At 47.8% G+C, this 1,036,076-nt stretch overlaps 214 protein-coding genes, 2 long non-coding RNA genes, 5 other non-coding genes and 1 pseudogene across 333 annotated transcripts; 112 read left to right on the forward strand and 110 right to left on the reverse strand.

Moving 5' to 3' along the window:
- Nucleotides 1-2,612: 2,612 nt before the first annotated feature.
- LOC117136603 lies at nucleotides 2,613-3,863 on the forward strand. Its single transcript, XM_033297586.1, has one exon. The coding sequence runs from the start codon at nucleotides 2,740-2,742 to the stop codon at nucleotides 3,781-3,783; it is 1,044 nt and encodes a 347-aa protein (XP_033153477.1). The 5' UTR covers nucleotides 2,613-2,739; the 3' UTR covers nucleotides 3,784-3,863.
- A 10,030-nt stretch (nucleotides 3,864-13,893) lies between these two features.
- LOC117137804 lies at nucleotides 13,894-15,316 on the reverse strand. Of its 2 annotated transcripts, none has more exons than XM_033299479.1 (4): nucleotides 15,228-15,316; nucleotides 14,663-14,728; nucleotides 14,498-14,605; nucleotides 13,894-14,444 (listed from the first exon to the last, which is right to left on the reverse strand). In XM_033299479.1, the coding sequence occupies exons 2-4, from the start codon at nucleotides 14,677-14,679 to the stop codon at nucleotides 13,988-13,990; spliced, it is 582 nt and encodes a 193-aa protein (XP_033155370.1). In that variant the 5' UTR covers nucleotides 14,680-14,728; nucleotides 15,228-15,316; the 3' UTR covers nucleotides 13,894-13,987. The 2 variants fall into 2 exon arrangements, with proteins under 2 accessions (XP_033155370.1, XP_033155369.1); XM_033299478.1 differs by lacking the exon at nucleotides 15,228-15,316 and adding an exon at nucleotides 14,938-15,149.
- Nucleotides 15,317-16,471: 1,155 nt separating this feature from the next.
- Nucleotides 16,472-17,779, reverse strand: LOC117137803 (60S ribosomal protein L22). Its single transcript, XM_033299477.1, has 2 exons — nucleotides 17,668-17,779; nucleotides 16,472-17,615 (listed from the first exon to the last, which is right to left on the reverse strand). The coding sequence occupies exon 2, from the start codon at nucleotides 17,611-17,613 to the stop codon at nucleotides 16,666-16,668; it is 948 nt and encodes a 315-aa protein (XP_033155368.1). The 5' UTR covers nucleotides 17,614-17,615; nucleotides 17,668-17,779; the 3' UTR covers nucleotides 16,472-16,665.
- A 16,228-nt stretch (nucleotides 17,780-34,007) lies between these two features.
- Nucleotides 34,008-35,310, reverse strand: LOC117136679 (mRNA export factor). 3 transcript variants are annotated; one of them, XM_033297689.1, is made up of 3 exons: nucleotides 35,219-35,310; nucleotides 34,743-35,140; nucleotides 34,008-34,675 (listed from the first exon to the last, which is right to left on the reverse strand). In XM_033297689.1, the coding sequence occupies exons 2-3, from the start codon at nucleotides 35,136-35,138 to the stop codon at nucleotides 34,061-34,063; spliced, it is 1,011 nt and encodes a 336-aa protein (XP_033153580.1). In that variant the 5' UTR covers nucleotides 35,139-35,140; nucleotides 35,219-35,310; the 3' UTR covers nucleotides 34,008-34,060. The 3 variants fall into 3 exon arrangements, with proteins under 3 accessions (XP_033153580.1, XP_033153579.1, XP_033153578.1); XM_033297688.1 differs by having other exon boundaries at nucleotides 34,743-35,157; nucleotides 35,219-35,306; XM_033297687.1 differs by having other exon boundaries at nucleotides 34,743-35,301.
- A 4,877-nt stretch (nucleotides 35,311-40,187) lies between these two features.
- On the forward strand, nucleotides 40,188-40,914 carry LOC117137147. Its single transcript, XM_033298451.1, has 2 exons — nucleotides 40,188-40,256; nucleotides 40,315-40,914. Exons 1-2 carry the CDS (start codon nucleotides 40,236-40,238, stop codon nucleotides 40,846-40,848), a joined length of 555 nt encoding a protein of 184 aa, XP_033154342.1. The 5' UTR covers nucleotides 40,188-40,235; the 3' UTR covers nucleotides 40,849-40,914.
- A 293-nt stretch (nucleotides 40,915-41,207) lies between these two features.
- LOC117137917 (protein ORD) lies at nucleotides 41,208-45,468 on the reverse strand. 2 transcript variants are annotated; one of them, XM_033299664.1, is made up of 7 exons: nucleotides 43,580-45,468; nucleotides 42,896-43,521; nucleotides 42,583-42,832; nucleotides 42,346-42,525; nucleotides 42,202-42,279; nucleotides 41,870-42,144; nucleotides 41,208-41,719 (listed from the first exon to the last, which is right to left on the reverse strand). In XM_033299664.1, the coding sequence occupies exons 1-6, from the start codon at nucleotides 43,628-43,630 to the stop codon at nucleotides 41,890-41,892; spliced, it is 1,440 nt and encodes a 479-aa protein (XP_033155555.1). In that variant the 5' UTR covers nucleotides 43,631-45,468; the 3' UTR covers nucleotides 41,208-41,719; nucleotides 41,870-41,889. The 2 variants fall into 2 exon arrangements, with proteins under 2 accessions (XP_033155555.1, XP_033155554.1); XM_033299663.1 differs by having other exon boundaries at nucleotides 41,209-41,805; nucleotides 43,580-45,467.
- A 7,122-nt stretch (nucleotides 45,469-52,590) lies between these two features.
- LOC117137956 (mediator of RNA polymerase II transcription subunit 15) lies at nucleotides 52,591-53,975 on the reverse strand. 2 transcript variants are annotated; one of them, XM_033299718.1, is made up of 4 exons: nucleotides 53,793-53,973; nucleotides 53,038-53,720; nucleotides 52,903-52,961; nucleotides 52,591-52,808 (listed from the first exon to the last, which is right to left on the reverse strand). In XM_033299718.1, the coding sequence occupies exons 1-4, from the start codon at nucleotides 53,847-53,849 to the stop codon at nucleotides 52,774-52,776; spliced, it is 834 nt and encodes a 277-aa protein (XP_033155609.1). In that variant the 5' UTR covers nucleotides 53,850-53,973; the 3' UTR covers nucleotides 52,591-52,773. The 2 variants fall into 2 exon arrangements, with proteins under 2 accessions (XP_033155609.1, XP_033155610.1); XM_033299719.1 differs by lacking the exon at nucleotides 52,591-52,808 and having other exon boundaries at nucleotides 52,902-52,988; nucleotides 53,793-53,975.
- A 98-nt stretch (nucleotides 53,976-54,073) lies between these two features.
- Nucleotides 54,074-55,151, forward strand: LOC117137957. The gene is made up of 2 exons (XM_033299720.1): nucleotides 54,074-54,723; nucleotides 54,787-55,151. Exon 1 carries the CDS (start codon nucleotides 54,184-54,186, stop codon nucleotides 54,700-54,702), a length of 519 nt encoding a protein of 172 aa, XP_033155611.1. The 5' UTR covers nucleotides 54,074-54,183; the 3' UTR covers nucleotides 54,703-54,723; nucleotides 54,787-55,151.
- A 22,539-nt stretch (nucleotides 55,152-77,690) lies between these two features.
- Nucleotides 77,691-78,863, reverse strand: LOC117136646 (proteasome subunit beta type-5). The gene is made up of 2 exons (XM_033297641.1): nucleotides 78,619-78,863; nucleotides 77,691-78,562 (listed from the first exon to the last, which is right to left on the reverse strand). Exons 1-2 carry the CDS (start codon nucleotides 78,766-78,768, stop codon nucleotides 77,765-77,767), a joined length of 948 nt encoding a protein of 315 aa, XP_033153532.1. The 5' UTR covers nucleotides 78,769-78,863; the 3' UTR covers nucleotides 77,691-77,764.
- A 3,230-nt stretch (nucleotides 78,864-82,093) lies between these two features.
- Nucleotides 82,094-82,858, reverse strand: LOC117137381 (heterochromatin protein 1). The gene is made up of 3 exons (XM_033298795.1): nucleotides 82,828-82,858; nucleotides 82,455-82,728; nucleotides 82,094-82,364 (listed from the first exon to the last, which is right to left on the reverse strand). The coding sequence occupies exons 2-3, from the start codon at nucleotides 82,593-82,595 to the stop codon at nucleotides 82,107-82,109; spliced, it is 399 nt and encodes a 132-aa protein (XP_033154686.1). The 5' UTR covers nucleotides 82,596-82,728; nucleotides 82,828-82,858; the 3' UTR covers nucleotides 82,094-82,106.
- A 4,227-nt stretch (nucleotides 82,859-87,085) lies between these two features.
- Nucleotides 87,086-88,273, reverse strand: LOC117136644. 2 transcript variants are annotated; one of them, XM_033297638.1, is made up of 2 exons: nucleotides 88,033-88,256; nucleotides 87,086-87,944 (listed from the first exon to the last, which is right to left on the reverse strand). In XM_033297638.1, exons 1-2 carry the CDS (start codon nucleotides 88,254-88,256, stop codon nucleotides 87,281-87,283), a joined length of 888 nt encoding a protein of 295 aa, XP_033153529.1. In that variant the 3' UTR covers nucleotides 87,086-87,280. The 2 variants fall into 2 exon arrangements, with proteins under 2 accessions (XP_033153529.1, XP_033153528.1); XM_033297637.1 differs by having other exon boundaries at nucleotides 87,086-88,273.
- A 2,228-nt stretch (nucleotides 88,274-90,501) lies between these two features.
- On the reverse strand, nucleotides 90,502-92,427 carry LOC117138156. 2 transcript variants are annotated; one of them, XM_033300034.1, is made up of 3 exons: nucleotides 91,149-92,427; nucleotides 90,994-91,081; nucleotides 90,769-90,895 (listed from the first exon to the last, which is right to left on the reverse strand). In XM_033300034.1, the coding sequence occupies exons 1-3, from the start codon at nucleotides 92,300-92,302 to the stop codon at nucleotides 90,866-90,868; spliced, it is 1,272 nt and encodes a 423-aa protein (XP_033155925.1). In that variant the 5' UTR covers nucleotides 92,303-92,427; the 3' UTR covers nucleotides 90,769-90,865. The 2 variants fall into 2 exon arrangements, with proteins under 2 accessions (XP_033155924.1, XP_033155925.1); XM_033300033.1 differs by having other exon boundaries at nucleotides 90,502-91,081.
- A 261-nt stretch (nucleotides 92,428-92,688) lies between these two features.
- LOC117137881 lies at nucleotides 92,689-95,719 on the forward strand. 2 transcript variants are annotated; one of them, XM_033299611.1, is made up of 5 exons: nucleotides 92,689-93,933; nucleotides 93,995-94,069; nucleotides 94,127-94,207; nucleotides 94,264-95,385; nucleotides 95,440-95,719. In XM_033299611.1, the coding sequence occupies exons 1-5, from the start codon at nucleotides 92,788-92,790 to the stop codon at nucleotides 95,689-95,691; spliced, it is 2,676 nt and encodes an 891-aa protein (XP_033155502.1). In that variant the 5' UTR covers nucleotides 92,689-92,787; the 3' UTR covers nucleotides 95,692-95,719. The 2 variants fall into 2 exon arrangements, with proteins under 2 accessions (XP_033155502.1, XP_033155501.1); XM_033299610.1 differs by having other exon boundaries at nucleotides 92,690-93,933; nucleotides 93,986-94,069.
- A 1-nt stretch (nucleotide 95,720) lies between these two features.
- LOC117137882 (bromodomain testis-specific protein) lies at nucleotides 95,721-96,543 on the reverse strand. Its single transcript, XM_033299612.1, has one exon. The coding sequence runs from the start codon at nucleotides 96,529-96,531 to the stop codon at nucleotides 95,728-95,730; it is 804 nt and encodes a 267-aa protein (XP_033155503.1). The 5' UTR covers nucleotides 96,532-96,543; the 3' UTR covers nucleotides 95,721-95,727.
- Nucleotides 96,544-98,534: 1,991 nt separating this feature from the next.
- Nucleotides 98,535-99,035, reverse strand: LOC117137158. Its single transcript, XM_033298468.1, has one exon. It carries the CDS (start codon nucleotides 99,006-99,008, stop codon nucleotides 98,643-98,645), a length of 366 nt encoding a protein of 121 aa, XP_033154359.1. The 5' UTR covers nucleotides 99,009-99,035; the 3' UTR covers nucleotides 98,535-98,642.
- Nucleotides 99,036-112,591: 13,556 nt separating this feature from the next.
- LOC117137406 (aminopeptidase N) lies at nucleotides 112,592-116,553 on the reverse strand. The gene is made up of 6 exons (XM_033298830.1): nucleotides 116,467-116,553; nucleotides 115,161-115,627; nucleotides 114,948-115,103; nucleotides 113,478-114,882; nucleotides 112,920-113,422; nucleotides 112,592-112,862 (listed from the first exon to the last, which is right to left on the reverse strand). Exons 2-6 carry the CDS (start codon nucleotides 115,616-115,618, stop codon nucleotides 112,646-112,648), a joined length of 2,739 nt encoding a protein of 912 aa, XP_033154721.1. The 5' UTR covers nucleotides 115,619-115,627; nucleotides 116,467-116,553; the 3' UTR covers nucleotides 112,592-112,645.
- On the forward strand, nucleotides 115,820-116,656 carry LOC117137407. Its single transcript, XM_033298831.1, has one exon. The coding sequence runs from the start codon at nucleotides 115,820-115,822 to the stop codon at nucleotides 116,639-116,641; it is 822 nt and encodes a 273-aa protein (XP_033154722.1). The 3' UTR covers nucleotides 116,642-116,656.
- Nucleotides 116,657-120,757: 4,101 nt separating this feature from the next.
- LOC117137124 lies at nucleotides 120,758-121,426 on the forward strand. Its single transcript, XM_033298422.1, has 2 exons — nucleotides 120,758-120,867; nucleotides 120,930-121,426. The coding sequence occupies exons 1-2, from the start codon at nucleotides 120,848-120,850 to the stop codon at nucleotides 121,192-121,194; spliced, it is 285 nt and encodes a 94-aa protein (XP_033154313.1). The 5' UTR covers nucleotides 120,758-120,847; the 3' UTR covers nucleotides 121,195-121,426.
- A 2,143-nt stretch (nucleotides 121,427-123,569) lies between these two features.
- Nucleotides 123,570-125,901, forward strand: LOC117136839 (annotated as a pseudogene).
- Nucleotides 125,902-126,081: 180 nt separating this feature from the next.
- LOC117136837 (ribose-5-phosphate isomerase) lies at nucleotides 126,082-127,059 on the forward strand. The gene has a single exon (XM_033297918.1). The coding sequence runs from the start codon at nucleotides 126,128-126,130 to the stop codon at nucleotides 126,968-126,970; it is 843 nt and encodes a 280-aa protein (XP_033153809.1). The 5' UTR covers nucleotides 126,082-126,127; the 3' UTR covers nucleotides 126,971-127,059.
- Nucleotides 127,060-127,243: 184 nt separating this feature from the next.
- LOC117136838 (protein TEX261) lies at nucleotides 127,244-128,286 on the reverse strand. The gene is made up of 3 exons (XM_033297919.1): nucleotides 128,107-128,286; nucleotides 127,744-128,045; nucleotides 127,244-127,558 (listed from the first exon to the last, which is right to left on the reverse strand). Exons 1-3 carry the CDS (start codon nucleotides 128,174-128,176, stop codon nucleotides 127,334-127,336), a joined length of 597 nt encoding a protein of 198 aa, XP_033153810.1. The 5' UTR covers nucleotides 128,177-128,286; the 3' UTR covers nucleotides 127,244-127,333.
- A 274-nt stretch (nucleotides 128,287-128,560) lies between these two features.
- LOC117135752 lies at nucleotides 128,561-129,368 on the forward strand. Its single transcript, XM_033296208.1, has 3 exons — nucleotides 128,561-128,734; nucleotides 128,793-129,078; nucleotides 129,139-129,368. Exons 1-3 carry the CDS (start codon nucleotides 128,655-128,657, stop codon nucleotides 129,244-129,246), a joined length of 474 nt encoding a protein of 157 aa, XP_033152099.1. The 5' UTR covers nucleotides 128,561-128,654; the 3' UTR covers nucleotides 129,247-129,368.
- A 139-nt stretch (nucleotides 129,369-129,507) lies between these two features.
- Nucleotides 129,508-130,110, forward strand: LOC117135753 (ATPase inhibitor A, mitochondrial). Its single transcript, XM_033296209.1, has 3 exons — nucleotides 129,508-129,663; nucleotides 129,729-129,867; nucleotides 129,934-130,110. The coding sequence occupies exons 1-3, from the start codon at nucleotides 129,614-129,616 to the stop codon at nucleotides 130,000-130,002; spliced, it is 258 nt and encodes an 85-aa protein (XP_033152100.1). The 5' UTR covers nucleotides 129,508-129,613; the 3' UTR covers nucleotides 130,003-130,110.
- Nucleotides 130,111-130,186: 76 nt separating this feature from the next.
- LOC117135751 (5-formyltetrahydrofolate cyclo-ligase) lies at nucleotides 130,187-131,176 on the forward strand. Its single transcript, XM_033296207.1, has 3 exons — nucleotides 130,187-130,506; nucleotides 130,579-130,834; nucleotides 130,897-131,176. The coding sequence occupies exons 1-3, from the start codon at nucleotides 130,333-130,335 to the stop codon at nucleotides 131,127-131,129; spliced, it is 663 nt and encodes a 220-aa protein (XP_033152098.1). The 5' UTR covers nucleotides 130,187-130,332; the 3' UTR covers nucleotides 131,130-131,176.
- Nucleotides 131,098-137,280, reverse strand: LOC117135750 (protein virilizer). Its single transcript, XM_033296205.1, has 6 exons — nucleotides 137,119-137,280; nucleotides 136,380-137,056; nucleotides 133,433-136,320; nucleotides 132,683-133,379; nucleotides 131,553-132,614; nucleotides 131,098-131,488 (listed from the first exon to the last, which is right to left on the reverse strand). The coding sequence occupies exons 1-6, from the start codon at nucleotides 137,182-137,184 to the stop codon at nucleotides 131,314-131,316; spliced, it is 5,565 nt and encodes a 1,854-aa protein (XP_033152096.1). The 5' UTR covers nucleotides 137,185-137,280; the 3' UTR covers nucleotides 131,098-131,313.
- A 557-nt stretch (nucleotides 137,281-137,837) lies between these two features.
- LOC117138551 (little elongation complex subunit 1) lies at nucleotides 137,838-142,331 on the forward strand. Its single transcript, XM_033300710.1, has 2 exons — nucleotides 137,838-139,392; nucleotides 139,450-142,331. The coding sequence occupies exons 1-2, from the start codon at nucleotides 138,072-138,074 to the stop codon at nucleotides 142,257-142,259; spliced, it is 4,131 nt and encodes a 1,376-aa protein (XP_033156601.1). The 5' UTR covers nucleotides 137,838-138,071; the 3' UTR covers nucleotides 142,260-142,331.
- On the reverse strand, nucleotides 142,262-147,938 carry LOC117138550 (myosin-9). The gene is made up of 8 exons (XM_033300709.1): nucleotides 147,729-147,938; nucleotides 147,434-147,521; nucleotides 147,193-147,368; nucleotides 146,935-147,138; nucleotides 143,149-146,859; nucleotides 143,015-143,086; nucleotides 142,833-142,949; nucleotides 142,262-142,770 (listed from the first exon to the last, which is right to left on the reverse strand). The coding sequence occupies exons 1-8, from the start codon at nucleotides 147,810-147,812 to the stop codon at nucleotides 142,753-142,755; spliced, it is 4,470 nt and encodes a 1,489-aa protein (XP_033156600.1). The 5' UTR covers nucleotides 147,813-147,938; the 3' UTR covers nucleotides 142,262-142,752.
- Nucleotides 147,939-148,859: 921 nt separating this feature from the next.
- LOC117138559 (ATPase inhibitor A, mitochondrial) lies at nucleotides 148,860-154,438 on the reverse strand. The gene is made up of 4 exons (XM_033300718.1): nucleotides 154,359-154,438; nucleotides 154,042-154,116; nucleotides 153,611-153,755; nucleotides 148,860-149,176 (listed from the first exon to the last, which is right to left on the reverse strand). Exons 2-4 carry the CDS (start codon nucleotides 154,089-154,091, stop codon nucleotides 149,048-149,050), a joined length of 324 nt encoding a protein of 107 aa, XP_033156609.1. The 5' UTR covers nucleotides 154,092-154,116; nucleotides 154,359-154,438; the 3' UTR covers nucleotides 148,860-149,047.
- LOC117138556 (major royal jelly protein 1) lies at nucleotides 149,305-151,449 on the forward strand. Its single transcript, XM_033300716.1, has 3 exons — nucleotides 149,305-150,280; nucleotides 150,335-151,084; nucleotides 151,146-151,449. The coding sequence occupies exons 1-3, from the start codon at nucleotides 149,864-149,866 to the stop codon at nucleotides 151,275-151,277; spliced, it is 1,299 nt and encodes a 432-aa protein (XP_033156607.1). The 5' UTR covers nucleotides 149,305-149,863; the 3' UTR covers nucleotides 151,278-151,449.
- Nucleotides 152,040-153,589, forward strand: LOC117138557 (protein yellow). The gene is made up of 2 exons (XM_033300717.1): nucleotides 152,040-152,450; nucleotides 152,505-153,589. The coding sequence occupies exons 1-2, from the start codon at nucleotides 152,255-152,257 to the stop codon at nucleotides 153,545-153,547; spliced, it is 1,239 nt and encodes a 412-aa protein (XP_033156608.1). The 5' UTR covers nucleotides 152,040-152,254; the 3' UTR covers nucleotides 153,548-153,589.
- Nucleotides 154,439-154,534: 96 nt separating the features above from the next.
- LOC117138622 lies at nucleotides 154,535-157,011 on the reverse strand. The gene is given in 8 exon segments (XM_033300832.1): nucleotides 154,535-155,029; nucleotides 155,086-155,240; nucleotides 155,294-155,336; nucleotides 155,397-155,789; nucleotides 155,984-156,385; nucleotides 156,441-156,664; nucleotides 156,666-156,717; nucleotides 156,783-157,011. Coding segments are annotated over 8 exon segments (1,878 nt in total). The 5' UTR covers nucleotides 156,997-157,011; the 3' UTR covers nucleotides 154,535-154,634.
- A 578-nt stretch (nucleotides 157,012-157,589) lies between these two features.
- On the reverse strand, nucleotides 157,590-158,194 carry LOC117138560. The gene is made up of 3 exons (XM_033300719.1): nucleotides 158,105-158,194; nucleotides 157,825-158,025; nucleotides 157,590-157,753 (listed from the first exon to the last, which is right to left on the reverse strand). Exons 2-3 carry the CDS (start codon nucleotides 158,003-158,005, stop codon nucleotides 157,686-157,688), a joined length of 249 nt encoding a protein of 82 aa, XP_033156610.1. The 5' UTR covers nucleotides 158,006-158,025; nucleotides 158,105-158,194; the 3' UTR covers nucleotides 157,590-157,685.
- Nucleotides 158,195-158,219: 25 nt separating this feature from the next.
- Nucleotides 158,220-160,760, forward strand: LOC117138555 (translation initiation factor eIF-2B subunit delta). 2 transcript variants are annotated; one of them, XM_033300715.1, is made up of 4 exons: nucleotides 158,220-158,331; nucleotides 158,706-159,323; nucleotides 159,383-159,940; nucleotides 159,995-160,760. In XM_033300715.1, exons 2-4 carry the CDS (start codon nucleotides 158,838-158,840, stop codon nucleotides 160,676-160,678), a joined length of 1,728 nt encoding a protein of 575 aa, XP_033156606.1. In that variant the 5' UTR covers nucleotides 158,220-158,331; nucleotides 158,706-158,837; the 3' UTR covers nucleotides 160,679-160,760. The 2 variants fall into 2 exon arrangements, with proteins under 2 accessions (XP_033156606.1, XP_033156605.1); XM_033300714.1 differs by having other exon boundaries at nucleotides 158,221-158,331; nucleotides 159,380-159,940.
- Nucleotides 160,713-168,231, reverse strand: LOC117138554 (myotubularin-related protein 6). 2 transcript variants are annotated; one of them, XM_033300713.1, is made up of 10 exons: nucleotides 167,993-168,231; nucleotides 165,040-165,156; nucleotides 163,454-163,616; nucleotides 163,105-163,388; nucleotides 162,900-163,034; nucleotides 162,596-162,825; nucleotides 162,006-162,518; nucleotides 161,707-161,949; nucleotides 161,418-161,640; nucleotides 160,713-161,357 (listed from the first exon to the last, which is right to left on the reverse strand). In XM_033300713.1, exons 1-10 carry the CDS (start codon nucleotides 168,014-168,016, stop codon nucleotides 161,220-161,222), a joined length of 2,070 nt encoding a protein of 689 aa, XP_033156604.1. In that variant the 5' UTR covers nucleotides 168,017-168,231; the 3' UTR covers nucleotides 160,713-161,219. The 2 variants fall into 2 exon arrangements, with proteins under 2 accessions (XP_033156604.1, XP_033156603.1); XM_033300712.1 differs by lacking the exon at nucleotides 167,993-168,231 and adding an exon at nucleotides 166,614-167,057.
- Nucleotides 168,232-168,326: 95 nt separating this feature from the next.
- LOC117138553 (focadhesin) lies at nucleotides 168,327-173,846 on the reverse strand. The gene is made up of 8 exons (XM_033300711.1): nucleotides 173,663-173,846; nucleotides 173,177-173,452; nucleotides 171,916-172,134; nucleotides 170,829-171,852; nucleotides 170,564-170,775; nucleotides 169,428-170,503; nucleotides 168,708-169,366; nucleotides 168,327-168,652 (listed from the first exon to the last, which is right to left on the reverse strand). The coding sequence occupies exons 2-8, from the start codon at nucleotides 173,446-173,448 to the stop codon at nucleotides 168,503-168,505; spliced, it is 3,612 nt and encodes a 1,203-aa protein (XP_033156602.1). The 5' UTR covers nucleotides 173,449-173,452; nucleotides 173,663-173,846; the 3' UTR covers nucleotides 168,327-168,502.
- A 5,059-nt stretch (nucleotides 173,847-178,905) lies between these two features.
- LOC117137331 lies at nucleotides 178,906-186,064 on the reverse strand. Of its 2 annotated transcripts, XM_033298721.1 has the most exons (7): nucleotides 185,848-186,064; nucleotides 185,595-185,663; nucleotides 181,252-181,420; nucleotides 180,920-181,188; nucleotides 179,967-180,212; nucleotides 179,486-179,605; nucleotides 178,906-179,317 (listed from the first exon to the last, which is right to left on the reverse strand). In XM_033298721.1, exons 2-7 carry the CDS (start codon nucleotides 185,652-185,654, stop codon nucleotides 179,192-179,194), a joined length of 990 nt encoding a protein of 329 aa, XP_033154612.1. In that variant the 5' UTR covers nucleotides 185,655-185,663; nucleotides 185,848-186,064; the 3' UTR covers nucleotides 178,906-179,191. The 2 variants fall into 2 exon arrangements, with proteins under 2 accessions (XP_033154612.1, XP_033154613.1); XM_033298722.1 differs by lacking the exon at nucleotides 179,967-180,212 and having other exon boundaries at nucleotides 185,848-186,062.
- Nucleotides 182,468-182,947, forward strand: LOC117137332. The gene is made up of 2 exons (XM_033298723.1): nucleotides 182,468-182,698; nucleotides 182,762-182,947. Exons 1-2 carry the CDS (start codon nucleotides 182,468-182,470, stop codon nucleotides 182,945-182,947), a joined length of 417 nt encoding a protein of 138 aa, XP_033154614.1.
- A 1,798-nt stretch (nucleotides 186,065-187,862) lies between the features above and the next one.
- Nucleotides 187,863-198,311, reverse strand: LOC117137644. 2 transcript variants are annotated; one of them, XM_033299179.1, is made up of 4 exons: nucleotides 198,056-198,311; nucleotides 188,799-188,930; nucleotides 188,301-188,621; nucleotides 187,863-188,247 (listed from the first exon to the last, which is right to left on the reverse strand). In XM_033299179.1, exons 1-4 carry the CDS (start codon nucleotides 198,083-198,085, stop codon nucleotides 188,062-188,064), a joined length of 669 nt encoding a protein of 222 aa, XP_033155070.1. In that variant the 5' UTR covers nucleotides 198,086-198,311; the 3' UTR covers nucleotides 187,863-188,061. The 2 variants fall into 2 exon arrangements, with proteins under 2 accessions (XP_033155070.1, XP_033155069.1); XM_033299178.1 differs by lacking the exon at nucleotides 198,056-198,311 and adding an exon at nucleotides 192,090-192,246.
- Nucleotides 198,312-199,197: 886 nt separating this feature from the next.
- LOC117138226 lies at nucleotides 199,198-205,345 on the forward strand. The gene is made up of 3 exons (XR_004459188.1): nucleotides 199,198-199,266; nucleotides 204,675-204,815; nucleotides 205,272-205,345. It is a non-coding gene; the product is annotated as an uncharacterized LOC117138226 (long non-coding RNA).
- Nucleotides 205,346-205,939: 594 nt separating this feature from the next.
- On the reverse strand, nucleotides 205,940-207,137 carry LOC117137054 (odorant receptor 59a). Its single transcript, XM_033298263.1, has 2 exons — nucleotides 206,413-207,137; nucleotides 205,940-206,354 (listed from the first exon to the last, which is right to left on the reverse strand). Exons 1-2 carry the CDS (start codon nucleotides 207,135-207,137, stop codon nucleotides 205,940-205,942), a joined length of 1,140 nt encoding a protein of 379 aa, XP_033154154.1.
- A 3,067-nt stretch (nucleotides 207,138-210,204) lies between these two features.
- LOC117137414 lies at nucleotides 210,205-257,768 on the forward strand. Its single transcript, XM_033298842.1, has 13 exons — nucleotides 210,205-210,426; nucleotides 222,033-223,678; nucleotides 232,746-233,053; nucleotides 240,037-240,211; nucleotides 247,330-247,462; nucleotides 247,928-248,071; nucleotides 249,663-249,731; nucleotides 250,646-250,755; nucleotides 250,818-251,032; nucleotides 252,202-252,340; nucleotides 252,535-252,640; nucleotides 252,708-252,858; nucleotides 255,515-257,768. Exons 2-13 carry the CDS (start codon nucleotides 222,288-222,290, stop codon nucleotides 256,648-256,650), a joined length of 4,077 nt encoding a protein of 1,358 aa, XP_033154733.1. The 5' UTR covers nucleotides 210,205-210,426; nucleotides 222,033-222,287; the 3' UTR covers nucleotides 256,651-257,768.
- LOC117137417 (S-phase kinase-associated protein 1) lies at nucleotides 223,957-224,684 on the reverse strand. Its single transcript, XM_033298846.1, has one exon. The coding sequence runs from the start codon at nucleotides 224,599-224,601 to the stop codon at nucleotides 224,089-224,091; it is 513 nt and encodes a 170-aa protein (XP_033154737.1). The 5' UTR covers nucleotides 224,602-224,684; the 3' UTR covers nucleotides 223,957-224,088.
- On the reverse strand, nucleotides 235,213-242,301 carry LOC117137418. Of its 3 annotated transcripts, none has more exons than XR_004459154.1 (3): nucleotides 242,187-242,301; nucleotides 241,659-241,888; nucleotides 235,213-235,440 (listed from the first exon to the last, which is right to left on the reverse strand). XR_004459154.1 is itself a non-coding variant. In XM_033298847.1 (2 exons), the coding sequence occupies exons 1-2, from the start codon at nucleotides 242,296-242,298 to the stop codon at nucleotides 241,710-241,712; spliced, it is 291 nt and encodes a 96-aa protein (XP_033154738.1). In that variant the 3' UTR covers nucleotides 241,405-241,709. The 3 variants fall into 3 exon arrangements, 1 of the variants encoding a protein (XP_033154738.1); XR_004459153.1 differs by lacking the exon at nucleotides 235,213-235,440 and adding an exon at nucleotides 239,481-239,567 and having other exon boundaries at nucleotides 242,187-242,298; XM_033298847.1 differs by lacking the exon at nucleotides 235,213-235,440 and having other exon boundaries at nucleotides 241,405-241,888; nucleotides 242,187-242,298.
- Nucleotides 235,629-237,802, reverse strand: LOC117137416 (odorant receptor 59b). Its single transcript, XM_033298844.1, has 3 exons — nucleotides 236,951-237,802; nucleotides 236,539-236,896; nucleotides 235,629-236,484 (listed from the first exon to the last, which is right to left on the reverse strand). Exons 1-3 carry the CDS (start codon nucleotides 237,718-237,720, stop codon nucleotides 236,416-236,418), a joined length of 1,197 nt encoding a protein of 398 aa, XP_033154735.1. The 5' UTR covers nucleotides 237,721-237,802; the 3' UTR covers nucleotides 235,629-236,415.
- Nucleotides 237,870-239,709, reverse strand: LOC117137415 (putative odorant receptor 59c). The gene is made up of 2 exons (XM_033298843.1): nucleotides 238,813-239,709; nucleotides 237,870-238,757 (listed from the first exon to the last, which is right to left on the reverse strand). The coding sequence occupies exons 1-2, from the start codon at nucleotides 239,586-239,588 to the stop codon at nucleotides 238,298-238,300; spliced, it is 1,236 nt and encodes a 411-aa protein (XP_033154734.1). The 5' UTR covers nucleotides 239,589-239,709; the 3' UTR covers nucleotides 237,870-238,297.
- A 7,557-nt stretch (nucleotides 257,769-265,325) lies between the features above and the next one.
- LOC117137281 lies at nucleotides 265,326-266,150 on the forward strand. Its single transcript, XM_033298652.1, has one exon. It carries the CDS (start codon nucleotides 265,369-265,371, stop codon nucleotides 265,954-265,956), a length of 588 nt encoding a protein of 195 aa, XP_033154543.1. The 5' UTR covers nucleotides 265,326-265,368; the 3' UTR covers nucleotides 265,957-266,150.
- A 2,484-nt stretch (nucleotides 266,151-268,634) lies between these two features.
- On the forward strand, nucleotides 268,635-270,119 carry LOC117136616 (lipopolysaccharide-induced tumor necrosis factor-alpha factor homolog). Of its 2 annotated transcripts, XM_033297603.1 has the most exons (3): nucleotides 268,635-268,897; nucleotides 268,930-269,887; nucleotides 269,967-270,119. In XM_033297603.1, exon 2 carries the CDS (start codon nucleotides 268,991-268,993, stop codon nucleotides 269,333-269,335), a length of 345 nt encoding a protein of 114 aa, XP_033153494.1. In that variant the 5' UTR covers nucleotides 268,635-268,897; nucleotides 268,930-268,990; the 3' UTR covers nucleotides 269,336-269,887; nucleotides 269,967-270,119. The 2 variants fall into 2 exon arrangements, with proteins under 2 accessions (XP_033153494.1, XP_033153493.1); XM_033297602.1 differs by having other exon boundaries at nucleotides 268,635-269,887.
- Nucleotides 270,120-276,821: 6,702 nt separating this feature from the next.
- On the reverse strand, nucleotides 276,822-277,755 carry LOC117136598. Its single transcript, XM_033297580.1, has 2 exons — nucleotides 277,100-277,755; nucleotides 276,822-277,023 (listed from the first exon to the last, which is right to left on the reverse strand). The coding sequence occupies exons 1-2, from the start codon at nucleotides 277,718-277,720 to the stop codon at nucleotides 276,925-276,927; spliced, it is 720 nt and encodes a 239-aa protein (XP_033153471.1). The 5' UTR covers nucleotides 277,721-277,755; the 3' UTR covers nucleotides 276,822-276,924.
- Nucleotides 277,756-285,383: 7,628 nt separating this feature from the next.
- Nucleotides 285,384-289,220, reverse strand: LOC117137277 (ras-related protein RABF2a). Of its 2 annotated transcripts, none has more exons than XM_033298646.1 (3): nucleotides 288,836-289,220; nucleotides 287,607-287,740; nucleotides 285,384-286,512 (listed from the first exon to the last, which is right to left on the reverse strand). In XM_033298646.1, exons 1-3 carry the CDS (start codon nucleotides 288,876-288,878, stop codon nucleotides 285,904-285,906), a joined length of 786 nt encoding a protein of 261 aa, XP_033154537.1. In that variant the 5' UTR covers nucleotides 288,879-289,220; the 3' UTR covers nucleotides 285,384-285,903. The 2 variants fall into 2 exon arrangements, with proteins under 2 accessions (XP_033154537.1, XP_033154538.1); XM_033298647.1 differs by lacking the exon at nucleotides 288,836-289,220 and adding an exon at nucleotides 287,802-288,176.
- A 251-nt stretch (nucleotides 289,221-289,471) lies between these two features.
- Nucleotides 289,472-293,841, forward strand: LOC117136482. 3 transcript variants are annotated; one of them, XM_033297420.1, is made up of 9 exons: nucleotides 289,472-289,743; nucleotides 289,842-290,020; nucleotides 290,078-291,126; nucleotides 291,184-291,318; nucleotides 291,379-291,513; nucleotides 291,577-291,638; nucleotides 291,696-292,303; nucleotides 292,409-292,569; nucleotides 292,630-293,841. In XM_033297420.1, the coding sequence occupies exons 2-9, from the start codon at nucleotides 289,958-289,960 to the stop codon at nucleotides 293,231-293,233; spliced, it is 2,817 nt and encodes a 938-aa protein (XP_033153311.1). In that variant the 5' UTR covers nucleotides 289,472-289,743; nucleotides 289,842-289,957; the 3' UTR covers nucleotides 293,234-293,841. The 3 variants fall into 3 exon arrangements, with proteins under 3 accessions (XP_033153311.1, XP_033153309.1, XP_033153312.1); XM_033297418.1 differs by having other exon boundaries at nucleotides 289,957-290,020; XM_033297421.1 differs by lacking the exons at nucleotides 292,409-292,569; nucleotides 292,630-293,841 and having other exon boundaries at nucleotides 289,957-290,020; nucleotides 291,577-291,637; nucleotides 291,694-291,844.
- Nucleotides 293,826-296,518, reverse strand: LOC117136483 (protein brown). The gene is made up of 8 exons (XM_033297422.1): nucleotides 296,124-296,518; nucleotides 295,803-296,035; nucleotides 295,156-295,748; nucleotides 294,909-295,103; nucleotides 294,743-294,848; nucleotides 294,586-294,687; nucleotides 294,077-294,533; nucleotides 293,826-294,019 (listed from the first exon to the last, which is right to left on the reverse strand). The coding sequence occupies exons 1-8, from the start codon at nucleotides 296,281-296,283 to the stop codon at nucleotides 293,832-293,834; spliced, it is 2,034 nt and encodes a 677-aa protein (XP_033153313.1). The 5' UTR covers nucleotides 296,284-296,518; the 3' UTR covers nucleotides 293,826-293,831.
- Nucleotides 296,519-296,667: 149 nt separating this feature from the next.
- Nucleotides 296,668-298,834, reverse strand: LOC117138076 (sodium channel protein Nach). The gene is made up of 6 exons (XM_033299899.1): nucleotides 298,118-298,834; nucleotides 297,963-298,059; nucleotides 297,792-297,895; nucleotides 297,604-297,682; nucleotides 297,000-297,354; nucleotides 296,668-296,942 (listed from the first exon to the last, which is right to left on the reverse strand). Exons 1-6 carry the CDS (start codon nucleotides 298,807-298,809, stop codon nucleotides 296,668-296,670), a joined length of 1,602 nt encoding a protein of 533 aa, XP_033155790.1. The 5' UTR covers nucleotides 298,810-298,834.
- Nucleotides 298,834-300,379, reverse strand: LOC117138077 (putative gustatory receptor 59e). The gene is made up of 3 exons (XM_033299900.1): nucleotides 299,444-300,379; nucleotides 299,226-299,381; nucleotides 298,834-299,165 (listed from the first exon to the last, which is right to left on the reverse strand). Exons 1-3 carry the CDS (start codon nucleotides 300,377-300,379, stop codon nucleotides 299,058-299,060), a joined length of 1,200 nt encoding a protein of 399 aa, XP_033155791.1. The 3' UTR covers nucleotides 298,834-299,057.
- Nucleotides 300,380-300,460: 81 nt separating this feature from the next.
- LOC117138078 (putative gustatory receptor 59f) lies at nucleotides 300,461-301,907 on the forward strand. The gene is made up of 4 exons (XM_033299902.1): nucleotides 300,461-300,569; nucleotides 300,624-301,533; nucleotides 301,585-301,737; nucleotides 301,793-301,907. Exons 1-4 carry the CDS (start codon nucleotides 300,508-300,510, stop codon nucleotides 301,895-301,897), a joined length of 1,230 nt encoding a protein of 409 aa, XP_033155793.1. The 5' UTR covers nucleotides 300,461-300,507; the 3' UTR covers nucleotides 301,898-301,907.
- A 124-nt stretch (nucleotides 301,908-302,031) lies between these two features.
- Nucleotides 302,032-302,949, forward strand: LOC117136924 (eukaryotic translation elongation factor 1 epsilon-1). Its single transcript, XM_033298060.1, has 3 exons — nucleotides 302,032-302,179; nucleotides 302,252-302,557; nucleotides 302,629-302,949. The coding sequence occupies exons 1-3, from the start codon at nucleotides 302,099-302,101 to the stop codon at nucleotides 302,779-302,781; spliced, it is 540 nt and encodes a 179-aa protein (XP_033153951.1). The 5' UTR covers nucleotides 302,032-302,098; the 3' UTR covers nucleotides 302,782-302,949.
- LOC117136923 (serine-threonine kinase receptor-associated protein) lies at nucleotides 302,826-305,912 on the reverse strand. The gene is made up of 3 exons (XM_033298059.1): nucleotides 305,427-305,912; nucleotides 303,328-303,993; nucleotides 302,826-303,267 (listed from the first exon to the last, which is right to left on the reverse strand). Exons 1-3 carry the CDS (start codon nucleotides 305,545-305,547, stop codon nucleotides 303,068-303,070), a joined length of 987 nt encoding a protein of 328 aa, XP_033153950.1. The 5' UTR covers nucleotides 305,548-305,912; the 3' UTR covers nucleotides 302,826-303,067.
- Nucleotides 305,913-306,157: 245 nt separating this feature from the next.
- LOC117138496 (cytochrome c oxidase subunit 6A, mitochondrial) lies at nucleotides 306,158-306,838 on the forward strand. Its single transcript, XM_033300626.1, has 2 exons — nucleotides 306,158-306,307; nucleotides 306,453-306,838. The coding sequence occupies exons 1-2, from the start codon at nucleotides 306,211-306,213 to the stop codon at nucleotides 306,683-306,685; spliced, it is 330 nt and encodes a 109-aa protein (XP_033156517.1). The 5' UTR covers nucleotides 306,158-306,210; the 3' UTR covers nucleotides 306,686-306,838.
- A 76-nt stretch (nucleotides 306,839-306,914) lies between these two features.
- Nucleotides 306,915-312,458, reverse strand: LOC117138493 (zinc finger protein 623). Its single transcript, XM_033300623.1, has 3 exons — nucleotides 312,272-312,458; nucleotides 307,900-308,985; nucleotides 306,915-307,843 (listed from the first exon to the last, which is right to left on the reverse strand). The coding sequence occupies exons 1-3, from the start codon at nucleotides 312,431-312,433 to the stop codon at nucleotides 307,043-307,045; spliced, it is 2,049 nt and encodes a 682-aa protein (XP_033156514.1). The 5' UTR covers nucleotides 312,434-312,458; the 3' UTR covers nucleotides 306,915-307,042.
- Nucleotides 309,291-311,626, forward strand: LOC117138494 (caspase-1). The gene is made up of 3 exons (XM_033300624.1): nucleotides 309,291-309,836; nucleotides 310,373-310,935; nucleotides 310,996-311,626. The coding sequence occupies exons 1-3, from the start codon at nucleotides 309,685-309,687 to the stop codon at nucleotides 311,250-311,252; spliced, it is 972 nt and encodes a 323-aa protein (XP_033156515.1). The 5' UTR covers nucleotides 309,291-309,684; the 3' UTR covers nucleotides 311,253-311,626.
- Nucleotides 312,459-313,016: 558 nt separating the features above from the next.
- Nucleotides 313,017-314,217, reverse strand: LOC117138495 (exosome complex component RRP4). The gene is made up of 2 exons (XM_033300625.1): nucleotides 313,686-314,217; nucleotides 313,017-313,622 (listed from the first exon to the last, which is right to left on the reverse strand). The coding sequence occupies exons 1-2, from the start codon at nucleotides 314,130-314,132 to the stop codon at nucleotides 313,173-313,175; spliced, it is 897 nt and encodes a 298-aa protein (XP_033156516.1). The 5' UTR covers nucleotides 314,133-314,217; the 3' UTR covers nucleotides 313,017-313,172.
- LOC117138492 (integrin alpha-PS5) lies at nucleotides 314,078-318,351 on the forward strand. The gene is made up of 8 exons (XM_033300622.1): nucleotides 314,078-314,152; nucleotides 314,689-314,939; nucleotides 315,036-315,858; nucleotides 315,914-316,016; nucleotides 316,084-316,801; nucleotides 316,860-317,222; nucleotides 317,287-318,010; nucleotides 318,079-318,351. Exons 2-8 carry the CDS (start codon nucleotides 314,770-314,772, stop codon nucleotides 318,220-318,222), a joined length of 3,045 nt encoding a protein of 1,014 aa, XP_033156513.1. The 5' UTR covers nucleotides 314,078-314,152; nucleotides 314,689-314,769; the 3' UTR covers nucleotides 318,223-318,351.
- Nucleotides 318,352-318,507: 156 nt separating this feature from the next.
- LOC117138634 (phosphatidylinositol 3-kinase catalytic subunit type 3) lies at nucleotides 318,508-322,070 on the forward strand. The gene is made up of 7 exons (XM_033300846.1): nucleotides 318,508-318,648; nucleotides 318,718-319,339; nucleotides 319,395-319,576; nucleotides 319,632-320,524; nucleotides 320,588-320,861; nucleotides 320,924-321,285; nucleotides 321,344-322,070. The coding sequence occupies exons 1-7, from the start codon at nucleotides 318,578-318,580 to the stop codon at nucleotides 321,787-321,789; spliced, it is 2,850 nt and encodes a 949-aa protein (XP_033156737.1). The 5' UTR covers nucleotides 318,508-318,577; the 3' UTR covers nucleotides 321,790-322,070.
- Nucleotides 322,071-322,076: 6 nt separating this feature from the next.
- Nucleotides 322,077-322,801, forward strand: LOC117138638. The gene has a single exon (XM_033300850.1). It carries the CDS (start codon nucleotides 322,100-322,102, stop codon nucleotides 322,769-322,771), a length of 672 nt encoding a protein of 223 aa, XP_033156741.1. The 5' UTR covers nucleotides 322,077-322,099; the 3' UTR covers nucleotides 322,772-322,801.
- A 208-nt stretch (nucleotides 322,802-323,009) lies between these two features.
- Nucleotides 323,010-356,547, forward strand: LOC117138635. Of its 3 annotated transcripts, none has more exons than XM_033300848.1 (5): nucleotides 323,010-323,071; nucleotides 354,786-354,891; nucleotides 354,954-355,214; nucleotides 355,278-355,524; nucleotides 355,587-356,547. In XM_033300848.1, the coding sequence occupies exons 1-5, from the start codon at nucleotides 323,057-323,059 to the stop codon at nucleotides 356,401-356,403; spliced, it is 1,446 nt and encodes a 481-aa protein (XP_033156739.1). In that variant the 5' UTR covers nucleotides 323,010-323,056; the 3' UTR covers nucleotides 356,404-356,547. The 3 variants fall into 3 exon arrangements, with proteins under 3 accessions (XP_033156739.1, XP_033156740.1, XP_033156738.1); XM_033300849.1 differs by lacking the exon at nucleotides 323,010-323,071 and adding an exon at nucleotides 339,178-339,555; XM_033300847.1 differs by lacking the exon at nucleotides 323,010-323,071 and adding an exon at nucleotides 354,608-354,673.
- A 714-nt stretch (nucleotides 356,548-357,261) lies between these two features.
- On the reverse strand, nucleotides 357,262-357,990 carry LOC117138640. Of its 3 annotated transcripts, none has more exons than XM_033300854.1 (4): nucleotides 357,899-357,990; nucleotides 357,717-357,836; nucleotides 357,594-357,657; nucleotides 357,262-357,535 (listed from the first exon to the last, which is right to left on the reverse strand). In XM_033300854.1, the coding sequence occupies exons 1-4, from the start codon at nucleotides 357,916-357,918 to the stop codon at nucleotides 357,389-357,391; spliced, it is 351 nt and encodes a 116-aa protein (XP_033156745.1). In that variant the 5' UTR covers nucleotides 357,919-357,990; the 3' UTR covers nucleotides 357,262-357,388. The 3 variants fall into 3 exon arrangements, with proteins under 3 accessions (XP_033156745.1, XP_033156746.1, XP_033156744.1); XM_033300855.1 differs by having other exon boundaries at nucleotides 357,717-357,812; nucleotides 357,899-357,988; XM_033300853.1 differs by having other exon boundaries at nucleotides 357,263-357,535; nucleotides 357,717-357,845; nucleotides 357,899-357,989.
- Nucleotides 357,902-358,628, reverse strand: LOC117138639. Its single transcript, XM_033300852.1, has 4 exons — nucleotides 358,467-358,628; nucleotides 358,303-358,413; nucleotides 358,180-358,246; nucleotides 357,902-358,121 (listed from the first exon to the last, which is right to left on the reverse strand). Exons 1-4 carry the CDS (start codon nucleotides 358,547-358,549, stop codon nucleotides 357,924-357,926), a joined length of 459 nt encoding a protein of 152 aa, XP_033156743.1. The 5' UTR covers nucleotides 358,550-358,628; the 3' UTR covers nucleotides 357,902-357,923.
- A 147-nt stretch (nucleotides 358,629-358,775) lies between these two features.
- Nucleotides 358,776-359,052, reverse strand: LOC117136731 (immune-induced peptide 18). Its single transcript, XM_033297762.1, has one exon. It carries the CDS (start codon nucleotides 359,030-359,032, stop codon nucleotides 358,823-358,825), a length of 210 nt encoding a protein of 69 aa, XP_033153653.1. The 5' UTR covers nucleotides 359,033-359,052; the 3' UTR covers nucleotides 358,776-358,822.
- A 68-nt stretch (nucleotides 359,053-359,120) lies between these two features.
- Nucleotides 359,121-359,648, reverse strand: LOC117136730. The gene is made up of 3 exons (XM_033297761.1): nucleotides 359,539-359,648; nucleotides 359,416-359,485; nucleotides 359,121-359,347 (listed from the first exon to the last, which is right to left on the reverse strand). The coding sequence occupies exons 1-3, from the start codon at nucleotides 359,595-359,597 to the stop codon at nucleotides 359,141-359,143; spliced, it is 336 nt and encodes a 111-aa protein (XP_033153652.1). The 5' UTR covers nucleotides 359,598-359,648; the 3' UTR covers nucleotides 359,121-359,140.
- A 222-nt stretch (nucleotides 359,649-359,870) lies between these two features.
- On the reverse strand, nucleotides 359,871-360,343 carry LOC117137626. The gene is made up of 3 exons (XM_033299156.1): nucleotides 360,245-360,343; nucleotides 360,130-360,196; nucleotides 359,871-360,069 (listed from the first exon to the last, which is right to left on the reverse strand). Exons 1-3 carry the CDS (start codon nucleotides 360,304-360,306, stop codon nucleotides 359,878-359,880), a joined length of 321 nt encoding a protein of 106 aa, XP_033155047.1. The 5' UTR covers nucleotides 360,307-360,343; the 3' UTR covers nucleotides 359,871-359,877.
- A 296-nt stretch (nucleotides 360,344-360,639) lies between these two features.
- Nucleotides 360,640-373,872, reverse strand: LOC117137122 (aquaporin). Of its 2 annotated transcripts, none has more exons than XM_033298418.1 (3): nucleotides 373,502-373,872; nucleotides 361,377-361,935; nucleotides 360,640-360,974 (listed from the first exon to the last, which is right to left on the reverse strand). In XM_033298418.1, exons 1-3 carry the CDS (start codon nucleotides 373,591-373,593, stop codon nucleotides 360,753-360,755), a joined length of 873 nt encoding a protein of 290 aa, XP_033154309.1. In that variant the 5' UTR covers nucleotides 373,594-373,872; the 3' UTR covers nucleotides 360,640-360,752. The 2 variants fall into 2 exon arrangements, with proteins under 2 accessions (XP_033154309.1, XP_033154310.1); XM_033298419.1 differs by lacking the exon at nucleotides 373,502-373,872 and adding an exon at nucleotides 362,080-362,154.
- Nucleotides 362,622-363,691, reverse strand: LOC117137123 (aquaporin AQPcic). The gene is made up of 2 exons (XM_033298421.1): nucleotides 363,036-363,691; nucleotides 362,622-362,972 (listed from the first exon to the last, which is right to left on the reverse strand). The coding sequence occupies exons 1-2, from the start codon at nucleotides 363,627-363,629 to the stop codon at nucleotides 362,754-362,756; spliced, it is 813 nt and encodes a 270-aa protein (XP_033154312.1). The 5' UTR covers nucleotides 363,630-363,691; the 3' UTR covers nucleotides 362,622-362,753.
- On the reverse strand, nucleotides 364,588-371,635 carry LOC117137121 (aquaporin AQPcic). Of its 4 annotated transcripts, none has more exons than XM_033298417.1 (3): nucleotides 371,581-371,635; nucleotides 365,123-365,672; nucleotides 364,588-365,048 (listed from the first exon to the last, which is right to left on the reverse strand). In XM_033298417.1, exons 2-3 carry the CDS (start codon nucleotides 365,651-365,653, stop codon nucleotides 364,830-364,832), a joined length of 750 nt encoding a protein of 249 aa, XP_033154308.1. In that variant the 5' UTR covers nucleotides 365,654-365,672; nucleotides 371,581-371,635; the 3' UTR covers nucleotides 364,588-364,829. The 4 variants fall into 4 exon arrangements, with proteins under 4 accessions (XP_033154308.1, XP_033154307.1, XP_033154306.1 ...); XM_033298416.1 differs by lacking the exon at nucleotides 371,581-371,635 and adding an exon at nucleotides 366,402-366,433; XM_033298415.1 differs by lacking the exon at nucleotides 371,581-371,635 and adding an exon at nucleotides 365,916-366,274.
- A 15,560-nt stretch (nucleotides 373,873-389,432) lies between the features above and the next one.
- LOC117135867 (protein dead ringer) lies at nucleotides 389,433-411,459 on the forward strand. Of its 3 annotated transcripts, none has more exons than XM_033296398.1 (12): nucleotides 389,433-390,077; nucleotides 398,948-399,114; nucleotides 399,188-399,338; nucleotides 399,496-399,832; nucleotides 399,894-400,009; nucleotides 404,327-404,399; nucleotides 407,542-407,725; nucleotides 408,091-408,238; nucleotides 408,307-408,785; nucleotides 409,110-409,208; nucleotides 409,372-409,898; nucleotides 410,131-411,459. In XM_033296398.1, the coding sequence occupies exons 1-12, from the start codon at nucleotides 389,991-389,993 to the stop codon at nucleotides 410,481-410,483; spliced, it is 2,721 nt and encodes a 906-aa protein (XP_033152289.1). In that variant the 5' UTR covers nucleotides 389,433-389,990; the 3' UTR covers nucleotides 410,484-411,459. The 3 variants fall into 3 exon arrangements, with proteins under 3 accessions (XP_033152289.1, XP_033152290.1, XP_033152291.1); XM_033296399.1 differs by having other exon boundaries at nucleotides 399,909-400,009; XM_033296400.1 differs by lacking the exons at nucleotides 389,433-390,077; nucleotides 398,948-399,114; nucleotides 399,188-399,338; nucleotides 399,496-399,832; nucleotides 399,894-400,009 and adding an exon at nucleotides 402,831-403,008.
- Nucleotides 411,460-415,981: 4,522 nt separating this feature from the next.
- Nucleotides 415,982-436,359, forward strand: LOC117135537 (high affinity cAMP-specific and IBMX-insensitive 3',5'-cyclic phosphodiesterase 8). Of its 6 annotated transcripts, XM_033295812.1 has the most exons (20): nucleotides 415,985-416,279; nucleotides 416,925-417,064; nucleotides 421,720-422,313; nucleotides 422,377-422,461; nucleotides 428,438-428,550; nucleotides 430,742-430,798; nucleotides 430,869-431,074; nucleotides 431,258-431,317; nucleotides 431,392-431,446; nucleotides 431,568-431,666; nucleotides 431,812-431,922; nucleotides 431,996-432,165; nucleotides 432,235-432,445; nucleotides 433,529-433,696; nucleotides 433,753-433,851; nucleotides 433,909-434,157; nucleotides 434,219-434,441; nucleotides 434,506-434,663; nucleotides 434,722-434,992; nucleotides 435,051-436,359. In XM_033295812.1, exons 3-20 carry the CDS (start codon nucleotides 422,047-422,049, stop codon nucleotides 435,191-435,193), a joined length of 2,745 nt encoding a protein of 914 aa, XP_033151703.1. In that variant the 5' UTR covers nucleotides 415,985-416,279; nucleotides 416,925-417,064; nucleotides 421,720-422,046; the 3' UTR covers nucleotides 435,194-436,359. The 6 variants fall into 6 exon arrangements, with proteins under 6 accessions (XP_033151704.1, XP_033151703.1, XP_033151701.1 ...); XM_033295813.1 differs by having other exon boundaries at nucleotides 415,982-417,064; nucleotides 433,556-433,696; XM_033295810.1 differs by having other exon boundaries at nucleotides 415,985-417,064.
- A 1,629-nt stretch (nucleotides 436,360-437,988) lies between these two features.
- On the forward strand, nucleotides 437,989-439,341 carry LOC117138026 (sulfotransferase 1 family member D1). Its single transcript, XM_033299834.1, has 3 exons — nucleotides 437,989-438,412; nucleotides 438,477-439,007; nucleotides 439,067-439,341. Exons 1-3 carry the CDS (start codon nucleotides 438,000-438,002, stop codon nucleotides 439,215-439,217), a joined length of 1,095 nt encoding a protein of 364 aa, XP_033155725.1. The 5' UTR covers nucleotides 437,989-437,999; the 3' UTR covers nucleotides 439,218-439,341.
- A 420-nt stretch (nucleotides 439,342-439,761) lies between these two features.
- LOC117138623 lies at nucleotides 439,762-444,311 on the forward strand. Its single transcript, XM_033300834.1, is given in 11 exon segments — nucleotides 439,762-440,030; nucleotides 440,089-440,546; nucleotides 440,604-440,676; nucleotides 440,730-440,867; nucleotides 442,900-442,928; nucleotides 442,931-443,010; nucleotides 443,012-443,094; nucleotides 443,096-443,234; nucleotides 443,394-443,525; nucleotides 443,593-443,675; nucleotides 443,790-444,311. Coding segments are annotated over 11 exon segments (1,572 nt in total). The 3' UTR covers nucleotides 443,878-444,311.
- LOC117138410 (protein lethal(2)essential for life) lies at nucleotides 441,002-441,942 on the reverse strand. Its single transcript, XM_033300486.1, has 3 exons — nucleotides 441,839-441,942; nucleotides 441,359-441,746; nucleotides 441,002-441,294 (listed from the first exon to the last, which is right to left on the reverse strand). Exons 2-3 carry the CDS (start codon nucleotides 441,744-441,746, stop codon nucleotides 441,119-441,121), a joined length of 564 nt encoding a protein of 187 aa, XP_033156377.1. The 5' UTR covers nucleotides 441,839-441,942; the 3' UTR covers nucleotides 441,002-441,118.
- Nucleotides 444,312-444,543: 232 nt separating the features above from the next.
- On the forward strand, nucleotides 444,544-446,985 carry LOC117138406 (peptidyl-alpha-hydroxyglycine alpha-amidating lyase 2). Its single transcript, XM_033300484.1, has 6 exons — nucleotides 444,544-445,084; nucleotides 445,310-445,508; nucleotides 445,564-445,677; nucleotides 445,740-445,827; nucleotides 445,902-446,001; nucleotides 446,058-446,985. The coding sequence occupies exons 1-6, from the start codon at nucleotides 444,669-444,671 to the stop codon at nucleotides 446,359-446,361; spliced, it is 1,221 nt and encodes a 406-aa protein (XP_033156375.1). The 5' UTR covers nucleotides 444,544-444,668; the 3' UTR covers nucleotides 446,362-446,985.
- Nucleotides 446,676-454,190, reverse strand: LOC117138405. The gene is made up of 8 exons (XM_033300483.1): nucleotides 454,015-454,190; nucleotides 453,546-453,956; nucleotides 452,790-453,489; nucleotides 451,631-452,613; nucleotides 449,202-450,077; nucleotides 448,955-449,143; nucleotides 447,913-448,776; nucleotides 446,676-447,859 (listed from the first exon to the last, which is right to left on the reverse strand). Exons 1-8 carry the CDS (start codon nucleotides 454,021-454,023, stop codon nucleotides 447,230-447,232), a joined length of 4,662 nt encoding a protein of 1,553 aa, XP_033156374.1. The 5' UTR covers nucleotides 454,024-454,190; the 3' UTR covers nucleotides 446,676-447,229.
- Nucleotides 450,357-451,593, forward strand: LOC117138407 (protein angel). Its single transcript, XM_033300485.1, has one exon. The coding sequence runs from the start codon at nucleotides 450,473-450,475 to the stop codon at nucleotides 451,535-451,537; it is 1,065 nt and encodes a 354-aa protein (XP_033156376.1). The 5' UTR covers nucleotides 450,357-450,472; the 3' UTR covers nucleotides 451,538-451,593.
- A 265-nt stretch (nucleotides 454,191-454,455) lies between the features above and the next one.
- LOC117136948 (39S ribosomal protein L43, mitochondrial) lies at nucleotides 454,456-455,362 on the forward strand. The gene is made up of 3 exons (XM_033298097.1): nucleotides 454,456-454,689; nucleotides 454,753-454,859; nucleotides 454,931-455,362. Exons 1-3 carry the CDS (start codon nucleotides 454,553-454,555, stop codon nucleotides 455,263-455,265), a joined length of 579 nt encoding a protein of 192 aa, XP_033153988.1. The 5' UTR covers nucleotides 454,456-454,552; the 3' UTR covers nucleotides 455,266-455,362.
- Nucleotides 455,363-456,078: 716 nt separating this feature from the next.
- On the reverse strand, nucleotides 456,079-458,707 carry LOC117136947 (tumor necrosis factor alpha-induced protein 8-like protein). Of its 2 annotated transcripts, XM_033298095.1 has the most exons (4): nucleotides 458,429-458,707; nucleotides 457,124-457,192; nucleotides 456,621-456,913; nucleotides 456,079-456,563 (listed from the first exon to the last, which is right to left on the reverse strand). In XM_033298095.1, exons 2-4 carry the CDS (start codon nucleotides 457,185-457,187, stop codon nucleotides 456,288-456,290), a joined length of 633 nt encoding a protein of 210 aa, XP_033153986.1. In that variant the 5' UTR covers nucleotides 457,188-457,192; nucleotides 458,429-458,707; the 3' UTR covers nucleotides 456,079-456,287. The 2 variants fall into 2 exon arrangements, with proteins under 2 accessions (XP_033153986.1, XP_033153987.1); XM_033298096.1 differs by lacking the exon at nucleotides 457,124-457,192 and having other exon boundaries at nucleotides 458,429-458,705.
- An 85-nt stretch (nucleotides 458,708-458,792) lies between these two features.
- On the forward strand, nucleotides 458,793-461,724 carry LOC117136041 (protein lethal(2)denticleless). The gene is made up of 2 exons (XM_033296678.1): nucleotides 458,793-458,995; nucleotides 459,270-461,724. The coding sequence occupies exons 1-2, from the start codon at nucleotides 458,953-458,955 to the stop codon at nucleotides 461,534-461,536; spliced, it is 2,310 nt and encodes a 769-aa protein (XP_033152569.1). The 5' UTR covers nucleotides 458,793-458,952; the 3' UTR covers nucleotides 461,537-461,724.
- Nucleotides 461,725-461,744: 20 nt separating this feature from the next.
- On the reverse strand, nucleotides 461,745-466,016 carry LOC117136044 (lethal(2)neighbour of tid protein). The gene is made up of 2 exons (XM_033296683.1): nucleotides 465,672-466,016; nucleotides 461,745-463,044 (listed from the first exon to the last, which is right to left on the reverse strand). Exons 1-2 carry the CDS (start codon nucleotides 465,955-465,957, stop codon nucleotides 461,810-461,812), a joined length of 1,521 nt encoding a protein of 506 aa, XP_033152574.1. The 5' UTR covers nucleotides 465,958-466,016; the 3' UTR covers nucleotides 461,745-461,809.
- On the forward strand, nucleotides 463,271-465,298 carry LOC117136042 (protein tumorous imaginal discs, mitochondrial). Of its 4 annotated transcripts, none has more exons than XM_033296682.1 (2): nucleotides 463,271-464,761; nucleotides 464,908-465,000. In XM_033296682.1, the coding sequence occupies exons 1-2, from the start codon at nucleotides 463,431-463,433 to the stop codon at nucleotides 464,915-464,917; spliced, it is 1,341 nt and encodes a 446-aa protein (XP_033152573.1). In that variant the 5' UTR covers nucleotides 463,271-463,430; the 3' UTR covers nucleotides 464,918-465,000. The 4 variants fall into 4 exon arrangements, with proteins under 4 accessions (XP_033152573.1, XP_033152572.1, XP_033152571.1 ...); XM_033296681.1 differs by having other exon boundaries at nucleotides 463,272-464,748; nucleotides 464,903-465,298; XM_033296680.1 differs by having other exon boundaries at nucleotides 463,272-464,748; nucleotides 464,908-465,298.
- A 4,266-nt stretch (nucleotides 466,017-470,282) lies between the features above and the next one.
- On the forward strand, nucleotides 470,283-489,184 carry LOC117136417 (sestrin homolog). 2 transcript variants are annotated; one of them, XM_033297326.1, is made up of 10 exons: nucleotides 470,283-470,494; nucleotides 471,021-471,254; nucleotides 478,597-479,261; nucleotides 485,205-485,390; nucleotides 487,083-487,265; nucleotides 487,331-487,703; nucleotides 487,825-488,143; nucleotides 488,209-488,392; nucleotides 488,569-488,679; nucleotides 488,738-489,184. In XM_033297326.1, exons 3-10 carry the CDS (start codon nucleotides 479,211-479,213, stop codon nucleotides 488,822-488,824), a joined length of 1,494 nt encoding a protein of 497 aa, XP_033153217.1. In that variant the 5' UTR covers nucleotides 470,283-470,494; nucleotides 471,021-471,254; nucleotides 478,597-479,210; the 3' UTR covers nucleotides 488,825-489,184. The 2 variants fall into 2 exon arrangements, with proteins under 2 accessions (XP_033153217.1, XP_033153218.1); XM_033297327.1 differs by having other exon boundaries at nucleotides 470,283-470,459.
- Nucleotides 475,175-476,267, reverse strand: LOC117136418 (purine nucleoside phosphorylase). The gene has a single exon (XM_033297328.1). It carries the CDS (start codon nucleotides 476,226-476,228, stop codon nucleotides 475,209-475,211), a length of 1,020 nt encoding a protein of 339 aa, XP_033153219.1. The 5' UTR covers nucleotides 476,229-476,267; the 3' UTR covers nucleotides 475,175-475,208.
- A 2,127-nt stretch (nucleotides 489,185-491,311) lies between the features above and the next one.
- On the reverse strand, nucleotides 491,312-502,769 carry LOC117136181. Its single transcript, XM_033296925.1, has 8 exons — nucleotides 502,122-502,769; nucleotides 500,203-500,473; nucleotides 494,726-494,971; nucleotides 492,591-494,535; nucleotides 492,431-492,529; nucleotides 492,119-492,368; nucleotides 491,972-492,060; nucleotides 491,312-491,914 (listed from the first exon to the last, which is right to left on the reverse strand). The coding sequence occupies exons 2-8, from the start codon at nucleotides 500,366-500,368 to the stop codon at nucleotides 491,701-491,703; spliced, it is 3,009 nt and encodes a 1,002-aa protein (XP_033152816.1). The 5' UTR covers nucleotides 500,369-500,473; nucleotides 502,122-502,769; the 3' UTR covers nucleotides 491,312-491,700.
- A 260-nt stretch (nucleotides 502,770-503,029) lies between these two features.
- On the forward strand, nucleotides 503,030-504,237 carry LOC117136910 (sericin-1). The gene has a single exon (XM_033298032.1). It carries the CDS (start codon nucleotides 503,544-503,546, stop codon nucleotides 504,159-504,161), a length of 618 nt encoding a protein of 205 aa, XP_033153923.1. The 5' UTR covers nucleotides 503,030-503,543; the 3' UTR covers nucleotides 504,162-504,237.
- A 1,116-nt stretch (nucleotides 504,238-505,353) lies between these two features.
- LOC117138624 (cell wall integrity and stress response component 1-like) lies at nucleotides 505,354-505,842 on the reverse strand. The gene has a single exon (XM_033300835.1). The coding sequence runs from the start codon at nucleotides 505,840-505,842 to the stop codon at nucleotides 505,354-505,356; it is 489 nt and encodes a 162-aa protein (XP_033156726.1).
- Nucleotides 505,843-507,932: 2,090 nt separating this feature from the next.
- Nucleotides 507,933-508,485, forward strand: LOC117137260 (vegetative cell wall protein gp1). Its single transcript, XM_033298622.1, has one exon. It carries the CDS (start codon nucleotides 507,949-507,951, stop codon nucleotides 508,432-508,434), a length of 486 nt encoding a protein of 161 aa, XP_033154513.1. The 5' UTR covers nucleotides 507,933-507,948; the 3' UTR covers nucleotides 508,435-508,485.
- A 255-nt stretch (nucleotides 508,486-508,740) lies between these two features.
- On the forward strand, nucleotides 508,741-509,381 carry LOC117135876 (transmembrane protein 14 homolog). Its single transcript, XM_033296420.1, has 2 exons — nucleotides 508,741-508,880; nucleotides 508,939-509,381. The coding sequence occupies exons 1-2, from the start codon at nucleotides 508,805-508,807 to the stop codon at nucleotides 509,199-509,201; spliced, it is 339 nt and encodes a 112-aa protein (XP_033152311.1). The 5' UTR covers nucleotides 508,741-508,804; the 3' UTR covers nucleotides 509,202-509,381.
- A 119-nt stretch (nucleotides 509,382-509,500) lies between these two features.
- Nucleotides 509,501-553,911, reverse strand: LOC117135874 (venom metalloproteinase 3). 6 transcript variants are annotated; one of them, XM_033296412.1, is made up of 15 exons: nucleotides 552,935-553,911; nucleotides 547,596-547,718; nucleotides 541,603-542,046; nucleotides 534,681-534,776; nucleotides 524,716-524,845; nucleotides 523,918-524,180; nucleotides 523,109-523,213; nucleotides 516,631-516,773; nucleotides 515,537-515,592; nucleotides 514,286-514,412; nucleotides 513,822-513,986; nucleotides 513,530-513,761; nucleotides 513,270-513,349; nucleotides 511,373-513,026; nucleotides 509,501-510,304 (listed from the first exon to the last, which is right to left on the reverse strand). In XM_033296412.1, the coding sequence occupies exons 2-14, from the start codon at nucleotides 547,665-547,667 to the stop codon at nucleotides 511,649-511,651; spliced, it is 3,291 nt and encodes a 1,096-aa protein (XP_033152303.1). In that variant the 5' UTR covers nucleotides 547,668-547,718; nucleotides 552,935-553,911; the 3' UTR covers nucleotides 509,501-510,304; nucleotides 511,373-511,648. The 6 variants fall into 6 exon arrangements, with proteins under 6 accessions (XP_033152303.1, XP_033152305.1, XP_033152308.1 ...); XM_033296414.1 differs by lacking the exon at nucleotides 515,537-515,592 and adding an exon at nucleotides 516,418-516,470; XM_033296417.1 differs by having other exon boundaries at nucleotides 509,502-510,304; nucleotides 511,373-512,423.
- Nucleotides 546,302-546,841, reverse strand: LOC117135875 (E3 ubiquitin ligase complex SCF subunit sconC). The gene has a single exon (XM_033296419.1). The coding sequence runs from the start codon at nucleotides 546,839-546,841 to the stop codon at nucleotides 546,359-546,361; it is 483 nt and encodes a 160-aa protein (XP_033152310.1). The 3' UTR covers nucleotides 546,302-546,358.
- A 3,105-nt stretch (nucleotides 553,912-557,016) lies between the features above and the next one.
- LOC117136610 lies at nucleotides 557,017-558,934 on the forward strand. Its single transcript, XM_033297595.1, has 2 exons — nucleotides 557,017-558,803; nucleotides 558,861-558,934. Exon 1 carries the CDS (start codon nucleotides 557,114-557,116, stop codon nucleotides 557,732-557,734), a length of 621 nt encoding a protein of 206 aa, XP_033153486.1. The 5' UTR covers nucleotides 557,017-557,113; the 3' UTR covers nucleotides 557,735-558,803; nucleotides 558,861-558,934.
- Nucleotides 558,935-559,665: 731 nt separating this feature from the next.
- On the reverse strand, nucleotides 559,666-561,712 carry LOC117136714. 2 transcript variants are annotated; one of them, XM_033297738.1, is made up of 4 exons: nucleotides 561,602-561,712; nucleotides 561,386-561,541; nucleotides 560,003-560,167; nucleotides 559,666-559,942 (listed from the first exon to the last, which is right to left on the reverse strand). In XM_033297738.1, exons 1-4 carry the CDS (start codon nucleotides 561,653-561,655, stop codon nucleotides 559,787-559,789), a joined length of 531 nt encoding a protein of 176 aa, XP_033153629.1. In that variant the 5' UTR covers nucleotides 561,656-561,712; the 3' UTR covers nucleotides 559,666-559,786. The 2 variants fall into 2 exon arrangements, with proteins under 2 accessions (XP_033153629.1, XP_033153628.1); XM_033297737.1 differs by lacking the exons at nucleotides 561,386-561,541; nucleotides 561,602-561,712 and adding an exon at nucleotides 560,231-560,320.
- On the forward strand, nucleotides 560,261-561,318 carry LOC117136713 (receptor expression-enhancing protein 2). Its single transcript, XM_033297736.1, has one exon. It carries the CDS (start codon nucleotides 560,405-560,407, stop codon nucleotides 561,272-561,274), a length of 870 nt encoding a protein of 289 aa, XP_033153627.1. The 5' UTR covers nucleotides 560,261-560,404; the 3' UTR covers nucleotides 561,275-561,318.
- A 52-nt stretch (nucleotides 561,713-561,764) lies between the features above and the next one.
- On the reverse strand, nucleotides 561,765-564,402 carry LOC117136712 (FACT complex subunit Ssrp1). Its single transcript, XM_033297735.1, has 3 exons — nucleotides 564,210-564,402; nucleotides 562,562-564,133; nucleotides 561,765-562,503 (listed from the first exon to the last, which is right to left on the reverse strand). Exons 1-3 carry the CDS (start codon nucleotides 564,261-564,263, stop codon nucleotides 561,958-561,960), a joined length of 2,172 nt encoding a protein of 723 aa, XP_033153626.1. The 5' UTR covers nucleotides 564,264-564,402; the 3' UTR covers nucleotides 561,765-561,957.
- A 233-nt stretch (nucleotides 564,403-564,635) lies between these two features.
- Nucleotides 564,636-566,759, forward strand: LOC117136485 (gastrulation defective protein 1 homolog). The gene has a single exon (XM_033297424.1). It carries the CDS (start codon nucleotides 564,737-564,739, stop codon nucleotides 566,702-566,704), a length of 1,968 nt encoding a protein of 655 aa, XP_033153315.1. The 5' UTR covers nucleotides 564,636-564,736; the 3' UTR covers nucleotides 566,705-566,759.
- On the reverse strand, nucleotides 566,702-567,419 carry LOC117136487 (NTF2-related export protein). The gene is made up of 3 exons (XM_033297426.1): nucleotides 567,318-567,419; nucleotides 567,174-567,260; nucleotides 566,702-567,105 (listed from the first exon to the last, which is right to left on the reverse strand). The coding sequence occupies exons 1-3, from the start codon at nucleotides 567,324-567,326 to the stop codon at nucleotides 566,800-566,802; spliced, it is 402 nt and encodes a 133-aa protein (XP_033153317.1). The 5' UTR covers nucleotides 567,327-567,419; the 3' UTR covers nucleotides 566,702-566,799.
- A 136-nt stretch (nucleotides 567,420-567,555) lies between these two features.
- On the reverse strand, nucleotides 567,556-573,567 carry LOC117136486 (facilitated trehalose transporter Tret1-2 homolog). The gene is made up of 5 exons (XM_033297425.1): nucleotides 573,289-573,567; nucleotides 570,746-570,905; nucleotides 569,988-570,126; nucleotides 569,717-569,925; nucleotides 567,556-568,875 (listed from the first exon to the last, which is right to left on the reverse strand). Exons 1-5 carry the CDS (start codon nucleotides 573,300-573,302, stop codon nucleotides 567,796-567,798), a joined length of 1,602 nt encoding a protein of 533 aa, XP_033153316.1. The 5' UTR covers nucleotides 573,303-573,567; the 3' UTR covers nucleotides 567,556-567,795.
- A 2,011-nt stretch (nucleotides 573,568-575,578) lies between these two features.
- On the forward strand, nucleotides 575,579-593,370 carry LOC117137843. Its single transcript, XM_033299544.1, has 9 exons — nucleotides 575,579-575,795; nucleotides 584,998-585,299; nucleotides 585,412-585,690; nucleotides 588,820-588,973; nucleotides 589,145-589,412; nucleotides 589,480-589,583; nucleotides 589,679-590,045; nucleotides 590,105-590,314; nucleotides 590,376-593,370. The coding sequence occupies exons 2-9, from the start codon at nucleotides 585,026-585,028 to the stop codon at nucleotides 592,302-592,304; spliced, it is 3,585 nt and encodes a 1,194-aa protein (XP_033155435.1). The 5' UTR covers nucleotides 575,579-575,795; nucleotides 584,998-585,025; the 3' UTR covers nucleotides 592,305-593,370.
- LOC117137844 lies at nucleotides 578,429-580,083 on the reverse strand. Its single transcript, XM_033299546.1, has 4 exons — nucleotides 579,589-580,083; nucleotides 579,240-579,321; nucleotides 578,898-579,146; nucleotides 578,429-578,782 (listed from the first exon to the last, which is right to left on the reverse strand). Exons 1-4 carry the CDS (start codon nucleotides 580,081-580,083, stop codon nucleotides 578,574-578,576), a joined length of 1,035 nt encoding a protein of 344 aa, XP_033155437.1. The 3' UTR covers nucleotides 578,429-578,573.
- Nucleotides 593,371-595,733: 2,363 nt separating the features above from the next.
- Nucleotides 595,734-596,438, forward strand: LOC117137370. The gene is made up of 2 exons (XM_033298773.1): nucleotides 595,734-596,169; nucleotides 596,224-596,438. Exons 1-2 carry the CDS (start codon nucleotides 596,019-596,021, stop codon nucleotides 596,415-596,417), a joined length of 345 nt encoding a protein of 114 aa, XP_033154664.1. The 5' UTR covers nucleotides 595,734-596,018; the 3' UTR covers nucleotides 596,418-596,438.
- A 1-nt stretch (nucleotide 596,439) lies between these two features.
- On the reverse strand, nucleotides 596,440-598,267 carry LOC117137369 (inactive peptidyl-prolyl cis-trans isomerase shutdown). Its single transcript, XM_033298772.1, has 3 exons — nucleotides 598,119-598,267; nucleotides 597,300-598,044; nucleotides 596,440-597,225 (listed from the first exon to the last, which is right to left on the reverse strand). Exons 1-3 carry the CDS (start codon nucleotides 598,175-598,177, stop codon nucleotides 596,668-596,670), a joined length of 1,362 nt encoding a protein of 453 aa, XP_033154663.1. The 5' UTR covers nucleotides 598,178-598,267; the 3' UTR covers nucleotides 596,440-596,667.
- Nucleotides 598,268-598,483: 216 nt separating this feature from the next.
- LOC117136786 (synaptosomal-associated protein 29) lies at nucleotides 598,484-599,751 on the reverse strand. The gene is made up of 2 exons (XM_033297842.1): nucleotides 599,381-599,751; nucleotides 598,484-599,311 (listed from the first exon to the last, which is right to left on the reverse strand). Exons 1-2 carry the CDS (start codon nucleotides 599,646-599,648, stop codon nucleotides 598,725-598,727), a joined length of 855 nt encoding a protein of 284 aa, XP_033153733.1. The 5' UTR covers nucleotides 599,649-599,751; the 3' UTR covers nucleotides 598,484-598,724.
- A 218-nt stretch (nucleotides 599,752-599,969) lies between these two features.
- Nucleotides 599,970-601,909, forward strand: LOC117136785 (thioredoxin-related transmembrane protein 1). 2 transcript variants are annotated; one of them, XM_033297840.1, is made up of 4 exons: nucleotides 599,970-600,310; nucleotides 600,514-600,675; nucleotides 600,733-600,907; nucleotides 601,074-601,909. In XM_033297840.1, the coding sequence occupies exons 1-4, from the start codon at nucleotides 600,138-600,140 to the stop codon at nucleotides 601,551-601,553; spliced, it is 990 nt and encodes a 329-aa protein (XP_033153731.1). In that variant the 5' UTR covers nucleotides 599,970-600,137; the 3' UTR covers nucleotides 601,554-601,909. The 2 variants fall into 2 exon arrangements, with proteins under 2 accessions (XP_033153731.1, XP_033153732.1); XM_033297841.1 differs by having other exon boundaries at nucleotides 599,971-600,310; nucleotides 601,095-601,909.
- A 226-nt stretch (nucleotides 601,910-602,135) lies between these two features.
- Nucleotides 602,136-606,034, reverse strand: LOC117136583 (U4/U6.U5 small nuclear ribonucleoprotein 27 kDa protein). Its single transcript, XM_033297556.1, has 3 exons — nucleotides 605,891-606,034; nucleotides 605,530-605,826; nucleotides 602,136-603,721 (listed from the first exon to the last, which is right to left on the reverse strand). The coding sequence occupies exons 2-3, from the start codon at nucleotides 605,769-605,771 to the stop codon at nucleotides 603,388-603,390; spliced, it is 576 nt and encodes a 191-aa protein (XP_033153447.1). The 5' UTR covers nucleotides 605,772-605,826; nucleotides 605,891-606,034; the 3' UTR covers nucleotides 602,136-603,387.
- Nucleotides 604,205-605,353, reverse strand: LOC117136582 (eukaryotic translation initiation factor 6). Its single transcript, XM_033297555.1, has one exon. It carries the CDS (start codon nucleotides 605,032-605,034, stop codon nucleotides 604,297-604,299), a length of 738 nt encoding a protein of 245 aa, XP_033153446.1. The 5' UTR covers nucleotides 605,035-605,353; the 3' UTR covers nucleotides 604,205-604,296.
- Nucleotides 606,035-606,511: 477 nt separating the features above from the next.
- LOC117136437 (protein 60A) lies at nucleotides 606,512-608,196 on the forward strand. Its single transcript, XM_033297352.1, has one exon. It carries the CDS (start codon nucleotides 606,716-606,718, stop codon nucleotides 608,081-608,083), a length of 1,368 nt encoding a protein of 455 aa, XP_033153243.1. The 5' UTR covers nucleotides 606,512-606,715; the 3' UTR covers nucleotides 608,084-608,196.
- A 41-nt stretch (nucleotides 608,197-608,237) lies between these two features.
- Nucleotides 608,238-613,749, reverse strand: LOC117136436 (benign gonial cell neoplasm protein). Of its 2 annotated transcripts, none has more exons than XM_033297350.1 (5): nucleotides 612,055-613,749; nucleotides 610,402-610,755; nucleotides 609,385-610,350; nucleotides 608,642-609,323; nucleotides 608,238-608,586 (listed from the first exon to the last, which is right to left on the reverse strand). In XM_033297350.1, the coding sequence occupies exons 1-5, from the start codon at nucleotides 613,547-613,549 to the stop codon at nucleotides 608,451-608,453; spliced, it is 3,633 nt and encodes a 1,210-aa protein (XP_033153241.1). In that variant the 5' UTR covers nucleotides 613,550-613,749; the 3' UTR covers nucleotides 608,238-608,450. The 2 variants fall into 2 exon arrangements, with proteins under 2 accessions (XP_033153241.1, XP_033153242.1); XM_033297351.1 differs by lacking the exon at nucleotides 612,055-613,749 and adding an exon at nucleotides 610,881-610,961.
- Nucleotides 610,828-611,807, reverse strand: LOC117136438 (partner of Y14 and mago). Its single transcript, XM_033297353.1, has one exon. The coding sequence runs from the start codon at nucleotides 611,759-611,761 to the stop codon at nucleotides 611,147-611,149; it is 615 nt and encodes a 204-aa protein (XP_033153244.1). The 5' UTR covers nucleotides 611,762-611,807; the 3' UTR covers nucleotides 610,828-611,146.
- Nucleotides 613,750-614,146: 397 nt separating the features above from the next.
- Nucleotides 614,147-617,381, reverse strand: LOC117136781 (TAR DNA-binding protein 43). 6 transcript variants are annotated; one of them, XM_033297833.1, is made up of 7 exons: nucleotides 617,058-617,379; nucleotides 616,037-616,288; nucleotides 615,667-615,977; nucleotides 615,405-615,609; nucleotides 614,721-615,349; nucleotides 614,524-614,661; nucleotides 614,147-614,452 (listed from the first exon to the last, which is right to left on the reverse strand). In XM_033297833.1, the coding sequence occupies exons 2-7, from the start codon at nucleotides 616,275-616,277 to the stop codon at nucleotides 614,381-614,383; spliced, it is 1,596 nt and encodes a 531-aa protein (XP_033153724.1). In that variant the 5' UTR covers nucleotides 616,278-616,288; nucleotides 617,058-617,379; the 3' UTR covers nucleotides 614,147-614,380. The 6 variants fall into 6 exon arrangements, 5 of the variants coding, with proteins under 5 accessions (XP_033153724.1, XP_033153725.1, XP_033153726.1 ...); XM_033297834.1 differs by having other exon boundaries at nucleotides 616,037-616,291; XM_033297835.1 differs by having other exon boundaries at nucleotides 616,037-616,291; nucleotides 617,287-617,367.
- A 379-nt stretch (nucleotides 617,382-617,760) lies between these two features.
- Nucleotides 617,761-620,172, reverse strand: LOC117136381 (ceramide phosphoethanolamine synthase). Of its 2 annotated transcripts, none has more exons than XM_033297272.1 (2): nucleotides 619,920-620,172; nucleotides 617,761-619,204 (listed from the first exon to the last, which is right to left on the reverse strand). In XM_033297272.1, exon 2 carries the CDS (start codon nucleotides 619,142-619,144, stop codon nucleotides 617,969-617,971), a length of 1,176 nt encoding a protein of 391 aa, XP_033153163.1. In that variant the 5' UTR covers nucleotides 619,145-619,204; nucleotides 619,920-620,172; the 3' UTR covers nucleotides 617,761-617,968. The 2 variants fall into 2 exon arrangements, with proteins under 2 accessions (XP_033153163.1, XP_033153164.1); XM_033297273.1 differs by lacking the exon at nucleotides 619,920-620,172 and adding an exon at nucleotides 619,395-619,819.
- A 53-nt stretch (nucleotides 620,173-620,225) lies between these two features.
- LOC117136384 (NADH dehydrogenase [ubiquinone] 1 alpha subcomplex assembly factor 3) lies at nucleotides 620,226-621,488 on the forward strand. Its single transcript, XM_033297276.1, has 3 exons — nucleotides 620,226-620,583; nucleotides 621,021-621,219; nucleotides 621,273-621,488. The coding sequence occupies exons 1-3, from the start codon at nucleotides 620,333-620,335 to the stop codon at nucleotides 621,411-621,413; spliced, it is 591 nt and encodes a 196-aa protein (XP_033153167.1). The 5' UTR covers nucleotides 620,226-620,332; the 3' UTR covers nucleotides 621,414-621,488.
- On the reverse strand, nucleotides 621,480-623,429 carry LOC117136382 (trifunctional enzyme subunit beta, mitochondrial). Its single transcript, XM_033297274.1, has 4 exons — nucleotides 623,294-623,429; nucleotides 622,885-623,044; nucleotides 622,652-622,826; nucleotides 621,480-622,596 (listed from the first exon to the last, which is right to left on the reverse strand). The coding sequence occupies exons 1-4, from the start codon at nucleotides 623,355-623,357 to the stop codon at nucleotides 621,586-621,588; spliced, it is 1,410 nt and encodes a 469-aa protein (XP_033153165.1). The 5' UTR covers nucleotides 623,358-623,429; the 3' UTR covers nucleotides 621,480-621,585.
- A 1,615-nt stretch (nucleotides 623,430-625,044) lies between these two features.
- LOC117136719 (transcription factor Ken) lies at nucleotides 625,045-632,184 on the forward strand. Its single transcript, XM_033297744.1, has 3 exons — nucleotides 625,045-625,635; nucleotides 629,678-629,847; nucleotides 629,904-632,184. Exons 1-3 carry the CDS (start codon nucleotides 625,627-625,629, stop codon nucleotides 631,522-631,524), a joined length of 1,800 nt encoding a protein of 599 aa, XP_033153635.1. The 5' UTR covers nucleotides 625,045-625,626; the 3' UTR covers nucleotides 631,525-632,184.
- Nucleotides 632,185-632,807: 623 nt separating this feature from the next.
- Nucleotides 632,808-635,099, forward strand: LOC117137163 (23 kDa integral membrane protein). The gene is made up of 5 exons (XM_033298475.1): nucleotides 632,808-633,267; nucleotides 633,952-634,140; nucleotides 634,203-634,388; nucleotides 634,466-634,666; nucleotides 634,730-635,099. Exons 1-5 carry the CDS (start codon nucleotides 633,202-633,204, stop codon nucleotides 634,946-634,948), a joined length of 861 nt encoding a protein of 286 aa, XP_033154366.1. The 5' UTR covers nucleotides 632,808-633,201; the 3' UTR covers nucleotides 634,949-635,099.
- A 13-nt stretch (nucleotides 635,100-635,112) lies between these two features.
- LOC117137162 lies at nucleotides 635,113-636,699 on the reverse strand. The gene is made up of 3 exons (XM_033298473.1): nucleotides 636,414-636,699; nucleotides 636,020-636,359; nucleotides 635,113-635,886 (listed from the first exon to the last, which is right to left on the reverse strand). Exons 1-3 carry the CDS (start codon nucleotides 636,614-636,616, stop codon nucleotides 635,209-635,211), a joined length of 1,221 nt encoding a protein of 406 aa, XP_033154364.1. The 5' UTR covers nucleotides 636,617-636,699; the 3' UTR covers nucleotides 635,113-635,208.
- Nucleotides 636,700-637,534: 835 nt separating this feature from the next.
- On the reverse strand, nucleotides 637,535-638,678 carry LOC117137217 (ALX homeobox protein 1). The gene is made up of 3 exons (XM_033298573.1): nucleotides 638,334-638,678; nucleotides 638,048-638,241; nucleotides 637,535-637,765 (listed from the first exon to the last, which is right to left on the reverse strand). Exons 1-3 carry the CDS (start codon nucleotides 638,608-638,610, stop codon nucleotides 637,574-637,576), a joined length of 663 nt encoding a protein of 220 aa, XP_033154464.1. The 5' UTR covers nucleotides 638,611-638,678; the 3' UTR covers nucleotides 637,535-637,573.
- Nucleotides 638,679-641,261: 2,583 nt separating this feature from the next.
- On the forward strand, nucleotides 641,262-643,134 carry LOC117135579. Its single transcript, XM_033295903.1, has 4 exons — nucleotides 641,262-641,423; nucleotides 642,137-642,327; nucleotides 642,387-642,664; nucleotides 642,738-643,134. The coding sequence occupies exons 1-4, from the start codon at nucleotides 641,375-641,377 to the stop codon at nucleotides 643,000-643,002; spliced, it is 783 nt and encodes a 260-aa protein (XP_033151794.1). The 5' UTR covers nucleotides 641,262-641,374; the 3' UTR covers nucleotides 643,003-643,134.
- A 161-nt stretch (nucleotides 643,135-643,295) lies between these two features.
- On the reverse strand, nucleotides 643,296-644,503 carry LOC117135580 (mRNA-decapping enzyme 1A). Its single transcript, XM_033295904.1, has one exon. It carries the CDS (start codon nucleotides 644,423-644,425, stop codon nucleotides 643,325-643,327), a length of 1,101 nt encoding a protein of 366 aa, XP_033151795.1. The 5' UTR covers nucleotides 644,426-644,503; the 3' UTR covers nucleotides 643,296-643,324.
- A 255-nt stretch (nucleotides 644,504-644,758) lies between these two features.
- On the forward strand, nucleotides 644,759-647,434 carry LOC117135574 (DNA ligase 1). Its single transcript, XM_033295899.1, has 6 exons — nucleotides 644,759-644,868; nucleotides 644,926-644,988; nucleotides 645,044-645,334; nucleotides 645,395-646,027; nucleotides 646,083-646,708; nucleotides 646,763-647,434. Exons 1-6 carry the CDS (start codon nucleotides 644,852-644,854, stop codon nucleotides 647,374-647,376), a joined length of 2,244 nt encoding a protein of 747 aa, XP_033151790.1. The 5' UTR covers nucleotides 644,759-644,851; the 3' UTR covers nucleotides 647,377-647,434.
- LOC117135575 (regulator of nonsense transcripts 3A) lies at nucleotides 647,328-649,092 on the reverse strand. Its single transcript, XM_033295900.1, has 3 exons — nucleotides 648,917-649,092; nucleotides 647,729-648,859; nucleotides 647,328-647,674 (listed from the first exon to the last, which is right to left on the reverse strand). The coding sequence occupies exons 1-3, from the start codon at nucleotides 649,007-649,009 to the stop codon at nucleotides 647,432-647,434; spliced, it is 1,467 nt and encodes a 488-aa protein (XP_033151791.1). The 5' UTR covers nucleotides 649,010-649,092; the 3' UTR covers nucleotides 647,328-647,431.
- A 207-nt stretch (nucleotides 649,093-649,299) lies between these two features.
- LOC117135576 lies at nucleotides 649,300-651,059 on the forward strand. The gene is made up of 2 exons (XM_033295901.1): nucleotides 649,300-649,425; nucleotides 649,484-651,059. Exon 2 carries the CDS (start codon nucleotides 649,502-649,504, stop codon nucleotides 650,933-650,935), a length of 1,434 nt encoding a protein of 477 aa, XP_033151792.1. The 5' UTR covers nucleotides 649,300-649,425; nucleotides 649,484-649,501; the 3' UTR covers nucleotides 650,936-651,059.
- A 73-nt stretch (nucleotides 651,060-651,132) lies between these two features.
- On the reverse strand, nucleotides 651,133-652,481 carry LOC117135578 (methyltransferase-like protein 9). Its single transcript, XM_033295902.1, has 3 exons — nucleotides 652,287-652,481; nucleotides 651,947-652,231; nucleotides 651,133-651,892 (listed from the first exon to the last, which is right to left on the reverse strand). Exons 1-3 carry the CDS (start codon nucleotides 652,377-652,379, stop codon nucleotides 651,353-651,355), a joined length of 918 nt encoding a protein of 305 aa, XP_033151793.1. The 5' UTR covers nucleotides 652,380-652,481; the 3' UTR covers nucleotides 651,133-651,352.
- A 326-nt stretch (nucleotides 652,482-652,807) lies between these two features.
- LOC117135518 (histone-lysine N-methyltransferase 2C) lies at nucleotides 652,808-657,879 on the forward strand. Its single transcript, XM_033295778.1, has 9 exons — nucleotides 652,808-653,494; nucleotides 653,549-653,671; nucleotides 653,731-653,900; nucleotides 653,964-654,154; nucleotides 654,214-656,177; nucleotides 656,242-656,386; nucleotides 656,450-656,748; nucleotides 656,810-657,118; nucleotides 657,174-657,879. Exons 1-9 carry the CDS (start codon nucleotides 652,900-652,902, stop codon nucleotides 657,824-657,826), a joined length of 4,449 nt encoding a protein of 1,482 aa, XP_033151669.1. The 5' UTR covers nucleotides 652,808-652,899; the 3' UTR covers nucleotides 657,827-657,879.
- Nucleotides 657,880-657,988: 109 nt separating this feature from the next.
- LOC117135520 lies at nucleotides 657,989-660,299 on the forward strand. Of its 3 annotated transcripts, XM_033295782.1 has the most exons (7): nucleotides 657,989-658,185; nucleotides 658,250-658,456; nucleotides 658,510-658,582; nucleotides 658,652-658,827; nucleotides 658,885-659,411; nucleotides 659,526-659,849; nucleotides 659,913-660,299. In XM_033295782.1, the coding sequence occupies exons 1-5, from the start codon at nucleotides 658,044-658,046 to the stop codon at nucleotides 659,310-659,312; spliced, it is 1,026 nt and encodes a 341-aa protein (XP_033151673.1). In that variant the 5' UTR covers nucleotides 657,989-658,043; the 3' UTR covers nucleotides 659,313-659,411; nucleotides 659,526-659,849; nucleotides 659,913-660,299. The 3 variants fall into 3 exon arrangements, with proteins under 3 accessions (XP_033151673.1, XP_033151674.1, XP_033151671.1); XM_033295783.1 differs by having other exon boundaries at nucleotides 658,885-659,854; XM_033295780.1 differs by having other exon boundaries at nucleotides 658,885-659,849.
- LOC117135519 (nucleosome assembly protein 1-like 1) lies at nucleotides 660,227-662,232 on the reverse strand. The gene is made up of 5 exons (XM_033295779.1): nucleotides 662,130-662,232; nucleotides 661,543-661,647; nucleotides 661,000-661,468; nucleotides 660,799-660,939; nucleotides 660,227-660,737 (listed from the first exon to the last, which is right to left on the reverse strand). Exons 2-5 carry the CDS (start codon nucleotides 661,623-661,625, stop codon nucleotides 660,321-660,323), a joined length of 1,110 nt encoding a protein of 369 aa, XP_033151670.1. The 5' UTR covers nucleotides 661,626-661,647; nucleotides 662,130-662,232; the 3' UTR covers nucleotides 660,227-660,320.
- Nucleotides 662,233-662,637: 405 nt separating this feature from the next.
- LOC117137660 (solute carrier family 12 member 6) lies at nucleotides 662,638-672,378 on the forward strand. Of its 13 annotated transcripts, XM_033299204.1 has the most exons (22): nucleotides 663,021-663,548; nucleotides 664,581-664,736; nucleotides 666,563-666,754; nucleotides 667,081-667,214; nucleotides 667,277-667,359; nucleotides 667,422-667,524; nucleotides 667,619-667,724; nucleotides 667,787-667,916; nucleotides 667,976-668,094; nucleotides 668,164-668,382; nucleotides 668,438-668,594; nucleotides 668,653-668,912; nucleotides 668,974-669,226; nucleotides 669,288-669,650; nucleotides 669,715-669,901; nucleotides 669,964-670,179; nucleotides 670,244-670,351; nucleotides 670,664-670,717; nucleotides 671,313-671,405; nucleotides 671,726-671,859; nucleotides 671,926-672,065; nucleotides 672,131-672,378. In XM_033299204.1, exons 2-22 carry the CDS (start codon nucleotides 664,601-664,603, stop codon nucleotides 672,220-672,222), a joined length of 3,279 nt encoding a protein of 1,092 aa, XP_033155095.1. In that variant the 5' UTR covers nucleotides 663,021-663,548; nucleotides 664,581-664,600; the 3' UTR covers nucleotides 672,223-672,378. The 13 variants fall into 13 exon arrangements, with proteins under 13 accessions (XP_033155092.1, XP_033155096.1, XP_033155093.1 ...); XM_033299201.1 differs by lacking the exon at nucleotides 670,664-670,717 and adding an exon at nucleotides 662,638-662,779 and having other exon boundaries at nucleotides 663,391-663,548; nucleotides 671,726-672,065; nucleotides 672,131-672,222; XM_033299200.1 differs by lacking the exon at nucleotides 670,664-670,717 and having other exon boundaries at nucleotides 663,016-663,164; nucleotides 663,391-663,548; nucleotides 671,726-672,065; nucleotides 672,131-672,222.
- Nucleotides 672,379-672,541: 163 nt separating this feature from the next.
- Nucleotides 672,542-674,238, forward strand: LOC117137663 (WD repeat-containing protein 47). The gene is made up of 5 exons (XM_033299222.1): nucleotides 672,542-672,724; nucleotides 672,882-673,039; nucleotides 673,108-673,510; nucleotides 673,576-673,799; nucleotides 673,870-674,238. The coding sequence occupies exons 1-5, from the start codon at nucleotides 672,689-672,691 to the stop codon at nucleotides 674,093-674,095; spliced, it is 1,047 nt and encodes a 348-aa protein (XP_033155113.1). The 5' UTR covers nucleotides 672,542-672,688; the 3' UTR covers nucleotides 674,096-674,238.
- A 76-nt stretch (nucleotides 674,239-674,314) lies between these two features.
- On the reverse strand, nucleotides 674,315-683,154 carry LOC117137661 (calcium-transporting ATPase sarcoplasmic/endoplasmic reticulum type). 6 transcript variants are annotated; one of them, XM_033299217.1, is made up of 10 exons: nucleotides 682,886-682,988; nucleotides 679,983-680,130; nucleotides 679,890-679,907; nucleotides 679,722-679,804; nucleotides 677,474-679,645; nucleotides 677,299-677,414; nucleotides 677,003-677,239; nucleotides 676,821-676,938; nucleotides 676,635-676,752; nucleotides 674,315-674,487 (listed from the first exon to the last, which is right to left on the reverse strand). In XM_033299217.1, exons 2-10 carry the CDS (start codon nucleotides 680,098-680,100, stop codon nucleotides 674,459-674,461), a joined length of 3,009 nt encoding a protein of 1,002 aa, XP_033155108.1. In that variant the 5' UTR covers nucleotides 680,101-680,130; nucleotides 682,886-682,988; the 3' UTR covers nucleotides 674,315-674,458. The 6 variants fall into 6 exon arrangements, with proteins under 6 accessions (XP_033155108.1, XP_033155109.1, XP_033155107.1 ...); XM_033299218.1 differs by lacking the exon at nucleotides 674,315-674,487 and adding an exon at nucleotides 674,935-675,039 and having other exon boundaries at nucleotides 682,886-682,989; XM_033299216.1 differs by lacking the exons at nucleotides 674,315-674,487; nucleotides 682,886-682,988 and adding an exon at nucleotides 683,136-683,154 and having other exon boundaries at nucleotides 675,301-676,752.
- A 1,563-nt stretch (nucleotides 683,155-684,717) lies between these two features.
- On the reverse strand, nucleotides 684,718-687,106 carry LOC117137213 (digestive organ expansion factor homolog). Its single transcript, XM_033298568.1, has 3 exons — nucleotides 686,769-687,106; nucleotides 686,004-686,708; nucleotides 684,718-685,948 (listed from the first exon to the last, which is right to left on the reverse strand). Exons 1-3 carry the CDS (start codon nucleotides 687,028-687,030, stop codon nucleotides 684,813-684,815), a joined length of 2,103 nt encoding a protein of 700 aa, XP_033154459.1. The 5' UTR covers nucleotides 687,031-687,106; the 3' UTR covers nucleotides 684,718-684,812.
- Nucleotides 687,107-687,711: 605 nt separating this feature from the next.
- LOC117137509 (probable transaldolase) lies at nucleotides 687,712-689,409 on the forward strand. The gene is made up of 3 exons (XM_033298990.1): nucleotides 687,712-687,839; nucleotides 688,356-688,479; nucleotides 688,539-689,409. Exons 1-3 carry the CDS (start codon nucleotides 687,743-687,745, stop codon nucleotides 689,311-689,313), a joined length of 996 nt encoding a protein of 331 aa, XP_033154881.1. The 5' UTR covers nucleotides 687,712-687,742; the 3' UTR covers nucleotides 689,314-689,409.
- A 416-nt stretch (nucleotides 689,410-689,825) lies between these two features.
- On the forward strand, nucleotides 689,826-694,106 carry LOC117135741 (G protein alpha s subunit). Of its 3 annotated transcripts, none has more exons than XM_033296186.1 (9): nucleotides 689,826-689,914; nucleotides 691,563-692,073; nucleotides 692,140-692,236; nucleotides 692,293-692,413; nucleotides 693,005-693,133; nucleotides 693,210-693,389; nucleotides 693,449-693,573; nucleotides 693,747-693,829; nucleotides 693,897-694,106. In XM_033296186.1, exons 2-9 carry the CDS (start codon nucleotides 691,798-691,800, stop codon nucleotides 694,041-694,043), a joined length of 1,158 nt encoding a protein of 385 aa, XP_033152077.1. In that variant the 5' UTR covers nucleotides 689,826-689,914; nucleotides 691,563-691,797; the 3' UTR covers nucleotides 694,044-694,106. The 3 variants fall into 3 exon arrangements, with proteins under 3 accessions (XP_033152077.1, XP_033152079.1, XP_033152078.1); XM_033296188.1 differs by having other exon boundaries at nucleotides 693,756-693,829; XM_033296187.1 differs by lacking the exon at nucleotides 689,826-689,914 and adding an exon at nucleotides 689,996-690,127.
- A 141-nt stretch (nucleotides 694,107-694,247) lies between these two features.
- On the reverse strand, nucleotides 694,248-696,513 carry LOC117135743. Of its 2 annotated transcripts, XM_033296191.1 has the most exons (4): nucleotides 695,791-696,513; nucleotides 695,635-695,680; nucleotides 694,916-694,952; nucleotides 694,248-694,642 (listed from the first exon to the last, which is right to left on the reverse strand). In XM_033296191.1, exons 1-4 carry the CDS (start codon nucleotides 695,857-695,859, stop codon nucleotides 694,393-694,395), a joined length of 402 nt encoding a protein of 133 aa, XP_033152082.1. In that variant the 5' UTR covers nucleotides 695,860-696,513; the 3' UTR covers nucleotides 694,248-694,392. The 2 variants fall into 2 exon arrangements, with proteins under 2 accessions (XP_033152082.1, XP_033152083.1); XM_033296192.1 differs by lacking the exons at nucleotides 694,248-694,642; nucleotides 694,916-694,952 and adding an exon at nucleotides 694,959-695,489.
- Nucleotides 696,514-696,673: 160 nt separating this feature from the next.
- Nucleotides 696,674-699,752, forward strand: LOC117135742 (stomatin-like protein 2, mitochondrial). The gene is made up of 7 exons (XM_033296190.1): nucleotides 696,674-696,765; nucleotides 696,830-696,931; nucleotides 697,003-697,210; nucleotides 697,269-697,468; nucleotides 697,531-697,675; nucleotides 697,736-697,851; nucleotides 699,434-699,752. The coding sequence occupies exons 1-7, from the start codon at nucleotides 696,718-696,720 to the stop codon at nucleotides 699,713-699,715; spliced, it is 1,101 nt and encodes a 366-aa protein (XP_033152081.1). The 5' UTR covers nucleotides 696,674-696,717; the 3' UTR covers nucleotides 699,716-699,752.
- LOC117135739 (fizzy-related protein homolog) lies at nucleotides 697,859-699,407 on the forward strand. The gene has a single exon (XM_033296184.1). It carries the CDS (start codon nucleotides 697,968-697,970, stop codon nucleotides 699,321-699,323), a length of 1,356 nt encoding a protein of 451 aa, XP_033152075.1. The 5' UTR covers nucleotides 697,859-697,967; the 3' UTR covers nucleotides 699,324-699,407.
- A 30-nt stretch (nucleotides 699,753-699,782) lies between the features above and the next one.
- On the reverse strand, nucleotides 699,783-701,292 carry LOC117135740 (cytochrome c oxidase assembly protein COX15 homolog). The gene is made up of 4 exons (XM_033296185.1): nucleotides 701,090-701,292; nucleotides 700,912-701,014; nucleotides 700,722-700,854; nucleotides 699,783-700,663 (listed from the first exon to the last, which is right to left on the reverse strand). The coding sequence occupies exons 1-4, from the start codon at nucleotides 701,180-701,182 to the stop codon at nucleotides 699,814-699,816; spliced, it is 1,179 nt and encodes a 392-aa protein (XP_033152076.1). The 5' UTR covers nucleotides 701,183-701,292; the 3' UTR covers nucleotides 699,783-699,813.
- Nucleotides 701,293-701,348: 56 nt separating this feature from the next.
- Nucleotides 701,349-703,658, forward strand: LOC117136942 (THO complex subunit 5). The gene is made up of 6 exons (XM_033298089.1): nucleotides 701,349-701,491; nucleotides 701,552-702,346; nucleotides 702,401-702,513; nucleotides 702,572-702,659; nucleotides 702,713-703,249; nucleotides 703,305-703,658. The coding sequence occupies exons 1-6, from the start codon at nucleotides 701,417-701,419 to the stop codon at nucleotides 703,545-703,547; spliced, it is 1,851 nt and encodes a 616-aa protein (XP_033153980.1). The 5' UTR covers nucleotides 701,349-701,416; the 3' UTR covers nucleotides 703,548-703,658.
- Nucleotides 703,585-704,768, reverse strand: LOC117136943 (uncharacterized protein C6orf136 homolog). The gene has a single exon (XM_033298090.1). It carries the CDS (start codon nucleotides 704,427-704,429, stop codon nucleotides 703,668-703,670), a length of 762 nt encoding a protein of 253 aa, XP_033153981.1. The 5' UTR covers nucleotides 704,430-704,768; the 3' UTR covers nucleotides 703,585-703,667.
- Nucleotides 704,769-705,136: 368 nt separating this feature from the next.
- On the forward strand, nucleotides 705,137-708,836 carry LOC117137539 (alpha-catulin). The gene is made up of 6 exons (XM_033299036.1): nucleotides 705,137-705,491; nucleotides 705,607-705,787; nucleotides 705,848-707,364; nucleotides 707,423-707,743; nucleotides 707,797-708,003; nucleotides 708,497-708,836. Exons 1-6 carry the CDS (start codon nucleotides 705,462-705,464, stop codon nucleotides 708,611-708,613), a joined length of 2,373 nt encoding a protein of 790 aa, XP_033154927.1. The 5' UTR covers nucleotides 705,137-705,461; the 3' UTR covers nucleotides 708,614-708,836.
- LOC117137540 lies at nucleotides 708,777-709,897 on the reverse strand. Its single transcript, XM_033299037.1, has 4 exons — nucleotides 709,675-709,897; nucleotides 709,411-709,604; nucleotides 709,276-709,355; nucleotides 708,777-709,221 (listed from the first exon to the last, which is right to left on the reverse strand). The coding sequence occupies exons 1-4, from the start codon at nucleotides 709,714-709,716 to the stop codon at nucleotides 708,929-708,931; spliced, it is 609 nt and encodes a 202-aa protein (XP_033154928.1). The 5' UTR covers nucleotides 709,717-709,897; the 3' UTR covers nucleotides 708,777-708,928.
- A 357-nt stretch (nucleotides 709,898-710,254) lies between these two features.
- On the forward strand, nucleotides 710,255-711,933 carry LOC117138120 (senecionine N-oxygenase). Its single transcript, XM_033299981.1, has 5 exons — nucleotides 710,255-710,530; nucleotides 710,590-710,776; nucleotides 710,841-711,012; nucleotides 711,075-711,610; nucleotides 711,675-711,933. The coding sequence occupies exons 1-5, from the start codon at nucleotides 710,343-710,345 to the stop codon at nucleotides 711,840-711,842; spliced, it is 1,251 nt and encodes a 416-aa protein (XP_033155872.1). The 5' UTR covers nucleotides 710,255-710,342; the 3' UTR covers nucleotides 711,843-711,933.
- Nucleotides 711,934-712,068: 135 nt separating this feature from the next.
- LOC117138119 (5-aminolevulinate synthase, erythroid-specific, mitochondrial) lies at nucleotides 712,069-714,056 on the forward strand. Its single transcript, XM_033299980.1, has 2 exons — nucleotides 712,069-713,414; nucleotides 713,568-714,056. Exons 1-2 carry the CDS (start codon nucleotides 712,184-712,186, stop codon nucleotides 713,942-713,944), a joined length of 1,608 nt encoding a protein of 535 aa, XP_033155871.1. The 5' UTR covers nucleotides 712,069-712,183; the 3' UTR covers nucleotides 713,945-714,056.
- A 339-nt stretch (nucleotides 714,057-714,395) lies between these two features.
- Nucleotides 714,396-715,070, reverse strand: LOC117138125 (nuclear receptor 2C2-associated protein). Of its 3 annotated transcripts, none has more exons than XM_033299987.1 (3): nucleotides 714,961-715,070; nucleotides 714,819-714,909; nucleotides 714,396-714,762 (listed from the first exon to the last, which is right to left on the reverse strand). In XM_033299987.1, exons 1-3 carry the CDS (start codon nucleotides 714,993-714,995, stop codon nucleotides 714,469-714,471), a joined length of 420 nt encoding a protein of 139 aa, XP_033155878.1. In that variant the 5' UTR covers nucleotides 714,996-715,070; the 3' UTR covers nucleotides 714,396-714,468. The 3 variants fall into 3 exon arrangements, with proteins under 3 accessions (XP_033155878.1, XP_033155879.1, XP_033155880.1); XM_033299988.1 differs by having other exon boundaries at nucleotides 714,819-714,916; nucleotides 714,961-715,041; XM_033299989.1 differs by having other exon boundaries at nucleotides 714,965-715,038.
- A 186-nt stretch (nucleotides 715,071-715,256) lies between these two features.
- LOC117138124 (AP-3 complex subunit sigma-2) lies at nucleotides 715,257-716,239 on the forward strand. The gene is made up of 4 exons (XM_033299985.1): nucleotides 715,257-715,395; nucleotides 715,451-715,542; nucleotides 715,602-715,804; nucleotides 715,862-716,239. The coding sequence occupies exons 1-4, from the start codon at nucleotides 715,327-715,329 to the stop codon at nucleotides 716,071-716,073; spliced, it is 576 nt and encodes a 191-aa protein (XP_033155876.1). The 5' UTR covers nucleotides 715,257-715,326; the 3' UTR covers nucleotides 716,074-716,239.
- Nucleotides 716,227-717,361, reverse strand: LOC117138123. Its single transcript, XM_033299984.1, has 2 exons — nucleotides 716,873-717,361; nucleotides 716,227-716,809 (listed from the first exon to the last, which is right to left on the reverse strand). The coding sequence occupies exons 1-2, from the start codon at nucleotides 717,281-717,283 to the stop codon at nucleotides 716,423-716,425; spliced, it is 798 nt and encodes a 265-aa protein (XP_033155875.1). The 5' UTR covers nucleotides 717,284-717,361; the 3' UTR covers nucleotides 716,227-716,422.
- A 192-nt stretch (nucleotides 717,362-717,553) lies between these two features.
- Nucleotides 717,554-719,418, forward strand: LOC117138121 (zinc finger protein 436). Its single transcript, XM_033299982.1, has 2 exons — nucleotides 717,554-717,845; nucleotides 717,905-719,418. The coding sequence occupies exon 2, from the start codon at nucleotides 717,947-717,949 to the stop codon at nucleotides 719,144-719,146; it is 1,200 nt and encodes a 399-aa protein (XP_033155873.1). The 5' UTR covers nucleotides 717,554-717,845; nucleotides 717,905-717,946; the 3' UTR covers nucleotides 719,147-719,418.
- Nucleotides 719,419-719,675: 257 nt separating this feature from the next.
- Nucleotides 719,676-722,663, forward strand: LOC117138118 (anaphase-promoting complex subunit 2). Its single transcript, XM_033299979.1, has 8 exons — nucleotides 719,676-719,810; nucleotides 719,872-720,388; nucleotides 720,445-720,683; nucleotides 720,752-720,932; nucleotides 720,992-721,693; nucleotides 721,754-722,017; nucleotides 722,079-722,320; nucleotides 722,379-722,663. Exons 1-8 carry the CDS (start codon nucleotides 719,748-719,750, stop codon nucleotides 722,577-722,579), a joined length of 2,409 nt encoding a protein of 802 aa, XP_033155870.1. The 5' UTR covers nucleotides 719,676-719,747; the 3' UTR covers nucleotides 722,580-722,663.
- A 178-nt stretch (nucleotides 722,664-722,841) lies between these two features.
- On the reverse strand, nucleotides 722,842-724,495 carry LOC117138122. The gene is made up of 2 exons (XM_033299983.1): nucleotides 723,393-724,495; nucleotides 722,842-723,332 (listed from the first exon to the last, which is right to left on the reverse strand). The coding sequence occupies exons 1-2, from the start codon at nucleotides 724,134-724,136 to the stop codon at nucleotides 723,123-723,125; spliced, it is 954 nt and encodes a 317-aa protein (XP_033155874.1). The 5' UTR covers nucleotides 724,137-724,495; the 3' UTR covers nucleotides 722,842-723,122.
- A 2,457-nt stretch (nucleotides 724,496-726,952) lies between these two features.
- Nucleotides 726,953-732,499, forward strand: LOC117138520 (putative transcription factor SOX-14). Of its 2 annotated transcripts, none has more exons than XM_033300655.1 (2): nucleotides 726,953-728,055; nucleotides 730,860-732,499. In XM_033300655.1, exons 1-2 carry the CDS (start codon nucleotides 727,516-727,518, stop codon nucleotides 732,333-732,335), a joined length of 2,016 nt encoding a protein of 671 aa, XP_033156546.1. In that variant the 5' UTR covers nucleotides 726,953-727,515; the 3' UTR covers nucleotides 732,336-732,499. The 2 variants fall into 2 exon arrangements, with proteins under 2 accessions (XP_033156546.1, XP_033156547.1); XM_033300656.1 differs by lacking the exon at nucleotides 726,953-728,055 and adding an exon at nucleotides 729,322-729,904.
- A 137-nt stretch (nucleotides 732,500-732,636) lies between these two features.
- LOC117138523 (peptidylglycine alpha-hydroxylating monooxygenase) lies at nucleotides 732,637-735,733 on the reverse strand. Its single transcript, XM_033300661.1, has 8 exons — nucleotides 735,419-735,733; nucleotides 734,923-734,980; nucleotides 734,772-734,859; nucleotides 734,643-734,715; nucleotides 733,567-733,699; nucleotides 733,465-733,513; nucleotides 733,072-733,410; nucleotides 732,637-733,004 (listed from the first exon to the last, which is right to left on the reverse strand). The coding sequence occupies exons 1-8, from the start codon at nucleotides 735,605-735,607 to the stop codon at nucleotides 732,836-732,838; spliced, it is 1,098 nt and encodes a 365-aa protein (XP_033156552.1). The 5' UTR covers nucleotides 735,608-735,733; the 3' UTR covers nucleotides 732,637-732,835.
- On the forward strand, nucleotides 733,988-734,609 carry LOC117138524 (paxillin). The gene has a single exon (XM_033300662.1). It carries the CDS (start codon nucleotides 734,027-734,029, stop codon nucleotides 734,588-734,590), a length of 564 nt encoding a protein of 187 aa, XP_033156553.1. The 5' UTR covers nucleotides 733,988-734,026; the 3' UTR covers nucleotides 734,591-734,609.
- A 105-nt stretch (nucleotides 735,734-735,838) lies between the features above and the next one.
- On the forward strand, nucleotides 735,839-739,363 carry LOC117138519 (PAS domain-containing serine/threonine-protein kinase). Of its 2 annotated transcripts, none has more exons than XM_033300653.1 (3): nucleotides 735,839-736,234; nucleotides 736,303-738,930; nucleotides 738,990-739,363. In XM_033300653.1, exons 1-3 carry the CDS (start codon nucleotides 736,147-736,149, stop codon nucleotides 739,229-739,231), a joined length of 2,958 nt encoding a protein of 985 aa, XP_033156544.1. In that variant the 5' UTR covers nucleotides 735,839-736,146; the 3' UTR covers nucleotides 739,232-739,363. The 2 variants fall into 2 exon arrangements, with proteins under 2 accessions (XP_033156544.1, XP_033156545.1); XM_033300654.1 differs by having other exon boundaries at nucleotides 735,839-736,183.
- Nucleotides 739,364-739,449: 86 nt separating this feature from the next.
- Nucleotides 739,450-742,379, reverse strand: LOC117138522 (oxysterol-binding protein-related protein 2). Of its 3 annotated transcripts, none has more exons than XM_033300659.1 (9): nucleotides 742,143-742,379; nucleotides 741,852-741,979; nucleotides 741,562-741,782; nucleotides 740,938-741,196; nucleotides 740,683-740,880; nucleotides 740,421-740,622; nucleotides 740,234-740,359; nucleotides 739,946-740,169; nucleotides 739,450-739,885 (listed from the first exon to the last, which is right to left on the reverse strand). In XM_033300659.1, exons 2-9 carry the CDS (start codon nucleotides 741,884-741,886, stop codon nucleotides 739,783-739,785), a joined length of 1,368 nt encoding a protein of 455 aa, XP_033156550.1. In that variant the 5' UTR covers nucleotides 741,887-741,979; nucleotides 742,143-742,379; the 3' UTR covers nucleotides 739,450-739,782. The 3 variants fall into 3 exon arrangements, with proteins under 3 accessions (XP_033156550.1, XP_033156549.1, XP_033156548.1); XM_033300658.1 differs by having other exon boundaries at nucleotides 741,852-742,059; XM_033300657.1 differs by having other exon boundaries at nucleotides 741,852-742,076.
- A 576-nt stretch (nucleotides 742,380-742,955) lies between these two features.
- Nucleotides 742,956-761,482, reverse strand: LOC117136146 (obscurin). Of its 9 annotated transcripts, none has more exons than XM_033296855.1 (38): nucleotides 761,135-761,482; nucleotides 760,225-760,346; nucleotides 760,036-760,167; nucleotides 759,804-759,974; nucleotides 759,583-759,748; nucleotides 758,257-758,349; nucleotides 756,050-758,126; nucleotides 755,192-755,503; nucleotides 754,969-755,125; nucleotides 754,820-754,905; nucleotides 754,624-754,759; nucleotides 754,375-754,559; nucleotides 753,753-754,313; nucleotides 752,781-753,641; nucleotides 752,617-752,722; nucleotides 752,380-752,561; nucleotides 752,148-752,222; nucleotides 751,354-751,520; nucleotides 751,173-751,287; nucleotides 750,875-751,114; nucleotides 750,451-750,819; nucleotides 750,134-750,390; nucleotides 749,865-750,076; nucleotides 749,678-749,817; nucleotides 749,421-749,613; nucleotides 748,370-749,362; nucleotides 748,009-748,310; nucleotides 747,774-747,955; nucleotides 747,543-747,712; nucleotides 747,349-747,489; nucleotides 747,108-747,293; nucleotides 746,812-747,049; nucleotides 746,157-746,738; nucleotides 745,381-746,081; nucleotides 745,187-745,319; nucleotides 743,474-745,125; nucleotides 743,294-743,399; nucleotides 743,097-743,237 (listed from the first exon to the last, which is right to left on the reverse strand). In XM_033296855.1, the coding sequence occupies exons 1-38, from the start codon at nucleotides 761,141-761,143 to the stop codon at nucleotides 743,097-743,099; spliced, it is 12,651 nt and encodes a 4,216-aa protein (XP_033152746.1). In that variant the 5' UTR covers nucleotides 761,144-761,482. The 9 variants fall into 9 exon arrangements, with proteins under 9 accessions (XP_033152744.1, XP_033152746.1, XP_033152745.1 ...); XM_033296854.1 differs by having other exon boundaries at nucleotides 760,225-760,349; XM_033296853.1 differs by lacking the exon at nucleotides 761,135-761,482 and having other exon boundaries at nucleotides 742,956-743,237; nucleotides 760,225-760,331.
- A 643-nt stretch (nucleotides 761,483-762,125) lies between these two features.
- On the reverse strand, nucleotides 762,126-764,420 carry LOC117136233 (synaptic vesicle 2-related protein). 2 transcript variants are annotated; one of them, XM_033297016.1, is made up of 9 exons: nucleotides 764,182-764,420; nucleotides 763,907-764,032; nucleotides 763,593-763,849; nucleotides 763,415-763,539; nucleotides 763,291-763,354; nucleotides 763,109-763,234; nucleotides 762,981-763,052; nucleotides 762,534-762,928; nucleotides 762,126-762,474 (listed from the first exon to the last, which is right to left on the reverse strand). In XM_033297016.1, exons 2-9 carry the CDS (start codon nucleotides 764,016-764,018, stop codon nucleotides 762,189-762,191), a joined length of 1,437 nt encoding a protein of 478 aa, XP_033152907.1. In that variant the 5' UTR covers nucleotides 764,019-764,032; nucleotides 764,182-764,420; the 3' UTR covers nucleotides 762,126-762,188. The 2 variants fall into 2 exon arrangements, with proteins under 2 accessions (XP_033152907.1, XP_033152906.1); XM_033297015.1 differs by having other exon boundaries at nucleotides 763,907-764,041.
- Nucleotides 764,421-764,614: 194 nt separating this feature from the next.
- LOC117136230 (radial spoke head protein 6 homolog A) lies at nucleotides 764,615-767,085 on the forward strand. Its single transcript, XM_033297010.1, has 4 exons — nucleotides 764,615-765,025; nucleotides 765,087-765,279; nucleotides 765,337-766,255; nucleotides 766,309-767,085. Exons 1-4 carry the CDS (start codon nucleotides 764,721-764,723, stop codon nucleotides 767,016-767,018), a joined length of 2,127 nt encoding a protein of 708 aa, XP_033152901.1. The 5' UTR covers nucleotides 764,615-764,720; the 3' UTR covers nucleotides 767,019-767,085.
- LOC117136235 lies at nucleotides 767,079-769,460 on the reverse strand. Of its 2 annotated transcripts, XM_033297018.1 has the most exons (8): nucleotides 769,446-769,460; nucleotides 769,003-769,297; nucleotides 768,592-768,757; nucleotides 768,219-768,535; nucleotides 767,974-768,159; nucleotides 767,785-767,916; nucleotides 767,603-767,728; nucleotides 767,079-767,561 (listed from the first exon to the last, which is right to left on the reverse strand). In XM_033297018.1, the coding sequence occupies exons 2-8, from the start codon at nucleotides 769,192-769,194 to the stop codon at nucleotides 767,457-767,459; spliced, it is 1,224 nt and encodes a 407-aa protein (XP_033152909.1). In that variant the 5' UTR covers nucleotides 769,195-769,297; nucleotides 769,446-769,460; the 3' UTR covers nucleotides 767,079-767,456. The 2 variants fall into 2 exon arrangements, with proteins under 2 accessions (XP_033152909.1, XP_033152910.1); XM_033297019.1 differs by lacking the exon at nucleotides 769,446-769,460 and having other exon boundaries at nucleotides 767,079-767,540; nucleotides 769,003-769,366.
- Nucleotides 769,461-769,553: 93 nt separating this feature from the next.
- On the forward strand, nucleotides 769,554-771,192 carry LOC117136234 (xyloside xylosyltransferase 1). The gene has a single exon (XM_033297017.1). The coding sequence runs from the start codon at nucleotides 769,787-769,789 to the stop codon at nucleotides 771,161-771,163; it is 1,377 nt and encodes a 458-aa protein (XP_033152908.1). The 5' UTR covers nucleotides 769,554-769,786; the 3' UTR covers nucleotides 771,164-771,192.
- Nucleotides 771,193-771,379: 187 nt separating this feature from the next.
- LOC117136237 (adenylate kinase) lies at nucleotides 771,380-773,028 on the forward strand. The gene is made up of 4 exons (XM_033297022.1): nucleotides 771,380-771,588; nucleotides 772,057-772,293; nucleotides 772,357-772,524; nucleotides 772,589-773,028. The coding sequence occupies exons 1-4, from the start codon at nucleotides 771,487-771,489 to the stop codon at nucleotides 772,802-772,804; spliced, it is 723 nt and encodes a 240-aa protein (XP_033152913.1). The 5' UTR covers nucleotides 771,380-771,486; the 3' UTR covers nucleotides 772,805-773,028.
- A 673-nt stretch (nucleotides 773,029-773,701) lies between these two features.
- On the forward strand, nucleotides 773,702-774,692 carry LOC117136239 (ejaculatory bulb-specific protein 3). Its single transcript, XM_033297024.1, has 2 exons — nucleotides 773,702-773,772; nucleotides 774,158-774,692. Exon 2 carries the CDS (start codon nucleotides 774,189-774,191, stop codon nucleotides 774,567-774,569), a length of 381 nt encoding a protein of 126 aa, XP_033152915.1. The 5' UTR covers nucleotides 773,702-773,772; nucleotides 774,158-774,188; the 3' UTR covers nucleotides 774,570-774,692.
- A 420-nt stretch (nucleotides 774,693-775,112) lies between these two features.
- On the reverse strand, nucleotides 775,113-776,135 carry LOC117136241 (probable protein BRICK1-B). The gene is made up of 2 exons (XM_033297026.1): nucleotides 775,935-776,135; nucleotides 775,113-775,291 (listed from the first exon to the last, which is right to left on the reverse strand). The coding sequence occupies exons 1-2, from the start codon at nucleotides 776,053-776,055 to the stop codon at nucleotides 775,182-775,184; spliced, it is 231 nt and encodes a 76-aa protein (XP_033152917.1). The 5' UTR covers nucleotides 776,056-776,135; the 3' UTR covers nucleotides 775,113-775,181.
- Nucleotides 776,136-776,583: 448 nt separating this feature from the next.
- On the forward strand, nucleotides 776,584-777,829 carry LOC117136236. Its single transcript, XM_033297020.1, has one exon. It carries the CDS (start codon nucleotides 776,651-776,653, stop codon nucleotides 777,755-777,757), a length of 1,107 nt encoding a protein of 368 aa, XP_033152911.1. The 5' UTR covers nucleotides 776,584-776,650; the 3' UTR covers nucleotides 777,758-777,829.
- LOC117136240 (allergen Tha p 1) lies at nucleotides 777,826-778,779 on the reverse strand. The gene is made up of 2 exons (XM_033297025.1): nucleotides 778,237-778,779; nucleotides 777,826-778,116 (listed from the first exon to the last, which is right to left on the reverse strand). The coding sequence occupies exons 1-2, from the start codon at nucleotides 778,511-778,513 to the stop codon at nucleotides 777,974-777,976; spliced, it is 420 nt and encodes a 139-aa protein (XP_033152916.1). The 5' UTR covers nucleotides 778,514-778,779; the 3' UTR covers nucleotides 777,826-777,973.
- Nucleotides 778,780-778,971: 192 nt separating this feature from the next.
- On the reverse strand, nucleotides 778,972-781,200 carry LOC117136232 (LIM domain-binding protein 2). Its single transcript, XM_033297014.1, has 2 exons — nucleotides 781,094-781,200; nucleotides 778,972-780,843 (listed from the first exon to the last, which is right to left on the reverse strand). Exon 2 carries the CDS (start codon nucleotides 780,806-780,808, stop codon nucleotides 779,075-779,077), a length of 1,734 nt encoding a protein of 577 aa, XP_033152905.1. The 5' UTR covers nucleotides 780,809-780,843; nucleotides 781,094-781,200; the 3' UTR covers nucleotides 778,972-779,074.
- A 321-nt stretch (nucleotides 781,201-781,521) lies between these two features.
- On the forward strand, nucleotides 781,522-783,986 carry LOC117136231 (inner nuclear membrane protein Man1). 2 transcript variants are annotated; one of them, XM_033297011.1, is made up of 2 exons: nucleotides 781,522-781,708; nucleotides 781,964-783,986. In XM_033297011.1, the coding sequence occupies exon 2, from the start codon at nucleotides 781,974-781,976 to the stop codon at nucleotides 783,924-783,926; it is 1,953 nt and encodes a 650-aa protein (XP_033152902.1). In that variant the 5' UTR covers nucleotides 781,522-781,708; nucleotides 781,964-781,973; the 3' UTR covers nucleotides 783,927-783,986. The 2 variants fall into 2 exon arrangements, with proteins under 2 accessions (XP_033152902.1, XP_033152903.1); XM_033297012.1 differs by having other exon boundaries at nucleotides 781,522-781,696.
- LOC117136238 (CCR4-NOT transcription complex subunit 11) lies at nucleotides 783,983-785,008 on the reverse strand. The gene is made up of 4 exons (XM_033297023.1): nucleotides 784,669-785,008; nucleotides 784,471-784,610; nucleotides 784,245-784,410; nucleotides 783,983-784,189 (listed from the first exon to the last, which is right to left on the reverse strand). Exons 1-4 carry the CDS (start codon nucleotides 784,912-784,914, stop codon nucleotides 784,058-784,060), a joined length of 684 nt encoding a protein of 227 aa, XP_033152914.1. The 5' UTR covers nucleotides 784,915-785,008; the 3' UTR covers nucleotides 783,983-784,057.
- Nucleotides 785,009-785,347: 339 nt separating this feature from the next.
- Nucleotides 785,348-791,727, forward strand: LOC117135484 (integrator complex subunit 1). Its single transcript, XM_033295703.1, has 3 exons — nucleotides 785,348-786,665; nucleotides 786,727-787,706; nucleotides 787,761-791,727. The coding sequence occupies exons 1-3, from the start codon at nucleotides 785,348-785,350 to the stop codon at nucleotides 791,622-791,624; spliced, it is 6,162 nt and encodes a 2,053-aa protein (XP_033151594.1). The 3' UTR covers nucleotides 791,625-791,727.
- Nucleotides 791,728-791,765: 38 nt separating this feature from the next.
- Nucleotides 791,766-794,097, reverse strand: LOC117135485 (cofilin/actin-depolymerizing factor homolog). The gene is made up of 4 exons (XM_033295704.1): nucleotides 793,968-794,097; nucleotides 792,280-792,470; nucleotides 792,100-792,205; nucleotides 791,766-792,036 (listed from the first exon to the last, which is right to left on the reverse strand). The coding sequence occupies exons 1-4, from the start codon at nucleotides 793,968-793,970 to the stop codon at nucleotides 791,890-791,892; spliced, it is 447 nt and encodes a 148-aa protein (XP_033151595.1). The 5' UTR covers nucleotides 793,971-794,097; the 3' UTR covers nucleotides 791,766-791,889.
- A 349-nt stretch (nucleotides 794,098-794,446) lies between these two features.
- On the reverse strand, nucleotides 794,447-796,157 carry LOC117135450 (gamma-soluble NSF attachment protein). Its single transcript, XM_033295632.1, has 7 exons — nucleotides 796,040-796,157; nucleotides 795,911-795,978; nucleotides 795,612-795,727; nucleotides 795,357-795,551; nucleotides 795,219-795,289; nucleotides 794,798-795,152; nucleotides 794,447-794,624 (listed from the first exon to the last, which is right to left on the reverse strand). The coding sequence occupies exons 1-7, from the start codon at nucleotides 796,102-796,104 to the stop codon at nucleotides 794,586-794,588; spliced, it is 909 nt and encodes a 302-aa protein (XP_033151523.1). The 5' UTR covers nucleotides 796,105-796,157; the 3' UTR covers nucleotides 794,447-794,585.
- LOC117135447 (potassium voltage-gated channel unc-103) lies at nucleotides 795,208-800,294 on the forward strand. The gene is made up of 15 exons (XM_033295626.1): nucleotides 795,208-795,296; nucleotides 796,694-797,568; nucleotides 797,630-797,873; nucleotides 797,926-797,996; nucleotides 798,059-798,169; nucleotides 798,230-798,384; nucleotides 798,441-798,561; nucleotides 798,624-798,744; nucleotides 798,806-798,924; nucleotides 798,980-799,034; nucleotides 799,099-799,234; nucleotides 799,294-799,433; nucleotides 799,654-799,847; nucleotides 799,910-800,004; nucleotides 800,057-800,294. Exons 2-15 carry the CDS (start codon nucleotides 796,702-796,704, stop codon nucleotides 800,193-800,195), a joined length of 2,568 nt encoding a protein of 855 aa, XP_033151517.1. The 5' UTR covers nucleotides 795,208-795,296; nucleotides 796,694-796,701; the 3' UTR covers nucleotides 800,196-800,294.
- LOC117135449 lies at nucleotides 800,165-802,689 on the reverse strand. 3 transcript variants are annotated; one of them, XM_033295629.1, is made up of 12 exons: nucleotides 802,598-802,689; nucleotides 802,274-802,535; nucleotides 802,024-802,213; nucleotides 801,628-801,973; nucleotides 801,425-801,561; nucleotides 801,275-801,371; nucleotides 801,017-801,204; nucleotides 800,871-800,953; nucleotides 800,765-800,812; nucleotides 800,620-800,707; nucleotides 800,444-800,565; nucleotides 800,165-800,390 (listed from the first exon to the last, which is right to left on the reverse strand). In XM_033295629.1, the coding sequence occupies exons 2-12, from the start codon at nucleotides 802,380-802,382 to the stop codon at nucleotides 800,284-800,286; spliced, it is 1,515 nt and encodes a 504-aa protein (XP_033151520.1). In that variant the 5' UTR covers nucleotides 802,383-802,535; nucleotides 802,598-802,689; the 3' UTR covers nucleotides 800,165-800,283. The 3 variants fall into 3 exon arrangements, with proteins under 3 accessions (XP_033151520.1, XP_033151521.1, XP_033151522.1); XM_033295630.1 differs by having other exon boundaries at nucleotides 802,024-802,535; XM_033295631.1 differs by lacking the exon at nucleotides 800,165-800,390 and having other exon boundaries at nucleotides 800,466-800,565; nucleotides 800,625-800,707.
- Nucleotides 802,690-802,696: 7 nt separating this feature from the next.
- On the forward strand, nucleotides 802,697-804,881 carry LOC117135448 (cell wall protein DAN4). 2 transcript variants are annotated; one of them, XM_033295628.1, is made up of 4 exons: nucleotides 802,697-802,789; nucleotides 802,843-802,904; nucleotides 802,971-803,170; nucleotides 803,230-804,881. In XM_033295628.1, the coding sequence occupies exons 1-4, from the start codon at nucleotides 802,741-802,743 to the stop codon at nucleotides 804,758-804,760; spliced, it is 1,842 nt and encodes a 613-aa protein (XP_033151519.1). In that variant the 5' UTR covers nucleotides 802,697-802,740; the 3' UTR covers nucleotides 804,761-804,881. The 2 variants fall into 2 exon arrangements, with proteins under 2 accessions (XP_033151519.1, XP_033151518.1); XM_033295627.1 differs by having other exon boundaries at nucleotides 802,843-803,170.
- Nucleotides 804,882-805,104: 223 nt separating this feature from the next.
- On the forward strand, nucleotides 805,105-806,795 carry LOC117135451 (eukaryotic translation initiation factor 5A). The gene is made up of 4 exons (XM_033295635.1): nucleotides 805,105-805,210; nucleotides 805,781-805,988; nucleotides 806,238-806,439; nucleotides 806,507-806,795. The coding sequence occupies exons 2-4, from the start codon at nucleotides 805,783-805,785 to the stop codon at nucleotides 806,576-806,578; spliced, it is 480 nt and encodes a 159-aa protein (XP_033151526.1). The 5' UTR covers nucleotides 805,105-805,210; nucleotides 805,781-805,782; the 3' UTR covers nucleotides 806,579-806,795.
- Nucleotides 806,796-807,669: 874 nt separating this feature from the next.
- Nucleotides 807,670-808,698, forward strand: LOC117138456 (60S ribosomal protein L12). The gene is made up of 5 exons (XM_033300583.1): nucleotides 807,670-807,737; nucleotides 807,806-807,867; nucleotides 807,969-808,042; nucleotides 808,104-808,284; nucleotides 808,438-808,698. Exons 2-5 carry the CDS (start codon nucleotides 807,831-807,833, stop codon nucleotides 808,641-808,643), a joined length of 498 nt encoding a protein of 165 aa, XP_033156474.1. The 5' UTR covers nucleotides 807,670-807,737; nucleotides 807,806-807,830; the 3' UTR covers nucleotides 808,644-808,698.
- A 379-nt stretch (nucleotides 808,699-809,077) lies between these two features.
- On the reverse strand, nucleotides 809,078-809,719 carry LOC117138457 (60S ribosomal protein L39). Its single transcript, XM_033300584.1, has 3 exons — nucleotides 809,617-809,719; nucleotides 809,428-809,531; nucleotides 809,078-809,220 (listed from the first exon to the last, which is right to left on the reverse strand). The coding sequence occupies exons 1-3, from the start codon at nucleotides 809,617-809,619 to the stop codon at nucleotides 809,172-809,174; spliced, it is 156 nt and encodes a 51-aa protein (XP_033156475.1). The 5' UTR covers nucleotides 809,620-809,719; the 3' UTR covers nucleotides 809,078-809,171.
- A 627-nt stretch (nucleotides 809,720-810,346) lies between these two features.
- Nucleotides 810,347-812,646, forward strand: LOC117138455 (ras-related protein Rap-2c). The gene is made up of 4 exons (XM_033300582.1): nucleotides 810,347-810,817; nucleotides 811,978-812,115; nucleotides 812,234-812,351; nucleotides 812,420-812,646. Exons 1-4 carry the CDS (start codon nucleotides 810,683-810,685, stop codon nucleotides 812,575-812,577), a joined length of 549 nt encoding a protein of 182 aa, XP_033156473.1. The 5' UTR covers nucleotides 810,347-810,682; the 3' UTR covers nucleotides 812,578-812,646.
- Nucleotides 812,647-813,183: 537 nt separating this feature from the next.
- Nucleotides 813,184-815,652, reverse strand: LOC117138454 (transcriptional coactivator yorkie). Of its 2 annotated transcripts, XM_033300580.1 has the most exons (5): nucleotides 814,661-815,650; nucleotides 814,360-814,451; nucleotides 813,763-813,918; nucleotides 813,463-813,515; nucleotides 813,184-813,387 (listed from the first exon to the last, which is right to left on the reverse strand). In XM_033300580.1, exons 1-5 carry the CDS (start codon nucleotides 815,509-815,511, stop codon nucleotides 813,283-813,285), a joined length of 1,257 nt encoding a protein of 418 aa, XP_033156471.1. In that variant the 5' UTR covers nucleotides 815,512-815,650; the 3' UTR covers nucleotides 813,184-813,282. The 2 variants fall into 2 exon arrangements, with proteins under 2 accessions (XP_033156471.1, XP_033156472.1); XM_033300581.1 differs by lacking the exon at nucleotides 813,763-813,918 and having other exon boundaries at nucleotides 814,661-815,652.
- A 565-nt stretch (nucleotides 815,653-816,217) lies between these two features.
- On the forward strand, nucleotides 816,218-820,594 carry LOC117138453 (glycerol-3-phosphate acyltransferase 3). 3 transcript variants are annotated; one of them, XM_033300579.1, is made up of 7 exons: nucleotides 816,218-816,493; nucleotides 816,901-817,104; nucleotides 817,162-817,404; nucleotides 817,923-818,159; nucleotides 819,110-819,343; nucleotides 819,831-820,087; nucleotides 820,154-820,594. In XM_033300579.1, exons 1-7 carry the CDS (start codon nucleotides 816,359-816,361, stop codon nucleotides 820,455-820,457), a joined length of 1,614 nt encoding a protein of 537 aa, XP_033156470.1. In that variant the 5' UTR covers nucleotides 816,218-816,358; the 3' UTR covers nucleotides 820,458-820,594. The 3 variants fall into 3 exon arrangements, with proteins under 3 accessions (XP_033156470.1, XP_033156467.1, XP_033156469.1); XM_033300576.1 differs by lacking the exon at nucleotides 819,110-819,343 and having other exon boundaries at nucleotides 816,219-816,493; XM_033300578.1 differs by lacking the exon at nucleotides 817,923-818,159 and having other exon boundaries at nucleotides 816,222-816,493.
- A 1,470-nt stretch (nucleotides 820,595-822,064) lies between these two features.
- LOC117136183 (muscle LIM protein Mlp84B) lies at nucleotides 822,065-824,777 on the forward strand. The gene is made up of 9 exons (XM_033296928.1): nucleotides 822,065-822,174; nucleotides 822,279-822,417; nucleotides 822,513-822,672; nucleotides 823,233-823,335; nucleotides 823,400-823,496; nucleotides 823,557-823,653; nucleotides 823,708-824,004; nucleotides 824,112-824,432; nucleotides 824,492-824,777. Exons 2-9 carry the CDS (start codon nucleotides 822,303-822,305, stop codon nucleotides 824,760-824,762), a joined length of 1,461 nt encoding a protein of 486 aa, XP_033152819.1. The 5' UTR covers nucleotides 822,065-822,174; nucleotides 822,279-822,302; the 3' UTR covers nucleotides 824,763-824,777.
- A 545-nt stretch (nucleotides 824,778-825,322) lies between these two features.
- Nucleotides 825,323-833,573, reverse strand: LOC117136186 (carboxylesterase 5A). The gene is made up of 3 exons (XM_033296931.1): nucleotides 833,529-833,573; nucleotides 827,118-827,731; nucleotides 825,323-826,794 (listed from the first exon to the last, which is right to left on the reverse strand). The coding sequence occupies exons 2-3, from the start codon at nucleotides 827,527-827,529 to the stop codon at nucleotides 825,395-825,397; spliced, it is 1,812 nt and encodes a 603-aa protein (XP_033152822.1). The 5' UTR covers nucleotides 827,530-827,731; nucleotides 833,529-833,573; the 3' UTR covers nucleotides 825,323-825,394.
- On the forward strand, nucleotides 828,021-828,333 carry LOC117136187 (MICOS complex subunit Mic10). The gene has a single exon (XM_033296932.1). The coding sequence runs from the start codon at nucleotides 828,037-828,039 to the stop codon at nucleotides 828,280-828,282; it is 246 nt and encodes an 81-aa protein (XP_033152823.1). The 5' UTR covers nucleotides 828,021-828,036; the 3' UTR covers nucleotides 828,283-828,333.
- Nucleotides 828,799-833,338, forward strand: LOC117136185. Of its 2 annotated transcripts, none has more exons than XM_033296929.1 (6): nucleotides 828,799-829,081; nucleotides 830,025-830,112; nucleotides 830,505-830,618; nucleotides 830,688-831,318; nucleotides 831,385-831,865; nucleotides 831,976-833,338. In XM_033296929.1, exons 2-6 carry the CDS (start codon nucleotides 830,073-830,075, stop codon nucleotides 833,044-833,046), a joined length of 2,337 nt encoding a protein of 778 aa, XP_033152820.1. In that variant the 5' UTR covers nucleotides 828,799-829,081; nucleotides 830,025-830,072; the 3' UTR covers nucleotides 833,047-833,338. The 2 variants fall into 2 exon arrangements, with proteins under 2 accessions (XP_033152820.1, XP_033152821.1); XM_033296930.1 differs by having other exon boundaries at nucleotides 828,799-829,000.
- A 101-nt stretch (nucleotides 833,574-833,674) lies between the features above and the next one.
- LOC117138412 (E3 ubiquitin-protein ligase RBBP6) lies at nucleotides 833,675-839,107 on the forward strand. Of its 5 annotated transcripts, none has more exons than XM_033300489.1 (9): nucleotides 833,675-833,769; nucleotides 834,625-834,809; nucleotides 834,869-835,103; nucleotides 835,157-835,635; nucleotides 835,694-835,968; nucleotides 836,032-836,357; nucleotides 836,645-836,794; nucleotides 836,855-837,148; nucleotides 837,210-838,980. In XM_033300489.1, the coding sequence occupies exons 2-9, from the start codon at nucleotides 834,644-834,646 to the stop codon at nucleotides 838,978-838,980; spliced, it is 3,696 nt and encodes a 1,231-aa protein (XP_033156380.1). In that variant the 5' UTR covers nucleotides 833,675-833,769; nucleotides 834,625-834,643. The 5 variants fall into 5 exon arrangements, with proteins under 5 accessions (XP_033156380.1, XP_033156384.1, XP_033156379.1 ...); XM_033300488.1 differs by having other exon boundaries at nucleotides 833,709-833,919; XM_033300491.1 differs by having other exon boundaries at nucleotides 833,709-833,907.
- A 67-nt stretch (nucleotides 839,108-839,174) lies between these two features.
- Nucleotides 839,175-845,771, reverse strand: LOC117138411 (serine/threonine-protein kinase Genghis Khan). The gene is made up of 11 exons (XM_033300487.1): nucleotides 845,630-845,771; nucleotides 844,490-844,708; nucleotides 844,157-844,428; nucleotides 841,200-844,103; nucleotides 840,862-841,138; nucleotides 840,362-840,790; nucleotides 840,094-840,300; nucleotides 839,845-840,030; nucleotides 839,695-839,788; nucleotides 839,432-839,628; nucleotides 839,175-839,360 (listed from the first exon to the last, which is right to left on the reverse strand). The coding sequence occupies exons 1-11, from the start codon at nucleotides 845,655-845,657 to the stop codon at nucleotides 839,260-839,262; spliced, it is 4,914 nt and encodes a 1,637-aa protein (XP_033156378.1). The 5' UTR covers nucleotides 845,658-845,771; the 3' UTR covers nucleotides 839,175-839,259.
- A 501-nt stretch (nucleotides 845,772-846,272) lies between these two features.
- On the forward strand, nucleotides 846,273-854,107 carry LOC117137749 (histone acetyltransferase KAT6A). The gene is made up of 5 exons (XM_033299355.1): nucleotides 846,273-846,450; nucleotides 846,957-847,825; nucleotides 847,885-847,968; nucleotides 848,029-852,763; nucleotides 852,828-854,107. The coding sequence occupies exons 2-5, from the start codon at nucleotides 846,963-846,965 to the stop codon at nucleotides 854,010-854,012; spliced, it is 6,867 nt and encodes a 2,288-aa protein (XP_033155246.1). The 5' UTR covers nucleotides 846,273-846,450; nucleotides 846,957-846,962; the 3' UTR covers nucleotides 854,013-854,107.
- A 35-nt stretch (nucleotides 854,108-854,142) lies between these two features.
- LOC117137750 (helicase ARIP4) lies at nucleotides 854,143-861,376 on the reverse strand. 2 transcript variants are annotated; one of them, XM_033299357.1, is made up of 8 exons: nucleotides 861,088-861,376; nucleotides 857,883-860,324; nucleotides 857,213-857,820; nucleotides 856,955-857,153; nucleotides 856,222-856,891; nucleotides 856,044-856,155; nucleotides 855,753-855,986; nucleotides 854,143-855,703 (listed from the first exon to the last, which is right to left on the reverse strand). In XM_033299357.1, coding segments are annotated over exons 1-8 (5,013 nt in total). In that variant the 5' UTR covers nucleotides 861,090-861,376; the 3' UTR covers nucleotides 854,143-854,957. The 2 variants fall into 2 exon arrangements, with proteins under 2 accessions (XP_033155248.1, XP_033155247.1); XM_033299356.1 differs by lacking the exon at nucleotides 861,088-861,376 and adding an exon at nucleotides 860,580-860,653.
- A 352-nt stretch (nucleotides 861,377-861,728) lies between these two features.
- Nucleotides 861,729-863,466, forward strand: LOC117137924 (beta-1,4-glucuronyltransferase 1). The gene is made up of 4 exons (XM_033299674.1): nucleotides 861,729-861,851; nucleotides 861,909-862,894; nucleotides 862,956-863,109; nucleotides 863,166-863,466. Exons 2-4 carry the CDS (start codon nucleotides 862,104-862,106, stop codon nucleotides 863,388-863,390), a joined length of 1,170 nt encoding a protein of 389 aa, XP_033155565.1. The 5' UTR covers nucleotides 861,729-861,851; nucleotides 861,909-862,103; the 3' UTR covers nucleotides 863,391-863,466.
- Nucleotides 863,467-863,849: 383 nt separating this feature from the next.
- On the forward strand, nucleotides 863,850-870,151 carry LOC117135946 (uncharacterized protein DDB_G0283357). The gene is made up of 7 exons (XM_033296533.1): nucleotides 863,850-864,017; nucleotides 866,590-866,611; nucleotides 866,900-867,275; nucleotides 867,726-867,835; nucleotides 867,907-868,489; nucleotides 868,548-868,849; nucleotides 868,913-870,151. The coding sequence occupies exons 3-7, from the start codon at nucleotides 867,020-867,022 to the stop codon at nucleotides 869,003-869,005; spliced, it is 1,344 nt and encodes a 447-aa protein (XP_033152424.1). The 5' UTR covers nucleotides 863,850-864,017; nucleotides 866,590-866,611; nucleotides 866,900-867,019; the 3' UTR covers nucleotides 869,006-870,151.
- Nucleotides 870,152-870,209: 58 nt separating this feature from the next.
- On the reverse strand, nucleotides 870,210-871,273 carry LOC117135949 (allergen Tab y 5.0101). Its single transcript, XM_033296535.1, has 4 exons — nucleotides 870,729-871,273; nucleotides 870,576-870,674; nucleotides 870,357-870,516; nucleotides 870,210-870,293 (listed from the first exon to the last, which is right to left on the reverse strand). The coding sequence occupies exons 1-4, from the start codon at nucleotides 871,265-871,267 to the stop codon at nucleotides 870,270-870,272; spliced, it is 822 nt and encodes a 273-aa protein (XP_033152426.1). The 5' UTR covers nucleotides 871,268-871,273; the 3' UTR covers nucleotides 870,210-870,269.
- Nucleotides 871,274-871,320: 47 nt separating this feature from the next.
- LOC117135950 (antigen 5 like allergen Cul n 1) lies at nucleotides 871,321-872,466 on the reverse strand. The gene is made up of 4 exons (XM_033296536.1): nucleotides 871,845-872,466; nucleotides 871,683-871,787; nucleotides 871,465-871,624; nucleotides 871,321-871,412 (listed from the first exon to the last, which is right to left on the reverse strand). Exons 1-4 carry the CDS (start codon nucleotides 872,381-872,383, stop codon nucleotides 871,404-871,406), a joined length of 813 nt encoding a protein of 270 aa, XP_033152427.1. The 5' UTR covers nucleotides 872,384-872,466; the 3' UTR covers nucleotides 871,321-871,403.
- LOC117135947 (venom allergen 3) lies at nucleotides 872,454-873,564 on the reverse strand. Its single transcript, XM_033296534.1, has 4 exons — nucleotides 872,969-873,564; nucleotides 872,811-872,915; nucleotides 872,598-872,757; nucleotides 872,454-872,543 (listed from the first exon to the last, which is right to left on the reverse strand). The coding sequence occupies exons 1-4, from the start codon at nucleotides 873,520-873,522 to the stop codon at nucleotides 872,538-872,540; spliced, it is 825 nt and encodes a 274-aa protein (XP_033152425.1). The 5' UTR covers nucleotides 873,523-873,564; the 3' UTR covers nucleotides 872,454-872,537.
- Nucleotides 873,565-873,602: 38 nt separating this feature from the next.
- On the reverse strand, nucleotides 873,603-880,495 carry LOC117135945 (protein tamozhennic). 2 transcript variants are annotated; one of them, XM_033296531.1, is made up of 5 exons: nucleotides 879,932-880,495; nucleotides 877,223-877,384; nucleotides 876,961-877,160; nucleotides 875,627-876,895; nucleotides 873,603-875,560 (listed from the first exon to the last, which is right to left on the reverse strand). In XM_033296531.1, exons 2-5 carry the CDS (start codon nucleotides 877,344-877,346, stop codon nucleotides 874,763-874,765), a joined length of 2,391 nt encoding a protein of 796 aa, XP_033152422.1. In that variant the 5' UTR covers nucleotides 877,347-877,384; nucleotides 879,932-880,495; the 3' UTR covers nucleotides 873,603-874,762. The 2 variants fall into 2 exon arrangements, with proteins under 2 accessions (XP_033152422.1, XP_033152423.1); XM_033296532.1 differs by lacking the exon at nucleotides 879,932-880,495 and adding an exon at nucleotides 877,756-877,843.
- A 427-nt stretch (nucleotides 880,496-880,922) lies between these two features.
- On the forward strand, nucleotides 880,923-882,145 carry LOC117137359 (programmed cell death protein 2). Its single transcript, XM_033298760.1, has 3 exons — nucleotides 880,923-881,237; nucleotides 881,295-881,379; nucleotides 881,434-882,145. The coding sequence occupies exons 1-3, from the start codon at nucleotides 880,969-880,971 to the stop codon at nucleotides 882,121-882,123; spliced, it is 1,044 nt and encodes a 347-aa protein (XP_033154651.1). The 5' UTR covers nucleotides 880,923-880,968; the 3' UTR covers nucleotides 882,124-882,145.
- Nucleotides 882,126-884,994, reverse strand: LOC117137357 (N-alpha-acetyltransferase 35, NatC auxiliary subunit homolog). Of its 2 annotated transcripts, none has more exons than XM_033298758.1 (6): nucleotides 884,809-884,994; nucleotides 884,351-884,720; nucleotides 883,721-884,288; nucleotides 883,478-883,659; nucleotides 882,382-883,419; nucleotides 882,126-882,320 (listed from the first exon to the last, which is right to left on the reverse strand). In XM_033298758.1, exons 1-6 carry the CDS (start codon nucleotides 884,859-884,861, stop codon nucleotides 882,180-882,182), a joined length of 2,352 nt encoding a protein of 783 aa, XP_033154649.1. In that variant the 5' UTR covers nucleotides 884,862-884,994; the 3' UTR covers nucleotides 882,126-882,179. The 2 variants fall into 2 exon arrangements, with proteins under 2 accessions (XP_033154649.1, XP_033154648.1); XM_033298757.1 differs by having other exon boundaries at nucleotides 884,351-884,723.
- Nucleotides 884,995-886,467: 1,473 nt separating this feature from the next.
- Nucleotides 886,468-896,953, forward strand: LOC117137360 (dopamine N-acetyltransferase). Of its 2 annotated transcripts, none has more exons than XM_033298762.1 (4): nucleotides 886,468-886,728; nucleotides 894,997-895,170; nucleotides 896,091-896,243; nucleotides 896,308-896,953. In XM_033298762.1, the coding sequence occupies exons 2-4, from the start codon at nucleotides 895,036-895,038 to the stop codon at nucleotides 896,740-896,742; spliced, it is 723 nt and encodes a 240-aa protein (XP_033154653.1). In that variant the 5' UTR covers nucleotides 886,468-886,728; nucleotides 894,997-895,035; the 3' UTR covers nucleotides 896,743-896,953. The 2 variants fall into 2 exon arrangements, with proteins under 2 accessions (XP_033154653.1, XP_033154652.1); XM_033298761.1 differs by lacking the exon at nucleotides 886,468-886,728 and adding an exon at nucleotides 893,686-894,265.
- Nucleotides 896,947-897,403, reverse strand: LOC117137364. The gene has a single exon (XM_033298766.1). The coding sequence runs from the start codon at nucleotides 897,294-897,296 to the stop codon at nucleotides 896,970-896,972; it is 327 nt and encodes a 108-aa protein (XP_033154657.1). The 5' UTR covers nucleotides 897,297-897,403; the 3' UTR covers nucleotides 896,947-896,969.
- A 91-nt stretch (nucleotides 897,404-897,494) lies between these two features.
- Nucleotides 897,495-898,466, reverse strand: LOC117137362 (dnaJ-like protein 60). The gene is made up of 4 exons (XM_033298763.1): nucleotides 898,324-898,466; nucleotides 898,153-898,264; nucleotides 897,771-898,099; nucleotides 897,495-897,709 (listed from the first exon to the last, which is right to left on the reverse strand). Exons 1-4 carry the CDS (start codon nucleotides 898,365-898,367, stop codon nucleotides 897,541-897,543), a joined length of 654 nt encoding a protein of 217 aa, XP_033154654.1. The 5' UTR covers nucleotides 898,368-898,466; the 3' UTR covers nucleotides 897,495-897,540.
- A 93-nt stretch (nucleotides 898,467-898,559) lies between these two features.
- LOC117137358 (RNA polymerase II-associated protein 3) lies at nucleotides 898,560-900,689 on the forward strand. The gene is made up of 6 exons (XM_033298759.1): nucleotides 898,560-898,809; nucleotides 898,862-899,139; nucleotides 899,199-899,407; nucleotides 899,472-900,070; nucleotides 900,128-900,413; nucleotides 900,477-900,689. The coding sequence occupies exons 1-6, from the start codon at nucleotides 898,654-898,656 to the stop codon at nucleotides 900,566-900,568; spliced, it is 1,620 nt and encodes a 539-aa protein (XP_033154650.1). The 5' UTR covers nucleotides 898,560-898,653; the 3' UTR covers nucleotides 900,569-900,689.
- Nucleotides 900,690-901,656: 967 nt separating this feature from the next.
- Nucleotides 901,657-912,618, forward strand: LOC117137356. 2 transcript variants are annotated; one of them, XM_033298755.1, is made up of 9 exons: nucleotides 901,657-901,880; nucleotides 905,552-905,637; nucleotides 907,633-909,052; nucleotides 909,142-909,781; nucleotides 909,839-910,107; nucleotides 910,181-911,282; nucleotides 911,338-911,858; nucleotides 912,021-912,240; nucleotides 912,301-912,618. In XM_033298755.1, the coding sequence occupies exons 2-9, from the start codon at nucleotides 905,613-905,615 to the stop codon at nucleotides 912,379-912,381; spliced, it is 4,278 nt and encodes a 1,425-aa protein (XP_033154646.1). In that variant the 5' UTR covers nucleotides 901,657-901,880; nucleotides 905,552-905,612; the 3' UTR covers nucleotides 912,382-912,618. The 2 variants fall into 2 exon arrangements, with proteins under 2 accessions (XP_033154646.1, XP_033154647.1); XM_033298756.1 differs by lacking the exons at nucleotides 901,657-901,880; nucleotides 905,552-905,637 and adding an exon at nucleotides 906,921-906,960.
- Nucleotides 912,619-912,761: 143 nt separating this feature from the next.
- LOC117137363 (28S ribosomal protein S17, mitochondrial) lies at nucleotides 912,762-913,441 on the reverse strand. The gene is made up of 2 exons (XM_033298764.1): nucleotides 913,258-913,441; nucleotides 912,762-913,193 (listed from the first exon to the last, which is right to left on the reverse strand). The coding sequence occupies exons 1-2, from the start codon at nucleotides 913,363-913,365 to the stop codon at nucleotides 912,834-912,836; spliced, it is 468 nt and encodes a 155-aa protein (XP_033154655.1). The 5' UTR covers nucleotides 913,366-913,441; the 3' UTR covers nucleotides 912,762-912,833.
- Nucleotides 913,442-913,854: 413 nt separating this feature from the next.
- On the forward strand, nucleotides 913,855-916,283 carry LOC117138257 (H/ACA ribonucleoprotein complex subunit 4). Its single transcript, XM_033300219.1, has 6 exons — nucleotides 913,855-913,962; nucleotides 914,023-914,391; nucleotides 914,468-914,719; nucleotides 914,912-915,186; nucleotides 915,426-915,830; nucleotides 915,892-916,283. The coding sequence occupies exons 1-6, from the start codon at nucleotides 913,950-913,952 to the stop codon at nucleotides 916,102-916,104; spliced, it is 1,527 nt and encodes a 508-aa protein (XP_033156110.1). The 5' UTR covers nucleotides 913,855-913,949; the 3' UTR covers nucleotides 916,105-916,283.
- On the forward strand, nucleotides 915,232-915,371 carry LOC117138768. The gene has a single exon (XR_004459269.1). It is a non-coding gene; the product is annotated as a small nucleolar RNA snoR639/H1 (small nucleolar RNA).
- Nucleotides 916,284-916,410: 127 nt separating the features above from the next.
- LOC117138772 lies at nucleotides 916,411-916,499 on the forward strand. The gene has a single exon (XR_004459273.1). It is a non-coding gene; the product is annotated as a small nucleolar RNA Me28S-Gm1083 (small nucleolar RNA).
- Nucleotides 916,500-916,656: 157 nt separating this feature from the next.
- On the forward strand, nucleotides 916,657-916,744 carry LOC117138775. Its single transcript, XR_004459276.1, has one exon. It is a non-coding gene; the product is annotated as a small nucleolar RNA Me28S-Gm1083 (small nucleolar RNA).
- Nucleotides 916,745-916,888: 144 nt separating this feature from the next.
- On the forward strand, nucleotides 916,889-916,980 carry LOC117138773. The gene has a single exon (XR_004459274.1). It is a non-coding gene; the product is annotated as a small nucleolar RNA Me28S-Gm1083 (small nucleolar RNA).
- A 154-nt stretch (nucleotides 916,981-917,134) lies between these two features.
- On the forward strand, nucleotides 917,135-917,221 carry LOC117138774. The gene has a single exon (XR_004459275.1). It is a non-coding gene; the product is annotated as a small nucleolar RNA Me28S-Gm1083 (small nucleolar RNA).
- Nucleotides 917,222-917,372: 151 nt separating this feature from the next.
- LOC117138258 lies at nucleotides 917,373-917,914 on the forward strand. The gene is made up of 2 exons (XR_004459192.1): nucleotides 917,373-917,592; nucleotides 917,787-917,914. It is a non-coding gene; the product is annotated as an uncharacterized LOC117138258 (long non-coding RNA).
- A 430-nt stretch (nucleotides 917,915-918,344) lies between these two features.
- Nucleotides 918,345-926,946, forward strand: LOC117138256. 2 transcript variants are annotated; one of them, XM_033300218.1, is made up of 6 exons: nucleotides 918,345-918,458; nucleotides 919,963-921,313; nucleotides 921,373-922,333; nucleotides 922,394-922,560; nucleotides 922,621-926,519; nucleotides 926,586-926,946. In XM_033300218.1, the coding sequence occupies exons 2-6, from the start codon at nucleotides 919,964-919,966 to the stop codon at nucleotides 926,716-926,718; spliced, it is 6,510 nt and encodes a 2,169-aa protein (XP_033156109.1). In that variant the 5' UTR covers nucleotides 918,345-918,458; nucleotide 919,963; the 3' UTR covers nucleotides 926,719-926,946. The 2 variants fall into 2 exon arrangements, with proteins under 2 accessions (XP_033156109.1, XP_033156108.1); XM_033300217.1 differs by lacking the exon at nucleotides 918,345-918,458 and adding an exon at nucleotides 919,220-919,562.
- A 143-nt stretch (nucleotides 926,947-927,089) lies between these two features.
- On the forward strand, nucleotides 927,090-928,614 carry LOC117136117 (7-methylguanosine phosphate-specific 5'-nucleotidase). Its single transcript, XM_033296813.1, has 2 exons — nucleotides 927,090-927,281; nucleotides 927,350-928,614. Exon 2 carries the CDS (start codon nucleotides 927,456-927,458, stop codon nucleotides 928,413-928,415), a length of 960 nt encoding a protein of 319 aa, XP_033152704.1. The 5' UTR covers nucleotides 927,090-927,281; nucleotides 927,350-927,455; the 3' UTR covers nucleotides 928,416-928,614.
- Nucleotides 928,615-929,056: 442 nt separating this feature from the next.
- On the forward strand, nucleotides 929,057-933,440 carry LOC117136114 (ubiquitin-protein ligase E3C). The gene is made up of 8 exons (XM_033296811.1): nucleotides 929,057-929,674; nucleotides 929,734-930,454; nucleotides 930,515-930,923; nucleotides 930,980-931,101; nucleotides 931,160-931,924; nucleotides 931,983-932,127; nucleotides 932,183-932,882; nucleotides 932,942-933,440. The coding sequence occupies exons 1-8, from the start codon at nucleotides 929,339-929,341 to the stop codon at nucleotides 933,107-933,109; spliced, it is 3,366 nt and encodes a 1,121-aa protein (XP_033152702.1). The 5' UTR covers nucleotides 929,057-929,338; the 3' UTR covers nucleotides 933,110-933,440.
- LOC117136116 (lipase 3) lies at nucleotides 933,220-939,448 on the reverse strand. The gene is made up of 5 exons (XM_033296812.1): nucleotides 939,390-939,448; nucleotides 937,471-938,053; nucleotides 937,050-937,208; nucleotides 934,003-934,087; nucleotides 933,220-933,806 (listed from the first exon to the last, which is right to left on the reverse strand). Exons 1-5 carry the CDS (start codon nucleotides 939,446-939,448, stop codon nucleotides 933,493-933,495), a joined length of 1,200 nt encoding a protein of 399 aa, XP_033152703.1. The 3' UTR covers nucleotides 933,220-933,492.
- Nucleotides 939,449-944,186: 4,738 nt separating this feature from the next.
- Nucleotides 944,187-960,885, reverse strand: LOC117137521. Its single transcript, XM_033299005.1, has 2 exons — nucleotides 960,186-960,885; nucleotides 944,187-946,859 (listed from the first exon to the last, which is right to left on the reverse strand). Exons 1-2 carry the CDS (start codon nucleotides 960,558-960,560, stop codon nucleotides 946,341-946,343), a joined length of 894 nt encoding a protein of 297 aa, XP_033154896.1. The 5' UTR covers nucleotides 960,561-960,885; the 3' UTR covers nucleotides 944,187-946,340.
- A 12,302-nt stretch (nucleotides 960,886-973,187) lies between these two features.
- LOC117137090 lies at nucleotides 973,188-984,906 on the forward strand. Of its 2 annotated transcripts, none has more exons than XM_033298372.1 (8): nucleotides 973,188-973,460; nucleotides 974,452-974,920; nucleotides 982,464-982,549; nucleotides 982,621-982,870; nucleotides 982,941-983,619; nucleotides 983,687-983,820; nucleotides 983,879-984,019; nucleotides 984,078-984,906. In XM_033298372.1, the coding sequence occupies exons 2-8, from the start codon at nucleotides 974,628-974,630 to the stop codon at nucleotides 984,241-984,243; spliced, it is 1,749 nt and encodes a 582-aa protein (XP_033154263.1). In that variant the 5' UTR covers nucleotides 973,188-973,460; nucleotides 974,452-974,627; the 3' UTR covers nucleotides 984,244-984,906. The 2 variants fall into 2 exon arrangements, with proteins under 2 accessions (XP_033154263.1, XP_033154262.1); XM_033298371.1 differs by having other exon boundaries at nucleotides 974,510-974,920.
- Nucleotides 978,886-981,136, reverse strand: LOC117137089. Its single transcript, XM_033298370.1, has 2 exons — nucleotides 980,222-981,136; nucleotides 978,886-980,129 (listed from the first exon to the last, which is right to left on the reverse strand). The coding sequence occupies exons 1-2, from the start codon at nucleotides 981,134-981,136 to the stop codon at nucleotides 978,900-978,902; spliced, it is 2,145 nt and encodes a 714-aa protein (XP_033154261.1). The 3' UTR covers nucleotides 978,886-978,899.
- A 242-nt stretch (nucleotides 984,907-985,148) lies between the features above and the next one.
- LOC117136441 (gastrin/cholecystokinin type B receptor) lies at nucleotides 985,149-987,342 on the forward strand. Its single transcript, XM_033297358.1, has 3 exons — nucleotides 985,149-985,562; nucleotides 985,618-985,965; nucleotides 986,116-987,342. The coding sequence occupies exons 1-3, from the start codon at nucleotides 985,209-985,211 to the stop codon at nucleotides 986,977-986,979; spliced, it is 1,566 nt and encodes a 521-aa protein (XP_033153249.1). The 5' UTR covers nucleotides 985,149-985,208; the 3' UTR covers nucleotides 986,980-987,342.
- A 508-nt stretch (nucleotides 987,343-987,850) lies between these two features.
- LOC117136206 (sphingomyelin phosphodiesterase) lies at nucleotides 987,851-995,022 on the forward strand. 3 transcript variants are annotated; one of them, XM_033296961.1, is made up of 7 exons: nucleotides 987,851-988,300; nucleotides 991,728-991,910; nucleotides 991,966-993,283; nucleotides 993,340-993,548; nucleotides 993,607-993,901; nucleotides 993,964-994,149; nucleotides 994,390-994,474. In XM_033296961.1, exons 2-7 carry the CDS (start codon nucleotides 991,796-991,798, stop codon nucleotides 994,472-994,474), a joined length of 2,208 nt encoding a protein of 735 aa, XP_033152852.1. In that variant the 5' UTR covers nucleotides 987,851-988,300; nucleotides 991,728-991,795. The 3 variants fall into 3 exon arrangements, with proteins under 3 accessions (XP_033152852.1, XP_033152851.1, XP_033152850.1); XM_033296960.1 differs by lacking the exons at nucleotides 987,851-988,300; nucleotides 994,390-994,474 and adding exons at nucleotides 991,179-991,651; nucleotides 994,586-995,022; XM_033296959.1 differs by lacking the exon at nucleotides 987,851-988,300 and adding an exon at nucleotides 991,633-991,651 and having other exon boundaries at nucleotides 994,390-994,565.
- Nucleotides 995,023-997,306: 2,284 nt separating this feature from the next.
- LOC117136718 lies at nucleotides 997,307-998,868 on the reverse strand. Of its 2 annotated transcripts, XM_033297743.1 has the most exons (3): nucleotides 998,784-998,868; nucleotides 998,129-998,722; nucleotides 997,307-998,074 (listed from the first exon to the last, which is right to left on the reverse strand). In XM_033297743.1, the coding sequence occupies exons 1-3, from the start codon at nucleotides 998,784-998,786 to the stop codon at nucleotides 997,496-997,498; spliced, it is 1,176 nt and encodes a 391-aa protein (XP_033153634.1). In that variant the 5' UTR covers nucleotides 998,787-998,868; the 3' UTR covers nucleotides 997,307-997,495. The 2 variants fall into 2 exon arrangements, with proteins under 2 accessions (XP_033153634.1, XP_033153633.1); XM_033297742.1 differs by having other exon boundaries at nucleotides 997,307-998,722.
- Nucleotides 998,869-1,005,204: 6,336 nt separating this feature from the next.
- On the forward strand, nucleotides 1,005,205-1,020,753 carry LOC117137156 (protein CBFA2T3). The gene is made up of 6 exons (XM_033298466.1): nucleotides 1,005,205-1,005,624; nucleotides 1,014,501-1,014,747; nucleotides 1,017,688-1,019,018; nucleotides 1,019,111-1,019,290; nucleotides 1,019,349-1,019,474; nucleotides 1,019,605-1,020,753. The coding sequence occupies exons 1-6, from the start codon at nucleotides 1,005,622-1,005,624 to the stop codon at nucleotides 1,019,953-1,019,955; spliced, it is 2,238 nt and encodes a 745-aa protein (XP_033154357.1). The 5' UTR covers nucleotides 1,005,205-1,005,621; the 3' UTR covers nucleotides 1,019,956-1,020,753.
- Nucleotides 1,020,754-1,023,807: 3,054 nt separating this feature from the next.
- LOC117138465 (long-chain fatty acid transport protein 4) lies at nucleotides 1,023,808-1,029,576 on the forward strand. The gene is made up of 4 exons (XM_033300591.1): nucleotides 1,023,808-1,023,912; nucleotides 1,025,245-1,025,521; nucleotides 1,025,580-1,027,056; nucleotides 1,029,122-1,029,576. Coding segments are annotated over exons 1-4 (2,064 nt in total). The 5' UTR covers nucleotides 1,023,808-1,023,911; the 3' UTR covers nucleotides 1,029,431-1,029,576.
- The last annotated feature ends 6,500 nt before the right edge of the window (nucleotides 1,029,577-1,036,076 follow it).

The raw sequence follows: 1,036,076 nt of genomic DNA on the forward strand, positions 1-1,036,076 counted from the left end.
TTGCCAGACAAATTGCAGCAACTACCTCGAAATGTGCGAATCCAGTGGAGAAGTACCCACCGCAGAGTGACAGCTTGGAAACCCTAGAAGTGAACATGGAATTCATGGGCAATTCCTCACGATCTCTGCAGTCGGAGGTCTCGTATCGCATTTCAATGACGCGACCACATTCCGCGCACTTTGCAAGGTTTCAAAGCATATACATTTCTATTCCTGCACGGAGAGAAAACTAGTTCATAAATAGTATAACCATTTATGACATTACTTCGCATCTGTAGGTAGTTTTCCTCAGTGTTTTCCACTCAATTCTCCAACAATCCAGTCCATCTGGACTTGGCATTGTTCCAGTGGCACGCTCTTAGTTTTGATTTCTGCTGGTTTTGTGTTTTACTCTGTGGTCAAGCTGCCTAAAAGGGCGCCCAGTGTGAAACCCAATACGAATTTCGGGGTACGAACTCAATTAATTTGGAGTAGGGACGCCGTTTTGACATAATTGAGGCGGCGGGGGCGGAAACATTTCCGCTTTGGTGCCGACAAAGCCGCAGCCACGTTCCAATCTTGTCAATAAATCTCAATATCAAAATATGCTAAATGACCACCCGTATGGGGAAAACATGTAAGCGCAGACAATAGTTAGAGTCGCTTGGCCGCGGAGCAAAATGCAAATAACTGCACGAACTATCTGTGAGATACGCGCATAAATTTACAATCTATGTATGGATGGATGGCATATTTTGCGCTATAATGCGGCGGTGGGTTCCAATTTCAGTTCGAATTTGAGTTTGAGTTGGAGTTCGAGATCGGGTTCGGTCTTTTTCATTAAATGCCGCTCTGAGGCGAACAATGAACCGTGTTGACAGGTCTCCGTTCCGAAGTCTTTGTGTATGATTGATTTAACCTGAATGGACTGACAGGTACGACGACAGGCGAGCCGAAGCGAACCAAACCGAAAGATATGGAAATCCACATGAGATACTTGCGCTTATGCTAACGATATGTGGAAATGGGGGTCTTTGTGCGGGCTCAACAACTTCCACTTGGAGCGAAATTTAAAACGCTGTCGATCGCCGAGTGTGGAATGTATCTGCAAGATACGAATGCATATTCAGAAGTCTGCTGCAGCTCCACAAGTGAGTGCGGCACTCTGTGACAGTGCTCGCCAGTAATCCAACCAATCAATCATGGATTGAATCGTACAACTTCTAATGGGCCAGCAGAGAAGAACCGTTCGAGCTCATTACAGATGGCAGCATAATTATCCACGAGTCTGCGGTCGGCTGACCACCTCAGCAATGCAGAAAAACCAGGCTGGAATTCGTTTTCAGACCCAAGACAACCGCATCGAAATTGATTGACAGCTGAATGATTTAATGAGCAGCAAGATAAACGACGCCGTCTCGCTCTTTCCTCAAAACCGCAGCGAAATGAATTACTTATTTTCGTTTGTATTCGAATTTGAATTTCCCCGCTGCAGTATCTTTTTATCTTTTGTTGCACTGCGGCGGTCCATAAAAGATACTTATCTCCCTCGCTCCCTCTCGCCTTGTCCCCCTCATTTCCCCCTCCCCACCTGGGAAAATTTCTTGCGGTGTCATGCGATTGCCGATGACGATGCCCTTTGACGATGACGACCACGCATTTTGTGTCAACTTGGAGCAGTACCCCCTCCATCGCCACCTGGGATATCGAATTGATAAACTCAAAACGTTAGAATAGCTGGCGAGCATGGGAAGTGGGGAGCCCAGGGAGTGGGGTACTTTGTATGCCTCAAGTCTGCTCGGTTACCTTTTTCTATGCGGAAGGCATACGAGAAGCCATTGGCCAGCCATAAAATGTTCGTTTGAAATGGCGAATTTAGTGGGTACTTAAAATTAAACAATAGCTATTGACATGTTCTATTTGCTGCAAAACAACAAGTTACTATATAAGATTAAAGTTTCAATATTACGTAAGTACCAATAGTTTTAATCGGCTGTTCAGTGACTTCGGTGCCAAGCGATTTAACCACTGTTTAATTCTCCATTAAATACGTTTACACATAATTACATTCGACGCGCCATTTAAATAAGCATCTTCCAGCCGAGCGCAACAATTGCATTGAAAGCTTTTCACTTCTTTCCCATATTCATTGTTAATTTTTATGTCATTTGCGTGCGACCCGAGGGGCACAGTGGTTCCCCCATCTCCGCAAGCGTCGCCCGTGGAAATCCCTGACCGAGGGCCACTTGTCGCCGGAGGAAAACCAAATGAAGAAGCCCACACGGCCCACACGGCCCTCACACACTCACGCACCTCGGCACATAATTTATGTATCGGCGGAATAATGCTTTACGATCTTGGCCTGTCATTTTGGCCCTGTGCTACCTGGGATCCAAAGATTGGCGTGGGACGCTTCGGCTGGAAGGAGATTTCCACATGAACCGCATCCAAATTCGAGTGAAATATGGGAAATGAATATACAGTATCGAAAAGAGATGTGAATTGGAAACGGGCACTGATAAATAATCTATATTGTGTGATTGTAGCTGCATCTTCAAATGCTACTTAAAAAGAGCGAAATATTTCTTGTACTGTTTTTTGCCTTTTAAATGTAGTGTGCTTTCGAATTCCGTTGCTGTCAGTTACTCTTGCTGAATTGCTCAAAATTAGGAGTTTCACAAAAACACAACTACCTTTCTCCAGGGCACAGACGACCAGGTTCGAGACAAAAATGCAAAGTGGCCCACTCTAGGAGTCGCGATGCTATCAAAAATTCTACGTAAATATGGCACACAGAACATGTTCGGCAATCACCATCCGCATAACACCCATGCGAGCAATCCGAGCTGCCCTTGGAAGTCGGGATGCGGATGCGGGCAAGGATGCGTTTGTGGCGACGTCCCCGGCGATTCGCAGCTGATCCGCCGCGGAATACACGACTGGGATCGGCGCAGTGCGGCGCACCACGAGCGCCGTAAGATCATTCCGAAACTGGTGTATCTGCACAATCCGTGGAAGTACCTGGTGACCAAGTTCAATCTGTGGAAGCTCAAGTGGCTCTGGGATCGCGAGTTCAGCGAGCCGGACTTCTTGGAGGGCGCCAAGCAGGCGGCGATCGTGATGACGGACATCATCCGCCAGCAGAGTGCCGACAAGATCAGCGAGTATACGACACCGGTGGGGTTCCAGCAGATCACCCGGGACATGCTGCTCTCCCGCAACGACACGCGCCTCCAGCTGGTCAGGTTCGAGCGGGAGCACCTGCGCCGCGCGATTCCCATGAAGGTGGCTACGCGCCAGAACTTTGGCCGGAAGTACGCCTTCATAGACATGCTCTTTGTGGGCCTGCGGAACACCAAGGACTTTGATACGGCCACCGAGGTGGTGGAGGTCAGTGAGATCATCCGCCGGATGGACAACGAGCTTAAGACACCGCCAGAGGTCGTGGCTGTTCCGCATCGAATTGTTTTCGCCGAGATCTTCATTCGCTTCAGAAGGGACTACACGGCGGATGCCAGAAAGGGTGTCAACCTGAATAGCTATCCCTCATTCAGTGCTCCCACAAGTGCAGATGCAGTTGGCAGTGCAAAGCCCCTGCAGACACCCTTCATTCAGTCGGCCCTAGATCCCATGAAATCCGCCCAGAATCCGTCCACGTCGGCTCTTCCGCAAACGGGAAGGATCCTGCACCGCATGGACGACGTGGGCTGGTCGGTGTCCTTCTACAAGATCCTAACCTTCGACGTCCTCAACTACGATCCGCAGAACAAGAGACACCAGCACCCGTCCGACGATAAGCCTTAGTGTTAGTGATCAGTTTGAACTCTTTGGTGGGAAAATGTATGATAAATTCCAGCTGGCAATAAATTGAACAATGCAACTTCTCCAGCAGTTTGAATAATATATATAGTAAACAAGTTTTTAGATGAATAAGATAAGTAGATATTATTCAATCACTGCAGAGTAAACTCCCATACCGTTTATAATCAAATTCATCCGATGACTTGTTCCCATAACTAATGCCACCATTTAAGCCCATTTTTGCGTGAACTCTTTAAGCTCACTGAAAACCCACAAGTTCACACCTTTTTTTGGGCCACACACGAAAATATGTGTACAAAACGATGTTGTAATGAGCCACATTACACGATTTGATCTTGTTAGCTGATGTTGTGATGTTATTTTTGTCGTTATTGTTGTTTCGGCTCTAATTGGTTTTCCAACATTAGCTTTTGGGCTTGGAGTCTTTCGGCTGTGGGGCTTGGCCTTGGCGTGACCCAATCAATTTAAATATGCCGAATGATTGAAGGAAATAACATAAATAAATTGACTAATGTATGTACATACAACGAGCTCGTGTCATTTGGCGTTTTTACATCGTGCCTAACATATTTTTGCATAATTCGAACATGGTAAATGGTTTTTGGAAATTTACTTTGGAGGTGGTCTCATTGGGAGCCCCACAAATCCAAATTTAATTCAAGTGGAATGGGATGCTAAAGTTATGCTGGTTAGTTATGGGGGAAAGCTCAACCCAAAAACAAGGAAATTCCATATAGATGAGTATGAGTAGTTCAAACTCAGCCATCCATCCACCTTAATGCGACAGACATTTATTCAGTTAAACCCCTGATCCCTGCGCCCGTCAATCGAAACAAGTTGTTTTGACTGCAGTTTTAAAGGACATTTTTCAAAGTGAGACGGCACCACTTCCCTTTCATCCCGCCCAATTCCAATTAGTTGCCCACGGGAAAAGCTATTTGCTCGAGTTAAACAAGACCCAAGTCCCAGGCCAAATAATCCCGACATCCTGCAGTGGCCAAGGAGCGTGAAACAGGACACGAAGGGAGCGAATGCGAATGGGAATGCGAATAACAAGAGCCGTCAAAAGGGAAAGAAATAATTTAAATAAGAAAACACAAGCAGCTGTTGCAGTTCTGAGCCAAAGATGGAAATGTGCCACTCCCAGTCCCGCCGCCACCCCCTTCGCCCTCATCCGACCAGGAGGCAGATAGCTACTGAGGCAGTAACACTGTACAAGCAAAAGGGATAATCTCATTATAATGAAACGCAAGTTATGCACGCGCAGCCGGCAGCCGCTAGATGGCGCCAGTCAAGGCGTCACTCAAGTGTCGCCCGCGCTCTTGGCTTAGGCGTCAAAAAAAAAAAGACTTTAAAAATAGGCAAAAAATCAAATCGGAAAAAGGAAAACAAACCGATGGGAAAGGAAACCGGAGACACAGCTGCTTGTCTGAGACCCGGCTCCACGACTCGGCTTACACAGCTCGAATTGGCCTGGCTTGAGCTGACACGCAAAGCGGCCATCGCAGCAAAAAAAAAAGGAGGAAAATTATAAAAATTTATGTGCTCCCTTCCTTCTGGCCATTCAATCTCTGCGGCAGCCAGCTTCTGTTAGCCTGTCCACTGGATTTGTTGTCCATTTCCAAGGATGTCAGCCGGCAAATGCCTCCGGCCGCTCATAAATAACAAATGGCAAGGAACGCGGCATCCACCAAGTCGAACTTCAGATACCCTTCGCAAGCCAATACAGCTACCACAAAAATTAGAAGCAGGCAACGAAACATTTTGCCATCGATAATCGAGAGGATTCTCAATGAGGAAAGTTGGGAAAGCGATACCGACATAGTTTAACTTTGGAAATGTTGATTCTTCTGAGCAATTTGCTTAGCTACCAGCGGGGCAAGAATTAATTAGACAATCCGAAAGCGGAGAAGATAGGCCGAAAATCAGTAAACCGGCTTAATTCCAAACTCATTTGCAAATATTTACCGAGCCCAGCAAATCGCAGACATCCTAAGCCAAGTCCCTTTTAACCGGACCCGAAACCGGATCGGGATCCCGGATCCCGGATTCCGGATCCCGGCCAGAAAAAGATGAGTGTAACAGGTGTACACGAAACAGCGTCCCCGCTCGATGGGCCCAAAAGTTTCCACCGCCTTTCTGGCCCCTTTTTCTTTTAATTTTCCAAAGATTAATTACAAGTCTGGCGTAATGAGGGGATTTCCGGTGCAGGATTTGCTGCGTCCCTTTTTTTTCTCCTCGGCCAGATCCCGATGGTCGCGTGGTGCTCCTCCTCCCACAGCAGCCCATATTTCTTGCGCTTAATAAAAATTGAATGAAATTTATGAAATATTCGCGCGATGTGCATAGAAATGCGTTCTTCGGGTGGCGGACACCCACCCACCTGCAGTCTGAATCTCAGCCGCGAATCGTTGATCTTCATTAGCGGAACCGCCGTCGCCGCTGCCGGTAAATGTCTTTATAGACATTATTCCCGCAGTCGCCTTCTTGGCAAAGCTTTAAATTTATGGCAACGCATTTGCGGCGCGCGCTGCTACGGCCATGGAGTAAGAAGAAGAACTTGGTAGAGGCAAGAAAGTCTGGCTAATAAAGCGTCGGCGTTATAACACCACCACCCCCCTCTCCATCTCTTTCTCTTCTTTATTAGTTCATTGCTTGGCTGAGGAAATCCCCCCACCAACCCGCTCACACCTTCAACCATATCCATTTACACTCGAGTATTTATCGCCGCTCTTGGCCAAGTTAAAAGGAGAGCTGCGAGACCTCCCTGGGCGCTGGAAGGAGGCACCAGCCACAGCCACACCAGGGCCAGTATAGAGTTGTCACATAATTCCCGACGCTAACAGGCCAAATGCGCTATTAGCACAACATTTGTACAATGCCGCTCCAGATCGAGTGGAACCTTTAGGAGTGGTCGGTTTGGGCCAACTTTCTTGCCATTTTGAACTCCTTTGCACTCAATCATTATTTCCAGCTTCTTAAACTATTCTAACATTTTTCCAACGTGCCAACATAACCTTTACATTTCAGTGTTTTATTTATTCCAATAAGAATTAAAGCCAAACACCAAGCCAATTGGAAGACAGGGACAGCTATAAGTTCATACTTCCCCTCTGCATCTCTATTACCTTTTCACTCTTGCCAGCAACATTCTGTCTCGTTTTATGAGCACACAAGCAATACTTTTTCGCGCCTTTTATGAATTCCGCGGAAAATGTATGTGTATCTACAGTTGTATGCCATTCCCGGAACAAGTAAAAAACAATAACAAACTGAACCCACTTAGCATGACAATCGATTTGGGTGCCCACGGCACTGATTTAAACGAACATGTTTTAAAGTTTAAAGAACTGGGCCACAAGTTCGATTGCCCTTTAAATTGCCACTTGGCGCCAAATATTTATTACGCTCGGTTTGTCTGGTTCGCTGTCAGCTTTTAGTGGAATCTGCATAAATCGAAAATATTTCAGCAAAAGTTGTGTCTTTAATTTAAAACACATTTCGCGTTCCCCTTGGGGTGCGGTCGCGATGCACTTAGAGAAAATGGGAGGGCTTTTGCAGGGAAGTTACCATCGAAGTCATAGCCAAACATACATACAACCACACAATATATGTATGTATATATACCCAAAGAGCAGTATTCTATGTTTTTATTTTCATTTAACCATCAGCAGATTTGTACCTTTATTTCTCCCTGTGCATTTGGACATTCTGCCAAAAGGGAAAACATTAAAAATAACGAAAAGCCAAACTGAAACATAAATAAATCTGAAATTTTAAGCACTCAAAATCCGGCAAAGCACAAACACACACGCACACCCAGCTGCACACACACACACTTGCATTCATAAGCTGTTTGCGACTCGAAAACTTTTGTTTTTGAAAGTTCTTCGGTTTGGGGACGTTGTTTTTTTACTTTCTCCCTTCTCCCTCTCGCCGCACGTAAAACATGCAATTTCTTTCGGTTTCGCAACGTTCGATTGTTGCGGTGAGAAAGGGGGCGGCGGGAGCAGGGGGCATGGCAGGGCAGCAGCTGCAATAACAACAACGAACGAAAACAGCGGCGACAAGGACAAAAGCCAACAATGGGTTATTAGTGGCACTTAAGCAAACACGCGGCCAAAAGGGCTGGCTGACCAGGGGGGCGTGGTCGGGGTCGAATGCCACAAGGAAGTGTGTGCGAGTGTGTGTGTGGCATGTGTGTGTGAGCGGTCTCTGCGGTTCTTGTTGCCACTGCCGTCGTCTGATTTATCGCCAAGATGTGGGCGTTTTTAATTAATTTCACTGCACCGCCGCTCAGCGCAGATTTCCAGCTCATAAAGAGCGAATTTGCAGCAGGGGAAAAAATCAACAGCCATGTGGTATTTAGTTAAGACCCTGAAGAGCTGCAACTCCTTCAAAAGTGCCTGGAGTATCGCCAAGTGGCGGACAGCATTGTGGTTACTTGGCTCAAGTGTGAATACAAATTATTCACACAGCCGCACAGCTTGGCGAGTTTGAATAGCACGGCAAACAGAAGAAAGTCCAAGGGAAATATTTCAAAACCCTAAGGGCTTCCAACAAATAATAATATATAAAAGACAAACAGAGATGTTCACATTCATAAGTAAAATTTAGAATCAATTTAAGATGCATCTTTAAGTTGTATCTTAAAACTGCGAAGATCCTCGCAAGCACTGCACTCCAATGGCAAACGCACAGCAAACACAGAACTGCGAAATAATTAGATTTTCTGGGGCTAATTTGGTGTTTCCTTTTCTGCTCGGGCAAACTTTCGCCTTGGCTTTTAATTCTAATTTTGACGCGGGCTTAGCGCTAATTTACTTTCAACTTGAATTTCTGTGGAGTTTGGCGTGCAGCCGAAGAAGAAGTTTCCAAGACTCGCCCAGATAATCTCGACGAGAGTGTCACTTTGCTGATGCCTTCGCACTTCGGGAGCTCTGGCCAAATATGGAGGGACTCTGCGGGACAAAAGAATGCCAAGTTGCGCCATATCACTTACCCGGAACTTCGAAGGGAACGATGGGATGGGTGAACTTGGATGCGGTGCTGGCTGCTCCTTGGGCCACAATAAATTCATTAGCCGGCTGCAGCTGAATATGAAAATCGCGCGGAAGAACTAATTATGCTGCGAATAGTGTTGCACTATTAAATTTCACTTTGTTGCATGCATAACGTTCATTACGCGCCTGCGAGCGCAAATTGAACCCGTTTCTCACTTAATGAGAATTCTGCGGAAATCTCCCAGGGCTGCTTTAATAAATCGATAAATGCCTCATAAAAATACTGAGCCATTTGCAGGGACAGCGCGCTGGAACTCCAACTATTTGAATTTGTTTTAGCCGAAGCTAGCAAAGTAAAATGTTTGTATAAAAATAAAAAAACTGGGCGGGGCATGCAAATAGTAAATAAACGGACGGCACCGAAATGGAAACCAATTAAAAGCAAACAGCCAGTTTGTTATGTTGCCCGATGTCGTGTATGCAAATATTTTTGCATCCAGGCGATGTGCGAAAAGTGATTTAAAAGTTTAATTCACGGCCAACAATGGGGGCGGCAATAAAAGGGTTTGGGATTCCCAATTACAAAATAATTTAAAAAAAATCGATTGTAAGCTGCCAGTGTTTGAAAATAGCAGGGACTTCGGATAAAGTGTTGCATACTTGTAGGCGCAAATTAAGGAGATTTCGAAATTATTTCGATAATTTTTCCAATGTTTTTCTGTGGAAAGTTGCCAGCCAGTTGGTCTCATAACTTAAATTTGAACTTTTGGCACTCCGCATGGTAATTAAAGCGCATAAACAAGTCAATATCTGCGACTTTTCAGCTGTCGCCCGAATAGAAAGAGTGCCAGAAAGGGCCAGTTAATTGATTTACGACCTTCAATAAAACCGTAGAAGACAACTTATCATTACCACCACCCCGTTTCAAAGGCGGCTAAGCTAAAACAAACTAATTTCAGGCCAGAAACCGAACGAGGGCCATAAAGCAAGTTAACGATCCAGCGAAAAAGGGAGAGAGCTGAAAACTGGGAGCATCCGTGACATTGAAGGGCCCCAGCCGAAGAGTTCTGCAATTAGTGTAAACACAAACGATGACACTCTCCACGGACCAAAGGCCACAGAACCGAGCCAATTTCCAGTGCCAATCCAGGCTGCCAGTGCTCCAAACCTCCAGTTCTCCGGATCTCCAGACACTTTAATATTTAACGCCCCTGGGAGCTGGCGACAATGAGGCAAACAACGAGTGTTCCACGAATATGTTCGTGATCATAAAATTATAATTTATGAACAAAAAGCAGCGGGCAGGAGCATGCAGTTTGGAGTATGGAGTGTGGAGTAGGGAGTATGGAAGCTTATCTCATCTCCGGCATCTCCAAGTGCGCCCATATGGAGGACGCGCGATGCCGAGATGGAGATGCAGATGCACCAACCGACCCAACAACCCGACAACGATGACAACGTTTGGAGCGATTTCGGAGCGCGGCTCGCGTCAATTTTCTGGAGTGAGTTCGAAAGGGAAGAAGCTCGCTCTGGACCCTTGCACTGAGAGAAAATACCAGCTGATTTTGAAATTCCACACCTTTAGAATACCAAACAGAAGGCACTTCATTTTGAACAATGAGTAGGTAGTAGTTATATGCTAGGCTTTAAAGAGATGACCCTACTTAATGCTTTGCTGCCCCCTTTTAACCACCATTTTCTCTCAGTGAGCCGGTCCCTTTTTCAGAACCGCCTGTCATGGGGGTGATTGTTGTTATTGTTATTCCGGTTGCTCTTTCTGTTTCCAGGAAAGACGCCGCGGGCCCTGGTCGCTGGTAACTGGTTACTTGGACAATATTTTCATATTTATTCAGGCTCGGACTCGACTGACATTGGTAGCCAGATCCCGAGGAGCATCCCAGTTGCTCCGCAGCGAAACTAATTTGCGGTTCGGCTGTCCGTCGAGTCATCTGCAATTTCCTCTCGAGAGCAGAGGCTCTGTGTTATTGTGCCACGCCCACCGGCAAGCAGGCCTAATAAGTTGCCTCCTTCGCAGGGAGACCATTTTGGGGTCAACTTCCCGGGGGCTCCGACACACGCATCGCATGGTATCTCTGTACGGAGCTCCCATTTCCCGCAACCCCAAAAGATTCGATTTTGTGAAACATTTTGGCCGGCTTCTGTAGCTTAATTAAATTCTTTTCACTTGTTCTGCTCTGCGGCGCTGATTGAGTCTGCGTAAAAATCAAATTAGTTTAGTGGGAAAGTTTATCAATTAAGTGGCCGGGCTTCTTTCTCTAGGCCAAGTGCATTTGATTGGGTTCGCGCGAAGTTGATGGCCAGAAGTGTAGAGAAATTAAAGTCATGGCTAGTTACTTATATTCCGAAATCACCTTAATATATATATTTATACTTTAGATTAATGTGGTGTTTAAAGCTGCGAGCATAACCTTCTCTTTAAATGTAATCTTAGCCAATTACTCACTCGGTTCTCGCCGAGTCTGAGCCATTGTCATTTTCCGCGCCTTTGTTGCCTGCGAAATTAAAAATGATCGCCATCGTCTCGATGACTCCACGCCAGGCTCCACCGCTCATTGTTATGGGGCTCTGCGGGACCTGCGGTCTCGCCGCCAGGATCATAACTCACAGCCGCATCGGAGATTCCTCGAGTGCTCCTTGCCTTCTGCCTCCTGCCTGCTTCCTCCTGCCAACGGGAGGAGCATCCTGGCCAGCCAGCAGGCTATAATTTAAACGCGCTCTATTATTTATTTGAGCATATGTCAATGGAACTTATTTATTTATTCACGCCAGCAATAATAAACAAAAAGTCGCGTATGCGCATGCAGATGCGAAATGCGAATAAAATCGGCGGCCGTTAATGAGCAAGGGGGGCGGTGTGGGGAAACTCCGGGAAAAGGGCCGAAAATGGGGTGGAAAAGCGTGGGGGGGAAGTGAGGGTTGTTTGCAGGGCTTATGCCGCAGCGATGGCAACGCGTTGCTGACGTTAATTGACCGCAACAATTTTTTCGCCGCTGCAGTGTGCAGTAAATTTTAATGAAATTGCTGCCATCGCCACGCCCACCGATATAAGTGGGCGTGGCCAATCGGCCCCCGCCGCCCCCGCGCCCAATGTGCTGATGACGTGCTGTCAGCGACACTCACTTCGTGCCGCTTGTTGCATGCGACAGAGGCGCGGATAAAAATGAAATAAAATACAAAAAAATAAAGCTGAAATTAAACGCGCAAAAAATTAAAATCTATAAAGGAATGCGAGATATAAAAATTATTTACGACTCGGAGCTTAATTCGCGATCCTCTAGCCTCGCCCCGCCCGTTTGTATCGCTGGCCATTTTTGATGTGGCTGCATTTATAAATTAATTAAAAATAAATTACTTTATGTTGCATGTCCAATTTCGTTAAAGTTGCCAATGCAACAGCGGCGCTGAAAAAAGGCACAATTATGCAGAGACAGTTGACAAGAAAGTGTTGGAAAAAAAAAGTTGAACTTGCAAAGTTGTTTTTATGGCCATCAGCAATATAATTAAATGGCATTATTGAAACTTTTTTATTAATCAGTGCGGCAACTTAATATGTTTTAGTTGTGCTTCAGCCCCATTTGGAGCACCCAAATGGGTAATTCCATTGCTCTTCTGGATCAGCACCTCTGCACCTTACGTTGCACGTGCAACATGTGTACCCATAGATAATCCCTTGTGTGCACATAATGCACCTCATATTTGCTCGGGCCAAACACCCAGATTCCGCCGACTTAATGTCGCATTAAGATGGCAATCCCGACTCGTATCCCATATAAATCCACCCGGAGCTCCGAACGCGGATTGCGGGAGAAGGTGGATGGGAAGGTGGGGGTCAGGAGATAAAGTTGCTGCAAAGATGGTGCAGATAAATTTCCATGTTGTCACACCTTGCAACTCGCATGCCACATAAATATATTTCCACTTCGAGCCGCCGAAAGGTGACACTGCCTGCATTTTCTGCACCTCTGTGTTTTTTCAGCCCTTTTTTTTTTTGGACTGGACTGAGGTAAATAAAGATATCACAAGGTAGCACCACTCGATTCCGCATTCAGAGGCACCCCGAATCCCCAGGGCCAGCTTCCTCGCAACTTTTGGCCGCATCGAAAGTGAATTATTATTGAATGCCAGTTGAAAGAAAAAAACAAGTGAGGATGGGACCTTCTCGGAACTGGCCGCATTTAATTTATTGGGAATATTTGATGTTTGATTTTTCGCCTTGTCCCTCTCGTTTCTTATCGCCTGGTCAATGACATTATGTTTTCGCCAGACACTTTCGAATTCGGGGAAAAGCACAATATTAGCTTATCAGCAGAAAGAGAGGTTCCAGTTTGAATCTGCCAAAATAATGCACGTAATGGAATTGTGCAGAGCATATTATTTCAGCGGATTGATAAGGCGCTTTGATTAAGATAAGCGAGCTAACTGGAAAGGGAATGTAACGAAAGTTACGAAGATACTAATCTGTAAGAATAAGTATCTCACATCATATGCCTTTGAGCTCCGTTTAACCCGACGACGAGGAGCCGATTAACTACGAGTCCAATCTACGTGGAAATCAATTAGCAACTGCCGGTTTGCAGGCCATAAAAGTGAAAATCCGGAGCAGACAGCATAATGCCACCCAAGAGCTGTCAATGCAGGGAGACCACACAAGTGGACGCAGGAGTGGGGGAAAATGAAGCCTGGTCACGCACAGGGGAGATGGACGCAAAGGAAGGGGGCGTGGCGTGGAAGATAGAGATCCCGATTGCCAGCTCGAATATGAAATTATTCAAATGCAGCCACAACATATAAATTTAAGTTAATCCGCACAGCTGGACGCCGCCTCAGTCCCCAGATCCCCGGAGCGGATCTGGTTAGTGGGGATCTATATAGAGCTATATATCCATAGCGGGTACAAGGACTCTGAGCTGCCAGCCCGCTGATGGGCGCCAGCTTTTAATCATTATTAATTATCCAAGGGCCAGGTCGGAGGAGTATAAATCACTTGTGCTGGCGCTGCAGCATTTCCAGTGGGAGGAGCGGCTAATCTATTCCAGGCCAACTTGCAAAACGCTAAGGAATGCGGCTAATTACAGGGTGGCCAGTGGAGTAGCCACCATTTATTTATATCAACGTGAATCGAAATGATACGATTAACTACTACATGTAGGTAGTAGGAGGATCTAGAAACTGCTGGCCGGCGATACAGAGGGGTCGACGTCCATATCGAACTCCATGTTGGCGCCTTGTTCCTCGATTTCTTTAGCCCTATAGATGGTGCACATTTCCGCGTGCTCACACCTAAGCGCTTTCCTGGCCAGATGTTCAGCCTCGCTGAGGTTTATGAAGTCACTCCAGTCGTGCGATAGAATGCCCACAATGTTCTCCGTATCTGTGCCCTTTGCGGCATATATCACCATGCGGGACTTCCCAGACTCCATGCTGAATAAGTGGAGACCCTTGCTGTCCTGTCCAGCTATCAGGACATTCGGGGACTCGGCGTTCTGGTACTTGTCGCAAAACATGTCCCGCACCTGGGACACGGTCACCTTCTGGCCGCGATCCCGGACCAGTTGTTCCACCTTTGAACTCACTTCCAGAACTATTTTCCGATCGATGCCGGAACGAGGTGCGCAGCAGCTGAAAAATTAGTTAGAAGTTATTTGAACCCAATGCAAATTGCGTAGTCTTACTAAATGCGGTCATCTATCAGATACATTTCGTATTCCTTCGAGTCAGTGGCCAGTATCACGGCGTTGGTACTCTTAAGACCCACGATGTTGCCTTCGATCGACATAGAACTGTGGGAATCAATAGCTAGTAAGTAAGAGAATACATGGTTCCAGTCACAAGCTCACCTTTCATCTTCCATCATTTTGAAATAGACTCCCAAAAGCGTTCGAGCAGAGTGCCAGTTAAATGAGCTGCAAAGATTATTTAAAACTTTAAAAGGGCTTGGGAACTATATAATAAATTTGAGCTGGGTGCAAAGATCTCGTGTGTCTTTCAAAACAAATATTTGCTCAAGTAGATTAAGGCCAACTAATTGTCCACGCCTGTGTGGCCCAGAAGCGTGGCTATCCATTGTCTGGAAGTAAGCGATATTGGCAGCCCGAGGCTGTGCGTCACCTACGCTGGATAGCGATCTTCAGATGGCGATGGCGATGATGATGATGATGATGGGGTTTCGCCTGGTTGGCACTGGCCAAGAAACGCGTCTATGCGCGGAGTGTCGAGGCAGCTGCACCTGCTCCTCCGCGAGGGAGCAGACCCTAAAAATAGATCCAACCAGTTGGCGAAGTCAAGACCAGAAGGCCTCGGCATGGGAGATACTTTAACGAGCCTATCAATTTAAAGACACTGTCCGCGCAACGATGTAATCGATGTGTTAATTAGCCTAAGCAGGAACAGGGATCAACCTACCTAGAGTCCGAGTGGATTTGAGCCTATTTACAAGATTCTGGATCTGAATGTTGGACGCACAATTAAAAGCCAACTTGATTGCCACTGAGAACAGGGTTCACATTCCACGTCAAAAGGGATTTGCTTTCAAATTAATAAGGCCCTGACAGGTGTTCAAAATTAATACTTGTTTTAATGCCAGCTCTATTTGCGGTATAATGTACACTTCATACTACACACGATGCAAAAAGTGGCGCTTCAAGGGAGTGGAATGCATCATACAAATGTGCACTATTAATTAAATAAAATAGCCTTAATGCTAATTAACATGTGCTAAAGTATTTTTTACGTGGGTATATTGGACTTGACAAAGAACGCCATCATCTATCAACTATGGGTGTTAGTTCAATTAACTTTAATCGGCATTGGCTGTCAGGCTTTTTCCAATTACCAATGGCCACTTGGCTCTTGACAGAGGCTGTTCCCTCTGTTTTGGCCCGATATCGTTTTCCCATTTGACAAAATAATAATCGCGTGTGGATCGCTCTTGACATCCCCAGCGCAAGCCCCTTATTACATTATTATTATTATTATTGGTACTCGTCTGCATGTCTGGAATTTAATTTTTTCTGGCGTTTACAAAACACTTCAACCCGTTTTGACAAGAGTCGGCGATGACAGCAATTACCATACGATTTGCATGACGTTTATGTTTATTTTCGCTTTGTATTCCCTGCCAGGCAGTCGTGAATATTTTGCCCAGCCTTTGTGTTCTTTTGGCCCAGTCGAAAAGAAGCCAACCTGCGAGTGCTCAGGTTGATTTCGATTTTGACAGCTGCCTGACTCACTCCACTCGGTTGGCTGCCTTGCTGTTCGCATTTTGGCTGGATTCGCATTTCATTAGCTCGTTATGGACCACCTACGGCCAGGCCAGGCCAACTGCCGACAGAGGAGCCCCCTCTGATCCCCACCCATGGCTTCGGCCATTTGGCAGACCCACAGCGAAGCAATTAAGCCGCCTGGCATCGAACGCAATCCCGTCCAATGGGGCAATTTAAGGTATTTACAAAAGCGTAAAAAGGCAAGGAAAACAAGACTGGCTCCTCCCAATCAAAACATGACGAATGCCACTCGAGGCCCTCTCCGAGATGTCAATCGTTCAAGTTTAAGACGACTCGCCGGAGGAACGCTCCGCTCCTTCCTCCTACCTGGCCCCTAAATGAAATCTTCAAGTTCTTCAAGGGAACTCTGCAGCTTCCGATGGGAATACATATATGATGTACTTTTATTAGGGTTTTTTATTGATATTTCATGGTTGAATATGTTGAAGCAAATTTGCAAACATTGTATGAGAACTATTAAAACTTCAAGTGGGAATTTAACAGAAGTATACTGACAAATTTAATTTCGAAGAACAGCTTTCAAGGGATATACAAGTTCTGCAAATGCGTTCTTTGTTTTAAGCGAAGGTTTTGGTTTTTCCCACATCGTCGTCGTCGGCGACGTCGTCGTCGACGTCATCATCATCCTTGCCCTGGATCTTGAAGAAGACCATGGAGAAGGTGTCCTTGGCCGTGGACACGACTCGCAACCAATCGCGCAGGCTGACCTTCTTCAAATACCGCTTGGTCAGATACTTGAAGTAGCGCTTGGAGAAGTGCACACCGGAGTGGATGATCAGCGAGAAGTTTTTGGAGCGCTCGAAAGTGACCTGGTCCTTCAGCTGGTTGAGCTTGTTCTTTATCTTGATGTGGGTCTTCAAATACTGCTCGAAGTCGGCGAGGTCGAGAATCATATCCTCGGCCACGATTGCGCAGTCGATCACAAAGCGTTGCCAAGCCTTCTTTTTGCCCAGCCTTTTTCCACGCAGAACATTCTTCGCGCGTTTCGGCTTGGGCTTCGTGGTTGCCGGGGTAGCGACCTTCTTTGCGACACTTTCAGCTTTGGCTGCTGGAACCTCGGCTTTTTCGGCTTTTGTTGCTGCGGGAGCTTGTTCCTTGGGCTTTTCCTGCACCAGGGCCGCCTTTTTGGCGGGAACACCCGCGGGTTTTCCCGCATCGGCACGTGTAGCGGGCGCCGATCTCTTTTTATAGACCACCTCAGGGGCAACGGGTTCCGGCGCCTGCTTCAAGTTCTTGCGAGAAGCATTCTGGGCTTTCTTCGCCTGCGATCCCAACTTGTGGTCAGCAGCTTCGGCGGCCTTCTTGGCCGATTCCTTCATGGCCAAATCGAGATTCTTCAGAGCCACGGCCGGAGCTTTGGCCACCTTTTTAGAGGACAAAGGCGGAGCAGCAGATGGGGTGGCGGTTTCTACAGGGGCCACCTTAGCTGGGGCTTTCTTCGACGACTGTGGTGCCGCCTTAGAATTGGCCTTGGGAGCATTCTTTTTCTGGGTCTGCGACTTCATTCCTATATGGCAAAACATGAGCACACGCCAAACATTTTCTTTCGATCAACTTACTCCAAAAAAATGGGTATCAAAAATGGGTTAGAAATACAGCGTGACTTCCTCCGTTGAAGTTTGGCAGGAAAAGAATTTGTGTGACCAAGTGTTGCAACAATCAGAAACTTACCGCATTTTCTATCAGTGTGACCTTACTCGCAATCGACTGTGCCTACGTAGAATGCGAATGCCAATTATTCGATTATCTTTGGCGGCATGTTTGTAAAAAACAGGAAATCTTTAAGCGAAATCACGAGGAGATTGTGCAGCAGGTGGGGATGTTGACGCTCTGATTTAACGCTGATTAATTGGCACGAAATTATTATTACCGCTTGTCAGCCGGGGATCAATATGGCCTTGTTTGTTGTCTCACCTCCAGTTCGGGCACAGTAATTTGTAGTTTCCATATTATACCTGCTCCCTTTTAAGCACGTTTATTATGGGGTATTGTGGTGGATCGAAATCGATTTAATCTTGCGCACACAGGTTCGAGATAAGTTACCAAAGTGGGAAGTTATTGGCGCAATGTATTTTATTCTTATGAATCCACTGAGATAGCTCACCTTTTCTCAATGCTCGGCAAATTGAATTCCGAAAGCCTGATTAAAGTCTCGTCACCTCACTCTCTCTTTGTCGGCCAGTTCATTTATTTCCGAGTTGTACAAACATTTAGCTATCGCTTCAATATTTTTGAAGCCAAAAGGAAATCCCTAAATTGCATAACATATCGCTTTGCAACGAGCGCCATTTATCAAATTCAAATGAAAGAGTTGGCCACCAACTGGGATTTGGGATTGTGGATGGGAGATGCCACCTCCTATCGGCAGGAAAAATAAAAAATAAAAACAAAAGCAAAAAGTGCAAGCCAAAGTGAATTCCCGCGGAGCGTTTAATCAAAATTTACCGGCGAACGCGTTCGCTGACAATGAGAAATTGCAACAAATTCGCGCTACATCGAAACCGTCTCCCTCGTGCTGTCTCTTTCTGTCTCGCTGCAGCCGTCTCTTTCGCTTGCCACTGCCAAGAGCAAACAAGGCTTAAAAAGAAGGGCAGGAGGGGCGGGACGGGGGTGTCGATGGCAGCGCAAACAAAGCGCCGCGGAACGTCCAAAGAAATGCAGCGATCACGTATACGCACCCCTAGCCACCGAAACTTAACCCATCTATCCACCTTCTCATACCCTAACAGAGGGTATTCCTATTCAAATGCTTTCAGTCTGTTGTTTAATTTGACTATGGATCACCCTAAATTGTTTATAATTAAATTAGAGTGAGATTTAGAGCTACTTTCGTACATTTGTATGACTTTCCATACTTGTAATAGAGATTGGGCTAGCTTAGGGTATTTTGGGTGCGTACCACTGTTTTTCCATCTCCGCATGAAGCTCCTGCAGTTAGGATGCTACTCGATTTCCCAGCCGCCGACTGGATATTGTTTTCTGGTGGTTTTGGTTCTTTTTTTGGCGGTTTTGTTTCGGTTGCGGATATGAAAAATGATGCCGAAACGATTTTTACAACCAAAAGCGCTCCCAGGCGCAGCCTCTTGCCGCGTCCTCCTCGCGGATTCGGAGATGCAGCGATTCGGAGGCAGGTAGGAGCAAGTGGAGTGCCTCCCGCTCACTGCGAGCACTCGAAGTTGATTGATGGGCCCGGCATTGGCGATTGGGCGATGGGAAAACTGCACCGGTGGGCGTGACGGCCCTCCGCCCCCTGCGAAAAGTGGGAGGAATGATCGGCGGAGTCGTGCGGCTTCTGGCCCGAAATCAATCTGGCTAAACGGTAGCAAATGGGCGGATGGAAAGCGGAAAGTCGGATTGGCAGCGCGGAGGCGTCTTTGGCCTGGGAGTTTGCCTCGTTATGGATGGCAACGGCTGTCCAGGGACATCGATCACTTCGACATCAGGTGGGCAGGCAGTGATCTTGCGAGGAGTCCAGAAGGCAGTCATGTAGAGTGAAGGGGCGGAAAATGCTTTTAAAATGGTCTGATTTATACCGCGACTTTGCGAGGCAATTAAAGTGATCTATGATACATATGTAAACTAACAGATTAATATATTTGTTAATATTTGTCGATATTTTTGCCAGTTGCTTGCATGTAGAATCCGTTTCCTGCCCAGGAAAATGTTTATTAGTGGCTGAATTAATGGGTCCCATGGGTGGTGCCAAACCAAAACCATTGAAATACTATTCGAATAGATCTAACCGAGCTCTTAACACCTTTATTGCCATAAATTGGCAAGCTTAACGAAACTGCTCGGGCTAATGAAATGCAAACCGCCAATTGAGATAGAAAATGCAAATGCATGGCCCAGCAGAAAAGAGTTGCCAATCTACCAGCCACAATATACGAGTGCTCTAGTTGGCCAAAAAATAAGGAGAAACGATTACCAACTGACTCAGGCAGGCCAAAATTGGCAATGTGCCAGCCAAAATAAACAGTTATTGAGTTGACTGTTTGACACTTCCCGCTGCGATAGCCCAGGGAAACTGGGAAATGGATACAACACCTGGTAGGTGACTCCACACCCACCCATACCCCCTTTATTTCCCGTTCCAGTCGCTCTATTAATTAAATTAATTTCCAATATAAATTCAAATGGGCAAAGCGTGCCCGCTTACGAGTTCTAATTGGGCGAGTGCGAGTCAATTAGATGGGGAAACAGGCAGCAGGGTGGCAGGAAGGCCGGAAAAGCGGGAAAGCCCGCCCATTGTGAGCCAGTAAGTCAGGATTGTCGGAGTTGAAGTTGCAGAATGGAAAGTCGGTTGCGGGTGGCGAGACCTAATTGTTTATTTATGGAAAGGCCTTTCGCAACTCTTTTGCGTTTGGATAGAGGGAACGGTCCGAACCCGGCTGGGGGACTCACATTTCATTAATCACGCAAATGCTTATCGCCTGACCAGCAGTAGGAGCTGCTTTTCCTCGAAGAGCCCAAGTCAAATCGTGGCCATAATTTGTCTGACTTGCTGGAAAAGCAACGGAGAGCGGTGTGAGTGCGAAAATGCGCCTTGCATGACCAGGCCAAGCCCCATCCCAATACCCAAAGCCCATGCCGAGGCCCAAGCCACTCATCAGAATCATTGGGGCTCCGCCTGCTGACCACTTCCGTGCCGGCCTGCATTTTTCACCTCTGATTTTGTGATGCTTCAATTCTGGACCTGGCCGGAAAATTACAGGGCGCTGGGAAACTAGCGGAGGACGAGGTGATGCCAGGAGCGGTCTACTGTGTGAAAATTCTGTGGGAGGCTGGAGAAGTGACGAGCAAATCTCGACCAGGCCAGCAGCAACATTCCTTTTGGGCCGATTGCGCTGAGGTGTTGGGATTGCACTTAAAAAAGGTTTTGGTTATCGAAAAAATAATGAAAATAACATAATTTATCTTATAATTCTAGCTAGTTTCAAATTGTTATACAGCCATATTGTTATATATCTGTTTATCAAGTTTGAAGTTCCTGAAACAATTGTACTTTCTTACCCTAGTCTTTTAAAGTTTTCCATCTGCTTGGAAAACGCCTCTCTTGCGGAGGAGGAAGCCCTTCGATCCTGTTTACAGTTTTCCCTGCCTTGTGTGGGCCATTACAATCACTTAACTTGAAAGCGGCCCCCAGCTACAGTGAACTCTGCTCTCGCCCACTCCCTAAATTAAGATGTTATCTGATCTGTCGGTCGTAACTTATGTCATTTATGTCCACGATATCTTCGGACCCACCCACACTGTGCACCCAATTCCGCCGCTCGGAGGAGGGGCAAGATTGCGCCCGGAATTGGCCGGGAAAAAGGAAGAGAGCAGTCAGCAGACAACCTGGCAGACACTGCGCCGCTTTTCGGCCATATTAGCAAGGCAAATTTCCCAAAAGGCGCAGGAAAAGCTCTCGAAGAGGAAAAGCTGTGGGGGATGCGCCAACAAGTATGTAGTACAATCTTGAAACTCGAATAACGGAAATAAAAATTATGAGCCCGGAATATTTTAGCGCTGGCAATTTGCATAAGAAAACCGTTTCGAGAGCAAAGGAACTCCGGCCGGAGAAGTGGCCACAAGATTGGACCAGACTCGGCGAAATTCCCTCTTTTCTTTTTTTTTTTTGGATATAGCCAGAGGTCCTTGGAGCACGTGGCTAGTAGAGGGCCACTCCTGGAATGGCCGTGCAGTTTATTGTTGTTTGGGCGTTGTAATTGATAAGTTAATTTGCATTTTTATTGAATGGCCCAGGCAATTGTTGTGACTTGTCGCCGTGCTCTTTGTCACGAAGGTCAGCCTGCTTTGCATGCCCGCCCATGTTAGGTGGGTGGCCCAGAGCCACCCACTCGGTTACACCCACGCAGCCAAGTTGGCCGCCTCATGCATGGCGAAACAAAAAAATACGTGGGTGAGTTAATAAAACGAATTTGCGGTTTATGTTCCCGGCAAGTCGGTCGTGTTTGATGCTCAATTGGGCGGAAGGTCTGGGCCAAATCCAGGAGGAACAATTGATAAATTCGCACAATCGAATAAATGTGTTGTGGTTAAACGAACACAGCTGCTGTGAAATCTAGAAATGAGTTTAATTAAGTGCTCGGCAAAACATGCAACGCAAATTGATGCATGTTTTGCACTTTTTTCGCCCAGCTGCAGATATGTAAATCATTTCTATTGTTCTCTGTTCATAGCTTAATTAAAGATTTCAGGAAACCATAAATCAATTGTGCTAAGCAGATTAGATGATGGAGGTAAGAATCGAATTATATTTTGTTGGATATATTTGATATATATGTATGTACATATACACCTGCATATATTTGTATTCAATTCAATATTCCATTCAGACTTCGATTCTATTAATTTAAATATCCACTCATGGCGTTGGATTCTGTTTGATTGTTCTGCGCATTTCTTCTCGGCTGGGTCGAGTGGTTCCGCAAAGAATCGAGAATCGAAAATCGGGAGTCGAGAGTCCATATCCATATCCATTTCATGTTCCATCGCCCAGTCGTGCATGAAAAGTTAACGAGAATTGATGTTCCATGTATCGCCAAGGCAAAACAAAGCATAAATTTCTCAGTCGCTCGCCGGCCGAAGCTTCCAGTTGCCATTTTCCAGTTGCCAGTTTTACATGCAGTTGCAGCCGCAGTTGCTGCTGCTGCGTTGTTGCTGCTGCAACTCTGTCGATATCGGACTGCGTCCAAGTACATTGTCCAAATACACACACCAGCAGGCACCGAAGGTCCCCGATATGCCCCCAATGCCCCCCAAACATATATCCCCCGATTGTTCTTGTTGCTCTTCTCTTGGCCGACGCGACGTTGCATAAATTTTCAGCCAACGAATTCAATTTGCGTAACGCATGCGGATGGGTCCCGAAATGGAAACGGGCTGGGAATGGATGGGGATTGCCATCGGGATGGGGGAGAACTGGAGTAAAGTGCTCCCCGCGCCTCCTGACCGAGTTTACTTACGAGACTTTCTAGTTTAAGAAGTTTCAGAAATCAGCTGCAGCACTCGCATCCAAAAGATACTTCAATTGGACATAGTTTATGCAGAGGAATTGGATGCAAATTATTGTAAACTAAGAGATATAGATAAGTTGTAAAGACTGGCTTCTTCGTGGACACCTGATCCTCCATAAGATTTAAGCCAGTGACATTGGACAACCCAAACTGTTGCACTCGTCACGCCGACAACTCTGGTCACGGGCCCAATCAGTGTCGCGTCTAATCCGGCTCCCCATTGAGAGCCTGGCCAAAAGCAAGAGCAAGAGCAAAACCAAAACCAAACCGAAACCCATGGCTGCATGCAAATCACCTCGTTGACTTGTGGCCACTGTGGGTGGGCAAACTGCCGCCAAGAGACTTGGACGTGTGGATCAGCGGCCACTGCTGCCTCCTCTGATTTGAGTTGATGAATTGCAGTTTTCAGCCGGCTACGGCGGCCTCTCTATTGGCAAACAGACTGAGTTCCGATCTCCGAGGAGTGGGTTATCCGCCCAGCTGGAGATGCTGATGGTGCCGCACAAGATAATCGCTCTTGAGCTGATTACGTGGACAATGGACCAACTGGGAAAGAGAAAGGAGCTCTTCAGCACGGCTGAGTGGGTCTGAGCCCAGAAGAAGATTCCCCCGGAGGATGAGGATGTGCTCACTTGCATGTGCGATTGTCGGTTGTGGTGACACCGAACCTTAGTTCCATTTGGATTTGCTAAAATGGGTCAACTTGTATGTGTAGAATATTTGTAGCCAGTATGCAAATGTGCACATGGATTTCCCCTATTGGAAAGTGTCATACCGCCGAATATCGCGAGTACATATGCCGACAGTAGTGATTGGCTTTCACCAGCGGATTATATCCATGTGGCCATTCACACTAAATTGAACCCGATACTTGTCCAACTCATTTCCATAACTTCGCATCAATAAGTTATATCGTATTCTGGGCCAAAATATAACAAAAGCTGCACAACCCAATTAATTTCCAATCAGCCAGCCGCTTGGCAGCTTCAATTAGTCGCGCCGACCCAAATGGCAGTAGCTAACCGATCCAGATTCGGAATGAGAACCAGTATCTGTATCTGTATCTGCATCCGCATTTGTATCTGTATCTGTGGCAGCGGCTGCGTCAATTGAGCGCTAACAAAGATAAATGGCTGAAGCCACAAAATTGATTTGGTTGACAGATGAATCGTGGAGTCCGCTCCTCCTCCGCGTGCCCCCAACTCCCCCGTCTCTCTACGCGACTCACCCTCGCGGATGTCAAATCTGCAACTGCAACAATAAGTGCAACATGATCTGCAACTGTTGCCGGTCAGCGCGAATAAAATCAAAAGCATATTTCTCAATCATTCATTGAATGGTGGAAAATATTTCGAAATAAAATGGCAAATACTAGGTGGGCGGAGGGGCGAGTGGGGCCAGAGGGCGTGGCTGCATCGCTGGAATATCGAATGAAGCACTTAAATGCGTTTCAGCCGGAGCCGACGACTCGCAGGCTTCACTGTCGACCGGTTGCACTGTCAAATGAAATTACGCATACGCCACGGATGCCCGCCGCCATCATTCGGAAGCGGGGTGGCGAGTGAAGGGGGTGGAAATTGGGAGAAAATCGGGCATCTAGAGGGGAAGGCAGTGGGCCACTGTGCTACTGCCAATTGACACTTTGACGCATAAATCAACTTTATTGTTTATTGATTTTTATGTTTGCCCGGCGTGTTTTTGTGTCATTTTATTAAATCTTTGTCTCCGCAATCTCGGAACTCGCCTCCGTTCATCGCCCCCTCCATGCTGGCCACCACTTCTGTTCGGTTGTTATTCATTTATTTGAATTTATGCGCTTTAAATGAAATTGGTTCATTGTTTGCCGTGCCGGGCATCACTCAGTGCAGTCAATGCATCAATTCGCCAATAAATGGGGCGCTGGACATGTTCAACAATTCATAAATCGATTAAAGATGTTTTATTTTTCAGCTTGCTACGCTCTGCACAATGAAAGCGAGGAATGTTCGCCGCGCAATAAATGTGAAAGGACTTGGTCGGTTATCCCAAATGAAATCTCTGCCCTCGGTTGTGGTGGTTTTCCATTCAAAGTGCGGAAAAATATTCAATATATTTGAGCTATTTCGCTGGCAGTAACTAGGAATAAAAAGTAGTGGAAATAAGCTCATAACTTAATAGAATCCTTTGTTAAGTTCGAAAAATTCATTATGATAAACTTTCTTCATTTGAAACCCGCTGCAGTGAAGAAGATCATTCAGTTATTCAATCAAAGCTGAACCGAAACGAATTCATGACCTCGGCCGAAAAGTCAACCGGAAAAGCTTTTCAAACATAATGGGAATTCCGCAGAAAGTTTTCCGCAAAGCAACTGTCAATGGCGAAAACTTAGTCCTGCCGAAAAACAGATATGGGGACACAGACGGAGGGGCGGTGGCTCCACTGAGCTAGACTCCACAGCCGTACAAATTAAAATTTAAATGAGCTGCTGGCGGTGCCGCTTTCCACTTTCCACTTTCCCCTTTCCAACTTTCCCACTCCCCCCCGGTGTTTTTCCGAGTCCTTCGGCATACCCATCTCCGAATATTGACACGTGACAAAGTTGAGACGCCAATGAAACATAAAAAACAGGAAAACAGCAAGCAGGCTCTCGCCCTCAGCAATAGAATCGAATGACCCAGCCACCCGCCGCTTTGCTCTTCCCAAACTGAAGGCGCAAAGTGTTCGAAACAATTTCAATAACCGTTTCCGGGTTGGGGGAAAACTGGAGCTGGAGGAGAGCTAATAGAAGATGCTAGTGGAGCTGTCTGATGAGCGGCAAATGAAATGCTGAATTTAATTGAAAAAACGGCAGGCTGCCTGGCGATGGAATCGATTTCGTTTGTTTCTGTTTGAATATTGGCCCTCCGCTAGAGTTCTATTTGTAAACAGCCGGGGTAATTGAAAATGCCGCAGGTCTAAATAATTAATTGTGTTTTTCTCTATATACGTATGTATGTACATATATACATATCCGTTTTGCCAGCGGATGGCAAAGGATAAAGTTTTCAATTGAGCAAAACTATTACGAAATGCCGGCTTTTTCCTGCTAGATGCGCCCGAGGATGGGGCAAATTCTGGAAAATCTGTTGTGCTAATATGACACAGCAACGCAGCGCTTTTCCGAACCCGGAAAATCTACTCTTTCACCTGAGCTCGTGGTTCCGCTCACATGTTTTGGTTTTAATCTGCGACAGGGCATTAACTTTCCAACGCACCCGGCGCAGCCCGTAAATTGCTTCACATCGAGCTCCATCCACATGGCCCGAGGTCAGAAGGACTTTTCCGCTTCCGCCCGTGCTCCCCACCGCTCCGCACTTTCCCTTGCGAGCTGACAAGGGGCTTAGGGTCCGTTTTCCGGCGACATTTTATGAGCATTTTCTGCACCGAAAGGGGGACGAAGTGGCCAACGTGCTGGACATGTCAGCGAGCCATATTGAGGATGGCCAGTGAGCTACTCTCTGCATTGGGCAGAGTTTAACGCCATTTTGGTGACAGGACACAATGTGTCCACGACGACGAGATTGGCCACGAAAATGGAGCTTAGGGATATCCACAAAAGAAGATGGCTAGATTTGCCATTAAATTGGTATTCCTTTCAGCGGCATAATATTTACTGTGATGATTTGCTCATATTTAACTTTCAGAATTGAATTTATAACAATTCGAGTAAGCAATTGTTATAGTTCTTAGTATCTAAAGTATCTTAAAGTCACCCAAAATGTGTAATTTACCTCTGAGTTCATTTATTTCGCACTTTCTTACCTTTTCACCTCAATGGAACAATTTAAAAGTCATCGTTGATTGCAGGCACCCCCCAAAAATGCTTCTTGGCCCCAACTCAACTGGGTTTCTCCTGACCAAGTGAGCTGTCAGCAGCTCCATTTGTTGTGCTGCACATTAGCTGCAGATTGAGAGGTCCAGACCACTGGAAGACTTGGTCAGGAAGCCAGACACATGTGGCCCACCGGCGGCCACAAGTTTCAAATTAAGAGCTCTTCTCAGCTGCGATTCATGTAGAATGTTCGAATTTCAAGAATTTTTTAGAAAGGTGCTTGCCTTGGACAATCATGGGTAATGTATTTTAAAAACAATAATATCCAAGCTGAACTGAACTGAAAAGGTTATCCTTGGACTACTGAACAGTCCACTTAAGAGTATGAATACCCAATGAATGCAGTCACCTCTGCCACACGAAATGCCAAAAAGTGGCAAGTGGAATTTGCAAAAAGTGCTGTAAGTGATGCAGCGCTGATTGCAGATTCTGTTTCTGCCACAGTGGGGCAATTAGAAGAATGCGCCAAATGGGCTCCAAAGCTCGGCTGAGCCCGGCCCGACTGGAAAGGCGCTAAAAAACACATTAAAATTAATTATGGGAAACACTCGACGCCATTTGCCAGATTTGGCGGGGCGCGGGGATGGTGTGGTGGCCATCATCTTTTTTGCAGCCGCGCTTTTTGGCAACCAGCTAAGCAAGCTGAATCCATATGTGCCGGGCGGACTCTTTTTGGCCAGTTTTTGCCGCCGACCTATTCCCCTTTTCTCACTTCAGAGTTAATTATGTTGACATAGTCAGTTTCCGTAATTTCTTACTTTGAAACCCTTTTATTAAAATGAGGGGCGGTGCAGTGTTTTCCGTCAGCTCTCCTGTACTTTTTTGTATTTCTGCGACAGCCACGCCCCCCCGGCACCGGGTGGTCGCCCCCTTGGCAGCAGTTATTAAGAATTCATGCCACACCCAAAGTTCCACAAAGACGCCCACGGCTGGGCGGAAATGGATGGATGGATGGATGGGGTTGGATGGGCTGGAGGTGGTGGTGCAGCCGGAGGTGGGGGCATCCAGATCGGACGACTGCCAAGTTACTCAAATTAATTAAGTTTCGCCTTTGCCAACATCGAGCATACGCCCCATTGCGCGACCGCCCACAACCCACAACCATGCCCACCTAGCGCTAGCCCCAAATGCACGCCCCTCCCCCACCCTTTTCGCTGCGGGGTCTGCGGAGCTTTTAAATTTTTCAGATGACATTTGCCAGACATTCTCCTCCATGTCTCATATTTTCTAACCGCAGTCGGCCTCGCCGCAGCAGCGCCCCCTGCCGGCCAGTAGCGGAGTCACTTGGTGTGCTTGTGCGTGTGGGTAACCTTTTTAAAATTTAAAATTAATTGCTTTGGCGCAGTTTTAATTATTAAAAAACTATTGATGGCACGGAACTTACAGCTGCAAAAAGGGCAAAGCTGAAAAACTATACAGCAGACGAACTTTTCTCATTGGCACCGCTCTCGAGAAAAGTTTCGACTTTAAAAAGCTTTTTTCGAAGTTAAGCATCAACTGATTGATCGGTTGGTGGGAAGGGCGAGGGGCCGGTACAGTGAAGCTTCTAAGATCAATTAAAAATTCGAATGATATTTTCACTCCCAAAACGAATCTATTTATCTATTTATTTCATTTCATGTTGGTACAAAAGCCAAGCTTTTCAAATTTATTGACTTAACGTCTCACACTCGTGTTCCACTTACCGAGGTCTCACTGCCGCGTCGAATCGATGAGTCTTTGATGGCTTTGTTGTGTTCCACAGCGGCACGTTTCGCTGCTCCGGTGCGGCAATTAGCCAGGAATATAATAAAACGAGTGCTTGCTGCACTGACAACGTTTACCCAAATTAGCCGCTAAACACAGAAATAAAAAGCCAACATCAAGGCGGCTAATTGGACAGCATCCGAACATCCGAGTGGACGAGTGGCCGGGCCAAAATAAAGAGAAATAATATACAAGAAAAGCGGGCCAAGAGGGCCAAGCCATATAAGAGCCCGCGATGATGGCGGCAATTATACGTGGTGGCCATGTGGCGGGTGGGGTTTTCCAGTGGCGGGGGTTTTCCTTTTGGGTGCTGCCTGGTGTGTTGTGGGCACCGCCTGGTCAACTGCACGTGCGGCTATCGCAGAAGCCGTGCAACGTGGAGCAGCTGCAAAATTCAATTTGGCTATGCGCAAAAAATTAGCAACAATTTCCCAAAAATACATTTCGAGAGGCCCAACGCCACACCCACCCAACCACCCACCCGCAACAACAAACAACAGCGTCAACAGGCACGCAATATAATTGAGTGGATGCCAAATGTGGGCAGTGCGAAAGAGAGCGCTATAGGCGGCAGGGAAAGAGACGGCGCGACGGCACGTGCTGGGAAAATGCGAAAGTGGGCTTAGTTCAGCCGCCTGAATTTTCCGCCGCTGGAAAATGCACTCGCGCTGACCAACGATATTTAAACGTACAATGCAAGGCTACTACTGCATATTTTTATATATTTTAATTATTTACAAATATTGATAAATGTTTAAAACCATTGGATATGTAAAATTTTAGTTTAATGCTTTTCTGTCCACAGTATGTCCATACAAAAATTTCCTCGCAGGTTTTAACTTACTCATATATGAATACGTCGATCCCAATTTTTTCGAGTGTATTTTCGTTCAGGAAATAATATGAACTGAATTATACATGTGACACGCAGAAAACAGAAGGGCATGCCGATAGTCGCTTCTGTTCGGGCATTGTTTCATTATTTGGCCCGTTGAACGCTTTTCCATAGCTGGCCAATTTCAATTTTTGTTTTGGCTTTGTTTTAAACATTGTTGCCGGCTTTGTTGCTGCCGTTGCCGCTGCAATTTCGAACATTTGTTAACGAATTTGTTTGCTTGTTGAACATTCTGAGCGTTCCGCACTTTCGCAGCGCCATTGTTTGTTTGCCCGGCATTGTTGCAAATGACGTGGCAGCCGAATGGGGCACCTTCCGTTTCGCACTGACACGCACTTAACCGCCGCCCAGCCACCCACTTTACCCATTTACCCACTGCACCCCCCGCGAACACAGAATGGCCTACGTGACGCGTTTAAAAAACAATCAATTTTAATTTCAATTTAAATTAGTTGCCACCCCCGCGCAGCCCGCGTCCACTGCAATTCGCCATTAAATTATTTTTGCTCACTTATGCCACTTGCCACGTTGCCACTGCCCTTTGCCGTAATGTAATGCAATTTGGCCTGCGCGCTCTATTGTTGAATTTCATTTATTACTAAATTCCGGCTAACGGCTGCAAAAAGCCAATAAATTTCACTTAAACATTGTATGTTTTAGATGCAGCGAAAGACTAAGCTTTAAGTCGGTTACTATAGATAAATTACAAAGTGAAAGTCCTGAAAAATGGTAAAGTTGCAAGGATGTCTTCCCAAATTCACTGCCTAATTGTTATTTTATTTTTTTTTTTTTTTTTTTTTTGGGTATTACTATCTCATGTTATTACACTTTCGAAACGCACTGTCCGCGCCAACTAAAACTAAATCTCGTTATGTTTGCATTTAAAATTGGGTTTCATTTCGTTTCTAAATATTGTTCACCTCCGAACTTATCACACATCGCATTTGCGAATTACTGAACACATAAGCATATTAAAATTACAAACGGCAAATCCTATTTGTTGGCCAACAATAATGTGTTAACAATTAAAATGGCTACGCATCGCTATTTGCATTGTTACCATTACACTCCGATTAAAAGTGCTACATCTCCGTTACCCCAATTTGTATGTGCTGGCCAACTCTTCGTTAATCCTCTCCAGAACCCGAAAGGTTCTGGCCAAATATATAATTTAATTCCAATTCGAGTCGGGATCAAGTGTTGAGCTTAACCAGCACCTAAATCAATCCGGCCGAGGGTTTGCGGGATTTGGGGATGTATCTGCCGCTGGCGCTAAACTACTTAACAGCAAATTTTGCGTAATTTACGTCCTGACCAAGGAGCAGATGGCATTCCAGGCGAGGTTCTGTATCTGTAGCTGTATCCGAGGGATGCCGAGCTACATTTGGCCAGCAGCTGGGGCTCCAGCCGCAAACATGTGTTCCCTTAAGCAAGAAAAGATTTCTGGGGGCGGGTTCGGGCACTGGTATGGGTATAAATTATTGGGTGCGCCTTTTGAAACTCCACCGCCCAGGCCCAAGTATCTTTGTATCTGCACATCAGCATATCCACACATCCTCTCCGCATTTGCGTATCTGCGGTTGCGTGGTCTTAGCCTGTACCGAATCAAAGCATTTAATGGCGCTTTTAATCTTGTTAATCGCCCCTTTCTGGCCCGGCTGAGATTTTCAGATAGTTTCGAAGTTCGAGGGCGTGGTTGGCTAAGTGGGCGTGGCGCACGGAAATTGCCCCGAAACGTAGCAGATACATAGTTAAGTTGTGATAAGCCCTGAGGTTTAGCAGCTGACCAAACGGCAGCGCGAAAGAAAACCAACAAGGTGGTTGCTCACTTGCGGGCGTCTTAAAGCAGAGCAATGGATTTGGCCAAAAATACGATTCTTTAACGTGGCCAAAACGCAGTGGGAGCTGTACGAAATCATCCTATCCACTTTCGCGTCCGTCAAGGACAATTTTGACATGTTCAAATCCTTTTTGCGCTGTCCCCTCCGTCGCACAATGAATATTATTTCTTTATGCAAATTTCCTTGGGAGCTGCCACTTGTTGGTGGGGCAAGCAGTGCCCCCCACCTATTCCCAGGACTCGCCCGGTCTCCTTTTTTGCCCATTTGCGTGATATTTTGTTGAGCAAGACAAATGATTTCCATTTAATTTATTTTCACTGCTTCGCTCCGCTTTGCTTGGCTCGTGGCGGCAAAGGATTTAGCTGAATAAATTATAGGTTGAAATTGTTACATCTTGAGGGGGGACGGGGGTGGTTCTGTAAAGGGGGAATAGTTGAAGACAAGTGCAAATAAAATAAGGGCGCAAGCCGCTGACAAATGTTGGCCAACAGAGGAAGGCCCTTTGTGCAGCCAGCGATACGCTCGAAATGAATTTATCGCTGCTCTTCGAGTGCCACAAAGACATCAAATTGGAAACATTAAAGATATGGGAAATAACTTACCTCGGATACATTGCCATGCAAAGCCAGTCTAACCTTTAAGCTGGTAATCCCCCGAGCATCATTAATTAGCCCGAAAAGCGAACTTGGTGCGTGAGCATTTGGAGGCTTATGCAAACATGGCCAGATGGTCAACTGGAATCCTGCCCTGCAGTCACACGCGTGTGATTCCAGATCCCCATCCTTCAGCCATCTCCTCCGATTGCCGATGCGGGGGCAACGCTCCTCCTCGCTGAAATTTCACACTTTGTCGCTTTGCATATGGGCACGTACATAAGTGGCAGCTGGCCGGGATGGGACCAGAGGGGGCACATGGAGCTGCAAGCGATTACAAACGCGCCGACTTGTAAAGCGACTTTCGTTTTGGCCCTGTTTCTGTTTCTGTTTCTCTACAGTTGGGCCAACGAATCTGGCATCGCGTGCTGCTCTCGCGATAATGAAACCGAAAGGCAAAGCGCACAAAGCCATCTACAAGCCGGGAGATTGGAGCTCTGAGAAGGCTGCTCCAACTGGCGGAGACTGAGCTGGGTGGTTCCCATAAACCAAATCTCTAAGCAACGCATCTGAAATAGGTATGACTTGATATAGCTATAAAATGTGTTTATGCATATGAAAATAGTAGTAATAAATATAGCTTAGATCTGTTTATATCTACAATTTAAAGCTAGTTTATCTTATATATGCTGAGTTACGAGATATATTTCGAGTGAAAAGGAAATCGAGCCCTGCTCTATGCATAAATTGCTATTGCAATCCCAACCGGGCGACTAATCAAGTGCGAATCCCTTGGCCAGCTGGAATGCCTCCGACTCCTTTGGCGAGCTGCTCAGCTGGAGGAGCAGGGACAAGGAGCCGTGGTGGATAAGAGGAGCTAGCGATGCGTGTAACTTTTTCAATTAATTTGGCCAAGCTTGAGAGAAGTTCTGAGTTGAGCTTGGCTGGGACATGGAGCCACCGTCGACTGAAACTCCAGCTGAAACTGTTTACGGCTGAGTTATTTCAAAAATGTTTTGCATATCAGATTGAGTCTCTGCATCTTGGCATGGAGCATGGGGCATGGTGGCATGGTGGCATGGTGGCATGCGGCATGGTGGTATGCTGGCTCGGGGCGGCACTTAAACGCCTTCGTTTTAATTTAATAAGAGCTTGCCAGGCGAACTGATGCTGATTCAACTGGTAACTGGTAACTGAAATGGTAACTGGTAGCTGCTCTGCATCCCAAATGAGCGCGGAGGAAAAGAGTCCGCGGATATCCACCACCACCTCCACCGCCAACTTTGGCTGCAAGTCTCTGGACTCTGCTGCATGTCAAATTTGAATTTAGCTGCATTTTTACAACTGTTGCAAAGTCGCTTTCAGTTCCCAGTCTTCGGTTGAAGCTCTCTAGGTCTCCGCTCCGGATCTGCATCTGGAATCCGCCGGTGGCGGTGGAGGAAATCGCATGTGAGCCAACTCAGACAGTTGGCAATTTGCATAAATTTAGATTAGTGACATCTGACGTGAGTCTCTGATATGCAGAGCTGGCGAGCAGGGAAGCGGCATTAAGTGCGGCTCTTGGAGATGGCGGCGATTGCCACCTCCTAATTCCCCGACCAGATAAGACCCATCCTGTGCCCCTCCCTTTCCATCCATCCATCCATTCGAGACTGCCAGCGACAATGGAATATGATTTATGGAGTGCACTCGAGATGGGGCATAGAGCAAGCAGGCCGAGAGGCTGCGTGAAATTCAACAGCTCAAGTGGAAAATTAATCGCATGCAAGCTCATTATGAGCATTAGTTGACGGTTTGTTAATTGTCGCCAAGCGGGAAGCGCAGGATAACAGCAGCAGGCGGCTCCTCCTTCGGCTTCAGGAGGACAGGAAGCCAACTTGGGCTGCATGCGAAATTGGCTGCAATATTTCAATCAAACTTGAGCCGACAGGCGCTCACCTAATTGCAATTACAAAATGGTAGAACTGTAATCTGGGTATGAAAAATACAGCTTTTAGTTCGGCTCTTAGGCAGCAACATTCCTTCCAAACTGGCGCAGGAATATGTGGGGCTTTATGCTGCAATCCGAGTACTCGTGTCCCTTGGACCAATCGTAGCCCAGGGCATACGCAAAGAGCTTGCCATCGCCGCTGATGGCGCACTTGGTGATTGGCTGAGGATGGACCTTGCTTTCCAGCAGCTTGGAACGCATCTGGCTGTCCCAGAAGCAGAACACTCCATCCGATCCCACAGTGGCAATGTGCTGCGTCACCATGTTGACCTTCACTTCGTTCACTGCATAGACGTCCAGGATGCCCGAATTCTCCCGCCGATGGCATCTGATTGGAATACAGGCCGTGCGGTGAACCATGCTCTGATCGAACACCATGCCATTCGTCTTGGCAATGAGCCAGCTGGTCAGATCTATGTCCTGGTGGAGCGCCACCGATCGCACTTGGGTGTTGGTCTCGCCCGGGCTCTTCATGCGCCCCTGCTCCACGGGTCCGCCCCGCAGGGTGTAGACCAGGATGGAGCGATCGCCGCAGGCCACCACCGCCACGTCGTTCAGCACATCGGCGGCGTAGCTTCGATCTGGTAGCTCCATCCTGGTGAGTTCCTTGGCAGCACGCGGGTCCCAGAACTGCAGGGGAAGAATGAAACTTTTATCCGGATGTACATAGTAGTATAGCTTAAGCTATAATACCCACCCTGATGGACTTGTCCCAGGAGGTTGTGGCCAAATAGGGGCCCACCCAATGGCAGGTGCGTGCTGCTCGCGCGTGAAGTCCCACCCTCCTCAGCTGGTTGGATTCCAAGTCCCACTCGGACACCTGGCCGCTGGACTCGCTCAGGTACACCTTGTTGCCTGAGTCGTTCCAAGTGAGATCAAATGGTATGCCCTCCAGCGACTTCATAACCTTGGGAACAAGCCTGTCCGCTTGCACCTCCCAAATGCGCACAGTGTTATCCCAACTTCCGGCGCAGATTGCGTTCCAGGAACTCGATCGCGGCGCAAACTCCAGCGCTGATATGGAGTCGTTTGGGGGCTCGGGTAGTTCGTAATCCTGTTGCTGTATTTGGTTTACCTGGCCGATTTGATACATGACTGGAGTAGTTGTACAACTCCGGTAACGTATAAACATTATAACATTACATTATCGATAACATTACAACGTATATTTACCGTTTTGCGTGCCCCAGTAAATCGCAAAATCGGTGCTCCGGTTTCGAATTTGTAACAATTTTTCGATTTGTAAAACGGCCAACTTTGCCGAAGTGAAAAGTAAATGCCTTCTTTTATATAAAAAAAAAGTTTATCTAGTGATCTATTGCTGTTTATTCCACACCACCACAAGATTTAATTAATTTCTGACCCCACCTCAGATTTATCATAAAAAATTTTCCAATCGGCAACAAAAATGTTCAATTTAGCAGGGGTCGATAGATACGCCGCCAAAAGTTATCGCGAGGTTTGCCGTACTATTGGTAAAACGAAACAGGCAGTTAAAAATACACATAAAATATAAAATAATTATTTAATTAAGTTTAAGGAGAGCTAAAGGTGTTGTTCGTAAGTAATGCTATTTAATTTAATTACATAAGCGGTCAAAGTGCAGTGAAAAAGTAATTGCGAGCATCAGAATTACAACTGTGAAAAAGGTGGCAGCTCTATTGCTTAGAAACAGCTTTAACAGCTGTTTACTAAACATTCCGATTGCAAAAAGTTAAAAAAAAACCAGAGAACCTAAAAGCGAAATCGAGAGATTTTGATCAAATCGAAATCGAAAAAAATTACGATTACTGGAGCTCCTAATGATTCTTAGCACCCGATTTCTGTTCGAGTTTAATCATAAGCATTGGGTGGATTGGGTGCTGCTGGTTGGGTGGATTTGTGTGCAGATCGAGAAACGGCGGTGGCCACCGAAACAATTCGCCTGCCAATATGCCAGCGAGAATTCCAATAAAATGAACAGCAAACCAAACAGTTGCCCCTCCCCTTTGACGCCCATCGACGGCGTGGGGAATCCCAGCGAACGTGCAAATATTTTAACTAAAATGGCGAGTGCGAGTTACTTTTATCTGCTTTGGCGCAAAAATACGAATCGGTATTTGTGTCTGTGTGGCGGCAACCTTGGCACACCGAACTCCCAACCAGGACAAGCCACCCAGCCGCCGCCCCCGGAGTGCCACGCCCACGTACGCACACTAACACAGTCATGCGAGGGCGCTGTTTAGCAGTCAACATAATTTAACTACTTTTATGGGCAAAGTAATGCGCCGCTGGGTGGGCGATGGGTGGTGGGCGGAAAATGCCACCCACCGACGCTGTGAACTTTGCCCATTCTCCACGTGTATAGTATCACGTTTAAATTTCAGCATTTTCTTTCATCTCACGCGTCTCGTGTGCAATATTCACAATCTATTTTACACACCATGTGTTTGCGAGTGCTCGAGCCACCCAGCACCACCCACCACCCACCAAGAACCACCCACCACCACCCACTATGCCGTGGAAGCTGTTCGCCCGAGTTTATTGGCTTCGCAGCATACTTTGAAATTTACTGAGCTTCTCTTGTAATGCCTTGCTATATTGAAATTAATTACAAACAAAGGATGCTCCTTTGGGCCTGGAGGAAACAGCATGCTGCGCCATGTCCCACCCACCTCTGCCGCCCACTTCCCCTCTCTTTCCACCCACAACTCACAGCTTTCCATCCAGGAGCCGTGATGAAACGAGTGCTCCGCCGGAGGCTCTAATTCCTGATGTTTGTCTCGCATCAAACAAATGGCGGCGGCGAATATAAGACATTTTTTCAGGGGCAAGCGGAAGGCGAACTATTTAAATTGAATTTTTTGCCATTTCACGCTTAACTTATTTAACTCATTTGGCCATAATTGTTGTTTTGATAATTGGCAATTGTGTTTTTCTACTTTTTCATCAAATTAAGTACAAATGAAATTTCAACGCCAGCAAAAAGCTGATAATTAAATTCCCAAATGTGCAATATAATTCAGAGCAATCCTATTTACACTTAATAAATATTATATTATGCACGTCGCTGGAGAAAAACCATAAAAGCACCGGCATTATTAAAGGTAACTGAAAAAGCTAGAGCTCAACAAAAATATTTATTTACCTGCGTTTTATTTTTCAGGACTATCTCGGCGGAGGTCGGGAAATGCATTGCCACAAAGAAATGGCTTCGCATTTGATAGAGTTAATCGACAAGTTTTGAAACCATTATTAATTAAATCACAATATTTATTGAGCCCGTGTTTGTTTTCGCTTATGCAGCCGATTTAAGCCGTCCGATATCAATTAAGCTGCAAAGTGAAACCCCAAATCGGACTAATTAAAAATGCCGTACTAGCCCGGCCAAAGGGAATTCGTTCGATTAGCAAGGAAAACACGCCTGCAAATGGAGGAATTCTCCTCGATTTTCCTGGTATAATTGCATGAGCAGAAGGAAAATGCATTTGTTTGCCCAACTTTGAAGAAGTTCAACAAAAGCCGGCTGGAAAACTGAGGAGGAAGTGTCTTGAACCCGCTCAAGGCCGCTGATAAAAGTCAACACAAAATGTTGAGAGTCAACAGGGAAAGTTGGCAATACACACATTTGCGTACATCTATATACATATATATGAAGAACAATATTCGCATATTTGCACATTACAAATATGGCACAAACGCCCCCCAAACAGTACAATTAAAAGCGCTTCAAATTGAGAGGGAGGGATTTTCCAGGACGACTTTTTTCAGGACACGCTGCGCACATTTAGCCAAATTTTATTACGCCCAGACAGACTGACTGAGCAAAATGGTTTCATTCCGGAGATTTCTTTTCGCCGTCTTTTGTTCGGCAGATGATGTCTAGCCTGATGCTAATGAAATTTGCCCGTTTACGACGCTGAAAATTGTCCTGCCGCAGGAGTCCTCAGGATATTGGCTAGGGAAACTTTTCGGGCACCGAAGCGAAACAAAACATTCGATTCAATTTCAAATCGCAGCTGTGAAAAGAAACGGAAAACGAAAGAGGATATCAGCGGATTAGCATCTTCAAATGGTTGCTAGTGGATGCATACTGCACTTAAAGTTTGCAGTTGAATAAGAACGTTAAACTTTTGGATTTAATATACCTATCTGATATTTTAGGCCCAATCATATCTATTCTATATTCTATATCCCTGTGTCTGGCTTCGCTTCGAGGAGCCAACTGCGGTGAGACGGAAGTGTGGCTGAAATTAAAAAGGAGTTCAACCAAATTGCTATTGAAGCGCCACCAAGCAAATGAGCGGGTGGAAACAGCAGGGGGGAAGCGGGTGTCCATGGAGCGGTGGCTTTTGCTCCTACGGTTTATTTGGGCAGAGTGCCAGTTCATGGCAGACCCAAGTTGCTGCTCGGTCGATGTGGTCCCCAGTCGGCGCCAGTGCAGCGGGGGTGGCCGAGGAGCGGGGCGTGGACTCCAGGAGGGGTGGCGTGCAAGGATGCTATCTGCTCAGTCGGGCGACAGTTTAATTGGGTTAGCAACGTCAACGGCCTGTCCGCTGCTGGATCATTGGGACTGACATGGATGGCCACAGCCGCCCGAAACTGCCGCCCCTCCACCATTACCACTCCATATCGATTTTCCTGCTCCGCAATCGCTTTGGATTATTCCGTAATTAAACGCAAATGCAGGCACCAAACTCGCGCTTTCGCCGCTTCTACCAACACTATCTCATACCCTACTTTTGAAGATTCAAAAGATATGTATATAGAGCTGAAAAACAGAAACCAAATGAGTTTGAATCAAAGTTTTAAAAAACTATGGTATATGCTTACACTTTTTGCTACTGTTCGGTAATTACAGGGTATCTGATAGAGCGCCTGCTCCATCGACTGTGGCATTAAAGCCCCCATTTGTGCGTTGCAATTTGATATTCCGCTTCTCTGTTTTTTGGCTCCATCGATTGTTGCTCTTCCTGGCTGTTTTTGTGGCTCCGATTGCTGGTTGGGGCATTCAATGGCTGATGATTTCACCTGTTTCGCCCACCTCGGTGCTTTGATCGGTTAAATGTTAATGACTTTGTGGAGCGTATCTCTGCCGAAAGTGGAGTTTTTTTTTTAAGGCCCAAATGCGTGGCAAATTGCTGGCAAAATGAATCAATATCGCGAAATATATTTAAGCGGGTAATGGCTTTAAAACATTATAACATCATTCTGAACTCGAAAAAATCTTAGCTGGCCTACAAGTAGTGAAAGTCGGTCTAGTTTCTGCCAAATGTTGGATTCCTTTCAATTTCGATATTTATACTTTAAAAGTCACTGCGGGTTAAGCTCTTGTTTGCTGGCCAAATTTTCCAAAACATTTCACTTCACGCAGCCAGAGACCTTAAACCACCGTCAAGCTGCTTATGTTGTTTGCATTTTGTTAAGCAAAAAATTAAATAACAGCTCCCACACACACAAACACACACACTCGCGCCCAGAGGGGCGGTAAGTGCTATTATTTGTTATTTGGTAAACGCAACAAATGCACCACCCATGTGCAAGGGAACATGGAACTGGAAGCAGGGGACCCGCAGAACCACCGCGACGGCAGTGGCAAAAACAGCAACAAATTGCAATATCTGCCAGGACACGGGAACGAGGACATGGGGACCTGCATCCAGGCGTGGCATCATAATTAATTCAAATTTGAATTTCCTTTTGGCACAATGCACGCGCCATTTTACACGGTGGGTGGCAGTGCCACGCCCACATGTGTGGCATGCTATGGCATCGGGGCTCCGGCATAATAAACTGTTTAAATATTTAGTCGAAACGAGTTTTTAATACTCGCTAGCGCTTTTAGCAGCTGCCAGCGGTCAGTGAGTGGGTCGTCGTGGGTTAGGGATTGGGTCAAAAAGTCGTTGATGACACTGAAAGCAGAACCTTTGGCCACACCGATGGGCTTCAGCCAAGAAATCGACATATCAACAAACATATTCCTTTCTGTACGAGGAGAAAAAGATGCCACAGTTGTACATGCAACCTATTATTATTAAATATAGTTTTCTTGTATAAGTTTATTGCGCCAAATGCTAAGGATCCACTTTAGTTCACTCTTTATATATCGAAATATTTGAAGTGGGGGAACATTGTGCTTTAGTGTTACCAATGCCAATTTAGGGCTTGTATTTCTGGTAATCGACCGACGGTCTTACCTTTTCGAACATCAATGGAAAACCGTAAGAGCCCAGTAAGTAACCCATTTAAGTTGTCAGAGAAAAGTGGAATAAAATATTGATCCGTGTCAGATGACGACCAACGATCCCGGAGAGCCGAAAAAGTCCAGGTCTCGCTTCTGCACCCTGTTGCACCATGATATTGTCGATCCCAGAGAGTTCATGGTGCACTTCGCCAAGCGCAGGAAGAATGAAATCGTAATCGAGGGCCAGGTCTGCGGTTGGTGCTACAACATAGATTACTTAAACGTCGAAAATAGAAAGTACAAGAAGAAGCGCCCCAAACTTCCGGATGGGAGGGTCACCAAACGGGGAGCAACCTCACCACGAGGAGCAACCTCACCACGAGGAGCAACCTCACCACGAGGAGCAACCTCACCACGAGGAGCAACCTCACCACGAGGAGCAACCCCACCACGAGGAGCAACCTCACCACGAGGAGGAGCCATTGCTGACATCCCTCGTCATTTCAATTCGAGTGCTGCGTCATCGCGAGGTGTTAAGACATCGCGAAAGAGAACTGCGTCCTCGAGTGACGATAAGCCCAAATCACATGATTTGGAGGATAAACCTGGTGACCTTGCCGAAGGTCCGATACTGAAGTGACCATAAAGCGATTCCAATAACATGTAACATGTTTTCATTGATTGTATTCCAATAAATGATCTTGAAATCTCACCCAATAACTTTCAGTAGTAACTAATTTGCTGTTTTATCGCTATACTCATGCACATCTGGTGGATCGGAGATATATATTCGATCCCTAGGCAGATATGCCGGCGGGCGATCTTCTCGAGCTCGTGGACGAGGTGCGAAATGTGGCACGCAACGCGCCCAGAAATTTGATAACAAATATAACAACTGCATTTATATGCTGGAAATGCAGCCCACAGCTAGATCTTAAATAATTACTCAATCTATTCCCACAATTGGAAGGAATATCTTTATTTATAAACCTTACAATTGAGATATAAAATATATCGTACATCTCTATATGATTATGTGAATGGTGTAATAGATTAATAATAATAATATAGTATGGAAAATCTTCGCCTCGCTTGCTCTTGTGTAGAATATATGTATATAGAATGTATAACTAAAGATTGTGTTTGCAAAAGAATGATGGAACCCATCAGCGTCCAAAATAATTGCCCCAGTAACCGCCAATCACTCAAGTCCGTCCGCCAGTCAGTCAGCATTCCATCAGGATGTATCTCCGGGCTCTTGGCTTTGCAACTGGGTCACCGGGTGATTTTGGCTAAAAATGCTCTTGGTTAGCGCAAATGCATTTCGCCGGCAAATGACGCGTGCTTCTCGTCTGACAGCCATTGTAGTTGCTGTTTGTGGGTCGGCGCAGATGGTGGTGCAAGGGCCCTCGGCTGCTCCGCCAGTGGCACTCGAACTGACAGCCGGCAAAACCCTAATTGAAATGGAGCTGAAGAATGGATGTGCAGCCGGAGTGAAGTTGGACCGTGAGCTGTGGCGTAATTAGAAAATGAGCATGGAAATATTTGCGTGTGAAAGCCGCAGACGGCAGATAAATGAAATTTGTTCGAGGCGAAGCTGAAATTGCACGCAAGTCAGTTGGTTTGGGTATGTGCCAAGTTTTTGCAATAATATGACTAACCTAGTGTATTCTCTTGAAGACTACACGTTCTGCTGGACTTTGCCCACCGCCTCCTTGAGAAACTCGAGGTCGGACTCGCTCTCCTTGACCACATCTTCGAATATTTCCCATTGGGAGGTGCTGGAGGATTCGGGATCATCCTTCTGGAAGCACTTGATCAAGTGGCGACCCTCCTGCAACAGAGTGAATGCACTTGGGTATTCGATGATGACGATGACGCCCAGGAACAAGGCCACATCAATGATGCGCTCCAAGTAGCGGTGGCAGATCCATTTCTAATGCCAAATGCTAAATATTAATATTTAGTTGTTATAAGCTATTTAGTTACTTACGGGCTCCGTGTTTTTCTTGGCGTAGAAGTCGTTCATAAAGAAGGCCGTCACATATTGCATAGTGGAAAACTCCGCCAGCTGTTTAAGTGGATACGTTTACAATCCTTTGAATTGAGCTCTAAGTGTACTTTTTATTGTACAAACCGTTTCCAAATGGCTGATAACGAGAACCGACTGATTGACATGGGTGGCCAGGTCCAATTGGAAGGCCACCAATAGAATGTCCTTGATGTTGTGATCAGTATGATCCCACCAAATGTTGGTGGTGTCACCGGCTGGACGAATAGACGTTCGCACTTTGGTCAAATCGAAGTCTTCGAGGGTCTGGTGGATATAGATTGCTTAGTAACTTAAGAGCCCACTGCAATCAGATGTGCTCACCTTGGAACGCAGCTGGTCGTTGTCACCCAGGCAAGGGACCAGAAACCACACGGTGTACTCCTGGGCCGTGATGTACTCGAATATGTGGCGCACCTGGTTGAAGACCTCCAGTATGAATTCGCGCTCCGTCAGACGCACTGCCTCATTGACGTGCAGGCATGTTTTGGCCAACTTGCCAATCGTATCGTTTGATTTGATGGGGTTACTTTCAAAGAGCTTGACAAAGGTCTCGAACGGGCTGTCGGGGTCTCTGCAATAAACATGTTGGTTAGTCCTCAATAAATGGGAATACTATCGGAGTAGCTCGAACTACTTGAACTTTTTGAAGGCGTCACCATCGCCGTCGCTTTGGATGACCTTTAGCCAGTTTCCGGAGCACTTCTCGTGCAGCTGCCTCAGGAGATTGATCGAGTACTGGGGCCGCACAAAGAACTTGGCGTGGAACTCCGGGAGGCGGCACGTTTGGCGTTTGCCGCCGTTTATATAATAGGAAACGGTGTCCAGGGCGAAGTACATATCGAATCTGCGCTCTACGGTCACAAAGATGCTTTTGGAATGCAGGTTCCTTAAGGACGCCTCCTTGGCCTTGCGCACCGCACGCTGCTCCAGTCGCTCCAGGGCCTGTTTCGAGGTGGAGGGCCCCTCATCCAGGTCGCTCTCCGACTCTGGATCCGTCTCATTTTCCTTATCCACGGGATCGACTTTGAAGCTCATCGAGACACTTCCCTTGCCGATTTCCAGCTGCGGAATCGTCTGAAGACTATCTGAATCCGGATAGGTAAGGGAGCATAGGAGTAGGATGGCCTGGGCCACGGGCGTTACAGCCGGTAGGTCCTTGGCCAGATCCTTGGCCAAACTGTAGATGATTATGTGGACATTGTCCGCTGTCGAGAAGTTTATCTCCACTTCATCGCAGCCCAAGCAGTGGTTAATTTTCAACTAAACAAATATATCCATTTAATACGTTCTTCCTGTTCTCAATATGAATACAACTTACTCTGATAAATTTAATTACGTGGTTCTTATTTAGCGTAGTTTCTCCGTACATTTTTTATAAATGTTTTCATTCGTTCGATAACTCAACAACTATTTCGCCTACTTCAGTGAAGGAAAGTGCTCCAAAATTCCTTGATGACGATTAACTTATATACCGATAAGCCTGCTATCGATGCTTAATCAGATCGTCTCTAAAAGTTAGTGTTAGAAAATGTCCCGCAGAAGCCAAAACGGGCTTTTGAAATTTAAGTAATTCTTGTAAGTGGATTTAAAATGGTAGTTGACTTTGACAAATTTAGCTTTTTTCGAAAACTTAAAAAAAAAACCATGACCATCCCGCTGGTTCCAGTCCTAATTTGTTGCTTTGGGGACCTGTAAATGAACCCATCTCCCCACCCATTTGTATGCCCTTTTTCCCCTCCTAACGCATATTTATGAATCAGCAAGGAATCAACATTATTATGAGCCATGGGAAGTGAGCCATTAAATTGGCTTGGCCAGGCCAACAGACTGGATGCATAAAATTAGGATTAACGGCTTTCTAAGTGCCATCAAAAGCCCAACTGCCGTAATTCCCAAATGCACGCACTGAGCAACAATTAGTGCGAAACTCCGTCCTGGTCACTTTTCAAAGAGGCTTATTTCGCTGGACAGTACGGTATGATATTAAATTTGAGGAAACGACAAACAAAGGCGACAGAAACAAACCAAGATTGTGATTTTCTTTTAATTTTTATGACGCTGTCGTCGGAGTTTTCGACGGATATTTTACGACTCGAACGAAAAGGAGAATACTTCCTTATCGCCGCCTTTGATGAGGCCCAAGGAAATCATTTATATTTCTGGGCTTCTTTCTGGCCAATTTTATGCCTTTTGCATTTTTAATGATGATTGCCATTTCGGCGTTTTCTTCCCTGGGATTTACGTACCCTGGAGACCACACGTCACGCATTTAATTGCGATTTAATAGTCCAAGTGATCGCCAAAAACTTTTGTGCACTCGACAATTCTGATTCTGATGTTCTGATGTATGTGTGGTCGCTGGGGAAATGTGGAGGAGACTCGGGGATTCTCTGGCAGCTCGTAAAGCCAGCGAAATTATGGCAATTCCAGCGGACAGCGCCGATCCATCCGAATGGCCATGCAATTAGATGCCAGCCTTGGGCCACGTGATTCCTCCTCCGACCTGGGCTCTTCCTCTCCAGAGTAGAGGATCCAGTCCAGTAGTCGTTGTGGCTTTATCGCCAGCATAAATTTGCGCAGATAAAAGCGCGAAAAGAGCGCTGCTCATGTCCACACAGCATTCTTGCCGAAGAATCGGTGATCGGGGGCTTGGGGGACTGCGGAATTCCCCCACTTGCAAGGTCCAGAAATTATAGCAATTTGCTTGTCAAATTGTTGCCGACTTGGCCAATAAATCGTTGGCTTTATGGGCCGCTCTGCGTCGCCAGGTGATCGCGATAGAGTTGTTTTAGAAATAAATTCGCCAAAAAGGCGATCCTGCTGGCTCCGCTTAGTGGTTCGTAAATTTGTAAAATGTGCAATTTGGCGGCCGGCTTTTACTTAAGTCGATCGTTTTCCTTATTTTTACCTGCCTGATTTCGCTAATTTAATGCCTCCTTGCCATCCAGTCGGGCCAATTGAATAGTTGCACAAATCGCTGGGGGATTCAGATCGCTGTGGAGCGATTGAAATATGGTTATGATGATTTACGTGGCGGTGGGTGGTAATTTGCCATGTTTGCGAGTGATGATGATGATGATGGCGGGTTGTTCAGCAGGCCAGTTTGATGGCAGTTTACTGAGGAATTTCCAATTTATCATTAGATCGAAAGCCCTAAGTTAACTTTAAACATTAAGAGTTCCCAAAATAGTATCAATTTTTGTTATACATTTTGAAGTTGGTTTCGAGACATTTCTGGCTTACTCCGTGAGATTGGGCGAGTGGATCTTAAAACATTTTTAAAGAACCCGCACATAATAGCACCACTTGCATTCAACATCCAGCCAGCTAATGTGGAGCCCCTCTCGCAGCCTATCCTCACATTCTATTGCTCCATTCCCAATCCGGATTCTGGCCATGCTTCGCATCTGCAATTACCGACATTTTTATTGGCTCAACCGTGGGAGCACCGCTTGCACCTGACATTGTTCGTGTTTGTACAGGGTATGAAGTAGCTGAGCATTCTTGGCTCTGCAAAGGGATATTATCCTATCTTTAGCTTAGTTTCAAAATATAGCCATCGTATATATACTCTAATAAAAGTATAGATTTTATTTCGGCGTAACAAGTGGAGGGTATCTTATAGTCGCTCAGTCCCAGCTCGGACTTGTACCATGTTGTTGCTGCGGAATGCCAGATCCTTGAAGCAATCGCAATTCGAAATGTTTACGGTACATTTAATTTCATTTGGATTATTACAATATGCTTTAGGAGGCAACTGGGCTCTTCCCGCTCCCCGCGTGCTCCACCACAACCATGCTCCATTTGCCAGGCCGAACAATGAGCCGTGAAGATGGGGCTGCGAGGTGGATTAGAGGTGGGAATGTTGGGGCCAACCCGAACCCCAGGCCAAATCCAGCGATTTTTGGGCAGGTGTAGCGATGTGCCAGGCGGACATATTTCATTGTTGTTGCCAAAGTGTAATTGCGAATTCCAGACAAATGTGAAATTTGAATTTACAAGTTTGTTCGGGCTGCTCCTTTTGTGGGTTTACTTCGTTGTGCGACTCAAGTGTGCAGTTGGCAATTCTCGACTTAGTTCATTTGTTCCATTTCAACGCTTGCCAGCCGGAGGAGTCCTCTGGGAGAAGGAGGAGGCGGAGGAGGAGCAAGCTGGGGATGTGGTTGCTCCATCTTTTCGGTCTCCACATAAACAAATGTACTCATGTCGCAGCTCCATTCAATGGATCCTGGTTCCTCGCTTCCCACTCCACACGACCCTTTTACTTCGATTGTTCCATTTTCTTTGCCATATTTCCGGATTGCTGTACTGCGTCCTTTGTCCTGGCAAAGGTATACTGTCGCTTTTGGGTAACATGCGTAGATAAGCCATGTGATTATCTACAATTGATTCCCTTCTTAGGGAGTATTACATATCAGATCCATTTGTAAGTATATTATGAAAAGATATTATTAGTTAGTAGTTATAGTTAGATATATTATTAGTTAGCATAAAGACAAACTATAACAATGATTTATTGTGTTCCTGGTTTAAGAAAATCATCAAATTGGTAATCGAAACCCCTTAAAAGGTATCTTAAAGGCGCCTCTTACGATCCTGGGTTTCCTGTCCCCTTGCCAGTGGCTTATTTGGGTCCTTCTGTTTTGTGCCTCGGCGGAGGACATCCGGATTCGGGTGCAGCTGGCGAGGCTTAGGCTGCGATCCCGGAATGCTTCACCTCAACGTGCCGCAAAACTCCGCCTCGAATGGAGGGTCCTTGAGGGCGAGGATGTGCGGAATGCGAAGGCTCCTTGCGCAGGACTCCCTTCCTTTCGTTTGGCATTCTTGTTTGGCTTTTGTGCATTTGCACGGCTTTCTGTTGGCTTCCTTGTTGGCTGCCTGCGAGTGTGTTTTTGTCCAGGCTTTTGTGCTCGAGCGATGTGCCGAAAAAGTTGCATTTCACGTCTTGTTGGACTCGGACTTGCTCCGGGTCTCCTCGTCAGCTCTCCCGCTGATTTGGCTTCTTCATATTTTGTACCACCAAAGTGGTGCGTTCCGGTTTGCCGCATAAAACACACTGCCACGCCCCCTCTCTCTGCTCCCGCCCACCCACACACACACACGTACGCACACAAATACAATTAGAGACTTCGTTTGTTGGTTCAACTTGTTTGCTTACATTCAACTTTATTTCACTTCTGCTGCGATGGTTTCTTTCAGTCACTATACAGACAGGAAAATCAAGATCAATCCGAATCTTTTATTATTCTCAGATATTTAATGAAGTAAAAACGACAATTAAAAAGGTTACTTTCCAAAAAGAAAGACTTTCAAATCGAAATTGAGGGTAGCAATTTCCTAAATGATGCCTAGGCTCATAAATCGTTCTTTTAGTTAGTTTCGAACACTTCGCCTATTCATCTTTGATATGCTCATTTGCCCACTGTTTTTATCAGTGTAGGCCTCAACCCGTTCAGCTGGCAGTGTGCAAAGTTTTTGGCCAACTTGGGCTCTTCGTCGTGGCACTAGCTCCATTGTGTTATCCAGGGGGCCGGAGGAGAATCCTGAAAGGATGTCGGAAGCGCCTTAACTTAATTCTGCTGGGTTTTCTATGCATTCTCGAACCAACGAGCGAGCGCTGACACTCTGTGTTTGCTTAAATGTTGTATAATTCACTGATTTCTCTGTGGTTTTGTTGCCATTGTTGGATTTTTGTTGATGCTCCTGGGTGTGCGAGTGTGAGTGTGGCAATGCTTGTGATTACATTACGTATACGTACGTATGCGCAATGTATGGGCACTTGTTCATTTGGCGAGCTGCAGCAACTTTGTGATAAGTCCTCAAGAAATATAGTAATTGGATGGATTACAAATAAATGGTGGACATGAGGTTAAGCCATGGAATATTATACAAGTATGCAAGTATAAATAACTTATTGAAATATATCTATGCGGCTCAGCTGGCTTTTAAATTTGAGAGCTAAAGAAGAAGTACTCCAGAAAATCAAGTTAATTGCTAAAATAAATTGAAATGCAAATTACTCTTTTTGGGTATACTTTGGCCAAAATATTCCTTCGTAATTGAAGTACCTTTGATATCACTTTTCATGCCCATAAAATCCATATCAGTTTAGTCTGCATTTGTTTTGCCTGAGTAATATTATTATTACGTATTTTTTGATACTCGGCACTCCGGCATCTTCATTCAGCCTACTTTTGGCCAACAGATTGCAATAAAATAACCGAAAATACACTACCCAAGCCAATCCCAATTTCAGGCGATTCCCCCATGGAAATCGTAAGGAAAAGAACATGAACTGAGCATTGTAAATTGTTGTCCGAAAATTTATTGGCAGCACTTATCAGATTCACTCATAAATCTACAAAAAGCCCGTCTCCAAAGCCGTGGTTGCCGTCTCTTTCGCTCCCTTGCGCTGCGCGGGCGGGTGTGTGCGTGGGAGAGTATCTGTGTGAGGCCGAAATACACAGTAAAAAACTTAATGTTAGAATACAAATTACGGTTATTTGTAAACTATATAAACACCATAAACTAAAGTATTTAACTTCTCTGAAAGGGGTTAAAACATTTTTAAGAATACATATATGCCTATTTTCACATAGTTACTATGATTTTCTCCAGGTGCATCTGGCCGTGAGTGGGTGGCTTGTGCGAGACATTTATTTGCATGCCTTCGCCCGGCTTTGGCTCTCACTCGGTGCTCCATTTCGGTCGCACAATCCACAAATTAACATGACATTTTTACAAGCCAAACATGTGTACACATGGGCCCGAAAGAGAACCGAACCACTCGAAATTAATAGCCAGCAAAGCAGCATCGGGCTCACATAAGCCGCTCATTGGACGTCGAATGGATGTGGATGTGGCCCAAATGGACACTAGGAACTGCGGCCGGACATTTATGGACATGGCCGAAAAAGTGGGGAATGTGTAGAGAGGAGGGGCGGCATCTGACCGAAGTTCGAACAGGTTGCCATTTTATGCATCCATAAATTTAATTACTCAAAGCTACAAAATGTGCAAAAACAAAGAGCCATTAGCTCAGGTGGAAAATGGTCCATGGCTGAACTTTCATATCTCGAATTTCTCCGATTCGAACAAAGTTTATGGCTCTTCTCTCACATTTCTCGAAATTTATGCACTACAGAAGAAAGTTTTATCATGTGAATAATTTCGATGCAACTAGTGAATAAAATATAAAATACTGAGTCCATAACAGCTGGCGATTATCCGTGTACGAATTTACTGAATGTTTACGAACATATTAAAACCTATTTGGAGTTAGGATTCCATTGAACCGACTTGAATGTTCGATAATCTGGCCAAGTGATGTGCATGCCCAGTCAACTTGCAGGTTTTTCATTGACAGAGCGACAGGAGTCTATGAGGCAGGCCCCAAACGAGGGAGGAGACAGGCTGTGTGGATGGGGAAAATCATGACAAAACATTTGGCCAACGAGTTTTCATTTTCTTTGTGAGCTGGCTTTTTTTGCCCCATTTTTTTCGGTTCCACTCGAATGAGAATGAGAATGACGAGAGGACGTCGACGATGATGAAGTTATCAGGCAAAACAAGCCAAAAGTTGGCACAGTTTCAAAAAGTTTGGCCCACAAAGAACGGACAGCCGGGATGGGGCTAACAATCCGAAGAGCAGACTGCAAATTCTAAAACTAGGCACACGAACTTTGCCCACTGAGCTGCAGCGAGCGAAAGAGACGCCTTGACGCCGGCGATGAAAGAGACGGACGGCTGGGGCAAGAAAGAGACGGCCGAACGGACACCGAGGACTCAAACATTTCCGTCCAAGTGCGAATGAGTTTAGCCCTCGGATCTCTGTCAATAGCGAGGAGTGGCACATGGACAGGAGCCACAGGAACTGCCGGCAAAAACAACAGCAGTTGACAAATGCAACAAACGACAAGTTAAAATTCATGTTCATTGTGGATGCCACAAGTTTGCCTTTGCTGGGGTTAAAACACAACATTGCTCGACATCAAACCAACAAGCTGGCAGTGTAAATGGTAATTGACAAACAGCAGCTTAAGTATTTTAGAGCGATTTTAAGTGTTCTGAATGTCGGTAAGCTGGGGATAAGTGAGTGAATCTCAAATAATATTGCATTCAAGAGGTTGCTTGTGAAATCCAAAGATTCTGGTAAAAGATGTGGAGGATGAACTGGTATGTAATTAGAAATTGGCTCCAAAGCGGTGTAATATGTAATATAATACATTCATAAGAGTTCAGAATAAATTTGTAGCATACTTTTTATAAACATACTTCAGTAAGCCTACTAAGTTTGCAAAAAGCCAAAGCTCATCTACTGCCAACTATTTTAATTATTCAAATTTGAAAAACAAAAAGCCCTCTCGCCGGCAGCTCTCGTTTCACTCGCCAATCCGAAACAAAACATTTGCGCAATGTAAGTGGCCAGAATATTTTAGCGCCTGGTTTCTTCGGATGGAAAGTGTTTCTGCCACCTCACCTGACTGACTGACTGACGGACTGACTGACTGGTTGACTGAATGACTTCCGTTTCGCTCCACTTTGGACAATAATATGACGCATGCATGTTGGGGCTAACATGAAGTTAGCCGCAAAATAATAAAATGGCTATTATAAATTTCTGTTTTGCAAAATATTTCCAGGAATTCGGGGATGGATTGTAGCCAGCCAGCCTTTCAAGCGGAAATTGCACATTTTGCAGAAAGTGCTCCCCCGGCGAACTGGGAGATGAGATGGAGTAGAAAAGGAATTAGGAATGCAATTTGAGGTTACGTTAGCAAGGGGCAAACGGGCTAACTGACACTGGAAGAAAAGTCTATGCCCGTCCAAGTAAATTAACATATATATACAAACAAAGATGAGAGCCGTGGAATATGGATTGGTTTTGCTCATACTTTAGTTTGAATTCAATAGCTAACCAGTTATTTTTCCCAGTGCATCGCACCACCAACCGCATCTGACCACATCTGTATGCGCATTTGTTTAGATGAGAGACGCTATATGGGTGTGTGTGTCAGCCAGGAAAACAGACAGTTGGACTGGCACTTGGACAGATGTTGGTATACGCAGGGATCCTGGAAGTTGGTCCCAGCTCCGGCTGACAGCTGGACCCAGGAATATTCCCCCAGCGCCCCCAGAAACCCTTTTCCCAGATATTAATAGACGAAATTTGAGTATTGCTTCCGTCATGAATAAAATTTTGCATCCAGAGGGCAGCTGCAGCGCATGGGGAACTATGTAGGGCTCCTCCGAAAACTTTTGACAATCCTCCCCCCACCCACCCCTCGCAGCTCCGCCTCCGCTGCGGAAAACTTCTCACCCAGAGTTGGAGCATTCACGTTGTCCAGGGCTGCAGTTTCCTTGCCCAAAACTTTTCAAATTGTCCATTCAACGTCCATTCAGCTGTCTGTTTTTGTGGCTTCCATTTTTCCTCTTTTTACATTCTTTTAATTTTAATGATGCGTTCTGAAAAATGTTAAAAGCTTGCGTTGCCGCCGAGCTAAAAACAATTTCGGGTATGTGCATTTTATGGGATTTGCGCATCCTGCTCCCAAAGGGCAGAGATGATTGCCCCTCTTGTATTTTGAAGAAGGAAAGTTAAAGCTAAAAGGACGGACCTCCGAAAAATTGATTGCGTTGCAACAGTTTCAGCTTTAAGAATTTAATAACTTCCATCTGGCCAAAAAATGGGTATGCAATCTAAATTAAATACCCAACTTAATCAATCAAAGGCAAAGGCAGATTCGGCCACAATCGTTACGCCCATCACTCGAGAAATCCATCCTGCAAAATACAATTGCAGAATGCAGAAATTGAGAGAAACGCAGCGAGACGAACTGAGCTGAAACCACAGAACGAAATGCGGTAACACGCAGAACTTTGCTGAATCAACTACTAAAAGATTTATGGTATCAAAATAGTGCCACATAAAATATTCACACCTTGGCCCGGCTTGGCCAGAATCTAACGACTCTGCAGGGACGCAGGAAAGGGATTTGGGTGGGGCCTGGATCGGAGGGAGAAAGCCAACCAACCGACCAACCAACCAACCAACTGATGCCTTTGGCCGATAAAGCCATTGTTTATACTCCGCACAGCGACTGGGTTGTGGATTGCATTTTGGCCATAAGTTGGCAACATTTTTTATGCGTTCATCATGCGGTCAGCATAAATTTTTCATCGCCATTCCAGCTTTTCCCCCGTCCAATTTTCCTTGGCCGAGCCCCCCCATCCCGCTCCGCTTGCCGCGAACATGTTGCCAATTTTGATGTCTGATGGCCATAAATCAGGGCGTTTAAAGTCGCCAAATGAAAAACAACGAATGAATAATTCCATTTTGGCCATAACATATAAACTATTTATTCCACACCAATATGTTTGTGGCCAAGTCTGTGTTTCTTGTGTGTTTGAGTATCTGTTTGCTTGCGTAGGGGAAGTCTTGGAACAAGTAAATAAAGAGACACCAATCATGCAAAAGTACAAAAACAACTAATGATGGGCTCAACGGTTTCGTCAACGCCAATGGGGGACCTTTGTAACCGCTTTTCCTGAAAGCAAAACATTGTACATCATTGCCGTCTATACGGACGCTCCTCCCTTGAGCGCACGACCTTTTATATGATATAAGAAGTGAGTACTCACCACAATTGAATGATTGATTGCCTTTGCTGTACTTCGAGGAGTCGTGCATGGATGGTGCGCTAAGGGTTAGAGATTAAAAGGGATTGCTATGGATCGGATTAGGATGCCGAGCGCCCCTGGGCGAGATCTACTTACTTCAGACCGTTCCGCATATCCCGGTACATGGGAGCGTCGTAGGAGGTCTTCATCCGGCTGACCTGTTGGTGTCCCTGGCTCGGGTGCTGGAAGTGCTGCTGCTGCTGCTGCTGCTGGTACTGCGGCTGGTGACTCTGCATAGGCTGACTGTATTGCCACATATTGGAGTTGTTCATCATCTGGTTGGGGCTGGGACTGGAGCTCCAGCCGCCAGCGTGCGAGGGCGACGAGGGACAGGGCGCAGACATCACAGCATTGCAGCCGCCCGTCAGACGTCCTTGATGCATTTGGGTGGTAGATCCACTGGGATTGTACTGCTGCAGCGGCTGCATCTGACCCATCGAGGTCATGGGCTGCAGGTCAGGCAGCACTGCATTGATCCCGGGGGCATCGATGGCGCCCATGGGATTGCCCATCATGGGCATCATGGTCATGCTGTTCAGGGGAGTCACCGCTCCAATCGGCAGCTGGGTGCTCATCGTCGACATGGGGGTCATCTGATTGCCCCCTTGCATCATGCCCAGCGGCATACCCTGCATTGGGTACGACGAAGCGCCCGACTGGCACACGGGCATCTGCATCTGCAGATTCATCTGCGGTGGATTCAGGGGCTGCATGGCCATGGACTGTCCTTGACCCTGACCGACTCCCATGCTTAGGGGGTACTGGGGAACGCTCTTCATCTGAAACATGGAAGAACACGGCATTGTGTAGTGCGTATACGAAGTCTACAAAGCCAAAGCAAATATCTGTACCTTGGAATCGGCGTACATGCCGTAATCAGCTTCGTAAGGTACTGAGCAAAAATTCATTTTCGATGTGTGGAAAGCTCGAGATATTCCGAAAGTGTTTATAAAATAGTTCACTCCAAATTTGTATAGAACTTAAATTTTGAGAATTTTTTTTTTCTTACTTTCTACCAATAGATCTGAATCCTACGATGAAATAAATACGAATGAAGTATGGAGAGGAAAACTTCCCAGACATCTGACAGGGTTGGGAAAAGCCTACTATGATTGAATAGAACAGAATTTTAGCGTTTTGTTTTATGATCGTCTCAAAGGCCTTGAAAAATAATATTATTAAAAACGTCAGAGTAGTCAGTTTATTGTATAATTCCAAATTTCTTGTTATCACATCGAGTAAATGGGACGCAAAAACCACAAGACTAGAAGGGAAGTCAAAGTGCACTCGAAGGTCCAGCCTCCTCAGAAAATTAAAGTGAAGCTGCCGAAAGAACATAAACGCAGCACTCTTCGTCCCAAGATTCAGAACTCGAAGGTTTTCCACGTTAACTGCTGCAAGTACAAGATCCGTTCGAGACCCATGAGATGCAATCAGTGCAACCTGGCCACCCAGTGCCCCTCCCGCACGGTCGCCCTCGCCCCGTCTGTGCCGCTCCTGCATCATCCTGTCCGGCGAAAGGTGGTCCATATGCCGGAAACCGTGGTCATGCACATGCGGAATATGGAGAACGCCCGCCGAGTGGCGGATATGCACAGAAGAACCCTTATTAAAACATATGTTCCCTCGCCGGATGAGGATGATGACGAAGATACACACCAAGTCGATCGGAGGTCAAGGCAAGTCTATAGGAGAGCCCGACAGAGACCCTTATCCAGCGACTTGGATGTGAATGACATGGACTTGGACCCGTTTCAGTAGGGATGTGTGTTGGAGATATAGGTACTGTGGTAATTGTTTAACTACTCGTTTACGGAATGCCCATGAGTCCTACTTTATTTCTAGTTGCCAATCCACATATCCCGTGAGACGAGGGATTCCATTGCCACTTCTAACTAGTTGCTTCGCCCCATGGGCATATCGTGATCATCCATAAAACCACGCCCCTCCGCCAGTCTCCCCGCCCACCCAAGCTGTCCAGGACAATTAATTTTGCCCCGGCTTGTCAGCTTATTGTTTATCTACATAACTACGGAACACGAAGAGAACAGAGAACAGAGGACGACTGCCCTGAGCTGTCGTGTCATTTATTCAGCTGCTCCGACCGGGCTCGACTTTCGATATCCTTTGGGCCGCGGTGCAGTTGCCACACCATTTATGCCATTAAGTCATTAGCTTTGTTTAACAAATAACAAACTGTCAATGAGTGATTAACGATGTTTTTCGCATGAACTGCAATTAGCCGCCGCCGCCGCCACCGTGGACGTGGACTTCGTCGTTCGCCGCCCGACTTCTTTTCCCTGACAAATGGGTGTGATTTCGCTCCCGGCGGTGCTCCAGTGGATCCGAGGTGCACTGCCTGGATGTGGATTGATGTTGGTGGTGGTGGCGGGTGGATGGTGGATGGTAGATGGTGGGCTCACCGGGTGACAAGCACTCGTTATTGATGCGCCCCCAAGCTGCCGTCACTTGGCAATTATTGTGTATTGTGCTCCGAGTCAACGGCATTTGCCATAGTCATAGACATAGTCGTGGAACAGTCACACTCATCGCAGTTTGCATTTATCATTAAAGGGTAGTGCTGGCATTCTAAGGAGCCATTTTGGTAGCTAGCAATCGAAAGTATCACTTTCCAGCCGATTCATTCTTTTGGCATTTGGGTATTTGGAAGGAAATGTATGTATGAACCATAGCCCTTTAATCATAACTTGGCGAAAATGAGTCCCACACCAAAAGGAATAATATTCTTTCACAGCTACTGATCCATACTAACATTTTGTATCAAATTTGGGTCGTATTAAAAAAAATTTTTTTTTGACAATTTTCGCAATTTTTGTAAGGGGTTACATCATCAAAATTGCAAAAAATCTAAAAAAATAAAAAATTTTAAATTGAAATGCCAATCGATTGGGAATATGATTACGAGTTAAACAAGGTACTACATTCAAGATTTTGACCATTTTATAGGTTGCTATGGCTAAAATTCGTGTTTTTTGGTTGGAAAACTAAGGCTTTTCGCCATATATCGGCCAAAAAGTGTTAGAAACCTCAAGGAATAACTTTTTTGCACAGCTTTTGATCCATACTAACGACCTATATCACAAATCTGCAGGTTTTTGAAAATTCGATTTTTGCCAATTTTCGCAATTTTTGTAAGGGGTTACATCATCAAAATTTGCAAAAAATCGAAAAAAATTTAAATGTTTAAACTGGAACGCCATTCGATTGGGAATGCAAATACGAGCTCAAAGAGGTACAGCATTCAAGATTTGGACCATTAAATCGGTTGTTTTGGCCAAAATACTGACTATTTTATATGAATCACTGTGGTAGGGAACACACTTTTATTTAACAATAGATCCACTTCATATGGATGGACTCTTAGCTATTCCTTTGCCTTAATGGTTGCCATCTCTGTTGGTGAGTGGGAGGAAAGAGCAGCGTTAACGCAATTATACCCGTTGACAAGTGTAATGTCAGCCAACCGCGGCTGCCATTCTCATTGGCATCTCCACGAGTCTCCCGTTGGCAACCATCCCGCTGTTCCAACTCCAGCTGCTGCTCCTCCTCCTGGTCCCCCCCAGCTCCTCCTGCTGCTTCTGCTGTCGACGTGACGCGCTTCATCACTCACTCGCTGGCTGCTAACACGCTCCCCAGTTACCCAGTTATCCGGCCCCTCCACTTAGCCACTCAGGAGGACTGGCGCCCGGCTCATTTCGATCCCTGCACTTTATTTCCATGACCAGGAGCGGAGCAGGTGGGTGGGGGGATGGCGCCATTAGGAATAGTGCATTTTATTAGTTGTATAAATAAGTGTTACGAGACTGACAGAATTATTTATAATGGATAGTGTGGGTGTGCATATGTTTACCATACCTAATCGACATTGAAGGACTCCCGAACCGCTCCCGTGTAAACATATTTACACTGTAATTATTATGCAAAATGCAATTGACTCCATTATTTGCGATATTGTTAGACTTCGTGAGCAGAGTGCTAAATGGGGTGAACCACATTGGATGGCGACAGCGCAACTTTCAATATATATAAATTGCTAATTCCATATTTCTATGTATATCTGTAATCCGGCAACACAATATAAATGAGTTTGTGTGCGGTCGCTAATTGCCTTTGCCAGAAAGTTAATTACGGCGAAATTTGAAAATTTCAAAATTGGACTTGTCAAAAACATTTTGACGTTTCCCCTCAGACGTCCGCCACCCAGCACCGAAATTCAGCCATCAGTTGGAGGAAATTAGTTTTACAAACTTTGGGTTTTTGCATTTCGCACTGGTTTGGATTCGCTGACTTTTAACTAAAAGTTGGCTTTCATTGTTGGCCTCGGCACTCATTATGCGGCATTATTACGACTATTAGCACTCGAATATCAAACACAAATGAGGAAATGCCATTCATCAAGTGAAGTGTTGATGTCCATTTGAATTACTGCAAACATTTCACATCAACCATTTTCCATTTTCCAGGCCTAATTAAGTGCCACGGATGCGTGTTAATGACTGCGCATCGGGTTCAATAAAAAGTATCAAAATGGCAAACGCAAATAATTGTGAATCCCGATGTTAGCTGGTTGCGGCGAAATCATAGTGATGAAATGTGATTTTGTGATATTATTTTGGATGGCCATGTCAGGTCGAGAAGGAAATTGAATGCTGATTCCTGTTGAAAATGTAGTTCAAAAGACTCGCAACATTTAGTGAACACTACACCATTGTTAAACATTTAACAAGCTGCCTGGAAATTTGCATTGCTCGCTGAGGAGGGCAATCTTTCTGCTCATTACTGGGAATCTGCAAGAAAGTAGGAAAACAAGGACGAACTTTGCCCGTACTCCGTCCTCATTACTCATCAGACATGCACGCGGGGCTAAGGTCTTTGATTTAACACCTACATACAAGAGGAGCTGTGCCGGAGCGACAAAGGCCTCATTAATTAGGAATGTTAAGATGATGAAAACTAATCTGCTAAAAGCACGCTGCCGCTACCCCGTTCCACGACCATGTCCGTGAGTCCCCAGAATCCTTCTGGTGAGTCATTTGTCTGCCGGGATCAGTGGAAGAAGAAAGGGGTCCGCAGGAGTGGCTTTGGAGGCGTCATTGTTTGGCACCCGTTCACATGCGCTTAATGCACTTGCAAGCCGGGTCTCACCTTCGACAATGTTGCTGGATAAGCACGGACGCAAAGCACTGGCAACAAACTAACCCAGAGCTGCAAGGACCCGGCGGAAGCGAAGGATAGCCCAGGACGTCAGGTTGAAATCTGTGCAAATCACAAAATTGGAAAAATCGAGGCGAAACGAGGGGAGCGAGCCGAGCATTGCTAAGGATGGGGATCCGGCAAGCCAAATGCCAAGCGAACTAGAAGCCGGAATCAGAATCGAGTCCTCCATTAGAGTTGGCCATAAAATAAGCAACTTGTATCGGTAGCTCCAGCTCCGCTTTCCCAGCTCATTTTCCACGTGGAGAAAAAGTTTGCTCCAATTGCAGTTGGGAAAACTGAACTGAAATACTGAAATTGCAGAAGCTGATGCTAACTAATAAACTTCTTTTTACCATTATAATTTATAGGTTTTGTGAACTTGACACCGCATTTTCGCTCTGTGCACTCGTAAGCTCATGATGCCCCAATGCATGACGCTTGGCTGAGTGCAAATTCAATTAACTTGTTACAACACAAGCTAAGGATCAGCTTTGGCAGCATCTGCCCAGACGGGATTGGGATGTGTATCTGTGCTTGGGCCTGCAGATGCTGTTCAGCCTGCAGTAAATGTGGGTCCGAAGAAGGGTTCTCGATGCTTCTCCGCCGACATTTGTTTATTCTATTTCGAATTTTAATTCCAATCAAATTGGTTTTTGCGGTACGCGCTCAAACAAACATTTATTTGATTTAGGCCCCGTCGGAAAATGCATTTTTCCTCATTCAATTAATAAAAGATGCCGGAGGCAAACATCCATAACGAGCTGACATTTACATTGGCCTAGAGTGACTGCGGCAAATAGAAGTTGAAGTCGGGCGGAGGCCACTGCACATGAATTTCTTAGCGACTCAAATTGAAATTGATAATCAAACGTCAATTTCTCCATGGATTAGCAGTGCAAATAAATCTGCAGAGAGCACAATCAAAACATTTTGGTTGCCGGATTATTGAGAGGCAGGATTCGCTATTTAGAAAATCCTAATCGCAATATAAATGAAAATGGTTGTAAAGGGCTTAAAGTCATAACAATGGGTTGACTAACAGTTGAAAGTTTTGTGAAGCCGCCAATGCGCCTGTTTATGTTGCCAACTGAAAAGTACACTTTCTTCCTTTTAAATCCCAACTCAAATTCAGATTTATATAAAATTACCATTCCGCCCGCTCAACTGACAACAGCCGACGGGCAAAATATTCTGGCTGGCCCTTTTTTCCATTATTTTCGACATTACCTTAAAAATATATCCCCATCGCAGCGGTCCATAATTTATGGCCTGTCCCAGTGCCCGCTTCCATTATGAATTCATTAGCACCTGAGGGCTGCGCGAAAGAACCCAAAAAAAGGGGAATTTAAAAGACAGCATTTGGCCAATGCCAATAGGTCGAGAATTAGGGCCAAAAGGGCGAGTTTCGGTGGCTTTAAAGTGGCTTGCGAGCAGGATGATCCCGGGATTCTTTTCAAAGTGACTCGGTCATGTATTTGCATATCACGGAGTGTTATACCAAGCCAACAGACTGAATATATCCAATCTCCCCGACTGAGACTGATTTGCCCGGGGAGCCGCACAAATGATGCCATCCGTGTGGCACGTGCCCCGCCGTTTTGGCCGCAAATCGATGGTGGCCGATGGTGGCCAGCAAATCCAAAGCTATTCACGTTCCATGCCACCCAGCTGCAGTCCCAGCTGGCTGGCTGCATTCGCAATTAGATGGCGGAGTGGGTCTCTCAAGGAGTTGGCCAGATTTTGCGGCGCTAAACAGCTAAATGGCCGTGGCAGCTGCAATCGAACTGTGGGCCAGGACAGCTAGCAATTTATTTTTCTGTTAGCCAAATCTTGCGACATTTTATGACGTCTGCTCCTGAGGACTGCAAGTCCTTGTCGTTCTCGTCCTCGGCCTGGGTGGGTGTCACCTCCAAGGCGTTGCCAGCAAATCAACGTCACGTCCGCCAATCCAAGGCGTCCATAAAAAATGTCTCCGCGTCTGGTCCCTCATCCTGCTCCGGGCTCCGTGCTCCGTTCTCCACACTCCACGCTCCTTACTCCTCCGTTGCTCTGTCCGCACGAGTTGAGGAATAGTTTTGCTGACTGCCGCAGAAGTAGCCATCCAAAGCTACCCTTTTCCCCCCGATTCCGGGGTGGACATGTGTGCTCAGGTTCGTCTACGTGCCTTGATCTGCTTACAAGTTCAGAGTTCCATGGCATATCCTGTGGGCAAGGTCACTGGGGGTCACTGCATGGGGCGGTGGGGTTGCAGCAGAGGTCGCTGTATATGTATAGTTTATTTGTCGCAGTTCACAAATTGATATGAATTGGATGGAAAATCTGTTGCCCAAACCAATGAAATTCGATATAATCGATCTGTGTAGTTGTGGATTCTTGGAGATATTCACATAAGGTGTGCAATGAATAGGTATAAGTTTAAGATCTATCTACTCTTGCATATCTTTAGACATCTCCATCAGCACTTTAAATATCCCAGTGATTACTGTGCCACCTTTAATTATCCTGATTTCGCCTGTCTCTCAACCTTTCGATTTAAAAACCCCTGTGTGAATCAAATCTTACCTTTCAGCACTTAAAATGTCAGAAGTTCATTGCATTTCCGTCTGAACTCTGGGCTTTGAAATGTTTTTTACAATTCTATGGCTCCGCATCAATTGTCGTCCCAGAGAAATCGGCCCATTCAATAAGTCGGAGTTCGGCATTTGTCATGAGTCAGTTCCTCCCACTCCTCCTCCTCCACGCTGCACATGTAAGTCCACGTGACCATCGTGTGGATGTGTATCCACCGGCTGGAGAGCTGCTCCACAACCTTTGATTTGTTGCGGGGGCCGGAGCCACTGCCTCCCTGTGACCCTTCGGCGCCCATGTGCTGCTGAGTGTTCGTCGGTTTGTTTCACTTCAATCACTTGTCGGTTGACTGCTTTCGTTAAGTGCCATCTTTGCATGTGTCCGGAGGACCAGATCCCTTTGCCCCTCCAGCATGTCCGTCCCACGGAGCTGGCACGCAATGCAGATCGCAGGTCCCCCTTCGCTGCCCTTCACGGACGCCTCTGGCCCCCGGCCGCATTGCAAATTATTTGGCTCTGTCACAGCCGTGATTTGGACTTTTGATTACTTGATTACGTTTGCAATGCGTTTCCTCTCGCTCTTTGTGGCACTGGACATGGGACACTGGCTGGATCTTCCGTTGCCATCTGGCCGGGTCTCCGATTGCCCCCTTCCATTTCACACACTCAGGAAATAAATCGTAGTCTATAAATAATTCTTCATTGCATGACCATGATCCTAGTGAAGGAGTAAAGTCAGTGTGGTCTATCCTTCAACCCTAAAACGGAAGTGAGGAATATTTTCCATTTCAAGTATCACACTATGTTCTTGCATATGATTTTTCCAAGTGCAGCAGTGGTACCGACAAACGCCATCATCGGATGCGGGCTGCCTCTCGTCAATGATTTAAATGGAGGTCAAGTGAAGTTCCCTTGATTGACGCAGTACATTGAACGATTTCCACCACCTTCCTCGGATTGCCGCACTCCACCTGCACAATCGAGTCAATCTTTTAGCCAAAATGTAATTTGCACATTGATTACATGAAGAGAAAATGAGTTACGCTGCAATTTAGTGCCGCAAATGAAGTGAAACCGATCGGCAATTTGTTGATAGTTTTGTCCCCAGCTGCGTCACAGATTACAATTGTGGGTGGGGATGAGGGAATTGGGTTCTCAGATGACTCAGAAGATGATTGGTTACTCGGATGAGTCATGGACTTAAGGAAGTTTACAAGGACTGACTAGTCTAGCTTCACAAGCTGACGCCATGCGAAGTTCAGATATTAGGCGACTGATATGTGTACTACTAGGCGTATACGCAATATAGTTGCTTAAATACCAAATTCTACATTTCTAAAGGCTGAAATTCTTACACCTGTGTTATTATTGACTAAAGTGCATTGCCATGAGCACACTCTACTTTAATAAAAACACTATTACTGTTTCCACCTGACCTATGCCAACATAAGCCCTGCAAAGTGCACTTTGCGAAGGGCTTTACACCTGCTAACGGCGGCCAAAGGATCCTGGAAGCAGACAGGGGAGTTGGCTTGGACGGCTCCGGCACGTTTGGCTTTAACCAACAGAAAGCCGCTTAATTGCCGGCCATTTGACCGGCGGCGATGTTCACTCCTCCCCGGCCCATTATCGCGTATAAATCAGTCAACACCCAGCCGCTCAATTTTCAACACTTGACTATTAAAAACTTTGGCGAATTTATTTAAGAGGAGCGAGCTCGGCGGCCCGGAGGCGCCAGTCGGAGCGCGGAGTTAATTGCTCGCTTCCATGTTGTTTATTCTTGGTATTTTAAAGAAAATAATTCATAAATTAATTTGGACATGCGGGAAATACGAGCGAGATACATACAAACATATACCAGAAGTACCGAGTCGGCGGTGCGGAGAAAACGTTTTATGAAAAATCACCTCATAAATTTGCGGCTACGTGAACGAACGGCAGCAATTATGATGGGGGGATGGGGATGGGGCTTTGAGCTTGAATGGAGCAGCTTACGTGACCTGGTCGAAGAGTCAACATCCACTCTTATTTACTCAACAATTTGGCAACCTTTTTGTTAACAACTTATCAAAAATTATGTCAAAATTGCAGCGCCACAGGCCCCGCTGCCCAGCTCCAGCTGGGAGCTCCCCATCTTCCCGGCTGCATGGGTTAAGGTTAACCCACTGCGTCCTGGCCGCTCCATTCCCGCTGATTGGCATTCAAGCACTTCATTACAGCAATTGCCCCATTGAAGCCCAGCTCCCAGTGCGAGGAATTGAAATTTCACGCAAGTTGAGCACACGAGACGGAGTTGGCCGTAAGTGGGGGCTAAAAAGGGAGCATCGAGGGCCCAGCTGCAAAAGGGGGAGTGGCTGCCAAAGGGAGTGCAACACATGCAAAGCAATTTAAATGTCGGCCATCGCCTGAGTACTCGCCTGAGCTACACTGCAAGAAAAAGCCACGTCAATTGGGAGTTAATGAGATTTTTGGCTTGCCAGAATATAATCTTGATTCAATTGAAGCATAATTATTAAGATTGTTGTAGTAAGAGGTAGAATGTAAAGAAGGGTTTCTTCAAAGGGATATATAATTGTTATCTGTACTTAATCTATTTTTCAAGACATAGGAATCCCCTTTTCGTTCAGTGTCTGGCCATTGGACATGCTCCCGTTTTTGCATTGTTGACCGCTGAGTGATGCAGGTTCCCTTCCATTCCGCTTTCCATTCCCCCTACCCCTTGACCAGCCCCCTTCAGCTTGTTTGGGGCTCCTCGCGTTTTTCGCGCCGCGCAAGCCGATAATTTATTAAAGGCGATTATTATGGCCTGGTTCGAACGAGTTTGCACTCGTCTGGGAACTGAGAATGGAATCGGGAATGGGTTTGGGAATGGGTTTGGGTATGGGGATGGGGATGGGTGTTGGGATGGGACCTGCGTGTTGTGGTAATTTACTGCCCGAGGGGAGTGGCAATGGGTGGGGGGAGGGGCGAGATCCACTGGGATCCCTGGCCGTGTTGTACTTTGAGGTATTTACATATGAAATGTGTTAAATTGAGCTCTTTTTTAGCGCAAGTTTGTTTTAGCGAACAAATTGCTGGCCGACCTCGCACCCCTCCCCCCCTACACGACCCCCCGTGAAATTATAGTTTCAACATTCCGGCAACTCACATAATCGGCCGCCGATTTGATTAAAAAATCGCACAATCATCGCATCGAGGACCTGACCACAAAGGTTCCTCGCCCCAAGGGTTCCTCGGCGGAATTACGATGACGATGACGTCGGCGATAGTTGGCTCCTTCAACTAATGAAAAATTTGCATATCCTGCAGAGCTCCTGCACCCCTTCCCACTCCACCAGCTCCACCAAGCTGAAAGTTTGTTTTGTTTGGGGGGCGTGGCATCGCAAAGTGCATTCAACTGGGCGAATTTTAAAAACAGCACATTTGGGCCGCCCTCTTGTTAGTTTTTGTTTGTTGCCCTTTCACTTTGTGCTGAACATTTTAATTGCTTTTATTCGAAATTAAAATTAAAGAGCGGCTTAAATGGGTGTTGCAAAATGCACTTAAAGCGAAAATTCAGAAATAATAGTTTGATAAAGGGTAATTGAGCAGTTAAAAGCCGTTTTTGAAAAGAGTTAACAAATTCTCCGATTGACCATTCTCTGCTATATAAAACCTAATAAGTGGCTTAGACAAATGACAACAAGTTCGCTGGGACCCAAAACTACGATATATGGCCAACCCAGAAGAAAACTTTGTATCTTTCTTGGCCAGGCCATTAGAGCGACTTAAGTCGGACACTCAAATCAGAATTGACAGCGCAATCAAAGCTGCGATCCCTTCTAGTTCCTCCCAGTTGATTTGGCCAATAGCCAGGATAGATATCCTCCTGGTCCATGTCCGTATCCCGGCTTCCATCCCGCCCCTTTTCGGTCATGGAGTCTACTTTTTATGGGCCGCAAAACTTTACGCAAGCTTCCGTTTTATTCCCTTGTCTTCTGTTTTTTGGACCCTTTGGTATCCCGAAGGAAATGTCCAATTTGACAGCCGAGACACCCAAATTGAAGACATGTGCTGAATTTTATGGCTTTTAAATAAGAAACCATAAAAGACGGCAAAACAAAGGGACAGTGCACGGGAAAAGCAAAAGGAGCAGAAAGGAAAAGGAGTCAACAAACCGGAAATTGTCAAAGGAATCAAACTAAACGGAAAGCGAAAACATTGGGCATACTCGGATACGAATATACTTTAAAAATAGAATGATAACATTTTATGCGCTTTTCGGGCAACGAAATGGAAAGTCCTCGGGGGCGAGTTCTTCATAATGAATGAACACTGTTCCACGGCGACGCCTTCCTGTCCTGCTTAAATTACCGCAGTCGCTGGGGATGGGTGACTTCGTTAACTTGGCCACGCAAACTCCCGCATCGGTCGGGAGTCAGGAGTCAGGGGTCAGAGGTCAGCCCACGCAGCCGAGGGAGAGGTTGGGGTCAGGGGTCAGCGATAAAAGGTAATGAAAACAAACGAAACGAGACGAAAATGAAACGCACTTCAATGCCAAACGTTTTTATCTCACTTTGACTTAAAGGAAAGCCCCTTTTCGCAGTGAGTAACCGACCTGCAAATGCTATTTACACATCACAAAAAAGCAAGATGGAAATGCTGGAAAAACGATGAACAGAGAGAGAGAAAGAACAAAACAATTTCATGATTCTGGCAAGTAAAACGCTGCCAGTGATAATGGTGAAAATGGTGAAAAACTACAGACACAGGAAAAGCCAACTGTTGGTAGTGAAAGCATTTAGGTTTCACTTAAAAGAAACTAAAAATGCAAAACGAATGCCAGGAAGGAAGCCCCCGCAAAAGCGATGAGTTGGGAAATGAAATAGTAAAGGTGTAAGCAAATCAAGCTGGAAATAAAAATGGTTTGGGGTGGACCATGACCGCAGCGTCCAATGACGCTGCGTCATTGCGTCGCAACTGCTGGGGGCAGCAATTTCCTCTGAGGGAAGACGAACCGGGGAGCTAAAAGCATTGCAATCCTTGTTAATTGCGGGGTGCACCAGTCGGGTGGACTCAAGTGAAGGTGGTGGACCCATCTGAATTTCCGCAGCACCACAATTAAGTCAAAAGCTCAAAGGTGGAAAACAGCACGCTAGACTCAGACAAGAGCCAGGCTAAGTGATTTAAATGCTCCCAACTGGCCAGTTGGGAAATAGCTCTGATCTCAGCTGACGTAGGTAAGCATTGGGAAACCCTTTTCGGAAAAGCCTCTTAACGCAGGCCCAGTTCATTCGTCCATTGATCCGTCGATATAACCGATAATCGTTCCATCTAAGCCAGCACAAATCACTTTGATTCCCCGTTTCCAGCCAAAAGCAGTGTTGTCCATCTAACGGGGCGGATACTTAATATCTGCTGGAGTACAGTACGACTTCCTTAAGTGGGTATACCCATGGAAAGCATAGAGTAGTACAGTTAGGCAGAAAAATCTCATTAATATTGTGGCAGAATAATGTTATCCTTAATCCACCTAGCTCTTTTAACCCAGTATATAGTTCCACTGCATCTGGACTTCTATCTAGAAGTAAGACTGTAACTCTTTATTTGCCCGCTACTTAAGCTCTTTGTTTTTGATTCCTTTTTGTAGTTGCCTGGGCATAGTGTGACAAAATCGCTTGAGCCGGCTTAACGAGGCTTGTAATTGAATTATGCGATTTCATTGTGATTATTCCCCCAACTCCCCCCTTTTGGAGCAGCTCCACGGAGGAGCGCTGCCTGGTGGCCCCGTCACTTCTGAGTAATGAGATACATAAAAGTTATTTAAACTTTTAAATCCGCGTCGCTGCCTTTTACTTTGGCATTCCATTTCATCCCCTCTATCCAGCGGTGCCACGCCCCCGCTAGAGAAGGGGGTCTTCGGCGGAGGCTGGCTAGTTAAACGTTTGAAAAGTTTTCCAACTGAGCCGCTGAAATGATTTGGAAAATTACAACAACCAAGGAGCACACAGCGGAGCAGAGCTGAGCCGAGCAGATCAGAGGAGCTGACAAGGAAATACAAATGAGTCGTCGTTTTTACGGCCGCCCCTGAAGAATGCTGCTGTTGACAGTCGCTCTCACCCTTTGTTTTCCCTGTTTTTCCGTGAAAAGCCCCTCCTCCCACACCCACTCCGATCCCCGCCAGCGCGCTGCTCGTGCATTTTCCGAATGCCAGAGGAAAGGGTTGATTGGCATTTCTCGCAGAGTAAGCAAACGTTTTTCCTTGCCTCTCTATATATTTTTTCCCCCGTTTCTTTGTTTCAGTGGGGCGCCAACATCTCCCGCCAGCCACCCACCCACACACTCAAACAAACGTCAATCACTTGGGAAAACCCAACCCGAGTGCCCAAAGTATTGAAGCGAGCCAAGACCCAATTTTGGTTACCAGTACTCCGGCAATGAGCTCTCATAACTTTCACTTAAAACGTAATACATCTGTATTATGTCATGTGTTTGTGGAGAAATTTAACTCAATCACGCATAACTGCAGGCTGCTTTTTCTCAGTGTAGCACTCGACACATAGGCAAGTGTTTCATTTTTTGGCTGATTGCGAGGCTTGGTCGGGTACATCTCTCTATCTGCTTTCATCTGAAGGGGGGGTTCCCCCGCCCCATTACCCCCGGCTCATTGCCTTTGTGGGCGCCTATTTGGACTGGTTGAAGCCCTCTGTCTCTGACGGCCTCCGAGCGAATGCCGAAAATTCATTTGTATTTCAAAATCCCTTTTTGATGAACTCTACGTTTTCCTCCTCCAGCTCGTGTTTGCTGGTTTTTTCCTGGCCCCTCCCCCTAAATTTCTATCTGCCGACGCCCCTGGCCATCGTACTTTCTGCCGTATTTTGCTGGAGTAATGCGATTGCCTCAAATGTTTAAGTACACGAAAGGAAAATGCAATAAAATATAAAATTCTATAAAATTTTTACTTCAGTAAGTAAAGGTAACACCTATTTTCGATGGTTCAATTTTGAATCTTCCATTCCTTGATACGATTTTTTTCAGTGCATTCGCCTACCTTGTTTCCTTGCATATTACATACATACATATGCTCCAGAATTCCTTCTTGTTAGTTTACAAGAAGTATTCAAGTTCAACGAAAATGATTAAATCGCAAAAAACTGAAGTGGAGTAGGGCTTTGTGTCTGGGCATTTTCCCCGGCTCTTTCCCGCTTTCCCGCCCGGTCTGATCCCCAAAACAGACGCCATAAATTATCATGGTAATGTAGATTTGTGCGAGAGGCCAGAAGGGTCCGTATCCGGCTGTTATGCCGGAATCAGGACGTGGACCCGGACTCGAACCCGGACCTCGTACCTCGTACCTCGTACCTCGAACCCCGTACTCAATTACCTCTTGTCTTTGGCCACGGGAAAGTACCGGCACTCGTTGAATCATAATTGCAGTTGCGGATGGCCCTTGAAAAACTTTAATTGCTCCGCAGGGCTGATGGTGGGGGGATCGATGGCGGGGGATCTGTGGTGGGTGGCGGGCCTTAAACCGATTTATTTGATTTATGGGCTCTAGGTGCTTAGTGCTGGCTGGCAGACAGGTTCCCCATTCGGGGTGCAGTTTCGCTTTTCGCCAAATTGAATCAATAAAGGCCGCTCGCAAAAAGTAAAACTTTTGCGATTATAATTTATTGTGTTTTTGCCGCACAACAGTTTTTTTTTGCACTTGCAATTAATGTCAGACACACCGACGACAACGATGGGCGGCGAAAGAGACGGCGACAGCGACAAAGACAGAGAGGAGACGAATGAAAAACAATAAAAGCGAATTACATTAAAATTACACAATCAGCAAAAAGCAGCAGCGAAAGGAAGAAAATGGAAATGGAAACCCTGTTACACTGCACTGCGAAAAAGCGAACTTAGTCGTGCAAGTGGCTCGACTATTGGATACCCTCCTAATCAATTTATAGCCAAGTGTGTCCGAATCTCTTCTGCAAATTGAGACACTTTTGAGCACTTTTTAATTTTTTTTAATGATATTTGAGTTTGTGGCAAGTGCACTTCTAGCCCTAACAATCCACAGCAGTTTCACCTCCTGTGAGAGAATTAAAAATGCGAAATGATGATGGGGGGCTGGCTGGGGGTGGTGTGGAGTTTTTCAGCGGGAAGTCTTGGCAACAGGTTCTTGAAACGCAATTGAAATTGCTGCTAAACGAGTTTTAATTAGACAGGCGAAGCCGGAGCAGCCAAAGCGGCTAAAACAATGAGCTGGCGGCGGGATGAAAGCCAGGTGATTCCGCACGGGGAGACTACTAATGATGAGATGATAGTCAGTCCAGTCAATGCGAATGATGTGCTAAAAGTGTGAATGATGTACGTCTGCCCCTCTGCCAGCTCCCCTTGCGAAAATCAAATCGGAACTGCAGCAGCAAAAAAGTCCACTTAATTACTTTCTTTGGCGAATTAGCGAAGACGGAAATGAGCGCGGAGATGAGTGCTGGAGTGGAGCACAATTGGCCAGAAGGGGGGCTAATTCTCGAGAGACAGGACCCACATAACTGGCACTGAAGGAGCTAATCACTGCCAATCCAGACTGCTGAGTGGAGGAGTTCCAGGGTGTGCACTGAGTAACAAAAGAGGAGCGCGAATCGAGTTCCCTAATGGAGGATAGATGGAATGGTTAATACAGTAAACTATATTTTACAATCCCCCAATAATGCTTAATTCCTAGAATTCGAGAAAGACTGCTGCAACAACGGGTGTTTGAATATTTAAAATGGAGCTTCCGTTTCCGTTCAACTTCAACGTGGCCAGCAAGAAGTCGGCACTTAATTAAGCGAATGAAGTAATTATCATGAATAAATCATGGGCAGCTAAATGAAATGAATGAGCCCATAAGCGGTGAGCCAGAGGCACGTGAACAGGGAGCCACCGCTCCCTCCTTGGTGTCACCATCTTCATTGTCCACTGTCCACTGACCAGAACCAGAACCAGAACCCAAAAAAGGACGGACATTTGTCGCTGGGCGAGATTGATTGAGCGTAACCTCGACGCGTTTCTCATTGTCGGGCGAATCGCAGAAATTTCTTGGCGTTGTGCGCTGTGTTAAATTGCTGGAATCGCTGGGATCGGCTATGGATTCGGAATGGAGACCCACGGACAAAGCATCTAGCCGTGGCCACCGATGCATGCCGTCCATCTGGACGTGCTTCCCGCCTTCTTGTCCCCGTTTGAGAATTGCGCGAGCTGACAACGGAATTGATTTAATGCCTCTTTGCAGCAGCCACAGGTGGAGTTGTCCACATGTCCAGATGTCCAGCTCGGCCTGGGCTGTCGTCCGCATCTCACAGATTCGACTGGCTCCTCTTAATTGGGCCCACTTTGGCGGTAGCGCTCATTCAGGCCTGTGGCTCGGCCACTTTTTGCGGATCCCGGCTGGCAGAAAACATTTTAATTATGGCCGAGTGATAGGAACAATCGTAGGGGCATTCCTTGGGCCGAGGGGCGGGGCTTTGATAAGCGCATAATTGCCTTCAATTAAGCTGGATCGCTGTGCTTTAGACGGCAAAAACTTGTGGGACGCCTTCGAGTCCAGCTTAATTGAGTTCTCCGCGGATGAATGTATGTGAATTCTGCAAGAGTTTTATTTCAACTACGACAATACAAACTATCGAAGTGGTCGAGCTACTTGAAAATATGGAATCCATTATTCGGAAAATCCATTAGTTAGTATTAGTATTCAACTAAAATGAATGCAACAATTGGATGGTTTGTGATTTTGTGGAAAAGCATTTATCACATTTATCGTTTATTTGATCAACATAAATGATAGTGATTTTATAAAAACAGAATTAAGGTGTTAGACAATTTTCCAGTGTCGGATAATAAATCGTGACATGGCGATTCAAAACATCCAGTATGCACTCCACTTAACTGGCAAACGACATGGACTTCGGATTGCTCATTTATTTTCGGTTCTGAAAAATTCAGTTTGGAAGCTAGGACAGCAAAAAAGCCGAGCTGGCTGAGAAGAGGAATTTGCATATTCGTCGCACTTTTTATGGTAAAATTGAAACATTTATTTATAAAGAGAGGACAGGCCAGGAGGAAATCGATAAATAAAAATAGGATAAAACGGCAACAAAGGACGAAACATCAAAATTGAAACGGCATTTCAATCAGCAGACAAAAGTGTACCATCGAAATGGAACCGGCGGAGGATTGACTGCATCGGGATGGGAATGGGGATGGGGATGGGGATTGGGGTTGGGGCCAGGGATTGGGATTGGGATTGGGAGATTGGGAGTGGTGTTGTTATTTTGGGGAACGGAATGGCTTGCAGCAAGCCCGGATTCTGGTTTTGGTCGAGTTTTTGCCGGCTTTGTTTTTGTTTTGGTTTTTGTTTCGATTTCAACCTCTGGTTCTGATTTACCCCACTTTTTGTTTGTTGCCAGCAAAATGTTTTCACACCAACTTGGCCCGGAGAAGATTTTTTCTGGGCATTTAGCTTGCTTTTGTGATTTATTCGATGCTTTTCGGCAGGCAGCTCGAAAAATGCAAAGGGGGTGGCTCACTTGATATTTGGTGCAACTATCTGCCCATCAGCCTTTTTGTTTTAATTAAAATCCGAACTTTATTCAATCGGCCAGGTCCGCTTCGGAAATTGGTAAAATGCAGCTGGGTTTCGCTTTAATGGTGCGGCATTTAAATGAATTTCAAGTTTGAGTTTGACGAGCTCTTGTCCACAATTGGTTTTCCATCAAACAAATTGAAACACTCACTCAGTCAGCTCAGTCACTCGGCTAGTCATTCAGTCAGTTAGTCAGTCAGTTAGTCATTTAGTCAGTCGGTCGATTCTCTTGACTGCACTTAACTTAAAAACGTTCCATTTTATACGGCCAGGCCACCACATCTCCTCCACTCCACGTCCATCTCCCCGGGGACTTTGAGGTCGGCATGTTGTTAGGGGTTGGTGTTTGGGGCTGGGGTTGATTGGGGCTGGTGTCGGGCATTGCGGCCATAAAGTATGCAACTTCATTGATAACATTTATTTCAAATGCACTCAAAAACCACTCAATAGTATGAAATTTGCTGCAGTTTACCTGCTCTCCCGGCCACACACCATCCCACTCGGACCACAGGCTCCATCCCTGGGGTAAAGGATATGTGAAATGTGGAGCGTGCTCGTATCGCATGTCGCTGCTTTAGCCCTGCCAAATGAGCAGCAGCTGAGGTGGGGCATGCTCGACGCAGGAGTACCCCTTGAAACAAATGATATGCGAATAAATAGCACTCTGTTTAATTCAAGTGCTTACTTAGACTTATGGTTAGTATATATTTTAAATGTAATTTATTTATATTAATATATCGCTCGACACATGATGCCGCACATGATAGAACTACGCCGGGTATGACTGGTTCTTTATGATATTTCCCACATGCTTTGCATGTCTGCCCTCCTCCGCAGAGAATGTAACAATATATTTAGTCTTTGTATTACATAAATTTCATTGAAGTGCTTCCATTCGTTTGCCGTTCGATGTGCTCCATGAATATTTCACTGGGGAGATCGGGGCAAAGCCCACAGACGCACAGAAGCAACTTCAAGGATACGGCGTGCCTATCAGGTTGACATTCAATTAAACTAAACCTGGTCAGGTCCCAAGAGCATTCCAGATGCCTGGGAGCCCGTAACCTTGAGCCACCACCCACCGCACATGGCATCTGCATGTGGTGCTCGAGTGGATTTTCCCGCATTTTAGCATTTTCCGACCACTGCTCGAGAAGGATGCGCACTTATCCTTGAGCCGAAGAGCACTGCATTCCGGCTTAATTGCATTCATATTTTGGCAAAGGACCAAGTCGCTGCTATTATTTATTGTGCGTCCGGAAATTAATTGCATTCAGCAGGGAATTTTATTGGCAAACGCTTTAACGAATGACTTGCTTTGGCTTTTTAATTGCAACTTAAAAACTTAACAGCAATCAAATGCATCAATTGCTCTGGACTGCGTACGTGTTTGCTCTGCCTTGAGAAATGGGCAAATCGAATGGGCTGTTTGCTGCCTTTTCTTGTTTAAATAACCGAATTTAAGGCGGGATTATGTAGAGTGGAATTACATTTGGATGCACTGGGTTATATATGGCCATAGTTTACCGAATAATTCAGCTGGCTGCCCACAATTTCATTGCCAATTAATGTTAGTTGTGCGGCCTTTAAACCTGATTATATTTCATGTTTCCCCAGCCGCTTCATCAGCAGCCGTAATTTCCATTATAACTTATTGTCTTTCTAATTGAATGAACCGTGGATAGATCGGGGGAATTTGGGTGAATGGGGGCGAATGGCCTTGCCCAGGGCAAAAATCTATTCATTGTCCCATTTGCATACAATATGCCAGTTATTACACTCGGATATGTCCGAAAACACATATATATTCGAATGTATATGGACAAACATGCGTACGTGTGTGGATTTGCTGGCTGGAGAATTCGGCTGTTTGTGTCTGGCCTAAATGGCTGAAATATGGCCAGTTGGCTTGCCAGGGTCGATTTTTGCATAAATTAGACATGGCTCGCTGGCCAAGGGCTCGCCGGAGTTGCAGGAGTCGCAGGAGTCGGAGGAAGGCTCGGCAAATTAGGTTACGACGCCAATGTTTTGGAAAATAAAATAAATACCCTTGGTCTACGTGCGTCGTCGCTGCGCATTAAATTGTAAGAAAAGCGAAATGACCTACTTTCGCACGGGATGCAACACATGCAAAAGTGCAATTTCATTAAATATCCGCAAGGGACACAACAATGCGAGGCGGGCCAACTGGAGATAACAAATTACTAGTCATGAATAATAATAAGCAAAGCACTCCCTGCCCCAATCTTCTTATGTCTTCTTATGCAACTGTAATGAATATCAGATGATGATAATGATGATACCGATAGAAGTGCAGCGAAGCGACGTTGACGATGACAATGCTGACAAGCCGATGAACATAAAGGATATGAACGAGTGGGGGGCCATCAACTGGGGTGTTCCCGAAAGCCTACATCGCAATCAAGTTGTACTGAAAAATGAGAAATGGATCTATAGCTCAGTCGAATAAGGATGTCCTTGCTGGAAACTCCACAAGATTCTTTTCGGAACACCCGTTGCAATTCGCCAGTGCCAAACTGGGAAACAATGAGTAAAATTTCATTACCGGACGATGGGACGATTTCCACTACAGCGATGAGAGCGCTGATGGGATGCCGAAGAAAAGGGGTATCAGTGGACGGACGGGTGGGTGGCACTTGGCGTGGCGGAGGAGGTGCAGCAATCTTGACGGGAATTGAAATTGAAAAGAAAATGAATGAAATGCGCCGCGAGGAGGAGCACGCGGAGCCGGGGAACAGCTTACTCGGCTCGGATCCCGCCGGAGTCGTAGTGCTGCCCCACTTGGCGTCCGCCTCATTGCCATTCTTGCCGCCTGTCAGCGCGACTGTCATCTCATCCAGCGCCAGCCGGAGGAGCCGCTAGTCTCCTGCGCTGTTGTCCTCTGGTTATTTGCATTAAAAATATTATTCATTGCAATCACAAGGATTTGCGCAAAAATGCCTGCAATGAGCCGTTGTCGCTACATAAAATGCAATTGCCAGGAAAAAGGACGAGGCGAAAGTGGAATGAATCCTTTTGTCTCCAGCGAAATAAGCGAATAATGGTATAACTGTGACACAGTTTAACTGGCGGCACTTGAAGCACTCGCAAGGGGATTCGAATTTCAGAAGATTAACGATGCACAGCATCAATGAATAAGAATCATAACGAGCTGCTTGATCAGCACGACCAGCAGTTCAGTTCCTATTGCCATATTGATGGTCAAACTCCGCTTACAATCAGTCGGGGGATTCAAAATGCATATTGACAAGAAATCCTCCTTTAATCGTTTAAACTGGTTGCAAGCGGCAACATATCCGCTTTCTTGTTTAATTCCCTCCACTGACGTACAATAATTGGAGCCATTTCAATGACCCATAATTAACTCGCTTTGAAAGCTGATTTCCATAATTGCTTTTTTCACTGGGCCGCCAACTAATTGCCGTGAATTTCAACAGATATGCGACTAATGTGCAGTTGCCGCCAAAGTAGCAATAATGGAGAACACACATCGGCAACATCTAGCTGCAACATCGCTTCGCAGCAGCGGCAACACCAACTGCGACAACTGCAGCAGCAGCAGCGGCGCATCAACAACATCTGCACTTTGATGTTGCCTCATGTTGCACAAGCAGCATGCTCAGCGGAGGGGGGATTCTTTTGGGGGCTCAAGGGGCTCAGGGGCTTCTGAAGGCAAGGAAAACTGGCAGCCCAGAGCTGATAAATTGGAAGTGCATTTGACGCTGCTGGCGGAGAAGATGTTGCTGCTGTTGCACTGCAAGAAATACCTTGTACAAGGAAAATCTATTATATGAATAGTTCTTATGAAAAGGTACTTTCTTAGATAGATACCATGACAATCAATCTCTAAATCATATAGATCATTAAAAACACTCCATTTCTGTGCACAATTGAGTTTGCATTATTTAATAAAATTCTGAATTCGTTTAAATATTTCTAGATTTCCTTCAGTTTTTCGCTGTGCACTGATTTTGTTGTAGCTGCTGCTCCTAATATGGGCGATGATGTTGCATTTGCATTTGCTGCTGCTGCTGCTGTTCTTGTTGCAGTTGCAGTTGGCCTCGTGTCGTGTAGCCACCCATCGCCTGCTGCCCCTGCCCCTGCCCCCCGCCGCAGTCGGTTAATGAAACTGCCAAACGAGGCATCGCTGCCACATCCGCTGTCTCCCGAGCCGTGTGTCCCATCTATGAGTCTGTATGTAGCTGTTGGCCAAGTGTTGCTGCTGCAGCTTCGGCCGGTGACAGGGGCAACATCATCATCACCGGCAGGCAACATCCCTGCCCACTCCGCCAGTCTCCGCCCAGCGAGCAGTCACGCTTGCTTGTCAAACACTCTGGCAGACTCTTACGATCTCCGCCGGCTTCGGATGCACCTCCTCCTCCTCCTTTGCCGCTCCGTGGCAAAATCCATTTGCATATTTGCATCCTTATGCCTGACAGTTAACGCCCCCTCCCGACTTTCCACCTCTTGCAAGCGGCGCGCTTTTAACGACAAAGTGTGAAATTTCATTGAATTTGAGCTCGTTGACAAAAGTGGAATGGCAGCAGCAGCAACAACGCAACCACTGCAGCAGCAACAACGCGCAGCAGCAACATCGCAGGTGTTGCAGCTTGTTGTTGCTGCCGCTCTTGTTGTTTGCAAATTAATTTAAATTATGGTTGCTGCGTTTTTTTTTCGACAAGCTTTTTATGCCATATTAGCTGAAGGCTGGGGCGAATTTTGTAATGGAGAAGGAAACCAGCTAATTTGGGAAAATCGATACTGGCAATTAGTTTGCGTTGTTTTGAAAACAACCACTTCATTATTGTATGCTAATATTTCGCACAGCGATTTTCAGTAGAGATTGTAGCCAGGTAGTCATATTGAAAATTTTAATTTTGAGTTCACGCTTTAAAGAGTCCAAACCTCCTGCGTTTTAAAATATTAAAAATTTAATGGCATAATCCTTTAAGCACTTCTCCATTTGATGGCCCAATAAATAATTTGTTGTTCAACGCGTTTGGAAAATTTGAGCATGGCCACTTCTTGCCACCATGGGCATAAGTACACAAATCTAGTGCTGCCGGAAAATAGTTTTGACCCATTAACCCAGGGTGCAACATTTTTTCCGCCACTTTTACTCCACTTACCCGCAATGAGGATTATCCGAACTTGGGCCACACGGCTTTGGCTTTAAGTAATTTTCTAATGACACCACAGAGGAAAAATGACTCTCGGGGACTTGGGGGCTGGCAAGTTGTCTCCATTCCCCGCCAGTTTTGCAGCTCCTGCTGGCGACGTTCATTAGATTAAAAGCAATTTACAGTAAAACTTTTTGCCACAAAACGCCTTCTGGCCCGATGTTCCCTCCCTTTTACCCCACGCAATCCAGCTGCTTCACACACGTGCTGCAACTCACATGTGCCCAAAACGCCGTGCAAATGCTGCCACCAACTCCTTAAGCACTGAGAGAAAAGGTATAGTGCATAGCACAAATTATATACCTTACAAAAATACCATTCTTGAAATTCTTAGGTCTACTTGCACATGATTCTGTTCAGTATTGCTTTATATTTGCTAAATAATATATTTAATATTTGTATTTCCTCCGTGTATCATTTGGTGTTCTCTCCTCTTCTTTTGGAATTCAACAAATTTGCGGATTTGGTTTGTAATTTATTAAATTTATCGCATGCTCAGAGCGCCTTAACAGTCGTGGAACGAGGAGGAAGATCCCGATGAGGATGAGGACGATAATGGTGACGGAGATGGGGATGAGGGTCACCACCCAGTGGGGCGTTGGGAGTGGATGACCTACGCCTGCTAATGTCTGCGGTTGCGCTTTTGGGGAGGGGAGGAAACAGGATGGGCAGTGAGGAGCAGATCCCCCGGACGGAGTCTCCAGGCAGTGGCATCTGCAACATTTGTTGATGACAACCCAAAGACACGGAGTGCAACATTTCGGCGAACATTTCGTTGGCCGTATTTTGTGTGCGGCACGCCCATTTGGGGAAAGTCATTGCGAGCTTAGAAGTTATTATTTTGATTTATAGGAAAAGTTCGTTTAGCGAGCGAAAGTTGCTCGTATATTTTCCGCAGTGGAGGCAGGGGCTGGGATGTTGGGGAGTGGAAAAATTAGATAGAAGCACAGCTTTTAAAGTGTGGAGTGTGGGGGGCGAAAGGCATCTGTATGTATGCAGCTCCTGTTTTCATTATTAGTGCCTAAAACTTTGAAATGTATCTGTATCTGTGCTTCTAGAACTGAAGAGGATTAGATAGAACAATTCAGCATACGGTTCGGAAAACTATTCTCACGATAGTGAGAATGCCACAAAGTCCCATTACCATAAACACTAAATTTTAAACGTTTGCACGACAGAAGTTTTACTACCACAGAAATTTTTGATAATATGTTCCTAATGTTGCTTCAATAATTTGCAAATTTTCATACTGTTGCCAGCTTAGTCTGCAAGTTGTCTTCAGTGATTTTATTCTTCGTCCAGCCACTGGAACAGGGCGTATCCTTGTTAGGATCGCCTGCGCTTTCTTGATCCTTCTCGTTCCCCGGACATCCAGATGCGCAATACGAGTCATGGAGATCGGAGCAGTCCGTGTTGCAGATATTTCGCCAGCCCTCCGAATGGATGTGGTAGAGACGCACGATTCCGCCAGAATAGGCATCCTTACTGGTCGCATGGTAAATCGCTCGTCTGGCCAGGTCATAGGCCTCCTGATCGGACAGATCATACCGGTAGCCGGTGTCCAACACACCGAGCGCATATGGAGAGCCGCTGCCCACGGAGAAGACCTGACCATGGGATCTCATGCCCTCCGAGTCCACGTAAATCAGCTTGGGTCCCTCGTCGTCGAAACCGGCCAGCATCATGCCCATCACCAGACCCATGCCCTTGTACTCCGTGGATATGTTGCAGATTATCCGGGCAGCCGTGTCCACGGTCATGCGTTTCCGATAGCGCAGCTGGTGCAGTCGGCACTCCTTGGCCAAAACCCGATCCCAGTAGACGCAATCCGCGGCTCCGCCGGCCAAGGTGCCCAGCATATAGTCGTTCAGCTCGACTATTTTCCTCATTGTCTGGGATCCTATATACTGGCCAGAGGTGGCCCTAGAATCAGCACACAGAATCACTCCTCCGCGGTACTTGAAGCCCAGAGTGGTGGTGCCGTGATCGAAATCCATGTGAATGCCACAGTGCGACAGGATCTTGGGCAGATTCTCAGCGGGCTTAAGAAGAGTTTTGATTTAAGATGGATCTTTTGTATTACGGAAATTATACTAACCCTTTCGAAGGGAGGCGCCATCAGTTCGTAGGGATTCTCAAAATTACTGGTTGCCTCGCGAAGCTGCTCCTTCTGCCATTCGGACTGCACGTCATCGAAGCGCCGCATGAAGGGCATTTTATTCATGCCGCAAATCGCTTCCAGAGCCATTATGTGTTCAAAAAAAGTTTATTAATTCCAATAAATAGTTTAGTGTAATGTGTAAATGAGCACAGTAAACGAGCTCGATTGATTGTGGAGTTAAGTCTCTAAGGCATCTTAAAGTATGTATCAAAAATGTACTTCAAATAAAAACAAGATCAGAAAACTGGACACTTTGTTCCCATCAAAATATCGCATTCCGCTTGAAAGTTTCGCTCCACTGGGCAATCCGCAGCGGCAAGGCCAGTCTCCTATTCCATTGGCATTTCATGGTTAGTGGGTGAGAGTGGTCGCGGCGGCACTTTCGCCGGCCACCCAAGTGGAATCCAATGGACCTTCTGTGGGCAGTGGTGGCAGTGGCAGTGGCAGTGGCGCCACCGCAGAGATACACGACATTTTAATTGGACTGCCGGGCAGGGTCATCATCGCCACCTGCCGAGATGCGAAATTGGGCCCAAAACGAGTGGGGAATGGCATAGAAGGTGACCACGCCCACTCGCAGGCGGTGGCAAACGGATTAGCCGCTAATTAAACGCCAATTGGCAATGTTTGCCAAACTGTTTGAGTCCGCGGGTCGACTGGCCCGATACCCCACTGATATATGTCCACTCCCAGTCGCGGCAGTCGCAGTCACTCCGGCTGCTCCCACTGCCTCCATTAGTGGACGCCATGTGTCACTGATCTAAATTTATGCAAATTGCCGAGGACTTGGCCTCCGCATTCCCCAATCCACCGAATTCCATTTCCCATTCCCCATTCCGCATCACCCATCCGCCACATTGGCACATTTCATTTTTGCACGCGCTTTTCATTGCAGCCTGCATTCCCCGCCCTTCGAATGGAAAACAGAGGGGGCGGAAGCAATTCGGAGAAAGGCGGGCTGGAAAGGAAAAATCGAGGAAAAAGAAACGAGTTGGCTAAGCCCTTCATCCAAACATACCCTAACTAGGAGTACATAAAACCACTTACTGGTATTTTATTGGTCACGAAGCATAATAGTTTGCTGGACTATCTAAATGTTAAGTATTTCTTTCTTAAGTCTATATGCAAACTTAAAGAATTTAAGTATCCAATTGGTATATATACTTTGTATATATTTATTATATAAATTTTAGATTGCTACAGGGTATTCAGCTTATCAACAAATATGACAGTTTTTCGCAGCGCTGCAGTTGCTGGATAGTTTTGACAGCCAGCTCTGATTATTAAATCACAGGGCAGGGACAAACTGGAGCCGGGCCAGCAATCTGATATGCAAAATCTCGTCTAACCCAGACGACGCTACTCCACCAGCTCCTCCTGGCCACCATCATCCTGCATCCCCAATCCCCATTGCCCCATCCCTGCCCTGCGCGGCATCTGTCCTGCGTTAATTACAGCCCAGTTTTGTGCACTGGCAACAACTTGTTAAAAATTTCCGCTGCCAGTTTATTAGAGGGCAACTAGCTAAGGCAGCGGCGTGGAAGAATCTGGCCATTCCCTCCGCTTTTGGCCTGAAGTGGCTGGCAAATTAATCAGTCTGAACCTGTTTTAATGACTAAAATGACGCCAAGTCAAGAGCGAATAAGAGATTAGGCCAAACTCGAGCTTCTCGTCTGCGATTTGTTGCAGCGCCGGAGCTGAGCAAGATTTTGTGGCATCGGATTTAGTTGAGAGCTAAAGTCTTTTATTCGGTGTAAGTTCTTAATTATTTACAATTTTAAATCACATGAGCCTAATTATAGATGAACTATGCAAGATGAGCGAGTAAAGTCGCCTTTCTCCTGAACTACGACGCTACTTAATAGACACTAAACATTGACTAACTTTGCTCTCAATCCACTTAGCCAACTTTGCTGAGTAATAAAAAATAAACCACCTTGTTGACAAGCTTAGGAATATTCCCCGAATCTTTTCAAAGAGTTCTTTTTAAGCTCTCGAATTACAAAAACAAAACTCCGCCGAGAATTGTTAAAATAAAATTCAACTAAGGCGCACGTAAGCAAAAACCGTTTTAGGGACTTTTGCCGGCGAATATTTTATTTCACTTTCGTTTTATTTACTTTTGCCGCTTAGCATTATTGTTTCAAAATCCTTCAAATCCGTTGTTTTACTGCTTATTGTTCGCCAACTCAGACCCCCAACTTTGTTGCCAGCAACTTTTAAGCTTGCTTAAGGCGCCCAACCAGACTTGCCTGCTCCCAAAATAACGCAAAACTTTCCCATGACTGCGGCGGCATCATACCCACCACCCACCAAGCCACCGATCCACTGAACCACCCAACCACCGCCACCGTCCAATTTGTAGTTCATCATCTGTCCCGCGGACCTGTCAAAGCCCCAAAGCTGCCCAAATTGTGGCAGAGCGACGGTCGGCGGCGGGGGATTCCCCGAAAGCAGTTTTGACATTTGCGTTTAATTTATTTTAATTGAAAAAGGCCCGCCAAATGGATTAGGCCGTCGAATTCACTTGCGGCCCAGACTTTTCCAAAATAATGCACATCAAAAAATGCTAGTCAATTCGAAAATTATTGAGCTAGTTTCCACTCAAATCTCTTTTTGTTGACCTTCAGGTTAAGTATTCAACTGAAAATATGCGAATTTAAAAGTTTTCTAATTTCCATTTGATTTATATTAAATTTGTCTATGTGTGCTGCTTATGAAAAAAGCCACATTGATAATGGTTACTTGTGACTTTTGCTTATTAGGCCAAGTTGGCTGACAGCTCGGAGATCCGCCGAAATCAAAGTCAGATACAAACTATTTGTACGCCAAACAAAGTGTGGGATTTTACGATGATGCATTAAATTAAAAACATTGGCGAGAGAACAGTCCATTAGACGGGCCAAAAGAACACGACGGCGAAATGCAATGCTTATTTATGGGCCAGATTAAAATTGTATAAATGGAAAGTAATTCCCGAAGTGCGGCCATAAAACAAACTCCCCGGCCAACCGCTCAAACTTTTTCATCATCTCGCCCGGAATCGACATCTTGAGGGGCAGAACTTCTTGTAGGTTTTAACGACTAACGACTTTGCATTGGTTTTCATGGCCAGAGTGCCGAAAGCATTCAAGTTGGCTTTTATGGTTGACACAACATATTTGCCGGCATTCCAAGCCAATTGGCAACTCTCACATATCCGCAGATACGCATCCTAATTGTTGCGCTCCAGGATTTTATGGTTCCTTGAGAGCCATTAATCCGAATTTGATATCTGCCTAATTAGTTTTCCCTGCTTGGCTTTTATGGCCAACAGCCTCGTAAATTTTCATGATCGATTCGAGCGGTAAGGCGCGAAAAGAAAACTCCGCCCTGCCGATGGGCATCCAAACACATCGTTTCGTTTGCTGCATAATTGAATTTAATTATAAATCATCCTCGCTGGCTTTTCTCTTTCTCGGATTGCTTCTCCGGCAGTCGGGCGGTGGGAAGGATAGGCGGTCCATGTAGAAGTCGATCACCATTTGGGAAATGCTTATGTTGGCCTCGATAGCTGGAACCTGTTCCACCAGGGGCGAGTCCTTGAACTTGATCAAGAACATCGTAGTTCCATTCGCCGTCTTGAAAACGTGAAGTATTTTTTCTGCCTTCCGTTCTGGGGAGATTGCCGTGCGGTTCATTATCTAAAAGAAAATTAAGCAGAATTATTTATAAGTTTTCTAAGTTTTTCGCGTGCTGTGCAAATGTAAAACTCTTGCAACTGGGTGGTTGACTTTGAGTCCCATGGAATGTGCCGGTGCATCGTCGCTTTCCCTTCCCTTCCCCACGGAAGTCATGGTCCTTTTGCTTTCGCGCCGCCAAACAATGCAAATGCACTTTGATTGTTGTTGACCAACAAACAGGCACGCGTCCATCGCAACTCCGTGGCAACAGAGAAAAGTGGCAATGACCAGGAGAGCTGCTCATGTGGATGCCACGCATCTGCGTTTTGGGCCAAGGCTTCTGGCCGCATTCGATGGACGAGGCAATGACAATTTCCTCCTTGATCTAACCATCGCGGAATCGCGTAACGAGGCGCACTGCATCACTTGATTTTAATGGCAATCCAGGGCGACTGCATGCATCGCTGATATTAAGGAAACTCACTCGTTTAATGGAAAGATTCGCCTGAGTAAATTGAGATGTTTGGTGGAGTGCAACTTTTTAACTGGCAGTGTTGGAAGACGCTAAATTGGCATGGCATCTGTTATCGATATTTGCAATTACATAGTTAAGCATTTTTTATGCCGCTGCCAACTTTTTGCTTTCCCTTTAATTACCAACTGTCTCACCTGAGGCCAATTATCCTGGAAAAAGGTAGGAAGCGTCTGCAAAACATTTTAATTAATTGAATCGTGTTTGCCAGCCGATAGGTCGAAGTTTCCGCACACGTGTAGATACATACATATGTATGTATGTATGTACATATTTATGTAAATATTTCAATGACTTTAATTAACCAAAAGCGTGGCAATTAATTGACTTTGCATGCTCAATTTAATTAATATTTGTTGTTGCCTATTTGCCAAAGGCTGTGCAACATTTAGGCTGCAACTAGGGCACGTTTTTGACCCCCGGGCATTAATCAAATAGTGAAAAACGAAAATGCTTTGGCATTTAAGCGGCGGTCAGGCAGCAGCTGATTAAAGCCATTTTCCAGGTTTTTCCGTTTCTTGTCTGTTTTCTTTTTGAGAGAGGGTTGGAAAGCGGTTGGAAAAGTGTCGGGCGGAATGAAATGAAATTCTTTATTTTAATAATGCAAGTTTGCACATTTTTAATTGTGCTGCCGACAGCTGCAAGAACTTGGCTGCTCACTTGACCCACAAAGGTGCGGCCACTGCAATTGTGGGCGAAAGTGGGGAGAAGTGGGCGGTGGGTGGTCAGAGGTGAAAGGTGGAAGGTAAGGCGACAAAAACCGCGCTTGCCATAAAGGGACGCTGCAAGGACATTACGACTAAATGTAAACAGCTTAATTAAAAAATAAAACTCCGCTCGGCACGTACAAGGGAAAACAGTGCTGGGAAAATCCAACCACCCCCGGCACCCCCCGCACATAAGACCACCCACTGGGGACGGGGTTTTCCAGCGTGTGTGTGCGGCACGCTCTCTTTATTTGCTTAAATGCACAAAAGTGTTTTTAATTTAATTTTTCGTCTTTTCGCACACACTCGCTCCTACTTTGCTCTTTGATGCAGTTCCTAATTAAAATGAAAGTAATTTTTCATCAGCAACCGGGGTAAAGTAAAATAAATTTCCCGCCGCCCCCTCGACAGCCATTCAAGTGCTCATTAAAAGTGTTTCAAACCAGTTGCACAGTCTTAAATTTGCCACTATAAAAAATGAAATGCAGAATGTTTGCCATCTTTTATGTTTTTAGGGGTAAATTGGAAATTATTTGCTCGGTAGTCTGGCGCCATACGTTTCCCCACTTTCCACCCCAGTGTCGTCGGCGTCGTCAGCTGTTCAAGTGTTTCTTCTCGAAGTCGAAACTTTTCTTTTAAATATTTCCCATACTTATCCCCCATTCATGTGCTGCAAAGTTTTATGCATACGCATTAACGTGAAAAGTGGGCTGGCGAAGCTGGGAGATGTTCGCATTTGGAGGGCGATGGTCCTCGGAAAATGCAAGCATCCCTCCCACTGCATATGTGGTGAAAGTGCCAACCAGGACGGGGGGTAATTATAAAGTTTGCTGCTGATAACTTTGGTGTTAGGCCTTATCCTTCAACTTGCCCATATGAATAAGTAGTACCGAAAAGCGAGCGGGATTTACGTGCATAAGTTTCTACTGAATAAAAAGCGCATTTATACAGCTTTTGCTTCACTTCCGTAATCGCATTATGTGTCCAGCTGTTATCTGAAAGTACACGAACTGCCCTCGCAGTGCAGCCAGCCGTCTCGTTTCAATGTGCTTTATCAATTCGAGTTGAGTTGAGTTGCATGTTTGGGTTCTCTTCGAAGAAAAAGAAGAATTAGTTTTCCCAATGAAATTCCCGCAAGAAACGATGAAAAATAGCCGCAGATTTCGCGGGATAAGCAACAATTTGATTTAGCGAACTGACTGCGCCGGAATGTCATGCATAAAGTTTTGTTGCACTCTTCATGGCCTTAAAAGGGCGCACACATGGCTTTTCCCACCCACTTTTCCACCCACTCCGCACGCCCATTTGGCACACCTGGACCCACCACCCCGCTCCCAAATGGCGCTATCAAAGCCGGCGAATGTCTATTTAATTGTGTCTGCTACGGTGTCGGCATCTCGATGCTTCGACGCCACCCACTTTCCAGGTGGGCGGTGGCTGGTGGTGGGTGGGTGGTTTGTCGGCCAGGCGGCAGCATCAAATGCACTTTAGCCCAGGGTCCCGTTAACTGACACGGCATCCTGATGACCAGTGCTGCAGTCTCTTCAGATTGGAAACAAAATGCCAAAATGATAGCTAAATGAAATTCTCAAATCTGTAGATTTCAAACTTAATAGTCCTTGCAAGATTCAAAAGGGTAACCTTACATAATATTATTAGAGATTATAATGTATACTATATATTTTATGGAACATATTGTATTGAAACCACATTCAGCTAGAAAAGTGCCAAGCGGCTGGCACCGATGCTGGCTTTTCGCTGGAAGTCGCAGGTGTTGCAACTGCGAGTCTGCGGTGTGGCTGCCACACCTGCAATTTGAGTCGCTTTTACACACATTCTCCGGTGTGTCGGAGTGTGTGTGTGTGGGTGTTTGTTTGGATGGGAAATGAAGTCATAAAGTCTGATTTCGCCCGTTCATGCTCATTATCACGTAGCGATATCGTGTAATCGTCATGCTCACGATAATGATGATGTTAACCAAGTGGATCGCTGCACAGCGTACAGCCATCTCGCTCCCGCACCACTCGCCCCATCTCTTTCTACCGGGCGCTATCTTCAGCCATTTATTTTCCAGCATCTGTGCTTCGCTGGTAAACTTTCTGACCGAAACTGACACATTCATGAAACAATTTAAAAAGTCATTGTCATCGCAGGATATAGTGGCTCCCATCCCCTTCCCCCATTTCATCCCTCTCTTAGCCAACTTCTTTAACTGTCCTGTCAATGGCACCGTCATTTGTTTTGTTGGCCATTACGGTCAGTGTCCCGAGTTGAAAACAAAATTGTCATGGCTCCCAAGCCAAGTGGTCCTCGGGTGAGCAGCTTTACTCCAATTGGAGCTGAAGTATGTGCCAAGCCATCCGCTCCACCAAGTAGTCGGAGTGTCCAGTGTCTTTGGAGCATGCCTGCTTCCCACTCTGCTCCAGATCCCACTCCGCTCTATCTCCGATGCCAGGGTATCCTGCGGTCGTGGCCGCCGGGTGGCCCAAGTTTTAAGCTACGGCATTCGGTGCTTTTGTTTTCGCAGCTCACGTGACAGAGCAATTTCGAAAATAATTTCAATTCTTCAACTTAAAAGGCTCGCAGTAATAACTTTCAAACTCTTGGTAACTGCAGTACACGTGTATCTCAACCTATACATGTACTATTTTACGCTCACTCGAAAAGTTTATTAATTGGGCCATACTCGAATGAAGTGTGCAGAGAATATATTGTATTGGATGTCTGCTGGTTCTGCGATTTTTGATCACACCAGCAGTTTGGGTTTTAAAAAGCTTTCCCGAGAAATTTGTAAATCATTAAAGAGGGATTTCCACCAGCAGAACGCTTGCCTGCACTTTTGATTAAGGGACAATAACCTTGCAGCAAATGTTGCAGAAACTCATTACTGCATCGTAATGATGAAAGGGCCAAAACAGGAGGAACAGCGGGGAGGGGGCAGCACATGGCAATGGCTCCCAACAGTGTAATTTCTGGGAGCCAAAGCCACAGGATTTTATTGGTCGGAAAATTAAAAGCATAACATGGCACGCTTTAAATTTGAGTGCAGCGGCAAAATGTGGCAAGTGGCAAGCGGAAAGTGGCAAAGTGGCAGCAACAGAAGCCGCAGCATATCGCGCCAAGTCCGACTTGGCAGGACTGCCAAAGAAGAGTGTTCCGAGGGTTTCCCAAGACCTATCCCGAAGACCCACCACCTCATTTTCGCAGTTGCAACCTGCAGTCTGTGGTTTTCGGACTCACGCGCATAGTAAATTCAACTTATTGACAGGCTTGCAAAGAAACGTGTTCCGATAAGCGAGCAGGTGAGTGAGTTGCACCTGTGGTCCTCCTTGCCTCCTCCAACTAGTCTGGAAAAGATTTCCCAGCTGAGAACTGAACTGGCGGTATCGGCGCTACTTCGCCCATGAATCTTGCCGACGACAGGGGAACCCATGCTAATTACAAATTTATGACACTTTCTGCTCGTTTTCCCTATCAACCAGACTGGCGAAGGCCTGTTTCTGGCATTTTGAACATTGCTAGCTGGGAGTATCACATGGACGGATTTTATTGCAGATTCCCAATAGGTTAAATACAGCTCAGTGCGAATGGAGACGGGTTTACCTAAAAATTTGACCACAGCATACCAGAATCTAACAGCACGAGGATTTCTTTCAAAGTAAATGACGCAATAAAATGACACAGCTGCTAGAAGCACTCTATTCAAAGCTGCGACCCATCCTGGACAGCACCGGAGGCATCCACTCCTCGAACTCGGGAATGTCGAACAGCGGGTGCTGGTTGAGGATGTCGAAACGAACCACCTTGTACGTGGAGACGAGCCACTGGCCCATGCAGCGACTGTTGTCCCGCCCATTGCCCATTCTCGAGGGTTGCACGGAATAGTCGCGCCGGAAGCGCATGAACACCTCGGCGAAGATCAAGGGATGGGGAACCCTTAACTGCGCAGGATCTACGAACTCCTTTAGCAGCTCCGTCATCTCACTGAGTTCCGCCGTCGAGCGGAAGTCATTGGATCTCCGCAGGGCCACAAAGACCACGTCCAGGAAGGCGAACCGATGGTCGTAGTGCCGCAGCAGCTGCACCTTGAGCGGAATGGCCCGCCGGAAGTGCTCCTTCTCGAAGCGCATCAGTTTGAGCCTCCAGTCGGGCGGATCATCCAGCAGATCGTGCTTAATCTGCTTGAAGCCCATGGGCGTACTGCATCGCTCCACATTCCGGTTGCGGCGGCGCCTTACGAAGTCCGTAAAAACGGCGGCTGCCTGGCTCGCATTCTCAATGAACTTCTGCTCGGAGAAGTCCCAGTCCCAAAGGAGTTTCAGCCGGAGGAGAGCCAACTTGGTGGTCAGTCGGCTGAGTGGGCTGTAGAAGTATATCATCGTGGGCAGGGACACTTGGTGCGGCTCGTCCTTGGCCACAAAAAAGTCGACCTCGATGTCCAGTTTCTTACCGGGACTTATTTGCACCATTGGCACATCCTTTCGAGAAGCACTCTGGTGATGTCCCGATGATGTCGCAGTTCGCCTGGAAGCCCGAATCAAATGCCGCAGCACATGACCGTAGCGGGTGTACTTGTCCATCAGCAACCGGTGTATCCACATCATTCCATAGTTTAATTTGTTTTGAATTTTGTCTATTTAAAAAGCCTGAATATTCAAATTGAACGGGATACATGTGAGCGTCAGCACTTGGCATTGAATGCTCGGGGTGAGTGATAGGCAGTTGCCACTTCAGTTCATCCTGCACTCTGTTAGTATGCACTGGAAAAAAGGCTTCGCAATTTGCAGTCAATCGATTACATTATATTCCATACCAAACCGCTATCGTTCCTCTATCGTTTGGTTGTACTCAAGGTGCTCCATCCATTAGTATATAAGTAAAATGTTAGTGTAACCTTTCATATTGGCAAAACAACAATAAGGTCCTAATTAGGCCAACATGGAAGGGAATTCAATCCGCCTGAGACAGAGGCCAAGACCCTACACATCCTTCCCCACTCCCGCAGGAGAAGTGGCTCCATTGATTCGGCAGCATGCAATTATCGAATGCATTAGGAAACGCAGAATGGCTCCGCAAAGGGAGCTCCCCTCACCTGGAGCCACCTTCGACCACTTGGGCCACCCGCACTTGTTTGCCCAGGCGTTCGCTTATCCCGGATCCCGGGCGAAGCAAACAGACAATGGCGAAGAGGAAGGCATTCAGGACTCGCCCATTTGCCATGTTGAATGAGGGTTCGCCCACCGACTTCTACATCGGGTTAATTGCTTGACAATTGATTTCGATTCGGTGGAGCCGTCTGCAAAATATGCAAATGTTTTTGGGTGAAAGTCTGTTGCACAAGCCACCCAGAAACAAGGTACTTGGTACTTTGCAAAGAGTACAGTTGCCGCAAAACATTTGACTGGCATGTTCACCTCCAAATTATTAATAACGAAAGAGTGCAAGAATGAAAAGCCTTACTGGCTTAGCTCTTTGTTTTAGAAGCTATTTTTATTCATGCTTTTAATAAGGATTTGCACATATTGGGCTTAAGAACAGCAAATAACCTTCAAGCCTTTAAAAAGTACAGTTGAGTACAGTATGCAAATCCCCGGTAAAACCGTTTCAGTTTGATGCCTACGAACGCTTTAACTAATTCAGAACACAAAAATACGTCCATTCATTTTTGATGCCGTAGATTTATCAAACGAAATATTAAATGACCGAAACGGAATGAACCTACGACAATGGAGTTGAGTATGAATAAATGCTGAAAATGGCAGGGGACACGACGAATGGAGATGATATTCCAGGCATTTGGACACACCAAATCCCCGTGTAATCCCCGGGAAAATAGGGGAAAACAGAACGAGAAGTATCGCAATAAAATATGTTAAGTAAATACGAAGGGGGGAGTCGGGGAAAAACTAAACAATAAGCCAAAAAGTACGCTTGATTAAGTTTAACTTCCGGTCTGTTATAAATTGAGCATTTATGTGGGATTTGTTTGGGAATACAGTTTCTGCTTTGTTGGCCAGACCCCCAAAAAAAATCTATGGCATCCATCCATCGGCGTGCCAAACGAGACAAATGTTTAGGCCAACACACACACACACACACACACACACACACATGTTCGCATGTCTATTTCCGGCGGAAGTGGTGAATAAAACATGAAACGAAATAAAATGACGGCCCGAGGCGGAGGAAGAATGGAGAACTTTTAGTGGCCAAAAGTGAACATCCTGCTGCTGAGCCTCCTGCTGTTGGCAGTGTTGAATTTTGTTTTGTTTACTTGGGCGCAAATGGCTGAATTATTCCTGAACCAGCCAATCGAAGGGTCAACTAAAAATTAAATGCCAATGCCAAACATTTTATCGAGCACTGTAAGCAGTCTGAGCACTGTGGCTGCATCTCTGGCACTTAATATCCGTAGATAAAATATTCAATTTCCCCCTGATGACAAACCTGGGAAATAACCAAGTGAATGAGAGACAGCAGGGATTCAGCTGCTTGAAATATGGAAGTATAATGAAATGTTTGCCGGGCCTTTTGACTTTGTCAATGAATATCCCAAGCAGGCAATTGAGTCGGCAAACTGAATATTATAATCACTCGGTCGTTAAGGTCCCAATTATAGTTATTGCCCTGCTATTGCATTCAAGCAATCCGTATTTGACCATAAACTACGATTCAGGGCCAAAATCCATTTCGAAATTGCTTCATTAACGAGCTGTGGCTTTGCTCACCGCAAATTATTTTACCAGGATTTCCGTTTTTGACCATTTATTAAGGGGTCAAAGTACTAACTCTTAATCCAAATTCACTTTAAGGCGGACTTAAAAAATTGTACATTTTAAGAACATACTCAACTGAAATTCCTCAAGATATATGTAACGTAATGGTGTCTAAAAACATCCATATATTTCGAAAGACGTGATTTATGTATCATGATTTTTGGAACACTTTATTGTTGGTAATGCGATTTAGTTGGGCACTTGCACTATTAGAAACTGTTTTAGTTAGTTGGACACTTGCAGTATTGGGAATGGTTTTAAAGACAATAGTATCCGACACACATGCCGCCGAAGCCGTAGATGGGATCGCATTGGGATGTGCTGGGGGGACAGGAAGGACACTGGTTGCAGGAGATGGAGGGCGGACAAGGACATCTGCAGCTAACGCGCTTAGGTCTGCATCGCGGAGGATTGGCGTATCGGCAGACCAAGTCGTTTGGTGGATAGCCTAGCTTGACTTCCACTTTGGGTGGCGGGCGCTTCGGTTTTTTTTCTTCCGGTTTCTTCTCAGGCTTCTTTATTAGCACCTGGGACACGCTGCTCTCGAAAAACGCTGTTTTATTGGGCTCCCCGTCATGATGACGCCTCATGGATGCCTCCTTTCTGTTAGTGACCTTTACATGCACGGTACTCACGATGTCAGATTCGGAATGTCCTTTTTTCATCTCCGTCTCTACTAATTCCTTCTGGTCGTATACAACGAGATCTTTCGAACTGCTTTCACTACATAATAGTTAAGGGGTTTGCTAAGAATATTATATGTTTAATTTAAGGAGCTGTAAACACCTACCTTGTATCATCATTCTTGACAAGTGATGGATCTTCCTCCGAAATTGAGGAAATGTCTCCTGGTAGTGATGGCTGGGATGTATCCTTGTTGGGCACTTGGGAAGGAGGGGTTATACTATTAGGCAGTCGGGAAGGAGGTGCTATATCACTGGGCTGTCGGGAAGGAGGTGGTGTACTGGGCAGTCGGAAAGGAGGTGGTATACCACTTGGCAGTTGGGAAGGAGGTGGTATACCATTGGGCTGGCTGGAGTTCGATGCTTTTGCTTCGGGCATGTCCGGAATTTTGACATTGATGATGGTCTTCTCTACCTTGGCTTCAGGGTCATCAAAATCGCGCTCCGTCTTCTCATATTCCTGGTAGACGAGCTCCTCCTTTGCATCTTTAGATTCAGTTCTTGGCACCTCCGCCCTCATCGACTCCAGCAAGGGCTCCAGCTCGGAATGCCTCATGGCTCGATGAGGAATTGCATCCTCTTCTATGGCCTTGTCACGGACGAACTTTGTTTCGTTATCGATTTCCCCAAGGCGCTGAGTTTCTGTCACGGGAAACCGGGTGACCGACTGAACCCTTTCGATGATCGTCTCCGTCTTTCCGGTGCGATGCTTTACCTTCATCTCCTTTGTGGTAATGTCGGTGATCGCTATATACTCGGGCTCGATGATCTCGGGCTCGCTGATCTCGCACTCGTCCGCCTCGTCCGTTTGAACGCCGACTTCGTGGGTTATGCAACAACATGGTCTGGTCCAGTTTGGACAAGGCGGCTGAAAGCAGTTCTGTCGATTTTGTTGGCCACAACGAGAAACATAAGGAGATTGTTGCGAACACTGCTGAGAATATTCTTGGCAAAATTGCTGAGAATGGTCTGGCGGAGCTCGCATTGGAGTTTGGTGCCCACAGAAACAGTTTGGTGGATGCTGGAAACTCCAACTCTGAGCAGATTCCTGAGAAAGTATTTGAGGATTTCTTTGGGAAAAATTCTGAAAAACTTCCCGAGGATCTGGTCTGTTCTGCCAGCGAGGACGTGGATCCGAACCACACATCAGATATTTCTCCGGGAAACATTGCTCATGGCAGGGCATCGGCTGATTGGACAAACGAAGTTCATACCGACACCTTGGACATTGGCAGGATTCATTCATCGCTCTGTAGTCCATCGTCCTGAATCCCAGGATTTGAATAACAATTCCGGACTAAAAATCATCGAACAACGTTCAAGTAGGATTCTAGGCACCCAGCACACACAATTTTTTCAGTGAAACATCGAAATGATTGTTATTGTTCTTAATTTACAAGGCATACTTCGTTAGATTTCAGAAAAACACTTTAAATAAACATAAAGTAGGTGAAAAATATATCTAAATTTACATTTTAACATAGAATTGGGATATAATAGGTTTAAAACAATTACAGGTTATATATATAAGTCCAGGTTATATATTTAGTCCATTCAAAATCTAAAAATAAATTCAAGAAATTAGTCAATCATATCTACCTTTGACATCAGAATTAGTTTAAAGCTCCTCACGAAATCCAGTTTTTTGTGACCACATGTCTGACTAAGATCTTGTTTTTTTTTTATTAAGCATTTTGTAGAAAATAAAATTATAGAGTAAAAAATTCCGCCACAGAGTGAACCGCCATGAGTTTCCAGAATAAGCTGGATGAGTTCACCAGGAACTTGGACTTGGCTAAGTGGTATATGGGAATCTCGGCGAAGCAGGAGGCCACGATGTCCACCATGTCGGAGAGCCTCCGGGATGACTTCGAGCAGGGAACGGGGGAAAAGATGTTCAAGGCACTGATATCCCTGGGCCTCCAGCCGGTGATATCCAAAAAGAAGATCAGCCGGATCGTGCAGTTGAGCAGGAACAACATACTGGCCTTCCTGTTCTTTGTGATGGAGGGCTACTACAAGACCAAACAAAAGGACGGCGTTTACAGCATTAATGAGCAACTGATAATGAATGCCATTGCCAAGATCGACATGATGCCCACCATTCGTGCTCTGGACCTTGTACTGCCCCAGGCTCCGGTCAAAAAACAAGACCCCCAAACTCAATCGTTAGCTTCCCTGACCACGGAGCGCCCAAAAAAGAAACCCTCCAAGAAGTCGCCCTACTTCCTAAGGCAACCGAAGCCGGTTCAAAGGACCTCCCGTCTGACAGCGAAGATTCCCGAGTTTGTCGTGTCTTTCAACTTCTGGCCCATCAATGGACCGCCCGAATATGGCATTGACGATGAGGAGCCTTGGTATGCGCTCTACCGACTGAATCCCGGCCAGCGGCTGATCAAGAAAACCCTCTCCGAGACCCTGGAGCGCTACTTTAAGTTGGCAGTAGTGGAGGGGAAGCAGGATGAGGAGGAAAAGCAAAAAAGTCGGGAGCCCGAGGCCAACATGTGCTTGGTGCACAAGGGTCAGGTGTTGCAGGCCCAGCTCCTGAGGGATGAACTGGCGGTCAAGGCGAGGGATCGCTGCCTGGAACTCCTCGATGTGAACGAGCCGTACGCCAAACTTCGAAAGGCCAGAATCGTGGCCCAGTTGGAGCACGACATCGATTTAATCATGGCCCGCCACCGGAACGCGATGCACTGCGACCAGACCAAGGTGCTGACCATCGAGAACTTCGACTGCGTGCTGTGCCAGCAGATGCTGGTATCGCAGCCCTGGCCGGAAACCAAGGGTCAGATTGATCGGGCTCTGGTGGGCGAGGATATCACCGTGGCTCATACTGCCGCATTCGATACTTACCGCGGAAAAAGGCTGGAGGGTGGTGCGGACAAGCCCGTAAGTTGAGAATTATCAAATACATAATTCTATACCTAATATCCAATTTAAGAAAAATAAGGATTGCACAGTAGCCCGCACCAGTGGAATCGATACTTGCCGTGGAAAAAGACTGGAGGGAGGTGCGGAGAAGCCGGTATGTTGTAAATTACTAAATATATTTATATTATCCAAACCCACTTTTCTATTGAAGAAAATTAAGGATTGCACAGTACACAAACCGCCTGCAGAAAAAGGACGCGGAAAAAGGCTGAAGGGTGGTGGAGGAAAGCCGGTAAGTGGAGAAATACCAAATAGATTAACTTTCCTTACAATCTTTCTGTACTGAAGAAAAAAGACAAGAAGGGGAAAAAGGAGAAAAAGGCTAAAGTAGTGGAACCGGAACCAGAACCTCCGAAGAAGGTGAAGGTATCGCCATGGAAGCCACCGCCTCGCAAACTCGTTAGCGGCCCCTTCCGGATCCACAACATCGACTTCAACGAGTACACACACGTGTGTAAGCAAGTCGTTGGTCCTACGGAGTGCGATGTTCCTCCGGCTCCCAAAAAGTCGGCCGTATCCTTTATCCTGGCCAAGGGAAAGATCGAAGGGAAGGCACACAAGTGCGATATGCGCATGCCCAACAACAGGCATGTGAAGACTAGGTTCTTCCGAGGACCCCGATCGAACAAGCCGTACCAGTTCAAATACCACCGGGTCTTCCAATCCGGCCAACCGAAACCCTTTGATCTCAGTCATATTATGGCCAAGTCTTTTGTGAAGGCGCTGGATCAGTCGGATGAGGACGAAGCAGATCCTTGTTACATTAAGGAGCTTTTGTCGGAGATGGTCATTGAGGATGAGGCGCCTCCGGATTCCAAGTCCGAAGGCCATCCGGAGCCCGAGCCGGAGAGGAAAACGTTGGAACTCTTTAGTGAGCTGGATCAGAATAAGATCTCCGACAGTCGAGAGACCTTGGATCGGTCGAGCAACCACAGTGGTCGCAGCCACGTGAACTACAAGGCGGAGATCGTGGATGCAGTGGTGAGATGTGCCAAGGCCGTTTGGCAGAAGCGGTCCCTAATAAAGCGGGCCGAGATGGAGCGCATGGGCAGAATGACGCCGCGCAAGGCACTGACCCATAAGGATACGGAATCATTCGATCCGAACGACGCCGCCCAGATGGACAAGTTGCTCAAGGATGGCATGCGGGTACTCAGGAAGGAGCCCCGCTATGTGTTGGCCTGTCTCCCGGATGCCCACAAGTTGCCAGTGCTGCGGGAGTGGGTCAAGAGGAGGTACGGCAAGACCTACAGCCAGAAGGAGCTCGAGGATAGTATAGCCGAGTCGAACAGGATATTCGAACTGGTCACCATCCTCCAGAGCAGTCCCGCCAGTCCCGATCTCATGGGCATCGATCGTCTGCCCAGATCCAAGGAGAACTTTAACTTCTATAAGCAGATTAAGAATACGGTATATATATATATTATATATATGTATATCTTAATAATCCTTGATTTTTTTCAGGCTGCCCTGGCGAAGCAAACATATCACGACCAGTTGAATGCCCGCTACCTAAACATCGTGAGCTCCGCCTGGTACGCCATGGGTAACTATCTGGTGCCCGGAGGACCTCCTCGCAAGACCTTCTTCGCGTACATAGCTTCCAATCCGCTGGAGATCATGCGTAACAAGACGTGGAATGGGGATTTCCGGAACTACCGCTCCATGCGCGACAAGAGAAAGGAGCAGGAGAGGCTTTTGGGCAAGAAGGACTAGATTACAATAAATTAAAACTCTTTTGCAATCTGGAACTTAGTAATATTTGGGCTTGGTGCAGGCCGCTCTTTTGCCGGTCAACCCCTTGCTGGCCAAATAATCCAGGATGCCGCGCTTGGTGTGCACCTTCAGTTTACAGATGTCCAACTCCAGCTCTTTGTTGCAGTACTCGGCGCCCTCCATGCGTTGGATGAAATGGATCACGTGGAGCAGCACCTCGCCGTCCAGCTGCTGAATCTTGGCGTGCAGATCAAGGTCCTCCTCGGCTGTGAACGGCTCCTGCTGCTCCGAAGTTCCCAAGGGTGCCGGCGGAGGCGATTCGGGGGTCGGAGTACATATGGGGGGCGCACCCATTATGGAGGAGGACACCTCCGGGCTGCTCACCTCGTTCTCCGACGATGATGAGTCCGATTCATCTGAGGAGCTCGAGGAGCTCGAGGACCACTCTTGTTCGGCACGCACTTTACTGCCGGAGCATATGTAGAGATGCACATGGGCGAACATATTCTCGAAGATGATCTGCAGCTGTTGGGCCATGTGGTAGCAGAGGTGATCGGGATTCGTGTACAGATAGGTGTTGTAGAAAATCAGCCTAATGTCTTTGGCGAAATCCACGGCATTGAGATAGCAACCCGTATTCAAACGATGCCTCACGGTGGACAGATCCATGGGTTCCTGGACAATCTCATAGTAATCGTGGAGGCCCAGCAGCTGGGGATCCAGTGGCTCGTAGAAAACCCAAGCAATATTCTTATAGGTATTGGAGAACAACCTTTTCATAATCACATTGCAGGCGTTCATTTCCGGCGAGGACCGTTCAGTCTCTTGTTTTGCAGCCATTCTAGAAAAAAATCTTCGACTATCGGAAATTTCTATAATAATTTCTACCGTTTTGACAGCTTGAACGCAATTCGACTGACAATGATCACACTCAGGGTTGCCCTGTACGATGATATTTTTAGCTTGTGTGATTGCCACCTCAATCCGAGCAGAAAAGTCAATCCACAAATGCGGTTGGGGCAGCAAACAAATTCAGTTAATTATGCAAGTGGTTCCGGCCAGGAATGTATTTCCATACATTTTGTGTGGGAGTGCGGTCCTTTGGCCCGAATGCTTTGCCTCAATCCTGAAGCTAGGATGGTTAATCTAATTCCGAGACCCGTGCAAACAGTCCTTTTTCCGGTGAACGTATTTAAAATCCGCATCGAGCTGCGGGGGCGAAAATATTTATGGTCAACCGCTGACGTTTGCTATTTTAGAGTGGCGAAATGTTTCGTTAGCATAAAAGTTTTGTTAGGACACACAATATACATCATTTTTGGGCAAATATTTGCAGGGCTTTCATTTGGGCAGTCAACAAGTTGGGTTTACAAAAGTTAAATCGAAATCCCGTTTAAAGCCACTCTGTTAAGTTGGCTTCCACAGGCATGAGGGGAAATCCTGTTCCTGTGGCTCTCTCCCTCTGTTAGCTTACGATCCACAACTGAGAGCAACTGATTTACGGAGACCTCCTTTCTCTCGCTGTTAACTTACCTGCCACAAAATGTAGCAAATTGGGTGGCAATCGCGGACCAGGTCTTGGCCACATCTTGGGGCGCCTCTTCAGTCTGCTGTTGGGCCTTTGGGGGAATGGTCCTGCGAGTGGGTCAATTGGGATTGCACTCCACTGACCCACTTGCGAATGGGGATTCACCTCTGGGCATCATCTGGTACGGATGTTGACCTTCAACCCCAAGCTTGGAGACTTTACGCACTGAATTTTCGAAAACTAAAGAAAAAGAGATTAATCTTCAAAGTATATTTAAAATATATCTAATCAGAAATACCAAATAACAATATAGATAAAGTTATACCCTATATTTATCATATATTCACTTTTTTGCAAGATCATTCGCTTTGGTTGCTTCTGACCTAGAATTAATTGATATGAGTGATATTTTTATGCATATCACATGTAGCTGAGATCCCATATGAGAGCCCTTAGCACACGATTCCCTTTGATCTTGTCGATATGCCAGTGGGGCAGAACTTCACTTCGCATTTCACGGCAAACATGCCGTCGTCTATTGCCGATTTCCAGATAAAAATCTTGTTCGTTTTTCACACAAGTAAAACTGCGACACTCAATCAGTTGGCAGATGAAATTATACACCCAGGGACTGGGCCAGGTGCTAAAAGGATCGCCAGGGGGACGCAAAGGAAACGTGTGAGGCTGTCAGAGGCAAGCACATCCCTTGCCCCAAACCCACTTGCCTCGCACCTGCGAACGAATCCCTACCTGGCCATCCCGCATCGCATTGGAACTGGGCAATATATGGATAAATATACAAAAAGGGCGGCAATATGAAAGCCCTGCAGAAATGGGGAAGGGAAGAACCAGCAGACGAGGACGCCGAGGAGATATGAGAAATGTACATTTGGACAGGCTACACACGCTGCCCTCGCACGGCAGAGCGAGCGAGAGGGGCTATTCGAGCGAAAGAGACGGCGACAGCCAGTCAGATGTCAAACATTCTTTTGACACTTTGTCATAGCATCTCCCGGTGACACTTGTCAGCAGTCGGATTTCGCATTTCGGTGGAATGGCTGTGCCGCAGTTGATTTATACTGCCATGCATATGATATATATGTGTAAATATGTACCTATATGTATGTACGCGATTGTATCTTAATAGCATTTACTTATGCAACGCCTGAATTCAATTTAGCTAATGCAGCGATTTACCGTTTTCTGAGTATTGGCTACAAATTAACAAACCAAAGTTTGGAATTAATTATATCACGGATATCTATTGCACAGACTATTTCTCACTTGAACAAACCATTGAGGTTGAACTCTAGTTTAAATATCTTTATTTCATGAACGTGACACTGATGAACATCATCTAGTTGTTAAATGAACACAATTCTTTCGTAATTAAATAATATAGAACCCAGTGGATCGAACGCACTTAGGATCCGTATATCACCACTTGGGACTTGATACCAGCTCCCCGTGCGGAGGTGAATTTGATTGTGACTGTCGTGGATCCCACTCCACCGGAGGTGATTTCGGCAGTGGCTCCACGCATTCTCTTTAGATCCGTGATCTTGATGTAGGTGATGGTCTTGGCAGTTCCCGCCTGGGTTAGAGTATATGTCTTCGTGGTGGTTCCCAGCAACGCCTTGGACTTGGTTACGGTCTCACTGGCGATGAGGGTATCCGTCGTTGCCTGGGTGCCGTAGGTGTAGTCATTTCCTTCTCCGCTGCCGAAGTTCGCATCGATGAAGCAGATGTGAGTGCCGACCAAGAGCAGGAAAACGCCAAAGAGGTACATCTTAGAGGTTGTTTTTTTGGGAAGAGATGAAAGCGTACTGTTGGCTAGGGCAATACGGCGATTCGTTTATATAGGGCCGCCCTGAGTTGTAAATGTAACCCATCTGATGGCCCAAATCGATAGTGGGCAAGATAGAGAAGTATCTGTAACACCTACGCAACGCTATCACGAACAAGATGCATTCTATCTTGCCACACAATGAAAACGAAATGATTGTTGGGAAAACTAGTCCATCGACTATGTGGAGTTTCAAAAGCGATTGAAATGATCTTAGGAACTTTCGTATTTTCTTGTCTGGCAGAATACATCACTTAATTAACGAGGAACGATCATTAAGCAAAACAGGTTTAGTTGCATCGAATGCGATTGTTTCGGAGAAAGTGAAATCTTTGACTAATGAAGCTGGGTTTATATTTGCCTCACGATCAAGAACTGCAAGTTCTAATTAATTAATGCTAGTCAATAATATTGTAGACAAAGTACTCCTTATTGCCAAATCCAATTCTAAGGCTTGTTATCTACAAGAACTTAATTAAAAACAAGTGACAACCTGTTGCTCAATCCAAACAATCTTACAGTTTATATATCATAGACAAACAAGAAGACGAAATATATCTTCGTGCGTCATGGGCGACAAGTTGCATGTTCTTCTATTTTGACGGGGTTCACAGTAAGAAGTTTTGGTAAATGGACACATATCGATTTCAGACGATTTGAAATGTGTTTCTTGTCTTCTCCTCATGAGTAGCACACTTTCACAGAGGATTATGAAAACTAGTTGGTTTGCAATTTAGGTTTTTCGATTCGAGGTATGGAGGCTTTCAGAATAAACTCAATTAGCGACCCGAATCGAGCGGGTGATTTTGCTATTTAGCTAGCAAGTTGGCGGCCATTTATCAGGGAATCTAATCTAATCCTTTTGCTGGCCAAATAAATTAAAATGGAAAGCCTTTTCGGCAGCCGAACCACTAAATTACACCAAAGATAATTAACCTGTGCGGCTCCGGATTGGCGGGAGCGGGAAAGTTGGAGTCTCGATGGTTTTGCCGAGCACTTTATTAGGTCTTCGACCCAAAGCGGCGGAAGCGAAAAAGACGGAGGAGCATCACCCAGGACGAAGGACCAAGCAGCAAGAGCAAGGAGCAGGGAGCGCACTGAAATTACAAAATGGCGCAAATTATTGCGGCACAGACTCGACCTCGTTGGCTATTTCCGTCGGCAGGCATTTTTCCAAATGAAGTTTGCAAGTAATCATGAAAAAGGTAATTTAATAAAAGCAAAATCGAGCAACATAAAACTAATTTACGGCCTGAAATTGCCTGTGAAAAGCGAGTGAAAACACAGCAAGCTCTCCCACCTCCTTTGGCTGAGGTCAGTCCTTTGAAGTTCAAGGTTAGGCACTCTCCGCTGGGCCAGCTGCCACTCCGCTCCAGGCGAAATAAGGGACTTGCGAGGAGCAGGCAGCAGGACATCGATTTACCAAAGGATACGCCCTCCTATGCATAAGCTCCTTGAGTGCCTCCGTCTCCTCGACGACCGACTGTGCCACATGTCCAGCAGCAGCAGCAGCAGCAGCAGCAGCAGCAGGACAAAAGCAGCAGCAGCAACATCAAGATCCGCAGCAACCATATTCCTAGTGGCAGCAGCAGCAATGCTCCATAAGCCGCTCAAACTGGCGGAAAAAAGAGCAAAATTGGAGAAGGATTTCTTCACAGTTTCCCATTATCCCAGAACGACGAGGAGGAAACCATTTTCTGTTTGTGCTTCTGCGCCATTTTTCAATGTTTATTTGTGTTATATATTTAACTAAACTAAACTTAGTAGAAAAGTGTGAAGGCTGCTATTGAGCATTTTAAATTTGAGCTTAACATTCTTGTGAAATTATGCTGCATTATATGCCATAATCAACACTCAACTAACAAATTTGTTGGTAAATTATTTCAAAAGTGGCTTTCAGCCCCACAAAACCCCGGCAGCCACACATATGACAAAAGAATTTAAGAGCTTATTTATTCCACACATTTTTGAACCCCCATCCGCTCCAATTTCCACATGCTCCCCCCCATGCTTCCCCTATCCCATTTTTGGCTTGTGTCCAAGCGCCGAAAATATTTGGCCACAAAATGTTATGGTACAAGGCCAAGAACTGCAGCAGCAAATATGGCTAAAAATGCTAAAGGACAACATGCTAAAGTTTAAGCAAATATGTTTGCCACCGAGCAGAATCCACCCCCAGTGGCCTCTGACCCCCAGTTTTCGGCTTCCTCGCTTGGTTGCGAGTCCAAATCAAGGCATTTAAGCCAGAATTTCAGTGAGTTCGCTGCTGCATTATTTAAAAGTTGCTTTAATGCCAGCGAAAGTGGAGCAAACCGTTGGGGATATGCGATGGCAGCGGAGAAAGTTTCCAGGCCTACGCAAATGAGACCCAATTCCGCAAGGAGGAATTCCGTGCGGCCAAGGAGCAGTGGGTCGCCACCTGAGCAGCCGGAGAACATGGCCTCTGGAGCAGGAAATCTTTTGCAGCAGAGATTGAGTACATATTTTCATTAAGTAAATCATAGATATATTTAAGATCATCAGATGGAATGTTTGGTTTCAATGTTTGAGCATGTGGTTTTCGGTGTTTTTTGCATACATGTTGAAGTGGGTCTATCTGGCTAGCTGGTGGATGACCCACGAGCGTGACCCACTGGACCAAATACTACCATGCATGGTAGTACCACAGGCAAAAATAACAATCTGTTTCCAAGGCTCCTGGTCCGCCGTCCATCTCCAGGCAGCCACTGAACATAATCTAAAACAGAAATGTTAAAATCCATTTTAATTTCTATTATGCAAATTTGCTCAAGTGCCATGTGTCGGGTTGTCGGGGCGACGTCGGATTGTAGCCCACTCCAGACCAGAAGTGGTCTGCCCCACTCCCCAACACACACACACACATTTTCGAGCTGGAGAAGTGGCTCAGTCTAGTCGGGTTCGCCTTGTCCCGAATGCATAATAACTTTATTACGGTGCAGATGGGCTCCTAGTGGGCTGGGGGGATGAGCATCGGGCAGTGGACACCCGGAAAAATACAATCGACCCTTTGTGGAGCGAACTGGCATCTGCAAATGAGAGGAAGGGATGAAAGACCAGCATCTAAGCAGTGTGAAGCTACTATTACCATATCGATGGGCACGATGCTGACTATATGTGAGGATAATACTGTGATAAAGTTCGATCTATTGGTGTCCAACTGTACTTGGGACCTGCCTCTTTGACTCTAAGCTCCCGTGGCATATGCGGCAAACTTTTTGCGAAAATAGTTTTGGTTGAAAAATTTGAATGCAGAATTTTCATAGCTGCATCCTTTCATTTCTGACATGGCCAATTCAATTTGTGAAAATATGGCACAAAGGCGACCGGCAAAACAAGGCGAACCCGACATACTGCCACATATATTCCGAATATAGTTTGTGGCCAGGGAGGAGCCCAATTTAAACGCTTGCCGAGTGACACACGCTGGGATGCGAGTCGGGGGAAGGGACCACGAGACAGGACGCAGGACACGTTGCGAGCCGGAGACGGGGAGATGGGAGATAGGAGACGGAGTTGCGACAGGAGCCACATTGCTGACGACAAAGCAAAGTGGGTCAAAAAGAGGAAAAATGCGAGGCATTTCTCGCGGTTGTCACACACACACACACATATATACAACTCCCCTGCCCCTTCGCGCTCATGTTAAACATCCTCGCGCCCTTGTCATGGCCTCCACCCACCACTTCCGACCCACTCCCGACCCACCGCCTGCCACCCACTCCCAACCCACCACAAAGGCCCAGCGGTGTCAGCGGCGGCACTTTGACATTTTTGGAGCAATGTGCCCTGCGGCTTGAGCGGAATGGGGGGTGCCGGATTGGGCAGCTGGGGAGCTAAAGAGGGGCAAGGACGCGAGGGCACGCTCTCCGCTCGGTTGAAAGGCAAATCATGTGCGGCAACAACAGCATATGAAACAAAACAACGCAAGTTCAGTGGCGGATTAACCGAAGCCTGGATACCTGGATACCCTGGAATATAAATGGATATGAAATCAATGGAAAGCTGTCCGAAAGTATGCAACGATGCCTGAACAAGAATAGAAAGAAAACTTACTCCTATATATCTAGCATGATATCCATTCTGCACAAGGGGCGAGCCAAAGAATATACCTTCTCCAAGTCAGGGAACACCAATGCAACATGCAAATAGAATAAATGGAGCGGTGGAATGGGGACTGCTGAATGTCGTGAATGGAGGATGAAATGGGGAACGGGAGCCCAAGGGGGAATCGAAGGAACCACGACATTGATTTCGCATTTGGCATTCGGAGCCGCCGCTTGGAGACCGGAGTTTGGGGATTCCCCCGGGGAGCGGCGGTGCGAATCAGTTTGCGTATGTCAATGGCGTTCGTTTCCTTTTGTAATAAAATTTTATGAGCCGCCGTCGCCTCGGCATTGTCAATTTTTATTGTTATTGTTTCGGCAACATAAACTTGAAATCGATTAGGGGGCCGGGCGGGGAGGGGCCGAACTGAGGCACAACCACAAGTTTCGCAAGTCAAAAGCTCAAGTGACAAAGTTTTATTTTGATTTATGGCCCGGAATCAGGAAGCCGGAATAGCGAATAGAATAGAACTGCTCCCAAGATCACCAGGCAATAGCCAGCGGCCACTCCCCGCCAATCCCGGCCAGAAATCAGGAGTCATCGTCAGTCGGCCAGATAAGTAAAGGCCAAAAAACGAACCCGAACCGAAACCAAAAGCCAAACCAAAAACTTGGCCAGCAGGCTGAACAAATAAATCACACAAATTAAACACAGAGTCGAATGCAATTTGACGTCGCAAGTTGCAAAGTTCTTCCGCACGGATGGGAAAGTGGTGAGGGTGGGTTGGTTAGGGGGGTTTTCCGGGCGGTGGCGCCGCAGAAATGAAGACGCAGCAGATTGCGACCGCCGCTTTTATGATGCGGCCAGCAAAAGTTGGTTGGTTCTTAGCCCGGCTTATTTGCGCGTCGCCTTCGTCCTGCGATTCTTTCGCTTTTTTATGCATTTGCCTTAATTGCATCAACTTGGGAATTGTTTGACCAGCGAATTGGCCAAATAAATTGTTGACAAAGCGGTTAAGCGATATGCCCCATGGCGTAAGTGGTTTTGTAAGCCCCATAAGATTAAACACATTAAATTCAAAAACATGCTCCTTAAACATTAAAAAGTTGATGTAATCAGCTGTAGCTGCTGCCTTTCTTAAAGTCGCCTTCCTTAATACAATATTGTTTACCCAAGCAGTTGGCCAATTCACTGGATTTATCTTATATCCATTAGCAATCGATAAACTCGAGTCGCCAATTTCCGCTATCTGCCAGTCAATGACTGTCGCACTCCGACTCCTTAGATGCTCTGGTAGGAGCTCCCAATCCCCAAGGGGATGATGAGGAGATGAGTTCTCAACGCATTCACACGTAAGTCGTTTGTAATTTGGTCGAGTTCATAATCATAATAATTATGGGCTGTGCGAGGCGGGGGTGGGGCTTATGGCCAAGTGCTACGGAGCTTCCGCTCCGGATTCCCTTTATGAGCCTTTTTTTGCCGCATGTCCATAACATGCGCAAATAACATAATTTCTGGCATTAAAATCAATTTTCATCTTTCCCCAGACGCCGTCAATTGTAGCAGCTGCTTCCATCCGCCTGCCCAGATTTTCCCCTATTTCCCTTATTTTCTCCGCTCGGACTCGCTTCCGTTCTATTTGCCATGAATTGGCCGTGGCATTGTCGTGAAAATAATGCAAATAGTAATTTCTGGAATTGCCATTTTGGCTGCCATAGTCAACTTCTGGAAATGGCCATTGCCATTGCCGTAGCCAGAGATTTCTGACTGCGAAGGCCTCCTCTAATGACAATGGGCATCATTTTCATTCCCATTCCAAATTTATTCCTACGTTGTCTGCGGTCTGCGAAATGGCGCCCAACAACAATGTTACCCGAAATTGTCGACCAGACAATATTTTCCACACGACAACAATCATAATGGACAGGCTGTGGAGAAAAGTTGGCGAATGGGTGGGTATATGCATACTGCCAAGCACTTTACTCTTGAAGGTTCAGCGTTGGAATACTTCAAAACTATTCGAAATATTATATTTCCAAATTTGAAGTAAGAACACCATTATACCAAGTGAAAGCAAGACTTTCCGCACTTTAAGCCACAAGTTCCATGGCGGGGAATCTGCTATCTGGAGACTCAATCCCTTAAAGACTTAACCGAAGTGTCAAAGCCAGGAGGAGTGGAGGCTGGGGAGTGGGCGGGCCTTCCTGAGCGGGCTCTCAAAGTGAAATAAACATTACAAAATAATATAAATGCGAAATATATACGGGAGTGGAGCGGGCGGCGGGGGTTTGCACGCTGAATGTGTGAAAAATGAAGGGAAATGCCGCGACGCAGAGGCGGAAATGAAAAATGCACGAGTAAGAAGGAACGGAAATGCTACCAACGGCGATAAGAATGCTTAACAGCAGCAGCAGGAGCAGCACAGTGGAGGAAGTAAACCCGCAATGAAGAAGGAGCAATGCTTCCCCGCTATCACTAAACATTAGTAAAAATGAGTGAATTAAACTCCGAAACTGCATTAATAAAGAGGAGTCTTTCATTTCGCAAAGCTATGCTATGATATGCTGGAATAATCCTATCTTATATAGCATACTCTTAGTTTTAAGTGTAATATCTCAACAGGTTCCAACCATCAGCGACCAGTACCCATTTTCTAATTTGCCCTTAAGCAATTTGGCAATCGAAGCGTGCGGAAAAAGCCCCTTTCTGTTTGCTTGTGTTATGACTCTTCCGTTTCCATCCCAGCGACTCCACTCATTCCTCCATTAGCCCAGCTGGTGAGCATGTGTTCCTCAATTGCAAGTTAAGCGCCAAATTGGTACCCCGAGGACCATCCGACGTCGCCTGATTTGCGCTAATTGCGTCCTTGAGTGGGAGGACTCAGCACTGCACTTCCACCTTCGACAGCAACTCCTCCAACCCATTCAACCCACTCAAAACAGGAAGCAGAACGTGCCATTTGGCCAGATCGCCACAGCACGGCGAAGATTTTTGGAGGACACTGTAAACCAAAAGTCGCCGTGCAGCTCTAATGTAAAATGATAAATAAATTAGTATGGTGTACCTAACAGCTACTAAATACTACATGTTTTTAAATACCCTAGTGTGAGCAAGTAGTTTCTGGTTTCTCTCTGTGTACCTGCTATTAACATTACTCCTTTTTTTGAAGTTATCGCTGCAAGCGAATCTCTCGGGGTGCCAAATCAATTTGTGCAGCGCGTCTGTTTGGCTTTTCACACCCACGAAGTCTTTGTCCTGCGAGAAGGGGTATCCCTGGGCAAAAACAAAGGACTCGAAAGGACAGCGGCGAGACAAGAAGCGAGTCATTAGGCAATAAGCAAAAAGTAAAGCAGTCAAGGAACAAAAGCCAGAAATTTGCACACGCGCTATCAATTTGAGGCCCAAACAATGGCACTTTTTAGCCCTTCCACGGGCTATTTGTCTCCCGTTTTCCGCTTGCTTTTTATTGTTTGCAGCGGCGTGTTCGCAAAACGCGTGCGGGCCATCAAAAATAATAAACACCCCTAATTTCGAGGACCAAACAGGAAGAACTGATGGCGTTGGCCCAGCCCGCTCCATTCCATTCCATCGCAACGACATCCCCGATCTCCTCAGTTTCGGGCTCTCATTAAAATCAACACCCAGCGCTGCTGATGATATTTCAGAGCTCGTCATCGTCGACGGAGCGTCATTAATATTTGGCGCTTAGGCGAATGCAGCCGCATGAATTGTGGCCAAGTCCTCCCCACCAGCAACATCCTGCGTTGGGTGGCAGGACCTCCCAGCGGGCGTCGTACGCTGGGAGAAACAAATTGGCTCATGAAACTCATGTAGCATTTGATGGCGTAGCTAATCAAAGGGACAGTGATCCATTACGGTTGTTCATGACAAATGTATTCCAAGCCTATATTCCGCACTTACCCACGATTTTCTTGCAGTGCACCCAGAATGGCAGGATGACGCGTTGTTTTGTCCCATTTGCAGCGGCAGCAGGAGCAGGGGAGCACACGCAAAAGCAACAGCAGGAACAGAACGAGGAGCATGAGCAGGAGCAGCAGAGATTTGGATCTTTTGGTCTATTGTTTGCAGCATCGAAATAATGCCGTTTCATGCATATGCATTCACGATGGGGCATCGGGGCAATGGGGGATGAAAAAAGGGGGAGGGGTTCCGGGATATAGAATAGGGAGGAGCTGTGTGCAGACAATCAAATTTGATGTCAGAATGTGCCGGCGAATGAAAGCGGTCTGTTTAATATGCATATATGCATCGCAGTGCCAGTTTAGGTTCCAGTTTTCGTGTCATTCCGCACTCCGCCACCCACCATGGTAGCCCCCACCCAAGCACTCATCCTTTTCTCGCTGTGTATGCATGGATTTGCCAAAGCGCATCAAAATAATGAGCAGCCGCCCGTAAATATGCTTTAAAATTTTACGAGTTGTCATGGGGGATTAATGGGAGCCAAAAAGGGATATTGGTGGATCCATTGTTCAGCGGAGTTTTCCCAAACGAAAATTGAAGCTAGATTAGACCGATTGTACACCAGTATCATGTGGTGAAAGCTGCCGGGTGCTGATGGGTGTAGAAAGTGCTCGGAAAATACTTTTTGCCCAACAGCCAAAGGAAAATCCCAGAGAATTACATTCACTTTGGCATGGTTGATGTGGCATTCAAAATACAAAATATTAGCTTCCATCAAAAGTATAGTTTCACTTAAAACTATATACTAAATTAAGAGTTTCATCAAATTAAGCCAATCATCGCCCCCTATCGACCCAAATGTGTGGATTACAAGGCAAGGATCTGAAATGGTTTTCCATTCTAGTCTATCCAGGAGGCAGGTGTGGAAAGGTGGAGTTGGTCTTCCCCTTCATGGGCTTGGACTTTGGAGCCCGGCTGTTGGCTCTATTGGTTTTCCTTCGATGCGTGCTAAAAGTGTTTTTCCTCAGACGCTCTGCTTGTGTTGTCTTCGGGGGTAAACAGAAACTCGACAACAACAACGGAATCAACTATAAGGAGCACTTAAAAGAAACACGTAGAAGAGCTGGTGAAAGTGGCTGGAAAAAGGAGGAGAACGTGGTCCGAAAGCAGGCAACTCGACGCCCTTGCCCCTGCCACTGCCAGTGCCACTCGTTTCTGTTTTTGTTGCCAATGTTGTCCTGAGTGGTTGCCGTTTTGCACTGCCAAGGTCACAACCCACTCAAAGTGGAGCCAATCAAGTGCTCGTTGAGGTGGTCAAGTGAATTATTGGGCATGGGCATGGGCATGGGCATGGGCATGGACATGGGTTACATGACTTAGGCGAGTCGAATTTGCATTAGCATCAAGTGGCTGACACTCTCAATATTTATTGAGGTGTCGAGTGATTCCATTTCGATGATTGCTTATCGATTTAATGGAAATTAACCATCACAACAACTACCCAGTCAAGTGAATAAAATGCGGGTAGTGTAATATTATTTCAAGAATAAAAGCAGGAGAATGAATGTAAAAATACTTACAAAAAATACTCTCAACTGTAATAAAATCTCCTAAATTTCGATTTTAATATTAACTCCAATAACTTGCTATCCCAAGTACTTAAAACTTTAAAGTGCTTACTAATGCTTTTACGCACTCACAGATTGAAGCACACACACACACGCAGTTTCTAGTGCCAGTTGCCTGTGCCAGATGGCGCCACACAAATTTAAACTCTACAAGGCGCATTTCTGTTGCAAGTGCAGCAATAAAATATTTGCAATTTAATTAAACGAAATTAAACAATCCTGCCAGCATTTGTGCAAACATGTGTGGCAATTGTGCTTGCCTCGTAATCTAAATTTGTAAGTTGCCATCTCTGTGTCCCCCGCCTTACCCTGCGGCTCTGTCCGTCCGTCCGTCCGCCTCTCTGTTGGCCGGACAAGGGGAAGTTTTTGGGCTCCTGGTCCCGTTTCCACTTTTGTGGCAACTTTCTTGAATGTCTCGCAGCCTGAAGGCGCCAGCAAGGAATAGTTTTCACGTTCTATTTCCTTCGCCCAGAATCCAACAGAACTCAAACAAAAGCACCGAGGCCCGGGGAAGGAAGCAATAAATGTAAAGTGAAGTAAGAAAACTTTTCATCCTGATTATGAGAAGACAAGAGCGGGCAGCTGGAGGCGGGAAACACTCGCATTTGGTCAGCAAATCGATTCAGCTCGGATTGTGAATATGCAACAGACCCCGCACAACCAAAACATGCTAGCCAGTGCATATTTGCATAAATATTTGCACACGCAACCACCGAACAAACCGGCCAAAGTCAATAAAAAGGATTTTCACATTGGCCAAAAGTTTTTAATGAATTTATTTTCCCTTGGCGGCATTAAAACAACGAACAATGCCACCCCTCCACCCACCGCACGAGCTGCCTTAATTTACGACATCAACAAAATGTAATACACAAGTTAGACAATAAAAAGCATCGACATCTCCCGTCGAAAGCAAACAAACAAGCTGCACAGCACGAAAATGGAAAATGGAAAATCCGAAAGCCCAAGAACAATGAAGCAACAAAGCTGCCATAGCAAAAAAGTGCACTAATTGAAATATATTTCCCCAGTCACGGGCTTAATTTCAAAGACAACTTGGCAGGTGAAAAGGTCAGTGCAATGAAAGGGCTCCAAGTTGTATTGGGGGCTTTAAAATGCATTCTAGAGTGATGTATTCAGGAAGTTATGAAAGGTTTGTTCGCAAAGAAAGAAGCTATTGTTAGCCCGTCAATGGCGCGCACATAAAACAAACGTCTTATGAATGTTTCACATATATATCGAAATAATCGTTATCGTTCCAATCGAACAAAGCTATCGAGAGCAACCGTGATAAAACCAAAGGCCATCAATTTATGAAACCCACAGCGCTTTGTAGCGAACACAATGGTAATCACGTTTACAACTCCTTGGGAGTAGCAATTGACCCGATTGCCGGCCACAGAGCATAATCGACAATCGAAGCCAGGAATTGATAATCTAAACACTCCAATTGAATTGCAATTGCAGCTACACACAAATAATGTGACCCCTTGAAGGGGCACCACGGTGGCCGGGGGTCGAGAGCTTGTCCTATTCAATTAGGGGCAATTAGACCATTTTCCATTTTCCAATGGACAGCGAATGGCGCTCCCCGCCTGCGTCACTGCCACGTGAACAGAAGCCCAAGTCCCTCCATATGTATGCATGTACATTCGATATGCATTTGCAGGCGAACTCCGGTGGACAGCTACACCCACACGGCACGCATCGAGAAATTTAATTTGAATGCGGCTATTACATAATTTGATCCCTGCCCTGCCAGACACTGAATGCATATTAATTAAGGCTCGCAACTCGATTGTGTGCCAAACTGCCGCATTCGCAGGATCCGACTATTGCGTGCAGGTTATAGCCAGCTTAAACCCAGAACTATCCCGCACCAGGAACTCAGCCCCAGGCACACACTTTCGTCTCAAATTACTTAGGCTCTAGCCTCGAGCATGGCAGATACGCAACCAAGTTGGAAATCTATTATTCAAATCAAATTCAAAAAAGCTTACTCCCAGAAAAGAACTGAGATCGATCATGAAAGGGATTTCAAGATTTTGAGACGAAAACAATCTCAATGTTTTAAAGATGGGAGTGAGGGGCAAAAGAGAGAGAAAAGAGAGAGATATAAATGAGAGCAGTCATTTCCAATCTGAGAATGGTGCGATCTCGATCTGACAATGCTGAGCATGGATTCGATCTTGGCTAAAATTCGAGATCGAAATTCTCAATGCCAGATCGTGGAAAGGGTTTTTTCTCTGAGTGTATATGTACTTCCGATTCCATGAAAATAATGGGGCAAGAAAAAATGTCTTTAGATACTGACCCCTTTAATTGGATAGCACATTCCACAGCTCTGTGTTCAATCGGGCACTTTATTTGACATTTCGGTCGCATTTTCCTCTGCCGGCGTTCGGATTCAATTAATTTGTGATAAATAAATAAGTTAAGAGGAGCGCTAAATTCCGATGTCCGGCGTAAATATTTAACATGAAATATGTCGAAAAACACTTGCACATTCACCGGACCAAATTGTTCAGCTCCGTTTCTGTTCAGTTTCTGTTCTACACGCACGTCAAGCTGGGCATCGCATTTAATTAATTTAATAACCGCTTTTAACAAGCATTAATAGCGTTAATTTTTCTGACAGGGCCACTTTTCATTTGCATTTGCATTTATGTATGCATTTCCCAGCAAATATAATATAAGGCAGCGCATAGTGGCTTCGATGCTGACCCATAGGTCATCAGATGATTGATTCAGCGCAATTTTAACTCCAATAAACTTTAGTGTCCATTAATTGCGGGCGCCATTTTTTCGCGGCTCTTGATTCGCACTTTGCAGTCTAGTTAAAAAAAGAGGATATTAAGCCATTTACATCGTCATCCTTTGCAGTGCAATATGAATATGCATATGTCCGAAATGAATAGTTCATTTCGCCCCGGAGTATTTTCTATTAATTGTATCAATTTCAATTTAGCATGCTCCGCCGTGCTAAACTCTCAATCGGATTAGCTTTCATCATCTCCGGGCGATTGCCAGCTAAGTCCTGCTAAATATTCCTTATTGTTTGTCCAAGGAGTCAACAAACAAATGGCATAATCCGTGATGGTTGGGAGCTGCAAGAGCGCATCGTACACGACTGAATAAGCCATCAAATTGGTTGCAATTGACAGATACTTTCGCCTGATTGACGCCCTAAGTCTCACTTTTGCAATGCAATCCATTTGGCCCCCGGCACATCAATTACAGACGATTAATTTATCTAATTGGCAGCTAGTTGCGGATCTCGATCCCGATCCCGAATCCTACTCCTTGTCCGGGTCCTCTCGTATGACAAACAGCTGGAAGCGGCGAACAAAGGGACAACCTAATGCTGGGCCGCCATTTCCATGTTCTTTCCACATGTCATCATCGGTGGATGCGAATGCGGATGTGGATGTGGATGTGAGTGTGGCAGTGAGAAGTACATATTTTGACGTACCCGTGTAAACGTCAAATGCCAGAAAGGACCAAGCAGCTCCGCCGAAACAAAGGAGCTGCTGCCTGGCCGAATGGTGTCGGTGTGTGTCCCGTGTCAGGCAATCCACCAGTCAAAGTCCTGACAGGACCCGTTTCTGACAGCCGGGCTCCTTGAGCCTCCGCCCTGCCCCTGCCCTGCCCTGCCCTTTCGTGCCACCCCAAATCGCATTCCTTTCAGTGCTGGCTACAAGATTTCATCGCCATTGGCTTAATTAATACCCAGAACGTGGAGCCTGACAGCCCGCCGAGTCCTGGCCATTATAGGTTGACACAGGTGGCTGCCTTGAAAGTTGGTCAAAAGTAGGGTACAAAATTAACTAAATTGTGACTACAAAATGAGGAGGCATTGTGTTAAAACTATGCAGCATTACGAATAAAATGTAACAAAGGTGCCTTTTTTAAAGTTTATAAACTTTAATCAACTTAAATCTGTTATATATTATTTGAATGAGTATGCTATAAGTGTTTCTCTATGGCCTCGATAAAATCGCCGGAGCAATCTTTCTGCCATTTCTGGTTCATTTTGCCCTGATAGATGGCTTTCTTCAGAGGTTCTTCAAACTCCTTTAGGTCTTCCAACTGCGCCTTAAGTCGATCAATTTCCTCTGAGCTCCGAAGACTTTGACCCAAACTGAGCAAAAGTCCCGTGAGCTCTTTCTTCTTGAATTTTTCACTAAAAATATGGGATTGTTAATAAGTTACATATAGTAATAAAATACTTGTAGCTTACCCAAGTTTCTTGGCATGGCTGATAATATAGTTTCCTGTGGGAGAAACCAAATGTTTCCCATTTAGGGCGGATTTCACTGCTAACATATAGCAATCACCGAGCAGTTTCTCGTCGGATTTAAGTGTGTAGTTCAGAAACTGTTCGAAGTTTCCAAAGTTGCGAACGCAACCGAGGGCAGATGCCAATATCCTTCTCTGCGATCCATTGGTGGAGTTCTGGAACAGTCCGAATACTTCCTGGAACTCTGCATCACCGCCATCATCCAGTAGCGAGCAGTAAGCCACCTTTTGGAAATCGGAGGGCAGCTCCAGCTGACATCCAGTTCTGTGGGTTATAGCCAGAATCTTGGCCTGATTGGTGCAATCAGCCACGTGGTAACGACAGGCCTGTGAGTATGCAAAGTGTGCAAATGGAATGTCCTTGATGGCGGGCTTAGCTTCTCTTATTCCTGATAGCTTTGGAAAGCGGTTATACAATGGCAACAGCAGCTTCTGCATGTATTTCTGTAATATTGAATTGAGTTTAAGTAATAAATAATAAAGGTCTGTTTAAGCTCACCTTAAATTTGTTTGCCTCCGCAACATTCAGTAGGGCTCCCAGTCGATTGAGGATACCAATGGCCCTCTGCCACGGCAAAAAGTCCTGCTCTTTCTTCAGATATTCCAGCAAATCGAATGCTTTGTCATATTTGTGTAACCGGACTGCAGCCAAAGCCATGAGATCATCCAGCAACTGAGCTTTGTTCAGTTTGTGGATGCCACCAGAATTGGGATCATTCCTCAGACTCTCGATTATCAAGCGCCAGTTATACTCATCATAGTTAACTCTAAAGATGGTGGCTACTTGGGGATTCAGTATGACCCACTGGTCAGTGGATGGAAGATCGGGCAACTGCAGTACTTTAGTGTTTAAAGGACACTCCAACCAAAACTGTGGGGTAGTTTGATTAAAGTCCGGTAGATTTTGCCCAACGAACCTCAAAGGAACCCACCAGCAGGATGAGTCCTTTTCAATTCCATGCTCCTGGAAGAATCTGCTCTGATTGAGGGCTACCTCGCCTGTTTTGTAGTTCCGTATAAGGGTTACCAAGGGATAACCACCCTGTAGGGTCCAAGAATCCATGGCCCTACTTAGGTTGAAGTCGGACGTAATAACCTGGTTTTTCAAAGCAGCCCTTTGCAGGGAATTCCAAAGGTCAGCTTGGGCCACATTACCAAAAGAAAAGCGTCCCAAAAAAGATCGAATTCCTTGGAAGAAGGCTTCCTCTCCTACCAGCTTGTGCAGCATGCGGATGGTCAGTGATCCCTTCTCGTACACATACTCCGTAAACTGTCCGAGCACCTCGGCGGGATCCTTGACTTCCTTGGAAATGGCCGGCACAGTTGCATTCGAATCCTTGCTAAAGAAGTTCGCCAAATCCCTTGATATAAAGCCCTCTCCTCTTCTCAATTCGGGCTCCAAGGCATCGAGGGCCAGGTAGCCAAAGTAGGTAGAAGGACCTTCCTTCAACCAGAGATCATTCCACCACTTCATGGTGACCAAATTTCCGAACCACTGATGTGCATATTCGTGGGCCACCGTGATGGCAGTACTATCTTTCTGCTTTTGCGGATAATCGCCTTGATTTTGTGGCAATCTCTCCTCGTTGTAGGTGACCAGACCCCAGTTCTCCATGGCCGTAAATCTGTGAGTGGGCACCGTCAGTTGGTCGACTTTCTCCAGCGGAAAGTTAATTTGGAATAAATTCTCGTAGAAGGAGAGCAGCTTTGGTGCAATTTCCATGGATATCATTTCCTGACCCAACAACTTCGGCTGCATCCAGTTGCGAAAGATCACTCTATTGCTGGTCTCACTCTCCTCGGTGGCGGCATTTTCCAGATCATGGACGGCAAAGGCCACCAAATAGGTCGAGGTCCTTAGAAGAGTGTCGTGATCGCACCATACGTAATTTGTAAGACTATCACTAGAATAGGAATAGAGCATTTCATGAACTTCAATCCTAATCCTTCACAATATAGGGCTACTTACTGATCCTGACACCTGAGAACAGGCATGCCACTCAATCCCATGTATTTCTTATGATAGCCAAGGGTTATGTTGAAGGTTGCCTTCCAGGACGGTTCATCGAAGCAGGGAAATGCCTGCCTGGCAAAAGTGGGTGAGAACTGAGTGACCGCCAGGTGACTGAAGCACCAGAAAAGTTATTCATTTGTCTCATTAAATATGAATTAGACAACTCACTGAACTTCCTTAGTAACTATATCCGTGTAGTTACTTTTGTAGTAGCCACTTTGGGAATCATTTAGGCCGGCTTCGAAGTGCATTTCCAGATGGTAGATCTGATCCTTTTTCAGTTCCCGACCCAAGTGCAGAATGTAGAAGTTGTGCACCTCATTCACTTCGATGCGAATGACTCCAAACTTTTCCTGGCCAGAAACAAGTGATGTTCGGTTCTCATCTATCTTTAAGTACGCCGCATGCAAGGTGATGTTCTTGGTGGTCTCCCGTGCCAGAAGATCTATTTTCGCAGATCCCTCGAATCTTTGATCGGTGCTATTTAGGTGTGTGAGAATTCGCAAGTTGTAGTGCAGAGGCTCCACGGATCTGGGCAAACGATAATCCTCGTAGACAGCTCTGATGGAAGGAACAACGATTAAGAAGATCCCCAAGATCCAGAGACTTCGCTGAGCCCGCCACATGTTGGGATGCTAAGAAGGGAAAGATTGGGTACGGATTGGTATGGATAAGGTATAAGATTATAAAGGTTATGAATAACCCTGATTAGGCAGTGGAAAAACACGGATTATAGTCCTACAATTCCGAGCTAAGATGCAGGTAGGCCTTTGCTTATTTAATATTAGTTTCCCAAATTATTTAGATAACATTTCTTTGTTTGGAATATGTTTTCGAGGTTTCTCCGTGGTTCGTCCACCTCCCAAATTTCGTGTTTAGTGCGGGGTGGTGGCTGCAAGTCAAACACATCCCAATCTATCTGCCCCGCAGCACTTCAGCCACACCGCAATGTGAGTCTTTTCACAGGGAGACTGCCCCGCTGGAAACTCGGCGTGATGCAGTTGCTCAGTGGCCTGCGACACCGGTACTGCCTGTGGCGCCTCCGCCGCCTGCTGGGCGTGGCCTTTGACGAGGGCGGATTCGAGGAGGGCACTCGTCAGGCGGCGGTCACCATGATCGATGCAGTGCGCCAGGCGGACTGGCCCTGCATCCGGAGTTGCTGCACGGAGCGGGGATCGGCCGACATCTACGGCTTGTCCCAGATGAGGAGTCCCTACTGCAGTTTGGTTCGCTTCCAGAGGGAACACCTGCGGCATGCTCTGCCTGTGAGGGTGGTGCGTCGCTGGATCGATGGTCGCTACTACGTCATGGTGGACATGCTCTTTGTCGGCCTGCGCAACCTTCTCGATCTCGGAACGGAGCAGGAAAAGGAGGAAATGCTCCAGCGTATTCAGAGCGTTCTGGTGAACTCCCAAATCGATGATAAGTTCGAACCGAGCAACTGCCGCCTGGCCATTGCAGAAATAGTGCTCACCTTCTCTATGGAACTGGGCGATCCTCAGGATCCTCGGGATATTGACGGTGAAGAACAGGACAGTGGCTGGCTGGTGGACTCCTACAAGGTGCAGCGCTTCAAGCTGATCAGCTTCAGTCCAAAAACACTGAACCTTCGCGTTATTGACTTTCTGAAACCAGTTCGACAGAAGTAGCCCACAAAGTCTCCGTTCCGAAGGTGTCGTCACTGCAGCACTCGAGTAATTTCAGTCACGTGCCGTTCTCCGGTTCATCGATCCCTCGCGTTAAACGCACTTCATCAGCGATCTCTATCCACCGATCGTAGCGCGATTACGGTTCGAGGTGAACTGATCCGCTGGGAGGGATACCTGGCATATTTATGGCTTGGAACAGGTGTGTCGAGAGGCTTACCAACACTGTGATTTTTAAATTGCTATGAGTTTTTCAATAAATGTGCGTCAGTTTGTATTACCATAAACGGAAGATACGATGAGGCCTACAATTAGTGGCTGAGAAGTATAGGTCTTACATCTTACTGAACATAAAGAGCTATTACAAGCACATATGAATCCAAAATGAATGAAATGAATAAACTTTTTGGATCAGGTAATTAAAACTGCAAGAGCACGCTGCCTTTTAGTTAAAGCCGCGAAGTAAGTGTAATTTGTCAGGCTGCGGGCTTTTAGCCGCTGTACGCGCATTTACACTCCAGATGGGGTAAGAGTTAACTATTAACTACTTGCAGCCGGAGTCCAAGGATTCGCCCCCTTTTGCAACCAAGGGAGGGGTGGGTGGTGAGGCTGCGAAATCACGACGTGTCGCTTTCGAATGGAACATAAAAAATTGAGGGCTTAATTAAAAAGCAAAAATGTGCTGCGATTTTCCGCTTTTTTAACGCCAACAGCAGCAACTTCGGTCCGTATTTATATCCGTACCCCAGCCCGTGGCACAAAAAAAAGCCGGGAAAATGCGAATGCGAATGGGAAAAACAACACATTTTCCAGGGCCAGGGAGCGCAGGGAAGGGAGGAGTAAAAACTACTTGCCGACGACTTTTTATGTGGCCCATGTTCCTTGGAGGCGAAGGAAGCACTGCCAGCAGTTCCATTTGAAATGTTCCGGGCCTCATGTGTCTTTTTATTTCGCCCCCTCCCGGGCTCCTACAAATTAAGCTTTCCCTCGCTTTGTTGCCTCTTTTTTGGCCAGGCCAAGACCATGACTTTTGTTGTTAATTAAAGTGACGGCTAAAAACATGAAACTCTCAAGTGCTCATTAAAATTGAAATGCGACTGCAGGAACAAACCAAATGTGTGCCAAATAATGACGTTTGGCTCTTAATGCCACTCCATGTCCTTTTCGCAAACAGGATAGTTGCGTTCACTCTACTGAATGCGGGAATATTAAAGGGCTCAAATGGAAATTTAGCAGGTAATTGTATGGTGTGGGTTTCAGCTCTTTAAATTAGGTAATCTTGATTAATACCACGAGTAAATACTAACCTACATAGTAGTACAAGTGGCATTCATATCCAGCTCTTCGGGTGCCGCACTTTCCGCCGTACTCCTTCACAAATCATTTGTTTGGCCAAGTCCAGTTCCAGGAGACCAGGAGTCCACATAAACCAGCGGCAATCCCCTCCCGAAATCAGGGCGATTGCAGAGCTTTAAAGTGCTCCTTGGCAGGCCACATAAATAAATGTTTGCACATTTACATTGCCGGGCTGCCCTCCTCCTGAGCCATTCTGCTCCTGCAGGATTGCGGGTGTTGTGTTCGCTCGCTTTGTTGCTCCCAGCACGTTCATAACTCAACTCCTGCTCCTGCTCCAGCTCCAGCCACTGCTCCCTCGCCAAGGATGCTATTGTGCGAGGATGTGCCGGAGGTGTTGCTTCCCAGACGCTTTATTTACTTGCAATTCGATGCCGGCAATCTCGATAGTTTCAATCCGAGGCTACGCCCCGCATTGTTTCCCGGCGCTCCGCTGGCGATGGTTCTCCGGAGAGAGATTGCCATAACTTTGTATAGTGTAATGGCAATGCAATTGGATGAATTTGGCAGCAGGACGAACTGCACCCATCACGGGCATCACGGGCATCGAGGCCAGTTAGTGGGAGCTCAAATTGCAAGACAAAGCTGCGAGCCCAAGTCAATTTGGCCAAGTCTCACAGGCGGTCAAGGTGGCGCAGTGATGCAGTGATGCAGTGGCCCCACTGAATCCAATGCAATCGCTGCAATCACGTACCCAATGGGCATATTACTAGCTGACGGGGATGTGAATGGATTAGGTTGACCTGGCAGTGGCTGCTCACTAACTGCAATCTAATTCTGAGCTGGGGGTGTCACATTTATCGGCATGCTTTTATAAAAGGGTATCCATCGCACGGAGGGGTATCAAGCTTTTCTCACACACTTAAACATCCTCAAACTTAAATTTTCCCTTATATTAAATATTCTTAATGCATATAGTTCTATTCAAGCATCTACAAAGGTCACTTGAAGTTGGAAACAACGAATTTCATTTGCAGCATACTTTTGGACACCTTCAACACTGTTTTCCAAACTATACTCTTTCCTTTGCTGCCCGCTAGTAATGAAGTTCATTGAGTTATTACTTATTTCGAGTGAATCTCAGGGTGCTTGGAGCGTTGATCTGGCTATAGGGTCGTAAGCTGGGCCGACAATGGCCCGTGCGAGATGAGGTCGGGCTCCATTTTCAGGGCAGTTAGCACAATGTCACGTAGCAAATGCGACAGCGTGGTCAACATAATGAACGGGGCGGCCACCCGCTCCTCCTGACCCCGGCCACGCCCGCCGCCCCTCTGCTCCTTTGGGATAAAGAGTGCAGCATGCTGCAGGTTGCAGACGGCGAGTCCTTCGCGCAGAACCAGTGCTGTCCGGTTGACTATTTTTCAGGGGCATTGCCAAAAAAAAGATATTTACTTAAAAGTTCAGAGTTTTGGTTTCTAAGAGGTGAGAAATACATTCAATGTTTTTTAACTTACATGAGTAGCTTCTTTCACGACGATTTTTTACATGAGAGCACCTCTGGCCATGGCTTTGGTGGCTTCCATTCGTGTCTGGTGTCCACTGATTGCTCTGGCGGCGATTGCAATAACCTTTGCCCATGTCGACCATGTCACGACAACTCCGCTCGGTTTTCGGGCCAAAGGAACCCTCAGACAGTTGGCTCCGAAAAATGTGTCGATGCACGTGACATTCGGATGCAATTTGCAATTTGATTTTGTTCCCCGGGGAGTCAGTGGACGGGCGGAGGAGGTGCCCACCGCCAGCAGGTTGCAAGTTGCAGGTTGCAGATTCAGATTCGGCTTGTTGCCTAAGTTCAAGGATCAAATTGATTCCCCGTCCGGCAGCAGCAGGTGTGAGATGCGAGATGTGAGATGTGAGCTGCGTCTTTGCATTGTTACACTTGACCAATTCGGATTGCAATTACACACCTGACTGTTTACCGCCCGACCACCACCACCACCACCACTACCGCTCCAATTTTGAGCCTGACTTTATGTCTGGTGAGGAAGAGGGCATTTCTGGACTGTAGTTATGCTTGGGGGCCAGCTGTGGGGCTGGCTGAAATGGCAGAGCAACGATTTGTGTGGGTTTTGGCTTGTTTTGCAATTTGCTTTCTTTGTTGGCGCCATCATCCCCACCACACCACTACTTAGTCTGTTTATCGTTCGTGCGACGCGCTCCACAATTTGGGGGAATTGCCTGCGGGACAAGTGGCCGGAGTCCGTCGAGTAGGTGAAGGACAGGCAATAAGGAGACAACCGAATGGACACTGGCTTAATTGAAGTCCTCTTCATGACAGTGGATTTATTGGAGTACAATTCCTTTCTTCTATTGCAATCTTCTATTGCAATCTACCGATTTGAAGACACTTGCAAAAGGGTTTTTAAAGTATGTGTTCAGATAGCCTAGGGACTCTCTTTTCTGCAGCATACTTTCAAGCAGCGGAAACCCCAGTTGATGCTGTATTAAGTTAAAGGGCCGGCATCAATTAATGCCCACTTAAACCCAAAGCACCTAGTCAGCAATCCAGACTGCAAGTTTACTTACATTTGCACTCAGGCCCGGGAGTTAATGGCGCCCTTGTTATCGGATGTGGATATTCCGTTCGCCCCGGATGCACAACATCTCCGCCAGCGTTCGCCTTTCCAGTTCGCCTGATTGACCTTCTATGAGTGGCAAATGGTGTTGGGTGTCAGTCAGGCGAAGCTCTCCGCCCAATTTCCACCTCCGCCCGGCCAATCCTGGCGCTTCGACTAGGTGGCAAACTAATTGGGGAATCGAACCTGGCCCGGAGAAGGCTGTCGGCCGGGTTACATTAGTGTTTCAATCACCTCACATTAGGCACGCTGCTTTGTCTACTACCCAGTCGAGCGCAAGATGAAGAAGTCCGGGGACTTGTGAGCGCAAGCCAGTAGGATTCGCACTTCGATCGACTAACACCCTTCTCCTTTCGCCCTAGTCTCTCCCTGCTCAACAACCGCGACCTGCTGAAGACTCCGTCCGGCAACTCCATCGTGAACTTCCTGGTGAAACCGATGAGCGTGGAAATGAACACGGCGGACAATCTGATCACGGGTGCCAGGCGCCAGCGAATGATGGAGCTCTTCCAGGAGGACCGCGCCTGGGAGGCCGCCGAGTTGTCCCGCTTCGGACTGAGCTGCATCAAGGCCCCGGACTGCTATCCCTGCTGCACTCCCTTCGAGTGCTCCAAGGCCAAGTTCTAGGACTAAATGATACGGTGATGTGGTATTTTCTTGTATGTGTGTGAGAATCAAATCCACACGTTAATCAACCTTTAAATTCCTTCCTCGCAAAAGAGGGGATTCTCTAGGAGATTAGAAAACCTACCGTAATTTCGTTGAAATTTATTTATTTTATTTGTCGTGGCGTGGAAAGCACCTTTGGCCTGCTCCTGCGGTCAACTGTCGGCCGCGTAATAAATTGATTCGGTGACCATTAATCTATTTCCCGGAGCGGGCGGAGGGCCACGCCCCCAGCTGGATGCGCTGCTCATTGTTTAGTGAATGGCAGGCAAATTTCGGCGCCTTTGTTTCCAGATAAAACCCTTTGGGCGGATCGTGTTTTTTCGGGGGCCATGCCCGCTTTTTTGTCCTGCGGCGAACAAAACACAACTGATTATGGTGGCAGGCCACTTGGCCGGATTAATTGAAAGCCGAAATCCAAAAGCCTAAAGGCCGGCTTTTTTGCCCACTTCGGTTGGGATTCATTTCGTGCTGGGAGATTGGGGATTGAGAATCCTCCATCATCATTTGTCACTGTCAGCTAACGGAGTGTGATGGCCGCTCCATTTGGCCATAGATGAGATAAGAGGCGGTGCTCGGGTTCAGCCCGGTTTCGCTCAGTGCACTCGGCTGCACTTCCCGCCTGACTTTTGAGCGTGATTTTCTTTTCCGTGTGCACTCAGCGATGCGCTAATCAAATTATAAATCGTGCCCATTGGAAAGTCGTTCGATGGCATCGGTGGCCCCCAGGAGGCGACATTGTCACCATCAGCCCGGGCAATCATAACTCGCACAAAGGGAAGGCCATCCTGCATTTTTCTACGCCTTCCCCACCTTTCACACTTTCCCCACTGCATCTGCGGCACTTTTTCAGCGACCATTGGAGCTGCTGTGGCGCCACCGTAATGGATGTCGGAGCAAGTGCAGCCGGGTCGGTCCATTTGCACTCCTCGGACCTTTTTGTGTTTGAGCACGCTCTCCACCCGCTGGGAATAATGAAAATGTCTGCGATTGGGCGGGCAGGCGGCTAAATAATAGAATCGATTAGGAACCGTGCATCACTTTTAACTTTCAAACAGATCTTAAAGTAATAGATACTTCCATTACTGCTACTCAAGATTCTCATACTGAGATAATACACAAAGTATAGGGTATCCCTAGTGCCAGACAGCGAAAAAGGGCGCAGGAACATACATATGTATGTACATACATATGTGCATCCATATATGTATGTACATATGTATGTATGTTCTTTAATTCATGTACAATGTTTTTCCACGGGTAATCGAGAAGGGCGGCATTGTACATGGATCGCATCAAACAATGCCCATTTCTTTAATTAACAATTTGCATTTGCCGTGTTTCCACCGATTTTTTGCCGAGCCCCTCCGGTGCTGCTTTTAATTGGTGTTTACTTTGGGCGGCTCTTGTGCCACGCCCACTTGCAATAATACCGCTGGGTGGATGGGTATGGTATCGATGGAGCGGAGCACCCGGTAATCCCCACCTGGACTGAGCTACCACCACATTGCTACATTCCTGCATTCCCGCATTCCGGCTGCCTTTGAGCGGCATCTTTTTGCTAATGACTCGAAATCCCATCCAATCATGCAAACTGCTTGGGACTTTGTTTGCGGATTCTCCCCTCCGGTCGGAGATAGTAATTTATTTCTTAAAAAGTGAAATCCATTAACACAAATTCCTTGGCCCACTATCTTTGCACCCCCTCCCCTTGCCAACCAACTGGCAACCACCCATCCATCCTCCCTCTCCCACCCGCTTCCAACCATATCTTTATGTCTTGGTCAGACCATTCACGTGGCTCTTATGTTCCGGTTTTCCAGCTTTTCCGCTGCTGCCTGGCCAGGGAAACATTGCAATCACCTTTGTGATTGTGTTCTGCTTTTCAGCTCCATCGCTCGGCATTCAACAGTTTTCGCTTTGTGCACTAAAAGTATTAAATTTCTTCAAATATTCTCGGTACACATGTGTTTGTATATGTACATATATACATACATTTATGTACATACATAAGTACCCTACATACCAACATACCGAGCAAAAGTCACTTTTAAAACGTATGTACATATGTTTTCTGGGCGCTTAAGTTGTTTATGTGGTCAAAGATTTGGTGTAAAAAATACATTTTCATAGCATTCGGTTAGTGGTATTATTTTTATTATTATTTATTTTTAAGAAAATCATTCATCAAATCAATTCAGATGGCAAATTATGTACAGTTATGATGAATACTAGATTTTCCAAATACTGCTTACTAATACTGAGTGCAAGATTTTCTGTCGGGATTTTGCACATCAAATAATACAACTGTAAATAGCTTCTTTCGAACTTCTCAGTTTGTGGAATTCTTTTGATGTGAACGGACGTATATAGCAATCAGCTGGCGACAGAGGCGACAAATATCAAAGTTTATTTAAAAGGCAGTAATTATAAACATTTGCAGCTGACGAGGCACTTCGTCGGGTAAGGCGTTCCTCCTTGAGAAGTGCTGATTGACTCAAATCCACTATTTCAACCGACGCTGCAAACTTTTTAACCATGAAGACCATGAACTCCTTTGCTGCGCACTTTGCGTGGTGACGTCACGTGGTTCCGGAGGACCTGTCCAGGAAACGCTGGACATAATCCGGCTGATCCGGGAGGTGACGAACTCCATACTCAAGTCGTGGGATCTGATCGAAAAGATCCCGATGTCGGAGGTCGCCGCCGGAGCAGTGATCTACGCCAATCATCTCCAAGCTCGAGGAGTTCACCGGGAACATCCGGAATCTGGAGGAGCAGCAGGCGGAGAACACAGTTTTGATCATTGAGACTCTGCTGCGGGAGTGGCAGGGCAAGGAACAGGTGCTGCACCGGCTTAACCAGTGGAAGGACGTCACCAAGATTTTCGATACAATCAGCTGAACGATTACGAACGTAACAAGGATTCACTGGAGTCCATCACCCTGATCAACTTCGCGAAGTGGACCGTTGATCCCGGCTCCACTTCGCTCGCCTGGCTGTTGCATGCGCACCACGATTACCTGTACGCCAGTGACTCCACTGGTCCCGAACTGGACTACAAGCACTCCTTGCTCTCGATGCTGACAACCAATTTTGATAAGTCCCCTGAGCAAATGTGCCTGGCCAGACAGTCCGCCCAACAGTTCGCCTACCAGCTCTTCTCCAAGGCCACTTTCACGCAGCTGAAGGGCTACAGCCTGATGGAGATCTCTTGGATGCTACTGCGCCAAGCAGGGCGCGGGAACTTCACCGAGGAAATGCGCTTAATGCGACACAACCACCAGAAGCGCATGCAGAATGCACAGCAGGTTCTCCAGCTGGTCATCTCGGACAGCAGTCGGCTTTACTGGCGCTGCGATCCCGGCAAGAACAAGCATGTGGAGGGCCAGACCTATGGCCGTGTCACTCGTCTGCTGCAGGGCTTTGTGGAGAACGAAATCAACCTGAATACCGACCAGAGCTGCATGAACAGCTGCGGAGACTACCATGACACCCGCTCGAGCGGTTGCTACAAGCCGGAGGAGGAGTTCTGTGGCCAGCAGCCCGCCTGCAAGGGAAGGCTCTACAACTGCAACACCATTGAGTCCGACATCTCTGTCTGCCCGTCGTCGAACGCGTCCTCTGCCAGACGCTATGAGTACATCTCCTTCAAAGATTATGGCAACAGTCCGGACTGCGAGTCCCAGGTGAGAAAGCCCTCTTCCTGGTCAAGATGGATCTTCTGGCGCTGCCACTACTGTTTCTGCCTCTGCGACGAGCCATCAGCCAACTCTGATCGCTACTTCAACCTTCGCGACTCCTTGTCGGACTTCAAGCAGAACAAGGTTGTGACTGGCGTGCGGTTTGTGAAGAGCCAACGTGTCTTCCACTTGCAGCTGCAGCAGGGTGAGCTTCTGCCCAGAGGCGCCATCAGCAACAGCTCGCTGGAATGGCTGCCCGTGGAAGATTACAACGTGACTGATGTGGACGTGCGCGATGGCTACGACTACCACACCTTGAGCATGGATAGCCGAGCCATGGACCTGGATGAGATTTCAGTGAACTCGACGGACCAGGTGGTCACTGGATTCCGGTTCCGCGTCTTTAAGCAACACCTGAACCTGGAGGTGCGTTTCAGTTCCTTCAACTTTTCTACCGGCCGCCTAATCGAACCGCAGACGAAGAGCTTTTGACTGGGCAACCAGAACTCGCATCTCGAGGGCCATCGCAAGCGATTGATTTTGAAAGAAAGCGACGTGCCCACTGCCTCGGAGTTGCCATCGCTGCCGCTGTCGCAAAACAACCAGTACCTGGAGTTCGGCAGCTCCAGCCAGCTGAAGGATGCGGCCCAGAACACCGTGCCCTTCATAGACGTGCAGGAGGTGGTCCCCCGTCCGGCGATGCCGCTGGCCGGTCTGGGAATCTACTACAAGGGACGACCCGGCTACGGCGGCTTCTTCGCCCCCAAGGTAATGACATACGACTTATCCAAGACATTTCTGGAAAAGCTATAAGTTTGGGCATTTTACCGCTCACCAGACGATCGAAAATCCCTGCTTTCAATTGAGTTCATCGAAAGTTTGTAATCTTTTTGGGGACCAAAAACGTTTTATTCAATAAACTTAATCTTTTTTACAACAGCTAAGACCGCTGCTACCAAATGTAATCCCTAATTAATATATAAACCATAATAAAATAAAATTGGATTTCGATCTAGAAACCATTTGTGCTTAAGTTTAGATAGTGTAAACAGAATAATTTGAACAGCTAACAGTTGGCGCGCAGCTAACAGCTCTGTTAGCCCGACCAGCGCAACAGCGAACAATCCCTAGCGCCTCGCCACAAATCCCACACTCGCCGGCTTGATCTCTGTGACATTGAAGTTGCGATTGAAAGCAAAGCTGTTAACCACATGTTATCTGGGTTTTTGCGACGAGGCGTCCAACGAGCACGGTTCACCTTCACCCAGCAACTCGGCGAAGATCTTTTGAGCGGCGCAGCGGCGGCACTCCACACCCAGATACGCAAGATGGATGACATTGCGCTGGACGCGGCCAAGAAGACGGCGGCCCGCACGGCGGTGGACCAGTGGGTGACTGAGGACACGAAGATTCTGGGGATTGGCAGCGGATCGACGGTGGTGTATGCCGTGCAGCGGATCGCGGAGCGCGTGTGGAAGGAGGGCGAGCTGACGGACCTCATATGCGTGCCCTCGTCCTACCAGGCGCGCCATCTGATCCTCGACTACAACCTCAACCTGGGCGATCTGGACAGGAATCCCAACATAGACGTGGCCATCGACGGGGCCGACGAGGTCGACCGCCATATGGTGCTGATCAAGGGCGGCGGCGGCTGCTTGCTGCAGGAGAAGGTGGTGGCCTCCTGCGCCAAGCACTTTATCGTGGTGGCCGACTACACCAAGAACTCCATCCGCCTGGGCGAGCAGTGGTGCCGCGGCGTGCCCATCGAGGTGGCGCCCATGGCGTACGTGCCCATCAAGCTGCACATCGAGGCGCTTTTCGGCGGCGAGGCCTCGTTGCGTATGGCCAAGGTGAAGGCGGGGCCCATTGTCACGGACAATGGCAACTTCCTGCTGGACTGGAAGTTCATCGCCAACCGGGAGTACGACTGGGACGAGGTCAACCGCGCCATCACCCTCATCCCGGGCGTCCTGGAGACGGGCCTGTTCGTGAACATGGCCCACAAGTGTTACTACGGCATGGCCAATGGCACGGTCAAGGTCCAGAACAAGTAGTTCTTGGGCGGAGTTGGGGGAGCGCTGTTTGCATTTATTGTTCCTTGAATTTAAGGCTTGCTATTTGTATTGGATTTAAATACATATTGAGTTCTTAGCCGAGAAAACGATGTGTCCTAACGAAACGAATTTTATTCAGCTTCTTCACTCACGTAAAACATCGAAATACGTCCCAATGACCACAAAAGGAGATCCATTACACTGAAATCAGACCCACTTTTAGCCCTAAATCTCAATTGGTTGCAGTTCCACTACAATAAAGTCGATGGCGAATGTCAGTGCGTAAACGTAGTTCACATGCGCTTTGTATACTTTTGTCTCGATTGCGGCTACAAAAATAAATAAACATTAAACAAGCTACACCTAGAAGGCCTTCTTGGTCCGCCCAGGGAGCAAGGCCTCTTTCAGATACTGGAACAGCGACAGCAGGCCCTGCTTCTTGTTGCGCGAGAAGTAGTTGCTGACCACGTCCGGACTGCGCCGGCTCTGGTCGCTGACGGTGGTGGGCAGGACACTGTCATTCGCACTCAGCGAGACGAACAGGGCAAAGGGCACGATCCACAGGCAGATGGTGAAGTAAGCCAGCACCTGAAAGTGCAAAGTTCCTTTAGGCGTTTGCTGCGGCTCAATTCAAGTTGTATGTAAACAAACTGATGAGGTGGATAAACAATGCAATGCATATTGCATATAATAGCCATGTAAAAACGTACGTACGTTTGTACGTAGCGAATGCGCTTACCATGATTCATGATTTATGCAATACATATGCTCACCTGCGTGAAAGGCACATAGACGGTGGTGAAGTGCTTGAAGGCCAGGAAGTGATTGACCACCAGCATGGCCAGGGAGCCCAGCAGAGGCAGCGAGAGCAGGCGCACGAAGGGAAATCCACTCATGATGCCCAGGTGGAAGCCCTGCGCCACCAGGCCGCAGAGGATGAGGCTCCACGGCAGGTCCTCGAACAGCAGCAGCAGGATGTAGACGAAGATCGTGAAGCTGATCAGAAAGAGGATGCACTTCCTCGCCGCCGTCGTGTACTCCTCGGCCAGCTCCGCCAGATAATAGAGACCAGCCACTGGAAAAACAAATTGCAGACGTTGCAATTGGACAAGTGCGGCTGCAAGGCGACAGCTCACCAATCGACAGGGTGAGGAACACGATCTGTATGGCCAGCGAGACCCATCCCAGCAGGTACAGGAAGGCCATCTTGCGTACTTCAGCCGGAATCGAAGGATATATACGCGGAAATATACGGCTCAAATCGGCCGACAAAACAAAACAATCCGATTAGAGTGGCGTGTGGTGTGTCGCTCGAAATACCACACGTTTAATCAGCTTGTATAAAAACGGCGACATTGATGCACAGAGCTGCCAGATATTTACATTCCAACGCTTTTTCAAATATTTTTTGTGGAAAACATGAGGAATTTAGGATTGAAATCCATAAGCAAACTAACTAATGTGAGCAGCAGCATCCATGGACAATGACTTAAAAATATCTGTAGATGAAGTAAAAATGCATTCATAAGCAAAACGAGTTCAATTCTTTGTAAAATGTCGGATATCAAAGCCGAATTTCTTAGAAAGCAACCTTTTCAAATTCCATCTGAAGCAAACAGTCTAGATTCCGCTTTTGATATCCTGCAAATTGTCCAGCCTTTTCGAAAAATCCGTAACTTTTCGTATGTGTTCCATAGTCGCACGTGCAAGGATGTTTTGTGCAGGAATAGTGCAGCGTAGACTGAGCATGGGTCTCAATCAAAAGTGAGTAGCGCTTGCCCATAACTCATTCCCATAAACACCGCATCCGAAATCCCCGAAGACTCGGCCTGGCGCCCAGGAAGCTCTACTCCGAGGAGAAGAAGCCCCCGGGTGTTTTCCTGTGGGGCGGCGGACTTGGCAAGCTGCAGGGCGGTCTCAAGGAGGAGGAGTACTTCATTTCGCTGACCCAGACCCTCGTGGGCAAGATGCCGGTCAAGAAGGAGCCCGGCGACTACCTGCCCAACTGGGACGAGTTCCAGAAGACCCTGGACCACGCCTCGCTGGGCAGCACCTCCTCCTTGAACAAGCACAAGAACGTGCTCGAGGAGGCCTTCTTCCTGGACAAGGTTGCTATAGTCTCTAGCTCTTTTTTCTTCTAGTTTCCATGGCAATATCTTTGCTTTCAGACTGCAGACGACATCAAAGTATTGCACGATCGTGCCCCAGAAGAACTCAAATCTCGCCATACTGCCACAGAACTGGAACTCGAATCAGATCCCCAGAACACCAGATAGTTAGTTGTTTATGTTTAAATGCCATACACCGATTTCTTCAGGCGCATCATCATCATAATCACCCAACTTATCCACATGGCACGGCTCAATAAAATTGTTAGTTGCAATCTTTCAGGAAAGTTTTTAAGGTATTACCATAAGTAATTAGAAACCCACTGGGATGGGTTGGTTAAAACTAAAGTTCTTTGGCCCCTATTAAGTGAATGTGTTTCTATTTCCGTGCCCACGCAGTATTTTTAGCCGCGCTCTTGTCCAATGTTCACCAGTTTGTTTTCACAAGTCGGCGAAATCGAAATCGCAGCGGCTAGTCATCCCTTATATATAGCTTAACTATACTATATAAACCGATAAACCGATAGAGGCAAACATGTTTACATTGCGCCGATTCAGTCAGCGCTGGTATCCCAAGCAGATTCAGTAGGTTTCGCGATTTAGAGCGCAGTTGCGTAAGATTCTAGAACCGTTTTTGAATCGCTTTGCAGGCACTTGAAGATGTCGCAGATCGGAGAACTGGGCAGTGGAGCCGGCAAGGGGGGCGGCGGAGGCGGATCCATCCGGGAGGCGGGCGGTTCCTTTGGCAAAATAGAGGCTGCTCGCGAGGAGGAGTTCTTCTACAAGCAGGTGAGCTCAATTACTCTACTACACCAACTTGTGCAGGAGCTCAAGATTCCATGTTTTTTTTTGCAGCAAAAGGAGCAGCTGAAGAACCTGAAGACCAAGACGGAGTCTAAGGCACCAGAGGCTCCCAAGAAGTGAGTCCAACCAGGAGCTTGGATCTCCACTAGCTTAACTATAGTTAGGCTGGATTGTCTGAATTGTATTTAATACGAATGGTACTCCAAATATATTTTATTGTTTAATTTACATTACAACTGGTTGTGTATTGGATAACTCCCATCCCTGATCAGCTGATCGCCCCGCGGTTCACCCAAACTGGAACCCCAAACTTTCCACAGACCGCTCCACTTCCATTTGTTTACGAACAGCGCTGCAAAGCGGAGCTGCCGACTGATAAGCGTCAGTGTAAGCGCAGCTGATAACGGGCGGCGGAGTGGCGACCTACAGACGCCCGGACCGCGCAGGCAGATGGAAACAGTTCGCACCGGTTCGCGCGAGTGTGCAGTAGATGATCCAGCAGCAGGAATGGCGGCCACGATCCAGAACAGCCTGAAGGTGGCGCTGCGAAAGCGCATGAAGGATGCAGTGAAGGACATCGACGCGGATGCCATCGCCCGGCAGTCGCAGGCCGTCACGGCTAAGGTTAAATTGGGCTGGCTGGCCCCCAAGGTTATCAAGTTAATCCCAAATCCCCTAATCGGCTCGATCGCACAGGTGCTGCAAAGCGAGATCTTCCGGCAGGCGCAGCGGGTGAGCATTTACCTGAGCACCGCCTCGGAGCTGGACACCACGGCGCTGCTGTCGGAGATGTTCCGCCTGGAGAAGATGGTCTTCGTGCCCACCTACGAGGGCAGGAGGATGAAGATGGTGCGGCTGCGCGGCATGGACGAGTACGAGAGCCTGCCTCTGACCAAGTGGAACATTAAGCAGCCGGACTTCAAGGAGGCACGCGAGGATGCCATGACCAACGGTGAGTGGCAAGGCCTACATCAGAGCTCCTTCTAAAAACACACACACACTCGATCACCACAGGGCACGGCATCGATCTCTTCATCGTGCCCGGCGTGGCCTTCACCCGCTGCGGAGCTCGGATGGGCCATGGCATGGGCTACTACGACAAGTTCCTCAAGCAGCACGCGGAGAAGTATCCGCACAAGAAGATCTCGCTGATGGCGCTGTCGCTCAACGAGCAGATAGTCAGCAACGAGGAGCTGCCCATGGAGTCGCACGACGTCCGTTTGCACAGTGTAATTACGGAAAACTAACTTTGGGCTTACATATAAAGTGGGAAGTACAACGAACTAATACAAAAGCAGCACACGTTATTAAGTAATGGAATTCAACTGCCCAGCGGGCATCATAGGATCTAGTTCCTATGATCTAGTTCTGGTTCGTTTGCCGAGTTTACAGGAAGTGTCAATGAGAAGCGGGTTGGGCTGCAAGGCCCTCCTATCTGAGGTAAGATGGCCTGGAACGCAGGCCTCGTCCACGCGGCCGTCCACTGTAGTGGGGCGAGGAATAGTGCGAGTCGCTGCTGCTGAAGTGGGAGTCCGAGGCAGACCGATACGATCCGGGAGACTCTGCCCAGCTGGAAGGGGAACCAATGCGCATCATCTTCTTTTGCCTGTTAAAAGAGTAAAAAGAGCCCATTAGCGTCATCCTGCATAGTGGTAATTGTGAAACTTTACCTAAAGGCAGCTGCTGCCGAGATGCGAGATCCCCGGTTGCGTCCCACCCGGGAGCCTCTCAGCATGGAGGGTATCTTGTTGTAGCCGGTGGGTCCTGTGGGCTGGGCGCCACACGTTTCCAAGGCCAGGAAGTCGTCCACGTGTAGCGATGGCGGTCGCGAGGTGTTGGGCGGCCGGGAGCGGAACAAATCGCCCCTGGAAGGTGGTGGCCGAGCAAAACCACGACCCCTTACTGACGACACAAACATCTTCTTTTCGGGTCGACCAGTCGCGGGTTCCACTTCCACTCGGCGCGTGCGGAAACAAGGCGCGGTGGGCGTCATCTCCCGATTGGATTGGGGCGAGCCGGATAAGTTCATGACCCGCTTGTTATCGCCAGCCACATTCAAGTCCGGATTAAGGCACACGTTGGCCAAATCCGTGAGATCGCAGGCAATGCGCTCGTAGATCGGCTCGTTCATGTCCTCGATCAGCTCGATGGGCAACGGGTCCAGCCAATAGCGCGCCGTAAGTTGGGCATTCTCGGCGGTGGCACAGAATCGCGTGAAGATCGGACGCGCCTCGTACTGTGTGACAATGCCCTCGGCCTGCGGCAGATAGGGCTCCACGGTCAGAGACGCACTGCAGCTGCTGGCTGATGGATTGGCTTCGCCCTCCGCCTCTGGTGGCGTCTCGGTACTAGTTCCGGCGAGAATCTCCTGCTTGGAGGCCTGCAGCAGAATCAGCTGCTTGAGGTCGCTCAGCGCCGCCTCGTTGGCCACTGCCTTATGCTTCTCCATGACGGTGAGAATGCGGCTCAGCACCGGTGGTTTGGCCAGCTCAATGTCCTGGAACTCAACCAGCTGGGCCAATTCTGTGGCGCCCAGTTTCAGAGTGCGGTGTGGCATGGCCGACATGGCGGGCGGCGGTTCTATTTGTGTCAGAGAGCGCAGCAGCAGGATCAGAGATTCGATGTTGGCATTGTACTCCACCGTTTCATTGTGAAGAATAACGCGCTCCATCCACGCCTGGAACTCGGTGATCTTTTGTTTCAGCAACTGCGCCAGATGGTAAAAGGTGAAGCTGGCAGTATAGATAGTATTATTATTTTTATGAACTTTAAAAGCGTGCGAGTGATATTCAGAACTTACTCGTGCTCCGTGAGGATGACCAGATTGCGCACCGCAAGAATCGATATGCCATGCGTGACCTCCACGCTTGTCAGGTTACTGAAGACTGCATCGATGATTCGCGGAATGAGTTCCTTGGGTGGCAGTGCGGCAGCCAAATTCAAAACGGGTGAAGCCGTGCTCTTGTGCGAGATCAGCGAAATGCCCGAGTCTAGGAAACTGTCCAGAATGCGGTGAACAGCCTCCTGGCAGTTGGAAACCACGTCGTTAAACTCGTTCAGTGCCAGCAGTGACTGGAAGAGTTCCCAGAACTTTCCGGAGAGTATGGACAGCATGGAGCTCTTCAAAGGGGCAAAAGCGCACAAGCGGGTGGAGAAACGAAGCAGCCGTTCCAGGTTGGTGGTCGGAATGCAGTTGGATGTCTGGTACTCATTGCACAGCAGTTCCGTGATCGTCTTGGCGATCAGCAGCGTCATGTTGGGCGCCAGGTCGGACAGTTGCATGCACACTCGCTGCAGTAGTTCGGACAGCTGCGGAAAACTGGACGGAGCCAGTGCCTCCACCAGCTTGGCGATCTGTCCGCTCTGGGGGTGCAAGTGGGCGGACCACAGTTTCCGCTCGGTGATCAGACGCTGCTTGTGCTGCTGCTGCAACTGGTCGCATAGCGGCTGGGGCATGGGCAGCGGCAGTGGAAGCAACTCCGCCAAAAGTTTCAGTCCTGTACGGAAGATATCATTAAATGGATCAGATTTCTTGCAAAGTCCAGCTTACCAGGAATGAAGTGCGCGGGACCATCGACATTCTTAAGCACCTCTCTGATCATCAGGGTCCAAAGGGACTTGTGCAGCGACTCCTCGTCTTGTTCGTTCGGCTGGGTGTAGGCGAGCAGGGTCTGGACCACCTCCATCTTGCACTGCTCCACCTCGGGTCCCGCCTGGCAGCGCGTGGGAAAGTAGTAGAGCAGGTAGTACACTTTCACCAGGTGATCGATGGATGTCAGGTCTTTGTAGGTGCCGTCTCTGCACAGAATGGCGTAGGAAAGCAGCTCTCGGAGGATCTGCAGCGTGGGCAGCATGATCTGGCAGCAATGCACTCCCTGGATGGTCATCAGGGCGGGAGCGTGCGCACCCGGCTGCTCGAAGTAGGCGCATAGTCGCTCCATGATCTGGATGCAAAGCTGGACCCCATCTGCCGCGTACAGCTGCAGGGCCACGAACCTATGCTTGAGCTCCTCGGTCACTGGCGGAGCTTTCTGAGCTGCCAGCGGCTTGCTTATAGAGAGATATCGTAAAATCCGCAGGGCCATTATCAGGTCTCCGGGAAAAGTGGTCAGGTAGTCCAGGGAGCGACCTATGACCTCCACCAGCGGCATTATGTCATCGTATACGAACACATTGATAGCCTCTAGGGGTTTCATGTACACGTACATCTCCTGCAGGACGGCCGACACCGAGGGCTCGAAGGTCTCGTGGTTCTTGGCCAGCTCCAGGATCACACCTCCGTGCTCGATAAGGTAGTCCAACTGCTCGCAATAGCGGACGCAGGCGTCCACCATGTCCACGGCATAGCTTAACACCGGGCTCTTGTACTTCGTGCCCGGCGAACTCAGCTGCCGTTGCGTCTGCAGGCGCTGCTCCTTCTTGATCAGATCCATAAAGATCTTGAGATTGTTATTCAAGCCCAGCACCTCCACGGTGTGCTGCCGTCCAGCGGGATCGCAGGTTTGCGAGTAAATGGCATGCATATGCGTGGCCAACTTGACGGCATCGTATTCGGGAGCCGCGGCAGCGTAAGTAATGGCGTCCAGGTGGTAACGCGTCTGCACCTTGTACGACATTTCGATACCCAGCCTGGCCAGGCGTGGCAGCACTGGGCGCAGGATCGGCCTGGGTCGCACTTGAGGAGCAGCAGCTGGAGCAGAAACGGAAATCGGAGCGGCAACTGGCTTCCCCCCCTCGTCGGCCGTTGGTGGAGTTGGCTTCTCGCCTCCAGCCTCCACAGCTTCATTTTCGACCTCCATTGCCTTGTCCTCTGCATCCGTCTTCTCTGGCTTCTCCTCCTTTTCCTCTGGGTTCCGAGGAACCTCGTCCAGGCCTAGCAGTATGGCCACAATCGTCTGCGTTACAGGGAAAGCATCATCCACGAAGTAGTCAATGCCGACATGCGAGCGCAAAAGGGTATGCATCAAGTCCAGCATGCTTAGATACGTCGTGGCCGGCAACTCCTTGCAGTTTCCCAACATGACCAGCAGGGATTCCGCCAGTGAGTTCTGTCCCAAGTAGGACTGCAGTGCATTTCCGAAGCTTCGCTGCGCCGTGGGATCGGTAACCACCTCGAATTTCTTGGACACGGGCAGAAAGCGGCGCGGCTGCAAGTAGCTTAACTGGCTGGAGAACAGTGCATCCATCAGCATCTCGAAGGCAAACTCTATTTGCTGGCAAGTTATTACTGTGTCCTCCATTTGGTCGCGATTACCAGGAATGATTATTCGGTCCACGAAGAGACGACGGCACCAGATCTGTACACTCTCCAGGCCTTCCCACAAATGCAGCTTCTTTATGATCGCCTGCAGTGCGAACTTCGTCCTGGTCAGCTTGGCTGTCTTGATGGCTTCAATAATCATCTGATAGCCGTTGTTCTTCGCTCCCATAAAGTGTTCGATGCCCATCCTGGTGTCCAGCAGGGCGTAGACGGCTTTGAGGAGCTGAAGCTTAATGGACAGAGCCATGTACGGTTCGTGATACAGCAGGAACACCGCCTCAAAGGTATCGAATTTGTGCTCTTTCAACAAGTGCTGGAAGAGCTCTTCGCTGCTGCCCAGAAGTTCAGCCATTCGGGCACCCAGCTTGATGTGGCGAATCTTAAAAGCTGGTTGTGGCTGCATGCATGCCGCCTGGAAACTCAGGGCTATCTGCAGCACGTTAGCCGCCTGGCGCAGATGTAGCTCATCGTTTCCGAAGAACTGCTGCAGGACAAAGTTCCGCCGTTTGTAGTGCTGGGCTAGGTAACCCAATTGGTTGTTCAGTTGCTCACCCAAGTACACAAATTGCTCTCTTTCGTCCACACTAGCGCCATGTTCCTCGCTGAAGGCAGTAACATTTTCGCAGCGGGTTTGCAGGACCAGTTTCTTAAAGAGCAGCTTCAGAGTTTCCAGCTCCTTGCTGAAGTGGGCTGCCATGTCCCCTTCAAAGACCAACAGTGGCTTCTGCCACGGCTCGAACGCATCGATGGCCGGAGGAGCAGCGGCAGCAGCAGCCTCCAACTCCCGCTCGTACTCCGCAATGGCAGCCGCATCCACTGCGTCGTCCTCCTCGTCGTCGCCGATGATCTCGTCGTCACTGAGAATGGGCTCAAATTGCTCTTGCGGCGTGCACGATCGGTCCTCATCGTCCCGATCCCGATCACCACGGTGCAGCGACTCTGAGGAGTGCCGGTAGTGCGATGACTGCATCTTGTAGTGGGAACGCGAGTCCTCGTCCTCATACTCCATCGTGTCTGGCGAACGCGGACGTGCCGGTGAGTCTATCGACGCAGGCGGGGTTCTGGGCCACTTGTGCTCGTCCACAACGGAGCGAGATCTCTCCGAGCGCTTGCGACGTGACCGATGGCTGGAATACTCCGGTGAACGCGACCAATCCCTGGAGCCCTTGTCGCGGGAACTGCAAGGAAAGGTCTGTGATAAGTCTGAATATAATAAATAGAAAATATAACCACTTACCACCTGATATACTCCCTGTCGTTGCTTTCCGAATGGGTGTGCGATCTTCTGGGTGGTGGCGGTGAGTGATCCGTGGAGTGCGTGGATCGACGCAGTCGTCGCATCTCTCGCTGCTCCTGCTCCTCGGCGTGCTGGTGATAATGATCCCGCGACATTCCATACTCCATGTCCTCCGGATCGTAATCGCTGACATTTCCCTTGTGAGCGGTCAGCAGTTCGGCCTGCATCGGCTCCTGCCACTCGTCCTTCAGCACATCCTCTTGGAGGAGCACCTCGCCACTCAGGTTGGTTATTTCCGGGCCTACGGGCTCGCAGGGCAGCGTTGGACTGGCAATTGGCTCGGTCACCGAGTTGGTGAAAATGCCGTAGATGGCCAATGTGATTGTGCTGTACCAGCCGCGCAGCACCAGACCGTCGGTGACGATCTTTTCCTGCGAGCAGTCCAAGTGAATGCAGTCATTCTGGTTGTACCGCAGCAGGCCGAGGTTCTCGAATGCCGACGCAGCCGGCATTCCTAGGTCGTTGACGAAAAACTCCAGATCGAACTTGGAGGGGTTGGTGGCGCCCAGGCGGACGCCGCCGGGAAAGTCCGCCTGGACCCGGGCGCCGAGAGGAATGATCCGCACCTGTGTGATGAAGACCGGCTTAGGGAACTGCACCAAATCCAAATTGATGTCCTATGAGGAGACGGAAGTGGGGTCAGCGAATGCTTTGAGTGGGGGCTTCTGGAGGCACTTACCGTAACTTCCTCATGCGAGAAAGTGTCGAAGAACAGCAGCTCGGAACCGTCGTCTACGTCGGCCATGTTGTGTGCTTAAATCGTGCCTTTTTTAGTAAAATCGTCTACAGTCTGGAAGTTTTATTTATTTTCCGCAACTGATAGGGATGGAACTTAAGACGATAAGTGGTCGATATCATCGATTGCTCCAATGCATTTGGTACTGGCATTCAAGAAGACGTGCTTGAAATGATGACTACTAAATCTTTAAGAAGAAACAAAGATTGTCTTAGTCTAGTAGTTTGCGCTAAACGATGCATCAAATATTAACGTCACAATTGGCTAATTTATAGAAATTAATTGGATTTTTTGCTCATTTGTTGCTCATTTTTTGCTCATTTTTGGTAATGAATATTATGCTACCAATGTTTTGTAAAAGCTTGTGAGTAAGATAGCCCCAAAAACCATAGGCTTAACTGTAACGCAGGGAATCGGAATGATTCAGAATACATTTGTTTTCCTTCAATAGACGCATAGAAATTGTGTAAATTTAGTTATTATCAGTAATGCAAACCTTACTTCCTCTACAATATAATGAAACTTTCACTGTTATTATAAATAAAGTGTGAACTATCAAAAATGAAGTAGTGAGAACGAGCTATAAGAGTGCCACAAAAATAGTACCATACCATACTATATATATCGTATATATATATATATCGATAGGCTCGTGCTGGGTTGTCGATAAGGAAAATGTTTTGGAGACCGGCTGCAGAGAAAAACGCGGATTTCGTTATATTTCTCTGTTTTGTGTATTAAATCGCCAGATGCGCACCTTAATATTGTCCAACGCGTGTCAAACTAGCGAATTGTGTGGAAAATGAGGCCTCTCCTTGTTTTCTGCCAGTTCTAGAATCGCAGTGGCGCTTGAAAACGCAACCACGTGAAATCCAGCAACAACAAGTCTGTGCAACATGAGTTTAGACGAGTTTTCCGACTTCAATATAGATCAGCTTCTGGGCCCAAGCGCACCGCTGCAAGATTCTCTGGTGGCACCGTACAAGCAGGTGTCGCTGCCCAGGAGGAACCAGGATGTGTGCGCCAAGCGAAGCCGGCTGGCCGAGCGGATAGCCCAGAACGACGAGCTGATCCGCCAGGTGAAACAGCTGCAGGCTCAAAATAAACAGCTGGCCGACCTGCAGCGCACCGCCCAAGAAGTCACGGATCTGTACCAGAAGGAGAAGCAACAGAGGATCGAGCTGGAGAAGCGAGGCAAGCAGATCGGCGAGCGATGCGGACAGCTGGAAAAGGAGCTGGATGCACAGGTTGGAAACTGCGAGAATCTGCAGGAGAAGCTGCAGGTGCGGGGACTGCCCGTGGATGCCAAGGATGTGCTGTCCATACTCATGCAGTTCTCCCAGCGGCTGGGCGATGATTGTGGACTTTTGCGGCGGGATCAGAACATCATGAAGAAGCTAAGGGAGCACTGCAGGACTATAGACGTAAGCGTGCCCTCCCCAAAGAGCCCGAATCCGCGTAGCAAACGGAAAGCCCATCAGCCCGGAGTCAACCAATCCACGCAAACCGACGAGAAACCCTCTGACCCCAAGCCTGCGCTTTGTTCTGTTGCTGTGCAGGTGGAGGGTCTGATAGAGACGCGCAACCAGGCCACGCAACACAAGAACACCACCACCACCCGGGGAACCACTACAGCCTCCTTCATCAAGCACCACGATGTGGGCACATGCTTTCCCGAACCGAAGCCCCTGCCAAATATACGGCAGATACTTGATGAAATGCTATCGTGGCGGGATGATGTTGTAATTGAGCCCATGAGTCCGCTGAGCGATTTGCAGCAGGAGTTGGAGCTGGAGGACGTACCGGCCAAAGCCAGTGTGGCCACCTGCACCACTCTGTATGATATACACCGCGAGATCGATTTCGTTGCCGACCTGTCGACACAAATCAAGGTGTCCGCCTCGAGGCCGCCCTCACGAACAATGCTGGATAGTGTGAAGGAGGAGGCCAGGTCCTCCAGGGATCTCGCAAAGGAGCTGTTCAACTTTCTACCTCAAAACCAAAGCTGCCTGACCAATCTGCCGCCGCAGGCCTTCGAGGAGCTGTGGCAGGTCTTTGGCCAAATGGTGCTAGCCCTGCTGCAGAGGCGCTCCAATCCGTCAGTGGCCACGCCACCAAGCGTCAGCCAGGCGGATTTTACCAAATGGTTGTATGAAATCTATGAGGGCACGGAGAACCAAACGGATCAGACCTCCAGCGGAAGCACCAGCAAGAGAGGTAAACCCATGCAAAACGCATCAGTAAGTGGATTAATTACGTCCACATTCTTTCTAGATTTCGCCACCAGCACAGAGTGCATGGATACTGGAACGGATCCCATTATCCAGTCGCCCAACATCAGCCAAGAAGGACATGTCACTCCAATTCGCCTGCCCTCCAAGCCCAAAGAACGAAAGCGAAAGTCCAAGAAGCGCAAAGCGGCTGCTACACCGAAGCCGATAGCCAAGCGAAACTGTCTGGAGATGGAGACAAACAATGAATTAGAAGTAGAGCACGAACAAACGCCAGAAACGGCAATCCAATTCTTAAGGAATTTGGAAACTTTCAACATGGCCAACTGTGATAATCTCGAGATGGAACTGGATGAGGAAGAACTTTATTTGCTTCAGTTGACGTCCAACGCGAAACAGAAAGAAAATAAAGGAAATGTTAAGGCTCAGGCTCCTGGCGACTTGGAAAGCCCTGCGCAGACTTCTAAGTTCCCGAAATCAGAAAATAAGGATATAAATCATTTGCCTGCGGTCCAGAAAAAGACAGATTCTTCTTTGAAAAGATATGACGAGGAACAATACTTCTTTTTGGACTATTTTGAAGAGCTGAAGCATAATAAAACGATAAAAGAAAACATTGGCGGTCTGACAGAATTGCCTCCAAATATAGATATTTCAGCGAATCCAGTTTCAGTGGCAGAGGATAGAATAGACTTCTTAAGTAAACCAAGCGAAAATAAGGTGAATACTTCAGAAGACACCGATTCACACTTGGATAATAGTGTCTCAAATTTAGATAGCGGCTCAATGTGCCTATTCGGCAGTGATTCAGATGTGGAATCCGAATCCTGTGTAGAGCAGATGGCTCTCGAGCTAAGTGATTCGGATGACACTTTTGATAATAGCGAAGAGGATTGCAGATCCGCGGATGAGCAAAGCAACACCAAAAACCTGACAAATAGTTTCTTGTTCGGCAGCGAATCAGAATCGGATGAAAGCGAGGAGCGTGCGTTGGAAGCGGATGATCTTACTGAAGCGGAAGCAAAGCTGGAAGAGAAGGAATCAGAACAGAAGTCATTAGAAGTTGAAGCAGATTTCGTAACCATAACGCAGCCTGTTGAGAAACTGGATCTAGAGAACGCGCAGCCCACAAGTACAAGTACGTGTCCCAGGCCAAAGGCAACGGATGAATCCGAGGACGAGCACGGTCTAGTTATCGACGAAGAAATCTTCATTAGGCAGCCTGAGGAACCACCTTCAAATGTTCCGTTAGCCGCAAAACGAAGGAGAACGCAAAGTGAGCTGAAAACTTTGTCGCCCCCAGGCGAAGTTCGTTTGACTCGTCAGAGAGCGAAACAACTGCTCGACGAACAGAAATCCGGGCCAGAAAAGGGTCTTCCGCTCGTAGAACAAATAAGGAGACAGCTTAAACAAGCAATTAATAAATCGGAACCTTTAAAAAAGGATTCGAAGCATGATTTTAAACCATTAGAGCATGAAGAGCTGAAAGCAAGGCATCCAGGTAAACATCTTGAGCCTTTAAAGCTGTCCTGTTCAATAAGCGAGGAGTCACCTGCTTCGCCTACAGCTTCCGAGCCAATGGACGAGCTTGACCCTCCGCCCATAGAAATCCCTCTAGAGCAAGCTGCTTGCACCCGGGAAGATGACCAACACAAGTCGATCGTACAACATGTTCTTAAGATGGACACGGGTCTGGATAAGCTTGGGGAGGCGAATAGAAAAACTTTGGGCAAGTCCCAACCGCAATTGTGTGCCTCAATAGGCAAATATCTGCGGGAGAACATGCAGCTGGAATCCACGTGCAGTGACTTGGCCATGGAGATCTACAAGGTGACTAAGAGTGAGGCTGTAATCGTGAATGCTCTGATTGCAGTAATCTGCAAGATCGGCGTAGATGACGGTCCAGTGGAACGCCTGCTGAATGCCTTGAAGTATTTGAACTTCGCGCAGAGATTTTTGGCTGAGCTAGAGGAGCGTCTGTTCCGCAACACCAAGGAGCGACCTGCCGCTGAGCTGGCCCTCAACTACGTGCGGCTCTACTTGAAGGCAGCAGCTCTGCAGGCGACCATGTCAGCAGGGTATAAGAATCCGGCGAGGCTACTGTTGGCCAAAATTCTGTATCACTTCGACCGCGATATGCCGCCGCTGGTGATGGAGGTGCTGCGTCAATTTCCCACCGCGCTTCCCCACCGCGAACAGCGGGAGTACGACAATTCGGATGCCCTGATCACGGTGATCAAGCACCTGTTGATGAACCGGCAGTACGACATGCAGGATCCCAACGGCGCCGAGCGACTGCTGCTGTCCAAGCTGCGCTTTGAATACCACTTCCAGCCCTTTGAGCCCAGCAAACAGCAGGTGCTGGAGAACCTGGTGGGGAAGCTGAAGGCCGGCCGTGAGGAGGAGCTGGGCTACGCCTTTGCGCTCTTTTGCCGCCGCTCACCGCATCTCAAGGTCGTAGAGAGCGTAGTGGGGGAACACCTAATGCCGCTCGCCACCAGTTACTGTGATCTCGCTGCTCAAAACGAGTCGTACGACGCCCGGCTTGGGCTTCTGCTTCACTGCATCTCTTTGGTCCTGAAGCCACTGCCCCTGGATACTGATATCTCCGCCTTCGTGGGCTTCCTGAAGCGCCTTCTCGTGGCAGTGCCACGATCCGGAGTTCAACTGGCGGCCGTGCAGGCCAGCCTACGTCTGCAGAGGTTCGGATTCAAGTACACTCTGGATGCCCTGAAGGACTACAGGCCCAACTACGAGCTCGACCCGTTAACGCGGGCAATGATTCGATGCTTTGCGAAACGGAGAAGGCACTTCCGTCACGTGGCGGCCACTGGGCGGCGTCCAGAGATTTGAGATTCCCTTTTATGAATTGTAACTATTTATTGATGTATGTATTGATTTTGAATTAAACTAAATGCCAACTGCGCTGCGGATCTTTACAAATTTAAACTTACAACTAAAATACACAAAACGATTGCACTTAGGTTAGGCTGGGGTTAAGTTAAGTAGTGGACATGGGACATGGATCGCAAGCAAGTGAATGCCGGGAACAAAGGAAAGCGTAATCAAAATGTACAAAAGTGCTTAGCGTGGATTTGGACAGAAGTAGCTATACTTAATTCGTGGACTGTACAATAACATTGATCTAGTATGGGGGCATACACACACATCAGCGGCTTCTACTACTCGAAATGCCTGCGGAGTCAGCCGGAAGCACCCATGCCGTGCGCGAGGGTGAGGTATAAGTATAAGGTACTTGTGATCTCCGACATCATTTGCGGTCTAGAAGCGCCACCGGGCAGGGCTCCCAGTTCCAGTCTCCGCCGTAGAGAGCCATCAGTTCATGCTAGATCAGTTTGTTCAGCTGCAAGTGTTCGTATTGGGTTAGTTAACGATGCAATAAGGAACTCAAGTGGGCTTCCCTACCAGCGATCGCCGCTGATGCTCCTTTTCCAGGGCAACTTGGGCCTGCTGCGGCGAGAATTTGAGCACTGCCGATATCACCTTGACAAGCGTCTCGTTGTTCGTGTTCCCAGTTAGGTACTGGAATGAAAGATATCAGTTAGTAGGGTGTATATATTTGGACATTATCTAGTTTCATTCCCCACCTGGAACATGATGTTGCGCAAGTACTCGAATTCCGTGTTTGCCGGAACAGCCTCGCTGTGTTGCATGGATACCTGTGGGCAAAAGGAAGGAATCAGCAATGGAATCAACGGGTGCACCGCTGCTATGGACTCACCAGGGTTTCATCCAGTTGCCGCGAGAGTTTCGCATTTTGCAGCTTAAGTCGCTCGTTGGACTGTTCGAGTATCAGGAAGTTCTCGCATTTTTGCTCCAGGAACAGGTTCCGATTCGTCACGTCCTGCACCTCGTTCATAATCTCTTTGAGCTTAGACTCCAGTTCAGCCTTCTCGCCGGCAGCGGCTGCCTCCTGAACGTTTTTGGGCGCCATGCTGGCGAGAAGTTGCTGGGCTTGTATGCCGGCTCGCAGGGTTTCCAGCTCGTTGATGCGCTCCGCCATCTGCTGGTTGTTAGCCTGCAGCTCCTCGATCTCCTGCTGCATATTTGACTCCGCGCCGGCGCTCTTGTGTTTGAGATCCTCCAGCTCCCGTTGCAGTCGCTCGTTCAGGCTGCGCAGGCTGTCGGAGTCGGTTGAGGGGGATAAATGCTCCTTAAGACAAATCACCTCTTGCCTTAAGCCATCGGCTTCACCCTGCAGCAAGGCCTGCTCATCCCGGCTCATCGCCAATTCGATTTGCTTATCGTGGAGTTGCTGTTGCGCTTGAAGAAGTTCTTTTTGGACCGCATCACTCTGCTCGGTGACAAAGCTTGCGTGCTCCTTCTGTCGGGTCAACTCCACCGCCTGTTCCTCGATGGCCTTCTTCAGTTCGGACACCTCTGCCGTTGCCGTCGCACTCTGCGTTTCCTTTTCGGCCATTTGGACGGCATGCTGCTCGGCCTTCTCCTGAAGAACGTACAATTCACATTGCAGGGATTTCAGTTTCTCCTTCAGCTCCGCACTCTCAGCCAACTCGGCCTCCAATTGCTTCGTGTGCTTATTCAAATACTCGTTCTCGATTAGGATCTCATCGTATTTGGCCAACTTTTCGGAGGCTTCAACCTTTTCCTGTAGCTGACGATCTCTTGTGGCCATGGCTTCTTGGAGCTCCACCACCTGACGGTTTTTCTGGGCAATGGACTCTTTCACCTCCTCGCGTTCTTGGCCGTGCTTAATCTTCAACTGTTCCATCTCCAGCTGCAGGGCATCATTGGCTTCGTGAAGACGCTCTACGTCTGAATTGGCGGCGCTCCAACGAGCTTCCAATGTGGCAATTTGGGTGGTGTAGGACGAATTGCTAGCCTGGAGCTTTTCCTGGATGCCCTGCTCTGTCTGCTTATAAGCATCAAGTTGCTCGCGAAGATTGCTGATCGTGGCCTGCAGTTGAGTCTCACTTTCGCTGTTTTGGACCTTCAATTCCGCGCATCGCTCGGCTTGGTCTTTCAGCTGCTGCTCCTGTTCCCTTTGTCGTTCTCTCAGCTCCGACAGTTGTTGGTCCTGCTCCTTCAGTTCTTGATCTAAGTTGGCCTTAACCCTATGCAGCTCCTCACTGGCTGACTGTAGGCAGTCCAGAGTGTGTTTGGTCAGCAGCTTATCCTTTTCGTAGGCATCGCATTTATCCTGCAGCGTCCGATGGTCGTGATCCATCAGTTCCTGTGCATTTTGCAGCTTCGAGTGCTCGTCGAGTACCTGTTGCAGCTTCGTCTGGATCTTGCCGATCTCGTCTTGTTTGGCTTGCAGTTGGGACTCCAAATGATTCGCCTGCTCCTCCAGCAGACAGTTGCGTTCGGCCAGCTTGGTGTTTTCGCTCTGTATCTCCTCCAGCTTAGCTGAGGTCCTTTCGTCCTGGGCACTGCTGTCCACTTGCTCCTGCTGCAGAGACTCGATGCGGGATTCCAGCTTGCGCTTCTCCCGTTCCAGTTCGCTGTGTGAGTCTTGCACCTGTTGCATTTGCGCCTGCATGGTGCCAATCTCTTCCAGAATTCCGGTGACGCGTGCCTGCAACTCCTCCTTTTCGCTCTCCACCTGGCGGGAATGACTCAGTCGATCAGCCAACTCACTTTGCAGAGCTTCGAGGCGAGCGTTTTGCTCGCTTGATTTCGCCTGGTGCTGCTCGTGTTGCTTCTTTATCTTGTTCAACTTGTTGCCGCTGGCTTTCAGTTCCTTTTCCTTGGCCAACAAACTGGCCTGACTGGTGGCCAAGTCCTGACTAATAGCCTCCAACTGCCCTTTTAGAGCAGCCACTGTTTCGCTCTCCGAGTTCGCGTGCTGATCCTGCAGTATTTGAATCTCTCGCTGTAGCTGTTCCAGCTTAAGCCTATGCTGTTCCTCCTGGGAAGCTTTCTCGGAACTCAAAGCGGCCACAGATTCGCGCTCCATTTCGAGGCTCTTCTCGAGTTCGAGAGCACGTAGCTCCCGTTGCGATTGAATAGCTGCCAATTCCTCTCTTGCCTGACCGAGTTGAGCTTCCCAGTCGTTTTGTTGATGTCGCTGGACAATTTCGAGCAACTGGTCGTTGTGCAAGCGCAGGTCCTGCAAACTGTGCTCACTTTCGGTTTTAAGCGCATTCAAGCTTTGCTCCAAGGATGCCGCTTGCTCTTCCTTGGCCGAGAGTGCGGCCTGAAGTGCGTTCAGACTGAGTTCAGTGGAAAGAAGTTTGGCTTCGGCTTCGTCCTTAGCTGCAACTAGTTCATTGATCTTCTGCTGGGAATCAGTACTATGAGCTTCGCGTTGTTCATTAATGTGGCGCAATTTTTCCACATTCACTTCGTTTTCCTTGGAAAGAGTTTTCACTTTGTCTTCCAACAAAGCGACTTGCTCTTCCTGTTCTTTATAATCATTCCTGATGGAGTGCAAAAGGTCTTCCGTGGCTAAGAGCTTCGATTCGGCTTCGTCCTGGGCTGCTTGCAGTTTCTTTTGCTGATCCTGTGCCGCGTTAGTTTGAGAATCGCTACTTTCCTTGTTTTCTCGCAATTTATCCAAGTAATTTTCGTTTTCTTGTTTCAGTTTACCCAACTGCTCCTCCAGATGCTTTAGCTGCTGCTCCTTGGCTGCGTTTTCGGTTCGGAGAGATTCCAAGAGCTCATCCTTGGACAAAAGCTGGGACTCTGCATCCTGAACGTCTGCTTGGAGTTTCTTTAGTTGCTCGCTTGAATCGCTTGCTTGGGTATTTCGATCTTCGTTTTGTTTCTGCAGATCTTTTACTTTCTTTTCGTTTTCCACCCTTATGGCTTCTAGTTGCGCTTCGAGTGTGGCCACCTGTTGCTCCTTGGTAGCATAGCTTCCTTTTAGGGTGTTCAGCAGGTGCTCTGTAGCCATAAGTTTGGCATCGACTTCCTGCTTCGTGGCCTGGAGCTTTTTGAACTGCTCCTTGGCTTCGTTGTTGTGGGACTCTCGCTGAGATTCCAACTGCTTGAGTTTCTCCTGAAGCTGACGCACCTCGGTGTCCTTCAGCTCCAGTTCCGTATGGATGGCCTGCTTTGTCTGGGCCAGAAGCAGCACGTTCTCCTCCTCCTGCTTGCGCAGAGCTTCGTATTTTTTGGTCACACTTTCCAGCTGCTCCTCCCGCTCTTTAAGTAATCTTTGTAAGTTGGACACCCCGGAACTGCCATTGGCGGACGATGGCGACTTTCCGGTCGACTCCTCCAGGTCGATTAGCTGTTCGGACTCCAGCTGTTGGCCACTTCGCTCCAGAGCCGCCGTAATATTCTCAGGATTTTCGCCCAGCAGCTGGAGCTTCGTTTGATAAGCCTGCATTTTGCAGCTCATGTCGTCCATCTCAACGCGCAGCGCCTCCTCTAAATGCGCCTTGGCCTGCTGCTCCAGCGTGCACTGCTCTCTCAGCTCGCTGATTCGGCGCAGCGCCTTGTCTTGCGTCTCCACCAGCACAGACTGCAAAGCGATATTATCGGAAACGTTAGTTACACAAGCTTATCAAGCAGACTGATTAGATAGGCAGATAGATACCCGCGCCTTGGAGCTGTCGCGTTCCAGTTCCTTGTACTTTTTGGCCAGATCCGTGTATCGACAGCGGTACTTGTGGTAACGATCGAGTGACTTTTTGTACGCGTCGTACAGCTGGTCCTTGGTGATCACATCCAGCCGGGCCGTTGAGGCGGAGTCGTCGAACTCGCTGCTCGTTTCGTCCAGATCCGATTGCAAGTGGTACACCTGGCGAGTAGAACACATAATTAAAGCAATCTCGGAAGCTTTTCGGTCACTTACAGCTGGCGCTTCATAGGTAGGCAGGCGGAAGGACACGTCGCTGGCCATGGACGAGTTTGAGAGTTTGCGGGTCCTGGAGGTGGCGCCGTTCAGGGATTGAGTCGATCGCCCGCGCAGCGCGGATGCACTTGTGGCCGGCAGCTTTTGGATGCGATAAGGCGAGTTCTGAGGTGTGTCTGCGCGGTGAAAGAATGATTGAAATGTGAGATAAGGAACACTAGGTGACTCATGGCGTACTCACCCTCCTCCGTGATGCTGAAGAAGTTCTCATTGTTGCTGGTGTTCGTTTCCGAATTGGGTGTTGTGCTCGACGATGAGCTCACGGCGGCCTGGGAAAAAAGTCCAAGGAAGACTCATGAGCAGCTGGTCACTTCACTTTCACTTGTGCACCCAGAAATGGGTCACAATCGCACTACTGGCGACCCCTTCCCAGTTCACCGACACACATGCAATTCCGTGTCTGTGTGCGTATGTTTTCCTCAATTTGCATTTTTCATCAGCAATCCGCACCGCCCCGCCCCCACACCCAAAAATACCTGTGCAGCATTCGCAAATTGCTGGAACTTCGAGGGCGACGCCTTCACCTCCTCGATCAGCTTGTTCTTCAGGTTGGCGAACATTTCGAATGCCTGCTGCGCTCTTTTTCAACTGGCTGCGCTACCTGGTTTAAGCACTATTCAATTTGTAATTAAAAAACATCTAAATAAATACGTGTCTGCAGATGTTCATTCAACGGTCACACTGCCGATAGCCTCGGTAGTTATCGATAACAAGCGCGGTATTCACTAGAGACGAGCGCACCTGCGGGTCATAAAGTTTAGGAACGTGACGAAAAATGTAATAAGTAAACATAAAAAGATGTTACGTACAATTTAATTTTTTATTTAATACATACAAAGTTATATTGTAATTAGTTATAATTGACAATAACTAATTAATTATACCTACCTCCATGTTTTTGATAACATCTTGGTTCAAGATTTTTCCCACAGGTGGCGCAGGTTATCTTTAAAAATCTTTGGAAACCTGTTGAATGCCCTTTGAATTCTTAAAATATAAGATATATAGAAAGTCCTAGGTATGTTGTATTTAAGTTTTTTCTAACAATACTACTATAATGAACTGTTTACACGCTAAAACTGAATGAAAGCTGGTCGAACTTGCTAATTAGGCAATGATTTAGCATTTTAAGTAGCCGCTCGTGTTTGAAGAATTCTCAAGTTGTGGGCAGAAGCGCTTAGTTAAGTACCCTACAGCTTGTTTTCATTCGAAGATTATTCAGCATACGTTTAAGTTACACTTCTTTAAGATAAGAAGTTCAGTTGCACGCATTTAACTTTTTATTAAAGCCATTTCTTAAAATTAATCCTTATTGTTTTAACTTTATTGATAAAAACCGCGCAATAAATAGTGCGTATAACTGTGTTTTCTTGTGAGTGAAACACACCGTCTTCTCTGAAAAGTATATTTTTCATAAGTTTGTATTCTTTTTAAGTTAATAGCTTTTCAGTCGATAATAACGGCAGGCGATAAGGCCTTAGTTATTAACGAAGAGGAATTGGAAAATAACTTATGAAGAAACTCATCACCGAACTTTATTGCTTTGGTTCTGTAACGAAGCGTCCATAAACTTTAGTAACCTGTTCCAGCACGAGCTAAAGATCAGCTTCTGATTAAAGCATTCAAAATATGGATGGTTTATTACGCACTTTTCAAATACACATATCATTTTTGGGTTACTGGTAGGGAGTAGTGAGCACTTGGGAACATACAAAAGAGAGTGAAATGCATTTTAGTAAATGTCTCGAGTTCATCCGTCCGTGCGGTCGCCTTCTGCCGGTGAATGGATCACCGCTCACTTGTGCAGGTTCTCGAGGAACTCCTTGTGGCGCTGGATGGCCTCCTCGTGCTCCTTGATCTGCTGGTGGTGGAACTCAGCCTGGTGGATCTGGTCGTTCTTGAGGCGATCCAGCTGCTCCCTTTGCTGCAACGAAACGAACAAAGATGGATTCTCTCGATTAGCCGGTGCGAAATACAATTAGTGCTAGTAAGTCGTAAAAAGCTAATTGCTGGTTGGCTAAGCCCGCCCACCCCTGGAGCTCGCCATCAATAATGATGGACTGTCATTATTAGCTGCCAGCCATATAAGAGGCTTAACTCCAAGAGCCAATATTTGGTTAGCAATTTTCAGACCGAACCCGTCACACGGGCCCACAAAAAGTTCGGATATCGCCTGTGTGACCACGACAAACAGTCGACGGAAGTCTGTAAAGAGTGCGAAAAAGATCGGGGGAAAACCACCTGCCGCCAATGAACCTGAATCATTGTCTGCCGTTCTGCCTGCTCGTCTTCAAGCCACCAAGCTACAAGCCTGTTTTCAGTTGATAGTTGGCTACCGAAGTGAGACGTCGAAGAAAGTGTCGTCAGATCGGGGTCACCGTATTAAATTATTGCGCATTGTTAGGCCGCATCTGGCCAAATATCAACAGACCCTTGCTCTTAATTGGTCGTCAACAAGTAGACAAAGCCAGGCCACGCTCCACTCTCTTCGATCTCCGCCTGCCAGCCTGCCTGCCTCTCTGCCACTTATCAACGCCTCAGGAACCAACTCGCTTGATAAGCAGCTGCCCTTAGTTCGAGCAGAACATTTACCATCCGACTGTGCTGTGGAATGGTTATGGTGCCCCTCCGGATACTGCTGATCGCCTCCACACTGACGCTGGCCCTGGGCTATGGCGTCGGTGCTAGTGGGCCGCGTCCCGTGCGCACTGTGGAAACGCTGACGCAGTGGGGCCAGCTGGAGTTTGGATTTGCCACGGCGCAGGATCGGGAGAACGCCCAGGCGGCGGGTAATCTGGTGCCGGAGAACGGCACTCCTATCGATGTGCAGCCACAGTACATGGCCAATGGACAGATGAGGCTGTTCACCACTATTCCGCGCTTCGTCACGGGCATTCCCTACACCTTGGCCACCGTTTCGGCGACGCAGGGCAGGAATGGCCCGCTGCTGCAGCCGTATCCCAACTACTCCTGGCATAATGCGAACGGCGAGGACTGCGATCGCATAACTTCCGCCTTCAGAGTGGCTGTAAGTGGAAAATGTTCGGGCAGCTGAGCTTTTTCTACATTGAATCTCTTCCAGGTCACCGAGTGCAACCAGATGTGGGTGATCGATTCGGGTGTGATTGGAACCACCCAGCGGTGTCCGCCGCAGTTGCTGCAGTTCGATCTGGCTACCGATCGCTTGCTGCATCGCTTCCGCTTCCCGAACGACACATACATCGCGAGTGGATCGCTCTTCATCACGCCAAATGTGCTCGTCCAGGATCCTCCGCCTATGGGAACCTGCAGTCGCACCATGATCTATGTGGCCGATGTGAGCTACCATGGCTTGGTGGTCTACGACCACCAGGCCCAGGCATCCTGGCGGGCTGAGAACCGCTTCATGTATCCCGATCCGGACTACGGCAAGCACACCATAGCAGGCGAGAGCTTCTACCTGATGGACGGCATGTTTGCGCTGAACAACGACAAGCACAATCTGTACTTCCACCCGCTGGCCAGTGCCAGTGAGTACTCCGTGCCACTGAGTGCGTTGAACCGGCAGCAGAACTGGGCCGATGGACCGGAGGCTCTGCCGGAGGAGTTCAGGCTGCTGGGCAGACGGCGGAGCGAGTGCGCCGCGTCCGCCATCGATGGCAGGAACAACGTCTACTGCGTCACCTTCAATCCCGTCAAGCTCTTTGTGTGGAACGTGAACTCGCCCTACAATTCGCGAAACTTTGGCAATCTGCCAGCCAAGTCCGATGAGCTGCAGTTCGTCAGCGGCATGAAGGTGTTGCGAAACCGCGACGGGCAGGAGGAACTCTGGATGCTCTCCAATCGCTACCAGGTTTGATGTTCAGCAGGCTTTTGTGTGCCCCTTAAACTGATTGTTACTATTGTTCCCTTAGAAAATCGCCGCAGGTACACTAAACTCCAAGGAGGTCAACTTCCGCATCCTGCGCCGCAAGCTGGATGATGTCCAGGGCGGCGTCTTCTTTTCCAACGACGAGGATCTAACCAATCGCCTGGTGTTTAGCTAGTGACTACGTAAATCCACTAAATTGATGTATGTAAATATTAGTTGTGTTGTGCAGTTCTCTGGGGGATCTTCGCGAATTCCGCCTAAGTGCTAATAACAGCCTATCTCAAATTGTAAAGATTCCGCAAAGCCTAAGAAATATATATGACGTGTAAATATTTACCATCTTGTGGTAATAATTCCCTTGAATAATTTAAATTTTACGACTGCGAAATATTTAAATTTACTTCGCTAGCCAGCCATATAAATGCACATAAAACGATCAAGTTGATTTGAGAAAGCTAACTTTTCGGTTTCAAGCTTTCAAAGAAATGATGACTATAAAAGTTGATAAAAGTTATTGTGAGAAATGGAAGAATTGGAGGTTCTGCTGCATATGTTTGCCTTATGTATACATGCGTCCGAAGCGTTACTGTATTATTTTGATTTTCAAATTTCTTGCGGCACACAATTTGTGGCAAAGTTCAGGGTCACTTGTTATCGCCACAAGTCTGTAGTCCCAAGCAACAGTCTAGCCACTCGAGTCCCGCTGGCCAGTAGAAGCCTCAGTGGCTTGAGATTAGACCTGATTTAGCGCCATCAAGTGACCTTAACCGTTTCGGGCATCAGCAGCATCGATTGGAACTGGATTGGGAACTAAATTGTACTGACTGGATAATGGATCACACTTAATGGGACGACGAACCCAGCAATCGGTCCAAATGGGTGGTGGCGTGCATAATTAGCCAGCAACAGCACCAGCAACTTGTTTTCCGAGGTGGACACCAGTGAACAGTAAACAAACTGCCATGGCTCGACCAGAATTTCAGTGCACAGAGTTTTGGGTGTGCAATTAAACCAGTTACAAAAGCTGACCCGCTTAGCCTGCTGAGTGGCTGGCTGGATTAGAAAGACATGGGCCCGCAGCTCGGCGCGCATGTGCAGTATCCGCTCGGTCTTTAAGTGGAGCAGTTGTCGCGAAAGTGAAAGGATTACGGCATGGAGCGTTGGATTGTCTTCGGTGTCTGCTGTTGCTGCTGGCTGGCAGCATCCGCCCAGGCCTTGGAAAGTGTCTTTGGAGCCTATAATCTGGAGCTGGAGTTCCCATCGCCGCAGGAAAGACAGCGCGTGCTGAGAGAGGGACTCTACGATCCGGGCAGCGTGATTCCCATCGATGTGGACGTCTACTACAAGCGTAAAAGTTCTCCATTTCAGCACGAAAGCCTGCCTAATTTGCTCTCTAATTCAGATGGCGATGCCACGCCCTCGATATTCGTGACCATTCCGCGTTTCGCCAAGGGCGTTCCATACTCTCTGGCCTACGTCACAAACGAAATGCGTCCGAACGGAACTCTCCTGCAGGCTTATCCCAGCTACGAGTGGCACAAATCCCACGGAGCCGACTGCAATGGCTTGACTTCGGTGTACCGCACTCAGATAGACGAGTGCGGGCGCATGTGGATCCTGGACAGCGGAGAGATCGACTTCATTCAGCACTGCCCGCCGCAGCTGTACGCCATTGACTTGGAAAGCGGAAAAGTCGTGCATCAGTACAAGATGCCCAAGCGATTGTACAAGGAGGGCGTGAGTCGCTTTGTCACGCCCACCGTGGAGCTGGACCCACACAACTGCGATGTGGGATTCGTGTACATGGCGGACTCCATTGGAGACGGCATTGTGGTGTATGACGTGGCAGCCCAGCAGTCGTGGCGTATTGAGAACAAGTTCACGTATCCCCATCCAGACTTCGGCACATTCACGATAGCAGGCGAGAGCTTCCAGTTGTGGGACGGCACGGTGTCCACCACTCTAACGCCCCACGACTTGGGGGGCCGGCGGATGATGTACTTCCACTCGCTGTCTAGCGAGTGGCAAATGGCCATTCCGTTGGATGTGGTCAACAACGGCAGCAACTGGCGGCTGAACGATGTGAGCGCTGCCTTGGATCAGTTCCAGTTGCTGGGCAAGCGGGGGAGTCAATGCGTTGCGGCGGCCATGAGCGAGTCCGGCTTTCTGATCTGCGGCCTGGTCCAGCCGGCCAGCATTTTGGCCTGGAACATCCGCACCGGCTACAGCCATCAGAATCTGGTCATGCTGGTGGAGGATGAGCAGCGCCTGCAGTTCGCCAGCGGACTCAAGATAGTGCGGAACCACGAGGGCAAGGAGGAACTGTGGGTGCTGTCGAATCGGCTGCAGAAAGCCTTCGGAGCGGGTCTGGACTACAAGGAGATCAACTTTCGCATACAGAAGTGCGGGGTTCAGGAGCTGCTCAGCGGCAGGCCTTGCAACTAAGTCGCTTTCCACTGCTGCTCAATAAAGCCAATGATGAAATAAGTCGGTCTCTGGGTCACTCACCTTCTTGTAGAAGTACTCCTCCTCGCGGGCAGCCTCCAGCTTGCCGAAGGCCCCTCCGGCCTCGCGGATGGAACCACCGCCGCCGCCTCCCTTGCCGGCGCCACTGCCCAGGTCGCCCACCTGGCTGCCGCTCATCTTGGCCAGCCTGTGGAGCGGAAAAAGGAGGGGGAACCATTAGAATCTTCTGGTATGGTGCGGTTACGCAACAGTGGAGTGAAGTCAGCATAGACTGCACACACACACATGCGCGCAGGGTGAAAGCGATTTCGATGGGATCGGAATTGTTTATCTTATCGCACATTGAGGAAAGTGTAAGTTGGGGCATACATAACACTTTGAATATGGCGAATGAGATATGAGTGCTCTGTTAACTGTTGTAAGCCAATTAGCAGGTAGTTATGTGCGGGGGTTAAATGTGGGAAAAAACTCACTGGACTCCAGCGGGGTACAGGCGAGATGCGCTACGACGTACAACGAACATTCTGTTTGATTCTTGGGTAGTTTAGCTGCAGGAGAAGCGAAGAAAACACAATTTATTGAGAAAACTCCATTACGAAAAGTAACTGTAAAGCGGTCCCCTTAACAAAACGGAGTGCATTGAACTTTTTCGAAAGCCAAGTCGCAATAAAAGCGCCGCTATTTTTAGCCAGTTCTTTGTTTGTTGTTTGCATAAAATATATACACGAATACCCAATGCACATAGTAGATTTAATGCCGGAAAAGTGCCGGGCGGATGAACTTTACTTACTTTTTTTGCGACGACAAAAGTATTCTGCAGAGTGACCGTAGACGCACCCTTAAATAATACCTTCGCGGCAGAGCGAGCGCAGTCGGCGTGGTCTATCGAATATGTGAGCTTGCGATGTAAATCGATAGAACTTAACGCCTTATACCCTTTGCGCACTGCAAATAAAACTAAGCTTCTTCTGTTGTTTCTTTAACCGTTGTTAAATTAATATTTCAATTGCAGATTTCTTAAGTAGCAACAAATTGAAATTCTCAATTGACTTGGTCTCTAAATGCTTTAACTTGAGTTCTCGTCGATGGTTGCCTTGATCCAGTCGACGTAGTGCGTCACATTCGTGGCCACGCCAAAGCTCCTGCAGGATGCATCCCCGTAGCTGACAAGTCCGAGCAGGAAAGCCCGCTTCTTGAACCCGAAGAGCAGCTCCGCGCTCAGCGGGCCTCCGGAATCCCCAGAGCAGGCCTCGCCGTCCACGCCAGTGCTGCAGAATTGGGACTGATCGACTTGGACGTTGAACTTGCTCTTGCAACGCGCATGTTCGAGCGCAGACAAAGTGGTCTCCTGGAGGATGCGGCTGGGCTTATCGTCAGCGGTGCGACCCCAGCCAGTGAGGGTGTAAAACTGAACCTTCTCCAAGGGCTGGTTGATGGACAGACAGATGGGCCTGATGCGGTCTGGGGAGCAAATGGGTCACTAAGCGGATCGGAAATGTGTGGCAGCCTTGAGTTACCTGAGAAGGGAACTTCCTGCGCCATGCGCAGCAGGGCTATGTCGTGCTTGAAGGGATTCAGCGGATCGAACTGTGGGTGCGAGATGTTTCGATCGATGCTGACCTCCAGGAATGTTGCTGGCAAATCCCGGTCATGTCCGCCGAGCAGAACTTTCCTGCAAGAGTAAGACTTTAAAAGGGGCTCCTAAAACACCAGTCGTGTGCATACTTGATGGGCAGCGTGGAGCAGCTGGATGCCGTCAGCACAAAACCTGCAAAAGTTGGCCATTTAGCACTTAGCTCATCCAGATACCTTCAGTTGGCTTACGTACGGGAGGTGATGAGCGAGCCGCCGCAGGCAAAGCGAGAATCCGTGTGCACCATAACCATCCACGGATGCGCCAGGCTCTTGGCATCGTGGCCTCCCACTACCCGCCGCACTCTGGTCATGCTCGCCCCGGCTCCACAGTTCTCCTCCAGCAGGTAGGCCGATCCTCCTCTGAGGAGGAGACCGAGAAGAAGACACGCTGCCACCAAGAAGACGTTCATGTCGAAGCGAAGTATGAGCCAATGCCCGCACGAGCGCCCTTTTATAGCGCGCCGAATGAAGATGTTACTTATTACAACAAACAAATCGCCTCCATATAAGTGAATGTGAATGTGCGTTCTTCCCCAGAATTCTGCCCCCACCTCAGTGGAAGCGAGGCTTCGTTGCGTATAGCGTTAAATTCGCTGAAGATAAGCTTTGCATACGTACATGCATACTTATGCAGATATTGTTGACACGACTGGTGCCTACGACAGAAGTCAGGGGAGGCATTAAACCACTCGAGATAAGCTTCAAAATTGGCTTGATAATATATTCTTAGAAAAGCCAAAGAAATGTTATTACGAGTAGCTCCCGTACCCTAGGATCCCTTCAAGGATCCGCTGAAGTGTTTGATGGCGTCCACTATCCAGTCCCTGTAGTGGGTAACGTTGGTGTAAACGGAGAAGGAGTGGCATCCCTCGGACCCGTAGCTGACCACTCCGTACTGGAAGGTCAGCAAGCGGTCGGCAAGAGGAACCTGTGCGCTCAGCGGGCCTCCCGAGTCGCCGCTGCATGCATCGCTATATGTGCTTGCAGCACAAATCTGCGACTCATCCACCTTCCTCATGGGGTACTTTTTTCGGCAAAAGTTGAGTTCGGCGTTGTACACAGTGGCCTGCTGGAGCGTCCGGCTGGGCTTGCCATCGTTGGTGGCACCCCAGCCGGTGATGTTGAAGGCGGGACTTTCCGTCATGTGTCCCTCGACTAGGATACAGATCGGCTGGACATAGTCTGAAAGAGATGTCCACTGCTTAGGGAGCCCTGGTTGCTGAATCCACGTCATTACCTGAGTACAGGACGAAGCTCTCCATGCGCAGCAGGCCGATGTCGTTGTCCAAGCTTTCGTTAAAATCCGCATGCACAATCTTCGTATCCACAGCGAGTTCATAGGCCGTGGGCACGCAGCCCGACGGCGAGCAATTCTTGCCAGGAAAGCGGGTGTTGTAATCGCCCAAGCGCACTCTCCTATGGAAATGGGAATTCGTAAGTGTTCGCCGAAAGGCAGTGCTGCCGCACTTACATGTGTGTCGTCACGATGCAATGGGCGGCCGTGAGAACGAAGCCTGGAAATATTAGCAGCAGGTGACTGGACGAACAAAACATTCGTGGGCCACATCGGAATACTTACGACTGGTGATTAGAGAGCCACCACATAGTTTCTCGCCTATCACCTTTACCATCCATGGATTTGAGAATGGGGCTGCGCTTGCGCCCCCGGTGATTATTGGGATAATTCCTGCCCTCGTCGTGCCACAACTGGAGTCCAGCAGTTTGCCAGGTGCTCCTTCACCCAGCTGGATGGAGCAGACCAGAAGAGTTAATCCAGCTGCGATGAACTTCATCTTTTCGCGGTAATGGAGCGACTGGCAAGCTCAGTCGAATTTGAGTTCATTGTAGAGGAAGTTTATGCTGAACTGCTGATAATAGTACATTCTTTATGGCCCGCCAACTGAAACGTCTATGATGAATCAGTGTTTCCGTGCTCTCATACTTTTAAGATTGGTTTTTTTACGCATAATCATGCGAAATTCCACCACGCTACCAAAAATGAGACCGCTGTGCTGCTAACTTGTGATGCTTTGTCTTGCGCCAACTACTTATTTATCAACGAAAATCTCTTATTTTTACCATTTGAACTTGAAAATTTTTTCCCGCTTAGCTCCTCGATTAACCCATCCAAATGCAGTCACGGGCTAAACGAATATTCATCGCGAGCAGTTGTGAAAAATAAATAAATCTATTCTTTACTAACTCCAATTTAATGCTGCTAGTTATGAATTTTAATAGCAAAAAGCAACTTAATTTATAAGTTTGTTATAAATCATATAACAAATCATTAGTGTGACCGAACTAAACTCATAGGTGGTGTCATAGCCGCATAGTAAGACCGTATTTGGATGTTGCAGTGCACTCTCCAATAAGAATCAAGTTAAACTTCGTTTCAAATCATTTATTCGCCGATTTCACGTTGGGTCCGACACAAACAGCTCTGAAATGTTAATGCGACAATTAAGACTAATTTACTGGCCGCCTAGTGGTGCTCGGCGTGCTCCTTGGCCTGCGATTCGGCCCATGCCTTCTTGTTCTCGGGCGAGTTGGCTGAAAGTGGACAGAAGGGAGAAGTGCATTAGTACATGGGGCCCAGAGGGCGCGAGGCGAGTGTTACTCACCCAGCTTGCTGATCTTGTAGAACACGGGCACGCAGGCCACGGCCGCAATGAAGTAGTAGCGCCAGATCCACTGGTTCTTGATGTAGTGCTTGATGGGGAATTGGGCTATCTTCGCGGAGAAGGTGTACGGGTAGCGCATGGGGCGTCCGGCGGGTTTCTCGGCAGCAGCTTTGTCGGCCATGGTAGTCGTGGAATTCGCAGCTGCGGATGGTCGAATTAAACGAAATCAATTTACGCAAAAATTATGTAATTTTCGGAGGCGGCGAACGAACATACGAACCTCACAAATAAAAGACAGCTATGGGAATGCCAACTCGTGCGGCGAGGAAAGCACCAAAAATGACACTGGCTACTGGCGAGTCTGGCAAGGCCGGCCATGTGTTTACCGCGGCCAATCGAAACGGTTATCGATTCACTTGCATCGCTATCAGCTGGTGGACGTTTTTTTTGCCATCGTGAGCAAAACTTTCGAGTTGCTTTTCCCGAATAATAATAAAGAATCGTAAGGTAAAGACAGCAAGCACACTGCTTAGGTGCTATAAGCCACAATAAGCCAGCATAGTGCTTACCCATAGACGCAGGATTCAGCTTGGATCTTAATTGCACCGCCACAGGAGACTGAACCTTTAACCTTTTCACATCCTTTTCCACCTAAATTGCCATGTCTCTCTCTTTTCAAGCTTTCAAAATGGTTTTAACTAGCGAACAGGTGCCACAGGTAGCTAGCTTGCCTCTTAGTAACTTATCTGCCAAGTAGCGAGAATCCCAAATTTAGTTTTTATTTAGCATGTCTGCCGATTTGATTTCGTATTGGATCCAAACAGTTTGATTGTTTTACATTTTGTTACATCAAAAACTAATTCCGTACTCCCTAACTGCAGACTGACGCCCAGACTTTGAAGAGCAAGCACAAGAAGCAGAGGCAACGCAATCGACCGCGCAACAAACGAAATCGCCAGGAAGACAGCCAACCAACGACCCAAGAAACCTCAGTCAACGTCGCCGCGAGTGCAATGCCCGGAAATGCAGTGGATGCAGTGGCCACGGAGAAGACTCGTGACCAGATAATGGCCGAGCGGGAGGCGAAGAAGCTGGCCAAGCAGGCCAAGAAACACAAAACTGCACCGACTCCTACTGCCGCCACTCCTGCTGTTCTGACCACTCCGGCTGCTCCGGCCACCAAAATCATCACTGAGGTGGAGCAGACGACCATAACCACCAAGCTGACAACCACCACCACAACAAAGGTGCAGGATGCAGTGGCTTCAAAGACGACTCAGCCAGCTGCGGTAAATGGCAAGGATGTGGAGGCGGGGGAAAAGACACGCGAGCAGATCAAGGCGGAACGCGAGGCCAAGAAGGCAGCCAAGAAAGCTGGCAAAGGCGGAGGAGCCAAGGTAGAGGGCATCACACAACAGCTCGCTGACCTGAAAGTTGCAGAAAAAGCTCCAGTCGCAGCCAGTGCTGCACCTTCGACAACAGAAGCGGACCAGGAAAAGGTAACTCGCTAGCTTTAAGATTCTCTTGCTTCATATACATCTCGCCTCTTGCACAGAAGAAGCCAGCACTTAGCAAAGCGGAGCGTCGCGCTATCCAGGAAGCCCAACGGGCAGCCAAGGCCCAGGTACAGACTAAAAAGGCCCAGTCTGCAGCCAAGGCTCCACCCAGCTCAGCTCCCAAAGAGCCGAAGCTGAAGAGCGTTTCCCCCACCAAAGCGGCCACAATCAGTTCCCCCGGCAAATGTCCAGCCAGCACGCCCAATGTAGACTGCCGGGTGAAGCTGTTCAACCACCTGGTGTGTGCCAAGGAAGACAGCCAGTTCATCAACGATCCACTCGTTCATCCGAGCATTGCGCGCTTGGGTGTCCAGTACGCCAAGCGCACAGTGGTCGGATCCAATGCTCGATGCATTGCCTTCCTGCACGCCCTGCGCCAGGTTGTCTACGACTTCGAGACGCCCGCCAAGAAGGAGTTTGGTCGCAGCCTAGACGCCGCCGTGAAGCACCACGTAGACCACCTGCACAAGTGCCGACCGCTGGCTGTGTCCGTGTCCAATGCGTACAAACAATTCAAGAACCAACTGACACAGCTGCCGGCGGATGTTCCCGAAACGGAGGTAAGAATGAAAATACCTTTTTAACTTAATCGGTAACATGCATTTGCTCAACAGTTGAAGGAGCTGCTCGTCCACTTCATCGATACTTACATTGAAAATCAAATCGGCAAGGCGGCCCAAGCGATCAGCGGGTTCCTGCAGGAGAAGATCACCGATGGCGACGTGCTGCTGACCTTCGCCTGTTCCTCCCTCATTCAGTTCATCTGCGAGGAGGCCAAGCGGCGTCAGGTGGCCTTCCGCGTGATTGTCGTCGATTCGCGACCCGGATGCGAAGGCCAGGAGCTGCTGCGCCGACTGCACGCCACCGGGATTCCGTGCACCTACGTGCTGATCAACGCCGTGGGCTATGTGATGGCGGAGGCCACGAAGGTGCTGCTGGGAGCCCACGCCCTGCTGGCCAACGGATACGTGATGGCGCGCACGGGCACCGCCCAGGTGGCCCTGGTGGCCAATGCCCACAACGTGCCGGTGCTCGTGTGCTGCGAGACGCACAAGTTCAGCGAACGCTTCCAGACGGACGCCATCGTCTACAACGAGCTGAGCGATCCCAACCAACTGGTGCGCGGCGACAAGTGCCAGCTAAGCAACTGGGCGGCCAAGGGGAAGCTGTTGCCGCTCAACCTGAGCTACGACATTACTCCGCCGGAGCTGGTGAGTGCCGTGGTCACCGAGGTGGCCATCCTGCCCTGCACCAGTGTGCCCGTCATACTCCGCATCAAGCCAGACATTGGCTACTAATCAGACTTCATCGATCGCTCAGTAGAACTCGCAGTTGTTGAATAAATAAGTTTTATTACACTTTGATCAAATCGACAAACAAGATTGATGCGTAGTTCATAATTTACGGGTATGCTAGTGGAATATACTTGATGCCAGGGACCGCTGCTGCGGAAGAGGGCTAGGCCCAAGTGTCTGTACATCCGGAGACCGTCGAGTTCCTCGGAAATTATAAATATTTTGATCAAGAGCAAGTCTGCGCTCTGACATGCAATTGTACTTTCCGTGCGGGTGGGATTGGCAAACAAGTAGCTCTAGGTTCTAACAACAAAATACAGTTTTGTGCCCGGCTTATAGACTAGGACGATGCCTGGAAGCCAATCGCTGGTGGATTGATTTGGTTTTGCTCTTTTGATTTCCATTTGCAACAACTTGAATGAGCTTCTACAAGCAGCTAAGGCTACAAATGCAACAATAAATACACACAATAAATTTAATAGCGTTTTCATATCGATCGCACACCCTAGCTCCGCTCGATTCCTCGATCCTGCCCGCCTTGCCTCTACGGGCTTTGCTTTTGCATTTGCCGGAAGCAGCCCCGGCACACCGGCACCGGCTTTCCACTGTCGTGTCCTGGCAGAGCCACGTTCTTGTCTATGCAGCGCTCGCAGAAGATGTCCCCGCAGCGCCAGCAGTGAGTCTATTCGAGGATTGGATCATCATCAGTGGGAGGCGTGCTTAAGAACGCGGAGTTACCCACCTTTTTGCTGAACTGATCGAAGGGTGTGGAGCAGGAGCAGGTGGTTACGTTGCGCATGGGCTTCCAGTCTACGGCCACGGAGTTGATCTCCTCGGGCAGCGCCTGTGGCGGACTGGATTGTTCCGCGCTCAGCGACAGACTGGCGAAGGACATGTTGCTGGCCTTCAGAGGATGATCGTCGTCGGCGGCAGACAGTTCGCTAAGCTTCTTATCGTAGTTGTATCTGCAATAAGGGGATGGATTATATAGCATACATGCCAAGCTAATATCTAATATCTATCATTCGCACTTGTTGTCATTGATCTCGTTGCTGGAGAGCTCCTTGCTCACTTTGCCAGGGGCGCTGGTGGCGTCTTGCAGTTTCTTGGCTGACTTGGAAATGTAGTTCTTGAAGCTGGCTATGCGCTTGGTCAGATGCTGCACGTGGTCCTCCAGCGAGTTGCAGTGCTCCTTGCTATCGAGCAGAAGGTCGCCCAGTGGCTCCCGCGGATGAATGCCGCTCTCGAAGCGACTATACATGCCGCGCCAGAACCTGTGTGAGAAGCGCATAGTTTATATAGGATTTGGCTCACTCCAGAAAGTACTCACTTAATGCACTGCGGTGCCAGGTTGGCCTTGATGGCCTCGTCCACATTTGGTTTGTACAGCGGGTTGATATACTCGTTCAGGTGGTTGGCCATGTAGCCCCACAGCGAGAAGGTGCGCTCGGCCAGCTTCAGGTCCAAGCGATCCTTCTCGCAGTTGCCCACGAAGGTGCCGAATTGACATGAGTGCACATGGTCGTGCAGGATGAGCAGGAACCGCTCGTTGAACTCGAAGGCCTCGCTGCGCTGCGACATTAGCTGCCAGGTGCAGTCCAGGAACTGCGTGAAGATCGGCGACACCTCGCGGGCATCCGTCTGGATGTGGCCGCAGCGCTCGCTGAACTTATGTCCGAAGGCCAGCCAGTCCTTCTCGATCAGCGCCTGGAAGCCCTTGATGGTCCGGTAGTAGGGGTTCAGCATCAGCTGCGCCAGCGAACAGACCTGGGCCGTGCGGTCCCAGCCGTCGGAGCAGTGGACCACCACCGAGACGCCCTTGTCCACGGCGTTGGCGATGAAGCTGCAGGGTCACACACAAAGGATGTTTACAACTCAGCCCACAATGCCATTAGGAGATTCTCCTGTCTGTTGGCTCACCTCGACGTGTCCAATATGGAGCGAATGTGCTTCAGCCAGCCGGATGACTCCAGGGCATTTATGAAGGCGCTCATCGTGGGCGACTTCTGTTCGCAGGCCTCCAGCACCTTTTGCAGACTGGCGCGCTGCACGTGGATGTTCTCGATGCCGAGGAAGTGGAATTTGATGTTCTCGTAGAAGGCCTCGTTCTCGTATCCCTTGCCGGCGGCTCTGTTGGCCATGGCATTAATCTGCAAATGGCGTAAATGGATTATTTGCATATGCTGGCCCCGGGGGATTCCCAGTATTCCCCTGTCACACTCACCCGTGGTCGTGTGTCCACCACATACATGTAGTCCGTGTTGGAATTCGTCTTGCGTATGGCCTCCAGCATTTGCTCATCCTCCAGACAGCGGGCACTGAATCCGGACAGCGGCTGGCTGCAGCGGCAGATGGAGGCCTGCAGTGGTTCACAGTTATGTAAGTAATCTTTAGGCTGATAATAGAAGTTATGTATATCTTGGCCTCACCTTGTTGTTGTGCAGATAGGTGAGCGCCGGCAGCCGCCCCTTGGAGCGGAATCGCGAGCTGCTGATGAGCATCAGCGTGGTGGCCTCCTTGGGCACGTAGATCTGACGCGGATAGGTGTCGCACAGCTCGTACTTCTCGTTCATGGTGCACAGTGTCCAGGCCTCGTTGGGCACCAGCATGTGCTTGAACTCGGCCTCCAGCTTGAAGTAGTCCCAGCCGGCGTTCTTGGGGAAATCATCCTTGTTCGGCTGGTAGTTGAAGCAGTACAATTTGTTGATGGACACTGCCCGCGGGATAGGAATGTAGGCTTGAATGGCGGCCGCATTGTTGTGTTTGGCGAATTCTTACCCGGCTGGAAGAGTTTCAGCAGCGAGGTGTAGACATCGTGGCACTCGGAGTCCTTGGGAATGACGAAAGTTACGGACAGAAAGGTCTTGCAGCGGATGAGCAGCGGAGATCCTGTCGTGCTCAAGGGAAGCTTCTCAATGCTGGCCACGTGCATGTGCAGGATCTGAAGAGGACGCAAGGCGTAAATACAAGTATATAAAGTCCGGTGTGGTTAATAAATCTGCAGACATGGGTTTCGTTGGCTTATTTTCTCAGCTACTCGGATGATTGCTGTTTATGGTTTGCTGCCCTTTGTGAGCGAAACATCCAAAAAGGCAGCTTGTGACCGTGACTTCGCCCAAGGCTGCTCTTATGCAACGCTGGCAAAAGCAAAACTCCACTCCCGCCCCTTGGACAACCCAGCTACGTGCCCGAAGAGAACTGCTTTCGCCACTAAATTATTGATGCGCTCCAGTGGCGGGCAGTAAAAAAGCGGAGCAAGTCAGGGGCGGGAAGAAGCAGCCGGATTATGAGGAACTAAGCAACCAGTTTTCAATGGCGCAGAAAATCGATAGCTGCCTGCTTTTCGCCCCCCACGGCGGCTCTCGTGCTCTGATCCTAAGTGTTTTCACTTTTAATTAACCACTTTGCGCGGCCCCCGCAAGTGCGACTCATCCGGCATCCCGGACACCTACGCTCCTGGGCCACTTGTGGCACTCGGATGCGCCAACTTGCTCCGGGGAGTGCATAATTAATACGATTTGGGCGAGGCAATTAAAATGCAATGCTTGCCTGCTTCCGACCAGCAACCTCGTTACGTATACGCAGTGGGCAACTTACACGGCTGGAATAATTAAACGCATTTAGTGGCACTCGCATGTGCAGGGATTTGAGCAACAAATCCGGCGGTGTGTCCAAAGGGTATGCTTGTCGAGCTTGTCGGGCACTTATTGTGCAATATAACGCTAAGCCAGGGCTGTTTCGCGACTATTAAGGCCGCTTATTGTCACTTTATCCTTTCAATTTCGAAAATCGCATTCGCCAACACAACGAACGAGCCTTAAGCTGCAGCAGCTTTTCAAACCATTCCCAGTGAATTTAAAGTGGCAGCAAGGAAATATGCTCGCAATTAACGTACACAAAAGCTGAACGAATTCCATTCGTATGTGTGCAATGGGGCGTATACGCAACACGCTTGTGCAAACATTCTATTGTGTGCCAGTTTGCGATTGCAGGAGGCGCATTAGATTGCCTGGTAGGTAAATAAGAATCTTAAAGCGCAGGAAACATGCTGCAAACTCGTTGAAGAAAACTTTCCACACTCAACCGCGGTCTTCCTCCTCGCGAGGAAGGAAGTGCAGCGCACCTAAGACATCAGTCGGCCGGCTGCCAGAGGGGCTCTAAACTTTTTGACAGCTGCGAGGTCGGTGCTAAACCGAAAAGAAACCCATTTGAGCACGTTCGCAGGCAGCGGACTTATTGGCCAGCACAGTGGTGACTCACATAAACGTTTCGTGGGCCACGCAAATCCACATTTGCCACTCCAGGCGACGAAAGTTGTTGGCGAAGGAGCTACCGTATTGATGATGTCATTATGGGGCACTTACCCAGGTCTCCTTGTTGCTGTCGGGCTCCACGAATATCAGATGGGTGGCCGTCAGATAGAGGGTGCCCACCGTGGGATTTTTGGTATTGTAGCGATCTATCATTCGCACATTTTCCACCTGCAAAAACAAAAACAGAGCCAGAGAGAATGGAATTACAATTGGGTTTATTCGCTCTTTCATTTCAGCTGTGCCCCCGGCTGACGTCAGCGGAATCCATATAGTTATGTGGAAACCCACTCGTGCGTACACATTGCAAGCAATATAGAATCAACTGCATGTGCACGAAGAAAGGAGCAAACTTTTTCAATCAACTTTCAGCGAACCCCCGGCTGAAGTGAAAGGAAACTTCATCAAAGCCGAGGATATGTCAACTATAAAGCATCACCTAAATATAGGCACCACTATATGGGCTCCTTGCGGTTAGTTGCTTTGCATCCATTTGATAAAACCGTCGGCCGACCAGCGGCACATTAATTCCTTTGATGGTCCTCCAGGCCGGATTCCCCAACCCAACCTATGCCATGCCACCGCTTCCCTTTTTCCGTTTCGCCTGCGCCGGCTTTTATTGCCCAGGAGGTCTCTACATATTCCATTTCCCCAGAGCCGTTCATCATCGGACTAATTTCCTTTCATGCCACTTAGATTGAGGCCCTTGTTTGAGCCGGGTCCATTGTCGGGATAGATAAGGTTAGTTAATTGTCTGATTTAGCCAGTGGGAGTTCATTACCCGCGCCCAGCGGGCAGGCAAATTAAAGCGTGGATTGAAGATAAACAAATTTGTCTAACTAAGCATTTGTATAAATGGTTTGAACTTTAAGGTCGCACAAGTTTAACCTTAAAGCTTCAGAAACTAAATCTTATATAAGCATAATGCATGGAACGAGTATTTGATTCTATTCATTATGCTTAAGTTGCACATGCAGAAGCTAAATTAGTTTGTTGGCAACATGGCGTATACTTGATGCACGATTACCAAACGAACTGAGCCATAAAACCAATTTATATTTCGAATTTCGAAATTATCAGATACACACAAATAAAGACAAACGAAGTGCATTAATTCAATCTGCGTGTAGTGCACATGGGGAGTCTGTGCCGTTGCCCATTGGTAATCAAAATGGGAAACCTTGACAATCGCCAGTCCGGCGGCCTGCACTTCATGTACGAGTGCAATTTGCCAGCCGATGGCTGTTCCATCTGCGACTTTGATGGAAGACCCATTCCATTAATTGACCGAGCTCCGCACCCGAGTGTCCCGCTGACAATGCAACAATCTGTCAGACTTGTGGGTGCCCCGAGAAGTGATTGTGGTGACGCACTTGGCGCCCGGATGCAGTCGGGATGGCAAGGACCTGCTCCTTCTTCCCACACATGACCCACATAGGAAACGTGTATCGGGAGGGGGGCGAAGTCAGCTTTTGGCAGGCCCCCGAACATACTGCCTGTGTGCTGATTTGCATATTTTCCGGCCACTAGCCAGTATCCAGTAGCCGGTGGCCATGGGTGAGATGGGAAAATTAGCACGATTTGCTCGTCATGATTTGCATGGGAACGTGGGGAGCGGGCGGGTTTACCTTCTTGAGCACACTGTTGCCGTTGTAGAAGACCGGAGCCTCGTTGAACTCCTCCTCGATCCAGGAGACCACCTTCTCGGAGACGAAGGGCGGCACGGGCACGCCCCACAGCCTCTTGTTGCCATCCGGCGGCTCCTCCGTCTCCGGCGAGATGTTGTCGAAGCTCAGCCGCAGCGCGGAGGTCGGGGACAATTGGCGCTCGATCTCGTTGAACTTGTTCATGAATCGGGTGAAGTCCATTGTGGGACTGGCGGCCGCTTTATTGATTTTGAATCAGCAGCAGCAAACGTGTGCTGGCAACTCGAATGGAATCAATCCGAGTTTGTATGGGTGGAATGGCCTGAGACTTTCACTTTTCGCCTCACGAGCGCTAAACTCGCGCTATTCACTGGCGATTTGCTGTGCCTTTCTGTGCGATTTTCCCCCACGAATATGAGTGTGTGTGGTTTGCTTGGGGCAGCGCGAAGTGTTCCCGTCGAGCGATGGAATGAAACTCAGTTGACTGCGACGAATGCGCGCGCTTAAAAGCGCGCTACGATTTTGTGTTGGGGAAATTTGCCAAGGGAAATTCTCTCTCTAACGAAGAAAGGACTATTTGGACAGTTTGTTACATGGATATACCCTGTAAGGATTGGAATCTTACTAAACAAACGCTTAAGAGCAAGATATTTAACTGCACCATTAAATGATTAAGTGACAAGGTACTTAAATACTTATTATCGATCTTAGAATGCACATATTTCATATTTTAAGAAACTTCTCATGATTTATGAAAGCATTTAAGATAGGTGATTTCAGTTTCGTTACTTTCAAGGGCAGCTCTAAGTTCCAAGTAAGTTTCCACACTTGCCTTGATAACTAACCCATTTCGGGGATGCGGGAATCCCATCAACTTCGGCCACAACACGAACCCAGTTAAATAGGCCACGTCAAAGGGCAGAAGTGTATGTGTAGCCTCCCATTTTGGACGCTGAGAGAACCTTCCACTGATTTGGATGGACGACTTTTCACGGTTAAAAATTGAGGCTGAGTGGGTGGATTCTGGGTGATTTTGGGAGGGAAGAGAGCGCGGCTCGAAACTTATTTACTTTGCATTCTATGCGCATGTTTTGGCTCCGCATTAATGGACGTGGATTTCTGGGAGTGCTCCCACCTTCCCGGGGCGGAGCACCCAACCTGTGTGGGCGGAGTAGCCGGTACTTTTCCCACGGAAAGGGCACAGGTGGAGCACCCTTTCCATCGATTTCCAAGTGTCCAGCCCCCGCGATGGATGACTCACAGCGCCTTCGCGGCAGCCCAGCCAGGTGCTCCACGGTGGTCGCCGATGGATGACCCTGGCTGCATTGCGCCCTATCGCATTGATTAAGCTGATAACTAACCTTGGCGAGCTTTATTTCGTCCATTGTTTACGTTTTGATTGGGTTTTCCTGTTGCCTCACGTGAAAACGAGCCACAAAGTCGCTGTGCACTGATTCGCCCACCGGTTCACAAGCTCACGCAAGGAAGCCTCGTTAAATTGTTAGAACTGCACTAGTGGTTGCGTTTTTTTTGCATTTTTTTGTAATTATTCCGGAATAATAATAAATTCTTCGAGGCGATTGTACGAACTAGTGATGTGCTCCAGTCGATAGGATCCACCCCCGTAGTTATCGGCCGTCGACGGGTATCGGCGGACGCACTTTGCGACCGTCTGGCAGCCTTGGCAAATTCAAATGTTGTGCGCAAAAATGCATTTAATGTACGTTAAAGTTGAAACACATACAAGTAACAAGGAACGCGATGGCTATCAAAAATTGACTAACATTGACGGTAGGCGGTTGGTTCTAGCCATTCAAGTGCACTTCAGGCGTGGGCGGAGAGGGTTTAAATGCGGTGAGTGGTCGTCTTGTTCATTTACGCAGTCCTACGTATTTGGTCCAGACGCCCTTGCTGTCGAAATAGGGATTGTTTCGGGAGCAGATGATGGCCTCCCTGAAGACATCGGCGTAGGAAGCGGGCATGGTCGTGTGCTTATACAGATTGAAGAGGAACTCGTATATCTGCAAGGATTCTCATTGGTATTTTGCAGGGAATGGTAACCAGAGTGTTGCAAACCTTAGCCTCCTGATCCTTCCAAAAGATGTGATCGCACAGGTACTGCAAGCTCTCCGGGAACAGCGCCAGCCGCTGCTTGTCGTCCGTGGCCACCACATCGACGCTGCCCAACAGCACGGCGCAGCCCGAGAGCACATCCACGGCTAGGATGAAGATGTCCAGCAGGTAGAGCGCCCTGTTCACCTTCTCCTTGTTGGAGGCCTCGGCCAAGAGCATTTGGATCTCCAGGAACATCTCCGCTATCCAGTTGCTGGCGTGCTCATCGCTCGCGAAAGCGTACAGAGTGGCTGCCAGGTGGCGGTAGAAGAAAGGCCGCTCCTCCGCTCGTTTCTCGTAGGCATCTATTATGGGCGTGAGCCACTTGAGAGGATTTGGAAGCTTCTCGTTGTACAAAACCAAGTAGCACCGAATGATGGTCGCCTTTTTCAGCTTGCCCACCGGCGTCTCCCACCAATTGGCTGGCGTGGTTAGACCATCAATTGCATTCGGATGCAGTGTGGCCACCACTTCCGTGTAGCGTTCGAAGAGCCGTGAGTCCAGATTCATCGAGTCCATGTAACGCTCAACAATCAGCGTGAAAACGTCCAGCACCTCGGGTATGTCGCAATTGCCGGTGAAGATGTACTTGACGCTTTCCAAAAATTTTTCGAACAAGCATCCTGAAAAGAAACTAAAGCTTCGGGGAATTGCTCATTCACATACAAGCGGATTGGGACACACCTTCAACAAAGTCATTTATCTGCGATTCCTTAAAGCAGTAGACAGCCACCTTCTCGGCAAAGTTCTTCAGAATCTGGAGGCTCACGACGCTCGCAATCTCTGGCAGCAATGAGAAGAGCAGCAACAGATCCTCCTCGAAGCAATTGGGCTCAAAATCGATGAGGAAGTTCTCCAGGAGACGCTTGGCGGTTCCCGAATTGACGGCCTGATTCTTGGCAATTATGATGCAATATTTTCGCGCATCAAAGGACAAGTGGAAGAAGCTGGTGAGGCAACTCCAGTCCAGCGGCGGAATTGGCTTGGGAAAATTTTTGGACAGCGATCGCAGAGCGAAAGTTACGGCATACGGTTCCGGGACGTAATCTCCAAAGCGCGCCTGGCTCACCAGATAGTTGGTCACTGCGCGGAGCGGACTAGTGGCAAACAAGCCCACCAGCTTCCGTGGCTCCGGTCTACCCTCGGGCAGGCGGTAGATTCCGCTGCGGAAAGCGTTAATCTCACTGTCTATGTGATGGGAAATCAAGTCTGCCGCGGCATCTCCGCACTCCGGGCGTATCTTCTGCAGTAGCTGCACCCACACCTCACCGGGCACAGTCTCCTGCTGCAGATCCACAACTTCGCGACCTCCGGGACCTCCAGCTCCCACTCCGCCAACGATTTCAAAGCGAAATTGTGCTGGAATGTGGCGCAAGTTCAAGGTAACTCCAGGCTCGTAGTTCCTAAGGGCAACCAGGGCATTCCGCACCTGGGCAGCATCCGTGCCCGGCCGGCTAATGGCTTGCCACAGGTGCTCCAGCGCGTCGTCCGCCAACTTCTCGTACTCCAGGGTGGGCGTCTTCAGCATCGGTACGAGTCCAAAGAGCCTGTACAGCGATTTGAGCGTCTGCGGACGCATCTCGTTGCGGAATTTACTGCCCAGCGCCTGCCAGGTGGAAGCAATGTTCACGGTGTGACTGTCACACAAGGAGTATATGGCATCCAGGGCCAGGGATGTGGCCAGATCGCCCGCCTCATCGGAGGAATTGTTGAGGGTGTTGCTAAGATGCGGGAGCAGCTCCGTGCCATGTAAAGTGGGTCTGGAAATGAGTAATAGTCGATCAGGAAGTCATTTTGGGTAGAAGTCATTTCAAAGCTACTTCTCCTGACAGATCTCCCGCATGGCATGGTTGCGGGCTATCTGCAGCTCCCAGCGCTTGTCATTGTCCGGCAGTGGCTGGGCAATCTGCTTCAGCAGGAAGGGATAGGTGCGCCTCTCCACTCGCCATAGGCGCACATAAAGGTCCACGCAGAATGTGCCGTTCTCGGTGGAAAGATTTCGTATGGTGTTCAGTATCATGGGAACATTGTCCTTAAAACAATACATTGAATAAAAAGTAGAGAATTAGATGTGCCACATCTTACCTTGCACACGGCAAAGCTGGCCAATCCTCTGAGCAGCTCCAGCTGCAGCTCTGGATTGTTTTCGTGGGCGAGCTTGAAGATGTATGTCATGAGGAAGTCGTAGGCGATGCCCTCGTTGACCTTAATGATTTGCAGTATGACCTCGTAGATCTTGAACCAGCAATCCACGGGCGGCTTCTTCGACAAGAATAGCGAGCGCAGGAAGAGGTGCAGGCGCTGGCAGAATACCGTGTTGGCTTTGACGTTCAGGGCGTCCACAAAAGCGAACACATCCTGGTTGTCGGAGGCGTCGAAGGACTCCACCAATGTCGCCAAGTCGAAGGCTATCGCAATGTCCGGATGATAGTTGCGCATGTGAGCGGGCTTCAATTGCTTGGTGGAGATCACCTCCGACTCCTGGTCGGATCTCTCAGTGTCCAACACCTTCTCGACTATCTGATGGGCCAAGGCCAAGCCTTCTGCAGGTATGAATGCAGTCTGAGACATCCACTGAATAATTCCGTCCAGACACATGTTCAGAATGTATTCATGGCCACAGCGCTCCTGCACCACCAAGAACACGATGATGCGCAGCAGATCCGCCAGGTAAAAAGGGGACAGCACGTGCAAGACCTCGGCAAGAAGAACCAGGAGCACATGGTAGTGGTCCTTCGTGTGCTCCCGCGTGGCATGGAGCACTCGCAGCAGGCACTGCAGGCTTGGACGCGGATCGATGCCGTAGTTGGCCAGCTGTTTGATGAGACACGCTTGATAGATGCCCAAATCGATGGACTGTGCGTAGTCCTCTCGCTGCAGAAAGTGGTCTATGGCCTCAATGACCAGAATACTGGTGCACAGGCAGGTGTTCGCGTTGTTAAACTTGCTCCACGCCAACAGCTCCTGCATCAGAGCACGCGCCTCCGGTTGCTTTCCACTCAGATTGAGCAGACAGGTCCAAATGGGCTTCACATCGTGCAGAGTTTGCGGATTGCAAAGCACGTAGAGAAACACCGGTCTCAGGTACTCTATGCTGTAGTCCCTAATGCTGAGAATGCAGTTAATATATATGATTACGGCTTCAACTGTCCAGTATCTCATTTAGCCTTACCCTTTGTCGTGGTGCTGACAAATGCCAATAATCTTGTTGGCCACGTCGTGCATGTTGGCACTAGAGTGCTGGAGCAGCGAGATTAGCGGATGCTGCTGCGTCTTCAGGCCATACGCACACTGATAGGACTCCTGGCCCTTGAGGGACGACGTCCTGCGCTTCAGGCTCAAAAGCTGCATACCCAATATGCTCTCCGTGATGATGGCAAAGTGCATTGAACTGGAAGCAAAGGAAATCCTCGTAAAGTAGGATTAAGATGAATAGTTAAGATACTTAAACTAGGAGTGACACTTTTAGGTGTTTACAATCCCCGCAATGATTAAGATGGAACAACTGTAACAGCCGATTAGCGCTCACTTCCGGAGTAGCAGCTGCAAATCAGCACTCAAGGACCGAAGCCTCTTTTGCGGCGGAGGTGGAGTGAATCGCTTTGCGTTTGACGAGGTAATTACAATTCACGCTCTGGCCACAAGTCGCCCGGGTTCGGCCTCTAATTGCAGGCCAATTAATATGCAATCCTTTTTGCCTGCACTTGCAACTCGACCGGACTGGCTTATCAAGGTTAATTCCGGTATTACATGACCGCCTGTGCGTCCTTCGCCGCTCCGCAAACATTTCAGGTTCAATGCCAGACTTTTAGTGGCTCTGCATACATCAAATATTTGCCAGCCAAGGCTGCAGGATATGATATGTGGGTGTAGCGCTGCGTGGCGGGAAATGGCTAATAGTTTTTACGGAGCCCCCGGCATAATCGCTGTTGATCCACGAGATTGACGACTGCGGATTGCGGCCAAGCGGAAACCGAGTCAATGCCAAACAACTGGGATTTTGGATTAGCTCCGGGTCATAATTCATTTGCGCATTTGCTACATGACGTGCCAAGTGCTGGGAAATTAATTTGGGGCACGCGTCCAGCGGAAATGCGAGGGATTGCGTGCGTCGACGGCCGGAAGGAGGGTCAACAATGTTGGGGGCACTTGGTGGCAGGCGTTAAATGGCGCGTTAATTAACTGCCTGCACTGGGGAATCCACGCTGTTTAAGCTTCAGCTTGAGGCAGACTCTGGCTGGCTAATTTATGCACCTTAGTGGGCAATTTTGCAATTGGAATCGCTGCGCTCCACTTAGGCTGATAGACCAGCACGCCAGTCGCCCTGCTGTTCCACCTCCTGCCTGCTGCAGACCTCCGGAAGTTCAGAGGTGCGCCATGTATGTGGGTCGTGGGCGGGTTCTCTGGCCAGATAGCCGTTCCGATGTCCTCACCCCGCGTTCGCCAGCATGGAGAGCAGGCTGTTCTGCACTCCGTTGGCCTCCAGGACGCCCTCGTCCACCAGGCGCACCAGCGTCTGACAGCTCATCAGGCTGAGTTGCATGTGGTCGTGCTTGCACTGCGCCTTCAGGAACTCGATTTCCTTGATTTGGTGCTCGGGCAGCTGCTTCTCCCGGCTCTCCACCACCTTGGCGTAGATCTTCTCCAGGCAGGAGGCCAGTTTGACCACCGAGCTGTGCGGCTTTATGCTGGCGAAGTCCTCCATGGTGCTGAAATAGCAAACACAACTACAAGTTAGCTGGCGTTTTTTCGAGGCGCTGCGATTTATGGTTTGTTTGGGTCCTAGGATTTGCTGGCCCAGCGGTGCGCGGCGCGTGTCCTTTCTGCTGCTCGGCTGCCACTCGAATGGAGTGGAAAGTCCGAAGCGGTTTGAACATTGCCGCGTTTTCCGGCGCTTTCCACCCCCGCCACCTACTCACATTTTCCGTGTTTACCGCTTTCTTTTAATCGGTTCGTGTGAGCTCATTTCATGCGAAGACTGCGGATTGTGGCAACTCAGTTGGTTGCTTGTTTTACACTCTAGTGGCTGTTTTAGCAGGGAAATTCGTAAAATGCGTGCAAAATCAAAAGCCGGTCGCGAATTGTTTTCTTTTGTTGATAGCGGTCAGCTGTTAGAGTGGCCAGCATCGACTTGGGCTTTTGCAGGGTGGCAACTCTGTGCGCTGCAACGGTTTCACTGAGTTGAATTTCAAAATTTGAATTTCTATCTTAAAGATATCCTAAACAAATTCAGTTTTAAGTCAATTTAAAAGTATTTTTAGATTTATATATAAAAAAATGAAGTGCATGTGGGACAGCTTTCGAATTATATTGATTTAAATTGAAAGTCAAATTTTAAACAATACTCAAATTCTTACTGGTTTAACACTGATTTAACAAATATATTTACTTTATTTGGAAGAGTTATTTCGGTTTTTATTTATTTATTTTAAATAAATATAATTCATTCTCTGTGGAACTAAAAATCTACGTTTAATTTATAAAGATCTCTCTTTCAGTTGTGGCCATTTATAATAATTTGCGTAGTGGCAATTAAAATGCCAACAACTCGAGGAATGCGTAAATCTACCTCAACTGTCCGTAATTAAAACAATTGTTAAACTAAATCCGTATTGCAATAGAATTTCGCCATTGTCCAGGAAACAACTCGCTCCAATTGGATTTCATTAGCTCCGCTTGGCAGCCTCTGCAAACTCGAAGTACGCAAGTTATCATTCGGATAATGGACTTCTCTGGCCGAGGAACCAGAGATTTTTGCCCGGCACCGAGTTGACCCGTTGAGATATTTACGGCATGCCCTGTTAAGCCACTACAAGCTCATCATTTCGCCTCGCTACTCCTGCGGAGCTTCTCCTTCCCAGGATTTGCCAGAAGCTGAGAGCCAGGAGCCTTGTTTTCTCGCCGGCTGCCTTTTCAGTTAATTGACTTTATGCATTTTTGCCAACTCGCCCCGCCGTAAAATGAAATTAATTATGCCGCCGTTGCAGCTATAAAAATGTTGCCGGGCCGAAAGGAGCATCATAAATGAGGCTTCCACAAGGAAAACTCCGCGAAAGTGTTACAGCGAGCTCCGAGTCTCCGAGTTTAAACTGCAATCATTCATGGCCGCGAATCCTCGCAGCCACGCGCACAAAAAGCGGCGAAGACAAAGGTTAAGTCCAAGACGGGCCAACATTACTTCCGCTTCCTGACCCGAACTCCGCATTTTCGGCAGCTCCTTCTGCTCCCCTTCTCCACCTGCTGCCACCCACTTTTCGCCTGGGGATTTATGATTTTATTACCGAAAGGCACTGCACAACGGAAACGGAAACACTTTTTGCCCCACGATTTCGGCGCGTTTTTCAGCGTAACTCGACTCCGGAGTTTATTTTCTCAGCGAAAGCTGTTGCAATTCAATCGTTTCGGTGGCCGCAGCCTTAAATTATTCGGCTCCGATTTAAATCACTGTCTTTTGCGTCCGGAGGAATTTTGTGGTTTGGTTTTGTGGTTTATCGCGAGGCTCTCCATAATTTTCATCGGCTGCTAGTGAACACAGCATTCAATACAATATTCAAATGAAAATATGGCACATTAAATGCCATTTCAATCACAGGGAGCAAAGGAAGCAACTGATTGCAGCCAGGACCTGTTGACAGAGTTCTCAGAACTTGCGGTTAGCTTGAGATCGAGAGGTTTACGACTTTCAGTTACGGCCACGAATTATTGGGCTGTACATTTGGCTAAGCCCCACCTCTCCTTCAAGAAATCTGTATTTTCCCAGAACACCCTTAGTTTGCCTTATTTACGTTTGAAGATGAAATATTTAAAGTGCCTTGGGCGATGAATATCGAAGAGGGTAATACCCTCAGATGTGCTTACAAGTGAAGGCTACACTCTAAAATAGTTTTAAAGCTGTATTATGAAAGTTATAAATGTATATTGTGGAAGAATTCCTTGCATACCCAAAGATTTTTAAAAGGAATTTAGAGTATTTAAATTATGTAAGAGTTATATTTCAACAAGTTGATATACTTGTTTTTTAAAAAGTCTACACTTACTTACCTTTTCAGCGAATAGTATGTTAATGTAATGAAATTCCTTTATTCGCTGCAGTTTAAATTCCCATTTAGCTGCCTGAAAGTTTAATTATTTTGCGGTGGGACCACATACATCCACAGGATATAACTCGCGCTTACAACTGAATGTTGACATTTGTAGCCCGGTGTCGACTTCCGTGGAAAGCGGAGGCGGAGGCGGAGGCTCCTGTGCCCGGGGCACGTGGCAAGCCGAATTTGCATATGCCCAGCAAGGACAGGTGTTCAGCCCGTCCGGATCAGGACACGCCCGCGGAGCCACCGCCCTTCGCCAGCTGTCGCAATGGCCGCAATCACATTGCTTCAATTAAATGGAGTCAACTCATTAATATTGCAGACAGCGCATATTTGGCTGCCATGTACAATGTACTTGTATGAACTCGGCTGGCACGTTTGCTTGCCAGTTTCGCCGCTTAGGTTATGGGAAACTCTAACCAAAAGCGACTCGAAGTTCGGCATTGCTTCCATTTTGGAGCTGGCACACAAGGTCCTGCTGGATTTATGAATATTTATGCTCTGGCAGTTATGCACTCGATCTGCGTAAGCCGGGCCACTGAATATTTATAGTTGCCGCAGTTAGTTACCTGGCGATGGAGCTGAATAGCAAGCATACGCACCGTTGTCCCGGCAACGATTTGCTCACGGCTCTCAACTTCCAATCTACTCCCAATGTGCATAGCCAAGTTTATTTTTAAGATGATTACGGAAATAGCTAATTGTAAACAAGACGAGCAGTGTTTGCTTGGCCGAAAAGTAAGCCAAATGTATATATCAAATGTATATCATATCTTTATTCAGTTGAAAACTATTCATTTACCTTCATTTAAACATGGTCTTTGGTTGCGGTAACAGAATCCAACCATATGAAAAGGTAAATTGATTCTCTCTAATTAAGCAGAGTGGCGAAATAAAGAATGAACCCATATGGCTGGGAAATTCGATTCCCTTGCAACTTAAAGCTCACAGCTCAATTTTGAGTGCGGTCCTCGTCTCGTCGGCAAATTACACAAATATTATGTTGCCTACCTTCGGGCGCTCAAAAGAAGGCAACTTAATAAGCACAAGTGTGTGCGGTTTCCCAGTACGTCTGTGTGTGTGTGTGTGTGTGGGCGAGCACATTTGTTGAATGATTTAACCTGCCACCTATTCATTCGTTCTGGTGGCCCACGTAAATTGTAGACAAAATAAAATCCAAAAGAACCTTTTCAATTCTCCACTAACGCTTTTCTTTGTGCCGAACTCTAAATTAGGAAAATGCTTAAATGTACGTCGGCCAGCCGGTGTGTGTGTGTGTGTGTGTGTGTGTGTGGGTAAACATTATTTGTGCGGCACGTGCGTTAAATTTAATGAGGCAACCGCGACCCACGAGTCGAGCTCGATTTCGGACGCCTTTGACCCCGGGCTCTTGGTTTTTCACCGCTTCGTTTATTCGGGGTCCTTGGAAAAAAGAGCAGCGAAAATCGCAGAAAACGTCCTGTTGATTTTGGGCCACCACACATAAAAAACCAACTATGTGTGTCTATATGCATAACATTATAGGCCATATATCCGGGGGCATTTGGCTTTTAAAGAAATTTAAGTTATGTGCGTGGCATCCTTGCTGGCGCTCCTGCAAAGTTGGCAAGGATATTACTTATGATTAAAGTGATGTATGGCAGCCAATTCATGAGTTTAATTAGAAAAATACGCTTTTCAGGTGGATCCAGCTACAAAAATGAATTTATTCATTATTATTATTTATTTATTTATTTATTTTTTATTTGCTTTTGGCAAATTAGCAGTGTAAAGTAAAGCTTTAAAAACCGTCCAACAAACTTTAAGGAAATTACTCCTGATGACGTCTGTGCCACTTAATTTGATGTTGCTTCATTCCTGGGACTTTGAAATTATTTGTAGTTCTTTGAAAAGCCCACTGAAGCAATTTCCCTTAATGCGCTCTGGCTGGGAGGAGCAGCTTTTGAAACCAATACTGAAGTCCATCCAATAGGCTTTGTCTAATCCGGAAAAAGCCGAGACATTAAAAATGCTCTTTCATGTTTTATGAACAGCAACAATGGCTTGTTTTCATTTAATTTAACGTGTCCTGTTCACACAGCTCAAAATGCAGGCGACTCCACCAGGAGCCTGTTGCACACTCATGCGTCCAGCGGATGGACATTATGAGGGCCGAAGGAGGAGGCCCATTGAGAGCTTAGTACAGCGACTAACGGCCAATAAATTCTCGGCCGGGCAGTAATTAAGAAATTTAAATAGCGGCAACTAAACCACCGGCCGAAACCTAAACAAACTGACCCCCGTGACCGACATCCTCCGCCCGCCCTGAAAGTCATGACTTTTCGAGGGTTAAGAGCATAAAAGCCCGGCCAGTATTTAAGCACACTCACACAATGCAAACTAGTATAGTACACATAGTGTCGTGCATTCGTTTTGGTGCGAGCCCCACACTTTGCGCCCCACACGCCAGCTAAATTTGGGGCAGCCGAGTGCCTGCGGTTGCAGAGTGTGAAATATTTTGCTGCCCCACACTTAGTGTGTGTGTGTGTGTGCCATATCTTGTCTGGGGTCTGCATCTTCCACATACTCGCACATTTCCTAAACAAACAGCAGGTCCTGTGCCTCGTCCTGCTTGATTTTCCAGCGAATTTCCACAGTTCCTGTCTGCGAAATGTGGTGGTTCCCCTCTTTCGATTCATTTGCCTGCATTATGTTGCGGCAATTGATTTAATGGCGCCAGGCAGCACCCTTTTAATCGCCGACCAACCGACCAGGAAAGATTTGAATTCCATTCTCGCCGGGTAATCACCAAGTAAACACTAGACAACCAGGAGTGGAGTGCTCTGCCCAACTTAATAATTGACGGATAAGCCGGAAGTAAAGTGCTCGGCCTCAGCAAAGAAAGAAACTAACATTTTCCAGGAAAAGCAATCCAAAAGCGAACTCATTTTGCATTTCTGAATCAATGTTGGGAGTATAAAGAGTGACAGCTTTCAACACAAGTAATTAGTTCACAGCAGTTTAGAGCAGGTTCTACAGTACACACCAGCTAAGTGAAACAAAACATAATTATTAACAATAAAACAAGTTGTGCCTAGACTAGCAATGTAAGCGAATTTATTAAAGGTTTGCACCTTACTTAATTTGTCATAGTGCAAATTAACTTTTGAATTGGTAGATTCCTTGAATATGTGCGTTCACTGTTGTCAGCAATTATTTGCTTACTCAGCTCGTAGGTTGATTTTGGATAATGACTAATGGCAAATCATACTGTTTAATCTCTGCTCAATCGAATTTATTCTGTCCAGTGTGCAGATGCTTTATTAGTTCCTCCTGCATCTTTGATGCATTGGAGGTCGTACGAATCTGGAATCTACATCTCTAGTGGTTGTGGGCGTTGGCCTGGGCACCTGCAACTGCAGCTGCAGCTGCTGGCTGCTGATGAACTGCTCCTCCGCCCAGGGCGCCCAAGGATTGCTGCAAGGAGCGCAGGATGCCAATGGGAATCTAAAGGGGGAGTTACAATATTATTAACATTTGAGGAACACAAACTACACTATTAAGTACGATTTATACTTAAACACGTCTTTCAACTGAAGATAGCTTGCTTGTGCTGTGGAATCTGCCTCGAAACCAGGCTCATCCTGTGCATATCCTTCGCGTTTTCATACTTACATCGAGGGCCAGCCCCACGGGTCCTTGGGCCTGTGGTGCCAGGAAGCGATTGTTCACGGCCTGGGGTCGCTGGACGGACTTGTACTTGTGGGCCTGGACCACCTTGGCCTCGCTCCTCGCCTGCGAATGGAGGTTGCGTTCGTGAGTTGGGGAATTACTTGCAAAGGACGAGGACAGCGCATGCAGCAGGTGAACGGGGGGTGATAAATGAAAATTGTATTAAAATATATTTCACGGAAATAATAATGCTGGGTAGCAGCTGACCCCTCCCCCGCCATCGCCGCAGTGTCCGCGAATGTTTTCAAATAAAATTACTGCCACAAAGCGAAAGTTTCGGCATCCAGCTCCACCAAAAAGCCAAACAATTTGTTTGCGTTTAAGAGTGCCAAAGTGTGTGTGCGCCTGTGTGTGTGTGAGTGTATCTGTATCCGTATCTGTATCTGTATCTGTGTATCTATGTCCGCACCGCATTTGGTTTTACCTCAACGGTCGATTGCGACTCGTCCTTTTGGGCTTCCTCGTCCGGAATTTGCTGCTCCTCCTGCTGCTGCTGCATCACGTATACGACACGTTGCCGCTGTCGTTGTCGCTTTGCATGTGCGCGTGGTCGCTTGACAATTATCAGCGAGGTGGGCGTGGCCGGCGAGCGGGGCAGCTGGTGGTTATCCACCGCATCGGCATCTGCGGCCGCTTTAACATGATTTTCAATGATTTCGCTGCGGTCCGGCTAAAACATCAATGGCGGGTGGATTTGGTTGGATTGGATTGATTGCTTGTTGTTGCTGTTGTGGGCTGGCCGACACGAGGGCGTTGATCAATATTTAACCGCACGCCCTGGTTAAACACTAGTCCGCGATTTATAGCCAGGAATTTCGCAATTGAAAAGCCGTTCACCGAATTCCCCCTTCTAACTTCACCAACATGGCTTACGAGCGAAATGATGCAGCTTTAATTTTGTGGGAAATCTTTTAAGCACTTTTCAACTCGAAGCGATGCGCAAAAAACTTTCGAGCAAAACACTTTTAATACTTTCGGATGCGCTGTAAACATCTTGCTGAAATTTCGATAACCATACTTCTAAACTTGCTGTAAAACTTATCTCGCGAATGAAACGAAAGCTGGCTGAACCGACCATTACTTTTCCCGATATATTGATGGGTGGATTCAAAAACAAGAGCTAGCTTGAAATCTCATTTTAATTAGTATATAATATATCCTTACTGCCCTAATAACCAACTATTATTTTACAAAATATATACTTATTTAGCTCGGCAAGAGCAACTAGGCACGGTCCTGATTTTATGAAAGATACGTTTTGGAATGTTATGGGTATGAGTAATAGAGATTGAAACTCATTACAAACCGTATTGATAATTATACACGTTCATAGATATAAGTTAAAAGTAGTATTTATTAAACCTTTCAACTACTTACATCTTGGTGGATCAGCGAGTACTTCTTGGGTGGCTTGACCTTCTGGATGTGGCTGGTGACGACGGGGCCGGAAGTGGGTGAGGCGGGCACAGGATCAGCAGGATATGCCGGCTGGACGGAGTGCTGCGAGGAGGAGATCAGCGTGCGACCAGGACTGTGCGCCTCGGCTCCGATGTAGCCGTGCTCGCCGGCGCTGCCGCCCAGAAGCGCACTGGCTCCAACCGAGGGATTGGCCTGGGCGGCGGCGTAGCCCACGCCGGCTGCGCGTCCTGCGGAGGAGGAGGAGTGTGTTATCTGGCATGTAAATCGAATCAATTAGGAGCAGGACCCACCATCCAGATTGCCGCCCAGACCGGCGGCTGCCCGGGAGCCCCAAGGAGTTCCGGCCGAGGCGCTGAGTCCGCCGTGGGCGGAGTTGCCCGTGAGGAGTCCGCCGAGTCCCGCATCTGCGTGATATCCAGCGAAGTTCACGCCCACCTTGCCATCGCGCAGCGTAAACAGCTGCGGGGTGAAAATGCGAGAGCTTTAGCACAAACTTCTGGCCACGTTGCGTATACTTAATGCTATTCAAAGTTGCCCACGACCTTCGCGTTTCGCCCTCCGGCCACATTTCGGCCCAAGATGTTTTGTCCGCCCCGGCTTTTCACTAATAGTTGCCAAGTTGTGGCCCAACTTTGGCCGGCCCGGAAAGGCGGGCAAACAGCCTTTGTGCCCGCTTAACCGAGTTTGCAAACATTTCGTGTGTTGCTCTGTGTTAATCAATTTAGGCGGAATTTCTCAGCGGCTCAAATCGGTGAAGGTCGCAAGTTCTGCAGCGCAGATACATATTTGGACAGCTCCGAAACGTTGATAAACATTTGCACAGCCCGTTTGCCTGTCATCGCAGAGCAGCAAGAACTAGGCTGTACAGAACTACAGATAAGCTGGCATTACACCCGGCTACAAAACACCGATCCGCTGATAACGACAACTTGAGCGAGTGCTAGATAATAGTAATGAGCACAGCGAGCGGGCTCCAAAGCAGTTATCAATAATTGTGACAGGTAACAGGTAGCAAACATATGTGTGCTGCGTAGTTTACTTAGTGCTATGGGGAACTATGAACTCCCTACCCCTAGTTTATATACAAAATATACTACTCAAATAATATTTATAAACATATTGTGAAGTTATCATCAGCCATGAATAGCAAGGTGTAACTACAAATCATGTGTGATTTTTAATCCTATTCAAGTTTGTTGGCATGTACGTAACGTATTGGTTTAGCAGTCTGATATACCCCACTTTTGATAGTGTGCCAGATGTGTGACAATAGTGAATGGCCCTGGCCAAGAGAGAGAGCGAGTGGGAGAGCCTTCCACACCTGCCGCCGATAAGAGTTTTTCCAGGCAGACACAACGACAATATTTAACCTCCGACGGCAGCTCATTTGAGTTTCACACGCCGACTGGAGGAGGAGGCGGAGGTGGTGGCCAGCCAGAGACAGCAGCGAATCATCATCCAGCGAGTCCGAAAGGAGCGGAGCAACGAGGGCGGACACATGTCGCCATGTTGACAAGGGCGTGGGAGTGGGAATGGTTGCCAGCGATGTTCGGGATGTTTCCGATGCGGCTGGTGTGGCTGGTGGTGCTGCTCTGTTTGCTACCTGGGCAGGTGCTGCTCGGCAACGCCGCCTCGGTCACCTGGGGCCATGTCAACAAATACGCCAGCGTGCTGCACACCGAAGATGTTTACTTGCCGCCGGGAACCCCCGGCCGAGATGTGGCCTACGGCCTGGAGGTGAGACTTACAGCTAGCCACTTGGCTGGCAAATTGCTTAATCTCCTTGGGAATCTCCGGCAGAACGCCAGCGATAACTACCGGATTACGGGTGTGCATGTCGAGGATCTAGGCGCCGATGAAGCGGAGGCCCTGCTCACGGCTGGCGGCATTGGCCAGCAGTTTGTGGTCCTCCACTGCCGGCGACTTCGGAACTCCGAGGAGCAGGCGGCTCATCTCGAGGTGTCCATCTACGGAGTGGACCTGTAGGCTATCTTGTAGAGGGAACACAGTCCCAGACCCATTGTTGTAAATATCAATTAGTGAACGGAGCTTTCAGCTGTGCAAGCCCAGAGCACATAGGAAAAAGTGTTGTATCTTCGAGATACAACAAGCACATATATTAGCTTGAATTAGTATATATTTTAAGTAAACAAATTTCAAATATTCCACATAGAATATATTCCCTTATGTGAAATATGAGTAAGTTAATAGATAGCACTATTTGAAGTACAAATGAAACATTAGCAACACTGAACTTCCCACGCCCATCTCTATATTCAATGCTATCTGAAGTGAAATCGACATCTTCAGATTGTTTTTATTACCCAAGATCCTATAGGTTGCTATGGTAATGATAGGTTTTTATCTGCTCTGTGGACTGAAAACTTTGTAATTCGCTCTGAACAACGTAATAACATTTAAAGTTGAAAGTTGCCAGGGGTTGTGAAGTTCGGATGTCGCTTAAAGGCAGTCGGGTTTTTATAATATTATGGAAATGTGTAGTAAGTTTGTAACTATGTGAAAACCTGTAAGCTGCGGGCATCTTTTGATCTTTTGCTTTTTTTTTTGCCTTTCAGTGCATTTCAGCCTTAATAAGTTGAATTTGTTTAATTAAAATGTAATAAGTCTAACAAGTAGGACATCCTAATAAACTTTCGCTGGAAACAAAACACGAATTGTAAAACATGAATTGTAAAATTTCAGCTGTGAGCGAAATGCGTTGTGGAATGTGTGTGGGTAAATCAACTCAATAATTGATTTGTTTTATTGTTCTGTAAACAACCAATGTAAATTAATCGTATGTGTGTGTGTACAGATCTTTTGTTTGCTTTCAAATCATTTTGTGAAACACTCTAAAATCTCTATTTGCAGACCATCCATTACTCGGATAAAAATCGCAATGGGCAGTAAAACACCGCAATTGTGTTCGGCTAATTCAAGTTGACAGTAATTGAGTTCTGCGGTTGGTAGATTAAAGATTGGCAAAATTCATAAGCTCGGTTCATGACCCGCACAAAGATAAGGAAGCCAGTGAAAGGATTTCTTCGTGGAGCCTGCGAACTGGAAATGGAATGGCCAGTAATTTGCATGAATTCCAGGGAAAGGCCGCCTCGCATTGTATCCTTCGCCGGCTGGCGGAAAAACCCTTCTCAGGACTTTTTACGTGTGCTCTTAATTTCGATTCCCACGACCCGCGCTGAAAATAAACAACGCTTTTTCCGGGGTTTTCCACTTTCCACTTAGCTGGCAAATGCAAATTTCATGCATGCGTTGATTAAAATCTAAATTCTTGTAGCCCTCGGGCCGCAAATAGAAATAAACTTGTTGGCCAGAAAAAAAATCTCAACGAAAGAGAACGGGAGAAGAAAGGAATATTATTTTCAGCCACGAGGTGTGAAAATTCCATTGGTCGGAGAAATAACCACTGAAAATGTTAACAAAACTAAATCAAGTCACTTTAGCACAGGCATTTAAACACGAATCCTATATGTTTTCGATTACAGCTCACAAACTAATGAAATAGAAGCCATTGAACATGATATTTGCGACTTAAGCCTTTAATTACCATGAAATACCGACGCTATTCAACAGCCGCCGTGTGCAACACTGCGTATGAGTAATGAGTGCTGAAAAATGCAATTATTTTGATATTAGTTAGCCCAGGCCGCCAAAGTTCAAGGTGGCCACTAAAACGGGAAGCACTTGGTCAGCGGCGTCAGTCGTGGTTATTAAAATGGAGCTTAGTTAGTTGGTCGCGACTCGTGAGGCCGATATTAATGATAAGCGAGTGGTGTTGAGTACACCGTGTAATTGCAGGTATTTCAGGCAGTTAAGAAAACCCAGCGAGCGTTTTCGCCTTGGCCCGCAATTAGAGGCGGAATCGCGCACTAAAAATTCTTAATTGCCGGACGACGGACATTGTGCAACGGTTTAGGCAATGTGGCAAAGTTCGCGCCGAAACCGAATGTTGCACTTTGACCTTTTGCCTTCCATTTGCGACAGCGGACCGCAAAACAAAATCATCCGCGCGCTTTGAAAACGGCATTGATTTTCGCACTCTGGCCCTGATGGACAGCGATTCGGATTCTGATTCTGATGCGGACTCACATTTCGAGTAATCTCGTTGAAAGCCGGAAAATGGGAGGCAGGCATTCTCAATCTGCGGGAAAATCACATTTTCAGGGCTTCACTTTCGCAAATCAAGCTTGTGACAATAGTCAACACAGAAAATGGTTTGGTTTCGAGAAATTACTGAATGTATAAATGTAGAGAGTTAAACATAAAATATAGCTATAGTCCACTAAAATATGTCTATATCTTCTAATGGTTCGTAATGGAAAACCATCTAGTACGATTGCATTATTTCTTTCTCTGTGAAATGTGCAATTCATCGATGGAACTATTAATAAAGTTAATGTATTCACAGTCTGAGTAATGGAATATTTGCGAGTAAACTGGTAAATGGGCTGCATATTCAGGAACCTGGTCACCCGGTAACCGACTGACTGCCAGTTGATTACCTTGGCCAACAATGGGCTGCAGTTCGCTTTTGGTTTCGGTGGCATGTGGCATGTGGCATGTGGCATGTGGCAGGTGTCGGGCGGCGAGAGGCCTAATTAATTTCGGGACTCACCTGTGCCGGCACCAAGCTAGCCGTCTGCAGCAGACAGAGTGCTCCGAGTAAGACGAACATACTGCGCACCTGGAAGACAAAGAATCCGAAGTCGGAATCAGTTCTACGCCACTCCGATTTGTATGCGAGTCGCGTCGCCGGGAATTCTTCCTCGCACTTCAGCTGGGAGCGGTCAAGCATAATTGTGCGGCTTTCACATGCTAACCCTACTCAACTCGGTTGATTAATTAACAAAGCTCGGCTTCTGCCGTACCTTTCCTAGACGCTTTCCGTTGTTATTGTTTTAAATTACTTCACTTCGCGAGTCTGAATCTGAGTCTGAATCTGAGCTGCTCGTTGTTGTCGCGACGCGATTCCGCTGTGAACTGAGTGGTCGAGTGGCTTGAGCCGGGCTTAAACTTGAATTCCGCCGCGGGGAGTGGGAGATTTCTGGTGCTTGTAATGTCTGGCGAAACTGGAAATGTGTCGCAATCCAGTATGCTGGGTCTATTTATATAGGAGCTGGGCACAGGGTTCTGGCTGCTGCCTCTTCCCCTGCATAGTACATGCCATTATCTTTGGAACTCAGGGAACTCTGGACGCTGCAATGATGATGCAAGATTTTCGGTTACTTTGTTTCGACGACCTATTAGCACTTGGCCAGCACCTGTCCTAACAACTCGGCGAGAGTTTGGCAACAACTCAGACATGACTGAGTGGCCTGAGCTGTGAATTGGACATCAGAAGAGAGGAAGAACAACCAAAACTCCTGAGTGGTGATCTTGAACATTTATTCATCTTTATATCATCTTACGCAGCTAATGAGTTGGCGAAATTCTTACAAAATGCATAAATTAGAAAGCGAATACTAATGTAAAAAGAGGTTTATACACAAAGGCTGAGCAGAATTTCTCAAGTATTCGATTGTGGAATAAAGTTCACTGCCACGCACAATCAATTAAACCTCGAAGCTAATCAAAGCGAAATCAACTTCCGATTTTCCATGCTTAACGCAAGCGTTGCAAAAAACAATCGGCGGCTGGAAAACTACTGCATTACTCATGGGCCGCATTAAAGTGCATCCGATTTGGCCAATATTTGCGAACCGGTTTTCGGCCGGCCACGCCCCTGCGCCCCCCTTTTGTTTGCCTTTCAAGCGGTGTGCAATTGACCGAATTCGGGCCATAAGTTCGGTCTTCTGTTTTATTTTGCTTTACGCCTCAACGAAATGGGATTTGCCAATTGCAGTTGGACAAATTAATAAGAGCCGATTGGTGGGGCATTTGGTTTTGGCCAAAGAATCCATTATGGATCTTCGCCAGTTCGCCTCGCTGTCCATCCATTTCCAATGGAACCCGACTCTTTGTTCCAGCGATTTCTTCATTAGGTATTCAAATGACAAACAGAGCCGCCCGCTTAATGTGATTCGGCCCCTGGCTGCCACTTTTGGCCAAATCCGAGGCGCACGTGCTGGATGATTTAGAATGCGATGGCCGAAATCAAATGCCAGCGAAAAGGGTCCGAGCAGAAGAAATATAATTTAATTAAATTCAATTCAATGCCGATGGGATGTGCTGCCTTGTCCCTTGTCCCTTCATCGCCATCACGCATGATTACTTCTACTTTGGCAAATGGCAGCTAGTCGTTGGCAAAAAATCACTCGATGTTCTTTTCATCAGCTGCATTTTCCACATTAATTACGAGCTTTTTTTGCCTAATTGAAATTTCATTGAAAACAAATCAATTAATTTGCGGCAGCAACGTAGGTGGGAAGAATGCAATTTCAGGAAGTGCCAGCGCTCCTCTTTGATAACCTTTTCAAAATGCCCAATCGATTGGGAAGCGCTGATATGCGTTTATTGACTCGCCAGCGGTCATAATATTTGCCAAATCCCGAAAAAAGCTATTTTTGATTGAGAGCCATTGAGCCAGGAAATGTTTGCATCGATGAAATGACTGATATCACTTTTTCATCGACGTATGCAAATCTCACGTGAAGAGATTAAACATTTCGCTGCGTGGCCTAAAAGTATGCAAGTTTTTTTGCGCTACACGGCGGCAAAAAATCCTAACCAAGTTAATAATTTATAGAGCGCCTTTGGGCTGTATTCAATTCATTTTGGTTTGTAAACAATTCCCTGCTGTTATCGCGATTAAAAATTAATAGCAGTATCTACTCATCGGCACAGCAACTGCTGTTGAATTGATTAAAACAAATAGCTTCTGTTATTAAATTCCTCCATTTACATACTACAAAGAACTACAAACTCTTTTATATCAATTGGTTTTTACACATAACATTTATTCTACACTCTAATATTTTTTTGGAATTTTCTTGTGGCTGGACATAAATATCCTTAGTCTAGGCTTACAGCAAAGTCACATATATCACAAAGGTCAAAATGCACACGAAGAACGCACTCGAAACATACACTGACAGAAACTACAACATTCACGCACAGCTACTGGCTAAAAAGGCGGCCTAAGATTACGCCATCTCCTCGCGCATCCGTTGCCCACTGGGATGGGCACTCAGCGTGGGGTTTTGCCTGCCGGGCGGCAGCGCCGTTCCAGCTGCCACGGATTTTTGCGCCATTTCAGCCGGCGCCTGACGATACCCGCCGGTCAGGCGACCCACCAGGTTGTTGACAGCACGCAGCGTCGAAATCGGAATCTGCAAAGGATGCGGATGAGCGATGGTGATGAGTGGACAGCAAGTGAACTCACCTCGAAAATGCTGTCGATCAGCGGACGCAGGCTGAACATGGGGTACGTGCTCTCGGCCGTGTGAGCCGGTTGGCTATTGCCGAGGGCCAGAATGGCCGCGTTGCTGCCGGGCACCGCTGCTCCGGGTGCAGCTGCTCCATTTGCCGGGCTCACTCCCGCCGCCAAGCTGCTGAGCAGGAAAGCCGCGTTCTGCTGCAGGCTGCTCATGGCTCCCATGGAGGAGGATGCGGAGGCGGAGGAGGAGGGTCGCTGCTGGTACTGGCCGTACTCCTGGCTGGGGTAGAGCACCATGTTCTGGACGGGCATGGGCTGCAGCAGCGTCTGCAAGGTAAAAAATACATTGATAAAAGTACTTATTCTCTTATACCAAAAAAATGTGGCTTTAATGCAAATATCAGTGCATTTCGAAGTCTTTTTTGTGAATCAAAATGAAACTGCACACATTTTTGGATGAGTATTTACCAGCTTAATAGCCCCAGATCAGGTTTCGCTACTTACATCGTTCAGCAGCACCAGCTCGTGGCGCTGGCCACGCGCATATCCAGCGACGCGGGTGAACTCGGTGACCAGATGGGACATGACCACGAGTAGGACAAACCAGACGAATCGGTCCATGGCGGTGATGATTATCTGGAAGAAGAGGCGTGGTAAAGGTTACTTAAGGATATCTAGCTGAGTCATCTCCGCTACAGCCCACATCATTGTTGAAACTCATGCTGGCGACACATTGATCTTGGCGATCCGCACTTGAACGGCACTTGTTTGGTGCGCCGCGGACGAAAACAGAATCTGCTGAATCCGAGACAGAATCTGCTGCCTGTTGCTCACTGGCTAGCTGGCTGGCTGGCTAGCTGGCTGGAGGTTCTGAGATGTGGATTAGACCAAGGCCAGGCAGCAACCAGTTTGCGCTTTCAGCTGGATGCATCGAGTTTTTCCACTTGGCAGTGAGTGAATTTTCCCGCCCCGAGCATTTCGAAAGCCGTTCGTCCGTCCAAGGCGAAAGGTTAAATCCAAATCAAAAATCGAAATCCAAGCACAGCGAACTGCGGGCCCGCATTTAGTTACGAAAATAGAGGCAAGCACATCCATCAATGGCTGTGTCTGGGTTGTGTTTGCTTTCGAGTTGTCTGGCTCGACAGTAATTCGTAAAACAGCAATCAAAAATGGCAACATAAAGGCAGCCAGTGCAGAGCAGGTCAAAAGCAAGTCCACCGGGCCATGACACTCCATGACTTTGGCTCGGAGTTGCGAGGGGGCCGAGCAGTTAACCCTGCAATTGCTGTTGTCTAATTGTTGCTCGAATGGCATTTAAGCGAAACAGAGATTCTGCGGCAGCCCTGACACAAATGCAGCCGCCTAATTAAACAAACAATTAAACAAATCTCAGCCGTGACCCTTGCTGGCCAAAAGATTCTGTTGGCTTTGTACTTGAACACATCGATAGTGCGGCGAAAACAAGGGCTTTCGTGTTCGCTGGACTCGAAAAAGACAAAAAATAGAGTTTCTATTTTTGCGGACAAAAAAAGAATATTTCATTGCGTTGGCATAATCATGCGCATATCAATTGGGACCGATATTTGTTATACATTTATTTATTTACTCTTTAAATGCTCACAAATTTATGCCGAAAGTGCGGGGAAAATGTATTGCAAATTGCTTACATATTCCATACAATTATCACATTTTAGTGACCATTTAAAATGCAAATAGGGATAGGCTTACAAAACGAAAATTCTGGCAGTTTTGGCCAGCAATTGAAAGATTTCTGCCAGAGTAACGTACGTGCAATTAAAATAACGTAAAAACTATTCCCAGCTAAAATGAATTACAGGCCAAGGACTCGAGCTGTGTCCTTTTCTTGATTCATTCCAGCCAACGAATACACCCACTCACTTAGTGAATTGTGCGTTAGAATGTGAGCTTCCATTTGCATGACAAGAGCCGAACAAAATCCAGAAAATAAAGGACACACAACGAGGGTGTAGGTAGAGTTCTCCGAAGCCAGACCTGCATATGCGATTTTATTCTGGCCAATGCATTTACATTTCGCAATGCAAATTGAATCTGTTTGCAGCTGGCCAAGTTGAATTACGGTCAGCCAGCTCTGCAGACTTGGTCAAAAACAAAAAAAAAGCATTTGCCCGCCGAGACGTTTCCGTTTGCATGCGAGATACGAGGCGTATGCGTGATATGTCGACGAGCAGTATCACGCATACGCCCCGATGTCTCGTAATTGTTGCCATCACAAATCGGTGGGTCTTTTGCGACTCACTGCGCCACCGAATTTCTGTTGACTTGGGCGCGCAAAATCTTTTTCTTATTCTTACTCAAAAATTGTCGGGCAAATATTGGGCGAGCAAACAGAAGTCTAAGCGCGCGGCAAACAAACAAGGGCGCACATTTAGCGGGGGCGTGGCCGCATGGCAGGACACACATATGCATATGTTCGAAAAGAAGATTGAATTTACGAAAATAAGCAGAGTGTTCATCGGGCGGCAGTCCACGAACTTCTTGTTTGTCCGCAGCCAATAAGCGTTAATTACTTTGCCAACAAAGTGGGCTGCAGCCCATGGGGGTGGCAGGTGGCAGGTGGCAACTGGCGTCTTCCTCATCGCCGCTCGAGCTTAATTATAGTTTCGGTTGCATACTAGTGGGCGAGGGCATTACACCATCCCATTTAACTTTGCTAATGAGGTAACCGCGGCAACTCGCTAGCTCGGCCACCTGAGTGATTTGTATTGAATGCCGCAAGGAGCTCGAGGCGTTTCCTAATTGGCCACCATATGCAGTGGTTAAAGGGGTTTCTCTAGGCTGAGTCTATTATTTAATCATTTCTTGAGTTATGATGATGTTTAGTCCTTACGGGTTTTAAAGAACCAAACCCCTTCAAATTTAATAATTGAATTTGAGTTTTTATTCCTTTCCAACACTTTAACGTTTTCCACTCTGTTTTCCGCTCCACTGCCACTGACCGGTTTTTTTCGTTTCGTTCTTCTTTCATTTATTTGATTTCCTGAAATTTCACTCATAATTAGCCACATTATTATTATTATTTCTTTATAATTTGCATTTGATTTTGTTTCAGCCTCTGTTTCTCATTCGTGTTGCCCGCGGGGCGGCTCAGCGAATCTGGATATTTGTTGTTTGCGTTTTACTGTTGCTTTCTTTAAGCTTACGGCCGCCAGCTGTTTGCCCGCCAAAATGAATACTAATTTATTCTAATCATTTCAAATCCAATATTGCGCCTGATTCTGGGCGCTGCAAGCCCTTATCCGACAGCAGGAACGAGTTTTCCCCGAAAGCATTCAGCGCGCTAATTGTTTTCATTGATTATTAATTTGGAGCGGGAAATCTGACCTGGCGTAAATGGGGCTTTTGTTTCGCAATTACGCCGGGCAGCCGGGCATTCAGATCCAGATTTGTTTGCTCGACTTTTTGCTGGTGTTCTCCGGTTCCCTGGTTTCTGGTTTCTGGCTGCTGGCTGCTGGCTGTTGGCTTTTGGCTTTCCCGCTTTTCTGAAGAGCGGTCTCGAGTGCCGAGCAACAGTTTCGCTTGTTTTGGCCTGGGCTCGCTTTTAATGAGCCAGCACTAATTAGCAGCCAGTTTCGGAGTGCCACTCATCAGAATCAGCATCAGAATCAGCAGCAGCATCAGAGTCAGAATCAAAAGTAGACTCACAATGGGAATCAAAAGTGCCCGCGGCAGACTCCGCAAACTATGTATTTTGTGCCGGCGCATTCCATCTGTTCTGCTGACTTTGGCTTATTTTTTGGCGAAGCAGGAACTCACCTCGTTTGTGATGTAGAGGCCGCGCTGCGGCGTCGTCGTCGTTGTGGTTCGCATCGTCATTTTGGCAGTGATTTCGAGTCGGTTTTCCCTTTTAAGGCAGAACTTATCACCGGTCGAAGTGTTCTTTTCGAGTGCAGCTGCGCGACTGGGGAAAACGCGCAGCGCATGCGCCGCTTTTATAGCCCGCGCTCCTCCGTTACAAGAAGAGAGCCATACAGCACATCTGCTCTCCAGCACTGCAATGTAAAAGTTTGCACTTGAGTGCGAACTGGACAGGTTGCATGTGCATGCGACTGCAATGGGGCGTGAGGGAGATAGTACACTTCTTTCACTCTCTGCTTTCCCGCGGTTTATGTAACAGCGTAAGAGATCTCGCGTGCTGTTACAATATCAGCAAAATTGCAATGTGAATGTTAGCTGATGCAAAAGAGAAAGGAGAGAGCAGGAACACCTTTCGTTGTGCTCTTTTCTGCACAGTGGTCTGAATGGCTGATATTAATTAGAAATAACAAAACAAATAACTTGCTACTTTTTAAGCATCATTGATGGTCAGATCAAATTGCTAAGGTGAGAGGCAGACGAATTTAATTTCACTAGAGTCAAAGAGAGTTTAACATTACTGCTATTCTGACAATGTGAGACTGTGCAAATCCGAGAAAGAGAGCCAAAGACAGTTGTGAATTTCTTTCTGTGCTCAGCTTTCTCAGCATCTGGCTGGTAACTGTAAACGGGTTCGAGGAAAAGTGGACCGCCTACTTTCAGTGTAATTGTCGGCCTGACCCACATATTCGCCGCACTCTTCGCACCCACGCCCAGCGCCGCCTCGCCCTCTCGCTCGCACCCAATGCCAAGCAGTAGGCTACTGCAGTTCAGTGAACCTGTAGCCACCTATGAATAGCCCATTCCCAGATGTCAATGGATGCGGATCAGCGAAGCCACCGCATCACGGCAAGTGGCTCACCTCAACTGTCTGACCGAGTTTCGATCGCACAGACCAGGTTTCGTTGCTCCACCATTTCGGCCATCAAAGTTATATGGCTTTGAGCCGGCGAGGAGTTGGGTGCACAATGAGACTGCACCTGGGATATCACCGGAACCGCCTTGAACTCAGACCCCCCTCCCCAGAACCGGATATGGAGAATATATGCAGATGTGCCAACAAGGAACACGTAAAGCTATAAAATATCGGAATAAACGAATGCCGATTTGGCTTTTTTTAAAGTAAACGAAATAGTCGGCTTGATACATCCTAAACTATATGACGGATGTTGAATAATTATCGCTAGATTGGAATCCACACCAACAAATCTGGCCAAAAATAGCAACGAACGTAAAACAAGTTCAGTGAATTCGGCAAGAAACTGAAACTGTATCTGTGTATCTTCTACCAAGGCTAATTTGCATAAATCTGCATCAATACGTATAATTTGTGTGCTGCGGCTAGCGGCTTAAACAATAAATAATATTTACTTCAGCGCAATCAATCAACTAACTAACAGGGAAATAAACCTACAGCCCTATTCGTCTCCATCAGCTAGCTTTTCGCTCACGACGGAGATCTTGCGGCGGTTGCTCGTTTCTTGGACGGACTAAACCTGTTTCGATTATGCCCTGATCTACCCCAATACAAATGGATTTGACGGCTGACAAATCACTTGCTCAGCGATAATTTCAATTGGCCAATTAATAATGCCTGCAAAGGGCGGTAGGACCTTTGGCCCATGGAATCACTGTGCATCAGTCATCCGAGTAATTGTTTGCTGCTCTACTTGTGCATAAATTACTAATCTGCCGCACAGCACAGCAAGTCACGTGTAGCCCCCACTTTCCAGCTTGTTTAATTTATTTCCCATTCCGTATGCCGTTTTCAAGTGCCCCCTTTGTGGACGTAACCTTGCCACCTCTTGGGAAAACTGAATTAAGTCGCTGCACTGACAGAAAATGCACGTAAATTGTACAAAAACATATCATTAGAGATATTATCGATATATAGATAAGATTATCGAGATAGATGGGATTATCGAGAGATAATCGTGCCACAAAAATGTGGCATACTAAATTTAATCACTTTAAAATTACTCTACAAAACTAATAGTTACCACCTGCGAATTTCTCTCTGTGTAGCTAGCTCGACGATGATGCATTGAACCTGGGAGTGAATCATGCTGAACCGGCTGCGCCCTTAGGAACGCCTCACCTCTAGCTCCTTGTACAGTTTGCACTGGCTAAATACAAACATGTGAGGTGGGGCAACTGCGAGATTTTCGCACAGTCGATGATAAGCAGACACGGCTATTTTGGTTGCGCCTTTTCGCCGGCCAATCAATATTTGTTTGCCAATTTTACAAATTGCAAACAAACACATAAAGCCGGGCCCAAATGCAGGCCCGGAGCAGCTATTGACCCTCAACTTGAACTAGAAAACCAAATAGCCGGGCGGTTCGCATGGCGTTAAATTGAATTGTATGACCAGCCGGCTCTTGGCCAAGCCAACCCCTCCCCCACACCCCTCATATATTTTGAAGTGCCATTTGTTGTTGTCCGCTGACAATGCATAAAATTTGAATAGCCAAACAACGATGCTCGGCAACAACAACACAACAAAGCAACAATCAAATTTGGCGCTCAACGATTCTTGCACCTCTTTTTATGGCTGGCAACACTTGCGTATGTGTTTCAAATGTAAGCTGGACTTTAAAATGGGTGTCAACTGTTAGCAGCAGGGGCTTACAAAAGAGGATAATCGAAAGGGGGTTTGGTTACTGAATTAATTTAATTAATTGGTGGTATGTTCACAAAGGCAAGAGGTTAAATGTGGCTCAAAATGATTTCAAACAATAACTGAAAACAAAAATATTATGTACGCTGTAGGATTGAGATCTTAGTTCATAAGGCCCCCTTTCTGCGAGCCCCTGGCTGACATTGCTCAGGGTCGCGGAGTAACAGTACAATCCGATGCTAATCAGCATGGCGAAAGAGCGAGCGAGAGGGCCCTGATTTCGCTTGGGGTTACCGACACTCACACACGCTCATAAAAAACACTACCGTTCTGTAAGCTCGATTGCCGGATTTTGCTTTAATTTCATTACGCGTTTTTCTCTTTCTTTTCTTGCTCTTTCTTGCTGTTTGTTTGGATCGCGTCTTTTGGCTTTTTTTTTGGCGTGGGTTTCGATATTGTTTTTGTACGTGACCTTTTGGCGGAAAAAATCGGTTGATATTTTTAGCGTTTCTTCTTCTCGCCCTTCCGTGCGCCCCACCCTCCCCAGCAACAAGACAAAGAAAAAACGAATAGTAAAGAATAAAATAAAAAGCGAACACGTGCAGATAAACGTTACTAGAGATACTCATAGCAATAACCACATATTTTCGCTTTCCAGTTTGATTATTTGCTTAGCGGCTTCGGCGTTTGTTGTTTGACTGCTGTTTATGTTCGCACATGTACGTTTGTATACACACTTTACATACATACGTACTTTATGTATATACAGTAATGTACTATTCGGCATGCTAACGTTTTCCTCTCCTTCTTGGCGGATTTGATTTAATTACGGGCCAAGTTTGTTATTGTTTCGAGTGGCGGCGGTTAGCTAACCCGTAATTGAGATAATACGCCAAGTGCTCTGGAGAAATGAACAAGGTTCATTCGCAGAGTTTAACTGCAATTAAAGAGGGCTTAACGAACGGCAAGGGGGCGGCACCATCCGGCTATTCGAGCTATCGTTAATCAGGCGGCTAATTAAAGCCAAAAGCACCCACCTTCGCATCGCAATTGAATAAACCCGCAGGAGTATCGCACACACTCGACACGAAAATCGGTTTAATCAATTCGCTTTGTTTCGATTGCCTGGGAAAAGGCGATATTATTTGTTTATTTCAATTACTCCTTAGTCACTATGGTCACTATGAGTTTTAATACAAACATGAAATATATACTTTTGGGAACTTAAAAGAATTTAAGTAATTAAGTAATCGTTTCATTACATTCGTTTTTATAACATTCACACTTGACATTTTACTAAATATACCACTCCTTTTGGTACTTTGACGTCAATTGAGATTTATATGTATAAGAAAATGAGTTTCTTAATTTAAATTCGGCTTTAAATTTTAATAAGCCTACATGTGTTGACCCCTTGGCTTCTATAAAATATAATTTAGCATCATAATGTAAATTAGTAATCAAAATTTGCGATCAAAAATAACTTCATTTTCATTATAAAATTGAAATTATCAAATTATTGCTTGATTATAATGGCTTTAAAGCTATTTTTAAAACAGCAATACTTCATTTTACTTTTAAAAGTTAGAAGAATTTCTAATCAACCTCCATTCTACAAGATGTGTCTTTTTTTTCAAATAATTTGCAACCCGCTGGGAAGCGAAGTCATTAGTACGTCTTAAAACTGAAATTAGACAATTGCTCATTTGGTTTTTTGAGCCTCATTAATAATATAACTTTATCTTCCCTGCGTTTTTCTTAGAAACCAAGATATGGGGTTCCCAAAGAACTCACCCATAGATTAAGTACCCATGTGGCTGGGTGGCGAAGTCTACGTGACACGGATCACGGTCAAGAATGTAGAACTAATCTCGATTCATTCAGAACCGACTTAAAGCTCCATATAAATGCAGCTGGGCGTGCGCAGTGACGCAGATCCACTGACGTTTGTACATACATATATATATGTATATATAGCTTAATATCGCTCAGTTGGCCAAAAATACTTAGCCATTTCCGCTGCATACTGAGATACTGAGGATCTCGGTGACGCGCGGTGCTTTAAATACTTTTGGATACTTTGTGAGCGAAACGATCGATGGGAATCCGCATAAATTAGACAGATGAGCGCTTACTTTCGTTTCGCAGACGGAAGATCTTACGTAATTCGACACGCACATAATTAATTAGAAGCCAAACATTTCGGCTCCGACTGGCGGCCAAACAAAAGCAAAAGTTCTAAACTCCAAACAAATGCAAATGAGCTGGGCCACGACTGAGTCACTGCCAAGTGTGTGAATACCAGCGACTCACTCCACTCGCTCTTGCGAATATTCAGATACGCGGACGCAGATTCAGATACAGATACAGATACAGCTACTCGGATCGCGCGATCTGCGAGATGCTTAGAACCTGAAAGGAAAACTCGCACATGGCTGATTAATCAGACTGCTGGGCCCAGAATAAAACCTGAATCGGAGGTCCGACCACTCGGTGAATCCACTCAAACCCTCTGCGATGATCGCAATCAGGAAAATAAATATGTTCTGTGTCTTGTATCGTTGGGTCTATATATCAAGCAGTTCTTTGGAATTTGGATACTCTGCTGACCCATGATATAATCCAAGTGTTTAGGGAACCAATTAATAGAGTCACAGAAACCTGATGGCATATATTATATAGCACACGAGCTCTTGTCCAGCTTCTAATTGAATTATAATTTAATAAATTATACACATTAACTGAATCTAATTGCTTAGCATATATTCAAATATTGGCTTAGCAAGAACACATTGTTCTTAGCCCACTAAACAAATGCCTTGTTTACAAATGATTTGGTTATACATATCAACATTGAAGTGCTGAGTTTTAGTTTAAGAATCAAATTAAAATTAATTTTCTACTTTTCCCCAAACATTCCATAAAGTTTTTAGCACCAAAGTTGGTTTACCAAAGTTGTATTTACTTTAAGAACTCGTACCTGCCTTTGCTTACACATTGTTGTTAGGAATTTATTAAGTTTTGCAACTAGCAGATTCGCAAAAAAACCCACAGGTTTTGCCTAAAGTTTGCCATTATTTGTGCAACTTTCACAGACAATAACCGAATTTCGCATGCAAAAAAGTTGCGTAAATAGAGCCAGGCAAAAAGGGAGAAGTTCTTGCGACTTGGCCAACATTAAATAGACTGCAAAGCATTTAAGTTAATAGAATTTCGACCAGAACTCCGTGTGGCAAGTGGGCTTTACCTTATCCAGCTGACTGCGCCGCTCAATCATTTTGGCCACTCAATCGAATTGATACACTCGCGATTTTCACTCGCACTTGAATGACTATTTGCTCGACTAATTTCCGCCTAATCGCGAAACTTCTTTTCTCTGGCTACTTTTGCTTTTATTTATTTAGTTTATTTTTTTGGCCAATTCTGTTGCGGAATCGAAGTGAAGTTTTCGAGTGCTCGACAGTAGAACGCCGACCGCTCGGAGGCAACCGACTCGTGTTGTATGAAATTCGCAACTGAACTGAGCTGAGCACTTAAGAGACTCTTACCCGCCACTAGAGACCCCCACTCCACACCCCACGACCCCCGAGCCCCAGATCTCCGTTCCGAGCCACAATATACAAGCCTGGCTCTCGAGCGCTGGCCAGGCCAAATCAAGCCGGCAACGAAGCGTCTCACGTTTTGTTTTCTTCTTATTATACCCAATTTTTATTTTCGTTTTCGTTTTCTGTTTCTTCGGATTTCGGCGAGCGGACTTCCAGCGGACTGAGCTGCGAGCGGCTAACTGCGAGCGGCGAGCGGCGAGAGGGTTGCCAGGCGAGTTTCTCGGCTTCGTTGGCGCCTAACGTGTTTGCTCTGGGCTCTCGGAAGGGTGGAGGTATGTGGGTATGCTGTTCCGGGGAGGTGGGGATGGAGCAAGTGGAGCTCGAGCTGGAACGGGGGGCGCTGCTTACTGGGTGGCTAAGTAGCCGAGCACGTAGCTCAGCTGTTCTTCGTGCGCGCTGCGCGTGCGCAGATCAAACCCTTTCGCAAGTCGACTGCACAGTGTAGATACACTGGGAAAATGTGATACCGACTCGCTGATACTCTACACAAGGTATATTCTATAGATTGTGAAGCTTTCAGTTGGATTTCTATACTAAATCTCAGAAAATCTTTGAGAAATGATGGTTGGCAAAATATACAAAACTAGTATCCTACTTAATGCTGGCACTATAAAAATCGCACACAACTTCTCAAACTTCAGAGTTGGTCAACAAGTTAGCCAATCCTAGGGTATCCACCCATCAGTTTGTGGTTTTGTTTCAATACGTTTTGCTTGCTCTGGTGGTTGAGTGGTGCGAAAAGGCAACACTTGTGCCAGACTGACTGACTGATTAGTTGTCGCTGGCTATTTGCTATTTGCTGTTTGGATACATTCGAAGCTGCCTCTGCTTCGTGAGTAATTCAATCTTATAAGTGAGTACTCGCATTGGTGGTCTGGTTGTCGACTGGGGCATTGACGTTTGTTTGGTTTTGGCTGCCGGTGTGAGCTTTCTTTTCCGCATATGCGGCAATCAATTCGCCATGCAACGCGAATCGTAGACTGCAACTGTCGGTTGGAGCGAAAGTGGTGTTCACCTGGTCTACGGGGCGGATGAGTCAGCTGCATCACTCATACGCCGCGTGGCCCGTCCAGAGGTGGGTGCGAATATACGTATTCGTATGTTACCTTACCCTGTTTGCAATTGGTTCACACTTGACTTGGCTGCTGGCGAACACTATCGTTTTTTGACCTGTTTCTTGGTCCACAAAATCCACTGAACTGGCATTCACACGAGCGAGTGTATTGTTATTTATGCCAAAATGGGGAAATTACTGGCGAAATTTATTGATATTTATTGAACCAGCGATTTAAATGTCGGCTACCGATTCCGCGTGTGAATCAGAGTGTGACGAAACCATTTGACCAAAAACCAATCGCTAATGATTCTGGGCGAGATTCGGCGGCTTCCTCGAAATCAAATTCGATTTTAATTCGCACCCAGGACCCGTGCATTCCGAATTTCGCAGCGGAGGACAATAATTGGTCCTGGACGCGTACGTGATCCTTTTGCGGAAGTAGATTCGCCTGTGGTTCCCGGAAATGTTTGAATAAACGGAGAATTCCGGGGACTGAATGGCTCACGCAGATGGATTCCATTGGGGTGGGGCAGATTTCGGCACACACGTGAAGCCATTTGGCATCTCAATTATGGTCAGTTGTGCGTGGGCTCCCCATTTCGCTCCCCATCTCCATCCTCGTTATCTGGCCTCAATCAGCAAGGTTATCTTAAATGAATACACTCCAGTTCGAGCGCATCATCATCTTTATCCCGAGCATTGTGGTCCGAATAAGAATAAACAGAGATTCGGTCTCTCGACTAACCGATACTCTTTGAGAAGATATAGAGATGGGAAATATACGGGTAGATGCTCCCATTATTGTGTAGCAATATTTTGCCATCGAACTTATACTTTTTCGGCTGAAGCACAATGAATTGGCTTATTTAGCAGTATACATTTTGCAGGTAATGCAAGGCGGAAATGTGCCAAGTCTGAAGTAGGTTCAGCTGCTCTTGGTTTCTGGGCTGGCTTGCAGTGCCTCTCCGGCTGCAATTATGCCAATCTCGTGCATTACGCTTCAAGTTCACTGTACTTTACAGCACGCAGCTTTTAATCACAGCCAGCAGTGACCTTAAACACCAACTTCGTCTGGTCGCGGGTTATGAGCATGAGTTGGGGTCGCGTTGGGCTTGGTTGGGGTTACGGCATTGGCGGGGCATTTACTCAAGTGTGTTTGCTGGGGGCAAGCAAAGGTAGTCGTCGGCCAAAGTGACACTTTGCCTGGGCTTCAATAGAATCGATTAAGTAATTCCGGTCATTTAATTACTTTTACCCAAGTCACACCCTATTATCCGCGAGTAAATACCGATTAATTGCGTCAAATGCAGTGTACGCTTATAGAGAAACACATTTGATGAGCTAAGATAATATACATATCTTAATGGCCATATGAATCCGTACTTTAATTCAGAAGTGTTGGGTCCGCTGTGGTTCGCTTTTATCTTCAAATCTGTGCAATTATTTCATCTGCCTTGGCTGTGGTGGCATTTGATGATCGCAAAATTAGTTTTAAATTGCCCCTAGTCAGCCGACATTCGTGTAATTTTATGTCATTTTAACAAATGTTTATCTGTTCGGACGTGGGCTAGTGACTAAACCAAAACATGTCAAGGTCGCCACGAATGTGTACATGGAGTTTTGGAGTTTATTTATTAGAAAGAAAAGTGCTTAGAAAAGCCTAGAAAATAAACAATATTAATGTGGGATACTTTTGAGTCAAGCAGAAGTTTGCCAGCTTAGATTGCCGCAGTTTGTAACTTTTGTTATTGGCTTATGAACTTATAAAAACGAAAATCCCAAGCGGATTATCTGGAAAAGTGCAGCCAACAAATGGCGCAAATGCTCACTTATAGTTATCCCACAAAGTTACTATTTAAGAGCAAATATATAAAGCTTTATATAATGTAAAGCTGTCCTTTTTAATTAATTTTCTTCAAGTAACCCCTTTGGCTAACTTAAAAGGTGCATAACTTTGCAAAAGGAGCTAAAAAGTTGAAGATGAAACGGCTCATTAAACAGAAGCTCGCATTAAAACGCGCTTAAAATACATTTAATCACTTGTTATCAGCCAGCAAGGCCATAAAAGCCCCACGCGATTGTTTGTTTGTTTGTTTGCGTTTGTTTTTTGATGGGGCTGAGCAATCGGATTGAGCCCATTAAGGGTGTAGGGCGTAGTACACACGTCATCAGCATAATTGTTACCATCCCCAGAAAGTCTCGGCTTTAACCTGCTCATTATTGTCATTGCGATTCGGCGGCTTTTAAATTTCAATTGTCGAGACCTGCACGTGGCGCGGCCACGCCCCCAGCAACCAGACGCCCACTGCGCACGCTGTGTAAAGATGCACTGGCGGAAAATAGCAGCACTCATTGGGTAAATCAATGATTAACAAGTAATTGAATGAAAACAAAAAGAAGATATGAACTCATATTCATTATTTGTTATATGTTCATTAACTGATTATTTTGCTCCGAGGATTTAACAGGTTAATTGGTAAGTATTTCTCTTAGTGCACTGCCGTGGTTTCCCACGTACTCGCTGTTTATTCCCGTTTCCATCCACATTTTCCGCATATGTGGCCCGCAATGCCTCTTGGCCACGTTTGTTGCCACAGCGCGGAGTCGCCCCATTTGCATTTCAACGGCACCAAGTTACCTGTGATTAAACGGAACTGCAGGACGCAGGACTGCTCGTAACCAGCTCATTCAGCCGGCGATTTATGGCGATCATTTAACTCGCAATTGTGGTTCAATTTGGGCCTCCTGCGGGCCACGCTTTCAACTTTGCGGCGTGATAATATGCGAATGAAATGGCAGGGAAACTAAACTTCATTGGGTTTTTTATAAATTAATATGGATTACACTGATGTGTCAAGGCTTTCAAGAAGTTCTTAAGCGAATGGTCGAGCTACTTTATAATATTTGGATAAGGAATAGGGATCACGTGTGGTCAAAACCAGGATAATCGGTGGACAGGTGGCAAATATCTGGTAGAAAGCAGAAGGGGGGCGCCTTTCGCTAACCGTAGGCACTTTAATGTAATTGAAAATGCATTCGATTTTAATTAAGTGATTTACTGCTGACAGGATTTGCGCCTACTGTGGCACATTGCAAATGCGACAAGCCCACGTGAGTAGCTTTGGATGCTGTTGTCCTGCTCTGGCCGCTGAGCGCCTCTCTCCTCGGCACCATCGCCCCGTCCCTTTCTCTGTCGACACTGTCTGTCACTTGTTGTCGCTGTCAATTAAACGTAATCCCTTCGGTAGAGTTAAGTCCGCTCGTCTTTGTGAATTTTCGAGCTGTGCCAGAAGTCAAACTAATTTTCGACCTTTCGCCGCTCGTCGCCCCGCCCCCAAACAGTGGAAAAGTAGAAGTTTGCTGGGCGTCGGGGCGCAAATAACGCTCATTAGCCGTAATGAGTTATAGTTGGACTACAATCCACATCGGACGCCAAACACTCTTTAGCGGCAATTATGCTGGGCGGGGGCGCTGAGGCGCCTGGCTTTTTATGGCCTGGTAGTCATAAAGTTTTGAGCTATAAATACTTTGGTCCGAAGGCCTTTGAGCCAGGCTTTAAACGAACCGGGGGCGGTGGTAGTAATTCGAGTGAAAGAGTTGGGCAGATTTCCGGCGAAAGAGACGGGCGGCTGAGTGAGAAGACCGCAAATTGTTTGACATTTGGCACTGGGCCCCAAAAGAACCCAGGGAACCCCAATGCTGAAACCGAGTAAGCCTCCATAGCTCATGCTGACGAGCCGTCCGTCTCGCTCGCACGCCATGTGCCGTCTCGCTCGCGCGCTGGCAGGATAGTCGCTCTTGTGTTATTGTCACTTGCCAGCGGCAGTCTTGTGTTATTCTATCCAAGTTTTCCGTCACACAACAAGGACGAACTTTTGTTGTTAATTCGTGCAAGTTTCGGGCAAGTATTTACGTGCCTCGCCGAGAAAGAGAGAGGGGAGCAGGGCCGTAGAAAGAGAGGGGACTAGGGCCATAGAAAGAGAGCGCTGGAGTCGCACAGAGGCCGCCTGCTGCGAAAGTTTTGTATGTTAATGGCATAGTTTAGGCAAAATGTTTTCACTGACGCCTGCCGCCCACTCCAGATTATACACCCACATCCACATCCTCAAATTTGGCAGATTCTCAGGCTCTGCACATTTTCCACGGCTCACATTTCCCGACCAAAATTAACTTTCACTCGCCACATCACCCCTCATCGCTCACTTAATGTGCCATTGCCCACGTTAAGTGACTTTCTTATGTCGGTTGTAAAATTTCCCTCTTTATATGGGACCATATGGATCCTGTTTTTGCCAACATCCATGTTTTCGGTGCACTCGAAGAAAGTTTACCCGTAAAACAAGAAACCAGAATAACTTAACTGTCATGGTGGCATATAAACATTATACCTTTGAAAAACAAATGATTTTTAAATGTCGCAAGACTTTTTGATGAATTCACACTTTATAACTCCAATTTCCTTCGAGTGCAAGATAAAACCTAAGCCAACATAGCTGTGGTTAAATATCGCAGGACCAAGAAAGCTTGTAATTTACTTGAGTACACCGCGCTGCAGATGTACTTTTGGCCCATCCTCCGGTCGCATGTGTCTGTTGGCCAAGTTAAGCCATTGACAAAACTTTCGCCGAGATAGTTTGAGCCATTTTTCTTTTGATTTACTTTCGAGAATTTGAAACTTCTGGGCCTGCTCCCCCAAATGTGGGAACTATTAATTTCGAGTCAGGGCCGCTGGTTGTTTGTATACAGTTTTAGCTGGATTTATTTAGTTGCTAATTAAATATAAAGTTGGCCAACCGATGATAGGGGAGAACTTACTGCCCGCACCTGTTGGGTTCTGTGGTTCTCCATCAAGCGGCTCGAGTGGCTCACGTGCGTAACCACTTGATGCTGCTCGAGACCGGAGGATTCCTCAATCCGCATCAGCACGGCCTTGTGCTCCTTGTGGCCCATCCTCATCCAATCGCCACTCCTGGCTGTCACAGCAACCCAGGCAGCTGCCACTTGCTGTTGCAACCGCATTAACATTCTGCTTAGCAACAAATTACATTCGGACGGGGGATGTGGGCAATGAGCCACTTCATCTGAGTGTTCTACACTGACACAAATCAGCTAGTTGTCTTTGGGGGGAAGAAAAATAAATAAGCAATGCTAACCAATTCTGATTCTTGTTACAAGTCCACTACTCTACTCTACTTTTCTTCCAGTGCACGAGACTGGCCAGCTTACTTGAATCATCTGCCCCAAGTGCAATGGACTTCTCAAGTAACCGCTTTCCCGACTTGCAGGCTGCTCGTTCAAGTGGGGGAGCAACGATGAGCACGGAAAATGATGATGGCGATGACGAGGTACCGACGAAATGAGCCAAGTGACCAAATACAATTTCCGGGTGAAGGCAAACAGCTGAGTCTGCTTAATGTACACAGAACCAACGTGGCGAACTTCAACAAAACGATTTTAGCAGCTTGAGTTGTTGTTTGTTTTGATTAAAAATTAAGCATGTCCTGGTCAGTGGGAATGGGAATGGGACCGGTACTGGGACTGGGACTGGGACAGGACCTACAGTACGTGCTCGGCCTGGGGAATTAGGCGGCCAGCAGAAGTAAATGCGCTCCGTAATAAATTCAAATCAACTTTGGGTGTCCGACTACATGGTCATCAAATCGATTGGAACACAAAGTCACACCCACGCACACGCGCACATTGGAAAGTCCTGTCCCAGGATGCTCTTTAGTTTTTGCCAGCTATAAATTTTAGCTGCTGGGTCCTTTTTTGGCTTCCGTTTTACAATGTTCACTTTGCAGATCGTGGACTTTGGTCGGACTTAAGCGCATTATGGACTCCGGCTGCGACTCCGGCGGATATTCCGGGACTCGGACTCGAGCTCGAATCCGGATTCGAACAGAGGTCAGAGTCTTTTAATGTCTTATCGCTTGTGCAAATAAAGAAGCGTCCAATGGCATTCGGCTCAAGTCTTGTTAGCCAGGCTAAGCAATTGATTTGTTCGTTTACTGCCTTATGCAAATTCCTTGATGGATTCAATTAGCAAACGTCCAGTGCAGCACACGTGGCGTATAATTAATAAGCTGGCAGGATAGTAGGCAGCCAAATCGATCAAAACCTGTTGAGATAATCAAGCTATTATTCTTTATTCTTTTCATTATCCTTATGAACTGTCGTCCACTTCCGCTACTTGGTTTCTGGAACCGGAAGTACTGAAGCAGCCATTTTGTATGCAAACACGGCAAATGGCTTCCGGTTGCAAATGAAGTTGATTAGGGCCAGGTCCTTAAGGTGAAGCCAATTGCAGCAACGACATTGACTGTGGAAATTGAGCTGTTTCAAAAAGAAACGATGAAAAGTCAACTGATCACAATTGTGATGGCTCTTTTTAAGCAGATTAGTGTCTTTAATAATCTCAATAGGTTGCAATTGAAACCCTTTCACAAAGTCGAACTACAGAGCCGGACTCCTACTTTCTCATCCGAATAATGATGGTGAAGAGGGAGTAGGCACCCTTTAGGGTGGAAAAGAACGTGTCCAGGTGGATACGCATCATTCCGCCAGCCACAGCGGTGCTCTTCTTCAACGATTGCTCAACGAACAGCATCATTTTCCGCTTAAAGCTCCTGTTCTGCGTGTGCCAATTGCAGCTGAAGGCCGCGTAGTGGAGGCGTCCGAACCAGTACTCGTTGTCGGTGCCGAAAAAGCAGGACGGGAAGATCTGCAGCGGCATGGCCAGGGAGTAGAAGATGATGTACATCCGCGCCATGGGCTCGCTGACGAAAAACACCAGGGCTGCTATGCCGATGCACACATTCAAAGCGGTCACTGTGAACTGAATTAGCATGGGCAGGGAAATGAAGGCCTCGATGCGTCGGAAAAGTCTGGAAAACAGCAGGGAAGTGAATAGAACCCGAACGTTACAATGAGGCAGCTACCCACTCTAGAATATGCTTGTGATCGGTGATGCAGGCCTCCAGGTCCTTCTCCGCATCTCTGGCCGGATCCAGGCCCACCTTCTCGAATCTCTTGCACAGCATTTTGATGTGGGATGAGATCAGGCATAGCACCACCGCCGGAAAGCAGTCGCTCACATAGTTCTGCAGGAGCTGGAACGAGATGCCCACTATCTGATATGCGTTCGCTATATAGTAGTTCCTGGTGGAGTGCAGCCAGTCGAAGGGAAACCAGGCGGGGTACATCAGACCACGCTCCTCCTTGAACAGGAAGGATAGCTCGGCGAACAGGGCACACGGCATGTAGATGCCGATGAAGACGTACAGCACATTCCGCAGCTGGACCCTCACCTGGCCGTAGATGGTGCGCTGCTCCGGACCCACGACGCGCTCATCCAACAGCCTCAACAGCCGCTCCATCTCCAGCACATCCTTGATGTTGTAGGCGTAGAGCAGGCACTTCACCGAGCAGGCCGTGCAGGTCGCAAAGGTGGTCAGGTTGAGGATGTCCTCGGTGAGGGTGCGATTGCGAAAGAGGGACATTCCCAGGTGAACGGGGTAGCACAGGGTCACGAGAAGATTCGACAGGATGCTGTAAAACACGTATAGGTTCTTCCAGTTCTCGACCCGAATATGAGCCACTCCCAAGAACCGCCAGGCGGTCCAATGGCTCTTGAAAAAGTCCAGGCTGTCCACTCTGACCTCCGCCATGGTTCCTTGAATTCTCAGCTTTAACGTAAGGTTCTCCACACTTAAATACCGTTTTGGTGATGGCTCAATCGGTGCGATTGCCCAATTATGTAATTAGCCTTGCGTGGCCAACTCAATTAGAAATTAGACCACCTGCCGATGAACTAAGGCTTCCCATTCGTTCATCCCATGGCTCCTTCACATTTGGTTTAAACGCATGCCATAGAGTAGAATACTCACTCAATTGAGCATCCATGTTTAGGTAGGAATATTTTGTATACTTCAATCGCAAATTTAAATTTTGGCCTCCTTTTAGGATAAAAAAAGTGGCTCTTCAAAAACAAACCATACATCAGGAAATTAACTATGTAGTATGAAAAAGCATGAATTCCGAACAAAGGTAAAATGTAAAAGTTGTTAAACTGTGACGACTTTGTTGTACAACAATTTGCACTCCATGCTGATTTCAACAATGGCAACTAAAATGCGGAATTACACGTGTCATAGTTTCAGGTGAGCAGTTTGGCAAAGCTTTCGTCGCTTTTATAATTAATAAAACAGGCGCATAAATCTCCATTCTCGTTTTCGGCCCACTTTGCATTGGCTGCCTGCTCTTGTCAGCGGTTTTTGTCGCTCAAAACGCGCGCTAGAAAGTATGCTACAGAATTTATGGCGCACTCGCTGTCAATTTTGCAATTTTACAATTTTACAAGCGAACATGCGAATTTATGGCGCATTAAATTATTCGCTTCGTAAAAGTTTCAGTGCCGGGCAGGGACTTACTTGATAGTTCCACATGGTGCATGCAATTAGCATGTCCAGACGCAGTCGAGCAAAAAACATGTTGCCATATTGTTGACAGCCCCATAAATTGTTGCATGCACGTCGAAATGGCAGCGGGCCAAGCAGGACAACATCCGGAAAAGCGGCGGCAAATCGCACAAAAGGGCGGAAAGGGGGCGGGAAACAACCTCATCGCCCATATGCATTTAGATGCATCGCAGCTCGCCGTTCGAGCACAATCTAAGGTCTTAATTGTTGCATTTTTCCACAAAATTCCCAGCTACATTGTCACACACTGTCTCCCATTTACTGTATGCAAAATCCCTCGCCTCCATGTGTGAATTGTGGATGTGGATGCGGATGCGGATGTGGATGTGGATGCGGATGCCATAACCCAATTACGGCGCATGCCGCAAGTTGCTCGTCGGATGGGTTGCTCGTCATGGGTGTGGGCATCCCATGTGCAGCAAAGTGCATTGACTATTTTGGCGGGGAAGGCGGTGCTGCAAGGCACTAAATTTGATCTGTTAATTTGGGTTCAATTAGGCGGAAACTAGAATCACTGATTGAAGTTGCAACAAATCGCTTACTCATTTCAAATGTGTGTATAAATTTATAAACAATAGATTTTGTGCTCACTCTCTGTTGTGTTTAAATGTGATGCATATTCTGATGTTCTGAGCAACAGCATATTATAAACATTTTATTTATTTATAACATTTTGGAAATGAACCGTTAAAAGGAATCTAAAATCAAGAACGTAAAGAAAAATGTGTTTCTTTTTCATAAAGAGCTAATGTATTAAATTAGCTGTGACATTTCGATATAATATTTCCCAATTTCGCAAAGACTTCAATTTGCTGCTTAAATTCAGGTTGCTGCACCCAAGTGTTCAGTTCGCACACCCTCTCGGAAACCAGAAGCCCCATTTGGTTTCCACGTGCAACGTGCATTCAACATTAGCTCCCATGCAATGGGGAGCATTTAGGGGAGCATTCTTGTCCGGCGCCAGAGATCGCGTTCCAGCTGCTGTCAGCAAATTAGAACGACAACAATGTAATTATCATAATTAAAAGACAGCCCCAGTCGCCCCAGTCGCCCCAAAAGCCGAAAGCCCAAAAACCCAACCATCCACGTGCTCGCCGAGGGAAAACTGCTGCGGAGCCCGGCGACCGGACACGGCGGCCATGAATTTCCTATTAACAGCCGTTCCCAGTGACAAAAAAAAAAAATCAACGAGCAAGATTCACGACGGAGGTTTTTTGCACGGGGTGCAGGGTGCAGGGGGTGGCAGCTGCATAATTGGGCCAGGTCGCTAATTGTAAAACGGTGCGCATTAATTGCGTCTGCAGCGTTGCGCATTTTGCGGTAACCTTTCCGCCCCCTCCCCTTCCCGTGCCCAAGAAAACCGCCCTCCATCCGCTGGGAACCGCAAATTGCGATGATGAAAGTCTTATGCAATTGCACCCCATTTATGAAAGAGGCGGTACGTGTTGCTCCCGGGCGGATGCAGCTGCATCCGCAGTGCGTTCTTATCAGTGATTCTTATCAGCACGGTCTGCCGACCCGCAACTCACCACACTGGAATGCCGGACACCGCTGCGCGCATGTCCAGGATGCAGGGGCAAAAACATAGAATTGTGATAGGCCCACAATAGAAGTCAAATCTATTGTAATATTGCTCCCGGGGGCAAAGAATCAAAGCTCACACAATTTACGATACATTTCCATATTACAAGATTGGAATTCCTTTGGGATTCTCACCTCTCTTAAAATTAATAATAAAAGTAAGATTTTCTGATAAGTAATCTACCTTTCTAAATGGTAATTGAAATTACATTAAGCAGTACACAAAATGATTAAACTTGAGAGTCTCGATTAGTAACTTGTCTTTAAAGTTTCTATAAAATATTCCTTAGTTTAACTAAGTTAAAAAAAAAAGTTAAGCGGAGTTACATGCAACAGTTAACTTTGCGCTGCCAAAGTCTGGCTTATCAGAGGCGAAGCCGCCGCTTCCAGTCTAATCAGAAACATCGCTGGAAGCTTCTAGCACGAAAGAGAGCGAGGGAGAGCGGGCACTAACCTGCCTCAATCTCCAAAGTGGCCAGTGCGATGGGTACGGCTTTCACTTTCTCCGGCGCTCAGCTGCTGGTCCACAGACCCACAATGGACGCCTCGGATTGCCAGCGCTCGGATTTACCGTTCGTTTCGGGGCGTGGTGAGTTCGCGAGCGAACGAAGCCGACTTTAAGGCTGGAGTTCCGATGTCGCACGGCGGCTGGCAGTTCGCTCTGAAGCGCGTCGCGGCGTGGTTGTGCATCCATCGTGGGGTCCCAGGAGGAACTTTAAGAACTATTCAGATTCCAGCGAGTCAAGATCGCGTGTTTGGTGAAGTGATCCGAATAGTTTAAGACAAGTCTGCGACAATGGCAGCGATAGTTTTGTGACCAAAAAAAAAAGTGAGAGCTGAAATCCAATCAATTAAAACTAAGCTAAGCAAAAACCTAACGCGGAGTAACCTTTTAAAGGTATGTAAGCACAAGGAAAATCGAATAGACATACGCAAATCCAGTTCACTTCATTCACATTAGTGTAAGCCTCATGTACATCAACCGAAGTCAACGGCAACTGTGTCTTAACCAAAAAACAGTGTGCCCCACTCCGAGCCAAATGGAAAATGTGAAAGCCAATTGGTTATCTGTGCCCTTGGGCTGATCCTCTGACTGCTCCTGTGCGAGTTGTTGAGCCAAATGCCCGTCCACAGGGCGTATGCGTAATGCCATTGTTCGGACAACAGCTTACGCAAATCGCATTCGGTGCGACTCGAATGTGCGCCTGCATCTGTGTGCACTCATGGGGCAGCTGAGTACTTAAATACCCGTACATGCGATGTGGAAGCAAGGGCTGGGAGCCAGCAAAAAGTGCGGCTTATAAATGAGTTAACAAAAGCATAAAGATGTAGTGGCCCCACTCGATGAGCAGCAGCCTGCTGACAGCGGATTCGAAGGCCGCACAGGAATGCTGGCCAAGCGAAAGTAAATAATAAATTTCATTATCTTCCGCTGGGAGAGATTATTTTCAGACTGCAAATAGCGCCGAGTGGGTGAAGAGCATACCTAGAGGCCCCTCTGCAAGTCAATTAATTAGGCGGAGGCCAGGACTCCATGTCCGTGTAGAGAAATCCTGGTGAAAGGCACAACGAAATCACTCATACGCCGTGTGTGCGTATGCCCGGCCAGGTGTAAAACTGTACTGCCGCTCTAACTTTTACTCGGAACTCTATTTTCGGCCGACCTTTATTTTCGGCCAATTAATTTAACTCCTTTGTTTGGTTCGAAAATTCGGCGTTCCAATTAACTGGGCGCCATTTGGCCAAATGAAGAAATTATACTTCTTTGATGTCAGCACATTTCCTTGGCAAAGTGCGAGTGCCAGAGAACTCGGGTGCCAAGCGACTTATTATGCGCTTCATTCACGTTAATTGCCATCCTCAAATCCCGAGCTTCTGTTCCAAGTCATTGTTTTAATTTGGGCATTTACCTGCACGCTCTTAGCCGGTGTTTACTTTCACTTACCCCAACTCATCCGCCCCGTAATACTTTACTTTGCATACAAATGGGCCAACTGGGCGCCACTGCTTTATGAATGCAAATTTGCCCAGCCTCCTGCTGATGCCTGCAGTTCGCCATTGACCCATGCTGCGAAGGATGCCGGGAGGGGAGGACGCTGTGGTGTCACTGTCAGTTTCAGTTACTTATTTGCATACAGTCGGAGAAATGTGCAGGGAAAGAGTTCCGAGCACGGGGTGGACAACTTTTCGAGTGCGTTGGGCATGGGCAAATAATGGAAATTTAAGTTTTTTCGGACATGCCCTTGCTGCACGGAAAACTATTGTCTTCTAAGTTTACATAATGGTTTTAAACGGCAATGAAATAATGATTGCAGGGCCTGATAATGTATCTTAAATATAATAATTTTCCCTTTTATTCCGATTCAAAGTGATACCTTTGTTGCGTTAGATGAATGAAGTGAAGTATATAATTTATTTTCCACTTTTTCCGAGTGTTTCCTTGTCAACAAAAGGCAGCACAATACAGAAAAAGCTGCGAATGGCTGCAAAACTCTGGAAAAGCGGCAGATACTAACGCCCAACGTTCCCAACGTTGGCAGCTGTTTTGCCTTCCACTTATTCGGCGTTTACTTAGCGAAGTCCTTTTTTTAAAGGCTTTTCTAAAATTCAACAGATATCCCAGGCGCGGACTTCGCCGGAACGGATTTGGGGCAACAGCCAAGTGGCAGTGAAGCAAAGCCGTAGAAAGCGGCAAGTATGGCTTGAAAACTGATACACGTGTTTGGGCTCGAATTTCATTGAGATTCGCTTAAACAGATCTGATTTTCACTACCTAAGGGCCGCCTGTGGTTTCCCAATTTATCCGCATTGGTCAATCGGTGAGTGGGTGTGCATAATGTGCGAGACATCTACTTAATCCTCCTTTCAGAAATTTAATTACGTAGGTGGCATGTTTGCATTTATTCACTTGTGTACATTGAAAACAGCTACACGCGGCCAAAGTGTAATTAAATCAAGACTACATTTTTAAAGTGGGCTTTCCAATTCGGAAGCGTAGCCGTTTCCGCAGTGTATTTGTGCGGTCTGTGGATGTGTGTTCCATTTAATTATTATTTTGACTAAGACCTTAATTCGTTTGACCATTTACACAAGCCTCGTAAATGTAATTAAAATCAAGAGATGGCGTCGTAGTCGAGTCTCTCGACTATTAGATACCCGCTACTCTGCTACTGGAAGCTGGAACGCAACTTTCCAGAAAGTAAAGAGCCTGCGAGATCTCAACTTCCATACGGACAAACGGACGGACATGCGGACATGCCCAACTATACTCGACTCGTGATCCTAGTCAAGACTTTTATACCTGTGACATACCTTTCAACAAGTCTAATATACCCTTTTAATCTGCGAGTACCGAGTATAATTATCAAAAACAAAAGTATAGGATAAGAATGGGAATGGCTAAAGTATTCCAGGGACATAAGCCCTTATTTTGACAAACTTTAGGGACTGAACTTCAGAATGTGTGAGCATCAAACTTATGTCTGTTGAAAGCCTAGCAAATCGGCTTAAATCGGATTTAACGTGCCAAGTTATTAATTATGTACGGGGCATAAGCTCGAAGGATGCCATTTGCTGCAAAAGCAAATACTTTTGCATACTTTTGGTTTTTTCTCACAAACTTGCAACTCAAATACCTGAGTATTTGAGTTGGCCAGTTGACATGCAACCAATTAACTAAGGACAACTGTGTTCACAGCTCATTTCGCAAAGCCCCTGGGCAATCAATCTAATTGAACGAGCTAAAAGCAGGCACACCAATTAAAAAGGCCAGGGAAATGGGGAAAGTTGATCCTTTGGTGGGCCTCGCTGACACGCCCGATTGTTTAACTATTTAGATGGTATTTTGTCCACCAAGCCGAACGCAAAATCACGTTAAATTAGTTATGATTGTGGCGTGCTAAACATTAATTAAGCTCGCCCCGTTTGCGGTGCGGCCAAAAGCAAATCAATTATTTAGGCTATTTTAAATGCAGGCTTTGCCCAGATTGACGGCCTGCCAAAGTCACGCCCACGCACGCCCACTCATTAATGGGTATAGATTTGCCCGATCTGCCTGATTGCACTCCTTTGAGCATCAATTAGAGGTCAGCAAGGTAAGAGGTTATTTACTCACCAGCTTTGATTGAGTGCCCTCAAATTATCGTTTACGTGAATTCGTTTGGAGATGGCAGAGAAATATCGAAGGTAATAGGTATTTAATGCTCAGCTTGAAAAATTAGTTGTGCTAGCATTTCTATTCCAATATCACGACTTAAATGTCACTCAGATTTAGTGATATTCCACGTAGACGTCCTTCACTGTCATCTCGATCCTAGGACCAAGGATATTTGACTGCTGGGCCCACTAGGAATACTCCTTTGGCGGTCAGTGGAAGAAACGAATGACAGAATAATTGCCATCGAATGCCAAAGTTGAGTTACAATCTAGTCGACTAGCTCTGGCTGCCAGTCCGTTCGGCGACTTTTCCCCGTCGTCCCTGCAGATGATTTGTGCCTTTCGCTCAGCACTTTTCTTTTGCATTATTTTTTGTTCTAGCCCGAGGCAGCAGGTGCTTTGAGCCGAGGTTTCTTTGCCTGTCTGTGATTGAAGCGCTTGCAAATGGCAACAATTGCGGCGGTTCTCTATGATAAATAACAAATGGCCAAGAGGCGGACGAGGCGGCGGCTTTTATGGCCCGCCTCGCTGGACGCTTTCCCTCCAACTTGTTTGGCCAAGTGTCGTTTCCAAGTTTTCCCTTTAGTTTCCCTCTAGTTTTCCCTTTATTTCTCGTTCTCGTTCTCGGTCTCGTTCTGGTTCTGGTTCAGCGGTAAGGCCTGCCTGCCCGGTTGTCCTGTAAAAGTGAATTATGGCGACAGTTGTCAGCGGAACTTTTAAGCTGCCTGCGCAGCGACAAAGGCAAGGATGCGTCTGCAATCAGCTGGGGAGATGGAGTTTGGCATTGCGAAACTTCTGCCACCACGGGCACCGTATCATTTGTCAGACGTGAAACTTCCATCTCCCCCTACCCCCATCTCACCTCGACAATTGAAGCGCCGACTTGAGCAACAGTCAAGAGTCAAGGTTGGCGGCTGAATGTTGAATGCTGAAAGCTGAATGCAGACTTTGGGGCAAGGACGCGCTCGCGAAAATGGTCCTCTTAAATTGTCATCTGTGTGTGACCCGCACAGCCCACGTCATGACTTTCCCACCCGCCCGTTCGCCGTCGTCCTGCTCCAAAGGACAATGCCACGGTGGCTGGTGGCGCGGAGTAAAGACAAGCATTTCACCGTCACTTGACTGACAAGTCGTGCGTGTGGGCGTGGCTGCTGCCCCCATGCCGCCGTGCCACCAACTTTCGCCCAGCCACACCCCCTTTGCTCTCGGTTATTTCAGCACACACGACACAATGGGCGTATGCGTATGCGTATGCCAGGGGATGTTATGCGAGCAATGAAGTGAAACTATTGGGCATGGGAGAAACATGTGAAAACAGATATGCCGAAGATGGAAAAATGATATTTCTGATAATGAGAGAAGCGGAGAACGCACACACATCGAGCATAATAACATAGGATGCTGAATAATAAAAGAAATTGCACACAAAATCAACAATGGTGGAATTTAGCCAGAACTGCTACAGATTTTTACATGTGCGAATAATTGTCAAATGATCCGCATGCTCTCCAATTTAAAGTTCTGGTAAAATCAGAATTTAGATGCCATTGCCAATCTCCAAGAGATACCTTCAAGTCGAGCCTCCTAAAACACCTCCTTTTCTTACGTGGCCATATGTGTGCGCTTGTGCTCAAGTACCACACACACACACATACGCACGGTGGCATTGTAAGGATACGAGTATCCTTTGCCGTGCTGCCTGTATTATTTAATGACGCCATTGTCGTCAGCCCAGCTCGGTGTGTTCTGGGCCAAGTTGATGCGTTGATTGCTGGCTCACTTGTTCGTCGCTTTTATTAATTTACGAGCTGCGATAAAGGCGAAACCAAATGAAAATGACCCTTGGCGCGGGGAGCTGGGCGCCCCGATCGAGATAGAAGTGCATAAACCGAAAGTTATGTAACAGATGGAGATACACGGCCATTCAGGGCACTCGTGTGGGGGTGTGGCATCCACCTGCTTGTTGCCCCGGCACGTGTGCGTCAGTCCGCCCACAACTTTCGCTCGTTCGCTCTTTCAACCAAACAGGCGCTGCACGGCGAAGGTCCTTGGAAATTGATTGACACGGGCAGGAAATTAAAACAGGTTTGCCGACGACTCGGCTTTAAGTTTATGCATTTTCGGCGGACCAAATCGGCTGAACGCCGACTAAACGGATAGCTGGCAATCCGACCGACGACGCAGACCATTAACGAAATTGGATTTGATTATTTATACATGAGCGAACATCGAGGAGCAACTCTCAGTGATCGGCCACAAAAAGAACGATGTCATAAATCACATTACACAGCACAACAAAGCACACGAAACACAAAGAGGAGGAGGCGGAGGAGGAGGATGTGGGCACTCCGCCAGTTTCTGAGTGAGAGGAAGTGTTATTGATGAGCATTTAACATTTGTTATTTCCGCAGACTGGCTTTAAACTTTTCGCCGGGCTGGCGTCATCTGGGTATCTTTACGATGGGTTTACTCCGCTCCGGTTTCCGCTCCGGTCGATAATTTAGTTAATAGTTTTAGTACGATTCAGATTTCGGCAACGCCAGCGATTCCATTCGGCCCTAGTCGATAGAGATTCGCTCGGGGAGCTGGGGCAAATGGGATTTGGGGAATCTCCGCTTGACGAGGCCTGCTGATGATTTGCCTTTCCGACTGGTCTGTTTGGTCAATAAAAGGGCAACGTCATGTTTTATATTGGCTCTCATGCTGTCGAGGCCCATAAATTAGGCCAAATTCCATTTGACTGAGCTTTGTGCCTTGACTTCGGTCCCCGACTTGCCTTTCGCTACTTATTTTTTATTTATTTTATATTTATACTTTATGCGCTCTTTATTTTTTCAAGTCGAGCCGGAGTCCTTGCGGCAATTTATGGCTACACACTTCGTCCATTAGGAAGCGGCTTAAAGGCCAAACTTTCAAGGCAGTCCATTAACAATGGCAACAACTTAAAGCGCGTTCCACATGGCGTATGCGTAATTTGCCATTTCCTTTGCACCGCCTTCCATAGCTGGCTAGACGAAGTCTGGCCACTGAATTTATTGACCTGCCACTGTGGCAAGGTCAACTGCGTTTGTTTTCCAATATCGAGCGATGAATTAGTGGACTAACTTTTGGCATCTGTCAACAATTTGCCGCTACTGTTTGCAGAGATTAACTTCTGACCAACTCGCTGCATAATTTTGAATATTTTAAGCTCTGTACATAAATGAAAGTAATTTGCGAAAACCCAATTAACGTAAGCCCCTCGAAGGGTTGTGTTCGTAGTCAGAAATCAAAACACATAATTAGCATAATCGCCGGATAAGTCGGTCTAAGATGGACTTTTTTATTTCGACTGCCATGGAAAAGGAAAAGGACCCTGTATGTGCATAGGAATCTCGGACTGGAAACTCTAAAGCTAATGTTTTGGCAATTCAGATTCCGAGTGTGCAAAGTTTTGTTTGCATTGCCTGAGCACAAATTTCTGGTTATAAATTTCCCTGGAAATAAACACTTTTCCGACTCGCAGGTGTATTCTCTTTCCCTGTAAGCCGGGATTAGGACTACAGCTCCATTTTGTTTGGGGTAGCGTTTACCATTGCTTCGATTGCTACGAGTACATCCCATAGCCCCCAGCACCTGGCGCACGTCTCAGACTTCCCTGGAAGTCTGTTACCGGGCAATTTATGCCCGCACGTATATGGAATAAATAGAATTGATTTTGCCTAAGCATCGCGTATATTTTACCTGCGCAGGTGATTTAATGTCTGGCGACATAATCTGCCATTTGGCACTCGCTTCCCAGCCATCACGTACTTGGGCTGGGCTGGCATCCTTATCGCCGTATCTTTAAGCTGCGTGCAAATCCGAATTCATTTTCCGGGGATTCCATTATGTGAGCTGGGCCTGGATAAACAAAGAGGAGCACACACACGGGGGAATGTGTTTCTCGTGTTTCTCGGCAGAGGAAAACAATTATGCTCGAAATATTACTGGCATGCGAATTGCTGTTCCACTCGCTTGGCAGTCTGTTTCGAATCTGATTAAAGGGAAATTAATCCCAGGGGCCCGCAAACTATTGTATTATTTACCGGGCTTTGAAGCAGAGCAAATATTGAGATATGATTGCTTCAAGTACCTGCACCCAGTGCTAAAGCCAAAAGTATTTAAGCAACAATATGCTAAAATGGGTTAGCAAACAAATTACAAACTCTTGGCAACTTTTTCGCCAGTATTCAAGCTTATCAAACAGGAAACTTTTGCGGAGCAGTTGTTGTTTTGGGGAGCTTCTTACGGCAGGACTAGCGAACCCCGAACAAATTCGCCTAATTCAAAAACACATGTAGGTGTTTGCACTGAATATTCGCAGCTGAAAGGTACACAAGACAACGGCAAATAAATAAATAAATACTTCCGGACTTAGCTGGAACAAACCTCCGGTTGTGTCCACAAATAGAAGCTAATGAAGGCAGCTTTCCACAGCGCCAACAAAAATAAAAAAAGAGAGAAAAAGCGAGCGACTGCCTTTTGCAATTTTTATTTTCATAAATTTTCAAAGCATGTTTGCCAGCTCATAAAAACGCAGCGCACACGGCATTTCCCCCCGATTTTTCCAGCTTGCAGGAAAAGCCGAGCCAGCCAAGGCCCAAGTGGCTCATAATCTGAGCAATTTGCCAGCGTTTTATGTGATTTTTGTAGCTGCTCGTACTCGTACTCATAGTACTACTTGCTCCCATCAGAAGACAACCCAGATGAGCTCGACTGCGCGAGGAAGTGGGTTTACTGCATCATTTGTATGCAAATTGGAATAACACATCGGATGCTGCTCCATGTTGCAGCGACTGCACGCTGTTTTCGCAAGGAATTGGACTTATAATCCATCTCTTTGTCTCGTGTGCATTTATCAGCTGCTAGTCAAAATCAATTAGATTGCATGCCACATCATTTGGATGCGATGCCGGCAGACAGAGCCCTTCGGCTCCTCGCTGCTCCCCGTTGATTGGCAACCCGCCAGGCAGCCAGAAAAATTATCCAATTTAAAAGTCAAATGTCATTTTTTCGTATTCCTGGCACGCTGCTCCATGTTTGTGTCGCTGTGCTTTCGTTTGTTTTCCTTTTTATTTTGACGCCATTGCCGACACATAATGTGAATTACCTAACAAAGGTGGTCCTGCTGATGAGTTGACGACGGGACTGAGACGGAGCAGAGGGCGCCATTTCCATTACGGCCTCCGGAATACCCTTTCCGAAGGATGCGCAAGCTATCACCAGAAGCTTGCTTTCTGTCCTGGCAACAGGATACTTTTGGGTTCACAACGAAGTCAATGTTTCATGATTCTATTTTGAGTTAAGATATCCTTCGATGGGTAAACTCTACATACCCAAGAGTGATGATTGAGCTGCCACTTTATGTTCAAAAAGTTTTCAAAGGGTATCGCCACTTCGAGGAAGCGATTTCGAGTGTTGCCCGAATCTTCTTTTGACGGGTTTTGCTTCCGCTTCCGCTTCTTTTGCTATTTTGGCAAAAGACATTTCATTCTTTCTTTGCCAACGACAGAAAAATTACCCGAATTTCATTTAACGCTCCAACTTTGTCACCGGCAGCATCAAGGACACTCGCACACACACTTCCTTGTTGCTTCGCCCATGCAAAGCGAATGCGTTGAGTTTGTTAATGTGTTTGCATAAATTTGCAGGAGTGAAAGGCGGGGAAACGAGAGTAGGATGTGTTTTGGTCCTGAGTGAATGGTTATGGACAACCTGAGCAACAACAAGGACATTTCGAAAGGTTTAGTTTCGGGGGCCACACAGAAAGAAACCAAAGGAACAATAAAGTTGTAAGCAAAAGTGGAGTTCTTTTAACTTAAGTTTACAAGACAGTGGGATTTCCATGCAGAGTAACTATTAAAGCTTTGGATTTGCTGCTAGATACCTTTAACATAACTTTATGAATTATTTTTAAAAGGTACTTTAGTTTTATTTCAACAATAAATCAAAAATTCCTAGGTCAATTTCACACTAGAATGATATTTGTTCTCCATGTAGAAGGGGTCTGCCTTTTCGCCCGGACAATCCAATTTCTTTAGAGTCGACTGGGCAAAGGACTGGCCGTGGGCATTAATCAGACTAAGCGCCCTCGTGCCCCCAGATGCAACTGCTCTTTGCTAGAAATTGGATTGTTAGTTTTGAAACGGTCTGGTCCACGTGTGGAGGTCGGAGCTCGGGTTACCTGCATCACCAGCCACTCACCGGTGACGAGGGCTGGCTCCTGGAAAAGAGAAAGTTCAGCTGTCAACGGGTTCACAGCTGCCCGCATGCTGAGTTGGAACTGAATGTGGTTGGTGTCTGGGTGGCTGGGTGTCATGGGTTAAGTGCATGAGAGTGTCGCCATTAACCCCCTGCAGTCCTCTGTACGTTTTCCGCCCCTTTGTCGCAATGCATTAGCCATGTCCAACCAAAGCCAGGAACCGGAATCAAACTGTGGCCCTATTCCCTCGGCGACTCCATTTCCAGTTGTCGGACAGCAAAGCCCCCGGCGAAAGAGCCTGATTTAGATGTCCTTTTCTGGTTGGGGATCCGTTTGACTTGCTGTGTCCTTTATGAATAATTGATGCCAGCACCCTCACACCCCGAGGAGCGCGGAGAGCGTCAATTGTTTATTTATTGTTCGATTGGAATGGTTCCTGCACTGCCAAACCGCGACACTGGCAAATGCAAAATTCATGGACTTTTCTATTGCTATTGTCGTGGCGATGTACACAAGCCATGTTTATGCGCGGATAAAGATGGAAATAAAAAGTTGGTCATAAAACTAGTTTACTGCAATGCAAGAAATATGTTGAGCTTATATTTCAGTGCCATCTTAGTACAGGCTCCTAGGTGTGCAAACATTCATCCAAATCAGAGCTTAAACAATTAGAACAGAGATCAGTACAAACTAAAGCTTAAAAGCCTTCCATAAACTCCAGCCAAATCCGTACTAATCGTGCATAGTGGCGCATGATCCCGGGCTCAAAAGTGGAAGTCACACCTCCATGTGGCCGGAGTGGCAATTACTCTTCTTGCTGCTGTGCCATTATGTGCTCATCCACAGCCCACCCTGGTTGCTGGATACTGGATACTGGATGCCTCCCCACATCCCCATCCCCCACATCACCATCGCTGCTGCCAACTTCTAGTCCATTGTGTTTGTTGTGTGTCTGTTGACGTTTGGTCTCGCCTTGGAGAAATTTTTATGGCTCATAAACTTCGAAATTAGAACTGCTGCTGCTTCCTGCGTCTGGTGTCTGGAATATATGGTGTACTTGTACGGGAAATGTGCCTTTGTGCGGAGTATAAAACCGTAATGCTCTCTGCCCGCCGCATTTTGAGCGCACGGAAATCTGGACGCGCCGAGTGGATTTTCTTTTCAGAATTAGTATTACATTTAAATGGCGTATAATTTGTTAGCGCCATAATATTTATGCGGCCTGTGGCCGTTCACTTTTATTTATGTTCACTCCGCCGTCTTCTTGCCGCGCAATTCTCCCCAGTTGACAATCAAGCGCACTTCTAGCGAATCGCGTTTAATTTGCGTGCTAGAGGCACTCGGCTGCCACAATGCAGCGGCCACGCGGCGTATGCGCAATTTACGCGTTTCCCTGCTCGACGGCTCTCGGGAAAACAATCATATAGTTGTGTTGTTTTGCCGCCGCCTAGATGCGGAAATTTTTAATTGCCGACTTAAAGCGAATTTGAGAGCATGACTCTTTGTTGCCCCAGTTGCCTTTGTGGCCAAGAACACGGTCCGGCAGCCGGATTACGCTAACTCGCACTGCTCTGAACTTAGGAATAATGTGCGCGACCTTCAGTTCTGTTGGAGGGAAAGTACGCAACACAGAAATAACATTATTCAAAGAAAACATTTTCCTTACTCTCGGAAAACGTGAAAGCGGCAAAGGGCACAGAGAAATGGAAAAGGTGGGGGAGGGGAAAATAAATAAAGGACCAGGGCAAAATTCGTTTCCCAGGAGGATATCTCAGATTTTTAATAATAAGGACGCAAGAAAAAACATACACTAACTATTGCGACTGGGTACTTTGTAGTTTTGCCAAGAGCTCGTAAATAATTAAGCCATTTAAAGACGCCTCATAATCAAATTGATATATTGATAAGCTTAATTAATTATAATGATTGAGTGGGTAAATAATGTTTAAATATTTGATGTGTACACTTGGGGAATAGCTTTGATTTTATTGATTTTTTCCGACTGTTTTTTTGTTTCCACCTTTTTCGCTGCCGTAATTTCCGAACTCATCCCATCGAGTTCATCGCCATTCATCGTATTCCTGACTGTCCGGGGCTAATCACTGGAATTTCTCCTTCCGTTTCAGCGTTTTCCCGAAAAGGCGGGCACAAGAAGAGCGAGTGGGTGGAGCGGTGAAATGGGCGGTGGCGCCCTGACCATCCGCCCAAATCAGCGGCGGGGCACGGTGCGGATGCGTGATGTACTCGTCCTGGCCTTTGACAACTGAAATCGATAACCGCAACACACAAAGTGCTGATCAGCCAATCAAGGCGAGCAACTAAGCGATATAGGGGTGCACTCAAAGCGTCCCGAAAAAAGAACTAGAGCCCCGAGCCCCAGGATGCGGATGTGGGTGCGGATGCCACAGGCTGTGCAGCTGCTGTTTGCGATGGGCTTGTGGGCGATGCAAGGTCACGCGCAGTTGGATTCAGAGCCAGAGGCAGTGGGAGCAGCAGGAGCTGCAGGAGGAGCTGGAGCAGCCGGAGCAGCGGGACCTGGATCCCCAGCGCCACGGAACCGCATCAAGGCGGAAGCGGATGCCCTGATGACGGGCGACAGCTTCAACATTCGCCACGGGCGCTCTCGGTCGCATTTCCTTCATGGCAGCACAAACAGTAGCAGTGGCGGCATTGGGAGTGGCGGTGGGACCACCCGCCTCCTCCTGATCCCGCCCACACAGCTGCCGGGTGTTGGTGGGACCTCGCCGGCTCCCGTCACGCACAAAATCCGCAAATTGCACAAGAAGAAAATCAACGAGAGCATACGCAAAAGTGTGGACAAAAGTCTGGGCCTCCGCCATACGCCGAAGAACCACCGCAGTTTGGCCGAGGCCGAGCACCTGCAGGGTCGTCCTGCCAGCGAGGACGCCGAGGACACGGCTCTCAGCGAGGTCATGCAGCTAGCGGATGAGATTGAGCTAGAGAGCTCATTCGTGACGGCGGCCCCAACAGGTGATCCGGATATAGGTGTCAAACAGGCTCGCCAATTTGTGCGTGATGAGGCCAATTACCAGGAAGACGATGATGATACTATCGACGACGACGAGGAGCTCGATGAGGAGGAGGAGGAGGCTCCAGTGTCCACCACCATCAAGCCCAAAATCGCCAGTACCCGCCTGCTGCCGGTGAATGGCACTTGGCAGCGAATGGGCACCATAACGCGGGACTCCCCCTCGGAATCGGATTACGACACTAATGCCCTGGACAACGCGGAGGAGGAGGAAGAGGGTCAGCCATTTGGCAAGCTGCTGCCGCTCAACGAAAGCCTCGCCACCACCGAGTGGATGGACGATGGGGCTCAGCGGGAACCGGAGGCGGAGGCCAGATCCCAGGCGGCCAGCATGGAGGTCAAGCAGATCAGCTTTGACAGCGATGGCGACACCGACTCCGAGGCGGGACTGGACACCTCCGAGGTCACCATGGACGACGGCTATCCGCCGGATGCGCAAGTCGATGACAAGACCAAGCAGCTGGTCATTGGCGATGTGGAGGAGGACTCGGGCGACAACATGGAGTCCAATCAGTTTACCGCCGACGTTATCAACGCCCGGGACAGCAAGATCGATCTGGTGTCCAAGTTCCTGCAGTACATCGAGCAGCAGCACCTGATGGGCTCCAACTGCGTGGCTGGCACTTCACTGAATCTGGGCGAGGGCGTGGTCGACCGGTATGCCCAGGACAGGTTCCGGGTGGAGGCCGAGGTGGCCGTCAATCGCGCCAATATGCTGACCAGGTGAGTGGACGTCACGGACAAAGTTTTCCGAGTTACTCAGCCCACATCATATTCACATGCCAAACTTTTCCAATCGAAAGTTTTCGGCCAGACGGTTGGCGAATGCAAGTGGAAATGGAAATGGAACCCGCACTGAACAATTGCGGTCAAGAAAGTAGTGTGCTTTCCCTGAAGGTCATTTGAGGGTCAAGATACATATGCTAGAATACTTTGATATTTGAAGATTATGAGATTATTTCATAAGAGAAATGCAGATTACTAGAAACCTTGGTAGGATGAAAACCAATCCCAATAGGTTAAGCCCCACTTAATTTCTATTTTTGTGAGCATAAGCGATTATTAGTTAATCTATTCTAATCCGGAAAAAGCATGAATCCTTCGAAAGTTATTAAGCCACATCCACTCCTAATTTATATGTCGCCGTACACTGTCGCCTCGTCCTCCTGCGGGACCTCCGCCTCCACGGTCTGCAAATCCTCCTCGGAGGGCGAGAAATCGTTGGTTATGTGGAAGGTCTGGCGAATCTCCTCCGCCGTGCGGCCCTTGATCATGTTGGCCACCGTCATGCAGGCGGCGTTCAGCAGATGGGGGATGTCCAGGTAGTTGGCCGCCAGGATGAGTTCGAAGAGCGTGCCCTGATCCATGGTCAGGAACTCGGCGTCCCAGGGTGTGATCTGCACTGCGACGGATTTGTCCGCTTCCTCTTCGTTCTCCTCAGCATCGTCCTCGCGATGGTGCTTGGCCCAAATGAGTATCTTCTTCAGGATCGTCGAGTTCACATTGGGCAGCGGGATAAGAGTGTCGCTCTCCGCCTCCACTGGACAATCCTCCAGCAGGGTCTTAATGGTGCTCGAGCACTTCGCAGTCTCGATGTCGGTGTCGAAGATTTCGCCATCGGAGGACTGCAATTTGATGACTGGCATGGTCCTTCTTCCACAACCCACAAAGGGTTTTCCTTTTAGGCTATATGCTACAGTTTTACACGAAATCTGGCAGTGCCAATTTGACAGTTAAAAATTAAACAAAACAGATTCGTAATGAAAGCCATTGGTGATTCATTAAATTCAAACGAATGCCCATTGAATTGGAGATAGCATTTATTAATAATTTAGACAACATTTTTATTTCAATATAACGTGCCAAATCGATTAGATATTGGCAAAAACACACAATTTTACTTTCATAACATATTTATTGTTGTATAAGTAATAGTTGATTGCCGCTTAAAATGGTATTTACCATGTTCTACACAATGGACACTTCAATTGCAGCACAATTTATTGCTGTTTGTTATAACAGAAAAATATGAAATATTTAGGGCCCATTTCGGAAACGGAAATAAAAACAAAACCAGGGATTTGGGCTACATTTTCCACATTTTCCATTGCTCGGGGTTCACTTTTCCAGCAGATACTCGCCATTTTCTGCTCATCTAGATTGGCCCGTGTCCTTTGTCAACGAGGAGCATAATGTGCTTTTCTTGTTGCGGCGCTTGTTGGCCATAGTTGGCAGAACTACCATCGCTTTCCCTGTGATTTTCCTTCGATTTTTCCGTCCGCCTGGCTGCGTGCAATTTTTTGATAAAAGTTCAATTACTTAGCGTGGCAGGCGTGCCGGGCAAAAAGTTTGCGCCATTCTTGTGGCCAAAAGGAAGGCCAGCTGGCTGAGCTGAGGACATTGATTCACCTGGACAACCAAAACGATGGCAATTCATTTGGTTTTTCATGGAATTTCCAGCTGTCCAGGCTGGCCAAACTGAGCAAGCTGACCAATCTGATGTGTGTGCTCTTTGTTTACTCGTGTCCATTCCGCTTCCATCGTCGATTTGGCACTGTATCGTGTATCAGGATAACCGCCCCAGTGACAATCCCAAGGACATGCCAGCCCAGCTCCCATGTTTTCTGAGCTCTGCTTTTCTTCTGCAGCTCTCTGTTCAGCAGCCAGGCACAATAAACACAAAGTTTCTTCAGATTTCGCATATCTGGGTATGAAGTCCGAGCACCAAAGTTACGGACTCCAAAGTCCTGTGTGTTCCAATGTCCAAAGTCCAAAGTCCAAGTGTCCGAATGTCCTTGCCTGCATACACGCATCGTATGTGTCAATGCCGATGGGGATGTGCTCCGTGCAGACATTAGACCTGGAATTTATGTCCTTCTGTTTTTCTTGAGTGTCTTTGTGGCAAATAGCAATAGAGAAATCAGCAAAAAATCAAACTTTTTGCCCAAAACGAGGGCAACGTGGGTGTGTGGATGGCTGGCTTCGTGCAACAGGCCATTGGATATCGTCCAACCGTCGATGGTCACCAAATTCCGATGACATAATTTTCAAGCTTAGATGACAACTTTTTGCGCGCTGATTGAGCCAGGAAATCAAAGCCATTTGTTAACGAAAAACTCATTTGTTAAAAGCCGCACAGAAAGGACGACAGGACTACAAGCTGATGAATCCAATGAACGATTGCCGCTTGTCAATAAAACGCACAAATAAACAATTAACCCAAACGACTAGCAGCTTGACAAATTAAGTGACAGTGAGGGGAAAGGTCGGAAAAGCGAGGAAAGACGAGGAAAATGGGAAATGCGGACAATGTCGTAACTTGGCCTGGGGAGCAATAAAATGTCAAAGTCTCACTGTCAATAAATTAAATTGCAAACGGCCAAGGATCTGGCACGGGATCAACATTATTGCATTTAGTGTCATATGCCAGGCATTTGTTTTCATTATTTGTTCAGCGGGGAATGTGGCCTCTGGGACTGAACTCCACTTCCTTGATTTATCCAGCTCGACTTCCATAAATCCAATGGATCGCCAGATACTGGTTCATAATTTCAGGAGGGACGGCGGCTAATCAGGACCCGTTTTAATCAGTTTTGCTTGTGTTAACATCATCAAGGGTGGCCGGAAACTTTTCCTTCGGCGGAAAAAGGGAAACTCGGAGGAGGAACGCAAAGGAAAAGCGAAGGGAGAGCTACACAGATAGATACTAATTGAAGTTATTGTTTTGTGATACATTGTTATCGCCCTGCCAGCGAAGGATCCTGTTCCGTGTTGCCGCTCGCTTTTTGGTTTGGGCATTTCCCGTTTACTTTGTTGCGCAAACAAAAACAAGGATAACATTTAAGGAAAACAACGGGCGGCAGGAGCAGAAGGTGAGTCCAGGGGGCGGGCTAAATGGCAGTCAGGAAAAACAATATCAATTCAAGTTGAAATTACGAGCTTCAATTGTTTTCTTGCCTTGGCCACTTTTCGTTAGTTTCCGTTCACGCCGCCAAAGTGCAGACGGCAAACAGAAAGGAAAAGCGACTTCAGCTCTTCGCACACACACACGACACAAAAGCGCCGAGGAGAAAGGAAAAGTGTGGCAGCGTGGCAGTGTGGCAATGTGGCGGATGGAATCGGAAAACTTTTAAGTACTTAAATGTGTTGTCGTCGCGCCGAGAGAAGGTGAGAATCGTGCGAAGGACCTGCTGCCGCCTTTTTTTTCGTGTCCTGAAATTGAGTTTCCGGTTGCCTGTTCTCTGCCAACAAAACTCCTTTGTTGCTACAACTGGCTTTTGCGACTTCAAGTGTACATCTCTCTTATTTGCCAGGCAATGATTTTGTTATTTTCCAGCGGAAGTTCGGCGATAAACTTGGCAAATAATTTATTGCCAAAGCCGTCGCTTGTTTCAGCTCGCAATGCCTTTGGAATTCGAGTGCCGTTTGCGTTCAGCTCGTACAACAAATCGAAATTGAAATCTGCATAAGCGATGCAGTTTCCAATTGCCAGCGGCAATAAAACGCGACAGCAGCAAGGACATCCCCGCCCCAAAGGCGGATTCAGTCCGCCCAACAGCCCCCTAGCCCATCCTCACAGCCGCGTCATTGTCAACATCCTTCAAAAGTTCTCTTCAAACGGAAGCAAATAAAATATCTATGCAAGTCAATGTTCAGGAAACGGTTGCGCACGGAGAGAAATGCTGGATGTCCTTGGAGCTCTAAGGATACTAGTGTTGCATTTTAAAATTTCATAGAATTCCATTCATTCCATCCAGAATTTTATTTAAATTTGAAATCAATATTATTTTATATACTCTTCACTAAGCAACCAACTTTTCTCTCTGTGCTGCCTACGAGGTCACAGCAAACCACTTCCCACTTGATTTCTCACAGTGTTGTGCTGGGCTTTGGACTTTGTGCCGCTTGATTTACTCGACTCGGCTTTTGCCCAGCGGGTGGTGCTAATAACACTGCCTCCTTTCGCCCCTTTCGCCGCTTGCGTCCTGCCACGCCCACCGACCTTTGTACCCGCCAGCTTTATTGTTGGCCGCTGCAGAATGCAGTTGTCTAGCCCCCAAATGGAAATTGTTTTCATTTTGTGCAAAACAATCCTAATGTGCATTCTTGCCCCGCCGCCCGCCGCCTGGAACCCGCAACTGAAAATGTAGCTGCCACTGACGCGGACATGCATGCCCATGTAGGCCAGCGGCGGCAGTTGGCCCCATCCTGGAGCGGATGGGTGGGGCGGTTTCTTTGCAACCTGTGCACCATGCCACCGCGCCACCGCGGCACCACTGCACCACATCACCACTTGCCGCGGCCCTTTTTCCAGCTGGTTTATTTCAGCCCACTCGCATCTGGTCCTGACTCGTCGTCTGTTGGCGATGTTGGATGCAAATGGTTCTGGTTCTGGTTCTGCATCTGAATCAGGCTGCGGTGATTCCCCCTTTTGACGCATTTCGTCGGGTTACAGTGAAGCCTCTCAGTTAGCTGACCAGGCAACCGAAACTCTAGCATTTGATTTCTGTATTTTGGCTTTTTAGTTTCTAATTTCTATAGTTATTTCTAATAATTGATATTATGGATATGATTAATTAAAGCTCCAATACAGACTATTCATTTTGCCAACCAAATCATATTCAATTTTAGTTTCCAAAGAGCATTTCGGAATGTCTCCAGCTGAATTGAATCGAATTGAATCAAAAGTGTCGAAAGTTTAGTCGCTAAGCGCAGTTTCAACTCAATTTAGTTGGGGAGTTGCACAACGAGGCAGCAGTTCCAACTTATGGTAGGTCGTCTGTGAATGTTTCAGCCGGTTAACCCCTTTCGGCGGCTTTGCCAACTACGCCGTTGCAACGCTTTGGCGCGCTTTGTGCAACACATGTTGCCATAACTTAACAGCTTAACAAACTTGTCGAGTATCCCCCGAAAACAAGTCCTTCGCCGCGGCGCTTTCAAGTGGCTGGCCCACGCGGCGAATGCGTAACGTTTAAGCCGCTGCAGCCTCCTTTTTTCACAGTCTATTTTTGCGCAATAAAAACATTTGGAGCGCGGAGCTCGGAGCTCAAAGCCCAGAACCCACAATCCAGACCCACAGACAGGCGGGCAAAGTTGGTCCTTTGGAGGACTCATTATGCGCGGCGGCAGGAAATCAGAAAGCGAAACTTTTTGGCCAAAATGTTTGGCAACTTTGCGCCCTTGCAATAATAATCATCGGGCTGGCAAAGTGCGTTGCAAAGAAGTTAGTAAGTTGAAAGCAATTAATGGACTAAATCAAAAAGCATTTTTTCAACAATGGCCCAACAAAGGCAGGGGGTCCTGCCTTGGACCTGCGGTTCTTTGGTCCTGTGGCCAGCATAAACATGTCAACGGCAAACATGTCGCCTGGAGGCTCAATTTGCCGCAAGCCAGCAAAGCAGGAGCAGCAGATGCCAGGCATCCAAAGTGCTCCAAACTGGGCCAACATGGGGCAACTTTTAATTAATTGAACTCCTTTTCCTGCTTCCTAATTGAACACACACTGTCATGTCGCATGAGTTTGCCAGTGATTCCCGTTTGGGGGCAACACTTTTGATCTTTTGTCTTGGCTGCCAACTGGGATGACAGCACTCCATGCTAAATTTGCCACATAACTCTTTAATTTTTGCAGTTATGCACGGGATGAGTTTTAATCTACAAACAAGATTGGCATACATAAATTTATCTAAAAAGCGACCCATTTTCCATCATAGAGCAAAGCAACATTTTCCCATAACTTTATAAGCTCTCACAGACATTGAAATACAACATGATTCACAGAAGGTAATTAGCAGAGAATCATATCTAAATATATATCTTATCAGTTATGCCGTTGCCTCACCGTTTGATCATTTAATTATGGCCTAATTAAAATTGGCAAGAAGCCTTGACCGTTATGGGCCATTAAAAGCGCACCCGGCAAACAAATGAGGGAGGCCCAAACGAACTTCAGACAAAAAGGGCCGTCGTCTGAGGAGCCCAGAGAAGCAACATCATCACGGCCATTCAGTCACTCAGTCAGTCAGTCAGTCAGTCAGTCAGTTGGCCAGGCTGCTTTTCTAAGGATGTGCCAAAGTGTCCTGGCTTTGAATAATTAAACCGGAGCAGTTCGCTTTCAATTAAGATGTCGACACGCAGTCGGAGTCGGAAGGCAACGGATACTCGAGGCTTTGGCCAAAAGGACACTGCCGGCAGCCTGAAGAGCCCTCCAGGACACTGGGTGCGTTCGTGTGACCTTTGAGTCCTACGCAGCGTTCGTGGCCCCAGGTGCCGAAACTTGAAATTATATTTCATTTTCGCTGCATAATTAATTTTTTCTTCACACTCTGCAGTAAAGGAATTAAATTTCCCTGTTTAAGTCTAGGCAATTAAGTTATTTGTTCGGCTCGCGTGCTGTTTTACATTATTTTCGAAATCAATAGAGCCTTGGCATCGACTTGAATCCAAATGGGAGCCCCCCAGCCGACCGGGGGACATGGAAAAGCGGCGGAAAAGCCCATCCTCGACATGCAACGGCCTTCCCAACAGCTTGGGAATAACAAAAAAAGCGGCTTAAGTGCCGCCAGGCGGCTTTTCTTCTCCATATCGAGCATTTCCAAGGCGATTCGAGGTTCTAATACGCGTTTGACTCGGCTGACTGGCATCATGTGCTTAACAAATAAGCGAAACAGCCTCCAAGGTACCCTGGAGACTGGACAGGGACTCCTCAAAATCGCTGTAGTTGGGGATTTTGACAAGGGCTGCAGGGAGCGAAGAATAACTTTCTTCCTGGCCAGTGATGGCCAACATATTTTTAATTAAACGTCAGAGCGATCCTGTGCCCGACTTTCGAATGCAGGCAGCTGCGTAATTACCACGCAGGTGGTAATCCCGAGCAACCGCATCATAGGAGGTTGCTACGTGGCTCGCATCCTTTAAGCGGGCCTTTAAGCCTGCGACTCAGTTAACCCGTCTCCGCTCCAAAAGCGCACACAGACAAAGGCCAAAAGGGAGGAGCACTTTCGAGTACTTACCGAGTTACTTACTCCTGCATCCCCTGTCCTGGATCTCACCTCTCGTCCTGGCCACCGGCACCTGAAGCTTGTTTTGCGCTTGCTTTCACCTCTTTCCCAGCACTCAAGTGCTGAAAAGTGTTTTTAGCACACTTTAGGACACGGTCTCGGGGGGCGGAAGGGGCGGAAAGCCGGAAAACAGGCAACACTGCAACTGTAAGCGTTCCAAACTATTTAAGCATCCCCTGCATCTCAAGTTGTCTGCGGAGAATGTTAATTGGGGAACGAGGACTCCCAGGATTGCACGGTAAACAAATGTGCAAGGATACCCACCTGGAGAGGTGTTCACCACCATTGAAAAGTACTATTGTGTGCACAGATTGAAAAACATGCATTTTAAAGTGTAATATCAATCATGACACTTTACGTGCGCAATATTGTAAAATCTATGCGCTTGAAAAGCGCCCATGATGCTACCTCATGCAATTTTTCCAGTGAGATATTAGCTCTCATCATTGGCCATGTCACAACATGCGGGTGTGTGTGTGTTTTGGCCATAAATAATGGAAGGGAGCCTGGTGGAAAAAAGCTGTCAACTCCATGTCGAGCTTCCAGCTAAGTCAGCATTATCACCAGCGAACAATGTCGCCGGCACCATCATCATTAGGCGACTTTTGAGCCCCGGAACGTCCTTGGACACTCGCATGGATTTGGGTGGGTGTTTGGGCGCGGATCTGGCTGACAAAATGCCTTTGACATTTACAAATGAGGCCCGCCAGCGAATTAATGAGCCACGCCCAATTAGCAAGTGCGTCACATGCGAGACCCGCAAGATCCAGGAGCAGCTTCTATTGCTCCTGGCTAATGTATTGGAAAATGGAATTGAAGTCGACGCTGTGACAATTTCTTTTTTTGGAGCTAACATTTTTGCTGCGCCTCGCCTGCAGAGGCAACAATTTAATTAATATTACACAGGCAGGCGCAGAGGTCTCACACCAAGCAGAAGAAATCTTCAATGTAATTTTCTCGTTTACCCACTTTCGAGGAAGCAGGATGGCTGGGCTGGCGGGCTGGCGGCCTGGCGGGCCAAGGATGCGCGGGAGAACATCCTGCGCCGGGCCGCAGACAATGGAAAGCCAGGAGCGCACTTGAGCACAGTTTGAGGCGGGTTGAATGCGCCGCGCCTATACTAGTAAGTGTGCACTTGAAACAGCCAGCGGGCCATAACTCAGCCCTAAAACCGCCAGTCCTCCCAGCCGGGTTATAAATATAAAAATGACAGACCAACAAGAGCGAAAGGAAGGCAATTCTGGGGGTTCCTCCTCCGGTCCACTGGTTCCCTGGTTCACTGGCTCACTGCCTCACTGGTCCACTGAGCCACTTTCGGCGCTCCTCTGCTCAAGTTGCTGCAAAACTTATTACATTATATTATTCATGCCCTGCCACCCCAAAGGGTTGCTCCTCAGTTTGGGTTAAGACGAGCTACGTGCCCACACGGTTTCGTAGCAAATCGGTTAACGACCTCTTGAAAATATTAAGCAACATTTTAAGGGCATTTAAGGGTATAGCAAACTCAAACTAGTGTCTTAGATAATAGGCCATCTTGTCAAATAGTTTAATTTCCATTTCCGTTTGGCTTCCTTTGCATGGCAAAGGGTATTTGGGTTTCGGTACTTGAAATTCCCTAACACCGCATACATTTTGAATGCAATTTCCTGGCTGGGCCAGCGGCATAAATTGCCATTTTTCCCTGGCCTGCAACTAATATCCGACGTATGCTCCGCTTGTTGTCTCCGCAGGATCTTCAAGACCACCGGCCGCTCCGTGCAAGAGGATGTCAACCTGCTGCACGCCTCCGTGCTGTCCATGGTGGAGTTCGACGATGATATATTCGCGGCCGGAAATTGCTTCGACTGGAACGAGCACCCCGCGCAGCCGGGCCTCTTCTGCCCGTTCGCCTACCGGCTGCCGCCTCCGAATCTGGGAGCGGTGTTCGCCAAGGATCTGGCCATGGAGTACCACTATCTGGGCAACACCTCCGAGTGGTTCTTCCTGGCGCGCAAGAATGCCGAGAAGGTGATAGCCCGCAACGAGCAGTATCTCAAGTGTAAGTATATCGGGCATGTCCCTCTGATTTATTTGCCTGATTTATGGGTGACCCCGATAGCAGCCCCTCATACGTACGGCATTGAATGTTTATTTTTGGGAGCCTTAATCTGCGACTTCATTAGTCACCGCCCAGACATCTGGCTGCGAGTCCTGTTGGTCCTGCCTAATTGCGTATATTTTACCCGACCTTATCACGGCCAAGGGACCGAAAATGTCGCCTGACAGCGCAACAATTAAGCCATAATATATAGTAGGAATCGGAGTGAGCAGTCCCTTTAACTTGGCAACTCCACTTTAAATGGAAATTACCTGGCCCACCCGCCAATCCGGCAGTTCCGTTTGTAATTAGCCGGATTCCGTCTGCTCTGCCGAGCATCTAATCCATTCTCGCGGCCTTCCGCATGGCTGTCCGTATGCCTGTCCGTAAGGCTGTCCGTATTTGACGGTGACGCGTGAAAGCTAATTTTATGCAAGACCCGCCACGGAGGCTTCTTGTCAGCGTCCTCAAAGCGCGGAATATCCAGCTATCCAGCATTCGCCCTGATCTCCCTTTAAATCTGCAATATTCGAGGCGATGCGATGGAAGGCATGCTAATGAATTTTAATGATGTTGGCATGTCCCATCCCGTGCTTCCCATCCTTGGCACTCACTTGTCCAACAGTTTGCATAACTTCAGCAAATGCACTCGACACGAGCGCGCCGCAACATTTCAAAATAATTTGCAAATTAAAGGTTACGGTTACGCCACGTCGCATCGCCAGCCGCATTCCCCATTTGCCGGCTTTCCCCTTTTCCCATTTTCCCATTTTCCGGCTTGCGTGTGCAACCGTGGCATGCAAATTATTTGTTTGCTTGCCTACAACTAATACCAAATGCCGCGGTTGTGCCACTACATGGGCTTTTCTGTACTTTCCCCGCCTTTCCACTGAGCGAATAAAAAAGGACTTTTTTATTGCTTGAAGGACATTTTGCAGGTTGCATTATGGTTTTTACCACAGAATCTATTTGGTTGCTTCCTTCCATTTTTTGCAAATCGCTTTAAATCTATTTTCAAACTTTGACAAAGTATTTAAAAGCAGAACAGTGTTCACTGAAACGCAGATAACTAACTTTGCAGGTACCACGGATTATTTATTCTTTACGAACAGGATGACTGACTTAATGATTCTCCCTTTAGTTCTGCAAATGGAAGCACACAAGTACAACACTCAATTTTAAAATGCAAAGATTGACAATAGTTGCTGCACTTTGACCTTTGCCCTACCCAGTATACAACCTTCAAGATAACTTTGTGAGTATTTTGCTCCGTGTGACCACCACACACTCGCATTCCTGCACCCGTATCCGGAGATCCGGAAAACCGGACTGGGCCGCAGGCTCAGGCCTGCAAATTGCATGGACGAAATTGCCGCTGAAATATGTGTGTTACGTATACGCCGTGTGTTCGATCGCCCTCTTTGGCTGACTTTGGCTGTGACACTCGCCCACTCAGCATGTCCCTCCGTGGCCGAGGGAAAACAAATGGAATCGAAAACAAACATTCCGCATAGCGGGTGGCAAATGTGGGTGGGCGTGGCCGGGGCACATGGCCCATGCATACTAATGGCATTTTGGCACAGCCGAGAGCTGATTGCAGGCTGGCAGTCAACTATTTGCCATAGATAGATAGATAGAAGTCCGGTCCTCGCTCGCTTGTTCGCAAATTGAAAAGACTGCCAAAAAAAAGGAATAGAATAACTGGCCAAATTATATTTGTGGCTCTAACAATGAGCGAAAGCGTTTCCAGTTTGACATCGGGTCATTTATCTAAACTTCTTTAAGTTTGATTTATGGATGATGAACTGCTGCCCTGCGCTTCGATTTATGCGAATTTTCATATTTGCATACTCCTTTGGGAAGTTTGTCTTACTGCTTCTTTTTAAGGATATCAAGGACATACGCAGAGTGTGGGCTTTTTCACACCACAACCAATTTGCGGGCTATTCAAGCGCAATTAATTTGATTATATGTTTCTCCTTTTTATTTGACGCCGAAAAAAGCCAATTCGCGAAGTTATTACCTTTTCATTGCATAATTAATCATATTTTTTGCCAATCCGGCGGGCCATCGAAATGTACAATCAATTCGAATCGAGTGCTTTTAATAGCCTTTCCAGCTGCAGTGAAATCACTTTATTGGCTGTTAAATTCGGAAAATGATTAATAATAATGTCGATTTGAGTGCACTTAATACAGTAATTTAGGCTAATTGCTCATGGCGCTTGTAGATGGTGGCCAAATAGATGGAGCTGCAAGTGTTTAGACGGGCTTCAAAAGTCATCGATTGATTGAGTGTGTATAATGCCCATGATGTTTCATATTTGCTTAATGCTGTGCCAACATCAGCTGTAATTAGGCAAAAAAACGAATCAATCACTTGGAAAAGTGAGCTCAAAAGGTAGTAATTACTAAGAGAGCACTTAAATTTAGGTCAAGATTTTCTCAATAGCTACTCCAAGTGGAATGTGTAATTAAACAATGTTTTTGCTCGCATTCATGTAATGTGTTTTCCATCGGATAAGCCCACATCTTGTACTTAAGTATTCATAGATAAACCGTGAAATAAACCAAATAGAACATGAATTTCTGACCGTTTAAGTGAGGGTTTGTCTGTCAAAAGGAAGTCTGAGCAGAGGAATAAAATAGCCGGAATCCTTCGGTTTATTTGCCCCACCATTGTTCGTTTCAATGGCATATTTGCAAATATTCCCGTGCGTCTAGTGCAAACATATATCAGGGTTCATCCATCTTGCCCCATCCCCACCACTCCACATGTTTATGTACTCCAATGTGGAGCCTTCGTTTAGCGGGCATATGATGACGCGTGTGCGGCAAGTAAACCGCAAAAATATGTCATAATATTTGCTTTTGCCACAGTCTGGGCGATCCGTTTTGTATTATTATATATGCTCGTGCTCCGCCTTTTCGCCGGCTAGCAGTCACGTGTTTAACATAAAATTTAAATAAAAATCGCATACAATATGTAAACGGTTATATGTACTTCCTGTGGTTGCTCCATCCCTCCGTGGCGTATATTTTCCGAGCTGTGGGCCCATTTCCCAGACGCTTGTTGTTACAATCGTCGACTCGTCTGGCTGTTGTAATTTCCGTCTGCTAACGCAATTTGCGGATTCAGTCTGACTGTCGCATCCTTTGGCCTGGCCATTACCATTTAGCAACTAAATCAGCCGAAATCTTGCCAGATAAGCCACAACATATACACATTTTATGCAAAACACGCTCATAAAGAATTGCTGGGGGGGCTCTTTTTTCGGGGCTCATGGGTGCAGGGCAATTCGGAATCATTTTTGTGAGCTAATTTTACTGGAACTGCTCGGCCAGATTCATTTGTCGCACTATTGTAATGATGCTGAAGGCGAACTTGGCCACCTAAAATGGGTCAAATGTGAAGTTGGCAGTTGGCAGGAATGGAGTAATCCTTACGCTTATGTTGCTGTTCATGGAGATGGGAAAGATGCCTCCGGCAATGAAGATTATCGGCTGCTGGACATGGTGCATGAAGAGCACCAGCGTCGCCTTGTAGCGCGGCTCCGCGTCCACCCAGTTGGACTGGAAAATCTCGTTGGCCAGGTCCTGGGCATCGTCGATCAGCATGTTGCAGGTGTAGCAGAAGGGGAAGGTCTGCAGCAGGATGGTGATGACGAACAGGAGCGAGGCCACGCCCTTCCAGAAGTTCGAGAAGAAGAACACGTTCACCAGGGTCAGACCCAAGACCGAACCAATCAGCGCGAACTGCACGAAGATGGTGCGTGATATCATGGGGCGAATCATGTCACAGCATCTGAAAGATACAGGTGATAACTAGGTGCTCTTATAGATCTGCAAGCATTCCCACTTCAGTATAGTCTTGTGGTCCAGCACGCAGTTCACCAGATCCTGGTAGTTGTCTGCCTCACTGCGCTCGGGATCCATGCGCAAGCTCCGCACGTGATCCTTGAGGACCTCCATGTGGGCGCGGAACATAATGGTGAACATCAGGGGATACGTGTCGGATAGCTGGTCCTGCAGCACGGCGAAGGACATGGTGATGTACTCGAATATGGCCTGGATCCACAGGCTGCCCATGCCATCGCGCCAGTCGATGAAGGGATTGTAGACGGACCACGGAGGACGACCACTGAGGGCGTAGGACAGGAAAGTGGAACCAGCGTATCCGCAGTAGATGAAGCTGTAGATCAGAAAGGCGTAGTTGCAGCGCGCCACCATGTTGTGGATCCTCTCGCGATCGTTGTCGTTTGCCAGCCTCTTGTCCAGGGAGTCCAGCAGGATCTCCGTCTTGCGCAGTCGCCAAAGGAAGAGGTAGGTGATGGTGGACTTCACCGAGGCGCCGTACACATTGATGCACACCTGCAGCGAGGTGAGGAACTCGCCGGGCGTGAAGTTCTTGAACTCCTGCACGTAGCTGATGATGAAGCCCACGGGCAGGTAGAACACCCCGAAGGCGAAGGGCACGCAGGTCCAGAAGAGATACACGTAGCGCAGGATTCCCTCCTTCGGCGGTATCCACCCGATCAGCCACATGGCCCGGTACAGATATATATTCCCCTGGCGGGACTGCACCTTCTCCGTCAACGGAGCCGGTTTGATCAGCTCGAACACCACCATGATGACCACTGACCTGGTCGGTGCCAGCACCTGCACTTTATACCCGGATACTATAACCCTTCAATCGAACAGGTGCTCCATTCCCGGGCTACAGACACGCCCCATCGTTTTGTGGTCTGTAATTAGACTTAACCAACGGCAGCCAGGTGTTAATTGTTTAAGGTAATTTATTATTGAGGTGCAAGCAGCCCTGTCAACTGCCAATTAACCGGCTTAATAGTTAATTGTCGGGTGCCCTGGTTAATAAACCAATCAGGCTAGTCAATTCAATTCAACGTTTAAAGGGCGAAAATTGCTGCCATTCTTTTAAATTATTGGTTTAAATACACAAATTGAAATAATTTCAGAGGTGTAATTTTAATGTTGACGACAGGTATTGGGGATTTGGCGCATATTCATTCGGTTTTTGGTTTCGCATCTTATTACCACATGGCACTGAAGATGCTCTTCGAGTGTGTAATCACTTCTGGAAAGTTGAGTGGATGGGCAAACACTACGGATACTACGAGTACAGAGTGAATGTGTCGGGCAGCAAATATTGGGTTAAGCGTTTTTCTTTGCCGTGCACTCGAAGGATCTAAGGATTTATATCGCCATGGCTCCTGTCACTGAAGAACTTCTCGCCCAGATTCATTTGGTTCACGATTGTGATGATGGTGAATGCGAACTTGGCCACGGCAATGTTGCTCTGCACCGAAATGGGAAATATGGAGCCGGCTGTGAATTGAATGGGCTGCTGAGCCCGGTGCAGGAAATATAGAACCGCGGACTTGTAGCGCCTGTCCGCAGTTATCCAGTTTGAGTGGAACAGGGCGTTGCTGACATGGACGGAGTCCTCGATCAGATGCTCGCAGAGCATGCAGCACGGAAAGGACTCCGTGCAGATGGCCACGATGAAGGACACGTTCGCCATGATCGTCCAGATGGTGTTCGGAAAGAAGAGGATGCTGATGGACGCCAAGCCCAAGTCAATGCCAACCAGCATGAACTGGGCAAAGATAGTGATCGACAGGATGGGTTGAATGATCTGGGAGCACCTGAAATGGTTCGTCCCTTAGTAGAGCAGTCAAACCATGAGGAACCACGTCTTACTGTATGATGGTACGATGATCCTGAATGCAGGCCACCAGCTGCTCATAGTGTTCCATCTCACTAAGCTCCGGATCCTGCCGCAGATTAGCTATTCGATCTCTGAGAATAGCCAGGTGGCAGCGGAACAAGGAGATGAACACTATGGCATAGGTGTCGGATATCAACTCCTGCATGGTGCCAATGGAAACCACACAGTACTCCAGTATGGAGGCTATCCACAGCTGCCAATGGCCATTCCGCCAGTCCACAAGTGGGTTGTACAGCTGCCAAGGAGCTTTGCCGTCGAAAACCGAAGTGAACAGGGTTAGAAAGCAGAAGCCCAAGTACGTGGACAGGAACAGAATCACGATGAGATTGACCCGTGCCACCATCTTATGGAAAATCCGACGCTGTGTCGGAGTCACACATCTCTTGTCCAGGGACGAGATAAGCTCATTCATCCGGCGAAAACGCCACATCTGGGAATAAGTCACGCATGACTTGATCACATTCCCGATGCAGTTGATGTCCACCTGCAGGGAGGTCAGGAACTCCGTCGGCGTGAATCTATCGAAGTGCTTCACATAGGTGAGGCTCAGTCCGAGCGGCAGGTACACGATTCCCAACCACATCGTGGTCAGGGTCCACAGGGAGTAGATCCATCGGAGCAGACCCTCCTTGGGCGGGCTCCAGCCCAGGAAAAATGCGATGCGGTAGTAGTAGTCACTGGCATCCAGGGAACTCACCTCCTGGTCAAGTGGAGCAGTTTGCAGGCGCTTGAAGAAGAACTTGGTCATCTTAACGGGGCGGATTTAATACTTCTAGAGCGGAGATTCGCTTGAAGGGGTTTTTATACGGCAGTATTGCCACTCTGATTTGCTTTTAATGTCGCGTCATTTTTGGTTTATTCATCACAGAGTCCCGAGTCATCCAAGGCTACACGTTTGCACTTATAAAGTCATTAGTCGCAGGATTGTCTTAGGCAACGCAAACAGCCAAGGTGAAGCACTCGCAGAAAAAGTAGTTTAAATATTCCCATTTCCCATGTCACGAAACATCCTAAGTCTCATTGCTGCAGTTTCCATAGGAACTCGTTTCGATTTCTCGCTGTGTACCCCTTGGGGTGCACTGAATTGCTGGCTGAATCAGAGAGCTGCTGACTGCCGTGAAAGGCCGATCGATTTCTGGGTCCTCTAATTACAGTTTGCATAATGGATAACGCTATTGAAACCCGTATCCTTGCAGCCTTTCATCTCTACTCGAACCGCACGGAGGAGCGCATCGAGGACGACACGCTGGCTGTGAAATACGAGGACGGCAGATGGTCAAAGCCGTACTACGACTGCGGCGGTGGCAACATTTGGATGCTTACCTACACGGTGCCGTTCTTCGGGTACGAGAACGGCACATATCACTTCAAGTGAGTATGGAATGGATATCAATGCCCAATCAAAGTATCTGTGTATCTATGTGCCCAAAATGAGTTTATATCTATGGAGGTATCTTAGAATGAAGGAAAGTCTTCACGTATCTACATTGTTTTTGAACTATCTGGCATAACCTTTGGCCCCCACATTCATATCCCTCATTTGAGGATTAACGAGTCCTTTTCTGCTGGCAACGCAATGGGTACAATGCACAAGTGCGGCAAGTACATGCACATGACGGATGCCGCCAGATGGGTATTTTATAAATAATTCGCAGCATGGGAAATTTCGAAAGCGAAGTGCAATGGTGCGCTGAGTGCCAGCCGAGCAGTGCAGTTTTCCCAGCGAGCAGCCGCCGCTGGCAGCGACAGACAGGATGGAATGGAAAGGGAAGCCGGAAAAGTCGGAAAATTGAGCGAGTGCCAGTTTTTGGCTTTTGTCTAGAGCGGACCAAGTAATTGAATAGCTGAATGGCTACTCTTGGGCGCCCTTTTCGGGCTATTGGGCCGAGTTCCAGTGTGGCACGTGCAATGTGCCACCAACCGAGTTGAAGTTTTACTACTTTGCAACTTCTGCCCAAAATCGACTGACTGGATGCACATTCCGCTCACGCACCGGCCCAAAACAGAGTTCTTTGGTCGGAGCACAGCATCTTGTGAAACTTTCTGCTCTTTCAAGTATCTCGACTTCGTTCTTGGCTTAAATAATTTCCCCCACCCCTTCATTCATTTCTTTGAAATAGTTTTGTATTTGTATTTTGCTCGCTCTATGGCAAGTTTTTCAATTGAATGATTTCGCGTTAGGGGAAGTTATCTGGTTTGATAGAACGCTGTTTACAATGTAAAACTGATAAATAAAACAAAATTCCCCTTTTAATGCTTAAAACTATTTGTGCGCCCAAATGCAAGAATTAAAGTTGCTAAAGTAAATGCTAATGCTTGTAAGCCATCGCACTAATGACAGCTGTTAACTATCAGAACCCTTTCATACTTATGACAAAACACCACACTGCGAGTGGGCGTGGCCGTGGGCAAAGGGGGCGTGGCAGTCGGTCGGCACTTCCACTCTACTTCATGCATAATTCGCAATTATCAATGGCTGGCAGCAGACAAAAGCAAAGCAGACAGCAGATTGCGAAAGCAAAAGCACAGCAAAAGCAAAAGCACAGCAACAGCACAGGAAAGCAAAAGCAAAAGCAAAGCACATTTTGGCCAGCAAACTATTTTCACTTAGTGGCTGAGTTAGTGTCGGTAGGGAGTGGCCAGGATTACGTGGCTTTTGTTTTCCGACCAACCGAAATTGCTTTTGACTGGCAGCATGGCTGCTGTTGTCTTGAAAGTCGTGCGGCATTTGCAGCAATGGTTTAAAGTCCAGGACTTGGACAGATTTGCTGGCAATTCCGCCACGAGTTTATTTACTTTTCCCTAATGAACACTTTACCTGTTCTATTTCGACTGCATATCGTTGTGTACATCATTACCGCACATCCCACTATTTGTTCAGGAAGAATATTTCCTTGGTCTCGATCATTCGCTGCTCCACCGGACTGGCAGTGGCCAAGCCCTCGGGAGTTGGCTTGTAGCAGTAGCAGGGATACACCAGTCTGGCCTCATCCGATTCGGGAGTGGCTCCTGGCCGGGGAGTCGTCGTGAAGCGCAGCCTCTGTTGCCCTGGATAACGAGATTATTATTTACGAACGAGAATGTTTGATTTGATTACGGTTTAAGATGCTCAATCAAAACGCAAATCATACATGCTTTTGGCTGGCTTTCAAAATGATTTAATTGAAATGAATTTGCCTGCGGGCAGCCAAATAAGCAGAGAGTCAGAAACATGTTTTAATTAAATGCAATTTTCCCAGGCATTTTTTTTACATTTTTTAAAGTTCACTTGTAATTTATAGCGTATTATCGCATAATGACTCTTTCGCATTTATTTATTCATTAAATGTTTTGGTTGTGCACTCACATAGCGACTGGTAGTACTGTTTGTGCCACCAACTCAACTGTCGTCTTGGCGACTCGGAGGTTGCAAGACCCAGCAGAAGTAGAACCAAGATGCGGAGCCACTTGGAGGCCATATCTGTTTGCAAATATCTCACCCAGTTGGCCGCCCCTTTCGGGACCTTGGCTAATGGCTTCCGTAATTATTGCAAGCACTTCACTTCGCTCTAAGTAAGCGTTTAAAATTTAATTACACACGCCTTTGCGATGCGATGCTCCATTTTAGAGCTATTTCCACTGGCAGGTGAACGTGTGCCGGGTGCCAGGTGGACTTTTCAAAATTTAATTAAAGCAATCAATTATAAAGTTGGCTCCTTCTCACACATGCCTACCTGGTGCTCGATGACTCTCCACGCTCGATAAATTTCACACGCAGCCAGCTGGTGGGTAAATTCCGGGGGTCAGGGGTCAGAGGTCGCAGGATTCTAGCTGTGTACGGCTGGCAGCGAGAACAGGACCTCCAGAGAGCGGAAAGGAAGCTGTCTGTCGCTGGCGGAAGCCCAGCAACTGCCTGCAATTAGTTGCAACATAAATTTGGCCCGCCCAAGTGGACGGAGGCACTGTGGGTCGACCGGAAGTTGTGGCTGTGGTTGTCGGAGTGGAAAACACAGCTGATTCTCAAGTTTCCCTGCAGATTTGCGGCACTTGCAGAAAAATCAATTCAATTGGCTTTGAAGTTGATGTATAAGCCAATAAATTTCTACTAAACTAACTATTTTCTCTGCCATTTAATAATAATGTGTTAGCTATACAGTAAAGAAATATGCAACAAAAACATTGGATAGCCATGTTATTCAGTCACCTTTATTATTTATTTGTTTTTCAAAGAGTAACAAGTAAATAGCTGGATAAACATGAGCATTCGCCTGCCATTTCCCACTGTAGCGGTCCTGCTGAATTAATGTGGAAATGTTAAAAGTTCGTTAGTTCATTCTAGTTTGCACCGCGTGGCAGCTGCACATTGCGAATGGTTAGCCTGGCCGGAATAGAATGCAGTCCGCCAGCAGGAGGAGGACGTCAAACAAAGCTCATTTGTTTCAGCGGCTTACGGCGGGAAACTGGGGGCCAAAGGACCAAAGTTGAGCTGTAGCTCCGGGTAAAGTGGGCTTCCCCGCCTGCCGTCGAGTCCACATTCGAGACCATGTCCGTGTCCGGCTCGTGTTAATAATGTGCTGCTATCAGTTTCCCATTAGTTGGCAAAATTAATTTGTTTACGTTGCGCGGAAGCGAGGAGCACAGAAAATAAAAGAACACTAAGCGAGGATCGTGGCGGAAACTTGCTAATTAATTTAATTTGCTATGCGGCGTGTGTAGCTGGCTCATTTTTCTTAATTGCATGAAATATGCAGGCTTGTCGCCGGAAAAGCAGGGAAAGCCGGAAAGCCGGGAAAGCCAGGCCAAGCCGAACAATAAGTATCCGCATTAAGTTAGAGTTAATTTTATTATAAATTATTTGGCCAAACGGGCGCTAAACGCACAAATCACATTAGGCGCCCGCTGCGAAAGGACATGGACACAAGAGTCCTGCCACTGCGCCTGCCCACCAAGGACCTCCTGCTGGGGCAATAATTTTATTTGATTTCATTTAAGTTTCGCTTAGCGCTCACAACTCTGCGGGCGCCGACAAAGTTTCAATATTAAACAGGGCCAACGGGCCAAAGGGCGGCTACGAATGCGGACTGTAATCCCAGCATTGTATTTACTTGACTTATGCTGCAATATGGCCCAGACCCCTCCCCCTAACCCACCCCCCATCCACCCGTTTCTTGGGGACTCAGCATAATGATGCAAACGGAAACGGAAATATCAAATATCTGGCAATAAGCCAGCCTTTGTAAGTCGGCAGCAGGGACTGAATGTGTGCCTGATTATGGATTTGCATGTGCAAGCCACTGAATTCCAGAGAGCCAAGTGTGGTTGCCCAAAGATCTGCGTAGCCAGGTATTGGCAGCCAGAGTTTCGTCTCACCCATTTGTTGGCTTTAATGTGGCCTCGCTTTAAGCCATATTTCAACGCCGCTCGGCCGCCCAGAAAGGTTTTTGGTCCTGTCATCGGACCGTATTTTAAATTAGTTTGCAAATGAAGGCCGCCTAGCTGGCTGGCAAATATGGGAGATTAAGAGCTTTGCCCAGAGTTGTCACCATTTTCCATGTCCATTTTCCGCCAGTTAGCAAAAACTCTTCAAAGTCAAAATGCGATTGTATCTTTGCTAATTGGAAGACATGGTAGAAAATTGAAGTAATCATCATACAAGTCCCTAAGTGGAAATTGAAAATAATAATAATAATAATAATTCAAATAAAACCCTAATATACAGAGTAGTATGTCTTTTTCTATTTATTCCAAATGATACTTCTAAATGTCAATTCTATCTGAAAACTTCTTGATTTCGCATTTTTGAAGTGGCAATCTGCCAGCACTGATTCTGCCAACAGACCACAGCTCACTTTGCCGGCGAGGTGCAAACTACAAACCTGATTATGTGCATTAGCAGCCACGACCGAAAATTGGGCACGCATGGCGTATACGTAATGTGGCGCTGGTACAGCAGATGAGTTGTTTACAAACTGGCAACGAAACGGTATGCGTAATGGTGGATAGGTTTTGGTTGGCTTGGGTCTGGGATTGGGTTTGGCTGCCTGTGATGGTACATCGTATTACGTTGCCAGCAATAAAGTTGATGCCATATTTTGGTTACGCGGCACTGAACACCACCATCTTTATGAACTCGCAAATGGAGCAACCAGGGAACACTGCTGTCGCCAGTTTTAAATAGCTGGCACGTGCATGTATGGCGGGTATTAGGATGTTAGACATATATAGATAGGGAATGGGGAGAATGTGGACGGGAATCCCGGCAAGAAAAGCTCTACAGATGCATTTCACTTACTCACGTAGTGCGTGTTTGTTGCACGTGCTCCGCATCACAAGTTGCACTCCCCCGAGTCCCTAATCCAGCGCCAAAAGTGCTGTGATTCCATGTTATCCCATCCTTAAAGTGCACTCGAAGCTGGATTTAATCAAAACCCATTAGATGATGTACCAATTTAAGTCAATATGCTGGCAAAATGTCACAGTTAATTTGAATTCAACAGGCCTGGGCGAACCCATTAGCAATTTTGGTCTCAGACTCTGCGTCGATTATGGCTCATTTGTAGGCATTAGACCGAGTTGTCCGAAAAGGCGTTTGTCATATAAATCAAGTATCCGCCAGATAGGCAAACATTGTCACATCAGCAGGCATCGGCCGACAGCCCGAGGCGCAAACTAATAAATCAATAAGGCACACACACACACACTCGTGTATCTGTGTCTATGTCTATTTATTTGTGGCACGGAAGCAGGACAAACTCGTTCGGTCGGCTCAATCAGCTTATTTTCTAATATCCGTTTACAAATTATCTTCAAAAACTGTCAACAACAAAGCCAGCCAGACAGACAAAGGGCGGCGAAGGCATGAGTAGGGAAAATGAAACCACAGCAAATAAATGGCATTGGGCAAAGGCAAATAAGAAATGGGGAATAACACACGGACACACAACACAGCACACATCCTTTCGAACTTGGCCCCAATAATGCGGCAAAGGACGAGGCAAACTGGCCGGCCAGTCAGTCGGGTTGCAGGACACAAAGGCGTCGGGATCAACTGCCTGGGAATTAACATAATCATTACGATAATGTAATATGGCCATTGTGCAGCCAGTCCCGCCGCTGTGCATTTCCCAGCGGTCCCTTTTCCCGAATTTCGCAATCAATAAGTTGTCAGAAACAATCAAATAAATACAAACTGATATGTCAATATTAACTGACAGCAAGCACCATCACGAACCGAGCGTCTGCAGTCCCGGATCCGGTACTCCGATCCCGGCCATTCGAGTCCCATCCCATCCTCACCCGATTCCTGGGATATGGCCACCGGATATGGCCGGGACAAACACATTATGGCCGCCGGTGGGTGGGCTTGGAGAAAGTCGGGTTATTGAAAAGAAAACGAAGACGAAAGTTCATGTGAAACTTTCTCTTTGAACCAACGAAATGGAAATCACCCTTGCCGAAAAAAACCCCGCTTCTCAATAATTGGGGTCCATTATATTTTTCAATTTAAAAGCGAGCTTGTGCAGGTTTCTATGACGAGCGAGTGAAGGCATTCAAGCTTATTTCGTTCCAGTCCACAAGAGATTTATTGTTTTTCAAACGAAGATAATACTAGTAAGCAAATTAAGTTTCCCAGAACGTCTTTCATAATCTGAGTGCGCTGCAATTCAATGGCCAAACAGTCAAGTGCAGACATACTGCAACATTGAATATCCAATTTCTATTTCATTGAAAACCCATAAGAAATTCCTGCAACTTTAAAGACCCTGAAGGCAAATGCCGCAAGAAAACTTTCCCCGGCTGACGGGCAAGGAAAGCCGGAGAAAGGACGAGGCTATGGCCACAGCTCCGGCGTGAAAATGCGGACGAGTAGGCAGGCCGAGATTATGCGTAAAATTCTACATGTGTTCCGGCCGGAAGCCTCCAGCTGCCTCCGTCCAGGATTCTGCTTAGGTATGCGTGTAATTGGGTGGCTGCCCATTGCCGAGGGCGACCTTTGCGGAGGCATACACGCAGGATATGGGATTCCGACTAGCTGGCGAGGGGTCGACGGCTTAGTGCACCCTTTTCATGGCTTTATGTCTTTGTAAAACGACAAGGCCATACAACCAATACCACACCCACTCCGATTCCCATTCCCATATCCCGTCAACGACAGCAAGAAAATAATTTTCTGCTATTTTTTCCGGACTTCGGAAGCCGGAACCAAACACGCGTGTTCTTTATCCTTTTGTGCGAAATCGCAACACCCACCATCTACCGAGCCTAAGACATATGCACAATCAGAGCGGGAATTTATTGTTTGTTATCGCTGAGGACTGGCCGTTCAACTGGCAACTGGACACCCGACCATGTCCATAGATATCCATGGCTGTCGGTGCACCGGTCTTATTGAATCCAGTTATAAATGGCGCCATTTGGCTTAAGTGCCGCCCAGTTGATTGTTAAGCTGACAAATTAATAACATAAACTTTTAACGCCTTCTGCTGACTACCCGCTTTTCCTTCCCGCAGGGGCACATCTGGCATCGACATCGACTTGCGCCGCGTGGACATCGACCAGTGTCCGCAGCGCCACACGCCGGGCACCAAGCGACCGCTGAACATCTTCGCCGGCACGGACAAGTGCAAGCAGCGCACCACCATGGTGAGAGTCAGTCCGGCTACACAGAGAGAAATGAGGGGGGGTCCTAGGCAAAGAGGGGCCGCTAGCTCACAGGATTTTCCTTTCCCTACAAAGCACTGTACTCTTAAGCACTTCATAAGACATTTTCCAACACAATTTGAATTTTGGTGCGTGGGCTTAATGGAGCCACCGTGGAAGTGAAATCTCATATTGATGAGACAACAGAATATTTCCGAGTAACATTTAAAGTACGCTAATAGTACGCAGTGGCTTAATGCAGAAATGGTTAACAACTTTGCTACCATTTCTGCGCAGAGAAGTTCCTAGAAAAGTCAGCTCAGACACTTAGACATAATTTTATTGCGGCAAAAACAAACGATAGCCAGATGGGGACAACGAATTCCTCGCTGTGTAGACACCCAAATTCGCCGCAGTCAGCACTTAATTTTCATTTCCATTCCCCCGTCTTCCATTTGCCGTTCGCAGTGCGAGGCCATCATGGGATTGGGCTTCCGGCGCGGCTCCTACAAATGTCTGTGCCGCAAGGGATTCTACTTCCCGGACATCGTCTCGCAGCACAAGTTCTTCAACGGCAGCCTCCTGGAGGAGGAGTACGAGAAGCTGATGCTGGTAAGTAGGAATGCAGATGGCGAATGGGAGGTGCCGCGTCAAGTGGCCGCCGTAAGAGCCTTATTCTCATTATTCTCATCAATTAGCTATTAAGTTACTTTTAAAATTGAAGCAGACAAGAAGACTTTCAGGCAGCTGCTTTATAAGTGCTTTCAGCAGGGATTTGTTTGCATTATGCCTTGAAAGGAGGAGATTCAATGTTTTTCTAATTCATTTCACTTTGGCCATCTACAAACAGAATCAGATGTTCAGAAACTAATTGGTCAGCAAAATAACAATTTCCCTACGAGGTGAAAGCATCCTAATCTGCTTGCTAAAACTCGCAAGCTGCAAAGCTCCTTTCCGAGTCACAGTTGTGGAATTGAGAGCCCTGGTGAATCTTCTGAAATCCGCACCGAATTGTAAAGCCATCATAATGGCATTATCCCCGGCCAGTCGCAACCGGTCCATCCATATTTTATTTTCACTTGCTTACTGTGTTGTTGCGTCCATCGGTGCGCACTGTCAAATAGCGCTGATCCCGAGCGGGCCAACCTAAGCTGCTGTCATCATTCAGCCGCTAAGCGGCTTACCATTGTTAGAATCGAGTTAATTTTGAACGTGCAGCACGCTCAGGATGGTCAGGATGTCGGGCATCCTGGCAGCTAGCAGCTAGCAGCCCGATGACAGGCGGCAACAGGCCAACAGGACAGCGGATATAGTCGCGCATAAGCGGAAGTGCAAACATTCGCACTGCCGGTCACGCCCACATCCTGCTGCTTCCTGCCGCCAGAAGTGGGCGTAAGTGGGAGCAGGAGTAGCAGTAGGTCCAGGACCTCCCATCTCGAGTGTCGTTCGGTCACTCATTAGACCAGAGAACAAGTCCAGCTGACGGCGTCCAATTGTCTCTGGCGTTCGGATTTCAGACACTCGCATTTTTCCCGTCCACAGCGGATGTAATATATATGCACTGAAAACAATCTCGCAGTTAGGATGAAATACCTTTTGATAAACGATATTTATTCTACAATTTATTGAGGGAGCATTATGAGTATCTGAGTTTATACCACACGCTTACATCGCTGATTTATGTTTGAACCATATTTATAATCATTTTTTTTGAATACATGTTGGGTGCCGCAAGTGAGTTATTCAGTTCCCATGTCGCAGTCTGACATTTGTGTGCTGTCTGTCCGACATCGCCACATCCCTCCATCTTGCTATACCCAGCTCCATGGATGCCCTTGCCCATTCCCCAGCCCGTTCCACTTGTCCGCCTCCCAAGGCAACTAGCCAACTAAACTGTTTTCATTCGTAATGCGATTCTGTCGCATTTGTGTCTCCGGGGAAGTCCCCGATCCCCGATGGGCGCGAGATGGTGTGTGTGTGTGTGCCCAAACTAATTAAATGGCGCTAAACATGCCGCCCGACATCCGACATCCTGCCAAGTGCGGGTCCAACTCGGAGAGTTCGGGTCCTGCAGAGATTTCCTTGCGTCCTTGGGCAATCGTGCGGATTAAACGATTTCAATTTAAATTCGCAAACTTTCAGCCAGCAAGTACTTAATTGGAAATGTCCTCTTGTCCTGTTCTCCCGTTTTTCCGTTTTCCAGGTGGTGAGGGCCGCCAGTCCGGCTTTGTTGCGGGTCATCGCCTTGGGAGCATTCTTCATCTACTGCACGGTAAGTAATGGATGGTGTTTTCCATTAGTCAATCGCCTGCATGCACAATAACTTAGCAATTCGGTTTCAATTGAGTGGCATAATCAATAGCAAGCGCCTGCTTTCACTGCAATCCGAATTAATTAAGAGTCATCGAATGCATCTGAAACATTTTCCGGCGGCTTACGAGCGGCTCTGTCGAACATTATTACAACTAAATGGAGCCATTCGGCGCTCGAAGCCATAAATAGCCACGAAATTTGCATTCGGTGAAAAATGAGATAGAAAAGCGCTCGGCAAACAGAGCACTCGAACCCACAGCCCATCGATTTCTACACAATTTAATTTGATTGATTTATGGCTGGCGAAGGAAACTAATGGCATGCCGGCCAAATAAACAACTTTAAGCGGCAGTTCATCGAACGTCCTGCGAGTGCCTGTCCCAGCATTTATTTATGTGTGGCAGATTTATTTGGCCGCCATGAGTATCTCTTGACGACCACACAAAGGCGTGGGAGGATGCGGAGCAGGATGAGGCTGAGAACGGGGATAAGCACGAGTCCTGGGGGTCAGGACGAGGATGCCTGTCAGCACAGTTTGCTTTATGATTTTTTAATATGTGCACGGCGTGAAGGCAGCCGAAAATAGAAGCCAATATAGATCCCCCGAATAACCTATTGTCCTGATAGCTCGCTTCATCAATGTTGGCCTATTGTCACTCTGGCTTTCTGGTTTGATGGCTTGGGGTCTTCGTGAACTGCGGCTTGAATGACAAACGCTAGCTTGCACTTATGTTTTGAAGAATCATCCGGAAAAGTACCACCTAGTACTTTTCCAAAGGAACCAAAGTGTCGGGGAAATAGGTGGCGATATTATTGATTTCCCAGGCATTCTGGGCAGAAGGCATCTATTAAAGCTAATGTATCTATCTGCAGAACATTGTGATGTATCCGAATCCAAACCTGTACACCTGCACGGCGCGCATTTGGCTGCGTGAGATTGGCTTCTCCCTGACCTACGGAGCTCTGATGCTGAAGACCTGGCGGTAAGGATATGCAGTGCCTTCTTCAGGATATTTGAGTAACATTTTGGGTATAACGACCACAGGATATCGGTGATTTTCCGCGTTCGATCTGCGAAGGCTGTGAAGATCACGGATGCCGCCCTGCTCAAGAGACTGGGCATCATCTGCGGAGCCATCGGAACCTGCCTGCTGGTCAGGACACTCGTCTCCCCGCCGGACGTGGTGGTGGGACGCACCGCCGACGACCTGAAGGCGTTTCTCTGCAAGACCAACTGGTGGGACTACACGTTCACCTCGAGTAAGTTGGCAATACGTAGAACAATTTGGCTCGAACTAAGTTGCTTTGCCATCGCAAAGGCCACTTAAAGCGAGCTCTTTCTCTTGCAAATGGAAAAAAGCCACTATGTTCTCATAACGCATATGCACCCGTAAAAAAGGAAAAAAGCCAGAGAAGAAATGGAAAATGCGAAAGTGCAGCAGCATGAAATCGTTGTCTGGCCAACCTGCTGCTCTTGTTAGCTTTGCACACACATCAATATTTTCCCCTTTTTTCACGACTTCGTAGCTCACTTGCCCTGCTCTCAGAAGTCAAATGCCTGGCTATCATGGGTTTTAGAGTGGACGGTCTCCTAAGCGAATTTAAACTAAACTACTTTCTTAGTTTATTGATCTGTGTGAGTCACTTAGCAATCGTGCTACGAACTAGGGTATATCCTTTGGGTACCTCCTTCAAAAATATTTCAGTTGTAATAAATTGCGTTTGAATCAGTAGAAGTTGTAGGAAGTGGAAGTAGACTCATGACTTTCAGCCGCAATACGGTCCACCCTAAAGGGCACAAAAGTGATTTTTCCGTTTAACCAACTGACTGGCGACACGGGTCCGTGGCATAAGTTGAGTTGGAGCTGCGCAGGAGCGGATTTGCCGGGGATAACTGCGTCCCACTTACCAGGGCGCTTAATTAAAAAAGTTCAGAAAGGACCCGGGTGCTTCTATCTGCATCTGTGCATCCGGGCATCCGTGCAACTGTGTATCCGTGCAACTGTGCAACTGTGCAACTGCTCTTTATTGTGCCACACGCGCACACAGCAATTATCGCTGCTTCTCGCGTTCATCACGCACTTTGGCAGCAGCCAGCTGCTAAGTAACTTCATTTGACTTGGCTACACGCCAAAGCTCGTATTACATTTATAATTGCATGTTGAACATTTCCCCAAAAAACAAAAAAAAATTAAATAAAAAACTACTTTGGCCGCGGCAACATGCATTTCCATAGTTGCGGCCAATAGAAAACGAAGCCCGACAGCCATGAAATTGTATATTCACTCTTTTCGCATCTAATGATATTCAGAGCTCAGTCGCGGCCAACTGTGCTGCGGTTTTGGTAATTAAACTTCAAAGTGAAGCTGGGCAGCCTGCGAAGTGCACAATGGGTCTAATCCCTTCGCTCCGATTCCATTCCTTTCCAGTGGAGGTCCTGTTCCTGGCCTGGGGCGTCCGCCTGTGCATCATGGTGCGGAAGGCGCCGTCGGAGTTCAACGAGAGCCGCTTCATCTCGATGGCCATCTACAATGAGTTCCTGCTCACCTGCTTCCTCAACGTGTCCATGTAAGTAGCCCACATCTCCTTGCTCATCAACAAGTTCTCCGAATCGTAGAATGCAGCTGACTTCATCAGAAGTTTCCTTTGGCTTCGAAAGCATGCTTCAGATCCTTTAGTTGATTTCTCCGCATTAGTGCCTCCTGAATTAAGCCAATCCGTACTAATTGGTACATCTATTTGATTTACTCCTCCGCATCCAGGCTCTTCCTGCAGTCGCCTGCCAATCCGGACTTGCTGTACATCATCTTCTTCTGCCACACCCAGCTGACGGTGACCCTGCTCCTGGCCCTCATCTTCGGCAGCAAGGTGAGTAGCGGAGTCCTGCCCCACCGTTCCGGCCATTCCGTGATACTAGATACCCACTTTGACGCAGGTGTACATCGTGCTGCGCAGCGGCAAGTCGCATCAGGAGAACATCGGCATGGGCACCAAGGCGTCGGGGGCCAAATTCAATTTTCGTCCCCAGGTGCGCACCTTCGCCAATCCCAGTTCGGTGACCACCTCCACGGTCCCGGTGGCAGCAGGTGAGTCTAGTGGAGTGGAGTGGAGTGCCAGTGCTCGTGCGGCGATAGCGGACAATTGCCCCATTTGTCCTAATGGTCCCGGCGTATCGACGCTTATGACAAACGACAGTGTCCACTTGACAAACGATCTGCGGAGGGAAAGCAGTGTACTCGGGTGCACAGAAAGAAACCCGAAGTTAGTTCATGTAACTACTCCTCCGTTTTCCAAGTTTCTCGATTATTTAGAACGATTGAAATCTGCAAAAATATATACTGCAGTTCCTTCATAGGTGACTCGCTTTCGAAACTGAGACTTTTTCCGCAGTGTAGCGTCGATAAAGTCTTCTCCCGAGTCGACTGTTATTTATGGCGTATTATTTGGCAAATTAAAAAATGAGCGGGACAGGCGGCGTCAGGGGCACGCTTATCGGAGCTGTCTAGACATGAGCCGTGCCACATCCAGTTGACAGCCCGCGATGCTGATTTATGGGCCGCTCCTGCGCCGAAGATCCTTCAGAGCAATCTTAGCTGCGGTTAACCCGCGATTCATGCATGTATGTGTGGCAGTGTGTAGGTGTTCCCACGGAAGGAAAGAGCTCCGGAGCACAAACTTCCGCCAAGTTGCCGCCGACGCCATATTTGTTTACCGCTTCGCTGGCTTTGATGTATAAACAACTATGTGAACTCCCCCGGAGGGCTTGGCCTGGCCACCACGAGCACACCCATGAGGCAGCCGAGCAGACCAGCCCAGCCATCCCAACCGGATGGCGGGTGGACTCACGTTTCTGGCTGCCGGGGAATTTCCATTTGCGTGGGAAAACTTTAAGGCTGTGAAGAGTCTGTAATTGAACTACGATATTGCACGGATGCCACGGCAACGCAGCCAATAACTTTTGATTAGAAATTAAGTTCTAACCAGGGGCTAACTTCGCCATAAGCAGCGAGTTTTCGATTAATTGCATATTGGAAGAATCCCGGGAAGTAGGAGCAGTTTTAATGGGAAAAAGTTTAAATAAATACTAGTATTGCGTTTGTTTATCGACGCATGTTTATACTGAGTTTGCGATAAATATGGCTTGCATAAATGTTTCAAAGCAGCTCTAGTCATTGGCAGTCGCGATTTATTATTCCATTTAAGAGGCCCAATGAAAAAGAGCCATGTTTATATTTGCATTCGCTTGAACTGCATAAATTAATGCACATCCTGGCGCAAAATGGAATTTAATCTGAATGGCAGGAGAGCCAAATAGAAGATACTCGTTGGTAATTGCAGGAGCTGGCTCCTTTTGGCTGCCATTGTTGACTATTCGGTTTGATGGCGAGCCTTTTTAATTCCAGGAGTTTATTGCCAGGGAGCCACGGTTTATGTTTTAATGCTTTACGGGCTCTCAGTGCGGCGAAGAGGTTTTTATTTAATTTTTTATAACCCGCATTTCTATTTCGAAACAAAACGTAGCGCATTTTTGTGGCTGCGTAAATTGTGCGTTAAATTTACATTTTTTTGTTCGTGCCGCTCGGCCTTGTCGCTGCTTTTTGCTGGGCGTGTTTTTAAGCGGCTCTCAATTTGCATATTTAAATTGAACAATCACAAAGTAGCAAACACTCAACCGTCCACCCACACATATGCGCGGTGTATCTGTGTGGCGCATTTTAAATAACTCGCGAGCGCAAAAGGAATATCGTGTTGCATACTAAGAGGGGCACACATAATAAATTCAATTTTGGCCGCGTCGACTGCTCCGCTCGCTTAATTTCACAGCCATAAATCTAAATTCATCGGGCAGTGGGGAAAAAAGCGTCTGTTTTTAATACACTTAACGGAAAGAAGGGTCACAAGCCGGTTGAAATCCTTCCTCCATTTTGGAGCCATAGCATGTTTCCTTACGCTTGAAATCTTGTTTGTTTTTCCCTATTATTTAAAACTTGATATCTTCTGAGTGGACTTGGCTTAAATCATACCGACAGGCTTTCAACCGAATTGAATGGCCATTTATCATTCCGCCAGCGAAGAGGAAGTCTGCCACTCCGCCAAGCCGCACTGAAAACCACAACAGGGTCCAACTTCGCCCCACATTCCCACTTTCACTCTCGCTTCCACTTCCGCAGACGGTACAAACATTACGCATTTAAATGTGGGGTCGCTTTTGGGGGTTTGGGGAGTGCGAAACTTTTGACATGGACGCGCAACTTTTTAGTGCAAAAGTTGGCAGCGGAAAGCAGGAGCCTCGCTTTTTAGCGCGCCATGAAAACAGCTTTCACTTCCACAGCAGATCGTATCTCCTCTACATTTGTTGCGATTTCTGGTTAGCCCTTGGGCGGCCAGAATACCAAGGACCACTGACTCCCAACTACCAATCTTTAAATTGCTGACCTCTCTTTAACTGTCCAGTTTCGGGGTGACTCAATCCATAAAGCCGCACATAAAAATCCAAAATATAAATAGATACACATTCTATATCTTGATCTTTTACTCTGTGTACAGAACAATCATGAATTCGATTTCATAATCCCAAAGCAAAGTAATGTAACCAGTATTTATGGGTGTCTTGAAACAATATAATAATTTAAAGCTACCTTAAACCTTCTTACGTATACGTATTAACAAAGTCATAAGCTTAAGCCATTTAAATCACTAAATTTCTACTTTTATCCAAACCCACCCCTGCTGCCCGCCCAGAAACCAAGCTGTCCGACCAGGAGGCGCTGGAGGAGATCCGCCAGCTGAGCATGCAGCTGCAGCGCATCCAGGAGATGGCTCCGCCCAAGGGCGTGGCGGTGATGACGATCTCCAGCCTGCTGGACGGCCTGAAGACTCCCGGTGGCCTGATGGTGGTGGCGGCGGCGGCGGGCGCCACAGCCCAAGGCCACTCGGCCGCCAACCGCCAGAGCGCACTGCCCCTGCTCGCCCTGAACGTCGAGATGCAGAAGTACAGCCAGCAGAACAACAACTCCAACGGGGGGCGGGGGAGTGGCCGGGCCTCCATTCCCACCATGGTGCTGGAAACGCCGCCCAGCTCGACGCCCCCGTCGGCGGCGTACGAGGAGCGGGCCGTGAACACGGAGCTCAGCGGCGACGACTTCCGGGAGCAGCTGCTGCGGCGGACGGCCGATGGCCACATCATCTGCAGTCGCTGCCTGGACGCGTCCAAGGAGCACTACTACTGCTGTCCGCCGCGCAGCGCCTGCGACCATCTCGGCTCGCCGAAGGAGGAGGGCAGCCTGAACTTCGCCAACATCAAGCTGGAGTGCATGTGCTCCCAGTCGGAGGACCTTGACCAGGACGTGGGCCAGCGCCAGCGTCGGCCCACGGTGCGAACGGCGGCCACCAATACGCCGCCGACCAGCTGCAAGCGGGCTCCACGCAACCTGCTGGAGGCCGAGCTCAGCATTTCGTATCAAATTTGTGATAACTGTAGAAGTAAGTACAAGCTAACGGGCCGCCGACGCAGCGGCAGCTACTCCCAGGCCCAGGAGAATCCCCAGCTGGGCCAGCAGCCGGCTGGCCAACTGCCCATCCAATCCCGCAGCACCGAGCTCCTGGACCGCACCACCGCCGCCGAGGTCGAGACCGAGGCCGAGGCGAGGACCAAGGCGGCCCACTCCACGGACGACATAGTCCTGTACTCCAGTGCACCCGAGGAGCTGGCCGCCCAGCTGGCCGAGCCCGTGGCGGCTCCCTCCCTGGGCAATGTGTCCAACAACTCGAACAACTCGACCAGCGGCAGTGGAGGCACCACTCGACCCAAGCGGCCAGACAAGTTGGTCTTGGACCTCAACGATCGGTCCAAGTACACCAAAGAGGTTTCCGTGTAGAGCGAATGAATCTTGGCCAGCAATGCAGAGCTGTTCGGCGAAGGTGCGTGATTTCCCATTTGAATTCTGTTCTAGATTTATATGAGATGTTGGAGGGTCATGGTTTTGGAAGTCACTTCGCCATTGCAACCCGAAATAATGAAATTGTTGGAGGAAATGTTGGTGGAAATGCAATTGCCGAACAGATTTTGCATTGGCTGGCGGCAATCGAAATTGTTTTATGCTTAGGCCAGTTGAATTATCAAAGACTTTACTAAATTATATTTGTACAACTAACTAGATAACTGATTGATTTAGCTAAATGTAGGCATAAGTCGGAGTGGAAAACACGCGATTTCAGCGAAAGCGAAGGCGTTTGCGATTTGCATTGCTAGGCAAAATGATTTGCAACTGTAATGAGCCCCGAATGTTGTGAATTTATTGAATTTGGCACGCACCGCAGACGCGAAAGTCAAAAATGCAGTTCGCTGAAAGTCATGTGCTTTCGTTAGAATATTAATAAATTTTACATTTCATGTGTGTAGATAATTAAATCTAAATTGCTTACTAATTGAAAATCGCAGCGAGTCATTTCCAATGGAAATGGTTTGCGCACTCATAATGCATTTGCTGTTATATTTACTATATTAAGCCATGTTTAAGTGCCGATCTGATCTATTCAAAATGGGAGCCCAACCACATGCACACCCTGTTCATTGCATAATGGCCACTCTGTAATATAGGTAATCATAAATTAAATAAAATGTGTTGATGTGAGCTGTACCATACACATATCTCCTCCAAACTCCAAACTCACACAACACGCTCACACCTTCCAACTAATATAGTGAGTAAACAATTGTAGCTACAATTAAGCATTAACTAGATGTCCCACACCTAGCTACACTATTATCAATACTTCATTATCAATAAATACCCTTTGCCGAACCGAAATCCCCTCTGCATCACGGATCGAAATGACATTTGCGAAATCTGCGTTGTCGCTTGAAAAGGCCCGAACAACAATTGCGTGTACTATATTTACGTACTGTAGTTAAGCGTTGATGTTATTGAGTTGGAAAATATGTGCATTAAATGCGTTTGTTTAAAGCAATCCAATAAATGGCGACTCCACTGAATGTACACCTAAAAGCAGTCTTTCTTTTGTCACGGCGCTGGAATTTCGGCACAAAAACGATTTGTTTATCTCCTAGCAACTTCATTAAGTATACGCACCGGGGTACCAGCTCGACATGCATTGCGGGGTGAGTATGCTACACAGCCCACACTCAAACAAAAAATACCACCCTTTCTGTCAGTCATTAATCACTTCGAAATTATCAGTCAGACTGGAAATGCTCCACCGATCTTTTCCAGTGCATCATCTGTCTATCACTGGGGGGCAGTAGATGGAAAGTGTTGGCGCCTTTTTGCGCTTTATGAGCACGTTATGGTTTTTATCTTTATGGACATGCCTGCGTGTGACCCTTTTTGCCATTTACGTCTGCCATTTCAGGAATGCCTTTTCAACTCGGGCACACATATTTGGTCCTTTGCAAGGACGCCGCTGCTTAGAAGGAGACGTTAATTTAAATGTTTTACGGCCTCATCGGAAGTTGTTTTGTTTGTGCGCCGCCTTGTTTGGGTTTGTTTTGTTCTCTGTTTGTGTATCAAATTAAACTTCAGCAGCCAGGCAGACAACTTTGGTGCTATCAGCCCCAAAAAGGACATCCCCGCCAGGATGCGGGCGTGTGTGTGTGCACTGAATGTTAAGCACTCGAGAAGCCCAGGAAAAGTGAAAATTCATCGGGCGCGGCACGTTTTCCGAGTTTCTTTAAATTGAATTTCAATCATTACACCTCATCAGATATGCCAGAATAAACATAAAATATTTATATACATATATTTATATATATATTCGGGTACTGCTGGGTGTAATGTACTAACGAATTTCATCTTCGCAGCTCCAGCACGTGACAATATTAATTAAACTTTCACCATATGCGGCTGTCGCATGGCTGTCGCGATTTTAAAGCGGAAAATTCAGGGGCAAGTTGGAAAACCCGCTGACATAAGCGCAGACGTAATCGAGGCAGTTTCCGCCTGGCTAGCGAACAGATTTTTAGCTTTTATTAACACCGCAATGGCGCAATGCCGCGAATGCAGCGATATATCGAACTGCCATTGTTTGGTCCATTTTTCCATGGCGGGTTTTCACTATTTTTCATTTAATTGCCCCGCAAAACAAAAGCAGTTGAGTGTTTTTTTAATGGCAGTTCGAATCCGTTGAAAGTGGCAAGGAGCAATTATGTGGAGCGTTTACTGCGAAATGTGCGGCGAATGCGTGCAATTAAAATGGGATATTTTACATTAAGCATGCATATTTATTGAGTTCTGGATAACTAAATTGGAAGTGATTTTATTGAATAACAAAGCTTTTGCGCTAAGCGTATTTGTTTAAATAGCACATGTGGTCATAGTTTACCACTCTAATGATGGGCTACTTTAAGTGTGTAAAAGTGCTTTAAATTCGCATTAAATCCATGGGCTGTGCCATTAAGAGCGTTTAATTAAACGCCTGTTGCAGAAGCAGGCTCGCCAGAAAGTCGGAGGTGAAACTTCCCCCAACTGGAAACTGGATCATAAATTTCAAAGCGAATTGAGTGATGGAGCAGGGTGGAAGGGCGGATGGGAGGATGGGGCTGGCTTTGCCAAACAAAGAATATGGCACTTACCAGAAAACACAAATTGCTTTTCTTTCGCCAGCCGGAAAATTGCACAATCTTGAAACCGAACGGAGCTGAAATACTCGTATATTCACCAACCGATGGTCTTTGGCCAACTGTATTGTTTTGAGCCCGGTCTAAAGCGAGTGCGAGTTGGCAAGCATTTCAAGGATTTTTCCATCTCTTAATTACGGCAATAAATGCCAATGGCAATTTCTTCGGCATTAAATAAGCACATGTTAACGGCCTGGCAAGCCTTCAAAAAAGTGCCTTCGCATAAAAAAGCAGCTGAAGGCGGCAAACTCCACACACACTTACATCACACATATGCCAAAAACAAAGCCCAATGGAAAGGGGAGTTGGGTGGAGACCACTTGCCAATTGAGTAACAAGCTGGCGGCAAGGACACGTGCTCCTGGGCGTGGAGCCAATTAAAATTAAAGGAGCCTCCTCCGGATCGGTCGGATATGTGTGGGCTCCTGGGGCTAGAATCCAATAAAATAAAATTGCTCAACACCTTATTAACAGCAGCTGCCTCTGAGCCAGAAAGCCCGGAATGGGGGCCATAGCAAAATGGCCTAAACGGTCTAGCAACTGCCGAAAAATACAGCTCTCTGGAGACTCATACATTTGGCCTCGCTAAGCTGAAGTTAAAAAAAAAGGTGAATGAATCATGAGTCGAATATATTTCAGAAAAATGATTTTGTAATTTGGTAAACTCGAATTAAATCGAACAACTTATAAACGTTTCTTAAGGTAGCCAATTTATAAGAGATTAGATCGATCCTTTCATGTGATAAAGTAGTCCTGCACATGCACATCCTTCCTTCCTATTTGTGTCTATTTTTGTTCGTTTTCTGGAACATCTAATTCAATTCTCCAACTTAATCAACTTAATCAGCTGGCATCCGTCTATAGGTCCAGGACATCAAGCATATTATTGTCAAGGATATTAAGCAAATACTACAGGCAACTATTATTGGAGTGGTGTAAGTGCTGCTCTTATTCACTTCGCGGTTTAGCGGAGAGGGCATAAGGATTGGAATGCTATCCTCTCCAAGCTCCGCACATCCTGATGGAATCCAGCCCACTGCCTCCTCATAAGAGGGCGGATTTCCGTAGGTAATCGGTCAATTCTTTTGAGTTATATAATTATATGATCATTATTCTTTTTAGATCCACATTATCCAAAAGACGCGAACAAACGAATCAATAGATCTATAAATAAGAAATTCGAAAGAGTCGACCAGCAATAGTGACTGTTCAAAATAAACTGAGTTTCCGAATATTTTATTGAAGCTCTTGTCCCCATTTAGTTCTTTGGAACCGAAGCATTCGTAAGCTCGACTCCAGCTATTTTTAATCAAGAAATTCGATTGGGAACCCGAAGCCCTTAAATGGGAACAACACATGTGTTTGCCTCGGAGTCTGAAATATTTGCCCCCAACATGAAATCTCGATAAGGAGGCCCAAGGCCTTACTGTTGTCTTTAAATGTTGATATTAATTGCTTTTTATTGTTTTAGACTCTCGCCCTGTCAAATATTTGGGGCCAGTTATAACTTAATCGCAGATTCCAGGCAAATCCGTTTGGCATATGCTGCAAAAATGTTTCGCAAATATTCGAAGGACAGTTGAGCACACATTTGGGTCCGGCTTTTAATTTGGCTGGCACCGAGCTTGTGTAAATATTGGTATTGCATATGAAATGCGTTCTGAGCTCGGCAAGGAACCCACTCCGTCACCCATTCAACGCAAATGGACTTCCAACGGACATTGAATTTAATGCCCCAGCATTGCAGATATGAAGTGGCAAAGTTTTCGAGTGTTCTGAATACGTGTAATATGCTCACCGACACTTGAAGCCACGCACTCGCACACACACTCGCTCACAGGCCACCCACACAATTGCATTTATGTGCACACGTGAATTGCATTAGAAAGTTGCCATCACATAAACTAAATCTGCCTCAAGTGCAAAGATCCCAGTGTCCAGCTGGCAGGAGCAGGAAACGACAACGACAGGATACCAAGGTGCAGACCGAGCAGGGCATTTGCATTAGGGATGAGCTCGTGATCCTGGCAGTGGACTACAGCCACAGTCTTCTAAACCCAGCTAAACAAACCAGTCTGCTAGGCAAATCAAATTAATGTAAGTTCATTCCGGGCCAATTCACTTAGGACTGGGAAAGGTGCTTCAGACAGCAAGGACTCGAAGGACTCAAAGCGAACCCACCAATAGGGTTAAACGAAATGGGCGCATTTAACATGTAGTCCAACCATAAAGTACAACATTTATGAATCCTTTGGCTATTAAAATCAATTTCAAAGGTGCGCTAAAGTATGCTAGCTATTTGCAGGGAATCAACAAGTTCGTTTTTCGCTGCATAAATTCACAACTAGTCGTACTACATTACATCTTCCTTGCTGGGTATGGTAAATGGTAAGAACTAGCCAACTTTCGCCAAATTGGGCATGCAACTCAATCGTATTTATTGGCCAACTCAGTGGTATGCAGATGCTGCAGACACATTTCCACCGGCTCCACAAAGTTTCCATCTCTAGGCGGAAATACAGCCATTCGCTGGCACTCGGAATGGCGTGGCCCATTCGACTTTAGTTCCTGTGCTTACTTACGTTTACGTTTGGACGTGGTTGACGTGTCAGTTTCAAGGAGCAATTGTGCAAATGTGTCGCTTACCATTTTCGGGATGAGATGTGCGATAAGCGCCAAATGCTCCAACGGAGCTCAGGCTCCTGGCGGTTATATCCTGACTAAGGACACGAATGGCTGCTTGTGCATGTAAGTTGGCATCTACAGATTGAGATTAGAATGCGAAACTTTGCTGACATCCAAAGTTGCCGGAGACAAACGTGGTGTGGCACTGCCTTCCTCCTTGACCATCCCTGCCATCTTTGCCAGAAGATCGAGTCCCTGGCCCCAAAGAAATCCGGCTCATTGACTCATTGGCGGCATATGCACCGGCTTTACCGATTTCTCTCGAGTCCACTCCGACTGTATCTCGCACGGATACATCGGTTAAATCCGCTCTTGAGGCCACCAGTAAGTGTGGACCTGCTGGCTTGTAGGAATCACCGTTGAGGACCCTCAGCTCAAAGGCAATGTCAGTAAATGAGAGTTTAACAGCAGGGATGAAGAGGCAAGTAGAGTGCCAATTACTGCTTCCCTTACTACCTTTGAGAGTCCCAGCCAGTTGGCCCCGGATTTAAGTCCTGCAGTGACTCACTGAGCTCGCCTTTGTGGGTAGTAGTTTGGCTTTTACTACTTTACCATCAGCATAAGCACAAATTATTGCTCAGCGGGATGGAGCCATTAAATTAAGTCACATCAAGTGCGTATACTTAATTTTTGGGCATGCTCTGTTTTTACGGCCAGCCATATGTAGAAATCGCAAATTGGGCCGCATAATATCACTTTTTGAGCCGCAAAGTAAGCACGGCCCACCTCAAAGGAGCCTACGGTTGCAAACTGTGTTCCTGTGGCCACATCCAGCCCATCCGCACTACGATCCTAGCCACTTCCGCTTCCGCAAAGCTCCGCACTGGCAAATCCACAAAGCATGAGCAGCGGCTGCCGTGCTTTATGCTCTCTGCCTTATCCTGCGCCGCATTTAACAATAAAACGTGAATTGTTTGCAATGAAAAGCGCAAAGGCGGTAATAAAGCGAGCAAACAAGGAAGCACACACACACACACGCACTTGTTTGCCTCAGGCGTGTGTGTGTTTGTACACTGCGAAAAATCAAAGCAAACTGTCGAGCCGAAATCACTCACAATAGAAAGCCGAAAACTATGTATAGATATAGGAATGCGTATAACAATCTCTAGGAAATTCAACTCTAGAAAAGAAAATATATAATAGAATTAACCTCATATTCTTACACTACATTTTTTAAAGTGCAGGCGTGCGTGCTTTCGCTACTTTTAGCTAATTGCTGCACTCAAACGCAATACAGGTGTTTGGCCAACCGGAAGCGAGTCAGATACTCGTGCGATTCGAGGGAAAGTGCAGTATGTGGGCACTGTTTAAGCCAATGACCATTAGCGCCCAGATATCGACACTTAAACTGAATGGGCCAACTGTTGGTGGCAGTGGAAAACTCGATGATCGGGACAATGAAACACATTTACGGCATTAATTGCCCCAACGACATGGAAAGCAACTTGAGCACTTCACACAAGGCCCAATTAATTGGCGCACACGTGACAAGGTTTATGCGCTATTAGCCAACTCATTAGAATATCTAACCATTGTTTCAAGAAGTAGTCCACTGGTATGCACAAGTCGGACTTTCTAGCAAATCTCGATTCCGGCCATCTGATTTTCTGGTAGTCGAAAGTCTGCAGCACGTGTAAACCCGAATGAATAGAACGGCCTAGAGTAACCTCAATAATACATTACATTGTGGGCTGCTCAACGAGCCCTGAAATTAATTGAGAGTGCCATCATAAACACGCCAAACGAGAAAATTTTAATTAATTCCCCAATTGCAGAGCACACCACCACCACCAGCAAAGACATTTGTTCATTTGGATACGATGGCCACTGCTAGAATTCATTAGGGATCCATGTATCCTGTGTGATTTGTGACAGCTCCACGTTGACCTGCACCACACTTAATCAATGGCGAATTGCCGTAGCAGGCGATGCAATTTGATATGCCCTGTCGAATTTGGCCAAATTAGCAGGAGCACGGCTTACGGCATTTGGAGAAAAGCCGGAAAGGAAATGCGATAAGCCAGGACGAGCAGGACGAGCAGGACAGCCATAAGGTATGTTTAAGTATACGTCTGGATCCACGACGGCATCCGCACTCGTAATTTCCTTCAAACTAATTACTTTGAAAACAGCAAAGATGCCACTTGACACAGTACTTCGCGCTATAACTCTTCCACCAGCATCTCTGTTTCCTCCAGTTTTCCCCAGCTTTCCCAGCTTTTCCCGCTCCCCCCACTGCTGGTGCAATTGCAATTGCAATTGCAAGCGCGGCTAAATTAAATGGCTGACAAAGTGAGCAGCATCAGCAGCCCGCATCCCGCGAGGACCGGAGTTTTCTTTTATATTCCGCCACCAATTGCAGCCGGCAGCCAGAGGAAATGGTGGAAATGAACGCAAGGACATGGACTTGAAAGTGGAAAGTGCCAAATGGCAACTGCGAAAAGTTGCAAACGGGCGGTGAAAGTTTGTCATAAATCAGAATATTTTAAAAGTGTTTGTCCTGACAGAACAAGAAGAGCGAAAGATGTGCACTGTGGCAGCCATAAGCCAAGATTATGGCCGGGAACTTGTAGCCATGTCGAACACAGCGAACTGCGGGGGCAAAAACTGCGAACTTGTTAGTCGCTTGCCGAGGGGAAAATATCGGAAATGAAATGTCCTTTAGGTCGCGGATTGATAAAGTTTGCGCACAGCCAACAAGTGATTATCTCGGGAATTGATGTTCAATGAGCTGCAATGTAGTAATTTCAAAATATTAAATCTAGTTATAAATCTAAAATGGGTTTTAGGATCAACTCAACGCTGGTATGCTGTTGCTGCATCTAAGCTCTTACTCCAATTAACTTTCCCTAATTTTTATAATTTTTAAGCCCCATTCAGGTAGCCAGCCAGTTAGCCTGAACAATTTTCCCAGATTTCGCCTTGCTTCGTTGACTGAGTGCACCTAATGCAGGCATTTAAGTCCATCAGGCATACTAAGTGACTTCCAGCATCGCCATTCCGCGAATACCAATTTAAATTCAAATGCGGACTGCGACTTGGAGCTGCAATGACATCGGATGTCCAGTGATTTGCATTCGGTGATGGCAATGGCAATGGCAATGGCGATGGCTATGGCGACGATATAATCGACTTGGCCGGATAGTTTTCGATACCGCAGGAGGCCAGGGAATCCACAACAGCTGACAACTCAAAGCAAACAAATATATAGACGGGCGAAGCTTTGATTGACATTTCAATTAAATTACAGCCCAACTCGCTGTCGCTGGCGGGGATGTTCCGAGTGCAGAAAGTTTTGCTCGCCGAGTACGAGGAGATCTACGAGCCGGTGCTGGTGGAGAATCCCTTCACCCTGGTGGACATCAGGGGCGTGGGACTGCGCCAGTACCATATAGGCCTCACCTGCAACCGCCTGATCTTCGGCTGCGACAACTTCGCCAAGTACGGCGATGAGCCGGGCTTCCTGAGCCACGGACTGGATCCGGAGATCGAGAGCTTCGAGCTGGTCAGCATGCTGCCGCTGCAGCTCATCCGGTTCCACTTCTTCCGCAAGGCATCGCGCTGCCTCATGATGCTGAACATTGTCCAGCCGCTGGGCAAACCCCTGGCCGTTCTGGAGCAACCGATGATCTTCGAGTTCGGCGGCTTTCTCTTCAAGCAGCACTTCTGGCACACGTGGCGCGAGCGCGTGGCCACCATCCGGGTGATGCAGCCGCTCTACGGCCATATAACCGGCGCCTCGCCCTTCTCCAGCACCGACGTCCAGCTGGACGAGGAGACCATAGCTGTCCAGGTGCATCCTGCGCCCAGATCCCCCTCCGTCTACAGTGCCTGCCATGCGGGAGCAGGCGATTTTGGTTAGCCATTCTCGAGCGGATTTTGAGCCACTTTCCATTTTCTATTAACAGATTGCGTCTCTAGGTTTGATTTGCCTGCTAGGCATTTCCATTCAGTCAGCCGCCTGTTTATTTATTTATATTAAAAGCAGTACGCTCTTCCCACCTTAAGAACAGCTATTTTTGGTTAGTTAGAAATAGCTTTCGATGCCCGGAGCGAAAAGCCGAGCCTACTAGAAAAGGTCCTTGAACACACTTAAGGGCTCAAAAGGCGGCTTGTTTTGTTAAGACGATTAAGCTCTGTTAATAACCTGAAACTTTATAAACTCTATTCCATTTCTATACGCTTCTTGCTTGTTAATCAATAAGAATATTGTAATTAAATAAATATGCAAATAAATGAATTAAATACATTAAAAGCAACATCTACTTGCCATACAAAGGACACCCATCTTCACATGACGATAGGGTATTTCCCACTTCGATGCTTCCACCAATTCCCACCGATTTTCGTTATTGTGTGACTCAATCTTGGCTTGGGTGGTTAATGCAATCAGCAGGATGGCCACAACAGGCGACCGAGGCTCTGGTTTTGGCGGCTTGTTCGCCTGGTTGTTTATTTGGGAATGGGCTGGAATCGGCCAAGAATCGGGCTGAGGCGGGGTGATGACGACGGAAAAATGTTGTATTGATGTGCTCGGGCTTTTGGGCTATTTTTTGCTCGCCAGGCCACAAGTTAACCAAGAGCCAACAAAGTTTTCAATTTGCCGACAAACTTAAGCCGCAACCACAGCATTTGTCGACGCTGGCGGATGGCGGGGCGAAGAGGGATGGCGGCAGGGCTCTGGAGGTCCTGCGTCCAGGACATGTCTGTCTCCGGGTGAGCGTGCAGCTGACACCAAAAATCAATTGCAATGAAATGCTGGGCGAATAAAACAACAGGCCGACGGATTGGCAAACAAAAATAACAACAAGTCGTCATTGGCCCTATTTGGTTTGGGGCATTTAATGGTCAAAGTTTTTCAACTTGTCTGTAATTTATTTGATTTGCTCTGGCTTTCGCTTGTGGTCGGTCCAGGGGCGAATAGCTTTTGATAAATTACAATTTATTTAATGAAATGTGCCGAGTCCCGGGCGGCGCATTAATCATACGCCATGTGGTGCGGCCAACAAACACAGGAATACCGAGAGCGAATAAGCAAAATTTTAAATTTCGCCACATTCTCGCTACTTTAAACCCTTTTACCCCTAAGCTCCGCCGCAAAATCGGTTCGCATGGCGACGGCAATACGAAAAGTTAATTAAAAGCCCTGGAACACGGTCGGCAGTCAATAAAAAACATTACAAACCCATGAACGCTGTACATTCCCGCGCAGTTCTACGTTTTTATTAATTCTTAATACACCTGCTGACGCTGGCAATTAAGGCGGATCTGTTCAGTTTCATTTAATTAGCCATAAAGGCGCTTAAAGGGGGCAAACGGAGCTGCTCTCCGGCGACAGGACTCAGTTAAGTCGGCCAATGTGGAAGACCTAGACATTCAAAATTGGAATAGCTGCCGAAAATGTGCCTGCATTCTAGGCATTCCGGCTTTGTTGCTCATTTTTCGCTATTTATGTATGTACAAGTATTTATATACAGCTTCTTATTGGCTTGGCGGGAGTTCAAAGCATCCGAGCAGCCACATCAAAGCATCGTGAGTAATTGCTGCCGAAAAATTTGAATTTTGGCTGCCAGCATGTGCAACTGGCCTTAGGAAAAATTTCATTTCAGACACTCGCCTCTGAAATTCATTGACAGCATCGATAAGTTGATGCCACACATTTTCCCATCTCCCCGGGTCCCCACTGCGTATACGCAATCTGCTCCCAGTCGCCGTCCGTTCGCGCGTATCTGTGTTAGTCTGTTTGCGCGTCCTGTGTGTGTGTGTGTGCGAGCGTATTGGAGTTGGCCATATTTCATTAGCACAACACACGGCACATTTGACATTCTGTCGGTGCTTTAAGCGCAGCGTTTAAGGCGACATTAAAGCTCGGCCCGCATGCAGCTTAAGTTGACAGTGATGGATGAGTCTCGCATTTATTGAATTCCAAGGCATGACTGTGCGTCTTGTGGCACATATGCAAATTCGTGGGCTTAATAGCTAAATGCTGATTGGTATATATTTGCACAAATCGAATTTATCGCTCGGGGGCACTTTAAAGAGTAGTTGAGATTCAGCAAGTCGCCTTTGATTGAATACATTTCTGATCGCTCTTCGCTTGGCTTTAATTAAATTAAGAATTTAGTTTATAACCAAGAAAGGCTACAAATTATCGGTTTAAATGGGTTCTGGAATGAGTGACAAATACGTAGTGCTGTATTACTCTGTTCCATTTGAAGCATATCCACATAACTTCATGGTCACTAAGAGATTAGTCATGCACGGTTTTTTTCACGAACCAGAACTGTTTTAAAAATGCGATAATAACAAATGTTCAAAATATTAAGTACCACTTGAATATATTATAAATATTCGCGTTATCAGTAATTTTCTCCCCTATCCGTCTCTCATCAATGCTTATCTATAAAATGTAATCTGTCCAAGGCCTCGACTTCACAGAATTTTTAAATTACTCGCGCTCTGCGAAGTCGCTTATCAAATGTTGAACAGAGAGCTCAGCAATGCAAGTGCATTAATCAGTTTACTCCAAGCCATCGCCTCAAGTGGTTGACTTTCTCAATTCAGGTCTTAGTTAAAAAAAAAATATGTTTTAAAGTGCAATTAATTTCAAATGAATAGTTTAAAGTGCTATTAATATGTAAAAGGCATATACGAGTTTAAGTATGTCAAAAAAACAAACTAAGCTATTAAAATAAATAATTTTCTTAAATTTATACAATAATTATTCGCGGTGTACAATTTCTTAGAAGTATTATTAGTCGCTTATCGGGAACTCAGCTAAGCGAATGCAGAGAATTCTTAGTTTCCAGAACTCACATTAAGTGAAGCTTTAGACTTGAAACAAGTCGAGGCAAAGTGAGCCTGTAGAAGAGTACAAAGACTTATAAATAAATAGGATGAGTTCCTTCGCCCAGGTTCCCAGCACACCTCCTCCTTCGTATGAGGAGGCAATGGGCTGGGAACCACTGAGATCACACAGCACCGCGCGGCTACTCCCGGAGAATTCCTCATCACTTATGATCTGTCCACTGTGCCACGACGAGATCGAGACGACCACAAAGATCCGGCGTCGAAGGATCGCCTATTTGGCCTCGGGCATAGTGCTAGTCACCACCTGCGGAATGGGATGCTGGATGATCCCCTGCATCCTCGACTGCTTTAACGAGATCCATCACTCGTGTCCCGTCTGCAAGGCGACCCTGGCAATCGTTCCTCAGCAGGATCAGAGCTGGCCAACCTAATTGAGTCACTTAAAGTGCACGAACTGAGCTCAAAGCTTTATTATTTGATACTTAAAACTATGTGGATGCCACAAGCTGAAAAAAGATAGTAGCTCTAAGCTAGCTCTAAGTTAATACTGAGTTGTACTGAATAAACCTAAAATAAATACGCTAAACTCATAAGACTGGCAGATTTAAAAAGCTTATTCGCTTTCCCCTCGCCTCAACTAATTGAATTTGATTTTTACCGGCGGCAGGTTGAAGTTTTCAACAAACCAAAACGTGCCGGGCATCGCAAAGTTTCCGCGCACATGCCTCCTGACCACAGGAAAGGGTGACCCATAGCCGAAAGGATTTAAGCCCTGACTGGCGGGGGTTGCCCCGCTGGATTCAAGTTTACCCGGCGGCTTCTTTCATGTGGTGGCATCCGCTGGATGCGTGGCAACAAACAGCAGTGTGGCGGCAGGAAATTATTAAGCAAACATTTTGTCGCATGCCTGAAAAATCGCGGCATTCTCTGGCCTAGATGGTTGTATTTGCTTTTGTGTCGAGTGTTAAAGCGGCTGCCACGCAGTAAGTAAAAGCTGTTAATGCTTCTGATAGACAGATGACAGCGAATCCTTTCTCTTCTCACACACACACACATGCACAGGTGGCCCCAAGCCAACGCCAGATTTATTGCATACTTTGCAGGGCGTGCATTAGCGTGGCATCTCGTCGCGTCACGAATCCTCCCTTTCCCACCCCTTCCACTGGGGAAGCGGCTAGAAAGTGGGGATCGCAGGGTGAAACTGGGTAAAACTGGGTAAAACTGGGAAAAACTTGAAGAGAATGCAAGAAGCGAGGAAAAGTCAAGCCAGAACGTGACTTGGCGTTGGCAACAGTGCCCCTGATGATGATGGAACTCCTCATGTTGGCCACACATCAAGCCAAATGGCTGTCATTAAAATAGAAGTCTGCGAAATCCCTCTGACATCAATTCACTTTAAGCCCGATGTCATGTAGATAAGTAGTTTGTCTATTTTTTAGTCTCACGAATTGACTTGAATAAACTTATTATAATGAAGCAATTGCTTTAAAGCGATTTGATGACTTCCAATGGCCTGCCAGCTCCCAGTTTGTGGTTCACTTTGGTATCTCAGCAATGCAACATCAGACTATTGCAGAAACAATTACACTATTACTGACGAAAGGCAACAATTTCCATCACAAGCCCACTGACATGTACAATACTCGTATGCGATGCCATGTCGAAATCATATCCAAGTTCACTCCAGGGGAAACGAGTCTAAGCGCCTACAATGAACCGAAAATTGGCCAAGTTGAAAATGCAATCGCATGCAAATCTCGGAGGGCAGGCCAGCCACACCTGGCCAAGGGACTCGGCCCAGGGACTCCTTCCACTCCACTCACTTCCTCCGACCTGTGGCAACATAAGCAAACACTGTGCAAATGGTCGGCAGTTAAGAGGCTATTAAAATGCAAAACTTTAGACGCAAGCCCATCTGGCTGCAAGTCTTTGGCCGCTTTCCGGCCCACTGACTCACTAAGGGGATCACGCCGGGCCACCAGGAGCACTCCTGTGCCAGATAAACTACAAACAAATAGAGAGGGTCCTCGTCGATTTCCAGAATTGCATTGCATTTGCCCCCACTTCACATATCACAGGATGTGTTTCAGCTGCCATCGCCTGTTAAACGCCTACCAAACTGGGAAGCTAGGAAGCTGGGAAGCTGGGAATCTGGCTTCCTCCTCATGCACATCCAACCCTCGATGGCAAACATCTGGTTTGCTTGTGAGTGGGAGTGTGGGTTGACCTCCGGATGTGAAATCGTAAATGGTAATGGCTGCACGGATTCAATGGCCCAGGTTTTGCCTTGACTTTCGGTTATCCAAAGGGTTTCGATAGCATGGTGATACCAGCCACTGAAACAATTAATTTTTTTGATTAATACCCAATTGATTTAACTGAAACAACATATCAAACATTCGAATCCTTTTTAGGCTACCTTTTGGAATAGAATTGATCCTAGTGGAGGAGGTAATGGTGTTCAATCCTTTCTCTCTGTGCAGCCAAAGGAAATGTTCGTTAATGCTCGCCTGGGAAATTGGGATTTGGGGACTGTGGAGCCGGCTGCGCTTCTGGGATTTGAAAGTGGAGCATCCGATGGATAGCACTGCCTCCAGTAGCACTGCCTCCCAGCCACATTAGGCATTTGTTGGGCCTCCAGACAGCTGCAGCGATTGCCCCAAAGCCACTCGTCCCCCGGAGGCAGATAATCAAAATGGAATTAGGATTTATGCCCCGACGATTGCAGTTTATTTGTCTTTCCGAGGAGCACACGTCTGCCGGAGATTTAATCGAGATTTACAAGACATCCACTTGGGTGTGCGAAACACACTCTAACATATTCGTCATATTTCACGGCAGTCCGGCACTCCGGCATTCCGTCCGTTGACACAATTGTTGGCATCACGTACTGCCTGGCTAGATAAATCTTTTGGCCCAGTGCTCGCAGCACTCGACGCCATTGTCGCCACCTTTTGGCCAAGTCCCCCGGCCCTTCCGGCCAACCCCTTTCCTTTTTGGCCAGCACGTGCGCGCTGTTAACCTCAAAAATGCGCTGCTAAAACATTTTTTAACGCTTGCTGGCTCTCCGACACTTCGAGCGCTCGTCAACCCAATCCTCCCACTCCCGCTCCAACTACCACTCCCACAGTCGCGGCCGGGGAAGAGCCAGACCAGACGGTCAGCTAGGCTGAATCCACAAAACATGACCGCAAGGACGCAGCCAGGCCACAACATCTAATCGAGCTGATGGCCAAGGACCGAGGCGGGCCAAGCTTGACCGAAGCGCGGACAATCCTTTCAGGATCTGCCATACGTGCGTCCCCTACGTGAGTCGGATGACAAAGTGTTCGGAGCATATGCCCTCAAACAGGGTGCTTCCTTCTGACATTAGAATTGGTAATAGTGAGTATAGGGCATACCTTTAGCTACCCTATAAAGATACTGAGTTGGTCACCCTGTCAACTTCCAAAGGAACTACTACCACTAAACGCGTGCGGTTTGGTGACGAAAGGCTCGCGTTCGCCGGCTCAGCCCCAAACACACTTGCCTTCAAATTAATGACCAACAATGGGAAATGGCCGTGGGTCAGCAGACGGAACGCGACGCGTGCCAAAGTCACGTAGCCAGAAGGACACACAAACGTGGCCCAAAGGGGGACTTTTGGACCTGCCCCATTGGCATGCTGCGGATTTTTAACGTTTGCATGCAAAGTGCAAAAAACTCTGCGACTCGGATTCTTTAAGGATTTAAGGCGGAACAGGAGAAGAGGGAGAGAGGAGGGCGAATCGACACACAAAGCGCCAGTTTATCTCGAAAACATTTATTTACTTGGCCAACCCCGCCGTCTCCTTTAGCCCGGTTTTTGTCCTGGCCTGTAGGTTAAAATATTTGCGCTGGTTAGAAAGCAACGCCCGCATGGCCACTTTAGAGGCCACAAGGATTCCGGATTACCAGGGGGAACACCCTGCTCCTCCTCCCTCTCCGCCGGCCGGGGCGAAAGTAGTTGGTAGCCGAGATAAGAGCCAACAGAAAAAATAATAATATTCCTGCTGGCTGCTGGAGTTGGCCAAACTTGAGCTCCGGCTGAAACTATTCCAGTGCCCCGATGTGTGGCAAGTGTGCGTGCAACTGATAATTAGAGCATTGGCCAAAGATGGCCCTTCCATTATGATTTCGAAAGTTCGCCGAGGACTTATAGTCTCCTCACATTCCCCACCATTGTCTCCCACTTTCCATGGCTCTTTTTGCGGAAAAGCGGAAAGTGCATTGGCCGGCTGCCAGTTGGAGCCGTTTCACTTGTAAAACATTTATGGAATTAAACTGGGCTATTATTTCACGGCATGCGAAAGAAGAAATGGAATTTCGCCGTTGGGTATTTCTGCGTAAGGGGCTTTAAATTAATTTACATTCATCAAAATAAAAAAAATACCACTTTGGTTGAATCATAGTCAAGTGTTGAGAGTATCGCACTAGCACTTTGGTTTTCAAGAGGTAAACCCCATTCTTTTCCGCTGGCTCACTAAATAATTCACGTTTGCCCGCGACTGCCATGTCCTTCGTCCTTCCGTTCGTTCGCAACTCGAATGGAGGCTATTAATTTATACATTATTGGCCGCCGCAAGTTTCACTTAAACACGCTCGTTAAGAGTGTGAAGCCGATCGAATTGCCACTGCGAAATCTTGCAGTGCATCGAATTATTCATCGTGGGAATTTGTAGCCGCGATATGCTCTCCGGCTGGCCAATCGACCGCCGCAGATAAGCTGCTTCTGGGCGGGATTGGGTTGGTTCAAGATGGGTTGTTCGGTCTGGGCTCTGGCCAAGATGGCCGGGGTCCAAGTAATGAGATTTGCTAGCTGATACTGATACTCCGCATTTATTTATGGCCACTGGCCCGTGCGGTTTCACTTTCCCAATTCGAGGCGGATTCGTCGGAGGGAGCAGCACCGATAGCACGGGCCATAAATCCGAAGTGTTATGAGAGCACTGAGTGGGAAGAATTTTATCAACGAAACACATTATTTTAGCGCACTCCAGAACAGCTCGAATTCCCAATAGTACGAGACAAAGGGCGGCGAAAGTAATGTCCTTCGAGCAAGGAGAAAACGAGCAGCTCCCGCGGACCAAAAGGACTTCTATCTTCTTCGGAATATTGCCAGCTTGCAAAGCGAGTTCGATTTAATGTAATAATTAAATGTGTATGTGAACCAAATAAAGTATTGCCCAGAAACTATGCGGAATGGTCCTGCTACCACCACCAATCCCCCCCTTCAACAAACTCGATTTGTGGCCGAGTCCTTGGAAGACTAAGGACCCACCATATTGCACACTGCACTTGGCAATCGAGCTGTCGGTGGAAATCAATCGACTCAAATCGCATTTGGCGCCTAGCTGCGGCGAGGTTCGTTACTATAATAAAATTTGAGAACAAATCAAGCCAACAATTGGTAACGATTTTCCTTCAATTGCGCAATAGCAAAGTTGCTAGCGATTGTTTAGGCCGGATTTGCTGATTTAATAAGTATGTGTATTTGAAATTTCCAAACACGGAATTGATTTATAAATCAATTAAATATTAAGCAGCTTAATATTTCATATTATTATTTGCATAATTCGAGCATAATTATAATAGCTGTTATAATTCGCTATTAAAAAGTGTATTAATCTATTTATGTGCATTATTTGCGAGTTTAATACTTTTTCAGTGCTAATATTGGTTCGCCACAAAGGGCATTTTCACTAATTAATTTTCCCTTTTCTGGGCATTTTTTGTTTCGCTCTTTGCGGATGTATAATTCATTAAACGTGATGCAATAACTGTATTCCCTCCGATGGCTTAATTGCACTGGTTTGATTTAAAGCGATTGCCGAGTCTACCGCCAATACATCCGCCAGATGCATCTTTTTGCCCCCACACACATACTCATAAAATCCGGAATGCATCATTATTAGTGTCGAATGTAAATACACCCACCACTTGCCATTTGCATACGATTCGACCTTTTGACTGGTGTTGATGGATCGTTTGCACACATCACAGATACACGGACGTTGTTTGGAAACCAAATCACGATTCGGACCACGACAGCGTTAATTAATTATTTCATTTCAACAGGCAAATTGCTGGAGCTTTGTTTTTCCTACTCACTTTCTTTTTTTTTCTTTTTTTTGGTTTTCCCGCTTTAATCTACTGCATGCGCCCAGAGGAAATGGAAAAAAAGAAAAGCGCGGCTGACAGCGTAATGAATTCAATGACACGTAGTGCCCGCGTTCTCGATTTTCGCAGGCGAAGACGAGAGCGCAAATTGTTTGCGCACGTAAGTATGCAACGATTTATTTCGCCCTGTTCGCTGCCACAAGGAAGAAAGGACGCGGACAGGCGGGCTCAGGAATCTTCCCATTTTGACCATGGCCATGACAGTGAAAGCCGCCTGCGATCGATGCGGAGGTTCGACTAGCTGGATACCCCTTGAATGGGTTACTCTAGGTTGTCCATCTAGAAGCTATTATCGCATATAAGGCAAAGGGCAAAACAGCCCAGTCAAGGATCAACTTTCTCTGGCATCATATTGCCCTAAGCCAGCCAAAGTCCCCACACTGCTCCAAGGACCTCGACACTAACAGTCCGACCGCAGTGGGTGGAATGGGCAATCGGGAGTGTGTAGAAAGAAAAACAAGTGGCGCTTGGTCCTGTCAGCATATCCTTGTTCCGATGCCGAGTAATTCATTAACATTTAACTTGATTGACACACAAGCCGGGCGACGGTCCACGTTTCAGGTTGGAGCTGCCAGATTCGAGGACTCGAGTGGGTTTTTTTGCTCCTGTGCGAGGCACGTACTTCGTTCGGGGGCGGTGGGCGTGGCACGCTCACGATTTGTTTATACAGTTATAATGCATAATGGCATCGGATTTGGCCTGCACAGGATAGGCACGCCCACACACAAACGCCCGGCAGTGAGGTTGTTACTTTGTTAATTTAATAAAAGCCAGGACGACAACAGGTGCTGTTCGAGTAGCCCCAAACCCAAACCCAAGCCCGAATCCAAATCCGAATCCGAGGCCGGATCCTGCTCCGAAATGAAGTCACGTCGCAGGCATAAATCAATTGCCATGAGCAGGCATTTGTGCCGCCCAAATTGCACGCCTGCATAGGTAGAGTCCTCGCCGAAGGACTAAGGAGCTGGGCGACTCCCCGCCAGCTGGCAGCTCGCAAATTGAGCGCGAGCCATGAAAGTGTAACGAGTCTTAATTCGTTTGCCAAGTGCCGCCGAGCGGGCCGCAAATCCCGATAACCATCCGATAAGCCACTCCCGTCGATGCCTGAAATACGTTCGCCTAAAACACGGAAGACTGATGGCAAATCAAATACCCAGCTGGGACAGCCAAGTGGCGCAGGAGGGTTGTCCTTAAGGGGAAGCACTCGCAATCCATGGGAGGCCCCCACTGGTTACTAGCAATACAATTGGCTTTAAGGTGTAGGTTGTGTGCCAAAGAAATTCCTTGCCTGAATGTAAAATCTGACAATTTAAAATGAATTATGGCGAACTTTTAGACACTTTGAATTCCGCGACTCAAAGAACTAATTTCAAATATTCAAGAGCTGCCTAATTAATAATGCAAAGTTGCTTCAGGAAAGTTGTAGATAACAGCCTCAATACGCTTGCCAACTTCAGGTTTTCCGGAAAATGGAAATGAGTTGGCTGCAGGCGGAATGGGTTGAACTGAAAAGAACAACGTGAAATGTCGTGGATCGATTATCTCCAACACGAGTCCTTCCTTCCGCGACACTTCCACTGCAGTTACCCATGGATGCCAATTACAAGTGGAGCCCGCTGAAGGCGACGAGACTTGTTGATGTCCTGCCGGGTGGTAATTGCACCACCCACTGCCACACAACCTTCCGCACCCAACAAATGGACAGGTGTCAACCGTGAGTTCGCCTCTGCGGAACTGTTTCCTTTCACTTGTTGCTTTATTGGGCTTACATACATACAATGGAGGCACATTGAATACTTCACTCCGGCTGCGAGTGCTCCACTCACCACTGGAAGATGGTCAGCATGGCGCGGAGCAGCTCCGGGATGTCCCAGCCGTTCTTGCGCAGGGTGCGCAGTGGCTTCACTACGTCGCGCTTGTTCTGCAGGATAATTGGGGAAATGACAATGAGAAGCAAAGGAGTCAATACACTGCCACACTGGAGTGGATCTACTCACAATGTTGGCCTTGAGCGTGGCCTGGAATTGCTTGGAGACCACCGCCCTGGTGAAGTTGCCGAAGTTGGTGTGGTTCGCCTGGGACTGTGCCACATAGTTGTGCACCTCCTGCTTCGGCATGATGGCGAGCAGGTCGCCGACGAAGGTGTGGTGCTTCACGGCCTTGCAGTCGCAGTTGCGGTCGGGCTGGCGGACGGGCAGGATGATGCAGTGGAAGATGTCCGCCACGGTCTCGATGTCGGCGGTATCCACGCTCTCCGACTGCAGTTCCTTGAGAACGGTCTTGTAGGCATCCGTATCCGTGAGCTGCTGGGTGGTCCTCTCGAATCCGGGGGTGTTGTAGTACCGCATGGCGCGGCGGAACTTCAGGTCACAGTTGTAGTGCACCTCGATCAGGTTGAGCAGGGCCTCCTGATTGATCATAGCGCGAATGTGCTGGAAGTTGGCGCACAGGGCGGAGTCGTGATCGGTTCTATTCGGATGGTCGTTATCGGTATTATTGTCTGGTGGACACCATTCCGCTGATTCCTCCGAATCCTCAATGTAATGTGGCTGTGCGATCGTGTGGCAGGCGAATATGGCCACGGCCACGGTCAGCAGTATCAACGTCTTCGCGTCCATCGTCTTCTATGTAGCTGGCCGAGATTCAAGTTAACTGTGGCCGGAACCCGCCGTTCATCACCTGCTTTTATGGCCCTCCCATCGGCGGCAGAGTCAATTACATGCATTTCCCCTTTTCTCGGACACCTCGCTTATCGCCTGTCAATTAGCGGAATTCGTACGAGCCACTTTCCGCTTATCAGTTGGCCAAAACAAGCGGGGTGGGCATGGTTCCCGGAAGGGCATATGTGCAAAAATGGTAAACACTACTCAACATTAGCGCCAAGATAAGAGCGGATCGTGTTCTAAACATCTTCTCACACTTGAAAACAATGACTCACGCAAGGGGGTTGTTCATCCCTTCGTGAATAAACCAGCAGAATGATATGAATTGTGCCATTTATTACTTGCCTGGCGTTCTCTTCGTGCACAACATCTAATTGGTTGACATTAGAGCTTATAATTTCCGAAATTCGCAATAATCTCTGGGCTGTGCGCTTCATTAATTGCAAATTAGAGTTGCTCCCATGCCGCCCACCAAAAAGCCTCATGGCTTATGCACCTGATGCTCCTCGTCTGTGTGCATGTGATTATGACTTTGGGGGAGTGAATGTAGAATGTATAGTCCACCCACCCATTAGTTCTGGCAGGCGGGGCAAAACAGGACGGGGGGACTCGTCAAAGTGAGTCCAACGTTTATCCACAGTACCAAGTGCTCAGACCCCAGAGTGCGAATCAAGTTCGGTGGGGAATCAGGAGCAAAAGGACCCAGCTGTCCAGAGGGGGCAGTGATTGTTTGGCCAGGGGCTCCGCTCCTCAACTTGATTCATGGCCCTCTGTTTGCAGAGCTACTCGCAGGAGATTCAAATTCCATTCGAGCTCGGACCAAGTTTGCAGCACTTTTCGGCACTCAATGGGTTGAATGAAATCTGGCAAATTCGGGAAAAAATGGGAAAATTCTGCGTAATAATATTAATAATCATGCGCCTCGCTGGGCACATTTATCTTGCCGCAATTGTCATGAGTTTCTGGGCTCCGGAGATATCTGTTCCGCTTTCATCACAAACAAATGTAGCAAATATTTGCCAATGGACCGGAAATAGTTCCATTCAACATTTTCTTTTTTGCTTTGTTTTCATGTTTACGCCCTTTTTTTACAATTCTTTGCAAGGCTCAATACTCAATTGCAAATTTGGAGACATGGGAAAAATACAAATGGCAGGGAGTTTCGCAACAGAAAATAGTTCCAATTTTCCTGTAGTTAAACTTGCCTCCACTTAAGCTTAATCGGCGATTTATTTCAGTGGATAAAATTGTTGGCAGAGCCGGCACAAAATTCAATTCAATTCGGCAGTCAGCAGCTCAAATGAAGCAAATAAACTGCATGCAGTGTGCAAACTTTTGGCCAAAGGTGAAGTTCAGCTCAGATGGCTTACAAACGACCCCTTTTGACCCGGAAAATGGGATGGCATGCTGCACACACGTTTCATGTGAGCATGTGAGCGCTTTTCCTCAACTATCTGCTCGCAATTTAATTGCGGTTTCCTGACCTTGATTGCCGTTTAATTAATGCTGGCGGCCAACAAATTGTCATAACCAAAGCAAACCGCAGAGCCACTTTTTAGCCCGATTCCGCAGGCGAGTGACACACGAGAACCGCACGTCAGCAAGACATGGCCACAAAGTTGCTCGCATCTGGCCAACCATTTTCATTACCCTCGATAATTTGCTCAATTAAAGCCGAACTCGAAGACTTTGCGGCACTTGCGAGAATCGCTTTGTTGCTGCTCCTAGAAACGCTCCCCAATTCAGTTGTGGCGACACTTCATCCGTACTCCATATACAATGCATACATATGCCGACAGGCAGACAGCTAATTTAGTTAGCTGATAAAACTGAACTAAACTGAGCCGATCATCTTGGCGAAGGACGAGGGTCGGGGGCTGTGGAGCGAAAGTTGAACAGCTAACTTACTTCGATAAACAGGCTTAATTAGCGACCAAAGCTGAAAGCCAACAAACTGCCAACTGGAGCTGGCACTAGGCGCATTATTTCCCATTTCCCAGGGCCCAGCGCACAGACACACACACAGATACACACTCATCCCCTGCCTGCCACGCACACAAACACACTTAAAGCCACTGACAGCAGGACTAAAAACACAATCAAATATTAGACAGTGGCTGGCACTCGAATTGTGGCACATCTAAACAGTGGAACAGTGCGGTGGAGTTTGTAAAATAAAAACCATAGAAAGCCATCTAAAAGTAAGTACATTTTAAGCAGTGATTTATATTGCTCATACGCAACGTTGTACGCAATTTCAGTTCTGTATGGAAGCTTTAAAGTTGAGATACAATTACATTTTCATTTGGCGAGTTCAATTAATAATGTATATAAAAGCCATTTAAAAGCCGAACATAATATTTTGTTGTATCTTCAATGTACTTAACCCACTGTAGACTTGCGTTCGTTGAAGGGCTTTGTCGACTGTCCGGCTTAATTATGTGCAAGCAACAATGATATTTATATTATCAGCCAGTCAATGTCAAACGTCAGCACCACCCACTGACCAGCAGATGAAGTCCTTGGTCCTTCGAGCCCGATACTCAACCTCCGGCAAGCGCACAGCATTACCATTAAGTCCGAAGACAAAGACGCCGGCCAAGGTACCAGCATTCGTTTTGGGGCTGAGTCGGGGTCTTTGTGGGCCTGTTAATAGCTCCTCCATGTGCACCGCACCGATTCGCCACAACCCGAAATTATATCCCCGCACACATGGCTCCCCAGGGGCAGGGCATGAAAGCGAGTTGAAATGCTGGCCCGGTCCAGAATTAAATGCAGATTCATGGCTGCCCAGTCAGCAGACAAATGATGTGAACGCGAACTCGAAATTCGCGTTCAAGGGGCTCAGGACGCCGGCAAATGTCCCCGGGAGCTCAAAACTTAAAGCCCATCGTTTTAATTCGTTGCGAACCTGTTGCCGGCAATCCCATTTTTATTTTCGTCCTCGATTTTTTACTCGTGTTTTTGTTTTGCAGAGCACTCTCGATTCGCATCGCATCGAATCGGAATCCGAATCGGGGTAAAACAAAAGCTTTGTCCGCCTATTGTTTTGCAGGTAAACAATTAAAAATGGCAAATGGCTCCGCGGGGGCGAGCCGAAAGCATCCTGGATCAAGGACCCCGATGGCGCAGGACATCCAGATGGGCGAATAGAAGGCACAATGGCACAACGGCGCAAACACAATCCAAAGTGTTGGCATCGCACAACAGCAGGAAAATGGCTCACTCTCGTGTGACAGTGACGTCTCACAATTCGTATGACAGCACATCGAGTGGCAGGGAAATGATATGGAGGGGCATGTGGACAAAGGATGCCGAAGTTATCTCAATTATGTTCGACATTCAGTCGATACCCTGCCAAAAGGATATGAGTAATAGGATAACCACAAGCGGCGATGATCCGCAGACAAGGTTTGTATTGAATGGAATGTGATTATGATTCAAGTAGATTTAAAACTTGTACATATGTATCTTTAAACTGCTCATATATCCGTTGAGTAACTCTTTCGCTTCCAGCTCTATTTTATTGCCATCTATTACGCTTTTCTTCCTTTCTAGCCCGCACATCAAGCGGCCATCTCGCTGTTTTCAGGGTAGCAAGGCGAGAATATGGAAAAACCAAGCCGAGCTGGAGTTTGTCTAGACAAATTGTGTCCTTAAGCCCGGGATCCTCCCCCTTCCAGGGGGGACCTACATCTGTGTGCGTGGCGTGGGCCTATCTCGTTAATGGCTGCCATATTTGCTCAGCCTCCGTTTTCGCTGCGGCCCAGCTACCTGGAACTCCAAATTGGCAACATGAGTTGGCAACAACACCATCTGTGTGGGCGAAAAGTAATTTGTAGGCAAATTATGATAAATAGATTCGTGTCTAACCCGCGACCAGGCAACCCAACTCAATTTGGGCTTACACAAAACAGGAACTCCATTTGCTAAATTGTTCCACATTGTTCTCAAGAAAATCCTGGAAATCCTGCAGCGAAATACGCTTCTTCGATTTGGATTTCGGATTTCTTGGCAATTTATGACCCAACAATTGCACTCTTGTGGCACTTATTGAATTAGGTGACATTCAAATGCTTTTTTATGCCCCGACATAAATAACTCTGTGGGAACTTTGCGTTCGAGCTGCGTTTTTTCGGGGTAATACGTTTAGAGACCCAAGGCATTGGCTGGGCAGCTCAATTAAGATGACACTAAATTGCATTTGGATTGCCAGGTCGTGCCTTGGTCTGAGCCACAGCCCACTCCTTGCCAGGTTGCCCTCCTTTTCCCCGGCTGAGATTGCCTTTTTGCGCAGACTGCACTGGAAATAAATCAATGGATATGCCTAAAATAAAAATCGACACTTCTTGATTGCATATGGGAGTTCTGTTTATTGACTGACCAATCTTATAAATTACACACACATTACAGCTACAGAAACCCAAGATTTTCGCTCAGTGTGCCTGAGCTTGAGCTGCAGCATCTGTCTATGCACTCGGGATTTGAGCTCGGGACGTGGACGAGGACACTCCACTCAAGCGACTTGCCCGCAGCGCCGTCATCTTGAGCACTGAAGCCCCGAAGGCCCCGGATCCCCGGTTACCCACCCGGTTACCCACCCGGCTGCCCCATCCTTCGGCCTCGTCCTGGCATCCACATCCTGCGTGTCTGTGCATTCGCCGCTGTGGTATTTTCCATGTCGCTGCATTGCTTTCAGCATCTGGCTGGCGACCAACTTTGCAGGCAGCCCGACATCTTGGCATTTAAGGAATCACCAGGAGCAAATTCGCCTTGTCTGTTGCCTTTAAGGCTGCCTGCAGTCCTGAAGTCCTGCAGTCGTGCGATTGAAATGCCGATTGTATGCTAACTGGATTAATTGTCAATGTGGCAAACACCCCTTCTCCTTCGGCACGTACTTAAAACATAATGCCAAATCGAAACGGAATTTAATTTGCCGCACTTAACGCCGCGCGGAGGGAAAACAAACACATTTCCGCCGGAAAAGCTCTTTGATTTCGAGCGCTGAAAATTGGATTTCGAGCTATCTTGATCCGCATTTGCTAGCAAAATATGCGATAACGCGAATAATGTTGTGGGAAAATCAATTTGTTATGACGCCGCTTGAGTTGAGCGGGCGAATAGAAGGAATGCGCCTACACGCCTTTGGAAATAACATAAACATTTTAAACATGAAAAGAAAGAAAAGCATTGTATCTAGTTACAAACATTTTAAGCTGGAATAATTGGTGAATCGCCCTCATGACCCAAGAAGATGTGTTATGATATAATTATAAGAATTCTAATTAAATGGCGATTAATTAACACTTAAAGCGCTAAGAATTCAGTACTCGCCACTCGAATTTAATTTGCTTGTTCTGTCTGTGAACCAGGACGAGTGCACAAATGCCGCTGCAGGTCAGTGGAAGTTCAGCTGGATCCCTAACAATGCCAACTACTTGCCACTCACACAGATACTCGCACACATGCACACCAGCACGGCGCCATAAAGTATGCATCAGAAAAGCGTGAACGTACTGAGCCCCGAGCGAGGCGCTTGATAAATATTCAAAATTCGATGGCAACGGATATGCTGGATGGGGGATGTATGCTATGTATGGGAGGATGCAGGATGGAGATGGAGAATGGAGGATGGAGGATGAAGGATGCTGGATGGAGAGGCTGGATGGAGAGGACGAAGGAACAAAGGGGTGTACGGGCGCACACCTCACACAGTCGCACAAACGTTCTTCGTTTGCATACTTGATTTGCGTGTGAGTGTGTGTGGCAGCAATTTATGTGGCATTGAGAACTTTGGTAGATTTGACATTCTAACGCTCGTCGACAAAATATACGCAAATCTATGTATGCATGGGGGCTCGTAAATATGCCAGCAGGACGTGTAATTCGATTTATATGCATGCTCCATATAAAAATATGGCCCCACCGCCCCTCTGTCCCCCCTGCCGAAACGGCCATCGATGCCTAGTTGCATGTCCATAGGCGGAATTAAAAGCAAATATAAATCTGCATATATGAGGCGGGATCAAATTGTTAGCTATTAGTAAGTCTGCGGCTCAAAAATGGGCATTTGGGGCATACCAAATGGTGCGATTATGGATTTGGTCAACTGAAAGGTGTTTGCTTGCTTAACAAAGTACAGAAACATATGTGCCACAAGGGGAAGTGTTCCTTTCTTTAACCCCTTAATTTGCTTAATTTTTAAATTGATAGTGAAGGAGTCCATTGGTGCTCAGTGATATAACTTTAGGCACTCGGATGAAAGGCGAGTGAAAGTTGAGGAGAGGCAGCAATCAAAGTCGGGGAATGCTAATGGCTAGTGTTGCACATGAAGCTATTAGACGGCTTGACAGGCCTCCCTCCGACTGAAGTGAGCAATTTGCTCGGACAACAGGCTGCTCGGTTAACCCAGCTGCACACAGACCAGGATTGTGTGGCCCACGCCCGCAGGATGTCTTCGAGATTCGTACGTATATATACGTATATATTTGAGTATAAAGCTGCTGCTCTTGTCTCACCTTGATTACATTGATGCATTTCCACATCATTAAGCCGCCTAAACACCATTAGCAGCAGCCCAGATTTTGAGGTGCGTATGTTGTGCGTGTGTGGATGTAAGTCACGGATTTATCTGCCAGGCATCCCTACACACACACACGCACGCATCGCTTCCGGCTGAGTGCACCCACACAGATACAGATACGAGCCAGCGCCAACTCATTTGCCACTCCCTAATGGCGAATCAATGGGCTGACTGCGCCACAGCCCACGTCCCAGTGTTCCAGGAAGTCCAGCTGCCCACGACTACGACTTCTACTATGGGTATGGCTATATAGGAGCCGCAAACGGAACCATTCGGCTGATGACACTTGAATGACTTTCGGCGTCTTTTGTCGCCGGCATCTCACGCTAAATTGCACATATTATTTATACATAAGGACTCAACTGACCATAAGTTATGTATATTAGCTAATCGTTAAGGTTGCTTCCGCTGCTTTATGAACTTGCCAGCCAACTGACGACCACATTTACCCATTCGATTTGGCCTTCCGATGGGCCATCAATTCCGGAGTGAGTGAGTTTTGGATTATGGATTCAGTTTTCTGCTTGGGCAGCCCGGTGGCGTGTATTGATTTTATATCAATTAGTCTGTCATACGATTCGAATGTGCGCATTCCGGGATTTTATTTTAGAAAAGCCACTCCTTGCTAAATCTCTTTGTATATTGGATTACATTTCTGTTTGAGCATTCCCAGGTCGAGAGTCTAAACAAATCATTTCATAATTAAACTCCTCCTGGAACAGCTCTCCATGAAGTCAGAGTACTAGTAGCTCCCCAAAATCCAAAACGCACGTTCATCCAAGAGCCCCCAAGTGACGCACAAGGGTTGATAAAAATAGCAGGTCACGCTTCTGGGGGGCAAACTTAATGCGAAGGCATTAGGAGCCGGTGGAGCCAATACAATTGTAACCCTTGGCATTGTTATGGGGGCATTAAATTCCAATTACACGTTAAGATGCCGCGTTAATGGCCAAGTTAATGCACTTGCACTGCCGTTGGCCCGTTGATTCGCCACTGGGGGGGCGTGGCGCTCCCGAAATGACAAAGCAGCCGAAATACATTATTACATTTACATTTATTATAGGCATGCAGTATAAAATGCTTTGTACATGAATTGGTGTTTGTGTTAATGTCTTGTGGGTGAGTGTTTCGTGAGTGTTTTGTGAGTGTTTCGTGAGTGCTGCTCCCTGTGTGTTGCGGGTTAATCTTATGATTGGTAAGTCAGATGGGCTTAGAGCGAAACGAGTGTATAAAGTCATAATATGCACGCGGCAATTGCTGTACACAGCTGTCATTAAGAACTAATATTATGATGAAGCGGTTGTCGCAGCGCCTTGTCAATGGATCGAGGGGATCCTGGGTCTAGCCTAATCAGTGATCTAATACATAGCTTCAAGCCAAGTTCGCTTCTTGCGTTAGCGGCGGCTGCTTTTGGTCTTTGCGTTTTCGGAGTTGGGTTGCTTGATTGCTTAAACGATGCTGGATGGCCCTTGAGCCCATATTCGAACTGCAGTCTGGTTCTGTTAAAATCACATTGGTTCATTCACAGAGGTGGATCCTGGGGATCTGATAGATCTTAGTAGCAGCACCAGCTGGGCCTCTCCACCTCGCCGAGGGCGATGTGCTCGATGCTCCACGGCGCCGTTTCCAGCCGCCCCACGCCATTGGTCTTCACGTCCTCGCCCTCCACCGCCAGGCCAATGTCCACGTAGGGCAGACGGAACGCTGCATTGCCGGAGCTCCTGGCCAGGGCGGCCACCGTGTGACTGAAGGCAGTGTTGGTGTTGGTGTAGGCCAGCGAATCAGTCGACTGGAAGGAGCGCAGCGACGGACTCTTGCCCTCGTCCGCCAGGCGAACCAGCCCCTGGGCAGTGGAGATGAACACTTGTTCCAGTCCCTGATCCGTTTCGGTGGAGGTTTCGAAGTAGGTGGCCCCAATGGAGGTGGCGAACACGAAGGCCTCCTCACGGGAGACCGCTCGCTGCGCCTGCATGTCCATCTTGTTACCCACCAGCGTCAGTATCATCGGGTCCTGGACATTGCGGTGCAGCTCCTGAATCCACGACTTGATCTCCGTGAAGGTCTTGTACTGCGTTAGATCGAAGACCAGAATGGCGGCGTTGGCATTCCTGTAGTACATGGGCGCCATCGCCCGATACCGCTCCTGGCCAGCCGTGTCCCAGATCTACGAGGATGGAGAGAGAGTGAGTGAGCAGTGGTTAGAGTTCGTACGCCACTTGAATTTAATTGAGTCATTGCCCGCTTATTCTGCAATTGCCGTTTTATTGTCGCGTTTTCCCACAGCAATAACAATCATATTGGATGTGGAATCCCTGCTTAAGGTCTTCTCAAGGGGCTCCGCTTTATGCGATTCATAAGCATTTTGGGGCAACGACATGTTCATTGGCGAAACTAAATCGAAGCATACAAAAGCTTGGCAAAGAAACAAAGAGCCCCGCAAGCGAATCTAACAAGCGGAATACGAAAACTATATCCTATTATGTATTCATACTTATTGTGCGCCGGCGACTGCTTCTGCTGGTCAACTGGGGTCAACCGGGGGAAAAACAAATCTGACCTGTTTCTTTCAACATTCGTGTGCATTTGAGCAAGCACATCTTTCAAGAAAAAGTATTGCTTTGCTTAAACGCTATGTGATTGGATTTAAGAGCTTGAATACTAAGTGCCAATCCTATTTTCCTAGAAAGTTTCAAATGTTCTCAATTTAAAGCCTATCCACCTAGCTGCCTGTGCATCTTGTCAGAGAAAAAAACAGTTTGGCGTTGAGAGTAAACGTATGGCTATTGTAGTGGCCATTGTTATATGGCTGCGCATAAAATCGGGATCACCGAAGAGTAAATACGGCAGCCAGGGCCAAGTGGGTGGTAACCCTTTGGCAATGGCCGAAGCTGCTACTACTGCCGCTCCCGTTTAGCTTATCAATAAACTATAAAAAAAGGAACGAGCTAACAAAAAAGCGAATAACACAAAGTGCAGCGGACGCACAAATTGCAAACAAAAAAGGACAAATAAAGTGACCAAAACAGTGGGCGGCGGAGACGGCGGACGAGCAGGACCCGCGGCGGAGCCAGTGGCAGAATAAACCCAGATTAGCGTTCCGGCAGCCCACCCGGCAAATAGGATTAGTGGGCGCGTGGGGCAGTGGCAATTTCCTTTGGCTTTGCCTTTGGCTTCGGCTTTTTTACGAGGCAATTCCATTTGCGTTTGCCCCAAAAGAGTTGGGTGCACTGATACATATTCTGGCTGCTGTATACGCACTTGCAATTTAATTTTGACCTCGTCCAGGATGATGTTGCACGTGAAGAAGGACACGGCTATCGTGGGCACCTCGCTCTCTTTCCGGTGCAGCGTGTTCTTTATGTAGCGGATGACCAAACGTGTTTTGCCCACTCCTGCAAGAAAAGAACACAAATTATGCAATTAATCGAGGTACAGCATTGTCTCCCTGTTTACCCGTGAGCCCTATTTCGCTTCAAACATAATGCGGTGCAGCTTATCAGCTTGAAGTCAGTGAACGCGCAATGGCGCACGCATTAATTGACCACTGATTAATCACGCAAAGTGAGCCAAATAAACAAAAACTGGAGACGCACTAGCCCGCAAAAGGTGGTAAACACTGATAAGGAATCGCCTAGCCACCACGAGATTCTTTGTTTGGCGGTGCCCACTTTTTTGTGGCTCAGAAAAGCCCCTCTGTGACTGATCGGTCGGGGAATCTGCGCGTGGAGCTGCAGTACATGCATGCACTGAATCATCCGGCGATAAAGGGAAGAACGTATACTCCGAGGAAAGTACCGCCTTTTTTTATCAATGCGTCCCTTTGTTTGGCGAAAAGGCAGAGCAAATACTGCAACCGCTGTGCATATAAGCCCCCTTAGTTGACCTTGGGCCAAACTTAAATACATATACTCATTGCGAATTCGTCAGCCGATTACACTGCCAAAAAATGTCCACTTTGTAGTGTAAAAGAGTCGGTAGTCGGTGGAGGCTTCAATCTTGATATGTTTTTGGAGTACACTTATGTATGTATCTTTTTATCTTTTTATAGAAGATATTTTCATCAGCTGCTACATATGTAGAAATGAACAATTTGAAGTTTTGGAGTTGTGCACTGCTGAAGCCATCTAACTTGGCCCATTAACATAGATTTCTTATCGTAAATCTCCCAAGGGCAGCGACATCTTGGTGTGAAGACCTTGTCTGTGGTGAAATTCATCGGCTAGTTCAGCCTAATCCCAACCAGACACCCTGTCTTTGCCAGACCTTCTTCTGCATCTACCTAAATCCAGATTGCAGCTCGCAGCCTGCAGATTCCCAATTGGGGCCAGTGGAGTTCAAGGCTACGGCTTATCGGCTCACCCCGGTTATTAATCTTATCACTGGGCAATTGATGGAATTACTGCCATTATGCGGATCATTGAGACTTCTGAATGGAGCCTACCGAATGGCCATTGAAATGGGAAACGGGTGGAAACGTGTGTGCTTACCTCGCGAGCCCAGAACAAGCACTTTGCCCTCGATTCCGCGCATCTCGCCGAGATTAGCGGCTCAATCGCATCGCTTTCCGTGGACTTTAGTGACGTTTTTTTTTTTTTGTAAAATGGATGAGATGATGTGTTGTTGGCTCAGTGGTTGTTGCTGTTGTTGTTGTTGTTGCTTGTAGAGCCAGTGGTTGGGAAGCGCGTAATTGGCCCTTTGGCGGCCTGCTGCGTTTGCTTTCTTGGGCACAACTGAATTTATCGGAGTCGGTGGGGGTTTTCAAAGTGGGCGCAGTGATTAAAAGCGCGCAGTCAGCAGTAAAGATAAAAGATTTAATAAATTTGAAGGCTTGTTGTTATTGTGCGATGTTATGCGCGAACAGCTGATTACCAGGGCTGACACGAGGTGCGATAGTTGCTGCTGGCAGCGATAGCTTATCTTGTAAGGTAGAATTTTGCAAAGAAATAACTTTGTTCCACAAGTAAATAAATTCATAAAAAATATATTTATGTGTTAGTTAGTTAGCAAAGGTCTTAATCAGAAATATGACTACCACAATAATCACGACCCTGATCACAGCTTGACAGCTGCCATCCGATAGCACAACCATCGCCCATCACTAATGGCAATCCCCAGACGCGTTAGTACCACCGCCAAAAGCAGGCAGATGTTCTTGCAGGCAGCGATTTTAACAACAGTGTTTTATAGATAAATTAACAAATTAAAGGTATTTTAAGGCGCTAGACAACATGCAATAGGAGCTACAAGCTCGCGGGCACAACTGGATACTAGCGATAGACGTGCAGCGTGCGGCTCGAGCGCCTTAAATGCCCGCAAAAGTCGGACTTCTACGCGCGTTTTTCGCTTGGGTAACTTAGTTTTCCCCGACCTGGGAAAAGTGCCACATTTCCAAAAGGTAAATGCACTGCCAAGAAGATTGATGCGGCTGAGATAAGAAAAGCGTCAGTGACTCCCCCGTGTTTACTTTCACTTTTCTCTGCCCCGTCACTCTAGCCTTTCGTAAGGCTCCACAATCTTGAGCAGCCTGTACAAAATGCCGCGTGCCTAAAATAACTTCGGGCTATAGAAGAAGCTATAACTACAACGAGAAATCTATTTTTATTCGAAGAATGGCCACTATTGGGAACAAGATAAACAACAGCTACGAATCGGAGCCTTCTACAGGAAGCGGGGTAAGACTAATTGGTGTCCTTGCGGATGCGAGCTTGCTGAAACTCCCTGTTTTATAGTCTTCGCTCAGTGAAAACAATGAGAGCCACATATCTGACGAGGATCACATGAACTTACCGTATCTGATGAAACCGAAAGCACTGAGCAGCCAGCCCATCAAGGAAACCCCAACGCCGCCCAATCCGAAGACGGGCAGCCAGGAATCGCAGTTCCTGGGCTTCGGAGACAGCCCATATGGCCAGGTGAACAAGCGACTGTATGGCTCCCAGCTGCAGAACCTCAAGCTGCCGGAGGTGGAGCCCCCTGCCGTCCGTCGTCCCTCGCCGGGCAAGATTGTCTTCCCCCGGTTCTACGACACCCTCATCGAGGAGAACAGCTGCAATGCCGTGGACATGGCCGTGTCAGTGGCCACTACAGCCACCACGACAACTGGCAGCCTCTCCTTCGATGGCAAAATCAAGAGTCTGACCGCAAAGCCCGAAATTCAGGACAAGCCTGGGCCCTCCAATGCCAATCCACGACTGTCCAACGTGCTGGAAACCTCGCTCAACACCTCGCAGCAGAAGTTCAACAACGAACGCTCGCCTGATCTCTTTGCCGACAGCGACGATGAAGCTGACAACGACGAGCAACCGGAAAAGGAGCTGCCCACGAGGCTGGAGGATCTGCCCGAGGTTTTGGAAGAGTCGCAGTGCACCAGCGACACACGAGCTCGCTGCTCGCTGAATGCGCCCACGGAGTCCAGCTTTGTGGATGAGCAGACGATGGACCTTTCGACCACCCAGCTGAACGCCAACGATCCCCGGTCACATTTCTTGGAGAACTGCAGGAGAGAACGGGAGCTGTATCGGCGAATACGTCGGTGCCTTCAGGGAGTGCGTCCGCCGCCGTCGGTGACTGCACCCGATGTGGACGTCATCAAAATGGTGCTAAGCATGAAGTCAAACGTGCTGAACTTTCTCTCCAAGGATAGCCCAGCATCTACTCCCACAATCGAGGACAGTGGCATCAGCGAAACAACCTCTCTGTTTCGACCCTCTCACAGTCTCTCGGAGGCTCAAAACATGGGCTGGCGGGATGTGCTGGGAGTGAGACATCATGGACTGAGGTATGCTCTTTAAAGCATTGTGCTAGCAGTGTTTTCATTACCCGCGTCCCTCCACAGCTACAATCTTAACAAGGCTGCCGAACAAAATGAATACCTCAGCATGTCCGTGGTGGACCGCTATGTGGGCGTGGAAACCGCTACGTCCTATGTGAGATCGCCCTCGAGCGCCAAGAAGAGAAACATGCGTATGAAGTGAGTAATAAATTAGCCAGCCGTGTGAACGCTTAACTCACTGAACCCAACTCCTTACAGAATGTTAACCCAATCGCCTGGAAACCGCCTCAGTCATTTGGCCAAACGACGTGCCATATTTTCCTCTGCGAATCTAGCCACCAACTCACAGAAGCTTAACAGCTCAATTGGACCACAAATAATGCTAGATAAGAAGTGGGTAGCTTTTGTGATTAAAAACTCCAAACACATACTAATTTCCATGATTTTGGTTTACAGAAAAGTGCGAAATAAACGCAAGGCCACGCCCAAACGAAAGACGCCGGGCAGCAAGAAAAAAGGTGAGTGATTTGATAAGATAAGCCAATGAACTTTTGTTAATGATGCATTTGCACCAGCTCGCAAGACGCCATCTTCATCCGCCCGAAAGCGCCTCTACCGCACTGATCTCATCAAGCCAGGACCTTCGAGAGAAACCTCCAAGCGTGCCTTATTCCAAAGTCCGGCCAAAACCCTGCAGCAACAGCAGTTAATGCCGCCCAAACCGCTCTTCAAGCCGGAGATTGCGAACCGCGTAGAGCGGTCGAAGCGCGCTCTCTTTTCGCCGGATCACCAGGGCAGTAACCAGCTAGAGTCGATCCTGAAGCGGAAAAGAAACGCCTGCGATGACGAGGATTCAGCTGATTTGGCTAGCCAGAGCAGCAAGCTCTTCCGCGCCGAGAGCAGTGGACCCAGTGGGTTGACTCCTCGTGCGCTAAAGATCAAGAGCCAGAGTTTCTGCATTGGGGCTGGTTCCTCCACTGCGGGTGTTCAGCTAAAGTTGGCGCAGCACACGGCTGCTACCCCTGGCCAGACGCGGCTCAGTCTTGGTCTGAGCGGTAGCAGTAGCAACCTGGTTAACCCGGCCTCTTTTGCAAGCGGTACGCCACTGGCGAGTAAACTGCACAGAGCGCACTCGGAGATGAGCGCCACACCGAATAGCAGTATGACTGATAACCAGCGAAAGGTGAGTCCCACTTAATCCATACATAAAAATATACCTTTTGTATATGGTCTATGCCTAAGATTCGTTCTCTAAAATCGTCATAACTAATTTCGTTTATTGCCACAGAAACTGCTTTGGGCTGTGTCACAGGCACTGCAGGAGAAGAAAATTACGCCGAAGCACGAGCAATTCCGTCGGCATGCGGCAGACCTTACGCGCATTGTGAAGCGCATCTTCCAGGAATTCTACCTGGGGCATTCGTCCAGCAACAGCGAAACCCTGCTAAGGTGAGTAAGGGGTGGATATAATACTCGTATAAGCATTACTGGAACTTCCACCTTCCGCAGGCTGGCCAAGAAGTTTGCCTTTAGCGTGATTGCGGGGAAGAATGCGGACGACATTTACCTGCAGGCGCGCAGTCAGGAATGCGAGGCCAAGCGGCTGTCGAGCACCCGCCTCTCGGGCTACATTGGTCCGGAGGAGTTTGCCCAGCGTAAACTGCTTCTCTCGCAAACATCGGCCGTAGGATCAACAGCAGGTTCGGCGCGATCCCTGCACAACATCTTTGGCAGCGAGAACTCCATCGATTCCTTCGGTCTGAGTCAAATGAGCCTGCCCACAAATGCCTGCTCCGATACGCAATCGAGTATAGTGGATCGCATCTCGGAGGATCTCTTCTGCAAGGAACGCCAACCCATCCGGCCCAATGCCTCGCTCCAGAACAGCTCGTCGAAGAGTAACCTAGGCGGACTGGCGCTGCGCGAGAACATGGACTGCGAGGCTCGCCGATCGGCGCAAAAGAACTTCACCGGCAAGGACCAGCAGAACATCAGTCCCTACTTCGGAGGCGGCGGAAGTAACAGCTCGGCGCGCAAGTTCCAAATGCCACCCGTGGGCAACAGCAACCACTCCGGAGGCAAAGCCAAGAGACAGATTTCCTTTGACTGCTAGAACAGTAGGACCAATAGAATGATTGTTGAAAAGGCATTATAATGATATGATGTTCTTAAATCCTCTCCGATCCCTTGAAATTATAGGAGTCGGCAAGGAGCAGCCAGACGTGTACATGAGTTTTAGCTCTTTAGCATTTTAAGCAAAAAGATTAATTCGTTTTTGTTTCCATTATTTTTGGTTGTTTTAGCTTAATTTATTGAACTGTCAGGTCTCTTTAAAGCCTTTCAAACCATTTATATATAATGACAGACAATCGTATATTAATAGGTATAAGTAAAATAATCTGATATAGATCTTATAGATCGCCTCTCCTTCGACTCGCAAGACTCCCGACTTCTCCTTGAGCTCAAAAAATGCAAGTTAACTTTATTTCAGTAACGGCATTCATATATGATCTATATGGGATTTATTTTATGCGACTCAAGTTTGATGAATGCAATATTTTCCACTGAAGTTTAGATGTATTAGAACAGTTTGTGCTTAAAAATTACAAATTTTACTTAACTACCGCACGTGTACTCAATGCAACTGAAATTAAGCTGAAGCATGTTCTGTAACAGTGTAAACTGAAATTAGTATAATAAAAGCGCGCCAATCAATAGTAACCACTTCGGTGAATGTATCGCCGCACCAGCCCAAAGGACACGATGTGGAAGATGACGGCCACCACCACCAGACTGAAGCAGTCCAGCCAGTAGGTGTAGTCGGCGGTGCGATAGGATCCCTGCTGCAGCACCTCCACTCCGGTCTTGATGCACGGATGATCCTCGTTGACGGGACAGTCTGAAAAGATATTATTGGATAACTTGCATCCTGATTATCTACTGGGAGTAAGCCCACCGATATTGTCGATGTCGATCCAGAACTTGTACATCAGCGCCTCGTTGGAGTAGAAGAACAACGAGAGGTACTTTAGTCCAGGCACTGTGTCGACATTCATGTAGGTGCCGCCAAAGATCAGGAAGATCAGATCGAAGGGCGCCGCGCACTCGGAGGCCATCTTATCCGACTCGAAGAGGCTGGAGAGGAAGACCCCATAGCCGACAGCCGCCACCGCGGACAGGCTCATCAGGAAGCCCATGCTGAGGTACAGAAGGAAGCCGCGCGTGTAGTATATGGAGGCATATATCACCGACAGGAAGACGTAGCCCTTGAAGAAGGCCACGGGCACGAAGGAGAGCACTAGGGCCACGTAGTATGCGGACAGGCTGTAGGTGCCCTCGCCCACCTCCCGCCTGATGATGGGCAGGGCGGCGGGAAATATATACGTTACGCCATAGCTGAACGTGAAGATCATCTGGGAGAACTACATAAGTGACTGGAGGTAGAGAGGAGAGGAAGGCACGCACCTCGTTGCTGAGCATGAAGATGGATCCACCGACGTCCTGCACTGTTCGCTGCGTGAGTCCTCCAATGCCGGAGTACATGAGGGATAGTGTTACAGCCGTGATCTGCAGTTGGAGATTACAATACTGCTTATCTTTGGCGCAGCTAGCAAGCACTTACCATGAAGAAGCCAAAGGCAATGAGCCCACTCCTGATATTCCGCACATCCTCGGTCATGAAGCGCACCATCAGGAGGTACACCTGATATACCCACCTAATCTTCTTGCTGAAACATAAGAGAAGTTTTGAAGAGTCAGTTCCTCAATTAATCACTGCTAGGAGTTACAAGTTCTGGACGTGCTTCAGGTAATCCCCGCTGTAGCTGCGCGCCAGCAACCAGCTGCCGCTGTAGAGTCCATCCGTCTCGTGCTCGTACTTCGCCCGGAGCACGGCTCCAGCGTTCTCCTTGCCCTCCTTGTCCGCCAGGGTCTTCAGGTAGAAGTCCGCAGGATTACAGTTCAGCGGGAGTTCGTAGCCCAGGCTAGGATGATTTGGATGTAGCGAGGAATCTCGAAAGAAAGAAGCCCACTCACTCTGTGAAGAACTTGGCTGCCTGCTCGGTGCGTCCCTGGTAGACTATCCTGCCACCATCCATGAGGATGATGTGGGTGAAGAGCTCGAAGATGTCCGACGTCGGCTGATGGATGGAGCAGATGGCCGCCTTCTTGTGGGTGCCGTTGGGGCTGTTGCTCAGGACTCCCAGGGCTGGGAGCTCCCGCATCGCCTGCAGCAGACTCTCGTGGGACTCGGCCACCACCTCCATCTCGATGGACTTGCTGCCACTGCCACTGGCGCTGCTCTCGCCACTCGGCGTCTCGAACGAGTCCTCGCCGTAGACCTGGTTCAAGGAGTGCTTGGCAATCCGTCGCCTGGTGCACAAGTGCCTCAGTGTTTTGATCACCGAGTAGGCGCTGAAGCTGTCCAGGCCCGTGGTGGGTTCATCGCAGAACAGGAATATGGGATCGGTGATCAGCTCCTCGGCCAAGCTGAGTCGCTTTCGCTCTCCGCCTGACAGCTGCTGGATGCGGGTGTGGGCGGAGTCGCGCAGGCCCACTGCCATGAGGAGATCCGCCACCCTCTGGCGCTTCTCCGCCTTGGTGGTGCGGCGGTGCATCTTGAAATGGGACTGGGACAGAGGATAGGGTAAGCAAGCATTACTAAATGGATGTAGAGGACCCACCATAAAGTACAGATGCTCGTATGCCGTAAACGTCTTCACGTTGATCTCGAACTGCGGCAGAAAGCTGGAGATGCGCGTCATCTGATGCCGCTCCATGGCCATGCCGTTCAAAACCACATCCCCGGTCAGGTTACCACGCAGCCGTTGGGAAATCGCCGCCAGCAGCGTGGTCTTGCCCGCTCCGGATCCACCCAGTATGGCGATGAGGTCGCCGGTCTTCATGTGCCCGCTGGCTGCAAAGCAAAGCGAACCGCGCCAGACCGCAAATCAGTCCCATTCCCATAGACTCCTACTACATCCACATCCGGAGTATTGACTCACCGTCTTGGAGGATCCGCAGCTCCCGCTTCTTGCGGCACTCGTTCCAGAAGCTGTAGTTGCTCTGCTCCTGGGCGGGCACATAGTAGTTTAGCTGCTTCCACTCGAGGCACAGCGATGGACCGCCCTGTCCCTGGCCCGACGAGCCGCCGGATTCCTGCATTTCGAGCTATGTAAGTTCAACGGGTTCAGTCACCTCTCCGACGAACTCCTATAATTCTGGCTATGTGATGTGCCGACTTATCGCCTCCGGAGCAGGCTTATCTTATCTGAGGGTCCGCCGCCTACAATGTATTTGCATATCTGCTCGGGATCTTTCGGGGGAAACCTTAAATCTGTCCGTCTGTCTGGGCAAACGCAATCGCGGTCACACGCCGTCGACTGTTCGCGTGGAAGACTGAGCGGCAACTGGGCAACGCCGATGGCGGCGACATGGTTTTCTACCCCCAACGGGGATCCAGCAACCCACCTCCGGCCCCATCCAACCCAACCCACCAGTAACATTAAACTTTTGACCGCATTTGGTTTGCCAGCTAATTGTCGCTTATCAATTCACGTAGTCGAACGGAGGCAGTTCAGCGGTGGCAGCCAAAGAGAGGCGCTCGTTGAAGTCATGCAGTCGGGCATGGGCATGGGCATGGTGGTGCTGGTTGGCCTCCCGCTTGTGGTCGTCTCTTCGCCAGCAGCGCCGCAGTCGAACCCACACCAGGCGGAGCAGCGTGAACACGTCCAGCAGCAAGTTGTGGACGAGCACATGAACCATCTCCACCAGGCCCATCACACTGACGCCCACGAAGAGTGCCAAGACTCCTCCAAAGGATACTGTGGAGCACAAGTGCTATAGGACATAAATACATAGAAAGTCTACAGCGGACTCACCCACTAAGTCCTCGAAACTGTAGACCACATCCCGTCGCATGCGCACCTTGGGTGGGATCAGATCCCAGCGGAAGCTGGAGGTGGCGGTCTCGCTGCTGGCCACCTCCTCGTTGTTCTTCACGCCCCACGAGCTCTTCTTCACCGTCTGCATGGTGTACTCGATCTCGGTGCAGGTGGAGGGGCACTTGCAGATGTGCAGCGCCCAGATGGGCCACTTGAAGTCCAGCAGGCACTCGAATCCGGCGGGATTGCAGCTGGGTCCATCCACGTACGGGTAGAAGAAGGGCACGCAGTTACACATCTCGAGGGCCATCACCGCGCGACATCTGGCCAGGCACAGGGACTTACTGTAGATCTGTGCAATAAATAAATGGATAACTGAATGATTCTAATAGGTGTGATGAAGTGGAGCATCCCAGCACGTGCTTAGATAACTCCACATTCCTCCAGAGAATCCAAGAAGCTGCTGTGAAATATGGGTTCCTTGCACTGATACCACTTATCAGCTGCTGTTCCATTTGACTTGGGAAATTTGTTTACCCGCCGAACCGAAACGCAGGCCGCTTTCCCCAGATAAGATGAGTATATATGTGCATATATATACCTTCAGGTTGGACGTCTCCTCGTTGTTGAATACACACTTGCGCTGGGCGACGCTCAGTTGGCGCAAGTTCTTCGATGCCCTGGAGATGGAGGAGCATATAAATCAATCCCTCTATGATGACTGTCTGGACGGATAATGGGGCAATGTAGTGCGGATGTGGGGAATGGTGGGGTGTCTGGTCTACTTACACCGTTTCCAGCACCTTGAACGAGGCGGTTATCTCGTCGGACTTGTGGAGGGCCACAATGTTCGCCTCTGTGGCCGAAACCTCAAATGGGGAGTGCACGTCCAGCTGAAAGGTTGATTTTATAGTTCAGTTCAGAGACTCTACTCAATGGAGGCCATTGTGCATCACCCACCACGCCCGTGCTCTCATACAAATCCATGCGGATGTAGCACTGCTGCTTTCCATACTGACAGGACAGGGGTTGCGGCATCAGCTCGTAGGCAACGGGTCTGAAAGATGGAAGATGGCAGGATCAGCGAGAAGTAGACCCATTCCCTGAGCACTCACTGGCCACTCAGCACCGTAGACATGGGGGAGTTGATGGCGTAGCAGGCTCCGCGCTCCGTCATCACCCTCTGGACGTGGACCTGGAAGCCGGCGTCGAAGCTGCTGATGACCTGCTCGAAGGGCCTGTCCACCCGCTGGATCATCTCGTACAGGTCAATCTGGTCGAAGCGCACGTCCTCCGCGAACTTGGCCAACTCGGCGTAGTTGCCCGCGGTGGCGTTCACCACGGCGTACAGGAAGTCCATGAAGTAGAAGTAGTCCTCGTCGATGATGGACACATTCCACACCTCCTGTATGTACTCATTGGCCTTGAAGGAGTCGATGTGGTCGTAGTAGCACAGCGTGACTGCTGGAAGGGATCCGTTCCAGCCGCGGTAGTCTCGGTCCACGGAAATCACGGTGGGCGAGCTGAAGTAGCGCTCCAACTGGAGGCGACTGAGCACCAGGGCGGCGATCACACTGCTTATGACCACCGCCAGCCAAAACAGCCGCTCCAGCAGATGGATACTTCTGTTAACGCACAAGCTCAGCGCCAGGAGTCCAGTTTCAGCTCCTGCCTGGGCCACGACATCCCTTAAGCGGCCGAAGTACCTGCCACAGCCAGCCAAGACCAACCAGAGGAGCGCCAGGAGTCCTCGAAGGGTCCTGGCAGCGGCTCCTCTAATCCAAAGCAAGACTCTTTCCTTGGACATTAATTTACCAAATGAAAATCGTGGTCAGTGGGTCACTGCTTTTATTTAGTTGCTTTATATGCTAGGACTCCATTAGTACTTTAATGCTTTGATTGATTTCGATGAGATATTAGGGACAAAGGACCGGAAAAGTCCTTTCATGAAAGGATCATTCCCAGGACCTTCCAACTTCATACCCGTGTAGCGATGGGCTTCCGACCCATCCGGCAATCTCCAGAAGGCAAATGGTAAATGATAGCCCCACCTCCTCAAACGTAAACCCAATTTGATCTGTTGAGGGCAACGCCCATTAGCGACTTATTGCCCAGTCCGATTTGAATAAGGAAAATGACAATGGCCATCAGGACGCCGATAAACTGTCGATGAACAAAGGCTAGAAAGTTAATGGGTTAATGGGACGGCTGCCACCCACTTACCCCGCCCAACGAGCGAGTGTCCAAGGTGACGATTCCGCAGGCTTCCAGGGGCTGGTCAATACTCCGCTGGAGCTGCAGCAGGAAGCGATTAATGGTCCTCTCCAGGCGGGAGCTGCACACCTCCAACTCGTTGAGCAGCTGGCAAAGGTTACATTTCTAGGATTTGGAGTGCTCTATATAAAAAACAGGTAGAATGATATTTGAATCCTGTGGATTACCTGCTCCAGGATCTGCTCGTTGATCGCCAGAATGAACCAGATACGTCCGCCATGCATGGCCAACCAGAGCAGGCGATATACGAGGAGCACGGTCTCCTCCCAGAGAGGAGTCTCAAAGAAGTTGAAGATCAAGTAGAACTCCACACAGATGCTGACCAAGGAATTGACCAGGTTTAGCACCAGGTAGAGACCAAATCTCGATAGATACTGGCTGTGGACCAGCTCGATAAGATTGCAGGCCGATCTCATCTCTTCAATCATCAGAGCAGATCCTCCACCCGCATCTACTAGGACAGCAAAGGCGGACTCGTAGCGGGCATCCAACTTGGTCGCACCCTGCTGTGGTCTCTGCAGTAACTTCAGCTCCTTGAGACACATAATCATCTGCTCCATCACCAGCCACATGAAATGGACGGGCAGGGCGTACTGGAGCACCCCCAGACTCATCATTAGTCCAGGCAGATTGTAGACACTGTTGCTGCTCCAAGTGGTCCAGAACTCGAAGTCGTAGTTGACCACGTCCACCAGAACACACAGGCCATGGAAGACTATAGTGGTCGCCATTAGATGAAGAGTCCTCTGACCATGTCTTATATAAACCAGACGTTTAGCTTTGCCTTTGAGTCCCGTGATAATCCGCTCAATCTGGAGCTCCACTCCGTGAGCAAGTGGACGATTCAGCACGGCATAGTAGACCAGGATGGCAATGGTGGCCATATTTCCAGGGAATTCCATCAGGTAGAGCAGTTTTTCAATCGTGGGTATCTCCACTGTGAACTCCAAGCACTTGACAATGCTGCCAGTCCAGATGTACATAAGGAGGAACAGGCTCCAAAGGGAGTGAAGCCAGCGGAGCACGCCCACTCTCCCACTTGGATACACGCCCAGGAACCGGTTGATGGTCAGCAGCAGATTCTCCCAGTACGAACTGTCCATCCTGAGCCCGCTTTAATTAATGACGAAGTGGCGACAAGGGTTTACCTATTATTGGTGTGATTGATGATTAGAATGGAGGAAGTGACAGGCCTAAATGGTTCCAGCAAGCTAAATCCTAAGTAGTCATCATGCGGAGCTCAGAGAAACTAGCAACGGCAGGCGCTAGACTTAAGGCTTCTCCGAGGGAAGGGTGAGTAGGCATAGTGTCTTGAGATGGATAAATCTGGATAAATCTCACTTGCAGACCATTTTCTTTCAAACCGCAATATGCAGAAAGATACAAAGAACTTCACAGGACTCTATTTTGGTTACTACTCATCTCCGTTTCGACAAATACGGCACCTATAACCATTCTGCCATGCTGTCCCAACAGATTCTATCGATTGGTCCACTTGAGTTGGATGATTCTGTGGTACGGATCGTTCATCCTGGGCTCCTACTGGGAATTCGTGCTCGTCACCACACAGAGGGTGTCCTTGGACCGCTATCTGTATGCCATCGAGTCCGCCATCTATGTAGTTCACATATTTTCCATCATGCTCCTCACTTGGCAGTGCAGGAACTGGGCTCCGAAGCTGATGACGAACATCGTTAGATCCGACCTGGATAGAGCCTATACCATAGACTGCGGCAGAACCAAGGGATTTATTAGGCTGCAGCTGTTTCTGGTGGGGATTTTCGCCTGTCTAGCGATCTTCTTCAACATCTGGACCCGGAACTGCGATGTATATAGGTCGATCCTGAGCATCAACAGCTACGTGATGCCCAATATCATAAGTAGCATATCCTTCGTCCAGTACTACCTGCTGCTCCAAGGAATCGCTTGGCGTCAAAGGCAACTAACCGAAAACCTGGAATGGGAACTAACTCATTTACACAGTCCCCGAATATCGGAGGTCCAGAAAATCCGAATGCATCATGCGGATCTGATTGATTTTACCAAGGTGGTGAACCGCATCTTTCAGTACTCCATCCTACTGCTCTTCGTGGGATGTTTCCTGAACTTCAATCTCGTTCTGTTCCTCGTCTATCAGGGCATTGAGAATCCTTCGATGGCTGACTTCGCCAAGTGGGTATGCATGCTCCTCTGGCTGGCCATGCACGTGGGAAAGGTTTGCAGCATCCTGCACTTCAACCAGATTATCCAGAATGAGGTGGGAAAACCCTAAAGAAGATCAAACTGTAGCTGAGATGTATTTCCTTAGTATTCCAGGTGCTTGACCTTATTGAGTAGAGTGTCGTGTGCCAGAAAGGATCTTCAGGATACCATTACCCATTTCATCGTCCAAATGCGGACGAATGTGCGGCAGCATGTGGTGTGTGGAGTCATAAATCTGGACCTCAAATTTTTAACCACTGTAAGTTTGAGCTACTGCTTTATTCCAAATAACTTTAATTATTTAACCAATTTAGTTGTTGGTGGCCTCTGCTGATTTCTTTATCTTCCTGCTGCAATACGATGTCACCTACGAAGCCTTGTCCAAGTCGGTTCAGGGCAATGTCACTAGATATAAGTAGTATTATCTGAATATCTTATGAACATTTAAAAATAAATTAATTGTGTGCCTCTTAAACTTGGCGCCTCGGTATATCTATAATCGATTGTGCACACTTATCGATAGTTGCCTGGCAATTGGTGCAACCCTGTCTGCTAATCTGGAGTATTATCGTTTCTGGCAATTTTGCACGCCAAATACAATATCTTTAATTTCGCTGACCATGTGCGACGTTGCAACAGTACAGAAGATAGCCAACTGCCTGGGCGTTAATCCCGGCAAGGTGCACCTCAACGAGGAGCAGGTATGCACACACCGCTGACCCTGAAAATCGAACGATTCTCACCGCCCCACCAACTCATTTTCTGTTGTGAAGGTCGTAACGCGCACGAGTGGCCAAAAGAAGAGCGTGGCTGGATTCGCCACGATTCTGGAGAGTCTGGCCAGCGAGTCCAAGTCGGAGACCGCCCAGAACAGCAGGGCGTCGCGGGAGGTGGAGGCCCAGGTGTACCAGTGGATCGAGTTCTCCGTGCTCTACGTGGCGCCCGGCTCGAAGGACAAGTATGTGTCCAAGCAACTTCTGGCGGACTTCAACAAACTTTTCGCCAGCAAATCCTACCTAGTGGGCCACTTCATCACGCTGGCCGACCTGGCCGTCTACTATGCCATCTACGATCTTGTGGTGAGCATAGTTCCAGTTTCTTATTTTCCATTCAGAACACCCTGAAATCTAATCCGTGTGAACCCCTCCAGAAATCCCTTTCGCCGGTGGATAAGGAGTCGTACTTGAATCTCTCCCGCTGGTTCGATCACCTCCAGAACCGCGCGGATGTGCACCAGGGCGAACCACTGCTGAACTTCACCACCATCTACCTGCATGGCTGGGCCACAGGCACCCACGTCTAAGCCCCGGGCGGGCACCCTTGCACCCATTCACATCCAGTCACGAATGCGACACTTAAGTTATTTATTTCTATTGCATTTCACAATGTAGTTTTGTGTGTTGTGATTATCATTTAATGCCAATGAGAGAGTTCAGCGTTGGAATATGAAGAATCGTTATTGTAGCCCGCACTACGAGTTGTTCTTGTTCTGATAATCGGATCTCAGCCGTAGCTCCGAATCACGTGCCCTTCCGTTGCGTCGCCGGTGCAGCGTGGGCTGTGTAGCAGCGACTCCTGCTGCGCCAACATCAGTTCGCCTGCACCTCGCGCGGCGAGCTGATGGAATTGCCCAGGTCCGCGGGCTCCGTGCACTTCCACAAGCCGTAGGTCTTGCCCACAGTGGTCTGCCACAGCCGGAGAGTGCCGTCCTCGGAGCCGCTGGCATAGAGCTCCCCATCCGGGCTGAACTTGACGCTGTGCACGGGTCCGAAATGGCCCTTGAAAGATTCTGTGGGGAACAGAACACAGTGCCTTGGAATTGAGACGACTCATGTGAGGAGGTACATACCAATTTCGTTTCCTGTGATGTAGTCGAATTTGTACATCTTAAAGTCCTCGCCGCCACAAACAAACACATGCTTATCCGGATGCAAACTGGCCGACGCCACGTTTGTCGGCACTTTCACCTCCTTCAGCTTTTTCAGCGTGTCGATCTCCCAGAAGCTAATCGAGGAGCCGTGCGATATGGTCAGTATGTGGTTGTCGCTGGAGATCTCCAGGCTGTTCGGGTTGCTGTTGAACTGCAGGCGCTGCACCTCGATGCCCGTCATGCGGTCCCAGAGGCGCACGGTCTTGTCCTCGGCCGCCGAGATGATGCACTTGTCGCCGCGGCAGAAGAGCGCCCGCTTGATGGCCCCCGTGTGTCCGGCGTACTCCTCCGGCTGCGCCTCGGGCTGCTCCAGATTGAAGACCCGCACTAGCTTCTCGTTGCTGCCAGTCACTATGTTCTCGGAATCCCTGTCGAAGGCCACGCTCTTCACGATGTGCTTGTGCTGGAAGCTGTGTATCTCGGCCCCGGTCACCGCATTCCACACCTTGCCGGTGAAGTCGGCCGCTCCGGAGGCGGCCAGGGTGGCGTTCCGGTTCAGCGTGGCGTTCCACACGGCGCCCTTGTGTCCCTCGAAGGTGCCCACCCAGTCGCCGGTGTCGCCGTGCCGCAGCATCGGGCTGCCATCTGCAAGATTCACAATACACGATTCTCGGTCAGTTGCATTCGCTTTCGCCCGCCGCCGAGCGTGCGTGCATAAATTAGCGCACGGAAGCCACCTTGACTCAATGCCTGCCGCCAAGGCCAACGACCTGGCCGCCTGCCGCTCGCAATCATGCAAGCGAGCTCCCAAGTTCACGTCACTGGCACCGCACCGCACTGCACTGTCGCGCTCGACGGGATCGGGATGCAGGGTGCTGCAGTGCAGGGACGCGGCTTGCTAGTTCGAACAGAGCTACATCATCAATGCACTCTATATGTGTGATAAATGATCCCACAACTCTCGCCATTTCAAGGACTTCTACTGATGTTTGCCTGGAATTCTATAGCCTAACTTTGCAGAGAAAGGTTTTCTAACAAGAGCACTTAATAAAGTAATGTATACTATGTAATTTCCCACTCTAATTTATACAATTACTGTGGCCTTAAACTTGGAATGATTCATCGCAGTGAGTACCGCACGAATTAAGCCCACATTAGATGCTGTATCCGAATAAATTGCAGCGGATCGGGATCGGGAAAGTGTATCCAGCGAGCAGAATCTTCCAGGCGGCAGACAAACGGCAGCTGCATATACACACAGCATATAAATATAGAAGTTCCAAGGTGCTTCCTGAACGAGCAGTTTCGAAAAGTTGCTAAACAAGGGGAAGCGAGTACGTTAAAAGGCGATAACGAAGTCAACTTGAACTTGCAGTGGGAACGAGCGCTCTTTCCGCATAAAAGCAGCATTTGCGAAAGCCACGAATGCAAAGTGCCTGTAAAAAACAGGCAATAGCTAACGAATTGCAACTGCCATGGCAATTGCAATCGCATCGACTGGCTGACACCTCAAGGCAAAGAACGCGAGTTTTGTAGCATGCGAGTGGCGGCAGGCAAAAGGGTTTCGCACTCGCAGAAAACAGGTTTCGCTCGCGATGAGTGACTTTGCATTTGGGTCAAGGTTTCCCACAGGCTAGACATGATGCTACATCGTGCTGGCCCGCCTGTCGTTCATGTGATTCCATGCCGCTCTGATGCAGCACCTTTCCCACGAACACAACAATCCGTCAAAGAACACGGACAACATAACTTGTTTTTCGACATGGCCTTCTGCGTAAAACATTATTTGCCCTTCCTAGAAAACTTTACTACAAATTTGACCAATAAGCAAAAGTAGCTGCCTGTTTTTATCAGAACACTTACTGTATGGGCATGAAACTATTGCTATATCGAAACACTACTTTAATCTATTTCCTACGGGATCTGCGTTGTGTCCCAGTTGGTCAGTGATGCACTTGCGATTTTAACCCCATCCGATGATTATGACAACCACTGTGCGACGACGGAAAGTGGTGTATAAATAGCGCGCAAGGACGGCTAATCGCATGCGACTGGCTGGCCGATCCCGCGGACCTTACCTTTGCAGGCCGAGATGAGAAAGTAGCCGGCGTCGCAGATGTCGCTAAAGTCCAGGTGGACCACGGGTCGCGTGTGGCCACTGCAGGTCAGCGGGATTTGTCGCAAGTTGTTGGCGGCCATGGCAGTGGACTGGTGGATTGGTGGACTGTGTGGTCCTTAATACTTGTGGTTTCTCCGAGTGTAGCGACCGTTATGTCCGCTGGCGAACTGTGCACTTAGTGAATAACTGACGTTTTGTGGCGACTTTGTACTTGGATTGGTTGTTGCTCCTGGTTAACTGCGCTTCACTGCCCGTACGATAATGATTTTCCCGTTCGTTGCTTAGGTTCGAGGTGCTGCGGTGGCTTTGCAGGGTGTGCAGTGTATTTACAATCTGATGCACTGAATTTTATAAACAAGAGGGGAAAATAATTACGCGACACGTTGTTGTTGTGGATGGACGATTGGTAGCCGACTCCAGCCTCGATAGTCCGCACACACAGTACCTAGCTATCGACGGCGGTGGGCGCGTGAGGCGATAACTCGTCGATTAGTTAGAGCTGTGTCACGGCAGCAAAGGGAGAATACAACAAATTACTTATTTACAATTTGGCATAGAATTGTTTTATTTGCTTTTTTATTTATATTAATCGAATTAATAGCTACGCAGTACATAATTTAGAAATCACGGCCAACCACTATCGATATCTTCAGTGAACGAGTCACGACATCTTGCATGTAGCCCATCCCTATTTACTTGTCAAAACAGCAAATTTTCATTCGGGCCAAGAATCGACTGAAAATATGTCCGCTATTCTAAACCACGCAATTCGCCGCCAATTCGGCGCTACTGCCGCCCGGAATATGTCCGGAACCGCCGCTGTGGCCGGCGAGCACTCCGGTAAGTGTCCGTCCAGCGTTCCAATGACCAAATTCGTCGCCTTTTGTAAGGTTAAGGTTATGTAATTTGGCCCTTGGGCAAGATCGATTTGTGGAGAAGGATTCGCTCTTATAACACAACTTCCCATGCTCATCTCATCCTCCAGGTGGCTACAAGGTGTGGAAGCGCCTGTCCTTCTTCGTGGCCGTGCCCGCCGTCGGACTGTGCATGCTGAACGCCTACCTGAAGCACCAGGAGGAGCACGACAAGCCCCGCCAGGAGTTCGTCAAGTACGACTACCTGCGCCGCCGCGAGAAGCGCTTCCCCTGGGGCGAGGGCCAGAAGAGCCTGTTCCACAACCCCCACGTGAACGCCCTGCCTGATGGCTACGAGCACTAGGTGGCCACCGCCTCCGGTTCCCTCTGCGGGATGTATTCGTTGTTTGGTAGTGATAGACGTTAATGTAAACTGAACTTTACGCGGAAATACACAGAAAACACATATACCCAAACTCCAGTTGGCGCTTCAATAAAGAACAAATCAGACCGAGGAGGGATCCCTTAAAGAATCTGATATGTGGGACACATAACAAGGCAGGTAACGAACATTTCAATGAGCGACAGCGGAATTCTGGTGAGGAGTTTATTTAAAAGGCCTTCGGTTAAAGGAAAAATTAAAAGTTACAATTAAATAGAATTTAAATTTAAGCATAAGCACGGATGCACTTTCCGCAAGCAATCTATTCAACTGCTATCATTATTTTGCGGATCTGCGATTCTTAAGGTTGCGTTCCAGTTTGTGATGAGGCTTGCCTTCGTTCTTTCCCGTCTTCGGAGTGATTCTTTGAGCATCCCGACTGCGAGTTTGGCGCACGGATTGCTGGGCGTCCTTGGGAGGATTGGTTTTACGCTGCTTCGGAGGCGGCGGCGTGAAGGATTCGTCGCTATCGTCTAGGTGGTCCTCATAGAGAGCATCGTCTTCTAAATATTCCGTCACGAATTCCTCCTGCTTCGCATTGTCCAGGTCTTCAAAATCGTCGAGATGTTCCTCCTTCTCATCGACGCCGCCTTCTCCTTCGCCGTCGTCTTCGAACTGGTTTTGGTACGGCTCCATGTCCACCACATGATCGTCCTCGATGTGGCGCTGCAGGCATTTCTGCGTCAAGAAGATGTGGTCGCAGAACTCGCAGGCATGGCGCTCGCTCTGCTTGTGCTGATCCATGTGGCTCTCGACACTGTCGATATCCTCGATCTGCTTCCGACACATGGGACATTTCAGGCTGGCGGTGGCATGGATGAGCGCGTGCTCCAGCAGGTCATTGTAGTTGTTGTACGACACCTTGCACTCGCTGCACACGAACGAGGCGTCGGAAGTCTGTGTGTGCACGCGCAGGTGGCGCGAGAGATGGTGCGACAACATGTAGGACTTGTGGCAGTACTTGCAGGGATACGCCCTCTTCCCGGCGTGAGCAACCAGGTGGCGGGCCAGCTTGGAAGCGGTGGAAAAGCTTCTCTCGCAGTGCTGGCAGGGAAAGGGAAGATTGGTGGAGTGGACAGTCTGAAAGTGGACATGATTGTTAGCCGGGGAACACATAAATATGCTCGTCAACTCACCTCATGACGCTCCAATCCCTGCTTGAAGGCAAACGACTTGGTGCAGACGCCGCATTGGAACGGACGCTTTTTCTGATGCCGCTCGGTGTGCTTCTCCATCTCCTGGCGCGAAAGGAAGGGCTTCTCGCAGTACACGCAGATGAACTTGGGTACGTCCGTGTGGGTTCGCTCGTGGCGATGGAGCAATGCCTTCCGGGTGAAGGCTTTCGAGCAGATGGCGCACTTGAAAGGCCGCTCGCCGGTGTGCACGAAGTTGTGCTTGGCCAGGTCGTACTTGGAGAAAAAGCTTTTCTCGCACAGGAGGCACTGGAAGCTGCGCGAGCGAGTGTGATTCAGCCGATGGATCTCGAGCAGCTGCTGCAGCGGAAAGGAGCGTTCGCAATCGGGACAGGGGAACACGTCGGTGACCACTTTCTCGGCGTTCTTGGTCGGATCATCCTGATCGTCCAATGGCAGATCCGAGTCCAGAACCTCTGTCACTATTGCCACATTGCCACTGTCATCTCGCTTGACTTTGGGGGTGGCCAGGCGCGGTTCCACCGGAGCGGCGGGTCCCTTGTTCAAGATCCTAATCGAGGACTTGTTCAGCACCTTCGGCTTAACGGGTGATGCTTTCTGAGGGATTTCGGGGAACTCCTTCTCTAGCTCACTGGCCATATCCTCCAGCATGCTCTGCACATCGTCCATGGACAGCTCCTGGTTGTTATCCACCTTCAGCTCATAGGCGTGCGAACGACGTGGCACTGGAGAGGAACCTGCTACCGTCCCGTGGGTCACCATGGCGCTCTCCAGCACCTGGACGTCCTCGATGATCACCTGACTACTGGATTTGGCCATTGTGTTCAGTAGCTTTTTGGGTGTTTCGCTTGGCTCGGCTGCCTTTGTTGGCACGACCAGCAACTTCTTGGGCCCCATCATCATGGGCGCACGGGGCTTTTCCAGCGGCGACGGCCAGTTACCCGTGAGCGGATACTGGCGCAGGAGGGTCTCCGCCCGCTTGCACATCTGCTTGAAGCGGTAGCAGTGCTCGAAGAGGAGGCGGCACTCCAGACAGATATGCCCCGGCATTCCGTCGCCGGCGTAGACCTGTTTTGAATGTAAGATTAGATAAATGCGTGATTAACTAGGAAGCTACATTTATTCGGGGAAGTACGTGCTTAAGCCAAATAATGAAGAACTATTCGTGGAAATCCCCTATATGTTTTTCGCTACATAATAAATTAAACGCAACTAAGTGCGTGCCATAAATGTCTCTTTCCCGTAAAATTAACAATATAATGTTAAAGTTTAAATTTAAAAAAGGCGCCGAGGACCAGAACACCCTCTACAAATTAATCGATGACTACCAATCGATGATTAGTGCTATCGACGGGCGGCCATCGCCGCTTGGCGGCAAGTGCATACACACGACTACATGCAATCGCAGTTTGTTTTCGCCGCTCAGAGCACGCTTAACCTCCGTTAATTGATTGATTAAACACGTCCGATTGTGAGCCATAAAAGGACATTCGCTCGATCGAAAGCCGACAAAAGCTGGCTGAGAAGCGCAAAACAGCTGCGCTGCGCAAAGTTTGGCCAACGCAGAGCAATAGAAAACAGAAGCAGTGCCAGAATAAAACAAGAATCAGACCAAAAAGGGCGCAACAACTGCAGAGAGAGAAAAGGAAGGAACGAGCAGCGCGTGAGCGAGGGAGGAGCAGGAGGGAGCGAACAAAAGGCAAGAGGAAACACAAGGAGAAACGCAAACAATCAAAACAAGAACTTAAGCAAGAAAAGGGGCGCAAGATGACCGACGAGTGCGTAACCAGAAACTACGGAGTTGGCATTCTCAGCCCGAACGGATCGGAAAAGCGGGGCAGCTTTCTTATGGCTGATAATACCGATGCCAAGGGCTGTACGCCGCAGTCTCTTGTTGTTGGTGGTGCAACTGCAGAGAGGTGAGTCCATGTGCCTCGCTCTCTCCCTCTCCCATCTCTCTCTTTATGCTTCTGTGTTTTGTTATCAATGCGTCGTTGTACTGCGAGTGCTGGCATAACTGTAATATCCTAGTCTCAAATGCAGCATACATTAATTTGTATTAATTATTCTATTTTCATTCCACGATCTATTTTATAATCAGCCATTATTTATATTCTTGCTCTTGTAAACATTTAAAATCAATGTGTGCTGCTGGCCATTTTAAAGAATCTTTATAATGTTGTTAAAATGGCTGAAACCCCAAAGTTCGTAATCAATGATTACGAATACGATTGATCATGACAAATTTTTGGCAAAATCGATAAGTTACTCATAATAGGATCTTCTAAGCAAGCAAATAAGTTCGATCAGTGACAATACTGCCTGTGATTATAATTCTATTGTTCACAAGTTTATTTTAAAATAATTAAATACCCAATCATCGATTAGTTTGACCTATACCTTATCTTATCATGCTGCTCAAATGGCTATTACGATTCTGATTTCCTTTTCCCAGCCCCTTGCCGGCCAACAAGTTTGTGGCTCGAATGCCCGTGGAGCGCTATGCCAGCGAATACAACATGAGTCACAAGCACCGCGGAGTAGCGCTGATCTTCAACCACGAATTCTTCGACATACCCTCGCTGAAGAGCCGCACCGGAACGAATGTCGATGCCCAGGAGCTGAAGAAGGCCTTTGAAAACCTGGGATTCGCGGTGTCCGTACACAAGGACTGCAAGTTGAGGGACATCCTGAAGCACGTGGAGAAGGCCGCCGAGCTGGATCACACGGACAACGACTGCCTTGCGGTGGCCATACTCTCGCACGGGGAGCACGGCTACCTATACGCCAAGGATACGCAGTACAAACTGGACAACATCTGGCACTACTTCACTGCCACCTTCTGCCCCTCGCTGGCGGGCAAGCCGAAGCTGTTCTTCATCCAAGCCTGCCAGGGCGACCGTTTGGACGGAGGGATCACCCTGGAGAAGGGCGTTACCGAGACGGACGGGGAGTCCTCGACTAGCTACAAGATACCAATACACGCCGACTTTCTCTTCTCCTACTCGACCATTCCGGGTAAGGAATATGATTAGACAACCATTTTAAAGATTTTCACTAGCATTCTCGCACTGTTAGGCTACTTCTCCTGGCGCAACATCAACAACGGCTCCTGGTACATGCAGTCGCTGATCCGCGAGCTGAACGCCAATGGCAAAAAGTACGACATGCTCACCCTGCTTACATTCGTTAACCAGCGCGTAGCCCTAGACTTTGAGTCGAACGTGCCCGCCACACCGATGATGGATCGCCAGAAGCAGATACCGTGCCTCACCTCCATGCTGACGCGCATACTGCGCTTCGGCGACAAGCCGAACGGGAATAAGGCTGGCTAGGAAGAGATCTCCCTTCGAAGAATTTTCAACACAGGTTGTACAACCATCCCCCACAATCATTCACGTTGGATTCCAATTCACTTCAAGTCTAGTTTTAGCTGACGCGTGCGATTATCCCGATGGATATTGAAGCACCCGACTCCCTTTCATTCATTCCCCTCCCTGTCCCACGCCCATTTCGGCCTTATCATTGACGAAATTCGTTACCCACTTAGATGACTTCCGTACGGATAAGCGACACCTTGCCAATAGCAAACCCACAAATTTGAGATAAGATTATACAATGAAGATTTATACATACATACATACCTATATGTACACGCAAACATTTATATTTGATATGAATAAAAATGAATTAAAAACATTGCAACCCACTTCCCCAAGTAAACGGGTGATTTCGATCTAAGCATCTTCAAACTAGATTACGATTTGTAAACACAGGTAATTGTAAATTGAATGGGCCAGGTTGAGTTGATATGGAAAATAGAAGTTAACAATGAAGACTTGGCTGAATCAGTGAAATTTTGCGAAACTTTAGTGATTCATTAAGAAATTTCTCTCTCATTTTCTAATTAAGAGAAAAAATGTAGTACAGCAGTTAACCAAATAATGATTTTTAGAGTAAATATAAGTATCGATGGTACTATTGATGCAATTAAATATGAACTCGATTTGAATTTGGCGCCAAAGACAACTGACAGCTGTCAAGGCGATCAGCTGTTGACGACGCACTAGTGTGCGTGTGGACCAGTACAGTTGCCCCAAATCGCAGAGATTTCTATTTTTCTTTGCACCAGCAGAACAAGGGAAAGCCTAATGATTAGCCAACCAATTGGGCTGTGTCCTGGTCGCACTCTCCAAGGACATTCGGCTGGAAAAGGGAGGCGGGCCGGTTGGGAGCGGGGAAACTTAGCCAAGACGCCTCGCAGTCGATGCGGAAACCCGCGATGCGGCTTCTTAGCCAAGTTATGCGTGGCGTTGGTTAGTGCAAGCCAGAACCCATGGATGGAGCCGCTTACCTCGATCGCCGTGATGGCCATAATCTGCAGCGGCAGATTGGCGGTTGTTTTCACCCGTGGATTTTCCTCGAAAATCGAGGCCAGCTTCTGCTCGGTCAGGCAGAAGCGGCAGACCTTCTTCTCGATCAGCAGCGCCTCACGCACCTCCAGTTTCGCGGCCATCGGCAATTGGCGGTAATTCGTTCCGGGCGGCGGTAGAAACGCGGAAATTCACTTCCAAAGTGCGAAAAGATTACAAACGAAAGGAAAACAATCGCTTGGCGTCGCTTAGCGATGTGCACTATGCAGATATCGATGTTTCTGCGTGAATTTTGCTTGACAAACTTTTTTGTTTTTATTTCACGCAGTCAAGTATACATAAGTCACAAATAAAACTTCACACTTATATGGGATGAAATAAAAATAAACAATAATGCCGAGTGCCTTTATCATCCAGGCAAAATCACTTTTCATTTGCACAAACCGCCAGGGCGTTGCCGTATCGCTAATGTGTGACGCCACTTGGTGCGTGTCTCGGTAAAATATCGATATGTTAGCTGCTTTTTAACTAAAAGTAATTTGAAGTCGAAACTTTCAACTAAAACTAAAATGCTGTGATAATGTATGTATATTATATTAACGCCATTAATGCTTAACTCATATGCAACACATGTTTTTCTTCAAATTTTTTTATTGGACAACCAGGGGTTATAACACAAATTCAGCAAAGATCAAATGAATATTTTTAAAAAAATTAAACAGAAAGTTTGCGATAGTTTTCAGTGTATTTAAACTTTTAGCCCACGGATGCAGTTTTGAAATCCGCCAATTTCGAACCCATTGAAATGTTCATTTTTCATTTGACGGTGGAAAATACATTAACCTCTATTTAAGCTAGTTGAGTATAAAATATATATGCATACTACTCGTCCGCGTCCCTCAGCCGAGCCTGCGTCTGCTGGCCGATGTCGTAGATGGCGTTCTGCTGGAGCAGCTCGTGGGCCTCGTAGCGCAGGGACTCCTCGTAGGCGTACTGGATGCTGGTGTCGTAGATCATCAGCTTGCACTTGGCCAGCGCGAGGATGGAGTTCCTCAGCCGGGCGATCACCTCCCGCTCCCCGCGCGGCACATGCTCGTTCAGGTTCTGGGCGAATCCTCCCTCGCCGCCCTCCTCCTCCTGGCCCTTGGTCGGCGATATCCAGATGTAGCCATTGTTGCCCAGGATCACGGAGGCGCCGCAGGGCAGGTTGTGGAAGTGCATCTTGCGGCGCTTGACGAGAGCGGGGAACACCTTGACCAGGATGCCCTGCGACAGCTTTCCGTACTTCAAGCTGCGCGTGTACAGCGAAAGGGAGCCCTCCTCGAAGATGTTCTGGTGGCAAGAGAAGAAAGGTTATATGAATGCTCCAGTACCAGCAAGTTAGGAAGTACCCACCTGGACTTCGGCGGAGATGAGATCGCCCTCGTCCAAGTACCGTCGCATCATCTGCTCGTCCTCCGCCGATCTCCGCCGGAGTTCTCCGCCCGGCAGATTCACAGAGGAGAGCAGGAGGATGGAGTCGAGCCGGGAATTGGTGTCCACTCGCCAGCGCTTCTGTTGCACCTCGCTGACGCGGGCCACCACCACGTCCCCGATCTCGCCCACATAGCGACTCTTGAGCGGGCGCACCGAGATCAGCTTGTTGACCTTCTGGATCACCCCGGCCACCGAGGACTTGATGTTCTCGTCCTCGACGAAGGTTCCGTGGCCACGCATGAATCCCGCCTCCGGCATCAGCACTTCGCCCGGCGTATACACCCTCGGCTGTTCCTCCGTCTGCGCGGCCAGGTCGCGCCAGTCCACCCGGTCCAGGGCCAGATCTATCGCCGCGTTGGTGGACATCTCAGTTCGGTCAAAGCGAGGTAAACAAAACTTTAATTTTGAGCGAGGCAAAAAGAACAACAGCTGGCCAAACACGCGCCACGCGGAACCGGTTCGGGCTCGGGGTTCGTTGCTGGTTCCGGTTCCAGTTCCATTTCTTCGCCGCAACTACAGTTCCTATCGGTTGCGGCGAATTGAAATTTGAAAAACCAATTTTATTGAAATTCAAAAGTAAATATAACGAAGACCTACAAAATAGGTATTGCGTGTATTGAAACTTGGCTTAACACAAAAATTCATAAAAGCGAAATAAAATAATAGTGAAGAGCATAAAATAGTAGTTAAAATCACGCCAAAATTTTTAGTTTCCTTAGTTTTATTAAGTAACATTTATTTTTAATGTGTATAATATATAGGTCGAAGACATTTTTGGTTTAGCCCTAAGATAAGTAGCATCCAAATTTGAATTTGAATGAACATCAAATTCAAATTAATTGCTCATACTTTTCAATGATAAGTTATCATTTTTTTAAGTTTGCTAAGCTACATTAGACTTCTACATCCCGTCTTGTTTCAGTTCGCCTGCCTCCGAGCTCGCAGGCACATTCCCATCCGCAGTAATATTTGTTAAAATAAGCCCTGAAACTTTAAGTAGAAAATGCATCGGCTTTTGTTCCTAATTTTTTTGGCTCTCAAATACCAAAGCGAAGCAATGAACTTTTCGCCATTCCCGAATAGAGTGATAGATGCTCCAAAGCACATAAAAACCCGAATGATCCAACTGCGAAGCTCCTACTTTGGATACTCGCTCGTCATCCGTCCAACCAGGTGAGATCCAATCCTAGTGAAGCTATCGATCCCAGACGGTGATTGCCCTTGAAATGCCATGAAGTTCCTTCTAACAAAACTTCGTGATCAATGCAGCATCTTTGTGGGAGCTCCTCGGGCTCAGTCTCCCTTGGAATCGCAAAGCAGCATCAATGAGACTGGAGCTGTGTTCAGATGCTCCCTGGCCACTGGATCTTGCTCGCATTACGTCTTAAACGACAAGGGCAAGGAATTCCAGTGGCTGGGCGGCTCAATGGATGGCGGCACCAAGGATACGGACAAGCTGCTCGTGTGCGCACCCCGGTTTTTCGTGCCATTTAAGAAATTCTTCGGCAAAATGCATGGAGCTTGCTACTTGGTTCGGGACACAGTTGCAGACGCTACTCCGCTGAGCGACGTGAGCTCCATCATTCCACTCCCTTCCATTCAATCACGCATGGACGTGCTGGGACTCAGTGCCCATGTTACGGACGACAACTCGGCGTTCCTGATAGGCGCCCCGGTAGGCAAATTCTGGAAGGGATCGGTGTTAGTTCACCAGCACCGCGGAGGAGATGAGTATGTACCCAAGATGCTCTATCCGACGCATTGGAAACAGAAGACCTACACATACGTCGGCTACGCCCTGAGCTCCGGATATTTTAGCAGAGACAACCGGACCAGTCTGCTCTACGTGACCACCGCGCCGCGTTCCGACCTGAATTCCGGCGAGGCATACATCTTCGACGTGGTGGGAAAGTCCATCCGTAAGCTGCATGTGTTCCTCGGCGAGCAGTTGGGCGAGTACTTCGGTTACTCCGTGGTGACGGAAGATCTCAATGGCGATGGACTAACGGATGTGGTCGTATCCGCGCCCCTCAATGCTCTAGGGAACTACCACGACGTGGGTGCCATATACGTGTTCATCAACAAGGGATTGGTGAGTAAACCGATTTCCCCATAATCGCCATTAGTCAAACTTTTTCTCGCTTCAGTTGAACTTCGAGAAAAAGATAATTCGCTTGCCATTGAGCAGTGGTGCCCGTTTCGGAAGCTCGCTTTCAAGACTGGGCGATATCAACCAAGACGGATACAACGGTGAGTAAGCGAGGGTATGCGGGTATGCGATATAGTAGTATAGTTCATTATTCCTAAACACGTGTAGACTTGGCCGTTGGAGCGCCCTTCGCGGGAAACGGGGCGGTGTTTATTTTCCTGGGTAGCGAGCACGGATTGGGGGATGAGCCGAGCCAGCGACTGGATGCTCCCTCGCGGGAGCCGGGTCCATACGGAGACTACATGTTTGGACAAGCCCTCTCCCGCGGATCGGACATAGATGGCAACGGATTCAATGACCTGGCGATTGGAGCGCCCGGTGCCGAGGCAGTGTATCTGTATCGCGCGTATCCAGTGGTCAAAATCCATGCTACTGTACGCTCGGAAAGGCGCGAGATCAGGCCGGATCCGGATCTGACCATGTCGGTGCTCGCCTGCTACCGACTGGAAACTCCTTTCAAGGCGAGGCAGATGCAGCAGCAGGAGCTGACTTTCCGGATAACCATAGATGAGCCCCTGAAGCGGGCGGTGTTTGCGCCCATGCGCACCAATGAGGAGTTCTTCCAGGCGCAGGCCGGATTGAACGAGAGTTGCAAGCACTTTGAGGTGTTGGTGACCGACCCCGGTGGCATATTCACCCCCATTCATCTCCAGCTGCACTACGAACTGTCCAAGAAGATTCCCCGTTCTCACGAAGCATTCTGCGAATCCTGCGCCGTTGTCGATCCCCTGGAGCCCAAGTATGCCACGGAGACGATCAGCTTCATAACGGGATGTGCCGGCAAAGTGTGTGAATCTGACTTGCAGCTGAGCAGCAAGGATGTGAAGTAAGCTGAGATCTCGATCATTAGTGTGCGATTCCATTTAATCAGGCGTGTTTCTCAGTTCTAGTTTCACCTTGGGCACCTCGGAAGTCTTCAGTATGAGGTACGAGATCACCAACAGCGGAGAGCCCGCCTACGTGGCCCAGTTCAAGGTGACCAGCTCCGTCCGTCTGCCCTTCGCCAAGGTTCCTGGGAACTGCAGGGTGCGGCAGGAGCTCATGCTGTGCGACCTGAACGGTGGACTAGCGCTGGCCAGAGGAGACAGCGAATCCCTAACCATCACCTTCGATGTCAGCCAGCTCAGTGGTCACTCACTAACCATCGAGGCAGCAGTATCCTCTGCGGGAATGGACCAGAATCTGAAGGATAACACCATTAACACTACGATTAGCCTAAGGGAAGAAGCCGAAATCGACGCCAGTGGGTAGGATTGAATGGAAAATCATTAGATATTGGGCGCATACGACTAAATCAACTTGGTATTTCAGTGGTCCCACAGATGGACAGATCGCTCTAAAGGAGTATCCCTACTCCGCGGAAGTTAGCAACAGCTACGAGTTCAAAAGTCATGGGCCCAGCGTCATAGATGAGCTCACTGTGCACGTTTATGTACCCATAGCTTATAGAGGAGCGGGATCCGCCGGGATCAGGACCATCTTTAATATAAGCAGTCTGCAGATGCAAGCCACCCACGGTTCCCTCCTGGTGCCCATCAAGCTCTATGACCAGAATAACACCCTGGCTAAGGAGTACCCCTTGGAGGACTCCAGTCATAGAGCAAACCGAAAGCGCAGGGAACTCCAGCAGGATCCGTATCGCATCATGCCGGATGTGAAGATCAGCGATATCCAGACCAAAGGGGATCTTCCCGCGGACCGCACTCTTGTGCTCGACTGCCTGCGCGGCAACTTGACCATCTGCGTCCGATCGCAAATGCGGGTGCAACTGAAGCCGGAGCAGCCCATTAACCTTAGGATAAGCTTCAAGGTGGAATTGAGTGATTTCAAGGATAGCTTCGATTACTTCGTCATCTTCACCAACGTGGTACTGTTCAAGAAAGGCGACTCCACATCAATTGTCATCAAGCGGAACATCAAGCCCAATGTGATCTTCAAGTATTCAGAGACTCTACTGCCCCCCATATGGTACATCTTTTCGGCCCTGATCACTGGACACCTGCTGCTCGCTGTGATGACCTATGTCCTCTACAAGGTTGGTACAGTGTATATTCAGGAAATTTGTTCTAGTGATGCCATGTCCTGTGGTCTTACAATCCTCAGTTTCGGTTCTTCAAGCGCGGCAAGAGGGAGCAGCTCAAGCGATTGCTGGAGGAGCAAAGATCCAAAACGGAGAAACCTGCAACGGATTGTGAAGGCAGACAAGAGGAAATCCACCTGGAAAGACATTCTGACTTAGATAATTAATACAAATGTAAATGATGCAGGTCTTTGTAAATAATCTTAATGGTTCAAGAGAACTCCCTCCCTTTGATAAAAAATTATACACTTCAGCATAAGAAACAAATTAATATTTATAACGCACATAATACGCAATAAGCTTAAATATTTGAAAATTTTTGAGAATAAACCGCGATAATAATATAATAATAATAAGGTGAATGGATTGCCTAATAGGTGCCTAAAACATGGTACGTCCTAGTCAGCGCCCACTGTACTTCGCCGCGTCGCCGTCTAAACAGCTGTTTTCTGTTGTGGACAGCTGTTGTGGCTGCTCCGCGAAAATTGCGCATAAATGAAAAAGTGAATTGGCAGCAGGAAAATGGACCAGCCCGACGACCATTTCCGTTACATACACAGCTCCTCGCTGCACGAGCGAGTGCAAATCAAGGTGTAAGTGGAGAAGGCTTCGGAAAACGTGAAGGAACTGGCGAATCCAACCAATATTGCTGCTTTTCACAGAGGGACGCTCGAGGGGAAGAAGCGCCAGCCGGACTATGAGAAACTGCTGGAGGATCCGATCTTGAGATTCTCGGGCCTGTACTCCGAGGAGCACCCCTCGTTCCAGGTGCGCCTGCAGGTGTTCAACCAGGGCAGACCCTACTGCCTTCCAGTGACCAGCTCCTACAAGGCGTTCGGCAAGCGATGGAGCTGGAACGAGTGGGTGACGCTGCCGCTGCAGTTCTCCGACCTGCCCAGAAGCGCCATGCTGGTGCTGACCATCCTGGACTGCTCGGGCGCTGGCCAGACCACGGTCATCGGAGGCACCTCCATCTCAATGTTCGGCAAGGACGGCATGTTCCGCCAGGGAATGTACGACTTGCGAGTGTGGCTGGGGGTCGAGGGTGATGGCAACTTTCCCAGTCGCACGCCCGGCAAGGGCAAGGAGTCGTCTAAGTCGCAGATGCAGCGCCTGGGAAAGCTGGCCAAGAAACACCGGAACGGCCAGGTGCAGAAGGTGGACTGGCTGGACAGACTGACGTTCCGCGAAATCGAGGTGATCAACGAGCGCGAGAAGCGTATGTCGGACTATATGTTCCTTATGATCGAGTTTCCCGCAATCGTGGTGGATGACATGTACAACGTGAGTCATTGGAAGACTGATCCTGGCCAGCTCTGAGCTGTATCTTGTCTTACAGTACGCCGTGGTCTACTTCGAGCCGGAGGGTGACGTCAAATACAAGCTGCCGGCCAAGCCTAAGCTGGTTTCTGTTCCGGACTCCGAGATCCAAATGGAAAACCTGGTCGAGCGCAAACACCATCGATTGGCCCGTTCGGAACGTTCAGGCATCTCGGACAGAGATGCCAAGCCGACAGCCAGGTAAGCCGTAAATCTTCAGAGATTAGAAGTCAACTCACGCATGGCATTCCCGCAGCATTCGCGATCAGCTCCACACGATTGTCTATAGGTATCCACCCACCTATGTTCTGAGCAGCGAGGAGCAGGATCTGGTGTGGAAGTTCCGCTTCTACCTCTCCTCGCACAAGAAGGCTCTGACCAAGTTCCTCAAGTGCATCAATTGGAAGTTGGAGGACGAGGTTACGCAGGCCCTTTGGATGCTGGCCAACTGGGCGCCCATGGACGTGGAGGATGCCTTGGAGCTGCTGAGTCCGACTTTTACGCACCCCCAGGTGCGAAAGTACGCAGTTAGTCGATTGGCCCAAGCGCCAGACGAGGATCTGCTGCTCTACTTGCTTCAGCTGGTGCAAGCGCTGAAGTACGAGGATCCGCGGCACATTGTCCACCTGCATGGCTGCATCTTTCCCGAGCGCGATGTGGTGCGGTCCATCCTGGACGACAACGGCTCTCTGCTGGACCAGAGCAGCCTATCCGATCTGAGCGCCACGAGCAGTGGACTCCACGCCTCGGTCATTCCAGCCAATCAGCGGGCGGCCAGTGTCTTAGCCGCCATCAAGAGCGATAAGTCAGTGAGTCCCGGATCGGCGGGTGGCAGTGGCAGTGGTGGTCAGGGATCGGTTGCGCTGCCGAACCCTTCTGCTCCCGCCACTCCGGGCAGCAGCTCGTTGCCCTGCGACTCAAACTCCAATGCCCTCATGCTGGCCGAGGGCATCAGCTTCGGCAGTGTTCCAGCCAATCTCTGCACATTCCTGATCCAGCGCGCTTGCACGAACGCCACGCTGGCCAACTACTTCTACTGGTACTTGTCCATCGAGGTGGAGGAAGTGGAGTCGGTGAGGAAGCAGGACGAGAGGGCCCACGACATGTACGCCATGGTGCTCAAGATGTTTCTGAAGGTGCTAGAGAACGGTGGGTGCAATTCAACGAAATCTTGGCTCATTCTCTAATTCTTAAATACCCTCATCCGGACAGGCAACTTCAATCTGAGAGGCATCTTCTACAACCTCCGGAAGCAGCGGCGTTTCATCGACGAGCTGGTCAAGCTGGTGAAACTAGTGGCCAAGGAGCCGGGAAATCGCAATAAGAAGACGGAGAAGTTCCAGAAGCTGTTGGCCGAACAGGACATGTTCAAGGTGAACTTCACCAACTTCGAGCCCATTCCGTTTCCCCTGGATCCGGAGATCTACATCACCAAGATCGTGCCCATGCGCACTTCGCTCTTCAAGAGCGCCCTGATGCCAGCCAAGTACGCCATGCCCAACCACAAACTACTCACTCACAGAATACTTAACGTAATCCTATTCCCAGGCTCACCTTTGTCACTTCGATTGCCCATCACGAGTACGCGGCCATTTTCAAGCACGGCGATGATCTGCGCCAGGATCAGCTCATCCTGCAGATGATTACTTTGATGGACAAGCTGCTAAGGCGCGAGAACCTCGATCTGAAGCTGACTCCCTACAAAGTGCTGGCCACCAGCTCCAAGCACGGCTTCCTCCAGTACGTCGACTCCTGCACCGTGGCGGAGGTGCTCGCGCGGGAGGGCAACATCCACAACTTCTTCCGCAAGCACCATCCGTGCGACAATGGACCCTACGGTATTTCGGCGGAGGTCATGGACACCTACATCAAGAGCTGCGCGGGCTACTGTGTGATCACCTACCTGCTGGGTGAGACTAAAGGAGTGTAACCAGGTGGATTCCGCTAATCGTTTGCCTTCCCTCGCAGGTGTGGGCGACCGGCACTTGGACAACCTCTTGCTGACCACCAACGGCAAGCTCTTCCACATCGATTTCGGCTACATTCTGGGACGCGACCCCAAGCCCATGCCGCCGCCCATGAAGCTGAGCAAGGAAATGGTGGAGGCCATGGGCGGCATCAGCTCCGAGCACCACCACGAGTTCCGCAAGCAGTGCTACACGGCCTACCTGCACTTGCGCCGGCATGCCAACGTGATGCTCAACCTGTTCTCCCTGATGGTGGACGCCACTGTGCCGGACATCGCCCTCGAGCCCGACAAGGCGGTCAAGAAGGTGGAGGAGAACCTGCAGCTGGGCCTCACCGACGAGGAGGCAGTGCAGCACTTGCAGAGCCTCCTGGACGTTTCCATTACGGCGGTGATGCCGGCTCTGGTGGAGCAGATTCATCGGTTCACCCAGTACTGGCGCAAGTAGCGGAGCATGGCTTGCATAAGAAATTGTGGGAGGAGCAAGTAATCTTTGAGTTGTCTAACATCAAAAGTGTACACTAGACTAGATCGACCTTATTTTATTAACCTTATACTTATTAATACTTATTACCATTATGTACTGATTACCTTAGGCTCCTGCAACTTTTTAGTTTACCACACCACACTTTTAATCCTAGTCGTAAGTTTGCTTTAGTCGTAGGTGGCCTGTAGCTAAAAGTCCGTAGTGCGGAACCAAATGTATCCACATATAGTATCTTGTCTCAATTGTAGTCTAACCGTTTGCTCGGGCAAACATGCAGGTGCGCTCTAAGAAGCCCGTTTGGTTCCTGTTCAAGATGATGGAGCTGCTGCTGAGCCTGGGCTGCTGCCTCGTCCATTGGACCTGCTTCACGGAGGAGGGTGTGCCGCACATCTTCCTGCTGTGCGGGACGTACGGCGGCTCGGTGATCATATGCTTCATATCCCTGATTGGGGCATTCTACGCCGAGCGGCCGACGATGAAGCACGAGGCGCTGTTCGGCGGCATCTTGGGTGGCCTGCACATGGTCACCGTGTACGCCAACATGTACGTGGCCACCTTGGAGGAGTTCCGCACTGAGCGATGGCCCAGCTTCTATGCGTGCTGCCGGGACAACGCCATCGTGGCTCTGTACGCCGGCGCCATTTACCTGATGCACTGCACCTTCGCCCTGGACCTCATGTTCTCCCACTCGCGCAGCAGGGCGAAGCAGAAGCTGCATAGGCAGAGGAGCAGGCGACCACTGCAGCTGTACTTCATCAGCCGGGGCGCGGAGGCCTATCTGAGTCGCTTCTGGTTCTTCCGGCGCATCGCCGCCAGGATGCTGACCAGCGCCCAGCCATCGGAGCACTCCGCCCGGAAGCGGCAGGTCTCGTCCTCCGAGTCGGACTCGGATGCCAAGGAGAGGGAGGCGGAGCGGACCAGGCAATCGGCGGTTTTCAAATAGCTCAAGTAATTAAATAATACCGTTCACCTACTCGTGTGTTCACTGTAGTTGTGCCGTTTGAAAGCCCGCTGCGGTGCAGCCCTGGTGCCATCAGCTGTTGGCCGCAAAACAGCCCCGTCTCTATGAGCGCGCGCACTTTGACAGCTGTTCGTTTACAGTTCCTTGTGTTCTTGAAAGTTTGTTTGGCGCGTCGCGTGCTATTTTCGTTACTTTTGCTGAAATTGCGACGATTCTGTGGATTTTTGGACTGGTTTAAGCCTGCGGAGGAGTCCAGCTTTAATTACGATGGCGAGCGGTGCGGTGAGTTGCGGGGGGACGCACTGCGTCGTCCACTTCGCCATTGTGCGGATGCATGGCTGGAAATTTCTGTCTGCAAACTTTTCCGATTTTCATAGTTCGATGCGTGGTGGAAACTTCTGCGGGCGGCGCTCGTGCTCTGGGTCTGTGTGCCTGTGGTTTTAGTTAGTGGCAGGTACTCGTAGCTAAAACTTTTGCTAAAAGTTAGCCGTTGCCACTAAAGTTGCCGGCCAACGCACCACAAACAAACGAAAAAAACGGGACTAGCACACTCGCGGGCACGTGCATATGAACACTTAGACGCAGGCGGCCAGCTAAGTTCGCCGCAGAGTGGGTCTGGAAATTGAAGATAGACTTGCGACACCGTGCCTGGAATTCTTCCATTCAAGAAATTCCAATTTCTAGGACTTTCCCAATTTCCATTCTGTCATTGGAAGAGGCGGGAAACTGTGTGTGTGTAATCATCATTTCCCGTTTTCGCTTTAATAATTCACTCGATCTGTGCAAAGTTGTGAAGTAGCAGCAGCAGCAGGAATCTCTTATCGGGAGCACTATGCCACATGCCACTCTTCCCGAAGAGAGCTCGCTGCAGCTGCGAGTGCGAGTGAGTGGGAGTGCGACTGGCGAGCGAGCGAGCGAGCATGACTCACCGCTGCCAACTGCACTCAACTTGGCCTTTGTTATTGTCTGTGGCTGCAAGCCACCGAACACCGAACCACCAATTCACCAGGCGGCCCAGCCCAATCCACTCCCCCCGCCCCCCTGCTGGCCCCAATTCCCCGGTCGTGGTCCTTCGAGCCGGTCCAAATGCAGCACGTGTTCAATTCGGTGTGCACAGTCAGTTGGAATGCCAAGCTGGAGTTATGTGTGCGCACTTGGGGGTGTGTGGGTGTGGAAAGCGTGTGCATCTGAAAGATACATTTTCTAGATCGCAGCATGTTTGGTTTAGTTGCCAGCTAAATTTCACTACGTGCAGTTTGCGGTGGGTGTTGGGCCCAAAGTCTCGGAATTTCAACTATGTTTCGAACAACAGCAACTTAGCCGGCTGGTGATAACGATAAAGCGGCGAGTTTCCTAGTCGATTGAGTGAATAAGATTAATAGTTATGGTGATGAGTTCATTCCGAATGTGCGGTATAGATACAAAGGCTGAGATAATTAGAGCAAAATAGGTGATTCATACATACATATGTAAGTTAGCTAACTTACTTGAAGCCAATGCATGCAGAATTGTCATTGTTTGGTGAACTAATCATATGGAAATAGTAGTAATGGTGGTAGAATCTTAGCTGGCAGCACGTTCCATTAATTGGTAATCGCTTTTGGCGCACTCTTTTCGTTTCGCCTCATTTCGGATTCGTGGAACCCAAAGGTGGTTCGTCTATAATTTCACAATCGACCCATGGGTGGTGCACCACTGTAATTGAAGTCTTAGCTCCGACTTCCTATGTGCAGTCGCGTTTAGCTGGAACTTTTCGGGCCGTCGAGTCGTTCTGTCTTCCCCATCGACGAACCCAACTCCCGAAACGAAGGTTCCCATCGTAGCACCGGAGCCCCGTAAGCCCCCATCTCGGGTTTTGGCCCAAAAACGCTGTGTACGTGCCGCTAGTTCAGCTCCATAGATCGTCCGGTGGTAATCAGTTTACGCTGACGACGTTTGGCTACCACTTTCCACCGCCCCCTCTGCCCACGCCCCTGACCATGCAGATACAGCTGGGGTCAGCAAACTAGACAAAAACTTACTTGAAATATGTTTACTAGTAACTAAGTATATTTGTGCTTCTACTCCATTGTTCAACACAATGTGGTTTCCATGAAGTGGCCCTATAATGCTGACCCCGTCTGTGGCTATGTGTGTGCATTCATATGCAAATCCAAGTGCAAGTCGTGTAGCTACATGCGAAACTCTGTGTAAACCGAAGTGGCTCTCATTTATTTTTCGTTCAGTTCTATTTCGCTGCCGTTCGTTTTTCATGAACCGATACTAACACGAGTGCTACTATTTCAGTTGGTTACTAAACATTTAGTGCCCCTCCCCTCCCCTCGGACAGCCCCGCGAGCATCGAGCGCAGCGGGCTGACTAAGCGAGCGGCGGCGGACGAAATGTCGCGCCATATTAACCATATTGCGCGGTGCCAAAAGGGGAAGCTTTGCATACTGCCCATGCCCATGCCCATGCCCCAGTATGTGGGGTTCCCTATCCCCTCGCTCCTGCCCCGCTCCGCACCCCGCATCTGCCCGCATCTGTCGCCTGGCAGAGTTAGCTGCAGTTGCTCCATTTGTTTGTTTGTGTTCGCCTGCCTTGTACAGTGAAGCCTTGCTAGCCTCGCACTTCTGTGTCTGAAAATGTCATTAGGATCTACCTCCTGCCACACTGAAAACGTTTGGTGTTGCATACTTACAAGTGGCGGTTAAATTTGAAATTTTTAGTGCTTGCATTTGATACGGGTTGGTCCACTGCGAGGCTCCACTGTTCGGTTTAGTTTTGTTGGAGTGTGGCGCTGTGTTTTCGCTGCAGTTGTTGTTGTCCACAACGTGATAAAAACTTTAAACATTGAATTGTGATACTTCGTCACTTGGTTGTAAATTGAAATAAGACTACCTTCCCACCCCCCGCACCGCCAAGTGCAGCCCAAGAAGACCCCACTGCCTCCCCAAACCCCCCTTCCCCTTCCCCCCAGTCGTTGGGCGAAATGCGAGGCGAAGGCAAAAACAAAATAGCTGGAAAAGCCGAGCAAAAAAGAAACATCTCTTGCAATTGTCAGCAAATTTGCCTCCGATGGGCGAGAACTTGGTCGCCACAAGGGTTCCAAGCACGAAAAACATTAGGAGCAGCCACTGAGACACTTGTTTAGTGGGACTTTCGCTGCTGTAAGCCGTCTTTTCTGCCAGTGCACTTGTATGCTTATGTGCGCAATCATTATTTATGTGAGCCTCTGCCCGATTCCATATATTCCACATACTCCATATATTCCTCGATCGCCCGATTCCACTCTCAATTTCAGTGCACTTTGCGACGCCTTCGGCTTGGCGCTCCGTTTTGGCCATCCGTCTGGGATTTTAGTTTTCAGTTTTTAGTTTTTAGCCTTTCGCGGTGCATGCGGTTTAAGTAGATACCCCGATCTTCCTGTTCGCTTGCTTTGTGCGGTTTAATTCGGCGTTTGATTTGCGAATATGCGCAAAATTTGCGCAAATTAAATAAATAATGCACGTGCCCGTACTTTGAATGAATTGAATCGTATTCAAAAGGCTCGCGAATAAATTGAACAGAAGAAAGCCAAATGCAAATGCATAACGCATTTGATCAATCGCACACATAATTCACATTTTTTTATGGTGAGTTCACAAATGTTATTCGTGTGTAAATTTAATGATCATGTCATTTAGTTCGGTTTCAAGTCATCAATGTTATTCATGTCATTCAAGAAAGGTATTATTTTAAGTTTATAAACAAGTTTCGATGAGTGTTGCCTGTGGCTTATTGCCATTAGCTGTAGAACTGATTGATTCAAAACAGAACTCAAAGGCAAGATTTCTTTTAGCATGTATATACTATACTATCTGAAGCCAGAAACCATTATTGAATAGTCCAGGCAAAATCAAAACGCTGCGAACGGGCTTTTATGGTGCCTGAAATTACCAAGTTTATGGCTCTTGAGTCACAGACGGCTAACATAGCGCACTCTGCTTACCTTTGGCTCAATTATCTGATAAGGCAGCTATATATACATAGATGTATATATATATATATGCATAGGTTTGTGTGTGGGAAGGGGGAGGGGGCGACTTGAGCGATATCCGCGGTTTGTTGACCTCCGCGCTGATAAAGATTTTCCCGTTTGTGTATCTTCTTCTGGCCGCTGGGTTTGCGAAAACTTAACTTGCACGAAGATCATGGCTAGAAAGCGGGCCAGAACGACCGCTTTATGGCTAAGAAGCGGCTACTTGTGGTATGACTATATGGTAATTAGGCGGCTAATAAGTAAAACCCGCACGTAGCCCAAATAAAAATGGTAACAGAATCGCCGATTGGTGACTGACTCTCTCGAGCCGCTTTTGGTATCCCAAGGCCAGTGGATCTATCAGGTTAATTACCCGCCATTGTTAATCCTAGTACTCCTACTACTCCCACACCGCGCGCCCTTCATCCCATCTCGTTTTTAGTGGCCAGTTGCCAGTTGCCAGTTTTTGGTTTTTCGTTTCTGGGCCCCGCCAACTTTTTTTCCATGCCCATAATGAATTCAATTATTGTCACTCGAGTGCGTTAAGTATGCCGCAAAGGTATGTGCCGTGTGGTCTACTCGTATCTGTATCTGCGAGATACATTCGTATGCTAATACGTGCCCAGCCACGAAAATCTAACGCCGAACGGCAAGACAAATAGAAGGCAAAGGCTTCTGCGTCACTTGAAATTAAAATGCCTGTGCAGAAATAGCAACAAAATTATCAAAATAAGTGGGGGCTAAGGCTCAGAACTAGTTTTCGAGCGCATTTCGGTCGCCGGAGGGAGCTCGACAGCTTTGGAAGTGCGAGGGTGGCCCGAAAAGTTAGGTGACAGTTCAATTAGTTGCAAGTACACAAGGAAACTGGTTCAAAAAACTTGGAAATCTAACTAGTAAGAAGTAGCTACTACTTGTATTACTACTTACGCATAAACTTATGAACCTAAAGTAGAGAACTTTCGTATCAGCCCCCTTGATATGACTTTAAATTTATAATGCTTTTTGTTGGCGGAATTTATGAATGTAGCTACAGATAGATTTATTTATAATAAGCTAATTCTCCCCCACCTTCGGCTACGTGATTATACTGCCATTCGACAGACTGAGAAGAGCATATAGAAACCCCAGAAATCGTATACGTACATATAGTATTCTCCGATTTTGCCTGCGTCAGTTGAGTCGCCATGTTAGAGTCGCGTTTCGTTACCAATCTAATTTATTAATTCCGCCTAATGTCTGACTTCTCCACTCGGCTGTTTTTCGTCATTCGCTGTTCTTTTGGGATGGTGGGCCCCGCCCTAATCTTTACACAAAGCACTGCTGCCTTTTGTTTTTAACAATTGCTCACTGCCTCACTGTCTCTCGCTCGCACTCCGGCTAGCGGCCTCTCTGTCGCTCCGCTGGGTTCTTGGCTTGCGCGTGGTTTTGCTGCCTTTATAAACATGTTTTCGCATTAATAATACATTTTTATTCGCTAATTTAAATGTTGTTTACATTTAACAAAAAACCAGTTAGAGTCTGCGACATATCAGCACATATATAATCGCATACACCAGCGGTCACAACAATGTAGCTCGACTGAAGCGTACTTATATTTCAATAATACTTTGTATTTTGCAATATCAGCTAAATGATGATGTTACATGTATGAAATGACATATAGCACATAAGCTGAAATACCCAATGATTCAATACCACTAATATGTTGACCGCAAACGTACATGAGTGTAGTACATATAGAAACACACATACTACAGCACTGCTGGGTGGAGCCTAAACTTTGATGATTTACTTAGTCTGGGCATGTTTTCGTCTGTGTGTGTGTGTGTGCTTCTTTCTTATTCGTTATTTATGCATTTGTTAAACTTAGACTTGGGAATCATTCGATGGCGACTTAAGAGTTACTCTGTTCCCAAAACGCTCCCCACGGCCCAGATACCCATGCTTTCCACTTCGGAGCAGCTAGACCAACAATTGTTGAACTCGCTGAAGGGAAAGGGTTGCTGGAAGTGGCTGTGTCGTCGCATTGTGGGCGATTAAGCCACCCACAATCAACGCCTCGAGCAGCGGGCCCACCCACTTCGCCCCCTTTTTGTTCGAAGAAATCCTTGTCAACGCATTAAGTAAATGTTGTCGCACCCCAAACTGGCTGATCAAATCCCGCATCCTTACCAGCCTTTTCCCAACTTAAAATGATAGACGACAATGTGGTTACCTGAATGTATATTAACATTTTTTTACATCTGCTTGAATTTGAGTGGCCTAAATAGCCATGCAAGTCCTAGAATTTTGTGCAGTACTCAGTTCCGGATCCTTTTGGTATCCTATCTGCGTTGAATTGAGTGGTTTTATCTCGACAATTGGTAATTGGTATATGAGTGTTCCATAATTTCCATTAATTGAGGTCTTCTAACTTGATCAAGTACTAGACTCGGCTTCCATCCACTCCATTCAGAAAGGGTCGCACTTGGGCTTATGGCCGGACTGAGATAGGGGACTTCAGTTGGAAACCGAAAACGCCGTCCCAGATCCAGATTCGGTTGACAATGGAGCGGAACTCGAAGCCGTGCGGCAATTTGGGGCAGCATTGAGGAAGGGTGATTGAAACGCGACAATTTGTTGGTTCTCAAGTGCAAATGCTCGAGGAGCGGGCACAACTTGAATAACAAGCAATGAGCAATCCGGCCATCGGCAATCGAAGGGGAACGTATCGCACACATTACACCAATCAATCCGAATCGGATCCAGCTGCCCCTGCCTCGAATTCAAGTAAACAAAAGCCATTAGCAAATGTGTATCCGAAAGATGCACAAACGGCGACACTTGAGCTGGTGTAATCAAATCATAAATTCATATATACACAAATGGAGATAGATACGGGATATGCTCGCCCTGTGTCATTCTATGCATTTCCATTAGAGTCGCACAAATATACGTATAGTAGATGGATATATCATAGATACAGATATACATATCCCTTCCAGTCCGACGACGCTTTCGTAATTGGTTCAAGTGTCTTTGGTCGGCTGCAACCACAGAATCACAGCAATGAAACACAGAAACTGTACTTTATCGCCAACAACATTGAGTTGTCGAATCCCAAAAAACCAGCTGGTTGTTGCGAACGGAAACTCCTTTCCTATCCGCTCCTTTCCTCTCCAACCTCCAGCTCATCTCCTCTTGCGCTCCAGGACTTATCAAACTATCTTCGAGCGTTTTGCATCCCCTCGGCCCTGCGCATCCCTTCGCATCTTCCTGTCGGCTCTGCTGCCATCTCACCTAACTGAGTTCATCTCCGCCTGTCCGTCGAGACTTTCTTATTGTCTATACCCTAACCATTAGTTTCCAACTGGGAGTCACAGTTGCTATAACATCGTATGGAATAGAGAAGTCCTTCTGGTATCTGCCACTATCTTACGATTCAAAGTCTTTTTAACATCCTGAGTTTGTAGATGGGTGTTTCAAATATGCAGAAGAAAATGTCCTTTCCCTCATGTCCTTTGGTTAACGAGATCTCAAAAGAAGGGTGTATATCGAGTAGGGATTTTAAATATATTCCTTATAAAGTAAGCATTAAATCTGTTTTCGAAATACAACCCTTTTGATGTGCTACTTGGGCAATTCTCCCTCAAAGTCAAGTTTCCCTTAGTCCCTTTGCAATTTCAATTTTTAAGGGTATTCCAAACATCGTGCAACTTGGTCAAAAACCTACTCCCCCCTCTCTCTGTCACCCCGCCCCCCTCCCTTCGTTTCCATTGTAATGGGTCCGAATTCAAAAAGTCGACAACGCGCATATTTTAAGAAATCATTTCTTGATTACGACGTTTGAAAACAATTTGTCTTTCACTCTTTCGCTTCAGTTCTCAGTTTTCAGCTTTTGGTTATTTGGTTACTTGCTGTATGTATGTACTTCAATCTCCATATACCCGAACATAGATACAGATGTGTTTGTGTAGAGGGTTTGCTGCCTTTGTGTGTGAGAAATGTATTGTGTACTTAGCGCAAAGTTGTCTGACTTGTTGAGACTTTTTTATGCATTATTCTAGCGCCCATTTTGATTTTTATTATTGTTGCTGCGGCTGCTTTTTTCTCTTCTATTTCTGTTGCTTTTCATTGGCTTTCGTTAGAAAATAGATATGGGAGTTCTAGCGAGCTAAATTGATGTGGTTGCCTTTTGTTGTTCGTTACTTACTGGGCATTTGAAGGCAACGATTTCATAATTTGAATTGCTGTTTCCATTTTGGGGGATAGAAATGGGATCGAATTGATTTTGGATGTGGAGGGCTTGAGTCGATGGACCTTTTCAGAAGTTCACAATAATCAATACCTTTTAATTCAAACCCGAATATATACATATATATCCTTAATATTGCTTTATTAACTAAGAGATTTGATATAGTCCTTTCATAGCATTTTTTGCTTTCCTAGAGGTCCTTTTTGCAGTTTTCTCCTTTCATTAACGAATTTTAGTGAATCGCCGGGGGAAGGGAGAAGGCAATAGCCGTCACAACAACTGGCAATAACACCTGTTGAGGTCACGCACACAGTGGTTGACACACACTCCATTTCACACAGACACGCGCCGTCGCACCCGCACACACGCACGCGAAAAGGACAATAACACTTGCTCACGTGTTGCGAGGATGAGAGTGGGAGAGCGCCAAAGCGGGATGGGTGCGGTGCGAGGGGGAGGGCAACAGCAGCCGAGCACATGTCTGCGTGTCCGTGCTCCCGCTCCCTCTCTCGCTATCTCTCTACTTCCCTCTCTCGCACACAGCGAAAGAAGCGCGTCTGTGTGTCCTTGCCGTCGTCCTTTTCGTCTCTCTGTTTTGTTTTCGCTCTTCGTGCGTGTGAGTAACATGTGCATGTGCATACACACACACACACACACACAAAGGCACATTCGTGCCCATAGGTCAGGTTCAAAGCACCTCGCCTCGGGCTCGAATTCAGGTTAAGGATCAGGATATCGGGATAGGGACATCGACAGCTAAATGCCACTAAATATGCAGCATAATGGACACCGGGCCGATTGGCAGAGTGCCAGAATGGCATGTGTGTCCTGCCGCTCGCAATGCGATTCCAAAGGTGTGCAAAGCCTGTCACAATATTGCGTGCTCCCCTCTCCTCTTCTCTCTTTCCTCGTCCTTTCTCTCGTCCTTCGCTCCTATGCTGATGCTGATAAGAAAGGACCGGGCGGCGGGCGAAGAGCGAGCGGCTACGGCGACCGCAACTGTAAAATGTCAACAGTTGGCGACCCAGGACATGAACACATGTTGCGCGATTAGGGGCAGGCCAGGAACATAAACATGCTAGCACAAGGATGTGTAGGATGAGTAGGATGACCCACAAACAGAGGGGGCCATAAGCTAACGGGACTTAGAAAGCGCATTGTGTCCTACTTGTTCATAACTTAAGATTCCAGTTTCATAAGAATGTTGAATTGGTCTTAAAAGCGTTGTCCTTATAAAATGAATAGATCTAAATTCAATAGATAACCTTGGAGGGATAATATTTATGGTCCAACTTACCTTTCAAATCACCGAAAGGTCTTTCATCGTTAATTTGAATATGATTTATCTTTTCCACGTAAACGAATATATCTATAGTTGTCATTAGAACAATGAAATGCGAATCGATGTGTGATCCTTGCCTTTCAATCCGACTATTTCATTACGTTCAGTTCACTGGAGTTGAATAAGGGTGCAGATTATGCGTGCTATCAAATGGCACTTCCGATCGAGGGATCAACTGTACTCCATAGAATATAGAATCCATAAGAATAAAGTCGCACGCAAAAACCGAGGACCGAAACTAAATTTGAGCTCGGGCGACGAGCAAGTCGAACACCCTAAATCCTAAAACGCAGAACCATATACCATTGCCTGGCTGACTGACTACCTGAGGAGCAATAGCAATGTGAATGCGATTCGTACCTTGAGGCACTTCGTCCATTGGGATGGGATTTCCCTTATTTGTAGTTCTTTCTGCGCCGCCTGTGTTTTTGTTGTAGTTCGGCATGTTCCTGGTAGATAGTTTTGCGTCTTGTGCAAACACACACAGACTGCCAGTCGCAGCAACTGGGGAGAGATAACAAAGGAAACACGTTATCCTTTTTTTCATGTTAATGGTTTATGGTTTCCTTGTTTTGACGATAGAAACAGGAATGGGAATACGACTATAGGTCGGAATGGGCATAGGAATATAATGAGAGCGCCTAATGCCGGGGAATCCATTTCCATTCTCCAATTTTGCGACTCATCCAAGTCTTAGGATAAACGCTCACTGAGAGAAAATGTGTGTGTAAGGAGGATATTTGAAGATATTCAAGAATATTTGAGGAAGATTTCAAATTGGTAAAGAAAACAGAAGAGAAGATACATCATTCCTTTTATCTTTTCATGAATGATTCGAATACTTGATCCTTCTGGATTTTCCTCAGTGTAGCCTAAAACACAGAGCGTAAATCAATGAAAAACTGAGATCTGAAAAGCCAAAATGCGTCTTTGTTGCCCATGTTCCATCTGCCTCATATGCGTAGTTTGAGGAACTAGTTTTGCGCCTTGCAAAACTGCGCAGCTGTTTGGGCAAAAGTCCTTTGTCTGCGGATTATGAATGCGCAAGACTAAGATCCATAAGTCGGCGAGTGTGTCTCAGTTTCGATTTTGCAATGCGGAGATTCAATTACCATTTGAACAGGTGTCCCTTTCCCCAGATTTGTGCTAATAATGCAAGCGCTGCAACCCTCGCCCAGTTTCTGAGTCCCAAATCCAGGGGGTGCAACTATTATTAAACAAATTCAAGTCTCTGGCAATGACAATAACTGAGTCGTTGGGCGAAAACGGGTGGTGGACCCAGTTATGAGAGGCGGCATCTACGCATCTGCATCTGCATCTATGGATGTCTAGTCGGGCGGGAACTGTACTCTACTCGCTCGACATTTGAAATTCAAATCGCAGCGGCGTTGAAAGCGTATTTCAATTTTCCCCCTTTTGTGGAATGCCCGGCAGATTGGGAGATTGCCAAATCGCACTTCACAGAGCTCGGCTCTAAAGTTAGGCAAATGTATTTACATATTTAGCCACGAAGCCGAAGGAAAAGTGACACAACACAAAGATACTTTTTAGTGGCGGGGTTGCGCCAGCAAAGCGACACACAGAAGATACTCGGATACACAAAGCGTCGAGTTGAGATATTTACCCTGAGATACGCATTAGAATGGGTTGCCCCTGATGATGATGGTGATGTTGACGCCGAGGGAGGCTGGCATATCCCAGGCAATAATCTAATGTATTCAAAGTTATATCTGCGCTCAGTTCTGTGTGAATATTTGTGTATTTATGGCTTTTTGTATAACTGTATTAATGGGCTAAAATTCTTGCTTACCATGAAGCCATTTGAATTCGAATTGTGCCCTCAGATTTTTATTAACGAACCACCGCCCTCTTCCGTTCCGTTGGCCATGTACAAATCAGAGCCATTGTCTTATGGGCAACAAATTTTCCATCAATTTCCCCGCCCGCTTTTCATCGCGAACCGCGAAGTACACCCTCGACGGAAAGGGGTTGCAACATTTCGAATTTTCAAGCTATTTCGAATTCGAGTGGCCAAAATGATGCCGAGATGATGCATTAAAGTGCGGAAAGATGTGCGAATTAGTTGCGACCAGTTGAGATTCATCGAGTGGGTGGAGTGGAGTGGAGTGGAGATCGGTGAATTGAGTTGTTCAGCTGGAATGATGGCGTGTGAAGAGTTGATATGAAGAGAGACTTTGATGCACATGCTCGTTGCTTCTAAGAGCCACCCAGGATCATCTGATGAATCTAGCCAGGCATTTTTTTTTCAAGGAATTTGATTACACTATCTCCGCCATACATACGTACATAAATATAATACAACGAAGGGTCATATTTTAATAGAACAACTCTCTTCTACCCTTAATGGGATTTCTTGCCTATCTTCGCCGGAGATCCCCGTCTTTTGTAAAGAAGTCCTGCCTAGAATTTCGTCAACTAAATGACAGACATCCGTCCCTCGGAGATGACTCTCCCACATTGTCATTGTTCCACGTGCATGGCTACAATAATTAATTTTCCCAAATCCCGATATCAGATTTATCTGTGGAAAACGTTTTAAGCCTCCCCCTGAACGGAGAAAAATGGAAAATGAGCAAACGAGGAGTGTAGAACCAGAACCAAACAAAAAACGAATGCGAACAATAAGAGATATTTTTAAATGGAAAATTTCGTATTTAATCCTCACTATGTCCCATACCTTTCTCACACATCCATGCGGCTATCCCTGAATCCATCTATCTGTCTGTCGGTTGGCTCTTAGCTAACCCAACCTTAGAATGCCTTGGATGTTTCGGTGCTGTGGTTGTTGTAATTCATCACCTACAAATCAATCATTTTGACGAAGCAACTCACTAAAAAAAGAAAAGAACGTTCGAGCCGGCAGAACATCGAAATAAAGGGAATATCGCACTAGGAACGGAGCGTATAAAATGCACACACACTGCTCCGGAGGGACAATAGATCAATGCTTCCATATCAAAGAGTCGGCTTGACCTTTTAACGCAAGTTATGGCTCGCTAGGTGAGGAGGGGACGGGGGACGAGGGACTGGCTATCGGGAGATGCGAGATGGAAGCCTGTCTCAGCTCGACTAATTGTCTCCCAATGGATCACTCTCTGGGTTATTACACTGGGAGAAACAGCAGGGTTCGATGGGATCCAGAAAATGATATCAGTACGATTACTATCAATCTTAAGTTTAAAATGTCTTAAAATTAGTTAGAGGTACCTTCGTTTCATACGACATTTTGTGGGCTATAACCTTTTGGGAATTTTAGCATCTATTTTTGATCTATTGGTCCGAAGATAATAAATAGTTGCACATTTTTCCAAGTGCAACTCTCTCTATCTTGGAAGCATGAAAAATGTTTTCATTCCATAGATTTATGTAGATATGAGGTCTGCGAAGGTGTGGCGTAGGTGAGCGAGTGCGCGTGTGTGCGTGCGCTGAGTATCTGTGTGTGCCGGCACTTAGTTTGTTGTTTCTGTGTGCTGCAGCATTTCGGTGTGAGATTACGCATTCCGAGTTGCCTGCCAGATCTTTGACGATCCTTTCAGAATTGGAATTCTCATCTTGTCTTGGCTTAGTTTACAATGCTCTTTTGATTAGGCCTCGGAGGTGGCCATCTCCCCCTCCCCTTCCCCTACCTTCTCCGCCTGTTCCCCCACCCCCCTGTTGTACCCGGCCGTACGTGATTGGTATTATTCATCACTTGTCCTTCGTTGTATCCTATATCTTTGGGATTTGTTCCTTCGCTTCGCATTGCGGCTTATCGGGCGAGATTTGTTTAGGCACTCAACCTTGGCAGTGTTTAATTAAAATTTTAAGTATGTATGCTCAGGTAGTTTGCTTTCTTGGTCTTGGCTGTGTTTGGTAGGTAGAATCAAAATGCTCAAATTTATTTAGTTGGCACAGGAAGTCGTAAAACATTTGCGCTCACTGACTGTGATTTTCCTGTGCTGCACGAAAAATTTCTAATTGATTTTTATAGATTTTTGTTCGGACATTTACAGGACTTCCACTGAGGGAAAGTTTCCCCAACCGATTGTGCGATTGGGGCTTTAGTGGGGGGTTTAGTGGGTTCGAAGGGGTCAACAGCCAAAAACTGAAAAGTTTTACTGACTACTAACAATGAATGCAGTCGATAAGTAGAGGCATAAGTACGATTTCATTTCTACGCACACAGTCACATAATGCGAGCAATGAGAAACGAGGAATGGAATCGGTTTTTAATTTCGGCCGACACCGAATAGCAAGTTCACTTACCACCGCAACTACTAGGATTAGCATATATATTTAAGATAAAGACTGAAACGTATGTAACTTGAATGCTAAGGAAGGAATGTAACACCAAAACATTAAGATTCAGGGCCTTTGGGATTATTCAGTTTGATTCGGAGGTAAGTTGAACTGAAGTAACTTGTTACCAACTCTTGAGTTAGGGTATCCTCAAAAGCTCCGAGCTCCTCCACCCTTCAAAGGACACCGAATCGACTCAAGGCACAGCTGTTGGGAAAGAAGCAGAAGTTGGATAAAAGAGCCGAGCAGAAGAAAAGGAAAAGAAAAGGACAGCAGGCGGAAAAGGACGAGGACGAGGACGAGGAAGGGTGGGCTGTGGGGATGGTCTCAAAATAGTCATTGTAATAAGAAAATTTTGATTTCATTTTTAGTATTTGTGTAAAATTTAATAACGCCGCACAAGATGGCTGACTTCGCAGGGGCAGGCACAACAAAAGGAGCGAGCAGGATGGCCTGGCCTGGCCGGAAGGGCGAAAGAGAGAGAGAGAGGGGTGGCATGGCCAGGGGCGTAGCGGTGGGGGTATGGTACGGTATGGGTAACTAAAACGCTTAAAACACACAATCTCGTTTCGGGTTCGGTTGGGATTTCGGGGTTACGCTTAAACTCTAAGTACATTTTAACTTAACTGCCTTTTTTGTTGTTGGTCCTTCGCTTTTTTGGTTTTTGTTAGTAGCCCTGCCGTTCTTTCCCTTTCCCACGGCGAATCGTAAGGCGAGAAGGCAAAAAACCCAGATGATGATGCCGATGCCAATGACGATTACCACGCCAGGATGGGGGTGGTGGCATGCCAAGGGGTGGTGGGTAGGGTTGGGTTGGGTGGTGGTTCCTCAACTTCTAACTTGACTTGTGTGTGTGTGTTTCTATGTATGTGTGCGTTCGCCAGAGCACAATTATAAATTTTTGGAATTGTTGTAATTTAGTTTGTTTGTTTGCCAGTTGGATGTGCTGGCTGCTCGCTCCTGCTCGCTCGCACCTAGCACACGTATCCCTCGCTCCCTCTACCGGCTAGTTCGAATGTATATTTGCGCTAGGGTTTTCCCTTTGTTATGTACTACTGCTAGCTTTGCTCTGGCGAGTAAGTGAGGCAAGCACTTTGATACCCATCAATTAGTCAGGGGTTCAATGTAACCCCATTCGGGCTGAGCAGCTGCTGCTTAATTGCCATGTCTTGAAGACCTCTTTAGTACAGTACCCATAATTGTGTCGAACAATTTGATTTAATATTTTAGATCCCATTGTGCGAAGGAGGCGTTTCTTCGTAGAATGCAATCAGAACATAACCTATTGAATCAAAATCCAAGTTCGAAAGCAACGAGACTGTTCGATGGGAAGGGGTATGGGTTAGGCTTTTCGAATGTGCTACCACCTCTACTAATTTCCTATCTGGTACCCCTAACGTAAACCCGCTTAATCCGTTACCTCCTGTCGCTGCAACGAAGGCATATGCGGCATACCCTTTGACACCCTGTGCATAAAGGGCATAAAACTTTTCTCCTGACTGCGATTTCCACTGCGACTGCTGCCTTTGCTGATTATCACGATAAAGCATAATGATTACATTTTTAGTAGCAGCCGCTTGGGGGGAGAGTGAGTGCGAGCGGGATGGCGGCAGCCGAAAGAACTGCGAGTGCGAGCGAGAGTAATTATGGTTCGCAAACCGTCGGAGTTTTTGAACTTGTTGGGATTTGGATTGAAATTGGGCTTAGGTTTGGGTTTGGGTTAGGGTTTGCGAGTTCGGGAGGGTTGGTGGTATATAGCGGCATTGGCTTGCACTTGATTAATTGCGATTTATGTATATGCGATATGGAACTTTGTGTGTAATTACGGACGGGTTGGTAGCTCTTATAACGGTCGTTGACATGAGGGTTCCTTCGGATTAGATTCCTCTCATTCGTTCGCTGTGAAATTCGAGCAATAAGCGAGGTGATTATGTAAGAATAATAAAAAAGGGGGAGGCAACCGAGGACTCCCTAAATTATGCTATGCAGCTGCAACATCCTTCTTAAAAACCGAGATAATATTTTTTGCTGGCTGAGCAAATAATTCAGATTTGATATTTGTTGTTATATTCCGAGGAGAGCGCACTGTTGCTGTTGTTGTAGCCGCGTTCTTGCTTTTTGTTTTGCTCGCCCATTTGTTACTCCCACTCGCAGAGAGAGAGAGAGAGAGCGAGAAATGCGAAGACGAAGAAGGAGAGAGCGGCAGAGAGCGGAGTTGGCAATCAGCCCAAGTTAAAGTACAATTGCCGCTATTGTCATTACTTTTGGCCCACATTTAAAGCCAAATACAACGCACACTAGCAAAGCGCGAGAGCGCCGCTCCCGAATCGCTCTCTGCAGCATGTTTCGTTGCTGCACGAAGCGCACACGAACCGTCTTCGGCTCCGCTCGTGCTTGTGTGCGTTTGTAAATTGATTTTATTAGTTTTTCGTTGTTGTTGTGTGTTTGTCGCTGCCGCAGTCGCCGTCGCCGCCGGCAGAGCAGAATGATTTTAAAAAAATTTTCAAATGCGGCCCTTTAGTCAGTAACTAAACGTGAAGCAGTGCGAACGCGCGCAGCGGCACAATTCCAGCGTTCTTGGCTTTCATCCGGCGTTCTTCCCCCATCAATCACTTAAGAAACCCGCCCAATGATACCGATACCTAGTGCTAAACACAATTTTGAATCGGTTTTCGAGTGCTTACACAACCAAGAAACCAACATATAAACCAATTTACCCATGTGAACATGTGCAATTAGCTTGCAAGAAACAACGAAGTTCTAGAAATCAAAACAAATACGATAAACTTGCTAAACTCTCGCTTTTGGGATTATCAACAAACACACGAGTGAACTTTTCGCAAGGACTTGTGAAAAGGATAACGAACGCACACAAACAGACAATCAAAATGGTAAATATGAAGCTGGCTCACACCAAAGCATTTCTAAAGGGTATCCTTAGTGTTCTAACGGTTTAAGAGGACCACAAACATTGGCAAAGGACTAAATACAAATGGTATTTTCGACCTATCCTTAGAAAAGGATATTTCGAGTTTAAGGAGCCAGTCCAGTGACAACGAGCAACAGTGTAGATATGGGGCTTGTAAACAAGAAACCAAAGAAACGATATTGGCCAATATAAACGTTCTAGTGCCGCATTTTCATACGCCCTATGAATCAGCGCGCACTGGCTAATTTCTATTTTATTAGCCAAGTTTGTGTGACTTGACTGACACTCCTTAGTCTTAGTCATTAGCCAACTAACTGGCAAATGGTGTGGTATCTTCGCCCGCTAGATTGCACATTATAAAGTGAAACATGAACTGAGATACCGATGGAGATGGAGATATTCCGACTCAGAATCGGCGAATACCTTTTATTTGGCACGCACTCGACGCCGCGGCGTACATATAAATTTAGCTTAATCTCTTGGCTGCATATTAATTTGTGCTCAATAATATTGGCATCGCTAATTTCTATAATTTCCGGCGCTGCTGATTCGCTTAACTTAGGCGACCGAGCGAACTGCACCCATAAAAGGCGACTCTGATTTGTGTTTTCGCGATTTATTTGCTCCGGGACCCATAAAGCAATATGCACACTGTACAATTAAGCCATCGACGCGTCACTTCCTCTCCTACTTATATAATTCCGCTGAATTTTAGTACCAACACCAACAGCACTCTGACATGGCCAAACCGAGAAGTCTCCAGGCGGATATGTGCCGAATTCCAAACGTTATCCCTGTGGGACCCCCCAAGGGTCTTTGTGTTGATAACTATTCCAGCTGATAGGTGTTTGGAGCCTAGTACGCTCTTAGTTCAGAAACATTATAGTAATGACTAAGAAGCTGGCCGACAATTGATAAACTCCGAGTTTTATATCACCGCGAAATATATCAAGTGCGAAAGAATTTGACTGCCAGAGATGATGCTCTCAATTGTCAACAATGTTTTGCAATCGAATGGTTACGTATCTGATTTTCAAATTAATCGCAATAAATGCGAAATATGAAGAAAAATGAAGAGGCATTCGCTCGTTTGGGTAATATTGAAAATGCTGCGCCATATGTGAGAGTACAAGATACATTTGTATCTGTGTTCTTGGCGGGATACAAATAAACTTTTGGCACATTAAGAACGCCGCAAAATGCGAAGAGTCAGCCAAATATGAAATTATGATCGCGAATATGATTATGATTATGATGTTGTTATAATTAGAGAACAACGAAAGCGAAAAACGATTCATAATTATTCAAAAATTGACTTGAAGCACTCGCATTCGCATTCGCAGTCGTCGTCGCAGCTCTCTGCTCCGACTTTTCCACCAGCTGCCGTCGCCAGATCGTTCAGATCGCATAAGTATAGGATCGTTCAGAGACCCATATGGCTATGGGTTTAGTTATGGTCTTAGTTGGGGGCTGCTATTTTTAAGTGCACACACACACAAACTCGGCTGCAATTACACTTTCGAGTGCTTAATCACAGCCGAACTTTTACACAAATCATATTCCCCGATATTGTCGGTCCACCCCGCGTTTTCCATTCAGGGCGTGCGCCCCTAGCAACTTTTCTTCCCCCACCTTTCCCGCACTTGCTTCGGCTTTTCCATTGAAAAGTCGGGCGAGAATGTGCCCGATATGTTTCCACTCAAAGTGCTCGGCGGCGGAAGGAAGGAGGCGGATGAAACGAAACGAAACGACCACATTTGTTTTATTAATTGCCACTCTTACAAACACATGCTCGAGAATCCGCGGCCGATAATCGTGGAATACGCTATTTTATATGGCATAATCATAATTGGCCAAAAAGTGGCTGTAATGAGCAATACGAATCGAAATTACTGTGGGCTACACATTCGGACCATGTTGTTGCCGCGGAAAATCTCCCCATTAATTCGATTCCACACATCCGACTTTTCGGAGGATGCTACCTATATATATGTATATAGAGTGCAGATCTTACAGCTGGCAGTGCTCACTGAAAATAGAAAATGACTAGGAAAATGCTTTATAGGATACTAAAATTAATGGCAATGTGTAAAGTCATGTAATTCAAGTGACAATATTGGATTGGATTGTTTTTAAGGGCGATTATCAAAGGTTTAGGTACTGTAACTTAAGGATTGATATGTATTATATTTCCTAAATTAATATTCTTGCTGCTGCCAGCATTTGGCCAAATTCGGTTAATCGAAAATACCATTCGAGCACATTTGGAGCTTTGTCAGCTGCCAACCCCTTTTTATTGGCTGCCTATTGGATTGGCAATTATTGGAATTTATTTATAATGGCCACAAAAGCACACACACGAGTATCTGCGAGTTGAGGCAACTTCTTCCATGGCTCATTTTCACCATCTGGAATGGGATTTGATCTGATTGCATATGTGATTGTAGCCTGTAGCTGTATCTGTATCTGTATCTGTATCTGTATCTGTATCTGTATCTGTGGCTGCTACTGACTACTTAATTTCCAAGTGCCATAAAATTTCGATCTGGAATTCAAATTGAAAGGTTGCCCGTTTATGCCAACTTAGCTTTGGCGTTGAAATAAGATTTCTTATTTATTGATTCTATGCTCATAAATATTTAAAGAGCCTCAATTGACAACGTACAATTAGTACATTCATTGACACTTGAAATCGGAGGACAGCCTTTGGAAGCCAATTGCTGAAAGGCTTTCGATCGAAATGTTTATGTTAATGGCTGAGGAATTTTCCATATTAATATTGAGGCTAGGGTTTCGTTTCCCCGTCTCCGATTGTGCGCGCCTCAAATGTCGAATGCAAATTCGTTCCATCACTCACTATGGAGACCCATAGTTTCCACAGCGGAAAATTAATGCAAGTGTAAGAAAAGCGGCCGTCGCAGACAATACGTGTCCATCTGTTCATCTGTCCATCAGTCAGTCAATACCTCACATCCTCAGTCAGTCAGTCAGCCAGTCAGTCAGTCAGTCAAGCCAGGCGACAGGCACAGCCGGTCCAAGTTGAGTCACCTCATGTTATGCTCATGTGGATGCCGCTTCAGATCCAGGCTCTTTAATTCACCTATCAACAGATCCTAAAAATACTCATAAAATAAACTTAAATTTATAGATTATTTGGAACATAAAAGCTAGCACCAAGTTCTAGGTTATGCATTCCCAAAAAAGTATCTTATAAATATGCTCATTATACATTCGACATATATTATATCTGTCCTTATGCATTTCATTGCGTTTGATCTATCAAACTCGACCAGCCAGAAATGAGTAACTTATAATGATGCTCGAGCTGGTTCATTCCGAGCAACGTTGCCAATGGGATTTCACGCTTTTCCGGGACACACGCGACCACCTCACGTGGCCAACGCAACTCCGCGAGGCACAATGGCAATGGAAACTCCTCCTCCTCCGCCTCGAAAAGCGTCTTTTCAGTTTCGGAACTTAAGCCCCCGGCCATGAGGCGAGACAATAAACTGGCAATCAATCAATGCACGTGCTTCATGTTTTTGATAATGCCGCAGCAGAGAATTTCGGACTGGGTTTGGCTTAGATATAGATATTGCAACATCGGATGGGAATCCATCTTTATGGCGGAGGGCCAAAGTCCGCGGCGTCACCCGAAAGTCGCTCAATTAGTGGCGATTTAAATTTATAGATACGGTTAGGCAATGCATGCCTGCTGCCCGAGGAGAACGTCTTAATTAACTTTAATTATTTTCAATGAGCGACTATGAAATACAAAACATTCCCCCAACTAAGAACGCGACTCGGCTCTCGATAAGAGGAGCAATTAAGTAACGAATTAATAGCAATCGACTTGTAAATATGATGGTACCCTCAGCGCGTTCTTCTTATTTGCTAACCCTGCCACATGGGAACTTGTGTGCCATTTAACCCGATCCGTACCCCTCCCCCCCGGTACCCCGTGCCCTTTTTTGGGGTAAACTTTTCACGCCACCGAATTCGTGGCTTTTGCATTTTCCAAGCCGCCAGTTTTTCCGCTTTCCATGTGTTTGCATGCGGGCAGGCCTATGGTGGCCCGCTCAACTCCGGCTGCTCCCTGTTTTTCCTCTGGTGGGCCATTAATTTATTTGTCTGCAACATGCAAACCAATTGACAATCAAACGCAATTAGTCACAATAATCGAGAAATGGAAACGCATTTTCTGCTTATATATTCTCCGCCCCGAAAATATCAATTCTACTCATGCCACCCGGCACATCTTGATTGCCTTGAAAAATTCGTGAATTGTGATCAGCAGCACAGGACAACATAAATCATCTCAGGTAGCCGCTGGGGCGACGCCCAAAGTTCATCTTCTATTGAATGACAGCATGATATGGGAATGGTGCTGAAAAGTGGGAAGCATCTCAAGGATGTGCTGGCCACGAAAAAGTATCTTTACTCAATAAGAGTTTTAAAGTCACTATGTACATTATATAACTGAAGATCAAAGGAGGATTTGCGCACGCAGATGTCGGAAATTCAAAACTTGGCCCACATTCGAGTGCTGTTTTTGTTCGAATACCCTTGATTCGCTTTTGAAGCTCGCAGAATTAATAGGAATTCTGCAATTCGCCTGATACCGAGATTAGCAAATGTTGAAATACGGCTGAATATGAGCGAAGTATGTATAGGGGGAGTGGGTCATCCAGTTAGTGGTGAAAAGAGCAAGGCACCAGAGGAATAGGAATCGGAATCGGAATGGGAATCGATGGAACCAAAAGGGGTTGTCGGCGGCGTCATCATCCTCATAATGATCTTCATTGTCGTGGCCGGGAATTCAGCATTTCGCATGGCGTGCACTTAATAAAATAGGATTAACGTTTTATAGTGAGCCATCGGCCCTCTCTTTCGCTCGGCGTATCGCCGTCTCTTTCAGCGATTATGAGTGTGTTCGAGTTGCTCCGCTCCTTTTGTACAATTTCAACAACTGCGCATTGCCGGGGTTTTTATTTGCCTTGTGTGCGTTTGTACGGCCAACCAGTTATTGGAATAATGACAGCTGTGTGATATGGACTCAAAACTGAACTCAAGAATTACTTCAGCCGAAGGCCATTTGTCCTTTGCAGCTACTCGGTGTGCCAGAGCTCTGAAAAGTTCGGCCAATATAACCAAAGGGGGTCAGCATTTATACTTAGACACAATAATGATATTCTTTTTGACTTCAAGATAGAAGTTCCATTTCAGTAAGATACAATTGAGGACATTCAACCAAGCATAGATACTTAGTATCTGAGCAGCTGAAGCGTTTCTTTAGGATAGTTACTGCGTGCCTTGGCCAATCCTTGAGCTATCCAAAGATGAGATAAGATAACTACCCATTGCCTAAGTGCCTATATGCCCTCAAAGAGAGATTGAAGATTGCCAAGTCCGATTCCAGATGTGCACACAACAATGATTAACCCCGGCAATTGCCGTCGCTTGCAGTTCGTTCTTGGTCGCTGTGTATCTGTGAGATACTTTCATTCCGTTCGCTGGCATAACTTATGCCTCAACGCGTACCATTTAGGCATAAATCGCGCTGTCACCCCGATCAGCCTTTTGTCATCATCATGGGAGCTGCTCTTGCCTCGTTCTTCTCCTCGGATTTGATTGTTTTCGTTGTCGTTAAAATATTTTTTGGGTGTGTTCTGTATTTTAATAGCGCGCTGCGAAGAGAAGCCAGCACTTCCTTGCGTCTCACACACCCTTTTGCCCCGCCACCTCAGCTTGTTTAATTTCTTTCGAATTGGTCGGGGGAGGGGGACTGCGACCAAACCAAACCGAAAGTAACATGATTTCAGTTTTTACTCGAAGTAATTCGGCAGATACTTTGACACATACACACAGGGACTGCTAATCCCTCACACGTCTCGCTTTTGGTAGCTTTGGTAGTTCGACAGCCGAATTTACAGTCGCGGAGGAAGCGAGCGGAGCGACTCACTCGGAATTATTAAACCTAATCTTGATTCTACGACTTCGGCTTCAGTTAGGGTTCCCATTCCCGCAGCGAGTGCGAGCGGGGGCGGAGTGGGCAGAGGATGTTATATATATTTTAATACGAGTCCCCGATGCGATCGCACGATCGTCGCCACGCAGGTATGCGCGTCCAAATCGGAGATTTGATCACGAACCAGCGCACTCCCCCACCTTGACGCAGTCGCTCGCTCTGAGTTTAGTCTTGATTTTAGGATCTTAGGATTAAAAATGTCGTCAGCCTTTTATGCTGAATTCCACATATTCTCCGCTCGCTCCTCCATTTGGCATTGAGTTGATTCGCAAAAACACACACCCCAAACTTTCAGCTTCCTTCCTTCCACCGACTAATTTGCGGATTTGACAGTTGATTTGGGTATTCGATTGGGCAACTACTATTCATCATTGGATGTCTTTGCATCTGCGGCTTTGATTGTGTTCAGTTAGCTAGCATCACTTTGAGCTCATCAAGTGATTAGTTAGTTTATTACTACTATCGAATACATAGACTGTACTGAAAGATCTGCAATCGGCGGATGAGGAGGCGATCGTTCGCAGCACCCTTACATTCATATTGCCCGACTAATTGGCCGACCAGTCATATTTCAGGCACATACGTATGTATATGCACATCGAACTATACTAGAGGTAGTCACTCAGCACGGCAAAGGCAAAAATTAATTTATTAAAATTTAAAGCGCATGACTTTTCGAGCAAATGGCAAACGGCGGCAGCAGCCGCAAATATATGGCTATATAGGTTATATGGGTTATAGGTATGATTCATGCGTCACACTTGCGCATAATAATCGAGGGGAGCGCGGAGGGGGGCGGGCAGGCGGCTGGAAATTCGGGCACAGATGCAGATACTGGCTGGACCTACAGCCACGACCCCAAGCGCCAACTCCAGATCCAGCTTCAGCTCCAGTTCGATATCAATGGATTGTTGCCGGGCAGACTAGATTCTAGTATCTAGATACCCAACTGCGTCCAGGTGTGCACTGCCAAACAAATTTTTCGTTGTTTGTGGTTTCGGTTGTTGTGCTTGTGATTTGGACTCGGATTCGGATTCGGATTCGGATTTTGATTTTTCCTTTTGCATGTGGGCTGTGCGCCTTGGGCGGTTTTGTCACTTGCGAACTGAAAAGCTGAAAAGTTGAAAGAAATTCGAGGAATTCGATTCGCCGGACAGCTTAATTAAGGTTATCTATCAAAGGTACTTAGTTTAGTTTATTGATAGTGCCGTCGCGGACAGTCGCGGTAAGCTCCCTAAACGATGCAATTAGCAATTAAATATCAGTTGACTTAATGCTAGGCAAAGTCTCGACGACTTATTTATCAATTACAGATACAAATACGCCGAGGTGTGCGACATCGATAAACAAAAGAGCTTTAAATTATGTGTAGTCTTGGCATTTGTCGTTTCTGTTGACCAACACACACGCACACACTCGCAGCCAATCGTTCCCATGACTTTAATTACAATTTAATATTTATTTAGTTCGATAAGGCCCGGGTGATTATTTTTGGATACTCATGGCTGCACCCAGCACTCGCATACTTACGTGCACAGATACAGATACGGATACTCAGATACAAATGTGTGTTCGTACATATCTTTAGGAGTGCGTATTTGTTTTTGTGTTACTATCAATTGGGCCTAATCAAATGCCTAAGTAAATTTGCTCAGCAAATCACTGAAACCGGACACCATGTGGGTAAATGTGTGTCTAATTAATAGTTAAACCCCAAATGCGAATGAAAGTGCCTGGCAGAAGATTGCTTTCGACGAACTTCTAATACGCTTGCTGCACACTTTAAAGGCGAATTAGGGAGTTAGCTTCGCGGAACTGTGGCTTCCGGTGTCTTTGTAGTTCCACTGAGTCCAAGATGGCTCTGCTCACGCACCCGTCTGCAGCAGGCACACCCGCTCTTTTCCGACAATTTACGTAAATTAGACACGAAAAATGGGTAAAAAAGGGAAAATAAAAAGTTATAAACTATACAAAGAAGGCGTCAACAATGCCAAATGGGAGCGTTTCTCTTGGCGTTCCATTCGGCTTGGCTTGGTTTCGCTTTTATCAGCTATAGGCTTTGGTTAAATTACCTAGAATTAGTTAACACATTTTCCACTGCGCTGTGCGTTGCGTTGCGTCGTCTGTTTGGCATAATTAAACAATTTTGTGCTTTATGCGCAATTAAATTAATTTCTTCCTTTGGCTTTAGCCGCCTGATAAGTGAATAAACGGGCCCAAGTCAAACATTTAAATTGCGATTGCACCGCCGCAGATACAGATACATTTACACACACAGATACACATGTACGCATATGGAACTATACAGCCAGGCGATATTTATGAGATATTAATTGCAATTGTGCCAGATTACAAAGGCTGACCCAGCTGCAGTTTCCGCTTCCATGCTCTGATTTCCTCCAGCTTCCCAGGACCCATTCAATCCGCGTCTGTACGTGCGAAATCATAAAGAACCAGAGCGCTGCGTTTCAGGAATGGGGCGACACAGTGAGCAATGAGTTCAGAAGGCAATCCGCCAGATACACAGATGTGTATCTCTATCTATGTATGTGCGTATGCTCCCAGGCGGGTTGACAAGCGCTGCAAGTAATGTGCGTGGCTACTTTTCCATTCGCTCGGAATGAATAACATTCATGCTCTTGGATTGAATTAATGCCTTGGCATAACTCAAGTGCCAAATGCAAAATGTATCTTGAAAAGCGAGAATTAGCATTTGTCAATTGGGTCGTGGCGCGGTGGGTGGGGGTTTTGTTAGAAGGGGATTCTATTGAAAGCGGAGTCGTCGGGACTCTATCCGTTTTGGACTTAATTATCCCAACAGTCGGTTTTTGTTGCCAAGGATTTATTTACAGCATGCATATCAATCTGGCAATCTAGTTATTCAGCTTTTAATTAAATTCCAAATGATCACGCGCACTTGGGGACTATCTTTTGGGGGCTGGATCCAGACTTTCTCCAGTCCGAATTCTTTGCATATTCCGCCAATTGAATGGACAAAGCCATCCATAATGAACGTGTTCATTTCATTCGATCAACTCAGCTAGCAAGTACTTATTAACGCCGATGCGAAGCTCGTTTCTGCTGGGCTCCGAGTTCTGAGCACATTAAGATCAGATACAAAGATACATTATCGCCGCTGCGAGCCTGCTGGATCGCGTAGTTGTAGGCGGTCGTCATTCAGCCAGTCGCCCAGTTTGTGGGTCCGATCGGGCATTGGCGCAATTAAAACGCTTAAGGGGCCAAGTCAGAGTCAGAGTCAGATCGAGAGCTGTTTGCTACTTAAAGATACACGCCACACACACACACACACTTAGGGAACCGTCCATCTATCGGATCGAGTCAGATATAAATAAGCGATACGTGTAATTCGGGTCACTAACCGTTAACAATAAATTTCATTTGTTTAAGAAACTCCGGCCGGCGGGCTGGTTGTAAAATAATATCGCCATAAGAATTGACATCCGATCATTTGTAATTATTATTGCGCATTGCGACATGACAGGGCGTCGGCTACTTGCTGCCATTATGTGGGCGTGGCCAGTGGGGCTGTAGCACGTTGCCATTGGCCCAAAGTCGCCGCGGAATCGATATATAAAGGCCACAGATCGGAGCAGATCGCAGCACAAATCATTCTAAATGGTTCGTGTCGAAGATCCGACTCATTCCGCCTCTAATGGTAATCGCAGTGCCATAATTTACATTGCGGGACGACTCGACTCGACTCAGAAGTCTTGGTTCGTTCAACTCGTTCAATCAATCTTAGATTCGGTTCAGGGAACAATTAATGCCAAAAAAAAGAGAAACAAGTCGAGAAACCTCAAGTGCGGGGAAGGGCTTTCTTTCTTTCTTATTTCATTTATTTTACTTTTTTTTCATTTTCGGGCAAGTTGCGTTGTCTACTCGAGGAGTTTCGGTATTCAGTCTTCGGTTTTGGGTTTGGGTGCTCAGTTTTCGTTTTAAGTCCAACTTAAATGGAACCAGAAATTATTTTCGAACGCCTTCAAGCGCCACACACAACAGCTACAACAAAAGTACATTTAAAGGGAAAAAACGAAAAACCAAAGTTGATTCGAAGTTGGGGCGCAATCATGACTTGATGCGATTATAAAGAAGTTTTTCGATGGGGCGGGGGGCAAAACGTAGAGAGTCGGAAAGCATTAATGCCCAATACAAATAGAAATTAGATACACACACACACACGCACACTTACGCATTCGACCGCCACAAGCACATATGGATACTTAACAATTTCGATATTCAAATGAATTTTTGGAAAATGACTTAACCAAAATGCCGCAAATGCCCCAACTGAACTCGCCTGAACCGAACTGAACTGTCTAGAATTGTTTTCTCTTCTCCCCTGGCTTTTTATTGGGCTTTCGAGTCCGCCGCTTGGAGAGTTATAAATAATAATAATAACAATCAACGTGCAGCAATGGCAGCTTTAAGTTGGCCCACATCAAGATACAGATCCAGAAATACCTACGCATCTGATTCGATTTAAGCAGCTTTAGAAAGTAAGCCCATCGGAATAGTATCCAGTCTTGTTATCAAACTTGTGCTTATCACTGCAATGTAAGCAGAAGTTCTTGGAAAAACTGTGTACTAACTTCTAGGCCTGTTCTTAACTTCCTGGAAGCTTACAAATTAGCATAGAATCTTAGAATCATAGAACCAGATCGCTAGCTATGCAGAGCACGCCGCTTGGCGATTTTATGATCGCCGAATGTTGTTACCATGTAGCACACACTCATTCGAGTGACAAACCAATTTTCATTCTGCGAATGGCATAAGAACAATAGCTTATAGCAAATAGCAATTGTGGGGGCCCATATATGGTAAGGCAGTTAGCAGCAGCTCGGCTCACAAAGTTTGTGGCAATTGTGGATGGAATGGATGGCATGGTGGGCATGGAGGGCAGCGAGGCCATGGGACTGTGGTTGGGGATGGGGAGCGGAGTAATGAACTTGTCAGCCATGTTAGCAGGGTGTGTGCCCAAGAAAGCTGACTTGCCGAAGTGCTCCAGTTGCTCGGGGGAGTGTGCGACGCCTGGGAATCGAAGATAAAGGTAATCCATTTGACTTGGCCATATCTGCGACTGTCACACAGTCTGGCTCTGATTCGAAACTATGCACAGCTGCGCCATTTCGCATGCGAGTGGCTTGGGCTGCGACGTTTTCGGGATTTTCGGGACTGACTAATGAAGGCGAACAATAATAATTTAGTAAGTCTGGAGCGTCTAGCGTCTAGCGGCTAGAGGCTAGCGTCTAGAGTCCAGACCTACGCATGCGCAAAGGTGGATTTCCGATGCCTGGCAATTGTCACCGCACAAAACGCAATTTGTCGTCGTCGCAGACGAGGAGTGGAAGTCACTGAACCCGCCCGAGCCGATGCTTTTTTCTATTGCCTTTTTCTCCGTCTTTGCCGCACTCCATATCTGTACACTGTGAGAAATAGTTGTGTGAAATGTTTCTGCTTAAAACTAGCACTGCTCCATTACAAATACATGCTAGCTTAGCTTTCTTCATGAAAATAATTATAAAGGTAAAGACAACTACCACAGATTTGTTCTCAGTGCAGCCCGCTCTCACTCGCTGCTTATTTTTGGGTGTAGGCCAGGCCCGCCGCAGACAAAGCCGCGTTCGACAAAGAAAATCTCACAGTGTTTCCAGCTAGTTACAATTGTAAGTAGCACACACACACTCGCACAACTAAATATTTTGCTGACAACTGCGCAGGCGCGCGTGTGCGTCATGAAATTAGTTTATTTGTTTGCATAAATGCGGCAGAGTGTGTGTAGCACTGTGTGCAGGCAATTTCTAATAAATTTGTTGTTTCGGCACCCGTGTCATGCACACCTGGAGCATAATTCGCCCCCGGCGGATCCGACCGAACCAACTGAACCAACTAGGCCCAAGCTGGAGCTGAGCCATGAGTCAATTTCCGTCAGCTGCGCCAGCTGAGCGCATTTACAGGAGAAACTTTGACGCCACACCAGCCATTGATTCTTGCAAATAACTATGTGTATGTAGCATACACCACTTTGGATAAACACCATAAAGTGCTCCAAGGAGACACTGGTTGCCATGACTGATTACCAATGCCCATGAAGCATTCGTTCCCATCGAGAAGCGCCGCACTCCCTCCAACTAGTCAGTGAATTTCCCTTAAAATAAAAACGCTGATTTTAATAACGAAACCTTATAGCAGCTCCACTTGAATATTACGAGAAAAACGGTTGGAGTGGAGTGGATTGGAGTGGGAGGGGTGCCACTTAGGTCTGCGGAACTACTGCGAACGGCGTTAGAACAATAAACAGCGCACAAGAGATTCTTTTCTTTGATTTTGTTCATACTCTTCCCCGATTTATCCATCCATCGCAACACACATTCAAATCAATGAATGGCCGCCACTCGAGTCGAAAAAACGAGCACAGAAGAATCTCGCAGGATGGGGAGCACTTTGGGCCACTCGAGCGTTCGATGACATTTCGTTTTTTAGTTTTCTCCGCGTAATTATTATAATACGTAAATTTGGGCAGTGGGAATTTGTAGAATCACTTCAAGTGCTTCAAAGTTTAACGATTGCCCCGCCAGGTTCAGATTCGGATCTGGCCGTAGCTGTACTCCGCCATAAAAGCCAGCCGTGGTGGTGTGTGCTCCACTTGGACTGGCCGTATGTACAAATGTATAACCCATTTGGCCATTTAGTCCGAACTATAACGCCGCTTCAACCCGATGACAAGATAGTTCAGATACTAAGGCATGCCGCAGAATACGTTCGTTGATTTGCGGTAATTGCGCACAGACGCCTGCCGGGGCATTGGATTTCGGCTCCGAGTGGATACCTATGCTGTGTACTATACACAATATTTCCACAAGTATATATAAATCGGACATGGTCTGGTCCATAACTATAAGTAGCCGTAAGAGCCAACAATGCCGGGCTTTATTTTAAGGCACAAGGTTGAGTTTTGTTGCTCCGGTTCGCGCCGTGTGTAGGTTCACAATCGCTGGGTTCGAGTAGAGCATGTAGATTCGGTAATTATACTTCGTTTATATTAACAGCCCACAAAAGCAGATAACAAACAGTCATACTCACGCTCACAGACGTAGCCGACCAAAATCTAAACCAGTTTGCTTATTTAATTTCAATGCTTAGTTTTGAAGTCGCATTGATTGGAGTGATTACTACTACTACAAAAGCGGAGTGCCAGCAAACAATCCAATGTACATCGGGTTGACGTAATAATTTAGTTACATTTCCGAATCAAATCAAAAATGGCATCAAATCGCTTGTGAGATCCTGGAGAGCGGCGATGATTTTAAATGGCGACATTTGCGAGTTCTTTCGGGCACAGAATTTCACAGTTGGCATCTTCGAACTTCATCTTCGACTAACTTGGCTGGAGCCCCACCCTGGCGAATAATTGGCACTCGCCTCGAATTTAAATGATTCTGGCATTCCTTGAATGCACTGACAGAAACTCTGGCTTCTTTTTTGGGCTTGAGAACCCTCCATTGAAGAATATATTCTATATCAGCATACCGCTTTCTCTGCGTGTATCTTCCCAAAAGGAGGGGTTTAACCACCCCGCAGCTCATGACTAAAATTTAAACAGCGCCATAATAGTCGGCCGTAATAATTAATTGTTTGCTAATAAATATGGGTTTATATATAGGAAGAGCTCAAATAATAAAAAATAATAAGCGCACGCGCCGCGTCTCCAATGACTAAGTCTCCTATCAGTCTTCGAGTACGCGATAAATGCGAATGTACATATCTACATGCGACGTATCTAGATACGTAGTTCGAGTGTACGAGGTACACATACGAGTGCGAGTATAAGTATAAATTGTAAATCAGATACGGCATAAATATTGAACACATGGCGCAGTTTATACAGCCAAGAGTTGTGGGTGTTTGGGGGCAGCAGGGGGGCAGATGAGGGGCAGCTGAGGGGCACGGAAGGAACTGAACAAAATTGAAATAAAATAAAGCACCATAAAACGTACTTAAGATTGACGATTGTGTTTTTGGGGGAGCGATCAATGAAAGAGTTTTGATGGAGACGATATATGGCGAGTACAGTTGAGCTCTCTTTTGGAATTGGGCATTTGTCATGTCTGCAAGGGGCTATTGATAATTCTAGGGTCTTCCCAATTTAGTTAATGTTCTTTTATTACTAAATTATGAGGGAATTCGTGGCTGATTTCGACGGGGGAACAACCGAAGGAGCCAGAAAGTAAATGCACATTCTGGAATATTTATATAGTACTTTTGAATATACTTGATTAGATATAATTGGCTGTCAGTATGACTCTTGATCGCCCCACTCAATCGCACCAACACTCGGATTCGGATACTGAGCAACCGCACAGATACATTTTCGAACCAAACAAAATGTCGGCAGCTGCTTTTTGTGTGAGTGGTGTTAGCTTATAAATTAAAACGCGTTTCATGGCATTATTTGATGGTTTTGTACTTTTTTTTTTCGTCTTGCGGCTCCTCAATTCATTCGATTGTTCGTATATTCACATTCTTTTTAGCCCATTTCGATACGCCTTGGACGACTCATATGCTCCGTACCATATACCCCCGATACCGCTCACACCTCCCCCCTTTCTCCGCTCGGTTCATCTGTCCGCCTGTCTGCTAATTGAAAATCAATTAATGTGACTGCATCTATAGCTGCTCATGTCAAAGTCAGATATCATCCAGGGTAGGGTAAATCCGGTGGAACAAGGGAATGAAAACAGGAGAAGGAATTCAAGAATCGACTCAGATTCTGAATCCGAATCAGAATCCTTTTGTTTTCACTGAACTTACTGTCCGAAAACAAAAACCGAATTGATGTGCTCCGAGTAGCACTCTGATAATTACCGAAAAACTCCACATTTTTCGATTGCTTTCGAAAAGTATTCATCGTCAGGTTCATTGGGTTTTCGAGTGCGTCCCGCGAATCGCTTTCGTTTGGTGCGGAATTTGGCACAAGTTTTGCATGCTCAACTACTGGGACGGCCAATCTGGGCCCTTTAATTCATCTATGCGGGTAATTTGGGGACTAATCGGTGGGCAAACGACTCCCGGGTCTTGCTAGTTACCTCCCAATACGAATCTCTGATTACTCACCTCCCGCCACTCGCTTCTTGCTTCCGTTGCAGGTCAACAAACAGTATTCGGCCACCGATCTGGAGGCTTTCATGAAGATCGCCGCCAACTGGCAAAATTCCAATCACAACTTGCTGGAGGGCGTCGACATAAAGACGGGTAAGTTAAACAAAACGAACTGCCCGTTGAAGGAACTTAATTCAATCATCGAATGCTCGCAGAAATGACACAGTACATGAACAGTCCATCCATGAACATGTACAAGAAGAGGGAGCGCACCCAGAACTGGAACCACCAGGAGAAGAAATACCTACTCGATCTGTGCCGCAAGGACATGCGCATCATTGAGAACAAGAGGTTGGATGCCGGTCTGACCGCCGTGAAGAACAAGGCATGGAAGATCATCCACCAGAAGTTCTCCAATCAGTTTGGCACCGATCGCACCTGCAATCGCCTGAAGGAACAGTGGCGTCGCATGAAGGGTAAGTCTTTGTAAATTACATATTTTCAATGGCACAGCTAACCTTTTCGATCTCATCCTTTAGCATGCACTCGCAACGAGATCCTGGACTACAACAATCGCCTGGCCAGGTTTGGAGCAGAGGTGGCCGATCGCAAGAAGCCATCTCCCTTCACCTTCGAGGTGTGGGATTTCATGCAGGAGGCGAAGAAGGCTTGCAAATCGGAGGCCCTGGATGGCATTGACTACTCCAAGATTCCCCTGGCCTTGGAGGAGGGTTTTGAGTATCGCGAGGACTACAAATTCAACCCCGAAGACCACGACATGGATGAGTAAGTTGATCGCGATGTGGTAGTCTGAACAGATCTTTATTGAGCATTCTCTATTTGAGCAGCAGCCGCACACCGCCCCAGGAACTGTGCGATGTGGACATCAAGGAGGAGGAGAACAACGAGACCTTCAACGAGACCTTCAACCATCACCACCTCAACCAGAGCGACATCCATGGCACCGGCGAGCGCCTCAGTGTGTCGCCCAATCACAGCATCAATCGCAACGGGATCCACGAGGCCGAGAGTCCCGCCAACATGTCCGCAGCTAATGTCCTGGACTCGAGCGGTGCCTATATGGCCGGAGGAGGTGACATGTCCGGCTTCCAGGCCAACTTCAACATGAACAACATATCCGCCACGCTGGAGGCCCTGAATGCCCTCCGTTCTGGCCAATTTCCCAGTGCAGCAGCAGCGGCAGCGGCCGCCATTCACCAGCACCAGGCACAGGCCCAGGTAGCCATGCATCACCAGCAGAATAACAACAACAACAACGAGGACGACGAGGACAGCATGAAGCCGCAGTCTAAGAGACAGCGCACCAGCAGTGGTAGTATGCTGGGCAGCGAGGACCAGCCATCAGTCCTGGCCCCTTCAGTGCCAGCATCCTCGGACTGTCAGGCCCTGGAGCGGTCCGGCAGCAGCAATGGATTGACCATGCCGGGAACGGCAGTCAGCACCAATGCCAACAGCAGCAGCAGCAACAACTTTGAGCTGCGCATGTTCATGGAGATGCAGAGCAAGGAGCACATGATGCGCATGAAGATCCTGGAGGTGCAGTTGCAGGCGGCCAAGCACAGTCGCGACCTGGTGGAGATCAACAAGACACTGGCGCTGCAGAAGCTGCAGTTGGAGCTGGCCAGCAAGCGACTGCCCAGTTAGGAGGCAGTGCAGCAGCAAAAGGAGCAGCAGCAGCAGCAGCCCATCGCCGTTTCATGTTACATTAGTTTATAGAAATAAAGCCTGTCACCTCGGTCACGTTCGCAGGCAGAGAGCGTGACTGGGAATCGACTAGAGTTAGCCCTAGAGTTAGTCTTAAGTTGAAAGCAGGATCCACAGCTACACATCCAGACCCGACACACAGAGAGACATTCCTGGCATTGTTGATCAGTATTTGAAAGCTAGAAGCGAACCCCGACACACAGAACCGAACCCAAGAACCCCAGGGAGGACCAGGAGGCGCTCGGAAGTATGCCATAATCTTATGATGATGATGATGATGAATCGCCTACCTCACAAGCACACACACACACGCACACAAGATGCACACACTCAGCTAGCAGACACACACAGACACACTCTCTTCTGGCCTAACCAGCACTTGACCAAGTCAAGTCAAGTTTAGTTAGTTTCTAGTTTTAGTTCGTATGGGAATCACTCTCTCCAAGTTGCTCAACTACCACAAATGTATTGTACTTACGTTCTTGACTTCTGCTACCACAACTAACGATTTGAACGAACATGAAATGCACACATGAATATTTTTCATAGTCCTAAGAGAGGAACCTTATATATGTCAATGCATCATACAATCGGCAGTTGTCTCTGATTTTGATTCTTACTTGAACTTGTATTTATTTGTATCTTTGTATAGACTATGTTGATATATATACGATCCTATATATGTTTGTTTCAATGCCATATTACATGAAAGTTCTTTTTAATTCATATTTTCCGTTTGCGCTGCAAAACAAATTGTTACCATATATGATATATATGTATGTACCCTACGTATAAGCAGGCTTGAAGAAGGCCGCGAACTCGGCTTCAGTTGTCGTAGAAGGCTTCTTTGTAAAGCGTGTAAATGAGAGATACAAATTATTTTAAATAAAATTCAAAACAAAACAAATGCTTCTGCTACACTTTATTAATTTTGTTCATGGTTCATCTGCGAGCCTTCGGTCTTGGATTTTTCCAACGATTGTATCTGCTTGTCCACCTTGATGATCTTCGTTGTGACTTCGTTCTTCTGGCTGAGAATCTTTTCTCGCAGCGACTTCAGCTGTTCCCGTTGCTGGTTAAATTTGCAAATTAATTGAAATAGATTACTTTCGTTTTTGGAGACAACAAACCAGCTTAAGGAAATGTATGTTCTCCTCCGCCCTGGCTTTCTCGAACAAATGCTTGGATATGTTCCTGGATACAGAGATGCATCTAATAATCGAAGCCATAAGTGCTCAGCACCCGGAACTTACTTGTTGGATTGCGAAAACTGACACATCCTGGGTCGCAACAGTTGGAAAAGCTTTTCGACCACCTTCAGCATTGTATCCTTACGGAGCGCGCCAAAACTTGTTGAGATAATTTGGAATTTACTAGAGTAACTGATGAGGTGTTTCAAGGTAGAATATTGACAAACTTAAAAGTTATAGCCTACCGTTTGTTGATACATTTCATTCAGGTCATTTTTCGAGACTCTTTTTGAATTGCTCCAACAAATCCTTCAGAGCTTTCAACTCCTTAAGGAGATTCTCCTTCTGTTTCCTTGATTTGTGGCTAGTTTTGGACTCCAAAAGCTTGATCTCCTCTTTCAATTTCACTATATCATTGGCGATTTCTTTAACCCGGTTCTTTTTTATCTTCATAAATTGCTCTGAGGCCTATGGAATACCCTATTCTGCATGGTCATTCACAACATTAAATAGTTTCGATACATACAAGCTTGAGAACATAGTTAAGTTCCTCGCCTCTGCCCTTCTCGGAAAATTTGTCGGTGAATTGACGTCTGTCATATGTAAAGAAAATTGGTTTTACGGGTCATTTGAATAATAAATTACTTACTTGACAGGAAAGTTGTTTAAAATATTATTCAACCTCGGGTGGAAAATGCTTCTACCTTGGCAAAAGTTTCTATGCCTTGGTAAATTTCTGTGCAACTCATTGGAAGGCCAACTAATTTAGGAGATTATCAAATATAGTAGGGATAAATTGCCAGAACTACATACCAAACACTTTCTCGACAGAGCACCTGAGGTGGAAATAGCCTGTTGCATGATGTCGAGCCTAAGATTCGTGCAACAGGAAACATGGTTTCTTAAGTTTAGGATAGAACGAAATCGGTGTGGCAGAAATACATTTTAACAGTCTGAAAGTACAATGTGAATATTTGACGTATGGTCAAAAGCAACTACTTCGATATGAAATTTAAAATTTGCAATCAATTTTGAAATAATTATTACGCGTTTTATAAATAGAGTGCTGATGTGTGTCAAGGCCACTTCATAAGTGAGAAGTAAGATAAGGAAACTGGGCAATTAATTTAGTTTAGGCGTTTCAAAGCTTTATTGTTTCATTCTTTACGTTAGGCGTACATAGTCTTCGATGGTTTCCCAACCGGAGCGTCGTAGTACAGTGGTCGTTGCTGTGGACTTGGAGCCCTGAACGGATTGCCGGACCCTGGTACAGATGGTCCAGCTGGTCCAGTGTGGCGAGATGGGGAGGCGGCGCCGGGAGCAGCTAGGAAACCCAGGAGGCCCAAAAGGAGCAGGCAGCACAATGCGATCAGCTTCATGGTTGGCAATCTCAAGTGAATCTGAATGCCGACCTCCGGCAATTGCTTGTTTTTATACGCTGCGCATACGAGTGCCCCTGGGATTGGGAAGCACCCGGGGGGATTTTGCTATTCGCTGAAATCACCGACTTTGGGTGATTTCTTATCAGCTGGGGGGCGTCGATCCGCCTTTCTCTCCTTGCTTCCGCGATCGGAATTCACCTTCACATCGAACTCCATGCCTCGGATGCAGCGGGTCAGGTCGGTTAGATTGGCCTCGACTCGCTTTTGCTTGAGTGTCAGCTCATGGGATCGCAGATCCAAGACTCCGCGTTCCTGACGATGGGATTCGATTAGATGGCGCTCGATTTGTGTATCATCTATCATGTAAGGTAAGAACTTACTGTTTGCAGATCCTCCAGCTTTAGCTGTTTTTCTATGCGACTCTGATCGGGCAGGACAACCAGGTAACTTCTACATATCAAAATGTTATGATTGAATCTGAATAATCACAGAATGCAACCTACCTGATGGTGCAGCCTCTGAAATGGCTGAGAATAGATCGAATTATCGGGTTAATGTTCATGCTTACGAAAATGAAACCAGCTAATTTTGATTATCTCTAAATGTTTGAAAGTATTTGCAAAGTGTTTACGAAACTTCAAACTGACATTCTGCTGATATGGAACTGAAATATATTATATGCATATATTTTATAATTATATCATTTTTCGCTATGCCAAAAACTATGCTACGCATTCTTGCCGTCCCATAGGTGGCGCGTTGGTTACGCATGTCAAATGCCTGTAAAATTACCATCGCCCATGCCAGTACAAAACAGTTTTTGCAAACATTTAGTTTTATGTTTATTTATTCATTCTTATGTTTCGGAGGGCTTGTTTCAACTCTTTGAGCACTAATATAAGTTTACCCTTCGCAGTCTTCGCCTCGGATGACTTACTTTTCTCAAGGGCTTTGATTTGCATTTCAAGGGACTCGATTTGTGCGGTCAGTTCCATGATCCTTGCCTCTTTTCCCTTGTTCCCCTGCAAATGTTTCTTGGAGGAAAACGTTCTTTATGAGCCATTGAAATGATAACTATCCTAGGAGATACTCACAACATGATACGTGTCGATACCGCCACCGCCTCCTTTGTCAAAAAGATCGCTGAACGGTCGTCTCTTGCTGTAAAAATGGTGGATATAAGGGAACTCACATTGCGGACGCACTTACCATAGAAACATGGTATCTCTTGTCTTTAAAAAAGTAAGAATCTTATAAGCCCCCCGAAACATACTTTAAGCTCTGCGTAAAATTTGTGTACTTATGCTATTTTCCTTAGTAAGTTTCTCCACGCCAACTTGGTGATGCAAATACATTCAAAATGTTTTGCGAATATATTTGTTAAATATTTCCAACATTTCCTGTATTTTCGCAGGGTTGAGTTGAAAGACTTTAGATTCTGTGACAATAAACATAAGCTCGCCGTTTTTGGCTACCGTGTGGTTTATTTGATCAAGTGTATGAGCAATTAAATATTAACGATAAGCAGTTCGCCGTGGCGTAAAAATAATCTGGCTCAGATAAGCATAGCATTTACATTAGATTAAATATATAATCGTGAGGCGTAGGAATTCATTTAAGGTATTTATTTGCACGCTGGGCAACTTAAAACTATCCGCTCTCAACTCACACGAACACGAACTTAAACGATAACTTGTCTTATGTGTAGTAAATCCATCTAGGCGAGCTCCGCCTCCGAGGTCCTCTTGGTTGACATCGTGGTCTCGTCCACCTCCGATTCCTCCAGCTCCCGCCGGAAGGCGTGCTTGTAGATCACCGAGGTGACCAGGGCAGCCGCCATGGGACCCACCCAGTAGATCCAGTGGTCATCCCAGTACCCGTTCCAGATGGCCGGAGCGAAGGATCGGACTGGATTCATACTAGCCCCAGTCAGTTGTCCCTGTTGGGTGGTGATTTACAAAAAGTTAAAAAGTTGAAAAAACCCACATGAAATTTGTGTTCTGATAAGATGGAAATATATTGTACTACCACCAATCTACTCAAAATGTATGTTACTTATTGATTTAATTTCATGCGATGGCCAAAATGTCTATATTAAAACTTATTATATGCCATTTAAAGAAAGGTTATCATCGATACCGAGAAAGTCAAGTGCATTTGCCTGATAAATAGAAAACAGATAGTGATTGGAAATTTAGCATAGCGGATCGTCAATTTGATATTTCTTAAGAGCAGACAGTATTATCTGTATCGATATTACTCGGACAAACGGACATTAAGGTGGATTACAAAATAAGATATATCTAATCCTTATCTGAAAGCCAAACAATAATCAACTTACCGCTGTGAGCGACAGGCATGCGATGGCCAGACCAAATCGCACTGGCAGCGAGTCCTGCTTGGTGGCATTGCGGGGATCCCAGACGCCGCAGCAGATGGAGATGAGGACGCAGGTGATCAGGAACTCCACGGCCAGGCCCTGCCAAGGGGTCAGGGTGCTGTTCAGCGAGGTGAGGCAGACGCCATTGGGGTTCTCAGTGCTGTAGATGGCGCTCTCCGGGAGCACCGCCTTCAGCAGGCCGTAGCCAATGAAGGCGCCCACCACCTGGGCCACAAAGTAGGCCAGAGCCATCGGCAGGGAGATCATGTTGTAGACGTAGGTGGCCAGGGTGACGGCGGGGTTCAGGTGGGCGCCACACACGCACCCGAAGCACTGGATGCAGATTAGCACCACGAACCCGAAGTTCAGGGCGCTCTGGAAGTTCGAGTTGGTGAACACGGAGTTCTGGACACAGCCCATGCATCCGAGCAACATCAGCATGGCGGTGGCTATCATCTCGGCAAGAACTGTTGTGATGCTGTCCAGCTGGCGGCGCTGCAGCAGCCAGCAGTTGGATTGGCTGCGGAATAGAGAGGAATATTCCATTTTAGTATTCTTGTGAATTTCCGCAGCTTTCAATGTGTTTCAATGTTTTTGAGTCACTATCATTCAGTTCGAAGAGATTTTATAAATTGATTTTAAGACTTGGAACTTGGTGGATCACCTTGCGCTTGTAGCCATGATTTACGTGCGTCGAGACGAGCAATTGACTTTAACGGAGACGTGGTCCGACGTGGACTGCACTCCAGACCAAGTACTCAATGGTGCGAATCGCATACTCTATCGCCGGCTCTTAATCGCCGGCAATCTCGTCTAATCGCCTTAGGTGGGTTATCAGCCAGCGGTCCTATATACTCGTATCTAGCCAACTATTGCCGAACATTCGCGTTGGTGTGCTCCATTCACTCGAGTGCGTATGTCCACTTTATGACGTTTTAAGGCAATTCAAAATGTGACAAGGCACTGAGTTATTGTCCCACTAGACAGTGGCTATAAGCCATCTAATCAATATGATTTAAGCCAGCTGTTGTAATGGTTGAATCGCAGAACAGTGGACTCGCTATCAAGCTGAGCAATTCTGAAGGGTTACTTATCAATGGCCATTGATAATGGTTTTCAAAGTCCTATGGACCTATTGATATATATGACAAACTCGACACACTTTCCAGCGAATACGAGCCCCCAAAAATATGACCAATATCGCCTCTCATCCCAATTTTATGCTATGGAAATAATACAAGTGGTGCTTAATTACTTAATCGACCTAAATATTTTGTGGCTCTATTATTACAACATATTCGTATATATATAGTTTATTCGTTAAGATTCGATTCACACCTATTGCACTATAACCTCTCCGATCATTCGTATCTTGGCATCGGAAGTTCTCAGATCGATCTCCTCGTCGCCCTTGAAGGCCATGCGATAGATCAGCGAGGTCACAGCTCCTGCCACCAAGGGACCCACCCAGTAGATCCAGTGGTGTGCCCAGGAGTCGTTCCAAACAGCTGGACCCAGGGACCTGGTCGGATTCATGCTGGCTCCCGTGAAGAGACCCTAAAAGCAACAGACTCCCCATTAAGTAACACTTCGGATCTTGAAACGCACCGAAATACCAACCGCTGTGAGGATCAGACAGGAGACGGTGAGGCCGAATCTCACGGGCACAGAGTCCTTCAGCTTGGCATTCCGTGGATCCCACACCGAACAGGCCACCATGACCAGGCAGCAGGTAATGAGGAACTCGATGAAGACCCCCTGAAGTACGCTGATTCCGGGGGCCAGAACTGTCACACAAACACCCGCCGGGTTGTCCACTCCCTTGATGGAGTTCCCGGGCAGAACAGCCACCAGGAGACCATAGCCTATCAGGGCTCCGGCAGCCTGGGCCACGAAGTAAGCGATGGCCCGGATCCAACCGATGGCGCCGTACAGCCAGGCAGCCAGGGTGATGGCCGGATTCAAGTGGGCACCGGAAACGGAGCCGAAGCACTGGATGGCGATGAGGATGGCCAGGCCGAAGGTGAGGCCACTGCGGAAGTGCGAGTTCTGGAACAGGGGCGTTTCCACACAGCCCATGCAGGCTATGAAAACGAAGACGGCAGTCGCCACCAGTTCACCGAAGAAGCAGGCTATCGCACTCCTGTGGTGTCCTTCCAGGCGCCACCTGGCGTTCGGATTGGACTCCTGCGATTTTTGCTTCTGTTGCGACATGCTGACGGAACTCTACTGCCGCAACGCTGGGCGGCTGCCCAAGTGACCCAACGCGCCAGCAAATTTACGGCAATCAATCAAAATCCATTATAAAACCTTAATGCTAATTATCGAGCGCAGATTTGGGAGCAGCCCCCGCCCACCCATTCAGGATGGATCAATCCATCAAGGCGATTTTCGGGGCTTTGCTCAGCCGTAATTATCGGCCTGATAAGCGCCACTGCCATTTCGCCCGATTTGTGCTCAATCTTATCTCATTAAGATCTTTATCGAACGGCGAACGGGGCTCCGCGCCCTGGCCAATACGCGTAGTTCTTGTGCCAGCCAGTGTCTAAATAAACCAATAAACCTGGCCTATGGTGTTCGAAAGCTACTCGAAGGAATCACCCCATGATTTTCGGAAATTCCAGAAGAGTGGTGCAAGTCCAGCATTAGCATATCACCCATAGCACTTAGTCCCCTTTAAACCACACAGAACATACATCATTTGTGCTCCGTATACGGACTTTAGACCAGAATAGAGTACGTAACGTACAATAACTGCATATTGTTGTATATTTGCTTTACTTGGCTGGTACGCGCCCCTCATTCGCGGCCTGCTGATAACGGTTTTCAGCCCCCATTTGATTGGTCGATTTGAAGGTACTAAGATATTCGAATATCTTATGACCAGATTCTCCAAAGACCGCTTAAGCTCACGGGCTTTTTTCACTTTCGATTCCTGGAAAAAGCTTATTGGTGTTTTTAAGCCCGGAAGTAACTTAGAGTTAATCAAGGCGAATACCTCATTATTGCAGAATGAAAAGCTTTTAGATAAGGTGAGTTTTCTCAACAAGTTTTTAGATGGCCCAGAAGATCAGAACTTCAGGTATCAAAAACACAGCATTTCTCAAAAAATCGCCCAAAATTACTACCAATATCTCGTGGCGAATTTCTTAAAACCATAAAATCAATTTACTTTTTTGGTTGTTATAGATTAAAAATCTCGATGTTCTTTATTTCTGAAGGCAATTAGTGTTTTCACCAAGACGTTTATCGTTTCAAGAGCTTAGGTGTGCACTTGGTTCGCCTTTGAAACGTTCGAGCACTTTGTGAAGACACTGTTAACATTAGCGTACAACGAATGCATTATTTTAAAATTCGGCATCTTAGATATTAACTAAATTAGTTAGGGCTTTTCCTACAGCAATGTCTTTGGCTCTACGACAGCTGGACGTCCTCGAGTTGCCGCAGCTTCTCGTTGGAGGTGATCTCCGCCTCCACCACCTCGCGGCGGAAGACGACCTTGTAGGCGTAGGCGGTGATGGCGGACGAGCTCAGCGGGGCCAGCCAGTAGATCCAGTTGCTCTCGAAGTACTTGTTCCACAGGGCGGGGGCGAACGACCTGGCCGGGTTCATGCTGGCGCCGGTGAAGGGACCCTAAAACCAAGGGGAACGAGGTTACTAATCCATTCGAGACAGTTAAGGATTAGCCAAACGTTGGCCTAACTTACGGCAGCGCAGGCGAGGCAGGCGATGGCCAGGCCAAATCGAATGCCCACGGAGTCATGGAACTTGGAGTTGCGCGGATCCCAGACGCCGCAGCAGACGATGACCAGGATGGAGGTGATGACGAACTCGATGCCGAAGGCCTGGCCGGTGGACACGCTGTCGTGCGGCAAGGTCACACAGAGTCCGGCGCCCACATTGAGTGTGGACGAGGGGAGCAGGACCATGAGCAGGCCATAGCCGATGAAGGCGCCCAGCATCTGGGCGGCGAAGTAGGCAAAGGCCATGCGCAGGGTGACCATCTCGTAGATGTAGGCGGCCACGGTCACGGCGGGATTCAGATGGGCGCCGGAGACGCAGCCGAAGCACTGGATGGCGACGAGGACGGCAAAGCCGAAGTTCAGCACAATCTGCAGATGGCTGTTGGGGAAGAGGTCCGTCTTCACGCAGCCCATGCAGCCCAGGAAGACCAGGATGCCGGTGCCGATGAGCTCGCCGAGGAAGGCGGAGATTTTGTCCAGCGTCGATCCCTTCATTTTGAAGACCTTACAGCAACTGAAATGGCCAGAGAAGCGCTTGAATAATGCCACTCTTAACAGCGAGCTACCCTCTCTGTCGCACGGCGTCGCCCATCTCTTTCTCGACTCTAAGTAGGCCTGCTTAGGAACTTCATCAATCATATCCTATCTAAGACCATCCTATCGATTCGCAAAGCCCTCCGCGATTCGCACCTAATCCCCGCTACTCCTACACAATCTCAACTATCGTGCAACTTTGTAGTTTGCCCAGGTTCAAGACCTTTGCAACTGCTGCTCTCCTGCTGCTTCCTGGACGAGTTCTAGCTGGTTTTCCACCCCTTGCCGATCCATCCCCTGCTGCTCGAGGTTCATTGACTTGGCATCGATTTTCCAAACTCCCTTTTGGGAAGCACAACTTATGCTGCTGATCCGACGAACGATGCCTGCTGCGCGAAGGCCACAGTGCGAATGACATCGATGGTTGGACTGACATGAAGTAGCCGTGTACTAAATTTAGTAGACTTGTGATTGCCGTTCGGCTGTCAATTGGGTTTATAGATAAATGGCCCAAAAATGCGAATCAAATCACGGCATGGCCATAAAACAATAACCAATCTTTGTCACTCTTATCGGCTGAGGGCCACTCGAGTCAATTGGCGTTCACTACGTTGCGAATTAATCCGTTTATTGTGATTGGTAAATCCCTCTTTCTGGTAGCCAGTCCACTTTTTTTGACTTTCTTTGGTTTTGAGGGCCAGATATTTACCGAATCTCGTGGCTCATTTTGACACTTGTCCAATTCTTCGAGATCGCACTATATAATCAATCTTTTCCGGAGCTTGTGAAAATTCACGAAGCGGCAGCGCGACTGTTAATGTCAATCTGAGGCGGTGGAGTAGCCATAGGCAAATATTTATATCTGTGTCTATATAATATTGCGTAAATCAAAAGCCCATTTTTAGCCCCAGTGAGAGAGCACCAACACACACAGATACACACACACACACACACATATGCCGAGAAGGCGACCACAAACACACACACACGAAGGCGTGGAAATTAGCGAATCCTACTGGTGAGCATAAAAAAGTCAAGTGTCCAGAATTTATGAGCATCTTAAACGCTCGTTCGCTGCTCTCGCTCGCTTTTGCGATTATCTCTGGAGCGATGCTCCTTCTCGCTCCCACTCTCTACCAGTCACCTGGCTTAAATCATTATAAAATGGGAGAAACAATACGGATGATGTTCCATGGAAACAAGGGCAGATATTAACACTTGGTGTCCGACTGACATACTGGTTTTGCTCTATCGAATTCATCCGGCTTCTGTTTACTCAGAGCATTTAATGATAATTATAATATTAGAGGTGGTCCTTATATTATTTTCAAGTAAATTATCATTTTCATTTAACTAGTTTCGAACTATATGTTTGCCATGGGAAAGGAAAATCTGCTTAGCAATGATTGCTAGAATTAGCAGTAAATATAGTTCCTAAAATACGACATTTGGATTGCATGTCATTCAGACTTAGCACTAAACTATAATTGATGCCGAAAATCCCCATGATTATTTTCAGTGTAGTTGGGCGGTGGGCGGTGGGCGGAACACTGTTATGCTGTGCAAGTGCGTGACGCGCTGGCAATTGAAAATTGAAGCTGGCCACTGCGTATTGATAACAGCAGAGTGGCCCACTATCAATTACCACCGTCGCTTCGATTACTATCAATTGCAATTGCTGCAATTGAGGATGCGTTGCGTGAATCGGGGTACCACGCAATGTGGCAAACAAATCACGGCAAATCTCGGCACGCCTGTCGATCAAATTGCACGCAATTTGCGTAGTTATGTGTCTCAATAACAATTGGAGCGGCAGTCGGCAATAAGTAATAACAATTTAAAGCAAATATTTTCAAAGCCCTGCTGTTGCACACACACAGTACACAGTGATCTCAGGTGATCTATCTATTCAGAACCTTTGACCCTCACTGACCACGCCTAATGTTTTCTATCGCTTTCTGGCCATAACACACATCGGCATTTCCACAGAAAACAGTGGAGAAAATAGCCCTGCTGCGGCATTTGTGTTTTGGCCCTTGGCCAACAGCAAATGTTTGTTTGGCCAACTCATTGACAGTTGGTCAAAAGAGAGCGACACGTTTTGGCAAGAGACAAAGAGATTAAAGGCAAGGCAGTAAACACGCGATGGATCAAAAGTTTAAAAATAAATCACACCATCCGATCGGCAGCGCAATAATAGTAATAATTTAATTACCACCTGCGCCTTTATCACATTCTCCATGCCCAGAAGGATCACGTATCATTCATGGGATCGCTGCATGGGCCACGATTTCCAATGGCCCGAGGGCCTAATTGACGACAAACCCCGTTTGGGATGATGGGTCTTAATTATTATAATCCATTCTCAGCGTTTGTCTAAGTGATGGGACGTGACTGGGCGGTTCTACGTTCGTATTTTGGGGAGTGCTAATCGCTGATGTTGGCGGAAGTGGGGTCTGTTAATTAACAGAGCGGTGCGATAAGAACGGGGACTCCTCGGAGCTTCTCAAAAGCTCAGCTGCGAGGATGTGCAGCTTTAACGGAGCTTCGATCGTTAGCTTTCGGCGCTGGAAGCTTCTGGAGGAGCTTCCTTATCACGCGGCGTTATTATTAGCTAATTATGACTAAGTTGGTAATGGAGTGATAAGCCTTTGGCCAGAAGCTCGTCGTAAAAAACTTGTTAGCCTGAAGAACAGCTAATCAATCCGTGCTGATAAGCCCCACCCGCTGTTTGCTGATGGCTGGGGCTGCTTAAGAAGTGATTTTCGCTAGTGGCCCTAAAATGTTGGCCATAAACCACACGCCGCAACCACTGTCACTCACACTGATAACAGATATCGAGCTGAGTGAGGGCGATGTTGTATTGGGATTGGCGGTGTCTGGCGGCGCAATATCACAGGCTTAATTTGGCCATAATTGGGCCAACTCAAATCGGATTTACTCGTCAGACTTTTGACATCGCCCCGCATTTACGGCTCTTCCAAAGTGCGATAGTGATCGGGTGCCGACTTATTGAAGTGCAACAACAACGTATGCCCCTTTATGGCATTCCAATTGCCAGCTGGATCGTAATTGAAGCTCATTATGGTGCCACAGGCGGAAGCCTTAGTGCCCATTGATCTAGATCCATAGCAGCCTCTTCCTAGCCCCAAGGTTCTGCTCTTATCTGTGCGGCTTATCAGGGCAATGGAAACTGCTGACGCTCGGGTTGCGCAACAGGTTGTTGGCATCGCCACCTCGCAGTGCTGGCCCCTTTTATTTACGGCTGTAAATACGGGGGGCAATTAAGACGTGGTCAAAAATGCGCCGAGATCCACGCACACGGCTCGGAAAAGTCAGGTGCCCTGGCAGCTGAAGGCCCCTGATTTTGTGGCTAAAACGGCGGGGCTCCGTCTTATCAGCTGGCCACGAGGTTGGGCCACTCGAAAGGGGATTGCTCACACTATGATTTGTGAATGGCTTTGTAGTGACTAGAAAGACAAATGGCTAATTACTGGCAAATAACTCTTATTCTGAACTCTGATAGCACTCGGCAGTGACCTAGGCTACGATTTCCTTCTGCTCTTCCACGAAGGCTGGTCAGCAGTTAATTTATGGTCCGATGTGGCCTCTAATCATGATATTTTTTATTTTTTCCCACTTCTGCCAATACGTATGTATATGCAGTCCATTCGATAATGGCGATAAGGATGGAGTGACTCTGGACTTAGGCTGGAGCTTATGCATTATGCAACGGCCGCGTCTTAAAGTCTTGAATTGGAACTACACTCTGCTCAATGGCAGCTGGGGCCCGATTGATAACCTGATAACCCCACGGCAGAGCACCTTATCAAGTGGCAAAGCAAGCAAGTCAATCGCAGTTCCGAGTGGCTGCGGCTTGCCAAGCACAAATACGACGGCGTGGGATTGAATGACATCAACCAACTGTGAAGAATCGCCGCGTTTTGGCATAAAACTGGCCAAGTCAGGCACAATTACCATACAGGAACTGCCATATCAGACACTTGGACTGGACTGTTCCGTGTCCGACCGGTCTCTCAATCATATGATGACTTTACAACTGGGCCAAGTCTCGATTGATCCGTTTAATAGAGCCAACAATCTGGATCTGGCGATGGGGCACGCGATTCGCCACTTGATTGATTTATCAAATTTGATTAGCACAAGCTCGTGAGTTCCCCCCGAAAGATCTTAATCGAAGGCATGTGCCAACTTATATAAAATCGAAACTTCGTTTAGTTAGTCACTAATTACTTGAACAGTTTGAAAATTATTAAACTAATGGTACTAATGAGATCAGCTGTTTTATTGAACATTGTTACAAAGGAGCAATTGAAATCTGACCTCTAATGTCAAAACTTGAGATTTCTTTAAATAAACTAGCTTTCCGTTTATACCCCCTTTATGAGAGATTTCAGCTAACAACTTTATCAGACGCTGCGACCTTCAAGGCAGCCGAAAAAATGTTCATTTTGTTTGGTTTCATGTTTCGGTTTTTGGTGCGAGTGTGAGTTCAAGTTCTCGAATTGCGCAGATAAAACTTCGATTCCGAGCACACCACCATATGCCGGGTTTCCATGTAGCAGATACACTGAAATATTCCCAAGTGGCCACATAAGACATTGGTACTTAAGGTATCATAAAATGATCAATTTGGCGCGGGCACTATGCAAAATCGCCTGATCCAAGGCCAGAAATGCCGTTTCTTACTTATCAGGGCGCTTTTCAGTTTATAGAAACGAGAACCGAGAACCGAGAATCGAGTGACCCCGCCAATCGTGTTGCTATACTTATTTTTCAATGATAATTTTGATAAGACCGCCACACCAGCCGACGTCTAATTAGTATACAAAAACAACAATGGTCGGGGCAAACATATATGAATGTATATACGCATATATAGGTATATTTGTGTAGCTAAAAGCTAAAGTAGAACAGCGGGCCGACTAATGTATGCGCACACAGAGTGGAAACGTTTTCCAAAAGCCAAAACGTCCAAAAAGCGTGGCACAGTTCTTTAAAAATAAACATTCTCCGGTAGAGTCGCTGTTCAGCACCAGGCGGCAAGTGTTAAATGAATGTCACACGGAGAAGTCCTTCGCTTCCACTCGTCGAATGATGGTCATATCTATCATATCTATTGCAGCTGAACTCTAATTACTCGCTCCGATAGTTGCGCAATCGTGGGATCACTGGCAATTACCTTCGCCCCTGCAGGCTCGCCCATCACCAGGTGCAAATGCTAAATAATGCACATAATTACCAGTTAATAATGCGGCAGTCGGTAAACAACAATATTAATAAACGTATAAATGTGCAGGCAAAGTGCCCGCCCGGGTGTTTTCGATTGTTCTTCGCTTGTTTGATCACTATTCAAGTATCCAACTATTCAACTATTCAAAGCAGCCAGTGGCGGCGCTGTGGGAGTGGGAACTCTACTTTTTATGGCTAGACGGCGATAAGGCAGAAGTGGAAAGCTGAATGCTGACAGCCAAGATAACCCAGACGAAGCCAAATATTTGAATAAAATTAACATTTATCGGCCATTACACGCGTGCCAAAGCAGAACTCGCACTCAAAATCACGCACTCCACTCACTCGCATTCACTCTCCTCAAGATATGGAAATATTCCACCAACTTTCTGTTTCACTGTGTTTTTTTTTCTTTTTTTTTTCATTTACCCAGGAAGCAGTTCACGATACTCAAAAGTGCAAGCGCGCCAGTTCGAAAACGCGTTTTGCGAACAGCTTGTGCCGCCAGTCAACGCACTGCAGGCCTTTTTATATCGAAGCCACCTCTCTGCCCACCTGAGTCTTGATGAAATTTGGCGACAGCTTTGCTAATTAATTAACGCACACTCAAGCAGACCACGGAGAGCCAAACTAACCTGCGTTCCGATCGATCGTTTGTTTGCTATTGAGTGTGGAAAAGGCTTCCAGCTAAATACGCGCGATCGACTGCGAGCGGGCTGCGCAGTCGGCGTCGCAGCTGGACACCACGGCGTATGATTGCGCTAGCTGTTCGCTGCTGCTTTCCAGCACAAGCAAGCAGTGCGAAGCTTGCTGCTCAGTCGACGCGGCGTTCTTGCGCCAGTGATGTGAGCTTTTGATAGCGTTATCAAGCGACTAAGTTCACGTTAATATGCGCTTTGCTTCAAGCAGCGCAAACAGCTCGCAGCCGGCAAGCAGTGCGAAGCAGTGGGCAGTGGAGTTTGGGAACGGGTTTTTGTTGATCTCAATCAAAACATTCACATCACGCATGATTCACCGAGTTCTTTCGATAATGCCATCGAAATACTTGACATTTCACAAGATATATTATGTTAACAAAAATAGAGAATGAATCTATGAATTTAAACTTTGATTATCTCATCAAATCCATGACAGGTGCATCACTTCTGATACAACTTTGCCATTTACATTAGTTAAACAAATAAAGTCCAATATAAAACCCATACTTACGGACACAATAGTCACGCAGTCCCGAGTAAACAATTAAAAACCCACAGTTCCCATATTTGGACACATGGAAGTCATGCCAACTGTTCAATTATAAGTTAGAATAAATATGACAGTCATACCTATTTGCCTAATATTTCCGCCAATTATCAGAACACCTCAGATGCTGAGGTTGGTAGTCTACCCACAAAAACACTTCAATTGGTCTCAAGTGGCGCTCCCCGAGTGATAAGACAACCCAAAACTGATAGAAAGAGCAAGAGGAGATAGACTAAATTAAATAATTAAAAGCGTGCCATAAAATAAATCAACAGATGACAAAATCCGTGGCAAGCGAGTGATTATCAATGGGAAAACACCCATAAAACTGAAGTGGCGCGCCCTTTGTGATAAGAGCGAATCAAGAGGGAAGCGGGGATTAATGGCCCTGTTTACACTTACCTTCAAGGTTGCGGTGACTGGAAAACTTACCCGTAAGATTCCTGGCCGGATTTTCATGGCACTCACTCGAGATAGCACTGCTTATCACTCACGGCCAGCGGTACGTCACTTATCGAAAGCTTTATCGCGATTCTGATTTCCATGACGGATTCGGATTCGGATTTCCTTGTGGCCTTGACACTCAAATCACTCGCCTTATGACGCGCACCTTCGGCGACTTGCACCCAAAGATTAGCATAGACCTCTTCGCGGCGGAACACATTTGAAGTTCGATAATAAATTATGGACATAGACATAGAAACTATGTGTGCCAGCGATCGAGGTAGAAGCAATTTAGCTCGCTAGATTAATAAATAAATTCAATGAAACCGCGACGAATCAAAGTCGCGAATAGAAGCGATTGATGTTTTCGAGATGCTCATCGACCATCGTAAACTCCCGCGCATGTGACACAGTGTTCGATCCACTTCGGACTTTATATACCATATTATTATTATTATTATTATGTTGTATTGTTTACTGGTCCAGACCAGGCGCGCTGGATTTATGGACACTTCGTTTCTGTCTAGCGCAGCTCGTTAGCCGCCTCGAGAGTCACCGAAAACTGGTTAAGCGGCCTGCGAAAATGCAAAATATATAAACAAATGCGGCGGCATTTGTGTTTTCTTGTATTTGCATTTGCAGTGCGGTTCTCGATGCCGCAGCCAAAAATAAATGTTGGCTTTCTGTTTTTGCAGCCTGTTTGTTGCCTGGTTGTTGGTGGATGGTGTAAGGGGGGGACTGGGGGGACTGGGGGGAGAGGGCTGGCAACGCGTGTGCGCACGTGACGTATACGCAACGTGGCACCGAAAGTGTGTCAGAAATGGATATACGAAATAGTGTTGTAATAAATAGCAAATGATGTCGCACCTTCTGCGCGTTTGCTTGCCACTCGGTGGCTCCTCGCTGCCCATCTTTATGGGATGACCGACGACCGCGGACTGTGGCTGTTGCACTGGCATTTCCTTCCTCGATTCCTCACTTCAACTCCAATTCCTGGGGCGCTACTTTATGCGCTATTTCTCCACTTGTAAAGCACTTGGCGCGGCGTACAAACTAATTGAATTGCCCGTTTGCAATGGTAATTTTCATGAATCGCATGGGACGGGCACAACTTCACTGCGTGTCGCGAATTCGGACTCTTGACTCGCGGACGGTGTATCTGTATCTGCGGAACGGGTATTTGTATCTGTATCTGCAGCCGGTGCGACGCATGTGAGTTTCGCTTTCGAGCGCCGATCGAGTGACTGACTATAGCTATACTACGGCTATAGCTGACTGGCGGAGAGTAAACGCTGTCGAAGTCGCCGCTTAACAAAACCGAAGAGCAAAAGCCAAAGCGCCCATCAAAATCAAATATCGCAAAAAGGCATGCCATAAAATCGAGGCAGCAAAAACCGTAAGTGCCATTAGACACGATACCCAATCACCAGGTGGGTATATAGCCTAAACGAATGCGATGCGCGTCAATCCAGATAGTGCCGAGGGTCTGATCAACGACCGGGCTTCCTTAGCCGAACCACACAAGTGGAATTTTACCCGGCCCAATTGAAACTGATAGGGAACTAGCATTGGAGGATGAGTAAGCCCTAAATACTCCACAAAAAGACTAAAAGATTAACAACAAACCGCTTGAGATACAAAAATGCTCGAATATTCCTGCTTCTATATGGCATTTTCGTTACAAATACTTTTCTGTCAATAACTGACAGTGGAAACTGACGCTTACGTTGCGAGGGGATCATGCTACTTTGCACATCCATTAAAAATGTCTGCGTGGTATCCGCATGGTCGAGTACACAAATTTTCCACTTGCCCTCGTGTTTTTTCGACTTTTGTTTTGATTCGACAGGTTTTCGTTGAACTATTGCGTAGAGGGTCATCACAAATTGAAGTGATCTCTTTGGGTTTGTTTTTTTTTTGGGCAACCCATCTAATTGCTGCGGCAATTGCATGCCATTGTTTCGCGCAGTGTATGCTAGTTGGGGTTTATCACTCGTGTATGTTCATGTATGGATTTATACAAAAAGCCTTGTATATCCCCCATAGCAATTCCGCATTGACGCAAAGATCGGCTTTTTATTTGATTAGTTTCATTCGCGTGCAATATGAGGGGGTTGTTTTAGGGCTCTGCAATGGGGGCGGTTCTTTTTTTATCCACTATATTGGAGGCCCGCTTCGATATCACTTATCGGAAAGCAATTTATTGGGCGGGCGAGTATTGCTCGGGTTGTAAAAACAAATGATAACAGTTTGTTCTGTGAGTAGACTGTAAATAGATGGCTGAAATGAGCTTACTGTGTTTATGAATTCATAAACGAATTTTATGGGAGTATATGACTTCTGTTACTACCGTTACAAGGGGTTGCGTTTGCCCACAAGGTACTTTCAAAAGATACTGCATACTTTACGGGGATTATTCTTAAGGGTGCATACTTTTGGGCATTTTTCCGATTTTTTATATCCTATGTTGCGAAATTACTAGTTTTAGGTTCTCCTTAACGAATCATATTTTATAAATTACTTGTTTTAGTTTAAATGTTTTTGAAAATTCATCCAGCGAAGGTTCCAAAAGCAAACGCAGCTCTTAATATGTACTTATGGCGCCACTGAAAGCTTTTCAAGCTTTCGCTTGCATTTCCTAAGCACTAGCTTTTTATACCCTTAAAGAGGGTATTACACAATTAGTAAGAGCTTTGCAACGCAGTGGTGGAAAAATGTTCTACTTATAATTTACCAATTATTTGTAGTAAAATGTACATCTTCATTTGTTAAAGGATGTGATATATGAATCCCAGTGGTGGAAGTAGCTACTGGGGTGGGTCTGTTTATTGTTATACAAATAATACCTCCGCTTCTCATTATGAAATTCTTAGATTGGATATCTGTAACCAAGTGGAAAGCGATTAAAATGAAATGAGACATGTTTTTATATAAATGAATACGCAGTATATTTACATAAAACTTAATTATTACTTTAGGCATATTTTTTGTAGAAACTGTACATATGTACAGTTTCATTAAATAAAATATTGGTAATATCCGCTCCGTTTCCTATTATTTTCAAGCAGCGCCGTGTGGACATTAACTTGACGTATTCGAGAGATCAAAAATACCCGACTCACGGCGATTAACAGGAATTAACATGTATCGCTAAAGTCGGCCAAATATTGACAATCGGCCGAGGCGAGTGAGTGACGGAGATCGGATGTATCCGGTCCAGCGATGAGAAGGAGGATTGGGTGGAGGAGGAGGCGGAGGTGCTGGAGGCCCTGGAACTGGTTAATGTGAGTACGTATACGTATAATCGATTTCACACTACTTTTTAATCACTACAAAACATTTATTGTTTGCCCGCAGCGAGAAAAGTCAAACAAAAAGCGGCGACGAGTGGGAATGGGTCGAATGGCTGAACAAATTGACTCGGCCACATAATTAGGCACTTGCCCATGTCCACAGCTTGCACGATATATCCACACACATTTGTATATACATATATATGCCTTCGATTCCGTGCAGTTGAAAGTATCTCACGCAGTGGGACAAAAGGTTTTTATTGTGCGTACCCGTTGACAGCACCAATCGACGGGGTTTGGCCGAGACTTACCTTTGGGTCGCATCGTTTGTTATATTTGTTATTTATTTTGCGGTTATAATACTTATGCACTGGCCGGGACGGGAAAATATTGGCATCCATTCAGCGGGACAAAACATCACGGCGTTTTTACAGTTTCTCGAGCCGCGACCGGATGATAAATTAGCTTTGTACGTAAATTCAAAATGGAAAATCAGTATGTGAAAATATCCCCAGCTCGAGTTGAGTCGAGTCGAGTAATTGTGTAAATATCTTGTCGCTGCATGACAATACCAGACATCCCCATTCCGCCTTTCTTTGCCGCACAATGAATGCCACATTATTATTTTGTAGTTTGTCAACCAAACCGAGTCGAACCCAACCCCGAAAAAGGCGTTTTTCGAGACGGGTGATGGGTGATGAGATGGGAGATGAGAGATGATAATTCAATGTCGCTCGGCCAGCGCACGGATGCAGATACAATATCTTTTTATACACATGATGACCGCGCAGGCCAAAGGAATTGTAATTACGTGTCCGTCGCCTTGTGCCGCATTTGTATCTTCATTTGTATCTGTATCTGCATTGCTAGTATCTGTATCTGTGTATCTCCAACAAAGGCATCAGCATAACAATGCACCCATTTCTGTAAGCTCCGGATCTGAACTTCTCCCCCTCCCCCGACGCGCTGTTTCGCCTAATAAGCGCCTAAATAGTGTCAATGATTAATTGCTTTTGTGATTAGATGGAAATTTAATAGATTTTTTATTGTGTGCCCGGGCAAATTGAAATTCTATCAAGGTACAAGCAAATGCTGGAGGCACGTCTGCTCGTTGTTGTCTCTGCAACAGCATCGTTATTACCCTCCTCACAGCTTCAGTTCAGTTATTTGTCAGGCGGGCAAAAGAGCCGCATCATTGTTACCAATTTCGAATTCAAATTGAAATTCACACGCGTCACGCTGCCCGAAAAAAGTGCCAGAAACGCTTGATGTGCTCCCTGTTTTTGGCCCTCAACTTGTTAGCTTTCCGGGCAGAGCACATAGCACATCGCACATGGCACTTGGCACAGACCATCGACCCAACCCCACGAATTCCTCTTATATTAAATGTAATGCCACCGCAAAAATCCCCAAAGCCGGCCGAGCGACCACAGGCAAACGGAAATAGATACGCAGAAGTCCTGCGACTAGCAATCTGCTCAAATCCCACACAAAGTCGCAAAGGAAACACACATTGAAAGGGGAAATTCAAGTGGAAATTACTCAATTACAAGGCGCGTCCCCTGCGCAGCAGTTCTCCGTCAGTTCTCGGTTATCCTGATTATGATAGTCCAAGAACCTTGGGGGAAACCCTCCAAGTCGCCGCCGATGTGCGATAATTACACTGCATAAAAGCGGGGAGACAATGCAACGACAATTATGTAACCCGATAAGCGCTGGCCAGCGTGGAAAACTCAGACAAAACTTGTGAAATTAATAACCCACCTTCGCTCGAGACTCCGACTCCGACTGCGACTTCGTCGTCGAGTTTGACTTGGAATCCCCCCTTCTTTGGCCAAACATATTTATTACAAATAAAGAGACAAACACAAAAGCACAAAAGGCAAACAAATAAAGAGACCTGGCCCAAAACATTCGAGGACGGAAACAACAAAGCGTTTGGGGCATTTAATAGGCTTAACTAAAGTCTGAAGTGTTGACAAGTTGTTGTGGTTCGATTTACACACGAATTTGAGCAGAAAACTCGGCTCTGTGTGCTTAAGTTGGTAAGAGAGATACAATTATTGCATCTCCTTCAATTGCTTTGATCAGGGCCCAAACACGTAGTTCATATTTAAGCCGGCTTGGAGTGTGGCCTAAAGGTTTTCAGATTGATTAGCACATGCGGCTTGTGTATCTCAAAGATACACAAACACCACTTGCCGAATCCATTTCAATCAATTGGATTAATCGATAAGGGGTCACGTCGTCCATATTTACCTAAACTTCCCGCCAAGGTTTTATTGGATATATAATAGATATAATTGTATCTGTATCTTTTTCCTATTTGTATCTAGTATCTAAGAGCAAAGTCTTTTATCAATCATTAAATGAATTTAGCCATCTAACGAATACATGATTCGAAAGCTTCCCATTGGCTCAGCCGCAGAGGAGTAATTGATTAGATACTTGAGAGTCGAGCAGCAAATGGCAGATTCAGAACGAGATGCAAATGTATCTTGTGGGTAGTATTTGTACATTAAAATCGCCCCCTCTCCTCGCACCCCACCACCACCCACAACGCACACGAAGTTCTCTGCTCGTTTCGTTTCGATTCCAACATTTCCTTTTCCAATTTCAATTCAAATTGTGTGCGCACGCTCTCGTCGTTCGCCAGTGTGTGTGTATCTCGTATCTGAGTGTGAGTGCCTCTATGGCCCACTCGCTCGCACTCAGTGCGCCAAGCGACAGCGGCCGGCCTGCTCGCTCCTCGATTATTTTATCTGTCCGCAGGCAGCCAATCGGATGGCAGTTTCATCGACATCGCCAGGTGAGCTCTATTCGACATAAAAAGCGCTTATAACCACACCTCAATCGAACAGCGAGGGGCGCTCTAGAAGTAGATAGCACACATAGTACGCAGGCTGGGCGCAACTCATGCACACCACACTCGTTTTATGGCCGCAACACCTGATGTGTGTTTCTCCACTGGCCAGTCGGCAGACCAGACCACATAAATTCGTTTTACGCTCTTTTAATTGAGTTAGCTAATTAAATGTTTCGCCGGACCAGCCCCACCCCATCCCCACCCCCCATCCGCACCACATTTCGATGTGGCCAAGAGCCGGGAAGGTCCTCCCCTCGGAGTCGCACTGTGGGAACTCGCACAGCTTTGGTGGGCATAAAAATGTGCGCCGTAATTGTCGGTTGCATTTAATTGTGATTGGGCACCACGGAAAACACGGGCTGTACTTTACGCCCGGAGAGCTGGATATTTCAGGCGCAGTGTGACCAGGCTGGCTATTGAGTTGAATAATGCGGACAATTTATGCTACAAATTGTTTTGGGCTTACTAAAGTTATAACTAATTAATATGAAAGTATATCAATCACTTGTAGTGCTTATTCCCATGTTTTAACATAAATTAATTTAAATTGTTACCAAGCGGTTCACTTTGCTCTTCAAAATAGAGCATGGTTTAAAAACCTCATTATTCGGAATCACTGCAAATTGTTTATGGAATTGTGCAATCACATTTTCCCAGGCCCCAGTAATTGTTGTGCACACACCTCCGCCTACTCCAAAAACCAGCCCCATTTTCCCCCGTTTCCCCTCTGCAGTGCGGGATAATTTCACGCAGTGCTAATTAATTGCCCAACAATCGAAGCGTTTGGAATGCAGCCCAAAGCGGCTAAAGAGCGTGGGAACTGGCCGAAAAGTGAATGAAAGGCGGCTCGAATCGGGCAGAGGAAGTTGTCGCCTCGGTTTGGACAAGCCGAAAGAGTTTTCACACCTGTTTGCCGGCCAATTGATTTCAGCTCTTCGAATGAACTAGGAAACCAGGGGGCTGAGAACCCAGATTGATACTGAGATCGGGCTCCCAAAGCGGAGGCAGCAAATTCAATTAGTAATAAACAAGGCCTTGATATATGCACGGATACGAATGCCTTCCCGGGGGCCACAATCGATGGAATCTGCTGCCCGACTGCCGTCCACACGTGTGACTATAAAATTTATTAAAGCCCGGGGGCTGGACAGCAAATCACTTGCGTGGGCACTTGACTCACCCCGCATTCAGCAGGAGTTTTCGCAGTTTTTCTGCGGCTGCAATTCACTTGGAGCCTAATAAAGCAATTCAGGGAAATCATTTGGGAGGCCATTTGAAGTGCGCCTATTAAATGCGGCAAGGAATCACAGCCACGCCACTACAAGCTGTAAACTTGTTGCAGATCAAAAACGGCTGCACCCTGGAACAGGGTAGCAGTACGATCGAGGTCGCAAAAATAGTGACCAAATGGAAATGGTTTGATTTATGTGAGATATTTAGATGAGAGGTTCTCGATTAGAAGTAGTTTAACTATATGCATTGATCAATTATACTTTGATCAGATATACTTTGTATATCTCTACTGTTATTTAGCCAATGAATATTTCATATTTTAATAGCCTTGGCTGTGTATAAATATAAAATAGGGAGCGGCGATGGCAAAGGGCGAGGCACCAACGCAGCGTAAAGAGATCAAAATGAACTCATTTGGCGAACCGGAGGAGCGGTGGCTTCGGGATGCGGCGGCCACCGACCTGGCTCTCCCAGTCGTCCCTGGAGCAGAGGGCTCTCCCTCCGCCGCGATCCTCGCCTCTCGCTCCTCGGACGAGTTGCCTGTGAGCCTGTGTAAATCATTGGGGGGCGTATAACGCAGCTCTTTGCTCTTCATTTGTTGTATTTTATGCGTACATGTTCGCGGAAAAGTCGTAAAATTATTAAAAATCGTTTAAGTATTTCGGCATCTTTCATCGCTGCCACAGCGGAAGCAAATGCCGAATCTTCCCCCGCCAGAAGAGCCCCTCCGCAGATTCTTCGTAGCGAGAGCCGCGACTCTGGGCCACAACAATGTTTTCCACAATTATTTCCACAGCTCCACCCAAAATCCCCCCGCCCTCGGCTTTCCCCCGCCGCCTCAACGTCTGCCAAACTGTGCGGGTGTCTAGTGATCGATGTGGTGTGGAAATTCTGGATCGCAGGTCCAAGGGGACTTCTCTATGGAGAGAGGGCAACCGATCCGCCCTCGGGCTGGTTAAATACATGTTATTAATGCTATAAATGTTATAAATCGATTTTCCCGCTGACCCACTCCGATCTGTTCTAGTTCTGCTTCCCACAGAGCTATCCACTTTCCTCTGCACTATCTAATGGATCTATAAATGTGTGTTAATTGATGATATTAGAGGGTCCCGGGGCTAAATATGGTAACAAGCCGCTCGAGTGTGGAACTATCTGACTAAATTGTTTATTATACTCTCCAGTTTGATGATGTTTTTTACCCATCTGACGGATTATAATTAATACTTGTTGATCAGTAGTTTATTTTTGGTTTACTCAAGGCCAGAAACTATTCTTTATCTCTGGGAGGTTCCTGAAATACAGAGGCCATTGACATCATAGATATCTAAAGACATTGCTTAGATGTTATCTCCATATTTTGTATTATTAATTTACTGACAGATTTTCAAAAGCCGAAAATGCGAGCTGTTGGCAACCCTGGTCCTATCAGATGGCGATTTCTAGTCGCAAATTACCATGGAGTGAACTCTGTACCCGGTTGCTCGGTCGGTTACTTGATGGGCGAGCAGTTTTGCGGTCTTTTCGCCGGCATTTCAACCTCAGACACACTCACACACACACACCCATGCACAGATGTGCGGTGTATGGTGTGTGGTGTATGCATAAACACGCTCGTACGTTTTAATATTTAGTGTTAATATGTTGACGGATTTCTGGTCATAAAAAATTTTGTGTGGAACGGTCCACGTCGTCATCCTTCTCCTCAGCCTCTCTCCCTCTCTTCCTCTCTCCTTCTCCCTTACTCGCTCGCTGTCTCGCTCGCTCGCACCGTCGCATTACAGCCACTTGGCTATAATTTTCTTTAATGATGAAAGTTGGGCTCGAGTCGAGCTACAAGTCAAAGGTACAGAGAGAATAATTATTGGAATAATCAGTTTTGAATAGCAATTGTAGCAATATAATTGCAATACCAATAATTAAGATCTAGATTGAATATTCAGTGAGCTTTTGCTTGAGTACAAAGTTTGCACTTTAGTACAAAAGTATGGTCACACTGCGCTGTTTGAAAAGTACAGTTGGACAAGACTACCAAGTACGTTGCTTCGTTTTTAGAGCCCTAGAATACTTCGAATTGGCGCACAATTTTCGAGGGGTTTTTCCTGGTGTAGAGGCGAAGCCAAACTCGGACTGCAAGCCTTGGGAGTTCATTAACATAACAAACATTGTGGAGTTTTGGAGCCTGACTTGGGCCGAGCCTGAGTTAAAGTTAAAGTTAAAGCCGAAGCCAGCTGGGGCTGCGGCCGCAGTTGGGGAGGTGGAGCCTACGCATTATAACAATAGTACGAAACCTATTAACGACAGCAATTTTAACTGCAGCTCCGGCGAATGCGAACGCCAATGCGACTGCGAATGCGAATGGCGACGGCATCTGCGAATATGGCCATTACGGCGGCTGGGAGTTGGGAGTCCGATTCGCTGCGCATCGCTGCGTTTCATATTTCGCAAACGGCACGCACATGAAATGACATAAATTATGTGGCAATCAATTATCGACCTGATGATCGCGGGCAAAAGCGTTTACGGCAGCACTTTCGGCTGGCATTTGGGGGCGAGTCGGGGGCCTGGATCCCCGTTTCCGTACCTATTTGCAATCGATCAGCCTCAGCCGCCAGAGCAATTGGCTGCTGTCCAACCCATCGCCATGGGTCGAGCAGCTCCAAGCTCTCACCGGCAGCCTCCCTTAACTCCCTTAGCTGGCATTGGAGCACAGCAAAAAGCCGGGAAAACAGCACTCCGTTTTTGCCGGCTCTGTTTTTGCTACATTGTAACCTGGGCAGCATGTGTGCTGGTGCACTTTTGGGCATAAAACACGAAGAGGAGCGAGCTGCAAATACATCATCCATATTCATAGCCCAGTGTGATTTTCCATTTGACAAAAAGCACAGCGAGCGGAATCGACCAATGCTGCAATAGTGGGTCGAGTCACAGGGAAAAAACTCGTCATTAGGTATACACTAAAAGTTCTTCAAATCAATATCAACTCTGGAAAAGTGTATGAATCGAGTAAGGAATCAAAGCAATGGTTCCATACATTCGATCCTGTATATTATATTTACCCTTAAATATTTAATATTAGAGCATTAGTAACTTCTCATTTCTTTAACTCCATTTTGTTTGGAATGCTGTTAAGATTGAGATGTCTTCGCAAAACATAAGAGCCCATATTACATCCCATTGGAATCCCATAAAGTGGTCTACTCTTTCCGCCAATTCCTTTCTAACTTTCTCAGTTAACTGATGACTGACTGACGTTTCCTGATTTAGATCCTTTTCAGCTGGGATTTTGCTCGGCACTCAGGTGAGCTCGGTTCCACGGTGCACATAATTTAGTGCATGCGTTTTTTAGCCAACCAGCCGTCTGGCTCTTGCCGTCTCGCTGTCCCGTTCTGGCAGTAGCCCCGTCCCGCTTGCTCCTTGGCCGCCGAATGGTTGGTATCAAGGGGCTCAGTTCGATGGTTGGATGTAAAAAGTTATTCGCAGTTCGTTGCTGTCTATTATTTATTGCCGTTGAAACGACGACGTTTATTATAATTCGCATTTCGAAGTCTTTTGATTTTCGGCCTTTTTGTTGCCATATTCTGCCGCTGTTGTTGTTGTAGTTGCTGTTGCTATTGTTGTTGTTGTGCTGGGGCGAAGTTGGACTAAGGCGGCCATTTTAGCCTGCAACTTTTTAATATGCGGTTGTAAATTTAATACGCCCTGTTGTCCATAAACACATAAACACATATCAATAAGTGCAAGGGGCCAGGCGACTGAAACTCAAACTCAAACTCAAACTCGAAGTCGGGCCGAAGCATTCGTATGTGCACTCCGCCATTGCAGTTTTTGCAATTAATTGCTTTGTACATTAATTAAGCGTCTGACTTACTGGCGGAGCCGTGTCACTTGGCGACACCAAAGGTCAAAGGCCGCTAATAAGCGTTAGACAAGTTAATTTGAATATAACACTGGCAGATGTGTTTAGGCCCAGTCACGATGCAACGAGCCAGATAAAATGGCGAAATGTATTTCAAGTGGATGGTGGGGCAAGTCAGTCCTGCTAGACAAAATTAAGAAATCCGTTTGCAATTGTACAATTACCAATTAGCTGCTAATGAGTTACTTATGTTTTGAGGTACAATTGTATAAAAATCAATGAACTGCGCTCGATTAAAGGTATCATTACACGAGCTCTAATCTATAATTAATTTATAAACTTAAAGTAACAACGCATAAATCAAGCTAAGATTAGCTTGGCCACATTGTTGTAAAAAAGAAAAAGTCTCTGATAAACACACATCCGCAGAAACATAGAATCATTTTGATAAATAGAAATTAGCCTCGGCCGGAAAAATCCGCTGGCGTCCAATGCGATTGTTGTTGCCCCATTCGGAAAATTCGGAACATTATGCGATATGTAGCGATTTATAAAAGTCAACGAAATTAAATGTGGACCTGGCAACGGACAGCAGCAACTGTTGGATTGTTTGATGTTACGCTATATGGGGATTTGATTTCAGCGGGCGGCCCACGGGGCGTATGCTCCATTCGGCTGGAGAAGATGGGCGGTTGGGCGGTTGGGCGGACTTCCTGCTGGCCTGTGGAACGGATTAACGAATGAGTGGATATCCACAATTGCAAATATCCAAAGCCTTTTTAGTTTTGTGTGGGCGCCGCAAGTGTCAGCCGGCCATCAGATGAATTAATCAACGTGTGTCGCTGGCGCTGTCGTCAATCTTGTGCGTTTTTCCTTCGGCTTCAGCCGATCTGAATGGATCTCCGCCTGGCTAATTTATTTATTTATTTCGGCTGAGTTCTATGCTGTTTGTTTGCCCAACGAACGGACGTCAACAGCTGGACTTGTTCGCCGCACTCCGCTCGCATTCGATTCGATTCAAAATCCGATCCCCATCCCCGTGCCCATCCGCATCCCATTCCATCGCCGATCGAAATAGTTTCAGTTGCTCACATGACAATGCGCGCGGTGCGGGTGTGCGTCACTCGAATCGATAGCACAACGTGTCGTATGCGCGATGTGCCCGCGATGCCCGCGAATCGCAATCCAAATACTTGGCCACTGCACAGAAGCCCCGCAAGTGAGCGGGGCATTATTATTGTTATTATATTTATATTGTCATTTGTTTTCTTCGCAGTCCGATAAAAGCACGAAAGCAGCAGCGACAATTCAATGTCATTATTGATGTCATGTGAGCATTGGGGGTCTGTCTTCACGCTTCTATAATGGCCAATGTCTTGTGCGGTCGCCGTGCATAATGAAATTATTTCATACTTTACCAGAAATATATATCTTATATGTATATCCAGAATTTCGCGCAAAGGCAACAAAACAAGAGAGAGCGAGAAAATTAAAAGCCAGTTCAATCCCCATAATCCAATTTGGTTTATTGTGTGCCGGTCCAAATGAACCGCAGAACATGTGTGAGTGTGTGTGGGAATATATTCGGAATAATTTATTGCATTTCAGCCCAGATCCGCTTCAATCAAATCTTTTATGTCAGAGATTAACGATTAAAGTCATTAGCAGTTAAGATCGAGATCAGTCAAACAGTTGATGTGTCCAGGCGCAGATCCGAGTTCATACTCCTATAGGCCATCGTGTGTCCATGTGTCCATGTGGCAGACAAAAGGCAATACGGCTCATTCTTTTATCGCTTTTGGCATTTTTAATGCCATGTCTGAGGTTGCGGGCCTGAGGTGAATCTCGATGTTGGATGCCGATTCTGGATGCCGATTCTGGATTGTGAGATCTGGAGGCAGCGTCATCGCCTTCAGTTGGGTTTATTGTTTCCCCACTCGCGGGGCAGGACGAATATTAAAGGGCAGAGTTATAAAACATTAGCGCATATTAATCATTTTTCTCCATCGCTCGCGCACGGAATTCCATTTATTCATTCGTTCCCGTTTCCCGCCGCAGATCTTGATGAGTTGCAGTCGCCGCGGAGCAAAATTCAATTAAAGTTTTGATGTAACCATTCCGGGAATAAGTCGGGCACATACCATATACCCATATACCATGTAGTAGTGTGTAGTTGGGTGTTTGCCGGTTCCTGTTAGGCAGCGAGAACTGTCAAAATATTGACAGCGGCATCCGTTATGCTTTCTGCCCAAATTGATATTCTATTTTCGAGCACTCCCGCTCCCAGGCTCCTCCGAATCCGACTCCCGATCCGACTTCGACTTCATTAAAAATCGTGCCCCCAAATGGGGAAAGAGATCATCTAAATAAATATGACGGCTATGCGACCGAGCCGAGTTGAGTTGAGTTAATGATGCCGGTGATGGCGATGGTGATGGTGATGCTGATGCTGATGCTGTCACAGCCATAATGGAGACACTCTGCCCCTCTTGACAAGCTCCCGACAGTTAGCTGCAGTTTATGAATGAATCCGAGGTCTCGTTTTCGCTCACTGCGATCGCTTCTAACTGTCTGCTTGTGGACTCGCAGTTTTGGCCAAGCCATTAGTGGAGCCCGACCTGGTCCAAAGGTCCCAGCCAAATGGCCCGGCCAAAGAGTATGCGATCCCATCGGATCCATAATACAACAACTAAGTATCATCAATTATCACCGCCGCCGTCGTCGCAGTCGTCGTCGTTCGCATTCATTCATATTCGGTCGGATCTGGTCGATCTGGTCAATCAATTTGGCTTTAACCCCGGACTCTAGCTCTGTTTCTAGCCCTGGCTCTGGGGTCTCGGGTCTGCAGCCCAAGGGCTAGGAAGGCGATGGCGAACAGGTAGAGATTGTTGGTTCAACAGCTGGAAATCGCTTTCTCACACATCGATCCGCTGGCGGACTGACAAATTGCATTCCCCGGATTAATGATCGCCTAAATGGCGTTTAATTAATCGATCTGCTGACCCCTCTCGCCCGCCGAACTGTGTTGAAACTGTAAATTGCCGCTTAATTATATGTAATTATATTCGCATTCTTTATGAGCACGGGGTGGGCAGGCAGCTCAAACTGGATGATCTACATTCGCAGGGGAATTAATTTATGCACTCAATTAATTAGCCATTAATAGTCCGTGTGCAAATGGTTGCTAAGCTTAAGTTTTTAAGACTAGGAATGGGTTGGTATATCATATCATATACACTAGAATCGACTTACATCTCTTGAGTTCGATTTCGCAGGTGACCAAGTCAATAGGGCCACATAGTTATCCATTCCGGCCATTGATCCAGCCGCAACACTTAGTCAGCGTATCGAGTTGCCCGGCTATCGTGGAGTTCACACAGCGAGCAGATAAAAAGGAGCGGAGGAGGAGGGGTACGGCGAGGGGGACATACATATATTTATGTCAAATGTGTAATTCCCAAATCACTTAATACTCATCAACTAATGAGGCCTAAAAGCTTCGGGCGGCGACGGATGTGTTGGACAATAACAACTTCAACTAATATCCATATATGTATCTGCCGGCTTTGGGTGGTTGTTGCTGCTCTTGGGCTGCGCGCGGCGGTTTCTCTATCTCATTTATTTATTTTGAAATTGTTGCCAGTACGTATTTCGAATTTCGTGTTCGTTTTCCCATTTCTCCGCCCGCCCTCCGCCAGCTAACGTCTTTTTTTCGGCTAAAACACAAAATGCAGGAAATGGACGTGTTGACAAATAAACGATGTTCCCCTGTCCAATATTTGCCAATATGTGTATCCGTGAATTAAACACAAATTTCACTTACAGGTGAGTACGTTGTTAGAAAATCAAATGGGGCTCAGCTTGCGGCGAAAAATGGAAAGTTCCAAATGGCAAGTTCGCGCCAAACAGGCACTTTTAAGATCGATTTTATATTTCCCTCGAATTCCTAAATACTCCCGATGAATTCATTTGACTGCAACTTCCCTTAGATCGCGCCCAGAATCCTCCGCCCTGCCATTTGCCCCACGAATTTGACGGCGTCTCATTAGTCACATTTAAAATTGTATTTAATTACTTTCTCACTTCATCATCAGTCAAGTCGGTGGGTCGGACGACGCCTCGTCATTGGCGTTGCTCTTCTCCTCCTGGGCGGCTGCCAGGGGGTGTATTCGTGGTCGTAGGGTAGCCTCCCCTACAGACACCCAGATACAGATACAGATACAGATACATTTACAGATGCAGATACAGATACATGCCGCAGCGTTCGCGGCTTGTTTGTTTCACAGACAAGTCGGCCAAAATTGATATACTCAGCTGCACACAGGAAAATCAGTTCAAAAGATAACTTACTTTACAAATAAATAAATAATTGGAAGAATAAAAGTCATGATGTTTAAATGCATAATTTTACTGAGTACCTTAACGTATTTGTTTGCATGTATAAGAGTACATACTATTTTCTCCAAGTGTCTGCTCTTCGGCGGCGCTGCCTTTCATCAATTTCAAATTAGTGAAAATCGAGAAACGGAAATTATTTACTATCTGGATGGGTGCCTGGGTGCGAATGTGAATGTGGATGTGGCTGTCTGTTGGGTGGGTGGCAGCAGCAATCTATCCATCCATCTATCTACCGCCTTGGCCATTACAAGTGCAATTTATCTCGCAAATCATTAATCAACCTACCGTTTGCTTTTCCCTTTCCCTGCCACTCCCAGCCCTCCCAACGCCTACCTCCACCCCCCACTTGGCAATTGTTTTTAGCCCGTTTTTGCGTAATTATGGGCAACAAATTTGAAAGGGCACAAGCGTGGCCCCTCCCATTCGATTGGGAAAATCAACAGGACGATTCGGCGAATGAAAAGGGCGGCGCTCTTCAATTGAACCGCTAATAAAACTCGATTGAAAGATACGCCAGTGTGAGCCAATACAAGTGCGCAAAACTAAACACTAAGCTACACAAGTTATAAAGCAAAAAGTATTTATTATTTAATATATAAAAGTCTTATTGAACAGTTAACTTCCTAAAACACTTGTAAACAACGGTACATGTTATTAGTTATACATTATTATTAAAGTAACTTATTAAAGATACGTTTTATTCGAAAACAATAGCACACAAACCCATCAGGTTGCGTTAACAAACGTGTTAGGCAGTGTATCTGCGTTTTCTGCCCACATTCTGCGGATACAGATACACGAGCACACCTCTGCCTCAGGTGTGCGCGTGTGTGAGTGTATCGGAACGAGCGAATAAGAAGGCGGCGTATTGCGCACACTCTCCCACACACACGAATCGGGCATTGCATAGATTGCGATTACAATTTTAATTTAATTGACCACCTCCCCCATCCCCTCCCCTAACAAGCGGTGGAACGGCCATCCGATTGGCTGCGAACGAGTTCGGGGAACGAGTGCGAAGTGGAACGTGCTACAATTCCATTCGTTCGATTTGAACGGCCGTTCCGGCAACATTTGGGAATGTTGCAGCAACTTGTTGCTATTGCTGTGAGATGGTGTCGGTGTCTTATTCGCCAGTTTCTTGTTCGCTACTCAGACCGATTTGAACTTTCGAGTGAACGAGACGAGTTCCGTGCGGTCGGATAACGGCTTTTCAAATGGACACATCACTGTAATTAGATAACGTCGCAATGTGGATTAATAACAATCGTGTTCTGTGTGTGTGAGCGTGTGAGCAGTAAAACTCTTGATCTATAATTAAAGTGAGAAGCATTCTATGCACCTAGGAACCAAAACGCACTAAACAACCGCAAACAGTTGCAAACAAACAGAAAGGCATAAATGCAAGTGAACGGTTCTTAAGCGCACTCTCCTGTTTTCCATCCAGAATAAGGTGCAAAGAGGATCGACGATCACAAGTAACGGTTCGCGCTCACGAAAAAAAATCAAATGCTGGCCGCAAAGTAATGCCATATAGAAGCTAAAAACAACACAACAAAAGTGTGCTGTGCCAATTAAACACCAGCTAAGGAAATAACATCAAAGTATCAAAGGGCTGCGCAGGTCTTTGATCAACCGCAACATTCGTCATATTCGTTGTTTTCCTTATATTCGTGACATTCGAGCAGGGTGATCCAATTCGCCTCAATGCAACTGCGAGTGCACCCTACTATGGACTGTAGCGGTCGTTCAACCAGCAATATTGAACGCGATTCCGATCTGGGGGACGATTTGGTAAGAAAAGGAACTTTATACACCCAATATGCAGCTACAGTTATTATTATTATAAAGGATTGTTATCTTCCAAAATATTATGTTCTCACTTTTAAAATTGATGTGACATGCTGATTAGTTGGCATTAAAATAAATGTCATACATTCAAGTAATAAACTTAATAGGCATAATCATACTCAGTAGAAGATTCCAGGTGAAAAGTATGTCAGTAAGTGCCGCTAAATTACCTCTTTATTATCACATCGTAAAATACTGATATGAAATATACAAATGAATTATGTAAACAAACATGCAGCATTGAAATACAAATAATGAAGAAATATACGGAATTCATGGTTATTGCTTACAATCAGCCACTGATGGAAAATCATTCATTTTCCCATAATAATTTTAGAAGCGTTTCGAGGTATTATTATTATTTTAACCAAATGAAATTTGTCAAGCGCGAAAATTAATAAGATATCCCACCTTTCATCTATCCATCATATATAGAATCTGCTTCGTTTTCTTCGCGACCGTCTGGTAATTTGAGTTACTAATGCATCAATATCCATTTGCCACGCGAAAAACAGTATTAAGTCTTGAGATTGAATGGAAAACGAGTGACACTGATGGGCAAAGATACGCAAACAGGTGCGCCATTTATTCATTCGAATAAGTAACACCGATTTGCCGTCGGCACTTAGAGGAAATCCTTACCCAAAAGCCAAAAGCGATCGCTTTTTGGCCATAATGATCTCTTGTTTGGGTAGCAACTTATACTTCAGCTTTGTTTTCTGCTTTCGTGCTCGAAAGCAAAGGCAATTCCTGCCACCGACTCACATTGTTTGCAGATGATTCAAAACGTAATTATAATGTTAAAAAAATATGTTTATTCAATCGGGAGATGCGGTGATTCGAGGGGAATTCGAAACGGGGGCGCTGCCTTTTGGCTTTTTGGCGTTTCAGTTTGCCGGAGAGCCGTTAAAAGGTGACATGCTAAATGGTCGCATACAAGACGGCTGTTGTGGCGACACACTCACGTCCAGCGCAATATACACTCACACGTTGATCGAGCTAAGTGCATGGCACACTCGTGAACACAAATAGATTCATCTGTTTTGGTACCCAAAACCGAGCGATCGGATCGTTCACAATTTCCACCGATTGAAAGAGATCTTTCAATCCGAGCTCTTTGATGGCGTTCATATGTAAATAAATTGTTCAAATATTTGCATTATTTGTTAGTACCTTAAATGAATATTAAATGGGTTTTATTGCCTTTTCAGGCCTTTCGGCCATTCGCTTTCAGTCAGGTATGCACCTTCATCGCCAGCTCCATCCCATCCCCATCTCCATCTCCATCTCGGCGCGACTTCTTCAATTCAATAAAACTCTTGTTAGTCTTTTCCTGCCCCTTTGTTTTCCTTTCATTTTTATTATTGTTAATAGACATTGCCGGCTCGATCAACAATGAGCCAGACTTTATACACTCACTGCCGGCCGGTCGGTCTGGCTATTTACATAATAATTTTTAATAGCCTCGCTTTTGGCCAAGAAGCGGAGGCGGAGGAGCGCTGGGCTGTGCAAACAGCGAGTGAATCTCGGCTCGCCAGGCCCATTCGTCATCCCCCGGATCGGTGTGCGCTCCTTGTGGGCCTGGGCTGGTGTTAATTGCGGGTTCCTCAATTGAGGGTCCGCATGTGGGTGCTGTCTAATTAACCCCACTGCGATCGGACCGACATGCTGGTGTCATTCGCACATCCGATCCGCAGTTCTATTCAAATCAAATCCTGCCACCGCCACTCGCTCGCATTTCCAATTTCAGCCCGAAAGTCACGATTAAACAATAATGTGGGCTGTCAAAAAGTCATAAATTCTCGAATGAAACCCAGTCCCAGCGAAGAAGTCGTGCCCAATGGTCCATGCTGTATGGTCCAATGCCCAATGCCCAGTATCGTCATCCGAGCAGCACTTTAATTACATGGGTTAAACGCAGAGTTTAAAATTATTGCCGAATTGCTGTCTGTAATTTTTGAATCGTTTTTAAATTAAATCAAGCCGGCGAACATGACTCGAGACAATTGGCCTCCGATTCCTTCTCCAGCCGGCCCGTCCGGTGGATTCACTCCGAGCGCTGCACGTGCTCCAGGCGCAGTTCCCACATTAAATCACACAGGCCTCGGGTTGGGGGAACCCCCCCGAAAAATCTCAGTGGTGGTTAACTGGTGCCGCTGCTGGTGTTTGCACTGATTCACACTCCGGCTCCGATTCCGATTCGGCCAGCGTCGTTTTCCACATTTATTTATGACCGCTTTAGTGCGCCAGCCAGAAATTTTGGAAGAGTTGTAAACATAATTGCATCGTAGTTCCATGGGAATCAAGCTCAGCGCCAAGATCTGGCATTTAGGAATAAGTACATAGATGTAGAACCCTATGATTTGTATCGATGGAATATTACATTCCATTTACGCTTACTAACGAAACGAGTTAACTGTTTCACACTTGGCTGGCTAACTGACTAACTGGCTGGTGGGGTTGGCTTATACCGCATTGTGTACCCCCTTTCCCCGCGCCACTGGAACGCAGAAATCATTTGGGTCGGACGGCAGCGGCACCTGTTATAATTTGTTTGGCTTCTTGTACGCTGACAGGCAACGATTTTTATTAAATTCTTTGTGGGAGCTCATGGCGCTCCTCTTCTTCGCATTCTCCTCCTCCTTCTTGCATAACCGGAAGGCAGGGGAAATATTTGATTAAGTATCTGGTGGGGCCTTTGGGGGATGGCCATGCCATCATGGAATGGGATGATTTTCGGTGGCGCTTTCCACCGCAATGACAAGCGAAATTTGTTTTGCTTTTAGTTTGCGCGCGGGGGGCGCGAACTTGAAACTGGCCAGATGGAGGGGGGGATAAGTCACGTCATTCGGATATATGTATATATATTGAGTGGGGAGGGGGGTAGGTGGTGAGAAATTTAATTAACTACTAATGCAGTTGGCGGCACTCAAAAGTGCATGGCGACAAATGTCAGAACGGCACAAAACGCCAATGAAAACAGGGCCGTAAAAGCAGAAAGAGCTCGTAAAAAATACGATTATTATTGGCAGTATTACAGTTTGCGCTTTTCGTATTGTTTTTAATGAATTTATGAATTATTTTGCCAACCATAGCTAATAAAACTGTTAATTGGATTTTTCCAGTACAGCTGCCGATTGCGAAAAACGATCGCGAATCGCAAAACAAAATGCGAATTTGCGAGGGCACGAACCGAGTATCTGTGTGTATTCCTCTCTGTATGTGTGTGTGTGTGCTCGGGGGCCTGGATAAAAAGTGTATTTATCATCGCGCTAATAAAACCCAGCCCTCTCGCTTGCGCCGCACATATCGCCCTCCCTTTCGCCGAATACAAACAGAAATGGGCGTGCCAATTGGCCAACGAGAAAATCGCGTGAGCGCCAACAAATTGAATAACCGCGCTGGCAAACAGCAATCTTAATTTGGCATTTGGCACTGAAAAGATCCTTGTTTGATGTTTGCCTGTTTTCCTCTGTTTTCATCACTTTCGCACCTGAACAGCCCTGCCACAATTTTCATTCGTTTAAAGAAGCCAAGCAATTGCAGGTGAAATCCATACGTGCATAATTATTATCGATTCGTAAACGCAGTGTTTTTGGGGAATTAAGCAAAGTGCACCCATTAAAATTGGGGTATTTGCACTGGCTGAACATTTAGCAATAAGTATCTGGGAAGAGCTTCTGCCATATTAGCCAAGTAGTGTAGCTGTTTGTGTGTTTCATTTCCTGATTAACAATGGTGGAAAGTGCGGTCTTAGAAACTTTCCTCATGTGGCGACACCCAGTCATAAAACACAGATATATTTCGGGCGGGCGACTGTAACAAGCCCTGCGCCACTCGCATCCAATAAAGTGGGCTCTCTCGCCGTCCAGACGGCCACCAATACCCCCAGAGACCAGAAGACCAGGAGACCCAGCGACCAGGAGGCCGAGAGACCTGGGCAGGCGGACTTGCGGGCTGGCCAAGGCAATAAAATAATGCAGTTTTTAATTATTGCCGCCTGCAATCGAAGCTAGACGCAGTGAATCCACCCCGCAGCCGGATGGCCACAAGGAGTCGGTCCGGTCGCTGGAACTTCGGGTTCGAGAGTGCGACTCTCGGAGTTGGCCAGACAGCAGGGGCGTAGTTTGAGCCATGTTTGGATCCATTATGATCCGTTTATTGGTTTTCGGCAAGAGTGTAATTTAAATTAGCTAATACGTTTTCTATTTATGCATTGTTTTTACGATATACTGTTTCCGAAAGCAAGCAAAAGAAGAGCGAGTATCTTGTCTCTTTCTTTGTGTGCCCCGCTTTCCAGCGCCCTTCTGATTAAAAGCCCGACTACGCCCCTGGCGAACGTAGAAGGAACCCAGCCCAACTATTGCCGTTTAACCGTTGCGTTCCTTTTTTTTCTTTCGTATTTTTTATTTTTGTTTTTAACCGGTTTTGTTTTTTGTATTTGTATCTTTTATTGTTTACGCGAAACTTTTCGTCTGCCCGCCGCGCTCGTTTTACATGGGCGTGCGTGCTAAAAAAGGGTTAAGGGGGTTGGGTTGGTGAGTGGTAGGGGGAGGGGGAGGGGGAGGAGGCCTGCACTCGGTACAGCCAGCGCCATTATGTTTTGCCATCGAGCATGCATGTGTGTGCGTGTGTGTGTGTTTGTTGGCCCGCTTTTGTTGTTTCCATTTTTATATTTTATTCGCCTTATTTTTTCCGCTTCGACGCTTGGCGAGCGAATGAAATCGCGTTTGTACGCACACACACACACGCACACATACACACACGACCATTAAGAGCGCGCGTCTGTGTGCGTACGTGTATCTGTATCTGTCAGATACGTTTTGCATTTTAATTTTATTTCCATGCTCTCGTTGCCCGAACGCAGACCACGTTGCACATGTTTCGTCCCTTTTTACACAAATTTATTTTTCGCTTTTTCCCATCTCCGCAGTTTTTAGCCGCTGGCTTGCAGTTCTTTTCGCTTTCGAATATTCCGCTGCAGTTGCATCGCGTTGAAATACATAATTCGCCACGGGGTGGATGCGTAAATGGGTAATTTTATTTATATATTTATTCAGTTATAAGATCCGAGCACACACATGTGCCAGCGGAACGGAAACCTAAAAGGAACCAGCTCAAAGGGTTGATTGGCATATAAAAACGGATTCCTTGATGGCCTGTTAACGGTTTGGGCCAAGCTAACAATGGCTTAGAATCTTTAGTCTTGGCTGCGTTTTAATTAGCAGATTTGTCTGTGGATTGATTTCGAATATGTACGCAGATCCCAATAAATCTCCCGCAGATTACAGACTCCGGGGGCAGCGAAGAATCCATCTCCAGAGGCCATCGTGTCATCCAAGATTATGATTTTGACAGGCATCACGATATGACATATTTCTACGGTTCTATTTTTATAGGAGAGATATCTGTCAGCACATGTTTGTAACCCTACACTCCGGCCCTGCCTATAAATATATAGTTAAGATCACAATTCTAAGGAGATCTTCGTTATAATATATTGATAAATTTATATCGAAATACCTACAGTTCCTTTCTCCATCAGAACTGAAGAGCTGCTTGTTTTATTGGTTTAATACTGCGAATTTCTTCTTTCTGCTGCACAAAGTTTAAACAATGCGCCTAATTACTCAGACCTACGATTTGAATAAGACGAACGCAATAAACTTAAGACGCCAGTACGCCCCGGTCTGATCCTCAAATGAGACTCCGGGCGAACCCACTTGAGTCATAAGGACATTAGGCCTTAGTTTGTCAAGAGAGTTCGGGCTAAAAAAAAAAACAAGAATAAGAATAAGGACAACGAAAAAACAAGGAAATACAGTTGTAAAACCGGCGACTCGAGCCACAGAAGAGCAGAAACAAATGCGGATACACATGCTCGCCGGCTCGTAATCTTAATCCTTCACACAATAAACGCCCCTCGAATGGGCTGCTGTATACTGTATGTGTGCCATGTAGGACTCTCTCTTCTGGTAGCAATGTCCTGATCCTGTTTGCCGGCAGCGCCCTTCACAGCTTCGCTTCTGGATTGTCGCATTATGGGTTTCCGAGCGGTCGCAGCGGTGCGTCCTTTTGTTTTAAATTAGCACGGCATGTTGCACATGCGGCATCTGTCCGTCCGTTTGTCCGTTTGTCCAGTTGTCCGTATGGCGAAGCCCTCGGAAACTGCAAGCCATTTCCTACAAATTTGTCGCATTCGATTGTCGAACAGCGAATGGAAATTAGGCAAATTGCATTTGCAGTTCTCAGTTCTGAATGCAGCGATGATAATAAATTAAGATACATTATTTCCAGCCACTTCTATCGAAATGTAATGTCAACACTAATTAGCGATAAAAAGCCGTGGTGGAGGAGGGGGCTAAGTACGGTCTGTGGCAAATAAATTAAATATTTTTCCTATACAGGCCACTCAGATAGTTGCCTCCGTCTGCGGTGCATCGAAAGCTATTAAAGTAAATTGCACAGGTGCCGCCCCGCCTCCCCCAGCCGTCCCCTCTCCGAAGTGCCCATGCCCACATCCATTTGTTTGAGTTTCGGAATAGTATCTCTATCTTACATGTGTAGCGCCGAGTTTTCCTCATTGTCTGTGGGTCTAATTGCGATTTAATGTCTTGCCTTAGCAGTTGGGGACTTCGTGTTTAGCTGGCGATAACAGTAGCGTTTTATCAACGCAGAAATTAATGGAACTGCCGTGTCCCCCGGCGACCAGGTGGGTTCGCCAGAGCCATCTGAAGGTATATGCAAGTATATATGGCGGATAGTACACCGCCATTAGTCGACTTTCCTGCATGAGTTGCGCACTGTGCGGGTGTTTTCCCGCCTTCCATTGGATGGGCACCTAATGCCCTCCAAGTGGAGCACCTTATCGCTTCACGGTGATTTATGCGTCGCCTACTGCGACCATATATTGATATTCCACGGAAGCTCCGACGATATTCCGACGAAATTCCATATCTGAAATGGGCATTGTTGCGGGATTTTGATGGATTTCTTCCTTGAAGGTGGAACCTCTTCTCCATCCTCCAGCTAAAGGCATTTACTTCGATTGGATAAGATGGCTCGCAATGTTGACTTCATAACATGTTACCACTAGTTGCAATGGTTTCTTCCTGCTACTTTGTTAGCTTTTTAATGAATATCTTAAATAAATTGCATGTGCGCGCTCTTTGAGCATTTCCATCTGCCGATCCGTATCCACAGCCATGCGATCCACTTGCACCAGCCACATTAAAGCGGCACAAATTCGTTGTGCATTAATTAGACATTTTATAGGTGCAAGTTGGCATGGCCTGCATGCCGCCGCTTTCCGCGGCTGTTGGGATCTGTGGGATCTTGGATGTTGGCCACTGGCCATTGGCGGAGCCCAGACCACAATTCTGTTTGGACCTGGTCAACAGCAGACCGCAACTGAAACGCACACATGCACACAGTGGCTGCATTTACCCGAGCATCTGCATGTATTTCGCACGACTCCGATAAGTTACATTAATTTGATATACACACAGGCAGAGATGGAGCCGAGTTGGGCTGACTAACCCACCAAGTCGGTTTACATTTGGTCTACTCTGGTGCTATACCTCATAAACTATAATAAACTATATTATTTTGATTGAATATATATATGGAAAAGAGCTTTTAAAGACATGCCAATAATCATTTTGACCGCAACTGCGTGTGGAAATGCATGTGCAACATTTTCGCCATAGAAGCGCTTTGCATTCGCGCCGACTTCAAAGAATTCCAGGAACTCCGTTTCTCTATGGTCGAGGCATTGTCTATGCCTTGGTTTTGGTTGCACTTATGATTATGCCACAGCGACACCAGCACTTGAAGCACCAACACCAGTGCTGCACCACCAAAGAGCCAGGCGATAAATGTTGAACACACTGGGGATCCGGCAAACAGCCGCATACGAGTATGAGACCGACTTGGGTTGGCCTGGCTTACTTTGTTTGGCCCCTGCTCCGCCGGCTCCTCCAGCTCCTCTTGCTCCTCCGATGGCTGTGTTTAAATTGAAAATTCCCGATTTGCACACAGTCACAGATGCGCTTAATTTGCACCTCTCCAAATGCATAAAAACCAAGAAGCCGTGATGGAGTTGCATCGGACTTGGAGCTAGCTGGCTCTGACTGAAGACGCAGTTGCAGTTGGTGACTTCAACACTCCCGGCCATGCGTGGCGGACTTCTTGGCAAAGAGTCACGGCTGGCACTGGTCTGCCAGTTCTCCCAGTTCTGCCGGCCAGGAGCGAAGCTCCAGTAGCTCCCCCGAACCCGCCAACCGGCCCTGGAGCGGGGCGAACAACTCTGGGCTGATTGCCGTTTTGTGGGTCTGGCATTGTTAATTTATTAAGTGGTTACCTTTGTTGTCACCCCGCCGGAGGAAGTGGCTTTCTGTTTTCAGCACTCGCAGTCTTTGGCTTTCAGTTGCTTTCAATTGAAATTGCGCGGCGTGCCTAAGTTAATGTGGCTCTTGGCACATGCCATAAACCAGAATCGAGATGGAGCTGCTTTCCAGCTGGATCAATGACCACTGCCCACGCCCAGTGATCCGCGGTCAGTGATCGGAGTGCCTCGATATCGATTCTGATTCCGATCTGCCGATTTGCCGCCTGACAAAGTGTCCGTATTAAGCTGGCGCAGCGGGCAGCTTGTTGACATAAGCGCCGCCATTAATTCCCCATCATCTACAAGGGGTCGCTTTGTTTATGGTTCTAGGTGCACTGGGAGAAATGTTGTATTAAGAAACAGATGTAAGAGCCTTACACCGCCAAAACTCACTTCCAAACAATCTCCTTTTCCTCCCCTGCAGTCACATGGTGATCGAACGGACGACGAGATGCGCGACTGCGACTCCGTGGATGGGGAGCATCATCAGCTGAGCGCCAAGGCGGCGATTGCAGCCCGCCTGAGTCACACAGTTTCCGGCGGCGGAGGGAGCTTCGCCAGCCCCGAACCGCAGACCGAGCTGCCCCTGAGGTGAGTGACTGCTCCTGATTAATGTCCTGGATGCGGAGGTGCGGTAATCGCTGCAACAATCCTCTTCCCACAGCCATCACCATCAACTGCCGCCGAATCATCCGCTCAACGCTCTGGGCAGCTTCATGGGCATCGGCGGACTACACAGCATTCCAAATCTCCAGCACAGCGACGTGCTCGAGAAGCTCAAGATGCAGGTGCGCGACATGAAGGTGGGCCTGATGGTGAGTGTTAAGGTGTCTATCGAGGTGAAGATACTGTAGCTACTACCATACTGTAAGGCAATCTGCCAAAGTTTAGACAAATCTGTTGACTGAACTTCAGTCGAGGATTGGATGTTTATATCCGTATTATATTGGAAATACCTTGATTTACCCGCAGGAACAGGACTACGCTGCCGCAGCACATGCCGCTGCTTTCGGGGCCAACATGCTGCCCACGACGATCAGCTCGGGCTTCCCACTGCCCCACAACTCGGTGGCCTTTGGCCACGTCACATCGGCGCCCAGCGGTGGGAATGGGAGCAGCTACAACGGAGGCACCACCCCCACGAACAGCTCCAATAGCAATGCGACCACCAATGGAGGCGGCACCGCCGGACCTGGAGGAACAGGAGGATCGGGCGGCGGAGGAGCAGGAGGAGGTGGAGGCGGCGGAGGAGTGGGTGGCCACCAGTTCTCGTTCGCATCCCCCACAGCAGCGCCGAGCGGCAAAGAAGGTTGGTATCTATCTATCGCGTGGCAGGCGGCGATCCATTTGTGTTTAACTGTTGCACTCAGCCCGCCACTTTGCAGCCAATTCCGCATCGAACTCGTCGACGTCCAGCGAGGCTTCCAATTCATCGCAGCAGAATAATGGATGGAGCTTTGAAGAGCAGTTCAAACAAGTCAGACAGGTTAGTAGAGTGCTGGGCGAGGGGAAGGCAGTTGGATGTGGACGGTTACAGGGGGCGGGGGCCGAGGTCCAGTCAATTGAAATCGACAAAACTGTGTGTAAACAAGATGCAGGCAAGCTATCAATTAACTACTAATAGCCAGTCGCAGTCCAGCGGGAAAGTATCTCATCCTCGTCCCACCTGGCCGAAGGGGATCGAAACCAGTTGGAAGACGCTGCAGTCCAGCAGTCAAGCCGTCCGCCAGTCCGCCAGTCTGAAAGTCCAGCACTCCAGTTTGTGATCTCGTTTCGGATCTCGTCGTGGCACAGCTAATGCTAGTGCCGCCTTGAGGCGTTCCAGGCGATACGATAGTTCCGGTTTGCAATTGAGCAATTAATGTAGCCCTTTCCAGGGCGTTAATTTGGTGAGAAAATAGCTGGTCAGCATCCCCCGGCATGTGAGGTCCAGATGCTGACCGAGTATCCGAGCAATTAGGCCCGAAATCCCCTCGAATCCTCACAGTTTTTGGTGTGGTCGTTAAATGTGGTTGCCAAAATCGAGACACAGATACAGATACAGTGCAGATACAGATAGAGATACGGATACACTGCGTGAACCTCGACAGCTTTTGGTTCGTTTTGGTTGGGCCTGACTCGTCTCGTCTCGTCTCGCCTCGCTTGGGTCATAAAAACCGAATTTCGATTAACTTTAAATGCACACACACTCTCGCCGCTGCTCCCTTTCGGCCAAATAGCCATGTAGCTGTGGCCATAGCTATCCATCAAACGGAGCCCGCATTCTCTATGCACTATAAAAACTTTGACCCTCGCAATGCAATGCAAAAGATACTTATGTATCTCTCGTGGATGGGGCTTTTGCCACAGCTCTGGCCGCAAATGTATCTGTAACTTCACGCTTAACACCTTCGCTTACACCGTGTGCGGCTCTTGAATGATGATGATGTGCTTGCAGAAACCAGAAACCAAGCTGACCAGATATACATATATATCTCACAACTCCCTTTGGCCTCCTCCAACTTGGGCTTTCCGTAGGTGTCGGATAAATCCCTCGCAGCACATTCAAAATGGCTGTTTCGCTCTTTCATTAATTGTGGAAACGAGACGAAACGTTAATTATGTTAATTGAAGCGATAGCGGCTGGCTGCGACTGCGAGAAAAGCCATTTTGAAAGAGCATCGCACAGATACGGTCGCAGTTACAGATACAGATACGCTCATTCATTCGCTGGCTTCTTAGCCATTCGCCTTTCCCCAACTTTAAGTAAAATTCACAGTGCGCTCTGCTCTGATTTTAGTTCTCAGTCTTGGCCATCAGTCAGATAGTCAGTCAGTCAGATAGTCAGCTAGTCAGCCATCCATCTATCTATATATCTATCTATCTTTCCATCCATCCATCCGCGGACGAAGACAACAAGTAAAACAAAAATATTATTTTTGGTACATTTCGCTGCTCATTTCTTGTATTATATAGTTTCTTTCTGCCCTGCTCTCATTAATCAATGTCAATTATCTGTACGTACTGAATAATTATGTTTAATTATAGCCCGAAGCATTTTCCAATAATATTCTATATAAATATATTCATGTGTTCTTGTTGAAGAATTCAATCGTGGCGATTGTGCCATTTCCTTTCAATCCGTCGCTTTTTGGCGCGTGTTTTGTAAATCACGTTCTAAAATCTGGTGAATGGTAAGACCTTTTCTAAGCCAAAATCAAACAACTTAATAATTTAAATGGCTTTCGGCTTGACAAATCATTACAATGAATTCATTAATATTTAATGGGTATTTATTCAGTGCAAGTCCACGATCATTATAAGCTGTAGCATTCTCCAGAAAATTATAAGAGCCCAGAGATGGAATAAAACATAAAAGACGACGAAACGGAAAGTCTGTTCAACACATTTAGAGTAATGAGTGTGAAATTCTTAAATAAATATGCCGGCAACCTGCAGATGTATCTGCATCTGTAGCGGTATCTGTATCTGTATCCGAAGCAGCGGCCAGAAAACGATGTGTGAGTGCTGGCCGTCGAATTATGCACTCGATGCGGCAGGACAACACTTAGGTCCGTGCAACGGGATCCTGTCCATATAAATTTTAATGTCCACTGGAACCTTTTTGCATCCATATGCTAGGGCATCTGTATCTGTATCTGATAGTTATAAATTACACCCACACACACGGGGGCAGGCAAAGGGAATTGATCTGGCGAAATCCAGAATTCCCAGAATCAAGGATTCAAATTTCAAGCACCCAGGCAGCGGATTTGTCGGGCACTAAGTCTAGGCGACAAATAAGTGAGATTATTTTTATAACCCGAACCCAGAACCCCGAATCCCGAATCCCGAATCCCAACTCCCGATTCCCAACTCCCGATTCCCAACTCCCGATTCCAGATCCCGAAAAACATGTGTGTGCTCAGGCAGCGGCAGCAGCATCTTCGATAGTTATAAAAACGATTATGATTGGTCTACGGCAACCGTGGCAGGGGATAGAATTCTCGTTTGCCGGTTTTATAACTTTATTGCTGCGGATTTGGGAGAGATATTGGTAGCGCTTAACGGTTTTGCGGCTGCTGTGATGCAAGTTAGGGATCGAAATTCGGGAGAGATATTGGAAAACGAGGCACAGGCAGGTTTGCTTGCAACCCTTGTGCGTGAAAGCGGGACTTCATTTTATGATTATTAATACGAACGAGTACCCCAGACAGGCAGGCAATAATGTAGGTACACAGATACAACACATGTGCGCATGTGTGCTTATGTGCGTGTGTGTGTGCGGCGGCAGCGACGCAGGCAGCACTTCGATCCAGACTCCTGCCACAAATTTAGTTGATAAACGACCTTTGATGGCGTTGCATCGTCGCGTTGATCAATGAAGTAAATCGAAGACTGCACCAAGACAAGTGAAATATAGTTCCGAGATCGGGAAAACAGCTCAACAAGTGTGAACGAAAGCAGCGGCTCAAAATGCTCATCTCCGAGGATCAAATTCAGGAGGTACATCCCATCCACATGTGTAAAGTGCAATCAGTGAAAAGCAACGAATCCTTCGAGGAACCAATCCAGTTGAATTTCAATTAATTTATTTTTTGTTTGGCTCAACCCCGAGCGGTATAAAGCCACATATATATGAAGGTTTCTTTTTTTGTTTTGTTGGCACTGCTCCTATAGCTCTTGTGGGCGTCGAGAATCATAAAAAATATCGCCAGCCCAGCCAGCTTGGAAAGAAGTTGGCAGGAGGATTGGAGTCCAAAGTGCCCGGCCAAAGTCGGGGCTCCAAGTCTGACTTGGTTTTAAATCATTTATGCGAGGAGGTGGAGAGGCGAAAGGAGACGGAGATGGAGATGGAGAAGGAGGCAGTTCATCATTCGCATTGACTTAGAATGTGCACCACGGATGGTGCAGGGCTTGAGCTCCAGCTCCATCTCCATCTCCATCTGCAGCTCGACTTCGTTTCTTTCTTTTTGCAGTAGGCGGAAAGTATGATGAATTCCGAATTTGATGAGTTCACTCCGATGTTGTCATTAATTCTGAACATACTCGTACCAAGTTGTGACTAGGGTTTTTCCTTCCACAGACTTGGTTGGTTCCTGGTGGCAAAGGTCAAAGCATGAGCCGCAGGAAAAACGCAGCACATAGCGACGATAAATAATAATGTATAAATGGCAGATACATTTATGTACTTCCCTCGCTTGTATCTCCGGCTCTATGTTTATCACCTAATTATCCGTGGTGCCACTCGTTGTTCTCATTGAGCCCTTCACACTCGAACAAAAGTCCAAAATGAGGCAGGGTTGGAGGTTAGGGGAATGTTTCTCTATCAACCCCCAGCAAACAATGCTCAACATGGCAGGGAGGGACCAGGAGCGACAGAGATGGAAACACCCAACACGCGCCCCTGTCATCGCGAGCGTCTATTGTTGGCCCAACAAAAGGCCAGAAGTGAGCCAAAACTCCATTTTGTGCCAATCCATTGGCCTAAAGAGTCAAGTTGTTGGGTCTTTTGTTAGATTGTTTTGTTATCAAAACTCGCCCTAATGCGCTTATAATGGCTCGTTTTGTATGTTTATCTACATGAAAACTAATTTAGTAATGATATGATAGCATTTAGCATTTTTCAATTAATAAAAAGGTTGTGTAATGTATTCTCTTACGATAAATTAAAAATATAACTGAGGAACAAAATATAACTGAGAATCTTGAATTATGCCTCTAATGGCCGTTAAATGTTTTTGGCGCCCCAGGGTGGGCATTAAGATTATGTAACTTAATAGTCAAGTCTAATAAAACTATACATTTCCGCTTCTAATTGCAGCTCTACGAAATCAATGATGACCCCAAGCGCAAAGAGTTCCTGGACGACTTGTTCTCGTTTATGCAAAAGCGCGGTAAGTTGCACATTGCATTGAAGTTTTTCAAGGGGGGCTCATAGAGGTGGGAAGGCGGTACTATTGGGGCCTGAATTCTCGAATCTCGAATCTGAATTCTCACATTTGCATATCCCTGGCCCAGATGACGGATTGCTGACTCAGCCAGCCAAGTGTTTTTGGGGCTCACTCAAATTATGTTAATTGAATAAATTTCTCGGCACTTTGACGTTTGATTTTGAGCAGCGCGAGCGGGCGAAAGGGGAGCCATTAAAATATGCAGAAATTCTGGTGAAAAGGAAACCGAGAAACCGAGAGGAGAAGAGAAATCATTTTGGTGGCTGACTTTTTGTCATTTTGTCACTTCAAATTACTGTCACAAACACACGAACACGCACGCACACGCACGCACACGCACACACTGCGGGAAAAGGGGGTACCATATGCATATTGGTACTTAAATTTTAAAGGCGACTTGCAGCGGCAATCGGAGCAAATGCCTATTTATACATGCGAGTATGCTTTCCTGCACTTTTGTCATTAATTATGGGCATTACCGAATGCGAGGGCAATCGGTGGCATGCACACCCACTACTAATGCCTGGCGTGACTGTACTTTTCCGATAAATTAACTTCCGGTTGGCGATCCAAGCGCAATCCTTGAGCGTCCTGCAATTGCCGCTGAATGTGTGTTTGCCTCGATTGCCCGAGACTCGCAACCTGAGAGGGCATTAAATTTGTTTGTATTTGCACAAGTCGGGTTCCAGGGAAATAGTACGAGTCGAGTACAGTGATGTTGACCCACGGCAAACTCGCATAAACTTGGCAGCAGAATTGTACTTCAAAGTCTTGCAAAAGTATTCTTTTTCCAAATTACTTTTGCAGTTCATGACCAACTATAATTAAATTTACAAATTTTCTAGATGCAAACTCATGGCTTTGATTAGTAATCATGGCCTGGGAGGGAAATCTACATTCCATGCTGAAGTCAGCAATGTTTGTTTATTTGTGTAATTTCGTATACGTTTCATACAAAGTATATAAAATCTATGCTCTGAATAAACATACTTACACATCCCTATATGCGTAGAACATCCCTGACAACTTAATGGATTTTAATCTGTCACATGCGTTCAAGTTTTGACATATGCACGCTCACCCGTCGCGGTCACTGCAAAGGGGGTTTTTTGGGTGGGGGCAGGGGCAGGGGCGTTGGAGCAGGAGGTGGCAAAGGGGGGTCGCCTGCTGGGGAAGAATGAGACTGTCTGTAAAGTTGTCGTCCGCCATGAGAAGGAAGCGCCGAAAATGCGACTCGGGCCAAGAGTATTCCGTGTCCATGTGTCTATAACCGAATGATATTGTACAATTGTACAACTAACTAACGGAAATTATGCCAAATAGGCATGTGTATAAATAAATGTGATTTGAAATTTGAAATAAATGTGGATCGCTTGCCGTGAGTTGTTTGCGCAGCGAAGAGCGGCGCAATTCTTAATTAAAAGACGTCAATCACTTATCAACGCGGGCGCTATTTTCGTAGCTATTTCCCAGTGCTCAGCGCCCTGATATTTGGGATATGGGAACTAGGAGCTGGGAGCTGGGAACTGGAAACTGGGAGCCCGACTATGTCGGGACGGGAGATGGCGCTGGTGGCGTTATGATTTCAGACTCGATCAAGTTTCCCTTAATTTCCATTAAAAGCGCCTGACATCTAGGAAAACAAATGCAGTCGAATGAGTAAATAAATAGATGTGCCCCCAAAAAGAGTTCAGCCTGAAAGCCACAAAAAGACCGCAGTGGAAAAAATGTAAAAAGCTGGCAGGAAAAATAATAATAATAAGTCAGCAGTCGGCAGGCGGCATTTGGCATGTGCGTGTCAGGAGCAGCGATCGGTTGGGATACTCCGGTTAGGATCGGATCGATACCCCTGGGCAGGAGATTCGATCCGATCCGATGCGACGGAGAGTTTAATGATCGATTCGATTGACGGGCGGCCGGAGCTGGTCATTAAATTGCCTTTGATTATGTGCGTCCTGGCCAGATTTAGATTTTTTGTATGTGGCTCGTGCAGCGATCGATGGGCGATCCACAATCTTTTTGCCCTGGCACATTGTAGACGATCAATCGGTACATGTGCATATCCCAGATTGTTCATTTATTTTGTGTTATTCCTTTTTGATACGAGCATCACCTCGCCACTCAATTTGTTTATATGCATAAAAAACAAACGTATTTTCATTCAATCAACACGTCCATCAAAGAGTTTGATTGATTCCTCTGGGGCTCATAAAACACAACGAAAACGAAAACGAAACCGAAAGTCGATCGATCGATGGATCGTTGGATCATTGGATCGTTGGATCGTTGGATCCATGGGGCAGCAACAGGCGGCATTGGGTGATATGGTATTTGGTATTTGGATCGTAAAAAGGAAAGGAGTCCGCGCAGATTTATACAACTTGTGTTACACACGTACAGAGCCAGCAATTAGGCAGGTTGATTCGTTTTTTATTCGTTTTCATGTGCCGAGCAAGAAAAAAGAGTTGGGGGATCTCAAGTGGCAAAGATGCTTAGTGGGATGTCTAAATAGAAAGATGATATGATTATAGAAGTCTTTAAGCAGATGAACCATACTTTAGTATCAGAACTAGTAGGAAATTTCTCTCTGTGTGCAATAAAAAGGGAAGTAGAAACGAAAATTTGAATAGTACAAATCAATAGCAAATAGAGGCCAATAGAATGCCAATGTGTATGATGATGATTAGCCGCCATAAACAGACCAACATATGTACAAACATGTGTATATACGAGTATGTGTGTGTGTGTGCGTGTGTTTCAAATCGAGCAACAATTAGGATTTATTTCAGTTTTTATCGGCCTCGCTCTGCACTTTTCAGCTGCTACAGGGGCTACAAGTGTTAATTGCTCCGTGATCGATGAGTGGGAGTGGGATGAGGATGGGGATGGGGATCGGGATCGGGGGGCATTGCTGCACTCTTTGGGGAGATAAATCTGTTTTATGGATCTTTAAATCGTGTTTTGCTTGTTGGTGCATTTAACGAGCTGGATGGAAAACATAGCCAAGTGCAAGAAGAAGTTTCATTGCGCAAACAGCTGAACTCGGAATCGAATGTTTAGTAAACCCCCTCTAATCGCATTTCAGGAACTCCGATCAATCGGCTGCCGATCATGGCCAAGTCGGTGCTGGATCTCTACGAGCTGTACAATCTGGTGATAGCCCGCGGCGGCTTGGTGGATGTTATCAACAAGAAGCTGTGGCAGGAGATCATCAAGGGGCTGCACCTGCCCTCCAGCATCACCAGTGCCGCCTTCACCCTGCGCACCCAGTAAGTGGATATGCCATCCCTGCTGCCCATTCAATCCCTTCAATCCCTTGAATCTCATACATCCCATCGCGGGTACCTGCCACGTTGAGCTATGTCCAAGGCAAACACAAACACCATCAGCAACCCAAGATGCGGGACAAACAGAAACGGACAATCAAACATTGCAGCGATCAAGCAACAATCGATCAGCAATCGTGGAGCTCCTCTGTGGGATCGTGATTTGTTTGCCTGTCGCTTTCGTATTTACACGATAATTCAACTTAAACAGGACATCAACGTGAAGTTTGCCCCTCCCCTCTCTTTCCCTCGCTGCCGCTTAGAGCGTCTGTTTGCCGCGCTTATTAATAATTTTATGCATCTTGCAGATACATGAAGTATCTGTACCCGTACGAGTGCGAGAAGAAGAACCTGAGCACGCCGGCGGAGCTGCAGGCGGCCATCGATGGGAATCGCCGGGAAGGACGCCGCTCCAGCTACGGCCAGTACGAGGCCATGCACAACCAGATGCCGATGGTGAGTACACAAAGCAGCAGCTTGGATCAGCCAAGAAGTTCTGGTACTAATGCTCCTATGCTCCATAGACGCCCATTTCGCGACCCTCCCTGCCCGGTGGCATGCAGCAAATGTCGCCGCTGGCACTGGTCACCCATGCCGCGGTGGCCAACAATCAGCAGGCTCAGGCCGCCGCTGCCGCCGCCGCAGCTCATCATCGCCTGATGGGCGCTCCCGCCTTTGGCCAGATGCCCAACCTGGTCAAGCAGGAGATCGAGAGCCGGATGATGGAGTACCTGCAGCTGATCCAGGCCAAGAAGGAGCAGGGCATGCCGCCAGTCCTGGGCGCCAACCATCCCCACCAGCAGCAGCACTCTCAGCAGCAGCAGCATCACCACCAGCAGCAGCAGCAGTCGCAGCAGCAACACCACCTGCAGCAGCAGCGCCAGCGGTCGCAGAGTCCGGATCTGAGCAAGCACGAGGCACTCAGTGCTCAGGTGGCCCTGTGGCACATGTACCACAACAACAACAGCCCACCGGGATCGGCACACACCTCGCCGCAGCAACGGTAAGCTTTTCATGATGCGACTTTGATTTCAGTCCTTTCGAGATTTCCCAATTGCAATTGCCAAATGGTTTCAGTAGCAACCAGTTTGATTGCACGCACTCTAACTGGTTTTGGTTTTTGGCAGATTCATAAAATTGAAATCTGCCTAAGTTCAGGTTTTACTTACTTATTTAAAACGAATTAAGTTAGAATAAATTCAAACAGACTGCTAGCGCCATCTAGCTTACAAAATTCTCGGGCAATAGAAACAGCGCCCTCTGCACGCGAAGCATACTGTAAAGCGAAGACACTAACCACTTACGTTCTCTCCATTCTCCACTCCAGCGAAGCCCTGAACCTGTCCGACTCGCCTCCAAATCTCACAAATATCAAGCGGGAACGCGAACGGGAACCCACTCCAGAGCCCGTGGACCAGGATGACAAGTAAGTTTGCTCCATACCCGTATAATAAAATGCCAGGAAGTCCAGGCATCCATTGTTCCCCTTTGTGTGCCTTTAGTTTGTAAAATAATTGATTTATTTTATCCAGTTTTTGTATTTTTACGTGAAAGACATTAGTACTAACCAAATTGGCTTCTTCATCCAGATTTGTGGACCAGCCGCCTCCAGCGAAGCGCGTGGGCAGTGGCCTCCTTCCGCACGGCTTTCCCGCCAACTTTTACCTGAATCCACACAACATGGCCGCTGTGGCAGCAGCTGCGGGATTCCATCACCCATCCATGGGCCACCAGCAGGATGCCGCATCCGAGGGCGAGCCAGAGGACGACTATGCCCACGGCGAGCACAATACCACAGGCAACTCGTCCTCCATGCACGACGACAGCGAACCGCAGCAGATGAACGGACACCACCACCACCACCTGACCCACCATCTGGACAAGTCCGATGACTCGGCCATTGAGAACTCACCCACCACGTCGACCACCACCGGTGGGTCGGTGGGTCATCGTCACAGTTCGCCCGTTTCCACCAAGAAAAAGGGCGGCTCCAAGCCCCAGAGTGGAGGGAAGGATCTGCCGGCCGAGGATAAGGATGCGTCGTCCAGTGGCAAGCTCAATCCGCTCGAGACGCTGAGCCTGCTGTCCGGAATGCAGTTTCAAGTGGCAAGAAATGGTAAGTTCACTCGAAATGATATCAAACAGCAACTTACAGCATTTATCACGGTAGCAAATAAGATAATATCGGAAATAACTGAAGTATTTAAATAACTTTCAATCCCAACCTTTAAACGAGAGTTGAATAGAAAGATTATATGTACCTCAGTTATGTTTTGCACTACCGTAGTTGGATTGCAGCCACCCAAGCATATGGCCATTATACTAATACAAACCCTAATCCCTTCCAGGAACTGGCGATAACGGCGAACCGCAGCTGATTGTCAATCTGGAGCTTAATGGCGTCAAGTACTCGGGAGTGCTGGTGGCCAATGTGCCGCTGTCCGAAAGCGAGACAAGGACGAGCTCACCCTGCCACGCCGAAGCACCGACAGCCGAGGAGGAGAAGGATGAGGAGGAGGAGGAGCCGAAAGCCGCTGAAGAGGAATCGCATCGATCGCCAGTTAAACAGGAGAACGAGGATGCCGACCAGGACATGGAGGGCAGCGAAGTCCTTCTGAACGGAGGCGCCTCGGCGGTGGGTGGTGCTGCTGCTGGTGTGGGTGTGGGTGTGCCCCTGCTCAAGGATGCCGTGGTCAGCTAGGAAGGATAACGAGAACCGGCATGGAAAGAAGAGACAAGGAAAGGAATACCAAAGTCATATTTTTCAGAAAAATACAAAAGCAGTTAAACTCACACACACACACAAGCACACAGATGCCGAACCTAAATGTACATACACACGCATGCGGCAGGAGCACAGGAGCATTAAGGATGTGGACAGGACATGAAAAGCGCATTAGGCGCATCCCAGCATTCGATGTTCATGCATGCAGCACCATCCACACCATCATCCCCAGCCGACCGAAACTCAAGTGCGAGATGCCGCCAGTAGAAGATCATGGAGTATATACATTATCGAGAGTATATACAGGATGCGTGTGTGCTCCATTTCCACATTTGCATAAAAGACAAGCCAGCGAGCGTGTAGTTATCGATAGCCATTACTTACATAAGCGAGTGCATAAGCATCACTTCGGATACACACAACCAATCCAATACCCGTATATATATGATATATGATATATGAATAGGTTACGATTCCCACACACCAATTTGTTTTTAGCGTGAAATCTGTTTTATCCTCTTACGAACTTCTCCTTTTTTGTGTTAGGCTGCAAGGCTTTTTGTACATATCAATCAATACTTAGCTCGTAGGCCATATGCTATACAATACTATAATATATATACATATATATATATATATATACTATACTATATCGGAACCTAGTTTGTAAGCACACAAGCACGCATCACACCGCAGTAACACACATGCACATCCATTATGACCGCATCGTAGACATATTTAGACGTAAAATCAACACAAGTAATAAGCATAAATGTATCTGTCGTAAAATTAAATAGCGCTTTTGGCACCCCCACACACACACACCACTTCGATTGCTCCACCGTTTGTACTGCTCCAGAGCCAAGCGGATGGTGGCAAGCCACGGCAGATTGATGAGCATATTCTAAGCATAAGCGTTCAATTTATTGAATAATAAATCTATTTAATTTTAGTTAAATGCGCATTCGAATCTATCTCGGCCATAAAACACACAGGCCCCTGGCTAATTAACGCACTTGGTTGGGGGCACATGGATGCACCATGTCATGGGTCTGGGTTAAGTGCCCGGGCAAACAGCAAACAGGAGAAGCACTCGAACCCAAAGACATAATATTTGGCTTTCCCCGCGTTATAAAAGGAAAACATATTCCTTTCGTTCTGTTTTGTTTTGAGCCCAAGCCCCTCCAATTTCGACATGGCGAAGAAGTCATAAACACACAGAAGGGGCCGTAGATTATCATTATCATCATTGATGGCCGCAAAATGCACACCAAACAAAGTGATGAAAAGCAAATGTTGTTGGAAACAATGGATGCGTGAAATGGTTCGCACCCCGAGGGCCAAACGCTGCGCTTAGTCCGCTTAGTCTTGGTCCACCTCGTCCTGCCCACCATCCTCAGCCGTATTCCTGCCCAGGTGAGCTCGAGTGCTAACTACATTAATGCATAATGTGGTTGGTTGGAGGTGGTGGCCGGGCAGTGGGCTCCCAGCGCTCGGAGAGCGATGCCAACCGGACCCATCAGCCTAATGACTTGCGTACGGCGGACGCAGCCTGGCCAAAAGGACCTTGATAAGTGGCAAGTGCGTTTAGGACCTTGGCCGTAAACCGCCAAAGCTGCGAAATGTTGCTTTGTCGGCTCAACTTCCTGGTCTTTAAAACTCGAAACTTTAGCTAGGAGGGCGCAAGGCTTCTCACATTAAAAGGATACATTTCCGCTTTAAATTCACAACAGTTTCCAGGTCCAAATTAAAATTATTGTCCTTGCTCTACGGAACTTCTATTGTCGCTTCTTAAAGATGATTCCATGAGCAAATACTCTCTGTTTGTTTGAATATTTGCCCCAGGGACTTAATTTGGGCAGATTGAATTAAATATCTTTGAAAACTTAATCCTCAACTAAAGTCCTGGTCGAAGACAAAAGAAGCAGCACAGGCGATTGTTGGGCTTCGATTTCCTGGTACTGGCAACTCGCATCCACCGGGCATAATTGAGATGATTTGGTGTGGAATTTCAATAATTCCAATAGGGCCTGCATTCGGGATGCATTTGCGTTGCACTCGGCATTGGGTTTCCAATTATGCAGCACATATCTGTGGCATTCCTTGACCAAAACCTAGGAACCAGCTTCGCATAATTGGTGTGGCACATTAAATAAAACAAATGCCGATAATAAGGCATGCTTTTAACCCCTGGGTTCAGCAGCCACAATAAATTGCGAAAAAATCAAAAATAAATTATTCAAAGGAAGCGCGTCACGTGTTGAATGCTCTCAAATTGCCCAACTAATCAGGACCAAGGTCCGCGGTTCGTCCTGCCGCTCATAAATCGTTTGTATTCCGGCCCGGGCATTTTTTTATATTTTACTTGCTGCCTTCCTCACAAAGGAAAGAATGGAAAACATTACAGAAATTAGCCGACTAGAATGGAATGGAAGGAAGTCGTCGCCGACGCCAGGGAAATTCATTTCTGTGTGCGCACGAGAATTCTGCCGTTCAGGCCCAAATTAAAGGCCAATAATACAGTAATAAAGTCGGCAGCCAATCGACCTATGGACCCCCTAAGCCAGGCCAAATCGAATCACCCAGACACAGGCACAAACGCACCTTGACAGGCCGCGCTTAAAAGTATTTATAAATTTTATATAATGTGCTGCCAGCTTCCAGCGAGCGAGATACATCGCATCCCCCGAGCGAAGTACAGATGCGGTGGAGTTAATAGTTTACCTACAATTCTATAATATCAATAAACCCGATCGAATAGAGACAAGTTAATAGAGAATAAATACTTTAATCAGCAGTCAAGTATATAAACTACCTAGTAATTGCCTAGTGAACTAGTATTAGAGCCCAAAAATTAACTTAAAACTTTGGATAGATGCACAGCACTCCTATTCTCCTGACCGCCACTGTGCGCATGAGGCATGTACTGTACATAAAGTACGACGGCTTGCCCTTTTTGGTGTCGAGCGGGAAGTAACCTCTATTATTTACCAATACAAACTAAGCTTTAAAAATAAATGTAAAATTACCCGAAGCGCCAGCTGGTCGAAGGGTGGGTGGCGGGCGGTCCTCCCAGGGGGGGTTCCCTTTGGCTCCAGACAAACATGTGTATAATGTGTTTAATACAACGATTGTGTGGCTTTTTAGTACCAGTGGCAGTGTGCCACACGCAACAGTTGTTTTTAGCGGGATGTTGCGGAGCATGAAAGCTGCTCCTGCAGATACGCAGATACGCTTGCGCGCTGGCGCCATTTGTTGCCTACTTTTCCGGGCAGGCCAGGTGATGCCGCTGCCGATGACCGTTTCATCCCCCTCGATGCGGACTCCGATTCGGATGCCACCCTTATCGGCGGAGCTTTTGGTATCTCAACATTTGGCGGGCATGCAACAAGCGTGTTGTATCTGTATCTGTGCCCGTGCCTGTATCCGTGCTCCTATCCGTATTCGCATCTGTTCGCTGTAGCTGTAGCTGTATCTGTATATGTATCTGTATCTGTATCCGTGCGCAACATATTTGCTCAGCCTCAGCTGCTCCGCTGCTGCTCAACATAAACGCTCGGCTGGAGGCACGAAGATGCGTGACGAGCGGCACTCGACTTATGTACCATTTGGCACACTTGAGAGTTTTTAGTTCGGTTTCGGCAGAATTGATAGATACACGCAGCTCGCACCGCGCACACCACAGCCGTATATGTAGATATAGATACACACACACAGCCACACGCACTGGCACACGGACACAGCGATTTCGTCCCGCTTTCTGGCCAAAGCAACCGACTTTGGCTTTGGCTTTAGCTTTAGCTTTGGCCCACATCGTGTCTATCTAGTGCCATCGGGCATCGGTTAAAGCCAGAAGCTGAACCGCAATCACAATCGCGGCCAGCACGCTTTTCCAGTGGGAAAACATTTCGGCAGTGAATGCACGTTGATTTTTTATCGGTCCGCTATCCGCAATCCGCAATCCGCAGTTGTGATTTGTGCTTTAACCCACAAACTGTCCACCGAACTGGAGTGAACGGAGGTCGTCGCACAGTTGCAGTGTTTTCCGGGAAGGTGGCCTCTAATCCTGAGGCTCTGTTGGGCAGGTAAACCAATACCCCACGTCCGACTTAAAGCTGTGTACATTCCGGCCAGAGAAGTGCCATGAAATGGCTCAAATTTAAGAACAAATAATGGTGGCCGTCGGCTTGTGGCGCCCGAGCTCGCCTCCTTTTTTGTGGTTCCTGGCTAATTGATAGTGGTGTCTGCAGTCGACCGATAGAGGCACTTGGCCTGGTCAAACACAAATGCAATTACAATTACCCAAAGAACAAAAACAGGCAGCAAAAATCCCATTGCTCATATAAGCTCATCAAGAAGTGCTCATGTGTACGTGCGCTTGCTACGTGTGTGTGTGCGCGTTTGTGTTTGTGTGTTGGTGTGTTGGTGTGCCTTTGCCGGGGGCTCAATCTCTATAAAGCTGGATTCTGGTTGCGTGCAGACTCCATCTGGAGTGTAAGCACTTGCCGGGGGCGAACGAAGGAAAAGCCGTTAATGTAACGGCCACAACTGCGATCCTTCGTCCTGTCAATTTGCCTGGGCAGCTCCTGGATGGCAGCTCTTCAGCTGGAAAATCCCACCTCCAATATCCCATATTTGCTGGCTGCGAGCGAAAAGTAGTGGAGTAGTGACTCACGGGTTCGCGATTTATTTGGGTCACCTTATCTTACGATGCCATAAATGATTCATTGGCTTCCGTTATTATTATTTTAGTCCAGTCAGTCGTAATCCACAATGTTCTGCGGACAATTGTTCGGGGCGGCCAATTCGCCTTAATTATGTTTTAATTTCAGTCATCAAAAGACGCGGATTCGCAGAGTGTAGCTCCCTAGCTTGCAGTGTTGTTACTTGATGAGAAAGTCCTCAATCTATGCGAAAACAAAACGAAATAATCTTTTATTTTTTACTTAGTTTGTGATATAGAACATTACTAATATGCAAATGAGTTGAGCTAAGTACTTTCCATGTGCGCCGTATTTGAATTAACGTAAGGCTAATTATTCACTTTCTTTTAAGAGAATTTCTGAATAATGTTTAAAATAATATATCCTTTTAAGACATCTGAAAGCTTATTTCGACTTCAAGATCCATCTGTTGCTGTAGTTAACTCAGTTAACACAGTTTTCCCTACTGTAAAGTTATAAGAGTACTAACTTGTTTACTCTCTCAAAGTTATATTTAATAACAGCGGCTAATCATACAGCTATTACTTTACAAGCAAAGCTTTTCTTAAAGCTCTTCGCTCTCCGCGCTCACCGGCTCTCTCCGCGATTCTTCGGCTGTGTAGCTACTTCAGATTCTTTCGGAGCCAAGTGCAGATACAGATACTCGCGATCGTCGCTCGTCGCTCGCATTCGGCATTCGGACTCGCATTCGGATTCGGATTCGAACTCGTACTGGCACTCGCACGAATTTGTATCTCAGAGATTGTTTTAGTTTTAGTTTTCTTCCCCGCGATTCTTCTGTGTGTTCGCGTTCTTCTGGCCTGCCATTGCCATTGTTTCTGCTTCTGCTTCTGTTTCTGCTGAATTTCGTATCGTAGCGTATCGCTGAGCGAGAAGTCAGTTTGACGTTTTGCTTTGACAAGCAACCGTCGTCGATCGGAGATCGTGAATAGCGGACAGCGGACTGCGGATTGCGGATCGCGGCTGAATCTCGTGAATCGAAATCTTGGGCGTTCTCCTCTCCACTTCCCTCTGCCCGCCGGCCGCCCAGAGCAGAGTTCTGAATTCTGTAGGAGTAGTATACCACCCAAGAGCACACGTTGCACCACCCGCTGACCGCCGAAAATTCGGTTATCTCCGTGGCCGCAATAATCGACAATCATATTCCCGATTTGTGATCAATATACATGTACCGAGTGTGTGTGTGTGTGCTGTGCTGTGTGCCATATATCGGGGGTGCGTGTGTGCCGTTCAGATTGAGTGTTGGCAGTAAATGTGAGCCAATTGTATCTCTCAGATACAGATACGTTGGCGGTAGGAGCGTTATCGGCGCTACTGCTGCCGCTGCCATAGCCGCAATAGCTGCTACTACTGTCGTGACCGCGCCATTGTTATTATTTTTAATGCATTGAATTTGAGTTTGCAGCTTACAACTCGCCGTGTGGATACGAGAGTATGTAGTTGGCTATGTGTATACATATTTTGCAATATCTTGTGCGTCAACGGCAACAGCAACAACATCCGTTCTATGAACGTGACCCCCGCGCATTAAAATAAATTCTAATTTGTGGAAGAAAGAGCAGCGAAATGTTTTGTTATTGCGAAGAAGTGCTCGTGTGTGTGCGGCAATATTTATTATGAGAGTGCGTGTGTGTGTACTCCTGCCTACTCTGCCCACTCTGTGCTCATGTGTATTTGTTTAATTTATATCTAGAGTCTAGAGTCTGATATAAATATTAAAATAAGTATAAGAAGCGGCGCACAGCTACGTCCGCCCGCCTATGTGCACAAAATATCACCAGCAACAGGCGGCCAAGCAACAACTACCAGCTGAACGACAAATTTTTGGTTTCGGTACGTCAACAGATAATGTATTGTATATGTACGGCGGGGTTGGAATACTACATACTACTACATTTTGGGCTGCGATTCGCCCAATTTGCTACCCTCCTCTGCCAGCCAGATACGAATCGCTGGGTGGGTGGGTTCGTTGGCTGACCAGCTCCCAAGGAGCACATGTATCCTTAAGATGCACGAGCCAAAGCCGTGGCTATACAGAGCCACCTTGGCGGCGGTGGCAACGTACGCCGTTCGTCCTCGAAAAAGATCGTAAAGTCGAATGAAACGAAACGAAATGAAATGGAATGAAGCGAATAAAAGCGAATATTTTCATGCAACTGGCGTCGCAGTTTTCAGTTTAACTAGCCCACCTGACCGCCGCCGCCGCCGAGTGACTTCTTATAGGCGCGACGCAGGCACATAAAAAGCGCTTGAAATTGGTGAGCAATGATGCCCATACTGGTCATAAACAATGGGAGAAATATCATTCCGTACTTATAAACAGGCGGCGATAAGTTTGCAAACTGCGTTCGCATTTCGCCATTCGTGTTTTGCATTTTGCATTTCGCATTGCGCCGCTGGCCAAAAATGTGGCAGTGGCTTCTATTTAGTTTCTATTTCGGCCACATCCCGCGTGGACTGGCCCATTTCGTCGATTATCTAATGGCTCCCAACGATATGAGCATGATTATGAGTATGGGTGTGTGTGCGGCTTCAGTACGTTTTCACTATCTATGCGATAGGCTGTCGCCCAATCAGTTGGCTGGCTTAATTAATTCCCGATTTTAACTGTTTATTAAAATGGATTGTTATTGTTGTGGCGCTGGCGAGGTGCTTTCGCAGCTATTGTTAACAGCAAATAAATCCGGGCTGCTCGCGTGCATACTGATTGGGAGTTTCCAGAGGGGCTCCGCATTCCATCCGCCCGCCGCTCGACTGTTTACTATGACTGGGGTTATGCAATGCACTGCCACCCACTCCCACTCCCGCTTCCACTTCCACTCCCACCCCCCACTTCAGTCAGCCGTAAACCCAAAGTGCCATGGTGTCTGCAGTTCGTCCAACTTTATGCTCAATGTGCCATTTCATTGTATCTGCATCTATGCATCTGTGCATCTGTGTGTCTGTGTATCTGTGCATTGCATTTGCATTTGCATTGTCAACTGGGGCAATCAGCTCCGCATAGCGCCCTCTCGTTCGCTTGCGAGCACGCCGTCCCTGTCTAATCTTCCAGGTTGCGACACTTATTCCCTGCTCTCCCATTCCTCCATTTTGTTATATCTCACTTGAGATCGGCATTTGAAATGCAAATTCAGTGCCCATAGACATTGTAAGCAGTCGCAGATACATATAGGTCCTCCACACACATACGCGTGCATCTCGGAGTGTTCTTTCACGTTCGTTATTAATTAGTGGCGGTCCAAGCATTCCGCCTGTAAGCGATTAGTAGCTGTTCCATTGTGAAGCCCCAAGGTCCGCGATCGCCAACGAATCTCGAGGATGCCACAGCCATGTAGCTACATACATATCTGACACTTGTGACGCACGTTCTGAACATGAAATTCGTCGAGAGACCACCCTCAAGGTTTTCCATCATTGGAGGACACATACGAGATAATAATGGGCCATCAAATTGTATATGGACTGCCCCTTTGGGCGGGGAGATCCATATTTGCAACACGTTTTCTTCGTTGCCACACTTTTTAATTGGTTTTTCAGAACTTTTTCGATTGGAGGTTCTGGGATTACGCAGCATTTTAGTTCGTGATCAATTTGAATATAGCAGGTGAACTCAACCTACAAAAAAAAACAATTTAAGAGTCAAAATTGTATTTTTCGTTGTCGCATTGCATAATTAACTCCTAACTGTTTTTCTAGTCGTTAATTTGAGAAAAGTGTCTTGAAATATGGCAGGCCGTAAACTTAAATACTCCATTTCAACACCTGACTTCGAGTCAAATTAGGCACTTGTAATGGATCTCGAGTCGAGTCGCGTCAAGTGCACACATCGAGTGGCCGACACATTATTCGGCACTTGTACACACATAGTTGTCGATCGGATTCCAAATCCAATTCCGATTCGGATCCGTGTGTGCATGCAATGTAAACAGAAAGCCGAAGCCAAGCGATCCGCAGCTGCAAAAACTATTAGATACAAATTCGCCAGAATGCGAATACGAATGCGAGTGCGAGTGCGCCATGCTCCATGTTCATCATCTTTTTTGGTCTCGGCCAGCTTTTTCGTATATGGCCCGGCTTCGGCTGCCAAATACCTACGTTCTTGAGTACATATCGGTAATCGGTAGGAAATTCTATTAGGGGCTCTCGCACTCGCACACAGGCGTCCTGATGATGCTATTATCCGAGTGCCCACAAGCACCTGCATACTAATAGCTCCGGGCTGGGGCCAAGCATCCGTGACTGGCTGCATCTAATGAGTTGACGTTGCCGTCGACGTCGGGGACCGCTAATAGAATTTGGCACTCCTTGGCACTCGAGCTTTTAGTTGCATACCGAGAGGCGCCGCACAGGAGCTCGAGGCCCCGATAAAGTGCACAGCACGGCACAGCCTGGCAACGGGGCGGCTGAGCAATGCCAAGCCCCACTCGTCCCGGGGCGGCGGTAAACAAATTATGCTACGTTCACGGCGTTCGTTATTTATTTGAAAACCTAAATGAGCCTGAGTGTATGGCGAAAGCCATTACTTGTTCATTTTAATATGGTCGGGCTAAAAATAATTTGTTTAAATCAACAAACAAACCATAGACTGATGTGTACGCGGAGCTGATTCTCGACATCTCTATTGTAGTTTTCACATTGCTAGAAATGTGGATGAGTTTGCTTGGAGCGGCATGGGATGCTGCACGGAGAAAAATGTAGGAGCAACTTAGCTCAAGATAGGCGTGACCTTAGCTGGCAAACTAATTTGGACCTTACTTTGAGAGCAAGGTCACACTGCACATAGATTAAGGGCTTGAGCAAGAAGTTTGAAGTTTGGCATGGAGAAAAAAACCTTTAATCATTTAAAATGCAAAGCACAATTTTCTCTGATATTAAAAATTCCAAATAGATGACCAATTTTAGTGACATATCTCTCTCTGTACTCATGTTGCCGTTCCTCTTCCTCCCCTCGCCTGTCTTCCTGTTGGTGTCTTCTGTTGTGACGCCTTTTGTCTTTGGCCCCAACAATGCAAACGGATTCAGACAGTGGGACGACAACAAGTGTCCTTATGGATGTGAATGTGTTTATGTACGAATGCAGATGAAGGACAGCCTTTCGCTTTAGCAAGTCAATCAACGTCGCCGGGGATAAGGACTATCTTTTCCCGGCGAGCCCCCTTCGAATTGTTTTTCCTGCCCCAGAGAAGCGACATAAGACATTTCACTCGCAGACTTGATCTGTCGAGGCGTAGGGCTCCAATTGCCACTTGAAGTGGGTACGACTTCTGGTGACTAATCTGAACTGTGCTCGCTGGGTTCCCGTGCTCCGTGCTCCGTACTCCCAACTCCGTATCAGTTGATTTGCTTCTTTCGCTTTCGTTGGGGGTTTTATCTAAATATTTAAAATTGGCTAGCAGACACGAGCCAGCGACATAGGGTTTTTCTATTTGCCCCAAGATAAAGCCGACTGACAGCCGGAATGAGAACAACAGGGCGACATCGACATCGACATCCCCATCCACAACCCCATTCCCATCCCCCATCCCCATTCCCACCGATGTCAGAGATATGTACCCGGCGCTGTATTATATATGACACCCACAAATCCCCACAAGTCAATTGTTTGATACGTGCCTCCGAGGGTTCAGACTATCAGGTTTCGTCAACTTTTCGGGACGCGAACTTAATATGGCAGACAGGAGTCGTTGGCGAATGGAAAACGCAAATATAGCCCCGGCTGGGCATTATTCATATGCAGCGAGCTGGTCACGTTCAAGGGCCCTGTTTTATTATTTTCTTCGTTTTATTTTCGTATTTTTCTCGCCTTGGCTCCAATAATCATTGCCAATATTTGGGCTTTTATGAATTTATAACAATCGCCAAGAGTTTTTGACAATTGTGCGGGTGCTCTGCCCATATTCGATGAGAGTTTCAATGAAACTGCGACACGAACTGGCTTTCGTAATCGAGTTAAAATACCAGATATGCACTGCAGCGCGCATTTATCACTCTGGCTTATCAATGTCAATTAAACTAGTTTAACTAATTAAGCCGGGGATTATCAAAAAAGAGGAACGGGAAGGTCCAACGTTAATGTAGGTCAGTGCGCACTAGGCAACTGAATATATAAAAGTTAGGGATTGGGGGATAGCTGACAAATCTAGTTACAGAAAAGGAGGTTCCATTAATGAGGCGCTTTTTAGGGCTTAATACGCTCAAGTTGAAGTGCAAGGTTTACATAAACAGGGTTATTTTAGAGCCTGCCATTATATTGTTCATATTTAAGACTGGCTGTTTAATATTTAAACAGAAAACTAATTAGCTAGGAAACAGCGGGTAATAAAGTTATATAAAATGTGTTGTTTGCTTGATTGCCTTTTTAATGGATTTAAGACCTTTAGCGGACTTACGAAAGCAATTCAATCTAACATGCAAATCTGTGAACAAGCCCATTGCACTCGCCTGGTATTCCAATTAACCAACACCCACTTCGCTCTTCCCTCTTGCAGTTATCCGGATCATGTGACCAGTATCTCCGCTGGCCACCAGTCAATCAATCAGCAGACCGCAGCCCAAAAATGTTTCAATTATGTTATCGCCAGCAACAACGACATCGTCCAGAATCGAAAGCATCGAACCAGAGCAGCAGCAACCACAAGAAGGCAGCCGCACTGCCCAGGACGAAGGAGTAAGCCGTGCAATCCCGCAAAGGCCAAGTCCGGATACGGAACCGGAACTCACTGCGAAACCGAAATCACAAGGCAACCAAGAGCAATTTAGCATAGCAACCGCAACGCAATCAGCCAGGCCAGGATCAGAAGCAGGACTTCTTAGCCATGGGCTGTTCTCCGAGTACTCTGCCCCCCGCCCCTTCCGCTGGTCAGACCGGCGAACGAGGATCCCTGCCGCTGGACGCCTCTGAAAAGGACGAGAGCCGCCTCTTCTGCATCAAGCTCCGACGCAGCCGCCTGCGCCGCTGCAGCTGCGGGGGCGTGACCTTGCAGCCCCCCAGCGACGGGAACGGCAGCACGGCCGGGGACAACCTGTGCGGCCAGGTGCTCCTCAATCCGCTGCAGACCAAGAGCGAGGCCGACTACGAAAAGGTAACCCAATGCGCTCGGCCAGAGCCCCCGTACTCCCGGTGTTCACTTCTTGTCTTCCACCAGCTGAGCACCGGCAAAAAGGACTCGATTGTGACGGTGGCCGCCCTGGGCAACTTCACACACAGCGTGGTGCGACGGGCCACTGGAAGTAAGTAGAGACTAACTAACGCTAAGAGCTGCCCATAGTGGTAAGCTGATATGGAAGGGGTTAACATCCTTTCATGCGCCGAAATAATCCGCCGCCTTGGTTCTCAAGAAGGGAGCGGAAATAGTTTGAGAAGAATTTTTAAAAGTTTGAATAACTTAAGCACGGCAATTTGAAAATTCCTGGGATCCACTGAAGACTTCGATGGGTTAGGTTGCATTTTTGTAAAATCGATTAAAACACCTCAATGGAGCATTATATTTAAATCGCTTGTAACAATTAGTCTCAAATCATTAGAGCGCTTTGATATCATTTCTCTGCGTGTTTTTGATATATGATACCTTGGCAGCATCATTTCCCTCCGTAATACCCTCTAATGCGAGAAGTCGTTTACCTTCAACACTCAATAGAGAGGCTATCAAAGTAGATAAGGGCTGCGATTGAGGAAATCAGCTTGGGCTTCTGCTTCTGGTTCTGATTCTTCTAATCTGAAGTGAGCCTACTCCACCGTCAAGAGGTTCCGCTCTGCTGTTTGATAGTACTCGTAGTGGTGCTTATCAATGGGAATCTCAGAAGCAGTTGCACGTTTCCTTTTCTTCAGATTTTCTGATGATTTTCGATGCTCCAATCGACTCAAGTGGCTGTCATAATTAATGCTAGATATAAGTGGATTAGGATTGATTAGTAAATATAGGGTATTAGCAGTGTGTTCTCCTTGACCTTTAATTTGTACCCAAAATTAGGATTAGCATGACTTTTTCATGGCATGTGCTTTAAGTTCAAAAGTAGGGTATCAGAAGTGCTGTGCCAGCTAACGGCTCATCCAGGTAACTCGATCCCAGAGTCAGCTGGCGCTAGTCGGGGATCCAAAGCGCAGCTGTTTTGTGTCGCCGTCCAATTAACAGATTCCCGCTCTCCGCCCCACTCTCAATCTCTCTCTCTCTCTCTCTCTCCGGCTGCCGCTTTCGGTGGAGCCGTGCCCAGAGAGCGCGTGAGCATCGGTGAAACTTGATCGTGCTCAGCAAACGGATCGGGATCGGATTGGGGTGGGAGAATCGGAGAGCCGGAGAGCGAGCTTCGATTGTCAAAGCAAAGCTCGCTCTTTCCGAGTGGCCGCAACAGCTGCTCCCCAGTTGCGGAGTCAGTTGCTGTAGATTCTTTCGCCGCGACGGTTGCTCGGTCGCAGTTGCAGTCGACGTCGCCGCAACATACATACAGAGGTGGTCAAAAGTATTTACACAACGAGCTTTTTTTTCAATTGTCAACTAATTGAAAAAAAAGCTCGTTGTGTAAATACTTTTGACCACCTCTGTATGTGAATCGCAGTGCCCGTGCCATATAGAATCGGAATCGGCGGCTATATAGCCAGTGCAGAAGTAAGGCGCTTGATGCAAGTCCCAAATAAAAAGCAGAAGAGACTGCCAGCTGCAAACTGGTCGCCACGAATCGCCATCTAATGCAGCTGGAGTCGCTTGAATTTGGCCAAGTCGTGGCTGCGGCACACAACATATATAACATATAACCCAGGGCCAACCAGTCGTCGATCCAAAGCGATTGCAATTAAAAACGCATAGAGCCGACTGAAAATCATGTACGCGCTGAAATTCGTTGGCTGCATTCGCCCGAGGTGGAAAAAAACAGCTTAGCGTGCTCTAAAATACAACAACAGTGTGCATAGCCGCGCACGAATATAAAAAAAGTGTTAAAAATCAAAACAAACTTCACAACTAAGTGTGCCAACAACCGCGGCAGAAACAGCAAGTGTAGCGAGTAGCGATCTCTGGATAGATTTGGTCGGAGACCACCACATACGCAGATAGCCAGCTACGCAGATTCAGCCTCCAGCCTCCAGCCTCGAACCTCCCCCAATCCAGAGCCCCATTTTTGACCCATTGATGGGTGTAGGTTGCCCGAATAACGCCCTGTGAAAAAGCCTCAATTAATATGCAAAAATTCACATGACAATATCTGGTTTTCTGCCACTCGCACACAGCAGCCGTATAAGAACAGAAGGAGAGCGAGATCGGCATCGCAGTACGACGAACTCGCACTTCTCTTTCTGAATCTGAATCTGAATCCGAATTGGAATCCGAATACGCATCTCAGTGCGAGTCCGATTCCGAACCCGAGCCCCCGTAAACAATGGATCGCACACGGATTGGCGCCAAAACATCAATCACAGCCAAAGAAAACAAACCGAACGATCCGTCGACTCGACGCTACTCGATTCATTATAGGCGGCTAATCCCACGCGTCAAAGTTCTGCAGTTTATCAGCGTTCCCCATAAAATGGGAAATTGAGCGATGACGCCCGCGTAGTCGTAGTCACCGCGACTTTTGCGATTCTCGCAGGGCTTACACAAATTACGTATAGTTTAGCCGCCACGTGAAGGTATAGCAGGCCGATTAGATTACCGCCCCGAATAGAGAGTACTCCCTATCAATATGGGTTTCCCATTACCATACCCGCTCCTCTTGCGGCCATATGTCCAGTAGTCCAGCAGGCGGCTATCGCTGAGTCAAGAAGATCGGCCCAGATAGGCCCGGCTGCCCGATTCGATACCGACTTCGACCCAGGGCCACTCGGCCATCCAGCCAACCCAGATGTAGATTGTGCACGCGTTGCGGCCTATCTGTAACTGTATCTGTATCTGGCCGTTTTTGTATCTGCATCTGGGCAAGAGTACCTGTATCCGAACCTGTGCCGTATCTCGACGCACACAGCCTAAACATCTGAATACTATGAGCAAACTTGCCTGATATTATCTTATCACAAATTAATTGGTCGCCATGACAACGGCCCAAGGCGCAAAAGGCCCCAAAACCGAGGGCCCAATGCGATTCGGCCAGCGGGACTGACCGGGAGCCCCTGCTAATCCGCTCATAGAATTTGAGTTGAATTCGCCAGTGCTTCTGGTTGCGATGGCATTGCACCTGCCTTTATAACGCTAAGCGCCTTATAAGCGCACCCAAAAGTATCTCACGGATTGCCAACAGACCGTTAGCTTTTGCCGCAGCGCACATTCGCAGTCACCATCGCCATCGCAGTCGCCAGCGCCATCATCGCAGTCGCAGTCGGTGCTCGCAGTCCACTGCCTCTGGCAGTTTGAAAATCCGTGCGAGAATTATCATCTGGCAAACAGTTCTTCATACCGGATTAGAACGGACGTTTCGCCCAGTCCGGCTCGCGTTTAATTCCATTTTCCATATTTTTTGGTAGCTGCGCCAGTTTGATTCAGGGTTTATCCCCCGCAATTTCGCCACTCGATCGCGTGTGGAAGTGAAGAAGTAGTGTTGCTCTCGGGCGGAAACAGTAGATGCGCCCGCGATTCCCGCCGCTCTGTGTGTGACCCTGTACTCTGTACTATGATTAGGAGTGCGAGCCCAGGCAGTAAGTAACTTGGAGCACCAAGTACGCACTACGTGGTGCTGGGTCCAGTTTTGAGGTGCTCCCGAAATTCAGAGACGTCAGCGGCTGCTGGCCGCCTTTTATCTAAACAATTTATCGATTTTCGCTTAGATTACACCATCACCCCCATTCCGCTCCACTTTACTCCCCGGCTGCTCCGAAAAATAACACCAACGATAAGATACACCCGACCCATTTGAATAAGCGCAAACATACTGTCCCCACGGCGTGTACAACGCACACGGATCCCGTCCGCTCGTGGGTACGGGCATGGGCATGGGTATGGGTATAGCTATAGCTATAGGTATGGGTATGTAGTGGGCACAGAGAACCGTACTCCCCACTTTCCGTACTTTCCCCGGCTAGTTTTTGTTTATGCCCCATTCCGGCGGCTATTTATATTAAGAGCGCTGTGCTGTGCCGTGCGCCGTATCTGCTGGGCTGTGCGTATGTGGTGGTGTGCATGTGGGGCAGTTTATCATTACGCACTAATTGTGTGAAATCAATGCCGCAGCCAGATAAACAAACTGTTGCACATAAATGACAATTAGCATAATGCCACGAAAGTAATGCGAATTTGTGTGACTTCATTTGCAAAACACCAAGAAAAGCAGTAGTGCCAAGCGAGGAATAAATAAATAACGACGAGCACAACAGCACAAACAATGATAATTTCCAGCCAGCCGAATTTGGCTGGATCGGCGACGACCACGACCACCACCACCATCACCAGTGCCCATGTGAGCCAGGAGGGTTCCATGCCACTGCCGCTGCCCGTTCCCGTAACCATTCCCCTGCCCATCGCCGGCACTTGCAACTGCGGGGCAGTGGGCGTGGGAATGGGAATGGCCCTGGGGGCCAGACAGTGCCCATCTCCAGCCGTGGATCCGACGACAGCCACGGCCACACCCACGTCCACGACACCAGGCAGAGATTCATTAACGCGTCCGGCCTCCGAGTCCGAGCTGAATGTGGGTAAGGTTCCTCCGCCGTCGCCTCCACTCTGCTGGGGTCAAAGTGGAGTTTGATGATGCGGTTAGCATGCGTGTCCACTGGGGAGTGACTTGGGCTGGCCGAAATGATGACGATGATGCCCTCCTGCCAAGGGGTCTTGGCAATTAAAAATCAGCCTGAAAGTTTCTTCATCAACTTTTCATCCTTAGTAAATGTGGGCAGCTAGGCGAATTGCCACCAGCTTGTGCAGAAATTTAAAACTTTAGGCAACGGAGCAGGATGTGAAAAGTTATGATCGCATTCCCCAGAAGCAACTGCATGAAAATTATGCATTCAAGAGGTGGAAAACATTAAAAAGACGAGAGCTCAGTCCGCAGAGCAAATTTGGATTAGTGGGAATTAAATAGAGTAGAGGAAGAAACACAATTAATTAAAGCACAATTCACTAAACGTAGTTTAGTTGCAAAATGAGTGCTTAGCAGAAAATTCCTTTTTAATGGTAATTACGTTCACAAAAAATAATCTCGCAAGTGAATGACTGGGTATTGTGTGTACTGAAGGCTTCAATTGGCATTATGAGCTTTAAAATGTCGTAACACAAGTATTGTAAATAATTTAAATAATGCATACTTAACAAGAAAGCAGCCTGCCATGTGGATACTCCTTATCAACTCGGAAAAGCCCCCAGAACAAGACCCAAATGCCTCGTTGATAACTTTAATTTGCTTGCAGGGAATCCGCACAAAAGCCACGAACAAATTTCGTTACACAGAAAGTTTGTTTGGTCAATCATTTGGGGTCTTAAAAATTGTTTGGGCCTAAGCATACATAACTTGCGAGAAGCCGCAGAATTTTAATTTCCCCCAAACTTTGGCCAGGCAACTTTGCTTGCAGAATGCCTGCGAAGGTATGCCGGGCTCCAAAGCTCCAATATGGATTGAAATTCCCTACTTAAATATGTACACAAACTTTAATGCGCTGGGAATTATTGAAGGTTGAACAGGTCGATCAATTGGATTGCAAGTTTATTTTTCTCCTGCTTCGCCGAGGCAGCCTCATGTCCTCCTGGCATCCTTTTCGCAGGATTCTTGTTTAGTTTGCTCGCCGCAGCATAAAGCAGCATAAAGTGGGTTGTTGAAGGCCCGACCTGTTTCTCATTAAGTGAAATACAATTTGTGCGGCTTAGTTCCTCGGGGGATCCTCCGTTCGGTTGACAGATAGCAAGCCCAGGCTCGAGCACCGCCCCCAAGGACCTTTGTACCCTTTCGCCGGCACTCACACACACACACTCGTGCGTGTGCCCGTTTATAAAGTGTTTCTGAAATGCCAACGTTTATAATTAAATAAAACGTGCAACAAGAGGAATTAATGTGCGTGCGTGTCCCTGGCAAGGTGTTGGTAACTGAGTGGTTGCCTATGTGTGTGCGTGTGAGCTTGTGAGTGCGTATGTTTGTGTGTGGTGACCATTCATTTTGATTGTGGTCGTGCTGTCAACAGCCCCCAAGTATGCAGCGATTGCCAGCCCAGAAACGCTCGGAAACCTAGCATACTTTTTAGGGAATTTTCCTCGCCTCCTAACGCTTTTCCCCTCCTCTTCCGTTTTCCCACAAACGCAGGCACAGGCACATCGGGCACCAGTTCATCCGGCGGGAACAGCCGTCCAGGTCACCGCAAGTCATCACTAGCCCTCGCCCTCACCCCGGAAGATGAGCCGATGGACGTCTACCAGGTGAGTCTGCCAATTCATACTGTGACCATTCAGTGGGGTGGTGGGTGGTCGAGCGATCTGAGCCACATGGCTGTTACGTCTTTTGATAAGGTATCTTATCACGGGCAACACAGTTTATATGGCAGCGGGCCGAACGGAGAGCGTTGCGCTTTTCGGTTTACATTCCGCTTTAAATAGCCGCTCACCCACACCAGTGACGCGCGGCGTGTGTGTGTGTGTGTGTGTGTGGCTTGCCTATAAACAATACGCTACCAGAGAAATCAAATCAATTAACATTGAAGGTGGGAAATCAAAAGGCAAAGAAAGAGATTATACCCCCGATCGACGCGACTCAGTTCATTCCGTTTCAGTTCGGCGTTTGAGCGTCGCGAAGTCGCTTACTTTCGACCACGAAACCTGTGAATTATTCAGAACTGATTCCGCATTGAATCACCGATCGAGATACAGACAGCCGCAGATAGAGATACAAATACAGATACTGGTAGAGATACAGACACCGATCTAGATAGAGACTGAGATCGAGATTGTCGCATTAGAGGACGGCGTGGAAAAGTTGGAAATGCCACTCGCGACGCGCCGCGTTTCTGTTCCCATTCGTATGTGCGCGGAGCTTATGCAAACAACTTGTTATTGATCTAAGACATTGGACCTCAAGTGGCGAGTGTAATTGTTTTGTCGCTGTCATTGTTATTGCGCTACGGATTGCTTCGCCCCACTCTCTGCGAGTGGCCAGTGGTCGTGGTCGAGTGTTGGTTTATAATTAGCAGAATGCGCAACTGCTTGCCAAAATTCAGCAAAGTCTTTCGCCGCAAGTCCTCCGCGAAGTCCTCCTCTTCGTCGGCCGGCCGAGAGAATCCGTCGAACGAGCCGGACTCTGATACGGAGCCGTATGCCGTAGCCATCGCGGCTATATCCGATCGGAGTGGAGATAACCGTAATGAAAGACCAAGACCGCTGCCAGATGACGATAGCATTCGCAGCCGGCTGATAAGCGCTGCTCATTTGGATTTGGATTTGGGTTTGGAATTGGACTCGAATTCAACGGCAGTGACGACCAACGGAGGCCTTCGGCCAAAGAGCGAGGGTTCCTGCCCGGAAATGAAAGTGGAAACGATTTCGGCGGCCACGTCTCGGCCTCCGCCGCGGCCTCTGCATGGCACTACAGGTCCAGTGGCCATTTCCCTGCCATTTGTGGGACGGAATTCGAGTAAAACGCCCGAGGAAATGGAGCTGGAATACGAGGCGAATGTGGAGGCCGAAAGTCGTGACATAATGACCCCCCTGCGCCGCAACACAAGGCCGCTGAGCGTGTCCTTCGGCGGAGGAGGAGGAGGAGGAGTCGGAGGAGGACGCAGTGCACTGCAGCCGGAAATAGTCGAGGCCATACGCAGCCTGGACGTCCCGGCCCTCCGCTTGAACAATCTGAGCTTCGCCGGGAGCACAGACCAGAAGGGGGAAAGGAGTAGTGCAGAGGAGGAGCCCCTGACACCGGACCACGACCATGAGGACTCGGTGGTCCTTCGGCGCAAGGTCATCTGCCTGGAGCGCAAGGCACACAGTCTGTACGAGCGCCGATTGCCCATGGTGCCGAAACTCCACCTCCTGGTGGCTGGCAAGAAGAATCCGCCGACGGAGGAGGAGGAGTTCCGCACTTTCCAGGTAGCTTCCAGCATTCAGCTTTCGCAGGACCAACTTTTCCGCTCGGCATTGGCATTGGCATTGGCATTGGCATGGCCATCAATCTGCCGCCTTAGCCGCGTCTTACGCCGTGTTGTGATACATTTCCGATTACATTTTCATTCCTCTGATTGACACTGAGCCCAGCCCACCTTCGGCGGATTTAATGTGCTCGTATTATAAATCTGCAGCGCACGAGCGTGCCACACATAAGTCAGAATCAGCAGCGAGCAATTTTATTTTAATTTATCATCATTTAAGCGACACGAACGACGACACACACGCAATGGACCTCCTGGCTGGGGGATACATGTAGATACAGATATATATATGTATATATGTATAGGGATACGTCTGTACATACGCAATGCGAAGCCGGGTTAAGCCCTCTTATTTTGACGGCAAAGCCGGAGGAGCTGCAGATTTATATTAAATTTTACACGTTGTCTCACCTGTTCTGACACCAGCACCCCCACTCCCGTTTCCTCCCTTCTCTTTTCATGTCCTGATGCAGCGAAATCTCATGGACCTGAAGTATCCAACCGTGCTACCACCGAATCCCCCACTTAAGGTAAGTCCTCCTCGGACCACCTTGAACATGGGGCAATTCAATCAGTGCAATGGCTTTGACCCGCCCTTAGGCCCTCCTGGTTTTCCACAAGTCGGACAGCATCTGCGAGGCGATCACCGCGGCCTGCCAGCGCCACCAGCTGGACGTCACGCTGGTCAAGTCCAAGGAGGAGGCCCTGGACACCCTGCAGAAGTCGTACGCCACCGCCCAGTGCTACCACCTAATCATAATTGATGCGCGCTCCTCCAAGAACCTGGATGCGGAGCACATTGCGAGGTGGGTAGTGATAATGCTAGTGGTTGGGGCAGTAAGTGCCAGATGTGAAATGGGTTTCGGGACGAGTTTGGGCTTGGGCTTGGGTTGGCCACCAAACTTCTCGAAACTTTTCCATTTTCATAAACTTTTCACTTTGCTATAAAACTTGGCGTCTCCTCTTTTCGGTGGCTGCCGTCCCCACAGAACCATTCGTCACACACACGGCCACCATTTAACGACAATAATTGCAGTCTGCAAGAAGAGGTGAGTTCAGTGCTCAGTAGTTGGGCGCCAATTTCCACTAACGACTTGCGACTTACGCCCGACGACTTTTGCAGTTTCTTCGAAAAGGATGATGTGCTAATTGCTCTATTGGACGCTGGCGTTAATAGAGTAAGTTTCCGTTAATTGCCCCATCGGAGGAAGGGCTCTGGTCGGGGGAAACGGCAACGGCAACAGCAACAGAAACCGAAACAGATGCTACAATGCCACCTTGTGTCTTGTGTATTCGCAGTGCGTAGCGGAGACGACCAACCTGGCCATGTGCAGTGTGGAACTGAAGCAGATACTGCACTCCATCATCCGGCCGCACAATGTCATGTCCACTCAACAGGTAATCTAGTTAATGCCCCACCGTCACTCGGCCATTCGCTTCTGCAAATTAATTCAATTAAATGGAAGCGTGCAAGCGCTGTCCTGCAGGCCAATGAAATTGTAAACCCGCTCTGTATGTACTCCCAATCCCCCTTCATCCCCAGGCCCTCTACACGGCTCTGCACCGGCTAAAGGAGGTGGTGCTCATCACGGACGACTTGCTGCGGATTCAGTACGCGAACCGTGCCACCGAGAGGCTGCTCAACATGCGGCTGGTAAGTGGGTCTGCGTGGGCGGGTGGATTGTTTGCGATTGCGGCATTAATGAGATTTCCGCGTTGGACAACAGGACGAGATCATTAGCAAGCAGCTGGAGGACATATTTGTGTCGGACCTCTCCACCATCAGCGAGCAGTGCAAGAACATCAAGGAGTTCGACGGCATCCTGACCGTGCGGCGCAAGAGCCAGGAGGGCATACCCATGCACGTGCGCGTCGTGCCGGTGGCTTGCATAGGCAGGTGAGTGACCAATCGTCCGCCGATCCCCCCGCTATCGAGCGAGTCTAATTGGCAATTTTGTACCAACAGCGCCCCCACGCACCTGATTTTCAACTTTGATGTGCCTGGCGGGCAGATGGACTTCATAGCCACGCTGCCGCAGCCCAAGGAGGCGCCTCGGGGCTCCCTGCACTCGGTGCGGCGCTGCAGCTTTGATGTCCGCTCCATCGCCTCGGACGGACTGCGGAGGACGAGCTTGGCCAAGCTGACGTCGCTGCCACTGGAGGCACCCATCACTAAAGTATGACTCCGCTTCCGCACTTGGGTTGTGGCTGCAGCACGTTGCAACTTTGGGAGGGCTTTTGGGATTGCCTAAATTGCTAAATTGTCGTCCGTGCCTGTGCCTGTGCCTGTGCCGTGTGCCGTGTGCCTCTGTCCGTCCGTGCTCCGTCTGTGTGTGTGTGTCCTGGTGACCAGGTGTCCTGTCATGCCCCGTAGCATATGCAGCAATAGCAACGGCAGCAGCAGCAGCAACTGCAGCAGCGACAGCAATAACATTAGCAACAATATTTGCACAAGCACATGCACACAGACCATCCACACCCGCACCCCCGACACAGGCACCGACACACACTGAAATCCGAAGGCAAATGCATTTACCGGATTGGAGTAGTGCTGACTTTGACCATCGGTGTTTCGTGCTTGTACATATATGCGAAGGCCACGAGATGACAGCCAGCTCTCAGCTTTTAATTATCAAATTAGCCAATCAAATTTCCGCAATCGAATCGAAAGGGTTTAAAGCACAGCTTTGTGATAAGTGGCGCCCAACCAGGAACTTTAGTAACAAATGGCGCCCAACCAGGGACTTTTCGCTGGTGTAGCCTGAAATTAAAGACTCGCAAGCAGGAAGCACACTCCAAGCTAGACAAATGTATTTGACGTACATAAAAGAACCGACAATGGGTCATTTTTAACCCACTTCGCCCCACTGTTCACCCATTTGAGCTCCTAATTTGTCATAACTTAATGCCTACTAATCCCAAATTCAACAGTAACAGCACATCTAAGCCACCATGTTCTTACATTGATTCTCTTTTTATCTCTTAATTGTTATGTTCTCTTTTTTACTTTTATGTTTTGTGTACTCGAACAATGAACCAACTCATAAAAAATATTACAAATAATGTACCAAACTGTTCGTTCGCACGTTCGCTCGCTCGCTCGAATTGCTCGCTGTGCGTCGCTAACCAAAATAAAAAAAAAAACAAAAAAAAAAAAATAAATGTACAAAACTCAAAACCAACAAACACAACCGAAAATACCAAAATCAAATCAAAAACAAAATCAAACCAAACGCAACCACTGCGCACTCGCACATTAGATAATCAATTTACTATCACAAGTACAGGAGAATTGTTCGGCCGATGAGGCGCGTCTCATAGACAAGGTCTTGGAGTTCCTGAAGCGCGAGGGACTCTACAGTCCGCAGATGAAGGAGATACGAACGGACGATCCCATAGCCACCGATCTAATCGGTGCCCTGCTAACAGTAGGTCCAAACCCTCCTGCCCATGGGATGAATCTAACACGAATTGGCTTTTCCAGGGTCCCAGCGTGTACTCATCGCGCCGCAGCTCGAATGACTCCATCATACGCACTGGCAGCTCCACGAGAACTGCCGCCATTGTGCCCGCCAAAATGAAGGTGAGTGGTCAGATCAGGGTTCTATTATCATTTGTTACAAAGTACAATGTCTTGCAGTCCAACCCCATTATCATGGAACTACTTGACGAATCTCTCAGCTGGGACTTTGATATTTTCAAATTGGAGGAGATCACCGACTACCACCCGCTGCTCTACCTGGGCATGGAGATGTTCCGCCGCTTCGACGTCTTTGCCACCCTGAACATCGATGAGAACGTGTGCAAGGCGTGGTTGGCAGTGATTGAAGCCCACTACCGCAAGAGCAACACATATCACAACAGCACCCATGCCGCGGATGTGATGCAGGTGCGTTGCTCGAAGCTAATCCTTGCCTTAACCATCTCATAACATTCGTATTTCACCACAGGCCACTGGCGCATTTATCACCCAACTAACCAACAAGGATATGCTGGTGATGGATCGCATGGAGGAGGCGACTGCCTTGATCGCCGCCGCCGCCCACGACGTGGATCATCCTGGTCGCTCATCCGCCTTCTTGTGCAACTCCAACGACGCCCTGGCCGTTCTGTACAATGATCTGACAGTGCTGGAGAACCATCACGCGGCAATCACCTTTAAGCTGACACTGGGTGAGTGTCTTCCCAAATCAGTTAAACTCACTGGAACTCATGTTATGTGTGCCCATACTTCCAGGCGACGACAAGATCAACATTTTCAAGAACCTGGACAAGGAGACGTACAAGTCGGCCCGCAGCACCATCATCGACATGATCCTGGCCACCGAGATGACCCGCCACTTTGAGCACCTGGCCAAGTTCGTGAGCGTCTTTGGTGGCGAGGAGCCGCGTGATGTAAGTCCCCATACAAATCACCTCAGGAAATCAGTTAGTAAATGATTTCTATCACCAGCACAACCCCCAGACGGATGAGGAGACCTCCATACTCATGCGTCGCATGCTGATCAAGGTGGCCGATGTGAGCAATCCCGCCAGGCCGATGCAGTTCTGCATAGAGTGGGCCCGCCGCATAGCCGAGGAGTACTTCATGCAGACGGACGAGGAGAAGCAGCGCCACCTGCCCATCGTGATGCCGATGTTCGATCGGGCCACCTGCAGCATACCAAAGAGCCAGATCGGCTTCATCGAATACATCATACAGGACATGATGCACGCCTGGGAGAGTGAGTTCCACGGGGCAGATCCTGCAGAGCAGTAACTAATGGCTTACGTCCTTTGCAGGCTTCATCGACATGCCGCAGCTGATCACCTACATGCAGATCAACTACTCGCAGTGGAAGAAGTACGACGAGCAGGGCGTCAACACGCTGGCGGAGATCATGGCCAAGCAGCCACCGGTGGGCAAGATGGCGAACTCCAAATAGCATACGGCCTTCCGGAGATTGTTCTCGGGTCTACTGAAGCCTCTGCCGGCCCAGGCGCCAGGTACCTCCACGATTGGCGAGAACGAGATGGAGGACGTGCTCTAGTGACGGCGTCGAAGGTCCTGCGACGTCTGACTCCGGACCCGCAGTCTCTCGGCCTAATCCTCCCACTGAAGTCGCAGCTCATCACGGCTTGAAGCCCACCCGAGTCCACCCGCTCCCTGGACTGCCCCACACTTATCTCTGAACGGACCAACGGACTGGGGGCGGGGTCCCGGAGTGGGCGGCTGGCTGGCTTACGAAGTGGTGCCCTGAGCGGTGTCACAAATGCGGTATCATGCAAAGCAAACTAACTAAGGCAAACAGTAAACAATTATTGGGCTGGACTCAAAATTAAATGTTTAAGATGATGCATCACAAGAAGCGAACTTTCTATTTCTATATAAATATATATCATGTGAGTCTGTGTGTGCGTGAGTGTGTATGTCCCTCCATCCCCATATAAATGTGTATGTGTTTAGGCTAACGAAAGCAGACTTGCAGACTAGCAAACTAGCATGCTGTGCTAGCAAGCTAGCAAGCTGGCAAGAAGTCCCACAGCATATTGACCAGATCATATGGCGTGCGCTCCACTGTACCTGGCAACGGTATAATGTATAACAGTATAACGGTTTTGGCGACCGTATAGCGGTACTACCGACCCAAGTGTTACAAGCATGTAGTTCTCTCCCATCATGAAGACAATCTCTGTTAAATACTGCGAGGCCAAGTAAATATAGTTTAATTGCTGTCCAAGTCAGATTCGCAATCGGATTCGGATTTGGATTTGGATTCGGTTTCGGAACGAGTACGAGGTCATAGCATAGATGAAGACTATACATATATACATATGCACATGCGGGCGAGATCGCGGCAAGCACTATACATACATATATACTACTATCACTAGCGACTAGCTGACCGGCTAACTAGCTAACAACTACAAGTAAAACTGAAACAAACTAATTCGAATCCACTCTTGAGACATATGAAATCCTATGGGGCCCCTTTTACTACCTAATTATCTAGTTACCTACTTTCCTAACTGAAGAAAAACGCGAAACGATGAGCTATCCTAACTAATACTATTAATGTTGTTTAGCTTTCTAAGCATACGGTATGAGAAATCAAACTAAACGCAAATGTTTACCAATTAAGTGAAATCCTTTTTGAAATCTTTTTATCTAATTGACTGAACAAATTACATATACATATATAAACCAGATCTATTAATACGAGTTGATAATACGTTCTTGTTATAACTAAAATGAAGAGATGAAATGGAAAAGCAAAATAATATATACAATATACATATATACAATTTATACAACTTTTACGAAGCATATTATATATATTTATATATGTCATACGATATCGGCATTCATTCACAGAGTTACAGTAATTTGTATGTGTTACCAGGTGTTAATCCGTGCTTCAGAATGTTTTGATAGAAGTTATATACACGTATACAAGTCCCTCTGTCGACCTCCTGAACTGGAAACCCCCACCCACATCCAGTCTGCTCCACCCGACCAAAAACAACCAACCACCCACCCACCCACCAGCCCACATTTTCCGTTCCCACACGTTCGCATCACTATCACTACTGATGATCGCATTAGGTCGGAAAAATCAAACTGAGCGATAGGAGAATATAAATGTATTTGCATATTCAATGTTGTTAATATGTGTGTGTTTCAAATTGAATGTATTGGATTAATCGCGTAAGTTACAAGAGCGCGAAAGTTGAATAAATAAAGCAAAAGCTGCTAGTAAAGGCGAAAACAATTTACACGTTATGAAGAATATATGTATACATATAATATTTATAGATACGGTACTACTACATGTTTCACAACACAAAAATGATAAATCTTTACATACAACTATGTATATTTGTTACTACATCTGTTTGCTCCTTGCAGGTTAAGGATTATAAATGTTAAGATTTAGTCAAATTTATTGTAAAAACCAAACACAACAAAAAGCAAAAACAAACACAAACAATAAACAAAACAAAACGCAAATAATACAAATAAAAGTCCAGCAAAATGGAAATTATCTACAAAAGCCAACGATCGAGAAAGAGCTCAAATCATCGGGTATCATCGGGTCAAGGTTGTGGGCCAGTTTGGCCCATTCTAGCCCAATTCAAGATTCTATAACTGCCAACAGCTCCATTAGTATTTCATTCACTCCGTCAATAATAATGATCTATTCATTTGGTGCGAGCCCCACCCTGTGAATGCAAACAACCTGTTATCCGCAGCTAATGGCTGGCATTCTTCCAACGCGACGGCTCCCAAAAGCGTCTTCTTAATTTCACCTGGCCGCCTCGATCGAAAGGTAAACAATGCGAGCGGTTCCAGCCCGAAAACTTTCTTTCGGACGTTTCGGACAAAGAAAGTCTTTCCGTCATTCAATCTTACAGCACCATCGATTCATGCAGCCCAAAATCGTGTCGCATATGAGAAAAACGAGTCCGGTTACGCGTTAATTGCATAATGCCGCTTGGCGTTTTGGCGATGGATGCGTGAATTGGGGCCAAGACTCATACAAGTGCTTTTGAATTGGAATTCGATTTTAACAAGCTATTTCGCAAAATGCTAAACTAAGAGCCTGAATAAGTTATATTAATATAACTATGTTTTAATGGCTTCCGATTTGAGGTTCCTTCCTCAACGATCGTGTCACGCTGCCATCTCCAAGTCGAGGAAAGAGCCGAGATTCTGCTGCCGATCCATGGGTGTTTCTCAAGCAGCGTTTAATGCGGTTTCAACTGCCGAGCCGATCAGTTCGATCAATCGTTCGCCCACTTGAGCCACCTACCCACCGCGTATCGAAGATGCCCCAGTCGAGCTTCTTTGCCAAGAGCGTGCCCTTCGAGCAGATCGACAAGCTGGCCATCAGTGGCGGCTACTCCTCGATCTTCGCCAGCAGCAAGCCGTCGGTGCCGGTGGTCGGGAACTGGGAGCAGCGCTTCTGCCGCCTGGCGGACACCTTCCAGCCGGTCCTGGATCGGGTGTACGACTTCGAGGTGCGAGAGGACGACGTGTGGATTGTCACGCTGCCGAAGTGCGGCACCACCTGGATGCAGGAACTAGCCTGGCTGGTGATCAACGATTGTGACTTTGAGACGGCCAAGAGCGTGGATCTCACGCATCGATCGCCCTTCCTTGAGTGCGTTCCCAAGCCATCAGCATAGCTAAGTGAAGGGTACTAATCAACCAACAATCCTCTCCAGATTCAATGGCGTGGTTCCCAACGTGCCACACGACACCATCGCCGCAGCGAATGCCCTGCCTTCGCCGCGCCTGATCAAGTCCCATCTGCCCGCCTGGATGCTGCCGAGGCAGATCTGGAGCAAGAGGCCCAAGATCATCTACGTGTACCGCAACCCGAAGGACGCGGCCATCTCTTACTTCCACCACTGGCGCGGAATGGTGGGCTACCAGGGCACCAAGTCGGACTTCATGCACTCCTTCATCGACGGCTATGTGAACTTCACGCCCTGCTGGCCGCACATCCTGGACTTTTGGCAGCTGCGCCACGAGCCCAACATCTTCTTCACCAGCTACGAGCGGATGAAGGGCCAGCTGGGTCAGGTTATCTCGGAGGTGGCCCAGTTCCTGGAGCGCAGTGTCAGCCAGGAGCAGATCGAGCAGATGCAGCGACACCTCTCCTTCGAGAGCATGCGCGACAATCCCGCCTGCAACCACGTCAAGGAGTTCGAGAGCATGAAGGCGGCTGCCGGCAGGGAGGTGGAGGAGTTCAGGTAGGTCCTTGGATCATATGCTCTCCAGGAGCAGGCTAAACAGCCTAATCTCCCCGCAGGTTCGTTCGCCGCGGAGTCGTGGGCAGCCACAAGGATGAGCTCACCGCCGACATCATCCGAGAATTCGATCTCTGGTCGGACAGCAATCTGCGGGATTTCAAATTGAACATGGATGACTTTGCCAACTACAGCAAATTTGCGTCCGCGTAATTCCGTCTAATTGTTTTCACTAATGTGTTTCTTGGGTAATCTTCGTTAATAGTCTGTAAGCTGTGATGATATACGTACATATATGTTTAATAAATAATTGCTTCCCCTATACTGTATGTAACTTAATTATTTTATGAGCGAATTGTTTACGTTCCTGTGCTTGGCACTCCATTATCTACTATGACCGCATTAAGTGGCTCATTATCATTACCAGCAGCTACTCTAATAAACAAGTAACATTATAAATACAATGTTTGTTTATATCTCTTCGATCGCAAAGCTTCTTTCTTTGATAAAATAATACGAAGCTTTCCGCTCATCTGACCTAGTTTATTGAAAGAAGTGCATCTATATCTTGGCTGGGCTTGTTTTCATGGCTTTTATCAACCGAAATGAAAGATGCGTCCCATTAACTACAGTGCAATCTTATCATCGGAGTGAGAAGAGAGAACTGAGCGAGCCAAGCAGGTCTTTCTCTTAAATGGTTACCCAACCAGTGATATAGTCTACTTCGTTCCCCACAAAAGCTCAGTAGGCTGTCGCCATGGAACGGGTTCAGGTCAGGCCGCGGAGCTTTCCCACGAACCTCATCGATAAGGACTGGGACAATCGAAAGCTACTGCATAGAAAAGATTCGGAGAACTTTCTTCGCTTGGTGCACGATATGAAGCTCAGAGATGACGATGTCTGGATCGTAACCCTACCGAAATGCGGAACCACTTGGATGCAGGAACTGCTCTGGTTGCTGCTCAACAACTGCGATTTCGAGGGGGCGTTGGCCAAGGACCAGGAGCTGCGAACTCCGTTTCTCGAGTGGGTGTATCGTATTCGTGGGCTTACATATATATACTTACACCTCCAGGTCTTCCAGGTTCGGTTACTCCGTTTTTCAGGACCTGAACCGCTCATTCGGGCCTATCGAGGAACTGAAGTCCCCGCGACTGATAAAGTCCCACCTTCCGCTTGCCCTCCTCCCCTCAAAACTTTGGGAGGGAAACAACAAAGTGATCTATGTGTCCCGTAGCCCCCTGGACTCCTATGTCTCCCGATATTATCACGGAGTATCTTTTGGTTCCAATTACGGGAAGTCACTGCACCAGTACTTCGATGAGTGGTTGGCCTCTGATGATTTCCCCACGGAGTTCATTGAACACGCCCATGAGTTCTACCAACTGAGGAACGAGCCTTGGGTCTTTTATACCAGCTTTGCAATGATGAAGAAAGATCTGCGAGGAGTGATCAACGATGTCTCCAGATTTCTGAATAAACCCATCAACGATCAGCAAATGGAGAAACTGCTTAAGCATTTGTCCTTCTCGGAAATGAAGAGTTGGAAGCCTATGCGGAAAGAATGATCTCATTGAGCTAAACTAATTTTCTTTTCAGAAAATCCCACCACGAATCATCTGTGGGAGTTGGCCCAAGTGCAACACGAAAATGCTGGTAAAGAAGTTCACCCGTAAGAGAATGTCCCATAGTTTTCCGAAAAACCATTCACTTGTAATCCTCTAGATTCGTGAGACGTGGGGATGTCAATGGCTACAAGGACGAATTGAAACCCGAACAAATTGAGAAGGCCAATGTCCGCATACAAGAGGTTCTTGCGAAGAACGAAGTGACTTTGGACGAACTACTCCTCCTGAAAGATCCGTAAGATACAAATCGAGAATAATAAATATAATGTATTGTATAGCTGTTTTGGCTTAGCTCAGAAGTAGATAACAGATAACGAGAGAGAGCAAATAAAGTAAGATCACGCCGTTTGACCTACAAACACCTTGTTCTTAAAATGTTTATCTAAAGATTCGTTTTAATTGATATAAAATATTTAGAGTCCAATATATAAGGCACACGTAGACATAAACTAACTAACACTGAAGGCGGTACAAAAGGATTGAGTCCTAGGCGGTGGAGGTCTCCACCTTCTTGGCGTTGTCCTCCTTGGAGGAGGGACCAGTCTGTGTGATCTGCACTAGGCGTTCAGTCTGCGGAGGAGGCAGCGCCTTCATGGGCGCCTTGATGGTCAGCAGGCCGTCGGAGGAGAGGGAGGATGTGACCGTGTCGGGATTGACATCACCTAGGGAAAGGATCATACACGTTGAGCATACTTCCTTCCTATTGTTGAAGGAATTCGGACTCACTTGGCAGCTGGTAGCGTCTGGAGAACTGGCGGGAGACATATCCGTGCTCGTCCTGCTTCTCCTCGTGCTTTCCCTCCACGATGACGAACTTGTCGGCCACCTTGACGGTGATCTCGGATGGCAAGAACTGCTGCACGTCCAGGATGACCTCGAACTTCTCGCTGTCGATGTTGAGGGTGGATCCGGACTCCTGCTTCTGCAGGCTGTTCGTGTGCCAGGGGCGCAGGTATCCCGATCGCAGCACTGTGGGGCGGGAGTTCCACACGGAGGACATGAGGTCATCCCTCTTCAGTCCCTGACCGAAGTGCTGGTCCAAGAGGCGCGAGGTGCGCATTGGAAAGTCGAGCTCATCCCACCAGTCACGGAACATCAGTGGCACTACGGACATCTGCTTTGATCAAGAAACGAGACGATAATGAGCTAATCACTTCACTTCTTCACTGCACAATAAATTCCGCGTTGGCTTGGTCCTCCCCGTACCTTTTAAGATTCAATTCAATTGGATAAACGCGTCTGCTTCGATTCGCGGCTGCTGCGATTTTGATGGAGCTCCTCGAGCACTCACACGATTTTATACCCTCAACAGATTGTTTACATCTTCCCCCACGGGCTAAAAATATGAAAATTTATTTCCCATCTAAATTTAAACGAGCGTCATTCTAGAGAACATTCTGAACCTATATATGCCAAACACATATCTTCGGTGCGAATCTGCGAGCGATTTCAGCCTGTTTTGTTTGTTACCGTGGGAGTCATGGGATTTGGAGACTCAGGCGGGTGCGATTATGATGATGGTGACCCAAAGAAGATTCTATTAGTCACTGCGCAGACAGGCCTTTTTCGGAGTTAAGCTGATAGTGTTTCCGATTGTTTGTTCCAGAAGAAACACACAGTACTAAAAAGCAAACCTACACAAATTCCCACAGCTTGTATGCAAATTCTGTTCTGTATAATACTTTTTTGAAAAGCGAAAATCCAAAGTGCAAAATGTGTTCTGGAAAATGCCAGAAGAATTTCTCGACACTTTTACGCCCCCTTTTCTCTTTAGATATATAGGAATTTTCATAATTTTCTACCTGTTGAGAGTGTTGATTGGACGCGGCTAATATGAAAATACTTTGGCCACTAAATGACTTTATGAACTATTTTAAGCATCTGCCACTTTTGCTTATTTCTCGCTTTTCCTCTGCTGAGTCATGTCGCGTGCGTTTTCTATCAGACGAAAGAGATGACGTCGCTCAAAACAAAGGAATTTTCAAGCATTGTTTTCAAAATTATACCAGCAATTTGTTTGAATTAGTACCGCATCAATCATCAAATTTTACTTCTTAAAATATATCATTGCATCAATATATGAAAAATAAAGTGCCGCCCTCTAGTGTTCAGATCTAATTTAACTTTAGAACCGTGCGCCATAAGATACAAGTGATAGTTCAGTTCGTTGGATACAAATATCTTCTTTTGATTTATTGTTAAAGGTTTGCTAAAAGGGTTGTGGTACATTTTCATCACACCTCATTCATATTTCTCGTTCTTAACAGGCCCTGTATGGGATTGTGTACCCAGCACAGCCAAACAGTGGGGCAATCACCCTCCGAAATGGGCCAAAAGCACACCAACACCAGTGCAGCAGTGAATGCACTCGCTGGCTGTGTGTGTGTGCGTGTGAAAGTAGTGAAAGCTGAAAGCCGAGGGCGAACGGGGCCAATACTTATGCTTATGCAAGGCAGCCGAGATGCCGACGCCACCGCCCCAAAGGGATGCCAAAAACGGAAAACAGGCGACATTCATCGCAGGACGTGCGGCACGTGAAGTGTTCACTGTACTTCGGGACCGGAGGATAAGTCAAGACGGCAACAGAGGAAGCTATATGATGGTGAGCTCCAAAAATAAACAATAATCACAGCAGTGGCAACTCCTAGCTCATAAAGGTGTTCACGAGTATGCAGTGAAAAGTAGTTGAACTTTAGTGCTTTCGGGGGGCACTTTGGGGTTATATGTCTGATTGGGTTTCACTTTCTCCTGTGCATTACAGTGCGCCCCCCACTCGCTGCCCGTGACGTCACGACTGTTGCTTCTGGTGGTGACGCTGCTCTTCTGCCCCGTGCAGGCGCATCTCTCGAAGCGAAGCTACTCGGATCAGAGTGTCCACGGCTACATGACCGAGGTGCCTATGGATAACAGGTGGTACATAGTGGCTGCGAGCTAACCCTTTCGTTTCCAATGCATTCTAGCGCACCTGCTGGTGGAACGAGGTGTGCAAGGAGGAGTTCCAGAGCCTCTTCCGCTGCAAGTGCCCCCAATTCTCCTACTGCCGGTGAGTTTCCGTTTCCGGCCGAGTGCCCGGAATGCAATGCCACGGGGGAAACCGAAACCGAATTAGCTTTCATTCCCCCGATTCGGTTTATGCAATTACTTTCGCATTTCCCAGCTCGCCGGGACGCTACTACAATGCCTACTGCTCGATGACGGACACCGGTTATATTTGGACCCAGCCGAACTGGGATTGGGGGGCGTAGGATGAAGCCGCTCCGGACTTTGCCCCCGCCACGCCCCCTCACAAACAACACAGCTCGCTGTGACGTCAAACACACTGACTGCCGACCAAACGCCTCCGCAGGCCAAACGAAAATTATTCCAGGAGGATACCCACTCGGAGCCTCCTGCTCAGCCTCCAAAATACTCTAGTGGAGATGAGCTAGTCTCCCCCGTTGTTATCGCACCTCGCGCTGAGTAAAAAGTACCAAGTGTCGCGTTACTTTTCGCATGCACTGTTTCCGCGCTGCTGTTGGAAAATCAATACAGGCTTTCCAATTCACGACGGCTTGTGGCAGGGCCACAGTGAAACCGAAGCGACTAGTTCTGCACGTTTTCAAGTTACATTCAAAGAAACCATAAGATGTTAAATCGAATAATATTTATATTTATACGTTCCTAGCACTTTTTTAATAAATTTATTCGAGACTACATTCGAGTGCAACATTTTGTCTTGTCTTGTAAGGTATAGAAATGGTCTCTCTTTCAGTGCAGTAACCACCAACGAATTTTCCATTGGGTTGAAACTTGTATTCGATGATTTGCCCCACTGTGCAGGACCAAGGCGCAGGCGTCGCAGTGAAAGCGAAAATCGAACAGCGTGGGAGTGCGTGTGCGAGTGTGTGTGTGTGTACGGAGCAGAGTCAGTTAATCTATTGCCAGCTCGACATATAGACACCGCCAACAGATGTTGGCAGTGAGGAAAATCGAGTGAGCGAAGCCAGAACCGAGTCGCCGTTGTTTTGGGTGAAGAAAATCGCAGGACTTCCAGAAAATGTCGCGTCTCCTGTTCGTGGCGCTGCTGGCCATAAGCTTGGGATGTGTGGCGCCCAGCAGCAGCAACCACCTGCCAGCGGGCTTGGCCGTGGACCTGGGACCAGGTGTCAACCTCAACGAGCGCTTCTTCGACCAGGTGCGGGCGCTCATCAAGCGGAGGCTTCAGGAGAAGGGGCTCGCGAAGCCGGAGCAGCCAGAGCTGGCAATGCCACTGGTCGACGATGATGCAGTGGCCCTGCAGAACCAACGCAGCTACGACAACGTGCCCCTTCCGGCGGCCAGCGTGCCGACTCCCGTGCTCGTGGAGAACTGGCCCACCGAGCAGCACAGCTTTGGCCAGGTCACCGCCGTGGCCGTGGATCCGCAGGGCAGTCCGGTGGTTTTCCACCGCGCCGAGCGCTACTGGGATGTAAAGTAGGTCAACAGCTGGCGCTGCCTGGTAACAAGTGTCTATCCCATATGTACACAGGCAACAGAAACCAATCACTTTGATCCTTTGTTTTTATTGCAAGCTGAAAGGAGACTAATAACTAATAATATATAGTATGGATCAGGTTTTTAGTGCAATATGGAATAGCATTTTAGATAGTACATATATATAAGCTAGTTACTATTGCCAATACTATTTACTATTTGCAGCACATTCAACGAGAGCAATATATACTACCTTATTGAGTACGGGCCCATCAAGGAGAACACCATATACGTGCTGGACGCGAAGACGGGCGCCATCAAGTCGGGTTGGGGATCGAACATGTTCTACATGCCGCATGGCCTGACCATCGACTTGCACGGGAATTACTGGATCACGGATGTGGCCATGCACCAGGCTTTCAAGGTAGGTGTTCTGTTTATGTCAATAAGTTACCCTTTAAAGTAACTTTACCCCTTAGTTCAAGCCCTTTAGCAACAAGCCTCTGCTGACCATTGGCAAGCGCTTCAGGCCAGGATCATCCGTCAAGCACCTGTGCAAGCCCACATCCATTGCAGTGGCGACCACCGGAGAGGTAAGACATGCATACCTGTTGATCTCTTTGACTTTCGAACTTACTATATTCCCGCACCACAGTTCTTCATCGCCGATGGCTACTGCAACAGTCGCATACTCAAGTTCAACGCCGCTGGCAAGCTGCTACGAACGATTCCGCAGCCACCCGGTGCGTATACTTAATATTTACTCTGATCCAACATCCAGATGTGTCGTTGCGTTTCCTAACGAAATCTTTTGCAGAATTCCTCTCTTTGCAGGTGCCACACGCCATCACCTTGCTGGAACACCTGGATCTATTGTGCATCGCCGACAGGGAGAACATGAGGGTGGTCTGTCCCAAGTAAGCTACACTCAGCTAGGCATAAGTACGGAATATCAATGGGTAATCTTTCACAGAGCTGGCTTGATATCCTCCCACGGCGAGGGTGAACCGGCGGCCACCATCCAGGAACCGGACTTGGGTCGCGTCTTCGGAGTGGCCAGCTTCGGGGACATAGTGTTCGCCGTAAATGGACCCACCTCCATGCTGCCGGTGCGGGGATTCACCATCGATCCGCGCTCGGAGACGATCATCGGGCACTGGGGCGAGTTCAAGAACCCGCACTCCATGGCGGTCAGTGTCAACGGATCGGCGCTGTATGTGACCGAGATCGGAACCAATCACCAGACGAATCGAGTGTGGAAGTATGTGCTGGCCTGAGCCTATGCCTAAGCCAAACCCGAATCCCTCAGAAGGACCCGACTTGCACTGCGCTCCTGCATATCCTTAAACCCATAGACTCATCCCAACTAGTTATCAGCAAAAGCAGAAACAGAAACAGAAACAGAACCACAATCAGAGCCGGAATCAGATACAGATTATAGCGATCCTAAGCCTAAGCAGAGCCCACACCAAGTACAGTTTAACGTGACCAGTTGTCAGATCAATAGAGAATAGTCAGTGCTTAAGTAATGTACAAGTTAAGTATGTAAATTGCTTGGAAACAATACCACAACAAACATAACCTCAGACTCTTATGTTTTGCACTGTAATGAGCAAACGAAAACGAAATGAAAACGAAATTACAAAGCAGCTTAAATAGTACATATACTTAAATGTAATAGTTACGAGTAGGCACTAACTAGGCACGAATGTGAGGATGTGGGGACGTGAGCATGGATAACCGATTTCGCAGATAACCGGGGGCAACCAGCGCATATAACACTTGTGTATCATATTGTAACCTATATCAAATATATAATCGTATCTGTATCTTATCAACTTATCGTAGCCCATGTAAATTATGTACGTAATAAACTGTTGTTGTTGTGACGTGAACGCCAAGCCAGCAGGACACTGGGGATTCAGATAATTCAGATCGAATGACTATATCCCGCTCAGGGAAAGGAATGTTGATTCACATACGTATGACGTAAGGGCTAGAATTGCGTTGAAAGGAGCGACACGTTTGCATGGCAAACAATATACAATTTGTGGAAAGATCTAAGCACAATTTAAATATAACCAAATATAAATAGAAAACTTTAACACATATAAAAATAAAAAGTGTTGGGAAATGCAGCTGCTGTCAGGAGGAGTCCAGCCAGTGCCTGGCGAAAGCTATAGCCTCATTTAGATGGGTTAGCCATTCCGAGAGCTCCGCTTGCGTATCGGCAGCAAAGAAGACTCCCGATTCGTAATCTGATTCCCTTCCTTGCAGCAGAAAACTTCTCGCCCGAGCACACAGCTCGCGGGGGGCTGCAGCTATCTGGGATTGTCCGAGTCCAGGCAACTCCAGCGAGAATATCGGGGTATCACTTTCCAGATTATCCTCGTGTTGCCAAACGGATAACCGCACGCCATCCAGACTGCACCATCTGCGGTTCCAGTTGTGCTGGCTCTTCGGATCCTGAACATTTAGGTAGCCAGAGAAGCGGGTCTTGGGCAGCCGTAAGTCCACTCTGCCAGTAATAGATATGGCAGGTCCCAGATTCGTGGATTTGGTGTGCGTGCTCAGGGGAACTTGCCAGGAGCGTGAACTGCGCAGGCAGATTTTGTCGCTTGATCTCGACTCATTGGTCACCAGTTGAAATGGTGACAGATCCACAGCTCGCAGATGGAAAGAGGCATGTAAGCGAAAGCGCGACATGATTTGCTCACCACCAGAGCCCGCAGAACAGCTCGAGTTGGCGGAACCTAAGTTTCCGCTGCCGCGGCGCTGAAAGGTAACTTATTAGCGAACTGCCTCTGAGGACAACTGAAGCTACTTACCAGAGACTTGGCAGGCTCCAAGGCCAGAGTGGAAACTTTGCGCAGGCGGAGCATGAAGATCTGACAGCGCAGCTCCAAGGAGTCCGCATTTTCTCCACTGTAGAACTCCAAGCCACAGTCTCGAAAGAAGGCGGAGCCATTCTGGCACTCTACCGACTGAGTGGATCGTATGCGTCCTCCGCACTCAAAGGTGCAGATGTAGTGGTAGTTGAAGAACATATCCCGGCTGACGTCCGCCCTCACCGGCAGTTCCATGGCGTCGATCAGCAGGCACTGGGATTTTCTACGTGCGGCCAATGCTTCTTCATTCAATTGGCCACCAAGTGGAGTCGATTTTCGCAAGGTAGAGAAGAGCAACAGTCGCTCCGCCTCCACCATCTCCGCAGAGATCTCCAATTCCGGCATCTGCCGACATATGCTCACAGCTTGGGCCAGCTGCTCGTTTGGGTTCAGGGAATCGTTTAGCAAGGAATCCACGTTGAAGCTGGCGTAGTAGGTGCTGCTATCCAGCTCCCCATCCGTCTGATTCGATTGGTCCCTCGAGAGATTGAGGCTCTGAGCCAGGCGCTGCTTCTCCGCCAGGAAGAAGTCCTTTCCCTTGCGGTACGAACGACGAAGGGCATTCTTCAGGAGGCGGTAGCGAGCGAGGGCGCTGACTGACATCAGCTGGCTGTCACTGGGATTGGGCACCGTCTGCATCAGCTCACCCAAACTGCTGCTGTTGTGCAGGACAGAGGGATCCACTGCCTGCGAGGCCTCCGCCTGCTGGGGAGTTGTGGGGCAACTGATGCTCAGATTGTTACCAAAATGGCGCAGCGACGTGGCTTGGCCATCATGAATTTCTATGGTCAAATTGGAAGCGGGCTGAAAGATCAATCATTACTCAGTTTCAACAACAATCTTATATTTGAAGTGCGTTTCGGAAAGCTTTAGATGAGTACAGCGTGGTAGTGTCTATTTACAGGATTTACAGTGTCAGATGACAGAAATCAGATGCAAGCGGAAGCCTTAAGCTTTAGTGGGAGTCAACAAAAATCTCTACCTTGGTTGTAAAGCGCTGGCTCTGCTTCTTTTTCGGCGTACTCTGGTTGGCCGGTTCAGGTTCGATTTGCCCGGAGGCGTAATCGTTGGTCATGAAGGAGCTGCCGGCGCTGCCCGCTCCAACCAAGCTATAATCTGCGTAGAGCTGCTCAGGCATGTCGTACGAAACGGAATCCACATTGGAAGTGTTCTGTAACGGGCTTTGGCTTAGAAATGTGACAAATTGTAAAAACTACAATGGCACTTACATTGGGCACCTTTTCCAGGCGATCCAACACCAGTTCACTGCGGCACAGATTGTCCAAGAAGATCTCGCTGCGCTGCAGAGAGAGTTCTGAACGAGAAAGATTCCGGTTCTGCTTGGGCGGCGAGTGTTGCTCACTGATATTGTTTAAGGATTGGTGGGTATGTGGCGGAGGCAACTTTGACTTCGGCTGGCGAACCACAGAGGAATCAGTGGTCTGACTGGCTGAGCAGGAGGATTCCGTTCCACTCGGCTCTTCGGGCAGAGGCATGAACTGAAAGAAGTTGCCGTTCTTCAGGGATTCGTGGAGAAAGTGACCCAAAGCTACAGGCTGCTGAGGGGCAGTTGATTGTGGTGAAACTATCTGGGTGCTTAGCTGCGGTGGATTCGACTGGGCGCAGCTCTTAGGTTGTACCGCCTGATCAAGAACAATAGGTGTTGTTATAGGCGGCGAAAGGGAATGAGTACTCTTCTGTGGCTGAATGGCTTGGAAACTGATCTGAGGCTTAACCAGTGGCTTCATTTGCGGTGAGTTCTTCGGCGTCTTTTGCACCCTGGCGTACATGGCACTGATGTCATCGCGCGAGGGCGACGGAGCAGGCACAGACTCACTCACATACGCGGTGGAGCTTTCCGTAGGAGTCGGCGTGTGGTCTATGATCTGTGCAGCGGTCCTAACCTCGTGGTGCGGACTCCCTCTAATTCGAAGGCAGTCTTCCTCAATCTCCGAGTAAATGGGCTCGCTGTCGAGATCGCGCTGTTGCCGTGTGGTGGCCAACGATGTGGTTGCCCCACTGCTGGGTCCGTCTGTGCAGTCGTAGCTCTCGGTTTGAATATGGCTGATCTGAGGCTCATGGCGGTCAAAGCGGCGTGAGCAGTTCTGCAATCGATTGAAATAATACTCTTATTATTGCAATACTAACCATATTTACGATATATTTATAAACTTGGGTAAATAAACCAATGATTAGCAAAGTCGATTTGACCAGAAAGTTAGTAAGAACAATGAGTGTTTGGGAATGTGATATTGTAATGCTACTTCCAAATAGCACAAACTTTTTTTTAATTTCGATAGACCGAGTACCGCCACGTTATCGATATGTGCTGCAATGCAGCCCAGCGAAGGAGAGCGCAAAACAAGAAGTGAAAACAGCTGACAACAGCAGATTTCTTTCCTCCACTCGGAAATTCAGACGCCACCCAAAAACACTAAAGAAGCAAGAGGCTTTTAGGGGAACAAGGAGCTCGGGCATATGGGGAGGCGCACCTGGTAAGATGTACAAGTCCCTGCTGCACAACGTTACACTCAAGGCGACATCAAGGATCATCAGGCGCAGCGTTAGCAGCCAGGCAAAAGGAGCCAGCGGAAAGCGCAAACAAAAAGCGAAGGAAATGGAGTCGAGCCACGATCGGAATAGGCGCTGGACGCCATTGGGGGATCAGACTGAGGGTGGAGACCCGCACAAGTGCTCCTCCTTCAAGGTTGTCTCGTATAATATCTTGGCTCAGGATCTGCTACTGGAGCACCTTTTCCTGTACGTGGGAATCCCGCATGAGTTCCTCAGCTGGCAACGCCGCCAGCAGAACCTTCTCAGGGAACTGCTCAAACTGGATCCGGACATACTATGCCTGCAGGAGATGCAATTCGACCACCTTCCAGTGCTCGTCCAAAGACTGAGTATAGGCAATGGCAAGAAGTTGGCTTATGTGTACAAAAAGAAGACCGGCTGTCGAACAGACGGATGCGCCATTGTCTACGACTCTTCAAAGTTCAAGTTGCTAGACCACCAAGCCGTGGAGCTGCGCGACCAGGCGGTGGCCCTGCTCAATCGCGACAATGTGGCCTTGTTTGCCAAGTTCCGATTCAGAAAGCAGCAGGAGCAGCAGAAGGAGTTCGTGGTCGCCACCACGCACTTGCTGTTCAACCAGAAACGGAGCGATGTCCGTTGCGCCCAGGTGGAAAGGATTCTGGAGGAGCTGCACTCGTTCTCCACCGACACGCCCATCGTCCTGACTGGTGACTTCAACAGTCTGCCCGACTCCCCGCCTATTGAATTCCTCGTTGGCAAGAATGGGGGTGTGGATTCCACAGATTGCCCAGAACCCCTGCATTTCGAGATCATCGATTCGGGAAAAGGAACTGCCTCCACATACCAGAACGACTGGGTCATCGTGGACTACATCCTGCGCTCGCTAGGATCGCGAAGCAGGCACAAGCTCTTGCCCCTCAGCGTCTACTCACTGCCCTCAATCAACCAATGCATCGGGACGGGACAGATCCCCAATTACCGTCTGGGGTCGGATCACTACGCCTTGGGTGCAGTATTTACCGTTGTCTAGTATTTAATCTCTTCATGCTTTCTTGGACTCATCAATAAAGATACGAAATAAACACGCCCCGCAAATTATAAAGCAAAAGGTTGAGGGACTCACCTGAAAGGTTCTCACTGCCTGCTCATCGCTGGCCTCCAGCTTGGCCCTGATGCTGCTGAGCAGATAGCCCATTTTGGTGATGGTGACATCCTGGTCGAGATCCTTGTGATACGAACGATAGGTGGTGGGTGCTGCTGCTGCTTGAAAGTCCAGCTTGCGGGCTCTGTTGGCACGGGGCAGCTTCTTGGGCGGAGTCGGCGCCTTCACCTTGCGTTCGAAATCGAAGTACGGCTGCTCCGTGTCCAGCTGTTGGCGGGTGGATGTGGTAGTAGCCGAGGGCGTGGTCTGCATGGGGGAGTGGTAGCTTCCCGGCGGAGACTGTGACTGCAAGTCCAGCTGCGAGGTAGAGGTCTGTACGCCAATAGTGCACTGTTGGGGAGTGAATCTATGCTGATCCAGCTGCGTGTGATCCTCCTGATTAGACTTCTTCGGCGAGACGAAGCGCAGGATCTTCTTTTTGGAGTTGTTCAGGAAGTTCTTGGACTTCTTTCCAAGGTTCTTCGGTTTGTTACCCTTCCAAGGAGATAGATTCCGCCACTGCTCGCCCCAGATGAACTTCTGGCTGGCCTGACCTCCTGCCGTGCTAACTCGACTGGGATACTTGATGGGCGTCTCCTTGTGCATCATATTCGATGCCAGGTTCTCGCAAACACTTCCGTCAACAGTGTCCAAGGAAACCTTTGGCACTACGGGGTGCGGCTGCGCTTTAGGCAGTTGCCATCCAATGGCCACTTGGGGTTCCGCCGGCGTCCTAAACTCGCTGGCTGTCTTGCCCTCGAAGTTGAGCATATCGGTGATCTTGGGCTCTGTCCAGCCAATAATAACCTCCTTGGTGTGCGCTCCTTTGCGACTGCTCTCCTGCCGAATATTCCGGGTGTAATTTGAACCCCGCTTGGACTCCACCACGCGCTCAATGTCACTGAGTGAGGGGCAGGTGGGCAGTTGCTTGTGGCTCCTGGGATGCCTGGGCTTTTCTGCCTCAGCTAAAGAAAGACGCAAAACTCGTAAAAACATCGAAAAACCAAGGAACCAATAAATGAAACCGTAAGCCAAATGGTTGGATACAAAAGTCTTTATTTGGTAAATACATTTGATTTTTGGTAAAATAGATTCTATTTGGTTACGGTTTCATTTTCTAGGGCTTATGGGTATAACTTACCCATGGGAAACGATCTGCGCTTGCTGTCCTTTTTGCGCGAAGGCTCCAAGTTGTTCGTAGGCACCTGAACGCCACGCTTGCGCAGAAACTCGTCCAGCACTCGCTCGGCCTCCCGCACCGAAGGATTCGTGGAGGTGAGCGAGGATTGCGATAGCTTCCCATCCAGACTTTGGGAGCTGCGACGCGGCGGCTTCGGAGGCGGCAGCTGCGAGTCCCGTGCCTTGAAGCTGACTTGACCCTGCGAGAGGCGCTTCTGCAGCAGGCGTCCACCTGCTCCGGAACTGCGTCTAGAGCGAGAGCTCCTGCGACTTGGGGGCTCGGTGGCCAGCTCTTCTTTCACCTGCTCCTCCTCCACAGCGGATTCCTGTTCGCTGATGTTAGACAAAACAGGAGCTGAGGGCTTATAGGCTATGGGTTCGTATGAAAGCATTTTAGTAGGCTCTCTCTTGGCGCTCCTGTGCCGGCAACTGGAGCCAGAATCTGACAGCTTGTGGCGGTTCACGCGCACCTCGGACACCACACAGTTGTCGTGCAGCTCCTGGATGATGTGTATAAGCGGTTCATCCTCGCCGGCCACGGCTCTCAAGCGACTGACAGCAGTTAAGGGAGTTTTGAAGCCAGAATTTATGCTGGTCGGCTCGCTTCGACGAAGTTTCTCCGCCTGCTGCCGCTGGCTGCCGAGATTGTTCTGCTTGGCGGGCTGTAAAATGTGAGTTTAATGAGGGAACTGTGGCGGGCTGGTCAGTAGGGGCTTACCTTGGCGCTCTCAGATCGCCTGCTGCGCCTCGGTAGTCGCACGTGCTGGTCACGTGGCGGCGCCGTGGAGCCGCAGTCTCCGCTGTCGCTGGTAAAGCAGTAGCAGAAGCCGTTCTGGCACGGCTTCCCCTTGCGCTCCTGCTCCTTGTTGCAGCGATTCTGGTTGATTAGGTCCGCATCCGTGGTTCTGCGGACTCGGGGAAGCTGTCGGGACATGTTGATGTGGTTATTGTTGGTCTCGCAGTCGCGGCTTTGAGTGGACACACGGCGAATGCGGCGTGCCCTGAACTCGTCGATGCACTCCTGCAAACTGAACGACGATGTGGAACCAGACTCGGCGGAATCCTCCTCCTCCTCCCCCTCTTCTTCGTCAACTATAACATGTTTGGAGAACTTTGAGCCCACAAAAGTCTGGAGGCCAATATGCTGTTAATTTGCATTCGAGATTAAATAGCGATTTAATGCTTACGGTGGCCATTTTTCAGTCTATGTATTTGTGGAGCTGATTAGACCAGCTGCATGTGCTCCACTTTTACACGTTGCACGCTTTCTACTCCGCTTCTACTTCGTGTTTTTCCAATCAAATGAAAAGCGACGCCCCGCCTGCATTTTTGTTTTCCGTTTTGTGCCGCTTCTTCTTTATCAACGAAAGAGAGGAGAGAGTGCATAACAGCCCTGTCTTGCGTCAGGAATGGCCGATTGGCTTGTATAGCTAGGGCAGCACTATATTCCTATGCTTGAAATTGTGATTAGTTCAAATGGACGTTACCTTACATTATTTTATTGAGTGCGGAACAGCTACATATTTTAAAGCGGATGTGCCATAGATTATTTATGTTCCAACGTAGGCATAGATTGGGCTTATAGCTATAAAACTTAACGTTTCTAGCTAACTCGTCATCTCTGCTCAGAGAGAGTCAGCTGTTTGCGGCATGCTGTTACGTCGGCTTCGATTACGAACTGTAAAAAATAGTTAAAAATTGTTTTGAATTAAAAACAAATACAGAATGTCGAACAGCCACTTGTTCTTGAAGTCCGGCTTCCCCCGCGCACCCCTGCAAAATGGACTAGGACGCTATGTTTGCCAGCTCCAGCGGATTACCCTGAAGTTCTGCAAGAATAATGGATCCAGCAGAGGCATGCGGTAAGCAAAAACCACTACATGTTTAATTATAAAATATAATTAATCATATGCAACGTTCAATAGCGACTTCATTGAGAACCACTTGCTGGACTTCGCCAAAGAGAATCCCGGGATTGTGGTTTATGTGAAGCCCAGGAGGCATCGCACGCCAGTTTTGGTGGGAGAGTATTGTACGTATACATGATGTATAAGGATGGTCACTAGAAGCGGAGTATACTTAAAATATGTCATGCTGTTCCAGTGAACGGCGAGCGCGAGTGGATGAGCTGCAGGAACAGCACCCAAGAGGAGATCTCCAAGTGGATTGACCTGCTTAAGACCCAAAACGGCAGCTCTAGCTCCCTGCGACTCCGGAAAATGTGGCACACGGAAGTGCCCTCCATCCAAGGCCCATGGACGCCATTCCTGCTGCGTTCGCCGGATGCCCAAGGCCAGGCCTACCCCAGTGCCGAGGCGTCCAAGCCGCTGGAGACGCCGCAAACCGCCACCGAGAAGCTCATCGAGTTGTTCCGCCAGCAGCAACTGGAAGCTGGCGAGGAAGCACACGACGTGCTGAACAAAAAGCGGGCCGAGTGATAGGGATTAGGACTTTTTGGTAATTGTTGCTTTTATTTTTATAGTCAACATAGTTTTGTTGGTAAACAAATAAATATTTAAAATCTAAACCACTAAACTTGTGCCTCCATCGCTGGAATATCGAACCAAAAGTCATAGAAAAATGCAAACAACTTATTGTCCCCTTAGCTATGTTGCCTTTCAGATAGTGTCGATATGTTTCGGGTAGTTGGAATATCATTGTGGGAGTATCATAAATAATGCTTAAGGTTACCGACCCCTTGGAGGCTTGGAATACGAATACGAATACAAATACGAATAGAAATAGAAACAGGTTCTGGTGACGACTTAGCATAAGCAACTTAGCATCGACTAACGACTGCAGGTGAGATGGGTGGCTCCGATCGGTGGCGATCGGTTAAGTACGCAAAGGTCTGACTAAGACGGTGATATAGTTACTTGAGGGTGCACACAGCGAGTTTGGGAGTATCAAAAAGTAGACCACGAATAAGTAATTGCTTATGTGCTGAAGTATTTCCCATCTAACACTTAGACTTATACATATAGTTACTTTCACACGTACGATCAACGATCAACTTACACACCGATAAAAGCATTTTGCTCGAGTTTACAATTTCCGTTTAGTGAATTCCTTTGGCGAAATGCATTTGGTTCTTCCTAATTACTACTACATAGACCTTGAGTACACGAATGTTAACGTTGTCATCAAAATAATCAATACGGACGTCTTTACACTTTTGATATTGTTGTCAATGGTATATCACTAGTTGAACTAAATTAAACTCCTCCTTAAACACATGTCTTTTTCCTTTCCTTCCCAGCTCTGCGCCCTCTCTTCCGCTGCTGGCCCATATCTATACCTAGATTTTGTATTTTGGTGGTGATGGTGGTGGTGGTGTTGGTGGGTGAGCTTTAAGCAAGCGTTTTCCATTCGCAACTAGCTACTGGCTGCTTTTTGGTTTCGATAGATAGCCTTTCGTTCATAGCACGCAATTACAGCTCAGCTCGCTTCGCGGCTCCCCTCAGATATCTCCTGTTTCCATGGCGGCGTTTATGTCCGCCACGATCTTTCCCATCACCTCGCGGTAGGGGGAGTCCGCTCGGAAAGCCGTCTCCAGCAGCGCCTCCTCGCCGAAGAAATCGAACACCTCGTCGATGCGGCCCAGCGACTTCTCTGTGAGATGCGGCTGCACAATCGACTTCAGCGCCACTTTCGACTCGGCTATTGACTTTTGCAGGTAGGGCAGGTCGAACGTGAAGTCCACTTCGTAGAATGATATGATGGACAGCTGCGTGTTCTGCAACCAAAAAGAACTCATAATACATGTAGTTATGGAGTAGCACTTAAGACTCACCTGAAACTTTCTCTTAAAGAGCTCCGCCTTCTGCAGCTCCTCGTCGCTGAACTGATTGTTCCGGTGGAGCACACCGATCTTGATCACGATCTTGATGATGTTCTTGATCAGCTTCTCCGCCTTGGCCTTGTTCCCCGTGTGCATCTTGCAGAGCCTGTAGAGGTTGTCCAGCAGCGACGCCGTCGTGCCATCGATGAAGGTCTTGGCGATGTTTTTGGTGGCCATGCGTGAGAGGATCTTCTTCTGCGCCCGCAGCCCGATATCGTGCGACTTGAAGACATTGTCCGCCATGACTAAAGCGGATGGGAGGGGTGGGATTGAGATTCAGATTCAGACATTATTATCGCTGCATATTCATTGACTAAAGCATTGTGGCAAAGAAATACGAGCAGTACGAGCAAACAAAACGGAGCAACAACTCAGCAACCAAGGAAAACTTAAAACTGAAAACTGAATGGTGGCAACTGAAAAGCAAATCAGCTCCGCTCTTCTCCGCGGTTTACCTTCCAAGTTCCAGTAGTCGACGCTCCACAGCAGCAGACATTGCCGAAGCCCGGCCACCGACATCGCGGCTATATATCATTCCAGTTGCAAGCATTGATAAGGGAATTATAGACAGAGATATAAAACATGAATGATTGGGCCATGTACATCAGCACCGTATCTCTAGATAAAGGAAACCTGGTTCTTTCTTCGCTGTGTTTCTGTTTTTCTTTGTGCTTTACGTGAAGTGGGCAATAAAACAGTCTGCATGGCCTACCTTTAACTACAATGAGTCACTTAAATGCTATTACTTTTACCTATAGTGCTGACACATTGGAGGAGAGTCCTGTAGGACTTAAGTCCGTTTAAACTTATAAATGGTATCAACTAACATAAGTAACTTCTATATTTCAAGAACAAAACAAAACGATTAATGTACACACAACATTATTTGTAACGAATAATTCCTTATCGAGCGTTCGTCACAAGCTTTGAGCAAACAAAACAGGAATCTAACGATAATAAGACATTCTGAGGAATTCAAATTGGGTTATCATCGTAAGACAATGTACGCAATGAACAAAACATAAAGCGGATAATTTGATATAAGGAATTTAATGTACAGTCAAAGTAAGAGTTCCTCAGCTCCACAACTTTGCTGCTTTCCACACACAGATATAGAAATGCTGCCTATTAATAATGGATGACCAACTGCGCCCCTCTGACCGTATCTATAAGGTCGTTCTAACGGCGCGGCGTACGTGCTGGAGCCCGAAATGGAAATGCGGCAGCTCTTCCAACTGTCCAAACAAGGAGTCCAGACCAGAGCTAGTTGGGTGATGGAGTGCTGGGGGGAATCCCCTGGCGGGTCAGTGGAGTTCAAGCTTTCTGACACACATAGGTATTAACTAGAGAAGTCGTGACTAAGCCTAATCTGGAGCAGGGCATTCCTGGCTGCTAATTTAACTAAGTGAATGCCAGTTCCAGTTAGATAACGCCCGGCAATAGAACCGTGTCAGGACACGGACTGCTCCAAATGGCTAAGGTCACGCGAAGTGCAATAAAAGAAGGCCTATCCCTTCGAAGGAAGCGGGTGTGGGTCCCCCAAGGACGCCAGTGGAGTGCGGAAGTGCGCTACAGCCGAAGCCACAGGGCACTTGAGTTCGTTGGGCCATTCTTCTGATGGCTTTCCTGTTTGTCCTGCATTTGCGTGTTCCGTTTTCAGGAGGAGGGTTTCTTTACCTTCTGGGTGTTATTGATTGCAACAGGCTGTGTGTGATGCCCGCCCCCTGGAAACCAGAATAGAAATCCAATTTGGCGCTCACCTGTGTTGTTGTTGTTGCTGCAGTCCTTGAATCGAATCCTTGAGTCCTTGCTTCGTTTCTGAGTATATGTGTGTATGAGTGTGAGTGCGTCTGATGACCAGTGTCTGGGAATCGAAGTGCTAGCGAAAGCAACTGAAAGGGGGTGGCTGCATTTAAGCCCGCGAACTGCGTACGATTTGCAGCTAAATTTATGCGCAACTTCGATTAAACATAAAACAACTCAGCGAACAGCAACAAAAACAAAATATCAGCCTGTGAGACCAGCTGCTTCTAGCAACCAAATGTTACACTGGAACGAATCAATCTTCCATGGCTAGTATTAATTTCGCTTTTGGCGGTTCTTCAGTCTTTCGCAACAGAACGCCTTTACTTCCCATCTGAGTACGGTCACACTGCCCAAGAGTCCAGCTGCGTCGTTGAAAAATATTTTCGATGCCTCGAAGGTTGATTTATTTCAGAGGAAATAACAGGAAATAAAGTGGAAAACGCATATTACCAGCAGCAGTCGCCCAGAGGAGTGCACGATGAACATTTACAACAAGTTGCGGGCCAGGGAGCACGGCTACGGTGAGTCTTTCGCTTGGCGGGAGAATCTCACTTTTGGCGCTCGAATTTCCTGCGGTCAAAGGTGTTGATTTTGAAAAGGGTTCAATGAGTTTTCCTGGCCATCTGGTCACTGTGCATCCTGCACGGCCACCTGACTACAGAGCATTGCCTAAGGGGTGAAGAAACCCGACTAGTTGCTCCACTGGAAACTGCTGATCGTGCAGAAGTTCCGTGGAAAACAAAGCCACGGCACTATTTTCATGGTTTCTCCTCTGGTTTTCGTTTTTCATTTTAGGCAATGAGAGGACCTACGACTTCGCCCTTCGCCGCCTTTCCGTGGCCAAGGAGGACAGCTGGCGGGGCATCGCGCCGGCCAACTACTGCCCAGACTTCAATCCGGAACCGCCGATCTTCTCCGCCAAGTTCGCCAACTGCGATGGTTACCGGCACATCCTGGCGATCGCCAACGAGGACGGCAAGATCACGCTGCAGGACACCACCCAGCGCAACCACCAGCCGGAGGAGCAGTCCCTGGTGGGCCCGCAGTGCCACTACAACGCCGTTTTCGATCTAGAATGGGCCCCTGGCCAGATGCGCTTCGTCTCCGCCTCGGGCGATCACACTGCCAGGCTGTGGGAGGTGGCGGGCTCTGGCATCCGCGGCCTGAACTCCTATGTGGGCCACACAAGGTCCGTCAAGTCGGCGGCCTTCAAGCGCACCGATCCCGCTGTCTTCGCCACCGGCGGCCGTGATGGCGCCATTCTCATCTGGGACATCAGGGCCAATCTGAATATGGACCTCACCTCACGCGTGGACAACTGCATCTACAGCGGACACACGGGCGGACCGGGCACGCCAGTCTCGCAGCGCAAGCAGCGCACACGCACGCCCAAGATGGCCGGAGGAACCACCTCGAGCAGCATCACCGGCTTGGCCTTCCAGGACAACGATACGCTGATCTCCTGTGGTGCTGGTGACGGAGTCATCAAAGTGTGGGACCTACGGCGCAACTACACAGCCTACAAAAAGGAGCCACTGCCCAGGCACAAGCTGCCATATGCCGGCAGCTCCACCTTCCGTGGATTCACCAACCTCATTGTGGACGCGTCGGGCACGAGGCTGTATGCCAACTGCATGGACAACACCATCTATTGCTACAATCTGGCCTCCTACTCGCCCCGCCCGCTGGCCTGCTACAAGGGACTCCTTAACTCCACGTTCTATATCAAATCCTGCCTCAGCCCGGACGGCAAGTATCTGCTGAGCGGAAGCAGCGACGAGCGGGCTTACATCTGGAACCTGGACCACGCCGAGGAGCCGCTCGTCGCACTGGCCGGACACACGGTGGAGGTGACCTGCGTGGCCTGGGGCTCCAGCCACGATTGTCCCATTGTCACGTGCAGCGATGATGCGCGTCACAAGATCTGGCGGATTGGACCCGACCTGGATGGCCTCAGCGAGGCGGAGCGCGCTGAAAAGTACCGAGGAACTGCCTCCTACGTCAGGGAATTCGGCAAGAAGGCTGTTGGTCCATCTAGTGGAAATCACAAGTACAATCTTCGAGATCTGGAGTCCACGCCACGATCTCTGAAGCGCCTTATGGATCAAAATGAACGGACACCAGGCTCCGTGGAAAAGACGACGACCAAGCGTTCGTTCCTGGAAATGCTGGGCGTAGCTGGCCAGGAGACGGAAGCCACAGAACACCCCCAGAAGCGGGCGAAGCCACTGGAGTCACGTGGAAGGCGGCTCTTTGGACCTTCCAGCCAGGAAACCTCTTGCAGGCATATACAACTTCAGCCCATAAACGAAGAGGATGCGTCGCCGAGCAAGAGGCAAAAGGAGAACTCTGCCGCGGAGGATGTCTCGCCACTGCACAAGCTTCTCAGCACACCAGGTCATTCCCCCTTGAGTGAGAACGTGAACCATATGTACACCTCCCCGCCAACCACGTCAGCGGCAGCAGCAGCAGTGGCTGCCGACGCGGTCAATCCGCCGCCGATCTCCGCTGCCATCTACTCGCCCACCTCCAACCTGCCCAACTACGTGCTGGATGGCGAGGCACCGCACCTGGGCATCATGTCGCCCAAGCGGAAGGCGAAGGAGAAGGTGGACTGGCTGACGAACATCCGCAAACAGAAGCTGATGAGTGGCAGGGCCCATGTGACGCTCAGCGAAAAGATCAGCGAGGAGCAACAGACCGATGTGCTGGCATCTCCGCGCCTCCAGAGTCTGCGGCAGTCCGAGTGCAGTCCCAGGATACACGCCTCGCCCCGCAGACGAATCTCCCACACGGACGGAGGCGGTGGCACGCCGGCTGGCAGCTCCTCGCACTCCCATTCCCAATCCCAGCCAAAAACGCCCACTTCCAGTAGGCGAAACAGCGAGACGACGCTCCTGCGATTCTTCAGCATTCAGAGGAGTAGCAGTGTGCCGGCGGGGGAAACAACGACAACGAATGCGGCTCCCTCCTCTCCCGATCCCCATCCCCCGGCAGTGACTGCGCCCGCATCCACGCCCCTCAGCATGCGCACGCCCACGACGGCGGTGGGCAGCGATTGACGCGGAGCCTCGAGCCACAGCACCATTATTGCACTTGTAGTTTTAAGCGGACATTGTTTAAGTTATTTTATGTAGATAGTAGGTTGCATCTATCGCGGGACGAGTTGGTAACCAACTCCCCGCCCTCTGTACAGAGCCGAAAGATACGAAAGACTAACGTACCCGAATAAAAGTAACTCCATTTTAAAGCTCCATACTTTTTATTATATTTTTTTTTTGGCATAATCAAAACGGTTTATACGTGGCACTTATGGCTAACAAAATCAGCCCATTTTACTGCAGCTTCTTCTGTTGCTCCTGCTGCTCCCTCTTGGCCGCATTGTTAATCCGCATGGTCTGGACAAGTTGCTTGGCCACCCCAGCGAGCAGTACGACGTGGGTGAAGTGCAGGGCAGCGCTGGAGAAGTTCGTACTGGGATAGGTGTTCCAGCAGTACTCAATCAGTCCGAGAATCAGGCAGCGCACGCCCAAGGAGTACGGCGTGGACCAGGCCAAGTAGGGCAGCGAGTGGAAGTACCAGACGTAGAACTGATAGTGCAGGGATCGGGAGCAGGCCACGCCAACCAGGTTGCACAGGAAGAACGGCAGCAGGGCCAGCTGGGTGCAGCGATCGAAGTGGATGCCGTAGCGTTCCGGTTCCGCCTGGGCGGGCGCCGCAGTGCCCTTGCCTCCGGACGCCTTCTGCAGGCTCTTCTCGAAGGCCTTCAGGAAGGACTGCTGCTCGGATGTAAACTTCTTCTGGTCCTTGTCCTTTTCCACCTTCTTTGGTCTTTTTTTCAGCTCAAGGTTCTGCTGGGCTATTTGGGGCTGTAGCTGGTCCTCAATGCGGCGAAGGCGCACGTAGCTCTGGAAAAAGGTCCAGGTGGGCTTGGCGAAGCCCAGCAGGAGCAGCAGATGCAGTCCCAACAAAGAAAGGTGGAAGGATCGGTTCTCGAACAGATCTCTGCTCAGGAACCGATAGTTGACCGTCCACTTGTGCTCGAAGATGCGTCCCAGATCAAAGCTGCCCCGCAGATACTCCACAGGATGGGTGAGCAGGAAAGGAGCGCCCAGCAGCAGTTGTACCACTCCGCAGACAGCCAGCTGCAGGATCGTACGCAGAAGTCCCAGATTGGCCAAGTAGAACAGAAGTAGGGCAGGCGCAAACAGCAGTATGTTCATCTTAACGCCCACCGCCAAGCTGAAGAAGGTGCTTCCCAAAGTCCACCTCCTGTCCAGGAACAGATTGAGTGCAGCATAGAGCAGCAGCACTGCCACCGGATCGTTGAACAGTCGCAGCACGTATATCGAGTGGATCCGGTACGACGTGAAGGCACTGAGCACCAGCACATACGGCGGCACCTTCCTGCTCTTCGCGTATAGCCTCAGCACCAGGGCCAGCTGGAGCAGATAGATCCCGGCGAAGATGTACTGTGCCAGGCGCACGTTCGTTCCGTGGGACGTGATGTAGTAGAGAGCCGAGTAGATGTACACGAAGGCAGCGGGATACACAAGAGGTCCTGTGTCGCCTAGGAAATCAAAAAGGATTTCAATTACTTAACATATCATAGCTTAGATAAAAAAAAAACATAACATTATTACTTGTATCATTATTCTTTTCATATACTCAACATTTCAGTCTGGTCCTGGGAAAACTATTATATTCGTTGAGTTACATTTCATATTTATTTTAAAGGCAAAATATTAGTTAACTTATTTAATATCAGGCTTTTTTAACTTTAACGGTATATAACGGTATTTCGTTTGCTTTCACGCCGGTTGGTATTTTGCTCGCTACGCACGCGGCCACACTGAGCAGGTGCGAGCGAGAGAGAGAGCGACAGACATTCGTAGGACAGCATGAATGTTACGGCATGTTGTTGAAAAGCTGAAAAACTGATACTTTTATGGAAAAATGATTTCGTGTAAAAAATTATTCGTGTTCCGGCAGCTGCCCGCGGTGCGCCGTTGCCTGGCGACAGCCGCGTTCTCTTCGCCCCGCGCGACCTCCTACCGAATCCTCTCCAGCGCCGGGAGCGGAAGTACCCGGGCAGACGCACCCCAAGTGCGCCGCCTGCACACTACGCGCGACCTCCTGGCCAAGGACTACTACGCCACGCTGGGCGTTGCCAAGAACGCCAACGGCAAGGACATCAAGAAGGCCTACTATCAGCTGGCCAAGAAGTACCATCCGGACACGAACAAGGAGGATCCGGATGCGGGCCGCAAGTTCCAGGAGGTTTCCGAGGCCTACGAAGTGCTCAGCGACGAGCAGAAGCGCCGTGAGTACGACACCTATGGCCAGACGGCGGAAAACATTGGTCGCCAGGGCGGCGGATTCCCCGGCGGAGGAGCCGGTGGCTTCGGCCCCGAGGGTTTCTCGCAGAGCTGGCAGTTCCGCTCGAGCATCGACCCCGAGGAGCTCTTCCGCAAGATCTTCGGCGAGGGCAACTTCCGAACGAACTCGTATGACGACTTCGCCGACTCCAAGTTCGGATTTGGACAGGCCCAGGAGATGGTCATGGACCTGACCTTTGCTCAGGCTGCGCGCGGCGTCAACAAGGATGTCAACGTCAACGTGGTCGACCAGTGCCCCAAGTGCGCCGGCACCAAGTGCGAGCCGGGCACCAAGCCAGGTCGCTGTCAGTACTGCAACGGCACCGGCTTCGAAACGGTGTCCACCGGGCCCTTCGTGATGCGCTCCACTTGCCGCTACTGCCAGGGCACGCGGCAGCACATCAAGTACCCGTGCAGCGAGTGCGAGGGCAAGGGCCGCACGGTCCAGCGCCGCAAAGTCACCGTGCCGGTGCCGGCTGGCATCGAGAACGGGCAAACGGTGCGCATGCAAGTGGGCAGCAAGGAGCTGTTCGTCACGTTCCGCGTGGAGCGGAGCGACTACTTCCGGCGCGAGGGCGCCGATGTGCACACAGACGCGGCCATATCCCTGGCCCAGGCTGTGCTGGGCGGCACTGTGCGCGTCCAGGGCGTGTACGAGGATCAGTGGATAAACGTGGAGCCGGGCACCTCGTCGCACCACAAGATCATTCTGCGCGGCAAGGGTTTGAAGCGCGTGAATGCCCACGGACACGGCGATCATTACGTGCACGTCAAGATCACAGTGCCATCGGCGAAGAAGCTGGACAAGAAGCGACTGGCTCTAATCGAGGCGTACGCCGAGCTGGAGGAGGACACCCCCGGGCAGATCCACGGAATCGCGAATCGCAAAGACGGCAGTAAGCAAGCAACGTAAATAATCTCCCGATCTACCAATGCAATCTCTAAATGTAACTTGGAGCTTGAATTCGTAGTTGAAATATACGTGCGTTCTATGTGCGAGCTTTATTAAATGATGGCGTCTTTCTCTCCGTTCCCCATCTTTCGTTGCAGCGCAGGAGCGAGTGAGGAGCCAGGAGCAGGAGCAGCTGCTGGAGCCAGTGCAGCAGCAGCCGGATCAGGAGCCTCCAAGCCAGGACCAGCAGAAAGCGAAGGCAAAGACCAGCGGACGGACGAAGAGGAAACCAAAGCGAAAGAAGGTGGTGGATCCGGATCCGGACAAGGCGACGGCGGAGGCTTCATAAGCAAGATCAAGTCCATGTTCAACTGACAGGCGTTGGCAACCCGATGGCCGATTCTGTTTTTTAGTATCTAAGTTAACGCACGTTATTGTTGCTAATCTAAGTTCGGGCGGGAACCGAGTGAGTGTATTCCAAATACGACTCGGTTCGAGATGAATAAACCAAATTGACCGTCAGTCGGGCAAGTTCTGCGTTTAAGCGAGGCTAACTCCACTTGTCTTCATCCTACGCTGCTCCGGTTTTCATTTGCCTAAAGTTCGTGCCACATTGGATGTCATCGAACTCCCCAAATCTCTGTAAATAACTTTACATTTGTGTTTAACCTTTTATGGTTACTGTGTTGAAACACTCGAACCATATGTCAAGCTCTTCTCCTCGATTTGGAAACTACTTCAATCTTTAAAGTAACTGAAATGTCTATTTTATAAGAGGATAAACTAGCTAGTTGGAAATAGGCTATCCTTAGTAAGGTAACCCTAAATATAGTTAGAACCACAGCAACAGGTGCACGCATATGCTTCCGGATTCGAAATGGGGTCACCTGTGGCCAAAAATAAACCAGGAGCGACGAAGATACTCACCGCGCAGCAGACTGTAGTTGGTGGTGCCGTTCAGGAAGCCCTCGCACTCCTGCATGTAGGCAACCCAGTCGATCTCCGTGTAGGGCACCCGCTGGATGACCACCACGTTGATGACCAGCTCCGCCAGGAGCACGAAGAGGCCAACTATGGGCAGAGCGGCCGGCTCCAGGAGCAGGTACTTGAAGAAGCGCACGTTGAGGTACTTGTCCAGGATGGAGTCCACCAGGGTGCCCGACTTCTTGCGCCGCACCGCCGGACGGTGGCTGGCGGCCTTTGGCGGGGCCATTTCTGTGATAACCGGCGAAAATTAATTAAAATTCAACTTGAACCGAAAAACAACCAGGGCGGCACTATCAAAATCAGCTGTTGCGCCTCCCACCGATAGCAGTCCAATTGGATTTTGCATGCTATCGATACTTTCCCAATTTAAATTTTTAGTTCTAATAGCGAACACCAGTGGCGCCTTCCGTTTCCGGTGCTCGCTTGGTTTTCAAGAAAAGACAATTTAATTTTCATATGGCCGAAAGTGCTTTTTAATATTCATAATTTACATTTTGAGGCATATTTGGGTTGCTACCTAAATTATCGTGACCAAAACTCGTGTTTTCCAAACAGGGTTATCTTCATAACTTGGCCAAAAAGAGTCGTACATTTAAAAAAATTACTTTTTTGGACTGCTAATGACCCAAACTAACTATCTGCATCGGAGTCCTGCCGATTTAAAAAAAAAAAATTTTAGCTAATTTTTGCATTTTTTGTAAGGGGTTACATCATTAAAATTTGCAAAAAATTGACAAAAATTAAAATTTTCAAATTTGAATGGGAATTGATTAGGAATGTGAATACGAGTTTAACAAGGTATGACACTCAATATTTGGGCCATAAAATCGATTGTTTTAGCCAAAATACCTATTTTTTGGGGGGAAATTGAAGGTTCACCTTTATAGATTGGACAAAAACAATTAATGATTCAATATAATAATGCCAATCGGCCATTTATCTACATAAAGTATAAAAAGTATACATTTTAGGATTTGCTTAAATTTCATTGCAGTGAATAGCAAGGAGTTAGACAATTGCATTTCGAAACACATCCACTGCTTTGGCCCCCGCTGAGTATTTACAATTTGAATGGCTGCATTTTTCCTAGCCAGCTGGATGTTGTAAGGCCTGCGGGTGGATAACATACATGTAGTAATTAGCAGAATTCCTACACGACGAACGCTTCTATTCGGTCAAAGTGGGTGGGCCCTGGGCGGGGGACCGGAACTGCAGGTTGGAATACGCAACAGGTTCAAAACCAATCAGCTCATGGCCAATTTGCTGGCCAGATTAACGTCCATCGCTGGCGTCATCCCAATAGCAAAAAGTCGGTCGTGGTCCGTGTGCTCCGGCTAGTTTTGGCGGCTTTGGGTGGCTTTTGGGGTGGCACTGGCGGTTTAACGCATCGCTGAGATGCATTTGCCAGGGGCAAACGGGGTAACATAAGCCGGGCGAGGGGCTCTCCGGTGTGCTCATGCAAACGCAGCTCGTTTATCGGGTTACAACTGATATGGATGACATGTCGCAACCACACTTAACCCACCATCGAGCCCACATCCTTTTCAGGACTCAGGGCTCGGGACTCTGGACTCCGGACAGGGGAATGGCCCGCACCCAGACCCACCGGGCAATTAAATGTCAACCTACGGATGCGAATGGCTGCCCGATTTTCCGGCGCTGCCCCGCTCTTGTGTGTTTTTTCCGCATTTCGTGATTCATTTATTGTGTCCACTGCAGCGTGTTTGCTCGGAAAAAGAAAAACACGAAATAGTTGGCCCTGTTGTCGCTTTTCCCCGACATTTACCTGTTCAGTCAGCCAGCTGAAACACTGATATGCCACCAATTATCCAAAAAGGGAAAAACTGAAGTGAAAAAAGGTACACGGCTATTTACAGGAATTTAGCCGGAGGATCCGTGCGAACTGGAATTCAATAACCCATTTTTGTCAGCTACATTTTTTCAAAAAAATCTGTTTAAAAACATTTTTGCTACAGATGAGTGGAGTTTTACTGTGAAATTTCTCTGTACTCGGATAATCCTTTGTTTCGCCTTTTTTTTAGCAAAAATGTTAAAGTGTGTCCCTTAATAGCAAAACTAATTATGTATGCCAGCATTAATTAAGCTTATATGCTTTAATACATCATTTCGCTGGAGAAAAAACATGCTCGAAGGAGTAATTGAAATCAAATATAAAATAATTTAAAAGGTTTCTACTATAGTACATAATGAAACAATTCCTACAACAGATAGTCGTGCGTAATGTGGCAAGTCATGCATTTTGGCTAATTTAAGTGATCTCTGCGTTTTCCTGGGGCGCGTACCAAAATAAGTGTGAGCATATGTCTTTCATGTTTGTCGCCCCATCTTTGTGGGTCAATCGCGTCCGAAGTTGGCTATCTCCGCATGAACTATAGAACTAAATCGGTCACTCCTTATCGGTCGCGTCGCCTAAGTCGACAGATGTACCCATTTGTGTAGACAAACCAACATACGTACAGCCTCAGCTACTTTCTGTGTGAGTGAGACAATTGTTTATTAATCAATAATAACAATAATCTACGCCACGCACACCGACACAACGTGTGTATTTCGGTATCGGCGCTGTTATCACTATCAGCCCGCTGCTGCTGTGGCTCCCATTGCTGATAAGCGACTCCCCCCACTCCGCCGCTGTAATGCAAATCAACAGCATTCGGCCTATGATAGTGATAGTGGTGAGCAGTACTTTGCACTCGAGTGCTTATTAATTTCTCTTGCCAGCAGCGCACTCATTGCCTTTGCATTTTATTGTCTCACGATCTGGCTATAAAATGAAAATGGGGACGGGCACTTTATTTATCGCCGCCACTTATTGCAGTTCGTATGATACTCGCTCCTCCATGGGCGGAAGAAACGGAGGCGGGGCAGTTCGGAGGCTCTCGAGCCGGAAAAAGTCTCTGTAGGGTAAACAAGGCGGGTTCCATGGCTCTGCGAAGTCTTTCTGCCGAGCTTCAAATACAGTGGAGGTTCTACTGTGTGAAATTATAGTTAATACCTAAGTTCGTAAAGTTACGAGTGCCATTTTTGCTTGCAAAGCATGCTTTTTTGCAAACTTTTAGACCTATGGCTAGAAGCTTGCAGTTTAGTGACTCTAGATTCCCTTTTAGTGTTATTTGAGTTTTGTAAAAAAGTAGTTGACATATTTGCACAGCCCTAAGTTCTGCAGAAAAGCATGCTTTTTGAAGCACACTTTTGCACCGCTTGCTGGAAGTGTTGGAAATGTTTTCGGGTTGTATTCCAGTGAGAATTAATCCCATTTGAGTGCGAAACTATCGCCTTTAGTGCTGATTATTGTGGACAGAGATATTGGATCACGACACAGAGGGCTGCCTGTGGCCTCTTTGCTCTTGCTTTTGCTTTGAGCTTTGAACGCCCGCAAATGCTGACTATTTTGTTGGGCCCTAGCATGAGGATAGAGTGAGGGAGGGAAAGGGGCGTGGCAAGGGGGGTACGGGTGGAGATAGGAGGGCTGGCGACTAAAAAGTGTTGATAACCGGGCACACATTTGCATCCACAAACACTGCGACGCACACACGCACACCCTGCTTTCTAGGCCTCTGCCATTTAAGTTCAATCATTTGGAGCGTCGTCGTTGTCGCTGCGCTGTCATTGTTGTTATTGTTGCTATTATTGTTATTGCTGCTGCTGTTTGTGTTGCTGTCGCTCCATGTGCTCCTCACATATGTTGAACTAAAAAGAATTGAAGGAGCAGAGAGGCAGGGCGAAGAAAAGAACTGTACATTTGTGCGTGGGGTATTGGATTAGTTGGGTACCCTACGCTACAGAAGAAAGTAGAAGATTAAGCAGAAATATATCTTCTACTTTACGAAATACATCATATATATATGATATTGGAGTTTCAAAATGATAATATTTTAAGATATGTATAAAACTATAAAATGAAACGATTCGGTTCTGAAAGTCTGTATATCTTGTTTTGTGTAGCGTATTCGGCATGCAGCTTAGCTCTCACCCTTGGCAACGGCAACAAAGTAGGTGCAACAAAGAGTCATAGCAACCGTCTCTCCTGCGCCTACAGAGCCACTCCCCCCGCCCCCAGCCTACTAGTTCGACTGCTTCTGCCTGTTGCTGCTTTGCCCGCTCTCTCTGTCCCACACACTTGCTCTCCTGCTCGTCGCTCGTAATAAGCTTACACAGAAAACAAATAATTGGAATCTAAAGAAGTTCTCTTTAAAATTAGAAACACAAAGGTATAATTAGATACATTGAAAATAAGTTCCTTGAATGCAGATCCTTTTAAGCTACGAAGTCGCTGTTAAAGGTGTCTGAAATTATGTATGTATATATATGAAAAATAAGCTTATATGTTACTACATGACTGCTGTGCATTTGACTGCCCGACTTTTTGCGCAGTGTGGCGTGCTCTCTTCGGCTCTCCGCCCCCGTCAGCTGTTGTTGTTGCACTCTGAGGCTTTCGGGCTGCGATACCAGCTGTTTCGTTTTGTTTCGTATCGTTTCGTTGCGATTCGTTTCATTTCGTTTCGCCGCGATTCGATTCGAGTCGAGTTGCTTCAGTTGAAGTTTGTCGCTGGCCGCGTTCAGTTGTCCGGCTAGAAAAGCGGAAGACCGGGAAATCCAGACGCGCTACAGACGCCCGATATCTGCTCCCACTCGCAGCGCAAGATCGCGGGAAATCAGGAAGCTCCGAAAACATCGGATAACCGTTTTTATTTTTATTCCCCTTTGGTTCGTTCTCGTCTCCGTTTCTTCTGTTACTTCTGGTAATTTCCATTTCACTCGGATACGCGCTCAAACGCAACTGCAGGCGGCGCGAAATAAGAAATGTAGATAGCGCCAAAAAAAAAATAGAAAAATAGAGAAAAATAAAAAAGCGAAAATCATTGTTATTGCATGGAAAATTACTACAGAAATCTCCTGCAAAGCAGCCCAGTCAGAGTGGCACTAAAGCAAACCAAATCAAACCCAAAACTGAGACAACAACAAGGCGGCGGAGCATAAATTAGATTGGCCTCATAGTCGAATAACAACGAACTCGAGCCGCGTAAACAAATTAAACGATGCTGACCGCCGTTGTTGTTTAAATTTAAATATAAACTATTATTGTTATCTCTGCGCTTGCCGTTGTCTATTTTCGCGCCAAATGCAATCGGTCCTTCGTTTTTTCGGGGGGTTAGGGGAACGGGCATTACATAATTAGTGAGCGCGTAAATCAAATTAAATTCGAATTATATACAAAAACCAATTACCTTAGTTTCCTTTGATCAAAACAATATATTTTATCCACAGTTTTCGTGTCTTAAGTTTGGAACCCCTCGCCGATTTCCAGCAATTAGTTACTACATATATGTTCTGTGTTATCAAAAACGCGGGCGAAAGAAGCGCTCTATCTGCGATTGTAAAGACAAACACCCACCACAAGAAAGTAGCTGTGTGCCTCTCGGGCAAATGAACCGAAATTAAAGGAGATTACAAACATCGCTCTCAAGCAAATGTAGAGACTGTTAGTCCGGAGAACAAAGGGTAAGTGAGGTGCCACCTACGGAGTACTCCAGTTTTTCCAAATACATTTGCAAATGTCCTTTGAGGACAGGGTTGTCAGTAAGAGGCTTTTCGGATGAAATGGAATGTTTCATTAGGGATTGCCGTGTAACGAAAATGTTGGCAAAAAACCCAAAGCACTGCAAAAAACAAAATGCACTTTTAAATTTGTTAAACTATATCTTTGGGGTGGTAATCTCCTAACATAGGTTGCCACTCGAAGTTATCAGCTGTGCCTTACTTAATGTCTTCATACATAAATAACTCACTATTTTTGAATATTTTAATCCTCTATTGAATCTATTGAGAAACCTCCTTTTCCCTGTGCACAACTCTCGACTGGAGTAGCAGCTCAACCAAGTGGGTTTGGAGCATCGCTCCCCACAAAATCCTCTCAAATCTTTGGCAGATTGCACATGTGAAACCTGCGGTTGTTGGCCAATTCCGGCTGTTTTCCCATTTTTTGGCCAGGGCCAGGTACTTTGCGGATTGACGGGCTGTCAAGTCAGCGCAACAGGTTCCTGGCCAAGATGCGGAGCTGAGGGTAGACGAGGACAGAAAACAGAATCGAATGGAAGACACACTGATTCAATTCGTTCAGCATTGGACTTGCTGCTGCCCCACAACTTCGAGTTGAGGAAATTGGCACTTGACCTACCGCACGGGAATCTAAATTAGGCGGCGTGTTCGCTTGCCGAGCGTTTCTCCCTCTCTTTCCGCCCCACTGCAAAGGCGAAGCCTCGCACGCGGTTTTTGGTAAACTGCTGAGGGCATTTGTTCACTTTGCTGGCTGCGTTTGTTTACGGTTTCTATTACGCGCTTCTCGCGGCTATTTCGTCTCGCTTTCGGCTTCAGCTTCAGCTTTTTCCAGTTCTATTTCGAGTTGGCCCCCATCCACTAATTAGGCAGCTTGTTGGTCAGCATTCGAGTTAAATGTTCAGCAGATGACATGGTCCTTGCGGACATACACACGATACTATCCATTGTTACTCTCGCACAATACATCTGGTGAAACAATCAAGTACGCCGACATGGGCGTAATTCGCAGACAAACAAGAAGAACGAAAACGAACTGAGCCTGCGAATTAAGGCCCCATGCTCGGCAATGAATTCTCTTCGCCATGCCAGGCCATCCCGGCGTATACGTAATGCTCCGGGCCGAAAAGAATTGAGGAATGGCTGGCAGTTAATGCCAATTATGATAAACGGTTGCTATGTCGTCGCGTCGCCGTAGCCGTCGCACACAGATACTCCACACACTGGCGCGCGCCACACAGATACTCGCGCAGACACAGATACTCATGCACACAACTGTTGCTCGCGATGTTGTTGCTGCCTTTTAGTTGTTGCCAGGCGCATTAAGATTGCCGCTTGAGTTTGTGTGTGTGTGCTTATGTGTGTTGAGTGATTGGGTGTGCGAGTGTGTGATGGGAAATCACTTGAACCATCGGCTGAGAGGGCAATTGATATGAGCTTCCATCAATGTTGCAATCAGTTAAGCGGCTTTCGAGCGCCAGAAACAACTGAATCGGTCTGTAAACTCAATCGAATTCGTCCTTTTGCAACGGAAACAACAGTCATGGGTCTTCCAATGACCTGCGGCCACTAACAATATTAATTCGATCAGCTGTACGCTTCGCAGATTCCAGTAATTCGGTAAAAGTTTATTGTAACCATAACTTAAACACTTATTTGAACAGAATCAAATGGAAAGTGTAGATACTTTTCTGCAAATTATCCAATGTTTATTTATCACTTGCCTCATATTTAATGCGGATTGTTTAAAAGTCGTGTTGTTTGTTGTATGTGCACTACTTACAGCGCGAATGCTGCTAAATCATAGTCATTTCTATGGGCGCAAGTCGAGGTGACTGAACTCGCAACAGCGACTGCAGCAGCCACTGCAGCTGCAACTGCAGCAAGTGCAACAGCAACACAATTGCAACTGCAGTCAGTTAAGCTTGCCTTCCGTTAATTTGTGCAATCTTCTACTTTTACCTACTTATTACAAGTAGTCACAAACAAAACTGAGTACTTTCCATGCCGTTTTCCCATGCTTCAGATTCAAGGGTATATACATACGCATGTACTTCAGCTAACTGTTGTTTTTGTAAAGATTGTAAAGACTTGACTAAAAGAGTTTCAATAACTAATCAAATGGATTTCCCTCACAGCGCAAACAACTCACCATTCATAAGCACATATATCAGTGGCGATTGGCCCGACTTAAGTCAAGTGAATATATAAAAAATCTAATCGCCAAATATTGTTTATGGTGGCCAAGTACGATTAGAAGTTCGTCGGAAAAGCCATAGCAACTGCCAAATTCAGATTTCCATTCATTTACAGCCGCTGCTTTGCAGGGTTTTCAACTTGTGTGCGATTGTTTGTGGATTTGTGTATGTAATTGGCAAATTGCATTACAACCGAATAATAATTACAATGCAAAAGTAATTTTGTGTGCGAAATTCTAATTCCCCATGCAACCGAGTATTTGGGGTTGGATTTATCTATCGAGAAGCTAATAGAATCAAATTAGTTTTAAATGCAACTTTGCTTCAACTGGGCTTAAATTAATAGCATGGATATTGACATTATAATTAGCACGTGGCATTATAATTAGCATAATATCAGCACTCCTATCGGCATCTGCCTGCCATTTGGATTGCGTCAGCCGTAGATCGAAATTAGATCCTTGTTGACAATTGAGTTGCCAAAATAGCGGGCAGATGTTGCGCCCAGCGCAATCGAAATGCCACAATGTGTTTGTATCTTTGCATCTTTCTATCTGGTGATGCAGATCTGCATCTGCGAGTCAGCTGACACCGATACTCACGCACTCATGGCACCCAAAATAAAACTGTGCATAATGTCATCAGTGCACTGAACTGGCCGCATGAATCGCAGTCAGAACTGCAACTCGGTGGCACGTTGCAATCAATATGAGTTCATGCAGCGGGGTCAACGAACTGCCCACGGAAAACTCATTAGCGTAGTGCCGCAGGCCGAAATCTCAGTGGGGGAAATCGGTCGAAATCGGATGAGAGATCGGACGAGGAACCGGGTGAAATCGGCGAAAAATCGGTGCAGGCCGGGGAAAATGTAGCTTTCTAGCCGCATGATCGCACAGCTGAAAACAGCTGAAAGCAAAGCGACGAGCGCGATTCGCAAATTGCAAGGCAAACAGCTCGTGGCGGTCGCCATAGCCCATATACATACCCCACTATATACATGCATGCATATATGCACTTGTATCTGAACAATCAGCGTCAATAAGCAGCACAATCGCCGTTCGTCATCGCGCTGCTACTGCAGCTACCGCACAATGGCGAATAATAAAATTAGCCACAATGACGAACAAAGAAGCGCTGGCAGTGCAAGTTTGTAATGGCCATTACAAAACAGGCTAATCTGCGGGGAGTTGGCTCGCAGGGAGCCTCCTCCACTGCCACCGGCCATAGGAAGCAGGGCATTTAACGACGTTCTGATAAGGCGGACTCGTAAGCCTCTTAGCCGATTAATTGATACATTACTCTACTATGCCAAGTGGACGTGCAACAGAGTAGCTCGGCTTTCGATGCCGGCCAATTGCCATTAAACGTACTTTACAGCTGGCCCGAGCATTGGACATTACGTATACGGCCCGTGTGCACTCTGCTCTCCACTTTTGATGGCTGGCCATTTGGGGCGTCCATTAGACAGCGTGACACCGGGCACACTCGTACCTCACACCTCACACTTCCCACTTGGCCATCTCAGATCACAGATCTCACATTTTGAAACCTCCCCCCACGGGACAACTCTTCTTCGCCGAGAAGATTGCGCCAACAGCTGCACCTGTGGCTATTTCCGCGTTGGCAGCACACTGGCCGCACCGAAAATAGGAATCCGAATAGAAGAAGTCGGGTGGGGATTCGAGAAGTCTATTTTCGATCGTCAGATCTCGAGGTGCATGCAGTACATAAGTCGGCCGATCAGATCGGAGCAGGCCTGCAGTCTTGGGAGTGGGACCAGCTCCTGGGAATCCGGCTCCCGCTTTTCCTGCTTGGAGTCCCTGTCAGTGTCCTTCTCCTTGTCCTTATCGCCCTCCTCGCTCTGCTTGTCGCTGGCCACCCTGCTGATTACCACAAAGGCGAGCACCTTCAGGCCGCCGTGGTGGGCGGCTATAACCTCGGGCACCAGGGACATGCCCACGGCACTGACCTCCATCGTCCGCAGCATTCGCTCCTCGGCCACAGTGCCGAGGATGGGACCTCCCAGGCAGGCTAAGACGCCGCTGTGCAGGAACTTCTGGATGCCCATCCGCTTGCCAATCTCGAGTGCCTTCTCCAGCAGGTCCTTGTCATATGCGTTCACCATTGAGAATCGGCGGCTGCCAAAGCGCGGATCACTGGGACCCTCCAGCGGCGTCTGGTGCATCATGCCCACCACATTGATGTGGTCCTGGACCAGCATAATGTCGCCCAGGGCGAATCCATGATCCACGGCCGCTGCCTCCGAGGTCAGCATGATGGTCCTTACCCCGCACAGCTGCATCACGCGGACGGGCAGCGCACAGGTGGCCAGGTTGTAGCCGTCGCAGGAGTGGAAACTGTGGACCAGCGCTATTATGGGCGCTCCCATGACCGAGCCCAAGACGAAGCTGCAGTCCGGTTCAATGCCGTCGGGGAAGTTGGGTATGTCCTCGTAGGGAATGACCACCGGCTGCTCCACCATGCTGACCATGTCGCTCAGGAAGCTGCCGCAGATTAGTCCGTACTTTGGCCTGATGTGACTGACGTTCACGATGTACTTGGCCATGGCCTCCACATCCTCGAAGGGGTAGAAGAGGCTCTGCGGCGTCGGGATGACCAGCTTGGGCTTCCGTCGCTCCTCCTCCTCCATCTGCAGGAGCTTCCTGGCCGCCATTCGCTTGGCAATCGGCGACCTGGACTTGCAGCACTCCCAGTTGCACATTTTGATTAGGATGGGTCGCCAAATGGGTGCGAAACTTCACCACTTTTCGAATTTTTTAGCAGCCACCAAATAAGTGTTTTGGAAAATGCTCAAAAGATGACTTTTAGGGCGTAGCTTAGTGCTATTTGTGTGTGAGGTTTAAATAAGTATTAAACCATGTACTTAATACTTAAATATGGTTCACATTACTTTTGTTCCTGGTTGTTCGCTAAAAGCAACGCTTTATTAAGTCCGCTGAAAAGAGGAGGTGTGACTCGAATCGAATGACGCTAAAAACAAAAAGCCAGAGTCTGGCTGAAAAACAAAGCCACAAAGGCGCGCCATGACGTCTGGTTAAAATTGGCTGATGAATTCCGAAATCCAGCTGTTCGTTTCCAAAAGCGAGGGCCAAAAACTGCATTAAATCATAAGCAACGGCTTTCCGAAAAGGGGGCAACCAGTTCGTTTTTCCCTAGTTAACTAAACAAATGCAAAACTTTGGAACATCCAAGCTAACTTTAATCAGTAACATGCAATGTGTAGGAGCGGGGAGCGCTTTTCTCTTTCATTTTCCATAGTTTTCACTTTCCAAAGTTCAATCGAAGTCTTTAAGCACAAACAGACAGTGCGAAATAGATTTAATTATCAGCGGCGGGGGAGCCACGCCCATGCTGCCGCCGCTGTGGGCGGGGAAGATGCTGTTTACCATGTTTACCATGCGTATACGTGATAATAACGCTCATACGCATGGCGGCACATAGGCAACGCCCCGGCCGTTGTTTACTTGTTGTGTTTGTGTGTTGTGGACGCCGTTCAATGTCACCACACGCCAGAGTTCGTTTACAGCATCGCATCCATGGAACAGCTCGCGATTGGAGTGCTGGTGTGAGTGGATAAATTAAATACGTCCATTCGGAGATTCGGAGCTGGCGGTAAACAAGACACTCAAGACTACACTGAGATGAATCGGGGTGCTATAAGTGGCATCTCAATCTAGCGATCTTATGATTGCAAAGCAGTTAGGAAGTAGACAATCTTGAAGATAGGATTCAATTATGCACAGTGTACTTACTCCCGTTTTTCTGCCTGTGCATCGCCTGTCTGGAGTGTGCTGGAGTAGACTGGACCAGGCCGAGGCTTGGCTCAATACTTTCGCTAATTAGTTGGGCCAACCAGCGAAAAGCAGCTACATTGTCTCGGCCATGTTTACCATGACCACCTCTGTCAACGAATCCACTGGCCAGCTGTTCGAAGTCGATTCGTGCGACTTGGCGGGATTCGGATGGGGATGGGAATGGGGATTGGGGAGTCGGCGAAGCGTTTAGTATGCTCGTGACGTGGTCGATAATAAAAAATTATTAATAGGAAACTTTGTAGCGCTGTTTATGTTATTCGAGTGCGCGCCAAATGGCTTGGGTTACAAAAGCAGCCTTTGTCGCCGATTGTTTCCCGATTTGTGGGCTATTTGCTATTTGCTATTTTGTTATTCCAGTGCAGCCGCCTACAATGTCAGAGTCACGTTTGTGTGATTCGCCTTGCTGGTGATGGCGATGGCGATGGCGATGGTGACGATGACGAGGCTTCGATGCGGGGCCAAAAACCGCAAGAGATCATCCGGGCCTGTAACTCTATCATCTGTTTTCCATTTGTTTGTTTACTTCCCCGACTTTGTATCTGTATCTGTGTCTGTAAATGTATCTGAACCTGAATTTGAATCTGAATCTGTGTCCGAATCCGAATGCCTTGTTTCGGCTTGTTGTGCCCATTGTTGGGCTTGTTTCTTTGTGGCCCCCGTATCTTTGCCCACTTCGGTTGGCTATTTGTTTGTCACTTTGCGCCAGCCTGCCAAAAATGCCCTGTTTGCAGTTGATATTAATTTCGGTTTCACATTCACCCGCCGCTCCATTATCGTTTTTGTTTTTCACATTCTTTTTTTTAAGTTTTTTTTTTTGAAATCTCACCTTGCCCCAGGAAGAGGAGCGAACCCGTTTCGGCCATTCCCAGTGCTCAGTTGCCCAGTTCCCGGTGCCAGTTCCGAGTTCCCAACTCGCAGCTCCCAGTTTGTTTACCAACTTTTGTGCTGCGTTTTGCTTTGTGGCCGATATTTGCCTTTTATTTTTGGCATTGCGCGATTTTTACGCTGTCTGTGCAGGCCCGCTAAATACACGGCAGTGGAGCCAACAAGAAACGCTCAAACAAAACCAAAACCAAAACCCAAGCCGAAAAAGCTGGAAAAAGAAAGCGACGAAAAGTGAATATTTTGACTGGCATTTGAATGCTAATTGGAGGCGGCGGAGAGCCGCCAACGAGTTGTTGCTGTGGGAAGCGAGCTTGGGCTTTGTGGAGCTGTGATATGGTAATTAATGAAGATCGTTTCTCTCATCCGCAGCTAGCAACATCTGAGGAGCACAAGCACGTGCAGAGTGGAAGGGTCGCCAGCTCAAACCGACAAATGAAAACCAAAAACCAGACCAACATCATCTGCTCCAACTGCCAATGCTTTAGCCACTCGAGTCGGGGAATCGCCATCACCGACGAGAAGAACGTCCTGCGGATCCAGAGCTACACCTACAAGTGCTTGAACCACAATCCGCGACCTCGGATACTCCGCTGATAGTGATAGTGGACTCTGGCTGCAGATAGAGAAGACCCAAGCCTGACCACACCAGACCAGCATCGCCATCAGAAGCAGCAGCTTAACTTGAAAGAAAATCTGGTTTGGATCCAGCGATCCAATCCGCTCTGATACGATACGATACGATTCGATTCGATACTATACGATCCGCGGACGAGCCTCCTGCTTTGGTGCATTTCCAGTTTGGCGGCTGCTCCACTTTCGTGGCTCCATAAACAAAGAGCCGGGCGAGAACTGGTTATTTTCCCACTGCGATCGCTGCTGCAGCTACCAACTGCGCCTAACTGCAATCGACTGCGACCTCTGATTCCGAATCCGAGTCCACGTCGCATCCACATCCAACTGGACTCGATCCCTCCGCCAGACTCATGTACTACGCCGTCGATTACTACGCGGATATGGGACAAATCTCTCAAGATGTAAGTTCATGCGGTTAAGATGTAAGTCCCCCACAGCAGGTAGCTATCCTACACGTATGCCACTCTTTCTGGGAAAGATTAGCAGGAGTCTCCATCAAATGCAGAGCTTATTGATTAAGTTAAAGTTGAGTTAAAGTTTATTATTTCAAGCTCGCGTGCACTTAGAACCTGACTGACAGCATATTATGTTTCAAGTGGAAACTGACAAATGATATGATATGATTATTAAACTGAGATTTCAATCAACGATGCCAGCGATACTCGGTGCGTTATATTTTTGCCTGGCCAGCCAAAAATGATTTTCACTTTACGCATACGCTGAAATGTAATACGTGCTTTTGTGTTTTCGGATGGCGCACATTTTGCACAGCTTCGTAATTAACTTTTGCCAGAGTAGGAAAACTTAAAACCGCACTGCAAATATGAAAGGATGTTATTTGAAAAATGCGTGCTTTTGTTTGAAATTCTTCTCGCAGGCATGCTGATAAAATTATAAAAATGGGAAATGCAGGAAATGCGGGAAATGCAGGGAGTTGCAGGGAAAACAACAATCAGTTGCTGGGAATGTGAGTAGGTAGTTTGGTAACCGAGCTGAGTTGCCAACTTTTTAATGCGCAGTGAGTGTGCAGAAATGACTGGGTACTTTTGCGAAAGACCCCGTCGATAAGAACTGATAAGCCTCCGATATTTCTCACATGGATCTGTGTGTGGACATAGACCCGGTAGAGCTATGGAATAGATAAGGCCAAGCTGGCGACTCTGGCACTTTGTTTTCATGGCGAACTCGATTGCCGAACTAGGTCAGCTAATCAGCGAAATAGATGCAAATGTCGAGTAATTGCGACTCGGAATGAATTCAATTAGAGTAGCTGAAAAGTGAACTAACCGCGAAAACAATGCGTATCAACTGAACTACATATTTGGGCCTTCGTTTGCAGCAAGAGTTAATCCAATCAAAGGAAGCCATAGGATCTCCCAGTGGCCTTTAAAGGTCGAACAGCCTGCTGCACTTTAATCAGGCACTGCACTGGCGAATCAAAGTGGAAATAATAATAATAATAATAATAATTTCAATTATCATGCCCGATACTCAATGACAGCGAACGTAAACAGCCCGCGGCCATCAGCCATCTGCGCCAGGCCAGGAATTTTATTTACGCAATGAAAATATAAATTGTATAAAAATACACAATTTGTGGCGAGCGCGGGGGGAGGGGTGGCCAAGTGGGTGGGTGTGGGTGTGGGTGGTGCTTGGGCCAGTCACTCAGCCAGCAGCCGAATATCAGAACAAACAGATGTGCGCCATTCGCACGCTGGCAGGAGTCCAAAAAGGCTTTCGCCTCGGGCCGAGTGGCAAAGGGGCAGCTGATTGAGCTGATTGGGCTGATTGAGTGATTGACTGGCTGGGCGAGTGATTGAGATCAATCGCGCACGAATGCAGCAATGCACTTTGATGACATGCCGCTGTGGCCCAATTTCGCAGCAGGAAGTTGCAACTTTATCAACCGAATTTAAAGCTAATTTAATATATTTAGTATTAGTATACTATTTTGCACATAAATCGCTGGCACGAGTCTATAAATGTCCGCAAACTATTCGCTAAAATTAGGCGTTTAAATTTAGAGTTCTAAGAATTGTAGGCTTTTGTTTGCGAGTTCATTCACCTAAGGGAAATATACATTCATATATTGGCTGAACTATCTTTGTCTTTCGCAGTCCTTACAACATTGTTCAAAGGGTTTGCCATCGGAGGGCGTTATCTCTTGGAGAGTCTATACTATACAACTATACCATATAAATTAATTGGCACAAAGACACAATGCGCAGACACACACACACACAGAACTCATAATTTGTCATGATTGTTTGCCATTTGCCATTTGCCGCTTAGCAGTTGGCCGTGTTGTTGCACTTTATCAGCAGACAAAGTGTCGCTTCGAGTGCCAGACAGCTTTTATTTTTTATTTAGCTACCCGAGGTTGGAAAAACACGTACCGCCTCCCACGCGAACCGAGAAAAACACACGCACAAGCGATTTAAGTACACACGTATATGTATATGTATGTGTGTGCTTAGGTGGTTTATACACACCAGGGATATCTTATCCATATCTCATATCCATGCCAGCTTGAACTTCAATGTGAGCACAGGAGTATCTTGAGATATTTGCACCCATTTCAATATTCAGCCACATATAAATCAGCCGATGCCTGGTTGATAGTTGCGGATTAATTAAGTATGCCCCACTGTAAGTGCAGTTCGCAAAAAACACAACACCCATACTGGCACGTTCATGGATGGGCAAGTGTGTGTGTGTGTGTGTGTGTGTGTCACGAACTACAGAAAAATAGTTTATAACGTCTAGACAAGTCACTTTATCTACGCACACAGCCAAGCACCTGGTTTTGTGCGCAGTGTAAGTGAGCAGTCCTCGAGTTGAGCTCAGGTGCTCAGGTGATAAGCTACACATGTATATGGCGGCTATATTCCGATCTGCTCGATCTGGCGGAGTATAGTAATTGACCCATTTGGAGGAGCTTAAGCAGGCAGCCTCCATATCTGCACACTTCCACACTTCGTTTTCATAGTTCTGAAGAACTTGCGTCCACTTTCTTCACACACCTACTAACTAGTTATGCTAATCAGCCATGGTAAAGCTGCTGTGATCGATCTTCCAAGTGTTTATTTATCGTTATCAACCTGTATTCGATACATTATACCTCATGACTGAAGCCATTCTTCTTCCAGCTGCATATGCAAAGAAAGAACAAGCATTCAGCTTTTTCCGAGTTTCGTGGAGCGTTTTTTCAGGCTTATTATTTTATTTTCCACGCCTCGCACTTTCGCATTTCATAGATTTTGTTTGCTGTCATTGTTTTCAGTTTGCATTTCTATAACACCTGACGTTTTTTCCACTTTACTTGTTTACTCGCTCATTGTTTGGTGCCCCCTATCTGGCCGTCTCTAGCCGTCTCTTTCGGCGCACTGCTGCCGTCTCGCTCGCTGGCATTCTACCATTTATGCTAATTTATTTGCCTGTTTACCAGCTTTTGTTTTAATCTGTTTGGGGCCGTGTTGACACTCACAACGTTCTGTGTTTTGTGTTCTGCGGGAAGCAGAAGACAATGAGTTTGCAGACTCATTTGGGCGGAGCTGGAACTACAGTTAATTTATTGTTATTTTCCGCGGCTAATTATGCTAATTAATTAATTTGGCTTACTTTGCGCTGGCCAAGTGCGGAGGAAATCAGAATTAGTTTACAGCAATTAATTGCCCGCGATTAACATAAGCCCAAGAGCGTAAAGAGCTGCGTTCGCTCGTGCATCCGGCAGATACAAATTGCCAGTTGCCAGTTGCCAGTCGCACCGTACAGTGAGCACTTCGCACAGCGCCCACTTCGCACGCCCCACTGCAGGCATTATCTTTGATTTAATCGCCACGCTCCATGATCTCGCACGTTAACAGTTGGCGCGGAAAGTCTTCGGCCGGCAGCGGATTGATTGGGGCCACTGGCCGCCTGTTTTGCTTTTCGGCGGCTGAAAACAGCCCGTTCTCACTCTTTTTTATGCGCCTTCACGAAGTATATCCGTTTCCGGTCTTACAAAGTCTCCAGAAGCATAAGCTACAAATGGAAGAAGATGGATCGTGCGCTTGCTGTCTTCAATTAGTCTAATTTATAATCAAGGTGGTTTGGTTCTTAAAGTAGAAGCGATATTCATGTATCTCATATCTTTAGTTCAGAAAGAGTGTCTTGTTACATATGCTTGCAGTAATTGAAGTAATGCTGCATTCTGTTTGATTTACACCTACTTCGCACCCAAAACTAAAGACCAAGACCACGTCTTGAGGTCAGAGTGCCTTGATTAGCACACTTTCGAGCTTACGAGTGGGTGGCTTTGGTAGATGCACCCACAGGCAGGGGAGGCACTATTCAATTATCACGTATACGCCATGGCAGACGAACAGGTTTCGTCTGGAAAGGGGATGGAAAGGCAGAAGCAGGGAAAAGCTTCGTGTCAATGCTACACACCGCAGACTGTAGTGTGTGTGTGTGGGGCTCAGAAATGGATATGCACTATAAGTGTACATGCCCATTAAACTTGGCCTAAGCTGCGCTCAAAGCCGCTGGCTGCCGGAGTGGACTGGGATCGAAACTGGAACTGAAACTGAAACGGGGATCGGGTCGCTCGTCGCCAGTCGGCGGTCGGTGGTCGGTGGTCGGCGGTTGGCGGTCGGTAGTGTGTCACAGAAACTAGTTTTTGTTTTCCAAACGGGTTTGCCCGCCAGCGTGGGTGTGAGTGTGTGCCAATTTGTGTATTTATGGATTCACAAAGAGAACCCATAATGATGGAAATGTCAACGCAGTGCCATTTGCATATCTCGGCGACTCACCCTTTTAATTAGCCAGTGTAACTGGACAGATTTAAATTGGCCAGCGCCACTCGGTGGACACAAAGTCTCGGTCTCTCGATCTGCATACGCATAAATCACTTTGACTAATGGCGCTACTCTTGTTTACGCGTGTTCGACATTTGTTAAGTCTGGTGTCCCAGGAGGAGGAGGCAGCTACCACAAGACAGATATTTCGGCATTCGAATTAATTAATTACGCCAAGCGATGGCATCTAATGAGCTGCGATGACCGGCGTAAGCGGTCCAGTTAGCCGCTTATGAATATGAAACTCACACGCGGGCGTGGGTGCATCCCACTCGGCATCCATCAGCTCATCACCTCCCTCGGCCTGGGTTGGATTGCGAGGTGAGTGGGTGGCATCTGAGGCTAGAGCCAAACCTGATATTCACAATTAGCATTGAGTTTCGGGGCTGAGGCGGGGCCAGGCCAACAACCAATTAGGAATGTATTGAGTTACCTATTAATCGGATACTCGCAGCTCGGTCGAGTGCGTTAAGCATACGACGTGGTGGCCAGCTGTTATCGGAAGAGCACCTGCCAGCTATTATTAATATTTTACGGCCATGCAGCTGGCTGTTCTTCGCCTTTTCGCAGCCCTTCTGTGCTGCTGGTGCGATAAGCCAAAGCCAAGAAAATTTCAATTAGAGAGCGGAGCGGAAAATCTGCTTTACAATGGTCAGCTGCCTGCCTGCGTGAAAAGGCTTAAGTCTAGTGCACCTGCAGATGCAAAATATCCTGATTGCAGCTCAAATCTTTATTGAAAAGGGAGCTGCGAGCCACGGTAGCCATGGCCACCAGAGCCATTGATGGCGGGAGCCGAGTGCCAAAAATCTGGCAGAGCTCGGCAGCACATCAGGCAATTGCCGCACCCGTTGGTCCGAGTTTATTAAATTCCGCATTTCATTATGAGTGCATTGCCTCATAGAGAGCTCCATGCGGCTATGTTGGCTTTGGGCCCAGACGCTCGGATGGAAGTACTTTGGCACGCCTGTTGCTGAGAGCCAAAGTTGCGCAGAACCCATGTTCATGCCAACTGTGCGTATACGTGATGGCCGACACAATAATCGGTGCCCAAAATGGGAGTCTGCAAGCGGCATGAAAGCCAAGTCATGCACAACATTCTGATTCTTGTTCTCACATTATGATTTCTGCTCCGAGCAGGGGGAAGTTTCGAAAGTTTTCGCATGGAATTTAATTTGCACATGCCCGCTTCTTTCACTCTTGGCAAATGGCATGGACCACGTCTCGTATACGCAATGCGTTTGCTGTAAAATTAATTTGAATATTAATTAGCACTGTGTGCTGTGTGGGGTCTCTCGTTACGCAGATTTAATTTCCCGAACACTGAACTGTTCTAAACAGAAATAAATTTAATTTACTCCTGCCCCTCTTTTCCTTTCTTGTATTTTGATGGGCGGAATATGGGCAATTTTAATTGGATTTATTCCTGCAAAGTGATTCACTTTTGCATATCAGCTAAATATTGAGATTGTAATGTAATCTAATAATGTAATGATCTGGTTCTTTCAGTGTTTCGCTGCAACGCAAACTGGAGCATCCGACTTTGACATGGACGAGCTCGATGACCTGGACCAGGTGACCCAAGTGATTGGATACCATCCCCAGTTCCACGATCACTTCCTGGCCACCCAGAACTTCATTATGAAGGGCGATGGCCCGCTGCCGAACGATTACAGATACTACTTGGCCATAATTGTGAGTAAGAGCTCAGCATCGAACTGAATGAAATGCATACAGACATGAGCTCAGCGCACTCTATTTTCCGTTTGCTATTCCCAAAATTTATTTGGCTGCCAAACTGGCCCAGAACAATAGCCATTGATTGGGCCAATGAAGAACATGGCCTGCTGTGAATGCGAGCACACGGCTCTAAACAGCGAATCGGGAATCCGGTGCTGCTGGATCGCATTTGCATTGTTCTGTCTGGCCTTTTGTTGGGAAACCCATTCGCAGCACGTACTGTGCATCTGGTGTGCGGAAGCTTCGAACTGCATTTCGCGTATTCGTTGAAATCAAATCCACCTGAGTCCGAGTGCACTTTTCAAATGAGGCAAAACAGGGCTTTTGGATTGGAAAAGAGCCTAGCTCTTGATTCCATCCCAAATAACCCGTTGGCACATCAAGAAGAGTAGCAAAGAATTAGACTCCAAGTGCCACTGAATATTAGAGGTCGAACTATTAATTCAACTAAGTCACTCGTCATCATAATTAAGATCCATTCTAATCACTTTCGGCCATAAGAGTGGGGATAAATGCGTAATTAAAATTGATTTATGCTTTCAGTTGCCTTCATTGCGCAGGCGATGCCCATTCATTTTAGATTTTCCCAGCTGCAATTGGGAGATCGAGGTGCTAGAATAGAGGAAACAAACGCATTAATCAATTATTTCACAAGTTTTCCAATTGTTGTTCTGCGCTATTCGGAGCAAATTAGTTGGCTTCTTGGCCCCTGAGTATAATTTATAGTCCAAGTTGTGCGTGTGCAATAATCGTAAAGCCAATAAAAAGTACGTATATATATAGTATTTCCTGTTTGTGGGTGACATTTTGGCCGACATTCGCTGGGTTGAATTATGAACACATTACAATTGGGACAGCTTTCCACGGGCTGTTTATCGCTACTATTTCACATTTTATTTGGCGGGAAAGTGCACCCAAGAGTCGCCTAGGGAACAGCGCGGATTCTGGCACTGCCTTTGTCTAGATTCGGGCCTCGGCGAATGTAAAATTATTTAAGATTTACGATGCCCTGTCAGGGCATGGTGCCATGATGCCATGGTTCGCCATGATGCCACGATTCCGCTGCCTGGCTGCCCAAGTCTCCTTAATGACGAACAGCTAAATGAAACGGAGAGGCCGGGCAAACAATGGGCCTTTTGCTCTGAATGCCCGAAAATGTGTTGTTTTGGGTCACAAACATCACAAACAGCCGCACACACACGCACCGCGATCGAAATAGGTGTCCACGTATTCTTGGCACCCATTCAGGTGGTGGCTCACTCGGAGGCGATCCCTCCCAGGTCCCGCGCTCTGGGGGATTTTCGATTGTGGGTCACGCCGCCTAACGCCGCGGAGTGCGGGAGGTTGGGGGCCAAGGTTAGGCGAGAAGATCAAAACAATTACGTAATGCCTAGAAAAATGTTACCTGAAACCAATACCAATACCCTCAAGCCTTCATTTCGCCAAGCGAATCGTTGGAGTTCTCGTGCGATAATTGATGGTGGGGAATAAAATCAAGCTTAAGTCTATATGTAGCTTATTATTATAATCCATATTACTTGCGATTAAAAGAAAACATATGCAGCTGTCATTAGCCAGCTAGTATTGAGTAATTAATTGCAACTTGCGACTTGGAATAAATGGTATCTCTGTTTGTGGTATCTCTAGGCTGCTGCCCGACATCAGTGTCCGTATCTGGTGAAGCGGTACGAGAAGGAGTTCATCAACCAGGGCGGCGATAGCGCCTGGCTGGGCGGCCTGGACTTCATACCCGCCAAACTACGTGCCATATACGATATCAATAAAATATTAGCCCATCGGCCCTGGCTGCTGCGCAAGGAGCACATCGAGGTGGGTACTCCGCCGAGCGGATTTGGCTGCGGCAAGCGTCGAATGAAAACTTTGTGCTCTTCCAGCGGCTCACCAAGGGGAAGAACAGCTGGTCGCTGTCGGAGGTGGTGCACGCCATGGTCCTGCTCTCGCACTTCCACTCGCTGTCCTCCTTTGTGTTCTCCTGCGGCCTCACACAAAAGCTGGACGGGCTGTCCAGTCCCAAGCTGAAGAGTCCGCCCGCCGCAGTGGGGGCCCTCGCACCCACCATCCTCATCACTCCCACCTCGCCGACGGAGACGCAGAAGGGAAAGCCCGTGCTGGCGGAGATCTCGCTCAACAATGCAAATCCGGATTACAACAGCCAGACCGCAGCGAGCAGTAATGGAGGAGCTCCACCGGACTCCGCAAATGCGGCTGCGGATGGACCCGATGCAACGGCCCTTAACGGATATTTGGGTGAGTACACACAGAGAGAAATTTGTGGTGCCAAAGGGATCTCCCTTGTAGAGAATTCTCATATTGGAATAATCATTCGTCTGGTGCCTGCTACTCCTTGACTAACTTGATTGATTTGCAGCCACGGCGCAGCAGCTGCCGCAGCAGCACGGCATCAGTGTGGAGGCGCTGATGGAGCGCATGAAGGTCCTGTCCCAGAAGCAGGACGAGTGCAGCGAGGCGGAGCTGAGCAGCCGCTTCCAGAAGGTGGAGCAGCAGACGGCGGAGCTGGCGGCCGTGACTCCGGAGGCGGCTGTGGGCGTGCCCACCAACCTGTCGCACTACGTGGACGATGCCAACTTCATTTACCAGGACTTCGCCCGGCGCGGCACCGAGAGCATCAACACGTTTCGCATCCAGGACTACTCCTGGGAGGATCACGGCTACTCGCTGGTGGACGGGTGAGTGATGAGCCACGGCTGTTGTCCCACATGCGCTGAGCATAGGTTTTCCATTCACTCCGCAGGCTGTACAACGATGTGGGCATCTTCTTGGACGCCAAGTTTCGGGCCGCCTACAATCTCACCTACTGCACCATGGGCGGCATCAAGAATGTGGACACGTCCAAGTTCCGGCGGGCCATTTGGAACTACATCCAGTGCATCTACGGCATTCGCCACGACGACTACGACTATGGCGAAGTGAACCAGGTGAGGACCAAGAAATCGCTTATGCTGGGCATTCACTTTCAAAGATGTCTGAAAGTGTTTAACAGACAACTTTGTAGCCGAATGCCTTGAAGAGCACTTGTGCCATTGAGTTCTTGGCCGATCCAAGTATTTTCCATATTTTCCAATTAACTTTGTAAACATTCCTGAACCCCCAGCTCCTCGTGCGTCCCCTGAAAATGTTTATTAAGACAGCCTGCTGCTTCCCCGAGCGAATCACCACCAAGGACTACGATAGTGTGCTGGTCGAGCTGCAGGACAGTGAAAAGGTGAGTGGAATTTCCCCAGCCATTAGTTTGCCCAAACTGATATCTGTGATATCCGCAGGTTCATGTGAATCTGATGATAATGGAAGCCCGTAATCAGGCCGAGTTACTCTATGCTCTGCGCGAGATAATGCGCTATATGACTTGATCTCATTAAGTGAATAAACATACATACACGCCCAAAAACCACTCACACACACATACCCACACATGCATAAAACATTTTGTTATTTTGAGAGAGCGCAACGGAAATTCGGCGAATCGGAAACGGAAACGGAAGCTGCAGAGGATCCCAGAGGCAGGAAGAGCCGCTAAAACACTGTTTTGAACACAACGAAAAGATGGAGTAAATGAGCGTGTGCTGCTAAGCTGCATGGGCGGCAATTAATAGCCATTCGATATCGGTGTCCATTAAATGAATGTGAATCGTTTACTACTCAATTAACAATAGTCAGTGTCTATGGTTAGCCAACACGCAAATTAATCACGTATACAACCGCAATGCAAGAATGGAAAATGATTCCCAAATCGAGCTGAACTCAAAAGCCAAACCTTCTGTCTGTTTCCCTTTCGTGAATGTGCAAGCAATAATCACTGTACATATGTATTATGTTTTGTTTAATTATTTTAGCGCAATAAATACAACTTTATTTTAATTAAACGACCCATGTTTTCTTTTCTCCTTCCTGCGTTTACGATCTCTTTTATGTCCCTGATTACAATTATTATCCTGAGTTTAGTGTTTCGGACAGAAAACGACGGTGGTTGGAATTGTCGAGCTTTTGATGGAGAGATAATAAGTATAAATGTCTATTTTGATAGTATTTAAATCAACTTAAATCAATGACTGTAATGTGTGTATCGCATCTAAAATATTTGTAAGGCATTCAATGTCGTTGGTAATGCAAATGACACGAGGTCAAAAGTCAACTAGATACACTGTAAGCCGAGCTAGGAATTTAATCGGCAATATACGAATTTAAAATACACTTGCTACAGGGTATGGCATCTCTAAACGCTTAATTGGTCCTTGTTTGCTAACTTCCATTTCCAAGTTGAAACCTTTGTTAAGCGGAGGTGCGCACATCTTACAGATGAATAAATCGATTGTACCTTTTGCATTCGTGTAGATACATTTGACACTTTTGTCGAGATGCAGGTTTCGCGTGAAATGCAAACGAAATACTTAAGTCACAATGTTTAATCTTAAGGTCGTCCCACCTGAAGGAGGTTTTCAATACCACGCTTTGATGGGTTATACACAAGATTTTGATGGGTCAATAGTGTTTACAAACCATCTGTAGTATTAAAACGATTTCGATTAGGTATATATTTGTGCAATATTTATTGGTAATTGAAGTAAAATTAGCATGTAAACTGAAAATGCCGAGTTAATGGTTTCTGCAAGTAGGCACGGCTTAGTGCTTTGTAAGACCTCCAATTGTTTTCAGGCCCGTCAAGCGAGTTAGATACCACTGTACATAAAACTAGCGAGCTGTGGCAATTCAAAGATGTGATTTTACCGAATATATATACACGCACATGTATTCCTTTGCAAATAACTAATACATAGACAAGTATATATATTTGGCCTAGATATAATACCTATAATTTCCCATCCCCTCACACAGACTAGACTAAATTAATCGCTCCACATGTTCTTGCATCTAAATGGAACGGCGAGTGCAACTTGTAGGTGAAACTATTTAAGTCATAAGTGCATATTATAATTAAGACACAAGAGCTCAAAAAAGGCTGTTTAAAGTGAGTAAATATGAACGAATTTAACGTTTTTGAAGATGGCAATGCAATTGCTGTATAAACTAATAACTAGGCATGTTTTAGTGTTGAGTGTTTTTTCTCAAATCATAAGTACATCTTTTCGAGCAGTGGCTCTTTCTAGAATTAAGTGAATCTATTAATCCAGCTTAAATTGGGTGTTCAACAATCCAAGTATGTGTACATTTGACTTTAAATCAAACAATTTCCCGTTGGAAATTATTTTATCCGTCTATTTTTGATGTCCAGTCTAATATTGAATGAAATATGATCGCATAAATACAATACATACTATAAGAAACCACAAGAGAGCACCATTTCATAATTTCAAACGAAAGACAAATAAGTGTAATATTTCTTCTCAGATAAAACACACTATTTACTAACTATCTATACTACTATTTAAAAACGCTTGTTCTATGTGATAGATCAGCCCAACTGCGATACCCAAAATTTTGTGACTGCTCTTTGGAGATCTTCATCTTGTATTACTCATAAGCGCACAGAATTATAAGTGTTTTTATCTTCTTGGTGTTTGGTGTCTAATAAAGAAAAGCGAAAAGAAAGCGGAAGTCCTCTGTAATGTTGGTATATACATGTTTATTCAATTAGATATATAATTTATAATCGTACCATTTCAGTATTCTTTTCATTACAATTAGTTCTCCTCATTTACTTAGATTGACTACACAATTGGATATTAATTAAGAAGATTGTTTGGTTAAACTTAAATTGAGTTGAATAATCGATTCGGTTTATAAAATATTATGGTTAAAATACAATAAGTTCTCTTCCGATATGGCGACAAAGATATTAGGAAACCTCTAGAAAACTGCATTTAATAATTTCTTTACGATTTAATACACATTGGTCCAACGCAGATTTATTTTAGTTCTGTTTGGCGCTGCTCATCGAATTCCACTCAGAATCTCAGGTCCGTAGGCATTTTCTGAGAAGAGGGATTCGGTAAGATTGCATTGCCAAGATTTGTCGATTGTTATATAAAAGGATTGTGGGGCCGGGGCGGGTAGTTAACAATTGCTACATCATATATTATTGTTATTGCAATGTTCAACATCTAGGCACAAAATATATTGCTTCTCAATTGGGTATGAAAGTTATTGCAAAGTCGTTAAGCGTCGGGGGACTTAAGGCCAAGCCCCTCAACTGTAAAACAAAATAATAATACGTAGTTCGTCTGCGCTTTGTTTGTTAGGAATCATCATAGTTCGAAGGTCGAAATGTTTATGTGGGAGACACACGCTTCGCGGGCGAGTTGCTCAGCAGGGCCGCCTCCTTGGCCCGCTCGTGCTCGTCCTGGAAGAAGATCTTGGTGATAACCACGTCGCCGGTGCTCAGGGTCTGCGATTCGGAGTCCACGAGCTTCACCACGCGCTTGTCAGTCGTTCGCAGAATGGGCGTCACACTCCGCTCGCCCTGGCAATTGCAGTTCTTTATGCTGAAAGCATTAGATTTAATGAGTTATTATATATAGACATCAATATTCAGCACTAACTTTTTGGATTTCTCGCGTATAATCTGCAGATTCTCGGTGGTCGCAATGCTCGAACCCAATTGCTCTTGCATAGAATTAGAAGCTATAATCTGCAGGAATAAAAAGCATTAAAGGAGGTGTAACCAACTATTCAGTTCCATTACTAACTTGTTCACATGGCAGCGAGGTGGCAGTCGTCAAAATGGCCTCCAGCTTGTCAATACGGGCTATGCGATCCATTGACTTGTTCTGGAGAATCTCTTCCAGCATTTGCATGGATTCAGTGAGGCTAGGTGGCTCTGAACTGAAGCGTGGCGAAAATGTGCCCGAAAGCGAGTTGTCCGAGGGCACCGAATCCAAACTGGGAAAGGCGTCGTTCTCGTTCGGCTCTGGTTCATCCTCTGAGTCACTTTGATCTCTGGAAGCACAAAGAGAGTTGTCAGTTGGATAGCTATTTGATTTGAAATCGATTGAACCCACTTGCTGGGATTGCCGGCGGACTCCATCTTCTCCAGCTTCTTCGCCACCTTGTAGTAGCCCTTGAGGCGCTCTTTCTCATCCTCTGTCAGATCCATATAGCTGTAAGTTATGAAGAAGTTCGGTTAACATGAGTCATATTGACACATAGATCACTACTTACCGCAGCAAGCGTATCTCGCGATTGGAGAGCACAATGCTCTTGCTGGTCTGGGCCAGCTTCTGTTTGAGATCGGACACCTCGGTGCTGACCTTGCGCTGCTTCTTGCGTATCTTGACCTCGTTGGGTTTGATCTGCATGAGTATTTGCTCGGTGCACAGCTCTGAGAAGAGAGCCCGATTCTCTGGCTTGATCTGCCGCGCCAAGTTGCCGAATAACTGATCGTGGATGAGCACCAGGACATCGCCCGCTGCGTACAGCATCATTTCGCGTGTGAGGGGTCGCTTGGCCCAGAACTTCTGGTCCCTGCGATAGATCTGCTTCAACTGATCCTTGATCGGGTTGCAGGGGGCGTTGTACTGCTCGCACAGCGAGTTCAGCGATATGTACTTGGCCTTGTAGACCTGCTTGCCGCTCTCCTGGTACTGCAAGATGGCATGTGCCGCCTGGGTGTCGAACACATTCCGCAGCAGGATGCCGAATTGCAGATATAGGTTGGCAGCGTCGTTGCGGCAGTCGTGTATCACCTTGATCACCTGGTCGTGCTCCAGCACGGTCTTCAGTCCGCCATCGGTGACCATCGCCGGGCAGGACTGCACGTCGAACAAGAAGGCTTCGCCCCGCGTTGTGCCAATCTCAATCAGGGTGATCTCGCCTTTCAGGCCCAGGTTGATGCCCTCGCAGTCCAGGGAGACCACAATGCTCTCGTTCTTGGCCGCGTACTTGAGTATGATGTCGGTCACAAACACCGACTGCTTGACATTCGCTATCACCGTGGTGTTCTGCAGCACCTTTATCTTCCAGGTGTCACCGACGAAGTAACTATGACTAGGTGAGTGGTTGGCATTGTTCGGATTTGCATTCGAGTTGCTATTGGCGTTATTTGTAGCACTACCGGCATTTTGGTTCGAGCTCGAATTGGCAATGGAATGCACGGGACTGGCGTGCGGGGAAATGGGCCCGCCCTGCTGGTTTGCCAGCGATTGCTTGTCCTTTTCAAGGTTTTCGGCCAGAGTCCGTATAACCAGGGTGTTGATGCGTTGCTTCAGCGTTTGGTTAACACTATTCAAGCGCTGCTCCGCCGGATTCTGTGTCGCCTGCTGAGGCTGCTGCTGCTGCGTCTGCACTTGCTGCGCCTGCTGGCTGGAGTTGTTAATGGGCCCGTAGCAGGTATTCGCACTGGGATAGTTGTTCTCGCACAGGTTCTCCAGCTTCAGCTCCGACATGGGCACGTAGCTGTCGAAGCCAGAGCTGGGCTCCGACTTGGGCTGCCCGAACCCCTGGCTCTGTCCACCCATCACATTCGAAACGGGCGCATTCAGCTTGAAATTCGGGCACGCAATGCTGTTGTTGTTGTTGTTATTGTTGCTGCCGTTGCTCCCATTGTTGTTGTTCGTGTGACCATTACTCCGCAGTGCCGGCGGCTGCAGTCTCTGCTGCACAGAGCTGACACCTCCACCGCCTCCACCTCCAGGTGTTGGTTCCTGCTTGCGAATGCTGGCACTGTTGTTATTGTTCAGCGCGTTGAATTGCTCCCGGGTTTGAGCCTGTGCCTGCTGGATGTGCGTGTCGCTGAGCTTGGGCTTCTGCAGCAGGGTGACTAGATTGGCCTGTATGTGGAAGCAGTCGGAGAAGAGCTTGAGGAAGGAGCTCAGGTCGCCCGGCGTCTTGAACATGCGCAGCCACTGGTCCTGCGGGAAGTTGGTGGTCAGCAGGTGGAACAACTGGTCCACCAGCAACGGTCCCTTGACCTCGATGCACTGCGCAAAGAAGTCCAGCATCTGCTGCGTGCCTCGAGTATCGATGTTCGACTGCGGCAGGTGGAGGCGATCCCGCGCCGGCAGATCCGTCATGTTCTCGCAGCCCACCAGCATCACGTAGTCGTCCGTCACCTTGAAGGTGTCCGTGTGCTTCATCAGGAAGTCGGTGAACTCCTTGATGTGCTGGCCTGCGTGGAAAATGATGAGGGGTTAAGGCAGTTGCATAAGTAATCATAGGCTGCCACTTTAAATGCTAATAAAGGCTTTGCTTTTGTTCATAATAATCGATTTAATGCCCGTCGGTTCCCATTTACTCCATTAGTTTTGAGTGGCAGCCGTGATTGTGAACACCTCCGTCCGTTTTCATTTCAAACTCACCCGATATGTGACGCACTTGGGGCGACGCCTGCGACCGGTGGCCCAGGAGACTGCGAACGGGCACCTCGGCAGCCGCTCCGTACTGCAGCATCTTGTTCTTGAAGTAGTCTTTAGCCTCTTGGATGTAGTCCCGCTTGCCCCCGCAGCCGCCATCGTCCGCGTTGTGGTGCTGATAGGCGTTCACCTGGACGTAGTCGCCGTCCACCAGAAATATGGCCGGGTACTGGGCAAGGAACTTCTTCAGACCTGTCAATCGCCGGAGCAAAGATGTCAATTACAATTATGTGGCCATTAGAGGGTGCCCCCACTGCTGCCAGTGAGTGGCTAATGCAGTAAAAGTGTTGCAGCTACGCCAGCGTAATTAATTTACTTTCAATCTGTCAACTCGCAAAGTGCGCCAAGATTACTTAAGAACCTCATTGTAGCATAGTTGGTTAATTCCCGGGAACAACTAGATAGTTTCAACTCCCGACTTCAACAACTGGATTGTGAAAACTTTTCTACGATTCGTGCTCATTGTATCAGTGGGAAGCATGTGCCTGGATTCCCATAATTAACAACATTGTTTAATCGCATAACCATCAAATGACGGGCGCACATCCATCCGCATGTGTCACATGTACATATGGAGATGTCTACGTATGAATAAACATGAGTGTTTTGTGCTGCCAGCTTCTATGTTGTTGATTTGGTTTGTAAAGTTGGCTAAAGTTTCTGGATTCAAAGTTAGTTTACAATTGCATGAATGAGGCAAACTCTGCCGGAGATTTGACTTTGTGCATGTTGCACTGGGAGAATAAATATGTTCATTTCAACTATAAATTATTATATTATTATTCCTTTAGTATTCAAATGCAGCTCCCACACCACATAGTTGTTCTCAGTGTAGTGCCAACCGAATGAAAAGTGAATGCACCCAGGCCGTGGAAACGACTGACTGAGCTAGCGAACCATTTATTTGATAAATCAGGTCATACTCGTAGTTGCCGCCGCGGCTTCCCAAAACGGGGCATCCATACCAGACCAGCCCAACCCACCACTTCCAGTACCACCTCCACCCCCACTTCCAGCTCATCATCCGCAATTGGTAGGAATGCGATGAGCATGTGTCCCATTGTGCCAGCAGCAGCACCCTGCCTCCCCCCGCCCACATAGCCATCTGTTGTGCTCGGCATTGTTTGGTTTTGGGTAATATGACGTGACAAGACAACGCGCAGCGATGGATGGATCAGAGGTTTTGTTGCGTGTCACTCGAATTTGGCTCCATGATGCCAGACATGAATTAATTCGATTGCATTGACATAACTCGGCTGTAAAGTCGCATAAGGAAGCGAGAGCACTGATTGATCCAGTCGGACTGGCATTTTGCTAGGTACACATGAGTGCTAAGCTGGATTGCCAACGGATTTGGTTAGTCAATCGCGGGGTAATCCCTGGGCAAACATCCCCATGCCCGGCTGCCAAATGAGCCACAAAACTGACAAATGGCTAGTAATTTCAACCGCCCAAAACACAGGAGAGCGGAAAAAAACCGTAAATCCTTTCGAGCGTAATTCAATTTTATGTTTACTTAGAGAAATTGAAATTTGTGGAACAAATCGAAGTTCATGGCATTTCAATATTAATATTTACCGAGGGCGACCGCCCAGCCCGAGAATATGTAATGTAATGTGCTCAAATATATAGACAACTAGGCCACTTGGCGGGCTAATATTTGAATATTTGAATATTTTGTGTTTGTATTTGTCTGCGGCTGTGTGCTTAGCCGCAATTCTTGGCAAGCAAACTGTTTTGGCAACACCCGCCAGCCAACCGCCACCCGCCGCCCGCCAAAGTGGATGTGGAGCAGGTGTTACGGATTTGGGGGTCTTTGGGGGCGGCACTGCCGCATTTTACGGCTCGACCCACTTGGACACATTTTTTTGCGGTGGCAATTTTCAAATGCACCGAGGACACTGGCCATAAATTTATGTATATTTATGCCTTGCCGCTTATTGAAGAAAACGTAAAACGAAAGACACGAAACGAAATGAAAGCATTTCCCCGGGATGTTGTGAATCGAAATGTAAGTGGAGAGCAGCCAGGTAAAGGGTTATGTCTGGCCGTAAACTCCGGATTTTATGACTCACTTGGGGGGCCATCTCCACATCCTCCGATGTAGAACGCTCCCAGGGTCGTGACTTCATTAGGAACTCATTAGTGCCGCCTCATCACAGCGTCCTGGCTGTCAAAACGGTTAGCGATCAATTAGAAACAAATGGCAAAGAGTTGGCAAATAATGAGTGCCACACTCGCTTTCGCCTTAAACAAAATGTTTCGCCCTTTGCGATTAATGTCAAAAATCAATGCGAGTTCCATTTGCTTTTGGGAAAGAAGGAAAGTCAACTTAAGCATAAAGACCTTGGCTGCACACACGCAATGCCGGGAAATGTGGAGCTTCAACGGGGGTATTTCCTTGGTGGATTTCCGGGGGTTTCAGGGGTTAAGGGGTTTGAGGTGGTGGGAGCACCGGCTGGCAGGCATTTCCTCCGCTCGACATAAAATCGTTAAATTTACGACAATGTCAGAAATTCAAAAGCGTGGCGAAAACGCAAAAGGTTCGAGCGAATTTCAGACAGCACTCTATCTTGATTTTCTACTTTTCGCATAGCGGAATAAACACCAACTCAGCCATTAGTTACAAAATTGATTTCTGTGTAGCTTAAGTATTTATTTCATTTGCTTTGACAACTTTTGCCTGTCCGTGTGTCTTGTTTGCTTTGGCAATCGATTACGCAAAACGAAAAAAAATAATCACACACAGAGAAAAACAGTTGCGAACCTTCGCAAAAGGCTTGGCCTGTTTTGGTGCGAATGCCTTTTCTATTTTTCCCAGCTGCTTGTGTGTGCAATTATTCAAAGCCGCTGGCAAGTCAAAATGGCAAAACGATAAACTGGGCTAAATGGTCGTGTTTACTTCTGGCAGGCCGTTAAATTAGCAGCGAAATTTAAGCTCACCATTAACGAGTTTCAGTTCAGCTTAGCAAACTCTCCAAACTGTTTGTCTAACCCAATAAACGCAGTTCGAGTTTCTCCCCCCGCCAGGCTAGAAAATTGCTTTCAACGTTAATTTCCCGGAGATGCTTTCCCACCAGAGAACCCTCATCAATCGCTGGGGAATATGCATGGTGGCACACACACACCTCCATTTATTATTGAAGCAACAAATGGATGTGGTCTCCAGTCCCCAGAATATCATGCAATTTTATTGAGATTTCAATTGAACATTTTTGTCACGTAATCGACACTTTTCTATTACAAAGTTTCCGCCACCCCCCACTCCCCCAATCCGTTCCTGGCCAAAACCACATAATGGCTGACTTGGATGGCTGTCTATTGTGGGCGGAGTGCAAAATGCTGCCCATCGGCCTTAACGGCTCACAAGTTGGGCAAACAACACGTTGACAAAATTGAAGAGGCATTAGATATGTTTGTGGGATTTTAGGTCAGTCCCCCGGGTGGCCTGAAAACCGGGATTAGTGGCCGAAATGGGTCGAAATGCCATTGGCCAAGGAACTGCTTATCGCTGGCTCGATGGTTCCTCACTTGGAACATCCCATTTCGGGAATGCGCAACTAACTCTTCTCTATTTATAGGCCAGACCTTGACATTTCCCATTCCATTAATTCATTTTCCCAGTCTGTTCTTCTAATCCAGCTGCGATTTGCGTGCTAGCCGCGTATTTCCCTGAACTTTCCCCAACTTGTCTATTGCGTTCTGGGCCAAAAGTAAAGCCGGCGCTTTAAGTCACAGACTAAACTATTGTATTTCGGCGAAAATGTTGCTCACCCGAGGTAAACACCATTTGTCTTGGCGGCAGAGTCACGCACATGGGTAAAAAATCAACAAATGTGATAAACATTTTGTTAAATGTTTGTTTTCTTGTTGCAATTAGCCAAGTCGAAGTCGAGGAGTGTGAAAAGCAAGAGCAGTATGTGCAATTATTGTCGTAAACACGATTATGGCCAAAAGTTGATATTCTCCAACAGCTCTTTGCTCATAACTTGGCCAAAAACGATCGCCCAGCGAAAGTAATGACCGTTTTGTGCAGCTTTTTACTTGCACTAAAGATCCCTATCACTTTCCTGCTGATTTTCAGAATTGAAAAATTTGACCATTTTTCGCATTTTTTGTAAGGGGTTACATCATCAAATTTTGCAAAAAATGGTCAAAATCAAACATTTCAAGCTGGGAATACCACTCGATAGGGAATTTCACTACGAGTTCAGGAAGGTATGACATTCCCCATTTGGTCAACTACTTTTTATTTTTTGACTCTTTTTCTGCAAAAAAAGGTCATATAATTATACAGTACATCCTTATTGTTATTATAATTAGCAGTGTCATAAGACCATTACCACATAAACTCAAGTTCATGATGATTCGGTGTAGTTTAATGATTTGCTATTAATCGCCAAGGTGCGGAGTAATGCGTACATATGCGTACCATTTCCTGTGGCTCTTTTTCAAACCCCCCCTCATCGTCTCACAAGTGAGAACATCAAACAAATGTGTTCACATATCTCCGCCTCGAGGGAAAGTGCATTGCACCTTCCCAACACCCAACTCCCAACTCTCAACTAAGTGGTAGCTATTTATAAAAACCGAAAGTTGTTTGTTGCCTCTATTTTTAGTCGCTCGCGTTAGTTAACCATGCATTTTGATAAACAGCATGGCCCGAGTTTTCCATGTGCCGACTTGTCAATGGAAGTACTACACGTGTGCATACGTCGAGAATCTTTGCCTGTTTTTCGTAGACCAGTTGTAAACCAACACCCATACCCATATCCATATCCATACCACTTGTGGAAAACACAAGGGTGGAGCATTATCGATTGCAGCTTGGCGGCTGCAATGAAAGGCGATAAACCCTTGGCATGTTTTTGTGGTTTTTGGCATTGAGATCAGCCGGGAGATGGAAAATGAGGCGGCCTGACTGACTGACTCGCCTGCGGCAACTGGCAATCGGCAAACGGCAAACTGCAATTGGAAATGGAAACGGCAATGACATGTGCACTTGGACGCCGACCACTCGAAGGCAACATGAACAACACAATCATCGACTGTGACTGTGACGAACAACGCAAACCCGCAGGTGCACAAATATGTACTGTGTATGTATGTCCCGCAGCCGAACAAGAGTGTCCACCGTCCAGTGTCCAATGTCCACTGTCCACTGCCGCTTTCCACCGCACACGTTTCCAATTTCCCAGGCTCGGCTGGCGACATTTCAAATGAGAGCTTGAATTGAATGCCACGGCATTTTCAGCGCACTTTCCTTGGCTCTATTCGATCCAGTTTTCTGATTAAAGAGAGCTGTTTTCATTTCAATCAATAAAGCAGGCCTCTTGCTTGTATTTCAGTTGCATCTTGGCTATATGGATTTGCTAGTTGCCAAGCGTAGGTACTAAGTGCTGGCTTAGTTAGTGCGAACTTACCCGACTGGCTGCCACCGGCGATTTGGCGCATCTCCTTGGTGAACTCCTTGTTGCCGAACTGGCAGGACAGGTCGTGGACGGTGCGGGGCTCGCCCTTGTCCAGCAGCCGCTCCAGGAAGAAGAGCAGCGTCATGTTGCGTGCCATCTCGTACTCCATGGACTCCATTGCTGGGCCTGCTGTGTTCGTTATCCGCTATCTGATATCTGCTAGCTGCTATCCGCTATCTGCTCAATTATTAATCCGCCCGAGTACGTCACGTTGGCTGCTTATCTGTGGGTAGAAGGGGGAGGGAGAGGAGAGCGTGAGTGAGGTGAAATGGCCAACACTTATGCAATGCGCCAAGAAAGCCGGCCAAAAGCAAAAGACAGGGCAAAAACTAGCCAAACCGCAGGCACATATTAGATGACACTGAGAGAAACAAGGTGAATTCAACTTTCATCTCGGGTTTGCGCTACTCAAAATCTTTAGGCATGCTGTCCACTTTTACTCTACTCTACGATGGTCATAAGAAGTTCATAATCAACATGAATTTTTTTCTTTCTGTGCAGCTTCGTTTCGTTATTTATTTAATACATTTGCACTTTGCCACTGCCGCTCTCTCTTTCCTGCTCGCTATGTGCGTCTCACTCGCTATCTCGACACTTGTCCCATGCCATTGCATTGTTTCTGTGGCTCGCCTTGCACTAGTTGAAAATATTCGAGGCAACGGCGGGCAGTTGCAGAGCCATAAACTTTGTTTTGCTTCGTGAATAATTGAGGAGCACAGACTCAAGCGAGTGGAACACGTACGAAGGAGTTGCTTCCGTTCCTAGGAGCTGCGACTTCCGTATCCTTGCGGCATGTCCTTGCGCGCCGCTCGAAAGTTTGAAATCAACTGGCAGTTTCCTGCTTCCTGCGCCCACAACATAAACACCGGCGAATTCAGCCAGCTGACTGTGCGGCGAAAGAAGGAGTCCACGTCATGGCGAATTGGCATCAGTGTTGCCAGCTGAGAATTTCGAAACCGCCAAATTCGGTGACCGAAAACAGTGAAAATTCGCTAAGCCACAATCACTACTTAGAATCGAAAGGTAAATAACGACACTGTATCTGCTCTATATATATATAAAGATTCATGACCAATTTCAGCTTGACAAGAGCTAATCTAAAGAAATCGCCAGAGGATTTTCAATCTAGCGATGTTAGACTGTATGGGAACGCGCCAATTGGAATTTGCATGGGATTAGTGCAAATAAGACTCTGAGCACAATGGGATTTGGTTGGATTTTTCGAATGGAATTCGGTGGGAATCAAAAGTTGGCGATCAAAAGTTGGCACCTCGACGGGACTAGGGCTATATATATCACGTTTTAATTTGTTTGTTGCTGCCTCTGCTTTTTGCCGCCGATTGGCATGTGAAAAGTGCCAGCGCTGCAGAACAGGTGATTGACACAGAAAGAAAGGTACAAATGTGCAGCGGAAATGGAAAATGAAAAGCGCCAGCTCCCAGGAGTGCATATTACTATTTTTCGCCAGGCCGAACAGAACTTGCCACTCATTATTGTTATCCAACAGGAGGGCTGCCCAAGCCAATAAGAAGTGCAGGTGTAGTTGTGTTCGTGCTTTCCAATTGATAAGCAGAAACCGTTGACAACAAATATGTATTGAGAACGGCAACAACAAAGCACACACATTCCAATCAGCCAATACTATGTGCGTGTGTGTGTGTATGTGCTGTACAGGTATTCGTGCGATTGTATGGGTGGCAAAACAAGAAACTCCAGCCACACCGATAAAAAGAAGAGTCTTATTAGAAGCGAACGAGTGGGCAAGTGCGCGATGCGATGACTAAAGAAAGGTAAAAACAATAAAGGAGACGCGAATAATATCTGGCAGAGAAAACGAGCAAAATATGCAAAAGAAGAGCAGCTGTAATTACCTGTCGGTTAATCACTTGTTTGTCTCTTTCCCTTCTGTTTGTTTAAGTGCACTTGTGATCTGATCTATATTTAAACCGATTGACACACACGCGATACAGATCCTCGCGTTTGGGATTTCTCAACAGATCTGCGTTCAGATCTTAGTTTCAGCTTTTCTTGTCACTGGCGATTTCCAATTGGGCTTCAATTAATTAACATTTTTCGGCGCAATTAACCCATACACTTGCAGAAAAACTGCGACGAAAGCAGTTAGTTATTTTCGTAGCTGTGTTGCTGCTATTGTATTGTTGTTGTATCACTCACACACTCATGCACACACATATGCGCGCTGGTCAGGTAGGTTACGTATGTGTGTGTGTTTGTTAGGCACTTTGAACTGAACGCTGGTAAAAATTGTAAAAACCACTTGTTGCACCGTTTTAAAGGCACTCGTCCAATTGGAGAGTGGTGCACGTGAATTTGCGACTTCGGCCGGTTGGCGGGCAACTGAAACGCACTCGCTGGCAGGTAAAAAACGGACAATTGGCACGATTTTCTGAGCGGAGCGATGCGATATGATGATGACAGCGCCAACGCGAACACACGAACACAAGCGCAGCGAAAAACACCAACGAATCGAATTTGGATGGCGGGCGGCGAAGCGAAGGCGGTGGCTGGTGTGGCCAGTGCGCGGCCGAGGCGGGAATACCACTGAGCGGCTTCGTTGGTATTTTACGAAGGGGGTGGCAACGTTTCGCGATGCGACCGTTACGCAGTGTGACCATTTCGTTTCGCTTCGATTCGAAATTGCTTTGAGAAAATATTTTGAAAAATTGTATAGATTTCTCAAAACTGTATATGGTAGCTAAATAATTATTAATACAGCTACATTCATTAAATAGTTGTGCATAATTTGCTGTGATTTGACTTTACCGCATAACTTTAAAAATGCGTACGGATATAAGAAATTTATGAGCCATGCGTATATGTATATGTTGTACGGATGGATCAGCTTTTTCCTAAAGCACAGTACGTGCTGTAGCCATAAGCCTTTCTCTTGAACCTTAGTAAAACTCTAAGTCCACTGCGTTCAAGGCGTTGCTATCTTATTTTCATACATCCTTCAAAATCTCTTTGAGCCAAACACGCATCTGTTTTGCGGTTATTTAAATAAGGCCGAGTGCTAAAGCACTGATAGAATGGCTGAATAGCTATTCAGTAGTACTGAAAACAATACCCGAGCTGCCTGTGTTTGCACACTTGCTTAGAATAAACTAGATCTAACAAATCCACAATTCACCCATTGTTGGCTTGTTCAAACAAATTTATTTTCGATAGTCATCTGCAAAATTGTCTCAAGAATATCCTACTGAGCCACGTGCGGCATATGACGATTCGGAGCAAACACACAGTCTGAAAATGGACCAAAAGAATTGTGAGTGATGGGTATAAATACCCTAATTAAAAGCAGGGAAAGTACAGTACTTGAGTACAGTGTTCAACGGACGGAGCTAAAGATGCGATTCCAATTCGTCCTGGCCTTTGGTCTTATCGCCCTTGTGGCGACCGCTTATGCTGTCACTGACACGACAGGCACCGGCAGCACGGGCACCGATACTACGGGCACCGGGAGCACGGGCACCGATACTACCGGCACAGGGAGCACGGGCACAGGCAGCACCGGGAGCACTGGAACCGGGAGCACGGGCACCGGGAGCACGGGCACTGGTAGCACCGGAAGCACGGGCACTACCGGGAGCACGGGCACTGGCAGCACCGGAAGTACGGGATCAACCACCTCTGGCAGCCCCAGCACCTCAACTGGCTCATCCTCGACCAATCCGTCTCCTTCCACAACCTCGCCCTCCACAGCGCCCACCACGGCCACCTCCCCGAGCGACTCCTCATCCTCCGGCTCCAGCAGTAACTCCTCGTCGTCCAAGCGGAACCGCAGGGAGAGGCGTCGTCGCCAACAGCGTCGTCTGAGACGCCAGGAGAGACGCCAGGAGAGACGCCGTGAGAGGAGGCAGCGCAAGCGCCAGCAGAACCGTCGGGGCTGAAATGGGAAGCCCCAACTCACATGACATTGTAACTCAAGGCAAATAAAATGTTTATATGAAAACCCAATGGTCCCCAGATATGTGTGTGAATGCATTTTTGTGTAGCATACCTTTAGACACCATTAGAGAAATGTTTTCAGTTCTCAACAGAATCACAGCATCTACCAGAAAGCTTTCTCAGATCTTCAAACCCATTTGGTGCTATATGAACTAGTGCCTCGACTTCATACAATCTTAGTAACGAATTCGCAACGTTCACAAAGAACGCCCGGAAAGTATGCAGAACCTTGTTTTGAAATAAACTCACGAGGCTTTAAAACTAAAGATAATTAATTCCAGTGTTTTCGATTCACTGCAAAATATTAGAAGCGAACACGAGATAGCTTTCGTTACAATCTGAAAGATATTTTTTGGGAACACCGTAGTTTCAGAATCATACAAAATATATCAACAGATCACTTTATTTCGCGGAAGTCCTTGAGAGCCTCAAAGTCCTTGGACCCAATCCGACGCTTCCTGGTCATCTCATGGCCGCTGCTGGATCCACTGCCTCTAGGCGAAGTGGGCGTGGATCAGCCAGCTGGGTTGACGTACCTGAAGGCGATGCTCCGGCTAGGAAACCAGGGCCAAAAGACAAAGCTCCAATTCGTTACTAATTAAACAAAACGGCTTTTTTGGATTGGCTGGCTCAATGTATTGTTGTATGCAAACACAGCACATTGTTTATTAAATAGATGAATATGTATTGTTAAGCCTTTCGAACAAAAAGCCACATTTAAATAACCTCTAAGGTTAAATATAGATTTAGATGGCATATTGTACATAAAGAATGAATTCTCACTAAAAGAAAACCTAGAATAAACTCCTATTTGTCACTTTCATTTGCAAATTCCTAATCGATTAAGTTTTCATCTGGAATTATGTTTGGACCTAGTCCAGTTCCACTTGATCAACTAACTAGCTTGTAAAATGATTTACTTGGGATGCTTCATAAGAGTATATACTGTAGCCTCCTTCTTCTTTTCCAAGCCTTGAGTTTCTAACAATTCAATCTAAGTGATTTCACTTGTTTTTAAGGTGCCAAGTTACCAACTCCCCACCTGAATTGTGATAACTACGATTGTTGCTTTTCTGTATGCATTTATTTCTCAATTTTTACAATTTCATTGTTCGATAGGACTACACCGACGGTTTATCCCCTACGTTGGCGCCTTCTTTCAGCACGCCTCTGCTGGCGTCTTTCCTGCTGCCTCTCCCGGCGAATCTCCTGCCGCCTCTCCTGGCGCCTCTCCTGACGCCTCAGCCGACGGAGCCTGCGAAGCCTGCGCCTCAGCCTGTCCACCTCCTCGCTGTCGGAGCTCGAGGAGGAAGAGGACTCAGTGGTGTTGGACGTGGAGGGCGCCTTGGTTGTGGCAGTCGTCGAAGAGGTGGAGGAAGTGGGCGAAGTGGAAGAAGAACTGCTGGGAGTTGAGGACGAACTGCTGCTGGACGGAGTTGAGCTGGAGGACGAAGAGCTGGGCGTCGAACTTGAGCTGGAACTCGACGGAGTCGATGAACTGGACGAAGTGGGCGTTGTGGAAGAGGACGAGTCACTTGAGGTGGAGCCCGTGGTGGTGGTGCCACCATAGGCGGTCGCCACGAGGACAACCAGACCGAAGGCCACGACGAATTGGGATCTCATCTTAAGCTCTGTCTGTTGAACACTGTACTCAAGTACTGTACAGCCTCCGGATCTGAGTGGGCTATTTATACGGCGTATCTGGAGGGGCTTGGTCCAAAATCTCAATCCGTGCGTGGTCTACATCTTAGCATCTGGCACGTGGCCCAGTGTTTTACTGAAAACGTCTGGAAAGCTGGAAAGGTTGTTGTTGTTAAGTTAAACATTGAAGCAGTTGTTGATTTTTTGAAACAATCTACGGCACAGGCACTAAACAAATATACGTTTTGACTAAGAAGTGACTATGGAATCAAGTGACTATTAGGTAATGTGACTATTCTAATACAATAAAAACAATCAGTTTATATGCTAGGAAGGGAAGTTTTAGATCGTGTCCATTATGGCCAAGATTCTTTCAAGTTAACTTTGCTAAAATGAAAGATACAATACAACCATAGTCACTTCGTGTTCTATCATAAGGTTCTTATTATTTAGAGAGAGAACTAATCATCAATAAAAGAGGTGTATTGCTTTAGATCACTTAATATTTATAATATTAAATGTTCATTTTTTAAACATCCTCTAAGTTAAGCACTTTCTTCTTGTGTCGTATTGGCACATCCAATAAAAATACCACTGCGCAAATAGTAGCTCCATTGCTAGATTAGACAAATATAGGAACTTTCCACACCTTGTTCAACAAAACACTGCCGCAAATACCACATGTTAAGATCAAATTTAGACCACGCACGGATTGAGATTTTGGACCAATCCCCTCCAGATACGCCGTATAAATAGCCCACTCAGATCCGGAGGCTGTACAGTACTTGAGTACAGTGTTCAACAGACAGAGCTTAAGATGAGATCCCAATTCGTCGTGGCCTTCGGTCTGGTTGTCCTCGTGGCGACCGCCTATGGTGGCACCACCACCACGGGCTCCACCTCAAGTGACTCGTCCTCTTCCACAACGCCCACTTCGTCCAGTTCATCGACTCCGTCGAGTTCGACGCCCAGCTCTTCGTCCTCCAGCTCAACTCCGTCCAGCAGCAGCTCCACTCCGTCGAGTTCGTCCTCAACTCCCAGCAGTTCTTCTTCCACCTCGCCCACTTCCTCCACCTCTTCGACGACTGCCACAACCAAGGCGCCCTCCACGTCCAACACCACTGAGTCCTCTTCCTCCTCGAGCTCCGACAGCGAGGAGGTGGACAGGCTGAGGCGCAGGCTTCGCAGGCTCCGTCGGCTGAGGCGTCAGGAGAGGCGCCAGGAGAGGCGGCAGGAGATTCGCCGGGAGAGGCAGCAGGAGAGACGCCAGCAGAAGCGTGCTGAAAGAAGGCGCCAACGTAGGGGATAAACCGTCGGTGTAGTCCTATCGAACAATGGAATTGTAAAAATTGAGAAATAAATGCATACAGAAAAGCAACAATCGTAGTTATCACAATTCAGGTGGGGAGTTGGTAACTTGGCACCTTAAAAACAAGTGAAATCACTTAGATTGAATTGTTAGAAACTCAAGGCTTGGAAAAGAAGAAGGAGGCTACAGTATATACTCTTATGAAGCATCCCAAGTAAATCATTTTACAAGCTAGTTAGTTGATCAAGTGGAACTGGACTAGGTCCAAACATAATTCCAGATGAAAACTTAATCGATTAGGAATTGCAAATGAAAGTGACAAATAGGAGTTTGTTCTAGGTTTTCTTTTAGTCAGAATTCATTCTTTATGTACAATATGCCATCTTAATCTATATTTAAGCTTAGAGGTTATTTAAATAAGGCTTTCTGTTCGAAAGGCTTAACAATACCTATTCATCTATTTAATAAACAATGTGCTGTATTTGCACACATGCTAACAATACATTTAGCCAGCCAATCCAAAAAAGCCTTTTGTTTAATTACTAACGAATTAGAACTTTTCAGAGCCATCAACAGTTTCGCGCTTACAGAGAAGATTGTCTCGTCTTTTTATTGAGTTAAATCTATTTGTCTTGGCGAGAATGTAAGGCGTACTCTAAAACATTCAAAGCAAACACAGATTGGGCAATTAAAGCGAAGCAAGTGGATCATCCCTATAAATACTCGGATTTTAACCACCATCCACACAGTACTCCATTTAGTGACAAACTGAGCTGAAGATGCGTTCCCAATTCGTTATCGCCTTTGGGCTTTTGGCCCTAATTGCAACTGCCTACGCTAGTTCTACTCCTGCGGCAGGAGCACCAGCGGCAGGATCCCCGCCCTCGCCACCTGCAGCGGCAGGATCCCCGCCCTCGCCACCTGCAGCGGCTGGAACACCGCCCTCCCCATCCCCACCGGCTGGAACGTCGCCCTCCCCATCCCCAGCGGCTGGAACACCGCCCTCACCATCCCCAGCTGCTGGTACACCGCCCTCGCCAGCTACTCCCGATACGCCCGCTTCCCCGACTCCACCAGCTACGCCCACATCGCCCAGTGACAGTGGATCCAGCAGCAGCCAGGAGGAGATTAGGCTCAGGCGTCAGCTGCGCAGGCTGAGGCGCCAGCTCCGCCGCGAGAGGCGTGTCAACCAGAGGAACCAGAATGGAGGTGGTGGTCGGAGACGACCGCTTCGCCGTGTACACCGTCACCGTCGTCTAAACTAAAATTCACGAATATGTTGGCTACGAATTTGAAATAAAATTCCAGACAGAAATGCAGAAAATCTAAAAAAACATAAATGTGTTGAATGTCTCTTTAAATTAGGGGAACAATCGATTCACTTGTAATGCAAACATTATTAAACTTACTTATCTTTGCCCAACGAACTTTCTAAACATTGCAATGAATATTCTGATTCGGAAGTTCGTTGCACAAATGTAATTCAAAATGACCGCCAAATGGGGTTGCCAGATGGCTGAACTTCGTGCGCTGCGGAGCGGATCTTCTTTCCACTAAGGCAGGAAGGGTCATACTAACACCTCCACTTCTCACCAAAACAAAGGTTACCCCGAAATTTAATCAAAATAAGTCGAGATGCCGGTGGATTGGTTCGGATATGTGTACGCAGCCACAGTCGCCGCGGGAGGAATCATGGGATTCGCCAAGGCGGGTGAGTGACCAGCCCAATGACTGTGGTCATGCCGATTGTGCAACGCCCTGCATTCCAGGTTCCATTCCCTCGCTGGGTGCTGGTCTGGCCTTCGGAGCCCTGCTCGGCTATGGCGCCCACCTCAACTCCCAGGACACGCCTCGGCCCCTGCTCCAGCTGGGCACCTCCCTGTTCCTGGCCGGGCTGATGGGCGCTCGCTGGAACCGATCCGGAAAACTGATGCCCGCCGGAATGGTGTGCATGCTATCCGTGGCCGCCTTGGTCAAGAACCTGGCCACCTACAATCGCTACCTAATGCCCGCCGGCACAAAGGCCCCTTAGGCTGATTCCCGGCCACATGCTGGACTTGCCAGGAGATTCCCTACCTTCATTCTTCGTTCGTATTGAATAGGTTTTCTACTTTTCGGTGATTGGACCTTTGGTAATGCGCTGTGTCACTTTCTAAGATAGTGATTAGGAACTGTACTTGCTGCAAATATATTTTATCACCTATGCTTTTAACTTGTGGACTTCTTTGTACTCAATTATACCACAGGGTCATATTTCATAGCATACTTTCAGGCACTTTGGTATTCCAGTTCGCATAGAAGCACAGAAATCCACCATTTCGTACATTCAAATCTTTTTATGTATATTTATTGTTTAACTTAGCTTTTGTTTCTTTTGTGTGTGTGATAAATTTACAGTTTCATCTATTATACGATGTTCAGTTAACTACAACTAAAACTTAGCTATTACATTTTGTTGCTGCATGAAAAGAGCATTAGGCTAGGTAAACGTAGAGTGATGAATTTCTTTAGAATTTAGGCTTCTAACAAGTTTAATACAATAATGAAGTGAATAATTTGAGTTTTCTGCAGGCAAAGTGCGGCAAGGTAAGTATTATTATCGATTCTCCACCTTTCTAGCATTTTCCCAACAGGAAACGATAAATATTTGTTAAGTAGAGTGTACAAATTATATATGTTTATCACATTGGAAAGTGGGATTATTATTAAATTTCCTTTCGATTGATTTGTGGCTCAAAGAATAATTTAGGTTGTCTGCCGAAAGTGCGTGCGTGTGTAGATGAACTTTTTACAGAATTATATGTACTATTTTACAAAATTGTTTGCATTTTGCATTAAATTAGATTACATAATATATGCGTGTACTGAACATAACAACTTTGCTCGGCTGCTGCGTTGCACTCAGCAAACAGGCAATCATTTAAATTAGAATTAGCTGCGGCTAGTACTAACAACAAATCAATAGGGTTTCGTACAGAGTATAATAGTAATAAATTCTAGCTAAAAACACTTTAAGCTGCAAACACTTCTTCCAATTTCGATGGCAGTGACGTCTGCGTGCCAGTTCCAAACGTTCCCCCAATGCGGCTGCATTTTCACACTTTCACTAGAACGGAAACAGCTTCCAGTTAACCACTGCGGATGCCGGATGCGGAATGCGGGAACGGAACGGAAGCGGAGAAGAAAGAGAGAAAAACGCAGGAAATTAGTGATTGTGTTAGCATACAATTCTCGTGGGGCGTGCAAAAACAATGGGCTAATTTGGGAGGTTTCTTTCGTATGCAATAGATAAATAAATATATTTTTGCAGACGCCGGCCATTTTGAATTGTGTGGGTGGTTGTGTGGTATGTGCGTGTGTTCCATTCCATGCGTTTCCACTTGCCAAATTACTCTGTTTCACTCTTGCCATTTTGCTGTCTTAGTTTTAGTATGCAGAATGCGTTCTTGATTCCATGCCACTCTTGCAGATCAAATAGAATACTTAATTGCTACAGTTAAAGATGTTCTGATGTAGTTTCGATCGGTTTTGCCTTCAAACAGTGTGTATGCGTGTGTGGTGGTGTTTTTTATGTGTGGAGCGAGTGTTCGATGCAATTTTGGAAAAAAAATAGAGCGAGAACTAAACCGCGCAAATAAGGCAAGAATCAGCGATCGTCGAACTCGAAGTCGCTAGATATCGATAGATAGGTGGTATGAGAGATTTTTGCAAGCATGCTTTATGAGATCTGCGGAGGATGTGTGAATGCGAATGTCCTAACCGAGCTGTGAGCTCCGCGCTTCGGAGACAATGATTTCGTTTCGAATCGGGTGGTCTGAAATGATAGTCTAGGTTACGCTTGGGGTCATGCCAAAATAAGATAAGATTCAAGAACTACTTTTCGGAACGCTCCAAGGCGACTCCGTGCTACGGGATTAGATATGATCGATGCAATGCCAGATGCCAAATGCTTAAAGTACGAGGGTAATCCATATTACAGCTAAATGGACCGCCACGCATGAGTTTAGCACTTGCACTTCGATGCGTCGACCCTGACAACCAGGATTAAGTTTGAGTTTGATTAGAGGCCAGGCAGCGTGGTAGATAATAATACTGATACAACTATCGCGCATCCATGCTCTACGGTACTAGGTAGGCCAAAGCTTTAGACTACTAGGGGGAGTTAAGAACCCGACTTGAATGCTGGATTGGTTTTGGGCTTACCGCACGCAAGGATAACGAATCGGTAACGGGTTCGATTTCAGTTTCGGTTTCGGTATCAATCGGTTTGACAATGTGTGTGATGCGTGTTGCGTTGTATAGTGTGTGTGGTCTTGTTTTTGATGTTGGATGGGAAGCCTTCGGTTCTTTCGGATGTTCGGTTCGGTTTCTCAAGCAGCTTTGTGGATCGGATCTGTGATCTGGGATCAGTGTTTCTTTCTGGCTATCAGTAGGTAGAGTAGCTTATGCTAATGGGTATCAGAGTTGTCTGCCACATCCTCAGATCGTTTGCGTTTGCGTTTGCATGACTCGTGTGCGGCGTATGAGTTTTTGTGTCTTGATTTTGGGTTTCTTGGCGGTCTCCGTGGTGCTCGACGCACTGCCGCTGTTGTCCAACACCGCTGGCAGATTGTTTGTGGTGTCGCCAATGTAGTTTGTCGCATACTGCTGCTGCTGCTGCTGGGGCTGACTACTGCTGTTATTACTACTGCTACTACTAGGTTTGTATGCCTTAAGACTACTCCGCTGGGGCGTACGTTTCAGAAAGTGACTGCCATCCGCATGTTGCTGCACTTGCTGCTGCTGCTGTTGCTGCGGATGCTGCTGCTTGCTGCTTGTTGCGGAGCTGACGGACGACGACACGGAGGTGGCGGTGCTGCTGCTACTGCTGGCCGATCCAGCGTCATGCAAGGCTTGCAGTTTTTTAAAGTACGCGTCGAGAAATGATGATGTGGTTATCGGTTTGGCGGTGGTTGGTGTGGGTCTTGCTGATTTTGCCGATGTTGCTGGTGTTGCTGGTGTTGCTGATTTCTGCGCAGCACTTGTTGCTGCTGTGGGTGTTGTGGGGAACTTACGTTTTTGCCGCTCAATCGCTTCATTGCTCTGAATGCCGGCAGTCGCCTCGTTCTCTTCATCGGGCAGCCCATCCTGGAGTTGCTGCTGCGCCTGTTGCTGCTGCTGCTGCTGTCTCTGATTCTCGTCCTTGTTGCTCGGTGGCTGTTGCTTTGCCCCGTTGCTGTTGCTGCTGCTGCTGCTGCTGCTGCTGCTGGTTACACTATAATTTGTAAGGCGTTTTTGAACCAAGGGGATTTCGACTATCGACTGTTGTTGTTGTGACTGCTGTTGCTGTTGTTCTGGTTGAAATTTGGTGGCATGTTGTTGTGTCTGTAGCATGTGTAAGTAGTATTCGATTTGTTTGCGTAGTTCGTGTGTATAGATTTGGAAAAGGTTCGGTGTTTGTGTGGTTGTTGTTGTTGTTGGTCTGCGCGTCGATGCTGTTGCGGCTTCACCGCTGCTGCTGCTGCTGACGCTGCTGCTGATTCGCGTCGTGACCAGCACGCCATTGTCCTGCATCCACTGTCGCTCGGGAAGGTTGCGATGCAGATAGCCAAAGGACTTGGACTTGGGCTTGGCAGTGGTCGTGGTGCGCACAGTGGTTGTCGTCGTGCTTCTGGCGGTTGTGGTCGACTGCGCAGCAGCGACGCCAGCGGCAGAGCTCTGCTCGATCTTGTTGTCCTCCTGGTTGGCCTCCTGCTCCTCGCTGCTAGTGGTGCCCTCATCCTGATCCTCAACACTCTCAGTCTCGTCCTCTTGGGACTCGGTCTCCTCACTACTACTCTCAATATCCTCAGCTGAATCTTTCTTGTTGTCGATTTTACTAATGTTGTTGGTTTGGTTGTTGTATATTTGGGTGTTGGAATTGTTGTTGTACCGAATTGGTGTGTAGGGGTGTAAAAGTTTGTATATTAAAAATTTGCATTCTGAGTGTATTCGTGTACTTGGAACTCAAAAGTTATGTGTTTTTGGTGTATTTTAGTAATAGGAGTACTCTTAGCTTACACAACAAAACTACTGGAGAACAGTCTTCTTCTAATTAAAGTACCCATTTTACTATACTCACTTGTAGACTAAACGATAGTTGTGTCCGTAATCGGGAATGATGTTCGAGGGCAGTGGTGTGCAACGACCATCCAGACAGTGCTGTAAAGTTCAAGGCAAACAAAAACAGTCAAATTCAAGGTTTGTCCGCTCAAGAGAGAGATTGTTTGAAAAGAATTTAAGAATGCTAAAGGTGGCTTAAGAAGGCCATTCAATCCTGTCAGCTCAACAGAGTTGTCCTTCCAAGGGAGTCTTTCCCTTGCCAACTCTCACATTACTTACATAACCATTTCCGCAGGCCGATCCCTCGGCCGCTGGTCTGTAGGCCACACAGTATCCCGTCTGGGCGTCGAAGCAGAAGAGCTGGGCACACACTCGCTCGTCCTTGAAGCAGGCATACGTTCCCCGATCCCTGCGGCACTGGGCGTCCAGCGAGAGCAGGGTTCCTGGCAGAGATCTACCCAGGGCACTGTCCTCATGAGGGGCGTTGTGCAGGCAGGTGGCCGTGTCTCCACTAAAAAGCAAAGCGGAGTCATTAGTACCTTTCGAAACCGTCCAGAAACCAGCAGCTCACTTGAGGAAGTGGTGGAAGCTCTGCACCGTGCAGGCGGACCATCGGAAGCCCCGCTCCGTGTGGCGCAGATCGGACATGATGTAGCCATCCTCCCAGCGGCACCGCTGGGCGCCCGGTCCGCCCAAGTAGCTGGGCGGTGGCGAACCGTCGTGCACCGCTCCCAACCTGAGAAACGAGCATGGGACACATTATGATTGAGGGGCAAAATATGGTAATTGATTAATTGCACGCCGAATGATGTCAAACGGAAATGCAAACGGGTTTCGGTGACCAGTTTGCAGCGGCGGAAATTATTCATGTTTTTTATTAGAAATCCGAATCGTTCATTCGTGGCGATAAATAGTTTGGATTAAATGGAAATAGGTGGTCGCTTTGGCGAGTAGTCAAAGAAAATGACTAGGTCACATATGTGCATAGGGCAATGGACCTGGCGATTGATGTGGTCAAGTCGAGGGGTTACTCACAGGTGTCCCACTTCGTGGGCAGCCACGATGATGCCGCTGAAGCCGCCGGTGTCCTCGATGATGGCCACGCTGTTCACCTTCTCCAGTCGCTTGTTCACCACGCATGCGCCGCCGACGTAAGCGAAGCCTTTTCCGAAAGAAAACACACGACCGAAATGAGGCAATTAGTGGGTTGTCTTACTCAGTTGCATTTTCTTCTTCTCTTCATTGTTATTTATTTATTTCTTTTTTTTTTTTTTTGTTTGCTTTTGTCCAACAGGAAGTTGACAATTTTTTCGAGTCGCCGTCGCCGTCGCTGTTGCAGTTATTAAATGAAAAATCTAATGTTTCTGTTTTCGCAACTGAGCAATTTGCTTGTGTTTTCACTTTCGAACATCGTATTAAAATATGTTTTTACATAATAACTGTAACCGCTGGGAGAAGCGGGTCGCTTAGTGGCTGTGACTTGATGCGAGTTAGCAATTAGTTAGTAGCTGCATTTGAGTGTGTAAGATTAGCCACAATTACCATCGCTAGATGAGGTGTGTCCACAGCCCATAAAGCTTAATAGCGGGCTTAAATGTTGTGTAGACCAGTGTTAGTAGGACCAGAACCCTTCTTATGTTATAAGGTTATCATATTAAATAGGAGTATTATATTTCATATTTCATGTATAAATTCCTCACGATTCTCATTGACAATTAGCTAGCATACTTAACAGCCATTCTTCGAGAGATTCTGACACATCCGTTGATCATGGATACTATGTACACAAAATGAGACAGATCGAAAGCAGCAGAAGAGACTGTACAATGCAAAGACAGGAGATTTGAAGACTCAGATGGGTTTTGAGTTGCCTGTACAGTTTGACAGCCATTGGTGGCACGGCACATGCGCAGCCGCTTCCTGTTCTTGTTCTTCTCTTCTGGCTGTACAAAAGGGGCGCGTGCGACACAAACAAAGACACATGGAAGATATAGATTGCCGATCGCGGAAAGAGAGAGGTGAACCAGCAGTAGAGAGAGATAGAGACAGATACAGAGAGTCAGGCAGAGAGAGACAGAGACGTGCATGAAATTCAATTAAATTCGCTTGATTTGGTTGATGATGGAGCGACGCATTTTGGGGCTCGGCGGTGGCCGCCTTTAATGTTATTTATTTTTAACGCGTTCGCTTAACTTCTGTGTTTTTGTGTCTTTCGTATGGCTTTTGCATTTATCTGTACAGATGTGGATTTGTTAGCAACAAATTGCCAGCTAGTTGGGTCTTTACCTGCGGTACCGCGATTACATTCACCATAAGCGGAGGTGCGACGGCACATATCGAGTCTGCGGGCGAAAATTGATCAGAAATGCGTAGAAATTTTAGATTGGGTGGCTTTCGGGGGTTTTCAGCGTCATTCAATCGATTATCTCCTCTCGGCTTTGATCGATAGCTGCTAGTTATAGTTGTTGTCTCACTGAGTGGACCTGCCCAATTGGATTCGCGGAATTGCGCACCAATGTCGCGGACTGGTTGCACTCGTGGAGTCGAGATGAGGGCAAGAAAAGAGGCGGAAGAATCCTGCCTTCGGAGCTCCGAAGTCTAAGGGAACTATTATATTGTAGCTAATGTTATCGTAGCCAGTGGACCTTCAAGTTCAGCGGATTGGGTGAGTTATTGTTGCCATAAGGAGTAGCCACTAAGGCGCATAAACCACAATTAAATACCAAGTCTAAATGTAAATGTTCGCTTCAACCAATGAGACCTTAAAGCAGCTACAATTACTTAATAAATCAACCGGTTTTATGCTTTATGGACCGATCCGCTACTCAAATTAGTTTAACGCTTTGCGATTTAGTTTTTCCTTCGCCTAAATGTTGTAAATTTTGTGTTTTATTGTGAGCGTGTGTGTGTGTGTCGTGTCATTGTGGTAGTATCGCTTATAAGACCCACACGCAGTTTTAGTCAACTTTACTGGGCTTTTCAGGTGTTTCTTGTGGCGCGAGAGGTGCAAACCAAAAACTGACTAAACTATGTTAAACACCCGCAATGACATTTGTTCTGATTGTGTATCTGTGTTTCGGTGTATCTGTGTTTCTATGTTCTATGTGTAATGCATGAGTGTTGTGTGGTAAATCTAGTTGTTTGGAATTTCTTTGAAATCTTTTTACCCGCTGTGCCCTTGGTGCAACGACCTCCTTTACGCCTGCGACACATATCATACCTAGACACGAGTAGACATTGTAAATAAGTACTCTTGGGTAAAGTGGATAGGTTTAGAGGGGTAAGATAGGGGAAATCGCGCGCGGAGAAATCAGCTGGCGGTTCTGCAAAGAGAATTCAAAACACAAGGGCCACCAGTGCCCACTTCGAAGCCCACTCACTTGGTTATGGCCACGGCAATGTCGTAGACCGGAAGTCGGCGTTCCCGGAACAGATACTTTCCCATGTCCGTGAGAGCAGCGGCCGAATCAATGGCATCCCGACCCACTCGATTGCGTTCCAGATAGGGAGTGGCATCACGACCCTGGAATAGAAATGAGTACAATATAGAATAAGGTTGCGCAACTAACTGATTTGTAGATAAGAGGGCCTTTAGTACCTTAAGTGTCTACAAAATATGTGTGGCAACTGCCTGTCTGCTGGGTACTCATCTCGTGATCTTTGCAGATATTAGCCATTAAAGTCACATAATGAGTAGCTGGCATTTATGGCTCGTAAAAGCCCCATTGAACCCTGTGACCCACATTAGAATACAGTAGCAAGGCAGTGCAAATTGCGAAATGTTCGACGAAATCGCCCAAGGAAGCTACCAGTGCAGTGATGCAACTGATTTGGCATTTGACTGGATGCGACGTAGCGAATGAAAAGAGCGCCGAGTGAAATATTTATGGCCCATTCGGCGGTGAAAATGAAACTGGAAACCGACTGCAAGCCGACTCGCAACGGAAATCAAGTGAACGTGAAAAACGTGCTGCCAAAGTCGAGCCTGGCGATAGCCTAGCAATGCCAATGCAGCAGAAGATCATCATTAGATGCACTTGAACAAAAGTTGAGTTTTGCATATGTAAAGGATTGAAAAGAAAAATGTAATGCAATTGAAAGCTTAAAGTACGCAGTAAACAGAGAAACCTTATGAATATCATTAGATTTTGACAATGGCCCAAATAGACCCAAATATTTATCAGTGTAGATGATTGTATCCAGCCGGGCAAAGTCAAAGTCGTGTGGGCTTCCTTTGGAAATTCGCTGCTTTCGACTGTTAGCCTGCCCCAGTGGACACAAACCAGTTGCAATTGTGCGTTGCATAATTGGATTGCAGTGGCAGTGGCCATTTCATCAGCTGAGTGCATCCGAGGGCACCAGGCGGGTAAGTCCATGGTACATAAGCACTCGTGTCGTGACCGAAGGGGCGTTTAGATTTACCGAAGTGACAGGTACATAAATTAGAATAACACAATTGTCAATCACTTTGAGCCCTAGGCAAATCAATATGTTAATTCCGCTTGAGGCTAGTCTGTGTGCCCGGACCAGTTGCGTTTCCACTTCCAGTTTGCAGCGGCAGCGTTGCAGGTGATAAAACCGAAGTTAAGTGACAATCCGCACTGGGTTGACACGTTTGATTTGCAGCCATTTGCCAGCTGGAAACAATCTCGCAGATACTCCGACTCTCGGCTGGCTAAGCCGGGCCAAAACGAATTCGAAGTCTTTTGATAAATTGCCAACTATACAGTTGGTATAGTACAGACAGCAGATGTCTAGGAAATGAACACAGTTTGACAAAGTGATCTAAGATCGCACAAGCAAGCGTTTTGAAATCTGTATATTGCCCAAGGAGCTGCGAGACGTATCCGCTCGATTGGGTGTATCTGTATCTGAATGCGGTTCTTAATCCGATGTGAATCCATAAGCATTCAGCACTCAGCACTCACAGTCTATCCACTCCCGTCAGTTTTTCGGACGCTCTGACACTTGGATCACTTAAAAGTGCGGGCACGTCGTTCTCCCGAAAGAAGCACAAGCTCAAATTCAATTTTTTTGGTAATTTTCGACAGACAAAACTATCAAGAATTTTAAATGCTTCGATTGTGGCCTTCGGACCGAAGTGGGAAAGGCACTGGCACTCGCTTGGATTGGAATCCACGAAATTACAAATAATTGTTGTGGAATTGCACTTTGAGTGGTTTATTAGAGCAGTCTCTCTGTGCGGTGTGAAGATGCTTCACTCGAGTTGTTTGTTTAGGAGCTTGATTGGAGCTGTAACTGCTTCACACACGAAAAGCAATCGTGGATTCATTGTATAATTGAGCAAATATTACCGCTGATAAGCTGCTATTTCAGTTGCTGTTTCGTAACTTGGCCAACTGTTTCCTTAAACTAATCCAGATGCGCGATAAGAGACCACAAACAAGTCACCTGGCCTGGGAAAGACAAACCTTTGGACGTTGGAGTAGACCACCAGCGGATTGACAGCCTGGCGAATGTAGTGCCTCCCGGTAACGTGGAACCACTGGACCATGGATGACCTGGCACATCTTTGATTACCGATTGCACAATGCGAGTTGAGCCAGAAAACAAACGCAAACATTTGTCAAATGATCGGACACAAAAATCGAAAAATTATCAAAGAAACTGTCAGTAGGACCTAAAATGTAACCGAGCCACTAAAACCGGGACCGGTTTGCCTTTCGCCCAAAAACTAAAAATAAACCAAAGTCTGGCGACTCTTTTGCAATGGCCTTTTGTGCGTAATTAAAAGCAAAATGTTATATTTTAATTTAATTTTTCGAGCGCAACTGGCGCTCGGCTGGCTATCCAGCTCCTTTCCCTGGGCGGCGCATATAAATCTTGCGGCGGCCCAAAGAAACTGTCAATGCAACTGGCCGTAATTTCTAGCATTTCGCAAGGCCCACTAAACTGTACAACGGGGTGGTGGACAGCCCACGCCCACTCGGCCCCACAAACACACACACACCCAGAATTGAGGTGTAGCCACCGCCCATCCGCCCCCTCCAATGACATATAGTGCGCTCCGACTTTCGGCGCCCACACAGCGGATAAATCGCACTGGGCGACAGGCGATCGGGCACCACCCACGGAGAGACAGGCTTTTGGGTCAAGATATGGGATTGGGAATACAGAATATGGGATATGGGGGACACTTTTCCTTTCCCAATACCCTGCAATGGGGTATGGCGATCAGCTGATGCAGCTGCTCAAAAAAGGTATCCAACAATCCACCATGAATATTTTCTTTTTATTTTATAGTAATTTATAGTCTGGCTAGTCGGTTTAAGGCTGATTAATAATACTGTATAATTTACTATTTAAGCCACTTCCCGTTAGGGTGTTGATATGCCCCCCAATTGGCGGCGAGTTTTCCGGCTTTTCCAGCAATATTTATTTGTTTGCCTAGCCGCACGTTTCCATTTGCATTATTGCAATTTATGTTTGTCTGGCACTTGCATTTCTGGCTACCGGCACTCTATATACCATCGGCTTATATGGATGGGGATGTGGATGTGGATGTGGATGCGGAGTACGAGAAATGTGCCCTGGGGGCAACACCTGGTCTGGTGGCCTGCTGGCCTGGTGGCCAGCCCTATCCCGAACTTTAAGAGCGCGGCTTCGTTAGGCGCGGAATTCGTTATGACAACTTGCAAATATGAGATTTGACTGGCCAAAAGGCAGCGAGGCACTTGGGTGTGTCGCTGTGGATTATTTGGCATTTCTGTGGCACTTTAGATAGAGTCGCCGAGATAAGAGCGAGTGGAGAATGTCGAACGGCGCGGAAATTGGGATACCCCGGCCCTCGGACAGCGGAATTCTGGACAGGAATGGGCTCCCCACTCGGCTCTTTCTTCGGCTCCAGCCAAGCGGATCGATTAATCAAATGGGCGGAATTCCTGCGGCTGATAGCGCGGCGCAATGGTGATCATAACAAGTCATAGATATAGATTTATAAAGCCAACACTATATATCAGATCAGTTCAGATCGGAATTGGCGTGGGGGTAGCCTAAGTCGGCTACCGACTTGACTTGAACTTTTATCTGTGACATTTAATTAACATTTTAATTAATTGCGGGCAACTTTCCGTTAGAAGTTAAACAACCTGCCTCCCTTTTCCGCCACTGCCCCCGCCGCCTGCGACTGGCTACAAGTGTCGAACGCACTGGCGCTGCGCTTGCGCCACACACATATTTCAATGCGGCCACGTTGCGTATGCGCAATTTATTAGGTGCGTATCGTGTGGCGTACATGGAGAAATATGCCAAAGCTCGACGGGCTGTTACTTAGTATTAAGTTTCGCAGGGGACTTAAAGCGCCCGCTAGATATTTTTATTGGACCTAATTTATAGCCACCAGCATTTGATTACCTCGAAATGTCGCTTGATGAATTTGCAGAGTACTTAAGCTGCGAAAGAGTAGCTTTTCCAACGAATCCACCCTCTTTTACCCATTCATACTAAAAAACCATTTAATATTGCACTGGCAAAATGTAATTTGAGCGCTGGCCACTCGATTAGAATTTTTGATTTAGCCAAGTTTGCAAGTCTAAAAGTAACTGGGTTGCCACTCGATCAGAGCTCATTGTTCTGCCCCTGCGGAATGACAAAAAATGGCTTTTAACCAGGCTAGTGGCGCATTTGCAGTTTCTAACGCCTTCGGACCCCAATCGAAGTCGTCTGAGTTACGCAGTTTATGGCTTATTAATGTGACGGCGTTTTGTTGTCATTTTGTAGCGGCTTATTTATTTGTTTTTCGGCTTCGAGTTAGAATCAATTAATTGAACAACTCTCCGAAGTTGGGGCCTAAGTAATTCTCTAAGTTATTTGTCAATGGGTGATTAATTTATGTGACTGCAGATTTCGTGCCTGGGCTGGCTTTTTGTTCTTTGAAATATAAATAAACGATTGGCTTTCGGTGTTTTGTAGCTGGCATTGGGGTCAAGTTGCTTGGGTTTTCCACAGAGAAACTCGCACTCATATGGCACTCATTTATGGTTTAGCCTGTAAAGTGATCGGCACGAGCTCCTGTTGGCCAAACAATCTACTTAGCCAATCTCTTCCGATAAAATGACTCAAAAATCCAATAAATTCGCTCGGATTACCTGTTTCTGCATTGCGTCGACTTATCGGATATGTGTGTCCAATAATTTGTTGCCCAATCCAAATTCTGAGTAATTACCCGACTTCCACTACTCCACTTCTGGCAACATTAGTTATCGTGGCAAAAAGTGGAAAAAGCTTAGCGACGGATGCTATATTTTAAGATACTAAGTACCTGTATCCACCAGATACGCACTTTGCATCTACCACCTAAGTGTGTGTGTGTGTGTGTGTGTGTGTGGGGGGCATAGAAGAGGAAGTCATGTGTGTGTGAAATTGGGCAAAGAGGAAAATAAAACATGCCAGCCGAAAAAATCTGATCTGAACTAACTGCCGACTGCAGTTAGCGTGGCCCATTAGATTATGTAACCACGGCCAACACGCAGTTGCAGCAGCAGGCGCTGTTGCATTATTTATGCGGTCTGAAAATGATTTTTTGGTTTAGTTTTAGTTTTTGCCGGGCCAGAAAGGCAGAAAGACAGCCAGAGAAGCAGAGTTACAGCCAAAGCCAATTGACGTACTTAGGGTAACCCGTCGACATCGGTGTCTCCTCGATGCGGAGTTGTCGTGTGGGCAGCCAGCTCGATGCAACTGCAACTGCAACTGCTGCAGGTGAACCACTCATTCCGCCACTCGCTGTGCCAATTTTCCACTTTCTTGGCCCACTCTCTACGCTCTCCAATCTCCAGTACCCACTCTCCACTCTCTTGGCCAACTACGAATGGCTTCCTGAAGCAGCGCCAATCTGATTTGTGTGAGAAAGTCTGGCCGAAAGTCTGAGTATTCGAGTATTTGAGTATTGAGACGGGTCGAGACGAGACACAAAGCCACGATGCTATAATGTTGTCAAAGTGTTTTATGGTCTTGGCTTATGCAATCGAATTAGTTGAATGTTGATAAGTGAAAGATGTTAGCGGAGATCAAAGAGATCGCTCACGACACCACAGCTCGCTGTAATAGGAAATTAAAGCCATATTTCTATGGCCATTAGTCATTTCTCCCGAGAGACTTCTAATATGTTTAGCTTCTGCCACGTGCTGCTAAAATGTAAGACTTGCTTTTATGACACACATTATAATCTTGATTTTGCCAGCTGGAAATGGGTTTAAAAACGATTTAGCTACCTCAAAGCAGTTTAGCCCAATTAAAAAAGCTTGACACCGATTCCAATACTTAAAAAGCCATTTCAGGAAATCTGAAAAGTGCCAGAAGGTTAGATCCAATTCTTTTTTTTGGCCAACTCGATTCGCGTGCCCATAACGAATTTTCGTCGCTAATTTCTAGAAAAACATTCAGTCAGTTCCAGCAAAACACAGAGCACGAGTAAAAAACTTGTTAAAATTTGCTGGCCTGGCTTTCTGCTTTTTGTGTGCTGTGGCCAAGCAAATAACCAAATTGATTGTTCACATTTTTTCTAGCGAATCGAACGAAGCGCATGCGTTGCATGTTTCTTCGGCCTGTTTTTGCCTGCCAGATTCCCAGATCGTGACAGTTCATTCGGAGTGGATTTCAGTTCACTGAGCTAGCTGGGGGCTACTTGGGCTCCGAAGGAGAGCCGCCCGATTGGCAAGACCCACTTGGCCAGGGGTTAAAGTTGGGCTTCCAAAAATGGATTACTCAATTAGCCAAATGAAAGTTGAATTGCTGCGATTGTGTAATGATCCAGCTGGAGGGGCTTTCAAAGGAGGCTGACTCCGATAGGAAACCCTTTTTGGCAATTCTATATAGATATTATGTGCTATGAGTACTCACCCTCGAAATGATTATGCCGGCGATGCTGATGCGGATTCTGGGACCCTTCAGCAGGCGGTAGCGCAGATCGACTCCGTTCCAGAATGAGATGAAGTAGCGCTTGACCTGGGGAAGAGACACGAGTTATGTTAGTTCTTGTTTGGGCACAGTGCACGTTTGTCCTTGTCAGGCCGTCCCATCTCTATAGGGCTTTCATCTGAGCCGCATCTCCGGGTTCTAGGTATTCCACGAAGCTAGAACGCACCCAGATCAGGCAGGCAAATAAATCTTGAGCGCGACTGATGTGCATGACAATTGAATCATGTGTTTCGGCAACTCTAGCTCGAGAATCTTAAGTAAAGAACTACCTGGGACATTAATCATACACTTGAATGTGTGGAACAAATATGATTTGACTGCCTGAGCTACTTTTTGAGAAGAGATTTTCCCAGCCATTGCTCTAATAAAATATATTGCCTTAATAAATCGGCAATTCCCCCCGGGGATTCGGGTCTCAGTCGCAACCAGACCTATCTATCAATGCGAGCACATGTCTCGGTCTCAGCTCGCATAATATCTACACATGTAGCGCACAAGAAACAACTTTTACAATCCTCAGACTCCAAAATCCCCTCCGGGTTGGGTTGGATACCCACCATATCGACGGCATGGAATCGCGGCTGAAATCCGCGCGCACGCAGAGACAATCCCAAACTCAATCCGAGCTGTCTGCAATTGCCGAAACAACTTCATTGGAGCCAGCGGCGTTTAATTTCTCTCTTCAGTTTTTTCCCCCATTTTTTTTTTGGCGGCCTGTCACGCACACGTACCTGCAGATTATCGCCGCCATGGAGCCGATAGCCATCGTAGTCCACGATGACCAAGACCTCCGGATAGATGATATAGGGGGCCTGCCGGCGGGATCTGGTGCGGGACTCGGCCACTTGGGGCTCTGAGTCCAGGGCGCCTTCGTCCTCGTCGTTGAGGTCCTCGAAGTCGGGACTGCTGGGTGCACTGCGTCTGCTGCGACGCTGGCGGCGCTGCAGCCTCTCGAGCTTCTCGCTGGCGAGCAGATCATCAGGTTCCATGAAGGCTGAATAAGCGGGAAAAAATGGCGAATAAATAATAAATGGCATGAGCAGGAAGCGGGGAATTAAGCAAAAATTAAGCAAAATCGAGTGGTGGAATGTCTTTATTATGATATAAGAAGCTGGCAAGTCAGGTAGCAGCAACACACTTAACTGTATTGGGTATAATTTTTGGGGGCATTTCGGCCAAGCCGACAGTGGAAAAATAAGTTTCTGCGGCGAGAAATACCGGGCATAAAATAAATAATTTTACAGCGATTATCGCTGGAATTTTGGCGCCACCGCAACCGCAGGGGTAAATGCATTCAGTGAAGGGCGAATTGTTGCATTGAACTCATGAGCCCTCGTGAATGTGTGAGTATGCTGCTCTTTTTCGAGGCAGGAAATGCTATCGGCATCACGTCGATCTCCAGCCGAAGATTTATGGGCCACGGTATAGACCGTGGACTCTATGGCTTTCTATGGGTCAATGCGCCCATTAGGAACGTAGCCTGCTTCTCAATGGCTTCAATTGATGCGGCAATGCCAAATGAATCTTACCAAAGTCACTCAGTTGGTCTTCTGCTGCGGATGCCTCCCGCTTGTAGATGATGTGGTGCGACTCCTCCGGATTGGGACTCAGTTCGTGCGGCAAGGGCTTGATCACCAGGTCGTGTCCAATGCTGCCCTCCTGCAAGAAGAAACGATGAGGAATGCGTGAGTTGGCCAATTAATCAGGGGCAAATACATCATGAGCGGGGATTTAATTATCTAATGATAAATAGGGTATTCTGTTGGCCCAGCTGACTAAGAAGTAATACTAGCAGGCTTAATGGCATTAAATTTCCATCGACATTTGTCAAACCACTGACACCGGCGAACTCCATTTCGGGCGGAGCATTTAGATAATTTATTGAACTTATTTTCAACTCAACATTCTTGGCCTGCAGTCGGCCGTATGAGTTGTGCCATATGAATATGAGTTGCGTTTGAATGACGCTGGCCAAGTCATAAAAATTAGCTGCGATTTGCATAGTGGAACATTTTATGCAAATAAACCGCGATCTAGATAAGCTGTGTTTCTCGGTCTCTCGGTTCGTTTTTATCGCCCCTGTAATTGCAATAATTATTTGAGTGAAACAGAGCCCGCAGACGTAACCTTGAGAAAGGTTAGAAACAAAATTGTTGGCTGAACTTCAAGACTCCAAAATGCTTTCGATTCCATTTGCTTGCGACTCCGTTTCAGTTTTAATTGGCCTTTTGTTTATCGATCGGCGTGCGAGCACCCACTTGGCACTAGGCGTGATCAGGGCTAATTAAGTCGCGGAGGTAATGCTATAATTATAATATTACCAGTGAGTCAAGTCAGCTGGACATAAAAGCTACTGCGATAAATGACCACCAGCTGAGATCATGTTTAACATGAAACGCATTAAGGAAATGGAACTGTAATTGTTCTCGGCTACATATATAAATTTATCTAATGCTGATTCTGACTGGAATCGGTGGGAATGCGCTGCCCATCTGAAGTTCCCATGCTGGCAATTGGGCACAAAACGAATGACTTAGGCAGCGAACTTGATTTTGCTCTCGATATATTTGAGCACTTATCGAAAATGCCAAAAACACCAAAGCAGCACCAAACGGCAAAGTTCAATGTCCTCGCACACGCGACTTCAGTTAAATGTCAGCAAAACAAAAACGACATGTGCCATAAACAAATTGCAAGCGAAGCCAAGCAACAAATTGTAACAGATGACATGGGCCAAACAGTCGGCGCACTGAGAGAAGCCATGTATTGTGCAGATAAAAGCTACAGATTAAACTCAACTGCTCAACTATCTTGTATAGTAAAGTTGGATAGTATCTGAAATTTCAACTAGCTGCATTTAAAGTGTGTATCGGTATCACGCCCCAGTTTCTTTCGGTGCCTATATGCAAATCCAGTGCGATTGGAAATTATTCGAGCAGCCTCCTTTTCTTCGCCCGTCGCCGCATCGCTGGGCACTTGAAATATGATCAATATTTGAGTTAGCGACACTTAAATGGCTTTTGGCACACAGTGCGTATGATATATGTGCGCGATAAACGCCTGGCATTCACATTGAAAGTCATTGAAAGACAGCGGAGAAGGTGTCAACAGGCTGGGCAAACAACTTCATCGGTTTCCTCGGGTCTCTTCACTTTTCACTAAAATAGTCATTAATTCTGCATTTGTCGCATTTATCTGGGCTGCGAATTTAGTTTTATTTGCCGCCTGGCAGGTCTTTTAATTTGGCTCGACTCACTACAATTTTTCTCGGCATGTGGCAGTTAAGCGAGTGGTAGTAACAAAGTTTTCGTGTTCCACTTTGGCTGCGTTTTCCGCATTTCCACCGAAATGCCAGCAGAGAAGCAGAAATACAAAAAAAACAGTCAAGGCGTTTTGGGCGTATGTTGTGCTGATTTCAGACTTACTTAACGTTTGTTTATTCGACTCGGGTTTGTTTCGCTGTTAGAGTTCTGGTACATGTGTTATGTAACTGCCCAACTGTGATAGCCAGTAATTTCCAAACGCCTTGCCTTGAACGCAATTTATGCGAAAAACCAATTAATAAATTACCCAAATGCGATTTATGTGCTCTTATGCCCAACGTGTTGAAAGTTCGGCCGCGTAATTGCCACTTAATTTCAGGCGAAATTAAAAGCTTTTACTTGTTTCCTAGCTATCGAAATGGGAAAACTATCGAAATGGGAGAGGAAGTGGGTATTGAACCTCTGAATGTAAATAAAAGCCAAATGAAAGGGGTATGTTAACATAAATGGATTCACTTTACGCTGATTGCAGTGTTTGAGTATGTAATTATGTGTTTGTTTGTTTGGTATTAAATAAGTCATAGCTGCGATATCTCGTAAATAAGAACCGTTTAAAGTTATGTGCAACACCTAATACTCTTGCCAATAAGTTAGGTGAGCTATATCCCAGCTTCAAATTGCCTTAATTCCATTTGACCCACTAACTGTTCGCAATATTTCCCAAGATTCCCACAGCTGCGTGGCCGGCATTAAGATCCAAATACTTTGAGATAATCGCGGACCTTATAATTTCCCGGCTGTCGGCAAGTGCTATGAGGCCAATTACACGTCGCTCGATATCGGATAGATCGGATAGATCGGATGGGGGGATAAAAGCAGGGGGATTGGCGGGGAAAAACAGCAAATTGCTTTCAAATCACGCAGCTTACACACTGCGCAGACTTTGGCAACGAGTATCTGCTTTCAGCTGGCCCAAAATAAAGTTGTCCGATTCCGAGCTGTCTTGTTTATGTAATCACCCACAACGCGATTGTTATATCTGCAGGAGCAAGAGCCGATTTGGAATTGCGCTTACGCTTACGTTTACGAGCTTAGTGCTGTTTTTTCAGCCTTTCAGCATTTGAGTTTCTTGCGGCGCCTTTCACACATATTTATCTGTCAGAAAGTACAGATAGACAAGTCTGATTGGCACCTGCAGAAACGCCCAGCGATCGCAATCAACTGACAATGAGCTTGATTGATTTGTGATGATATTTTCGTTCGCTCCTTCCTTTATTCAATTAAATGTAAATCATTTTAAAGTATTTCTCCCCACAACGATCGCAGATAATCAGCACACGGCGCTTGCATAATGTGACACGCCACAGAAAAGAGTTCACTGAACCAAAAATTTACTTACAATCAAAATTAACACCTATTCGTATTTGTTTTTGTGCTTTTTTTTGGCCAAGAGCATCAAATGTGCAAATACCAAAAATTGGCAGACACCGAAACACAGCAGCAGCGGATAAAGCAATACAAAAAAATCACTTTGCGGTTTGTAATTTTGGGAAATTAGCATAATTTGTGCAAATTCATGACACGAACATTCGAATCACTTTGAGCGGCGATCATCATTATAGTCATGACGGTTACTGTTTGCCGAGCTCGGTGGCGTTACCGCCCAAAGCCGATGGAAAATGGCTGTCAATTGGAAAAGAAGTGGTCTGTGATCGCCCAGCAATCAAATTCAAATGCAAATCGCACTGCATTTGTATTTGTAAATATCTGCGTTCAGGTTTACACTGCCTAGCAGTCTCGATCTAGAAACCTTGATTTAAACACAAAATTATGCTCTTTTCGATGCGCCATCAATGGAAATGCGTTAAGGTGTGTGCCGCTTTGGTTTTTTTTCCCCCATTTTTTTCGGTTATCATCTTGGTCAAGGTTAGATCTAATCGGCTCTTAAGATCGCTGTTCAATGCGAGTGCATGTAGTCGTAAACTACAGACTGACAATGAGAACAAGAACGGATACTAATGCCTCGATAGTTCAGCCGGAGATACCCGCCGTGTTAACAGTTTGTTTACATAAGCAGCTCGTTAAAAATATTCCGCCGAACCCACCTTCGGGCGGCCCACTCAGCCATGGATTCTGGGCTCTATATTCTATATTCTGTATCTGTATCTGTATGTGGTGTATGTGCGCCCCGGCTGGTCAATGAATATTTATACGTGTAAAAGAATAAAAATCGACCACCGCCCATGGCTGCAGTCCGGTGGCCAATGGCTCAAGAACCTGGCCCACACAGCGGTTCTCGGGTGCTGCCCCACTGCAATCGCGGCAATCAAAATTAATTTGCTCACAAAATGTATCTGCCACTAGAACGCACTTTGCCGTGGCTCTTTTGGTTGCTCGCCAGCTTTTTTTGGTATAATTTGTTGTGATGTTTGGTGCGTTGGTGCAGCAGCAGCAGCAGCAGCAGCAGCAGCAAGTTCAATGCGAACAGAGGCTCAGAATGGGGGAAAGACGGGGCTATGTCTTTCAAGTTGCCGCGCCAATGGCTCCGGCCAGATGGAAAAGCATTTGGCCAAGTGGGTAGGCAGCCAGGCAGGCGCATGAACCAGGCCTAATGAAGTTCGAGTCGTATGTCAAAGTCAAGTGGAGTCGACATCGACATCACAATCGGGCTTGAGTGACTGCAGGTTATCCTTGCACTTAGAAGTCTCAGAAGTGAAGGCCTCTCAAGGTTGACGGACTGGGCGTGTGACCACCAATCAGCTGCCAAAGAATCAATCTGGTCGAACAATCTTATCTACATTGAAGTGATTTTTGCCACCTGAGGGAGGCATTTGCTTACTTCGTTCTAGTCCTATTTAAATACCAATCTAATCTTTGTGTTAATCGCATATAGATTTCCAAAAACGTTGTGTCTTGATTAATGAACGTCCCCTTTCATTTGCCATCGATTAATCGGCTTAATTGAAATTGGATCCACTGGCAGACAGCAGAGCCCCAAATTGAATCCCCATCAGCGGGCAACTATCAAATTTAACTGTCTTAAGCGTGAAAATATCAGACTCGTGCTCAGCTCTCAGCTCCCCTTCCCGAAAATAGTGTTTGTGGGGGTATGGCTTGACGTAACCGATATGACCGTTTATTAATATGCAATATGCGGCCAAAGTCTTGGAACGGCACCCGCCAGAAATGTTGTTATCATCTGGTGGCTTGCCACATCGCGTCGCACCAATTAAAAAACATTTTTCACGAGGAAATTGCAGCCACAACCCAAAAAAAGGAGGAAAAAATGTGCATTTTGATTAAATAATATGAGCAACGGGCTGTAATTGAAAAACGGTTACTTGGCGGCACTCAGTCCTTTGTATTCGGGGCATGCGTGGCGATCGTGGCGCCGAGATCGTGATGGATAGCGGTGGCTTTCAATCGTGTCACGCTGCCATCTCTTGTTCCAGCCGTATAGTTTCCAGATCCACAGATCTGCATATGAGCTGCTAGGCAAAGTTGGGGCTTATGAATATTGGTAACACGCTCGTTGTTATGTCGACTCGAGTTAGTTTCACTCTAGTTTTCCTTTCGGACAAGTCGAGTTCCTTGCGGCTATCGGGTAACCGAAATCGCAAAACGAAAGACTTAGGCAACAAACTCGTCAGTTGGGGGTTGTGTCGTCCGCATAAAGCGATTTACTATATATATATATATATATGGGTATATGGGTGGGGTATCTATGCCAATTTGCAAAACTATTTTGCATTAATTTCGCTCCAACCGAAACTCATTGCACAATGACCACAGCCGGATCAAGTGGCTTGAAAGTTTCGGCTTTAATCAGCCAAAACCCGATGCCAATAAAGACATCAAATTGTATAACATTTGTAAATGTCGCCGGCGCATTGATTGCACTTCTCCCGCCTGAATGTCAAGCCATGTTTGCCCCATAAATTGTGCAATTTAACACTTGACGATGATGCGACTGCGGCGGCGGCTGCAAATGCAAATCAAATCGGCGGTCAGCCAGTTATTCAAATATAGAATTTGCAGCCAAGAAGAGCAACTATCGAATACACGCGTTTGTGCATACAGTGAACTCTTTGTAAATATCAAGGCTAGCAATTAGTTGGGAAGGTGAGAAGACTTTGGCTCTGGCTGCCAAGAAGAAGAGCCTCTCTTGAGACGAATAAAAACTTGTTTGGCACTTTGGACATGAGTGTTGCTTAATGATGACGCCGCGATTGCCGTCTAATAGAGTTGGCCAAAATGCTGAAAGCCGTGTCCAAATGTCGCCAGTGCTACCTGATAATTCTGCTTGTTTTGTTTGCATAGTTGTTGCCCCACCGTTTACAGAACTCTGATTGTTTAAATGGCAATATTGATATTTGCAACGCGCCTTCAAATGCCAACTGAAAAAAGGGCAAACCGCATTAAAGGCGAGAGGAGTGTGCCAAAGGTGTGACTGACAAAGTTCAACAGTGGCGAGGAAATGAAGAAGATCGATCTGAAATAATGTCTACATTACATTATACTTAATAAGCAGATGGTAGATTGCTAAGCAAAAACCTAAATGTTAGGGATTCAACTGCATTGCAAGCACAAATATGTTCTGAAACAAATGACTTAAGGCACGAACATCATTTCAGTGTGGAATGTGTTACATAAAGGCCGTGTACAAATCCCCCTCTAATAATTTAAACTTCCCTAAGTTACCTGAAGATACTTTTACCTGCTTGGGCACCTTACCCAAAGGTTTTTGAAAGCCCATTAATAGAGAGATGCATATCACGAGTGCTGCATAATTGCTCTTACATAAGCCACTCTCTCGTTATGAAAGGTGGCTGAAATGCATTTCGTGGATTTGTTTTCAGTTTCAGGGCCAAACTTTTCAGAGCAGCGGGCAATAGTAATTAGCAGTCGAAGCGCCGACATAAGATGCATGCATACCTGCAGCCAATTCATCAGGGACCCCACGCATCGACTTTTTGGATTTTGGATTTGACTGACGTTGGCCGCAATTAGCATTAATCAAGCTGCCTTGCCGACCCCTCCCCGCCCCGCAAAAAATACTTTATTTGTTCAAGTGCATATACACAAATGACCGTAAGCACTGCGGGCAAAAAAGAGTAACTCAGAGTTATTATTACAATTTGTTCGAATTGTCTGGTTGGTTCCCTTGAGCTCGTTTCGTTTTGATAAATTCCCTGTGGAGGGGGGCATGTAATTGGCCAAAACAATTAGCCGTCTCCAAAATGAATGTCATCAATTTTTGGAACTATTCGCCAAAGAGCCGAAGAAACATAACTCAGACACTGAGAGTAATTGGCCGTGAAATTAATATTCGCATGTAAGAGTTTCTCTTTGTGAAATTACGAGTCAATGTCAACATTGATTGGGTCAAATTGGATACATTACCACCGCTGGCAGTGGGTGGCTCAAACATAATGGACACCGCACTCAACTCGATGTTCAAGTCCAGGTCGACCGGCTAAGGGCATTCGCGGCGACCTTCAACCTCTGACATGTACATATTGAATCGCATTCGATTTTCGGTTTTTTTCTTTCCCACACGGACAGATGATGAATAACTTGGGCTATGGGATGCATCATTTTCAAGTATAGCATCTGAAGACGGTGGGAATAGTTGGATCGCAGCTCGTGAAGAATCTACAGACTCCAAGTTGACTAATGAAGCTTATTTAATAAAAATCATTGGGCCAACATTTTTCGCTGTCCAACGCTAGCAAAAGTGCGAGTATCTGATCAAATGGTGCGTGTAAGTCCACTCTTAAGTAAGCTGTAATTAAATTAAATCGCCGGCAAAAACAATGTGGGTTTGAAATTTCCTTTGAAAATGTTTTGCAATGGGCTAAAAGCAGTTCGCGTCTTAAGTCTTTCGTACAGTGGACAGACCGAAGATACAAATGCTGAAAAAAGTTAACTTTTTATGAGGGTATCCAAGTGACGGATTTCTTGGGAATTATATTTGTCGAAGTAGTTTTGAACCGTATGAAGCTGTTCTTTTTGAAATCCTCTAATTACAACACTGATTCATCCCACTGTAGTAAAATATTTTGAATGCTCTGCAGGTTTTGTCAGCGGCAACAATTACCTAAAGTAATACACACATTTATATGGTCGACAACTGCTTCGGTGGCACTAATTAAGTGGCCATAAATGTGGCGTTGGAGGAGGTGGTGCCGGCTACTCAGCTTGTCGGCATTTCTTGAACAATGATCCGATCAAACGGGCCAGCAGAAGTCTTACGCAACTATCTTCGACTCAGCCATCTTCGACTTCTGGTTAATTACAAGTCGGCAGCGTCAGTTTCATCTCGGTGGCGAGAAGTTTGAGAGCCCGTCCGTTTAAGGTCAAAACCGAAGCCGGAAGCCCCACTGGATTTGGTCAGCACAGCTGCGTCCCAGTGCTTTTGGCTTTGGCTTTGGCTGTGGTGTTGGTTTTGGATTTGGCCAATTGCGAAACTTTTCGCCGGCTTTGCGCCTCCAAATGTCAGGCAGCAAACATTTTTCATGCTCACATGTGTGCTGACTATTTTCTACATATTATTTATGAATTTTTCTGTTTGTCGGCCGGTGCAGCGGCGCACTTGGCCATAACAAGTCGGTCAAGTCGGACCGGCCAGACATTGCTGTTTGACCTTTTATTGGCTGTCAGTAATTATTATCAGAAATACACATTTATTCCTATCCAACTTTTTGTTTAACAAATTAAACCCAAGCAGACGTCAGCGCCGCTCAAGAAATTGCCAAAATAAAGGCCCCGAATAAAGTTGAGGCCCCAAGACTTTTGGCTATGAAGCTTGTTTATTGACCTTATTGTCTGCCAATATTTGTTGGCCATTTCTGATTCCGCCGCTCATTTGTTGTGCGATCGGCCGGTTGATTATTAATTTGCTTGAATTGTGACATTTGCTCTTGTGCAATTCTCCATGCAGCCCAAGCTGAAAAGGTTTCTGTCTTTCGGTTCTTTTTCCCACCAGACTTTGTTGGTTGGTCTGCTCTCAATTTCCACCCGCCTGCCATGAAATGGAAAAGAAAAGAGCCCACACACAATGGCCGGTAATTAGGCAGACTTCCTCCATGCCGAGAAACTTGTTCCTGCATATTGGTCTCCATTTCCGCTCGGGGGCCATGTTAATTGCCAATTGTCTTTAAATTGAACGTCATCAGAATGTAGCTGATGCTGGTTAAAAGGCAAGCGCTTTATTAAATTGGATGCTAAATAAAATCATAAACAGGATTGGCGCACAATGCCGAGTATTATGGCAACCTTGGTAATTGGCGGTGAGGAAATACAATACAATACTTGCAATTTTTATGGATTAATGAATGAAAAGTAAGCTGAATACAGTGGCTAAGAATATTCTGTTCATTGCTGCGCCTGAAGGTTAAACTGACCATTTACCAAGGCCGCAAGTTATCTATGCTGATTCCTAACCATATCGGTACGCCTAAACGATCGTATTTGTTCTAGCAACATGAACACTTATGGCCTAATGCAATATATCTTGGCATTATCGCCCATACACCATCACAATTTTCACTCCTGTCAAATTGGCCCAAGGTGCTCATGGAAAACAAAGGAGTACGACCGACTGATGGGGTATACTGGGCAGTCGATAGATATGAGAGCTGACAAAGGATATCAAACTGCTGCCTGATGGCTTGGAACAGCTAGATAATTATAGGCATTACCCAAAGTTCTTCAGTTACGCTTTAGAAATCCGACAAAGTTAATTGGGTATCCAATGGTCGACCCTGGACTTTTCTACAGCTTTTTTACGTTGGCCATTTACATTTCCAGCTGCCTATTTGGCCCGAACACTTTTGCGGCGATAAATTAATGCTTAATCAGCAGAAATTGTCTAAATCCGCAAATTATCCGCCATCGCTCTGAATATCCGATCAACGGGCGTTTAATTGTAATGCCCGCCGCACAGACACTCAATTTGAAATGGGCGACAGCCGGCAGTTAACATGGCCAAGACCAAAACTGACCATAACAATGGCCGTCTGTCATAACAACAAGAAAATCTATCGAACAAGCACCAGCCGATTCGGAATCGGCATAAAAAACTGTAACAGAACAACGCCAAGAACAACCATTAATGGTCAGCGCTAATTGAAATTCTTGTGGCACGTTCACGGAGTGCACTGCAAGTGCAGCAGAACGACCTTGGGAGGTGGGTGGAGGGCGGGCCTGTTCACATTTGCACCACTTACCATTATCAGGTCGCCGGTTTCCATGTGGCGCCGCATCAAGATCGCGGCCATGTTCTTCTCGTCCTGGAACACTTCGCCCACATCGTTGCTGTTGTGCTGCAAAAAAAGGGGGAACAACATTAAGTTTAATTAACAATAGTACTAAAATTGTAATTATAACTCGATTAGGCAGTATATGCTACCAATAAAATGTAAATTATGTTTGGATTAGTTATTCAATTACCAGCAATCCCATTGATTGATGTCAGTAGTTAAAAATACAATGCAAATTGAGCAAATATATATACCACCAAATCTAAATACAGCCAATCAAATCATAACACACGCTTTATAAATGTTGGACAGCTGAGCGGTGATAAAATATAATTTGTATAAAAATTCAATTAAATAGCCATTTTACATATTTTTACGGGTCGAAATTCCGCACATTCCACGTGATGTAAAGCAAATACATGCTACACAGCCGCAGCTGGCCATTACTAAAATTTAAGGCAATTCTCGTTTTGTTTTTTCCCGTGGCATAACAAATGCACAAGTATTTGGTGGCCACCGCAGCTGAGTTGGCCAAGACAAAACGCGTGGTTAGTGGGTAAATTTAATTAAATGCAACTTTGGCTGGTCAGAAAAAAAGGTGGCGGTGGTAGGAGGACTTGGCCACTTAGTCAGGAGCTGGAGGAGAGCCATGGAGAACCAGTGGAGGCTGTAGCGGTACACCGCGCTTTGATTTATGCTCGTGGCTGGCAAATGTGACGCCTCAGCATGCACGTCACTCATACGCCGTGTGTGCCGCGGCAGACTTTAGACTGACCATGAAAATGGCGCTGCTGGCACGGCTTAAAGCCTAAGCTTCTGACATTTGGCCAACTGCTCTAGATGCGATTTAGATTTTTGCCACAGTCCGACTGTTTCTCAATCCTGTGACATAGACATTCGATTTGGGGTTTCTTGCATTGGCTATTCAAGGCGAGAGCCGAGCAAATACCCCGGGGATATTAGCCGCGAATTAGCATAAATTTAAGCATCAGCGGCTTATCTTCGGGCCCGCTGTGGTCAGACTAATTAAATTAATTGCCCCTGCGTAGCCTGGCCATTCAATTCAAATCAATTCGCTTCCATTCAATTGGATTGGGTTCTGTAATAAATATCGAAATAAATGTAATCTGACACTTGACATCGGCCACAGCATTTGGCATTGGACCGCGTCCGAGGCTCAAAAACTTGTCGTGCCGGCACTCTATCAAATTACAGGCATAAATCATAACTGCCCCCGTCCGAGTATCCGAATCTACAGTTACTAATCGCAGTACGCCCGACTGGAGCTATAAATGGCATTACGTATACGTACTCGTATGCATCAAAGTGAGTCAAGTGCCAAAATCTGGGTAAAAACAGACTCGGAGCCATTGGCCTTTTGTTTGATGGGAGCTGTCAGCCAGAAGATAATCTAGATTCGCATTCGTAAGATGAATGAAGCCTCATTAAAAAATATTCAATTGCTCTTCAAGGAGTCGAGTTTAGCAGTTGAAGCGACTCCTCAACACCAATCACTTATATCAGATAAAATTATCTTAAATTCAAATCAAATTGATTCAATATTTGTATTCAATATTACAAGCGCTGCTTACTTATATTAAATATCCTTTTTAAGGAAATATTTGCAAGCCACTTAACCAACCTAGAACACCCTTAACAGCAATTCGGCAGAGCTGGGCAATTATTTATCGCTTCGATCGAATTACCGAGCTGTCCAGAACGGGGCGTGGTTTTGGCCAAGTCGGTTAGGTTTGTTAAGTGACCGCCAAGCGTGTGGACACGCAGAAACAACGACACACTCAAATTTTTCATGTGCAGCAGGCATTTATGGCTTAATTCGTTGTTGCTGTCGCCGGTTGGTTGTTGTAGCTTGTTGTACCGCTGTTGTGCAGTTGTTGTTGTATTTGCTAGTTGGACACGACGACCTTGTGGAAAAATAAGTTCAAAGCAACAAGTGGCAAGTGGCGACCCCCACGCCACCACACGTATTTCGGCTGCCATGAATCCGAGTCCAAGTCCGAATCCAAATCCAAATCCAAAGCCGAATCCGAATCCAAGTCTTAGCCCGATTCAGAGTGTCGAGTTGTCAACGCTTGGAGCTCGGAGCTTGGAGCCTGGCCAAGTGTTTTGGCCATATAGTATTTATGAACTGTCAATTGGCCACTTATTCTGCTGCTCCGTTTGCTCTTGACTCCACTTTGCATGGACATGGGGACCCATTCTGAATTTGACTTATTTGTTCTCTCCCTCGGCTGCACTTTTAATTAGTTGACTTGCAAATTGTAAATTGTTTGCTGTCGCGCATTTTTTCCTCCACTTTTCCACTTCGATTCCACTTCCATTGAACCCAGCCATATATATATATATTTTTTATTTATGGCGCCGTAAATTTTTTAATTACAAATGGCTACAAGACATTATGCAGATCTCTTTGCGGAGATTAGGCTCTGGCCGGAATGTCTTTTTGTTTGGCTGCAACTTTTGTCTTACGTAAGCGGCGAATTTCTCGATTGCCTCAAGGGACTTGCTTTGATTTTGGTCTATAATTTTATTAGCCACAAACATTTAGCCATGAATGCTTTTTGTTTGGCCAGAGAAAGGTGGGAGAAAGGTGAGCCATTGTCTTTCCAGCATGTTACTGACGACAGAATCTTTAAGATAGAGAAGAATCACCTTTAATGCCCAACCATTATTAAAGGATCGGTAAGTTGTAGTGTGGAAAGCCCTTTCCACTAAAGCCAAGCCCCCTAAGTGCTTTACTTCAGCACTCTGGCACCTAGATGGCCAAAAACGAAAGTAAAAGCCCCCAGACTCAACAACTTCCTGGCTGAAACTTTTTAGCCCATTTTCGTTGGCTCTTTCTTTGGCAATTTTGTTATGCAAATTAAGCCGAAAAGTTGAGAGAAGAAAGACACAAATGACCCGGAGCGGCGAACTTGGCAAAGTGAAAATTAGCCTCTGAACTCCATCCGATTTTTGTTTTGTGGGCCGAAGCGAGAAGAAGGTTAGGGCATTAGTCTCAGGCCCTTAACCCGAGCGAAAAGAGACGATAATTTGCCATTGTTCGAACTGCTGGGTAAACGAAAGTTCAACTTTCAAACGGGAAAAGGTGTACAGCCATAGTAGATCCCACACAATCTTTCAGCTTGTAGGTCCACGAGCCATTTAGCCAAGTTAACCGACAATTAACGCATTAGACGCCGTGTGGGCGTCGCTTTTGTTGGCTTATTTTGTTTGCCCGTTGATTTGTTTGGCGTCGTTACGCATACGCCGCATTGGCCGCATTCGAGCTGCGCATAATAATAACTTCGGACTTAGCCAAGCGTGTGTGTGTGTCGGCTGATTTGCTTTGGCAGTTAGCTTGTTTATTACGCACCATTATGCATTGTATGTCAGTCGAGTCGCACTGGACTTGTTGTTAGCACTACGGCTTTGAATCGAAGACAATGCCAAGGCTGTACCTCTATTATTTGTCTATTATTCGGCCAATTATGTGCCCATTGAGCTCCAGGAGGAGCTGCGATTTGCTTACCAGCACGGATGCCTGAACATCCGAGTTACTCGGCCTGAGACCTAATCACTGCTAAAAGGGAGCGATTGGGCCAACTTGTTGCTGGCTACAAAGCAGCAAGCCGCGCGGCGTTAACAATAGCTGCAACATGAGCATAACAACAACCACAGAAACTGTCAGGCCGTGGCAGCAACTTGGCGGCATTATGCAACCGATTGCAGCCGCAAGAAATAGGAAAAAAGACGCGGGAGAGCAGGCGAAATGCAGGCGAAACTGCTTTCTAAGCCACAAAGTTTTCCTGCTACCCCTCGAGTTTTTGCGGATTTTTTGCGGAATCGCAGCTTGCATCGCCCGCACATTTAAAAAATAGCTAGCTGCAGATAGCAGATTGAGAGAGAGTGGGACACAGTGAGCTAATTTCGAATTCATTCAGCTGCCAAATCGCCAGCTCATTAATCATGCTCTCCTCCGCCGCCGCCAACGAGTTGGAATCGTTTTGCAATGACAAGATACAATTTTGCGTCTTGTGAAACGAGTGCAGCGGCGACGGCAAGTGGCATGCAGCAAATGCTTTTACAGTTTCATTGCTGCACTTGCACACACTATTTTTTAATTATGCACTTCGAGTTAGCACCCATCAAAAATGCATTTTGAAAACTTAATTAGCGTGCTTTCAGTTTTCCATCGCCTGGCAGCTGCATATTGAAGGCGGCTGGGGGGTGGAATCACTAATGCCCGCCCAATGCCCGCGTTCGTTGCCTAAGTCTTTCGTTTGCGGCCCCGTTTTATGGTAATTGTGGAGCCTCAGAGTCCCGAACGGGCAGGTGGCTCAGTCTCGGCCGAAAGGGATTGTTCTCCTCGCCACAGTCATGATCCATGATCCCCGATCAATTGCTGCAGATTGCTTTTAGAGCACCTTCTGTTTTGTTACTCCAACGAATAGGGAAGTTGAGCATAAGCAACAAAGCGAACAGCACTTTTATATTTGTATTATTTTATTTAATTGATGAAGTCACTGTGAAATTGAAAGCGTAGTTCCACAGCGGTGAGCTCATAATTTGAACTCCATTTATAAGGCATTTGGCTGGAATTCATTAATTTGAACTGAATATTCAAACCCTAGGTATGTCCATTTTCAGCTTTCCCAGCTTTTTACCCACACAAATCATAGTGGGCCCCAACTTCTGGTACAACAGTCCCATTTACTCGACTCAACGCTCCCCTTTGCGAGCGTTTCCATTTTTTCCGAGACCTGTGCGACTTTTGTTTTCATTTCGCCTCATTTCTGGTATTTTGCGGCTGCACTGACCTTTGAGTGCGGCCTATCGCCTTCATCGATTGAATGCGGCAGTGGGAGTGCCGAGCAACGCCTTGTATTTGCCTTTTAATTCCTTGGCCTGTCTGTGTATGAAACAACAACTATTGGAGTATCTGGGTGGAAAAGGCACGAAGCAAGGTTTCCACCTTCATGGCGAGGCAGAGAAATTTTCACCGCAAAACCAACGGGTGCTGCACTTTTCTCATTTATTTTACAATTTAATTTTAATGTGCAATCGAACACAGCGTAAAACGCAACATTTTCCCCGACCATTAAAGCCTTTGTCCGCGTAAATAAAAAAACGAAACGGGGTCAGTTCTTCGGACCAGATATCAATGGAAAATTATTTTTCGGTACTTTTGCGGTTGCCAAACAATAAGGCACAACAAAAAGACACAGAATGTCAGAAATTAGAATAAATGTTTTTTCCATGGCATTTTTTGTTTCATTCGACTGCTGTGTTGTGGAAGGTCTCTGACAAAGTGCCGCCATTACCAAAAAAAAAAAAACAGAATAAAAATCCGACATAGAAAACATTGAAATGCTGTAGTTATGTGGTCTATATCTTGAGGCCATTTGTTTGTGGCATGAGATCAAAAAACAGAAAACTCAAATACTTGCCAAGTCACCAGATTCAAGGGGGAAAATGGAATAAGCCTTTGCATGGGTTAGCTAATCTCGCAGAAAATGGCCAAAACACAGCCGCAGCTTATTCCGTTTTTAATTAAAAGCGAAGACAAAATCCCCCAAGAAATGAAGGAAAAGTCAAACGAATCTTTCCGCATTTCGCAGTGGCTGGCTTAAAACAGAAATTATCACACATAAATCACAGAAAAGGCAACACAAGCAACTCCGCAGTTGGCGAAGTCCAAAGACATAAGAGTTCGAGTCGCCGGGTTCATTTCTTTTTCGGCTGTCGCCTGACATGACATTTCACTTTCATTTCCGAAGTGTGGTGTCTTGCATTCAAAATTATGCTGTGTTCAGAAACCACCCACCCCGCAGACCCTACCTCATCCGCCGAGTATAAGACTCGTAATTTAAAGTGCGATCAATTGATTGTACTTCGCAGGCCAGAAACACGCCCACCACATGAATAATGGGTAAATGGGAAAATTGAATTACACCAGTGTACACAAACAAGCCATGAAAAGAAAGTGAACTTTATCAGTAATTACAAAAAGTCACGTTCGTGGCTCAACGCGGCTTACTGAATTTTTGGGAACTCGTGGGTGGACAGAGTAAATATTAATGCCAATTGTTATGATTTCGATCCCAACACGAAGTGTAGGGAATTGCCCAGCGTTATGGTAAATAAGAAGTGAAAAGGTTAAGCCTTTCAGCCTGCTACATACATATATACCCCTCGATCTGTTAATCAGATTTCCACCTGTCCTTGACTTTAAGCATGATTTTCCGACGTGTTCGTGATTATTTTTCTTGCCCACCATAACAAGCAGAGATAACAAAGAGCGTAATTAAATGCGAGCTCAAAAGTGCTTATATAAATAAAAGAAAATCTCTTTATCACGTGCCCAATTAACTCCGATTAGATACGAATAAAAGCAAAGGCAGCTGAGGAGGTAATTAAATGCCTGAAAAATAGCAACGCGAAGTGTTGTAAATAAAAGCAAAGCCAAACAAAACAATATATAAAAGTCCGACAAAAGCTGAAACAAAATATCTGCCTACCTCAAGCGGAAGTATGGCGAATCAACAAATCAGAAAACGTACAAAGGCAAAACGCAACAAAAAGCATGATAGTCATTTTTTACGTTATGATGTAAGCAATGAAAGTGCAGTAAGAGAAAGACTTATAAGGAAAACATTTACAACAAAACGCCAATTTAGGGCAGGAAAATATATGACACTAATAAGAGGGCCAATCAACTACGAAACGCGATTGTAATAGTAACTAAATTGGGCATGATGGCGAGTTACGTTACTTTGATATGAAGGTGTGCTATAAGCTATCCTGGTTTACTAGGCCACATTATGTTTCAACCTTATAAACCCCTTTAGGGTATTTAAGCTGAATAGAAGGAGAAATCACGACTCACCTGCTCGTGGGCGATCTCCTGGAGGTCAAGGCCGTGGGTGGCATTGGGCTCGCTGCCCACGGTCCACATGCGCAGCTGGTGGGGCGCGCCCTTGAAGAGTCCTTGGGTGGCGCGGAGGGAGAGGTTCAGGTGCTGGCCGAAGGCGCTGAAGGAGACGTTGTGCGACTTGATGGCACTCACTTCCGGGGCGAACAGGTGGTTGCCGCCCGAGGCGAGGGCCTCGTGCTTCAGTTCGCTGTAGTAGGCGTTCTTGCTGAGATCCTTTTTCACGTGGTGGGGCGGCAGGGCGGCGTTGACCTTTGGCCCCGCGCCGATGCTCCGCCGCCGGCGGTTGTGGTTGTTCTCGTGGTGCTGGAGCTGCACGAGCTCATAGTGGGGCACTGCGTCGTGGGTGTCCACGTGGAAGACTGACTGCAGCTGCTCCGGCGTCATTTGTTTGTGCAACTGGAAAACGACAGAAGCGAGACAGAAAACGAATTCAGGTTAGTTGCCCTGGGCAATGACAACAAATTGTAGCAATTGTCAGATGGAAATGGTACAGGGGATAGGGGATAATTGAAAAATTATCAATAATTCAATGCAATAATCGAGTGTTTGTTTGCCAAGCCTCGTTGGTGGCGCTCTCTCTCTGGGATCGTGTCTGCTGTTTGCATTGGACCCTCAAGAGCTATCTGGAGATTATCGACTAAGCCAGAGCCAAAGTCACAATCCGAATCCGAATCCGAATCGGCTGGGTTTCGAGTATCTTCGCCAACTGGGTCAGGGTCAATGTGGCGTTTGATAGATTTATTTATTGTGAGCAGACACACATGTGTTTAAGTATTTCCGAATCAAACGAGGCGAATCGAACAAGAAGCAAAGAAATAAATATCGAATAGCAATCTTATCCGAGTTGCGTGTAAACTTTTTCTTTATAAGCGCATTGTGTGCTGGCCATAATTGCGAATTTCAATTAAAATCAAATTAATTTCGTATTGATATTAATGGGCTTTTAATCTGCGACTGTGGTCAGCGCTTATTCAATCCCCTATTCAGTTTGTTTAGCCCCGAAGAATGTTGCGGAATTTCCAATAAGAGTGTATTTCTGTATATGAAGTAGTTAAAATTCATTCATAAGCTACTTTGCTTTGAGTGCCCAAAGTGCCAGTCAGCGTGCCATTCTAAATGACATTCTACATGACTCAATCTTTGGATTTTTTCGTACATCCAGTGCATTTCCGTTTTATTTATCTGCCAGATCTGCATCTCACTTGCAATCCAATCAGCAAAGCAGCAGCGGCCACAAAAACAAGATCTGTTACAGGGTCAAAGCTGGAGTAGAATTTCCTTAAACAACGGCTAAGACGCAAGCGCAAAAACAAAAGACTCAGGCAGCGAACTTGCTGGCATGCTGGCCGGCTAGCGGCCTGCAATTTAGGCAAATTTCTTGCATTTATTTTGCCCAAAATGGCCTAAAGTGAGTCAGAAATGGACTCACTGCAAATGACGACAGCGCCGTACAAGAAACGGTCGCAAAGAAGCAGAAATCAGAAAAGCAGACCAAAACGAAGGCGAGCAAGATGGCCAGTTGTCTTGGCCAAAGTACCAGACTCACTTTTACAGTTAAGATCGCCGCCGAGCGGAGATGACACTGGCGGGCATAGCCGTTGGGGGCCGGCATGATAATTCTATTATAATTGAAATCCCGCCGAAAGTTGGTTGGCAGGTGAACAAACGCCAGAAGAAGAAAAACGAGACTCTTGGCGCTCAGACGCTCGTCTCGTCTCGCCTCGGCACAATGCCAAAGAGTTTTTACTTTCATTTGAAACGTGTTTTCGACCACAGCCAACAGGAGCCAGCTGTTTGGGGTCGCATTGAGCAACTTTTGCCGTCATCGCGTCGTCGTCGCCCCATTGAAAGTGAAACTGAGGCTTGGGAAAGGAAAACGCAGACGCAGGCAGCTACTCTTTCGATGCGCCGTCGAGTTGGCCACTCGAGTGCAATTGGAGTTGAGTGCAATCGCCGGCTCTAGGGCTCTCGGCTGGCCACATTTGGAAAGTTTCTGCACCTGCAGCACTCGCAATTATTCTTTGGCCTCTCCGTATGCAAATCTTCCAGTTAAACGACCACACCCAGACAGCAATCAACACTTAGCTCCGCGGCCCTTGTGGCCAATTAATCGCAATTAAAAACAAATGAGCGAGAAAAAAACTGCGATCGGCAATTACGAATTATGCAAAAAAGACGGCATCCAATGAACAAGATCACCAGCGGCGATTAAAGAACCAGGGTTGCCAAGGGCCCACAGCCGGAAAATCCGCTTAGAGTCCCCAAATGGCCCAAACATTATGTAAATCATTGATAGGCATCGCAAATTGCCGCTCAAAAGGTGTTGAAAGCAGCGGTAAGTTTTCCACAAAATTCGGCAGACAATTGCCAGCACTTAATTACAGATAATCAGCTGGCCAGCTGCGGGAATAATTACGTCTTTAATTTTAAGAAGCTATTATTCGTGTCTATAATATTTAAGTAATCCTCACTCTTGACTTTAAGTGTTCTTTTAGAAGGCGCAAATTATTTTTGATATTAAATTATTATTTATGTCATTATTCGTATATTAAATTGGTAATTTAATTTCCTTATTGAAGAGACACCCGTTCTTCTTATTGCAAAAATGGTTTTCAGCATTTACTATCATATTTCGCCACAAATTGCAGTTCATTAGAAACTCGAGAACCAAAATCAACTGCGTCTAGATATCCGTCGAAGCAAATCCAGCCCTAGCTCGAGTTGTCATTCGATTCGATCGCCATTAGGCTGCTGTTTACCCAGCTATTTGTCCAAGCCAAAGTTTGATTTTATTTTCGGTTTTCGCCGAGTGCAATGACGGATGTTGTGAAATTTGCGCTGTTTGTAATTTGTATGGCTAGCTGTGTTGCTGCTTGATTTGGATTCGGATTTTACTGGGGCTGCTGGTGCTGCTGCTGCTGCTGCGCGGGCAATTACTGAAATTGTGCGAGATTACTCATACGCCCGGTGTGCGCGCTACGCTATAACCGGCATGGCGACGACTTTAGCTCCGATGGCGGCGGCGGCGGCGACCAAGTGCAATCAGAGTCAAGTCAAAGTAAAAGGTGTAGCCGCCATATTAACGCAAAAAGTGTGCTTCAAATTGGCTCTGGTTGAGGCCAATACACTGTTTATGGCCAACAGTGTTTGTTGTGCAATTGTTTTCCCCGCGTTTTTATCAGCCGGTCAAAGTCAACAGCGGCAGACGCTCGAAAGAGTGTCACTCGACCTTTCGCGCAGTCAGTCAAATACAAAGAAATGATTTTCAAGATTTGTGTGGCACTTCGCTTGGGCTTTTGCGGATGGATGGTTAGCCAGCCAGCAAATTGCAAACTCGTCGGCGTTCGCCTCTTTTCAATCCATTTCCTTGGATATTTGGGTGTGTTGACCTTGTCGCCTCGGCTGACAGGCGGCGGAAATTAGCAACCGCTTCTGTCGGCGTTAAGTTTTCTGGTTTTTACTTCTCTCGCCTTTGGAAATTTTGTGTTTATGCCAGCGATTAACAAAGTGTGAAAAGTTCAGGGTGTTACGAAACCTCCGGAATGGGCTGCGTCTAATCGGAATGGCAAATCTGAGTGATTTGTTTTTCTGGCAAATGGGTGAATATGGCGGATCGAATGCTAAGTGTGCACTTAAATTGCAATGTCTCAAAATAATACTAAAGAGGAATTGACCCATTTTATTTATCTCCTTTTAAAGAATCTCTGCAATATCTGCATTTATCGTTTATCAATTAAGATCTTTGCATTTTTATGCGATGTCTATGCGTTTCCATTCCGATTGCATAATCTCCTAAACAACCGACAATTACTCATTCACTGACAATCGACCGATTTTCCTGTAGCCACGCACACAAGTAACTATTTATATAAAAACAGCGGGGAGAACGTGACCCGAGAACCCGAACTCAAAAATGATTAAATAGAAATAAAGCAAATCTCAAACCGCGACACAGAGCAGGCAGCTGTAGGCAAAAAGCGAAAGAGCTGATCAGTAGCTAAAAAATAAATAAATAACAAAATACGAGTCCAGGAAAAGACAACAAATCGTGCGGCGAACCATTCTGGATTTCACAATTAAAGGCTTAATTTATTTGGCCGGCAATTGATAGGCCGCAAACATTTAGATATCTCATATTCCTTTGCACTTCTGACAGCACATAAAGCAAAAATGCAAACCTACAAGACTGCCAGCCGACTGCTGACTCACTCGAATCCGAATCGATATTCTGGCGGTGTTTTGCATGAACCAACTTCAGTTCGTTTTTTACATCACTCTTTTCATGCTCGGCTGGGATTTGAAGGGCCTCGTCAAGTTGTTGCTACTTTGGTTGTTTTAGCCGTTTTTGTTGTTGCTGGTGTAGCGTGTCAACTTTAATTGCAGTGGAAAACGGAGACGAAGTCGTTTATGGGGCACTTTTTTATGCCAGCACTTTGGCAAGGCTAGGGGGTCGATGTCTCCGCCAACACGAACTTGCTCCAAAATCGGCCCGAACTATCATGGTCTATATTTAAGAGTTCCAAAAAATGTCAAGGGAACGTCAAAAAAATGTGGGTTCTCGCGCTGAATTTGATATTTCATTGTTATAGGTTACGAAAACGGAAAGCTACTAATATTATTATTAATATTGTTTGTTTCTTTGTATTTCAGAAGTTTTGAATACAGCCCAGAGACAATTTAAACCCAGACGTTCCTTTTACAAATCAGCCTATTCACTTTGAATTTCCTCATTGAAAAGGGCCTGGAACTCGCCTAGGGGTGGGATCTTCTCCAAGTAACCGCTTAACTGCGACTCTGGCTCGCGTCTGCTGAGGAATACGAGTTTCTGGGCACAGAGCTTATAGAGCCAAGGGATGTCCAAGTAGTTGGAGCCCTCCATGATTTCGCAAATGCTATCGATCTCCACGCGCAGGAACTCCTTGTCCCAGTCGGAGATCTGCAGCTCAATCTCCGCGGCCGGAAGAGGATCTTTACTGGCCACCCAGGCGGGCTCCTCGTGCTTCTCGTGGTACTCAGCCCACAGCAGGATCTTCAGCAGGACATTGCTGAGTATGCCGTGCAGCGGCAGGACGAAGTCCTCGTCCTCTGGGACCTGGCCAACGCGGCACATCTCGCGGATCACCAAAGATTTCTCGAGTAGAGCCAGATTCACGCGGATCGTACGGCCATCCCTAGTCTCGAATCGCACCATTCTTGAGTCGAATTCCGGATCAGAAAGTCAGGGCCTACTGCTTGCAATCAATACAAAGTAAACCACAAGCTTGTACCTCTAGGAGTTCAAATTGGAGTTCAATATCGAAATAAACCACCGTCTGCTGTAATCACAAAGTTACCAAGCGACCAAGCATAACCATAACCTCCGCAACAAAGGTAGTGACAATGAAAGAGAAAAGAGGAAAGAAGGCGGCTGGCAAATGGCCAACGACAGCAGAATAATAAAATAAAAGTTAGTAAACACGCGGAGGGAGGGACAGTCTGAAATTCACTTGAAATAATTACAAGAACTTTTTACGTCCGACCTTGGCCATAATTTTGCTGGCCAAGCTTTTTCTCGAAAACGAAAAGCAAAAACTCGAGACAAAAGCTGTGCTGTGTGTCAATGAGATACACCCATACAGGCGCACTCAGAAACCTGGCCCACAATGCAAACACACAATGCCAATGTTTTATTTCTAACGACGACTCTCTTCGGCTCGGCGCTCTGCTCTGTTTTGTAATTTAATTAATATACAAAAAATGTTTTGTATTTCTCGAAATGCTAATTACGCACAATGCGAATGACAATGAAACCGTCGACTGGCGGCCATTTGTTGTTCGTTTTTTGCCCCTTTTGATCCGTTAACAGCTGGCTTTATGGCATTATAAGAGCCCAAAGGTTATTTATATCGCACCGGTTGATTGATGAGTTCTTGCACTTGGCATTGGCCATATCTGCGGGTACTTACATCTGGCAGGCCCTGGCATATTGTGCTGCTGACCAGGAGGAGCGCTGTGAAAAGGACCAGTGGTGAGGACATCTTACTGCGTCGGCCGCCTAGGGTGCTAATATAATCCTTAAAATGCTTAAACTGCAATGAAACGAAAGGGGAAACGAATATTAAATATCAATTATTATTAGCCACATCCCATTTGCCAATATATGCACGCAATGGGGCAGCATGCTAAGTATTTGTTTCCCAAATAATGGTCTTACCACCTCACATGACCATTAGTTAGTTCCCTGCCCACAAACCCGTCCTGGTCATGCTCGAATGGGCACTGTGTTTGTAACGCGAGTACAGTTAGCATCTGTTGTTGCAACTCAAACGCCGCTTGCTGCTTCAATTAATATTTACTTTTAGTTTTGTAGAAAGAAACCTAGTTTTCTGGCCCGCTGGCCGAGTAATTAATTATTGCATAAGGCCAAGAAGCAGCCTCGAGGCACAAAACAATCTTGTGCTGCCCTGCTGATTGCTGTTTGCGTTGCAGTTGTAGTTGCAGTTGCACATCCGCCCGCCGTCGAATGCGGCTAATTGTCAATAATGATGCAGCGATGCGTGGCGAGGGGCTAACAGCATCCATCGCATCCAAACCTTTTGACAAACCAACCAAGAAAACAAACAGAACTGACCAGCGGCAACAAAGGCAGCAACAGCAGCAGCAACAGCAACAGCCGCTTCACGTTGCCGTGTTGCAACTTCTCAGCGGCATTTACGACAAATTGCATGACATTTTATATCCCAAAGGTTTTGCACAATTTGCATGCAACGTGCTGCAAGATCGGAGCTGCCGTGGCCCACTTCAAGTGGAAGAAAGTCTCGTCGGCGAATCGATCATCATCAATCGTAATGAAATGTTCGGCTGAGCAATTGCCAAAAATGGGTGGTACATAGCCCAAGGCCAATGCCCCAAAACACTTGCTCATGGATTGGCGAAAATTGTAGGTAAGCGCGAGGAAAGTTCACTTTTTCCTATTTCAGCTGGCGGGCAGGCAGAAATGAGAAAATGGTATATATGTTTTGAGTAAACAACGAAGGCTGTTCAAAACGAAAGACTTAGAACACGAACTTGAGCTTACAAGCTTGACAAGGAGGAAGCTTGCTAGCCACATTATGTAGCTATGTAAGTATATATATGTAGCTTCAAATAAGTTTAAATGAGTGTAAAATTTTCTAAATACTATGAAAACCATATTGGCCAAAGGTCACCCGACTTTTGCAACCATGTAATGACCGTCAGAAGTCCATAAGAAAAGCACTAATGCTAACAGAAAGTGCCAGTTGGCAACCTTCGCGGCGAGACTTTCACCCGAAAACAAAAGTGAATCAAGAGCATTGAAGAGTTTTAACTGAATAGCAACTAATGTGCATTGGCTGCACGCCAGATTATCAGGAAATTCAAGCGCACATATTACAGCAATAGTGATCAAGTAAAAAAGCAAAACGTCACGGCTTTTGGGTGACCGCGAACATTTTGGTTGATATTCCGATTCACATTTTACAATACACCACACCAAATCAGTTGGAATAGAGAAACAGTTATGAGGCAAGATGGCAACTCGATTCGGTCTATCATTTGCATAATTAAGGCCGATTAGGGTCGAATCATTTGCCATATGTGGGCATGCATAAATCTAAATCTGAGCCAGCTCAAGGTTACGGCTATGGCAAAACTGTTTTTTGACTTATACTCGGCTTGCATAATTCCCGTTCATATTTTTTATATAATTACGGGCCGATGAAAAAGTATATAGAAAACAAAACAAAAAGATACGCATCATCAAATGTCAACCGAACGGCTTCAAACAGAAGCTGGCCCAAAAGTGTGTGGAAATGGAAGTGGGAATGGAACTGTGCCAAAAGCCCCCGAAAGCCGCCAAAAACCGAAAAGCAAGTTGCATTGTCAGCTTCCGCATAATTATGCCGCCTGGCCGAATATGTTTTTCTTTTACCCCCCTTGTTTTTTACGGGTCTTGTGGCTGGCTGCCTTTGCTTTTACCATAAAGTCAGCGTCTGTTTCGGGCGGTTTATGGGAATTTTTTTGTGTATTGCTGCTGGCTGGGGCTTGCTTTTAACTCTTGCTTTCTTAATGATTTGCTGACACAACCCGCCGAGCGCGGCTCTGTTGTAAGCTCGTTGTCTCGATCTTTTTGGAGGGCGTCAGCGTTTTAGTTTAAATTGACATTGACAGTTGTTGGCCACCACTCTTCCCTTTCCTCGGCCAGCGGTGTGTCAGACAAACAGCTGCTTCTGTTGGCCGATAAGCATCGGGGATTGGGGGAACCTGTGTCAGCACCTGAGTCAGTAGCACTCCATTTGGCTTGATAATGAACCCATTTCCCGCACATCGCGCGTCTGTCTGCCAGCGACATTGGCTGCGAGAAGAACTGGAACCGCAGGGCGTATGAGTGACGCAGCCAACCCATTTCCCAGCCAGACGCAGAAGAAATAAGTGGATCACACATAAATCGGCCAAAATGTGACATAACAAAGTTCAACTGCGAACATTTTGCCCAAGAGATAATAAATTTACCCGATACTCCGCCGACAATTCCGCTGCAAGTTGCAGACAGCCATCAAGTGGAGGTGGGGATTACGTAAAGTGTCTGTGACCTGAACTTTTTGCATTTGTGTGCCTGCTGGAAAAGGGCGAGCGAATCTCTCGGCCATTGTTTTATAATGATAAAACAATGAATGCGGTCTGGGAACCTGCACCTTGAGTCGCTAGTCCGCTGTTGAAAGCTCGTCAAGTCGAGTTGAGCTGAAGAAACAGCTGTGCAAATTTGGCTAATGGCGAACAAAAAGATATAAAGTGCGGGCCAAATGTCAAACACTAATATTTGAATGAGCCCAATTTAAATTCTAGGTTCGCTGACATAATCCATCGAAGATCATGGCTGCCAAACTGGTTTCAGGGCCGTCGCCTAATGTTTGTCTTAAGCATCAGTTCCTGAGCATATTATTCATTTATGTATATTAGATGGTTAGCCAAGACCATCTCGCCGATGGTTCTGCACACAACAAAGACTTGGCCCCCGGTGCGTATACGTAATGTGCTGGCGGAGGGGCGAGCAAAACAGATACATCACCGAAAACATGCTTGAAGTTATTTTATCTACATCTGACTCCCCTCCCCATACGAAATAATAATCAAAATGCCATTATGAGATTATAAAATGCGCAAATATTGAAAAATTGCAAGGCGCAAAGGCGAGGAAGAGGTGGCAAATAAAAAAAACACCACTGCGTATACGTAATATGCGAGACTAATTAAATTTAAAGATGGGCAATGACAAGCGAAAAGGCAGCCAAAGAAAATAAATGAAATATTTGCCAAAAGAATAAGCAGCAGAGTAAAAAGTTGCATTTCCGAACTGAGTAGCTGCTCCTGTTTTTCGTTGTTTCTGGCTTCTGCTCTTGTTGCAATTGTTATGATTTTTTCAGCCGCTGTTACAACATGCAACTTTGCCACAAACTGCAAAAACAACAACAAGCACTTGCGCTGATTGCGTGCTGCGTCGGCGTCGCAGTCGGCGCTGCGGTCGAAGTCGGAAAAGCCATAAACCGCATTAAAATGAAAATGAAAGTGAAATTGTAATTGAAATTGAAGAAGACGTCGGCTAAAATGTTTGACTTCAACTTTGCTTCGATTTGTGCGATGGTTTGCATGGGTTTTTAACTTTATTCCCATTGCATTTGGATTTTGTTAATTTTTTTGATTAGCGCTTGTGGCAATGCATAATCATAAACTTTTAGCTTTTAAATGGAAAATTCAATAAATATAGCAATATTGCTAGGAAAAACTAATAAATAATAACTAAGTTTGGTTAAGAAAACGCGAAGGATATTAATAATAACTGTTCACTAATTGAAAGTAAAATAAATATTTTACCTATTAGTAGCTTAGGTAATGCTGAGGAGGATTTTACATGAAATGCCAGCGAAATATGAAAGAAATTCGCAAAATGATGACTACGCAAAAGGTTAAACTTAAGTAACACTTTACGGGCAAACAGTTTATGGGTAAATAAAACATAGCCTGAGTACATTGACTACCCCGACAAACTATTCCATGAATGCTAAACAAACTGAAATAGCAACAACAACTTGGTAAGCTGAGTGGCTGGGCGACTGAAACAACACAAATAAAAATATAAACAAACAGGTTACTCGGGTTTCGTCTTCGCCGATGTCAATGAAAACGCTGAAAAGATCCCCAGAAACAAAACACTCGACGCAAGATGAATTGAAAGCGAATCAAACGCCGAATCTGATGAATGATCGCTATCGTCTCTATGGAAAATCTGGACAAAGCCCAGAAGGGCTGTTGTTCCGCAGAATATCAATGGCATAGAAAGTGGCGAATCCATGGGGTGTGGGGATATGGGATTTATAATCGAACAAAGGCCGATCAGAAAGCTCAAAGCTCTCCCCTCTCTCACTCGCTCTCTCTCGCACTCTCGCGCTCTCCCTCTTTGTTGAAATCAAAAGTGCAATAATTGCAGCAAAATCACTAAAATTCACTACGAAATGCGGAGAGCAAAGCGTGGCGGGCAATAATAACTGTAGCAATATTACAAAATCGCATTGGTTCGAGGCTCGCAAAAGCCAACGGAAAACACACAACAACAATGGGATAATAAGCCCACAACACACCAACAACTACACCAACTACACCAACTACTCCAACGACAACAACAAGTCGGCACGAAAAGTTGTTTCAGCGAAACAAAAATATAAAACAAAACCCGCTCGAACTGAACTTAAAACTGGGAAACAAGCCCATTTTGTGGGCTTTTGTGGGCTATATGGCACATATAGTATAGTGTAGTGTATAGTATAGTGTCCCCCGCCCAAGAGCCAAGATCCTGCTCTAGAAATCTCGTTTTACAGGGACAGGAGGCACTGCATATCGCCTCCTTGGCATCTCGCACATCCCATGTGGCATTCCCATTCATTTCCTCTGGCTCCATTCCGCAATTAGCAAGTTCAAAACCAAACTCACATGTGTGGTAATAATTATGCCCGAAACTTGTCTGCAAATTAGTAGGAGCCACCCAACCACTTTTTGGTATATGAGGTAATAATCAAAGATCTACGATAGCAGAAGACCGAAAGTGCTGACTACTTGGATTTGGAATCCAGCTGGGAAATAAACTGGGAGGTGCTTCTACATCTATAAGTTCTTCGAACACTCATTCTGCTGACTTAGAAATTTATAGTTAGAATGATTAACTGTTAAACACTTTATGTTGCTTCCCTTACCACTTTCTAGTTACTTGAATTATTTTTAAGCTGAACCTCACCTAAGTTTGCTCCTGTCTGCTCCAATGGCCAAACAAGGGTGGCGAACCAAACGTACTTTCGAGGAGTTTTCAAGTTTTGTTCAGCACTTTCTTAGGCGGGCACACAGCACTATCTTCTATCTGGCGAGTTGGACTTTTCAAGTTTAAGGATGGATATCTGTTTCGAGTGCTGGACGACGCGACGCGGCGAGCGACTGGAAGGTGGGATGCGGCTGGGACTCGGACTCGGGATCGGATTAGATCGGTGGCCGTTACTGGGGCTAGAGCCGGAGCTATCTGTCCAGAATCGGGGCACAGAACACTCGCGATCGCGATTCGCGGAACGTGGCGGAAAGAAAGACGAGCAGCGATTAAGCTGGAGGCGGTCGGCGAGCGACGATTAAATACGGCGTGAAATTTGCTTGGCAGTGAATTTTTTCCTCTCATTCGCTGCGATATTTTTTGATTATTTTTCGTAAACGAAATTTATTTTTCACTCAATTTCGCCGCATTGCTTTTATTATTATGACTTGCTTCCCCGCCTTCTGGGGGGAAGAACACAAAAAAACATAAACAATGAAGAGCGCGGCGGCGGCGACGGCGACGTCGACTGCAGCGGTACGATCTCGGCTGTGGGTGCGAGCGGGATGCCGGATAGCAGATTCACTTTTTTATCAACTTTTTTTACTGGCTTTTTTGCACGATGCTATTACGAAAGCGGGCTGAAGCGGGCGGCGGATCGCAAATTGAGCTTTGTTTGGCTGGGGAATTGCACTTTTGAGCTGCCCTGACGTCACGATCTTGCCGATGCACTTATATACCTGATATACATGATACATAAATGCATGTATATGTATATCTTCTGACAGCAGACAGTCACTTGGGAATTTTTGGGAATTTAATTCAGCGACCGTTTCTCGAATTCGAATCGAAATCAAAGTCCAAAAGAGTCGGTGGTTAAGTCTTTGACGGTTTTTTGTGGCCGTCTACGGAAACAGGTCGGCGCACACTAAAGTTAACGATCGCTCGGAACGCTCCACGGAGTCCAAAACCGATCCAAAGCTGGCTGCCCGAGCGAGAGGGCACCATCGGCGGTACGAGAGCGGAGCTTTGGGCCAAAACTTATAGCTGCTAGTCGATCTGCTGGCCATATCATAACCAAAAGCCAAAGCCTTGAAAGCTCTGCGGCCAACGAAAGCGAAACATAAAACACTTGCACTTTTCGTTCCATAGTTCGAGCTTCGCTTTGAGCCAGCTTTCGAGTGGCTTTGGGCCATAAACTAAAACTCCGACTCGGACTCACTCGCCGTTGAATGACTCTTTGAGTGGAATGAAAGCCGACTGATTAATGTTGTAAAGACTCGCTTTAATTAATCTTCAGCCGGGCATCTTCGCATTCAAAATGTTACGGGCACTCCGAAGCACTCGACGTTGTTTAATTGGCGAGTCGAATGTTAAATTAATTAGCAAGGAAGGTGTCATTTGGGCATTGACACCGCTGACACTTTGTACAGGAACTAAAGTTCTGATAGAACCAATCGCCTCATACCAGCACTCGTGATCCGAGCATAACGGTTGAGATGTGGCAGTGATAAGTCGTTCCAAAAACTCATTAGCTGCATGAGCTATTTTTCAAATGATTTGACATGATGTTTGATCTCACGATAAGATTCTTTGATAACAAAAGGTACTGCGTGTATTTCAATGACCAACTGAACTTCGAAGGCTTAGGCTGGAAATTCTACCCGATTAAATGATTAACCTACTTTGGCATTCTAATCCGAAATTCCAATCGAGGCGGCACTTCGCTCATTCAAAGCCAAGACAAAGGAAACAAAACCATTTTTCAAAAGTGTTAGAAAAAATCGTTTCATTCACACCAAGTTCAATGGCAGTATTCGCATTGATAAAAAAAAACCATTTGACTCCCACATGAGCACACATACAAATAAGATCGAGTCGGTCCATTCAAACTGGGCCAATTAAAAAGGTAATTGTCACACATTGAGAGATCGATGTGAAGATCTCAATGGGCCGGGTTCCACATCCAACACCGGGGCACAGTGAACCGCCCACGTAAGCCCGGCAGCTGCGGACGGCGATGATGATAACCAGGACAATCGAGTGCTCTCTGGGTGAAACGGCAATGAACCGATCTCCGGATGACTCAACGGGGGCACACGAGATGTGGGATCCGCGATCTCGAGACCCATCCTCCCACCATCCTCCCCATGCCATTCGCATATATCGACCCCATTTGCCATTTGCAAACAGCCCGTGGAGATCTGTGATCTGCGATCTGAGTGCCGCACTTCATGCGACATTTAAGTCGCAGTTGGAGATGGTATCTATTAATGGCTGTGAGTTCCAACCTATCGGCACCCCCAATCCAACCCAAATCTCTGCCCCCAATCGACGATCTTCGAGCGCAGCGAACAGGTTTCGTTTTGGCAATTGAACCCATTACTTTTATGCGGATTTCGTGCTAATTACCTTGCATTTGCTTACATTACCTTAAATTTGTGCTGTTTATTGGTCAAATCCTGTCCTGACTTTCTCACAGTGCATCGCATTCGAGTTGACGTCGCATGCATTAAATATGGCTTGACACATTTTCCTTGGCTTTTTGGCAATTGTTCTCTAAATTGTTGAACCCCAAAGGAGTTTTTTTCCTGCGCGAAGAGGTTGAATGAGTCGCCCAGTTTTCATCCTAAATTATAGATTCCCCAATAATACGCTGGTAGCTTCGCTAGCCAATCATTTCGATTCGTGATGTAGTTTTTATGCGGAAGCAATATTTGGTTAAAGAAACCTACCTCAATGATGGTTTTCCGTACAAAAAATACCTTTTCTACGCCACTTTTCGGGTCAATAAAATAATGACTAAAGGTCATTGAAGAAAATGTGCTTCCCCAGCTGGTCGATTAATCAAATTACATATATTTCGCCGCCCATCTGCATCTGCACACACACATGCATGCACAGGTATTTATCCGTGTCAAAGGGTCAATGTCAATCTGCCCGCATCGGTAACCAAAAAAACCAAGAGTTGGGCAACCGCGGAGGAGGTACGAATCTGCGATAAAAAAGTTAACAGATCGCCGGATCCAGCTTGTAATCCCCGCTCTATCCCACAAAACCCATATGGAAACAGTTAACGAGGCGTCAATGATACATAAAAAACGAAACGAAACCCATTTAAATATACATCCCATCCCAGATTGGTTCGATATTTATGTGCGACTCTTCCCCCGATAATTTCTACAAAGACAAACAAAGAAAAGCCATAAAACATTTGCATAATATTCAACATTTCACGCTACTTTGTTTGGAAATAGCCAAGTCCGCCTGCGAAACACATACGAAATGGTAAAACAAACCGTTCGGTTTATTAAAATTGTGTAATGGGGCAAACAAACTACTTGGCAAACTATAAAGTGGGATAAAACGAGGATTATCGAGCAAGTGAAGCGGATAAACACAGTCCCGATTTAAGCCGAAGAAATGTTCATAAATCTAAGGGGCAGACAGGCCGAACAAGTTGAGCAGTTGAGCAAAATTGTAGCCGAATCGATTATATTATTATTTCCATTATGTCAGGTCGAAGCTGAAGTTGCTACTGCTGCGCGGACTACCGAATGCCCAATGGACCAGCTTCACTAGCACCGTTTTGGCCAAAAGGCGCCGCCATTAATACAATCTGGCCCATAAACTGGGTCTCTTTCTCCCCGCCGCGCTCCGGTCTATTTTGGTTTGGCCGACTAACAGGCCAAACAAATCTATAAATATGCATAAAGCTGGCCAAAAGACAGGCGCACACACGCGGATACCCATGGCTTCTGGCTCCTGGTCTTGCGAAAGCCGCGGGCAAAGCCCCCAGGCACTTAGCCCGGCTCAAACCACTGATGGCCGATGCCAAGTGCTGGCCACAGATTTGTTGTCGACTCTAGGAAGTGACAAGGAATTATTTGATTGTCTCTCCGCTTTTCGGAATGCGAGCTCAATCATTATAAACCATTTTCGGTGGGAAACCAGTGCTGAACACCGATTACATTACGGGCAAATGGTCAAAGAGCTCCTCGACTTAAACGTCTATCGAAATTACTCGCAAAACACTCTCCACGCTTATCAACTCAACCCCTTACATTATTTTTTTAGCTTGTTTGCCATTCTGCATTACATTTGCATAAAGCAGCGGGCATGCTGCGCTTGGTGTACATATACTATGGAACCCTGCTACCTGGCTGGAGCAGCTTGCGGGCATTTGGACAAGGCCAGAGACACTTCATGGAACTCTGGCTGAAGTATTGGGTAATCTATGCACTGCTGCAGGGACTCGGAGTCCTCACGGACTTCCTGCTCGGTGGCCTCTCCTTCTACGCTGGTCTCAAGCTCATCCTGTCCGTGGGCCTCTGGTTCAGCGCCCCCTACAGCACCAATCACCTGTTCAATCTGCTTGATGCGTACGCTATGGGGAAACTAGGATCAGTCGTGGAGAAAGGTGTTCGCTGGCACGGGCAAATCAGTAGAAACATCTTTCGCGGCTTTATGCAATCACCACTGGTGACAGTGATTTTGCCAAGGGGCGAGGATGAGCATATCACGGAGCCGTGGATCAATAAACGTCTCCTGAAAAGAGAACTGTCAAATCTCATGACGCAGATTGCAAGGGAAACGGCCGACCATAGCTATCAGCAAGAGCGCCCTATGATGCGTCATTCCCCTCGGCATTTACGAGCAGCTGAACCAGACAAATTGAACGGGGATTCCATGCACAATGTCATCGAGAATTTCGACCAAAGATGGGGAGATCAGCAGTAGTCCGGCCTACTATAAGCCAACATCAGCCGGTCCAAAGAAAGGACAGCCTAATTGGCATTATTTTCTTTTCCTGCCCTTTCCAAATGTTACTAAGTAAAAACCAAGTCGGATAATCCAGAACCTTGGCGTTGAATCACTCTTGGGACGTTTACAGAAGAGCAGCAGCTGCCATTAATCTTCAATTAGAAAAGTTCAATGCCAGCGGACGGGCATGTTAATTGATTCATGGAACGGCGCCAGGAATCGATGATCCAGCGATCAGTAGCGATTTGTTGGCCATTGGCGCACATTGTTATTACAAATTGGCGAACAAAACTGCGGCCGATCAATTGTTGAAAGCTAAGCAGAACGCTGCACGGACCTTTGGCGGCGATGCAGCTGATTAATGGAGAACGGCGAAGGGCAGGCGAAAACAAAAGACTGAAGCAACGAACTTGCTGCGACGGTCGGGACGCGTGTTGCGGCTTTTTGGGGAATTCTGTTCTGCTGCTGTCGCTGGCAACAATCTTAATGCAATTAGCACACTATTAATCTTGATCAAAATCCGAACTCAGCAAATTCGCAATAACAACCGCAATGTAAGTGACGCATTCGTCAGCGCATTGTAAAGCAATTTGTTTCAATTTCGTGGATCTGATTCGGCAAACAAATTATCGATGGGGGTCGAAACAGCTTCTAGAAGCAATAAGGCGGTTAATCACCTAAATAACATTTATTGCCTTATTAATTTCCTGTATTTCATGTGATGATGTAGAAACAAGCGTTAGCTTCGCTTATCAGGAAGGAGATGGAATAATAAACTCTATTGATCTGTGGACAAAAGACAATCAAACTAAAGTGTTCTATCTTTATTATAAACGAGAGCATGGAAACTTGTTTACCCAAGAGATTGAAACACACATACATGATTCTAAAACACCTCACAACCGCTTGCACTTAATCATTGGCATTCAGAGGTTATTCCATCAGCTGCCTGCACCCACGTCGCGGAGTCATTAGCTCCTGGCCAAAGTTCCTTAGCCTTTGGCCGCGTCCTCTCAATTCTCGGAAGGAACGGGTGCCTGCCTGGGTAAGCTCCATTTAAATTTGGGTTAATCAGCGATAAAGCGCGCATTGCCATTGACAGCAAGGAGGAGCACGAAAAAAAAACGAGGCGAAGAACGAAGCGGAGTGCGAAATAAGATGGTGCATTTACATATTTTGTAAAAAAATAATAATAATAAGACGTGCAATTAATAAATCGGCTTTGTCTCGCATCGCTAATTGTTTGCCATTAATTTGCATAACAAAATTAATTGGCGGCATTTATGCAAATCCCGAAAGCCCACAAAAAATCACTTCCTAGGCGATGCGGCTGTCGTTGTGCCAAAGATGACACCCCAGCGGAGATGGGGATCGGAGCCAAAGCCACTTGAATTGAAGTTCAAGTTTTCGCAATTGACCCACAAATTAATTATGCATGCATGCTGGTAATTGTGAATTTGCCTTTTACAATCGCACACGTAATGCCTCTGCGTTATTTCCGTCAACATTTCATTTATTAGACGCAATTACAATTGATTTGGGTTTCGGTTTCGGTTTCGGTTTCAATGGCTGAGATTTCTGTGAATGGGAATGGTATGGGAACCTTTTCTTGATGGCTTTTTGAATGCCTGCCCAACCGAAATGTCATGAGCGAGCGCTCGGCTTTGGACAGGGTCAAGACTTTTTGGCTCATTGTGCGAAAGAAATTTCGACCGAAAACCGAAAACCGATCTGAATCAGAAGCCAATGATCCTAACCTTGGATTGGCCGAAAATTACCCGAATGAGCCATGTTTTTCAGTAAAATCGGTTCCCACGTGTCAGAACCATTTACATATTACACACACATGAAATGCACGCATTAATAATTTTAATTAAAATCCGTTTATTGCAATTACAAAGGGATAATCAAATCGGAAAGCTCTTTTACGGCCAGTTAACAAATTTATGGCAAATTTATTAATTGGTTTATTGCACCGCGTCTGATGTTTATAACAAATACTCGACTCGACTCGTGATTTGTGTGCCTTTAGCGATACTCTGTTAATGTGAAGTACACCTTAACCTGGGCCAACTCCGCTCGGTGGAAACTGAAGGTGGTGAAGAGTCCGTAGTCCCCGAAGGGCAGGGGCATCATGTCCAAAACCTTGACGGGAAACCGGAAGTGCTCCAACACTATTTCCGGCTGTAATCGATAGAAGAACTGAAGTAACGAGCTATGCAATCATTTCTTAGGCAAACTCACTGGAATCGGACATTTGTTCACATTGGTTCTGTTCCCGAAACTGCTCAGGATGATGTTTATGAAGGGGTGGTTCCGCTTCTCCAGATACTCGCACACATCCGACTGGCAGATATTGTATAGGAAGGGCTTGTAGCCACTGGCCTTCTTCAGCAGCTGCATGCGCATCTGAAGGAGAAACATGTTGGCATTATACTAAGGTGTACTATACGCTAGCAGGCTGTGTTCTACACTTCACACACAACTGGCAGTAGATCATCGACGCACTTTTCAACAATAGATAGATACACACGCACATCGATCTTAAGCTGCCAAATTCGATTATAACCCATGCATTAAATTCGGAATTTTCCAAAGAAAGAACACTTATTCTGGCAGTCCTAGTATCCACCGTATATTTTAGATATGTGTTTCTTTGGCCTTGTTTCGCAGTTCCTGTTCTTTGTTTACGGCACCATGGGACCCGCCTGGCAAACCTACAAGACCCTGAACAGCGGAGACGAGGAGTTCCTGGCCTGGGCCAAGTACTGGATAGTGTATGCCTTCCTGGTCACCTTCGAGGTGCTGGCGGACGTCTTCCTCTCCTGGCTGCCGCTCTACATGCCCACCAAGTTGCTCCTGGTCCTGTGGATCGTGCTGTCCGCTCCGGCCGCCAATGTCTGGATTTTCGACGCCATACTGCGTCCGGTGCTGGCCAAGCGGCAGGAGCAGATCGATCACTTCCTGCACCGGGGCAAGGAGAAACTCCTGAGCGACGCCATCGCCTCAATGACGCAACTGGTGGCACAGAGCCAAATCGTACTGCCTCTCGTGTCCAACTTCTGGTCGAGATCGAGCACAGCTCCCCTGCAGGACTCCACTGGAGAAGGAATTGGAGGCAGGACTTCCGAGGATTCTGACTCGGCCAACGTCTCTGTCCAAAATCTGTCCAGTGGTTCCAGTCCCGTTGGCAGCTTAGAGCACCTCCGCGACGACTCTGATGAGCTTCAGGTGGGCGTTTCGAAGGCTACCACACACCTGCAGGCGGACCAGTCCCAGACCGACGTCTCGTCGGAGTCACCCAGGATGTTTAATCGCCGAGCTCAGCGCAAGTTCAAGAATGCCATTGCTATTTCCTCCGCCACCAAGCTGGAGGACCTCCATGACGAGGTGGAGGATCTGCTGGCCAAGTCGGGGATGGAGACCAGCGGCCAGGAAGTCCGTCAGCAGCGTCAACCGGCCAGCCGTCGCCGTCTCTTAGCACAATCATTTGTGAAACCCCAAACGGGGTTATAGTTATTCCATTAATTCAAAACATAAATTGGTTTTAAGCATGGATAGGTTTCAAGTTGTTTAAATACTAGTTGTTGGATACTATATACTACTATAGATAGCTATTGAACTCACCGATACCTGACCTTTTGGCCATCGCAGGATGTTGGCCCGCAGACTCATTTCGACGACATCCCTCTTCACGGCGTACAATCGGCACAAGGAAATGGTGGTAAAGTTTTCGTCCGCACTCAGGCACTCGATGTTTGTGAACTTGGCAACTCCTTGGACCTGAAGTGTGCCAATGTTCGGTACATAATCCCAGCCAGCTTAGCTTGCGGGCGAACTTGCCTGCAAAATGGGCCACAGCCCAAACAAGAGGAACAACTCCGTCAACGTGGCCATCACTAAGTTCACCAGAGAGCCATTAAAAACTGGCAAACTGTGTCATTATAATGTTGACGAAAGTGGCAAAAGCCAGTCAAGCGAAACAAAATTCGATAGATATCAATCATTACGGGCAATTATCAATTCTGTTTAATTACTTGAACTTTCGAATTGTTGAGTTTTAATTAAACAAAAACGTATGGGTCTGTATCCAACAGGCAGCACTTAACTAAACTAAGCGAATGTAAACTAGATTTGGGACATGGGTGTGTGAGGAGCATTGTGTGTGTTAATGGAATTGATTTGTTGTGTTTATGGCCCTAATCACTGGCCTCATCTTCCTCATCCTCATCGCTGGCATTGCTGGCCTCCTCGCTCTCCTCTGGTTCGCTCTCGCTCTTGGCCTTTTTCTTCTTGGCATCGCCGTCGGATGGGGGCTTGCTCTTCTTCTTGGCAGGCTCGTTGTCCTTCTCGTCGTCGGAGCTGGTGGAGTCGTCGTCCGATATGTACTCCTTGCTCTTGAAGCCGCTGCCCGAGGTATTCGCCTTCTTGGATGGAGAAGGCTCCGTCTTGCGCTTCTTGGAGGACTTTCCACCCTTCTCATCATCGCTGCCACCACCCGCTTCGGGCTTGTAGTTGCGCATCTCGTCGTGGTAGCGCTGCTTGTCCTTGGCTGCCGCATCCTCCCACTTGGACTTGTCCTTCAGCTCCTTCCACATCTCGCCACCCTTCTTGGCGATCTCGGTAACCTTTATGCCTGGATTTTCCCTCTTGATGCTCTCGCGCGTGTCGTTCAGCCAGAGCATGAAAGCGGTGGTGGCGCGCTTGGGTTTGCCAGAGTCCTTCTTCTTCTTGGAGGGTTTCTTCTACAAAACATTTAAAACATGTTACTATAAGCTATACTAATAAGCAAACATTACTCACTGTTCGCTCTTTCTCCTTGTGTTTTTTCTCTTTTTTCTCTTTCTTCTCGGACTTCTTCTCCTTCTTTTTCTTGGCGCCATCGGAGTCGCCTCCGCCGCCACTAGCATCGCTGTCTTCGTCAGAATCACTCTCCACGTTGCTGTCATACTCCTCGGCCACATCGGACTCGTTCTCGTTGGGCTTGAAGTCCTCATCCGTGGACTCCTCATCCGAGTCGCCATCGTCGTCGTCCTCCTCCTTTTCCCTGGCCTCAGCCTTGAGGCGAGCCAGATAGGCATCCGGTTCGTTCTCGTTGTCCGAATCGCCAAAGTCCACGTCCTTGTAGCCGCTCTTGTCCTTGCCCATGTTGCTGACATGCAACTTCTTCTGTGTGATGTAGTCGAAGAGCTTGGCATACTCCTCCTTCTCGATGGAGGAGAAGATGTGGACGGTTCCGTTCTTGAGCGTCACCTCGAAGTCGAAAGATCGCGTGGATCCGCCGCTGCGGGCAAAGTTCACAGAACTAATCTCCTCAAAGCGGATATGCAGCGGTGGCTTGTGGATATAGATGAATCCTCGCTCCAGGGGATACAGATATCCAGCTGCAGCCTTGAACGAGCAACCCACTGCAGCCGTGCCAGAGTGTCCGATAAAGTTACCAGGTCCGGTAATTTTTCGACCGATCAGCACCTTCATCACTTTGCCCATCACCTCGTACACCGGCCCGGAGATCTCCTTCTCCAGCTTGCCCTCGTACTTGTCGCGCAACTCGGCCTCCGAAAAGGGCAGCTCAATGGTGGTCTCCTCATCGGGAGCGAACAGCAGGACCAGGTAGTGGTAACGCGTTTGTCCCTGCTTGATGGGCGGATCCAAGGAGAGCACAAAGAACATCTGTCGACTGTCTTTGTGGGGCAGCATGAAGAGTCGCAGCACCGAGTCCATGGGAATCTTGTAGTCGAACGTCTTGCCGTGCAACTGGAAGAAGGTCGAGAAGATCTTGATGTCGTAGCGACCGCGAGGCGTAAGGATCTGGATCTCTCTGAAAATGGCGATGGACTCGCCCGAAGCCGAGATGACTGAGGCCTTGCTCATAACGTTCTGGTGGAACTTGTCCACCGGATCCTCCTCGGCCGACTCCACGGCGGGTATGTGGAACCGCATCTCCAGAAGACCCACGGGCGCATCGTCGTTCTGGTGGAACTCCAGGGTGACCTCGTTCTTGCCAGTCACGCACTGCGAAACGTGCGACAGCGGCACCTCGAAGATGGTCTTCGACTCCTTGTCGAAGCTCAAGACGGAGCCCATGAATCGGGCGGTGCCCCAGTTCCAGCCCTTGACGCACATCTCCTTCTCGACCATCTCCTGCGAGTAGGCAGTCTTGATAAACTTGCCCAGCTTTTCGTGCTCGCTGTCGCGGAATCCCGTGAAGCGGTGGAGCACCCCGCCTTTGGTGAACACCCTCAGTCCCCAGGTGCCCACGAACTTCTGCGAGTTGATCAGGTCTATGTCCTCTGCCGAGATCTGCTCCACCTTGCCGGTCTTGGTGTTCTTGAAGATGATGTTCTGCTCGGTCATCTTCAGGCGTCCGGAACACTTTTTGCGCGAAGGGGAATGGAAAACCTCGGTCAGGCGAAATGTGCCAAAATACGCCGGTTTTTTTGCAACTCACCAAGACTCCGCGCACTTCGGCGTTTATGTCGTTGTACTCCAGCGAGTCCGTCATCCTGCGCTTCTGCTGCTCCAGTAACTAACTAATAGATCAACTATATATTACGCCGCCTTGCGAAATTGTCAGCAATTTGCAATAATTCCGGCAGACAAAAAAACAACACTGCGCGCCTAATTTTAGGTTAGACGCCAGTCAGCTAGCTAGAGTGACCGTACGTGAGTCTAGTATATTTGAGAGCACTATTCTTAATTGCAGATCAATTTCAAAATAAACTCTTAATATTCCAATGCAGTGGCCTTTTTTTGCAATATATGAACAATATATGTCTTTAATAAATTTTAAAATTATATTGGGCAAGCCAGATTTAAATACCATAACAATTCATTCCATCTCTTAAAATACCAAATTAACAGTCCGAATATAAACGGTCACTCAATTCACTTGTTTACAAAATAGCCGCATATTTTCAGAGAAATATAGTTTAACTTAAAAATTTGAAAATCCACTAAGCGTGGAGCCTTAAAATAATGCAACGCGTTAAAATTTCCTTCGGGAAAATCAAACTGAATGTAAACGTGCCGCCCACGGAGCCAAAATCCAACGAAACCGAGGGGGAAGATGCACAAGAGTCCACTGAAGCCGACGGAAATGGCGGAGGATTCAAGAAAATGGACAAGCAGCAGATGATTCGGCAGATCGAGGACGTGGCCGAGGATCCGGAGAGCCAGCACCTCAAGGAAGTGATGGGCATCAGTGGCTTCGGTCGGAAGGCGGCCAAGGTGTTCGACATCAACGAACAGATAGAAAAGGCGAGAGTTACCCGCCCGGGAATGGACAAAAAGAGGGAGGAGTCCAAGCCGAAGGAGGATGACAAGAAAGACGAGCAAGAGGAGGACGTAATAGGTCCCCTACCACCAGCTGTAAGCACAGACAAGGAGAAAGGCAAGAAGGAGTCGTCCAAAGACGAAGACTCCGATGACGATGATTATTCGTCCGATGAAGATTCAGATGACGAACAAAGCCTTGCTAAGCGCATACCCTACACCCACGAGGTGCAGATGCAGCACGGTTCCCGCGCTGTCCTTGCCCTGGCTGGCGATCCCTCGGGTGCCCGCTTGGTCTCTGGTTCCATAGACTACGACATGTGCTTCTGGGACTTCGCCGGCATGGACTCGGGCATGCGCAGCTTCCGGCAGCTGCAGCCGTGCGAGAACCATCCTATACGTTCTCTCCAGTACTCCGTGACCGGCGACATGATCCTGGTCATCTCCGGAAATGCCCAGGCCAAGGTCCTCGACCGCGATGGATTCGAGAAACTGGAGTGCTGCAAGGGCGACCAGTATATTTCGGACATGTCGCGCACCAAGGGTCACGTGGCACAACTGACCTCCGGCTGCTGGCATCCATTTAACAGGGAGCAGTTCCTGACCGCAGCTCTCGACGGCACTCTGCGCATCTGGCAGGGATTGAAGTCCAAGGAGCAGTTGCAGGTGATCAAGACAAGGGCGCAGGGAGGCCTCCGCACCAACGCAGCATCATGCAACTTCAACAGGGACGCCACACTCATAGCAGCAGGCTGCGTGGATGGTTCCATTCAGACGTGGGACACGCGCAAGATGTTTGTGAACACCACGCACTGCGTCAGGGATGCGCATCAGAAGGGTTCGGAGATCACCTCTATTGTGTTCTCGTACATGGGTCAGCAGTTGGCTACCCGCAGCAACGACGAGACCATGAAGCTTTGGGATCTGCGGCAGTTCAAACAGCCGCTGCATACCTGGACGAACCTGTTCTCCCGCTACGACACAACAGATTGCTGCTTTAGTCCAGATGATCGTCTGCTAGTCACCGGAGAATCGCTTCCGAAGGGCCAGACCGAAGCGAACCTGTACTTCTACAGCACAAAGAGTTACGAGGAAGTGCAGCGGATTCCCGTGTCTAACGCTCACGTGGTGAAAACGCTGTGGCACCCGAAGCTCAACCAACTCTTCGTGAGCTGTGGCAATGGAACCATTAAGTGCTATTACGATGAGCACCGCAGCATCCGGGGCGCCAAGCTGTGCGTAGTGAAGACGCATCGCAAGAGGCAGCCCATGGAGATGGTGGGAGTCTCCCAGATCATTACGCCGCACGCCCTGCCCTTGTTCAGGCAGGAGAAGTCGCGCACCTCACGCAAGCGGATGGAGAAGGCCCGTATGGATCCCGTCAAGTCCCAGCGACCGGACTTGCCCATCACCAGCGGTCAGGGCGGCCGCGTGGCCAGCTCCGGCGGCACCCTCTCGTCCTATGTCATCCGCAATCTAGGCCTGAGCAAGCGGGTGGACGACGACCAGGATCCTAGAGAAGCCATCTTGAAGTACGCCAAGGACGCAGCCGAGAATCCCTACTGGATAGCCCCGGCCTACAAGCAGACGCAGCCGAAGGCCATCTTCTCCGAGAAACTGCCCGCCGACGAGCCGGCCACCAAGAAGCCCAAGACAGAGGCGGACAAATAGGAAGTGAATCTATTTATAAGAGCTTAAAAATGTAAATAAACTCGTTACGGCGTAAGATCTTTAGCTTAGCTTAAAATACAACAAGTGAGTGGTTCTCAGACCTCCTGCAGTCGGTAGCAATCGGAGACGACCTTCCATTTTTCGTTCTCGGCGGTCACGATGAAAGTCTGCTGAAATTTGCGTAATGGCTGATCTGAGAACTTGACGGAGCCGCTGGCCATGATTAGGTAGGCCAGCTGGTTGGACACAGCCTGATCCACAATAGGCTGGGCGTCCAGGGTGTTCAACTGGTGTTTGGAGGATGGCAGCTCCCGAAAGTAGCTCTCTATCATCTGGCGACCGGTGGCCCCGTTCCCATTCCAGCTAAGCGTAGCATTGTCCAAATAGAGGCGTCCAATTTGCTGGAGTTGAAATCCATTTGAGTTTCGATTTCACATAAAATGCACTTTTACGGCGGATCTCTACTTACTTGGCGTCGGTTGTCCACAGAGGCGTAGTACAGGCGCGTAAAGGTGTCCGCCGTACGGGCGCAGCTCTCGACCTTGGCTTTCAGATCCTTTAATCAAATTGTTGCTATGTTAAATTGTTAAATATCTAAATATTTTTAACTCACGCTGTCCATGTTTCCCGCAATTCTCGAATCAGAGTGACCGTCCTCGTGTGGGCAGAAAAATACTCTCCAAGAAAAATATTAATACCACCATTTGAAATTCAAATACGTTACAACTTCACTATGAGTACCCCTAATTTTTATTTAAATGTTAATAAACGTCGAGATTTTCAAACATTTAAAAAGTTGGTTATTCCAGACATTTTCTACAAATTGCGCGTAAAACAAAAGATGCCCTTTATTTTTCAAGTTGTTTATTTCTAATCATAATTTTAATTAACAATTAGACACAATTTAAAGCTTAGCGATCACAATTTGAATTGGTAACCTAACATTTGAAGATTCCCTGTCGGAGTGACCCATTGGGGGTCACTGGAAAATCGAGCGAGTCTAGGGCGACTACGAGGCACTGTGGCTAGAACTATGAGTATGGCTAAAACTAGCTAAGCTAAGACCTGTTTTAAGACTAAAGCCCCCCGACCTAGGCCTCCAGCGCCCGGTTGTCCTTCAATGGCTGCAGGGGCTGCAGGTTGACCGTCTTGTAGCCTCGATCTCGCCGGAACCAGAGCCAGTTGTCCCCGTTGAAGTAGTCCTCGATGTGCTCCAGGCTGCGGCCCTTCGTCTCCGGCTGGAACAGGCACATGAAGGCAGTGAGCAGGAAACTGGACACGCCGAAGACCAGGAACACGCCGCGCATCTTGAGCATGGCCTGCAGGGCGGGAAACTTCTTCGCGAAGATGAACAGGGCCACGTTCATGGAGGCAAACACTCCGCCGGCTGTGCGTCCGCGTATCCTGGCAGGGAAGAGCTCGCCGATCATGATGCCGGGCATCACCATCAGGGCCGTGTTGAAGATAATGTAGCCCAAGAGACAGCCAGCACCCACGAATACGTCGTACGACATTTTGGGTTGATCGAATCGGGCATACTGATAGACACTTAGCACCAGGCAGAACAGGCCGGAGCCGATACCCGACACCATCATGATCCTGCGGCGGCGAACGAAGATCAGGACTACGCAGAAGACCATACAGCAGATCACCCGGACAGCTGCCGTCGCAATAGCCGCCTGCTTGGAGTCGAACTCCGCTCCGAACTCCGAGATCATGTCCACGGCGTAGAAGATCACGATGAACGTGCCGGAGAACATCTGCAGCAGGGAGAACACGATCACGATGACCAGCGGCTTGATGGCCACGCGCTGGCAGCACAGCTGGAAGATGTTCTCGTTCGTCCTGGTGGTCACCCGCTCCTTGGCCAGCCTCTGCTTCATGTCATTCAGTTCCTTCTGCGCAGTGATCTCGCTGCCCCGCAGGAACGAGAGCGCCTGCAGCGCGCGCTTCTCGTGGCCATTGCGGAGTAGCCAGGCCGGAGTCTCCGGTATAAACGAGATGGACACCATGGACAGCAGGGGCAGCACGTTGGCGCACCACGCCACACTCCGCCAGTACATCATGGAGCCCAGGGAGTAGACCAGCAGGATGCCGCACGAGTAGGCCACATAGGGCGCGCCGATCAGCAGACTCCTCAGATTGGGTTCCGCCGTTTCCGCAATGTACACCTTTGGGAAGGTAAAGGAAATTAATCAATGAGGGTAAAAGTAGTACGTTACTCCTAACCCAGCTAATCCACTTTGATCACCTACACACATCAACTATATAAATGATTCCATTACTATTACTTTCTGATACATGCCCACCTTGAACCCTGCTAGAACTTTCGCCAGCAAAACAATTTGATCTATTCGAGGGTCACGGAAGCAACATCAACATCTTAATCTGTGGGAACTCTTGGACGGCAATCATAAAATCGTAAATCACGTCAGGCGGCGAACCATTAACCATTGAAAGCGAAGCGAAAGCCGGGGGAACACGCGCCCATTCATCCAAATCCGAGCAAATCGCCCACCCGCATCGCCCACCGCATCCACGTTATTATTATTATAGACTAAGGTCAAGAATCCGGAACTACTACGCGTATAATGTGTGCGCCTAATGCAAATGATGCGCTGGCCATTTAAAGTCCGGCAGCGATGACGCCGCCGACGATGATAACTATCGTTATCACTTTGGCCGCAAGATAAGTCACGGACATATCCATAAGAAGCTCGTAAATAAACAACGCCGGCTGAGACGCTGGAGACAATGGAGGCGACCAGAGGAGCCGGGACAATGGAATACGCAGCGTTAAGTGGGCAATTGACAATCTGTCCACCTGCCACGACTGCTCTTTTGTGTTCCCAGTGGGGCAGCGCCATTTGGGGGAGTTCAAGGCTCCGCCGATTACGGTTAATGGGTCACTCGAACAATCCGGTTCCGCGTAGTCCGGCTGTTCCGGGTATTCCGGGTGTTTCGGGTGATCCGTGTGAACGAACCCCTGGCCAGTGGCATTGAGTTACTCACCTGTCCGGGTCCACCCAGAATTCCGGTGGCGAATCCGCACAGGAAGCGGGCAAAGATCACCACCTTGATGCTCTTGGCGATCGCCAGAGTGCTCCAGCCCAGGAGGAGGGGAATCACAGAGAGGATCAGGGTCCTGCGGCGACCCAGATAGTCCGCCAGAGGTCCCGACAGCAGAGATCCAAATGGAGTGGCCAGGCTATGGACACTGGCTGTGGGTGTGAGCAGGAATTAATAAGGGTTTTTGAGGATGATATCACCTTGTTGAACGCACCTATCCAGGAACCCGTTTCCACATCAATGGGTATCTCCGTGGAGTTGTTATCCATCAGCTGGGGCAGCAGGATGGCCGAGTAGCCAATGGGCATGCCGCATCCAGCGGAAAGTAAGAGTACAGCACAGGTGGCCAGAATCTAGAAGGGAACAGAGCAAGCCACTATGTAATGTATTCCTGTTACCATGTGCCATCTAGCTTCGATCCAATCTAACGATCACTTCATCATGGTTGCCCCATCCCAGCAGCAATTGGCATCAATTGAAGTTGCAATTGCATCACGGACAACATTATTTTGATTTGCGCTGATGGTGACAAACGATCCGGGATCGCTGCCCATTGATCACTGATAGAGCATATGCCCGATCAATTTGTGACGCCAGCAAACTGGACACGGACGCGGACACCCTGACTTTGAATGACACTTCGTGCCCGCTTGGTTTCTCCAATTCCAGCGGCTCCGTCACATGTCCGCCACATGTTGCCCCCCAACAGAAGCGTTTTCTAATCGTGTCGTGAAGAAAGTTCAATTGCGTATCTTATCATTTTGTCCTTCACGGAATATTTAGTATCTGTCACGCATGAGGAGGCGAAATCCCAAAGATGTCCGATGTTCGACAAGTTGCTGACAAGATTATAGACCCTGCCCTGATTTGGATTTATATGGGTTGGGTTGGTTAGTATGCCCCACTAAAAAGTTCTCTTCAGTCTGCTAAAGCGAGAACCTTAGTTTATGAATCTATAGCTTCTGAACCCACCTGGTGCATCATTCCCCTCCGGTTGGCCGCATCGTCGTCCTGCTCGTCGATGGTGGAGAGCTTCCTGGAGCTATAGTTGGCCTTCTTGCACTGGAACTCCGATCCCGGGACCACTTGATACGACATCGTGTGGGGCACAAATTTGAGATACTCGTCATCTCTAGATGAGGAAGAATAGAAAAGAAAATGAAATATATAATGACTTCCTTCTTCCCCGTATAATTCCTATAGAAAACCAAATGAACTGGGCAGCCCCAAAGCTGTGGACCTCAGATACAGGGTAGCATATAGTATGGGCTGGCCTATTATCAAGGTGGTCCAACACTTTGCCCGCCTAATGGGCTTAATGACCCACAATTATTGGCAATTTCATGGATCGGCGGAGCGGGCAACCCTTTCACACGCCACTCAAATTAATCCACTTGCATGCCCATTCCCCATTGCAGCTCCTACCACAGTTAGGTGCACTTTAATCCGAGCCACTGGCACTTGGAGAGAAGCCTTCGGTGATAAGAAGAGCGGCAATACGTCACTTTTGGAAGCAGAAACCAGCTGAGTTTGAGTTTGTTTTGGCTGCGCGATAAGAAAACATGGTAAAAACAAAAACAAGGCGATTTTTGAGCGTTTCGCGCTCTCGCTCTTTTGCCGAACGCCTTTGTTTTGCTTGTGTTTCAACTGCTTAAATAATGTTAATGTGTTTTTTTAACGCTCGCCAAGGTCAATTCGGAGTCACGTTTAATGAACCGAATCAAACTTTCTTCCTCTTTTGTCGATATACATATTTTTGTGGCATAGTTTGTCCAATCAAGGGTGATGAATATGGTGCAACTCAGTACAATATTTTGATATCAATAGGCCTGGAGTGCGGAGTACTTCCCCTTGGGCACCTAAAACTCACATGTGGCATTGGAGGCTCCATAAGTCTGCCAGCCGTGCTGGGAATGTGCAAATAAAGTAAGGCGAACTTTGGCAAAACCAAAACATTTCAAATCGGTCGACTTGAGCCATATAACACGGCTGTATCGCCGGCAGAATCGTCTGCGATTGATTAAGGAAGTGCCGAAGATAATGTCAGGGGTTCAATGTACCAAAACAACCGGGTTTTTGGACCCACTCCCAATGCAAAGTCCTTCCGATTCAAGGGAATCCTAGCTCATGACTTTAATGGGCCCATTGTGATCCCTAAACTGCCTGGCAAACTTTCCAATCACATTCAATCGGCGTGACTGATGTCCAAGTCAGTATATTTGTCCATCAATATGCCGATGTGTGAATTGGAAGAGTCGCCTGCACGACTCGGCGGATTCTACAAACCGAAACGCTCACCCACTGTTGACACCACAAATTAGATAATTTATACCACATCGGCACACAACTCGAGTAAGACAATCATTGGGCGGCCAATCGAATGGGCAGCCCGCAAATGATTTGGCTTAATTGGGGCAATCTTGGGGGATCGTGGGGCGGAAGGGGTGGTGCCAGTCAGCTGGTGGCGCCATGCCACTCAATCGGGGATTCATTTCACCACCACTGGTTGGCATGGTGGTTCCGGTCTACGCGGCGTATGCGTAATAACTAAACTGAATTTAATTGGCACGCCAGATGGCAAAGTTCTAGATAAGATATACATATTTGGTGGCACAGAGCCGAAAGCCGAGGAATCTCGGCTAGCAGTAATTCAAACCGAGGCGGTGGGCTTATCACCAATCAATGGGGGGTTAACCAATCCAATTAGGCGGGTTCCAGAAGTGAAATTTCATCAGTACGACAATTACGATGAGTAATTTCGAATCAATCAATATATTGAATGTAAACTCAATATATATATTGAATGTAAAACGTCATTTAGCCATTGATTGATGAGCTAATCGGCGTAGAAATACTTCAAATCATCGTGATAAGGTGGCCATAAAGTCTGTGCACATTTCAAAACAATGCACATCGGCTCTATAAATTTCATCTGAGCTGAGCCGGAAAATGTACTTTTGTTTTCAATCAACACGTGTTTTCCGTCTGGTAAATACCCGCGTATCTAATCAGCCTTTCCCACATTCGAAACTAATATTATTTACTATCTTCGGCGAGGTAAGTGAAATCTTTCCTTTCCTCTGAACGCATTTCGTTGATCATCGGGCACTTTGGCCACAAGACCCATCGACGAAGACGGTTTTGGCTGGCAGTTAGTAATGTAGTGATAAGATTCATGCGACTATATCTTTATTGGGAACTCGACAATTAGCTGGCACCCAACCGCACCAATCGAAGGGGCAAAAAGAGGTAGTCCTAATCTCGCATCTGGGCCACTTCAGAACCTTTGCGATGATGCGGACCCTAGCAACATGAATGCACACAGCCGACCGACCGACGGAAGGAAACCGAAAACTTGTTTGCGCTGGCTGGGGTTTAAAGTCGAAGTATTCGAAGGGGGTATTTTTAGCTGACCAGACAGTAAGTCCGCAGAAAGCAGCGATGACTGGACACCCGATGTCAGTGCTTAGCACAACAAATACACGAACTGGCATTGTTTTGATCTGATCCATTACCTTTCGACACTCATTTTGGCCGGCTATAATGTAGTTCAAGTTGTTTCCGAATTAATTTATGCAAGTCCTCCGCTCTCTGCTGCCCTTTATGTAACCAAGTAGTCGCGAATTAAATCGCCTGCCTCATATAAATTGGCTGAGCAAAGCACTCGATCGCGTGGTCATATAGATGTTTCAACGATCTCCGGCAAAACACTGGGATACACTGCGAGAAAAGCGGGTCACGCGGAACAGCGACAGTTTCATTTCATGCCAAAACGCACACTGGCTGGCGAAGCGGCTCCGCTGCGGCTTTTTATTTATGAGCAGCGATCGACGCTGACGGTGCGATCGCAACACGCACACACGCAAAGCAAAGTAATTTCGCATTTATTTGAATTTCACCGCGCTACGACTCAGCCGACTTGCAGCACTGGCCTGTGGAACGGCGCTTCGCAGCACCGATCCGTTCAAGAAATGTTTAAAATTTTTGAAAAAAGAAAAAAACCTTAACTTCTTCATATTTTCCTTTTTTTGTTTTAAAGCATACAATTTGAAAAAATAAATGTTTTTTCTTGTTTTTCTGCTCTTTTTTCGCCTAATACGTGTGTCTACTTTCGCGACTAGCCAAGACTCGAACCACAGTGAGGATCTGTAGACTACATTTGTAGAATCGGGGCATTTAGAATCTGAAAGATACATGTGAATCTAAAGCTAAAACTAAATCAAAATGCAATGTGCAACGAATCTATCTATCTCGATCCTTAAAACGAATTGTAAGCCTTTAAGACACGTTTTTTATGTGTAAAAATAGCCACTCATTACTCGCTGTTTATTTTGTTTGGCTTGCTTGTTTAAAAAAAACAAATACAACCACCCCTTCGTGTCCCCTGGCTAATACCCTTCGTTCTGAATCGAAAAGAGCAACAAAAGAGAGCTGTGAAAGCGAAAGCCGTTGTGAAAATGACCCGAGGGTCCGAGGAAAGCTGAATTGACAAAGCTTTTCATTCATAACCTGGCCCAACAAGAAGAACGGTGGGGATGCATCAACAAATGGTGGCACAAATGGTGCTCACAACCTGGCGGAAATTCGGGGAAATGCGAATTGCGCACAGGATAAGCGGAGCGGGGAAATTACAGATGATATATATAAGTATGTACCACTAGAAAAAACTCTGATGGGGATAAGAGCTGTGTGGTGCGGAAAGGATGCGAAAATTGCGTGGAAACTATCCGCCATGCGACTGTTTAAAACTTTGTTATTCCCTCTTTTTTATGTGGGAGCTTTTGTAAGCGGCTTACGTTGCTCGGTGCTATCTCCCAAGCCACCCCCTCCCACTCCCACTCACACTCTCCGCTTTCACTTCCATTTCCACTCCCACTTCCGTTTCCGTTCGCTAAGCTCGAACACTTGCGTAAATAAATGTATCACCCTGAGCGCTCTCTCTGTTTTCACGATATTTCTCTCGGCCCCAATGCTCCAATGCACCAGTGTTTCAGTGTTTCAGTGTCTAGGTCGGGGCAGCTTTTCCTCCTGAAGGTCGCCTGGCCAACTGTTCGATGTGTGTCTCTATTGGATTTATCCCCCTTCGGTGGGCCAAACTATCGACCGCTGGCGCGGGATGCTCGCAAAGTGGGCGGGCGGCCAACCATAATTTTTAAGCTCTAACGTTTCACTAAGCAAGTTAGAATTTTGTCAGCCCCTCAGCTGCATTTTAGTTCGCACTTTTATCGCCCAATCGCCCATTGTTCGGCGCCTGAACACCGGACAGCACTCCCACACACACAGAGCCAGATGCAAATGCATAATTAAGTGAGTTATTGTTCAAGGACACATATTCACTACACAGCCCAACAAAAGAATCACTGCGAAAAATTCGTAGAATTTACTTACATTTAAACAATTTCGCATCTGTCGCATTTATCCAATAACCAGATAAGCAGATGTACCCCTAGGCGTATACTTGATTTTCGATCGCTTGTGAGCCGACTTTTTGCCCAGTGACCCCAATGGCATTACCACTCCCACTGCCCCTTTTTCGCCAGTATCCCGATTTCCCATTCCATTCCATTGGGCCGTAAATCAAATTGCAAATCAAAAGCAGAGCCCAACGGCTGCCATAAACATTTATAGCAAGCGAGCGTGGGTGGAAAAGCTGCGGCGGCGGAGCTTTCCACGCTCCCGAAGCGAAAAGCGCTCGCTCTCGCTTTCCACTTTTCACTTTTCTCGCCTCCGCCTTTCAGCGGGAAATCTCCTGCTGCTGCTGCTGCTTCCGTTTCACTTTCAGTTGCTTTCGAATTGTCCGCCAAATTGGACGCTCCACGTGTCCGTAATTTTCGATCCACCCACGGGAGCAGGCGAAACAACAACAAGCCCACAGAAACTGTCCGAAAAGAGCAGCCACCAAGATAGCTAGTGCCATTCGCTAACGTTGCCGTTCCTGCCGAAAAAGATCCTCGCAAAAAGTGCTGAAAAGTGAAGAGAAGTGCTGACGAAGGGGAAAACCCTGTAGCGAACTCTTAATTGTGTAAGTCCCGCGTGTATGCCATGTATTTGTGTGCGATTGTGCGAGCTGTGCGTGTGTGTATTGCTGGGAGTGTCCTTCGAGTCCTGCCAGTAAATATTTAAAACAATTAAAGCCCTAGCCCGCGCCAAGGTCGCTCCCGCAGGACGCGTCCGTTGACAGGCCCAATTAGACGGCGTTCCGTTGCAGCCACGTCCTGCGCCCAGGATAACTGCATTGTGCGGCTAATTCGGCGTTAATGCAGTCTGATTACAGCCCATCCCGATACTCTGTCACCTGCCACCTGCCACCTGCTACTGCCACAGCCAGCAGCTGGTCACCGGACTCGCTGTGGCAGTGGCCATGAAAACTCGCTGCAACTGCAACATTTTCGTAGCACACTTTTCGGGGCAACTGCGAGTGAAAGTGAAGCCTTGGGCTAAGGCGAAAGTTTGGCCGGACTTAACGTTTAAACCAGGACTCAACTCGACTTAAGACAACAGTCGAGCAAAGTTTCGAGTAATTAAGAGTGCAGCTCAGCAAAAACCCCTGATAAGAGCAAAGAAAATACCCAACGAATTTAGCGGAGGTCAGGTAATATAACAATCATTCATTCGCCTGCTGCCCCGCTCATTCAAGGATTCGAGCTTGAAGTGCATCTCACCTATGCATCAGTTGAATCCTGCATCCTGCATGGCCTGTAATATCTGGTTTGTTACGGCGAATTCAGTGCGGCAGTGAGCTGAAATTGAAACCTGATTGGAAGCGTAATTTGCATTATCTCAGAGTCGTGTCCAATAAATTTGCATGTACATGCCAGGCGCCCCCCTCCCGCCGCTTCCGTATGCAACCGCTTGGCTGGGCAGCAGGTGCATCCAATTCCGGGCCGAATGGATACTTCGGCTGGGCAAATATTTGCCGCAAGTTGGCCAGGAGTGCTGCCTCCAGCCGCGTCCCTTCCGCTCCAGCCAAACAGCCAAGCAGCCAAGCGTGGATGAACGCAAAATTAATTCCAGCCTCCACCCGCTGCGGCTCCTCTTGTGCCCCGGACTTCTGCTCCCGGCGGCACCTTCATCCCGAGTCCCGATAACTTTTTACTACTTTTGCTATCCTTTTGCTCCTGCTGCCCAAGTTTTTGCGCCCCTCCTTCCACTTGGTGGGCATTTTCTTAGCTCTTGTGAGGCATTGTTATTGGAATGTCTAAGTCGAGTTCTTCTTATTGTCGTACAGTCGGACCTCGAGAAGTGGGACATGGGGAATTTATCTGACAAGGATTCTCTAAATGTTGGATAAATATATCCTATCCTGACCTTATACTAACTAACCATATACACACATCAGAGATTCCCTTTTATGAATATGTTTAATTTATGAAAATACTATGTACTTTTTTGGAAAATCCCATTATAACTTACTTTAGTTCTCAGTATTTATACCCGAATTCCACTTAATCGCATCAATAGTTTCGTGCCGTGAACCCTAAATACTTTTAATGGAACTGCCCTGTGATTGCCGTGCCTTTTGTTATAGTGATTGCTGTGGCTGCTACCTCAGCATCCTTGCCCTTGGAGCGGGCTTTTCCTCCTCTGCCAGGGTCCTTCCGCCCCCCGCTCCTGGCGCCCCTCCCCCTGCTGTCGCTTTTTGTTCCTTTTCCTGTGTGCCTTGTGGCTTCCTTCCTGTTCGGCATGAACGTGCGTTGTTTCCTTCGCGTTCGGGCTTTTGGCATTGGCCTGTCCGTGTTTTGTGCGTGTTTGCCAGGGCTCAAGTTCAGGTTTTCCAGTTTTTCGGCTTTTTTGTCCTTTTTCCCTTGCCATTTGTTATTTTATTCGCTGGGCTCGCAGCGCTTTCCCTTTTGTGTGTACATTTGAATCGCAATCAAATAACAATGAAAGCATCAGCGACCTGGCTGAAAAGTGATCGGTGACATCGTGGTATCCAGTGCATTAGACTTAAAGCCACATCCTGATGGATGGCGGGATTTGGCTGTTTGTTGTGACTGGGCCATCCTGGCGTATACGCAATGCGTCGGATCCGCTGACTACTCGACCGGGGAGAACTTGTTGAGGACTTAAGTGGCAAATTGACAAGGTAATGGATTAGCAGCGACCGCCTTTGAAGAGCAAGTCTGTCATTTTAATAGATTATTTTCAAAATTCAATTTCCTCGAGGTAAATAGGGATTTATCTGAAAATGTGGGTCATACACAACGCGTAATTGGACCATTTAAACGAAAGCCTCATTGTCTAGCTGCGGGCTTAACTAAATATGAGGCGATTGAAGACTCCGCGAACTTTGACCTACAGCACAAAGCTGTTAAACTGCTTGTGCATGTCAGCACAGCTTTCCCCCACCTTTCCCCACTTTTCCCACTCACTATCTCTGCGCGGCAGCTGTTGTTGCATTTCCCCGACAATGCAACTGCCAATATACATGAATGTGGCTGTAAGTAGCACTGGGGATGTCTGTGTGTGTGTGTGTGTGGTGGTGTGGAAGGGCGATTGTGTTAGTTGTGTGTGGCTAACATTGACATTTGTGTCCGCTTAAGCGAACGACTCCCTTTGAGGAAAGCGGGCTCTTCTGCAACATGTGAATCCAAATCTGATTGCACAGACGCTCTCTTGAAAGTTATGAGAAAGTTACCTCATTTAAAGGTAAAATCAAGATCTATCTATATTTAATAAGAGCCAGTAACCAAGCCCCATAATTCGTAACAACTTTGTTGGCGAGTGTAGCCCATACTCCATGCTCTCATTCACATGCACCTGCCAAATTCTTGTCCGCCAGTTGCACTTGCATTCCTCGTCAGCACTCGACCAGTTCGTGGAACTGGTGCATGATCAATCCCTGCAGCATTTCTCTGGCCAAAATGCATCCGTGGCACGGGCAGTCGCGCGAATTGGGAATGTGCTCCGAGCGCAGGTTGCTCAGCTGCAGCCGTCGCTGTGCCTCCAACCTGGAACGCCTCCTCAAGCTCCTCAATTTGCAGTGCACACAGCTGTAGATGGTGATTCCTAGTCGGGAAAAGAGATACCATCACTTAACAACCAAATCTATTGTTTCTGCACAGATGTGATACTGTTGGAACCCCATATGAACAAAATATATCACAGAACCAAGTTGACTTACCAACTCCCACCACGGATACGTGCAGCAGCAGAACCATGAAGATGAAGCGCCCAAAGTGCCGATGCTGCCGCAGGTCCTCGAATGGAGGTTCACGTTGGCCACTGGTGCTGGTATTTGCATCCGTTGGAGCAACAGTGGGGCCTTCAGTCGGCGTGGCCACGTCGTGTTCCGCGGAATTTCCGTCAGTATTGTTTTCGTTCTCGAAATCAGACATTTGCAGCAGCTGCGTTACATTAACGAAGTCAAAGTCTTCCCCAGAATGCAAAGATACAGAGATACACAGATACAGATAGCGAAAACAGAAATCAAACGAGCCGCAGGTGCCTGCCCAAGTGCACTTACCCGTAAAGTTGTCATCAGCTTTGGCCAGGTGAGCGCAGGCAGCCGAGGTGGCCAGCAGCAAGATCCACCTGGCCATGTTTACCTGGACGGAGGGGCTCATGGTGCTGCGCCAATCGATCCAATGCAACTGAACTAACCAGAAAGCCCTCGATTCCAGTTAGACTTATCAACGGAAAGCTGTTTATTTGTATCGCCACTTTTGCCGAAGAAAGATGTCAAGTGGATTTCAATCCCAAACAAAATCAAAAAACTTGGTGGCATAAACAAAACTTCAGCTCCATTGCTATAAACCACTGGTCTAGAATCTAGATCTAGAAAAGAATCAATCTTAGGCATAGTGTGTGATGACCCCACAGTTTTCGATGCAGAACGAGTTTCTGGCGAGGCAGCAGTTGCGGCACAGGCAGTTCACCCTGGGGGCGTGCAGGAAGGTCATCTCCAGGACGCGGCCCGCCTCCTGCGGCAGGGGCAGAGTGGGCCACACGATGCTCTGGGTGCGCGGGGCGTAGACATCGAGGCCATCGGAAGTCGATTCCACAGCCCGCGAGATCCGGCAGAAGCAGCAGATACATCCTGCCCAAAGGAAATCGGAAATCTCCGCTCGGCGAGTTGATCGAGGAGATGGAAGGCACATGAACTCACCCACGAAGCCCAGGAGGACCAGAACGAAGAGTCCCAGTAGGGTCAGCGTAAAGATTCTCATCTGGGACTCGGCCAGCAGGGAATGGCGACTTCCATGCCCACTCCCATTTCCATTCCTATCCACCTGGCAATGAAATTGGTTCGGCAGGATGGTTAGTGCCAGGATGGCAAAAGTGCATCGAGTGGCCGGCGCCAAAGACATTTTGTTAATGCTTTCCACCAGCGTTTCCCAGCGCACAATAAAGCACTCGAAAATGGAAAAACAAACCGTGGAAAACAGCTGCACGCAGATGGCGACATCGCCGTGGAGCAAACACAAACGACTTGCAAACTTCTGGGCAAATGAAAATTCAGCAAGTGCTAATCGGCATAAAGCTTCCTTGGGACAGCCATCCCATTCCATTTCGCTTGCTGTTTACCCGAGAAAAATGCAAATGCTACACTTTGGAAAATCCATTTCACTGGAGACTCAGAAATTCAATAGCTGGAAAAGTCAGGGCCATTCATCATTGCAAACGTAGTTTTAATCACAGGTTTCGAAATAAGAATGAAATTGTTATTCCATCTGATGAGAGTGACCTTGTGAAGATATGGTTTCTGGGAAACGGCGGAAGTGATCAAGCTCGTGAATAACGAGTGTATTCACACGAGTTCAAACCCATACCACAACCAGCCACCCAGCTGTCTGAAAGCATTAAATCTGCGCGTTTTGAATGGGTGGTGGGTGTGCATTTGTCATAAACCAAATAAAAGTAACCCATTTGCCCTGAGAAATTACATTTAAATTGCAAATTTAAGGCAGAGGAACAAAGCGGCGCGCACTCGACACTCACGGCTGCACTCGAAAGCAGGAAAATGCGCGCCAAGGTGCGAATGTGGTGCAAGTGCGAGGGGGATTCTGCGAAAACTACTGGGTGACAAGAAAAAATCATTTGCAGACATAATTCACTTAACTGCCAGCTGTCTCCTCGTCCTTCGTCCTTGTGCATTCATCCCATGTATGCATTTTTCCCACTTTGCCATTCGAAATTTAATAGCGAGCTGCACACGATGTCCTTACGGCAACTGAAAACCCGAAACGCGTTTAGTTGTCAATCGATACGGCGGCAATTAACCTAAAAATAGGCTAATGGAGAAATTGTGTAGCCTAAATTATTAAGCCGCCTGTCATGTACCATACTAAGCGGTAGCAATTTCATTTGATACCCATTAATCACACGAAATTATTCTCATTGGCGATTCAAAATCGTTGTTTGCATAGAACTGCATTCGTGTTTTCAAAATAGCACTGCGAAGTGTTTCGCATCTTCAACAATTTTCAATTTAATCAACGAAATGATTTGCAATTTGGAATTCATAAAAAAAAGGAGGCGAATCACTTGAAATGCCACTTTACGCGCATTTTGATTGTGATTTAGCGCTGAATTTGCGATTACCAGGACGATGACAGGACGAAGGACGACAGACGACAGACGATGACGAAGTAGATGAATATTTAATGCGGCTACAGGAGCCCCGGGGACCCAAGACGAAGGACGAAGGACGCAGGACGGTGGATCCTAAGGTGGGCAGCGGGCGGTGCAATAGAACGTGAAAATCTGTTTTCCTCTAGCATTTTCCGGGTGCGGGGAAAGCTGGGGAAAGCAGGGGCAACTTCGTTGCATCGGTACAAATTTGTGTGCGTGCGCTTGGCCTCATGCAACTATAGTATGTATCCACATGTATAGCTATATCTATATCTATAGCTATAGCTCCTGCAAAACTGAATAATCGATAGCGCCCGTCGAGCACTTGAAATAGCACCAATAACTCATTGAACTGCGAGCAAAGAGGCCAGCATCAGCTGCTCCACCTCCCTGCTCCCTGCTCCCTCCGCAGGATTCATTTGCATCCGCTTTTTGAGGACGACACTTGGCACTGCATAATTATTCAAGGCTGTGAAGTTTGTCGGGAGAAATTTAGCTATCTGCTGGTTAATCAGCTCGTGAAAAGTCCTAATCAGCGGAGCTAGTGGCAGATTAGCCTATCTTAAAGTTATAGATTAATTAACAAAAGAAAGCAACAATTTGAATTGAATTATGAATAGAAAGTATCTCTATCTTTTAGCAATGCAATGCATGAGTGCAATGAACAATTTCATGGCTTGACAATGAACTAAGTACTTTGTTTTCTGCAGTGCTGCTTTGCATATCCTGCGCCTATCCTTCCACCCACTTTCACTGGGGGGTGGGGTGGTGAGGGTCGAAGGTCGCCGCTCGCTTTGTTTGCCGCTTGTGGGCAGCCTTCGTGGGTTCAAGTTCAAATGGCCCGAGTTTGGCCCTTCGTAATTGCCGTGACTTGTGCAACAGCAGAGAGCACAGATGCCACTGGTGGGGCGATGATGATCTCGATGGGGATGATGGGGCTGTTGGGGATGATGGGGATGATGGGGATGCCGAAGGTCCCTTGTCTCGCCTTGGGGCCCAGAGGCCCATATGCGGGGAAATTTAACTTTCGCATAAAAATGTCAAAATAGGGAAAATTATGAAATGCCAAAAGGCGGAAAACGCTGTCGGCGGATTGTTCGCAAAAAAAGGAAGAGAAAGCGAACAGGAAAACTATAATGCAGCCCATGTAAGCTGGCTCCCCATCCCCTCGCCACCCCACTCCCCTCCTCGCTGCACTGCACATTCCCAAGGACGCTCAATGCAACCCACCCACACCCTCCCCCCTCCCCCCTTGTTCTCATCAAGCGTAAACAAGCGGCGGCAGAAGCTCGAAAACATTTTCACACTCGAATTGACCAAACACAAACAAGGCAAAAGAGCGAGAGCAGAGCGGTGTGGGGGGGGACGTTGGGCGGAAAATGGAAGAGGAGTTTCCACCCCCACACACACACACACTCTCTTATTAGACTTATTTGTTCGCACACGTGGCCACTATTATTAGTTTCTAGAAAAAATGCTTAGAGCTTCCAGGAACTAGAATTTCATTTAAATTTCATTTAAATTCATTTTTATCAATTACAAATATGCATTATTTAATAATTAACAAAAGTGCACTGCTGGTCTTTTGTTTAATTGAGCTACATTTCCATATAAGGAAGGACGGAGCAACTCCAGTGAAAAGTGGATATACACTGTAAAATGAAGCTTTTGACCAAATGAATTCAACTGGGAATTCAAACGTGAAAAATTGTTACTTCAATCAGGACTCGTACATAAATTTGGGCAGTAAGTTGGTCAAAGTTTGCTTTTCAGTTGGCAAACTACCCAGCCCATTTGTTTGCTCAACCGAAATGCCAACTGTTTGCGCAGATTTCGGTACACTGAGAAAAAAAGAGGAACCTAATAATTATAGTGCTTAAAATATGACCTTCTAAATTGCAACTTTCCTCGTACTCCCATTGGATTTTACTTTATATATACCTCTTATATAAAATTGTATATTTTTATTTATTTTGTTATCTGTATCCTATATACTATATATGTACCATACATTTCTAGTTTTCCGTGAACGCTAAACCGCTCTCGTTTTCACCTGACCGATGGGAAGGAAAAGTTTGCCGGCACTTTTCACGCTTTCCCATGGAAACTTTGGCGCTTCCGCCTGCCGCCTCTCGATTTTCATTGTCAGGCGATTGTGTTTCGACCATTTGGAGCATTTCCACAAAAGTTCGCACAAAGCTAAATGTTTATTTGTACTGCAGTTGGACTGCCGCCCGTCTGTTTGTTTGTTTGATCGTTTGTTTCGCCGTAGTTTTTTGTAGTTTTTTCCGGTTTCTCCCTGTGCGTCGCCACTGAATCGCATTCTTCTCGGGCCGGGAATCATTAGGAACTATTTGCTAAGCAAATGCCACTGGCATTGCGGAGCGGGCTGAAATTGTTGCAGCCGGAATGCTGGACCGCAAAAAAGCTGAATGGCAATGGGGAAAACCAGGCCAGGAGCAAAGCAACCTTGCTGGAAAATGGCGCTGCGAATTGGCATTGTGGTTTTCCCTCATTTTCCCCCTTTTCCCTGCTCCCCTGCGAACTGAGATCATCGTTGGCGCATTAACAGCCCCATTGGCTCGTTGGCACACTCACTTGGCCAAATGCACATTTGACTGGCTAATTACGAGGCTGTCAACAAATTGGCATAAAAAACAACAACCATCTCATCTCAACTCATCTCATTTGATCGCTGCCAAGGAAATGCCACCGAAACGTGACCAGGCAAAAAACTCTCGGCCGGCAGTGCGGAAAAGCCGGAAAATCCGTCCACTTCTCATCACACATCCCATGGCACCATGTTACGGCCACTACAGAAACAGAAAGTGTGCCACTATGTGCCATATAAAGTGTGTGTGTGTGTGTTAGTGTGAGTGTGTGTGCGCTAGTGTGAGTGCGGACAGGATCAAGTGCCATTGACGGCGCGTCATTTTCTTGAGTACTCATTTATCCTCGGCGCACAAAAGTTGCCACCTTCTGGAATGGAAAAACAGCACTGGAGCCCCGTCTTCTGCGTATTTAATTAACGAAACGGAAATTGCGAAATGCGCCTGCGGATAGCAAATCCATTGAACTTGCATTCAGTTTAAGTTGGTTGGGTTTGGCCTTTCTCTAATTTAATAATAATATTAATGCCAAGATTCTACTTAAAAAAGAGGAAAACAGCTTAAAGCCAAAGCAATGATTTGCTTAGGAAAATTCATTAAGTAACGAACTTATTTCACAAATGAACGCCAAGAGAATAAACCAATTTGCAATATAGCACAATATTTATTATTGAACTCGTAGCTTCCGGCTTCGATAATTAAATTAAAGTATTTGCACTTCACAGCTAATTCAGAAACTTTCTGCTCGGTTTATTTTATAAGTTTAAAAACTACAAATTGCTTTCACTCTTTTCTGTATTTAAATTAATAACATATTAGTTCAATTTTGTGTGGGCAATGAATATGAGCCACCTAGCTTAATCTAAGGTGAATGAAGCCCCTGTCAGGTGACCTTTCCTAATTGCATTCATTTGGCCTGCATCGAGGCCAATTGAATCCATCAGCAGGCGCTCTTGGCCAGCTGTGAAAGTTGGCAGTTGGCCAGCTGGTTGTCACCTGTGAAAGCGAACTAATAGATTCAAATATTTGCATTTTCCACAGCTGGAGGAGGATCAGAACTGCCACCTAAATGGGGCAGAGCAGCAAGTCCGGAAGTGCCGGAGGCGGCGGCGGCGGCGGAGGAGGCGTGGTCTGCCCCTCTACGGCGATCAGTGGCTGTGCCTCCGGAACGGCGCTCATCCAGCTGGACGCCACTGGGCCAGGAGCCGGCGGAGCTGGGGAGTCCGAGCACGAACGTGGCACCTGGACGGGTCGCTTTGACTTTCTGCTCTCGCTGCTCGGATACTCAGTGGGCCTGGGCAACGTGTGGCGGTTTCCCTACCTGTGCTACAACAACGGAGGAGGTTGGTTCCATCTATCCATCTATATATCACTAAATGTTTATTACTGCATACTCTTACGCACGTTCACTTTATTCCATATCCTCTCTAAATGATATATGATTTCCCTTTGCAGGAGCCTTCCTCATCCCCTTCACCATAATGCTGGTCATCGCCGGACTGCCGCTGATGTTCATGGAGCTCTCATTTGGCCAGTACGCCGCCCTGGGTCCCGTGGCCGTCTACCGCCGGTTCTGCCCGCTCTTCCGGGGACTGGGAACCGGCATGATCCTGGTGTCGGCCATAGTGATGCTCTACTACAACCTGATCATCGCCTGGACCATCTTCTACATGTTCGCCTCGTTTGCGCCGGTGCTTCCGTGGCAGAAATGCGAGCCCGCCTGGAGCACAAAGTGTGAGTTTGTCCCCTGGGGAGCACCTAGTGCGATGGCTCCAATTAATTAATAGGCCAAAACACTCGGCGGGGGAAAGGGGGCGGAACGGTGGAGGATGAGGATAAGAGCGGATGTCAGATTCCCATCTTTTGTTACGTTCCTCGGGTAATAAATTAGGCAAATTGCAGGCTGTCAAAAGTGGAATTTTATTCCGCTCGGCTCCGCATTTGTTTTTGTTTGTGTCCATCGGCGGCACGTGGCTCGGTTGGCAAAACACATGGCCAGGGAAATAGAAATCGGAGACGGGGGCGGAGGCGGCGGGGAAATTGGGGAAAATGGTTGTGTAACCAGCGGAGCCCGGAGACAATTGATTCGGGACGACGCAGCAAAGATAAACACACACAATCCCAGGGAAACTTTCAAGGAAACTCGCAAGTCAGGGCTGAAATGTAAAATAAAAACTCGATAAGTTCGCTTCCGAAATATCCGAATAGTGGAGGCCAGCCTAGCATAATGCCGGGGGATCAAAAGTACATCATTCATTGTGCCCCGCCCCCACAACTGTGGATGCCTCCACAATCCCGCCCTTCACGCACACGCAAGCAAATAGAAAGTATGAACAAACTTTCGCCCCGAATTATAATAATAAACAAGACGCATGAAGGATTCCTAGGCGCCCTGAAGTAGGCAATTGTTTTTGTGCCTCGCTTGACATTGCAAGGTGAGAGCTGCCTCTGTGTGTGTGTGAGTGTGTGTGAGGATTCTATAAGTGTGCGTCTGTGTGGCGAAGGCGTTTCCTAGTGAATTCCCCTGTCTGCTGGTGACTTCCTGGGCCAGAAACAGAGACACGGACACGGACACTTTAAAACGTTCCGCCACGCGAAACACATAAATCTTTAACGACCATTGAACGCCGACTCTTCCGGATTCTGGATTCCAGATTCTGGAGCTGGGAGCTGGGCGGCGGGGGATTCGTCATGCTGCCCCGGAAGAGCGTGGCAAGTTTCCTATGTAGGTCAGAAGGGATGAGCCTATTTGTCGGGCATTCAACAAAATTTACATTTCCAGCATGTCATAAATGGTTGATTTTGTGAAGAAGTGGGAAAACCCAGTGAATGGCTGGAAACTTTCCTAATTGTTTTGATTAACAAGGAAGAGTTATATAAATTCAAGAATCTGCTATAGGATAGCATGATTTATGAATAAGGTTATGTAGCAAATTCTAGTATTCCTACTAGAAATCCAGACGAAGGCAAGTAATCCACCTGCTTCGAATTCAGACGGAGGTTGGCTGCCATTTCCATATTTTTTCTTTTTGTGCTGGCCCAGAAATCGATAATGGATGCTATTGAGGGTCCTGGATATTGAGCAGCGTCCCTCGGCGCAGAGCATTTCACCTTCGGGGGAGCGAACACGGCAGCTTGAAATTGTTAAAATGACAAACAATTATGTCTTAACTGTTTTTGACACTCAATCGCTGGCAGTGGGAAACTCAACCTTGGGCCGGGCTTTTCCCTAAGCTCCCAGGGATCCCACGACGAGAAAGTATTGTATGTGTATGCTGCATGGGGAGGGGGGAGGCGGGAGCAGGGAGCAGGGGTGGCGGGCGGAGAGGAAGGACCTGCCCCGGCAGACAAGCAATTTCTTAAGGATTTTATTTATTGACACTTCTCGATGCGCCGCCCGATGTGCTCCTGCTGCCAGCATCCTGACCTCGTTCGCCTTTGTCCTCCGTCGTCTGTTTTAGATGACAAATGTTTACTTTTAGTGTCACGATTAAAATGTGTTTGACTCTGTTTGTCCACGGATCGAATGTCGCACTCTGTTTGGCTCTCCACTTACTTGTGTGCTTATGTTTTTTCCAGTAAATATTTGGCCAGCATTTCGAAGTGCCTAATAAGGTAAATGATCTGGCCACTAAAAATCCCTTTATTTGACTCTCCAAACTCAAAGCCCTAAACTTTAAGGCCAATTTTCTGCGCTCAAGTTGAGTAAGAAAGTCTGTATCCTTTTGCAAGCGGGATACACAAACTGCGCCCAGGATTTATTTATATGCGAATTGGTTGGTTGGTCCTCGTTCTCCGTTCCTCGTTCCTCTTTCAAATAGAATTTATTTCGCACAACTCGCGTGTGTGTGCGTTTGTGTAATCAAATTAATTGCAATGCAAACAGAGGCAGACAGGCAAATTAAACGGCGTGTAAACACTTTGAAGTTTTTCACAAAACCATCAACCGCCAGCCACACGAAATTGTTCTCGAATTTATTTCCCCGTCGCAAAATGAAGCTGATGAATGTGGGGTTGCTCGGAATTTAAACTTGAGTCTAGCGACGGTTTAATTCGATGCGCCAACGGGGCGTATGAGTAATGTTTATTGACAGGAGCTGATTGGGCGTGGGAATGGGGGAGGTGGGGGTTGTTGGCTGCTGCTCGATAAATCGATTTGAATACCCATTTCAGTTGGCAAACGAATTTAGTTCGCAATTAGCCACTGCCAGCCTTAATGTCCTGCAACTCATCCCTCCCTGCGAGTGGAAATCAACTGTCAGCCAGCCATTTTGCGGCCATTTGGGTGGAAAACTTCGACGGCGACACTTTCGCTTTTGGCACACATAAGTCAAATGTCATAACCAGAACTCGAAGTTTCTGACTTCTGTGGGGCTGACAGGTAAATACAATTTGTGGTTGCGCGGGAAAAGCGAGTGTTGTGGGTGAGGAAGTGGGTTTTTCCAAGCAGCTGTCTAGTGCCTAGTTAAAGTTAAAGTCTCATTGGGCGGATCAAATCGGATGGACTTTATGTACTGTCAAAAAAAAAGGCAGGCGAAAGACAGATTGCTCTGCTATTGACCTTTCACCCCCGCCAGGCAGTCAAATTTGCCAGTTGCCAGATCCTTTCTGGGCAACCCTTTTCCGCCAAAGGACTCTGACATGCCCAGACCCTTTTTTGTTTGCGGGGCTGCACGTTTTGTGCCCTCCTCTGATTTGCTACTTTGTCCTTTTAATTATGTTCCCAGACTGGGTTGCACAACCCGGCAAATAGTTCATAAATATTAAAGCGCTGTTTGCATAATTGAGGGGGAAATGGAAATGGGAAGGGAATGGAAAGGGAAGGGGGAGATCCAACTTGCTGACAGCCAAAGTCTCTTGCAGATTGCTTCTCGTACGCACAGGCGGACCAGTGCGAGGCCACCAATGGCACCTACTACCTCCGCACCTGCCACAACGCCACCTCCGCGGCGGAGAACAACATCACCGCCCTGGCGCTCGGCGCCCTGAAGCGTCCACCAGCCGAGGAGTACTTCAAGTGGGTTATCACATGGATTCGCACAATTATCATTTGCTATTTCATGCATGATTTCATACACTACCTATTTTCATTACTAACATTGGTTCAAATTCTGTGTTAATTGACTTCAACTTGGCTTTCTCTTCCATTTGGTCTCTTTCACTTGCCACTCGCACTTGGCTCCGGCAGCAACTTTGTGCTCGGTCTGTCCAAGGGCATCGAGGAGACGGGCAGCATTAAGCTGTCACTGGCCGCCTGCCTCTTCCTGGCGTGGACGATAGTGTTCCTGTGCCTGTGCAAGGGCGTCCAGTCCTCCGGCAAGGTGGTCTACTTCACGGCCCTCTTCCCCTACGTCGTCCTGGTGATACTCTTCGTCCGGGGAGTCACGCTGCCGGGCGCGAGCACGGGCATTCTATTCTACCTGACGCCCGACTGGAAGCAGCTGGCCAACGCCCAGGTAGGTGGTGAACGCGGCAACCCACCGCTCCATGGCCACGTCCTTTATCCTCCCACTCATCCACTAGGTCTGGGGCGATGCGGCGGTCCAGATATTCTTCGCACTGAGCCCGGCCTGGGGCGGATTAATCACGCTCTCGTCCTACAACAAGTTCTCCAACAACTGCTACAAGTAAGTTTCATAGTATTCCGATGGGCTTAGCAGATGAGTACCACCTTGGCTACAAATTGTGGAACTTTCGAACTAAACACCAAATCCAATTCAAGGGACTCGCTGATCGTGGCCTTCTGCAACATAGCCACCTCCTTCTTCGCCGGCCTGGTGATCTTCTCCATCATTGGCTTCCTGGCCCACGAGCTGAACGTCGATGTGGAGAAGGTGGTCGACCAGGGCGCGGGTCTGGCCTTCATTGTCTATCCGGAGGTGGTCACCCGACTGCCCGTCTCGCCCGTTTGGGCCGTTCTGTTCTTCGTGATGCTGCTGACCCTGGGACTGGACTCCCAGTTCGCTCTGATGGAGACGGTGACGACGGCGATTCTGGACAGGTTCCCCAACCTGAGGCAGTACAAGATCTGGGTGGTCCTGTCGGTGGCCATTTTCGGCTACATCGGCGGTCTGGGCTTCACCACCAATGTGGGTATCTTTGAGTGCTAATCAAAGTGTATGACTTTACTTTACTACTAATCCTCTAGAGCGGCATGTACTGGCTGCAGCTGATGGACAAATACGCTGCCAACTGGTCCGTGCTGCTGATTGCCATCTCGGAGTGCATCCTAATTGCCTGGATCTATGGATCCCAGCGGTTCCTCAACGACATCCAGGGCATGATTGGCAAGCGATCCTGGTTCTGGAACTTCTTCTGGGGCATCATGTGGCGCTACATCACGCCAGCCACTCTCTTGGTGAGTTCATCTTTCTGATTACTGCTGATGATGTATCCCTCATCTACTATATTTCTCCCAGTTCATTTTGTTTTTCAACTGGGTGGAGTACAAGCCGGCCAAGTATGGCCACTATGTCTACCCCATGTGGGCAGATGCAGTGGGCTGGATCGTCGGACTGCTGCCCGTGCTGGTCATCTTCCTGGTGGCCTTCCAGGAGATCTGGCGGGCGCCCAAGAGCCTCAGCTTCAGGGACCGCATCAAGCACCTGCTGCAGCCCACCGCCGAGTGGGGACCAGCGGGCAGACCCTGCGTCAACCTGCACGCCGAGCGGTACCAGAGCCAGAACTACGACGGCGTGACCAACACCAAGATCCTAATCGAGGAGGAGGCCTCGCCCAAGCAGGCGGCGAACAAGAAGGACAGGCAACTGACCCTGGACGTGGACGTGGATGTCGAGTGCCTGCCCCTGGCGACTGTGGGCAAGCGGCCAGGTGCTCCGAAATCCGTGGGCAAGCAGGGCAGCAGCGGCAACCTGCAGACGAATGCCAAGAACGGCACCCACAAGTCGCCAACCACCGAGATCAGCCCCAGCAAGCAGCCCCTTATACCCGCCGAAAAGGACAACAAGTCGGCGAACACAAAGGTCCTGGCCGCCGGAACGCAGAGCAGCGGACGTGAGTGCACCACCATGTCCACTTTCGCGGGCGGCGGGGAGAAGAAGTCAACCAAAGTCAATTTGGCCACAGGAGCCACAAAAGCTGCAGCTCCGCTGGCCAGCAGCAACATCACGACAGCAGCAACTGTCGCTGCTGCCACCAAATCACCGCCTGCAGCTGGTGTTGCACCCACCACTTTAGTGGGTGTGGCTGCCACAGGAACAACAGTTGCTGCTGCGGCAAATGGCAAAGCCACCGTGGCTGCTGGCAAAGCCACACTTAAAACGACAATATCATCAGGTGCTGCTGCAGCTCCTAATGCTGGTGGCAACAAAGCAGCCAGTGTTGCAGCTGCAACAGCAACAGTCGCCGCTGGCAAAACGCCTGCAGCAGCAATGGCTTTGAATGTGGCTGCCTCGGTTAAAGTGTCGCAAACGGATAAAACAGCTCCACTTAAGACCACAATATCGGCCACTGTTGCTGCTGCTCCAGGCGGCACAAAAGCATCAACAGCACCTGGTGTTGCAACTGCAACAGTGGTCACTGTCTCGTCGGGAGCAACAGTGCCTGCTGCAGCCTCAAAAGCAGCCGCTCCACTCAAAGCTACGGCAACACCACCATCAGCTGCGGTTAGTGCAGCACAGGCCGCAAAGAACACACCAGTTGCCGCTCCATCGGCACTTGTTGCTGCTGCGCCGCCAGGCAAGTCCACATCAGCATCGGTGGCGAAGACAAATACAAACGCTGGCAGCAAGCCAACGGCCGCATTATCCACTTTCAAGTCGGATGCTCCAGCTGCAGTCGTAAGTGGTGGTGTGACGAACGGAAAGGTCACGCCGAGTGGAGGAGCCACATCAACTGCACAGCCAGCAGTTAACCAAAAAGCGACAGCAGCAGCAGCACAAAAGTCGCAAGTGACTACTGCAACCCCAACGCCTACGAAAACTGCCTTGAATCAGAAGCCGATTGCCCCTGCAGCGGGAAGTGGCAAGGCGGCTACATCGGGCGAAGTGCCCAGCAGCCGGAGCACGGATACTCCACCGCCTGCAAAGGGTGCCGCCAGCAGCAACATGTCGGCCAAGTCCGCGAAAGCCGGCAGGACACAGGCGAACGAAACCAGCCCCACAAAGTCGGCTGTGAAGCCCATCAAGGCCGGCTCCACCAGCCCCACAAAAGCTGTGGTGGCCAAGCCAGGAGCAACTGCAGCGAAGGGTGCAGCGGCATCTGCTGCAACAGCGACTGCAGCGGGCAGCAGCAGTAGCAGCAAGAAGGCGGCCACGTCGACAGCTGCAACATTGGGCAGCCAGGCCAAGACGAAAGGCAATGCATCCGGAGCAGGAACTAAGAAGTAATAGCCAGAGCGTAACAGGTAGGATCTGTAGGCCGAGGCCTAGGAAAAGGAAAGGAGTCGAACGCATACGTTGTTGTTCCCAATATCGAAAACTATTTTTATAAGTATATATATATAAACGTGTATGTGTGTATCTATGAGCTAAGCAACCCACTTAACTGTACATGTAAAGAGTTTAACTAGGCGATTATGCAAACGGACACAAGCTACAGTCGAATATTTTATAGACACCTCATCCGGATGGGCAGAGCGCGACGAGGGAGGATCGAACCTTCATGTTTCCTATGCGAAAGTACCTATTTATCAGTCATCACGAGGGGATAGCTGTTCCTTAGTACCTAATTTCAGATCGATGGTGGCGGAAAGACTCGATTGTATTAACCGAACCGAACAAGTTAACGTAGGCTTTAGGTCAGGAGTCCTGGTGTATGTTTGTTTAGTTCCGTGTGTATATCCCTGGATGCCCCCCGTTGGGCGCCAATTAATTCGAGAGCAATGTTGAAAGTGCAATGGAAATCGTTGAGTTTTAAAATATATAAATTTATATACAAATATACAAAGGTTACCACTAATCAATTTACACAAGTGAGAGATCGTTTGATTGGTTTTTTACTGCGAATATTCTTAAGACTACTTTGGAGGGCGGAACTTGGGCGGGCGGAGGTATTTTTCCGTTTCAAAAGTGCGCGCATTTGTTTATAGAGCAGAATACATCACCCGGAAGGCGAGATCCCTAATCTGTAAATGTGAATGTTAATGTAAATGTAAATGTATCTGTGTGCTCACTGTACTCCATGTTTTCTGTGCTAACGAGAGACTCATGTACCTAAATGTTAATCAAGTTGCATCAAATCCCTATTTGTGTGCATTTGTATAGTTAAGGCGAATATTTAGAAGTGTTTTATGTGCGTGGAGTAGGCGGAACTAGGCCAAATACGGAAAATGCTCACAGAAAACGGAAAAACAATAATTACGCGTACATTTCTAGAATTTATATAACCATTGTTGTGTATTCATGTTGAAATAATTATATAAATATATTAAAATATACAAGAATAGAACAAATATAATACTCGTAGACATTTGTATGTGTTTGTACCTGTAGCTAGTTGGGATATTTAAGCACCAGATACTCAGACGATCCAATCTGAAGAAAGTGTGCTTTGCTTCTCGCCCTATTTTGATATTACATTATTGCAAGTTTAGAGGCATTCGCTCGATTGAGAACCCAACTTAATTCAGTCCCTGAAAATGTGTGATAAATTATTTGCTCCGGCTCGAAGTAATTTTCAATTTGTGTCAAACATACTTAGGCGTAAGGAAAACATTGGAAACAGGAATATATATTTAAACGCGAATTGAAATTGTTGTAACTTGAGTTCGTTGTTGTTGTTTGTTTAGCGCAGTAGCTGTGACACCTGCCTACATACATATGTACCTAGATACCCTAGAAACTAAATTCGTATAAAGTCATATGACCCCATATTTGCATGCAGCAAGTTAGTCGCCTGGAATTTTAGTATTATTTAAAACAATCAAGTGAGCTAAATTATTTATGCAAGTTTCTCTGTTTCAAGGCGACTAATTTGCCGAGTGAACTTATGTGGCGTATGGAAATAAGCCATCGATGTTGCATGTTTGTTAGTTGAACTGGATGTGTACCTGTAAAATGAAAACCGAAACGTAGCCTAAGCGGAATTATCAAGTAAATATGTATATGTAGTTAAGAAATTATGTACCGGCTGTTCGAAAGATATAACGATAAATATGTATTAGCACATGTAATGCCGCAATTTGCTCAAACTTAACTTAGGTCGCAAGTGAATACACAGAAACACAAACTGTCAATTCAGACAAGGTATTTATAGTTTTAAAGTAAAACAAATTACCCAATCGGCACATGACGTAGTGAAGTAAGCGGAGTTTACTTTAAACATTGAACAGAGGAGCTTCAAATTTTATATGAAACTTTGAGATGTCAACGGATTAAGTAATCGTGTTTTAAAATAAAACCCGAAGAGCTAGGCAAGTAATCAAATTGCAACTCATATCCCTGAAAACCGAATGCAACCGAAATAAGACCCATCAACCCGAAAACCCACCAGTTACATACATGATCAACAATAATAATATTCGATGTATGCATTTTAAGCGATTACATAGTTAAGAGTAGATAAAGTCAGAAAGATAAAGAAGCATTCACATTATTTTTCAAAAGTTCTGTTATTCAAAATCAAAAGCGAGCAGGGTTATGTAATCAGAAATGTTATGTTGAGGCGGAGTTGAATGCCTGCACAGAAAATCAAAAGTAACAGCCTGCGCCGATTCGAAAAAACACAATCCGTGGGCTAACTACACACACACAATATCTTACTAAAATAGATGTATAACATTTTGCTGTTCTGGTAATCAAAAAATATATGTTATATCAAATTAAAAGTGTAAGCAAATATGACACGTACGAGTATTCCACAGATGCCAATAACTAAACGAGTAATCATAACAAGTATGGTAAAATGTAACATTAAGCCAGGAAAACAATATTCATGAATAAATATTTATGGGTTTTAACAGTCCGTTTTCTCGTATTTCATTTCACAAAAAAGGTGTGGAGGGAAACAAGGATGATAGTTATCTCGCGGATTTATAACCGATTCGAGCACCGAAGGCTAATCCCCACCATTCCTCACTCTGCCTTCTCCTCATGCATAATCGGAATTAACTACAAATACATTAATCCGGCCAAATAGAGGGGCATTTCCTACTTTCTATTCTACGAGTAGATTCGATGACCGTGCTCTCGCCTGAAAGGGCGCGACTCTCAACGCAGAGTGCCATGGACGCTCTTTCATACGCGCTGTCTAAATTTCAGTTCAAGCGAGAATCTTTTACTGGTTCAGAACCGGTTTGGCCTGGTTCAAGTGGAGGCATTTTTAGCCGCGGCGCGCACCCTGCGTGGCGCAGAGCGTAGAGCGTGCGACTACAAATCCCAACTGACGGGGCTCAAAACCACCTCTGAACATTTTTTTTTATAACTAATAACCTTTTGATAACTTTTCTGTCGTTTAATTTTATTTAAAAGATGAAAAAAGTAATTATTGAATAGTCTATTTTCTGTTTGGATTATACTTTGTACAATTTTTAATGTGTTATAAACGGAATAAAGGCGGTGAAAATGGGGTTTCCAATTCATTTTCCATGCATATTTAGACACGGCAAACAGAAACTTCATTTTATGAAAACAATCCACTTGATGAACAATATAAACGCTAAAATGATGCTGAAAAAAACTATTATTTTAGTCTTACTGGCTGCCCTTCTGGACAAATCTGGTGCAACACGACTCGACGGCTACAAATGGTGCACGGTGGTCAAAAATGGAGTCTGTGTGAATTAAACACTTTATAAATATTAAATAAAATATGTCCCCTCAAAACAAATTGAATTATTCTATTCATTTTCATGTAGTGTACAGTGCAGTGGAAAAATTCTTTTGAATTGCAGTTACAATCTTGTAAAAACACATTTACATTCATCAGAGCGGCACAACTGTTTTTTAATCTATTGCGAAACTGAACAATTCCAAGCTTTGAATTAGGAACTAGCTGCTAGCCATAGACAGTCGTTTAACTAAAAAGGTTTGGAGGTGATCAAAAAACTGGTCCAACCAGGACTTCTTTTGGTTTAAGTGAATAAAAAAACTTTCTTCGAGAAAATGGCAGATACGAAATCCCAAGCGGAAACATTTATTCAAAACATCCTGGGCATTGATGATGGAAAAGCAAGCTTAGGTGCGGGCGAACTACCTATGGCCAGGAGTTTTTTCTGTCCGCTCCTGCTGCTTATTCTTTGGATAGTCTCCTTAAGTGCGGATGTGAGTTGCTCTTAGCCCAAATCCTCTAACTTTCTCATTTTCTTAGGCATTTTGGGTTGTATATGCGTGTGCTGCAAATTTGTGAAATCGGAATCATTTACGAGCTACGACTCCGACAGCTTTGAGCTGCAGGAGGTTCATATCGTGGAGCCCACACTTGGACATGTCAAAGGATGTGCGTGCCTGGAGTGCCTGCATCGCCAGTTGTCCAAGGAGTTCGAGCAAAGCAATGGAAAGTAAATTAAATAGTACCTGAGCATTATGTAGTTGCCGTACATTGCTTTTATTGTAGTTTGTAACAACTTAAGGTTTACGTTGCTCTAGATAACAAAAAACGTTGACATTAGTCTGATCTTACGATATTCACGTTGCTAATATCGAAATAACTAAAGATACTGCTCTTCTAGAACTGGGAACTTAATTACCTTCATGTTTGGTAAGGTTTGTTTCCTTTTTTGGAATAAGCTATGAATTATGAAATACTGGGAGCTCAAGCGAACTTGACATCCGGCTTAGACAATGTCAGAACATCCTCTTGGATCGGAGACAAAATTAGCTTCAGGTTGTGTTTCTTGGCCAATTTGCAAGTCGTGTCGAACTGAGCGTTCGAATAAGATTTACGTGAAAAGCTCACTTGTTGATTTGAAGTGTTCTTGAACCGCCTAATCAAATCTTCCATTTTGTCATTGAAATCCTTTTCCTTTGCCTCCTTCTCCAGCTGAGCAGGAGTTTTGCGGACGTCTGACTTTGAGTTATTTAACGAGAGGGCACGTGCCCATATATCGCGACTGGCCTCCTCATACTTGCTGATTCTCTTGTTCATGCTGATAATCTCATCGCTGATCTCCTTGTTCTCCGGCTGCTTGGCCTGCGCCTGCAGGTAAGCGTTGCGGGCCAAGTCGTACTCGCCCAGAGCGGCCAGGGCGCGTCCCTCCTGGAAGAGCGCCTTGCAAGACGGATTGCCCAGGGTCAGGTGCCGTAAGGCCTTCATCATGATGCAGGCGCGCTTCGGCTTGTCCATCTTGTTGTAAACGATCATCAGGTTTTGCTGAGAAGGAAAAATGGAATCAACTGCTTAGTCGAGAACGCTATCTCTGCAAGCTCTTCTAGTTGGCCACTTACGTTCAGGGTAATAAGCAGTTCAGTTTGCTTGCGCTCCTCCTCGTCATTGGCCAATCGGCAGTAGTTCAGTGAGCTAACCGCCCGTTCGAAGGCAGTTGCCGCACTCCGATAGCGACCACGCTTCACTGAGTCCTTGCCATGTAGGTGCAAGTCCACAGCCTTGGGATAGACCACATAAAACTTGTCGCGGTCTTCTTGGGGGATAGCGTCGATGCCCTTCGCATCTCCTATGAGCGAGTAGTCAATTACCTCCACCTTAAAGAGCGCATCCGCCTTGGGCTTGATCCGCGGAGGGCAACCGAGTTCTCCGAAGAGCAGCTTGTAGGAGATAATGAACTCGGCCTGCTCGTAAGGGCGCATGCTGCGCACGGCGGCCTCCAGGCCTTCAACCACCGTTCCCTGGCCAGTTTCAAACTCGAATTTGGTGCCCCGCAGCAGGGAGGAGTCGAAGGGAGTAGTCTCTCCCTCCCAGTAGCCACTGTACCGAACCGAGACCCTAGCCTTGTTCGGCACCGCCTCCCGATCCACGTGACCAGTGCGAGTGATCCGCTTGTAAATGTTTTCGTCGATCTCGGTCATCAGCGCACGCAGTTCGTCGAAGGAATATGTCCACGGGGAACGTAGCTCCTCACCGTCCACATCCAGCGCATCCTCGTAGTCGCTGTCGCTGTCAAGACCCAGATCCCTGGCATGGTTCGGGTGCGAATTGTCGACCTCGAACTCAACGCCCTTTTTCACGAGATCCCTGCAGAAGGAGTTGCAAGTTCGTGACTACAACCACGTGCTTTTGAGTGACTTTAATATGTAACTAGTACTCACGAATAGGACAAGGGATTTTTGAGCAACTGTGGGGTGTACGATTCGAAGTTTTCCCCCATTATCGCCAAAATTTACAGATTATTTACGGAACGAACTCCGGAATTCGCTGATTTGGCGCTATTCTTTTGGATGCGTCGTAGAAAAGAGCTTTCCAGTGATGGTATCAACTGGCCTTCGATTGTTCGGTAACTTTAGCAATATCGATTGGTCCTTTTGTCCGGAAGTTATCGAATTCAAATTAAATTGCCTAAACAAAGACTTATATATCTTTATTTAGAGACATTCCAGAAGGCGCGAGCTTTGCAACTCGAGATATCTTTCGAAAATGTATAATGTATTCCAACCCTAGGCCAGATAGCTTTACATGCTTATATATATGAATTTTTATTTAAAACTGAACACTTATCGCTCTCCAACTACGAGCACTCCATTGAGAGAATTGTTTTGGTGTGTGTAACAATAAAAAACTAGGAAACATAATGAGGAATGCATTCTTAATGGCCTTGAGTAGTGCTCACCGTGCGATATGGTATGGCTATGATTTGTATATTAAGGGAGGGCTATTCTAAGCAATGATCAATACAATAGTAAGCGAATGCTCGCCGTTCACTTCTTCAGCAGCTTGCTCATGTCCTTGTTCTGCTTGTGGATCTTCAAGTCGACATCCTCGATTTTGTAGTTCATGTTATCCAGCAATTCGTTTTGCGACTCAATTTCGCCACCCAGATCGGTGGCCAGCATCTTCAGCACCGACAGGTTGCTGCACATCTCCTCCAGATTGGAATCGATCTGGGCCTGGAAGGGATTGGCCGCCTGCCGCTGGGGTTGGTAGGTGCTGCTGGGATCACCACGCAGCTGGCTAACCGGATGATTGTCGTAACGCTCCGCTGGTGAAAGCGGAGCCGAGGGGCTAGCACCGCCACAGGCACCCAGGTTAATGTTGCTATTGGCCTCCTGGGAGGACTGACTGCCCGTGGGCGAACCAGTCGCTGTGGGTGGTTGGTCCCTGTTGCCCGAGAGGTAGTTCTTGAGGCCGCCGAAGACACTCTTCAGGCCAGTCAGATGTCGCTGGCTGAAGCGCAGCGTGGAGCTGATCTCGTCCAGCTGATGTGATGTCTTCTCCAGTTGCTCCCGCTGCTTAGCCAGCTCCACGGCCGTCGCCTTGCCCACCTCCTGGGTTTCGTAGAGCAGACCTGCAGGTTGTAGGAGATAGATGTATCAATAACGCCCCTTAATTGGCTGGCAATTGACCCCTTGATTACCCAAGCTCTTGTTGGTGGAGTCCAGAGTTCGCTGCTCAATCGCCCTTCGTTTCTCAGCATACGCCAGTCGCTGCGCGGCCACCGATGGCGACGAGGTTATCTCCTCCTCGTCATCGTCATCCATCTCGAAAGGATTGGTGCTCCTCTGCTGCGGCACCTTGGCTGCTCCCGTCCGTTTGTTCTGCAGGAATAGGTCGTCGTCCACGTCCTCGAATCTGTCCACGTCATCGAAGTGATCGTGCACTGGCTGCAGGTAGTTATGGGCCATTTCTTGAGGCGAGGGAAACTTCCAAAATGTCGAATTTTGTTGTGTTTTCGTAAACTTTTATTTTCTTTGTTGTTGTCTGAAGTTATCGATTGCAATAGCGAAGGTACGAATGTAGTAGTTTTATGCAGGTCATTCGACTTATAAAAATATTATAAATTATTATAATTTAAATGATTTCGAAGATACGATTAAAATTAAATTTGTGTGTAAGAAAACTTTAAGTGTGATCTAATAAATGAAAAAATCGTATAATGAGCCAATACCGACTGAATCCCCCAACCGATGATCTAGCGGGGAAAAAGCGGCTTGCCATCTCTGACGGATATCGAACCAGCACTTCTGTCAATTTTCCAGCAGGCGTCGCAGTTTCTATAACTTTTTGGAACTGACCAAGACGGAAGCTTTAGTTTAATTTAAGAAACTGTCGTAGCTGAACGTCACAGGTTTCAGGACACGAATCGGCGGAGCAAAGCACCCGAACATCACCACATGCATAGCACATCGCACTTTGTGGCCGCGACATGCGCGGCGCTGCTTCTGCTGGCGGCGACGGCGCAGTCGGCGGCAGCAGCGCAGTCAGGACTGCAGCCAGGTGGCAAGTTAATCGAGTTGGACGAGGACAACTGGCACCTGATGCTCCAGGGCGAATGGATGATCGAGTTGTGAGTGCGAAAGGGTGGCTCTGAGTAGTCCCTACCCACATGAAACCTCGCTGCCCCTGACGTAACGTAAAGGGGCGTGGTGCGCCGGCTTTCTCCAGCCGGCAAGCTGCTTCTTTCGTTCTTTAAAATACCAGACATTCCTTTGCGGCGACGATGACTCATCGGCAGCTGTGCTTAACATATGTTTCTCCCTGCATTCACAGCTTTGCTCCATGGTGCCCGGCCTGCAAGAACCTGGCTCCCACCTGGGAGCGGTTTGCCCGCGTGGCCAAGGATGTCCAGGTGCAGGTGGCCAAGATCGACGTGACAACCTCGCCCTCACTCAGTGGACGCTTCTTTGTCACCGCCCTGCCCACCATTTACCAGTGAGACTTTTAACCCATGAAATACACATCGTCGTAATCCACGTCAATCATTTCCAGCGTAAAAGATGGCGAGTTCCGGCAGTATCGTGGAGCCCGTGATGGCGACGCCCTCCTCTACTTCGTGAAGAAGCAGCAGTGGCAGAGCATCGAACCGCTGTCCGCCTGGAAGAAGCCCGACACCACCCACATGTCCGTGCTGTCCTACTTCTTCAAGCTGTCGCACACCCTGAAGGTACGTTCACCTAGCCCATTATCGCATCGGTTCACTGCATGAGACATAAGCGGAAGCTTATCAGCGGGTTGATCCCGGTGACCCAACAAAGATTGCCGCCCATCACTCATTACTCTGGTCTTTGCTCTCTGCTGTTGTCTTGTATGTTGGGTTCATGTACTAATAGCACACGCAAAAACTCTTTAAGGACTTCAACGGACGCCTGCAGGAGGAATACGGACTGCCCACGTGGGGCTCCTACGCCCTCTTCGCCATCGCCACCATCTTCGTGGGCGCTGCCCTGGGGCTGCTGCTCGTGTGCCTTGTGGACTTTGTCTACCCGCCCAAGAAGTCTCAGCGCCAGAGCTTCTCCGAGTCCCAGGACAATCTGACCGAGGGCCTGGAGGATTTGGCAACCGAGGAGATCGAGGATGATGGCGAAGCCGAGGAGAACGATGACGAGCAACGCGATAGCGACGAGGAAGAGCCGGAGGACGACGACGAGGAAGAGGACAGCGAGGAGCAGGCGGGCGATCTGGCCACTAAAGAGAAGGAGGCCGACAGCGAGCCGGAGAAGGAAGAGAAGCCGGAGCCCAAGCAGGCCGGCGATGCTGCGCCCGAGAAGACGGAGCAGGTGCGCAAGCGCAAGCCCCGCAAAGGCGATTAGGTGCAGTGGGGTCCCTGCGGATCTTCAGCCTTAGCGATCATCAGAAGCGGCAACAAAAAGACTAACACACTGAATCGAGAGAAACACAACCTCTTACCCAAGCATCATTCGAGCGGACAGATTCCGTCTGCTTTGCCTTCGCGCACAAAACCGATTGTTTCCCCTCCTCCTAATCCTAGCCGGAAAACGGCGCCCCATGTATTTCATAATAATGTAAAGCAAAATTGCAATCCATTTAGCGATAGCAAGCGTAACAATAACTAAATGTAACTTTAGTCGTATTCTTTTACCTTTTGCCAAGCATTGTATTTTGTGTTCAACTTGATTTCCACACAATTCATTTCTCTTAAGCATTTCATTTGTAATTGTACTTCAATCGCAAATTGTATTAAATTTTCGTATTACACAATAATAAAAACAAAACAATTTAAGCTGGTTTTGTTTACTTTGCGCTTCTGAATATGTTGGATTCCGGAAGAAATTTCACATATGCACGTATTATGTATATTAGAAGTGAAAAACCCATCTGTTTCATTCGAACTCTTTAGAATCATAGTTAGCACCACATAAACAACATAAACATTAATGGTTTTACAAATTTATTATCAGTTTATTGTAGGAGAATATGAAATAAGACAAAATCCCTGCAATTTCGTGTGTGTAAAACTACAAATAATTGTTATAAGATGTGTGTGGGTGGTGCTGGTCCAAAAGGTTCAAATTTTCCAATACATGTGGCTGTTTTCCAAACGCAAAGAAATGGGTAACTGAAACTGTGGCTTAAAATAGTTAGCTCGTCGAGGCGTACAAATATTCATGCCTACTATCTTATAAAAGAGTACAAAAGAGTGATTATACAAATATCTGTAATCTGTATCAAACGTGATTCATCTTCAGCGTTGCTTGCCTGATCTGTTGGCACTTGTGATTGAAATCGGAATTAACTGGATTAATTACAACATTTTGATTGTTCAACAAATAATAGTTCTTTCAACAAATTGCTATGGCTATTGTTGGGTTCGTTCCGGGGGTTGCGGGGTAAGGTACTTGTGGTGTGTGTGTATATATAATTTCTATATTTAAATATATATTTGATATATATTGTTTGGTTGTAAAACTTGTACTATTGCAGCGTATGGAGGAAGTTTGTTGGGAGGTCTTTTCAGTTGCGGTTGGGGATCAGGATCGGGATGGGGATCTGGATGCGGATCTGGATGTGGATAGTGCGTTTCGGGCTGTGGTAAGTTTTCAAATACTTTAAGTAATTGTCTGTGTGTGAGTTTGGAAATTTTGCTGTTGTGAATTTGGGTTTCTCAGGCTGGCTTCAGTTAATTCGTTCGTATGCGTACAAAATGGCGAGATGTCAACAAAAACATTGTTAATTACTTTGAAATATTCAAAAAGCAATCGTCGTGCGTCGTCGACTGCAGCTGAAAGCAGATTCGCCATCCGAGAACGGCTGGGATGGCTGGCTTTCAGCCCCAGACTTTTGTTGTAAAATTAACCTGGCGGCCAACTCTATAACAAAGGCGCACTTCAGGCTTAGACTACTAAATAACTAATTGAGGTATGTGTGTGGCGAGGCTGTCCTCGTGCTGAACTAGCTGGGTGCGTGGAAATTTGGATGGGCCAAAAGCTGGCTGAATTTCGTAAACCGGTCTATTGCATAAAATTGCAGGTCTTCGTCCGCCGCCCATTTTGCCCATTGGGCACGGACAAGTAAAAAAGCGTAGCAAACTAGTTGGGCAACGGTAAAGGATGTGGCTGCTGCGATGGCGATGGCGTTGGCAATGGCAATTGCAAGGACAACGCCAACGGCTGCTGCTAGGCACTGCTATGCCACGAAATCGAGCGGCCGGTTGAAGCCACCCTTGCGATTCATGTACTGGCGGTACTTTCGCTTGAGGATTACATGCACTTCTCCGACATCGTTGCCCTCGACCTTCCTGTTCTTGGTGGTGTCGAACGTGCAGAATCCCATTGTCTTCAGCATCTCGACCTCTTCCGGCGATTTACCCTCCAGGTCCGCCTCGTTGATCTTGGGCCGGTCGGCAGCTGTGGCCGCCGCATTGTTCCTCGTCGTCCTTCGCGACGTCGATGGTCCGGAGCTGCTGTTGCCGCCGCTGCTTCCGCCGCCGCCTCCTCCTCCGGCGACCCTCGACCGCGATCTGCAAACCATGAATGTGTGTGCATCGTGAGTGGTGAGTGTTCTATAGATTTCGTTTGAGTGACAGGACCGGCCAGTTGATTGCATTCGAATTGCAACGAGCCTGGGAAATAACTGGGGCGACCTTGGGCATTGTGCACCCGATTGTGCAATATGAAGTTTTAATTACGCGAAATGCGACACTTCGCAACCGGTCGGTTGGCTTCATTAAAGATCTTATTTACGCCTAGAGTTTGGCGATCATCGGGACCTAAAATAACCGGCTTGAGGTGATAATTGTATATGCAAATGCCCAGGAATTTCATTCTAAGATTTAAAATAAAGCTCGAGATCCCTATTAAAATATAAAAACTACACTTCCTTCAATAATCCGCCTTCTGAATCCATTTATATACCTAACTGAGAATACCTAAACTATTCCTCTAGCTTATCTCCCAGCAACTTCTATTGGAAAATAGCTAATTGATGCTTGCAGCTCCCAGACTTTGTTTTTGTTTCGTTTTTTGTATTTCTTAAATGAAATGTAGAAGATAACAGATAATCCTTATATCAAGTAGAAAGTGCGAACAGTTTCGCTTAGGACATGTCCTCGATGAGGGCCGCACGCAGCTTGGTCGTTACTGTGGCGGGCTGTGCCTGGTTTAGCTTGAAGACGCTCTCGATCACCGAGATCTCTGTGGCCGTGGTGTTCATGCCCACGAAGGAGATCCAGTCGTTGACCACCATGCCGGCGGCGAGCACTTCGCTGCCCCGGTTCACTGTTCCGGCCACGAGGGGAACCTGCAGCAGGGACGACAGCTCGTCCTGGTCCTGAATGCTCGTCTTGGGATGCACCATGCCACCCTGGTTGCTCAGCACGGCGTAAGAGCCCACCAGTGAGTTGTCGGCGATGGTCTGGCGGAAGACCTCCACCTTGAGCACATCTGCAATGATTTCCTCGGTCTCCTTGTCCAGATCCGGGTGCACCAGGGCTACATAGTCATTGCAGGCGATAACGTTGCCCAACGCGGACAGGCGCTCCTCCACACGATAAATCTTCACGGCGTCCGGCAGGCTGTTACGCAGGTGCTGCAGCTCCTCGTCGGTGGTGGAGTTGGGCACCAGCAGGCCGTTGCGGTTGCCCACGGTGAGGCGGCCGATGATCCGGCAGCCGCCCACATTCGCGTGCACCACCGGGATGGTCTCGGCCAGCTCCGCCTCGAAGGCGCTGTAGAAGGTCTCGGATCCGCCGATGGCCACCAGGCAGTATGTGTTGGTTAGTTTGGTGAAGACGCCGATATCGTCGTTGTTCTCGAATTGAACGCGTAGAGCCATTTTCTCTGTATTTACGTGGATTCTCTTTTCCTGCTGGTTGCTCTCTTTTCGGATTTACTGGCCTGACTGAGCCTGCTGCCGGATGAGTTTTGGATTTTGTTTATATGTCCGGAAATCAATTTAAATGTCGTGATGAAATTCGCACAATTTCGCTTCACGTGGTAATTTTTTGATGTTGGGACGCCAGAGCTGCATAGCCATCGATTGCCTGCCTATCGAAGTGCGGGTCTATCGATACTCGTCGGTAAATAAACAAGTTCTGAACGGAGATTTCGGGGGTTTGAGGGGCCAATTGTCCCCTGTGGAGGAATGTGTTCCTAAATCTACACAAGCACTCCCTAAGCCTATCCTAAACTTATAGATATTAGTTCCTATTAAAACCCCATTTCACGTTTATCCAGCACGCCCCTGAACTGTGACCCACATCCCCGATTTTAGTGACTAGTTTTATACTTATCGTGGTTGGCATTTGGTACACTACACTTTGTTATTCACCTAGATCGCCGACTCCGCGCACGGTCGCGCTCCCGTTCCCGCTCCCGATCTCGGCTGCGACTGCGGTCGCGATCCCGTTCCCGGTCGCGGCGACCGGCGCCTCCAGATCCGGATCCTCCGGCGGGCGCTACTCCGATGGCCTCCCGCTCCCGGGAACGGCGCTCCCTGCGCTTCTTCCGCTCGGATCGCTCCTTCTCGCGTCTCCTGTGCGCCGGCGAGGCGGGACTACGGCTGCGGCCCATGGCTCCGTTTCGGTCTCTGCTTGTGTGGCGGTATGAGTAATTGATGATGGTTTGCCTGCAGTGGATTTGAGTGGATGTTAGACTATGAGCTCCCACTGCACCGCACGCATCCCGCTCACCGTTGCGCTAGGCTGTGTCTAGCATTATTTGGGCGACACCGGCGGTGGGTAAAAACGCGCTAACTTAAAACTAAAACCAAATAAACAACGCGCGTTATCTCGCCGCGACGCCGAAACGGAATGAGGAATGCAGAATGCGGATGAAGATGCGAGGGATGCGATGCAAGGGCAAAACACGTCCACCTATCGGATATCGATTGATGGTCGATAAAAATCTATCCTATGTATGCGATATACCGATTATTTAAATCAATCTTTTGAATATGAATTATGTACATATTTCAAATTATATGTAACTTAATATTTTGTAATTTGTAAAAATTTTGTAATAGCATTACCTATATTATATTTCAACTTAAGCCCGAACTGTGATAAATTTAATAAGTGCATAATGACAAATCCTTTGATCTATAAATAGTTTGAAAATACATATAAAAATATTACGAACCCAGCAAATATAAACCCTTTATTTTTAACATTTCCGCAGTTTACTCTTTTCTATAAAAACCGTTAAACTACATATTTGCACACGATCGCATCTGAAATGAACTACTATGTTGGATCTTCTAGTTCGATCTTCAAGACCGATTCATTTTCCAAGACGCGGGACTGCCAACTCCCGCGAAATAGAAAGAAAATGCATCTTGAAGATTAAGATACACACAACAATCCGTAAGTGCGTCAGAATTTTCAGAACCCGCGGTTCGCTGGAACTCTCGAAATAAACAACTAAATGCCACTGTACATCTGAAGCTATCGCAAGTGGATAGCGCAGTAGATATAGAAAAACAGCGATCGCAACCGATCCGTCCGGAACACGATATAATGTCGGGACTGCGAAACACCTCGGAGGCCGTTGCAGTGCTCGCTTCCCTGGGACTCGGAATGGTTCTGCTCATGTTCGTGGCTACCACGCCGCCGGCCGTTGAGGCCACCCAGTCGGGAATTTACATAGACAACGGCAAGGACCAGACGATCATGCACCGGGTGCTGAGCGAGGACGACAAGCTGGACGTCTCGTACGAGATCCTCGAGTTCCTGGGCATCGCCGAACGGCCGACGCACCTGAGCAGCCACCAGTTATCGCTGAGGAAGTCGGCTCCCAAGTTCCTGCTGGACGTCTACCACCGCATCACGGCGGAGGAGGGTCTCAGCGATCAGGATGAGGACGACGCCTACGAACATGGCCATCGGTCTAGGAGAAGCGCCGACCTCGAGGAGGAAGAGGGCGAGCAGCAGAAGAACTTCATCACCGACCTGGACAAGCGGGCCATCGACGAGAGCGACATCATCATGACCTTCCTGAACAAGCGCCACCACAACGTGGACGAACTGCGTCACGAGCACGGCCGGCGACTGTGGTTCGACGTCTCCAATGTGCCCAACGACAACTACCTGGTGATGGCCGAGCTGCGCATCTACCAGAACGCCAACGAGGGCAAGTGGCTGACCGCCAACAGGGAGTTCACCATCACGGTCTACGCCATTGGCACCGGCACGCTGGGCCAGCACACCATGGAGGCGCTGTCCTCGGTGAACACCACCGGGGACTACGTGGGCTGGTTGGAGCTCAACGTGACCGAGGGCCTGCACGAGTGGCTGGTCAAGTCGAAGGACAATCATGGCATCTACATTGGAGCACACGCTGTCAACCGACCCGACCGCGAGGTGAAACTGGACGACATTGGGCTGATCCACCGCAAGGTGGACGACGAGTTCCAGCCCTTCATGATCGGCTTCTTCCGCGGACCGGAGCTGATCAAGGCGACGGCCCATAGCAGCCACCACAGGAGCAAGCGAAGCGCCAGCCATCCCCGCAAGCGCAAGAAGTCGGTGTCGCCCAACAACGTGCCGCTGCTGGAACCCATGGAGAGCACGCGCAGCTGCCAGATGCAGACCCTGTACATAGACTTCAAGGATCTGGGCTGGCACGACTGGATCATCGCCCCAGAGGGCTACGGCGCCTTCTACTGCAGCGGCGAGTGCAATTTCCCGCTCAACGCGCACATGAACGCCACGAACCATGCGATCGTCCAGACCCTGGTCCACCTGCTGGAGCCCAAGAAGGTGCCCAAGCCCTGCTGCGCTCCGACCAGGCTGGGAGCACTACCCGTTCTGTATCACCTGAACGACGAGAATGTGAACCTGAAAAAGTATAGAAACATGATTGTGAAATCCTGCGGGTGCCATTGAATTCAATTTACCACTTAGGCTAAGCACTATAAAGCATTTCTGTGTAGATGTCCATCTCTGTACTAATCTCGAATATTTTTATACAAAAATATACAGCGCTGTACCTAACTGAAGTTTGCCTCTTGAGGAGTTTCATTTGTGGCTAGTTATCCGATTTGCGTATTAAAAGATACTTCTTTATTGTCTCACATCTACCATGATTGGGATGCACATTTCAAATATTTTTAAACAACGATGCAATATGGTACTAGAAGTACGTATTTTGATTCTGGTTAGCTCTCATTTAAAATTAACAGTCACTCCACAGCAATAAAAGGCACAATCAAGTCCTACTTGGTTCGGCACGCTTCTTCGGAGGAAGCAGGCTTTATCGCTTGTGAATCCAGTGGTGGCGGAAGGCGAACAGTTCCATAATCAAGTTGCCGACACGCTTGTCAATGAGCGCCGACATCAGGCGGCCATCAAACACTGGTGTCTGCACATTCAACGACACACACGCATCTCTGAAAGGAAGCCACATTAGACTGGAGTATTCTCCGCAATTGGGATTGCACTTACAAAATTTCAAACACCGGAATGTTGTTTCGGAAGTATTCCTGCAGCATAAACACACCATTGACGAATTTTGCTCGACTAATGCTGAGCATCATATCGGGATCCTTTCTATACAGGATCACAAAGATGTTTCGGTTGGGCGTAGCGATGGGCCTGACAAACTTGCCGAGGACACTTTCAATGAAGGCTGGCGTGTACCTGCTGTGGAACTCCTCGCAGTTGCCGCCTGCGTAGAGCACGAAGAACTGCCTCTCGATGAAGTGCGAACTGAGATGATGGGGTTTCGGCAGCATGTTCTCCTCCACTTCCCTAGCCCAACTGAAGTTGGCGTTAACGGACAGGAGGTACAAGGATGGCAGCTGGGGAGTGGGTAGAAAGGTTATGGGCGGAGGCTTGAAGAAGCCCACGAACCCATCCTCACTCTCGAAGATCTTCGATAGCGTATCAGTCAGCAAGGTGAATTGCGAAACTGGCTCGGAGTCGCGGCGCCACATGTCCAGCTCGCCGCAGTGCTTCAGCAGTTCGTGGTACATTTTAAAGAAGTAATAGCGCGTGCGCATCACCATCTCCGCAGTAGCCTTGGACATAACCATCCAGATCCATTCGTCTATAAAGACGTTCACGTTGCGATCGGTCAAACTCATTTCACTGTCGCAGATCGGCGAGAGGCGAATCCGTGGATGTCCTAATTAATACAAAATGAATGATCACCAGAATGATATAACATGAAATTCATTCGAGCTTACCCGAGAACATGGCAACAGCCAGAGGAACGACCAGGGTGGCGTACACAATGTGGCTCTTCTGCCTGTTGCACACAATCCACGGTGTGCGGAAGCTCTGAGCCGAAATATTCAGTGGCTCCAAGAAATCGCGGAGCACGGTGTTCGGGTGCATGGAAATGTTCCCGGAGAAGGCCGACTTTAGGGAACTCTTCCTAGTGTCCACGGCATAGATGTTGGGGTACATTCCGCCCGTGAGGGCCGCCTTAACCATATGCCAATTGCAGGACATCTGGTTGAGATTGTTCATGGACAGCTTACCTCGGCTGTGGATCAAATTGGCTGCCCGCAACGAGTTCACGATCTCGGAACGAATGGAGGTGAGCTGCTCCATCAGACCATTCAGCACGAATTCATACTCATCCTTAAGGTATAACGGCGGAGTCCTGTTGTGCATTCGGTTTTGCCACTCCTTGTACAAGCGCACGAAGATGAAGTGATCGGAAAACTGATTGTCGGACAGGTAGGTCCGCTCTTTCTTGATGCTGTTCTGGATGTAGATGGTGAACCTGTCCCACAAGCTGTCGATGTCCTCGGTAAACGGAATGCCCAACGGGTCCGCCGTCGACAGAGAGCTGACAATCGTGAGAATTGGATCCAGGCAGCGCAGCAGGATGCCGAAGATCAGCATGCGGCCGAGTTGGCAGGAAACCGGGATGTCCATCAGGCGGCAGCCCAGCCAGGTCACATCCTCGGCCTCATCGAGCACGTCTATTTTCTTAAGGAACTGCACGGCATGGTGCACGTTGATCAGCGGTGGCGGTGAGATGGTAGTACCTAGATATTCGCTTATAATCGTATTGGGCGAGAGTAGCTTCACCGCCAGGCAGATCTTGTCCAGTTGCATAGTCTGCAGGCTTGGCGGACTGGTCTCGCCAAGCCCTTCGTAGGCCTCCTTGTTTATCAGACGGAAGCATTGTACATCCCCTTCTACGAAAAACGTGCATCAGTTAGTGTAAGCTATGTATGACGAGTACTTACTATTGGGCTGAAGGATTTGCTCCCTTCGTAGAAGGGCGTCCTTGGCCACCCATTCGAAGCGATCATCGCCGCTGCAGCTCGTGATATCGTAAACATTGTTCAGCCGGCAGGCGGTGTCTATTTGGTACTTGAACGGCACCTTCAGGCATAGCGATTCGATTATATCCGTGGCCAGAACCACCTTCACGGTCTCATCGTTGGCGTTGACCAACGCCTGGAGGTAGTCATTCCTCATGTTGTCGTACAGCAGGAATATGGAGCACTCCTGCAGGCTGCCAGTGAGGCAGTGGCTCAGGATCATGTAGTTCAGCTTGACAATGTGGTAGTACGTGGGCAAAATGATGAGGATGTTGCCTGAAAATAGGAAAAGGTAGTAGTCTTTCTCTCATTCTTTCCACATGGAGGTTATTGATAAAGAGCAGCCTGTGAGCGTTCGCTTCAAATGGGTTTAATTTATTAAATCTGATTTACAAAGTTACCTATACATAAATAAACGCAGCGATTCTCCATTCGTATAAACTAGGTTTCAAGACAGACACACATTACTAAAATAGATCGATATTACTAAATGGCTTGACATCTTCGGCTAAAACTAATATAACTATTCAACAGACATAGGCATGTGTGTGTTCTTTCGTGCAGAGGCGGCGCGACTTCTGGTCGGTGATTTGTTCACGAGGTGAGAGGATATACTCGTAGCAGTATCTGAGTTGACTGGTGCTGGAGCTGGAGCTGGAGCAGTGGGCTATGAGCGCGGCGTGCTCTCCAAGTCCTTTATCTGGCGCAGGATCTCCGACTTCTTTTTCACCTTGTCCAGCTGGTCCTTGTCCAGCTTCTTCTGCTCGCCGGCCTGGATCCTGCTCTCGATCTGTTCGATTTCCCGGATTTTCTTGCGCAGCTTCTTCAACTGCTTGGCAGGGTCCACCACCTCCTGGGGGGCGTCCAGTTTCAGGGTGTCCTCCATCGCCTTGGATATCGAGTTGATGTCCCGGCTGCCAGAGGGCTGCTGTTGCTGCTGCTGACTGACTTTGGGTGGCGGACACGTGCTGGGCGGCATAACCAGGACGCCGGGCGCAGGCGCCTTTGGCTGCCTGCCGGATTCCTTCTCCTGCTTCTTGGCCCTGGTGCGCTCCTGCTTCTCACGCTCCTTCTTGGACTCGGCGGCCACCAGGGGACACATGCCAGGCGGCACTCCGGCCTGGCGCTGCGCCACGAACTGCTTGCCCTTGCTCTCGTAGAGCGGCACCTCCTCCTGCGGCACGTAGCCGTCCTTGACGCGCCGCGCCTTGCGCCAGGTGCCATCCGGCCGCTTGGTGGCCGGGATGAACTTGCCCTCGCTGCTCTGTAGGTACGTGCTCATCTTGCTGCTTCTATAAAAAACAATGCCCACTCGCCAGGCGATACTAATCGATAGCTTTGCCATTGCGGGTGGAACTTTTTGCGCGGCGAGATCGAATTTTAGCGCGATTAATCGCAATCGAGCTTGCAGAATCAGTTACTCAGCCGTTCCAACGCGCACTTTTTGAATCGTAGTTTGAATGAATGCTAAACACTTCCTTTCTCGCCAAGATAACCCTTACTACCCATTCAAACCATTTTCGACCCTAATAACTCACTAAATATGCTCTACAAGCTATGAAAAAGCACACTCACCTGGCGAATACTCCGGTTTGGTGCGCAGCAGATACATGATGTCGATGATAAGATCGTAGTCGACGAAATCCGGCTTGGCACTCTTCACCACATAGCCGTGCAGACTGTAGCTGTTCAGGACATCGATGCACTCGTGGTTGCCGTTCATGGCCGCCAGGGATATGGCGTTCTGCTGGAACAGGTCCACGATGTAGGGATCAGCGCCCAAGAAGAGCAGCAGGCGCAGATGATTGGCCTTGTTCAGCTCGGAGGCGATGTGCACCGCCGTTTTGCCGGTAATCGAGTGACGGTAGTTTACGGGAGCCAGGTCGTAGTTTACGGCGTACAGGAAGGGACGTAGGGCGGCGTCCGTGCCCAACTCTCCGTAGGCCTGCAGGCACTTGTCCATCTGCTCGTTGCGCGGATTAATGGCGCGAAAAGCCTCCGGAATCTCCTTGTAGATGTCCGGACTCTTGTGGATGCCGGCCAGGGCAATGCAGCTGTGCAGGTCATTCAAGTAGGAGACGCGGGGTGCGACCTCCGGTTGCTTAATCATATTTAGGTCCAATCCCTCGCCAAAGAAGTCGGTGAACTTCTTGGGGTTTTCCATTTGCGACAGCAGCACCACCCTCAGGTTCTGATGGCTACCTAGCGCCATGCGGATCTCGCTCAGCAGGATGTCGGTGTAGGGATCATGCAGGTGGACATCGTTCACCACCAGGTGACTGATGTTGCGGAGCTGCTGGTTGGCCAGCGAGCGCAAAAAGTACTGGGCCGTCGAGTAAATGATAACAGTGCTGGAGCTAACGGCGCTGAAGTACGGCAACTGGATGCCCACCGTCTCGCCCAGCTGCTCGCCGAAGAAGTTGGCCATTCGCTGGCTGTTGTAGGTGGCCAGAATGCCCTGCCGCTCGATGCACATGATCTTGACGTTGGACTTCTTGTTCCGGCAGTCGTCCAGAATGATCAGGGGCAGGAACACGGACTTGTCCCAGCAGAGCGCGGCGTTATAGATGATCACCCGATTGGCGTACAATGACTGCAAGATCTCGTCGCTCAGCGAGTGACCCAGAAAAGTAGTCAGGAAATTCAGCTGCGCCTCCGTCCAGAAGCGCAGGTTAGGAGGACGTATGGCAGGCAGCGGCAGATGCAGTGACGGCAGGTTCGATGCATTGGCCTTCATGGAGACCAGGTCCGCGTATAGCTCCAAATCCTCCTTGCCCATCAAGGACTTCCTGCTCAGCAGCGTAAACATGTTCAGCGTGGCGCCCGAGGACAAAACCAGCGCCTTGGGCTCCTCCAGGTAGTGGCGACATGCCTGCTTGTACACCTTCACGCAGCTATTCCCGTTGACATGGACCACTTGCGATCGCAGCCCCAAGGAGCGGGCGTTGTTGGCGAAGGCTTCGTGCTCGCTGGTGCGGAATGTGCAAGGGAACTGCTGGCAGCAGCGCCGGCCCGCCAAGAAGTAGAGCAGTTGCTGCGGAATATACTTGTCCTGGATGATGTGGTTCATTTCGGCGAAGATTCAAACAGAAGAAACAGAACAGAAAATCAAGCGAAGTGCGCCGCACTGCGCGCGTCGAATGCAAGTTCCGTTATTGCCACCGTCGTGAAAATAGAAAAATGGCGGAATGGAACGCAGTGCTGTATTTTTGCTGGCGCGAAGCTTGGTCATTAAGGGCATTCCTTGCATATACTCAAACAAATGTGGAAAATTTAAAAAAAGGTGTTATTACAAACTGAAGTATGAAACATACTTTGTTATTTTCAGAGAATAAGAGATAAGTTTCCAAGACGGGGAGTTTTCTTTACAGGAATATATTCAAATATCATCGTTTATTCAATTCACAATCCCATAGATCCCATTCAAATGAAATAATTCACTTTATACTAATATGCTTCTGCATTCTTTATTTGTTGAAATTAATGTACATGTTAAAAAAATTCTCCTCTAAAAGGAGGCTGTGCCAATTCGTTTAGATGTCTTAAAAAAAACTTTGTTATATTATAAATTCTCCGCAGATCCAGCATTATAAGTGCACACAATCCTTATAAGTAAACTTTCCTAGCGTAAGCCAAAATATATTTAATAAACAAAATACAAAACAAATTCTATAATTCAGAGCTTTTTACTGAGCTTTGGCGCAGAATTTATTTCGAAGTGTGTTTTATAAATTGTGTTATTAGCCATCCAGTGTCATCTTGTTTACAATTATCAAAATATCTATTACATATTAAATACAATTCTTAACTGGTTTGTATGTGGAATACATATATGTAAATTTAAGTAAGCTACAGAGGTGTTGGTTATCATTAGCCACATTATTGGGTGGCTGGCACCGCCTTAAAGAAAGTTTGACTTCTCCGCGGTGTTTTGAGATCCGCTGCTCTGGTTCGACCAACCGGTGTTCCCATTCTGGAATGGAATAGAATAGAATTTGGCTGAGATGCAGGTCTTTTTAGGGGGTTGCAGTGTTTGACTCTAACCTGTGACTCCGAGTTGTCGGTCTTTATTCCGTTGGCGACCGGATTGTTGTTCGGGTTATTCGGCCCCTTCCGTCCACCAAAGTTGTTCGCGTTGTTGTGGCCCCCGTTCTGAGCCATCCAGGATAGAAAATTGCCGCCCTGCGGAGCAAGTGAGAGAGTTTTTTGTTTGAAACAATGATAGAGGAGTGGAGGCTTGCCTGCTGGTCCTGGTTTTGGTTCTGCAGCTGGTTGCCGACCAGGCTCCACTGGTTCAAGGCGGCAGCGACCAGTGCGGGATTGATGGGCAATGAGTTTAGATTGAGCATTGACTGGTTGCTCATGTTCTGGCCCTGGTTGGAGGAGCTCGAGCCCTGCGAGTTGATGCCCAGCGCCTGCAGGTTGGGCATGTCCAGGTGGCCACGGTTCATCCAGCCGTTGCTGCCGCCCACGTTGCCGTTATGCGGCTGGTTCATCCCGTGAAAATTCGACTGGCGACTGTTGTACTGGCTGCCGCCGTCCTGGCGGTTCGCGTTCCCGCCACTGGAGTGATTGCCGCCATTGTTGTGGTAGCCCCCGCCCGAGTTCCCGCCGTAATTGTTGCCACCCATGCCGTAGCCGGCGGTGCCAATGTTGTGATTATTGGGCACAATTGCGTTCTCACCGCCGTGAGCATTGTGTTGGTTATTACCTCGGTGGTGTCCGTTGCGGCCGGGATTCATGTGGTTACCCTGTGGGTGGTATGAGTGCATGCCAAAGCTGTTGGCAGAGTTGTAGTTGTAGCTCTGGACCTGCTGGTTTCTGTTCTGCTCGGCCTTTGGGGCAGCATTCGACACATGGACCGAAACGCCTGCGGAAAGTGTCTCATTAATTCACTGATTCTTCTCCACGCGGCAGTGACTCACCCTTGATAATGTGATCCTCTCCGCACAGGGACTGTGCCACGTCGGGGTCGAGGAAGGTTACAAAGCTAAAGGCCCTGAAGGGCCGGGGAATGAACACATCAGTGACCTCGCCAAACTTGGAGAAATACTCGCGCAAGTCGTCCGAGTTTATGTCCTCGGTGCAGCGGCCCACGAACACCTTGCAAGGCACCTGGTGGCCCATGCCCTATGAGAATAGGAGGATTAGCATGCGTAAAATTTGAGGGCAAACAAGAGGACTCACCTTCGAGTTGGGCACCTTAACCTCGCACCAGCGACCGTCGATCAGATGGCGATTGGTGAGCACGCGCATCTGGGCATCGTAAGAGCCGAAGCGCACGAACCCGAAGCCCTTGGACTGGCCCGACTTGGTGTCCTTCTTGATCTGGGCCATCAGCACCTCGCCGTAGGTCTCGAAGTACTCACGCAAGCTCTCCTCGGTGGTCTTCCACGGCAAGCCGAGCACGATGAGATCAGTGCAGCGCAGACGGGTCTCGATGCGCTTGGTCTTGGCAGTTGAGTTCTCCAAGTTATCGTCGCTCTTGCGCTTGTTCTCTGCGGGGGATTACAGAATTATCTGGGGCTCACCAGGGAGTCATACAACTCGAACTTACCCTTGGGGAAGACGCAAAAGTAGGCGTACTCGCCCCAGCCGGACTCCACGCTGGGCGGAAACAGTCTGCCCTCGTTGGAGCGAACTCCGCGCACAGCCTTCGTGTCCAGGTTGCGGTACTTCAGACCGCAGGATCCAGGGAACTGCGCCTGCAGTGTGGACAGCAGCAGAGTGCCATCCTCCTCAGCCGGCAGCTCGATGGGCTCGTCGCCCTCCTCCTCCGACACTTGGACGAAATCCATTTCCTAGAAGGCTGCTAGAAACGAGAGGGGATTAAAGAACTCTATCGCCGCAGGGGCTCACACTTCGCTCTAGAAATGATCCACCATGTCATTCAGTCAACGGAAGCATCCCACATATTCTGCATCGCTGCATTCATGAATGCACTCACTCAGTTCATCCGTTCTATTCAGATGCATCCCAAAGTACAATATCCAACACAAAAAGGTTGCCCCGAACCACTCTATACACACATTGCTCGTGGGACCAAGCCAAAACAAAAAGGATCCTGCACACTAGGTTTATCTACTGAAAACGACAAATAAACAATGTTCCTATCTCTTCTAAATTCTCTGATATAATAAACTAAGTATTGCAAACATATTAACATATTAATAGCGTTAATGTTTAGGCGTTTATTTACGTTATTATTAGTTAAAAATTCTCTGATTCAGACGATTCTAATGCCCACCATTAGCTAGCTCCCTATTCTACGTGCATTTAGTTAATAAACAAATGAAGAGTGCCCAATCCTAAGTTTACAATGTATGGCATATGTTTTGAACTACTCAAGAATACAGATATTTCGCCCACTTAATACGAGTAAACTGACTGAATTGGAAAATCAATGAATGAAAGCCCCATAAATTGAACATATCCAATCCTGGCGTCTGTGTGTGAGTGCAAGTGTTGGCACACACACACACACACACGCACACAAACGCAATCGTCGAGGGGAGGACAAAATGTGTAGACGGAGGCAGTTTGGCGGTCCTAAAAGATGGTTACACAACAATTCTTACACTATTGACAGGGATTAGTTGGTTGCTGTAATTTCTGACTGCGTATGGCAAGTAGATATAGATTTCTGATCCCAGTTCTCAGATCGCACGCTCTCTCACACGAATTCGATTCACACCCAGGCAAAATCAGGTATTCACTGTACGTTCCACGCTCGGTTCTTTACACAACACACGCTTCGATGCACAACCACTTTCAATCGGTGCGAAAAAGGAATCAGGTAATATTTACAATTGACATCTCAACAAATTTTCAACAGACGAGTAAAGCATTTCTCCTCGCTTTCCGTTTTGATTTTCTTTTTCTTTGTATGTATCGCCTGACGTATGTGCAGTGTGGCCGAACGGGGCTAGTGGGAAATACCAGCCGGCGGGTGAATATACTAAAAGTGTTATGGGCTATTATTTTGAATTAAAACACTGCATTGTCGCAAATATTTTAATAGCCTCTTTATTAAGCCATATGAGCGTTGATTGCCATTATGAATATATATACAATATATTACATCAGAATATGGTAATTATATTGGCTTTTGGTACTGTCGTATAAAATACTAAAACTTGCAGTGCTACCCATCAGCTATCATAAGTAACTTGGCAGCATTGCGTATCGTGTTCATTTGAAATTGCGAAACACAAAACTTTATAAATAAATCCAATCGAAATTAGCTCGGGATGGAAATGCGTACCATTAAAACAGCAAGACTTTATTAATCAATAACATTTATTATTTACAGCTGAAGGAGTTTCGATTGCTCTTGCAGACCGCGCTTGAATGACAAAATGCATTAGTTGGTTTCGAAATATTAATGATTGGCTAACAATTATGATACATTATTTATACACAATTAAAAAAGGCATCGCTGATTTGCACTACACAAATATTATTGTATTTTCTCGTAATATTAGTAAAATCACAGTGAAATATTACTGCACGCCGTAGAGTTGAAAATGTAGTTCTGGGCCTCCAGAATGTGCATTTCAGTTAAACATATAGCAACTAACAGGATAATGTAACCGCTGTACCGGATCGCGCGCAGGAAGTCCCACAGCTTGTCGCAGAAGATGCTCAGCAGGACGCAGTGCAGCAGGGCGTGCACGTTGACGATGCGCCACATCCAGGCGACGCAGAAGAACCAGGTCGACTTGAACACGTAGTCCTGGCAATGCGACTGGCTGCCGCTCACGTCCTCGCGCTCCAGCATGTTCTGGTAGACGGCAATGTAGCGATTCCACGCCGTCGAGCTCAGCAGCAGCTGGCCCGTGAAGCTGATCACGTTCTTGGCCACCTTGCGCGTGGTGGCCTTCATCTTCGGTATCATCATGGTGGGCTCCGGCAGCTTGGAGTCGCTCATGGGTATGATCGAGTAGCCCCTCCGCGGTGGATTGTTCTTCAGGTAAAAGAATATGCCTAGCAGCAGCGCAATGCAGCCGAGTCCGTCGCACAGGCCGTCCACATAGTAGCCGGAGGTGCCGATCTCCGAGCGCTCGCCGCGTATGTGCTTGCGCACGCGCGCCACATGCCCGTCCAGGTCGTCCAGGAAGGTGCGGATCTGGAAGAGCAGCACGCCCAGCCGCCGATAGCCCAGGCTGTCCGAGGCCACCAGTTTGCCCGCCAGACAGGCCACGCCCACGTGGAAAAACGATATCATGTTGGGCGTGATGAACGTGGAGCGCGAGAAGCCGATCACGATGTCGAACATGGTGGCCAGCGGGGCGAACAGGTAGTGGTTGGTGTGGTCCAGCAGAATGGCCTTCACGGTCACATGGCAAAGCGGGTTTATATCACAGGATATCCAGGTGTGGTCCTCGTAGGACGGCTGCCGGTCGCCGGCGGTGGGGAGTTTCGTACTGGTGCTGCTGCTACTGATGCTGCTGCTGCTGCTACCACCGATGCTGCCGGACCCGGACTCCGAGGTGGACGGACCCACGACGGAGGCGGGCAGCGAGACATTCGTATGGTAGTTGCGCTCGATGGCGTAGTTGTGGATGCGCAGGTAGAGCTCCACGTCCATGAAAACGTAGAAGATGATCAGCAGGAACAGCAGGGTGAGCAGGATCTTGCTGATCTGCGAACTGGGTCCGATCATGGTGACACTTTGAGGTAGCGCTTAACACTAAGTTCTTATCGGGCTGATTTCAGGGCGCAGCTGTGGGGCGGAAAGAGGAGAAGCTGATCAATATGGTGTATCGAAGCGAAGTAGTTGTCAAGATAAGCCGCGCACGGCATAAAAAGTGTGGTAAGCAACATGCAGGGTTTTGAAATCCCTTCCTGAAGTTCTGAATTCGTATGTGCGACCATAATAATTCTCGGCTATCAAAGAGTGAAAGCTAACTAACCACTGGCAATGCGTTCTTATCGAAGGGTTTTTGGGAACTTTGGGGAGCGAGCGCAGTGACGAAAGCGGCGGGGGGAACAGAGCAATATGGTCAGGTACTGGTACTGGATGACTAAATCAGCCCACTTGGGCACCCACACATACACACACACCCCCCACCTCAGCCCGCCCGACCGACACAGCGCACTATCTGCTCCAACTGGCGCACTATCTGCAGGTATTTGCGGAAGCTTTTGGCGAGGCACTGGGAATTATAGGCGCTATTAGTAACCTTTTAACTGCCAATGCCGATTAACGGGGCTTCTAATTGGCTGCAGGAGTGTGCGTGCACGCAGCAATCCATCACACACACCACACACACACACGCCCATTGGGTGTGCGTGTGTTGGTGGAGGGGTGCCCCTGATAAGTGGGCATATGGTAATGGAGCCATTTATGGGCTGGAATTGGCGATCGAAGAGGTATAGGTGATATGGGTGATATGGGTGGTAGCTGCGGCCATTGCGTTGGGGGAATTTGCACTCACCGCCTTTCTGAATCATTGCAAACGAATATAGACTGTATCAAAACATTGCAGTATTTATTACTGCGATGGGGTAATGCGAGCAACTTGTTGGAGTTGCAGCCTGCAGACACTGTGGCACTTAGACGTAGTCAACAACAGCACATAGATAGATAGTTATTGCTAAAACACACGGATAAATGTAAAAGTTTATGTTAATTGTTCGTAAATTTCGTAAATTAATGACCGACCAGTGTGGCCAGCGCCGCGGGAAATAACGTGCACCAGCGATGGCATCCAGCGCTATCGATAACATTTCGTCCCGCGCGCTTTGGGCACCTCCGGTCACTCTGGCCGGTTAAACTTTTCAACTTCAGTCTATTTTGATAGTTTTAAATTGTTGTGATAGCCGTTAATTACTTTTCTAACACAAGACCATGATTGCGCGCACCCTGCGAACGGTGGGCCGGCAAGGTCGCAACCTCCTGCTGCCGCACATCAACGCCTGTCGCCCGCTTCACGCGATTCCGGCCAACTTCAGCAAGGCCTACGACCACGACGGGAAGACAAAAGTCACCATCTTCAACACCGAGACGGATCTGGGACTCATGGTCACCGGCTACAGCCAGTACGGCTTCCGGCTCAACAACGACATGGTCCTCATTGGCCCCATCTCCGTGTTCCCCAGGTTGGTGGCCTTCGACGGATGCAGTGGCTCGACCAATTATGTAAACAAGTGCATGTGGTTTATGCCATGGCACTCTAATGATCCTAGAATCCCAGCCTGAGTTTAGTAAACAGAACTCAAGGATTTATTGAGAAAAGTAAAAGAGAATGATTTCTTCATTTAAAGTTTCATACAAAAAAAAGTTGATGTAAAAACCACCAATAGTTGTTAAAGGCGTTTTGGATATTGATTTAAATTTTAATTATTTCAATAACTTCTTACCTCTTATAGCGTCTATTTTGAATTAAATTAATTAATTTTGTTTTACGATTAAAAAATATTTTGTAACGGTCATTTGACAAAGAATGGTTTTTAATAGTGATATTGTTTATAAGTATTAAAATGTCATAAGTAACTATCTGAAGCAAAAGCTTAATTTTATGCATTGGTACTTACAGATCGGTTCTGTCCTGGAACGTCAACAGCTTCGAGGACATCAACGAGGACAGCCTCAGCCTCTTCCCCACCCTGGAGCCAAAGATCGACGTGCTAATCATTGGCATTGGCGACCAAGCACCGCCGCCAGCTCTTTCCAAAAGGATCATCGAGTTCATGAAGAAGTACAAGATAAACGTAGAAATCCTGCGCACGGAGCAGGTAGGTACCTCCACTCCCCGATTAATTTCCGTACTGAAACGCACTCTTTGCAGGCATGTGCCACATTCAACTTCCTGAATGCCGAGAACCGAATGGTGGCCTGCGCCCTGATACCCCCGATGCACCTGTCATACAACGAGAACGACATTTTGCAAGCGAAGCTGCGGAAGAAGGAGCTCTACGAGACCGAATAGGATTAGTTAGACACATCTAATGATTGTTTGAAAGGCTGGTGCTCTGTTAGAAATTAAACTGTTTTGTAAAATTCAGATTTCTTTATTCGTATAGACGTAGTTGTAAAGTGTATAAAAGCTAGCAATCTCGCAGTCAAACTGCACTCTCCTCCTTGTCGATTAATTGGCGATTTCAGTCGGCGGTGGCGCCCGGATAGCGCTCAATGAGCATAGCCACGCCCTGTCCACCGGCCGCGCAGGCCGCGACCACTCCCAGCTTGCCATCCTCGCGCACCAGGCGGTTGGCCGTGTGCATGCATAGGCGGACTCCTGTGGCGGCGAAGGGGTGGCCGATGGACAGGGAACCGCCCCAGTTGTTCCACTTGGACAGGTCGGGGGTGCCGACCTTCTCGTTCAGGCCCAAGTACGTCTTGCAGAACCAGTCGGAGTCCAGGGCCTTCAGATTGGCCACGATCTGTCCGGCGAACGCCTCGTGGATCTCCCACGAGTCAATGTCCTTCAGCGTGAGCCCAGCCTTCTTGAGCAGCTTGGGAATTCCGTAGGCGGGTCCCAGCAGCAGCTGGTTGACGGGATCCTGCGACACGTACAGGAAGTCGCGCAGATAGGCCTTGGGCTTCAGGCCCAGCTGCTTGGCCTTCTCCTCGGTCATGATAATGCAAGCAGAGGCTCCGTCTGTGAGGAAGGAGGCGTTGGCTGCTGTCACAGTGCCGTAGGGCTTCACGAAGGCGGGCCTCAGCTTGGCCAGGCTCTCGGGGCTGGACACGCGGATGCCGTTGTCCTTGTCCACGATCTGGTCCACTCCGGACACTTTGAAGGGAACCAGATCGGTGAAGTAGCCCTTCTCCTGGGCCTCCTTGGCCAGTGTGTGGGATCGCAGGGCGTACTCGTCCTGCTCGCTGCGGGATACGTTGAAGGCGGATGCCAAGCGATCGGCCGAGTGTCCCATGGTCTCGCCGGAGGAGAACTCCGCAACGGCGGGCAGCTCGGGGGCCAGGAAGTCTGGCCTGAAGGTGGACAGCAGGGCCAGCCGCTGGCCCAGGGTCTTGGCCTTGTTAGCTTTCAGAAGCAGAGAGCGCATCTTGCGCGAGTGGCGAATGGGCACATCGGACATGAACTCCACGCCGCCGGCCACGATGACATCGTAGGTATTGGTGGCTATCAGACCCATGCCCGTGGTAATGGCCTGTAATGCATGGGCTTAGATTCAAACTCCAAGAAACTTTGAACAAGGCTCTTACCGCATTGGAGCTGATGCAGGCCATGGTGACGGTGTGGGCGGGTGTCTTGTTGCTGAATCCAGCGGCCAAAGCTGCCTCCCTGGCGATGTTGGAGGTCTTCACCTCCTGGATGACGCTGCCGTACACGATGTAGTCGATGAGCTCCTTGTCCAGGCGGTTCTTTTGCAGCAACGACCTGTTGAATGGAACGGTGTGAGCTAATACTCCAAGGATACTGGGGTTTGTGAACCTACAAAAGCGAGTGCCTGGCCAGTTCGTGGGGCATCAGCTTGGAGTAGGTGGTTCCGGATGTCAGGAAGGGTGTGCGGACTCCATCTACGAGCACGATATTCTGGCCGTTCTTCTGCTTCGGTTGTGGATTCGCCACAGCGGCCGATAGAGTGCGGCATTGAACTGAAAAAGGGTTCCGGATTCGGGATTATCCTTAGCACTCTCGTTTCGCGTTATTTTTAATCATGATGTACCCACAGATTATCTCTGCCCCGCAAGACGTCACTGCGAATTCGAGTTTGGACTTTGGCCCTTTCAGATTCAATCGGCTGCTGCTGCCACAAATCGTTATTAATTATCAGAGCCAAAGTCCAACCGGTGCAGCCCGTGTCTGTAATGGGGTCTACTAGAACACCTGCGCTATTAACTCACCTTTCCTGGAGACATTCAACAGGTTGAAGGCGTTACCCTTGCGGCAGACATTTTGAAGGCTCATCTTGCGAAAGTTTTCGGATTTCTTTTCTCGCTTTTCTCACTGTTGCGACTGCAGCTGTTTGGCTAGTGATGAACAAGAACGCCGGATCGCGGCTAGCTATCGGTTATCGAAAGCTGCTGCATGAAAAGCTTTCGAATTGAAAATACCCTTTCTGAAGATCTTACTCGTAGATCAGAAAGCATGACAGCTTGTTAAGTTCGGAATATCTTTATTTTAAATTTTTTATATATGTATTTCTTGGTTATATTTGAATATACAGTTCAAAATATTTCACCATTCACCTTCATATAAATGTATGCAACGCAATCTGGGAGTCTCATAAAGGGATAGATTTCTCCAATGACCTTGATCTTGATTATCCTATTAAGCGTGCTGTTTACGATGTCCATCTGCGCTCCCATTCGTCACCTAAAGCCTGTATACCCTTTCCCACAATGGAAGAACATTAAACGTGACCTTGGACCACAATGCAAGTGATAACTGTAGCAGGCAACTAGCTGTATGCAAATGGGCGAAAGAAAGGATTACTTCCAAAGGTCATTCTTGCAATCCTGTAGAATTTTAAATCTTATGTACATCCCAATTTCTAAATTTAAACTTTAAATAGATTATAAATAAAATGCAGGTCGTTTTGGAACCATTGTTAGTTCCTCAATGATTTGCATACAAATTTGTTTCACTGATTGCCTTTAGAGCCTACGAAAGAAATTAGGTTCAAGGACGAATTTAATGGTTTCCTATAATGGGATAGTAAAGGGTAGGATGCAAATTTAGGCGGCGGGCATTTCAAATGAGCGATCGTTAAGGACGCACAAAGGAAGCAAATGATGGAAGGATGGCGGCTTATTGGGGATCAAGGTGAAATTTCTTTAACATGCCAGTAAAATTAATGTTGGAAAACAAGCATTCGTACATACATACATACATATGTGGTACGCAAACTGAGCATTAATATTTTCTAGCCTTTTTGTAAAAGACCATTCATAGTGGTTCACAGAAGACAAAATTTGTGTGCATCAGTATATTAAATATATATATATTTTTTTAAATTATTTTATTCAAGTTGAAACAAGTTTTTTATTTCAGTAGTAAAACATAATTGAAAGCTCACATTTTGGAGTGAAATGACCAAAGCTCCATCTCCGCGAGAGACAGTTACAGTGGGTGAACAAAGTATATTAACAGGTGAAATGATCTCCATAATCGCTGGCTCACTGCAAGGAACCGTTATTGTTGTTGTTGCTGGTCGGTGGGCGGTGGCGGTGACGTCATCAGTAGGAAGCAATCAGAACCCGGACCAGGACACACCAGTGGCACTGAAGCTTCCTTCACTCAAATTTTGCTTTCGTTCGGCGATGGGCTGGATGTGGATGGTGGTGTTGGTCGGAGTCGGTGTTGGTGTTGTGGGCGCGGATTTTAAAATGTTCTCTGCTAACTTCTTGATCATCAGCACAGATCTTGTTGTAGATTTTATCGATAATAGAAATTGTATTTTTATTGACTTTGTCTTTTTACCCTTTAGCTGTTATTAAACTAATGATTGGACGAACATAAATAATTAATTACAAGGTAGCTTAGTAGACTTAGAGAATGCTTTTCTATTATCGATATCGGTATCGTTATCGATATATCTGCCGAGCAGCGCGCCGCAGCGATCGTAATTTATTTCCCGATCCCGCACAGTCAAAAAAAAAGGCTCCGAGTGAACGGACGTGCGCGCGCGCAAACTGAAAGTGTAAGCACAAGCAGAGCGAAGCAAAGCAAGGCAAAAGCAGAAGCTGAAATCGAAAATCGAGAGAGAGGCAAGAGATCGGATTCTCCGTACCGCTCGCACTCGCAGTCGCGCTCGCGCCAGAAAAAGTTTTACCAATCAAGTTTTTTATTTCGCAATAAAACAAAAAGAAAAAACAAAACTTCAACCTAGTTAAAGTTAATGTTGCCGTTGTAGTTGTAGTTGTGCCGTTGTAGTGAACTTTAGTGAGTGTGTGTGTGCTTGTGCGAGATTACCAGTGTGTTGGTGGATATTTCTTGCGTTGCGTCGCATAAGAAGCAGAAGAGGCAGCAGGAAAAGCCAAAGAGAAATTTTAAAATCTGCTCCTGTGAAAATATAAACAAACCATGGTCAATGAAATCGAAAGTTTTCACTGAGCAAGCAGCCAGCAGTAGATGGCCCATCGCAGGGATTAGGCGATCAGAACAGAAAGTGCGCAAGTGAATAGCAGTGACTATATTCATCCTGGGATTAACCAACTGCTGAACAACCAACTTAATGAAAGAGGTGAGTCCGCCGTTCGGCAGCAAGCTTTTCCCCGAGATTTTCATCATCTTTGGGCATTGCAACATCGCTGAGATAGATAAAAGTCGGGGTTGGGGTTTTGGGTCTGCGATACGTGTGTGTGGCTTGTGGCTCTTTGTGCACCTAAGCACACAAAGCAGCCAAGGTCAGAAACTAACTTAATAGTGGTAGAGAAAACAGAAAACAGAAAAGCAGAAAACTGAAAACATTCCAAGCTCGGTTTGGATCGCATCGCATCGTATCGTATGGTATCGTATCCAAAACTTTGCCTCGAAGCTTCGGTTCGTGGCGATCCAATCTTCGTCGTCATGAACATCATTAGCACTGCAACAACAACTGAACCCCAGAGGAACAACAACAACTGGAGACAAGAAAGGCTTAGTGACCTTCATCGCGTGCTTTTGTCTGCGTAATACCGTCCGTGTATTGGTGTGCTCGTATGCATGTCATGGAATTTGAAGACACATATCTGCGTACATATGTACGTACATTGGCGCACGCACTCGACCAACTTAACTGCTTTCCAATAAGAGTGAAGGTGAAAAAGCACAGACACACTCACACACATGCATACGGTTACACGATCGCGCAGATGTTACAAAATATGCTGTTAGCAAAGCCAGGGGCGTGGGTTTCCCAACGCGAGGGGGGTTTTATTTTAAAGGCGCGTGGGAGGGGGGAAAACTTAGAAAGGCTATTGTGAGGAGATCTTTGATTTCCCCGTTCAGTTCGCCTTATCTGACAAATACATATTTTAAAACGTAGATCCGTCGACGGCGTCCACAAAACTAGCGCATTGTAAACCCCTCACGGGCCCCTTTCCTATCTTTCTCCGTATCGCCCAGCTTATGGAGTTATGCAATTCAAATTTGGGTCACTTTTACGAGTGTAGCATTTACAACAAGTACGAAAGACAGCGACTGCGACGGCGACTCTTTGCCATTTTCCCTCGCTTCTTTTCGGATCAGCAAGTCAGAGAGCTTTCGTGAAAGGGGAAAGGGGCAGTGGCAGCGCGGGAGAGAGCGGGAAAGGAAGAGAATGCGAGTGCGATGGAGCGACAGAGACAGAGAGGGCAGGAAAACGAGTTTGAACGCGCGCTCCGCTCCCTTTAACTTTTTACCTTTACGCGAGCTTATAATACTTTCAAAACCCCGCGTAGCTTTCTCTTTTGAGGCCTTCGATCGGATAAGATCCGTGCGATTCCAGTTCCATTTCGAGTTCCAGTTCCCCTTTCCCTCTCCTCCCCGCGCTCCTGCTTCCGTTCCCTTGCCATTCTCTTCCACTTGGAAATAGACACATGTGCTTTACATTCGTAAACACTCACGCAATCTGCACACTCGCACACCAACACACCCATACACCGACATCACAATGCGCAGGGGAAAGAGTAATTGTAAAACTACATTTACATTACATGGGAACGATGACGACGACAAAAATCGGAAAGTGTGGAAATATACAAACGATTGCGTTCTCCGTCTGTATGTCGCTATGTGTGTTTCGTTGTTTAGCTTTATACCCCGATCGTTGGACATACAGACACACATACACAGCATAGAGAGGAGAAAAGCTTTTTGTGAAAGGTGATTTTATGCGCGCATTGTGAGTTAGCGCGTTTTGTTTTCGTATCGCCCTCCCCTCGACCCTCCTCCATGTCCGCCTTGTCCCTTTCATTCTCATTTCCAGTTTGCAAAAGTGTGCGTGCGAATGTGTGAGTCTCGCGAAGAGAGCGGAGAAATGTTGGGAAATACACAAATATACATACGTACATACATACATGCGGATCCCTATGGCGTCTTCCATTTAAGGAATTATTACCATGAACTTTCACCTTTTGATTGCCTTAAATGCTGTAACGATCTTTAGTCATGCTCTGCTCGCAAGCAGATTCAGATTCGATTGCGAAATCCGCCGAGAAACTTGTAGAAAGTGAATGGCCCTGATTCGTGGAAGCATTAAGTATACAAGCGCACACACTCATAGATACATGCATATATACATATGTATGTTCTGTCAATACCGCCTTGGAATTTATCTAGCGTTAGAATGAGCACACCAGATCCCCCCTTTCCTGCCCGTGCCCCTCCCCCGCCACTCACTCCAGTGGCAGTGCAAAAAGCGAAAAATAAAAGATCCATGCTCAGCTTTCGCTTGCCATTCCCAAGCCAAATACAACATTCCCATTTCCATTCTCTTGCTCTCCGCCAAGCCAGTCATTCAAGTTTTATTGAAAGTGAACGTTTCGTTCGTCTCCATGCAAAAGGAGTGGTGGAGCCAGGGGTCTGGAGCGGGGATCGGTGGGGAGAAGCAGCAGAGCGTAACAAAAAGCAAGACTATCTTTCCGAAGTTTTTCGTTTTTTCCGTTTTCGAGATCTGCTGCTGCTGAACTTTAGCTTCGCTTTTTGGTTTATTACTTTTCGTGGGGCCATGCAGACACTCACTCACACTCGCGCAGCCGAAAAGAGCTTACAAGCCATGCTCTTGCACAATACAATAATGGTGGCCCCCCAGCAAACGCACACCCTTGCAAAAGCCCCGCTGCACTACACTTACACGCACACGCGACAGACCTTACACAGATACAGTCCGCTACACAGAAAGAAAGGGCAGCCGATGTTACACATTTTACATCATTTCCATTTATGTATCTTCTTTTGGCTAGAAAGTAGTTTACTTAACTGCTCTTCAACCTTACAAAAGCTGAATTTAACGTTTTAATGCTACCATTTTGATCCACATGTAAATGATCCATCAAATTTGAATGGCACATTCACCTGCATGTTAATATACACAATAGCATGGCATGATGCCACATTTTTCTGCCTGTGCACAACGACACAATTGCACAGGCCAGCGAATTTCAGTGTAACAATTTCATCGCATAAAAGACACAGCAACAACAACAACAGCACATCACAGCGGGAAAGCTTTTTTGTAGGCAACACCATTACCACAAACATCAACACGATGGAGCTCTATGAAGTGAAGCTTTCATCTTTTCCAACAAAGCACACACACACACACATGTATGACGATTGTGGGTTGCAGTATTACAAAAACACCAAGTACAGAAAAACCTAAAAACCTGATTAGTAAACATTTACTATTGCTGTATGGGAAGTTTGTTAATGCCAGCACACACACACACACTTACGATCGCATGCTGAAATTGCAGTAATGTGTCGCACTATACCGTTATGGAAAGCACTTTCCAATCTCTTTCCACGATCCTTTTTCTAACAACGAGCACTGTTCGCCTGTGTGCGTGCATGACACAATCGCTGGAAAGTGGAAGAGAGAAGGGGCATAGAGAGAGGCCGGGGGGGAGAAAGAGAGGGCGACACAGGCGGTGAAAGGCGGATTGTGTAATACCAAAGCAAAAAGATGCAGACTTCCCATTCCACAACTTTCTATTTCACTGGCCCCACTTTTACTACATGCTCCACATACATTCGTTAATAATTTCATGAAGTAGTCATACAGTTTAACTTCTATAGCTCGAACTTCCGTACGTCGGTCGTAAAGCAGCGGCTCATAACTCATTGATCGCCCATTATCTTTTGAAATTACTTAACTTTGGGAACTTTAACTTCACACTTTCTAAACATCACTAATGGTTCTAGTTTTTGTGGAAAATAGCTCACAGCTCATTGCTCGAAACCGCCTGAATGTGTTGATTAAATTGTTACTATCAAAGCTCTTCGCATGAGAACAATCGAACCATAAACAATTTCAGAATTTCTGTACCAAACAACTACTGATAACGTTTTCATAATATTACTTGTCCTAGGTCAAGATTGCGTATTGGGAAATGGAATATTACGTATACGTACGAATTAGTACTTTATTTGGGTGATTGCGCCTCAGAATTTGAGCAAGTTTTTCCAAGTAATACAATTGAGTAGAGCTAGAGAATTTGTTCTGCAGTTCATGTGGGACTCTTGGCAATTTGACACCCATGATCTGGGGCAAAGAAATAGCAGAAATCTAACGATACCCGACATACTTGCTCTTCCACTTGCAGTTTCAAAGAATGTTGATGTTGCAATACAGCAAGCATGGCGAGTGCATACTCAAAGAAATCGGAGCAGCCTTCAGAGGGGAGCACCCGGCGGACCTGACCATCGTCTGCGAGAACAAAGTGAAGCTGCACGCCCACAAGTTGGTCCTGGCGGCCGCCAGTCCGTTGATAAGGTAATATACACGAAACACATCCTCAGCACTAAACTAATGCGTCGTTTGTACCGTAGGAACCTGCTGGAGGACACCCACTTGAGCGACTGCTCCACCACCGTATACTTTCCGGACGTGAATGCCACCTACTTCAAGTTCCTGCTGGACTTCCTGTATTCGGGGCAGACGTGCATTACCTCGCGGGATGTGAACTATCTGCACGACCTGCTGCTGCTGCTGCAGATCAAGTCGGACAGCTGGAAGACCACCGACTCCGCCTATCTGAGCAGCAAGTGCGGCGGCCTGCGGGATCGGGCCGACAGGCGGAAGCAGCAGTACACCAGCCCACAGAATCTGGAGCCGGATCAGACGCTCAAGTACGAGGTGGACAGTGTGGATGAGTCGCGCAACGCCGCGGACTTCTCGTCCGCCTTCAACTCCAACGACAACTGCGAGAATGCGGCCGAGTGTGAGCGGAGTGGTGGCCACAACAACAAGGAGGAGGACGAGGACGACTGCACCCACAAGGACAACAAGAGCGACAAGGACACGGACGAAATTGTAAATCTCTCGAATGCACCGCCCAGCGGCACCAGCGGCAGCAACAGCAACATCAGCGCCAGCAGCAACCACCAGCAGCAACAGCACCACCACCATCACCACCACAACCACAACAATAATAATAACAACAACAACGGCAGCAGCTCAACCATAAATCCCGTCAACCTTTCACTCGACCTTCGGACGAAGAGCGAGAACTCGGCGAGCAGAACCCTGGGATCCGGATCAGACCACAGCGGCATCGACCTGGCAGTGACAGCGAGCGAAAGCACGAAGCGGAAGGGCCTGTTCTTCGACTCGCACAAGGACGTGATGAAGCCGCTGTCCGATGGGTCGGACATCAACAGCTCGCCGGAGAACTATGTGGTGACGCCGCATCGGAAGCGGAGACCCGGATTCCACAACACGCAGAGTGACAACCAGCCGTTCACCTCGTACCCACACAGCTTGCTGGAGGAACTGCGCCTGGCCAAGTCGACGACGTCGCCCATTTCGGGCTTTGGATCGGAAAAGAACATTCTGGCGCACCTGGAGGACGGAGCACTCAATGGGGACACACTGACGCCGGACAGGAAGCATCTGCTGGAAGCGCAGCGCAATCGAGCCCAGAGTCCCGAGATGCCGATGCACTTGGGACCCCAGTTCGTGTACCAATGGCAGTCCAACCAGAACGCAGCCATGTCCGCTATGCCCAATCTGCAGTCGCGACTCTCTAGTCTGTCGCACATCAGCCTGAACCTGGATCATCCGGAGGGACGCAGTGGGTCGGCCTCCGGTTCGGGTGCAAACTTGGCCGGCAGCAACACGCACGCCTCCTCGGTGCGGGAGTATCGATGCGAGTACTGTGGCAAACAGTTCGGCATGTCCTGGAACCTCAAGACCCATCTGCGCGTCCACACCGGCGAGAAGCCGTTCGCCTGCCGCCTCTGCGTGGCCATGTTCAAGCAGAAGGCCCACCTGCTGAAGCATCTGTGCTCGGTTCACCGGAACGTCATCACCACCACCAACGGGGCGGATACTGAGAACCGGTACAGCTGCTGCTTCTGCTCCATGTGCTTCGAGTCGGTACAGGAGCTCGTCCGCCACCTGTCCGGCCACCACAATAACCTGTTGCTGACGAAGAATCTGCGCGAATAGTGTCCCGGGCATCGGCAACCGCATAATCCGAGAGTATCCCATCTGTCCGATCCGATCCAAGTCGATCCGGGGTGATTCGCCGGACGGACAATTGCAAAGAGACCTGAATTTTAAATAGTAGCAGTAGCAGATTTAATTGCCTATTGTATAAATATGTAAAATCTAAATTTAAATCCTAAGATTACGCAACACATTCACGCGACTCCGCTCGTTCATATTTCACGCAACGGCCTGGAGCTCTACATCCGAATCCGCATGATCCTCGATCCACGATCCCCGATCGGAGGCCACTCACGTTGTTTTCTCATTTAAGTTGTATTCGACATCCAATCCCGATTCCAATTCCCCGCAAATGCACCACTACCTACTTACACCCCCTTGCTCTAGACGCCCAATCCAATACTTTTTAAGCGGCTGGTCCATTCAGTGGAGCACCTATTTGTAAGCATATGTCTGTACGAGAGGTATTTTAATTTCTATTGTATTTCCAACTCGTCTTGCATGAACTTCATGGCCCAAACTTGTACCTATACCTACATTTTTGATAGTTTTGATACACTTTTTGTGTTAAGATTTTACGTATTCCCTCCTAAAATCGCCAATTAAAGTGTGTAAATTGTACAGTATAATTCGCAAGCTCGTAATAAAATCAGAAAAGCATTTCCGTTTGTTTATACTCTTTCGATCATTTTTAGAAATATATTTTATTTTAAACCGACGCTGCGTTGTGTGCTATTTTAAGAGGAAGAGTGGGTGGTGTAGCTTCCATTACAGGTTCTTTATTTCCATTCATTCAGGTCAAAATACATTCTATTGTAGTAATATTGTCGCAATTTGTAAAGCTTTATTCAAATTTTGGCGCCCTAGATAGCCGTTATTAACTTGGTATTTTATGGGTATTTTCCAAGTGGCTTAGTATTTTATAAGCCTGAGTTGGCAGCCCAGGTGCCAAAAAGTATGTTTCATTTGTTTTGTATGCTATATAAAATATATATTTATTATATTATTAAATTTGCTATATTTTTAGCAATAATTAAAAGTTTACTTTATCAATTAAACACCATGCGATATAAATCAGTCATTGACGAGTACGTATAGTTAAGAGCATAGAGAGAATTAGCAAATTACCCGAACTTAGCAGCAAATGGAGCACTGTTTAAACTCCCCTTTCGAAAAGTAACGGCTTTTGGCGCCCGAGTGGCGCTGTCATCGAATCGCGATTCGCAAGCGAGGCGACGGTTATAGATAATATTCGCACTGCTGGTCGCTGAAGTATAACAAAACAAGGAGCCAACTGGTCAGACCGTCGAATGCGTATTTTCGACTGCGGACGATTTCGAGTCGCTCGGAGTTAACGTTAACTGTTATTTTTAGTTAAAAATTGCATCCGATCAGTCGGGAACGCGAGTTGAGGCCCGCGACTATGTGGTGTTCAAAGACAGGCAACCGCAAGATAGGAATCTAAATCGGAATCTATATCTGCATCTGAATCCGGAGATTCGGCCCAAGAACTCCAGCTCCAGATCGAAAGTCCACACACCCGCACACCAGCACCAATACCCATACAAATACCACGGTGACATATGCACACAATCGCAGACGAATTCGGTTTACTAACGGTAGTTCAGTGATTGCGGGAAAGGGACAGCGAGCGAGCATCGAGGATAACGGGAAAGGATGGCATTGCCAAAGAAAATTAAATGTTTTAAGTATTTGGTTTACAGTTATGTGGTGCTCCTAGCGGTAAGTTGCATTGCTGTGCGCCCAAACGGGGCCACAACTACATGCTTGTCAAATTACATAAGCCTACATTGTACTCACACTCGAATGTATGTATATATGTACGTATTTATGTATGTTGGTTGTTTGTGGGTCGCGAAGATTTTCAGATTTCCATATTTGCATATTTCAAAAGACATCAATGAAAAAGACACCCAAATACACTGCCCTTCCCTTTTGTCTCGACAAACGGAGTTAATTAGTTTCCGAAAGTAAGTCAATCTACCCATGTAGACAACACTATTGATACACACCCGCCAGTGCATTTCTACATCAGTTACATACATCATACATACATCGTACACAAATCATACATCGCTGGCAGGATAATGCCTTGCGTTCTGGTCCCGACTTGCGGCGACCTTGAGCTACTTAAAGCTGCGCTAAGTACATAGGCACAAGTATACACATGCGTGCACATGGGGCTCCTCGGCATGTGACGTCAAAAGGGAGTAGGCCCCAACGCCACAGTATCCATGGTGTATACTACGTAGTGCAGGGCGCATCCCGAATACACACGGTGCAGCTGAGGCCGCGTCCAAGGACACCCAGAGTGCGGGGCCTTGAGTTGAAAATCAGCAGGCAGTGATAAGAGCAGCGCCCGAAATCCTCCTCCTCATACGTATCCTTACCTCTACTCCCTTGCAGCTGACTGGAGCTGCGCAGATCTTCCTGGGCACATCCCTGCTCTGGGGTCACTCGGTCTACTATGGAATTGTGCAGAACAAGCTGTGGGCTCCGGCCGCGATCCTGCTCTGCCTGGGACCCGTCACCTTCATCCTCTGCTGGATGGGCTGCCAGGCCACCAATCAACGCAAGCGCTGCCTGCTGGGAATGGTAATGGTCATGTTAGGCCTACTTCAGTTCCATCGTAACCCGTATCCTTTGGATTCACGCAGTTTGCCGCCCTTTTGGTCGCCTGCATCTGTGTTCAGTTCATCATCTGCGGCTGGTCACTGGCCATGAGGGAGAACCTGCCCACTTCCGTGGAGATCTTCATCGACGACTCCTTCGTCGAGTTCTTGGACAAGTTTTCGCGCACTAAGGTGGATAACCTACATCTGTGGAATAGGATGCAGTCGCAGGTGAGCCAAGAGCGGTCTATGTAAATCGAATGGTTTTGGGGTATCCTAACGAATCATCCCCGTTTCCTACCCATTAGTTGCAATGCTGCGGCGTGGACGGACCTCTCGATTACCGCCGACTTTCGCTGCCCTGGTCCTGCTGCTCGCGCCCGGAGCACGCCTACGAGTCAGCATGTGATACCCACTACAAGCGCGGATGCCTGGCCGTCGTGTCGGAGCAGATCAGGAACCGCCTGCTGATCACCGCCTTCGGAGCTGCCATCATAGCCATATTCCAGGTGAGTGCCCAATTGATTCCTGTTAGTAAGGTAATATAATAAATTGAGAACCAATCCGCACAGAGCCTGGGAATCTTCTGTGCTGTCCACCTGACCATTCTGTTCGGCAAGAACGACAACACCCATCCCATGAACATGAACCGGAAAAAGAAGCAGCAGCAGTTCTTGCCCCTGACCATACAGGACAAGAGGCACGACATGCCCTCGCCCATCAATCTATCCCCTTCAGCACCCGGGCAGCGGGTTTTAAAAACTGCTCTGCCCTCGGCCATGCACAAATGACAGACGATTAGCTTTTAAGGATGCAAAAATTTATGGAAACTCCAAAGAAAAAGTATAAAAAAAATGTTGTAAACTGAGATGGAATGAATATAACTGTGACCCTCAATGTTACGTTATGGTAATTTTAAACAATTTAACGTTCGAGAAAAGAAACAACATTTGAATTTGGATTAACTCTCCAGTAGTTTAATTAAAGCTTAAAAACAATTGGATCTAACTTGTTTGTGGCCACGGGTTGTGTAGGGTCCACGGGTTGTCCACTAGCCGTTGTGCGTGATGGTCGGCGGCACATAGAAGGTGTCCGCTGCCTTGGGTTTCTTCTTTTTGCCGAACCAGCGCTTGGGATAGTAGACCTTCTTCTTGTAGATCTGGATGTCGATGTCGTCCCGGTTCTCGAAGAACCACAGGTTCTGCCGCTTCGCCTCCAGTTCCATGAGGGTCTTCTGGATGCTGGCCTTGCGCTCCTCCACGGTCTGCAACTCCAGTTGGCGCTGCACCGCTGCCTCGAACTTCTTGGCCCACTCCTGATACGACTCGCCGTAGTCGGCCAGCAGTTTGGGCTCAAACTTCTGCACACTGGCTTTGACGCTGTTCTCCAATAGCGATTGAATGGCATTCGATTTGCTACTCTTCTCAGAGGCTTCCTGCAGGGACTTCAGCAGCTCTTCAGATCCCTCCAGCTTGAGGCTTTCAACTATGCTCTGGGCGGCAGATAGAGTCTCCTTGTGCAGGGCAGTTGGGTTCGAGGCCAGAAAGCTGGAGGCCTCGGGCACTTGTCCGGATAATACATAGCCAAGTAGGGCAACGTTCTGCTTCAGCTCTTTCAAGGACCCTTCGCCGGAGCCCAATCGAACCATGGCGCGACCCAGTTTCTTCTCTTCGGTATTTTCGCTGGCGTCGTCGGGGTAATTGCGAATGAACTTCACGCGAACTTTTTCCTGGCAAATTCAGGTATGATTAGTGAACTTGGTAAAATGCAAAAATGAACAAAATCTTAAATAGCAATTTATGAGTGATTAAAGTTTCCAACCGCTTGGCTGATAACTCAGCCACTATTAAAGATCATCTTACCACTTCAGCATTTTTGGCAGGAGGTTGAACTTGAGAGGACTCGAAGGGCTTGAACTCTTTGGCGAAGGACCAGAAGGACTGTAGGGCCAGGGACTCCAGCAACTCGTTGTTGCATAAGTTTCTGTCCACGAGAATAGTGGCCAGTTGGGCCGATTCCACCTCGTGGCCATTGTGCAGCAGGAAGTCCAACAGGAAGCACCCGGAGAACTGGTCCACAAAGAGCCCGTACTGGATGGGATTACGGAGCACCGATATCGTCTCCTGCGGATTGGTGGAGTCCAGCAATTGCTTGACCAAGACACTGGGAATCAGCGGCACCAAACTGGCCTCCTTCTGTTTCCTGCAAGAGTAATCTTATGAGTAGGGACCCTACTTCCGATATGGCCGCACCCACCTGAGCTTGAGCAGCCGGTCCACCAGGTCCATGGGCCGGTTATCCGGATTGACGAACAAATCCAAATCCACACTCGTTACGGCATGACTGCTGCCTGCGGCGAATTTCGCCGGTCCCTCGTGCGCCACCTTGTTGAATTCCGCCGAGAAGTAGGACACCAGTCTCCTGGGTGGCAGTGCGCAGGAAATCCTCGATCGCAGCATTGTCAATTACCTTTTTTTAATTCATAAAGTGTTATAACCAGCCGATTAACAAATAACATGCAGCTGGAAAAAAGAGCAACAAAATCCCTAGCGCGTACGCATGTTAATACCGCAGATGCGGTATTTTCGTATTCGAAAGCATTGAGGGTATACGATGTTGCTTTTTCCGGGAACGATGGAATTGAAAACGTCCCTGGAATATTAGAATAAAATAATTAATTTGTATTCTTCTATTCTAAATGAAAATACACGTGAAATAAGCAAATCAAAGTGCAACAAACGGAAGAGTACGTTTTATATATGGTTAAAAGGCAAAAATATATTTGTATATTTATTGAAGATATTTATGTTTAAAATGTGTACTGTATAAACGTTTCACTAAGGAAGTTTAGAAAAATGTAAAATGAAGAACGATTTCAAAGTTTATGAAAACCATTTGAGGGTGTTGAAAGGCGGGAACTACTTATAAATTGCAAGATTCAGTTCACGTGCACATATGATTTCAATAAACTGCAATTCAACTTGATCTTGTTAATTAGATCTGAAAGGCATTCGCCACCAATCCCTGCGGTGGGCACTCCACAACAATTGCTATATTGAGCGCACCGAATCGCCACCATCAAGTGATTACACGCCCTAATGCCGATCCAATCCACTTTCCACCCGATAATGGGATGACAATTTACCCCTGAAGGGCGTGAGGTTTGGTACTTGTAGATGGTGACCCTTCCAACCCCCATTGAAGCCCTTGTCCTTGTTTTCCTTCCCACAGGCTTAGCCGGCTGAGCCCTCAAAAGGGTGCCAAGTCAGTTGTCCCGGATGATATGAAAACAAGCAAAGTGTTACACAGATCTTATTTATTTAACGCAATTCGCTCCAAATAGTCAGTATAAATAATATCAAAATAACTGCATTCATCAAAATGTATACTAATATTTACATAGATATTAGTGGATTCTATATTTGATCGTATAAGCATTTCATTTGACGGCCATGGCCATTCTGGGGTCCCTTGAGAGATGGGCCCAGGTATTTCGATCCTGCCGCAGGATTCTTCCGGCCATCCAATTTGCTCGACTTGTCCTTCATTATGTAAATGGCATGCCTCTCCTGCTTGCGAAACTTGGCTCTTCTGTTCTGGAACCACACCTAAAACACACAATTGGTTTTTTTTGTAATCTCGATTACTAAGTCGTTTTGTATCCTTCAAAAGGATATGACTAAATTCGTGTCGATTGTAAGCTGGCTTCAAGAATGATATACATAGAAAGGAAACCTATAATCTTTGAACCTATCAACAGCAGATCGAGTTCTTTTCAAAAGTTATATCATATATATTGTAAGTATTATTTGTTATATGTTAATGTTTGATATATATCCCAAGCTACCCATTCACTTAACCACCAATTCGATCTCATTGGTTTTCCTCACCTGAACTCGGGCTTCCGTCAAGTGCAGCTTGGATGCGATCTCTTCCCTGGTGTAGATGTCTGGGTAGTGGGTTTCCAGGAAGATCTTCTCCAGCTCGTTCAGCTGGTTGGACGTGAAAGTGGTGCGAATGCGCCTCTGTTTTGATTTGTCGGTCAGGCTCAAGCCGTCGTCTCCATAGGACTTCAAATGGAAGTCTATGGCGAGGTGAGAGTTGGTTCGAGATTACAATCCATAATCCGTCCAGGTGGATGCAGGTGCAGGTGGAACTGATGGCCACTGTACTTACCCGTGTTGTAGGAGCCAATGTTGTGGGTGGCCGGGTAAAACTCGGAGACAGTGGTGATTTTGGAGAACAGCAGGCTCGACTCCTGGTTGAGGGAACCCCGGATTGCGGACTCGTTGGCGCAGAGCTTGTAGCTGGAGTCAATCATGAGGTTGTAGTGATTCATGTGATTGGCCACGGAGAGTCCTCCTCCATTGGCGCCGTTGTTGTAGAACTCCGAGTTCGCGGTGTACAAACAATCCTTGTCGAAGTTCGCCTTGTTGAGCAGTGAAAATTCCATTGCATCTGCAGGTAAGTTCTCACACGGCACTCGATTGAAATTTTACAGCCCGCTAATGAGTCATTCGGCCATAAAACACATAGTTATAGTAGCTCCGCGGCCGCACACACTTTTAACTGCCCTTGAATAAATAAGCTTCGATTACGATTGTATCAACTACAGGACATCCACGTTGGCCGAACAAGGATGCTGCACTTGTCTCGGGAGAGCGGGACGGAAAATTTCATTCGTTTCCGCGTTTGGAGGCGGTCCTAACGAGCTCCACTCGACTAGGGGTGGAAATCCGACTTTCCGGCGCGTGTCATGCACTGGGCGAAATTTCACCGCGTTCCCCCAATTTACTTGTTGGAACATGTCTAAAGAATTGGATTTGGGTTTAATTTCATTTATTGCATCGCTGTTTCGTGGTTCTGATCTAATCTTCACTCAGAAACCTTCTTTTCAATGTATATTTCCTCGAAATCGGAATATTTTCCAATCTCACTTTTAGCGAACTTTTCTTTGAGTGCACCAATTTTCACAGGCCTCAAAAAGCAACACTCAGAAGATTAAATTGGCTTATCGGGCAACCATGACGCTGGGATGTCCTTTCTGCGCGATTGAAGGAAATGGTTCTCTGGGATAATATAAAAAGTATGTAAAATGAAAATACTGAAATACTTAGTTGCAATAAACTTAGTAGCAACTCTTTGAGAATACACAGTCAAAGTAAGCTATATTTTACAATATATCATATATAAACTTCAGATCTGAAAAGGAAAGGGTATCTGGCAGTCCGTCTTCCCGAGTACAGCACCTCGCCAACTTGATAAAACAAATGGTGTTGTACCGCACACAATGGATAAGAGACACCTTACTATCTTTTCTTGTTTATAACATTGGGCTGATTGAAACATTGTTTAAAGTCGCTGGCAGGATACAACCCCTGTTTTCGGAAACAATTATTTGCTCTGCGGATTATTTCGATTAGTTAATTCCTGCTAATCAGAGTCCTGCCTAATTTTTATTTACTCTGCGCTGAAGTCCTTTTTTTGGACACCCTAATGCTGGATTGCAAATAGGAAGGCTGCTTGTTCCATGTGCTGAAGCCATTTGGCTAAATTTTCAATGAGAAACAGTTCCAAATTCAATCTTTCTATCTTCGGATGAGATTTCAAACATACAAGGTATAAGTTTAGAATAGACAAATGTGCCTCTTCTTCCAGTTGCAAAATGGTCTTAGTTGCCTTTGTGGATTTTACACATTTGCATGGTAGAGTGAGCCTTTTCTTTTCTTAATCAACGAGTTGGAACGAGTAAGTCTCTAGGAAAACAAAGCCACTTTATAGATGCACATGCTCAAACTAACACTCGTGCAAACAGAAACTCTACTTTGTAATAATCATTACTTAAATCACAAGTCTATGTAAATCGGAGAATTGTTATGGCAAGCATAATAATACAACATTACGACTTCTTCTTGAATTCGAAATGAAAGTCTTGCAATAAATTGCTGTGTTACATTTTAGCTTAAAATATATCAATTATATGTGTAAAATTATAACCTTCTAATTCCAATTGTATAGATAAAAACAACTGATGATTACAAGTGCGTAGCTCATTCTAATAAATAGTATAGTAACCAGATGTTGAAGGTAATCGACCTGAACGGAACCCACCTGCAGTGTTTGCTTACCCCGATCTCAAACCCACCCCAAAAATCCTGTAAAAACAGCAACATATTATTTAGTTATGAAGCATCTAAATTGGAAGCTAGTTTAAGTAGATTTCAAACCACAAGTAAACCAGCATGGATTTCAAGCAAGTTTTTACATGGATCGTAAAGGTATCAGGTTATATCGAGTCATTCTGAAAACAACTGACGTTAGTTTGGAAAAACTAAAGAAAAAAGGGCTTATCATGCATAGGTGTGGGTTGTATTTACACACTAGCTTGTTTTAGTGAAGGCTTTTCTTTTGCTAATCACCCAGTTGGAACGACTAACTAAGTCTTAACAAAAACTCAAGCAAATGGATCTACTTAAACCTATGAGTAACTGAACGGTTAATACACTTACATTTTATTTAATTCTAAACCAAGTATAAAAGAGTTGGTTGCCTTCTATAGAAATTTCCTCACAATTGCAGGAATGTTAATGATCCCTATTGCCATGGAGACAGCATATTATTAACGCCAAACGTTACAACAGCCCCTAACTTCGGCCGAGAAGAAAAGGTCCTTAAGGACTACGCTCGACACCCCCTGTCCTTTAACGGTCTCGCAACTGACCCTCGACTATCCCTAGTTGTAGGAGTGGGCCTCAGCTGGGCGGCCAACTGGTTTTCGAGTAGTCAACGGCAGCTAGGAGCAGCGGAGAGTATCGAAGCGGAAAGGTTGTGTCCAACCCCCACACATGCAGGGCGACTTGGTTGGTGGTGGTGCCTGGCCAGCTGCGGAGCGATCTCCCCACATGTCCATGCAAAGATCGTGCTTGTGCTCCGAGAGTCGCGCACAAGTCAAGTGGCACGGGCTATGGGAGGAGGAGGATCGTGTGCCGGAGAGGAAATGCCGGCATTATCTCGGCTAAATTCGAATTCGTTTGGTTACGCTGCGTGGTTCTGGCCAAGAGCTCTCGTTCCTCATTTCTCGGTTTTCAGTTTTCGGTTCTCTGGTGGCCAAGAGCATTCAGTTGCTTTAGTTGTACCATGCCGAGCGGACCGCTGAGTTAGGATCGGTTGAGAAGTCTGGCATACGAGTGGAAGTGGAAGTGTAGATAGTGACCGTTATGGATACCCTGCTGATCGCCATTCTGGCCATCGGACTGCTCCACAGAGGTACAGCCAGATCCTGTGGCCATCCAGCCAGCACTCGAAATGGGAAACGCGATTTTTAAATTAAGAAATGAAATCACTCGGAAGGCGCATATAAACGAATTTCGAATGCGCAAACCTTGAGAAAAATAATGACAAATCGGATATCTATAAATACGAACGTATATCCACATTCGGTTCTGAGTTAACATGTGCTAAAACGGAATATAAACAATATATATAATCGAATATCCTTTAACTTTTGGATTGGAACAGGCTCAAGAATCTTAGGTGCATTTGCTCGTGTTCAAAAAGATGTTTTTCAAAGTGGAAAAAGCACAAGTGGTTTTGAAGTCGGAGAAAAATATGCAAAGTGGAAAGCAAAAGTTTCCAGCGAATGGAACCTAATAAAATTGGACAGAGTTTTCAGAATTTTGGCACACATGATGACAAACCGCCGAATGAAAAATGTTCAATTTTCTAGCTTTTGTTTGTTATTAGTGTCTATTTTTAAAACGAAACAGGCATCCGCTCATCGCGTTTTCGCTTCTCGTAAATATACGCTTTCGCCAAATTATATAGATTTGTGTACAATGTGTTTTGGATTTGCCTGTGCTGCATATGTATATTCCAAATAGCGCCGTGTGTTCTGTAATTTCGAGACCTCGTCGTGCTAAAAGCTTTTCGCTTCGTTTCTGAATTCTGCGTTCTAATCAGTAGTATTCGCTCTCGCCCAGATGCGCTATGCTATCCCACGAGGGACGAGTCCGAGGACAAGATTATAGTCCTTCAGAACGAGGAGATGGAGCCCACGATCCTGGACTGCGACTACGAGGTGGAGGAGAGCCCGAAGTTCATCACCGTCAAGTGGTACAGAGACGACAAGTCCATATACCAGTGGATCTTCGGGACACCTCCATATGCCATCGTGAGTGGTCCCAACGGTGTAGTGGGTTTTAGATGCTAACCGCTTTCCCCCCTTGATAGCCCGAGTTCAGGAACGAGATTGACAGCACCTATGAAAGCTCCACGGAGCCGAGCAAGCAGTACAGCTCGCTGGCCTTGATCAACCCCACGATCGCCACCACCGGCGACTACAAGTGCGTGGTGCAGACCTCGCTGAACACCTTCTCCAGCCACCAGAGGGTGCAGGTCATAGACCTGAGGAACTACACCCTGGAGCTGTCCCACAAGACGATCCACAACGAGACGCAGCTGAACTGCACCGTGACGAACGTGTATCCCAGGCCCACCATCACGATAATGTAAGGATGAGCGCCTGCTTTCACCAAGCCTTTTAGTAAACAACATCCCAACTCAACTCCACCTCTGTTACAGATCCAACGACATGGACGTGGTGAAGCGGGAGCCCATGGTGTACGAGAACGAGGAGGGATACTTCGATGGCAGCGCCGTGGTGGCGGCCTACGACACCGACGACGATCCCGACGCCTACCAGTGCGTGGTGTCCTTCGAGGGATACGGGAAGAACCTGACCACGGTGGCCACGTCGGCGGCGGCGGGCAGGAGCCACGTCGACTTCAGCCCGTGGCTGTTTTGTTTTCTGTACTACCTGCTCTGCAAGCTGAAGGTCTTGGCCTAAATAAAAACGTTGTTATTTATTGTTACTAAATTAATGTTTATTGAATTCTGTTTGCCATTCAACTACCTTTTCTACGCCCCTTCGGCATAGTTAACCATTTTGTAAATAAATACGAATACTTCACAAAACCAACTACGTTAGTTAACTCTTAAGGTTGCTCTGGAAATGGATGCCGTCCGGCGGGGCTTCTAGATTTCAAATCTACGACTGCCCTTGTCGGCTTACAGCTATTACATTTTGTAAATTAACTCGGCTTGAACTCGAACTCCATGCGAACAAATGAAAAGATGGGCTGCAATTCGGAAATGTTGAATATTTCTGTTTATTGATATGTGGAGCTGGAGTCCAGCAGTAGATTGGAACAGCCGTTCAGATAGGCCTTGTGCAGCTTGTTGGCGAACTCCTTATCGTTCTGGATAAGGTACGTGAAGGCCTGGACGAACTGCGTCGAGTTCAGCAGCGGCTGCTGTGGCTCCGGATTGCCATTGTTGGGCGCGTCGAACATGGTGGGCGGCATGAGGGCCGGCCCGGGCTTGTCGCCAGCCAGCAGTCTCCGCAAGCACTTGCCGGCATCGTCGTTGGCCATCAGCGCCGACGAGGACGGGGCGACTGTCGGAGATTGAGCCGGGGCGTAGCTCTTACCGATCTTCAGGTCACTCAGGAGCTGAAAGTTAAGCTGCTGCATCTTCTGGAAGGGCGACAGCCGGCTGTCGTGGTTGTCCCTGCCGGCCGGGGGCAACAGATCCTCGCCAGGCGTGGCTGCCCGCTGCTGTTTCTCCAGCTGGTCCACGGAGAGCGGCTGTACTCGGTGGAACAGCGACTCTGCCGTGGCCTGCTTGGCCGATTCGAAGAACTTCAACACATTGCCGGCCGTTACGTTCTCCGCCGAGGGCGTCTTCGGCTGCCCGCCGCTCACCTGGGCATTGTAGTCCTTCTGGGCCTTGGTCAGCATGTTGAATATGCTGGCCGGCTGGCTGCTGTCCTGCTTTGGCTGCTGGGGCGCGGAGACGTGGCGCGGGGCCTGTCCGTTCGTTCCCTGATCCTTGGACTTAAGCAGCCCGTTCACCAATCCGCTGATACGGTCGCACTCCTCACTGTTGTAGAACCAGAAGCCGCGGATGCGCGAGCGCTCGTTGCGGTAGAGCAGGAACGGCGGCTGCGACTGCAGCTCCAGGCTGCCGGTGATGGGCTCCACGAAGGACGTGGTGTTCAGTCGGTTGTTGATGAAGATGCTGTGAAAGGGCTCCGCATTGCGGTGGTATATGAAGAAGGCTCCCTCCACATCGGTCTTTTCCCATTCGTTCTGCGACGAGTTGAACGTGTAGAAGGCGACGTGCGAGGACGAGTCCACGATCTCCTTGGCGTACGGGTCGATCTTCTTGATGGCCGCCAGGTTCATTCGCGTGATGCTTTCGTCGGCCATTGTAATTTGTATGTAATCTTCGGTTCTGGCTGTGCTATTGCGAATTGCAATTATTTGTGAATTTAACGGCACTCTGGTCACACTGATCCGTGGATGTTTTCCCGTGTTTACCAAACACTGTGCTGCGGTCACACCGAATGACAATAAACTCTTCCTTTTATCGATAGGCGTTAATATTTTTTGAAAAATATTTAGTGCGCTTATCGTTGTTCGTCGATTAACTTGCACAAATATACAGTTGTACAATCGTACGTAAAATATTTCTCAATTATGTAGCGTAAACACTTAATTTATGTTTATCTACAAAGTTTCGACTTCGATAGCATTTCCATTTAAATATATCGATATTAAAGACCAGCTCTAGAAACTGGCGGGAACTAATTGCATTGCAATTTATATTTATTTGAACACAGCATATCCATCAAAATGCAAAAGTCTATAACGTAATTTACGCATTTCCAAATGCTAAGTACTCCCAAACTAACAATCCCCCGTTTCAGCTCCTTCTTCAAGAAGAAATCCGATGCCACAGACAGCCCCTCGCCGCCAAAGAAAGTTCCCAAGTAAACGGTGCCGCTGTTTTCTTGTTTCATTACTAAATTCCTCGACAAATCATAGGATCGATGCGAAGACCGAACTCCCAGATGAGCCCCACATCAAGAGCGAGAGTGCCTCCCCGGAAACTAAGCCCAAGGTAGAACCTATGTCTGTGGACTCCGAGGAGAAGACAAGTCCGGTGAAGAATGTTAAGAAGGAGCCAAAGGATACCGTGGACAAGACTACTGACAAGAAGGTCACAACCATAGGTCTCAACTCCACCTCCGCTTCTAAGGAGGATGCGGAAAACTACGATCCATCCGCCGACTCCTATCATCCGCTCAAGAATGCCTACTGGAAGGACAAAAAGGTGTAAGTAGTGCAGGATTTTGTGCCTCCAACGCGAATTACATCAAGGGAAACACTTTCCAGCACTCCCTACTTGGCACTGGCCCGCACATTTCAAGTAATCGAGGAGACCAAAGGCCGGCTCAAGATGATCGACACGCTGAGCAACTTCTTCTGCTCGGTGATGCTGGTTAGTCCGGAGGATCTGGTGCCCAGCGTCTACCTCAGCATCAACCAACTGGCGCCGGCCTACGAGGGACTGGAGCTGGGCGTTGCCGAGACCACCTTAATGAAGGCCATTTGCAAGGCCACGGGTCGTAACTTGGCTCACATTAAATCACAGACGCAGCTAATCGGGGATCTGGGCATCGTGGCCGAGCAGTCGCGCGTTTCGCAGCGCATGATGTTCCAGCCAGCGCCCCTGAATGTGAGGGATGTGTTCCGGAAGCTGCGCGAAATAGCCAAGATATCCGGTCAGTCGAAAATGGACCTGGTGTACAATATGTTTGTGGCCTGTCGATTGTCGGAGGCTCGCTTCTTTATCCGTTCTTTGATTGGAAAGCTGAGAATTGGCATTGCAGAGCAGAGTTTGCTCACAGCGCTGGCCATTGGGCTGGTGAAAAAGAACCACATCGATGACTGCAAGGCTAGCAAGGTGGCGGAAGTCTATAAGGATGAAATAGCAGACACCACCTTGCTGCTGAAAACTGCATACTGGTAAGAACTAACCCAAGATCCAGCTAATAATTCAGATGCTAACGATCTTTTGCAGTCAGTGTCCCAACTACGACATCATTATACCGGCCATTCTAAAGTACGATATCAAGGAGCTGCAGGAACGCTGCCCCATGCATCCCGGCATGCCGCTGAGGCCCATGCTCGCACAGCCCACCAAGGGGGTCCATGAGGTATTTGAGAGATTCGGCGGCATGCAAATCACCTGCGAGTGGAAATACGATGGAGAGCGAGCCCAAATCCACCGCAACGAGAAGGGGGAGATCAGCATATTCTCGCGCAACTCCGAGAACAACACGGCGAAGTATCCGGATTTGATTGCCAGGAGCACTGGCCTGCTCAAGGGCGACGTAAAGTCCTACATCATAGACAGCGAAATTGTGGCCTGGGATGTCGAGCGCAAGCAGATTCTGCCGTTCCAGGTGCTCAGCACGCGCAAGCGGAAGAACGTTGATATCGAGGAAATCAAGGTCCAAGTCTGTGTCTACATCTTCGATCTGTTGTACATCAATGGCACCGCTCTGGTGACCAAAAACCTGTCGGAGCGTCGCAAACTCATGTTGGAGCACTTCCAAGAGGTCGAGGGCGAGTGGAAGTTTGCCACTGCTCTGGACACCAATGACATTGACGAAGTGCAACAGTTTCTGGAGGAGTCTATCAAAGGTTTGCCCTGCCCACCAACCTATAAATTGTTTACTTAAGCTTTATTTGCACCAGGAAATTGCGAGGGCCTCATGGTCAAAACTTTGGATGAGGAGGCCACATATGAAATTGCCAAGAGATCCCGCAACTGGCTGAAATTGAAGAAGGACTACCTATCCAATGTAGGCGACTCACTCGATTTGGTGGTCATTGGCGGCTACAAAGGCAAGGGCCGGCGAACTGGAACCTACGGAGGATTTTTGCTTGCCTGCTATGACACCGAGAACGAGGAGTATCAGAGCATATGCAAGATTGGAACGGGCTTCACTGATGAGGACCTGCAAACGCATTCCGAGTTCTTGGGCAAGCATGTGACCAGCGCCGCCAAATCCTACTACAGATACGACCCCAGCCTGGAGCCCGATCACTGGTTTGAACCGGTCCAGGTGTGGGAAGTCAAATGCGCCGATCTGTCGCTCAGTCCGATCCACCGAGCAGCCATTGGCATTGTGGACGGAGAGCGCGGCATTTCCTTGAGATTCCCTCGGTTCATCCGGATACGCGACGACAAGAACAGCGAAAACGCAACGGACGCCAATCAGGTGGCCCACATGTACCAGTCGCAGGATCAGGTTAAAAATAATCAAAAGTCGAGCACACAGATGGAGATGGAGGACGAGTTCTACTGACCGGTCTGCTCCATCCATGTGTACACGATTTATTTAACAATAAAGTCTGTTATCGCTATTTGACGCTGGTGCTGCTCTCTGAGGATTTGGAGAAGCGGCGAGTTTCGAGCTCACACTCCTTCACATCCTTCGGTTTGGGCTTGTTGCGCCGGTTGGGGCGTTTGTTCCTCTTGGAAGTCTTCTCCTCCACCACGGAAGGCTCTCCATCCGAGCCATCTTTGCCGCCTGCACCTTGGGGCAGCTCATCTGATGCACGAATGCGGGCTTTGGGCTGGTAAATGGCAATCGAGGGTCGATCCTGTAAACATCAAATGGGTTAGTAAAATGTCGAGGGGGAATAAGTAAGACCCACTTTATTCCGGATGCGCCGCTCCTCTGAAGCTCGAAATTGGGCAGCCTTGATGGCTTCCTCTGCAGTTTCGTGGGCGGAACCTGCTGGCTGCTTGTCTACGCTGCTTCTTTTTTCCTTGCGACCACCTCTGGAAGCCGGTGTAAAAACCTTTACAGCTTCTGGAGTCTCGGTGTTTTCAGGTCCAGGATTTTCTTTGGAAGCCTCCGCAGCCTTAGAAGTGGATGGCACGACCAAACTCTCGTTTGACTCTGGCTTGTTTGCTTTCTTTAAGATAACGATGTCCATGGACTTTGAAATTTTGTTCTGCTTGCCGCTGGATGGCCTGCCTTTGTCCTGTTTGTCCTGCTTGCCCTGGCCCTCATCCTTTTTGTTTTCCCGCTTGACTAGCTTACGCTGTTCGTGCTCCTCCCGTCGCCTCTGATCGCGCTCCGTTCGTCGCTTGGAACGCGAGGCCTTGGCATCATTGGCTTGGGATCCAGAGGACTGCGGATCTTTGCCATCCTTTTTGGCTGGCTGCTTCGTGTCCCCTCCTCCGCCGCCTCCTTCGGCCTCCTTAAGCTTGCTGGCGTCCGACTGCGCTGCCAGTCGCAACAGCTTCTGCTCCTCACGATGCTTCCGCTTCTCCTCGTTCCGCTTGCGCGCCTCCTCCCGGCGCTTCTCCTTCTTGTTGGCCAGGTACTGCAGGAGGGGTGTAGACTTAACATTTTCTTCTGTTCGCCGTTCGAAGTTGAAGTCGATCTTGACGTCGCCCACGCGACTCGCCTCCTCGCGCTCTTGGGCCAGCCGCTTGATGAACTCCTGGTAGTGGGATTCGCTCTCGATGGTGTTCACCTTGCTGTCGTCGTTCCTGGCCTTGTTCTTAAGGAAGCACTGGAAGGGAGCGTACTCAACGATGGCCATGTACTCGACGCCCTTGTGGTCGACGAAGACGTAGCCGTCGAAGCGGTCCCGGAACTGCAGCACCTCGTCTATGTCCTTGGAGGACATATCGATGTAGGCGCGACAGGTGGCCTCCTGGCCCAGCGACCAGTCCGCCTTGCAGTAGTAGTAGGAGTCGTTCTCCGGCAGAGGACCCACCTGATCCAGGAACTGCGCCTCCGTCATGGTCGGCGGCAAATGCCGCATCACAATCTGCAATGGATGCATTAGCTTCGGATGAACGTGGGATCAAGACAGAATGGACGGTACCTTGACGACCTGGTTGGTCTTGTCCTTCTTGTCCTTGCGCCTGCTTGCCCTGGACTTCTCCTTGGGCTTTTCCTCGGCCAGAGTTTCAGCCATTTTCTGTTCCTTTTTATCCACAAAAATCAAAACAAACCCGAAAAGCCAACAAATGCAAACATGATGTGGAACCGATAGAGATGGCACTTTCGGCTCGAACTAGTATATATTCTGAAGTTCACAAGTGGAACCTATATCCAATTATTTTAGTGAAAAGAAATGATTATATCATAAAAGTTAGTCAGTTAGTTAGTTAGCAGAATATTCGGAAAGTAGAACTCCAAATATCTGTGCCATTTCTGGCAATTAACGCAAGGCTCTAGTATCTAGCTCTTTGGAACTAGTTCTTTAAATCCACATTGGAAGAGCGCTTTTTTTGACCGGTAAGCAGATAGCATGCTCAACTTTTAAACAGAATCGACTGTTTTGGCACATTTAATGCTCGAATTGAATGAATAAAAGGACACTTGGTCAAGGTAATGAGTAAATGCACATTTTAGAGCTTGAAACATGAGTCAGTTCAATCGTTTTCAGGAATCTGAGCATAGCAATATGATGGCGCCGGTAGATCCACCAGTGGGATCCTTTCTGAAGTGCTTCGTCTGCGTCTCCGATGAGGGCAGGATTTGGACAGAATTGATACAAGGTTTCACCGAGGAATCCGCCGAGGTGGAAAAGAACCTTGCTCACCTGCAAAAGCTTCTGGAGAAAGCACATGTGAAGCCCAACGTGATTTGCAGAGGCTGCAATATGCAGCGATACTGCAGCCTGTCCCATCTCGTGGCGGATCGCCAAGAACACCAGCCCCTCTGCGAGGTGCTGAGGGATCTGCAGAAGTCCATGAAGATCGATCACCCGTTGAAGCTGCTCGGTCAAATCACCGATCGCAGGAAGCTTCAGCTCGTCATTTCGCAGCTAAAGATGGTCCTGCTGGCCAAGTTGGGCAGACCACTGAATCAGCGGGAGCATCAGCTTATCGGCAACCCAGCCGTGTGCGACGTGTGCTTCAGCACTGAAGCTCTAGAGGACTGTAAAGGATGTGCCGGAGTGGCCTTCTGCTCCGAGGCACACCAACGTCTAGTCAGGGGCTATCACACCCCGAAGGATTGCCAGACTCTGGCTCTGATTGCCACTCCGTTTCGTCAGTTGAACTCTCTGGTGAATATCAAGGACTTCTACCGCAGCTGCCCACTAAAAGAGTCCAATCTAATCAAGGCTTTCTCCGAAGCCACCGACATACGGATCAGCAACACACCCTGGACCGATCTGGAATCGTACCAGCTATTCGCTACCTGTTCCTCCTTCAGCGGCATCGCTAGTCTGTGTCTGGCCCTGTCGCACATTACCTGGGTCCCAGATCCGGATAAAGCTGTCATCGTCTACGTGGCCGGCGCCACCAAGGACACTTTGCGCTACTTCGAGGACATGCACCTGCGTTTTCTGTTCCTGCAGTACCCAAGCATTCGCAATCTCGAATTACACTTCATTGGAAAAACCGTTGGGCGCATCGGCCAAGTGGATACCAAATTCATCGACAGAGGCTTTGAACAAACCGTGGTGAAATACTTTTACCCCATGTCATTTTCACAATATTCCTGCATTCTAAATGTGGATCCCACCGTGATTCTCATCATGCAACCCGATTTCTTCGGAGTCGGTAAAGTAACCCAGAGAATTTCTAGCTTTATTAAAAAGAAGGTTCCACTCGAAAACGAATGGAAGCCTTGCTTGTCAAGTGTTATTCGATCATTTGGTGTTCCCATTTGCTACACTTCGATCTCAAGGGCTCAGGCCATTTCCGATTTCGCGGCCATCACATTGTCCGCTGTGCAGAGCAAGATTGCCATCGAGAAAGCCTACAATATATTGGACAATCCCTATCGCGAAATATTGCCACTGCACAATCCAGCACCAGAAGATACCGAGAGGATTGTGTATGCCAATAACTACCTCGAGGTTATCTTCACCAGCAACAAGAAATGCTAATGACTACCAAAGACTATATAAGGCTTAGTTTAGTTCACATAATACCTTCGACTATGCCGACATTTGATATGGAACAGGTGCTCGTCACATACATATTCTAAGTTACCTGATTACTGCCACAAGTATCAAGTTAGATGCATTAAAACTACCCAAGACTGTAGACTAACTACAATTAGTTAGTAGTATCGAGAACAGTATTCAGTTTCGAACGCGGCTTTGAATCTCGCCCTTTAATTTAAACATGTTTATCCATTTACATTTTTGGTAATTCTTTAAGAATAAATTGTTTAACTAGTTTATAGCCTACATTTGTAATAAGTATAAATGCTCAGTTTCTCAATGCAGCCACTTAACTCTACGAGGAAAACGGATACAATAACTCCAGAGGGGTTTGGTTTAGGATCTGGAAGCTTTGATCTAGAATGTCTTCTTGGAAATGACAACGATTAAATCGATTAACCAATAGAACGACTGGTGGAGATCCCCCTCGCACAAGTACGGCGCCTTGGTCCACGCCTCCACGCGGAAGCCACAGTTCTCCAGCAGCTCCATAAACCTGGCCGCCTCCTCCTCGAACGACGCCTGCCGCCCGTTGTTCTCCAGCAGCGGGCGCAGTGGCAGATGCGAGGTGTTCGTCTCCACGTAGTGCATGTAGGGAAGTACTAAGGCCACAACGGCTCGACCATTGGGAGCGAGTGCCAGGTGAATGTCCTCGAGCAGCTTGAAGGAATCGAAGCAGCGGTCCAATACGTTGAGGCACAGAATCAACTCCAGGTTCTGCAGACCGTCTATCTCGGTGATTACGTTGAAGTTCAGCTTCTTCAGCCGGTCGCGCATGGTCCAACTGGCCTCGGTGGCGAAGACCCGCAGCCCGGCACTTCCGCTCAGCTCCGAAACGGTGTTAGCCACTCGCAGCGATATCTCGCCATCCCCGGCTCCGATGTCCAGCAACGTGACCTACGATATGGGAGTTGAGTAGTGGTCAAGACCAAGGGCTTCTATTCATCTTACAGGTTCTTGACCGCAGGCAGGCTGAAAGCCGCCTGCTACCAGCAGCTTGCGAAACTGGTCCTCGGACAGTATGAACATGGAGCCGCGCTTCAGGAACCCGTTGATGTCCGTCTGGGTCATGAAGAACTGCAGGATTGAGCGCGCCAGGGCGTGCCACAAGTGGGTCCAGATGTTCGCCGAGAGCGCCTTGGTGCGCTCCAGCCAGCTCACCGTGGTGGCATCCGGCTCGAGCGGCACGAACTTGGCCTGGAATCTCGGCGGCAGCTCGTGGCTCAGGCAGTACCACTGAAATGCACCCAGAATTTAGGGAAAATTCTATTGTTTCGGGATTTCGAGTTACCTTCCGAGTATCTATGTCCTCCAGAGAGTTGTCGTTGTGGAATTTGGCGTGGATTACCCTGGCTAGGGTGCCGCGGGGACGATAAACAGCCATGCTAACAGAATATTCTATAATTGTGCTTTTATTTACATTTTCTACTTTTGTGTGTTTAGATTAGTTGTGCCATCATTTTTCCAGTTTGAAGAACTGGAGTACGGTATTTTTCCAGGGCTGGATTGCAGAGTTGCACTTGATCAGCTGAATGCGATAAGTAAAAGTATATCGATAGGTAGGCGTGACAACCTAATTTAAATGTTTATTATTCATATTGTTTTAGCATTGAAAGCGTAAATTAATTTGTACGGTCATAAAAAATTTTAAATATGATGTATTTCTTATGCCATTTAAAAGTAGTATAAGGAAGACTTTTAAATTTATATCTAATTACTGTACACATTGAATTTAATGAACTACTCGCTCTGCGAACAACCGCACATCGCTCTCGACAACTTCGACGCCTGTTCGATAACATTGGGGCGCGATGCACGTTCACATTTTATTTAGCTGTCGAGTAATGTATACAAAATAAGCGGCGGCTATTTTTTGTTATTTTAATGAAACGCATCCATCCGCGATGAGCACGAACGTTGTTGTGAGCATGGAGGAGAAGGCGGTGGCCGACGACCTGCCGTACTTCCCGGAGAAGTTTCCGGGCAAGGTGTGCTGTTTATGCAATCTCGGCGAGAAGAGTGCCTTGGGCCAGGGCGAGATTCTCCAACTGAAGGCGCCCGCGCCCGCCGAGATCAAGGATAAATATCCGACGGACCGGCTGAGAGAGGACGGATCCAGGCTGTTCTACGGGGCCAAGCAGGCCGCATCTAGTTCGGGCGATTGCCACTACGAGCTGGACAAGATTGGACAGCCGGACGTCGTGCATCCCGCCGAATTTCTCGACGAGGGATTCGTCTACGTGCACCGCATGTGCATCATGTGGTCGCTGCGCAAAAGTCAGATAAGCGATGCGGATGCCGCGTACTTTGCCACCCACTTCGCGGAGTTCCTGGAGCAGAAGTGCAACTTTTGCGGCCGCTACGGGGCCTCCATCAACTGCAAGATGAACTGCCGCCAGGTGCACCATTGGCCGTGTGCCGCTGCTGCGGGCTGCCTTCTGATCCTCGAGAGCTTTACCGTCTTCTGCACGGAGCATTTGAGCCAGGTGCCTGTGATATGTAAGTGATTCTTAGGCAGAAAACTCTCACAGAAACTAATGGCTTGACTTACAGGCAGCGACAATAATGTGGAGTGTCTGTCCTGCTCCTCGCTGGGGGATCTGTCCAAGCTGATCATGTGTAGTACCTGTGGAGACCACTTTCATTCGACCTGCATTGGTCTGGCCAATTTGCCGGGTAACTACTGTCAAGTACCATCGTACCATTGGTTAGTTACGTGTTTAATGCTTCCATAGATACGCGTTCCGGGTGGAACTGCGCCCGTTGCACCAAATGCCAGATTTGCCGGCAGCAAGACTCGAACGACACCAAGTACGTTAAGTGTGAGCAATGCCAGAAGATTTACCACGCCTCCTGCTTGCGACCAGTTATCTCAGCCATCCCTAAATATGGCTGGAAGTGCAATGTAAGCAAATATGGACTGAAATTAAGTGTTATCCAGTACTTATGATACATATGATCTTTCTAGCGCTGCCGCGTCTGCACGGATTGTGGATCAAGAACTCCTGGCGGCGGCAGCTCCTCCCGCTGGCATAGCCACTACACAATCTGCGATTCGTGCTATCAGCAGCGGAACAAGGGCTTTTCCTGCCCGATTTGCCAGAAAGCGTACAGGGCAGCATCGCACAAGGAAATGGTCAAGTGCAGCTGGTGCAACAAGTACGTTTCACTCGCTTCTGCCTGATTAGTCTCGCTTGTTATCCATGGATTCGTTTCAGATTTGTGCACAGTACGTGTGACGAAGAGGCGGATCTAACGGCCTACCACAAGAAGAAGGAGCAAAATCCAGATTACGACTACGTGTGTCCGAATTGCAAGAGTAATTCGTCGGGCCCGGGGTCATCCCAACAGACAATCGACTCGATCGTGCTGTCCGCCATGGATTCGTCGTCGGAGCAACTGAGCCTCAAGGAAATCGAACTTGACCCGCTGGAGGGCAAGCCTTCAATGGATCCGTCCAGCGATGAGCTCCACAAGCTACCCGCCGGCAAGAAAAAAGTGTGCCTTACGAGTGTTCGCGGTAGAAGCGGAAAGTTCGTCCTACACCGCATGGGTGTGATGTCTCAGATCAACAAGAAACGCAGCACCCGAGGCAAGGGGCGCCAGCTTGCGCTGCCCGCCATCTCGAGCGATCGCTGCCTGAGTCGCAGCATGGAAACGGATCTGACCAGCGACAAGAAGCTGCTGCTCTGCTCGGCGCGGGACAAGTTTATCCAAGCGCAAGACATCTGCGTAATGTGCGGCTCGTTGGGCATTGAGAGCGACTCCGCGATGATCACCTGCGCACAGTGCGGCCAATGCTATCATCCGTACTGCGCCGGCGTGAAGCCTTCGCGAGGCATCCTGCAGAAAGGTTGGCGATGCCTGGACTGCACGGTGTGCGAGGGATGTGGCAAGAAGAACGACGAGGCGCGCCTGCTCCTGTGCGACGAGTGCGACATTTCGTATCACATTTACTGTGTGAATCCCCCGCTGGAAACCGTGCCAACGGGCAACTGGAAGTGCTCGTTCTGTACACTGTGCCAGAAATGCGGTCGCAATCCCACCGAGAAGAGCGAGTTCGGGGACTCCAACATGCTCGAGTGCCCATCCTGCACCAGCCAATCCTCGTGCCCCGTCTGCAAGGTCTCGTACAGCAACGGCGAGATGATCATCCAGTGCGAGCACTGTGAGCTGTGGGCGCACTTCCACTGCGACACCGTCAATGCCCAGCTGACCATTGACCACTACGATAACAATGTGTACAAGTGCTTCAAGTGCCGCTGCTCCACGAGAAGCACTAACTCCCTGGTGGATGCCAAGTTTGGTAACGAGGATTCGCTGGCCATAACTCCGCAGGGCAGCAAAGCATTTGTGCACATCACAGCCTCCTCCGGGCCGTCTTTCGATTCTAAGAGTGGTGCAGAGCGGAATCATCTCTCCTTATCCGGCGATATGGCCGAGTCTGCCCCAGAAGCGCTCCACTGGATTGACGGAGTGTGCCTCAGCGAAAGCGGATTGGGCATGATCAAGTCATTGTCCACGGAGATCAAACGCAAGCGCAAAATGCGACAAGCCCTCGGCAATGGCAAGGATGGACAACTGGAGGCCGCCGCCGAGGAAGCGCTGGAAAAGTACAAAGACGGCATGGTCTGGGATGGGACGGAGAACGCTATTCCCGAGGGTTTCACCATCTCCACCAACGACGAGGGAGTGCACATATTACGCAAGAAGCGACAGCGCAATCTGCAGAAGCTGGGCATTGGTGGATTCTCCGTTCGCAACCGAGGTCTCAAGAAGGACAGCGAGGAGACGACGGCCGTTGACCAATTAAATTCCCTAATGACCATGGACAAAAAGAAGAAAATCATACGAAAGAAGCAGAAGAACAAGCTGATTGAAGCCTATCCCGTGTACTTGCAAGAGGCCTTCTTCGGAAAACCTCTGTTGGAAGGAGGAGAGCTTGTCATGGCCGAGTCAGATTCCTCTGACGAAATCGATGCGTCCATGAAGGTGTACTTCACGCGGCCCGAGGGCAAGTGTCCTGCCAACCAGGACACACTGGCGGTGAGCAAGAGTCCAGCGAAGACCCTGAAGAAAGTCAAAGCTGAGTTGAAAACTGAGAACAAAACTGTTTTCATTGAGCAAATGCCCATGGGAATCCAGAACAAAAACGGAACCACGCCAGTTTCTAATGTTTTCGGTAAATGTTTAACCACCCCACTGACCACTTGATTCCCAGGTTTTATCGTTTACCATCTTTGCAGATCCCTTGCAAGCGGAGATTTCGAACACTGTCTTTGCTAACAGGCATCCTCTGGATGCGTTGGCTTCGCCAAATGTTCCGGAACTGGACATGGCTAACTCTGTTAGTACGGTGCCATCAGCTGAAGTCATTGAAAAACCAATGCGGTGAGCCTCATGTCCATATGCCAGTCTATTCCTAGCTTATTAATTTGTTATTTTTTCTCAAAGGGAATCACCTGCGGTCCTGGTGGACAGTTTCATGGTCCCCAACCAGTTGCCACAGGAACAGAAGTTTCATAATCAGCTATATTTGGGCGGAAATACCTTGGTTAATCCCGCCCAGCAGCTTCAGTTCCGTCAGCAGGCACCACCAAATGCCAATAAGCAGAATATGCAAACTATAATGAGCCAAGTCGTTTTGCAAACCGAAAAGAGACCAGAGGAGGAGCAGAAGGTTGTGGAGCCCGTGACGGAAACCCTGAACGCGGGCACTCAAAAGACGGCGGAGAAAATGCGCAAGGATGAGGGTATGAGGTTACATTTTAATAGTGTAGGATTCAACTAATCATTACTCCATTTGAATTGCAGATCTTGGGCTCATGGCCACCATTTCGGCCGTGCTGTATGCCAATACTGAGCATCCCAACCTGAAGGAGTTGTTTCCGATTTGGAACGACCGCTGCAAGCAGATTCTGAAGAGGTGGCGTTCGCTGTGCAACGAGAAGAAGGCGCCGTTCTTGCAGAAGGCCAAGGACAATCGCTCGGCACTGCGGCAGAGGCGGGAACAGAACAAAATACCTATGCCACCGAAACCACAGAAGCAGGAGGAACTGGGAAGAGTGTGGAAGCAACCGCCCAAGCTGAAGGAAGACCAGCCGAACATGTTTGTCACATACAGTAAGTGCTCCAGCTAAAGTTTTGTTTCAGTTGCTCTAACCCATGTTTCGTCTAGATGGAAACGCCTACGATATGGGCAACTATGTTGGTGGCCCGGCGCAGGCAGCGTCCAATAATCCCAATCCGCATCACGTGATGCCGAACGTTAACGATAATCTAGTGATTAAGGCCACGATGCAAAGGAATCAGGTGCACACGACAGCAGCCAGCACCTTGAAAATGACCACCGTGGACAATCGGCTGGAGTTGAACACGGCGGTGTACGGCACGGAACCCATTGGCGACAAGAAGCTCAGGAACCTGCTGCAGAAGAACAGCACGGAGCCGATGCTCATGGGGGCCAACTCGGACTTGTTCTTGGGCAACGATGTAATGCGGCTGGGAATGATGCAGAACACACCCATTACGCAGAACAATCCCATGTTGAGCATAAGTGGAAAATCTCAGCCATCTGAAGGCAGGTCCTTGGAGCAGGATGTGAAGTTGGGCGAGCCGCAGGAGGCCACCTCTTCCGCCGTGGAGCTGGAGAACGTCGGATTCAGCGACCTTCTGGGCGGACTCGGCGAGGGCGACGACGACGACCTCCTCAAGTCGCTCACTTCCGAAATGGGAGACGACTTCAATATCCTGGAGTACGCGGACCCAGAACTGGACGTCAATGTTCTCAACTCGCTAGATTTTGATGATAATGAAAAGTGCTCTACATAGGAGAAGCGGAATCATTTAAATGGAAATAAAGAAAATGCAATATTTAATAGAAAGCGCCGCCCATTTTTGAATGCAGCCTCTTTTGGCGCCAAATCCCATTCTTCATCGATTGTCGACCATATCGAATTTGTATCTCTCGGCACACAAAACTGGTTTTCTACGCGGGTTGTACTGTTGTTACCTTTCATTTTCAGTTAACCATCCAGATAATTAGATAATGCAGTTGTTCAGTAGTTTCCACTCAATCCTAATTGTTTGCTGTGTTCTCTTAATTGATGGAACGCACTCGAAACTGAATCTGAGATATGCCATTTTGAGGCAAAAGCAAGCAGCGAAGGCCACGCAAAATGAGACTTTGGGTATGGATGTGGGAGAAAGTTTCTGCTGGACCAGCGTGTCATGTCGATGTTTTTGTTTACCAAGCCCACCAGCAGAGAATCAAATATGATGCCCAGAAGACCATGAAGGTGATGTTCTACAAGAACAACACCAAAACCATGGAGGCTTCGGCCTACGACGATGCCTACGATCTCAGTGGGTCGGGTTGCTCGCCCTCGGACAAGTTCGCCATAGTTCTGCATGGATGGATCCAAAGTTGTTCGGACGAGTGGGCGCTGTCGCTTATTGAAAGTGAGCATTTGGTCAATGCCAAAGTTGAAAGCTACTCGAAATATGCATTTCAGGACTGAGTTACTACCGCGGCGGATGCGTGATGTGCATAGACTACAGTGTGGTCGCCAGTTCCTCGTACATGCGGTGGGTAGTAGTAGTAGTCTGACCCAATGGCGAAGCCAGTCTCCGATTCTCATTCTCCGACTTTTAAAGGCTGTACACAAACTTTGACACCCTCACCGGCGCCATATCCTCCATTATCCTAACGCTGTTCAGGCAGGGATTCGATCCAAAACGAGGCTATATGTTTGGCTTCAGCTTCGGCGGACAACTGGCTTCAGCGGTGGGAAGATCCCTACGACCACACCACATAATCGAGAGCATAGACAGTCGGTATCTTGAGCGTTATCTTAGCCACACCCAGTAATTATTGTATTGAACTGTAGCGTGTGATATGGCCGGGCCCGGGTTCGATCCCATTGCGGTCGACCACTCCAAGGCCGGCAAGCATGTGCAGTGCTTCCACTCGAGCCGCGACAAGGGCACCTTCGTCTACTCCTGCCACCGCAACATAATGCTCGGCAGCTGCGGCCTCAAGCAGCCCTCGGTGGCCAGTCAGCTCCACCTGGGCAGCCATGGCCTCTGCGTCGACATATACATCAACACGTTCGACTACCCCTTCTACGCCGTGAACTACACCCCGCCGGAGTGCTTCACCTGGCAAAAGGCGGCCAAGATACCAGATGGCTACACGGTGGGCTACGAGGAGAACTTCGACAGCCAGGTCACGGGGCAGATCTTCGTGCCCACCAGCCTGCACTACCCCTACAACTTGTCCAAGAAACAGCTAAAGCTGCTGACTAACTTAGCTTAGCTGCTTACCTGAATATTGGGAGAACACACTTGATTCAAGAATAGCTACCTCAGGAGGCTGACGTTTTTTAAATCAAAGTCAACCGGATTCTAATATCATGTAGGTTTATTATTCGAGTTCAGCTCATACCGTTTGTAGTTCTTAAGTTTTTATTCGCCAAAATATATTTAAATCAAATTTAAAACATGTATACACAATACATCGGTAATCCAGACACATCAACCTGCTGATTCAGTCGTAGGGCGACTGCCGTTACCGACTGACTTGGGGCCCTTTGCTGGCGGTGCATTGTCCTCGTCGTGCTCTTCCTCCTCGTTATCGCCATAGTCCTCATCGTTCTCATCGTCATCATAGTCGACGATGTCGCCTGTGGAATCTTTGGAATAATTCTGTCGCGGAAGCAGTGACCAATTTTGAAGTCGGTGGACAGGATCTGCGAGGAAGCAATCTCGGATCAGCAAGAAGGAATCCTGCTATACAATGGTGCGCACTGCGCCGCGCTCCTTGTGCTTCTGCTCCTTACGGATGGTCTTCACAGTAAGGTTCCTCTTATTCTCCCAGTTAACGGTGCACCCCTGTAATTGGTTTTGTTTTGATTAGAAATCCCTTGTTGCCCTCGAGAGTGTAACTAGCTCACCATACACTTGTAGATCTCTGGACCTTCGAATGCCAACGGATCGTTGGGATCCGCGGTGGACTTCAGAACGTACTGCCGTGTGAAGTGGAACTCTCTTTTACGCCGTGAACTACACCCCGCCGGAATGCTTCACCTGGCAAAAAACGACCAAGATACCAAATGGCTACGAGGAGGACTTCGACAGCCAGGTCAATAGCCACCTCAGGAGGCACATGTTTTTTAAATCAAAGTCAACCAGATTCTAATATCATGTAGGTTTATTCGAGTTCAGCTCATATCGTTTGTAGTTAAGTTTTTATTCACCAAAAATATATTTCAAATCAAATTTGAATTATGTATATACATTATATCGGTAATCCAGCCATATCAACCTACTGATTCGGGCAGTCGTTGGGCGTCTGCTTTTTGTTGCCGGCTGACTTGGGGCCCTTTGGTGGCGGTGCATCGTCGTCGTCGTACTCATCCTCCTCGTTCTCGTCGTACTCCTCTTCGTCATCGTCGTCCTCATCGTCGACGATGTCGCCAGTGTAGTAAAGAACTGCTTTTGGAATAATTCTGGCGCGCAAGAAGTGACCAATTTCGAAGTCGGTGGCCAGGATCTGCTGGGAATCGTCGTCGACTTCCTCCGGGTCGCTCGAGACCACTGGTGGGTTGAAGAAATTGAAGAAAGAATCCGTCGGGACCTGCTTGACAATGGTGCGCACTGCGCCGCGCTCCTTGTGCTTCTGCTTCTTGCGGATGGTCTTCACAGTAAGGTTCATCTTCTTCTCCCAGTTAATGGTGCACCCCTGTAATTGGTTTTGTTTCGATTAGAAATCCCTTGTTGCCTCTAGAGTTCAGCTAGCTTACAGTGCACTTGTAGATCTCTGGGCCTTCGAATGCAAACGGATCGTCGGGATCCACGGTGGATTTCAGAACGTACTGCTTTGTGAGAACCGAGTTGGAGAAGTACTCGTTCTTGTCGAAGTGGAACTCCAAGGTGTACGAATGCTAATGAATAAAGCGGTTTAGACGGGCAGGACTACTAGAACTATTGGCCAGCAAACTCACCCCGTTGTCGTACTTGATGGAAATATCGATTAGCTTGCGGATGGCGGGCTCGTCGTGCGGCTGCACCATCTCGGACATAATGGCCGTGTTGCGGAACACCGTCAGCCAGAAGCCGGGAATGCCCTTGGCATCCTTGGGAATACTTTTCAAACTGCTCAGGGCCTCGCGGAAGTGCTCGGCATCGGCCTCGTTGTCGGTCGACGTCTCCGGTTCCTTCCACTGGGGCTTCTCCTCGGCGGGGTCCACCTTGCCCTCGATGATCTCCCTGCGCTTATCGAACAACGGCTGGTACTGCACCTGGTACTTCTGCTCCAGCTTGTAGACGTCCTCAAAGAACTGGGCCTCGATGTTCAGGTGCTGCAGCTGTAGGTTTTTCAGGAACACAATCCGATTCTGCACCGGAGCCGGCAGCATCTTGACCATTTGCTGCAGATACTGCCGCCGCATGACCGAGTTCATGTAGGCGGGCCTGAAAAGTGGGTTGAGTGCGTCATTCCCCTGCTTCGCTTGCCAAAATGTTGCCACCCCCCTCTCACTACTCACATCGACTGGCAGTCCGAGCCGGACTTCTCATCCTCCACTTCGTTGCAGGACTCGGGGTCGTGTCCTTCGGCTGGGGCGTCCATTGTTCAATAAATGCTGATCTCACTGCAAGATTCTCGATTAGTGTCTGTTGCCAATTGTTTGCACCCTGCAACTTTTTCGCAAGTGATGTACAGACTGATGTACACATGTGCACATGCATATGCATAGGTGCACATTCTTATACAGAAAATTGCCACTGCGCTGCCATCCCAGACTGGGATTTACTTGGTAAGAGGGAGCCGCATATTTACTCGAGCAGCTGAATTTCACAGACTATATAGCATATTTGCACCCATAGAAGGGCGTTGTAAAAACTAATACGCCATTCGGCGAATCTGCCTGCGTGTGTGTGTGTGTGCATGTGCGATTCAATCGAATTACCATACATCGCGCTTTTGCAAAACACGTGGTGGACCGAAATAAGCTCGAATATAGACGAAATTCGGGGTCAGTCGGCAACTTTGACCACGAGCGCGTGCTCCCAGTGCCTGGCCGGTGAATTGGCCTCCAAATTGCCGCCAATCAGTCAGAAATTCGCCACTTACCTTCGGTTAGAACAGACGCACGATGAGCACCGCCACAAAAAAAGTTTAAAAAGGAATGCTGCGCTTCGCTAGTGAGGAGTCCATTTTCTTCAAAACGTGCTATTTCAGGACGGGCTGCGGTCACACTAACTCCCCAGCCGAGACGCAAACCCTCCAAGTGCAACACTATTTTTAATTTAAATTTTTTAATTTTTAGATAATAATTTGAATGGGCTATTTACAAGTTGTACTCACATAACACAAAGTTAGCTAGCTGAATTCAACATTTGAAATTCATTTAGTTGCTTAACAACAAGCAAAGCTTCAGCTTTATTGCACCAGATCAGTGATAAGTTTAATCGTTGCATGCTATTTAATATATTAAATTTAATATTTTTTTAACAAACTAAACTTTAACTTAGAAATATAGCGGTAAATTTTAAGAATCGAGATGCTTGTGATCCTGAATTGCCTATCGATACTATCGGCTAAATAAAACCAAATAAAACAGCTGTGGCTTAAGTTATAACTATATTTAATAGAACTTCGCTTAAAAATAAAAACCTGAGTTGAAATATATAAACATTCTGAAGAGCTCCTTACAAATCGGATTTCTTTTAGGACGTCGAACAAGAGATTTGGATATGCTGGCCCAACTATCGGCTAACTTAGTAACTACTGAATTTTAAACAATTTAAGGATATGTGCCAAATACAAGCACAGGATCAAAGTTATTCCGTTTAATCCGTTCCTATTTACGGGTTTATTGACTTCTGTAGCAAAAAAAAACTAAAATAAGTAGCACGAATGTACTGTGCAAATTTGGGAATTATACCAAAATGCGCCGTTCTGCAAATTAAAAATATTTTTAGGGACCCAATATATATATGTATATATGCATATGAATATAATATGTATTTACATACGTACACCCACATCGGCGCACATCAGATGCCCATATAGCCAATTAGACTCTTTTCACTGCCTTGTAAACTTAGCGCGGAATCAGTAATTTTCTGCGTTCACGGACGCCGAGGCGGAATCATCCATAAGATGGTATCATGGGTGCTAATTGCAATAAACATATCTTGGGGGACGTGTTTTCCAAAATACAATCGCCACTCGGCGTCCCCTATGCGTTACATTTGATTTCAATTGGACTTTTCATTAATACTACGCTTTCCCCCACTCGCGATTCCAAAGTATATACGGTGGAAAATCATTTTGTATTACTCATGCGCCTTTAATATGATAGTTTTATTTTATTCGTACAATTGAAAAGTTCACCCACATCGGGCAGCAGGAGTCGAAGCCCCCAAAAGTAAACACAATTCCTCGAAGGACGTTTCCGTTGGCTCTGCCCAGCACAAGTGCATCGGATCGCATCGCATTGGATCGGATCGGATCGTCGGTGAAGGCGAGTTCCAGGCGCTTGCCCAAGTAAATCGAATCGAGTGAATCCGCTGTCCCCCAAAAGCATTCCCGCACGAGTGTCCGGGTGTCCAGTGGCTGGCCTGGGCGGGCACATCCTCGGGTTAGATAACACCGTCCAGTCCATCCTGCTCCACCACCATCACCACCACCACTTCTGCGTATGTATGTACATGCGTGCGTATGTGCGTGTTTGGATGTACGTATCTGCATGCACCTCTTTGTGTTCCACGTACATAGCCCCGTATCTGCGCTAATCTATCTGCCCCCTGTTGTGTGTACGCGGCTGCGACGGCCCAATCGATGGGAACAGATTTGTGCACTTATCAGCGCGCGGGTAATGGCCTCCACCTGGGCCAGCTGCCTCGTCCGTGTTCGGGATGAGCCCGATCTCGCTGAGCGCCACACACATGCTCGCCTATCAAAAAGTCGCTGCGTGAGGGGGTGGAATCATGGTGGCAGGGTCAGGAAACCGCCAAAACCGTTCCTACTACGCAGCGCATCTTGTGTGTCCCAAGTCGTGCCTTATGTAACCAAGCCGGTGACATAACACTGCTGAGGCATACTAAATGGCGCTAAATGCTCGTTATCTTATGCTCGCAGCTCACAGCTCGCGGCGAGTGCTGGGCGATTAGCGCCAGAGATCGGGAACAGGCTTTATCTCTGCCCGAAAGTGGAGCATACATCGCAGGTGCAGTGGCACCTTTCGGGCAGACACCCACCAAGTTCGATGGTCATGTGATAGCGGGCTACTAATCTCATGCAAATAGTGCGACTCACTAGATACCTTCGATCACGGGTTATCACACCAGTTGAGGTGCGGCAGTAATGAAGGGGGCGGACTAACCGTCTTAGTGATTTGGTGGGCTTTGCAATTCGGAACCGAAATGGAATCCTTATCTTGGGAGCTTATGTGAATTCGGAACCAGCTGCACTGGACTGCGCGATCGTCGGGAATGCTTTTGATCGCTAATTCCTAGTCGTGCCCTCGGCAGGGTCTCCATGGTAGCAACCACGATACTAATGTCATTCCAATTTCAGAGTGCCTTACATCCACAAATATGCCAGATAGATTTCAAGTTACAAAGGCTGACGAGGACACCGCGTTGGACTACAACCAGGATGAGTCTGCGAGCGGCAAGCTACTGGGGGACATCCACGACGAAACCCTAGGTGAGAACTATGGGTCGTACGATGGTAAGGATGTTTTCATTTTTATTTGTGCTACTATTATTACTCTAGTTTGACTATTAACTATAAGAGCTCGTTTCTTAATATATAGATACATACTTAGATAGATGTATACATACACAAGAACCATTAACACTGAAGAGATTGTGTGCACTTTCATCTGGTCCTTGCTGAGTTTCGTTCCATCGGCGCACTTCGCCTGCTCACCCCAGGCTCACGCATTTCCCCTCCCTCGAGTGACTACTGTATGCCCAGATAGAGCTTACGGCCCTGCAATCCTATCCTGAGCTGCCCCAGTTGCCCCAGTCCGAGTCCAGGATGTCCTGGTGACACATTTCGCGGCTGCTGTAAGCCAAAGCTCGTTGTACCTGCCGAAAGCTCGCAGAGAGAGAGAGAGGGAGAGCGAGAGAGAGATTGAGGGCGGTGCAGCTTTCTCGCAATCCCTTCCAGCGGACGTCGGATGCTGGGCGAGAGTGGCTGGCTGGCTGGCTGGCAGGCGGGCAGGTCCTGGCCAAGGCAGTGGGCTCAGTGGGCCCACTGGGCTGTGGGCCACCGAATGGAAATGTACACCTGCAACGAGGCGCTCTCCATTCTCCCAGCACAGCTCAGCTCAGCCCAGCTCAGCATCGCTCTCGATTTCGCTCTCCTGCGAGAGTGTGTGTGTATTAAAAATGTGTGTAGACAAAAGCTTTCGATTTCATCTCAATTGAACGCTCAGGGTCCTGGGCAACATAATTTTTATTCGGCCGAATACCAACAGTTTTCTTAGTTTTTCTATTAATCCGAACGAAAAGTAGCATACATCTGAGCGTTTTCGCTCGCCTAAAATAACTTTAGAAGGAGTCTTCTTTCGCATAATACAAAAAACCTTAAAAAAATACGAAAAAAACGAGAAAAAATGAGAAACCAGTTCTTTTTGAGCACCTTTAACAAATAACATACTTTAAACAATCGACGAAATTCTAACAATAATCAAATACATGAATACAAGTGCGTTCAACCACAAAGTGTGTCCAAAGTCCCTCCCGGAGACCCCAGATCCGGGCACTCGGTGTCGAGGATTACCCCGCATTCCCATAGAAGGGCCTCATTTCGTAACCATTTTCAGCTGCATTCCGCACTTTCGGTGCATTTAGCCAGCTCGAGAGCCGCTTTACGGTGAAAAGGACGACTCTACGGCATTTATTTACCGCCCCACGACGACGGCCTGAAAATCCTTGACCTAAATTAATCGGTTACATATTTTTTTTTCTGTCCGAGCTGGCTCAACTTTCGCAGCAGCATCCCCGCTCGCCCTGCCTGCCGCACGCAGTTTTTGATTCACCTCCCATCCCACCTCCGAGGTCCTGGGGCATTTCCCGATTAGGAGCTCCCTTCCGAAACCAAACCCAAATCTCGAGTATATAGGCGCACGTCCGCAGACATGTGAATATATACACCGCATCGGCCACGCCTTTTGGGTTATATAACCCCAATGCGTGGAGCCCCGCCTGCAGAAGGACCATGCCCACTTAGTTCTTAGTTCTCGACCACGTTCTCCTCTAGTGTTACCTAATTTTAAGTGAACAAAGTGCAATCTAGAGCAAGGGTTTGAAGCCAAACAACCAACGTTAACATGCAAAGTAACAGTGCAAAAGATGATTCGGATGAAATGGAAATAATACCATCCGAACACAATGGTACAGTTCACGAAACCAAAAATGAAGGTATGCGGGGGATCGTCAATTATATAGTATATACATATATAGTGTTCACTAGCAGTACTTAGTAGCTTGATTACATAACGTGAGATGATAGCCTAACCCCAGTCCATCATGTGCTCCTCCCCACAGACTCAGGTGATATCCACAGGGCGGAGGAGAACCAGAAGTCCAGCATCGACCCAAATCTATATCTGTACGACGATGATTTGGAGACCAGGCCCCATATATCAACGTTCATTTCATCAATTGCCAATTATGAGAACACGATACCAGCGGCCACCGATCCCGATGCAAAGCCGGCAGCTCCATCGGCTCGAATGGGTATGTTCGCCGCGCATTAATTAACTTGCTTGTTCCATCTTCCCCCATATTGAAAGGCATGTGCACAATGGAATCGCAGCAAACAACAAAGCTGCGGAGGAATGATTGCTGTAATCCCCTCAAAGTGTTTCAGCCTTCACTGTGCGGGCGAATATTATAGAGCTGTTCGAAAGTATGCAACAGTGTGCAGTGGTGTGGCACAATCGGAGGAAATCGCTCCCGCGCTGAGTGCACACTTTCGGGCACCTCCTTAAATGGTTTCATGAAACTGGTGACCCCAAGCATTCCCCATCAATCCTCTAACGCTCGTTTCAATGTCTCATAAGGTACCCTAATTGGAGTGTTCTTGCCATGCATTCAAAACATCTTTGGTGTCATATTGTTCATTCGGTTAACATGGGTTGTTGGAACGGCTGGCGCCGTGTGTGGATTCCTGATTGTTCTGACCTGCTGCTGTGTGGTAAGAACGTCCTGCAGCTGAGCCCTCCCCCACTTGGCCTCACTCCAAACTCCTCTTTGCAGACCATGCTAACCGCGATCTCGATGTCGGCCATTGCAACGAACGGGGTGGTTCCGGCGGGCGGGAGTTACTTCATGATATCACGGTAATTACAATGACATTGGCAGGAGGTAGTAACTCTAATGGTGCCACCATTAACGTTAACAGATCCCTGGGCCCTGAATTCGGCGGAGCGGTGGGAATGTTGTTCTATACGGGCACCACGCTAGCAGCGGCGATGTACATCGTTGGTGCCGTGGAAATCGTATTGGTGAGTTAAGAGCGCCCACTCCCGGGCACCAATTCCAGGCGCAGTTCCACTCGAAAGTGCCATTACTTAAGCACTCATTAATTATTCATTGCAGACATACATGGCGCCGTGGGCATCGATATTTGGGGACTTCACCAAGGATGCTGACGCGATGTACAACAATTTCAGGGTCTACGGCACTTTGCTGCTCATCTTTATGGGTGAGTTAAGCCGGGGGGCCACTAGTGAGGAGCAAACATTAATGTCCCGCCACTAAATCAAGGTCTCATTGTGTTCCTGGGCGTGAAATTCGTCAATAAGTTCGCGACGGTGGCCCTGGCCTGCGTCATCCTTTCGATAATAGCGGTGTATGTGGGAATATTTGACAATATCCATGGCAACGAAAAGCTATAGTAAGTATGCGCCAAGTACGAGCCTCTTGAGCGGCCACCTAATCTCCGCCCGATTGCAGCATGTGTGTTCTGGGAAAACGACTCTTGAAGGACATCCCGCTGGAGAATTGCACAAAGGAAGACTCCTTCTTACGCGACATATACTGCCCAGATGGTAAATGCGAGGAATACTACCTGGGTAAGATCCCTTCATACATGCAGAGTGTTCCATACCGAAACTACAATGCCTATTCCTCATCCTCCACAGCCAACAATGTGACCAAAGTCAAGGGCATCAAGGGTTTGGCCAGTGGCGTGTTCTACGACAACATCTTCCCTTCGTTCCTGGAGAAGGGCCAGTTCATATCCTACGGCAAGAGTGCAATCGACATTGAGAACACCAGTGGAGAGTCATACAACCAGATCATGGCCGACATTACCACGTCGTTCACCCTTCTTATCGGCATCTTCTTCCCATCGGTGACAGGTTAGTAGCATCTCGCAGACACAACTATTCAGATATTTAACCCACTATATACTAGGCATCATGGCTGGATCCAATCGATCGGGCGACCTGGCTGACGCCCAGAAGAGCATACCCATCGGAACGATATGTGCCATTCTGACCACCAGCACAGTCTACTTATCCAGCGTTATGTTCTTCGCCGGCACAGTGGATAATCTCCTGCTGAGGGACAAGTGCGTAGCAAAGTGATTCTGAATCTTCCATGTACTTATCATCGACCTACCATTCCAGATTCGGTCAGTCTATCGGTGGCAAGCTGGTGGTGGCCAATATCGCCTGGCCAAATCAGTGGGTTATTCTGATTGGCTCCTTCCTCTCCACCTTGGGCGCTGGTCTGCAGAGTTTGACTGGAGCACCCCGCCTGCTGCAGGCGATTGCCAGGGATGAGATCATTCCCTTCCTGGCTCCGTTTGCCAAGTCCTCGAAGCGTGGCGAACCCACCCGTGCACTGCTCCTGACCATCGTCATTTGCCAGTGCGGCATCCTGTTGGGTAAGCACCGGATCGTATCACCTTGTGTGTGCTGCGATTATAATATCTATACCAAATACAGGCAACGTGGACTTGCTGGCTCCTCTGCTGTCCATGTTCTTCCTCATGTGCTACGGCTTTGTCAACCTGGCCTGCGCCGTACAAACCCTGCTGAGGACTCCCAACTGGAGACCGCGCTTCAAGTTCTACCACTGGAGCTTGTCGCTCATCGGCCTGACGCTGTGCATATCAGTCATGATCATGACTTCCTGGTATTTCGCACTGATTGCTATGGGAATGGCCATCATCATCTACAAATACATAGAGTACCGCGGGTGAGTTAATCACAGATCATATACACCCAGAGCACCCACTAATCCATCCAACCAATTGCAGTGCTGAGAAGGAGTGGGGTGATGGCATTCGTGGAATGGCCCTGACCGCCGCCAGGTACTCGCTCCTCCGTCTGGAGGAAGGCCCACCGCATACGAAAAATTGGCGTCCCCAAATTTTGGTGCTTTCGAAGCTCAACGATAACCTCTTGCCAAAGTACAGGAAGATATTCTCCTTTGCCACCCAGCTGAAAGCTGGCAAGGGATTGACGATTTGTGTGTCTGTGATAAAGGGCGACCACACCAAGATCACCAACAAAGCCGTGGATGCGAAGGCCACGCTGCGCAAGTACATGACCGACGAGAAGGTGAAGGGCTTCTGCGATGTCCTGGTAGCCCAGCAGATTGGCGAAGGCCTCAGCTCAGTGTAAGTTGGCTTAGCCATTGCGGAGGGATGACTGAGGCCACTAATAACTGAATTCTCAACACAGCATCCAAACCATCGGACTGGGGGGCATGAAGCCCAACACAGTCATCATCGGATGGCCGTACAGCTGGCGGCAGGAGGGCAGGAACAGCTGGAAGACCTTCATCCAAACGGTCCGCACGGTGGCCGCCTGCCACATGGCCCTCATGGTGCCCAAGGGCATCAACTTCTACCCAGAGTCAAACCACAAAGTAGTATTTACCGCTCCGAATGCCAAGTTTTCTTTGGGTAACATATCCTTCTCCCTCTTCAGATCGGTGGCAACATTGATATCTGGTGGATTGTCCATGACGGTGGTCTGCTCATGTTGCTGCCCTTCCTGCTGAAGCAACACCGCACCTGGCGCAATTGCAAGCTAAGGATCTTCACAGTTGCTCAAATCGAGGACAACTCGATTCAAATGAAGAAGGATCTAAAGACATTCCTCTACCATCTCCGAATCGAGGCCGATGTTGAAGTTGTTGAGATGGTATGATATGGCTGCCAGGATATATCTTATACCTATTGACCACATTTATATTTGCGAACTGCAGAACAACAGCGATATTTCCGCTTACACCTACGAGCGGACCCTGATGATGGAACAGCGTAATCAGATGCTGAGAGCATTAGGCTTAAATAAGAAAGAAAACTCCAAAGTGGTAAGTGGTCCACATCCGAGGCGACCGTCACCCACGTCATCTGTACTTCTGCGAACTGAAGAACATACATCATTCAGCTCATTCTTGTTTTGTTTATACGGCCATAATGCACATTAGCCTTTCATTTACTTAAATCTTTATTAGCATATTGTTATTGTATGCGTTCGATTTGAAGGTTGCGTATTTTGATTTCAGTAATTGTTAAGAGGAAACCATTTGCCCTTTGTTTCTCATGAACTCCAATTTCCATGCCATACCACTATCTGAGATCCAAATTAAAACTTTACACTTTATATATTTGAAAATCAAAAGGTTCAGACTATAATGGACTTTAAGGAAACACCCAGTGATAATAAAATGTCTTTGGTAAAGAGTATAAACTGATTGCCTACATATATCGATATATCAAGATACAAACTATTCATTGCCCGAACTTTGTATGAAACCTGGTTGTGTGTATCTCATCAGTGCATTTCTCGGCGGGAGCAGCTGCTCCTTTCATCTTCATACCTACCATAATCCTTATATGTTGTGTCAATGTGATGTTGCTAACGCTCACCCTTCTATCTATAATAACTCTATCAAATTGCAAATTATTCCAAACACCGAGTACTTCCAAACAATGTCTTTTTCTACAATAACCTAAGAATAGTCTTATATGGTTCTTCATTCCCTAGGATGATTAACTTAAATATTTCTTTAATAGTTTTTCAAATTTAATTCAAGTTTAAACATCGAATAACAAGTGTCGGTAATCTTTACAATCAAATTCTTTATTTTTTATTTAAAGCAATGGGACTTTGGATCCCATCTATAAGTTCGACTACCATTAGGGAAATAAGTAAAAAATAGCGTTTCCTGCTTTGCGTTTTGCATCCCGAGAATAGTTACTCCCTCCTCTGATATTGGCCTCCCACTTTTCCGCAACCTTTTCTCATACTCCTCATGGTGACATTTTCAGGTTCAAACAATTGTAGACCACCATTATGACGCCACCAAAACGGCGTCTAAAGTTCGCTTCGCCGATCCAACTATAGAAGAAACACAGCATCACGTATGTACTGCCTTAAGATTTTTATTTACCATTGTCTCTAATCTCTCGAAATACACATAAGACATAAGTAAAGTTAAGTGAGATCGACGACTCATCAAGTGTAAGCCTGAAACATTTTAGTTTTGAAGCATAATCAACAGTAGCAATCGAAATCCATTCCCGAGTTAACTTGAGTTATGTTCTAACTGATATTTTGGCTTCTTAACATGGTTGATTTGAAGTGAACTTTTGAGTTTTTAATGTCGACGGCACTTGTCATCCAAACTCAAGGCTCATGCCACTCAAGAGATCTGATAATGTGACTGATTGTAACTCGGCAGGATTCTCAAAACGACGAGAAACGTAACTCAATTGATTTGGATGGTCCCGAGAACGCGGACACACCCGAAACTACTTCTAACAAGGATGAATCGACAGAGAAAGCCGACGGAGACTTCAAGTCCAGTGTGAAACCGTATGGAACAGCTCTCTCATTGCCCACTCAACGGTGTCCTAATTGTCCTTGTATTTGTTTCCACAGGGATGAGTTCAACGTTCGTCGCATGCACACAGCAATAAAACTAAACGAGGTTATTGTAGAAAAGTCACAGGACGCCCAGTTGGTCATAATGAATCTACCTGGACCACCTAGGGAAGTGAGAGCGGAGCGTGAAAGCAATTGTAAGATCTGAAAAGTATGGAGAGTATCTGAGCCACAAACTAACCCGTCTCTATCCAAACCGTAGATATGGAATTTCTGGAGGTATTAACAGAGGGCCTTGAAAAAGTGTTAATGGTTCGCGGAGGAGGCCGAGAAGTTATAACAATTTACTCTTAAGAGCATTAATCGCTCAGTTTTATAAGAGTTCGCAACACTAGACAAGTTTAAGAATCAATCAAATTTTTAAAGAAGGTTATTAATTTGTTATATTCAATCATATGTCCAAATATTTTATTTTTACGTAAATAAAATATCAAAAAATTGTAACAATAAGAACCGAAGGCGTTTTTCATTTGGCCCGTATCTACACACGTCGCTTGGAAACGGGGTAAACAGCGTTTTCAAGATACTTTACCTGTCTTTCTACAACCGCGGCGTAAAATCAGATGCATCTGGCAGATTGACCAACACTGCTACTCGATGGTTTCTCCCCACTTTTGTTATTTCAACCGTGGCGAGTTGTACGTTCTATTACCTCGGATGGCTTAGAAACTCTGTGGTCGAAACAGACACGATCCAAGCGGCAGAAAATACTCGAAATAAGTGTGAAAAACTGTAGAGATCCTCGGAAAATACTCCACTCATGAATCCGGAATCGAGGGACCTGGATTTGGGAAAGGTGCGAGTGGTGGCCTGCCATCGCAGGTGGCTCTGTTTATTTTGAACACGCAAGCAACTTTCGGTATCCAGCTAACAAAAGAGTCTAAACATATGCATCTGGGTTGATCCGAGTGACATGTACCCCATTCATTGATTGACCATTTTCTCTGCCACAGGGCGATGTCGAGAGGCCGCACTTCGAGGCGGTCACCACACTGTCCGACTCGCAGGCGATCCGGAGCGTCGACTTTCATCCGAATGGAAAGTTGTACGCGGTGGGCTCCAACTCCAAGACCTTCCGCATCTGCCAGTACCCCGCGCTGTCCAAGCTGAGGTAATTAAATCGCAGTGTGCCGCAACTCGTCTTTGCCTTCAACTCGTTTCCCCTCGAATCCCATGCAGACATGGACACCAGACCGCGGTGTATCCCCCGTCCGTTCTCTGCAAGCGCACGAAGCACCATCGGGGCTCCATATACTGCACCTGCTGGTCGCGGGATGGGGAGCTGATTGCCACCGGATCGAACGACAAGACCATCAAGTATATGCGCTTCAACAACGACACCAACCAGCTGGTGGGCCACGAGATGGAGCTGAACATGCACGACGGCACGGTGCGGGACATGTGCTTCCTGGACGACTCGTCCACCAAGTCCAGGCTGCTGGCGAGCGGCGGCGCCGGGGACTGCAAGATCTACATCACAGACTGCGGAACCGGCACTCCCTTCCAGGCCTACAGTGGTCATACTGGCCACATCCTGTCCCTCTACAGCTGGAACAACGCGATGTTCGTGTCGGGATCCCAGGTGGGTCCGAAGAAGATCCTTCCCAGCCTGTCCGAGCTATAACCATATGCGATGATCTCTTTCAGGATCAAACGATACGTTTCTGGGATCTGCGAGTGAATGTCTCTGTGAATACGCTGGATAACGATCGTAAGGATGGTGGTCTGGAGAGCTCCGCTGTAACCGCGGTCTGTGTGGATCCCACGGGCAGGCTGCTGGTCTCTGGGCACGCTGACAGCTCCTGTACTCTGTACGACATCCGTGGCAACCGGCCCATTCAGCGCTTCTATCCGCACACCGCTGAAATAAGGTAGTACACTAAGAGAGCTAGCCTCTCCCACCTGACACTTGGCTAATTGGCTTCCACTTCCTCTTCATAGGTGCGTCCGATTCTCCCCATCCGCCTACTACATGCTGACGTGCAGCTACGACAACTCGATCCGGCTGACGGACCTGCAGGGCGACCTGGCCCACGAGCTGTCCTCCGTGGTGGTGGCGGAGCACAAGGACAAGGCCATCACCATCCGGTGGCATCCGACCGAGTTCTCCTTCATCTCCACGTCGGCGGACAAGACGGCCACCCTCTGGGCGCTGCCGCCCTCGTAGCTCCGTGTCGGTGGTCCGGTCCAGTGGCGGCTTTAACTTCGTTGTCGATATTGTACTTCCGCAGAATAGTTCAGACTGATCTAATTTATTGAATAAACCCATTCCAACAGAGAAGGAAAATGAAACAGGGCCGTTCTAATTTATATATTTGGTATATATTTATTTAAATCCATTCTTACTAACCCACAGTTCCATTAATATTTTACTTTCTAAGGCAAATAAATTGATTTATGTTGGATTTAATGTTGCAGTTGCAAGTAACAGGGCTGGCTTAGCGATTAATACACGAATGATAAAGGCAGGAAAACTCGTCCTCCTTCACATTCACTTTCACATTCGTATCGGCTTTGGTGGTCCAAACCTCTACATCCTGTCGACGACGACATCAGGAACTACAATTTCGGGGCGAATACGGATTATTACGTGGGGATTCTCGATCGGAGGGAGGGATTAACCAACGCAAGAGCAAACCAAAACTCGTGGGGGAAATGGCGATGGAGTGGCACTGGGGACCAGTTAAGCGGCATCTTCCGAAATTCTGGAATTTGGCAGCATCGGTGGGATCGTACTTACAGCCTACAGGGGGTTGAAGTTTCTTGGGGGAGAGGTGTTTGTGTGTGGTTGATTCTCTACTTGGATTGAAGGCGGGCGGGAGAAATTGAGTAGAGTACACAGGCCGGGTTCGGATTTCTTGTTTTATTGTTTCGTTTACGTTTAGATATCTTACATGCTGAATTTCAAATCTGTGTTTTCTCGGTTATGCCGGCGAGTGCGACGGCAATGTACTAGACCATAATGTACAGCAATTGTTCTTTTCTACATTCACATCGACTTGGCGCACCCGGACATAATATAATAACTGCACGTACTTTTCTAAAGCAGGGATGGATTCAATTTGTGTTATGGTAACTAATCGGGGTCCAGTTAATGAAATCTGGGGTTGACTGTATAAAATAAAACAATAGTTCATTGAGAGATGGTAGGTAGGTAGGTAGGTTTGGTGGGCAGTTGGGTACGAATGGGTCGTCGGCCGTTTTAGGCCAAGGAAGATTCAGGTGCACCAACGGTCAACGGTCAACGGTCACGTGCATCGTGCAAGCAAACGTAACTTAGAAATAGGAATAGAAACGGGGAGCAGCGAACATAAGCGTTGGGAACTTGGGCCTCGTGGATCCCAGTCGTCCGGTTTCGTAGAGCCAGCTCGGTTTAGTTCTGCATAATTTATTTCTTTAATGTTAGGTGTAGGTAATTTTTGTTTAATCAATTCACAGCGTCTCTAATTGTATAACAGAGTAAATTATGTATAATGTTAATTTAAGTAGGTATTCTATAGAATGGTAGAAGGATTACTTAACTCCTTACAACTGAGACTTGAGACTGACATAAGATAAGTTACACATGTTCTTTCTTTCTTCAATAGGTCCCCAATATTTTCTATTTTCTATTCGGCTAGGCTAGGCTAGGCTATTCGGCTGCATGCCTTATGCATTATGTACGATCGCCATTATGTACCCGATCCTAATCATTTGCTCATACGTGTACATACAATACAATACGAATGGAGACGGAAATGGGCACCGAGACGCTGTTGCGGCGCCACGCCCAGATCTGGGGAGTCATTATCTACTTAATATCTTGTGCTCAATAAAATTCTTACAGTAATGGAATGAACGAACCAATATTTGCATTCGGTAAATACTCGTGGGGATTCAATGGATTCAATTACGTTAAAAAGGCCCGGGGATAGGATGATACTCTTGAAACATTAGGACGCTCGCTTGGTGGAATCGTTTAAACATCAACGCACAGATTCGACTTGGATAGGTTTTGGGTATTGTGGGTTCTACTTAATGGGATTAAACAAAAATTTTGTTCTTCTGCATGGTTAAGCCTACACTTTAGTATTCCAGTTACTAAACACAGAGACGAAATGGTTAAGTTACAAAAGTTTGGTTCAATACAAACAGCCATCTCATTTCCAGAGACTTGGATTTCCCTACACGGTTCTTTTGGCAACCCGGTGAAATTAAATGACGAAAACTAACTAATGCATTCGAATGTGCCGGTGTGGAACTTTCTTATGTATATAGAGCATTGTATGTACAAAAAGCAATCCTGCTAAATTTAATATAGTAATATACAAACACAGATATCTATGTAGGGTATACGCGTGTTAGATAAATCGTTAGCTCATAGAAAATATTGATCATTTAACGCTGTTTGTTCAAAGCCAAAAGCCAGGAGCGAGTCAGTCGGCCCATCTTTTGGTGCCACCAGTCAATTCTGTGACACCGGGTGGAAATCAGTAGTTGCAGTTGGGAACAAACTTCTCATGGGGTTAAAGTCGTTACGTTAGATGTATATAATTGTGGGTTCTTGTTTCTGTTTATATTTAGTAACATTTTATACTAGAAATTAGAATAATGAAGTTGGGCTTATGGATTATAATTATATTCTTAAAGCATCATAGCGTACAGCAGGCCAAAGAAGACAGCCCACATTAACACAATCCCATGCATCTTATATATAGGACTCTCACCATCTGCGATTTTTCTAGCAACAAACTTCAATGTCTCATCTAATAAAACTACAGGAATTGAGAATTTCATCACAGTTATCCATTCTTCTGCAGACAACGGTGTCACTTGGAAGACGGTCTGTGGGTAAAACGTTACTGGCATTAGTTTCCGCGGCGCAGAAGGGCTTATCATTGCCTAATACTTACGGAGAGGACATCGACGTAAAGAATAACAAAGTGAAGAGTGAAGGAGAGTGCCATTGATCCAATCAGCCACAGGTTGCACCATGGGGGCATGGTAATCAGCGACTGGTTCTCGGACAAGCTGTTCAAACAAAGGCGATCGGTTCGTATCTATCGTCTTGTCCATCATTCGTTATCTCACTCACCTGTTCATTGCGTTCAACATTTCGATTGTCACCAGCACGGACAGAGCCATGGTCATCGCATGGGGGTCGCTGAAGATCTTGCAGTCAACGCCCTTGAACTCGTCGCCACCGCCCAAGCAGGACAGATGGTGGGTCAGCTGCCAGTAGGACAGTTTGGGTCCCTCATCAGAAAACACGAACCACCAGGCGGCGGCACCGACGGTGGCAGCGCCGACATAGAATCCAATGGCCATGTAACTAAAAATTCAGGCAAAGTTAATACCGATTAAGGGATGTGTGCTCTTTGAGTAACCCACCGGAAGAACAACCATCCGGAAATGAGACCCTCATCGGCCTTCCTGGGGGGCTTCTCCATGATATCCAGATCAGGGGGGTTGAAGCCCAGAGCGGTGGCTGGGAGACCATCAGTAACCTGTGACCAAGTACCTATTACTAACCATTCCAAATAGTAAATACCCCATCAAGACGTACCAAGTTGACCCAGAGCAGCTGGACGGGAATCAGAGCCTCGGGCAGGCCAAGGGCAGCAGTAAGGAAGATGGAGACGACCTCACCAATGTTCGAAGAGATGAGGTAGCGGATGAACTGTTTCATGTTGTTGTAGATAGCGCGACCTTCTTCAACGGCAGACACGATGGAGGAGAAGTTGTCGTCAGCCAGCACCATTTCGGCGGCAGACTTGGCAACGGCGGTACCAGAGCCCATAGCAATACCGATCTCAGCCTTCTTCAGGGCGGGGGCGTCGTTCACACCATCACCAGTCATAGCGGAGATTTCGTTCATGCTCTGCAGGAACTCAACAATCTTGGACTTGTGCTGGGGCTCCACGCGGGAGAAGAGGCGGGAACGGGCGACGGCAGCCTTTTGTTCGGTGGGGGAAAGGTCGTCGAATTCGCGACCCGAGTAGGACTTGCCAGTGGTGTCCTCGTCCTCGGCGAACACGCCGATCCTGCGGCAGATAGCCTCGGCAGTGGCCTTGTTGTCGCCGGTGATCACAATAACACGAATACCGGCGGCACGGCAGCGCACAATGGAATCGAAAACTTCCTTACGGGGGGGATCCAACATGCCCACAACACCGACGAAGGTCAGGTTAACCTCATACTGGTAGAATTTGGTGGAATCGCCCAGATCCATCTCGTCGGGCTTCATGGGGCTATCGGCAACGGCCAGAGCCAGGCAGCGAAGGGTGTCGCGTCCAGTACCGTACTGGCCGGTCAGGGCGAGGATCTTGGCCTTCAGGGCCGAGGTCAGAGGAACCTTGGTGGTGCCAACGCGGGCGTGTGTGCAGCGCTCCAGAACACCCTCGGGGGCGCCCTTCACGAACAACTTGGGGCCAGTGCCCAGGCGGGAGGCCTTCAGGGGGGTGCAGTACGAGGACATGGATTTACGATCGCGAGAGAACTCCAGGGTGAATTCCTTCTTCCACTTGGTCTCGATCTCACCGCGGCAGGCGATGGCAGCCGAGCGGCGGTCCAGGCCAGACTTGTTCACGCTGAAGCTGTTCAGTTTCTCGGCCAGCACAATCAGGGCGGTCTCGGTGGCCTCGCCGACCTTCTCAAAGGCCTGCTTGAACTCATTGTAATCAATGGCGGAGTCGTTGCACATGATGCAGATGGTGGACAGTTCCTGCAGGGTATCGTAGTCAGCAGCCTTGATGCGCTGACCGCCGAGGAAGACCTCGCCGATGGGCTCGTAGGTAGAGCCGGTCATCTCGAATTCGAGGAAGCTGCTGTCGTTGCCTTCAACCTTGTCGAAGATGAACATGCGGGAGACGGACATTTGGTTGGTGGTGAGTGTGCCGGTCTTATCAGAGCAGATGACAGATGTGCAGCCCAGGGTCTCCACGGAGGGCAGGGAGCGGACGATGGCATTCTTCTTGGCCATGCGGCGGGTGCCCAGAGCCAGACAGGTGGTGATGACGGCGGGCAGACCCTCGGGGATAGCAGCCACAGCCAGAGCGACGGCGATCTTGAAGTAGTAGATGGCACCCTTGATCCAGGAGCCTCCGTGAGCGGGGTCGTTGAAGTGACCGATGTTGATGGCCCACACGGCAACGCAAATGACGGAAATGACCTTGGACAGCTGCTCACCGAACTCGTCCAGTTTCTGCTGCAGGGGGGTCTTGATCTCCTCGGTCTCGGACATCTCAGTACGGATCTTGCCGATGGCGGTGCTCAGGCCAGTGCCGATGACGACGCCGCGGGCCTTGCCGGCTGCGACGTTGGTGCCGGAGAACAGGATGTTCTTCTTGTCCTGGTTGACGGCGCGGGGATCGGGGATGGCATCGGTGTGCTTGATGACGGAGACCGACTCACCGGTGAGGATGGACTGATCGATCCTAAGGGTGGTCGAGTAGATGTGGGTGATACGGATATCGGCAGGGATCTTGTCACCGACAGACACCTCAACCAGGTCACCGGGCACGATCTCTTTCGCGCGCACCTTCTGGATGCCGGATTTGTCCTGGCGCACCACCTTGCCCATCTCAGGCTCGTACTCCTTGAGGGCCTCAATGGCCGACTCGGCGTTACGCTCCTGCCATACTCCCACCACGGCGTTGGCTATCAGGATAAGTAAAATAACTAGGGGCTCTACAAATGCAGTGAACGTTTCCTCGTGTTCCTCAAACAGGGCGAGAACCTGGAGATTGCAGAGGGGAAGAGTGTGGTCGTAACTAAGTTTCTGGGGGTGGGTTTCTTTGTGCTGCTGAACTTACAAATGAGATGATGGCTGCCAACAGCAGAATCTTCACCAGCAGATCGTCGAACTGCTCCAAGACCAGCTGCCAGATGCTCTTTCCTGTGGAATACAATCGTTATTATAATGTATGCATACAGTGAAGTGGGGGTGGGGGGCAGGGGATCTGCTCGGGTTGTGTTCGCACCTTCCTCGGTCGGCAACTCTGTAACGATAAGAAAACAAACACGTCAGTCGATTCGGTCTCGGAATGCGGAGGGGGATTACGCGAGACTCTCACCATTGGGTCCGTATTTCTTCTGGTTAGCCTTGATCTGGTCGAGGGTTAAGCCGCGCTCGGCGTCCGTTCCGAAGAAGTTGAGGGACTGTTCGACGGTTTTCGAGTGACCGTCTTCCATCTTGATTCGTTATCTTCTTCGTTCAGTGGCCTGTGTCCAGATTCCGGGCGATTCAGGTGGGGATTTGAAAGTAGACACAAGGCAAGGGGCTCATTTTAATTCTCTGGCAGGGCTATTTAGCTATTTTGCGTTTTCTGGGCTCTATTCAACGACTGACTGGAATAGCAAGTGTGTATGCACGTATGTATGCACATACATCTGTGCTGGCATGTACGTTTGCAGTTAAAACTACCTCATTAGGTTCTGAATAAGTGGTCGTACATGTGCATGTGCACGGCACTCGGCTCACGGGTACTTTCCAACATACGCACATACACAGGTGCTACATGCTAATTCCCCGATTTCAGGCACTTCTGATCGGGCCCGGACTGGCCACTATAGTCGCGCAGTTATCGCGCCAACTTGGGATCGGATTGTGCGGATCGGGTCGGAGAATATGCTGGAATATTGCATTACTATGATAGGCTGTTACCCTGGCCAAATCGCTCCGCTTATGAGATTCACACACGTGTCACTTCGCACAACAGACGCAGTTCTCGTTTTTCTATTCTCAGTTTCTGCGGGGGATTGGGGGATCTGGTCCGTAATCCGGGTGCTCTGCTCCTACGTTAACCTCGCTAAACGACGCACTGCGTGTGTTAAGTACTTTTTTCCACTGACTCTCTATATAATATAACCCATGGCGCTTTTTTCTGAATATGTGTGCTGATAACTATTGCACTAAGTACCAAGCCGCGATTTACTGCCTATCGCCGTTCTGCCTCACTATGACACGACATTATTCGCACAAGACAGGGCTGACTGAAAACGTATATCGTCCCAGTTACGTTATTTGTGCAGAGCTGCCTCTTTCTCCAACTTTTAACCATTCGTAATCCTGGGAATTATTAGATTATCCCACCTTTTCTCTCAGCTTCTACTGACGCGTTCAATTTGTGCTACTAAACTGCGATAGCCGGCGTTATCGATAACTGAGAATCTCAACTGCGATGGCTAACTGTTGAGTTTCCGTGTTCAATAATACCGATAGCTGAGGTGAGATAGGAATTTAAAACTAATCAGGGTTTCGGAGGAATTCAGCTATGCTGGAAAGTTTCTTTATTGAAAATACCTCTAACCTTATATATCAAGTTGTTATTGCGATCGCAAACCAAATGTTTTTACTCCCTTCTGTGGTGTAAATCGAACTGAAATCCTTATCACGAATGCTTAAACTTATTTATACACTGTCATATTTCCACTTGGCGAGCGACAGAGACATCCGCACTGTTTCGGCCACACAACAACCAACACTATTCTTTTCGCGCATTTTGTGCTCAAATTAATGAGATCGAGATCAAGAGCCCGCAATAAATAGATCTGGGTGCCAGGTATTCGCCAGCAGCGACATTTTTAAATTTTAATTTTAATCTTTTTCGCGACCAGACACTAGAATCAGGCCATACGGGGAATTTTGAACGGCAGCCAACTGGCATAATACTTGAATATTACGCTGGCCTGGCTATGTCACAAAATTACATACGTAACTTCTGATAACGAGATTTCCACCAGTTGCCCGCCCCCAAAAGGCGTTAGTTTTGAAAAACTGTCAAGCAATGTGCTCGAAAACTACTTATATTTTGAGCACACAGACGTGTGTTTCGAAAACATCGTCATGCATATAGCCTATATATACCCCTGAAATACACATGTGTGTGTGCATTATGGAGCAAAAAATCGCCTCTGTCCGAGATGGGCTAAAAATAGAGTCCTAGCACCCGAAAAATACAGCTCAATTCTGAACACTCGTAGATATAAAGATATGTACTAGGACCACATAAATAAGTTTGAGTACATATACAGAGAGACGATCGTAGGGAGAAAGATTCCTATTCTGCGCGGTTATATGTACGATTTAACGGCTTATGATATTGCGAGCAGAGATATCTCCATGCTAATGGATGTCGACACTTGTGCGATACGCTGCTTCCCACGTCCCCGGATCCGAATTTCCGATTGACAAGTCCACCGATGGGTTGTATAATAGTGGGTGGGTGGGTTCAAAAAAAAGTACAGATGCTTGGGCCATGATCCTGGGCTGAATGTACTTATAGCTACACGTTACCGTGAAAATGTGTTTGTTTCTGTGATCTCTTACAACTGTAAGACAGTCGAATTCACCAACCGAAGTAACCACTATTAATGAATGCGGGTAGTTGAAGGGTTCAAGAGATCGTGTGTTCTCTGCTTGTTTTGCCTGGGCTACAGGTACAGTACAAGACATGGATCTTTCGAATTCTGCTACGAATATATTCGCCACGGTTGCGGTTGTGGTTGCATAACCAGATTTTCAATCACAGATACATAGACCTCGGGCACTTGGAAAACTTTACATCTGTGTCGGATCGGATCTATTCGTGGAGTGCTCTCGTATTGGTGACATTCAAATTTTCGATACCATCCGGAGGTCGAGGTCACCGCCGAATCGTCGCCCTTACGGACATTTCATGTATGTAGATAGATCGAACTGCGAGCTCTGGACGAGCTCCGGGATGGCAAGTAAACTGGGGGCAAACACTTTGAGTTTGAAGCACGGTTTTCGAGTGTAAGAAGCATGTTCGTATGTAGATATGTAGGCATTTCAATAACTTTTGGTTTCCAGGTTTTCTTTTCTTTTGAAAGCGCGCGGACGAATTTTCGATATTTTCAGGGGGGTTTATTGGCTTTACCCAATGGATTTGGCAGTTTGGAGTAATTCACTGGCTTATTCGCCTTGCAGTTGTTGCAGAAAATCAACAAAACTTACAATTATTATTCCTAGCAAAAATTCCGTTATTATATAATAATTTATTTCAGTCGGAAGACCAAGAGCTAACACAAAGATCGCGCTATTATAACGATCAACGGCAACTGAACGCAAGGAGAACGCTGCGCGATGAGAGTGTCTATTTGAATTACAAAATTCATATATTTTGGCAAAATTCCCAAAACTACATACACTCTCTATTTTGGCCCGGGAAAATACTTTTAGCACGCACAAACTTTCGGGCACTTACCACCTATCCAATCCAATCCAATGCGATCCGAATTCGAATGGTGGCGGTTCAGATCTGCTCGTGCAGCTCGTTCGTACCTCGACGAGGCAGATTCACCGCGGTCCCCCAGAGATTCGTATATGTGACTAGGTATAGGTGGGAATACCACAATACCACGGGCACACGAGCTCCCATCCACATGCATACATACGTACATATGGCCGCCCGATCTCGGATCCGCGGGAGCGCACGGCCACGAAAGTCTAGAGCAATGGCAATGTGGCGATGCCCGCGCCTGTGGACCTGAATGTGGATGTAGATGTGCCTGTGCCTGGGAGTGTGAGTGCAGACGTATTCCGAGAAATGCACGTGTGTTTGTCTAATATTTAGAAAGTGGTATTTTTAAACCAATCTGGGGAAATTATGCTGGGTTGTGTGGAAGGGTTTGTCACTCAAAGGTGTTTCTACCTTCGGTGTCAGCCACTTCAAGTGGGTCAAGACTTGGGTCCTTTGGAACACTCCCTGGGAGGGGATGGTTCGGAATGATGGTACTGGCCAAACCATTCCACTTTCGCTGGGTTAGAATCTATCATAGTTATCCATAGCTGCCCTTTGAATATTTTACTTGTCCTTGGCCGCAGATACCACGGATCCCAAATCCCAATCCCAATACTTATTCCCACAATCTAGTTGATCTCGATCCATTAACAGTCGAAAGAGCATCCACCAGTCGGCCTACGAACCCGTGGTTCTTCCTTTGGCGTTTCTGCCTTTTTCCCCAATTTCAGCAGAGACTGGCAGCCGTCGACTATTTTTATTTATAGGCTTGTAATGCCCCTACGGACTCGGACTCTCAGATCTTGGCAAGAGCGCTCTCCGCACACGCTTCTGCCGTATGATATCCGCCATCCGCCATCAGCCATCCGCCTTGTGCAGCAGCTATTACGACTTTTCACAGAGACCCCCATAAATATGCATTTGGCTACTATTTTACCTCTATATGTCTAGGCCAGAACTTTTATAAGCTACCTATGTGTATATTTAAAAATGTTGATAAATGACAATGCAGCCAGGAATTTGATTTATTTTGGGACTGGCAAATCTGGGTTTGATGCGGTTGTCAACCGCTGGATATCGTCTATTGAGGAACTCGGTCAATGGTAATGGCTATTCCGATCCTCGGACAGCCTTTTAATGATTCCAGATTCCAGCAATCTATCATTCTTTATCAAGCGAAGTAATCAATTTAAAAACAAATCCAAAATTAACTGCAAAATAATGTTTTTAACTTATATTTCCCTTATAAATGATGCCTTTTATTGCATAATGCTCTGGCCAATCTTCCTTCAACAAAAAGGATGTTATAGTAAAAACATCTAAATTATATTCAATTGAAATGCATTTAGCTCATCAACATGCAAAACACCACCTATGCTGCCTTTTATTACACAACCATTTGCCAATTATTCATAATTTCGAATTGCGTAATAACAAAGAGAAGACATCGCCACCCTTAACATCAGATCAATCACCTAGCCAGTTCCTCCTAAAATCTCTACGTCACGAAAGCATTTAGGTCCAAAAATAGAGCCACAACTGAAAGTTATCACATACATTACTATTTACTTGCGTTAACCATTAGTATATTCTAGTTGACAACTAATATGTACACATTTCAAAGTCAGCTCGTGCAAGCATTTACGTTTTGGTGGAGAAAAGGTAGGAATCCTTTTGACCCGAGGTCAATTTCGCAGCATTCTCGCTTCCCACAATGTTACTTAAGCTTAGCAGATCGTACTTTGTGTACAGGATACTGACGGACATTGCGTCCTCGAATCCATCGCGCTGATTTTGATTTGACTTCAGCATCAGATTGATGATCTCGGAATAGAAGTGCGGAAAGTTGGGCGGCTGGTACATGATCAAGTTCCGGATGCCCTTAATCCGGGTGCGCCGGAAGAAGTGCGCTCTTTCCGAGTACAGCAGAACAGATGCGCCGCTGTGGAAGAATATATCTCTCGCCCGGGAAATCTTTTCCTTCTTGGTGTACTCATTGATCTGCACAAAGCTGACCATTTCGGTCTTGAAATGGTTGCGTATCCGCACGTAGTCAAAGTAGCTGGGCACGTATAGCATGCAGTGCGAGAACCCGGGCTTACTGAATTGGGGCATAATATTCTTGACGAAGTACTGGAACCGATCGTCGAAGGTCGTCTCCACACTGGAGCAACTGATTAGGCGGAAAACCTGATGTATTGGGGTCAGAACGTTCCGGATGTCTCCGTGCTTGACGAGGTTCGAGTCTCGCACCTTTCCTTGGTAGTTGTTGCACTTGCTGTTGAACACTGCCCGGAACTCGGGCAGCTCGTGGGACGAGAAGAACAGGGTTTGGCGGTAGAAACTTGACGCTCCACTCAGGCACCAAGTTCGTACCCTCTGGCAATTCGTATCGGGCAGCTTCTGCGGCTGCAGGTGCAAGTGGTCCAGGGAGTGCAGCAGGTTCTCCCAGTTCTGCGCCAGGAACAATTCGGCTTGGTCGATTATCAGCAGTTCAATGGAGTTCAAAAAGTCAAAATCGCTCTCCTTGTCCGTAACCAGCATTCGCAGACCCAAGGGAGACGCGATCAACATGTCCGATGAGTTCATATCGGAGAATAGGGACATGGTTTTCTTGGTAAAACGAATACCTAGTTTGAAGTTGTCATCCGTGTTGCCACTGAAAGTCTGCTCATAATCCATTGGCTTTGGGTTGGTTTTGGGGAAGTAAATCGTATTCCCGGAGTAATCTCCCAGAAAGCGTTCATAGTTCGCTATCGAGGTTTTTCTGGCTTGATCTGTTAAGGACATTAAATGGTAATATAGTTTCTTTGCTATCAACGGGTGACTTACCATCTTGACTGCCAAAGAGTAGATCTCCGAGTATATTTACAATCCTCAGAGCCGATTCCCTGAAGGGCACTACAAAAACCACCTTCATCCGCTTGAGCCCTTGGTCCCTGAAGCTCTCTGGTATACAGATTTCGTTGGGCGACATTTTTTGTGACTTGGCCAGAGCCGAAACCTTTTCGTTGTTGCGCAATATCAGAGATCTGACTTTCAGCATGTGGTTTAGGGCGTGCATGCAGTATACATAGCGAATATCCTCGGCGTTGCCATGAGTTCGGTGGGGATAGTATATATCTTGGTAGTTATTGGCGATGTAGAAGAGCTGGGACTGCAAGGCAGTGAATGGCAGTTTGGCGTTTCCACAAATGGACGCCTTCACCTCCAACTTTTGCAGATCTCCCGTGCTCGCAATGTCCTTGGGCTCGCTGCAGTCAGGCTCCTTGAAGTCCTCAGTCAGTCGTGGTATATCGAAGCTTATATTCCCCAGAGCGGACCAGTTGCTCTTGATTGTTCTAACTTCCTTTCTCGCAATCAAATCGTTGATTTTATCCGTGGAAAGCTCAAAATCGAAGCGTTTCGAAAACGAATTGTATATTTCCAAGTCGACACCTAGCTGCTCGGAACGCTTTTCCTTTTTGGGTTTGATCTTTCTGGGCACGGGAATAAAGTGATCCTCTTCCTTCTCTGCTTTTGAGTGTAGAATGTCACCTGAAAACCAAATCCTTAGTTAGTCGGGGGTTCCTTTTTTGACCATTGCAAGTGGGCTACTTGTGGGTATGTTGTTGAAACCAGTTACGAGCTTTTTATAGAACCCAGTCTCGTCCACATCATCCTGGATCTCTGGCAACAGCTCTGCCACGGGCTCATATTCCTGTTTCGGTGCTGTGGGCATCCGTTCCCTGCGGTGGGACTCCTCCATTTGCTTGCTCCTCTGGATGAAACTGTAGTTCTTCGAGAATCTCTCATTTCGTCGGGCGGGCGTTGGTTTCTTGTAGGGTTTCGCCCTGTTCTTCGAGTGTTTTTGTTTCATTTTAAACTGTTTGTTACCGAGTATCTTTGGAACACACGTGTGGATCAACAAACATCTGGGTTGATGAAAGAATCCGATAGACAGACATATCGATACCTCGTAGAGATGGCGTGTGGTGAATTAAAGGCCATCCAGCCGGTAAAGTAAATGCATTTGAAATATATGATCTAAACAATGTTTTTTTTAAGAAATCACATAAATTTGCCATGAAACCCCGTAGGTGACCAACGATGAATTGATTACCAGCATATACCCTTTATAGATTATATTTTCCTGGTACCAAATATCAATAAATTGATGTGACTTTTGAAGCGGTCAAAAATGGTGATTTTCCGATTTGAAGTAATAGGCAACCGAAATCACAGTGGGTGACCAACTTAGTCCAAGGAGAGTAATTGTTATTGCACTGGAAAGGTATCAATCTAAAATTATCGTTATTTAACAATTATTTATTATTTATTTATTTATCCAATTATAAGTAGATTATTTATTTTTAACAAACTATTCACCTAAGATTAGCTTGATTGTTTAATCACCACAGTTAAAGATTAATGTTGGGGAGCCAGTTTAAGTCTGCTTAGTTGTCAGGAATCCCCCTGATGGCCCCTTATATCGATTCCTAAACCCAAGTTGGGGCTGTTCAGTATTTTTCCAGAGCCGGGCGGTATAAATTACCGCTCCCGTGGCGGTCTTATTGCATTGAAGTTGGGCAATGGGAAGTGATCGCACGTTAAAAAAGCAAAAGATGTCGGTATTACAGGAACTCAAGAAAATCACCACAATTGTGGCTGACACCGGCGACTTTGAAGGTAAGTACGCACGCATGGTAAAAGGTATTTTTCCTAAGAAGATGAGTCCGATTTCCCAAAACTGGGAATCCAGAAATGCAACTTAAGCGAAATGCGATTCTGAGCTCGAAGATACATACATATATAGAATATACATAGAATTCGAGTCCAAAGATACATAGGATACATGGTTTTATCCATTAGATAAACAGGAACGACGGGCCATCGGATCCGTCGTATCTGCCGCAGTGAAGATCAAATAAAAGTGAAAAGCAAAGCCGAGCTGACTTTAGTTTGACCTTAGGTGCTTACGTGTGTTAGAAATGTGACCGCTATAGTAAGGTATACTATAGAGTGTCAAAGAGATAAGGTTTCGGAGCGGAGCGCCAAACCTGCTCAGAAATCTGAAAAAATCGAAGATATTTTCGGTCGGGCGATTGAAAAATGAAAGTCGCTCAACAGGTTTCGAGGTCTTTCTAGAATTCGCAATGTAAATCGGCCCCGCACTTATGCAAATACTTTACACATTGCTTCCAGCCATCAACATCTACAAGCCCACGGATGCCACGACCAATCCCTCACTCATCTTGTCCGCCTCGTCCATGGAGCGGTACCAGCCGCTGGTCCAAAAGGCGGTGGAGTACGCCAAGGGCAAGAAGGGGTAAGCAGTTCACTTGGGTGTTCGCCACACAAAGCTACATAGAATACGTTCGCTTTCAGCTCCGTGAGTGAGCAGGTGGCCGAGGCCATGGACTACCTGTGTGTGCTGTTCGGAACGGAAATCCTGAAGGTTGTGCCCGGTCGCGTTTCCACCGAGATCGATGCCCGCTTGTCCTTCGACACCAAGAAGAGCGTGGAGAAGGCCCTGAAGCTGATCGCCCTGTACAAATCCCTGGGCGTTGACAAGGAGCGCATTCTGATCAAGCTGGCCTCCACCTGGGAGGGCATCAAGGCGGCCGAGATCCTGGAGAACGAGCACGGCGTGCACTGCAACCTGACGCTCCTCTTTTCGTTCGCGCAGGCCGTGGCCTGCGCCGAGGCCGGCGTGACCCTCATCTCGCCGTTCGTGGGCCGCATCCTGGACTGGTACGTGGCCAACACGGATACCAAGAAGTTCGAGGCGCTCAAGGACCCGGGCGTGATCTCCGTGACCAACATCTACAACTACTACAAGAAGTTCGGCTACAAGACCCTGGTCATGGGCGCCTCCTTCCGTAACGTGGGCGAAATCAAGGCCCTGGCTGGCTGCGATCTGCTCACCATCAGCCCAGCGCTGCTCAAGGAGCTGGAGAACGAGACCGAGTCGGTGGTCACCTACCTGTCCGTGAGCAACGCCAAGCTGCAGGACATAGAGAAGATCACCGTCGACGAGAGCCGGTTCCGCTGGCTGCTCAACGAGGACGCCATGGCCACCGACAAACTGTCCGAGGGCATCAGGAAGTTCGCCGTGGATACTGTTAAGCTGGAGAATTTGATTAAGACCTATCTTAAGTAGATGATCCTCTGGTTCCGCTAGCAGGTGGAGGATGAATACATTCGTTTTTGAAAAAGACAATGATTTTATACTTTAATAAATACTACAATTAAAAGAGTTGACTAGTTTCACGTGGGAGTAATGGAAATTATTTAATAGGTGGATAGGTGTGCCCTGCTAACAGCATGATTACTCGTTGCAGATAGGGATACGAATAATGAATAATAAAAGTTTACAAAATAAATATAATATGCAAATTATATCACAGATAAAGATACATTTTTTTTTGATACCTTATCAAAACAACTTCAAACAGACTTTCTACACGGCCGTGTAAAATAACTATGTATGCCTGTAGAGGCGGCTGCTTATGTAAAGTATCGGACGGATGTTTCTGGAATTCGCTATTCTACATAGTTCGGGATACTTTATTTTATTATTTATATTCGATTTCTTAAAGAGCTAAAATAGTACATTGTCATTTGGCATTGATGTTTTTGGCCCAGTAGCATATCTATCTACATCTGCGCCCGCACTATCCGATAGGCAGGTTGACTATCGATAAAAGTATCTACTTCGTTGCATCCCTAGGTTGATACATAAAATAAAAAATATATAAAAAGTGAGTTAGTACTGGTATTAAAAGTAATTTTTAAGCTACAAATTGGTGAAATGCGAGCACGCAGAGACTAAGAACACTGGGAATCCGGAAAACAGTGGCTGGCGCGTCGGGTGCGATAGAATTGCCCGTTTTTCAGACCCCAAAAGTCGCTCCCAACCGAGTCGTGCACCTATAGTCTTGGCCCGAAGTTGCTCCCATGAATAAAAATGTTCGGTAATTTCACGGTAAACAATAACCATTGTCGAACGCAGGGAATAGTCGCGTTCGCACACGTAATTGCCATCGCGCAGAGATGTGATTCGCCCCTGCTGCCCCTCGATCTCGACCGACCTCCCGATTTTCGGACGTCCTGCGTCCTGCGTCCTGCGACCTGCGACCTGCGTCCCATGTCCTTAAACCTGAAATCAGTGAAAAATCGTTCGCGCATGAATATCCAAAATACAATCCCATCCATCGAATTCAATCCATTCGAATCCAAACCAATCCAAGCAGATGCGTTGCGATGCGATGCGATTCCATTCCATTCGATTCAACTCGATTCGATCCGATTCGCGATGGTATAGGTATAATATAGTTTTCCTAACCAAGTGTCAAAGAAATGGCAAATATTCGGACTCGGAGGCACGGAGCACTACGTATTGATATATGTACATACATTTATTTATGTACATCCATCCATTCACACATGCGAACCGAGAACTTGTGTATATATCTAAATACATACGCACGTATATACGAGTAGATACACAACGGTGTGTACTCATATCTGTGAGATATATATGTGCCCGTGTCCGTGCCCGCTTAGATCCCGATTCCGATGCCGATGAATTTATGTACATATATTTACATTAAAATCTGCATATCTGCCATATCTGGCATATCTGCCACCACCCCCTCCGCCTATATATATGTATAGGGTATAGTAAGTTCGTCTTCCTGCGACTCCCGTCGGTCGGCAATAATTGCTAGATTAAATACTCTTAATATACGCGTGCCCACACTCCTCCGTAAACCCACATTCGAGCTAATCGAATCCGAATCCGCGTATCGGGCCCATCCATTCCATCCGAGCCTCGACTGCAGATGGAATTATGTTGGGTTGGTATCTCTATATACATGCGTACCTGCTGCCCAGTATGCGCGAGAGTCCCACCCTCTCCGCCCCCTTCTTCACCTGTTACACTACGCCGATGTTGTGGATGTCGATGTGAATGAGAATGTGAATATGGCTGTGAATATGGATGTGAATATGAATGTGATGAATTCCAATAGCCCGACGCGAATGTCCAACGCGAATGTACGAGCGCTGCGTGGAGTAATTTTTGATTTTGATTTTGATTTTCATTCCGATTCCGATGCTTTGCGAGCGCTTTTGGGACCCGAAACCCAGTGACTCACGGGACTTTCGTGGGCGGCAATGTCAGCGGCGTCGCCTTGGCTTACCAAGCACCCATTTTGGGCGCTACACTCGCGCGTACGCTGATGATGTATGGGCTCTGAAGTGGATTCGGGTTCTAGGCAATCGGATTATATGCAATCGAAATGGGCTTCTTCTGGAGAATCTCAGTTAGTGGGGATAGGAAGGACCGCTAGTTCTGAAAGTTCTGTTACTCATTTTTCCATCTACTGCACCATTGTACGAATGCAGCCTGCTGCGGAGATCCACTGAAGCGCTGAGCCAACGCCAACGGTGGTGCCACTGAGATCGGAGATCGGAGATCGGAGACCGGAGACCGACGAGCACACAAGGGATTGTGGTTAGATCCGAGGAACCCGAGCACTCAGCTATACTGGAGCAGAACGGAGAAAGCACAAGGGGTGCCGAGTCGCCCGACGCGAACCAGGAAAACCGAGCGACGTGTTGGTGGACCCCGTGGGCTGCGATGGGTTGCTTTGGGTCGCCCACCTCCAAGCAGTCGGACGTGAACTCGGAGGACTCGAAGAGCCAGAAGCGCCGGAGCGATGCAATATCTAGACAGTTGCAGAAGGACAAACAGCTCTACAGGGCCACACACAGGCTGCTCCTCCTGGGGGCGGGCGAGTCCGGCAAATCAACCATAGTCAAGCAAATGCGAATATTGCATGTCGACGGATTTTCTGACTCGGAGAAGAAACAGAAAATTGATGATATTAAAAAGAATATTCGAGACGCTATCTTGGTGAGTTACTCCGCGCCAGCCATCTAAGCCCAAACACTTGCTTAACTGTTTGCCAATCCATTCCAGACTATTACAGGAGCCATGAGCACACTTAATCCACCTGTAGCTTTAGAAAAGAAGGAAAATGAACCCAGAGTGGAGTACATTCAGGATTACGCATCTAGTAAGAGCCGCTGCCGCCCCAACTTGAGTTCTTATTAAACATTATCTGCCCCGCAGGTCCGGACTTTAATTATCCTCCTGAATTTTATGAACATACAGAAGAACTATGGAAAGACAAGGGCGTTCTTCAAACCTATGAGAGGTCGAATGAGTATCAATTAATCGATTGTGCGAAATAGTAAGTATGCCCATCCACATTTGACTGACATCCTGCCATCGGTGTGTTGAGCCAAACGAATAGTTCTTGTAGCACTACAAACAGATTTAATTGTTTAATTTAATTCATCTCGGAGTGCATGCCAATTGTTCTGAAAGCTTAACTGTGTGTTTCACTTGGAAGTGCAGAAATTCAATGCGTTGAATCGAAAGTATGCAACTTTTAATTCTAACAAGTAATCCGCTTGATGATGTATGGCTATCTGGAAAAATAGAACCACAACCTAAACCTACTTTCGCATTCCAAACGTCTGTCTGTACAATGATTACTCTTAAAAGGAGTTAGTAGTCGAAGTAGTTCCAACTACACCATGCACATAGGAGTATCTGATCGCAACAATCATATGGTATTCAGATAGTATTCATACTTGTCCAAGTTGAGAAGGCTTTTTGTTTAATTCCCTGACGAAACAAGATACTAAACACCAAGTCCCATGTTTCCGTAGTTTATGCTAGCTAATCCGAATTTGTACTTTTATCTAAGCTCGATTAAGCAATTCGGCACTGAAAACAAATTCGTACTCACTTATGCACTTCATATTCCACTTTGAAGCTTCCTGGACCGAGTGAGCACAATCAAGAATCCAAACTACACCCCTAATGAGCAGGATATTCTTCGGTGCCGTGTTTTGACTTCTGGAATATTTGAAACAAGATTTCAAGTGGACAAAGTAAACTTTCAGTAAGTGTAAACCCAAGTGATATACCCATATTCTAGTCTATATTCCATTCTAATGATGTGATCCGTTCGCGTGCAGCATGTTCGATGTCGGTGGCCAGCGGGACGAGCGTAGGAAATGGATTCAGTGTTTCAATGATGTAACTGCTATTATATTCGTAACTGCGTGCTCAAGTTATAACATGGTTTTGCGGGAAGATCCCACCCAGAACCGACTTCGAGAATCTTTGGATTTGTTCAAGAGTATTTGGAACAACAGGTGAAACTGGCCACTTGGCGTAATCTCGAGGAATGGAAGCTAACGAGTTGTTCTTTCAGATGGCTTCGCACGATTTCTATTATACTATTTTTAAATAAGCAAGATTTGTTAGCAGAGAAAATTAAGGCTGGAAAAAGTAAATTGTCGGAATATTTCTCCGAGTTTAACAAATACCAAACGCCAAGTAAGTAAAATAGTATAACCCACAGTGGCCAGTCGGCGAGGGAGTCATCAGATCATCAGATCCGATTCAGATCTGGCCCAGAAATTCGCCATTCCTTCAAATTCGCAAACCATGCCCAAGTTAACTTAAGAAATTTAATGGATAATGTGTTTTGTCTAATTTCAAATGTGCTGTCGACACAGGTGACGCAATAATGGAATCCAATGACGACCCAGAAGTAATACGAGCAAAATATTTCATACGAGACGAGTTTCTGGTGGGTTATATCATATGTCCCTTCCTTCCTCCGCCAACTTAACTCATGGGATCTCTTTCTTATATAGCGTATATCTACCGCTAGCGGAGACGGAAAACACTACTGCTATCCACATTTCACATGCGCCGTTGACACAGAAAACATTAAACGTGTGTTTAATGATTGCAGAGACATTATTCAAAGGATGCACCTTCGTCAATATGAATTGTTATAGGTTATCCCCATCGCCGTAATGCAAGTAAATAAAAATATTAATGACTTACTGTTTTAAATATAATTATCAAATGTAATTTGTATTTAAATAGTCCCTTGATTAAAACAAAAAATTCGCTGCATTTAGATCTGGTATGACCTTTCACAAAACTCAACATTAAAGAATAATAAATAAACATGTTAATAACAGACACGCTTGTTTCGATTACTTTGGCTATTCTACCAGGATGCACCTGCTTTATTTTCTATAGTCCCTTGACATGAAGCATTTTAGTGTATTTCCGCTATCAGAGTCCTTATCCGTATCCGTATCCGTGGGCATTAACATTCACGCGCTATCGGAGGTATCACTAGACGAGCTGGTTGAGGATGCTGAAGCTGGCGGAGGCCTTGTCGATCTCGTCGAAGTTCCGCTTGAGCTTACTGCTCCAGGTGTCCTTGTACAGGGGGTCCATCCTCACCAGGTAGGGCACCAGGTCCCGGTGGTGGCCAGACCCGATCTTGCCGGGCGCGCACTGCTTCACCGAGTACTTCGTCTTGAACTCCGACTGGCTGCACTCGTAGCAGACGACCGTTTGTCCATTGGCAGCCGAAATCAATCTGGGGATCAGGGCATATGTTTCAGTGATTGGGGAGGGGATTAGCGAGTTCAGTGAGTAATGGCAAATAGCCGGGCAAGCAGGCACTTCGGCTGCCGGTGTAGCCACGTATTATTCGGATCTGTTATCTGCATATTTACATACATTATATATAGCGCCCATTTCGATAACATCCGGATAAGACCTGATAGCAGCAGCCCAGTCCCAGATATCTGATAGCACTACATATATATCTGTCGCACGATGGGCATTCACGTGCCACAATATCACTCACCTCACTATAAAGGGTCCATCGTACTTCTTCGAGCCAGCTTTTTGGGGCAGCATGTGTTAGCAGTGGTAAGGGATTAGTCTAGATTTTTGGAATTTACATGAATGACTCTCCTCTGGAGGGCGAAAGTAAAACTCTTTACAAATGCAATAATTTATTAACAATTAGGAGCTACATCATTTTATATGCACATATAAAATAAAGACCAGGCTGCTTATTTACATTTCATTTTCATTTCGGTCCTCGATATTGTCAAAGTCAATGGAGTGCTGCGTAAGCGGAAGCGGAAGTTGGGTCTGTGGCGGTTTCTAGTCGCTTAGCAGCTGTCTACTCTGCGTCCGCTTTATCAAGTGGCCGCCGCCAATGCTGTCCAAGCCGCGCTTCGAAACCGTTCTCGAGAAGCGCTCTTGCAAGGACTCGGGGCTCTTGTTTTTGGACAGAAAAATATTTACATTTCGTTGGAAGAGCTTGTAAAACTCGTTAAACAACGGCGATGTGGAAAGGTCGTCGTTGGGAAGTCCGGTTTGTCGTAAACTCACGCCGTTTCCGTTACACAATTCTCTTAACACTGGCAGATCTGATCGAAATCGAAATAATAAGAAATTAGGACTTAATGGCTTTGTACACAAGCTAAGCTGTTGGTTATGCAAATGGAAAAGTTCGATTATATATATGTACAAGCTGGTTCTCAGTGTGAGTTTCCTTCAATGCCTCGTTGTTACCTTCACAAAGATATTTTCCATCCAGCAGTTCGTCGTTGGAAATATCCTAAAACATAGTCAGAGCTATAGTAAGTGTAGTCCGTTTACAGAAGCCCGTAGCTTTCCGCTGGATATTCTCGAAAGCACTTCAAAAACCCATTCGATCTGCGTACGTACCACACTCGGCGCTGCGTGAATGAAGTTCAGGAACACCGATACCACCGCCAGGAGCACATATAGATTCATGATTCCAGCCGTTGACCGTTAGCCTGGTGCACTTGGGAGCGATTTGAAGATGACTGTGCCGATTTGCCGCGCCGCGGTTCGTTTTATACCCGATTCGGGGCAAACATCCTCTGACTTAAACAGGGTGATGGCAAATTTATGATACAGATAACCACCGACGACAGCTAAAAGACCGCAGGAACGCACCCGTTATTAACGGCTTAGTGGCTCGATGGCTTGATGGCTCTGGCTCTATGGCTCGATGGCCGTGGGTTGGGTGGGCCGACCCAGTGCGGTCTCCTTTATGCTCTTAATGCGTCACTTGCACCATATTTCTAGCCACTAATGGTAAGTACTCCCACAAACAGAGCGAGAGTGTCAAGATTTCAGCAAACATGCGTGCACTCGCACATATGTTCGATTATTAGATTTAATTTTCATTTGCACAACACCATAAAGGTCCCTGTGTCTGCTGCCGTCGTCGGTTCCCGGTTAATTGAGTTAGCCGCGAATCCCATTCATCTGCAAGCGTTGGTTGGTTGGTATGTGAAATATTTTAAAGCTGACTTTCCTTTGTGACGAGATATCACCATTATGATTCGGGTTGGAATTGGCTAAAATTGGAAAACAATTATTATGCTGTTGCTCTTTACTTACTGTCACTTTTCACAAAAAAAACTTTATTTAAACTAAAAGACATATTCGAAGTCATCTTTTCCGATTCGAAAAGAGTTCCGAAATTTACCGTTTTAGATACCCCCAACGAAAAAATTAATCGATTTGCACGCAAATGCGACATGAATCACCCTGTTTACCGACTATCATAATGTTTTCTTCTTAGTATTTTTCGACTCGTAAAATCGGCACATATATTGCGAAATGTCGAGATTTCTTCTGAACAAAAGATTCGTTCCGAGCCTGGTCCAGGTACGTTCTGGAACCTTCGAAATTCCTGCAATGGCTTAACGCCTGCTAATATATCTACTTGCAGCAAGACTTCCTGCTCGCCGGCTCATGGATTCCGTCGCAATCTCGGAGGGGAAAAGCCTCCACCCCGATAAACATGTGTGTTATGTTTGTGCCCCAGCAAGAGGTAGGTTCCATTGCCTGACCACGGTCGCCCGCAGCTCACTCCAATCCGATCGGCTCCGCTCCGTTTTCCAGGCCTGGGTGGTGGAACGCATGGGGCGCTTTCATAGGATTCTGGACCCCGGACTCAACATACTAGTCCCGGTGGCGGACAAAATCAAATACGTTCAGAGCCTGAAGGAAATCGCCATAGATGTGCCCAAACAGAGCGCTATTACCTCCGACAACGTGACCCTGAGCATCGACGGCGTGCTCTACTTGCGCATCATTGATCCGTACAAAGGTAGGTCCACAATTCATACGCACCGGCACGTCACCACATCTGTTATATCACCGTTAAGCCTCGTACGGCGTGGAGGATCCGGAGTTCGCAATAACACAACTGGCCCAGACGACGATGAGATCGGAGCTGGGCAAGATGTCCATGGACAAGGTCTTCCGCGAGAGGGAGTCCCTCAACGTCAGCATCGTCGACTCGATCAACAAGGCGAGCGAGGCGTGGGGCATCGCCTGTCTGCGATACGAGATCCGTGATATCCGAGTAGGTTACATCCTTCAGTTGACTCTCAAGTAGAGAGATTAATGGATCGTGTCCCTTTTCAGCTGCCCACCAGGGTTCACGAGGCGATGCAGATGCAAGTGGAGGCCGAGCGGCGAAAGCGAGCCGCTATTCTCGAATCGGAGGGTGTTCGCGAGGCCGAAATCAACATAGCCGAGGGCAAGCGGAAGTCAAGGATTCTAGCCTCCGGTAAGCGGCTGTGTTCCTCACAGAATGTACGTAGTGTATTCATGGTTCCTTCTCTCACAGAGGCCGAGCGGCAGGAGCACATCAACAAGGCCAGCGGAGAGGCGGCTGCCATTATAGCCGTGGCGGATGCCAGAGCACGCAGTCTACTGGCCATAGCGAAATCCTTATCCCACCTTGTAAGTATTTCGACGTGGGACTCCACCAACTCTCAATTTCGGTTAGGTAGAATGCTAGGCCAATTCTTTCAAAAACTCTTTGGCATCACACAACAAACAAATACTCGAATTTGGAGATGTTTCAATCAGAGTATCAACAACGATTGCTTCCGGGCGTCGCCGGGGGCAAAAGGGAGGATCTCGATCTGCGCTGCATTCCCACACGAGCTGGTAACCACTGGAACCGGAACTTTGTCAATGCTCCGGGAAACTCCAGTGTGTGCGAGAGCTCCGTGTACTCCTGTCTATTGCGCAACGAGTTCCTGGACGAGAACATCACTTCCTTGGAGAACTGCGAGGAGAGCGTACAGGTTCATGGCCAGACGGATGATTTTAGGAATCGGCATAATCGTATCTTTGGTTTTGCCAGCGGCTCTTCGTCGCCAGTACGCACACCATTCGCCAACATCAGCGAGAGCAGCCAGCGGCTGCTCAGCATCTTCAAGAGACCCGTGCGCCGACTACCACGTCGCCCGTACAAGATACTCGACGCGCCGGAGCTGCAAGACGACTTCTACCTGAACCTTATTGACTGGTCGTCGAAAAACACCCTGGCCGTTGGTCTGGGGTGCTCGGTTTATCTCTGGAGTGCCGTCAGTGGTCAGGTGACGCGACTATGCGACTTCAACAATGAGGATAACCTGATTACAGCAGTTAGCTGGCACGGTGAAGGCCGGCATGTGGCCATTGGCACCCAATCCGGGTACGTGACCATTTGGGATGCTGAGAGCCAGAAGCAGATGAGCCGACTGGACGAGCACTCTGCGCGTGTAACGGCTCTAGCTTGGTGCGGCCACCAATTGGCCAGTGGCTCCCGCGACCGCTCCATTTTGCAGCGGGATGTCCGCAATCCCCCGAAGCACATAACCCGCTGCTTGCGCGGACACAAGCTAGAGGTGTGTGGCCTACAGTGGTCGCCCAGCAATCGATACTTGGCCAGTGGTGGCAGCGACAACCGCCTGTTGGTTTGGACCGACGACTGGCCGGAGCCCATTTACGCCTTCGACGAGCACAAGGCGGTGGTCAAGGCGCTGGGCTGGTCGCCACATAAGTCCGGTCTTCTGGCCAGTGGCGGTGGGTCCGCCGATCGCTGCTTGCGCTTTTGGAACGTACTCACCGGGAAGCTGGTGAAGTGCATCAACACCGGCGCCCAGATCAGCAACCTGGCCTGGGCCAGGGATTCCCGAGAGCTGGTTACCACCCACGGACACGCGCAGCCACAGGTCATTGCCTGGCGCTATCCCTCGCTGAAGCAGGTGGCCAGGCTCTCCGGGCACACGCAGCGGGTACTCCACCTGTCCGTGAGCCCGGACAACGAGTCCATAGTGACTGGCGGCGCAGATGAGACGCTTCGCTTCTGGACCGTTTTCACCAAACAGAAAATATCCAAAGAGCCAAACTCCGTGCTCCGTTTGTTTAATGGCATAAGATGAGGACAAAATTGCGACGTATTCCTTGTGATACCATAAATTATATTTGTTACCATCTAAAGTCTCATATGTCTCTTCATTTAAGATCGTCGTTTTCGTCTTCTGCATTTCAGGATGGACAGAATGCTGCTTCCCTCACGCTGGCGGAGCAGTACATTGGAGCCTTCAAGAAGCTGGCCAAGACGAATAACACCATGATCTTGCCCTCGAATCCCGGGGATGTTAATGGCTTCGTGGCCCAGGCCCTGGCGGTGTACAACCACGTTTCCCACTCTAACCAGGCCACCAAGTCATCGGAAAACGTGAAGGGTGTGGGCGCCTGCCTGAACGCAAAGAGTGTTGAGTACAAGGAGTTGCAGGAGGATAAAAGCAGTGTGAAAATGAATATTGAATAGGAATGAATAAACGGTTGTTGCTATTACATTTGCCCCACTCATAGTTGTTATTATCAAGGCGAGGATATTAGATTTCGGTTGAACAAAGTCCTATTTATTTACTTCGGAAGGTACTTCAACAGTCGAACTTCGTGCGACAGCCACAAAGCGAAACTCAGCAGAATAAGCGAGCCCGACTGGTGGGCCGTCGCCAGAGGCACGGGCACGTAGTTAAGCAAGGTGGTTACGCCAAGCGTGGCCTGCGTCCAGGCCATGGCCACCACGGCGTTGATGGCCCAGTTGGCGCGCTTGGGCAACTGCATCCTTCTGGTCACCAGCCACAGCGCGGTGGTGAGCGTTACTGTGCTAATTCCAAGGATGCGGTGATTGAACTGCACCGTCGTTGGATTCTCGGTGATGTTTTTCTGTATGGGCGCAAACGTCCACATGTCCTCGGGAATCCACTTGTCACCCATCTTCGGGAACGAGTTGTACACGAGTCCGGCGTCTAGTCCGGCTACAAAGGCTCCAGAAATGGCAGTCAGCAGGACCATTGCCTTCGTCAAATGGGTCAGGCCCTTGATATTAAATGCTTTCTTGGCTATCACGAATGTGTTGGTGGGGATGAGCAGGGACATGGCCTTCGACAGGGAGAGTGAGTACAGGACGAAGGCAGCTGCCAGGTGGGAGGCCAATCTATACTGGGAGACCCGTGGCACGTCGTTGGGATCCTGGAACCTGTCCTCCAGCCCGGACTTGACCATGTACCATCCCATCAGACCTTGCAGTCCAATCAGAGTGCCCAGCAGCAGGACGCTCTTCTTGGTCTTCGCACAGAAGTATCCCTTTCTCCAGAAGTAAACAGCGGGCAAAAGGAAGAACCCGCCGATGGCACGTCCCCACATCCTGTGCATGTACTCCATCATGAAGATGAACTTAAACTCCTCCACGGTCATATTTACATTCTTTCTGAAAGCAGAGGTTTGCATGTAGTTCCTGGCGTTCGATGAATCTGGGGAGTACTCACAGCTTGTACTCTGGGTATTGCTGGTAGAGATTGAACTCCTGCACCCATTCCTCCTGGGTTCGGGGCATACGTTCACCCGTCAGCTTCCAAGTGACCATGGACAGTCCGGACTCTGTCAGTCGGGTTACTCCGCCTGGAAGGGATTCACTTTCGCAAGGAACTACAAACTTTACATGAAGTTATCGGTTACCTAGACCAACGGCCACGAAGACCATGCCGCTGACTCCCAGGAACCATCTTCCGACGGTTTTGTCGCTCTTCGCAGTGCTGATGGGCTTTATCGCTGGGATTTCCTGCAAGGTGGGGGGCATTAACAAATATTAATTTATTTATGACAAAACTCATTTTTATATGTAATAAGTGTGAACCTTTATCGCTGTTTGCGCAATCGTCTGATGAAGTCGGGGGCCGGGTACCACTAGCTTTATGAGACTGGTTCTCTTCTGCAGCAATCGCAGCATTGTGTTATTTCAAGTTAAGAGAGATTAACTTATGCTTACAGCGAATATTTAAGGCTATATTTTGTTTTTTAACTATATTTACAAAGCCGCTGGCAAGTGTGACCGCAGCCGCAGGCTTGCGCATATACTAAAATCACTTTGAAAAGTACCGGCTGGATAGCCTGGCCACATTATAGCAGTTTTGTTAATAAAAACAATTTTTGCGGCTTCCTATTTACAATTTCGCCGAAAAAAATGGAAACAATATTGAACACGCAGTTCGATCAGCTACAAAAGGCCATAGAGGGAATTAAGGAGGCGAAGAGCAAGGTAAGTCCGATTTTCGTGCCCGAGTACAGCTCTAAATCCGTCCAAATCCGTCACGAGCAGGGACAATCCACGGATGAGGCTCGCATTGCCACCACATTGATGTTCGTGGCTCTGAAGCACGCCAACCGCGAGGTGAAGCACAAGATCAAGGCGGGGCGCGACAAGCTGCACCTGGAGAAGTGCAAGGTGGACCTCAGCCGGCTGCAGCTGCAGAATCTGCTGTACGAAGTGAGCCACCTGAAGAAGGAGATTGTGCGCTGCCAGAAGTTCAAGAGCAGGGACACCAGCTTGGAGCTGCTCTCGGACGCCGAGTACTCCAGCGAGCTGCCAGACATGGCCAAGGACGAGGAGGAGTTGTCCAGCCACAAGCAGCACCTTCATCGCCTCGACTGCGAGCTGCGTCTGCGAAAGGCACTCGACAAGCAGTACAGCGCCCTGCTGAGCTCCAAGCAGGAACTGCTCCAGGACAATCTGAGCCACGCCCAGCGGTACGTCTCGTTCGCACCCGCATTGCGCACTCTGCAGAGCGCCACAAAGCCGCTGCACGATGCACTCCAGCTATCCCTAGACGTGGAATGGAAGCTAAGCGCAGTGGTCAAGTACCTGCCCAAGCCGCTCTACGTTTTGTTCATTGTCCTGCAATCGCTGCAGCGGGTCAGCGAGGAGCAGTCCTTCACCGCCGAGGTGGTTGGCTATGAGAGCGAGGCCCAAATGCAGGAGTTGCTTAAGGAAAAGAAGTTCTCCACGTTGAACTACAGACACACTAAGAAGGAAAGTGGAGAGCGGGATAAGGTTGCGGAAAAAACCAACTTGGACGAGGCACTTGCTCCTCATCCACTACACATTTGCTTGACGGTAGGAAGCCACGGTTTACTAGTTCCAAAACATTTATTAATCTAAACTTTGAAGATTGGAGCCGCTGGATCGAATCAGCTCGTTTTGCAGATTCGCTACTTCGACTTCATCAAGTGTGCCACTGTCTGGGGCCAACTTAACTGCTCCGGGAATTCCAACGGCCAGGCGTAAGTTTGGAACACACCTGGGAAAGAATCGCATAAATAATTTGGCATTTTTCCACAGTGACGCAAACTTCGTTCACCACCTCTTGCGGCATTTGTACCCCAATGACTTGGGCAATGAATTACCCATTCCGGGAATCCAATACGAGGTAAGATCTTCCGTATCCAACGTTGGACAATTAATCAAACTACGCTCTTCCAGCTACGAAGCTCGGATTTAACAGCCGAGGAATGTGTGCGCTACCTCAAGGCCAAGGACTACGGAAAACCCTTCTGTTGGCTGCAAAGCATGTGCTCGATTGCAACCGTCAACAGTTCGATGCTGTACAACCACGAACTGAACTTGAACAAGAACAACAAGGAGATTATTGACCGCATTGCCAGGCGCTTGAACTCTTGGCAGCGCTTAAGCCAGCAGATTCGCGGGCTGACCTTCAAGGATATCGATTTGTATAGCTTGAAGGAGAACATCTATCCAGCCGGCCTGTCGTGCAGCCTCGTCCAATGGACTGCCATCACACACGAGGAGCTTCACTCGCAAATCTCAGACGCACTTAATACTTCGACAGCGGACAAGGGTATTACGTACAACTCTTACCGCGCTGTCATCGTCCGGGGATCCGCCAAAATGGAGTGCTTCATCAGAATACCGAGTAACTATCCACTGGAGATGCCTCTATGGATTCTGAATGTGCACTGGAACGGATGCCTTACCGCGCAAAACAATTCGGCCATCAAGGTTTGAGCTTGTCGATCATTATCCTTGAATTAGCTTTTAAACTTGTAATCCTCAGATGATGGAGTTCTGGACCAACTCCCTGCAGCCCAAGCAGTTGGAGCCCAACCACTGCGTCTTGTACGCGCAGCTCTTCCGCACCATCTACAGCTTCGATATATTCCTCGAGACCGAGGGATCCATGCAAAACACCATTGAGTACAACAAGGAGAAGCCTTACATAAGCGCCTTCGCCAAGCGGAGCCGCTCCCGCCCCTACAAATACATCAAGAAGGGATCGGTCTTCGCGTTCAAGCAGTGACAGTTGAAAAACGAATTCGTACAACACAAAGCGCCAATGCAGTTACTAAACGTTCTCACAGTTGCGTTTATTACGATTAGTAATACAATAAATAAGTAACATTTAAAGCTAGCTACGGCTTCATTGGCAGTTGATCTTCTGGGAAGAGGTCGCCGCCAAGGATCCGGGAGGTAGGGCCGTCGCAGAAGGGTTCTCAACCGCCTCCCGACTCTCGTCCGGCATCACTTTGTCCACGACGTGCTTGACGATCAGCCCGTCGTCACCCAGATAGCAGACGGAGTAGCCGTCGTACCACGCCTCCTGATCCTTCAGCACCTCCTTCAGCTGCCAGATCTTGTACTTCCAGAACTGGAACATGACCTTCAGGCCGGAAATGCCCCGCACTCGCCACCTTATCCGCACTGTGTAGTCGTCCTGGTGCTTTGTGATCTTGAGCACCTCGAACTTCACGTAGGCGTACTTCAGATGGCCCACCGTCCGCAGGATGGCGATCTGTTTGACGTAGTGGTACAGGCCCACAGTGTGCTTGCCCGTAATGTTGTTCTGGAAGATCAGGCCCGGGCTGTAAATGGAGTAGTCCAGGGGCTCCACGAACAGCTTTGGCAGCGTGGTCCTCAGGACCTCGTAGGCTCTATCCAAATCCTCGGGCTTACGCTCGTTCTCCTTGGGGTTCCCAGGCAGCCTCTCCGCGTTGGTGCTCTCGTAGGCCCTTCGACTTTGCTGGAGGTTATTGGCGGCATGGCTGTTTAACAACTGTTGTGGACACTTCGCCGTCGCTGAAGCACTTAGCCGCATGGCGGACGCCCACGCCCGCTCCTTGGAGCACCAGTTGGCCATCCAGCTGCTCCTTCTTATTGATGAAATCCCGAAATTTCGCAACATCTTGCAAGGACTTTGTGTGCTACTTCCTTCACCGGAACTGGGTTTCCCTCGAATCAGATCTGCCTCGTCTGCAGATCACACCATTCAAATTGGACTTAGATCCTGGATACTCGGCTATTATTCGTTTGCGGCCCTCAGGAATTTGACGTGCTCGTGTTTAGGTAACAACATTTGGAAATAAAATACTCGGCAAAAATCATATGGTCGTTGGGCCGCAGTGTGGCCAGACTGTGTGTAACGACCTAATGGCTGAGAGTGCCAGTGTATATGTTAGGGGAACTCCCGTTGTCCAGGGCTGTCATACCCGATTAGTTTCAAAAATTAACTTCCGCAACCGGAAGTCATGAAGTGAGATACGAAAAATATAACTTATTTGGGTGGAATTTAGTGTGTCAAGCTCATTACATGAAATATGTTGTCTCTTTTTGAAAGTTCGATAAGCTCAAACACTTTTTCAAGCTTTTCACCTATGTAAATACATGGTTTTAGAGTTTTCTTATGCGGTTTTCTTGGTTGTTCTTCTGATAAATGTTTTGTACCTCAACAAGCATCGAATCCAGGCACTCGCATCCGCATCGAATCCCACAGGAGGCGTGTGACGAGAAACTGTTGCACTTTACAGTACTAAATGGTTTCGTGCGCAGACTTGCTGCGCAGACCAATTTGTTACAAGCTCGAATCACACACAAATCTGGGGGCATACACATATATCTGTCTGCAGGTAAACACGTTGTTTACAGCCACCCAGCTATATAACACTAATTTGAGCTGGGGAGCTTTCGCTGGCTGAAAAATCGACTTTTATTTGAGCTTAAACCCATAGAGCCTCGTACTATGACGCGCTAATCGGTGACCGTATTATTGAGTGCCAAATTCTCGACTTAGTTGCAATGTCTACTCGACTCTGCTAGCCCTAGTATTGAGAAAAATCAATAGGAAGTAAATAAAAATGCTGCATGCCTGAAACTCGCTTTGCGGATACTCTTTAACTACGTATAATCAATTTTTCTATTGGTAACTGAGCTATCCAAGATGTACGGAATCACTCAATCAACTGTGAACGTAAGTACCCAACCGGCTGTCCGGGATAACTTTCCATTCTAGTGCTAAGCGATTATTGATTGGCCTTGAAACCAAACCAACTGCCAATGTGGGCTCTCCTTCTTCCCCTCTCCAGAATCAACGCTTTCGAGTTCGTGATATGGATAACGAGCAGATCATGTCCACTTTTGGGAACATAGGTCACCTGCTGAACATTGCCGTGGAGCGATTTATAACCATTGGCGAGATCATCGCCGAGGAGAATATTGACATCAAGGGAGACATGTACGAGGCGGCGAAGGAGGCCAGAGATGCGGGTAAGAAGCCATCCTTTCCAGCCTGGTACATCCCATTCATTGTATTTCATTGTGTGATAGGAAAATCGATTGAACGACTTTGTGATATTTCACCTCTAAGCGGCATGGAGCTGCGCCACCACATCGAGCCCCTAAAGGACTATGGAGCCATCATTTTGGCGGCCCGCTCCCTGCTGTCGTCCGTCACGCGCATCCTACTGCTGGTCGACATCATAGTTGTGAAGAAGCTGCTGACCGCCAAGAAGCGGGCCTCCGAGAGCCTGGAGAAGCTGGAGTCGGTCATGAACTTCACCGAGTTCGTGCGGGCCTTCTCCGTGTTCGGAACCGAGATGATTGAGCTGGCCTACCTCACGGGCCACCACCGCAACTCCTTCAAGGAGGAGCGGCGGCGGGCGCAGATGTTCTCGGCCCGCCAGATACTGGAGAAGTCCATCGCCATCCTGCTGACGTCCTCGAAGAACAGCCTGATCCACAGCGACTGCGTGATCGTGAAGGAGAACCGCGACACGGTGTTCTGCCAGATCCGCAGGGCCATGGACCTCATCCACTTCGTGGTGAAGGACAGCATCTTCGACTCGGCCAAGCACATGCCCTTCGAGAAGCAGGCGAGCAACCCGAACTACGAGAACGAGAGCATCTACACGACAATAAAGCGCATTGTGAACCTCATCAAGCGGTACAAGTACCAGATGAGCTACTACGAGGGCTCTGGCGAGGGCAACAACAACTCCGACGCCTACTTCAGTTTCCTGGACGATGACCTGTGGAAGTCGGAGAAGAACCTGCCCTCCGCGGCGGGCGGCGGCCGCATGGTGAACAACACGAACTTCAGGAAGCACCTCAGCTCCGAGAGCCTGGACCTGCGCGAGGAGCTCTCGCTCGCCTTCGAAAAGCTGTTCGAGAAGGCGCACGACTTCACCGACTCCCCCTACATCAGCCACAACCACCGGAAGAACATCCTCTCCTACTGCGACAACTGCAAGCTGGAGTTCGACCTCTACCTGAACACCATCATGAAGGATCAGCACGAGGGCGGCGGCGGAGTCGGTGGAGTGGGTGGAGTGGGTGGAGTGGGCGGAGGCCAGGTGAAGGGTCGGTCAGATCCCGAACTGGGTATGCTGAGCAGCCTGGAGGAGCTGTGCAAGCAGCTGGTAGTCTCCGTGTCCAGCCAGATCGAGGACTTCAACGAGTCGCTAAAGATCTGCTCCAAGCTGGTCAAGTCGTTCCACGTGCTGGCAACGAACTACGACATCGACAATCTGAACCAGCGCTCCTCGAAGTTCCACGACTGCTGCGACCACATCTTCGACATCTGCAAGCTGCTGCAGCACATCGCGCCGACGGAGCGGCTGCAGGTGCAGGCCAAGTGCCTGGCCATCAACCTGCGGATCTACGGGCCGCAGGTCTTCATCGCGGCCAAGATCCTGTGGAAGTACTCCAACAGCAGTGCGGCCAACGAGAACTTCGAGTCCTTCTCGGACATGTGGAAGTGGCTGACGAACGAGATCTCCATGATCGCCAAGAAGATCCTCGTCTCGATCAACACCACCAAGGGTGACAGAGAGGTTGATGCTGAGGTGGGTTGCTGCCCAGAGTGGGCAAGGTAGTCACTAACTTACTTCCGATCTTCCCCAGAAATGCGAGAGCTCCTCAGACAAACTAACAAAATCCGGTGTACCTGCAACAGAAGACGGAGAAATGGTTGAGTATTCTGGCCTCGAAGGCAAGAACAACGGAGATCTGAACACATATCAATCAAAATGGAGCGAAGACTTGTCGGACGACAACGACATACTGAAGAGAGCCAAGAACATGTCCGCGATGGCTTTCCTAATGTATCAGTTTACCAAGGGCAACGGTTCTCTAAGAACAACTCAGGATTTGTTTACTCAAGCCGAATATTTTGCGGAGGAGGCCAATCGACTTTACAAGGTCCTCCGCCACTTTTCATACCAGGTAATTGTCGGCGGATAGTGGGCATCCATGTCGCTAACTCTGGACTTGTTTAGGTTCCCGCCAGTGACAACAAAAAGGATCTCCTCAACATTTTAGATAGAGTGCCGACTTTTGTCCAAGCACTCCAGTTTACAGTCAAAGACCACACGGTTGGGAAGGCCGCCACTTTCGTGAAGGTCGACCACGTCATCAGGGAAACCAAGAACCTTATGAACGTTATAAACAAAGTAGTGTCGAAGTGCTTTGAGTGCGCAACTAAGGTAAATAGGCCGAGGCAGGCCCACGCGGCCATTTCCTACATGTAGTGGATACTACAGACTCTTTCGATGTGTATGATTTCTATAGTTTACTGTGATATTAAAGCATGCATTATTACAGGTATGATTTTAGAGCTTTCGTTTGTTGCCAGAGGCGCAGGAGCAGCCTTTGGTTTTTGAGGATGTGCTCCAATCCCCGTTTCTGAACTCTCAATCTTATTAGTTACATCTCTTAGTTTCGACTTTGCTAATGTAGATGGCGCTGTATCTTAATCTTAATCGCTAACTTTCTGTTTTACGCATGTATGTACATATGTATCTTGATGTATTGAGTTTTGAGTTGAGTTGAGTTGATAGCTTGATAAGATCCCCCAAAGTGTGTTTATCTAGCCCAACTGTGAGCCTTAACCAACGATTGGTTTTGGCCACTCATGAGCTGCAGTGCCAGCTCCTCTACTAACTCCACCCTAATCCTAATCCTTGCTCCGCCTTGCAGTACAAACTAAATTTAACTGGCATAACCGGAGGACTCACCTCGGAGCGGTCGAACGAGAACATGGCCGGCGGCATGTGCGATTCCAAGGGGACGACGAGCAGCAGCGACATTCCCTGACATTACGGGATGGCTCGCCGAGCCAAGGGGGATGCGCGGAGGACGAGGGTGTCCTTCCTGCTGTTCTGAGAGGAGCCCGGGGGTTTTGCTATCGTAGTCTACACTGTTGGCACTGCATTCCGTTCTGTGTACGCGTATTAGTTGCGGCCGCTTCTAGCGTTGATTAATGTCGAAAACTTTATTAACATACGAGTCCAATTAGTTGTTTCAGCAGCACGATCTTATATGCATATTTTGTTTCACTACATTCGAAGTTACGGCAATAAAGGTAACGCAGATGCAGATACATATGTATCTCGAGCTCTTTCACTGGGTCTACAAGTCGGTGCGTAGATAGTTCCTGCTGCTTTCGTTCACGATGTGGGTGCGGGGCACCATGTTGCAGCAGCTCGTCTTCGGTTCCTGCGAAAGATTGTACACCTTGAGGGCCACTGTTTCCTTCGACTGGTCTGTTTGGGCGGTGGAGTCCCTCAGCTTCAGCAGGTTCTTGAAGAACATCAGGTCCAGGGCGAACAGAGCGGCGCAGACGAAGCAAAGTGCTCCCAATGCGTAGGCAAAGACCAGCAGATCCTCGGACAGCTGCTCCACCGTGAAGAATATCAGCAGTCCTGGAGGAGAGAGTTCAGCACTCTGACATTACTGCATCCTAGGAGCCATATTACCCTCTATGGTGAAGAACAGAACGCCGCAGGTCAACAGAATTATCTCACAGGTGCCATAGTTCGAGGTGCCCCCGATGATCCTAAGGGGAGATGGTCTTAGCATAGCATGAATGTTCATAGTCACTGGACAGTTACCTTGTGAGCAGCAGCACGGCTGCAATGAAGGTGTAGCCCACGAAGGTCAGCGTGCCGAAGTCATCGCCCTCCTTCGACCAGGAGATGCTGTTGAGGAGGGTCCACTCCCTGGACTGCTTCTTGTTGATGGCGAACACCCGTTCCGAGTGCTTGTCCGACAATCGCTTCACAATCAGGGCCGCCACCGTGGCAATCTAATGGGGATGTACATATCTCTATCATTCAAGGTTACTCAAAGTCTCCTTCTAACTCGAAGATACTCGCCAGCTGGAGAACTTTGGTGCAGATGCATGCTGGTAGCCCCATGTTAGACGATCTTGACGTGCACTTTGCTACTGCAGCACGTACGTTCCGAATCCGCCTGACCCATGCAAATTTTCTCACATTCGGTTTCGCAGTTTAGCGTGGGAAAAGACGAACTCAAAGAAGTTGGCCTCATGGCCCATAGCCCATAATAGCCCAAACCTTGAACTGCTGAACGAATCGAGTACATCTGAGCATCTGTGGGCAATTGCTGTGCCGCCTATGCTTCCTATCAGCAGTGTAAATATTTATTTAATTAATATATAAGTTTATATGCCCCATAAACAAAAAGCGAGACAAAAGCAGAGGCTTTTATGCTCTTTCTTATCAGCGCGATTACAGAAAACAAGCACAGCGATCCATCCGGATTGCGATCGCAAGATACTCTGATTGGACTTACCTAACTATACTACTTGAAAGTCCCCAATAGGCTGTGCGAGCGAAGCTCTCAACGAAGTCCAAGTACCCCACTTTTGCAGGGCTATCGGGCGGGGAAGCCATAAAGTTCATCACGGTGCGATCCTCAGTTTCGTGGAGGCAATCGGCGTGTAGAAAGCAATCCCGGCGTATCGCACTTAGGATCGCAGCTAGCAATTAATAAAATTATAAGCTGTAACCAATACCGTAATATGATGAGCGTTTGCATAATTGGGGCCGGAACCGCGGGTCTTTGCTGTGCCCGCCACTCGATTGCGAATGGGTTCGAGACCACTGTGTTCGAGCTATCTGACCGAATCGGCGGCACCTGGGTTTACAATGAGGCAACGGGGGTGGTCAATGGCATCGATGTCCACAGCAGCATGTACAAGAACCTACGGTACGAAAATCTTTCGATAAATCATTTGATATTCTAAGTGTTTTCGGGCTTCTCCAAAGAACCAACCTGCCCAAGGAGGTAATGGGCTTTCCGGACTTCGAAATCGGGGAAAACAAGGCTTCCTACGTGAGATCCGACGAGATCTGTGACTTCCTCAACCAGTACGCGGACCATTTTGACCTGAAGAAGCACATCAAGTTCAATAGCTATGTGATTCGAGTGTTGCAGAGGAAAACAAAGTGGCAAGTAAGTTGTGGAGTTAGCCACATATGGTATATGTAGTATATCCACCTAACTGAAACGTTTGCAGGTGCTCTTCAAAGACTTGGCCACCAACAAGATAGAGTTCCAGTACTTCGACAAGGTCTTGGTGGCCAATGGCCACTACCACACCCCGAACTATAGCAAAATTCCAAATATGGAAAGCTTCAAAGGGCAGTTCCTCCACAGCCACGACTTCAGGAGTAGGGAGGTTTTCGAAGGTAATTAAGGAAGAACCTCTATTAGCAGAGGTTATTTCACATGGTTTTCTATTCCGCTCCAGGTAAATCCGTTCTGGTCATTGGAGCTGGTCCCAGTGGTATGGACCTTTCGAACATCATTTCCCGATCGGCGGATCGGGTTACCATAAGTCATCACTTGACCGATATCGGGCAACACATATTCTTCGAGAACGTCCAGCAGAAGCCCGATGTGCGGGAGCTCGATGAGAAGGGAGCCTTCTTCGTGGACGGATCCTACCAGGAGTTTGACACCGTCTTCTTTTGCACGGGCTACAAGTACGCCTTTCCCTTCCTGACCGTTGACTCGGGCATCTATGTGGAGGACAACTACGTCCAGGAGCTGTACAAGCAGTGCATCAACATCAGGAACCCCTCCATGGCTCTGGTCGGACTGCCGTTTTACGTTTGTGCCGCCCAAATGATGGACATCCAAGCGAGGTTCATCATGAGCTACTACAGCAGATCCAACGAGCTGCCGTCCACGGAGGATATGCTCAAGGACACGCGCGATAGGATGGGCAAACTGTGGGCGGAGGGACTAAGGAAACGCCATGGCCACATGCTGGGTCCCAAGCAAGTGAGATGCGAGTTGACCTTACTGCTCTATCTGGTTATTAACTTCATTATTATTAATTATCAAGGTCGACTATTTCACGGACTTGTCGCAAACTGCAGGAGTTAAGAACATAAAGCCTGTGATGACCAAATTGCACAACGAAAGCAGCAAGTGCTTCAATGAGAACTTGCTCCATTTCCGGGAGGACAATTTCGCGATTCTGGACGACGAGACATTCGTTAAGCTCAACTAGATCCTGAATGAATAATCAAAAGGAGAAATATATTGAAAAACGGCATTTTTCGACTTCCCTTCGAAATAAAATACACTTCCAATTCTTGTATTCCATACAGTTTAAAAAATGAACTTTTATTCTCGAACAAACAATTTTTGAACGCCGGCAAACATTTGTTTGAACATGTTTGTTGGTATTTTTCCAAACAGCTGATTGCGGGCAGCGCACTTTCAGCAGCTCTGGCCACACTCGCCCGTCTCCTCGCAATCACCTTCTTGCATAATTTTCGGAACACCTCACTTCGCTTTCAAAGTTCGCTGATTTAGGTCGGGTCTTCAAAAGTGGAAAAGCGCCTCGTCATGCAGTGTCCGTTCCTGAACCGCTTCACCGCCAGCTTCATCCGCAACTACGCGGAGACGCTGTGCCAATCCTACGGGAGCCACTGTCCCGTAGTTGGGAAGACCTTGGTCTCCGGCGAGAAGAAACTTTCACTCGTCGCCGCAAGTGTTACAAGGTCTCACTCGACGGGGGCGAACGCCCATGCCAATGCTGGTGGCCCCGCACCTGCAAACGCCCCTGTCCCCGCCTCCGCGGATCCTGGCAAGGCATCCGCCAAGGAGACCTTTCCCTACGAGCGCTTCTTCAACGAGCAGATCATGAAGAAGAAGCGGGACCACTCCTACAGGGTCTTCAAGAAGGTGAACCGCCTGGCGGGCGACGGGCTCTTCCCCCACGCCCTGGAGTACTCGGAGCGGACGGAGAAGCCCATCACGGTGTGGTGCTCCAATGACTACCTGGGCATGTCCGCCCACCCCGGCGTCAAGAGGGCCGTCCAGGACGCGCTCAATAGGCACGGATCGGGGGCTGGCGGCACCAGGAACATTTCGGGTAACTCTCTTCACCACGAGCGCCTCGAGAGTAAGCTGGCTGAGCTCCATCAGAAGGAGGCAGCGCTGCTGTTCACGTCGTGCTTCGTGGCCAACGATTCCACTCTCTTTACGCTCGCCAAGCTTCTGCCTGGGTGCGAGATCTTCTCGGACGCAGGGAACCACGCTTCCATGATTATGGGCATAAGGAACAGCGGGGTTCCCAAGCACATCTTCCGGCACAACGACGTGGACCACTTGCATCAGCTGCTGAAGCAGACGGACAAAAGCGTGCCCAAGATCGTCGCATTCGAGACGGTACATTCCATGACGGGGGCAATCTGCCCGCTCGAGGAGCTACTTGACGTTGCCCACGAGCACGGGGCCATCACGTTCATCGACGAGGTGCACGCCGTGGGATTGTACGGCGACCACGGGGCCGGTGTCGGTGAACGGGATGGTGTGCTGCACAAAATGGACATCATATCGGGCACCCTGGGCAAGGCGTTCGGCAACATTGGTGGCTACATAGCTGGCACCCATAACCTGGTCGACATGATCCGGTCGTATGCGGCTGGCTTCATCTTCACCACCTCACTGCCGCCGACTGTGCTGTGTGGCGCCCTGGAGGCCGTCAATATCCTGGCATCGGAGGAGGGTCGCCAGCTGCGCCACTTGCACCAGCGGAACGTCTCCTACCTCAAGAGTCTGCTGAAACGAGAAGGTAAGACGTAATTCTGGCATTTATGTAACTCGAATTGAAGGTTATTCTCGCACTTTCGTTTTATTTTAAGTAATGGCTATACATATATAAATATAGAAAGAGACACTTAACTTTCAGTTTACTGACTGCACATATACATTGGCCCCATTTCAGGTTTCCCCGTCGAAGAAACGCCCAGCCACATCATTCCCATTAAGATCGGAGACCCTCTGAAGAGCAGTCAAATCTCAAACGTGCTGATCGAACAATTCGGACACTACCTGCAGTCGATCAACTACCCAACCGTCGCCCGGGGCCAGGAGAAACTGCGGCTGGCCCCCACCCCGTTCCACACTTTCGAAATGATGAACGCCCTGGTTACCGATCTGAAGAAAGTGTGGGAAATGGTGGACCTCTCTACAAACGTCCCGCTTTCGCCCAACGCATGCATGTTCTGCAACTCGGAGAGCTGCTGGCACCAGGACACCTCGCCGGACCTGGAGTGTGGCATTCCCAACTGCCCTCGCCTGGAGATCTCGCTTGCAGCATAGTTGCCTCTTGGAAACACGACATTAAATGAAGCATTCGAATTATAAAGCTATGCCTAAATTATCTGTGCGGTTTTGGACAAATAAACAATGGTTTTGGTGCAATATACATAAATGACGAAATTTCAATTGGAATGGGCTAAGCTGATTGATGACGCTTCTATAGGGGGTGATAAGACATGGACTAGAGAGAGTGTCACCTTCGTTGGGAAGTTGCGTGTTTCTCGTGCCAGCTTCATGCAAATGGTATTCAAATTGGGGAATTGCGTGGAAATATTTTCATTGAACCTTGATCCACACTCGTAAGCACTTAAAGGGCTTACCTTGTTTGAAATATTTATATGAAATTAGTCGCATATCAATTTCAGCAGAGGCAGGGTGAATCAGCACAATTATTCCTGATAACCATGACCATCCCATTACGGGCCAATGTTTTTGATAATACCACAATAGATAATGCTCCGATTTTATACACATTGATTAGAGTAGATTTTGTACACATTTAGTAAGATCTATAGCGCCAGAGACTAGCCTAACAGCTGGAGATCGTAAACAATGATTCTACCAAAGAGATCAGTGCTGGACTCGAAGACGAACTTCAGCTTTGAGCAGGCTTTTTCCCGGACTGATTCCGCGATCGGGAAGACCTGTGGGGAGTTGATATCTTCTGGGTAGAACGGTTCTTGGTGAATTTGGGCTCCGTCAGCGGAGTACATGATCAGTTCGGATTTTTGGCCAGAGAATCCGCCTTGGAACTGGAAACTAAATCCTGAGACTTTCTGTGGCTCCTCCAAGCTAAGGGTAATGAATTGGGGGGTTCCCTGAAATGGCCGTTTGGAGTTAAATTATTTTTTTTTCTTAATTCTTTGGATGATACCTCATCTGAATTCCAAGAAGTTTCTTCCCGCGTATCAAACATGAACTGCTTTCCGTGCTGCTTCACATCTTTGTTTAAAACCGAGCTCACCCTGCAAACTATATGTTAACTAAAGGGAGTTACAAAATAAAACGAGGAGTACCTGCAGCTGTACTTGACTTTTGTCAAAATATTCATAATTCAATAAAAATAGGACATAAACAAATCGGAGACCGCGAGGTTAGAGGCATTAGAGATGGGCAACAATCAAAAATCACCTAAAATATTTTTGTACAGATTTTTAACTCCAGACTTAAGAAATCGCTCTAAAATATAGCTTTTTTTCCTAACTTTATAAAATATGCATGATTCTTATTAGATTTTTGAAATAAACCCGTCAGATAAAGATATATCGATATTATAGATACAAGACCAAGTATTGATTTTGCAGCCCTCGTCGAAAAAGCAAAACAGCTGGCAGTTTAAACAACATTTTCATTTTTTTTGTTGACTTATCTTTGAAGTTGAGATGATAAAAGCCATACTCGTTTTTAACAATCACGGGAAGCCGCGGCTATCGAAGTTCTATCAGTATTTCGTAAGTACTGCGACATATAATCCAGTTCCTAATAAATTGTCACTATCTTTTGTAGGATGAAAGCCTGCAGCAACAAATAATCAAGGAGACTTTCCAATTGGTGTCCAAGCGGGACGATAATGTTTGCAACTTCCTGGAGGGCGGAAGGTGAGCAATACTATTAAGCAAATACCCGGAATATCTTAAAGCTCCTCTACCTCCACCAGTTTGATTGGCGGATCGGATTACAAACTCATCTACAGACACTATGCCACGCTGTACTTCGTTTTCTGCGTGGATTCCTCGGAGAGCGAACTGGGAATCCTGGACCTGATCCAGGTGTTCGTGGAAACCCTCGACAAGTGTTTCGAAAACGTGTGTGAGCTGGACCTGATATTCCACGCCGATGCCGTCCACCACATCCTCTCAGGTTGGACAAGCCACTTTAGCAATTCATTCAGATTGAGCTATATTGACTTCGTTTCAGAACTGGTTATGGGCGGAATGGTCCTGCAGACAAATATGAACGACATAATGGCCAGGATCGAGGAGCAGAACAAGATCGTCAAGCAGGAGGCGGGCATCTCGGCTGCACCTGCCCGTGCTGTGAGCGCCGTGAAGAGTATGAACATTCCGCAACAGATTAAAGACATCAAGCTACCTGATCTGCCACAGGCCATTAAGGACTTTAAGTTCTGACAAATGTACGTCTGATAAAACTCTATCGTAATCTGTTGAATCTAGTGCTTTTTCGCAGTCCTTCATGAATTTCCAACAGCTGTCGACTGTTCCGTAATATTAGGTCCCACGTACTCTATATAACTCCCCTACCATAATAAAAATGCAAATGAATTACCAGTAGCGAGAACAAGTCTTACGATTTTGATAGCTTAACAATGCGAAGTTCCCACTTCCGTTTTATATAGAATGGTGTTTAAAATGTACATACAAATTGTCTTGCGTATTCGCATGATCTGTGTGCTGCATATATTTAAGATTTATACCTAAAAGGGTGTCCGCTGCATTAAACATGTTCATACATCTACAATCAACTGTTTGCAAGATCATCTTCTTCGCCGACTTCCAGCATAACTTGCATTATTTTCCGCTTCAACCTCTTGCGCGATACTTCAGAGTTCAGGTTGCGGAATTCACTGGCGATTAGTTCGCCAAATGCGTCCCATTGATCCCGACCACTTAATGGTATGTGGACGGGAGCGGGAGCAGCTGGAGCTTCGACAGTTCGATTTGGATCAACGAATTTGGAAGACGGCGCAGGTTCAGGAGGCATGGGAATGGGTTCGCTGACCTTCGGAGGCTGACAGATTTCCGCATCGTTCTCTATGATCATGGATTCTAGACTTTCTATAGAGGATTGGCTCTGCTTTTCCACATCCTGATCTGGGTAGCACATGTCCAGCTTCGATACCAATTTCTACCAAAAACCAGGATAGATTGGTTAACTTATGGGCTAAAGATTTCGAATTAAAGAGCCCACCTTGCCCGGAGGACCTTGTTGATAGCCTGGTCGTGGTTCTATAACAGATCGCAGGAACATCAGCGTTTTGAAGTGCTCCCATCGGCAAGCCTTCTCGGAATCTCGATCTCCTCCCGACTCCTCGAGCCTCCTCTCCAACTTCTTGAACTCCGCATTGAATTGATTGCGCAGGTTGTGCACCTTCTTGCCATAGTCGTGTTTCGTTATTCCGAGCGAAGCGCAGATGGAATCGATGGCTTTAGCCCTGCAATCTTTGTTTTTATACAGCTCGGAATAGTGGTTCCACAAGCAGTCCGATGAGCGGTAAAGTTCGATTAGCTTGGCGATCTTCTCCCGCGTCCAGATCGTCTGCTTCCTCCTCTGTCTTTTGGTCAGTTGCGTTTCGCCCAGCTCCTCGGATTTATTTGGCATCTCAGCAAACTAACAACAAACTGTCAATATGCATCGAATTTTATTACAGTGCACATTTGGGATGGGCGAGTCTGAACTATCGAAAGTAAACAGCAATCGATAGCACCCTCATCACAGCAATGCAGTATTTTTTCAAGTACTTAAAAAAAAAAACAAACGATGAATAGTTTTATGATCTATTAACTAAGAATTTAGTTTTAGATATTTAACTGAGCAAAAGTAATAGCTATCAATTAATACAACATTGAAATCCGATAGCTCCGTACACACCATTCAGTCGTATCTTTCGGTCCTATCGACTAGTCGATAATTCTCATCGCAATTAAATGGATGTACTTCAGTATATAAATAAAATAAAGTAAAATAAGCAAATCCGCTGGAATATGCAAGCGCGTTAGGCGAAAACAATTGGAAAATGTGTGCGGGACACCAGGACCGACTATAGACCGTTTTCCGCGCTGGCTATGGTGACGAGGGACCACAGAACTGATAAATCCTAGGCCGACGCCCACTGAACACAGTTTCCTGTACAGGAGTGTAGTTTTGGATAAACGCAATTTTGGTAATTAGGGAGCGGTAGGCGCGTAGCTGGCAGTAAAGTACCTCCACTCTCGATTCCAGACATACCGGATAGGGCGCTAGCGAACCTCGAACGTAAGCGCAATGTCACAAGTAATACCAAACACGCCCACACCCCAAATGCTGACGACATCAACGCCCATAGAACCCATGAAACCACCACCAGCGTTTCCCACGATGAGCGGCGCAAACATACACGAGCAGGCGTCCGATTTGATACTGCGGGCCTCGACGATTTTTGAGGACGTCAAGCACGACCAGGCGAATGTGGAGAATGTGCCCCATCACGGAATTGAGACTGAGACGGAGGACGACTCGCACTACGGCGGGAACGGCAACTCTAAGATCCGCATAATGCCCAGTGTGAAGCTAATGGCCACGGCGCTCGCCTCCGATCCCAAGCGCAAGTTCGTCTGCCCGTATGACAACTGTACAAAGAGCTACGGCAAGAGCTCCCACCTGCGGTCCCACCTCACCTGGCACACGGGCATCAAGCCCTTCGTCTGCAGCGAGCCCAAGTGTGGCAAGGGATTCACGCGCTCCGATGAGCTCAACCGGCACCTCCGGACGCACACCGGCGAGAAGCCCTTCGAGTGCATCCAGTGCACCAAGAAGTTTTCCCGCAGCGACCACCTCACCAAGCACCTGGCCACCCACGACCGCCAGCTAAAGGGCAGCACCCCGAAGCGAACAGTACCGAGCAGCAGTGGCGGAGTCCGTCTCAAGCCTCCGAAGAAGCAGATTCATTCGGAGTCGGACTCGGGCTTCCACTTCATGGCCGCCATGGTTGGTTGCGGGGAGCCGAGCATGGAGCAACACCACCAGCAGCAGCATAACCAGCACCAGCAGCCCGGGAGCATTATCGACATACACCACAAGCCGATAAAGATTAAGCTGGAACGGCCAGAGCACAGCGACAAGTACCAGATCGTGGCTCCTGAACACCAGATGGAGAACCATGGCCAAAACCAGAGCCAGTTGCCCGATTTCCTTAACCAGGCGAAGCCCGAGGTAAAATACGAGCCGACCGAAGAAATTGTAAATACCCTCTCTCAGCTACCGCCGGCGGACGGACCCGGCACGTACGGAATGCCCCAGTTCGTCCAGGATCGGCCCTTCTACTGCCGGCAGTGTGAGAAGCGATTCAAGCGGCAGGACGACCTTAACCGGCATATACGAACGCACACCGGAGAGAAGCCCTACGCCTGTCAGCAGTGCTGTCGTCGGTTTGTGCGGAGCGACCACTTGAAAAAGCACCAGCAGACGCATTTGAAGATACGATAGTTTCATAGTTACTCCTTACTCCTTAAGTCGCTAGCCATTGGCATCCGCATCCAATCGATATTGGCTACCACACGGGCGTGTGTCGGGTGACGCACACAGTACAATAAAATTAAATAAATTCGCAATCTAACTATATTCCTATGCAAGATCAGCGCCGGCTCTCAAATCTCAATTTGTATGTATGTATGTAAATAAGTCGTATGCAATTTAATTTTAGCTCTAACTGTTTGTGTTTGCCAGAACATGAAGACATACATCTGTATTTCTGAAACTCTTGCTGTTTCTTATTTTCTGGCTACTAAGCTCCCCGTATCTATTAATATAATTTATTTTAGTAAACCTGTTTTACATATTAATGGGCCAATTGATGGGGAACTGATAGCTCATCAGGATCAGGATTCCAGTTTGGAATTTAGAAAATGATTAAGAATGGCATATAGGAATGAATAATAGATATATGTATAATTTCTGATAAATCAAAGATTCATCGTCTATCGGTTCGGTTGATAGAATCGCTTTATCGATAATAGCACTACCATCACCATTGGCGTTTGATTCAGAGTTTTAAGAAATGTTTTGCACTGCCTAAAGCAATTACACGATGTGCGACTTTGACGCCTTGTGGGCGGATGTACTGAGAATCTTTCCGGTTTTGGGTGGAGCGGTAGGTTTATTCCTTCGGTTCAGTAATAAGGATTGGCGCTAGTACTCAATAACTCTTACAGAACGCTATATCCAATGATCCGGTTGAGGAGAATGTATTCCAAAATGTTCGCCAGCACCTGATGATGTTGGGCAGCATAGACACCTTCGCGGCGCTTGTGGACCTGGAAATCCAGTCGACCATTCGGAATGTCCTGGTGCCGAAGTTCTGGAAGCACATCCACGACTGCTTGGTCTCGTCTAAATTGCAGGGCTGGATTAACGACCAAGCTCTGGCCATAGAAGCACTGCCCGATAAGAACGGACTGTTCACCCAGTTCATCGACGCCATCAATGAGCTGCATGACAGCTTTCAGAGCCTGATGCAGGTGAAGCCCAGGCTGATCCAGCTAGTTGGAGCTGAGAAAAAGCCCGCCGGAAAGACGGTGAAGCTCATGCAGGAGGATGGCATTAAGAACTGCTTAAGGGACTGCTTGCTGGCTCAACTACCACCCAATTTCAGTGTGGTCGTTGGGGCCTTCTACTGGGTGCACTTTAAGCTCTTCACCAAGGCCTCAAATCTCGCCTTGACCACAGTTGGTATGGATCCGATACATACTCCTGTGGTTCCCATGCTCACTTGCTTTCCACTTCAGACTCTGATGTGTTCGATGAGCTCCTCTGCGTTGGCTGCAACTTCGAAGCAGAGCAATGCTGCTGCCAAAGGCTGACGGATATGGTTAACAAGACGAACATGAAGCTCTTTGAGATGAATCTCATAGACCGTCTAACTGGGAGTGCTCTAACCGCTCTCATCAAGCTCAAAATCAAGGAGCACATCAGCGACACATGCATGGGAATCTTCGACAGAAGTCATCTTAAGCAACTGGAAACTGTGAGTGGAATGGGATATCCTTCTGTTGCCATAAATTAACTACTTAAGTAACTCATTTATCGTTGCAGTGGCTATCGGATGTTATAATGTCATGGCTCACAAACATATTCACGGAATGGAAGTCTAAGGACAGCATAACCGATATCGAAGTTCCCGAGTCTGTAAAATCCTTCAAAGTCAAACTGACTTACTTTATGTACGAAACGTTTGCCCAAAGCGTTATTGGTCAGTTCTTCAGCATTATAATTGGTATGTTTCCTTAGATTCAGTCAAGAGTCCCCAAACTACATGTATTTATTTGTAAACAGACTATCCAGATTCCATTCCGGCTATAGATGACTTAAAGATTTGCATGGAGAAAATCGATATGCGAGTCTACCTCACTGAATCCCTTAGGAGCTCGCTAGAGGCAAGGATTCTGCATCCTGGAGTCAACACCATGGACATATTAACGGGTTACGTGGCAGCCATCAAAGCTATTCGCCATCTGGATAGTACCGGAGTCATCTTAGAGATGGTAACGGCTCCAATCAAAGATTACCTGCGGAAACGAAACGACACAGTGCGACGCGTAGTCACTGGGCTGACTGAAGAGGGGCCCACGGACTTGTCCGAGGAACTCGCCAAGGGAGAAACAATTAAGGAATGCAAGGACTCGGGTGCCGATGAGTTCAGCAACTGGGAAAATTGGCAACCCGATCCGTTTGGTATAGATGCCAGCATTATGCAGTACAACAGCTCGCGGAAGATGAGATCGGCCGACATTATATCGATGGTTGTAGACATATACGGCAGCAAGGAGTTGTTCATGACAGAGTATCGCAATCTAATGGCGGACAGACTGCTGGCCCAGTTAGATTTCAATTCCGAAAAGGAAATTCGAAATCTGGAACTGCTGAAGATCCGCTTTGGCGAATCGCTGCTGCACAGCTGCGAGGTGATGTTGAAAGACGTAACCGACTCCAAGCGAATTAACGCGCACATCCACAGCGATGGCGACCGAACTGAAAGTGAGTGACTCTTAACCTTCAAAATGTGAACGTGGCTTTAACGAAAACATCTCATTTTAGATCAGTTGTTCGACATCTCCTCTCTGATTGTTTCTGCCCAGTTTTGGCCGTCCTTCAATAAAGAAAGCCTCCAACTTCCTGAGGAGATTGAGAATGAGTTTAAGAAGTACACCAAGGCTTACGAGGCGTACAAGGGAAACCGTACGCTCAACTGGCGTACAGTGACGGGTCGTGTCAATATTGAAATCGAGATCGGGGATCGGACCATGGAAATGGTTGTGAGCCCCATTTTGGCGGTTATTATATACCACTTTCAAAATAAGAGTACGTTATTATAGGGCAGTGAAGTTCTACAGTTTTACAACCGCATGGTCATATTTTTCAGATGAATGGGCTATCGAGGATCTTAGTTCCATTACGAAAGTTCCAGCGTCTGCACTGCGGCGTCGTCTCAGTTTTTGGCAAAACCACGGGTTGATCTCGGAAACGACCCCCGGAATATTCACGCTGCTGGAAAAGGAATCGGAGAAGTCTCAGTACGAGGACATGAGTCTGGCAGAAGCTGACGAAGAGGATTTGGAATCCGCAATGGCTTCTGCCAGCGATCAAAGGGAAGAAGAACTCCAAGTAAGTGGTAGCAAAAGTGCCTCCTTCCGGGTTTTTCTTATGCAATTATGCCACGCAGGTTTTTTGGTCCTATATTGTTGGAATGCTCACGAATCTGGACTCCATGCCAATTGACCGAATCCACCAGATGCTGAAGCTGTTCGCCTCCCACAGCGGCGGAGTGGAGTTTACTCAGGATGAGCTGAAACACTTTCTGCAGCGAAAAGTCAGGGAGCACAAGCTAATATTCTCGGGTGGAGTTTATCAATTGGCCAAATAAGTTGCGGAGATTACCAAAACCAAGTTGCAACGACTGAAGGAATCATGAAATAAATAATGAATAAACGCAAGAATCATAAACGTTTATGAAATTTACTGTTCCATGTTAAACGTACATTTTTCCAAACTGCCGTCTTATCTATTTCTATTCAGAGCTTATCTCTCTCACCCACGTACACACACAGCCTTTGCCCAAACTTGTTTGGCTTGGGAATTCGGAACAGAATGCAAGCAATCTTATGTGAAAAGAACACACAGTAAAATACGTCTAATGCTTAATTTATTTCAAGTTATATTAAGGTATATGCTAATCCCGTTATCAACAAATTCAAACTGCTTAGGGCTCTAAAACTAAAGGCGAAGAAAGGTGTACTTGGTTTTGATATACTTTACAGGGTTAAACAGTTTTTGGCTTCATAAAATCAATCACGAACGCAGTGGCTAAATCGATCCCTTTATACACGCAAACAACTTGTAATTTAATGCTGTAATCGTTCTAAACTGTAATCTGTACATCAAAAGTTACATCAGGTATGCGGACCGGCTAGTCCTCGTGCAAGAATCGAGCTTGGTAGACACGTTCTCGGTGAACTGGGGTCAGGACGGCGTTGAGAATGGGTGAAATCCGTCGAATCCGCTGCTGAAAGCGATCCCGATCCCGCGCCATTACCTGCCATTCGCTCTTCCTGGCAGCCCGATAAGCGTAGTCCCAGGCGAGCATTACGTGAACTTCGGGTTTCATGTTGAAACGAACCTGTGGGCATAAATTGAAAATTAGATACGCCAACTTATGCTGCGCAAAAGCCTTCTTCACCTTCTTGACAGGAGTCGAGCTGTCGTCGCTGCACTGGCAGGCCTTTAGCTCCTCGGTATCCTCATCCTCACCGCATGCTGTAAACTGCACGCTGCTGTCGTCGTCATCATCATCCTCGTCTTCCTCGACATCCTCATCCGCCTGCTCTGCGTCGTCCTCAAAGCAAATGAAGCTGTCCTCACTGCACTCGGAAATACTACGCTGCCGCTGCAAGGAGCTCTTGGGATTCGATCCTTGCGAACAGCCAGCGTTGTTGTTCCGGTCACTGGAGGCTTGACTAGTGGGGCACTCCTCCGCGGTTTCCTTAAAGCCGTGGTGCGGATGCAGGTCAATAAAGAAGTAGCACGAGGACGGCACGCAACGCCGCAAGGCGTCCAACTCGATTCCCGCCATCTTGGCGCCCGGCGGACTCTGGGCGTTGACGCACTTGTGCAGGGCGGTCTGCATTTGAGTTACTACGTCCATGGCCATTAATTTGAAGGACATCATGGTGGCCAGCGGATTCAGGGGGTCTGGCTGCAGGGTTGGGATCCTTAAATCCTCGGGGACCTCGAGCGGTTTGACCTCGGGTGCTTCCTGATGCACCTTGTTTGGCTTCCACAGTGTACGTGATCCAGCGGAGAGGGGACGTGACGGCCCGAACCGATATTGCTCGTAGATAGGGGAACTCATGTTTGCAATCAGGCGGAGAACAAAGAGGAAGGGGTCAAACAGCGCGCCCATAAGGGTATGAAATTTCGACATCTGAACTTAAATACACAAGTATGCGTTTGGTGTGGTGGGAATCCCTTGCGAATGGCCATTTTCTTGAACTTGGCTTTGGGGGGCATGGTGGCCAGCTTAATTTGAGACACACTTATCCATGGTTACTGCGATTAACTAATGTAATATGGAGTGAAATAACGCACATATATGGTGAAATGTTACGTATGTCGTGCATCCGATCCTTTGCACTTTACTGTTTTTCAGTTGTAGGCTAGTTCTGCTTTCGTTTGTAGCGTATATAGCGAAATATAGAGTCCAGGCACAATAATATTCAGAGTTTTACACGTTTTATACCAGAATAGTTCCATACTTTTTCACTAGAGCTGAAAATATATCGATAACAGACGTTGAATCACCTTGGGTATAGTTGTTTTTGTGACCATTCACTCACGCACCCCACAAATTCGTCCCATTCAAAACGGGCAATAGCAGCCTATCGATAGGCATTTAATTTTGAAATTTTTAATCGGGCTTTCAAGATTTATTTAGATAAGAGGATTTTAAACATTATTTTTTTTAAACAATATTAGGTTGTTTTGTATTTAAATTTTAAATAAATTTTCCTTACTGATTGAAAATGTGTTTATTGTTGATAATCTGATTTTGCTCCGTGAGTGATGATTTTAAAGTTCAATAAAATCCAACTTGGCTATATTATTGCCCATTAATAATTATTTGATACAACAATATTGAGAAACGGTGGTTAATGTATTATTTTATTTAAGCTTGATGTAACACCGATGTACGAATTGATGAATCATAAACTTCTAAGAAGCCAATTTAAAAATTGATCATATGATCGATGAGTCATCGTTCATGATTCTGGTTTTTGCAGAGTCATCAACGAAGGCAGAGATCTAGGTGTACTACTCCAATGAGTAGAAATATGTTTTGTTTATTTTAAATTAAATAACCTAAGATTAAAATGTGAATAAATATATCGTAGCCTTAAAACTTAAGATGAAATATTGCGGTCGCAGCGATCAACTCGATTACTTCCGTGTGTCCGAGTACAATTAAATCATGCATACTCGTATGTATACTGCATGTACATGGTCTTTAACCGATATTTATACCTGACACTGTATGAAAATGCAAGTGCATGTTCCGCTGCGTCATTCTGTAGATAAATACTATATGTACATACATCGTATTTGTATCTGTAAATATGTATAGTTATCTCTATATTCTCGCATAATATTCGAGTGTTCTACGTTAACTGCATGCCATTTATGCATATTATTCGAGATCTCGTATATGGCAGCATAGTGCCTGCATACATATGTTTTGTGAGGATGTATGTACTGGCATACATATTATATCTGATATTTACGTATAATATTCAGATTTTCCGCTCTCGAAACCGTTCGGAATCGTCTGAAATAAACAGAAGCCAGATTTATATTCATGAGCACATACATTGCACGCATATATACGTACGTAATGTGTATTTATTCTCGCCAGTATATGCAGACACACACAAACACACGTACAGATTAATCAAACAGCCATATGATTAATACACAGTGGAACAGCTGATTCATAAGTGTACATGTACACACCCCTCCCCGCACACCGGACACCAACACTGTTGCGCTACTGCAACAGTTGATATCAACAAACCCTGGGGCGGAGTGCGGGTGGCGCCCGCCAGAAGGGCGCTATAAAGAATTGATGACTTAAAGGGGCACAAAATGAATTAAAAAATTCTATGCTAACTGTAATAACTCTTTTATGGAAAATAAGGAAAGCAAAAGTCACTTTTATGCCAATGCAACTGAACTAACCGCAAGTCCGCTCCTGACTCATCGAGTCAGGAACACTCTCGCAGAAACCTGCGCTCTTTCTCTCTCTGGCACGCACACAGCGACAGCGCGTGTATGTGACGCTGGTATGGGTGCATGTATCTGTATCTACGTGCTGTGGACTCAACTCAAATCGTAAACTTGCAGTCAGTTCACTTGAACAGCTGTGAGCGATCGACGTTGGTCGGGAAGCAATCACAATCGAAAACACACTCACACACACCAAGCACACACACCCACACGGATACAGCAGAGCCATATATATGTATGTGCAAGGCATATATGCATAATTACATACAGCGCAGTACATGGGGCTGCATAAGAAACAAGTACAACAAAATCACAAATACACAAATGTACAACAAAATAAAAACGTAAAATCTTTTGCGTAGTTTATTCGCTCGCGTCGCGCTCGTTTCTTCACTTACTCCACTCCAGCCGTCCATTTCGATTCCACTTCCACTTCCAATCCAAACCCAACTCGCATTCGTATCTCATCGCTTCGGTTTCGTTGCGCTGCGCCGAGAGTTTCGTTTTCAGTGCTTCTTCAGTTCACAGTTCAGTTCAGTTCGGTGTGGATTCAGTTGGATTCGAATCGATGTTTAGTGTAGATTGGCCAGGACACGGAGAACAAATAAGTCCCTAATCGCGCGGCGTGCCAAACCATCCGAACTAACTAAGTCTAGCCAAGTCTAGTAGCTAGAAACTAGAAACAAGAAAGCTACATACATAAGTGCGTAAACCGTGGATGCCACAGAGCTGAGATACATTTAACCAAGCGATCTCGCTTATTGTCGAGTGATAACACTACGATTGGCCAGAAACATTCGGAACCAGCTGGAGTTCAAACATTATCAAAACATTTGTGTTTCAAAATCAACACACGTAAAGCAAACAAACACAGTCGAAAGCGCGAGTGCAGCAGTATTAGTGGTGACCACACACAGATACAAACATGCACACGGCCATATCGTTACATACGTGTGTAACTCTCTGCACATAAATGCGAGCCAATCTATTTAATTCAGTTTCAGTGCATTTATAAATTAATAAAATTTACCAAGTGCGAGAGTGAGGGAGCGACACGCACACCTATGCGCGCTCATTACACGGACGAGGCGAACGTGAGTCTTGGAATATTGCAAACAACAGCAACAACAACAACAACAACAACAACAAAACCAAGAGCGAAACAGCAAAAAATAAATAAATAACGAGGAACCAGTTTCACCTTGAGGAGCAATACCTAGTGCACACTCACACTCGCACTCGCGTCCACACAAATGAAACAGCCCGATCGTACTCTTACTGCGAGTACGGACACATAGTGCACATATAGTGCATATAGTGCACAGCACTGGGTAGACATAGTGACCACCACATAATTTCGTGATAAAGCCCCAGAGAACCGGAGCGCTCCGCCTTATCGGCAACCCACTGCCACTGGTCCGGCTACTATGCTCCAGCGGGGATCGGGACATCATCGCTGGGACAGAGACACAGTGGGCACCAGGACTGGGATGCAGTTGCAGCGGCCCCGAACCCACTGAAAGATGATAGCTAAGCCCAACCAGGCCACCACCGAACCACCATTGAGCTTGCGCCCCGGAACAGTGCCAACGGTTCCAGCAACCACCCCAGCCAGACCAGCGACCATCACCATCCAGCGAAGGCATCCAGCCCCGAAAGCGGACTCACCACCCCACACTTTGCCACCGTTCTCGCCTTCGCCTTCGCCAGCGTCGTCGCCTTCGCCATCGCCAGCGCCAGCGCAAACGCCTGGAGCACAAAAAACACAAAGCCAGCCAGCTATTACTCATCCAGCGGCTGTGGCTTCGCCTTCCGCGCCTGTTGCTGCAGCTGCACTGAAGACCCCCAAGACCCCGGAACCCCGGAGTACCCACACCCACACTCACACTCACAGCCAGCGCTTCAACCCCCCTCCACCCGAATCCGAAATGGACGGCGAAAGATCTCCGAGCCACAGCGGCCATGAAATGACACTGAGCATGAACGGCATCGATTCCAGCCCGGTGTTCGGATCTGCACGGGTTCCTGTCAACTCCAGCACCCCGTACTCGGATGCGACTCGAGTGAGTAACACTGTCTACACTGAGGGAAATTGGGATCGAGTAGGAGGTAGGACCGTTTAACCCTTATTATATTTCGGCCTTCGACACCATTTACCCCAAGGCGCATATTTCTGTCCAGGCAGGGGAGGAATGTGTTGTTGGTGTAGCCATGATTTGGTCATCCGTTCGTCCGATAGGAAGATCCACTCTATCAGCCGAGGCGCTGCAGTTGCTGTTCTTATCTCTCCCAATGGGAACTACTAGATATACATGCGAACCCAGCTGTCTCGGCGGGTTGAACGCATTTGATATTCGGCAGGGAGACCTACTTATAGAGCACAAACAAATACTTCGCCGACCGGAAAGGTCAACAAAAGTTTGACTGATAAGATTCGGGCAGATTAGATTCAAGTTCCTTGCGATTATTTTCTTTGTTTACAAATACCAGCAGGCACAACAATTATAGCAGATTAGCAATCGAATTGTAGCTCAAACCCACTGCTGACTTATTATGATGAAATAGCCAAGATTGATGGATGGTATCTTCGGGTGCGCTGGCCCATCGAGTGCTGATGAGTCGCGACCATGGATGGATACATAGATGCATAGATCCACGGATATATAGATACATAGATACACGGATTCATTCGTGGAGCGCGTGGCAGTGCAGTTTTTGTCCCCGTGCATTTCATTTACGGGGCGGTTGTACTCGCGTTTCGCTTCCCCGATGACTCACAGTATTTGTCGAGCTTGCATATATGTATGTATGGATGGATGTGCTGTAGCCTGTAGATATGTATACGTATCTGGTGGATATGTTGGTCGGGCGGACAGTACGTCTATATTTCGTGAGCAGTACGTCTGTATGCTGGCTGATATGATTACGTCGGAACAGCAGTTTCCTATGGCGATCTACCCATCTATTCGTCATCTTGTTTACCGGCCACCTTCGCGTCCAAATCAAGAACGCACTATCTGCCTAACTGAAAAGTTTAAATTTTAGCAAGTGAGTTCACCACACACTCACACTCGCACTCACGACACTCATGGCACTCATAGCACATTTGGTGCATTGACCTTGCTTAGCAGTTTGTTTTTTACGGTTATTAGTGCGGATGGATGGAGGAGGCAATGGCTTCGCCTTTGCCTTTCGCCTTTGGCGTCACGAACAGAACGCTCAATTGCGTATTACTCGCATATATAGAACTGGCAACTGGCAACTGGGAGCTGGGAACAGGGAACAGGGCATTGGGAAGCACGAACTGAGTCGTTGACTTCTGCGACTACATGTTTATCTGTGCTGCAAAAAGCGTGTTTAATATAGTATTCGAGCTGATGACCTTAGGATCTAAGCGTAAGAACGGTTAAAATCGAAAGCCCCAGCCCCATTTCATCACTTTTACTTGTTCCCCGAGGAGCGGAGCGAGCGCACATAGATACATCGCTGCATATGTATCTGTATCTCACGGATGCGGGTGTCTGCAACTTCTGCCCTGCTCGGCGCGTGTGTGTGTGTGCTTTGGGCCCTTTGGGTGTGAGTGAGAGTGTGTTGTGTTGTGTCTACAAGAGTCGGGCTGCTTATTAGACTTGAACTGAACCGTCTGACTGACGACGTCGGCGACATTGAGAGTGAGTTTCGGAGCAGAGTTGCGAGGGCAAAGGCAACAGAACGGCAGTGGCAGTGGCAGTGGCAATGGCTGAGGCAATGGCTGAGCCAATGGCCGATGGAGCATCGCATCCCGTCGGCCCCAATACCACGTCTGCTCCACTCAGCCCGCTCAGCGTTCGGTTCGGTTCAGCTCGGAGCGCCAAGGGTATCGCCTCTGCTTCGGATGTGGATGAACTCGCGAGGTGCACGAACTGCTGCAAGGTCGAAGTTAACGCTATTAATAGGTGGTTTCTGCCGTCTCTCGCGGCGCGAATAAAACGGTTATTCACATTGGCCAAACGAGGCGGCGCGTCACCGCTATGACCTATTCCAAGTCTCGGTCTTCCTGGCCTCGCGAGCCCAGTTTCCATATGATCTCAGGTGGGCAGATCAGGCTGGATTGGATGCTTGGATGCTTGGGATGGTCAGGATGATTAGGGATAAGTTGGGAGCAAATGAAGGGGCAACCAGGAAGCGGGCCCACTTGTCCGAGCATCGCAGCAGCCGCAACACGCCGAGCAGAAACACATTTCGGTACAAGTGCACACAGACACAAGCCATATTTCGTTTTAGGAGCGTTTTATTAACCTTGGCGAGGGACATTGAACTTCAAACGCGGCGGATACGTATTTCGCACAGATACAAACGCATGCATACCGCCATAGACAAGGCGGTATGAGCATGAGCGGTGCATGTATGTCGGGCACACAGCCGAACTGCTCAGATGTACTATATACGTCTATATGTACATATACTATATCTGGCGTGAATTTGTTTCCTAACTCTTTATCTGCGATACGTTAATATGCAGTCGGCATTTATATATATTTATATGCGCAGGTACAATAGGTAAATGTGTTTTTCGCATGAACGAATTAACGGAGCGTATCTGCGGTTGCCGAAAGGTGAAGCCAATTTCGTTGTTCCATAAGTTGGTGGAAACAAGGGAGCGCATTAATTTACGGGCTCTGAGATGCCGGAAGTGTATTCAATATCGTACGGGCGGGCACATATTACTCACTCACTTTCCTTGCGCTGCACTTGACGGCTTGCCTAGGCCAACATCTGTGGACTTAGCACTGGGTGGGGATCCCCATTCGCATCTAAGATACTTATGTATAACTAGCTATACGATTGAGGCCATAGTTAATCCGTCCGCTTTTCCTTCCACCTGCAGACCAAGAAACATTCGCCCGGCCATATCAAGCGACCCATGAACGCCTTCATGGTGTGGAGCCAGATGGAGCGGCGCAAGATCTGCGAGCGGACCCCCGACCTGCACAACGCGGAGATCTCCAAGGAGCTGGGCCGCCGCTGGCAGCTGCTCAGCAAGGACGACAAGCAGCCGTACATCAGCGAGGCGGAGAAGCTGCGCAAGCTGCACATGATCGAGTATCCGAACTACAAGTACAGGCCGCAGAAGAAGCAGACGCGCTCCCCGGGATCGCTGAAGACCAACCAGGACGCGGACGGCTGCGAAGCCAGAAATGACACGCCCAACAGCAACAACTCACTGACCACCCTTGCAATTAATGGAACCACCACTGCCGGCCGCAAAAGCAAAAGATCTACCTCTACATGTCAATCGGGTTCCGCTTCGAAACGATTGAGGAACGACTCGGGTGATATCTCCTCCAAGCCTAAGTACGAAGTTAAGATGGAGTCTGCTGAGCAGCTCAACTCCGCGGATATTATACTACCCTCAGCCGATAATCTGTTAAGCTACCAATCGTCTGAATACTTACCTCTAAGCACGCACAGCACCGCCGACTGCGACGAGAAGCTGCACTCCGAGCTGAGCTCGGGTCCGCTGGAGCCGCGGGAGAACCTGTCGGAGGTGGTGAACCGCTTCCTGCCGCTCTTCCTCGGCGGCAACGAGGACTCGCAGCTGGGGGTCAGCTCCCTGGCGCAGAGCCAACACAACCAGTCGGATCCCACCGCAGGACTGATGGACAACATCTCCGACATCAGCCCCATCAACGACCGCGAGGAGCTGACCGAGGAGGTGATGCGCTACCTGCCCTACCTGGAGGTGAATCCCTCGAGCGACGGGCTCACCCTCAAGGTGGAGTCGTCCAGCCTGCTGGACAATCCGCTCAACGAGCCCGTCTTCGACTCCGAAGACAACATTGTGAACGACGCCAACTTGCACTCGGCCAGCCATCAAATACCTCCATATGTGCCTGACAGCCACGACTGCTTCGCGGAGGACTGCGGCGGCGACAGCTCCTCGCACCAGGTGGAGTTCGAGGTGGTGCGGCCCCAGACGGTGACCATGACCATGACCTGCACGCTGCCCTACGGCGGACCGGACGCTGGGCACACCACATTCCAGGCCGACGACTTCAACGCGATCCCGTCGGCCGCCGAGGACAGCGAGTGCAGCATTCTGACCACCTCCAACTCGCCGCAGATCGGCTTCAACGGGAGCAGCTTCGTGGAGGCGGACGCCATCGGGAGCACTTGTACATACGCGCAACAAGACTACACCGGAAGTGTAATTGAAACACACAATGATCTCAACTACGCCGCACACGATAACAACGGAGCTCTGCTAGCCTACACGTTTGAGGACTTGCCGCCTCAGCCAACCGGTAGTCATTTAGAGTTTAACACTAACAAGTACGAGTTTGCAAGTTATTATAAAATGTGAGAGATATTTAAGTTTGTGTAATTTATAACTAATCTAATTGTACGTTTATAATTTTACACCAAATTATATATAAAATATGTATATGTATGCAGATAATACCATATATTCCATAAATTCTATATACATACAAAAAACGCGAGAATAAATGCTTTGCATTGAAAATATTTACGTCGGAGCAGTCTCATTTACTGCGTAGTGGAATGATCGCTGGTTCCTGCTATGCGCGACGAATGGGAAGGGGATTAACCTTGCGGCGATCAGCTAAGTGCTCCCAAATCCATTCAATAGGATCTCCAGCGGGTATCGCGAATTATCTACATATGTTTATTTACACGTTACACAAATATGTTACATAAATCATTGGTGGCCAACAGAAGGGGATACAGAATGAGGCTAAACCATCATTAGTTGTTGCACACGATAAAATAATCCAGACAGTAAGGTAGTATACATTCGTTTCTCTTTCCGCGGCTGATTTCCTGGCTCTCGGCGAGCGCTGATTACAAGGTGCTGGCCTCGATATGTGGGATATTGTGTAGGCCGGAGTCGGGATTGGACCAGAAGTAGTAGGGGGCGCCCTGGCTGAAGCAGAACTTCATGTTGAGAGTCTCCCCGTGATCCACGTAGTACATGAGATAAAAGTTGCACATCTCGTCCTCGTTCGTGGGACTGAGATCAATACAGAGTATGATTAGGAGCGCTGCTCGAGCTGCGTTTCAAATCACTGCCTACTTACCCTATTTTGGTAGTCCGATGGCGAGTGCTCTGCATAGTACACCGCACGGCGATCTTGTCTCCCTCGATTATCGGGTCCGTGTTGCTGGTGTTATAGAACATCTGGGGCGTGAGGGGATCTCTCTTGCCCAGCTGCAGCCACTCCTGTTCGCCTTCGCTGTTTGTCCTCACACGGTAGCCGGAAACCACCTTTCCCAGGCCGTGGGTGTGCACACGGTACGCGAAAGGATGCAGGACCTTCTGCTCGTTCACCTCGCAGGCGGTTTCCAGGTGCTCCGTCTTCATCGCCGGAATCTGTCCGTCTGTACCCAGCAGCAGAGTGCCAGCCAGCTTTTTACGACTGCCAGGATGGTACTGATTATTTTGGGAATCACGCATTTATCAAGGAACTTACGGCTCTTCTGTGTAATCCAAGAACACCCCAGAATCATCAGTGGAGCCATCTGAAGAAAAGCACATATAAATTTCCTGATATTGAATGCAATCTTTTACTTACCTCTGAACTTGTCGATATGCGCATAGTGAACTTGCAACACAAGGTACTTGATTGCCGAGTTCTTGCCCACCTTGAAGCCCACTCCCTCGGGCAGATTTAACTTTTGGGCGTCTCTGGCCCAAGCGTATACGATCTGTTGAGTGGTAAGTGTTAGTCCAGTAGACGCAAATTGTCTATTAGCACATTTGCCAATTAGTTAATGGAAAAATTCGATAAACAGGTTTAAACTCTTATTAAACTGTGCTGACTGCCAAGAATTGACTTATTGAAACTTGCCCAGTTGACTCCTAATTATCCGTGCATTTTGATCTTCATTCATATGTATACATCAATCGTTTTGAAATGTTACTATATATGAATTGGATTTTTGTGTCAATAACAAGACAAAATTTGACTTTAAAACTATCTTTCTGATTTTTTCCTTAAAATTTATAATTTGTCTATCAGAAAGCTGCCTAGTATGTCCGCTTCGATTTGCTGTAGATGCAACGAGAAGATTTGGCCACGGGCAGTTTGCAGCTTGGGCAAGACGTACCATCCGCACCACTTCACTTGCAAGGAGTGCGGCCTGGTGGTGGATCCTAAGCTATTTTTCGCGGTGGAGGACGACGTGGTCTGCAGCGAGTGCTATCTGGACAAGCATGCCGCTCGGTGCTCCGCCTGCCGGACTCCGATCCTAGAGCGCGGCGTGGCTGCCGCGGAGCGCAAGTGGCACCAAAAGTGTTTCCGGTGCGTGAGCTGCAGCAAGTCGCTGGTCTCGGCGAGCTTCTTCGAAGTCAACGGATACCTGTTCTGCAAGGCGCACTTCCGGGAACTGTTTTCGTCCCGCTGCGCAGGCTGTGAGAAGCCAATCGATCGTCGAGCCGTGGTCGCGCTGAGCACCAAGTGGCATGCCAAGTGCTTTAAGTGCCACCTCTGCCGCAAAAGGATCAGCACCCGGGAATTTTGGATCGAGAACGGACAACCCATTTGCGAAGCCTGCCAAACTGTAGTCTCGAGTCCCAGAAATTTTTCGGCCCCATAAATGTGTGGTGTGTATCTGACGGCCTTTTTGGACATTTTCATACTTTTCATACCTGAGAATTGGAGTGGGGTCCGCAAGGACTGGCAGACTCTTCTTGGGAAGCTCGGTTCATCTCGCCACAGTTCCTGTGCGCAAAAATATGCATGTATTTACTAGTCTGAAAACATCACTTGCAACTCACCAGGTGGTCTTCGAGGTTCCGGGCTCTCCGCATCCGTAGAGCAGCATATGGTGGGCCGTGTTCATCGTGGCATTGGGATTGAAGCCAACTATTCAAGATAGAACGGTTAGTTAAAGTATTTTAGGAATTAATCTCATTCGAAAGGACGTACCAATATAGTAGGTCGTAGTGGGGTCGACCTTGATGGGCGTGCACAAGTACAGATCGGGCTATATATGTACACATATATATATTTGTTAGTTTTGTTAGAGAGAACATTCATATAGGATTAGTCAACAAGTATTATTCAAATTAAAGTATGGCCTTCAGTGGGCCGTTTGCCCTTTTCGCCACCCTCGTAAAAACAAATTAGTATCTACGGCGCAGGTTCGAGAAGTGCAATCTACAGGTCTCGGTTTCAGGGCCTTACATGTGGGTGGCGAATCGTGTGTATTCGGGTATAACTGACCATATGGAAAAATTTGCACAGCACTCTTATGGGTTTTCCCCGCGCAGAAGATATAGGGAAAACCAGAGCCTATATGGAGGGACTTTTCTAATCTGATTGGAATTGTATGCGCGCAGCTGCAGCTGGGCGAATCTGTTCATCCATATGGAGGGAACTCCATGGTGTATATGTATGCCGTTTTTCAGGAACCTGGACTTACGGTCTGGGGCGAAACGTTGGGCATCAGGAATGGAAACGAAGCCGTTGCGCCTGTTGCGGAGTTCGACTCGAGATTCTGTTGATAAAGGGAGTTTTGGTAATCCCCCTCTTTTACAAGGCCGTCCACACTTATCACTCCGATAAGCAGGAGAAGCCCCACGGAAGCGGCTACTTCGGATATGCGTGGCATTTTCACCGTATTCGAACTATATTCGAGTGTGCACTGCACTGAATACTTTCTGGAAAACGAAAAAAAACCTTCCTGTTTGGAAGAACAATACGTTTTGTATTGCTCTCTCCGATATTTTTCCACACGTAGCTAGGCCCAGTTTATATATATGTAAGTGCGTTCTAGGCAGCAATCGATACCCAGAGCCATTATATCGATGACGGCGCCAGGGCTGCAGGCTAAAGGTTAGCGGTACATTCAAATATATATAACGGAAGTTCACTTGTTCGCAATAAAATATATTAATTAAATTGTTATCGTCAACTATTTGAATACAGTGATTTAAAAAACACTTCAAGGCAAAAGGAAACCCCACAAAAGCCTGCCCAATTTAACGTGTCTGCGTCCCGTTCGACCCACTGGGGAATTCCCCTTTTCGCATGCGCCATTCAATTGATTTTCTACGAGCAGAGTTCCCAATGTTTACAGTGCGCTCATTTGGATGTAGCTGTAGGCCTCGAGTTGGAACCGCTGGGACTTGGAAAACATCCGACGCTTAAATGGAGGATCAGGGCGACGTGACCGACCAAGCCGCTGGTAAGCTGAGTAGTTCGAATGCACAGTGCTCCAGAAACCGATGTGCTAACGGTAAAACTATATAGATGTACATTCAAGAGCGGTACTAAATTATTTACAACAAATCGTGTAATTCCCAGATGACCCCATTATGGGCACCCAGAGTCAGAGTCGCCAAAACTCGTCCGGCATGCTGAACATGATGGACGCCAGCTCCTTCAGCATGCCGCCCCCCAATCTGCACTCCTCGAAGGTGATCAACCCGAACAAGGCGATATTCACCATCGACGCGAACACGGGGCAAATCTTTATAGTGAACAACAAGGCCTGCCAGCTGCTGGGCTACACGTCCCAGGAGCTAAGGAACAAAGGATTCTTCGATCTGCTCAACGGCAAGACGGAGAGCCACATCTCCTCCTTGGCGGAGATGCAGATCGAAGGCGACGAGGGCCGGGTCGTCCTGCTAAGTGGAAAGGTAATCGAGATGAAGACCAAGTCGGGCGGCAAGATCCTGGTCTCGCTCTGGATCCGGCAGATCAGCACCGATGGCAGACACATAGCCGTCGCTGAGCCTGTAGAGAGGCACATTTGCCACATCAGCACCGATAGATCTGGAGTCATAACATCCGTTGACTCCACCACGGCCACCATATTCTTTTATGAATCCATCGAAAGCGTGGTGGGTGTCAGCATTGTCACCCTTATCCCGTTTATAAAACTGCCCGACCCGGATAGCCGTGAGATCCCTAAGAGCCTGCGGAAGCAGAGAGCCACTGGACGAACTACGGATAACGTAAAGTTTCCCCTGTGCTTGCTCATAGCCCTGGATGAGGATGCTTCCGCGGGTTACTCCCATTCCGGAAAAACCGGGCTAAACATCACCGTCTGGGTGTTCCAGAATCTCAGTGGCCTGATTGTGGTAGACGACATAGGCAACATACTGATGTGCAACCAGCCTTTCTCACTGCTAATGTTCGGATATGGTCAAGACAAGATAATGAACATGCATATATCGGCGATCCTACCCAATTTCGGGAAGGACTCCCGCGAGGAGAAGAGCCCGAATGTTTCGAACACCTCGATAACCAGCAACGACTGGGAGCCGGACACGGATCCCTTCGTCGTGGACAACGACTCCTCGCTGCAATCCTGCAAGAAGAGCTCTGCTAACAGGACGGCACCCAACAACGAACAGTCTTCGGTGGGCGATGCCCACCTAAGCTGCAATCTGGAGAACAGCAGTGGTCTATTCTGCGATCTCCGCCAGCCAGATGATTGTACAATAGATGACATCCTAACACCTGTTAATGCCTCAAACAGTTTCCCCGCCGACGAGTTTGAGGCAGGATCGCAGTCGCAGGTGAATGAGGCGTCCCTTGACAAGGCGAAGTCCGCCTCCACGGAGACCTGTGATGCCTCCGGCAGCAATCCCGCCACCAGACTGCTTAGTTCTATTAACGGAAGCTTTGTGGGAGAGGCTATCCACGCCGATGGCTCCGTCATAGAGGTAGTCTACTCCGTGCTACTCCAGATACTGCCCTGCACCAACAGGGTGTACTGCATCTGGGTGTGCCGGAACCCCAGCACTCGGCTGGACGGCGAGAAGTACAACTATGCAAACCTAACGTCCACATTCAACAGCATGGCCAGCACTGTTGAGCAGTCGCTGGGCCAGGTGATAAAGACCACCGCTGCCCAGAACTCCAGCAGACCCAACTCTCTGTCCTTGGTGTCCAAGTACGAGGACGAATTGTACCTGGGTGACTACAGCAAATACTACACGTCCATCCGCCAGATCGGAAGGGGAGCCTATGGGTATGTAAACATGGCTTTCCGGAACACCGACCGCCTGCTGGTGATCACCAAGTTTATTCTCAAGGAGAAGCTCTGCTCTCAGTTTATGGTCAAGAGCCGCGACTGCAAGGAAGTTCCTATCGAAATCCACCTGCTGCAGACCCTGAACCACAAGAACATTGTGTCCGTTCTGGATGTTTTCGAAAACGATCTCTTCTACCAGCTGGTCATGGAGAAGCACGGATCCGGAATGGATCTGTGGACGTTCATAGAGCGGCGGCCCCTGATGGACGAAAAGCTGGGAAGCTACATTTTTCGGCAGGTGGCCGATGCCGTCAACTATCTGCACGAACAGAAGATACTGCATCGGGACATCAAGGACGAGAACATTATAATTGACCAGAATTTCACCATAAAGCTGATTGACTTCGGATCGGCGACCTTCATGGAGGAGGGCAAATTCTTCTCCACGTTCTACGGCACGACAGAGTACTGCAGTCCGGAGGTTCTAGCCGGAAACAGATACGTGGGTCCCGAGCTGGAGATTTGGGCCCTTGGTGTGACCCTTTACGTTCTGATGTTTTTCGAAAATCCATTCATCGATGTGGAGGAGACATTGAAGGCCGAGATCCAAATACCGAAAGCTGTGTCCGAGCAGTTGAGCCGCCTGCTGAGCTCCATGCTGAATAAGGATCCCAAGTACCGGTGCACCATGCACCAGTTAATCACAGATCCATGGCTCACCCAGGAGGTGAATCCCTCTACTTTCAGTTTCTCGTGGATAGTGCCGTGCAAGGCCCACGAGGCCAATCCGGATCTGTATTTTTCCGGCTATCTGTACTCCAGCACTTCGGTGCTGTCCACTATTTCGCCGCAGGAGAGCTTCTCCCACATCGAGGAGGCCTCGATTGGTGGCAGCGATGACGCCAGATTGGCATCCCACAGGACCGGAAACAAGTTGTGCGTCAATGAAGGTACGGAACTTCTTCGTCTGCTGCGTATTTGGTTTTAAAGCATCCCTTTGTCGTTCTAGCCAAACACAACAAAATGGACACCCTTTACGCGAAACAGTTCCAGCTAAACACCTCAGTGAGTAACCACGAGCTGAGGGTATCGTTACCTGACTCCAGCCACCCAGAAATCGGCGGTTCAATATGCTCCTCGAAATCCGAGAACGATATATTCAAGAACAAGCTTCAGCCCTGCGTCTCCACTTATAACGTAGTTAGCCTGCACGACGTGAGCACGAAACCCAAGATGATGGATCTGAAATGAAGTTCTATATCCGTTGTACATGTGTAAATCGAATCTGAGCATACTGTCATATGTAAATAGCAACATTTGTGAAAGGACAATTAAGTATTGGGGCGGAAAAGCATGTAGATGAATAAATCAATTTAATTGTTACTCTACAGCGTTTTGATGGCGGCGTTCTTACCTTTCATCGCTCGAAGCCAAATAAAATTAACCACACTCCGCTCTAGCGCAACAAATAACTGAATAACACTTTAATAGCTTCGTATGGAATCGTCACGATTTAACAACTTTCTATACACATACATAGAGACTACGAAAGTAAGCGTTCAACTAAATATCATTATGGATTCTTGTGCGACTTGATTGACTGCGGTCAACAGCCCCACCAGATCGTACAATCACGTGGTCATATATGAACGTGAGGGTATCAAACGGCGGGATTTGGAATGCTATGCCTGCCAACCATTACAATTATCCAGGTTTCAATGGTTCCAAAGTTTAAACAGCTCGCAAACTTTTTACAAATGTATATATATATACTGTAAGCGTAAGCCCGCTACAAAATGGTTCTAAAATATCGGATCGGTGTTGTCGTATTTGCGGTCCCAATATCCCCCGCTGTATAGCCAATCGTCGGTCTTTGTATGTGGGTTAGTTGCGTATTTAAACCACCTGCAATGGGTATAGGCGCAATGAGCAATCCACCGGATGAATGAAATCAGACTTTCTTACCTGGGGGACCAGTCATCGCTATTGGTGGACTTTCTTTGTTTTCGTGTGTGCCTTTGTTTCTCCTCGAGACGGGTCTTCTCCTTGGAGGCACCATCCAAGTTACCTTCCTCTAGGTGTAATATATCAGGTCGCAGTCGCGAATCGGTAGGGCATAGTGTCAGCGGTGGTTTCATGTTGCTATCCATGGCGTTAAGCTGCAGCGCAAAATGCGTAAACTGGTAGTACTGCAATGTAGGAGTTAGACTGGAGATTAGACTGCGATTCAGGGTTTCTGGGGAGATGTCCCACCTCGTTACAGTTGGAAGGTCTGGGCTTACAGCTCCACAGGGTCGTCGAGTCGGGAATGTCAAGTGAGTACGCGGAGTCACTCTTCGGGATGTCGCCTTCCTGCTCCATGGGTGGATAACTATCGCTCTGAAATGTAACAATTTTTGAGATACTCATCGCGGGTAACTCAAGAAAGTCTTACACTTACGTCTTGAATGGACAGACTGCGAAATGAGTTCAGCTTAAAACTATTCAATTTCGAGAACATCTTCTTTGGAGTTCCGTTCGGGGAGCCATCGTAGTCATCGTTCTTCCTGGTTCCCTGCTTCAAAAACTGGACGTAGGACTCGGCGGAGCAGCATTTAATGAACTCGGTCCATTTGCCATAGAGGAAGTATAGGTTGGTTTCGCTAAGGTTGATTTGAGTATCGGATTAGTATTTTGGCGAACTTGCTTAATGTGTTATTTACTTGGCATCCTTCACAAATCCCTCTACTCGGTGCAAGTTTTTGGCTCCAGATCCGGCGGACTTGAAGGTGAGACTAGCCACATGGCCAGTGGCGTGGTTAGTGATCTCCATCTTTCCATACTGCTCAATCCACAGCCTGCCCACGATTATGTTGTGTACACAGCAATTGACATTAGTCCAACTGTAGCTCTCGTTCCATCTGGAAAAACACCGAGGTAAGTGTATATTTTGGTAAATCGTATACAGGGAAACCTACTTTGGAAACTCGACGGTCACAGTTCCCTTCGGATTCACCTCAACACTCTTGCCCCAAAACTTGATTTTTGGGCTAATCGTGCCGTGGAACTTGAAGTCCTTGGATTCTGCGTGAAATGCAGACACTGGAGGATGGTGGGAGACCTGCTCGCAGACGATTCGGTAGTCGCCCCTCTGCAGCTCGTATGTTTCACCAAGAAGAGGATTGAAAGGTTTTCCCAGGCGCTCCCAGTTGGAGGCTAATGCTGATACGGCAAAAGCTGAAAGATAATTTTTAGTAATTTCGCATTTCGCACACAATTGTATTACAAATGAACTGAGGATATTAAGATGTATGCATATTTCGAGATGTAGTCATTGAACTCAGTATAATGACTCATAATTGAGTGCGGAAAACGAATCCATTACCACAGACAATACGTTTTGCAGGAGCAATAGCCTTATCGTTTAGTGGTCAATAAAGGAACCATAACCAGCGAGTACCCCTCTATAGGGCATATAAACTATTATTGGTATAGACAGTCTATAACAATTTGAGCATCGCGTTGAGGAATCGGTGGACATTTGGAACAACGCCGATCAATTACAGGTGGTTTGATAAGCCCTAACCTTTGATAACACTCACCCGCCACGTATTTCATCCGGTCTGCCGGGTGTTCCTGCTGAGCTGCTTCGGTGAGCAGTTGTGCGTACTCCATATACTCGCAGAGCCTCTGGAGGAAGCTCAGTGGTTCGTTCAGCATGACCGGCATGGTGATTTTGCTCAGGTCCTTGCCGATGCAGTTCTTCAGAATGGCCCAGATGCTGACCTCCTTGCGGGAAATCATCGGGGCCGGAAGCTCAGTTCTGTGGGTGATAAGATATGGCGCGGATGAGTAATGTCAACCGGAAAACGGAAAATTTTGAACTACGCACCTTTCCACATGCTCTGCGTAGTCGCCCTCTGCCATCTTGGGTGTGGAAGCAGGTGCAGCTTTAATCGACTGGAATCAGATTGTTATAGCGTGTCGCTGTGGGTTAATTGATTGCTAGTTGACCCTCTGCTGTGGAGATAGGTTTACGCACGGAAAGACATGTGAGTGGAATTGCGGTGATGCGGGCCAACGGTGGGCCAGTCCGAAATCTAAGCAGGATTAGACTCTAAAGGTGAGATAAGCCTATAAGTTTGGCTGTGGGAGTGGGTACACACACACGTGCAATTCATACCTTTTGCTCGTTCTCTACGTTTTCGATTTCGATTGATTGTAATCTTGTGACCAGAGCTCGTCGTCACTCATTGATTTTTCTGCTGCAAATGAACGCTGGACTTGGGGGTTGTGTACGTGAGTGCGCTGAGATCTGCTTTGTTTCGTCTCACATCGTGCCGAAACTGAGTTCCTATTGAGCTAATTGAGGTGTTTGCGTGTTGTACCTAGCGCTTACTCTAAAATATAAGCTGTGCACGAAAATTTAATCAATAGTGATAAGAAAGCTTTCGCCAGCTTTCCGAGAGCGAGCTTTCGCAGGGTTGCTTTCGCTGAATCGATTTGTGTTTACTCTCGTCGACTAACGGGTCTGTGTGGGTGTTTACCGTTTGGTTGCTGTCTGTTCCTGTGTGTATATGAAAATATGTTGAACCAAATTAATAAATAATTGATTAACCTAAAATAAAAAAATAAAATAAGCAACTATCGTTGCAACTGAAGTCACGAGAACGCTTAATTTAAGTATAATGTTTCAGTCTAACGATTAAATGCAAGTTCCACAATGCAGTTTTCCCACAATATTACCGTTTACAGAATATCCTCTATAAAAAACTCAAAAAATTCCAGAAGCTTTGGACTTTCGCGCCATTGCAATTATAGTAGTAGTTTAGTAAATCAGAGATATTTTCTAAATCATCACGGAAAGTTCTCATACAAGCAGAAAGAATATGTTTATAACGCCCACTTGAAAAGTTGTTTTTATGAACACCCGAATACGATATGCTATTTCAAGCATCGAAGGCCGTTTTCATTTGATTGATTGAGTGGAGCACAGTTGAATTTGAATAGTTTCGCTTTAATTAACCAGATAATATATTTATATATATAGAATTTGCATGTTGTACACTTATATATATTCCATATATACAAGAAATAGAAACAACATTCCTCTTAACACTACTTCGCAGCTAATTGACTAAAATGTGGTGAGCAGCTCCTCCTGGATGCTATTCGATCGAAGTAGTTGAGTAGGGGTAGGTCCGCCGGCGACCGTGTTCAGGACCTTGGAGGACGTAGCCGAGGCGTTCTTGAGGTCGTGGTACTCGTCGCAGAACGTCTGGTGGTGGAATGGAGATAGCATTACGCCAAACATGGATTACCTTCATTGCTTACCTTGAGACGGCTGCCCAGGAAGATGGCACGCTCGCGCTTCCTGACCATGTAGTCCGACGACATGAGCCACCTGTGCTCCAAGCAATCCTCGGTGTATGGCCGCTTTCTGAATTTTCAAAAGAAAAGTGTGCAGGTACAGAGTCATTGAGATGTACATAGATGACAGCCATGAGTACTCACGTGGGATGGCGCTTGAAGAGGAGCATGATGAACCGCGTGGCCTCGGGCGTGACCTCCTTGAAAAGATTCTCGAACCTGTAGCGCACGAAGGAGATGTTTTGCTTGGTCTCGTACTCGTCGGCTCCGCGGAATGGACTGCATCCGGACAGGAGCAAGTAGGTCAGCGCTCCCAGCGACCAAATGTCGCTCTGCGGGAATATGGGCTCGTCGTTGATCATCTCGGGTGGCTGGAAGTCCAGGGAGCCGCAGGGCGTGACCTTCATGCCCAGCTTGTTGACCTTCTTGGCCGATCCGAAGTCGACCAGTTTCACCTGAATAGAGCGCACGGAGGCCATGACCACGTTGTCCGGCTGGATGTTCAGGTGGCAGTAGCCACGCCAGTGCAAATACTGGAGGGCATCCAGTAGCTGGGTCACCACAGTGGCCACCATCTGCTCGGAGTACTCGTGCCGGCTGCTGAAGTAGGTCAACACGTCGGCGCCCTGCAGCTTCTCCATCACAAAGATGGCAATGGGCACATTCAGCGGCTTGTAGGCACTGAATAGAGCCGGGATCCGTTCGTGGCGGAGCGTTTTGAAGTTATCGAACTCAGCGACAACATTGTCCTCGTTCTCGTCGGTCACCTCCAGGATCTTGGCCACCACCACGGTGTCGGTGGACTTCTGGATGCCCTTTACTATGGTGCTGAACTCGCCACGGGCGATCTCCGAGATGAAGCTGTACTTGTCGCTGACGGAGGAGTCTGTCACCCAGTTAGGCGGTTCCCGCTCGCAGTGGTAGTCGGTGTGGACGCGCTCCTCCTCGGGAACCACTTGATGCCCGTTCTCGGTGAGCTGCTGTAAATGCTTCATGGCCTTGGTGATGTGGATTTTGGGAGCATCTCCGCCCACCGTCGAGGCGCTCACCGGGATGCCCATCTCGCTCCAGCCGATGCGGTTCTTGGAGGCCAAGCGGAACTGGTAGTTGGTATTGGGCTGCAAGTCGTGCAGCAAGTAGAACTCGTGGTCAATGTTGTCCGCCACCGTGGTCCAGGCATCGCAGTTGCTCAGCTTGTACTGCAGACTGTAGCAGAGGACAGTGGAGTGACCGTCGTCGCGAGGCTGCTTCCAGCGGAGCAGGATCTCGGTGCCGCTGTTGGCAGAAATCTCGGGCGAGTCGGGGGCATCGGGCAGGGTGGCCACCACAATGCGGCAACGGGCCACAGTTTGGCCCACCTTGTTCCGGGCCACCACCTTGTAGACTCCCACGTCGAAGTGAAGGGCCGGCTCGAAGCGCAGGATGGAGCGTCCGTCCTCGTCGACCGATATCTTGATCCTCTTGCTCTCGGTCAGCACCATGTCGTTCTTGAACCACTGCACACACGGCTTGGGATCTCCCACGGCGAAGCAGTGGATGTGGCTGGGCTGGTTCTCGGTTATGGCAATGGTTTGCGGCTTCTCACGGAAGAACGGCGGGTAGCCCTCCCGCTGGGTCTCGATCATGGCGTCCGCCTCGGTGTACTCATCCAGCCGGGGTCCCAACTCCGTGCGCAGACGTCTGATGGAGTAGGATTCGTTGGCCGCGTACATGCTGATGCGACTGCGTGTGCGTTCGTCGTCTATCTCCTCGTCCATGATGTCGGTGAAGCGACGTCTTTCGCGGATCACTGGCAGCTGCTCGAATACATGCCCAATTAGACACATTCACACATGGATCCATTCCCCCTTTACTCACCGACCAATCCACTGAATCGTTCAAAGCAAAGGACGGCGATCGGCGATGGGCCACCTTCATATACTCTCGCAGTCTCACCGGGAAGTTGACATCTCGCAATTGCAGTAGATAGGTATCCGGTCCGTACTGGTAGCTGGATAGGAAGCAGAGAGCAGTTACGAGATGATACGCCTTCAGTTCGAAAATATACTTACTGACTCTCCGATTGAATGAGACCCAGTTCGTAGTCGGGATGCAAGTACTTGGAGACCACTTCCTCGCGCTTGGCACGGATCCTTGGCTCCGGCAGGGGCTCCGGGGTGTTCTCCGGCGTGTAGACATGACCCGGGGGATAGACCATCTTGGACGGATGCTGGAAGCAGCCGCTGAGGCGACGCCGGCGGAAGTAGTTCTTGCAGGAGGCGTTGGCATACCAGTCCCTGAAGTGGTCGTAGTAGTTGCGCAGCCGGTCGGTTCCGATCTGGTAGTCGTGATCGTAGACTGGGCGGTCGAGCATGAAGAACCAGGGGTGCTTCAGGGCGGTCTTCACATCCATGCGTTCCTCGGGACTGTAAAGCAGCAAGCGGCTGATGAAGTCGCGGCCATCGTCCGAAATGTGCGTCCAGATCTCGTCCTTGAAGTCCCAGCGACCCTCGCGAATCTTGGTCAGAGTTTCCCTGTCGTCGATGCCCAGGAATGGATTGTGGCCTCCAAGGAGAACGTAGGTGATCAGGCCGACAGTCCACATGTCGTGGGAGAAATTGACTCCCTCCTTGTTCACCACCTCGGGCGAAACAAACTCGGGCATGCCGTAGTCCAGTGTCGACAGATTGTGCCTGTTGATCTTCCTCGACAGTCCGAAGTCAGACACCTTGATGATATCACCGCCGACCACGGAGATCAGAAGATCCTTGATCTGCAGTAATGCAAGGAAAGATCGAGGTGGTTAAACTGTGGCACTATTGCTATGTACATATGTAGCATCTCTTACCGTCAGACCCATGTGACCCACTCCCATTTCGTGCATGTGCTCCAGGCCCCACAGAGTCTGCCTGATGTAGTGGGCGATGTCTCGCTCCGTGTAATAGTCGCGGCGAAGGAGATTGTCCCTGACCAGTTCTCCGCCGGCGGCCAGTTCCATGATGAGGGTCACACTGCGGTCGGTGTCGTAGGCATCGTATGGACGGATCAGGTTCTTGTGGTTGAACGTGTTCATCATCTCCAGTTCGTTCAGCATGAATGGCCGCAGCTCGGGTCTTCCGTACATGATCTTGGCCGCGTAGTTGTCGCCGGAGGATCGCTCCACGGCGTGGTAGGTGATGCCCTGGGTTCCACGGCCCAGTTCATCCCCGATGTCGTATTTGTCCTGGTAGCGCAGCTGCTTGGAGCGCACGTAGGGATGTCTGCCGTAGGTCTTGTAGATATACTGATCCTCGTTCTCCTCGATGTGCACTGTTACCGAAGTGCTAATGGATCCGGCGATATTCCTGGCACTGATGGAGTACAAGCCGCCGTCCTTGATGATGGAGTCGTGGATCGAGAGCACGTAGATATCCGGGTCATATGAGCTAATCTGTAAGAAGCATTTCAAGGTGAATTAATATAGGAACTGCCACTAGCTATAGCGTTCCCTCCTCTTGTTCTACCTTGATGCGAGAGGAGTCCGCAATCGGCTTCCAGTCCTTGAACCAGTGCACCTCTGGCAGCGGAATGCCCACCAACTTGGCCTCGATCCTTCCATTCTTGCGGGCCATGATAAAGGTCTCATCTGGACGCTTGAGGAACCTGGGATGCTCGGCAATCTCCAGCCTGACGCGCTGTCTAGCCTCTCCGTGTTCGTTTGTGGCCACAGCTTCGTACCAGCCAACATCACGATCCAGCATTCTGGAGGATTATGAGAATCAGAGGTTACTATACCCAAAAGTAATCCCTTAAAACCCACTTGTTAATGAAGAGCGTGGCCTGTCCGTTGCGAGTGTAGCTCTGGTCGAATCTGCCACCCGATTCTATGAGCATGTCATCGAAGTAGTAGGTCATCTTGGGCTTGGGATAGCCGTAGACGAACCACATCAGCTCGGTGTTGTGATCCTTCACGCCGTAGCTGATGTCCTGTTCGCGCAGCAGGAATCTAAATTGAAGAAAGCTATAGGTACCACAAAACATAGATATACACCAGTACTCACTGAGGAGCCTGCGCCAGGCCGTCATGTGGAGGCCTCTCGATGTCAAAGTCCTTGGGGAAGTACGGCGAGGTTTCTGGCCTGAAGTCCGTGCCTGGAGGCAGGTAGGTGTAGGTCTTTGGTGGATCTGGCACCAGTTTTTGCCTGCAAAGAAGGACCTTTAGTATGGGAAGTCAAATAACTTTATGCTCACCCACCTGTAGGTTTGGGTATATGGACTGGGATCGCTCACACCGAACTTGTTCTCCACTCGCACCCTAAAGCGATAGTCCCTGAATGGTTCCAGATTACGGATATCACAGGCACAGCTGCGAACTCCCGTCCTTAGGGTACGCCAATCCCCCTCAGGCAGATCCATCATTTCGATCTGGAGTTCGTCAATGAAAGATAAGTCTTGTGCGTGTGGGTTAGATGCGTCAGCCACTTACCTGGTAGGTGATGGGATAGCGCGGAGTCAATGGCACCGAAGGATTCCACGACAGAAGCAGTCCGCGATCGGTCATTCGTGAAATAATTGGACCCTCCGACAACGGCGGAGGAGCACCAGACTTCTTGTACTTCTTGAAATCGGTGTACTGGTCCTCCAAGGGCTTCTGCTGACTATCCAGAGCTGCAACGGGAGGCTGGTTAATCATAGCTCGGAGAGGATTTATTAAAACCTACAGTCGTAGAAGAGCTCAGCGTGGCAGATATCGTCGCCGTACGGATTGAAAATGCGGCAGGAGTAGCGGCCCACGTCGTACTCGGTCACATTCTTGATGGTCAGCCTCAGGAGGCCGTTGGGCTCGATATCGATCAAAAAGCGGTCCGAAGGGAAGAGCTTCTGGTCGTTCTTGAACCACTCGACCTCCGGCTCCGGGTATCCGGTGGCACAGGCCGTGAACTTGGCCACCATTCCCTCGTAGATGTCGCAGTCGCCAATTTTCTTGAGGAACACTGGTGGCTCCGATCGGGAGTGCTTTTTACTGCAAAGTAGTGAGGGCTAGTTTACAGGGATACTTCAGGGGCACAAAGGATTACTTACATCTCGTTGACGATGTCGAGGCGTCCTTGGGTAATGTCCTTGCCCTCCCTGTTGCTGGCGATGCACTTGTACACGCCCTGGTCGCCCTTCTCGCAGTTGTTCACAATCAGCATGTGGTGGTCACCGTCGTTCTTGATGCTGTACTTCTCCGACTTGGGGATGGGCTTGTCCTGGAAGTACCACTCCAGATCCGGGTAGGGGACTCCGGAAACAGTCACGGGGATCTTGGCGTTGTTGCCGAACACCTGCTGCTGGTCGGATATCTTCTGAGTGAACACTGGCGGCTTGTAGACCTTCCTGACATTGGCGTTACAGGCGGAGGAGTCCTCGCCCAGCGGATTGGCCAGCAGGCAGGTGTAGTTTCCGGAGTCAGCGGCTTCGGCTGGCTTGATGGTCAGCCCAATGTGCTTGCCGTCACAGGTCATCAGGAGGCGCTCGTTGGGAGTCAGGGTTACGCCATCCTTTGACCAAATCACCTCGGGCATGGGGTTCGATATAAACGGAGCGGAGAGCACCAGCTCCTGACCCTCATCCGCGTTCACATCCCGCAGAGCGGACACGAATTGGGGCGCTTCTTCCGTAGCCGTTTCATCGGCCTTGGGAGCCACGTATAGCTTGGCCTTGGAGGCGGTCGATCCCTCGGGATTCTGAGCAATCACCTCGTACAATCCAGAGTCACCGGGCGCCGTCTTCTCGATGATGAGGCTTGAACTATTGTCGGGATTCTCCACAATGGCAATGTGGCTGGGATCGGGCTTGATTTCGTGGCCGTTGTGGAACCACTGAAGTTTCGGCTTCGGGTTACCAACCACCTTGATGTCCATCTTCACGGGGAAGCCCTCAATGCTGGACGCATCCTGCAGCTCGGCCACAAACACGGGCTTCGACTCCTTGGGCACAATCTCCACCTTGGACACGCCCTCGATCTCGCCGCCCTTGTTGGCAATGAGGCACTTGTAGACTCCGGCGTCCAATGGCTGTGCAGCATCGATGCTGCAATAGGAATGTCAGAGGATAAGTACCATTCTTAGTTCATATTGCCTGTACTCACATCAAGCCAATTTGGCCATTGGGGCTGTTGATGAAGTTGATCTCCGGACTTGGGCGCAGCAGCATGCCATCCTTGTACCACTTGACCTCCGGTGCTGGGAATCCAGTGACCTGGGCTTCCAGCTTCAGGGGCTCGCCGACGACAACGGTCTGGCTGGTGATGGGCTTCAGGAACTTCGGCTGCATCTCCTCAGCTAAAGGTGAGATTATATATATGAGTGTATGTCCTTTTTAAACTAACATTCCTTCGAATCTTACGTTTAACGGCCACCGCACACAGAGCCACCTTCTCGCCATGAGGATTGGATATAATCAGCTTGTAGGCTCCAGAATCGTTGGGCTGGCAGCTGTTGATCTCCAGCTTCACCAGGCCATCCGGATTGGTAGAAATCTTAATACTAAATTGGAGGTTTAGCAGGATTCCGAAAATGAAAAGGAAACCTACCTTTCGCTAGGCTTGACTTCATCGCCGTCCTTGAGCCACTGGACAGTGGGCAGGGGACTTCCGTCCACGCAGCACTCCAGGACAAGAGGTTCACCCTGCAGCACGTCCAGAGCATTGTCCAGCTTCTTCACAAAGCTGGGTGCGAGGGACAGCAGAGCCAACTTGAAGGGCGCCTTGGTCACTCCGATTTCATTGGTGGCCACACAGGTGTACTGGGGAGTTGAGTCCATTAGCTAGCTCACTAGGTCACCAGTCGAGTGAAGTCTTACCGCTCCCACATCGTTTTCTCTGAAGGATTTGATGTCCAACACACTTTCGATTTGGTCGGAGCCCTTCTTGGTGTCTTCCTTGGCGTACAGCTTATCCTTGCCGGGCTTGTTGATGGCTTCATAGTTGATGGGCTTGTCGTCCTTGAACCACTCAATTGTGGGCAGTGGAACACCGTGCACCAGAACCTTCGTGGAAACGGGTCTGTAGTCGTGGATGCTCTGGCTCTCGGGCTGCACTATGAAAGTGGGTTTCTCCACTGCGAAAGAATAGAAAATGAATCAAGCTTAAGGGTTCCACTCCAGGGATGAATCCCTACCCAGCACCGCCAAGTTAAAGTCCACGGCGGCTCGTCCCTCGCTGTTGGTGGCCGTGATGGTGTACTTGCCATCCTCGCTGGGTGAGACGGACTGGAACACCAGGCGGTACTTATCGGCGTCCACATCCGCGATGACCTCGCAGTTCTCATGGTTGCAGAGGTTCTCGTTGCCACGAGTCCAGGAAACCTTCGGCTTCGGATTGGCCTGGACCAGAGCTTCGAAGCAAATGGTGTCGCCGGGCAGACACTTGGTGTCGTTCAGGCCAGAGATCTCCGGCTTGGCCAGCACATCGATCCAACCGCTGGTGACCAGCTCGCCGTACTTGTTCTTCACCTTCAGTTCATAACGTCCGGAGTCCTTGATCTCAGCTGCAATTTAGTCAGTTATATAAATCCCTTACGATAGCTTTAGTGCAGCTATTACCTTCCAGGATGTTCAGAGTGCAGGTGTACTGAACCAATCCGTTCTCTGCGTCCTTCTTGTCCACCTTCAGCTTGACGTTATTGGTCTCCACGACGGGCTGACCATCCTTGAGCAGGACGATTTCAGGAGCGGGATCAGCGGTGAACACAACTGGTTCGCAGACCTTGTCGCCCTTGTTGACCTTAATGTCCTTCAGTCCAGGACCTTGGGTCAGAATGGGCTTGCGATATTCAGCGATGCCTACGAAACAGGATGAATTAGGGAAACGAAGGTAATAGAGCTGGGAAAGTCCTTTTACCCGACAGAGAAAGTTCGCCCTGATGCGACTTCTCGCCAACCTTGTTCTGCACGACCACCTTGTATTCTCCGGCGTCCACCAGATCCAGGGACTGCACCTCCAGCTTGTAGTGGTCCTAAAGGATAGCAGCATATGAAGTAGATCGCAGCTCAAGAGTTGAAATATCTGGTTAGAAACAAACCCCATCGACGGTGATAGCGGTGTGCTTGTCCGGCGTGATGGGCTTTCCATCGTGGTACCAAATCGCCTCCGGCTTGGGAATGCCCGTGGCGATGACTTCGTACTTGAGGGGCACACTTTCGTAGCTGTGCTGCTGGAAGACATCGACGTGGAGGATTTCGGGAACGGCTATAAGGCAAGACTGGTATCAGGATCTGTGTGTATCTCAGGGGAGTGCGCTATTAGATTTCTGTACATGGTGCATAGATCATTCGTAGGATTAGTTTCGGCAGTGCAGCACTTACAACATCCGCAGTAACTGGTATCTTACAGGTCAGATAGGACCGCAATGGGACCTACTGACTACCTAACCACCATATGATCGTAGTTCATTGGATGTGAGATATCTTATGGCATGAGCATACAGCTGTCAAGTGAAAAAGTTCAACGTAGATTGAGAAACTCAAGGATCGGTTTTTGGTTCCCCAATCGTCGTGCAATTATTCAAATCAGTCCACTTAGATACTAATTCATTCACATATTCGCTTTTCTTACACTTTGTTAGAGGCTGTCGTTTGATTTATATTCTCTGTACACTTTGAGTTAGGTGGTTGTGTTAAATGTGACATGAAATGATTTTTTATTTATGATATCTACAATGGGCGTGCATATGAAATTGTGACATCTTCTTGGTTATTTGTCATTTCAGGGTTAATTCGTTTATATTTAGAATTATTTCGACTCGTTCTCATTCATGGCATTCCCCGAGTATTTTTAGTGGTGCTTAAGTGATGCATTGGAAATGGTTTGGTTTACCCCCTTCTTCAGGCTCTTCGGTGGTCGCAATCAAAGTCTTTGTTACGGTCTGTTCCAGAGACAAAGCCTCGCTGGCTGCATCAGAATTTCATATTGGAGACAGGAGATTAGGTTTAATGACAAAATTCGGGTGTCGGGAAATACATATGGTTATCACTCCCTTCCGCCTATAGCCCTTGTTCCCTTTCACTTTGCTGGAGAATTCCGTGGATCTTCGAAAATGTATACTCACTTAGAACGGCCACCTTGCACGTCGAGGTGGTCTCGCCGATGAAGTTGGTGGCCTTCATCTCATAGGTGCCCGCATCCTCGGTCCTGGCCAGATTCAAGGTGAGATAGTAGTTCTCGATGCGCTGGGTGTCCCGAGAGATTTTGATGCGTGCATCTTCATAGATTTCATGGCCGTCCTTGAACCTGGACACAACCGCAGGTTACTTAAGCCTCGGATTAGGATTGCTCACTTGCTTACCATTTGATTTTGGCCTCCGGTTCACTGTACACTTCCACCTCCAAGGTGAAGGACTTGCCCTCCTGAACCTCGACGTTCTTGAGTCCGCGCTTAACCTTGGGTTTGCCTGGAATTGAAGTAGAGATTAGATACATATAGGATACATAGTGATTCCCACTACTCACAGTTGACGGTCACCACGCAGTTGTCCTCCAGTTTTCCGTAGTCATTCATGATCTTGCAGGTGTAGTTGCCCTGCATGTTGGTGGCCACCTGGTTCATGATCAGCTTGAAGTCATTGCCCTCCTCCACGTGACGGAAGTCGTTCCTCTTCTCGTCGATCTCGATGCCATCGATGTACCACTTGGCATGCGGCCGCGGATAGGCATCCACACCCACCACCAGCTCCACATTGGAGTCACCCTCGGCCACAGTGATGTTCTTCAGTTTATGAGTGAACTCTGGAGCGCACTTGATGAGCAGCTGGGTGGAACTGGTGGCCGATCCGTGCTCATTGGTGGCCTTCACGGTGTACTTTCCAGCATCCACACGGGTGGCTCCGGTTATCTTCAGGGTGTAGGCATTGCCGTCGCTGCTAACCGTGTACTTGGAGTCGGTTATCTTGATCTCGGTCTCGTCGTGGTACCAAGTGAGCTTGGCCTCCGGATAGGCATCGATGCGCACCGTCATCTGGACGTTCTCCTTCTCCCCGTGGATGTACTCGCTCTCGAAGTTCTTCACAATCACCGGCTTCGACTTCACCGTGCAGCTCCAGTACTCCGAGGTCTGGCTAAGATCGTTAGTGGCCTTGATGGAGTAGTTGCCTGCCTGGGACAGCTTGATCTCCTTCACCTCGACAACGACCTTCTCCAGACTCTTGCCAATGGAACTCGAGGAGATCTTGACGTTGCTCTCGGCGGTCACGTCCTTGCCATTGTTGGTCACCTGGACGGTGGGTTGTGGGAAACCCTCCACTTCGATTTCCATCTTGATGGTCTCACCGGCCGAGCAAGTGATGTCCGTGATTTTCTTGATTTTCGGGGGAGCTTAATGGGATTTTAAGATTAGTACGTCGCTTATAATTGCAATGAGCTTTAAAAATAATACAAGTAAAGCCATACCAACGGACTTTCCCTTGGGGTTGACTAAGTAATTACCTTTCACTACCAAGTTAATGGACGACTCGTCCTGGCCCAGTTCATTGATGGCCTCAATGGTGTATACTCCGGCGTCGACGGTGTCCACGTTCTTGATCACCAGCGACATGCTCTCCTCATCCTCGTACATGAACTTGTGCCTGTCGTCCACCTGGATGACCTCACCGTCGTGCTTCCACTGCACCGCCGGCTTGGGGAAGCCCTTGCACTGGAGCTCCAGGATGGCCGAGCCGCCGATGCTTGCGTTCGCCTCGCGGTGCTCGATCACCAGGGTGGGCTTCTCGGGCTCCCGGTTTAGGGTCTGGATGGCACCCTGAACCGAGAGCTCGGCACTGCACGAGATGTTGCCGGTGGACGTTTGGGCCACGCAGGTGTAGATGCCCGCATCCTCGGGCTTCACGTGCTGAAAGACCAGGGCCAGCGAGTCCTCGTCCTCGCCGAAGAGCACCTTGAACCGCTCCTCGGGATCGAACTCCTCGCCGTTACGCTTCCATTGGAAGACTGGCTTCTCGCCAGCCGGCAGAATTTGGCCGCTTAATGCGCCAAATGGATTTTTATCCTCTGTTGAAGTAACGAAATTTTAATGACCAGATATTTATTGGACTACCTAAACTTGACTCACCCACTGTGGTGGCGATGGCCTCGCAGTTAGCTTCACCGTGCTTATTGGTGGCCTTGCAGGAGTAGGTTCCTGCGTCGGTCTTCTGCACGTCGGCGATCACGAGCTCATAGAAACCCAGATAATCCTTGTCCCGAATAATTTGGATCCTGTCATTGGTTTCGAGTATCTCCTTTTCATCCTTGTAGCTGCAGAGGAATAGGGAATAACATTTCATTTATAGCCCAATTTAAAGGTAAGTTTTAAACTCACAATTTCACGCGAGGCTTGGGATCCCCTATAATCTTGACCATGAAACGGAAGAGAGTGTTCTCGATCATCTCGGCATCTTTCAAGCTAACCAGGAAGGCTGGCTGCGTGTTGGTTTTGGTTTCATCATGACCAGGAGCTGCACGGGAAATGGGCTAGTCATCTCATGGCTTCAAACGCTCCCTAAGTCTACTCTTACCTTGACCAACCGCCAGTTGTGCCGACACAGTCGTCGTTTCGGATGCAGACTGGGCCCGAATGGTGTAGGTACCCGCATCGGTCTCACTGGAACCAGTTCGAAAAATCATTTAAGTCACTTAAATTGAATTAGACAATGAAGGCACCCACCTGCAGTTCTTGATGTCCAGCCGATAGGAGTTCATTGGAGCGGCGGTTTGGGTGATTCTGTCAGCCAACCGATCCTCCAGGGGCTTGTTGTCCTTCAGCCAAGTAACCAAGCCGGGCTGATCCTTGAATTGGATCTCAAAGTGGGCAGTCTCTCCAGCTAACCGGGCAGTAAACATAATCGCTTAAAACCACATCCTTGAACATGCATGTGCGATAAACTCACGTTCCACTTGCACGCTCTTCAGCATCTTCACCACCACTGGCTTGTCGACCGAGCGCAGGGGTCGATCCTCTTGGAGACGGGACGATGACCGGATTCCGGCACGCGATTCTGCCACAGAGTAGGAGGCACGGCTCTCGGCTCGGCTTTCGGCGCGGCTGGCAGCACGGCTCTCAGTGCGTCCGGTGGCCAGCAGAGACGAACGGGCTTCGACCTTGTCGACGGAACTCCGATCCCGCCTGGAGCTTATGCCATACTGCGATCGCTCGACGGTGCTGTCATAGGAGGTTCCCCGGTCGTAGTCCCGAGTTTTGGCTTTACGGATGGCCAGCAGAGTCGGAAAAGTTTATTAGAAGTTGACCAAAACCGAATGTTCAATTTTAGACAGAGGCGTTCCTGAAATCTCGATATCCAGAGATTCCAAGTACGCCTCGTTGACAACCAATTCTCATTCTAAACAGGAACTTGCAAGGATTTGGGATGACTTGGGATTCAATGTGGGAAAACAGGTAGACACATAAAGTGTTATTTGTAAAGAAAACAACGTGTGTAAACAATGAAGAGTAACACATGAAGAATAGTTTAAACAAAGTTATTTACGATTAACTCAACGGATTTATGTGTAGATGATAGACGTGAATCACATGAAGGAAACCGATGTGTAGGCTGACTGGTCTTGCAAAAAGTTGACGGATAGTTACGACACATCAAAGATCCCAGATCCCAGACATTGAGTTTAACTGGCTTTACAACGCACATTCAACACGGTCATCAGAGGATGGATTCCACTAACCCATCCATACATATGCATGTTAACTACTCCGGACCGATTGGTCCGATCGGTCGGTCGTGACAACTTACTTTCATAGCGACGTGTTGAAGCCCTCGAGTAGCCAGAATAATAATCATCCATACCACCGACGCTTTGGCCCCTGGCTTCGAAATCGGCACTTGGCTCTCTGAAATCGTCAGCAATAGACTCGGTATAGTCGCCTTCAAGTTCAAAGATATTAACGGGCTCCTCAACGATCTCGTAAATGGGACGTTTCTTAACGGGCGGGGTGAAAATGTGCAGGAAGTCGCGGGCCTTGGCCTTCTGCACAGTGTCTTGGGCATAGTTGGTGGAGTCCTTCGACTTGAGCACCGTGCTCTTGATGCTGCGGATCTTCTGCTTGGCATTGCGAAGCGATGTGTCCGAGGAGGCCGCATCATAGATGCCCTCGAAGAAGTTCTGCGTCTTCTGCTCTAGACTCTCAGTATGGACTAGGACGCGCTTGATGGTGGGCGGCGGCGGAGGCGGCGGCGAGGGGGGGCGTGCCTTGACTATTAGTATCTCGATGGTGGTCTCGTAAGCGATTAGTGGAAGCGGTTGGAAGAAGCCGGGCATGCGCGTGAAATTAGGTGGAATGGGCGGCGGCGGGGGACCAGACTGCTGCAGGTGCTGGTTGGCCCCGCTGCGATCGCCGGCGATGTTGGCTAGCCGGTTATTCCAGATGGTTAGTGAAGCGTGGTCGGTTATGTTGGCGGAGTAGCCCTGCTGGCGGCCCTGCGATCCACCCGCGGGAGCGGTGTCCCCGTCCCGGAGCGACTCGCTGTAGCCCACAATGTCTTTCAGCTCGATGGGCTTGTGCTTGGTTACCACGGGGTTTTCGCATTCTACGGGTCGGTATACTTGGATCTTTGGAATCGAACATGGTGACGGTTCTCGCTCGAGAGCTTCGGCTTGCTTACCCTCTAGGGAGCTCTCTTCTGTGATTACTATCTCCTCTCTGATCTCACTTGACTGGCCTGATTCGACTACAGTTGACCTGGTTTCGGTTAGAGACTCACGAATCTCTGTCGCGACTGAAGCTTCGACTTCCTTGGAATGTGAAGCTAACGAGGGCAGTTCTTGTCGGACTTCCTTGACAGGAGAAGGAGCTTTGACAGGCTCAGGCTGCGAAGGAGCTACCTCCTTAGCAGGAGAAGCAACCGCAGGGGGTTGAGGTGGAGGAGCAACCTCTTTTACTGGCGAAGTCACCACTTGCGGTTGTAGTGGAGGAGTCACTACCTTCGCAGGAGTAATCTCCTTCGGAGGTGGTGGGGAAGACACTACCTTCACTGGAGTAACCTCCTTCACTTGTGGTGGAGGAGGGGGAGATACCACTTTACGGACTTCCGAGCTAGATTTGACCTGGGAGCTAGTGATCTCCACAGATTCGGTCTTGCTGGAGACGGACTTGGAGGACTGCTGCTTCTTGTACAGCTCAATGGCCTCCTGCTCTAGCTTTAGCAGCTCCTGCTGCTCGTGCTGAAGGCGCTCCTTGGTCTCCTTGCTCAGGAAGTAGTTCTCTGCCACGTCAGAGGGTCGGACACTGAGATTCGGATCGTGGGCCTCGGCCCGTTGCGGAAGATGGAGGATTAGCTCGCTTTCGGAAGCGATCTGGGACGCGTCGACCTTCAGGTCGTCGGCGTTGTGCTCTTGCAAGGTGACGTCCTGGTTGATGTGGCTAGAGATCTCGTTGAACCAGGTCAAGTGAGCCTCGGGGCCGTGTGGCTTAATGTCAATGGGTAGGAACGAGTTGGCCTCCGGCGCCTTCAGACTCAAGTGCATCTGCTTCTCGTCGGCCTTGAGCTCGATGTTGCAGAGGGGCAGCTTCACGATGTTCTGCAGTATGAACACGGATCGGTTCTCGGATATCTTGCGCACCTTGGTCACCAGAATGCGCGACTTGAACAGGAAGCAGTAGCGCTCGTGCGCCTTGCCCTCCTTGTCGACCACGTTGCACCAGGCGTGGAGGAGCAGGCGGCCCAACTTGTAGATGTTACCGCGACAGCCCTCGATGCTGGAAAGAAACCTATTGTCGTACGCTCTACTCGGCACACTAAGCATTAACTCTAAGGCCCTCTCCAAGTCTTTAACGTTCTCTTTCAAGCTTAGCGAGTACTTAATGAAGTCCTGCGAAAACAAACATTATCAAGGTCTTTAGCAACTTGGCGATCAAGCGAGGCACGGGGATGAGCTTAACTAAGATCGGAGCGGACTAGCACTAGACACTAAACACGGGTGTACGGATATGTCGGCAAACCTTGAACAGAAGCTGGTAGTCGTTTATCCGCTGGATGGGGAGCTTGAGATGTTCTGCCAGAGATTTGTCGTCTCCGAGCTGTTTCGAAAGTTCCTGCAAGGTAAGAACAGGTGCTTTAGTATGGATGCTCCATGGTCAGATGCTGCAAGGTCACTGGACTATGTGTCTATTCCCCCTCCCCGAAAGTTCCAAATGAAATGAAACAACAAATCTTCTGGTGGGTCGCGACTTGGTGGTTTTCTGCATCCGCTTGTGGCTGCTTCTTCCCACCGCCCACCGTCCACCGCCTGGCGAGCATATACATTCTCGATCCCTCTCTCGTTTGGGGTTATTTTTGGAACGATGTTTAAAAATTTATCACTTGTTGCAAAAACGGATACGTGTGCGTGCGTCGGTGAATGATTGTCTATATGTATGCTTGTACTCGCTTTGGAAGGCTATACGCGTGTGTGTATGTATGCACACATGTATATAATGAATACTGGTACTGAAATGTTTGTTCGTTTTTTATTCACTCTGCGAGAATGAATGAGCTGGGTGCTCGGTTCATATTCATATGCTCGTATTCACCAACCACGAATATTCACTGCTGAACCAATTTCGAAATGAATTTCATTAAAGTCAATGTTACAATATTTTCGCCAGTATATATATTTAAACACTTTTAGATCTGAGGTCGGAATATGTGGGCTGAGGAAAAATTGTTCGCATGCATATATTTATAAATGTATACGTATTGGCGTATCTTTTAATAAATACACTCTCGCACAGTAAAATTTCGGAAATGTTGCATAACGGGCGAAAAGTCACAAGTATTCACGGATCGATTCGAAAATGATTTCTTTTCCAGCAACTCGACTGATCGGCTGCGGAGTTGCTCCACGTCAGGTGGACTCAGCCGAATGGACTTGCACAGATCCAACGATTTCACTGAATGGAGGGGATTGTTATCCGCATGCAGTGCAGATTTCGAAGTGGGGGGACTAGGTGGAGACGGGTCCAGTTAGAGGGTCCAAACTTGAAGTACCTTAGGCGAAACGGTTACGTATATGAGTAATTAGCACGACACGACCGCGAACACTACTCGGAAGCAACTGAAAACTGCAAAAGCTTTGGATTCGAAAGCGTCTGCCTTTAAAAATAAACCGATTCTCGCACACAGCGCACGCATAATATTCGAAGACGATTCCACACTTGCTCAGCCTCGCAGTTTATTCAATTCTCAATTGCTTTTGATTTCTGCCCACAATTGCAGTAGTTCGTCATTCGACTTGGCAGAATGAAAAGGGGAGAGCAGTCTGGATACCCTGGATACTCGATACTCACTTGAAAGTACTTCTTGGCATCGGGACTGGAGCCCAGGTAGTCCTGGGCCAATGGCTCGTTCTGGCAGTACACCACATGCTTGTCGAAGTCCCGCTCCAGGCGCAGGAAGGTCTTGGCCACCATGTTCGGCTGGTTGCTGTAGCACTTGAGGCCCTCCTTCAGCACGCTGGAAATCCAAGTGTTAGCTTCGTGTACTCCAGTTCACCCGGTCTGCGCCTTACTTGTTGTGAAACTCCGCGATTTGCAGGAAGTTGCAGAATATGATGTCCTTGTTGTCCCGCACGGAGCGCGGCACCACCGGCTTGTCGATGCCCTTGATGTACTTCTCCACCACGTGGAGCAGATCCCTGGAGAACTCCTCCTCGGTTTCCACCAGCTCCCTGAGAATGGTTCTACAACGGCCATTACAACTAGTATCTACTGTCCAACTGTCCAACAAGTAGAAGCCCTTACAGTTTCCTAAACTCCGCATCGCCGCTCTCCTTGCCATTCGAACTGCTCATGGTGGGATTGAACTCTAGTATCTCGATGGGCACCCAGCCTTCCTTGGGGGAGTCCCCGCTATCGAACATTCGCACAAAGCATCTGGAAAACTCACCCACTAGAGCACCATACCACTTCTCGATGAACTCTATCGCTCACCTTGACTTTTCGGATGCCTTCGAACTTATCAGTTCGACCAGATCCCCGCGAGAAACGCTGATCTCGTCCGTGGCCAGCGACTGAGCCTGGTAGTCCCGACTCACAAACACGATATCCGCCACCTGCTGGGTAGAACCGATATCTTAAGTACGAACTTCCTTTTTATAGGTACTCCCTTGAGTCACACACATTTCTATCACCCATTTCGATACTTAAACACTGATTCTATATCCCAAATAGATCGATATTTTCGATGAGTTTATAGGGTTTATGCAATTGGTGCGATATCGATTTGATCTTTTGACGCGTTCGACTTCGCTGTTTCACAAACAAAAGTGGCTGAGCAATATTTAGCCCGCTAGCTGAAAGTCTATTTTGCGTTGACATAGACACGCGGGCTCGGCTATTTATTCCGATGTCCAATTTTACTGAGTGCAAAGCTTGTGCAGCCGAATCAGCTGATCCCCCGATTCGCTCCCTCGACAGGGCTCTTCACTTCGGGCCAATGATCCGAGACCACAGTGGAACCGCAGTGGCCAAGATGCACGCTCACCCACTTCGCACCAAAGGTGGCTTTCACTTTTGCACCGAGTATAAGATACTATTGGATGGTCCTGCGGTTTTAAGGTCACTAGTATCATCCATCATCTTGATGCACTCAAACTAAACAAACAGGACGCACATATTCGTCACTAGCTGGTTGACCATTTATGATCTTGTTACACATTCACAGTTCCAAGTGGGAAAATCCATTGACTAGGTGCTATTTCCCAGCAAGGACGTCCACTGTAGCTTTTCTTCACACGTTGTATGTATGTACATCTGGTTGCCCAGAAGTATTAATAAGTAAATTTGGCACATGTTCGTAGAGACCGATCTATAGTGTATTTTCCGGACACGCATAACTTACGGCATCCATTCCGGCTGATTTGAATATTAAGACTTCGTATCACTCGATTAACTCGACTTCACACACACTTGATTAACTCACGCACGCTGGCATGAATTCGAAAATGTATTGCATAACTTATTACTGGGGCGATTTCGTTTCGAATTTTCAATGCACTACTTGCACTGGATTTGAGGCATTATCGGCACTAGCCCAGTATCGAAAACTACGGAAACTAGTCACTCTCGAGTTCGCTTGTCATAACTGAAAAGTCGGGGAATTTTCCGCCCAATCCGCGGGCCAGGCCGATTCAAAAGTGGAATAGGTTTAAATTTAAACTGCGGTCGCGTGAGAAATATTGGCTACTGCGTGCGGATACCAATGATTCTAACTGCATCCCGACAACTGTACGACTGATCGATATTCGCCGATCACAACAAAAGCTCCCCTCGAACATCGTTTCGCAATTTAAAAATAATGCACATGCACCTCGCACTCGCCATCCGCATCCCCATCGGTATCTGCGAATGCATCTGCATCTGCACTTGCATCTGCATCTGCATGTGCATAGCCATGTGCTTAGATGCCGAAAGTTTATGGCTGTCAGAGGAGTGCGCATAGATTTCGGCACCCAGAGTGCGCCAGCATACATATTTAATTAAGTACTATAATATATGCGCGGGCACGAAGTTATTTATACGGCCCCATACGTTATTCGCAATGTTTATGGTCTGAAATATTGGCTTGTTTAATTAATTTGCAACTGCACTTCCTCCTGTCACCTGAAATGAAATCATAAATGAGGGGGAATGCGGGCCTACAAAGTTGAGATTAGTCACCAATTGGACCAACCCGAGGGTTGGGTATTTATGCCAATGCTAGACTAGAGCTTTCCCCTTAGCAGCTTCGTTACTTGCTAGAAGCATCTTAATCTATTCTAGACACAGATTACAGATTACTACTAGCCCGCGAAGCCTAAAACTAGGCAATCCGAATGAAACATCCACGCAGCTTCTAGGGACTAATAATGGGTTTAATAATAGCAATAGGTAATAAGTTATGGTAATCAGTGCACTCAGTGGTAGCCAAGAGTTTCCCTGGGCAGAAAGACGCAGGCTATGGAGGCCAGCAGGCCCACGATTGCGTACGTGGACATGGCCTGAATTCTGGACGAGTCCATCAGCACCTGCGCCACGAATGGGGTCAGCATGGCGCCGAGTCTGGCCAGCACGGAACAGCCCGAAACTCCGACTGATCTCAAGGCGGCGGGATATATTTCCGGGGTGTACACATAAATGGCCTGGAAGATGCCGGATATCGTGCCGCGCGCAATGAAGAGGGTCACGGAAGTGGAGAAGCGACTAGGATTGGAGGATTGGATTGATTATCAGTTGATCAGCTGAGTGTGCACCACTACTACCTTTCCACCGACATCAGCACCAGGGTGCACAGAACCAACGCCAGATACTGCAGGACAATGGTTTTCTTCTTGCCAAACAGCTTGACCACCTTGATGGTCAGCAGTATTCCAGGAAACTCGGACAGGGTGATCCACAGCAGGTCCATAAAGTCGGAGGTCATGAAGGTGACGCACTCATTGGAATGGCTCTCCTTGTTCCTGGCCACCAGCAGCTCGGTCGTGACCAGCACCAGGCCGTAGTAGCAGAAGGCCGAGGCCAGCCAGAGAAACCACAGCAGGATGGTGGTCCTGTACAGGCTCGGGCTGAGCAGGGATCTGAAGCTCTCCGCGCAACTGGGCTCGTCGTCGGCCATCAGCCGACCCATCAGCATGTGGCGCTTGTTGTTGTGAGCTATCTGCAATCGAAGGTTTTTAGATTCATAAACACTCCACAAAGTTACCACTCACCTGTTCCAGAACCTTGATGGCCTTGTCATTGTGCCCGTTGTAGGAGTAATAGCGAGCCGATTCGCTGAGCCACTGCAATGGGTTAAATTTGATTAGGGAGATTTCGGAAGAGAGCAAGGGATACCTACCGGTGATAGGATGGTAAAAATCAGTAGGGGTGTAGCCGAAAGAGCCAAGAGACCCCGCCATCCGTAATAGGGGTAGACAACCAGTGCTAGGACCACTTCAAAGCAAGCTCCCAGAGCCCAGAAGCACTGAAACCAGTTCAATATATTCAATAAAGGTTTAGTACACGGGGGCACGTACTCACGTCCATCAATACGACGCACTTTCCCTTGTGCTTGGTGGGCAGAAACTCCGCGTACAAGGTAACTCTTTTGGGTTAAAGAAAGTTTTAGGTGGAGAGGTAGCTCCTAGCCCATGGAATTACTCACGACTGTGGAACGCAGCCGATGGCGAAGCCGACGAGACCTCTTAGGGTCAGGAGCCAGGCGTAACTGGGAGCCACCGAGCTGAGAATGCTGTACAGCACTAGCAGTACTCCAAACAAAGTGAGGGCCTGAAATGGTGGCATTAGAGTAGCTATTAGCGTAGATTACCGGCCAGCCTTACCGACTTCCGGCCATATCTGTTGCTCAGCTGTGTCCAAAAACTGGAACTCAACATCATGCCCAGGAACACCACGGTTGTGACGGATGCCTGCTGGAACTTGGTGACATTCCACTCGCAGAACAGAGCCGGGCCCAAGATGCTGAGAATGGCCATTTCCATGGAGTCGGACATCCAGCACAGCCCCACCAAGAGCGACAGCTTGACGTGAAACCATCCGAAACCGAAGGCATTGATCGCCTGCTGAACAGTGTAGGTATCTGTGAAAGGCGCACTTGTTACCCGAAATGTGTGAAATTCCTCTTCGGACCACTTACCATCCGGATTTATAGACACCGTCTTCAGCTCCAAAGTGGATGAGTGCACATCCCGTGGGGCGAGGTTTCCGGGAGATGGAAGCGCGGCTGGCTCGTTGTTCAGATAGTACATCTTGAATCTTGAATCTAGAATCACTTAGGAAAGTAACTAGGTCACTGAACTGCACCTTCTTGACTAATATTACAATCCAAGCATATCAAATATCACATTTTTAACCCGCGATTTCGATTACATCATGATATTTATGATTTTATTATGCATTAGCATAAATTACCTTCCTCAACCGCGAAGAAAGTTGTTCTCTCCTTTAAGACTCTGATTTATTTCTTCGAATGCAGATACACAGAGATTCATCCATTATATTCGAACATATTCGAATTTGCGATCTTTAAGTTAGTTGTTAATTCCGATTGGGAAACACACAAATAGTTTAAGCCACGGCACAAACAACAACTTTCTTTCAAGCACTTTCTTTTAGCCAGTGAGAAACCGAGAATCGGAATGCAATGTAAACAACTCGCATACTACACTACCAATTCTCAAAAACTGGTTATAAGGTAACGACTGAAGACTGTCTTCCAGACTTCTATCGATAACGATAGCAGGCGCGAAGTTCAAAATCGTTTATAAGTTAAAAGATTATTATGATTAAACATTGCAAGTTGGTATTATTTGTATTCAATTGAAAGTACTTTTTAAAATAACTAAATAGGCTGCCTGTCAAGCCATTGCTCCTACAATCATTGGGTTGTCCCAAGCCAAACAACACATGCTTTTGAGGATTACTGATCAGAGTCCCACTATTCCATCGCGATGGACAAGGATTCCTGCCAAAATTTCTCATTAGACTCCACGAGCAGTTCGCACTTTGCTCCTCCGCCAGTTTGCGCGCCCAGAAGGAAGAAACCGGAGAAGCCTCCAGCTGAGGAGGCATCTCCCGAATGCTCCAACGTGACATCGTCATCCTCGTCCTCGACAACCACAATATCCATAGGCGCCTTTGATTCGCAATGCAATCTCCACAACGCCCAGAATCCCGAGGCCCCGAACATTGGCTATGAGTTGAACGTGGCCAAGTCCATATTGCAGAAGTATAGCACCCTCAGTGGGGACAACTTGTGAGTATGCTCTTTTAACCATGTAACTATAGTACTTGACCCAATCTTCCCATGCCCACAGGTTCGATCATCTTAGTGACATCATAAAGAGGGTGATTGACGAACGTCCTCCGAATGTGATAGACTTCTTCGAGGAATTCAGCCGCAACGTTCGCGAACAGAAATTCCACTTGCCAGAACGCTTTCCGCCCAGTGGCGTCTTTGATGAGGTGCGCTCCTTCCGGGTGGCCAAGAAAATTCTCCAATCCATGAAGGTGAGCAGTGTGTTATGTTCATAAGCAGCTACACCATGCAACCACCATCTCGCATAGCTGCCCTATGTCATGGAGGGCGAGGATCTGATGGGCGAGGACCTGTCAGTCGAGGATTTGAGGACGAACGAGGATATGCGCATTGTCATCGACGATTCCATGCGATACTTCGTCACCTTCAACGAACGAGTCCAGCAACTGCAGTTCTACTGGACACAGTGCGGATTTAGCATCAGCAACGACGACATCTTCCAGCTGGCCAGCGCCATGAACCGGCTGCAGACGCATCCCTCGATCATGCAGTGCAGATTCTGGGGCTGCATCAACGGGCTGAAGGCCTCCTACTACATAGTGGAGGCTTCGCTGACCCGCGAGGAAATCGCCTCGCGCTTGGTCATGATGGAGGACGAGATGCGGCAGAAGCAGGTTCCGTTCCAGATGCGCAAGGACAGGGAGGACAAGCCACCGCCGCCGCACATTGGGCCGGAGCTCACGCCGGGCATCTATGGCTGGGAGGAATTTCCGCCTGAGGAGCTCGAAAAGATGAAGCCCAAGGCTGCGCCCGTTCCCCTGGTGGAGGAGATGGAGTTCTACGACATTCCACCGGAGTATATTGGCAAGGGGTGCAATAGGTACTCCTATTTCGTTGTGAACTCGCTCTTTGACGACTGGATCGAGCTACCCATAGTGACTCCTCGACAGATCGTAGTGTCGCGGCAGATCAAGAAGTTCCTAACAGGCGATCTGGAGGCGGATGTCATTTCCTACCCCTGCTTCCCTGGAAAGGAAAAACATTACCTCCGCACCCTGATAGGTCGCATCACAGCGGGTACCTACATCGCTCCTGTGGGCTACTACAGGCGGATGACCAAGAAGGAGCAGCGGATGTTCGATGGCGAGGAAGAGGAAGAGGGCGAGGAGGAAGAGGAGGAAGAAGAGGAGGAGGAGTTCAACGAAGGCGAGGAGGAGCAAATAGAAGGTGAGCACGTGGCATACGCACGATTCGCATAGCACTAACCGAATATTTTTCAGATAACGACGTAATGCTCTTGAAAAACGAGAAGTACGAGGCGGAACCACTGGGATCTCTGGCCACCCCAGTGGCCTGGGTTCATGTCAGGTCCAATATTCTTAACCAACAAGGCCGCGTTGTCTGGTACGACGAGGAGAAGGCCCGCAAGGAGCGCGAAAAGGCACTGGCCCTATACCTGAAGATGCAGATGCTGGGCGAGATGGAAGAGGAGGTGGAGGAGGAGGAGGATGAGGAGGAAGGCGAGGAGGAAGGCGAAGAAGAAGGCATGATCGAGGGCTTCAATCAGCCCGAACTGGGTCCCAGTATCCTCTCCTCCTGTGCCAATGACATGAACCCCGAGGTGCCCGTTTCCTGGCTCGCCCGCATGACCAGCAAGTACACGAATCAGAAGGAACGAATGCTCGTGATGCAGTCGAACGTCTGGCCAGGCGCCTTCACGTTCATCTTTGAGAAGACCTGCGAGTCGATCTACTTGGGCTGGGGCCACAAGTACTACGCCCGCAACATTCCCTTCAAGCACTTGCCGATGGTGCAGGAGGAGTTCCCCCACAACCCAGAGGACTTCGTCGAGGCGAACGACCCGACTGTCGAGGATGAGGAAGCGTACAAGGCTTGGCTCCTCCGGAAGCAGCAGAAGGCCGAGTATGTGGCCGAAGACATCGAAGACTACGACGATGACGAGTTCGCCGATCAGTATGACGACGACTGAGTTAAATGAAATTGCTTGTTTTTATGTTCTCATTCAAGTTCTGCAATAAAATGTATTGGCTTTGTGAGCTTTAGTTTGATTTATTACTTGCAAATAAAATACATATCGTGTATCTAAAGTGAATAATGCTGGACTTACACTTACTTCGCCCCCCTGTATGTACATTTACTCTTCCTAAACGGACTTTAAAAGTAAACTTAACTGCTTAACTGAAATCACACGTGCACATCGTCATCCTATAAATTGTCATTAAGTTAAATAGCTCTTCGAACCATATGTACATTGCAGTTTTCGTGTGCAATAAATGTAATTGTAATTTAGTTATCGTTGGCTGTAACTCGGACACATGGAATCCATGAGGTCTTAATGGCTAAATACGGAATCGAACAAATTTGGTAATACAACGGGCATCACTACGCAAGGTAGCAATGCAGCAGCTTACAGCTTCAAAGGTTCCTGAAGCTTCACTGTGGCATTTGCAGACGGCTTTATGACTTCCTGCTTGGCGGCAATCGCTTCGGGCTGTAATCGAACGTCGAAACTCTATAGAAGATAAGCAATCATACCCATATTATAATTTATACCTTGGGGACTACGGAGCCATCTTCGCTACTGGGAGCTTTTATATTGCCCATACTCTGAATGCAAAAGTTCTTCAGCTGATCCACGGAAGCGGCCAGCATATTGTTCTTGTTGTTTGCCAGCGTTATCTGGAGTTAATCAAGTTTAGTACATATCTACATATACTCACGTTCGAACGACCTACCTCTTTCTCAATTTTCTCCAAAGACTCATCGAAGCTGCTTACTTTCTGCTTATATTCCGGCCAGCTGTTACTTATTGTGGCCACATGGGACGTAATGTTTTCAGATCGATCCAGCAGGTCGTCTATTTTTGTCTGCCATAAATAAAGCGAATTAGCGCTGATAACGCATCAGAATTTGGAAGAGATTACCTTGTGCAGAGATATTTCCTCGCTGAGGATTTTCGTTGTTTGACTTAGGGTATTATTCACATTCTTCAGATCGCTGGCCAGTAGTTTAAATGAATTGAAAGTGGTTTTGTTCAGCGCAGCAATATCATCCGATAAGTTTGCGGGTAAAGCGTTGGACTGAAGCGTGGGTAGCTGCGAGAGATTGAGCTGCAGGAGCATGATGTTCATTACTGTAATACTCAGCGCATGAGGATAGCGAGACCTACCTTTAAGGCTTCCGTTTCGGCCTGCAGTGTTTTCTGCACCTCGGTGTACTTATTGTAGTGCTCCTTGATGGCCTCTATGTCCGTGGCCACGGCTTCTATCTTGGCCCCGAAGTCAGCCACCAACTTTTCGTCCTTGCCGTGGTTTCTCTGGGCTGCCACGGCCGCCTCCAGGTTGCTAAAGTTGTTCCGCAGGCTCTCCATGGATTTTTGCAGCTCATTTATTTCCGAAATGACTGCTGTTTGGTTCTTCAGCAGGTAGGACGAAGTCTCGTGCCATCTTTGCAGGGTGTCCGGGAAGTTCTTGCTCATGGCGGACACTGAAAGATTACATAATTGAGGACGCACTGTGCGTAGCAGATTGTTTACACCATACCCTCTTCGATCTTCTGGCGATAGTCGGTGAGTTGCTGGCGCAGATCGAAGTAGAGCCAGTACAAAATGCCCACAATCAGAATGCCCATAATGCCGAATAGAAGCGGGCCGCACATGCGGAAGTAGGCTATTTTTCGATGGCTGCGGCGACTGCCAGCGACATTTGTCTGAAAAGAACGCAATATTATTGGGTTGCTACATATTTCACTCTTTTTATGGTGGGAGGCACATATAAGCATGTACATATGTATGTACGTAGAAATTCCCAATGAATTTGTATCTTCAGATACTCGTTAGCTGGGAAAGTTCAATTGGGCAGGTTCAGATACATAGATACAAATACAGCTAACCTTGTACTTGATCGAGTATGTGAGTGGCGATGTAAGCAGCAACTAGCGTAGAAATACCTTACCCATGCGTAATCCTCAGGGTCGTCGGTCGAGACGGAGAGCAGCTTGTCCTGGGAGTTGGTGGCTCCGGGGACTCTCCGGTTGGCTCTCTTGCCCGAGGACGACTGGGAGGCTATCAGGGCGTCCAGCTCCCGACGCTTCTTCATTTTCTTTCCGGCCCGCAGGGGCACTTCAATGCGATGGTGGCAGTCCATGGGGTCGTCTTCTAGAAACTCTGGTCTCCAGTGGAATTCTTGCAATCGGTCGCAGGCCCAAGCTATTACATTTTCTCAGCGTAGTCCAGTCGCTTTTGTAATTCTGGAGCAACCATAACATGTACTTATACTGATAAAAAAGATACTTCTGCGCATGATTTGAGATTACGGTGATTAAGATTAATCGCTGGTTATCGATAAGCGATGAAAGTTATTTTGGAAATTAAATTGACTGCCTATGCTAAATATACCTTTAAATTGTGCTGCTTTTCAAGTACATTTAACTTGGATCCTCCGAAGATGATCCATTAAATTGACCCAAAAAGTGGGGGCGTTCGATAGGTTTGGTAATTTCCGGATTCGTAATAACGGTCTCACTGCCCCCAAAAGACTTGCATTGATTTTTACGCCGTGCTCGCTTTATCGATCTAGTTTAATTAAGTTCATAGCCGTCAAAAATGTTCTGTGCGCTTCTGCTCGTCTGCTCAGAGTTTCCGTTTAGTGTTTTCTAACGTTAGCCTCCATATGTCCCATAATATGTTCGTTGACGCCGACGTACTGTTGCAATAGGTGCTCCTCCGCTGATTTCGAAATGGCCAAGAACAGCTTTAAGACTTTAATCAGCCAGAAACACAAAACGTTTCCGGCGGACCTAAATATGTACGGAATGAAGTGTAAATCGCAGCTGCTGGAGGATCAGGAGAACGTTACTCTGATCATCAATCGGCGGAACTCAATCCGCCAGAAGCCGAAGAGTTGGGCTTGGACCCTGCTGCGATGCAGGTGGCAAAAGAAGCTAGTTCTCTTATTAATATTTATTTGTGTGTGCGTTCTGATTGTTTTCGCCAACACGCATCTCTTGGTTCGCGGCAACATCCTCTCGGCCTTCCTCTCGAGCCGGCTCACCAAGCACTCGCACGCGGAGAAGCAGGAGGCGAGGTATCCCGACATCCCGGCCACGACCCCGCCAGTTCCCCCGGTGCTGAGGCCCACGCACTATCTGCTCAACTACTCCGCTACACAGCTGGAGCTGGGCTCTCACTTGAACGGCCTGTCCTCGGACTACAACATATTCGTCATCTACACGCGGGAGAACTACCACTTGAACCTAAAGTTCGACCTGTTCGCCCACAGCTTGCTGAAGCATACCAGTGCCCAGCTGCATCTGCACGTGATCACGGACAGCGAGAGCCAGCCCTCGGTGCTGGAGATCCTGCAGCGACAGATCAGGCGGTTCCGACGGACGGTCATATACACCATATACGACGTGAAGGTCTGCTCCAGCATCATACAGGACATAGCCGCCAAGTTGTCCCCGTACTTCAGCTCAACCCCGAACTCGTACTACAGCGACTCCCTCTTTTTCCTGTCCCTCGGCCTCCACAGGATCGCCGACAGGAGCCTGAACAGAGCCATTCTGCTAGATTGTGATATAGTCTTCCGATCCGATGTCCGACTGCTGTTCAACGAGTTCGACAACTTTCTGCCGCACCAGCTGTACGGACTGGCGCCGGAACTGACCCCCGTCTACCGCCACATCCTCTACCGCTACCGCGTGCGCTATCCGAAGACCAGTTTCGGGAATCCCTACTATCCGATTAACAACGAAGGGGGCAACCAACATAGCCGGGTCCACCACGGCTATCCTGGCCTGAACTCCGGCGTGGTCCTGCTGCTCCTCAACCGCATCCGAAACTCAAAGTCCTACTTGGAGAAGCTGACCCACTCGGAGGTGCACACCCTGGTCGCCAAGTACTCCTTCAAGGGCCACCTCGGCGACCAGGACTTCTTCACCCTGCTGGGATACGAGTACCCGAACTTGATCTACAGACTGGACTGCATTTGGAACCGCCAGCTGTGCACCTGGTGGAAGGATCACGGATACTCACAGATATTCGACGCTTATTTTCGGTGCGAGGGCAATATTAAAATGTACCATGGCAACTGTAATACGCGAATTCCAGAATAAATAAAATTGTTATAGGAATATTAAATTAATTAACTTCGGCAGATTTTTATTGGCGATTCAATGGGATACAAAATCCAATTTAAAAATAAAAGAATTTCACCTATCAATATTTTAATAGCTAATTTCCAAATATCAAAACGATGTTATCGATAGGCCAGAAGCAAGAGAGTGGAAACAGACCGATTTTGTGGCCAAATCCGCACAGGGTGTTTCGTGTGCGTGATTTCGCCTCTTGTTTCTTATCTTTAACCTTCATTTCTGGCTCCGTTTGGCTATGAATTAGGAGCAGTCCCGAATAATCAGTCGAGCATACACAGTTAACGATGGCGCCGAATGCAGCAGTACCAGTGGAGCGATATGAGCCGGAGAACATCGGGATCAACGCCATTCTCCTTGGGCCGCCGGGCTCCGGCAAAGGAACGCAGGTGGGTCAAAATTACATAATGATGTGTTTTTTTTGACACGGACGCCATGTAGTCTATAAATAAATACAACGTGTTCAAGTGCGCGGTTTTTGTTTGCAAATAATCGGTGAACTCCCAAATTCTCTTGGAAGAGAATCAAAACTGGTGAAGTTATATAAGACGATGTGTACACGGAAATGTATACGTATGTATCTATGTAGCAAGTATGTATATATGCGTCAAGCGGTGTCTTTCTCTTGACCCTGAATCAAATCAAAACCTTGGCGAGATGTGGCGAATTAAGTGGGACACCTTAAGGCAATCGAGTGGGTATTATGTAGACCATCTATTAAAAGTCTACCAGAACTTTCCTGGCCTCAAGAAATGCATCTTATCTAGCCGATTGGTAATTGCTTACCTTCCGATATGGTGCTAAATTGATTAGCTTTAACTGAAACTTATCAATGTTTTTAATTATGCCCATTTCAGGCTCCCCTGCTGAAGGAGAAGTTCTGTGTGTGCCATCTGTCCACCGGCGACATGCTGCGGGCGGAGATTTCATCCGGTTCGAAGCTGGGAGCCGAGTTGAAGAAGGTCATGGATGCCGGCAAACTGGTCTCCGACGAACTGGTCGTGGACATGATCGACTCCAACCTGGACAAGCCCGAGTGCAAGAACGGATTCCTTCTGGACGGATTCCCCAGGACTGTCGTACAAGCTGAGAAGGTAGCTGCACGAGTGAAGCACTTTGAACTCTAGGGTCTAACCCGTTCGACCCGATCTTTCCAGCTCGACACATTGTTGGACAAGAGGAAAACCAACTTGGATGCTGTCATCGAGTTTGCCATCGACGACAGTCTGTTGGTGAGGCGCATCACTGGCCGCTTGATCCACCAGGCCAGCGGGCGTTCGTATCACGAAGAGTTTGCCCCTCCAAAGAAGCCAATGACGGACGATGTAAGTATCTCTATGGGACGCTCTCCAAGAACTCTAAATGAAAGGCGACTTGGGGCACTTGCAGGTCACTGGAGAACCCCTAATCCGTCGCAGCGATGACAACGCCGAGGCTCTGAAGAAGCGACTGGAAGCATATCACAAGCAGACAAAGCCGCTGGTCGACTACTACGGCCTGAGGGGTCTGCACTTCAAGGTGGACGCCGCCAAGAAGTCCAGCGACGTCTTCTCCACCATCGACTCAATATTCCAACGCAAGCGTCCTGCCCAGGTCCAGTTATGATTTGTTCCTGCGCAATGATCAACTGCTGATAACTGCCTCCTGACAATTTATTTCGAGACACACAACGTTTAAGCCTAAAGTTATAGTTGCATCCGGAAATCCTGAACATAAGAAATTACCTTTGCAGGTCGACTACTTTCCTTGTACAGATTTCTAAGGTGTATGTGTTTGTTACTTTTTACATTTCACTATTTGTAACTACAATACAATTTAATAAAAAAAAAAAACGAAGAAAACAAGTACATTTTACGAGACATGACTGCTTTAAACTGGGCTGCGTTCAAATGAGGGATGGACGACGCCAAGTTCAAACTTCCCACAATTGTTTTCCGGAAAGCTTCTGGAATATGGTGCGGCTGACTCAGTTTCGAATCGAGGTTTTTAGCGTTTGATGGATAGCCACTAATTGTTCGGAGAACTACTTATTATTGCAATCAACTTTAAAGCGACTATTAAAGGGCCATGTTGCACGGGTCTCAAGTGTAACAAATAAGGAATTGCTAATGGAAATCGCTAATGAGATCGTTAAATCTGGTAAACAAATAACATATCGCCAAGTTAGCCCGTCCATCGTGGCTGCGAGTCCCTCGCAGAGCGACTTTCAATCGACGTTTAGTACTCAGACGTCACCTGCCTAATGTTAATGTCAATTTAAGTGTGTATAACTATCGCACATATATTATATAAATTTATAACGACGATTGACTAATCACTGGGTTGACTTTTCAGCAATAGCGACTTGCGCTTCAAAGTCTAAAGTGTGTGCAATCTCATATGGATACGAGCCGAGCTCGAACACAGGCTCACAGCGCGCGGTGTGTGTTGTGTATTACACTTGAAGTTCAATCCCAGGTAAAAAGTGGGCCCAGGTATAAAAGCCCACTTCATAGAAACATTTCTCAGTTAGTTCCAGCAGCTGAATTGCTTCACATCTATCCGCACCGAGTCGCCACAAGTCGAGCCCCATTGTAAGACCACCGCATCGCACCGTTTATAGTTTTTGGAGCCGATCGGCTCGGTGGTCGACTGTTGGCTGGTGGTAGTCCACACACTCATGGACGCAGCCAGACGGGCAACCAGTTTCATTGTGTGTAAACAGTGACATCTTTTCAGCCAGCGAATGTGTTTCAGATACGCATACAAAGTGGACTGGCTGTGCATTAATTTGCATACAAATCCCATAAGTCCACAGATACATTTTGCGAATGCAGTCGCGCTCGGTGGCTAGTAAAAATATTTTTCCATCGCCCAGTAAAATCCCCTGCTCACAAAACTGGTTGACTACTGGTTGCCCGACCAACAGACCCACTAAGCCACAAAAGTGCTGAATAATGAATAAAAATACATACATAGTTACCCCAATTCGCCCGCAGAAAACTCCAAGATGAAGATGATACTTGCGCTTGTCGTCCTTGGACTGGTGCTGGTCGCCGCCGAGGATAAGTACACCACCAAGTACGACAACATCGACGTGGACGAGATCCTGAAGTCGAACCGCCTCTTCGGAAACTACTTCAAGTGCCTGGTGGACAACGGAAAGTGCACCCCGGAGGGTCGGGAGCTCAAGAAGTCCCTGCCGGACGCCCTGAAGACGGAGTGCAGCAAGTGCAGCGAGAAGCAGCGCCAGAACACCGACAAGGTCATCCGCTACATCATCGAAAACAAGCCCGAGGAGTGGAAGCAGCTGCAGGCCAAGTACGATCCTGAGGAGATCTACATTAAGCGCTACCGCGCCACCGCCGAGGCCTCCGGAATCAAAGTGTAAGGCCGATCCCGGTTGCGGAAACACTTGGTTATGTGCACTGTTAATTAGGTCTACGTCTATATCTGATCATCAAAATTATTTCTACGATCGTGCTCGGAATAAAGAGATTTGTTTTTTACCATACACCTGCTGCGTATATCGTTCTCGAAGGGGAATTTGCCAGGCTTCAGAGAGCTTATCAATTAACTATGACAAATGTAGCACTTAAGTCTAGCCTCCTGCTACTAGAACGATGATTAATCTAAGCACAATTAAGGTCTTAGAAAAAAATTCACAAGATTACGACTAGACCCTAATAAGCGGCTTATATATGGCGGGCGATTTGCATTAACATTGACAATAAAGGCGGCTACGGTTAGTTGGCAAAAACATCGCGTGCTGCTCGTCTTGGTTCTGAGTATTACTTATATTATTCTTAAAAGGGGCAATGAATCGAATCCGATGGCCGCAAGTAACTCAGCCGTGAAAACCGTCCTTCAAAGAACAAACAATGTACAGCGAATTATTAATGTCACGGCAATTCACATCGCGAATCAAAAGATATTAAATATTAAATCAGTATTTTAATTACTTATAAATGTACAAAGCTTAGTGTAAGGTTGTGGGCAGCGTTTACGTTAATGTTTCACCCTGGGCGACGCACGCCTCCAAATAGTCTATGCGCCGCTCCAGGATCGTTAGTTTTTCGTTCAGCACCGCCAGACGGGAGCGACAGGACATATCTGAAAGGATATGATGAGAGATAGCACACGATGATACAGTTTGTAATGTCAACAGTATACATAAACCCTATTAAGGATTCTTTCAATATGGGATCTTTTAGCTTGCTATATATAGCTTATGCAATTCTTGGGCATTTAACGATACTTTCTATCGCTGTAAAGAGTGTAATTTACTGATTTAGTCTATATAGTTGATGCAGGGGAAATTAGGCCGCATTCGCATGACTTGCCGGACCCAAACCCAACTACCTCGCACTCTTTGGCTTATCATTTATCACAGCATTTAGCGTGCTTTAAATTATCCATAGAAGAAGCGAAAGAGTTTATCCAATTTATTCAAGTGATTAATTCGGATAGAGATAGCGGCGACTTTTCGTTTTTAGCCCTCCGATGTTACATACATTCATATGCATATGTATGTAGAGACATATATTGCCATACATATAAACCACTCGCACAAACCGCTGTTTGTTTCTATTGACTTAAGACTCGAGTAAATAAAGTCAGTGTCACTGATGAATATTTGTTAGTAATGTTATTTATGCGTTTACCCACACCTACAAACCAAGTGTGAATAAACACGCACACACACACCCACACATGCGAGAGAGGGAAGTGGGTGCTTCGTGTGCAGGTTGCTTACCAAAAGAGTTCAGAAAGTCGGTGATTCGCTTTATGCTGGCAGTTATCACTTCGATATACTCCCTGTTCGCCCAGTCCTGGTGGATCTGCTTTTGGATCGCCTCTCTGTGAGCCCCACTCATCTTTATTTATTCTTATTGTTTCTGTTCTGTTTAATTGTGTTTATCTAGAGGTGGGAGATGGGTTGGGCCGGAACAATTATCGACAAGAACTTGGAACTATCGATTGGCAACAGTTACTGTGTTCAAATTTTGACTCCACCAAGAAATTTAAATGGCGTTTTACAACACACCTGACTACTATTCAAATATTACGCGGGAAAGTGAGAGGAAAGAAAAAACTTAATTTAATCGTCTGCCAAATATAGCGGGTAAATATATAAAATAAAATAAGGTTTATATTACAGTATTGGGGGTTTATATTACAGTATACAGCCGAATACATAAAGAAATTTATCGCAGCGCAATATATGTATATCGAGCTAGATTTTATATTTACCGGGGGTTATTTTTGGATGTCTTATTGTTTTAAATTATATTTTTTAAGGAACTACTGCAAACCAGCAAAGTATGTACCCATTTTGCGGTCCGATCTCGCGTGTTCCAATCGGAACGAACCGAACGAAACGATAGCTATTGATGCCACTCACGCACACGCACACATACATAAACTAGGTGGCCCCGTAAACTACAGTGTTTTTCATTTGGTAAACAAAAAATGGACTTTATCGACGACTTCATCGAGGAATACAAAAGCAATCCATGCTTATGGAAGGCGGACTCGGCGGACTTCAGAAACCGCAGCCGCCGGCAGGAGGCCTACGCGAAGCTCATCGAGGTGGCCACCAAGCACGGGGAGATGTACAATGTGGAGCGAACAAAGCAAAAGATAAACAATCTGCGCTGTGCATTTCGTCATCAGCTGAGGAAATACAACGAGGTCAAGAAAAAGGGCGAGAAGTACGAGCCCTACTGCCCCAAGCGCCGCTACTTCGAGTCCCTGATGTTCCTCAAGGACGAGGAGATCCCCGCCGACAAGAAGTTTAAGCGCGAGCAGTCGGTCTGCATGGACAACTCCATGCAGCTAGGGGCGCCAGAGAACGGCGACGAGTATTCCGACGCCGAAAGCCTGCACAAGCCCCCAAAGCCGTCGGCAGACTCGATCAAGATGTCACCCAACAACAGCGCCAACGAATTCTGTGCCAACATCTTCGAAGAGGCCGCCGCCGCCGCTGCCGCTGACCCCGTTATCAGTATTAAGACAGTCAACAACGCCAACAGCCATGCCAGTGGCGCTACCATCAAGGAGGTCGAAATCGTGGTGCCTGCTAACAACAGGCTGCTGTCCGCCCGCAGAAAATCCGTGCCCGACTCCATAAAGTCTCCGCCTGGCGACCCCGAATCGCCGCAGTGCAAGCGCGTCGTCGCCCAGAACCAAACGAAACTGATCAGTAACCAGAGCCCGAGCCAGAAAGCCAATCACATAATACGGAAAAGGTCCTCCTCGGTCTCGTCGCAGATTTCGGAGGACAACGAGCCGCCGCCAGGTAAATTCCGGGCGGACATTTCCACCATTGACTTTGAGCGCCTCTTTTCGCTGGCCCTGAAGAGTGCGGACAGCCAGCTGGACGACCACTTCTCCAACTTCGGAAAAATAATCGCCCACAAGCTTCGCTCCATGGACGGGACACAGGCTATCTATGCGGAAAAGATCATCGCCGATGTGCTGTATCAGGGCCAGATGAAAATGCTGTCCTCGCTGAGTATACACCAGTTTATGGGCGTGGACAATGCAACAGTTTACCTAGAGAGCCACAGTAAATGATGGCCTGGCCCCTTTAAAGACGTACTTTTAGAGTTTATGTAATAATAAGATGTAAAGAGACAGTCATGTGTACAAAGACATGTTTTATTTAAAGGAGGGATTCCTTTCAGCCGCCTAATCCCTAGAAAATCCCCTAAGCTACGAAACCAAATGCTAGGGATGATGTCGAGACTAGTTTATTATATTCGATGCATGAGAATAACATTTAAATGCCATTTAGGCACTGTCGTACTTCCTCAGAAGCATGGCCCATACGTCCGGGTATCTAGTTTGCAGAAATGTGGTCAGCTTTTGGGCTTTTTGCGCCTGTTGTGGGGAGCAGTTCCTGCATTTTCTGGTTATAACTTCTGGCAGGGCAGCTATAAGAACCAAAGTCGAATTAATTACATTTTGGGCTCATCGCCAAATGGCGGGGAATTCAAGGACTTAGGACTTGGAAAAGGTGTTGTATCTGAACATTAAACGATTATGTTCATTACCTTTGAGTTGAAGGCCCAGTTGGTCGCATTCGCTCTTGCCCAGGATGCACATAATCTGGCGGCTGACCACCACCTGGTTGTTCAGCAGCTTGTTTATGTTTCTCTCGTCCGCTTGGACACTCGATGAAATGAGAATGATAAGAAAAATAAAATTAACGACCAAAGAAAGCACTCGGTTTTTATTTAGAAGTAGCATCCTTTCTGAACGCGAGACGGTATAGTATAACTGAATGTGGAGCAGAAACTGTGTATCTGTATCCCGCAGATATTCGTGCATGCGCAAAGGAGCTGGACTTGGCAAAATCACGGGAAGGGTAAGGATTGCTAAGCACTGCGATTACAATCCGAATATCTGATGAGATGCCACGTACTATGTACATGGCAATCTGCAGAATATGATGATAGCATTCCTTCAAATTGGATAACTGGGTATTCTGTGCTTCTGTTGGAAGCATCTGAGATATGTTCCAAGCATTTTTGTACCCAAGTTGCAAAGGACAGCCCAGAAAGTAAGTCAGCACCTGCTGTTCCAAGCGATAAGGAGGTAAATAAAGAGCTTTCAATGTTTTTGCGTTGTGCTTAAAAGTTATGTTTTACTAAAACAACACATTAAGTACTTTGCAAGGCAGTCAAGACAAGAACAGAAGTATCCTACGGTTTAATTAATTATAATAGATAGTGTGTAGAGTAGACGACTTAAAGTACAATTATATAGATTTAATATGTATGTATGTCTTATATACATTTCCTAAAACTTGAAAGCTTTATTTAAATATTTTTACATGCAAGTATGAAAATACATTTGACAATATAGCGAAATATTATGTTTTATTAAGTTCTATTGCGATACAATGGGGCTCTTTTTATCTATGTCAGATATATTCGCGTTGTTCTGCGGGGCAGCTCCGTTCCCAGGGCTGGCCGGGATGGCTCCCGCCCGGTCGATGCTCCACGGATTCGAGCCGGAGATGGGCGAGTCGGCGTGTCCAAAGCCGGTGTGATTATCGTGCTCCACGGCATTGGTTCCGTCGTATTGCGTGTTCTCTAGCCGGGTGATCAGCCGCTCGTCCTCCTCACCAAACTCGCCGCCCATCAGCGTCGGCTCGCCCACCACCATCACGTCCTGGGAGGAGAGGGAGAAACTGGGACCGGAGGGGGAACGCTTCTGGTTCGTCACAGGCGGCGTGTTGGAGTTGTTGCCACCACCCGAGTTGGAGCCCTTCCGTTTGCGCCTCTTGTTGGGTGGTCGTTGCGGATCCTTCTTGCCGGGCGGAGCCACCATGCGCTGCCACTTCTGGAACAACGTTGTCTTCAAGCAGTCGCGCGGACTCAGGGCGTACGCCTTGTGCCGCGACATCAGCTCCTGCATCGGCTCGAGGATGACGCAGAGGCGCAGATAGTTGAGGGTGGAGTTGGTGATGCCAGCCCGAGTTATGTTCTTGGTTATTTGATCTAGCAGCATCGGGTCAGGCGGCAGACTGGTGCCGATCACGGACCTTGGAATGAGCTCGCGGTGTCCCTTGATGGTCATGTGCCATGACTTGATGCGCATGTAGTCGTCGTACATGAACTCCAAGATCAGTCTTGCGTCGGCGCAGACCTTCGTGAAGAAGGGCTTGCCGTGCTGCGTGATCACCGTGCACTGGTCGCAGTCCAACGTGATGGACGTGTTGTGGAACGACTCCTTGGCATGCTTCAGCTGAAAGTACAGGTCCGAAACGCCGCCCTCGTATATGCTGCGAAAGAAGCGCGGGATGAGCGTGCGTCCGATGGTGTACCGCTTCGGTCCGTCCTCCAGGCAGAACAGAATGGTCAGCCGGGCGTCGTCCTCGAAGAACTCCGTGGTAAACGAGTCCCACCAGCAGTTGTCGCTCTCCTCGTTGCGCTGCTGCAGCCGCTTGTTCAGCTCAAAGACGCGGTGTTCCGTGTGGCTAAAGTAGGAATTGTGCCGCCTGAAGCCCTGGTCGATGCGCTCCATCTGCTGCGGCCCGCCCATCATTGGGTGGTTGCCACCGTGGCCGAATGGCGACGCCGGCGGCATCGGATTGAATTGCCCGCCAACGCCGAATACCGTGGGCGATGAGAAGTGCCCGGCCTGGCCGCTGTTAAACGGAGTGCCCGAGCTGGCCGGCCGGCTGAACTGGCCGAGTCCCGAGGAGGGCGAGCCGAAGGGCCCGCCAACCGGACCATTGAAATTGCCCGCCGTCGCCGACTGCGGGTAGTTGCCGGGAATGTTCTGCGCACCAACAGGTCCGGGTGTCGATGAGCCCGAGGGAGCAGGTGAGGAGGTATACTGAGGTGTGTTCGAGCCAGGCTGGTTGGAGTTCTGGAACACGATGGACTGGTTGCCGGCTGGCGAGGATTGGCCGGCGGGCGGGTACGGATTCCCGGCCGAGTTGTACGGCAGGCCGCCCTGCGCGAAGCCGCTCTGGTTGCTCCCGTCCGGATTGAGGACCGCCGAATTGGACGCGGGCAGCATTGATCCACCCTCGGAGACCGCCTTCCAGCTGCCGTCGTCAATGTTCGCTTGAGAAGTCATCGTATTGCCAGCGTTCAAACCCCTACGATTCATGCCTGTGGTCGGTTCTATCGGGCATTCGCGTCGGCCTGTGGATGGAGAGGAATCCATTAGTTTGAACCCATTATTATTTCGGCGTTTTGGGGGTTTTGGGTTCGGTATATTTTTATGGTGCCCATGCGTATGTGTATGCACTTGTCTGTATGTCGCACTGCATTTACAAAATATGTGTGTACACACACACACTTTTCACGGCCCGTTCGCGTTCGAAATGAAAAACGCTGCGAAGGGCCGGATCGGCCGGATTTCAGTGCAGGCAGGCTGCTCCCGTATACGCACCTTGCAAAAGGCATACAATATTTTAATTCTTAAAGCACAAACACATATAAATGTATCTACAATTTAAGAAAACTGATTGGCCTCCACCGATAGTTTTGCCATCGCTTTCCAAATAGCAGATTTCGATAGGTGAGAACGCAAGCGTGGGTTTGTCTCACGTTTGGAACAAGCGAAAAACAACCTATCGCCTGAAGGGTTTTCATGTTCTTGAACCAATTTTTTGTATGGCGTTTAGTAAAACTAATGCTTCAAGACTCTTTCTCATAAGTTGTTTGTAGCTTCTTAGAAATATCATAGGACCCTTAACGTATTGTACATCAATTACCACATATATCCTCTAAATAATTGATTAATTGTAAAAAACCTATCGATATGTCAGGCCCACTTAAAACTATTCCATTTCCATTTCGTTTCACTTTGTCCCACGCCGCACCCTTGACTTAATAATTTAGTATGTGCCGTGCCGTAAAAATTTGTAATCAAAATATGGTTGTAAGACTGTTGCTTTAACGTCGGTAGTTTATTTTATATTTATGTAATTTTGGCCTGTGACACTGCAAGCCCGTGGTGTGATGCAAAAGTGTTCGATTTTTATATACTAGAGTACGTGTTTAGGTATGTTATTTATAAACTGCATAAATTTCGCACATCTTCCCGTGTCCGTTGAATGGTAAACATATTTTTCGCCATTGAATAATCAGACCTAAGCGGAAACTTATTGGCCACCAGCCGCCGAAAACCCTCTGCTTATTTTCAAGGGCTTGTGAAAATGTGCTTCGCTATGCAGTTATATATGCACATTCCTGTGTATGCATGTGTGTGCTGCAGTGTGCGTTTCCTACACTTTAAAAAATGTTCTTTCACTTGCAGAGCGATAAAAATGTCAACCGAGAGTTTGAACAGTTTGAGCGACAAGGAGCTGCACAGGAAGCTAATCCAGAGCGGCTTCCCCAGCACTCCGGTGACGGAAACAACGCGAGCGGTCCTTATCGAGAAGTTGAGAAAGCACACGCGCGCAGACAAGCTGAAAAAGAGGAGCAACAAGTACGTGCTGTACTCCAAGGAGCAGCAAGAGTCGCCCCCATTTCCACAGTACCACCAGTACCACGCCCCCCAACCGCCCCAAAACTACGCCAATGGCCTTGACAACAATAACGACCTGGACCTGACCGCAGGCTCCTCGTCTTACAATCGCAGCTTCGACGAGAGCGACTCAAGCCCGCTTCAGTTGTCCGCCTCCAAGATGTACGCCCCACCACCGGTTGTGGCTTCCAATTACGATGGGGACTGCTCGCCGCACAGCTTGGGGCTAAATGGCAAATACCGGCAGCCATGCTCCATGCCGTACGCCATAGACACGTCGAATAACTATGGCAAACCGAGCGGAAAAGCTAAGCTGTCCGACGGAGGCGTGGTAAATAGACTGCTCAGCTTTCGGGACACCACGATCCAGCGGAAGTTCAACTATCCCACTGGCCAGGCGTCGAGAATCCCGCCCAGGAACGATAAGCTAGCTCGGTTCGCTTTGTCGGACCTTAAATCCTTCATCAGGAATCCCGACATCAGGCCCTATGTAATACCACGAGTGCTAATTTCGCTGTTCTTAATATTTTTGACAATAATCACTGTCCTCTATGTGGGCAAGAGGTTCGAGCAGAGTCCCATCGATAAGACCGCACTGAAGTATACATTATGTAACCCCAACGATATGCAAATGATCAGCGAAAAGGTGAATTGCATAGAAAAAGATTCGCTAAGGGGTGCGCTGGACATGAGCGAGGAACTCTTTAGGCATCTGAACGAGCGAGCCAGGCTGCATCACTGCAAAGATGCCAGTTTGTCGCCCGCTTTGGAAATAGGAGAGTTTGTGCGGGAAATGGTCAGCAACCCAAAGACTCACAGAGGAAATCTGCACAGCAACTTGATGGCTGCCAAGTATCTGATTACCGAGAATCCGCAGTGGAGCATCCAAGTTGTGGATTCTACGAAGCATGTTGGACAAACCTCGCACTTTGAGCTGTCTGAACCCAATCTGCCGCTCAAGTGCATTGTGTTGAAGAAAGTTACCCGGTTTTTCACCGTGATCGGTGCGATTCTCTTGATAGTCGCTGGATTTCTCATCGTATACGTTGCGGTAGTAATATACCGAGTTAAGCAGAAGGAAGCCCTGTTGGCGGTCGACCAGTTCCAAAAGGACATAATAAACGAGCTAATTTATTTGAGCTCCCAGTCGGAGAGTCCCGAGGTTATCATTAGCGAGCTGCAGGAGAAGTTTCTGCCAGTCAAAAAGCGCTCAAAGCACTTGTCTTCTTGGAACAAGGCCCTCAAGCAGCTGGAGAAAAACGATAGCCGTGTGCTGTTCGGTATGGTGAATCGTGACGGGAAGGCAATGCGCACAATTGCGTGGAACAGGAACGTTGACAAAAAGGATGTGGGCCTGGTTAAGAAGTGGCAGAGTCCCGCCTTCGACAACTCGAACAAGATTGCCAACCCGCCGACTCCCTGCCTGAAGATTAGGCACATGTTCGACTCCTCAGAAGTGGACCAGGCCAATCTGAAGCAGTCCATCGTAGAGTCGATCATCGAGAAAGTCGGCTCGCGCTGCAAGATCTGCGATGTCCAGCTGGACGTGCAGTCCTGCTGCGTGTACATCCGCTGCGCCAGTGAGGAGGACGCCGGCACGATTCACAACGAGATCAACGGCTGGTGGTTCGACAAGCGCCTGATTTCGATTAAATTCTTAAGACTGGAACGCTACCTGAGCCGTTTCCCCAAGCCCTCGGCCGAGCCACTTTACTTTCACACCAACGAGGCAGCTAACACTCACTCATAAAACACACAACTCTACATTAGATACTTAAGTTATTAAATGCGAATTTGTTTTACATGTACAGCTGGAGTTGTTCCTTTTATTTGATTTATTATGAACTAGACTTTAAACTTAAAAGCTGCTTAACAGTACCACTACTTTGCTAGGGAGTTGGACGACAGAGCGCTCTCCCCTGTTTCCAAGTGTTTGATGAGCCGGTACAAGGCAGCAGCCTCTTTGATTTTGCTAAAACCCACGCAGAAGGCTTCGATTTCAATGAACAGTTCCTGGAAAACATAAATAGTCACTAAGCACAGTCGAGGAAGTGGTAGTAGAGCATACCCTAACGTTCACAATCTTGTTCCGAATCAAGGACTGCAGAAATACGCAAACGAGTCGCACCAGGCGAGATTGCATGTACTTGTCCTTGACTGTTTCGCAAGTCGAGATGCAATTGCTGATGTACAGGTGAATAAACTCAGTGGGCAAAGGTCCGGAGGTGGTTAATCTGGAATGAGAGCACGAGCATGTTAAAGAAGCCTTGAATACGCGATGTTTGCTTTCCTACCGGTTGACCACCTCCATGGAGTGAAGTGTTATGTCCATGTTGACCAACACGTTGAAGTATTCAGTTATGTCGGAGGTCGTCATCAGTCTTAGCAGGATCTCAATGGAGATCAGAGGATTCTTTTCCACGAGCAGAGGTAGCTGAGATGGAGAAAGCAAGGATAAGACATATGTATCTAGCAATGCTTTCGAGTCTTACCTTGTCCGGGGTCAGTCCATATTGGCGCGCAATGTCCGTGTTCTGCTTCAGCAGGTCGTCGAAGAGGATGTGTTGGTTCTGCAGGCTGAGTGGCTGGAGGAAAGCCTGCTCGATGAGGTGCTTTGTGTTGGGGGTAACGTAGTTGGACTTGTCGTAGATGATCTCCACCTTGTCGCTGTTAGACTGGTTTATCCAGAGCAGCTCGTCCTCGAAGTCCATTAGGGGCGGGGCGATGGACAGAAACATGTTGGTGCGCTGATTTTAATTTACAATTATCAGACTTTATGTTTCCCTTGCAATTTTGTAAACAATTTTAGTGTGACCGCGTTGAGGGGTTCTTAAGAACAATTTGCACATGAGAGTGGACCATTTGAAAAATGACTTATGCAAGTGTGCGCCTCAGGGTTTTGGGTTACTCAATTGCCAAAAAATAAAAATTAAAATATAAAAAAACAGTTTAATGTTTTATATTTAAGCATGTTTCAAAACTTCCATCGTTCCGAATCAGAGCAATTGCACCGACTTCTGCATGCGTTAGCCATTGAGCGCTAAGGCCTGCAGTCTGGTCACACTGCAACTGTTGCACGGCTGCAAATCGCCAAGCAAAATAAAATGCACCGCGCTTGAATTATCCATCTTTATGAACAGAAAAAACCTTCATACACGAACAGAACACTAAATGGATCGCGGGAAAGGAAGCGGCTCCAACCGATCGCAGAAGAAGGTTCCGCTGGGCGGAGAACTCTTTGCGCTCGGCAAGAGCGTACGCGATGACTCCAAGTCGAAGATCCTGCCCATTAAGGGCATGTCCTCGTCGGACCGCAAGCGTGAAGCCTCCAGCGCACTGGCCAGCTCGAGCAAGCGGTTCCGCGGCAACCTGAAGGACGCGGGCGCCCCGGACATGTCCTCCGGCAGCAGTCAGTGCGAGACGTGGGAGCAGTTCGCCGTCGACTGCGATCTGGAGACCGTGGTCGAGACGATATACGCGGCTTTGGAGCAGAACGACAGCGAGACTGTGGGCCGGCTTGTATGTGGCGTTATAAAGCAGACAACGACGAGCTCCTCGCGCTCCAAGGTGGACAACATAGCCCTTCTGGCCCTGATCTACGTGGCCAAGGTGCAGCCGAGTATATTCTGCACGGACATAGTGGCCTGCGCGCTGCTTTCCTTCTTACGGCGGGAGGCCAACGTGAAAATGAGGTACAACACCAACCTGCACATCCTGTTTGCCAATCTCCTGACCCGGGGATTCATGGAGATTTCTCAGTGGCCGGAGGTGCTGCTCCGCATCTACATAGACGATGCGGTTAACGAGCGCTACTGGGCGGACAATGAACTGTGTGCCCCGCTCGTGAAGAACATATGCGCAGCCTTTAAAACCCGCACGCCACACATCAGTCTCCTCCGCTGGGATGTGAGCACGTCCCTGCCTTCTGGGCAAGCACACAGAGACAGCATGACCGTGGACGACGATTCTGGGGACAATTCCACACAGAGCTTGGATGCAAGTCCCTTAAATACCGAATCGGAACCAATTCCCGACGCCATGTGCACCATTAAATCCAGATTCAGCGATGCTGTGATGCAGAAGCACGTCAGCGACGCCATTCGGGATCAGCTCAACAAGCGACAGCAGCAGGATAACTACACCAGGAACTTCCTAAAGTTCCTGTGCACCACATCCGGCATTGCAGAGGTACGATGTCTGAGCATTTCCCGCCTGGAGCTGTGGATCCACAATGGAAAACTGGTCAAGTTCGCCCAGCAATTGCTCTCGTACATCTGCTTCAACATCAAGGGACGCAACACACAGGACAACGAAGTGCTCTTGGTGCTTGTGAAGATGCGGCTCAAGACCAAGCCCCTAATAAACCACTACATGTCCTGCTTGAAGGAGATGATTTTTCTGCAGCCGGAGATCTTGAGTACTGTAATGAAACTGGTCGTGCAAAATGAGCTATCCAACACCAGGAATCCAAACAATATGGGCATGCTGGGTAAGAGGAAAAAACTCTTTTTTAAATTGCAATCATAATCCTTTATTTCAAACTTTTCCAGCCACAATGTTTCAAACATCTGCTGATCAATCAGCTGCCAATCTGGCGGAGATCTACCAGGAATTCTTGCTTCAGCGGGACGATTGCCTGCGCACCCTGCGCGTTTTCTTAAGGGAGCTTGTGCGGATGCTGCGCTTCGATGTGAACCTGGTCAAGTTTTGCAAGACGTTTCTGAGTGAGCGGGAGGACCTGACTCCGCAAATCGAAATGTTCGAGTTTAAGGAGCGAATATTCAACTCCATGGTGGACATTGTGTGCCTCTGCATGTTTCTATCGGCCACGCCACAAGCTAGGGAAGCCAGTTTGTCCCTGAAAACCAATCGGGACACCAAAAACAACCATGCGCTGCTCAAGCTGTACAATCAGATGTCGCAGATTCAGCTGGACACAGTGTCCTGGATGTACGAAACAGTACCCACGCTCTTCAAGATTCCAGCTGCGGAATACCACCAGGCGTTGCACAAGCTGCTACTGCTGGACAGTCCGGAGCAGTATTCGCGCTGCGATCAGTGGCCGTCAGAGCCGGAGCGAGGAGCAATCCTGCGTATTATCTCTGAGACGCCGATTCACGAGGAGACCCTGCTGCGAATCATATTGATTGGCATCACCAAGGATATTCCCTTCTCCATCGCAAACACCTTTGATGTCCTGCTGCTGGTCATAAAGCGAGTTTCCGGGATGAAGGCCACCAATATTCCGGCGGTGCAGGCTAACAAATTCGACATCATCGACTTCCTGTTCAGCATGTCCGAGTACCATCATCCGGAGAACATTCGCTTGCCTGCGGAGTACGAGCCACCAAAGCTGGCCATCATCGCTTTTTACTGGAAGGCGTGGCTCATATTGCTTATGATATCCGCACACAACCCCTCCACGTTTGGAGCCTTCTGCTGGGACCATTATCCCACGATGAAGATGATGATGGAGATTTGTATTACGAATCAGTTCAACAATTCATCAGCCTCCAAGGATGAGTTGCAGGTGCGTGCTTAATTATATAAACCAACTGGTGGGGCTACAATGAAGATTTTTCAGATAATAACCGTGGAAAGGGATCACATTCTCCAGTTCGAGACGTACTTGGCTGCCCAAACATCGCCGCATGCTGTTATCACCGAGGAAACTGCGATTCTGATCACTCAGCTCATGCTGATGGATCCAATGGGCACTCCGCGCAAAGTGCCGTCCATGGTCCTGGATCAGTTAAAGTTCCTTAATCAGACCTACAAGCTTGGCCACTTGTTCTGCCGCTGCCGCAAGCCGGACTTGCTGCTGGACATAATTCAGAGGCAGGGCACCACGCAATCCATGCCTTGGCTTTCCGACTTGGTTCAGAACAGCGAGGGCGATTTCAGCCATCTCCCAGTGCAATGCCTGTGCGAGTTCCTGCTCTTCAACGCGCACATCATCAACGAGGAGAATAGCCGCGATGCCGAGCTGGTCAATTTCCTGAGAAACCTTATATTTGACGGCAATCTTAGCCACCAAATCGTTTGCGAGCTGTTGGACTACATCTTCAGACGCTTGTCGTCCACGGTGAAGCAATCGCGAGTCGCTGCTCTTTCGGGTCTGAAGATAATCTTCAGGCACTCTGGCGACTTTGAAAACGAATGGCTCCTGAAGTCGCTCCAGCAAATTCCGCACTTCTACGAGGTGAAACCCTTCATAATTCCCCAGCTGCGAGCTGCCTGCCAGGTGGAGAATTGCCCGGAACTGATTATGGCGTACATTCAGTTCATCACAGCGCACACGCTCAACGATCCGGTCAACGAAATGCTGGATCATGTCATCGATATGGCGCAGCTGATTGTAGAGCGCAGCACAATGTTTCAGCACATTATCATTTCGCAGGAGGACTACGACTATGTGCCCGACGAGAACCGCATTCAGACACTGAAGTGCCTTTTCGTCATGTTTAATAACTATATAATTAAGCTGAGGGAGTACCACGAACCGTACGAGTGGACCGAGTATCCGGACCTGCTTATGGTTCAGTTTGACGATGGAGTACAGCTACCGCTCCACATAAACATCATACACGCCTTTATTATCCTGCTCACCTATTCCAACAGCAACATGCCCGAATCTATACCCATTTTGGACTATTGGTTTCCGCCCGGACGACCAGCGCCCGTGGCCTTTCTGCCCAGCATGCCGCAGGAGCAGGTGCAACTGCTGCCCGACTGGCTGAAGCTGAAGATGATCCGCTCCTCGGTGGACAGACTAATTGAGGCGGCTCTCAACGACTTAACGCCGGATCAGATCGTGCTCTTTGTGCAAAACTTTGGCACGCCGGTCAACTCGATGTCCAAGCTGCTGGCAATGCTGGACACCGCTGTACTGGAGCAGTTTGATCTGGTGAAGAATGCCATTCTGAACAAGGCCTATCTGGCGCAACTAATTGAGATTCAGCAGGCGCGGGGTGCGAAGAATGGGCACTACACCGTACAGGCCCTGGATCTGCATTCCCACTCGCAGACCGTGCCAGATCTGCCCAAGATCAGTGTGGTCATTCAGGAGGCCGTGGAAATTGATGATTACGATTCTTCAGACTCGGATAATAGACCCACTAACTTCCTGGCCACCAAGGAGGTGGCCCAAACCATTCTCACGCAGCCCGACCAGTTGACTGAGTCGCGAAGTGACTGCCGATCTTTGATTCAAAAACTCTTGGACATGCTAGCAAGCCCTCATAGCAATAAAGCGGATGTGGTTAACGCCATAACAGAGGTGCTGGCCGTGGGTTGCAGTGTCACGATGAGCCGTCACGCCTGCACATTTCTAAGGACTTTCTTCAGCTGCATGCTGCACAGCGACAAGTATCACATCCTGGAGAACGCTCTCCAAAAGAACTTAAGTATGTTTAAGCACACGTTCGCCGACTCCAGCCTGCTGCAGAAATCCGAACTCTATCATGAGAGCTTGGTGTTCATGCTGAGAAACTCACGCGAGATTTATTTGCAGCAGTTCAAGGCGAATACCGCCTTGGTGGCAAGAAAGAGGATCGTCCGGGGGATCGTCCAAAGCTTCGATCAGACCAAGGACTGCCAGACCGTGGCCAAGTCCAAGAGCGATCAGCTCTTCCACAACGGGCTCTTCATTGACTGGCTGTCCGAAATGGATCCCGAGATAGTTTCCACTCAGCTGATGAAGGAGCGCTTTCTGTTCTCAAAGTCGTGCAGCGAGTTTAGGTTCTATTTGTTGTCCCTGATCAACCACCAAACCAACTGGGACACGATCGAAAGGATTGCCGAGTACCTGTTCAAGAATTTCCATGAAGACTACGACTACGCCACGGTCCTCAACTACTTCGAGGCGCTGACCACCAATCCGAAGCTGTGGAAGGGCCGTGAGAAGTACATGTCGAAGAACGTACGGCCGGATGCCTTCTTCATGCTGAGGCCCTCTGAACTGGAGCCGTTCTCCCACTTCATCCTGCACGAAGGGCTTTCCGAGGTCAAGCTGGACAGCAAGAACTATGATTTCAAGCTCTGCTCGCGAATGAACCTACTGTTTAAGCTCACAGAGAAGCGACGAGACCTCATGGTCAAGGTAATGGAGCACGTGGAGAAAAGTTCGGTGTCCGACTACTTGAAACTGCAGGTCCTCCAGCAGATGTACATCATGTACCCGCGCATCAAGTTTCTGAAACCGAGCAAAACCGGCGAGCAGGCGTACAAATTGCAGAATCTGAAGGGCTGTCAGGCGGACAAGGTGTCCAACAATCTGATCACCTGCTTGGGCAGTCTGGTGGGCAAAAAGGACTTTGAAACCCTGTCCACGGACACCGAGCTGCTCCTTCGCAAGCTGGCTGCCTCCCACCCGCTGCTCTTCCTTCGTCAGCTGGGCGTGCTGTCGTCCATTATGCAGGGTCGCGCCCAGCTCAGCATGAAGGCCCTGCGCGAGGAGCACCACTTCCACCGATTTGTACAGATCCTGAGGACGCTGGAGCTGCTGCAACCAACCATCTTTGAGGAGGCGTACAAGAACGAGATCCAAAACACGCTGTCGTGCTACTTCAACTTCTTCAAGCACCACAGCAACGTAAAGGAGGCCTGCCAAATGCTGAACAAGTTTGTGCAGATGCTCCAGGCCTACATCAACTACAATCCGTCAAGTGCTCTGCTCTTCATCGAACAGTACGTGGGCATCCTCAAGGAATTGGCTGCCAAATACACCTCACTGGGCAAACTGCAGGTTTTGGTCCAGGCCGTTGCCCTGCTGCAGCACAAGTCGCACTCGGCGACGGAGTTGGACGACGAGGAAGTTAAATACGAGTACGATCTGGATGAGCATTTCGATGTAAAGCCATCGGCCACCAAGCCCGTGGTAACCGAGGATCCCATCGAAGTGAACCCGCAAACACCCATCGATGCGGGCAGCAGTAGGGGTCCCTTATCGGTTCTTACCTTGGGCTCGTACAGCCGGTCGAACTACACGGACATATCGCCGCACTTCCTTGATCTGGTCAAGATCATAAAGCAGTCCAACACGGAGGACGTGGTCTTGGGTCCCATGCAGGAGCTGGAGTGCCTCACTTCCAAGAGATTTGTATTCATCAACGAGCTGTTCGAACGACTGCTCAACCTAATATTCTCGCCAAGTGCCCAGATCCGGTCCATCGCCTTCATCATCCTGATCAGACATCTGAAGCACAATCCCGGCAACTCGGACATCAACCTGTGCACCCTCAACGCCTACATTCAGTGCCTGCGGGACGAGAACTCCTCTGTGGCAGCGACGGCCATCGACAATCTACCGGAGATGTCGGTGCTGCTGCAGGAACACGCAATCGACATCCTAACGGTGGCCTTCTCGCTGGGCTTGAAGTCGTGCCTGAACACTGGCCACCAGATCAGAAAGGTTCTCCAGACTCTAGTGATCCAGCATGGCTATTAAGCGTTCGGTCTATAAGTTAGAACCGTCATCTTATGTACATTGTAATCTTAGCTCCTAATAATAAAGTGTATTCTGCGGTACGAGATTTTTACCACATTGGAAACGCGACTTGGTCAAGTTAAATATTTCATTCTTTATTTCTACTGAAAATACAAATTATGTAGAAAATTCTCATACAAATTGGCGATCTCAACAGGATACGTGTTTCCATCGCTGTTTCATGCATGCCTTGTTTGTTAAATGCAATGCACAGTGCTCGTACAGTTTATTGGCGGTCGGTGGCCCGGAGTTTCTCCTCGACGGCTTCCCGGGAGGCTTCGGAAAGATCAGTGGCTTGTATGTACTTTTGCACGCCCACGAGCGACTTCTTGAGAGCATCGAAGGAGCTGGAGTACAACATCTTCTTCTTGACCTGTGGGTGTGTGATATCGAAATGAGTTCTGCGCCCTTGCTTGGCCATTGGCTATTCACATACCTTGGCAGTATCGGGACACCACGACATAAGGAACAGCTTTTGCTTCTTTGAACTCTCAGAGGTGCCTTGACACTGGTGCATGTACTCGAAATCGAACAGTCCGTACCTGTGCAAGCGAATAGATGTTTATAAATTAGGTTAGTTTTGAGTGCTCTGGGTGTCTCTAGCGGCGGTACTTACCGGCACTCTCCAGGTCCGCATTTCTGGATATCTTCTAGAAACTGGTCGTACTCGGCGTTGCGATCTGCCACAGTCTCCACATCAATCTGCTTCTCATCGCGAATGTAGAAGATGACATAGCGATGCTTTTTGTCCTTCTTTATTTCCTCGTATGTAGTCTTGCAGACATCAGACACAGTTACACCAGAAGCCTTTAGAGAGAGAAGGTAGAGATGCAAATCAGAGAATGTATTTTGAATGTTCAATGCGCGCCAAACTGTCAACGGCAAGTGTGTGTGCATGTATGTGCGGTGATACAGGGTGCTCTATTTGTGTTTCCCCAAGTACTCCCTTTAAACAAATGTTCATGAAGTACAACAAAGTAGTTGAATTGTAAAAACAATAAGCGCAGTTCAATGTTTTATGCCCACATAAGACACGAGGCACCCTGTTCCTCACTGATGTACATATGTGCGTATGTAACTGACTAGCAGACATAACTGCCCACCTTCAGCTGACAGTATATCCGTCCCTTTTCGTCTTTGCAATTTTATTTCTTTGATTGCCGGCAATAACAAACATAAAGGTAAATAATTTATGCTACTTTATTTGCATTGCCACCGCAGAACTTTTACCGGTTAAGGCGTGCGCACACTTGGCACGCCGATTTAGCTGGGAGTGGTGGGCGTGGCACCATTTACAGCTAGATTTTCCTTCCTTTTTTCCCGGCGCTCGGAAAGTTCAAGGGTAAGTTCACAAGTGCCGGCAAGTTTAAGGGTGAGAACAAGCCGACAAAAGGGAGAAAGAAAACTAAAAGGGAGGTGGCTGTTTCCTCACGCTTTCGTTGCGCTCACAAAACGGTGGAAAATGCCCGATTTTCTATAATATTCGGAAAATGTCGAGAAAATCAAAATCGTCCCACATGCAAACAGCCGTCTGCTGCACACACACAGCCAGACATAATACGTACATGTGTATGTATGTATGTACATCCGCAAGGCGGCAAGGAAACGATCACACCTTAAATATGTATGCCTGCAGATACATATATGGATATATATTGATACATATTTCTGTATGGTAATATGGACGTACATATGTACACACATTTTGTGTCTGCGAGAAAATAAGCATTAAGCATTGCCCCGCAGATACATACATACGCACATATTTATAGCCATCGAAATATAAAAAAAGCGGTATACCCACACACGCGCAAGTGTGTAAAAATATATATATGTATAGACATGAAAATCCAATGTGTGTGCATTTCTCTTTCCAACATTTCAATTTTTAATCGCTCCATTTTTCCAGCTGCCACTTTGGAGCATTCTTTCGCGATTGCCTTTCGCGAATTTGCCAGTTATGAGTGTGAGTGGCGGCTGAGAAGAATGAAACACTCCAATAAATGAGTAATATCCGCTGCTACCAATGACTAATTTGGTATATATGTATACGCACACATTCATGACCATGTATATGCCCGAATATGGCCAACGAACATATAGGCAAAAAAAAGTGGAAATATATGTATGATTGATATATACACACTTATCTAAATATGTATGTATATACAGATTTCAAAGGAGAGATGCTTATATGATTCATCGAATCGAAGACATTATTCGCACTCCACCTCGCTCCCAAAAATGCACAATGACCGGCCGCTTTTACCACGGAATCTGAACGAGAGTCCCAAGTGTACGTACCATTTTTCCTGTAGTTTTTTGCTTTCACAATTCTCAAATTGCTGCTTCGCCGAGTATATATTTTACAAATACTGTTTAACCTTCCGCCTTCTTTCACGAACAACCGGACGAATCAATTTGGTCGGTTATTTCGCACAGGTTAGGGTTGTCAGGCGCCCGCAAAGTGTCAACATGCGTCGTGACGCGTCGCGTCGTTTGCATAGCGTTTGGAACGGTGAAATGGCACACTTTCGATCTTTCAAAATATTATCAATTTTTTTTAGGGTGCTAAAAAATACTAAGTATAGTTTGCGTTAATTTATTTATTTATATTAACAAATTGGGCTATACTTTCGTGTAATAAAACTGAAGAATTACAAATTTGAAAAGCCATTCGCTGTTTGGAACATAGAATAATATACATAACTTACACTTATTATAGCAACAATTTATTACTGCAATTTCAATTCATCCCAAGGCCAATGCAATTGTTTGTGGTATTATATTGATCTTAGTATTTATTAATTAGTACAACGATTGCGATGAAATTTGTATTTAACAGTTAATATAATATGTTAAAAGCGATATTATTAACGATAAATATATTTTGACTAACAAGCAGACCGAACATTAAGAAATTTAGCACAAGCCACCTTCGTCCTCGGCGTCGTTGGTTTCCTGCAAGAGAGAAAATACGAAATTCTTGTTAGCTATATAGTTTAATTCTTCCCACTGCGCAGTCTTCTATCGATAACACATATAGATTTAATCGTCTATCGATATCATCATAATAAGAGCCAAATTTACAAAACGAAAATTGCAAATTCCATTTTAAGAATAGAAGTACTCACAACAGCAGTGTCGCCAGCCTTCTTCTCCATCTGTATACCCTGAGGTAGTGGAATGTTTTTAGATAGAATAGCGTATTCAACATCCATATGTCGTATGAATGGGGATGCCAGCATCCTAGCAGCTAACTCGGGATCCTCGTCATCGAAGGCTTGCAGAAGGGTCTGCAGTGTGGACACTTCCTCCGGCTCGCAGCAGTTTCCCCACTCCCTGAAGGTCTTTTCGGCTTCCACGGAATCCCCGCGAGCCAGTTGGACCATCACCAAGGCCACAACTAGGCGTCCAATTTGTCCGTAGGATTCCGTTTGCTGATTCAAACTGATCTCCTTTTTGAGCGCATTCGTGGCTTCGTCGTACCTGGAGTGATCGGATGATATAAGCTAAGTATGCCCAAAGTGATTCGTTGCGATCATAGGTACATACCTCCTTAGTTTGACCAGTATCCTGGAAACTTTTGATGCATACTCGGCTGCTTGACGGACGGAATCCTCGATCTGTCGGGTAAGTATACAATTAATAGTTAAAGAATGGACGCTTAGAGCAGTGTGAAATAGGACGAACCATTATGACTTCTAGAGCATGCTGATAGAAACGCAAAGCCATGTCAGGATGCTTGGATTCAGTTAACTTGGCGGCTTTATCCAAGGCGGATGCTGCTGCCTCTGGGGAACCGTGCTGTTGATACAAACTCGCAGATTTGTTGGCGTATTCCTCAACTTCGTGTAGCTTATCGGCATCCTTAGACAGCAAAATGATCTAGAATATGTGCACATTTAGAGGGTTTTAACTTATATATTAACTTAAATTTAAGTTCACCTGCTCGTATGCCTTTGCAGCATGGAACCAGGACTTGTTGTTTTTGTAGGCGTCGATGGCCTTCAGAAAACACTCCTTGCTCTTGTCATAACTTTTAGCTATTCGATATGCAGTGGCTGGAATTAAAAATGTACAACAAAGATACATAAATGTACACCAATATGTGTGTATGTATCTAGAAAGCTATGGATGCTTTGGGATAATCTTTGGCTGCAATTCATAGTATTTACATATCTCATTGATGTCATAATGTTTTTAGAGATAGGTGATATTAGTCACACCTTCTTTGTAAAACTCACCAGCTTTGGAATACTCATCCGCAGCACTATCGTAATCAGGAACCCATTTCAGCATGGACAACTTCAAGCTGCAATGAAAGATGGGTTGTATTTGGAAACACTTTTATAAGGATATTTCTGTTGGGATACCTCTTCTCGGCCTGTTTCACCAGGTCCTCCGCTTCGGCAATCTTTTTAGCAGCGATTCCCGACATTTTCAACAACTTTTGTTTTGCAGGAAAAATCAATTGTTTACGTTTGATAATAGTGTGACCGAATGCGAGAAGGAAAATAACAATGGTTCGAAAATCACGGTGGTTTCGAAACTTTGAAAACCGAAAGCAGTACGCATGTCTGAAAATTTTAGAAAACCAAAGCCTTATTACACCGAAAAAAATAGTTGGTCTTATAAAGCAGTTGACTTCGAAATGAAAATGTCATGTATTAACAAATATCCATTCATTTCTTAATCTATCTATGATATTTCTTAAAAAAAGAGTATGTGTAACGACAAAGATCGAATTGAAGTGTTTTTAATTGATTAAGAATAAGTTTCCACTCCTCATTTCTCCGTGTGCATGTCATACCTGTTCTGTTTTGATTTGCGAATAAATAAGAAAGTGCATTAGGTAAGAAATCGCAGTTTTCGCCAATTTCAATCTGGAGTAAGTGGAAATTCTAGATTCGTAATTAAGATGTTTTTAAGCGAAGATTTATTTGAATTTGCTTTCGAATCCGGATATTCTGAGCTTTGCGAATGTTTGATTATAATTTGCAACACTTTTTCGTTTCTATATTTTGCAGACTTAAAAATGTCCCACAAATCTTGCGTGGAACTGAGCGAAATTCGAAAATTGGATAAAATAGTGCAGCAATGCGAGCTGTACATGTCCAACAACAATATTAACGACAATGCGGCCAAGAAACCGCCTTTGAAGGAATTCAAGCGCAATTGCCCTGCAAAATCTAACAAATTTGTGGAGAGGGAACTCTTCTCGCTCATGTGCAACCTGAACAAGATTGAAAAGAAGCAGGTTTTCGTTTCAGATATCCTGATTAACGCCAGCATGTTCGACGACAAGAAGGAGAGTTTGGCGCGGTTTCCCAAAAACGTGTCCGACCACAACACTCTGGTGTACCACAAATTCCTGAGGACTCGACCCACTAACGATGACGAAGCCCTAAAGCTGAAGGCTGGTGGGAAATCGAAGGAAAGGCCAGGCCCGAAAACCACGGCAGATTGCTTCTTTTCGCCTCTTCTATTCAAAATCAACAACAAAAGGGAGTGTTTGAAAAAAGTGAAGCCCCTGAAGGGGGACAATGCAGTCGAAACGAATAGTATCCCACTCGAATCCAAGCCAAGTCAGCACAAAAAGCAGAAAAGTTTCAAGAAATGTATTAAGTGCGACAAGAAGAAGCTGTACATCAAGAACTATCAGGTGTCCGCTCGGCGGGAGTGCGATCTCCTCTGCTCTTACGATCCGTTGCGTAAAAATAACGCCGACCTCTTCCAGACCCACAAGGGCACTTCCTACGAGTGCATGTTCAAGAACCTCAAATACAACCAAGCCGAAAAGCCGACGGACAACGTGATGGGAAACTCATACGACGACATGCTGGACAAGGAGGCTCTGCTCGGATCGAAAAGCGAGCCGAAGGGGCAGGATCCCAACGACATGGTATGCAGATATATCAGAATCCGCCGATTTAAGTGCTATATTTATTGAATTCCATCACCAGATTACTTCACTGGGCGGAAACATACTGCTGGACCAGAAGTTGCAGAACAACTACTACCACAAGTGGACCCTCCTGCACTACTCGCCCTTCAAGGCTGTGTGGGATTGGATAATATTGATCCTGGTGATGTACACGGCCATTTTCACGCCCTACGTGGCTGCCTTTTTGCTTGGGGAACAGGATTACCAGCGGCGGAACAGCAAATACATCAACTCCGATCCGATTGTCATCATCGATTTGATTGGTGAGCACTAATGCTGCATTTTGTGGGTTTAGCTATCAATGGAACTTTTCAGTGGACGTTACCTTCATTGTGGACATTATAATAAACTTTCGAACGACCTTTGTCAACTCGCAGGACGAAGTGGTCAGTGGTCAGCGTGTTGGAGTTCTCAAATGGGGAAATTGAATAATCCACACTCGTTTTAGGTATCCCATCCTGGGCGTATAGCAGTTCACTATTTGAGCGGCTGGTTCCTAATCGATCTCGTGGCCGCCGTTCCGTTCGATTTGCTCCTGGTGGGCAGTGACACCGACGAGGTGAGACCCATCTATGCACTCCTACATGGAATTGATTAATGCCTGCACTCCGCATTTCAGACAACTACCTTAATAGGACTTTTAAAAACAGCTCGACTCTTAAGACTCGTTCGCGTGGCCCGAAAAATAGATCGTTATTCGGAATACGGAGCTGCAGTTCTTATTTTGTTGATGGCGACCTTTATTTTGATTGCCCATTGGTTGGCATGCATATGGTAAACTAGCCTGATAATAGTCGATTTGTTTTTGGAATTGCTTGACTCTATTTAAGGTATGCGATTGGAAATGCGGAAAAGTCTATCGCTTCCAAGAACATCGGTTGGCTCAATTCGTTGGCCTACGATATTCAAGAACCCTATTTCGACAACCGCACTGGTGGTCCCTCTATAAAGGTAGAGCTTCCCTCCGCCCATCTACTCGTAATCCGCATGACTCTAAACCGATCCTCTTGCAGTCGCGCTATATCACGGCTTTGTATTTCACGTTCACCTCGCTCACTTCCGTGGGATTTGGCAATGTGGCACCGAATACTGATGCTGAAAAGGCATTCACTATTTGCGTGATGCTCGTTGGATGTAGGCAACCTCGATATATTTCTTTAAATACGTGTAATGAGACCTTTAATTTCCCCCCAAGCTCTTATGTATGCAAGTATTTTTGGAAACGTATCTGCCATTATTCAAAGGCTGTACTCGGGAACCGCCAGATATCACACGCAAATGCTGCGCGTTAGGGAGTTCATTCGCTTTCACCAGGTACCGAGCACGCACATCCTATAAGCATAGAACTGAGCACCTTCCTCTTCTGCAGATACCGAACCCGCTGAGGCAGAGACTGGAGGAGTACTTTCAGCACGCCTGGACCTGTAATATCATCTGACCTCCGGCCTCTTCCCTTGCTAATCCACTAATAACCCACTGCCCTTTCAGATACGAATGGCATCGACATGAACTCGCTGCTCAAGGGATTCCCCGAGTGCCTGCAAGCCGACATTTGCCTGCACCTGAACAGAAAGCTACTGACGACATGCGCCGCTTTCTCGGAGGCCAGTCCTGGTTGCCTGCGGTGAGTTTGTGTGTGCCTGTGAGTCAGTAGGGAAAATGAACTAGTGCTTGAACTTGCAGAGCGTTCTCCCTTAAGTTTAAAACCACCCATGCCCCGCCTGGCGATATCCTAGTCCACCGAGGAGATGTGCTCACCTCATTGTACTTCATAGCCAGGGGATCCATAGAAATCCAGAGAGCCGGCAATATTGTTGTACTTGGTGAGTTCAGCGATTTCGAACCAACTGTCGTACATGAAATTAAACTCATAAATACGACCCTCTCTACCTTCTTTTCTAGTTATGAACTGTGTGCTATAGAGATATAGTTGCATGCTAGACATTTAGTACATTCAGAGTTTGCTTTAGTTACTCGTGCATAAGAAGTTATAGTTCGTTGGCATTTGCAGTTGATAATTAATCAAAACTCCTCTTGCTCAAGGTAAAAACGATATATTTGGCGAGAATCCGTGTATATACCCAACGGTCGGAAAGTCGAACGGCGTGGTGAGAGCACTGACATACTGTGATATCCACAAGCTGCACAGGGACGACTTGCTGGACGTGCTGGACTCCTATCCGGAGTTCCTGGAGAGCTTCGTGAGCAACCTGGTAATAACCTACAACATGCGAGATGTGAGTAAGCGGACCTCGTTGCAGTGCCTAACTGATTGGTGGCCATATCCTGTTCCTTTCAGGACGAGCACTCTGGCGTCGACATCAAGCACCGCTACCTGAGAGCAAAGTCCTCCGACAAAATGAGGAGCTCTCCTGACATACCCTCTATAAGAATGTAAGCGAATACCACGTTGCGGGCGAATGCTGTCTTACGTACTTCTTTTCAGAGTCGGGCTGCGTTATAAGAAACAAAATGTTAATACTTCTGTGCATAAAGTTAAGAATGATAACTCCCGAGACCTAAATATCTTTATAGAAAACGAAATCGCAAACTATCACCTTGACTTGTTCGATAATAATAATTAGGGCTCACTTATGCTCGCCCAATCCGAATTATCTTATTTATTTGTGCACAAGCTGTTGCGAGGCTAAAAAGCGAAAAGCAATAAAGGTCTTAACCGAAAATCGCGGTCTTGACTTTCTTAATGAAGTACGAGATGATCTCCAAGAGGTTCAGCAGGGAGGCGCCGAAGAAGAGTCCTGCCACACTTCCGATGCCGACTGAAAAGGGATTCGGGATTAGTCCCAAGTGACTGGTCGGGCGGCAGGCCTACCTATTAGATCCAGCTTGGTCTGGGTGACCTTTCTTTCATACCTCACCGTGGGTGGAGAGACTATTTGGATTTCGGTGACCTGTTCATTATTCTTGTATATTGTTTGATTTTCAGTTATGACCCTGCCAGAGAAGAAGGGGCATTAGCAAGGATACACATTAGCTTGGGGCCTTTACCCCACTAGACTTATCTGCTGCTCCACGCAGGATGGCAGGCAAACCGTATTGCTTCCGACGTACTCCTTAACTCTGGTTGTCACGCCGGCTGAAATTATTAACATCGACAACGGATTTCGTCGCTCAGAGTCTTAGTCTTAGTCACCTTTAATCAAGCAATCCGCTTTGTGCAATCCGCAATAGAGACTGTCGTCTGCAAAAGAAACAGGGTAATGGAGTCTTCACCTTCATCATTCAAGTGGCTCACGTACTGCGATCCTCGGGGTTGAATAGAGAGCAGTTGCAAGCTGTCATCTCAAGCTCATTTCGGATGATGGACATGCAGGCCGAGAAGCTGCGTGGAACAGAAGAGGAGCAGCAGGAGTAGGTAACTCCGGCTGAGGACTCAGGTACTCACCTGTAAGGAAACCCCTTGACGGAAGTCTCGCTGGGGAACTTGCACTTCCGCTGAGAAATGGGCTCATCGATGACACCTTCGTGGTTGTGAATCTCCTCGACGTTGAAGGCGTATGTTATGCTGTCGTTGGAGATGGTATAGGTCAAGGAATTGAAGAAGGGCAGATCCTCGGGGCTGTTGACGTACATCTAAGGAGCACAAGTGTTACTGTGGGCAAAGCCAGCTATTTGTTAGCCTAGCGCAACGTATCACACCCACCTCATACTTATACATAACAGAATATCGCAAGATCAGTCGCAGATTTCGCTTGTTGTCCAGCGAAGAGTACCTGAGAGGCATTTCATCGATGCTGTCGCTGGAGGAGGCATAATTAATTCGCGATTGGAACTACTAAATGCTAACACGTACTAGTCCAACAGATTGTTCGCCAGAAAGCAGTAGCCCATTTCCGTCACATGAAACTTGAATATCTCCTCGCAGTTGGCCACCAATTCGCCACGAAAGTATACTTCTTCAAAGAATTCAGTGCAATTGGTTGGAAGCATCTAGAAGTGCAAATGGTGGTTTAGTTAAAATACAATCCCAATCCAAACATCCAATCCATGCGACACCTTTCTTCTTATTTCCAAGATATCGAAATCGTACGGGTAACTTGTATTCTTGGTAGGCGCCCTCGTAAATATGTTGTTGGGGTTGATAAAAGCAAATTCGTATATCATTTTTGTGAAGGCGAAGGCAAAGTCTTCTTGGAAATGATCCCGCATCATTGCCTTGAATTCGTTAAGCGCTCGGTTCTTTGTTATGCAGATTCCTATAGATGGGAAGGTGTTTATCCAGCGACTGTAGGCGGTCGACACACCTATTGTCGTGGAGTCCGTTTCGTATCTGTGTTTTAGAAGAACCAATATGGAAACCGTGCTCCATCCAGAAATGCCGAGCACAAAAATCCAAAGCAGCCTGCAAAGAATGCTGGTTTTTTATCGAACCCTCGGATCGATGAAACTTACCCTTTATTCTCCACAAAAGACCTTAAGAGTCCCAGAAAAGTCGGCCCAATCGATCTGATAAATCCCCGAAGAGCAGTTACTGCCTTCCGCCACATTTCGTATTCATGAAATCCTTTCCACGATTCCTTCGTGACTAATTCGAAAATATGTGTCCATCCTTTACTTAAATACCGAGGGATGCACGCAAGTTCTGATTATCCAAATCGCAGAATGTCGCTTAGATTAATGGAGAGATAAGAAGAAAACATACTCGTAGCTTTGGAAATGTGTGCAACTGCATACTGCACGCAAGGTTCGGATGCACTAATGGGTATCAGAGATGCGAGGGAATCGGTTCGTTGGGCTGCGAAAGTGTGCATACCTTTCGAGAGTGTATTCAATTATAAAGATGCAACAATTATAGCCGAAGATGGGCTTGTCCAAGCGTTGCGTTTTATGCACCATAGCACACACGCCACCATTTGGATGCAGCATCTGGGCACTGACTTGGCAACAATCATTCACTCGGGTACCTAGGCGGATAAAATCGTAATATATTGAATATATATATTAAGAAAACTGAATGCACTTTTACCACAAGTGTGAGTGATCTGGCAAATGGATGTTCCCCTGAAAAGTCGACCATCTCGTTGATTCCCAGCCAAGTAGCAAGTATTGTGGATGGAAAACCAATGCTGCTAGTCTCGAACTGTCTGCAGCCAAACGTATTCGCTCAAGATGCTGGGGAAAGTGAAAGGAAGCATTATTGTCATTTACATGACCACTGGTATGGAGGTTGAAATCAATAAATTCGAATTAGGCTCACCCGCTTCTCTCCAGGACTGCTGTACATACTGCTCAGCATAAAAACATCCGCCAGCTACATGAGGCCAAAACGCCAGGTAAATATTCGAAGCGGATTCCGCGCCAGGAAAAGCGAAAGTTTGAACGCCCGCATCGACTTTCAGATGTGGCCCGTGGATCATCCAGCGATCGTCCTCTATAGACAGCACCCGAACGCCATGCGAAAGTTCTACTGGTACAACACCAGGACCCCGATCCTGGTGGGCAAAATGCGCCTGAAAAACTACATGCGCAACATGCACATGCTGCCCCGATACGTGCCCTCACCTGTCCAGTTCCACGAGGCCTATGCGAACTCGAAGAGGTCTATATCAGCACACATATCATCAATGCATACGTATAATCATGGTGGATTTCTTTCAGGAGCATCTTCAGGGACTTGAGCAAAGTCAATGGGTTCAAGAGCACATCCATGCCCACTGCTACTTCCACCGTGGACTTCGTTGCGGCCCCGCTCAACACGATTGAGTACAGTTCCCCTCCGGTAAAAGCACCTATTGGTTTCAGTGCAGCCCCTGTCAACGCCTTTGTGCCCCTCACGACGGGAACCCTTCCGGGCGCAGAACGCCTCATTGGCGCTCCGAGTCAGTGGAACCACTCCGAAACCCACGCGTCCAACGACGGCTGGAAGAAGTGCCGCGAAAACTGCCTCCAGATTCCGTTCCAGGAGTATGCCAAGGACCAATTCAGCTCGCAGAGCATGACCAGTGACCTGCCGGTGACCACGACAACAACTTTGCCCTACTTCAACTACGTTGCGCACACCTACTTCACCCTTGACGACGTGATTCTGCCCCACTCCGCATCGAAACTCGCCAAATCTCCAGCACAAGACCAGCAATTTCGCCCAAGTCATCAAGTACTCACAACGGAAAGGCCCCATGAGCTTTTCACCGAACGGTTTCAGCACACCACACCGCCTCCAACTACCACAACCACGACGACTGAATTCACTTTTCCGGGGAAAACCACTGCTTTGGACATGGAGTACAGATATAGCACCCGACCAAGCTGGTTTAGCCCCACTACCTCCAGCACAACAACAACCGAAGCTGTGGCTTCTGAGGATTCCCCGATATGGACAACTCCGCAACCCGTTCAGAACGTCTATTCCACGGCGAGTGTTACGACAGGATCCTATAAGCATAGACTTAAGTCCCTGAAAGCGACCAAAAACTTCTCTTCAAGCATTGAAACTAAACTGAAACTTTTGAAGCTTCATCTTAAAAACCTGGTTACAACTAGGGAAACGCCGAAGAACGTTCAGAATCTAACGACTCCAGCTGTTCTTGACAACAACACCACTTTGGAAACGACTACAACAACAACTACGCCCACAACGCCAAGAAGAAGAACAAACGTCAATAGAAAACTGAGAAAGCTGCGAGTTTTGGCATCGACCAAAAAGGTTCCGGTGCAGATTTCGAGAAATTCTACAGATTCCAGCAAAGCCATGGGAGAATTCAAAAAGAGTTTACCGAAAAGAATTTACCAACGGCGCAAGCACTTGAACTCCACTGCAATGCCAGAAGCCGCGAAAAACACAACAGCTGATACCGATATCGAATCGATTAAAAAACTTAAGCGCCGAACAACAGCAACACCCCGGAAATCGACTAAGGTCGATGACAATGTTATCGTTCGAAACGCAACGCAGGCGATAAGTCATACTCTGGCAAAATCTCGCGCCGATGGTTTATCAGAAGAAAAACACGCTTTGGTCACAGAATCGGCCATTATGACTATTTCCAGTGGTACTTTAAAAATGAGGCAGCCCCATATTAAGGCAAGGTCAAAGCCGCAAAGGTCCAGAAAAATCTCGCACCTGGAAAACGATAATTTCATACCGTCGCTGCCCATTGAGGTGTATTTTAAAAAAGTAAATCAGCAGTAAATTGATATAGTCTTCAAGTCATGCTTATACATTGTGTAAATGAACTGAGAAAACTAAAGTCTTAACCCATATTTATACTTACAGAGACATTTTAAGCACCAAATACATAATAATACATAAAATAAAGTGTTTACTTGCGGGAGAAATCCTTAAAATTTCCCTAATTTAAAACGTACTATAAAACGTACTATAGTTATATATAGTTGTTTTCAAATTTTAGACTGAGTTGGCAGGCCATTGAAAGTTTGGCGAAAATATTGCATCGGCCTTATCGTTCCATTCCTACAGTTCCTAAAGTGGCACAGCGACCGGCGCTGATAATATGTGTGCTAAGATGCAGCACTGTGCGTTTCTTATTATTGACCGGAAACAAAACGTGGGTTTGATTCGATAGCAGGGTTCTTTCATTTTACATCTTCGGTTGGAACAGTCACTGGACTTTGCAAGTAGGTTAGTACTTTCGCATTTTTGCGGATAAAAAAATTGCAAATTCGCCCGAGAGGCGGCGGACGACCCAAAGGGCACTTGCAGCCGGGCGAGTTGGTCGAAAACGGCTTGGAAGCCAGAAATAAAATCGGGTCCTCTCGGCACATTCAGTAATGTGCGAAAGAAAGTATTTACACTCACACAAACACACACAACCACACAAGTGCAAAAATGCTGTACACAACTTTCAAGTGCCGTGTCTCGATGACTTTGCCAAATTAAATGTTTGAACATTAAAGTGCCAAGTGCCTGGGTGTGCAATTTGGCATACGACATTTCGGATACAAACATTCGCCGACACATATAGACATACGTATGTATGCATTTTTTCGGCTTGCACACACACGCATTTACGTACATATGTGCGAATCCCGTCTGTGTCTGTATGTATGCATAGAACGCCGAGGTATATAATGTGCTTTCAACACCAGCTAGTGTCTTTGTGCCTAAGTGTGAATGCATTCAAATCGCAATCAATCGGCAGTTAACTAAAAAGATATAATAATTAATTCAATCACTTCTAATATATGGCAGATATGGCTGAGTTGGACGATCATTTCGAGACCGCGGATTCCGGCGCATCGGTGACGTATCCCATGCAATGTTCGGCATTGCGCAAAAACGGATTCGTCATGCTGAAGTCGCGGCCATGCAAGATTGTCGAGATGTCTACTTCAAAGACTGGAAAGCACGGACACGCCAAGGTTCACATGGTTGGCATTGATATTTTCTCCAACAAAAAGTGAGTATATTCGCATATTCCTTCCTATCTGGTGGCAGCAGCATTTGCTGAGAACACAAAGGAAGGTCTGCTGCGCCGCGACGCGCTGCTCTTGAATAAAATCAAAAGTGTGCGCAAGCAATCTTATCTTGGACCAAAGTTATCAATAAATTTATGGAGGAAAAGTAGAGTTCAACGCGGCGACGCCACCTCAAGCCAAATAAAGATCCTCTTATTTAACGCCTGCCTTGTCTATCGTCGTCTTTGCAGATATGAAGATATTTGCCCATCTACTCATAACATGGATGTGCCCAATGTCAAAAGGGAGGACCTACAGTTGATTTCTATTAGTGACGATAGCTTCCTTACATTGATGAACGAGTCCGGAGATCTGCGTGAAGACTTGAAGGTTCCTGACGGCGATTTGGGTGAACAATTGCGTTTCGATTTTGAGAATGGCAAGGACTTACTGGTGAGTTTGCTTCGACACCATATTATTTACCAGCGAATAATTAATTATTATTATTATACTTTTTCAGTGCACCGTTCTCAAGGCGTGCGGAGAAGAGTGCGTTATCGCAATTAAAACCAATACTGCTCTGGACAAATAGGCAAAATGTGTCGCTGTAAATTTCTGTTGCATTTACATCTGAAACAAATTTATTCAAAGATGCTGTTATAGGCTAGTTGGCTCTACATCTTAAATCTGGTTCTAACGATTGTAATTAATATAACAGAAACTCGAAGCATCATGATTGAATAACCAAGTAACAAGATACACGTTTGCCAATAAAATTTTTTACCTAAACGTCATCCGTAAAACTATGATTCTCCTGCTTTTCATTGGGTTTAAGCTCTTTATTTCAGCAAACTTTATTCTAATTCGCACAGCCAAATAGGAAAAGTATACAAAATGTTGGCCTGGACGGACGCTCGAATGTATGGCGTCACTTAGCATGGTGATGGTAAACGGCGGGAACCAGGTGGGGTGACGCTACCGGTTTTGAATGGGTTCAAGAAGAACTTGTATTATTGACAATGCTACTGAGCATTACTACACTTCATTTAAAAGTGTAGTGTATTCGCAATGAGATGAAGTACTCGGATACAGGGAATGGAGGCATATTGTTTGAGGCAGGTCGGAATTTCGAATATTGCCAATTTATGTATGTGCATACATATACGGTTCAAGTGCTGTTGTTAAATAAAATTGCAACATTAATGTACCGACTTTCGGAAAGGTCAAGTAAAAGTACAAAAACAATAAAAACAATTTTCATAAGTTGTAAGATAAGAATAATAATCGATAGTTTTTAAGCCAAATGCTAAGCAATCGATATACCAATTGTCTTGTAAATCGGTTTAGTAAATTGATAGGCAAAATTAAAATAAGTATTTCTTAAGCTAGAAGATATAAATTACTTCCATAATCACAAATAAATATTAGAGTTTTAAAAACTAAACTAACAAGAAGATAATAATATTTAAATCGACCGCTATAAAAGTAGTTTAAAAAAATATAAATTTTAATTTTAATTGTTCTCAAAATATATCAACTAGTATTTAACATTTTCAACAAAATACGTTTTCTTAAAGCTTAATTTTAAATTAAGAATAAATAAAAATAAATAAACTCAATACACTCGTTTCATTTCCGCGTTCCATTCAAGACACTTTTTATTCCGATAGCCCTGTGCGATACATCACTTGCAAACGGTCCTCCCGGAAATCGATAGCTTCTTCTTTCTTTTTCTGTGTGTCTTTTTTGCGGTAAAGTACATGAGCTGAAAATGTCTCAAATAAAATCGGCGAAAACTAACGTAATCTTTGCCTTACAGCGACTGTTCAAGCCAAGATACCGCTATGCCTCCCAAATTCGACCCAACGGAAGTTAAATTGGGTAAGTAAACGAGTGTTTTTGTGAGGAGTTGAGCTTCGAACAAACCGAAGTTTAAAATAGAGGATTGCCTAAAATAACAAATTTCTAAACCCAAATTACAGTGTACCTGCGTTGCGTGGGCGGAGAAGTCGGTGCCACATCCTCCCTGGCCCCCAAGATCGGTCCCCTCGGTCTGGTAAGCATGCAAATCGGTTTGTTTACTTGTGCAATTCGCGCTAACAAGAGTGTCTCTGTAGTCGCCCAAGAAAATCGGTGATGACATCGCCAAGGCCACCTCCGACTGGAAGGGTCTGAAGATTACCGTCTGTCTGACCATCCAGAACCGACAGGCCGCCATCTCCGTGGTTCCCTCCGCCGCCTCGCTGATCATCAAGGCTCTGAAGGAACCCCCACGTGACCGCAAGAAGCAGAAGAACAGTGAGTATTGCCGGCAATCCTAAACTGGACTCCAATTGCTTGCGCCGGTTTGTGGTGGAGCATGACCTCTGGTTCCACCGCGCACTGCCCACATGCACTGGATCTGTTCTGTGCCTGATCACCCAAATAACAGCAGATATTCATCATTTACAGTCAAGCACAGTGGAAACATTGGCTTCGAAGACATTCTGGCCATCGCCCGCGTGATGAGGCCCAGGTCCATGGCCCGTGAGCTGAAGGGAACCTGCAAGGAAGTTCTGGGAACCGCCCAGAGCGTTGGCTGCACCGTTGACGGAAAGCACCCTCATGATGTTATTGACGAACTGAACGAGGGCTCCATTGAAGTCCCCGCGGAATAAACAGTTTTTTAAACAGAATTAATAAATTGTACGCAGTCTGTAATAATTGACCCAATCGGACAGAATTTTACTTTCGATGTTAACTTTAAATGTTAAGAAATGTGCATACTGCATCTAATCCGCATCGCCATTGAGCAACGCAATAGCTGTTGAATTCCTATTAGTCACAAAAGTGCAGAACTCTTGCGTACATCAATACAGCAGCATTTTCATTTGTTTGTTAAACCAAACATATATTTGGAAGCTCTAGCTCTGCCCATGCACTTTCCAGTAAACAATTCGCGCACATGCCCGGCAAAAAGCACATGCTTGATAAGAAAGATTCGTTTTCGTTAGGGGAGGATGCGTTCGGTCACATTTTCGGAGGATGCTGACTTTAGCCCGTTTGCTGCTGTATGCCACCCCTTTCCCAATATACAAATAAAAATAGGGTATTTAATCCGCAAATTGTAGACGAATTTATTATTTCATATTCTCGAAAAGATCTTCAGCATTCCACAAAATTGCGGAGCTCCTGGAATCAACAGCTTACAGCTTCAACTTGGTACGCCTCCAGTGACGGCGCTTAGCGTTGTAACTGAAAGGAAAAGCGGAAAGTGGAAGTTAGAATTAGACTAAGAATGTTGCACCAAGGTTCTTCATGTTATCAATAAGATGAGAGAAAAACAAGGTAGTGACAGTGCACTCAACAATTAAACGCAATTGCGTTGGGATACTTTGCCCTTACAAAACCTTTGGCACTGAAATTCTAAACGTTTAAATGGAAAATCAACGCCGAACTCACCGAATAGTGTTGCCAGTACGTAGGCGAACCCATTGGGGAACGGATCTGTTCTGCTTCAGCTTCTTAGCCAGCTTCTGCTTTATTCTGAACGACTTGTGTGCAGCCTGGTGGAGAAAGAAGTAACGAACGTTTAGTATCTCGATTTATTCAAAACATTTGATCAAAAACACAAATAAAATAATTTCCCACCATTTCGTCCAATCTTTTCAACGAGCCACACCGGAAAGAAAGAACCAGACCGGAAAGGAATACGCGTTGGTGGTGGGTAAGTATCGATAAGTTTACGTCTCCACAATTAGATGCTATATGGGACGATGAAAAAGAACGAAAAATATTTGAGGATTACAAAAAATTATAATAAAATTTTTAAGACTTTGTTATAGCAAGGGTAGTACTTATAAAATTAGATAAATACTAAGTTAGTTTCTTCCAATTACTACTCGTTTCTTGAGTTAAATATTTTGCATGTTTCCGTAAGAACCGGTATCAGCTGTTAAGCGTAAATGAGCGAGGAAATCATATTATATTTTGCAAACAGAATTCAGCTATCTTGTATTATATATTTTCTTTATATACAATTTATATTACTTTGTATCCGTTTTATCCACATATTTTTTACATAAGTTGCAAACTTAACGTATAGTGCAAATACATCACCAAAATATAAACAATGAAAACATAAAGATCGGCATGATTAAATGTGAAAGTGTGAATGTAATTATCGTTAGTCTGTTTTAATTCGATCATGTTGTCTTCTAATTCGTAGCGAAAAATTATTTTTTTAAAATAAAGTTCCTTAATTATATAACTTTATAAAAATAATTTTCTTCGGCATTCCGATTAGAGCCCTATCGATAACGGTTTCAATTGTCGTGTGTATCTGCCCCTAACATTTTTGTTCTAAAACCATTATTTCATTTCCTCTATACATCGTTCCATTTTCCCATAAGTGTCAGTGTCATCATTTATCAATTATCATTTGATTATTATATTTTACAATATAATATGTGTTTAAGAAAAGTAAAAAACGCTTCCTACTGAGGACGAGGCACAAACAGAGCGCAGTTTTGTCACCGAACTTCCGTGCATTACGTGCGAATCGAAACGCAATGTCAACCCATACATAATATTTTGCTTTGTAAACGGTTTTTGAGTTGAAATACATACACACAGTGGTGTTAAATATAAACACGTACAGAAGACTCATTTGCATCTATATTGCACGCATCGAATAACACAAAAAGCTGATTTAACAATGCGCGAATTCAAAGTTGTTGTGCTCGGGTCGGGGGGAGTTGGTAAATCGGCCCTTACGGTGCAATTCGTCTCGGGATGCTTTATTGAAAAGTACGATCCCACCATCGAGGACTTCTACCGCAAGGAAATCGAGGTATGTACATGGTATGGTATGCATATGTACGCGATATCGGCCAGACATAATCAATTTACAAACGCAGCCACACGCACATACAGATCTACATAAATATTTATGTATGTACTAAGCGTAATCACGCACATACATACGAACGTCTGTAAGCACGGGCCCAGCACAGACAGCCGTACATATACGATTGTTCGTATGTATGAATGTATGCGCACATATGTAGATACATATAATGGGCGATTAATTGTACATACATATGTACATATGTGCGAACGACCACATATAGATTCATAAATTCACTGGCGTCTGTGCATCCAAATGTGCATATTTGAGCATAGGCGTGGGTGTTGCTGCAAGGATTAATGGCCAAGCCAGTTTTCAGCCCGAAAACATGATTCATAGGCGTCCGCATCCGCAGTCGGGGGGTTTATTAAATAGGGAGCGGACTGATAACGCTAAGCGACTCCGAAACCTGCATTTTCATTCCCTTGCAGTGCAATTCTCGTTTCGGCCGTTTCCAGCCAGCCAAACTAGTTCCCAAGCCATAATGTGCATTCTACGCAGAGCAGAGTGCCATTTGCATCGCAGCCTGCGCAAAAGTTCATAGTTTGTCATCGCTAGCAAGGCAACCCATTCGATGAGTGAATCAATCAGCTGGAACCGTATGTATCTCGCCATGCTGTTTATCTTTGAAAACTGCATTGTGCTGCCGAATTGAAAGCAAAATGCTTCACATTACTGCGACGTGAGTTCGCCTCTTGCCATAGAATGAATGAATGACACATGGGAGTGTACTCACTCGCAGCCACGAGTCCATCGGAGAGCTGATACTGCATGGATCTCGGGTGCGAGCCCGTTGCAGGCGCATAAGTGCCGCCTTCGGCAAATAAAATATGTCTAATGATGTCGAAAGACAAAGAGCAGGCGTTTCTTCCGCATTCGCACATGCCCGCCGTCGTGTGTACCACCCCATTTTGTGGGCAGCACTTGCACAACCCCTAATACCGCAGCTTTGTCTGAAGAGCAAATAACTATTTCAATTAATCCCTTCCGAGCCAAGAGAACGTACAACGTACGTTTGCCCACGTACATACGTGGATGGGGCCAGCTTCTGCGGGTTCAACGCCCCAAGACAATTTACTAATGCAATTTACCCTCTCTTGCAGGTGGACAGCTCGCCGTGCGTCTTGGAAATCTTGGACACCGCGGGCACAGAGCAATTCGCATCCATGAGAGATCTCTACATCAAAAACGGTCATGGTTTTATTGTAATGTATTCACTTACGAACCATCAAACATTTCAGGTATGAAAGCCACAAGTCCCTGTGCGTTTTTAGCATCGTGTTCGCCTTACTTTTTGAGCCGAACCTGCTCTTGAGTACTCCAACTAATGCCAACTAATGGTCTCGCTCTGCTCCACAGGATATTTCTAGTATGAAAAATGTGATCACTCGAGTGAAAGGAAGTCAGCCAGCACCCATCCTACTAGTCGCGAACAAATTCGATTTAGATTGCCAAAGAGAGGTATCCACCGCTGAAGGTAGGCATTAATATAACTCCCCAGACGAGACTGCTCCTACTCACACCTCTGTTTTCCTCGTTGCACAGGTAATGCCTTGGCACAACTGTGGGACTGTCCATTTATCGAGGCATCTGCTAAGGATCGGATAAACGTAAACGAAGTATTCGCCACCATCGTTCGAGAGATGAATTTGACGCAAGAGAATCGGCAAAAAAAAAATTACTGTTGTTGTACGCTTTTATAGAAATTTTGTAAAATTGTAAGATTATTATAGTTAAAAATAAAATTACTAATATTTAATAGATAACGAAAACTTGCCGGATTTTTATTTTCCATTGCCCCGAAACAAAGTTGTGCTGAAAAACCCAAGTCCAACTCTTATCATCTATGAAAGCTGTTGAAAGAATTCAAACGATGACTAGCTTGGCATCACGAAAATAAGTAATTCATGCTAAATTAGAAGAGGTTTGCAATTGTGACTCATGGATAAGCACTGATAAAGAGCGATGAGCACGGATGTCTGTGGCTCCACGTAAAGCTGAATCTGAATCTGCGAACTGTCCGCTGGGTCGGTCACAGATGGAACTCAATGAAGCTCATGAGCATTCGAGCATTCTGGTCCAAGCGCACGCTGCATTCGGGTTACTTCTTGGCTTGCACTTTACAAAAGTCGGGGTATTCGGGTTTCGGCATGAGTCATCGCTGCTGACCACACCTTCCATCCACCTGAACTCTCTCTCTTCGGCGTTCGAAAGTCATCTGAATCAGATTTCTTCTTTTCAACCGGTGCGTTCATATCGAAAGAAAAACCCAGAAACGAGCCGCCCAGTAATAATGATAAACACACAAATTCGTTATGTAAAGAAATACTATAAAATTTGAAAAATATTTAATTTAGAATAATACAAAATATAAAACTTTTAGGTCTAATACAGATGTATACATTGAATTAATTAATTTTATACCATTCCAAATCGTCAGGTTTGTGGGAAGACGGCGGATTTACAATGGCCTGTGCGTCATTGAACAAGTTACTGCAAAGATTATCCTCAATCTGAAAGCGAAAAGTGCGTAAGGTGAGGTGGTGGCGTGCAACTCGGTTAGCCAACGGGCAACTGCGAATGCTTACCTGGAGGGAAGACACTAAGTTATCTGGGCAGTCGAGCACGCTAAGCCCAGATTCTGCAAAGATACACGGTAAGGGGAGGCGTTAGGTTAGTAAAGGCGAGGCATGGAGCGATAAGGAGTGTGGAGTGTTCGGCCTCTATCTCAAGATCAGTACTATACTATATAGTGAAAGCAGAGATGCCATGGGAATTACGTGATCGGCCCCCCGCCCACTGCGCACTCAATGTTATCTAGCGATGTCGCTACGATATCTGTGTGTCTCGTTGTCTTACGCTAGTCGGGGTGGTGGAACGAGACTTACGCATTCTGGGATCATTCCATGAAGTCGTTCGATCAATGTGATTTATAAAGTAAAGATCTCCGGACTCGGTAACTGCCTGCTCCCAACCATCCGGCAGTGGACCCAAATTGTTAGCAATGGTCGATGTGGTAGTTTGTTTTGTAGTTTGCAAAACATCTATCGAACAAAAACAATGAATTACAAACCAAAGTAAATAAAAACAAATTAAAATATGTCTTCAACGTAATGCTGCAGTGCAAGCGGATGATAACTGAGGGGCACTGGCGCCCAGCATGCAGCACATATCAGAATCAATTGGAGTGTACTCAAAGCGAATCCAATCGAACTCCCACTTCCGAATGCCAAAATGATCAGACTCCAACCCAATCCCGAAAAGTGCATTGACGCGCTCAAAATGGACGGAATGGACTCCCTGAAATCGGTTGTGTATGCTGTTCATGCGTTAGTTGGAATGAGTTAGAGCCTATCTTATCCCTGCCTGGTCTCTAGCATTAATTAGTCCTCTGATGGGTGATTTAAGTGGGTTAACAATGAGACGCAGCCACAGGCAGTTAACGACTTGCTTATCTAAGGCATGAAATCTCAGATAGAACCTACCATTCTGCTTTATTCGCTCGGCCATCAAGATTTGCTGCTGCTGGCGATATTGGATTCTGGGATCCTCCCACTGCGTAGATTTTGTAGTATGACTGCAAGTAGAGAGAACACCATTGTTGAGATTGCTGTTTTGGCTATTAGTTGAGCTAGTAATGCTTGAGAGATAAACTTTAAAGTCAACCAACGAAGCCAAGAGATATCTGTGACTCACAAGAATATCATAGTTTTCATAAGTTCATAAAGAAGACACGTATTAAATAAAGCTTCCTGCACACTGTTCTTAAAGTCTGTCCACACTCACTTCAAGTAGTAGATCTGGCCATCGTTGGTCTTGGCTTGCTCCCATCCCGGCGGCAAGGCGCCCAGTTGGCGGTTCAACTGAATGGGGCTGATGACGTCGTAGGAGCGCTGCTTCTTGTGCACTGTCTGCATGGACATGGGAATGTCCTGCGACATGCAGGTGTTCATGGCGTCCAGATCGATGGCCGAGCTGGCCGGGGCGCCGCTGGGGAACTCTTGGGCACTGTTCTCTGGGAAAGTGGGCCCAGCGGGCTGCTGTTGGCTGCTCGGATTGGCATTCGGATTGTTGGCTGCTGCTGCGTCGCTCCGGGCGCGCACGTTGTAGTTCTGCTGCAGCGAGGCGGGGCTGCTGCGGGCTCGGGAGTGATGTATCGCCAGGCGGCTGTGCTGGGGAGACGGCTGGATCTGGAGCTGGGGGATGGCGGCGATGGGCGACTGGCCATCTGGCTGCTGGACGATGGACGCCTTGTTCCCGATGTTGATGCTCGACTGGGAGCCCGCGTCGTAGGTGGAGTCGGCGCTGTTGGCCCGCGAGTGCGAGGGCGCCGGGGGCGTGAAGAAGGAGTTGGGCAGCTTCCGCATGCGCAGGGGCAGCTGCAGAGGGCGCTTGGCGTCACCCGGATTCAGGACGCTGTCGAACAGCGCCTGCAGGTTGTCGTCCGTGTCCTGGTTGACCCGCACCACCAGGTTGTTGGACTTGATCGGCGACAACATGTCCTCGTCGTCGATCTCCTTCTCGATCAGGCTGTTTGTATTGCTGCTGGCTGACATCGTCGTTAACATATAAAAGGCACTTATTGTATACAAACGAAAACTACATAGAATTATCTTAGCGATTAGGCACGCGCACATATATGTTCTTCCATATACGTATCACTCCATCGCGCTGCGCGAAACTATAACATTAAGGTGTTAAAAACTAAACTTCGTTGCAATAAATAATAGTAATAATAATAATTACGGAACTGCCAACATAAAATAAATTTAGCCCAGTGTTGCCAGATGGCTATCCCCGTCCACTTGTCCATTCCGATACCAGCGTTCCTCATGTAATCGGCTTCGTGGCTGCACCTGCGGAATGCCAGGGGTATTCCGAAAACTGATTACGATTTTTGTCGATTTCTTTTAGCTATAGCTAAAGATATATTATTTATTTTGTAAATAATAAGGTACAAAACTCACACACTTGTGTTCCATAATATCAAACTATAAATTATTAGACTCACAATTATTATTTCTAACATTTATAACATTTTGTTTAGTAAAAATAAGTGCAGGCAAAGGTCTGTCAAAACGCATACCTAATAACAATATAAACTGAATTTACCTTGCTGTTTTAAGTAATAAGTGCAAGCAAAGGTCTGTCAAAAACACATACCCAATAACAATATAAAATAAATGTAAATGTGCCTTGTTGTTTTCAGTGCATGTTCGTTTAACCCTTTCAAAACGATTGACAATGGAACAACAAGCCGTTCCGTCTCCTGCCCGACCGGAATCGTCCCCTTTTCGTCTGTTCCCCGTAGAGATGAGCGCGGGCCAGGTCTGTGAGCACGAGACAGGTTTTAGACACAGTCAAGGTCCATCTCTAGCTCGGTCTACAGCAAAAAAGTATTTTAACATTGTATATATTGGCACGACATAATTCGGAGGCATTTTGCGCTTGACAATAACTAATGTCGCATGAAACAAATGTAAAATGATCGGCGTGCTATTCGACATATTATGGATCCCCATCGGGGGCTTCCTTTCATTTCTGATATTTATTTCCGCCATAAACAAATCAATCGGCGTCCGAAAAGCGTACGTGAACCTCCTCCTAAGGATATTCGAGGTAAATATTGCTTGCTTTCGGTCCTCAGATGAGTAAGCACCGATTTGAGGTGCTCCAATGCTGCGGTGGCTTTGCAAAAGGTGCTGTCTTACCAATAGTTAAGCTATTCCAAAGTCCATAAATATAGTCAGCTTTTGGAGTACGCCATACTACGTCTGCCCTACGCAATTACTGCTATGCAGGCGAGTTCGAAAAAGTTTTGCTTGCCGGGAAGTTGTAAGTAGATTCTCCAGCTATCCTCAAGGAATCTGAGGGTCAGGAGGAGTGTGCATGTGCACCCAAGTTGCCGCTTCCCAGCCACTTGTAAAGTGCCAGTCATTAACTCGTCCAATGATATGCTTGCGATACTCTTATCTGCAGATAATCCCCGATTCGACTCGTTAACAACTAATCACCTCTACTTTCAGTACGGTCGAGTTAGTATAGAGACAGCATCCAAAGAAAATCAACACATTCAAAACCCCAAGACTGACGACAAACAGGGAGTGCAACTAGTGGACGACGCCGATTCCAAAGAAGGCACCAATGGAGCCACATTGATTACAAGGGACGCGGTACTCCTGCCCCAGCCACAGGAGCCCGCTCCAGAGAAGCCAGTTTCCTCCACGAAGGTAAGGAGTCCTGCTTTAAAATGGGCAACTAATCCAAACACCATTTTCCACTTGCAGGATGAAATCAATTTCGATTTTGAGAAATGCCTGGACTACGTAAAGTCAGGCGTGGAGGCCATCATCGAGGACGATGTTACGTCGCGCTTCGAGGCGGAGGAGCTCAAGAGCTGGAACATGCTGACACGCACCAATAGGCACTACGAGTTCATCTCCTGGAAAATAACTTCCATCTGGGTGTTCGGCTTCTTCATCCGCTACGTCATCCTGATGCCCCTCCGGGTATTGGTCTGCTTCGTTGGTGTGAGTACATTCGGTTCATTTGGTGGCTTTTCCACAACTACCCGATCGTCCCGATTCCCATGCATGCGACAAATTACCCCAAAGGATTCGCTTGAGTAATGTCTTCCGCTTTAGACCAACATCATGCATGGGGATTGGGCTGTCGAGTAGTTATCTTACAGTGTGAAAGGAAGGTGACTCAACGGACAATAACTGGTTTTCACCCACTGGTGAAAAAGCGTTTTCCTCATCTGATTACATTTCAGCGAAGAGCTGGCTACTTAGTGATCTCTTTTGAGAAATAACTTTAGGCAAAGAATAGATTATCGGACGACCCGACCCCCAAAGGCGCGTTGTTATCTAAATTGCTTGCACTAACGTTCACTGGAAGTTAATACAGACACGTCGCAGTTCCGCGAACTTGTGATTAACAACGTTTTCGTTGATAATTTGTTAATTTACCCATAATTTACCACCATTTATTTGTGTTGTGCGCGTCTTTTAATTTACTTCTCTAATAAAAACTATTTAATTCCTAGGTTTTATTTGCAGTTTTATCAAACTCTATTGTGGCTTGTTTACCTTTTCGATTTGTACGGCTTTCTCTAGCGAGCTTGTCATTCAAAATAACGTTCCGCCTTATTTCAAGTTCTATGTCCTCCTTTATCAAGTTCCACAATAAGCAATATAAGCCCACAGTCTCTGGGTTCTGTGTAGCCAACCACACCTCTCCCTTGGATGTGGCTATATTATCGACCGATTGTACCTACTCTTTGGTGAGAAAGAAATTTTATCTTAAATTCGTCACACAAACTGGTTTCATTTAAGTTAAAATGCATGCATGTAACACCCGAAATCGCACATTTTGTAACCCGTTCTTGTACCTAAACATACTAAATCCTGGCGCTCTAACGTATCAGTTCGATCATTTTATCCCAGTAAGAGAAACTCGACTTTTGGGCTTCAGACCTTGGCTAGCAGCCCGGTAACCGCCGATAAATTGTCCAATGGCTTTATTGCTTTCCATTCGCCCAAACTTATCAAAGAGTTCCCATGTGTACGCCTTGGCAGATAGCCATTATCTCTGTGAACATGGAGTTTAGACCCGACGCATATTAACATACCTACAGGCATCGATAAGTTTCAACCGCCTTGCCGACATGAATTACTTCATACTAATCATACTACTTGATAAGTCGGAACTGTTCCGAGTTCGGGCAGAAAGTCGATTCGATAATGCATGCATGAATTTGACGGAGGTGACGTTTTCCATGTGGTCCTAAGTTTATGTTGCAGTACTGGCTTTTGTTTCGTCCCCGCCTAATGTCCTTTGTCCTTTGCACTGTACGAGTGGTTTGCTGATTCCAGCTTATTCGTTTGCCGTGCGAGTATCGCGAATCAGGTAAGATAAGCGCCGTGGGTATAGAATCCATTTGTTTATTACTCGGTTTATGGCCCCCACGGTGCCCTCTGTTACGTCTGACGATTAGTTTCAGCTGTTTTCGTGGTTTCCCCGGTGAATTTTGTTTGCGGAGTGTGAGCCTAGACCTAAAATCGCAATGATGACCTTTAGATTACGCCTAGGATACTATGTAGGAAATACCAGTGTAAACCCAACCAAGAAGACAAGTGGAGATGACTCCTGGTGTTTTTAAAAGCGAAGAACTTGAAGCTCTATGTAACTGAACTCCCTCACTGTTCCCATTCTCGTTTTGTGCAATCTTAGGTAGTGTGGTTAACAGTCTGCACGGCTGCAGTGGGATACTTGAAGGATGGGCCCTTCAAGCGGGATCTCGTGCACAAGGTGCTCGGCATGTGCTTCGGCGTTTTGTCCAGCGCGATATCGGCGGTTATCACCTACCACAATGAGGATAATCGCCCGTCATCCGGTATTTGTGTTGCCAATCACACCAGCCCCATTGATGTGCTGGTCCTGATGTGCGACTCGACGTACTCACTGGTAAGGCAACGTTTGGAACCTGAAGCTACTAACACCCTGCCCGTATGGAAATAATCACGATCTTTGGTTTTAACATCTTACTTTCTCAGTTTCCAGTAGTCAATAGAATCACACAAACATATTTTCAATTTCAAGTGGTAAACGTTTGAATGATTTTCGCATTTTCCCTATGTTATCAATTAGGAGTAGGGACTTGCTCTGAATGGATGATTCCTTTTTAGTTTCTGATACACAACAACAATTAAACTCAATTTAATAGTACTTAGAAATAAGAAAACACTGGTGTTAGAAGCCAATCTGGAAATGCTCCAAATAAACTAGGCTGAATTGGCACTTACCCAAAATTGCACGTGCAGGTACTAACCCGAATTTAAGCTTGTTGTGGTGATGGTTTTTGTTTTGCATGTTTAGTGTTCTTGCTTTTTGTGTTTTCGGTAGCTCCAAGCCTCTCTCCAAGCCAGATAATAAGTTTCGCCCGATCTTCCAGATTGGCCAACGCCATGGCGGCTTCTTGGGGGTGCTGCAACGAGCTCTGGCCCGCGCCTCTCCTCACATTTGGTTTGAGCGCGGCGAGGCCAAGGATCGCCATTTGGTGGCCGAGCGACTGAAGCAGCACGTGTCTGATCCGAACAACCCACCGATCCTCATCTTCCCGGAGGGAACTTGCATCAACAACACGTCGGTCATGCAGTTCAAGAAGGGCAGCTTCGAAGTTGGCGGCGTCATCTACCCGGTGGCCATTAAGTGAGTACTGGATATTTTTTCGCGGCGAAACCATTTCTCATCCACGGGGTCTCTTTCGGCTTGAAGGTACGATCCGAGGTTCGGCGACGCCTTCTGGAACAGCGCGAAGTACTCGATGATGCAGTATCTGTACATGATGATGACCTCGTGGGCCATCGTGTGCGATGTGTGGTACCTGCCGCCGATGTACAGGCAGGAGGGAGAGTCGGCGATCGACTTCGCGAACCGCGTGAAGAGCGTCATCGCGAAGCAGGGAGGCTTGATTGATCTGGTCTGGGACGGGCAGCTGAAGCGCATGAAGCCAAAGAAGGAGTGGAGGGAGATCCAGCAAGTCGAGTTTGCCAATCGGCTGAAGTCGGACTCCACCTAAATTACCATATTTCTACAGTGACTGTAACTGATATACATGATTTTGCATAATTTGTATTGCAGCGACTGTAATTTGTATAAATTACGATTAACAATTGGATGGTTAAATAAAAGATGAAGTCAAATGTACAATTATAATAATTATTTGTATATTAATTAATTTATCTACTTTGTAAAATAAACGATATCTGATAAGCTGATTATCACAACATCTGGACGCGCTCGCTGTAAATTCATTTCTTTGTCATGCAAAACGCCAGCCACACTCTGGCGAAGAATGGGCTTGAAGGTGAGGCCTCTTTGTTGGATGGAGCGAGACCAGGTCAGCAACCTATGGATGTGGATTTTCGGCCACCTGCATATCATACATAGCTAAGCGGAGCCGAATGAAGCCAACAAGATGGTTAATAACTAGATTACATATGCATAATTATGCGCCGTGCGGCTAATAATAAATCCGAGTGACTGACTCAGCGCTGCGCCACACGTCTATTTTGCACTAATTGTCCACCCATACAGGTAATTAAGACATACGTACTTCCGTGTTCCGAGTTGGAGGCGATCGGTCGATCGAGTGGTTAATTCCCGACATTCTGGCGAACTAACCCTGAACTGTCGCCAAAAATAATGGTGGTATCGGATCGGCACGCGGATAAACAATGCTGGCGAAGCAAGCCATATTGTCGGATTTGCCGAGTCAATGGGCCTGGCCTTCATAAATTGTTAGGCTCATTGCCAATCGCAAGTGAGCGATTTACAATTAACAAATACCCAGAGCCCCTCTATTTATAGATATGTTTATACATGGGCATCGCAGCCGCCGATGAAAAGATGCTTCACTCCATCCACATCCATATCCATATCCATGTGCATATTCGTTTGGACCCCAAATGAAACACTTGTGGCGGCTGGCCACTCGATCCACTCTCCAAAAACGCTCTTTCGAAAACTGGAACCTATTTTCGAACACTTTTTATGGCATGTAAATCCGATTCCGATTTCGATTACGATTCCAATTCCAATTCCGATCGAGATCTGATCGAGCGATCAATGCGTAATGGGTTTATTTATGGATCTGGGTTGAGCAGTTATGAGCTATTTTCGGATTTCTAAGACTAAAATAAGGCCATGAATGTACTTTGATACACATCGCATGGGTGTGCATATATTTTTAGACTACAAACATACATATTTACATCTGCGCGGATTTCGGTGTGCGTGTCGAAAGCTAATAAATTAATTGTTGCGTAAAATCAGATTACATATGGGTTAGTTGGTTGGTTGGTCGGATGGTTGGTTGGTTATATACGGGTAGAACCTTCGTGAGAAAGAGCCCATTATATATTTCGATTTTTCCCAAAATCTTGCATGCCTCGCACTTGAGAGTGCAGTAGAACCAAACAAAGTACTCGAAGACGAGGCGAATACCCTGCCCCGTTGGGGCGATATAGTAATCCGGGTTACTCTAACTGGGCTGTTACCAGCCCAGGAATGAGACATCGGCGTGGATATAGCCGAGAGTACACATACACAGAGCCGTGGGCATTGCATGATAAATAAATGATATATTCAGAAAGTGCTGTTTTTATTACGCAAACTGTATTTTCTTAGTTGTGCCGTGTGCATCCACAAATATAGACTACCTGTGTACAGAATCTTTCCAGTCTAGTCCGCGGCATTTCCGACGAATAGGAACTACTTCACAGAGTACCTCCGAGGTATATATCCTTAGGATTATATATATATGCATATATATGCGCGTATATAATCAAACGCGCCGATCCGCTGCAGTTTGCCATAATCACAGTTTCTTGCCCCGCAGACACACACACGCACTCAGATCAAAATGCCTTTCGTTCCCGTTGAAACCCCCAAGTGCCCCGCGTGCGGCAAGTCGGTCTACGCTGCCGAGGAGCGCGTTGCCGGAGGCTACAAATTCCACAAGACCTGCTTCAAGTGCAGTAAGTATAAGCGTCCTGCGAGCCAGATCCTCTGGACTTGGTCCTTCGAGCCGGATAGCTAACGAAAACCCCACCTCGCCACCCTCCCCTTTCAGGCATGTGCAACAAGGCCCTGGACTCGACCAACTGCACGGAGCACGAGAAGGAGCTTTTCTGCAAAAACTGCCATGGTCGCAAATACGGTCCCAAGGGATACGGTTTCGGTGGTGGTGCCGGCTGCCTGTCCACGGACACTGGCGCCCACTTAAACAGAGAGTAAGGACTAACTAAGAAATATGTTTTGTATGAAAATTGTGTAAAATTCCTTGAATTAAATGTGTAGTTTTGCTTTCTATTAGAACCTGTATGTTTTCAATGTTTTCCACACCCAAAAAAGTCCCCGAAAATCAGACACCCCCCCACTGTTAACTTTCTGGGCAGAAACCGCCAGGGATATCCAGTTTCTGATTCCCTGGAAAATTCCACTAACGATAACCGATTGTTAATGTTAAACAAACACATTGTGGTCTTTGGTGAAACGATTCTTGTATCTTTGTTTACAACGTCCACGGACTGCAAATTGATAAAATAAATGTACAATAAAACAAAGTAGTTGTAAGCTTATTCACGTGTTATTTATAGGTTTCTATTCGCATCTCCCTCGCTGCTGTCTGTGTGGATTTCGTGTATTCCCCCAATCCGTTTTTTGTTCGGGCACAACGGCCGACCTTTCCGACTTCTGTTCCTCGTCTTCTGTGTGACTAAGATGACCCCCTCGCCCCATTGAATGTCCACCTAGAGCGCCGTAATTGAGGGAGGCATTTGAATCTTTCTAGATTCGTTCCGCCCAAGATCCCCCCGAAAGCACCCGACGGGCTGGGCTGCCCCCGGTGTGGAATATATGTGTATGCCGCCGAGCAGATGCTGGCCAGAGGAAAGGTGAACTATTGAAACGATCTCGCACCGGTTCGGCCTTTGTCTTAGGTGGTGTTCTTTATCGCAGGGTTACCATCGAAGGTGCTTCAAGTGCGTGCAATGCAACAAGACTCTAGACTCAACTCTTCACTGTGATGGTCCGGACAAGGACATTTACTGTAGAGGTACATTTCCAACCCCTAGAGTTTAGAGAATTAGGATCTCTAAAGGCATTCGCTTTTCAGGATGTTATGCTCAGAAGTTTGGGGCCAGGGGTTACGGACACATCGGCATTTCGTCCTTGGGGTTGATGTCCGACATCAAGGATTGCGAGTGGCAAAGGTGAGATCAGTGGTAACACCAATTGTGGCGAGGCTATTAAGTTGGTCCTTGCAGCGACATGGCTCCCAAAGCCTCCATCATAAATGTGGAGCAAATCCAGGCGCCAATCGGGGAAGGATGTCCACGTTGTGGCGGCGTAGTCTTCGCCGCGGAACAAGTTCTCTCCAAGGGAAGGAGCTGGCACCGGAAGTGCTTCAAGTGTCGGGACTGCACCAAGACTCTGGACTCCATTATCGCGTGCGATGGTCCGGACAATGAGGTCTACTGCAAGACTTGCTACGGCAAGAAGTGGGGACCCCATGGTTACGGATTCGCCTGTGGATCCAGTTTCCTGCAAACCGACGGCATCACGTGAGTGGTTTCCACTCCAAGGTTATTCTAGAATCTGGATAAAACAATCCTTCAAACATATTCTTCAAAATCCAATCCATAACTTGACTGAAAGAGATTTCTTACAGTGAGGAGAACTTGGCATCTGAGCGACCCTTTGTGGCCCCGGACACCACTTCCATCATGGCTCCGGACGGCGAGGGATGTCCCCGATGTGGTGGAGCGGTCTTTGCGGCCGAGCTGCAGCTGTCCAAGGGGAAGATGTACCACAGGAAGTGCTTCAACTGCGCCAGGTGCACCCGACCCTTGGACTCGGTGCTCGCCTGTGACGGCCCGGATGAGAATATCTACTGCAAGCTCTGCTACGCGAAGCTCTTTGGCCCCAAGGGCGTCGGGTACGGACACACGCCCACCCTGGTGTCCACCAACTACGAGTACACGCCCAGCTGGTAAGCCCGCTGTCCAGTTCAAACAGAGTTCGTCTGGATCCAAGAGTCTCTTCTTCCAGTTGGGGAACCATCGATCGCAACGGACAAAAGTCGGAGAACGGGTGTCCGCGATGCGGATTCATGGTCTTCGCCGCGGAACAGGTGAAGAGCGCGAAGAACGTGTGGCACAAGCTCTGCTTCTACTGCATGGAGTGCCGCAAGTACCTGGACTCGACCAACCTGAACGACGGACCCGATGGCGGCATCTATTGCCGATCGTGCTACGGCAAGTTCTACGGGCCGAAGGGCGTGGGCTACGGAATCGGAGCTGGCACACTGACAATGGCTTAACAACTCGACCAAAAAAGCGCGCTCAAGAACTAATCCCACCAGTATGCAATTTGCTCCAAGATTCGTGCTGCGGATTTCAGTCCTTGGGCGCCCACATTTTTGAGGCTGACGAATAGGTGTAGTATTGCAATTCCACAAAAGTGTACTTTTAGCTCCAAGACAACGACATTTAGTAATGAAAGTATAGAAGGCGAGTGAGCTGGCGGTGGTTAGTATAGAAATTGTATAAGTATCGAGCATAAGTACCGAAAAATGCATTCTGACCTCCGACTTGAACTCCATGGTAAAACCTGCGAAAACGAATTTCCAAACCTTGCTCATCCAGGATGCCCTTGCTTATCCGAAGGATTGGTGTGCCAAAGTATGCAACACAATTTTTCGATCGACCTTTCGGACACCGCCATTCGAAATCCTTGGAACTTCTGAGGAACTCCCTATGATATGATATGTATGGCAGTCGTAGCAACAAACCGATACCCTATAAGTTTCGAACGGCTAATAAACGACAAGTGGTAACTTTGTACATGTGATTCTGTTGTTTCAAGTATTTATTATATAATAAGTAATAAGTAACGGTAGGACAGATTACTTGGAGAGGGTCAAAGCGGCATCTATTTGCAGGATCTCTTTATTCAAAATATATTAACGATAAGGCTAAGGGTACATAGTATGGGAACGGAAGTGGCGATCAGCAGGCCGCTGCCGGAGAACGTGGAGTTGCAGCAGTCGGCGGAGAAGACGAGGATCTTGGGGTACAGCGATCTCCAGAAGTTGATCCGCTGGTTGTTCAGCAGGTTGTCCGTGTTGAAGCTCTCGTCGATCAGGAGCACTGAGTCGTTGTTAGGGGTCATGGCGTTCCACTTCACGTACACGTTCGACTTCGTGGGGTTCGAGGTCTTGGCGAAGTTCGCCCACAGGGTCATGATGATGTCGGCGATCTTCTTGTCGGTCGACTTCCAGTCGACGGAGTTGGTCATGTAGGGATTGCCCCAGACGAAGACCTGGTCGAAGTACTTGGGCACACTTATCCAGCTGGGCAGATCCTGGAGCACCGATCTCGGCCGCATCCTGAACAGGTAGCTGTAGACCTGGCTATCGTTACTGATCAGATCGGCGAACGTCTGCATGGGTGTGATGTAGAACTTCTCGGTGTGGGCACTGATGATGTGCTTGTTCGCCTTCTTGGCGTCCGTGTCCGAGTCGTTTGCGTACATGAAGTTGATGGCATCCGATATCAACTCGTAGCTGGAGCACCACTCGTAGTTGCGCACCAGCTTGTGCATGTCGGTCACGGCGATGTCGGTGTAGAAGCCCTCCAGATCGGAGGGGCTGATGTCCGTGTCGAGGTTGTCCTTGAACAAGGTCAGCACCTCCTCCATGTCGGTCACTCCAATGATGACGGGCACCCTGTGGTAGCTGCCCTTCTTGAACAGGATCTCCGGCTGGTTCTCGATGAACGGATAGGAGGTGTTGCTCAGCCCAAAGTCCACCACGGGTCCCCAGCTCACCTGCGGCAGGTTCTCCGAGAGCCGCTTGGCGTCGATCCTCTTCAGGCACTGGATAAACATCGAGGTTGGCCTACGCGGACAGGCGAAGGTGCTGGACACCTGGTCCAGCGATCCCTCGTACTCGTACGGCATTTTGACGGGACTCAGCGGATTGCCCGACATTATGATGGCCTTGTGGAACCCACCTTTCGACCACTCACCCGACGTCATGTGCAGCGCCACACTCACGGCCCCCGCATCGTGGCCCATCAGGGTGATCCGGTTGGAGTCCCCGCCAAAGAAATTAATGTTCTTCTTCACCCAGTAGAGCGCGGCTGACTGGTCCATCAGGCCATAGTTTCCCTGGGCCTCGCCGTCGTCGGTGGTGAAGAACCCGAAGATGTTCAGCCGATACGAGAAGGTCACCACAATCACCTTCTGCTTGAAGACCAACTGGAATGGCTCCACATCCGCCGGACTGCCCGTGGAGAAGTCGCCGGAATGGATCCACACGACAACTGCGTAGCCATTGATTTCGGGCAGTCCTATCATAAAAATGATATAAAATAAATATAAATATAAAACGTTTTATAGTTATTTAAGGTGCAACAGAAGGTCTTTTTGTGGGGGTGACCCAGAAATGCCGACGGTTGGTATTCGATATGAATGCATTTACATACAAATTTCAACCTAAATCCAGCCTAAGAGATTTCTATGCCAACCCCATTGTGTGCGGATAAACCATGATAACCAAACTATAAACCAATCAAAAATAAATATTAACATAAACATTTGAAGAGCCCACAAAAGATATCAGATCCTAGATGGAGTGATCCAAATCTCCATGCTAATAAGTAGAAGTACTTACCATCAGGTACAAAGACGTTCAGATACAGGCAGTTCTCCTCGTACTTCCTCTCCGCATCCTGGGCACTCGAGTCGGACTGTATGATTTTCAGGATCTGCTCGGTTTCTTTGCCCACGGACGGCATGGCGTTCTGCCAGCAGTCCGGTTGGAAGACGGTCGCGTTGAAAATGCCCTTCCAGGGTGTTAGTTCGATATCCGGCGGCTGGAATCTCCTGGCGTGTGCATAGCGAATGCCCAGGTAGGCCTTGATGTTCTGCGTCCGGAACATCTTCAGGTAGGTTCCGGAAATGACTCCGTTGCCCGGAATGTGGATGAAGGGTGCGTCCACGCATTGCACAGGTACGAAGCAGTAATCGCTGACTAGGTGAAGAAACACGGCCAAGTAGGCCAGGAAGTTCGCTCTGCAGTCCATGGCTCGTCCGGTTGCTTCACATCTTTCCCTGTTTTGAGCCCAGGCGACACTGTTCGCAATCTTTCGAGGCACGCGAGCCCTCCGTTGCCATGGCGAAAATACACAAAAATATTGTTGCCTAGGATTTTGTAACTATGGCACTCATCCATCTCCTTGCGCCGAGGTTGTTTTTATTTATTTAGCCTACGTCACCATCGGAATGCTGTTAACCCCAGATGGCCCCGTTTTGCAAATAATAAATATAATAACTGATATATATTTTAAAATATTTTTTATTTTTGCATATAGCGATTTATTGTTAGAAATATAGAAATAGGTCTTTCGAATGACTATATCAATTCCAGATCTCGGAGGTTAAAAGTTCTAAACGAATTTTACTTATACCCTACTTCTAAGCAACATATTTTTCGAAAATTCTAAATGTCATGTGTTCAGCTTAAACGTCAATTTCACCCACAAGTAACTCATACTCCTCGAAATTTTAGAAAATTGCTCTGAAGATCGAAAATGTCCCATGAACCGCAGAAGCCCGCCAAGCCAGCAGTGAAGGAGCCTCCGGTTGTCAGCGAGGAGACCAGGACCAAGGACAAGTGCCTGGCGGACTTTTGCCTGAAGGGTGGCAGTGGCCTGATCATCGGCAGCGCGGTCACCTTGTTCTTCACGCGCCCGCAAACCTATCCCATTTGGCTGGGACTGGGCGTCGGCATGGGCGTGGCCTACGACTGCTGCCAGGCGCGCTGGAATCAACAGTAGTGTTCGAAAGATCTCTGAGCTTCAATAAATGTGGGCTTTCCCGTCTCGGAACACGTTCTAGATACAACACTGTTTCCGCTTTTGTAATCTTTTTGAGTGATCTCCGCATTTTCCCTCCTAATTGCTTGTATTATATTAAAGTGCACAGAACCCAAACTACACACTTCGCAAAGCCTGTTCGAAAGCGATTTGGAAAAATGGTTTTTCAAAACTCTGCGGCCAGCTGAAGCAGCCGCTGCAAGTCGCGCCAAGTCGGTCTTTGGCCACCGAAAGTTTAGTTATTCCCACGGCGTTTCGGAACGGAAAAGCAAGAGTGGCAAACTGGTTTTGGGATCGGCGCGAGTAACCCTACTCTTCGGCCAGCCACAATTACCATTACCACTGCCACCGCCACCGCCGACGATGTGGCCGTTCTCTTCGGGAGTCCGCGAATGCGCATGTGTGCAGGCCGTGGTAGCTGTGGCTCGGATTCGGATTCAGATTCACATTCAGATTCAGACACGTTCGGTTTGGGACTCGGATTCATTCGGTGCCACTCCAGCTCTATGCTCCGCGTTGGACCCACCGATAGCTTGGCTTTCTGCCTCAGTTTCATAATTGTCTCGGCCAGCAGCAGCGGACGGAGTTCATGATTTCGCTCGGAATATGTTTTAGCCCGTTAGCAGTGCATCGTTGTTGCCCCCCCGAATCAGTGCTTGGAAAATGCACTTTTGAGCGTGTATGTGGCAAGTAGCTGGCGAACGTGAATGAAAACATGAGCTGCCACTGAACGAAACCCACTCTCGAGCTGGAAGTGCAAGTGAGTTATCCGCGGAAGAAAAGAAACTGAGTTGATTACCGATTACCAGTCGCGGAGTCGCAGTCTCGGAGCTAAATACCAAAGACCCAGGCCCGAGCCCAGTTCCAAGCTGGAGGCCCAAGCCTTTCTCTATTCAGTGTTTCTCAATGACCTAATGCTTTCGATTGTCTTTGTGCTTGCGAGTGTGCGTGTGCATTGGTTACATACAGTGGGTGCGAAAACTACTCGCACTCCGTGGCGGTTTCAATGTTTTCAGCCACCAAAAGTGATCTGACCAGTTCTGTGGGAGCCAGGCATTTGGCACGGCGCCTTCGAAAGACCAAAGTGATCTGCCGCCGCGAAAGATCGCCAGATAATGTACACATGTACTCCGCGCTCATATGTGCTCCATCATCGGGGCCACCCTACCCAGTTTTGCCCAGCTGGCCCATTCAATGCCAAGAGTTAGCGGTCGCTGGCTGAATAAACCTAACGATACTCCACCAGCCAGCCAGCCAACTGGCTGTCAGCAAATTGGCTCAACTCAATTTTGTAACTAATGATCGATCGCAATGCGAGCATACGAAGTCCAAACAAAGCTGGCCCAGCTCCTCGACTCCGAGTACTGGGAAGTTTACATAACGCGGAGCCACTTGCACAGATAACCCCGAATGAGTACAAAACACTCGCTTTCAAGCCCACATGCTGGCCCAGAGTACTCACGAGTGTTACGGTGGCCAATTTGAATGTTTATGGCCTCAATTAGGCCGTACGCAATAAACTGGACCGAGAAGCTATCGCAGTGGTCCACTCTTAACAAGGCCAATTAAACATTTGTGCTACACATGCATTCACAACAGCTTAATTATTCAAATCATTATTCAAATTCGAAATGCGGGTGAAAGCTTTTAATTGCCCGAAAACAGTTAACACCTATCACAGCATTCACTTCTTCGGTTTTCAGATCTTATCAATATTTTTCTGAGCTTTTCACCTGCCGAGTCTTACCAACATGCTGCGCTACCTGCTCATTCTGTGCGCCCTCGGAAGCGGTGAGTCCATAGAGCTAAGATCAACTTTCTAACGCCTCCTTGTAGGGAGGAGAAACCTCGAGACTCGCATATATTATACCTTAAAGTTGCTGCGTTCGCTTTTTACCCTACCGTTTTGCAAAAACATATCTTAATTGCAATCGCTTCGATCTTCGTCATATTGTTTTAATAAATTGAATGTGTATTTTCTTGAGTAATTGCGCCTGCCAATCAGAAAAACTTTTTCAGAAAACCTGTTTACAAAGAAATTTCGCGCTTGTACTTTACGAGGCGTGTTGCCTTGAATTCATATTTATTCGTATATCTGTAAGCCTAACAAACAAAAGATATTCTATGGCTTACGAGCGAGTAAGCTGAACTAAACACCGAATTCGAATACCCTTTCCCCCCAGCTACTTGCGGCGATGTTGAGCTACTCACTCAAACTGTCTATGGCTTCCTGGACTTCACAACCACGATTGGCAACACCGTCATGGTGTTCTCGCCCCAAAGTTCTCCAGCCTTCGGTGAGTGTGTTATATAATAGGTATAATATCAGAACTGCTTTCCTAAATGAGCAATATTAATATTAATAGAATTTAAATCCAACGAAACGCACGAGATAATCAACATTATAGAGACTAAGCCGAAAGCGACGAAGAAGGAAAAGGAGAATGTCGGCATCAAGCCAACGCCTTTGATCGTGACTCACTCGAATGTCATTCCCGAGACCGAGACATCCCAGATTGAATCCTACAACATCAGTCTCTCCAACTCGCCCATCCAGACGCTTCTGAATGCCCCCGAATACGACCTGCTCTCCCGCCAGCCCGAGCAGTTCGCCGAGGAAACCTACCGCCTGGTGAACTTCAAGTCCAAGGGCGAGGCTGACCGCCAAAGGATATATCCGTCCAAGAAGGAGCCCGTGCATGGCCACCAAACGCGGTCCACTGAGTTCAGGAGCATCGTGACGGCGACCAAGGACTCTGGTAAATTCTCCAAGGTCTCCCAGGTCCACGCAGTCGCCAGTGTGGAGAAGAAGAGCAAGCCCCGGCAGTCGCGGACCAACAAACCAGTTACGCCCTCGATCCAGCCGAGCAGGACTCTGAAGGAGTCCTCCATCCAGACCCAACTGGCCAGCAAGCCACCAAGGAAGAGCCACCAAAGTGGTCGCGACAACCGAGGATCGTCGGGCACCAGAAAGCCCTCGCGTCCCAAGGGAAAGCGGTAATAGAAGCCGCTAATCATAAGGTTTCATATGATTACCTCGTAAAATTGATCCTTCTATTGCAGGAGGAACAAGCACACCCAGAGTTCCAAGCCGGCAGTAGCTCCATCAGCAACTGAAACTACCGCCCGCCACTCGTATCGGTCGAAAGCAAGTGCGAATGCTGTGCAGGAGGAGCCAGTGTCCGTCGTGAGTCCCAATGCATTCAAGCTCAACAGGCGTCCTGGCAGATGGCAGTACAAGTCCTCGCCGAAGCCCAAGGTGAACATAAGGAAGAACGCCAACCCCAATCTGCCCACCACCGTTCAAAACGACACGGCTCCCAGTGATGAGATCCCCGTGGACATCATCACCAACCAGGCCATAAACAACGGCAGGGATCTTGAGGCGTCCGGCTCCCAGAACGGCCCAGTTGCGAACAACAATAACGACGATCCCAACTCCAAATACTTTGTGCAGACGTTGAACGTGGAGATATCGACACCCCAACCATTCATAGACACCTATTACGAAATTGCGACCATTAAGACTCCGTTTATATTCCAGGTAATGATGTCGTTGTGTCTTTTTTCCATTTCGAACTATGAGACTATGAGTTTCTTTGTCTGAAGTTCCCACGCCCATAAGCCCCATTAATGGCGTTCATTTGTTTTCAGGCTGGCGTGGTTAAGAAAACGCGCTTCCTGACCGTCACCTCAACCATTGAGAAGGTGATCCAGGAGGAGCACACCAAGGAGTACTCCGAAGACGATGGCCCGCTGACGGAGAACATTTTGGAGGCCACCGCCAGCACCGATGATAAGACCTTAACAGGCAGCGTTACGACCTTGAAGCCCATCTATCTGGGCGAGGAGACCGAGACCCCCAGCCTGGAGACCATAACGGAGTCCTTTTCCATAACGCACACCAAGCTGAAGACCCAGATCCTCCCAGTCGTGTACGCGAAAAGAAACGAGACCATCCAATTTACCCTGGTTCAGACCTACGATTACACCAGTCTCATCACTGTAACCCAGACCATTTCCCCCTTGAGCGACGACTTCAATCCCTCAAAGAACTTCAAGGACTTCGAAGGAAGTTTGGACGAGGCTGGGTCGGAAATCAACCTGGACCTCGAGTTCGGAGATGAAGATAATACGGGCAAATTCGACGCAAAGATCAAGCCGAAACTCAAAGTTGAGGCCAAGAGTAATGTAACCAGCCCACTAATCCCTCTGCTCCCGGAATCGATTAGCTTCCCGGAAACGCTGCAAAACAGCTTGATAACTTCCACGCGACCCGTGATCAAGCTGGAGACCATCTGGGAGTCCCATGTGGTGCCGCTGGTCAGAGGAACCGAGACCATCATGAGAACCCTCTCCAAGTCCGTGGGTGTGGTGGAGAAGACGGAATACGTCACTGATGTCGCCACGATTTCCATGCCAACGCCATCCTCGCAATATCCCTTCTCGATCAACCCCTTCAATCCCTTCAACCCACTCTTGCCCATTGCCCCGCAGCAGTTCATCACCTCCACCGAGGTGCAGCAGTCCATGGTAACGGAAACGAGCTCCAAGGTTCTGAAGCTGACCTTCGGCGCGAGGACCGCCTACACCACCATCTTCTCAACCTCCGTCGTTCCCACAGCCGTCACTAGATTAATAACCGCCACCATTCCCGGCCAGCCAGGCCAATCCTTCCCCAACTACTTTCCGCCTCCTTACAATCCATTCGCCTATGTTGGTTAGTTCTTAGGAGCATCTGCGCAAGCGAGAGTGTCTAACCCCATTACTTCTTTGTAATTAGGAATCCTGTATTATATTTAAGAACACGTGCAAATATCGAAAATGCGGTGATACAAAAAGCAGTAGATTTTATTAGATTGTATGTGCACTTTGTCGCAAAAGTTGTTTATGTAAATACTCGAGTTAAGACTAAATTAGGATTGCATCGAATTTTTTGGATCTAAGATAAGCAAAACATGGTTGTAGTTCGGTTTAACTGCTGTTAATAAATTTTGGAACCTTTTTATTCCCTAAACTAGTTTTTCATTCTGTTTTATTTACTGCGGCTTAACAGTTATTTGATTCTTTAAATGATCGATACTAATGGTTATGCCCTGCGTTCCATTCCATCGTTTCACGCCGAGGAGAACCGACGCAGAATTGCGGCCTTAGCAAACAACATATAAAAATTGATTCCCAGCAATGCACATTTAACAAATGCTTACCGTTACGTTACAACACTCAAGATTACCATCAAGATTACCATCAAGATTATCCAATATTGTTAAAGACTTTAACTTTGCTATATAAATCACACTCCAACATCAATATCGATATCTTGGCCTCTATCGATACCAGCGTGTGTGTCCGCATTTCACATCTCTAGGGCTTTGGCGTCACGTTCGCATCTCTAGTAAATTGGAAAAAAATAAAATCGTCGGAGTTTTTATGTGCTTGCAGAGTAGTGTAAGTAATTGCTATTTTTGTGCCAGCTGCTTGCCGGTAGTAAACAACACGTGTGAACTGCGATGCCTTGCAATCCTCAGGGCAATTCCAGTGCGGTTTAAGTCCGAACGACCACTTATCTTGGAAGAAATCCGAAGTGTACGTACATATGTAAGTTTTCGCGTGTGTATTTTTATGCACATGCAATTTTATGCTGCTGGCCATGCAAAGGCGCAAAAAACGCAAAATGTAAAAAATGTTTGCAGAATGCCCATGAATCTGATCGGATTTTAGGCGGCACACACGCATGTTCCCGAAATTGTGCAACTTCGCATACGTACATATGTAATGTCTTATGCTGGCATAATTATCCGCGGTTGAAGTTAAGTGCGTGGTGCAAATCGGGAATCTATATTCGGCATACTTTGGTGAAGGGCCAATGAGTTCGTACTTATTAGAAAATTGGCCAGTCGCTGTAATTATAGCACAGCACCAATGAATGAGTTCGCACTTTCACCTTATCCCTATGCAATCAATACTGATTTCTGAACCTGCATGGTTTGCCAATGTTTAGTAGCTTATTTTAGTGATCTCTTAAGATTTGGTGAAATATCATGTTTCCCACAAATCGACTATTTGCATAGTTTTAGTTTTAGACTGTCCACTTAAACGTTTCGATCATGTTTTTAGGATTGCAGCGCATTGCCACACAATTTTAGCGCTTTACTCGAGCTTTGAAAACATTATGTAAACAGCTTTATCTGTTTGTTTATTAAGATATTTATGAAGCATATTCTGTACTCCCTCTGTTTTGACTCTGATAACCCAATTGCCGTGGACACTTTAAGATAATCGTATTTAATCTCTTCATCGCAGATTTCTCTCATATGCAACTATGTCGGTACACTATAAATTTAAGAGTACACTCAACTTTGATACAATTACTTTTGATGGACTTCACATTTCTGTCGGGGACTTGAAAAGGGAGATTGTGCAGCAGAAGCGACTGGGCAAAATCATCGACTTTGATCTTCAGATCACAAATGCGCAGAGTAAAGAAGGTATGTCCACCGCAATTTAGAATTGTTCCCCTGCTACATGGTTTCCCTTCCTTTTCCAGAATACAAGGACGATGGGGTCCTTATTCCCAAGAACACAACGCTGATCATATCGCGCATCCCCATCGCCCATCCCACAAAAAAGGGCTGGGAGCCACCAGCAGCAGAAAATGCCTTTTCGGCGGCGCCTGCCAAGCAGGACAACTTCAACATGGACCTGTCCAAAATGCAAGGCACTGAGGAGGACAAAATCCAGGCAATGATGATGCAGAGCACAGTCGACTATGATCCCAAGACGTATGTGGTTTTAAGTCGTTACAAAACCATCATCTAATGTATTTTTCGTTTAGGTACCATCGTATTAAAGGACAATCGCAAGTGGGCGAAGTTCCCGCATCCTATCGATGCAACAAATGCAAGAAAAGCGGACACTGGATCAAGAACTGTCCCTTTGTGGGGGGAAAGGACCAACAAGAGGTCAAACGGAATACTGGTATTCCGCGGTCTTTCCGCGATAAGCCAGATGCGGCTGAGAACGAATCGGCCGATTTTGTGCTGCCTGCTGTACAAAACCAAGAGATACCGGAGGATCTGATATGCGGCATATGCCGAGATATATTCGTCGACGCTGTCATGATACCCTGCTGCGGAAGTTCCTTTTGTGACGACTGTGTGCGAACCTCCTTACTGGAGTCAGAGGATAGTGAGTGCCCCGACTGCAAGGAGAAGAACTGTTCCCCTGGCTCCCTGATACCTAATCGGTTCTTGAGGAATTCGGTGAACGCCTTTAAAAACGAGACTGGGTATAACAAAAGCGCGGCTAAGCCAGGTAAGCGCTTTATATTCGGGTTTCGCTCAATGAAAATGAAACGAATTTTCTTTTTTAGCTGCAGTAAAAAATGAGGAAAAACCTCCTGTTGAAAAAGAAGTGGAGGAAAAGGTGGTCACTGAGAAGGAATCCGAAGAGACTGAGGTGAAACCTGTAAAGCAACAAGAATCCGAAACCAATGGCAGCAATCCGTCTAAATCGGAATCTCCGGAGCAACCTGCAACCACAGAACCAACACAGAAGGAGAAAGATAAATATGATTCAGACTACGAGGATAACATTACCATAAAAATGCCGCAGCCTGCAGCTGATTCTACATCAGTGCCCAGCAAAGTAAGACATACATATTTGGCACATCTGCAATATAGATGCTTAATTATAACCTCAATGTTTCAGAGATCCCCCAGTTATTCCCACAGAAGTGAATCCTCTCACCGACGAGAGAGATCGGATTATGTTTCCGAACACGATCACAAGCACCAACGTCCATCGAAATCGGAGTCTGTTAACAAGGATCGCAGTCTCCTGCCCTTGCCCATTGGCACCCTGCCCAGCTACCAGGGGCACATGATGGCCGAATCGGAAGAAGCTCGTCGATCGGCTGCCTATAAGCCCCCTTATATGCAAATGCAGCGGGGCCCACCGCCAATGCACATGATGAGTCACCACATGCCAGCCTACAACAACGGGTTTAACAACATGGGACAGAGGCCTCCCCTCAGGTAGGTTTCTTTTCCACCCGTCTGGATCCCGCCACCATGTGGAGAGAGTCAAGTGTCGAGGCCACTGGAACTCCGAGGTGTTGACGAGTCAATACGCAGCCGGTCCTGCCTGATCTCAATATTTTTAAGTTCCAACCGAGACTATACACACACTAGTTAAGAGTAATTTAAGCTCTGGGCTAACGCGCCTTTATGCTTTGTTGAATATTGGTTATTCCTAATTAAAACAGTATTGCTTACAATCAACGTTAAGATTTTTGAATTGTAATTAACTTCTGAAATTGCAGCTATGTGCCGTATCAAAACCAATCCGTACACCCAATGCGTGCGCCGTACGGATCTGCAGGCGGAGGTATGAATATGAATATGTCACAACCATTTCAGTCCCCAAATTTAGCCTCGATATACCAAGGGGTGGCAGCGAAGGTCGGTTCCGGGTGAGTATCTCTACTACGTGGTAGAAGCATGGGATGACAAGTAATCCCAATGTTTTGCAGTCTCATTGACGATCCGTTGGAGGCCTTCAATCGCATCATGAAGGAGAAGGAGCGGAAGAAGGTGGACCGCTTTCGAAGCTCTGACCGCCACAGATCAAGGTCCCCGGATAGACAGAGGCATCGCTTTAAGTCTCCCATTTACGAAAAGGACAACTCCAGGGATAATCTCAAGGACAAAAGACCACGATCCCGGGAAAGGAAGCGAGAACATAGCTACGAACGGCATATGCGCCACCCTCGTTCTAGTCGCCAGCCGAATGATGGCTCTAAGTCACCAGGTGGCAGAATCAAAAGGTAGTTTACAACCAGCTGTATGCTGTATGCTTAAATTGATTGTCTACTCTCTGCTTATTAGATCTGGCCATCGTCGCTCTGCATCTCCAAAGCCGGGCTACAAGAGTGATTACAGGGACAAGCCGTACAACAAGCCTAGTGCTCCCAAAACGGAGGCAGTTGAGCCTCCTCCCCCCGGATTCGAGCCGTTGCAGCTGGCCGATGAAGACGTCTACAGGAACAAGCACCCGACCAGTTCGGAAGCATCACAAAGCAGCAAGGCCGAAAGCAGCAAGAAGAAGGGGGAAAACAGGCACGAAGAGGCGCCACGAAAGAGGCACAGGTCTCGCAGCATTAGCAAGGAACCGAAGCCGAACGACAGCACCTACAGGAGCCTGACGCCACCAGCAAAGATCACCACACCGAAAATGACTGCTGCCCAGTTGAGGGAACGCGAGAGTTCGCCGAAGACGCCGGAAAATGTTCACGACGATTATCTGACCGCGAAGGCCAGAATTATGGCCTCCCAGCCCGACATCAACGTCTCGGAAATGGAGACCAATGTGGGCAAGGAGAACAAGGCGAAGAGTCCGTTGTCAAAAGATCGCAAGAAGAAGAAGAAGGACAAGGACAAGGCTGAGCGCAAGAAGAACAAGAAGGACAAGCGCGCCAAGAAGGAGAAAGGGGATCGCCAGAAGAAGAGCTCCTCAGTTAATCGATCTGACTCGGATATTAACCACAGCTCACTAATGAACGAGCCAAATTATAAGGTCTTGTCTCCCAGGGCTCAAAGTCCCAGCTTTGAGATCAATGCGGGTCAGCTTTCCCCTGCTCACAACGCTACTGAAAACGTTAATCCGAAGAGCCATTCCATCCTTACTGTGGGTGCTGCCAGCGACGATAATCTCGGCCCAAGAAGCAAACTCAGCGAGGCTAATTCTGTCAATCTATCCAAATGGGAAATGGAGGAGAATATCTTAAGTTTGGAGGATTCCTCCAAAAAGGCTGCCGGGGCCTCCGACGATCCGTCGGAAATAACTTCAGACGTCCTGCGGAAGGCTGAGAACGCAATATTTGCCAAGGCTATTAATGCCATCAGACCCATGGAGTTTCAAGTCATTATCAACTCCAAGGACAACAGCAAGGACCGCGCCGCAGTTCGCAGTGACAAGGATCGCTCCTCTTCACCCAGGCGTACCAGCAGCAGGTCGGTAAAGGATAGGCTGGGCACCAAGATTTCCAATGACAGGAGCCGTTCGCGGGACAAGTCGAAGGACAGGCGCCGGGGGGCGGGCGCCAGGAGCTCCGACGACGATGCGAACCGCGGCAGGTCGGATCGTCATGGCAGCCGGAAGAGGGACAACAGATCCCGCGACAGGGCGCCGCCTTCAGATAAGAGGCAGGAGCGTCCGTACAAGAGAAGCTCGCCAGAGGACGACAAGCTGAGGCGCCAGAACAAGGAGCGGTCCGACTCCAGGCACGGAAAACACGATCAAAACAATAGCGACGACTCGGATCGCAGGGCGGCCAGAAACACCAAGTCCAGCGACAGCCGAGTTGTCTCCTCTGTAACAGCCGTGGCTGCTCCTCCCAAGCCCAGTCGTCCAGACAACCCGTTCCGCAAGTTCGACCCCAGTGCGTCGAGCAGCTTAGTTGTAAAATATGATAACACGATACAGAAGGAGGGCGCGTCCTCGGACAACGGCATGGAGCACAGGAAGCAGCGGGATAAGAAGCTGAAGAAACATTCGAAATATTCGTCAACCGATTCGTTGAAGAGCGAGAAGCGCAAGGATCCGAAGAGCAAAAAGAAGAGCAAGATTTTGAAAAAGAAGAAAAAATCGAAGAAGTAGGTTACGGTAGGCTACGAGATAAGAATGATATAAATATTGAAGATTATTGTGTACAAATCAAAGATTTTTAATGTATGTATTTATCATGCAACTATAAGTATACAAATAAAACAGAACTACTCAAGGATTGCTTGCTTGTGGTCTAAAATTAATGATCTGAAATTCGATGGCCCGCCGAGTTAGAAGACGGTGGATTGATATTCGAGAAATTAAATATGTTTATTACAAACAGTTATCTTAAAAAATCGATTAAATTACACGTGTAGAGATTGACTGAAGTTAATCATTATTGCTTAAGCCGTCCATGAAGGACGATGCCATTGGACTGGGCGTTCTGGAGATAATGTTGTCATTGCCATAGTCATCGGAGTTTGCATCCACTGAAAGCACAGAATAGTAATATATATGCATTAGGCAAACTCGACTAGTCTGTGCACTAAATGCTGCTTGCCTTGTTCTAGAAAATTGGATTTTCTACTCTGGGGTATGCAACTCAGCGAATGTATTATTGGACTGCAGGCTTGATCGGCTGTTTCGAGCGTGGTTGGTAAGTCTAGGAGTCGTTGATTTTGAATGCCATCCCCTGGCCCCATGTGAGAAATGTGGTTGAAATTAGTCGGTGCTGATATCATCTTTGATCTACGATCACTACAAATAAAAAGCGAATAATGAGGACTCGAATCGATTGCGCCAATGGGTTAACTGAAGCCCAACCTTTTGATGGTCTTGTTTATCTCCCTGATGGAGAATCTCCGCTTTATGCTCGGCAGTCCCTTTCGATTTCCGTCGCGGTATTGCAAAAGGCCCTCTGCAAGTAAAGCATGTGTTTTATGGCCCTGATAAAAAGACTTTGATTTAGCTTACTTGTGTGAATATTGGATAGGTAAACAATCAGCGGAGTGTCATTGACCGAGGACAGCACCACGTTTCCCAGATTGTTTAGGGGAAGTGATTGCTTCAGTCCAATCGACTGCACCCATTCGGCAGTCTGCGTATTGAATATATCCAAATGTGTATCCGAAAACACCAGCAAGTGACCATCACAAAAGGCTGGAATGAGTCCACAAAAGAGTTATACAGCATGAGTCATAGCCGCATCTCGTGTTTACTCACTTATATACGTAGGGAAGGCTGGATACATGATTTCCCTATCCCGAGACTTCCGCCCTTGCAGGTCTACGTATATGGCCAGAGTCTGGAACACCAGCAAGTACTCCCCGAAGTTGCCGCCGCTGGGGCACAGAATTTCGATGACCCTGACCGCATCCACTCCGGAGTAGTTCAAAAATGCACATAACTGGTTCTCCGGATGAACCAAAGCTAATGAAAGGTGGCCAGACGTTATAAACACTCTCACAAAACGCACTCCATTACTACTCACACATTGCAGTTGCTTCTCCGCGCAGGAAGTATGCGGTAAATCCGCTTTGGTGAGCCACAACCAATCGCATGTCGGACAGAATCTGCAGGTGCTGCGCCATGTAGCCAATGGTGAATTCGCAAGTCTTCTGGTGTCTTGTGCGCGTTCTATTGATTTCGTAAACTACGATTTGTGTGTGGTTATTCGGCCGCTTCAGAGCGATGATAAATGAGTAGACGATGTTGGGGAAGCGGCGGATTATTCCAGTGCAAGCAGATATGCAGTTCTTCGATTCGACCACCTTGATCCACTCGACATCACTAGCCTCTAATGCCCTTATTGGTAATAAACGCAAATTGCGCTGCTTCCCGCAGAGAATGACGAGGATCTGCTCCTCTTCAATGTACCATAGCTGAAGAATCTTCTTGCTCTCGCCAATACGAGCGATCTCTGGAAAAGTTTGTTATCATTTAGTTGTGCCCTCCTCTAGTTGCAACTTTTCACAAAATGTGATTGCTTACCGTACTGGTCCAGATTAATGTAGAACAGGCCGTCTTCGGTGCCCAAGAGTATTTGATTTGGATATATGATGACCGAACACAATGCGTTTCTTATTAAAGACAGGGTATTGTCCAGAATCTCGTTAACTTTAAATATAGCAGTATTTGGTAAGCTGTTTCGTTTCAATATTCGATGTAGTTCTCCCAGGGCAATGACCCACTTGGACTTCTCCGACTCGTTGTCGGCGAGCATAAGGGTGTTCAGCGAAAGACCGCCATCGATAAGGGCGGTTTTTATCTGGAATGAGGAAGATGCACACATTTAGTCTCGGGAGATGCCGCGCTGGCAGTCTGTTCACCTTGAAAATACATGGCACATCTTTCTTGGCGGCATGGATGACGTCGCTTTCGCGCACACTTCCCACCGAGAACTCGGGATCCCTCATATCCAGCACTTGGGACACGCTCACGCTGGGCAATGCACACCGATCCGGCGAAATGTCATAGAGGAACAACTTAAAGTCGCAAACCACTACGAACTGCCTAATCCATCCCCGCTTAATCACCCCCGACTTGGGGACCTTTACGTAGCCCTCGTATGCCGTGCCGATTCCCCTGGTGGGATCGATGCCCAGCGGCCGCTTCGTCTGATCCACGGGCACGGGGCACGTGGTGGGCACCTTCTGGCAGCAGATCGTGTGACAGGCGAATCCGCAGATCTCGCACACCACGCCCTGCCGTGTGAGCCCCACCATCAGCGACGTGCAGTGATTGCATTTTGTGGGACTACTGAATGTGCGCACCAGGAACTGATGGATCGCCGTGTTGCCGGGCACTTTCTTCTGAGATTCCTTGACCAGCTGGTCGCTCTCCTCGCGGGACAAGTCGCTGACCGAGGCTTCTTTCATGGACGAATGATCCTTGCTGTTCTTACCCGCATACTTTGGCTCGTAGTTGAAGAGCATGCCCGAATTGCCGGACTGGAAGAAGTTGGGAGTGAAATTGTCGCCGGATTCGTTGCCAAAGCTCTCGGCAGAATCTATAATCTCGGAGTTCTTCGACATGTCGCGGAAGAAGGCGCTGCTTAGCCCATGATGCGTGGATTTGTTGAGGAACGACTCGGAGTATTCCAAGCCTCCCTTCTGCAAGTCCCGCAGTTCGGTTTCCTTCTTTTGGAAATCGTGCAGGATGGAGTCGTATCGCTTCTTGTAGTCCCGAACTTCTTTCTGTGTGGATATGAGGTCCGATCTGGTTTGACTCAGCTCATCCGATATCATGTTCTTGGCCTGAATCTCCCTTTGCAGCGCGCTCTGCAGGTTGAGCAGCTCCATCTTGTCCAGCTTCTGGGAGCGCCGGTTCCTCCAGTTCTTATTGTCCACACCGTTGTTGTTGAAGGTACCCACATGCTTCAGGTACTCCAACTCCTCCGTCATTTTGGTGGCCAAGGCCTGCAAGTAGCCACGCGCGTCTTTCTCATCGGACACCCATTGAATAATCTCCGCCATTTGCCGCTCCCACAAGGTGATGGCCTCCCGTTTCATTCGCAACTCCTTGAAGATCTCGTCGTCCTCCGCTTGAAGTTCCTTTAGACTCTTCGACTTGAGATTCACCTCGGAGCTTAACCTCTGCTTCTCCTCGAACCACGAGCTCTTCTCCAAGTCATGCTGCTTCTTCAATTCCAAAAGCGTTTCCGCGGAATCGGTAATCGACTCCATTTGAGTGTACTTCAGCCTTTCCTGTGTTTGTTGCAACTCCTTGGTGAGTGCCAAATTCGCGTTCTCTAGCTCGCTGAACTGCTCGCGCAGTGCTTCCAACTCCATATTGTGGCGCGTCTGCTGATGACTTAGCTTTTCCGAGAACTGGAGTTCAAGGCGTTCGATCTCGTACGACGACATCTCGGAGGAAATGCTCAGTGGCATAGTTGTCTCCACACTCGAGGAGCCCTTCCGCAGCTCCACCTGCAGCTGCCTGCAGCAGTCCTCCGCGTGCTCCCGCAGCTTCTTTTCTTTGGCAGCCTCGATGACGGCATCCTCAATGTGCAGCTCCAATTCCCTTCGCGTTTTGTCCGACTTTCGCAGTTCGTTCCGCAGGCTGTCGTTCTTCTGCATGGCACCATCAAGCTCCTCCTCCTTGTCCCTGACTTGGCGGGAGAGCTTCTGCTTCTGGTTTCGCAGCTCCGAGAGTTTCTCAGTGACCTCCGAGTACTCCATCATGGCGATGTTTCGCTGGGAGATGGCGTCCTGAAGTTCAGAGTCTTGAGTTTTGAGCCGTTCGAAAACCTCGTTGTGTTGCTTTGACAACTCGGCCTTTTCCTGCTTCAAGGCCGCTAGCTGATCGTTCAGTGCCTTGAGCTGAACCGAGTCCACCGGTGTCTCCGAGTTGTTGCTCGGCAGAATGGCCAACTGGGGACTGCTTATGGTGTCCAAGGTATCATCTCCGAAGCCCGAGCTCTGGTTCTTCTTCGAGTCCAAGGTGGAGCTGCTGGTCAGCGAAAAGGTAAACCCGATGAACGGCAAGTGAAACCCAGAGAAGGCAGGATTGGCTGACGGCGGTATGGAGTCCGTTAACCGGACGTCGTTGTCGTCCACATCGAAGTTGGAGGTATCCGTTGGACTGGACACTTCCGGCACATACGGTGCTGGTCCCTGCCTTATGTTCTTCCAGTCGATGCCCACAAACCAGGGGTGGTCCATGAAGTCTTGGATGCCATTCTGACCAAGTCGGTTCTCGGGAATACATATCAGTTTGCAGAGCAAGTCCTGAGACGTCTCCGAAACTTTGTAATTTAGGGTTTCTTGTGACGGTAAGTTGAAACAGTTCTGGTGGTTCATGATCTTGCCATAGGTTTCCACCAAACTTTCTGCGTAGAAAGGCGTCTCTCCGTAGAGCATCTCGTACATGCATACTCCGAGTGACCACCAATCGCACTCCGTGCCGTAACGACCCTTTCCGTCCTCCATGGCCCGCAAAATTTCCGGGGAAATGTAATCGGGAGTGCCCACGGCCACGTTGGACTGCACGGTGCCGTCCTTGTCCAGGCGCAGGCAGGATCCAAAGTCAGCCAGGCGCACGTGACCGCGCTTATCGAGCAGTACATTATCCGGCTTGATGTCCCTGTGAACGTACCTTATCTGGTGAATACTGTTGATGGCCAGGATCATCTCTGTGATGTAGAACTTGGCCATGTCCTCGGGCAGCTTATCCTCGAATTTGCTGAGCAGCGTAAGCAGGTCTCCGCCGCAGTAATAGTCCATCACCAGATACTGAAAGAAAGGTGTTAATAAGGTAAGAACGGGGAAGAGGAGTGCTGACATACCAGGTTAATATTGTCTTGAAAGGCATAGTGAAGGTTGGTGATCCACTGCCGGTCGCCGAAAACCAACACATCCCGCTCCTCGCGAAAGCAGGCCGTCTCGGCCCTTTTCAGCATCTCCCACTTGTTCAGGATCTTCATGGCATACACCTTTTCGGTGGATATCATCTGAACCACGCAGACTTCTCCAAAGGCACCGCGTCCGATGATCTTGAGTATGTCAAAGTCATCTCGGCTTAGTCGAATCTTTCGCACTATGTGCACGAAGGGTTTGGCTGCGGGGTAATTCAGGTTTTAAGTACTTGATAGCATCTGGCTCGCACCAAGCATAGTTACATAGTTTGAGGAAATCAGAGACGCCCTTCTCCCTGCGCAGGGAGGAGTTGCTGCACTCGTCATAGAGAACGATGAAGGTGTCCAGCAGATAGTCCAACGAAAACTGATGTCCTTCCGTGTCCTCGCCAAACTCGGCCGCCCATTTTTGATCGCTTGTGGTGTCGCTTAGAATACATTTCAGAAATGTGAGCCTTTTCTTGCAGCTTCCTGTGGTTATATCTGCAACGTAGAATTTGGTGCGTGAGTCACTAAAAGATATGACCACTTTTGATTCTTGAAAGTGTGTAGATATATGATATATCTTTAAAAATATTTGCTTAGTAGGTACTTATTTTCAAATCAACGCTTAGATATTCAAAGTGTTGTGGAAGAATTGGGTAGAAATTTAAAACGTTTAATGGAAACCTAATACGTAAGTATCCTTGGCATCATTAAAAAACACATATATAAGCTGATAAAAACTCGGAGACTGTCCTCCTTTGGCCAAGAGCGCGAGGAATTGTTGTATTACCCCAAAAAGCCGACCAACACATGCATCGCAAACATTTGCCAGCCCGCAACAATGCCGCACCCACTGACGTCGCAGACACCTGGCTCCTTCCAACGCAGAAATGCGGCTCGGGGGGCAGAAATCAGCTCAAACGGGTGGGTTACGGCTGTGGCTATGGCTATTGCTGGAGACCCAAGACGAAACGTGGGGGAAGGTAGACCCGGACAAAGTGACTGGGCCGGAGAACAATGGGCGCAAGCAGAAGGCCGTACTCCTAATGGATTCCGCTATATTTCCAAGCATGCACAGCTTTCCCATATTTTCCGCATTCTCCTATTGGCCACCACTATTTACGATTCATATTCGGGCCATTTCGATTTTTCAACCATGTATGCGGGGCATGCATGTGTGTTGGACCGACCCCCCGTGCAGGAGGATATATTAGGTATGGAGCCGTACCCTACGCCCAGCATGCCCAATACACCCGAATCTCGCCTATATGGCTGGTTCTTCCGCACAGATATAAATAAATAATTGTTTATATGCATATGTATGTATGGTTGGCAGAGTGCGAAAAAACAAATGCCCAATGGGGAAACCAACACGGCCTCCAACTGCCGATTTTGGTGTCACCGAACCGCGCGTATTACCACTGATTTCGGAAGATTCGTATTCCATCTTAGTTATTGCTCCGTCTGGCCTAAACCATATTTATTCGAAATAGTGCAAAAAGAAAAGCCGAACTGTTGTCGAATTGTAGTGTTCCGTTTCGTTTGGAAAACAGAGTGGCCCTCTTGGCTTTTAAAATCAGCCTTTAAATACCACAAATATCACTGGTATTTTGGCTTTCTTAAGAGCGGTCACACCGCCTTTATCAGCTGATAATATGACAAGTAATATAATATAAATATTATATATATATACATAATTTATAATTATATTATATTATCAAATTATATTATAATTTTATATTATATATTTATATATATTATAGATACAAACAGATTCAAACTACAAGCAAATAGTTGGTTGCTCAGCGGCATTTAAAGATATATTCTCAGCTGTTAAGTCTAAGATGAAGATACATATTATGTTAACTGGTAAATAGTAAAGAAGACTCAGTAAATTCTAAGAATATATTATAAACACTCCAAAAGATATTTTGTTTTCTTTTAACTAAATAAATTTAATTTAACGTGGCCATCTTCCTGTTCCATTCCATCACTCCAAATGCGACGCCGCGGCATTTAGCCGCGTTTTTGTTGTGGGCGTAGTGCACATAGGCCCTCAAGAAAGCCTTCTAATACTCAGTAGCGATCAAACTTCATTGCAAAATTAATATTTGTTATTGTTTGCGCGATACTAAATGCCTTCCGATGCGTTCTTCGCCAAAAGTGTAACGCGGAGCTGAGATAAATTCGCGCATCGCATTAAAATTGCGCTTACTTTCACCGCATTCGAATTAATAAACGTATGTACATACGAGCGTACTGGCTCGCATATGTATCTGGATATGTGTGTATGCAGCAGATAGTTTGTGTAAAGTGGATACGTACATAAAATGGGATAGTTGTGCGGAAACGGCTCGATATACTCGAATTATGTTCGCAAAATGTTTACCTTTGTGGCCATTCGAATTTCGAATGAAAGACTTAAAGGCCGGGGACTACTCATTTCACCAGTGCAAATAGCCTAGCCCATTGGTTTTCCTCGACTTCTTATAATCCAATCGAATTATAAGCTCGTATGTTTTGACAATAGGTAAAACAGATACATAGGTTCTTAAAGGCTGCTTCTGCTTCCGTGAGATGCACCCTACATCGAGCAGATAAAGTATCTTAATGTGTGTATCTTGAAATAGAGTGCCTATTGACTACCAAATAAGTTGAACTATCTTACATGAAAACAGATTTACAGATTGAGAAAGGCCGAGTTCAGTGCAGTGCAACTACTAACCTAATGTGTAATGCCTTTCAGTAAGCCATGATGAGGGAATCGGCGCACGATATCAACATGGACACCTGGAAGCAGTGGATCCTCGAGGCAATATCGAAGATCAGGTCCCAGAAGCAGAGGCCCTCCGTTCAGAGGATTTGCCAGGCAATCGGCACACACCACAAGTTCCACGAGGACATTGTGGCCGAGAAGCTGGAAAAAGCTGTCGAGTCGGGAGCCGTCATCAAGGTCTACAACAAGGGACTGCACTCCTACAAGGCACCGATGGCCAAGCGTCGCGTCAAGGTGGACAAGAACACTAATCTGTACAAGCTGGTGGCCAAGGCAGTCCACGACCTGGGCGAATGTGAGGGATCCACCATCAAGAGCATTGAAAACTACATTCAGAAGTTCAACTGCATCGACTTGTCGCCCAATGTGGACTTTAAGGCCGTCATTAAGGCTTCAATCAAGAAGGCCGTGGATGCCGGCTTTCTGATCCAGGAGGGAAAGCTATACAAAAAGGGCAAATCCTTGACAACCCCACGGAAATGCGCACCCGTCTCGGATGTGGTCATAAAGGGCGAGGAGTCCTGCACCCACTGCTCGGGAAATTCGCAAAAGAACCTCAACGGAATCCCAGAGCCCTTGAGCTCCTGCAAGCAGTGTGGGATCTCTTTGCACACCACCTGCGCCAATATCGCCGGCAGATGCAAGTCGCAATCCTACGTGCTGCTCTACATGCTCGTCACCAAGGGCACGATCTGGGATTGCCAGAACTGCGCGGACTGCGCCGTTTGCAAAATGAGAAACCGGGGCCCGTGCTTACTGCAGTGCTTCGTGTGCAAGGACCATTTTCACTTAACTTGTCTTGATACGATTCCAGACAAGAAGCCGAAGCATCCATACAGGTGAGTCAGTGTAAAATTGCGAGCTCAACTTGACCTTACCCTCTTTATACCCCATTTAGGTGTAAAACATGCTCCAAGCAAGGCTTTGATACTCCGAAGTTACTTAAGAAAGACAATTCAAGAATTAAAATGGAAGCTGAGAGGTAATCTTAAATACATTTAAACCTAACTACTTATATTGAAAAAAAAAACTATTATTTCAGAATGACCCCCTCGTATAAATATGCCTCCAGTAAGCGCCAATCCATCAAAAGGGACGGCAACATCGAGAGTCCTTCGACCTCGAAACTTTGTGTCTACAACGACGGCAACGGCCAGAGAAGGAAAGTGCCCGCCAGCTTAAGCTCTAGAAAACTGAACCACAGCGAGGACCAGTTCGAGTTCCCCAGCAAGCAAAAGAGGTCGCAAATATTACAGGGAGGCTACTTGGCTAGCCAGGAAACGCGCAAGCGAACCTTTTCGGATCTGTCCTCCACGAGTTCGTCCAGCGAGAGTGAAGACGAAGACGATGAGGACGACGACAGGAACAGGAATGGCGATGACAACGACCAGGACGAGAGCACGTCGTCGGATTCGTGCACTTCATCCAGCTCAGACTCGGACTCCAGCGAGAGTTCCAGCGACAGCTCCGAATTCGATGACGAAAACGACGAGGAAGAAGACTACGACACGGATCGCAGCACGATAAAGGGAAAAATCTTTGAGAGTGGCAAGCAGAGCTGCGCTAAACTTAGCACAGGCGATGGCCTAGGCTCCCCGCAAAACAATGAATTGGGCAGCGAGAATTGGGGGTTTGCTGCCGTGGCAAAGAACCCCATCGATATATTTGTAAAATCGAAACATAATAGCAATGTCAAAGGAATTGGTTACTCCAAGCCAGCAGCAAGCACGTTTGCCACGTCCCCCGCAGCAAATAGAGTGCAAAAGAGCACTCCAGTAGCTTCGTCTACTCCCGAAAAGAACTCTGCACCGATTGGCGGCATGACAATTAAGCGTCAGACTGCCAATGGGCAGAAGAAAAAGATTGTTCCCTTGAAGAGCATGCCCCTCGAAGCGGGCAAGTCGTACGAAAAATGCGAGGACGACATTCCGTATCTAACAGAGGAGACTGTTATGAAAGTTCAACTGCTGGAGGAGATAGAACGCAGCAGAGAGACCCACAGCGAAGCTGATGGAAAGCGGGAAATTAACAACGACGAGGATGTGCCTGGGGAAAGTACAAAGCGGGCCAATCCCTTTGAGAACCAGCCACTTCCGCCTGGAGTCACCGCCACGGACGTGGAATTGTATCAAGAGGTGCTCCATAAGGCCGTCGTTCAAATGTCCAATAATCACATAGAGAAGGTGAACGACGTAAGCCTGAAATCCGGACAGAACACGCAGAGTCCCAAGTCGATCCAAATTGGAAAGTGGGACATTGAAACCTGGTACTCCAGCCCCTTTCCGCAGGAGTACGCCAGGCTGCTGAAACTGTTTTTGTGCGAGTTCTGCCTCAAGTACACAAAGAGTCGTTCTGTGCTGGACAGGCATCAGAACAAATGCATTTGGAAGCAGCCGCCAGGCACTGAAATATTCAGGCAGGGAAACATATCGGTGTTCGAGGTGGATGGCAATGTCAACAAGATATATTGCCAGAACCTGTGCCTGCTGGCCAAGTTCTTTCTCGACCACAAAACACTCTACTACGACGTGGAGCCCTTTCTGTTCTATATTCTCACTAAGAATGATCAAAGCGGATGCCATTTGGTTGGCTACTTTTCAAAGGAGAAGCACTGCACCCAGAAGTACAATGTGTCCTGCATCCTGACGATGCCGCAGTACCAGAGGCAAGGCTACGGCCGCTTCCTGATCGACTTCAGTTACCTATTGAGCCGTGAGGAGGGACAGTTGGGCACTCCGGAGAAGCCTCTCTCGGATCTGGGTCGACTTTCCTACTTTTCCTACTGGAAATCAGTTGTGTTGGAGTACTTGTACAAGCATCGCAACTACACAAAGATCACCTTCAAGGACATTGCCATTAAAACCGGCCTGGCTATTTCCGACATCGCCCTGGCCTTCGAGTTGTTGAACTTCATCAAGCTAAGAAAGAACGACGGCGACATTAGGTATCAGATTAATGTGAAAATTGATTGGAAAAAGGTTGTGGCCCACCATAACAAAATGGCGAACAGCAAGACTCGAATTATCATAGAACCCGACTGCTTGAGGTGGAGTCCGTTGCTGTCGGTGTCGAAATTACCCAACATAATCAAGCCCATTTCCAATCGCGAATATTTGAGCAACCAAATGGAGACAAATTCTAATTTCAAGGAAATTAATGAAGACAAAATCAGCGTAAAGCAGGGTGTTCCCACCTCCTCGAAGGTGAATCAGGAGTCTTCCGAGTTGTCTACCAAGAATCTGGGACCCAGCTCGGAAAAGTTACTCGACGAAAGGGAAAACCAGCGAAAACGTGCATATCCGGAGGAGTTCTTAAAGTCAGCGTCTAATGAGGCAAAGAAGCCCAAGTTGACTGCTCCTCAGCCGAACCTTGAGGATCAGTCTTTCGGTGAGCTCTCCGACTCATCGGATTGTAAATCTTCTAAAGAACTTTCGGAACAGTTGACCAAAAGAGCGCAAAGGTTGGCCAAACGCAACGACCTCATCCCCCACACCAACAAAAGGAAGCATTTCGACCGGCCCCTTGAGAACAATGCTACTTCCACCGACCATAATCCGCCAGCTCAAAGTCAAGCGGATACTGCGGGCACCGAAAATGGCCCCAAATTGGAAGAAACTGCTGCCAAGGAGACCTGCAAGAGTGTTGTGGAAAAGGAGCATGTCGACAAGCCAGTCAACATTATGCCCAAACTGCGGGGCAAGCAGTCCAATGGGAAGCGCTCCGAGGAGCCTCAGTTCAATGAAAATCCTGCATCAGACCCAGTCGCAGTTGCCTCGCTAAGTCCAGCCAAGGAAGTAACTAGAGAGCCGGTTAAAGTGGCAAAAACGGAGAGTCCTGGCAAAAACCAGGAGTCGGCCAAGCACGATGCTGAACCCAACAGCGTCAGCGATCAAGTGCTCGATGCAGTGGCCAAGAAGACCAAAAAGACATTGTTCTCTGATGTAGCATCGTACAACACTGAGGATGTGAAATATAATTCAGAGGAAAAGCCAATGGCAATCGCGCAGGAGCCGAAAGAAAGTCCCAAGGAGGCTGGCATAAAGGAGACCAAGCCGCTTGAAGTTCCTGAGCAGAAGCCCAAGGCAAAGAGTCCGGAGAAGCCGGCACCCGCTGCGGAGACAGTATTGCAGCACGCACATGCTCCTGTGAGTACGGAAAAGATCTCCAATTCCACGGAAGAAAGTAAACTGGAGTTGGATGTGCACTACTTGAAGCTGTCGCCGGACTCCGCGCTCCATCCACCAGTGGCCTCAGTGCAGAAACCAGTGCCCGAGCCTCCAGTTCAGAAGGAGAAAGCTAAGGAGCTCCAGGCCGCTCAGCCAAGCGAAGCCTTACAGAAGCAACCAGAAATGGAGATGGTCAAGAAAACCGAAACCCCTGTATCTAATCCGCCATCAAACCGTACTGAGGTTTCCTCTCTTGTGGAGCAACCAGTTAAGGTTGCGCCAGAAAAAGTGGAGCAGCCCATGGCCAAGGAAGCAGTCGACATCAAAGATAAAGCACTCAAAAAACCTGTGCCCGATGTGCCTGTCGTAAAGCCAGAGGCTACTAGCTGCGAAAAGAAAATCGATCCCAGCAAGACGAAAGTGTTTCACGAAAAGGAAGCTATCAAAACCGATCAGCAACTAGTGCAGGTCAAGGAGGAGGAAAAGTCAAATGCGAGGGCGCCCTCGGCACCCATTCCCATTCGGGACAAGATCCAACTGAAGGGTAACGAACACGCCCAGTTGCAGAACTCCATTCCCTCCCAGTTTCCACTGAATCAGATGCCCAACTATCACACCTCGCAGTACTGGCAGTGGGAATACTATGGCTACAATCTCTCGCACCTGGACGCATCGCAGAAGGGACAGAAGCAGTTCCACAAGGACCTGGCCACGACAATGGCGTACACGCACAACTTTACGCAAAACCTTTATCAGTCCGCCAATCTGGCCATGCAGCACGCCCATCACCAGATGCACCAGACCAAGGAGAAGCACAAGGTGGAGCGCAAGAACAGCGGCAAGAAGGAGGAGCAGAACAAGGTGGTGTCCAGTGTCAATGTGGTCAGCACGGCTCGCGAGGATGCCCATGTGCAGCATTGCAACGAGTACGCGGCCAACAACCAGGCGGCCTTGTACAACCAGAAATGCGCAAGTCAGCAGAAGCAGGCGCAGCAAATGAAGTCTCTGGCCAATGTCCAGAACCCAGTGTCCCGGCAGAGCAACTCCAACGCGCCAGAGTCGACGGTTCTGATGCCCAATCCAGTGATTTCCCAGGCGGGATCTGTGCCGGCCAAGCAAAAAGTCGAACACGGCGTCAACTCGACATCGGTCATTTCGCGCGAGGGAAAGCTCAACAAGATTGGGCATTCCAACATTCACGCCACCGCCCAGCATGCTAATCTTCAAGTGGGAGGCGGCCAGTCCGACGTCAACCCCAACATGGTTTACAACACGGAGTCCTCGGCGAATTCGGCCATGCAGCACTACGATTGCGGAATCAGTGCCCAGATAAACATGGACTCGCCGGCCAACATTGGCTCCGCCATCGCGCACGGTCCTCAGGAGATCTCAGCCACGTCCAATGTGCACATGCATCAGCCGCACAGGCAGTTCTCCGACTGTTCCATGCAGAACCAGCCGGTAACGACGCCCATGCACATGTCCATCCAGAACTCCCACATGCAGCAGCAGAACAACTTGAACTTGAATCTGGCGCCAGAAGGCTCGTCAAATATAAACCTCTTAAGTAATCCACAGCACCAGCACCAGAGCAGGAAACTCAATGCCCAGGTAATGCATTCCACTCTGTTTTTGCTTGTGTCTCGTATTAATTTCTATATACTTCACTCTACAGGCGGACATTGCGGTTAGCTCACCGACACCTTCGCACAGAGCCACCACGCCCAAGCAAATTCGGAGCGGAAATACCCAGCAACGCGACGCTAAGAACGCGGCGCCACCCACAACAACAACAAATACTCATCATCAGATTCCCCAGGGCGGATCAGCGGCCAATATTTCCAAGTCGCACCACGACTCCTTGCACAACCTGCAGTTCTCGCAGCACGGACACCAGCAGAACATGCAGCCCATCGACTACGTGCCCATCCCGCAAATCAGTCAGAACTTCTCGGCGAATCCCTCGAACTATGACATCGTGGGCATGCCGGCGGTGATCCAGCAGCGGATGTCCCTGAACGGATCCGTGCACTCGCTGGCCAACTCGCACCAGCGCATCGAGCAGCCATCGTCAGCGTGTGCCGTCAATAACTTTTACTTGCAGAACAACATGCCGGCGGCTGAGAACGCGCCGCGGGTGCCGGTCTCCAGTTCTCTGGGCGGTCCGCCGTCGGCGGGTAACAATGATCAGCGGCAGGCAGGTCAGGACTCGATAACCACGGCGAATAGTAGTGGCGCAACAGCTTCGCTGGCGGGAAATCTGTGTAGTCTGTCCAAGCTGCAGCAGCTGACCAATTGTCTGGAGAGCCAGCCGTGCAACACGTCACCGGGGGCCCAGGTGAATCTGGCGCCCTCTCCGCACCATCCAATTCCGCCCAACTCGACCCCTCCGCCGCACCTGCTCATGCAGAACAGGAACATCTCCACGCCACCCAACATGCTGCAAACGCAGGTAACGCCGCTGCAGTACAAGTACTATCCGGGCAACATGAACATCCCGCCAATCACGTCGGCGCAAAACACGAGTCGGAACACCCGCAACACACCCTCCGCCCCGGTGCAGCACACGTCGACGCCGATGGGCAGCGGCAACAATAGGACCGCCAATGTCCACATCAGTCCGAACTTGATGGCCCCGTACGGAGCGATCAACAGCTACCGGATGTCGCCGCAGCAATCCCCGCCCACTGGAAGCTACAGCTCGGGAGGCGAGTACCCCAACTCGCAGATTCCGATGCAGATGATGAATATGCAATCTCAGTACCAGGATGCCTGCGTGCTGCAGCGAGGCACTCCATCCAACCCGATGTACCCCACGTATTCCCCCTACTTACCTCTCAACGGTTCTATTCGCAGATAATAGATGCGCACATTTTATATGTTACTTTATTAAGTATGCCTGTGCATAAATGTGTGCTGTAAATAAACATATATTACGTCAATTTAACAATCCAATCCCCCGTTTGAAATGATTCAGCGACGTGGGCGAGTCGGTTGTTTAATACTTTTCTTTATTGCTTAGATCTAACATTGTTCAATCAAAGCTTGTTTATTATTTCGAATCTGCTATAATCTAGACTAATGTCAATGTGTTCTTGGTTTCCTTCTGGGCACGGCTGCCCTTAACAAAAAGAGACCAATCTTCGAATGTTATTCCGTATGAGTTTTTCTATTCGTGGTTTTATGTTAAATACACTTGGGTAGAACGATCGATTGCTTAGACGGTATGTTACGAGCTATGAATATTTATTTAGCTTTTGTTGTTTTTCAGAATGAAAACTAATAACCTAGCGTAGTTATGCGTTTAAAAGGAATTCACTATGTTAAGGTAATAAATAAATAGGTGGAAAATAATGGTAAGGAATAAAGGCCGAGCTCTGTTTGTCCAGTCAAGGTGGCACCTAAACGACCTAAACTACAAGGTAAAATAAAACCTTCTGATTCGCAAGCCGCAGGAAATGTAAATTTAATAAGTATAGGAAGCATTTAGTGGTTTATTGATCACGTGTGTGATCTTATTAATTGTCTAGTATAATTAAGTTTACTTCTTGGGCGAACACAGAATACAAACAACGAACTTTGAATACATTCAAAAATGTAAGGAAAACAATTATAAAACCGCCTTTCGACCAATCATCTATACAGTACATATATGTACAAACATCGTTACGAATCAAATGCAAAGGCAAAGCAATACAATTATCAATAACTAATAATCTGAGTATATTTGAGCTCGTTATGGCGGCGTCGCCCTGAACTGGACACGGAGTTATTGGACCATACATAGTCTGTCTATTTACACTCGCTATTGCGACGACCACTCGTTGACGGGATAAGTACTGCCGATGTACGATGGCTGTCGCATAGACTCGCTTGACGCTGGTGAGGAGTTAACAACCGAACTCCAATGCTGCCGGGGGAAAACATTCGAGTTCACGTAGGACGACGGAGCGCCGATGTAGGACGCCGGTGGATGCAGGTTGGAATGGTACGGTGCGAAGTTCAGATTGCCGTATGAGGTGTAGTTATTAATGTGGTAGCCGGAGCCTGGTGGTGCGGACTTGTGCTTATTGTCGTAGTAGTCGTAGTACTGGGGAGGATATGTGTGCTGAAAGGGCTTGGGCTGGAAGTACGAACTATCCGCTGGCGGCGGTGCCTCGGAGCTGTTCGGAGCTCCCGGATGCGGTGGGAGCGGCGCATTGGGCTGAATACTATTGGCGTTGCTGTAACCTTCTCCGGCGGCCGGCAGGTGGTTCTGATGCTTGTATGCCGGCGGTGCTGGCTGCTGCGCCGGTTGCTGCTGCGACGCTTGTTGCTGCGGCTGCTGATGGGACTGCTGCGGCTGTGGGTAGCTTAGGTCAGATGGCAGCTGATGCTGATTGGATGTGGCGGCTAAAGTAGTATTTGGTTGTGTCTGCGACTTAAAATGTTGCACGTTCTCCGTGGATTTTCTGTCCTTGGCAGGCATTTCTGGTCGGCTAGTTGTCGTCGCAGTGGATTCCTTGTTCTTCACCACACGAGGCTCGTCATCAGCAGTCAGATCTTTCACATCTGAAAGAAGATATTAACTTTTAGCCAATTGTAAGTTAAAAACTCGTACCTTCCTCTGGAGATTGGGGCTTGGCGGTATCGGTGTCACCATCGTCAGTTATGTCAATCACATCGTCCTTATTTGTCTTTTCTGGTTCAGTTTTGGCCGTGGTCCTTATAGCTATGATCTTCCCGCTGTCCAACTGCATGTAAATTCCCTTCGCCGACTTCAGAACCATAACTCTCTGACCTGCCTTCAGAATTATATTGGCCTTATCGGCCGAATTTGTGGGAATGACAACATCTGAAATAAATGTGAATTACAATATCTGGAGTGCATTGGCAATCAGAGGCGTTTTACCAAGAGGCAAGGTCATTTCTTGGGCAGTCATCCCCTGTCTTTGCCAAACGTCAGCCGGAATCCATCGCGTTGATCGGCCCCCAGTTGAGGACGATGTATTGGTTTTCATTTGCTATGGATTAGTAAAAACAATGACATAAGTCCTTTGTAATATAGCACCTATCTACAAGTCACTTACCTGGTTCATTGGCTTGGTAATCACCGTTCCATCGTTGTTCACGATCTTGTAATTCATTTTCGCAGGCGCATAGGTGAATCTCTGATTGACGGCAGCTTTCTTTTCCAGCTCGTAGCTTCGATGAGCTTGTCTTTTTTCAGCTTGCGACAGCTTCCTGTCCTTCTGATCGACCAACAAACTCTCGTGCATGAATGGTTCCTTTGTAACACAGTGCCTGTGCATGTCGAGAATAGTGTTTATTATGCCGTCGACATGGACAGCGTGCTCCTGGCCATCGTTCTTTTCGGTCTTGATTGGCGAGTGAGAGGCACCGTTTGGTGATTTAGACTCATTTTGATCGTCTAGTGGCTTCGTGGGTCCATTATTTGATTTACTCGACGCTTCTGGCGACATATTTGCACTTCCTGGCTTGCTTCCTTCCTCCGACGGCGAGCCTGGCTTACTCATATCGCCTGCAGACTTATTCACCTCCTCGACAGTGTCTTCATCAGAGTCATAGTCCTGGCACAGATTTGTGATATCCTTCATGGAAAGATGCGCCTCGGGATTGCATTCATCGACGATTCTATCGGACATTCCTTGCTTCTTGATCTGCCGATCGTAGATCTTCTTCTCCAGACACTTGTCCATTACGATTCTGTACACAAAGCACGGCTTTGTCTGACCGTATCTGGAGAGTGGGTTACGTGTAATTAAACATCCTAGGTATATAAACAACCTATTAATCTCTTACCTATAAATCCTATATACAGCTTGTGTATCGTGACAGGGGTTCCAACTAGCATCGAATATTATAACGCGATTCGCTCCGGTGAGGTTTATCCCCAATGAGCCGGCTCTTGTTGATATTAAAAAAAGCTTAACATTACTATTTGCATTAAATTCATTGACTAGCCTTTCCCTTTCCTGCGAGGAAGTAGAACCATCCAAACCTGGAGGAAGCAAAGGTATACGGTTAGCGCCATTCCGTAAGGCAGTTGTGCATACTTACGAAAATAAGAGCTGTTTTTAGTCCAAAGTTGGTTGCTACCAGGAACATAACTAGATTTCAGATAGACTTCGAGTAGGTTTAAGGTTAATAGGCTTTGGCTAAACAACAGAATACGATCTCCCAAATTCAGGCTCTCCTTCAAGATGCAGAAGAATATCTCCATCTTGGGCGAATTCGATATTAGGCCAGACACGTAGTTCTTCATCAAATCCACAGCCCACGAGCACGAGAACTCTTCGTTTCGCTGCTTGCTCTTCAGTAGCTTTTTGAACGGCTCGGCAGCAGCAACGCCACTTGAGTTTTTACTGCCCGCGGCGTTCCATTCACTTGGCTTGCCAGCGCTGCAACCATTATCTAGTTGATTGTTGGAACACGGCGCTTGTATCGTCGTTTCGACGGTTTTTATTTCGTTTGTGTCCAGGTCCACGATCTCCGAAGACCCCGTAATACTTTCAAAGTTGCTCGACATGTTCGTGTCCGTTTGCTTAATGACTTCCACGCATCCCGGCTTGGGTAGAATACTGGAATCCATCCAGTAGTTGTTCTTCCCCTCACTGCCGAAAGATCCGTAATTAAGTGGCTCAGGTTTTTCGTCGTAGAAGCTTGGACTGCAACAAAATAATCATATAAAGTAGTCTGCTTACATCGAATGTGTTATCCAATAACATACCTCTTGTTCAAGTATTTAGCATTCAAATCCGATGATGCGGGGATGTTGAATAATGTTTGATTCTCGGCTTTGGAAAATGTTTCGATACTATTGATCGGATCCCCGGATCCATTGATTTTCTTCTCGATGGGCGATGCCAAACTCAAGGAAGAATCTGCACTGGGCTCCACTATGGGCGTGGCTGCGCCCTTGGAAACCTCCTCGTCGATTTCTAAATCTAAATCAGTCTCACATTTTTTCAAAAAATTATACAGAACGTCTGGATGGTTCCAGATTTTGCAGCAAACAGCAAAGGCCTTCAGCGGATTTGGAAAGGCCTTTGTGCGCACCACATCCGTCATGAAGGTGTCGTAGAGCTTGCGCTGAAAGGCGGTCATTTTGACCAGGATGACGTACTCGTACTTCTGCGGCAGCGTCAGCTGCAGCACAGTGTGCGATCGCCGCTGAACGAATCCCAGCAGCAGGGAGTGCAGCACGTGCGCCCTGTATCGCATGAGCTTGATGTCATCGGGCGTGGAGTCCACGCACTGGCCATTCTGGATGGGCCGCTCGAACATGTTGCAGAACTCCGTGCGGGTGCCCAGGTAGTTGGGTCGCACAAAGTCCACCATGCACCAGTACTCGAGCAGATTGTTCTGCAAGGGGTAGCCGGTGAGCACAATACGACGCCGCGTCCTGATCTCCTTCAGGGCCAGCGAGATGCCGGCGTGGGAGTTCTTGATCCGGTGTCCCTCATCGCAGATTACCAAGTCAGGCCCCGGCTTCACCAAGGCCTCGTATACCAGATTCATGAGATCGCTGCTGGAGTCCATGCCGTCGGGCCGGATGACGCTACCCTTTCGCTTGCGCGTCTTCACCAGCTTGAGGGCCAGTAGTCGGAACAGCTCGTAGCCGATGAGGAGCACACCTCCATCGTGAACCCAATTGAGAATCACCTTCGCCCGAGCCGTCAGCGTCTTCTGCTGGTCGTTCAGCACGAAGATGTCGAAGTTGCGGGCGCGAACATTGCTGTCCGTCGAGTAGCGCGGAATCCACATGTTGAACTCGCTTAGCCAATTCTGCAGCGTGTTGATGGGCATCACACACAACACTGTCTTTGCCGAGGTATGTCTCAGGAAAATATCACAGAAGGAAACAACCTGCAACGTCTTGCCCAGGCCCATGGAGTGGGCCAGAATGCAGCCGAAGCCGCTCGACTTGTTGTACCTCCGTGTGGATTCGATGATGTTGTCGTACAGAAAGCGGACGCCGCCGATCTGGTGCGGCTTTATCACTTTCGCTATCTGCGGGGCCAGGTACAGGGTCTCCTCGCCCTCCGGATGCGCCATGTTGACCACCACCTGTCCGTTCTCGTCGGGAACATTGTATATATCTTTGACATGCATACCGCTGTTGGTGGCGTCGTCCGACTCGTTTAAGTCCTCGTCATCTTCCTCCTCCTCCTCCTCGGAGAGAAGGATGCAGTCATCGTCGGAGCTGTCGTCTATTGTGACCACCTCGCTGGGCTGCGCGCTGGCTCCCTTGTGCAGGACGTCCTCAATGCTACCGCCACTCAGGCTGCTGCTGTTCGAATCGTCAAACGTGTCCGAGGCGATCTCCTCCTCCGGAAAGTCGACGGGCGGGTGGTGCTCGACGGGATTGGCCACGGCACAGCTCTCGATGCCTTCGCTTTCGTCCAGCTGCAGGATGCGGAAGATCTGCTTGTGCACCACCTGCTTCTGGATCTCGCGCATTGACTTCTGTTGACCAGCAACGCGAGCCAAGCGTTCCGATTCCTCCCGCTGGGCCGCCAGCGTGGTTGTGTCCAGATTGTTCTCGTTCATCACGTCGCGGATGTTCTTCCGCAGGTGACTGTTCTTCTTCTCCTCGGCGGCCGCCAGACTGAGCTTCTTGCTCGCCGCCTGGTCCTCTCCCGCCGAGTTCTTGCGCTTGTGGCCGTAAGGTACTGTGTTTTTGGCTACCTCGGCCAGGGGATTGATGACCCGGTCAGGCTCGACGGGCTGGCTTATCTCGGGGCAGTATTCTGGCATCTTAACGGGAACTTCCATAGTCCCTTCCATGGGTGTGGGTATGGGTACAGGAATGGGAGGCTGTATCTGTGCCTGTGGATGTTGTTGCGGCTGCAGCTGCGGCGTTTGCTGCGGCTGTTGCTGTGGATGTTGCTGCTGCTGTGGATGTTGCTGCTGCTGTGGATGTTGCTGCGGCTGTTGCTGCGAATGCTGCGGATGCTGATCCGGATGCTGCTCTGGCTGCTGCTGCGGATGTTGCTGTGGCTGGTGCTGTGGGTCTGTGGCGGCATTGTGGAAGTACCGCCTGGGATCATCCGGATACATTACGGAGGGATGGAACTCATTGACGTTGGGCCAACCCTCCGGCTTTTGTAGTCTTTGGTTAACATCGTAATTTGGGTTTGACTCTTCCATGTTGGCGTCTGGATTATCCCTGTGGAAGCAAGAGTTTGATTATTTAGCCAGATCCTTTTGGACGAGTTTCCTATTTTCCACACCCAAGTGGCAGGTGAGCAATGGAAAACCGACTTATCCCATCGCTAACAGAGGTCACGAAACCAATTAACAAATCTTTAGGGACATGGGGCGTTGTAATATACCGGATCTGCTTACTTCGCGGTATCCACTACGCAGGGAGGCCTGTATGTATCTCGGAGGGTATTAACCCATTGGGCAAACTCCTATTTACCTGGCACGGACAAACTCTTGGCTGTTGACACTTTCGGAAGTACTTTTGCACACTGACATACATACACGTTAATACCCGTCCGACTTTTGACGGATTTTACGTGGTTGGATATACTTGCAGGGGGCCTACTATGTATGTAGCAAACTGAGTGGTAACTGGACGATCGTAATCCTGAATTTGCAGGCTGGAGAAGCACTTTTGACCACGATTCGCCTTTTGCAGTCCACACATGCATGCACATTACATACTCACATACCAAGTACATACTGAAATCGTAACCGGGCCGGATTTTGGCCTCCTAAGTGGCCTATAAGTGGGCTATTAGTGGTCTTCTTTAGAGAACATCTTTCAATTATCAGCACAAGGACAACTCGAATCGAATCGGTTCGGCGGAGTTATCATTATAAATACTAATTTAATTATATATGCACATTGAAGGGGGGGAATGTTTCCTGAATTACAAGCAGAATTTTTCGTTTTCAGTTCGGGCACCATCAATCTTACGTACATTTACATGCAGCCGGCGAACGGGGGTTTCAGATAAAAGAATTAACAACGCAGGTTCTTAATTATTGTTATTTTATACATATGGATGTTTTTCTATGTGCACGATTGGGAGGTTCACTTAATTGGCGAACGTTCTTGAGATTCTCGGCTTATCGCGTGCGGCACTGTGATTACGAGGACCAGGTCCTTCCGATTGTTATTATATTAATTTAAAATGTTATTCTCGATTTATTTTCTCGCTGTTTTCAACATGTACGTTTGTATATAATGTATACATTACTCTACATAGATATGAACAAAGTTTTGCCCAGCTGAACGGTCAGACTGCAAGATGAATGACCGATTGGTGGGGCTCTCTGCACTACTCACCGACGATAGTTATCGAAATGAAGAGAAATTCGAACAGTAAGCAGTTGAATTTAAAGTGCGCACTTAAAAAACTATCATGCTAAATTATCATTGCAGTGGTGGTTTCCTTTTCTACGAATCGAACATATTAAATATTAAAGGAACATATTGCATCAAACAATTATATGACATAAATCCGCTAATCAGGAGTCTTTTATAAAATTATTAAAGATATCGATATCCGATGTAAAAAATAGGCTGAAATGAACCAGTTACAAGCAGAACTCGACGAATAACGGTGCCAAGGCGAAATTGGTCACACTGCAAGGACATTGCTAAGTATATGTTTTATGTGTTATTAAGGTTGTGTTTTCCTGAAAAATAACTGCATTGTGATACTCGATTGCTCGAATGATGGTAACTATTCGGTTGCAGCTAAAGGATATCGTATTAACCATTAGTCCTTTCTGCCAGTGCCACATATCAAACTGGAGTTCCCTGAAAATAGTGCTGGCCTTTCTCTCGGTCAACATCTTCTGGCTCCTGAAGGTGTATCCCCCGGCAGGAGATGTTGCGCAGAGGTGTCCGCCCACTCCCCAAAGTCCCGTGGCCGTAGAGTGTCCCTAGCATTCGGATATCGCCTATGCGCTGCTCCAACCGCTTAACAACATGGACGGCTTCGTGGTCCCGAACAACTCCGCGACTCTGGCCTTCGATAACATCGACTTGAGCTACGGCCGCTGGGACAACCAGCAGCTGTACAGGATCAAGGACTTTGCTCTGTTGGGCGAGCAGTACGTGGACTCCTCGGAGGGCAGCTTGGTGTGCCTGGCCACCCAGACTTCAGTCGAGCGCCTCAACTCGCTTCCCCAGGTGGCTGCCAATTGGCAGGGCAAGATGTCCGTGGCCCTGTTTGCAGCTGGTCCCGAGGAGTTTGTAGTCCTGCAATACTTCGTTACCTATATGCGCCTGTGCTTCGCCAACATACGCGAGAATGCCACCTTTCACTTGCTCACGCCGAGGGACTTCGACAAGCTGCCCCGAGTAGCCGCACTTCCCCTTAACATGAGGGGCAAATTCGACTGCCAGTACCCGGATAGGACGCTCAAGGCCCTGCTCAAGTTCCGCTCCCTGAAGACCCTGCAGTGGCGACAGAGGAACACCTATCCGCAGAACCACATGAGGAACCTGGCACGCAAGGGGTGCCAGACGAAGTACGTCTTTCTTACCGACATCGACATTGTTCCCAGCACCAACAGTGTGCCCCAGTTGAACCACTTCTTGAGGACAGCCAATTGCACAAAGAGTTGTGCCTACGTAATCCCCACATTTGAAATAGACGTTAGGGCTACGTTTCCCCGCTCCAAGAATGCGTTAGTGCGCCTGATAAGGAAAGGACTAGCTAGGCCTTTTCACGAAAAGGTCTTCATCTATAACCAGTATGCCACTAATTTCTCCAAGTACGTTTGTCAAAATATTGTAATAAAATCAGTAGATGTAATACGTTTTCTTGTACTTCAGGTGGCTGTCCTCCAACACAAATGATACGGAAGTATCCGTCAGCCATATCGTAACGAACTTTGAATTCCTGTATGAACCCTTCTACATATCAGTGGACAACGCACCAGCGCACGACGAACGATTTCTGGGTTATGGGTTCACAAGGAACTCCCAGGTGAGTACAATTTGACCGCAGAAACCGCTCATTGCTCAGCGACTTCCAACTTGCAGGTTTATGAGATGCACATTGCTGGCTATCAGTTCTACGTCCTTTCTCCTGTGTTTACCGGCCATTGGGGATTGCAGAGGAAGCAGGCCAGACCTGCTTGGCGGGAGCAACAGAATAATGCGAATCGCCGGAAGTTCGACGTTTTCAAAAGCGAAATATTCGTGCGGTACAAAAACGATCCACGCCTGCTGTTAAAGGCCAAAAAGAATCAAATACTAGTAAAATAAATGAAATAATTCAAATTATTGAGTTGTTCATCCATCAGCCGGCGCCTTACACTTTTGGCAAGCGCTGTTCCTGTTGATCCGTCATTGTATTTTACGAAGGATCAAGGATAAACATTAAATAAATAAAGATGACTAATATTAAGTAGGATATCAGATGGATTTGTGGGACAGTAATGTATCAAAATGTATTTTGATCGTGGTTTCTAGAGGCTATGAGGTCCTTGGAAGAGGTGTGAGTGGAGGAGAACTGTCATCTGTGTGCTTTCACGCGAATTTGGCGCCCAAAGCAGAGGGCGCGAGGATGGTCCGTGTGAAGGAAAACAGTGGAGGCCGAATGCCGGAAGAGCAGAGCGCCGGCGCAGGAATTTCGCAAGCTGCGTGCTCACCCAAAAAGCTCACGTCGCCCTCGCAGGACAATAAAAGCTCGCTCCCTCGGCCAGCTTTCCGCAGTCTGTGGCAATCAGAAGGCCCAGTGGATTATTTATTGTGAGTGCTAAGAAAAAAAACGAATTCATCGCAACGCGCAATGAGGCAAGGTGATTGCCTGATTCCGAGCAGCGAAGAAGTCGGGAATAGCCAGCAGAACTTGATTAATCCCCATCCGATCCGGCTGTAAGTCCGCCGCAGGTGAGTCCTTCATCCGTCGCCGTTCGGCGCTCCAAGGCTGCCCAGTCGGGTCGTCCGTGTTTTCGATTTTTCGTAACGGGCAGGACACAAAGGAAAAATGCGAATAATGGGGAAAACAAGCATCGACTGACCCACCCATCCATCCATCCATCTATCCAACCATCCATCCATCCAACGAGTTGGAGCCCCCGGCTGTTTGCCCAATTAGGTATCAGTTTTCCAGCGACAGACGCATTATCCTGCGAAGCCTGCAATAGCTGTCCTTATGGCAATGATGGCATGGCCCAGGCGTTCCATCATCGCCACCACCTCGCTATCGATATCCGGCGCGAAGGCCACCCTTATCAGACCCCATCCTCGTGCCCCAAGGCGCATTTGTTTACCTGGCCGCCCTTCGATGTCCACTAATTGCGGTCCGAGTGTCAGCGGCGGGCTTAGGAGCAGGTTCGGAGCAGCCAATTAATATCCAATTTGTGTAATTGTGCCGCACCCACCTTCCACTTCGAGTGCGGGTGCCAATGGCATTGGGACAGTGCCCCAAAATCCACCAGGCACTTCGATGAGCACTTGAGCGTAAAAAACGAAGCTAAAATATTCATTTCTCGCCGATAATGGAAAGAGCTCACTTTCCGACTGATTTTATGACCAGCAATTCGACTTTAATGCGGGGAAAGTGAAGTCTCGATTGAAATGGAAAGCGACTTTGAAAACAGTTTTCGAAATTCCATTTCATTACTATATATCATTTATAGGATCATTTTTTTGGGGGAAACATATCATAATGTAAAAACTGTAGGTATATGCCTCCTTTTAAGATGTCTTCGCTCAGTGTTTCTTTTATGCTGATGGCCACAAAGTGGGAAGCGATTTAATCAGGGTGAGCTGTCCGTGGGAAGGGAGGAAGGAGGATGGGGAGAAAGGACATTTAAATATCGTGACCATCATCCAGAAAGTGGCGGGAGGCTAAGCCCGGGATGAGAAGTGACCTTGCTGGCGTCAATTGCACGGCAAACAGGCTGCATTCGCTAGCTAGCTTTTGGTTCTGGTTCTGACTTGGATCTGGTCCTGGCAGCAGGATGGAGCAGGGGGAGTGCAACTGGGTCAGGCCATTATTTATACACGGCATTGGTCGAATATGCCTGGACAAGCTCAGTTCCACGGCCAAGTCAAGTCAAGTCAAGTTTTTAATGTCCCTGTTTACGACAGGAGCAGGGAAAAACAATTTACTGCAGGATGACACCACCACGTAACCAACTGTCCGGGCCGTAAAACTAGGAACCCAATCCCGCTCCGCTCCACCCCGCTCCGCCTGTCTGCTGCGAAATTAATGAGAATGTCAAATGCGCTCTGCCATTGCTCAAAGTCAAAAGTGAAAAGTTTCGATTAAAGATTAAGCTGGCTGCCATATCGGAGCGACTCCGTGTCCCGCGTCTCATGAACAATTCATAGTCCACTTCACGGAATGCATATGCATCCGTGCAGCGAGTGGTGCCCACCCAGCGCCAACTGTTGCTGCGATGGCGGCCAATCCTTGTCTGGTTCCATAGTGCCACAAACCATAAACAGGATTAGATACTTGAGGCTTATAGATTGGCTTAAAGTCAATCTTTAGAATGTATGTATCTTGAGTACCAAGGAAAGGTAAAGATTTTGGGATTGAAACTTCCGAGCTCATGGAGTACAGATACATGGAGTCCTCATCCCTGCTGCTCGAATCAAACGTCTTCCAAGCGAGGATAATTCGCACACAAAATGCTTGGTATGTGGGTGAATGCCAGGGAGTGGGGGGACTGAACAAATGACTCACAACCTGGCAGAGATTCAGATGCCTTGCAATTGTCTGATGTTTGGATGGGATGAGTGACTTGGGGGGGATGCGCCTGCACGCAATCAGCAGTTCCATGTGATTGGCAGTTTATGGTTGGCAAATATGCCAAGTCGAATGTTTGTCGAATTATGTGGATGCCGTTCGCTGGATGGGTTATCAATCAGCAGCTGATGGGCATCGGCATGCAAATAGGCTGACTTAATTGGGATGCAGACACCCACATGGGGCACGGGCACGGGCACATCCTCCTTCAAGGACGCCTCCATGCGAGACTTAATGAGCTTCCTCGGCGCAATAAGCATAATAATAGTTCGCCTGTACCCGAGACCGACTTTGTGCATCTCGCATCCTTTGGATGGGCATGCGAAAGTGGGTTTTGCTGCAATCTGCATAATAATGACAAAGGGGCGGTGGGGGCGTGGCCTGAGGGTGGTTACCTGGATATCCAACCACTTGTCGTGCCCTAACGAAACCACAAACAGCTCAGGTGTGTGGCTGTGACCGAAGACGATGGCGATGGCGATGGCGATCTCCTCGTGGAGAGCAGATGGATATGGAAATTGGGAACAAGGGCGTTTGGGGAATGGAAAGTGGTACGCTTTAGAATTTTAATTATTTGTTGAACGCAATCCAATGTCAACCAATGTGCTATTTGATTGGACTATGCTGTATTCCTTTTGCTAATCATTATGTTGCATACTTTCAGACACCTTAACCTCAATCGTTGCCATCTTCTAATTCCAGGTACCTTCTTTTGGACACCCAGGTAATTTAGGCAGTATGCTGCTCCACGTCTAAGAATAATCAAGATAATTGCATGCCACTAATCAAAAGTCGAGAGGAGCTGAAAACGGAGTCCTCATTCCGTAAATCCGATGGCAAATCTGTGTTTATTAATCTTTTTATTCGTACTCAATTCACCATTTCTGAAATAGTACCGTATTGTAAAGCTGTTTCTGTCTCCCTCCCTCTCTTTTCCCGTTACCTCCTCACTCGCTCTCTTCTGTAATTTCCGTTATCCGTGTATCTCTTCCGTACTCTTGGTGTTGTCCAGTCTGCCGCAACACCCATGCCCGTTCGAATAGCAAAGATATCGCAGTAGAAAGGTAACCACAAGCCAGCGGGAGAAGCAGGAGGAGCAAGAGGAGCAGGAGGAGCAGGTGGACCCGACGCCATGGCGCCCTTCAAGCTCAAGTTCCGGATGGGCAGCTCGCGCAGCACCTCGCAGGAGCACGACCCCGACCCGCAGGTGAACGAGGCGCTCCTGGGCGCGCAGAGCCAGCAGCAGAACGCGCAGCCCCTCCAGGAGGCGGTGGAGGCCAGCAGCAGCTCCAGCCTCGACCTCGCGGACTCCAGCAGTCTCGGCCAGCTGAGCAGCGAGCGCAAGCTGCTTCTGCCGCCCACCACCAGCAGCAGCACCATGCGATTGGGTAAGGACGACACAGTAGCATTCTGCACACAAAGCCATCCAGAGTGGGTATCCCGAACCAAGAAAACATCCTTTAAGTAGCAGCATACGAGATTGGAGCTGAAATTAGGCCTGTAGGATAACTAAATCAAATCGAGGACGAACAAGGACTCTTTTTAAGATCGAATCGTATACCTAATTTTAAAAATTCGTTAAGAACCGAGACTTTTACTATGATGTTCGTAGTTCGGCAGCCTTTGTACCTCTTTTTTTCTGTGTAGTAAGTACATCGCATGCAAAAGCACATATGTAATTGACTGGGTATATGATAGTAGTTACGGATCCTACATTTCTCCACGCACGAATATTTCCACAACTGTTGCACCTCCTTCTGTTTGGAAAAGTGAAATGGGCATTTCTGCTTCGCTGTACCACTGATTTTCTAAATCCTGTTTCGCCAAACTTATTGCAGGATATCTTAACCAGAACCGCACTCCGTGCATCAACGAGTCGTTGGCGGATACGGATGCGGACACAGTGCCCACCACCCCACCGCCTTCCTACGAGCATGTTCTAGAGGAGGTAAGTCCGAGTCTGGAGCGGATCCAGCTGTCAATAGGGGAGTATGTGAGAACTGTTTCCATCCCACACAGAACACTCGGTTGTCCCAGCACCAGCGACAGTTGTCCCTGGACAGCGCCACTCCGAACCAGAACAGCCGGCGCAGCTCGGCGAACAGCTCGCGACACAGTGCCGCCCAGCTGAGTGCCGCCTTGGAGCAGCTGGCCGGGAATGGAGGCGCCGGGGAGTACTGCAACGACCCGGACTGCAGGCAGAACCTGAACAACAACGGAGCCACCAGCCACAACGGCAACCACATCCAGAACGCAAACAACAACAACGACGGCGAGCAGATCTTCGAGGGCGTCACGGAACTGGAGCTGCGGAGCGACAACGAGGAGCAGCTGAGCATCAACGAGTTCCTGCTGGAGACGGAGATGGCGGCCTCACCGTCCCGCCGTCTGGAGGATCGCTACGCGGGTGGCGCGGGAGCGGACGAGGATCAGGGCGGCCAGTGCCAGGACGACCAGTGCGCGCAGTGCAGCGAGGAGCGGACCAGCGGAGAGGACAGGGATGCGGCCAGCACCAGCAGTCAGGCGGCGGCGTCGTCCGGCGGTGGCCACAACTTCTACGATCCGCTCCTGAATCGGGGCAGCTACGCAAACTACAGTGAAGGTACTATCTGTTCTTCAGCACCATTCGTATTAGATATCTTAATGATATTGAATCTTAGGTGGCTCTGCGAGTTCGGGACCTGGTTCGGCCAACGGCCAGATGTGCCAGGAGGCCTGCTGCAGCGGCTCCGCATCCGGATCGACTGCATCCAGGAGCGGGCGGAGCGGAAGGCGGCAGAACCAGCAGGGGCAGCCGCCCAATTGCCACACCAGCCTGCTCACGCCGGAGATGATGAGCAACAAGACGAGCAAGGAGATCTACAAGGACCTGGCCAAGCAGTGGGGCATCACCTGCAAGATGTCCGAGAGCTGTCGATGCATGGAGTGTCAGAGTCACTACTTCGACTGCGACTACGATGATGTGAGTAGCGGCGATAGCCAAGGCATGTCAAATTCCACAGTCGTAACCCTGAATCTTTTCCAGAACGAGCACCAGAAGACGGACGGAGGATTGGGCGCTGGCACGCCCATGTTTATCAGCGAGGTGATGCACGGATCCGGGTGCAACATTTTGTAGGGGGCGACATCCGGACGCGGAATCCCCAAGGATTTGCTGAACAACTACAATTATTTATCCGTATTGTACATGTTATGATGAGGGAGACGTCGCCTCCCGTACTTAGCACTGAGTGTTTGCACATTATTTTAAGGTAATGCTGCACGGACATATGTTATATAGAATCGGGGAACCGGGAGTATCACGTATGGAATTGGCCAATTGGCCAGCCGCTTTAGGGGCTTTAAAAGTGGGGAAACGGGGAGCACTACTGTTCGGCGGTAGGAGTATATTTTTGGTGTTAGCCGTAGGACTTGGGGAATCGAATCGGAATGGATAGGTCATGTTACCCACCTAGCAGATGAACATCTAAATATCCTTGAGTGTGTTCTTCTTCGGTCAATATATTTCGAAATTTATATATCCCACTCTTGACCAGCTTGGCATCCCGACTTCTTCATAGGTACTCCCCTAGCTGCTTTGCCCCCAATATTTATATGTATGTATTTTTCTAAGTGTAGCGAGGAGGAGCAGAAGCTTGAGGCGGACTAGGATGAGCGGCATTCCAGTGCACTTTCCGATCAGAACTCGACGCGTTTCAAAAACAGTTTGGAGGAGTCTCTGGTGGGCGAGAGTTCCCGTAAGCCCGTAGGCAGGAAAACCCGGAAAGGCCCGCTTGGAGGACACCACTAGTCAAAGTTATCCACATCAGCAAACCGTAGAATAAGCAAGTCGGCACTTTTGTGCCGTTTTAGATCCAAGTCGATGGTGGTTTGAAACAGAAACCAAGTTAACTCCATCGAAATGGCGATACGAACCTAGTTACTCGAACAAACGAATATGCAAACTTAGTCTGAAGGTCAATTGGTCCTCATTTAGAGTCGTTGAATGTTCATTACTCGCTTTCCGTGTGCGCTGACGACACTTTCCGGAGATGGAGCTGGTTTCACTGGACACATCCACTCGATTAGCACCCGAAAATCGAACGATGGTGAAGCAAAACCGACTAAGTCTGTTAGCTGTTAGATGGAAGTAGGAAACTACAAGTAATCCGCGTAGGAAAAGCGAATCGAAACCAAGTACTCTTTCCAAGTAGCTAAGTAGCTGAGTAAGAGAGGAGCCCGGACTCGCATCAGCATAGAAATAATTCGAAGGGATCGTAGGAAGTGTAAGGATTGTATTTCGGACTCTGGGAGGTTTTCAAAGTCGGACTCCTGTGCTTGAAAAACATATATAAATGTACGAATATACTAAACACCTCACAACCGGACTTTCACTTCCGCTTTCACTCGACTCGATCGCCGTGATCCTGCGGAAAGGGGTGTCAGGATTAGGCCAGTGGGTAACACTAGTGGGTGCAGCCTGGACTCACGTGGGGGAAAATCTCGCCGCTGTTCTTGCACAGATTCGCATACTTGTCGGAGCTAACGACGCCCCAGTCGTCGCAGGAGGAGGTGGGATCCCCGGCCTTGTACACATAGGAGCCAGCCATGTTGTGGAAGTCGAAGTAGCAGGTCAGGAAGTGGCAGAACCTGGTGGAGCAGCGGGTTCGGGGATAACACATTCGCTACCGCGACACCAGCGTACTCACTTGAAGGTTGGATGGCAGTTGGCGCCCACGGCAAGACCACATCCCATGCGCGACACGCGATCGCTGATGATGTTGGTGAAGAATTTCACCTGGAAGTCCCTGTAGCAGCGAGGGATCAGCACAAGGACGGGGCAACCACATTTTCCAGCTCACCTGTCAGGGTCGAAGGCTTGGAGGAGAGCGTCCGGATCCGGAACATGCTGGAACTCGGCGAACAACGATGTGAACGCCTTCGAATATATCTCCTTCAGGTTGAGCTTCTCCTTGGGCGTGACCAGGGCAATGGCCTCGCCGACGTGGGGGAACCGCAGAGTGGAGCGACACTCCGATGGCCTCAGGGACAAGGTGGACGCATGGTTGTGGCCCATGTAGGCCAGCTCCTTGTCCCAGACGAGCTGCCGCATCCGCCTGGCCTTCGCGAACGTCTTGTTGCCCTTCGTCCTTAGTTCCCCGCCCGCAAACTTGTTCCGCAGGCTGTTGAGTATGTCCAGTGCTATCTTCTGCATTCTCATGTTGTTCGGCACGGAAGCATGGAACTTGGTCGAGTTCCCGTAGACGGTGAAGTCCTTCAGATGGCACATGAAGTGCTTTTTCTTCTCCAGCACACACTTGTGCGTCTTGTTGTTGCAGTAGTTGTAGCCGGAAGCCAGTGGTAGCAGGAGCACCACAGCCAACAAAAGCCTCCAGATCATCTTCACTTCGAATTTACACAGTGTTAAAAAGGAAAGCAGTCAGTTATATCTGATTTTAAAGGAAACGAACTGGCGATCTCCAGTACAGATGATATCTCAATATACGAACGCACTAAACCCGAGGCCCTCAAGGATCCTATTGATCCTGTGGAGAAGTTGTTGTGAGAACGTCTGGTTGGAGAAATGCTCGTACTTACAGGTGGGAAGATGTTACCATTGTTATCGCACAGATTCGCAAACTCCTTGGACCTGGTGGTGCCCCAGTCGCCACAGGAAGAGGCGGGCTTGCCTGCCTTATAGACGTACGATCCGTTCACGTTGTCGTAGTCGAAGTGGCAGGTCAGGAAGTGGCAGAAGCTGAGGAAACAGGAGGGCGTATCAGTTAGCCATCAGTTGCCACGATGCAGTCGCTTACTTAGAGCTGGACCCTTGGCGGCAGTTGGATCCGACGGCCATTCCACACCCCACGCGCGACACCTGATCGCTGACGATGATGGTGAAGTGGGCGCAGACGTAGTCCCTGTGGGAGCATTCCGTGGTTATATATGGGGGCGTAATGCTGTATACCCTTGCTCACCTGATGGGGTGAAAGCCCTGGAGCAGAGCCCCCGGATCCTGAATGTGCAGATGCTCGTCGAACATAATTTGGAACATCTTGTTCAATGCCTCGCGAACGGAGTGCTTGTACTTGGGCACCATCATGGCCAGGCACTCACCCACCCTGGGAAACCGCACTGTTGAGCGGCACTTGGTGTGCTGGAAGGACACGGTGGAGGCGTGGCAGCGGGCCATGTACGCCAGCTCGCTGTCCCACAGTATCTGGCGCAGCCGCTTGGCCTGCGCGAAGGTCCTGTTCTCACTCGTCCTGAATGCGCCGCTGGCAAACTGGTTTCGAAAATTGTTGATGATCCGCAGAATCTCGGTTCGCAGTTTTGGAGTCTCCGGCACGATGGCGTGGTACCGGGTGCCGCCCAGCGAAGGAATCTTGTCCAGCCTGCACATGAAGTGTTGGGTATTCAGCAGGATGCACCTGTGGGTCTTGTTGTTGCAGTAGTTGTAGCCGTAAGCCATGGTCGAAATCAGCAGAATCACAGGCAGCACGGCACTCAAAATCATTTTACTGGCAATTTAAACAGTGTTGGAAACTTGAAACTTGAATGAGTTGTGATGTAAAGGGAAAAGGACCTTTGATCGAATAAGGATCCTTGAAAGATTAAGAATGAAACGAATTTTCAACGAGTTCGGGATATTTCAAGACCTAAGTACGCTCTTACTCCTGCAAGAACACACGATGTAGCACGATATAGTAAGCAAAGGAGTATCCTCTCACCAGGGGGAAGATCTCGCCCGTGTTTGCGCACAGATTGGAGTACTTGACGCTGGCGATGGTTTTCCAGTCGTTGCAGCCAGTGGTAGCTTTTCCAGTCTTGTATACATAGGAGCCGTTCACGTTGGTGTAGTCGAAGTGGCAGGTGAGGAAGTGACAGAAGCTGGAGGAGCAGATGATCAGGGCGAGCGCCCAGTGGAAAGATGACCGTCTCACCCGACTTTGCCGTCCTTTTCGCAGTTGGAGCCCACAGTGAAACCACAGCCCACTCGAGACACTCGATCGTTGACGATGATGGAGAAGTGTCCCACGCTGTAGTCCCTAAATCAGCAAGGAGTTATCCCAGCTCGGAGAACTTAGCGGCCCGTGCTCACCTTTTGGAATCGAATCTACTGGCAAAACTGTGCGGATCCTGAACCGTCTTGTACTCGTCGAATATCTGGCCAAAGACCATGCTCAGCAGCTCCGAAAGACTGAGCCTGTGCCCGATGGGAGGCGACAGGGCCAGGACCTCGCCCGCCAGCGGGAAGCGCAGGGTAGAGCGGCACTCGGAGTGCATGAAGGAGACGGTGGCGGCGTGGGTGCGCGCCATGTAGGCCAGCTCGCTGTCCCATTGGAGCGCCCTCATCCGCTTGGCGCTCGGGAACTTGTTCGTCTTGGCGGTCTTGTTCTTGGCGGTGTCCAGTTCCCCTCCTGCCAACATGTCCCGGAAGGTGTTCAGTACGCCCAGCGTCTCCCTTCGCACCTTCAGCGTGTCCGGTATGCTGGCGTAGTACTTGGTTCGGCCTCCATAGGGCGTCAGTTCCCCCAGCCGGCACATAAAGTGCTTTCTCTGGGCCAGGTCGCACACATGGGTCCGATTGTTGCAGTAGTTGTAGCCGGCCACCATGGGCAGCAGCATCCCGGCGAGCAGCAGGATGGAGGTCATTGGGAGCAGGAACTTTACGATCAGTATTCGGGGTGAGGTGGAGTAGAGTGGAATATTCCCCCATTCAAACAAGGCTTGGCTATGTCAAAATGGTATTTTATTGTTATTTTTTCGTTAGGGATTTTAGGAAGAGCTGCTGCTAAATTCATTCGGTAATAGTATGCAAAGTTATGTAATGTAATAAATGTTTGAGCGAAGGTTGTGCCTGAACGGCCTTGCTGAAGTTCCTTGGTTTAATTTCAATCCTTAGTCGGTCTAAAGTCTAGATATATTCCTTCGGTCTGCTGGCCATGGCATGTACAGAGAGGCGTTCGGAACTCGAAACGTCAACAGAGGTGTACAAAAAATACAACAAACTATTCAACATAGCGCAATAGGTACGTGGGTATCGCTTACAAAAATATCTCGTGGCTTTCGATTCTAGCGGGATGCTTCAACAGGAAACAATAGTAACATTTAACAAACAAATGGCTTTGGGTGGGTGGGATGACGTGGGTGGTGGCCATGCGGCCAGGCGGCCACTGAGTTCTCGTAAAGTGTGAATCAAAAACTTTCAGTTTACAACCCGTACCAGTTCGATTTATTATGTTGCGTTATGTATGCGTAGCTCGGTTCTTCGAATTGAAATCGCTTATGTTACGGCTATAGGTGTACAAGTACTATCTATGCAAGATCGGTATATAACTCTATGTACTCTGATTTACTGTCGGAAATACGTATTGTGAATGCAACTATTAGCATAAGGTATATATTATCAGTTGATTTCCTAGAAAACTTCCAACTTTCGACTTCCAACTTCGAATTTCGAATTTCGAAATTCACTCTCTTTCGCTCCTCGCGTCGCGTGCACACGTACAAATATATAAATGTCTATACGCTGTATATACTCGTATATATGTATATGTAGATGACTTATTCAGGGAGGCACGTAATTTGAAACAGAAGCGCCCTTAACAATGGGAAACAATCTAAAACTAATTAAAGCGTGTGTTTACGAGTAGGGGTAACTAATTAGAATACTTCGTATGTACAGGCTGCAGACCCATCCCGTCTGCAGCGCCATCCGCTGATCCGAGGAGCCGAATGCGGATGTCAAAGGGCTGCCTGCCATCGAACGACGACTGCGATCGAGACTAGATCTTGGAGACACGCGCACAGGCTTACATTGGTCGTATAAAAAATATATGAAGCTATACACTGTTTGTATCACTAACGAGGGTTCCGCTGCATCCACTGCATCCTACACGCAGGTCGAGGATGCGTGCGACACACTGGCCGCTGCCGCCGCAGCTGCAGCCGCCGAGGAGGAAGCCGCCGAGGCGGCCTCCAGGTTGAAGTCCTTGCTGCGGCAGCACATCTCGCAGATGCGCTTGGTGTCCGGATTGAGGAACGTGCAGAAGCTGCAGCTCCACTCGTTCGGACTGGTCACAATCAGCTGGGGGGAAACAGTCGGCGGCTGCTTGGGCACAGCTCCGGTGCGTTGCCTTGTCGCGGTTCCCCGATTGTCCACGACGGCCGTCTTCAAGGCGGACTTGACCTTCTTAACGCCGGCACTGCTGCTATTGGGCAGAGGACTGGGTGCAGGAGCTTGCACCACCTTAGCCTCGCGTCGCCCCGTACCGGATTTCTTATCTAGCGTGCGCGCCTTCTCTCCGTTTGTGGGTTTCGTGGCCTCACGGCGCTTTTCCGCCGGGGGAGCTGTCCCATCATTCGATATGGCCAGCGAGCCTAGGTCCAAGCTCTGCACCAGCAGGTCCTCGCGGTCACCCAGGTCCTTGGTGTAGCCCGAACGCTCGAGGTTCTTGAATACATAGTTCCAGGACTCGAAACTGCCGACGCCCTCCTGTACTTTGGGCATCAGAGGCGGCGAGCCACCGTCCAGGGCCACAAATCCGTCCAGACTGGCCGAGTCGTAACTGTTCATGTCCGAAATGGTGGTGGGTAAATCACGTTCGGTGACGGACCTCTTGGCCGGAGCCGTTCGACTAGGCCGCTCCTTCAATTCCTTGTGCATCTTGCGATTATTGTCCATGGTGTTCTGTTTAAAGAAGTAGACAACGTTAGGTTACCATTATATACGCATGAAGCTGTTGTTAGAACTCACTTGCTTATCCGCTGATCGCGGATGTTTGTCAGTCGAATTAATGCCCCCCGCCTCGGCCAACGCCCGCATACGACTGCTCTTCGGAACCGGCCGTGCGTAGATGTACATATCCTGGCCGGTCGGCGGCGGCGCTTGCGGGAGCGTGGTGGGCAGGTCGTAGCCCCCGTAGGTGGCATACATGGCTGCCGGATTCCCCCGCATGCTGGGCTGCAACTGACCCACGAGCTCGGCATACTGCGGATCGTAGTCGTGCATCCCAAAGTCATGCTGGGACAGAAGGGCTCGCTCGTCGAAGTCAATGAGGTGGTGATCCGGCGGATAGGTGCTCTGGCGGTGCTGCATGGCGGCCAAGGCAGCAGCGGCAGCAGCAGAAGTGTTCGGCTGGCGACGATGCAAATCGCAGCTGTGGGCTGGGCCCGTCTTCCCCAGCGTGGCGTACATGTTGGTGTGCTGTCCATTGCCATAGAGGTCGGCGGGCGAGGCATACGGGGCATTCAGCTGGCTGGAGATGTTGTACGGCAGCGGATAGCGGTTTCCCGGCGCATTGTAGGCACCAGCCACGGCCGCGTAGGAGGCACTGCTGCCCATGCTCAGGCCATCCAAGCAGTCATAGGGCGCCTCGTAGACGTGCGGCAGCTGGCACTGCTGCTGGAGCTGCTGATCGAAGGAGTGGCGGTGAGGCAGATGGGCATGCGGCTCCTGGTAGTGTTCCAAGCTGCGAGAATGCGTCATCAGCGGACCAGGCAGGTGCGGTTGCTGCTGCGGATGCGCTGGGTAAGGCGGCAGATACTTACCCGCCTCATTCAGCCCATTGGGATGCAGGGCACAAGTGCCGGAACTGCTGGGATGATGGGCAACGTTGTTGCTGCGTATGGCGCAGGCAGCTGGCGCAGCTTTCACCACATTGCTGTATGTATTCTCCTGCATCGGTGGCTGCTCCTTGCGCACCCGTTTCTCACTCAGCTGCCTGACCATCTCCTTGATGGTCGTTGACGTTCCACCCACGTAGCGCTCGCGGAACTGCAGGATGTCTTTCCAAGTGCAGCTGTATCCCGCTGCCGTGACTCCCGCGTAGATGTGCTTCATGATCTGGCACTCCACGTAGGCGGCCATTGCGTCGCGCGAAACATTCGTCACCTGATCCGGACAGATGGGACCATCGAGGACGAAGGTGTCCTCGGCAGCCCGCCGATAACCCATGGCCAGGAAGAGCTGCTCGGCGTCCAGCAGGCGGGACTGAATGTCGTGCTGAAAGCATCCCGAGTAGGTCTGCAGAAAGGTGGATTATTCAGTTAGAAGTGGCTATTTAGTATATGTCATCATCCTATATCCACCTTAAGAGTTCGGTACTCCTTTCTCCAGGGCTTCGTAAACAGGTTGTTGGCATACTGGCTGATGGTCTCGAAGGCTACGATGGCGTTCTGGGCCGAAAAGTCGGGCAGCTCGAGCACAGACCTCCGCAGGACATGTCCAGTTTCCGGCAGAAAGAACTTGCGATCGTGCTGCACCACGCAGAGGAACTCCTTCAGGCAGCCTGTAAACGCGGATTGATTAGTTCCATTTTCATATAGAACAAAGACTAGGCGACGAACTCACCCTCCAGCTGCTTGCGCTCCTCGAGCTTCTCTATGCTCTCCTCCGTCTCGAGAAACATCCAGTGGCGCCGGAGAATCTCATCCCACAGATCGGGGATGAGGTCGTGCGGCACGAAATCTGACATCTCGGGCTAAGGACTCTCATTCAAGGCGCCTCCGGCTCCTGCAAAACAAGAACACAAGGTTACACTACGGCAAACATCTCGAGAGCCCAGGGCACGCCACCATGGCTATTGATTTTCCACAAGGGGGTGGGTTGGGATGCACTTCTCTGGCATGAATCACCAGAATCACATCCTTCCCCGCATGACGCACGCCGTCGCGGCGTGCAGCAAACAAACAAATAAACAACCAACCGGGTTCGAATGGAGTAACAATAACTGGCCAGATAAGAGCAAACAATGGGCTCCACTGGGGCCCGTCATCGATAGTGGCATTCCCGAGTCCTTATCAATTTCCTCCCAGCCAGCGGAGCACCCAAGCAACCAGTAGTTGCCCCTCGCCGACAAAAACAGTTGACAACAAAAAGCTCACCTGTGATTACGTCTACTGTGCTCCCCAAAGCAGTGGAAGCTGATTCATTGGCGGGGAGAAAAGCTGTTTTGCGGGGATTTCGTTTCCAATAAATGAAATTTTTTGTAAATAGAAATAGGAAATAGAAATCTCCAGGCCTATGGGATTTCGAACCAACTGGAAGCCCTTTATTATGAATGCTAGTTAGAGATCCGAAAAGATTCTGCAGCATACTTTGTTTATTTTCAAAGGCATATCTAATATCTAGGGTTTATTTTTGAATTGAAAGATAGCGAATTGTATAGAAATCAACTAAATGCGGGGCTGCTCGTAGCTTTGCTTCGGTGAGTCATAAGGTCAGAAATGCTAATCATGTGGCTTACCTAATATACGCGAAAATAAGTAGAGTAAATAATAATAGAGCTCACTCGCTGTGATGATAATGGATAACCCGAAAGCAAGCTCCAACCCTTTACTTTATCTGTGAGCCTTACCTGGCAGATACTACTCCCAACTGGGTATTAACTGCTCGCTGACCCGAAGGAAAGCCCACAAGTGCTCGATAGGAACCCAGAAGCCCCGCGATGGCATCGCTCGCCCTTATCTCCCCCTCCCCCTCCCCCCGCCAACCGGAGAACCGAGCCACTTGACTGGCTATCTCGATATTGATATCGGCTATCGTGGAGCCAGAGATCGTCCATTGGCCTTTGGCATTCGATACTGAGAACACTACACTGAGAGCACTACGTCGAGCAACCTTGGGGAGTGACTCACTTGGCGTTCGGCGCTCCAATCAGAATGCGAATGAGCAGCAAGGCGGGCGTGGAGAAAGAAGTGTGGTGCAACTGAGTAAACGGCGAAGAGAAGGCAAGGGAAACCGAATAAACGCGGTGCGGAGAGAACAACACTTACAGTGATAAGCGTATATTATCAAATATATCAAAACAAAAATAAGCAAGGCACAAAATCCGACTTTCCTTCTGATCCTCTATAATTTATATACTTATGCAATAATTTCGACGCTACAAATACTGACAATTTCCTATTTTGTTGCTTGGGTTCAAGTCGTACATACATACATACATACTACTAGTTAACAATACCATGCCAGAGTATCATTGAAATGGGAATTTAAACAGTCAGTCGAAGTTGCGCTGCCAACCGATTAATGAGCTGAGCATTACATGTATGATGTCCTGTAATAATGAATCAATTGAATATGCATGCAACTGATAGCTTTCCCAGTCCACTGCATTTTAATTAATGTTTCCCAGCGCCGAAACAGCACACATTGTTGCTGGGAATGGGAATGGGAAGTGGGGGAAATGGGGGAAATGGGAAAGCGGGCCGAAGAAAGTGGAGCTTTCGTGGGAACCCATAAATTCAGTGGCCAAATGAAGCAAGATGATTGCAGGGCGGATTAAAATCAATAGCCAGCATGCAGGTGGAGCAAGTGGAGTGGGCCGAGTGGCAATGTAGTTACTTATTTACTATGAGTACCACAGGCACATTCGCACTCAGGTGGTGATAAATTCATGGCATTTCGGCTGCCCGTCCGTCTGCTAATTGAATTTTCAATATTTATTGCCTGGCCAGGACACATAACGTACATACCACCACCACCACCGACCGAATGCCTGCAGCCGAGTGAAAATGCCCTCGATGGGCAGAGAATTTGTGTGCTGACATTACAATGGACGCAATATGGCAGGGATTTAAGGCGTTTATTGATTCAGGCAGCACTCCAAGCCGAATTCGGCGAAGGCATCGATTGGCCAGGACGAGGATGGGCCATGCAACAGTTTCGAGCCATGTGCCCTGGCCACAGATCCCCCGCACCACTCACTGGCCGTCAGGCGCGATTATGCATATACATATAGTACATATATGAGTCTGCCTACCGGCAACCGATGGCAGGGTGCTCCCATTCTTATTTTCAGCAATGCGGCACTAAATTTAGCAAATAAAAGCTCACCCGGCTCGTTCTTTGGCAGCCAGAAAGCGAGCCACTGCCAGGAGCATCGAAGCGCGGATACCCTGTACCGACCACCTAATAGTTCCCACACAAACTCCTCACTCTGTGCACTCGTTCATCGAACATCTGGTGCTCACTTTCAAGTCTTCTTGTTCACTAGCTCGGAGCAGCGCACGTGATACCCTGTAATCCGAAACCAGGAAGCATCCGCCTTGGACTTACGCAAATTCCCAGTGGTCCGCTGGTGGCTCGGCTCTCATTTTTGCATTTTCCTCCGGAAAAGTCCGCGCGCTGGAAAAGTCAACACAAGTTCACCTCTCCAAATTCGTGCGTGGGTGTGGGCGGAGGAGTGGGCGGAAGGCGGAAGGTGGTGGTAGGTTGATGGTGGGCGGGGTGTGGGTTGCGGGTGATTCGAGAGGGGGGGTGCGTGGGTGGGTTTATTTTTAGCGCTGCTGCGACGGAAACGCGACAAGTCGGAGATTCTGCTTCCGCAATGTTGTTGTTTTCGCAGCCGTTATTATTAACAAATATTACGCTGCCCACGGGCTCTTCTTCTTGCTTGTTTGCGTTGACAAATCTCGCTGCGCTTTCACAATCACATCAAATCGGGGAAAACTCGTTTTTCCCCCTTTTCTGCGCGGCTCACTCTTCGGTTCGTGAATCGTTTGTGTCCGCGGTCAATGGAAAGTCTTTGTTTTTCACACGCGTTTATCACAACACTAAATAAAATAGCAATTTAGCCAGTTTAATCAACTCGGAGAGCAGAACTTTTAACCGTGAGAAATAACCGCATACTGAAGTGGGCAAAATCTGGGAAATCGCCACGGAGGAACTCGCGGAAAATACCAAATCCATGGCGTGCAAGCTTTATTAGCAGGGGCGTAGAAGAGGGGATTTATCTGATTCATCATCTCTCTATAATTTTCAACAGCTTGCCATTTTTAAGAACCGAGGATAATAAGATTTGTTATTCTTCCAGATTATTGTAATTGAATTAAAATCGAATTTTTCCCCCTTCTCGTTTTTATGAGTAATCGCAAATATTTAATGAAGAAAAGAATATTTTATTTAATGGTACTGCCGATAATTAATCTCTAAATTAAACTCTATATAAGTAATTTAAATTTAAATAACACCCAAGAAGTGTGATTCCCCCGAAATATCAATTGGTATATAACGGTATTTCGGAATTCGTAGAGGTATTTTCTGGCGCTTCCGCTGCGGTCACACTGACCACGAGTTTCGTTTTGGTCTAAGAAATGGAGATTGACTTGGGATTTGCGGAAAAGAGCGACAATGGCGCCTGGCTGAGCAACCGCTACTTCCCCAGCAAACTGGGTGGCCAGCCCGCCTGGCTGGAACTGGAGGCCTTGCCGCCCACGTCGCAGGTGCAGTGCAACAAGTGCCGGGCGCCCAAATCCTTCCTGGCTCAGCTTTACGCTCCCTTCGAGGACGACTTCAACTTTCATCGGTCCATCTATGTGTTCCTGTGCCGGAATGCCGACTGCCAAGAGCCCCAAGATGCAAGGTAATCCCTTCCGGCTCTAGAAACTAACTTGGAACCTAATCTTACCCTTCTTTCCAGCAATTTCACAGTCCTGAGGTCACAGTTGCCGCGAAAGAATAAATTTTATTCGGAGGAGGAGCCTAGCGACGTGGGTCAACCCCTGGTAAGAACAGCAACCATATTTTTAAAACGAACTCACCATAATATGTTTTCTTAGCCCGCCGTTCCCTGCCTAAAGAAACTGTGCGCCGCCTGCGGTTGCCATGCTCCACACGCCTGCAGCAAATGCAAGGCTATCCACTACTGCTCATCAGAGCACCAAAGGGCCCACTGGCCACAACACAAGCCAAACTGCGGAGCACCAGGAGTATCCACTGCGAAGCCCTTAACGCAAATCGTGTTTCCAGAATTTGAGATTGTAATGGACAGCAACCCCGAGGAATCTGCCGAGGAGGACAAGGACGATGCCGCTCGTTTGGCGGAGTTCCAGGAGTTGGAGTCCAGCGGAAAGACGGGCGACTTGAGCAATGTTTCCGAGGCGGAGATGGACAAGTACTTCGGAAACTCGGCGGCCGCCGATGACAAGACCTTTCGTCAGTTCAAAAAGCAAACAGCAGCCGAACCCGATCAGATTGTGCGCTACAAACGTGGGGGCCAGCCCCTCTGGATCACCAATACCGTCAAAACGGTGGAGGACCAACTTAAGAAGCTGCCCAATTGCACCGCTTGCGGAGGAGAGCGTCAGTTCGAATTTCAGATCATGCCGCAAGCGCTGACTCTTCTGGAGGACGAAAACCTCGACTGGGGCGTCCTGGCCGTGTACACTTGCGCCAAGAGCTGCCCCATCGACGGCTACGTGGAGGAGCTTCTAATCAAGCAGGACATTGTGGCGGAAGATGAGAGTTGACATTAAAATGCGTACATTTAAATTTTATTCTTGTCAATTACGGAACACGTGAACATTTACTTCAGCTTGATGATGGGGAAGTAGCTGTGTTTGGAGAAGTCAAACTCTGGCTGCCGCTTGACTTCCTTCTGGTGACCGCGGGCCAGCACATTCATCACCACAAAGTTGGTCCGCGCGATTTGCAGGAGGTCCAGCATCTGGAGGAAACGAAACGTATCTTAGTCCATGGTAACCAATTCAGAATCTCCATTGACTTACCTCCTGATCTGGGTTTTGAATGCTTTCGAGTACATTGCGGGCCTGGTCAAAGTGCTTGGCCGCATAGGTGTACAGATCCTCCACGCTATGTCGCATCATGTGCTCCCGGACGTTTTTGAACTCTGCGTACGAGACGGGCGGAGGACTGGTGAGTGTGGCGAAGGGCAGGAAGCGTCGGTTGTAGCGGATCTCTTCGTTGTCGAACTTGGACAGTGGCAGGCGCACGCGTCCGTCTTTGGTCAGGGCTCCCATTGCCTTATACATTCCGCCGCAGAGGCTGAGTAGCGCGTGGTAGAAGACGATCTCGGCGCGGTACGGCCTTTGAGTCTTTTTGTTCTTTTTCGGCTTGGCCGCCTTGCGGTTCTTAGCCGCTCCGCCGCCGCCCGACTGGGTCTTACTTTGGTGCTCGGCGTACTCCTCCTGGGCCAGGAGGATGTTCTCCGTGCGCGTCAGCGCTGAGACCAGGAAGCCAATGAGGAACTCGTACGGATACCAGTAGATGTAGAGGAACTCATGCACAGCATATAGTTCCAGCTCAAAGCCGGACATCAGGAAGATCAGCATCGCACGGAAACAGTTGTACAGCACCCAAGTGGAGAAGTGGGTGCTGTGCTTCAGAGCGGTGGCCATGGGCTCGTTGCCCTCCATGGCTCGTTCGTTGGCCAGTTGGTTCATCATTGAGTCCAGTCGCGCTGCATCCACTTGGATGGTGTCGAAGTTCTCTATCAGACGCGCCAGCTTATCCCGCTGTCTGGCGCGATTGAAGCCGCAGATGCGAATGAACTGCGTGAAGGTGTTCATGTTGATGCAGTAGCGGAAGAAGTTATCCAGGTGCTGCTGCACCTTGGGATCGGCAGCCACCGGATGCTTGGCATTCAATACGGGTGGCGAGTTGAAGACCTGAACCGAGTGGCGCAGGAACTGCTTCATGGGAAGCTTTCCGTGCGCCATACGCATGTTGGCGCCGAACAGGCTCTGCAGCACGCTTCTGGACAGGATGCACTGGCCCGACTTTTTGCTGTACTCGATGAAGAAGTTCTGGAAAGCCAGCGTGTTATTACAATTTCTCTTAGAAGACAGTTAAATAGTTTTCTACCAGCGCCGAATAGTAATCCTTGTACTTGGTGACTTTGCAGGCGTATTTGAAGCGCGAAATCATTTCCTCCAGAAACTGATAGCTGGATGGACGATCCCTGATCTTGATGCTTCGCGGAAACGCGGGCGGTTGGCTGCGGTCGTGGATGCGTGGAGAGAAACCCATGGGATTGGGGGCGTCAGCTAGTGATTTAGGAAGGAAATACTCAGCATTTACATAGGCTAGTTATCTGTGACCACTTACACCCCTTCTCTGGTTGTGTGCCCCGATCCAAGGTGTTCCTTATTCCTGGAAGCATCTCGGAGGCCACAAACAGGATTTTGTATATGTCTACCTTGTCATCGACGGTATCGTTGCTGGCCATTTGCTCCACGTGGTAGATCACCTGGAAAAGATGGCGCATAAAGCGCAGCCGGTGAACCACGGCCATCCAATCCTCTGTGGAAGTCAGCTTTTTGCACTTGCGAATTAGCTCATCCTCCACATCCTTTAGCGAGCTATAAACAGTTGCTGGTTGTGCCTTCTCAGCAGCCAGAAGAGCAGAATTTCCGTACAGCTGGAAGTCCTCCTCCTCGTTGACAGCAGCCACGGCAATAATTTTCTTGATGACCACAATGAGATTGCGCACGGCAGTGCAGAAGACGCGCAGCGCCTTATCCTTGATCTGTGCGGGAGCGTGCAGGTAGAGGCAGGTGAATAGAACCTGGTCCATGGAGTTGCCCTCCAGCCAGGACACCAGGCAGGAAAACAGAGCATCATAGATGCCAATCAGTTCGGAGGGCGTGAGATCGTCCAGTTTGATGGCGCCCGTCTGGAAAGAGTCCTCTTTAAGATACACATACTTTAGCCAGGGGTCAAAAAGACAAATCTCACGGCAATGGCTGCCTCGAAGGAGGGCGGCGGAAGATCCTGCTTGTCGAAGCCCATGCCCACGTCCATCTTGGGGTCCATGATCTCTATGGCTGACATGGCTTCAAAAAGACCGAACAGCATATCCTGGGCCAGTTCCCCGGGCTGTAGCTCCGCACAGGCGTCGTGAAACTCCTTGGTCACGTCCACCCAGCCGTGCATCGGGTACTGGGTGATGTCTTCCGCAGCACTGCCGCTCCGCATGGTGCGCTGCACATCCGGATCCAGAAATCCGCACTCGCCCACGCTCCACTCGTCCTGCTCCAAGCTACTGGCCCGGGCAGCTGCCGCCGCGGCCGCCGTGGCAGCCTGGAAGTCCGGAGGCTCCGCAACGCTGCTGTGAATATGCGTATATGCATTTAGATGGTTATGCTCTGTATGTAGGTACGTGTGTGGGTTCTTGCCGGTGGTCTGTGGCTCACCTTCCGTTCATGGTCGTCGGATCTGCCTCCGCCGGCAAGGTCGAGGGGTACATCTTTTGTACCTATATTCAACAGGCGGTCAACCTGTAGCTCGATGTGCTACAAATTTTCTTTTATTTATTAAAGCTATATATTTTTATGAATTAAAATATGTAACTTCCAGTGTGACCAAGTGCCGAACGGTCAGCCATCCCTTTATGTTGCAAATATACCGCTTGGTACCAAAAATGTCATAATTTTCTGTTTTTAAGTTCATTTTTGATTTTGCGGAGATAATCATTGGCTCTATGATTATTAAAAATCTGAAGTTCATTGATATAGTCTTAATAAGTATAAGCCTTCAGTATTTTTCATCCCGACAACTTGCAACTTGGCAGCACTGGCGAAGTTAACAGTGTACTGTTATATTTTCCGATGTTTTGAAAGCCTTTAAAAGAAAGTCTGCAAAGATTTATGAGGTGCTTTCATGTTTTCCCATGATTTCAGCTTAGAATTTCTGTAAGTTACCGATAAAACAAGTGAATTAGATTTCAAAATGGGAAACTTGAAGGCTTGGTGGGCTTTAAGCTGCACTGTTGAGCTTAACAGCGACGACCGTTACAAGTGTTACCAAGTTCAAATGCTGAGTCAGGTGAAAATGGAAGTAAACAAGAAAAGCGTAGTTCATTGGACTGCGGCTGGCCCATTAACTAAACAAAATGACTGGAAGCGCAATTCAGCGTTTTCTGAGACCCAGACGACCGCCTAGACCGAACAGAACAGTTCCGCGGTTCAAAAAGCACGGATCAGAGCACGAGCTCTTTTTTTAGTCTCACTTACGTTTGCTCTGATTTGACTAAAACAAACAAAGTATGCCTTGAACCGAGGCATTCTACAACCTTATCAGACGCGATTGTGCCCGCTGTTATCGGAAGCGGAAAAGCTCGCTCGCGCTTTCACTCCGCGGTTTCACTCCGGATTTCGAGCTACGCGGCGCAGCGCCCGCCCCACGGATGTTGGGGTTGACCACCACCCCGAGTGTTACAAGTATCCAAGTTGCGAGTGGGAGCTGAGCCCGAGGGGTTGGATTGGTTTGTTTACCACGGAGGCCCCACTTTCACTCGCTCGCTCTCCCCAAATCGCAATCTTTCTCTGCCTCGGCTCCCAAATCTCTCTTGCTGGTGGCGATTTACTCAAATCAGAACGCTCATTCAAACCAAAGGTTACAATGTTCCCACAAACAGTGGGTTTTTATTATTAAAGGAATTATTAAAATTTCAAGTTAGAATATTAGATATTTTTAGACATATATCTTTGAATATGTTATTTGATTTCTCTAAAAGTGGTTAGTTTTTGAGATATTTGAAGTTACATTGCTTGGAACGAAAGCGCCTAGAGTTATGCAATATATATAGTTCTTAGTATTTAAATTTATATAACTTATTCGAATGCGATTCCCTTAAATCCCCACTTAAAGCCACTGATTACTTCCTCCGCTGGCATTGAGTGGTCTGCAGAGAGAACTCGGGAGCCCGAGGAGGAAACCCACTCAATGAATGAGCAGAACGCAGAACGGATGGGCAGAGAGATTGGGATTGGAAGCGACTGAGTTTTTGAGTTCGACCGGCGAACTATTTAAGCAACGCTCATTTGCTCATTGCATTTCAATGTGTTATCGTTGGCCATTAAAAAATAACACGAAAACATTGGTCCCAAATCGCGAGAAGAATTCCGCCTCCCTAGCATTCGAGTACACATAAGATTCTCAAGCCTGTAAAAGCTGGGCACCATCGTTTGAAAAACGTGCTAACGGTTCACTTGGTCGGTCGAATCGGAACGTATCGGGCGAAAGTCTCCAACACAAATTCCGAAATTTAACGCTTCGTGGTATCCAAATCAAAGGATTGGCGCATTGGGCCCACTTACTAGCCAATTTCACGCGTAAGTTGCCGACAAAAATACATTTTTATTTTAGAATCCAGCGGTGACATTTACGCCGCCGCCAAATGTTTTCCATTTCAAGTTCGCCGAGAATAAAACGCGAAACACTCACTATAAACTAAATCTGAACACATATGTACATATAGATGTCGGACATCGGACCGTAGTGTTTCCCGAACGGCACACACGTCCTAATTAAATGCGAACAGCGAAAACTTAAACTTTTTGGCAGGCGACCAAATCAAATAGTTTAAATGAAAACACAGATGTGGACGCTGGCAAAGTGCGACATGTGGGTACCTCACATATTCGTTAATGAAAAAGTGGAGGGATTAGGGCTAGAAGTGAGCCGGAACCAGTGCTGAGCATAAGTTGTAGTATTCCCAAGACAACTTAGCTCAACTTAATCACCCCACCGACCGACCGACTGGGGTGCCTGACAAGCCACAAATATCGTTCGGAGTGCTGGCCCTCCAGATAAGATAGCGTTCCTTATCAGCGGCGAAGAAAAAGACCATCCTCCTTATCAATCGAACAAAACTTTCCAGCATTTCGCGCTGGGAATGGCCCCGGCAGTCGTGGAGTGCTGGCCACATCGATCCGGGAACTTGTTTGTGGCTCAACCCGTTGTCAAGGCAAAACCGAGGGGCGGCTCTAAGTATTCGACCCCAAGGGGCAGTCCACCGCAGGGCGTGACAATTGACCAAATTTAATCGTGGCCCACACGCACGACTGCGCTGCCAATAACAAGCAGAGAAATAAATGAAATACCAGCAAACTGCACGCGGGCAATGAGAATCTCGGTCCTTGGGCGGCGGGAAAAGCAAATATGTGAGAAGCCACTGCTTTCCCCGGTCCTCAAATCACACACACACACACACAGGACTGCGAGCCATGTGTATCCTATTTATTTCAATTGATTTGGGGGCAACGTGGCGTATGAGCAACGCCGCAGGCAGGCAAAGGGGGAAATGGCAGAAGTTCCCAGCATCAGGCAGCAGGAGGAGTCCTGCAGACTCCTCCTCGCCCTCGAACTCTCGACTTTTATACAGCATTTTGTATCGATTTGATTGGATTCCATTCCATTCGATGCCCTGCCGCACGGTTTTGTGGCTTTTCAATGCGCTCCAATAAAGCTGACTGGGCGCCTCGCACGCCTGACTTAATTGGATTTAATTACAGGGTGGCCTTGATGGCTCCAACTAGTCTCTACTAAGATGGTTTGGATAAATCCAATTAATACGTAAAATGGACAAGACAGAGTGCACACAGCAAACCAGACCGGAGTACCTAATCCTTGAAGTCGAGGCTAGCGAGGCTGCACTGTAGCTGACCCGCCGGGGCAAACAAGCAATGAGTAAAATGCGGAAAACTCTGTATTTGATACAATAGATTTCCCTGACCCAACTGGATGCAGGAGGCGAATAAGTTTTGCCGTTTTTCCCCTACTCTCCGATTTCCCCCGCTGAGTTATGGAGGGTCATTTCTCATTCAATTAAATAAATGAAACTCCATGAATATTGCAGGATGGAACATCCAGGCCCATTCAGGGAGTTCATTAAGTCCGCAAGCCCACGGAAAAGCCTTTGTCAATTAGTCAAAGCGCTTCAAGAGCCAACCAATTAGGCTAAAATGTTTGTTGCCTCTTCCAGCGCCGTTGATGCCCCAAATCAGCGCAGCACGGCCCCTGCCCCCAGATTCGCTTTAAAGGACCCTCAGCCAAACAATAACAATGAAAACACATCAAAATCAATCTGTCAACAAAAGTCGAGCAAAGTGCTGACTACACAGACGCCGCCCCGGGCAACTGACAAAGCGTCCTGACTACGTGCCGCCCCAAAGCCCTTCCACGATGATTACGTTGTGAAGGAGCACGCCACTCCGGACTCCGCACTCCGGAGTCGGCCAAGTGTTTAAAACACCCTTCAGCCCTCAGCCTTCAGCCCTCAGACCCCCTCCGCCACTCCGAATCCCATTGAGCTCCGAGCTCCTCAGTCGAGGATGTCGTTTTATTACAAGAGGAAAGACAAACAGCAAAATGGCGCCAACATTGTCAGAGTGTCAGCTTGTTGCCGTTGCTGCTTCTGTTCCCGCTGTTGCTCCTGCTGCTGCTGCTCCTTCGCTGGGTTCTGTTGCTCCGGGCAGTCGAGCGGGATGGGGAGGCTGCCTCCCCCAGCCTGCGGGATTCAGTATAATCACGATGGTGATGATGATGCCTGTGCACTGGTGCACGGATTTCGCTTGGCTTCCTGCCAGCAATTTGCGCTGCCGTGCGTTCTTCGTGCACTGAGCAAAAGCAGATGTGCTTATCTAAACTAAATTTAGTTATAGCTTTTTTACGAGGGTCTTCAAAATCTTGTGGGCTTTGATAAGTACCTAATATAGTAACTGTCTTAGCACAAGGGCTTCGTGCTAAAGCACTCCCCAGCAAACACACCGTTGATAAGGAAATTAATCAGTTCAAGTACGATGTTATGTGACAATCAAGAGCCTGATTAACAAAAAACCCAATGAATTGATAAGCGCACAGAGTGTGATTAACCAGTGTTTCGCAGTGTTTGTTCGGCTCGGCGCACATGGCGTATGCGCAATGTTGCTGGCGTTGCATCCGTTGCCTGGGTGAACAGAGGGGGTGGTTAGTGGTAAGGATGCGAGTGTATGTGCGCCAGCCAGATTGGAGGAGGAGGCCAGAGCTTATTGTTCACTGTTGCTTGCAACAACAGCAGATCCTTTGAATCCTTTTCGCTGGGTTTGCGCCCCAGCAGATGGCAGGCATTATCCGCCGCCTGGCTGGGATTTGCATTTCAATGGTAACTAGCCCGGATTGAGTTGGTCGGGATTTCAGACATCCTTTCAGCGGCGGCTGGACGAAAAATGCGAGGAAATTGCCCGGGCCCGTGATGAATTTAAATGAAGTTTGCTGCTGAAATGGGCAAAATGCAATTTACAACTTAAATGGGTAATTTGCAGATGGAAGTGAATAGTTGGTGTCGCCCCATCATCGCTTATGGAAACGAAATGCATCGCCCAGGCGGCATTTCCGATGTGGAATTAAACGAGCAAATTGCGTGGAACTCAAATGAATTCAAGTGAATTCAAATGAACACCCATATGGCTGGTGTGAATAGCCCGATAATCCATTTGCATCGTTTCCGTTTCACCAGCTCAAACAATTGAGTTCGTGCACTTTTCGCAGATAGCTGCAGATTAGTTCTAATGTGTTTAGAATGCCGCATTAGTCTGCACAATAGGCGGATTTTAGAGCTTCCAGCCAACTGATCGACTAGTTCGTACTCAGTACCCTTGCAACCCAGCAACATACATTATACATTTTTCACATGCTCAAAAAGTTGATTGTAGAGACTACATTTATGGAAATTTGTATTTCTATATAATTAACTTCGTGTTGCAATATCTTTCCAATAAAAAAATCATAAATTGTTGGTTGTTACTATGTACTATGCTTATGTACTTAATTACAGTGTTTGTTGACAGACCATTTAGTGTAGATTTGCATTTCTAAGATTTTGATTTCGAGCATACCCCTCTATCTTTACAACCTTTTAACTGCTCCAACCACCACCGCGGATCTGGGCAGCCAGACAAGCGGAGCTAGTGCCTCATTCGGTGGCAATGGATTGGAGTGGGGGCCACGGCGGAGGAGCGAGAAGGGGCGGCTAATCCGATTAGGCGGCTTTTAACTCTATTAAGCTGAATCAAACTTTCAAAGCCTCTGGCCATGTCCTCCTCCCCCTCGGTTTCCAGTCACGTTCTGCCACAAGTTGGCCAGCTCCCAGCTCCCAGCTCCACCTGTGGCCATGGGCCGCGTGTCCAAGCCCAAGCGTAGGAAATTGGTTCCGGCTTGTGGCAACTGTCGGAAAAGCTGGTGACAAAGCTGCCAGGTTTATGGTCCACCCAAACTGATTCCACCGATCGATCCCACAGCGAACAATTCGAATGATTTATGGCGAATGTAAATGAAAAGTTGTGATTTATATGACAGCGGCCACTAATTGTGGGTATGTCTCGATTCCGTCGCGCAGGTGAAAAGCATTGAATGTGAGTTCTGTGGGTGATTTGCATATTCCAACTAATCTTACACGTGTAGGCATTCGAATGCATTTAATCTATATCAGGGGAAACTATTAATATTGATTAATTAAAAGTAAATAATTGAGTGTTGGAAGCAACTGACTTTAGAAAAGGACGAGGACTCTACTTTGGTCAGAAAGATCTAGCTTGATCTTTATAAATCATAAAGTAATGATATTCACTTAATCGTATGTAATATCAAACAATCTATTAAAGCTGAGTTAATTCATTTTATTGCCGCTCATGACAGCCTTCATATCTGCAACGACTTTTAACATGACAATTTAATTTAATAACTCATTTATTTAACTTAAGACAGATCCCCTGGCTTGCATTGCCTAGTTAGCATATAAATTGGTAGAGGACGCCCACTCTCGCGGCTATCGGATCTTAATCGGCTTGGCGTGTTCCTTAAATAATTGTTAAGTAATGCTGATAAATGACCCGTGCACTGGCACCTGGTGCGGATTTGCATGGGACCTTGATCCGATCGAGTTCAGCTGAGATTCAAGTGTTCCCAACTAAGCACAGTTCTTTGCGAAAGTGCCCAGTGATTGAAAGAGAGTTCAAGCATTTGGACAAGCATTCAATCATCGCGACTGCAACCGCAAATTGCCAACCATTTCGGTGCTCAGCTAAACGGCGTTAATGTGATTCTAATTATCCGCATGCAAACAAATCGCAACGAGGCGATGACGGCGGGCCGCTCAGCACTTTGAAGTAATCGCGCCGCAATATCACTCATTCGCACCGTGGGCCGCAGTGGGTGTGCAACACTTGAGTGCCTACTAGGCACCTTTGCAACACTGGCACTTCCGCTCGGAAATCAAGCTAAATCAAATCAAGCCATTCAATGCAATTACACCATCAACACTTTATGCGATTGAGCTCTACTCACTTCACAGACTGATTGAGTAATTACCCGCGGCTGGTCGCGCACTTAACTTATGCGTGTAACTAAGTTATGGTGCGCGAAACATTTGTATCTGTCACTTAGTCCGATATCGGTGTGCATAATCCGCGGACCCCACAGAACGTGCAAACCCGTTTTGCAGCCGTTCGACAATTTTGGCAGCTCAATCAGCGATCTTTGTTTAAGATTCCAGATTTAAGACCTATTGCGATTCATTAGGAGAGTGACTCGCTGAACGAAAGCGACGCTTTGGATTCGAATGCAGGGGTACTGAACTACCTATTAAGTCGAAAATACCCGCCTAAGTATGGGTGGCTCGATCCAAACGCGTCGCAGCCTTTACTCACCCACCGGATATAGCTCCAAGTGTGGTTCCAAGTATAAATACCGCCAATTGCACCTGCACCCAGCCACCCAGAACTGACTCATCTTGCGTCTTGGAGCCCAAACAATGCGAAGAGGCGCGACTCTGGGCGATTGAGATAAATTTAGTGCTCCACTTCTGAGTGTCGGCGGAGATCGTCTGGTGGTCTGACGACCCGAAACGAGTTTCCCAAAAAAAGAGACAGAAACGTGACTGAGTGGAGGAGTGGACAAGCGGTCGACGAAATAATAAATTTTGTAAACAAAATTATCCATGAAAAGTTTCCAGCGATTGTGCATGATAAACAGTTTCGTTGACAATTTGCATTTTTTGCCCGCTAATTGCGGTCTGTTTTTATGACCGCCTGAATAATCCATAGGCAAAACACATTCGAAATCAGCCAGATTTTCGACGAAACAATCGCGGGAGTTAATGTCCGGAATAATTCCGTAATATTCGAACTAAAGAGCCGGAGAAATAGAGATAGATATTCGTATTCATGGGTGATAATTGGAGAGCGCGCGCCAAACTAAACAAGCCACACGGCGAAGAATGTAAATATACACATACCCCGCCGTTCCGACGATTCGCCATTGCTCCCCGTATCCACCGATTTCTGGGAGAGACCTCCACCTCCACAACGGCGTTGTGTTTCTTTCTTTTGTCGCATTTTAATTGAGCCAGCGGCGTGCGCTCCGCTTTGCTCGTTTGCACGGCCAAAACAAAATAAAAAGAAATAAAATAAAATAAAATAAAAAGAAACAAAAAGAGAAGAAAATAAAATACGCGACAGCTGCGCGCGGAAAGTAAACAAAAACAGCACGGGAGGATCGGGCAGTCCGCCGTGGAAAGATCATTCACTGCGGGATTGGTACGCATACGCCGTGTGGGTTTTAATTGCGGCCAATATTTCGGGGGTGTGCCTCTCGACTTGTTTACTCCGTATTCTGGAAGGGCTACTCAAGCATTCCGCGCTGTAACATCACTCATACGCCCCGTGGCCGCTAGTGCGAAAATATCTGGTGCATAATAATCCATACATTCCCTGCTAGAAATTACTGCCTGGAATAACTATTAATATGCTCAGGATTGCTATTGTTTCAAATGGCTAGACTCGAGATCGTAAATCAGAAAAACCTGAAAAGAATGGAAAAGTACGGCTGACACCTTCCTGGTGGACAAGCCTGCTCCTTCGGCCGATCCAACCTGGCCAACTGACCTTGATAGCCAGCACAGTTCAGCCTCTCGACATCGCTGCACTAATTTCTAACCAGTTTACCTTTTTCGCCTTACTTTTGCCAACAAAAAAAAGCGAGACAAGAGGGAAATGTCGCGAACCGCTGACCGCAGACCACAAACACAACGCCCTCCTCCACGTCGGAAGTGCCGGCGGGGAAAGGCCCATCTTGGAAAGTCCAGGAAGCGGCTGCCAACTGGTCGGTGGCCCAAGAGAGCGCAAACCAGTCACGACCCGCTCTCTTTGGCCGATAACCGAGCAAATAGACTGCTATGCGGACGGCTGTGTGGCCGATGGATTCGACCGGCAACCGCTGGCTCCGTCCAGCGCCTCTCTCAGTCGCGAATGAGCAGCCGGCGTGCGGGGCTCTGCGCTTAGACCGTTCCGATTGCGACTGCGAATCCGAATCCGATTCCAAATACACTCTCTCGCCGCGATCCGCTGGCTATATAAGGTGCAAACGGGCCCGACTTCTGGCATTCATTGTTTGCTCGCAGGCCCATCGAGTTCTCGCGCCAGGATCGCCTCCAAGGATCGCTCCTTCCAGTCCGCCCATCAATCTTGCTCCGAGTCCCAGCCGGAGAACCAGAGAGCCCCGTGATTGTGTACCCCACCTAGTGTTTATCAAAGCAAAGTCAAACTAAAAGCCAAACAGCGCCAAATACAAACAGAGATTCGTCGGCGGCGAAGTAAACAAAACATCGCAAAACGTGCGCGCCAGCAAAAAAGCGAAATAATCGAAATAAGGGAAAAATTCGCCATAAATTTTCCCGACATCCCCATATCCCGATAGCCCCTTCCCCGCCGCCACCAAGAGAAAGAACAAAAGAAAGCGTTTTGCAATAAACAAAACCAGACAGGCAACATGGAAGTGCAGAAGCTGCCGGACCAGTCGCTGATATCCAGCATGATGCTGGACTCCCGATGCGGGGTAAGTGTGGCTCCAGCCACCCACTCCTCCAGCGAGGTGCTCTATAAATACCAGTGGGGCATCCAATAATAGACGAGACCAATGGGGTAAACACCATTTTCCTGGGGGCCAAGGCAGCCACTTCTGTGATTTGGCATGTGCGAATTTTCCAAATCCAAATTCCTTCTGGATCGGTTTATGGCCCCTCGGCATTTATGGGGCATCAGTCAATGGAACGTGATTTTATGAGGTGGCAACTATGGAGGAACCTTTAATCCGACCTAGCTGCTCAAGCAAATCACTCGAAGGCCTAAATATAAGTGTGCCTCGAAATATTCCCAAGACAGCTGTATAAACAAATTGGTTATTTTGAGTATGCTCTTTTTAACTAATAATATAACTAATAGTATAGTAAACCACATCTGCCAGCTATAGCTCATAACTCGGGAACTGCGACCTTAGTTTCGGTTCTATAATTTATGGCTCCTGTCGCTGGCGAACACGAAAACAAAATGCGAGGAACATGGTCGGTCGGTGGAAAATGGACGTGGAAATGGAAATGCACGGGATCGCCATCCATGAGCTGCGAAATATACAAAACAAATTAAGCTGCCTTTCATCTAAGAGCCATAAATAATAATGTTTCCTATGCGCCGCCCGACTTTCCCCCGCCCATCCACACATCTGAGCAGCCAACCATTCCTCCATCCATCGAAAGTATCTGAACGATTTGTTTTTCTGGCGCTTTGCAGCTGAACGAATTGTATCCGATCGCCCGGCTGACACAGAAAATGGAGGACGCATTGACCGTCTCTGGGAAGCCAGCCGCATGCCCCGTCGACCAGGACTGCCCCTACACCATCGAACTGATCCAGCCGGAGGACGGGGAGGCGGTGATAGCCATGCTCAAGACCTTTTTCTTCAAGGTAAGTGCGCTCCCGCCCATTCTACACATCCACATTGTATTGTAATCAGGAGCTGCTAGGGAGATTGGTGTGCATATCGCTGAAGCCAATCAAGCCGAACACCTGGCTCCGGAATTTGTAACTGCTTGCCGAATAATTTGAATCGAAAGGCGGCGCACAAAGGTGAATTTGAATAATTTCCAGCGAATTTCAATTAGCTAATTAGGCTTTAATTCAGATCGAAATTCGCACACTAAACTTGAATTAATGCGTTTGCCAATCCCTGGGAATTCATGGGAATTCCAGCCCCCGCCGGGAGTTTGCCCCGTTTCGGGGCATGTGGAATCTTGTGGAGCCCGCCGACCAGTATTCCAGTATTCGGCTGTCGTGAGATGTCTTGACATGATCCATGTCACGGCTAGCTTTCAGCTGGTCTTGCATCACGACTCTTGGCGATCTGAATCTCAATCTCAATTGGAATCTGAATCCAATGCGCTCGCTTGATCTTGACTGGATCAGGTTCCAGTTCTCGATGGGGCCGGCCAATGAGAATGCTCCCTGCACAGACCCAGACCAATTGGGCACTCAAGACCTATATTTATGCATACGTATGTATATACTGCATGCTGATTAGTATGCATGCCACGCCCGCTGGCCACAGCCGCCCCCTCCGGCGGGAGATGTCGATATGCAAATCGAGTTCCGTTCGCCATTCCCCAGCTGCCTCCATAAATTATTGGAAAATCTTTGGCCGAGGCAATGCGTGCATAAATCACTTGACTCAATTGAATTGCCGATCAATTCCACGATCGTGTCGCCTAATAGCGCCGCCAATTTGTTCGCTCAGCAGATCCCCAGATTGATGATCAATTCGATCCGAATGGGTGGGCCAGTGCGCTGATGAATCTAATGAATCTGTTCCGCTTTCCTTTTCCGCACAGGATGAACCGCTGAACACCTTCCTCGACCTCGGCGAGTGCAAGGAGCTGGAGAAGTTCTCCCTGAAGCCGCTTCCCGACAACTGCTCCTACAAGGCGGTCAACAAGAAGGGCGAGATTATCGGTCTGTTCCTCAATGGCCTGATGAGGCGTCCGGTAGGTGAACCTATTAAGTATGATAAGTATGTTGCATGACTAATTGTGCTCCATCTTTGCGTAGTCCCCCGATGATGTGCCCGAGAAGGCGGCCGACTCCTGCGAACATCCCAAATTCAAGAAGATCCTCTCGCTGATGGACCACGTGGAGGAGCAGTTCAACATCTTCGACGTGTATCCCGACGAGGAGCTCATCCTGGACGGCAAGATCCTGTCGGTGGACACCAACTACCGGGGCCTGGGCATCGCAGGCCGCCTGACGGAGAGGGCGTACGAGTACATGCGGGAGAACGGCATCAATGTGTACCACGTGCTCTGCTCCAGCCACTACTCCGCCAGGGTGATGGAGAAGCTGGGATTCCACGAGGTGTTCAGCATGCAGTTCGCCGACTACAAGCCCGAGGGAGAGGTGGTCTTCAAGCCGGCGGCCCCGCACGTGGGCATGCGGGTGATGGCCAAGGAAGTGGGTCCCGCGAAGGCGGTGAAGACCAAGCTGTAGACGATCTGAGCTCGGATTTTGTACTATCGTATGTGATTCTTTAGTTTGTAGTGCGGTGGCGGGTTCCCGGTAGTGTATCCACGTTCGATTCAGAGTAGTGTAAACAAACAGTACAAGTTACGTATTTATCTAATTTAATTTGCCCGTCGCGACGGTAAACTTAAGTGTTTTGTGTTTAGAACGAGCTCAAAATAAAACCTTGTCTTAATAACCGACTGGACAACAACTTAGCCCCTGGCGCGGCGGGAGTTCGACTTCCTGTTCTTGCCGGAGCGCTTGGCCTGGCTCCGTTTGGCCTGGGTCTTCTTGGCGTTCAGCTTCCGGTTGCTCCTGGTCCTGGAGCTCCGGCTGGTGCTGCTGGCGGTGGTGGTGCCCACACGGATCCTCCTCACAATCGAGTACGTCAGGTTGGACAGGTACACTTTCTTGGGCGTGCCGGACGAGCTGTAGGTGGGACTGGTGGAAGAGGTGGAGTTCTGCGAACTGGACAAGTCCAGGCAGCAGAGCACGAGCACCACGATGCACAGGGTGCCGACTTGAATCGTTGACTTCATGTTGGTAGTAGGATTGCTTGGAATATGCTTCGATGGATGCGGCCGGAGTGCTTAAGTAGTCGCCCTGGTTGTTTGCACAGTTTGCACAATCGCCTACGAAGGCCGACGAAATTGTTTAATTTTGCAAAACACTGGCGCTTAAGCAATTGCTTTTGCGTTTGCTTTGCCTTGAACCAAAACAAAATATTCAAAAATAGCTATCTGCTTTCACGTTTAATTTGACCAAAGGAAATGGGGAAATGGATTACTTAGCCGAAGACTGGTTGAAAGGACTCCGCGACATACGGTCCACCATGCGACGCACTTGCTCCTCGTTGCCGTACTTCTGGGCGTCGGCCACAACGGCGGCATGGTGGGAATTAGCCTCTGCTGAGATTTCGTCCTGGATCTGGCGGCTCAGTTTAAAGGACGACCTGTTGGGAATGGTGAAAGTTTAGTGTAACCACTTAAATTCTCTGGTTCATAATCAATCACCTGACGGAGGTGAAGCCAAAGAGTGCCCCGACGAAGCCTAGGGCCATCAGAACCATGGCCACCTGCCAGTTGGAGACCCTCTTCAGACCCCGGATGCCATAGTACGGTCCTGGATTGGGATCGTAGTTGGGCCTCACATCCCACGCCTGGCCGGGATTGACCGTCTCGCCCACGGGACTTCGGTCCGAGCGCGGTGGCTGCCACAGCAGGCTGTCATCGTAGTCTCGCCTCCGCTGCGGCTTTATCAGGGTCTTGTACGCCTCGGAGATCTGAACAAATCGGGCTGTGCGCTCCGGACACGCAGCATTGCTTTTAACATCTGGGTGGTACTGCGGGAAAGGCGGGGCTTAGGAGGCTCCGTTGGAATCTTGGAGTTACTTACCAATTTGGAGAGCTGGACAAAGGCATTACGGACTTCGCGGGTGCTGCAATCATGGCGAATATTCAGAACTTCATAGTGCGTTTCGGGTTTTCTTGGTTTGTCGTTGGAGAAACTGCGCAATAGGCAAGCATTTACTTTATATAACAACTTTTTTAGCCGTAAAGTCCTTACTTACGCACATATCCAGCTCGAGTGGGGAGGCACAACCTCAGCATTGTGAGCTGTATTAGTATTATTTGTGCTGATCTGTCGGAGAAAGCATAATTTTTAACTAGGGCTTTCAAAATAAAATCAAAACACAAAACAGCTGATTTGAGCGCCTTACTCTGGCAACCCTAGGTGGCCAGCTACGAAAATAGAGTTGGCAGCTCCGTTCGATGAAACAGCAACTCAGTTGAACTATCGACAGCGAGCAGTGCTGCCATACTGTCGGAGCTCTAGTAACAGAAACAACATAAATTCATTTAATATTTCTTTTGCCGCTTGACAACGCAAATCACCATGAGTGCACAGGAAAAAGCCTTCGAACTGCAGCGCCAGGTGCGCCAGAACGCACGGGAGTACGAGAACTCCGTGAAGGACTTGTACTCCTGGGAGCAAGACATCAAAATCAAGGAGAAAGAGCTCCAGAAGTCGCCGCTTTCTGCCGCCAATAAGGTGAGCTTTAAATTCTTTGGGATTACAAGTAAAGCTCACACTTTCAATGCAGGATCTGCCGGTGCGCAGTCATGTCCAGACAGACAAGGCGCGGAAGGAGAGCCCCTCCTCCTCGGCGGCCAGCTCACCCACGGAGAAACAGGACTTGCCAGTGGACCCTGTGGCCCAGCAGTACAAGAAGGCCAACGACATCAAGGACCGTGGAAACACCTATGTCAAGCAGGGCGAGTACGAGAAGGCCATTGTGGCCTACTCCACTGCCATTGCCGTCTATCCCCACGATCCCATTTACCACATTAACCGGGCCTTGTGCTACCTAAAACAGGAGCGGTAGGACTGCTTAGAATGTTCTGGATACTTCTTCACTACATGCATATATATCCTTGCAGCTTTGATCAGTGCGTGGAGGACTGCGAGGCCGCCATTGCGCTGGACAAGCTCTGCGTGAAGGCTTACTACCGGCGAATGCAGGCCAACGAGTCCCTGGGCAACAACATGGAAGCCCTGAAGGATTGCACCACAGTGCTGGCCATCGAGCCGAAGAACATCGAGGCCAAGAGGAGCCTGGCCAGAATCAACGACCGCCTGCGCAAGATTTGTAAATATAATTTAAACTACCTAGTACGCAGATTTTAAGACTATCCTGGTCATCATCCTTACAGCCACCAAAAGTGGGCCAAACTTTACGCCCGATCGTCCTGGCATGATTGAGATCTTGCCAATCGAGAAGCCTGTTTATAAGCGCTCCAAGAAGGCAATGCGCAGTGTGCCCGTTGTAGACGTGGTATCTCCTCGTGCTGCCATCGATGATAGCAACCAACTACGCATTTCGGATGAGGACATAGATAAGATATTTAATAGTAACTGCGGCATAATCGAGGAGGTAAAAAAAACAAATCAAAAGCCGACGCCGACGCCAGACACATCAAGTCCACCCAAAGCTGTGACCATTGCTGAGAGCTCCAAAGAAGCCAAGCCTGCCAAACAGACTGCGGGCAAGGAAGCACCAGCTGTGGAAGCCCCCAAAAAAACAGAAACACACAAGGATACCAAGATTGCGCCTGAATCCGATAGTGAGACCAAGCCAAGTTCACCCAAAAAGACGGCTGTCGAGGTCCCCAAGGTTCAGACTCCAGTTTCTCCGCCAAAGACCACAATAGAACGCAGCCCAGAAGTCAAGGCGCCAGAAGTCAATACCGTGCAAACTGAAAAAATCGAACAAAGTTCGAGCAACAACGCAATGTCACCCAGTCCAATAGAGGTAGGTTCGCTTAAGATCAAAGCTGAGCTGTTATTAAACGAATTCTGTATGATTTAGCGCTTCTTACCGCCCGCACCCACGAGCACAGCACAGTTCCATGTGACCTGGAAGGAGCTGAGTGGTCCGCAGAAATACCAATACCTAAAGTCCATTGAAGTGCCGAATCTGTGTAAGATCCTGGGAGCAGGCTTTGATTCGGACACGTTTGCGGACCTGCTGCGCACCATCCACGACTACTTTGTACCAAATAAGGAGCCAAACACAGCGGCTATCCTGATGGAGGTCAGCAAAAATGACGAGTTCACCATTTTGGCCATGCTCATGTCCGCAGAGGAGAAGAAAAGTAGGTGGCAAAACGTTCTATGCATAACTTCGTTTGCATTTTATGTGCTTCCCCTTTTCACAGTGGTTTCGTCTATCTTCAAAGCCATCAAGAACTGGCCCAGCAAGAATCCGGCTGTGCTGGACAACCTATACAAGGAATACGGAGTAGCCTAAACACACAATGTTTCAAGTTTAAATGTACTTAAGTTGCTTCAAATTGTTAGCTCAAAAACCAACTAAAACAACTCAAATATAAAGAGGATTTGTAGATAGGATCCCAAAACGTTACACAGAATGAGAGTGAATGAATGTGTTTAGTTCGGCGTTTATAAGATACGCTAAGATGCGCACTAGTTACACTTGCTGGGAATTTCTCAGCGTGACTCATGTTTTTTAGCCCAGTGTGAGCCGAAAATTCCATATGCAGAAGACCATTTGAGCTAACAAGCCGTTCTTGTCCGACCAGACCATGAATATTGAATAACCAATTGAGTAATACGAATTAGTGTAATTTACATAAATCAGCGCATTAATTCAATCTGCGAAGCCACCTAAAATGGGCCTTCCAGCAAGAACAACAACTCCATTAAGCGACGTTAAGTTGGAAGCGCTGATCAGTCGGTTTATCCGATCCGCGCACATATCATTACAGCGACACCACATCCAGGAGCACCAGGAGGGGCCCCCGAAGCAGGAGGGGCATCTCGGCGAGAACCGCGCACCACCGAGGCACCCGGACAACCCACTAATTGCGTGAGAGCTGGTGCACTAAGCACGGGGGCCGGGTTTTACTTAAGCCCATTGTGCCGCCGCTAGTTATAATTTAATTTACATTTTTCTTAACCAACGCTGGCTGCGATTTATCAATTTCTCGCCGCGAGAGAATCCGCGAGAGCGCTTCCTCCAGGGTTGCCGCTCCATTTGGCGGCCGGCGAGCTGCAAGTCGAGCTGGATCCAATCTGTATTTATTGCTTTAAAATCTTCACCAGCTGAATGCAAAGTTTATAACACAGCCAGAATAAGCTTATATGGAAAATCAATCAAATGATCACATAATCCTGATGCGAACGCCACATCATTTTGACACTAGTTCAAGCTATATGTTTATATTTTCGATAAATCCCGCCCAGCTAGCGTTCCAGCGAGCCGCAAGCTCCAAGCTGCGATCTCCGGGCGCAGTGGCAACCCCCGACAGAGCCGCGCTCCGGAGAGACCGATTCCGAGTCCAAGCGAGCGAGGTGGAACGGGAATCGAGCGAGCTGGGGGCTATCGCTCATTCGAGATTTGCTGTCGAACCGACTTGGTGCAGTCGCTCCGCGGATCCGAGATCGCGGTTAATCGGGGGAATCGAGAGAGGCGGCTAGTTGGCGCGACTTTAGAGGCAGTGCATCGAGTATACGGAGCGTAAAACACCGACTATAACCGACATCGACACAGTGAAGCCACAGATTCGTAAACAATCCCAGTAACGCCGATTCGTGCGAGTGTAAGTGTGGGTGTGCCAGTGTGAGTGCGACTAATTTAAAGGCGACTTTAGCTAATCCCAGATCTACACTGATCGCAAAGCAACCGCCCCCGCCCCCGCGCAGTGATCCAGTGTCTTAGCCAATGCATTTAAAAGCCATGCTGGTAATTACGCAAATTCTGTGCAGAAAAGCGAGTGAAACATGTGCGATCGAGTGAATATGAGAGTGAAGTGGCGATTTCACTGGCGTGAAAAGTGCTTGGGCAGCCACTGCGGCGTATACGTAACACCCAACCTGGCCAAAATCCGTGCACCACCCCACACATCTCTACAGATCAGTATCTGTAAAGCGAGCGAGACAATGGGGGCCCAGCCTCCCAGCCTCCTCCCACTGAAAGCCAAATGGCAGTTCCCCCTCGTCCCTCGTCCTCGGCGGAGTCGAAAAACAATAAGAATGCGGCACAAACGGGTTTTATTCTGCATTATTTATCGCTTCTGTTTGCCGTCGCCAAGTGCACGTCTTCATTCCATTAGTTCGATCGTTATGCTCTCGCTAGCCGGAGATTACTCCGATCGGAGATCGGAGATATGCGATCTGCGATCTGCGATCTGAGATCTGCGACTATATCTTCGGCTCAGCCTGTGCCAAGCACACAAAACAGCAAAACACACGAGAAGATCGGCAAAATAAAGGCAAACAGCTAAAACGTGTCCCATAGCCCAAAAAGACGCTCGCGACGAGCCATCGGGCCAAGACATAAACTCAACCGGTTGGTTTGCTTTTCGAGCACCAGCCACAGTAACAGAAAAAACACAGAAAAAACAGAAAAAACAGAAAAAACAGTAAAAAACAGAAAATCAGTGAGGAAACACACCTCAGCTCCCCTTTAAGGCCCACGAACCCAAGAGTAGTATGTAAAAATTCAGAAGAAATGAGTCTGGCCGAGATACTTATAAATAACAGTCTAGATGGCCAAGAAGGTGGGAAGCGGGGGATGCGCGGGATGGGGCTGTTTAGCATAGTTTATTTTGGCGCTAATGGGCGGGGGAGGAGGGAGCACAGATCCGGCTAACTGGAATCGAAGCCGAAAAGATGCTAAATGTGCGATCAATAACAAATAAGAAATAACAAATGGAATATTCCATGCCATCCCGATCGGGCACCGACTTTCTTTTCTCGCATCCGCCACATTTGCATTCCAAATGAAATCCTACGAGCGCACTCCATTTCCAGTTCGATGATGGGTTTCGGACGACCACGCCTTGACTCACCCACTTCCACTGACGCACTTCCGTCCAGGGATCTCGGACCACCTAGCCACATAGCCACCTAGATGCGTGGACATATGCGCTCGGCCGGATCACTGCTCCCATGTTTGCCCGCTTGGTTAGGCAGGCGGTGCTAATTGCCTTGATTACCCTTTATTAGACGAACATCTTGATAATCTCATCTGGCATTTGGGCTGGGCGGGCTGGTCAAATTGAAGTCATGGGTTCCAGATTTTGGCCATAGCAGCAGTACGGCGGCTTGCTGGCCATAATTGACTTGTTGGCCGAGTGAATCCCATGCCCATGCCAGCGGCAATTAGCACAAAAACAACATACCAACTACAATTTATTCATATTTATGGCTCAATTCCACCGCCGCTTACGTGCAATCGTGTTTTTTTTAACCCGCCGCACGCCATTCGAGAGCTCCATGGGTCGTTCGCAGATTTGCTTTATTTGTTTATTGAAATGCTAATAAAACGCTAAATGCCGATTCGGAGCCCCAAGAAGCCCCAAGGATGAGGTTAAGCCACAATACACATCCATTTCCAATAGAAGCAGTCCGTCGCCCAAGTCGCAAGTCCAAAGCCCAAGAAACCAACTTCCGACTCCGTCATAGCAGCAATCAATAGCAATAGTCGGACAGCTAGCTACAGGTTTCTTGGATTTGTTTTGCTTCCATTGGCATCTTCAAGTGAAACTCGAGTCACGATCGCGGGTCTGGTTTGGGTTTCGGCTGGGTTTATTTTTAGTTGCCCCGCCGCCGACTAAATCAAATCACTTGAGCATTCCATTTTATTGTTATAGGAGGAAGCGTTCTTTATCCGACGGGCAAACAGCCCCGGGATCCGCACTGCCCCTCCATCCGCGCCAGCGCGCATGAAAGCCAAGGCGTTAATTCAATCAAATCCATTGCGACAGGCAGCCATGACAAAGCGGAGGCAAAGTCCCGCTTCAGAAACCACTTTCGGTCATTGGATCGCACGAGCGAAGAGCTAAGATCGATCCAAGGCTGCCCAGTGGCCATTGCGCAATCCACAGGCCACCCGAAGGCCTCGATTTCGGCCATCTTACGCACATCCCTCGATATTGCGCATACGCCGCGTGGGTCGCAACACCTTTTGTAGCATACATTTTGGCTTATCTTCGCCGGAATGCCGAGCCATTCCACTCCAGGCACTCCGCTGGCCCAACAACCGGGCTGTGTGTCACTCGGGGCATTCGCATCCACTGCAAATCGGGAGTCACGTGCTCCCTGCCAATTTAGCAGACGCTCCACATCGGAGGAACATGCATTAGTGGAGGAATCATGGCGCTCGGTGGCGGATAAAGCCCCACACAGACGCCGCAGAGTTCCATCGAAATCGCCAAGTACTACTTATCTGGATCTGGTTTCTCTTTTTGCGTTGTTCTGGTGCCAGACAGCCCAGATATCAACTTGCAGTATAAACATGTGCCCATGTATATTCTGCATCGCAGCAGTCGCATTTGCACGCGGAACCCGTATTCTGAGTACTTTCCGACTTGGGGGAGGATTGCTTGGTGGTTATTCGTGGTCATGGTATTGTGCCCATTTCCCAGCGAGGAGAATCGCATACTCAAGGATCACTTATAGACATTTATTTAAGAGTGAGTTACTAGTTAGTAGTTAAAGCGTTCCAAAGCTTGAAGGATTACATTCACTTGCCCCCTTTAATGGCAATCAATGGAATAATGGAATAATCTTCAGACTGGAAAAGTCCTTGGAAAATGGAAGTATATTAGGGATCAGTTGATAGGATTGATCTGTATGCACAAACGAGTCGCATAAACAAATTGTTTAATTAACACGCACTCTGCCATTTCAAAGGTCATATAATAATCATGATGTTGCAATTGCGAATTTCTATAAGTGCGCAATTTTCGGAGAGTTGATGCAACTATCTTAAGTAAATGTTGTTTATCTTAAGTCATGTGTCATATAAGAACTAGGGCCCCAGGAACTATTACTCATCATTATATACCCTGGAATTCTGGGAATTCGGCTCTATCGGCCCCTTGAACATAACTCTGCTTAAATCTTGCCACTTCCTGTGGCAATGAAAACGAGATTTGCAAGGGGAAATTTTTGACATAATTGCTGTATTTGGCTGCTTATCACCGGATATTAAAGGGTACTAATCCCACTTCTTCAAAAAAAATATCATTTAATCCAGACATTAAACGAGATGAGGAAAGGAAAGTGGGTTTTGGAAGTTTTCTGGGCACTGAAGTGCCACAACTAAGCTGACTTGCTCCACTTTGTGGATTTGCCTGATAAGGTTTATCGTTTGTGTGTACTCCACTTTTAACATTTCAACATTTCCTTCAAAGGTCGCCCAGTGGGCACTTGCAACCCAACGATCATTCGCCGGCTCATGGTTCCATTTCTGCACTCTTTACAGACCCAACCGACCACCAGACATGCTGTAGCCACCAGACAGGATGCTCTGAAGTGACTCGAATATGGACCTTGATTTCTTCGAACTCTGTAAGTACAAAGCGCCGAATCCATTCAATTACCACAAGTGTTCGTACCCACGTTGCTCCGCAAGGATAACCCATTCGAGTGCAAATGCAGTCCTTGCAGTGGCCCCGCTGAAGGCTGGGCCGGCTCTCCTCGTCATTGACAGCCAAAGTGGATACTAGAAATAGATAATTCGGGTAGGGGGTGCCTCTGGGCCCACGAATACTCTTGGCGAGAAAGGGCAACCCACTGGAGGTATCCACTTGAGTTTCAGTAAAACATCCAATTTTGAACTCACGCCAAATGAAAATTTATAACTTTGGTTCTTCAGGAACAAAAGAGGAGGGAACGCAGGATTATAGATATATTTCAAATGGCAATATGCCCCATTTACAACAAAAGCTATAACCGCCTGCCCAATTCAAATCTATACTTATTATTACCCATACCCATATTCATCTGAAAAATCTTAAGTTCCGCCAAGAGTAGTAAGTAAACCAACTAGTTATGGATACCCACCTACGTAGGAGCAGGCGGACTGAGGCAGTCGGGATATATGATAGCTGGAACCGTTTAATATATTCCCATACAATTGCGACTGCCTGGGATTGGCATGCCACTTGGGCGGCACACGAAAGGAGCAGGTTGTTTGATCAATAACCCGACTCCGGGGAACGGAAGCCCAAATATTTGCACTCCGGCTGAGATTCCGCAGGCCGCAGTCAGTGCCCAGATGTTTCCTGTCCACGTGCGACGTGTCGCGAGTGCCCAGTGACTAAGCAAACACAAGAGATTGCCCATATTCCCCCCACGGGCTTGGCAGATTGTGGAAGCAGGTTTCCAGAACCAGGAGCATTTGCGAAAATATTTACCGCAGAACAATTGCACAAACAGTAGCTGCGTAACTCCAAGCCCGCAGACGATGATCCGCTGCTGGGGTCCCGCCGATCCGAGGGCTCCCGTTTCCATTCCGAGCAATTAGGTTTCGTTTTAATCGCTTGGTTACCATGCCGATCCGTCCGCAGTGGACTCCATCGTTTGATTATTAGTTTTACGGCCCGTTTCGGGCATTATTTTCGCTGCTCAGCCAGTTGTGAAGAGTGCATCAACCGTATGCTCGCTCATACGTGCGTTAGATAATTGTTCCATCGGATGCAGCGGATCGCAGCAGCAGCAGCAGCAGAAGCATCAAAGTCGAGTTGGGCAGCCCATGGTGTGCGCATGGATGCTGGCAGTTAGAGCCAGCTAACTTGGCCACCAGTTCGGGCTAAATCGAGGAACGCCGCGTCTTGGAGTCCTGCAGACACAACCCCCCACTAGCTATGGACTATCCCAAGAACTTGAGCGGTAACTCATCATCATCACCATCATCATCGTCAGCATAGCATAATAATCCGAGTCCCCCATCCGCGGCACTTGCATAAATTACACAACTCACTTTGGGGCACCACCAGTCAACAATCCGTTTGGCCAAGTATCGATCAAACACGGAGTGGGAATTTCAGGGCTTATCGGCGGCTGCTCCCCGCTTCCAGTGGCCCGAATAAAACGAATATTTTGATTCCACTATAATTATCTGCGGGCTGGTAGACGCCCCCTCAGCAACGTGCCACACTTAGTTTCCCCATAATTGAAATGTTTTTCTGCCATTCTGATTTGCAGTCCGAGTAGCGCGCGATTCCCGGACTTTGCTCTACTTCGAAAGATAATAAACTATTGGATGTCAATATTTACTCCTTACCCCGGCCCTCTGGATACAGAATTTGTATATTTCCCCGGAACGAAGGTGGCTACTCGAGAGCTAATGGGCCCAAGGAGCCGTTCGTACCACGTAGTCTTGTAAAATTAAACCACCAACTATACCTATCACAACTGAGCTCCACATTTAGAACCATCCAGATTCGCTTGGATTTCAATGTTTCCTTTGCACACAAACTTGAGATGATGGGAACATTATGATACACTTGAAGAAACTTGTACCGCCTTCTGAACTAACCACCATGTCTTGCACTGTTGCAGCTCCCCAAGATCTGGATGACATAAACAGCGATGGCATGGACCATCTGGATCTGCTGGTGCAGGGGGCCTTCGACGATGGCATCCAGCTAGGCCACAATGGCCACCTGTCCGGAGGGGGAGTGCACTCCCACATGGAGTCGCCGCACACGTCGCCCATGAACGGCTTGGATGCCCACCTGACCAACTCCGGCCGCGTGGGCAGCACGCCTGTGGCGGCGCAGGCCCAGAGCCACGTGCATCCGCAGCTGCCGGAGAGTCCGCCGGACTCGCAGCCCGCCTACAGTCCGCTGGGCGAGGCCCACGGCATGGCGATGCCGCTCCAGCGAGAGCTGATCTATCCGGGTCTGGCGCCCATGCAGCACCAGGCCAACATGCTGCAGACGGATCTGGGTCAGTACGCCTCCCCTCCGCAGCAGCAACACCACTTTGCAGCTCCGCAGGCCGATGTGCGGATCAAGCACGAGTCCGAGCTCATCATCAACCCGAGCAACTTGCTCGGCCAGCAGCAACAGCAGCAGCAGCAGATGCAGCATCAGCAGCAGCAGCTCAACGAGCAGATGTTTGCCCAGCACCACCAGCAGCACCAGGACGGCATCCTCCAGGACCAGATGCTCTACTACGACAATGGAGCCGGGGCGGGGATGTACGCGACCGGCAGCTACCAGAACTTGTCCACCTGCACCCTGACCTCCGCCCTGGGACTGGGCGATCGCGTCCAGGTGATCGGCACCAGCCAGTTGTCCCTGAACCGCGTGTCCGCTCCCTCGACGCCCGTGCACTCCTTGTCGCGCAAGCGCAAGATGTCCACGCAGCTGGATTGCCCGGAGTTCCCCAGTGCTCCCAAAGTGGATGCGGGCCTGCAGATGAGTCCCCTGCGCGCCTCTCACCACTCGCTGGCCACGCCCACCCCGGCGCCCTCCCACTGCTCCGCCTCCGTCTCGCCAGCCCTGTCCGCCGTGAACTCCCAGGCGGACAACAGTCTGGACGGACAGCCAGGCGGCGTGGTCACAGGCTCCGGTTCCGGTTCGGGATCAGGTTCCGGCTCGGGCAGCGAGGCGGGCGACCCGGCGGGGGGCCAGTGCATCCGGTTCAACGCCTTCCAGCCGGAGAACTGGCATAAGCTGTTCGACCAGAGCCTCCAGGAGCTGTCTGTGATCTACTACCGCGTGGACGCGGACAAGGGCTTCAACTTCAGCGTCTCGGACGACGCGTACGTGTGCCAGAAGAAGAACCACTTCCAGGTTACTTGCCATGCGCGCCTCCAGGGCGATGCCAAATTCGTGAAGACACCGTCCGGCTTCGAGAAAATCAAATCCTTCCACTTGCATTTCTACGGCGTCAAGTTCGAGGCGCCCAACCAGACGATCCGCGTGGAGCAGAGCCAGTCGGATCGCTCCAAGAAGGCGTTCCATCCCGTTCCGTGAGTAGATCTTCTTAAGATCGCCAGATTCTATCTTTTAGAAACCCATTATCTTTTCATATCATTCATTTTAAAATTTCCTTCCACAGCATCGATCTCCAGAAGCACATCGTCAGCAAGATCACCGTGGGTCGTCTGCACTTCTCGGAGACGACGAACAACAACATGCGCAAGAAGGGTCGTCCCAATCCGGAGCAGCGCTTCTTCCAGCTGGTGGTGGGTCTGCACGTGCACACGATCTCCGGGAACTTCCCGGTGGTGAGTCACGGCAGCGAGAAGATCATCGTGCGGGCCTCCAATCCGGGTCAGTTCGAGTCCGACGTGGATCTGTGCTGGCAGCGGGGTCTGACCCCAGAGTCGGTCTTCCACACGGGCCGCGTGGGCATCAACACGGACCGCCCGGACGAGAGCCTGGTGGTCCACGGCAACCTCAAGGTGTCCGGCCACATTGTCCAGCCGAGCGACAGTCGCGCCAAGCAAGAGATCGGCGAACTGGACACCTCCGTGCAGCTGCGCAACCTGCAGAAGATCCGGATAGTGCGCTACCGCTACATGCCGGAGTTCGCCGTGCACTCGGGTCTCCGGCGGGAGAGCGACACCCGGGAGATAGAGGACACCGGCGTGATTGCGCAGGAGGTGCGCGAGGTGATCCCGGACGCGGTGCAAGAGGCTGGCAGCGTGGTGCTGCCCAATGGAAACGTGATCGAGAAATTTCTGCTGGTCAACAAGGTGCGGATATTCCCAATTCACTTTCTTCAACTGACTAACTTTCGAACCCTTCTCAAGGACCGCATCCTGATGGAGAACATCGGAGCCGTCAAGGAGCTGTGCAAGGTGACCTGCTCGCTGGAGACGCGCATCGAACACCTGGAGCGCGCCAACATTGGCCAAAACAGCCAGCAACTGCGTGCCAAGGATCTGCTCGAGCCGCGCTGCATCCTGCCGGAGCGAGCAGCCATCACGTCCTACGGCAGTCGGCGGGACGGCTACGAGGTCTGCTCCAGCCGCTCCCTACAGATCGTCATCTTCCTGCTGATCATCGTGATGGCAGCCTGGTAAGTTGCAGCTCGGTTAAACATCCTTGAGGGGTAGCACATTTAAAATATCCACTTTTTGCTCAACTTGCAGCCTCGCAGCGGTGTCCACTCTGTACTTCGTGGAACACAACAAGCAGCAGCAGGCTGACGGATTCTTTGGCGCCGGGATGTTTCGCCAGGAGGCGGGTCCGACGCACCTGAGCGACGAGGAGCGCCACTACTTCCACAACCTGCACACGCTGTTCAAGAACAAGACGCACGGACCCTGGCCAATGCGTCAAATGTACGCCACCAGCACCTCGCGTCCGCCCGGATCCCGCCTAGCCGAGGAGGAGGCGGAGGACCTGGCGGCGGTGCTGACCAAGCCACAGGTGTCCTCCGGCCAGCAGCACCTGAGTCTCAAGCACGGGGTCATCACGACGACGGCACCGCGATTCAGCAACAAGACCATCAGTAGCAAGAAGGGCAAGTGGCCGCCCACCCAGGAGGTGCTGCGTCAGGCGGCGGGTCAGAAGCTGCACCTACCTCAGCCGGTACATGTGGTTCCCGCTGCTCCAGCGAAGGTTTCTCCAGCTGCCCTGAACGACACAGTGGCCTCCACGGAGAAGCCACCCCAGGCCATTCCTCTGCCTCAGGACTTCGAGAACAACTCCATTGACATCGATGCCCAACAGAAGCAGTCCCAGCTGAAACTGGACGAGCACATCGTGGTAGTGGGCACTATCGCCAGTCCCGCCTCCGATGCCTACGAGTCCAACTCCCCATCTGTCGCCGCTCATCCCATTCGCAAATTCAATCCTGGAACCGTCTACACCCACGTCTACAAGACCGTATCGCCCCCAACGGCCAACCTGGCTCTGACCACCAACAAGGTGAGCACCGAGCCCGCACAGAGTCCACTAGCCCAAGCTCTGGACGTGCCGCCCCCGGCTCTTCCCGTGAGAAACAGCAGCGACAACCCCGATGCCCTGGACCTGCAGAACCTGAGCAACACCAACGAGTCCGTGGACAATCCCATCACCCAGGTGTTCGGGTTCGAGTACCAGGAGTCGGGCCTGCGGGAGTCCAATCTGGGCAGGCGATCTGCCAATCAGAGGAGTCTGGAGTGGATCAGACAGAAGAACATCAAGACGGGCATCTTCGGACAGCCGGCGGAGTGCAATGGGGATGAGTCGGTTAGCGACAATTGTCAGGTAAGCTTCAGATAGAGTGATGCGCATCCATGTACTTATTCAACATCCTCTGCAGTCCGTTTGCTTCGAGGAACTGCCGCCGACTCATCCTCAGCCAGACAACGTGGATGCCAATGTGAAGGAGCAGCACGTGGAGGACGATCTGCAGTCAGCAGAGGAGCAGGAGCACGACCCGGACATCGTAGAGACCCTACCCGCTGCCTCAATAGGCAATGAGACCTCCGCCGCGCTAGAGGACCAGCCAGGATTCCTGGGCAAGAGCTCACACGGCACCGACGCCCTGACCAAGAAGTTCCCCCAGCAGACCGAACCGGTGGTCGCAGCCAAGGACGATCCTGTCTATCGCCTGCTGCAGTCCGCCTCTGGGCAGGATCAGGGGCCGAAGACCGACGAGTCCGTGCTGCCGCCCTTCCAGCTGGACTGCTGGAGTGTGGCCAGTTGCGTGCTGGCGGCCCAGTACAACCACACCATTGACGTGGAGCAGTTCTGTCCCACCTCGGGCAGTTCCCTCAATGTCAGCTATGTGGTTCCGGTGTCGCGCTACCTGCAGGCCAGTAGTCTGGAGCTCCATCTGAGGTTAGTTGGGTACACTTTCTTTCACGGAGATAGTATCTTAAAGATACTATCGCAAAAGCAGTGTGTTTTTAGATACTGAATCATACTGCCGTTGAAACCATTGCAAATATCCAAGGACTTCTAATGAATCCTTTACAATCACTTATATCTATAATCCAACAGCTCCAACAAGCCGCTGCAGTGGTCCATCTGCGTAGATGAGGATCAGGCCAAGCCGAGTGCCAACGCCCAGCTGAACGAGGACGACGAGGCCGAGACCACCAGCGGAGTGAAGATCCTCAAGCAGCAGGGCAAGAACAAACTGAGCCTGGCCCTGGATCTTCCCGCCCGCGGCTACTTCCTACGGGAGTTTATGCTCCGCGCCAGCCACGACCTGGAGCAGGTGCGTTATCCGGACGCATTAACGCGAAATCCAGCGACTCTAGCCTCCTTTTCGTTGCAGCAAAAACTGTGCGACGACAACGCTCACCCGGCAAACCCCATACTCCAGTACAACTTTAGGATCGTAAGAGATTGTGATTAGTTTACAGCTTAATTTATGGCACGGACCGAATCTGAACTCCAAAACCATGTGCGAGAGCAGCACGTTTCGATGTTGCGGATGTGTCCTGGCACCCGGCGCGGAAACATCGTTTGAATTAGGAAAATTCAAAAATTAAATAATCAAATACTGTTGATCAGCGAGCGGAAGTTGAAAAAGCATACATTTATACGTATAGACAACAAATCATCAATAAATGCAAAAAAAAAAAAAAAACAATTATCGACCATTAAAATAAAATATGTAGAGAAATCTTTTAAACCTGCCTTTTTAATTGCTATAAAACGATTCCAGGGATCCAAAAACCAATAAAAATATCTTCGTTCGTCGGCCTAACCATTTTATATGAAAACCGAGAAACATATGTACGTCATATTAATGCACTTTACTATTAAACAAAAGGGAAACTTAACAGATAAACGACCGGCGGAGCTCTAAACGGCGAACGGCTGGTCCTTGCCATCCTCATGGTACTTGATGTATGTTTCCCCGTGGGTGAAGTCCTTGGTTCCCTCCAGGCGACCTCGGGGCGGTGCCTTCTCGTAGTCGAAGGCCTTCTCCGACTTGCCGAACAGCTGGTTGGCCATCTCGATGTCCTCGCGGTACTTGCCGACGACCACCTTCTTGCCAGTGAGCGGGTCCGTTATGTCACCCAGCGGATAGACTACTTTCTCCACGTTATGCGTGATGAGACGGGTGAGGCGCTCGGGCAGTTCCCGTATCAGGACCACGTCCCCGGTCTTGCACACCTTCTGCGGATCGTGGGCGAAGTAGAACTCGTCCTTCTTGAAGTACTACGAGGAGAAAGGAAATTGTGTGAAATCTCCTGAGGCGAGATCTTATGTATGTTATACACACCATATTCAGGTTCTTGTCCAGCTCCATTCGGCGAATGCGGATTTTGGAGGCGTTCTGCTTGATGCAGGGCATGCACTGGCCCATTAGTAGGAGTCCTCGTCTCGACATTACTTTAATTTAATTTAAGAGTTTAGAAAAATAAACAACCGGTTGGAAAACACAGCTGGTAGATCGCTGGCGATAGTATCGATTGGGCCTGGAACTATCAATATTTCGATATTTTTTACTCAGCAGTTTCTGGTTTTAAAAATCGCGCCAAATGCAATCAGCATGCAAGCCTCTGTTAAAAAGGAGGGTAACATGACTTTTCATCGCAAAAACAAGTGGATTCTAAGGACATGACATTTTTACTCTACTATAAAATATGAAGCACTTCTACATAACATATCTTTTTAATTAAATAATGGTTAAATAGCTTAAAAATGTTTACTTCAAAGTATTTTACTTTCAAATTTATTTTGTTTATAAATAATACAAATTTTTAATTTAAAAGTTTAATTAACAATTTGGCTCACGAAGACATATCGCAAGATTCCCATGTATCGATGTCTTCATGCAATGCAGCTCTGGGTAGTCACACTTATCGATAGGCCGCGCACTCCACGTGTTTTTCGTTCATTTTCTCGCAGCGCGTAACACGTGCGGAGGTTTCTCTCCGTCTATCAGTTGATTTAGCAGAAAACGTAGATAAAATGGCCGACGTGGGTAAGTCTGGCAAGTGATGAATTAAAGGAGTGCCCAATTAAACGGACTATGCGCCAACAGAAGTACGCAAGGAGAAGAAAAAGAAGAAGATCAAGGAGGAGCCCTTGGACGGCGATGACATTGGCACGCTGCAGAAGCAGGGCAACTTCCAAATCAAGCCCTCCTCCAAGATCGCCGAGCTGGACACCTCGCAATGGCCGCTGCTCCTGAAGAACTTCGACAAGCTGAACATCCGTTCCAACCACTACACTCCGCTGGCGCACGGATCGTCGCCCCTGAACCGCGACATCAAGGAGTACATGAAGACGGGCTTCATCAACTTGGACAAGCCGTCGAACCCCAGCTCCCACGAGGTTGTGGCCTGGATTAAGAAGATCCTCAAGGTGGAGAAGACGGGCCACTCCGGCACGCTGGATCCCAAAGTCACGGGTAAGTGATGCGCGTGCTCGCCTCCCCCCATACAAACCTAACCTCATTGTGTGCCGCGTGTTTTTTTTTCTCGCAGGTTGCCTTATTGTTTGCATTGACAGGGCCACCCGGCTGGTGAAGTCCCAGCAGAGCGCCGGAAAAGAGTACGTGGCCATCTTCAAGCTGCACGGAGCCGTGGAGTCGGTGGCCAAGGTGCGTCAGGGTCTGGAGAAGCTGCGCGGTGCCCTCTTCCAGAGACCTCCACTCATCTCCGCCGTAAAGCGTCAGTTGCGCGTTCGTACTGTCTACGACAGCAAGCTGTTGGACTACGATGAAACCCGAAATATGGGTAAGTCAGAAGTTTCGTTTATCCATTCTCGCCCAGAGCTGGTGCGTCGCTGCTGGATTAGTTTATCCTGCAGAGGTGCAGCCTGCTTCAGCCAGTGAAACACCAGTATTTGCCTAACCACGCAAATGCACAATGTAATTGTTAAAACCTCGTCTTTTTCTCTCCTCCAATTCTGCCTACTCACGTGCTCAGGTGTTTTTTGGGTTAGTTGCGAGGCCGGCTCCTACATCCGTACCATGTGCGTCCATCTGGGTCTCGTACTGGGTGTCGGTGGCCAGATGCTGGAGCTCCGCCGTGTCCGTTCGGGCATTCAGTCTGAGCGCGATGGCATGGTGACCATGCACGATGTTTTGGACGCCATGTGGCTGTACGAAAACCACAAGGACGAGTCTATGCTGCGACGTGTGATCAAGCCGCTAGAAGGTCTGCTGGTCAACCACAAGCGCATTATCATGAAGGACAGCTCGGTAAGTTTGGCATCCAGTTGCCGTGATAGTTTGGCAGTTTGCCGTACCCCATGATATTAAGCCGGCAGGTGCTTGCAATCCCCACGGGCACCTGTGACTATGATTGGGAACAACAAAGTTGCTGATGTGTGTATGTTGGGCAGCGCTCTTTTCCTGCGCGCTCGACAAAGAATATTCGGTCGACATTTCGTCTAGCAAAAGACCCCCTTATGATATTAACTAACAACTTCTTTCTCCAGGTCAACGCCGTTTGCTATGGTGCCAAGATTACATTGCCCGGTGTCCTGCGCTACGAGGATGGCATTGAGATCGATCAGGAGATCGTCATTTGCACCACCAAGGGTGAGGCCATTTGCCTGGCCATCGCCCTCATGACCACAGCCACCATGGCCTCCTGTGACCATGGTGTGGTGGCCAAGATCAAGCGAGTGATCATGGAGCGCGACACATACCCGCGCAAGTGGGGATTGGGACCAAAGGCGTCGGCCAAGAAGGCGCTCATAGCCGCCGGAAAGCTAGACAAGTTCGGAAGGCCCAATGAAAACACACCTAAGGAGTGGCTGACCGGTTATGTCGACTACAATGCCAAGAAGCCAGCAGCTCAAGATGTCTCCGCCACAAACGGCTCCAGTGAACCCAGCAAAGTATGTTTTTGACAATGAGTTCAACCCGGTAATCAGTTGCTAAATAATTGTGTTCCTTCAGCGCAAGTTAAGCACCTCCAGCGTAGAGGAAACTGCGGCGGCGGCGGTATCCGAGGAGACTCCTTCCAAGGACAAAAAGAAGAAGAAAAAGAAGCATAAGGGCGACGAGGAGGCCCCAGAAGCCGCTGAGGAGGAGGCAGAGCCAGTAGAAAAGGAGAAGAAAAAGAAGAAGAAGAAGGACAAGGATAGGGAGAGAGACGAAGCTCAGGAATAGAAATCAGAAGTTTCTATAGGATTAGGTTTTAAAGAGAACTCTACGCTTTTTTGTAGAGGCACCTACCGATTGATAGCTGTTAGGTTTAAGGAGTGTTTTTATGTGTAGAAGTGCATACAAATTACAAATGCATTTAAGTGACATTCGCAATGCAATAAATTGTACATTTTATTGTGGAACTCTATCGCTAGTTTCTTAAGGTCTTAGCTTTTCCTTAGGTTTTTCAGTTAGAAAGGCAGGGAATACAGACACCAAAGGTGAGTTCAACATTTCATTAATATCTTCTTCAAGTGTGGCTTTCGTTTGCGTTATCTGATGAGCAATAACTTTCGCCCCTAGCTGAAAAATAAAACTTCTCATGTTGAATGCGAGATTGGTCTTACTGAAAATAACGCAAAATAGCTAAGCTCATTTGAGTTTTTAAAACCGTTAACCTGACCTATTAATTACCTTATTTATATTTCTATTGTAGCTTGGAATACTGCTCAAAGAACAAAGCGGGAGTGCAGAGGTGATACGGTTAGTATATATTTGATGACCATCTTTACGTTCTATTAGTTCTGATGAGCATTAACTTTCGCCCCTATCTGAAATTGAAACTTCTCTTGTTGAATGCGAGATTGGTCTTACTGAAAAACTCAAGAACTATAAGCACATGGGCTATCTATATCCAATATATTTTAAAACCCAATATATATTTACAGATCGGCGGAACGAAAACTAAAAACGTGCTTCGAATAAACATAGGAATTAAGGTAAGAACGCATTAATTTAAAGTTGGTTTCCTTATTATCATGATGAGCATTAACTTTCGCCCCTATCTGAAATTGAAACTTCTCATGTTGAATGCGAGATTGGTCTTACTGAAAAGAGTTTCGATTTAAAAACACGAAAACTAGTTTCTAGGCAGTTTCTAACAAAATTTTTCTCTCGTTCTCTTTGCAGAATTGTTAATCAGGTTATCCAATATATGGATTACAACTTTAATAAAAGAGGTAAATATTGAAATACTAAATTTTATTAAAATGTTTTTTAAGTGATGAGCATTAACTTTCGCCCCTATCTGAAATTGAAACTTCTCCTGTTGAATGCGAGATTGGTCTTACTGAAACGACTCACAATTAAAAACAAGCCTCAATATTTTCGATTGCCCTTCTAAATAAATGCTTCTTTCTCTTTACAGATGAGTTCAAAAGATTTTTTGAAAATCATTCAATACCACACGAATCTTAAAAGGTAAATATATTCAAAACGAATCAGTTCTTTGCGAGAATCCCTTCTTCGAAAATTAACTGATGTAAAAAAAAAACTGAATTATGTGGCATGATTTTCACATTAACCGCAACAAATCCTACTCCAATATAGGTCCTACTGACAATTCTCACAAAAATAATGCATTTTGGTCAATACAATAACAATCTTGCCTAACAATTGACTCTCCTTTGCCTTTTCAGTTCGCATGCCACTTTGTTGAGTTGAGTAAAAAAGGTAAAAATAATAAAGCTCGTTTGCCCAGTTTCTAGTGAAAATGTTGAAATAAAAATACTGATTTATGTGGCATGATTTTCACATTAACCGCAACAAATCCTACTCCAATAGGTCCTACTGAATATTTTCACAAGAAACTTAAGGTGTGTTTTAACCAGACGTGGTTCTTAGTGAAGTTTTTCTTGTATTTGCAGTTGTGCGTTTGGCGACTTTCCACTGACTTCTCCAATTGAATTCCATTGCATGCCCATTTTTTTAGGTACAGCACTGCCCAAGACATCTTATAATACTTTATAAGCAAATAAAAGAAAAGAACACAAAATGTACAACTTATTTTTAATTAGACTAGGTCATGTGTGCTCTGAACCTAAAACACAGCTGAAGTCTTTGGACCGCCTGTTTTGGGCGGGCAATGGTGGGTCAGGGGTGCAAAAAAGCGCGAAAGAAAAAGAGTGCCGACCGTCGGATGGAGAACTTAAGCACTGCCATGTGTGTGTGCGAAATTAAGCTCCAATGTCGATCCTCATATCGCATGCCCAATGTTTGATTGTGGCTGGCTTGCCCATATGTTCACATAAACACGTTTTTCGTGACCCGAAAATATCAGCTTGAGTTTTTTGCTACCCAAGCAGCTCTGCGTTCCATTCCGACATCCCTTGCCGCGCTGCCTATCGAACGCCATGTTGGATTTATCGTAGTGTGTTTGTCTGTCACTATTTGTGTATGTATTCGGCTATGCTTTTTTCCGTCGCGTTGTCAGCGAGAGCAGCAGGTTAATTGTGAAAATAATTTCAAACTGTGGGCGCACTTGCGGATTTCCAAGTGCCTGCGAACCAACAGACTCCAATTCGAGGCTCTGAGTACAGGTAAGTGGTCCCGAATAGGTGCTAAATTGCGATGCAAAAGGACATTTGCCGGCGTGCGGAATTTTGTGCTGAGTGTAAAGGGTGCTTTTGAGTGACGCATGCGATCGTGTGCGCTTGTATCCATTGCGACGCCATGTTGGATTTTCACTTTGAGGTTATTGATTAGTTTTCCGCAAGGCAAAGAATTAGCTTCACAGTTTACCGTTTAGTGTGGAGAATTACAGTTACAATTATTGTATTGCGGATGGTAAATAGCTGGTGTAATGCGTCGATTTCGATAAAGCACGAAGGCAGGTAGAATATCGGTATTTAAAGAAGCAGCAAGTACTGTACATTGGTCTTCTATTTCATTATTTGGGTTAGTTTCAGTTATTGGCCCACTATTATTTGCAATTAGTAGTTCTCAGAAGATAATTCTCGGAATGAGTGTTACAAAAAGTCAGTTTTACAGTAAATATTTCTCTTTTTACTCGTCCTGTGCCAAACGTTTTTTATCTATGCGCATATACATATAGCACCTAGTTATCACCTATCTTCAGGTAGCTAAATTCATATCATATGTTGTCATTGTAAAATCAGGACATTTTCCGAAGTTTTCGCCGTCTTTTTCCAACATATTCGCGTAACCCAATTATCGGTAATCGGAAGAAGCACGTGTGCCACCACCTCTCTCACCAATCTTGCTAAAGCAACAACAACAGCCGCTAGCCCATGCCGTTCGTTCCCGGGAAATGTCTGGAAGGCCAGGGCTCACACACGGACCCACACACTCGCAAGCATGCATGTGGCGGTGACGCTGAGTCGAAATCGGGATTATTTTGTGATCTGATCGCAGTGCATTGCGTACTTCTGTGTGGCAGTCGAACTTCAGTGCAACTAGGAGATGAGTTCATCGTGGAACTGAATCACCTGGAGCTCTGGCAACTAAGCGCAGTCAGTAAAAGTGCGGAAATCAAAGCAAAAATGTGTTGATGCTGCTCTTCGCAGCGCATCGCATCGCATCGCGTGTTTGTTTGTTTGTGTGATGGTGCGGCAAAAGGCGCTAAGCCAACAACTAAAATCGTAAACATAACGATTCTGTGATAGAAAGGCTGTTTGCAAAAAGTGCGTAGTAATTATAATTATAATAAGTGATTTAGTCATGTATTTTACTGTCATAGGCAAGCTGTTAAATTGGTAACTGTGTTGCATGTAAAGCAAACTTTAGCCCGTGTATGTATCTACTGTTTTTTCGGCAAATTGTGGGACACTAATTTGCAGACATAGAATTGGTCCAACCTTAAAAGGAAACCCCCATATAGTCCTTATGAGAAAATCGATGTTTTTTTATGTATATTTGTCATAGATATGTAGTGTTGTATGGGCGGCGATCTTGTTGTTTTTTCCGGCTAGTGTTGGTAAACCCGCATTAATTAACAGTTCACTTAGCACTGGAAAACGTCCTAGTTTTTGAGGTTAAAGTTTTGACATTGCATTATAATTTTTTATTTCGGTTTCCCCACAGCATGACTTACGAACTGCCCCCAATCAAACTGAAGGGCAAAGAACTGATCAAATACCGTCACATCAAGCGAAAATATCCTGTGTCCAAGGACTTCCTGCAAAGCAACTGGTGGAATGTCGAGAGGTTCATAGTGTACGCTCTCAGTCCCCGTTGCGTCATCAGAAACTATGCCTGGCGACGGCGGCGCACCCGCAAGGTCTGCATCATCCGGCGAGTCCGCATCCTGCTTTTCGATCCGCGTCTCAAGCGGATGATAAAACGCCGCCTGCAGAACGTGCGCCATTGGTCCAAGAGTCTAGTAAATTACTACAAGAAGATGGGCAGAATCGAAGAGCATGAAGAGACGGAGGTGTACCGCGTGGCAGAACCTCTGGCAGCCGAGGAGCTGTCCAAGCAGATGAAGCAGCAACTGGAGCTGCTTAAAACGGGCAAGAGAAGTTTGTCGCTCATTGAAGAAACAACTGCCATTGCGGAGGCGCCGCCTAAGAAGCCTAAGCAGTTGCCTGATATCCCCGAGGAAGCCAGGGTCATTAATGATAGCGATGATCGCCTGGATGCAGCGCCCTCCAAGCAAGCTGCAGAGCGGACACCCACCAAGTCGCCTGCGCAAGTCGCCGCCTCGGAGGATGTCCCAACCCCGGCCACGCCTAGCAAGGAGCAAAGTGGCCAGACAAGCACTTGCTCCAGTGCCGAGAAGACGGACAAAGAGGAAAAGGTCGGCGGCGGCAGTAAGTTCCTGGACATGCTCATCAGTAAGGTGCGCGTAAAGAACTTCGCGCGGGAGAACAACATGCCCGCTGAACCTACTGCGGTCACGTTTTGCACATCCGAGGACGAAGGCAGCACAGACTTCGTGGGCTTTGACGAGAGCGTTCATCAGCCGGGCATGCTGCTCACGCCGCTCGTGCCGAACAACTGCAAGACCACGGAGGGAAACTCCGCCTTCGTCAGCGAGTCGCTGGATGCATACATGCGGGAGCACCATATCAATGACTCGGATTCCCAGGACGATAAGGACAAGTTGCTTGAGCCCATGGGACACGATGGCCAGGTTACTTCGCACAGCATGCCGCCGCCGATGGACATGCCAGCCGTTCCGGAGGCATTGCAGCGGTTGAGAACGGTGGCGGAGAGGCGTCAGTACTTGCAGCGTTGCAAGAACCACAAGATGGGCATCATCAACAACGAAGCCAACGTATACAGAGAGCTGCAGCGGAAGCAGCGCCAGCGAAAGGTCAAAATTGGCGCCATGCAAGCGCTTCAGGCATCCGACTCCCAAATGCCTTTTACTCGCCAGGGCTGGCAGGCGGCCAGTTATGTGGCCACCGAGCACTCCAAATACTACTATCAGGTGCGTTTTTGAAAGACTCTTTTTGTTGGACTTTCGTTAACCAACTCCATGTATTCCAGGTAATACAAGTGGATGGGGAGATGGTTCGCCTGCCGGGCGCTCAGGGTAATAATTTGAAGCGCGAGAAATCTCCCTACCTAAGTAGACTCAGTCGCAAGGAAGAGGAGGAACTAAAGTGCAGCGACCAGTGCTTGGATGCCCGCATTCTGCGGGAACTGAAAGTAATTCCCACAAGAGTGAGCCCTCCAAGGAACCCCAAGATCCTCAACCAGTATCCGCTGCCCGCCATCTTCCGCCCCTGCCCGTTGTCCAAGAAACCGCTGCAAAGGCCGCTGGACGATGACACGGCCGCGTTGCTCCTCGCAGGAGGTAGCATGGCCGTGGTAAGCATGCCAAATGTGGAGCTTGATGTAATGCCGCAGCTGGGTCGCCCGCTGGACGAAATAGCTAAGCGGTACCTGCAGCACATACTGCCCCATCATGACATAACGCGGGAGTGGGCTGAGTTTAGTGTATCTACGCTCCAGGCGCCGCCCGCCACAATGAAGGATGCAGAAGAGCAGGCTTCCCAAACACCAGCTGGTCGTCGGAAGAGCTTCACCTTCGTTATTCCCTATCTCAATGATCGGAATCACATTCTCGTTCGCCGCGTAGTGGACCGGTCCGAGCACCTAGACAAAAGTTTTAAAGAGGAACCCAATATGCTACAAGAGTTCACTTTCCGAGAAATGCTTCCACCTCAGCCGGATGCCGAAGGTCTGGCCTGCGCGGACATGATCAGCGATATGATCAACACTGTGGCCATCAGCTGCAGCGAAAACAGTTTCATAAGCGAAGACCCGGATGCTAGTTCGTTACCCAAGTCCTCCGATCTGAGTCCCGCAAAGGAAGAGGCTGGCAAGGACGCGGATAAGTCAGGCGCCAAGCCAAAGCAACTGCCCAACAAACAAAAGCGTCTGGCCAACGAACTGAGGCGATTAAATGCCACCATCATAGACGCTGCAGCTAGAAAGGCAGATGGTAAGTTGTCTTGTTACTGCCTGATATAATATATTAAATAAAGATTATTTCCTTCTCCAGCTAACAAACCTTGCAGTAAGGATTACTGTCAGCTGGGCTGCGTATGCGCCAGCTTGGCAGGTACGGAGCTACCTGTGCGGGATCACTGCGGCAGGGCAGAGTGTGTTCTGGATTGCCGTTGCCTGAGTGCAGAGGAGAGTCGCGTCATGCGCTTGGAAGCTGCAGATGTAATACTCTCTCTATAACCATTTTATGTGACTATAAAGTAATCCACTATTTTTACACAGGGACGCGGAATTTCCAACGAAGATGCCTTCAACTTGCGCCGTAAGGCCACGGCACGACTGGCCAAAATGGAGAAGGACTTTACCTCCACACTGGTGCTCACCGACAACGAGACGCTGCTGATCAATGAGTCGCAGGGCGACAAGAAGCGACGCTGCACGAAGGCGCCGAAGCGCTATGAGGATTTCGATGACTCTATTTACGACGAGGAGGAAAAGAATGTGGTATCGCCTACAACTAGGAAGCAAAAGAAGCACGCCGCTGCTGCTGCAGCTGCCGCAGCAGCCGCTGCTGCAGCCGCTGCAGCTAGTGCAAAGATATCGGCTCCTGCTCTAAGCGAACCGTGCTTTGTGAAGGACACGCACCTGGCCATGCTGAAGCATTGCTTTGTAGGACTACGACGGCTGTCGAATGTAGAGAACTTGGCCACGTTCTGCATGACCCACCAGCTATATAAGTGCTTCTGTGGCGGTGACTCTCCAGATGGCAAGCCTGTGGTTATCGAGAAGGATCAGTGGAACGCACCAGTGACTCACTTTAATCCAGATCTGGCCGTCAAAGCGCACTACAGCTTCGAGCGTCCGCCGGAGGAGACTTCAACAAAGAAGAAAGGAAAGGAAAAGAAGCCCAAACCTAAGCTGGAGCCGAAAACTACCAAAGAGGATCAAGAACCACAGACTCAAGCAGTGGAGGCCCTTCCGCTCAAAACTGAACCCAAAAAAGAATCGCCACCAGCTAATTCCCTGTTCAAAGATGAGTCCCCTCTCAAAAGGTCAAATGAGTTGAATAAGATATTCAACTACTTCCGTTCGCGACCAGATGTCTGCCGGCGAGCAATTTCCATTCCCAAGAACTCTTACCAGCGCCTAAACCAAAGACGGGCGGATCGTGTGCGTCACCAAATAGCTCGCGAGGAGAGTTCAGAGACGAATGAGGTGCTTAAGATGCGCATTCAAGGTGCCGTGGTTTACTATCGCAAGGAAATCGATCGGCAACGAAAGCGAGAGCTGTGCAAAAATACTGTGAGAACTCCCGTGATAGAAGTGCGGAATGAATCCGATACAAGTGATGCTAGCGTGCGTCAGAAGAAGATTGAAACCCCCGCCGAGGGGCCGACTCCTGGCAAGCGCATTAAACTGAATGCGGATGAGCCCCCAGCCCAAGAGAAGAAGGCCCATATGCTGGACATTCAAGTGCCTCGCATCGCCGCGTGCTATTCCCTTAATGCCGCTTCGGTGGACGTTCTTGCAACTGATATGGCAAAGGAAGCAGCTGCAGCTGCTGCTGCCACGGGATCCGCACATGGTTCCACCGATACGCATTCCGCCAATAACGGGTCCTTCTACAACGAGGTGGTTAAGAACATGAACACCCTGGTTAGCAAAAAGATGCAGGATATTGATTTGGCGCTGCAGCGTGAGAGCAAAATAATTCCGTCGCCCAACGAGGAGATTCTTTGCATTATCAAGTGGACGAATTTTCTTGCTGCCTTTGAATCTGGTTTCGTATTTATTTGGGACGTTCAAATGAAGACTCACAGCTTTCTGGCGGCTACCACGACCAATTTGATGCCCTCTGTGTGCGGCGCAATTGGAGTAGTAAACACCAAGTTCGCCCCGGATCCCCAGGCACTGCCCTTGATGGCTCGAATGCTAATGAATTCCATGCGAAATGAAAAGACCAACCGTCTTGCCGTTGTGATGCAGGGCAGGCAGAGTTTCTGGCTAGTCAAGGGCTTTCTGCGACATATGCAAGGCAATGCCTGCACAAAGCCCACGCCCATGACTCATCCGTTGCTCACCAAGAAGATCAATGTGCTGTGCTCGCTGCTGGTGAAGCAGCGCGTCCGGGAAAACGACAAGAAGGCGCATGGTGACGGCGGCGGCGCACCCTCTGAAGTCTTGGCAGCAGATGTTGCGCCTCAAACATCGCTACTAATGAAGCACCGCTCACGAGATCTCAAACGAAAGTCTCAGGGCGATGAAAGTCTATCCAGTGGGCCTCCAAAATCTTCCAAACCATCTGCTGGAAGATATCCCACAGCTGCGTCGGTGGCTCTGACAACCTCTACATCGTCAGCTTTAGCTCCAAGCTCCGGGAAATCTACTCCTGTTTTCCCTGCCAAGACCAACCCCGCCTCTACTAAAAACAAAAGCAGCGCCTCCGGAATCCGCAGCAATATCGAGTTCAGAAAGGTTAACCACAACGATGTCGATGAATTGCAAATACCCGAGCTGCACCAGACCGACCACCGCTGGGTGGTGCTCGACATCTTCGATGACTTTTCTCACATCTTCGTGCCCTCCTTTAGTGATATGATCTCGCTGACGAGGATTCACAGCGTGATGCAGGTGGCCGAGGAGAGGCAGAAGGTGGTGAAGCTTCAGTTCTTTCCCAACGCGCCGTACGATGCCTTCGTGACGCCATCGTCCAAGAAGAAGATCTACTTTGGACCGCTGAGTTTGGACATGCCGCCGCCGGTCCTTGTGCTACTGCAAAGTGTCGATCGGAAGATGATGTTGCGCGAGGTTTACCAGCGCGAGCACTCCATTCCTGTACAACGCCATCGCCGAAGCATGGCTTTCTGGGTGCTGCACATTAACGGACAAGTGCACTTTGAGATCGATACGGAGTCGACGGCTAAGCTGGCAGCGCAACAGAAAAATTTCATTGGAACGCCTGCCGGTCTAAATGTGTTGAAAATTCCGTCGCAGCTGTCCGTGGAAATAGAAAAGAATCAAGATGAGGTGCCACCAGTGGTGGTCATCGACAGTGATGAGGAAGATGATGACGGAGAGAGGCAATTGGTAATCGACGAGCAGGATGATGAGCAGGCAGAGACGGCCGTTAAGCCAGAAGTGGACCGCACAGGCTTCACCATACAAACTTTGCCTTCCAGTGGCGCTCTGCAAATAACGATCTCAGATTCAGCAGAGCCATCCACACAGCCTGCCAAAGATGTGACCACCTGCCACTTGAGTGGTGGCTTCATGCCGTTCATTGCAAACGTGCCCGTAAAGGTTGGGGAGACGGCTCCCACCACTCAATTCCTGACACCCCAGGTCCAGGTAACCACGTCGCAAGGTGGTCCGGAAACACAAACGACCAGTTCCTCTTCTCATTTGCAACCATCCAAAATTGCATACGCCAAGATCAACGAGCCATTACAAGAGCTACTCAGCAGTGGAATCCCTACTGGAGGCATCACGATCACCAAAATGGACAGCAAAGAGAAGACTTTGCCAAGCGAAACCGTCCAGATTGGCAAAAACAAGAAGAGCATCGCTATTACCGGGATACATAAACCAGTAACCAAGGCGGCGTCGTCAACGACCAGAGCTACGGCAGCGCGAGCGACTCCTGTTTCGAAATTAGCACCCCATATAAAAACCGGTGCAACAACACAACCGAAAACTTTGGTTAGGATTTATCCAAAGCCAGCCACTGCTGCCGGGCGGAAATCCCTGCCTGCAAACGCCAAGACGCCAGTAGCGACGCCACGACAATCCCAGCCAGTCAAAGTGGGAGTTGTCTGTGATAAGCCGCCATTAGTTTCTGGCTCCACATTGCCCGCGTTGGTTGAGCCATCCGCTCGAAAGTCCCTGCCCTCGAAGCCTCTAGCTGCTGGGGATCCCATGCCCCCACGACAATCTCTGCCAGCAAAGGTGACCGCCAATCCTGCAGCTTCTCGTCCGGATGCGGCTTCAGTTTCGGGCCAAAATCTCACCAACGTATCTAAAGCTCAGTTGGCAAAAGAGGATATTTGCTACGGCATCATGGTCGCCAAGGACTTGCCACGTTTTCGCGCCAAGGTGGAGGGCTCTGCCTTCATAATCAAGATACCTGATCATGGCGTGTTTCGCTTCAATACTTTCGGATTAGCCGCTAGTTTTCTCAGTCGGTGAGTGTGCACTGCGTCCTTCCAAGAAACGAAAGCTTATTAATGAATCTATCAATTTACTTGCAGCCATGTGGCGAAGGATCATAAATTGAGAGAGTTTTTGCCTGCCGAGTGGAAGTTCCATGCCTTGGAGCAGCTCAATAAACAGGTGCCATCTAGGAGTCAGCAGTCCCTTGCTGCCATCGTAATCGAAGATTGAGCTGATTTTTCATCACATTTCTTGGATACGGATACATATTAAATATGTAAACTGTTTAGTTATATCTAGAAATAGCCTTGTCTGTTATTATGATTTTTGGTCATGCGAAATGGCATACTATTATGTTGTGTATCATAAATAATTAATAATTTTATTGATGTATAGCATTATTTAGTTGGAAACACCATTTAAATGTATTTCATACTCACGCCGCATGAGTTTTAGTCTTTGTAAACTATTAAATTTAAATACATGAAAACAACAACATTTATGGTTATTGGTGGGAGAAAAAATGGAGAAATCGCATTTCAAATTTGCCGCTCTTGCCAGCTGATTGCCCGTTTCATTTCCCAACCGTTTCGCATGCGAACAGCTGCTTGGTATGTTAAACGGGCAGTGAGGAAAACGTCGTTTAAACTAAATCCATTGTTTACGCAGCGCTTTAACTAATTTTGGGCACAGTCTATATCAATAAAAGCTTGTCACGGCGGAGCTTCGATAGCCAGCTGATAACTGCGAGTGCTGCAACAAGACCAACAAAGCTGGCAAAATACTCCTCCAAGGTCAGCCATAGATATAGAGCCAACAGCACAGGTGATCGGCATAAATCGCTTGCCTAAACAATTTGCAGATATCGCTGGTATCGATCGCGGTGATCGATTCGCGCAGAGTGCAGATACTCTGCCACCGTGATCAGGGGAAGACCTCTCAGCTGCTGGACGAGAAGACTGCTCAAAATGGGCTGTGACGAGAAGCGAGAGCCCGCCGGCGGCAGACTGCGGGTGCAGGACATTCCGGCCCTCACCCAGGACCACTGCCGCATGCGGGACCCGGCGGAGGTGGAGCGCATCATCAACGAGTTCCTCATCGGCGGACCAGAGCGCATGCAGATCGTATCCGACTTCGACTACACCATCACCAAGCAGCGCACGGAGGATGGCGGAGCAGTGCCCTCCAGTTTCGGGATCTTCAACGCCTGCCAGTCGCTGCCGGAAAACTTTAAGGCGGAGACGGACAAGCTGTACCACAAGTACCGGCCCATCGAGATCGATCCCCACATGCCCATCGCCGAGAAGGTGCAGTACATGATCGAGTGGTGGACCAAGTCTGGCGAGCTGACCAGCGGCTTCCCCTTCGACCAGTCAGAAATAGATCAGATAGCCAGCAAGTACACTCATGCGCTACGTGACCGCACCCACGAGTTCTTTGCGGACCTCCAGCGCTTGGGCATTCCCACGCTTGTCTTCTCCGCCGGGCTGGGCAACTCGGTGGTCTCTGTTCTCCGCCAGGCCAACGTTTTGCATCCGAACGTGAAGGTAGTCTCCAACTTTCTTCAGTTCCGGGATGGCCTTCTTGATGGCTTTCAGCAGCCGATGATACATACCTTCAACAAGAACGAAACGGTGCTGAATGAGACCAGCGAGTATTACGACTTGGTGCACACCAGGGACCACATCATAGTCATGGGCGACTCCATTGGTGATGCGGACATGGCCTCCGGGGTGCCTGCCTCCTCGCACATCATAAAGATCGGCTTCCTCTTCGACCACGTGGAAGCCAACATGAAGAAGTATATGGACACATTCGACATAGTGCTCGTCGATGACCAGACCATGGACGTGCCCAGGAGCCTGCTCTCCCTCATCGAGAAGCAGCACAAGCTGAACCTAGAGGCCGCCAAGCAGAGCTCGCTATAATTCCGGCGGGGCGTCCACGAATTCAATCTGAAATGTACTCGCGCCACTCCTGCTCTCTCATTAGCAGGCTAGTTGCTAACCGGAACACAACAGAAGCTACTAATTAGGTGGTTAGGCTTAAAAATTCTACTCATCTTAACGAATGAATGTATACTTCATGGACACAAATCATATTAAAGACAACTTTGTGCATTGCAAATGAAATTGGTGCTTGGGTCAGGAAAACACGCTCATTAAAGGCATTTATTAGACGAATTAAGCGATAACACAAACGGTTTAGTCAGGAATTACATTGTAAAAATACAGCAAATGGATTCTATGTTGTTATTTCACCATTGTCAATCAATTTGGATCGAATTTTATTGTCACGCTCAGTACAACAGTTTTAAAAAAAAAAGTTTTTTGGCAAATCGAAAGAAATTTACACGACTAATAAGATTATGAAAACATATCCATATTCTACAATTAACGGGTATAATTAATTATTTCAAAGTGTAGCTGTAATTTTTAGTTACTGATTTTCACTGAAAACACGTACCGGAATTTTCGAACCGGTTATTTTCCCAACGGGAATCTGGAACGCGCCGTCGACTAGGGATGGAGAACCTGCCAGTCATTCCAGGCCAGTGCTGGGCCAGCTGTCGATAACTTGCTATCGAAATATACAAGGGAAATATACAAATCATTGGTAAATTGGGATTTTACGCATTTCAAATTCGATCGTATCGGCAGGAAACGCGTGTAAAACAGTCGATTTCCGATCGTGGATCAAGTGTAGCACATCCACCGCGGAATCGTAGCATTTCGAACGACGGCGCAGCGAGGCGAAGAATGCGGAGGAGCGTCGACTGAGCAAGTGCGAACCAAAAGGCTGGTGGGTTTAGTCCGATCCGGGCACAAAAGCAAAACAAAAGCGCAGCGTCATGTTCGGATTCGACGGCGAGTACCGCCGAAGGCCGGTGCAAAGTCTGGGCGGAGCGTCGCACACCTGCGACCGGGACACTGTGATCCGGAAGGCGGCCATGGAGCGCCAGAAGCGCAACGAGCTGCGCCAGAAGGAGAACGGGGCAGTGGTACTGCAGTCTTACGCCCGCTCATTCATCCACCGCCAGCGTCGCAAGCGGGCGGAACGGGAGGTTTTCGACGTCTACCTAATGAGCCACATGGATCGCATCGTGGAGGACGACAGCCTTACCTTCCTCTTGCGGCGCCTCAATTTCTTCTACAGCTCCCGGGAGGCCAAGGACAGCGAGCGACTGGTAGGGACCTTCTGGTGCGCCCTTTATAACTCTCTAATGCTGTTCCAAATCCCCCACAGATCGAAGTTTGTCAACAGATCCTTCGCCAGCCCTCTCGGCTACTTCAGCATTCCTCCCCTGACTCCTTGTGGCTTCTGAGACTGTGCAAGCTGCTGGACACTTGCCTGCTACAGCTTAGTCTGTCGCACACGGCCCAAGCCATTCCCCTACGCATGCTGGAAACATTTACCACCGTATCCTCTGTCCAGCGATATATGGAGGATGAGGGTGTGTTGTTTCAGTATATGGAGCGCGTCTTTGGCTTCCTGATTGCCCGCAATTACTTTGTGCGACTGCGACGGCTGCTGGACGACAAGTGTCCGCCGCTGGACGGAGAGACCCTGCATGCCCCGAGTCCGCTGGCTGAGGCACTGCTTCAGTTGTTGCTACGTCCCCTGGAAGTGGCCAAAAGGGCGTCCGCGGGCGGGCAGATGTCCTCTATGTCGATGGCGGTTTGCCGGAACTTCACTCGTGACATCTTGGCCACGCCTCACACGGATCCTGTGCGATTCTTTGTGCTACCCTGCTTTGCGCTGAATGTGGACTTCCCATTTGACTTGTTGATGCGTTCGCTCCTCGACGCACTGGAAACAGCTGGACCAGGGGAATCGGACAGCACGTCCAGCCGGCGCAGCTTTCTCTTTTACGGTGTAGAAACAGGCCACAAGACTAGACGGATTGACTCGATTTTCTCGTCGTTTCTACTCAACTCCCTCATGGTTCTCGATCGTAGGCAATTGGGTAAGTGCAAAGCATTTCCTTGTAACCATAAGCCATCAGTAATTTGTTATTCTCTGCTAGCCACCCTGCATCAGAGCCCGCTGCTAGTGATCTACGTCCGCCTCATTGCCGAAATGATGCCCAACATTCTGCAGCTGCCCAAGTCAACGCTTCGCGGCCATGCTAATGCCCCACATCGTCACAGGGACGGCGATGACGATTCCGAGGAGTCGGATGATGATGAAGAGCTGCCAGCGGCTCAAACCCTGGACTACGATATGGAACAGACTTGCCGGACTAGCGGTGAACTGAGTGTCAAAGAGCGCGAGTGTCTGCTGGAGTCCATTGCCATACTGAACGAAACGGAGCGGGTGGACTTCATTGTCCAGCAGTTAGATCCGCACATTGAGAACACTCACCTCATCTATGCGCTATGCGAGATCTGTCACAATCTGATGATATACAACAAGCATGCGGTCTTCGAATACAAGTGAGATGCCCATACACAATATTCCTTGGCAATATCTAATCCATATTCTCGTCTAGATTACTCTATACGTTGGCTTTTACTCCGAAATTCATACGGGCTGTGTGGTTTAAGTTGGCTGCAGAGTCCACTCAACTAGGTTTCTCTGCTCCACTAACCCTTATTTCCAAGGGTGTTGTGCGTGAGTAGCATTTAAAGCCAACTGATTAGACAATTACTAATGAGGGTTCTTCACGCAGCCAAACATCAAGGAGTGGATCGCACTATTCCTCTTTTGGCCACTTTCTGCATGCTGTTTGGACGCCTGCTGCCCACGCTGCATGATGTCGAGTTCGTGGAGAACAAGTTGCTGCTGCAGGTCCATACCACCATCAACCACGTGCGACTGATGCCCTTTTCCATAGCGGAAATTTTGCAAATGTCCAAGACGCTGAAGGACATTAGTATGGGTCTAGTGGAACTGGCTTTTCCGGAGACCCGTAGCAATATGGCCAACTACCGCAAGGTCCTGGGTCACACGGAGGCCGACGACAAGAAGTTGCGGCACCAGAAACAAATCTGGGCCAACCTGCTCAATGTGGTCGTCTTTGTGCTCAACCAGATCCACACACGCGACCTCCGCTTAGGGTTCTGCCCGGAGGATCACTGGACCGTCACCAGGCTAGACTTACCACTGGATAGGCCCACAGATCTTCCGCTGACCCATAGCAGTCGTCTTAGGGGCATTCGACCCTTTCAGCCGATTCGAGACTTTACTCGGGAGGACTTCGAGAACGGGCCACCCATGTCCACGAAGCAGATCCGCTCGATAACCATTTTGCGTGAGATACCCTTTGTGGTGCCCTTCAACAAGCGGGTCAGCATTCTGCAGAGCTTGGTCGCTGCCAGCAAGATGCGGGTGCAGGGCAATATGCAGGCCTTTCTCCAAGGGCCCTCCGTTCTGATCACTGTCAGGCGGTCGCATCTTTACGAGGACGCATACGACAAGTTGCGTCCGGATAATGGTAGGCGTCATAGCAACGATTTTTCGTACACCATTTATCATTAATCGTTCACTTTTAGAGCCGGATCTGCGCTTTAAGTTCCGCATACAGTTTGTTTCCTCGCTCGGACTCGATGAGGCAGGCATCGATGGTGGTGGAGTATTTCGCGAGTTTCTTTCGGAACTGATTAAAACTGCCTTTGATCCCAACCGTGGATTCTTTATGTGAGTAGTATTGAAATAAAGTCATTTTCCTAATATATCCGACTTCCCTATGCAGGGTAACCACGGACAATAAGCTTTATCCCAATCCAAATGTCGCCGATCTCTTCGAAGACTATGAGAAGCACTACTATTTCATTGGCCGCATCCTGGGCAAGTCCATATATGAAAACCTTTTGGTCGAACTTCCATTGGCCGAGTTCTTCCTAACCAAGCTGGCTGGCAAATACTCCGATGTCGACATCCACCAGTTGGCCTCCTTGGACCCGGAGCTCTACCGCAATCTACTTTACTTGAAGGACTACTCGGGCGATGTAAGTGAACTAAACTTGGACTTCACCGTGGCGAGCAGTTCGCTGGGTCAGACGCAGATTGTGGAGCTGAAGCCTCAGGGCCAGAGCATTCCCGTGACCAACTCAAACCGCATTGAGTACCTGCAATTGATTGCCGACTACAAGCTCAACGTGCAGATACGTCGTCACTGCAACGCCTTCCGAAAGGGTCTATCCAACGTCCTGCCCATCGAATGGCTGTACATGTTCAGCAACAAGGAGCTGCAAATACTCATCTCGGGTGCCGAGATACCCATTGATCTGGAGGATCTAAAGAAGCACTGTGAATACGGCGGTGAATTCTCTCCGGAGCACCCCTCGATTGTGACATTCTGGGAGGTTTTGGAAGGTTTCGATGATCTGCAGCGCCGTCAGCTCCTGAAATTTGTCACCAGCTGCTCGAGGCCACCGCTGTTAGGCTTTAAGGTGGGTATTCAATCACATTTTAAGCCAACATGTGTAACCTTTTTTGATTCCCATGACAGGACCTGGACCCACCTTTCTTTATCCAAAACACGGGAGATATGGAACGTCTGCCCACGGCCAGCACCTGTACCAATCTGCTGAAGCTTCCACCCTTCAAAACTGTAGAACAAATGCGCGAAAAGCTGCTCTATGCCATACAGTCTGGCGCTGGCTTTGAACTAAGCTAAGCACTAAGCTGTCACTCCCCAGAAGGGAATCCCTGAAAACATATCGAATTATCGAATTATAACAGCCCCCACAGATGACTACCAAACCCCATACAATTCACCCACCTGGCAGAGCGAATGGATCGCAGGACGGCAAGTTGACAGGCAGGAAAACTATTCCAGTTAATCTATTACCAATGTACATTTGATTACCCCAATTGCTTAGTGTAAAGTATCAAGCTTAAGAGGTCTGTTTATCCACGTTTTCTTAGTTTTTCGTATTACAAACCATAAATGTAAATCAATGCGAGCTAAGAATATTTAAATAAAGGGCAAGCGTTGTCAGTCCGCACGTTTGGTGGAACTCTTTCCTGTTTACTCGTCGCCAGGAATCGCCAGCTGCCTTAAAGCGCCGCCAATGCCATGTCCAGCTGCCAGGCCTGTTGAATAATGCGCTGGAAGACCACTTGGGGCGCCGAGGCGGCGAACAGAAAGTCAATGTGATTATAGCCCGGCACCTGATACATCTGCGTGGCGCTGTTCCGCAGCTCTCTGACGAGGCGCTGCACATCCGCCAGGCTGGACAGCGCGTCCCGGCTGCCGTGGAAGATCTGCAGCTGCAGGCGTACATTGGCCAACTGATACGAGGGGGGCGTGGTCCGACCATATCGCAGCGTATTCAGCCGGTGGGAGTGGTAGTCGTACTGCTGGAATTTGCCTGCGGACGATGCGACTCATTTAATGCCCACCACACTCTGGGATGCCATGCACAGAGAAAACAGTTTCTCTCTTTACAGATTGAAACATTTTGGAAAGGTTTTAGGCTGATCTTACTGATGTAAGAATGTGGTACATATATCATATCCAAAAATGTTAGAAACTGGCTCGGATTTCTCGCAGTGCACCCGACTTACCGCTATTGATGAGCTGCCCGAAGTGCTGCAGCTGGCCCCGCGAGATGCCCGCCGGCGTCGTCTCCAGGATGCGTGGCAAGATGCTCTGGCAACGGAAGAGAAGGCAGGCCATTTGGTTAGGCTTAAGCTGCCGCCGAATCGCTTAAATTTTATGAGCAGCCGCCGGAAACAGGACCCCGCCGCACCTCCTCCTCCGCATCGCCTGACCACTCATGTGTGTATCGGTGTGTGTTCAGGCTGCTATTTCCGTTTCATTGCGACACAAAGCATATGCGGAAGTGCACACAAGCACACTCGCTCGCACTCGCACTCACACACGCCCACTCACACATGAGCGGGCACAGGAGCGAGGACTCGGGCCAAAGGCCAAGAGGTCCTTGCTTTGATCCTGCGAAGGAGGAGGCGCAGCCTGAATTTATATTGCGGCTATTTGTTTCGAAATTAGCTGCTTACTCGCTCACCGCCGCATTCTCAGCCCCTGATTAAGGTAAGTGCACTGAGCTTTTCAGTTTTGTATCGAGATTGATATTGATATTGCCACGGGCCACTGATTGAAATTGCCGACGGATTTGAAAAGGCGGCTGGAGAGGTCTCAATAGAGACCTTTTCCAAGGAAATGCCAATGCAACTGGCTCACACAGTGGAGTCAATGGGCCGTGGCATGTTTTGGGTGGGAAACGAGTTGAGCAAAGTTATCTTCAATTAAAATTATTGTGAATGTATCTGTGTAATGTATCTTTTTACTTACTAAATTGAAAAATGTAGTGCGCTAATGAATCTCCCCGATTGCAATTGTAAATATTATTATTTGTGCCTTCTAAATTTAATACACAACGCTGAAAAATGAAAAGCCGATTGTAAATTAAATGGGACTGAAGAGCTCCGTCAGTTTAATTGGGGAGTTTTGCATGTGGAAATTCCGTTTAAATCCGAAAATCGTTGTTTAAACAGAGTGTCTGAAAAAATGAGCCCACTTTTTGCCGATGCGGCGATGCTGGCCACTTTTTGCGACCCCTCAGTTATAGCATTTTATGTAAATCGGCCGACTTTAAAATGCCATGACAAGCCATTGAAACGTTGCATGCGTCCTGCGGCGACACATTTTTTGTTTTGATGTTTATTTGATTTTCCGCCTGGCCGTTGCATTTCGCATTTCCCATTTCCCATTTTCCTTTTTGCAGAGGCGAGCCAGCCAGCAACTTGTGGCAAATACTGGCAATTTTGTGCCGCCAGCTTGTTTGTGTTTCCCGAGTTTTTCTTTTGCCATCCCTTGCATTTATTTTTCTTACATCTCGAATTTTGTATTTTTTTGCACTTCAGCTGCAATCTTATTCGACGCAGTGCAGTTTTCCAAGAGTGTTGAACTTTGGGCGAGGGCGTGCCGGGCGGTCGCCGGGTTACTAAATATGCACAAATATTTATTCGGACCTCCGTCTGGTGGTGCGGGTGGTGCGGGTGGTGCGGGTGGTGCGGCATGTTCGGCAGTTGTCGCAAGTATCGCCTCGCTCCATTTGCTCAAGCTCGGCGTCTTTCATGTATTTGCTTAACAATTTTCCGCTGCCGGATCTGGTTTGTTGACTTTTCGTGGAGGTTATGACTCCGCCAAGTATCTGTGACTCTCGAGTCAAGTGGCAGTAGCTCCGGGAATTTGTTTTCTGAGTTAAACAGTCGCATCGGAAACAATAGTTCGCAAATATCAAGTAGTTTTTTGGTGGGAGACACACTTTTTTGCTTGAACTAGTCAAGTTGATACTGATGAGTACTAAATTCAATGGGTTAATCACTTAATATAGCTTCTTAATCCACAGCTTAATCCCCTTACTGAACCTTTTGCCATGCTTATTTAATATGCATTTAAAAGTGTGTGCCTACACTCCTCACTTATCCCTTGGATTATTCAGCGCCTAAAATGCTTATTTATGGCTGCATATGTGAAAAGATTCGAGCACTGTGTGCGCGGCAACTTCCTAACCCTTATTTGTGCCTTCGGGCAACTAAAAAATCCAAATCCAGCTTTGCATCGCAGTGTCCAGGGCCGCAGCCAATTGGCCAAAGCGCCACTTTAATAACTTACAAGCGCCACTTGGCACCGAGGTCCGACCCCGATTCCGAATCCGACCCCCATTCCGTCCAACCAACTAACTCAGCTCGGATGTGCGGATGGTAAGCCTTTTGAGCACGCGCCCCGAAAACACTCCGAACACACAGATAAGCCATAAAGTTGCTTCCTTCGTTGCACGCTCGCGATTTATTTGCCATATTTCACGGCAAAACAAAATTTAAATGTACCGTGTGCGCGGGAAACAAAAAGTGTTCAAGGCACCGTGGCGTATACGTAATGTGTGTTATACTCTAGTTGGCCGCCAGCTGGAGCGGCGTTCTCGGACGGGCAGAGGGGGGAAAGTTTGGAGCACCTTTCGGTTGCACATTATGGCGGGCATTTCGGATTCTCCAGAGTCTATGCGGAAATACTCTAGATATTAAAATTTTGAAATATTGGATCTATTTTTATAGGTACCTATTTGGTTAATCGCATGAAGAAGCTACTGGTGTGCAGTTACTAAACTGATTTCAAGGTATTTTTATATATTTCGTTTCGTGTATATAATCTGGATAAAGATACTTGACTCGTATGCTCGCACCAATTAACCCGCTCAGCTGGGCATTTATCACCCCTTCGTAATCCCCTTTTATCCGCATCCACAATAGTTCTGGTCCGGCTGGCGGCCACCAGGAAGCTCTGCCCGGCAGGAGCAGCTCGTTTACGCATTTAAATGCAAATAACTTTTATTACCGAAACTAAGGCCTCCGCCACCTCCTCCCCTCCACCCATTTTTCGCATTCGGCCCTCGATAGTACGTATGTTTGTCTGTTTCCGGGAGTTTCAGGGAAGTGGCCTTGAGGGGGGATGGGCGGTGAGAGGCGGGAGGTGGGAGGTGGGAGGTGGTCCCACTCCAGAGTGCAATAAAAACTTTTGCATACAAGAGGAAAAAAGTTTCGGGCGCTTTGTTGGCTAAATTATGGCCCGCATATATAATCGTACTCACACGATCCAATGGATAGTCGCTGAAGCCCACGTAGAGGGAGGTGAAGAGGGTGCAGAGGGCGTAAGTGGGCCGGGAGGCGGTGCAGAAGAACTGGCCGCCCACCTGGGTCAGCGCCGTCGCCGGGAGCAGCTCGTGGAGGCCAAGTTTGTTCAGCAGCAGCTGCACGGAGAGAATGCCACCAGTTTTAGTTTCAGTTGAACTTTGAGCTGTGTTATTTGCAATTAAAATCAGATTCATGCTTATCCTTTAAGTCCAAGTGTAATATTTCCTATTCCTTTTGGACCTCTCACCTGTCACTTTGCACTCTTTTTTGCTAGTGTAGCTAAGAACTAAGACAAATGCTAATCTTCTCTAGCAAACTGCGTACTTCCGCGAGTGACAAGAGCTTATCACGCGCGCAGCACGCATCAAGTATACGCACCGTGGCCATGGAGCTGTCGCTGGCCAGCAGCCGCAGTGGCGGACTGCTCAGGTGCTGGAGGAATGCCACCGGAGCCATCAGGGCGGCGTTGGCGAACCGCGCATTGTACTCGGGCCGCTGCGAGAGCAGCACCAGGAGCACGGTGGTGCCCTGCGAGTGGCCGACGTAGTGCAGCTGGCGGCGATTCGTCCGCGCCAGCACGTAATCCACGATGGCGGGCAGGTCGTAGATGCCAATCTCGTGCCAGCTGAACTGCCAGAAGCGAGCGTCACTTGTCTGGAGCGTGCGGTGCCCGCGGGAATGGGTGGTGCCCCTGGCGTTCGCCAGCCAGACGTCAAAGCAGCGTGCATGCAGCTCCAGCGCCAGGGATCTGCCCCTTCCGCCCGACACGAAGTCCCCGGCGGATCCGAGGAGGCCGTGCATCAGGAGGAAGGGGCGCAGCTGCTGCGGGCACCGACGGTTCTGGGGAGCGGGAATGCGGTGCAGGCTCAGCCGGTAGCCATCCGCGGTCTCCACGCGGTGCACTTGGCACTGGAGCTGCTGGCGCTGCACCGCCTGGCACACAGAGTCAATCAGCGGCGTCCTCTGACCCCTGACTGAACCAGGCCAGAGCACCACTATCACCATCACCACCACCACTATCTCTCCGTAGAACTCCCATCCGCGACTCATGCTGCTCGGCTTGGAGTGCAGGCTTTAAGACATGACTGTTGCCACGAGACGTGCGAACGGATACTGCGGCTTTCGGGGCATCGCGTTGGGTTTTTCTGTTTGCGTATAAGCAGCGTGGGCCGCGATGGGGGGTGTGGCAGGTGGGGGAGGCACTCTGAATGGAGCTTTAAATAAACACATTTCCACCTTTTGTTGACTGGCAATCGATGTGCACTACGCAGGTGGCCTAGAAACGCTAAGATATGCAGTTTTCGCAGTAGCTACTATTTTTCAGCAAATAAATCAATTCGTATTAAAACTTTCGGCTTATCAAGCAAATAGCTAAGACAGTTACTAATTTAATATTAATTCCGTAATCAAGAAACTATAGTTAGAGTGATCAATCGAATTATCCAGACCCAATTGAAATGGAACTCAAGCTGGATGGTGTTAATTTTGAGCACTTGATCGAATTACCTGCTTCGGAGGCCCGTGCCCCAATTAGCCGGATTAATTTACTTGCAACTTTCCACCGATTTGCGCCATATATGTGCATATAGTTTCCATGCCAGCGATGTGCTGATGAGGGCCAAACCGCAGCCTGCTGCACAATGCATCTGGATGCGGAGACGAAATCAAATATGCACCGACGTTTGAGCACACATCATGTACATATAATGAGCGACTGACCGACTGACTGTATGACTGCATGACTGCATGACTGAATGTTTGAGTGACCGAATGTTTGAGTGACTGGCAGCGGCAGCAGATGTGGGGCAGCCTATGCGAGTTACAGTCCGAATGGCCAGGACGTGTTGAAAATGCAATCGTGCTAATTAAAGCGACCGCGACACAGGCGTGTGAAATTATTATGGAGCGTAGATGCAGCTGCGAAGTCCGTGGAAGTGATACGGACAGCATCGAGTGGTTTCTGTGGCCAGAAATTGCCATATTAGAGCGCAGAGGTCCACTCTTTAAAGGGGGCAGCGCCAGTCGAACTCTTCAGCCTGCAGCTCCTTGATATGAGCTGCATTGCCAAACTTCAGCAGAAGCCGCAAAACTTTTGGAGTCCTGCTCAAATGGATCGCATCACATATTAAGCGACTTAAGCTGCGAAGTTGCGGACTCTGACTTATGGAAATTCATTTTAGCTCGGGAAAGAAAGGAAATTGCTGGCAAATGAAAATAAAATCAAGGGGCGAAGCTTCAGCTCAGTAAATATGATTCAAGGACACTTGGCTGGCTGTGGAATCCCTTTGGCCACTTACTCTCTCGTGCAGAGGGAATCTCTGGCCACCTCCTGCTGCTCCTTCTCCTCGGGAGCCATTTGAAAAAGCGATTTTAATACTTTCTCGCACAAAGCTACTTAAAGTTTGCCCTGCCTGGCGCTTAATTCGTTTTCGTTTCGTTTCGTTTCGTTTCGTTCCTTTTGTCAACAGCTAACAAAACAAGCCAAAAAAATAGAAATAAAAGTTTTCGTAAATTGAGTTAAGTTAATTTTTCTTTGTTTTAGCCGAGTTCTTGGCTTTTTTCGCCAGCGCGAAGTTTGCGCTTTGGTTTGCCTAATAAATGTGCGTGCAAACAAAGGGCCACAATGCACGAGCGCGAGCGGGAGGGCACTAGTGGACAGACAGTTGTTGCGACAGCCAAAGGATAAAGGATAATGACAGCCATTAGTATTAAGTGCGCGCTGGCTACTTTGGATCCTCCCCCGATGTAGCACTTTTTTCTGGCTGGATCCTCCCGTCTTCCCATCCCCCGCTCATTAAAGTTGTTAAGTACTTGGCGTAAATGTGGCTTTTCGAGGGGCCCGTTGGCTTTGGTCCGTAGTTCCCGAAGTACTGGGAAGGGGAGGTCCTGAATGGGCCCGCCATTAAAGTTAATTTAAATGCGCTCTAAGCGCTTTAGCCCGAAAACTAAGGGGCGCTGAACTGAGAGTAGCCATGGAAAAACAATACAATATCCGCATTCTTTCAAACCAACGCAAGCCAAGGAAACATATTCAATCACTCTTATGCTCTGACACAACGAAATCACCACATTTTTGACTTTGTGCATTGTTTTTGCCAAACAGAAACCACATCTAGAGCTCCACTTTCATTTCATGGCAAAGCACAAAAGCCTTTCGAACAATTTACTGCACAATGAGTGACATCAGGTGAAAATATGGGGAGTGAATGGGGCATTCAGTCGTCGGAAATGTTTCTTGTGCATATTCTGATTTTTGGTCAAGCCAAGTTCTTAAAATGCTCTATAAATACTTCACTTTTTCTGCCTCTATCTCTTTCGTTTTGCGCGCTGAGTGGATGCACATTTTGGGTATCTTAAAGATGCAAATGCAGCTACGGCAATGCGAGAGATTCTTTAAAGCAAACTGAATATAAAATCGAAGCAAACTGAGTTATGTTTTGATTTGATCCCGTTCGAAATGAAACATGATATAATAGAAGCGACTTTGTGTAGAATGCAAGTGCACTTTCGCACTGATTCGGTGTTTTCTTATGCTAGGGTATCTGTTATTCGCTACTGCGAGTCCCTGTTACCATTACACCTTTCTCCGCCCACCTTTTGTTGGCCCTTTTATGGCGTGCACGCCACATTTGCGTTCAATGAGCATGAGATAATGTCATCATCAACGTCGTCTCCATCATTCATCGCCAGACTTTCTGGTCAGGGGAATCCGAGATGCAGTGTCTGCTGTCTGCGACGTGGTCTTTAATGGTCCACATTTTCGTTTTAATTAGTTCCGCGTTTACAAGACCATCTGAGAGCAGACAGAACCCCGATTAATAGGGTATCATTATTGTTAATCTGTAATTCCCCGCCATTTAAATGCGGGCTTTGTCCACTAACTGATTTAAGAGCTGCTCGGCAAATGGCAATCATTTAAAAACGTTGGGCGCCACTTGTTGTGCTTTGCTCGGCGAGCGGACTTAATAGAATAATGTGCCATAAAGCGTTCGTTCAATTTACAATTCCTATGGCTGCCAGAGAAACAATTGCATCGCGCCCACAGTGCGAGTCCTGTGCCAACCAATTCGGTGGCGAGTTGTTGCTGTTGCGTATTTTGTTTCATCCAATTAAATTTATATTTACAGCAATGTTTCACACACACAGCCGGTGGATAAATCAGAGCAGATATATGATGCAATTCGGGCCGCTACCTTTTTTATTTGTTTGACATTTGCATATTGAGTTTGATTTTTTATTTATTTGCCGCGACGATGGATGTTTTTCTCTATTATTTATGTGTCCGTTTTTTGTGCATTTCACTTTATGTGTATACCGGAGATTTTCACTCTGATTTGATTTCGCATCGCATCGCATAACATTTATTTTCCATTTATTGCCGCTGTCAAACATTTACAAAGGGACTTCAATTGCGGGATAAATCCCACTTGGTGAGTCATAGAGAAAATTTGGACGCGTTTAAGGCTGTTTTTCATAAATCATAACCGGGACACCTTCGGTTGCTTCTTTTCATGGCAATCTCGGGCACGTGCTTCCATTTCCGTATCCGCAGCGCAGCCAAAAGAAAACCTGCTCGGCATATCAATTATTTATAATTATTGTTAATTTTCAAAGCAGGCATCCAAGCAGGCAAACAGAAAAAACGAGCTCGCAAAAACAAGGAAAACCACAAAGAGAACCTCAATTAAAATTCAAATTAGAGCGCTTGCGAAATTCCCCCGCCTGGTGGCAAAAGTGCGAAAACTTAAACCACTGGGAGGCGCACCACCCACCACCATTCACCACCATTCACCACCTTTTTCACCAGCATTTTCCTGCGCCGGCAAACTAACTGCCTAAAATGAAATATGAACCCACGAGTGGGGAAAATGGTGGAAGTGGGGGAGTTTGGCGAGAGCGGGGAAGGCCCACTTCCTCAGCCATGGACTACTAATAAGAAATTTGTGAACTTTGCAAATTTGCCATCATTAATTCTGGGCGGGGGCCAAGGGGCGTGGCAGCACGGTGCCGCTTGGTAAATTGTCGAACGGAGCATTTTTCATTCGCCGGCGTCCTCCGTCATTGTGTAATAATTGTCAAGCAATTTAAATCGAAGCTCCGAGCGTAATAAATTGTCATATGGCAGGGGCGGAAACACGCCCCCTTGCCACCACGGCCTCCAAGGACCTCGCCGGGCGGAGAAGTCCTGGCTTCGGCGCTGAAAAAACAAGGTAATGAGGAAACGGAAATTGTTGCCGGAAGTTGGGAGCCAAGAAAAAGGCGGAAGCTCATTTTGCAATATTCACAGACGACTGATTTCGATTTCTAGCGACGGCTCTTCCCGGGCTTACACCATGAATTGTAAATTGATTGAGGACCCAAAACGAAAATCATCCGATTTCGGCTTGTCCCCCGCTGCATTCCCGGTATTTATCATTAATAATAGTGGCCCGTTTCCATGCGCATGAATCCTAGAACTTTAAGAACTTGATTTTGGTAAAGAGTAAAATGCTAGTAAAATGCTAGCCGGGAAATATTAATTTGAAGCATACAACAAGTTTAATGCCGTGTTTTTTTATCTTCTGCTTATCTAAGGACACTCTAAGGATTTCCAATAAATACCCAATGTGTCTCTTTAATTCGGCTTAATTTAATTTATTTAGCAGCTAGTGTATCCTTGGCTCTAATGACTGTGCAAACTTTACTGCTTCGGCGTATTTTAATGAAAATATATATTTCGCGCCCCTGCTGAATTTACCATTTTCATTTCCTGATTCGTCCGGGCCTCCAGTCCTGCGGAGCCCCAGGTTTAGGCCGTGTCCTGTGACAGGAGGCAACAAAATGGCTGCGCGAAATGCGCTCGTAAATGCTTCCATGTTGCCAAGTTCTTGTTTGTGAAGAGCTGTTCAAATAAGCACCGGAGCAGCAAGAACAACAGCACGAGGGCTCCTGCTGTCCTGAGGTCCTCGGATCCTCGGATCCTGTGCTCCAAGGGGCGGGGTGCTTAGGACCCGCCCGCCGTTAGTTTCATTGTTGACATTGCAGAGGCAACAGAAACAGAAGCAGAAACGCCAGCGTGGCAAAAGTGAGCTGGAAAAAGGCAACAAAAAGCAATTAACTTGGCTTTCATCTCTGTTGAAAGCTGAAGCGGAGGGCGCGATTTATGCCGCCGGCGCAGCGGGCACAGGTGCCCAGGTGAGTTGCGGGAGTTGCAGCTGCATTTCCAGCTGCGCTCAAGTGTCCACTCGTCCTTCGTCCTGCGCCCTTCGTCCTTGGCCGAGGCGTGTGTCTTGCACAATGACAAAAGTTAATGGCTTGGCGCACTTCAGGGGTTAGATCTGCTTTGATTCGCCGTGAAAGGTGCAGATGGCTAAATGATTGAATATTCACTTGCCACCTGGAGCAATTCCACCAGCATACGTTTGTAATGAATGAGAAAGCTGGCTAAAAATATTCTATAATATAATTCAACACCTGAAACATCATTCTTCAACACGCTTTCCTTGCTATATTCCATGATATTTAATACTTTTATAGGGTATAAGGTATAGGTATAGGGTATGCGATTGATACTGCGATTGAACCCATTGTAAGCCCAGAGAAACAGCTTTCATTCTGCTTTCCTTTTTATTTTCAATGTTTTGATTTCCCATGTTCAAATGCACTCTACATACCTTTGGGGTATTTATTTTCATTACACGAATCCACTGCCAGCTCAAATTGCATTTGCCGAGGCTTTTTTCGCTTTTGATTTATGCACTTGCATTAACAGAGCGGCGTGTTTGATTTCGATTCATATTTTCAATTGCATTTGCATTTCCGTCTGATTTGATTTGCTTTTTGCTGGCGTTTTTTCTACCGCTTTACCTTATCTCTCGATTAGACTAATTATGCTCGCTTACATCGCTTATTTCGATCGAGGCTTAACATTAATTTATTCCCGTGCTCCGCAGCACGGAATTGTTTGTTGGCTCGTTTGCTATTTAAAGTGTTTAAATAGAACTACAAAAAAGCTCATGCGTGTTTTGTTCGGTTTGGACATGGACATATTCAGCTTTAAGCCGAACAACTCGTGTCTGTGTTGGGTTTTTAAGCATTGGCGCAGAAGTATTTGCTACACACAGAGAGCGGGAATCCCTAATAAACATTTATACAACTCGGGTGTACGACATCGATTTGCGGGTAGTCGGGGTGTTCAGAGTGTTTCGTTACCAGTGATCCTAAAAAATAACATGCTTCTCTGGATATCTGGACATCTTTGTTTTCTCTCTAATTAAAATGGACACAAATATTTGCACAGACGTAATTGTTCAATAAATAGTTATGTATACTCGAGTTTTTCTGTTTACTTGGTTTTCGTGTTGATTGTGGCAGGTACCTGATACTTAAATATCGATAAGTTTTGGGGCAGAGTGGCAGGGGCATCTGAGTGAAGCGAAAAAAGGGAGTTAAGAGGTTTAGGCCTTATTCGCTTGCGTGTAAAAGCGCCTAAAAGCGAGCTATGCGAACTACGGCAAAAATGTTAGTGTATATGCAATCGCAATACAGTTATACAAATACACAGATATACATATACGCAAAAGGTTCAGCCTACACACAAATATATAGATATATATATAATATATATAGATTCATATTCTAGCTTGTAAATATGGATTTTTAAACTATGCTTAGCCTACGTTGAGTTTTGACTTAGCTTTGGTTTCCTTTACGTTTGGTTTCATTGTTTTTTAACACTTAGGGTTTTTGGCAATTGGAGCTCCGGCCTTGCCAACTTGACACGTGGCAATTTGTGGCGCCAAAAGACTCCAATCATTGGACGAATTGTTGATATACGTTGCGTATCATGCTCAAAGTGAGTGAATAAGAGGGATAGAGCCGTAGCACGAGTGGGTCAGTGGGTTGAGTTAGTGAGAGAAAGATAGAGAGAGAGAGTTAGGGGCTTAGTTCCTTAGATTAGCCTAGAGTTCGCAAACTCGGTTTGGACGAGTCGGCTAAATGGCCAGTGGCACTAGTCAGCATGTCTCTAGCACTTATTCCACAAGATTATCACGCTTTCCATATAACCTAAATAGCAGTGTGACCAAGCCTTCAAGAGAAGCGCGCCTGGGGTGCCATGTGACCATGCAGAGTGCTAGGAACAGTAAATCGGCTTTAAGAGACATGAAATCATGTTTGTTTGCTTTAAACAGCTCGTTAAATAATTAACTTTAATGCTCGCCTGTCATCAAACTGCTGTTCAGTGCCAATGGCCATCGCTCGAAGCTTTTGACTTGCTTGCCTGCGTTGAGTTGTGCTTATATTTTAAAGCTTAAAGGCAATAGGTTTCGCAAACATGGCCGTTAAAGTATGGTACATATTCGTATGTAGTAGAAAAGAGTACCAGCTCGCACACACACACACACAGCCTCGTAAACATGTATACTATAGCATAGCAGCTTATAGTGGAGCACTCACAATCACATGCTTCGACAAGCACAAGTTTCAATTTGTTGCACTTTTTGAAGCATTAAGTAGCCGTCCAGGCTTAAGTGTGCGAGTGTATAAGTGGGTGCCTGCGTGTTGGTGCTACTATGTGTTGCTCAGTGTGTGTGTGTGTGTGTGTGAGTTGGCAAAGCGGTTTAGTTTCATTTAGCATTTAACAGTTACTAGTATTTGGTTTTTTCGCTTATTTTTTCCGGTTTGTTTCCGTTTTTCATATTACACAACACTGAAAGCACACGTAAAGTTTTTGTTTCCTAGTTTCCTCCTTTTCTCGGATTTCCGTTGCACATTTAGCTAAAATTACAATTTACGCACTAAACATGCAGAAAATTTCGTAAAACTACGGCAAATGCAGTACGTCCTTAAAGATCATCTCCGCCATTACTTTTCTAAGCCTTACGATCTAGTGGCTATCGGTCCTCGACGCCTCGGCAATTTATGTTACATTTTCTATAGTCCTGGCGAAACTTCTTTTGATTTTAATTCGGGATTGCACAACAAACATTTTGGCTCTACTTAGATGCTAAAAACTTAAGTGGTATTTGCTTTAAAGGACTGTGTCTGTTCTCACTCTCAAACATTTTTAGCTCTTCTGAAGAAATATTTAATAATACTACATACTGCATACAACGGTGTCTGTTGTCATATTAAGTTCTGGAAAATATTCAAATATTCAGCAAATTCTCTAAAAGTGAAAACACGCACAGTCCCTCAGTTAATTTCATTTCGTTTCCAATTGGGAACAAAAGGTAAGATCACAATTACAAAAGTGGGATGCAGGGGCCTTAGGAGTTGCCCAGGTTGGACGGCGACGGTGGCCACTGGCGCTTGATGACCGCAAAGTGAGTCATCTGGAAGGTGTTGGTCACCTGGCAGCGGCGCTCCACGAATCCGGTGAGGCAGTAGCCCATGTTGTAGTCCTCCATCGAGATGTTCGACGTCAGATACAGCTTGAACTCGTCGTTCCACGCGGGCTGCGACTTGTCACAGCCCGTTGACCCCGTCCGGATTGCATCGGCAGGTATTGCGGGCGTGGGCGTGGCAGCCACCGACCCGTTGCCCGCTGCCCCGCGCCCCGCCGGCGATGCAGCTCCTCCGCCCCCCGCCGTCGTCCGGCGAAAGTGTCCGGCAATCAGGAGGGATCCCTGCTGCTCCAGCGGCAGCATCCGGGCTTTCGTCGCGCGCCGCTGGGTTCCGGAGCACTCGACGATGCGGCAGCGATTGGGCTGCCAGAAGCAGGGCGTGATGGTCCAGTAACTGGATGAGGCGGTCCTCGCCCAGCCCTCCTCGGGATACAGTAGTATCTGAAAGGAGGCAGAGATGATGAAACGGTATGTGAGTGCACTGTGGGAAATAATGATGTGTTTTCAGTAGATTATGTAACAATATCTTATAAGATCTTTATTGGCAAAGTAAGAGTTTAGAGTTACAGATCACAAATTTACATTTGAAGCCCTTTATTCCTGCTAAGAATCTCGACCAGACTTTTTTCTCCGTGTAGGTCGTTTGGGCCACCGGAGCCAATTGCAAATTGGTTTTCTGTGTCGCACTTTAATTGAAAATCGTAATTAAAATCGTGCAGATTGTTTAGCCGGGATTTGGAATCGGATTCGGTTTCCATGCAACTGCACCTTAATCAAGTCCACTGCGAGTGTTTATCATTAAGTGGGCAATTATTGCCGAACAGGCTTTCGTTTAATTTGGTCGAATTAAATTGGCATAAAATCGACATGAAATTGCTTTTGACGCTTTTGCCGTTGATGAATTTTACACCACGGGAGAGCCAGACCATATAATCTGATTTTCATAATTCACTTGCACGCCCGCCATTCACCTGTTGTTCTTAGGCAATGCCTCCTGTCCATTGGGCAGCTCCTGCCCCACTGCTTGCCGTGCTGCATTCCCGTATTAAATTGACATTCATGTCACTGCCACTGAAACCGCAGTTGGCCAGCAGAAGCCGTAAATGAAATTCGTCAGCTAGTTTATCATTGCCGAAATGAGTGTCCTCCGCTCGGCTTCAATTTCATTTACCGATTTTGAATGCGGTCGTTGCGGTCAATGCACGCGGCTCTTTCATAATTAATACATTTCACAGTCGCTAAATGCCAGACATTTCAAATATTTGCGCACAACGAGGCGTATGCTTAATAAGCGTCCGGCAAACAGGAAGCAGGATGGATGGCAAGCACGCAGCTCCGAGGGGCTAACCAAACATTGAACTTGGCTTAAAGGCTCCTGTGCTGGCGAGCTGCAAAGAAAACTCCGGCAAAATTGAAAAGGGGAGCCAAGCGCGAGGAGCAGCAAAATCTGGAGCCGAACTGGGCGAGGCGAGGAGGTGGCCGAAGGCGAAAGGCCAGCGGCCAATGGCCACCGCAGGACCCTGGAAACATAACCAGGAGCTGATGCTTTTGAAATTGAAGTGGCTGCAGCTGGAGCCACAAGGAAATTCGCCCCGGGGGCTCCCAGCTCCCCAGTTTCCCAGATTTTCCATGGTTTTCCCTGGCTTTTCCCCAGCCTCGCCTTTGTTCTCCACTTTGACTTTAAAATATAAATTCGCACATGCCTCGAGTTGAAACTGGGCTTCGCCAGGTAAATTGTTTAAGGTGAATGCATCGCAGGCACTTAAAAATGCATCCGTTTACGTTTTATTCACGTTCGACTCCGGCTGACCGAAAACAATGGGGCCGATCGATGCGATTGGGTGTTTGAATGGAAGTGAAAAGCCCGGCCACGGCACATTAAGCTGGAAATGGAAATCGCCTTTGGCATTAATGAGTATTGAACGCTTTTCCCGCCGCTAAATGCCAGATACTCGTGAAAAGGCATTTAACTTGAAAAAAGCGCGTGGAGCGAATGATTTCCACAATATCTGAAGCACTTTAATGAGCGCCACTATGAACTTCATCTTATCAAACGGTAATTGATCATTTGGAGGTTCACAGAGATTATGTTTTACTTTCCATTTTCCCTGGGTAATTATCCCATCTTTCTGCTTAAAATTCCAACCTCGTTTGCCATTTGTTTTGCACAATTAAGAGCGTATTTTCACGCTATTGCCCGTAATGGGACACCGAAAATCAAATTTTCCGCGGAAAAACCAAGCTGATGTCTGGCTTTCGGGCTGCATAGATGGCACTTGGATGGCACATAGACGGCACATCAATCCGGTCCACAAACTGCCCTTGCGGCGAACCAGAGCACGTGCTGCATATTTGTCAACTTGCCCCACATGACGCGATTGGCTTCGCAGAAATTGCGCGCTCGTGTTTGGAAATTATAAAAGCGGGGAAAATGGAACCGAAGCTCTCGGTACGACTGCCTAATAAGCTGCCAAAATGAGCTTAGTGACGACAGATACCCCACTGATTGGCCGCCCTCCCCGCGGCCCCCCGATTGCTATTGCATTATTCAAAGACGCCAAAAGTGCGCGCTGCCAAATTGAAAATGCAACGGCAGCCACCGATGCACGCAACAAATCGCTTGCCACTATCAAGGGTCATAAAATCCTTCACTGCCATCCGCGTCCTTTTCCCCCTCCCCGCCCCATCACCACCCACCCCTTGCTACTCCGCGCTGAGCACACATATTGGCTGTGGGGTTTGTGCAGCAGGATGCACCAGTGGTGGCCCAGAAGTCACTAATGCCCACAGTGATTGGTACTGCTATCTGTGCTGACTTATTTTAGAATACCTAACACATAAAGGAATTTATTAAATTAAAGGAATATGATTTTTTAGTATATCTTCTAATATATATTAATGTATTCTATAATGATTCCCAGAATGATTTGGTCATTTGCTCTCTTATTGTATAATCTATTTGATTAACTGGTAATTGTATAGCCAAATATCCCTATTCCATAGTGACTGCCAGCACCAGCACCCACAACTATTTATACGGACACGCACACACTCACGCCATCACACACACACACACACACACACACAGGGAGAGCTGACACGTACACGCTGGAAAATCACTTCCGCTTTTGAGCTGCAACGTTGGCAATTTCGCAGAGGAGAGCAGATAAATGGGAAGTGGGCGTGGGGCGCTTGGCGCTGGGCCACTGGCATCAGGTGGCGAATGCCGAGTGGCGAAATCGAAAACGTGGCCAGGAGTGGGCCATTCCCATTCCCATTCCCATTCGCAGTCGATGCGCAGGGAACTCCTCCTTGAGGCGTCCGTAATCGATTTCTGCGATTCTGGGCGGGAATCGTTTGTTGACTTTGGGTTTTTATGGCGCGCCACTTTATTGCCACCACAAGTCCACGGCGACCCTATTCCCAGTTGGCTTCTCAGCTCCGGTTCGGTAAATAAAATGCCAAATGGCAAACGGCAATACCCGAACGCGCAGCGCAGCCTTCGAGGGCGAGCTCCATTGTCGCCAATTGGCAACTTTGTCTATTAATTTGCTTAATGAGTTCGGTGACAAATATTGAACGGCTGCAACTCAACAAATGGCTGCCAAGTTTGCAGGTTCCTCTGGGGCCCCTGGAGTCCCTGGAACGCTTGGATCCCCTGGAACCCTTGGATCCCCGATTCCTCAGCTCCGAGCACAGAAACTTTTCTCATTTCGCTCGCCCGTTCGCTTCGCTCGACATTAATTAATTAAGTGCTGCCGCAGACATTTCAACACTTTTGCCAGTCAGTCAGGCAGTCAGTCAGTCAGTCAGTCAGTCAGCCAGTCGGGCATTACTTAGGCAAATGGTCTCTGTGTGCGTGGGGTTAGGGGTGTATATCTCTGGGCACTTCAACTTAATTACCCGCCCTCATGAGCACCCAGCATCCGATGTGCGGGGGCGGAGGAGTTGTGCCTCCAAATCCAGCATAAGCTCGAAAATCAAAGCTTCAACACGATTGTCTAAGCACTTGAGCAGCCCCCGGCCCATCGAGCTCCTCCTAGCCGCCAGCCCACTCATCCATCCATCCATTTCCGCACGCAACTCCACTCGAAGGTCCTTCGAGGAATTTTATGAACACTTCTGATGCGAAAGGATCGAGCGAGGTTTCCGTTAAGACGAAGAAAGGAGCTTTCTGGAAGATTAAACGTAATCAAACCGTGTTTTCCATTTTGTTAGAATATTGCCTTTGCAACAATATCTAATAATGTTAGTATTAGAGGTAAGGGAATAGTAACTAAAATAGTAACTATAACCTAGTTATAGTTTACATTTCGCAATCACGGGTCGTTCCTTATTCCTTAAAGCAGAGCCTTTGTTTCATCCGGTGAAAAGTGCGCTTTGAGCAAACTTCGCCCCGAGTTCTTTACGCCATTCTTGTAAAACTTATCTGGCCGCTTTGTCTTCGATTGCCAGTGCCAATTGTATCGGATATTTCCTGTTTGTGTTTCATTATGCGCCTCACGCGCTCCACTATCCCAATCCGCATCCGCATCCTTTGTCCTTCGACTGGAGCTATTCAGGAGATGCTGGAAGCTGGGAGGCTGGCGAAAGTTTTAATAAGTTCCTCATTAGCACAGAAATGGAATAGCTGCTGCTGCGGCAGGCAGACAAAATAATTTACACGCCAACATCCGTTGCAATTAAACTGCAAGGGTGAACTTAAATTTCCGGGTTAGGAATCGCCGCTGGCTGCCGGATGGCCTCGCCGTCTTGGCCTCCATGCTGCCCATCTTGGCCAAGTTTATGGCTGGCTGCCGGGTGAATGTAGATGTCAACGGATGGGCCCACAGCGAAACTTTGCCCGCCAGTATTTTCTAAATTTAATGAGTTGTATTACGAGCGGCTTAAAGAGGGCAGCCCCCATCCCCGCCAGCCGCAACTTGGTGTAAACTTCTATATGACAAAGTTTCGCTCGCGAGTCCTTGCGGCGTCGCAAGTAATGCACAAATTAAAGTTCTTTGCCAAACTACACCAGGCAGTGGCTGCTGAAAGTTTCCTCCAGCCTCCATCCTCCATCCTCCATCCTCCGTCCTGCATCCCCCATCCTCGCCAGCGCTAGTTGACATGTTGAGTCGCACAAGGATATGCGTGGCTACAAATTTGATATGTTAGACAAGTCCCGGCTACATGGAAATGGCAAGTGGGATGCGGGAAATGGGAAATGGGAGCTCGGGGCTGGATGGGAATCCACTTGCAATCCTCCAGTCGCTGCACCATGGGCGATAAATGCCGGCAAACTTTGCGGAAGGATGCAGAGCAGCCACTATTGGCAGTGCCAGGATTCTGGATTCTGTACTCTGGATTGTGGGGTTAATGCGAGCGGAAATATAGATATTGCTTTTAGTTCAGCCATGTAAATGCTGTCGTTTATTAGGGGATTAAGTCCCTCAGAAAGTTCCTCTACAATGGAATTTAATACTTTTCGGCCTTGAAAGGCAAATTTTATTAGATTAAAGTTTGTTTATTGTAAAATGGCAAATTAATATAATTTTAAAACTCAAATAGCACACTTGATAAAATTGTAATTCCACTTGAAAAGCATTCCAAACTTAATTCACTTAAAATTTACCTTCCTCTTTACTTCATAGAGTTTATTCTCCATTTCCCAACTTTAAAGCTAAAATTTTATTTTCCATGCAATGCCCCGAAACTTTTTGATCGAAATCAATGCCCTACCTCAGCAAATTCGCATTAAATTTAATTTTCATAAATGTTACTGCATTTTGTCATTGCAAAAGTTTCCGAATCTTCAGGCGACCAGATTTCGCTCCATTTTCCAGCGCAGCACACACTGTCATCTCTCTGGATCCCAGGATTCTGCGTTCGCCGGTGTAAAAGATTAAGCACATTTATGTGACAAGTGCGACATCAGCGGAGACAACGAGGAGCAGGCTGAGCTGGGGCTGGAGTGCGGAGGGGCTTGTGATGGGATTCATGTCCTGGGGAAGGATACGCGCGACAGCCACGCATGTGCCACAATTTAAAGTTGAGCACTAATGAAATTTGAGCTGCCGCTTTCCCAGCTGCCAGGCAATTGCAGACTTGCAAAGTTATGCAGGAGCAGATACCAAAAATGGCATCGAATCCGGCAATCCTGCAATTCGGCTGAGAGTCGGAGAAACGTGTCCTGGCCCTGATACCCCGGCTCACAGCTGGCAGAAGTTTGCCCAAGTCCTGTTACCCGGTTAATGCGAGTCGGCAGTGGCGGCTTAAAGTCCTGTGCCCCGAATGTTCGGTCCTCGGATTGTCTCATTAGGGGCAGAGGTCCCGGTCACGCTTCAATTCACAGACTGGGCTCTAAACTTTGCCTCCGAGCCAAGTCACCGCGCGGAATAGCTCATCAATAACCCATTTGTGCGGTGCTCAATGGCCCAGGGAGACCGGGAATCCGAGAGGCTGGTGGAGTGCTGGACTGGTGGGTCGGGGGTCGGGTCACGACCTTCCCCACGGGCAAACAGCAACGGAACATAACGGAAACAGCTTTGAGCCCGATATCCCTGTGGACACAAAACGGTGGGCACCGTGTATTCACTTTGCCATTCAGACGGAGGCCCATAAATCAGGTCGCGCCCCCCCGAGCTTATAAATCTCCCACATCTGCGCTTTTCATTGGCAATCAACGAATCAGCGAGGAAATGCTTCTTTCAGTTATTTTTAATGAGCGACAGCCCCTGTTGAGAGCTCCATGCCCAACCATTCCCATTCGTATCCCATCCCATGCCATGGAAATCATCTTAAAGCGGCGGGAAATGCTCACGAATTTCGAAATTTCTGAGCTTCGGCCGGGGCATGCAACATGTTGGGCGAGTAATGTACGGCAATGTCTAACAGACGAAATGAAATGAAAATTTAATAAAATAAAAGTATACGAGCAGGCCTGCTGCGAGGGAGGAGCCGCTCCTGCTCCTCGGGGCTAAAGACGTTTGCCTTAAATGAAGATGTATGCCAGCCGGGCGTATGAGTAATATGCGCAAATATGCGCATAAAATAAAGCAACTTGTAGCAATTTCCCCTGCTCTCGGGTCCTTTTGCTCGGCTCCTCTGACTCCGCTGGCCCCGCTGGCTCCGCTTGCTCCTCTGGCTGCTCAGGATCCGATGGATCCTTTGGGCCGTTGCCACTTTGGTTTCCTCGGCGTCTTTGGCTGGCTTCTTGTGTTTAATTTAGGCAGCCATAAACGTAATGCGGAGCCTCAAGTACTCGCAACCGAGGAGTCCCAGCGCCAGTCAACCGAATTTATATGGCGGCACATAAAAACTGGGCAACCTTACCCCTACTTCTAGTCATTCGTGCCATTCGTGCTTCATTTCCTCGGCATGGCGACATAAAATAGAATTTTATTCGAGACTGCTTTAAAGACCGAGATATTGTCTTTCGGCTCCGGGCATTAACCCATTACACGGCTAGAATTTCCGTTTCGGCGGTGGAAATGGGCGAGAGTATATCAAATGCGGAATTTTGAAATTTATGTGCCATCTTTATGGTGCAAGTGAATAAATAAAAATTTTAATATCACATTTTAATGTCTGCATCATGGCGAACTCCAGCCGTGAGTATATCGATGATGGAAAAAATGCCTGGTATATTACCTATTTGAATGTGAGTTAACAAGGCAACAACTAACATCTGTGTTCCGAATGGAAATGGTCGAAATGAAACATATTTTCGGGATTTTATGGTTACTTATGGTTCTCCTCTTTCGAAGATTGATAACTTTGAGTTCAAAGGCATATTTGTTTCGCCAAGTTGTTTGCAATCCGCGGAAGAGTTCAATAGAAAGGTGGCCCAGTGCCTGCCACCCTTCCAATTCACACGAAGTGCAAACAATTTCCAATCACAGCCTTGAAAGCCCCTATCATTGTTCGCCGCCAGGCTAAATGCTCGTTCCCATTGTGTGCGACCCAGTTGTCCCATTGTGCGATTGCTATTGCGATGGGATGTGAGTGCTCGACATCAAAGGCAGGCCTGGTGTCCTGGCGTCCTGCCATCCTGCCATCCTGCCATCCTGGCGTCCTTGGCTGGCACTCACATTCTGTTTGGCTGCCAGCACGTTAGCATATCACCGATGCCATGCCATCCATCAAATATCGCGCGTCCCAGGCGAGCCTTTCGCGTGCCTCGAAGGATTTCGAAGGATTCCTGGAGGTTCTGCCAGTGACGGCCTCAAAATTCGCCAAGCAGTCCCTCTCCGCCTTGTGCCAGACACTTTAAGGCCGACACTCTCTGGAGGACATGGAGTTTCAACCTATTTTGTTGTCTACCTCATTGAATTAGCCCTCACATGCTCACTCGAGCGAGGATAATAAATTGAATTAAATTGATGCGCAGGCAAATTGGGTGGTGGAGGTGGCCTTCTCCTTCATGTCGTTGGCCTCTGCCAAGGGAGAATTTCATTTAATTTTTGGCTCAAATGTCTTTTTAATTCGCCTCTTTCGTCCTTGTAGGTGGCCAATATGGCTGGAGCCAAAATATTGTTGACAGCACATGTGGCACATGGCAGGAATTGTTTTTTTCGGGGCTAATCAGGCGGCAGCTGTGTGCCAAGTGGGGAAATAGTGCCACAGGAATGTGGTCCGAAGTTGCTTTAAATTTCCTAGGGATAGCAGTGAGTGTATCCTATAGTTCAGCACTTAAGTTAAGCTGGAGGAGATTGGGGTAAAGGTAAGACAGACAGACAGTCGTGCTGAATAGATGCAGCAATAATTAACTGCATGGAGCAGCTGGGTCACAGAAGAAAGTCATCGAGGTGAAGGGCAAAAAGTGAAAAGGTCTGGGAGTCTCTTAGCCCCCTGAGGTGCTCCATCCTCCCCAGCAGCTTAACTTGGCATTAACGCAATTTGTCACGGCAGAGCAGACAGAAGAGAGCCGGCAGCTTAGCTCCAAAAGTTGTACCTGCCGCCCAAAAAATGTAAAGAGGGAACATTTTGGCTTGTGTGTAAGAGAAATAAGTAGGTAGGTGGCTGCAGGGGCTGTGTTCTTATTTTTATTTTTACCTATACTTATACTTTTATTTTGCAACATTGAGCTGACAGGTGAAATGAAATTGCGTGGGCTGCATTTACACATTCCTTCGCAGCGTTTTCCACTTCAACTTAGGCTTATCCCACCGGTCCCACTTTGAATACGCCATGGAGATGGAAAATTCCAGCGAAAACATTGACAGCCACAAAAATATGTAGCTACGAGTTCCCGTTTCCGTTTCCGTTCCCATTTCCACTTGTACTTCGGGGCTGAAACTGCAGAATGACAGCAGACTGTGGCTTAAACAAGAAATACCGGGCAGGTAAGCTTCCCCCGGGAAGCTTAGCAATAATGGCCAAGATATTCTGCCAGATTCAACTGCAAGCGTAAGCCAGGGCTTTTCTACGAGTTTTGGGCCAGTGGCTTTGGGATGGATGAAGAATTTTAATTTGGTAATAGGAGCTGCCGAAATATTGCAGTCCCCGGACATGGTAAGTTTGTATGACAATCTTATTCGAGTGCTTTAACATTCAACCAACCAACTTACTTTGGCTTTAAAGTTTAAAGTCGGCCTAGGCCCATAAATCCTGCTGGCCATGTTGCAGTCGCCGCAATTAGAAAACCTGCCACTCAGTGGCTCATTGATAGCTGTAAGCCGCCAGTTCCCCTGGCCACTCGCCATCCGCCATCCTCCATCCGTTCCCCAGCCACCCACCACTTACCACAAAAGAGCCGAGAAACCAGTCAGCAAAATCGCGCATACGGCCCGTGGCCGGCCAGCTGCATCAGCTTGAATGCGGGTGGCAGCAAATCGCCTTAGCAGCTGGAGGGAAAACCCTAATAAACCAGCAAGGAACTGCACAGTTAAGCCTTCTGCGGCTGTCACGCCCCTTCTCCATGCCGCCCGATAGTGGTAGGCGTTGCCTTCAACTTTGACCAGAGCGATTTAAATCTTTGCCGGGGAATATAAATTTAAGAGTGCCCCGCTTACTTATCTAAGTCTATGACTTTGGGTTAGGCGCTCGGGATTCCGGATTCAGGATTCGACGATGAGTCAGGCAGTTGGGAGCTGGGCTTCGGGGTCTGGGCTCTGATGAGGAGCAATGGGATGGCATGGCTGCTGCGGATGGCTGCTGTGCTTTTTATGCCCGCCATTTCGCCGCTGTCTCTTGGCCTCTTCTTGCTACAAATCATGATAATAAATTCCAATTTTATTTAGTCAGTGAGGCGGCAAAGCACCCTTGTCATCGTCATCGCCAACCAAAAAGAGGAGGATGCGATGGGAATGGATGGTAAGGGAGGGGAAGTGAAGGGAATTGAAGCTCCCTTCAGCCAAATAAAGGCAGCCGAACCGCTTCATCTGCTCGGCAAAAAAAGGGTCTGTGTTTCAACTACTTGGATCAACGGTTCAGCTCAGTTTTATGACTTTTTATTTTATCCCGCATTCAACTTTCCGGTTTCCAGCGCCAGTTAAATAAATACACTCCCAAATTGACTTGGCCTGCTTAACTTTTGGGCGGGCATAATCAGGCCTGATTATAATGAATAGTTGGATGGAGGCGGCCAAATCAGCAAACAGCAAAACCAGAGGCGACACTCGGGCGGCCAGCTCATCAGTCAGCCAGACGCACAGTGCAGTTTGGAGTGGACCGCACAGGCCCACGTTCCTCCACCTCCATCTCCATCTCCATAGCCATGAATCCAGCATTCTGCACCCTGCATCCTTCATCATGGAAAATGCAGCAGCAGCGCCAGCCAAAACACATTAGCCGTGTGCTAAAAATGTCGCACAGCCCAGTCGGCCAACGCACATATCCTTCGAGGGGAGTGCTTTCAAATTTCCCGATCCATATACAGGCCAGTATTTTATATTTTCAAATCGATCCAGCTCTAAATGTCTATTTGAATGTGGTAAAATGAAAATACCACAACATTAAGTTGGCTCAAATAAGTAGGTAGGCATTGAACTTGTGCGGAAACACCGTTTGCATTCAATGATGTAATCTTTTCCTAATTGAACATTTTACGAGTGACCCTCGTTGGCAGTGAGCGACCAGGCGGAGAGTCCTTTTTTCAGTTGGAGCTGAGCTGGCAGGACATGTGGCAGTTGGCAGTTTGCTGCGCTTTCCCCGGCCCGCCCCTTCCACGCCCCTTCCGCCTGCCGCTTTTGGCTGTGGCTCTTCATTGCCTGTTGGCAATTACAACGTTGCAATGTTGATGGCATTTTCCTCCTTTTATATGCATATGTAAGCGCACACACACACACTCACATGCGAGCCAGGACATAACGATGCTCGCAGACAGTGAGCAGCTTACAAGGACATCCAGAGGGGGTGGGCAGTGGGCTGAAAGGGCGGGCCAGTGGCTAGTCACTTCCGCCTTGCCCGAAGAGGACGTTCATTTTTTCATAATACTCTTTCGCTCTGCGAGTTCGTTGAGTCCTTGATTGCATTGGCCTTTGTGCTCGGAAAGCTAATTACACGGCATGAAGAAAGGCTATTAAAACTAAATGGGCAGATTAAAGTGTAAAGGATTTCGCATTAGCCATTGTCGGCGCTCAAATAATGAGGCAAATGGGCCATATCCTTCGATCAGGATGTGACTCCATAGATTCCCTTTAATTCGCATATGCCGCAGGTTTCCCTGACTCCAGAGACACCTTCTCCCTCCCGCGAACTCAGCTGTTAATGTAAATATGTCTTACAGCATTATCGCATTCGGTTAAGAGGGTAAACTTCACCCGACAGATTTCACTTGCAACATTATCCGTAGCCGTAGGAATATATATACATCCATCTGGGGGTTGATTTCCGTTTTTTGGGTGGTTGCAAATGGATACCATTTATCCTGTGTACAAACAGTTTTTGTTTTACCTAAGCTATTGCTATTGCTGTTGCTGTTGCTATTGCTATTGCTTCATTATAAAATCGATGGGGGACGATGTGTAAACTACCCTTTGAGGACGAAACTGGGGGTAATCAGATTGTTCATCAAAGGATCCTGCTCCTGCTGCTCAAAGCGCTTGATTCAATGACCGAGTGAAGCTTTGCGAATTGAATTTTACAGGAGCGGGCTGTGGAGCGTCTATGTCTCCATCGTTCCTCTGCACTCGTTGTCAACGGATTGGTGTTAATGTCCTTTGGCATTGTTGCACTGCCAGGACGACCACGACGACCAGAAGACCGGAATGCCAGAAGAGCAGAAGACCGGACGACCAGGGCCACAAGTCGACTGTGTGCAAAATAGACTGAAATTGATGATGTCACTTGATAGGGCGAATGGGTTTTTCATTTTTCACTTTTTCACTCCGTACCCCTGCCCAATCTTCGAGCTCCTGCAGATCCTTCGTGTTCGTGTTGTTTAACAAATTCATCCTGTTGCTTGCGCTCCAGTGCGTGATGCCCGGCAGATTGCGGGGCGAGTGAGTGTGTGTGCGAAATGTGCATTTGATGCGGACACTCCCTCGTGCAGAGAAACAAAATTCAGGAGCCCCAAATTGGGCAGTCCCATAGAGGATCTCATGAACCCAGAAACTCCATACCTTACTAGTTCAAATAGATGCTGAGCTGGACTTAAAGAGTCCCCATTTACTTGGACTACCATATCTTAACAATTATTTCAATCAGTCAGAAGAAGTAATTTCTCCCAGTGCAGTGGCATAATTGAACATCTCTTTTTCTGGGGATTTCGGAATAGAAGGAGCGCGCAGCCATTGTTGTGCATCGACCTGTTTGATTGGCTTTTCTTTTGCACGTTTTTAATTAGTGGGAATTTGGGGATATCGGACGAAAGTGGGTAAGCTGTAGAGCCACAGTATGTGGGGCGGAGTGGAATGTTGTCCTTTGGCGCATTAAACAAACGAAATATTTCATAAGCGCATTGCGCCCTGGCCACAATGCCGAATGATTTATATGCAAAGTGGCATAAGCATTCTGCGTGTGTGTGTGTGTATCCTGGCCCTATTTTCCCAGGCCATCGCATCGCATTTTCCATTTTACCTAGGCCAAACCAAACAAACCGGGGGCAATCGAGCGAACTTCACTCCGCAGCTTTTGCTACAAATTTTCCAAAATTTATAACAAAGGCCCACCACACACACACACACACACGGTTCTATAATTGTGGGGTAACGGGCAAGTCGGGCAAGTCGGGCGGGGACTGGAGGACCCCTGGGTATTGGCTACCTTACGGTTGAGTGGCTCCTGGCTCACGGCTCGTGGCACTTTGGCGCCAGGACTCCGGCTACGGGGTCCTCGCCTCGCAATGGATGACAATGTAGTCAGGAGACTGTAAAATTTATGCACTTTTAGGATTGTTTGCAATGCGCTAGAGAAGGGGATTGTTCCATTATGCGATAAGCACTGGGACGCTCTCAAGGTGTTCCACTGTACAACAAAAGGGCCGGCTTCTCGTTCTCGAGACATTCCAGCTGCACTTGGTCAGACTAGAAATTAATTATCCACTTATTCTTCCGCTCAAGAATCTGAAAAGGGAGAGGCTAGTAGCTGCTCCTTAGCCCTTTCTGGTTCATTTTGTCAAGGAAACGGAGTGCTTCTCCCAGCATATTCCCCCCTCAAATCAAATACTTTCCAGCTAAGAGCATCCAAAATCAATGCCAGAGTATGCTTTGATTATTCCACTTCAAGTCAATTGAAGCCACTGAATGCAGCAGCTTCGCGAGCAAGGATTTGATGCGCATCCCGCCGAATCTCCATTTCTTTTGTGCGGATAAACCCATTGAGATGCCCCTGCCCTTCGCCACTCACCTTGTTGGAATTGCCATTGAATTTCAGCAGCTTCTTGCAGGACTTGCCGCGACTCTCGAAGTAGATTTCCTGCGGCGTCCGGCGGCGTCGCTGTCCGGAAACGGCAGCGGGTGTGGCGACTCCCTTGCGCTGCAGCTGCAGCTGGGAGAAGGGATCGCTGCCCGCCACCGATTGCGTGGCCTTGTGGCGACTCACGCAGAGGAGGCGGCCCAAGATGCCGCAGCAGCCGCTGGGCGGCGCCTCACTTCCGGCGGCCGGAGTCCTGGTGGCTCCAACTCCGGCTCCGGCTTCGGCTGCATTGTTGTTGGAGCAGCGGGCGGATATGGTCATTAGGTTGCCATGGCGGCCGGTCGGGCGATTGACGTCCATTTCCATGTTGGCTAGCAGCGGAATCGTTGCCTACAGAGCGGTGTCGTCTTCCTTTGTTGATTTCGCTCGATTTCCAGTTTTTGTTTACAATTTTTGATTGCGGTTTCCCTGACCGCAGGCTGTGTCCTTCGTCCTTTCCGCCTTTCTTGCTTTTTTGTCAATGTTTCTGCTTTGTTGTTGTTTGCTGGTGGTTAAAGTCTCACCGAAAAGTTGGCGCCCTCTCACAGACACACACACGCGCACTCACAAAACACGTCGCACCCACACCAGCAAGGGAAATGCGGAAACTTCGCAGAACCTTCCAGCGCGTCGAAGTTCACAGGACAAAGTCAGCGAGCCAACTGATAAAAGCCGTGGCTTCTGGCTCGCAAATGTGCGCTCTGCAGGGTTGCCAGCTTTTCGAAAGAGAGCGGCAGGACGCTGCAGTACAAAGCACAAGCATAAGCATCAGCCGAGCGAGCGAGAGAGAGAGAGAGAGAGGAGAGTGCGCAGACACACGAATCACCTTGTGTGCATGAATGAAGCACAGTTATTACGGTCTTTTTTGTGGCCCATAGTTCCGTAGTTCTTGCTGTTTACGTTTCCCAGGGTCAAAGTTGTACAGCCCCCCGCTTTATGTTTGTAATTGTTTGTGGCGCCCCACGTTAGGCTGTGAATTTTTCGGTCGCGACGGGGGAATACTCGAGTGTAATGGGTACCAAGGAGGCATTTCTGCGTATTAATTATGGTAATTGTCGCCTTTGATTGAGAACGTGTTACTACCTTTTGTGGTTTGATTGGAGAGTATGTACCATCGATAGTGCTAGAAGATCTTTCTTCCGCCCGAAGACTACTTAACTAAGCCTGGTAAACGAAATGGGTACACTTACGTTGATACAATTACCAAATAATATCCTTGATCAGTACCATTCATATGCCGGCATCTCCTGCCGTAGGTATTAAAAAGTTGGTAGAACATTTAATTTCGGCCAACACGGATGGGAAAGAAGAAGAGGCGGCGGCTGGCCGGGTGACTGTGTGTGGTAGTGTTCGTGTGTGTTGCCTATGACTATGAGTGCTCTCGGCTCTAGACGTAATTTCAATGTTTCAACGTAATCTTTGATTTGATTATGCTGTTGAGCTGCCCTCCCAGGGGGCGGCTCGTGAGTGTTTGCCAGTTTGCCTGTTTGTTTGTTTGCTTGCTCTCAGTCTGGACCACTTCCGGGCAGAGCTATAAACGGATTATAAAGTAATTTAATGCTTTTTGTTGCCGAGGATGCCGGGGAGCCGCCTCGTATGCGGATGTGCGCATTTATATTTCTGGTGAGAACGCATTTGGGCAATAAAAACTTTTAATGTTTGTTGTTTGTCTCTCAATTTATTTAGCACGCGTCACGCATACGCCCCGTTGCCTGCTCCTTTAATGAGTTCGCAGCTTTGCGGAGCAGTCGACTTGGCCAGAAGGCCAGACCGGTTTGGTTTTGGTTTTGGTCTCGGGTTCGTAATTAATGTACGCCCCGTCATCTGCGGACCACCGTGCGCCACTCGGCCTGATCATTTCGGCAACATGTTTATCTGGCCCAATGCCCATATATTAATGTCCGCACACACGCATTCCGTTAGATTGTCACATTAATTATGTACGTTAAGCTGTCAACGTGCGCAATATTTTTGTATCCGCAAAGCCCTCTTCTTCTTGCCCCGAATATCCGGCTCGAGTTTCGTGTTCGTGGTCGTGTGTGTCCTTGGCCATTCCCACTCCTCGTCCTTTTTCTTGCTTTCATCTCGGCCGATAAGAGCATCCTGGCTTATCTTTATGTCCGTGCTCTGCCGCCGCCTTGTTTCTGCTCACGCTGCTCCTGCTGTTTGCCAAATAAATACGTTTGATAGTGCGACCCGACCATCATATTGATGAGCCTTCCGCTTGCTTGGCGCTAAATGGAATGAAGTGCCAAACACAAGTTCAACAAGCAAATAGATCAAGGGGTCAGATACTAGCTTGCAGATGCCTAACTGCAGGTGGAGGAGCGATTAGGGATGGCTTGATAGCGAAGCTTGAGTCAATTCATGCTTTAAGATGTATTTGTTGAACATTTAATGTGCGGAATGGAGTAAGATCTATCATCTTTGTGGGAAACAGTGTTTATTTAATTTCAGCACACTTTTCAGAGCCTATATGAACAGCATATTGGTCGAGATCCTTTGCACCAGACATACTAATTTCCATTTAAATAATAAATCCTTCAAATGGCAGCCCATTGAATTCTCCCCGTTTGCAGGACTATCAAATGAAATATTCGTCTGGAATGGCCGTAGAAAAAACACCATATCCAATTAAATAATTTTTCGTATGCGTGTTTCCACTCATAATTTAATAAATATCCCTCTTCGGAAATGCTGCAAATAAAAAAGCAGCTCAAAGGCCGTTATGGCCTTACATTCGGTCTCAATTACGCACCAATTTCTGTCCCTCTGCGTGAATGCGAATTCTGTGTGTGCCGAGTGCTGCTAGCCATGAAAACTCTGCAACTGTGGCCGAAAATGAAAAGTTCCATTGCATTTGGCAAACTAAAAGAGAAGTAAAAAAGAAATGTACTCTCGTATAGAACAGTTGCCTAATTGCAAAAATGCTGCCGGCCAAACACAGAACCGAAAAAACTTTTTTGGCCAAATGGAATGGAATGGGTAGCTATAGCTGCAGCTATAGCTTTGGCTGTAGCCCCTGGCTACTGGCTCTCCTGCCCCGAAAAGTGGAAACTACGCTAAAAGCTTAAACAAAACCTCAATAAAGCCGTGGGGCGGGGAAGTGGAAGCTGGGAGCTGGTAACTATTGAGGCGGCAAATGGCAAACGGAAAAGTTTGCGACGCATGCGCAAACGGACCAGGATGCGATGGCAGGACTCCAGGACACTTGGCTGGCAGGACGAGTGATGCAAGTGCAGCGACAACGACAACGGCATGTAAATGACGCTTTTATGCTGCAATCACGTTTCTTGTGCTCCCTTTTTGGTACCGCTTTTATGGTTTTTTGTTTCATATGCAGTGAAATTTTATGATTATTGCCAAGCGACAAAAAGTTGTACCGCTAACTTTTACAGGCGTGTGAATGGGGAGGAGGATGTCCTGCCAGTGGGCCCCATCCCCATCCCGATCCACAGCCACATCCACTTTCCCATACGCGTCTTTTTAAGTGTCGTGCTCCGATGCCTTCATCAGCCACGCCCACCTGCGGCACGCCCGCCCCCTTTGGCTGCATCGCTCTGCGCTAAGTAGATGAAAATGAAAATGACGACATCGCCACGTCCGGAGTGCATGAAATTTATGCAAATGCACGGAATTTGTATGAAAATTGTTTTATTCCATCGCAGCATTCCCGCTCACACACACTAGCAATCATCAAGCACGCTCGTCTTGTGCTTAAGCCAGAAATTACTCATACCACATGTTGTCCGATGTCCCATTTCCCACCTCCCACCTCTCTGTTCCCCGTTCCCGAATCCTATTCCCTCGACCGCTTGCTGTCCCGTCGCCAGTCGCCTGCTGTGTGTTTTATGCAAATTTTACCGCTGTGCGCAACAATGTTATTAAAAAATGATAACAAGCCAAGCATAGAGCAGAAAAAATGGTTGCCAGGCGGCAGTTTCTCCTCGAGACGGGACTACGAAGTACCCTGTAATTTGCAGTGCAACAGGATAAAAGAGTTGAATCAGAAACAAACCATAGATCCATATTATATTATATAGATTTACAAATATTTAGCTTCGGAATTCAAGTAACGAGCTAAAGCAAGGACGAAACCGATATCCTTTCTGGTAATGCTCGATATGCCTTTAGAATATTTTGCACATAGATAGGGACCCAGCGACGACTGTCAGTTAGACGTTTGTTGCGGCTTGCCCCTTGTCAACTTTTTTAGTGCTGCCTGTTTTTGCCGCTCGTGATGTTGCTGTTGTCATTTGCATGCGTTTCAAGGGGGCAGCAACACGGAGGGGGCGACAGTCACATCAGCCGGGAAATTATGCAGTGAAATATGTTGCCACAGCGAGGAAAAACAAAATAACGAAGTACAGGCGACAAAAACAAAGGCGAGCATGGAGCCCAGTTAGGAATAAACATACAGAATGTGAATACATTTTATAAGACTCAGGAATATGACAGACTGACGGCCGAGCTGCCAACATGCTGCCAGGAGGACGTCCTCGTCTTCGGGACACCCAACCTCCCAGCTCCCAGCTGCCAGCGCCGAGCGCCTAGTTTCCCAAGTTTCCCGCGAACGGAAAGTCGGGGTCGCCGGAGATCCTTGTTGGAAATGTAAAAGGCATGTCAAAAATTTCCAGCTGGCTTCGAGCGGCATTAGTTTTGCCATTTAACAATTTGAATGGCAAGCATTCCGGCAACGAGGTATTCCTGCTCTTTTTCGGTTCCGGGCGAAACAGGAGCCATTAACTAAGTCGGCACTTGGCAGTTCTTCGACCTCAGCAGACTGAGGTTAGCACTCTTGGCTTCCATTATTGCGGAATTTATCATTTCATCAGTGGCTTCTGCGGGAGAGCAGGGTCGGGGGAGAAAAGCTGGCTTATTAGGGCACTTTCTGCCAGTTATTTCCTTATTGCACCTCAAAGTTAGCCGGCTTAGGAGGCCAAGCCAACTAAAATGTGCAGTTTGTGATGCTCAGCCCATAGGTTTCCGTTCACTTCGACTAAGCAGCAGGTGGTAATGGTCATTAAAATATTGTAATTAGAGCATCTAAAAAGGGTGGTTTGCTTTAGTATTTATTAAAATATTCAATTAAGGCATTCTGGTTAAAATATTCTGGATGTTGATATCTTTTGGAACTATTTTACTTCAATGCACTTCAAGGTATTTACGTTAGTCATTTGATTATATATGAAAGCGGAATTTTGCCCAAAACAATCGATTTTGCGTTCCAAATCTTGAGTGTTATACCTTGTTGAGCTCGTTACCACATCCCTAATCGATTGGTAATCGAATTTGAGAAATTTAATTTTTGACAATTTTTCGCGAAATTTAATGATGTTACCCCTTATCAAAAATTCGAAAAATGGCGAAAAATGTTTTTTGCAAAATCTCCTGCATTGATTTATGGATCTTTAGTTAAGGTCAATAGCTGTACAAAAATGTTATTTTTAAGTGTTTCTGACACTATTTGCCAATTTAATGATAGTGAGTCTGTCATTTTATGGCCAAAATATGGATTTTTTAGCCAAAAAAAATCGATTCTATGGTCCAAATCTAGAGTTTTACACTTCGTTGAGCTCGTAATCACAACCCTAATCAATTGGTATTCGAATTTGAGAAATTTAATTTTTGACCATTTTTCGCCAATTTTAATGATGTTACCCCTTATCAAAAATTCGAAAAATGGTCAAAAATGAGTTTTTGAAAATTTTCAGGATTGGGATAGAGATCTTTAGTTTGAGTGTCAGGTAGTACAAAAAAGTAATTTTTAAAGGTTTCTGACCCTTTTTGTCCAATTTGCGATGGTAACTCAGTCATTTTTGGTCCATAAAATCGCTATTTTGGAAGAAACAGACGATTCTGTGGTCTAAATGTCGCGTATTATTCTTCGCTAGGCTCGTAAAAACATCCGTAATAAATAAATTTGAAAGACGGCCAAATTGAATATGTGAAACTTTTTGTCAAATTTATAAAGCTTAAGTCTCCTTGTAAAATCGTACTTTCGGACCAATATTTGTATCTTGTTCAAATCGTATTAATATTCAAAGTCATTTCGGTTTAAATGCTTTGAATGTCAGATGCCGAATGTAATTCTAAATATCGCCGCATTTGACTGCCTTTGTTTTGTGCTGGCGATGCGTTTAATTTTTGGCATTCGGAGATAGGTTCGTCCGGGCCAGGCTAATTACAATGTGCAGGCTCTTTTTGCCGGATTTGTGACAGGCTTCATTGCCAGAAAATCTGTGGGGCTGTGCGACTGCGATAAGCGCAGCTGCCGGAGATTCGGATACGGATTCGAGGAAATGGCATGGCAATGGCAATCATTTCATTACACACTCGTCTCGTCGCCACTGGCCACATAAATGGCAGCAATTTAACTACGGCTTTATTGTTATTGTGAGCAATGTTGGCTGTAATTTTGTAGCTTAAACCAAATCCAATTAAGTAACAAGCGTAAGCCTTTTTGGCAAATGTCGACAACGACGACACATTGCCTCGTTTAACCCATTTAATGTTGCACACACTGAAACTGAGAGCCAAAGTGGGCGGCGGTCGGGGGTGGCAAGGGGCGTGGCCGGATGTGGGGGTGGCAGAGGAGCACTGGATGCCAAAAACCAAAGCTGATAATTTCAATCAATTTTAAGCCAGAGACAAAGCGACATAAGGGTAACCGATTTAGCCGTTTCGCAGTTGACTGCCTGCAATTACCAAACTGGAAATTCAATGGAAATTGACTCGACTGCACAACATTTCGAAGGATAAAACTTTAAAGATCCTTTAAATAGTTTAAGTCAAGACTAACTTGCCTTAAACTATACAAATAAATAAAACATATCCACCATCCATTTCAAAACCATTTATCATAACTCAACCATTAACAATTAAACTAATTAAGCTTTTTTTGAAATGACTGAATACTCTAATCAAATATTCTAAATCCGAAACCCAACTCAAGCCGCGCGGTTCAAGCCAATTAGCCGGTTCTTTCATGTGATAAACAGTTAGACCGCCAGGAATATGGCCAAAATCCCAACGAGAACGAACTGGATATTCGCCACATCGAGCTCCGCTTACGCAAGTTGGACGGACCTCCAACGTTTTCGCTTTCAATCGAGCTTGAATTGCAAAAAGGCCAACGAATACTACTTTTTAAAAAGCAGTATCGACTTTTAGATACCTTGCAGATCTATCTTTATTTTATACATGATATCTACCCATTGTATTATAGTGCTATTCAGTATTATTATTCAGATAAAAAGATAATATTTATTATTACAAAATGGCCTACTATTTCAGCCATATCCCTCACCTGTTTTGTTTTTGCTGGGTAGCCAATAAATCCAAGGAGTCCTCCGATTGCGTGTGAGTTTTGGCCAATTCTCGGTCTCTTTGTTTTGATCCCGATTCCAAGGGTTTTTTGCTGGTTGGGTTTTTCCCTGATTCCTGCCTGCGGATGGCTTAATAACGTTATTTTTCTCTGGTCATTGTACTTTTAATGGCCAGTGGCAGCAGGAGCAGCAAACAAATCAAACGCAGACGCCGTTTTGCCTTCGGGCCAGCTTGTTCTGCGCTGCTCAGCTGCGTTCCTATTGCCAACATTCGCATCGATCATGATCATTTGGTCGGGTGTTGTTTCAAGCCTTGTTCCTTTTGGCTCCCAACGATCGCGATGACGATGATGATGATCGATATGGGGGTTGTCCCTCTTCACTGGGACCCAGGAGCGGAGGAGCGGAGGAGCAGAGGATTGGCGGATTGGAGGATCGCAGGTCGGTTGCGTGGCAGCAACAACTTATCGAGGAAGCTTCTCGGGAGGCCCCAGTCGATGATCATCGAAATGATGATGATGGAATATGTGGGCTCCTGCGAACTTGAGCTTCTGGGTGGCGACGCATAACATGGGCCCAGAAAGCTCTTTCATCGCATGACAGGCGGCCGAAACGTTTAAGCCAAAACGAAAAAGCGGTCAACAAGTTGAAGGGAAGAGCAAAAACTTTGGTTTAGTATTATTGATATTGCGCCGGTGTGTGTGGCGCGGCGCGCAGAGTAAACAAGAAAATTAAAATACGTGGAGCTGCACTGCCGTAGTGCATTGTTTATGCACAACAATCAGGAAATATCATTAACAACCGGCGAATTAAATTGTTTACATGGTCAGCATGACAACAGCAAAAACCAGAGATACAAACGTATCTCATTTTGCGGCTGTTGTTGGCAGGAGTTTTTGTGTGTTGGCAAGTGTTTGGCTTTTAATTTGGCACGGAACTTGAAAAAGTAATCTTGAAACGAAAGCAAAAGTTCCTTTGATGCGAGATACAATTTCAACTGCAGATTTCTGGGAATTTCTTGAAGTTGCGCATAAATATCTAAGAGATGTCCTAGGGACACAAGATTTTACTTAGGGAAAGCGCCCTTAAAGAGGGGAAAGTAACTTTACGATGTAATTGCACTTCACTGCCAGTTCAGATGTCCATGAAAAGCATTTTACCCGAGTAACTGGTAGGTGGAGTTATGCGAAAATATTTAAATACTGCCAAGTCAGCTTGTGCACCTAACAGGATTTCGAAGTCACTCTTGATTTCAGCCAAATGATTCAAAAGCTGGCAATTGTGAGGGCAATGTTGGTCCTTTATGACCACTCCCATTGCTGCCTCCATTTCATCATTAGCATAAGTAGCAATATCCTTCTGCTTTCAGGGAAAACAAAACGAGAGGAAGGATTCGAAAGTGTACAATGAATGGTTCGCCCAGGGAAAATGCACAATTCTGCGTTGAATGTACCCCCACTTTTCAGTTTTCCCGGGGAAAATGGAGACGGGGCCTAATGCAACTTTTGTGTTGGCTATGCGAAGAGATTTTCCGCTGCAATTTCCACTGGAATGAATTGCTTGCCAATAATCCGCTGCGACAGTTGGCAAAAATGCAATTAAAAAATTTCCACTTTGTCGCTGGCAGGACGGAGAAAACGCTCCTTCCTTCCCCACACTTCCCTTCCCTTTCTTTTCTTTTCATTCGCATTTTCTTTCTTTTTTCTCCCTGGGCGAGTGTGAGTTGGCCTTTTCCGATTTGTTTTGCGTAACTTTGACAGCAGAAACAGCAGCCTCCCCTCCCCCCCTCAGACTTTCCCACTTTTCCCAGCCAACCAACTGTAGCTAAGGAAAATTCTTTCATTTAATAAAATGCGTGCCAAGTTGACAATTTTCACTGGGCCGCCACTCGGCCATAAGGGATAAGCCGAAAGTTTTGCAAGTTTTTGATTTCAACCAGGCCAGGCCACGCCCACCGCCTCCGCTGTCAATCAACAGGGGGCGGGAGCGGGGCGTGGCAGCAATTCGTCCACGCCAAAGAGCCAGGTGTTTGAGCCTGTCTCCTTGGCCCGCGGCAAAGTTTGCCATTCAAAGGTGTTGTAAGGTGCTAAAAACTTGAGCGGCTTCTTTTTTCTGCCGCCTGAAAGCTGAAAGCTGGCAAGATAATTCACTGAACGAGGGCTGGGATAAGAAGTGGATTTATGTGTATGGAATATGACTGTATGCATACCACATATTTAATTCTTAAGGTTAGGCTAATAAACATTCAAAAGAAACACCCTGTTCTAAAACACTAAACTTCAGTTTTGATTCCTTTGTCCTGGTTGCTGGTTATCCTGCTGGACCATTTCCTGTGGCCAGCATGTTGAAACCAGCGATTGATTTATGGCTTTTCCCACAAAACCCACGCACTTGCATCGTGCTCTGCATCCCTAGTGGCTCGGTTTGCGGATGCGTGTAAACAAATAATCTAGCTCCCAGGCAGCAGGAGCAGCGCCCAAGTTCAAACGAAGCCAGAGCCACCGAAAACATGTAAAAAACGAGCAGCCGGACCACACACGCCACTTTCAGTTCGGCGGCAGGGCTCCTTGCCAACAACAAACACTCGGCCAGCTCCGTTCCGTCCCATCCCCCCACCTGCCCTCCAGTTGCTCCAGTCCGCTGCTCCTGCTCCTGCTCCCGAATCTCCTGGCCCGGCCAGGCCGTATTGATTATTGTGATCTGCCGTGTGCTCCGCTCTGGGGGTAATTATGCAGCCAGGGGACCCAACTCGCCCCAACTCTTTGCGGGAGTAGGGTTTTCGTTTCGGTTTCGACATGGGGATCGGGATCGGGAATGGGGATGGGGGCCCGCCTGTCATTTATTTTAAACGATTCCTTTACACATGTCGGAGGCTTTCGCCGCCAACGTCGCCAGTCCCCTGCTCCCTTAGCTCCCAGCTCCCAGCTTCCAACTCCCAGCTTCGGTTTCAGCTATATAGTAGTACAGCTCGGCTATAGCTTCTGCCGACGGAGGCATGCCAATCATTTTGCGTTGATGAAGTGCGAGTGTGAGGCAAAAATGTTGTTCCAATAAGTTCAGGCACTGGTGCTGGATGCCAGAATGCCAGGAAGCGAGGATGCCAGGAGGCAGGAGGCAGTCCGTCAGCATTTCAGTGCCTCAGTTTGGCAGTCGCAAATCGCTGATCGATTGTCGGGGGCAGCGTGTTGACTCTATCGTTGCACAAACGGAGCAGCTGAAGTATTGTGTCAACAGCGAATGCACTCAATTTGATTCACGCGGCATTTACTGGCGTGTCAGCAATTTGAAGAAAATCAATCAAAAGTGTGTAGGATATATGGCCAAACACGGGGGGGAAATGCATGAGGGGAATGAGCAGAAGGCCAAAAGGATTTCAATTCGTGAAAGTACACAAATTTCAATTAAAAGTGGAGAACTGAATAAACATTTGCAGTAGTCGGAATATTATTATCACGCAAGATTTATAGTTTTTTACTGCTATTCTACGCAAACCAAATATTGAATACTACCCGAAATTTGGGCCCAATTAAGAGCACATTTCCGAGCGAAAGGCCTAAGTTGCTGCCAAATTAACGTTCGATCGCCGTTCGAACAAGGGCCCATTCTGCTCGCCCAGCAGCTAAGTGACTTGTTCCACCTCTTCGCCAATAATTAATTTGTTGAAAATGCAACGCCGACTCTGGGCCACCATGGGCGTCGTGGAGATGGGATCGGAGCTGGCGGAGACAGGGGCAGGGAATCCGGACAGCGGCGCACTGACAGGCGGGCAGCGGCCTGCATTATGCATGAGATTGGACCTGGAGCCAGGTGGACGGCGGATGGATGATGGAGGCTGGAGGTTGGAGAAGGGGCGCCTTCAAGGTTGGCGGTTGTCAACTCGCGATGCTCTGCCCCCCCTCCCCCTGCCGACGGAGTCTCTGTCGCTGCGCCAACTGCTCCACACTGATTAAGTCACTAAAACAGGCGGCTGCTTTTCTAACTAATTTGCTGTTAATTTGTTGCTACGCTACGGCCAGACGCAACTCATTTCCTTCCTGTCACAGGGCAAAAATGCTGTCTTACTTGCCTTTTTCCCTCGCCTTCTGCCGTCGGAATTCCGGGAAAACCCCCTCTCACACACTCACACTCAGGTGAAGCCAGCCGAAACGCAAGGCGCGTCGGCGGGGGAGGGGCGAGGGGCGATGGGGAAGGGGCGGAGCACAGCAAAAACTAATTTGTTTATATCAGCAAAATGCATAATAATGCCAGCGAAAATTTCATAACAATTTCGAGCTGACATTTACGAGGCTTCTGGTTCGCTACCTCTTGAATTACAAAACAAGAGGAGCCGAGTATTCAAAAATGGGTGGGCTCAAAAACAAGTGAGTTTCTTAAAGTTGATACTTAATAGTAAAAACAAATGAAATGTGTGGCTTGAACTTAACTTATTGCTATAAAATACTCCAAAAGTTAGTTAAATAACAACATATGTGTCCCCTTCTCTGATTCCGCTGCAATGAACGACTTAATCCCCGAAATGGACTCCACTCAGCCGCAGCCTTGGCTGGCAACCGATACTGCTGCCCCGGAGTGGCCCTAATCACTCGGGGACACATGTAATGCCCGGACCCAGCTGCACATGCACTCGAATCGGCCAACACTCGCCTGTCAAAGCGTTTCCAAAGCATCGCCTCGTCGCATGTTGCATCCACTGCAGCTACCCCGAGCAATCCCCAGCCCAAGCCGCACTCCACTGCACTCCGACGCCTCCGTGCCGCTGCCACTGCCACTGCCACTCGGATCTAATGTTTATCTTCCGTGTTTCGGCCAGCTCCGATTTCTTGCGGGGCACTTTGCATGCGGATGGCTGGCGGGGATCCCCCCTTCCGAGACGCGGCCGAGTGGCGCTCAGGCTTTCCACCGAAAGTCACGTGCGGCACATAAAAATCAACGCACATCAGGCTGCTCCGCCGATTCTGGGCTCTTGTTCTTGTTCTGGTTTTCATTGAAAACGAAATCCGAAAATCAAAATGTTGGCGCGACACAAAGCAACACAAGCCATCAATGGGGCAGGCCCAAAGCGAGGGCATTAATTAGGGGAGAGCCAAAGTGTATGTATTGTTTTTCTTATGCTTATTCTTATTCGTATTCGTATTCTTTTTCCCATACCCGTTAATCGCTGGGTAGAAGGGGTATGCCCCGTTTGGGGTGGAGTTCGTAACATGGGGTGAAGTTTTGAAAAAACAATAAACTGGAAGAGCAAACTAATAGGAATCCTTAAGTATGCAGCATAGTTCCTACTGGAATCAAAGTTAATCAACATTTATGGCGCACACCTTACTGTGAGACCAGCGCTTGTAAGTAGGCAGCATCTTTGGCGGCAAGACTGCGTAACGGGTATCCAGAAGTCGGTGCCCCAGTGCACCGTTCCGTCTTGCCGTTTTTCGGCCTTTGCGAGCTAGTGTGTGTGCGTGGGGGCGACTTCGGGCCGTCTTCGGGACTTCGTTGGGGCCTTCTTCGTTCCTTGGGAGCTGCCGCTGCCTCTGCCGCTGCCTCGGTCGGCGCTGGCGCTGGCGTCGCAGTCGCTTCCTGCTCTCGACGCTCGGGCTTTTTGGCTTTCTTTGCGCACGACTCTCGGGCATTTTGCGTTTGCACGTCAAGGCAGGCGGACGACGAGGACGAGCGGCGAGATACTGCGGAAACAAGTGGCAGCAAGTGGCAAGAGCTGAACTTCCGCACCCGGGAAACGGTCGTGTGTGCTCCGAGTGGACGTACGGAAATACGGAAAATTCGCAAAATTCGGACGCGTATTCGCCGAGTCGGGGAAGCGCCGGCAAGTGCCCGCTGAAGAATCCCAACTATGCGTGCGACCACAAATCAAAATACGAATTTATGAAAAGTGCTCGCTCGCCAGGCAAAAGTAAGAGTGCTCGTGCGTGGGCCATCGGCTAATTGCTCGTGACTCGGCAGCCACAGGTGGTGCTCCTGCCCCGCCACGCCCCCAGCCGCGCCGCCCACCGGCCAATTGTTGCGGCACACGCAGATTCGCAGAAGCGTAATTAAAGTGGGACCCGGGCGAAAGGTCAGCGGCAGCCGCAATTAGCAAATCTAACAGTTCCGAGAATCGACTCGCTGCAGCCGCATTAATTGGGGCCCGAATCTCCAAAAAGAGCAGAACCGACGCACAGCGAAACTCCCCCGCCCCCCCCAAAAAAAAGTCGCAAGGAAATTCATTTTTATTCTCTGGCCGAAGGAGAAAAGTGGGTGGCTGTTGGGGGATTCTTGGGGGCTTTTGGGGGACAGCAGGCGACGTGTGTCAAAGGTTTGACAGGCCTTAATTGAGCGGAGGACAGAGAATCAGGAGAATCAGGAGACGAGTCAGGGTGGTTGGGGTAGACTCCGGACGAGGCCCTCGCATCTCGGGATTTTCGGATTTACGGACTTACGGATTAGAAGCGAAACGCAATTTATTCCTCTTCGGGGGAGACAGGGAATTAAAAGTCGGGCAGAAACACAATATTTTTTATCTCAGCGCATTTGCGATGCTTTCATTCAAAGGAAAATTGCGATGGAAAAGCAAACTACAGACATGAAACTTTTTAACGTAATTAGGAGTGGTGGAGATGTTGGGAGTATTATTCCTATAGTTCTGCAAAACAAGTGTATTAACGGTAGCACTAAACTTACGCAAACTTACTAAGAAAGTGGAGTGTTTCATTTTTAAACGGGGACTTGAAATAAATTATCAAGCAGAAAAAGCTTAATTTTGTGAAAAGTTTCCGATTCAATTTAATCTTATTAAGTAGACTATTCTGTACATTTTGGCCGCCAATCAAAAGTTGCCTCTAGTTCAATTAATAAACATGCGCCAACAAGAAATTAATCCAATTTGCCGACCATTGAAAACATAGTTATAGAGTGCGCCAATCAAAAAGCAATTCATTTAACGAAATTTGCAAATCAATTTAGCCGCAGAACACGCACTCAAAGGTTGTTCCACCTAGTCAAAACCCAAACCCAAACTACAGTAAAAGAACCAAACAAGTGAAAAATAAATATACAAAGTGAACTAAAGCGAAGGAGCACCATGTCGCCAGGAGTGGAGCTGCTGCTGTTGCTCTTGCTCAGCACGTCGCTGCACGCGGAGATTTCCCACTTGCCTATGGCCAGCAACCGCATCATCCTGGACTCCACGGAGCTGCTCCAGAACCCGCTGATCCCGGACGCCGGTGTGCAAGCGGCCAGGGCGACGCCACTTCCGCCGCAGAAGTGTCCTTCGCTGCAGCGGTACCGCAAGATGCTGAAGGACTTCGACGACCTGGAGGACCTCTACGTGGACGTGCCCGTGCACATAGCTCTGGCGGAGCGGCAGAGGAAGCGGTGAGTGCGGTATTTGGCTTGTGCTTTCTGGCTTTCTGGGCTTCCGATGATGGGTAGCAATACGGCTAAGTGCGCTGGCGACGCCGCCTGCCACACAAATCAAATTACGGCCAAACAAATGCGAAAGATGGCCAGAGGAGCCAAGCTCAGGGGCGCCTCTCCAAGACGAAGGAAGGCCAGCAAAGGCGGGAGCAGGAGCAAAAAATAATTTATAACCACGACGTGTGGCTGGCCAAACAAAAAACATCCACAGCCAGATTTTTTACGCTCCTCCCAAAGTGTGTGTGCATGTGTGTGTTCTCCTCTTATTTGTCTAGTGTGCGAGTTTTGTTGTCCTCCCAGCTGCCGCCACAAATCGCACTGTGGGGTCAGGCTGGGATTCTAGTGAAACCTCTTGATTAAGTGTGCCCCTTTAATCAATGATCGGATTCTATCTTCTATGACTCGATCTTAAGTATATAATTTAATCCGGATTCTGATAAAAGTTCTCTTAGTTCGTTAAATTGCTTCCTTAATTTATAAATTCCATTATCCGGGTTTTCTGTGGCACTCCAGGTATGGATTTTCGCCAGCCACTTTAAAGTTTCTGCCAGCACACCAAAGTTCCGCACACTTCTCTCTGCCCCACTGTTCCCACTGCGTTGCACGTGGCGTATGAGTAACGTTCTTATTTTTACGATTTTCATTGGTTTCCGATGGGCCGCAGCTTGGGCCTGGGTCAAAAGAGGCCCGTCACGTTTTCGCTTAGGCTCTGGCTGGACTCCGGGATTTCAGTTTCCATCTTCTCCAGTGAACGTGCACCCAGTGCGCTTGGCTTTTTCCCGTTTTTGCGAAGCGGGGAAACTGGAAGCCCTCGGCTCGTATAACACTCGATCATTTGCCACAGAATGCCAGCAAACATTCAAATTAATGTCGTGGCTTGTCGTCAACTTCTTTTCGGTTCGTTTCTGGAGTTTTTTCTCCGCATTTCCCCCCTCTCGCATGGAGTGTGTACTGGGCATCGGTGTCGCGCGACCCGGCGAGAGTGCTCCAATTGCCCAAGTGCAGCTCGAGTGACCAGCCAGCGGGAATCTGGAGATTCGAGATCGGAGATGCGGGACTCGAGATCCGAGATGCGAGATCCGAGAGCCCAGATCCATCGCTAGAACCAGAGTACGTGACGTTCGGCTCGAGTTGCCCGGTTTGCTGAGCGTGTGAAAGGAGCGAGTTGGCACTGTTGCTAAAGAGTCGAAGCTTTGGCAAGAATCGCGTTTATGGCGCGTGCAACCATTAAGCGTTTTGCTAGAATCAGCAGGCCATGCCCATACCCATACCCATTTCCATACCCATACCCGTTCCCATTCCCACTTCCATTCCCAATTCCCATTCTCAGTGGCCCCGTGCGTATCCTTCCACGCCATGCCGCCAATCAAGGGGAGGACGCATTATACTTTTGCGCAAACAAATCATAAATATTAATTTTACGACTTAATTCGACGGCGCAATATGCGCTCCCGTTCGCATTGCGTTCTCAATTCCCATTCTCAGTACCCAGTTCCCAGTTCCCGATTCGCATTCGCAAGTCGATCATTCAGGACGCGGATGCCACTGGCGGCCACCTGTGGCATTCGCTAGTTGGGGCAGCCAGTCAGTGGCCTGAAATCAAAACAAACCCCAAAACTGCCGGAAAGGTGATTGTGTGGTTACCTGCGGGGGAATCGCCCCGACAGGCGGATACCTCTTAGCACTATGTGTCCTAAAATATGATTAAGATTTTATGTGGGCCAGTATTGCATACCTATTTAGTTCCACATGGTTAATAATGCTGGTTATCTTTTGGCTTTTTATTTAATTGAGAAAGAACTCTCACCTTTACAATTTTCCATGTATTTCCCCATTATTCATAATGAAATGCTTTTAATTCACTGGCCAAACTTTTCACTCCGTTACGAACCCGATCCGCTAACTTATACCCCCCTTCCGGCTGATTTGTGCAGGGAATGGAGGCAGAATGTTGTTAATATGTTGATGCTGTTGTTTGATTGTTGTTGGCGTTGCATTTTTATGTGCGCCGCAGGCTCGGGCGTGTAAACAACTTTTATTGCCGGCCGGCACTCGGCAAACCCGCCCGCATCTACAGTTTTATGGCGTGAAACTATTTATTTGTAAGCGCATCAAAGGAGCCACAGCCCCAGCAACAAATTGCCATAAAATGCGAAGCATAATTTAGTTTTGGACTTTTTGTTTTCGGGCCGCAACTCAAAACTACGCAGACCTTGCCGGCCAGCAAAAGCAAAACAAACTGAGTTTCGCACAATGACCAATGCCCCATCATCATCATCATCAAACCCAGCAGCCACATCCACATCCACATCACTTCACTTCACATCGTCGTCATCGTTCTGCGCCGCCAGAAAAGATCTCCGGCGAGTGTAGTGGGTATAGTATTTTTAGCACTTGTCAGAGTACGAAAATACTCGGCCAGACGCAGTCCGTCTGAGGTTGGGTCTGCGGAATGGGAATGGGAATCCGAGTAGAAATCGGAATCGGAATGGGAATCAGCATCAGCATCAGCATCAACATCAGAATCAGAATCCGCAGCGAGACAACCAAGTCCAAGCCAAAGCGAACCGAACAGACAGAGGGGCGTCGCTCCTAGTCGGACGACTCATCGCCATAGTTCAATAGTCTAAAATTTCCCCAAAACTAGAGGAAAATGCAGGGCAGTCGGGGGAAGAGGAAGGGGAAGGGAAAGCCATTTTCGAATTACGGACACTAAGTGCTCACTGTGCCCATTTCGGTGTGAGTAATTGAGTGCGTCTTTGTTTCGCATTGTTTGCGGCGTGAATCACTCACAGAATCAGTATCAGAGTCGGAATAATAGAGATATCAAATAATTGTTATGTTCTTGGCCGACAACAGGATCACGAGTGAAACGGGAGACAAATGGGCTAGTGGGTGAACTCCACTTACACTTGGCTTTCCCGTGCCGTCGGATGATTACTCATCCGCCACTCAATGTCGGCCACAAGATCCATTAATGAAACAGATGATGAATTGTCTCAACAAGTTGCCATGGGAATTTTCCAAGGCGCCATCTGATTTATGACTCCAAACATCTAGTATCTGGCGGATTTCTTTTGAATTCTGAAATCTATATGAATTATAGATTTTGTAGATCCCATTCAACTGGTCATTCGTTGGTGGTTTAAAAGTGCGTTCCTTCTTGCATTTTATTCATTACCTTCCATGCTGTCATTCGAATGGTTTACGCTCCATCAACCTATTTTACTACCTATTCAATGGGAATGGACAAGAATCAACGAATTTATCTCCCGTAACTCACATAATTCGGCAAAAGTTGTCCCTGCTCCGTGGCGCTACTTTCAATTCCATTTGGGATATTTTCCAACTGAAACTTGTGCCATCTGATATCCGAGCGATATTTGTTTGGCTGCCCTGCAGTAACTTCCTTTGCAATCAGCGAATGCGCCACTTATAGGGATATCTGCTTAACTCGTTCTTTATCTCTGTTTACGCCCAGAGTTTTCCGGCAGCAGAGCAGCTGGGAAAGCTGAGGCTGATTGTCAATTTGCGGAAAGCGGGGGGAGGTCGTCCACTGCGCACTGCCCCGCCCGCCTCCACTTCCATTCCCGATCCCAAGCCCAATCCCAGAGGCACGGGCACAGACTCCCCGCCGTTGTTGTTTGCAAAAATAGAATTTTGTCTCTGATTTTAAGTATTTCGCGTGAAAAGTAACAGAAGCGACCCGAACGGCACGGACCAGACCAACCACACTATACTATGCTACACTATGCCATACTATATAGACTATAGACCAGACAAGCGCCCCAGACATCGCAGGAGGATGGAGGATGGCGGATGGGGGACGGGGGACGGGCTTGGGGATTGCCAGTCGGAGTCAGTGTCTCTCAATTGCAAATTTATGTGAATTGAGTCAATTTTATCGCAGCCAGCTAGGGAGTTAGTTTGGGTTAGTTTACTTTTGACTTGTTTGTCCCTGGAAAACTTTGCGTCGTTTGACTGGCGTAAATCGAACGACTGGAGCCACTTGAACTTGGCGCTGCCAGCGGTTGTCCTTTGCTGCCTTCCTCCTCCTCCTCCGCCTCCTGGCCCTCCTCCTGTCCTGCTGTTCGCTCGTGCTGTCCAGCTGGGTTCGCCAGCTGTGGATCATTAGCTCGCCGAGGAACGTGAGGGCGGCGCAGCAGCTGCCCACCACCAGGATGAAGAAGGGTCCCTTCAGGTGCTCGGTGGTCAGGACGATGGCCGTGTCCGGGAACTGGGGACGCATCTTGTTGATCCGGTTGAGGTACGTGTTGTTGTACCTGAAGTCCGCGTCGATCTTCTGGAAGATGCCCACGTCGCGCATGAGGCGGATGATGCTGTTCATCTCGAAGAGGAAGGGGAATCCCGCCTTCATGATCATCTGCAGCGGACTGCTAAAGACGTTGTAGGGAAAGGCGTATATGACATCCGCCAGGGGACTCTGCATCGTGTACATCCGGTTGCTCAGGATGCACCGCTGGCCCCACTTTACCGACTCCAGGTTCATCGATTGCGGAATGAACTCCGGCGAGATGTTGTATCCGTTGAAGATCCACATGTCGTCGTCGTTCTCGAACCAGTCGCGACTCTCCTCGTGGCCACCGAAGGGAATACCCGCGGCCACCACCTCCGTCAGCTCGTCCAGCTGGTGAAGGTAGCCGGGATCCTGGAAGGTGGCTATCATCTTGGACGTGTACGTAGCCACCACGTTCAGGCCGTACAGGGTCAGGGCCATGAAGAACAGCCTCGTCGTCTCGCAAATGGGTCGCTCTTGGACGGCTATCGATATGGATACGGCCAGGGCATTAATGGCAGTCAGACTCAACTGTTGGTAGTACTTCGGCTCCGGAAGAATCTTGACCAGGGCGAACCAGAAGAGCCAGCAGATTATTAGGATCAGGATAAATCCAATCCAGGTGTAGGCTTCGAAGATGCCCACCATCGCCTGCCAGGCGGGTCTTCTGTCGGCCATTTTTATGTACCAGGTGTGCGCATCCTGCAGATAGGTATCGGATCCCCAGAAGTGGTCCGCCACCTCGTTGTCCGGATAATAGCCGCCGAAGACAAAGTCGCACTCGTTGTTCTGGACTTTCCCCAGTAAGCCAGTCCAGTTAGCTGGGCCATTCATTTCACCACGCGACTCCAGGCTGCAGGTTTGGTTTACCTTACCAGTGGAATATAGGGTAATTGTTAGCTTAGCACAATAAGCTGGACAAGCAAATAGGATCTTTAAGTATGTAAATGTCCAATACTCACATCGAATTTCAGTCGATTTTTCATGAACCCCAGGATCCTCATCTCCAGTCCCAGGATACAGTCGGCCTCCACAAAGGGAGCAGAGATGGAGGAGCAGGCAAAAAAGGTGCAGTTCCTGGGACTGAAGCCTGATACGTAGTCCTGCATGGAGGCCTTTACGACAGCATTATTGGGGTAAAGTTGGCCATCGTGGCACTGGCCCACGCTCTGGACATTCAGAATTCTGCAGTTTACATTGCTGTAGTAATCATTGACCAGCAGATTGTAGTTCATGGAGGAGTTGGCATAGAGAAGAGCAACTCGGTGCACGTAAAACATTTCCATGAGGTCCTTGAAAATACTGGAGGCTACGCGAAGAGGATAATTCCGACAAGAAGCATTATGAAAGAGCACCAGAAAACGCGCTCCTGGATTCCAGGATCGCATTTTGGCTATTTTTTTCGCCATTAGCTCTTTTAATCGATTCACCGAGTCCACCACTATCACATAATTGTCCGCTAGGATCAGCTCTCCCTGGTCTTTCGTCCTATACGTGATGTTGTAATCACTGGCCACGCGCATCTGGAAGAGTTCCTCCCTGTCCGGCGGACCTGGATTCGTTACTGCTTCGTTGATCAGCTTGCTGAATCCCTCCTGGATCTGATCCGCCGGACTGGACAGATTGAAGGCGTGCGTCAGCATCAAGTTATAGGCTCTGGTGAAGCGCTCCGTCGGCTTGCGAAAGAAGAAGATTTGGGCGAAGCTATCGAGGCAGCTCACTCCGGCCTGCCACACATCGGGTCCCAAGTCTTTTTCGGGCAGCATGAAGATCACCGTGTTGGCCGTCTCATTCGAGGGATTCACTATGCCCTGGCACAGGTTGAAAGTCTGTCCCAGAAAGAAGATGATGATGACACCCGGATTATTACACCACATTATTGCTTCTGTCACGTCGGACAATTGCGAATTAACTGCGGCTGGTGTGAGTTTCAGTGGGAAGGCGATGTGACTGATGTCCTACATTTGATTGCACGGGTATATCGGTTAGGGGTCTGGAGAAGTATTAAAGCCACTCGGTGCCTCTGACTGATCCATCGCAAATCGCTGTAATATGATAATCCGTCCATTAAACAACCACTGCTGACTTGTAAAAGTGCATTAAGTCATTCGGAAGCGCATTCAACTTTCGCCTTTGGCCGATGTTTTCCTTGTATAATTGACTGCTGTCAGCGTGCCGACAACGAGGATGCCCCCAGCAACAACAACAGAAACAGGAACAACAGCAGAAAACAACAAACAATCGCCATTGCAACATGCAAGGCTTAAATTAAAGCAAATATTTGCTCAGTCGCAGCGGCGCCGCCGCCAACAATGGTCGAAATGCATTAAAACACTCCATCAATCCGAACCTTTTGGCAGGGCGGCCAAAAATACGACGGACTGCATGGTATAATGGCTATATGGCTATGTGGCTATGTGGCGCACCAACTTCTGTTCGCTCGTCCGGATTGCGGGGGATGATGACGAGGAGGATGGCCCATGGCGTTGGCCGGAAGTAGCCGGTCATAAAAATAAAACTCGAGATGGCCGGCCATCGCGCCAAGTCAATGAGTCATTTGCTGCAATAGAATGGCCATCCTGTCCTGCCCCTTTGGCAACTGCATCCTTGCCAGCTCGAAGCTCCCTGTGTCCCTGTGTCCATGTGGGTGTATCGGCGAGCTCATTTGTCTTAGCAGTTTGTCATTAGAAAAATTGCTCGTAAATTTCGCATTTAATTACAATACAAGAGCCAGCAAGTTTAGCAAAGGGCCAGCGCCCAGGGGACTTGAACTCAATCTTTGCTTGCAACAAAGTTGCAGCGGCATCGGCGAAGATGGATAAACAAAGTTGGCGAAAGGACAAGGGCAGCCGAAGAGGGTATACCCTTTCGGATGACCAATAATCAAACCAACTTGCAAGCCAAAATTGACTAAAAGTATGCAGTGAGAGATACAAAAAGCATTCTTTTTGACACCATTGTAATTTGATTAGTTATTGTTAAGTTAGAAGGCAGCAGTCCATACATACGCCTCATCTAACCAAGCTGATCCTCCAGTCAGGGTATGGCCAAAAGCCGCTGACTCATTTGGTTCAGTTCGGCTCAGACAGACGGCAAACAAATTGCGTGTGATAATTTAGTGTCATCATTTTTGACAAAGGGCGTTAACAGCTCACTTACTCCGCCCCTTGAAGAGCCGCCTTCATCTCGTTCTCCGTCTTCCAGATTTGTGCTGAACCTGAACGACTCGACGCCGCTGACGATTCGCTTCTCGGCGCCCGTGGGCCGCAAGATGTACTACAATCAGACAGGTAAGTCCGCCCCTTTGTGGAGCCGCGTACCACCAACCCGTCGCTAACCCTCCACCACACCGCCTCTGCAGGAAACCCCCTACGGCCCGCAGCAGTGGCACCAGGGCCAGGTGTGGCTGTGGGCAGTCTGGTGCTGCCCTGCGCCCTACGCGGCCAGTACGACCTCTTCGTCCTCGCCCGCCACTCGGGAGCCCTCAAGGTGGACGCCCTGGCGGAGCATCCGCAGCACGACTGGCCCCTCCTCAACGCCACGCACCGGATCGCCATTCGCACCCAGAACCGCGTGCGGAAGCGCGAGATGATCGTCAAGTGGGAGAGGAGGTGAGATCTAGATGCTTTTATTGCAAGGATCTAAGTATAACTTACTTATCATTATTCAAAATCGTTTCAGCAAGTTTGATTTCCATGTCATGCACTATTGCCTGGTGATTCAGAGACTCTCCATGGACACGCCGCGGATGAGCTTCACCAACTTCTGCCAGGCGGTGTCCGCCTACACGGACCAGCGACCCATGACTCCCAGTTGCGCCGCAGGCGGTCCCTTGGAAGGGATTTGGGGTGCTCCACCCCAGCGGGAAAGGAGACTTAATCCCCGGCAGAATGTGCACATCGTGTGCACGGGGAAGAGGCGCCAGCAGCTGCTGCGCCGCCTTCTCCCGAGGAGCAGTTACCATCTGGACCTGTTCGGAATCCACCAGGGTAGGCAGAACCTCACCCTGCGACTGGCCAGCAGCCAGGTAAACTTCAACCGCACCCAACCCCTGGCCCTGAAGCAGCAGGCTCTGATGCAACTCAAGATCGGAGGACAGCACGGGAAGCAGGTGTACAGCTTCAAGGTGCCGCAGACGACTCGCCAGCTGGGGGAGCCGTTCATGAGGCACCTTTTGATCCCTTGCTCGGGCAGCGAAATCCGGGTGAAGCTGCTGCGCCAACGCAGCGAGGTGGGAAAAACGGAGGCCTTCTACAGTCCCACGTACATTCGACAGAAGGGAGTCCTACCAGGGGAGCGCTATCTCATGCGGTTTGAGCCCAGCAACGACGACGAGGCGTTGCGAGCCCAGAAGGTCATGGTAGGGAGACCATCAGTCCGCGGACTATGTAGCCCGGCCCAAAGTAATGTTTACTCCTATTTCCCAGGTGGCCCTGAGCAGCGAGGCTCTGTTCCGGGATTTGCCCGAGCTGCCGCAGAACACGACAGTCTTCAATGTGCGGACGCGGTGCAGTAGAGCCACCATTGCCTGGAATGGCTCACCGGATGAACGGGAGCTGAGGTAAAGCGCCAATGTGGAGTTCTGTGTGTGCCTTCTTTTAAACTAAATGTACTTGCAGCTACTGCATCATTGTGTTCAACCTGCCGCAGCGCAATCGCAGCGTGGTGGACTTCACCAACTACTGCATGGACTTTGTGCCCAAGCGGGTGATGCAGTACAGGAACTTCGAGTGGATGACCTGCAGGGAGAGGCAGCAGAGGTGGGTCCTGGCACAGTCTATATGTAACAATATGATAACATGATGCACTCCCCCACAGTCCCGACAACATCGAGACGGAGACCATACTGAACCTGATGCCGGGCTCCAGCTACCTGGTCTACGTGACCGCCAACCTGAGCATGGGCAAGCCGCTGCCCTACCAGGCGCTGACCCTCCACATGGCCAGCCAGTGCCTGGACGGATCGCACGAGTCCTTCTACTAAGCGCTACCAGTGGTGGTCGTAATCCCCAATCCAAACCCATACCCAAGCCCCAAAGCTTCGCTGCAATTTCGAATACAAACACTGAACTATCCGTCGTTGTAAAGCTACCTTATCCACTACGATTACTACACTATCCTACAAAAACTACGCTGGTTAAAAGACTATAGCTCCATATACTATATATATATATATACAATATCGAGGCATGTGTTGTGTGGGCGAGTGAGTGTGTGCGTGTGACTTCTGATTGAGTTGCCATTTGATTCCAAGTATTTTCGAGCGCTTAGTTTTGTAATTTGTAGCTAGCCGTTAATGTTTGTATAAACTGTTTCATTGGTTTCCCACTCCGCTTTATTCGATAAGCTCGTTTTCTAGATTTTAGCCTTAGCACTCCTAGTTTAATGATTAAAGTTAGTTTCGCTGTTAAGTTTACACCGTAGTCGAGGCGTCTTGAGTAGTTCTTTTGTACATTAAGCTTACACTTAGCTCTACATTAGATATACCATGTCGAACCTACGAGCCTACGAACATACGAACATATATGTGCGTTGAAAGCGTTGTATTTTTTGAAGCCGAACTTATGCAACCGAAAGGAGACAATAAACAAATGTGCTATAAAGGACGAAAGTGTCGCAAATAAATGTGAACCACTGCTAAAGAAGACCGACTTGCGCAAGGTGTTTTACTCGGCGGCGGCGGCAAGAAGCGTTTGGGGCACGAACGGCGGATGAGTGATTGCCACTCGTATCTTCATCATGACGATGGCGTGTGCAACGAGCTGCGCATAATAATGACAGCGGATGGCAATCTGAACGATAAGCGGCACCCGATAATGAAACATTAAACTAACCCGTCGGTAGTCGCTGGCCATAAATCTGTCGGCAGTCTGCTCGCAGAAGCTTTTAGGTGCGGACCCCTTGCGCGGCATACTTTCGGGCTTCCGTTCCGTTCCGTTCCGTTCGCCAATGGCCCTGCTCCACTACACCTTCGACCAGCTCGAGTTGTACCTAGAATGGGCGTTCGCCCAGCACGGAGAGGCCACGCCGAGTCCCTCGATCCAGCCGTATCCGGGCGTGTTCGTGGGCGATCTCAGCCAGCTGAACCGCTTCAAGCGGCACGCCTTCTCCGCCGTCGTGGGCACGCTCTTCGTCCTCGCCTTCTCCGGCAACCTGAGCACCCTCTACGTGAACAGCCGCCGGAAGCTGCGGCCCTTCTTCCGGGCCTGCCTCATCTCCCTGGCCTGCAGTGACCTCGTCTCCAGCGTCTTCTGCACCGTGTCCTACATGGCCCAGTTCCAGGCGCAGTATCTGCAGCTCTGGGTGAGTCGGCAGGGATTGAGCAGACTCAACACAAGCTAATAACAAGTCTCCTTAGACAATTGGTGGCTTCATGTGCAAGTTTGTGCCCTTCATCACCACCACGTCGGTGTTGTCGGGCAGCCTGACCCTGGTGGCCATCGCCTTGGACCGCTACTTGGCCGTGATGCGACCCGTGCTGGGGTTCTGGAGTCCCGACAAACGCTTCAGCACTCTGTGCATGCTGCTCATCTGGGCCTGCTCGATAGGATCCTCTGGCCCGCTGCTGGGCATCTACGACTACCGGAAGATCTATCTCTTGGATGTGGAGGACTCCGGCGAGGAGAGTGAGGAGGTGGCGACCGCTGTGCCCGAGGAGCTGGTGGTCACCGAGCTGGAAGTGGTCCACATGTGCCTGGCCGGGGACGTAAGTCAACGACTGGATTATCGCTTAATACAGTTGACAGCGATTAAGGGGATTTCGACGGGGGATGTCAAGTTGTTGAATCAATGTTCCGATTATCTTATCAGCCGCGTCGAAAACAATTTATGCAATTCTATAAATATTCCGTTTCAGCACGACGTCGGACTCTACTACGTCATACTGTTCACCCTGATCTTCCTGCCGTGCATAGTGTCCTTCCTATGGCTGAATGCCGTGATTGCGAGGCAGCTCTGGCTGCGGAGGCACTACCACCAGGAGCAGCAGGTGCAGCAGCAGGAGCCCAAGGAGGGTCAGTTCAAGACCATGGCGAATGGCGGGGACCTCCTGATGCCCTCCACCTTGGTCAGTGCCGTGGGAGTGGCCGTGCCCTTTGCGCTGGACAACACTGCCTTGCCGCCCAAGAGTCCCGTCAAGGCTCCTGGGAAGAAGACCACTGCTGCTGCTCTGGCCAGGGAGGCCAGGCACCGCAGGATGGTGGCGGTGGTGCTGCTGATGATGGCGGTTTTCATATGCCTTCGACTGCCCGCCTGGGTCTTCCTGATCATGCGGCTCTATGGATCCTACTCGGAGCCCATCGACTGGCTCCTGTACTTCAGCTTCGGCATACTGAACCTGTTCAGTTGCGCCCTGAACCCCATCTTCTACACCTTCCTCACCCAGACCATTAGGACCGTGACGCTGGTCAAGCACAAAATTCAGGGATTCCTTGGCTGCCCGCTTGGTAATGTGCCGGATGGCATGCCCACGGATCAGATGGACAAAAGGAGGTGCTGCTGCGGCCTGAGGCCACCCACCTTCACATGGAGGTGCCATCCCCGCCGCGATAGGGCAGCAGCCACGGTAATCAGGGATGTGGACCAGCCAGATCCGCCCTCCGACCAGGTGCAACCGGATCCGAGTAGCCTGCGGCGGTTCCTCAGCTACAAGCAGGAGGTTTTCACCATTTACAAGCAGTGCGGTGACTCGTCGAGTGCGTCAATCGAGTCCTCCGCCTGATAGGCGGTGGTCATAAATCACCCGGGTGCATTTGTCGGATACGGGGGCCAACGGTTAGCAGAACCCCAGAACTTGATTGATGGATGGATCCAGCCCCCATTCAGTCGGTACAGGCGCAAAAACGGTTTGTCACGGTGGGTATATCACCCACGAATACATTAGTACGCATATAAGATATAAGCTCACATATTATGTACCTCATCAAATGTGTAAATATGAGGAATAAACGAATGGGTGTTGGCAGCTAACTAACCATTAACACTTGGTACAATCAAGATCGGCAAGGTCTCAGTCATTATTGTGACGAAAACCTAAGACCTAAGTACCACTTTAAACTATATATATAGGAGAACCTAAGCTAATTGTGAGATTAAAATGCAATAACGCCTAAAGGTGCGAATATACCTATTCTTAAATATTGTTACTCTAGAAATACTAGTTAACTGACATATGTGATTAGTTTTGGTTCAGACAGACTATCTTTGTTATTTCTAAGAACGTAGTAATTAGTTAATGGAATTAATTAGTCACCGAAACTATAATTTGACTAATTTGAGTCATGCCCAAAAAGAGAATTGGCCTGACTAAGATGCTCATTATAGAGCCAGCAGATCGTGGACGAGACAATGAGCCCGCAATGCAATAGAACTAGATTGTATCATATACTAGATACTTCCGTTTGGAACAATGGTTAACAGATCTCGCGAGAGATAGAGCTGAAAGCAGTTATTTGTCAAATGTTGGGCACGCCAGTTAAATTTAGCTATGCGGCGAAAGCTCTCTCCCATACTCTCTTCCCATGAACTTTTGTAAGCCGCAGAGCCCGAAGCTCGACTCAAAGCTGAATTCTGCGTTTTCTGGCATTCAGTGTCGGCGGTTCGCGGCGAGCGGTTGGATTCGGAATCTTTGGTCGGTGAGACGCGAAATCTTCTGTGCGGCGGGTGAAATCTTCGGCAGAAGAAGCAACAAAGCGACAAGTGTGGAGTGTGGAGTGCATACCGTACCGAAAAGAGATAATAATTCGGACTGTAGAGTCGCGAGCCAAACAAATGAATCGCAAATAAATGAGGGCAATCACCGGAGCAGAGCTGCGAGTTATGGCACAATATTGCCTATAAATAGTGTAACTGAAGGAAAGAAAAAGTGGCAGCCGTCGAAGAAAACACAAGAAACGAAAAGGGAAAGAGCCGAGCCACAAATAAAGCTGAAGAAAACAGAAATCGAAAGAACAAAGGCGGGTTCGTTGTGGGTCAAGAACGAAAGTTCGGCCCAAAAGTGCCCGTTCCGTATCGATTGTGCATTTTCGAGCGGTTTTGAAGAGGTAAATATGCGAAGTCTGCGGCTTGATCAGTGTTTTGGTTAGGATTCGATTCGATTCGATTCGAAACCAGTTGCTCTACACTGCTACACATTTCGTCAGAAGCGACGCGTCAGGAAAAACACGTTTGCGCATTTCACTTTGGGTTTCTTAACTTGTCACGCATGCGCAGACCGTCTTGCGAAATCCCAGCCTTGTTTCACTTTTCCCTGCCCATTCTAAGGATCACCAGTCCATTCGTTGCTCAGACCTGTATAGTGGGATCCGTCCAAATGGGAACTTCTGGTTACGCGGCTTGGCGCTTTCGTTTGGCATTCTGTTCTCCGTTTCTATTTGCGTGCAGTTTGCTGTAAGCCAGCCAGCTATTCGAGGTACGATGTTGGCTATGTGGCTGCATGTTTAATTAGCCCCCGCTAACCAAAGTGTTCGGGCCTCAAAAGCAAATAAATGGGCCAGTATTTGGTCATGACGAGGCTGGCCAGTGGCCACCATCCCGTCCACTCGAATGGCAATCAAGTCACACGCACTCCCCGAAGCTTGACCATGAATACTAAGTCGCTGGAGAGGAGATCGAAATGTCTTTGATATCAGATCGGAATAGCTCACTTTTCTAGCACCTACGTGCCTTAAATAGCAATTAATTTCTGTACAGTCATCGGTGACTCGGGCTAAATGGCCCAATTCTGGGCCACATTCTCCCGATCGAAGCTTTCTTTTGTGAAATCAATTAAAGACTATCAATCACTCTTGGGAAATTACCCACGAATTTCCGAGGGAAAGAAAAGAAACTCACTTTCGTTTTCATCTGGCTAGTCGCTCCCACCACCCGTGTCTTTCCTAATTATTATAAAACCAGAAATGTCCATTAAAACATTACATGCAGCGTGACCGCGACTGCAGCATTATACAATAGACTCTAACAGCAAAGCCAACAAGATGGGACGCAGTGCGTCAGGCCCTGGGAGATTCCGATTTAGATTGAGATGGTAAATGGTAAATGGTAAATGGGCAGCCATGGGCGTGGGACCCACTCCATTTAGCACATGCCCGAGTGTTTTGGACACAACAAAGGCGGACGAGCGAGGAAATTATTTTATCAAAAATAATTTCTAAAGAAAGTGAAAGTTTGTCGGGCGGGCTCACATTTTTTCCCGTTGCGGGCCCTTTTCTCGGCGCAATCGAGCCCGAATGAATCGGGCTAGCCCTCCAATACTGTGAATGAGAAAGCTGGACAACAGAACGCTCGGCTGCAGATGGTGCGTGCGTGTGCCAAAAATCCAAATCCATTCTTCCGACCACGTGCTGCAGGTGTAGCATACATAGATGTGCTCGATGGAACCGGTTGGCCAAAGAGTCTGGCTTTCGGCTCTCGACCGCGCTCGTCTTTTGATAGTTTTGTAATGCCTTTTTGATGGCTGTAACTTGACCTGCATTCAGCTGGAAATTAGTGTTGTCCTCGGTTAACCTTGTCCGCGAAACGAGTTTCCCGCCATCTGCCGCCATCAAATGTGTTAATAATGCATCGCATCTTTACTCCGGCCAGGCCCGTACCGGCGCCCTAGAGAAGCACTTTCGATTTTCGCTCGAGCCACCGCGGCAAATAAAAAGTGCTTGCACCCTCGGCTATTACAGTACGCCGACGATTTCTCTCCGCGTCCAGAGGCCAATGTACCTTCGTGCGACACTTGTCCATCGTCTGGCTGTCTGCCTATCCGCCATGTCTGGCTGGCTGGCTCCAGCTCCATCTCCATCTCCAGCTCGAGCTCACGGATCACGGATAATGTGTGAGGAGGCATGGTCGGCCAATTTGGCGTGGCCATGCCAATTGGACGGCATTGAGCGGGGCGCATAATGTGGGCCTGGCCCCCCACAAAACACGGAGCACCCAGAAAGCCGCCACCACAAACAAATAAATTGGCTTCGGTTGCTTTGTTTACTCGCACTTGATTGTTACTTTGAATGCCGTGTCATGTGATACAAAGCTGTTTGGATGGGTGGACCATCAACTGGATGTCTCGAGATGACCCTGGGTCAAAGACGCCTTTTAAATTCATTAAATGTCGCATACATTTGTAGTTACAAAAGTCTGCCTTTCCAAGGAACTTTAATCGTAGGAAAGGTGGCACAATATTCATAAGAAATCGTGGACAAGTGTTTAGTGTATCGCTTGCAAGTTTATTCCGACCAATTGAATTCAATATCCAAACACTTAATCAAAACCATTTAGTTGTTTAATTCCTGTTTACCCCCCACATATTTATTTTGCGTGTTCAACGCGTTATTTAGTTCACACTGATAAAGCCATTTCCTCTAAAAACAACTGCAGCTTGATAGCGCAGTGCCAACAAAAAATAAAAAATCTGAGCAAATAGTGTACCAACTACATCTGGTCAACAGATGCTGATAAGGCGGCTTGATAAGGCCATCTCGGAAATCAGTGAGTGAGCTTGTAGCACCCGATATAAGCTTATATTGTAAATACAGCGCACATGAGTCGCCGGCAACTGTGGACTACAAATGTATCTGTCAATCCAAATAAAGCGCCGCCACAAATACATCCGATGTGGATGCATCGGGAGGTGACATTCCCCGATCTGCCGACTTTGCCGATGATGTTGCTCCTGTTTGTGGCTGTTGTGGATGCTTCTGCTGCTGCTACTGTGTTGTGGGCGTCCAAACATGTCTGCCATTACAGCTAACGAGATTTTAAGTGCTGTCAAATGCTGATGAAAGCGACTAACACCAGCACACAAATTGAAATTTAGATTCGGAATCCCCAGTGACGAGCCATCGGAGGGGTCAAGTGAGGAGGGGCTGGGTGGGAGGGTCGGTTGGGAGTGGGCATTAGGATTTGTGGCCAAGCAACGTAATGCGACAAAAGCCAAGGGGCAATTTACGGTCTGCATGGAGCAGATACCTTTATGGCTGAATAAATGAGCAGGATTTGCAAACAGGTTTGGTTCATTCATTCTGGCTCAGTCATGGCAGCAGATGTAATAACTCGGTAAAACAGGATTTGACTTTTGGCCTGCACAGGTGGAGGGATTTCCCTAGGAAAAGCATAGAATACGCCTAACACATTGCCCCTTGTCTTCTGAAAAAGTCTGAAAACTCTGCAAATATTTCCATTGAGCTGCCAAGTGGGTAACCACTCAAGAGAGAGCTATTAAAGAGTTATAGCTGCCGGTTTACTTATGAGCCTGTCCCCTGCATTACATAAATGTTTATGATAGAGCCCATAAATCAGGCAGCGAAGAAACTGCATGCTGACGACCAAAACAAACCGAAAACGTTGATGAGCCACTGAACACACTCCTACCTTCGAAGGCGGCGTAATGAAACCCGTTCCACAAAGTAATGACTCTCCAATTTGCTGTCGCTTAATACGAGTATTGTTGTTTTCTTTTTCCGGGTAAACCCTGTTATGTAGGTCAAGCCGCATACTCCAGTCCACACCTGGTTGAACCTGGCGTAGCGAAGTCCACAAGTCCGCACATTATGACACAGCAACAGCCGCCGTGGCCGAGTCCCGGTTCCAGCTCCAGTTCCAATCCCAGGGGAAAATGCTGGCTCATTCTCGTACTTATGGCCGTGCTCCCAATGGTGCCAGATGGTGAGTAGATGATGGGGTTAGCATCAAGTCAGCGCCTAACTAAGACTACCTCCAGTTGGAGCCCTGCCCTTCCTGTTCACGCACATCAAGCCGCAGATCAACTGGACGCAGCCGGAGATGGAGAGCTGGGTGATTGAGGAGCAGCCGCGCAGCATCGAGCCCCACCTGGAGCCAGTGCTCCATCCGAATCGCACGCACCGCGCTCTGTCCTCGGACAGCACGGATGCCGAGTTCCTGCAGAGATTGGTCAGCATGCGGCACAACCAGACGGCCAGTTCCAGGATGCTGTGGTACGACGTGGCCGGCGGAGACGGGCTGGTGTACCCACCGTTCGTGGACAAGGCCCTCAAGCTGCTCAACCTCAAGCAGGTGGCCTTCGAGATCGAGAACAGCGTGATGTCCAAGGTGACCTGCACCGCCTGCAGAGCGGGAGCCGGGATGCTGCAGCATCAGATCCAGTCGGGCAAGACGGATGCTGAGCTCATTCGCATGATCACGGACTACTGCACCAATCTGAACATCCAGAGTGCCCGGGTCTGCCAGGGCGTAGCCCAACTCTTCGGCAGCGAGCTGATATACGTGCTGAAGAGGGTCAACCTGAGTCCTGATGAACTCTGCAGCTTTGTGATTGGCGATGGTTGTGCGGACGTGTACAATCCCTATCACGAGTGGGAGGTCATATTCCCACCAGTGCCCAAGCCACCTCGCCTGGCAGATCTGCCCATTCCCATGGAGGCGGCGCCCTTCTTCAAGGTCCTGCACATTTCCGATACCCACTACGATCCCCACTACGCGGAGGGCTCCAATGCGGACTGCAACGAGCCGCTTTGCTGCCGACTGAGCAGCGGTCGTCCTGCCACGCCCAATGCAGCTGCCGGAAAGTGGGGCGACTACCGCAAGTGCGACACCCCGAAGAGGACGGTAGACCACATGCTGTCCCACATAGCGGAGACCCACAAGGACATCGACTACATTCTGTGGACGGGCGATCTGCCACCGCACGACGTTTGGAACCAGACTAAGGAGGAGAACCTGGCCATCATTAAGGACACTGTGAAACAGATGGTCGAAATGTTCCCGGGAGTCCCCATCTTCCCTGCTCTGGGCAACCACGAAAGCGCTCCGGTGAACAGCTTCCCACCGCCGTATGTTAACCAGGTGGACATATCCATCAGTTGGCTGTACGACGAGCTGGACATCCAGTGGCGCCGGTGGCTGCCCCAGAGTGTGACCCACACGGTGCGGCGCGGTGCCTTCTACTCGGTGCTGGTTCGACCTGGATTCAGGATCATCTCGCTGAACATGAACTACTGCAACAACAAGAACTGGTGGTTACTGCTCAACTCCACAGATCCCGCGACCGAGCTGCAATGGTAAGGAGAGCTGATAAGATCTAGATAAGATCATTTAAAATGCTCTACTTTTCCAGGTTCATTTACGAGCTTCAAAGTGCGGAGTTCTCCAACGAAAAGGTGCACGTCATAGGTCACATTCCACCAGGACACTCGGACTGCCTGAAGGTCTGGTCTCGCAACTTCTACAAGATCATATCGCGCTATGAGAGCACAGTGACTGCTCAGTTTTATGGACACACGCACTACGATGAGTTTGAGATGTTCTACGATCCGCACGATCTGAGTAAGACCATATCCTTCGGGCAAATATCACAGGAGCCTAATGTACTCCCTCTTTTCAGACCATCCCAACGGGATTGCGTACATAGGCCCCTCCGTATCGCCCTATTACGATCTGAATCCCGGCTATCGGATCTACTACGTGGATGGCGACCATGATGCCACGACGCGCCTGGTCATCGACCACGAGTCCTGGATAATGAACCTCAAGGAGGCCAACCTGTATGGCTACCCCATTTGGTACAAGCTCTACACAGCCCGAGCGGCATACAATATGAAAGCCCTGCGTCCCAGTGATTGGAACAACCTGCTCAACGAGCTGACCAATAATCAGGAGCTATTCGAGCTGTACTACAAGTAGGTGTTTGTGCTCAGATGGATCTATGTGGATTCTATACAGTTATGGGTTTTCCTTCAAGGTACTACTGGAAGAACTCCCCGGCGCGACCCACCTGCGATGCGGAGTGCAAGAAGAGGCTCATATGCGACTGCCGGAGTGGGCGTTCCCACGATCGAAAGCACTTCTGTGCCGAGGTCGAGTCGAAGATCGACGAGGAGTCTTCTAAGTCCTGGAAGTCCTGGTTCTACAAGGGATTGACCAATTCGTAAGCACTGTTTATGTCAAGTTCGTGTTTGTATGGTGTAGGTGGCTCACACAAACTAATTTAAATCGAGTTGTAATTGTAATCAATCACTTAGTTTAAGTCATTAGATATTTATAGCTATTTAATCGTCATTTCGCATTCACAAAACAAACTATTACTGCATAATAACAACCCCATTTTATTTTTCGCACTGGTGTGGTCCATGCAACAACTAAAAACCTAAAACATATGACCGAACAGCGCCGAGGATCGGACTGAAGAGCCGGCCACCACCACCGATGGCTATGGGCCTTTCGATGTGGTGATTGTTAACGTTGGTGGTTGATTTACTAAGGAATAAGGACCCTGTACATATCACTGGTGGCCAGATTCTGTAGTGCCCATTACAATAAATGACCTAAACATTTACCCCCAAACTCTTTCTTCTGCCCAAAAGCTATAGCCTTCTGTCCTCCATCACATACCTGCCCAAATACCTGCTCGGGTATCGCTGATTCCGATCTGAGATGATCGTTTGAGGTCATCCAACTGCAAGTCAATGCAATCGCAACGAAGGAAAACTCCTACCCCCTAAGTTTACTATGTGATAACTAGTGCTTAAAACCATTTGTCTTAGTGTATGTTAACGCAATGATGTCCCAAAACTGCCTGCTTTGAAACCCTACAATCGCCCTTCGGAATCTGAGTCAGTGAAGAATAGTCATTTATCTGTAATCGAGTCGATGCTGTTGCCCACTCCGCAGCATTTGTGGGTGTGGTATGTTGCGCGCTTCTACGCAATGGATATTGTCGAGCAAATTACCTTTTAGACACCTAATTGTAAAGCTAACCTAGGTCTTAACTTAAATAAAGTGCAATTATTTTTATAAAACATAAGATGTTTCTTCTTTTTGTCGTTTGTTTCAACCTTCTCCATTAGGCTATAAATTCGAATTTAAATTCAAATTTACCAGTGCTGGAAAACACATCCCTGCGCTGTTTTACAGCACAGTTCTTAACAGTGGCTTAACAGAGGACTGTAGTGTTACGTTATGTTGTACTTATCGATATCATGCAGTGATTATCTGTAATCGACATAATGTATCGAAGTTGAGCGGGAAAATTCAAAAACGAATCATTTGATAACGTATTGAAATTCCCAATGCTATGCGAATGGATGATTTTGTAATCTTGCTAAGGATCTTATAAAGCAAGTGATTAAAACGAAAATATTATATTAATAAGACATAATTTTTTGATAGGCAAATTGGTGATTAAAAATCAGTCCCTTGACTAAGTTTCGTATAAGTTAGAGAATTAACTATTTTAGTCTCTGGAAATGTAATAATACTAATAAGGGCACATCAAACTCACATTGTTTGAGTTGCCAACTGAAAGCTTATCGGGTAGTGCAGATTTTGCTGGAATACTCATTGCTACCTGTTCGCAATGCACTTCCCCCTTGAAATATCGAGTCCCTGCCCTGCAGGATAAAACCACGCTAGTCCTTTGAGCAAACTCGGCTACCAATAGCGACGAAGGGGAATTGGCGGGAGCGGCATATCCTAGTCGTTGTCAATACGCCCCGTTGGCCGTTGCCTTGAGCTTGTTGAGCGGCCGTGCGTGTTTTCCTTCATTGGTGATAAGACACGCAGCGCGATGTGTGTGTGCGGGGTAGGGGGGTTATCCCTGCTGCCAGTCATTATCCCTTTGTCACACACACACCCGCACGTTTTCCCACACTCGCCCACCCCCTCCTACAGACAAACACAAGCACACACACACACACACCGACGAACACAAGCGGTGGGCAGCATCGAGCAAAACAATTCCGTTTACATTTCCCACATCTCCGGCGAAGCATTCAGCTCCACCCCTCCCCCTCCCTCACACCATCACCTACCCATCCGTGCCACTACACCCACAAGTGGCGTGTGCCGCCTTCCTTTTTTCCTGATTTGCGCCGTGTTTTTGTTGCTTTGCATACTTTTGGGCGCCCCGCTGCTGGGAACCGCACATGTGTGTGTGCCGCAAACAAACAAACAAAGAGACAAACAAACAGGGACCCAAAACAGCCAAAAGTACAACAATGCTGTGCCTGCAAATTTTTAGAAAAATATACAAACATGCGGGGGCGGGGGGCGAGGCGTGGCATTATCTCATGTGGCAGGCACATTCGCAGGATCCCGATGCCGCGCTTAAATGCCGCTTAACATATTTGATTTTTCTTCTTTTGCCAATTTTTCCAGCCGTATTTTTTCGCGTGGCCTTGTTTGTTTTGGTTATGCGCTTGTTGTTGCTGTCAAAAGCTGGCAAATAAATTTGCATTTCGACAAAGCGCGAGAATTCACACATGTTAACCCATTAATGCCCGATCTCAGCCACTTAAATGCCGAGACTTAAAATGTCTGAAATCTGCTTTCGGGCATTATGTGATGTGCTGCTAACTTTTAAGGCATTTTTGGCTCTTGCCACAGTTTTCGATCAACTCTCAGTGGGTTAATTGAACAAAGAGCGGGCCTCTTTAGAATTGGCGCCTTCATTTGAATGCCAAAACACGTTTTTAAATAAATCAGCGCATTAATTATTCTCGCTTGCATAAATCGCTTCGCTGTCGATGCTGTCTGCCTCCAGGAAATTGGCCACCCTCCCTCCCCATCCATCCAATTTTCCGATTTGGCGACCCCCTGCTTCTGCCAACACCTCCGCACATTTTTATTAGCTACGCATAATTGCTGCGGCAATAAAGTTGTTTTTCCCTTTAGCCCCGCTGGCCGACAAAAGGGACGAGAGTCGAAGGACATGGTCATGGACGTGGATGTGGATGCGGGATGGACGTGGATGTGGGGCAGCCTGGAGGCAGTGCGCGTGACCCGACAACATAACGACATTTAAGTGGCCACCGCAGCAGGAGCAGCAACATCAGTGGCATCGGTATCAGTATCGGTGGCACCGAGCGGAGTCCTTCTGCTCCAGGCTGTGGGCGTGTGGGCGTGGTCTCGGCCATGTTTGGCAACATGTTACAAAAAATTGATGCCATTGCTGTTTTTCCCAGCTATTGTTGCTGCAGCTGCACACAGTATTTATTGTTACAAGCTGGGGAGAAATGCTGGGAGTGAGTGAAATGGTATAAAATATTTGCCTAACATGGCAGAATTCACTATTTTTTGTATCAGTTGTGTGGAGGCAATATTGGTTTTGGGGAATAGAAATGCACAGGTACTTACATACTAATTTTTCTCAAATATCAAGTAGATCGGCGGATAACCATGTGTCCCGTTTCAAAAAATTGTTCAAAATGTTTAATAAAAAAAATGTTTGGTAATTCTAGTGTAAGTTTTCCTATGGCTGAAGTTATACCCAGCAACTAATTCTTCGGATCCTTCGTGTCCTTCGCCTCCAAGTCCCCGATAACCTCGAGTACATCATCCAAGGATGGAGGTTCCTGCAGAAGACCCAGGTCGCCCGGCACCTCGAAGCCCCTCAAACGCATGCAAATAGTCTCGACGGCCTGCCAGTCTTCCACAGTTTCCGGAGAAGCAGTTGGGTCTGGGAGTTCGCACAAGGCCTTCTCGCAGACGTGGTTCAAGTCAAAGTTCCTGCCGTTGCCTTCTTCCCAGTTAATGCAAGTGGAGCCCCACAATGGATCATTTTTGGATATATCGTCGGTGCAGATGCTTAGCGGAAATTTGTCGTCGTTGCCCATCAAGACATACAAGTCCTGAGTCGGAGAATTCTTTTCCAGCGGCTGGGAGGTGCCCGGTGGAGTCAGTAGCTCGGGCATCAGGCTTTCGACCTCCAGCCCTTTTCCTAGGTCCGCCGTGAAGAGGAAGTCCGAGTAGTTGGTCGGCGGAGCTGTCCATCCGGATGGCAGATTATTCGCAATCTGGTATGGATTACTTTTACTGGTCGACGGCTGGCAATCTGGCGACTCAGAAGTGTCCCACTGGGAGAAGACATCATTCAGGGTCTGATGGTAAACAAAATCCTCCGAACCCACCCTGCACCGATTTGTACTACTCATCAGCCTCCTTTGCTTAGTCTTGCTATTTAGACTGCCTAGATGGGCCACCTTTCCTGACCTTTGATCTTCTGCACGCGTTTTCGGTTCCTTTCCTGTGACCGTGTGTGTCGTTTTCCCAATGCCTCCTGTGTTTGAATCGGGATAATTGTTGTCGTCGCTTGAAAAGTTAATAGAACTTGTCGAATGCACTGTACAGAACAGCTGAGGGCTACTACGATTCTTCCGAGAGAAATCGCCGTTCTGGCAAGATCGCCAGCCGGGTCCCAACTCATCCATCTTGGGCATCGAGGAAGTTGCAGGCAGGTGGTCACTCCCTTCCTCGCAATTCTGCATGTTTTCCTTCCTTTCCTTCAAAACTCGGTCCATGGGTTTTCCACATTGATCCGGATGCTCCTTTCCCGCCTGAGAAGTGGGAAACAGGGTCTCCACAGTCATCTGAGGTCCGGATGATGCTCGCCCGCGTGCGACTTCTGCTGCGACGCTCTGGCCGGGCATCATGGGGTTTATTTCGACGAACTCTCTCCTGGGCAGGGACACCGAGCGCTGGTTGCGGTTCCAGACGCGCTTTGACTGCGAAGTACAAGGAAATGTTTTAGATTGAAGTTCATTGACGACGTATGCCGACTTTTACCATTGCGTTTTATCGAAACCAATTCTGTGAACTGAAAAGTTCGAGAACAAGAAAAAACGTGTGAAGTACGAGTGGAAGAACGCGGGCTAAGATGGCGGCAATCGCGAGGCAGAGTTGCCATGGTTCCGTAGGATTTTAAGCTGATTCTATAAAAGCCACACTGTTAAGGCCACACTGCTTTTGGCAAAAAAATGAAACACTAACAACGATGTACATTCTCATTTCGCATTTCAAAATAGTTGCAAGGTACTGCCAACTGTTCCAATTGTCGATTACATCCAGTGCTGCAAAGTGTGCAAGTTTAGGTACTAGAAATTCAAATTGAAACGCTAGTTTCATAATTCATTGAGTATAATACGGCTATCATCCCATGTTCTAATCCCAACTGATTATATCCCACAGTCCGATGATTCGACCCACTGCCACAGATTGGAGGCAACGCCTCAACATGTGGCCATTTAACCCAAAGGCGCAATTCCTATAGCCATAAATTGAGGTGTTCAGGAACCCTCCGCCAATCGGCAGTTGTCATCCGGCTTTAGCCCACCAGATCCCGATTCCGATCCGATGTCACTTTCAGTGACTGTCAATGGCGTTGGCGCCATTGTTTCGGCCAGCGTGTAAAGCGCGGAGGGAAATTGTTATTTAATTACTCAAGCAAAAGCATGACAAGTGGAAATGTCGCCTGGGCGAGGTCCTGGTTCCAGGCTCCGGCATCCGGCATCCAGAGTCAGGCCCAGCAGGCCTGTCAGCTTGTCAGGAGCAGGCGCCCTGGAAAGCCGAAGCCGCCGTCGCATTGGTCACTCCGCCGCTCTTTACTGCTGCTGCTGCTCGCTTTTGTTTAAATTTAAATTCTATAAATAAATCTGCACGAGGGCGGCGGTGCGGGGCCACATCGCCATAGGCACGAGCAAGTGGGTTTGCGACTGCAGTTGGCATCGCTGTTGGCCACTAAACAAAAGCAGGCACATGCCGTGCCCATTCGTAAACCATTTTGCAAGCCCGAAAATCGCAGGACCTTATTTGTGGTGGCTGCGGAGGGTCTGGAGTCCTGGGAGCCCGGATTCTGCTCTTCTGTACGAGTCAGCTGAGTTGCTGTGGGCAAAAGCGATTGTCTCTAATTTTATTGGGTTTTCTCAGAAAAGAGATACATATAAATACACAAATGGCTGCACAAAGCAGTCATTTCTTCAGTTTGGTGGAGTAACCTGAGATAAAAATAGCTTTTAAAGAACTTTATGAATATTTTGATCGAATATATTTGGAATTCTTCGATAGCTACAAACACAATGAAAACATCCTTGGAATCGTTTTTAAAATTTGAATTGATGAATGGTTTAGAATCGCATTAAGGATCTATGGTTTTGAGCTTTAGCTGTACGAAACAGTCATTCCTGGGGCATAAGGTACTATTCGAGTTAGTTATAAGATTGGCACTCTGATTTTACCCGCAAAAAGGAGTATTTTGTCAAAAACAATGGATTAAATCGTCCAAATCCTGAGTTTGGCTCGTAATCACATCCCCAATCGATTGGCATTCAAATTTGACAAATTTAATTTTTTTCAATTTTTCGCCAATTTTAATGATGTTACCCCTTATAAAAAATTCAAAAAATGTCAAAAAATTAGTTTTTGAAAATTTTCAAGATTTGGTTAGGGATCTTTAGATTTGGTCTTAAGATGTGCAAAAAAGTAATTTTAAAGGTTTTCGAAACTTTTTGGCCAATTTATAATGGTATGTCATTTTTCGACCTGAAAACCGGTATTTTGGACCAAACTATCGATTCTACAGGCCAAATCTCGATTTCTACACCTAGTTTAGTTCGTAATCACATTCCTAATCGACTAGAATTCAAATTTGGCAGATTTAAATTTTGACCATTTTTCGCAAAATTTGATGATGTTACCCCTTTGCAAAATTTGAAAAAATGGACAAAAATTAATTTTTGAAAATCCGCATTATTGTGTTAGGGATCATTTATTTGGATCTTAAGCTGTGCAAAACAGTCAGTGTGCGAATCTTCCTAAACGTTTTAGGTGTTAAATAGATTTTCCAATTCGAAATCATTATAATTCGAAAAGGATTTTCCTGTAGTGTCCTTTCGATGTGCATATCTCTTTTACAATCTGAGCACATCTGTCCACCAGTTCACCTGTTTCCTTCCATGTGACAAAATTCCCTGAGATTCACCCAGTTGCTGGTTGATTTCCAGTTGCTTTATGGCAACAACAATTGGTTGTTCTGGACGAGGAGGAACCTAATGCATTCGAGTTCGACAGTCTCGAACGCCTTGAGCACAATGTTAATCCGATGTAAGCTCGTGTCCAAAGTCCACAGATCTCCACATCATGCTTCAATTGTTCCCGACATATTGTTCTCGACAGACCCCAGCTCCCTCCGAAAAGGGAGGACGTAACCCGGAACCATCACATGTGCTCACCTTTGCCATCAGAAAGCAACCACAGGGGAGTGCAGGACGAATAAAAAAATAATCACGAGGATGGGGATATTCGAAAAAACGATGTATGTAGGTTGGTTGGTTGGTTGTTTGGTCGGTTGGTTGGTTGGCTGGATGGCTGTGGAAATAGTAGTAGAGATAGGAAAGCGAGCAAAAAAATCTCAGCTGCAAATGACTTGTGTGCCATTGAGATAAACCCAAAATTTATTTATTTTTGCCATAAACCCGAATGCAGTCAAGGCAAAAAGGACTTTTGGCCAAAACCATTGTGATTTCCTCTGTGTGCGTGTGTGCGAGCGTGAGTGTGTGTGTGTGGCAGGCATTTGTTGTGCCTGTATTTGTGTTTGAGCTTTCGACAGCAACAACAAAAGCGATGACGATGGCAACTAACTACAAATCCGTAGGCAATTAATTTGGCTAGAAAGCCCAAAAATACAAAACACCCGCCCGCATATTCCAACGTGTGTGTGTCAGTGTGTGTGCTTGCGGAAAATGGGCCAAAATGAAAGAAGGGGAGGGGGGAGAGCAAAGCGCCCAGTGGAAATGGAAGAGCGCCGCGCTCGACGTCACCGTCAGTCGGTGGGAAAAAACGCAGAGAATCTGGCCAAGGAAAAAAGCAGTTTGAATGGAAATTCAATTGAGTGACATGAAAATGGAATTTTTCATATTTTCCCCCCCTTCGTGTTTTTGTTGCTCTCTGCCGAGATGAGGAGCTCGTGTTTGGCTGGCAGGCACATCACAAACACAGTTTGTTCTTCATGTTGCTGCTGCTGCTGCGGCTAACAACAACTATGGCATAGGAAAGGCAGCAGCCACATCCCACCCACACCCACGCAACCGAAAGAGTCCTGGCGGAGATTACGCCCGTCCCTGTCATTGCTCCGCCCCTTGCCCCTCCGCCCGTCCGCCCCACTGCCACCTCCTGCGCAACAAAAAAACGTTTGCTTCTGACATTTTCATAATTAGGTATTCAAAATCTTTAATAACGGTTACTCTTGCTAGTTGTTGCTGCGGCTGCTGTTGCTGCTGCGGCTGAGAGCTGCCAGTTGCCACACAAATACGCATATTATCCTTATGGAGTTTTTGTGTCTCTGGGGCATTCGAATTTCGAATGCTGTGGCTAGAGCTTCGCATGCATACATGTTGCCACTGTTGCTGCTGTCAGTGCTGCTTCCAATTTAAGACAAATTTCCATTGCGGAGATGGCTGATAAAGTGCTGTCAGGGCTGAGTTATTGAGAAATCAGCACAACTGTGTAATTGCTGCTGTCACAACTGCAGCTCCTCCTCCGCAAGACGCCTGCATTGTCCGCACTTCAGTTGCAGTCCACGATTTTGCGCTCTTCACTTTGCTCGCAGCGAGAAGGTCCTTTCTTGGCTTTGGCTTTTCATGTCCCGACCAGGCCAGGACACGCCAGGACAGGCCAGAAGAAGACGGGACGGGTCTGCAGGATTGCCGCTGACGGCGACAATTTTAGCGCGTCCTTTGCCTCCTGGCCTCTGGACAGGACAACCGCTGAGCAACTGTCTCCGGCTGTCTGGAAGGGGCGAGGACGTCGCAATAACCCGCCCAGTGGGTGGCCAGTTTACAAGGCCATTACCATCCATGGAGTGTTATCTGCCGACACCCAGTTGCCGATTCCCATATCTGGCTACTCCCAGTCGGAAGCCCTCGCCCAGGGAGACGCCCAAACAAACAGCTTCATTTTGACCTGCTGGCCTAGAGGACGCATCAAGTGGGTGGTGGATGGTGGATGGTGGATTGCCGGGGTTTCGTTTCGGGATTGCTCTGATTTTGTTTGCCGAAGTGCCGCTGCCACTGCCACTTCCACTGCCACTGGCGCTGAGCAAACAACTTCCTTATCGCAGCGATACACGCTGCCTTTCGCCAGATAAACACACACAAGTGGCAAGTGACGCATGTGCAGCAGGAGCACGGCAGTTGCGGCAGCGACAACGTGTCATTCGATGTTTAAAATAAAAATTAATAATTCAATTATGCGTCAACAGCATTCCGTTGTTTGCCCTTCCCCCCACCGCCATCCACACCCAGATCTATATACACATCCACACCCACGTCCATCCCCAGTGCCATGCTTTTTGCGACTGGCCATTTGGGAGCGGACTTTTGGTCCGGTCTGGTCGCAGCTGTTGCCTGCCGATGTATGCCACTCCAAATTGCCGTGATTTCATTCAATTTGTCGCAGCAGCAGCAGCGGCAGCAGCAACAAATGTTGCCACTTGCCAGCCAGCCAGCGCGGCCCGAAATTGTTTTCGTTTGCTACGCTCCACGTTCCATGAGAATATTCCGGCTCTTCGCTCTCGTTTCCATTCGCCAGTGCGAAATGCGCATAAAAAATGCTGTGTCCAACGCCCACAGGGCGCCCAGCCATCCAAACCCATGCCATCCCATGCCATCCCATGTGCCATTCCGAACCAATCCCCCCCAGAAATCCCAGACGACGACGTCAGCCTGGTGTGCCAATGCACAATTGTTGTTTGTATGAGAAAATCTCGCCTAATGGCGTTTTACATTATTTGCCGCCTGATGCCGCTCTTCCGACGACGACGACGACTTCGCTGCCATGGCCAACTGCTACCAAGTAGTAAAAGAAGCGGCCTTCCACCCACCGAGCAGCCACCCATCTCCACCCCTGGTGGGCTTCCCAGCCCGAGTGCCAAATATGCCCTCTCTGTCGCTCCACGTTCAAGTTTGTGGTTTAGGGTGTTAGGGTTTTCGGTTGTGGCAAGTTTTGCCCACCGAAGGGCAGGGAGGGGGCTGGGAATCCGGGGAGCTGCGGCTGCTGGACAAGATGAATGGCCACTTATTGGCCAAAGCGGGTTTTGTTTAAATTGCGGTGGTCAATTTGTAGGAATGTATTGAAACGTCTTCGCAGGCGTAGATTGATGGAGCCACCAGATGGCTAGCCGGGTGATGTGCATGGCCCTAGGGACAGATGTGTCAATTGGTGGCTAATTGCCAATGGCCATTGGGATGGTTGACAGACGGGATTGGCGCCATAATATTAGGACTAGTGCAGTCTGAACCTCAATCTTTAAGCCGAATTTAAATAATATACATTGATGTTCATTAAACTAATCTTTAAATATTATCCAAACAATATCCCCTGCGCATCTCGTAGTTCTCTGCTCAAATGAACACCTATAATTTGGTCTAATCCCTGGGAAATCGAATGCACTAACGAGCAAATGTGTATGTTTACCACCTCTACCTCCCGAGCTAATTGCTCTTGAACGCTGATCTGTTAAGCCCTGGATGCGCCCATTTCCAATTGGAGATCCCGCATGGCATCGAAGCGTGCCGAATCGCTTCCAATTGCCAGCTCCCTGGGATGGGGTGGACCAGAGTCGGTCGGGGTGGACCTCCTGAGCATTTGACATGGTGTGAACACTCGCATAAGGCCCTTTCTCGCGGGCGGGGGAATCCCCCAAAGGGAGTGGGAGTGGGTGTGCACAATTGGTTGGCAATTTATTTAAATATCGGCACGCAGTTGGGAGCTGGTCTGAAGACCGAAGGCAGTGCCAACTGGAATGCCAAGGCAGTGAGATAAATGCGAAACAGCAACAGAGAGAAGCAAGCTGCTGCCGAAAAGGAATAGGAATTTTTCAGCTGCCTTTCAGCCAGCCAAGTGGCAGGGGGTGCGGTGGAGGGGCGCCTGAGTTCGGCAGCAGCTGATGTTAATAGCCCAGCGGGCCAGCGAGTGTCTGCCTGAGCTGCCTGGGCTGCCTGGTCTGCCTGCCCTGCCAGTTGTTGTGCCCCTCGAGCGTCGAGTGCGAACGGGCGGGTGCGGGTAGAGCAGCGGTACAGCCGGAACAGCCGGAACAGCTGTTCCATCTGCAACTGCGCAGGCGCCTCGAATCCGACGCGGATGCGTCCGAACGCCGCTCGGATTGCCGAGCGGAGCGGTCGAACATGTGCTACCTGGGCCGCAGCACCAGCACCGCAACTGGCCTCACAAACAAACGCCACTTTCGACTGGTCGGACGTGCTCAGCTCCGCGGCTCCTCAGTTGTGCAGTTCAATCGCATCGGATACTCGCATACTCGCATTCGCGTGTTCTTCTCGTGCGTTTCGAGCGCGCCATTCAAGATAGTCGAGCCGCAGATACTTTCGCATCCATTCAGATACCGATTCTGATTCTGATTCTGATTCAGTCGCTTGCCGTTGCTCCGAGATGCCGGTTCGCGTTTCGCGCTGCCGCCGCCGTTCCGACAATGATTCGATGGTAAACAATAACAACCACTCGCAAGCGGTCGCCAAGTGCTAGGTCCAGCGAAAGCATCTCGCAGATAGAATACTAAATCAAGCCACAGATACACTCCACCTACGAAGCGTCGGAACAGCAGCGATCTGCCAAAATGGTGAGTCCATGCAAATTGTATCTCGACATGAACATGAGCTACGGCCAACACATGTTGATTGCGGCCAGCTGTCCTCCGCCACTCAAAGTGTCTTTGGCCTTACAGCGAGCACACATATCTGCTGGATGTGCGAGTAGATGTGTCGGGTCGCATCTGTTTTTTATCTGCTCGCTAGCTGAAGCTAGCTCAAGCAAATTCACAGCGCGCAATTGCAGATACGAATTCGTTTGTCAAGTGCTCGAATAATAGTTTAAGACGCCGCACACACACACTCACACACGTTCACGTTCCCGTTGCGAGGAGGAAAATCTCGTTTTCCCTCTGCTTTGTCAGTTCCACGTGCGAAATTATAAATTATTTGCCCGCTTTTTGCCGCTTCTGGCTGGCGGGGGGCGGTGGCGGGGCGGCAAGGGGCCGGAAGCAACATCCAGTCACTTTTTGGTCCACGACTTTGCCCGCCGTCTGTTTCTGATGGCCTTGTGCGCCGCGTTCCCAACAGAAACAGAACTTCCAACTGCAAATAATTGCAGCTGGCTGCCATGTGTCGCCGCTGTGGATCTGCTGCCTCCACCGTCTGTCGATTCCATCTGCTCTGCAGCTACGGCCAAAGCAAAGCCAAAGCCAAAGCCATAGCCGTATATCAGTGGTCGCCCCCCGAACTCCGGTGGCCAAACAGCCTCCGTCGGAATTGGGAAGCCCTCGCCCAGATGGGCCTTTTCCAGCCCAGAGTTTATGGTGGGTAGTAAACTTTTGAGTGCTGCCAGGGCTAATTGATTGCGCTATCAGCTGAATCAGTCCTCTGCCATACATATAGTAAATACAAGTTTCATTACTTTGTTTTTAAAAATGAAAAATATATTCAAGAGCAGATGCTGCGTCTCTGATAGGCAATGTGTATTTCAATAAATAATAATCAACCCCCAATCCTTAATTCAAATACCTGAATTATCGGCGAGGATGATCTGGCGATCTCGGGATCTTAAGATCTCGCGTCTGTGCCCTGCCTTGTGTGGTGACTCATTCTGGAAATCACCTGGTCGATCTGGCCTTGGCTCGGCAGCTGTTGCGATTGCGGATCAAACGGGGCAAGAACGAGCCCGGGATGGAGGAGCAGGTGGCGGTGGAGGGATGGAGGGAGCGGGATGCGGACAAGTGCGAGGCCAGCTGCCTTTTGGCCTGCTTGTCTTTTTGGCCGAGTCGGCTTGTCTGCTATTGTTATTGTTTTTGGCAGTGCGGTTGCTGTTCCGAATTCCATACACCATTTACCATATTCCATATTCCATCTCGGCCATCTCCATCTCCTTTTCGCTTCCCAGCGCCGCTGTCATTGGCATGACACCTGCATAAACATTTTAACAGCTTGTAGGCTCAGAGCAGTCTGTTTTGTATTGTGTTTTCTCGTTTTTTCTGCCGCTCATTAAACAGCGCAGTGCCGGCGCAAAAAAGGCGAAAAATGGTATCGAAAGGGCTTGTCCTAATTGGGGGTTAGACTAATTGATACCCAGCTGTACGATCGAAGTCACATAAAGACCTAATTCGATAATCCAGGAATATGGTAGTTTCGCTATACAAGGGTATTTATTTTATCATTACAAGCTACTTTAAAATCTTGTTGAATATCTTATAATCAAGACCATACTTTTGTGTTTCAATGTAGCTGTTATATTGAGAGATAAACAGGACAGGTTGTTCTTGCTTTCACATTTTTTTCAAGTAAAACGTACTTTGGTAACTGATATATTCTATAGATTAATATGGGAATAAATACTATTACCACCGCTTTCCATTTAGACTATCCAATTGATTTGCCCTCGAATCACTACCATTTGAAATGCCTACGGCCAAGGTAGACGGCCCAATCGTGTCTGGTAAATAGATCCAATATTTCAGGAGGCCTGCACTCCAATTAGTGTCAGCAATTTAATTTTGTTTTGGCCGCTGGGCAGCTCAGCTGGCCAGGCCTTGTCTGATCGGCAGTAGGTACTGGGCAGTGGGTAATAGGTAATAGGGAATAGGTAATCGGTAATCAGCGGGCAATCAGGCATTCAACAAAGTCCTGCTAAATAATGCACGTCCTTGGGGGAGGGGCAATCCACTGGCTGGCTGCACATGGTGATTGAATTTAAAATGGACAGCGGCGAAAAAGGGCAAAGTTATTAGCGTAATGGTCGGGGCAAACAAAACACACTGGCGAACCTGGGGCAGGTGAAAATGCACATGACAAGTGCAGCTGTTGGCATCAAATTAGCCCCCCTTCAGCCATTCGCCATTCACCATTCGCCATATCCACACCATGTGCCAGCAAATCCCGCCGCCCAGCCGGCGGCAATCCGGGCAATCCATCAAGGGCTCAATCAATCATTAGCACTGCAAACGCAAACGCAAACTTCGGCGGGGAAGCGGGAAAGCGGGCAGCGGGAAAACCCAAAACAAACAGAAAAACTTTGGATTTTCACACCTTTTGCAATTAAGATGCCGCCTAGACGACATTGACTAATGAGACGCCATTTTGTTTGCGGCCTGGCGCAGCTGAGCCAACAGACAACATGGCGACCGGAAATAAGTCAATTTGCTTATTAGACTTGTCAGTGGATCCGTGAACGGAGCGGAATGGAGCGGGCTGGAGCAGATTGGAGGACCCTGCCCGAAGCCCAAACGCAAACATTGCAAACGGAAAACGAGAAAAGCACGGATGGTATGGATTTTGCGGGGAGGGGAGGGGGGAAAGCGAAAAGAAAAGCCAAAAAATCGCGCAAATGTCACACACAGAACAGCAACTAACGGCTGCCCCGGAAAAGCGGAAAAGTGGAGAGCGGGGCTGCATACGCTTAATCGAAAAAGTCAAAAACAAAATTCGGCGTCGCTCTCATCCAGTTTTCCTGCTTTTCGCCTTCCTACTCCTAGTTCTTCTGCTCGCCTGGCTGCCTGCCTTTTTCCTCGTTTTTCCACTCCGCTGTTGTGGCTTTTCCACCGCCACTGTGGAATTGTTGGCGCTGCAAGTGGCAGCTTATTAAAAAGACGTGGGCCACAGAATGTTTTGGGGGCAAGCAAAAATGTCATAGGAAAAGCCAGCGCAAAAAAACGAATTTTCCCCGGCAGAAACAATGGGGAAAATAGTATAGATAGACCGCGTTCGCCACTGCCTGGGCGGAGTTTAGTTGGGGAAAACCACATTGGAGGTTTATACTTTCATTTGGGTGCATGATGTACCCCTTCCCCAACGTCTCAAACTATTTCCGTAAATTGGAGGAGTCTAAATGTGTCCATTGACCTTTTGGTTACCGGAACTCATTATTAAAATGTCATAGCTCGTATGACACACCTTTTTAAAGAAAACCTGCTTAATTGGTCTGGTTTAGAGTCGGGTTTTATGACAGAACTATGTATTTCCATTGCCTTACCATGCGATATTCTGTTAGTTTGGTTGAAATCTCTACGCTGCGTGGCCATATATTTCAGAGTCTTAGCCATTAACCTTAGCCCGCCCACAAACAGCACCCGTCCGGAGTGCCAGCTGCACTGCCCAGCCCAGAGGCTCTTATGTTTTAAACATTTTGCCGGGTCGGGACAAAAAACTGTGTCCACGAGTGCCGCATGTCCAGTACAATCGCAGATCGCAGTCCCAGAAACGCAGACGCCATTCGCTGGCAAGCTACCAAATACCAAGTGCCCCTGCCGGCATTTGAATTGGATTTGCCAGGCGCTACACAGCATCGCTGCTCAGCCCTAAATCTCCGGCCCAGACTGGGCTGACCTTGTCCCGCACACTGCCACATTCCGACGGGGGAGGGGCGTTGGATAAGAACGACAACGAAGCAGCTGGCACAGCTGGCGCAATATTTCTTGCCCCAGATGAAACGCAGATGATGCGGCAGGAGCGCAGGAGTAGCAGGGGACAGCGGAGCAGGGGAGGCACTCCCTGCTTGTAAGTTGTCAGGACACAGTTGTTTGAGCTGCTGCCTCGAGTGTCTGCAACAGATTTGTGCCAAAAAAGAGTGGAATTGCTGCTGCAGGGGCATGTGTTGCTCGTTCGAGGGCAACATTCATCGATTTGGGCATTTGGCTGGCAGTCCGAGTCCAGGCACTACATCCTGCTGGTGGCCGGGGAAGAACGGGCTCCTATTAGACCGCCCAGGTGCATCTGTATCCGTATCTGCATCCGCATCCGTATGTGCATGTGTATCTGCATTGGTCGGGCCATCAAGCGCACCTGCTGTCACTCGCAATTTTTAATTGAAAACGGCAGCGGTGGCTGCTGCCGTCTAGAGCAGGCTTTTGGCCAAGAGACATCGGCGTCGACACGTGCCAGCATGTGTTGCCAGTTGCTGCTGCTGTTGCTGCTGGCAGACAAGTTGGCAAAAACTTGAATAGCGTCACGTGCTGCAAGGCTGGCAGAACGATTTTCCAATCAGAGGAGAACGAGCGCCGCCAGCGGTGGCAGCTGGAAAATCTTCACTTGCAACAACACAGGTCGGAAAATTGCATCCCGGCAGCAGCTCGAGCAGCTCGAGCAGCAACTTCGCCAGCTGGCGGCCATCAGCTGCCTCGCTGGCATAATTGGGATGCCTAAATACGTTTTGCGGGCAACATGTGGCAGCCAAATGTTCTCCGTTCGCCCCCCTCCCCCTGCGCATAAAGCAGTTCGTATCGGAAATAAAACAGACCATAAAGCCGATTAAGCGCGACACTCGTCCAACCCAACTGTTTTTGCCCCGTAGTTGCTGTTGCTGATGTTGCTGCTGCTGCTGCCACTGATGTTGCTGCCCCTGTGACAAGCCATTATCTTATTACGCCCCACACAGGCTGCAAATGAAGGGTGGTGGTGAATCGAGGGGCGGGGCGAAGGAAGGGGTAGGAATATTCGCACGTGCGGCCGAGTAGTGTAAAAATGCTGGTGTTGCTGTTGCCATTGCTGCTGCTGCCCCCTTCCCCCTTCCCTCTTCCTGTTGCGCGTTGTCAGTCGGCGTTGCTGTGTGTGTGTGCGATGTGTAATTTAAAATGACGCCAATGCTGCGGCACGTTGCCAACAGACACACACACACACACATGAGGAGGCACTTTGGCAGACTGAGAGGCGCTTAGCAAATAGTTGACGAGGGTTGTCGCTGAAGTTCCAGCCACTGGCTGGCCAATTAGGTAATCGAATTGCACTTAATGAGTACGTATTGGGGGTTAAAGCGATTATTTTTTTAGTTAGCAAATCAGCAGGGTGCTGTATTTGAACATGTGGTAAACCAATAAAAGGATTTGCGATTCTAATTTAAATAAAAAAACTTTTAGGCTTACTGAGATTTACATGGAGAATACAAAGGAAAGTAAGCCCATCGATTTTTAGGCCATAATCACAAGCTTAGTAGTCACTTTGAGCGTTATTCTCACATCTCCTTTAAACCGAATGTCTGTAATTGTAGTCGCTTGCCGTGCAATTAACCCCAGAACGCCGGCCGCCCACTTTTGAGCCCCTGCTGCTTGATGCTAATTACACAGACCCCTTGGCGCCAGAACTCCTCGCACAACCCACTGTTCGCCTCCGCCAGCATACATTTGTAGCTTCATGTGTAATGAAGCAGCTGACGCAGCAAGTTGCAAAAAGTTTTAACTGTGAAACGATGTTGCTGCTGCACAGGTGTCGTCGCCAGTCGCCATTCTCCATTCGCCGTTCGCCGTTCGCCAGTAATCCCTCCCAGAAGCGGGACGCGGGTCGGGCGCCACTTGCGCATAATGACGCACAATGCGGAGTCCGCAACACACAGTGGCCCGCAGTCCGGGTGTCCACCGGTCCAATAGTCCAGCAGTCCGGGAGTCCGAGTTTCGAGGTCCGAGGTCCAGTTGCTTGTCATTCGCACACACACATATGTGGCGGGGGATTGCGAGGGCCGGGCGAGGGGGAGGGTAAATGGGCAGCTTACCGGGAAAGCACATGCAGCTGTGCTGTGATTTCCCACCCTCCCGGCCACCCACCTCACTCTCAGCTGGCCTTCAACCCCCGGAAAAGCCACCCACCCTCCACGCCCCATTTTCCACATCCTTTGTTGTTGTTATTTCAGTTGGCGCGCCTTTTCGTTAACCACTCCTCGTCCTTTTTATCCAGCTCTCCTACAATCTGCGTGTGTGTGTGTGGGTGAGTGTGAGTGCGGCTGTTTTTGTTAGCAAAAGGGATAAAAGTATAAAATGCTTTGGTGTCCAGCGCATGGCTCGCTCCACCCGCCCCCTGGAATTAAATGAATGTCGTTTAAAATTCGTCCTTTGTTTTTTATGATTTCTGCCAGCCTAATTGAAAATTATGCAGTGAAAATGTATTGTGCCGTCGCCCTTCATTTGTCAAGTCGTCGAGCATGGGCTGCTAATAGTTGCTAAGCAGTCGTCTCGCAAGTGGAGTGATGGCTATAAGATGCCACCGCTTGGGGCAAGTAGAGGGTGGAGCGGATTCAACATGTGTAGTATCAAAAGTCCAGTCCAAAGGTTGAATATCTTGAATTTAAATTCATTGGGAGATGTCTTGTACAAGTTCAAAATCATAGAATCATCATAGCAGATCCCAGTAAACTGGACTCAGCGATGACTGGTACGTGTGCTTATAAATCACACCATTGACATTCCCAAAAAAGTAAGTCCGTAATTGGGCTTCTATCCCACTGTGCTGCCTCCGTTTAAATAATTACTTTTCCTCTTGGCAATTTCGCCGGCAGCCGTCGCAGCCTCAGCCTGCCAGCCCCTTCCCCCAGCTCCCCTTCAGTCCGGGATCCTGGATCCTGAAGCCTGGATCCCGCTCCATCCTGCCGCTTCAGATTCTGCTTCAGCTTCAGCTGGCCCAAGTTTTGTGGGAAAAACTTCTGCGGGCGACATTTTCCATTTTGCTGCGATGGAAGCTTGTGAGGCTCCCGGCTCTTTGAAGTGCCTGCCTTACACAGGACGATGGAGCGAGGGGGCATCGGGTGCGAGGATTGGGGACTGGGTGGGTGAACTGGGGGCGCCTTCTGGCGACGACAGGCGACAGCTGCTTGAGCGACAACGACACGACTGCTCCTGACATTTGATTCATTCGTCATAGCCAGGGCCAAAGGCGGCAGCTGCCGGCTATTAAGTGAGTCAGAACCACCACCACCACCACGACCACCCAGCCGATGCCATCCACCTCCACCGGCATCCCATTCCACCCACTTCCCAATTAAGCTCACCTGCCGCCTTTCACAAACACTTGTTGTTTGCCTCGGCACCTCCCCACTCCCGCCACCACCACCACCACCTTCTCCACCGCCTCACGCATGTTTTGTCTCCCCGTTTTTTGCGAACTGTGGAAAGACCTCGCTGCAAAACACTTGTCAAGTGTTCCTGCGGCTGAGGGATGGCAGAAGATCCAATCGTCTGGCCGGGACTTTCCCAGCCGAGTAGGGGCATGGAGAAGGGGGCTGGGTCGTCATTAGTCGGCCCTCACTTTGGCAAACGGCAGCTGGCGGCGTGTCAAGTGTTTGTTTTTAATAGAATTTCATTTGCGGCATTTGAGTGTAATTTCGCTCTGATGCCAAGCAGCTGCTCCCACTGCCCCCGTTGCAAACCCCCCTCGCATAAGACTGGGTGGGAGGCTGAGGTATCCCCACTCGATTGTAAATATTGCCGGCCGCGACGATTGACTTTAAACAATTGCTCTAAACATTTCTTGCACCTCGAACGGCCGGGCAGAGATTGATCGAAAACATGAATGAAACTGAACAGGTCCCTGCTTTTCCGCCTTCCTGTGGTTTTCCTCCGTGTTTTCCCTGCTTCCCCACCCCCGCCGCCCCCTTACGCAAGGGCACGGCAAGCTGCACAAACTCCCACAGTCCGCAAAGGTATTTACATATTTTAGTGATAAAAATCAACACAAAAATGTTTCCCCTCATGCGAGCTGGACATGAACAACTTTCAGGTGGGGTGTGGAAAGATGTCTGCTTGCGTGGATGGTGGGTGGTGGTGGTGGGTGGCCGGAACTCCCGGGGAAATGGGTCGCAGTGATGGGTAAACAGGAAGTGCAGTGTCGAGTCAATTAGCAAGGCTGCGCTCCCGATCTCTTGGTCTCCCCTTTGAGAAATCGAGCAGGTTTCCCAATGGATTTTCATTTAGTCGGCCGCCTCGAGTGAAAAGTTCTTCGACTCAATTACGAAACAGGTGTCTACGGCGTGCGGACTGCTGGCAGCTGTCGGCATTCTTTGACTATAAATTGGTTTTGGTCTATGCCATTTGGAGGCAAGGAAAAATGTCGAGAATTTGTGGAGCATTGATAGATATAATATTAGTTACTGAACGAAGGTCAGCAATTCAAATGGCACCCAGAAATTAAAACTATGACACGCATCATCTTCAAAAGCTAGCTAGAAGATAGATGGGATATTCAATTGAATTCTTTTGATCGTCTTAAATCCATTTTGATATTCCACACCACGAGGCCACTATTAAATCCACTTCATGAGGATCAACGGCAGCTTAGAGTCCTTTAATGCAGCTGGTTTAGTATTGAATGGAACGTGCATATTTAGTATAGATAATCGCACTTAAGCGCCTTTAAAATGGAAGCAATTTGGCCAAATTAAAGCGGCAGCTGTTCTTTCTTCTCAAAGCGAACAAAAGGTTCCAAGGTCTCCGCCTTTGAAAGTGTATTTCGGTGCGGGTGCGCCCAATTTGCATGTCAGACAACCATTTAATCAAATTGAAATCAAATAAGTTGAAAACATAATGTGAGAACTTTGTCACTTGATGTTTTCGTCTATCGCCCGGAACCTGGGAACCTGTGAACCTGTGCACTGTGCCGGCGGAATTAGCTGGGCGTGGGCAGGAGGTCCTCCCCATATCTTTTCCACCTCCCTCAGCTAGCTAACCGCTTCTTCCCCTCCTGCTTCCAGATGGCGCTCGACGGCAAGGCGATAATTAAGGAGGAGATTACCGACAAGGACGCTTACGACGCAGCTGCGGCGGCGGCAGCGGCGGTGGCAGCGGGAGCCGCTCTGGCGGTGGCCTCCGCTGCGGCCGTCCAGGTGCCACCCGCGTCATCGTCCTCGGCGGGATCAGCGTCATCGGCAGCCGCCGCGGCCACCAACAACACAACATCGGCGGCAGCCACAGCGGCGGCAATTAGTCGTCGGCTTAAAGGTGAGTGGAGCACATTTAAGTAAACTGCACTGCGAGAAACGGGGGGCGGAAGTTGTGGGCATAGAATATTAAAGTAAAGTAAAAGTGATGGGTGAATATTATTGTTTACAACTATAATAAGCATGGTTAGGAATATTAACAAGTGAGAATTGATGATATTGAATGACAACCAATGCAAGCTGCTTAGAATGGATACCTTAAAGTCTAGGATATTCACATTTATGATTGAACACATGAAGTGCCAGTGTACGTTCAAAATCCCCAATATTTATAGCTGTTTACTTGATGGTGTGAACCTGAGCAGCTGCACGTGCTCCGCCATTCTTTAAAATGGGCCCAGATCCCAGCTCCAGCTCCATTTCGAGCTCCATCTGGAACTGCACATCAGAGCATTTCGGATTCGTTACTTTCTAAATGGTTTTCCGAACCGAACCGGGACCACAGGCCGCAGTCGGAAACTTGCCGAGTATGCGAATGAAAAAGGCCAAAAGCATTTGCTAGTTTGCACCGCACCCCAAACTCCTGCTCGAAAAAAGGAGAAAAAAACGGAAACCGCTGCTGGCATTGTTCCCAGCATCAGACCAGCATTTTGTTGCCTGCTTTTGGGCGCCCGACACTGCAAAAGAGCAGGGGTGGTGTGGAGAGGGGGATCATTGCGGCTTTGATTGCCGGATGCTCCGGACTACCTGCGCCTGTTCCCAGGCAAATGATGTGTGGCCCAGCATTTAAGTCGCATGCATTTCTTTCCTTTCGCCAGCAATTAGCATTTTCCGGGCAAACACAGCTCTCTGTGCAGGAGGCCACCCCTCCCGCTTCGCAGCCGATGATAATCAGAAGCAGTGCATGATGAATATTTGCCAAAATGATTGTTTTCCCAAATGACTATGCCAGCAACAGCAATGACAGCAGCAGCACCACCACCACCAACAACAAACTAAACTTGCCAACGTTTCGTTTTGTGCGCTCGACTGCAATCTATGGGACGCAGCTGTGCAAATTCTGTTGCCCACATAGACACACAGCACACTCACACACACACACATTCACTGAGAGACGCACACACAGATGCATGGCTGGGACCACGCTGCGTATACGTAACCTTAAATCGATGGAGGGAGCTCATGATGCTGGCAAATGTTGGGCCAGCAGTTGAAACCTCCCGAGTCCTCCGCTCGAAACATTATGTTTTAGAAAATATGTGAATTGTCAACACAGAATTTTCGTAAATAGTTTTTTGGTTTTGCGTGGGGTTTTTCTTGGCAGCAGCTGCTGCTCGGCCAGCAACTTTGGGTCAGCAGTTGAGGCTTTCCCACAACAGGACCAAACCAAAACAAACCGAAACTTTTAAGCCCGGTCAAGTGCAATATTTTACAATTGTACACCACACTAGTCGAGGGGTTGGAGGGGGGCGTTTGGCAGGGAAAGCGATGTGGCGATGGCGATGCCGGCCAATTAAGCCCGGAAAAACGGCAGGAGGGGCAGCATGTGATCCATCATTGTCTATGCTTGGCGTTTGATAAGAGCCGCCGAGTCGGTTGACTGATGCCTCCGACTCCGACCACTACCACGACCATCCGCATCCGCATCCGTATCCGTGTGTCTGCCATCTCCCATTCGGATGGCAGTGGATGTGGATGTGGCTGTGGGTGGTCGTGTGGCCCTTCGATTGGCAAGGCGGTGGCGTGCCTGAATGGCTGTGAAAACACAGCCAGTTGCAGCTGTATCCACAATCATTATCACAAAAGCAAACTGTGCAGCAGCCGCACGGCAGCAACAGCAGCTACATCAGCAGCAGCAGCAGTAGCGACAGCATCAGCATCAGCGGCAACATCAACTGACTGCCATTCCCATCGTCGTTGTCGTCATCATCGTCCTCATCATCATGGTCATCAGCAACATTCGCCACCCACAATGTCTGCCAGCCACCAGCCCCATCGCTACCCACCCATCTATCCACCCATTCACCCACAGCGCACCAACCCACCAATCCAGCGTCCCACACCCATAAACAATTTCCATTAGCTTGTGCAAACAAAGTTTGTGTGTGTTTGGTCGTTACAGGCGACAAATGTGTCCTAAGCCTTTTATTTTATACCATTTGTGGTACCACATTTCAGGAATTCAGGGAAGCGACAGAAAAGCAACCAACTTCCATGTTCAACCTAAATGGGACGAATTTAAAAGCACAACAGACTCTTCTAATAGGTTTGAAAGTATAAGGATTGATATCAGTACACTATTAAATACTTTCTTATTTCTTATCGAATATAAACCATTTACCAAATGATAAGCCCAATTCACTATGCCACCTTTTCGTCGCCTGACAATGAGTTTCCCAGCAGCTTCTCCGTCCAGCTGCGTCCTGCGGATTTGCGTTAAGCTTTCATTTTTGAGCTGCAGCATCGCTCTGGCAGGATCATGGTTGGCTGCGATGGGACAGCAGCACGTACCGCAGTGTGCTGCACCCGCACACGGGCCTCCATCATCGGAGGACCACCCAAATCCTCCCACTCGTCGACTCGTCCTTGCAATTAGTGCGTTATGTGGTGCTTGATTTGCTTGCCTGACTGGGCCCAAACCACACACACAGCACACTTTGCAAGGGCCAAAAATGTTTGCTAATTTATTTCCCATGTTCAAACAAATTTGTTAATGCCGGCAGTTGGTCGGGTATGTAGTAGCCAGTATCCAGTATCCAGTATCCAGTGTGCAGTATGTAGTATGTAGTTGCGCAGTTGACCAGATCTGTGGGACAAGTGCTGTAGCTTGTTGTGGTTAGGTGGCACATATATTTCCGTTCCTCGGTTTCTGCTAATGCATTTGTAATGCGCCTGGGCTGCACATCCTGTCCTGGTCTCGAACTTGGACTTGGACTTGTTTCCCATGTTCCAGGATGAACATGCAACTAACCACTCGTCCTCCTCTCTCCCACCAAATTAGCCAGCAGCAGCGGCGGGGACAAGAGCTCCACCTCATCCTCGAGCAGCAAGGACAGCAGCCACACCTCCAGCAGCAGGAGCGAGAGGGACAGGGAAAGGGAGCGAGAACGGGAGCGGGAACGGGACCGCCTGTGCCGCACTCCGCCGGACTCTCCGCCGGATAGCTCGCGCAGCCTGGCCCCCCGCTCGCCCCACTCCCCTCTACAGTTGCACCAGCGTCCGCAGCGCAACGCCAGCGTTTCCCCGGTGGTCAATGGATCCTCCTCGGGCGGAGGAGGCGTGGGATCCTCCGGCACTTCGCCTACGCCCACACCGGGCAGTCAGCATGCCGCCTCCTTGGCCGCAGCCGCCGCCGCCGCTGCAGCAGCCCACGTGGAGCAGGCGCGACTGGTTTCCAAGATGCGCAAGTTCCTGGGCGCCCTGGTTCAGTTCTCCCAGGAACTGGGACAGCCGGAGGTGAGCGAGAGGGTGCGCGCACTGGTGCTGTCCCTCTGCAGCGGCAGCATCTCCGTGGAGGAGTTCCGGCTGGCCCTACAGGAGGCCATCAACCTGCCACTCCGGCCGTACGTGGTTCCGCTTCTCAAGAACAGCATCGCCCTGGTGCAGCGGGAAATTCTTGCCCTGGCCAGAGCCACCAACCAATCCGCCCTGCAGTACGTGACCAACAACGAGCAGGCGGTGATGGAGTTCGCTCCGCACGGTGTGGCCAGTGCCGAGTTCGGAGACATATTCATCCAGCTGGAGGCACCCACATCAAACGGCAGCAGTGCGGTCTTCAAGCGCCGCTCCTCGGACTCCATGATGGAGCACGGCGGGCACAACGGCCTGCAGGAGTGGAGCGAATACATGGCCAGCGGCGGAGCAGGATATCCTCCACCGCCCAGCAAGCGCCTCACCCTGCATCCCGCCCACTCGGTGGTGGCCTACGGGGAATACGGGGTATCGTCCGCGGAGGGACTCCCCTCGGCGGCGGCCTTCATGCAGCGCGACGAACGGGATCTGCGGATGAGCGAGGCGCAGGCCAGGCACGCCGCGCCACCACAAAGGGCAGGAAACCCCCAGCCCAATCCCAACCCCAATGCAGTTGCCCCTGGAGCTCCGGGAGCGGGTGGCGAGGAGGAGTGGAAGAACATCCACACCATGCTCAACTGCATCTCCGCCATGGTGGACAAGACGAAGAGGGCCATCACGATCCTCCAGCAGCGGGGCATCGAGCCCCAGCATCCCAACAGCAGTCAGGAGGTAACCCCCGCGGCCATGGCGGAGCTGCGACGCCAGACCGAGGAGAAGGTCGCCGAGTTTAAGCGGAATGCGGAGGATGCAGTGACACAGGTGAGGGGCTACCACCTTTTCGCAACCGCAATCATTGGATCGATATGTTATTTTATTGTAATCGAATGTCTGTGTATGTTTCTTTTTTCCAGGTGAAACGCCAAGCTGTCATTGAAATCCAGAGGGCAGTGGTGGCTGCTGAAACTCGGGCTGCGGAGATCATGACCCAGGAACGCCTGCGCATGGAGAAGTTCTTCATGGAGATGAGCCGCCATTCCAGCGGAGAACGTGATTTGGACAACAAGTCGCCGTCAATGGCCAGTGCACAGAATGTAAGCTCATTAAACACGTTAATAAGTGCTTTGTTTATTAACTTTTAACCGCTTTTAGGGCAGCAATCTGCAGCAGCAGTGCTGGAACTGCGGGCGCAAGGCCACGGAGACCTGTTCCGGCTGCAACATGGCCCGATATTGCAGCGCCTCGTGCCAGTACAGGGATTGGGATAGTCACCATCAGGTGGGTTCTTTAGCAATATTTAACATTAATTTTAATGAGTGATCAGGGGTTCCTTATATCTTCTATTGATTAAAATATAGCTAGTTTATGAACTATTTGATTATAATAATGGTTTTTTACTACCTTCCAGGTTTGTGGCAACACCCGAGCCAGTGAGCTAAGCGCCAAGCACCTGCACTCGGCCAGCAACCTGAGTCTGCGCAACGCGATGGCCACCCGCTCACCACCCACTCCCAACTCAGCGGCCCACCTGCAGGCGGCGGCCGCTGCTGCGGCTGCTGCAGCAGGAGCCCGTGAAGCGGTCAGTGCTCCGGTCGGCGGTCCTGGAGCAGGAGTAGCCGGCGGTGCGGGAGCGGGAAGCGGAGGCCAATCCGGTGGAGGAGGAGGAGGCGGGGGCGGAGGTGGTGGTGGAGCCGCGGCTGCTGCTGTGGCCGCCGCCACTCCGGGTGCTTTGGTGGCCAACGGGTTGGGCTCCAAATGACGCATTCGCATGATGAAACCCAAGAAGAAGTACTTGTGCTAGTCAAATTAAAGGGGGTGAACCACAAAACCATATACACCATTAAAAAATATGCAGCTAAAATAGAGATATCCAAAAACAAAAATCGAGTGAAGAATTCACAGTCGCATCGTCGGTTCAAGAAAAGTGAAGTAGAAGATGCTTAACACCCAGAAACGCATAAATAGATACAGATTGATGTGCATTTTCACTAAAGTTTATAGATTACAATGTTTCAAGAAGGCCACGGTAATGAGCGGGTTGAATTAAATGGGTTGAAAATCCATGGAGGAAACCAATATTAATTACTCTCACTCACAAAACATTTTACGGAATTCGTCTAGCAATTCTCAACCTGTGACTTAATGTATGAAATCGCATTTTTACCATCAGCACTTTCACACACGAAATACATAAATATTAATAACAATATGTGCACACTAATAAAGAATTACATAAGCAAGCTAAATCATTTAATTCAGAACTTGAGAAGCAGTGAAATTCTGTGAGTAAGCAACCCAAAGCAAGTAAAAACAAAAACTGAACATAGTAGATTTTATTAATACAATACAGTATATTACTACGGATATGATTACGATTATGGCTAATTTATTGAGCGAGTTTAATTTATTGATTAGTATTTATTGTACTCCCTAATCTAAACCTAAATGTACTTTTATCATAAACAAATACCAAGTAAATGTTAAACCCACAAACGCGGGCTGCTGCAAGGCTCCGGCAACTGAAACCCAAGAAATAAAGTGTTTTAAACCAAGCGAAGTCTCGATTCCTGTTTCCAAATTCGAATTAGAAAATAACATTTCGATTGGCAGCCTAAAAGAAGGCCATGAAAAGCGCATTAGTGTGAGGCGGGTGTGCGCCTGAGAGTGTGCTACAAAACCACAAACTACTGTGATGAAATTTCAATTATCGTCACTCAGCTGTGTGCTCCGTGTCGGTGTGAGTATCTGTGTGAGCGCCAGGGTGAGTATCTGCGCCTGTGTGTGTGTTCATGTATGGCACACCTGCTGCTGTCGCATTGCAAGCGAGCAAGCAAAAGCTCGTTAGTCCCCCGCTCCGCCCCGCCCGCACCAGGCCCAGCCCCTTCTTCCTTCGTTCCAAGGACGCCCACAACATTTGTTGCACACGCACACACACGGCCTGCGGCTAGCCACCCACTCACACACACACACTCTGGCAGAGGGGCAGCAGCTTGCCTTGGCTTCGCCTTTGTCTGGATGCTGTGCGCTTTTTTGCAACCCTTCAGCCAACAACAATGATGATGATGGTGGCATTTGCTACCTGAGTGATTTCCTAAAGCACAGCTCCACTCCGCTCGCCACCCTCCCCATCCAGTGCCACCACCACTTCCGGTTGCGAGTGGGATTCACATGCACATTCGAATGGCTGCACGTCCAGCTGGCATGTGCTACCGTTTCCATCTCCCGGGGATTGCCGGTCCCCGTCCGCAGCCACTCGATTACCCCTTTGTGCCGGTGCCGTTGCCGGCCAGCCTTCGTTAGCTTCTATTTAACATGCAGTTATCGTTTGTTATCGCCAGCAGCCACAAGCCAAGCTCCCACAGAAGCAGCTTGTCAACAGGCAGCGAAGTGAGGAGGGATGACAGTCCTCCGGATGCCCTGCAAATCCCTTAATTATATAATCGAGCCAGGCTGAGTCTGCAGAGTGAGTGACTGGATTGTAGAAGATACGAGTTCGTTCTTAAACCCATTGAGAGTAGGATTCTTCGCTTCCGGAGAACAAGGACCAAATACACTTCTCGACCGACTTAGCTTTAGCTTCAATATGGCCCGTAGCACTTGCACTTCCTCAGAAGGGCCTGTTAATCTCTCAAAACTCCGAATTCCATGCCCCAACTGGAGTGGGGTACATTGCCCACACCCTGGATTGCTAAACAGCCCACGGGCCTCTTCTTTTGTTTCGCAGCTCCAATCGATGCCAATGCATTAACATTAAAACTTGGGTGCTGAAATTTTAATTAAAATGTGACAGGCAACTAGCGCACAATGAGCCCGCTCCAATCCCAATCGCCGGATATCTTGGCCTGGCCCTCTTGTGTGTGCGTCTGGCATAAAAATATTCAGCATAAGTGGCGGCCACCCTGCGATGCTCGACATAGCAGAGCTGCCGAGCAGCCGAGCAGCCGAGCTGGCAGCAATTGTGCCATTTCAATCGACATCTGTTACTGATTTCAAAGAAACTTTTGTTGACAACACAAACAAATGCCAAATGCAGGGGGCGAGGGGCAGCAGGGATGCCGTCGCCTGGGGGCACAAGGTACAAACCGTTTGACGCTTGCCTGCGCACGACTTCGGCCCACCAAACACCGCCCACCGCCCCCTGGCCGAGCTCCTTTGGCCCTGAACCAGACCCAGGACTCACGTGTGGCCCAAAGTGCCGCACAGCTGACGTTAACGTTATCAGCAAGCGGCTGTGCCGGTGAAATTGTGTGGGTCTGTTATCATACCCAGCAATGCAGCAGCAGGAGGGCATGCTCGAAGCTCTGAACTCTGTGCAAGGATGAAAAGAAGGGCGAACGAGAAGTAACAAACGAAAATCAGTTTTCAATTACATATGAAGTTAGCTGTTAAGTGGATACGTACAATGAAACCGAATATCGCAAGATAGTACAGGGTACCTCACAGTCACCACCCTAAACTTTCGTCCTGCACCTGTGTGTGTGTGCTAGCCTGCTCCTGGGCCTCTCCATTGCGAGCGTGTGTGTGTGTTTTTGTTTTCGCCGGCTACAAACAAAGTTGACTGAGGCTGCCAGTTTGCGTGTCTGCGAGCCTGCATTTGAAGGCTGTGCAGCAAAGGCATCTGACATGGAAGCACGAAGGAAGCCCTGGCGGTGGGAGCGAGAGGGCGGAGTGTGCGAGCGGGAGAGCCAGTGTGCATGTGGGTGGGTGTGTGTTTTCGGCGGCGCCATTGTCGATAATAACGATGGACTGAGCCCCGGGTCGCAGGCTCTTTTGTGCGCGTAACATGTGTCAATTACAGGCGCCCACACCCACACACTCGCACACTGGCACACACGCACACACACAGAGAGCGGGCGGCAGGAACAGGAACAGCCGGCGCGGCCAGCACACACCCACACACGCATATGCGCTCACTTAGTTTCGCTCTCACACCGTCGATAACTCAAAAAGCTGCCAAAAAGTGTGCGCACATTTTTTATATGCGCCGTCCGAAAGTATGCACATATTTTTTATATTTGTGCTGCCGGCATTTGACAGCTAAGCGACGCTGCCCTATGTTAATTTATTTTCACACAGCATTTGCTTTTTGTTTGCTTGTGTGGTGGGGAGGGGGAGGGGGGAATTACTTTCCGCCTCTGTTTTTGTTGGCAAATAAAAAAGCTTAATTAAAAAATTTCGAATCGCTGTAACAGGTGGAAAGGCCAGCTGCTAAGTAGAACGGCTAAACTTTGCCTCTCCAAGAGATTTGGATTGGCGGGTGCTTTAAATTAGCAGTTTGCACTTGTTACGTAGAAAGCTATTATCAACATATTATTTGAATTACTTCTCTCTGAGTATAGTTGCGATGGAATGGGATTGTCATTCATTCCATCAGATTGATTGTGAAAGCTAACAGCGCTCTGTTAACTCAACAGCCGTTAGTTAAGCGATCTCCCACCATGATCATCATCATCAGGTTCTTTACTTAATTTTGGAGGCTGTTCGTACTCACCACAGCTCTCATTCTCCCCACTCATTTTTGGTTCTATTGCTCTCTGCCGCTCTCCAACGCGAATGTCTGTGGGTATAAAAACCGGGTCCCCACCGCAGCAGCAGTTATTTCTCCGATCCGACGTCGGGTGAACAGATCAGTCGTGCCGCAACTGCAGCTATTTTAATAATACCTATGTGTTCTGGTTTTCCGTGCAAGTAACCGTTGTGATCGTGCGAATAAAAAGTATGTCACTTGGTGGGGGCGCTGCACTGGCATTGAAAAGTGAATTACATTGATCGTGACATGGGGATGGAAAATGCCGCCGAGCCATGTAAATCGATTGAAGGCCCATGGCCAACCAACCAACCAAAACCTCAGCCAAGAACTGCGTGTGCGCAGAAGCGTTTGGGAAAACTCTGTGACTGGCATACGAAATAAGTCAAGGTCTTCAGCATAAGTAGACGCCAGAACATAAGTCATGCGGCAGTATAGACTTATAGAGATAGCGCCCATTTCCCATCCATAATCGCGAATAGCAATGAACTTTGAAGCCGGCGCGTCACTTGATAGCTTCCTTAACCCATGTGGGCCTAAAGGGGTCCGATTACATCAGTTCGCCAATAATGCCCCTGTGCAAAACGTAACTGCATTATTAACAAGTGTTCCAACCACCTTTCCATTGTCTGGCGCTTCGCGATAAGCCGGCACAACAAAGAGCCCCAGACGCCGCGATATCAGTTGAGTTCAGTTCGCACCAGGGCAGGTTCAATGGCTGGTGCGGTTTTATGGACTGATTGCCCACTCAGGGGACCACTTAGCCAGGCGACCAATCTAGGAAATCGTAGAGATTAATGCAAGATTATTCACCTAGAGACCCGAAAAATTTCCATGCGCAAGGGGTTAAGGCTGCACTTTGATATAAAATGTCGCCATAATAAAAACATTCGCTTGAGTTGTAGATTTCGGATGAAATAATTAGCCGTGTTCCCACATAAAACGCTTTAATAATGATGTAAAAGTAATTAGCCGTTTTTCCCTAACGAGATCGCAATATAATATTTTGTATGCCACTTTTTATATTGGCTTAAATAGGCTGTAGTCATCATCTCTGGGAGAGGGTAGTGTAATGACTACAATAGGTGGCGACATCTGGCTTTCCATGCCGGTTTTTAAAATAAAACTCAGTACCCGTGCTCAATTGCCACTGCTCCACTTGGGTCCGAATAAATGTTTTGAGTGCATGAAGGGGATCCAAGTCGAGACCCCTAAGTACTTGTCACTCCCCCACAGCCCCTCCTAAACCACACCAGCCTTAACTGCTCATGGCGGCTGATAAGAACTTGCGGCCCACAAGCCGTGCAGTAAATCGGTATCAGACAGCACTATGGTGCGCTTATCACTCAGTCACTCGCAGGCGGTTGCCCTAGGCACAAGTGGAACTGGAATCGGAAGGGTGGCATCCACAAAGTGCTCCATTTGGCCTTTCCATAGCTGTCACTAACCATATCCGTACGATTGAGCAATATCTGACTAACTGTTTCGATCATGTTTGCCTTCGCCCCCTGCCCTTTGAAGTGAGCGAGAACGAGAAGCGCCCCGATCTGGAGGATCAGTATCTGGATCAGAATCAGGAGAAGGCTGGCGGCGGGAAAATGGAGATCCTGCTGGAGCTGAACCTAAAGCAGAAGCTGGCCACCCGACTGGGAACCATCCTGCTGGCCACAGTGATCTTCGGCGGCTTTTGCTGGGACAACGCGTTGGCCAGTCTAACACTGGGAGCAGTGGTGGCCCTCCTGCTAAGAAATCCCACCTTCGTCTATGCCTTGGTGATGACCACGTCCAGGGACCTGATGTGGGTATACGAGTAGCTAATTTCCCGAAGAAACCCACCAACTTCCGTTTTCCTTTAGGGCATTCCAGCGATTCGTGGCCCTCAACATCTACCTACTGAGGAAGGACCGCGGCGGATTCACTGTGGCCCGCTGTTTCCAGGAGCAGGCCAGACGCCGCCCCAAGAAGACATGTTTCTTGATGGATGATCGCCGTTTAAGCTTTGCAGAGGCTCTGGAGTTTAGCCAAAAGATAGCCGGATACTTTAACGATCGCGGCCTGGAGAAGGGCGACTGTGTGGCCCTGCTGATGGAAACGCGTCTGGAGTATCCCTGTATTTGGTTGGGTCTCTCCCAGCTGGGGGTAATCACAGCCCTTATTAACTCCAATCTGCGCGGGGAGTCTCTGCGGCACTCCATCAAAGTGGCCAATGCCAAGGCCCTAATTGTGGGCAGTGAACTCCTGGATGTGCTGAGATCACTGAGGGAGAAGGAGCAGCTGGACGAGGTGCCCATCTATCAGTACACAGATGACGAGGTTCGTGGGGTGGCTGGACACGATCTTTTGCCAGGAGCTGTGGACTTGGTTACTGCTCTAAAGACCCAAAAGAAACTGGAGCTACCGAGTGCTGCCTGTCCTGAAGAAGCTCGTTCCAAATTGCTCTACGTTTACACCTCTGGAACTACGGGCTTGCCCAAAGCAGCTGTGATCACCAACCTGCGGTTCCTCTTCATGTCCGCAGGATCCTACTACATGCTCAGGATGTCCAGCGACGATGTGGTGTACGATCCCCTTCCCCTCTACCACACCGCTGGCGGAATCGTGGGAGTGGGCAATGCCATCCTCAATGGATCCACGGTGGTGCTGCGCAAGAAGTTCTCGGCCAGGAACTTCTGGCTGGACTGCAATCGCTACAACTGCACTGTGGCCCAGTATATCGGGGAGCTGTGTCGCTACCTTCTGGCCACCTCCTACACCCCCGATCAGCAGAAGCACAACCTGCGTCTGATGTACGGAAATGGACTGAGGCCGCAGATCTGGTCGCAGTTCGTCCGCCGCTTCGGGATTCCGCACATAGGAGAGATCTACGGCGCCACCGAGGGAAACTCCAACCTGATCAACATCACCAACCGAGTGGGGGCCATCGGATTTGTTCCCGTCTACGGATCGAGCTTCTACCCTGTCCAAGTCCTGCGGTGCGACGAGTACACGGGTGAGCTGCTCAAGGACTCCAAGGGTCACTGCATCAGTTGTCAGCCTGGGCAAGCGGGTCTCCTGGTGGGCAAGGTGGACGCCCGGCGGGCCGTAAGTGCCTTCCATGGATACGCCGATAAGGGAGCCTCGGAGCAAAAGCTCCTACGAAATGTCTTCACCTCCGGAGACGTCTTCTTCAACTCGGGTGACATGGTGGTCCGCGACATACTCGGTTACTTTTACTTCAAGGATCGCACGGGAGACACCTTCCGCTGGCGGGGTGAAAACGTGGCCACCCAGGAGGTGGAGGCCATCATCACAAACTGCGTTGGCCTGGAGGACTGCGTGGTCTACGGCGTGCAGGTGAGTTTCAGATATTTCCGGTTTCTTTTTATTTAAGTTTACATCATAAATAATTGAGACCTTATCATCAAATGGTTGGTGGTGGACAGACAGGAGTATTTTTTACGATGCCCACTTGAGAAAGATGAAGGGAATCTGGCTGTGATTACCGTTTAATAGCAATCTGAAATCTGTGTTTCTAGATCGCATATACAGAGGTGGTCAAAAGTATTTTCACAACGCACAATATTTGCAAACTTCAACTTCTTTTTGTTATATTTCTTCTTGTTGTTGTCCGATTTGCCTGAAATAGTTCTTGTCGCTTAGCTTGATCTATGCAGAAGGTAGTCGAAAAGAAATACGAAAGATAACGGTTCATAGTACAAAGCTTAAAGCAAAAGAAAATATGCATGCAAGTTGTCAATAGTATTTTCACATGTTTATTGCGCTTCAAAAGTATTTTCACTCAACTTAATTTAGTAAATTTCAGCTTAACATCTAATTTCAACATAAGAATTTCTTTATTTTATATAAATACAATACTAATATTTTGTAACACCACCTTTGGCATCAATAACTGCTTGAAGTCTTTTTGGTATTGACCTTACCAAAGTTTGTGCAAATTCTAATGTCAATTTGGACCAAATCTCCGCTATTTCAATGATGGCTCCCTCTCGTTTTCTATTTTTATCAATAGTTCGTTGGTTTTTAATAAAAGCCCAAACGTTTTCAATGATATTAAGGTCTGGGCTTTGGGGGGGCCACGGAAGAACCGCCAGATTAAGGTCGTTTAAAAATTTTGTTGGTATCCTACCCTTATGGCATGGAGCATTGTCCTGCTGAAGAATCCATTCAGTAGTTGGAAAAAGTCTATTTCCAGACGTAAAAGCATGGTTGTTTAAGATAAGAAGGTATCCGTTCTGATTTAAAGTTCCTTCTATCGGTACCAAGTCTCCGAATCCATAATAGGAAAGACATCCCCAAAACATGACTGTGCCCCCACCAAATCTATTGGTTGGCTGGGCTGCCAAATGCTTTTGATTATTTTTCAAATGCATAAAATGCTTGCTGTATGACCCCTGGTACTGAAATGCAGACTCATCAGTCCATAAAATATTAAACCAAAAGTCAAGAGGCTTCTTAACATATTCCAACGCAAATCGAAGACGTTTTGTTTTGTTGGTTGGTGTGATCTCAATCGTTTTGCGAACAACGTATGTCTTAAAATCAGCTTCTTTTAGCCTGCGACGAATTGTAGAACTACTAACTTGTTTGCCAATTGTATTTTTTGATTCTAAGGCAATTTTTACCGGACTGGCACTAGGATTCTTCGCCACAACTCCAAGTATTTGCCTGCATTGCCTTTGGTCCAGCACAGGTTTTCGGCCTGATCTTTTTTTATTTTTTAATGTGCCAACTGTATCAAACTTTTTTATTAAGTAGTAGACAGTTCTGCGCGAAATTTGATATATTTCAGCTATTTTGGCCGCAGGTGCACCGGCTTTAAACCTAGCAACAATACCAGCCCGGGCCTCAACTGTTAACTCTTTTGTTTTGGGCATTTTATTTAATAACTGTAATAGGAAAATGATTAAATCTAATTTTTATTCAATAATTTAAATGTATTTAAGCAAACAAACCGGCACTTGTCACTCTAAACCAATCACTGAAGAAGAAATTGCGTTGTGAAAATAATTGTGATGCGACGAAACCGTGTGCAAATACTTCTGACAACTGATAAAGATCTCATCATTTGCCTCTTCCTTGCGCATAGGAACAGTTATTTTTTCAATTCTTCTTTCATCTGACTCTGCATAGGTTTGAATTTGCAAAAGCAAAAGTTTTTTTGCATTTCACCTCCCCCCACTTGCTGCACAAGCAACTGTTTGTGACCCATGCACAAAAATGCACTTTGTGAAAATAATTTTGACCATGACTGTATAACTATTGTTTCAGTGTAGCTGAGGGAACTACCCATGTCGCTCTTAGTCACTGGGTTTCTGGGTTGTGCCATGTAGATAACAAGCCACCTGAAACCACAAGCCACAAACCTTGATTTTCACTATCGGCCCTCTTATCTTTTCAGATCCCCCATGTGGAGGGCAAGGCGGGAATGGCGGCGATTGTGGATCCGGAACGCAAGGTGGACATGGAATACCTGTCCGTGGTGCTTAGGGGCAGTCTGCCCCCCTACGCCCGCCCCCTGTTCATCCGACTGCTGGACGAGATTCCGCGCACGGCCACCTTCAAGCTGAAGAAACGGGAGTTGGCCAAAGAGGCGTATGACATCGGCCAGCTCTCAGATCCCATATACTACCTGAACCAGGACGGGATCTACAGGCTCCTCAGCCAGGAGCAGCACGAGTTGCTGCGATCGGGAAAGGCGGGACTCTGAGAATAGAGGTCCCTTTTGTGCCCACAATTGTATTCCAGCCACTCCTCTGTGTATATTGCAAAACGCTTGTCTGTCCCAATGTATTTTTAACGCTTAAACAACGACTGATTCCGAAAGACCAAAATACCTAAATGCCGAAATAGTGATAAAGTTGTTTCGCTGCTGGCCCAAAATGCTGGGCGCGTTTCTTGGCCATAAAATGGCAGCTTAACCGATAATGGGAGCCAATACGTTTTACGGCCAGAAGATGCTGCTACCGCCACAAGATATATCGAAAGTGTTAAATCCCCAAGATTAAGTTCTCGCTCATTGGCAGCTGCTGCAGTTGCTGCTGCTGCTGTTGCTGTTGCTGCTGCTACTTTTACAGTTGCTGCTGTGCTGTTGCAACATTAACGCCATTTCCGCTCGCTTGCGGCAGCTGCGACTTCGTTGGCCGTCGCCTAAGATAAACGATGTGCAAAATCCATACAAAACAATGGCAGGAGCAGGAAGGCAAGGTCTTGCAACCGCAGCAGCGCAACATCGTCGACGGCCACCAATATCGATGTCGATGTCGATGGCGAAAAAGTTGTGGCAGGCAATCATAAAAAACGAAGAAATGGCAAACAAAGCTGGGCGCCACTTTTAAGGGAGCGAAAATGGCGATGGCGCTGCTCCTGGGATGCCAAAGGTTCTTCGATGGCCAAAAGTTGTTGCAGGCAGAGCGAAGTGGGTCCTCTTCGATTTCGCAGGATCGTTATTGGTATGCTATTTTACTTGGAATATATGCAAGCTTCTTAAGGTCCTGGAATGTGCTTTTAAGATATCTATTATGCCTGATTAAGATTACTTGGGCCGCCATACAATGCAAGCGACAAAGGTTCACTACTCTAATGTTTTCTCCGGGAAACTGCAGTTTTGAAGGGATCCCGGGATTCCAATACACAATGTAAAAGCCGGATGCCCGAAATACACATAAAGTTGCAGCTGCAGCAGCTGCCAAACTCCCCGGCCACGCCCCCTGCGCCACGCCCGCTGCGCCCCTTTCGCGACGCCATCGTCGATGTCATAAACAAAATGGCAGTTGTGGGTGCAGAAGTGCATGAATACGTTCGCATAGCTAATAACAATAAAAGCAACAACAAAAACAGCCATTGCAGCTGACACCAACAGGCAACATGGGAGTTGTTGCTGCAACATCGGTGGTGTTGTTGCTGCTGTTGCCAGTTGCCAGTGGCCCCTGTTGCTGTTGTTGTAAGTTCGCGTGCGCCTGGGCTGCGTAAGTGGGAAAATTAAAAATTTCTCAATAATTTTTCGAAATGTTCGACAAGAACGTCGCTCGCTGCTGGCATTGTTTCCCGTTCGTCCTGCTCCCGCTCCTTTTTGGGCTCATTTAGAAGGCTCTGGGTGGACAGACGGGCGGTGGGTGGCGAAGGGTGGAGATGGGTGGCGGAGGCCGAAGCTCGGCGACGGCGCCACAGCTGCCATTGGAATTCCAAAGCTATTAAAACGCTGCCAGTGGAGCTACGACCAAACGGCACCAGTGTTTCCGTTTCCTTTCCGCTGCTGCTGCTGTTGCTGCTGCTGCTACTGCTGCCCTTCTCCCGATTCACTTACCCTTTTCGGAAGTGGGGTATTCCAAATTGATTGCTCGACTTAATCTCGGATTTGGCTAGCGTTTTTATGGGCCATCTTCGGGCGGAGAAAGTGCACATGCGGAATATGAATTTGTGTTGCCTACTTCTGGGCTGGCTGTAAAATAAAAGGTGCCATATAAGGCTTCCCTTCAGTTGGTAGCTTCTGTGCAGGAAACCAAATGATGTAAAGGAATTATGCCTAATCAAACTTGAAACTTATTTAGAGAACTTACATTCAGCACTTGTTACAGGGTATCTGACTTCTCGATATCCTTTTCGCCCCGGTTGGTGTGGCTGCTGCTGCTACTGGCTGAATTGGTTTGGATCGCTCCGCTTCTGCTTGTATGCATTTGGGCTTAAAGGTTTTGCTTGCTTTTGTTTTTATGTTTCATACTGCCACCGCCACCCACTCCCCGTCCCCGACCCTTTTCTAGCCCACCCTGGGTCCTTGGCGAGCTTTGTCAGTTCGTGCTAATTACATTGCACCTGTGCATGACGTTTGATGTTGGCCTGTCGAGCTTCGACTGTCGCTAGTGTTTGTTGTTGGCCGTTGGCCGGAGAGAGCCAGAGTGTGTGTGTGTGTGTGAGCTTAGCTTGTTTGGTTTTGGCCTTTTTGGGGCGCTGACTGGGCTGCAGCAGCAGCAGCAGCAGAAGCAGCAGAAGGCAGCAAAAATTAATTAAAAGCCAACGTGCGGCGGCAATGCAATTAAATTCGATTTGGTCGGGACTCGACTGCCGGAGACTCGAGCTGCTATTGGTAGCCGGAGCTCAGCTGGACGGCTGTTGTTGACATCATTTAATACAACAATGCGGCAAAATTATATTTCACAAACGTGTGTTTGTGCAGGAGCGTCAAAAGTTCGCACAATGCAACACACACTCGACATGCGGCCCCTGGCTTTGTGTGTGTTTTTGTGCTTTCTGTTTGTTTTTATACGGAATTTCGGCTGGTTTCAGCTGTTTGTCGGCTGATCTGCCTATTTGGCTTGTGCCACTCCCCCTTGCCACACACACCCGCCTTGCCGTGCACTGGTATGTGTGAGCCTTTTGATTCGTGGCACCTTTTGGATTTGACAGTTTCGTAATTAACTGCATTCGGCTGGCCGGCTGTGCTGCATACTTTCGGTGGCGCCTCAATCCGCATTGGCATTTTGTAACGCAATTACTTTTGCCGGCGCTCCAAAACTTTTTCCTATTCATTTCAACTCGGCATTGATGTCGGATTCCGGACTCCGGATTCCGGATTCCAGGAACGGAAAGTTTGCCTCGAATCATGTTGATAGGGAATACGTGACAGCTTGCAGCAGAGCCAGTGGACCGCAGGACGCAGAGGACACACGTGTGCGCCGCTTTCTCCGGGTTTTAGCCATTTCACCCGCCACCATTTCACTTTGAAGGCCCACAGCTGGCTCGTCCTGGCCAATCCGCTGTGTTGTTTTTTATGGGGCCACCGCTTTATGCGCCCGCATATTAAACAATTATTGCCAAATGGCGAGCGACAGCTGCGTTGTGTCGCCGATGTCGTTAGTTGGTGGGCATTCGTGGTGGCGTCTCCTGGCCTCCTGGCCTTCTGCTGCTCGGCTGCTCTGGTATCCCGGCTGGACGAATAGCAGGAGGCCTATACTGTGCCGAGCTATTTTCCCATTTTTTTACCATTTCTACCAAAGCAGGACATGGCCAGTAACGTGGGCCACTCCTGCAACGCGGCTTGCTGGGCAGAGCTTGCGTTCGTTGGCGCTCTTTTTTCGCGTTTCAGCGTCTGCTGCAATTTATGTGTATAAATGACAAAAGTACCGTTATTTATGGCCAGCAACCGCAACGCAATTTGGCAACACTTGTTGGCCAATTGGCCAAAATGTGAAGGCGGCAACTCAGCTGAGCGAGCAGCACTGCGTCCCGTTCCCCCGGCCATATAATGTTTATATGTAGGCGAGAAGCAACATCTACATATCCACGCAATCACACACATTACCGAATATGAAAATTCAGGAGGAGTTAGGCACCATCCTGCTCATCTGATGGATTTTCGCATTACCTAGAAATGAAATAAAAATTACTCTGAATCAGTTATTCATTTATTGCGTACTTGATGGAAATTCCCATGGTTCCCTTATTCATTTAGTGGGTTTAGCTTTATAAGAGTGACAGTGACCATCACATTCATACCCAATTGCAGGGTATCCGTTCAGAGGAGCATCCTGCCCTGGCAACGAACATTTTTTGTGCGCTCCGTGCGAAATTTGAATTTTTATTGCTGATCGAAGCCTGCAGCACATTATATGACAAAGCCTCCCACTTTTGCGGCCCCAAATTATGCGTATTAAGGTCGTTTTGTGGGGGAGTGGGTGACATATCCCAGTTGCTTGATAGCTTGTTGCTGACATAAATCTGCTGCTCCTTGGGCCGTCTGTTTGTGTAAATGTGCCAAATGCGCCGGAAGCCCCAGCCCCCAGCGACTCCGATATTGAGTTGACCCTTCTGTTTTGTTGTCGCGCCTTTTATTATGCTAATATTTTTAGGGCATTGCCAAGATTTATTGAAATGGCTGCGGCTGTTCGTCCGTACATACTATATATAGATATTGAATATCCCGATATAGTCCTTGGGCGATGGAAAGGTGTAAGGAGTCCTCGGGCCGTTTGGGCCTGCGGCCACATGGCGTATGCGCGATTTCGGGGGCACAACAATTAAATTGTCATTTGGTCGGTGGCCGTGTCGGTATTGGTGTCGGTGCAAACGCTTGTTGCTGCTTGTCTCGCCTCGTGTTGCATAATTGGCAACGTTTTTGCAATTAAAACAACTAATTGGCAGCAAAAACTATTCGGCAGCCAGAGCAGCAGATGTTAGCTGCTCGTTGCTGCGACGGCAAGTGCGGTGGTGCCATAAAAAACGATGCGAAAAATTAGTTGCATAAATTTCTGCTGAAAGTTGCAACTTTGCGGGTCTGGCTAATTGAAGGTGGGGTGGTGGGGCAAGTGCTGAGCTGTGTTTTCCTTTCGAAAAAGTGTCCAGCAGCGGCGAACTGAACTGGCCAATATAAATGTGTTTTTTGGCTTGACAACTATTTCGCTTCTCCCTAATTTCTACGCTGCAGGAAAAAGTAGTTGAAATTTAATGGACGGCAGCCCTCAACATGCCACACATTTTAAAGGAAAAGCTCAAAAAAAAGGGTTGAAAGCACAGGTGTTTATGCTTTGTTCGATTCTCGTAGGCTTCGGGCTCAGTCCAGAGATAAAAGTGTAGCTGCCGGCTTTCACTCCCCCTGCCAACGTGGATTGTTGTTATGATTTTACAACAATATTATTTTTCCATCAACAACATCAGCAAAAATCAATCAGGTTCAATTAAATTGCTGCCAACGGACACAAAAAGAGGCGGCAAAGCTCCAAAAAAAAGGGAAACTCCTGCAGCCAGAATGCAATTATCCAGAATTAATTTTACATAAAAATTGTGTAGAACAAAAAGGTTTGTCAGCAACAGAAATTAAAATGCCAATTATAAATTGCAATTAAGAGTCGAAGAGCAGGCAAGAAATTAAAATATGGCCCGTCCTGGCAAATCAATCAAACCTAATTGCCTGCTTATAAGTACGAGCATGCGACTATGTAAACACGGTAATAACATTTGCACTATTGCACACGCATCTATGTATGTATGTGTTGTTTTTGTTGCCTTTGATGTTTGCGAATAAATTTAACTATGGCAATGCGCAAATACAAAATACAAAAAAGACAAATGCTGGCTACATATTGTATTGCACGCATATATAGCATTTTGCCCAAATGTGAGGCCCCGAGTGTGCGTGTGTGTGGGTGTGTTTTTTGTGCGTGTGCGAGCTACATTTACACAAGTGCAAAAATTCCCAAAACACAAATCCTAAAAAAACATTTGTTACTTTTTGCGGGCTCCCGGGACGAAGGTGGCAAGGGGGGGAGACCACACTCGCACACACCCAAATCCACACACACAGGCCACCGCCTTCCATTGGTATTAGTGGGCCTTGTGAAAACACGGCGGTGTGTTTCGTCACTAGCGTAGTCCTGCCCATCGAGGGGTCCTTGTCGGAGAAAGTATCTATTGGTATTATTGTTTCCAAACTGTAATCTGCATGGTCTCTTAGAAAGCAGCCTAATCCCCCAAGTGCGTAGAAAGGAGGTCAGCATACCTCTCTAACTCTATGCTAGTTTAACCGTTTTCAATCCTTTGTAACTACTCAGCTGAGAGCATCTTAGATCAAATTCTTGTGCTCGAATCCTTCTTTCCAATCGTTTCAGTCAATTCCCTCTGTAGGCTACGCCCTCTGACATTTGGCAGACCAGAATTGTCAGCCATATTTGCATACATTGTCCCTTGGTCCAGAGACCTGGGAACCAAGTGCTGGCCAGAAAGACCTCCGCCTTTCAGCCCACTCCTCCAGCGATTGTCGCCTTCGAGCCGAAAGATTGTAGTCCTCTTGTTGCGCATGAATGTACAACATTTTGTCTATTCGAGCTCGTAAATTCGAGATTATTTTGTGGTGCATTTAAATTTAGCAAACAGAGGAGCAGAGATATGGATGCTCCGATCCGCTCCACCATGCCTGTTTGGCCATCGCACTTAAAGTGAATTTTGCGGTTTGACTGCCGCTGAATGGAAATAGGAACGAGCGAGGCACTTGAGCAGCAGAAGTCCGAGCCCGATCTGCCTCCCCACTTAGGCCTGCTCTTGGTCTTTCAACTTGAATGCAATTAGAAAGTAAAACGACTACAAATTGTCTTGCCGGGGCATTGATTGATTTCCGAGGAAATGGGGAAATTGACGCCGCAGATCCAAATCCAAATCCCAATCCCAGTCCCCGAGCTGCGAGTCGGGAAAGTCGCCAGCCGAGCGGAGCGGAGTCCGTCTAAAAATACCACTCTGCATCCCGCTTTTCCTCTCCATCTGCATCTCCATCTCCGTTTCGTTTTCATTTCCATTTTCACCGAGTGCATTAGGAGCTCCAAAACGAAGGAAAAACACATGTAAGAGGACGAAACATTTCTAATGACTGC

This window comes from Drosophila mauritiana, chromosome 2R (genome assembly GCF_004382145.1).
Source record: "Drosophila mauritiana strain mau12 chromosome 2R, ASM438214v1, whole genome shotgun sequence".
Lineage (NCBI taxonomy): Eukaryota > Metazoa > Arthropoda > Insecta > Diptera > Drosophilidae > Drosophila > Drosophila mauritiana.

Bases quoted from the DNA above. Each gene is read 5' to 3' on its own strand.
- LOC117136603 (XM_033297586.1), top strand. From the start codon at position 2,740: ATGCTATCAAAAATTCTACGTAAATATGGCACACAGAACATGTTCGGC.
- LOC117137804 (XM_033299478.1), bottom strand. From the start codon at position 15,128: ATGCCGAGGCCTTCTGGTCTTGACTTCGCCAACTGGTTGGATCTATTT. The intron at 14,729-14,937 runs GTAGGTGACGCA...TAATCTTTGCAG, and splicing joins TCTGAAGATCGCTATCCAGC to CTCATTTAACTGGCACTCTG. The intron at 14,606-14,662 runs GTGAGCTTGTGA...TGATTCCCACAG, and splicing joins AAAATGATGGAAGATGAAAG to TTCTATGTCGATCGAAGGCA.
- LOC117137803 (XM_033299477.1), bottom strand. From the start codon at position 17,613: ATGAAGTCGCAGACCCAGAAAAAGAATGCTCCCAAGGCCAATTCTAAG.
- LOC117136679 (XM_033297687.1), bottom strand. From the start codon at position 35,177: ATGTTTATACGTTACCGGAGTTGTACAACTACTCCAGTCATGTATCAA. The intron at 34,676-34,742 runs GTGGGTATTATA...CTTCCCCTGCAG, and splicing joins CCTGGGACAAGTCCATCAGG to TTCTGGGACCCGCGTGCTGC.
- LOC117137147 (XM_033298451.1), top strand. From the start codon at position 40,236: ATGGAAAACCGTAAGAGCCCA. The intron at 40,257-40,314 runs GTAAGTAACCCA...GATCCGTGTCAG, and splicing joins TGGAAAACCGTAAGAGCCCA to ATGACGACCAACGATCCCGG.
- LOC117137917 (XM_033299664.1), bottom strand. From the start codon at position 43,630: ATGTACGGAGAAACTACGCTAAATAAGAACCACGTAATTAAATTTATC. The intron at 42,280-42,345 runs GTTTGTACAATA...CCACTTAAACAG, and splicing joins TTATCAGCCATTTGGAAACG to CTGGCGGAGTTTTCCACTAT. The intron at 42,145-42,201 runs GTAAGTAACTAA...ATTTGGCATTAG, and splicing joins CCAAGAAAAACACGGAGCCC to AAATGGATCTGCCACCGCTA.
- LOC117137956 (XM_033299718.1), bottom strand. From the start codon at position 53,849: ATGAATTTTTGCTCAGTACCTTACGAAGCTGATTACGGCATGTACGCC. The intron at 53,721-53,792 runs GTACAGATATTT...TCCATGTTTCAG, and splicing joins GCATGTACGCCGATTCCAAG to ATGAAGAGCGTTCCCCAGTA. The intron at 52,962-53,037 runs GTAAGTAGATCT...TCTAACCCTTAG, and splicing joins GATATGCGGAACGGTCTGAA to CGCACCATCCATGCACGACT.
- LOC117137957 (XM_033299720.1), top strand. From the start codon at position 54,184: ATGGGACGCAAAAACCACAAGACTAGAAGGGAAGTCAAAGTGCACTCG.
- LOC117136646 (XM_033297641.1), bottom strand. From the start codon at position 78,768: ATGGCTCTGGAAGCGATTTGCGGCATGAATAAAATGCCCTTCATGCGG. The intron at 78,563-78,618 runs GTTAGTATAATT...ACTCTTCTTAAG, and splicing joins TGGCGCCTCCCTTCGAAAGG to CCCGCTGAGAATCTGCCCAA.
- LOC117137381 (XM_033298795.1), bottom strand. From the start codon at position 82,595: ATGGACGCGTGCCTGTTTGTTGGTCAACAACAATCAAAGTGCATTTGC. The intron at 82,365-82,454 runs GTCAACCACCCA...ATTTTCTTTTAG, and splicing joins CACATTCCATGGGACTCAAA to ATAATGAACCGCACGGCAAT.
- LOC117136644 (XM_033297637.1), bottom strand. From the start codon at position 88,186: ATGATGTGGATACACCGGTTGCTGATGGACAAGTACACCCGCTACGGT.
- LOC117138156 (XM_033300033.1), bottom strand. From the start codon at position 92,302: ATGGACTACAGAGCGATGAATGAATCCTGCCAATGTCCAAGGTGTCGG. The intron at 91,082-91,148 runs GTAGGTGTTTAC...ACTATTATGTAG, and splicing joins GTCAAGAATGATGATACAAG to TGAAAGCAGTTCGAAAGATC.
- LOC117137881 (XM_033299610.1), top strand. From the start codon at position 92,788: ATGAGTTTCCAGAATAAGCTGGATGAGTTCACCAGGAACTTGGACTTG. The intron at 93,934-93,985 runs GTAAGTTGAGAA...ATCCAATTTAAG, and splicing joins AGGGTGGTGCGGACAAGCCC to AAAAATAAGGATTGCACAGT. The intron at 94,070-94,126 runs GTATGTTGTAAA...TTTCTATTGAAG, and splicing joins AGGGAGGTGCGGAGAAGCCG to AAAATTAAGGATTGCACAGT.
- LOC117137882 (XM_033299612.1), bottom strand. From the start codon at position 96,531: ATGGCTGCAAAACAAGAGACTGAACGGTCCTCGCCGGAAATGAACGCC.
- LOC117137158 (XM_033298468.1), bottom strand. From the start codon at position 99,008: ATGTACCTCTTTGGCGTTTTCCTGCTCTTGGTCGGCACTCACATCTGC.
- LOC117137406 (XM_033298830.1), bottom strand. From the start codon at position 115,618: ATGTGGCGGGCTCAGCGAAGTCTCTGGATCTTGGGGATCTTCTTAATC. The intron at 115,104-115,160 runs GTGAGTTGTCTA...CTGGTGCTTCAG, and splicing joins ATAGTTACTAAGGAAGTTCA to TCACCTGGCGGTCACTCAGT. The intron at 112,863-112,919 runs GTAAGCTACAAG...CCATATTTTTAG, and splicing joins AGCCATGCCAAGAAACTTGG to TGAAAAATTCAAGAAGAAAG.
- LOC117137407 (XM_033298831.1), top strand. From the start codon at position 115,820: ATGTTTTCGAGGTTTCTCCGTGGTTCGTCCACCTCCCAAATTTCGTGT.
- LOC117137124 (XM_033298422.1), top strand. From the start codon at position 120,848: ATGAAGAAGTCCGGGGACTT. The intron at 120,868-120,929 runs GTGAGCGCAAGC...CTTTCGCCCTAG, and splicing joins ATGAAGAAGTCCGGGGACTT to TCTCTCCCTGCTCAACAACC.
- LOC117136837 (XM_033297918.1), top strand. From the start codon at position 126,128: ATGTTATCTGGGTTTTTGCGACGAGGCGTCCAACGAGCACGGTTCACC.
- LOC117136838 (XM_033297919.1), bottom strand. From the start codon at position 128,176: ATGGCCTTCCTGTACCTGCTGGGATGGGTCTCGCTGGCCATACAGATC. The intron at 128,046-128,106 runs GTGAGCTGTCGC...TTGTTTTTCCAG, and splicing joins GTTCCTCACCCTGTCGATTG to TGGCTGGTCTCTATTATCTG. The intron at 127,559-127,743 runs GTGAGCATATGT...TTGCACTTTCAG, and splicing joins TCTATGTGCCTTTCACGCAG to GTGCTGGCTTACTTCACCAT.
- LOC117135752 (XM_033296208.1), top strand. From the start codon at position 128,655: ATGTGTTCCATAGTCGCACGTGCAAGGATGTTTTGTGCAGGAATAGTG. The intron at 128,735-128,792 runs GTGAGTAGCGCT...AAATCCCCGAAG, and splicing joins AGCATGGGTCTCAATCAAAA to ACTCGGCCTGGCGCCCAGGA. The intron at 129,079-129,138 runs GTTGCTATAGTC...CTTTGCTTTCAG, and splicing joins AGGCCTTCTTCCTGGACAAG to ACTGCAGACGACATCAAAGT.
- LOC117135753 (XM_033296209.1), top strand. From the start codon at position 129,614: ATGTTTACATTGCGCCGATTCAGTCAGCGCTGGTATCCCAAGCAGATT. The intron at 129,664-129,728 runs GTAGGTTTCGCG...ATCGCTTTGCAG, and splicing joins TGGTATCCCAAGCAGATTCA to GCACTTGAAGATGTCGCAGA. The intron at 129,868-129,933 runs GTGAGCTCAATT...TTTTTTTTGCAG, and splicing joins AGGAGTTCTTCTACAAGCAG to CAAAAGGAGCAGCTGAAGAA.
- LOC117135751 (XM_033296207.1), top strand. From the start codon at position 130,333: ATGGAAACAGTTCGCACCGGTTCGCGCGAGTGTGCAGTAGATGATCCA. The intron at 130,507-130,578 runs GTTAAATTGGGC...TCGATCGCACAG, and splicing joins CGCAGGCCGTCACGGCTAAG to GTGCTGCAAAGCGAGATCTT. The intron at 130,835-130,896 runs GTGAGTGGCAAG...CGATCACCACAG, and splicing joins CGAGGATGCCATGACCAACG to GGCACGGCATCGATCTCTTC.
- LOC117135750 (XM_033296205.1), bottom strand. From the start codon at position 137,184: ATGGCCGACGTAGACGACGGTTCCGAGCTGCTGTTCTTCGACACTTTC. The intron at 137,057-137,118 runs GTAAGTGCCTCC...GTCTCCTCATAG, and splicing joins TCTCGCATGAGGAAGTTACG to GACATCAATTTGGATTTGGT. The intron at 132,615-132,682 runs GTAAGTTCTGAA...CTATACTGCCAG, and splicing joins GTCATCCTCACGGAGCACGA to CTTCACCTTTTACCATCTGG.
- LOC117138551 (XM_033300710.1), top strand. From the start codon at position 138,072: ATGAGTTTAGACGAGTTTTCCGACTTCAATATAGATCAGCTTCTGGGC. The intron at 139,393-139,449 runs GTAAACCCATGC...CATTCTTTCTAG, and splicing joins CGGAAGCACCAGCAAGAGAG to ATTTCGCCACCAGCACAGAG.
- LOC117138550 (XM_033300709.1), bottom strand. From the start codon at position 147,812: ATGTTCGCCAACCTGAAGAACAAGCTGATCGAGGAGGTGAAGGCGTCG. The intron at 147,369-147,433 runs GTGAGTACGCCA...TTCACCGCGCAG, and splicing joins CTTCAGCATCACGGAGGAGG to ACACACCTCAGAACTCGCCT. The intron at 146,860-146,934 runs GTATCTATCTGC...ATCGCTTTGCAG, and splicing joins GCGACAGCTCCAAGGCGCGG to TCTGTGCTGGTGGAGACGCA.
- LOC117138556 (XM_033300716.1), top strand. From the start codon at position 149,864: ATGGTTATGGTGCCCCTCCGGATACTGCTGATCGCCTCCACACTGACG. The intron at 150,281-150,334 runs GTAAGTGGAAAA...AATCTCTTCCAG, and splicing joins CTTCCGCCTTCAGAGTGGCT to GTCACCGAGTGCAACCAGAT. The intron at 151,085-151,145 runs GTTTGATGTTCA...TTGTTCCCTTAG, and splicing joins TGCTCTCCAATCGCTACCAG to AAAATCGCCGCAGGTACACT.
- LOC117138557 (XM_033300717.1), top strand. From the start codon at position 152,255: ATGGAGCGTTGGATTGTCTTCGGTGTCTGCTGTTGCTGCTGGCTGGCA. The intron at 152,451-152,504 runs GTAAAAGTTCTC...TCTCTAATTCAG, and splicing joins TGTGGACGTCTACTACAAGC to ATGGCGATGCCACGCCCTCG.
- LOC117138559 (XM_033300718.1), bottom strand. From the start codon at position 154,091: ATGTTCGTTGTACGTCGTAGCGCATCTCGCCTGTACCCCGCTGGAGTC. The intron at 153,756-154,041 runs GTGAGTTTTTTC...TCCGCTCCACAG, and splicing joins CTGTACCCCGCTGGAGTCCA to GCTGGCCAAGATGAGCGGCA. The intron at 149,177-153,610 runs GTGAGTGACCCA...GTTTCGTTGCAG, and splicing joins AGGAGTACTTCTACAAGAAG to CAAAGGGAGCAGCTGGATCG.
- LOC117138560 (XM_033300719.1), bottom strand. From the start codon at position 158,005: ATGGCCGACAAAGCTGCTGCCGAGAAACCCGCCGGACGCCCCATGCGC. The intron at 157,754-157,824 runs GTGAGTAACACT...GTCCACTTTCAG, and splicing joins CTACAAGATCAGCAAGCTGG to CCAACTCGCCCGAGAACAAG.
- LOC117138555 (XM_033300714.1), top strand. From the start codon at position 158,838: ATGCCCGGAAATGCAGTGGATGCAGTGGCCACGGAGAAGACTCGTGAC. The intron at 159,324-159,379 runs GTAACTCGCTAG...CCTCTTGCACAG, and splicing joins CAGAAGCGGACCAGGAAAAG to AAGAAGCCAGCACTTAGCAA. The intron at 159,941-159,994 runs GTAAGAATGAAA...TTTGCTCAACAG, and splicing joins CGGATGTTCCCGAAACGGAG to TTGAAGGAGCTGCTCGTCCA.
- LOC117138554 (XM_033300712.1), bottom strand. From the start codon at position 166,853: ATGGACTTCACCCGATTCATGAACAAGTTCAACGAGATCGAGCGCCAA. The intron at 161,950-162,005 runs GTGAGTACTTTC...CTTCTCACACAG, and splicing joins CTGGCACCGCAGTGCATTAA to GTTCTGGCGCGGCATGTATA. The intron at 161,641-161,706 runs GTGCGAATGATA...CCCTTATTGCAG, and splicing joins AACGAGATCAATGACAACAA to ATACAACTACGATAAGAAGC.
- LOC117138553 (XM_033300711.1), bottom strand. From the start codon at position 173,448: ATGGAGGACTTCGCCAGCATAAAGCCGCACAGCTCGGTGGTCAAACTG. The intron at 170,504-170,563 runs GTAGCTTTGAAA...ACTCATTTCCAG, and splicing joins CGGGAGATCTGTCAGGAGAA to ACCCACTTTACATGGCACGG. The intron at 169,367-169,427 runs GTGTGTCCCAAT...GTTTCTTTTCAG, and splicing joins GATAAATGACTTTGTTGAAG to GATGCTTGTTCGAAAAATTT.
- LOC117137332 (XM_033298723.1), top strand. From the start codon at position 182,468: ATGTTGACAAGGGCGTGGGAGTGGGAATGGTTGCCAGCGATGTTCGGG. The intron at 182,699-182,761 runs GTGAGACTTACA...AATCTCCGGCAG, and splicing joins ATGTGGCCTACGGCCTGGAG to AACGCCAGCGATAACTACCG.
- LOC117137331 (XM_033298721.1), bottom strand. From the start codon at position 185,654: ATGTTCGTCTTACTCGGAGCACTCTGTCTGCTGCAGACGGCTAGCTTG. The intron at 181,421-185,594 runs GTGAGTCCCGAA...TTCACCCCGCAG, and splicing joins CTAGCTTGGTGCCGGCACAG to CTGTTTACGCTGCGCGATGG. The intron at 181,189-181,251 runs GTGGGTCCTGCT...CCTCCTCCGCAG, and splicing joins TCTGGGCGGCAATCTGGATG to GACGCGCAGCCGGCGTGGGC.
- LOC117137644 (XM_033299178.1), bottom strand. From the start codon at position 192,149: ATGACGATGCGAACCACAACGACGACGACGCCGCAGCGCGGCCTCTAC. The intron at 188,931-192,089 runs GTGAGTTCCTGC...CTCTTCTTCCAG, and splicing joins GCCTCTACATCACAAACGAG to ATAATCATCACCGCCATGGA. The intron at 188,248-188,300 runs GTGAGTTCACTT...CATCCTTTGCAG, and splicing joins TGATCGACAGCATTTTCGAG to ATTCCGATTTCGACGCTGCG.
- LOC117137054 (XM_033298263.1), bottom strand. From the start codon at position 207,137: ATGGCGGAGGTCAGAGTGGACAGCCTGGACTTTTTCAAGAGCCATTGG. The intron at 206,355-206,412 runs GTGGGTAGCTGC...GCTGTTTTCCAG, and splicing joins GATCACAAGCATATTCTAGA to ACTTTTCCGACGCATCGAGG.
- LOC117137414 (XM_033298842.1), top strand. From the start codon at position 222,288: ATGCGGATGTGGGTGCGGATGCCACAGGCTGTGCAGCTGCTGTTTGCG. The intron at 247,463-247,927 runs GTGAGAGTCAGT...TGCCGTTCGCAG, and splicing joins GCAAGCAGCGCACCACCATG to TGCGAGGCCATCATGGGATT. The intron at 252,641-252,707 runs GTGAGTAGCGGA...ACTTTGACGCAG, and splicing joins CCCTCATCTTCGGCAGCAAG to GTGTACATCGTGCTGCGCAG.
- LOC117137417 (XM_033298846.1), bottom strand. From the start codon at position 224,601: ATGCCAGTCATCAAATTGCAGTCCTCCGATGGCGAAATCTTCGACACC.
- LOC117137416 (XM_033298844.1), bottom strand. From the start codon at position 237,720: ATGGTGGTGTTCGAGCTGATCAAACCGGCTCCGTTGACGGAGAAGGTG. The intron at 236,897-236,950 runs GTGGGAATGCTT...TGTATCTTTCAG, and splicing joins GACCACAAGACTATACTGAA to ATGCTGTGACATGATTCGCC. The intron at 236,485-236,538 runs GTAAGGATTACT...GACCCATTTTAG, and splicing joins CCATGAACAGCAACATAAGC to GTGGCCAAGTTCGCCTTCAG.
- LOC117137415 (XM_033298843.1), bottom strand. From the start codon at position 239,588: ATGACCAAGTTCTTCTTCAAGCGCCTGCAAACTGCTCCACTTGACCAG. The intron at 238,758-238,812 runs GTAAGACGTGGT...GAACCATTTCAG, and splicing joins GATCATCGTACCATCATACA to GTGCTCCCAGATCATTCAAC.
- LOC117137418 (XM_033298847.1), bottom strand. From the start codon at position 242,298: ATGGCCTCCAAGTGGCTCCGCATCTTGGTTCTACTTCTGCTGGGTCTT. The intron at 241,889-242,186 runs GTGAGTGCACAA...CTCGTTATCCAG, and splicing joins ACAGTACTACCAGTCGCTAT to GGCAACAGAGGCTGCGCTTC.
- LOC117137281 (XM_033298652.1), top strand. From the start codon at position 265,369: ATGTTCCGAGTGCAGAAAGTTTTGCTCGCCGAGTACGAGGAGATCTAC.
- LOC117136616 (XM_033297602.1), top strand. From the start codon at position 268,991: ATGAGTTCCTTCGCCCAGGTTCCCAGCACACCTCCTCCTTCGTATGAG.
- LOC117136598 (XM_033297580.1), bottom strand. From the start codon at position 277,720: ATGGACGCGAAGACGTTGATACTGCTGACCGTGGCCGTGGCCATATTC. The intron at 277,024-277,099 runs GTGAGTAGATCC...ATTATCCTGCAG, and splicing joins CCACGCTCAAGGCCAACATT to AACAAGCGCGACGTAGTGAA.
- LOC117137277 (XM_033298646.1), bottom strand. From the start codon at position 288,878: ATGCGCGGAATCGAGGGCAAAGTGCTTGTTCTGGGCTCGCGAG. The intron at 287,741-288,835 runs GTAAGCACACAC...CTTTTCTTGCAG, and splicing joins GCTTGTTCTGGGCTCGCGAG to GAGTGGGCAAAACACGTTTG. The intron at 286,513-287,606 runs GTGCGTATACAG...CCATCCTCGTAG, and splicing joins AGGTCAAAATTAAATTGCAA to ATCTGGGACACGGCTGGCCA.
- LOC117136482 (XM_033297420.1), top strand. From the start codon at position 289,958: ATGGCCACTATTGGGAACAAGATAAACAACAGCTACGAATCGGAGCCT. The intron at 290,021-290,077 runs GTAAGACTAATT...CCTGTTTTATAG, and splicing joins AGCCTTCTACAGGAAGCGGG to TCTTCGCTCAGTGAAAACAA. The intron at 291,514-291,576 runs GTGGGTAGCTTT...TTTGGTTTACAG, and splicing joins CAAATAATGCTAGATAAGAA to AAAAGTGCGAAATAAACGCA.
- LOC117136483 (XM_033297422.1), bottom strand. From the start codon at position 296,283: ATGCAGGAATCCGGCGGCTCGTCGGGCCAGGGACAGGGCGGTCCATCG. The intron at 294,849-294,908 runs GTAACTCCTAGC...CTTATGTTTCAG, and splicing joins CTGAAGCACGTCCAGAACTT to CAAGAAGATTAGGTGGGTAT. The intron at 294,688-294,742 runs GTAAGTGCTTGC...CTCCAACTGCAG, and splicing joins TTGCCTTTGGCTTCTTCATG to ATCACGGCTGTAACACTATC.
- LOC117138076 (XM_033299899.1), bottom strand. From the start codon at position 298,809: ATGTCCAAGGAAAGAGTCTTGCTTTGGATTAGAGGAGCCGCTGCCAGG. The intron at 297,683-297,791 runs GTAAGTAGACCA...CTCCATCTCCAG, and splicing joins TTCAAGGTGCTGGAAACGGT to GGCATCGAAGAACTTGCGCC. The intron at 297,355-297,603 runs GTATATATATGC...TTTATTGCACAG, and splicing joins AGGAGACGTCCAACCTGAAG to ATCTACAGTAAGTCCCTGTG.
- LOC117138077 (XM_033299900.1), bottom strand. From the start codon at position 300,379: ATGGACAGTTCGTACTGGGAGAATCTGCTGCTGACCATCAACCGGTTC. The intron at 299,382-299,443 runs GTAATCCACAGG...TCCAAATCCTAG, and splicing joins ACGAGCAGATCCTGGAGCAG to AAATGTAACCTTTGCCAGCT. The intron at 299,166-299,225 runs GTAAGTGGGTGG...GTTCATCGACAG, and splicing joins ACACTCGCTCGTTGGGCGGG to TTTATCGGCGTCCTGATGGC.
- LOC117138078 (XM_033299902.1), top strand. From the start codon at position 300,508: ATGCGGAGCTCAGAGAAACTAGCAACGGCAGGCGCTAGACTTAAGGCT. The intron at 301,534-301,584 runs GTGGGAAAACCC...GTATTTCCTTAG, and splicing joins ACCAGATTATCCAGAATGAG to TATTCCAGGTGCTTGACCTT. The intron at 301,738-301,792 runs GTAAGTTTGAGC...TAACCAATTTAG, and splicing joins ACCTCAAATTTTTAACCACT to TTGTTGGTGGCCTCTGCTGA.
- LOC117136924 (XM_033298060.1), top strand. From the start codon at position 302,099: ATGTGCGACGTTGCAACAGTACAGAAGATAGCCAACTGCCTGGGCGTT. The intron at 302,180-302,251 runs GTATGCACACAC...TCTGTTGTGAAG, and splicing joins TGCACCTCAACGAGGAGCAG to GTCGTAACGCGCACGAGTGG. The intron at 302,558-302,628 runs GTGAGCATAGTT...GAACCCCTCCAG, and splicing joins ATGCCATCTACGATCTTGTG to AAATCCCTTTCGCCGGTGGA.
- LOC117136923 (XM_033298059.1), bottom strand. From the start codon at position 305,547: ATGGCCGCCAACAACTTGCGACAAATCCCGCTGACCTGCAGTGGCCAC. The intron at 303,994-305,426 runs GTAAGGTCCGCG...TGAATCTTGCAG, and splicing joins TCTCATCTCGGCCTGCAAAG to ATGGCAGCCCGATGCTGCGG. The intron at 303,268-303,327 runs GTATGTACCTCC...TGTTCCCCACAG, and splicing joins CATCACAGGAAACGAAATTG to AATCTTTCAAGGGCCATTTC.
- LOC117138496 (XM_033300626.1), top strand. From the start codon at position 306,211: ATGTCCGCTATTCTAAACCACGCAATTCGCCGCCAATTCGGCGCTACT. The intron at 306,308-306,452 runs GTAAGTGTCCGT...CTCATCCTCCAG, and splicing joins TGTGGCCGGCGAGCACTCCG to GTGGCTACAAGGTGTGGAAG.
- LOC117138494 (XM_033300624.1), top strand. From the start codon at position 309,685: ATGACCGACGAGTGCGTAACCAGAAACTACGGAGTTGGCATTCTCAGC. The intron at 309,837-310,372 runs GTGAGTCCATGT...TCCTTTTCCCAG, and splicing joins GGTGGTGCAACTGCAGAGAG to CCCCTTGCCGGCCAACAAGT. The intron at 310,936-310,995 runs GTAAGGAATATG...TCGCACTGTTAG, and splicing joins CTCCTACTCGACCATTCCGG to GCTACTTCTCCTGGCGCAAC.
- LOC117138493 (XM_033300623.1), bottom strand. From the start codon at position 312,433: ATGGCCGCGAAACTGGAGGTGCGTGAGGCGCTGCTGATCGAGAAGAAG. The intron at 308,986-312,271 runs GTAAGCGGCTCC...CATTCAAAACAG, and splicing joins TGGCCATCACGGCGATCGAG to GTCTACGCCGGCGACGGAAT. The intron at 307,844-307,899 runs GTGAGTTGACGA...GTCCACTTTCAG, and splicing joins AGGGATTGGAGCGTCATGAG to ACTGTCCACTCCACCAATCT.
- LOC117138495 (XM_033300625.1), bottom strand. From the start codon at position 314,132: ATGTCCACCAACGCGGCGATAGATCTGGCCCTGGACCGGGTGGACTGG. The intron at 313,623-313,685 runs GTGGGTACTTCC...TCTTGCCACCAG, and splicing joins TCATCTCCGCCGAAGTCCAG to AACATCTTCGAGGAGGGCTC.
- LOC117138492 (XM_033300622.1), top strand. From the start codon at position 314,770: ATGCATCGGCTTTTGTTCCTAATTTTTTTGGCTCTCAAATACCAAAGC. The intron at 316,017-316,083 runs GTGAGTAAGCGA...AAACACGTGTAG, and splicing joins CAACCAAGACGGATACAACG to ACTTGGCCGTTGGAGCGCCC. The intron at 316,802-316,859 runs GTAAGCTGAGAT...CGTGTTTCTCAG, and splicing joins CTGAGCAGCAAGGATGTGAA to TTCTAGTTTCACCTTGGGCA.
- LOC117138634 (XM_033300846.1), top strand. From the start codon at position 318,578: ATGGACCAGCCCGACGACCATTTCCGTTACATACACAGCTCCTCGCTG. The intron at 320,525-320,587 runs GTGGGTGCAATT...TCATCCGGACAG, and splicing joins TCTGAAGGTGCTAGAGAACG to GCAACTTCAATCTGAGAGGC. The intron at 320,862-320,923 runs GTACGCCATGCC...TCCTATTCCCAG, and splicing joins AGCGCCCTGATGCCAGCCAA to GCTCACCTTTGTCACTTCGA.
- LOC117138638 (XM_033300850.1), top strand. From the start codon at position 322,100: ATGCAGGTGCGCTCTAAGAAGCCCGTTTGGTTCCTGTTCAAGATGATG.
- LOC117138635 (XM_033300847.1), top strand. From the start codon at position 354,623: ATGCTCAACTACTGGGACGGCCAATCTGGGCCCTTTAATTCATCTATG. The intron at 355,215-355,277 runs GTAAGTCTTTGT...CTCATCCTTTAG, and splicing joins ACAGTGGCGTCGCATGAAGG to CATGCACTCGCAACGAGATC. The intron at 355,525-355,586 runs GTAAGTTGATCG...CTATTTGAGCAG, and splicing joins GAAGACCACGACATGGATGA to CAGCCGCACACCGCCCCAGG.
- LOC117138640 (XM_033300853.1), bottom strand. From the start codon at position 357,918: ATGAAATGTATCAACAAACG. The intron at 357,846-357,898 runs GTAGGCTATAAC...ACACCTCATCAG, and splicing joins ATGAAATGTATCAACAAACG to TTACTCTAGTAAATTCCAAA. The intron at 357,658-357,716 runs GTAAGTTCCGGG...CTCTGTATCCAG, and splicing joins CAGTTTTCGCAATCCAACAA to GAACATATCCAAGCATTTGT.
- LOC117138639 (XM_033300852.1), bottom strand. From the start codon at position 358,549: ATGTTTCCTGTTGCACGAATCTTAGGCTCGACATCATGCAACAGGCTA. The intron at 358,247-358,302 runs GTAAGTAATTTA...TACATATGACAG, and splicing joins TTAAACAACTTTCCTGTCAA to ACGTCAATTCACCGACAAAT. The intron at 358,122-358,179 runs GTATGTATCGAA...GGTATTCCATAG, and splicing joins TTAACTATGTTCTCAAGCTT to GCCTCAGAGCAATTTATGAA.
- LOC117136731 (XM_033297762.1), bottom strand. From the start codon at position 359,032: ATGAAGCTGATCGCATTGTGCTGCCTGCTCCTTTTGGGCCTCCTGGGT.
- LOC117136730 (XM_033297761.1), bottom strand. From the start codon at position 359,597: ATGAACATTAACCCGATAATTCGATCTATTCTCAGCCATTTCAGAGGC. The intron at 359,486-359,538 runs GTAGGTTGCATT...TTTGATATGTAG, and splicing joins TTCAGAGGCTGCACCATCAG to AAGTTACCTGGTTGTCCTGC. The intron at 359,348-359,415 runs GTAAGTTCTTAC...TCCCATCGTCAG, and splicing joins AGCTGGAGGATCTGCAAACA to GAACGCGGAGTCTTGGATCT.
- LOC117137626 (XM_033299156.1), bottom strand. From the start codon at position 360,306: ATGTTTCGGGGGGCTTATAAGATTCTTACTTTTTTAAAGACAAGAGAT. The intron at 360,197-360,244 runs GTAAGTGCGTCC...CCATTTTTACAG, and splicing joins AGAGATACCATGTTTCTATG to CAAGAGACGACCGTTCAGCG. The intron at 360,070-360,129 runs GTGAGTATCTCC...TTTTCCTCCAAG, and splicing joins GTATCGACACGTATCATGTT to AAACATTTGCAGGGGAACAA.
- LOC117137123 (XM_033298421.1), bottom strand. From the start codon at position 363,629: ATGTCGCAACAGAAGCAAAAATCGCAGGAGTCCAATCCGAACGCCAGG. The intron at 362,973-363,035 runs GTTGGTATTTCG...TGTTGCTTTTAG, and splicing joins CCTGTCTGATCCTCACAGCG to GGTCTCTTCACGGGAGCCAG.
- LOC117137121 (XM_033298414.1), bottom strand. From the start codon at position 365,797: ATGATTGATGAAGTTCCTAAGCAGGCCTACTTAGAGTCGAGAAAGAGA. The intron at 365,049-365,122 runs GTAAGTTAGGCC...CCTTGGTTTTAG, and splicing joins CCTGCCTCGCCTGCGCTGCC to GGTCCCTTCACCGGCGCCAG.
- LOC117137122 (XM_033298418.1), bottom strand. From the start codon at position 373,593: ATGCCAGTGCAACAGCCACAGTCCGCGGTCGTCGGTCATCCCATAAAG. The intron at 361,936-373,501 runs GTGCGACATCAT...TCTATTCCGCAG, and splicing joins GGCAAGCAAACGCGCAGAAG to CCAATCCAACTGCTGGCTGC. The intron at 360,975-361,376 runs GTAAGTTGATTA...ACCACCCAACAG, and splicing joins CATGCCTGTCGCTCACAGCG to GGACAACTGACTGGGGCTAG.
- LOC117135867 (XM_033296398.1), top strand. From the start codon at position 389,991: ATGCAACTGCGAGTGCACCCTACTATGGACTGTAGCGGTCGTTCAACC. The intron at 407,726-408,090 runs GTAAGTGGATAT...TGCATCTTGCAG, and splicing joins GCCTTCACCCTGCGCACCCA to ATACATGAAGTATCTGTACC. The intron at 409,899-410,130 runs GTAAGTTCACTC...AATCCCTTCCAG, and splicing joins GTTTCAAGTGGCAAGAAATG to GAACTGGCGATAACGGCGAA.
- LOC117135537 (XM_033295816.1), top strand. From the start codon at position 429,319: ATGCGCAACTGCTTGCCAAAATTCAGCAAAGTCTTTCGCCGCAAGTCC. The intron at 431,447-431,567 runs GTAAGTTTCCGT...GTGTATTCGCAG, and splicing joins TGGACGCTGGCGTTAATAGA to TGCGTAGCGGAGACGACCAA. The intron at 431,923-431,995 runs GTAAGTGGGTCT...GTTGGACAACAG, and splicing joins GGCTGCTCAACATGCGGCTG to GACGAGATCATTAGCAAGCA.
- LOC117138026 (XM_033299834.1), top strand. From the start codon at position 438,000: ATGCGGTTTCAACTGCCGAGCCGATCAGTTCGATCAATCGTTCGCCCA. The intron at 438,413-438,476 runs GTGCGTTCCCAA...AATCCTCTCCAG, and splicing joins CATCGATCGCCCTTCCTTGA to ATTCAATGGCGTGGTTCCCA. The intron at 439,008-439,066 runs GTAGGTCCTTGG...ATCTCCCCGCAG, and splicing joins AGGGAGGTGGAGGAGTTCAG to GTTCGTTCGCCGCGGAGTCG.
- LOC117138410 (XM_033300486.1), bottom strand. From the start codon at position 441,746: ATGTCCGTAGTGCCACTGATGTTCCGTGACTGGTGGGATGAGCTCGAC. The intron at 441,295-441,358 runs GTGAGTCCGAAT...TCCTTTCCCTAG, and splicing joins CAGACGCTACCAGCTGCCAA to GTGATGTCAATCCCGACACG.
- LOC117138406 (XM_033300484.1), top strand. From the start codon at position 444,669: ATGTCGCGTCTCCTGTTCGTGGCGCTGCTGGCCATAAGCTTGGGATGT. The intron at 445,085-445,309 runs GTAGGTCAACAG...TACTATTTGCAG, and splicing joins GAGCGCTACTGGGATGTAAA to CACATTCAACGAGAGCAATA. The intron at 445,678-445,739 runs GTAAGACATGCA...CCCGCACCACAG, and splicing joins CAGTGGCGACCACCGGAGAG to TTCTTCATCGCCGATGGCTA.
- LOC117138407 (XM_033300485.1), top strand. From the start codon at position 450,473: ATGTACAAGTCCCTGCTGCACAACGTTACACTCAAGGCGACATCAAGG.
- LOC117138405 (XM_033300483.1), bottom strand. The intron at 452,614-452,789 runs GTAAGTTATACC...GTCTTTCTTTAG, and splicing joins GCGCAGATCGTTTCCCATGG to CTGAGGCAGAAAAGCCCAGG. The intron at 447,860-447,912 runs GTAAGTAGCTTC...GTTACCTTTCAG, and splicing joins TGGAGCCTGCCAAGTCTCTG to CGCCGCGGCAGCGGAAACTT.
- LOC117136948 (XM_033298097.1), top strand. From the start codon at position 454,553: ATGTCGAACAGCCACTTGTTCTTGAAGTCCGGCTTCCCCCGCGCACCC. The intron at 454,690-454,752 runs GTAAGCAAAAAC...AACGTTCAATAG, and splicing joins GGATCCAGCAGAGGCATGCG to CGACTTCATTGAGAACCACT. The intron at 454,860-454,930 runs GTACGTATACAT...ATGCTGTTCCAG, and splicing joins AGTTTTGGTGGGAGAGTATT to TGAACGGCGAGCGCGAGTGG.
- LOC117136947 (XM_033298095.1), bottom strand. From the start codon at position 457,187: ATGTCGGTGGCCGGGCTTCGGCAATGTCTGCTGCTGTGGAGCGTCGAC. The intron at 456,914-457,123 runs GTAAACCGCGGA...CATCCGCTTTAG, and splicing joins CGACTACTGGAACTTGGAAG to TCATGGCGGACAATGTCTTC. The intron at 456,564-456,620 runs GTGAGTCTTAAG...TTTTGGTTGCAG, and splicing joins TCTTTAAGAGAAAGTTTCAG to AACACGCAGCTGTCCATCAT.
- LOC117136041 (XM_033296678.1), top strand. From the start codon at position 458,953: ATGAACATTTACAACAAGTTGCGGGCCAGGGAGCACGGCTACG. The intron at 458,996-459,269 runs GTGAGTCTTTCG...TTTTCATTTTAG, and splicing joins GGCCAGGGAGCACGGCTACG to GCAATGAGAGGACCTACGAC.
- LOC117136042 (XM_033296679.1), top strand. From the start codon at position 463,431: ATGATTTCGTGTAAAAAATTATTCGTGTTCCGGCAGCTGCCCGCGGTG. The intron at 464,762-464,902 runs GTAAATAATCTC...CTTTCGTTGCAG, and splicing joins GACGGCAGTAAGCAAGCAAC to CGCAGGAGCGAGTGAGGAGC.
- LOC117136044 (XM_033296683.1), bottom strand. From the start codon at position 465,957: ATGGCCCCGCCAAAGGCCGCCAGCCACCGTCCGGCGGTGCGGCGCAAG. The intron at 463,045-465,671 runs GTGAGTATCTTC...TTGATTTCCTAG, and splicing joins CAACTACAGTCTGCTGCGCG to GCGACACAGGACCTCTTGTG.
- LOC117136418 (XM_033297328.1), bottom strand. From the start codon at position 476,228: ATGTGCAACTGGGAGTGCTGCAAGTCCAGGTCGCCGATTGCCAAGCGA.
- LOC117136417 (XM_033297326.1), top strand. From the start codon at position 479,211: ATGTACTACGCCGTCGATTACTACGCGGATATGGGACAAATCTCTCAA. The intron at 479,262-485,204 runs GTAAGTTCATGC...TGGTTCTTTCAG, and splicing joins TGGGACAAATCTCTCAAGAT to TGTTTCGCTGCAACGCAAAC. The intron at 488,144-488,208 runs GTGAGTGATGAG...TTCACTCCGCAG, and splicing joins GGCTACTCGCTGGTGGACGG to GCTGTACAACGATGTGGGCA.
- LOC117136181 (XM_033296925.1), bottom strand. From the start codon at position 500,368: ATGGAGTCCATGGAGTACGAGATGGCACGCAACATGACGCTGCTCTTC. The intron at 494,972-500,202 runs GTAAGTTCGCAC...GGCGATTGACAG, and splicing joins CGCCGGTGGCAGCCAGTCGG to GTCTGAAGAAGTTCCTTGCC. The intron at 491,915-491,971 runs GTTAGTGCTGAA...TAATGCTTTCAG, and splicing joins ATACGCGAGAAATCCAAAAA to CATAAAGAACTGCAATTGCC.
- LOC117136910 (XM_033298032.1), top strand. From the start codon at position 503,544: ATGGGTATAAATACCCTAATTAAAAGCAGGGAAAGTACAGTACTTGAG.
- LOC117138624 (XM_033300835.1), bottom strand. From the start codon at position 505,842: ATGAGATCCCAATTCGTCGTGGCCTTCGGTCTGGTTGTCCTCGTGGCG.
- LOC117137260 (XM_033298622.1), top strand. From the start codon at position 507,949: ATGCGTTCCCAATTCGTTATCGCCTTTGGGCTTTTGGCCCTAATTGCA.
- LOC117135876 (XM_033296420.1), top strand. From the start codon at position 508,805: ATGCCGGTGGATTGGTTCGGATATGTGTACGCAGCCACAGTCGCCGCG. The intron at 508,881-508,938 runs GTGAGTGACCAG...CCTGCATTCCAG, and splicing joins CATGGGATTCGCCAAGGCGG to GTTCCATTCCCTCGCTGGGT.
- LOC117135875 (XM_033296419.1), bottom strand. From the start codon at position 546,841: ATGGTGCGATTCGAGACTAGGGATGGCCGTACGATCCGCGTGAATCTG.
- LOC117135874 (XM_033296412.1), bottom strand. From the start codon at position 547,667: ATGTCCTCACCACTGGTCCTTTTCACAGCGCTCCTCCTGGTCAGCAGC. The intron at 524,846-534,680 runs GTAAGTGGTGCA...TTCTTCTTGCAG, and splicing joins AAACCGGCGACCTGATAATG to GAGGGCAGCATTGGACACGA. The intron at 516,774-523,108 runs GTGAGTACTCAT...TTTCTATTCCAG, and splicing joins CCGGCATAATCATTTCGAGG to GGTCGTGATGCCACTCCCTA.
- LOC117136610 (XM_033297595.1), top strand. From the start codon at position 557,114: ATGCTGCGCTTGGTGTACATATACTATGGAACCCTGCTACCTGGCTGG.
- LOC117136713 (XM_033297736.1), top strand. From the start codon at position 560,405: ATGTGTTTCTTTGGCCTTGTTTCGCAGTTCCTGTTCTTTGTTTACGGC.
- LOC117136714 (XM_033297738.1), bottom strand. From the start codon at position 561,655: ATGGCCACGTTGACGGAGTTGTTCCTCTTGTTTGGGCTGTGGCCCATT. The intron at 561,542-561,601 runs GCAAGTTCGCCC...GGCACACTTCAG, and splicing joins GGCTGTGGCCCATTTTGCAG to GTCCAAGGAGTTGCCAAGTT. The intron at 560,168-561,385 runs GTGAGTTCAATA...TTTCTCCTTCAG, and splicing joins GGCCAAAAGGTCAGGTATCG to ATGCGCATGCAGCTGCTGAA.
- LOC117136712 (XM_033297735.1), bottom strand. From the start codon at position 564,263: ATGACGGACTCGCTGGAGTACAACGACATAAACGCCGAAGTGCGCGGA. The intron at 564,134-564,209 runs GTGAGTTGCAAA...TCGCGCAAAAAG, and splicing joins CCGAAGTGCGCGGAGTCTTG to TGTTCCGGACGCCTGAAGAT. The intron at 562,504-562,561 runs GTGAGTAATGTT...AATGTTTTGTAG, and splicing joins ACAAGGAGAAAGAGCGAACA to AAGAAACCCTCCAAGAAGAA.
- LOC117136485 (XM_033297424.1), top strand. From the start codon at position 564,737: ATGCAACGCGTTAAAATTTCCTTCGGGAAAATCAAACTGAATGTAAAC.
- LOC117136487 (XM_033297426.1), bottom strand. The intron at 567,106-567,173 runs GTAAGTAGAGAT...TTTCAACTCCAG, and splicing joins CTGTGGACAACCGACGCCAA to CAAATTGGACGCCTCTATTT.
- LOC117136486 (XM_033297425.1), bottom strand. The intron at 569,926-569,987 runs GTGCGTTCAACA...TCACACCCACAG, and splicing joins GGAAACGGGTTCCTGGATAG to CCAGTGTCCATAGCCTGGCC. The intron at 568,876-569,716 runs GTGAGTAACTCA...ACCTTCCCAAAG, and splicing joins TTCTGGGTGGACCCGGACAG to GTGTACATTGCGGAAACGGC.
- LOC117137844 (XM_033299546.1), bottom strand. From the start codon at position 580,083: ATGTCTTTGGCGCCGGCCACTCGATGCACTTTTGCCATCCTGGCACTA. The intron at 579,147-579,239 runs GTAAGTGCACTT...ATTCTGGGGAAG, and splicing joins AGCTGATGACAACTTTACGG to ACTTTGACTTCGTTAATGTA. The intron at 578,783-578,897 runs GTAAGTCAACTT...TTTCCCGACTAG, and splicing joins CGTATCCGTGGTGGGAGTTG to GAATCACCATCTACAGCTGT.
- LOC117137843 (XM_033299544.1), top strand. From the start codon at position 585,026: ATGGGGCAGAGCAGCAAGTCCGGAAGTGCCGGAGGCGGCGGCGGCGGC. The intron at 588,974-589,144 runs GTGGGTTATCAC...TGGCTCCGGCAG, and splicing joins CCAGCCGAGGAGTACTTCAA to CAACTTTGTGCTCGGTCTGT. The intron at 589,413-589,479 runs GTAGGTGGTGAA...CTCATCCACTAG, and splicing joins AGCAGCTGGCCAACGCCCAG to GTCTGGGGCGATGCGGCGGT.
- LOC117137370 (XM_033298773.1), top strand. From the start codon at position 596,019: ATGGCAGATACGAAATCCCAAGCGGAAACATTTATTCAAAACATCCTG. The intron at 596,170-596,223 runs GTGCGGATGTGA...TCATTTTCTTAG, and splicing joins TCTTTGGATAGTCTCCTTAA to GCATTTTGGGTTGTATATGC.
- LOC117137369 (XM_033298772.1), bottom strand. From the start codon at position 598,177: ATGGGGGAAAACTTCGAATCGTACACCCCACAGTTGCTCAAAAATCCC. The intron at 598,045-598,118 runs GTGAGTACTAGT...CTCCTTCTGCAG, and splicing joins AAAAATCCCTTGTCCTATTC to GGATCTCGTGAAAAAGGGCG. The intron at 597,226-597,299 runs GTAAGTGGCCAA...TTTCCTTCTCAG, and splicing joins AACTGCTTATTACCCTGAAC to CAAAACCTGATGATCGTTTA.
- LOC117136786 (XM_033297842.1), bottom strand. From the start codon at position 599,648: ATGGCCCATAACTACCTGCAGCCAGTGCACGATCACTTCGATGACGTG. The intron at 599,312-599,380 runs GTAATCAAGGGG...TACAACCTGCAG, and splicing joins CTCCACCAACAAGAGCTTGG to GTCTGCTCTACGAAACCCAG.
- LOC117136785 (XM_033297840.1), top strand. From the start codon at position 600,138: ATGCATAGCACATCGCACTTTGTGGCCGCGACATGCGCGGCGCTGCTT. The intron at 600,676-600,732 runs GTGAGACTTTTA...AATCATTTCCAG, and splicing joins GCCCTGCCCACCATTTACCA to CGTAAAAGATGGCGAGTTCC. The intron at 600,908-601,073 runs GTACGTTCACCT...ATGTACTAATAG, and splicing joins AGCTGTCGCACACCCTGAAG to CACACGCAAAAACTCTTTAA.
- LOC117136582 (XM_033297555.1), bottom strand. From the start codon at position 605,034: ATGGCTCTACGCGTTCAATTCGAGAACAACGACGATATCGGCGTCTTC.
- LOC117136583 (XM_033297556.1), bottom strand. From the start codon at position 605,771: ATGGGCCGCAGCCGTAGTCCCGCCTCGCCGGCGCACAGGAGACGCGAG. The intron at 603,722-605,529 runs GTGAATAACAAA...CATGGTTTGCAG, and splicing joins GCGCGGAGTCGGCGATCTAG to ATCGCGGTCGAGGGTCGCCG.
- LOC117136437 (XM_033297352.1), top strand. From the start codon at position 606,716: ATGTCGGGACTGCGAAACACCTCGGAGGCCGTTGCAGTGCTCGCTTCC.
- LOC117136438 (XM_033297353.1), bottom strand. From the start codon at position 611,761: ATGAGCACGTACCTACAGAGCAGCGAGGGCAAGTTCATCCCGGCCACC.
- LOC117136436 (XM_033297350.1), bottom strand. From the start codon at position 613,549: ATGAACCACATCATCCAGGACAAGTATATTCCGCAGCAACTGCTCTAC. The intron at 610,756-612,054 runs GTGAGTGTGCTT...TCCTATTTTCAG, and splicing joins CAAACCGGAGTATTCGCCAG to GCAACATCCTCATCATTTTG. The intron at 608,587-608,641 runs GTAAGTGCAATC...GCTTCCTTTCAG, and splicing joins ATTCCGGTGTTTGAAATTTT to AGATGCGTGTGTGTCGTTGA.
- LOC117136781 (XM_033297833.1), bottom strand. From the start codon at position 616,277: ATGGATTTCGTCCAAGTGTCGGAGGAGGAGGGCGACGAGCCCATCGAG. The intron at 615,350-615,404 runs GTGAGTCACTGC...CACTTTCCGCAG, and splicing joins AGAGGATCACATTATCAAGG to GCGTTTCGGTCCATGTGTCG. The intron at 614,453-614,523 runs GTTAGAGTCAAA...ATTCCATTCCAG, and splicing joins CCGACAACTCGGAGTCACAG to AATGGGAACACCGGTTGGTC.
- LOC117136381 (XM_033297272.1), bottom strand. From the start codon at position 619,144: ATGATCGGACCCAGTTCGCAGATCAGCAAGATCCTGCTCACCCTGCTG.
- LOC117136384 (XM_033297276.1), top strand. From the start codon at position 620,333: ATGATTGCGCGCACCCTGCGAACGGTGGGCCGGCAAGGTCGCAACCTC. The intron at 620,584-621,020 runs GTTGGTGGCCTT...TGGTACTTACAG, and splicing joins CCCATCTCCGTGTTCCCCAG to ATCGGTTCTGTCCTGGAACG. The intron at 621,220-621,272 runs GTAGGTACCTCC...CACTCTTTGCAG, and splicing joins AAATCCTGCGCACGGAGCAG to GCATGTGCCACATTCAACTT.
- LOC117136382 (XM_033297274.1), bottom strand. From the start codon at position 623,357: ATGAGCCTTCAAAATGTCTGCCGCAAGGGTAACGCCTTCAACCTGTTG. The intron at 623,045-623,293 runs GTGAGTTAATAG...ACCCTTTTTCAG, and splicing joins GTTGAATGTCTCCAGGAAAG to TTCAATGCCGCACTCTATCG. The intron at 622,827-622,884 runs GTAGGTTCACAA...TCCATTCAACAG, and splicing joins CTGGCCAGGCACTCGCTTTT to GTCGTTGCTGCAAAAGAACC.
- LOC117136719 (XM_033297744.1), top strand. The intron at 629,848-629,903 runs GTAATATACACG...TTTGTACCGTAG, and splicing joins GCCGCCAGTCCGTTGATAAG to GAACCTGCTGGAGGACACCC.
- LOC117137163 (XM_033298475.1), top strand. From the start codon at position 633,202: ATGGCATTGCCAAAGAAAATTAAATGTTTTAAGTATTTGGTTTACAGT. The intron at 634,141-634,202 runs GTAATGGTCATG...GGATTCACGCAG, and splicing joins AGCGCTGCCTGCTGGGAATG to TTTGCCGCCCTTTTGGTCGC. The intron at 634,667-634,729 runs GTGAGTGCCCAA...CAATCCGCACAG, and splicing joins CCATCATAGCCATATTCCAG to AGCCTGGGAATCTTCTGTGC.
- LOC117137162 (XM_033298473.1), bottom strand. From the start codon at position 636,616: ATGCTGCGATCGAGGATTTCCTGCGCACTGCCACCCAGGAGACTGGTG. The intron at 636,360-636,413 runs GTGGGTGCGGCC...TTACTCTTGCAG, and splicing joins GACCGGCTGCTCAAGCTCAG to GAAACAGAAGGAGGCCAGTT. The intron at 635,887-636,019 runs GTAAGATGATCT...TGAATTTGCCAG, and splicing joins CTGCCAAAAATGCTGAAGTG to GAAAAAGTTCGCGTGAAGTT.
- LOC117137217 (XM_033298573.1), bottom strand. From the start codon at position 638,610: ATGGAATTTTCACTGCTCAACAAGGCGAACTTCGACAAGGATTGTTTG. The intron at 638,242-638,333 runs GTAAGTACAGTG...ACCTCGCCATAG, and splicing joins CATTGGCTCCTACAACACGG to ACTTCCATTTGAAGTCCTAT. The intron at 637,766-638,047 runs GTGAGGAAAACC...TGTGTGTTTTAG, and splicing joins TGACGGAAGCCCGAGTTCAG to GTGTGGTTCCAGAACAGAAG.
- LOC117135579 (XM_033295903.1), top strand. From the start codon at position 641,375: ATGGATACCCTGCTGATCGCCATTCTGGCCATCGGACTGCTCCACAGA. The intron at 641,424-642,136 runs GTACAGCCAGAT...GCTCTCGCCCAG, and splicing joins CATCGGACTGCTCCACAGAG to ATGCGCTATGCTATCCCACG. The intron at 642,665-642,737 runs GTAAGGATGAGC...CCTCTGTTACAG, and splicing joins AGGCCCACCATCACGATAAT to ATCCAACGACATGGACGTGG.
- LOC117135580 (XM_033295904.1), bottom strand. From the start codon at position 644,425: ATGGCCGACGAAAGCATCACGCGAATGAACCTGGCGGCCATCAAGAAG.
- LOC117135574 (XM_033295899.1), top strand. The intron at 646,028-646,082 runs GTAAGAACTAAC...GATCTTTTGCAG, and splicing joins CTGCTGAAAACTGCATACTG to TCAGTGTCCCAACTACGACA. The intron at 646,709-646,762 runs GTTTGCCCTGCC...TATTTGCACCAG, and splicing joins TCTGGAGGAGTCTATCAAAG to GAAATTGCGAGGGCCTCATG.
- LOC117135575 (XM_033295900.1), bottom strand. From the start codon at position 649,009: ATGGCTGAAACTCTGGCCGAGGAAAAGCCCAAGGAGAAGTCCAGGGCA. The intron at 648,860-648,916 runs GTACCGTCCATT...CATCCATTGCAG, and splicing joins AGACCAACCAGGTCGTCAAG to ATTGTGATGCGGCATTTGCC. The intron at 647,675-647,728 runs GTGGGTCTTACT...TGATGTTTACAG, and splicing joins AGCGGCGCATCCGGAATAAA to GATCGACCCTCGATTGCCAT.
- LOC117135576 (XM_033295901.1), top strand. From the start codon at position 649,502: ATGATGGCGCCGGTAGATCCACCAGTGGGATCCTTTCTGAAGTGCTTC.
- LOC117135578 (XM_033295902.1), bottom strand. From the start codon at position 652,379: ATGGCTGTTTATCGTCCCCGCGGCACCCTAGCCAGGGTAATCCACGCC. The intron at 652,232-652,286 runs GTAACTCGAAAT...GGTGCATTTCAG, and splicing joins AGGACATAGATACTCGGAAG to TGGTACTGCCTGAGCCACGA. The intron at 651,893-651,946 runs GTAAGATGAATA...CCCATATCGTAG, and splicing joins CTGCCTGCGGTCAAGAACCT to GTCACGTTGCTGGACATCGG.
- LOC117135518 (XM_033295778.1), top strand. From the start codon at position 652,900: ATGAGCACGAACGTTGTTGTGAGCATGGAGGAGAAGGCGGTGGCCGAC. The intron at 656,178-656,241 runs GTAAATGTTTAA...CCATCTTTGCAG, and splicing joins GCCAGTTTCTAATGTTTTCG to ATCCCTTGCAAGCGGAGATT. The intron at 656,749-656,809 runs GTATGAGGTTAC...TTTGAATTGCAG, and splicing joins GAAAATGCGCAAGGATGAGG to ATCTTGGGCTCATGGCCACC.
- LOC117135520 (XM_033295783.1), top strand. From the start codon at position 658,044: ATGCAGTTGTTCAGTAGTTTCCACTCAATCCTAATTGTTTGCTGTGTT. The intron at 658,583-658,651 runs GTGGGTAGTAGT...CGACTTTTAAAG, and splicing joins GCCAGTTCCTCGTACATGCG to GCTGTACACAAACTTTGACA. The intron at 658,828-658,884 runs GTCGGTATCTTG...ATTGAACTGTAG, and splicing joins CATAATCGAGAGCATAGACA to CGTGTGATATGGCCGGGCCC.
- LOC117135519 (XM_033295779.1), bottom strand. From the start codon at position 661,625: ATGGACGCCCCAGCCGAAGGACACGACCCCGAGTCCTGCAACGAAGTG. The intron at 661,469-661,542 runs GTGAGTAGTGAG...CCCACTTTTCAG, and splicing joins GGCTCGGACTGCCAGTCGAT to GCCCGCCTACATGAACTCGG. The intron at 660,940-660,999 runs GTGAGTTTGCTG...TTTATTCATTAG, and splicing joins CCATCAAGTACGACAACGGG to CATTCGTACACCTTGGAGTT.
- LOC117137660 (XM_033299201.1), top strand. From the start codon at position 664,601: ATGCCAGATAGATTTCAAGTTACAAAGGCTGACGAGGACACCGCGTTG. The intron at 667,725-667,786 runs GTGAGTTAAGCC...CACTAAATCAAG, and splicing joins TTTGCTGCTCATCTTTATGG to GTCTCATTGTGTTCCTGGGC. The intron at 669,651-669,714 runs GTAAGTTGGCTT...TTCTCAACACAG, and splicing joins GGCGAAGGCCTCAGCTCAGT to CATCCAAACCATCGGACTGG.
- LOC117137663 (XM_033299222.1), top strand. From the start codon at position 672,689: ATGAATCCGGAATCGAGGGACCTGGATTTGGGAAAG. The intron at 673,040-673,107 runs GTAATTAAATCG...AATCCCATGCAG, and splicing joins CCCGCGCTGTCCAAGCTGAG to ACATGGACACCAGACCGCGG. The intron at 673,800-673,869 runs GTAGTACACTAA...TCCTCTTCATAG, and splicing joins CCGCACACCGCTGAAATAAG to GTGCGTCCGATTCTCCCCAT.
- LOC117137661 (XM_033299216.1), bottom strand. From the start codon at position 680,100: ATGGAAGACGGTCACTCGAAAACCGTCGAACAGTCCCTCAACTTCTTC. The intron at 677,415-677,473 runs GTACGTCTTGAT...ACTTGGTCACAG, and splicing joins AGCTGCTCTGGGTCAACTTG to GTTACTGATGGTCTCCCAGC. The intron at 677,240-677,298 runs GTGGGTTACTCA...CTGAATTTTTAG, and splicing joins TCCGGATGGTTGTTCTTCCG to TTACATGGCCATTGGATTCT.
- LOC117137213 (XM_033298568.1), bottom strand. From the start codon at position 687,030: ATGAAACAAAAACACTCGAAGAACAGGGCGAAACCCTACAAGAAACCA. The intron at 686,709-686,768 runs GTAGCCCACTTG...TTTGGTTTTCAG, and splicing joins TTTCAACAACATACCCACAA to GTGACATTCTACACTCAAAA. The intron at 685,949-686,003 runs GTAAGTCACCCG...TGTCCTTAACAG, and splicing joins ACTCTTTGGCAGTCAAGATG to ATCAAGCCAGAAAAACCTCG.
- LOC117137509 (XM_033298990.1), top strand. From the start codon at position 687,743: ATGGGAAGTGATCGCACGTTAAAAAAGCAAAAGATGTCGGTATTACAG. The intron at 687,840-688,355 runs GTAAGTACGCAC...CATTGCTTCCAG, and splicing joins TGACACCGGCGACTTTGAAG to CCATCAACATCTACAAGCCC. The intron at 688,480-688,538 runs GTAAGCAGTTCA...GTTCGCTTTCAG, and splicing joins TACGCCAAGGGCAAGAAGGG to CTCCGTGAGTGAGCAGGTGG.
- LOC117135741 (XM_033296186.1), top strand. From the start codon at position 691,798: ATGGGTTGCTTTGGGTCGCCCACCTCCAAGCAGTCGGACGTGAACTCG. The intron at 693,390-693,448 runs GTGAAACTGGCC...TTGTTCTTTCAG, and splicing joins AAGAGTATTTGGAACAACAG to ATGGCTTCGCACGATTTCTA. The intron at 693,574-693,746 runs GTAAGTAAAATA...TCAAATGTGCTG, and splicing joins TAACAAATACCAAACGCCAA to TCGACACAGGTGACGCAATA.
- LOC117135743 (XM_033296191.1), bottom strand. From the start codon at position 695,859: ATGAATCTATATGTGCTCCTGGCGGTGGTATCGGTGTTCCTGAACTTC. The intron at 695,681-695,790 runs GTACGTACGCAG...ACTATGTTTTAG, and splicing joins TTCACGCAGCGCCGAGTGTG to GATATTTCCAACGACGAACT. The intron at 694,643-694,915 runs GTGAGTGATATT...CCTGATCCCCAG, and splicing joins GATGGACCCTTTATAGTGAG to ATTGATTTCGGCTGCCAATG.
- LOC117135742 (XM_033296190.1), top strand. From the start codon at position 696,718: ATGTCGAGATTTCTTCTGAACAAAAGATTCGTTCCGAGCCTGGTCCAG. The intron at 697,469-697,530 runs GTAGGTTACATC...GTCCCTTTTCAG, and splicing joins ACGAGATCCGTGATATCCGA to CTGCCCACCAGGGTTCACGA. The intron at 697,852-699,433 runs GTAAGTATTTCG...TCTGCATTTCAG, and splicing joins CGAAATCCTTATCCCACCTT to GATGGACAGAATGCTGCTTC.
- LOC117135739 (XM_033296184.1), top strand. From the start codon at position 697,968: ATGTTTCAATCAGAGTATCAACAACGATTGCTTCCGGGCGTCGCCGGG.
- LOC117135740 (XM_033296185.1), bottom strand. From the start codon at position 701,182: ATGCTGCGATTGCTGCAGAAGAGAACCAGTCTCATAAAGCTAGTGGTA. The intron at 701,015-701,089 runs GTTCACACTTAT...CCCACCTTGCAG, and splicing joins TTGCGCAAACAGCGATAAAG to GAAATCCCAGCGATAAAGCC. The intron at 700,855-700,911 runs GTAACCGATAAC...AATCCCTTCCAG, and splicing joins CTTCGTGGCCGTTGGTCTAG to GCGGAGTAACCCGACTGACA.
- LOC117136942 (XM_033298089.1), top strand. From the start codon at position 701,417: ATGGAAACAATATTGAACACGCAGTTCGATCAGCTACAAAAGGCCATA. The intron at 702,660-702,712 runs GTAAGATCTTCC...ACGCTCTTCCAG, and splicing joins TTCCGGGAATCCAATACGAG to CTACGAAGCTCGGATTTAAC. The intron at 703,250-703,304 runs GTTTGAGCTTGT...TGTAATCCTCAG, and splicing joins AAAACAATTCGGCCATCAAG to ATGATGGAGTTCTGGACCAA.
- LOC117136943 (XM_033298090.1), bottom strand. From the start codon at position 704,429: ATGTTGCGAAATTTCGGGATTTCATCAATAAGAAGGAGCAGCTGGATG.
- LOC117137539 (XM_033299036.1), top strand. From the start codon at position 705,462: ATGTACGGAATCACTCAATCAACTGTGAAC. The intron at 705,788-705,847 runs GTAAGAAGCCAT...ATTGTGTGATAG, and splicing joins GAAGGAGGCCAGAGATGCGG to GAAAATCGATTGAACGACTT. The intron at 708,004-708,496 runs GTAAATAGGCCG...TCCGCCTTGCAG, and splicing joins GCTTTGAGTGCGCAACTAAG to TACAAACTAAATTTAACTGG.
- LOC117137540 (XM_033299037.1), bottom strand. From the start codon at position 709,716: ATGGGGCTACCAGCATGCATCTGCACCAAAGTTCTCCAGCTG. The intron at 709,605-709,674 runs GCGAGTATCTTC...CATCCCCATTAG, and splicing joins GCACCAAAGTTCTCCAGCTG to ATTGCCACGGTGGCGGCCCT. The intron at 709,222-709,275 runs GTAATATGGCTC...TCTCTCCTCCAG, and splicing joins TCTGTTCTTCACCATAGAGG to GACTGCTGATATTCTTCACG.
- LOC117138120 (XM_033299981.1), top strand. From the start codon at position 710,343: ATGATGAGCGTTTGCATAATTGGGGCCGGAACCGCGGGTCTTTGCTGT. The intron at 710,777-710,840 runs GTAAGTTGTGGA...AAACGTTTGCAG, and splicing joins AGAGGAAAACAAAGTGGCAA to GTGCTCTTCAAAGACTTGGC. The intron at 711,013-711,074 runs GTAATTAAGGAA...ATTCCGCTCCAG, and splicing joins GAGTAGGGAGGTTTTCGAAG to GTAAATCCGTTCTGGTCATT.
- LOC117138119 (XM_033299980.1), top strand. From the start codon at position 712,184: ATGCAGTGTCCGTTCCTGAACCGCTTCACCGCCAGCTTCATCCGCAAC. The intron at 713,415-713,567 runs GTAAGACGTAAT...GCCCCATTTCAG, and splicing joins GAGTCTGCTGAAACGAGAAG to GTTTCCCCGTCGAAGAAACG.
- LOC117138125 (XM_033299987.1), bottom strand. From the start codon at position 714,995: ATGAATATTTTGACAAAAGTCAAGTACAGCTGCAG. The intron at 714,910-714,960 runs GTACTCCTCGTT...TATAGTTTGCAG, and splicing joins AAAGTCAAGTACAGCTGCAG to GGTGAGCTCGGTTTTAAACA. The intron at 714,763-714,818 runs GTATCATCCAAA...CGGCCATTTCAG, and splicing joins CTTCTTGGAATTCAGATGAG to GGAACCCCCCAATTCATTAC.
- LOC117138124 (XM_033299985.1), top strand. From the start codon at position 715,327: ATGATAAAAGCCATACTCGTTTTTAACAATCACGGGAAGCCGCGGCTA. The intron at 715,543-715,601 runs GTGAGCAATACT...TACCTCCACCAG, and splicing joins AACTTCCTGGAGGGCGGAAG to TTTGATTGGCGGATCGGATT. The intron at 715,805-715,861 runs GTTGGACAAGCC...ACTTCGTTTCAG, and splicing joins CGTCCACCACATCCTCTCAG to AACTGGTTATGGGCGGAATG.
- LOC117138123 (XM_033299984.1), bottom strand. From the start codon at position 717,283: ATGCCAAATAAATCCGAGGAGCTGGGCGAAACGCAACTGACCAAAAGA. The intron at 716,810-716,872 runs GTGGGCTCTTTA...GGTTTTTGGTAG, and splicing joins AACAAGGTCCTCCGGGCAAG to AAATTGGTATCGAAGCTGGA.
- LOC117138121 (XM_033299982.1), top strand. From the start codon at position 717,947: ATGTCACAAGTAATACCAAACACGCCCACACCCCAAATGCTGACGACA.
- LOC117138118 (XM_033299979.1), top strand. From the start codon at position 719,748: ATGTGCGACTTTGACGCCTTGTGGGCGGATGTACTGAGAATCTTTCCG. The intron at 721,694-721,753 runs GTGAGTGACTCT...ATCTCATTTTAG, and splicing joins CGATGGCGACCGAACTGAAA to ATCAGTTGTTCGACATCTCC. The intron at 722,321-722,378 runs GTAAGTGGTAGC...TATGCCACGCAG, and splicing joins AAAGGGAAGAAGAACTCCAA to GTTTTTTGGTCCTATATTGT.
- LOC117138122 (XM_033299983.1), bottom strand. From the start codon at position 724,136: ATGTCGAAATTTCATACCCTTATGGGCGCGCTGTTTGACCCCTTCCTC. The intron at 723,333-723,392 runs GTGAAGAAGGCT...TTATGCCCACAG, and splicing joins GCTCGACTCCTGTCAAGAAG to GTTCGTTTCAACATGAAACC.
- LOC117138520 (XM_033300655.1), top strand. From the start codon at position 727,516: ATGATAGCTAAGCCCAACCAGGCCACCACCGAACCACCATTGAGCTTG. The intron at 728,056-730,859 runs GTGAGTAACACT...TTCCACCTGCAG, and splicing joins CGTACTCGGATGCGACTCGA to ACCAAGAAACATTCGCCCGG.
- LOC117138524 (XM_033300662.1), top strand. From the start codon at position 734,027: ATGTCCGCTTCGATTTGCTGTAGATGCAACGAGAAGATTTGGCCACGG.
- LOC117138523 (XM_033300661.1), bottom strand. From the start codon at position 735,607: ATGCCACGCATATCCGAAGTAGCCGCTTCCGTGGGGCTTCTCCTGCTT. The intron at 734,860-734,922 runs GTACGTCCTTTC...TATCTTGAATAG, and splicing joins CACTACGACCTACTATATTG to TTGGCTTCAATCCCAATGCC. The intron at 733,700-734,642 runs GTATGAAAAGTA...ACCACTCAACAG, and splicing joins GACCCCACTCCAATTCTCAG to ATCGTATACGCTTGGGCCAG.
- LOC117138519 (XM_033300653.1), top strand. From the start codon at position 736,147: ATGGAGGATCAGGGCGACGTGACCGACCAAGCCGCTGGTAAGCTGAGT. The intron at 736,235-736,302 runs GTAAAACTATAT...TGTAATTCCCAG, and splicing joins CAGAAACCGATGTGCTAACG to ATGACCCCATTATGGGCACC. The intron at 738,931-738,989 runs GTACGGAACTTC...TTGTCGTTCTAG, and splicing joins CAAGTTGTGCGTCAATGAAG to CCAAACACAACAAAATGGAC.
- LOC117138522 (XM_033300659.1), bottom strand. From the start codon at position 741,886: ATGGCAGAGGGCGACTACGCAGAGCATGTGGAAAG. The intron at 741,197-741,561 runs GTGAGTGTTATC...ATTATCTTTCAG, and splicing joins CCGGATGAAATACGTGGCGG to CTTTTGCCGTATCAGCATTA. The intron at 740,170-740,233 runs GTGGGACATCTC...CCTACATTGCAG, and splicing joins GACCTTCCAACTGTAACGAG to TACTACCAGTTTACGCATTT.
- LOC117136146 (XM_033296854.1), bottom strand. The intron at 747,294-747,348 runs GTGAGTACTGGT...TCTTCAATTTAG, and splicing joins GGCCTGGCGCAGGCTCCTCA to ATTCCTGCTGCGCGAACAGG. The intron at 746,082-746,156 runs GTAAGAGATGCT...GCATTACTGCAG, and splicing joins TGGGTCACATGGGTCTGACG to ATCAAGGATCTTCTGATCTC.
- LOC117136233 (XM_033297016.1), bottom strand. From the start codon at position 764,018: ATGTACTATCTGAACAACGAGCCAGCCGCGCTTCCATCTCCCGGAAAC. The intron at 762,929-762,980 runs GTGAGTGGTAAC...CTTCGATTGCAG, and splicing joins CCATCAAGGTTCTGGAACAG to ATAGCTCACAACAACAAGCG. The intron at 762,475-762,533 runs GTAGTAGTGGTG...CTCCAATCCTAG, and splicing joins GTGCTGATGTCGGTGGAAAG to TCGCTTCTCCACTTCCGTGA.
- LOC117136230 (XM_033297010.1), top strand. From the start codon at position 764,721: ATGGACAAGGATTCCTGCCAAAATTTCTCATTAGACTCCACGAGCAGT. The intron at 765,280-765,336 runs GTGAGCAGTGTG...CATCTCGCATAG, and splicing joins AAATTCTCCAATCCATGAAG to CTGCCCTATGTCATGGAGGG. The intron at 766,256-766,308 runs GTGAGCACGTGG...AATATTTTTCAG, and splicing joins CGAGGAGGAGCAAATAGAAG to ATAACGACGTAATGCTCTTG.
- LOC117136235 (XM_033297018.1), bottom strand. From the start codon at position 769,194: ATGGACTGCCACCATCGCATTGAAGTGCCCCTGCGGGCCGGAAAGAAA. The intron at 768,758-769,002 runs GTAAGGTATTTC...CGTTCTTTTCAG, and splicing joins ACCCTGAGGATTACGCATGG to ACAAATGTCGCTGGCAGTCG. The intron at 767,917-767,973 runs GTAATCTCTTCC...TATTTATGGCAG, and splicing joins AGGAAATATCTCTGCACAAG to ACAAAAATAGACGACCTGCT.
- LOC117136234 (XM_033297017.1), top strand. From the start codon at position 769,787: ATGGCCAAGAACAGCTTTAAGACTTTAATCAGCCAGAAACACAAAACG.
- LOC117136237 (XM_033297022.1), top strand. From the start codon at position 771,487: ATGGCGCCGAATGCAGCAGTACCAGTGGAGCGATATGAGCCGGAGAAC. The intron at 771,589-772,056 runs GTGGGTCAAAAT...TGCCCATTTCAG, and splicing joins GCTCCGGCAAAGGAACGCAG to GCTCCCCTGCTGAAGGAGAA. The intron at 772,294-772,356 runs GTAGCTGCACGA...CGATCTTTCCAG, and splicing joins CTGTCGTACAAGCTGAGAAG to CTCGACACATTGTTGGACAA.
- LOC117136239 (XM_033297024.1), top strand. From the start codon at position 774,189: ATGAAGATGATACTTGCGCTTGTCGTCCTTGGACTGGTGCTGGTCGCC.
- LOC117136241 (XM_033297026.1), bottom strand. From the start codon at position 776,055: ATGAGTGGGGCTCACAGAGAGGCGATCCAAAAGCAGATCCACCAGGAC. The intron at 775,292-775,934 runs GTAAGCAACCTG...ATATCCTTTCAG, and splicing joins CGACTTTCTGAACTCTTTTG to ATATGTCCTGTCGCTCCCGT.
- LOC117136236 (XM_033297020.1), top strand. From the start codon at position 776,651: ATGGACTTTATCGACGACTTCATCGAGGAATACAAAAGCAATCCATGC.
- LOC117136240 (XM_033297025.1), bottom strand. From the start codon at position 778,513: ATGCACGAATATCTGCGGGATACAGATACACAGTTTCTGCTCCACATT. The intron at 778,117-778,236 runs GTAATGAACATA...TGGTTCTTATAG, and splicing joins ACTGGGCCTTCAACTCAAAG to CTGCCCTGCCAGAAGTTATA.
- LOC117136232 (XM_033297014.1), bottom strand. From the start codon at position 780,808: ATGAATCGTAGGGGTTTGAACGCTGGCAATACGATGACTTCTCAAGCG.
- LOC117136231 (XM_033297011.1), top strand. From the start codon at position 781,974: ATGTCAACCGAGAGTTTGAACAGTTTGAGCGACAAGGAGCTGCACAGG.
- LOC117136238 (XM_033297023.1), bottom strand. From the start codon at position 784,914: ATGTTTCTGTCCATCGCCCCGCCCCTAATGGACTTCGAGGACGAGCTG. The intron at 784,611-784,668 runs GTAAGACTCGAA...TCTCCATCTCAG, and splicing joins ATGGACTGACCCCGGACAAG to CTACCTCTGCTCGTGGAAAA. The intron at 784,190-784,244 runs GTATGCTCTACT...TATGTTTTCCAG, and splicing joins ACAAGATTGTGAACGTTAGG to GAACTGTTCATTGAAATCGA.
- LOC117135484 (XM_033295703.1), top strand. From the start codon at position 785,348: ATGGATCGCGGGAAAGGAAGCGGCTCCAACCGATCGCAGAAGAAGGTT. The intron at 786,666-786,726 runs GTAAGAGGAAAA...AAACTTTTCCAG, and splicing joins AAACAATATGGGCATGCTGG to CCACAATGTTTCAAACATCT. The intron at 787,707-787,760 runs GTGCGTGCTTAA...AAGATTTTTCAG, and splicing joins CCTCCAAGGATGAGTTGCAG to ATAATAACCGTGGAAAGGGA.
- LOC117135485 (XM_033295704.1), bottom strand. The intron at 792,206-792,279 runs GTAAGTACCGCC...TCGCTTGCACAG, and splicing joins TGCGGACCTGGAGAGTGCCG to GTACGGACTGTTCGATTTCG. The intron at 792,037-792,099 runs GTATGTGAATAG...ACACACCCACAG, and splicing joins GGTGTCCCGATACTGCCAAG to GTCAAGAAGAAGATGTTGTA.
- LOC117135450 (XM_033295632.1), bottom strand. From the start codon at position 796,104: ATGTCGGGAATCGCTGCTAAAAAGATTGCCGAAGCGGAGGACCTGGTG. The intron at 795,290-795,356 runs GTTCGTCCTATT...CTTACCCGACAG, and splicing joins ATGCTCTAGAAGTCATAATG to ATCGAGGATTCCGTCCGTCA. The intron at 794,625-794,797 runs GTGAGTACTTCT...TCTCTCTTGCAG, and splicing joins AGGCTGGCGACACTGCTGTT to GAAACCAACGACGCCGAGGA.
- LOC117135447 (XM_033295626.1), top strand. From the start codon at position 796,702: ATGTCCCACAAATCTTGCGTGGAACTGAGCGAAATTCGAAAATTGGAT. The intron at 797,874-797,925 runs GTGAGCACTAAT...GGAACTTTTCAG, and splicing joins TGTCATCATCGATTTGATTG to TGGACGTTACCTTCATTGTG. The intron at 798,385-798,440 runs GTAAACTAGCCT...ACTCTATTTAAG, and splicing joins CATTGGTTGGCATGCATATG to GTATGCGATTGGAAATGCGG.
- LOC117135449 (XM_033295629.1), bottom strand. From the start codon at position 802,382: ATGCACACTTTCGCAGCCCAACGAACCGATTCCCTCGCATCTCTGATA. The intron at 801,974-802,023 runs GTAAGTTTCATC...CATTCTTTGCAG, and splicing joins TCTTTTGTGGAGAATAAAGG to GCTGCTTTGGATTTTTGTGC. The intron at 800,954-801,016 runs GTGAGTACCTGA...TGTTCCACGCAG, and splicing joins GTCAAGGGGTTTCCTTACAG to CTTCTCGGCCTGCATGTCCA.
- LOC117135448 (XM_033295627.1), top strand. From the start codon at position 802,741: ATGCTGGGGAAAGTGAAAGGAAGCATTATTGTCATTTACATGACCACT. The intron at 802,790-802,842 runs GTATGGAGGTTG...GCTTCTCTCCAG, and splicing joins TGTCATTTACATGACCACTG to GACTGCTGTACATACTGCTC. The intron at 803,171-803,229 runs GTCTATATCAGC...GATTTCTTTCAG, and splicing joins GCCTATGCGAACTCGAAGAG to GAGCATCTTCAGGGACTTGA.
- LOC117135451 (XM_033295635.1), top strand. From the start codon at position 805,783: ATGGCTGAGTTGGACGATCATTTCGAGACCGCGGATTCCGGCGCATCG. The intron at 805,989-806,237 runs GTGAGTATATTC...TCGTCTTTGCAG, and splicing joins GATATTTTCTCCAACAAAAA to ATATGAAGATATTTGCCCAT. The intron at 806,440-806,506 runs GTGAGTTTGCTT...ATACTTTTTCAG, and splicing joins AGAATGGCAAGGACTTACTG to TGCACCGTTCTCAAGGCGTG.
- LOC117138456 (XM_033300583.1), top strand. From the start codon at position 807,831: ATGCCTCCCAAATTCGACCCAACGGAAGTTAAATTGG. The intron at 807,868-807,968 runs GTAAGTAAACGA...CCCAAATTACAG, and splicing joins CCCAACGGAAGTTAAATTGG to TGTACCTGCGTTGCGTGGGC. The intron at 808,285-808,437 runs GTGAGTATTGCC...CATCATTTACAG, and splicing joins CCGCAAGAAGCAGAAGAACA to TCAAGCACAGTGGAAACATT.
- LOC117138457 (XM_033300584.1), bottom strand. The intron at 809,221-809,427 runs GTGAGTTCGGCG...TTTTCCTTTCAG, and splicing joins CGTACTGGCAACACTATTCG to TTACAACGCTAAGCGCCGTC.
- LOC117138455 (XM_033300582.1), top strand. From the start codon at position 810,683: ATGCGCGAATTCAAAGTTGTTGTGCTCGGGTCGGGGGGAGTTGGTAAA. The intron at 810,818-811,977 runs GTATGTACATGG...CCTCTCTTGCAG, and splicing joins TCTACCGCAAGGAAATCGAG to GTGGACAGCTCGCCGTGCGT. The intron at 812,352-812,419 runs GTAGGCATTAAT...CTCGTTGCACAG, and splicing joins AGAGGTATCCACCGCTGAAG to GTAATGCCTTGGCACAACTG.
- LOC117138454 (XM_033300580.1), bottom strand. From the start codon at position 815,511: ATGTGCGCGTGCCTAATCGCTAAGATAATTCTATGTAGTTTTCGTTTG. The intron at 814,452-814,660 runs GTGAGTGTGGAC...CTCTACTTGCAG, and splicing joins GGCCAGATCTACTACTTGAA to TCATACTACAAAATCTACGC. The intron at 813,388-813,462 runs GTAAGCATTCGC...TTTCGCTTTCAG, and splicing joins ACTTAGTGTCTTCCCTCCAG to ATTGAGGATAATCTTTGCAG.
- LOC117138453 (XM_033300579.1), top strand. From the start codon at position 816,359: ATGATCGGCGTGCTATTCGACATATTATGGATCCCCATCGGGGGCTTC. The intron at 816,494-816,900 runs GTAAATATTGCT...CTCTACTTTCAG, and splicing joins TCCTCCTAAGGATATTCGAG to TACGGTCGAGTTAGTATAGA. The intron at 817,105-817,161 runs GTAAGGAGTCCT...TTCCACTTGCAG, and splicing joins AGCCAGTTTCCTCCACGAAG to GATGAAATCAATTTCGATTT.
- LOC117136183 (XM_033296928.1), top strand. From the start codon at position 822,303: ATGCCTTTCGTTCCCGTTGAAACCCCCAAGTGCCCCGCGTGCGGCAAG. The intron at 822,673-823,232 runs GTAAGGACTAAC...GAATCTTTCTAG, and splicing joins GGCGCCCACTTAAACAGAGA to ATTCGTTCCGCCCAAGATCC. The intron at 824,433-824,491 runs GTAAGCCCGCTG...CTCTTCTTCCAG, and splicing joins TACGAGTACACGCCCAGCTG to TTGGGGAACCATCGATCGCA.
- LOC117136186 (XM_033296931.1), bottom strand. From the start codon at position 827,529: ATGGACTGCAGAGCGAACTTCCTGGCCTACTTGGCCGTGTTTCTTCAC. The intron at 826,795-827,117 runs GTAAGTACTTCT...TTTTTATGATAG, and splicing joins GAACGTCTTTGTACCTGATG to GACTGCCCGAAATCAATGGC.
- LOC117136187 (XM_033296932.1), top strand. From the start codon at position 828,037: ATGTCCCATGAACCGCAGAAGCCCGCCAAGCCAGCAGTGAAGGAGCCT.
- LOC117136185 (XM_033296929.1), top strand. From the start codon at position 830,073: ATGCTGCGCTACCTGCTCATTCTGTGCGCCCTCGGAAGCG. The intron at 830,113-830,504 runs GTGAGTCCATAG...CTTTCCCCCCAG, and splicing joins TCTGTGCGCCCTCGGAAGCG to CTACTTGCGGCGATGTTGAG. The intron at 831,319-831,384 runs GTAATAGAAGCC...CTTCTATTGCAG, and splicing joins TCGCGTCCCAAGGGAAAGCG to GAGGAACAAGCACACCCAGA.
- LOC117138412 (XM_033300489.1), top strand. From the start codon at position 834,644: ATGTCGGTACACTATAAATTTAAGAGTACACTCAACTTTGATACAATT. The intron at 834,810-834,868 runs GTATGTCCACCG...TTCCTTTTCCAG, and splicing joins AAATGCGCAGAGTAAAGAAG to AATACAAGGACGATGGGGTC. The intron at 835,969-836,031 runs GTAAGACATACA...TCAATGTTTCAG, and splicing joins CTACATCAGTGCCCAGCAAA to AGATCCCCCAGTTATTCCCA.
- LOC117138411 (XM_033300487.1), bottom strand. From the start codon at position 845,657: ATGGAATACGAATCTTCCGAAATCAGTG. The intron at 844,429-844,489 runs GTAACTATGCTT...ATTACCCCGCAG, and splicing joins CTCTGATTTCCTCAAACTAT to CCAAACCCTTCGTGCACATA. The intron at 840,301-840,361 runs GTGAGTAGTAAT...ACCTTTCATTAG, and splicing joins CGGAGAAGCAACTGCAATGT to CTTTGGTTCATCCGGAGAAC.
- LOC117137749 (XM_033299355.1), top strand. From the start codon at position 846,963: ATGATGAGGGAATCGGCGCACGATATCAACATGGACACCTGGAAGCAG. The intron at 847,826-847,884 runs GTGAGTCAGTGT...TACCCCATTTAG, and splicing joins AAGCCGAAGCATCCATACAG to GTGTAAAACATGCTCCAAGC. The intron at 852,764-852,827 runs GTAATGCATTCC...TTCACTCTACAG, and splicing joins GCAGGAAACTCAATGCCCAG to GCGGACATTGCGGTTAGCTC.
- LOC117137750 (XM_033299356.1), bottom strand. From the start codon at position 860,638: ATGTCAGTGTGCAAAAGTACTTCCGAAAGTGTCAACAGCCAAGAGTTT. The intron at 857,154-857,212 runs GTAAGTATGCAC...TGCTTCCTCCAG, and splicing joins TAAAAACAGCTCTTATTTTC to GTTTGGATGGTTCTACTTCC. The intron at 855,704-855,752 runs GTACGAGTTTTT...ATCTTCTTTCAG, and splicing joins GCCCCAATCTCCAGAGGAAG to ATGTGAAAGATCTGACTGCT.
- LOC117137924 (XM_033299674.1), top strand. From the start codon at position 862,104: ATGGACGGCTTCGTGGTCCCGAACAACTCCGCGACTCTGGCCTTCGAT. The intron at 862,895-862,955 runs GTACGTTTGTCA...CTTGTACTTCAG, and splicing joins TATGCCACTAATTTCTCCAA to GTGGCTGTCCTCCAACACAA. The intron at 863,110-863,165 runs GTGAGTACAATT...TCCAACTTGCAG, and splicing joins GGTTCACAAGGAACTCCCAG to GTTTATGAGATGCACATTGC.
- LOC117135946 (XM_033296533.1), top strand. From the start codon at position 867,020: ATGGCGCCCTTCAAGCTCAAGTTCCGGATGGGCAGCTCGCGCAGCACC. The intron at 867,836-867,906 runs GTAAGTCCGAGT...CATCCCACACAG, and splicing joins ACGAGCATGTTCTAGAGGAG to AACACTCGGTTGTCCCAGCA. The intron at 868,850-868,912 runs GTGAGTAGCGGC...AATCTTTTCCAG, and splicing joins TCGACTGCGACTACGATGAT to AACGAGCACCAGAAGACGGA.
- LOC117135949 (XM_033296535.1), bottom strand. From the start codon at position 871,267: ATGATCTGGAGGCTTTTGTTGGCTGTGGTGCTCCTGCTACCACTGGCT. The intron at 870,517-870,575 runs GTGAGTACGCTG...CTGCTCCACCAG, and splicing joins AACTGCCATCCAACCTTCAA to GTTCTGCCACTTCCTGACCT. The intron at 870,294-870,356 runs GTGAGTCCAGGC...CCCTTTCCGCAG, and splicing joins GCGGCGAGATTTTCCCCCAC to GATCACGGCGATCGAGTCGA.
- LOC117135950 (XM_033296536.1), bottom strand. From the start codon at position 872,383: ATGATTTTGAGTGCCGTGCTGCCTGTGATTCTGCTGATTTCGACCATG. The intron at 871,788-871,844 runs GTGAGCAAGGGT...ATGCTCCCACAG, and splicing joins CAGGGCTTTCACCCCATCAG to GGACTACGTCTGCGCCCACT. The intron at 871,625-871,682 runs GTAAGCGACTGC...CTGTTTCCTCAG, and splicing joins CGCCAAGGGTCCAGCTCTAA to CTTCTGCCACTTCCTGACCT.
- LOC117135947 (XM_033296534.1), bottom strand. From the start codon at position 873,522: ATGACCTCCATCCTGCTGCTCGCCGGGATGCTGCTGCCCATGGTGGCC. The intron at 872,916-872,968 runs GTGAGCACGGGC...TTGCTGATTTAG, and splicing joins AGTAGATTCGATTCCAAAAG to GGACTACAGCGTGGGACACT. The intron at 872,758-872,810 runs GTGAGACGGTCA...CTGCTCCTCCAG, and splicing joins GAAAAGGACGGCAAAGTCGG to CTTCTGTCACTTCCTCACCT.
- LOC117135945 (XM_033296531.1), bottom strand. From the start codon at position 877,346: ATGTCAGATTTCGTGCCGCACGACCTCATCCCCGATCTGTGGGATGAG. The intron at 877,161-877,222 runs GTGAGTTCGTCG...CCGCGTTTACAG, and splicing joins GGAGCGCAAGCAGCTGGAGG to GCTGCCTGAAGGAGTTCCTC. The intron at 876,896-876,960 runs GTGGATATAGGA...ACCTTTCTGCAG, and splicing joins AGGAGTACCGAACTCTTAAG to ACCTACTCGGGATGCTTTCA.
- LOC117137359 (XM_033298760.1), top strand. From the start codon at position 880,969: ATGGAGATTGACTTGGGATTTGCGGAAAAGAGCGACAATGGCGCCTGG. The intron at 881,238-881,294 runs GTAATCCCTTCC...CCTTCTTTCCAG, and splicing joins CAAGAGCCCCAAGATGCAAG to CAATTTCACAGTCCTGAGGT. The intron at 881,380-881,433 runs GTAAGAACAGCA...ATGTTTTCTTAG, and splicing joins GCGACGTGGGTCAACCCCTG to CCCGCCGTTCCCTGCCTAAA.
- LOC117137357 (XM_033298757.1), bottom strand. From the start codon at position 884,861: ATGTACCCCTCGACCTTGCCGGCGGAGGCAGATCCGACGACCATGAAC. The intron at 884,724-884,808 runs GTGAGCCACAGA...GCATATTCACAG, and splicing joins CCGACGACCATGAACGGAAG to CAGCGTTGCGGAGCCTCCGG. The intron at 884,289-884,350 runs GTGAGATTTGTC...GACTCTTTCCAG, and splicing joins CCTTCGAGGCAGCCATTGCC to ACGGGCGCCATCAAACTGGA.
- LOC117137360 (XM_033298761.1), top strand. From the start codon at position 894,200: ATGGAAGTGCAGAAGCTGCCGGACCAGTCGCTGATATCCAGCATGATG. The intron at 894,266-894,996 runs GTAAGTGTGGCT...GGCGCTTTGCAG, and splicing joins TGCTGGACTCCCGATGCGGG to CTGAACGAATTGTATCCGAT. The intron at 896,244-896,307 runs GTAGGTGAACCT...ATCTTTGCGTAG, and splicing joins ATGGCCTGATGAGGCGTCCG to TCCCCCGATGATGTGCCCGA.
- LOC117137364 (XM_033298766.1), bottom strand. From the start codon at position 897,296: ATGAAGTCAACGATTCAAGTCGGCACCCTGTGCATCGTGGTGCTCGTG.
- LOC117137362 (XM_033298763.1), bottom strand. From the start codon at position 898,367: ATGCTGAGGTTGTGCCTCCCCACTCGAGCTGGATATGTGCGTAA. The intron at 898,265-898,323 runs GTAAGGACTTTA...CCTATTGCGCAG, and splicing joins CGAGCTGGATATGTGCGTAA to TTTCTCCAACGACAAACCAA. The intron at 898,100-898,152 runs GTAAGTAACTCC...CCTTTCCCGCAG, and splicing joins TTGTCCAGCTCTCCAAATTG to TACCACCCAGATGTTAAAAG.
- LOC117137358 (XM_033298759.1), top strand. From the start codon at position 898,654: ATGAGTGCACAGGAAAAAGCCTTCGAACTGCAGCGCCAGGTGCGCCAG. The intron at 898,810-898,861 runs GTGAGCTTTAAA...CTTTCAATGCAG, and splicing joins CGCTTTCTGCCGCCAATAAG to GATCTGCCGGTGCGCAGTCA. The intron at 899,140-899,198 runs GTAGGACTGCTT...ATATCCTTGCAG, and splicing joins TGCTACCTAAAACAGGAGCG to CTTTGATCAGTGCGTGGAGG.
- LOC117137356 (XM_033298755.1), top strand. From the start codon at position 905,613: ATGGACCTTGATTTCTTCGAACTCT. The intron at 909,053-909,141 runs GTGAGTAGATCT...TTCCTTCCACAG, and splicing joins AAGGCGTTCCATCCCGTTCC to CATCGATCTCCAGAAGCACA. The intron at 909,782-909,838 runs GTGCGGATATTC...ACCCTTCTCAAG, and splicing joins AATTTCTGCTGGTCAACAAG to GACCGCATCCTGATGGAGAA.
- LOC117137363 (XM_033298764.1), bottom strand. From the start codon at position 913,365: ATGTCGAGACGAGGACTCCTACTAATGGGCCAGTGCATGCCCTGCATC. The intron at 913,194-913,257 runs GTGTGTATAACA...TTCTCCTCGTAG, and splicing joins TGGACAAGAACCTGAATATG to TACTTCAAGAAGGACGAGTT.
- LOC117138257 (XM_033300219.1), top strand. The intron at 915,187-915,425 runs GTAAGTTTGGCA...TTCTTTCTCCAG, and splicing joins TTATCATGAAGGACAGCTCG to GTCAACGCCGTTTGCTATGG. The intron at 915,831-915,891 runs GTATGTTTTTGA...GTGTTCCTTCAG, and splicing joins GCTCCAGTGAACCCAGCAAA to CGCAAGTTAAGCACCTCCAG.
- LOC117138256 (XM_033300218.1), top strand. From the start codon at position 919,964: ATGACTTACGAACTGCCCCCAATCAAACTGAAGGGCAAAGAACTGATC. The intron at 921,314-921,372 runs GTGCGTTTTTGA...CATGTATTCCAG, and splicing joins ACTCCAAATACTACTATCAG to GTAATACAAGTGGATGGGGA. The intron at 922,334-922,393 runs GTAAGTTGTCTT...TTCCTTCTCCAG, and splicing joins TGCAGCTAGAAAGGCAGATG to CTAACAAACCTTGCAGTAAG.
- LOC117136117 (XM_033296813.1), top strand. From the start codon at position 927,456: ATGGGCTGTGACGAGAAGCGAGAGCCCGCCGGCGGCAGACTGCGGGTG.
- LOC117136114 (XM_033296811.1), top strand. From the start codon at position 929,339: ATGTTCGGATTCGACGGCGAGTACCGCCGAAGGCCGGTGCAAAGTCTG. The intron at 930,924-930,979 runs GTGAGATGCCCA...ATTCTCGTCTAG, and splicing joins CATGCGGTCTTCGAATACAA to ATTACTCTATACGTTGGCTT. The intron at 931,102-931,159 runs GTGAGTAGCATT...TTCTTCACGCAG, and splicing joins TATTTCCAAGGGTGTTGTGC to CCAAACATCAAGGAGTGGAT.
- LOC117136116 (XM_033296812.1), bottom strand. From the start codon at position 939,448: ATGGCTCCCGAGGAGAAGGAGCAGCAGGAGGTGGCCAGAGATTCCCTC. The intron at 938,054-939,389 runs GTAAGTGGCCAA...CAGGGGTCAGAG, and splicing joins GATTCCCTCTGCACGAGAGA to GACGCCGCTGATTGACTCTG. The intron at 937,209-937,470 runs GTGCGTATACTT...CTCTCCGTGCAG, and splicing joins GCGACAGCTCCATGGCCACG to CTGCTGCTGAACAAACTTGG.
- LOC117137521 (XM_033299005.1), bottom strand. From the start codon at position 960,560: ATGGAAATGGACGTCAATCGCCCGACCGGCCGCCATGGCAACCTAATG. The intron at 946,860-960,185 runs GTGAGTGGCGAA...GCCTCCTTTCAG, and splicing joins TCAATGGCAATTCCAACAAG to ATACTACTGTATCCCGAGGA.
- LOC117137090 (XM_033298372.1), top strand. From the start codon at position 974,628: ATGTCGCCAGGAGTGGAGCTGCTGCTGTTGCTCTTGCTCAGCACGTCG. The intron at 974,921-982,463 runs GTGAGTGCGGTA...TCCGTCTTCCAG, and splicing joins GCGGAGCGGCAGAGGAAGCG to ATTTGTGCTGAACCTGAACG. The intron at 982,550-982,620 runs GTAAGTCCGCCC...CCGCCTCTGCAG, and splicing joins GATGTACTACAATCAGACAG to GAAACCCCCTACGGCCCGCA.
- LOC117137089 (XM_033298370.1), bottom strand. From the start codon at position 981,136: ATGTGGTGTAATAATCCGGGTGTCATCATCATCTTCTTTCTGGGACAG. The intron at 980,130-980,221 runs GTGAGTATTGGA...TCCACTGGTAAG, and splicing joins AAAATCGACTGAAATTCGAT to GTAAACCAAACCTGCAGCCT.
- LOC117136441 (XM_033297358.1), top strand. From the start codon at position 985,209: ATGGCCCTGCTCCACTACACCTTCGACCAGCTCGAGTTGTACCTAGAA. The intron at 985,563-985,617 runs GTGAGTCGGCAG...AAGTCTCCTTAG, and splicing joins CGCAGTATCTGCAGCTCTGG to ACAATTGGTGGCTTCATGTG. The intron at 985,966-986,115 runs GTAAGTCAACGA...ATTCCGTTTCAG, and splicing joins ACATGTGCCTGGCCGGGGAC to CACGACGTCGGACTCTACTA.
- LOC117136206 (XM_033296959.1), top strand. The intron at 993,902-993,963 runs GTAGGTGTTTGT...TTTTCCTTCAAG, and splicing joins CTATTCGAGCTGTACTACAA to GTACTACTGGAAGAACTCCC. The intron at 994,150-994,389 runs GTAAGCACTGTT...ATGACCGAACAG, and splicing joins TACAAGGGATTGACCAATTC to CGCCGAGGATCGGACTGAAG.
- LOC117137156 (XM_033298466.1), top strand. The intron at 1,019,019-1,019,110 runs GTGAGGGGCTAC...TCTTTTTTCCAG, and splicing joins CGGAGGATGCAGTGACACAG to GTGAAACGCCAAGCTGTCAT. The intron at 1,019,291-1,019,348 runs GTAAGCTCATTA...AACCGCTTTTAG, and splicing joins CAATGGCCAGTGCACAGAAT to GGCAGCAATCTGCAGCAGCA.
- LOC117138465 (XM_033300591.1), top strand. The intron at 1,025,522-1,025,579 runs GTGGGTATACGA...GTTTTCCTTTAG, and splicing joins ACCACGTCCAGGGACCTGAT to GGCATTCCAGCGATTCGTGG. The intron at 1,027,057-1,029,121 runs GTGAGTTTCAGA...TTATCTTTTCAG, and splicing joins GCGTGGTCTACGGCGTGCAG to ATCCCCCATGTGGAGGGCAA.